The following is a 1153433-nucleotide window of genomic DNA, read 5'->3' as shown; positions in this document are numbered from 1 at the left end:
ACTGCAAGTGTAGCCAGTATATTGACTGTATGCTCTGGGAATGGGATTTTAAATAACTGTTCAAACAGATCAGTCTTTTCTGTTGGGTATGAGGTCGTTGGCTTTCCATAGTTACTCCATCAAGGATTTAGCTAACCATAGACCCAACTATTCTTACTAAATTCAGTAATCTTTCTTAAATAGGCATTTTTTAGTTTGTTCTGTGCTTTTGACTCTTCTTAGGTTTCAGAAGTTACTGGCACTGATAATATTTCCATTATTCATGTTGTTTTTATCAGGGTAGGAGTGGATTCACTGGGGTCCTCATTTCATCATTTCAGAAGTCTCAAATTGCTATATTCTTTAACATTACGGATTGAAGACCTTCCTGGTCTTTTATTTGAGGAAGGAGTTAAGTAAAAGATCCATTTCTTGGCTCATGAAGAATAATGACAACAAATGCTGTTTAAAAACTTCTTTCTAAATGAAATTATATATTATATATAATCTGATAGGACTTTTCAGTATTTTAAATGTAATGTGTTAGTAAATCTGGTGTAATATTGGAAAAAACTAAGGAAAGGTACATTGATAATGGAGCTGTGATCTTTTAAAAAAATTAGCAATGTACTTGGATTATACTGAAAAAATTTAAGCTCAATTTATGTAAAGGTAAAGCTTTACTTACATTAGTACTTTTCTCAAAAGAATTCTCATGACAGGTGTAGGAAGAATGTATTCATGACAACAAAATCTTTATAGAAATACATTTGTGAACTAACATGTACATTGTTTTTTTTTTTTTTAACTGAGATACACAAATTTACCTGTAGGGGAAGATTAACAATATATTTTGATTAGAAAAAAGAAACATTATCCTAATTGCTTTTATTTAAGGGAAAATATACTTTCTTATTCTATAGTTGCTTTTATAATTTTTCTGTTGTGGAGGATTTTTTGGTACAAACTTTCAATTAAGAATTCAAACTTGATAGTTAATGATGATAAACAGAAATCTTCCATAGAAGAGTCAGCAAGAAAGTAGGTAACTCCTTCCTTTTTCAGTATCAAATCCTTTCAGTTGTATGGAAGCTCCTGTATAAAGCCAATACCAGCGACTTTAGTGAAAAGGGATTTCTCTCTTTTCAAACTACCAAACATGTGAATAACGTACTAAATATATGAGATACTGTCATTTGCAAATATCTTCTCCCATTCTGTGGGTTGCCTCTTTTTTTTTTGACTGTTTCCTTTGCTGTGCAGAAGTTTTTGATTTTGATAAAGTCCCAGAAGTTTATTTTCGCTTTTGTTTCCTTTGCCTTTGGAGACATATCTTGAAAGAAGTTGCTGTGGCTGATATCAAAGAGATTACTGCCTATGTTCTCCTCTAGGATTCTGATGGATTCCTGTCTCATGTTGAGGTCTTTTATCCATTTTGAGTTTATCTTTGTGTACGGTGTAAGAAGTACAGACAAAAGGTTGATATCCAGGATCTATAATGAACTCCTCAAACTCAACACACACGAAACAGGCAAACACATCAAAAAATGGGCAGAAGATATGAACAGACACTTCTCCAATCAAGACATACAAATGGCTATCAGACACATGAAAAAATGTTCATCATCATTAGCCCTCAGGGAGATTCAAATTAAAACCACATTGAGATATCACCTTACACCAGTTAGAATGGCCAAAATTAACAAAACAGGAAACAGCATGTGTTGGAGAGGATGTGGAGAAAGGGGAACCCTCTTACACTGTTGGTGGGAATGCAAGTTGGTGCAGCCTCTTTGGAGAACAGTGTGGAGATTCCTCAAGAAATTAAAAATAGAGCTTCCCTATGACCCTGCCATTGCACTCCTGGGTATTTACCCCAAAGATACAGATGTCATGAAAAGAAGGGCCATCTGTACCCCAATGTTTATAGCAGCAATGGCCACAGTCGCCAAACTATGGAAAGAACCAAGATGCCCTTCAACGGATGAATGGATAAGGAAGATGTGGTCCATATACACTATGGAGTATTATGCCTCCATCAGAAAGGATGAATACCCAACTTTTGTAGCAACATGGACGGGACTGGAAGAGATTATGCTGAGTGAAATCAGTCAAGCAGAGAGAGTCAATTATCATATGGTTTCACTTATTTGTGGAGCATAACAAATAGCATGGAGGACAAGGGGCGTTAGAGAGGAGTAGGGAATTTGGGTAAATTGGAAGGGGAGGTGAACCATGAGAGACTATGGACTCTGAAAAACAGTCTGAGGGGTTTGAAGTGGCGGGGGGGTGGGAGGTTGGGGTACCAGGTGGTGGGTATTATAGAGGGCACGGCTTGCATGGAGCACTGGGTATGGTGAAAAAGTAATGAATAACGTTTTTCTGAAAATAAATAAATTGAAAAAAAAAAAGAATAGTGGAGGCAAAAAAATAAATAAATAAATATATATATGATATACTTTAAAAAATTTTAGCACATTATATTATATATACAGATTCTTAAAGAGGCAAAATGAGGCATTTAGGATTGCAGGCCATGGAGTTGTTCAGAGGAAGAATTGGACACTATTGGTCTTGTGTATATTGTATCCATGGTCTTGTGTATATTATTCACTGACTCTGTAGTCTTGGACGAGTCACTTTGCAGCTCTAAGACTCATTTACCTCCTCTATTAAGTGGGGAGAATAATACCTCATACAGTAGTTCTTGATTAATTAGATAAAGTATTGAAGTTCATCATACCATGTAAGCTGAATAACAGATACTATAATGGTCTTGCTTTTGGAAGAAGTTCCTATGCTTTAAAGGAAATGAACAGTTTTAGCTTATGAACTTTTCCCCTCATAGTCTGGGGAGGGTTAAAAGTAGCAAGAAATATCAGCTGACAAGAAGAGGAATTAGTATCTAATATACTGTCCCTGAAATCACTTAGTTTAAGGACAAATGGGCTTTCTCCTCTCATTTTCTTCCTGAAGATATTTTTCTACTCTCAAATAGCAAGAGTTTTTAATGATGGCCACTATTTATGAGTAAAGATTGAGATCTACATTTTCCCCACGAAGAATGTATGTATGTATACTCCTTGAATGTGGATGTTTGTTCTCTATTTTCTAAAGTATCCATATTAACAAGCACTAGATACTGTTTTTGAAATTTAATCCAATTACATGTTTTGAAAATGGTAATTAAACAAGTAGTACAACTAAAGAATAGCAATGTGAGATCCAGAAATGCTAGAAGTTCACATAACAAGTCTCTCACTTGGAAAATAGAAGCTTTTATTCAATTTTTTAAAAAAAATTGTCCCAGATGCTGACTTGTTTTGGCCATGAGACTAAAACAAGTCATTAGTGTGATTAGTATCAGAGATACATGTGAAACTATATTGCATATGACTATAGTAAAACAGACTGAAGCAAAATACTTTTTTACAAAAAAAAATCCTTATTAAACATGTTTATAAAAATAATTAGAGTAAATGATTACTCTGCACAGGAAAGAAAAAATGGACTTAAAATTAGTATACCCAAACTTTTCTATTACTTTTAACACAATATTTCTCCCTGGTGTCTAATAACCAGTCCTGTAATTATTAGTCTTAATTCACTGGGCAGCAACAATGAATAAGTTACAATCTCTGGCATTGAGTTCAGTGGAATCCTTACTCAGTGGACCTATAGTCTGCTCCTTTTTAATGGCATGCCAAATGCTTATTAATTATGATAATAATAACCAAAGTTATTAGTGAATTTTCTTTTCAGAAGCAAGTTTAAAAGTAGGTCTGGAAGAATCATACTGAGAAAGCATAATAACATTTATTGAATAGAGGGACATTGAATGACCATTTTATTTATTTTAGAAAGAAAGCTGCTGGACAAAGGAGGATCTGTGAATAGAGATCATTGTTTGGATGGGCAGGATCTTATATGAGGAGTAATGACAGTGCCTTCTACTTTGCACATCTAGATGTTTTTTAAAGCATTTTACCTGCTTCCATGGGATAGCTTTTTGAAAGGCCATTCAAAGCTTGATGAAAACCCAGTGTAGGAACTGACATTTTTGTATTCTCCATTTTTCCGTGTATATATTTCAGCATTCATTAACATCAAACATGCAAGAACCATGAAAGAAACTGGCTTTTCACTGATGCTACAGAGAGAAACATGTAGGAGTGGTTTCAGTAAAAGCAGCCACACATGGAAAGAAGTGGCACTTAGGTTGTTTAACTCTGAAAGAAATTTGCAATGTACATGGTGGTGGAAATGTCATATATATGCATATATGTGTGTTTGTGTGTGTGTGTGTAGTCCAGAGAAATTAAAGGAAGAAAAATCATCCTTGACTCTTCCGTCTCCTGCATCATCTTTACTCTTTTGTGTATGTCTTCTCTTGACCACTTGATAAACTTCAGTTCAGCCTTCAAGGAAGTTCCTCTTAGTCTCCTTTATGATGTTGAGATATTTCCTCTCTCCCTGCTTTGTTAATGGTTTTTCTCAAGAATGGATGCTGTATTTTGTGAAATGCTCTTTTCTGCATCTATTGAGGATGGTTCTTATACTTTCTTTTATTAATGTGGTTTATCATGTTGATTGGTTTGCAAATTTTGAACACTCTGTGGCCTAGGAATAAATCCCACTTGATCATGGTGAATAATCCTTTTAATGTACTGTTGGATTCAATTTGCTAGTGTCTTGTTGAGAATTTTTACATCCATCTTCATCAGAAATATTGGCCTATAATTCTTTTTTTTTTTAGTGGGTTCTTTGTGTGGTTTTGAAATCAAGGTAATGCTGACTGTGTAGAATGAATTTGGAAATTATCCTTCCATTTCTATTTTTTGAACACTTTGAGAAGAATAGGTATTAAATCTTCTTTAAATTTCTAGTGGAATTCCCCTGGTAAGCTGTAAGATTTTTTTTTTATTACTGATTCAATTTCTATGCTGGTTATGCGTTTGTTCAGATTTTTTTTTTCTTGTTTCACTTTTGGTAGTTTGTACGTTTCTAGGAATTTTCCATTTTTTCCAGATTATCAAGTATGTTGGCATACAGTTTTTCATAATATTCTGTTAAAATTGTTTGTATTTCTGTGGTGTTTGTTGTTATCTCTCTTCTTTCATTCATGAGTTTATCTATTTGGGTCCTTTGTCTTTTTGGTAAGTCTGGCTAGGAGTTTATCAATTTTATTAATTATTTGAGAGAACTAGCTCTTAGTTTTGTTGATCTGTTCTACTGGGTTTTTGTTGTTGTTCTGTCTATATAGTTTATTTCTGCTCTAATCTTTCTTATTGCCTTTCTGCTGGCTTTAGGTTTTATTTGCTGTTACTTTTCTAGCATCTTCAGTTGTTAGATTAGATTGTATATTTGAGACTTTTCTTGTTTCTCAAGGTATGTCTGTATTGCAGTATACTACTCTCTTAGGACTGTCTTTGTTGCATTTCAAAGGCTGTGGGCTTGTCATGTTTTCATTTTCATTCACCTTCATGTATTCTTTTTATTTCTTGAATTTCCTGGTTAACCATTCATTCTTTAGTAGGATGTTCTTTAACTTCTATATATCTGTTCTCTGGTTAAGAAATTTATCTGTTAAGTACATCTGGTCCAGTGTGTCATTCAAAGCCATTGTTTCTCTGTTGATCTGCTTGCATGATCTGTTTATTGCTTTGAGTGGGGTGTTAAAGTCCCCTACTATTACTGTATTATTATCAATGAGTTTCCTCATGTTTGTTTTATGTATGTATATATGTATGTATATATATATATATATATATATATATATATGTATATATACATATATATATATATATTTGAGTACTCCAAAGTTCGGAGCACAAATATTTACAGTTGTTAGATCTTGTTGATGCATAGACCACTTAATCATAATATAATGCCCTTCTTCATCTCTTATTATAGTTTTTGGTTTAAAATCTAGTTTGTCTGATATAAGTGTGACTACTCCAGCTTTCTTTTGATATCCATTAGCATGATAGATGGTTTCTCTTATTTTCAATCTGCAGTGTCTTTAGTTTTAAAATGAATCTCTTGGAGTCAGCATATATATGGGTCTTTTTTTAAAATTTATACAGACACCCTATGTCTTTTGATTGGACTATTTAGTCCATTTACATTCAGAGTGATTATTGACAGATATGAATTTAGTGCCATTGTGTTACCTGTAACCTGGCATTTATAGTGATGCTGTCTGCTCCTTTCTAGTCTTTGTCGCCTTTGGTCTTTTCTTCCTCACTAGAGTCTCTTTAATATTTCTTGCAGGACTGGTTTAGTGGTCACGGACTCCTTTCATTTTTGTCTATTTGGGAAAGTCTTTATTTCTCCTTCTATTCTGATTGACAGCCTTGCTGGATAAAGTATTCTTGGCTGCATATTTTTCCCATGCATCATGTCAAATATATCATGCCACTTTGTTCTGGCCTGTCAAATTTCTGCAGTGAACCAGATCTTTCTTTCCCTTGTAGGTTAAGGGCTTTTTTCCATGCTGCATTCAGGATTTGTGTGTGTGTGTGTGTGTATTTTGTGAGTTTTTTTACAATATGTCTTGGTGTTGGCTGACTTCTGTTGAATTTAATGGGAGTTCTCTGTGCCTCTTGGATTTTGAAGTCGATTTCTTTCCCCAGATTAGGGAAGTTTTGGGGTATAATTTGCTCAAATAAAATTTCTGCCCCCTATTCCCCCTATCTTCTTCTTCTGGGACTCCTGTAATAAGATGTTACTACACTTTAAAGAGTTGTTGAGTCTACATTTGTGATCCAGTACCTCTCTTTCCCTCTTTTTTTCAGGTTCATTCTTTTCCATAATTTTATCTTCTATATCACTGATTCATTCCTCTGCTTTGTCCATCCTTAGTGTCCATTTAGTTTTACATCTTGTTTATAGTATTTTTTAAATTTCTATCTGACTAGTTTTTAGTTGTTTTTTTTTTTGTTGTTGTTGTTGTTGTTTTTTTTTTAAATCTCTACAGTAAGGAATTCCCTATTGTCTTCTGTGCTTTTCTCAAGCCCAGGTAGTATCCTTATGGTTGTTGTTTTAAATTCTGGTTCAGGCATCTTATATTTGCATTGATTAAATCCCTGGCTGGTACTTCTTCCTGTCCTTTCTTTTGGGGTGAATTCCTCCGTCCTGTCATTTTGTCTATGTGACTGTTTTCTTGTATGATTGTTAGGGAACCTGTCATTCCTCTTCATGAGAGTAATGGCTATATTAAGAAGAGGTCCTATACTGTCTTGGGACTGGTGCTTCAGGAGGTGTTTCAGAGTACGCACTCAGCTGTTGTGTTGTGGCTGTTCTTTTCCTCAGATCAGTCCTCTGCAGTTTCTCCTTAGCTGCATTAGTGTGTGTTTGGACCTTGTATACTGTGTGATAATTTTTAACTAGATGTGTTCTGGTCTACTTGTTAAAAGAATGTAGATCTTATTTTCCCTGGAGCTAAAGTGTTGCAGCACTCCACAATCAGTAAATCTGGTGTGTGCTAGGGGGTTTTCCTGGACTTGTGAGGAAGGGGACTGCTGCGCTGGTTCTTAGGCTGACTTGTGCTAGTGGAGAGGGACCTGTGTTGTGCAGGGACTGAGGCTTGTAAGTGGCTCCAGCCTCCACTGGGGGGCACCATGTTGCTCACTGAAGTTGGTCGGTGCTGATGGGCATTTGGGAGGAAATGGTGTAGGAATGCAAGTTGGTGCAGCCTCTTTGGAGAACAATGTGGAGATTCCTCAAGAAATTAAAAATAGAGCTTCCCTACGACCCTGCAATTGCACTCCTGGGTATTTACCCCAAAGATACAGATGTCGTGAAAAGAAGGGCCATCTGTACCCCAATGTTTATAGCAGCAATGGCCACAGTCGCCAAACTATGGAAAGAACCAAGATGCCCTTCAACGGATGAATGGATAAGGAAGATGTGGTCCATATACACCATGGAGTATTATGCCTCCATCAGAAAGGACGAATATCCAACTTTTGTAGCAACATGGACGGGACTGGAAGAGATTATGCTGAGTGAAGTAAGTCAAGCAGAGAGAGTCAATTATCATATGGTTTCACTCATTTGTGGAGCATAACCAATAGCATGGAGGACAAGGGGCGTTAGAGAGGAGTAGGGAATTTGGGTAAATTGGAAGGGGAGGTGAACCATGAGAGACTATGGACTCTGAAAAACAGTCTGAGGGGTTTGAAGTGGAGGGGGGGTGGGAGGTTGGGGTACCAGGTGGTGGGTATTATAGAGGGCACAGCTTGCATGGAGCACTGGGTGTGGTGAAAAAATAATGAATACTGTTTTTCTGAAAATAAATAAATTGGGAAAAAAAAAAAAAAGAAATGGTGTAGGCCTGCTGTCAAGTCCCTGGAGTAAGGAGTTTGTGCCTGCCATTCTTCAGGAAAACTTCACAGACAATTGCCCTCTTGTGTCTCTGGCTTCTGTCATATCCGTGCCTTCACCCTGTTAGTGTCTGAGCTGTCACCCTACCAGGCAGCACAGCACTCCTGTGTTTTTATCTCAGGCACATGACTGGGTTTCAAAACTATAAATTTTAGGGACCCATGCAGTGTACCCACACTGATACTCTGGGGGAGGGTCTCTCCACACTGGCCATTGCTGGTTTGTTCCAGAAATGCAGTCACACAACCATGCAGTGGTTCAGAGCTTATAGTAAAGCAGAGCAGAAAGCTGCCACCAAGTTTTGCTGACCTCAGCAGGTATTCCTATACTAATGAACAGGGCAGCATGTTGGCTCCCACCGCTCTTCTGTCCTTGAAGAAGCTGTGCCACCACTCCGAAATAGACTCCAAGAAGGGGAACTATTTATCCCTGTGCAACCCAGGGGATCCTCTGATCCCCATCCGGGGCCTCTACCCTCCTTCCCCACCAGAGCACGTGAAGCCCACCAGGGATGACCCCAGCGATTATTTGATATTTTTTAGATTACTATTGGGTTGAATATAAGATTTTTTAGCACCATTGAGACTAGATATTAGAGTACAAATTAAAAACTGTGTTCCTTGGGTCAACAAGTTAAAGAAATTATCTTCAAAAAATAAACAAATTTTAAAAAATTCTACCCTTAGAAAAGCATAGCATAGGATATATAGTCAATAATTATTGTATAGTTACAGATGATGACTATAGTTATTGTGGTGAACATTGAGTAATACATAAAATTGTCAAAACAATATGGTACACACCTGAAACCTTGTACATTCTGGTTCAATTTTAAAAATCTGTGTTCCATAAAAACAAAAATTCAACTTGAAGAAGAAAACCCAGGGCAAAAGTTTCATGATATTGAATTTACCAATGATTTATTGGATATGACAATGTAAACATAGACAATAACAAAGATAAATCAGTTATCAAAATAAAACTTCTTTTTTTCATCAAAAAAACACTATTCAGAGTAAGGAAGCACTCACAAAAAGGGAATAAAATATTTACAAATCACAGGTCTAGTTAGATACTCTGAATATATAAAGAACTTCTATAACTCAACAACAAGAACAACACAACAACAAGCAACTCAATTAAAAAATGGGCAAAGGGTCTGAATAGATATTTCTCCAAAGAAGATAAACAAATAGCCAGTAAGAACATGAAAATAATTAGGGGAATGCGAACCAAAACAGTAATGAGGCACTGATTCATACACATTCGTTTGACCATTATCAAAACATCAACAAACAAAAAATAACATGTTGGCAAGGATTTGGAGACATTTGAACCCTGTGTGTTGCCAGTAGAAATGTAATGGTGTAGGCTATATGAAAAATAGTATGATAGTTCCTCAAAATATTGAAAATAGAATTACCATGTGATCCAGCAATTCCACTTGTGGGTGTACTTCCCAGAAAATTGAAAACAAAAACTTGAACAAATATTTGTACACTGATGGTTGCAACAGCATTATTCACAGTAGCCAAAAGGTGGAAGCAACAATGAATGGACAAACAAAATGGAATATTAAATAATATATTTTTTAATATATTAAAATGGAATATTATTCTGCCTTAAAAGGGGTGGAATTCTGACACATGTTATAACATGTATGAACCTTGAAGACATTATGCTAAGTGAAATAAGCCAAATACAAGAGAACAAATACTGTATGGTTCTACATACGAGATATCTAGAATAGTTAAATATATAGAGAAAGTACAGTGGTGGTTACCTAGAACTGGGAGGAAGAATGGGGAGTTGTTCAATGTATACAGAGTTTAAGTTTAGAAAAATAAAGTTCTGGAGATAGATAGTGATGATAATTGTACATCTCCTTCCCTCTGCCCTCCCACCCTCCCTTTTTCCTTCCCTCCCTCTTTTTTTTTTTTTCTTTTTTTTTTTTAATTTCCTTCCTATCTGTCTACCTACTTATCATCTATCCATCTACCTTCTTACTTGTCATTTATTTATCATATTTCTAATTATTGGACTACCTTTTCTGGTATTTCCAATTTTGGGGACTTTTTGTCTCCCTTATGATCACAATTACTAAACATAATGTAGTCTATGCCTTTACTGTTAGGTATTTAGGTTGTTTTTTTTGTGTGTGTTATAATAATGCTGTGATGAACATGTTTATACACACATCTCTACATACATTTATTTAACAAATGGTCATTTAGTACTATGTATATGTTTTAAGTGCTTGGCAATTAACTCACTTCAGACTCAAAGCAACACTTTGAGGTAGGTCCTATTGTGATCCACAGTTTACAGTTGAAGAAACTAAGAAACATAGATATTAAATAACTTACCTAAGGTCATACAGCAGTTGGATTTAAACCCTAGCAATCCAGTGCTCCAGCATCCATGCTGTTAACCATTATATTAGGCTGCTTGTTACTTACTTGAATAATTTCCCAGAAGTTTACTAGTTAAAGAATGTAAAGATTTTAAACTTTTCCTTGTAGCTATTATCAAATGTATTTCCAGAGTATTTGAATCAACTTACAATCTCACCAAAAGTATTTGGAGATGTCACTTTGTCTTGCCAACTATGGATTTTTTTTTTTTTTTAATGGCAGACCTGATGTTTTAAATTCAGGCCTTAAATTACTAGTTGTTAAGGACATTTCTCACTTGAAGTTGTCTTGTGAATTTTTCTGTGCCAGTTATTCTATTCTTACTAGTGTAAAGATGCTCAATCTATTGAATACATGAGTGATTTTTCTTTTAAAATTAATACAAGTTGTTTTCCTCAGTAGGAACAATTTTATTGCTCTAGCTACATATTGCTGAACTGTTTTATGTAATACCTTTGTAAATTTACGTGCAATAATGTGTGAAACATGAAGAAGCGAGCCAAGCTGTTGCCCAGGGCCATCATCATGTCCAGTCTGCATAGCAAAATATCCTCCCAGTTGTTCTTTCTCCCTCTTGTTTTGTTTCTCCTCACCCCCTCTCTCTCTCCTAAGCAGAGTGAGATACCAGAATGTAACTTCAAATATGCTTACATTTTTTCATCTTTTTTAATGACAAAAGAGAAAAAATTAACCTAAAATTCCTAGCAAAGGACAAGAAGCCTTTCATGACTTTTTTCTCATCTTTTCTAACTGCATCATCTCTCACCCTCCTATGCCATCTATAGCTCTGTATTTTCTACCCTCCATATAAACAGCCATACTGTACCACAGACATTTCCAGTGATGCCAAGCTGCTGCTTACTGCTATGCTTCCGCTCATTGGTTCCACTCATCTCCTTCCTCCCTGTGTCATGCTGCTCATGCCTGAAGAATGAATGTCTCATTCTTGGAACTTACCTCCCCTATCACCTCTTCTCTTCACTGAGGGAGAAATGAGGACTATTCCTTTGCTTCCAGTGGGCTCCATATTTGTTTCATTGCAGAACTTTATGGCATTTACTTTGTAGAAGGGCCTGTTAAGTCTACAAGAGCTGTACTAATTCCTCTATGCTTTTTATTTTTATTTTTTTAAGGTAGGTTCCACATCCAGTATGTAGTCCAACATGGGGCTTCAACTCACGACTCTGAGATCAAGAACTGAGTTGAGACCAAGAGTTAGTAGCTTAACCTACTGAGCCATCCAAGCACCACTAATTCCTCTATGCTTCTTAGTACTCTAACCAATCAATGTCACATGGACAACAGGCATGGCTAATTGACACTTTCTTTTTTTTTTTAAAGATTTTATTTATTTATTTGAGAGAGAGAGACAGTGAGAGAGAGCATGAGCGAGGAGAAGGTCAGAGAGCAAAGCAGACTCCCCATGGAGCTGGGAGCCTGATGTGGGACTCGATCCCGGGACTCCAGGATCATGCCCTGAGCCGAAGGCAGTCGTCCAACCAACTGAGCCACCCAGGCGTCCCTAATTGACACTTTCTATCTGTACTCATCTGACTAGGTTTGCCATTTATTAGTTTTGTGGCCCCTCTGAGGTAGTTTCCTAATCTGCTAAAAGAATGAAAGCATGAAAAAAATGGATTCATAGGTTGTTTTGAACCTTACACATGATAATATTATTTGTGGTGTCATGTTAGAGTTATTTAATAAATCTTTAGCATGTTACATTGTATAAAGGAGTCTGAATTTTTTTTTAATATTTTACTTCTCTGAAATTACAAAACTAAACATTTTTGCCCCTTCAATATTTTTTATTGAAATTTTTATTGAATATTGAAAAATTATACTTTCTCCTTCCCATATTCAAATTGTATGACCTTTATTTACTAAAGGGTTTATATTACATATGAGTATGAAAATAATTGTTCTTCAGCTCATGTTTGGGTATTATCATATGAAGCAGAGAAGCTGACTTCATTAATTCTGGCCTGTTGTAAATGAACAACATATTTTAAAATTCTGATATTTGAAAATAATATTTGATTTCCTTAAACATACCTTTGACATATTCACTTTGGGATCCTTTCACATTGGTTTGTTGCCTAGAGGATTAATACCTATTGTCATTTGGAATTTCCCCCAAAATGTAGTTATAAAAGGTCCTTCTTTATTTCAGTACCTTGTGAGTGAAAGTGATTTCTAAATCTGGTAAGATCTCCTCCTCCTTGGAGACTCCTCCCTGGGGATCCTATGCATTCTAGAGCATGGCATAGTTGAGTCCCACTTGAATTTTCAAGTCCATTACATCTGAGTGATGGTCATCTGGGTGAGCAGAAGAAAATTTCCAACTTGGAGTCTTGTTTGTGTGTATATGCACCTAGCAAAAATTTTTTATAACTGCCACTTATTTATTTATCAGGGAGGGAAAGAGCAGAAGCAGACTGAGAAGCAGGCAGAGGGAGAAGCAGGCTCCCTGATGAGCAAGGAGCCTGATGCAGGACTCAATTCCAGACCCTGAGATCATGACCTGAGCTGAAGGCAGATGCTTGACAAACTGAGCCACCCAAGCATCCCCCTGCGACTTATTTAAAACACTGAAAACATTTTTAAATATTATTTGAGAGACACTGCTTTACATCATCTGTATGACACATGGTTGTACCAACATATTTAAGATGGATTTCTAAGGAACTGAATTCTTAAATTAATGTTTAAAGAGGTACTTTTCTGGATGGAATTTTCATTTCTTACCACAACACCTATAAGGGTTTAGGAATGATTTTGAATTGAATTCATTGAATTGAAAGTGAAACATCCTCTGGGATTCAACCATGGTCTTTGTTAAATGGTATCACTTTGAACATTTTCCCAATTCACAGTATTTTAAGACCGTCCTTTTCAAAAGCAAAGGTCCTATTCTTGTTGTGAATACAGTGTACCCTGCATAGTTTTTCATTGCTTCCTAGAAAAGCTGTAAGAGTTATGGAAGTTATTTTTAGTCCAAATAACTCTAAAAGACATCTTTCATCTGTCCCAGTCATTCACATTTGTCATTTATTTCAGAGTTCCTTTTACATTAGCTCCTTTCTGTTGAAATTTAGATGAACAAGGACAAAGTTGCATGGGCAAAGGCGAGAAAAAGTTAAAAGGATTGTCATTTAAATTGCCTCCCTTTACCTACTGCTTGAAGAAAAGTCTCCTTTCTTTGAGTACAGTGTTGCTATTATATACCATTTGCATTTTAGTCAGGGACTGAAATAACAGAGTGCAGAGATCCCAGAATAGTGTGAACCAGTTTTTTGAAATGCCGTGGAATAATTTTCATAATACCCTAGAACATGATTTTATGGATATATATGAAGTCCGGGATGACAGGAGCCAGATAGAGATGCTTGCCTTTCAGATTTGACAAAACTGATTGCTTTGCCTAAGGAAAGCCCTAAGAAGGTATGATTCTGATAGTAACCACAACCAGATGCAGTGTCCAATTACCGGATACTGTATGTACTGAGGCGCCTGATTCTTCCTGTGCCGTTGCACTGCCAACTTCAGCTCAGCAGAACGGGAGACACAGACACAGCATGGCAATGTGAGATAGTGGCTTCCGTTGACCATTCAGTCCTTAAGACAGGGTGACAGCCACAAAGCAAGCTGTATTTATTGCTGTTGGCATTAGTCCAAGTCTCCAGGGCTAACTTACATCTGTTCTAACATTCTTTACCAAGGGTCAGCAGCTGCAGAACCAGAGGTTTAATTTGCTAACCCTTGTTTTTCCATCATAGTGGTGGAGATAAATGTCATGTACTAAAAATGAGAATGGGAAACTCCCCTTTTCAAGATATCGCCTGTAGAGCTTATGCCAATTGCACTCATGTGACAAACAAGCCACTCCTGAAAATTCCAGTAATTTTGGATGGAAAGTTCAGAACTGTTATAACTAAGCAAACATAGGTTTGCTCCTCAGTGACTCAGAAACTGCACCAGGTTGCTTTGTCACACAAAGAAAACTTTTTTTTTGCACAAAGAAGGAGATCACCAGGAATGCTTCTAAAGCCGTGACTCCCCCAGCAAGGGTGGATGGGTTCCTTTTATTTAGGGCTAGGATGTATTGTTTTATTTAAATTCAATTTAGTTAACATGTAATATATTATTAGTTTCAGGGGTAGAATTTAGTGATTTATCAGTTGCATAGAATGCCCAGTGCTCATTACATCAAGTGCGCTCCTTAAACCCCAACACCCAATTACCTATGTGCCCATGTACCTCCCCTCCAGCAATTCTCAGTTTGTTCTCTATAGTTAGGAGTCTTTTAACAGTTTACCACCCTCTCTGTTTTTATCTTATTTTATTTTTCCTTCTCTTCCCCTATGATCATCTATGTTGTTTCTTAAGTTCTGCATATGAGTGAAATCATATGGTAATTTGTCTTTTTCTGACTGACTCATTTCCCTTAACATAATACCCTCTAGTTCCATCATATCATTGCAAATGGCAAGATTTCATTCTTTTTAATGGCTGAGTAATATTCATGTGTGTGTGTGTGTGTGTGTGTGTGTGTATACACCCCACATCTTTATCCATTGATTTTTTGATGAACATAGGGACTCCTTCCATATTTTGGCTATTGTGGACATTGGTGCTATAAACACTGGGATGCATGGGCCCCTTTGAATTACTATTTTTGTATCTTTCAGAAAAATACCTGAAAGTGCAATTGCTCGATGATAGGGTAGTTCTATTTTAACTTTTTAAGAAGCCTTCATACTGTTTTCCAGAGTGGCTGTACCAGTTTGCATTCCTACCAACATCTGTTGTTTCCTGAGTTGTTAATTTTAGCTGTTCTGACTGGTGTGAGGTGGTATCTCATTGTGATTCTGATTTGTATTTCCATAATGCTGAGAGATGTTGAACATTTTTTCATGTGTCTGTTAGCCATTTGTTTGTCTTCTTTGGAAAAATATCTATTCGTATCTTCTGCCAAAAAATTATTTGTTTTTTGGGAGTTTGATAAGTTCTTTAAAGATTTTGGATACAACCCTTAGTCTGGTATGTCATTTGCGAATATCTTCTCCCATTCCATATGTTGCCTTTTAGTTTTGTTGATTGTTTCTTTTTCTCTGCAAAAGTTTTTAACTTAATGAAGTCCCAATAATTCATTTTTGCTTTTGTTTCCCTTGCCTTTGGGGAGGTATCTAGCAAGAAATTGCCACAGCCGAGGACAAAGAGGTTGCTGCCTGTGTTCTCAGCTAGGATTTTGATGGTTTCCTGTCTCACTTTTAGGTCTTTCATCCACTTTGAATTTATTTTTGTGGATGGTATAAAAAAGTGGTTTATTTTCATTCTTCTGCATGTTGCTCTCCAGTTTTCTCAACAACATTTGTTGAAGAAACTGTCATTTTCCCCCCTGCTTTGGATAGTCTTTCCTGATTTGTCAAATATTAGTTAACCATGGATTCGAGGGTCCACTTCTAGACTCTTTATTCTGTCCCATTAATCTATGTGTCTGTTTTGGTGCCAATACCATGCTGTCTTTGTGATTGCAGTTTTGTAATATGGTTTTAATTCCAGAATTGTGATGCCTCCAACATTGGTTTTCATTTTCAACATTAATTTGACTATTCAGGGGCTTTTCCAGTTCCATACAAATTTTAGAATTGCTCCAGTTTGAAAAAAATGCTGGAGGTATTTTCATAGGTATTGCATCGAATGTGTAGATTGTTTTGGGTAGCATAGACATTTTAACAATATTTCTTCTTCCAATCCATGAGCATGGACTGTCTTTCCATTTCTTCATGTCTTCCTCAATTTCTTTCAAAGTGTTCCATAGTTTTCAGAGTACAGACCCTTTACCACATTAGTTAGGTTTATTCTTAAGTATCTTATGGTTTTTGGTGCAATTGTAAATGGGATCATTTCCTTGATTTCTTTTTCTGCTGCTTCATTATTAGTATCTAGAAATGCCATAGACTTCTGTGCATTGATTTTATATCATGCAACTTTGCTGAATTCCTATATTTGTTCTAGCAGTTTTTTGGTGGGGTCTTTAAATGTAGTTGGGGTTTTCTACATAGAGTATTATGTCATCTTTGAAGAGTGAGAGTTTGACCTCTTTGTCAATTTGGATGCCTTCTATTACTTTTTGTCATGAGGTAGCTAAGGCTAGAATTTCTAATACTATGTTGAAAAACAGTGGTAAGAGTGGATATTCCTGTTATGTTCCTGACCTTAGGGGAAAAGCTCTGGTTTTTCAACACTGAGGATGATATTAGCTGTAGGTCTTTAATATATGGCATTTATGATGTTCCCTCTATCCCTACATTGTGGAGGGTTTTTATCAAGAAAGGATACTGTATTTTGTCAAATGCCTTTTTGACAGATGTTGAACCACCCCTGTAGCCCAGGAATAAAACTTGCTTTATCATGGTAAATAATCCTTTTAATGTACTGTTGGATCTGATTAGCTCGTATCTTGTTGAGAATTTTTGCATCTATGTTCATCAGGGATATTGGTCTGTAATTCTTTTTAGTGGGGTCTTTGGTTTTAGATTAAAGGTAATGCTGGCCTTGTGGAATTGAGTTTAGAAGTTTTCTTTCCATTTCTATTTTCTGGAACGGCTTTAGGAGAGTAGGTGTTAATTCTTTAAATGTTTGGTGGAATTCCTCTGGGAAGCCAACTGCCCCTGAACTCTTAGTGGTTGAGAGATTCTTGATTAATGATTCAATTTCTGTACTGGTTATGGGTCTGAACAGGTTTTCTATTTCTTCCTATTTCAGTTTTGGTAGTTTATATGTTTCTAGGAATGCATCCATTTCTCCCAGTTTGCCCAGTTTGTTGGCATATAGTTTTTCATAATATTCTTATAATTGTATTTCTGTGCTGTTGCTTGTGATCTCTCCTCTTTCATTCATGAATTGATCCATTTGGGTCCTTGCTCTTTTCTTTTTGGTAAGTCTGGCTAGGTATTTATCAATCTTGTTAGTTATTTCAAAGAACCAGCCCCTGTTTTTTTAATTTTGTTGATCTATTTTTATTTATCATTGATTTCTACTATAATCTTTTTATTTGTCTTCTGCTGAATTTAGGCTGTATTTGCTGTTCTTTTTTCAGCTCCTTTAGGTGAAGGTTAGGTTGTGTATTTGAGACTTTTCTTGCTTCTTGAGGTATGTCTGTATTACAAAGTACTCCCTCTTAGGACCAACTTTGCTACATCCAAAGGTTTTGAACTGTTGTGTTTTCATTTTCATTTGCTTCCCTGTATTTTAAAAATATATATATATATATTTTGAATTTCTGGGTTGACCCCTTCATTCTTTAATGGGATGTTCTTTAACCTCCATGTACTTGTGGTCCTTCCATTTTTTTTTTTCTTGTGGTTGACTTTAGGTTTCAAAGCACTGTAGTCTGAAAATATGTACGGTATGATCTCAATCTCTTTATACCCATTGCATTCTAATTCATGACTCCATATGTGATCTATTCTGGAGAATGCTCCATGTGCTCTCAAAAAGAGTGTATATTCTGCTGCTTTAGGATGAAATGCTCTGCATATATTTGTTAAGTCTTTCTGGCTCAGTGTGTCATTCGAACCCCTTGTTTCCTTGTTTATCTTCTGCTTACATAATCTGTCCATTGCTATGAGTGGAGTGTTAAAGTCCCCTACTGTTATTGTATTATTATCAATGAATTCTTTATATTTCTTATTTTTTTTTATTTTTTTTATTTTTTATTTTTTTATATTTCTTATTAATTGATTTATGTATTTGGCTGTTCTATAGTCAGAGACATAAATATTTACAATTGTTAGATCTTCTTGTTAGATAGACCCCTTTATTATGATATTATATTATTACAGTCTTTGGTTCAAAATCTAATTTGTCTAATATGAGGATGATTACTCCAGTGTTCTTTTGATGTCCATTAGCATGATAGATGGTTCTCCACACCCACTTTTGGGTGTGTCTTTGGGTCTAAAATGAGTCTCTTGTGGGAATGAGGTAAGGCGGATAAGTAGGGAACCCCATTTCAACTGGTCCCTTGAATTTAGCTCTAAACACCCACTCTAAACACCCATGAAATTAGCCTGAAATATAAGAATATATATCTGGATATCTACAAGCAGAAAAGCATGGCGTTTTGTGAGATAGGAAGGGAAGAGGCATGAATCTGCAAGGAGTTATTGGAAGATTAACAGAAGGGGGAGGGAGCCACCATAAGCTGGCACCTGGAAAGTGATATAATACCCGAGTGCAAAAGCATCCTGTACCAGGGAATGGGCAAAAATTTGATTAGAAAAGCACTCAAACAGGATTCAGGAGCTGCAGGGGTGCCTGCAAGAACCTGGGTCCTCTTGTGGTTTTAGAAGTACAAAAGGCAGAAACAAGCCCGCGTGCCCTGGTCAATTGCTGAGAAGGTCACTGTGGGTACATACTGGGGGAGGCTGCAGTTTTCAGCAGCACATATGGAAATTGAGCCTGTGTGTTCTGGAGGATTTGGAGAAGAGCAGACTGCAGTTTCTCTGCTCTGGGACAGAGGTCTGGATGCAACCATTTTTGCTCCGACCCTCAGAAGAGGCACAGAAAGCCACCGAGAATAAAAGCTCAAAAAACTGGTTTCCACTGAGCCCAACCTCCCAACAGGGTATGGGGCAACTCTGCCAAAGCAGGGTTGCCTGAAAAGCAGTACATTAGTCCCCTGTCCCAGAAGACAGGCTGAAAGAACCAGAGGACGACAAACCTAGGGTTCCCACTAAACTGTAAAACCCCAACACCAGGGGAAAATATTATATTGAGCTCCAGATGTTGCCTCACAGCTCGTGTATTTTTCAGTTGCAACTCTTTCTTTTTATTCTTTCTCTTATGCTTCTTCTGTTTTTGTTTTTTAAACCTGTTTTTCATTTCAACCAGGTGTTCAATATATCAACTTACATTTCATAGTAGCTTTTTAACTTGCACTTTTTCATACGTATATTTTTTATATAGATGCATGCTCTAGTGTAGTCCTCTTTTTCTCTATTCAATTCATGGAAACTAATGAGAATGAAAACACATCAGTCCAAAACCTATACTACAAAGGCAGTCCTAAGGGGGAAATACATAGGCATCCAAGCTTCTCTCAAAAAAATTAGAGAAATCCCAAATTCACAAGCTAACCTTACACCTAAAGAAGCTGGAGAGAGAATATCAAAATGGAACCTAAACCAAGCAGGAGAAGAGAAATAATAAAAGTTAGAGCAGAGATCAATGAAATAGAAACCAGAAAAATAGTAGAACAGATCAACAAAACTAGAAGCTTGTTGTTTAAAAGAATTAATAAGATCAATAAGCCTTTGGCCAGATTTATCCAAAAGAAAAGAGGAAGGACCCAAATTAATAAAATCATGAATGAAAGGGGAGATATCATGACTAACACCATGGAAATAGAAACAATTATTAGAAATTATTACCAGCAACTATATGCTAACATTTTAAGCAACCTGGAAGAATTGGATGTCTTCCTGGAAACTTATAAACTACAAAGACTGAAACAGAAAGAAATAGACAATCTGAATAGACCAATAACCAGCAACAAAAGTGAAGCAGTAATCAAAAATCTCCCAAAAAACAAAAGTCCAGGGCCAGATGGCTTCCCAAGGGAATTCTACCAAACATTTAAAGAAGAAATAATACCTATTCTACTGAAGCTGTTTCAAAAAATAGAGAGGGAAAACTTCAAAACTCGTTTTATGAGGCCAGTGTTACCCTGATCCCAAACCAGGCAAAGACCCCATCATGAAGGAGAATTACAGACAATATCCCTGACAAACATGGATGTCGGAATAGTCAACAGATCCTAGCCAGTAGGATCCAAGAGAACATTATAAGGATTTTTCATCATGACAAGGTCGGATTTATTTCTGGGATGCAAAGATAGTTCAACATTGGAAGTTGATATGATAGAGTACATTAATAAAAGAAATATAAGAACCATATGATCCTCTCAATTGATGCAGGAAAAACATTTGACAAAATATGACATCCATGCCTAATTTAAACTCTTCAGAGTGTAGGGATAGATGGAACATTCCTCGGTATCATAAAATACATCTATGAAAAGCCCACAGTGAATACATTATCAATGGGAAAAGCTGAGACCTTTTCCCTTAAGGTCGGAAACATGACAGGGATGCTCACTCTCACCACAGTTGTTCAGCATAGTGCTAGAAGTCCTAGCATCAGCAATCCAACAACAGAAAGAAATAAAAGGTATTCAGATTGACAAAGAAGAAGTCAAACTCTCTCTCTTTGCACGTGACATCATACTTTATGTGAAAACCCAAAAGACTCCACCCCTAAATTATTAGAACTCATATAGCAATTCAGTCATGTGGCAGGATACATCAATGCAAAGAAATTAGTTGTTTTTCTATACACGAACAATGTCACTGTAGAAAGAGAATTTAAGGAATCAATTCCATTTACAATAGCACAAAAACCGTAAGATACCTAAGAATAAACCTAACCAAAGAAGTAAATGATCTATACTCTAGAAACTAAAGAACACTTATGAAAGAAATTGAAGAAGGCACAAAAAGATGGAAAAACATTCCATGTTCATGGATTAGAGGAATGAACATTGTTAAAATGTCTGTCCTTCCCAGAGCAATCTATACTTTCAGTGCCATCCCTGTTTAAATACCATTGGCATTTTTTCAAAGTGCTGGAACAAACAATCCTAAAATTTGTATGGAACCAGAAAAGACTCCGAATCACTAAGTGAATATTGAAAAAGAAAAACAAAGCTGGAGGCCTCACATTGCCTAACTTCAAGTTATATTACAAAGCCGTGATCACCAAGACGTAATTGTATTAGCAAAAAAAAAGACACAGACCAAAGGAACAGAATAGACAAAACAGAAATGGATCCTCAATTCTATGGTCAACTAATCTTCAACAAAGCAGGAAAGAAAATATCCAATGGAAAAAGAACAGTCTTCAATAAATGGTGCTGGGAAAATTGGACAGCTACATACAGAAGAAGATAAACTCAAAATGCATAAAACTCATACACAAAGATAAACTCAAAATGCATAAAAGACCTCAATGTGAGACAAGAATCCATCAAAATCCTAGAGGAGAAAATAAGCAGTAGCCTCTTCTACATTGGCCACAATAACTTCTTTCAAGACACGTCTCCAAAGGTAAAGGAAACAAAAGCAAAAATGAACTTTTAGGACTTCATCAAGATCAAAAGTTTCTCCACAGCAAAGGAAACAAACAGTCAACAAAACTAAGAGGAAACCCCCCGAATGGGAGAAGATACCTGCAAATGACATTATAGATAAAGGCTAGTAACCAAGATCTATAAAGAACTTCTCAAACTCAATACCGTCAAAACAAATAATCTGATTAAGAAATGGGCAGAAGACATGGACAGACAGTTCTCCAAAGAAGATATACAAATGGCTAACAGGCACATGAAAAAATGTTCAACATCACTAGTTACCAGGGAAATACAAATCAAAACCACAATGAGATACCACCTTACACCAGTGAGAATGGTAAAAATTAACGAAGTAGGAAATAATAAATGTTGGTGAGGTTGTGGAGAAAGGGAAACCCTCTTACACTGTTGGTGGGCATGCAAGATGGTACTGCCACTCTGGAAAACAGTATGGAGATTTCTCAAGATGTTAAAAACAAAGCTACCCTATGACCCAGCAATTGCACTGCAAGGCATAAATCCTAAGGCATTTATCTGTATTCACTATACAGATATAGTGAAAAGAAGGGGCACCTTCTTTTCTATGCTATGTTCATAGCAGCAATGTCCACAATAGCCAAACTGTGGAAGGATCCAAGATACCCTTCAACAGACAAATGGATAAGGATGTGGTTTATATATACAATGGAATATTATTCAGCCATCAGAAAAGATGAATCCCCACCATTTACATCAACATGGATGGAATTGGAGGAGATTATGCTAAGTGAAATAAGTCAAGCAGAGAAAGGCAATTATATGGTTTCACTCATATGTGGATCATAAGGAATAGTATGGAGGACCACAAGGGAAGGGAGGGAAAACTGAATGGGAACAAATCAGAGAAGGAGGCAAACCATGGGAGACTCTGGACTCTGGGAAACAAACTGAGGGTTTTAGAGGAGAGAGGCTTGGGAGGATGGGGTAGCCGTATGATGGGTATTAAGGAGGGCATGTGTTGTGATGAACACTGGGTGTTATATGGAGTTAATGAATCATTGAACACTACATCAAAAATGTATGTTGTACTACATGTTGGCTAACTGAATAAAATAATAAAAATAAGTAAATGAAAATAAAATAAAAAAACTAAAGAAAAATAAATAAATAAATGAGTCTCTTGTAAACAGCATATCAATGGGTCTTGTTTTTTTAAAATCCATTCTGATCCCTGTGTCTTTTGATTGAAGCTTAGTCCGTTTACATTCAGAATAATTATTGAAAGATAGCAATTTAGGGCCATTGTATTACCTCTAAATTTGCTTTTCCTGTAGGTTGTGTCTGTTCTTTCTAGTTTTTATTACTTTTGGTCTCTCTTTCTGTTCAAAGTGTCTCTTTTAATATTTCTTGTAGGACTGGTTTAATGTCCTGGAATTCCTTTACATTTTGGGGGGGGGTACTCTTTATTTCTCCTTCTGTTCTGAATGACAGTCTTGCTGAATAAAATTCTTGGCTGCATATTTTTCCCTTTTGGCACATTTAATATATCATGCTAGTCCTTTCTGCCCTGCCAGGTCTCTGTGGACAGGTATGCTGCATATCATTTTGCTTTATGGAGTCTCTGGATTCCCTAAGTCTACCTCCATGATTTAATAGTTTTCTTTCCCTCTTCTTTTCAGCTGCATTATTTTCCATAATTTTATTTTTTGAATCACTCACTTGCTCTTCCGGTTCATTCATCCTCATTTTTATGGAGTCCAATTGGGACTGCATCTTGGTTATAACATTTTAAATTTTGGCCTGACTAGATTTTAGTTCTTTTATTTCTGTATTAAGGCAATCTCTAGTGTCAGCTCTGTTTTTGTCAAGCCCAGCTAGTTTCCTTATAGTCATCATTTTAAATTCTAGTTCAGACATCTTACTTATATCCGTATCAATTAAATCTGTGACTGTGAGTACTAGTGGTACTCACTGGTGAAATTCTCTGTCTCATCATTTTGTTCAGAAAAGAGAAGAAGAGAGAAAAAGGAAAACAACGAGAACAAACTAGATCCTAGGTATGTTTTGGTCTGCTTGTTAAAAGAAACTAGATCCCAAAATAAGAAGGAAAGAAAAAGTATGTGTAAGTATGTATATATACATGTTACTATGAAAAGAAGCAAACTATATACAAAATACTATGAGTAGAAACAAATTATATATTTATATAAAAATAAAAAGGGGCCTCAGTGGCACAGTTGGTGGATCCTCTGACTCTTGATTTCAGCTCAAGTAATGATCTCAGTGTGCTGTGATCAAACCCTACATCAGGCTCTGCACTTGGCATGGAGTTTGCTTGGGGTTCTCTCTTCCTCTCCCTCTGCCCCATCTGCCTGTTCATGCTTTCTCTCTTTCCTTTGTGTCAAACAAATCTTTAAAAGAGATAAATAAAAATTCAAAAGAAATAAAAGAATTGAGAAAAATAAAAACATAACTGAAAAAATAATAAACAACTAATGAAAAATGTACAGAGGATACTGGGTACTATTTTCCCCTGGTGCTAAAGCTTTGCAGCCCTCTATGATCAGTAAATTTTGTGCAAACAAGTTGTTTCTGCTTGTTTTCTGGAGGAGGAGGGGCCTGTCTCATTGATTCTCAGGTGGACTTTCCCTAGTGAAAATGTGCCTCCAATGTGCAGGGAGACAGAACTTGATGTAAGCAGCTCTGGATTGCACTAGTTGGAGTCATTTTGCTCTCCGAAGGCTTACAGCATTAAGAGGTGGGATGAATATGGTGGTGCCCTCTTATCTAGCCCCAGAACTGAACATTTGCACCCTCACAGAAGAGCAATTACTCTTGTTTCCCAGGTTTCCATTAGAATCTTGTAATCACCTTGCCTGTGGCTGAGCTTTTTTGTCTCCAGCATGTGACTGAGTTTCAGAACTCCAAATTTTAAGGACTTCCATGATGCGAACCCATGGCATTGCTTCCAGGATGGGTTTTGCCATGCTTCTGCCTTTTGCTAGACCTGTCCCAGGAAAGCAGTTGCCCCACTGTGCAGTGCTCTAAAGTTTATGGCAACACAGAGGAGAAAGCAAGCATTAGACTTGCTCTCAGCCAGTTTCCACATTCTTATGCCTCAGAACAGTGTAGTACTTAGGTGCCACCCATTCTTCTTGAGGCCCAGGAAATCCTCAGATCAGAATGTCACACCTGGGATTCTGTCCCGCTCTGCCACCTGAACACTGTTAAGCCAGAGATGTCCCCCATTGTAACAGATTTCTAAAAGTTCTAATTTTGCACTCCACTGCTTATAACACTTTGCAGTAGTCTCCTTAAACAGGTCCCTCCCCACCATCATATCCTCAGCTATATAACACTGGATTCAAGTCTCTGCTCCCCCTACCTTCCAGAAGATTGTCACTTTTCTACTTGTAGACATGCCGTATTTGTTTTCTCAGCCCTCGGATTGATTTCTCAGGTGTTCAAAATGATTTGCTAATTATCTACTTGTACTCGAGGGATGAGACAAAATTAGCGTCCCTCTGTCTTCCATCATCTTAACTCCCCTCTAGGGTTAGGATGAATATTTGGATAGAGAAGACTTATCATAAGATGGGGAAGTGGGCATAAGGTCACGCAAGCACATTAAGAAAGCATGACTATACACACATTGTATGTCATGTAAATGAGGCTTGTGTTCGTCCTTGGGTGGAGATTTTCATATTATAATGAGGGAAGGGTGACTCTCAGTTATTCTAAAGGTCACTCCAGGGTCCATCTGTGTAGGTGCAAGTCAGGAGTTAAGGTCAAACTGGTCTTGGTGATCTGGGCTGGCTGGAGGTCTTGCTGGGTGAGTCACTATTGCTTGAGAGGGCAGTTTCAGTTTCCATTTGCCTGAGTTAATAGATAAGCTGGAAAGAAGAGTTTTAGGAAAAATGTGGGACTAAAGTTGATAAGTACAAGCAGGTGGACAGTAAGGTCAAGTCTTGGGGTCTAGCTGGTGACACTAGTCTTTTGTATTTTCCAGTATTGTGGGTGACAGCAAGAGCAGATAAGTACCTTGGCCAAGTCCACATGACTTCCTCATGAGGGAATGTGGGTCATTTGACTCCATAAGTGAGAAAAACCTGTTTTATACCATACATTGCCTATGCTTTATTGTGATTTTGGATGACATGGGGCAGATGGGATTTCTTAGTCACCTCAGGCTTCTGTAACAAAATGGGCTAGGTGGCTATAACAAGGAAAATTTAGGTCTTACAGTTCTGGAGATGGAAGTCTTAAGTCAAGATGCCAGTAGGGTGAGGTTCTTTCTTTAGATTGCAGATGCTGCCATCTCAGTGTGTCCTCACTTGGCCTTTTCTCTGTGCATGAAAGAGAGAAAGCTATGTTTCTTTTCTTATAATGGCACTAATCCTGTCATGGTTGTTCCACCCTCATGACCTCATCTACACCTAATTACCTCCCAAATGCTCTTTTTCAAATACTGTCATTTTGGAGGTTAGGATTTCAACATCTGAATTTTGAGCAGATACAGTTCCATCCATAGTAGGGTGGGAAGAACATCTTGGAGCATGGGCCTCTTTGGAAATGGATAGACCTGAGAAGAAGGCTCTTTACAAGGTGATGTGAGTTTGTGACTTGGGTCAGGGCTGCCAAGATGGTGGAAATAGCCAAAGCAGTTTGATTATATATACACAAAATTCACCATTTGATTTTGGACCCCCTAGAAACTACTCTTCCTCCTCAGAGGGAATGTCATATTCCATGAACTACTGATGCCTGTTGTGGTCATAAACTTTCAGGGGCATGTGCATGACAATTCTCTTCTGTCTCCATCCTGCTCTGTCTCCCAGTGTTATTTTTAATTAAAATAAATAGTTTTTCCCTTTTAGCATAATGACAATATCTCCATCTTATTTTAATCACTTTTTTTTTCAACTCAGTATATATATGGAATGCTTTCTTCCCAGAGCTGTGCAGAATTATCCCTGGAGGACAGCAACTGGTACGCTGTGCTTTGGGAGGAGTTGTACCTGCCAGACAGGAATGCAGTGAAGCAACTGATGGCTTCAGTTAGGAGTTCCCTTTGGGCTCCTGTCTGCTCTTTAATCCTCCTGGAGCTCCTATCAGTAGCTTTTTGGTGATAATTTGTTTCCTTTCTCTTCTAGTTCTTTCCTTATACACTGCAGTAGATGTCAGTACACTCTTATTTCTGTTGTTTGAAGTTGCCTTAAGCATTAATCTCTGGATTTGAGATGGCGTTTAAGAGAAATATAATGGTACCAAGAATCATGGTTGTCAGACATATATCAGGAACTTTGTAAGATATGTACTCCCCAAATATACTTGAAGTTCTTATAGAAAATATCACTAATGAGCATACTCTAAGTTTGTGTGCCTTTCTAGTTATCTGTAGCTTTTATGTTATTTATAATTCAGGTAAGTTAGGTACTGGTTTATTCTGTTAATGTATAATAATTAAGAAAAAAATGTCATTGTTTTAAGTTGTCTTGACTCTAATTCCATATACTTTACTATAAACACTAGCTTACCAATTTGTTCTTTTTGTGTCACTAAGTTCTGTTCAGTGACTCACCATGAAATCCCTTCAAAATTATCCAATTTTGGTTTCATTTATGTTTCTTTTTTTAGTTAAATAACCACCTAGGTCATTGCAAGTCTCTGCTAATTATACTCAAGAGCATCTGTTCCTCAGCCAGTCAAGGCTTTCCCCAATTTGACAATTGACTACCCTCCTTTCAGGCTGCTTCTCTTGCATGGAAAAAGGCAACTTATGCAAAGCAAGATTACTATCCCAACAATTAAACATTGCCTGTTATTGAACTCAGAACTTGTGGGGTCCAAAGAAATTGTTAAATTGAGACTAAACACTCCACTAATGAAGAGCTAAGATAGAATTTTGGTTAGGAAACCAAATAGGATTCTGCCTGAAAAATGATCAGTAGAAACTTTGTGAAATAACAGACTGATACAACATAAAAAGAAAATAATTTTAAAGCATTTTAAGCATACTGTAGAACTATCTAGGGAAAGGTCAGCATTCACTCATTCAATTTTTATTTACCGAGTGCTCATTTTATGCCAGATACTCTGCCAGGCATTGAGCTACGTGCTGGGAATAAAGCTGTGAACAAACTTTTTAAAAGTCCCCAAAGAGCAGAGGATGCCTTTCACTGTCAAATGTTTGTGGCATGCTTTCAGTACTAACCATAGTGTTTGTGTTTAAATGGACTCTAGAGAACCCAAAGGCAAAGTACCAAAATGTAGAAAAACATAGGCTGTTTGACTTAAGCTCTGTCACTTACTATAGGTGAATTTTTGGCCCTATTTTTGTCATTGCAAAATAAGGATATTAATTGTGCATACCTCATGTAATGCCATAATTAAATTAATTAACACAGATAAGCATTGAGAATAGTGCCTAGCATATAGTAAGCATTCAATAAACAGGTAAAATCTAGTCCAGAAATATGCTGTGAGGAAAAGGATTCTAGAACAATATGTCAGGTCAACAGGAAAGAATTATATGCTTGATGAATAATGCTTGCAATGAGCCTGAGAATGTTTAGATTTTCCTTGCTTTGTGCCCTACTTTGCAGCTAAAGAAGCTAAAACAGAAAGGTTAAGATATAGAACTAAGGTAAGACACTTAGGAACAAAGTTAGCGTTATAATTTATGACTCTGCTAACTTTCTTAACCCCACAAATCATTTATCATATGTAAAGAAATAATATACTTTTAAAATTTAATTTTATTATATTTCATTTATTTTTCTTAAATATTTTATTTTAATTCTAGTTAGTGAATGTACAATGTTGCATAGTTTCATGTCTGCAATATGGTAATTCAACAGTTCCACACATCACCCTGTGGTCACCATGCAAGTACACTCTTTAATCCCTATCACCAATTTAACCCATCTCTCCACCCACCTCCCTTCTAGTAACTATTAATTTGTTCTCTATAGTTAAGAGGCTGTTTCTTGATTTGTCTTTCTCTCTTTTTTTCCCCCTTTGCTCATTTGTTTTGTTTCTTAAATTACATAAATGAGTGAAATCAGATGGTATTTGTCTTTCTCTGACTGATTTTTTTCACTGAGCATTATACTCTAGTTTCATCCATGTTGTTCCAAATGGCAAGAAGAATAGATCACACATTAGCCCACAAAATGTAACCTCAACAAATTCAAGAAGTTCAAAAAGAAATGATTTTCAAGAAGGGTATACAGATAGTTTTTCAAACAAAGAAGAGAAAAATCTTACCAAATACCTGAAAGGCAACAATATCCTGTGGAACTAAATACAAAATAATTTACTTGATTTTCTGGATTTATTATTTTAGAGAGGAATTCAAGGAGTGAAGTCTTGAATTGACTATTTACAAACTATATTCTCTTTTGTTTTACCATTGACTTTTTAAAAAACTCTTTCAATTTAATTTTATTTTTTTTCAGCATTCCAAGAGTCATTGTTTATGCACCATACCCAGTGCGCCATGCAATACATGCACTTCTTAATACCCACCACCAAGCTCACCCATCTCCCCACCCCCCTCCTTCCAAAACCTTCAGTTTGTTTACCACTGACTTTTAAAAATAACTGGTTAAATTAAAATAAAGGTCATTTTCATCCACTTTTCCATAGTACCATAAAATGTTTCTCAATTCATAGATGTAAGAATTACTGTAGCCATGACAATGTACACAAATTGGTTGGTTCTAATATACAGATTTATATAAGTTGGCAGCCTTGAAATTATGTACTTTTTTTTTTTTGCAAATTACAGCATATTTAGTAATAGATCTAGGTAGGAAATTAAATGAATCATTAAACCTAGTCATTGAAACCTTATCCACTCTTATATTCACAAAAGAAATAGTTTCTTCTTTCTTTGTAGCTGGGGAAATTAAGACACAGAAAAGTGAATTTTCTGTGAAATGAAGCATGGAAAGCAGAAATAAAGCCATGAGAACTGGCTTCTCATCCGGTGTGCTAACGATGCAGACTCTTACAAGTTGCCCTACATTCTACTCTTGGCAGAACACAGGAAATTTATGGCTGAACATTTCTAAGATAGGAATATTATATCTCTTTATTTTAGAGACAAAGAAAAACAGTATAATATAGTGCTGTCAACATGTGGAGTTCAAACATTTTTAGCTTGTAGTGTGATAATGGAGTTGATGTTATGTCAGGTACAAAGTTAGTGCTAATAAATTGTTATTAAAGCCAGGTGAATAAGGAGTGCTACTGGTTTTAATGGTGAACAAACAAATATTTTTACTTTATTCAGAAGTAGTGAATAACAAAGCACTTGGTTCTGAGATCCATATTATCTCATTTAGGGGATAAGTATTTGATAAACACACACACACACACATGCTCACACTCACAAAAGAAGTGTGCCGCATCATGGCAGAAATTCTATATAAAATCTTACTAAAGAATAAATAATGTGAAAATTTCAATAAGTAGATTTCAAAAATAACAGAAGCTTAAGTATTTGATTCTTTACTATTTCTAGCTTCGCAAGAGATAGAAGCACACTTAGAACAACAACAACAAAAAAAGCCCTTGGAGTAATAAGAGCTAGTGTGGCTATTTTTTATTCGTTTTGCTTTCCCGCATACATTTTCTCTGCAAACATCCTTCCCAGTTAACTTTTGGGGAGTTATCTTTCCCTACGTTTTGTGAGTTTGGGAGGGAATCTTATTCTAGGTGTTCCCATAATGGAAATGAGGGCATCACCAGGACTGGCATGTGACATCAGCAGTCTGGAAGGGAGGCTCATTCTAGGTTTCTACTGCCCATTATGGAAATGACGGCATCCCCAGGGCTGGCATGCAATACCACCTGAGTCAATCAGATTCTCTCTCCTAGGATGCTAGATCTGTAGCAGCAACTGTGTCAGTGGTGGCTTGTATTGTCTCCTGACTTTGAAACCTTTTTCCTGCTTCCTATTTTTTCTCCTTTTATCCATTTCCAACCCAATTCTCTGCCAACTTTCTTCATTTTATCAATATCTTATTGGAGTATAATAAACATACAATACAGTACACATATTTTAAGTATACCTTTTGACAAATTTTGACATGTGCAGACACTCATGAAACCACCAAACCATAATCAATATCCATTTTCTCTAAACATTTCCTGTCCCCTGAGTAATCCCTACCCTCTGCTCCTCCATACCTCCTAGTCTCTGGGAATCCACTGATCTGTTCTCTGTCACTTGTCATTGGTTTGAATTTGTGAAACTTTATATTAATAGAATCCTACAAAGTGTTTTTATCTGTCTTCTTTCACTCCATGTATTTTGAGATTCATCTATTGTTATGGCACACATCAAAATTCATTTTTATTGCTGAGTAGTAAGCCATTGTATAGACATAGAGTTTGTTTATTCGTTTGTTGATGGAATTTGGATTATTGTATGCTTTAGGGCATTAGAAATGAAGTTCTTATGAACATTCATGTACTGCATTTTGTACAGACATGTGCTTTCATTTCTCTTGGGTAAATACAGATGAATGGAATGACTGTATCATATGGTAGATGTATGTTTAAAAAATAATATATTACAAAATGATTGTCTCATTTTATGTTCCTGCCAGAAGTATATGAGAGCTCTAAGGTCTCCACATCTTTGCCAACACCAGGTATAGTCAGTCTTATGAATTTTAGTCCACTAAGTGTGTAGTGCCATCTTGAATTTCCATAGTGTTTAATGTTAATGAATATCATTCTTGTGTTTATTTTTAATCCATATATTGTTATAAGGGAAATATCTGTTCAAATCATTGGTCCATTTATTTTTTGAGTTTTTTTTTTTCTAATTAAGTTCTGAGGTTTCTATAGCCTTATTGACAATTCAGTTTTAAACCAGTTAAACTTGTGTTGAACATGACCTACAGAACTGCAAGATAATAAGTTCGTGTAGTTTATATCTCTAAAAAAAGTAGTTGTGAGAGTTCTGTATATATTTTGGATACAGGTTTTTTTTTAAATCAGGTATATAATTTGAAAATATTTTACTTTTGACAAAAACCAGTTTAACAATTTTTTAATGACTTGTGCTTTTGGTGCCACATCTAAAAACTCTTTGCCTAACCCAAAGTTTTGTTCTATAATTTTTTTTAAGTTATATACTTTTAGGTTTTCTATTTGGATCTATAGCCTATTTCAAAGTTAATTTGTACCTATTTTTCATTTTTGCTTTATGTATTTATAAACTATTATTAGGTATATAACCATTGAGGATATTATGTAATTTTTATTAATTAACACATCCATTATTATGAAATAACTTTATCCTTTGTAATACATTTTGCCCTGAAATCTATTTTGCATGATATTAATATAGCTAATTAAACTCTCTTTTGACTTTTGGAATGTCTTATCTTCTTTTATCCTTCTATCTTAAAAGCTTTATTTTTCTTTAAATTGTCTTGTTCCTTTTCTCTAGACTTAAAATATCTTCTTTTAATTAGAATATCCAGGCCATTTATATTTAGTGTGATAATTGTTATGATTAGGATTAAATCAATTATACCTTGAATATGATTATTATTAAATTAGTACTTAAATTAGTAATTAAATTAGTATTAAATCCATCATCTTGCTACTTGTTTTCTATTTATAACATCTGCTCTTTTGTTATCTCTTTTTCTCTTCATTTTTGTTTTTTCATTGGCTTAGTTGCTATGACTGTTAATTTAGTAATTGTTTTGGGGCTTAATAGTATACATATTTACTTCACCACACTGTACCTAAAGTGATATTACATCTTTTAATGTATTGTATAAGCACCTTAGTTATATTTACACTTCTCCCTTCCTCACTTCTCTGCTATTGTTATGCATTTCACTTTCATATGTATCAACCCCACACTATGTTGTTGCTGTTTTTGTGTAAATAATCACTCATGTTTTAAAATTTATAAATAAAAAAGAAATCTTACATATTTGCTTATATAGTTAATAATCCCATGGCTTTTCATTTCTTTCTGTAGATCCCTATTTCATTCTAGAATAATTTTCTTCATTCCTAAAGAAGTTCTTTTAACATTTTTTTTGTAGTGTGGATATGCTGGCAATAAATTCTTTTAGCTTTTGTGCATTTGAAAAGTCTTTATTTTACTTCCATTTTTGAAAGATCATTTCAGTGGTTAGAAAATTCTAAGTTGTCAGTTTTTCCCTTTTAGTACTTGAAAGATATTGTTCTTGTTTCTAGTGTTGCCAGTGAAAAGCAATACCTCTTTGTTTACAACATTTTTTTTCTGTCTAATTTTTTAATAATGTTCTCTTCATCACTGGCTTCGAGCATGTTGATTGTGCTGTGTTTTGGTATAGTTTGCTTCACATTTCCTGTGATTGGGATTCTTCTATCTTCTTGGTTTTATTGCTTTCATCAGATTTGGCAACTTTTCACTATTTCTTCAGGGTTTTTTTGTTTTCATTTTCATTTTTGTTTTCCATCTCCCTCTATCTCATATCCTTTGGAAATTGCCAAAACACGTTATTTGGCACATGAAGTTGTCCTACAACTCACTGATGCTCTTCCCCTTCTCTCACTGTACTTCATTTTAGAAGGTTCCTCTTGCTGTGGTTTCAAGTTTACTAATATTTTCTTCTGTCGTGTCTAATCTGCCTTTAATCATTTCTCGTTTATGTTTTATCTAACACATTCAGTTATCTTTTTTTACCTAGAGATTGTCTTCTTTCTTTTTTTTTTAATATTTTATTTTTTTGACAGAGAGAAACACAGGGTGAGAGGGAACACAAGCAGAGAGAATGGGAGAGGGAGAAGCAGGCTTCCTTTTGAGCAGGGAGCCCAATGTGGGGCTCAATCCCAGGACCCTAGGATCATGACCTGAGCTGAAGGCAGACACTTACTGACAGAGCCACTCAGGTGCCCCAATTCAAGTCTTTTTTAAAGAAAATGACTTTTGTGTTTTAATAGTTTATGCAGATATTCACTTAGATATTTATTTATTCATATAAATGTTCTTGAGTTTCATCCTATGAGGTAGTTAGGTTACTTGGAAAGACAGATCCTTTTGAGCAGATTTTGGCAAAGTTTTTCTGTAAACTTTGTTGAACATTCTTTATATATATTTTTCTTACAATCTTGAATACTGTAAAAAATAAATTTAAAAAATGTTTAAAATTCTTAGCTTGCAGGCCTTGCAAAAATAGACTACAAGCTGGATTTTTTTTCCACAGGCCATATTGACAACTGCTTTTGAATCTTACTTACGTGAGTTTTTAGGTAGGGCCAGAATAGAATTCAGTCTAGGGCTTATTGTTCTCCACTACAGAAGCCAAAATCCTTGTATGGATTCTGTTCATGGGGTTTCATTTGGTCAGAAGATGTGCTGTTCCTGGCTCAACACTGTTATCTCTAATCCCTTATGATGGGTCTTTCTCCAGCCTTGGATACTCTCCTAATTTGCAAGCCCTGATCATTTCCCAGTTGAATACAGAAGAGGATCCTCTACAGATGTCTGAGGTTCTCTTTCTGGGCAGCACTCTTTTCTCTGGCACGTTGTCCTGTGAACTCTAGCTGCTTTGTTGTGCCCAGCATTTGAGCTCTGGAGTTTTCTTCAATTGCATTATGATAAGATCTGCCTGGGGTCCCCCTTCCTGCACTGTTGCCTGGCAACTCTCTTCCAGTCTATAACTGGAAAAATCATAGAACTCACCTCATTTGTTTCCTGTCTTTCAGGTATCATTGCTCATTGTCTGATGTCCAGAGTCTTAAAATCTGTGATTTCATATATTTTTACTGATATATGAGGATTTCTGGTCGTAGGGTAAATCTTGTCTTTGTTACTTCTCCAGCTTTGCTGGAAGCAGAAGTCCCTCCAGTTTCCTTTTGATTCTGATATTTCTCTACCAATTCTGCAAGGCTAAATGATTTTTCCAATAAGTGTCCTTATCCTAAGTTGAATAGAGTGATTTCTGTAGCTTACAAACAAGAGCTTAGCAAATACAACATATCAACAGTGTCTGATTAAGATAACTCATTTGTACTCTAAGGGAAAAAGAAAAGCAATGTATTGGTCTCCTGATGCCCTACAGAAATTGAGGGTTTGGGGTTTTGTTTTATTTTTTCCTACCCCCTCTTTCCTCTCCTCCTCCTCTTTTTCTTTCCCTTACTTGTGCAAAAGTCATGATGCCTTTCTCAAGATTATCATGCCAAGTTCTTATACATAAAACATTTAAGAATTACACAAATTTTATGCAAGTTTAAGTGTATGAAAACACAGATCTGTAAATACAGACTAAATATCATATCTCCTGAATGAAGTGATAAGAATCCATTAGTGATCTTCCTGATTCTCCTTGTAATGACTTTAGAAGTTCACAGACGTTCAGTTACTGCAAAAGCCTGAAGAACATGATTTCTGCACTGTCAAGGGTGAGGGTTATTTAAGGAACCAGCCTCAGAGCTATATAATAGACAACTCATTTTCTTTCAAGAAGTAAAAACTGAATCTCCTCCCCCTCCCTTGTATTCACACATTCAAAAGCAAACCAGTTAAAGTTAATGTTTTAAGTTAGGATTTAGAAAGGGGAAGAGAGATGATAATAGTAAATTAAATCCTTTCATTGTTGAGGCATGTGGCAGTTGATGAAAATAAGTGTCTAGGACTAGAGCCATTTAACTAAGAAAGTCAGATTTATAACTGTGCCTACATAAAATCATGACAACTTTGATTTATTGGTGAAGAACAGAATAAAATAAGAGATGAGATATTTAAAAGAATTCTTTAATATATAGGTTACTAGCTACACCAGTTTCTCTAACAGTACCAGGTGGTTCCTGAATGCCATCCTAACCCCTGATGCTCTGATTCACTGTCCTGAGCATGCTATTGAGCAACCTATTGTTTCGAGGGCCACCAAGCTCTTAGGACATATCTTGGTTCAATGTTGCAGACAGAGAAGAACCTGCTGGTACAACTGATTTCCCAACAATATTCAGCCATTGCCAGAAAGCTTTGGTGTGCTTGAAGCTCCTGATTGAATTGCTTCTGGTTTTGCATCACTTTTACTTCATGAATGTCTCCAGAAGGGAGGTGTTTTTACTGCTTAGACCTACCTCTTGACCCTGTGGCCACCTGCATAATAACATTTTATGGTTGGGTTTCCTGCTGCTATTAAAGAGTGTCCAGCTAAAATTCTAAGGGTGGCCAGACTCAATAGAATATCTCCAGGGGAGGGCACCTGGGTGACTGTTGGTTAAGCAACTGCCTTCAGCTCAGGTCATAATCCTGGAGTCCAGGGTTCGAGTCCTGCATCAGGCTCCCAGCTCCACAGAGTGTCTGCTTCTCCCTCTGACCTTCGCCTCACTCATGCTCTCTCTCATTCTCTTCTCAAATAAATAAGTAAAATCTTAAACGAAAAACAAAAACAAAAAACCTCCAGGAGAGCCTGGATTTTGGCTTGTGTCATGATCTCAGGGTTGTGAGATCTAACCCCGCATGGGGCTCTTAACTGGGCATGTAGCCTGCTTGGGATTCTCTCTCTCCCTTTGTCCCTCCCCTCAATTTATTAAAAACAAAACAAAACCTCCAAGTGAAGTCAAGAGGAGTTAGGAGAGGAGACCTGTGCCTCTGTTCATAGGAACAGCCGTCAGACCAGGAACATAGTGGCACTCATTGACCCTGCTGTATACTCAGATTCTTATAATCAAACACAGACAGCACTTACAGACTACCTGACTAGATATTCCTCCTTTCTTTTCAAATGTTACTCCTCCTATGGAGATGTATGTGTGTGTATGTATGTATTATCAGCCATCATTTCATGTAGTAATAAAAAGACCCCTTATTCTTACCATACTAAAAGAAAAAGATTTGATCAGGAAAAGGAATTCAAATTCCTTAGAGTTCCACTATTCAAAAGGAATGAGTTTTAATAACTCTGTTTCTATACAATGGCTTTTCTATATATAATGTGTGTGCCTATATTTGCCTGTGTATATTGTGGATGTGTATGAACACTGTCTTTAGAAATATAATTAACATGCTTTTTTCTACTTTTTCTGGTAAAATACACAACATAAAATTACTGTCTTAACCATTTTAAGTGTATAGTTCAGTGGAGTTAATGACATTTATAATGTGTAAAATCATTTCTATCATCCATCTCCCTAATTCTTTTCATCTTATAAATCTGAAACGCATCAAACAATAATTGCCCATTCTCTCTTCCCGCATCCCTGACAACCATCTGTCTCTATGATTTTGGTGATTCTAAGTATCTCATGTAAGTGGAACCATACAGTATTTGTTTTCAGGAGTGTGTGTATGTGTGTGTGTGTATGTGTGTGTGTGACTGACTTATTTCATTTGGCCTAATATACTCAAGCTTCATCCGTGTTGCAGCATATTTCAAAAGACTCTTCCTTTTCAAAGCTGAATAATATTGGATTGTAGTATTACTACATCTTGCTTCTCCACTCATACATTCATGGGCATTTGGGTTGCTTTCATATATTAGCTATTATGAATAATGCTGCTTTAAACAAACACTGGTGTACAAAAAATGTTCTCTTGGAGACCCTGCTTTCAATTTGTTTAAAGATATACCTAAGTAAAACTGCCAGATAATATGGTAATTCTATTTTTAACTTTCTGATAAATAGCATACTATTTATGACACAAGCTGTACCATTTTATGTTCATACCAATAGTCCACAGAGGTCTACTTGTTCCACATCTTCACCAAGATATGTTATTTTCTGTTTTTGTTTTTGCTTTTTTCATAGCAGCCATCCCAAGTGCATGTGAGGTGGTATGATATAGTTTTGATTTGCATTTCCCTATTGATTAGAGAATGTTCAGAATGTTGAGAATCTTTTCATGTCTTTATTGAACAGCTGTATATCTTCTTTGAAGAAATGCTTATTCAACGTGGAATCAGGTTGTTTATTTGTTGTTGAGTTTTAGTTGTTCTCTATGTATTCTAGATTTTAATCTCTTATCAGATGCAGGCATATTTCAGAAGTATTTGAGTTCCAGACCATGTCAATAAAGTGACTATGCAATAAAATAAATCAAATGAATTTGTGGTTTTCTAGTGTATATAAAAGTTATGTTTGCACTATATGTAGTTCAGTAAGTGTGCACTAACATTATATCTTAGAAAACAATGTAAACACCTTAATTTTAAAAATACTTTATTGTTAAAAAACCCAAGCTATCATTTGAGCTCTCATAATCTTTTTGCTGGTGGAGGATCTTGCTTTGATGTTGTTGGCTACTGATTGATCAGGGTGGTGGTTCCTGAAGGTTGGGGTGACTGTGGCAGTTTCTAAAATAAGACAATGAATTTTGCCACATTGATTGTTCCTTCCATGAACAATTTCTCTGTAGCACAAGATATTCTTTGATACTATTTTGCCTATGGTAGAACTTCTTTCAAAATTGGATTCAATCTACTCAGATCTTGCTACAGCTTTTTCAACTAAATTTACCAAATATTCTAAATTCTTTGTTTTCATTTTTACAATCTTCAAGGCATATTCACCAAAAGTGACGACCATCTCAAAAATATACCTTATTTGGGGGTACCTGGGTGGCTCAGTGGGTTAAAGCCTCTGCCTTCGGCTCAGGTCATGATCCCAGGGTCCTGGGATTGAGCCCCACATCAGGCTCTCTGCTCGGCAGGGAGCCTGCTTCCTCCTCTCTGCTTGCCTCTCTGCCTACTTGTGATCTCTGTCTGTCAAATAAATAAATAAAATTTTAAAATTTTAAAAAAATTTAAAAATTTTAAAATTTTTAAAAATTTTAAAAATTTTAAAAATTTAAACCTTATTTGTTCTTCTATAAGATGCAACTCCTTATCCATAAAGTTTTATCACGAGCTTGCAACAATTCAGTCACATCTTCAGGCTCCACTTCCCATTCTAGTTTTCTTGCCATTTCCACCGCATCTGCAATACTTCCTCCACTGAAGTCTTGAAGCCTCAAAGTCAATGAGGGTTGGAATCAACTTCTTCCAAACTCCTGTTAATGTTAATATTTCATCTTCCAATGAACAACGAATGTTTGTAATGGCATCTAGAATGGTGAATTCCACCCTGGAGTTTTTTCTTCCTTTTGTTTTCTTTTAGTTTTTTATTTAAATTCCAGTTAGTTAACATACAGCCAGAAAGTTTTCAATTGACTTTGCTCAAATCCATCAACAGAATCACTATTTATGGCAGTTCTAACTTAATGAAATGTATTTCTAAAAGAGTAAAACTTGAATGTTGAAATTCTTGTTTCATGGGCTGAAGAATGGATGTTGTATAAGCAGGCATAAAAACAATATTATCTCATCTTCCATTTCCATCAGAGTTCTTGGGTGACCAGGTACATTGTCAATGAGCAGTAATATTTTGCAGGGATTTTTTTCCAAGCAGATCTCAACAGTGGACTTAAAATATTCCATAAACTGGAGTGCTTGGATGGTCCAGTCAGGTGAGCGTCCAACTCTTGGTTTTGGCTGAGGTTGTGATCTTAGGATCATAAGGTCAAGCCCTGTGTTAAGTTCTCTGCTCAGTGGGGAGTCTTCTTGAGATTCTCTCTTGCTCTCCCTCTGCCCCTCTTGATCATGCTTTCTCTCTCTCTCTAAAATTAATTAATCAAATTTTTAAAAACGTGTATTCCTTAAGCCATATTGTAAACAGTTGTGGTGTCATCTAGGCTTTGTTGTTCCACTGATAGAACATAGGCAGAGTAGATTTAGCATAATTTTAGCATAAATTAATAATTTTAGGATTTTAGGAAGTGAGTACTGCTTTAACTTAAAGTCACCAGCTACATTAGCCCCTAATAAGAGAATCAGCCTGTCCTTTGAAACTTTGAAGCCAGGCATTGACTTCTCCATTCTAGCTATGAAAGTTCTATATGGCATCTTCTTCCAATATAAGGCTGTTTTATCTACGTTGAAAATCTGTCATTTATCATAGCTACCTCCGTGAATCATCCTATCTGGATCTTCTGGATAACTTGCTACAGTTTCTACATCAATATTTGTTGTTTCACCTTAAAGTTTTATGTTATGTAAATGGATTCTTCCTTTAAACCTCATGAACCAACCTCTGCTGGCTTCAAGTTTTTCTTTTGCAGCTTCCTCACCATTCCCAGCTTTCATAGAGCTGAAGGGAGTTACAGCCTCTCTGGACTAGGTTTTGACTTAAAGGAATACTGTGGGTGGTTTGTTCTTCTATCCAGATGACTGAAACTTTCTCCATATCAGTAACAAGGCTCCTTCTCTTTCTTATTATTTATGTGTTCACTGGAGTAGCACTTTTAACTTCCTTCAAGAACTTTTGATTTCCATTCACAACTTGGCCAAATTTTGGGTGCAAGATGCCTTGCTTTTTGGCCTATCTCGGCTTTCCACATGACTTCCTCACTAAACTTACTCACTTCTAGCTTTTTTTTTTTTTCCTGTTTTTCCTTATATGTGTTTTCTTTTTTTTTTCCAATTTATTTATTCACTTCTAGCTTTTGATTTAAAATGAGAGATGAGCAACTCTTTCTTTCACTTAAACCCTTACAGACCACCATAGTGTTACTAATTAGCCTAATTTCAATATTGTCGTGTTTCATTGAATAGGGAGGGCTGAGGTGAAGGAGAAAAACTGGAGAATGGCCAGTTAGTGAAGCAGTCAGAATGCACACAACATTTATCTATTGAGTGTGCCATCTTATATGAGAGTGTGGCTTTTGGTACCCCAACACAGTTACAATAGTAACATCAAAGATCACAGATCACCATAACAAATGTAATAATGGGGAAATTTATAATATTGTACAAATTAACAAAATGTGACACAAAGACACAAAATGAGTAAATGCTGTTGGAAAAATGGTCCCAGTAGACTTTCTCCATGTGGGATTGTCAAAAACCTTCAATTTGTAAAACAGTATCTGTGGACTACAACAGAGCAAAGTACAGTAAGATGAGAGATGTCTGTATATTATTTACAAATACTTTATTGATTCTGTGGGTTGACATTTTGCTCAGCACTCTTTTGATACATAAATTTTTTTACTGTTCTTTTTCCTTTAATTAACATACAATGTATTATTTGCTTCAGTGCTACAGGTCTGTGAATCATCAGTCTTACAAAATTCATAGCACTCACCATAGTGCATACCCTCCCCAGTGTCCATAACCCAGCCACCCTATCCCTCCACTGCCATCCTCCAGCAACCTTTATTTTGTTTCCTGGGATTTTAAGAGTCTCTTATGGTTTGTTTCCCTCCCTGATCCCATCTTGTTTCATTTTTTCCTTCCCTATCCCCATGACCTCCCACCCTCAATTTTTTACTGTTCTTAATTGGAGGTTCAATTTGTGTATTTTTTTAAAGGTTTTATTTATTTTAGAGAAAGAGAAAGTGAGGGGGTGCACACCAGAGGAAGCAGAGGGAAAAGGGAGGGAGAGAATCTCAAGCAGTCTCCCCACTGAGCATGGAGCTTGACATGGGGCTTGATCTCATAACCCTGAGATTATGACCTGAGCTGAAATCAGGAGTCAGACACTCAAGCAACTGAGCCACTTAGGCATCCTGTCAGTTTGTTTATTTTTTGTTATTGCCTGAGCCTTTAGTGTCATATCCAAAAAATTAATGCCAAATTCAATGTTGTTGAGTTTTTACCATATGTTCTCTATAAGGGTTTTATAGTTTCACATCTTACATTTACATGTTTGATCTATTTTGAGTTAATTTTTGTACATTTTATTAAGAAACCAACTTTTTAATATTAATATCAACTTTTCCCAGCAGTATTTGTTGAAAACACTGTCCCTTCCCTATTGAATTGTCTCAGACTATTTACAAAAAAAAAAAAAATCATTTGACCATGTATGTGAGGATAGATTCCTGGGCTCTCTATTCTCTTCCATGGTTTTCCTGTCTGTCTTTATGCCAGTGGCATACTGTTTTCATTACCATAATGTGTAGTAAGTATTGAAATCAGAAAGTGAGTCTTCTAGCTTTATTCTTTTTTAAGATTATTTTCGCTATTCAAGGTCCCTTGAGTTTCCATAATTTTTAGGGTAGATTTTTATAATTTCTGTAGAAATAAAAGTCATTGACATTTGAATGGGAATTACAATGAATCTATAGATCACTTTAGGTGGTATTGACAATATTAAGTAATTCAATCCATGAACATGGGATGTGCTTCTTATTATTTATGTCTTCTTTCATTTCTTTCACTAGTGTTTTATAGTTTTCATTATATAAGTCTTCCACCTCCTTTGTTAATCCTAAGTATTTTATTTATGATATTGTAAATGGAATTGTTTGTATAATTTCCTTTTCAGAGTGTTCATTGTTAGAAATGCAACTGAGTTTTTCCATGTTGATTTTGTATCCTGCTGTTTGCTGAATTTATTTATTACCTCCAACAGGCTTTTTTCTGGAATCTTTAGAACATTCTATATATAAGAACATAATCTGCAAATGGATAATTTTATTTCCTCTTTTCCAGTTTCATTGCTCTTTATTTCTTTTCCTTGACTAACAGCTCTGGCACAACTTTCTAATGCTGTGTTGAATAGAAGTAGCGAAAGCTATTATCTTTGCCATCTTCCTCATGTTAGGAGAAAAACTGTCAGTGTTTGTTGTAGGCTTTTCATACATGGCTTTTATTGTGTTAGGGTAGTTTCTTTCAATATTAGTTTGTTGCTCTTTTTTTTAATTATTATTTTTATTATGTTATGTTAGTCACTGTTCAGTATGTCATTAGTTTTTTTTTATGTTTTTTTAAATTTATTTTCAGCATAACAGTATTCATTGTTTGCACCACACCCAGTGCTCCATGCAATCCGTGCCCTCTCCAATACCCACCACCTGGTTCCCCCAACCTCCCACCCACCCTGCCCCTTCAAAACCCTCAGATTGTTTTTCAGAGTCCATAGTCTCTCATGGTTCACCTCCCCTTCCAATTTCCTTCAACTCCCTTCTCCTCTCTAACTCCCCTTGTCCTCCATGCTATTTGTTATGCTCCACAAATAAGTGAAACCATATGATAATTGACTCTCTCTGCTTGACTGATTTCACTCAGCATAATCTCTTCCAGTCCTGTCCATGTTGCTACAAAAGTTGGATATCCATCCTTTCTGATGGAGGCATAATACTCCATAGTGTATATGGACCACATCTTCCTTATCCATTCATCCGTTGAAGGGCATCTTGGTTCTTTCCACAGTTTGGCGACCGTGGCCATTGCTGTTATAAACATTGGGGTACAGATGGCCCTTCTTTTCCCTACCTCTTTATCTTTGGGGTTAATACCCAGTAGTGTAATTGCAGGGTCATAGGGAAGCTCTATTTTTAATTTCTTGAGAAACCTCCACACTGTTTTCCAAAGTGGCTGCACCAACTTGCATTCCCACCAACAGTGTAAGAGGGTTCCCCTTTCTCCACATCCCCTCCAACACATGTGGTTTCCTGTCTGACCATTCTCTTACACTGTATACAAAGATAAATTCAAAATGGATAAAATACCTCAATGTGAGGCAGGAATCCATCAGAATCCTAGAGGAGAATATAGGCAGTAACCTCTTCGATATCAGCCACAGCAACTTCTTTCAAGATATGTCTCCAAAGGCAAAGGAAACAAAAGCAAAAATGAACTTTTGGGACTTCATCAAAATCAAAAACTTCTGCACAGCAAAGGAAACAGTCAAGAAAACAAAGAGGCAACCCACGGAATGGGAGAAGATATTTGCAAATGACAGTATAGACAAAAGGTTGATATCCAGGATCTATAAAGAACTCCTCAAACTCAACACGCACAAAACAGACAGTCATATCAAAAATGGGCAGAAGATATGAACATACACTTCTCCAATGAAGACATACAAATGGCTATCAGACATATGAAAAAATGTTCATCATCACTAGCCATCAGGGAGATTCAAATTAAAACCAGGTGGTGGGTATTATAGAGGGCACGGCTTGCATGGAGCACCGGGTGTGGTGAAAAAATAATGAATAATGTTTTTCTGAAAATAAATAAATTGGGAAAAATAAATAAATAAATAATTAAAAATTAAAAATTAAAAATTAAAAATTAAAAAAAAAAACCACACGGAGATACCACCTTACACCAGTTAGAATGGCCAAAATTAGCAAGACAGGAAACAACATGTTGCTTGTTTTTATCATAAAAGATTATTGAATTTTGTCAGTAGCTTGTTCTGTATCAGTTGAGATGGTCATGTGGATTTTTTTTCCTTCATGATGTGGCATATTACACCAATCAAATTTTGTATATTGAACCATCCTTACATTCTAGGAAGAACTCCCATTTATTCATGATATATAATCTTTTTAATATGTTGCTTAGTGCTGGTTGCCGGTGTTTACTTGAGGATTTTTGCATCACTGTCCATAAGGGATATTGGTCTGTAGTTTTCTTTCCTTTATAGTGTCCTTGTATAGCTTTGGTTTTATGGTAATACTGGCCCAACAGAATGAGTTTTTTTCTCTTTATTATTCTGGAAAATTTTGAGAAGGATTGAAGTTAGTTCTTTTTGTGATGGTTGTTAGAATTCACTAGTACAGTCATCAGGTCCAGGGCTTTTCTTTATAAGGAGATTCTTTTTTTAATGATTCAATCTCCTTACTAATTATATGTTTACTCAGATTTTATTTTATTATTTTATTTTATTTTTATAATCTAACCTTCTCAGGTTTTATTAGTCCAAGAATCTGTGCATTTCATTTAGGTTATCCAATTTGAAGTATACAATTGTTCAGAGTATTTTTTTTATAATCCTTTTTATGTCCTGTGTAATTAGTAGCAAAGTTTCCACTTTCAGTTCTGATTTTAGTAATTTGCCTTATCTGTTTTCCTTAAGCCATCTTAAAAATTTTTGTCAATTTTGTTGATCTGCTTGTTCTCTATTTCATTTATTACCGCTCTGATCTTTTATTATCTCCTTTCTTCTGCTAGGTTTTGGTTTAGTTTAGTTTTGTTTTGTTTGTTCCTTAAGTTATAAAGCTAGGTGTGGATTTTAGATCTTTATTGTTTTGTATTGTAAGTCTTTATACCTATAAATTTTCCTCTTAGCATTCCATAATTTTTGGTATGTTATGTTGTCTTTTTCATTTGTCTCTAAATATTTTTAAATTTCCTTTGTGATTTTTTTATCTTTTGGCTATTTTCCAGTTTTATTTCTGTCACTGATTGTTACTGATCTAAATTTATCCTGTTGTGATGGAAGAAAATACTTTACATGATATCTATATATTTTTTAATCTATTGAGATATAAGTCATGTTCTAATATATGGTCTATTCTGGAAAATGCTCCATGTGCACTTAAGAAGAATGTTATTGAAGAATGTTGCTATTTTTAGGTAGACTGCTCTGTGGTCTGTTTTATCTAGTTGGTTTATTGTGTTGTTTGAGCTCTCCATTTACTTACTTGATTCCTATCTCTGGTTTTTTCTAGTGATTATTGAAAGTGGGGTATTAAAATCTTCAACTATCATTATGAATGATTTCTCCCCTAAGTTCTGTTTTTGCTTCATTTGGTGGTCTGTTATTAGGTATGTAAAAATATACTGTATCTTCTTGTTGTTTTGAAACACTTACTAATATGTAATGTGTTTTTGTCTCACGTAAACTTGTTTTAAATTTAAAATCCATTATGTCTGATCCTAATACAGACCCCCAGCTTTTTTTTGTTTGTTTGTTTACTGTTTTCATGGAACATATTTTTCTATCTTTTCACTTTCAGTGTATTTTTGTCTTTGGATCTAAAATGAGTATATAGTTGGATCATGTATTTTTATCCATTTTCCCAGTCTCTGTCTTTTGATTGGAGACTTTTACTCCTTTACATTTAAAGTAATTGTTGATAAGGACTTAGTTCTATTTGTTTTCTATATTCCTTACAGATTTTGACCCTCATTTCTTCCTGCACCATAGTATTCCTTTTTGTTTAGTTGATTTTTTGCAGTACAGTGTTTAAATTTGTTTCTCACTTCCTTGTGTATATATTCCGTAACTATTTTGGGGTGTGTGTGGTTACCATGGAGATTGGATTTAACATTCTGAAGTTATTGCACTCTAATTTTAATATATAATGTACAAAATCTTTACTTCTTTAACAGCTCTATCTCTACCTGTTCTGATTATTGATGTCACAAAACTATACCTTTCTACATTGTGTACCCAAAAACATAAACTAATGATTCTCTTAAATACATTACTCTCTGAAATCATGTAGAAATCAAAATGTGGAGTTATAACCAAAGTTAAAGTAATACTAGCTTTTAGACTAACATTTTTTCTCTTTAAGAAATGCATCAGTCTCTAAAACCACTAAAACCACTTTTTGTTTTGTAGAAAACAAAAAGTAGAGTTGCAAATAATTGTTACAATAATACTAGTTTTTATAATTTCCAATGTAGTCACATTAAGATCTTTATTTCTTCGTGTAACTTCCAGTTACTGTTTAGTGGCCTTTCATTTCACCCTGCTGGACTTCCTTGAATATATTTTGCATGGTAGGTCTAGAGGTAACAAATTCATTCAGCTTTTGTTTATCTGGGAATGTCTTAATTTCTCCTTCACTTTTGAAGGACAACCAGATAGAAGATTCTTGAGTGATAGTTTTCTTGTTTTTTGTTTTTTGTTTTTTTCTGTAGTTTGAATCGGTAGTTTTGAATATATTAGCCCAGTTACTTCTGGTCCCAAAGTTTCTGATGAGACTCTACTGGTAATTTTATTCAGGCTCTCTTATACTTATTACTCCTGTCTTGCTGCTCTCAAGATTCTCTCTTTGCTTTTGGCTTCCAAAAGTTTGATTATATTGTTTCTCAGTGCGGGTCTCTTTGAGATCATTTTATTCATAATTCATTGAACTTGAATGTTTATATTCATCTATTTCATCAAATTTGAGAAATATTCAGACATTATTTCTTCAGATATTCTGTCTTTTTTTGTCTTTTCCTTCTCCAACTAGGACTTCCACAATGTGTATATTGATCCATTTAATGGTGTCTCACAGGTCCCTTAGACTCTGTTCACTTTCTTCAATCCTTTTTCTTTTCCCTGGACTCAATAATTTCCATGGTTCTAACATCAGTTAACTGATTCTTGCTTCTGTCTGCTCAAATATGCCTTTGTATTAATTTCTGTTGTGTATTTAAGCTCTGTAATTTTTTTTAGGTTATTATCTCTTTATTGATATTTCTATTTTGTTCAGACATTGTTTTGTTGATTTTCTCTACCTCTTTCTTTAGTTCTTTAATCATCTTTTAGACAGTTGTTTTAGGGGTTCCTGGGTAGTACAGTTGGTAGCATCCAACTCTTGGTTTTGGCTGAGGTTGTGATCTCAGTCTCTCTCAAGGTCCTGAGATCAAACTCTGTGTCAAGACTCTACATTCTGCATGGCGTCTGCTTAAATGAGACTCTCTTTCTCCCTCTTCTTCTCCCCTCCCCCTGCTCTCTCTTTCAAATAATTTTTTTTTAAAAAAAAAGGCAGTTGTTTTAAATTCTTGGTCTAGTAGATCTAGATCTAGTAGATCTAGTAATTTTCTTTAAGCAATAATTTCTGTTGATTTACTTTTTTTCTTTTATTTTTTTTTAGAGATTTATTTATTTGTTAGAGTACAGGTGCATGACTGTGGGGAGGAACAGAGGGAAAGAATCTTCAAGCAGATTCTGCACTCAGTGGGGAGCCTGACATAGAGTTCATTCTCATGATCCATGAGATCATGAGCTGAGCTAAAACCAAGATTCAGAGAATTAATTGACTGAAGCAACCAGACACCCCTACTTTTTTATTTTAAATGGACCATACTTTTCTCTTTGTTTCTATGTCTTACAGTTTTTTGTTGTTGTTGTTGTTGTTGTTGTTGAAAAACTGGATATTTGAATCTTATTATGTGGTAACTCTGAAAATCAAATTCTCTCTTCCTCTAAGGCTTGGCTTGCTTGCTGTTTCTGTTTTGCTTATTGCTTTTTTTTTTTATTTTTTATTTTTTAAAGTAGGCTTCATACCCATCATGTAGCCTAATAAAGGGCTTGAATTAAAAAATCTGAGATCAAGATTTGAGCTAGGATCAAGAGTTATAAGTTTAACCAACTGACCCACCTAGGCACTCCTGTTTATTGGTTTTTATTTTGATTGTTGTAGGCTGTCTCTGTGCTAAGGACCAGCCCAAAATATAAACTTAAGGTCTTCTCAGGTCTTTTTGACCTTGTCAAAGAGAAATGCCTGGGAAAGGCACAAGCCTTTCCCAGGCATCCACAGTCACTTTCTAATTTTCCCCATATACACAGTTGCTTTTTACTGTCTAGTCTTTAACATTTGCCCCCAAGAAAAAAAGGGAAAAATTAAGGGGAGAGGTATGGACACCAGCCCTTTAAGTCCCCTGTAAGTCACTTCACCCAGAGGGAGAAGGGCTTGCAACAATGAAGAGTAGTTCAATATCAATCACCACCTGCCTCTTTGCATTTTGATCTGACCAGAGCACGGATCCTTGATATTTGGAAGGCAGGGTCCTTTTGCCCATTCTGGCTCCTGCAAGCTGTGGCCTGGTTACTCTTGGAACATGTGCAAAGCTGCCTGCCTCATGTTTGGGAATGGGAGGAATGAATATCTGTTACTGTGCTAAAACCTGAAATTGACCAAAATTAACATCAATAATGCACCATCCAAACCTCCCCTGAGTGTTATAATCTTTCAATAGGTGTTCCAAAAGAGTTCCAAAAGAGTTACATCAGACAAATTCTGCCAGTGCAATTTTCTAGGTGAAGAGACAGATTTTGGATACTTCCTGCTGGGCCAGCTTCCCAAAATCCTTTAACTTGCTTTTTGATCTTAATCCTCAGTGACATTATTTTATTTTAAAAGTGATGTTTACATTGTCATGATTGATAACTATATAGGATTCAATTTTCTAGATCAAGAATGGACAAATTTCTTCTTCAAAGGGCCGGGTGGCAAATATTTTGGGCTTTGTAGACCACATATGGTCTCCATTGATGCTGCTACTCCTGCTTTTTCTTCCTTTTCTTAAACCATTTCAAAAACACAAAATTCTTAGCTCAAAGCTCATTGTCTAGATATACTATAAATTTTAGAGTAAATAAGATTTTTTCCTCTTATTTGCTACTATAAACATCACCATAATATAAAATAGGTAATAGTTATAGTTTACAGAATATTGTAATTCATTCTTCTGCTTGCAGCCTTTTTATGATTTTAGTGATGACTAGAATTTCCTTACTATGTCAGGAGAATTATTTTTCTACTCTTTATAAATCTTGTTAACTTTATGCAAAGAAGTTACAAGATAATTTTTTCAATTATTAATTCAGCACACATTTACTCTGAGCCCATTAAGTGTTGCTGCTTCTTACTGGTAGACTACTTGATCAGTGGTTTTAGTAAAAGGAGCCCTCAATTCAAAACAGAGAATATTAGTAACATCATTTAAGCTGTCCTTGTATTGCCTTTTGTAGAACAACTTTAACCTGGGATGGATTTTACGTTTAGGGCAGTATAAATTTTTTGAGGAACTGGTGTCCACAAAAATTAGGTAGCAAAAAGTGAAATTTGACATGTTGATCTCCTAAATAACCTCTCTGCCCTTAAGATAACTGCAGGTTACTTTTTGCTATGGAAATATTCCAATTTCTCCCTTCTACATTGATTTTAAATGACCTTCTCATCGAAGCTCGTTCGTAGGACTATTTTGAAGAATACTGTCATGCAGCTGAAAGAAAATGTTAAGTTAGGTCTGCTGAATGGTTTCAGCATGTGACAGCATTGTTCTAAAAATATATTTTTAAAATTATATGTCAAAAAGAAAGAGCTAAGCCTGCTTAAATCCATATATAGTGATATAGTAACATAGTAAAGTATAAGATACAAAAATAGGAAATGGTAAATGGCATCTTAAGTATCCACTTGATTAATGGATTGTGTCTTTGAGAATAACTTGGTGATGGAGGATAGGCATGGAGTTGTTCTAATGTCCAGTACCTTCATCAGAGAATGGAGTAAGAGACAAAATCTGTCTGCAAAGCCAATGGTCCATGGCCCAGACACAGGCTGCAAATGGGATGTATTTGTATCGTATCAGTAAAGGCATGTCTCTTAAATTTTTATATACAACTTAGGGTCTATATATTTTTTTGTTGTTGTTGTTTAAATTAAAAAAAAAGAAATTACTATGTTTCTAAGTTCCAGGTCCTTTAGGAACAAAACTCTTAAACTGTTGCAAATAAATTGTAAAATTTGAGACTGTAACAGATGTGTTTGCTATTCCTTAATTTATATTCACAGATCTGAAATATTTGGAAATGATTTAAGTGACTACTGACTGTGAGGCACTATTCTAGGTACTATGGATATATTAGTGGACAGAAATAAACAAAATCCCCTGCTGTCATACCTTACATTATAGTGGAGAAAAACTAAAAATTGAAAATGAGGAAATAAAAATAGTGATTAGGTCTATGGATAAAGATATGGCCCCAAAAAGGGGGAGCATAAATGCTTAGGTCTTAGGGTAACTGGGTGGCTCAGTCGTTAAGCATCTGCCTTCAGCTCAGGTCATGATCCCTGGGTCCTGGGATTAGCCCTGCATCCAGTTCCTTGTTCAGTGGGGAGCTGCTTCTCCTCTCCCCGTACATGTGCTCTCTAGCTCTTGCCAAATAAATAAATAAAATAAAAATGCTTAGGTCTTATTGTCAAAGTCTTAGGCTAAGACATAATATTCACTAGGGTGAAAATAATATTTGTGCTGAAACCTAAAGAAAATAAGGAATTGAACCATGCAGATATGGGGCTGCGAGGAGGGACTTTCAGGCCAAGGATCTCAGGCAAGAGCTGTCTGGAGTGTTTGAGGACCAGCATGGAGGCCAGGTAGCAGGAGTGTGCAGCATGAAGGGATAGCAGTACGAACAACATCAGAGTGTATCAGTCCCAGACTGGCACACTTGCGGACCACATAATGGTTTGGCTTTCAACAGGTAGGATTGGAAGTCACTGAAGGTGGATAAACAGAGCACAGGCACAATCTCACTTATGAAGTGCCATCTGAGGGTTGTATGGAGGAGGCAGACAAGGGTAGAATCAGGTGAAGCACTTAGAAACCTTTTGAAATAACTCAAGCAAGAGGTAATGATGGTTTGGTCCTTGATACTCATACCGGAGGAGTGAGAGGCTCAGGCTGGCATGAAAGATGTAGAAGTGAGAGATTGACAGGAGTCTTGGATAACTTTATTGTTTAATTTTTTTTTCCTTTACTACTTAACTCTATCTATAAAAATCTACAGCAAATACCATAATTGGATACATGTTTTCCCTGAAGATTGGGTAAAAAGATGCATGCTATGTCTCTTTCTGTTTATGACTGTACTAGAGGTCTTGGGCAGTAAGACAAGATAGAGTAACAGTGTTTTAAAACTTGAAAGAAGAAATTAAAATGTTACGGTGTTATTGTGGTTGATATACAGAGAATGCAAAAGAATCTACAGATAAATTATTAAATACTTAGAAGTATATCCCCCAAGGGATATGTAAGATGCAATAAAGAAAACTATAAAACTATAATGAGGGAAGTGGCTAAAGAAATATAGGGATGGGGGAGACATAAATCATGTTTGGGGTGGATTGGAAGTCTCAGCATTTCAAAAGTTGTCAGTTCTTCCCCCAAATGATTTATAGATTCAATACAACACTAATGAAACTCTGAATACTTAAAAAATCATTTTTGTTTTATTTTTGGAGGAACTTGAAAACCTGATTCTAAAACATAGGAAAATACGATAAACAGAAAATAGCAAAGAAACTCTGAAAGAGCCAGGGAGAGAGGACCTCTTCATCAAAAGTCAAGATTTACTCTTTAATTATGGGAATGCGTGTGGTCCTATCTCAGAGAGAAAAAGCAAGTACAATAGAATAGAAACAGATCTGTGAACACTTGATTTATGACAAAGGCAGACTGTACAGCAGGGAGAGCAAAGGTGGTCTTTTCAAGAAATGATGCTGGAACACTTGGCTATCCATACCAAAGGAAAAAATGAAAGAAACCTAATTCTATCCCACTTAATGCACAAAAAATCAATTCATATCAGCATTAATATAATACAGAATATCTTCATGATCTCCTGGTTAAAAAAGATATTTTTTAAAAAACAAGACAGCAATTAATCAAGACCACAATGCATAAACTTGACTAAGTTTTTGAAATCAATGAATGACAACCTAAAGAGAGGAAAAAAGAAAGCCACCTTGTGAAAATCTATTTTGACACATCATCAACAAAAGGCTTGCACCAAAATCTGTAAATATCTTAAAAATTAATGAGAAAAAATAAGAATCTAATAAAAAAAGAATGGCATAGGATGTGAACAGATACTTCACAGAAGAGAGTACCAACAGGGCTAATATACATATAAATAATATTTTGAACCTCATTAATTATGGGGAAATACAAATTAAAATAAAAATGAATTTTAAAACTACAATGATATAAGTATGAGTCCACGATGGGCAAAAATTAAAATGTTTGACGATACCAAGTGTTGGTAAGGAAGTGAAGCAATTTGAATTCTTATACTCAGTTAATGAGAATATAGATTTATAAAGCTGCTTTGAACACAATTTGTCAGTCCTGATTACAACTGAAGATATACCTAGAAAGATAAGGAAAGATACCATTCTGTTCCTAGAGAAGGATTTCATAAGCTACAGAAATATATGTTTATATGCACCAGGATACATGCAAAAGAATATAGAGTGAAATGTTCAAAAAAAGGTCCAAACAAGAAGCAATCAATGCCCACCAGTGATATAATAGATAAGTACAGTGTGGTATATTCAAACCATGGGCATTATACAGCATCAGAAAGGGACTACGGAAACACAACAGCATGGATGAATCTTAAAGGTGTAATGTTAAGTAAAAGAAGCCAGATCCATTGTAATGAGAAGTGCATCATACCATTTGTATATATTTCAAATAAAAAAGGTAAAAATCAATCATACATGCTAGAGATACAAAAGTAATACAATTGTGAAAGAAAAACAAGGAAGGGAGTCCCTTGAAATTCTGAAGAGTGGCTGTGGCCAGGGGGCATGAGGCAGTGATGATTGAGAACGATCACTTCGAGGAGCTGGTTATTTTAGGTCTTGAGCCAGAGGTTCTCACACAGATTGTGGTTTTCTCATCATTTGCCGAGCTGAAAATTTGTATTTCATGTACCGTTCTGGCTATTTCTTATATTTTAAAGCAAAAATATAAACTGGGGCTCAAAAATTAGAAAATTCCTTCAGTGTGACACAACTAGTAGATGACAAACCTGGGATTTGATCACCTTCTTACCTGCTTCAAAGCGCATGTCTTTCCCAGTATATCATTGGCTCTTAAATTATGGTCCATGGTTCATGACCCATACAGGAAAACCGCAGTCGCACTTGTGAAAAATGCGTATTACAGAATTCCAGACAAAACTAACTGAATCAGAATTTTTGTGTGTTGGACCCACAAATCTGCATTTATCAGTTTCAGAGGACTCTGAGGCACAGTGAAGTTTAAAGGGACCGCACTGAATCACACTTAACTTTTCTCCAGGGTAAGTGGCCAATAATCCATCCCCTCTGAGAATCTCACATCTTTCTCTTCATTCCAAGAAGGAAAATTATTTTGACAGTTTAAAAAAAAAAAAAAGGAAGGAAGGAAGAAAGAAAGAAAAAAAGAAAGAGAGAAGTAATGTACCTTCTGGAGCCAAAAGCAGGAGTTTGGAGCAAGTAAAAACTGTTTCTGGGATTCTAGGGTTAAAAAAAAAAAAATGAAATGGATGAGAGCAAGAGACTCAAATAGTGTTTGGGGCCACACATTAAGTTTGGTTGTGGCATGACAATGTTTTTTCTGATGAGCCTTGTATATACTGTAGTGTTCCTGTGTCACAGGAGGAAGCTGATCCCTTATGAATTTTGTTCATTTTCATATGTCCCCTTGGCATTTAATAAATTTTCCCTGAGTATTACAGCTTACCCTAGCTATCCTGAGGTAACCACAGAAAGAACTATCAAGGGATAAAAACTAAATTAAGGTTCTTAAATGTTGCCTTCCTGCCTCCCACCAGAGAGGACTCTGCCTTTGTTTTAGTGTCTTCCCCTCTGTGCACTTGAGTGACTGGACTTCCTTAGCAGACAGCTTGTATGTGTGTATGACTGTGTGTGTGCCTCCATGCGCTTATACACACATGCATGCAGTGAAGAATCTGGAGTAAAGACTGGAAGGAGAGATGGAAAAGAGCATCATATAGAATTGAAGATGAATCATTTGCAAGTACAGAAGCAGGTGAAATGTATATGTATAAAGATGAGAGATCCAAAAGGAGTTCCAGCGAAGCAACTGAAGAATTCCAGGTGATTTGAATTTACTTTTGGGTTGAGTTTCTGTGATCACAGCACCACTCAGAGGTCAGGTCACACTGGGCATGGCTTTTTCAGCAACCTGGAACCAGAGCTTGAAAAGATAATCAGGGCTCCCTTAGAAGACAGTGGGATGCCCTGGTAGCCCCATAATTGGTGAGGGAACACCAACGGATGTGCAAAAGCGGTGCAGAGCTGTGACTGCTTGTTGGCCGCCTTCCCCTTGCTGGACCTGTAGATAGTGCAGCCTGAGACCAGTGGTTTTATGGATCATAGCCATGCTTGCCATGACTGTGCTCTCTGAGTCTGTGAACCCTTAGGTTTGTGTTTGGGAGCACATCAACAAGACAATATTTTCACTCGATAGAAATACTGCTTTCACTAAACTGCCTGAGTAGAAGCATCCTTTCACAGTGACCAAATTACGTCTTGTTTTGGGTAACTATAATAGCATATGCTGGGTATTGTGCTCACAGCAAAAGAACAGAACAATTTCTTCTTTATTCCCAGAACATTGGTACAAAGCATGAGCAAACAATTCAGAGGTTGAACTTTATATTCTTGGATGTAGCCTATGTATTTGTTCAAAAGAGACCATTTTCTGTGTTTATAGGTTTTTTCCAAGAAGCAGAGATAACCCATATTGTATTTTTCTCCAATCTGAAAATGATTTAGGATTAAAAATAACTTCTGGGGCACCTGAGTGGCTCAGTCAGTTAAGTGTCCAACTCTTGATTTCAGCTCAGGTCATGATCTCAGGGTGATGAGACTGAGCCCAAAGTTGGGCTCCATGCTGGGCATGGAGCCTGCTTAAGATCCTTACTCTCCTCTCCCTCTGCCCCTACCCCCACTCACACACACTCTCTCTAAAAATAATAAATAAATAAAAACCAACCCCCCCCAAATTAAAATTAAAATTAAAATCTGTACATACTTTATAGTTTGCAAAACCTTTCAGGAATATTTTCATACATGGACCCCTTTCCAACACTGTGAGGTAGAGCTTATTACTCCCACACTATACTAAGGAAAACCTGAGTCTGAGACTTTAATGATTTAGGCTGAGGTCGCTTGAGTTGGATGAAACTGAGTTGGTTAGGAACCACATTTTATTATAGATCCTCAGTACTTTAGTTTTATTACAACTCTCTGTATATACACACACAGCTATTTTTCAGGGACATGGCACTCAGTGTTCTCTCCAGTGCCTGCCACAATATCTTGGCATTTGGTTGATTGAAATGGTAAATAACCTAGAAACACGAAAATGTCAACTAGGATTGGGGCTTTAAAATGATCAGGTGGAATTATTTGGACATGCTTGACTTCTTAAAACTAGAACTGCCTTAAAATGCAGCCATGATGGAGAACCACCATTATCTTTTCCTCAATTTGATAGTAGGTTACCATTAAAAAGACACTTGTCTTTTGTATTTCTTATCGAACCTACTGCTGCTGGTCATGGTAAAGTGAATGCATTTGGTAGACCAAGGATCAGGTTCTGGTCCTGCTACCAGAAACGTTTTCTTGACACAGCATCTCTGAGGCTATGCTTCCTGACCGGTGAAATGGAGGAAATAGCATCTGCCCTACATATTCATTGGAATTATGTAGGACAAATTAGACCATACATGTGACACTATGTTTCAGTTGTGAATTGTTGCACAAATATGGGGCATCATCTCTCAGCATGAAATGTATTCTGGGTGATTAGATGTGACCCATTGTGCTTCATTATGAATATTTTAATATAGATAGGTGTAAGGACTCTTTTAAATGTCAAAAAGATATATCATGGGAAGAACAGGCTATTTTTGAAAGAACTTAATTCCCTTTTGTAACTCAAGTAAGAAAAAATGAGCCGGTGGGGCTTTATGATTTTTAAAGGCAAAATAGAAAATTGAGATCTGTAATAAACATATGAATTAACTCTGAAAATTGCCAAATTAATTTTTATAAAAGTAAAATTAATAAGAGATCTGACTTATTAGACTAATTTTACTGAAACATAACATTTTTAAGTGCTAGCCAATTTTTGTAATATCAGAAAATATTTTTTATCATTCTGTCAAAATCTATAGCCAATGGCTTTAATAAATAAAGAAGTACTTTCAAAGACATATTTTATATAAAGCTGGCAACTATTGTATATTAAGTGGCAAATGGATAGAAAAAATTGATGGTTCATAATTATAATCTGAAATAAAAAATAAAATTAGACCATAATAAAAGTCTTCCACTATAGTTATGCAAATTAGTGGCATGAAATAGTGTGAGAAAGCTTGGTTTAACTACAGTCTTAGGAAATGCCTTTGTTCTTCATATTTCCGTATGGAGAGATCTCCAACATGGTGACATTACTCCTATGACCTATCTTGCTGGTGGTTGACAGTCATTAATTCAGGAATTAGATCTTCTAAATGTGTAAGTGCTGAAAGTCATTCTTACTTCTCCATCCCAGGTTATGGCAAAACAGTAATTAAGGGTAAGTTCATCTACTCCTCAAAACCAAATTCTTCATAATTACATTGTCCCAATACCCAGAATCACAGGAACCAAATACAAGCAGTAGCAAACCCACTGTATCTCACACTTAAGCCACATACTCTAATTTAGGTTGTATACTTAATAAATTTCCACTCATATGACTTTTGTCAATGATAAAATGTTTCAATTTGTTCAAAGTTACGTAGGCAAAAAGTGTTATTGTGTTCCCTCAAAGTCAAATAACTGTGTAATATGAAACAACTTAGAAGTGTTAATTTTTTGCTGAGAATATAGACAATATAAAGTTAGAGAATAATAGTGGTTTTTAAATATGTAAAGGACTCTCTTTTACATAGGGATTAATCTGTGTAACCTCAGAGGGAAACAGATTTCTATTAAATATAGAAAAACATTTCTAGCAATTAAAGCAGGAGCAATAAAATTCATTCAAGAATCTACCAAGATCCAATTATAGTGCAAGGTACTAAAGATTCAACAGTGATCATGCCCAGCATGATGCCTTCCCTCATGGAGCTTGCTCTTCAGAAGGAGTACGAACAGGTGATTATAACCCAGTGTCATGAGTACTATTTTATGGAAAGTACAAGGATATTACTGGAACACCTGCCATGGAGTACGTAGCTGAGTCTAGGGCATATGAGATTTGTGACTTTAAAAAGGTCACCCTATCTGTTTTATGAAGAGGAGAGGGAGGCACAAGAAGAAAGGAATACAGACGGAGTACGTGGGAATAGATAGACGTGGAGAAGTGTAGACTATTCTTATATATCTCCATCACTGGAAATGCTGAAAGACCATGCAGTAACAGAGGTTAAATATAAACTTCATGTGTTGACTAATCGTGTAGTAATCTCTAAGGATATTGCTGCCTCTAGATTCCTTCACTGCCCAGGTTGGTCCAGTTGAATAGAACTGGGTGAAGATCCTTACTCATTGAGATTGGAAGTGTTAGAGAATGTTCAGCCAAATGAAATGTAACAGCTGTGTTTTTTTCCCCTCTAACTACCCAAATCTGTGGCGAATTTCTGATGTGGAGGTGGTGAGGATTGACTTCTGTACGGAGAGATGAATTTTTTTTGACATCTCTATTTTCAAAAGAGTATCATGACTTAGAATTTAACATTTCCTAGAGAACATTTAGAGTGGGCATTGGTATTATCAGGGGCCATTAGAGATAACTGGAGGCAATCTGCTACAATTATGGCTGGTGTTTTACTTAATGGATAGATCTTTTAAAAATTCATTCTTAATATTTCCAACTCTTATCAAAGAAATATACAGATATATTTAAACAAATCAGATTAAACCAGAATATTTACCAGTAAAATCAGCATCTCCTTCTATTCTCAAGTCCTATTCCCTGGAGGCTTTCATTTTTAACTCTTTCCATCATTTCTTCTGGCATTCTTCTAATATTTATTCTTTACTTATCTCTTTTAGAAATTATCTGTTGGCTTAAGTTATAATTGATACAAATTTAAATTTATTTTCATACCCCAAGGTTTAATTTCATTCTCTGTAAAAGGTAAGAAAACAATAAGCATTCATCTGCTTGCTCACGGCGAGGCTCAAATGAACCATGTCATTGCTACTGCTTCAAATCCGCCTTCCAACCACAGAACCATTGTGCATCCTCCCCTTTGGCCACAGAAGCTCACCAAGTTTTAGCAGGGCAAAACTTCTGCCCAGTTCTTTTTGAAGTCTACAATGACCATGTGACTGTTTCACCAACGCATGAGCAATGAGTATCACCTGCTTAAAAGGAAATGTCACCACTCCTAATCTTCCTTTGCATCCTTTCTAAAAGCTGGAAAGCAAATATACTGCTGTACACAGCTTTCACACAGAACAAAAACAACACCTTATAACACAAGGCAGCCAGATAGAAGGATTCCTTAGTCCCTGGATGATCTCAAGAAACATAATTGTTCTCAACAGCATTATATCAGCAGTTTGCCACTGATGTGGCTCACTAATGAAGAAAATATGATGTTATCTTTACCATGTTTTCTTATAATTTCTAGACTCTTATGTGACAAAGGTTTATATATTTTTTTGAACCACTGTCTTTCAAAGTATCTTTGTTAGTACCTCAGCCTATATACTATTGAAAATACTTTGTCTTGTTCCTGATCTCAATCGGAAGGCTGCAAGCTTTTTCCCATTGAGGATGATATTTGCTGTGGGTCTTTCATAGTATTAGAAGTCCTAGCAACAGCAATCAGACAACAGAGAGAAATAAAAGGTATCCAAATTGGTAATGAAGAATTCAAACTGTCTCTCTTCGCAGATGACATGATTCTTTATATGGAAAACCCAAAAGACTCCACCCCCAAACTACTAGAACTCATACAGCAATTCAGCAACGTGGCAGGATACAAAGTCAATGTACAGAAATCAGTGGCTTTCTTATACACTAACAATGAAAATACAGAAAGGGAAATTAGAGAATCGATTCCATTTACTATAGCACCAAGAACCATAAGATACCTTGGAATAAACCTAACTAAAGAGGTAAAGGATCTGTACTTGAGGAACTATAGAACACTCATGAAAGATATTGAAGAAGACACAAAAAGATGGAAGACCATTCCATGCTCTTGGATCGGAAGAATAAACATTGTTAAAATGTCTATACTGCCTAGAGCAATCTATACTTTTAATGCCATTCCGATCAAAATTCCACCAGCATTCTTCAAAGAGCTGGAGAAAATAATCCTAAAATTTGTATGGAATCAGAAGAGACCCCGAATCGCTAAGGAAATGTTGAAAAACAAAAATAAAGCTGGCGGCATCACCTTACCTGATTTCAAGCTTTATTATAAAGCTGTGATCACCAAGACAGCATGGTACTGGCATAAAAACAGACACATAGACCAGTGGAACAGAGTAGAGAGCCCTGATATGGACCCTCAACTCTATGGTCAATTAATCTTTGACAAAACAGGAAAAAATATACAGTGGAAAAAAGACAGTCTCTTCAATAAATGGTGCTGGGAAAACTGGACAGCTATATGTAGAAGAATGAAACTCGACCACTCTCTTACACCGTACACAAAGATCAACTCAAAATGGATAAAAGACCTCAACGTGAGACAGGAATCCATCAGAATCTTAGAGGAGAACATAGGCAGTAATCTCTTTGATATCAGCCACAGCAACTTCTTTCAAGATACGTCTCCAAAGGCAAAGGAAACAAAAGCGAAAATAAACTTCTGGGACTTCATCAAAATCAAAAGCTTCTGCACAGCAAAGGAAACAGTCAAAAAAACAAAGAGGCAACCCACGGAATGGGAGAAGATATTTGCAAATGACAGTACAGACAAAAGGTTGATATCCAGGATCTATAATGAACTCCTCAAACTCAACCCACACGAAACAGACAAACACATCAAAAAATGGGCAGAAGATATGAACAGACACTTCTCCAATCAAGACATACAAATGGCTATCAGACACATGAAAAAATGCTCATCATCATTAGCCCTCAGGGAGATTCAAATTAAAACCACATTGAGATATCACCTTACACCAGTTAGAATGGCTAACATTAACAAAAGAGGAAACAGCATGTGTTGGAGAGGATGTGGAGAAAGGGGAACCCTCTTACACTGTTGGTGGGAATGCAAGTTGGTGCAGCCTCTTTGGAGAACAGTGTGGAGATTCCTCAAGAAATTAAAAATAGAGCTTCCCTATGACCCTGCCATTGCACTCCTGGGTATTTACCCCAAAGATACAGATGTTGTGAAAAGAAGGGCCATCTGTACCCCAATGTTTATAGCAGCAATGGCCACAGTCGCCAAACTATGGAAAGAACCAAGATGCCCTTCAACGGATGAATGGATAAGGAAGATGTGGTCCATATACACTATGGAGTATTATGCCTCCATCAGAAAGGATGAATACCCAACTTTTGTAGCAACATGGACGGGACTGGAAGAGATTATGCTGAGTGAAATCAGTCAAGCAGAGAGAGTCAATTATCATATGGTTTCACTTATTTGTGGAGCATAACAAATAGCATGGAGGACAAGGGGCGTTAGAGAGGAGTAGGGAATTTGGGTAAATTGGAAGGGGAGGTGAACCATGAGAGACTATGGACTCTGAAAAACAGTCTGAGGGGTTTGAAGTGGCAGGGGGGTGGGAGGTTGGGGTACCAGGTGGTGGGTATTATAGAGGGCATGGCTTGCATGGAGCACTGGGTGTGGTGAAAAAATAATGAATACTGTTTTTCTGAAAATAAATAAATTGGAAAAAAAAAAGAAAATACTTTGTACACATGCCAAGTTCTAATGTTCAGTTATAATTTGGATCATTCATATATAGCCATTCACAATAACTGCTCATTCACTGTGTTCTACCAAGTTCCTATCCCAACTAAAAATTAGAGCAAGGCAGCCATGCAAATTAGCACTGAACTAACAATTTACTAAATAGATCCCTTGTGGTTTTAAAGAGTTAATACAGCTTCTAAAATTACCTAACCAAGCTTGCTTATAGTTTAAGTTCTGGAAGGACCTGGCTCATTATAAACTAGTACTTTTAAGTTTAAAGATTTTTTTTTAAGATTTTTATTTATTTATTTCACAGGGATCACAAGTAGGCCGAGAGGCAGGCAAAGAGAGAGAAAGGGAAGCAGGCTTCCTGCCGAGCAGAGAGCCTGATGCGGGGCTCGATCCCAGGCCCCAGGATCATGACCTGAGCCAAAGGCAGAGGCCTAACCCACTGAGCCACCCAGGTGCCCCTAAGTTTAAAGATTTTGATGATAGTTTTATATATCTAGCTATTTGGATGAGAATAGCTAAAGAGTTCAAAGGCAATTGGTTGTTCAGTCTAGCAAACATGAATTGAATAGCCAAAATGCATATAGCACTGACTTAGTAAATCTCTCTTAATGGAGTAGGAGCAGTTATCTCCTGGGAAAAGATTAAGAAATAGAGACTTCTGGGAAAGACTTGGTTGCCAAGCCCTAAAATAAGTAGGTTTTACAGAATATGGAGAATAGTAGCACTTAAGCAGGCATCTAAGAATACATGCTTTCCACCATCACCCTGAGTCAGAGGGAATACTTAGGAGGAGCATTTCAGGAAACCAGCTGGTGGAAATACCCTTTAGAGAAAGGTTTACTTTGTCTTGCGCAGTAAGGGTACTTTTGTTCTATTGGTGATAGCCTGGCATATGGCATTTTGATGTCATTATGGCACATGCCTCTATACTTGATTTGAGCTTCTCAAAGAAACTTCTAAAATAAAATAATTGATTTGAATTAATTTGTTAATTGCCATAAATTATTTCATATATACATATGTGTGTGTGCACACACACATATGTATATATGTTAGTGACAGGTTGCATTTCTGAAGTCCATCATCCAAGAACTCCATGTAAACAGAATGATTATATATTGTCAAGTGATAAATTTGGACATGCTGCCTAATAGGTATGAATATGTGGAGACAGTGAAACTGGTAATTTAAAATTGAGGAATTCCCAGAAAAATCTGTATATATAATTGTCATTACAGTGTTCAGTTATACTAGTATTAAGCTACTGTCCACATAAAACCTAGGTAAGAATAAGATAGTTACTCTGGAATCGGAATTAATACAAGTATTTCTTATTACATTATTTTAAAATCTGGAATCCAACCTCATGGATTTTTTGTAGAATCATAATTTATAAAGATATGTGGTTTATTAAGTGCTTTGATAAGATCTATGTTTTCTGCCAAATAGCCTACAAGAAAGGGAATAGTCTTTTAAATGTGAGTGTAACTCACATACTATCTGACTTTTGGGAAGATTTATAATATTGTGTCAAAGGGAGCAAATTTGAATAGCAAAGTTTGCAATATCTTAGCGTATCTACCTCTTTAAGGTGTCACAGTATATGAAATATGATTGGAATATGATTTTCTACGAGGTTATTTTAGTTTTTTGATCCATATTAAAATTTGTGATAAACTCGGAGGTTACAGGGCAAATGACACAACTTCTTGAGTTCTTGTTTTGAAAAAACGAAACACATTATTTAGCAATAATTTGCATACCTGTACAACTCATCCACTTAAAATGTAAACTTCAGTGATTTTTAGTGTATTTCCAGAGATGCGCAATTATCACCACAGTCAATTTTAGACTATCTCATCCCTTCTAAAAGAAACTTCATGCCTGTAGATTCCACCCACCTAAATCCTTGTGCTCACCAACCTTACACAACCACTAAAACATTCTCTCTGTATAGATTTCCCTATTCAGGGCAATTCATGTGAATGGCTTTTGAGGCTGGTTTCTTTTACTTGATGTATTTTCAAGATTCATCCATGTTGTAGGGGCGCCTGGGTTGCTCAGTTGGTTAAAGCATCTGCCTTCAGCTCAGGTCGTGATCTTGGGATTGAGCCCTGCATGAGGATCTCCTTTCATTTTGTAAGTTTAAGGTGTACAACATGTTGATTTAATATATATACTACTATATATATATATATATGCATATATATATATGTATATATATATAATTATGTTTAATTAACTGGCATGTAGTACATCATTAGTTTTTGATATAGTATTCAGCAATTCATTAGTTGCATATAATACCCAGTGCTCATCACCACATGTGTCCTTCTTAATATCCATCATCTGGTTACCCCACCTCTGCCCCCACACACACCTCCTTTCTGTAACCTTCAGATTGGTTCCCAGAGTCCAGAGTCTCTCATGGTTTGTCTCCCTCTCTGATTTCTTCCCATTCAGTTTTCTCTCCCTTCCCCTATGGTCGTCCATACTATTCCTTAATGTTCCATATAAGAGTGAAGCCATATGATAATTGTGTTTCTCTGCTTGACTTACTTCACTTATAATTTATTTATTTATTTGACAGAGAGAGATCAAAAGTAGGCAGAGAGGCAGGCAGAGAGAGAGGGGGAAGCAGGCTCCCTGCTGAGCAGAGAGCACAATGCGGGACTCGATCCCAGGACCCTGAGATCACGACCTGATCTGAGCCACCCACTGAGCCACCCAGGTGCCCCCCCCCTTTTTTTTTAAAGACTCTGGACCCCAGATCCTGGATGGCTTTGCTGAATTTTGTTTTGTTTTTAAAGATTTTAAAGATTTTATTTATTTGAGAGAGAGAGAGTGAGCATGAGAGGGAGAAGTTCAGAGGGAGAAGCAGACTCTTGGCAGAGCTGGGAGCCCAATGTGGGACTCGATCCCCTCCAGTTCCATCCATGTCAATGTAAATGGTGTGTATTCATCCTTTCTGATGACTGAGTAATATTCTGTTGTATAGATGAACCACATCTTCTTTATCCACTTATCCTTTGAAGGGTATCTTGGCTTCTTCCATACTTTGGCTATTGTGGATATTGCTGCTGTGAACATTAGGGTGCATGTGACTCTTGTTTTCACTATGTCTGTATCTTTGGAGTAAATATCTAATAGTGCAGTTGCTGGGTTATAGGATAGCTCTATTTTTAACTTCTTGAGGAACCCCCATACTGTTTTCAATTGACAAGAGCTACAAAAACCATAAGATACCTAGGAATAAACCTAACCAAAGAGGTAAAGGATGTATACTCTAGAAACTAGAGAACACTTAGAAAAGAAACTGAGGAAGACACAAAGAGATGGAAAAATATTTCATGCTTATGGATTGGAAGAATAAATATTGTGAAAATGTCTGCATTGTCCAGAGCAATCTACACTTTCAATGCAATTCCTATCAAAATACCTTGGATATTTTTCACAGAACTGTAACATACAATCCTAAAATTTGTATAGAACCAGAAAAGACACTGAATTGCCAGGGGATTGTTGAAAAAACCAAAGCTAGGGGCAACACAATGCCTATATTTAAGCTATATTAAAAAGCTGTGATCATCAAGACAGTATGGTATTGGCACAAAAACAGACACATAGATCAGTGAAACAGAATAGAGACCCAGAAATGGACCCTCATCTCTTCAGACTCTCAACTCTTAGACGAATCAGGAAAGAATATCCAATAGAAATAAATCTCTTCAATAAATGGTACTGGGAAAATTGGAAAGCCACATGCAGGAGGGTGAAACTGGACCATTCTCTTATACCGTATGCAAAGATAAACTCAAAATGGGTGAAAGACCTAAATGTGAGACAGGAATCCATCAAAATCCTAAAGGAGAACATAAACAGTAACTTATTCCACATTGGCCACATTGTCTTCTTACAGGATGTGTCTATAAAGGCGAGGCAAACAAAAGCAAAAATGAACTTTTGGGACTTCATCAAGATCAAAAGCATTTGCACAGTAAAGGAAAGAGTCAACAAAAGTAAGAGGAAACTCATGGAATGGGAGAAGATATTTGCCAATGAAATTACAGATGAAGGGCTGGTATCCAAGATCTATAAAGAACTTCTCAAACTCAACACCCAAAAAACCAAATAATCCAGTCAAAAAATGGGCAGAAGACATGAACAGACAGTTCTCCAAAGAAGACAACAAATGGCTAACAGACACTTGAAAAAATGTTCAACATCACTAGCCATCAAGAAAATAAAGATCAAAACCACAATGAGATACGACCCTACACCAGGTAGAATGGCAAAAATTAAGACAGGAAACAACTGTTAGAAAGGGGAGCCCTCTTACACTCTTGGTGGGAATGTAAGTTTGTACAGCCACTTAGGTTCTCCTTTCAGTGGCAGGTCTGCTTCTTCCTCTCTGTGCTCCTCTCCCTTTCACTCTCCCTTAAGTAAAATAGTAAATAAATAAATAAATAAATAAGATTAATCCATGTTGTAGCATTTAACGGTATCTCATTCCTTTTTTTTTTTAAAGATTTATTTATTTATTTATTTATTTGACAGTGAGTGAGAAAGAGAGAGAAATCATAAGTAGGCAGAGAGGCAGGCAGAAAAGGAAGCAGGCTCCCTGCTGAGCAAAGAGCCTGATGCAGGGCTCGATCCTAGGACCCTGAGATCATGATCTGAGCCAAAGGCAGACCCACTGAGACACCCAGGCACCCCACTTCATTCCTTTTTATGAAAAACAAAACCAAAACCACAAAAATGTTATATGGATATATCACATTTTGTTTATCTGTTGATCAGTTGGTAGACACAACTTGTTTCCAATTTTTGGCTATCATGAATAATGCTGCTATGAATATCTTCTATGCTGTTATGAATATGTTCAAGTTTCTGTGTAGAAGTATGTTTTCATTTCTATTCGGTGTATGCAGAAGTGGAATTTCTGGGTCATAAGATAGCTATGTTTTATCCTTTGAGTAATTACAAGACCATTTCCCCAAGAAAATTTACCATTTTACATACCCACCAAGAGTAGAGGAATCCAGTATCTCCATGTTTTTGCCAACACTTGCTGTTATCTTTTTGATTCTAGATATCCAAGTGTGGTATCTCATTATGGTTTTGATTTACATTTCTCCAATGACTAATAATGTTTAGCACCTTTCCTTTTGCTTATTGGCCATATATATATATATTCCTTAGAAAAATATGTATTTAGATCCTTTCTCCATTTTTCAACTGTGTTATTTGTCTTTGTATTTTCCATAGTGTTCTTTCAATTCCTTCTGATATTACATATTTCATGGATACACACCTTCTCTTTCGCATCACTAAAAAGAAGTTGAACTGTTTTCCTCAAGGCTGAAGTTTTTTTAGAACATTTGTTTCCATGTGGTGAGTTTCTCCTTTCCTAGAGAGCATCTGAGATTTTTATTGCCTTCCTTAGGGCTCCATGACATGACTAAATAAACCCAACATAATTCTTTTCTGCACTAGTAGTTATAGTTTTCCAACCAGAACATCTTTTATTGGTCCCTAGGGGACAAGCTAACAGAGAATAACAATGAGTTGTAGAGCTAGCTAAGCTACTAAAGTGGTGACAAAATTTTAGTGGTTTTCTTTCACCTTGCAAATCTAATGCATTTTTCATAGTGACTTTCAAATTTTGCTTTGTATGTTGGATTTAGACCAAAAAAAGACTATTTCACAAACCTTACAAAGTTAATCTAACTATGGTTAAACATTCATTTTTCTGTGATTTGTGTGCATTTGGCATATTAATAAAAATTCTCCGTTACCATAAAGACATATTTTCATGAAACTTCTATGTGCTGATAAATTTTATCAATATATATGAATAAAATATATGAGAAATAGACAAAACTGACAGTAATAACACTCTAACATACTATCTTAAATCTTTGATCCATAAGCAAAATAAAAAATGATAGCTGTGTGAAAAAATCTGTGTAAGAATATAATAGAATTGATAAACAATCAGAAGGTAGTTGTTGAGAAAGGGAAAGTCAAGAATCCTTTTCATCAAGAATATTTTTATAAGGTTATTATAATAATTTTGCTCCCCTGTTTAAAGCCTTCAAAAGCCTTCCCATTACTCTTATGAGAAAATTGCCAGTGTTTCACAAGGTGTTAAAGGGAAATCCTGCACAAGCTGGACTCTTACAGCCCTTTATGCCTTATTTTCACCAAATTTCCCCCTGGTTGTCTGAATTCTGTCCATATTAGCCTTGATCGAATTCATATTCAAATGTATGAGGCTCTTTCACATTAAAAGCCCTTATACAGAATGCTTCTGAGAACTCATGGGGAATTTGCACCTGTATTAGATGGTATTAGGGCCAGAAATCTAAAAATAAATAAGACACAGGTTCTTTTTCAAGAAGTTCTCAGGGAGTTAACTAACAGAATAATGACACAGGAACACACAAATTATTACAGCATTCATGCATGTTTTGGCCCCAATCTAATCTGAGCTCTAGTTAACTGGGCTAGAATATGTGTTGACTAGGCTAGTGAAGTAATTGGTCTCCTTATTTCCTAAGGCAAAACCCAGATCTTGATCATACACCAAAGAGTGCTAGGGAAAACAGAAAGCAATGAGTGACAGCACGTCAGCCTGCAGTGTCATAAGGGCTGCTCTAGTCAGACAAACATCTCAAACAAATAGATTAAAAAAAGGTAAAAGTGAACCTGCCGCAAAAAAACACTAAGAATATCAAGCCAGGAGACCCTCTCCTCACAGTGTCTTCATTGTCCAGGATGCCAACAAAACCGTAACACTTTCTTATCCTAAGAGAGGTGAGAGCAAGTTGTTGGTAGTGTTAGATAATATATTTGAAAACCCACCTATGATATCAACAATATTCCCTTTTCTGAGATTACTTAAACCTTTCCATTTTTATTTTTTTAAAGAGTTTATTTATTTGACAGAGATCACAAGTAGGCAGAGAGGCAGGCAGAGAGAGAGAGAGGAGGAAACAGGTTTCCTGCTGAGCAGAGAGCCCGATGCGGGGCTGGCTCATCCTGGGATCATAACCTGAGCCAAAGCAGAGGCCCCAACCCACTGAGCCACCCAGGCGCCCCCAAAACATTCCATTTTTAAAATAAAATGGAATAACAGGCTCAAAAAAGGATGGGAGGGCAGAAAACCACAACAAACAGATAATGGGGGAAAAGTCATAAAATTATTTTTCCTAAATAATGTCAGGGCTTAACTCCAAAATGACTTACAAATAAATGTATTCAAACACTTAAGCAAAGGTACTTTAGTTACTTAGAATTTTTAAGTCCCTAGCAACCAAGGTAAAACTTTTCAGTTTATCTTATTTATTAATGATGAAATACACCAACTTGAGGAATTAAAGTTAGGGTCTTTAGTTCACACAACACCAAAATAAACCCCAAGTAAATAAATTGTTTCAAATTATTTTAAATGCCCTAAAACTGCTAGGAGAAATACAGATCAATGTTGTTATAAATGGGGATCTGGAACTAAACCCCAAAATAATTAACAAAGAAGAAAAAGACAGCAGAATTTAATACAGGAAAGTTTGGACAAATTATCATAAATGACCTGAAAATAGAAGCTGGACAAATTACATAACTGACAACACATTAAAAATAAATACATAAGTAACTAAGACCCAGAAGACAAATAGTTGAAGGAAATGCATATGAAATTCACAAACATGAATTATAAACTTGGGGAAAATTATTTTTTGTAATGTACATAAGTGATTAAAAATTAAGATGCATATAAAAATTAATAAGATAAAGAGTAAACACTCAGACTGAGAAATAGATGAGGCTAATATAGAAGCAATTCCCAAAGGTTTCATAAATATATAAGAACATGTGCACTAGATAAGAGCATGTGGAAAATAAGAATTCAGGTTTTCTCAGACTTTATCTTGTCTGTCTTCTCAAATAAATTGAGGTCTACTACTACCTTCCTCTCTTCTTAGATTCTTTCTACAATGTGCTAGAAAATGAAAAGAAAAAGGGGAAGGGTGGAGAATATGGCTAGGAAGTTTTTAGGTTGTGTCTTTGTGGTTGGTGAAGGAGAGAGATTCAGAAGCAATTAGGATAAATGGGAGAAAGGAGGAGGGGAAAAGTGAATTTTCTAACATATTATTAAAGACTTGCTGAAAACCACTTGGGAACTTATTTATGTTTTCCAGAAAACTCAGTTCTTTTTTTTTGCAGTGCTCTTGTAATAAACTGTGTGGGTCACAGCATTGCATGATTTACATATAACCTTATAGACACAGAATGACTATCTTTATAAAGATCTAATGTCTTCTATAAGGAGGGAGGCAGGGCAGGACCAAAGTCTTTTTGTTATTTCTGTTTGGATATAGGATAACAACTGATTTTTTTTTGTTTTTGTTTTTCTCCTATATTTTAGAAATGATGTATTTTTTTGTATTCTCTCCTCAAAACATATATTTAAAGAAACAGAAAATTTAAGACATTTTGCAAGTTGGTTATATCATTTTTAAAAGTGGCATTGCCTTAGTATATATTTTTTTAAAGTTATTTTTAGGACTATAGAAAAGTTGTCCAAACAAAAGAGGATCAACTTACAGGGTTTTAAAACAAATTTAATATTTTTGTAGAATTAATGATTAATCTGTATGATTCATATCACATTTAATTTAGCTTTAGAATATTAAACAGGGAAATTAAAGTTTGTATTTTTTAAATAAGTTGACAAATATTAAAACCTTTGAAAAGACTGTAGGGGAAAGGGGACACATTTTCATAGGCAGGTTTCAAAATATATTATTGAGTTCTGCCTTAATATTTTCTGAGGCAGTATAAATATTTTTCACTATAATTAGATGTCTTTTTACTTTCCCCTCAGCATTTATGTTAGCCGTTAATAATGAAAAAGTGGTAACACCACATAGAACCTCACTATGCTAAAGGTCTGTGCACCGGTAATATTCAACATGTATGTTTCTAGCTTTTAGTCCTCAGAGCAAGTAGAGATGTACACCAAAGATGCTGCCTAAGAAAACAAAATAGAACACAGAAGTAAATGGAGTATGTACTAGATACACAAATGCTAGAGTTGTGCTAAATCTAGGCAATTTTTCATTGTCCATGTAAATGAGCTAAGACTATCTCCAATTTTATGAGCAATAATACCCTTCCAAATTTTTTTAAGTATGCAGATTTTCTAAGGCCGACTAAAGGAAAGTTGGCAAAAATCCCAGCTTTCTTAGGAGCCATGCAAAAACATCATATTTTAAAAGTCAGAAAGAAAAATTTTGTATGAATTTTAGCCTCACACAGACTAGACTAGAAGAATCATTATTTTAAAAAACCTATGAAGTTTCTGCCCATTTGCAAGATTTCATGAGTATTTTGTGCAAGAAGGAGGTAGTGAAAAGTTGATGATGATTCCTATATATAGTAGGTATTGGAGGGGACTGAAATATAATATTCAGTGGCATTTGGAAGCAGGAATGAAGCTATGAAGAAGCCACAAAATCTCTTAAACCTTAAACTCATTTTGTAGATGAAGCAAAAATTATGTATTGCCTGTGATTGTTCTGGAAACTTCAGTGTCAAATTCTAAATAATATACTTTGTAGCATTCAATCAATGTTAAATGGACGACTATGTAGTATTTTACATATGTTACCTGGAGTAACTCTACAATAAGATAGTATGTCTCAATTTCAGATATGAGTGGGAGCTTTTAGAAAGATTAGTCCACCTGGCAATAATCCCATCAAATAGATTATCTGGAGATATTGGTTCAAATCTGGTTTCTGTAGAATAGGAAATACTACATGCTGACCACAATTTTGTATAATTAAGATGCACATTTGCAGGTCAATGGCTTTCACAAATCCTGTAGTAGAGACATCTTTAAAGTTTTCTTTTCTTTTTTTTAAAGATTTTATTTATTTATTTGACAGACAGAGATCACAAGTAGGCAGAGAGGCAGAAAGAGAGAGAGGAGGAAGCAGGCTTCCTCCTGAGCAGAGAGCCCGATGTGGGGCTCGATCCCAGGGCCCTAGGATCATGACCTGAGCCAAAGGCAGAGGCTTTAACCCACTGAGCCACCCAGGTCCCCTAAACTTTTCTTAACTCATTGTTTCCCCAAATTACTTGACTATTGTTTAGTCAGTTCAGGCTGCTTTAACAACATACCATAACTGAGTGGCTTAGAAACATCAAACATTTCTTTCTTACAATTCTGTAGGCCAGAAATCTGAGGTCAGGGTGCTGGCATGGTCAGGTGCTGATGAGGGCCTTCTCCCAGATTGGACACTGCCAATTTTTAGTTGTATCTTCACATGGAGAAGAGTGTGTGAGCTTGAACACTGATCCCATTCATGAGGACTCTACCCTTATAGCTGAATTACGTCCCAAAGACCCCACCTCCAAATACATCACACTGAGGATTAGACTTCAACATGTGAGTTTTGAGGAACACAAACATTCAGTGCATAACAACTACAAAATCTTTATGGCTTTTTTTTTTCATGTACAACACAGTAACATTTCCACTAGTTTGTTTTCTAAAAACACACTTAAAAAAAAAATCCGATCAAGGGAAATGCCCTGATTAGAAAGTCAAATTTTCTTGACATTGATGAACTACCATCTTTAAAATACTTAAAAATACTACAGTGATTCTGGATCCAGCAGGATAATGTGATAGGTGATCTCCCACAGCTGATCCAAGAGGTAATTAATATATAATAATTGTTAATTATTATATAATTATGAGTTAATTATATAATAATTAATATAATCTCAATTGTCAATGCTCAATTTTCCTATTCTCTTATCTAGTCTACTCTTATCTATTAGAACAAAGAACATAATCAGAGAGCCTCACATTTCTGGAAAGATGTCAGGAAGTGATGAAAATTATCCATCCATCCCCGAGATAGTTTTTAAATACTAGAAACCATTTACAAATTCTTTCTTAAAAGAGAAAGGGAAAACTTGATCAAACTAATGGAGTGGCTAAATCAAAGCCGGCGTCTGTAGTCTATCACAACTGTCGTTTCTTTACTAAGGCAAAGTAGGATATTTCCATTGGCTGTGGACTTAATAGAGAAATGTGGATTAAATTCATTCAGTGAAACATCATAGCATAAAATAATCTGAAAGAGTATTTAGAGAAATTTTTTAAGATGCATAGAATAATTTTGCTTAAGACAGCAAATTTTCTAATGCTAGAGGAAGAAGAAAGAAATGAAGAAACAGTATTTCTCTAATTAAAATTTACATGTGATAGAGTAAAAATCGTAAATTTCTTCATATAATTTTTTCCTTTTTTGACCCAGTTCTTTTGCCCTATTTTTATTTATTTATTTATAAAAGATTTTATTTATTTATTTAATAGACAGAGATCACAGGTAGGCAGAGAGGCAGGCAGAGAGAGAAACAGGAGGAAGCAGGCTCCCCACGGAGCAGAGAGCCCGATGCAGGGCTCCATCCCAGGACCCTGAGATCACAACCTGAGCCGAAGGCAGAGGCTGAACCACCCAGGCACCCCTAGTTACTTATTTTTAAAATCTCGGGCTGGAGCAGTTAGGACTAAACCAGAAAAACAGAACCAGTAGGAGATATATAATAGATTTATTATAAAGGGTTGGCTTATGTGATTTGGGAGTCTAGGGAGGCATGACAGAAATCTGCATGGCAGGGTATTAGGGTTTGAGGAACGACAGGCTAGAATTCATAGGCAGAGGCAGAAACTTCATAGGTAAGAGTTTCTCCTTCATTAGAAAACCTGAGTCTCTCTTAAACCCTTTCAAGTGAGTAAATCAGATCTACCCAGATTAACTAAAATAATCTCCCTTACTTAAATTCAACAGATAATAGATTTCAGAATACCTTATAGCAGCACTTATATTAGTGTTTGATTGAACAACTGGGATTATAGCCTAGTCAAGCTGACACATAAAATTGACCATCACAGGGAATATGAATTCAGAGATACACCATTACTTTTTAAAAATGATTCCTGACTCTGAATATCTATAGACTCTAGATATGCTTTTGGCAACAGTCCACCACATACACATACACAGAAACATCAATTCACATGGAACATGCCATAGTCTAAAACAAATACAACATATTTGTTAGGATTAGGTTTGACTTTACATAACAACAACATTTTTGTTTTAAAGATATTTTATTGCCCTTTCACATAAAAGCAGTGTGGATACCCAGGACTGGCATGGAGGCTCTTCTGTTTCACCAGTGATTTAGGGTCCCTTTTTCATGTACCTTTCTGTTCTGCTGTCTTCAGCAGATCTCTTCGATTATCAAAGTCAAATCATAGTCCAAGAAAACTTCTGGAGCTCCGTTCTGCTTTTCTATTCTTTCAGCAACGAAAAGGGCAAAAGAGAGTAAGACTGTCTCCTCGCCTTTTAAAAGGAGCCTGGAAGTCTCACATGTCTGCTTAAGCCTCACTGGCCAGGCTTTGGTCACATGGCCACATTTGGCTGTGAGGTAGGGTAGGGAATGTGGTCTGCGGATCCAGGAGGCAGTATATCCAGCTAAAATCTGGGGTTCTATTTCCAAGAAGCAAAGGGAAAATGGATGTTGGAGGGAGCAACTAGTATCCTTTGCATCACTAGGTGGCTTTAAAATCCTTGCAAACATTTAACTTCTCATAGTTCACATTAGTATAGGCTTTCCGAGATGGACTTTGAAGGGTGGGTTGGATAGGTGTTAGAGATTAATTTTTCAAGTATATTTGTGGTTTTTTACTAGCTATTCACATTTTTCCAGGTTAGCAATTTCCTCTACATTTCCATTTTTAACGTATACCATTCCATCCAAAATGACTGACTTAACTTTGGAACCATTATTTTGGAAATAGTTTCAGGATCTGTGACCAAATTGTTTGGAATTCATCTCACGTCACATTAGTTTGGCTCTTTGTGTGTATTTTTGTCTTGCTCCCCAAAGTTGCTCTCATCATTATATGGAGTTTTAACTAATGAATTTGTTTTGTGTTTCTCTGTGTTTTTGTTTTTCTCTCTGATGCATATCTTAGATTCTTTGTTAAGCGAGGAAGAGGATGGATGGTCCTGCCTTGCTTTTACCAGTATGACCTTAGGCTTTGTTATGTTTCTGATGATGTTACTGAAGTGAATAATTTTTTTTGCCAGTTTTGATTTCTGAAAATTATTTGAAGAACTACATTATACAATATTTGCCTTCTCCCTTTCTCATCAGTTACCCAAAGTAAAATTTCTCTTTAAATATTGACATAAAATTATTACTCTTGTGTTCAATAAAGGAGGCTTAAACATGTGAATCTAAGAAGTGTGCTATGTAGTGAGTGGCAATATTTTGAAGAGGACCATAACTTACTTTTACATTATCAAACCTGCAAAGAATTTGCAGGGAGAAGGAGGGAGGGGTTAAATAAAACTATACAATTCTATTTGTAAGAAGAAATGCCTCATTTGTTCAGTATTAATTTCTTTGATTAATATTAAAATGTCTTGATTGTGCAATAATGAGGTTGAATACCTTTTCTTATTGCTGTAATTTGTAATCATTTGCAAGGTTGCTGAGTAATAATTTTATTATTGTTGTGAGAAGATGAGTCTATTAGGAAACAGTGATTGCCAACTGTGTATTCCTTATAACACCATGGAAAGAGAATTATGATACCAATCAGTGTTTGCCATGAAACATTGGTCTTTAATTGGTGATACCAGTATACAATAACAGCTAGCAGAGAACTGCTTAAAGGTATATTTTTTTCCCTAGATGGTCATAAAGGGAACACTGTTCCTACAGTCTAAATAACACAGAGGCCTGCATTTTGTGTTCTTTACAACTTTGAATATTTTTGTTTCCTGTCTTTGTTTTGGGCGACTCCATTTCTGGCATAACCTTTTGAAAAAAATATCAAACTATCATATATTTCATTTTGTTTATCATATATAAACAATTCATAAATTTAGACCACTATTTGTTTTCTGTGTTTGAAATTTTTTTCCCCTTCATTCAAAAAATAGATGAGTGATTTTGGCTTAGAAGTGCAAAGAGCTTTGGGAGAAGGGGGGTGGGGTTATGGACATTGGGGAGGGTATGTGCTTTGGTGAGTGCTGTGAAGTGTGTAAACCTGGTGATTCACAGACCTGTACCCCTGAGGATAAAACTATATGTTTATAAAAAATAAAAAAATTTATTAAAAAAAAAAAGAAGTGCAAAGAGCTGGGAAAAAAGCAGCACCCCCACCTTACAGTAAAAGAAAATCTAGACAAACTGCAAATTAATGAATTTTCTTATGTCCATCAGGGAACTGAGGTAACAGGGCCAGACTCTGAAGGGATACATTGTATGGTAACATTTATATGACCTTCTTGAAAAAACAAAACTATAGAGATGGCAGCAAATAGATGGGTGGTTGCTAAAGGTTGACATTTGGTGAGCTGGATGATTGCAAGGAGAGTGCAGAAGGGAATTTAAAGTTTTTACTTAAATTCCAGTTAATTAACAATACTGTTATATTAGTTTCAAGTATATAATTTAGTGATTCAGTACTTCTGTACAATACCCGGAGCTCATCACAAGTGTACTCTCTGACCCCATCACCTATTTAATTAACCCTTCCCCCCACCTACTTCCCCTGTGGTAACCTGCAGTTTGTTTTCTATAGTTATGAGTCTGTTTCTTGGTTTTCCTTTCTCTGTCTGTCTCTCTTTCTATTTTCATTTGTTTTGTTTCTTAAATTCTACATATGAGTGAAATCATTGCAGAGGGGAACTTGTAAGATCATAGAAATAAGGACCAACTATTCCTCTTAGTTTGCTCAAGACTGTCCCAATTTTAAAACCGAAAGGCTTATGTGTTACGTAATCCCTCTTCCAGGCAAACCAGGATTATTTGTTCCTTTACATGGAAGTATTCTTTTGATATTGGCTTGGTAGGTACTTGTCTCTATGTCTTTGTTACAACAGAAAGGTGAATTTTACCACATGGAAGCTTTTTAAAAACTCAGCCATTATCTCAGGAATCCCTGGACATAATGCAGGCCGTGATGAACAAATCTAACTGTATTGGAAATGAAGAGAACTAGATCAAAAATTGAATCTGACCACATAAAAAGCATATATGTAAAGTTTTAAGGACCACGTGATAAGAATCTGCAAATATTTGCAGGACTATCATGGAAAATGAGTTCAGTTTTAATAACATGGTGTAGCTAATACTCCTACCTTTGTGTAATATACAATCTGAACAACTGTGTTCCATGGCTTTGCATGATTAGGTTTAATCATTAAATATCTTGAGATCTTATTTTCCTTATTGATAAAATGAAGAAATCACAATAATAATCCCTATTATAATTATTTGTTGAGATTATGAACTCTCAAATTGATTGTAACTAGACTCAAATAACTGGCTCCAAATCTATCTTCCTCTACAACTTTGGTTAAGTTAGTCAACCCATCTATGCTTTGGTTTTCTATTCTTAGAAAAATCAGTTTAATGGCACCTACCTCAAGTGTTGGGATAAAGGTAAAAAGAGATCATGTGCATAAAGGATAGCATAATGCCTGGCAAATAGTAAAAACAGACATTATATCTGATACATTTTAAGTGGCTTGCTAGCATTCTCATTTAGCTTTTCTAGTTCTTGGACTTAGGTCATACAGAAGAATATGAGATTTAAAATATCAAAATAGACTCTCTTTTCTGTTTCAAAAAAAATCAGAGTTGAAATTCTTATAAATTCATCTTTATTACCTACAATCAAGAATGGAATTGACAAGAGCATAGAAGAATGTTATAGCCAAGAATAATTACACAACAAAAAACAGATCATAAAAAATGAGTGATTTTCTTTTGTGTGATACTGGGGCAGGCCCTTTATATCATAAACTTAGATACTCTTGTATTAAACACATAGTGGAGTTAAAGGCCTAGAATGCTTCTTTCTACTGCTATAAACCTAAATAGAAAGCTGTGCAAATGCTGACATTAAGTAAGGACTTCTAGTTTCTGGCTCACATGCAAGGAGATTAGAAGTTTCTACCTCATTCTAACAATAAGTAGAAAACTGAACAAACTGAAAAATCAACAACTCTTGTCAGATTCTTAAGAGAGGACAAGACATAGGACAAACCACTGACCCCCAAATTGTAGAGACAAATGAACACAGGTCATTGGCACTTAACAGAGCAGAGACTCATGGGCAGAGCCTTTGTGAGAACCAGTACCAGGAGAAGAAAACCTAAGCCATGCTTGACGAATACCTGGAGCCTCAGTGTGGACAACTTTCAGAATTAATAACTCCAGTGGAATCCAGCCAGAGGGGCCCCACAAGATTGTGAGGTTTAGCCTCAGGAATTTTATCAGATTTGCACAGTAAATATCACAGGGAAGTCCCCTCATGTTCCTGGTAGGGGAAGAGGAAAAGGAACCATTATGAACTATGCCAGAGCGCTCCATTCCTATTAACAAAGACTTCCCATGGGAGAAACTTGTTAACCAGAGCCTAACCTGCTAGGGTTCTGTTAGAACCTGACAGACTTGGAAAAGAAAATACCCAGCTCCAGCCCTCTCTAGCCATCTTGACCCACCAAAGAGATGAGGGGGACAAAGAAGAATTAGTCATGAAGGCCCCAGTCCAGAGTCCACAGGCTCACTGAAAGACAGGAACCCAATCACAAGACTGTAGACCACTTCTGCGCTCCTTGCAACTCACCACCACAGGACCAAATTACAGCAGTTCCTTTTGCTCAGTACATCATATGTGGCTATCAGGAAAAGAAATGACACCACAATGTGAAGACAGGGAGCAAGCACCAGAACCAGGCCTGGCGGTAATGGTAGAATTGTCAGATCAAGAATTGAAAAGAACTGTGATTAATGTTCTTAGGGCCCAATTGGCTAAAGTAGCATGCAGGAACAGATGGGCAATGTAGACAGAAAGATGGAAATCCCAAGAACCAAAAAGAAATCCAGAGATTAAAAATACAGTTACAGAGAAGAAGCGTGCTTTTAATGGGCTTATTTGATAGGCTGGACATGGCTGAAGAAAAAAAGAAAATGACTTAATAGATCAGTAGAATGTTTGAAAACCAAAAAGCAAACAATGAAGTAAACAACAAAATATCCAAGGACTCTGGACCTATAAAATGTGTAACATAAGCATAATGGGAGTACTAGAAGGAGACAAAAGAAAAAGAAGAAAATTTTTGAAAGAGTTGTGTGAGCATTTCCCCAAATTAATATCGGACATCAAACCACAGATCTAAGCAATGTGGAGATCACCAAGGAGGATAAATGCCAAAAACAAACCAACCAACTTACAACTTTGGCAAATCATTTTCAAACTAAAGAAAATCAAACAGAAAAGTCCTGAAGGAAAACAGAGGGAAGAAAAAGCACCTTGGCTATAAAGGAACAAAGATAATTACTTTTGGCTTCTCTTCAGAAACCATGTAAGTAATAGAAGAGTGGAATGAAATATTTAGAGGAAAAAGTCCACCCACCCAGAAGTCTATAAAATTGTTCTTCAGAAGTCAGGGAGAAATAAAGACATTCTCAAACAAAAATTGAGTGAATTCGTTTCCAATAGATCTACCCTGCAAAAAAATGTTAAAAGAAATGATTTAGAGAGAAGGAAAATAAGATAGGCCAGAAACTCATGTACTCATGTCTATACAAAGTAAGGGAGGACACTGAAGAAGGAATAGTAAAGGTAAATAAAAACTTTCATTCTTCTTGGGACACCTGGGTGGCGCAGTCAGTTAAGAATCCAACTCTTGGTTTCAGCTCAGATTGTGATCTCAGAGTCATGAGATTCAGCTCTGCATGGGGCTCAAAACTCAGTGCAGAGTCTGCTTGAGATTCTCTGCCTCTGCCCCTCTCCCTGCTTGTACTCTCTCTCTCTCTCTCTCAAATAAATAAAAAATCTTTTAAAAAACTTTTATTCTTCTTAATTTAACATATAATAGTTTGTTCAAAATCATAATATCAGTAATATATTCAATTATAATTATACATATATATTTATGTTTATATATAAGTGAAATGAATGACAGCAATGATACAAGGGGTGGGAGGAAGGAATTAGGATTATTTTGTTATATAATGTATAGTGTGAAGTGTTATAGTGTTATTGGAAAGTGAATTTGGATACTGGCAATTCTAGGGCAACCACTAAAAGAGGTATTAAAAAAAAAAAGAGAAAGAAAAAGTGCAACTGATTTGCTAAAATAGGGCAGACAATGGAACTATATAAAATGCTCAATTAAAATAACAAAAGGCAGAAAAATAATGGAAGACAAAATTAGGAACAAAAGTAAAAAACAGCAATGTCTATGGTAAATCTTATTCCAGCTATGTCAATAAGCACTTTTAATGTCTGTGGTCTAAGTGCATCAATTAATAGACAGAGATTGTCTTAGTGGATCAAAAAACACAACCCAACAATACATTGTCTACAAAAATACACTTAAATATAAAGACATCTATACAATGAAAATAAATAGATGGAGAAAATAGACCATGCTAATACTAATCAAATGAAAGCAAGAACAGCTATACTAATTTCAAACAGAGCAGACTTCAAAGCAGAAGAAAAAAAAAGCTATTTGGGATAAAGAAAAAATATTACATAACAGTAAAAAGGTCAATTTTCCTATGACACAGCAATTCTTAATGTCCGTGCACCTGATAACAGAGCATCAAACTACATGAGGCAAAGTCTGATGGAAATGCAAGGAGAAATAGATGAATCTATTATCCTATCTGGAGACTCATCACACCCTCTTAGAAATGGACAGCAAGCAGAAAAGCAAAAAAGATATAGCTGAACTCAACAACACCATCAATCAATTAAGTACAATTGGCATCTATAGACTGCTTCTTCCAACAATAGCAGAACATATCTTTTTCCCAAGACAGTAAACCGAAAAGCCTACTCTTCCTAGTATATTTCCACTCATTAGAAATGTGTATGTATACTGCACTAAGTAGGGGACATACACAGTGCTAGATGTAGAAGTTACAAAAGTGAATATGGGTAGATATATAGAGCAATAAAATAGAGTCCAAAAATCAGGCCTCTTGGGGGTACCTAGGTTAAGCCTCTGCCTTTGGCTCAGGTCATGATCTCAGGGTCCTGGGATTGAGCCCCCGCACTGGACTCTCTGCTCAGCGGAGAGCCTGCTTCTCCCTCTCTCTCTGCCTGCTGCTCTGCTTACTTATCATCTCTCTCTGTGTGTCAAATAAATTAAAAAATCTTAAAAAAAATTAGGCCTCATGTATATGGTCAATTAAATTTTGAGAAGAATGACAAGACAATCCAATGGAGAAAGAAAGATCTTTCAACCAAAGGTGCTGAGTCAATTAAATGTCCACATGCAAAAAATAAATTAAAATAAATAAATAAATAAAATTGAATCTCTATCACACACCGTATTAAAAATTAATTCAAAGTGGATCAAAGGCCTAAATATAAGATTTAAAACTACATAAAATTCACAGAAGAAAACAGTTATAAGTCTTTGTGTCTGCAATTAGGCAGTGGTTTCTTAGATACGACACCAAAAGCACAAGTGAAAAAAGAAATCATAAATAAATTAGACTTCATTAAAACTTAAAACTTTAGTGCTGCAGAGGACACCATCAAGAAAGTGAAAGACAGCCCTCAGAATGGAGCACAATATTTGCAGACTATATGCCTGATAATAGACTTACATTTACAGTACATAAATAACTCTTAGAGCTCAGTAATAAAAAACCAAATAACCCAATTAAAGTATGGACAAATGATCTGAACAGACATTTTTCCAAGACATATACATATGGACAATAAGCACATGAAAATGTGCTTAGTATAGACTAATAATGTCATCATTAGGGAAAAGGAAATCAAAACCAGAATGAGATATCACTTCCTACCACACTGGAATGGCTAGAATAAAAAAGACAGGTAAGAGCAAATCTTGGGAGGGAATATGGAGAAATTGTGTGGTGTCACCATTTTGGAAGACATTCTAGCAGTTTCTTAAAAGGTGACACATCAAATTAGCATGTGATCCAGCTTTTTTATTCTTAGGTGTATAGTGGTGAAAATTTAAAACACATCCACAAGTAAAAACTTGGACATAAATGTAATACCAGCATTTATCATAATAACCCCAAATTGTAAACATCCGAGTGTTCATCAACACTTGGGTAATTAAAACATTGTATATCCAGATGATGAAACTGTATTTGGCAATAAAAATGAACAAAGTATTGATGCATGTTATAATACGAATGAGACTTGAAAACGTGCTGCGAAAGGGAAGCCAGTCACAGGAGGCCACGTATTGTACGATTCCATTCATATGAAATGTTCAGAATAGGCAAATCTACACAGACAGAAAGTAAATTAGTGGTTATGTAGGACTAGGGAGAGAGGAGAGGTGCGAAAAGGAGGAGAGACAGCTAACATTATGGAGTTTCTTTTAGGTGTGATGAAAATATTCTAAATGGATTGCAGTGATGGTTGCACAATTCTGAGAATATACTAAAAAAAACATTGTACACTGTAAATGGGTGAATCACATCATGTATGAATTGTATCTCAATGAAGCTGTTGTTTTAATGAGCCCTGTCATTGCAGAGTTCCTAATCCAACTAGGTAGAATGGCAAATGAATACATACTTAAATGATAGTAAAAGCATGAGTAAAGCCCCCTTGGAGCAGAGTGTGGGGAGACCACACATTATCCCCCACTCACGTATGTGTGTGTGTTTACCCTCATAGGGCTAGGGACTGAGTTTGTACACTTAGCACCCCAGAAGCACCTTTACTACACTGAACTTAGATATACTCAAGTTATACATATTAAACTTAACCCAGGTAAAAAATGTATATTTCAAACTGAAACATAGATTAAAATCTTACTTTTCTTTATAAAAACTGAAAGACCATATCATGACAAATTGTTTTGCAAAGCCATGCAATGTACCTACGCATGTTTGTACATGCTCTTAATCAATGTTCATTATACTAAATTATATCTTACAAGATTATTTTACACATATATTTTGAGTACATTGGTATGTATCAATATACTTTAGTTTTAAATATATATCAATTTGTTTGTGTTTTTTGTGGGGGCACCTGGGTGACTCTGTTGGTTAAGCGTCCGGTTCTTGATTTTAGATCAATTCATGATCTCAAGGTTACAAGGTCAATTCTAGCGTCAGCCTCTGTGCTGGGCAAGGAGCCTTCTTAAGATTCTTTCTTTTCCTCTCCTTCTGCTCCTACCCCCCCCAATAAACAAACAAACAAATAAATAAATAAATATGTGCGTGTGTGTGTATTTGGCATTTTGATATATCTGTAATATATATAAATGTAGTGACTCTGCATATTTATATCATTTAAAGGGATACCAAATAGTTTTATCATAGTATATAATTAATAAATGTGATGCAGTCAATGGGCACATGGAAAAAACATAGAAAATGGCCCAGAAAATCTCTTCATGTAAAATTGACAAAGCAAAATCAGGGTATAGTAAAATTATAAGGAAATCTTAGTAGTGTCTAGTCTAAGTCTCTGCATATGTATCATTTCTTGGTACCTTTTCAAGTGGTTTCATGTACCTCACCTCATTTCATTCTACATCTAAAGTCTGCAGAAGTAGGGTTATCTCAGTTTTGCAAAGAAACAGCAGAGGCTTCTGTTAACAGCATTCATTAAAAAAACAAACAAAAAAAAACACAAGAGAATCCCATTTAAGGGCGGAAATTGCATTTGTTTATTTATATGCTTGTTTGTTTTTCAAAATGTTACAGAGTGCTCAGAAACTTGGTCAACTTTGTAAGAATGGGTACATACAACCTGGACTCCCAGATCCTCAGCTTAGAGGGGTTCTGGTTGCCACAGAACCCATCTACACCTCCAAAATCAATGCCTTCCACTTGGGGAGGTCAATTCTGACCTGACTTATGTGGGTGCATCCCAGAACTGGACTCCCAATTCATATGCCTTCATCTTAGTGACAAGGGAAGCTAAGAAATGTGGGTTTTGCTGAATTTTACATGGAGAAGGCAAGATGACAATATAAGAAAATACCTTGTGTAGAAAGCGATTAAATTATTTTGAGCTGTCAAAAAGGACAGATGGCAATTATGACCTCCTGAGTTCTCTGATCTTGAGTTTCCCCTCCCAAATGATCTTCTAAGTCTTTCTATTCTGTTTCTGTATGATTTTAAACTTGCTCATGGAACTTGACCTCTGTATCTGCTTAACTTAAATTTGCTAGCTTGGGTTCATTGCTTCAAATTTTTTGGATCATGTCAAAATCAGTTTTGTCACTTATCATAAGAGCATGTTAAAAGCCAGTTTTGTTTATTAACACCTCATATATGTGTCCTTCATTCTATGGGGGCATACCAGAATCTTTCTTGGGCAGTGATGATGGTTTAAAAAACGTTGCCAAGGGGCGCCTGGGTGGCTCAGTGGGTTAAAGCCTCTGCCATCGGCTCAGGTCATGGTCTTGGGGTCCTGGGATCGAGCCCTGCATTAGGCTCTCTGCTCAGCAGGGAGCCTGCTTCCTCCTCTCTCTCTGCCTGCCTCTCTGCCTACTTGTGATCTCTGTCTGTCAAATAAATAAATAAAATCTTTAAAAAAAAAAACGTTGCCAAGGTTACTTGAGTTATATTCTCTCCTTTAAGAACCATTACTTTTTGTACTTTAAATATATTTTAATTTTATTCGCCAAATATACCCTAATAAAGCTGAAAAAAAAAGATTATTATTAAGAGAAGCTGAGTGTAGGCTATACAGGAATGCTCTGTAACTTTTCTGTAAACTAAAATTATTCCCAAATCAAAGTTTATTAAAAATAGAAAACAAATGAATCTCTACTTTGCTGTATAGTGACTCAGACTTCCATGGACTTGCCTTTCTTCTGCATACCTCTTTTTTAAAAAAGATTTTATTTATTTTTGAGAGAGAGCGCGCGCAGACGCGTGCATCGTGGGGGGAAGGGCAGAGGAGAAGCAGACGCCCTACTGAATAGGGAGTCTGAGGTGACACTCAATCCCAGGATCCTGGGATCATGACCTGAGCTGAAGGCAGACACTTAACCAGCTGAGCCACCCAGGCGCCCTTCTCCATACCTCTCTACCCTGTCCTTAAGAATGTCATGAAATGTCCGGTCACCTTTGCCAGTTTTACTACCTGATAGAATCTCCACTTTGACCTCCTGGATTTTCCTTAGAGTAGGTACTCATCCCACTATTTTTTATTCACCCATAACATTTTATTTTCTAGTTGTTATGAGTATTTTAATGAATGCAAGACACATTGTCAGGGAATGGAGTACAGAAATTTGACCACTTCAAAAGACTGTCCACTATTCTAGAAATGATTTCATTGAATGATTGATTGACTCATTCATTCAAGAAACAGTGATTATATACTGTGGGGAATCATTTTCCTTGGGAAAACCAGACCCTCTTTATCACATGGTAAAGCTTTCAGCTACTGTAACTTCCCCTAGTCTTGAGACAGAGGGGTGATGAGAGCCAGGTTGAGACTATCTGAATCATTTTGTGGGATTAAAAAGTGGACAACATTCCCTATACTTATAGCTAGATGCAGAAGGAAGCTGCCCAGTGACAAGAAGAGCCCAGAGTTCCAGGGAAGAAGGGAGGCTTACAGCATCCTTTGAGTCTTGGATCCTGCAGTATATAAAGCCAATGCCAGCTCTCGGCTTTTCAGTTTAATGATGTGATAAATTCCATTTTTGTTTAATCTAGTTTGTGTTCCACTTCTGTCACTGCAACAAAAAAGGACACTGAAAGGACACTAAAAATATTTTATCCTCACTCTGACTTTTAGGTGTATTTGTGAGTTTTTTCCTCTTTAATCTTCAAAAGTATATACTGGAAATGCAAAGAGGCTCAGCCAGGGGCTATTCTACTCTCTGTAATACAGGGAGGCATTAGTAATAATGTACCTGGTGTAATGGGTAAGGTTAATAAGAGCATGTTGGAAGTGTTAGAGGAATATCAAGGAAAAAAATGACCAAATGCCAAAACACAGAACCAACCCCATCATCACCACCTTCCTCCCACTCAATGTCTTTGGCCTGAGTGTCAGGGCCTTGATCAGTCCCTTTGCCTACGCTCAGATCCTGGCTCCCAAATATGCTTCAATTTTCCTCTTGGTAGACTTTAGAGTCACTGGTGAATTTATTTCTCTTTTTTTTCCCCTAGAATTTTTTTTTCTAAGATTTTTTATTTACTTATTTGACAGAGATCACAAGTAGACAGAGAGGCAGGCAGAGAGAGAGGGAGAAGCAGGCTCCCCACTGAGCAGAGAGCCAGATGAGGGGCTCGATCCCAGGACCCTGAGATCATGACCTGAGCTGAAGGCAGAGGCTTAACTTACTGAGCCACCCAGGCACCCTTTGCTAGAATTTTTTAAATATTAGTTTGTTTCTGGTTTTGTTTTTTTTTTCTCTTTGTTGTTGTTTTGGTAGTCTTTATGTTGCCTTTTGCAATATCTAGTCTTATAGGTTAGCCTGTGAGCTTATGTTAATTTCCGTGAAGCTTGGCTCTGTGTTTTTTGACCTTCACTTTCAGGTACTCTCTTTACTCTTCCATTGACTTTGGATCTGGAGATGCCACTGGCTATTTAGTTCATGTTGGTATACCCAGAGAAAGCAAGGAGGGTAGAGTTAACCTTTCATATAATGATTAGAAAATGGTTACTTGGTTTGGAACAGGTCTTAACTGCATTTGTCGGTTGGCTAATTAGCTATAAGTCATATATTTTTGACCTTTTAGAAAATGGCAGTGTTTCATTCTGAGTCATCAGGCCGATTACTCTTTGCTTTAAAAAAAAGAAAAAGAAGGGAAAAAAAGAGGTTCCTGTATTTTAATTAATTTAGCTATATTGTTTACAGAGAATTTAACATGCTTTGGCTCTGACCTGCAGTTCTTGCCAATGGCTAAAATTTTCAAATGTTCAGTAGACTCTGTATTACAGGACTAGCTCACAGGGTATTGGCATTGATGAATTGATCTTTTTGAAGATAATAGATTAATTTGCTGCACACAATTTGTGAAGCCCAATGGCATCATCGCCATAGCTTAATGATATTTTATCCCTCAAGCAACTAGCATAGTTTCTGGTATAGAAAGAGCCAAATAAGAGTTTTTACATGAATAAATAAATGAATGGATTCATTTTCTACATTTTGACAAGAATATATTGAGTGACTAATTTTCTGTGAAGTATATAGTGTTGTTCTCTTAGGCTGAAAGAAATTATTTATGTTGGATGTTTGTTCTTTTAGGTAAGAGGGATGAAAAAACAAGTTTTTTCTATAACTAGTAGCACTTTCCTTTTGGGGTATAATTCTCCTTTATAAAGGTATTTTCAAAGTTTTATCTCTAATTCTTTCTATAAAATGTCTCTGTATGCCTTATGTTGTACCTACCATTTTGCTGTGTTTCTGTTGAATCCACATATAATAGCTGAAATATTATTCACAAATTTTTTCCTGCAATCTTAACAAAAAAAATTAAAGGTTATCCAGCTTAATTATTAAAATAACTATAAAGCATTATGCGAAGATGCCTTGTTACCTTATAGAACAGAAAAATAAAGACATCAATGAAAAGAAAGTATGAATCAACTGATAAAGAATCTTCAGGGAATTCATCTTCTTACTTGTTACTAAGGTAGTCTGATTTATTCTTATGTCCTGTGTTAATCTACATTGATTAGGAATGAGAACTGAATAATAATAGGACATATTCAGTGATAAAACCAGTAAAAGATGATCACAAATGTGAGAAACAAAAATGTATTTATGGGCTTTGACAAATAGTTTAATAAAAATATTCAACATTTCCAAAAGTTAGTATATTTATTATTGTACTTAAATCTGCATTTTCATTTACTTCACTCCTCAAGAATAAAACTGCCCACCTGTGTCAGGAAGTTTACAGCTGCAGCTGAATACAGAGCTGTTTCTTTTATGATCATGCACTGCTCCTAGTTCAGATGCACAGTCTAGATATAATGACATTTCCTAGGGAGGCTATACCAGTAAGAACTTGGACTCTGGAAACAGAGTGATGCATTTAAATCTTAATTTAGCCTCTTGGGCAAGTTAATGTAATGTTACTAAAATCCAATTTTCTCATGTGAAATCTTAAAGTCATAACAAGTTGAAGGCTTTGAGAGGCAAATGAGAGGATATATTTAAAGTCCTTAGTGTGGTATCTGGCATAGTAAGTGGAAAGAATTATTATTAACATAGTACATAGGTGAAATCTTACAAACCATGAGGCAGTAGTTTTGTCTGTTTTCTGAAAAGTTTTACCAAAAAAAATTGGAATAGTGAATTTCCAACTGTAATGAAATGAAAGACTTAGGACAATCACTTTTTCCCAACTTTTTATTTTGAAAAATTTCAAACACATAGAAAGCTTCCAGAATAGTACAATGAACACTATATATTTACCAAGATTCACCAAGTGTTCACTTTTTGCCCCATTAGCTATATCTCTTCTTTTTCATGCTTTAATACATATGCACAGTCTCCTAAAAACATGGACATTATCCTACACACCTTCAGGATCAGGATCACATTCAGGAAGTTTAACACTGATATGTTATTAAGTAATACATAGTTCATATTCATATTTTACCAATTGTCCTAATAATATTGTTTATAATTTTTTTATTTTCATTTTGAACCAGAACACAATGATCAGGGATCATTATTAGCTTTTTGGTGTCCTTTTTCTTTTGTTTTTCTTTTGTGTTTTCTTTTTTTTTTTCCCCTTACTGGAGAAAATCCCCAGCGTTTTTTCTTGTCTTTCATGATCATTAATTGGCAGGATATAGGTCATTTGTCTCACAGCTGCTCCTTGGTCCTAGATTCAGGTTTAGCTTCTTGGCCAGATACTACCATAGCTGGTCCTGGGTCCTTCTGAGTGCCTCGTCTGGTGTCTCATTCTTTGTGATACTAAGTTAGATCTCTTAGATCATCTACCAGATTTCATCATTATACAGATTCCTCTGTTCCTTTTCTGAAAAAATAATCTTTTGTGTGTGTTGAGTTTGAGGAGTTCATTATAGATCCTGGATATCAACCTTTTGTTTGTACTGTCATTTGCAAATATCTTCTCCCATTACATGGGTTGCCTCTTTGGTTTTTTGACTGTTTCCTTTGCTGTGCAGAAGCTTTTGATTTTGATGAAGTCCAAAAAGTTTATTTTTGCTTTTGTTTCCTTTACCTTTGGAGCCATATCTTGAAAGAAGTTGCTATGGCTGATATCGAAGAGATTACTGCCTATGTTCTCCTCTAGGATTCTGATGGATTCCTGTCTCACATTGAGGTCTTTTATCCATTTTGAATTTATCTTTGTGTACGGTGTAAGAGAATGGTCGAGTTTCATTCTTCTACATGTAGCTGTCCAGTTTTCCCAGCACCATTTATTGAAGAGACTGTCTTTTTTCCACTGTATATTTTTTCCTGTTTTGTTGAACATTATTTGACGATAGAGTTGAGGGTCCATATCTGGGCTCTCTACTCTGTTCCACTGGTCTATGTGTCTGCTTTTATGCCAGTACCATGCTGTCTTGGTGACCACAGCTTTGTAGTAAAGCTTGAAATCAGGTAACGTGATGCCCCCAGTTTTATTTTTGTTTTTCAACATTTCCTTAGCGATTCGGGGTCTCTTCTGATTCCATACAAATTTCTGGATTATTTGCTCCAGCTCTTTGAAGAATACTGGTGGAATTTTGATTGGAATGGCATTAAAAGTATAGATTGCTCTAGGCAGTACAGACATTTTAACAATGTTTATTCGTCTAATCCAAGAGCATGGAATGGTCTTCCATCTTTTTGTGTCTTCTTCAATTTCCTTCATGAGTGTTCTGTAGTTCCTCAAGTACAGATCCTTTACCTCTTTGGTTAGGTTTATTCCCAGGTATCTTATGGTTCTTGGTGCTATAGTAAATGGAATCGATTCTCTAATTTCCCTTTCTGTATTTTCATTGTTAGTGTATAAGAAAGCCACTGATTTCTGCACATTGACTTTTTATCCTGCCACATTGCTGAATTGCTCTATGAGTTCTAGTAGTTTGGGGGTGGAGTCTTTTGGGTTTTCCATATAAAGAATCATGTCATCTGCGAAGAGAGAGAGTTTGACTTCTTCATTGCCAATTTGCAAGCAATCATATAAAAAAATGGGCAGAAGATATGAACAGAGACTTCTCCAGTGAAGACATACAAATGGCTATCAGACACATGAAAAAATGTTCATCATCACTAGCCCTCAGGGAGATTCAAATTAAAACCACATTGAAATACCACCTTACACCAGTTAGAATGGCCAAAATTAACAAGACAGGAAACAACATGTGTTGGAGAGGATGTGGAGAAAGGGGAACCCTCTTATACTGTAGGTGGGAATGCAGGTTGGTGCAGCCTCTTTGGAGAACAGTGTGGAGATTGCTCAAGAAATTAAAAATAGAACTTCCCTATGACCGTGCAATTGCACTCCTGGGTATTTACCCCAAAAATACAGATGCAGTGAAAAGAAGGGCCATCTGTACCCCAATGTTTATAGCAGCAATGGCCACGGTCGCCAAACTATGGAAAGAACCAAGATGCCCTTCAACAGACGAATGGATAAGGAAGATGTGGTCCATATACACTATGGAGTATTATGCCTCCATCAGAAAGGATGAATACCCAACTTTTGTAGCAACATGGATGGGACTGGAAGAGATTATGCTGAGTGAAATAAGTCAAGCAGAGAGAGTCAATTATCATATGGTTTCACTTATTTGTGGAGCATAACAAATAGCATGGAGGACATGGGGATTTAGGAGAAGGGAGTTGGGGGAAATTGGAAGGGGAGGTGAATCATGAGAGACTATGGACTCTGAAAAACAATCTGAGGGGTTTGAAGTGGCAGGGGGGTGGGAGGTTGGAGTACCAGGTGGTGGGTATTATAGAGGGCACGGATTGCATGGAGCACTGGGTATGGTGAAAAAAATAATGAATACTGTTATGCTGAAAATAAATAAATTTAATTTAAAAAAAATCTATGAAGCAACACTTTGAGAATGGGTAGGTTCTTTTCTCCAGCAACTTTTCACGTAGTAGTTTTACTATTCAAGTGGTGATTTTAGCATGAATCAGTTATTACAATAATGTAACCATGGTTACAATGGTTAATGATTTTTCTAATTGTGCCATTATTTCTACAATTATTAGTTGGTCTTCTTCTATAAGGAAGATCTTATCCCCCCATTTTAGAATCATAGTGAGCTCACAGATTTTTAAAGTTATGGTTAAAATTATTACAGCACATTTAATCTGTATAAAATAGGTATGCCAAATATTTTTTTCAGTCTAGAAGATTAGAACTATACATTGTCCCTGCTGAGACTATCCTGACTCAAAGCTTGTAGCAAAAGGACAGGTGTGTATTATACATTCTTCATAAGGATTTCTAAAATTGATGTAGTTTTTTTTTAAGATTTTATTTATTTGACAGAGAGAGAGAAATCACAAGTAGGCAGAGAGGCAGGCAGAGACGCAGGCAGAGAGAGGGGAGAAAGCAGGCTCCCCGCGGAGCAGAGAGCCCGACGTGGGGCTCGATCCCAGGACCCTGGCATCATGACCTGAGCTGAAGGCAGAGGCTTTAACCCACTGAGGCACCCAGGTGCCCCCAAAATTGATGTAGTTTTTAAAGATAAATTTATGTTTTGTTGATAACATGTTAGGGTACTGGTAGTGCCACAGCTCTCCATATTGATAGACGTCTGACTCAATTAGTTTTTAAATATAAATCTCTATTCTCTATAATACAGCTTAGAATATAAAATAATTCCTTTTATTCATAGCTATGTAAAGCACAAAGGCATGGGACTAGTACCAGAGCCCAGAGCTTTCCATTTGTTTATCCTAAATGTATAAATAAATGGCATATTAGATAAAAAGTTATTGTATACTTCAGGATTCTTTTTTGGAAATAGGTTTTTGACCTGAAGGGAGAGATATGTACTGAGTTTTCATTTGCCAAATTATTCTGGTTTGTCTCCCCCTCCGATTTCCCCCAACTCACTTCTCCTCTCCATCTCCCCATGTCCTCCAGGTTATTCCTTATGCTTCACAAATAAGTGAAACCATATGATACTTGACTCTCTCTGCTTGACTTATTTCACTCAGCATAACCTCTTCCAGTCTCATCTATGTTGATACAAAAGTTGGGTATTCATCCTTTCTGATGGAGGCATAATACTATATTGTGTATATGGACCGTATCTTAGTTATCCATTCGTCCCTTGAAGGGCTTCTTGGTTCTTTCCACAGTTTAGCAACTGTGACCATTACTGCTATGTACATTGGGGTACTGATGGCTCTTCGTTTCACTACATCTGTATCTTTGGGGTAAATGCCCAGTAGTGCAATTGCAGGATCATAGGGTAGCTCTATTTTTAATTTTTTGAGGAATCTCCACACTGTTTTCCAGAGTGGCTACACCAACTTGCATTCCCACCAACAGTGTAAGAGGGTTCCCCTTTCTCCACATCCTCTCCAACACATGTTGTTTACTGTCTTGTTAATTTTGGCCGTTCTAACTGGTGTAAGGTGGTATCTCAGTGTAGTTTTGATTTGAATCTTCCTGATTGCTAATGATGATGAACATTTTTTCATGTGTCTTTTAGCTTCTGAGAAACAAAATGAGGAGGAGGGTGGATGGTTGGGTGAGCCTGGTGGTGGGTATTATGGAGGGCACGTATTACGTGGAGCACTGGATGTGGTGCATAAACAATGAATTTTGGAACACTGAAAAGAAATAAAAGGAAAAAAAAAAAACCATGCTGTTTAGAATGACTGCCCTAGAAAAATTCCCAGTTTTACTGATTTCCCCAGTCTAATGTTTTAACATGAAAGGTTATTATTAAGTCAGTTGTCTAACAAATCACTGTCTCTTTGGAAGCAACCCATTTTTCCTGTCTCATTAATTTTAAGATGTTCTCTGCATTGAGCTTTTCTAAAATTGCACGACAATATATTTAGTTAGGAAATGATTTTTTACTTAGCTTTCTATTTGAATATTGCTTATCACCCCTACTTTCTTCTGAACTCTTTCACTATGCAAGGGGTCTTTTTATTTTAATCTCCAAATCCTTCACCCCCTGTATTTGCCTGCCTTTACCTCTCTGGACAATATCCTATGTGACTTTTTCCTATTTCCCTACTTAACATCTCTTTGTCTCTTCACCTGTACTCACTGACTCTATTTTCCTCATCTGAATTTCAGTTTAGATCATTTCAAATGTCTTTCCTTTTTAGCACCTGGCTTTCTTAGTATTTTCCTTCCTTTGTCACAGAATTTCAGTTCTTTTGAATGTTTGTAATTATTTTAAAATAATTTTTATATTCTTCCTTGAGATTAATATGTGCTTTCCTTAAATTCTTGGGGTATTTGTTACATTCAGAGTGAATCGTTTACTTAAGTGCTATGCCGTTTCATAACTGTGAGTTCATCTTTAGATAGGCTGCCTTCCTGAGGGAAAACACACTGGCCAGACTTGTGGGAGGATCACTTCAGAGTAGTTTGTTTTTGCTTTGTCTGTGGTCCCAGGTGTGTAACCAACCAGGGATTTTTTTCCATGTCAAGCTTTTGGCTTGGATTTTATTGAACCAGAATTTGTACTTTAAATGCTTATAAGGTCCAGATCAGACTCTCAGGAGAAGCTTTTTCCCATGAAAACATCAAAAGGAAACACCACCTTTGTTATCATCTCTCTCTCTGAAGTGGGTGATGTTCTCCTGCCACCCTCTTCTGGGGAGGACTACCACTTGAGTGTCTTCGCTTAATGTGGGTTCTTAATCTTCACACTTTGCCTTAGACAGCCCAAGGGCTATGGGTACTCAAACACAAATCCCTAGAGTATGAACGTAGAACTGCCCCAATGCCCTTCGTATCCCCCTGAGCATAAGCATTAACTGCTGCAGTCTCTGGGGCCATTTTCGTCTCCAGCATTGGAACTATCTTTCTCTTTTACAAGATTGTAGCTTTGTATGTAACAGAATGTATGCTATTTGACTTTTACATAATTTCTAGGTATTTTAAGAAAGATGGCTTTTATGTTATCAAGTCAGACATAATATTACACCTGGAAATCTAATCCCATAGTTTCTAAATAGTCTTCTCTTTAAAATAGACATTAAGATTATTTATAATGGCATGATGATGTCATGTGACCTTGTTCAAGAAAAGAAGTGTAAATGGAATTCTAGTGGATGAAGCTTCCTTTCACTTTCTTAATTAAAAAAACAAAAACAACAACAACGAAAAGATGAACTTCTGTTTCTTCCTGCCTGGAATTTTAAGCAATGCCTGGAGGTAGAGCTGCCACCTTGGAGCCAGGAAATGAATGTTAACATGTTAAAATCGTAAAGCAGGAAGACATTAGGAGTATGGTTGCTTGACCACGTGCCCCAGATCTGAACTCCAACATAGGGATTCCTTGTTGCATGACAAAAGTAAACTATTTCTCTCCTATAACAGTTTTTTTTTTTCCAGACTCCAGTAAATGCAATTGAATGCAATTCAGATTGATAATGTAAATGGTAGTTTCAAACAAATACATTTATAGATAAAAAGGATTCAGCTTTAATTTTTTTGTATCTAAATTGCAAAGGCAAAAACATGAGACTAGCTTCTACATTTAGCCACATTAAACATATTGCATGTTTAGGACTTGGAATGCCTCATGCTCTGGCACTTGAAAAAATACTCTTCTCTGTAAACACTGTGCTTTTCCATGTCCTCATTCCTTTTCTCCTCCTGTGCTCCCAGTTAAACTGTCCTCTGCACTTTCTGTTTATCATATTATTTTGCAGTTATTGCCTCATGATGTGCCTTCCTTACAAGAGAATGACTTCCTTGAGCATAGAAGATATGCCTTAATCGTTTTGTGTGTCTAGCACTTAAAATGGTGTCTGGTATTGCTATATTTTTCATTGACATATAGTTCATATATAATGTTAAATTAGTTTGAGGTGTACAACGTAATGATTCAACTATTACATATACTATCAAGTATTTACCACGGTAAGTATAGTTACTCTCTGGCAACATACAAAGTTATTACAATATAATTGACTGTATTCCCTACGCTGTACTCTTCATCCCCATGACTTATTTATTTTATAACTGAGAGTTTGTACTTCTTAGTCCCCTTTTACCTATACCCCCATCCCTATCCCCTTTGGCAATTACCAGTTTATTCTCTGTATTTATGAATCTTTTTCTGTTTTTTGTTTGTTTATATGTTCATTTGTTTTATTTTTTAGATTCTCCATGTAAAGGAAATCATATAGTATTTGTATTTCTCTGTTCTCACTTATTTTACCTAGCATAGTACCTTCTAGATCCATCCATGTGGTCACAAGTAGCAGGATTTCATTCTTTAGTATGGCTGAATAATAATCCATTATGCATATATACTGCATCTTCTTTATTCACTCACCTAATGGTGGACACTTAGGATGTTTCCAAACCTTGGCTATTGTAAATGATGCTGAGTTAGTTTTTTCATTTTCTTTGGGAAAATAATCAGAACTGAAGTTACTGGATTGTATGATATTTCTATTTTTAGTTTTTTGAGCAATTTTTATATTGTTTTCCATTGTGGGTGAACCAACTTGCAATCCCACCAACAGTGCACAAGTGTTCCTTTTCCTCTACATCCTCACCAACACTTGTTATTTCTTGCCTTTCTAATACAAGCCATTCTGACAGGTAGACGGTGATATCTTATTGCAAGTCTTTGACTTGCATTTCCTCAGTGCATTTCCTTAGTTGTGTTGAGCATCTTTTCAGGCGTTGGTTAGCCATCTCTATATCTTCAGTATGGAAATGTCTATTGAAGCCTTCTGCCCATTTTTAAATCAGATTGGCCTTTTTTTTTTTGATGTTATATAAGATCTTGATAGACTTTGGATACTAACTTCTTTTCAGATGTTTCATTTCTAAATATCTTCTTCTGTTCAGTAGATTACCTTTCCGTGTTCCTTCACTGTGCAAAACCTTTTTAGTTTGCTGTAGTCCCAAGTTTTTTGTTTTTTGTTTTTGTGCTCTTATTTCCCTTGCCTAGTGAGACATATCCAGAGAAATATTGCTAAAACAAATGTCCAAGAGTTTATGGTCTATGCTGAGTTTTAGAAGTTTTATGATTTCAAGTCTTACATTTAGGTCTTTCATCCATTTTAAATTTATCTTTGTGAATGGGATAAGAAAGTGATCCAGTTTTATTCATTTGCATATAGCTCTATGGTTTTCCCAGCACCATTTATTAAAGTGACTGTCTTGTCCCCATTTTACATTCTTGCCTCTTTTGTCATTGATTAATAATACAAGTTTGGGTTTATTTCTGAACTCTATTTTTTTGACTGATCTCTGTGTCCATTTTTGTGGCAGTATTATATTCTTTTTATTACTATGGCTTTGTAGTATAGCTTGAAAGCTGGGAACGTGATACCTCTAGTTTTGTTCTTTTTTCCTCAAAATTTCTTTGGATATTCAGGGTCTTAAGTGGTTTCATGCAACTTTTAGGATTATTTTTTCTAGTCCATGAAATATATTATTGGTATTTTGATAGGTGTTACATTGAATCTGTAGATTGCTTTGAGTAGTATAGATATGTTAATAATATTAATTCTTCTAGTCCATGAAAATGGTATATATTTCCATTTATTTGTGTTGTCTTCAATTTCTTTCATCAATGTCTTAGAGTTTTCAGAGGACAGGACTTTTACCTACTTGTTTAAATTTATTCCTACTTTATTCTTTTGATACTATTATAAATGGGATTTTTAAAGATATATTTATTTGAGAGTGGGGGTAGGGGAGTGAGGGACAGAAGAAGAGAATCTTCAAGCAGACTCCCAGCAGAGCACAGACCCCCAACATGGGTCTTGATCTCTTGATCTTTGAGGTCATGACCTGAGCTAAAACCAAGAGTCAGTCGCCCAACTGAGCCCCCAGATGCCCTTGTAAATCAGATTCTTTTTTTTGTTGTTTTTAAGATTTTATTTATTTATTTGACAGAGAGAAATCACAAGTAGATGGAGAGGCAGGCAGAGAGAGAGAGGGAAGCAGGCTCCCTGCTGAGCAGAGAGCCCGATGCGGGACTCGATCCCAGGACCCTGAGATCATGAGCTGAGCCAAAGGCAGAGGCTTAACCCACTGAGCCACCCAGGCGCCCTGTAAATCAGATTCTTTAAAAATTTCTCTTTCTGCTATTTCATTATTACTGTATAGAAACACAACAGGTTTCTGTATATTGGTTTTGTTTCCCTCAACTTTACTTAATTCATTTATTATTTCTAATCAGTTTTTATTTGGTAGAGTCCTTAGGGTTTTCTTTATAAAGTATTATGTCACCTGCCAATAGTGACTGTTTTAATCCTTTCTTATTAACTTGCATTCCTTTATTTCTTGTCTAATTGTTGTGGCTAAAACTTCCAATACCATGTTCAATAGAAGTGATAAGTAGGCATCCTTGTCTTCTTCCTAATCTTAGAGGAAAATCTTTCAAATTTTCATCATGAAGCACAATGTTAGCTGTGAGTCTATCCTATATGGCCTTTATCATGTTGAGCTATGGTCCCTCTATTACCACTGTGTTGAAAGTTGTTTTTTTTTTTTAATATGAAAGTATGTTAGATGTTGTCTAATGCTTTTTCTGCATCTATTGAGATGATCATATGATTTTTATCCATCATTTTGTTAATGTGGTGTATTATGTTGAATGATTTACAGTTACTGAACCATCCGTGGAAGAGACGTCACTTGATTGTGGTGAGTAATTCTTTTAATGTGTTTTTGAATTTGGTTTGCTAATATTTTGTCGAGGATTTTTACATCTATGTTCAATAGGAATAATGGCATGTAATTTTCTTTTCTCTCTCTCTCTCTCTCTCTTTTTGTAGTGTCTTTGTCTGGTTTTGTTATTAGGATAATGTTGACCTTGCAGAATGAATTTGGAAACATTCCCTCCTCTTCTATGTTTTGAAATATTTTCGCAAATATATGAATTAAGTTTACTTTAAAAATTTGGTAAAATTCACCTGTGAATCTTTTTGGTCCTAGGTTTTGTTTGTTGGGAGTTTTTAATTACTAATTCAATTTCCCTGCTAGTAATCAGCCTGCTCAATTTTTTAATTTCTCTCTGATTCAATCTTGGAAGATTATATGCTTCTAGGAATTTATACATTTCTTCTAGGTTGCCCAATTTTTGGTGTATAGTTTTTCGTAGTAGTCTCTTATAATCCTTTGTTATTTCTGTGGTATCAAGTTGTAGCTTCTCTCCTTTAATTTCTGATTTTATTGACTTGAGTCCTCTCTTGTTTTCTTGATTAGTCTGGCTAAACGTGTATCAAATTTGTTTATCTTTTCAAAGAACCAGCTCTTAGTTTCATTGACTTTTTAAAAATTATTTTCTCAGTCCCTGTTTCCTTTATTTCAACTCTCATTTTTATTAGTTCCTTTCTTGTACTAATTCTAGACTTTGAGCTTCTTACCATTTTCTTTAGGTGTAATGTTAGATCATTTATTTGAAATTTTCCTAGTTTATTTTTTTTTTTAAGATTTTATTTACTTATTTGACAGACGGAGATCACAAGTAGGCAGAGAAGCAGGCAGAGAGAGAGGAGGAAGCAGGCTCCCTTCTGAGCAGAGAGCCCGAAGCGGGCTGAGCCGAAGGCAGAGGCTTAACCCACTGAGCCACCCAGGTGCCCTGAAATTTTCCTAGTTTTTGATGTTGGACTATATGATTATAAACTCTCCTCTTAGAACCCATTTTGCTAGATCTCAAAGATTTTTAAACCATTGTATTTCCAGGTATTTTCTTTTTTTTAATTTACTCTCTAATTTCTTCATTGACCTATTGGTTGTTGAGTACCATGTTGTTTAGTGTCTATGTGTTTGTGTTTTTTCCAGCTTTTTCTTTCTTGTAATGATTTGTAGCCTACAGTTGTTGTTGAAATAGATGCTAAATATGATTTCAACCTTCCTAAATTTATTGAGACAATTTTGTGGCCTAATGTGCTCTATCCTGGAAAATATTTCTTGTGCACATGAAAAAAATGGGTATTCTTCTGTTTGCAGATAGAATGCTTTGCAAATACATGTAAAGTACATCTGGCTTAATGTATCATTCAAAAGTGATCTTCCCATATTGATTTCTGTCTGGATGATCTATTCATTGATGTAAGTGAAGTTTCAAAGCCTCATAGTATTAATGTATTACTGTCAATTTCTCCCTTTTTTTCTGTTAATGTTTGCTTTATACATTTAGGTGCTCCAATGTTTCTTGCATGGATACTTGTTATATCTTCTTGTTGGATTGATTCCTTTATCATTATGTAGTGCCCTTCTTTGTGCAGTCTTTGTTTTAAAGTCCATTATGTCTAATAAAAGATTTGTTACCCCAGGTTTTTTTTTTTCACTTCTATTTGCACAAAGTATGTTTTTCCATCCCTTTATTGTCAGTCTGTACGTGTCTTTAGGTCTGAAGTGAGTCTCTGGTGGGCAACACACATATGGGTCTTGATTTTTTAAGCATTCAGTCACCCTATTTTTTTATTAGAGCATTTAGTCCATTTCCATTTTAAGTAATTTATTGGAGCATTTAGCCCATTTAAATTTAAAGTAATTACTAAGTAAAGTAATTATGTACTTATTGCCATTTTGTTAATTGTTTTCTGGTTGTTTTGTAATTCTCTGTTTCTTTTTCTCTTATTTGCTCTTCTTATGATTTAATGACTCTCCTTAGTGTTATGATTGGATTTGTTTCTATTTTTTTAATTTATTATAGGTTTTTGGCTTGTTATTGCCAGAAGTTCATATATAACATCTCTGTATAAAGCAGTCTATATTAAATTAATAATTGCTTCAGTTCAAACACATTGTGAACTATAAAACATTCAAACACTATATTTTTACTGTCCCCCTCCTGTTTTAAGTGCATGGTATCATATATTACATCTTCTATTTTATGTTTCCCTTGACTGATTTTGTAGATATAACTGATTTTACTACCTTTGTTTTTTAACCTCCATTCTACCTTTATAAGTTACTAAACTTCTACCTTTACTGTATGTTTGCTCTTTTCATTGAAATATTTTCCTTTCATAATTTTCTTACTTCTGTTTATGGCCTTTTCTTTTCCATCTAAAGAAGTCTCTTTAACATTTCTAATAAAATTGAGGGGCACCTGGGTGGCTCAGTGGGTTGAAGCCTCTGCTTCAGCTCAGGTCATGATCCCAGGGTCCTGGGATCGAGCCCCATACTGGGCTCTCTGCTCAGTAGGGAGCCTGCTTCCCTTCCTCTCTCTCTGCCTGTCTCTCTGCCTACTTGTGATCTCTGTCTGTTAAATAAATAAATTTTTTAAAAAAGCATTTCTAGTAAAATCAGTTTAGTGGTGATAAACTCCATCAACTTTTGTTTGTCTGGAAAACTGTCTCTCCTTCAATTTCAAAGTGTTTTTTTGTTTTTTGTTTTTTTGTCAAGTAAAGTATTCTTGGTTGAATGTTGTTTTGTTTTGTGTTTTTTCCTTTTGGCACTTTGGCTGCATCATGCCACTTTCTTCTGGCCTGCAAAATTTCTGCTGAAAAATCAGTTAACAATCTTGGAGGGTTTTCCCTGTGTGTAACTGTCTGCTTTATTTTACTGTTTTTAAGATTATCTCTTTGGGGAGCATAGGTGCCTCAGTCAGTTAAGCATCTGACTTCTGTTCAGGTCATGATCTCAGAGCCCTGAGATTGAACCCCACATCCAGGCTTCCAGCTCAGTGAGGAGTCTGCTTGTCCCTCCCCCTCAGCTCCTCCCCCTGCTAATGCTCTTTCTCTCTCTCAAAAAATTTTTTTTAAAGATTCTATCTTTATTTTTGCCATTGTAATTCTTATGTGTCTTTTTGTGGACCTTCCTGGGTTTATTTTGTTCAAGGTTCTCTGTGCTTCCTCGAAGTATGTCTCTTTCATTGTCCTGGTTAAGGAAGTTTTCATCTAGTCTATCTTCAAAGAGTTTCTGCTCCCTTCCATCTGTCTTCTCCTTCTGGGACCACTATAATATGAATATTATTACACTTGCTGATGTCACAGAAGCCCCTTTACTTATTCTCATTTTTTTATGTTCTTTTTTTCTTTTTGCTGTTCAGCTTATTTGCTTCCCATTATTCTGTCTTCCAGATTGCTGATTCATTCTTCTATATCCTGTAATCTTTTGTTTTCCTCTCAAATATTTTCCATTTAGTTATGAGATTCTTCTGCTCTGATTGGTTCTTTTTTATATTTTCTGTCTTTTTGTTGAAGTTCTCACAAGTTCATCCACTTTTTGCTCAAATCCATTGAGTATTTTTGTGTCCATTACTTTGAACTCTTTATCAGGTTGATTGCTTAACTTCATTTTGTTTAACTCTTTCTCTGTGGTTTTGTTTTGCTCTTTTGTTTGGCTCATACTCTTTTCGTCTTCTCATTTGTCAGACTATCTATTTGTTACTGTTAAGCTGGTCAGCTACATCTCCATTTTAAAAGTTGTGGCCTTCGGGGCGCCTGGGTGGCTCAGTGGGTTAAGCCGCTGCCTTTGGCTCAGGTCATGATCTCAGGGTCCTGGGATCGAGTCCCGCATCGGGCTCTCTGCTCAGCAGGGAGCCTGCTTCCTCCTCTCTCTCTGCCTGCCTCTTGTGATCTCTCTCTGTCAAATAAATAAATAAAATCTTTAAAAAAAAAAAAAAAGTTGTGGCCTTGGATAGAAGGCATCTTCTGGGGATGCCTGGGTGGCTCAGTGGGTTAAAGCCTCTGCCTTCGGCTCAGGTCATGATCCCAGGATCCTGGGATCCAGCCCTTCATTGGGCTCTCTGCTTGGTAGGGAGCTTGCTTCCCCCCCTCTCTCTGCCTGCCTCTCGGCCTACTTGTGATGTCTGCCTGTCAAATAAATAAATAAAATCTTAAAAAAAAAAAAAAGGCATCTTCTGGTATTCATAGAGCCATCCCTCCCAGTCACCAGAACCAAGTGCTCCAGGGGTGTCCTCTGGGTGGGCTATGTGCATCCTCATATTGTTGCTGAGCTGCAGCTGCTCTGGGCACTCTGGTGTGTGGGGCTGGCTCCTGTTACAGCTGACTGAGAAGCCCTGCTGTAACTACTGTGGGTGTACTGGTCAGTAGAGCTAGCTACCCTCCCCAAGTCAGAGGGGCACCAGTCCCAGCTAGTACTTCCTGCCAATATGATGTAGTGATAGTTGTTCTGGGGGAAATTCTGGTCCCAACCGAGGCGGCCTGCTGTATGTGGCAGGACAGGAGCTGCTTTGGATGGGCATCTGCCAGAGCAGGAGAATTGGATAAGGCAAGTTCTTAGGGAAATGTTTGGTTGGGGGTAGGTTGTGGAATTGGTACTAGCGTGGTAGATGGAGAGTATCAGAACTGGCTCCCGCAAGCAATTGCCTAGCTAGGCTAAAGGTGGGCAAGGTACTTCCTAAAATTAGCCAGCCAAGAAATCTTTAAACCCCAGGCAATTTTTTAAAATGCCATCTCCACAAGGAGTCTCAGACCAAGTGATACAGTGTGCAGGCCATTGAATAGCAGAGACTCAGTTTCCTATCGTCCTCCTATTCTCCCAGAGTTAAGCCCACTAATATTCAAAGTTCCCAGATCTAAGCCCTATTGATTTTCAAAGCCAAAGATTATGAGGTCTCATCTTCCCAGGACTAGTCCTCTGGGACAGGGCTGCCCTCTGTGAGATTTGATCCCCTTGCTCCTCAGGGAGGACCTCCACACTCATGATATCTCTCCCACTTATACATTATTGCATGCCAGGTGTTTGGTTTCCAAATTTGCCCCTTCCCCTCCTGCCCTTTTTGATGAGCCTTCTCTTTTATGCCTCTAGCTGTGGAAAATCTGCTCAGGTCATTTTCAGAGTCAGTTACATTACATGTAGTTGTTGCCTCAGTGTGTCTATGGGAGAATCTGACCTCGGGATCTACCTGCTCTATCATCTTCCTCTCTTCCTCTCTGGTATTAATTTATTAATTTTTTTAATTAGTAAATATTGTAGTAGGTTACTAATAACCTTCTAAATGCCAGGTATTCTTTGTGGTGCTGATAACATATAAGTGGGTAGAATAGCCAAAAAATTTGCCTCTGAGGAATTTATGTAATTTTTAAACATCTTGGTTAATTGACAATTTACACATTCTGAAGTCTTTTCCACATTTGTAAATATACAAAATCACAATGGAATGATGTCGAACTGAACCTATGAGAAGTAATATTTTCTCAGAGAATGATTGGTCCTCTTACTCACTTTTCATATGGTATAATGTGTGTTAGTGAACACTCTCCACTTTTAGCACATGTTGATGAACCCCAAAGCAGTTATTTCGAGCATGGAATTTTCTCCTGAGATCTACAACTGTATCTTCAGGCTTCTTGTCGATAACTTTAGTTGGTATCATAACTACATTTATAATTCAACATACCAAAAATGTAACTCATTTCTCTTCATCCCAAAACACATCTATTTTCCTTTTTATGAATTTTTCCTATTTTTTAGCTTTTTATTTAAGTATAACATGCATACCAAAAAGTATAAATAAATTTATAGTGTGAATACATTCACATAACCAGATTAAGAAATAGAGCATTGCCACTACCCCCAAAACCTCTCCTTATTCCCTTGCACTTATCCCCCCAAAGATAACTATTAGCCTGACTTCTAACACCATACATTAGCTTTTCATTTTTCTAACCTTTTCAAAAAATGTTTACTTATTTGTTAATTGAAGTATAATTAACATAATAATATATTAGTTTTAGGCGTACAATATGCTGATTTGACAATTCTGTACATTACTCAGTGCTCATCACAATAAGACACATTTATTTTCTGATATGACCTACCTTACAAAAACACCTTACCCACTCATTCAGGCCATTTAAGATTGACCATATTGTCCTTAATAGGAAACTGTAACTTCCTCATAAGAAACTATGACTTCTAGGACCATGACTTTCCATCTGTGTGTTTTAGCACAGCACAGCAAATTCTGCCCCCAATTCTGGCTGAAATTCCAACTACTCCCCGTACACTTTGCTCTCACCATAAGTGAGTACATAATTACTAGCAATTGCACAAACATTACTCTTTTCCTCTTTGCTTTTATTCATGTTCTCTTTCTGAAATGTTCTTCCCCTTCTTCACACCTAGCTAACTCTAACTTAAGTGTTACTTCTGCCTAAAGCCTGTCCCTCACTATCCTAAAACCAGGCCCTTATGATGTCATCTTTCCATGCTTTCTTATCCCTTGTGCTTACCTCTATCATAGCATATAGAAAAATATTTTTATATGCTTGCCTTTCCAAAGGCATTCTTTCTAAATCAGTTTAACAAGAGCATACAATGATCTGAACTAAAAAGTTAACAATGAAACAGAATAAATGAAAACCCTTTGCCTTTCCTTTCCCAAAGTCATTCTTTCTTTGTTTTACAAAAACAATAATAGATTTTCCTTATTTTTAAGTTTTTACTCTAACCTTGTGAAACTAGCAAAAGCTAAGAATTCTACATTCCATGAACACAAGTAACTTATGACAGAGAATAAAAGCTCATCTTTAAAAGTAATTTGAGACACCTAGGTAGCTCAGTCATTAAGTGTCTGCCTTCAGCTGAAGTCATAACCCCAGGATCCTGGGATTGAGCCCCACATTGGACGACTCCCTGCACCGCCGGAAGCCTGTTTCTCCCTCTCCCACTACCCTCTGCTTGTATTCCCTCTCTGGCTGTCTCTCTCTCTCTCTCTGTCAAATAAATAAAACCTTAAAAAAAAAAAAAAGGAATTAAGTTAGGGGTACCTGGCTGGCTCATACAGGAGAGTATTTGACTAGATCTCGGGGTCGTGTTCAAGCCCCACATGTGGTGTAGTGATTACATACATAACTTATATGCATATGTCCATAGTTACATAAACGTAATTAAGTTAGTAAATGTTAAACAGTTTTCTGGGTAATAGTTATTTCTATATTTAGTATACTAAGGATGTAATAAAAGTAGCAGATTGAATTGTATAAGTTGTATTTTATGATCTTGTAGTATTTGAAGTTACAGAAGCACCCAAAAACAGTTGGCCTCCATATGAAACCATATTTTAGGAAATCACATGATACCTTCTTTATCATAGAAATACAAATGCCTGCAATATCATAGAAAACAGAGACCAAAAAAGAAAATGGGCATACTAACACTACCATATCATCTCCTGCCAAATTTAACAGTTTTTAAAGTTATGAAGTAATTCAGTTTTGAAGTTGATTTATCTTTGTGGCAGAAAAAAACCTTAAAGTTCTCATTTCCCCCCACAATATCCATGAACTATCACTTATATTTTCTCTTCTTGTATCTCAAGAAATACTCTAAATATTCAGGCTATTGGGGGAAACTATAGAATCAAATAGAAGCACCTGAACTCCTCTTTAGTCCCCCCATTACAGTGGCTGTGAAAAATTGCCCAACCCTGATGCCTCTGTTTTAAGCTTTCCCTTACTTATTAACCTTAATTTATCCTTCCATGATTTTCAGAAAGTCCTAGTATACTTTAAACACTCATATCTTCTTGAAAATCCCAGTAGTAGTCACATTATAATGTGAATGAGGCTTGGATGCTTCTTAGCTTGGCTTTTCCCAGAGATCTCAGAACTCTATGGATACCCATCGAGTGAGCTGGAAAGTGGGATTGAGTAATTCTAAGAAAACCTTGCAAGACCATGGCTTGCAAGGATGTGAGCTTATCTCCACCTAGACTAGGAATACCAAAAGGATGGAAATTGTGTTGATATATGTACATATGTGTAAGATATATTACCCACATATATAAAAATGATATTATATATAATATATATTTTAAATACTATGTATGTGTGGGTAATATATATATGATATATATATGTGTGTGGAGGTTATATATATATATTTATATGTACATATATATATATATAATATATCTAGTCCATACAAATTATCTGTATGTATATCTAAATCATAATATATTCTTATATGCAGCTCCTTGGAGCATATGTGCCTAAAAAACATATGTGGAACAAGCAGCCAGAAACATGTCCTATTTTAAATAAGATAGCTCTATGCAAAATGTGCTTCTTAGCAATAATTAGCTTTGTTTATGTCACCTGGATAAGTTCAAGCAATGAATGGGGTCCCCTGAGAAAGCCAGGAGAATGTAACTTCATTACAAAACCCTGCTTCACTCTCTCCACTGATTTTTCCTGACCTCCTCACAGGGCTCTTTGCAGTTTTAATTTTTAAGCAGGTTTAAGGGAAGTGACAAGTTGTATTGTACCTAATGTCTACTATCTTCATCCTGAAAAAGAAGCTGCCTTAGAGAGTAAACAGCAGTGGTGACATTTTCTTCAGTCCAAGGAAACTGTTCTTCTAAGAATCCATCTTTTTAATATCAATAAGAACCTTTGTATAGGAGCAAACTCTTCTAAAATTATATAGCCACAGTTAATTTTCCCAATTTTTTGCCTCCCACCTTATTCCATCATCTTGTAGGGTTGATACATTTCCTCAGAGAACTGGAATCCTATAGCAACAACAATTTCCTATGTTTTTGTAACAATTGTCAAAAGGAACATTGAGCTGTGCACACTGTACCACCTGCTTCAGAGGAGGATACAACTGGCTGCGAGAGAGAGAGAAGAAAAGGAGCCAATGCTAAGGACAGTTATGGATTTACTGGAGCCATAACTATAGTTACTCATTTTTGTGTCAATAAGGAGGTCACAGTAGAAGGTAGTTCTGCAGAAACAGATCAGCCCTGAAGAAGCACCAAGTGAAAAGTGTAGAAATTTTGTGAGATACAGTGATTCTCAGTAATAACCAGACAGTGGATATGGATTTAATTTTGTTGTTTTTCTTACTGTGATCATTAGAAGTTTAGCATAATGTTTAATGGAACTATAAAATTAGACGTTTTAATATTGCATCTGAGTTTAAATAACTACTTTTAACATTTTTTAAAGTTGGTGCTTCTTGTACCACTTACTTGGTTTCCATTTTATACATAATTAGATGTTATGGATAGAAAAAGTAAATAAATTATTTTATTCCACTTGTCCTATCTTGGAAATGGGAATAGAATCTGGAATTTTGAAGTAGTGCCTTCTTTAATCCTATCATATTTAATCTCATCAACATTTCCCAATTGGTATAAACTAAGTCGTTTATTTTCTGATTTATATTAAATATTTTGCACCTTGGATGAACTTAATGACTGTCAATATTAGTTGGTTACCTAGAATGTGAATATTTCAAGAGAAAAATCAGCAACAGGGATCTTAAATAAAGATCATCTTTTATTTTTTGAAGCGTAACTTAAAAATATAGCTGAATCTGAATTTGTAACAGTATTCCCGGAAAAAACAATCCCAATCCACCTAAGTGGGAGTTAATTTTATGATAAATAGGGACTTAGGGATATGTAATCAGCATTTGAAAATTTTCCTCATATAAACCTTACTTTTGCGTAAAATACCACAACAAAATTAAGAGGCTTAATTTATTACAGCAGTATAATTTCATGAAATTTTAAATTAATCCTTTTCTACCTTCAAGTACAAAGTACACAACATGGGTGTTTTTATCACATAAATTTATAGTGGGCTTCCATTAACTCATTTATCATATGCATGCAAGCAGACTATAACAACATGTGCTAAAACTTTGAGATAATCCTTTATAATCTGTAATTCAGTTTTAGATAGCAACCCTGGTTGCTGATGGCCTCTTGGCATTGGTTAATGGCCATTTGGAAAACCATGAAGAATTTCAATTACTGCCTATCTTAAGGATGCTCGCATATTACTCAAATTTATTTTTTAACCTAATTCTTTGCTAGACTTTTTTTATTAAGTTTTTAAATTTTAATTCAAGTAGAGTTAATATACAGTGTTATATTAGTTTCAGTTGTGAAATACAGTGATTCAACAATTCTATACATTACCCAGGGCTCATTATGATAAGTGAACTCTTTTTTTAAATTTTTTTTTAAGATTTTTGTTTATTTAATTGACAGAGAGAGTGAGAGACGGAATACAAGTAGAGGGAGTGGGAGAGAGAGAAGTGGGCTTCCCGCTGAGCAGGTAGCCTAACGCAGGGTTTGATCCCAGGACTCTGGGAGCCTGATACGGGGCTTGATCCCAAAACCGTGGGATCATGACAGGAGCCAAAGGCAGACGTTTAATGACTGAGCCACCCAGGCACCCCAGTAAGTGAACTCTCAATCCCTATTACTTACTTTACCTATTCTCCTACCTACCTCCCCTCTGGTAACCATCAGTAAGTCTCTTCCTTGGTTTCTCTTTTTCTCCCTCTTTTTTCCCCTTTGTTCATATATTTTGTTAACTAAATTCCACATATGAGGGAAATCAGAGTATTTGTCTTGCTCTGACTTATTTTACTTAACATTATTATCTCTAGATTTATCCATGTTATTACAAATGGCAAGATTTCTTTCTTTTTATAGCTAAATAATATTCCACATACATCTTCTTTATCCATTCATCTATCAGTAGACACTTGGGCTGCTTCCATAATTTGACTATGTAAATACCGCTGTTATAAATATAGGGATGCATGTATCCTTCTGATTTAGTGTTTTTGTATTTTAGGAATAAATATCCAATAGGGTGATTACTGTACTGTAAGGTAGTTCAATTTTTAAATTTGAAGAAACTCCATACCGTTTTCCACAGTGGCTGCACCAGTTCACCTTCCCATCAACAGTGCAAAGGAGTTCCATTTCTACCACACCCTCCACAATACTTGTTTCATGTGGTTTTGATATTAGCTATTTGACAAGTGTGAGGCTATACCTCACTGAAGTTTGATTTGCATTTCCCTCATGGTCAGTAATGATGAACATCTTTTCATATGTCTGTTGGCCATCTGGTATGTCTTCTTTGGAGAGATGTCTATTCATGTCTTCTGCCCATTTTTAATGGGGTGATTTGGTTTTGGGGTATTGAGTTGTATCAGTTTTTTTTATATTTTTGATACCAAACCTTTATTGGATAGGACGTTTGCAAATATTTTCTTCCATTCTTTTAGTTTTCTTGATTGTTTTCTTTCCCTGTAAAGAAACATTTTATTTTGATATAGTACAGTAGTTTATTTTTGCTTGTATTTCCCTTGCCTCAAGAGAAAAAAATGTTGCAAGCAATGTCAGAAAAATTACTGCCTGTGGTCTCTTCTAGGATTTTCATTGTTCTAGATCTCACATTTATGTCTTTAATCCATTTTTTATTGTATTTTTGTGTATGATGTAAGAAAGTGGTCCAGTTTCACTCTTTTGCATGTAGCTGAGCAGTTTTACTAAACAATTTGTTAAAGAGACTGTTTTTATTGTATATTCTTTCTTCCTTTGTCCAAGATTAATTGATCATATAATTGTGAGTTTATTTCTGAGTTTTCTATTATGTTCCATTGATCTATGCATCCATTTGTATGCCAGTTTCATACTGTTTATATCACTACAGCTTTGTAATAAACTTGAAGCCCAAAATTATGATGCCTCCAGCTTTGCATTTCTTTTTCAAGATGCTTTGGCTATTCGGGGTCTTTCATGGTTCCATACAAATTTTAGGATTGTTTAGTCTACTTCCGTGATACTGCTAGTATTTTGATAGGGATTGCATTAAACCTGTGGATTGCTTTGGGTAGTACAGACATTTTAACAATATGTGTTTTTCAATACCATGTATGTGGAATGGTTTCCCATTTCCTTGTTTCATTTTCAATTTGTTTTATCAATGTTTTATAGTTTTCAGAATACAGGTCTTTCATCTCTTTGATTAAGTTTATTTCTAGGTATTCCATTGTTTTGGTACAACTAACAATGGGATTGTTTTCTTGATTTCAGTTTCCGCTGCTACATTATTGGTGTATAGGAATGCAACATATTTCTGTACATTGATTATGTATCCTCCAACTTTACTGAATTCATTTATCAGTTCTAGTCGATTTTTGGTGGAGTCTTTCAGGTTTTCTATATATAGTATCATGTCATCTGCAAATAGTGAAAGTTTTGCTTCTTCCTTATCTATTTGGATACCTTTTATTTCTTTTCATTGTCAGATTTCTGTGGCTAGGACTTCCAGTTTTATGTTGAATAATAGTTGTGAGAGTGGACACCGTTGTCTTATTTGTGACCTTCAGGGGAAGTCTCTCAATTTTCCCCATTTAGGATGATATTAGCTGTGGGCCTTTTAATATAAGGCCTTTATTACATTGAGATATGTTCTCTCTAACCCTGCTTTGTTGAGGGTTTTTATCATGAATGGATTTTGTACTTTGCCAAATGCTTTTTCTACATCTATTAAAATAATCTTATGGTTTTATCCTTTCTCTTATTGTTGTGATATATCATGTTGATTGATTTGAGAACATCAAACCACCCTTGCCTCTGGAGAATAAATCACACTTGATCCTGATGAATTATTTTTTTTTTTAAGATTAAGTTATTTATTTGAGAGAGAAAGAAAGAGAAAGATGGCCTTGATGAGCAAGGGGAGGGGCAGGGGAAGAGGGAGATAATCTCAAGCAGACTACACTGAGTGCAGAACCCAACGTAGGGCTGGCTCTCATGACCCTAAGATCATGACCTGAACAGAAACCAAGAGTCAGATGCCTAAGTGACTAAGGTATCTAGGCACCCCTGGTGAATAATTTTTTTTAATGAATTGTTGGATTCATTATGCTGGTATTTTGTTGAGGATTTTTGTATATATGCTCATCAGAAATATTGGCCTGTAGTTTTGTTTTGTTTTGTTTTTTGTTCTGTTTTGTTTTGTGATGTCTTTACTTGATTTTAGTATCAGGGTAGTACTGCCCTCATAGAATGAATTTGAAAGTTTTCTTTTCTCTTCTGTTTTTTGGAACACTTTGAGAAAGATACTTATTAACTCTTGCTTAAATGTTTGGTAGAATCCATCTGTGAAGCCATTTGGTTGTGGACTTTTGTTTGTTGGGAGCAGTTTTTAAATTATTGATTCAATTTTATTGCTGTCAATTGGTCTATTTCTTCCTGCTTCAGTTTGGGTAGGCTATATTTTTCTAGGAATTTATCTATTTCTTCTAGGTTGTCCAGATTGTTGGCATATTATTTTTCAGAATATTCTCTTACAATTGTTTCAGTTTCTGTGGTCTTGGTTGCTATTTCTCCTCTTTCGTTTTTGATTTTGTTTATTTAAGTCCTTTCTCCATTTTTCTTGAGACTGGCTGTGGCTTATCGAATTTTTTTTAATCTATTTGAAAAACTAACTCCTGGTTTCATTGGTCTGTTTTATTGTTAATTTCTATATCATTTATTTCAATTCTAGTCTTTATTATTTCCTTCCCTCTGCCAGCTTTGGGCTTTGAGAGTTCTTTTTCTAACTCCTTTAGGAGGAGAGGTTAGGTTGTTTATTTAAGATTTTTCTTGTTTCTTAAGGTAGGCCTGTAATGTTGTAAATTTCCCATTTAGAACTGATTTTGCTGCATCCCCCACATTTTGAAACACTGTGTTTTATTTTCATTCCTTTCCATGTATTTTTTTATTTCTTCTTTCATTTTTTAGTTGACCCATCCATTATTTAGTAGTGTGTTATTTAACCTTCATGTATTTGTGCTCTTTCCAGACTTTTTCTTGTGGTTGATTTCTAGTTTCATAGCGTTGTGGTCAGAAAAGATACCTGATAAGACTTTGATCCTTTTGAATGTTGAAACTTGTTTTGTGGTCAAATATCTGATCTATTCTGGAGAATGTTCCATGTACACTTGAAAAGACCATGTATTCTGCTGTTTTAGGCTGAAATGTTCTGAATATATCTGTTAAATCCATCTGATCCAGTGTGTCATTCAAAGCCACTGTTTCCTTTTTGATTTTCTGTTTGGATGATCTGTCCTTTGATGTAAGGTGTTAAAGCCCCTTACTAGTATTGTATTATAATTGATTATTTCCCTTATGTTTATCATTAACTGGTATGTGATATAATATGTGTATATTATTTTATGTATGTGAGTGCTCCCATGTTTTACATAAAATTTTTCAATAGTTATATATTCTTGTTGGATTATCCCCCTTTATTATTATATACTGTCCTTCTTTGTCTCTTATTACAGTCTTTGCTTTAAAGTCTATTTTGTCCAATATAAATATTTCTACTCCAGGTTTCTTTTGGCATCCTTTTGCATGACAAATGCTTGTCCAGCTCCTCACTTTCAATATGTAGGTGACTTTTTTAAAGTCTGAAATGAGTCTCTTATAAGCAACATATAAATGGGCCTTGTTTTGTTTTGTTTTGTTTTATCCACTCTGTTACCCTTTGTCTTTTGGTTGGAGCATTTAGTCCATTTACATCCAAAGTAATTGTTGGGGAGGGCATGTATTGCATGGAGCACTGGGTGTGGTGCATAAACAATGAATTTTGGAACACTGAAAAAAATTAAATTAAATTAAAAAAATTGTTGGTAGATACATATTTATTGTCATTTTATTATTTGTTTTGTGGGGGATTGTTTTATTTTGTTTTTAGTTTTTCTCTAATCATTTCTTTTCTCATGGTTTATTGGCTTTCTTTACTGATATAGTTGGATTCTCTTCTCTTTATTCTTTGCATATCTATACTGGTTTTCTTATTTGTGGTTACCATTAGGTTTGTGTATAACATCTTTTGCATATAGCAGTCTTTTTTAAGTTGATGGTCACATAAATTTGAATCCATTCTTTACTTTCCTCCTGCCCTCCTTGCTATTTATTCAGTACAATTTAACAATAAGTATGGGGCCATATTTTATCTTTTTATTTATGAATTCCTTGACTGATTTTTACAGAAACACTTATTTTTACTGCTTTTGTGTTTTTACTCTTCATACTCTCAGTTATAGTCTTTCCTTTCCAGTCTCCCATTTATTTATTTATTTATTTATTTATTTTTGTAGGGCTAATTAGTGATGTTGACCTCCTTTAGCTTTTGTTTGACTAAAGAGCTCTTTATCTCTCCTATTCTGACTGATAGCCTTGTTGGACAGAATGTTCACTATATTTTTCTTTTTTTAAGAGATTTTATTTACTTATTTGACAGAGGGAGAGATCACAAGTAGGCAGAGAGGCAAGCAGAGAGAGAGGGGGAAGCAGGCTCCCTGCTGAGCAAAGAGCCCAATGAGGGGCTCAATGTGGGGCCCAATCCCAGGACCCTGAGACCATGACCTGAGCTGAAAGCAGAGGCTCTAACCCAATGAGCCACCCAGGCACCCCTTTATTGCCATTTTAATTACTACATGCCTTGCTATGGATGTTCTTGGTTAATTTTGTGGGGGGATCTCTGTTCCTTCTGGATCTGGATATCTGTTTCTTTCCCCAGATTGGGGAAGTTTTTAGCTATTTTTTCAAATAACTTTTTTGCTACCTTTTATCTTCTTCTTCTGGGATCATTACCTTGTGAATGTTATTACACTTGATAGAGTCTCTGAATTCCCTTAGTCATTTATCATTTTCAATAATTTTTTCTCTCATTTGCTTAGTTTGATAACTTCCCATTACTTCCTCTAGCTTACTATTTATTCTACCAAGTGTGCTTTCTTTTTTTTTTTTAATATTTTATTTATTTATTTGACAGAGAGATCACAAGCAGGCAGAGAGGCAGGCAGAGAGAGAGAGGGGAAAGCAGGCCCCCTGCTGAGCAGAGAGCCCGATGTGGGGCTGGATCCCAGGACCCTGGGATCATGACCTCAGCCAAAGGCAGAGGCTTTCACCCACTGAGCCACCCAGGTGCCCCCCAAGTGTACTTTCAATTTAATTTATTGTGTTCATCTCTGATTGTTTCTTATTTATTTCTTTGTTAAGGATCTCACTGATATTCTCTACTCTTTTCTCAAGTCCAGTGTGTATCTTTATGATCATTACTTTAAATTCTCTATCTGGCATGTTACAATATCTGCTTTGCTTAGGTTTCTTGCTATGGTTTTGTCCCATTTCTTCATTTGGGACATACTCCTTTGTTTCTTCATTTTGTCAAACTGTCTGTGTCTGTTTTTGTATGTTAAGAAAGCCAGCTAAATTTCCTGCTCTTGAAGGTAATGGCTTTATGAAAAGGAGGTCCTGTAGTGTCCTGTAGTGCAGTGTTTCCTGTTCCAGAGCCTGGTGCTACAAGGTGTATCTTCTATGTGTGTTGTCTATGCCCTGCTATTGAGTCCTGACCTCTCTTCATTTCAGTCCAGTTGTCTGCAAAGGCCCTCTTTGCATCTTGTGGGCATTGTTTTGTCCCTGGCTGATTCAGTATATTTTAACAAGGCATTCACTGATTTGCTTATGAAATCTGATCTGCTACCACTGCCAACAGAACAGAGGCTCCATAAAAGGCATGGGTCAGGAGATAGTCCTGTTGAGGTTTGCACCAGTCTTCTAGGGGAGGAGACCAATAGCTCAGGGATTGAGGCAAGTATGACTGGGAAGTATGGATCCACTGAAGCACAGGGAGGCAGGACTTGGTATAAGTAAGTTAGTTAACAAGTGTCTGCACTGGGTTGGTTCTCGCTGGTGGTAGTGTGTTTACGCTTGGGGGCAAAAGAGGAAAATGGTGCCTGACAGCCCGTCTTTTCCTGGGGGGGTTTCCTATGATCCCTGCCTTTCCGGGCCATGCTCTAAGATGAATAAATCACTTCTCTATCCCATCTGTGCCAGTGTCTTTCAAACTTGTTTCTTCCCTGCTATATTTTCACATGCCTGTTTGTTGTGCTGTCTTTTGAAAGGTGAACTCAGCTTCCTAATACCCTCTGTGCCATCCCAGAGCCACGCCCCCTGATTTTTAAAATTCCAGGCTTTAACTCTCAGTGGTTATAGTAACTCATGAAATTCAGCCCCTCTCATTTTCTAAGCCAAATGTGGGGATTCATATTCCGCTGCTGAATCCCCAGTGTCTGATAGTCTGTTTGGGGCCTTTCTCTTTGACACTGGCTCCTACCACACTGCAGATGGCCATGGTCTGTTTCACTCCCAAAGCAAGTCTTCACCTATCCTGTTTTCTTTGATGTGGCCTCTTCTCTACTTCTAGTTGTGGAAGTTATTCTGCCAGTCTTCAGATTATTTTCTGGATTACTTATGCTGATATGAGTCTTATCTAGTTGTATCTATGGGATAAGGTAAACTTAGGGTCGTCCTACTCCATCATCTTCCCTCAAATCATATCTTCTGATGGACTTTTCTCTAATTTCTGAACTAAACTCCTATACTTCATTGTAACAATTGCATTTCCAATGTTGTAGAGATGGTTGTATCTATGTAACAGAAGGCAATTTCTATACTTAACCTAATGAGGGATCACACTTAAACTCCAGCTGAAGAACTAAAAGAATGAAATTATATTCTCAGCCATTGAGAGTTATCCCTAAGACACAATGTGGAGGGTGACTGGTGCCTAGGTCAAGTCTATTCTCAGATAGGGATTTTTGTTTATCTTGAATAGTAATAACTCATATTTACTCTTTCAACCTGGTAGGTGAGAATTGTTACTCAATGTCAGTTTTAATCTGTCACATGTCACAGCCTATTGTGGGCCAGAAATCCTCATTTTAAATGATACAGTGTGATAAGAATTCAGTCAGAGGACTCCTTTGGTGTCATCTATGGTGACCTTAACAGATGGAAAAGTTTAGACTGGGAATCCTATCTTAAAATCCTAATCCTATTTTAAGTCCTATCCTTCACAAGATGGATACATATCTGAAGCAGTATCTACTTTTCCTATTTTAGAAAAATCTTTTTTTTTTAAGATTTTATTTATTTATTTGATAGACAGAAATCACAAGTAGGCAGAGAGGCAGGCAGAGAGAGAGAGAGAGAGGAGGAAGCAGGTTCTCACTGAGCAGAGAGCCCGATGTGGGGCTTGATCCCAGGACCCTGAGATCATGACCTTCGCTGAAAGCAGAGGCTTAACCCTCTGAGCCACCCAGGCGCCCCCTATTTTAGGAAAATCTTAAATTACTGAATATAAATGTATTTTTCTACCATCTTACATCTATCTAACATGAATCATTAATCACTTTCCTACAAGGTGTTGCTTGGAGCACATTTGTTAGCCTAGCATCCCCCTCATTAGCCGCCTACTCCTGATATCACAGGGAATGCTAGCTCCATGCAAGTGCCTCATCTATTACACTTGATGTAAGTGATCTTGGGCTATGTTTCCTGGTCCCAGTGTCAAGGAAGGACATCTCAAAAGCCCAATGTTCTGCTGGTTTGGTATGTCAAACTGTCCACAGTTACTGCCTTGAAGACTGGATCCTGTGCTCTAAAAAAATTATTTCAAAATTTTGCTGATGTTGACATCAGGTTGGCAGTCTAAATAAAGAGACTGTACTATGCTTATTTGAATGACATACTGTGATTTAATAATCATGTTTTCTTATTTTCTAGAAAATAACATACTGTTAAAATAATTCTTCCTTTTATACATAATTTTTATAGTTCTGATAATCCCTTTATCAGGGTACTGACTGCTTAAGATAAGAGAGAATGAGTACAAAGAAAGAGAGTGTAACATTACTATATAATCTGGCCCATGGCAAGTATGCAGATAAGTCTCTGAACAAATGCTACCCATTAATGTTCTTTTTAGTTATTGATGGGTGGTTCTAAGTAAAAAAAGAAAGAGGGAGCATTGTAGGTAAGAAAAAGATGTCTAATTCCCCATACATACATACATACAACTTCTAGGTTGATATGAAGACCAAAGGAGGAATCAACAACTACAGCATCAGAAATGACTGTTGAAGAAGTAACTAGTAACTGCAGGATTCATAAATAGGAGAAGGCACCCCAGTTATGAGTGAGGGTTTCTTGTTATTGATGCCCAGACTATTGATATTTTTAAATCATGGCATTTCAAAATATTAGAGAGCAAAGGATATATAGAATTAACTTTGTCAGCATATTTTCTGGCATGATGTTGGTGTTAGAGTTAGTTTGAGAATACTGGGGATGGCTCATTTTGTTGGCAGTGTAGGGACTATTGAGGGATAAAGCTTTCAGGTTGACACTGTGAAATTGGAGCCGTGTATAGCACAGCATAGCCTGTGCTCTTGGCATGTATGGCTATAAATTCTCTCCCAGTAAGACTGAAACAAGGTACTCACTAAATTGTAAAGAACACTACATTTTCCCAGCGTGCCAAAATTTAGTATTATAGTCTGTAAATATTTCCAAATTTGCTAGGTAAAGTTTAGAATATTTTATTCTTTGAATTTATATGTGTTTATAACTAGGGAAAAAAACCTTTTACATGTGTCATTGGATCATTTATATTTCGCCTCTTGGATTTATCTTCATGTCCCATCAATTGTGCCATAGGTGAATTTCTGATTTTTCTATATTTTATTCATTTATTTCTAATTCATAAGTCTTTGATTCATTATCATATTTTACTGCATGTATGATAAAATATAACCCAAAGATTCATTATTTAACTTTTAATTTTTTTTAGGGTATTTTATGATGAAAAGTTAAATTGCATCAAGTTTTCTTTATGGTTGCATTTCTTGGGTTCAACCTTTGAAGATCCTTTAAGCAAAAGACACTCTATGTCTCAGAATGTACAAAATCACTGTTTTTTTTTTTTTTTTTTTTTTTTTTTTTTTTTTTCTTTTTTTTCCAATTTATTTATTTTCAGAAAAACAGTATTCATTATTTTTTCACCACAACCCAGTGCTCCATGCAAGCTGTGCCCTCTATAATACTGCCTGATATCTTTTTTTCCCCCCAATTTATTTATTTTCAGAAAAACAGTATTCATTATTTTTTCACCACACCCAGTGCTCCATGCAAGCTGTGCCCTCTATAATACCCACCACCTGGTACCCCAACCTCCCACCCCCCCGCCACTTCAAACCCCTCAGACTGTTTTTCAGAGTCCATAGTCTCTCATGGTTCACCTCCCCTTCCAATTTACCCAAATTCCCTACTACTCTCTAACGCCCCTTGTCCTCCATGCTATTGGTTATGCTCCACAAATGAGTGAAACCATATGATAATTGACTCTCTCTGCTTGACTGATTTCACTCAGCATAATCTCTTCCAGTCCCGTCCATGTTGCTACAAAAGTTGGATATTCGTCCTTTCTGATGGAGGCATAATACTCCATAGTGTATATGGACCACATCTTCCTTATCCATTCATCCGTTGAAGGGCATCTTGGTTCTTTCCATAGTTTGGCGACTGTGGCCATTGCTGCTATAAACATTGGGGTACAGATGGCCCTTCTTTTCACGACATCTGTATCTTTGGGGTAAATACCCAGGAGTGCAATTGCAGGGTCGTAGGGAAGCTCTATTTTTAATTTCTTGAGGAATCTCCACACTGTTCTCCAAAGAGGCTGCACCAACTTGCATTCCCACCAACAGTGTAAGAGGGTTCCCCTTTCTCCACATCCTCTCCAACACATGTTGTTTCCTGTTTTGTTAATTTTGGCCATTCTAACTGGTGTAAGGTGATATCTCAATGTGGTTTTAATTTGAATCTCCCTGAGGGCTAATGATGATGAGCATTTTTTCATGTGTCTGATAGCCATTTGTATGTCTTGATTGGAGAAGTGTCTGTTCATATCTTCTGCCCATTTTTTGATGTGTTTGTCTGTTTCGTGTGGGTTGAGTTTGAGGAGTTCATTATAGATCCTGGATATCAACCTTTTGTCTGTACTGTCATTTGCAAATATCTTCTCCCATTCCGTGGGTTGCCTCTTTGTTTTTTTGACTGTTTCCTTTGCTGTGCAGAAGCTTTTGATTTTGATGAAGTCCCAGAAGTCTATTTTCGCTTTTGTTTCCTTTGCCTTTGGAGACGTATCTTGAAAGAAGTTGCTGTGGCTGATATCGAAGAGATTACTGCCTATGTTCTCCTCTAAGATTCTGATAGATTCCTGTCTCACGTTGAGGTCTTTTATCCATTTTGAGTTGATCTTTGTGTACGGTGTAAGAGAATGGTCGAGTTTCATTCTTCTACATATAGCTGTCCAGTTTTCCCAGCACCATTTATTGAAGAGACTGTCTTTTTTCCACTGTATATTTTTTCCTGTTTTGTCGAAGATTAATTGACCATAGAGTTGAGGGTCCATATCAGGGCTCTCTACTCTGTTCCACTGGTCTATGTGTCTGTTTTTATGCCAGTACCATGCTGTCTTGGTGATCACAGCTTTGTAATAAAGCTTGAAATCAGGTAAGGTGATGCCGCCAGCTTTATTTTTGTTTTTCAACGTTTCCTTAGCGATTCGGGGTCTCTTCTGATTCCATACAAATTTTTGGATTATTTGCTCCAGCTCTTTGAAGAATGCCGGTGGAATTTTGATCGGAATGGCATTAAAAGTATAGATTGCTCTAGGCAGTATAGACATTTTAACGATGTTTATTCTTCCGATCCAAGAGCATGGAATGGTCTTCCATCTTTTTGTGTCTTCTTCAATTTCTTTCATGAGTGTTCTATAGTTCCTCAAGTATAGATCCTTTACCTCTTTAGTTAGGTTTATTCCCAGGTATCTTATGGTTCTTGGTGCTATAGTAAATGGAATCGATTCTCTAATTTCCCTTTTTGTATTTTCCTTGTTAGTGTATAAGAAAGCCACTGATTTCTGCACATTGACTTTGTATCCTGCCACGCTGCTGAATTGCTGTATGAGTTCTAGTAGTTTGGGGGTGGAGTCTTTTGGGTTTTCCATATAAAGAATCATGTCATCTGCGAAGAGAGAGAGTTTGACTTCTTCATTACCAATTTGGATACCTTTTATTTCTCTCTGTTGTCTGATTGCTGTTGCTAGGACTTCTAATACTATGTTGAACAAGAGTGGTGAAAGTGGGCATCCTTGTCTTGTTCCTGATCTCAACGGGAAGGCTGCAAGCTTTTTCCCATTGAGGATGATATTTGCTGTGGGTCTTTCATAGATAGATTTGATGAGGTTCAGGAATGTTCCCTCTATCCCTATACTTTGAAGCGTTTTAATCAGGAACGGATGTTGGATTTTGTCAAATGCTTTTTCTGCATCAATTGAGAGGACCATGTGGTTCTTCTCTCTTCTCCTATTAATTTGTTGTATCACATTGATTGATTTACGAATGTTGAACCATCCTTGTAGCCCAGGGATGAATCCCACCTGATCATGGTGGATAATCTTTTTAATGTGTTGTTGGATCCTGTTGGCTAGGATCTTGTTGAGAATCTTAGCATCCATATTCATCAGTGATATTGGTCTGAAATTCTCCTTTTTGGTATGGTCCTTGCCTGGTTTGGGGATCAGGGTAATGCTGGCTTCATAGAAAGAGTCTGGAAGTTTTCCTTCTGCTTCAATTTTTTGAAACAGCTTCAGGAGAATAGGTGTTATTTCTTCTTGGAAGGTTTGGTAGAATTCCCCAGGGAATCCGTCAGGTCCTGGGCTCTTGTTTTTTGGGAGATTTTTGATCACTGCTTCAATCTCGTTATTAGATATCGGTCTATTCAGGTTGTCGATTTCTTCCTGGTTCAATTTTGGTAGTTTATATTTTTCCAGGAATGCATCCATTTCATCAAGGTTGCTAAGCTTATTGGCATATAACTGTTCGTAGTAACTTCTGATGATTGTTTCTACTTCCTTGGTGTTAGTTGTGATCTCTCCCCTTTCATTCATAATTTTATGAATTTGGGATTTCTCTCTTTTCTTTTGGATTAGTGTAGCCAGTGGCTTATCGATCTTATTGATTCTTTCAAAAAACCAGCTTCTAGTTTCATTGATACGTTCTACTGTATCTCTGGTTTCTCCCTCATTGATCTCAGCTCTAATCTTGATGATTTCCCTTCTTATGTGTGGAGTTGGTTTGATTTGTTGTTGATCCTCCAGTTCTTTAAGGTGTAGAGACAGCTGGTGTGTTCTGGATTTTTCAATTTTTTTGAGCAAGGCTTGGATGGCTATATATTTTCCCCTTAGGACCGCCTTTGCTGTATCCCATAGGTTTTGGACCGAAGTGTCTTCATTCTCATTGGTTTCCATGAATTGTTTCAGTTCTTCTTTGATCTCCTGGTTGATCCAAGCATTCTTAAGCAAGGTGGTCTTTAGCTTCCAGGTGTTTGAGTTCCTTCGGAACTTTTCCTTGTGATTGAGCTCCAGTTTCAAAGCATTGTGATCTGAGAATATGCAGGGAATAATCTCAGTCTTTTGGTATCGGCTGAGTCCTGATTTGTGACCCAGTATGTGGTCTATTCTGGAGAAGGTTCCGTGTGCACTTGAGAAGAATGAGTATTCTGCTGTTTTAGGGTGGAATGTTCTGTATATATCTATGAGGTCCATCTGGTCCAATGTGTCGTTCAATGCTCTTGTTTCTTTATTGATTTTCTGCTTCGATGATCTGTCTAGTTCTGAAAGAGGCGTGTTAAGATCACCTACGATTAGTGTATTCATATCAATATGACTCTTTATCTTGATTAACAGTTTTCTTAAGTAATTGGCTGCTCCCATATTGGGAGCATAGATATTTACAATTGTTAGATCATCTTGGTGGATAGTCCCTTTAAGGATTATGTAGTGTCCTTCTGTATCTCTGACTACAGTCTTTAGTTTGAAGTCTAATTTATCTGATATGAGAATCGCTACCCCAGCCTTCTTTTGAGTCCCATTGGCATGAAAGATGCTTCTCCACCCCTTCACTTTCAGTCTGCGTGTATCTTTAGGTTCAAAATGGGTCTCTTGTAGACAGCATATGGATGGGTCCTGTCGTTTTATCCAATCTGCAACCCTGTGCCGTTTTATGGGTGCATTGAGGCCATTCACATTGAGAGTGATTATTGATAGATACATTTTTATTGACATCGAGTTACCTTTGAAGTCTTTCTTTCTGTAGACTGTCTCTATATTTCTGTTCAATGCTATTCTTGGGATTTTTCCTCTTTTATAGAACCCCCCTTAATATTTCCTGCAGTATCGGCTTGGTGGTTGCATAGTCTTTTAAGTCTTGCCGGTCTTGGAAACTCTTTATCTCTCCATCCATTTTGAATGTCAGTCTTGCTGGATAAAGTATTCTTGGCTGCATGTTCTTCTCATTTAGTGCCCTGAATATATCTTGCCAGCCTCTTCTGGCTTGCCAGGTCTCTGTGGACAGGTCTGACGTTATTCTGATGGGCTTCCCTCTGTAAGTAAGGAGCCTCTTTGCCCTGGCAGCTTTCAAGAGATTATACCTACAATTATAATTTCTCAATTTGACTATCAGGTGTCGTGATGTTTTTTTGGAGTGTATAATCTTGGGTGGAGACCGTTCAGCCTCTAGTACATGAACGCTGGTTTCATTCGCGAGATTCGGAAAGTTTTCATGAAGGACTTGTTCCACGACATCTTCTAGACTTCTTTCTTTCTCCTCCCCTTCAGGAATTCCAATAATTCTGACGTTGGAACGCTTCATGGCATCACTTATTTCCCTAATTCTGCTTTCGTGGGATCTAAGCTGTTTGTTCCAGGCTTCCTCCTGATCCTTTCTCTCTATCTGTTTGTCTTCCAGATCACTAATTCTATCTTCTGTCTCAGTTACCCTAGCTTTGAGAGAGTTTAGATTGGATTGGAACTCATTGAGAGCATTGTGGACCTCCTCCCTGGTAGCTTTAAGCTCCGCCCTAACATTGTGAACATCCTGTCTGGTCGCATTCAGTTCGGCTCTAATCAATTCTGTTTGGTCATCCATGGCTTTCTCCAACCTAGCTATTGCCTGGATAATTGTTAGCCTGAATTCTCTTTCCGACATATTGTCTATGTTGATAGCCGTTAGCTCTGTTGCGGAAGGTCCATCCTCTGTATTTTTCTTCTGTTGGGCATTCCTCCTCCTAGTCATTTTGGTGGGAGAAGACTGAACAGATGTAGCTGGATGTATCAACTCTGGTGCAGTCAAGGTGCACCCTGGAACACTTCCTGATCTCCGTCTCAGAAGCCTCAGTCTGGGTGCAGAAGCTGAATAAATTCCCCCTTGGATGCTGGCAGTGCAGGTTCCAAGTTAAAGACCCTGGGGGCGCAGGATCTTTTGCTCGTCCCCAAAGCCAAGGCAGTGGCGGCTGTCTGGGAGCTCCTGCCCGCCAGAGAGGTTCCAAGCAGCGATCGCACACTGAGATTTTGCCGCTGGCCGGGGCTGGGAGTGCCCGGCTTGCGCGCACCTCTTTTCAGAGGCGGCTGTGGGTCGGGCGCGCGTCTGGGGCACTGAGAACGGGGCGCTGGTCCGTAAGCCGCAGGCTGGGCTTTTGCGCGCCTCTGTCCGGGGAAGAGTTTCGCGGGCGTGCGGCTTAGACTTTGAAACAATGGCCCGGGTCAAGAAGCGCCCCAGGGCCTTAGAAACCCAGGAGAGCTGGAGCGACGTGCACGCGCATCTCAAGCTTTGTGGTAGGGCTAGCGCGCGTTCTGCAGACCGGCTCCCATCCCCTCACAGGAGCCGGAACCCCGCGCTCTGGGGCACGCTGGCGGCTTAGGGACCAGGAGCCGGTTTCTCCGCCGCACTCTCTCTGCCTCCGCGCCGGGGAGGCCGTCTGCGACCGGGGACTCAAGCCCCTGTCCCTAGCCGCCCCGATTCCCACAGTTTGCCCCCGCGATCCTTTGCTCTTTTGGAGTGCTTTCAACCAGTCTCCGAGTTAATGCTGGTCCCCAGACGCAGGGCACTCTAGCTCGTATCGGGGTATTACTTTTGCACCGGTCGCCTCTGGTGGCTCCCTCCCCCTTTTGTTTATCTTCCGATATCAGTCCGCTGTTCCCATTCCGCTTTACCTGCTCACTGGCGTCTTCTGCCCCTGTAGAGATCCAGACGTGTATAATTCTGATCTCAGGCTGATTTCATGGGTGATCAGAGTTCTTTGGTAGGTAATCAGCTCACTTTGGGGTACCAGCTGAAAAGACGCCTCTTCCTAGTACCCCGCCATCTTCTAATTCCTCACTGTTTTCTTCTTACCATCTGATTTTTACTTTCTAAGAGTTACAAGATGTATCTATTTATAAAAAGAGTGGAGTAAATACTTCCTTTCCTAAACTATTTCTGGTGATGTGATGAGTAGGAATAATTGCTTTCCACATGGAGTGATGAAGCACCATAATAAGAGAATGTTACTCTACTAAGCGAAGACTAGTATATTTTACAGCAGGCAAGTTGCAAATGAGCACTTCTGTACAAAGAGAGGAACAGCACCTTATTCTCATACATTTAACTATCTCGAACCATCTTGAACTTTGGTCCTGAAGGACTGAGCTTCCTGGAAAAATATGATGGATCAATATGAATAACCTCATATTTAAAGATTATACATTCAACCATACCAAAGATTCTGATGTGTTATCTGCCTCTGTTCTTAGAAGGAAGAGAGAAAATTTAGAAAGAAGGAAAGAAAAGAAAAAAAAAAACTCTTCAAAAATAATTGTCATAAAGATAAAAAATGCCATGTGATTAATGTTTGTAACAATGTAATCTTATTTTAACCCATGTCTGTTAAATAAGCTACAAATATGTAACTGTTAATTCAGCCAACATGTATTGAACACCAATTATTTTCCTCTTTCTGATTTCACAGGGATTATATTCTCACTATAGTGAGGCGGGCCATAAAAAAAAACTGAACAGGAAAAAAATAAATAATGAGAAGTGCTATGGAAATAAATACAGTGATGTGACATAACATGACAGAGTTGGCTGGATGGTTAGGAGAAATATCGCTAAGGCAGTGAAATTTAAACTAAGATCTATATATCAAGAACTACACTTACTCCTCATTCTCTTATTCCCAGTAAAGGATATGTGCTCTTTTTACAATTGAATAATACAAAATCATAATTGGGATTATTAAAATACCTGGAATATTGAAAGAATCAATATTTATTTGAGACATTTTTCTATTATAATTTTTATTTCTCTGTAAAGAAATAGTCTCAAAATCATTTGTATTTATAATAATAATTTTTAGGGATACCTGGTCGGCTCAGTTGGTAGAGCAAGTGAATCTTGATATCAAGATGTGAGTTCAAGCCAACATTAGGTGTAGAGATTAATTAAAACTTTTTTAAAAACCTAAAAAACTCAAAGTAAAATATTTTAAAAAGTAATAATAGCAATAATTCTTAAATTCGTATCTATCATTGGTAAATTGTGGTTTTTCAAAATTAGGTTTATATTAATCCAGAATTTTTTAAATATTCAAAATCCAAATTATAGGGATTAAGGAACACAATGCTAATGTACCTGTTATGTTATAGAGATATTATACATAGATCTGATATTATGCATAGATCCTGATTATCTACTGATTATCCTGTAGATAATCAGTACATATATGAATATGGATTTTAAGTTAAGAATATTGACCATTAGAAACCTCAAATGTAGGGGTCCCTAGGTAGTACAGTCAGTTAAGTGCCCACGTCTTGGTTTTGTCTCGGGTCATGATCTCAGTGTCTTGGGATCAAGCCCCGTGTTAGGCTCCAAGCCCAGCAAGGAGTCTACTTAAGTTTTCCTCTGTCCCTCCTTGTGTGCTCTCTCTCCAAGTAAATAAGTAAATCTAAAAAACAAAGCAAAACAAAACAGAAAACAACAACAAGAAACTTAGAATGTAGAACTTTGAAATCACCAAAATATGTCATTGAGTCTAATGGGAAACAGGAAAGAAGAAGAAAAAAACAATAACAAAAACAAACAAACAACAACAACAACAAAAAACAAGAAAAATAGAATAAATGAAAGTGTGAATTTAAAATGTAGAAATTACTCCTAAACCATAAATAATGAGGATATATGTAAACAAGTTAAACTCTTCAATCAGAGACTCTACAATTTGATTTTTAAAAATTGAACCTGTTCTGGGGCATCTGGGTGGCTCAGTCGGTTAAGCACCCAACTCTTGATTTTTGGCTCAGGTTGTGATCTCAGGGGGTCCTGCGACTGGGCACTTCTACCAGCTCCATGCTCAGGGTGAGTCTCCTTGTCCCTCTTTTCCTATTTCTCCCCTGCCCCCACAAATAAATAAATACATACATATATAAATATACTCTTTTTAAAAATGGAACATATTTTATACAGAAAGCACTCTGAAAATTTTTTCTCATGGATGCATAAGAGGATATGGTCACAATATTTTTTGAGCCATTCATGATAGTTTAAAGCTGCAGGTAATTTAGGATGTATCCGTGGAGTTCATAGATCAAATATGGTGGATGGATACCATGTGGTATTATACAGCAGTTTGAAGCCATATTTCTGAGTATATTAAGCATACTCATAGAATAGAGTGGAATGAGAATAAGAAAGAAAATGTGAGTAACAAGATGATTATTATAAATTAAAACTCTGCATAACATAATGCATATATTCATATAGAAAGATACAAGTTAAACATATTTGAATTGTTGCTTTTATAAATTTGACAACTTAGAAGAAACAGGCCATTTCCTTGAAACCAGAAGCTACTAAAATTCAACAAAGATTATCTGAAAAACAAAATACTTAATCTGAATAATCCTATAACCATGAAATAAATTTAATTTGTTATTTAAAAGCTGCCATAACAGAAAATCCCAGGCAAATGTCATTATTCTGGAGGATTTCACCTAAAAAATTAGTGTTAAATTTACATAATGATAGAATCACAGAAAACATATGAGGATATAATGCTTCTTGACTCATTTTCTGAACCAGTATTATCCTGATACCAAAACAAATAAAGATAGAACAAAACAAGAAAACTATTGACCAATACTGACTTGCGCTGAGATGCAAAACTCTCAATAAAATATTCAATTCAGCGCTAGATAAAAAACTAAGTGCTATAGTCAAGTAGAATGTATAAGTCCGGTCAACGTTTGAAATGTAATTAATGTAATCCACTATATTAACAGACTAAAGAAGAACACTTATATCATCATAGCACTTGACACAGAAAAAGCATTTCACAAAGTGCTACATATTCATCATGAAAGCTCTCAGCAAACTAGGAATGGAGGAAACTTCCTAAACTTAATAAACAACATCTATTAAAATAAAGAAAAAGAGCTAATATCATACTTAATTCAGCAAGACTGAATGTTTCCCCACAACTACACAAGGCAAGTTCTCACTCTATACTCTTAGCGTAGCTCTGGAACTTCTAGTTGACATAACCAGGCAAGAAAAAGAAATAAAAGGCATATATATTGGGAAAATTTTCCTTACTTACAGATTCTTTGGTGATTTTAACATTAAAGAATCCCAAGGAATCTACAAACAAAAGCTAAAATTAAGTTTATCAAGACCATACAACACAAAATTGACACACAAAAAGCAGTCAAATTTCTCTATCAAAGCAACAGAAGAAAAATCCAAAATTAAAAGTAAAACGTCATTTAAAATCATTCAAAAGTAAATGAAAAACTTAGGTATAAATATAAAAGATGTGCAGAATCTGTATGCTGAAAATTACAAAATGCTGATAAAATAAATCAATGTCTAAATAATTGAAGAGATTTGCTGTGAATGTGGACTGAAAGACTCAACATAGCAAAAATACCATTATTTCCCAAACCGATCTCAAAATCCCAGCAAGTTTATTGTAGACATAGACAAGCTTATTCTAAATTTTTTTGGAGAGGCAAAGGCCCTAGAATAGCTAACACAATTTAAAAATAAATAAATAAATCAGTGGAAGGAATTATTCTTCCTGATGATAAGGCTTACTATATAAAGAGGTAAAGAAAGTGTGGTATTGCTGTAGAGATAGACACATGAATCAATGAAAATGGAACCCCAAAATAGAAAAATATGATAATTTTTTTAATCAAATAGTACTGAAACACTTGGATACCCATAGGAAAAAACAAAACCAAGCCAAAAAATGCTTGGTCCTAAACTTCAGATTTTATACAAAAATTTAACCAAAAGTGGATTGTGGACTTAAATTTTTTAAATCATAGAACTATTTTTAAAAATATAAAAAATCATCAGAGGAAATTTTCAGTACCTGGGATTGGTGAACAATTATTAGAGTTGACATCAAAAACATAATTCAAGAAAGGAAAAATCAGTAAATCAGAGTGCATCACAATCAAAGGATAATTGCAGACCAGTATCCCTGATGAACAAGGATGCCAAAGTTCTCACCAAGATGTTAGCCAATAGGATCCATTAGTATATTAAAAGGATTATTCACCATAACTAAGTGGGATTTATTCGTGGGATGCAAGTGTGGTTCAACTCCTGCAAATCAATGTGGTCCATCACATTATTAAAACAAAAGACAACAACCAGATGAGCCTCTCAATTGATGCAGAAAAGGCATTTGACAAAATACAGCATCCTTTCTTGAGTAAAGCTCTCCACAGTGTAGGGTTAGAGGAAACATACCTCAACATCGCAGAAGCCATATATGAAAAGCCCACAGTGAATATCATCCTCATTGGGGAAAAACTGAGAGCTTTTCCCCTAAGGTTAAGAACACAACCAGGATGTCCACTCTCACCACTGTTATTCAACATAGTACTAGAAGTCCTAACCTCAGCTATCAGACAACAAAAAGAAATAAAAGACATCCAAATAGGCAAAGAAGAAGTCAAACTCTCTTCACAGAGGACATGATACTCTATGTGGAAAATCCAAAAGACTCCACTCAAAAATTGTTAGAACTAATACAGGAATTCAGCAAAGTTTCAGGATATAAAAATCAATCACAGAAATGAGTTGCATTTCTATATATTAATAAAAAGACAGAAGAAAGAGAAATTAAGGAATTAGTCCCATTTATAATTATACCCAAAACCATAAGATACCTAGGAGTAAAGCTAACCAAAGAGGCAAAGGATCTGTACTTTGAAAACTACAGAACACTTATGAAAGAAATTGAGGAAGACACAAAGAAATGGAAAAATATTCCATGCCCATGGATTGGAAGAAAATATATTGTTAAAATGTCTATGCTACCCAAAGCAATCTACACATTCAGTGCAATCCCTATCAAAAAACCATCGACATTTTTCACAGAGCTGGAACAAATAATCCTAAAATTTATATGGAACCCAGAAAAGACCCCCAAATAGCAAGAGAAATGTTGAAAAAGAAAACCAAAGCTGGGGACATCACATTTCTGGACCTCAAGCAACATTACAAAGCTGTAATCATCAAGACAGTATAGTACTGGGACAAAAACAGACATATAGGTTAGTGGAACAGAATAGCAAAGCCAGAAATGGACCCTCAGCTCTAGGGCCAACTAATCTTCAACAGGGCAAGAAAGAATATCCAATGGAAAAAAGTCTTTTCCACAAATGTTTTTGGGAAAATTGAACAGCCACATGCAGAAAAATGAAACTGGACCATTTTCTTACACCATACACAAAAATAAGTTCAAAAGGGATGAAAAACCTCAGTGTGAGACAGGAATTCATCAAAATCCTAGAGGATAATACAGGTAGCAACCTCTTCAGCCTTGGCCTTAGCAACTTCTTGCTAGACACGTCTCCAAACGCAAGGGAAGCAAAAGCAAATGTGAACTTCTGGGATTTAATCAAGATAAAAAGCTTTTGTATAGAAAAGGAAACAGCAAAACTAAAAGACATCCTACAGAGTGGGAGAAGATATTTGCAAATGTCTTATCAGATAAAGAGCTAGTACCAAGATCTATAAAAACTCACCAACTTAACACCCAAAGAACAAATAACCCAGTCGAGAAATGGGCAGAAGACATGACCAGGTATTTCTCAAAAGAGACATACAAATGCGGGCACCTGGGTGTCTCAGTCAGTTAAGCTTCTGCTTTTGTCTGCCTTGGGCTCAGGTCATAATCTCAAGGTCCAGGGATCCAGCCCTGCATGGGGCTCCAGGCTTAGTAGGGAGTCTGCTTTTCCCTCTGCCCTTCCCCCAACTTGTGCACTCTCTCTCTCTCAAATTTAAAAAAAAAAAAAATCTTAAAAAAATAAAAAGAGAAGATATACAAATGGCCACCAGACACATGAAAAAATGCTCTACATCACTTGGCGTCAGGGAAGTACAGTTTCAAAACCAGAATGAGATACTACCTCATACCGGTCAGAACAGCTAAAACGAAAAAGTCAGGAAACAACAAATGTTGGATGTGGAGAAAGGGGAATACTCTTACACCATTGGTGGGAATTCAGGGTAATATATCCACTCTGGAAAACAGTATCGAGGTTCCTCAAAAAGTTAAAAATAGAGCTACCCTATGTCCCAGCAATTGCACTACTTGGTATTTACCCAAAGGATCCAACAGTGATCCAAAGGGGCACTGCATCCCAGTGTTTACAGCAGTACTGTCCATAGTAGCCAAACTATGGAAAGAGCCCAGATGTCCATATTGACAGATGAATGGATGAAGAAGATGGGGTACACACACACACACACACACACACACACACGCACTGGAATATTACTCAGGCATAAAAAATGAAATCTTAACCATTTGAAGAACGTGAATGGAACTAGAGGGTATTATACTAAGTGAAATAAGTCAACCAGAGAAAGACAATTATATGATTTCACTCCTTTGTGGAACTTAAGAAACAAAACAGATGATCATAGAGGAAGGGAGGGAAAATTAAAAAAAGATGAAATCAGGGAGGAAGACAAATCATTAGAGACACTTAAACTCTTAAATAAGAGACGCATAAAGAGACTCTAGGAAACAAACTGAGGGTTGCTTGAGGGAATGGGGGTTCGGAATGGGGTAACTAGGTGGTGGGTGTTAAGGAGGACATGTGATATAATGAACACTGTGTGTTATATGCAACTCATGAATCCTTGAACTCTACCTCTGAAACAAATAACACACTATATATTAATTAATTGAGTTAAGTAATATAAAATTTAAAGAAAAAAATTGAGATTCTGGTAAGAAAATGAAAAAAAAAAAACCCTACAGACTGAGAGAAAATATTTTCAAACAAAATAATCTGCAGAGGAATTGCTATTATCTGAATGTTTGTGTCCCACAAAATTCATATGTTGAAACCTACCCCATCCCCAATGTGATGACACTAGGAGGTGGGGACTTTGACAGGTGATTGGTCATCAAGTTAGAGTCCTCATAAATGGAACTAGTGCTCTAATAAAAATGACCTTCCACCAAACTCCCTAATCCTCTTCCTACCATGTGAGGACAGAGCCAGAAGATGGCAGTCCACAACATAAAAGAGGGCCATCACTAGAACCAGACTATGCTGACACCCCAATGTTAGACCTCCAGACTTCAGAACTGTAAGAATTAAGTTTCTCTTGGTTATTGAGCCATTCAGCCTATGGCATGCTGTTACAGCAGCCAGAATGGATTAAAAAGACTGGTATCTGTAATATATTAAGAACCATCAAAACTCAGCATTAAAAAATACCCAATTAGATAAAAGATAAATGATTAGACATTTTACTAAAGAGGATATGCACACAACACATAAACACATGAGAATATGTTATGTTAGATGTTAGAGAAATATAAACAAAAAACAAATAACCCACCCCTTAGAAAAGCTAAGATGAAATAAAATGGCAATACCAAATGCTCTTGAAGATGCAGACTGACTAGATCACTCATTCATCACCAGAGGGGGCTGTAAAATGATTTAGCCATTCTGGAAAATCATTTATCAGTTTCTTTTAAAACTATATATGCACAAGGAAATACAGTTGTATGAGCGGAGGAGGGAGTCATCGGCTCAGGCCGGAGACAAAGGCAGGAGTCAGAATTTAGGAGCCTCAGAAGTCACACTAAGGGCAGCAGGGATCCCCTAAAAGCTTTCCATGGCACATGACAAGATAACCTTCATGGGCTATGTGGTTACTTTTCACTTAGATATTTTAAAACTTAAGAGACTATAGGATAAAGAAACTTATCAACAAATTACTATTGCATTGTAGATATTAAAACATGGCAACACCTAGAGAAAAATATGTCAAAGTATGAAGTGTGGAGCGAACATGCCTGGGTTTAAAGCTTGGTTCTATACTTGCTAACTATGTGACCTTAGGCAAATTGCTCAGCTCTTTAGTGCCTCAGTTTCCTTGTCTATAAAATTGGATAATAGCATTATTTTTTTTAGAGAAAACTAACATTAAAAAATGTCTAGAACACTGCCTAGAATACAGATAATGTCCTATGCCTTTCTATTGTAATTTATAAGATCCTACACATTTGAGTCCTTTTCAATATGACCCTCAAAAACACCCTGTTTGATACTAAGAGAGGCAATTCTCTTAGACCATGTCCAAAGGACCTTGTTAATTATATATGGTAAGGTTACCAAGGTGGACCTTGTTAAAATATCAATTCCCTTTTAACTCTGTTTGGCAGCAAGGACTCCAAAGAGACCATTAAACGGACACACTGGAGTATTTCAGAAATTGTTTCTGCATCCTTGTGCCACCAGCTGGACAGGCCTGCCAGGGTAGCCCAAAGCAAAACTTGTGTGAAAGCCAAGCATACATTTGGCTTCTTCTACTCTCCCTTGACAGGGTCTGGTAGGCTGTTTGACTACAGGCAAGGCACTCACCTCTTTGAGGCCTAGATTTCTCACTTATAAAAAACAAAAACAAAAACAAATTAAATAGTGCACTTACCATATAACCAGTTGCACTTTTGGGCATTTATCCCAGAAAAATCAAAACTTATGTTCAAACAAAATCTGTACACAAATGTTCGCAGCTGCTCTATTCACAATACCCTCTCCCCAAACTAGAAATTGGTCAAGTGCTCTCCAGGTGATGAATAACCAGGTAAACTAACTGGTTTATCCAAACTATGGCATACTACTCAGCAATGAAAATTGACCTAGTGATGCATGCAGTAGCTTTAATGGATATCAGAAGGGTGGTCCTCAGTGAAAAAAGTCCATCTCAAAAATTTATATACTGTATGATTCTGTTTCATAACATTCTTGAAATAGCACCTCTGTAGAGATGATGAACAGATTATAGAAATATACCTAGGTTTAGAGGTTGAGAGGGGAGTGAGAAGGAACATAAAAGAATAGTATGAGGGAGACTTGTGGTGATGGAGCAGTCAGGTATCTGGATTGTGATGGTGTTTACATGAAGTTATATATGTGATAAAATTGCATACACTTATATACACAATTATGTCCTGGTAAAACAGATTAAATCTGAATTAGTTTTGTGTTTTGTACCAGTGTTAATTTCCTGGTGTGGATAGTACAGATGGACTACAGTTAACGTCAATGTTGCCATTGCAGTAAAAGCTAGGTGAAGTATGCCTGAAAAGTCCCTGTACTTTGTTTGCAACCACATTGACTTTTGACATCAACTGCCTAGAGTTAGACTAAACTTCACAGATTAGGGTAGTGTCCCCACAAGACTGCCCTCACTTCAGACACCAGCTGCACCTTCAGAGGTCCCCAATCTGCTTTCCGTTCTGAAAAGCTGGCTTCAAATTTGGTTGTTCCCAGTATCCTCTCGGGTTTAGCAGTTTGTTAGAATGATTCACAAAACTCAGAGGAAATAGTAGTATGAGTCTGAGTAGACTCATACTTACAATTTTGTTTTAGCAAAGGAATACAAATCAGAACCAGCCATGGATGGATAGTTAGATGGAGAGATAGATAGATGATAGATGGATAGATAGATTAGATAGATAACAAGTAAAAAATATCTATATTGCAGCTCTTAGTAGAAGAAAACTGGGGCAAAGACCTATAAAACCATGAAACAAAATCCAGATACCCCAAAGAAGATCACCATAATTGCTATCACATACAAGTTTAAAACAGATGAAGAAAATATTTAAGACATGTTAAAGTTGTATTAAGATAACATAGCAAAGGGCTAGTAATCCTTATATATATACTCTCTATATGTAAATAGTCCCTTTCTGTTAGTAAGAATATTAAAAAATAGCAGGGATATAAATAGACATATTTCAGGAAAAATAAATTCCTCCAGTAGACATGTGTAAAGAGTAATAATCACCAAAGAAATACCAAGTAAAATACTTCAAGATACTACATTTCACTGCTGAGATTGCCCAAAATGTTTAAGATTGACAGTTTTCGGCACTAGTAATGGAGAAAGTGTCCTCACACACTGTTGAAGTTTTATCTGAATAAATCACACTGAAAAACAAACTGACATAAGAGGCTCTTTACAGCGGCACCTGGGTGGTTCAGTCAGTTAAACATCTGCCTTTGGCTCTGGTCATGATCCCAGAGTGCTGGGATCAAGCCCCGCGTGGTCCTCCCACTCTATGAGGAGTATGCTTCTCCCTCGGCCTCTGCCTCTCTCTCTCTCTTTCTCTTGAATAAATAAATAAAATCTTAAAAAAAAATGAGAGATAGGCTTTTTGCAATATACGTTGTTTACTAATCTTAGTGGGCACATGTTAGTATACATTTACATCATTTATTAACTAAAAAATAATAATAATAATTTCCCTAATGCAAATCAAGTTTTCTAAGTACAATAATAACTATTTCAGAATGACATTTTTTAAAAAGTGCATTTTGTTCTCAAAAAGTTTTAAGGTTTGGGGCACTTGGGTGGCTCAGTCATAAGTGTCTGCCTTTGGCTCAGGTCATGATCCCAGGGGTCCTGGGATAGAGCCCAGCATCAGGTTCCTGCTCAGCAGGAAACCTGCTTCTCTCACTCCCACTCCCCCTGCTTGGGTTCCCTTTCTCTCTCTCTCTCTCTCTCTCTCTGTCAAATAAGTAAATAAATAAATAGTTGCATGCTTTAAAAAAAAAGTTTTAAGGTTTTATATGAAATGCACTTATAAGGAAATTTAATTTAAATAAGTATGTTTTCTCCATAAGAGTCCAATGCCTAAACAGTCCATTTGTTATATTATTGTGATATTTAAATGTTCATACATGACAAACATCAAGGAATACCTGTGGCCCTTTTTTTAAAATAGCAGATGAAGAGGGATATATCCTTGAGGATATATTTAAATTTCTACACTTTTTTGATGGGGGCAATCAGTATGTGTATAGTGTTGTGGGAGCCCTTTGCGCTTAAACTGCCCTGGTTTTGTTAAATGTATCCCATCCTCAGACATGAACAATCAAAGAAAACTAATAGGAAGAGGCAATGCATAGCAGTCTGTTACTACAAGAAAACCATCTTTTAATAAATTGATGATTCTTTTCTTTAAAATTTCATAAAACAGCCCCCCCATTCCAATGATTAAAAAAAACCCAAATCTTATTTTGGGCTATGAAGCATTCTATATTGAAATATAAGTGTATAAATATACAAATATGTGTATGAAATATATATTTATAATGTTCTGGAAATGCTATCAGTAGGCAACTATTTACATTTGGCCAAAGTAGCACTTCGTTAGATAACAAAGAATTATATAATAAAAATACAATTTCAAATATTACACTGTATATTAACTAACTGGAATTGAAATAAAAACAAAACAAAACAAAGAATTCATCCTGATTTAAAACAAAATTCATCAAATGACACAAATTGCTATCAAATATTACTCAAGGTATCAATGATGAAATTAAAAATTTTATATCTCAAAAGAATTTTTGACCTAATTCTGCATTTTTGGTTGAAGAGTACAAACATAACATGCCTTCTCATTTCTGTAGTCCGTCCTTAGCATCTATCCTGAACTCACCAGGTTTTGGAACTGTTTCTGTATCTGGAATACCTTGAGCTGTGGTATATTAGGATGGCTGTCTGCCTTTAGGGTGCAGAATGTAGATGTCAGAATGTAGTTAGGAAATTAGAAGCTGGATGGGAGCCCCCCCGCCTCAATTGGTTAGGGAATTTTCATCTCACATTTCAGAGTGCACATTGGAACAAGGAGTGGGGAAGGAGACAAATGCTTGCTTGGTGTGACTCCATTCATATTTTGGGAAACACATCTGGTTAATAGTGCTGGCACAAATTTCTGGAGCCGCATAGTGATCATGAAAATTGGCTTAATTTTTACTCAAAAAGAGATGATCATGAAGGAAATTCTAAAAAAAAAATATTCCAAATGTTTAGTTTATTTTTTAAGTCATTTGTGGCCAAGTCTAGAAAAATGAGAATTGTTTGTGATCCAATTCTAATAAAATATTCAAGAAGAGTGAACATGAATAAACTTGGGCTACATTAAACAATATAGGCAAGTCTGTGAAACTGTACTGGTAAAAATAAAAAGCAGGTTAGAAAAGGATGGTACAATTTATATGCAATTCAAACACTGTGTAATGATTATGAGTACAAAAATATGTGGGGAAATAGGTATGATAATTTGAAAGTCCAAATTAATTCAACCACTCCATAATTTTGCATTGTATCAAAATATAACAATGTATCAATGTTCCTTTTTATGGACATTTTGCATACTTAATCTTCACTATTATAAATAGTACTACACAATCACTATTATAGATATCTCTCTGTACAGGTATGTGTTTCTATAAGATATACATATCTTACAGAATTAATATAAATAATAATAACTAATAATATAAATTATTAATGTAAATAAATATACTGATATATAATAGCATCTTCTAATATATCAAGAATATTAAAACATTTTTCTGTGGCATGAGTTGCAATTATTTCTCTCCAATTTCATTTTGACTATATTTTTTGATATGCAGATATTTAAATTTTTTATCTACTTGACTTTGTCACTCTTATAATTTCTGGGTTTTGAGTTATAATTATAAAAACGTTCTTTGCTCTCAGATAATTGGAAACATTCTCCATGTTTTCTTTTTCTGCATTTTGCTTTCAATCTTTCTGGAGAATTTTGGTTTTGATTACTCATTTCAGTATCATGACAGGGATTTTAAAAATCCAGCGTGTCTTTCAATATTTGCACATAAATTTTATAGTTGTGATTTCTGAAATATTTGGACTTAGTCATATCACTTTCCATTTACCATTTTTTAAATTTTACTTTAAATCTCGTTTTCTTCCTGATTTCTATTCTATTGTTAACTTAAAAAATATACTTCTTTCATTACCCCTCTTCTGGTTTAAAGTTATAAATAGCGTTGAGCACTTCTATCCCACATTTTTTTCTCTTGAAAACATCAAAGATATTCAGTATTTATTCCCTCTTCCAAACTTGAAAAGATGCAATACTTTCATTATCATTACTAAATGAAGATACCTCTGTAATCTCACCATGACTGCATGGGCTATTAACTTTAGATCCCTATTTTAAAGTATAAGTTTTTACTTAACGTTTATAGTGAACTGTTAATGAGATTTCCTGGCGTTTAGTAAATTTTAACATCATATTTGTGTCTTGAATCCTATAGCTTCCTTCTTTTGTTTGGTTTTCTTCTTGCTGAAGTATATATTTGATAGTTCTTTTATTTTTTTTAAGATTTTTTTTATTTATTTGACAGAGAGAGATCACAAGTATGCAGAGAGGCAGGCAGAGAGAGAGGAGGGGGAACAGGCTCCCTGCTGAGCAGGGAGCAAGCTGTGGGGCTCAATCCCAGGATCCTGGGATCATGACCTGAGCAGAAGGCAGAGGCTTTAACCCACTGAGGCACCCAGGTGCCCCTTGATAGTTCTTTTAATCAGAGTCTGTGTGGTTGGTAAATTCTTCTCGTAATTGTTAGCATGATACTTCTTTATTTTTCATTTAGTCATGAATAATAATTTATCTGTGTATAAAATTCTAGGTTTACAGTTACTTTCAGTCACCACCTTCAGTTTATTATTCCATTGTCTTTTACCATTTATTGTTGCTGATGTCTCTTGGTTTAATTGGTCATGCCATGGTTGGTAATAGGTTGTTTCTCTCTGGTGCCTTTTAAGATTTTCTCTTTATTCTAATGTTCTACAGCTTTACCACTATATGTCTACACATTTATTTATTTTAAATCATTCTGCTGAGTACTTGGAGTACACTTTTGATCTGGAAAATTGCTCTGATTGTTGCTCCATTCTACTCTTACTGAATTTCTGGTTTCATGAATGTAGAAGCCTCACTATGCCTCCATGTTTTCTTCCTATGTGGTTTTCTTTTCTTTTCCTTTCTTTTTCTTCCCTCTCTCTTTCTCTTTCTCTCCCTCTCTCCGTGTGTGTGTGTGTATGTGTGTGTGGTTTTTTTTTTACCTTTGTTTTTCTTGTTTTACACTAGTTACTGTGTGATTTTTTCCAATTCTGTTTCTAATTGACCCCTCTTAAATTCTTTTCTAGAGTTTATATTAGGCTGCTTTGCCCCCCTTCTGGAAGACCCAGGGCTTTAGCTTCACTCATTCTTTGTTATTTCCATTCCATTAAGTCCTTTTGGACTTTGAATTCAACTTTGATTATATTATTGGTTACTGCTTTGTTTTTGAAATAGAGGAGATAACTAGAAGATAAATTAAATATATCAGTTCATGCATCTTACAAATGGCTTTTAAAGTTGTATGTTATAAAACCTTATGGAAGTATTTGGCATTCTGTAGTACAAATGTGTGTTTTATATACATCCTTGTCTAAAAGAACAAAAGTGGATCATTGGAAATGTCTAAATAAGTTTCAAATTCAGGAAAAAAATACCTTAAGACATATGGAGACAAAGTTGTTAAAATACTTAATTAGTTCATCAACAGATGTCATAATGAGTCATTACAGCAAGCACCACAGTAAAAATCGAACACTAAATTTTTAATTTTGTTCACATTTTTAAAAAATAATTTTAACAACTACCCAGAAAACAAGTCTAATTTCCTAGAATATAACAAATACTTCTGAAATTGCTTTAATGTCTATAGAATTTTATCTGTCTTCTTTATTGCATTTTATTACAGAATGACTGAATTTTATAGTAGCACCTCTTGGTATTTGTTATTACAAACTCTTTCACTAATTTTTCTGGAATACTGAAGCTCTGTCACTACTTCTTTGGTTAACTTTAACTTTTCACTGTATTTTCTAACACTTTCTGTCTTCTAATATAAAATACCTTTAAATTCAGTATTTGCTTTCCATCCCAATAGCGTCATAGCTTCATATATTGCAAATAGCATGCTTGAAAATTCCCATCACTTGATAATTCTATACATAGTTATATTTTTTACTATGATACAAATGTGAGCTCTCTTGTGAGAAGTAGTTATATATAGTAGAAAAGAACATGCAGGGGTGCCTGGGTGGCTCAATGGGTTAAGGCCTCTGCCTTCAGCTCGGGTCATGGTCCCAGAGTCCTGGGATCGAGCCCCGCATCGGGCTCTCTGCTCGACAGGAAGCCTGCTTCCTCCTCTCTCTCTCTGCCTGCCTCTCTGCCTACTTGTAATCTCTCTCTGTCAAATAAATAAATTAAAATATTTAAAAAAAAAAAGAAAAAAAGAAAAGAACATGCAATCTGCAGACCAACTGCCAATGTTCAAAGTGTTGAAACCATGAGCAAGTTTCTAAATCATGGTATGCCAGTTTCTTTAACTGTAAATTGGGAATATTAATAGTGTCAAGTTCATTGAGTTGTTGGAATGATTTAGTGAGTTACCATTAAGTGCTTAGAATAGTACCTTGTATGCTTCATATATTGATAGGTGTAAAACTTATGGCTGCAAAAGCTAGTCTATATATGCTTAAAATATACTAATTTTTCTTTTGTAACCCAAACTGATACTGATTGTTAGTCATAAAATAATTAAAACTACTTTTTAGAGAGTGATACTGAAATGAGAAAAATGAACATATGAGAAGTATCTTGGGAATAATTTATGCAATTCTGTGTCATGATTGTTTATAGCATACTAAAAAAAATAGGAATGAATAAGCAGTACTAAAAAACATAATGTTCCTTAAATGGTAAAATAAGTTTTGGGTTACTGTTAAAATCAATTACCATATTTCTTTGCTTCACATTTATTAAAATATTTTAAAAGTGTTGAACATGAATCCCTTAGGACACTTTCAGTGGAAATTCCGTATTAAACACATAGATTTTTTTAAAAAAATTTATTTATTTATTTTTTAAAATTTCTTTTCAGTGTTCCAGAATTCATTGTTTATGCACCACACCCAGTGCTCCATGCAATATCTGCACTCCATAATACCCACCACCAAGCTCACCCAACCTTCCATCCCCCTCCAAAACTCTCAGCTTGTTTCTCAGAGTCCACAGTCTCTCATGGTTGGTCTCCCCCTCCAGTTTCCCCCAACTCACTTCTCCTCTCCATCTCCCTGTGTCCTCCATGTTATTCCTTGTGCTCCACAAATAAGTGAAATCATATGATAATTGACTCTCTGCTTGACTTATTTCACTCAGCAGAATCTCTTCCAGTCCCATCCATTTTGTTGATACAAAAGTTGGGTATTCATCCTTTCTGATGGAGGCATAATACTTCATAGTATACATGGACCAATATCTTCTTTATCCATTTGTCCGTTGAAAGGCATCTTGGTTCTTTCCACAGTTTGGCAACTGTGGCCATTGCTGCTATGAACATTGCGGTACAGATGGCCCTTCTTTTCACTGTATCTGTATCTTTGGGGTAAATACCCAGGAGTGCAATTGCAGGGTTATAGGGTAGCTCTATTTTTAATTTCTTAAGGAATCTCCACACTGTTTTCCAAAGTGGCTGCATCAACTTGTATTCGCACCAACATTGTAAGAGGGTTCCCCTTTCTCCACATCCTCTCCAACACATGTTGTTTACTGTCTTGTTAATTTGGCCATTCTAACTGGTATAAGGTGGTATCTCAATGTGGTTTTGATTTGAATCTCCCTCATGGCTAGTGATGATGAACATTTTTTCATGTGTCTGTTAGCCATTTGTATGTCTTCTTTGGACAACTGTCTGTTCATGTCTTCTGTCTATTTTTTTTTACATGATTATCTGTTTTGTGTGTGTTGAGTTTGAGGAGTTCTTTATAGATCTTGGATATCAGCCCTTTGTATTGTCATTTGTGAATATCTTCTCCCATTCCATGGGATGCCTTTCTGTTTTGTTGACTGTTTCCTTTGATGTACAGAAGCTTTTGATATTGATGAAGTCCCAAAAGTTCATTTTCGCTTTTGTTTCCTTTGCCTTTGGAGACATATCTTGAAAGAAGTTGCTGTGGCCAGTGTCAAAGAGGTTACTGCCTATGTTCTTCGCTAGGATTCTGATGGATTCCTGCCTCACATTGAGGTCTTTTATCCATTTCAAGTTTATTTTTGTGTATGGTATAAGAGAATGGTTGAGTTTCATTCTTCTACACATAGCTGTCCAATTTTCCCATTTATTTATCCATTTATCGAAGAGACTATCTTTTTTCCACTGTGTATTTTTTCCTGCTTTGTTGAAGATTATTTAACCATAAAGTTGAGGGTCCATATCTGGGCTCTCTACTCTGTTCCACTGGTCTATGTGTCTGTTTTTGTGCCAGTACCATGCTATCTTGGTGATCACAGCTTTGTAGTAAAGCTTGAAATCAGGCAATGTAATGCCCCCAGTTTTGTTTTTCTTTTTCAACATTTCTTTAGCAATTGGGGGTCTCTTCTGATTCCATACAAATTTTAGGATTGTTTGCTCCAGCTCTTTGAAAAATGCCAGTGGAATTTTGATCAGAATAACATTGAAAGTATAGATTGCTCTAGGCAGTATAGACATTTTAATGATGTTTATTCTTCTAATCTATGAGCACAGAATGGTCTTCCATCTTTTTGTGTCTTCTTCAGTTTCTTTCATCAGTATTCTGTGGTTCCTTGAGTACAGATCCTTTATCTCTTTGGTTTGGTTTGTTCCCAGGTATCTTATGGTTCTTGGTGCTATAATAAATGGAATCAATTCTCTAATCTCCCTTTCTGTATTTTCATTGTTAGTGTATAAGAAAGCAACTGATTTCTGTACATTGATTTTTGCATCCTGCCACATGACTGAATTGCTGTATGAGTTCTAGTGGTTTGGGGGGGTGGAGTCTTTTGGGTTTTCCATATAAAGTATCATGTCATCTGCAAAGAGAGTTTGACTTCTTCATTGTCAATTTGAGTACCTTTTATTTCTATTTGTTGTCTAATCACTGTTGCTAGGACTTCTAATACTATGTTGAACAAGAGTGGTAAGAGTAGGGATCCTTGTCAAAACACATAGCTTTTAAAAAGCAAACTTATATATTATGAGTGAAACTGAAAGAATCAATTTCAAATATGTAAGGTAACTATTACATATTTTTTCTATTATTCATTTAATGTACTATTGTTTAATTTAAAATTTATGCAATTTTTACCTTGTAACTTTTATATCAGAAATATACTAGGTTATTTAAATATAAATTTGCAATACTGTTAATTTAATGGCAATATATTCCGGTGTGAATCAAAATGGACCTAGTTATGGAAAACCTGAATTCATTCTGTAACATATTATTTAACAAAATACTTTCAATAAAATTTTTATACCAACAGACTTATGACAAAAGTTTTTATACTTCTATTCATATTAGCAACATGTAAGGTATACCAATGACTTTGTAACAATTTTATGTGAAGAAAAATATTCACATATTCCATGTACACTTCCAGATTTCAGAAAACATAACATGAGAAAAGAAAATGGGTAGTTCTGATTGAAAAAAGTATTCCTTATTTGTGTGTCTGACATGCTTATTTTATGTCTTTAATACAAAGTACTTAAATCTAAGCACTTTAGAACTATAAAGTTAGTTTGTTGACATTAGCATTATAGCAACATTAGACATCTTCCCTTTTCTGTCCACCCAACAACAAACAAATTTGGCATTCATTCACAAATAATAGAGTCTGTGTGGGAGTTGTCACTTCGTACCAATGGTCCAAGAAAGAGTATCATTCCAAAGTTAGCAGAAGGAAGGAAATAACAAATATCAAAACTGAAATAAATTAAAAAGAAGCCAGAAAAAGAATAAAACTAAGAGCTTTTTAAAAAAATGATTTATTCATTTACTTTAGAGAGAGTATGTGGTGGGGGTGAAGGGGAAGGGCAGAGAGAGAGAGAGAGAATCCTAAAGCAGTCTCCCCACAGCACGTGGAACCTGATGCAGAGTTTGATCCCAAGAGATCATGACCTGAGCTATACCAAGAGTCTGCAGCGAACCGAGTCACCCAGGCAACCCTAAGAGCTAATTTTTTGAAAAAATAAACAGAATTGATAAACTTGTAGCTAAACTAAAGAAAAAAAACAAGGAAGACTCTAAATCATAAATGAAAAAGGTGACATTAAAAATGATACCAAAGAAATAAATTAGATTATAAGAGACTACTATAAATGATTACATGACAAACTGGATATCCTAGAAGAAACATAAATTTCTGGAAACATACAGCTTATTTTTTTTTTAAGATTTTATTTATTTATTTGACAGAGAGAGATCACAAGCAGGCAGAGAGGCAGGCAGAGAGAGAGAGGAGGAAGCAGGCTCCCTGCCGAGCAGGGAGCCCAACGCCGGACTCGATCCCAGGACCCTGAGATCATGACCTGAGCCGAAGGCAGTGGCCTAACCCACTGAGCCACCCAGGCGCCCGAAACATACAGCTTATTAAGATAGACTTATAAACAGAAAATATGAACAGACCAGATACTAGTAAGGAGATTTAATTAGCAATCAGAAATCTCCCAACAACAACAACAAAAAAGTCTGGGACTAGGTGGTTTCACTGGTAAATTCTATCAAACATTTAAAGAAAAATTAACACCAAATTTTCTCTTTCTAAAAATTGAACAAGAGAGGACACTTTCAGATTTATTTTAAAAGCCATAATTATTCTGATACCAAAGCCAGATAAGAACACTGCAAGAAAGCTACAGACATATATATGATAGAGATGCAAAAATTCTCAGTAAAATATTAGCAAACTGAATTTAACAGTACATTAAAAGGATTATATACCGTGATCAAATGCAGTTTATTCATATTCCATATGAAGGCAATTCAACATATCCAAATCAATAAATATGATATGCCATATTAACAAAATGAAGATAAAAATCAGATGGTCATCTCAATAGATGCAAAAAAGCATTTGACAAAATTCAACATTCATTCACGATAGATCCCCTCAATGAATTGGGTATAGAAGGAACATACCTCAACATTATAAGGTTCACATATGACAACCCCATAGCCAATATCATACGTAATGGTGAAAAGTTGAAAATTTTTTCCTTTGGGTTCAGGAACAAGACAAAGGTGCCTACTCTCACCACTCTAACATAGTACTAAAATTCCTAACCAGAACAATCAGATGAGACAAAGAAATAAAAGGCATTAAAAATGGAAGAGAAGAAGTAAAATTGTCTTTATTTGCAGACATTAGCTTATATACAAAAAATTATAATTGCACCACCAAAAAAAAAAAACTGTTAGAACTCAGTACATTCAGTAAAGTACAGGATACAAAGTGAACATACAGAAAGCACTTGTGTTTCTATACACTAACAATAAAACATCTAATAGAGATAAAAGAAAAAAATCTATTCATAGTAACATCAAAAATGGTGATATACTTAGGAATAGCTTTCATCAAAGAGGTGAAATATCTGAATACTGAAAACTCTAATATTTTGATTAAAGAAGCTAAAAATACAAATGGAAGAACATTCCATGTTCATGAATCATAAGAAATGATATTATTAAAAATATCTATACTACTCAAAGCCATCTATGATTCAATGCAATCTCTATCAAAATTCAAGTGTTATTTTCACAGAAGTAGAAAAAGAAATCCTAAAATTTGTATGAAACCACAAAAGACCCTTTATAACTAAAGGAATCATGAGAAAGAAGAATGAAACTGGAGAGCAAAACTGCATTCTCACGGGGTTTTTTTGCAGTGTTATTCACTATGGCAAGACATGGAATTGACCTAAGTGTCCATCAATAGATGAATGGAATGAATGAATATCCATATATATGAATGGATATATATATGAATGAATTAATGGATATATATATATATGCAATATTATTCAGCAATAAGAAAAAAGAATTTCTCTATTTGCAGCAACATGGATAGACCCTGAAGGCATTATGCTAAATGAAATAAGACAGAAAAAGACAAATATTGCATAATCTCACTTAAATGTGGAATCTAAAAAAGCCATAAAAACAGAGAATAGAATGGTGATTTCCAGAGATTAGGGGACTGAGGAAATATTGATTAAAGGGTACAACTTCCAATTAGAAGATGAATGAGTTTTGGGTATCTAAGGCACAACATTTTGGTTATATTTACCAATAATGTATTATACACTTGAAATTTTTTAAGAGAGTAGATCTTAAGTGTTCTCACCAGAAAAAAGAAATTAATTATGTGATGTGATAGAGATATTAACTAACACCATGCTGGTAATCATGTTACAATAAAAGTATATAAAATCGATACATTGTTTGCCTTAAACTTACATAATGTTATATGTCAGTTATATTTCAAAAAAGCTGACAATACTTTAGTTAAAAGATAAAAATGAGAAATGTACATTTATTCAGACTATATTAGTGTATATTTATATTTCTATAAATTTTAGGTAGATAGCTTATAAGATCTATATACTATATTATGTATAAGTTATATAACATATATTGCTCTTTTATTGCTGTATGTTATAGTAAATAAACAGTATTTCCATATGATTCACTACTCTGGCCCCTGAAAAAGCAGCAAATATATAGTAGATAATGTTGGACTACCAGAAACTTAACAAAGTTGGATCCATAATCACAGATGTTGTACAAGCATAATGTCGCAGCAGATTAACACAGACTCTTAAATTCATGCATGGCTATTAACGTGGTAAATTCATTGTTTTCAGTTTAACCAGAAAAAGAATCAGAATGTTATATTCTTTTGAAATAGATAACAATATGTATTCATTGTCTTGCTGCAAAGTTGTGTCTTGCCTCACTGACTACAGCTCTCTGTCCCAATAAAGACTGAAGACAACCTAATCTTCTGGATATTCTGCAGAGTATAACATTTGTTCACTGTATTAATTGACCTCAGAGTAATAGAGGGCCCCTAAAGTAAGACCCTAAAATGTATAAATCATAAATAAATAGATTCACTTTAAAATATTAAAATTTAAAATTCAAAAGCAAGAGAATGAATTAGGTTATCTAATAGAAGGAATGAGAAAAAATAGGTACACAAGGTTCTCCAAAGGTTGTTTGGATCTATTTTCAAGTGAAATGATTGGTATTTAGTTGTTTTTATTATCATTATTATTATTTATATTGCATATTTATATGTTACACTGTTATTTTATGTATGATGTGTTGCTCAATAAATTTTTTATGAGTTGGCAGAGCTCTTATAAGAGAAACATAAAATTTAATTATTACAGAAAAGAATAATGCATCAAAAACAATAAAAAAGATTATACAGCATTAGAAACAGATCTGTAGGCTAGGCTTGAGAAATTCAAACAAAGTAGAATAGAAAACATAATGCTTAAAAATGTAAGAGAAAAAAATGGTGCTATGGACAAAGCATAATTGACATCTGGTATTCTAGAACAAAAGAAAGATAAGTATGTTTTAAATACATAGAGCAAAACTTCCCTGATATAGATGAAGAGAGAATAAAAGTTTCAGTGATACAGAATAATGAACATCAGAGATAACTTGTAAAGCCACTAGACTTTAAGGATAAAGAAGTTATTATGTGGACATCTGAATATAGTATTATGTTGGTCTTACACTTCTTCACTGCCATATTCAAAGCTGAGATAATAAATAGATACCTAAAATTCTAATGAAAGTCTTACCCAGCATGTCCCTATTCAAGAATCAAATCAAAGTAAACATTCAATAATTAAGAGCTTACAGCATCTATGAATGTACCTTGAAAAATACCTGTTGGGAATAAATACCAACCAACATGAAAGTTGACGAGCAAAACCACAATAAAGAGATGGATTATTGGCACTTAATCATTTTCATATGAAACAAGGGCTAACAACTGCAAACCCTGTGACTAAAAGTGGAATATAAATGTTATATTTATACATATAGTAATGATAATATAATAATCTTCAGGGGATAGAGAAGTGGGGCATAAATTATCTTCCTTCTTAGTGGAATAATATTCATATCTCTGATGACAAGGAAATGCAGGTGATTTAAATCAACCAGGAAAGAGTTTAGTCATAAGATTCTATACCTTATAATTTTTTTTCAAATAGTCTGTTTTTTATACTGACTAAATTTGTTTTTATATAGGTACAAATCATTTCCCCTCAAAATATTTTCATTAAAATATATATTGCCTACAGAAAAAGTCCAAGTAGTATGTGTATACAATTTGATCAGTTATAACAGAGTGAAAATATCAGTGTAACCACCACAGGTTAAGAAATGAAGCAATGCTACAATCTCGAGATCTCTTTTGTGTCCCTTTGTAACTGTATCTCCCTATCTCCTTCCTACATGTAACAACTAGCCTGACTTCCAACATCAGAAAGTTTTAGAAATTAATATAAATAGAAAATTTCTTTATAGCTAGCTCTTTTGCCCAAGGATATGCTGGTATTGTCAATTTTTTCTGCCTCAACTATTGTGGCTCAAATTAGCAATTCCCTAATGACTAATGAAATTTCATAACTCTTCATGTTTATTGGCTATTTGGATATATCCCTTTGTGATTGACCATTCATGTTCACCTGGGTTTTTTTTTTCCATTATCTCTTTGTTTTATTGGTTTTTAAAGGTCCTGTAAGTTTTTAAGTTACAAGCCTTTTGTGGGTTTTTTTGTTTGTTTTGTTTTTTTATTAATTTCTTTTCAGCGTAACAGAATTCATTGTTTATGCACCCAGTGCTCCATGCCATATATGCCCTCCATAATACCCACCACCTGGTTCTGAAAAACAATCTTTTGTGGGTTTTACATACATCAAATAACTTCTCCCACTTAGTTTCTTGGCTTGTCATTTTATAAAGTTCTCTTCTGATTAGATCTAATTTTAAATCAGTACAAATTAATCAACCTTTTCTCTTTTGGTCAGTGATTTTTGTGTCCTGTTAAAGAAAACATTGACTATTCCTTGTTTGCAAAGACACTCAACTATGTCATATTCTAGAAGATTTATTCTTTTGCTTGTTCACATCAGTATTAATATCTAATTTCAATGGAGATTTGTGAAGAAGTTATTGAAGAAGGAGTTTGAAGTGTGAGGGGTGATATTTTAACAGCTTTATTGAGGTATAATTGATATACCAAAGAACTACACGTTTAATGTATGCATTTTAAGAAGTTTGGACATATCAATACACTTGTGATATTACCAGCACTATCAAGGAAATAAACACACCCATCATCTCAAAAAGATTTTTTGTTTGTTTCTCTTTTATGTGTATATGTAGCAGGGGAGAGAAGAACATTTAACATAAGATCTACTCTCTTTAACATATTTTTAAGCATCTCATACTCCATTGTAAACTATAGATACTGTGTTGTACAATGGATTTCTAGTGCTATTCATCTTAAATAATTAAAACTTTTCATCATTAAAAAATCCCCAATTCCCCTTCCCTTTAGGATCGGCAATGACCATTCTATCCTCTGTTTCTATAATATAGCTACCTGATATAAGTATAATCATACAGTATTTGTCTTTCTTAGACTGCCTTATTTCACTTTACATAGTATGTTCAATTTTTATCCATATTATTGCAAGTCTTAGGATTCCCTTCTTTTTAAAGTTTGTGTGATACTTTATTTTAGGTATGTAACTCTTTTTGTTTATCCATTTATCTTTTGATGAATATTTGGATTGTTTCTATGTCTTGGCTATTGTAAATAACGCTACAATGAACATGACAGTGCAGATAACTCTTCAAGATCCTGATTCCTTGGATACCTAACCAGAAGTGGTATTTCTGGATCATGTGGAACCTCTGTTTTATGAATCTCAATACAGTTTTCCAAGTGGATACATCATTTTAAATTCCCACCAATAGTGCACAAGTGTTCTCTTTTCTCCACATTTTTGCCAACATGTTTGTCAAAGAGTATTTACTCTTTCTATTTCTCTTTTCCCCCTTCCTACATCTCCATAATTCTATCTGTATATTTCCTTTTGGAGGGTCTGCTGATGATACATTCTTACAGCTTTCCTTTGCCTGGAAATGTCTTTATTTTCCTTCATTTTACTGAGTTAAATTTTAAGTTGGCAGGTTTTTATTTGTTTTTCAACACGTGGAATTCTGTTGTTTTCTGATCTCATTTTTTGTAGTTGATGAATCAGTTATTGGTCTGATTTTTGCTCCTTTGAGGGCAATATGTTTTTAACCTCTTGTTAAAAGGTTATTTATATTTGTTTTTCAACAGTGTAACTCTGTACACAGTTGTAATTTTCTTAGTTTTTGTTGTGCTTTTAATTCTTTAATATGTAACTTGATGCCTGTTATCAGTTTTGGAAAATGTTCATCTGTTACCTGTCCAAAATTTACTTCTGTTCTATTCTTTCTGTGCTCTGATTTGTGGAATCCAGTTACATCCATATTAGGGCTTTTCATTGTGTTACATAAGTCTCATATAAACTCTGATTATGTTATTCTGTCATATTTTCCATTCTACTAATTCTTTCTTCAACTGTATCTAATATTGCTACTGAACACAATAGTTGAATTTTTATGGACAGTTTTGTATTCTGGGTTCTGCTCTTAGGTGGGTTAGTGGTTCTCTTGAAAAGAACTAACAAGTAACAATGTCACTGTAGTAGAAAGAAAGCTGGAAAATTTAAACTACTTACCTTAGAAATACAGAATATGAAATGTGTTTCATATCTGGCATAATAAAGATGGTGACAATGGAAATAAAGAGTAGAAAATAAACTAAAAATCCCGCAGATAGAAGAAATAGTGGGATGTGGGAGGCCACGGTAAGGCTTGCGATGAGAACCAAACCAGGCCCTGACTTCTGCCTCCTTTAAAGGCTGAATAGCTGAACAAAAGACTTACGTCGATAAAGTCGAGTAGCACTGAGAAAGGGTCTCTGCTATGTGTTACTGCTCTCCTACGTGACTTCCCACACGTTTGCTAGTCAGATAGAGACGATTTGGCCAGGGTCAGAAATTCTTGATAGGTCCTTGCTGTCCTTGCACAGGCTATAGACTACACCACTGTAAGACTGTGCTGTGCTTACACAAACTATGTCTTGAGTGGCCTTGAAGTCAGTACATCTGGCGCTAAAACTTTCATTTTGTTATTTTTTATACTTTCTTGTTCTTTTCTAGGTATGAACCTACATGCCTTACTTACAAATGGATTGCAGAATTGAGATTCTGAAGCAGAGAACAGAGCTAAACTGTCCCCAGATTTCTCTCATACCAAAACCGTGAGCTATAATAAATAAGTTCTGTTTTAGGCTCCTGAGTTAATGATGATACTTTTTGCACAACCACAGAATATTAATGCTCACATCATACTCTTTCACTTTCATGGTTTTGCACTTATAGTTCCCTCAGCCTTGTTGCTGTACCTACTGATCTTTGTGCATATAACAAACTATTTGCTGTTGTTGACATAATTCATCACTTTAACAAAGACTGTGAGTTCTTTCCTAATTCTGCCTTTTTGCAAAATAGAAATAATTTTTCATCTTGCTCCTTAAATTAATTTTAAACCTTAATTTTTGTGCTATTGCACACAATAGTAGGTACATTTATTTTCCATACACTAAACCTAAGGATATGGCCTGTATCGTGTTTATGCTTGTGGGCATAGTACCTACCATCTGCTTGAAACTATAGGTACTCAAATATCTCTTGTTAAACACTTATCCAGTATTTTACTATTGCTCTGACTTTACTCTCTTGTTATTCCCTTCTAAGAATATCCTTTTTTTCCTCCTTCCCTTTGTGTAAATCTAAACCATTATTCAAGGTCAACTGCAATTTATTCAACTCCTCTTTATTATCTTTGAATATGTATGCTTAACAGCCTAAAAATTCATAACGAAGACAAAGGGTAGATTTGATTGCTGAAGGCAGGGAAGTGGCCTGGCTTTCTTACCATGCCTCACTGCTCAGAGCTACTTCCTGTTCTCCATTCTATGCTGGATAGAAACACTGCCTGTTGCAAAGAAGCAAAACATCAATTAAAAGCAAACTATTTCTGTGTCCTTACTGTACTTTCATCTTAATTTCCTGTGTTTAACCATTCATATTTTTGAGGAAAATTAAAAACTTGATTGTTTTAGCTTAATAGGGTTTGGGGGAACGTTTGTAACAAATAAGAAACAAATAAGAAACAATGGTTTGTAACATTACTAAGCAAAATATATATACTTCGATAAGAAAATTTAGAAATACCAGTGGACAATAAAGTACATAGTCTATTTATAAGAGGGAAAAAAAGAACTTTGTTTTGACAGCTAATTATTGTATGCTCTCTTTGTTTCCAGTATCATGCTAAAATGTTTTATGTATATACAGCATCTTATTTAATTAAGGCTTCCAACAGTATGTGGGTCAGCATGGCTTAATTGTTAACAGCAGAGATTGTGGAGTAATAATAATAATAATCCTTTTTTTCTCATGGAGTTGTGGATATAACCTGAATTAATATATATTAATATATAAAGAACTCTTGGAAAAGTGACTGACATTTAGTAAATGTTAGTATTATTATTAGTATCATAGAAAAAACTTACTTACAGAGTTTAAGTTACTGGCTAAAGGAACATTCCTAATAGGTGCAGCTTCTAAAATTTAAACCTAGTCCGTTTGACTCTAAATCCCATGATCTTAACCACTAGACTATCTTGCATAGTAATCATTTTTTTAAGTTTTTTATAGACAAGGAAGTATAAGTTGAAACAATGACATTTCTCATGCAAATAAGCAAAGATTAAAACAAAATGTGGAATCAAATCTCAAAATTGCCTTGTAGAAGTGAAACCACTGAACTTAGCAGTCTCATGTAATTGTGGCAGGAATTTAAATGGTTAGATCTTGATAAAATTAATTCTATCATATATAATATACTATTTAATATTTCCTATCCTAAGTGGCGAAAACAAAACAAGAAACTAGTTACAAAGATCCTGGTCCGTGAATTGTTTACAATACCCTTGACTGTCCAAGAATAGTACTGTGGTGGGGTCCTGGGTGGCTCAGTTGGTTAAGTTCAGGTCATGATCTCAGGGTCCTGGGATCTAGACCCAAGTCCAGCTCCCTGCTGGATAAAGGTCTGCTTCTCCCTTTCCCTCTGCCACTCCTCCCCCTGGCCCTTGCATGTCCACACATGCACTCTTTCTCTCAAATAAATAAATAAAATCTTTAAAAAAAAGAATAGTATAATTGTTAAATAATTTTATTATTGAAATATTTTCATATACTTACACTATTGGATATTATCTTGTTATTAAAGTCATGTTTTATTTTTTATTTATTTTTTTGAGAAAGAGCACATGCATGTGCATGCACAAGCAGGGGTAGGGGGTCAGAGGGAGACACAGAAGGAAAGAGAAAGAGAAAATCTTAAGCAGGGTCAATACCCAGCACAAAGCCTAATGTGGAGTTTGATCCCATGATCAAGGGATTCCCAAAATCAGGAATCCAGTGCTTAACTAACTGAGCCACCCAGGTGCCTCTAAAGTCATGTTTTAAATAATACTATCATATAGGAAGATAATAAAATTAGGTTATTTTAAAAATATAATGAAAAGATAATTTTGGTGCATTCTATGAAAGAATTGCCTAAGAAAAATTTTATATACAAAAATGAAATTGGGGCACCTGCCTAATATAGCTGGTTGAACACCAACTCTTGGTTTCAGCTCAGGTCATGATCTCAGGATTTAGAGGCCAGGCCCATGTCGGGCTCTGGGCTCACCATGGAGTCTGCCTGGGATTCTTTCTCCCTCTGCCCCTGCCCCCTAACTCAAAATAAATAAATAAATCTTTTTAAAAAATGAAATCTGAAGTATATAAATTCATAATTGAAAGTGTTTATATATGGGTAGAATAAATGACTGATATTTTAATTTTCTATTTAAATATTTATTTACCATCTATACCATGTAATGCATATTAGTTACATTTAAAACCAGAAAAAGGATAATATATATAAGCATTCTAGTTTTGGAGTTATTGGACGAACAAAAATAAAGGATTGTGAGGAGGTTCAAAATATAAAGTATTTGTAAGATCATGAAAGTAATATTTGCTATAAATAATCCACCAGTTGGTATAACATAGGCTTCCCCACTACCTGAAAGTAGATGGTTCCTATGGAACCGTGTCTAAGCAGAAGTGGTATAAAGCAAAGAAAAATTCCTATTAACTTTTATTTACATAGAAAAAAGGTTGAGTACTCCATACCCAAAAAATAACCCCTCTTAGGCTTTTCTGTTACCGTAGGGCATATCTCACTATTGAATGCATAAAATAAATCAAGATAAAGCACAGTTGCTCACAGATACAATTCAAAGCTATGGGGGCTGGATGCTGAGATGCCAAGTGTAGTTCCTGGGACAGGACTGTGGCAGTGCCACCCTTTCTGCTCAAGGTACACACTGCATCTAGAACAGCTTACGGTCAAAGAAATGCTGGGCACTATTTCCGCTTTTCGCCTTTTTTCATAAAAACGCAAATCACCTTCACATTTCTTTCAGTTAATGAGAGCAGGTACTAAGATTTCTTCTGTGAAATCAAAGTCGCATAACACAAACTTTGGAAAAATGGGGATACCTGTACTACACTCTCGATGGCCAAAGTTGGTATTTCAGGAGTAGAGGTATTGTAACTGGAAATGAGTCTCAATGCAATTCCACTAATCTCATGAGTCTGTGAATTGCCAGTGGATACTATGAGAGAAAGAAGGAAAAACCCTCAGCGCAGTGAATGTCTCATTCTTCTGTCCTATTTTTTTCATATTCTAGTGGTGATGAATAATGATCGATCATGGCCACACATGACCCTTTATAATCATTGCAAGAGCCTGATAGCCTATAAGCTTGTATCAACAGAAAATCCTATTTATATTTTCTATGTTTAACATAGCTCATCGTTGAGTCTTTTTAACTTTAGAGACAATGCTACCCAGGAGAAAAGGAGATGCAAAATATTCACGTCTTCACAAAATGTCAGTTATCAGCAGATACATATTGCATCTCCCTAATGACTTGGTGTGGTAAATGAGCAGAAAACATTACCTTGTTACTGTGAAATAAATGCTATGAATCAGAGCCTGACCTTTTGCATTCCCTCCACAGTAAGCCTGGCTGTGTGGCTCTTTTATGACAGCATTTAAACATATTTAAGTGTCTCTAATAATTGCAAGTAGCCTTCCTAGTACCAATATGCCCTTTTATTTTTCTTCCCCCTCATTGTCAAACACATAAACAGTAGGCTCTCTCCACTTTCGGATTTTCCTTTCTTTCACCAAAGAAAAGCAATTTAAGCTGGTTTCTACTCCCAGCACTCTACCGAGGACTATTGTTAATGTTACCAACAATCTTCATATTGCTCCATTCCACGGCCAGCTTTGGGGGTCATTATTTAACTGGATCTTAATACAGTATTTGACACTGAAGAAGACTTTCTTTAGAAACATTTCTATTTCCAGAGCCCCGTGTGGCTCAGTTAGTTAAGCATCTGACTCTTGATTTAGGCTCAGGTCATGATCTCAGGGTCAGGAGATTGAGCTCCACTGTGGAACTTCTCCCTGTCCCTCGGCCCTACCCACTCACTCACTCTTTCTCTCTCTTTAAAAAAAAAAAAAAAAAAGAAAAATTTTTTTTATTTTCATGGCTTCTATGGCACACTGCTATTTTTTTTTTCTTTAATTCCTTTTCATGGCTGCTTTTTCTCTGTCTTCCTTGCAAGTCCTTCTTTCTCTTCTATGTGGATGCCTGTGACATCTGTGGAATCCATATCTTCTCACTTTCCATCAACAAAAACATATATTCCCATGACTCCACAGTTACAAGTTATATAGACTTTCTCCTAAGTTCAGAAAATTGGGTTTAGCTCATTTTGTTCTTTGAGGTTTCCATTTTGTTTTTTTTTTTTTTTTTTTTTTTTTTCCCAATTTATTTATTTTCAGAAAAACAGTATTCATTATTTTTTCACCACACCCAGTGCTCCATGCAAGCTGTGCCCTCTATAATACCCACCACCTGGTACCCCAACCTCCCACCCCCCCGCCACTTCAAACCCCTCAGACTGTTTTTCAGAGTCCATAGTCTCTCATGGTTCACCTCCCCTTCCAATTTACCCAAATTCCCTACTCCTCTCTAACGCCCCTTGTCCTCCATGCTATTGGTTATGCTCCACAAATGAGTGAAACCATATGATAATTGACTCTCTCTGCTTGACTGATTTCACTCAGCATAATCTCTTCCAGTCCCGTCCATGTTGCTACAAAAGTTGGATATTCGTCCTTTCTGATGGAGGCATAATACTCCATAGTGTATATGGACCACATCTTCCTTATCCATTCATCCGTTGAAGGGCATCTTGGTTCTTTCCATAGTTTGGCGACTGTGGCCATTGCTGCTATAAACATTGGGGTACAGATGGCCCTTCTTTTCACGACATCTGTATCTTTGGGGTAAATACCCAGGAGTGCAATTGCAGGGTCGTAGGGAAGCTCTATTTTTAATTTCTTGAGGAATCTCCACACTGTTCTCCAAAGAGGCTGCACCAACTTGCATTCCCACCAACAGTGTAAGAGGGTTCCCCTTTCTCCACATCCTCTCCAACACATGTTGTTTCCTGTTTTGTTAATTTTGGCCATTCTAACTGGTGTAAGGTGATATCTCAATGTGGTTTTAATTTGAATCTCCCTGAGGGCTAATGATGATGAGCATTTTTTCATGTGTCTGATAGCCATTTGTATGTCTTGATTGGAGAAGTGTCTGTTCATATCTTCTGCCCATTTTTTGATGTGTTTGTCTGTTTCGTGTGGGTTGAGTTTGAGGAGTTCATTATAGATCCTGGATATCAACCTTTTGTCTGTACTGTCATTTGCAAATATCTTCTCCCATTCCGTGGGTTGCCTCTTTGTTTTTTTGACTGTTTCCTTTGCTGTGCAGAAGCTTTTGATTTTGATGAAGTCCCAGAAGTCTATTTTCGCTTTTGTTTCCTTTGCCTTTGGAGACGTATCTTGAAAGAAGTTGCTGTGGCTGATATCGAAGAGATTACTGCCTATGTTCTCCTCTAAGATTCTGATAGATTCCTGTCTCACGTTGAGGTCTTTTATCCATTTTGAGTTGATCTTTGTGTACGGTGTAAGAGAATGGTCGAGTTTCATTCTTCTACATATAGCTGTCCAGTTTTCCCAGCACCATTTATTGAAGAGACTGTCTTTTTTCCACTGTATATTTTTTCCTGTTTTGTCGAAGATTAATTGACCATAGAGTTGAGGGTCCATATCAGGGCTCTCTACTCTGTTCCACTGGTCTATGTGTCTGTTTTTATGCCAGTACCATGCTGTCTTGGTGATCACAGCTTTGTAATAAAGCTTGAAATCAGGTAAGGTGATGCCGCCAGCTTTATTTTTGTTTTTCAACGTTTCCTTAGCGATTCGGGGTCTCTTCTGATTCCATACAAATTTTTGGATTATTTGCTCCAGCTCTTTGAAGAATGCCGGTGGAATTTTGATCGGAATGGCATTAAAAGTATAGATTGCTCTAGGCAGTATAGACATTTTAACGATGTTTATTCTTCCGATCCAAGAGCATGGAATGGTCTTCCATCTTTTTGTGTCTTCTTCAATTTCTTTCATGAGTGTTCTATAGTTCCTCAAGTATAGATCCTTTACCTCTTTAGTTAGGTTTATTCCCAGGTATCTTATGGTTCTTGGTGCTATAGTAAATGGAATCGATTCTCTAATTTCCCTTTCTGTATTTTCCTTGTTAGTGTATAAGAAAGCCACTGATTTCTGCACATTGACTTTGTATCCTGCCACGCTGCTGAATTGCTGTATGAGTTCTAGTAGTTTGGGGGTGGAGTCTTTTGGGTTTTCCATATAAAGAATCATGTCATCTGCGAAGAGAGAGAGTTTGACTTCTTCATTACCAATTTGGATACCTTTTATTTCTCTCTGTTGTCTGATTGCTGTTGCTAGGACTTCTAATACTATGTTGAACAAGAGTGGTGAAAGTGGGCATCCTTGTCTTGTTCCTGATCTCAACGGGAAGGCTGCAAGCTTTTTCCCATTGAGGATGATATTTGCTGTGGGTCTTTCATAGATAGATTTGATGAGGTTCAGGAATGTTCCCTCTATCCCTATACTTTGAAGCGTTTTAATCAGGAACGGATGTTGGATTTTGTCAAATGCTTTTTCTGCATCAATTGAGAGGACCATGTGGTTCTTCTCTCTTCTCCTATTAATTTGTTGTATCACATTGATTGATTTACGAATGTTGAACCATCCTTGTAGCCCAGGGATGAATCCCACCTGATCATGATGGATAATCTTTTTAATGTGCTGTTGGATCCTGTTGGCTAGGATCTTGTTGAGAATCTTAGCATCCATATTCATCAGTGATATTGGTCTGAAATTCTCCGTTTTGGTAGGGTCCTTGCCTGGTTTGGGGATCAGGGTAATGCTGGCTTCATAGAAAGAGTCTGGAAGTTTTCCTTCTGCTTCAATTTTTTGAAACAGCTTCAGGAGAATAGGTGTTATTTCTTCTTGGAAGGTTTGGTAGAATTCCCCAGGGAATCCGTCAGGTCCTGGGCTCTTGTTTTTTGGGAGATTTTTGATCACTGCTTCAATCTCGTTATTAGATATCGGTCTATTCAGGTTGTCGATTTCTTCCTGGTTCAATTTTGGTAGTTTATATTTTTCCAGGAATGCATCCATTTCATCAAGGTTGCTAAGCTTATTGGCATATAACTGTTCGTAGTAACTTCTGATGATTGTTTCTACTTCCTTGGTGTTAGTTGTGATCTCTCCCCTTTCATTCATAATTTTATGAATTTGGGATTTCTCTCTTTTCTTTTGGATTAGTGTAGCCAGTGGCTTATCGATCTTATTGATTCTTTCAAAAAACCAGCTTCTAGTTTCATTGATACGTTCTACTGTATCTCTGGTTTCTCCCTCATTGATCTCAGCTCTAATCTTGATGATTTCCCTTCTTATGTGTGGAGTTGGTTTGATTTGTTGTTGATCCTCCAGTTCTTTAAGGTGTAGAGACAGCTGGTGTGTTCTGGATTTTTCAATTTTTTTGAGCAAGGCTTGGATGGCTATATATTTTCCCCTTAGGACCGCCTTTGCTGTATCCCATAGGTTTTGGACCGAAGTGTCTTCATTCTCATTGGTTTCCATGAATTGTTTCAGTTCTTCTTTGATCTCCTGGTTGATCCAACCATTCTTAAGCAAGGTGGTCTTTAGCTTCCAGGTGTTTGAGTTCCTTCGGAACTTTTCCTTGTGATTGAGCTCCAGTTTCAAAGCATTGTGATCTGAGAATATGCAGGGAATAATCTCAGTCTTTTGGTATCGGCTGAGTCCTGATTTGTGACCCAGTATGTGGTCTATTCTGGAGAAGGTTCCGTGTGCACTTGAGAAGAATGAGTATTCTGCTGTTTTAGGGTGGAATGTTCTGTATATATCTATGAGGTCCATCTGGTCCAATGTGTCGTTCAATGCTCTTGTTTCTTTATTGATTTTCTGCTTGGATGATCTGTCTAATTCTGAAAGAGGCGTGTTAAGATCACCTACGATTAGTGTATTCATATCAATATGACTCTTTATCTTGATTAACAGTTTTCTTAAGTAATTGGCTGCTCCCATATTGGGAGCATAGATATTTACAATTGTTAGATCATCTTGGTGGATAGTCCCTTTAAGGATTATGTAGTGTCCTTCTGTATCTCTGACTACAGTCTTTAGTTTGAAGTCTAATTTATCTGATATGAGAATCGCTACCCCAGCCTTCTTTTGAGTCCCATTGGCATGAAAGATGCTTCTCCACCCCTTCACTTTCAGTCTGCGTGTATCTTTAGGTTCAAAATGGGTCTCTTGTAGACAGCATATGGATGGGTCCTGTCGTTTTATCCAATCTGCAACCCTGTGCCGTTTTATGGGTGCATTTAGGCCATTCACATTGAGAGTGACTATTGATAGATACGTTTTTATTGACATCGAGTTACCTTTGAAGTCTTTCTTTCTGTAGACTGTCTCTATATTTCTGTTCAATGCTATTCTTGGGATTTTTCCTCTTTTATAGAACCCCCCTTAATATTTCCTGCAGTATCGGCTTGGTGGTTGTATAGTCTTTTAAGTCTTGCCGGTCTTGGAAACTCTTTATCTCTCCATCCATTTTGAATGTCAGTCTTGCTGGATAAAGTATTCTTGGCTGCATGTTCTTCTCATTTAGTGCCCTGAATATATCTTGCCAGCCTCTTCTGGCTTGCCAGGTCTCTGTGGACAGGTCTGACGTTATTCTGATGGGCTTCCCTCTGTAAGTAAGGAGCCTCTTTGCCCTGGCAGCTTTCAAGAGATTATACCTACAATTATAATTTCTCAATTTGACTATCAGGTGTCGTGATGTTTTTTTGGAGTGTATAATCTTGGGTGGAGACCGTTCAGCCTCTAGTACATGAACGCTGGTTTCATTCGCGAGATTCGGAAAGTTTTCATGAAGGACTTGTTCCACGACATCTTCTAGACTTCTTTCTTTCTCCTCCCCTTCAGGAATTCCAATAATTCTGACGTTGGAACGCTTCATGGCATCACTTATTTCCCTAATTCTGCTTTCGTGGGATCTAAGCTGTTTGTTCCAGGCTTCCTCCTGATCCTTTCTCTCTATCTGTTTGTCTTCCAGATCACTAATTCTATCTTCTGTCTCAGTTACCCTAGCTTTGAGAGAGTTTAGATTGGATTGGAACTCATTGAGAGCATTGTGGACCTCCTCCCTGGTAGCTTTAAGCTCCGCCCTAACATTGTGAACATCCTGTCTGGTCGCTTTCAGTTCGGCTCTAATCAATTCTGTTTGGTCATCCATGGCTTTCTCCAACCTGGCTATTGCCTGGATAATTGTTAGCCTGAATTCTCTTTCCGACATATTGTCTATGTTGATAGCCGTTAGCTCTGTTGCGGAAGGTCCATCCTCTGTATTTTTCTTCTGTTGGGCATTCCTCCTCCTAGTCATTTTGGTGGGAGAAGACTGAACAGATGTAGCTGGATGTATCAACTCTGGTGCAGTCAAGGTGCACCCTGGAACACTTCCTGATCTCCGTCTCAGAAGCCTCAGTCTGGGTGCAGAAGCTGAATAAATTCCCCCTTGGATGCTGGCAGTGCAGGTTCCAAGTTAAAGACCCTGGGGGCGCAGGATCTTTTGCTAGTCCCCAAAGCCAAGGCAGTGGCGGCTGTCTGGGAGCTCCTGACCGCCAGAGAGGTTCCAAGCAGCGATCGCACACTGAGATTTTGCCGCTGGCCGGGGCTGGGAGTGCCCGGCTTGCGCGCACCTCTTTTCAGAGGCGGCTGTGGGTCGGGCGCGCGTCTGGGGCACTGAGAACGGGGCGCTGGTCCGTAAGCCACAGGCTGGGCTTTTGCGCGCTTCTGTCCGGGGAAGAGTTTCGTGGGCGCGAGGCTTAGACTTTGAAACAATGGCCCGGGTCAAGAAGCGCCCCAGGGCCTTAGAAACCCAGGAGAGCTGGAGCGACGTGCACGCGCATCTCAAGCTTTGTGGTAGGGCTAGCGCGCGTTCTGCAGACCGGCTCCCATCCCCTCACAGGAGCCGGAACCCCGCACTCTGGGGCACGCTGGCGGCTTAGGGACCAGGAGCCGGTTTCCCAGCCGCACTCTCTCTGCCTCCGCGCCGGGGAGGCCGTCTGGGACCGGGGACTCAAGCCCCTGTCCCTAGCCGCCCCGATTCCCACAGTTTGCCCCCGCGATCCTTTGCTCTTTTGGAGTGCTTTCAACCAGTCTCCGAGTTACTGCTGGTCCCCAGACGCAGGGCACTCTCGCTCGTATCGGGGTATTACTTTTGCACCGGTCGCCTCTGGTAGCTCCCTCCCCCTTTTGTTTATCTTCCGATATCAGTCCGCTGTTCCCATTCCGCTTTACCTGCTCACTGGCGTCTTCTGCCCCTGTAGAGATCCAGACGTGTATAATTCTGATCTCAGGCTGATTTCATGGGTGATCAGAGTTCTTTGGTAGGTAATCAGCTCACTTTGGGGTACCAGCTGAAAAGACGCCTCTTCCTAGTACCCCGCCATCTTGTCCCCCCTCCATTTTGAATTGTACTAGGGCCTCAAACTCAAAATATATAAATCTAGTAAAAAAAAAAAAATGGACTGAGCTTTTGAGTTTGGCTCCCACTTTCCCATTTATCAGCTCTGTCACACTGGACACGTTTTTTTAAATAAACGTGAGATCACTTTCCTTATTTGAGTTATTGGGAAAATTGATTAAGATAATGCATGGAAAGCAAACATAGCACAGCTCCTACCACACAGTAGGTGTTCAACGTCGTGCTCCTTCCCTGTGATTTCGTTCTTAGTATGATTTGTTAATACACCTAATTGTTCAAGTGAGTAACTTCAACACCAATATTTACTCTCCTTTCTCAAACTCACATTCAATCACCTAGTTTTGTTGATGGCCCTATTTAAATATATCTCCAATACATCTACTTTTCTGGTCTCTACTGGCATTTCCCATCAATACCTTGTGAATATTTCTTCAGTCTACCTTCATTATCATCAGAGCCCACTGTTTTTCTAATCTTTGATCTCATTCATTTCTAACCCACACACTTCAAAGTCACCAGGTAAAATTTCATGACATTAACCTAATTGAGTCTTTTTAGCTGTTAATTATCCCTTTCCATGTAATTCCCAGGCTATTTAATTAAATATGGAAAGCCTTTAGAGATATCTCCTTCACCTCATCTGTCTTCATCCTATGACATTCACTGTGCTATATGCTCTAACCACACTGTTCAGTGGTCCTCTCTTGATTTTTCTTATTTTTTTAACTTTGTCATATTGCATTAATTTCATGTGTACTGATTCAGCATCTCTATACACTATGCTATGCTCACCACAAGTGCAGCTGTCATCTACCACCATACAATTCTATTACAATATCAATGACTTATTCCTTGTGCTGTGCCTTTTATTTCCATGGCTTATTTATTCCATAACTAGAAACCATATCTTTTATCCCTTTTCACCCATTTTGCCCACTCCCAAATTCCCCTTTCATCTGGCAGTCATCAGTTATCTATATTTATAGGTCTGATTCTGCTTTTTGTTTATTCATTTGTTTGACTTTTAGACTTTACATATGAGTAAAATCATACGGTGTTTGTCTTTCTCAAACTTCTAGGTTTTTTCATGTTGTCACAAATGAAAGATCCCATCCTTTTAAAGGTTGGCTGTGAGATACTCCATTGTATGTATATACCATCTTCCTTAACCATCTGCCTATCAATGGACACTTAGGTTGCCTCCTTATTTTGGCTATTGTAAATAATGCTTCAGTGAAACATAGAGGTGCATTTGAATTAGTGTTTTCATTTTCTTTGGGTTAAGACCCAGTAGTGGGATTATTGAATTGTTTGGTATTTCTATTTTTAACTTTTTGAGGAAACTCCATACTGTCTTCCACAGTGGTTGCACAATTCACATTCCCATCAACAGTACACAAGTGTTCCTTTTTCTCCACATCCTCCTCAACACTTGTTATTTCTTATCTTCTTTATTTTAATCATTTGTAAGGTGATATCTCATTGTGGTTTTGATTTGTGTCATATCATGATTTTAATATGATTTTATATGCTTGCATATGATAAATATTTAGTGTTTGTTTAATTTCATGATTTACAAAGTTATGTTGAATCTTTTTAAATAAAAATAACACAAAAAACCTTTGTTTTCCCCACTTTGAAAACCATATGAAATTATCAAAGGAAGAGCACAGAAAATATTATGTCTCATTATCCAATCACAAGACTAAGGTAGGTGGCTTAAATTCTGTGAAAACTTACAAAAATATCAATAAGAATATGACAATAAATGCAAAACTGAAATGAAGATGGTTATAAGTACAACAAAACTTGTTCAAAACTTTAATAGTTAGGTGCAGAACATAGAGTGTGTAGGAGAAAAGACTTATGTGAAACAACTCGAAAATATTTCCAGATGAACAAATATTCAAGCAACAGTAGAATAGGGATTTAATTCCAATATACTGCTTGGCTTTGGAAGAAGATGCTTTCTACAGCGTAGATATGTTCTCTTTGTTTATTTAACTTGATGCAGGACTTTTAGTGAGACTTTGCCTATGCCAACCCTGATTTGCCATTCACAGTATACTTTTAAATATAACCTTTGAGTTATATATTTGAGTTTGTAGGGATTGCTGTTCCTAAGACATGCCATATTTTTTCTCACCTCCTACCATCTTATACTTGAAATTTTCTTCCCTATTCTTATGTTCTTTTCTTTAGCTAAATTTTATCCATCCTTCATGTCATGTATGTGACATTCTCCAGAAAGGCTACTCTGCAGTCTCAATGCTCGGTCTGGTTCCCCACCTGTGTCTAATCCAATGGTTGCTCTTCTTACCCTGACTTGCATTCACCTCATTTTTTGTATTTGTCCCTATTATACTGTCATCTTCATAAGGTATGGAACCTTGACTCTTTCATCATTATATGTCCAAGAGCAGGCAGAATGCCTACCTCTTAAGAAGAGTTCAGAATGCATTTGGTATCATGTATTTAATACTTTTAAATGTGGAAGTCAAGAATCATTGATAAAATCTTCAGCTTCCCTATAAAATTATTTTCTTAAAGTTTCCAACTGTCAATAATTTTCTTCAACCAATGCTAATAAATGCTCTATTTTTAAAAAAGATCTTCTTTATTTATTTAACAGAGAGAGAGAGAGAGATCACAAGTAGGCAGACAGGCAGGCAGAGAGAGAGGAGGAAGCAGGCTCCCTGCTTTCCCTGTCTTAGGTAGAGGCTTAGCCCACTGAGCCACCAGGTGCCCCAATAAATGTGTTGCGGAAAATCTGAAGCGACCAAGGAAACTCAAGCGGCACACAAGGGAAATCAGGGAAAACTTAGCTTTATTATCGCTGGCGGGCCCAGCAGGATCATATCTCAAAGACTGAGCACCTGACAGGGTTAGGAGTGAGTCTTTATGGTTACAGGTGATGGGGATGGTAATGGGAGCTTTTTTCAGTCTCTCAAGGCCAAATGGCCCCTTCATGTGGAAGTATAATCTATGGGGAGGCATCTCAGGAGAATGCTAAAGCACCCTGGGGGACTTGTTTCTTTTTCTTTTTATAATCAAACAGGGTGGGCACCTGGTCTTTTTCTTCTATCTCAGCAGGAGCAATGACTTGTTATCTTATCTTAACCAAATGGGATGGTCATTTGGTCTTTTCTTCTGCCCCAGCAGGAGTAATGGGGAGTAGGGAATGGGAAGGGGCTGGGGCCCCGGGAGTTTCTATCTTCCTCATAGCCCCCCTCTTGATGCTCGGCAGGGTTACCCTAGAGATCATCATTATCTATATTTAAGGAACTGTATCTGCAGAAGGTAAGGATACGGGCTGTTGTGTGTTGAGAGACGGTATTTCTTTTTTTTAAAGATTTTTATTTATTTATTTGACAGATAGAGATCACAAGCAGGCAGAGATGCAGGCAGAGAGAGAGGAGGAAGCAGGCTCCCCGCCAAGCACAGAGCCCGATGCAGGGCTCGATCCCAGAGCCCCGAGATCATGACCTGAGCCAAAGGCAGAGGCTTTAACCCACTGAGCCACCCAGGTGCCCTGAGAGACGGTATTTCTGATGAAACAGACGAGGCTATTGAGGAGACAAGGACTGAGGATAATTAGGAGGAATAGGGGCAATAAAGGGCCTGCTAGGGGTGATAGCCAAGTTGTCCAGGATTGTGGGTTGAAACTCCAAGATGTGAGTTCTTCTCAACAAGACTGGATGCATTCCCAGAGCTCGTGAACCTTGGAAGTAATGATCCCAGACTAGTTGACATACCAGCACTCTTCTTGTAGGAAGAGATTGGTTCCTTCCCTTTTCAGTAGTGAGGAGATCTAGGGCTCTCGGATTCTGGAGAGCTATTGTTGTCAGACTGGAGAGTTGTGTCTGGAGGGATGTTAATGAATCTGCGATACGTTCCATGTCATCATTGAGTTTCTGTGAAAGCTTGAAGTAAAAGTTAAGGGAAGTCCTGAGGCTTGAAGTGCCAGTAGCTGCACTGGCAAAAACTACATCATCCATCAGAGGCCTTTGGTTTTTAAGACACTCTGGACCTGATGTAAAGTCATTACAGTCAGGGGCCCTCCCATAATGAGCTTTGAGGCTCCGTTTACCAGGAGTACTTTGTATGCTTAGAAAGCCTTTTGTTTACAATTGTACCTCAATAGAGGTGGCTTCCAAGATAAATGTAACTGAAAAATACCATTAAGCACTTTGTTTGAGGTATTAACATTCTAATTACAAAGGACCACTGGCAGGTAGGAGAAAACTTGTTTCAGGAGATAAGGCTATCCCCAAGTGCATTACCCAGCCAATCATAAAGAAAGTGGGGTCATCTATTATTTCCATAAGTCCATAGTTAATCCTGTGGAGTGGGATATGCTTCTGGGCTTTAGTCAATTTCATTATCCCAGGCACACAGAATAGGTCAGGGTGATAGTTAAATTATATAATTGTTGGGCGCCTGGGTGGCTCAGTGGGTTGAGCCGCTGCCTTCGGCTCGGGTCGTGATCCCGGGGTCCTGGGATCGAGTCCCGCATCGGGCTCTCTGCTGAGTGGAGAGCCTGCTTTCCTCTCTCTCTCTGCCTACTTGTGATCTCTGTCTGTCAAATAAATAAATAAATAATCTTTAAAAAAAATTATATAATTGTTGGGGAATTAATCCCATTTTCAAATTGCTATGGGATCCTGTTATTATCCCAACAGAATAAAAAGCAAGAAGATCGTCTAAACGAGCTATTGTGTAACTTCTCTGAAGTTTACCCCAAGTTGTCTTGCTTAGGTAAACAACAAACATTTAAAGACAATCAAATCTAGAATCTACAAAGGTGTGTTATTAAAACATAATTTTTTTCTCTAAAATAACCCTCATTTCCAGAGATAGCCAAATAAGGACTAATTTATTTGAAGAATAAGTCCAGTTTTAACAGATTTGGCCTAATTTTTTTACATAACTTCAGCAAGAACAGTGAGTGATCATATAGATCTTTTAGAATTTGCTTTGTTAGAACTTCTAATAAGGAATCTCTAGGTTGAACTTGTAGTAGCCTCTCCAGGCCAGAAGTCAAGCCACATACTTGCCATCAGACATGCCTGCAATGCGGGTCAATTTGGGCAAATTCCTCTTCCTGAGGTTCCCAAAGTATCCTGATGTTTCTGCATCTGCCAGGAAGTGACATCTTTACTCACTGGTGAGCCTGCTGGGAACTATAAGCAAGGTATCAGCCAACAGTTCCAAGGGGCTTTATTATGGCTCCAGGTTTTATAAAATCAACCTTAGTTCCTTTAAGCTGTCTAGTCATATCTGAGTCTTGCAAGTCTTTCTCAAATATTACATTCCAGTCAAAGCCTTGATAAAATAACCAGTGTTTCCAATGGTGTCCTGTTACGAGGAGAACAGATTCTTATTGAACTTATGCAAATGACTGATTGCTGTGGAAGAAGGAATATTTACTGAGACCTTTTGAGTTTCAGAGGGTTCAGATAGAGAGAAAAGTTGAATGTCTTGATTTGTTTACAAATGAATATTTTTACATTTCTGGAAGTCACAGATAACTTAAGTAAAATTTCCCTTAATGTGAAAGAACAAACATTAGAGAACCAGCAGTGTTTAAAATAAGAGATACAATTCTATAATCTTTTAGTTCATTTATTCCCATGTTACTAATTTTGGTTTAGTTTGAAGGCAGCTTTAGTTAGTTCTGGAAATTCTTACCCATTTCAGTTTTAGGATTTTTAGTATATCCTGAAAGTCCTTTATATGACTCTCCTTGAAGGCAAAATTCATTTTACAAGAGAATTAAAACAATTATAAATGACAAAACTCAGAATAGATATGGTTAAAGAGCTGATGAGATGAGAGTTTACAATTTAGCTGGCAAGGAAATCAGGTTATTTCTGTGACATATAATATTTCAGTAATTAAATATCAAGTTATGACCTTATCAAAACATTAAAACTTTAGGAAATGTATAGAACCTTTAGAGTAGTTATACCATTTACACAAATGTAACCCAAGGTTTATCATTTGTTTAGCAGTACTTCCTGAGTAACTTAGCATACCAAGGAAAAGTCTTATGAGTTAAAGAGATTTTATTTACAATTTAAATCTTGTTTTTAATTTTATTTTTATTTTAATTTTTTATTTATATAAATATTTTATATTTATTTTATATAAATATTTTATATATTTATTATTTTATTTTAATTTTAATTTTTAATTTAATACAATTTAAATCAACATTTGCTAAAATCTTAAAAGGTTTTAAGGCACATGCCTAAATATAATTAGGGATGTTAAAGATCTGATAAAATAAAACATAGAAACTTTTTTTTTTTCTGGACAGGCAAAGAGAAAACTATTTATATTTTCTTCTTAATAGCAGATCAATTAATCTAAGAAAACTTTGTCTTTTGAACAGAGAGAAAAACAGCTTTCTATACCAGTGTACTTTTAAAATTCATTTAAATCTTAGTCTGTCCTGACCATACCTAAAATTCCAGTCCAAAGATTTCCTTTCATAAACCTTCTACAACTTTCCTTTGCATTCAAGTTTTGTCCCAAGCCATTTTCTTCCAAACAACCATCTCATTTAGGACAAAATTACCTTCTGTTACCTTCAACAAAATATATTCCCATTCTTTATCTTTCTTACATATCTCGTACTTTTCCACATACAATGTTGTTTCCCTTATTTACATCAGTCTTAGTTATAGTTAACAGAATTTTGTACTCTTAGAAACACTTCGGTCTCTAGTGATGACCAAGTATTAACCAATTGTGAACGGTTACAATAGAATTCTTTAGATGGCAAATTTATGAGTCAGTTAAGCATAAAACATGTTTACCAACAGATTTAAATATTCTTAGTTTCTTTGCAGTAGGAGGTCAAAGACACAAACCTAGTTCCAGTAATCAGTGCTTTGGCATTTTATCCCATTTGGAAAAGACTTAGATGTCCACAATTTAATTCCATTTGTCATCCAACCAAAACTTTAAAATTTTAGGTTACCAAAGACTTTGAAAGCTACTTTAACAATTACCCATGAAAACTCTAATGAGACAATTAACCATTTTTGTTATTTTTTACTAACAACCCAACAGAGGTAATATGAGGTTATTTGACCTTCAGTAAACCTTGACAGAATAAAAGTTTCGCATTTACCACTGACAACTTAAGAGACACATCTGTCTGAACCAAATGAACAAACCTAGTTTAAATGCTGAAATATATTCCACCTGGATTTTCCCCATGGTCAATTTTTCACCTGAGACACATGGGGAAATCTGGAGTGGGTGGTGTTAGGTCCTGGGGTGCTCTTCTTGCTCCCTGACAGTGAAAGGAGGAAGTTGTAGTGCCTGAGGCACTGAGGATGCCAGTAATGCAGGCCACAACCAAGGTGGTGCAGAGACAGGAAAAGGGGATAGGGAGGCGAAAGAGACAAAGTGCTGCCAGAGGGCAAAGAAAGTTTTCCCAGTTTAGATCATCAGCTCCAGAGGAGCAGATGTCATGTTTTCTGCCAACAAAAAGCAGGCGGGGTTGGGGGGGGGGCATTGGATAGATAATCCTTATTGGATCAGAGAAGACAGAGAATTTCCCCAAAATGAAGGAGGATTTTTTGGCAGCTGCTTGGGAATACTCCTTAAACTCCCCATCCTGAAGGACACCTGGGATTGTGACCTGAGCAGAAGGCAGACACTTAATAACTGAGCCACCCAGACAACCTCCACTTTCTCTTAAAGGTAAATATGAGAGCTCCTTTTATTTTGTCTGGATCAAGTTTCCTGTGGGCTGTCAGAGCTGCTGAATCAGGTATCTCCCCACACATGCTACTTAAAAGAAGCAGGAGCACTGTCTTCCTACAGCTGAGCTTTAGGCCCTGGGTCAGAGGACTATGGTCCCCACACTTTCTGATGGGTTCATCCTTGTCCACAGCTCATCCAAGTGGCTGCCCCTGATGCACCCCCAGTCCAGGGCTTCCCAAGCTCCCAAATCTGCATGGTCCTATGGGCAGCACCTGAACACATCCCTGGTCCTTGTCCTCCTATCCATTCCAACTGGTGAACATGCCAGGTCAAACTGCACATTCACTCATGAATTCACACTGAAGTTACTCGAGTTTCTCCCCCCAGGAGGCCCTGAGCTATGGAATTCCTTTTGGAAATTCCTTCTTGTCCCTACTATTAACGCAGAACCGTACCCATGGGGGAAGGGTTCTAGCTATTTCTAACCAGGAATAAATATATGGAAACTGATCTGGGTGTTCTGGGTTTTCTGTGACCACTCAATAAACATGTCAGACAGTGGGCAAATCTAAGTTTCCTTCTGAGGGCCATCGAACATCAAGACTGGCCATTCTAGCTTGCAGAGGGTCCTGAGTTTTCCTGGCGTCCTGTGAAACCCGTAATCACCACTGATGCATTTTTTTTTTTAAGCATGCTGTCTTAAGACAGTGGGTTTACTGGGTTTCCCTCCCATTGTGAACGATATCGAAGACAAAGGGAGGGGATTCTTTTCAGATGCTGTCCTGCTCATGTCCCTCGCGGGAACTTAGGAGCATCTTAGCTAAGTTCTGTCTGTATATGCCCCGGACCAGGCTACTCCGTGGAGTAGATGACCGTTATGCCATATGACACTCTGTGAGACTCAGAGTGCAGCCCACCCAGACTCCTTAGCCGAAGTGGTGGAGCCATACAGACACACTCATACGTACAAGCTTTTCTCAGATTCAAACAGGTTGGAAATAACCCCGTGGGTATCCCTGACTGATGGGAGGTGATCAAACTCCCCTTCCATCCTTAACTGATGGGTCTGGCTCAGCACAGTGGCCCCAGGGCCTACCTGGTTCAAGGGGTGGATCCAGTCAGTTGTCCCCGGTCTCCTATTGTTGGTCCAGCAGGGCGTAGGTGAGCCAGGGCTGTCCGGGAGGCTGAAATCAGCGGCGTGTGCCTAAACCCTAGGGTAGGTACTCTGTTTGCCCTCCAGGCCCGACTCCTGTCCCACACCCGTGGCAGAATGGGCCAGCGCGGTTGGGTTTCCCAGACAGGGAACCAAATGTTGTGGAAAATCTGAAGCGACCAAGGAAACTCAAGCAGCACACAAGGGAAATCAGGGAAAACTTAGCTTTATTATCGTTGGCGGGCCCAGCGGGATCATTTCCCAAAGGCTGAGCACCTGACAGGGTTAGGAGTGAGTCTTTATGGTTACAGGTGATGGGGATGGTAATGGGAGCTTTTTTCAGTCTCTCAAGGCCAAATGGCCCCTTCATGTGGAAGTATAATCTATGGGGAGGCATCTCAGGAGAATGCTAAAGCACCCTGGGGGACTTGTTTCTTTTTCTTTTTATAATCAAACAGGGTGGGCACCTGGTCTTTTTCTTCTATCTCAGCAGGAGCAATGACTTGTTATCTTATCTTAACCAAATGGGATGATCATTTGGTCTTTTCTTCTGCCCCAGCAGGAGTAATGGGGAGTAGGGGATGGGAAGGGGCTAGGGCCCTGGGAGTCTCTATCTACCTCAAATGCTCCATTTAAAAATTAAGTCTAGTGACAGCTCTTCCAGTAATGTGCTTAGTGTACTTAGTAGGCTATCAGCAAAGTCCTTTCTCATAATCAAGATCCTTTTTAAGTATGGGTACCACTGTTGTTGTCGCTATTTAATATATCTCTTTTTTTCTGATTTCCTTTTAATTTTATTTCTTTATCACTTGTCATCACCAAAGCATCTATTTTCTTTTTGCTGTTGTTTTCAGGGTGAAAGGAAGTGACCTTATTGCACTTCTCAGTTGCCTGACAAGAGAGCCATTTCTTCCCAATTATGCTTGTAGCCCTGGGGCAGTCATTATCAAATATGATGCTGCTGAATTTTATGTACAAGACCATGACAGTAGTTTATCACACCAAAAAAATGAGGAAAGTTTTTAGACAATTAAAAAAAAATCTATTAAGCTTCTGGAAACTTCCTAAGGTCTTGGTAGTTATAGTTACTTGCCTAAAAGTTACTGCAGAAAAAAACTAAAAAAAAAAGCTTTTGATGATAATTTACTGAAGTCTTAAGGTGAGATTTTATTCTCTGTTTTTACCAAGAAAAGCAAAAGCAAGACTGGTGATACAAATGCCTATAGAGTAATAAAAGCGCCAAGTATAAAAGAAAACATGAATTGACATGAGAAAAGAGGAAAAAAAAATGTTTTCTTGCCTTAAAGGAGTTTCCAGCATGCTGGAAAAGACGGATATGCATAGATAGAGTTAATCAGAATATGTTCACGTGTGTTTTGTAACATAGACAGGCATGATTTGGAAGTTTAGAACACTTGTGTAATCTTAGACACCAAGGTCCGTCCACAGTTTTCATGTTACAACCTCACATAAATTCATTAACCTTTCTAAGCCTTCATTTTCTCATCTGTGAAATTGGGTTATTAATAAACCTTATCTCACAATAAATTATTAAAGAATAAATGAGGCAACACATGTGTCCCCTGCATAGCAAATATTCAATGTATGATAACTATTACAATTTACAGAGAGCCAAGGGAGTCCAGAGAAGAAAGTTTGGCCTATGCCTGGAAGGGACAACTGAAGTACAAAAGTAGGCCACAGGGAATGTCCTTGTGCTATTTGGAAGGCACAAGGTACGTAGCAGCACTTTGTAATTCACACATGTTGTTGCAGATCTGCTGACCTACCTTACTGGTGAACCCCTCCCTGGAGCCTCCTTTAGCTGTCTGACACCTGCACATGTGTTGTGTTTAGCTTTGTGACAAAGTATGGCTTCTGCGGGATACTCTCATTACCAAAGCCAGGGAAAACAAGGTATGGATTTAGTCTATCCATTGTGGGTTTCCAGCTCATCTTATGGATTCCACCTTACTTTTGGTCTTCCCTACTTGCATCCATACCACTTCCCTCCCTGGTCCACTTCAAGATCTAGCATTACATGAGGACACAGCAGTCTTACAGAGACTTCCACAATTGTAAATTTCCTGTAACCAACCTATTCTCTTTCTCCTCCTCCTCCTCCTCGTCATCATCATTGACCTCCTCTTCCTCCTCCCTCCCTCCTTCCCCATGTCCTTTTCACCTACTGGTTTTTCTTCTCTGATTGAACCCTGATTCATTTTCCACTTTTTCTTTATGACCTTCTCTACCATTGCATACATACATCATGCCCAAAAGAAAAAGGTGAAATTTTTCCCCATCAGTGTCACTAAATACAATAGGAAACTTGCGACTACCATGACATACATATATTACCTACATTTACTTCAAAATTTTATTTCATTTATTTCATATTATTATCAGTCTATGAAATAAGTGAAAATATAAATGAATGAAGTATTTGAAATTAGAGCTGAGTGGCCAGCTGAAATAATTTCTTCAAAAGAGAAATTACAGTACTTGCATTTCCATCGTAACAAACATTACATAACATTGATGAAGCAAGCCATTTAGAAGATCGTGTATTCTGTAGGACAGCCCACATGCTTCTAATCTTCTTTGTACACGTTAAAGGTCTTTTTCAAATTGTCTAAAGAAAAGAGCAAAATAGGAAATAGTTTTTAATAATACTTACATCAAGATCTTTATTTTATGTTTCTATTAGGAGGGACCTTACCACTTAAAAGATCAGTGTCTGAAACAGGAAAACTTCAATAAGAAAATTACAAGTAAATAATTATCTTTCAAAAATACATACTTTATATAAAGAAACTATTCTTGGTTCTCATCATTTTATTTTGCTCCCACTCATGATTTTCTGTACTGCACTGGTGTCCATGGTAACATCCATAGCTAACTAGTAGATTACTACCAATGTCCTGACACCACCAATCACTATTTTCTTGAAGTCAATGAAAACTCCTTCTAATTTCAGTGTTTTTTTGCCCACCCCTCTGATAAACAAGACTTAAATCTGTACCAAGAACGCAGGTCAATAACACATGATCATCTGATGCCTTATCTATTTTACCACATTGTAAAATTTTATCAAGATAATAACATTTTTTCATAAACACTTGGACAGATTGAAAGACCCATCTTGTTCTTTTTTTACATAACAAACATGAACATAATAGACTATCCTATGTCAAATTATTCAGAAAAGGCACTGTGCCTTATATACCAAATTGATGAGTATTTCTTGATATCTTTTATGTTAAAAGACTATGATATTAAGAGCAACAGATAAGAATAAAACATAATTTAAGAGAATGCAACATTTTTATTTTCAGTTAAGTACAGACTTCTTTTTGCTTTGTGGGAAAGTGAGGGAGTACTAGAGCTGTGTTTTTCCACATTGCTTTCCATGATTGATTCATGAAATCAATTTTGTTGGACAGAGACAGCCCTCTTTTATGACATCAAAGAAAATTAATAGAATAGAATAGACAAATCAGAGTGCATGATGTGTGGTAAGACTTAATATTTTCTGAAACTTTTAAAAAACAAAAGTAAAATATATTTCTCACTGATATCACTGTCCTACACAACCTAGAGATACAGTATCAACCTATCTCTTGATTTTGTGAGATTTAACTTTAATTTTGTTCTGTGAGATTATAGTCTGGTTCCCAATTGGAAATTTATTTATTTATATGTTTCAGCTTTTATCTTATGGTTACAGAATGAAGTAAATTTTTCTAAAGAAATCAGATTTTTTCGCTGGCATAAGACTCCCTATATTCATTTCTTAGGGGTGCTGTAACAAACTACCACATAGTAGGTGGCTTAAAACAACAGACCTTATTCTCACATTTCTGAAAGCTGTATGTTTAAAATCAGGTGTTGGCAGGGCTTTGCCCTCTCTTCTAACTTCTGGTAGTTGCTAGCAGCTCTTAGTGAACTGGGTCTGCATCTGCATTACCTCAGGCTCTGACATCCTATAGCTGCCTAACCTCTTTCTTCACACAGCACACTCCTTTGCTGCATGTGTCTCTTCTCTTAGCCCAAACTGGCCGTGTTTCTGCTGAGAATCACATGCCCAATCTCGTCTGCTGAGAATCACATGCCCAATCTCGTCACCAAAAGATTACCCAGACATTTCTTGCTTCTGTTTCCAGAAAAGCTATCTGGAATTTTAGGGCGAGAATTTTCTCAATTTTAAAGTTCTATTTGCTTAGCAGTTCCTTCATCAACTTATCTCTTCCCCTAGCATTTTACTATAAGTAGTAAGGAGAATCCAGACTGAAATTGTACAGAAAATTTTTGGACAGTTTTTCCCTTTTCTTGGAAATCTCCTCAGCTAAATGTTCAAGTTTATCACTTAGAAGTTCTACTTTCTACCCAAAAGAAGAAAACAATACAGTCAAGCTCTCTGCCATTTTATAGGCAGTATCACCTTTGATCCAACTTCTAATAACATGTTGCTCATATCCTATTCTGAGACCTATCCAGAAGGATGTTTAATGTCTTCAGGTCAATCTATGTTTTTCTGTCATGAAGTACAAAATTCTTTCAGCTCCTGCTCATTACCCAATTGTGAAGATGTCCACATTTTTAGGTATTTGCTATAGTAGCACACCACTTCTGGTACCAAGGTATATATTAATTTCCTAGGGTTGCCATAACAAAGTATCCAAAATTGGTAGCTTAAAAGAAAAGAAATGTATTCTCTTACACTCTAAAGTCACAGAGAAGGGGTAATGCAAATTAAACCCTCACATACATCCTTCTCATCCATCAAATTGGTCACAATTTCAGAGCATGACAACAATACTATGTTCTTTAATTTTAAAAAGTGCAAGTTATACAATATAGGTACTCTATGATAATGCTGTATATTCAATTAGACTGTTTTTATTCTTTAGAAAGTGACCTATATTCATAGTATTCAAAGCTGATTAAACACTAGAAAAACAACTAATGTAATTCATGACATGAATAGGCTAAAGAAAGAAAATCAGGGGCACCTGGGTGGTTCAGTCATTAAGTGTCAGGCTCTTGATTTCAGCTCAGGTCATGATCTCAGGGTTGTGGGATTGAGGCCCATGTCAGGCTTTAAAAAGAAATACCTTTAAAAAGAAATACCTTTTTCTAAAGGTATTTCTAAAGGTATTTCCATACCTTTTTTTAAAAATGTTTTATTTAATTCTGTATACTTCTTTTTAAAAATATATCTTCTTTATTACTAAATGTGTGGTACTGTACCTAAAAATTTGACTCAGGAAACAGACACTCATTTGCATAACACTGTAACAGTTTTGTTTTTTTTTTTGCTTTTGTGAATTCTTTCTCTGTATTTATATTTATGATCTCCACAGATAGCTACTTAGTCTATTGCTTGTTAAAGTGATATATACCTAAGTTATTTATAATATTCAGTACTTGAAATCTGAGATAATACCTCCAAGAATAATTAGCAAATTTACATTAAATTCCTTTAGCTACTTTTACTTCTCCTATCTGATGACCTCTCTAAGCAGCCAAAGATGCTATTCAAGTCTTCCTTAAGCAATAACTTTCAAAATGAAGTCATTGAGACAGTGTCTTGTAATGTGAAAGAATGTATTATAACACAAATTTAAATGATTACACTTTTTCTGAAAGATAATGTTGAAGGGAGAATTGCCTATTTTATATATAGATATAAGTTATTACCAGTTAAACTTTTCCCCTTGACACTAGACTTCAGTATAACCTGTGTTCTGGGCATTTAAATACCCTTAATCCTGGAATTGTGTGTGACTTATTATTCATGTTAAGTAAATGTTTTTGAATGAATGAACAGATATTTTATTTGGTCAAACATTTGTCTGGGTACCTGTAAGTTATATACTGCATAGTACTTGGGGTTACAATCACATCGTTAACATAGAATTGTATATTGGGTATATCGTTTTTTTCTGGTGCTTGGCAGATGAGTTTCTTGTTTCAGCAAAAGTGTTATTTATTAAGTCAGTCTTCCAAAATGAAATCGGGAAACATTTAAGAAAGATGCAACTGCTATGGATTATGGCCAGCAATAGTCCTGGTAGTGCTGCAAACTAAGTTTTTAGGTGCTGAAAAAATTTACTTACTTCTTGTGCATTAAAAGCATCCCAGAAGGATTTTTTTTATTGTTAACATATAATGTATTATTTGCTTCAGGGGTATAGGTCTGTGAATCATCAGTCTTATACAATTCACGGCACTCACCATAGCACATACCCTCCCCAATCCAGAAGGAATTCTTGCCATTTAGGAGAGAAAAAATATGTGAAATGCTTAAAACACAATCTTTTAAAATTATGCAAAATTTTAACTATTTAGGTCATATTATGAATAACCTGATTATTAAGGGGGAATAAACCTTGATAAAATTGACATTTTATTTTTTATTTTTTAAAAGATTTTATTTATTCATTTGACAGAGTGAGATAGCACAAGCAGGGGGAAGAGTAGAGGGGGAGGGAGAAGCAGGCTCCCTGCCCAGTATGGAGTCCAAGGCAGAACTAGATCCCAGGACTCTGGGATCATGCCCTGAGCTGAAGGCAGACACTTAATCATCTGAGCTATGCAGGTACCCCTAATATTAACATTTTAATGCATCATGCAGCTTCAAATGTTATAGCCAATACTGTCAACGAATCAACAGATGAGTTTTATTTTACAAAAATGGAAGCTTATTTGGCACTTCTATTTATAGAAAAGAAAATCCACTTTGGATGAAACTTAATAATATGTTGTGTGGAAATATTACAAATATTAAATTTGAACTACCTGGCATATTTGCCATCTTTTGTAAAGCTTATTTTAAAATGATCTTTTACTTCAGTACAATAAATGGGCTTCAGGCAATTTCATACCTATATAGTGGATATGTAAAAAAGCGTATTATGGTTATAAATAAGTAATTGTCACACATATTTTTTACTCTATTCTTAACCAATATATATCACCTCCTTATCTCTTCAGATTACTGAGTGCCTCTGAACTCTTCTAAAGAAGGATTTGACAATCTGTCTAAACCATTTTTTATCACACTGCTTGCAGGAAACTATTTTGACTAGAATATGAATTATCTGTAGCACATTAAGCAAAAAGGGAAAAATAGCAATTCATTAATAACCATAAAACCTTTGAAAATTTAGTTAAATAATTTCATGGTATCTTATACTACTTAAATTGCCCTAGATGTTTATTATCTGTTCGGATGATTCTAGGTAAGTATTTAACACAATGGTAGCACAGCTAAGCCAGTCTTTCCCCAAAAGTAGATTGCATACCACCGGTGGAAAAAATAGTATTTTAGGTTAATGCAAAGATGATCATTTTCTAAAAGTAACATATTTATGTTAATATGTGCTGGCTAATCTCCACAAATGACTAAACCATTCCTCCCTGTTTTCAAACCATTGTTCTGTCCCCTGCCACATCAAATCTAGATGATTTGCTTTCACCAATGGGATATGGCAAAGTGATATACCATTTCCAGACCTAATGCTTAAGATGACCTGAACCCTTCAACTTTTTGTGATTTAGGAAGTCTGTGCTCACCATTAAGAAGTCTTTCCCGGGCGCCTGGGTGGCTCAGTGGGTTAAGCCGCTGCCTTCGGCTCAGGTCATGATCTCAGGGTCCTGGGATCAAGTCCCGCATCGGGCTCTCTGCTCAGCAGGGAGCCTGCTTCCCTCTCTCTCTCTCTGCCTGCCTCTCTTCCTACTTGTGATTTCTCTCTGTCAAATAAATAAATAAAATCTTTAAAAAAAAAAAAGTCTTTCCCTGCTAGAGAGGCTACATGGTAAGGCCACACATTAAAGCTGTGTGGAGGGGGAGAAACTCCAGAACCACACTGATAGACCAGCCATTACAGTATTCTGGCTAATTCCAGAATTCCATCTATCCCTGCTGAGGTACCAGTCACACATAAATAAAGCCCTCTTGGAGATTCCAGACTTAGCACATCCAACTGTAGCAATAAGCAGACCCTGAATAGAGTAATTAATAGAAGAACTACCCAGCTAAGCACAAGTCAACTCTTTAATCAGAAGAAATAGAAAAAAAAAATTAAGACACCAAGTTCTGGGCTGTTTATCATACCACAATAGGTAACCAAAACAGAAATTGGTATCAGAAGTATGGCAGAAGTACAGTACTGGTTTTGTTAGCAGGGAGCAGGGAAAAACTGAAAAGACCTGAATGTATTGTTAATAAATCCTGGAAAGTTAGTATGGGAAATCATGATGGGAAGCTGGAGAAAAGGCAACCCACATTATATAATAATGGAAAATTAGAAAAAAGACTGTTTGAGATAATGTGAGAGATAAAAAAGGCATCAAGGGAACTTGTGATTTTTAGCTGTGGAGGTTTCCAGACAGAGAGTTGAAAGTGTCAGTTGACTTATCTTGGCCCCTTTGATGAAGAATGGGAGGCACAAGATAAGCTAAAGCACTTGGAACTTGTAGACAGTATTTAGAGGAAATATAATGAAAAAAGGGCTTGCTAAGTGTGAAAATACAACTGTTTATCATTCCAAGTGTCTCTTGTTCAAAGACCCTCAGAATAATAATTGGCTTCAAGACAAAGATCACTTTTATAGTAAAATGCAACCTTAGGTAAAGAGGAGATCTGGGTTTCACCTGTAAGTTTCTTTGTTAAAACCTCAGCAAAATTTAAGGCAAGGTGTACAGGCTATCTTACATAGACTAAAAGACTTCTAAAAGCCTAAGGACATTCTTCATAGACTGCCTGTGATAATATGGTATCTAAGAGAATGTTTAAGAGTCTCAAAGATACTGTTCCATAGCAAACTGATCCATTAAGCCAAATAGAGAGGAGCCTATCTTATGACTTCTGTCAGTCAAAGGAATGGGTTATAAAATAATACATAGATGACTTTAAAAGTTCATATGAGGGACACCTGGGTGACTCAGTTGATTAAGCATCTGCCTTTGGCTCAGGTCATGATCCCAGGGTCCTGGGATCGAGCCACACATTGGGCTCCTGACTCAGTAGGGAGACTGCTTCTCCCTCTCCCTCTGCCTGTTGCTCCCCCTGTTTGTGCTCGCTCTCTCTCTCTCTGTCTCTTTCTCTCTCTGTCAAATAAGTAAATTAAATCTTAAAAAAAAAAAAAGTTCATATAGGGTCTATACTAGCTCAGCCTAAATGGCAAGGAGACAGTCCGAGAAGAAAAGAGACCTCTGAGCCCTCTAACTCCAAGAACAGAAAGCTGACTGAGGGGGTGCCTGGATGACTCAGTCAGTGAAATGCCACTATGGTTTTGCTCAGGTCATGATCTCAGGGTCATGATTGAGCCCCCATGTCAGGCTCCTCACTCAGCATGGAGTCTGTTTTGGGATTCTCTGTCTCTCCCTCTGTTACTCCCCCTGCTCACTCAAATAAAATAAATTAAATATTTTTAAAAATAATAATAAATTTAAAAGCAGACCGAGAAATTTCCTTAAGCTACCTATACAAGCCATTTTTCATGAAAAAGAAAGAATAAACTCAGAAATCAGAACCTAGAGCTGAATGATCAGAAGAATCATTCCTAGGAAGCAGAATTGGGTCTAAATCAATGCCCATTCCCTGTCCCAAAACAGGGCAGTTGGTGACATGTACCTGAGTATATTTCAGAATTTCCATGTACTGGTGTCTTTTATATGCTTTCCCAAATCTTTCTGAATGAATTGACTCCTTCAGCACTCTCATTTCTGTCTTTTCCTTGTTACATTTACCAGTTACAGGCCTAAGCCTTAAAAACCCTCTGCATCTTAAGTTTTTTGCATTTTTGCAAGTCCTAAAAGATCACATATGAAGGCCAGTTACCCCACTGAAGAGATCAATGTAGGAGACTCCATGGAGAGCTCTCATGGAGAAGGAGGGGTTTCAAAACCCTTCCAAGAGAGCTAGAGAAAGAGAGCAACCAGGCTAACCCATCAGCACAAGGGAGCCATGTCTTCAAGAACCATCCAAACGAGGCCGCCAGACGTGTCAGTGAAGACATCTTGGACATTCCAGTCCAGCCAAAAATAAATGCTGCGTGTAGGAGTCCTCAAATAAGAGCAAAATATCTAACCCACTGAACCCTAGCCATGGCTCAGGATTCTGAAAATAATAAAATGGTGATTATTTTAAGATACTAGGTTTTAGAGTGGCTTCATATGAAGCAATAAAACAATGTATTTTATAAACAAATATAACTATTACATGAACCTTGTGATTCTCAAAATATTGCTGCTGCAGAGGAAATGCCTGTAGTGAATCCATCCAGGTAGTAGGTTCAACCTAAAATTTCTGGCCTACCCACTTAAAACCACAAACTTCTAGAAACTGAAAGTCCACTATTTTATAGAAGATTGAAGTATAAGTATTGGGGTTTGTATTGTGGGTTATTAGATAATTTATAAGGACATCTCTGCTTTTTTTTCAGCAATACTTTAAATTGCCACTTTTGAGGGTTGGCAGTCATTGATTATAAAAAGTATGTATACATTATTATAAATTGAAATCAGACCTGCAATTGGTAATTTTTTTTGTTTGTTTTGTTTTGTTGTTGTTTAATCCCATTGAGGATGAATGATTTAGAAGAGAATTTTTAAAGCATAAAGACAAAAAAGTGTTAGAAATGTGAATACTATAATGGTAGTGATTCAGTCATATGTCTTCAAAGAATTATGAGGACTAAGTATGTAAGTTTCTTGGTGTCTTATAAAAGCCCTAAAATGTGATTAAAATATATAGAACTAATTGACTATATCAAACTAAAAAGCTTCTGCACAACAAAGGAAATCATCAACAAAATGAAAAGACTTCCTAGAATATGAGATTATATTTGCAAATCAAATATCTGGTAAAGCGTTAATATCCAAAATATGAGAAGAACCTATACAACTCCAGGCAGCAAATAAATAAACTGATTAAAAATGGATAGAAGATCTGAATGGATGTTTTTTCAAGGAAAATATACAAGTGGACAACAGGTACATGCAAATATATTCAGCATCACTAATCATTAGGGAAATGTAAATCAAAACCACAGTGAGGTATCATTTCACATCTATTTGGCTATTATCAAAAAGACAAGAAATTAGTGTTGGTGAGGATATGGAATATATGTATTGTTTGTGGGAATGTAAATTGGTGCAGCTACTATGGAAAACAGTATGGAGGTTCTTCAAATAATTAAGAATAAAATTACCTACAATCTAGCAATTTCACTTCTTGGTATTTATCTGAGGAATATGAGAAAACAAATTCAAAAAATATATACAGTTTCCTGTTCATTGCCATTTACAATAGCCAAGATATGTAAAAAACCTATGTCCATGAATAAATGAACAGATAGAGAAAATGAATATACAGAATATTATTCAGCCAAATATAGAAGGATATCTTTCAACATAGATCAATCTTGAAGACATTGTGCTAAGAGAAATAAGGTAGACAGAGAAGGACAAATACCATATAATCTCACTTATGTGTGGAATTAAAACAAAAACAAGTTAATAAATAAAGAGAACAGTATGGTGGTTACCAGAGGTGGATGGGGTATAGAGGGTCAAAATGGACAAACTTACCATTAGAAAATAAATTTCATGGGGTTATAGTATACAGCATGGTGAATATAGTTAATATTATTATTTTGCATATTTGAAAGTTCTTAGGAGTCCTCTTCACAAGAAAAACATTATTTTTTGTAACCATATACAGTAACAAATGTTAACTATATTTATTGTGGTCATTTCTCAATATTGAATTATTATGTTGTATACCTAAAACTGACATAATGCTATATGTCAGTTATATATAAATTTTAAAAATATATAGAAAAATTAATGTTTCTTATTTTTATGATCTGGCAATGTAATTTGTTTTATTCTATTTTGAAACATTTTTGGAGACACAAATTAAACTAATCAACTTCCAGCATAATTTTTAAGTACCCAAAGAACACCAAAGGATATCTATTACTCTTAAATATTTGAAATTAAGTTTAAGTTTAAGGAAATTCAACTGTGTCCCAATAAGTTAATGTGTCTTAGGGCAGAGAATGCAAATGCAAACACTTTGAAAGACTTTTGTACAGTGTCACATTTTAACACAATGGCTAGAAATGCTAAAGTATTGGCAGGATCATTAATAAATTTGCTGTGGAAAAAATGATGAAAATGATGTTTGGGCACAGAACAAATGAAATGATTGATAAAGTGCTTTCATCAAAACATAACATATTTTAAAATTCTAGATATGGCAGAAACCAATGAAATGATGACTATCTTACGTGTGACAACATATTCATTAACAACTGTTTTTCAATTATGAGTGAATAAGGAATTCCATGAAGACTTTTTTTTTCAACCAAGCATTTCAAATAGCTGTGCTTAGAGATTTCTAAATGAATTAGCAACTTCATCCTAAATAGTAACACAGACTATACATGATATATTGGGTTAAGCACTGATACTAGCCATGCATTTGCTTCTAGGCTAAAGAAAAACTTATTTAAGGCATTTAAACTGTTACAAGAGAAGCAAATTATATTCTGTGTTGAATGTATAAGGAATGTTTTGCTGCATTGGGTATACACAATCATTTAGGAAAAGTATTTTAAAATTTATTAAAAGTGTCACTTATATTAAGGGTAGACCTCCAAATTTTTGACCGTTTATGAAGGGTTGGGAAATCCGTTCAACCTGAATTGATATTTCAAACTGAAACATGTTGACTTTCACTCCGGAAGTCTAACGTGTTTTATTAGGCAATTAGAACTTCAAGTTCCTCTGAAAGTAATATTTAATCAGGACGATTTATGTGCAAAAATTTGCAGATTAACTTACTTTGTGTATTTATACACAAATTAAATTAAATATATATATATTTAATTTGTGTATCTGTACACAAAATAAGTTAAATATATATATGCTACCATATATATATATATATATATATATATATATATAACATTAAACTGTGGCAATAAACAATCCCCCTATATTGCTTGACTTGTAAAACATGATTGTGTGTCCTTCTCAGGGGACTCTGCTCCACAAAGATGGCCTTCATTTTAGAACTGATCTGACAAATAACCACCATTGAAATTTTGTCAGTTGCCATGGCAGAGCGAAGAAATACAAGGAATTGTGCACTAGCTCTTAAAAGTTGGCACCAGGAAGTGACCCACATCATTCCACTTACCAAAGCAAATCACATAACCAAATTTCAAGAGGGCAGCAAAGTGCAGGACTACCCTATGCCAGGAATCATGAGAACTGGAAAATTGTGAGCCACCCTAATGACAGTAGTTTCCTTACAAATGAAGTTTTCTTAAATACAAAACCAAAAACAAAACCCATCTACATGCTATTAAGCAATGAATGGGTCAACCAAGAAATCAAAGAGGAAATCAAAAAATACATGTGGTCCAATAAAAATGAAAGCACAATGATCCAAAATCTTAGGGACTCAGCAAAAGCTATTCTAAGAGAAAAGATTATAGCAATACAGTGGTACCTCAAGAAACAAGAAAAACTCAGGATGCCTGGGTGGCTGTCAGTTAAGCAACCACCTTCCTCTCAGGTCATGATCTCAGGGTCCTAAGATTGAGTTCCGTGTCAGGCTCCCTGCACAGCAGAGCCAACTTCTCCCTCTCCCTCTGCTGCTCCTTCTGCTTGTGCTCTCTCTCACTATCTCTGTCAAATGAATAAATGAAATCTTAAAAAAGAGAAACAAGAGGGGCACCTGGGTGCTCAGTGTGTTAAGCCTTTGCCTTTGGCTTAGGTCATGATTTCAGGGTCCTGGAGTGGAGCCCCACATCGGGCTCTCTGCTGGGCAGGGGGCCTGCTTCCCCCTCTCTCTCTACCTGCCTCTCTGCCTACTTGTGATTTCTGTCTGTCAAATAAATAAATAAAATCTTAAAAAAAAAAAAGAAACAAGAAAAATTCAAATAAATAGCAATCTCTCACCTAAAAGAATAAGAAAAAACAACAACAAATTCCTGTAGAAGGAAGGATATAATAAAGATTAGAACAGAAATAAGTGAAAGAGACTAAAAACACAATAGAACAGATTAATGAAAGAAAAGATCAAGACAATTGGTAAACTGCTAGCTAGTCTTACCAAAAGAGGGAGGGAAGAAGGGAGGGACAGAAAGAGAGACTCAAAAATCAGAAAGGAAAGAGAAGAAATATCAATCAACACCACAGAAATACAAAGGATTATACAGAATGTTACAAAAAATTATATGCCACCAATCAGACAATCTAGAAGAAATGGATACATTCCCAGAAACATAACCTTCCAAAATTGAATCAGGAAAAAAATTTAACAAATTGCTCATTATCAATTTATTTGCGAGCCATCAAAAACTCCCAACAAACAAAAGTGCAGGACCAGATAGCTTCACAGATGAATTCTACTAAACATTTAAAGAAGAGTTAATACCTATTCTCCTCAAATTATTTAAAAAAAAAAAAGGAAGAAAAGCTTCCAAACTCATCCTATGAGTCCAGCCATTACCCTGATACCAAAACCAAATACCCTAACCCCACCCCCCAAAAAAATATATATATATGCCAATACCCCTAAGAACAGAAGTGCAAACATTCTCAACAAAGTATTTAGCAAATTGAGTCCAACTGTACATTAAACACATCATTCACCACATTCAAGTGGGATTTATTCCCGAGATGCAAGGGTTCAATATTTGCAAATCAACCAACGTGATACATCACATCAACCCTGAGAAAAGATAAAAACCATATGATCACTTCACATGCAGAAAAAAAAAATGACAAAGTACAGCATCCATTCATGATAAAAACCCTCAACAAAGTAGGTTTAGAGGGAACATAGGGAACTCTTAGCCACAGTGCGCCTTAAGAAAGAACAGGAATTCCTCAAGAAATTAAAAATAGAGCTTCCCTATGACCCTGCAATTGCACTCCTGGGTATTTACCCCAAAGACACAGATGTCGTGAAAAGAAGGGCCATCTGTACCCCAATGTTTATAGCAGCAATGGCCACGGTCGCCAAACTATGGAAAGAACCAAGATGCCCTTCAACGGATGAATGGATAAGGAAGATGTGGTCCATATACACTATGGAGTACTATGCCTCCATCAGAAAGGATGAATACCCAACTTTTGTAGCAACATGGACGGGACTGGAAGAGATTATGCTGAGTGAAATAAGTCAAGCAGAGAGAGTCAATTATCATATGGTTTCACTTATTTGTGGAGCATAACAAATAGCATGGAGGACAAGGGGCGTTAGAGAGGAGTAGGGAATTTGGGTAAATTGGAAGGGGAGGTGAACCATGAGAGACTATGGACTCTGAAAAACAATCTGAGGGGTTTGAAGTTGCGGGGGAGTGGGAGGTTGGGGTACCAGGTGGTGGGTATTATAGAGGGCACGGCATGCATGGAGCACTAGGTGTGGTGAAAAAAATAATGAATAATGTTTTTCTGAAAATAAATAAATTGGAAAAAAAATTTAAAAATTTAAAAAAGAAATAAAAAAGACAAAAAAAAAAGAAAGAAAGAAAGGAAATTGCTTGCATAGGCCATTTGAGAGATACTGAAAAGCCCTCCGGCTCCCATGAAACTGTAGCAAAAGCTTTGCTTTTTTTAGTTTATGATGAGAATCCTTAAAAACTAAATAATCCTGAGGGCCTAATATTCTCACCTGATAACTATTATTTGTAATTTGCACGAATCAAGTCTCTGAAAACAAATTTGCTTATCAAGGAAGGAGTAAGGGCTAATGTTTTAATTGAGTATTTGGGAGGAATGTGAGGATGGGAAAGAACGTGGGTCAAAAACAAATACCAAAAATTTCATAACTTTATTCAGGGCTATCACTAACAGTTCATCTAAAATCAGTTACTTGTGGCAACCTACCAACCCTCTGCAGATGCCTGAGAATTCAAATCCAAAGCCTAAATACTGATGGAGCCAATATGGAGGATTTCCAGTCATGTTTTCAGTTTCACAGTCATGACACCATGAGAACATTCTCATCTGCCTGTGTCAAGAAGGGTGTCCTGTGGATATAGGATTTTGCCAGTGAGCATCTGAGGTCCTGTACTTCTGCCTCCTATATTGAGTCCAGGATCCCTGAACATTGCTTGGGGAGCACATTTGGAGGGGAGTCCCTATGAACTTAGATGTGTCAGCATGCCACTGAACACCAGTCTGTATGTAGAGTGGGACAAATTGTAGGTAATACAAATCTCTTAAGAACCATTTCTTAAATGGAAGAAAACTATCTGCTGAGTTAAAGTCACATTTCCCAATATATCACTGGTTTGTGGCTTTAGGAAAACAGCTAGAATATGAAGGCAGAAACGCTGTATAGTAGACACAGGAATACTTTCTTCACATGTAAGGGATGAACACTACAAAGGAGGTAGGAAAATACTTGGATATTCTAAGAATAAGAAAAATTCAATGAAAGCCAGAAGAGTATAAAGTACACCATTTAGGTACATGCAATGCAAAAAAAAATTATAGAAATAATTACTGTTTAGAGGTGTGTGTATTTGATAATTTTAGAGGAAAAAAGGAACCTTAAGATATATCTAATCTGGTCCTGTTATTTTATACACTGGAAGTATAATTTATTCCCTAACCACTAAATCCCCAAATGGAGAGCAAAGCTTTTTTTTATCATTTAAAATTTAAGGAAAGCAATATAAAAATTATGAGGCAAGAAAAAAATTGATAAACCTGATTTTATTAAAATTAAAGCTTCTGTTCTGCATAAGACACTATTATAAAGTCAAAAGACAAGCAACAGCCTCGGAGAAAATATTTGCAGAACACATATCTGTTAAAAGACTTGTATCCAAAACAGACAGAGAACTCCTAAAAGACAAGAACAGAAAATCCAAAAAATCAATAAATTCAGTCAAAAGGTCTGAAAAAAGTACTTCTCCAAATAATATGCACAGATGTCCAACACATGAGGAGATGCTCAACATCATTTGTTATTAGGAAAGTGTTCATTAAAACAATATGATATCATAGCATATTTATTACAATGGCTAAAAAAAAGGAAAAAAATAAACTGACAATACCAATTGCTGTTAAGGATGTGGAGCAATAGGAACTTGTTCATAGCTGGGGTGAATGCAAAGTGCTACAACCACTTTGGAAGACAATTTAGTAATTTCAGATAAGTTAAACAGCTTTACCATAGAGTCCAGAAACCATGCTCCTTCATATTTAACCAACTGATTTTGAAACTATATCAGTACAAAATCTGGCACATCAATGTTTATAGAAACTTCTATAATAATAACCAAATCTGGGGGCAATCAACATGTCCTTCAATACAGGAACTGATAAATGATGGTATAATGATAAAATATGATATAAATATATGGATAATGGAATATATTCAGCAATAAAAAGAGTGACCTATCAAGTCACACAAAGATATGGAGGAAACCTAAAAACACATTACTAACTAAAAGAAGGCAGTCTGAAAAGGCCACAGCCTGTTTGACTCCATTTATATGACATTTTAGGAAAGGCAAAATTATAGAGTTGGTACACAGATCAATGAATGCCAAGGCTTCTGGGAGTGTGGAGGGAGCAGGAATTGAATAGATGAAGTACGGGAGGTATTTTTAGTGTGCTGAAACTATTCTGCATGGCATTATGTCATGATTATAGGTCACTCTGCATTTGTCAAAACCCATAGAATTTACAATAAGCAGAACAAGTCTTAATGCATGCAACTGAAAAAAGTATCATCTAGGAGGCTGGGAGATCAGCAGGATGGTATGTAACATATGACAAGATCCTCTAACTGTATTAGAAATACATGAAATTCTGAAGGGGTAGCAGTAAAAAGTTGCTGACCTAAATAACTTTCAAAATGAGTGGAGTCTGTAAGACTAAAAGCAAATGGAACTGCACACAAACCTTGCTGTAGTTGATAAAGTGGTTTCCCATGGAAGTACAGGTTAAAAATTCTGAAAATGCATTGCATGTGTACTAGAATTGAACAATTAAGAGGATGGCAAATGGTGGGAAGCCTTTTCACTGTTGGAGTAGGAATTTACATGAAAGCAATGGGTGGAGGCTATGAATTCCATGCAGTAGTGGATTGGAGTTGGAGACAAAAGTATTAACTCACCTTTAGCTTAATATTAATACAAATGGAGGTGCCTGGGTGGCTCAGTGGGTTAAATCCTCTGCCTTTGGCTCAGGTCATGATCTCAAGGTCCTGGGATCGAGTCCTGTGTAGGGCTCTCTGCTCAGCAGGGAGCCTGCTTGCTTCCTCCTCTCTCTCTGCCTCTGCCTACTTGTGATGGCTCTCTCTGTCAAATAAATAAATAAAATCTTTAAAAAATTAATACAAATGGTTACACATAGAAATAGTTATAGATGTGTGTATATACATAGGTTATCATACACACATGTATTTATTATGTCACCTGAGATAACTTAAAGAAATGATACTCCAGTAGCAAAGAGCACAGGTAGTGCCCAGATCTTGGTTTCCAATATCATTCTCTGCTCAAAGGAACTAAGATACTGACTTCCAGTTATGGATTGAATAAGTCATGGGAAAAAAAGGCACAGCATAGGGAATATAAGCAATGGTATTTTAATAGTAATATATGGTGACAGTTGGTAGCTACACTTGTGGTGAGCACAGTATAATGCATAGAGATGTTGAATCACCATATTGTACACCTGAAACTAATGCAACATTGTGTGTCCACTATATTCAAATTTTTAAAATTATATTTTTATTTATATTTTTAAGATTTTATTTATTTATTTGACAGAGACTACAAGCAGGCAGAGAGGCAGGCAGAGATTCAGGCAGAGAGAGGGGAGAAAGCAGGCTCCCTGCTAAGCAGACAGCCTGATGTGGGGCTCAATCCCAGGACCCTGGGATCATGACCTGAGCTGAAGGCAGAGGCTTTAACCCACTGAGCCACCCAGGCACCCCAAAAATTAATTATTTTTTTAAAGGGAACCTCAACTCCTTAGAGAAATGGCTTATTCCAGTCCTGGGGCAGGGAATACGGAAGGTGAACCTGGAATATCTTGCAGTGCTAACAAGTAAGAAAGTGCTCAAAAAACAAAACAAAACAAACAAGAAAACTCGATCCACATGGATAGAATGTCAACAGAAAAAAGAACCAGAAAAATTTGAGGAATAAAACATCTAAAGTAGTAGTGGATCATTCAAAACTTAGAGAAGGCAAAGATATGAAATAAATATCCACAAATTCATACTGATAGCAATTATTAAGTAAATAAATTGCAGTAGATAGACAAATCTCCTAGACAGAAGAATTCTTTGGAAATAGTCAGAAAAATAATTTATGTAGATATGCTATTCTCAAGGAGAAGGATCATAACTTCTCACTGTTAAAGTCTGGGTTGGATGTAGTGACTTCCTTCTACAGAATGCATACATAGTGTAGCTTTGCAGTGGAGAAATTGGACAAACACTCACTCAGCCATGGGATCCAAAGGATGATATCCACAGCGACAAATTAGTTTGATAGTATATAACCTTGATGGCATGTGATGAGAGTGGCACCTTATCTCTATGATCTTTCTCCCAAAAATGAATAACCCAGTTCTAATCATGAGAAAGTCATCACACAAATTCCAATAGACGAGTATCCTACATTTACCGAGCCAGTACTCCTCAAAGCTGTTGCAGTCATCAAAAACAAGGAAGGTTATGACAGATATTACAACCCAGGGGAGCCTAAAGAGCCTAAAGAGCTCCCAGGGGAGCCTTTAGGGACAACTAAAGATAATGCCATATCCTGGAAGAGATTCTGGAACAAAAAGGACATTGAGAAAATACAAGAAATACTAATAAAGTATGGATCTTAGTTGATATTAATATATCAAGATAGGTTCATTAGTTGAGACAAGTGTACCATTTAATTAATGTAAGATGTTAATAATATAGAAAACTGGGATTAGACACATTGAATATTCTGTATTATTTTTGCTATTTTTCTGTGAATCTGAAGCCATTCCAAAATTGAAATTTTATTTAAAAATCAAACCTAGGAGTGCCTGGGTGGCTTAGTCTGCCTTTTGCTCAGGTCACAATCCCAGGATCCTGAGATCCATCCCTGCATCAAGCTCCCTGCTCAGTGGGGACCCTGCTTCTTCCTCTCTCTTTCCGACCCTCTGCTCTGCCCTTCCCCCAAACCCTACCCCTTGCTCTTGCCTTTTCTCCATCTCTTTTTCTCAAATAAATAAATAAAGGAATAAAAAAATAAAAGAAAAATCAAACCTAGAAGATATTTTTATTGGGCAAGCATATGAATTCAAGACCCAAGTTTCTACATCTGTACATCTAGAATTTATATCAACATTTTCTGATTACCTGGGTTACTCAAATTAATAATGATTTTCACTTTTAGTAAAAAAAATGGTGAAATATAATGATTTTGTTTTTAGAAATTAAAAATTTACTCCTGAAGAATAAGAATATCACTAAATAACCTAGAACATTTTTCTTCCCATGTTTATAGTAACCTTTTTTCCAATTGTGATTAGAGTACCACTGGCAGAAGGATTACATAGGGTGCATGCTAGAAAGATTGATTCCTGTGGCCAACCCCAGAACTATTTAATAAGAATCTCAGGATAGGAAAGTGTGGACAGGAGGGAAGAGGAGACCAATATAAATCTTTAACAAGATTTTCTATTTAGCCACTTGTCATCATGATTTCTGTGGTCAAACATTTAGTATGGAAGAAGTAAATTTCGAAGATCTCTTAGAACAGTGAAAGGTACATTTTGTTCATACATGAGCATCATAAATTAATTTTTCCTTCTTTTTTCCTTGAAGTATCACATAATTAATACAAAGCTTGTATTTGCAGGTAGGCATGTAAATTTTGATCAATATCATCCTGCCAGCATACTATTTGCTAAATTAATTGATCTTGTTTTTCTAATTTGTTTTCTGTAAAGACATTAACTGAAATTGTTTTTAAGAGTTCTATACATTGGACTTCTTTTAAAAAAAACCATTTTGTCACTTTCATGTGTTCATGCATCATATATATATATATATAGTTTATTCAGGAAGGGTTTTAAATAGCAATTTTAGATAAATCCTAACAAAACATGCATTACTCTATCAAACAATTAATTTTCGATAAGCTCCTATTTTGATACCAATTGGTAAATCACTTTTTTTGGTACGAGGGTGTGTGTTTCTTTTTAATTTAGAAATGTTTTTATTCACTGTTTCTTTGGCTGAATGGTATTCCATTCATATTGAAAGTCTAGCAGAGGCTTGAAAGTCCTAAGCTCAGTTCTTGGTTCATTTTTTACTGGGTTTTTATTTTTCTCATATTTGTTTTTTATCGGTTTTTTTTTTCATCATGATAAGTGTACTCTTTAATCCCCATCCCCTATTTCCTCCACCCTCCCACGTACCTCCCCTCTGGTAAGCATTTGCCTTTTATAGTTAAGAGTTTGTTTCTTGGTTTTTCTCTCTCTCTTTTTTGCCTTTGCTCATTTGTTTTGTTTCTTAAATTCCACATATGAGTGAGATCATATGGCATTTGTCTTTCTCTGACCGATTTATTTGGCTTAGCATTATTTTTACTAACTCCTATCCATGTTGTGATAAATGCAAGATTTCATTCTTTTTTTGGCCAAGTAATATTCCATCGTATTTGTGTGTGTGTGTGTGTTGTGTATATGTGTGTTTGTTTATGTATATATATATACATATATAAATAATTTATATATTATATATATTCCATCTTCTTTATCCATTCATGTATTGATGAAAACTTGTTTTTACTCTTTTTATTTAGTTGTCTCTGATTTTTTTCTCCAACTAAATTTTCAACAATTCAGATGTGTTAAATATTTTATATTTTTAAAGCTTTTGTTTATTTATTTGACAGAGAGAGAGAGATCACAAGTAGGCAGAGAGGCAGGCAGAGAGGGAGGGGGAAGCAGGCTCCCCGCTGAGCAGAGAGCCTGATGAGGGGCTCGATCCCAGGACCCTGAGACCATGACCTGAGCCGAAGGCAGAGGCTTAACCCACTGAGCCACCCAGGTGCCCCGTGTTAAACATTTTAAATTACAACTCTACCCACATCTTAAAGTGTCCTAGAATGAGAAATTATTCATTTTATTCAGAAGCATATCATTATTAAAATCAGCATCTTCTTTAGTTATACTTGAGTTATAAGGGCAGTAATATAAAGAGAGATTATTAAAAAGTGCCACTAATCATGGAAGGTAAGTTTTTAGTATTGTGATACATAGAACTTTCTATTTCTCTTATGTATTGTTATAACTTCATAAAATATCATAATCACAATTTGAATTTTAGACAGAAATGAAAAGGTATATTTTTGAGGGTAAATGAAAAATAAAACCAAGGCTAATGGGTGAGAGCTACATAGAATTCAATATAAGAGCCTTCAAAGAAGCTGAGAGCCACCCAAAGATGACAAAACTATGTTACAAAGTGATGACACTTATCCCTGAAAGTGTCATCTGAAGTTGAACAATTGGGGCACCTGGGTGGCTCAGTGGGTTAAGCCTCTGCCTTCAGCTCAGATCGTGATCTTAGAGTCCTGGGATTGAGCCCCACATTGGGATCTCTGCTCATTGGGGAGCCTACTTCCCCCTCTCTCTCTGCCTACTGCTCTGCCTACTTGTGATCTCTCTCTCTCTGTCAAATAAATAAATGAAATCTTTTAAAAAAAAGAAGTTGAACAATTACTTGGTGCAGTTAAGAGAGTGATTGAAATGAATGCTCTAAGACCTAATTTAGCTATAGCTCTATCTTGTATTAAGCCACCTAAGAAAAAAAGAGAGAGAACATTAATATAATACTTCAGTGCATTTGTTATGACATATGGATTTTTAAGTTTTTACTATGTAGATATAATGATTTATATATAGATTTGCATAGAGAATTTTGTATATAGAATCTATGCATAGAATTATATATAGAATTTATATATAGAATGTGGCTTATAAGCCAAATTTAGAGTCTTAAAAAAGACATTTTATTTTGAGCATGAATTTATGGATTAGAAATGTGGGAAGGACACAGCTAGGAGGTTCTTCCTTTGTGATTTTTCATGCAGGGAGATCATGGCTGGGGCTGCAGTCATCTGAAGGTGAACTGGGGTAGACATCCAAGAAGGCTCACTCACATGACTGATGGCCATTGGCTGGGAGTTCTGCTGGGTTGTCAACTTGAGCATCCATTTGACCTCTCCAGTGTGGTGGTCTTCGATTATTCAGATCTGTGTTTCACTGTTCCAAATATGAGTATCCATTAAAAAAAAGGCATAAATTACAACATTTTTTATGACCCAGCTTCTCAAATTACATAACATCACTCTTCTACTGGTTTCAAGCAGGTCACAAGTTACATGATAATTAGAGTTGAAGATGCATTGAGCCAGATTCCTTCAGCCAATTTGGATTAGGAACCTTAACAGATAAAGGTAGTTGACATCTCTTGATCATGTTCTTGAGTAGTTACCACTTTTTAACTCCTATGTTAGAGCTCAGCCTTTATCTGAAGAATAGGTTTATAGTTGTTGCCTACTCTTCTAATAGAATATAGAGTCACAGAAATGATTTCTATAACATGGAAGATGTTCATTTTCTATTTTAGTCATAAAAATGCCAAATGGTACAATGACCTTGTTGCACTCACCCATACAAATAGAACTCTATTAAATTTTGCCTAAATGCAAAATAGATAGTAGATGAGTTGAATCTGCTGGCTGAGATGGAGATAATGCAGTATAGATGTGTCCCTGAAATTTATCAATATTACAGAACAAAGTTATATGGTATTATTTATAAGTGAAAATAGTTTTCTCATTAAACAGAAAATCTATCCTTAAAAATCCAAAATTTGGACAAATATGTAGTCATAAGGCATTATTCATATTTTTTTAAAAAATCAGAAACATCTTAAATGTCCAAAGTTAGAGAGGTCCCCTGAAGAATGTAAGCAAATAAGTACATTTTGAGGCATCTTTAAATCACAGGGGACACCATATGAGAAAATGCCTACAAAAGTGCTTTTCAGTAAGTCAGAATATAAAATTACATATGTGGATTTCAATTGTAAATAGAAATATAGAAAAAGCAAAAAAAATTAGAGTCTAAGACAATTTATATAGAGCTTTAAAAAGTGTGTTTTATTTTTACAGTGTATACATTTTCTTTTGATGATCAAGGAGACCTAAAGCAGTGTTTTTTTTATTATTTAATGTTAAAAAATAGAATGTATTTTCATATCTTCTATACATACCCCTTCAGACAATAAAGGACTTACTATTTCCTTCCTTCATTTACTTGTACTAAAGCATTATCTGACTCATCTTTTAATGATATCAAGGCCATATGAAGTATTATTTCTTTTTGTTGCTTTCTCTGATATACCTCAACAAAAATTCTATACTCATAAAATTGTGTTCACATAAGACATTTTTAGAAATTAAGATTCAACTTAAAATAATAAAATTATCCTATTAAAGCATACAGTTTAGCGTACTTTGCTATATACTTTAGTAAACTATTTCAGTAGTTTTTAGTTTATTCATAAAGTTGTGCTATTATCACCAGTATCTTAATTCCAGAACATTTCCCTCACTTTCTGAGGAATCCCTGTACCTCATACCTCATTTGTACCTCCCCCACAGACCCTAACAATGACTAATCTACTTTCTGTCTCTATGGGTTTACCTATCATGGACACTTCATAGAAGTGGAATCATATAATATGTGGCCTTTCATATCTGGCTTCTTTCATGTGGTATAATGTTATGAAGATCCATCTCTGTAGCATCTATCATCACTCTATCCATTTTCATGACTGAATAATATTCCATTTCACAGGTTTACCACATTTTGTTTATCTTTTCATTGATCAGTGGGCATTTGGATTTTTTCCATTTTTTTTACCATTATGATTAATTTTTTTTTGTACATTTTTGTACAAGTTTTTATGTGAATATGTTTTCCATCCTCTTAGGTATAAAGCTAGGATTAGGTTTGCTGTGTCATGTAGTAAATCTGTTTAATTTTTTGAAGGACTAGCAAACTGTTTATCAAAGTGAGAGCATAATTTTACATTCCCACCAGCCATATACAATGGTTCCTATTTGTTTACATCCTTGCCAACATGGAATTATTTGTCTTTTCAATGTTAGCCACCCTAGTAGGTATGAAATGGTACCCCCATGGTTTTGAGTTGCATTTCTCTAATGACTAATGAATGATCTTTGTATGTGTTTATTGGCCATTTGTATCTCTTCTTCAGAGAAATGTCTATTCAAATCCTTTGTCAATTTTTCAGTTGTGTTTTTTACCGCTGAGTTTTAAGTGTTCCTTACACATTCTGAATATTAGAGGTTTATCATATATATTATTTTCAAATGTTTTTCTTCCAGTTCTGTGGGTTGTCTTTTCACTTGTTGATAATGTCCTTTGAAGCACAGAGCTTTTTAGTTTTGATAAAGTCCTATTTTTTTCTTTGCTTTAGATGTTATATATGAAAAACTATTGCCTAGTTTAGATCCACACCTGTTTTTCCCTCTTTTACAGTTTTTAGTTCTTATCTATAGGTTTTTTATTCACTTTGTGTTAATTTTTTAGATGATGCACAGAGGACTTTATATAGATCTTCTTATTACACTTGACACAACATCATTCTCTACTGAATTTATTCTTTCCTCTCTTCCTCCAGATTTTGATCTCCTAGAATACTACACACAGTAACTGGTAATAACAGTTCCTGAAAAAATAATTATTTTTTCAAATTGAATGGCTTTCCACAGATTAAACATTAGCATTGATGTGTTAACCCAAAGTATTTCATTTTGTTCATCAAAATAATTCTGAGTATCTGTGTCACTAATAGTTAATTTCAACTTCAAATTCACCTTATTACGATATTTGCCTTGTATGGAAGGTGGTACAAAATTCATCTGAGTTGAGATAATGATGTATTTTTATACTTTAGGTGATTTTTGTGGTTTTATTTTTGTGATTTTATATTTCAAGATTTAATCTTAATTAGTTAATATATAGTGTAATGTTAGTTTCAGGAGTAGAATTTAGATTCATCACTTACATATAACACCCAGTGCTCATCACAAGTGTTCTCCTTGATACCCATCACTAATTTGGCTATTCCCTCACCCATTTTCTCTCCAGCAACCCTCAGTTTGTTCTCCATAGTTAAGAGTCTCTTGTGGTTTGCCTCCCTCTCTTTTTCTTATTTTTCCATTCCCCTGTGTTCATTTGTCTAGTTTCTTAAATTCCACATATGAGTGGGGGCACCTGGGTGGCTCAGTAGGTTGAGTATAAGACTCTTGATTTTGGCTCAAATGATGATCTTGGGCTCATGGGATCAAGCCCTGTGGTGAGCTCTGTGTTCAGCACAAAGTCTGCTCCAGATTCTCTCACCCTCTCCTACTCCCTTCACTCCCTCTCTCTCTTTCTTTTAAAAAAAAAAATCCACATATGAGTGAAATCATCTGGTATTTGTCTTTCTCTGACTGACTTATTTTGCTTGGCATAATGATTTTAGTGGTTTTATTTGTTTAGTGGGTTCCTGTCTTCAAATCTTTCCTTTATCCCCAAAGATAACTCCAAACAGAACAAAATAAACATAACATTAATAATTTCTTTTTCTTGTATCAATGGTATTCTATGACTAACATATACATTTCAATAATTTAAAAAACCCAGCAAACCTATAAGACCATGCCAGATACTTGTAAGTGGCTTTGCTCTCAGGAGAGTGAGAGACTGTTTTCCTTTAGCATCCGTAGTGATGGCGTAAGAAGCACCAGAAAGCTAAAAAGTGTGCACCAAAGCCATGGGGTAGGTATGAAGCTGCTCTGTATCTTCAGGTATGCAAATCAGAAGAAAGATTTTGATAGTGTTAAAGATTTGACGTCAGAGAAGGAATCTGGTCAGATAAATTACCAAACATTAATTTGAGATTCGTGGTGTTATTTTCTGTTAATCAGTTGTTGGGTATCAGGAAGCCCAAATAAACTATTGTCATTCACTCCTTTCAACAGATAAGGAACTCAGTTAAAGTGCCAATGCAAGACGAACTACCAGAACTGAGGCCTGATGGAGTATGAGCCCCAATAGGGGGCTATTTTATGTGAAATGACCTATTTTATGTGAAAGGGAAGATGTTCTGGGAGGAGGACAAAAGGAAAAAGACAGAGTGAAGTTCTCTAAGTGGTGATCCAAATGAGAACCTAGACTAGTTGAAGAGGCATCTATAATCTCCCCCAGGAAGAACAAGGATTTGTAGGTAAGGGCTTGGAGTCAACCAGATGTTCAATGACAGGTTAGTAAAGAAGGGTCAGGTGTCTCAAGCATGCGTGAGAATGATTTTAAGTGGACAGGTATAAAAATAAACTTTTAGAAAATGGAGCACATCACAATTAAGTATTGAGAAGTATATAGGGTTTGTACTTTTTTGTTTTTTGTTTTGTTTTAGATACTCACTGATGGGGTATATTAAGCTGTTTATAGATAAAAAGTAGAAATTATAGCTATATGTGCTTTTAAATTAATAAAGACATTTTTATGAAATCAAAAACAACTAATAAAAATATTTGCAATGCAAAGTAAATCATGAACCAATTGTAAGAAACAACACTTACCTTAATGGTTTCCATCAATTATATGTGTTGATAATTTCAGTTTCTAAAACAATCATTAACAACAATATACTTAATGGCATTAACTGTTGCTAAGAAAAGCCTGTGCTGTTGCTGGTAGCAATAATTTATGCATTCACTAACAGGGGGAGGAAGGGCATAACATCAATTTCCTTCTTTTTGACAAAGTAAAATTTAATATCTCTTCTCCATTAAGCATTTGTTCATATGTATGCCTGCAATGTTAAAGAAATACAGGGCTTTTTTCAATAAAATATTCATTTATTAACATTTATGGAGTGCAAACCATATGCCATGTACCCGTCTCTCCTCTTATGCTATGATTGTCAACTGTGGCTGTGGGAATTTAAGATGAGAGCATGATAAAAAACAGGTTAGGTTCTTATAAGCACTTATTCACATGCATTTTGAGGAAAATTTTTATGTAGAGGCAGACCAAATCCGACTTTTTGAAAGGTACAGATTTTCAGAGATTGTTGAATGTGAAGGAATGGGTAAAGATGAAGAACATTGTATACAGGTGCTCATTTAACTAGTACTGGCAAGTATTGGTCAGATTTCCTTGGTTATTTAGAGCAGCCCCATTGGAGAGGATTACCCTGAAGCTGGTGGCACTGGTCGTAAACCTGGGTAACTAACTGTCACCCCTTCATCCCCTCCTTTTTCTCCTAGAGGTCCAAACAACATTAAAACACAGGGTAGTCACAAGTGAGCTTACCTTCCCCTACTGCCGGGCCATTCTCTCACATTTTCAGTCTTAGCCAATGATGACAACAGTTACCTTGTCAGAGACTACAGAACTTGGGACTTAGCACAAACTGAACACTGGCTGTCTTTATACTTTAACTTTCTGTCGTGATGAACCTCTACCCATGGTTGAGTCAAACTCTTTAATAACCCAATCATCCATCCCTTTGTTCAACCTTTAGTATGACAACCCTTGTCTTCCCATTTTGGACCGGAATCATGGGGTTTCCTAATCTCCAGGCTTCATTGCTTTCAAGTGTCTTTTACCAGAATAAAATTACATCAAATTACAAACCTTCCTATTACTCTCTCACTTAAATTGCCCCACAGCTAAAATCTCACAGAATTACGTCTCTAAGGCCTACCTTAATTGGACTCCTTTGTATTTCCCCAACTGTTTCTCCAGCTTCTTCCAGTCCTTCAACAATATCAAATGACTTACCTTTTTCTAAGCATAATAGGTTTTATTTTATTGGGACTTCTCTCTCCCAGGACTTCCCGCATTCTTCATATCTCCCTTGCTAAGTCTTATTCATCCTACAGTCCTTCAGTTCCATGTTCAAGTATGTCTCTGTTCAAATAGTGATCAATTTTGTGTAACTGGAGAATATGGTCATGTGTGATGGGCAGTGGCAGAATTTATTGGGGTGAGATTATAAAGGATCTTATATGACAAGTGGAAGAGGCTCATAAACTAGTTAGAAAGTAAGAGCCTGACCTTCGCAATGGCAGATTGGAGGACACAGTTCTTGCCCTCAGAAAAGCTTTTGATATTCCCTCCAATCTGCCACTGCTTAGGTCAAGTTTGAAATTGAGAAACTGGGTAGATAGTGACACTATTACTTGAGATAAAAAATACAAGATGTTAACCAAATTGATTTTTTTTTCTAGGTAGAGGATTTCAGATATTTTTGAAGGGTATAGAATATGGCTCTTAGTCTCATACATGTGAAGGTTGAGTATGTTAGGACATTACTACCAGTGACATAATCTGAATTTAGAATTAGACAAATTTCACTCAAAGATTAGGGTGAACTCCCTGTATACCAGAAGGAATTTTGAAAAGCAGTAGCTATATTGCCTCCTCTGCCCTAATATCACCCTTCTTTCCTTTCTTAAAAAACATCGACATAAAACGTGATCTGAAAGGCAGCTACCACAACAGCAACATATTGCCCCCTGTCTGTATCATCAGGAGACCAAGACTTGTGCTGAACAAGAGAAGGAATGAAATTAATGTGCTTTTGTGGATGCTCCTGGGAATCACTTAGACTAGAGTCATTGTTACCAAATAGTTAACTAAAAGATATAAACACCAAACAAAATCATGAAAATCCAAATACCAGACAAGTACCTTTATTTTAGTTGAAGACCAATCTGTTAACTCTGAATAATCCTCTGTGAAAAAGGATACAGCTATTCATGATTTCACTTATCCAAGAAGCTTACTCACTGAAATTGTTTCTTAAAAAAGGGTGGGGCACTTTTTTCTAAGGTCTGACTTATTTTTAGTGTCATAAGACAAAAGAAATAATGTTCCAACCATCACAAAAAAGCAGGTCTCAAATCAAGATGAGGAGTAAAAAACCATGAGATGTACTTATATGTCAAAATTTTAAAAGTCCTCTTTATCTTAAAGAAAGGTAAAAGCTCTTAGACGTACCTCTGTTTTATATGCAACACATTCAATCTTTCCATAAACATTTGCTGACAACTCTACTGGGCACTTAAAATACAAAACAAACAAGTCCTCTGTCTTCTGGACTAATTGCTCCTGTGATTTTCTTTCTTTCTCTTATAATATGGGTTCCAGTCCTGGCGGCATTCTGCTTGCACTACTCTGAACATATTTCAGTCTCTTACCAAACAATCTGAAATATAACTAGCAGACTGAATTCTAACCATTCAGCTATTGACTGAGATAAGCTAGAAACAGGAGAAGCGCAACTCCCCAGATCAGAAAGCTAGTATGTCTGCTAATGAAATTGTATCTTATATTCAATTTTAAAGGAGACGTGCTTACTTTTGGTTCACACTGAGCTTATTAAGCTTTGGGTTTTTTGCATAAATTGTCAGTTTGTCAATGTAGTGTGGTGTGATTCCTCGGAGTGCCATGCATTATCGGCTTTAATCTTGGGTTCTTTATTCAATCTAGTGACAAAATTTTAAAAAAGGACACAGGAGAACTCTGTTCTATACCACTGTTGATTTTTCTGCTTGTCATCCTCAGTGACAAACACAGTGCATTAATCAACACTTCCAGGATAAAATTGTTCAAATAAATGATTTCAACTAATTGGACTCTAATATAGTTCTCATTTTTCAATCTTGGCTGCTGGATATGAGTGACTTATTTACATAGATTTACATGATATCTTCCCATATTTTTAAGCCTCTGGTCTAGTCAATAATCCTATCTTGTTACAAGTTAACCTATGAGAACTTATTTCTTATATTTGTATATATTTATAACAGTGACCAGTTTCTTGGTTTGAGACATTTATTGAATTATCTTTTTCATAATCCTTTGAAGAACTTTGTTGGAAACTAATATAATATTTGGCAATATTTAATATCAGAGCTTTTCTATAGTTCCTTTTGAAAAATATATTGAGATTGGTATAACTAAAGTCACTTCTCTCCATAACCAGGATTTTTTTAAGCTTATTTGCAATACTTCCTTAATTATATCTGCAGTTTCATTCAGTACATTTAACTGTAAGTACATTTTAAGTACCTAAGACTGTCACACTGGATCTCACCTCCCTAGGGCTCCAGGTCTCTCTTAGGTTTTAAAACTTCTCTACATTACAGAACTTTCTCTCTGATTAAAAAAAAAAAATAGTAACAACAAAAAGGACACTGAAAATAAGTCAAGTCGTTTGGTAGCATTTTGCCATCTAAGCATGGTGCTTAGACTGTCTTTGGTCTTATTCCAATTCTGTTTTATAAAGTCCTATGCTTTATACTAAAATCTTTTAAGTCCTATTCTTTACACTAGAATCATAAGAAGGGAGGTTTGTCATGTTTTCAGAGATATCCTTGGTTCTAGGTTTTTTCTTTCAATATTTGAAATTGTGATTTTCAAAACTGGAGCTCTTTGAACATCATTTTATTATTTTTTAATTTAAATTCAATTTAATTAACATATAGTGTATTATTTATTTTAGGGGCAGAATTTAGTGATTCATCAGTTGCATACAAAACCCAGTGCTCATTACATCATGTGCCCTCCCCAATGTCCATCATCCAGTTACCCCAACCCCCTCACTTCCCCTCCAGCAACCCTCAGCTGGTTTCCTATAGTTAAGTCTCATGGTTTGCCTCCCTCACTGTTTCATATAATTTTTCCTTCCCTTCCCCTGTTTCATTTGTTTTGTTTCTTAAATTTCACATATGTGTGAAATCATATATTTGTTTTTTCTCTGACTTATTTCACTTAGCATGTTACCCTCTAATTTAATCCACATCATTGCAAATGGCAAGTTTCATTCCTTTTGATGCCTGAGTAATATTCCTCTGTGTGTCTCTGTGTGTGTGTTTGACATCTTCTTTATCTGTCATTTTGTTTTTTTCAGACGATTTACTCCCTGTCAATTTAGAATAATTGTGACTGTACTAATTTTTATAATTTTTTAAAGATTTTATTTATTTAACATAGAGAGAGAGAGATCACAGACAGAGAGAGAAAGAGGGAAGCAGGCTCCCCACTGAGCAGAGAGCCTGATGTGGGGCTCGATCCCAGGACCCTGAAATCACGACCTGAGCCGAAGGCAGAGGCTCAACTCACTGAGCCACCCAGGCGCCCCTGTACTAATTTTATAATGTTTAATCCAAGTTGAATATCATTCCATTTGAGAGTTTCTCACTATCAGATCATATCTGTAATCTCTATGCATTTTGGGAGTAAGAGAGCAATGTCTGATTATACTTAATATCTTTTCTATCATTATAATTCTATGTCATTTTTATTTAAAGAATTCCAGTTTTGTTTCTTGTTTCGCTTATTTGTATCAAAGTAACACGTGCACACAGTAAAAATTAAGTAGCATTAAATAATATATGGTATTCATCTCATTCCTTACCACCGCCAGCCTTTCTACTGAGAAGCAAGCATTTTTAGAAGTTGTTACAGTGATTCTTCTCTTACTTAAAAGTGTAACTTTAAAAAATATTTATTTATTTATTTATTTATTTTACAGAGAGAGAGTGGAAGGGAGAGAGAGCGTGAGAAGGGTGAGGGGCAAAGGAACAGGGAGAGAAGTCTCAAGTAAACCCCCTGTTGAGCAAGGAGACTGCCATGGGCAGTCCCACAGTTCTGGGATCATGACCTGAACCAAACCAAGAGTTGGATGCTCAACCAGCTGTGCCAACCAGGTACCCCAAAACTGTAGCTCTTAATAATATGTAGATATTACTTGATTTATCAAACACATTTTTGATTCTTCTATGAATGATTAAGAATTAGCTCATTTCAAATATCTCCACCTGGCTGCCTCGTAATGTTCTCAATTTTATTCACTATATTATTATTTTAGTTCAGTCATTATTCAGTTTTATAAATTTAAATATCTGTATTTATATAAATATTTTTAGATGTCTACATAGATATAGATATATTTATATAGAATATAATATATTAATTAATATAATTATATAATACATTAATAAATATATTGATTAATATAATATAATTAATTAATGCAAATATACATTTTAATTGAGATATGATTAACATTTTATCAGTTTTGGGTGTACAGTGTAATGATTTGATATCTGTATATATTGAGAAATGATTACCACAAGTCTATTAACATTTGCCATCATACATAGTTAAAATTTTTTTCTTTATTAAGATTTATTGTCTTAGCAACTTTCAAATGCACAATACAGTGTTATTAACTATAGTGATCATGCTGTACTTTACATCCCAAGAATTTACTTATTTGGAACTCAAAGTTTTCGTCTTTTTTTTTTTTAAGATTTTATTTATTTATTTGACAGAGAGAGTCATCACAAGTAGTTAGAGAGGCAGACAGAGAGAGAGAGGAGGAAGCGGGCTCCCTGCTGAGCAGAGAGCCCGATGTGGGACTCAATTCTGGGAACTCGAGATCATGACCTGAGCCGAAGGCAGCGGCTTAACCCACTGAGCCACCCAGGTGCCTCTCAAAGTGTTCATCTTTTGATCATCCATTTTGCCTATCCCCTACCCTTATCTGGCAATGACCAGTTTGTTCCCTGTATCTAAGTTTGATGCTAAGTAACTTAATGCTAAGTAAGTCTGAGCATTTTTAGATTCCACATGTAAGGGAGATTATATAATTGTCTTTTGTTGTCTGATTTATTTCTCTTAACAAAATGCCCTCGCAGTCCATCCATGATGTTGCAAATGGAAAGATTTACTTATTTTTATGACTGAGTAATATTCCATCATATACATACTATATTTTTTTTATATATTCACCCACCAATGGATACAGGTTACTTCCATATCTTGTGTATTGCAAATAATGCTGCAGTGAACTTGGAAATGCCTGTATCTTTTTGAATTGGAGTTTTCATTTCCTTCTGATGAATACCCAGAAGTAGATTTGCCAGATCATTTTATTTTTAATTTTTTTAAAGATTTATTTATTTGACAGAGACACAGCAAGAGAGGGAGCACAGCAAGGGGAGTGGGAGAGGGAAAAATCAGGCTTCCTACAGAGCAGGGAGCCCAGTGCAGGGCCTGATCCCAGGAGCTTGGGATCATGACCTGAGATGTAGGCAAACATTTAACAACTGAGCCACCCAGGTACCCCTATTTTTAATTTTTTGAGAAAACTTCATACTGTTTTCCAAAGTGGCTGCTCCAATTTCATTCCCACCAACTGTGCAAGGATTCCCTTTCACCTACATCCTTGGCAACACTGGTTACTTCTTATGTTTTTGTTACTAGCCATCCCAACAGGTGCGAGGTGATATTTCATAGTGGTTTGTATATGCATCTCCCTAATGATTAGTGATATTGGGTACCTTTTCATGTAACTATTAGCCATCTGTATGTTTTTTGGGGAAAAGTGTCTATTCAGATCCTCTATCCATTTTTTAATTGGATTGTTAATTTTTTTTCTATTGAGTTGTATGAGTTCTTTATATATTTTGAATATTATCTTCTTATTGGATATATGCAAAATTTTCTTCCAATTAGTGAGTTGCTTTTTTACTTTCTGAATGGTTTCTTTTGCTGTGAAGAAAGAAGCTTTATTTTGATGTAGTCCTCTTGTTTATTTTTGGCTGCGGTTGCCTTTGCTATTGGTGTCATATCCAGAAACTCATGTGCACTTGAAGAGAATGTGTCTTCTGTTCCATTTAGATGGAATTTTCTATATATATCTGGTAAGTTCATCTAGTCTAACATGTTGTTTAAGATCAATGTTTCCTTATTGATTTTCCGTCTGGATGTTCTATCCACTGGTGAAAGTCAGGTATTTAAGTTTCCTACTATTATTATATTACTGTCTGTTTCTCCTTTTAGGTCTGTTAATATTTGTTTTATGTATATTGGGTACTTAGATATTTACAAATGTTACATCCTCTTGTTGGATTGATCGCTTTAACATTAAGCATTCTTTAATTTAAACTCTATTTTGCCTGAGGTAAATATAGCTATCTTAGCCTTCTTTTGACTTTTTGCATGGAATATTCTACATATCTTGATTCAGCAATTTGAGACAGTCCATCCTTTAGTTGAAGATATTAGCTTTCCAACTTTCCTTCCTTATCTCCCTCACATCTGCCCTCCAAATTCTGTCAGGTATAGCTTTTTCTTTAAAATAGCAATAGTGATAACATCTTATGTTCTTCTGTAGCAATAGTAAAATATTATATATGTTGATTCTTAAAATTCAGTAAAGAGTATTATCCAGTTATAGCTGTGTACCAAAAAGAACAACATGCTTGTTTAAGATAGTATTTTAATCTCTGCATGCCCCATGTCACATACACAGGATCCATTTGAGAAGAATGTTGCTTAAATGTATTTTCTGTATACTTCTCAGTTGTAGGAAATGGTGCTTTACTCCATTTTGTTTCATCAACTAACCATAGGTTTTTATTAAAGTTCCTTACTTTTCCTAGGGTTTCTCATTTTTCATACATTTTCTGTCTGAGAGAATAAATATATGCAATCTTTGACATAACACTAAGACTCTCCAGTTCCCTATTTATTTCACATATTATTTGGAATTTATCCCATTCTTTTTAAAGATGTGTAACATTCTGCATTCCTTCTTAGAGTCCATTAACTTTGAGATCTAATTTGAACCAAGGACTTTCTAGGCTTATACAGATGAGCCATCCCAGGGTTTGTTTCATTACATTCCTAACTCTGCTGCACTATTCCTCTTTCTTGATTATTATCCTTGTTTTGCTGGAGTACAATCTCAAAAAATTTCTTCAGAAAGGTTCCATCAAAAGTAAGCTTCTTGGGGTGCCTGGGTGGATCAATCAACTAAGCGACCAATTCTTGATTTCAGCTTGGATCATGATCTCAGGGTCGTGAGAGGGAGCCCTGTGTCAGGATCTGTGATGGGTATGGGGCCTGCTCAAGATTCCCTTTCCCTCTTTCTTTCCCCTCCCCTGTTCTCTCTTGCTGAAAAAAAAAAAAAAGAATAAGAATAATAAAAAATAAATAAATCCATTTTTTCTTAAAGTAAACTTTTTTATTGCTGCAAGAATTACATTGGCTTTATTTTGCACCTATAACTAAGTAACAGTTTGATCAGGTATAGAATTGTATGTTAAGTGTTTATAAATTTGCTGTGAGATTTTGAATTTTTTTTAAGATTTTATTTATTTATTTGACAGAGAAATCACAAGTAGACAGAGAGGCAGGCAGAGAGAGTGGGGGAAGCAGGCTTCCCATTGAACAGAGAGCCCGATGCGGGGCTTGATTCGAAGACTCTGAGATCATAACCTGAGCTGAAGGCAGAGGCTAAACCCACTGAGCCACCCAGGCACCCCCTCACTGTTTATACATATCGTATCTTTTTTTTAAACTTGTTTTGACTCATTTTTTAAGGTTTATATTTAAATTCCAATTAGTTAACATATAGTGTTACATTGCTTCAGATGTACAACATAGTGGTTCAACACTTTATGCATCACTGGGTGCTCATCACAAGTGCCCTCCTTAATCTCCACCAGCTATATAACCCATGTCAGCCCCCACCCTCCCCCTCACCTCTGGCAACTGTCAGTTCTGTTATGAGTCTGTTTCTTTATTTCTCTCTCTCTCTTTTCCCCTTTGCTCATTTGTTTTGCTTCTTAAATCCCAGATATGAGTGCAATCATATGGTGCTTGTCTTTGACTGACTTATTTTGCTTAACATTATACTTTCTAGCTCCATCCATGTTGCTGCAAATGGCATATTTTCATTCTTTTCCATGGCTGAATAGTATTCCTATCTATATCTATATATCTATATCTACATCTATATCTATATCCTTCTTTATCCATTTATCAGTCAATGGACACGTGGGCTGTTTCCATAATTTGGGTATTATAAATAATGCTACTATAAACATAAGGATACATGTATATATTTTCATTAGTGTTATTGAATCTTTTATTGAATCCAATACCTAGTAGTGTAATTGCTGGATCATAAGGTAGTTCTATTTTTAAGTTTTTGAGGAAGTGCCATACTGTTTTCTAAAGTGGCTGCACCAGTTTGCATTTCCACCAACAGTGCATGAGGGTTCCTTTTCCTTCACATCTTTGCAACATCTGTTGTTCCTTGTGTTGTTTATTTTAGCCATTCTGATAAGTGTAAGTTGATATCTCATTGTAGTTTTGATTTGTGTTTCCCTGATGGTAAGTGATGATGGACACTTTTTCATGTGTCTGGTAGCCATCTGGATGTCTTCTATGAAGAAATACCTGATCATGTCCTCTGCCCATTTTTTAATTGGATTTCTGTTTTTGGATGTGAGTTTTATAAGTTCTTTATGTATTTTGGATATATCATATTTTTTATCCATTTGTCATTGATAGATATTTAGGCTGTTTCTATATCTTGATTATAATAAATAATGCTGTGATAAACATGGATGTGCATATATCTCCTTAAATCCCTGTTTTAATTTCCTTTGGGTATACACTCAAAAGTGAAGTTGCAGGTTCATATGATAAATTTATTTTAATTTTTTGAAGAACCTCCATACTATTTTTCCATAGTGGCTGGACTAACTTACATTCTCACCAACAGTGTATGAGGGCTCCATTTTCACCATATCCTCACCAGCACTTGTCTTTTGTCTTCTTGATAATAGCCATTCTAACATGTAAAGTAATATCTCATTGTGGTTTTAACTTGCATCTTTCTGATGATCGGCGATGTTCAATATCTTGTCATATGTCTGCTGGCCATTTTGATATCTTCTTAAGAAAAATGTCTACTTAGTTTTTTGCCCACTTTTTAATCAGATTTTTTATATATTTTAGATATTAACCTCTTATCCAATATATGATTTGCAAAAATTTTCTCCCATTCTGTAGATTGATATTTTATTTTGTTAATTGTTTATTTTGCTGCGCAAAACCTTTTGAGTTTGATGTAGTTCCATTTGCTGATTTTTGCTTTTGTTGTTTGTGCTTTTGATGTCATGGCCAAAAAATCATTGCCAAGACCAGTGTCAATGAGCTTCTTCCCTATGTTTTCTTCTAGGAGCTTTATGATAACAAGTCTATGTTTAAGTATTTGATCCATTTTGAGTTAATTTCTGTGATTGGTTTGAGATAAGAATCCAATTACGCTGTTTTGCACATGTCTCTCCAGTTTTGCCAGCACCATTTGTTGAAGATAACATCCTTCCCGCATCAGGTGTTCTTGGCTCCCTTGTGAAATATTAGTGGCCCATATGTGCCATTTAATCCTAGGCTCTCATTTCTGTTCCATTGGTCTGTGCGTCTATTTTTGTAACCATACCAAACTTATTACTATGGTTTGTGGTAGAGTTTGAAAGCAGGAAGTGTAATACTTTTGACTTTGTTCCTTTTCTTAGGATTGGCTTTGGCTATTTGGAGTTCTTTTGTGGTTCCACACAAATTTTAGAATTGTTTTTTATATATCTGTGGAGAATGACTTTGGTATTTTGATGGGGACTGCATTGAATCAATAGATGGCTTTGGGTAATATGTCCATTTTGATAATATTTATTCTTTTGATCCATGAGCACAGATATCTTTCCACTTATTTGTATCTTTCAGCATAGTCTTGTAGTTTTTATCATGCATATCTTTTACTTTCTTGGTTAAATTTATTATTAAGTACTTTATTGTTCTTGATGCTGTTGGGATTGAGATAGCTTCCTTTTTTCTCCCTTTTCTTTTTCTTTCTTTCTTTCTTTCTTTCTTTCTCTCTCTCTCTTTCTTTGCTTCATTATTAATGTAAAAGAATGCCTCTGGTTTCTGTAAGTAGATTTTGTAACCTGCTATTTTATTAAAATCATTAATTAATTCCAAAAAAATTTGTATGGACTCTTTGAGATCTTCTATATATAAGATTTTATTGTCAACAAATTACAACAGTTTTACTTTCTTCTCCATGATTTGGATGCCTTTTATTTCTTTGTTTTGACTAGTTGCTCTAGATGGGATTTCCACTACTACACTGAATAGGAGTAGTGAGTATAGACAAACTTGTCTCTTATTCCTGATCTCAAAGGAAACCATTTTGACTTTTCTCCATTGAGTATAATGTTGACTGTGGGTTTGTCATTTATGGCCTTTATTATGTTGAAGTATGTTGCTTCTATACTAATCTGTTCAGTGTTTCTGTCATTAAAGAATGTTGTATCTTGTCAACTGCTTTTTCGGTGTCTATTGAAATGATCAGATAATTTTAATCTTTCGTTTATTGATGTAATGAGTTGCATTTATTGATTTGCATATGTTGAACCATCATAAATCTTACTTGGTCATGGTGCAAAATCCTTTCAATGTCTTCTTGAATACAATTTGGTAATATTTCATTGAGAATTTTTGCATTTACATTCATCAGGGGTATTGGGCTGTAATTTTCTTGTGGTATTCTTATCTGGCTTTGGTATCAAGGTAATGCTGACTTCACAGAATAAGTTTGAAATAGGTGAAGTGTTCACTTATCCTGATGATCACTGAACAATATATGGAATTGTTGAATCACTATATTGTATACCTGAAACTAATGTAACACTGTTTGTTAACTACATTGGAATTAAAATGAAAGAAGGAAAGAAGGGAAGGGGGAAGGGGAAGGAAAAAAGGGTCAGTTTCCTCTTCCTTGATGCTATGGAAGAAGTTGAGGAGGATTGGTGTTAATTCTTCTTTAAACATTTAGTAGAATTCCCAGTGAAGCTATCTAACCCTGAAGTTTTCTGTGATGAGAAATTTTGACTAGTGCCTCAATTTCTTAATTCATTATTGGCCTACTCAGATTTTCTGTTCCTTCCTGATTCAGTCTTGTGGGTTTGTGTTTGTAGAAATGTATCTGTTTTTTTCTAGGTTATATAATTTGTTGGCATATAATTGTTCATAGTAGTCTCATAATTTTCTGTATTTCTGTAGTATCTGTTGTAATTCTCCTCTTTCACTTCTAAATTTGAGTCTTCTCTTTTTCTTAGTTTAGATGAAAGTTTCTCAATTTGATTTATCTTTTCAAAGAAACATCTTTTAGTTTTATTGATTCTTTTTATTGTTTTTCTGGTTTCTATTTCATTTCTTTCTTTTATTTTAAGATTTTATTTATTTATTTGACAGACAGAGATCACAAGTAGGCAGAGAAGCAGGCAGAGAGAGGAAGGGAAGCAGGTTTCCTGCTGAGCAGAGAGCCTGATGTGGGGCTCGATCCCAGGACCCTGGTATCATGACCCATGCCGAAGGCAGAGGCTTTAACCCACTGAGCCACCCAGGCGCCCCTCTATTTCATTTATTTCTACTTTGATTCTTTTTTTCTTTCCTTCTGCTAACTTTGGGGGATTTTTGGTTTGTTTTTTTGCTCTTTTAATGTCCTTAAGGTGTAAACATGTAAATATTGGTTGCTTATTTGAGATCCATCTAATTTCTTAATATATTCTTTATTGCTATGAACATTCCTCTGAAAACTGCTTTTGCTACAACCCACAAAATTTGATATGTTGTATTTTCATTTTATTTGTTTTGAGATAATTTTTTAAATTCTCTTTTGGTTTCTTTTTTGACCCATTGGTTACTTCCAAATATGTTTTTAAATTTCCACATATTTGAAGATCTGCTCTCTTTCTTCTTTTTGATTTGTTATTTCTCACCATTGCAGTCAAAGAAAACAGTTGGTATGATTTAAATCTCAAATTTGCAGGAGCCTGGGTGGCTTAGTCATTAAGCATCTACCTTGGGCTAAGGTCATGATCCCAGGGTCCTGGAATCCAGCTCTGCATCCCCATGTCAGGTTCCCTGCTCATTGGGAGGCCTGCTTCTTCCTCTCCTTCTGCCTGCTGCTTCCCCTACTTGTGCTCGGTCTCTCTCTGTCAAATAAATAAATAAAATCTTTTAAAGAAATCTCAAATTTGCTAAAATTAGTTCTATAGGTCAAGATATGATCTGTCCTGGAGAATGTTCCATGTGCCCTTGAAAATAATGTATATTCTCTGGCGGTTGGATGGTATGTTCCATATATGTCTGTTAAGTCCATTTGTTCTAAAGTATGGCTTCAGTTTACAGTTTCCTTGCTGATTTTCTGTACGAACAATCTATCCATTTCAGACAGTGGGGTAATGAAGTCCCCTATTATTATCATATTGTTGTCTGTTTCTTCCTTAAGATCTGTTAGTATTTGCTTGATATATTTTAGTGCTCAGATGTTGAGAGCATATATATTTATGATTGTTATATCTTCTTGATGTATTGACCCCTTTATTATTATATAATATATAACCATTTTGGGCTTGAGGGTCTATTTTGGTTGGCTTAAGTATGGCTTACATCTGCTTTCTTTTGGTTACCATTTGAGTTATCATTTTCCACCTTGTCACTTTGAGTGCCTGTCTTTGCAGCCAAGATGAGTTTTCTGAAGGCAGCATATAGGTCTTCTTTTTTAGTCCATACAGCCACTCTGTGTCTTTCAATTGCTGAATTCAGTTTATTTACATTTAGTGCAATTGATATTTGGGATTTACCATTGCCATTTATCTTTTGTTTTCTGATTGTTTTGTATCTCCATTGTTTCTTTCCCTCTGTGTTTCTGTTTGCCTTTTTAGATTGGTGGTTTGCTATGATGATTTGCTCAGTTTCCTCCTTTTCATATTTTGTCTTCTTTTGCTCTAAATTTTTGTGGTTACCATGAGGTTTGTATAAACTTCTCTTAGATAAAATCATCCTTTTTCTGCTGATAAACATTTGCCTTCATTTGCCTATACAACTTCTATCATTTATCCCTTCCCTTTCATGTTTTTATTGTACCAATTATTCCTTTCTATGCTACGAGTTCATTACCAAACTGTAGTATCATTAGTTATATTAATGCTGTCTTTATCCATTGTGCTGTAATTGCTTAATACCTTTTTCTAAAATAGTGTTAAGATTTTCTGATTATATTTATGACCTTAGTCAAAGTTTTATGTACTTTGTCTTTTTGTTTCAAACAGAAGAACTCCTCTCAACATTTTTTGTAAGGCAGGTCTAGTGGTCATATATTCCCTCATTTTTGTCTCAGAAACCTTTATTATCCTTCACATCTGAGGAAAAACTTTGCAGGATAGAGTATTCTTGTCACATAATTTTTATCCTTCAGTACTTCAATACATCATTCCACTGTCTCCTGGTATATAGAGTTTCTGCTGGAAAATTTGCTGATAGTCTAATGGGAGTTCTTTTTAGGACTTTCTTTTTTCCCCTGGCTGCCCTTAAGATTCTTTCTTTGTCATTGGCTTTTAACAGCTTCATTATCATGCCTTGGAGAGGGTCTTTTTGCATTGAGATGGTAAGGTAATCTATTAGCTTTTAAGGAATTACATGTTTAGTTATTTCCCCAGGTTTGAGATGTTCTCAGCAATTATTTCTTTAAATAACCTCTCTACCCTTCTCCTCTTCTTTTGGTATACTCATTATTCTTTTTTTTTTTTTTTAAGATTTTATTTACTTATTTGACAGATAGAGATTACAAGTAGGCAGAGAAGCAGGCAGAGAGAGGAAGAGAAGCAGGTTTCCTGCTGAGCAGAGAGCCCAATGTGGGGCTCGATCCCAGGACCCTGGGATCATGACCTGAGCTGAAGGCAGAGGCTTTAACCCACTCAGCCACCCAGGTGCCCCAGTATACTCATTATTCTTATGTTGGCTTTCCTAATATAGTCTGATAGCTCTTGTAGGGTTTCTTCAGGGTTGTTTTTTTTGTTTTTTTTTTAATAATCTCCATGGTCATCAGGGAACCCAGTGTGGGGTTTGAACTCATGACCTTGAGATCAAGAACTGAGCTGAGAGAGAGTTAGATGCTTAACCAACTGATCCACCCAAGTGCCTCAGGGCTTTTTCACTTTTTGAAAAATATTAGTTCTTCTCTTCCATCTGAATCATTTCTAGATTCCTATCCTCTAGGTTACTTATTCTCTCTTCCATTTCCAAGCATTCTTCATCTTATTCTACTCCAGAATTTCTCTTTTTTTTAGAATTTCAGAAAATTTGGTGAAATACTCCTTTTGTTAATTAATTTCTTTTTTAAAGATTTTATTTATATATTTGAGAGAGACAGCATGCAAGTAAACATGAGCAGGGGGAAGGGCAGAGGAAGAGGGAGAAGCATGCTCCCTGCTGAGCAGGAAGCCTGACATGGGACTTGATCCCAGGACCCTGAGATCATGACCTGAGCTAAAGGCAGATGCTTAACTGACTAGGCCATCCAAGTATCCCTGTTTATTAATTTCATTCCAGAGTTCATTAAATTTCCTTTCTGAGTTTTCTTATAGCTTGTTGAATTTCTTCATGTTAGCTCTTTTGACTTATCAGTAAGTTAGACCCCAATCTTTTGTGACTTTGAGTTTGGTTGCTGGTTATTTTCTTTTCAAGATACCATGATTTTTCATGGTGTTTTATGAGCTATGCCTCAGCAGGTGCTTTGAGGTAGTGAACACCTTTCTTATTTAAGCAAAGTTTTATTTACTTTGACTTTAACAGTTCAGCAGGTTGCAAGTTAGAAGCTCTTAACTTTTTGTTCCAACAAGTGGTGATATAGTACAGGTTTTTAGTTTCTCTTAATTGAGTTGACCCATGGCTGTATTTATGAGTATACAGTTTCTAAAGAGGGTACACAGTGCCATCAGTGCTACCCGGGTCACTGGTACCACCACCACTGCTGGGGTGGCTAGGATCAGTAGGATCCTGAATGCCCCACTTCTTCCAGAATCATGGGGAGTCATATTCACCACAATAGCTTCCCTGGTTCTACCACTGCTTTCTCTAAATCCCCCAATTCCAATGGTCCCAGTCCATCTAACCTCAGATAAAGAGATGTATGAATCTCTCCAGTGTCCTGGTGTACCATACAGGGAAATCTTTATTAAGTTTTAGATGTCCTAGTGGTTGTACATTGAAGGAGAAAGAAAGGAAATGATTCATATGACCAAGATGCCAATGTCATTCCTCTGTAGATCATTTTTGGTGAAGTGTTCTGTTCAAATATTTACCCAGCTTGTAATAAGTTTGTTTCTAATTATTGAGTTATAAGTGTTCTTCATGTATTCTAAATACAGTTCCTTTGTCAGATATGTTCTGGGCAAAAAATTTTCCAACAACATTTGTTTACTTTGAGTCTCTTTGTCACATTTTAATAATTTTTGCAATATTTCAAATTTTTTCATTATTATTACATTTATTATGGTGATCTGTGATCAGTAATCTTTGATGTTACTATTATAATAGTTTTGGGTGTTGCAAACTGCACTCATAAAAGAAGCTTAATTGATAAATGTTGTATGTGTTCTGACTCCTCCACTGACAGACTATTTCCCCATCTTTTTCCTCTCCTTGGGCCTCCCTATTCTCTGGTACATAGTATTGAAATTAAGTCAGCTAATAATCCTACAATGGATTCTATGTTCATATGAAAGGAAGAGTTACACATCTCTTACTTTAAATCAAAAGCTGGAAAGGATTAACCTTGGCGGGGAAGGTATGTTGGAGGTTGAGATAGACTGAAAGGTATGTTGGAAGCTGAGATAGACACTAGAGTGCCAAACAGTTAGCCAAGCTGTCAATGCAAAGGGAAAGTTCGTAAAGGAAATTAAAAGTGCTATTCTAATGAACACATAAATGATAAGAAAACCAAACAACCTCATTGTTGTGTGGAGAAAGTTTTAGTGGTTTGGATAGAAGATCAAATAATATTTGATCAATAGAAGATCAAACAATATTCCTTTAAACCGAAGCCTAATCCAGAGCAAGGCCCTGACTCTTTTCAATTCTGTAAAGACTGGGAGGTGAGAAAGATGTAGGAGATAAGTTTGAGAACAGCAGAGATTTAAGGAAAGAAGCCATCTCCATGACGTCAAAGTGCAAGGAGAAGAAAGAAGTTATCCAGAAGATATAGCTAAGATAATTGATGAAGGTAGCTGCACTAAACAAGATCTTCAGTGTAGATGAGAAAGTCTTCTACTGGACAATGTTGTCTAGTCTTTTCATAGTTAGAGAGGAGAAGTCAATGCCTGGCTTCAAAACTTCAAAGAACAGACCAAAAATCTTGTTAGAAACTAATGCTGCTGGTGGCTTTAGGTTGAAACCAATGGTCAATTACCATTCCTAAAATCCTAGGGCCATTAAGAACTATGTTAAATTTATTCTTCCTGTGCTCTGTAAATGGAACAACAAAGCGTGGATGACAGCACATCTGTTTACAACATGGTTTACTGAATATCTTTAGCCCACTTTTGAGACCTGCTTAGAAAAAAAGATTCCTTGCAAAATATTACTGCTCATTGACAGTGCACCTGGCCAACCAAGAGCACTGATGGAAATGTATAGTAAAATGATTGTTTTCATGCCTGCTAACAAGAACAACCATTCTACAGCCCCTGGATTAAAGAGTCATTTAAACTGGCAGTTCTTATGATTTAAGAGGTACACTCTATAACTCTGTAGCTGCCATACAGTGATTCCTCTGATAGATCTGGGTAAATTCAGTTGAAAACCTTCTGGAAAGGCATCATTCTAGATGCAGTTATGAATATTCAAAACAAGATTACCTGAGTGGTTCAGTTGGTTGAGCCTCCAGCTCTTCTTGGGGTCCTGGGATTGGGCCCCACGTTAGGCTCTGTGCTCAGCAGGAAGTCTACTTCTCTCCTTCTCCCTCTGCCTCCCCCCTGCTTGTGCCCTCTCTCTCTCAAATAAAAAAATATATTCAAAACAAACAAAGAAAAATTGGAAGTATCACAATTACAGATTTCAAGTTATATTACAAAGCTATTATAATCAAATAGTATGGCACTGACACAAAAATAGACACATAGGTCAATGGAGCCACACAGAAAACCAAGAAATAAACCCACAATTATATGATAAATTAATCTTCAACAAAAGAGAAAGAATATACAATGGGAAAAATACAATCTCTTCAACAAATGGTGTTGGGATAACTGAATAGCTACATGAAAAAGAATGAAGCTGGATTATTTTCTTTCACCATACATAAAACTAAACTCAAAATGGATTAAAGACTTCAGTGTGAGACCCAAAATGATAAAAATCCTACAAAAGAGTAAAGGCAGTAATTTCCCTTACGTTGGCCCTTGCAACATTTTCTAGATAGGTTTCCTGAGGCAAGGGAAATAAAAGCAAAAATAAACTATTGAAACTACATCAAAATAAAAACCTGCACAGTGAAGAAAACAGTCAACAAAACAAAAAGGCAACCTACAGAATGCAAATGACATATCTGATAATGGGTTAGCATCTAAAATATTTAAAGAACTGATACAATTCAATATTCAAAAACCAAATAATCCAATTTTTTTTAAAGATTTTATTTGTTTATTTGACAGAGATCACAAGTAGACAGAGAGGCAGGCAGAGAGAGAGAGAGAGGGAAGCAGGCTCCCTGCTGAGCAGAGAGCCCGATGCGGGACTCGATCCCAGGACCCTGAGATCACGACCTGAGCCAAAGGCAGCGGCTTAACCCACTGAGCCACCCAGGCGCCCCCAAATAATCCAATTTAAAAATGGGCAGAAGACATGAATGGGTGTTTCTCCAAAGATGGCTAACAGACATATGAAAATATGCTCATCATCACTTATCATTGAGAAAAATGCAAATCAAACCAGCAATTAGATATTACCTCATACCTGTCAATTTCTATATGCAGAAAAATTTATATCCATACCTGATGGTAACTATATATATCAAAAACCACTACCAAACATATGAAAAATGAAGAGAAGGAAATCCAAATATACCACTAAAGAAAATCAGCAAAGCATGAAAGAAAAAGATAAGGAAGGATCAGAAAAAGTCTCCAGAAACAACCGCAAAACAAGAAACAGAATGGCAATAAATATATATCTATCAAAAATTACCTTGAATGTAAATGGACTAAATGTTCCAATCAAAAGATGTAGGGTATCAGAATGAATTTAAAAAAAAAACAAGATCTATCTATATGATGTCTACAAGGCATTCATTTTAGACCTAAAGACACCTGCATATTGAAAATGAGGGCATGAATAAACATTATCATGTGAATGAATGTCAAAAGAAACCCAGAGTAGTGATACTTATATTAGGCAAACTAGATTTTAAAATGAGACTATAACAAAAGACAAAGAAGGGCATTAAATAATAATAAAGGGAACAATGCAACAAGAAGATATAACAATTGTATATATGTATCCAACATGGGTGCACCCAAATATATAAAAGAGTAATAAACATAAAATAACTCATTAATGATAATACAATAATAATAGAGGATCTTAACATCTACTTACATCAATGGACAAATCATCTAAACAGAAAATCAACAAGGAAATTATGGCTTGGAGTAACACACTGGACCAGATGGATTTAAGAGGTACATTCAGAGCATTCTATTCTAAAACAGCAGAATACATATTCTTTTCAACTGCACGTGGAACATTCTCCAGAGTAGATCACATATTAGGCCACAAAACAAGCCTCAACAAATTCAAAAAGATCAAATTCATATTATGCACCTTTCCTGATCATAATGATATGAAACTAGAAGTCAAGCATAAGGAAAACTCTGGAAAGACCACAAATATATGGAGGTTAAACAGTATGCTACTAAAGAGTGAATGAGTCAACCAGAAAATAAAAGAATAAATTTAAAAAAATAGAAACCCATGAAAATGAAAACACAATGGTCCAAACCCTTCAGAAGAAGGAAGTATAGAGCAATACATGCCTTTCTCAAGAAACAAGAAAAATCTCTAATAAACAACCTAACCTAACACCTAAAGGAGCTAGAAAAAGTACAACAAATGAAGTGTAGGGCCAGCTGAAGGAAGGAAATAATAAAAATTAGAGCAGAAATAAATGATAGAGAAACTGAAAAGACAATAGAACAGATCAATGAAATCAGGAGATGGTTCTTTGAAAAATTAATCAAATTGATAAAACTTTAGCCAGACTTATCAAAAAGAAAAAGAGTCCCAAATAAATCAAATAATAAATGAGGGAGGAGAAATAACAACCAACATCATAGAAATACAAATAATTATAAGTAAATGATAGGAAAAAACTTTGTCAACAAATTGGACAACCTGGAAGAAGTACCTAAATACCTAGAAACATATAAATTACAAAAACTGAAACAGGAAGAGATAGAAAATGAACAGACTGATAATCAGAAAAAAAAAAAAAAAAACATTGAATCAGTAATTTAAAAAACTCCTCCCAAAACACAAAATCCAGGACCTGATGCCTTCAAAAGCAAATTCTACCAAACATTTAAGGAAGATTTAATACCTTTTCTTTTCAAACTAATCCAAAAAACAGAGAAGGAAAGGAAATTTCCCAATTTATTCTATGAGACCAGCATTACTCTGATATCAATACCAGATATAAAGACACAACAAAGAGAACTCCAAGCCAATATCTCTGATGAACAGAGATGCAAAAATTTTTAACAAAATATTAGCAAATTGAATCCAACAATACATTAAAAAAAGCATTCACCACAATCAAGTGGAATTTATCCCTGAGTTGCAAGCCTGGTTCAATATTTATAAATCAATCACTATGATATATCACATTAATAAAAGAAAGGATAAGAACCTTATGATCATTTCAATAGGTACAGAAAAAACATTTGACGAAGTGTAACATCCTTTCATGATAAAGACCCTCAAGACTCTGAAAAACAATCTGAGGGGTTTGAAGTGGCAGGGGGCTGGGAGGTTGTGGTACCAGGTGGTGGGTATTATAGAGGGCACGGATTGCATGGAGCACTGGGTGTGCTGAAAAAATAATGAATACTGTTATGCTGAAAATAAATAAATTTAATTTAAAAAACTAAAAAAAAATAAAAAACTAAAAAAAAAAAAGGACCCTCGAGAAAGCAGGGCTAAAGGGAACATACCTCAACATAATAAAGGCCTTATATGAAAAACCCAGAGCTAATATCATCCTCAGTGGGAAAAAACTGAGACCTTTTCCTCTATGGTCAGGAACAAGATAGGGATGTCCACTTTCACTGTTGTTATTTAACATGGTACTGGTAGTCCTAGCCACAGAAATCAGACAACAGAAAGAAAGAAAAGGCATCCAAATCATCAAGGAAGAAGTGAAACTTTCACTGTATGCAGATGACATAACATTATATATAAAAAACCCTAAATACTTCACCAAGAAACTGGTAAAACTGATACACAAATTCACCAAGTCATAAAATACAAAATAATCCTAAAATTTGTATGGAACCACAAAGACCCTGAATAGACACAGCAGTTTTGAAAGGAAGAGCAACACTGGAGGCATCCCAATTCCAGACTTCAAATTACATTACAGAGCTTTCATAATCAAAACAGTATGCTACTGGCACAAAAATAGATCAGTAGAACAAAATAGAAAACCCAGAAAAGAACCCATAATTATATGTTCAATTAAACTTCGACAAAGCAGGAAAGACTATGCAATGGATAAAAGACAGTCTCTTCAACAAATGGTGTTGAGAAAACTGGACAGCAAATTACAAAAGAATGAAACTGGGCCATTCTCTTTCACCAGACACAAAAATAAACTCAAAATGTATTGAAGATCTAAATGTGAGATCTAAAAATCATAAAAGTCCTGAAGAAAGCACATGCAGCAATTTATCTGACATAGACCATACCAACTTCCTTCTAAATATGTCTCCTGAGACAAGAGAAACAAAAGCAAAAGTAAACTATTGGGATTTCACCAAAATAAAAAACTTCTGCACAGCAAAGGAAACAGTGATCAAAACTAAAAGGCAACCTACAGAATGGGAGAAGATTTGCAAATGATGTATGTGATTTGAAGTTAGTATCCACAATATATTAAAAAAAACTTAGAAAATTCAACTCCCCAAGAAAAATTAAATAAAAAATGAACAGAAGCCACGAGTAGACATTTTTCCGAAAAAGACATCTAGATGACCAGCAGACACATGAAATCATCAGGGAAATGCAAATCACAACCACAATGAGATATCACTTCCCACTGTCAGAATGGCTAAAATCAGCAACACAAGAAACAACAGGTATTGGCAAGGGTGTGGAGAAAGGGCAACCCTCTTGGCAGTGTTGGTGGAAATGCAAACTGGTGCCACAACTGTGGAAAACATTGTGGAGGTTCCTCAAAGAGTTAAAAAAAGAACTACCCTACAATCCAGCAGTTGCACTACTAGATATTTACTCAAAGGATATCAAAGGAATGCATGCTCCCTGATGTTTATAGAAATATTATCTACAATAGCCGAATTATGGAAAGGGCCCAAATGTCCACTGATTGATGGATGGATAAAGAAGATGTGATATATATGTCACACACACACACACACACACACACACACATGCACACACAAGCACAATGGAATATTACACATGGAAAGAGCCCAAATGTCCACTGACTGATGAATGGATGAAGATGTGATATATATGTATGCACACATACATACACACAATGGAATATTGCTCAGCCATAAGAATGAAATCTCACCCACTGCAGAAGTTCTTGGAACTAGAGAGTGTTTTACTAAGTGAGATAAGGAATTTAGAGACAGACAAATGCTCTATGATTTCACTCATATATGGAATTTAAGAAACAAAACAAATGAGGAAAGGGAATTTTAAAAATGCACAGAAAGAGAGGTAAATCAAGAAACAGACTATTTTTAAAAAAGATTTTATTTATGTATTTGACAGGGAGACACAGCGAGAGAGAGAAAGAGGGAGAGAGCACACAAGCAGAGGGAGTGGGAGGGGATGAGGGAGAAGAAATCTTTGGGCTGAGCAGGGAGCCCAATGTGGGACTCAATCCCAGGACCCCAGGATCATGACACGAGCCGAAGGTAGATGCTTAACAACTAAGCCACACAGGCACCCCAGGAAACAGACTCTTAACTATAGAGAACAAACTGATGATTACTAGAAGGGAGGTGGGTGGAGGAGCTGGGTTAAATAGGTGATGGGGATTAAAGTGTGCACTTGTGATGATCACTGGGTGATGTATGGATTGAATCACTGTATTGTACACCCCCCATATTAATCGTAATTGTACACATATTATACCACATGTCAACTATCTACAATTTAAATGAAAACTTAAAGTAAAAAAGAAATTGACACAGCCACCTCAACCTTTAGCCATCACCACGATGATCAGTCAGCATCCATCAATGTGGAGGCAAGAACCTCCACCAACAAAAAATTAGAACTCGCTGAAAGCTCTGATGGTGGTTAGCATATTTTAGCAATGAAGTGTCTTTAATTAAGGTATGTACATTTATTTAGACATAATGCTCTTGCACGCTTAGTAGACAAGTGTATAGTGTACATGTAGTTCTTTTTAAGATGTTATTTATTTATTTGACAGAGAGAGAGATCACAAGTAGGCAGAGAGGCAGGCAGAGAGAGAGGGGGAAGCAGGCTCCCCACTGAGCAGAGAGCCCATGCGGGGCTCAATCCTAGGACCCTAAATCACGACCCGAGCTGAAGACAGAGGCTAACCCACTGAGCCAGGTGCCCCTGTACATGTAATGTTTATATGCACTGGTAACCAAACAATTCATTTGACTTGCTTTATTGTAATATTCACTTTATTGCTGTGATCTGGAACAGAACCCACAACACTTCTGGATCTGATGCAAAGCATATTTCAGACTTCTGTTATTTTTTTGGACACATGAGTATCAATATTAATTCCTTTAGTGGGACTCATTTGAGAGTCAATGTTTCATTGTCTTCTTGCTTCAAGGGCTACTGTTTTAGAAGGGTTAACACTATTTGTAGGCTAAGACATGTTTATTCTTTAGAGAATACTAAGATCTTTATCAGAAATTTCGATATTTCAAAATTTTATGAAGATATTCTCTGGTTGTTTTAAAATGTTTTGATGATATACCCTAGTTTGAGACTTTTAATTTAATGAGCTAGATACTTGGTTGGGGACAGCAATGGAGAAGATATTTCAAGAAAACCATGTTGGCAGGTGAAATGGATTCCAAGATGCTCTGGGCCAGCACATCCAAGGTATGGTAGGAGTGAAGGAGTTAGAAGAAGAATAAACAAGAGAGATGAAAATAGGATGGATGAAAAGCCTGGCACTTGGAGTAGATGCTTTAGATGATAAGCTGCCCAGAAGAAATTTCCTAGGCTCTTCTCAAAAGAATTGAGCCTTATTCTCTGGGAGGACTGGAGCAGTTTATTGTCTTCTTATTAAGGGTCAGGGCTCCTCACATAGTACTCTGCAGAGTGAGGCAGAGTTTTGTGCAGAATCCAATCGAATGGTCAGTTCTTGACCATCCTAAGTTCTCGTAATCTGCAGATGCAGCTGTAGGATGGAGAGAAAATAATAGACTAGGTAGATATAGTGGGATAATTGGACAGCAATAAGAACCAGTTTGGTTTAGAGATCTTTTTTAAAAAAATATATTTTTATTTATTTATTTGACAGACAGCGATCACAAGTAGGCAGAGAGGCAAGCAGAGAGAGAGAGGGGGCAGAGCAGGCTCCCGGCTGAGCAGAAAGCCTGATGCAGGGCTTGATCCCAGGACCCTGGGATCACGACCGGAGCCAAAGGCAGAGGCTTTAACCCCTGGGCCAACCAGGCGCCCCTGAGATCTTTTTTTAAAGCAAGGTAGAGCAACAAGGCTGTGTTTGCATGTCCAGCCACATTCATCTCCCCAGTGTGAGTACATTACAGGTGGAGAGTGGGAGTCTTGCTCAGTACAATTACCTATATTAAGTTCTGAAATCTCATAATCATCCATTGCAACTATCTACTTGGTTCTCATCACAAAACTTTCACTCCAGTTGTTACCCAATTTCTATTTTAGGATTTTCCCAAACCCAATCTTTATTTCAGGGTTTTCTAGAATGCTCCACAAATGAATAGCCCTCTCATCTGTTCATGATTTTGCCTCCTGTGTTCTTATTCTCCCCCACCTTTTCTTTTATTTTGTCATTAATTTTGGCTCTTTTTTAAATTTAATTTTATTATTTAAATTTAATTATTATTATGTTATATTAGGTACCATACAGTACATCATTAGTTCTTGGTTTTTTTTTTAGGTAGTGGAGCCCTTTCTGAAGGGAAAGGAAAAGAAAGGAAAATAGCCACTGGTTGAAGGGGAAGGCTGCTTCCCAGACAGATCTTGTTGGACCCACTCCAATAAGAAAACTGGAAAACTGTTCAAGATGAGGTCTCCAGCAGTGTCTAAAACACACCAGCCTTGATGCTACAGAGCAAGTTGCTGGAAGGAGCCAACTCAGTCCCTCACTTGTCAAGGGAAGTGAGATGAATGACTGATTATCTGAGGAGGGGTAGGGCTAGGGGGGTGGGGTGGGACTGGTGGGTTCTGGATAAGTGGCATCAAATACCCCACTGAATGCCTGAGAGCCATTTGAAGAATACTAAAAACAGAGGGGCGCCTGGGTGACTCAGTCATTAAGTATCTACCTTCAGCTCAGGTCATGGTGCCTGGGTCCTGAGATCGAGCCCCACATCGAGCTCACTGCTCTTTAGGAAGCCTGCTTCTCCCTCTTCCATTCCCTTTGCTTGTGTTTCCTCTCTCGCTGTGTCTCTCTCTGTCAAAGAAATAAAATCTTTAAAAAACAACAACAACAACAACAACAACAAAAGACAGACTAGAGCCTGAATGACATTCCAGAAGCATGCTCTCCTTTGCACTTTAGTGGATCACTTGACCTACCATATGGATATGACTAACCTTTTGACCCCTGTGCTCCTGATCAACTTCTCTAAGAACTTTGTGAACTGGAGCTGGTCTGCAGAATATCTGATGCTGGTTCGTTGCAGGGGATAAGAACCAAAAGTAAGTAAGCGTTAAGAAAACAATTATGAGTTTGACACTGCTGTGACATTCAAACACATTTTATAGTTTATAAATTTATTGGTTCTTGACAGATTAGGATTTTTTAAATTAAATCTGTTCTGTTTACTAGAGCACTGTTTGGGGGGGGGAGTGCATTTTTCAGGCTATTTTAAAGTTTAAAATGATTTTCTATTATACTTTCTTAAAAGGCAGAAAAAGGAAAAAAGAGAAAATATTCTGCCAAAATGACTTAAACTCATTGTTTTAAGGACCAACCTCATTCAGTTTTTCCTTAACAAGGCCAGCCCAGGTGTGACTATCAGTTAGAAATGGATTTCCCACTGGTTGGTGTTTTGTTTTTGTTTTCAGTCCTACCAGAATTCTGTCAGGAGTGGGAAGGTCTCCAACAGCCCTTTTTCTGATTTGATTTTTTTAATTCTCTATTTTGTATTTCCTTGCATTTTCCTATTATTGATTAAAGGAGCAAGCAAGTTGAACATTTTTTGGGACCTTCTTTGGATGGAAACAAATTCTAAAGAATGCCCCTTTTTAAAAATTTGACTTCTCAGGATGCCTGAGTGGCTCAGTTGGTTGAAACATGGACTCTTGGTTTCAGCTCAGGTCATGATCTCAGGAGCATGAGAGCAAGCCCCCTTGTCCCTCTCCCTGCCCCTCTGCTCCTCCTCCCTCCCCCCACCGTCAGCGAAAATACTTCAGCAACTCCCTATTGCTAGCTACATCAAAGCTTAATGTATCTTGCTTAAGGAGGCTGAGACTGTGGCTTTCCTAACTCTGGTGAGTGTGTGTATGTGTACCATAGAGACAGACAGCACTCTGGCACCTCTGTCACTTGACCCTCTTGTTTCCCAGAGGTAGAGGTGAGTGAACAGAGAGCCATGTGGCAGCGAAGTCAAAGGTGTGATGTTGCAAAATAAAACCTCAGGAATTGAGCTTTGAAACATAAAATATTCACACTTCCACCTGAAATCTTTTCCCCAGCACCTGTACAGTATTGGAATGTCTAACTCAGAACCGCACAAAGTCTAAATTCCCTGAATTACTTTTTTTGTGACCACTTCATTATTCTTAACTTGGGTATTATCAACCAATAAGGAAAAAAAAAGGAGAAAGGAATTGGCTGAAATATCAGGAGGGTTCATTTTAATTAACTGTCTGTGAAGAGCTGAAATCTTTGCTACTAGATGCGGACTTGACTAGAATGGGCACCTGAGATTCTAAAACCGAAGAATCAAGGTGACAGGCAAGCAGCATGTAAGGGGTAGGAGATGCTTTAAAAGTGGAACATGCTTATCTCATTGGTCTTTTTTTTTTTTAATTTATTTGACAGACAGAGATCACAAGTAGACAGAGAGGCAGACAGAGAGAGAGAGGGAAGCAGGCTCCCCACTGAGCAGAGAGCCCAATGCGGGGCTCGATCCCAGACCCTGGGATCATGACCTGAGCTGAAGGCAGAGTCTCTAACCCACTGAGCCACCCAGGCACCCCTGTTCATTGGTCTTTTTAAGCAGAATCTTTTCTTTTGGGAAAGAGTCCTCCATTTTCACAAGATTAATTAAATAAAAATTACTGTATTTCCAGTAAAGTAGCAACATTTATCTAGTACCTACTTTGAACAGATTATCATCCTAGCACTCAGAAGGATGCATCTCTATTAAGTTTAATTACTCCCACTTGCCAAAGCAATGCTTCTATAGATTGAAAATATATATGTATATATACATACATAAATATGTATATATATGTATATATATAAAATTCTATCTTATATTATCTGCTCCTATTTTTTATTTCTCACTAGGCTGCAAATTGTTTGAGGGCAAAAGATTAAGTTTTACATGTCTCTGTAATCCCTCAGCATCTATCACAGTGCCTTCTATATACAAGATGCTCAAATAATGCTTGCTCAAATGAAATGTTGGAGGAATAATGCTCTAGTGCTGTGGGGTTCAGATGGAGGACATGACTATAGTTGAGAGGCAGGGTTAGTTATTAATTAACTCATTTAGTTCCAGTATTTATCTTGTACCTACTATGCACTAGATGCACTTAGATGCAAGAGCTATAGCTACAGAAAAGGGCACAGATAATGTAGTCAATGGTCCCATGGAGTTTAGACTTGATTTGGAGCCCAGACCTAAATGGCTTGACTTCCGGTGTTGCACCTGATGTAACTGTGTCACAGGTATTTATGCTTCTCTCCATCTCACCCCTGATCCCTGACATGTTAATACCTGCACCCAGGATTCCTAGAATTTTTCTTTGGTTGTTAACAGATGTGAAGGTAAGAGTACCTGATTACCATTCTCTCTATACCCTGATAAAATAAAGGCCCAGAATTTTTCAAAACTATATCACTCTTCCTGGTATCGGGTTTCCTCCAAGATTTGTTGGTTTAGACAGGACCACTAGCACACAAACACAGACCAGAGTCAGCACCCCGGAGGAAGGCCCCAGCATTCAGTAGAGGGCAGTGCAGCCCAGTGCAGAAGAGTCATGGAATATAGAGAATGGGGATCTGGGTTCAGATTTTGACCACAATGCGTATTAGCTATGTGTCCTGATGCCAGTCTCTGGGCTTTTCTGAGCTGCAAGTTTCTTAGTTGTGCCTAGAAAATAAAGATGCTCATGAGCAAAACTAATTATGAACATGATAGAATGGAAATGGTATAATTTTGAGTATCAGAATTAACTCAAAGTGAATCATAAGCTGAAATAGAAAACCTAAAACTCTGTGACTTCTTAATAAAACAAAGGGGGGGAAAAAGGCTGTGTGACCTTGGTTTAAGCAAAGTTTTCTTAGATACAACGCCAACTGTATGGCCCATAATAAATAAAATAGTGAACTGGATTTCATAGGAATTAAGAACTTCGGCTCTTGGAAAGACAACTGTTTAGAAAAACGAAAAGACAAACCACAGTCTGAGAGAAGAGCTTTGCAAGTAGCATATCTTATAAAGAACTTCTACCCAATATCTATAAAGAACTCTCAAAATTCAATAATAATAAGACAGATAAATTAGACAAATTTATAACAAATAATAAAATAATAAATATATATAATACATATAAATATATATTTTATATAAATTATACATATTTATATATAATATAAAATTATAACAAATAATAAAAATAATACAATAGATAAATTAGACAAATAAAATAGACAAATTAAAAATAGACAAATTATTTTAAGAAATTTTACTAAAGGAGATACATGAATGGCAAATGGGCACATGACAAACATGTCCAAAATCATTAGTTTGTAGGTAAATGCAAATTAAAGCACCAAGGTAATACCTTTATACATGTTAAAATGTCTAAAATTAGGAAGATTAAGCCCACTGAATATTAGTGAGGATATGGAGGAATTTACATTCTTATCCACTGATGGCAAGGATGCAAAATGATACAAACATTTGGAAGACAGTATGGCAGCTTCTTAAAAATTAAACATACACTTACCATATGACCAAAGTGATTACTCTCCTGTGTATTTTTCCAAAGCATATGTCCGTACAAAGACTTGCTCATAAATGTTTATAAAGTTTATTTTGTAACAGTCAAAACCTGGAGAAAAAAATAGCCATCAATATGTGAGTGGATAAACAAATCGTGTTTGGACTCACCATGCAAAACCGCTCAGCATAAAAAAGAGTGAATTATTATTATCAGTACACACAGCAGCACACATGACTCTCAGATACACTATATTGATTAAATAAGCCAGAGGGGGAAAAAAGTTATGTGTTATGTGATTCCTAGAAAGGAATCTATGGTGTCAAGCGGGGGAATCGAGTTTGCAGGGAAAGAGTGGGTATTGGAAAGGGTGGGAGGCGATCAAGTGACAGAGGAAAATTTTGGCGATGATGCCTGTATATGTTCATTATCTTGATTCCGATAGTGGTTTTATGAGGATTATAAGGATTTTACATATATACCATTCACACACACAGAGAGATGAAAACTGATCAAATTGTACAATTTAACTTGCAGTTTATCATCTATCACTTCTATTTCAACAAAGCTGTTCATAAAACTGCGTAGTTCTCTGCCATCTTAAACATGTAAAATTTCCTGGGGCACCTGGGTGGCTCAGTTGGTGAAGCATCTGCCTTCAGCTCAGGTCATGACCTCTTGAGTCCTAGGACTGAGCCCCGAAGGGGCTCCCTGCTTAATGGGGAGTCTGCTTCTCTCTCTCTCTCTCCCTCCTTCCCTCTGCTCCTCCCCACTGCTCATTCTCCCTCTCTCTCTCAAATAAATAAACAAAATCTTTTAAAAATAAAATAAAATTTCCTTCTTTGTTCCAACTTGGGAAAATTATTGGGTATATTAACCTTATTTTAGGACCGTAGTAGACAGGTAATGTCAGTATCTCTAAAGCGAATTAGACCCATTCACCCACACAAACGGTCCTGAGCCTCTATAGTTTGTGAATTTTTTTTCAGTTTTATATGTTATATATTGTCTATATGTTATTTTATATGTATTTATTGTCTATGATTTCAGATACCAGAATTACTATTTTTCTGTTTTATAGCCTTAACCTGTCATAAAATGGAACCCTTATCATGCAGTTGTCAAAAGTCAGCCAAGGAGTCTAAGCATGTGTTGCAGAAAATACAGTCTTCGAGGTCAGTAAATGCAAGTTTAAGTTCTTACTCTGCAACATAGTGGCTGAGGATCCCAGGGAAGTTATTTAATTCAAGCCTCAGGTTCCCTGTCATATAATGGGACTGCTTTTGGCTAATTCATAGGATCAGTTGGGAGAACAAATAAAGTAGTGTGTATGCAAGCTCTAGTACACAGTAGACACTCTAAAAACTTTCCACTCCTTATCTCACTATATTATTAGATGAATTAACACTAGCTCTGCAACTGATAAACCTCCAAACCTCAGTGGCTAAATGCAATAGAAATTTCCTCCCCTTTCATAGAATATCCAACTGGTAACAAAAGAATTCCCACCTGGGAGTTCTTTGCGGCCTGAGGGGGTGGGGGGTGTCTTCCATTTTTACCACAAGGTGAATATCTTGTTATTCATGAGTTAATATCCAGCCAGCCATGCAGAGTGAGATACTGGAAGATATTATAAGACATTTCTATGGACCAACTTTGGAAGTAGCATCCGTCATTTCTACCAGTATTCACTTGCCCAGAATGCAGTCATATGGTCATAACTATAGGGTGGTCTGGGAAAGGCAGATGAGCTCTGTGCCCAGGAATAAGTGGGAATCAAGTTTTAATGAATAGCTAGCACGTTCTGCCACATTCCTCCTAAAGATTAAGAATGAATGAGGAACACTCAAATGAGCTTTAGGATATAGCCTTAGAAATACCCATTTGTCATGCAGAGCTTATGTTAAGGTATGTCTCAGGGAATTCTGGTTGCTGGAATGTGACTTCTAATGCAATGTGTTCTGACTCTAAACATTAATGCTTACAAAACTGTAGTAACAATAGTCATTGTGCTCATCATCAGCTACCATTTCTTGAAAGCCATCTTTCCATCAAGATCGCTCTATGTATTTTATCAATTATATTTCTGCTTTAGAATGAAGAATTCTTAAGGACTGAGACATACCTTGTTTTGTTTTATTTTGTTTTGCTGCAAGTCTCCTGATGTTGAACAGAGTAAAAACAGACTATAGCATTTTCTTTAAAGATTTTTTTTTAATTTATTTATTTGACAGAGAGATCACAAGCAGGCAGAGAGGCGGGCAGAGAGAGAGGGGGAAGCAGGCTCCCTGCTGAGCAGAGAGCCTGATCCGGGACTGGATCCCAGGACCCTGAGATCATGATCTGAGCTGAAGGCAGAGGCTTAACCCCCTGAGCCCCTCAGGTGCCCCAGACTATAACATTTTTTGAAAGAAAGAATATCAGAAACAGAATCTTAACCCTTAGGAATTCTACCTCAGTCATTCTAGCTTCCCAGACAGGAATGTACACTACCCAGTTTTAAATTTATCTTAAAATTTCTTAGAATGGGGAGACATATCAATATTAATAGTGCATGTCTGGAGGTTATGCCACTGGGGATTCAATAAATTATATCTTATGAAAAATTTGTATCAGAAGAAACTGATTCTTAAGAGAATATGACTTATTCACAGGATTTTTTGTGTTTAGCTTACCCAACTATTCATGCAATCACTGGAAATTCACTGCTGACAGCTTTCCCTAAATTACACCTTCTTTTGCAGGAAAAGGAAGATGTTTTCCTTCTAAACCTGCTGCACACAATAGTAGAAGCAAAATAAAACTCTATACTAAATATGTGCATGCTTATTGTTTTGGTTACTAGTTTATGTTAATTTCAGGTCATTCCAGTTTTATTAATTATTCTTTACTCTAGATTCTAACAAGGGTTATGTTTAAGTAGCATTTTCCTCCAGACAAAAAAAACCCATATCTATCTTTATACGAAAAAATGAAATATGAACTGGTTTGAGATAGTCAAATTAAGGGTAATGCAAAGACAAAATATTGAAATTAATAATGTAATTATTTACTCTTTCAGTTGGCTGGATATATTGCATGTAAAAGTAAAGGTCAAACTGTAAGCCCATTATTTGTTTTTTAAACAATTTTACTTAATGTAGTCTGTCAAGAACATTTATGTTTCTGGAGAAATGAGACTACTACATAATTATGAGCAATTTCTTGAAAGGGTAAAATGTCTTGCTCAATTAAAATACTTTAAAGGAGAACTCTTTTTTCCAGCTTTACTAAGGTATAATCGACAAAGATAAAATTGCAAGATATTTAGAGTGTGCAAGGACTCCTCTCTTCTGGTTAATTAACACATCCACCACTTCCCATATTTCCTTACTTTTCTCCCTCCCTCCTTCCTTTTCTCTCTCTTTTTTTTTTTTTCCCCTTTCTGGTGAAAACATTTAAGTTCTATACTAGCAAATTTCAATTTTAGAAAACAGTGTTATCAATTAGAGCCACCCGGGTTTTTTTTTTAATATTCTTTTTTTTTAATTATTAACATAGAATGTGTTATTTGTTTTGGGACCACTGGGTTTTACATTGATCTTCCCATCCTCCAATCTTATTCGCTGTATAACTGAAAGTTTGTAGCCTTTTACTAACCTTATCTTATTCTGTCATTCTCCACACCCTAATTTTTTTTTTTTTCTGTTCCTGTGAGTTCACTTCTTCGTAGATCCCACATATTACTGATGCCATCATGTAGTACTGTTCTTTCTCTGTCTGGCTTACTTCACTTAATAACACAATACCTGCCCATTTCATCCGTACTGTCACAAATGGAAGGATATCTTTTACAAAGGCTGAATGATATTCTATTGTATATATACATCACATTTTCTTTATCCATTTATCTAGGATGAACACCTAGGTTGTTTCTGTGCACTGGCTATTGTTAATAATGATGCCATCAAGCTGACCCAAGCTCTCAGTTGTCTCTCAAACTTTTGTGAGTGTCCAGGCTTCCTTCTTTGTTCTTAGTGGCTCCAGTTAGTTGAGTGTGTGAAAGACCTCTGTGTCCCAAAGGGGAGAATTATAGTCAGCACTTAAATGCAGGTTGTTTGGAAGTTGGACCCTCAGACAGCATCTGGGATCATATATAGATAAGTCCCTTTCAGGGGGTAAATGGGAGATGAGGATTTTGCCTGCTTCCTCTGTGCTGGGCCCAAGTATCTAGCTACAGAAGGGGTTTGCTGCACTTGTTAAGAACTGTTTGTTGTTAGAGTCCTGGGAGACTCATCAATACAAGCCCCATTGACTCTTAGGGTCAGGAAATCTGAGGCCCACACTGGATAGCAGCTGCAAAAGCTGGGGCCACAGATTCCTGTAAAGACTCCTTCCAGGGAGATAACTGGAACCTTGGTGTGGTTGTAGGAATGGCTGGAGGGAGGAGGTGGGGAGGAATCCACCAGCTTCTCTGGTCTCTGAGGAGGATCACAACCGGTCCCTAGTGCCTGTTAAGTTAGAAACCTGACCATCAGACAGTGGTTTCTATTTTTGTTAAGATTTGATTGATTGATTGGGGGGGTGTAGGAGAGAGATAGTGGGACAGGGCACAGGGAGAGGGAGAAGCAGACACCCCGCTGAGTAGGGACTCCAAGCATACATGGCTCCATGGACGGATGGATGCGGGACTCTATCCCAAGACCCTGGGATCATGGCCTGATCTGAAGGCAGCGAGTTAACCGACTGAACCACCCAGGTGCCCCAGGCAGCATTTTTTACAGTATGTAGGGAAACCTTTTTTAAGGAAAGACTGGGAAATGGGAGATACAGACCAAGTGAGAGCTCATGCCCATTAAAAATTGGGTTTTGTGGGGGGGTGTTTTTTGTTTTTGTTTTTGTTTTGGTTTGCTGTAATCTTGTGAATCTCATGGATCTAATCCCATCCAAGTACTAACCAGGCCCGACCCTGCTTAGCTTCCGAGATCAGACGAGATTGGGCACGTTCAGGGTGGTATGGCCGTAGACTCATGGATGTAATCCCATTGGCCTTCAGAGCTAGGCAATTTGGGAGCCCTTCCTCTGATGGGTGTCTTAAAAGTTGGAGTACCAGCTTTGGGGTTCCACCTTTCATTTCACAGGGAGAAGCTTGGAGCTGGGGGTTCCTTCTTGATGGTGTGCTGGAGTGCCAGGCATGGGGTTTATTGTAAAGGAAATCTCAGCTCTTCCTACCCATTTTGATGTGGACATTTTCTCATTAGTCCCGTGTATAGGAATCACTCTTCTGGTTTCTGGCTCCTTCTCAAAGAAGATTGCTCTGCACATAGCTGTATTCTCAGTCTATCTATGGGTGAAGGGAGGCTTAGGAACCTCCTATGTCTCCATCTTGATTGACTCTTTCAATCTATGCTTTATTTTCTGTTTTAAATTTCTTGTTGCTCCTCCATACTGTTTTCCTTAATAGCTGTACCAGTTTGCATTCCTACCAACAGTGTAAAAGGGATTCCTTTATCCATAACCATATGAATTCCTCATATATATTGGATATCAACCTCTTGTCAGATATGTGGTTTGCAAATATTTTTCTCCCATTTCATAGGTTGTCTTTTCATCTTGTTGATGGTTTCCTTTATGGCATGGAAGCTTTTTAGGTTGATGTCATCTCACCTGTTTGATTTTTTTGCCTTTACTCTTGGTGTCAAATCCAAATAAAATCACTCCTAAGTCCAATGTCAGCTCACTCCCTGTGGCTTCTTCCAGAAGTTTTACAGTTTCAGACTTAACATTCAAGGCTTCAATCCATTTTGAGTTGATATTTGTATATGGTTTGATAGTGGTCCACTTTCTTTTTTTTCCATGTAGATTTCCAGTTTTCCCAGCATTGTTCATAGAAGAGACTATCCTTTCCCCATTGTGTAGTATTGGTACTTTTGTCAAGGATGCGTTTACCATAATGTGTGGTGGGTTTTTTTTTTGTTTTGTTTTGTTTTGTTTTGTTTTGTTTTTTCTGTTCCACTGATCCGTATGTCTGTTTTTATGCCAGTACCATACTTTTTTGATTACTTTGGCTTTGTCATATAGTGTGCCATTCGCCCCACCCCGGGGCATCAGACTTTATTCTTTCTAGAGATTGCTTTGGCTATTCAGGATCTTTTATACTTCCATACAAATTTTATTTTATTTTATTTTTTTAGATTTTATTTATTTATTTGACAGAGAGAGATCACAAGTAGACAGAGAGGCAGGCAGAGAGAGAGAGGGAAGCAGGCTCCCTGCTGAGCAGAAAGCCCAATCCGGGACTCGATCCCACGACCCAGAGATCACGACCTGAGCCGAAGGCAGCGGCTTAACCCAGGCACCCTCCGTACAAATTTTAGAATTGTTTTCTCTACTTCTGGGAAAAATTCTGTTGGAATTTTGAAAGACATTACATTGAATATGTAGATTATTTGGAGTACTGTGGACATTTTAACAATATTAATTGTTCCAATCCATGAGCATGGAATATTTTTCATTTATTTGTGTTTTGTTCAATTTTTTTCATCAGTGTTTTATAGTTTCAGTGTACAGATTTCTCAACTTTTTGGTTGCATTTATTCTTAAATATTTTATTCTTTCTGATGCTACTATAAATAGGATTATTTTATATGTTTAAGTTTTTTTTTTATTTATTTGACAGAGAGAGAGAGATCACAAGTAGGCAGCGAGGCAGGCAGAGAGAGAGGGGGAAGTAGGCTCCCTGCTGAGCAGAGAGCCCAATGTGGGGCTCAATCCGAGAACCCTGAGTGAATAGGACTATTTTAAAAGGAACTCTTAAATATACTACTTCCAGGCCAAAAAAAAATTCTGGAGTTTTTTCTCAAAATGTATACAGTAATACATTCATTTATTTTTGTGATCACGGTGTTCTAATTCTTTTTCTCCCATTTACTACTCTGCTGATATGTAGTTGGCCCAGGGTCAGCTACTATTAGCAGTCCCTACTATATATGGGTAAATGTATGTACTTCATTGTATTTCTTGTTTTAAGATAGATTTTATATTCATTTTTAACTATGAGTTATTTTCAACCTGTTAAAACTATTTAAAAAAAAAACATTTTAGGGGCGCCTGGGTGGCTCAGTAGGTTAAAGCCTCTGCCTTTGGCTCAGGTCATGATCTCAGGATCCTGGGGGCTCTTTGCTCAGCAGGGAGCCTGCTTACCTTCTTCTTTCTCTGCCTGTCTCTCTGCCTGTTTGTGATCTGTCTGTCAAATAAATAAATAAAATCTTTTAAAAAATTTTTAAATCCAGACTGAAAAGTCAACCTACTCGAGTTGATTATTTTGACAATTTAATGAAGAATCAGATTATGAATGGTTTTTCATGCCTTACCTGAAGTTTTAGATTTTACCTTGAAGGTCAAGAGAATGTTCTGAAAAATTCTCAACTCTATAGTGAAATAGATAGCTTATTATTTTAGGAATTTGATAAAACTTGATGACTAATTAGATGTAGTAGATAAGGTGGGAGGAAGAGTCTCAGAGTGCCTTCTATATTTCTGGCTTCAGTATCTGGGTACACGGTGGAAAGGATTGTCAGTGGGAAGCCTGTGTGAAAAAGTGCTAACACAGAATGGAAGATGGCCCATTTGGTTTGCATCTACTGAATTTGTGAGATCTATACATTTCTTGCAGGTGGACATGTTATGTGTGTAGAAATGCTAGTTTGAAACTCAGCATCCAACAGTCTTATCTCCTAAAATTCTTTCATCCTTTGGTTTCCATAGAACTTCTGCATTCACAGCTCTGCTCCTCTGGGTTTCCTTCCACTATCATGTTGGGCTTTTCTACCTTTACCCGTGGGTATAGCAGAGACCCTCCAGGGTTTTGAGAGAGAGCCCTATCTCTTGAGATTTTACCCTCCTCAGTGGCCTCAGCTACCATCTTGGGGGCATGATAATTGGAGCTTAGGAGAGATGTTGAGAAAGCTTGGGGACTGAGAGCTAGAAGGAAAGTCAGGTGACAGTTAAGTAATGGAAGTTTCTAGTGGGAAATTTGAAAAATCACTTATTTGCAGTATAATACTGTAATAGAGATCAAGGAAAGGAACTGCAGAGGGTCTTTTGTTGGGAAAATTAGGCCACCTTTATCAGAACAAAGTCACATTGCAGTGCACAGTACTCGTACCGCATTGCAATGGGTGAGGGCGGGGGTGTGGGGGAGGTGACAAGAAGAGAAGATAGTGTACATAGATTAATTTGTGAACAAAAATAAAAGAAGGTTTGGGGCAGAATCTAAAGAAATTTATATTCTAGCATTTATATCTTTAATATGATTGTAAAGCATAATGCAAAAATGTTTATTGAAAAGCATTTGAGGGGGTGTCTGGGTGGCTCAGTGGGTTAAGTGGCTGCCTTTAGCTAGGGTCATGATCCCAGGGTCCTGGGATCCAGCCCCTGCATCAGGCTCTCTGCTCTGCAGGAAGCCTGCTTCTCCTCTCCCACTCCCCTGCTTGTGTTCCCTCTCTCTCTGTCAAATAAATAAATAAAATCTTAAAAAAAAAAAAAAGAAAGAAAGAAAGGAAAAAGAAAAGCATTTGAGAATAACAAGACTATTTTATTTCACTGCATTAAAAAGAAAAAAAAAGTTGTAATGTCTTCATATATCTCTCTTCAGTATTTTTTGTTGTAGTTTAGCATGGAAAAGATATCTTTCCATTTTTTAAACTTGGTTAATGATGGGTTTTCAAAGATGACTACAGGTTATATTATATCACATGCAGGCTTCCACTAAATTATATTAAGATATATATACTGATATCACAAAACATTCTCAAAGCAATTCAGGTTAATTCAGTCCCACAAATATGTACTGATTTCTATTGAGAGGAAGTATGCTGGATAAGGGGATCTGAATTGGGATAACTACAGTCTCAAAAATACAATGCAGATAACCTGAAATTTTTAATATAATGTGGCAAAAACCAAGAGAGTAGTAGGTACTGTGAGTATTGGCAACAGTTAATCCAACCTAATGATTCAAACATGAGGAATACTGAAGCAAATCTTGAAGAAGAAATAAATATTAGCCAGCAAGAGCAGAGAGAGGGCATTCAAGACAAAGTATAATATGAGAAAAATACAGATATACTCCAGAGTATGTTACATGAATGGTGTTACAAGCAGAGTCTGATTTACTGAAGCATAATGTGTAAATGTTGGAGTAAAATCTGAAGGAATAGATAAAAGCAAGTTTATGGAAGGTTTGTATGTTATTATAAGAGGCTAAATTTTATAACATATAAGGAGTAAACTGTAGGTAGAGCACTGGAGAAACATGGTTGGAGTTATGTTTTTAGAAGACCACTTCTGTTACAATGAAGAGCAGGAAAGATGGTAAGGTGGGGGTTAGGAAAGAAATTAGGAGGATAATAACCCAAGGGTGAAATGACAAAGCCTCAGGGGTGTGTGGTAGAAATGGAAATGTAGGAAGGATTCAAGGTGAATTCAGAGTCAAGAGTGTTTGGTGATGGCTGAGAGGTGATAGGTGAGTGCAGAAGTCCAGAATAATTTACAGGTTTCTCACAGGAGTGATTTAGTGGAACACAGTGCTGTGAGCCCCTATAGGATAACAGGAAAGGAAAGAAAATCTGAATGGAGGGAAAGGGCAGAACGTGATGAGTTTACTTTGGACTTCTTGAGTTTGGGATACCAGTGGAAGTTTCAGGTGGATTTGTCTTTAGATTCACAAATATGAAACATTCACAAATATGAAACTTAGCCTAGAGGTCAAGGCTGAAGATACAGATCTGAGATCACCATTTAAGTGCTACTTAAAACCATGTGAATGAGTGAGAGTGCTTTATTATTGCAGAAGAAACTTCCATGTCTTTCAAACTTAACCATTCAGCTTCCCATCCAGTTCTTTTTTCTTTAGCAACTCTACTTCATTTTAATGGACTTTTACCTGTTTGACCATGTTGTGGTCTAGGAGGAATGCACCCATTTTGATTTAGCCAAAGACATGGAAACTTCTGAATAGGAATCCTATCTGTCCATGATAACTACCATTCCATTCTTACCACTTGGCCTCCTTTAAGTTATCTATTCCAAAAGTAACTGTACCTTTCTGTGTTTCTTCTATAGCCACGGCTCTCACGCTGCCTGATACCATCTACCATCGGGGAGGATGCTATCTGTATTAGTTTTCTGTGGCTGCTGCTGTTACTAATTACTCGAAACTTGGTGACTTAAAGCAACATGCATTTATTATTTTACAGTCCTGGAGATCAGAAGTCTGAAATCAGTTTAACTGGACTAAAATCAAGATGTTAGCAGACTGACATTCTTTCAGAAAGCTCTAGGTAAGAATCATTGCTTTACCTTTTCTAGCTTCTAGAGACTATATATTTCGTAGCTCATGGCGTCCTTCTTCCATCTTCCAAGTGCGGCAGTCAACCACCTTTGCTTCCATCATCCCATCTTTTTCTTCTGTCTTTGACTTTCTTGTTTCCCTCTCGTAAGGGCCCTTGTGATTACATCTGGCCCTTCAGGGTAATAGAGGATGACCTTTCCATCACCAGATCCTTAACATAATCACACCAGCGAATTGTCATGTAGGATAAAATTTCCGGTTCCAGAGATTAGGATGTGGGCATCTCTCCAGGGCTTCTATTTAGCTACCACACTGCCTATGACTAGAAATGAGCACAGTCGCTAGCCCTGGACTACAGTAGTACTTAGAGGCACTATAAATACAAAAAGAGTAATTAGTCATACATATATTTAAGTAGCATTCCTTAATTAAAAAGAAACATATGTACAATAACTATAAAATAATTGCTCTGTTTTACTTGCACAGTATCACTGTTTATTTCAAAGTAATTCTAAAAATTACATGAATTTTGTAGCCTGTCAATATAACAGACATTTTTCTTTCTTTCCTCCCTCCCTCCCTTCCTCCCTTCCCTTTTTTTTTTTTTTTTTTTTTTTTTGTGTGTGTGTGTGGGGGGGAAATCGCAGCATAAAATTCTTTTTCTTTATAGCTCCCTGAACTTGCACTTGCCGGTCATGTGTCCTTATGGAAGGGTGATAAATCCAGGTACCTGCCTTCCATTCTGGAAGTCAAAGAATCCAATGTTTTCTCTCCATCTCCTGGTACAGCCAGGGAGTTACTGCCTGACTGAAGTTTGGCCTGTCAATTGTTCCGCCCTGTGACTTGAATCTTGATCAAGTAACGTGAGGTCAGAAAAAACAGTTGGCATTTACTCATGTTGCCCTTGTAGCACCAAACCAGACGGCTTCTGTCTTTCAGACCTCCTAGACCTCCTGTATTGTAAATCCTGCCTGATTCTCAGACTGCTGTCCAGCCCTCCCCTCCATTCTGGAAACTTCTAGTATCTTTCCAATGAATTACTTTCTCCTAAGTTAGCCAAATTTGGTTCTGTCGCTTATGGTTAGAAAATCCTAGTAATTGTAGTGGTACATAGATATTATCGTTGCTGGGTTCAATCTACCATAAGAATTTTGTAAGAAAATTGATTTTCCGCTTCAAGTAATTTTACTCGCTAATGTCACATAGGCTGAGTTAAGGAATTCTTATTTATGTGACCTCATTAAAATTCTATGGATTAAACATCTTTACAGATCTGGAAAGGCAACATAGTTGCTTTTTCCAGATCAGGAAAGCTATTTTTTTTTACTTTGCCTTTTCATGGAATCTTAGTTGAAGTGTTAAGCGCCTCTATATATCCATTCTTGAATGGCTGGGGAGTATCTTTTAAAGTTTTGTTAAAACGTTGGTGATCGTGGTACTACAATGCTTTTTTTTTTTTTTTTTTTACAATACCTCCTTTTCTGTGGCTGTTTTGTGGTTTAAAGATTTTTTTCTTTAATGGAAAATCACTCAAGTGAAATTGCGGAAAAGCGAATATTTATCTGAGTCATATTTTTTATGGAAACCGTTTTTCACTTCTCTGCATTTTTAGAAGTGTTTCTTTAAAAAGGATATTCTATTAATATTTATAATTAGATATCACACAAAGCAGATGCTAAATCTTATGCTATAACTTTATGGGTAAAATTACATAAAGAAGATTATATAGTCTTTGACATAATGTTCTCTCTGGGAGCTGTAGAACAAAGGATATTCTCCATGAAGACGCCTTTTTTTTCTTTTTCTTTTTTTTTAGTAGAGAAAAACAGGAAGACGGTGATTAACTACAATTATTTTAACTAGATTATTTTAACTATTATCCAGAACATTAGTAGTTAAGTGGGTAGATCAGGAGCTCAATAAATAATTGACTTTTTTCTCTTTGATCCACATCTCAATTCACCTATTCACACTATCTCTATTCTTACTTTGAAGCCATGTGGATTCTTCCTATTTTCAGAGCACGTTAGAGGTGGGGTCCGCCTGTGTGAACCCCCTGGCTTCCAAAGATACATGGGGGGGTGCGGTTAGTGGGGAGTTTACTAAGGTCAGAGGCCGGATGGGGGGAAAAAAAGGATTCCTTTTTGTGATTACCGTTCCGTCAGTGCCAAGAGAAACCAATGGAATTAATATTGTGCAATTTAATCCACACAGCCACCCAAGAGCCATCTTTGTACAGGTGGGGAAACTGAGGTTCCGAGGAATAAATGTTTGAAAGTAATGGCATGGGCTTTGCACGTCGGTTCTCTGAGTCTAGCCTCTTTCCACTATCCCGTGTCTTCCCTGGCAATTACTTCAATAATTCTAGTAGGGACCCCGAGGATGGAGAAGAGAGGAGAGCAAACCCTCTGTCCGCCAACTTGATCTCCTGTGGTAATAACTGTTAGATGAGTTCTGATTCCCTCTTTTAAAAAGACAAGGTTAGGACAACGGCTGGCAAGATAAAAGGCAAGGTTCATTTCTCTGGAGACGCTGCACCAGGGAACGGATGGGGCACGCCCACTAATGGGTGGCCGCCTTTCGAGCCCATCCCAGGGATTCGGGGCTTTCCCCTCGGTCCAGGTTGAGTGTGTGTGAGTGCACTTGCCACCGGAAGCCTGAACGGGCAGAACCCGCAGGCCAAGAGCAAGCTCCGGGAGACGCCGGGCGCCTCCCCGCGGCCTCGGCGCACGTGCCTGGCTGGGGCCAGGGCTAGTGGCCGCACCGTAGTAGCTGGGGCGGGTGGGAGAGGCTGGCTCCCGGCCGCGGCCGCCGCCCGCCCGCCGGCTCCGGTGGTTGGGCGGAGGAAGCGCGGGACTCCTCCTCCCCACCGTATTAACATGCACCCAGGGGCGGGTGACCAGCCCAGCCTCGCCGCCCCAGCTCGCCGCGTCCCGGCGCTCAGCCTCCGCGCCAGAGGCGAGCGCTGCGCTCCGGGCGCCGCAATTCCGAGGACACGGCCTTTCTGACACCTCCAGTCTCGGAGAGTCGGCAGCATCATCGGCGGGAGCGGCCGCGGCCGCCTCGGCTCCTCTCTCGAGTCCTTCCCATCACCTTGTTGAGACCCTGTCCCGGCCGCGGGGACACCCCTTTTCGTCCTCCCCCAGAGGCTCGCAGGACCGACGGACGGACGCAGGGATCCAGGGCCGGACTGCGGGCAGCGGCAAGGTAACGCCGGGCTGCGCTGCGGGGCTGGGGCGTGCGCTCTCGGCGGCGGCAATCGAAGCCCGGGCCGCCGCCACCACCGCGATCCCGGAGCGCTGGGTGTCTCTTGCCCGTCGCTCGGTCGCCGCTCCTCTCGCCCGCGGAGGGACGATGGGCTGGGTTCCCCGGCAGCTTCTCCTTCGCCATCCGCCGCCTGCGGCGCACTCCCAGATCCCCTGGGGACCCCGGGCACACGGGGGCTAGCGCGCCCCTCTCGGGGCTTGCGGTCCTGGCAGCTCCCCATTGGGGCCCTGGGAGGGGACAGATTTCTAATTGCGACAGGGTCCTAGAAGGGGGAGGGGAGAAGAACACTAGTTCCCATCATCTCCACCGGCCAAATTCCCATCTCCCCTGCCCCCAACCCCTGGTACACCTTGTAGGGGAGGAGGGGACTGCTCACTGCAGGGGAGTTTTCGACAGGCACCTGGGTCGTTTGCAAAGCAAGTTGTTGCACTTGCTTTTTAGGTGACATTTTGGTTGTGGAGAGAGCCTTCTCCCGTGTGTGTGTGTGTGTGTGTGTGTGCGCGCGCGCGTAAGAGAGAAAGCCAGAGAAAGAGAGACACAAAGAGAGACAGAAACACGCAGGGGGAGACCGAGATACAGAAAGAGAGACACACACAGAAGACGGGATTCAAGGGGGAGGTCACTGTAGAGTCGCCCCCCGCCCGCGGCGGGGGCCAATTCCTGGCGAATCGCGTGGCCAACCTTGAGACGCGGTATTCAGTGAATTGAATGAGCGGGTCTGGAGCCGAGACCAAACGGGGACTTCTCCTCGGGGCTGGGAGAGATAACAAATTGCACTTTCATTGAGGGGCGGCTGCAGCTGCGGGAGGGACCTTCGGAGGGCCGCGTGGAGATGAAGACCCTGCATTCAGGACTCCGGCTGCTGAGCTCTTCGAGGAAGGCGAGCTGTCCCGGCTTCACCCGGTGGCCCCCGGGAGGCCGTGGGAAGGGGTGACCCTCGCCGGAGACACTGAGTGCCTGTGCCCGAGTGCGGCTCCCGCCCGCGGCTCCCGGGCTCGCCTTCCTCTCGGCCAGTGGCGCTGCGGAATTTTCTATTTGAAAACCGGGGGTCGTGCGGAGGGGAGGGGTTTGAAGTGGCCAGAGGGCCGGGACAGGGACAGGGACAGGGACGCGGGTGGGTAGATGTTATTTCTTTTATGGACTCAGGCAAGACTACATTTACACTCCTGACACAGGGAGCCTGGCTTGAGTTCGTGAGAGATCGATGCTTCCGGTCTCCCTTGTCATAACCTGTAAAGTTATGGAATTACAAGAATGAACGACATACAATAAAAGTAACAATTAAAAACATCTTTATCTTTTATAGTCTTCATGAATGGCTCTGTAAAGTGGTGATGGATCAATCTGAGTTGTAGTCAGACACCGCGATGAAGAATGTTTAGAAGTAGGAAACCGATTTTAGGACCGAACTCAGAAACATCTTGCAAATTATTTTTACCAGGAAGAAGATAACTGCCTTTTGACTGTTATTTATAGCTGAATTTCAATTTCAGGAAGCAACTTTCTATTGGCCAATGTAATTTTGCATATATAGCAATAGTCGTTCTTCCAACTTCGACGGAAATGACATGGAGGCAAGAAATGTTATAAGTATCCCAATTTCTGTAACGAGAAAAGGATAAAGTTTTCTTTGCTTAAATTTTTACAAAGGAAATTCAAAGGTACAAAAACACACTGAATATGTATTTATGCAAAATATGTGAAATTTAAATGTCCATTCAGGTCATAAAAATTACTCGGTTCAGAAAAATCTATATTCTGGCATAAATGGGAAGTCAAAAATTCAGAAATCTTATGTCAGTAGCTATGTTATTAGTGTCCTTTGGATTTATCACTTCAGGTTAAAGTTGCAGCAGGGGAAGTCATTGCTTTGAAATATTACAAGTTTCAGATCTAAAATTCCGTAACTGCTTTTGAAAAAAAAACAAAAACACACCCAAAACCAGAAAAACAACACTCACTTAAGAGAAAATGTTGCTTGAATGAAAAAAGACTTGAGCACATTTGCAAATATAGGATATTAAAAAAAAGCTTGACCTATCTCTGTTTCTCTGTTTCTATCAAGGTTCCTATTCAGAGATTAGTTTGCCAAATAAATTATCTCAAATATTATATGCAATATTGGAAACTCAACTGATTAAGAGATTCCTTAAAGAGTTGTGAAGGAATTTTCTGACAAGACTCTTCAAGTAACACTGGAGCAGTTGTGCTTTTGAGAGATAATGTGTGCGTGAGTTTTCCCTGTGGGGAATTCTCATGGGTTAGTACCTTTAATTTCTCCTTCACCATAATTTTTTTTCTGCCAGGACTAAAACCTTGATGAAACGTATCAGTAATAATTGAAAGCAAGATCTTCTTAAAATATTATGGAGCCCATATAGAGAAATAGCCTAAAATGAAGTGGTCTACTTTCTAAATCTTTCTAAGCTTAAGTCTCCTATTGAATTAAACTTGAAAATATAAATTGCACACACTTTGATTTAACTTTTTTAGATGTCTGTGTCTTTGTTCCTTATAGCCATCTAGATTCATTTTTCTTTTTTAAATCTAAAATTAAAACTGGAAGGGAACTGAATTTTTACTAACTCCTCATTTAGAGATATGTAGCATAGTAATAGTTTCAGCTACAACTTAATTGTGGCAAGTACCATATTTGTATAGAAACTTCTAGAAACTAAAAAAATTCAGCATTCTGATTTTGATTTCAAATAGTATTTTGAATTGGGAAAGAGTAGTAAAATGCTATCTAAATGTATGTTTTTATAGTGAATTTATATGATGGAGTCCAGTTCTTCTGGTGTCTTCTTCATCCTTCCCAGAAGTTGCTCCGCCCTTTATCAGATCCATTGTGCTCCCTGCAGAAGTTTTCTGTTCCTTTCAGGAAGCACTGAACTGGAGAATTTTTATGAAGATTGCATCTCTATAGAAACCGCACTTGCCTCTCTTTGCTTAATTTCAGGAAACAATGTAGTTGTAAATTCTTTTGTTTCTTTTCTCTTTTTCTTTGGTAATTATTTCTAGCTGGTAGAGGAGCAGCACCATTAAAGCAGAAAAACTCCAAGGACTTTTCAAAAATCTCAACACTTTGCTCCACCCCTTACCTCTCACATTTACAATCTTTGCCTTACCTCTGTGGGATGTTGTTTTCTTAACAGATACTCATTTTAAAGAAATACAATCACAAGAAGGCCCTTTTCTAGCATTCCAAAAAATTTTGTGCTGCTGAGATGCCTGGAACTTCAAAAGCACCTGTGTCTTATGCTGTCTTTTACTTCCAGAAGATCCTAAGGGCTTATAATTCTCCATTTTCAAAGAGAAGAATCTTTTCACTGGCCCCCAAATTACTTTCTCCTCCCTACACACCCTTTTAAAATCATGGTGAATTTGTAGCCTGATTCCTGTTACTGCCTAATAAAGGTGACTTTCTGTGGATGTGTGGTGTATCAGAAATTGCTAGAGCTGCTGTTCCTTCTTCTACCACAGAGCAGGATTTAGAACTAGTCTTAAGGCATGTACTTTAATTTATTAAACATCTACTGATAATTCATTGTATGAGATACCACGTACCAGTTGGTTTTCTTTTAACACATGTTTGGTTTATGAAAAATAATAACAAATATCCCATTAATACATAAAGCATTAAACCATTTATGCATATTTGCTACACACACCACCCCCAGAAGTTGGTATTGCATGTGCAATGTGTTGACCCACCATTTTTACCTTCTTCATTCTAATAAATGTCAGGGACTAGACAAGTGGTGTACAGATGAGAAGCTAGAGTTGTTCTATTTATCGGCTTGAAGGTTGGTGTGTATTGTTTTCTCCCTCCTGTAGGAGTTAAGGATTGCAAGGTAAGTGGATCCCACTTCAGAAGACCAACTCATACACAGGAAGCCCTCTGGACATACAGCTGTAGATCTTTGGCCCAGATTCCTGAATCTTTTCTTGGGTAGCTGAGAACCAGTAAAACTGGGATATGATTGCCCTACTTGGGATTGTTGTGAATGAGATATCAGTGCTTTGGATCTGCCATGAAGATGCAAACCCACTTTCCTCCTGGAATTTGCCCAAGACTCAACTGTTTGTTTTTATATTTACTTATCATCGTTTGCTCACCTGTTGTCATTGATAATTCCTAGATCTCTCAACATTTTGTGAGATTTGTAAGCAGCAACACAAAAGCAAGCCATGAAGAGTGTGGTTTGGCAGTGTGTTAACTGTCCAATCCGGCCAGATTTTCTTAGTGTTCAAGAGAGTAGGGGCTTGGTGAAACCCTGGCTAAGCAATTAGGAGAGGCAGGTTTGTGGTAGGGCAGGTTATCGCCCCAGCTCGTGTGTCCCTGGCTGCATGGGGAGGGCTCAGAGGCATTGAATTGGCTCCCTCAGGCGGCCTGTGGGGAGGTCTCTCTCTCTGGGCATGTTTCCAGCCCTGCCGCTTTACTCCGTGTGTGACATGGTTTTGGCTAATTTGAAAACTTCTGCTAGAGTAACTTCCCTTTTAATTCTACTACTGGAGAACATTCATTAGTATATGATAGGATACTCTGACCTCAAGATCATACTCTTTCTCTGGAGACCCTCTCTTGGTTTCAGTTTCACTGGAAACTCAGAGTGTGGTCTATTTCTGGACTAGAACTTTCCCTGCTAGATATCCCTGAGATTTCTTTACAAAACACATGCTGCAGTTTCAGAGACAAATGGCATTTTGATCTTGTCTCAGATTTTGCAAACAACCATTCTGTGATATGATTCATCCTACTACTCTAGTAAAAAAGGCAAGGTAGAGTCACTCCCTTGGAAGCTCCTTTCCCAGGCGTTAACCTGGTATTAACCCAGAAGGCTAAGGAACAATTTCATTGTTTCAAACAAGGATGCCTTTTTTTTTTTCTTTTTTTCCCCATTAGAGCCTCAGGGTGAGTGGGGTGGGAGGGGTGGGAGGGCTGGGAGTGGGGACAAGACCTTGAAGCAGTAGACGCATTTGGTAGTTGATTGTGTGAATCTTGCCTAGGCAATTTAGAGGATACTCACCTGATTCTACAGCTTCTGTGAAGCAGGATAAGATGTCTTTCCCCGCTTTCCCTGCAACACTGTTTCTTACATTATTTCCTCTTCCCTAGACCTCAGCTGAAAAGTAATTTAATCAGTGAGGCTTGCCAGTTGAATGCAGTTTTAGTGCTTTATACTTTTTTCATGGGCCTTTCACAGTAAATAACAATGCTTTTTTGACTTTTGTGATTATCCTATCAGCTGTCTTCCCCACTGAACTGTGCATTCCAGGAGATCAAGAACTAAATATAGCCTGTTGACCAGATATCAGCAATGCTGAGCACGGCCCCAGGCACTTAGTAAGTGGTCAGTCAATGTTGGTTAAGTGAATGAGTTAATAAACAAATGAGTGAATGCAAATCTGTATTCAAACTGTGTAAGGACCTTAACTCTGAGGGTAGTATGCTGTGGCTTTTACAGCCCATCTCCCCTGCTCCTTGAAATCTTTTTTTTTTTTTTTAAGATTTTATTTATTTATTTGACAGATAGAGACCACAGCTAGGCAGAGAGGCAGGCAGAGAGGCAGGCAGAGAGAGAGGAGGAAGCAGGTTCCCTGCTGAGTAGAGAGGATGTGGAACTCAATCCCAGGACCCTGGGATCTTGACCTGAGCCAAAGGCAGAGGCTTTAACCCACTGAGCCACCCAGGCGCCCCTGCTCCTTGCAATCTTAAATTCTGTATTCTCTACTCCAATAATACTTGGGAAACACAGGGCTGATCTCAGGGTGGCCAACATGTGAGGGGGTAGGTTTTGCTACATTTACCAGCTAGGGAAACTGCAATCCACTGGAAAACCAGAGGAAGTTTCCGAAATAAGAACTTTAAAAATGGAATAAAAACAAACAGAAAAGTCTCCTGTCCCTTTCTCTTCCTCCTCTTTTTTACTCAAAAGAAGCATATGAATAACTTAATCAGTCCACCTGCTGGTTTATGGTGCATGGAGTGTCCCCCTCCCCAGGTTGAGCACTGGCTCCTTTCTTACTCTCCAGCCCAAAGGATTGAACGCTCCTTCCTACGGTTCCATGGAATCTGATACATATTTATTTCTTAGTTTTGTATTTTATTTTCTGTTTATGTGCCTACTTCTGTGAGACCATAAGCTCAGAGATTATGGCTAGCATAGGACTCACGTATGGAAGGGATACAGATGTTCAAAGGACAGTGAAAGATTGAATCAGCTCACAAGGATAAGAGACAACTCACCAGGGATGGAAAGAAGCGGATACAACTGACTTTGTTGCTTGAGGCTGATTTCTGTTATAAGTACTTAGAACCTATGTGGGATGGCTCTCACTCATAAGCATGTTGGAATCTGCCGTTTAACATTGTATGGAATCACAGCCTTCTAAGAAGTTCCGTGATTTTTTTTTTTTTGTATTAGTTTCTGGACAGGCATGTATATATTCTATCCCGCTCTGTGCTTCTGAGATACTCGAATGGTGCAGTGACATGAGCTTAACCTGCCACTCGGCACCCTGCTTTAGTTGCTGGATCCACTATTCAGCCTTCAGTGAGGGAAAGTAAGACTCAACGTGGACATTGCTCGTGTGTTATTATAAACTCTGATGTGTAATAATTTATCTAGATTTGCTTTTCTTTTATTGGTAATTTAAAATATCTTGCTTTGATGGTAAGAATCCTAAGGGACGTAGATGACTGATGTAGATATTGGCATGGATGTCACCCCCAAAGATGAGCAAACAGGCAAACAAAATTGTTATCTCCTGTGTACTCATTAGTGTGGAGAATACAGAAATGCAAACATTGTTCAGATCCTTGGGTGGCTTAAAATCTAATCCAAAGGATAAGATTAAAATGTAGAAAATAATTAGTAAGAACATGTTACAGAATAAATGTAAGGGCTCAAGTATTGGGACCTGTAATACATACTCTGGGCTTTTATGGAGTGGCAGAGCTCCACAAAAAATAGGATCATTGTGGAACCTTCCCTAGAGAGGAAGAAGGTTTTAGACTGGTCTTCCCGGATGGGTAGGAGTTAAATGGAAGAAGTGATAAGGCAGAACATTTACAAAGACATGGAAACGCAAATCAAATCGGTTTGGCATATTCCTGGTTCAAGGAGATAGTCATCAGCTCTGGTTCCTCTAGTGTATTTTCCTTAGACCTGGACATGAATTTGATTGAGAAGGGTGGAGAATGTTTTAGCGTTGATAGGAACGTTGAAGGATTTTGAATAGACAGTGATATGGAGAAGTGGTCTCTTTGGCTGATGGAAGTGGATCTGTCTACCACCAGACTGGAACAGAGAGAAGCATTAGAGGCTTTTCATTAATTGAGGCATAAATGATGAGAACCAGGTCTAAGGAAGTAAAAATTGGGGGAAAAGAAGACAAGAAATATTTTGGAAAAATTTTCAAGTAATATTTGACTCCTTCCTTTCTCTTTTACTTAGACCTATGTCACAAACTATTTTTTAACTCTTTATTTTTAATTAAAAATTATTGTGAACTATTTCAGTAACACCAAAACATTAAATATTAAAACACATGCCTGTGTATCCACTCTTCAGATTATGAAATAAGTCATTACACATACTGTTAATACTCCCATAGTACTCTTTTTCCAAGCATATCTCCCCTCATGGTACCCTCTCTAGAGGCAGACCTCAGAGATAGTCCAAGTTCATTGCAATAAAGTGAGTTGAAGGAATTTTTTGATTTCCCAGTGCATTTAAGTTATGTTTACGCTATACTGTATTCTATTAAGAGTGTAATAGAATTATTTATAAAATAAATGTATGTGTATAAGCCTTAATGAAAAAATACTTTATTGCTACAATATACTAGCCATTTTCTGAGCTTCCAGCAAGTTGGCATCTTTTTGCTGAGGGAGGTTCTTGCCTCCTTGTGGCTGCTAAGTAATCAATCAAGGCTGTGGTTGCTGAAGGTTGGGTAGCTGTGTCAATTTCTTTTTTTTTTTTTTTCTTATATATTTATGTTCATTTTACACAGTTTAAAAATATTTCATTTATTTATTTATTTGAGAGAGAGAGAGAGAGAGCGAGTATGTGAGAGATCATGAGCTCGGAGAAGGGGTAGAGGGAGATGCAGACTCCCCGCTGAGCAAGGAGCCCAATGCAGGACTCATTTCCAGGATCCTGACCTGAGCTGACCACAGACACTTAACTGACTGAGCCACCCAAGTGCCCTGTGGTAGTTTCTTAAAAGAAGGTAGTTGATGGGGTGCCTGGGTGGCTCAGTGGGTTAAAGCCTCTGCCTTTGGCTCAGGTCATGATCCTGGGATCAGCCCTGCATCAGGCTCTCTGCTCAGCAGGGAGCCTGCTTCCTCTTCTCCCTCTGCCTGCCTCTGCCTACTTGTGATCTCTGTCAAATAAATAAATAAAATTTTTAAAAAAAAAAATAAGAGGAAGGTAGTTGATGAAGTTGGCCACATTGATGGACTCTTCCTTTCACTGGAAGGCTTAGAGGTCATTGTTAGGTTATTAACTTTCCTAATTTCAATATTTTCTTCTTGTCTCAGGGAATAGGGAGTCTGGAGGAGAGAGAGAGAAAGACAGGGAATGGCTGGTCAGCCGAGCAGTCAAAATGCATATAACATTTACAGATTAAGTTTGCCATCTTTTATGTGTATGGTCCTGGCGCCCCAAAACAATTACAGAGTAACAGCAGAGATCACTGATCACAGGTCACCATTACAGATAGACTAATAATAATAATGAAGAGTTTGAAATATGGTGAGAATTACCAAAATGTGATAGAGAGACATGAAGTGAACAAATGCTATTGGAAAAATGCTGCCGATATTCTTGCTTCATGCAAGGTTGCCACAGACATTGTTTGTTAAAAAATGCAATAAAGTAGAGTGCCTGTACTGAATTCTCTGTTTATATTCCCATGCATTTCGTTATGCTTTGCTATGTATTTATGTGTGCTTAAGCAATATAGTCTAATTTTGCTCTTTTTTAACTATTTAAATAGTAACATGCTCTGTAGTCTTTTTCACCTTACTTTAATTGATTAGTATTCTGTTGATATATGTAGATCCTTTTTAGTCATTTCTACTGCAATATGGTATTCCTTGCATAATATATCATGATTAATGTACCAGTCATCTGTTGGTGGACAGTCAGGGTATTTTCCAACAAGGCTGCTATGAACATTTATATGCATATTTCCTCTTTACGAGTGGAATTACAGGAGAGCAGGATTTGTACCTTTATATGTAGCAGATAATACCAAATTACCAAAAAAGCATCCTACCTCTTTATACTCCCACCAGCAATCTAGAGGAGCCCCACTTTTTTTCCCATATCTTTGCCAATACTTGGTGATATATTTTATTTTTTGCCAGTCTTATGAATACAACATGATAGCTTTTTTAGTTTAAATGTGTTGTTCCTTGACTGACTGCTAGTAATGCTGATTATTCTTTTTTTTTTTTTAAAGATTTTATTTATTTATTTGACAGAGAAAGATTACAAGTAGGCAGAGAGGCAGGCAGAGAGAGAGAGGAAGAAGCAGGCTCCCTGCGGAGCAGAGAGCCCGATGTGGGACTCGATCCCAGGACCCTGAGATCATGACCTGAGCCGAAGGCAGCGGCTTAACCCACTGAGCCACCCAGGTGCCCCAATTCTTTTCCTCTCTTAATTAACTTTCAGGTCTCTTTGGAATGCTTATTCATATGTGTTGTCCACTCTCCCATAGTTTTAAAAAAAGTTATTGATTTAAAAAAAATTTTTTTATAGAAGATTTTACTTACTTACTTGACAGAGAAAGACACAGCAAGATTGGAATATAAGCATGGAGAATGGGCAAGGGAGAAGCAGGCTTCCCGCGGAGCTGGGAGCCCAATGCGGGCCTTGATCCCAGAACCTTGGGATCATGACCTGAGCCGAAGGCAGATGCCTAACAACTGAGCCACCCAGGCACCCCAAAGTTATTGATTTGTAGGAGTTACTTACATATTCTGAATACCAGAGTTTTTTCTGTAATACGCATTTCAATGATCTTTTCCCAACCGGTGGCTTGTCTTTTAATTTTTATGATGTCTCTGGGTGAAAAGATTACTTTATTTTGAATTCCAATATAATTAGCATACAGTGTTATATTAATTTTAATATAATATTTAATATGATATTAATATTTTATATATAATTAATAATTATTATAATTAATTAATAATATAAATATATTATAATGTGAATATATAATATAAGAAAATATAATATAAATATTAATAATATTTAATAAATATAAATTTAATATAATATTAATTCACAAAATATAGTGATTCCACAATTCTATACATACTCGTTGCTCATCACAATAAGTGCACTCAATCCTCGTCACCTATTTCACCTATCCTTCTGCGTACTTACCTTCTGGCAACCTCCAGTTTGTGTTCTGTATTTTTTTTGGAGTCATTTTTTCTTTGTTTTGTTTCTTAAATTCCATGTATGGGTGAAACCATATGGTATTTGTCTTTCTCTGACTGACTTATTTCACTTAGCTTTATACCCTGTGAATCCATCCCTATTGTTGCAAACCACAAGATCTCATCTTTTTTTATGGCTGACTAATATTTCACTGTGTATATACACTGCTTCCTTATCCATTCATCTATGGATGGACACTTGGCTGCTTCCATTTCTTGGTCATTGTAAATAGTACTGCAATAAACACAGGGCTGCATATATCTTTTAAATGAGTGTTTTTGTATTCTTTGGGTAATACCTAGAAGTGTAATTGCTGGATCATAAGGTAATTCTATTTTTAAGTTGTTTTTTTGTTTTTTTTTTAAGATTTTACTTATTTATTTAACAGAGGGAGACATAGTGAGAGAGGGAACACACACTGGGGGAGTGGAGGAGGGAGAAGCAGGCTCCCTGCTAAGTAGGGAGCCTGATACAGGGCTTGATCCCAGGACCCCAGGATCATGATCTGAGCTGAAGGCAGAAGCTTAAAGACTGCGCCACCCAGGTGCCCCCTATTTTTAAGTTTTTAAGAAACCTCCGTACTGTCTTCCAGAGTGGCTACACCAGTTTGTGTTCCCCCCCCAACAGTGCATAGGGGCTCCTTTTTCTCCACATTCTTGTCAAGTGTTGTTGTCTTCTTGATATTAGCCATTCTGGCCCTTTCGAGGTGATATCTCACTGTGGTTTTGATTTGCATTTCTCTGATGGTCAGTGATGTTGAGCATATTTTCAGGTGTCTGTTGGCCATCTGCATGTCTTTGGAGAAATGTCTATTCATGCCTTCTGCCCATTTTTAAATCAGAATATTTGGTTTTCTTTGTTTTGACTTATGTAAGTCCTTTTCATGTCCTTCTAGATAGTTTGAATGCTTTACCACAAGCAGGAATTTCTTTTAAAATGACTATTTCAGAGCCTTCTCTATCCTGGGAGGCTGATCAAATCTCATCTCATAGGAAGTATCTTATGAATACTCTAGGCCAGGGTAAACTCTTCTCTGAATTCTAGTTGCATTTTTCTGGTTCATTTACTCTATGATTTACATTTTAAACCTTTTATGTGATTACTCCTAGATTTTAAGCTCCGTTAAGGGATTCATTGGCTTAGGTACTGCTCTCTTTCTCCAAGGACTAAGCACAAGAGCCAGAAGAGTGGGTTTTCAAAGGGTCACAGTTGCTTTCCTGATGATTGGTAATTAGTTACTGGAGATGACATTGGCTGAGTGGGGATTTGGAATGGGACATTGGGATTAGTGACAGTGCTGGAACACACAAGAATTTGGGATAGGGAGCTAATTCCTAGTAAATAAATTGAATTCTATTTTGTTTATATTAATTTTTTTTCCTTCTTTTATTTTTATTTTATTTATTTTTTTTCCAATTTATTTATTTTCAGAAAAACAGTATTCATTATTTTTTCACCACACCCAGTGCTCCATGCAAGCTGTGCCCTCTATAATACTCACCACCTGGTACCCCAACCTCCCAGCCCCCTGCCACTTCAAACCCCTCAGATTGTTTTTCAGAGTCCATAGTCTCTCATGGTTCATCTCCCCTTCCAATTTACCCAAAAGCACATACCCTCCCCAATGTCCATAACCCTACCCCCCTACTCCCAACCCCCCTCCCCCCAGCAACCCACAGTTTGTTTCGTGAGATTAAGAGTCACTTATGGTTTGTCTCCCTCCCTATATTAACTTTTGAGACAATATTGGACATGTCTCATCAGCAACTTGGAAAATATTAAAACCAAGTTTTAGAAAATGACAAAATTTGAGGTGTTGACTAGGGAGTTAACTGCTGGCAGGTGATCAGTACATTCATGGTGCTAACAGCTGTTTCTGTGTTACAGATAAGGATGTTCCCCCAACTCCAATTTTTTTTTAATTTTTATTTTATTTTTTTCTATTTTATTTTATTTCTTTTCAGTGTTCCAGCATTCTTTGTTTATGCATCACACCCAGTGCTCCATGCAATACGTACCCTCCATAATACCCACCACCAGGCTCACCCAATCCCCCACCCCCATCCCTCCAAACCCCTCAGATTATTTCTCAGAGTCCACAGTCTCTCAAGTTTGTCTCCCCCTCTGATTTCCCCCGGCTTCTTCTATCCATCTCGTAATGTCCTCTGTGTTATTCCTTATGCTCCACAAGTCAATGAAACCATATGATACTTGACTCTCTTTGCTTGACTTATTTCACTCAGCATAATCTCCTCCAGTCCCGTCCATGTTCATACAAAAGTTGGGTATTCGTCCTTTCTGATGGCGGCATAATACTCCATTGTATATATGGACCATATCTTCTTTATCCATTTGTCCATTGAAGGGCATCTTGGTTCTTTCCACAGTTTGGCGACTGTTGCCATTGCTTCTATGAGCATCCGCCAATGTCCATCTTGATTCTACTATCTTGAGTCATCTAACTAGATAGATGACTTTGTCAAGTTACTTAATTTTTCTGAGCCTGCTTTTCTCGTCTGAGAAATGAGGATAATTATATTTTCATAACAGTTTTTGAAAGGATTAAATGAGCCAACCTATGTGAAGTAATTCAATGGTGGTCAACTATTAAATGCTGTTATTAACACCATATTTTATCCAGGGGTGCCTGGGTGGCTCAGTTGGTTAAGAATCTGCCTTTGGCTCGGGTCATGATCCCTGGGTCATGGGATTGAGCCCCACACTGGCTCCCTGCTCAGCGAGGAGCCTGGTTCTCCCTCCCCACTCTCCACCCCACTCCTGCTCTCTCTGATGATATCTCTCTTTCTCTCAAATAAATAAATAAAATCTTTAAAAAAAACGATTTTTTAAAATTTATTTGACAAAGAGAGAGCATAAGTAGGCAGATTGGCAGACAGAGGGAGAGGGAGAAGCAGACTCTCCACTGAGCAGGGAACCTGAGTGGTTCCCAGGACCCAGGGATTCCAGGGATCCCAGGACCCAGGGATCCCAGGGAACCCAGGACCCTGGGATCATGACCTGAGCTGAAGGCAGCTGTTTAACCGACTGAGCCACCCAGGTGCCACAATAAATAAAATCCTAAAAAACAAACAAGCAAAACAATATATTTTATCTGTAAGAACTAATCTGCCAGTCATTTCTTTTACATCAAAATAGCATCAAGAATTTAAAAAATACTTGTCTACTCATGAAATATTTCTTCTCCTATAGAAAATTTCTACATCTTATTTCATGTTCCTGTATTTTCTGACCCTGGTGACAGCAATTTGCTGAACAAGTTCAGTAATAGCTAGTATTTATTGAGCACACACTGGTCTTGGGGTCTTGCAGGATACAACTTTCACTATTGCCTGCATGCTCCCTGTACTGCATCTGTAGGGAAAGAAGCCTCACCCCTTATAGCCCAGCCTCGTCTGATAAATCAGTCATCCCTTTCTTCCCAAGGAAGGAGATTGTGAAACAATTCAGTTGTGAAACAATCAGTGCCTTTAAAGCTACATTCAAAATGTGAATTTTAATCTACTCTGGTCAGAATATATGATTTACTTAGGCATATTACTAGGACAAGGAAAAAAAAATCTGAAGGCTAACTAGAAAGAGGAAGTTGCACTGGCTCCTTAAAGACAAGCACCTCCTAAAGGTCCTGGGGAGCCCTAAGGTCATTGTACATTGAAGGGTAGAGCACACGTATCTTCTGGTTGCATCCACCTTTCCTGCTCTGTGGGGTGTATTGTCTGCCTCCCTGGCACAGTTTTTCCTAGAAATGGCTCATCAAGGGTGTCTTGATGAGCGGTGTCTTGATGGGTGGCTCAGTGGGTTAAGCCTCTGCCTTTGGCTCAGGTCATGATCTCAGGATCCTGGGATCGAGCCCCGAATCGGGCTCTCTGCTTAGCAGGGAGCCTGCTTCCCCCTCTCTCTCTGACTACTGCTCTGCCTACTTGTGATCTCTCTCTCTGTCAAATAAATAAATAAAATCTTTAAAAAAGAAAAAGAAGAAAGGGCTCAGCAGATGAAAATCGTACAAATCAGGATTAGAAATTTTCTCATCGATTAGGTGGGAAAGTTCCATTGTTTTTTCATTAAAGGACATGTTTCTAGGCAGTTAGATCTAGATGATTGGGGTTTTAAAATTTTTCACTCCAATACTTAACACAATATTTCTTGTCTTTGTGATTTAGGTTTAAAACCTCACAGAACATCATACAAAATACTTTCTCTCGGGTCTTTATTCTTTCAGGAATTCCTTTTGGGTAGAAATGTTGGCACACATGAAATGGTTTGGTATGCTCCGTAGAGAGATGATAAAGTCACTTTAAATGTAATTTAAATGTTGGCAATACTAATTTACAGATAAGGTGTGTTCCAAAGATGTGCTGATCAGATGAATATTTTTGGACACCAAACAGGATTACCTCACAAAAGGTGTGCTGTCTGATGGTGGCTGGCTTCTAAATGTAAATTTCTAAGGTATTTTTTAAAATTTTTAAATTTTTTTAGTGTTTTTGACCCATTTTCTACAAACAGTATTACTCTAATGAATAGCACGTCTATCTAAAATTCAGGACTCTGTATCCATTAAAAAAGTAATTCTAAATTTTTTTTAAAGATTTTTATTTTTAAGTAATGTTCTGCCCACTGAGCCAGCCACAAGGAATTCTGTATTTTGACTAGGGCCATACATTCCTCCTTCTACCCCAGAATTAGGAACTCCTTGCTTCTGCTAGTGGTTAGTGGCTGGATGAAGCTCAGGCAATATTCACAGTGTTATGGTTTCCATTGAGCCAGGATGGGAATCCAGTGAGGGCATAAGAGAACCAAAAGTTCTTACTCATTCACACTAATAATTCTTAATTGTCTACATTTATATAAACTATTCACTTAAATTTGAATAAAGGAAGAAAACTCTAGAATAGATGAGGACATGTATGTTATTTATAAGTTAGATGTCAGTAGGTTAGGAGTAATAGGTAGAACTGTATTTCTTTGTACGTAGGTCATTTTTTAAAAAAGATTTTATTTATTTATTTGACAGAGATCACAAGTGGGCAGAGAGGCAGGCAAAGAGATAGGAGGAAGTAAGCTTCCAACTGAGCCACCTAAGTGCCCCTGTATGTAGGTCATTTTTGGCAGACTTTTTCCCCTATGCATTTCAGATCCTGAAGATGGCCACTGTTGGATGATGGGAATTACTAATTAATTTATTCACTCATTTAGTCGACAACAATTTTTTGAATAATTAGTGTATGCTAGGCACTCTTCTAGGTGCTTTGAATTTGGTCCAGCACAACACAGACGAAAGAGGCGTGACACTGAGGAATTTGCAATTGAGGAGGAGGAAACCCACAATAAACAATAAGCATAATAAATACTTCATTTACAATGTTAGAAGAATTAACAGCTATAAAAAAGATTGAATCAGTTGAAAGAGATCAGTGAAGTACTGTTCTTCAATAGATTTCTGGTATAGAAGGAAATGAGGTTTTTGTTTGTTTTTTTAATTCAGACCTTCACTTGAAATGTTCTAGCTCTACGATTTGACAAGTCTCTAAGAGAGATGTATGATTACCTTCACCATTGAGTCATTCTTTTATCCTTTCTGTTTTAACAGTTGTGTGTATATGCCACAGATACAGTATCTCCCGTATTGCAGTATAGTTGTGTTTTTTTTTTTTTTTAAAGATTTTATTTATTTAGTTGACAGAGAGAAATCACAAGTAGGCAGAGAGGCAGGCAGAGAGAGAGAGAGGGAAGCAGGCTCCCTGCTGAGCAGAGAACCCGATGCGGGACTCGATCCCAGGACTCTGAGATCATGACCTGAGCCGAAGGCAGCGGCTTAACCCACTGAGCCACCCAGGCGCCCCAATATAGTTGTGTTTTTTAATCTTCCACTAGACTATGAATTATAACTTAAAGCATGTTTCTTACAAACTTATCTTCCTGCAATAATAGTGCTAATAATAATAATAGTGATTCTATATTTTACTGAATGCTTGCTATGTACTAACGCACTGAGTGCATTCTGCCAGCGTTATGTGGAAAGTAATATGCTTTATAGAATATCTTCTTTTTTATTTTTTAAAGATTTTATTTATTTATTTGACAGAGAGAGACAAAGCGAGAGCGGGAACACAAGCAGGGGAGTGGGAGAGAGAGAAACAGGCTTCCCGCAGAGCAGAGAGCCCAATGGGGGGCTCGATCCCAGACCCTGGGATCGTGACCTGAGCCAAAGGCAGACAACTGAACCACCAAGGTGCCCCTAGAATATCTTCTTAGACCACAGAACTACTATGGGTAGAGCTGATAATTGAGCTGAGGTCTGTTAGCACTAAGTTCTTTTTTGTTTTGTTTTTGTTCGGTTTTTTGTTAGCACTAAGTTCTATACTCCCTGGTGCCTAACTCAGTGCCTGGCACTTGGCTGGCATCCAAGAAATGTAGAGTGAAATGGAAATCAAATACGCCATAATCCTATGAAACTACTAAATCTCACAAATGTGTCTCCAATTGCCTGCAAGTTAAACCTTCCTATTTTTTTTTTAAATGGTTTGACTTCAAGGCCTTGCTGACCCAAGAGGTGGTTATTTGGAAACTTCTTGAAGTGACACTGCTTATTTTTCTTTAAATTCTTCCTCCTGTTTCCATATAGCTCAGATATGGAGAACACAATAGAAATAGAATTGCTTCTATTGGAATCATTGTCCTGTAGTTTGAAGGCAGAAATACTTTGTCCTATAATGTCTGTTGTGATGAAGAATCTCCATAGATCTTTTTTCTTCTCTCAGTTTTACCTTGATTTTTTCTAGTACCTGCTTCAGTGGGTTCTTTCAAGATGCAGGCATTTTAATAGCATCAAGAACCAAGTGCATAAACAGGTTGTGTTTGGCTTGATATTTGCTCTCTACCTGTTTCTTCCTACTCGTCAGAGAAATTTTGTGTGACAGAGGTGAATCTCACTGGGACCTTCTAGGGGTGTGACCATCTGCTTGTTCTGAGGAAAATCAGTCCCTTCTTTCCAGGAAAGGGTCTGTTGGCTGCAAGAGAAACTTGAGCTGTCTGCTTCCCATTGAGTAATCTATTTGAAAGGATAGATGAGAACATTCCTCAAAGACAAAGAAGCACAAACACAGATGAGGTCTTCCATAAGGAACACAGTTTAGAGAACACAATTAACAAACCTGACACATCTTTTGCAAGGTTCAGATTAGGACTTTGGTGGCAAGGGGAAACAAATATGTTAGCTCATTTCCTACAATATCCCTGAAAGAAAGAGCCTCTTGCTTCTTTCTTAGGATTCTCTGCAATCCAGCATGATGGAATTAAAAAACTTCCTACTGCTTAAAGACACATTGCTAAATCAACATTATTATATCTTTAACTCCAGAATAAGGTGATTCAAGTGACCTGCAAAGCAGCAGAATGCTCCTATAGTTTTTTAGTTTTTGTTTGTTTTTTTTTTTTTTAGCTTTAATTTTTTAAGAAAAAGTCATGTTGACTGTATAAGTATCTCTGCCTCAGATAGATAAATGTTGATACAGGGCATTTAGCTCAGGTGAATTAAAAAAAACTGAAATGAAGAAAAGTGTAGATAAAACTGAGTGCCTTTTATGAAGTCCTTGCAGTTGTGATAGTGTTACAGATAACAAATGCATTTTGTAAAGGAAATATCTTAAATCTTTCTTCCCATGTTTCTATATAGATTATTTCTAATGCTTTTGTTCAGAAATTACATTCTTTTTTTTCAGAAATTACATTCTTGACCCTAAATGAATTTGAATGCCTAATTGACATAGAACATAAACTTAGTAGAATTCTAGACAGGTACTAGATTTTTGTTTGTTTGTTTGTTTAAGATTTTATCTATTTGAATCATATGATCTCCCTGATATGAGGAAGTGGTGATGCAACATGGGGGCTTAAGTGGGTAGGAGAAGAATCCATGAAACAAGATGGGATAGGGAGGGAGACAAACCATAAGTGACTCTTAATCTCACGAAACAAACTGTGGGTTGCTGGGGGGAGGGGGGTTGGGAGTAGGGGGGTAGGGTTATGGACATTGGGGAGGGTATGTGCTTTTGGGTAAATTGGAAGGGGAGATGAACCATGAGAGACTATGGACTCTGAAAAACAATCTGAGGGGTTTGAAGTGGCGGGGGGTGGGAGGTTGGGGTACCAGGTGGTGAGTATTATAGAGGGCACAGCTTGCATGGAGCACTGGGTGTGGTGAAAAAATAATGAATACTGTTTTTCTGAAAATAAATAAATTGGAAAAAAAAAAGATTTTATCTATTTGACAAAGAGTGAGAGAGGAAACACAAGCAGGGGTGAGGGGGGTGAGGGAGAAGCAGGCTTCCCACTGAGCAGGGAGCCTGATGCTGGGCTTGATCCCAGGACCCTGGGATCATGACCTGAGCTGAAGGCAGACACTTAAGGACTGAACCACCCCGTTGCCCCCAGACAGGTACTAGTAAAAGTAATGTACTAATAGTAATCACGGAGTTGTTGAAGGAGAAAATAAATGGCCAAAGGCTGGGCTATTTTTCAATCTACAAGTGTCCTACATTGAAATTCAAATTCTATTTATATTACATGTTCTTAAAATTAATTCGTATATACACGTATGGAATATACATGAATCAAAACACTTTATTAGAAATTCTGTAATTGAGGGGCACCTGGATGGTTCAGTGGGTTAAGCTCTGCCTTTGGCTCAGGTCATGATCTCAGGGACCTAGGATCCAGCACCGCATCAGGCTCTCTGTTCAGAAGGGAGCCTGCTTCCCCCTTTCTCACTGCCTGTCTCTCTGCCTACTTGTAATCTTTCTCTCTCTGTCAAATAAATAAGTAAAACCTTTTTTAAAAAATTCTGTAACTGAAATTGAGAAATTCACATCACACAGTCACATACGTTCAGGTAAAGGTATAAGAATAACACATATTTTCTAAGATATTTGTTCCATCTGTCTGGAATTTTGCTCCATTCCTACTCGCAACTCCTTTTCTCAGGACTGCTTTTTGTCCCCCTCATTGATGCCACTCATGACTACCATTTGAAAAATGCTTCAGCCTGTCCCCATTATTCTCTTGCTCAGCATCCTACCTTAGAGTTTCTCAACAAGTATTTGTCAAATATTGGTTCTTTTTTTTTTTTTAAAGATTTTATTTATTTATTTATCAGAGAGAGAGAGGGAGAGAGTGAGCACAGGCAGACAGAGTGGCAGGCAGAGGCAGAGGCAGAGGGAGAAGCAGGCTCCCCGCCGAGCAAGGAGCCCGATGTGGGACTCGATCCCAGGACACTGGGATCATGACCTGAGCCGAAGGCAGCTGCTTAACCAACTGAGCCACCCAGGCGTCCCTGTCAAATACTGGTTCTTAATAAAAGTTTTTCCAGAGAATGAATATGAAGTAACAAATTCTCAGTAATTAAAATTTCTTGCTTGTAAGACCATGGCATGTTTGAACACAAAATTTCAGTCATTATTAGTTGAATACATGAAGTTAAAGTTTTGGTTTTAAGTCTGAGGCCTACGAATGTGTCAACTCCTAATATGTGTTTGGAACTCATCACAGCAATAGACTCATTCCTATTTCAGACAGGCTAATGAGAAAGAAGGTCAGAGTCAGATCAATCCACTGAGGTTAGTAGGATGATGGGGTGTTATAGAATGCTGAGATAGGACAGAGAAGGGTCACTAATGCAGCAGGTGAGTACCAGGGAAGGAGGGTTTCTCAGAGCCGAGGATCAGTGATGCAAAGGAAGGGATGTAGTAGTTCTTCTAGTTCTTGACGGAGCCTTTTAAAGCAGCTCACAGGAAGCTCCTTCTCTTCCTACCATCACCTTGCCAACAGCAGTGCTCTGTGGCATGTAACTCACCTCTCTCAAAGTTTGTTTACCCTTGTGTCAGCTGACAGGGATGATTATGTGATTTTGAGGTTCTTTTAAAATACTTATATTCTATGCACTATAATTTCAGATGAAACTGGTGTTCCATGGAAGTTTCAGTGAAGTATGAAATACACACTAAAGTTGAATGACAAACCATGGGATTATAATGATGAATAGGCTAGGTACCCAGCAGTTTAATTTTGAAACACCAGGAAACCTGTGGAGGAAGACTGAGTATGTTTTATGTAACCTAGGTAGGTAGTAAGTGTAACAAAGGAAGCTGAAGAACTAAATGTCTGTAGGGAACTATTGGATATAGTTTTGAACAGGGAGACTGATAAATGTGATGAAGGGAAAGTGGGAGAATGAGGGAAATGGGGTGGTGTTGGGGGTAAGTAATGAGATGATGTTGGGGCTAAGTATTGGGGTAGTGTTGGGGGTAAGTAATGGGGTGGTGTTTGAGGGATAAGTAATGGGGTGATGTTGGGGGTAAATGAGCGGTGGTGTTGGGAGTAAGTGAGCACTGAGAGGGAGCACGAGATATTGTAAATAGTTGTGTGGGTTGAAAATCTTGGGAATAAAATGTCTTACGAAGGATTTGTAGAGGGGTGCCTGGGTGGCTCAGTGGGTTAAGCCTCTGCCTTCAGCTCAGGTCATGATCTCAGGGTCCTGGGATCAAGCCCCCCACCCCCCGCCTATTTGCGATCTCTCTCTCTGTCAAATAAATAAATAAAATTTTTAAAAAAAGGATTTGTAGAAGTTTTCTATGTCATACACTATGTAAACATCCTACAGAAAGATTCACATTATTCTTCATAATTTCTGGAATCATTTTTTAATCCATCAGATGGAGTCAAGTCATTACAACTGTGTATATACTAATAAGAATGAATAAATAAAGGCTGTGTACTTTTAAGGATCATAGACTGAAATATGATGGCTAGAATTGTTTTAAATAGGAAATTAAAGTAATGTGGGACCTATTAGGTGCTAGCATCAGTCTAGTATTTCAAAAACCTTTATTGGTGATTTCTTTGCCATGTACTATGTATGGTACTGGAGTAGAAAAGTACCAGGTCATGGAGGGATCAGCATATAAGCAAAATTCAGCAATATGTTGTAATAAAGTACAAAAAAGAAATACTGGCAGAACCCAGGGGAAGTGTTATGTAAATCTTCCAAAGGAAGTACGTAAGCTCTTCAGTTGTTTTCTGAAGGGAACAGTCCATTATTTTGATGACAAAAATTAGCCCTAGTAAAAGGAAATAAATACCCTTTCTCTGGTAATTCCCATTTCTCTACTTCAAAATATCTTCCAACTCTGTGCAGTGGGCAATTCAAAGGTTGTAAGAAGCAAGTGGAAATGCCATTTCAGTATATAATTGTTTTAAAACCATATTTACTGTGAAGGAAGAGAAACTGGTCAACAAAACTACGATCATAACAGCATAGTATTATTTTAGCTCTTGTTAATTGATCAATTTCTAGTGATTCTGAAAAAATGCAAAGAGGTTGCAAATGTTATCCCTAGATTCAAGCATCTCCCCTAGCTTGCATGTTAGAAGGGACTTATTTTCCCTCTTCTCTAAAGTTGCATTAAAAAATATTTGTCAATGTTTCAGTCAGTCGATATTCTTCATAAAATTTCAGAAATGAAGCAGCCCATCTGTTCCTAGAGCACTGTCATTTCTCGGCAACTTTATTGGATTTTCCTCTTGGCTGCTTTATTGTTGTTTTGGAAAAATTGTTTTTCTTCTATATCTTGGAGACATGGATGGAGAAAACCAAAGTCTTCCTTCCATTGTTAGAGATTATTCCTGTGTTTCCTAAAGATAAATTGAACATTTTATAGTGGTTTATAAATTATTGATGATATTCCATAAATACTTTATGGGCATAAATTCGACTTTGAATGAATAGGAACTGTTAGTAAAGTGCTTTTGGTAAACATAACCATTATTAGAGCTCATGAATTTAAACCTATGGGCCTAAAGAAAGAAACTAGCTCCCCTTCAGAAAGTTGCCTTACTGAATCCAAATCAAGATCTAATTTGTCATCATGTAACTCTATAGGTACATGTATCAGTAATCCTTGACCTTATCTAGATACTGGAATTATGTACATGCCTTAAAGGAAAAAAAAAAAAAAAAGGTCTGATCTCAGGTTCTATCCTAGACCATCTCAATCTCCATGTCTAGGTTCAGGTATAAGCATTTACCAAGCTTGTCTGAGCACATGAGTCTGGAGCACATATGTCTAGGGATAAAAACAGATGACCAATAGCAGCGGTTCTCACAATTCAGTCTCTGAGCCAGCAGCATGACATCATCTGCAAGTTGTTAGAAATGCAAATGATGGCCCAACTCAGACTTCATGAATCAGAAACAGAGCCATGAGGTTCCGACCCCAGCCAGGTGCTGCTATTTGTATGTCTCTCCCGGCAAGTCTCAGACAAGCATGCTTGGGAATTGGCTCTTTTGATAAGAGGAAAAGGCGTAAAAGATTGCTGCTGGAACCAAGAGCTGTTAGCAGTCTCCCTGGACTTGGGCCTGTTGGTCTGTTCTCAGATGACTTCCCTGCTTACGTCAGAAATACTTCTCTGAGCTCCTGACCTTCTCTTTGCTACCAAAATAATCTTTCACCTTTTGAGCTTCTTTGCTGATTGTACTGGCCATCTTTGGTATAGTCTACTCATTTCAAAACACCAAAATTATGATACATGCATGTACATCGACTTGACTTTGAGCCACTGAGCACGCCTTCAGCTCTTCATGAACTCACAACCTGTCCTCAGCTTCCATGCCCATCCCTCCTGAATCTGTGACCTGTTGCTACCCTGGCTGTGGGATCTATGCAATTGAATCTTTTTATGTACTGGAGAGGGGAGTTAAAAAAAAATTTAGAAATTAGGCAGTTTTCATCTCTTCAGAAGTACATTTTTGTAGAGGGGTTTTATTACTGTGATTAAAGACACGAGTTTGTAGAACATCTGGAGCAATGGCATTCAAATAGACCAGAACCCTTTCCAGAGTTAAATTATGAATGCAGCTAAATCGTGGTAACTTTGCTTCAGTCCCCTCCCTCCAGTGGTCTGGGGGTTGACAGATAATTGAACAGTGCTGGCCCTTTGTTGACTCTTTCAACTTCTCTACTTCTCTTTCCACTCTCTTCTACCTTAAGCAGTGTATTCTGGGATGGTAGGAGTTACCCTTCCTGAGCCCTATTCTCTCTCTCTTTGCTTTGTACCATACTACCTCTCCATTACTTAAAATGTTTTGCCAGTATTTTTATGTGACTGTATTTTATGTTTCACGTACATTATACATCGAGTTGCACAGGCTGGAAGTCTGAGGCAGTTTCTGAGGTAGCCTTCAAGTAAGTCAAAAGTGAGGTAGCCTGCACTTCCGCTTCCTCACATTCACTCACCAAATTCTACCAACTACCCACCTTTCTCTCAAATAAACATCTGCCCACAACGCACACAACCTAGGAACCTCAGCCTACTTCATCACCTTCATCATCTTTTTTCTCTGCTAATCTAAAAGCCTCCTTATTGCCCATTCTATGTTTCCTCCCACATTCCTCCAAATGGCCCTCTATAAAATGATTTATCTAGTATTACTAGATAAATATATAAATACTAGATATTTATCTAGTATTACTAGATAAATCATTTTATAATGCTTTTATTTAGCTAAGTTTCCCAATTAAATCATTTGATCTCTCATCCTCCATGACCTGTAAGATAGAGTTGCAACTTGGGGTGGCATTTAAACTCTATTATGACCTGGTAAGTGTTATTTCCTGGTCTTAACTCCAACACCTGCCTATGTCATGTGGTTTTATGCCTCAGACTGCCTTCTTCATCTTTTCCTAAATGACATCATGTTTCATCATGTTTCTCTTTAAGTCTTGCCCCTGTGGTTTCTTTCCCTTGGGATATCCTTGCTTCCTTTCCTGCATGGCAGACCTTTTACCGTTGTTCAGGAGAGCCTGAGGCTTTGGCAGCTCACCTTGGAAGGTTTACATTTCCTCTCACTCCAGCAGTAGCTCATGTGTATGTATTACAATATGTTGCAGAAATTTTTGCCACCATGCTAGTTTCCCCGTGATCTGGTTGAAGAACTAACTTCTTACAGGATGAGCAGAAGGAACTGTTATTTCCCTCCAGAAAGTTTAGGAGTTGGGAACACAACAGGATACTGTGGGAACAAACAGTAAGTTTGGAGGACTCAAGGTGCATGAACTGGGTGATGGAGGCCAAGGTGCATGAGAGGAGGAAAGAGAATAATATGTCGACTATTTCAATCATTTGGGCAGATTCAAGAAGAAAAAAGATTTATGGGGAAAGTTCAGAAAATAGGGTATAGCTCAAAAACAAAGCAAGAGAAAGGAAAAGGTAGAGAAAATTAGTGTATCAGTTATCTCCTGTTGCTTAAACAGTTACTACAAAACTTAGTGATGCAAAACAACTATTTTATGACATTTGCAGATTCTGCGGGGCAAGAATTCAGAGCATAACATTCTTGTTGGAGACACATATGGGGATGACCATCTGTGATACAGAGCAGCAGAGGAAAATGCCGTTGTGTAGGGCCACAATGCTTTGGGGGTAAGAAACAGGTTTTAATTCATAAAATATAAAATAGGATGGAGAAGACTTTATGAAAGAGTTACTTTTGTGATTGGCTTTGAAGGAGAAGTTACATTGCCAGGCTCAAGCTCAAGATCTGAGTGAGTACTAAAAGGGCTAAATATGTTTATGCAGGTGCATAATTTGTGGTGGCTGAAACATAGGGTGTGTGGCCGGATATAGATCCTAGAGAAGCTTGGGGACATAAACTAAAGAGTTTAATTTTATTAGTCTCTCAGCAAAAAAAAATCATTGATTTTTAAATCTCATTAATTAGCAGTATTGTCTCTCTAGAGCCCAACCAGATTTCAATACTAGCATATTCTGGAAATGACTGAATAGGAAATAGACTCAAGTCAAATAGATATGTACTGGGGTTTATGTTCCCAAATCCCTAATAGGTAAGATGCTTTAAGGTTCTGGGGATGAGTTTATGGAGTAAATGGTCAAACGGATGAAGAGTATCCTTGTTCTACTCTCCAGTAGTCTTTCAGAATAGTTACTTGCTTGGTTGGGACAGGAATCTAAGCTTGGTGAGGGCTGCTCTATTCATAGTAGCGAGAACTGTGGCAGTGTATTACACGTGAATTAGAGAATTTTTTTTAATGTGTCTCCATCAGTATGGAGGTTAACACGTGAATTAGAGAATTTTTTTTTATGTGTCCCAATTAGTATGTACCCATTTCCCTTTAACTTCTTTAAAATCAAGATATTCCTGGTAGAACTATGTGGTTTTGGGATGTTTGGTTTTGGTAGCTGAGAACTATAAGCTATTTGAATGCTTTTTGTTAACAATTAATTATTAAGTCAAAATTGTTCCCAAGAGCAAACTGAAATTATGTAGAATTATACTATGCTGGAACAGAAAATGTTTCCAGAGAGCTTTAGTCCATTTCCAGCACCTTATTACAGATGAGTAAATTGAGACCTAGAAATGTTAAATGACTTCACCACAGTTACTCGGCTAGTAAATGTCAAAGCCAAGGTTAGGAGTAGGCTTCTAATATGCAGTCTGGTGTTATTTTGATTCTATAAAGCTGTATATCCCTTTGATTTAAAAGTCAAATCTTAGCTTGAACTGTATGAGAAAAAAATCTCCATCTGGTTTTGCTGAATTTCCAGAAGGAGAAGCCACCTCATGTGGCTGTTGAAAAATTTAAATCTTAGGGTGGAGGAACTCAGGAGAGGAGAGGAAATTAGCAGTATGGTATAGTTAAATAACTTCTGTTTGAAAAGGCCCATGGGGATGCTTGTACATTTGATTAACTTCTTCTGGGCTTGTTTTCCAGAATTGAATTCAGGTAGATTGGATTTTATCTAGAGTAGAAGGCTCAATGACTTATAGAATTATAAATATAATATATACCCTAATATGTTTTTTTTAATTTAAATTCAATTAGCCATGTATAGTACATCACTAGTTTTTGATATAATGTGAAATGATTCGTTAGTTGCACATAAAACCCAGCGTTCACCACATTACGTGCCCTCCTTAATGCCCATCACCCAGTTACCCCATCCCCCCCACCTCCCTTTCCACAATTCACAGTTCGTTTCCAAGTCAAGAGTCTCGTATGGTTTGTCTCCCTCTCTGATTTCTTCCCTTTCAGTTTTCCCTCCCTTCCCCTATTGTCCTCTGCACTATTCCTTATGTGCTACCTATGATTGAAACCATAATTGTCTTTCTCTGATTGACTTATTTAACTTAGCATAATTCTTTCCAGTTCCATCCATGTCAATGTAAATGATAAATAGTCATTTTTTCTGATGGCCGAGTAATATTCCATTGTATATATGAACCACATCTTCTTTATCCATTCATCTGTTGAAGGACATCAGGTTGCTTCCACAGTTTGGCTATTGTGGACATTGCTGCTATGAATATTAGGGTGCATGTACCTCTTTTCACTACATCTGTATCTTTGGGGTAAATAACCAGTAGTGCAATTGATGGATCATAGGGTAGCTCTGTTTTTAATGTCTTGAGGAACCTCTGTACTGTTTTCCAGAGTGGCTGTACAAGCTTGCATTCCCACGAAAGAGGGTTCCCCTTTGTCCACATCCTTGTTAACATTTGTTGTCCCTGTCTTGTTAATTTTAGCCATTCTAACTGGTGTGAGGTGGTATCTCATTTTCCAAAGAATATAAAATATACTCTCTAGAAAAGACCTAAAGGGTTGCTACCTAGGACCTGTATTTTCAAGTTGGAAAAAGATTCCCAAAGAGATTAAGAAATAGGTCCAAGGTTACAAAACTATTAATGAGGTATCAGAACTGGAAACCAGAACTCTTAATTTGGAAAAAGTTAAGTACTGCTTTTCAGGTATAAAATGCACATCCTTAAAGGAAATATTTGGGTTTAAGATGGTGCATTCAAAAAAAATTTTTTCATGGATTCTTCTCCTACCCACTTAAGCCCCCATGTTGCATCACCACTTCCTCATATCAGGGAGATAATTTTTTTTAATTTCTTTAAGATTTTATTTATTTATTTTATGGGGGGGGAGCACATACGTCAGGGAGGAGCAAAGGGGGAGGGAGAGGGACAAGAAGACTCCTGGCTGAGTAAGGAGTCTGACATGGGGACCCATCCCCATGACCCCAAGCTCATGACCCAAGCCCAAACCAAGAGTCAGATGCCTGACTGAGCCACCAAAGCACCCCTAAAACTATTTTAACTTTTTGATATCCATTTATGATATGAAACATAACAATTAAACAAATGCCACCAAGCATGCTGCCCATAGATGATAGAACCTCATCACCAGCCATGAAGTACTCCATGTGCTGATTTCCTAATGTTTGGTCCCCTTTCATTTTCTGCAATGAACTGTTCTCCAGAACTTCACTTGTTGTTATGCTTTCATTGTTTATTCTCATATCATTATATGCCTTATTCCTAAACAATCTGTTTCTTTGTCTTGCTTTTGAACTTTGTCAAAATGGCAACAAAATATTTGAATTCTTCTGCAAGTTGCTTTTTTTAACAGTATGCTTCAAGGGAGTGGGGGCACCTGAATGGCTCAGTCTGTTAAGCATCTTCCTTGACCTCAGGTCATGATCCCTGGGTCCTGGGATCCGGCTCCACATCAGGCTCTCCGCCCGCTCAGGGGAGAGCCTGCTTCCCCCTATCCTTCTGTCTCCCGGTTTATGCTCTCACTCTCTCTCTCTCTGTCAAGAAATACATAAAATCTTAAAAAAAAAAAAAAAGAAACAGTATGCTTCAAAGATTCGTTTGTGTTGATGTACAGTTAATATATTTTCGGTGTTGTACAAATTCTAGCTTATGACTATTCTGTTATTTGTCCATCCATTTCCGTGTATTTGGTTTGTTAGACAGTTGTTTTTGTTTGTATGTTTGTTTGTTTTTGCTAGTACCAACCAGTCTGCCACATACATTGTTATGCACGTCTCATGACAAATCTGTGCTAGAGACTGGGCTATGCAGTGTCCCAGCTTCTCAACATAATGCCCAACTGTTTCATGCAGTGGCAGCGCCAATTTGGAATCCCACAAATGGTGCATCCAAGTCCCCAGGGTTCTCAATCTTTGCCAGTACTTAGTCTCACCAATCTTCTTAAGTTTTGCCAATCTGCCGGGTGAATATTAGCATTCACATGTTATTTTTTAATTGTGATTTGTGGTCTGTGATATTTGCATAAGAAATACACATACATACAAAACTATCAGGGATTCAAAAAGAAGACATTTTATAAATACTTAGTTGAGACAAAATGGTTAAGGAAGACACAACACATTTGCATGAAGAAACTCTATATTATTTGTTAGAGGATAGATATTTTCACAAATTCAGAGTGATGGTTGTTGACAAATTCAGCAGCAACACCTTCATGTTCATCAATATTTAGTGGTAATCTTGAACTAATTAAATGAAGTTCAATTTATTCATAGTTATTCATCTTATCCTCTGTTTTAACTCATCCTGGAAAAGAATATAGCAAGATATAACAAGAATAAAAGAATATATATGAATATAAGAATATAGTAAGAATATACATATAAATTATGTGTGTGTATGTGTGTGTATATATATATATATATATATTTCTCAGGATGAAGTCATATATTGACTAAATAGATTATGTTGCAGGTTGTAGAAGTAATAACACTGCTTCTAAAAGCCATTTGGAGAATTTTGCAATTTAATCTTTTGAAAACCCTCTTAGGTCCTTGGTTGAAAATGCTCTGGCTATACTCATTACATGACATTTAATGACTGTAGTGATGTGATGCAGGCTTTCTGATCTCAAGTTATAGGTTGGGATTTGATATTGTGGCACCAGCTTCCTATTTTAATGCTGTGGTGAAGCATTGGAAACCTTAATACCCACTCCCACCCTCTGCTGAGTCAAGTAAGGCACCTTTGCTATAATAACTTGTTACCAAAAATAGAGGAATATACTCAGAGAAATGGAGCAGGTGAAGAAGACCTGGTAAGTGCCCAAAATTAAATGAGATTTAATAAATATCTCCCTCTGATCACACATCTGTACGATATACATTCAGGGTTGGCAGAAAAGGTTGTGTTTGTAGTATGGAATTATTTTGTAATGAGATGCTGAACGTTGGCCCCACAGGGTCATGTCATGCACTACTCTTGCCATCAGGATTAGGGATGGTTGCATATCAATAATCAGAAGGGATGGAATTAGAAGACCAAGTTTACTTTAGGATCCACTGGAAGCTGAGCATTTCCTCTCTAACTTACAGTTCAAACCTATGACCATCCCAGAACATCTCATAACAGTGGATGACAGCAGCAAATGTTTTTTTCTCGCTGAAGCTGACTTGAACAGGCCTAGTCACTCTTGATTCCTGTCCACCCCTCCTACACTCTCTAGGTGGGTTCCAGCCTTTGGTGACAGCAAGGATCATGATCTAAAGTTCAAACTGAAGATTGTCAGAAGCCAAGTCAAATTTGTCAAAAGCTCCCAAAAGAAAAAGTTCCACTAGTCCCAATGTCCCTCATTGCATTATGAGGCCCAGCCGAAAAGCTCAGGTTATGTGGAGTCCCACCCACCTGTTTTATTTGTATTGACAGATTTGTAGGATTTAAGAATTGACAAGTTCATAGCCAAGGATGTCCCTTCAGGTCCCACCCTTTGTTCATTATATAATCCCTTTCCCTACTCTACCTCCAAACTTCACCCAAGGTAGACCTAACCCATTTGCTTGTTTTGCTCTGTCCCATTTATTTTTCACTTCCTCTGCATGTGGTTTTTGCTCAATATGATATCACTAGTATGGGAAAGCAGTCTCTCTGCTCCATTTGGTTAATTAACCTCCGACTGTGTCTATGGCTCACCTTGTTCTTATGTTTGCAAGATTATAAGAACTCTGAAACTTTCCCTTCTTAGTTTTCTTTATATATCACACCAAACTATAACTTCCAAATTCCACTGCCTTAAGGTCTTCTATTTCTACTAACTCAGAATCTATAATACCTCAAACATTAATAATGTCACAATCATATTAATAAATGATCTCCTGAAACAAATACATTTCATATACTTCTGGGTTTTTTTTTTAAGATTTTTATTATTTTTATTTAGTTGAGAGAGAGAGAGAGATCATGAGCAGAGGGAGGGACACCGGGAGGAAGAAGCAGGCGCCCTGATGAGAGTCCATCCCAGCACCCTGGGTCATGATCTGAGTTGAAGACAGATGCTTAACCAACTAAGCCACCCAGACACCCGCTTACTTCTGTTTTTTAAGATAGTAATAATGGACCACTTTTACTAAATAGCCAGACACTGTCCCCAACATTTTACATCAGTTAAGTCAATTACCATATCCCCAAGATGTGGGTGTGAAAACTGAGAGAAGTTGAGTAACTTGCATTGACAGACTATTCTTTTTGAAGTGTAGTGCAAAGGAAGAGAAGGTACAAGAAATGGGTATGGAGAAGGTGGGTTTAGTTTATCATTCAACTGAATTCTTATCTGAACCCTGTCCTCTTTTCTAGAGAAGAAGGTGGCTGTGTGCCTGGCCCATTGTTGGGGAAACACTGGAGAGTAATAAGAGATGAAAATGGTAGCTTCCAGAACACCTGGGTGGTTCAGTTTGTTAAGCAGCTGCCTTCCGCTCAGGTCATGATCCCAGTGTCCTGGGATTGAGTCCCACATCGGGCTTCTTGCTCTGCAGGAAGCTTGCTTCTCCCTCTGCCTCTGCCTGCCACTCTGCCTGCCTGTGCTCTCTCTCTCTCTTACTCTAACAAATAAAAAAATAAAATCTTAAAAAAAAAGAGAGAGAGAGAGAGAGAGAGAAAGAAAATGGCAGCTTCCCGAACTTGGAGATGCTTATGGGCTATTTGATGAAGCAAGAAATAAACACTTAGAAAAATAGAGTTAAGATGGTGCTTTTAAAGCCGAGTTGTGAGGAAGTTGGAACTTGGGATACATTTTATGTCAGGAACTTGCTAACAATAGGTATTTTTATAGCTACATCTATAAATCCAATATGTCCCTTGACACAGCTGAAATGCTATATATTTGTTATGAAAATTGGTATGAGAAATAATGTGGTACTAGTAATTAAATGAAATGAACTATACAGTTGAATAAGGCACAGGTTTTAATACCGGTACGTGAAGAGAAGCTGGTTTAATTAGGAGTGGGATAAGGTAAGCGAAGCCTTCAGTGGAGATTTCTGAATAGGACTTTGGTGCTTTCAAAGATTTTTGAGGAGGCTGTATGGGTTATCATGTTTAGTTTTACTCTAAAGCTTTTGGCTCTTTGTTCTTTAACTTTGTTAGATCCACACTACTCTTAACACTCATCAACCATTATTAGAACTTTAGGTTGAATCATGAATGGAACAAAAATGGATCTAAAGTCACCATAGATCCTTTACTCCCTAGGAAGCTTTTCACCTCCAACACACCTGGCCCTTAGTTTTCATCTGTCTTGTTTCCACAATACAAGGAACGAGTCCCATATCTTCCCCAGTTTCTGCTTTGTTGTTCCCCTCTGCAGACTTCCTTTACTCCATGTAGAGCTCTGGGGTGCCTTCTACACATTTTTATACCCAGCCTCTGCCCTCTCTTATACAGTCCCCAAGTTCGGCCCAACATTGACCATAAGATGATTGCTGCTCCCATTTTCCTTCAAGTAGCAATATTTGTATCTGTCACGTCCCACTCTTACCCATTTTTAAAAAATGGGTATCTAATTGACATAAAACATTATATTAGTTTCAGGTGTATTTCATAATGATTTGATAGTTGTTTATTTTGCTGAATGATCACCGCAATAAGTCTAGCTGAGGGGTGGGGATGTCATTGTTTGTTTGTTTGTTTGTTTAAGTTTATTTATTCATGTAAGTAAGCTCTATACCCAACATGGGACTCAAACACATGACCCTAAGATCGGGAGTGACATAATCTTCTAAATGAGCCAGCCAATATCATTTTGTTTTGATTTGCATTTCTCTGATGATTAGTGATACTGAGAACCTTCTCAAATACCAAATCAAATACCTTTTTTTTTTTAAGTAGGTTTCATACACACTGTGGAGCCCAACATGGGGCCTGAACTCAAGGCCCTGAGATCAAGAGATGCTTAACCAAGTAAGCCACCACGTGCCCCACCAATTTCATTTACTATTTTTTTTAAAAAAAAAAGATTTTATTTATTTATTTGACAGAGAGAGAGCCATCATAAGTAGGCAGAGAGGCAGGCAGAGAGAGAAGGGGAAGCAGGCTCCCTGCTGAGAAGAGAGCTTGATGTGGGGCTTGATACCAGGACCCTGAGATCATGTCCTGAGCCGAAGGCAGAGGCTTTAACCCACTGAGCCACCCAGGTGCCCCAATTTCATACACTTTAACTTAACCTAATATACTTCCTCTTTCATTGCAATGGGTTTCCTTTCTGATTAATGCTACTCAGTATTTTTGAAGGTACCCAGTCACATTTTTGTTGATTTTACATGATTTCAGAACTAACTGAGTAGATTTGTATATAAATAAAACATAATAATTTAATATTATCTGGAATATATTAATATCTTATCTTGGCCTGGGCAGATGGTACTTTGCTAAGTACGTTCTTTGTATTCTCCTTTAATTCTTGCCATGTGTGATATAGTAGTAATATTACCCTCATTTTATAGATATGGAAACTAAGTCACAGAATTGTCCATGGTTACAGAGGAAGTAACTTATGCAACCCATAGAGAGAGAATCCTGAATAGGATGGGTTTTTAAATATTTTTACTATTATTATTTTTTAAGATTTTATTTTTAAGTAATCTCTGTACCCACCATGCTGCTTAAACTCACAGTCCTGAGATCAAGAGTCACATCCTCCACTGACTGAGCCAGCCAGGTGTCCCAAGATGCTTTTAAAACATTTTAAAATTTATTTTAGGGAGGAGGTGCAGAGGGAATGAGAATTTTGGGCTTCTGGGATATGGCACCTTGCATGTTGTTAACTCAGTTGTTTTTTTGGAATCAAGTAAAATTAGAAGTTTGATGAGGTACCCTTCCAACCTCCTTGGATCTCACTGCATCCTTCTAACAAGTCTCTTCACCAACCTCCCCCAAGTGCATAGTAAATTTGAATGGCTTCGAATTCCCTGCCCTCTTCTTCCTTCTCTCAGGAGAGAATTTCCAGAAGACTCTGGGTTGAGCCCTACATGGGGCCCAATCCATAACCCTGAGATCACAACCTGAGTCAAAATCATGAGTTGGATCCTAACCAACTGAGCGACCCATCTGCCACTCAAGATGGGTTTTTTAAATACATACATCTGTTTCTTGTTCTAAGAGTATGGGCAGACGGTAGTACAAAAATTCAAGAGCAAAAGGAATCACAACCAATATTTATGTTTACAAAGAAAGAGACTTTGTGGACTTAAAGACATGAATGGGATAGGACCTTTAAATGATATATCAAGACTATTTGGGGAGAGATTTTTAAGGAGAGGACATCTGCTTCTACAGTGGCCTCAAGTCAGGCCAAACTAATTTCCTAAATGCACTGAAGGTGTGGAGATGGGAGTCAGGGTAGTAAGGGGACCAGAAGTGATGGGCAGCTGATGTGCACGTGGAATGTCAGTTGCATTGTTACATGACTAACACAACCATCACACAGGCACCCTGATCCATTGAGAAGTTTTACATATCTGTGTTTCAGGGTTCTGAACAGGTGCTGTAACTTCCCTTTGCTATTGCATTTCCCTGGAAGATAATACTATTTTGTAGGAAAAATGTGTCAATGGGAACAACTAGGCAATTGGGTGTTATAGGAGGCCATAGAAATTTCTGTGATGTAGGGTTCCTGCCCTTAAGGAATTTGTTATCATGTCAGAGAGAAAAGACTAGTGCAACCAAACTCACCAGGGGGAAAAATTAGTGGAAGACTTTATGGAAGTAACTATCAAACCATTATAAGGTGATGATATTATGGGGCTTGCAGATGCAGAGAGGAAAGGAATAGAGTTGTCCCTTTGCCTTCCAACCTCCCCTCGGTGAATCTTATTGTTTAGATTACATGAAGGGAATGATCATGTCTACCTTGGTCATGACAGTGTCTTCTACCTGGCATAATGCCTAGTCTTGTAGCAGATGTTCAGTAAATGTTTGAATGCATGAATGAAGAAGCATGTGATGGTTGAAAATATGGGGGTAAGTTTTCTGCATGCCTGAAAGGAGTGTTTATAGAGAATTGACTATACTTTGTTTCTTTTTGTTGTTGTTGTTGTTTTGTTTTGTTAATTCTCTGATAGTCACATTTTTAAATTAACATATAATGTATTATTTGTTTCTGGAGTACAGGTGTGTGAATCATCAGTCTTACACAATTCACAGCACATACCCTCCCCAGTGTCCATCACCCAGCCACCTTATCCCTCTTACCCCTTTGTGTCTTTAAGTAGATGGGTAAGCATCCTTGTATACTTTGTGTCTTTAAGTAGATGGGTAAGCATCCTTGGCACAGGTTCAATTCTACTTGCAAGGTTGTGTTAAGTATGCCCTGTCTTAGCTGCTGTGCCATCGAGCCAGTCTCTAGGAAGCAGAGCTGACACCTTCTTTCACCTTAACTTCAGCAATGGGACAGAAGTTGGCTCAAATTAAGAGCATGAACTTGAGCAGCCACTGGTGTCCAGCTTCAGTACTTGTGGCCAAATATTAAACAGTCAGTTTTACAGGTGAATTTCAAAAACAGTGTACAATTTATTGTTATGCTCAAATATGACTTAACTGTGTTGCTAATGCTCTTGTAGTAATGATTTGTGAAACCATTTATTTTTTTTAAACTTAATACTTGTGCTGGTTTTGAAAGAGTTTCCTAGATTTAGAGCTTGAAGAAGTAACACCAAAATTAAATACAATGCCAGTGAAGAATATGTAGTTATGTTTCATTTCCCTGGATACTTGCACAGAGTTTGCTATATATTATGCATTACAAATGTGTGGGGGTGTATGGGTAGATGGACATAACTATATTTTAGATTTAAAAGAAGTTTTTTCCAGTAGAATAAACAGTAGCAGTAAATGTTAAATCCATGCTGCTAGGGTAATCTACCAATAAATTGATTTGGGGAAAGTATGTGGAGAATAAAGTGAATATTTTGTTGTCAATTTCAGCAGCTCTTATATTTCACTTTCCAAAAATAAAAAGGAAAGAAAGAAAAAGGAAAAAACAAAGTCGTCCAAGAAATAAATACTTAAACAAAACTGCTGTTTCTTTTACTTTTTTCCAATTGGTGATGAATAACTTTGCACTTCCAGATATGCAGTGAATTGAATCAGAGTCTCACAGAGAACAGTATGCTCAATATTTGGTCACAGTTTGAAGGCATTCCCAGATGGCTTTAGAGAAAAACTAATTTTAAGGGAATGCAGTATAAATGACTAATTTTATCCTTGAAATTATTAAAGGTCCCTTTATCTCAATGACTTTAGTTACCTGGTATTATCTTCATATGAAATGTAGATGAATTTAAATTTATGTTAAAGAATTTAGATAATAATAAAACTGGGAAGATGGTATTACAACAAGAAACAGAAGAGATGGATAGTAGCAAATGTTTATTAACATTTTAAACTTTCTCCAAACTGGAATGAAGATTTTGGGCTTCTGGTATACAGCACCCTGCATGTTGTTGACTCTGTTGTTTTTCTGGAATCAAGTAAAATTAAGCAGAAGTTTGCTTAGGTACCCTTCCAACCTACATGGATCTTACTGCATCCTTTTAATAAGACTCTTCACCAGCCTCCCTCAAGTGCATAGTAAATTCAAATGGCTTCAAATTCTCTGCCCTCTTCTTTTCCTAGGCATTGATAAGATCTCTTCTGGACCCTTCCCACTTGCTACTGTCCCACACCCTCAGAGGCCTGTGGTGTATCACCTTTCCCAGGATATCTATAGATGTTTCTGGGGTGAACAATTTTTCTTAAAGATTTTATTTATTTATTTGACAGAGAAAGATCACAAGTAGGCAGAGAGGCAAACAGAGAGAGAGAGAGAGGAGGAAGCAGACTCCCTGTCAAGCATAGAGCCTGATGCGGGACTTGATCCCAGGACCCTGAGATCAGGACCTGAGCTGAAGGCAGAGGCTTAACCCACTGAGCCACCCAGGCACCCCAGGTGAACAATGTTTTTGAGAATCCTATGAACTGACACAATAGAAATAGAGATTTCATGATTAGCTTTTGTGTTAGAAGAGGCTTATTTAAGAAGCACCGATTTCTCTCAATGACAAACAGAGATGTGAATGAACATTTCTACCCACATTTTCTATCAGACCTTAGAATTATCTAGCAACTTCTATTGATGAAATATGAATTTGGAAAAATTTTCTCTTAAGTAATTTATGATGTGACAAAGTTGAATTATTTATGATAATAAATAATGTATTTTATTTTTTGTTTGTTGTAGAAGGTTGAGAATAACCAACCTACAGTAACAATTTAGGCTAACCATTCTGATAGCTTGGTGTGAAATGCTTTGCATTTAGTAGGCAAACAGATAGTCCTAGAGTGAATTAAAAAAAATTAACAACCTAATCATTTTCAGTTGTTAGATGAACTGTGCACTACTTCTTACCTTAGTATTAATGCGAATGTTCTACTAGTGAACACTGCGCAATTTCCATTATTCATTTTATGGAGAGCTGCATAAAGCTCTCCATAAAGCCTTAAGAGGACATTTTTTGATTAATCCATTTTCCAGATGAGGAAGCAAATACCAGTGGAAGTGAATATTTATTGGTTTTGGAAGAATTGGTGAATCACATTTAATGATAGCAAAAGAGCAATTTCATGATTTTTTTAGGTTTGAGCTATAAAATATACTCTGTACTGGTAGTATATAAAAATCATTCTTTTATGAGTTAAATATAAATCAAATTAAATCTTGAAAAATCGATTTTGTGGGCAACAATATCAATAATCATGACACTTACTAAGATTAGAGCCTCTTCCAGAAACAATTAAGTTTCATAATTTATGTGTATAATTTCAGTTTATAGATATAATTCATTCACAGTTTCATTTACCATACATACATATATAATTGGCTTTTAAATGGCTTGTAGAGTATATTTACAACTATAGGCTAGTTTTTCTTAAATAAGGAATTTATTTATTTATATACTCAGGAGTAAAAGCTTTATGCCTTCTTTGTTATGACACAAAGATAATATTTTTTTAAAAGATTTTATTTATTTATTTGACAGAGAGAAAGATCACAAGTAGGCAGAGAGGCAGGCAGAGAGAGTAGGAAGCAGGCTCCCTGCTGAGCAGAGAGCGTGATGTGGGGCTCGATCCCAGGACGCTGAGATCATGACCTGAGCCGAAGGCAGAGGCTTTAACCCACTGAGCCACCCAGGTGCCCCACAAAGATAATATTAATATTTTTACATAGGTGGTTCAAATTGTTTTGACATTTAGACTCTATAATATTTAGAAAACAGATATTTGGTTTTTTATTAATTCATTTGTAAGTATATATAGTTTTCTTTTTTATCTATCAGTAGATAATTTATGGCTAAATTACCTTGAAATACCTGAAAGTTTAAAAAGGATTTTATATATATATATATATGTATATATATATACATATATATATACACACATTTTTTATTTTATTTTTACAGTCCTCAAGATTCATTGTTTATGCACCACGCCCAGTGCTCCATACGATATGTGCCCTCCTTGATAACCACCACCATGCTTTTGAAGAAAAATTAATACATGTCTAACAAATAAATTTACATTTTGGTGGCTTACAAAAATATTGTAAATAAGGTAATTGAAGAAATAAATTTAAAGCATAGATAAAAATGAATAAAATTGCATTGCTCTTACTAACATTAATATATGTATGATCAACTCATCCAGATTTCTTTTTAAATTTTATTTATTTATTTATTTAGAAATTTATTTATTTATTTATTTTTAAAGAGGGAGAGAGGGTGCATGAGCAGGGGTAGGGGCAGAGGAAGAGGGAGAGAATATTATGCATGCTCCACAAGCACAGAGACTAACACGGGAATCCATCTCAACCCTAACTAAGATCATGACCTGAGCCAAAGTCAAGAGTCAGATGCTTAACTGACTGAGCCACTCAGGCGCGCCTAAAAGATTTTATTTTTAAGTAATCTCTACACCCTGGGTGGAACTTGAACTCACAACCCTGAGATCAAGTCACAATACTCTACCTACTGAGCCAGCCAGTCACCCCTCATCTAGATTCTTTTAGATGTACCTTTACACTAAAATGTGTTCCTACTATATATACTGTTTTATAATCTTTTAATTTGATGATATTGTGAGTCCTTTTACATGCTATAAACATGGAATTATACTACCAATTTTAACAGCTACACATGATGTCATTGTATGAATCGAATACATGAATGTATGTATTACATTATATTTATTGGTTCCATTTTCAGTGTTCTTTTTCCTTTTTTTTGACCATGTGAGAGAAGTTTTTCTTGCTCTTGCTTTATTTTTCTACAGACCCTTTACAACTTTGTATATCAATTCAAGTTTTTTCTTCTACTTTCCCCTTTCTCATTCTGGAAAGATTGCAAAAGATGATCTTATTAAAGCATGGAGACAGAACCCGTGAGCGGAAAGAGCTATTGCCCATTCTAGAACAACATTTAAGTAATCTCTGAACAACTACTTTAGGATTAAGTTATTATTTTTACTCCTTTATAGAAACATATCCTACATTTCTTAAATACATTTTTAAAGATTTTATTTATTTGTCAGAGAGAGAAAGAGCAAGCAGAAGTTGAGGGAACAGCAGGCTCCCCTCTGAGCAAGGGCCCAGCGTGGAACTCTGATCCTAGTACCTTGGGATCATGACCTGTGCTGAACAGACTGAGCCACCCATGTGCCCCAATACTTTTTGTGTGTGTGTGTGTGACCTTCAATTTTCTTTTTTTTTTAATTTAAATTCAATTAATTAACGTAGTGTATTATTAGTTTCAGAGGTAAGAGTTCAGTCATCCATCAGTCCTATATAATATTCAGTACTCATTACATCGTGTGATCTTCATAATGCCCATCACCCTGTTACCCCATCCCCCACTCCAGTCCCCTCTAGCAACTCTCAGGTTGTTTCCTATGATTAAGAGTCTCTTTTGGTATGTCTCCCTCTCTGACTTCATCTTGTTTTGTTTTTCTCTCCCTTCCCTTATAATCCTGTTTTGTTTCTTAAATTCCACATATGAGTGAGATCATATGATAATTGTCTTTGACTGATTGACTTATTTCACTTAGCAGAATACTTCCTAGTTCCACCCATGTTCTTGCAAATGGCAAGGTTTTATATTTTTTTATGACATTTTCAGCATTTGTCATTTCTTTGTGCAGATGTAAGTTTCTGTTTGCTGTCATATTCCTTCTGCCTAAAGAAGTTCCTTTGCCATTTTTTGTAAGGTAGTCTCCTGGCAATGAATTATCTCAGTTTAGTTTTTGTTTGTTTTTTGTTTGTTTGTTTTTTTGAGAATATCTTTACTTCTTTATTTTTGCAAATATTTTAACTGGGTATAAAATTCTGAGTTCATTTTTTTTTCTTTTAGCATTCCATTGTCTTCTAGCTACAAGTCCACTATAAGTTTTATCTTTATTTCTCTGCACGTAATGTGTGTTTTGTAGCTGGTTGCAATTTCTCCTCTTTCCTGCTTTTTTTTTTTTCCTGCAAAGTTTGAATTTGAAATCGCTAGGTGGATTTTGTTAGTTGTTTTTTTTCTTTTTTTCTCTTTTTCCCCTGCCTCATGTTCTCTGAAGTTCTTCAGATATTTGTTCTTTTTCTTCTTTTTCTTTTTCTTCTCCTAAGATTTCAGTTACATATATGTTAGACCATTTAATATTGTTCCACTGATATTGGATATTCTATTGTGTTTTTCTTTTTTTCTTCACTCACTTTCCTTTCTGTATGCTAGTTTGAGTAGTTCTATTGATGTATCCCAAGTTCCTTGAGTCTTTGACTGTATTGAGTCTACTAATAAACATGTTGAAGGCATTCTTTGTGTATTTTACTGTGGATTTTTTTTTAAGATTTTATTTATTTATTTATTTGACAGACAGAGATCACAAGTAGGCAGAGAGGTAGGCAGAGAGGGAGGGAGGACACAGGCTCCCTGCTGAGCAGAGAGCCCAATGTGGGGCTCGATCCCAGGACCTGGAATCATGACCTGAGCTGAAGGCAGAGGCTTTAACCCACTAAGCCACTCAGGCGCCCCTGTGGATTTTTTTTTTTTTTTAATTCGAGCACTTTCATTCGATTCACAATTGTTTCTGTCTTTCTGCTGAACTTTCCATTCTGATCTTATATGCATCTTCTTTTAACATTAGAATCTTTAATACATTAATCATAGATATTTCAAATCCCTGTCAGTTCCAACATTGGTGTCGTAGTTGAGTCTGGTTTTGCTGATGGCTTTGTTTATGGGGAGTGTTATCTTTCCATGTACCTTGTGTTTTTTGTTGTTGTTGTTGAAATTGGACATCAGTGTAATTCAATAGAGATTGAGATAAACAGTTTTTATGCTTAGAAATGAGCATGCTGTTACTTTTTCTGGTTCTTCAGTGCAGTGGTTTGAGTAAGTCTAGTTAGGACTGGGGTTAGCTTTGAAGTATACTGTCACTGTCATTAACCTCAGTGGACTATATGCTTCAAATCCCTCTAGTGATATCTTGTGCTTAGGATTGGGTCTGGGTTTTCTGAGGGTTTTTTTTCCTCTCAAATATCTGCTTCATTTTTAGCAGTAGGTCTTCCTTTTGAGCTGAACCTCAGAGAAGGTATCCTCCCACAGTTTTGTTCCTCTCTGAGCAGTGTTTTACACACATGTAACTTGAGATGTATTAGCATGACAGCAAGACGTGGTGACAGAGTGTTTTCTGTTGTGTTCATCTACCCTTACTGTTGGGCAGATACTATATCTTTGAATATTCAAGGTGTGGCTTCCTCAGTTCTCTGGCCCCTTCCCTATCTATAATTCTGAACCTAGCATATGTATTTTTCCCCTTTCTGAGGAGTAGGTTGTTCATTGTTTTGTTTCTATTTTCTTCCCATAGCTGCAGTGGGCTTTTTTCCAGTGCCCTAGGGTGTAAGTATTAGTTGCCTTTTCCCCAACATATTAGAGCTTTAATTCTGGGAAGAAGGTTCTGGGTGGAGTTCTGTGATCCTTTCCTGCTGTTCCCCTTCCCCAGGTCTTTTTTCATCTCTCCTTAGATGTTGGGATAGTTGTTTGCACAACCCACAACCTCAGTTGTCCAGTGGATAGAAGAAGTTCATGAATTTTCAACTTGTCTGGCTTTTCATCTAAGTTTAGGAGTGTTCTCTTCCCAGCTTTCCATGTACCTAGGTGAAAGTTGGAAGTCTACAGAGGTCTTATTTTTTACTAAATTATTACAATGAGGTAGGTATTCAGGACCCCTTTACACAAAATTTATTGAAAACTTAAAAGATCTTTTGTTTGTGTAGGTTATATATATTAGAAATTAAAGCTAAGATATTTTTAAATACTGTATTAATTAATTTAAAAATAGAAAAGAAGGGATACCTGGGTGGTTTAGTCAGTTAAATGTCTGACTCTTGGTTTCCACTCAGGTCATGATCTTGTGGTCATGAGATTGAGCCCGGCATCGGGCTCTGTGCTCAGCTTGGAGTCAGCTTGGATTCTCTCTCACTCTGCCCCTCTCCCAGCTTGTGTAGCTGTGCTCTTTCTCGCTCTCAAATAAATAAATAAATAAAATATTTTTAAAAACTTATCTTAATATGTAATGGACTTACTTTTTAAAAAAGATTTTATTTATTTATTTATTTATTTTGAGAGAGGGAGTGTGTGCACACAAGACAGAGCAGGAGCCAGGGGGAGAGGTGGAGTGAGGAGCCTGGTGGTGGGGCTTCATCCCATGACCCTAAAATCATGACCTGAGCCAAAGGCAGATACCTAACCAGCTAAGCCACCCAGACACCCCGTATTAACATAACTTTTTTGTAAATTAAATATATTTTATAGAACAAAATATATTTAGTCATATTTTTCAATTGCTTTATAGTTTTCCTAATCTATTTACTGTCTGGTTTAAGACATAATGCAGCTGGAGTCTCATATCTCCTTTCTGTATTTGGTGAATTGCTATGTCATATAATATAACCTCTGGAAAATTCCACTGTACACTCTTGAGAGAATGAGAATAGAAGGTGGAAATGATGTCTTATTTCTTAGAATTATTATGAAGATAGTTTTGGTCTTGCAGACCTCCTGAACAAAACAATGATTGAGCACCTCTAATGGGTATAGGATCACTGAAATAAGTAATAAATGCAATTATGCCCTTGACTTCTGACCCTCACACTGGTGAGTATAATTCAAGTCCCAGGGTGTTAGGAAGTTTAGTCTTTTTTTTTTTTTAAGATTTTATTTATTTATTTGACAGAGAGAGAGAGATCACAAGTAGGCAGAAAGAGAGAGAGGGGAGCAGGCTCCCTGCTGAGCAGAGAGCCCAACGCGGGATTTGATCCCAGGACCCTGAGATCATGACCTGAGCTGAAGGCAGTGGCTCAATCCACTGAGCCACCCAGGCACCCAGAAGTTTAGTCTTCTTATACTATACTACACTTTTGAAGTTTTGAGAAGAGAAACATATAAAGGCAAAACTAGGTCTATTAAGTGACTGATCTCATATTTGAACCCAGGGAAACCTGACTGTAAATCCTGTGTCTGTCTCTCATGCCATTAAGTTTTTAATTGATTGAAAAACAGGCAAATCAAAATGTACTTTGCAATTAGTGCGTATTTCCTATAGCATCTTATATTGGTCTTTTAAAAACTGATAACAGTATCTCTTACCTTCTATAGCTTTAAATAAATACTAAGAAGAATATTGGATCTTAAAGAAAGTTAAGTAATGAGCATTACTTTTAGGCATTTAGAGTTATATAGATGTATGTGTATATAGGTCGTTTATAGACTTCTTTATGTTTCATTAACCAAACATGTTTAATATTTTTCCAAAGGTCACATTCTATGTTCCCCAAATGATTTCTGGTAAAATTTGTACTTGAATTAGAAATGGCTCATATCAGTAAGTAATTCTTTACATTTCATGAATGCAAGTGTAGAATTTATTCTTAATGAAATTTGTCTATTCCAATATTCCCTTTTACTGTAGTGTAACTCAAATTAGCAGCCTATTAACAGTCCTACCTTGGTATTAGCTCATCTGTGGAATTTGAAATTATTATAATTTATTCACAAAGGACACAATTGCCAGGACACCTCACAATAAATAATGACAAGATAGACAACATTTTGTGATGAAGTGCGAACACATGCTTTGCTCTTTCTTAAAGGCCACTGCATCTTTGTAGACTTTCATGATGTATTAATATGTCACTACACATTTAGGTTCTGAAGCATAAAATATATTCTAGCCAGAATGCTTGCCAAGATACTAGTGCCAGCATTGAATACTGTAATGTGTTTATTGAACGGCATAAACATAATGAATAGGATTGCAGGTTTGTATTTTACTGTGAAATCTCAAAGCAATTAGAAGAGAAAGAACTGACAAGTTCTATAAAAACTAAAACTAAATCAATTCTCAGGGACTCACCAATAATAAAATTTGTAATGCAACACTCATGATACAAAACCCCCCTTTATTAAATTCCTACTGCATTTCAGTGTGTTTGAATTTGCTTCTATTTTTCACAACTACCCTTGGAGGCAGGTTCTACTTCCATTTATAGATGAAGAAACTGAGGCTCAGACAGATAAGAAACTTAGCTTAAGCCAGAGAGCTAGTAAGAAACAAAGCTTATATTTGAGCCTGTGTCAGCTGAAGGGCAAAATTTATACATATCATTTACATTCCACCACACTTAATTTTGCGAAAGTAGAGTAAAGGTAAACCAAATTTATAGTATAGAAATAAAATTACTGGGGCGCTTGCATGGCTCAGTGGGTTAAAGCCTCTGCCTTTGGCTTGGGTCATAATTCTGGGGTCTTGGGATTGAGCCCCATGTTGGGCCCCCTGCTGGGGGGGGGAGCCTGCTTCCTCCTCTCTCTCTCTGCCTGCCTCTCTGCCTACTTGTGATCTCTGTCAAATAAATAAAGTCTTAAAAAAATAAAAAATAAAAATAAAATTACTATTTGTTCTTGAATATTGAGTTGTTATTCCTTTGTTAAAAGACATTTCGGTATGTAGGATTACATTGTAATGAACTTTACAAATCGGTAACCTAATTTATTACACACAAGTTTTCTTTTATTTTTTTTAAGATTTTATTTATTTTTTTGACAGAGAGCGAGAGAGAGATCTCAAGTAGGCAGAGAGGCAGACAGAGAGAGAGGAGGGAGCAGCCTCCCTCCTGAGCAGAGAGCCTGATATGGGGCTCAATCCTAGGACCTTGGGATCATGACCTGAGCCGAAGGCAGAGGCTTTAACCTACTGAGCCAACCAGGTGTCCCTACACACAAGTTTTCTGATTTTAAAAAATTTAATATTAATGCAAGTAATAAAATAAATTTCAGTATTACAAAATAATTGTCACATTATTGCATTTAAAAATCAATTTCATAATTCAACTTGTAAAACACTAATTGGGAAGGTTGTTCAGAACATGATACTGTAGTCTAAAATATGGATTCCATTTCCATGCAATTTTTATCTCATCTATTATAAACATTAGGTAGTATATTATTACAATTCTCTGTGCTGGATATTAAGGTTTATACTGAATATGAAACATGGTACTTAATTTAAAATTTTTTGAGAAGTATTTATTGATGAAAGATTCTTCCTCTAATATCTGCAACCATCATGTAAACATGTCCCTTGACCATAAGTGGGAATAGGAAGGAGAGCCATTTCAATCAACCTAGTGTTCTAAGTGCAATGTTGTCTTATATAATATTACAGAAAGTCCCATAGAGTGATCATCATCATCTTTGCTTTATTTATTTTTGAAGATTTTACTTATTTATTTGAGAGAGAGTAGGAGTGAGAGCACATAAGCAGGTGGAGGGGCAGAGGGAGAGGGAGAAGCTGACTCCACACTGAGCAGGGAGAGCCTGATGTGGGGCTCCATCTCAGGACGAGCTAAAGGCAGATGCTTAACCAACTGAGCCACCCAAGTGCCCCTCATCTTTACTTTAGAGAAGAAGAACTATAGATTAATAAGAGGAACAACTTTTGCAGACTGTTGCAGCTAGGAATTGGCAAAGTTAGAATTTGAAAATGATAATATCAAATTATATAGCCTATGTTTATTGGATAATATGAAGATGACATTGACTCTCATTTTGCTGAGAGAGAATATAGTCTGTTACTTAGCACAATTCCTGTAATGGACTAAATAGATGTCATAATAACAATGATTATTTATAAACTGAGCACCACAAATATAACTCTTCAGTGTACTCTAAATCAGGTAATTTCTATTTATTTTTTTATGGCTAAAACAAAACAAACTATCTCTTCTTTATTTTGAAAAGCAATTTCCAGGACATGTATTAGAAATAGTTTAAACAGGGGTGCCTGGGTGGCTCAGTGGGTTAAAGCCTCTGCCTTCAGCTCGGGTCATGATCCCAGGGTCCTGGGATCGAGCCCCATATCGGGCTCTCTGCTTAGCCGGGAGCCTTCTTCCTCCATTCTCTGACTGACTCTCTGCCTACTTGTAATCTCTGTCTGTCAAATAAATAAATAAAATCTTTAAAAAAAAAAGAAATAGTTTAAACACATTTTAATCCCTTCATAAAAAGGAACCATGGTTATTGACATGTTACTAAAACTCTACTATATTCTTCATCTTTTGCTCTTTAAAGGAATCGTCTTTAGGAATTCACAACAATTCCATGCAGTACTATTTTCATTCATAGGAGAGATGAAAAAACAGGGTTAACAGAGTTCGAAATCCGACCAGTTCTACATGGTTAGTGAGTATCTAAGTCTGGCATTGAATACAGATTGTTGAATTCAGAGCTTAAAGATGAAGGGTAATAATTCATATTTTCTTGATCATCTTGTGGCAGAAATGAATTCATTTCTGAATTGTCAAGGATTGTGAAGTGTGGCTTTCTAAAAAACAGTATCTTGAAGTATAGAATATAAATAAAATGTTAGCAATCATAATTTCCTAGCTTGATGAGTTTTCAGTGACCATATCCATGTCATTAGCCCCCAGTTAGAAATAAAACATTATCAGTTCTTCAAAAGTCTCTTATCTCCTCTTGGAGCCATTGCTGCCCTTAAAAGGAACCACTTCCCTGAATACTAACACTGTATTTTATTTTTGCTTGTGTTTGAGCTTTGTATAAATATGGTTATACTATGTATGTTCTTCTGTGTTTGGTTTCTGCTTTTGATTAGCTTCCCTAGAAACTGAGATGGAGAATGACATGCAGGAAGTTTACTGGGGAGTCCTCTTGGCAATATTACCTGTGAGGGAGTTGGGAAATTGGGGGTTCAGTAGAGAAGGAAGTTGAATTGAGATGCAGTTACACAAAAGGACTCCAGAGCTAGGTGACCCAGATAAGCAAAGGGACCAAGCCCTTGTTCCCTTGACCTTGATCATCCTTCTTGAAAAGGAAATTGAAGAGATGCACTCGGTATCTACTGATACACACACTGGACCAATGAGATTCACTTCATTCACTTAATCTTAGAGGGGAATTGTTCTTTTAGGATTTTAGTTGGTCTGTTTTCCTGGGAAATCTTGCAAGAAGAGGGCTAGTCAGGTGAAATAAAGTCCTGCTACAGCAGCTGGTCTCTGGGTCACAGTTAACACTCATCATCTTTCCTACTAGGGTTCCCTCATTCTCAGTACTTCTGCTTGTCTAGATGGATTAGCATGTAAAATGATCCAGACCATCTTCTCTAAGGGGTCTGAGCTCCTGAACACCTTGGATTTCTCAGGCTTCTCCACTTCACTGATTATCATCAGTCAGGAGTGTATCAAAAATGCCCTAGTGAGTTACCTGAGTATTAAACATGACCTTCACTGCCCCCTCATGACACATCAGGCTTCTCTCCTCCTGATGATCAGAATTCCTGCCAGAATTGTGATTTCTTCTTTGTTGGTCTGTTGATACAAGATGCTCAGAGTCACTGGGTGGCAGCTTTAGTTTAAAATTTCATTTTCCTTGGGGTGCCTGGGTGGGTCAGCTGGTTAAGTGTCTGCCTTTGACTCAGGTCATGATCTCAAGGTCCTGGAATTGAGCTCTGAGTCGGGCTCTCTGTCCAGCAGGGAGTTTCCTTCTCCCTCTCCCTCTCTCTCAAATAGATAAATCTTTTTAAGAAATTCATTTTTCCTGATGTATCCTCTTTGAAAGTGTTTCCCCTCTGGGAACCAGACTTTTAGACCTTCAAGACCTAGGGTTTTGAGTATGGGAAGAATACTTTTCCTACATGGATCATTGGGGAAAATGGTAAATGAACCACTCTTATATTTGCCCTTGGCTCTTAAACAATCTTGGTGTATACTGTATCTTAGAAATAACGTACCCCATGAGGGCAAAGTATCACTCTGAGTGGGCACCTCAGTTGTGAATTCAAAAGGCCATACCATCACTCTTAGGCTAGCGGTTTGGGGTGGTGTGACTTGTGATAGCAATGGTGGATCCTCATAGTCATATGTCCACCCCCATACTTCATTTGATGTAGATGGTGCCTTGGTTCAATGCAATGTTCATTGGACCCTATGCCAATAGATTAAGCACTTTGTAAATCTGTGGACAGTGGTGCTGGCTATGATCTTTTGGGCAGCAAAAGCAAACTCACACTTGGAATATGTATCAATTCCGGTTGAGATGAATCAATGCCTCTTCCACGGTGGAAGTTTTCCAGTTATTTCGGCTTGCCAAGTGTCTGGTTGTTCTCCCTGAGGAATGGTGCCAAATCAGGATATTAGTGTTTGTTTCTGTAGCTGGCAAATATGACATGTGGCCTGGGCAGGAGGTAGATCAGTCCTAACAAGTTGGAGCCATAATGTCAGACTTATTCATAGCATCTGGTTTTCCTACCACAGCCACTTTGTTCATGCACCCATTGTGCTTGCTACCACTGGAGTGGTCAATGGAGGGCTGGCTAATGTCAGCTGACTAATCTGTCTCTCTGATTGTGTCTGCCTTTTCTGTGGTGGCTGCTCTCTGGTAGTCTCCAACATGGGATTAAAACATTCTTCAAGCTTTTCATACTTCACACTCCCAGAAGTTTTTCCAGCTCTCTCTTCCCTTAACCTCCTTCCTCTCAATCTTCCATTCATTCTTTCTCTCTGGGACTTTGACTAACCAGGCAAATCATGCACTTCTGTCTTTAATTTTTGTATATTATGTTCAGCAGTCCTTTACATGTGTTTATTCCTCTTTTCCTAGTTTGTGGATACTTTTTTTTTGATAGCTCAATAAATTTATTTTCCCAACATTAATTCTTTTTTTTTCCAGAAAAACAGTGTTCATTATTTGTGGATACTTAAATAAGTGTCTGTAAGCAACTTTGCAGGACTGTGGGAAACATTAACACATACGTGTGATGAACTTCTGGGTCCTTCTTCATGGGAAACCTGGTTTTGTTGTTGTTGTTGTTTGTTTTGTTTTAGTTTGTAGGCTTGGTACCTAAAAACTGGCTCAAGTTCAGAAATTAGGTAAGAGATCAGGAATTTTTATTGAGGCAGCTCTTCTCAACTTCATGATCATTCACTTTTTATTTGTTTTGAGCATATAACTGGGAATAATACCCTTTTGGCTGCCCATCTATCTCTGCAAAGAATGCTGAGTTTTATTAACCATCTCCAATAACCTATATGGGTCAACAGTCTGGGGCCACCATTCTGACTTCCACTCTTGATAATAACTGTGTTCATCACTACTGTCATAAGTATTGCTCTGTAATAGCATCTCCTATGATCAGCCCTGGCCTTGGAGGACAGCACCACTGAGGATATCAATGTAATTCATGCTTATTTAGTACATTTCTTATGACTTTGGCAAGCCATGTCCTCTGGGATCTCGCAGAAAAATGGTAACCTAGTGGGTTTTTTTCACCTTCGTGTATCCTGGAATATATACTAAATATACTTACTTTTCCGCACTTTTTTTTTTTTTTAAGGAAGCTCTATGCCTAACCTGGGGCTTTAATTCATAACCCTGAGATCAAGAGTAGCCTGCTCTATCAACTGTGCCAGCCAGGCACACCACTTTTCTGTACTTTTTAAACTTGTTTTTTTGTTGTTGTTGTTTGCTTTTTTACTGTCTGCTCTGATGTACACATTGTTCCCTCCAAATTTCCAGAAACCATCTTAGCAACATGTTAGCATTGTCTTCCAGGATTTTTTTTAGGGAGTTAAAGCCTATATTTTGTAGGTGATTACTCTCATATCAGTAAGCTGACCCTTATTAAACTTTATGTTCCTCCCCACTTGGTCTGAGATCCTCAGGATCCAAAGTGAACCCATTCTCTCAGCTCTGGCCATGCATGTTGGCTTGGTCCACACTTCATTCAGTACATAGGCCTTCTATTCCTTAGTACCCAGTGAGGTTGTTTTGTGACTTGACCTAGTAATTTTTCTGGCAGGTTAGAGGGGTAATGGGCTATATTCCAATGGTGACATTGTTTTGCATCATCTTTCTTTTTTTTTAAGAATTAATTAATTAAGCAAGTTTATTTATTTATTAATTTTTACAAAACAGAGAGATGGAGAGAGGGAATGTGTGGGGGGAATGGGGCAAAGGGAGAGGGAGAAGCAGACTCACCACTGAGCAGAGAGCCTCCTGCGGGGCTAGCTGCCAACACCCTGAGATTATGACCTGAGCTGAAGGCAGATGTTTAGCTGACTGAGCCACCCAGGTGCCACTTACGTCATCTTTATACAGGGAGTGGTACCACCCTTAGAAGAATGGAGTGAGCCACTTGCTTAGGCCCAGGAGCTTCAGGGCAATCTAATGATAAAAGATTTTCAAGTGTATCAACGAAGTTATCCTTCCCAACAAAGAACCTAGTCTTGGTACAGCAGACCTGCTGGGGCTGGCCAAGAAGTCAAATTTCCCATTGTATTTAAGCTCAGAACCTCATCATTAGCCTTTTCTGCTGGCTACAGGCCAGCGTGATACCAAAACTTTTTTAACCAATTTCTACTATAATAATATTTATGAGTTTCATTATACAGTTTCATATTCCATTTTAATTTTTGGAAATATACTTTATACATGTTATGTACTTTATGTATGCATATGTATATTCTTATAATTCTCAATTAGAATGCTATATTATTTAGAAATATTTACAATGCATTAAATTTCAAAAAATAAATTACTTTTATTTGGTTGTTACGATTATGTAGTATTGAAAATCTAGCTGGATTTACTGAATTTTTCAACTTATTTTTAGATTATATTTATTTATTTGAGATAGATAGAGCATTAGCAGGGTGAGGGGTAAAGGGAGAGGGACAAGCAGACTCCCCACTGAGGGAGGGCTTCTTCCCAGAACCCTGGGATCATGACCTGAGCTGAAGTCAGAAGCTTAACCAACTGAGCCACCCAGGTGCTCATCAACCAATTTAATTTTTACCTCCTCAAAGCTTGAGCATAAAAAACTGGTGGATTTGTTTTTCCTTTCAATAATGTTAATTTTATATCTTCTGATCCCTTCAAAAGGAGATAAATCTGTTGTAATGTTTTCCAGATTTGATGGAGGTAGGACAACCAAAAAGTTATTTCCCAACATGACATGTTTCTGTGAGGTGCCTAAATTCATGGATATCGCTCCGTGGTTGATTACCTTCCACATGTGAACTTTTCTACAGATTTTAATTTACTTGAAAAGAAAGGATTATGGAAACTAAAGAGGAAAGAAACAAATAAGAAGTATCATCTTTTTCAGCATTTTTTTTAAGGAATACTCTCAGTAACCACATTTCCTCACCTACATTTTTATTATGATTATTTTCTTTGTAAAAAAAAAAGCCTATATCATCATTTAAGTTATTGTATATATTCTGTGATATAGATATATCATTATTTAAGTGCATTATTACTGGACATTAGGGTTGTTTTCAGTTTTTCTGCTCTTCTCAAAAAAGCTAACATACAGCTTTTCATAGTAGTTTGATTTGTTGCCTAAACTTAAATTCTAGAAGGAATGGCTAGGTTGGGTTAAAGAGTTTTACTAGATATTGTCAAATTACTTCCCTTAATATTCTTATTTGATAATGTCTACCTTCACTGTTGAGTATACAGTTTTCTTACACTTTTGCTGACAGTATTAGCAGTGAGCCATCTTTGACAATGTGATTTATGAATAATATGTTATTGCTTTAATTTTATTTCTTGTTTACTAGTGAAACAATACTTTAGCACACTTTTATCAGGTATTTTGCTATTTCATTTGTCAGTTGTCTTTCATCCCTTTTTAATTGCTCATCTTTTATCAGTTACTATCCATAATGAACTCTTTGCTATCCCATATGTTAATATGTCCTATAAGCCATATCCCACATGTGAATGTCATGTTTATATCTTGCCATTTGTTTTCAGCTCTTACTGTAATTTTGACAAATTCTTTTTTTGTTTACGGTTTCTGTTTTGGCTTTATGCTGATACAGACCTTTCTAAAGCTCCTCTTTTCCCCTGATTTAGATCTTAAGTTGGACATGTCAGTCATAGTGGACTGCTTACTTGTCTATTTCTGTGCTCCTTCATGGTATTTTTCATGCCTAGTAGAGCGCCACCACACTAGTCCCATACATATTAATACACACACCATTATCACAACTACCAAGAATATGCACCTGGTAAATACTGACCCTTTCGTGAAGACTTAGACCAAGGATAACCTTTTCTTTGGAGACTTTCCTGAGTGTCCTCCGTTCATCCCTCTGTAAAGTTCATTGCTCTTTTTCTTATCCTTCCTCTACCAGTCCAAAGTAGCCATCCTACTACCTCCAACACTTTAAGGCTGTAACTTGGTAAGATTTGTATGCTTTTATTGAACTGTAAGTTCTTTGGACAAAATTCATATTATGTTCCCCTCCAAACCCCCAGCAGTGTAGTGTAGTTACACACAGATGTCTGTTGGTACCCGTTGGGTACATTCAGATACACAATTGAATGAAGTGATTTGGCTAGGCTCAAGCTCAGAGAGCTGCCAAGAAGGCCAGCCGAGCTTAATCCTAACACTCTATTCTTTTGACTGCACTGTTGCAGTAGTAGACTGTTTGCACTGTTGTAGTTGTAGACTGTTTGTCTACCTGTGAAGTAATAAGGACCAGTAAGGATATCTTTGTGCAGATACTTAATCCAGAAAGTTCAAATTCAGGTTTCCTCTTTCTCTTATCTAGTTTTTATCCAGCTGGAACTTATTTAATTTACTTGTATACAGAGGACATCTCTTTCTCTTATATAAGGGGAAAACTAGAGCAGCCAAATTGTACTTTGGGGTGGTTTAATGGAAAACTATTCCATTTTCTTTAGAATTAAATTTCTTCCCACCCCCAATTTTCTTGTTTCTTGCTGCAAATGTTACTCCCCCCACCACCCCCAACTAAATTGTGTTTGCCCATTCTTTTTTCTGGTTGGTAAAATTTGTATTGCTGAAGTGAGATTAAACTTAACGGTTATTGTTTTGTGGCTAGAATTGCATGGAATAAGCCCCTTCTTACATAAAGTAAATGGATTTCATGCTTCAGCAACTAACACAAAACTAATTTAATGTGACAGGAGAACACAGTTTTCAAAAGTAAAGATCCAAATGATCGTATCATTGACTTCTTTTGAGTTGGAAGCGACCAACAAAATGGTTGGCTCTGTAAATCACCAAAGTCAACACCTTAAGAAAGATTAACCCAGTTTCGGACTAAATCATCCTCTTTTCCCTTTCTCAAAGGCCACTTATTTCATATAGTCCTAGTCATTAATGGGTTTCTTTCTATTTCAAGTTTTGTTGGCCCCCTTATCTCTCCATTAAGTACCTGTTTGGGCATGTCCTCAGTGGCTCTCATGCTTGTACTGTTGCAGTACTCTTCTGACCAGTGTGCTTGTTCCCATGTAATTCACCCCGTCCCATAATGACTTCCAATCCATATTCCACATGAACTGCAGTGTGTTTGGGGTGCAAAAGGACACCTGTTTACCAATGACTTTCTTCCCAATTAGTGCAAAGGTATTAACCTCTTCCAGGCCCTATGACCTTGGACATTTATTGAACTTCTGTTAACCTCAGTATTCTCAGTTAGGAAGGATGAAAATAACTCTGTCACCTCACAGAGTGGTTTCACTGGTTAAATGGCATGTACAAAAATCACCACTATAACTAAACAGACTTTATGATAAATAGCACAATGTCCCAGAGTTCTAAGTCTGTTCGAGGGAACTGTCATCAGAAATGTTTAATCCTGCCTCTACATTGTTTTGTGAATGTTAGAGACCCACTTGTGTGTCTAAGTTCTTCCCCTTATGGACTCTGTCTGAGTTCAGTGTCCACAGCCTGATCACTGCTCCTATTCATGTGCTACTTACTGATACTATAGTTGTTCTTGTTTATGCTCCTTGAGAGCTGTACATTTTGGTTCAATCCCCTATTCTTTCCAAACTCTCAGGACAGTGTCTTTCATGGGGGAAATCTTGGGTTGGCAGCCAGTCTATTCTTTTTTTTTTTTTTAAGGTTTTATTTATTTATTTTACAGAGAGGGATCACAAGCAGGCAGAGAGGCAGGCAAAGAGAGAGAGAGGAGGAAGCAGGCTCCCGGCTGAGCAGAGAGCCCGATGCGGAACTCAATCCCAGATCCCCGGGATCATGACCTGAGCTAAAGGCAGAGGCTTTACCCCACTGAGCCACCCAGGTGCCCAGGCAGCAAGTCTATTCTTTTAAGCCAATTCAGGTTCCCAGTGAGTGACACCATTGATTCTGCTGCTGTAAGTGAAGTCACTGTACCCAGTCTCTGTCCTGAGAGAAAATCTTCTGAACATACGACATAAACCAATTAGGTAAGAAACTGTAAAAGCCACTTTGTATTACCTGTGAGGGTGTGAAAGGTCAGCTGTGAGAACTATCATGCTCCCTTTCTACCATTTCTTTTTGTTTTTTTGTTTTGTTTTGTTTTGTTTTAATTCTCAGAAGGCAACCAATTTTCTGAGAAAAAGAGAGAGAGAGGCATTTTGGAAAATTATTTATTTTATTGTTTTTTGAATAGTGCTGGCCCAGTGCTGACCTCGAGGAAATATGGGGTCTTATCCCTTCCTTCCTCTCAGAGTAATGGTGGCCATTTCTATGTGGTGCCCAGATTACAGGGAGTATGCAGAGAAAATGATCTTGTACATGCTGCTGAACCTACCACCTATGTTGTCCACCAGTGGGAAATGGACCAGGAATTTGTACTGTGGTTTGGATCCCGTCAAGGAGTAGCTGTGACATTAACACTGCTGCTTTGTGACAGCTCCTTTCTGGGCACTGATGTCAATCCAGTTTCAAGTTGTAGTTAGTAACTGCACGGAAACCCCCTTTTCTTTTCCAGCCAGTAACTATGCCAATGGCTGGAACCTCACTTATGAATGTGAACATTTTTCCACCTGTGTATAACTGAATATATTTAATCATAAGCAGATCTCTGTTATTCTTGTTCTTTTTCTTTGCAGTGAAGGTACCATTCTCTACCCCACTTATTCTCTGTTTCAGGAATTGGTTCAAAAACCTGGTAGATTATAGGTGTTCCTATTTTTAGCTTTTATTTCAAGATTATAGGAAGCAATGGGGAACAGTCCCTTTTTTTTTTCCAATTTATTTATTTTCAGAAAAACAGTATTCATTATTTTTTCAACACACCCAGTGCTCCATGCAAGCTGTGCCCTCTATAATACCCACCACCTGGTACCCCAACCTCCCACCCCCCCGCCACTTCAAACCCCTCAGATTGTTTTTCAGAGTCCATAGTCTCTCATGGTTCATCTCCCCTTCCAATTTACCCAAAAGCACATACCCTCCCCAATGTCCATAACCCTACCCTCCTTCTCCCAACCCCCCTCCCCCCAGCAACCCACAGTTTGTTTCGTGAGATTAAGAGTCACTTATGGTTTGTCTCCCTCCCTATCCCATCTTGTTTCATGGATTCTTCTCCTACCCACTTAAGCCCCCAAGTTGCATCACCACTTCCTCATATCAGGGAGATCATATGATATTTGTCTTTCTCCGCTTGACTTATTTCGCTAAGCATGATACGCTCTAGTTCCATCCATGTTGTCGCAAATGGCAAGATTTCGTTTCTTTTGATGGCTGCATAGTATTCCATTGTGTATATATACCACATCTTCTTGATCCATTCATCTGTTGATGGACATCTAGGTTCTTTCCTTAGTTTGGCTATTGTGGACATTGCTGCTATAAACATTCGGGTGCATGTGCCCCTTTGGATCACTACGTTTGTATCTTTAGGGTAAATTCCCAGTAGTGCAATTGCTGGGTCATAGGGCAGTTCTATTTTCAACATTTTGAGGAACCTCCATGCTGTTTTCCAGAGTGGTTGCACCAGCTTGCATTCCCACCAACAGTGTAGGAGGGTTCCCCTTTCTCCGCATCCTCGCCAGCATCTGTCATTTCCTGACTTGTTGATTTTAGCCATTCTGACTGGTGTGAGGTGATATCTCATTGTGGTTTTGATTTGTATTTCCCTGATGCCAAGTGATATGGAGCACTTTTTCATGTGTCTGTTGGCCATCTGGATGTCTTCTTTGCAGAAACGTCTGTTCATGTCCTCTGCCCATTTCTTGATTGGATTATTTGTTCTTTGGGTGTTGAGTTTGTTAAGTTCTTTATAGATTTTGGACACTAGTCCTTTATCTGATATGTCGTTTGCAAATATCTTCTCCCATTCTGTCAGTTGTCTTTTGGTTTTGTTAACTGTTTCCTTTGCTGTGCAAAAGCTTTTGATCTTGATGAAATCCCAACAGTTCATTTTTGCCTTTGTTTCCCTTGCCTTTGGTGATGTTCCTAGGAAGATGTTGCTGCGGCTGAGGTCGAAGAGGTTGCTGCCTGTGTTCTCCTCAAGGATTTTGATGGATTCCTTTCTCACATTGAGGTCCTTAATCCATTTTGAATCTATTTTTGTGTGTGGTGTAAGGAAATGGTCCAATTTCATTTTTCTGCACGTGGCTGTCCAATTTTCCCAACACCATTTATTGAAGAGGCTGTCTTTTTTCCATTGGACATTCTTTCCTGCTTTGTCGAAGATTAGTTGACCATAGAGTTGAGGGTCTATTTCTGGGCTCTCTATTCTGTTCCATTGGTCTATGTGTCTGTTTTTGTGCCAGTACCATGCTCTCTTGATGATGACAGCTTTGTAATAGAGCTTGAAGTCCGGAATTGTGATGCCACCAACTTTGGCTTTGTTTTTCAATATCCCTTTGGCTATTCGAGGTCTTTTCTGGTTCCATATAAATTTTAAAATTATTTGTTCCATTTCTTTGAAAAAGATGGATGGTACTTTGATAGGAATTGCATTAAATGTGTAGATTGCTTTAGGTAGCATAGACATTTTCACAATATTTATTCTTCCAATCCAGGAGCATGGAACATTTTTCCATTTCTTTGTGTCTTCCTCAATTTCTTTCATGAGTACTTTATAGTTTTCTGAGTATAGATTCTTAGCCTCTTTGGTTAGGTTTATTCCTAGGTATCTTATGGTTTGGGGTGCAATTGTAAATGGGATTGACTCCTTAATTTCTCTTTCTTCTGTCTTGTTGTTGGTGTAGAGAAATGCAACTGATTTCTGTGCATTGATCTTATATCCTGACACTTTACTGAATTCCTGTATAAGTTCTAGCAGTTTTGGAGTGGAGTCTTTTGGGTTTTCCACATAGAGTATCATATCATCTTCGAAGAGTGATAATTTGACTTCTTCTTTGCCGATTTGGATGCCTTTAATTTCCTTTTGTTGTCTGATTGCTGAGGCTAGGACTTCTAGTACTATGTTGAATAGCAGTGGTGATAATGGACATCCCTGCCGTGTTCCTGACCTTAGTGGAAAAGCTTTCAGTTTTTCTCCATTGAGAATGATATTTGCAGTGGGTTTTTCATTGATGGCTTTGATGATATTGAGGTATGTGCCCTCTATCCCTACACTTTGAAGGGTTTTGATCAGGAAGGAACAGTCCCTTTTTAATTATACCGTGGATACCCTACATAATGTCCTCTGTAAACCATGCAGGGATGTTTCCTTCTCCTGACTAGTCTTCTATGGCCTTGTTGTGTTTGCAGTCCCTTTTATGTTTTCACATATTATGCATCCTCTGACTTACCAGGATTTGGTATTTATATTGCTATTTTTCCTTTGAGGGAATTTGAAAATAAATAGACATATGACAAAATTATGTAGAATAAGAAAATATAGAGCCCATTCCAACTCATTAGATTTATTTGAAGCCAAAAAGTTACATCCCAGGGAGTGTATGTGAAAGTAAATCATGGTTTATCTATATGTTATATTTTATGTAGTAGTCAACTAATCATATCTATACTTAGATTATCCACCTTGTGTACTACCTGTGACAGGTATATAAGTGTATAAGCTATATTTTAACTTCTTCCTCCTACTAGCCACATTTTCTTAGTACCTCACAGAGCAGTTGATATGTGCTTAATAAATCCAAACTCATAATAATTTTTAGGAAAGAACAGCCTTACAGGAAAAATAAATCAAAGTGTATTTCAAACTAAGCTAGAACTGAATTTTGGTTTATCTTATGCTATTAAATGATATTTCATTTGCTTACATTCCTAAGTGCATATCTTCAAGAGTTGTGTATTCTTTCCAAATAAAATGTAGTAAAACACTCAGGTGCATGTACAAATAAGGATGTGGGGCATCTGAGTGGCTCAGTTGGTTGAGCAACTGCCTTCAGCTCAGGTCATGATCCTGGACTCCTCAGAGAGTCCTACATCGATCAGACTGCCAGCTCCATGGGGAGTCTGCTTCTCCCTCTGACCTTCTCCTCTCTCATGATCTCTCTCACTCTCTCTTTCTCTCAAATAAATAAATAAAACCTTTAAAAAAAAAAGAAAGAAAAGAAACAAGGATATATTAGATATGGAACATTTTCTCCACCATCTCCAAACCTTTTCCCGTTCCTTCCTCTGGAGTTCTGACTTTGTTGTTTGGCATAAAGCCTCCCTCATCCAACACTGGCCATCTGTGGGATCTCTACAGGCCCTGAACCTGAAAGCCTTTAGTAGAGGTGGAGTTTTGATTGGGATTGAGACACTTCAAGGTTGATGACCGGATAGTGTGGGAAGGAACAGCAGGATGGAACAAGTGATGATAATAGGCTGCAGAAGGGAGCTAGAGAGGAAAAATAAAAGTAAGATTGGATTCTCTTTAATATTGTGAAGCCTAATAGACACACAAAATTTTCCGCAGAATCACATCCATCCTACGAACAATCCATAGATTCTCCTCCACTAGAGTTTGGCAAGAAAAAAGAGAAAGGGAGGAAGGAGGGTGGGAGGGTGAGGAGAGGAGAAAAGGCTATTTGCATTTCAAGAGACAATCTCTGCCCCTTGAGTAACTTTGGCTTGAACATGAGAAGGTTCCTCATTTTACAATATAATAAGACATTGATTTGCATAACTGAAACCCTTCTTAAAACATAATTTAGAATTTGGCAGGGATATAGACTTAATGGGGGAGGGAAACTTTATCATCAGAATTTTTGTATTTTACAGCGTGGTGTATTTTGTATTTTACAGCGTACCCCTCATTTAAGAAATTGTTCTCTTAGAAGAATTTTCAGCTAAAGACATTGATTTTTCTTTTCCTTTTACAACATGATAGTATTAAACATAATTATTATAATACTGAGTTTAAGGGATGGAAAGAATTAAATAATTAGAATTGTTAATGTCCTGGTCAAATTACATTACATTTTCTGAATTTAAAAGAATTCAACCTGTATGTTCCGGGTATATTGCAGCTGATCATGGAGAAATGGGCTTTTTTGGCAAAACTTAAGTACTTTGTTTAAAGACCAAATGACCATTACATGCTCTTAATTCCCCATAGTGACTGACAGCTCATACATTACAATGGAGACTTTTAAACTGCAGTAGGGCTTATGATTAAAGCTAAATTATAATGTACCAACTTTAAGATTTGGTGACATTTCCAAATCAGGACTAATTGTACCTTATGTGAATTTATTTAGGAAAGAAACCTGTGGTTTGCAATATTATTTAGTAAAAAAGAAAAACAAGTGGTATTGATTCCTTTTATTCTGATATAGGCCTAGGCCTGTCTCTACCATAACTGATACATTGAGCCATTACCTTTTGCAGTATGATATTGAGGATTTCAAGGTATGCAGTAATGTTGGAGTTAAGAATGTCTAAATTCACATAGTCACCGTCAAAGCTGGCTTGACCTGGCATTTGAAATGCCAAAGTTGGCATTTCAAATAATTTCTCTGGGGGGATGAAAGAGATAGAGACAAAGACAGAAAGACAGAGAGACAGAGAGATGTTCATGGGGATTGTGGTGAAAATAAGCCAGACCACATTTTCTGCCGCCCTGACTTTTCCTTATGGCTTCTAGCAGTCCTTTTCACTTTCTTCTTTTTCCTTTCTCTAATACTGCTTGTGAAACTTTGCCTATGGCAAACCACTTCAAAATAGAAGTATTGCATAGAGGAGGAGTAAAGTGAAAAGTGAGTATAATTTACAATATATAAAAGACCTATCTGACCCACAGACATACGTACAAAAGGGCTTCTAGGTCTTTAAGGGTGAACTTTCTCTAGGCAAGTATATGACTGAAAATAATTATAATTATAATTATTGTAGAAAGATTAATCCTTTTACAAAGCAACTTTTTACCAATTCAGTGCTTTTAAATAATACCAAATAGTATAGTGGTGGAGTCTTAAGATCAGAAAAGTTGGCTTTGGGGTCTGATTCTCAGGTTCCTGGGCAAACTGACCTTGGAAATGTCATTTTAATCTATCTAACTTTTTATCATCTATAAAATAGAACTAACAGTGTTGGTCCTCCCATAAGTTCTTAAAAAACAAATAAGGTAATACTTATTGTTATTTAGAAGATAGCTGCTTTAAATCAATGAGGTAATTATGATATCAGGTCCAAACATTAATAAGGTAAGTGGAAATATCTGTTTCTGATTAACCTGTTTTGTTCCTCAATGTAAAAATAATTTCCTCAGTTTTAGCGGATTTAGTAAAACATTGTAATCACATAATTGTGAGTGCAATTGTGATCCCTCATGCATCTTAATATCCTCAACAAATATTCAACGTTAGATAACACAATTATTGTAGCTGGATAATAGAAAATAATTGATTTCTATGTAGGTACTTATTGGTGTAGAGTAGCGACTTCAGCTATTGATCTGTGGATGATAAATCTTACTGTTCTCTCAAAACTACAGTCAGTGGCCCTTGCTAGTGAGCTGTGTAAGTCTGTGGTTACTTTCTTTCAAGGGGTTCTGGGCACACTACTCTTTCTTGTCTTCACCCCTCGGTCCGGTACTTAAATCACCTGGGCTCTCGTTAAAATACAGATTCCAGGGCCCTTTCACCAGTGAGGTTTTGGGATTATTAGTGTAGAATAAGCCCTCCAGGTGCTACCGATGAACACGAATGATTATGCATCTCTATTTTTTCTGATCACTAAATTCTGAGTGTCTGACAAATTAGTAATTATAATTATTCTAAACTATATACAGGGAAAACTCAGGGGGAGAAAATCTTTATCATGCCTAATATAATGACCAGTATTTTTGTTTTAGACCTTCTTAACCACCACTGATGGCTAATCATTCTGGTTCCATTCAGGATGAGTGGCCTTTTTTGGGGAAAAAAATGCAAATATGAGGTTTAAAGATTCAAACTCTTTCGGCCCCTTTTGTTCGACGACAGCCTGTTAGTGTTCACTGTGAAATTACAGAGCCCATTTTGGCAGAAGAATTTTGTATTGCCAACTGTAAGAGGCATTGATTCGGTTCAAGGTACAGCTGGAGTAAATGGTTGAAACTTGTCATCTGACCTATGAGCATGTGGGAATTCTTCCCCTGCCCTGACCGACAGGGTGTGACTTGAGTTCCTGCCTTTTTACATGACTAATCCACCCTGATATTATTCTAGCTATCCAGATGCTGGTCTAGACTTCAAAATAATTTGGAAGATTTTGCCATTTTTCAGTTACTCAGGTGCAGAGTTAACTTGTGGTACATGCAGGGCAAAGGGACATCTGGTGTTTTCATGAGTAGTAAACTTGGTAGGAGGAGGTAGATGGGGGTTGGAGGGAAAGGGCTGGTTGTTCTATGGGAGTGATTCTTCTAGTGTTTGCACTAACCAGGAGGATCCCCAGGACACACTGGAGCTTGTCAAACATGCAGAGGTTCAGGCTTCACCCCAGAGATACTGAGTCCAAGACTCTGGGTGGCAGGGGAAGGGGGAGTGCTGGCCGTCTGCGGTTCTTCTACAGGCTAAAGCCTGAGAACTGCTTCTCTACAGCATGGTTCCTGAGCCCTGAGGGGCAGTCCAACTACACACCCTTTCTATATTCCCAACCTAAAAACAGCTCCCAGTAGTCAGGTATGAAGCCAGTCGCACAACATATGCATGCAGGGCACCTAGGTCGCTCAGTCGTTAAGCATCTGTCTTCAACTCAGTTAGTGATGGTCCTGGGATCGAGCCCACATAGGGCTCTGTGCTCCCGGGGAGACCTGCTTCTCCCTCCCCCACTCCCCCTGCTTGTGTTCCTTCTCTCACTGTGTCTCTCTCTGTCAAATAAATAAATAAAATCTTAAAAAAAAAAAAAAGTATGCATGTGACTCAGGAAGCCCTGGCCTCATGGTTTAACTCAACTGATTCAAGTCAGTGCAGCTATGGTTCAACCTTCTCAGAAGCTCACGGCATCCCCTGTCATGAGCAGATGCTGTAGCAGCAGGTTAGAGAGCTCTGCCCATCCTTTCTCTGTTCAGAGCGACAGCAGGGGAATTGTCCTTTGTGATACCCATAGGGCAAAACTTGCAGGATTTTACTGAATAATCCAGGTCAGTTTGTCTCTCGCCAAAATCAAACCCAATCAACCACCTGTTAACATCTGGTCAAAAATCTTTGGTGGTCTCCAGTCCTAAAAGCCACACCTCCCTCATGGGATAGGTCCTGGATTTGTTGGCATCCCAGGATCTTGCCTCATTATGAAAGTGATTCCCTCACGGCCATCCTAAGACTGGACATATCTAGCTTTCTGTCCAAATCAAGTTACTACTTAACTATGCAAAGTAAGTCTACTGTAGGTATGCACACAATTATGGAAGGAGAGAATGCGGGTCTTTGGAAATCCAAGCTACACACAACCTGAGGGTTTCTTCCTCTTTTCCTTTTTTTCCCTTTCTCATAGCTGGCTCTTTCTATGCCTACCTGCTTTTCCACCCGCCTCTCTTGATAAATGAATCCTGCCTTTGTAGTTTGTAAGAAAGTAGTTAAGCATCACATAATTTGGGACTAATAGCACTGAGTCAGAATGCTGGCTTTACCCTCAACAACCTCAACAAAGAATTTCTGAGATGGGGATAGAGCTGTCCTAAACATCATGCCATAGAGAAACAAAACAAAACCAAGCATTCAACATCAGTTATTAGGTTTACATTTTTGTTTCTCTGTGCATTAGCTGTTTAAGTTTAGGCAAATAGTTTGCTGACCCTGTTTCACGACCTGTAAAATAATACTTATTTTACAGGATTTTTTGTGCCTCCTCTAATTAATATAAAGTATATGCACATAAATGATGTTTAAAACCTGGTAGCTGTCATTTGTTCCTGTTGTTATGGTTAGAATTTCCTGTTGGTATCAAAAGATTATTTGCAATGCAGAAAAATGGTAGTTTAAAAAATAGAAGGACATTCTTTCTTTTTAATAATTTGACATTGAAATGAGTTATCAAAAAGATGTTTTGAAATCATCTTCCCTGAAGGTCTTTAAAATAGGTCACATATGATGTAGAATCCTCCGGCTTGTTTTCAGTGACTAAAGTCTAAAACTTCTTCCCCATTTTGAGGTTTAGTGCTGTTTGCCTGGCCTAATGGACACACAGAAAATTGATTTAAGTGATACAGATGAAAGCAAAGGGATAACAGTTGCTCTCAATTTACCAATTTCCAGTGTTTGTGAAGTGGTTCCTATATTTATCTTTTTGTAACAGCAATAATGCTTTCAACTTTCATCCCCCATAATCATCTCCTATCAGTTTCAAAACATTTTCAGTAATAGCTGTTCAGATAATAGACATTTCAGACTTGGTAAATAATTTTTCCAGGATAGAGAGGGGCCAGGCATCTCTAATTTCAGGCTAGTGCATTGACAACATATCCACTGAACATAAATGCAGTTTCCCCTTTCACTCTATTTGACTTTAATATTTAAGATAATTGAAAAATGTGAAAAATATTTCTAATGAAACAAATTTGATTTATAGGTCTTCCCCTCCCCCCCCCGTATTCCTGCAGAAAAGCTGAGTGGGCTGTGTTATAATCAGAAATATATATTTGGTCTTGATTCCAGTTTCTGGCATAGAGCTCCTTTTCCAATTCTCCAAGTGATGAAAGCAATAAAAGTGGTTTTCGTATGTTACTCAGGTGATTTGGAAAGTACTGAAGGATGGGGGGCTGGTTGCACGTGGAGCCAACCAGAGATCAGGGGGCATGGAACTTTCAGCCCCACCCCTTGACCTCCAGGGAGCTGAGGCTGCGTTCAATTGCCAGCAACTGTTTAAATCACAGTGGTTGGTGATTTAATCAATCAGGCCTATGGAATGAAGCCTCCATAAAAACCGACTTGGGTGGAGTTTGGAGAGTTTCTGGGTATTTGTGGAAGAGGGCTTGCTCGAAGCACGTGGAAGCTCCTTGCCCTTTCTCCATACCTTGTCCTGTGCGTCTCTTCTGTCTGACCGTTCCTGAGTTATATCCACGGTAATAAGTGGTAAGTAAAATGTTTCTTAGAGTTCTGAGAGTTATCCTGGCCAATTAATCAAACCTGAAGAAGGGGTTGTGGGAACCTCCAATCTATAGTTTGTCCTTCAGAAGCACCAGTGTGAATCTGGACGTGAGATTGGTGTCTGAAAGGGGGGAGCAGTCCTGTAGAACTGAGTCCTTATTCTGTGTAATCTGAAGCTATTTCCTGCTACATGGCGTCAGAATGGAATTTTAGGACATCCAGATGGTATTGAATGAAGAATTGCTTGGTATGGGATTGGAATTAGGGTGCAGAATCTTAGGGACAAATCGGAAAGTTTAGGTTGCTATCTACTGTTAAAACAAAATTCAGCTTAAGAAAAAAAAAAGAAAAAAAACAAAACAAAACAAAATTCAGCTTAAGTGAATTTTAGAAATCCTATTGGTCTTAGTCAGTGATTCATGAATCGGGCAGTATCCAATCTTGCAGACTAAAAAGGAGCTCTGAGGACCTGTATAAAACAAGAGACCTTTATAGGTAGAAGGGAACAGGAACAAAGAAGTTACACACCAGGCAAAAATGCAGGTTGGTTTTTTGCAAAGTTACTTTTCTTTAGGGACTGGCTGGGGTCTGTCATACAGACTACCTCCCTAGTGCTAGTCAGGTGATTCCTGACTGCTCTAAGGTTCTTGTTCTTGGAGAGCCAGAAATTATAATTGAGTTAAGCTTTGGTTTGGTGATATGGGGGGTTGGCACAGTGATGCCAATTTTTGGCCTGTTTACTTGTATTTAACACTAAATGTGTTTAAATGCTGAAACATATGCTGTTCTTTTCCCACTACTTGCATCACATGAGTATACCTTATTTCCCAGTATGATTTTTTTATGCCCCATGGTTCTGAACACATATTCAAAATTTACAAGTATTTGCTGACTTTAAATTACTATTAAGTATCCAGTGATATTTCTAAAAATTATATATGGCAGAAACGACACACCTTTTGGGGCATACACCATAACAGATACCATGGTGTAGGCTCCGTTCTCTGTTGAGAATTGATGCCTTAGGAATCATTAAACCTTAAAAATAAAAACACACACTAAATTAGGGTAACATATTGATGAATAATTTATACAACAGACATGTCTGCTTATAAACCCAGTTTAATGGCCAGATAAATATGTCCTGAAAAAAAAAGTAGAATTAAGAAAATCTTTACCCTGAGCTGATTAATTTAAATTTTAAATACCACTGGCTCTTAGATGGGAGAGGATTGAACTACAAAATTACAATTTAGTTTATCCCCATGCATCCTACTCTTCTATTAAATACAAATTAAAGGTGAAATTTACTGAGTAATTCCAGATCTGTGACAGTTTTACCACCACTAAAAGCTGTGAGTTTGGGGCATTATGGTGGCTCACCTGGTTGAGCATGTGACTCTTGATTATGGCTCAGGTCATGATCTCGGGGTGCTAGGATCAAGCCCCACATCGGGCTCCCCACTCAGTGGGCGGGTCTGCTTTCTCTCCCTCTGCCCCCCAACTCTCTGTCTCAATAAATAAACTTAACAACAACAAAAAAAAACCATGGGTTTTGTGGTATACTACTTAGGGAGCAAAGGGCTTGGTACTTTTGGAAATGTAATCAAGAACAAAGTTTTTGAGAAAAAGTATTTGGGGACTTTTTAACCTATTTTATAATAAATAAATGGATATTGATAATCTCAAGTGAATGTTCTCTGTTCAAGGATGGTGAGTATAGGACCCAAGAAGTACTATCATGTAAGTAAAGTGTGGTTTCTAAGTATACAGAGAAAGAAATTTTTTAAAAGTTATATGGACTTTTGTAATATAAAACAGTCTGTTTTAGGATTGGTGCTCACTCTTTGACATTGAACAACCGCCCCAGACAGAAATTGGTCTCCTGAAACTGAGGAAATCTAGCCTTCTGATGACTTACAAATCATGGTTATTGAGAAAACTACTGCTAATGATGATTATAACAACCTGTTAGCCTTGGTGCTTACTAAGTATTGTGCTGAGCCCTTGAAGTGATTGATGTCCTCACAAGCACACTAAGGTGGAATACTTAACCACACTCACTTAACAGGTCAAGTCATAGACACTTTGTGTTTAAGTGACCTGCTTTGGTCACACAGCTAGTTAGTAGCAGTGGGATTTGTACTCGATTGTGTCTGGTTCTGGAGCCCGTATTGGTACTGTTTGGCTCAAAATTTTATGGCAGTTTTACCTCTTTGCTGTAGTTCTTTCCCTCACTTGGAAGTATTGTACAGATGACATTCTAAATAGTTAAGGGAGCAAATTAGTGCAGGTTATGCAATTGAAGTTTTGGAAACAATGAGCGAAACCTAGGCAGGACTCCTTAATTCAATGAACCACAAACCCTGTGCTCCAGCCCACTGGCCCTCTTCACTAGTCTAGAAGATTTATTCCTTCTGATTTAGGGAATGAGAAGATGAAGGACATGTTGCTCTGCTGATCTTCCTGTTGGGCCTCTTTTGGCCACACAGCCCGCAGCATGAGTTCCTGCCTCCCCAAAGGAATCAGCCAGATTGTTCTTGGAAGGAGAGCATGCTTATTTCTGTCAGAGATCCCTGATACCAGTGCTACTGTCTGCTCCAGTAGCACTGGAGTGGTTGGCTATATGGGAAACCTACTTTGTTCTTTGGTTCTCTGTAAAGTCTTTTACTTGGTGTCTTTGGACCTCAGAATGACAGAAGAACATAATTACTAAGAATAACCCTCTCTTTAATTTTGTTACTCTGGAGAAATGCTTGGTCCTCACTATCATGAAGGTCCCTGCCCTTGGGGTGGCAATGGAATTCCACAGTCGCAGTCTCTTTCACAAAGTGAGGAAGATCGGCCTTCAGATGGTGTATCCCCATGTGTATCTCAGGATTATCCTCTTTGTATCTCTGTAAAACAGACTTTTACTGTTTTTCTTTATATTTGGAGTCAAGTGTTAAATTTTTATTTCTTCTTGGGAGTAGCTGAAACAAAATTCTCTATTCCAGACAAATTCAGCGTGTTTCATATATTTACAACCAATCACTCTAGCTCTCTTTGCCTGAGAACTATGGAGTGGAACTCTGCTAATCTTGGTTAAGCTTAGGATGGCACTCCGTGTGTCTGTTTTATAGGATTCATGTTTCTTGACTAGAATAAAGCCTAAGTCTGATTCCTATGATCTGTCACTTTTCCTATAGTCTAGGGTCAAAGTGCAAGTGATTGTCACTTTGTCTTTATCCTGAGGCTTAGAAACATTGTGGAAATTTCGACTCCCATTCGGTGTTAGCTGGGCTATCAACTGAGTGATTTTTGCAATTTTTGGTATTCAAGAGAAGCTGTAAAATCATCCTTGCCTTGTTACAAATTGGAAGGCTTATAATTCAATGGGTATTGACTTAAGCAGTTTGTTATAAACTCTTAGGGTATTAAAAAATCATTAGGCTGTAAAAAAATGCCATTTGGCCTTTTGTATGCATTGTATTTCTCTATATTTGCCAGAATAATTCACCTTTTAATCTTTCCTGCATCTGTCTCCATCCTTACACTTTAATTAATGGCAGATATTTATATTGTACCTACTTTATGCCCATTAGAATTAGTAGGTTAAGGAATCCTCATCAGGTTGGAGATCATGCCATGAGTTCTTTCACTGAGACAGTAAAAATAGGAATCTTTAAAATGAGACAAAATTTAATTATATTTTTACTTGCTACTTGACTTCAAACGTATTTATCTTGATTTCAACCCAGGAGATGGCAATACTTGCCTCCCTAATTTTCTAGAGACCATCACAGTGGTATAAAAAGAAAAAAGGTAAGATTAAATAAGTTAGTGCTCATTTAGAATTTCATCTTATCCTTCTCCATAATTCCTATGGCAAGACAGGAAAAATAGAAGCTCAGATAGGAAATTCCAAATGCAATATGCTATCTCTCTTAGAACATGTGTTTTGTGTTGGAACACTTCAGAGTTAAATATAAAACTCAAATGAAAGACTGAATCAGAAACTGGAAAATTAATATTGTTCCTTGGTAAGTAACATTCAACTTTTTTGACACTATTGAATACTATTCTAAGATTATACTTGCATTAGTGGCTTATTTTCAGCATACATGGGCCTAAAGATGGTATTCCCATGTTTATCTCAAGACTATTGTTACCAACTGAGAGCTGAAACCCCTGAAAATCCATTTATGAAATCCTTTATGATAAAAGAAATGTTAAAATGTCACTGTTGACATCAGAACCTTAGTAATTTTTCTCATCAATCTTGATTGCCAAAAATAGATTTGTTCCCACCTGCTTAAAACTATTTGGTTCACTGGGAGAAGAATTTAAATTACAGAGAAGAGATATTTTAACAATAAAACTAAAACTTTTATTTAGGAGCTCTAATTTCATGAATAACTACTTTGAAAAAACAATTGAGGACAGAGATTTGGGGGCTTTCTGTTTTGGAGTTTTGTTTGTTTGCTTGCTTGTTTTTTCCCCAAGAGAATCTTTCCATTTACAAGTGCATTTTTCTGTGCTTAGATTGATATTGTCATGCTTCGACTGAAGTTAGTTACTTACAAATGCCAATGAAATAGTGAAGAAAAAGGAAATAAAATTGCAATTCTTACACTTTCAGTAGCTCCTTGTTTCTTCCTGATTGAAGAAATCTTCCTGATTAAAGAGATGTGATAATACTTCCTAAAATTTCAAAATTTTATTATGAATTCATATCCTCTAGTAAATGGATACTTGAGGATCATGAGTCTCAGTGGGCCTTACTGTGGCTTTCTCCTTTTTCCACATACATGAAGAAAGTCAAACCTTATCCCATTATTACATTCAGCCTTGTAGCCACTTTTGTGTTCAGTGTTCATTTCACACCTTCTATGTGTGTTATACTAGGTTATACTAGGGGATGTGACTCAAGGGCAAGTGAAACACTGTGCTTACCCCCAGAGTTCATGAACCATCAAGAGAGACAAAAACCAATAGAGACGAAAATGTTAGTAAAAATTGGGTCCTCAAGTAAGCAAGCTGTAGATGGAGGTGAAGAATGGGGATAGATGGTACTTGTTCAAATAGATGGGGTAAGAATGCCCTCTTTAAAGAAATGACATTTGAGAGGGGACTTAAATGGTGAGAAGGAATCAACCACATGAAAATAAGAACTATAGTACATTCTATCTATGTGCAAATACATGCAAAGTTAATGGGTGGTAAAGATGGGCATGCTCAAGAAACAAGGAGCAGAAAGACTGCTGAGACTGAAGTGTAGTGAGTGCAGGGAATGAAATAGGCTAGAAAAGTCTAGCTATACAAATAGGAGTCTAGGTATAATTTTCAAAGGCCACAGCAAGGAGTTAGAATTCTAAGTGTGAAAGGCACACAAGAGAATGGAAGGACACAAATGACCATCTCATTCAGGTCTCAAGACTGTTCCTATTACTTTAAGGAAACCCCATCTCCTAGGAGTTTGAGAATCATTGTGGGATCTGCTCTTATCAAGGGCAATAAAAGTCTGGTTGAAGGTGGTAGCAGAGAACATAGGGAGAAGTAAATCACGTCTTCATGCATATTGGGGATTGAGTGGACATGACTTGCTAAAATGGGTCCCAAAGTACACAGTCATTGACTGAAAGGGAGGGGAGGGGCCAAGGGCAGCTCAGATGTTTCTGGTCCATATAATTACTTCCTGGTGCTTTATCAGAAGAGGGAGATGCTTAGGACACGAAATAAATGAAGGTCAGGTCATTCTAAGTTTGAAACATTTTTCAAACACCTAAGATGTCCAATAGGCAGCTTGAAATAATTCAGCTGAATCTCTGAAGTGAGACTTGGCCTGAGGATGAAAATGTGGGAATCATAAAATATAAAGACATTTAAATCCATGGGTCTGAGTGAGATCACTTGAGACTATACAGTTATTTTAGAGAGTTCAGTAGCTCATAAAACTTCCTATCTTAGCCTTTAAGACTTAAGAAGGTTGATCAAGCAGGTGATCAGCCAAGATAACACCTCAGCAGTCTCTTTTATTAGTTGTCCTCAGGAAGGCATTTTAAGTATAATATGATATGCAGCCAAATTCCTTTTCTTCCTGGAGCATCAGAAACTTGGCTGTAGTCTCAGTATAAATGACAGTCTAGTAAGTGGTCTATTTTGAGGAACTAATCCCTTGATCCTGTCTCCTCCTGAGCCAAACAGTTAAATTTCTTTTGTGTTTGTAACCAAACTCCACAACAAATCCGTAACAATAACAAAACCAACTATCTCACTCTCCATTGATATATAAGTGTTTTTTTTTTTTAATTTCTTTAGATCAGTTTAAAGAGGACCTGGTATCAAAACCACACACAAATGTGGTGGGATTGAGATCAGAATACTTCTCCATTTCTGTGAACTACTGTCTGGAATGTTGAGAAACCCCTTTGGCCCCAGGGAGCTGATTGATCAACCTGACAGCTGTTTCTGGGTGCAGACTTTAACAAAGAGTATGGATCTGCTTCTCTGTGAAACAACCTAAGGGTCCCTAGTTCTACTTCAGCAACTCTGCAAGTTGTTGCTGTGGGGAAAGACTAGTTAACTTAAGTTGGAAGCTATGATTGAAAGGGGCCACTGTTGGCTATGTGATTGTTCTGTCAATTGTCTTCAGCTTAGGGGCTTTTCATCAGTCAATGCTGTAGAAGTCATCACATAGGTGGTAGCCTGCTATTGGTTGGGACCATCATCACTCATCATTTAAAGTTTACAAAGTTGCAAAGAAACAACTGATGGTAGAAGATGGTGTAACAGATAAATGAGACTTAATTGCACAAGGAATTGAGACTCTTGAAATGTAAGATGGTGGCTCAAGTTGGCCAAAGGCAAAAGTATGATAAAGCAAATTTCTGAGTGCATACTTAGCAACTGAACTCTGTCTTTCTTAAATGAAAGAATGGGGAAAATGAGCTAGGTAAATTTCCCTAGGTGAAGTCTCCTGCCCCATGTTGTTGGGGTGGGGGTTGGGGGAATAAGTGTCTGTGTTTCAGAAAGTGAACACAGGAGGAACAAACTTCTCTAGGAAATAGTTCTGTGGCATAGAGAAACTGAACATGAACCATTTGAAGATGGTGTATATCTAGTTTAAAACAAACTTGTACACAAACTTGACCAACTGTATCAAGTTGGGATAGGCCGAATTAGTCTGAGGTGACAAATATTGCTAATGAGATGTGCATTCTGCACTATGTTGTCCTGCACCCAGCTTCTTTGTGCCTGGATGTATTCAGGCTAATGGAACTGGCCCAATGTAGACCACTTAGGGATCAGAGCAAAAAGAACCTGGAGGCACCACGAGAGAGGTCTTACAGATTGGCTTGAAAGTGCCTGTACACTAGGGCAGCTTTATTCCATTGGCAAAACGTGGAAGTAAACAAGATGTCCTTTAGTAGGTGTGGATAAATAAATTGTAGTATGTCCAGACAATGGAATATTATTAGTAAGAACAAATGAGCTATAAAGTTATGAAAAGTCGTGGAAGATACTTAAATGCACATCACTAAGTGAAAACTATTCCAAAGAAACTACATATTTTATGATTCCTGCTATAGAACATTCTGGAAAGAGCAAAACTATGGAGACAGGAAAAAAGAATTAGTGATTGCCAGGGGTTATGAGGGAGGGAGAGATTAATAGGTAAAACACAGAAATTCTAGGGCAGTGAAGCTGTTGTGTATGATACCACAACGGCAGTTACAACTCATTATACATCTGTCAAAACCCATACAGTGTACAACACTGAGAATGAACCCACATGTAAAATATGGATTTTGAGTGCTAATGATGTGTTACTGCAAATCCATGAATTGTAACAAGTGTACCACTCTGGTGGGAGGTGCTGTTAATAGGGTATATATGAATGTGTGGGGGCAGGGAGCTTATGGGAAATTTCTGTACCTGCTTCTCTATTTTGCTGTGAGCCTAAAACTGCCCCAAAAGAACAGTTTGTTGTAAAAAAGGGGTTACTTGTTTTCCCAGTTTCCTAACCAAATGGTGCAGAGAAGTCCATTTCCTCCATAAGGAAAAACAATATTCTAAAGAATAATACAGTCTTTTACAACCTACTCTTCAAGATCAAAAGCTCTGTGATTTATCCCTATGTCCACCATAGTAACTGACATTGTACCTTCTGTGTAGATGGTGTTCAGTCAAGTAAAATTGAATTCTCCTTGTAGAAGTATCTTAAAATAGGAAAGAAATAGACTTCTAGGTTAAATAATGACTATCCACCAGTAATATTTAAATTATCCATCATTGATTATAGGTTGTAGTAATTGTGCATCTTAGTGGGTAGTCATTGTGTCCCATCAGCAGACTCATGATAGAGTATATTTCATAATTCAGTTGATCAGAAGGCATATTGATGAAGCTTTTTCAATATGCATGTATTAGGTGGTCTGGACTTATTGATTGTAATAGTCTCTGTTTTGATTATAAAAGATAAACATCCCTTTGTAGTAATTTTGGGTAATACACTGGGAACCCATGATAATCACTTAATTCAATCAATAGACGTTATAGTTTGTCAATCCTTTTTACTATCACCATTTAGTTGTTTGAAAAAGTTATGGCAAAATACATATAACATAAAACTTACCATCTTAAATTTTTTTAAAAAATTAAAGATTAAAAAAAATTTTAAATAATTTTTTTAAAAGTAATCTCTATATCCAACATGGGGATCAAACTTAAAACCCTGAAATTTAAGAGTTGCATGCTTTACCGACTGAACCAGTCAGATGCCTTCATCTTAACCACTTATAGGTGTTTGGTTCAGTAGTGTTAAGTACATTCAATTATCCAATCTTCAGGAATTTTTCATGTTTCAAAACAAACATTGTACCCATTAGAAAACTTACCACTTCCTTCTCTCCCCAGCCCCCGGTAACCACCGTTGTCTTTGTTTCTATGAATTTGATTACTCCAGCTGACTTATGTAAGTGGGAGTCACTTACATAAGTGTAAGTGTATTTGTCCTTTTGTAATTGGCTTATTTGTCCTTTTTACAAGTATTTGTCCTTTTGTGATTGACCTGTTTCACTTGGTATACTGTTCTTGAGGTTCCTCTGTGTTATGGCGTGTGTCAGAATTTCCTTCCGGTTTAACAATAAATACTCCGTTGTTGGTGTATGCCACATTTTGTCATCTGTCGATGGGCACTTGAGGTTCTTCCACCTTTGGCTGATGTAAAAAATGTAGCTATGAATGTACATGTATAAATACCTCAAGAACTTGATTTCAATTTTTTTAGATATATACCCAGAAGCGGAATTGCTCTATCATACAGTAATTCTATTTTTAATTCCTTGAAGAACTGTGATACGGTTTCGCAAAGTGGCTATCCCATTTTACATTCCCACCAATAGTGCACAAACGTTCCAATTTCTCTACATCCTTGCCAATGCTTATTTTCTGTGTGTTTGTTTGTTGTTGTTGTTATTGTTTTTATTGTAGCCTTCTGGTTGGTTCATTTGCATTTTTGATGCATTTTTGAGATCTATTTTTTTCTTCCAAATTTTATTTAAATTTTAGGAAGTCTGTTTTGATATAGTTGTATGAAATAACTTTATAAAGCTTTATTGATTAAAATGTCTTTGGCTATAAGTAAAGTATAACTTTACCTCAGATTTACTGAAACAGAAGTGTTGAAGGTAACTACTTTGGGGAAATCCCACATTATGGTTTTGAGAAATTCTGCATTAAAGTTCTACTTTACCCCAGATAATAAGAACATCTATGAAAGAGATGTTTCAGGTAATACCCTTAAACGCTCTTAAAGGCAGCAGAATGGTTTGTAGAATTAGGACATCAGGATTCAAATCCCAGTTTTATCTCTTAAAAGCTGAATGGCCCACAGATCCTTTGACTTTATTAGATCATGAAATATTTCTGCAGTAGGCAAATTAGTTATCTGAAGTCGTACTGAAATATCTTTATCGCTGTCCATTATTCCTGTTTTTGGACTTTGTTTTTTCTAAGATTTTATTTGTCAGAGAAAGTGCATGCGTGAGCAAGTGCACACAAGCAGGGGGAGCCTCAGGCAAAGGGGGAAGCAGGCTTTCTGATGAGCAAGGAACGCAATGCAGTACTCGCTCCCAGGACCCTGGGATCATGACCTGACCCAAAGGCAGATGCTTTACTGACTCAGCCCCTTGAGAGTCCCTGTTCCTAGGATTCATAAATATATTCATCACTGAGTTCTGATTCAGGCACCGTTCCTGTGATATTTGCTAGCTATCACTCTCTGCTGTCTACTCTGAAATACCTTATCATGTTCTTAAAACTTCCTAATGTTTAAGTCGTTCTTGTGTTGTCTGCTGCTCACAGGATGAGTTGGCTTTGCCCCATCGACAATCTCTTGCCTTCTCATGTAGAAACGTGTTTTGTGGGAACAGTCCATAATGCTGTTATCAGATGAGAATGGAGAAGACATGAAGTCGGGAAGGCTAGTAAGGAAAGAACCGGAAAGGAAGGGTCTCTCGTGCCAAGCTTGGGAGATTAGACCTTTTTCTATAGGGTTTGAGGGCTTACGTGGGAAGTATTGGAGTATACTGTATGGAAGGTGGATCAGAGATGAGCTATGAACAACAAGATAAGTTCAGAGATCTTTGCAATGTTTGGAGAGAAATTAAGGTGTATATTCAGGTAAGAACAATACTAAAGAGCCATTAAGGGGAATAGAGAGGACATAGTAAAGTAAGGTATGGGGAAGGAGAATGACTTTAGAATTTGTGATTGGGAGATAGTGGAGCTAATGACTAAAGAAGGTTTTGAGGAAAAGAAAAAGTCTTCCATTTTGGACATGTATCCATGAAACATCTAATTTAGAGATACATAGGAGTATATGGGTATGCAGTTAGAGAGCCCAGGAGACCTGAACATAGAAAGCTCTAGGAGTCTTCAGTGAGATGGCAGTGATTGGACCCATGGGAATGAGGGGAAAGGATGAACTTGCCTAGTGAGAGCATGTAACTCAGGAAGAAAACTGTGGTCAGTAGCATGCCAGGGATGGACAAAGGCAGAGAAGACAGTGAAGCATATTAGGGAGGTGTAATGAAATAGTGAATTACAGCAGACAAAGATGACTATGTTTTTCTTAAGGGAAGTCTTTATTAACATCAGATACCACATTAGCAAGGAAAAAGTTAATTTCTCCAAACTTCTTTTAATTGTAACTCAAAACTTATATGGATTTGGCACTCTGGATGCCTTCTCTATATCTGGTTGTAATAAGAGGTAATATAAAACACAAATGTTATATAAAATATATAAGATGTAATATATATATACATATATATATATGATGTAATATAAAACCCAAATCTTGAGAAGTAGAACTCAAAATATTGATGCAGAAGAGTAACCGTGAGATGTGGTAGAAAGACCTTAGGAGAGTTGAAGACCTGGGAGTGCTAGTTTTTGAGATTTTGGCACTGAATAGCTATGTGATCTTGAACATCTAATTTAACTTATCAGAAACTCAGTTTTATCATCTGAAAATTTGATGTTTTCTTCATTTCCTTCCTGCTCTAAAATTCTATTTTATTATTTTAGAGAGAGCATGTGTGTGAGCAGGGGTGGGGAGGGGCAGAGGGAGAGGGAGACAGATTCTTAAGTAGGTTCCATACCCAGCATGGAGCCCAATGGGGGGCTTGATCTCATGACCCTGAGATCATGACCTGAGCTGATCGATATCAAGAGTCAGACACCTAAACCAACTGAGCCACCCAGGCAAAAAACAAAAACAAAAACAAAAAAATAAAAAAACACTTTATTTTTTTTAAAGATTTTATTTATTTATTTGACAGAGATCACAAGAAGGCGGAGAGGCAGGCAGAGAGAGGAGGAAGCAGGCTCCCTGCGGAGCAGAGAGCCCGACGTGGGGCTCGATCCGAGGACTCTGGGATCATGACCTGAGCCGAAGGCAGAGGCTTTAACCCACTGAGCCACCCAGGCGCCCCCAAAAAACAATTTATTTTAAAATAAAAGCCATACATTGTTTTTATTCAAGGTCAGAGAAATGTGTCCTAGAAGAAATGTTATATTAACTAAAATTTCCACTAAGGAAATTTCCATCAGTTATTTTCTATAATTTTTTTAAATCTACTTAAGCCCTAAAAAGCAGTTCAGCCTTTCTCCCACCCTCCAGCCCCATCTGACAACCACTAATCTGTACTCTGTATCTGTAAGTTCCTATTATATATATATATATACACACACACACACACAAACACACACATACATATATGTATATATATTAATGTGTGTTTATATAAACCATATGTAAGAGATCATACAGTATTTGGTGTTTATTTTCACTTAGCATAATGCCCTCAAGGTCCATATATATAGCAGATAGCAAGATTTTATTCTTTTTAATGACTGAATTATATGTGTGTGTGTGTGTGTAGTCACCTTTATTCATTCATTGATGGACACGTAGGTTGTTTCCATATCTTGGTTATTATAAAGCTACAGTGAACAGTGCAGCACAGTTTGCTTTTTATTTGCGGTTTTTTTTGTTTTTGTTTTTGTTTTGAGTAAGTGTTTTGTTTTCTTCAAATACTGAGAAGTGGAATTACTGGATCATATGATACTACTTTTTTGATTTTTTAAAAATTTATTATTTATCTATTTAGGAAAATCCATGCTGTTTACCATGCGGCTGCTTCAATTTACATTCTCTCAGCAGTGCATAATGATTCCCTTTTTTCCCGTATCTCTGCTGACATTTGTTATTTCTCTTGTTTTTGATAATAGCCATTCCAACAAGTATAAGATGAGCGATCACTGTAGGTTTTTGATTTGCATTTCCCTGATAAGTGAGGTTGAAAATTTTTTCATGTACCTGTTGGCCACATGTAGGTCTCCTTTGAAAAAATATCTAATCACATCTCTTTTGTTTTCTTAAGACTGAAACTCCGGGGCGCCTGGGTGGCTCAGTGGGTTAAGCCGCTGCCTTCGGCTCGGGTCATGGTCTCAGGATCCTGGGATCGAGTCCCACATCGGGCTCTCTGCTCAGGGGGGAGCCTGCTTCCTCCTCTCTCTCTCTCTGCCTGCTTCTCTGCCTACTTGTGATCTCTGTCTTTCAAATAAATAAATAAAATCTTTTTAAAAAAAAAAAAAAATAGACTGAAACTCCAAGAACAATGGCTTAGGTTGGCGTAGGGGCTTTATGACCTCATCAAGGACCCAAACTTTGTCTGCTTCGCTCTTTGGCCTTTCCAGCTGTGGTCCTTCTCTTCTTTTCCAGCACTCAGTGGTGCTGTTCTCTTGTCATCTAGAAGAGTGGTTCTCAAGTTGGCTATACACAAAGCACACCTAGAAGACTTAGAAAACAAATTCAACACCTTGGCTACATCCCAGAACAACTGAATCAAAACCTTGGGCGTTAAGGGGAGGGCAGGGTGGGACCCAGGCATTCTGCCTATTCTAAAGCTAAACAATTTTACTTACCCACCATGGTTTTGTTTCTAATGTCACATTTTTCTTTATCATTTGTATCCCTTAACTAGTTTTGTAATCAGTCAATTTTACTTTTTTTCTCATAGCCTTCATCCTAGTTTTATAGGTGATTAATCTACTACCTTTGTACTTATTGTTCCAGTGAGGTTTATTCTCTAATATGTATTAGTGATTACTTTATATTTTTAAGGTTTTATTTTAATTCCAGTTTTAGCGATAAATTTAAGATCACCATCAGGTCAATGATATGACCTTGCTTTAATGTCTGTCACATTATTTTTATAAATGTAATATTAGGCTACTTTATTTATTTATTTATTTTTATTTTTAATTTTTTTAAAATTTTTTTTTAAGATTTTATTTATTTATTTGACAGAGATCCACAAGTAGGCAGAGAGGCAGGCAGAGAGAGAGGGGGAAGCAGGCTCCCTGCCGAGCAGAGAGCCTGATGTGGGGCTCGATCCCAGGACCCTGAGATCATGACCTGAGCCGAAGGCAGAGGCTTTAACCCACTGAGCCACCCAGGCGCCCCTATTTATTTACTTTTAAAGATTTTATTTATTTGAGAGAGGGAGAGTGAGAGAATGGTGGGGGAGGTGGGGAGGGACAGAAGGAAAAGCAGACTCTGCTGAGCAGGAAGCCCAAGGCAGGGCTCTATCCCAGAACCCCAAGATCCTGACCTGAGATGAAGGCCGTGGCTTAACTGACTGAGCCACCCAGGCCCCCCTGTTAAAACAATTCATTCTCTTCTACTCCCCGGAGAGGCTAATAACACGCCTTGTTGACCTGTTTGTAATAAAGGCCTAATAAATGTCTTGTAACTGTTTGATATCACCCACCTTTTCACTCAACCTTGCCCCATCATTTCTCTTTTCCACCTTTTTCATCTATTCCCATGGCTTTTATTACCATTCCAATGAGGATTTGAGTAGTTAGAGCACTGTGGGTGTTCAATAAATATTAAAGAAGACTGGCACACTTCCCATTCTAATTTAAATCGTGTTTCATTTACAAGACAAGTTAGAATTGGTCCTTTTACTCTTGCTTATCTGAGTATTACAGAGGCAACACTTCTACCCCAAATACTCTTTCTCCATAGATTTTAATCCCCTGTTTATACCTATTATGCATCTTTGGTGCTTCACTATTTTTTTTTTTTTGCCTCATTTCCTTTGTTTTAACTGGCATCTCCTCTATTCTAAGCATAGCCTTACCTGATGCTTGTTTTCATTCTTGAATTCTAAGTCTTACGATGTTGGTCTCCCAGTTAGTGATCTTCTAAAGTTCTCTAAAATTGTGTCCACTACTCCACTTCCTCACAAATGCTATTCATACAAGATCCTTTTTATTAATACAAGGATCCAGAGGTCTTTTGCCCATGCTTTTTCATTCCCACCCATATGAACTTATAACCACCTCTTTGACCTTGGGTAAGTCTACCTGTCTGGGTATGGCTACCTGGATATGGTTAAGTTAAGAAGGTGTGACGACTGTAAGTCCTGCTTCTCCATATTGCCGGTGCAGCATTCACCATGATGAACTGCAGTTATATTTGGTAATTTGCCATATGCAGTGAACTATAAACTCCTCAAGGGATGTTTCAGTTCCCAGAGGAGGTCAAAGCTATCATTGTAATCACCCTGCAGCTCAGCTCTGGTCATAAATGTGCTTAAATATTTAAGTAAATGACCCCTTTAAGACACTTCATCAGCCCATATCAGTCCATTTCCTAAATCCTCGGGGCAGTGTTTAAAGTTTGTGATTCGTATTTTATATGTTCCTTTGTGCTTTTCTATGCTTGGAAAGCTTTCATAAGCTTTCCTCTAAAGACCTACAAAAACTTTATATTCTCTATAAAAATGATTTGAGTAACAATATGACATTACTGTCAGTTGAGGGGCATGTTTGCCATAATTCTCTTCCACATTGCTCCACAATTAATATGGAATTATTCATAACTTAAGTGGTGAAAGTAAAGTATGAAATAAATAAATCAACTATTATATGTATGTTTCTCTGTATGTTTGCTGTATATATTTTGTATGTATGTTGTTTGTATATATTTTAGAAGTCCTCAGATGGCAAGAACCCTGAATATGCAGATTTTTGCTGGAACAACCTGTCAATTCTAGGATACCCTGTAATTTTTTAAAGGTCCATATGCTAATTCCCATGGTTATTATTTTATTGTATAATATGGTAAATGATTCCTTGCAGCAACAAGCAATCTGCATCTCTTAAATCAGATGCTGCTTGATATCACCTGGGAGTACATATATGAAAAGAGTGAATAAAGGAAAGGGAAATCTAGTAGTCTAATGGCTCGATAAGGGAGTAGTTGTTAGTGACAGTAACACTGTTCTATTTCTGGCTCTACTTTCCTTTCCTGGCTATAGTACAGGCTGCCAAAGCTCTCATTATTACTTACTTTATTGTATTGTATTGTTTTTTCAAGTGGTTATTTCCATGGCAACAAGGCACAGTTCCAGGCATCAGGGAGGCATGACAGCAACAGTGGAGTTGGGAACCAGCAAAGATAAAGGGGGTGGAGGAGAAAGGAGTGGGGGTATAAAGAACTTTGAGGGCAAAGATGTAGGATGGATCTGGCAAAACACCAAAGATGTTCTAATTTGAAATGTCAGTTAATGGAAAATTTTGGTTTCTTCATGTTTACTAAGTCTAGTGAATAACCTAGCTGTTTTTATTTTTCTAATAGTAAAAAAGTAATAGAAGACTACCCTGAGATGATATTGCTGATGCAATTATAAGGTCATATTTCTAGACAACAGTGGGTAGTCTTTCTTGATCTAGATATCATTCTTTTTATGAGTGTCCCAATGATCAATGATAATGGGATAATTTTAGCTATGTCAGAATGAGGGAATATATAGAGTACTTGATCTAGAGGCAGCCTTGATGTGTTTAGAAGGGGAGGGGAAAAAAAAACCACCTCCCATTGTTGCCATTGAGATTCAACCTGTTTTCCCAAGGTGAAGGCATAAAACTCTTCTGATCAATAAGACGTGGTATATGAAGATCGATTAATCCCTGCCATTGCATTCTGACATCAGAGTGAACTGTGGTGGTTCCCCAGAAAGACAAAAATAATTAACAAATCAGTGAGAATAGTAAAGATATCAACTTCTTGAGCCCTACTAAGATCTAAGCACTGGTCTAATCAATTTAAATGCATTAACTTAGTAAATTCTTTGATAAGAGGGCTATATTCTGAAATCTTAGTGTGTGCAGTTAGCTCCATAATGAAAATTTAGTTCTTAAATGTCCTCACGGAACCCCAGGAAACCTAGATAAAGATATTAGCTAGGTTAGATATTTCTCATGATTTGTCAGAATATCAAATGTCAGAATACATTTGATTCCATCATTAGTACCCACCTTAGGAAACATGTACTAAGACCCTGTTGACAAGAAGAATTGCTTCAAGGAATTTTCTGTTTTAAGGTACTATCGTAGAACATTAGTGTTTAAAGGTTTTTTGAGGGGCGCGTGGGTGGCTCAGTTGGTTGAGCGGCTGCCTTCAGCTCAGGTCATGATCCCAGGATCTGGGATCGAGCCCCACATCGGGATCCTTGCTCAGCCAGGACCCTGTTTCTCTCTCTGCCTGCCACTCCCCCTGCTTGTGATTTCTCTCTCTCTCTCTGACAAAGAAACAAAATCTTAAAAAAAAAAAAAAAACACTAAAAGTTTTTTGAACTTTTGTATGTCATATTGGCAGAGTGAAAGGGCATTTTGTACTAATCTTGTCCTATTCACTGAATTCCAGAAAGATAATCCAGACTTAACTTAATAGATTGAGTCACTGAAATGATTATCAGTGAACCTTATTTGGAGACTTGCGGATTGTATGTACAGGCACTGTGGGTTCAAATGGAAATGGCAGGATTTAGTTTCTTCCCTTTACTATGGGGTTTCTCCATTTGGTTACTTAAAAAGGATACGTGGATTAAAAAAATAATAATAATGCATTATATTTGAATACTTTGTATTGTATTCAGTATAGTCCCAAAACAATTCTACTTGATCCTCATGGGTAAATGTTCCTTTGAAATATTCCTTGTTTTATGAATTGGGGTGGAAGGGCGACATTTTCTGCAAATCCATACATAGTTCATTAGATGACTAATCCATTTAGAACCCAAGTCTCTTAAGTCCCAGTCTAGTGTTAATTCTAGCACAGCTTTCTGCTGCTGAATCAGAGATATCTTCTATCCTGATTTTATTAAGATTATATTTTCAAAATTTAATTAGATAGAAAAAGAAAATGAATGCTAATAAAAACCATGATAATCTCGTTAGTACACTGAATATTTTGGGTTCAAGTACATAATCTTTTACTGGTTAACAAATATGCTTACACAGTAGTTGAATTTTAAAAGTTAAAATTCCAAAGATAACCTTTCAATTAGATGAATATTAGAACATTACTCCCCAGGTGATGTTATAATGTTTTGTTTGTACTTTGGTACTACTGAAAAGATAATTCAGTAATTCTTAAGACATTCAGCCTTTGTAAGAAGGAGTGAGGCTAATTAACATGTGATTTCATTGCTAAATTCTGTTAGAAGGCATATCAGTTACTTGATCTCTATTAGGCAAAATATGTGGTGGAAGGACATAGCCAGGAATCCTGTTAATTTTATTTTATTTATTTTTAAAGATTTTATTCATTTATTTGACAGATGGACAGCGAGAAAGAGAACAGAAGGAGGTGGAGTAGAAGAGAGAGAGAAGCAGGCTTCCCACCACATAGGCTTGATCCCAGGATTCTGGGATCATGACCTGAGCCAAAGGCAGATTCTTTATGATTGAGCCACCCACAAACCCCAAATCCTGTTACTTTTAAATACTGTTGCTGAAGTATCAGCTAGACCTATACATGTTACTGGTTTCCAGGTTATTTGATCACCTTGGTTTTGAAAACTTCATCAAATTGCCATTTAACCTACATCGCTAGAAGGTAGTGTCAAATTCATATTATATTTAAAGAACTTTAGGAGTTCCATTTAACAATCTTTATTACCTTCCTGTTGGATTTCAAAGACTGTGCTGAAGTGAAAATTGTACACGTGTGAGATAAGGTGCTTCTATAATATTTTATGTTAAGTGCCCATCATTAGATGAATGGACCCTGTTTCTCTCTCTGCCTGCCACTCCCCCTGATATGTGTGTGCATGTGTAATGGAGAATTACCTCGCTGTTAAAATCTTGTCATTTGTGACAACATGGATAGAGCTAGAGGTTATCATGCTAGGTAGTCCAAGACAAATAGCGCATGATTTCACTTAGATGTGGAATCTAAAAAGTAAAAACAATAAAAAAAAGGAGCAAACAGGTGGGTGCTGAAAGGGGATGACAGATGGGGCAAAATAAGTGAAGGTACAAGCTTCCAGTTACAAAATGAAGTCAGAGCATAGGGAATATAGGCAATAATGATGTTGTATGGTGACAGATCATAACTATACTTATTGTGGTGAATGTAAGATACAGAATTTTACTTATTTTAGTTCCAGCATAGTTAACATACAGTGTTACATTAGTTTCAGGTGGACAACATAGTGATTCAGCGCTTCCATACATCACCCAGGGCTCATCATGAAAAGTTCACTCCTTAATCCCCTTTACCTATTTAACTCATCCACCTACCTACCTGCCTCTCTTCTGGTAACCATCAATTTGTTCTCTTTAGCTAAGAGTGTTTCTTGGTTTGTTCTCTCTCTATTTTTCCTTTGTTCATTTCTGTTTCTCAAATTCCACATATGAAAATTACATAGTATTTTGTCTTTCTCTGATTTATTTCACTTAGCATTATACCCTCTAGATTCATCCATGGTGTTGTAAATGGCAAGATTTCAACCTTTATTTTAATAACTGAATAATATTTCTCTGTGTGTGTGTGTGTGTGTGTGTGTGTGTGTGTGGGTGTGTGTGCATTTCACACACCCCCCACACACACACAGGATCCCAGGATTCTGGGATTGAACCTCCTGTTTGGCTCCATGCTCAGTGGGGAGTCTGCTTCTCCCCCTCCCTCTGCCCCTCTTCTAGATCTCTCATGCACATGCGCTCTTTCTCTCTCTCTCTCTCTCTTTCAAATAATCTTTACTAAAAAAATATTGGGATGCATGTATCCCTTTAAATGAGTGTTTTTGTATTCTTTTTTTTAAGTGAAGACCAATAGTACAAGTACTGGATTGTAGGGTGATTCTATTTTTAACTTTTTGAGGAACCTCCATACTCTTATCCAGAACGGCTGCACCAGTTTGATTCTGACCAACAGTGCACAAGGTTTCCTTTTCCTCCACATCCTCCCCAATACCTGTTGTTTCTTGTGTTGTTGATTTTAGCTATTCTGACAGGTGTGAGATGATACCCCATTGTAGTTTTGATTTCTTTGATGGTAAGTGATGATGAACATTTTTTCATGTTTCTGTTGGCCATCTGGATTTTTCTTTGGAAAAATGTCTATATATTCTGCCCATTTTTAATGGGATTATTTACATTTTGGGTGTTAATTGTATCAGTTCTTTATATTTTTTGAATACTAATCCTTTATTGGATATCTGCAAATATCTTCTTGTAGTTAGTAGGTTGCCTTTTTAGTCTTTTTGTTTCCCACCCTGTGGATACCTTTTTATTTTGATGTAGTCCCAATAGTTAATTTTTATTTCCCTTGCTGTAGGAGACCTATCTAGAAAAGTGTTGGTACAGCCAATGTCAGACATTTCTGATTATGCTTCCTTCTAGGACTTCATGTCTCACATTTGGTCTTTCATCCATTTTACTTTTTGGATAGTGAAATAGAATGGTCCAGTTTCATTCTTTTGCCCATAGTTGACAAGTTTTGTTTGAAACTTCAAACCATTTGTTTGAAGAGATTGTGTTTTCCCATTGGATGGTCTTTCCTCCTTTGTCAAAGATTAAGTGACCATATAGTTTTAGGTTCATTCGGGGTTTTCTATTCTGTTCTGTTGTTCTCCTTTTGTGTCAGTACCATACTGTCTTGATTCCTACAGCTTTGTAATATAACTTGAACTCCAGAATTGTGATGCTTACAGCTTTGCTTTTCTTTTTCATGATTGCTCTGGCTATTTGGGGTCTTCTGTGGTTCCATACAAATTTTAGGATTATCTGTCCTAGTTTTATGAAAAATTCTATTGGTATTTTTGCATTAAATGTATCAGTTGCTGTGGGTAGTATAAGCATTTTAATATTTGTTCCTCCATTGGCCTGGAGTGTCTTTCCATTTCTTTCTTTGTGATGTCTTCAATTTCTTTTACTAGTGTTTTTATAGTTTTCAGAGTATAGGTCTTTAATCTCTTTGGTTAGGTTTATTCATAGGTATCTTAGTTTGGGGTGCAATTGTAAATGGGATTTTTTTTTCTTTTTTCTTAAGATTTTACTTTTAAGTAATCTGTACACCCAACATGGGGCTTGAATTTACAACCCCGAAATCAAGAGTCATATCCCCTATGGACTGAGCCAGCCAGATGTCCCAGGATTGTTTCCTTAGTTTCTCTTTTTGCTCTTTCTTCATTAGTATGTAGAAATGGAACCTATGTCAGCATATAGATTTTTTGTAAATACATAGAATTGTTGATTCACCATGTTGGCTATCCGAAGGTAATAACATTTATGTCACCTATACTTGAATTTTTAAAAAATGTAGAAAAGATGTCATTTTTCGTACAGACTCTTCAATAAAAAAATCAGCATTCCTATATTTGAGGGTTAACAAGTAAACATTTTATTTTAACATGGGAGCCACCAACAGAAATTACAAAGTAGGATTTTTGAAAAGTTGTAAAGTAATTGACTCTCCATCAAATTACTAGTACAGTTTTAGTCATCATAGATGGAGGAACTTTGGAAAATAATTTTATAACAAGAAGTAATACATTTTTTGTTTGTTTTTTTTGTTTGTTTTTGTTTTTGTTTTTAATTTTTATTTTTTATAAACATATATTTTTATCCCCAGGGGTACAGGTCCGTGAATCGCCAGGTTTACACACTTTACAGCACTCACCATAGCACATACTCTCCCCAATGTCCATAACTCCACCCCTCTTTTCCCAACCCCCCTCCCCCCAGCAACCCTCAGTTTGTTTTGTGAGATTAAGAGTCTCTTATGGTTTGTCTCCCTCCCATTCCCATCTTGTTTCATTTATTCCTCTCTCACCCCCTTGACCCCCCATGCTGCATCTCCACTTCCTCATATCAGGGAGATCATATGATAGTTGTCTTTCTCCAATTGACTTATTTCGCTAAGTATGATACCCTCCAGCTTCATCCACGTCATCGCAAATGGCAAGATTTCATTTCTTTTGATGGTTGCATAGTATTCCCTTGTGTATATATACCACATCTTCTTTATCCATTCGTCTGTTGATGGACATCTAGGTTCTTTCCATAGTTTGGCTATTGTAGACATTGCTGCTATAAACATTCGGGTGCACATGCCCCTTCAGATTACTATGTTTGTATCTTTAGGGTAAATACCCAGTAGTGCAGTTGCTGGGTCATAGGGTAGTTCTGTTTTCGACATTTTGAGGAACCTCCACGCTGTTTTCCAGAATGGTTGCACCAGCTTGCATTCCCACCAACAGTGTAGGAGGGTTCCCCTTTCTCCGCATCCTCACCAGCATCTGTCATTTCCTGATTAAAGCTGTCATCATCAAGACAGCATGGTACTGGCACAAAAACAGACACATAGATCAATGGAACAGAATAGAGAGCCCAGAAATAGACCCTCAACTCTATGGTCAACTAATCTTTGACAAAGCAGGAAAGAATGTCCAATGGAAAAAGGACAGCCTCTTCAATAAATGGTGCTGGGAAAATTGGACAGCCACATGCAGAAAAATGAAATTGGACAATTTCCTTACACCACACACAAAGATAGACTCAAAATGGATGAAGGACCTCAATGTGAGAAAGGGATCCATCAAAATCCTTGAGGAGAACACAGGCAGCAATCTCTTTGACCTCAGCCACAGCAACATCTTCCTAGGAACATCGCCAAAGGCAACAGAAGCAAGGACTAAAATGAACTATTGGAATTTTATCAAGAACAAAAGCTTTTGCACAGCAAAGGAAACAGTTAAAACCAAAAGACAACTGACAGAATGGGAGAAGATACTTGCAAATGACCTATCAGATAAAGGGCTAGTGTCCAAAATTTATAAAGAACTTAGCAAACTCAATACCCAAAGAACAAATAATCCAATCAAGAAATGGGCAGAAGACATGAACAGACATTTCTGCAAAGAAGACATCCAGATGGCCAACAGACACATGAAAAAGTGCTCCATATCATTCGGCATCAAGGAAATACAAATCAAAACCACAATGAGATATCACCACACACCAGTCAGAAGTAATACCTTTTTTAAAAAAAAGTATTATGCTATATTTTTATTGTCCCCAAGTTAATTATTTCAATATTTTGAAATTTTGACTATAGGGGAATCTACTTACTGACCATGAGAAAATTATTTTGCATTAGTTAGTTTCATTATCTAGTAATAGCAAACCTTAACTGAATACTTAAAAATTTGAAAGGGCTGCAAATCTGAGAGGTAATTCCTATGATTTCCTATAAAAGATTACTCAGGTAGGCTGTAAAATGGAATCCAAATGAACTTGACTACAGAGCTTGGGCTTAGTCACTGCATTCTACTATGTGAGATGTGAACAATTAGAAAGGTAAACAAAGCCCCAGAAAGTCTGGAATAGAAAGAGCTGCTCTCATTACCGAAGGACTCCAGAATGATCTCATAAAAATGGCAGTGCTTTAGTGGGGTTTTGGAGGGTGAATAAGATTTGAATATTCACATGCTAGTGTTAAAAATCAGATTGATCCAATTATAATAAGAGTTTATTGTGCATAGAACAGTTTATGGACTGGGAGTCTTTATACTGAAAGTAAGATGAAGCTTAAAGATGTGTTGTCACAGGGCCTCTTAGAAATATGGAAGCTATGTAATCTTTACAGTGAGTGGTTTTAGCAGTGGAGGTTTTCAAATGGCAGAGATATGGGTAGAGTGCTTATCTTAGACCATTTTAGAAAATGATTTAAATCTTGTTAGGTTATTTCTTATAAATGCCTCTAATAAAGAAATTTTTGCTTGTGTTGTAGAATATACTATATTAGGTTGTGCTTATGTGGGTTAACTGCCTAGGCCAGTATGGTATATTGTAAAGCCCAGTGTCCACTTTAACACAGTGAATGTAGATTAAATGCCAAAGGAGTAGGAAATAGGGTTCACCTACCTAAGTGGCTTTTATCTGTTAGAATGTAATGAAGAGTAAGAAAAAGCTAAGAAGCACATTGTGGAGGTATGAAATTATAGGAAGGCCTAATAGTGCCTCCAATGTGGGAAACTTTGACTTTACTCCTTGAGAGATTATTTTGGAGGATTCAAAGAAAATCAGATTGATCAAATATTACCTGTGGACTGACATTTTTAAAAATATGTTCCTTACAGCTTCTAGCCATTGGTTATCATTGTGATCCTATTTTATGGTATAAATACAATTCCCAACTATTTGATATTTCATTTTTGTATGTCTATATCTGAGAACAATTATAGGCCTAGATAAAAGAATGACCATAGAAGGTCTTAAAACTTCTAGGTCTTAGCAGAAGCACAATATTAAAATGAGAAAACCAGTAAACCATAGGTCAACCATTTCAAATAGTATCTATAAATATAAGAAAACAGGTATAACCTTTGAGTAGTATTTACCATCTGAGAAATGCTACATGGCAGGCTGGCAGAAACTAATGAATATTTATGGAGAAATTAAATAAATTAGTATTCTCGATTGTTGGCTAGCCCTCCTTAAATCTCACAAGTCAGCAGTGAGGATGTTGGGAAGTTGTATGTATATGTATAGCAGAGTATAATTTAACTGGTATCTGCATCCTTAATTCGCCTTCTAGAGTGTATCTTGAGAGGCTGAGTCTTGATACCAGAACAATGGATTAAAGACAAAGACCTATCTCATCAGTCTCATGTCCAAGTAAAAGAGATGGGTCACCTATACACATGGAGTGAGTTGAGATCCTGTAAAATGAGAATGGATCAGACAAATAGGGAGTCAGAGTTTGGGTAAAATGAAGAGCTAGTTTATGGGGAGTATCTGCTAGATTATTTCTGTTTTTAGTGATACTTCTTTATACTCATTTCAGTGTGCTTCCTGGGATTGTGAGCAGGTCTATAAAGGGATCAATTTGCACATACATCATCATTAGTGATAGAAAGAAGGACTGGTTTGGGAGAAAAAAAAATAGATATAAGTTAATATGCATCTTACTTCTTTTATTTCTCTTTGCGCTCCATTTGTATTCTATTGGTAGGCTGACTTTCTCCACTTAAGGCAAATGCTTGTCCTCCTGTTGAGCTTGCTGAATTGTCAGGCATTTAAAAGTCATTGTGATTTTTTTAAAAGATTTTATTTATTTATTTGATAGAGATCACAAGTGGGCAGAAAGGCAGGCAGAGAGAGAGGAGGAAGCAGGCTCCCCACTGAACAGAGAGCCCGATGCGGGACTCGATCCCAAGACCCTGAGATCATGACCCGAACCGAAGGCAGAGGCTCAACCCTCTGAGCCACCCAGGTGCCCCAAGTCATTGTGATTTTGAAGGGTTGGTTATTAAGTTAAGAAAACTAGAACAAGAATAATTTTCAAAATATAAGTATATCCCTTTTATTTTGTAACGTATTTGAAAAATCTTCAAGGACTATATGTTTGGGATGTATTCTGTTATCCACCTGACTATGTCGTTGCATCACAGGTGGACATTGGTCCCATCTAGGCTTACTTGTAAGGCACAGACTGTGTGGTATATTCAGGGAAGGAATAATCCGTATAAATTGAAATTGTGTTATCCATTCATGTGATTCAAGAAAGAATTTAAGCCTTGAAAGTTAGGTGGGTAGATTTGGAAATGATTCAGGGATAATTGAAGGGACATTATTTATCAGCTATCTAAAATAAGACCCTGTCATGTTGGCTTCACTAACATATTTATTAAATTTACAGTGGTAGGCAGTGAAACCAAAAGAAATGAACTATTGGGTTTTCTCAGGGTACAGCTAAAAAACCCTTGGGAAGAAAGTAGCAGTGTTTGTCCCTTTCTCTGGTCCTCTCCTTCTCCCTCCACTCTTGTTTTTGCTGTCCTCATTTGGTTCTTTTTCTGCTTCTACGTGTCTGTGATCTGAATCCCCTGTGTATTAATAAGCACAAATAGCCCCAAGGGCTGCCATGGCTCCTGAGTCTGCATGATTTCCAGCTACAAGAACAACTAGTAATTGATTGGGTCTTGGTGGCTATATTGCTATTTTGGTGAAATTCTTCAAAGAGGATGTAATTGATGTAGATGATGGGTAGAGAGAGGTTGGACTCGGTCCAAAAATTGTGATGGTACAGGGTAGGAGATCACATGCTATGAATATGAAATCAGGGACCCTCCCTCTGGGAGGGAAATTGTGGATGTGGAGTTGTCCAAGAACTTTCAGAAAAAGGAATGTTAACTGATGAGGTAACCCAAGTACATTAAATACAGAGGTACATGGTAAGAACAGCATACTGTTGATGGAATTGTGAGACAACCAAGTCTTGAGGAGAAGAGGTCTGTCTTTGGGAAGAGTAGGAAATAAAAATGGAAAGATGGGTTCAAATTAAACGACAATTTAAAGCTCACAAGAAGACAGGATACTAGCACTTATAGAATGCTTATTATGGAGACTGTTACGTGCTTCCATATTGTGTAGACTGCTTCCTCACCTCCTACCAAGCCCATAAGCACATGAGGAGCTGCCTTTAATTTTGCTTTTTCTTTTGAAATAAAACTCAGACTATAGATTCATAGAAAGTAACTGTTGATTTTTGTCCCAAGGTGTCAGACTAACTTACCAATACTATAGGACTACCACTCCTTTCAGGATGGGTGTTAATTCTATTTTCTCAGCATACTTCATAGATGTTTATGTTGAATTATAACTGTATGATTTTGTGATTAGAAAGTTAGAGTTTATTGCATGGCTCCTGAGAACTTGTCCTTTAAACTTTGAAGAGAGACAGGATCCATATTTGTTGTAAAACATTGAAACAATACAAAAGGCTAAATGTGAAATACAAAATGTAAAATGTGAAAGTTCGTTTTCTTACCTATTTCCTGGCCTCCACATTCCCCACTCCTCCTCATTCTACTGTCTTCACTACAGATAACCATAGTTTGTAGTATCCTTTAAAGCTTGTTTCTAACATGCACACACAAACACATAAGTTTAGGCAGATAAATTGATAGTCTTAGTTTTTACATAAATGAGATCATGCTGAATATGTTCCTTGGTAACTTGGCCTTAGATTCTTTCTTTCTTTAAAATTTTTAAAAAGATTTTATTTATTTATTTGACAACAGAGATCACAAGTAGGCAGAGAGGCAGGCAGAGAGGAGGAAGCAGGCTCCCTGCCGAGCAGAGAGCCCGATGTGGGGCTCGATCCCAAGACCCTGAAATCATGACCTAAGCTGAAGGCAGAGGCTTTAACCCACTGAGCCACCCAGGTTCCCCTTGGCCTTAGAGTCTTTTTTTTTTTTTTAAGATTTTATTTATTTATTTGACAGAGAGAGTGAGAGACACAAGCAGGCAGAGCAGCAGAGGGAGAGGGAGAAGCAGGCTCCCCACTGAGCAGGGAGCCCCATGCGGGGCTTGACCCCAGGACCCTGGGATCATGACCCAAGCCAAAGGCAGTCGCTTAAACTGACTGAGCCACCCATGCGCCTCTTGGCCTTAGATTCTTAATTGAACAATGCATCTTGAATATCTTTCCGTGTCAGTAATATAGCCTACCTCATTTTATTCAACTGCTTCATCCTCCTAAATTCATTACCCATAAAAGTTAAGAAATTATTCTATTAGTATTAATGCAGTGATATGTCTTCATATATTTTGCATATGTCGTTATGTTGTTTTGTGCCTCCATAATGGATGATGGACTCCAAACTGTAGAATTTTGGGATCAAAGCATATATACTCCTTAAATTTTGATACAGCCAAGTTGCCTTCCAAAAATGCTATACTATCATAAGCTCCCACCAACAGTGCATGAGATTACCTGTTTTCTGTACCTCACCAGTTCTACAGAGAATATTTTCTTGGTATCCTTTCAAAGGAATCATGATTGTATGCATTAATACCTTCGTGTGTGGGTTATACTATATTTTATAAGAAAGTAATATATATGTCACAATATAAGGACAATGTCACATAACTTTAAGTAATTGAAAGTGAAGTTAACTTAAAAATTCTAAAGAATGTAATCTCTCAAATGAACTTGTTTATCCATCAGAAAGAAATGTTTATTACAACAAACTCCATGAGAATGAAATAGACTTCATTTTTTATTAAACATGAAAAAGGTATCTAATGACTAAAGATTTTAACTTTTATAAATAAACATTTTTGAGTAATACATTTGCATAAGAAAAATTAGCTCAGAGTCTAGAAATAATGAACTTAGGGTAATATGCCAGTTAACTTCTATTCTAAACTTGAATTTTCTTGACACCTAGAGTGGTAGTAAATGCTCTCTCTAATTGCAGAAAGCAGAATATATCATTCACCAAAAATACCCTCTTCTGTATTCAGATGTGGAAGAAGCATCATCTACAAATGCAGTCATCTGCCAAAACTCTGTGTGTGTGTGTGTGTGTGTGTGTGTGTGTGTGTGTGTTTGTGTGGGTGTGGTATCTGTGTGTGTGGGGGGGCAATGGCGATAGGATAACAAATGTAGTCCTCTGAAATCCTGAACATACATGGCATCCATGGCAAAGTCCAGACCTTCGAAGATCCCTTATGTTGGGAAGGGAACAGCTCTTCCCTGGATTCACTAGATGGAGTCAGAATTTATGGGATCAGAAGGTTCTGGCAAAGTCCAAATAACCTAATCTGTAAATAATCTAGATAACCATTGCCAAGGAAATTATATATTAAGTGTGCTCTGGATGGTTCTGGATGAATCCTATCGTGCCCCAACGGACAGTGCCAAATTCCAAACACTTGAAAATCTAGGGTGCTACTTTGTTTCCAATAAACGTTTAATGAATCTGTTAAATTTGTTTCACCTCTAGGATGAAAGGAGAGAAATATTGCCAACTAAGAGTCACTGACCAAGTGCTCAGAATCCTTCTTCAGATAAACCCTGACTTTGTTGTAATACTGTCACTTTAAGACTAAGAACCATTTATTCTCCTGCCTGAGAAGGTTTCATGTTGACACTAGTTATATCTTGGCTAGAGCTAATATTTCCTAAATCAGTGGGTTTCCTTCATAAGAAGTGACAAAGATTACAGTCCTCAGATAGGAATAGTAGAGTTCCTATCAGTTGAGATTGTGGTAAAGATACATCACTTTGGTTTCCAATGAAATGTAAATAACCATTTATATTAAATAAAGCAGAGGGAGAAAGGATACAGAAATTGGCCATATCAATGGGTTCCAATAAGGGAGTTGCAATTTTTACATCATGGAAAGAGCAATCAGGTTGAAAGCTCTCAATATAAAAGAGAACAAGTTATAGAAATGGAGTATATGCCAGAATTAATTACTGGATACACTGAAAAATAATTTTAGTATGTTATGTAGGAGAGTATAATGACATTAACAGCTGTTTATTGCCTTAACCTTATACAGTATTTGAAAAAAATGCCATTATATACACCAGCTGTTGTTTATGCTTATGATAACTTTAGGGAGCTATTTTATATATTTTGTGATCGAATATGATCCAGTGTTTTCAGTTTGTTTTCCTACTCCTCTGAAAGGTTTTTCTTATTTTAGAATCTACAGATTTTCCTTTTCATATAGATAAATATAAGTGCATTATAAACTAAAACTACCCATGCCTGCCAAATTTCAATATATCAAGATTTATAAATGAGTTTAAACTGATAAAAAGTTGTCTTTGTATAATTATAAACAATGGGATGGGCTTAAATACTAAAAATAAGACCTGCTCTTTGAAGAAAGTGTTTATTCTGTATGATAAATTCAACTCTCAAGTTATAATTAAAGGATTCTATTGTGTTGCTGTTTATTCAATGTAGGCCTTTGCACACAAACATACTAAGATTTCATTTCATGCCAGGTGCTGTCCTCAGTGCTAGGGTGGGCATGAAGAGTCCCAAACCTTGTCCTCATGGCATGTTCAGACTAGAATGATGCCCAAAGCATTTGACAAAGACAGTAAAATAACATTACTTATTTTAATTATAATATTGAATTAAATTGACCTTGGGGACCCTTATAAATAATGTTTAGAAAAGCATTTGCTTAAGAAAGAAGAATGCAGCTTTGGTCTAATGTTGGTTTCAGTTTTGAATACCCAAATCTATGTATCAGAAGGAGAAAACTGGCTCCTAGGACAGTATATTGTAGTGGAAGGGTCCTGAGCCAATGCCGAATTTATATGTTTGGTTGACTAACATCTGACTGAATGCTGGCAATAAAATGTCTTGATGACGTTCAAATGGGGTGAAAGTATTGTGAAGATTTAAGTTTTTAGACTAATTTAATCCACTTAACCCAAATACTGATATTGACCTTAGAATGCTGTACTCTCATTTCAGTTGGTTCCTTATCAGCATCTATTTATATTTCTTTAAAAATCATATTTAGGACTCTTTGGCCAGTGGGAAATATTAAGAGTACATTGACAAGATTATATCTGACAAAAGAGAAATGAGAACTCATAGTCAAGGAATACCCAAACACAAATTAATTTCTGGATTTTCTCCCTAAATTATGTGAATCAAATTTCTTTTTTGTGAACTATGCATAAATTGTTTGAAAAGTCCTCCATTACTAGAAGAAAAGTGATATTTTAATCTTTTCTGATGTGTTTTATTACTAAAGTCATGTATCTTTTATTACCAGTCCAGTAGTTAAACTACAGATTTACGAATTACTCATAGTTATATCACACTGAACAGTATTTTTAACTCTCTAATATGATGAATGTGGAAATCACTGCATTTTCAATTTTTTTTTTTAGGTTCATTAATGTTTACCTTTTTACTGGTAAAAACACTTTAAACCATCATTGTTCAATTTAAATGATCTGTTGTATTCCTGAGCTCTAAAGCAAAGAAAATGAGAATCTTTTGACAGAATTTTCAGACCATTTTTTAACTTCCCCTCTGAATTTTGATGACAGAATTTGCATTCTCTTCTATTACCATAATCCAGAATTCATTTTAGCCTTAGTTTGTATGGTTGAACAGATTTAATGCCCATTGGTAGTCATCAGTTGTACTTTTTCCATTCATCTCTTGGATGGCTCTAATAGTTTAGATTATAAATGTTCGTGGAAAGATGTTAATAAATACTTTTGCTTATTAAAACATATAGGTATGGGTGTGCCTGGGTGGCTCAGTGGGTTAAAAGTCTGAGTTCAGCTCAGGTCATGACATCTGGGTCCTGGGAAGGAGACACACACTGGGCTCCGGGCTCAGCAGGGAGTCTTCTTCCTCTCTGCTCATGTGCGTGCCCTCTCTCTCTTTCTCAAAACAACATCAACAACAAAACAAAAAACCCATAGTGGTTTTTTTGTTTTGTTTTGTTTTGTTTTACCCACATGCTACTTGGCAACACTCCTGTTTTCTTTTTTGTGTGTGCATATGTTTAATGAATCTGGCAAGCATTTTTCCATCATCCTTTAGACTATGATCTGAAGTAGCCCGTGACCAGCCACCTCATTTTTTCCCCTTAATATTCCTTCCTGTGTATCTTACCAAATACTCTTTTCTATTTTTACAGTATTAGAGCTATCACGCTCTGTCTCAGTGTGGACTATATTCCTGAGTTATTTTCCTAGAAAACAATTTGCTCTTTGAACCTAAAGAGTAAAATATATTTTCTTTCAATATCCTTGAATTACGTTGTTAAATATTTTCTGGTTCTTATTTCTTTTTTAGAAACTCCAGTTACTGCCCTTTCTGAAACAAGACTCCCAAACAAAAATAGTTACCTTTTCTCATATACTTGCTCTTTGTGACAAGATAAATATCATTTGTTTAAATAGTAAGTCAGGTATTTATACTGATGTCTCTTCTCTCCAGACATGGAAGAAATGCAGATCTAGGGGGGAATCTGTTCTTTAGATGAGTGGAGTGATGGGAGACAAATCGAAGAAAAAAGCCTAATAACTCTAAGAAAAGGATAACCAGAAAGCCATTGGAGCACTGAAAGGGAGAAGATAGCGGAGAGGAACAATGGGAGACTGATGGGCATGTGTGTGCGTGTGTCCATGCAGGGAGGGGCAAGGTTTCCCAGAGAGGGGCACTGTGTACAAGCAGTGGATGCAGTAGATGCCTAGTTAACATTTAGTATTTGGATTCTTTTTTTTTTTTTTAAGATTTTATTTATTTATTTGACAGAGAGAAATCGCAAGTAGACAGAGAGGCAGGCAGAGAGAGAGAGAGGGAAGCAGGCTCCCTGCTGAGCAGAGAGCCCGATGCGGGACTCGATCCCAGGACCCTGAGATCATGACCTGAGCCAAAGGCAGTGGCCTAACCCACTGAGCCACCCAGGTGCCTTGGATTCTTTTTTTTTGCTTCCAAGTTAGAACTCGGGGAATCTGCTTGAATTCTTCCCATTTCCTCACCTCCATTGCCCTATGAATAAGCATCTATTTTCTGTTGTTTCTGTTTCTGATCTGGCCTTTCCTGTTAATTACCCCTACTTGTCTTTAGTTCCTGCCTTAGTTAGGCCTTCATCCTTTACCCTTAGGTTGTTGCTGGGGCCATTTTATTTTTTCTTCCTCTATAATCAATTTTTAACACTATTATTAGAGTGATCTTGCTGAAATTCAAATGCACCTTTCTCCCTATTAAGTTTTCTCAGCAGCTCCCTACAGTCTATACTAAAGAGGATAAAGCCCAAACACTTTGGCATGGCATGCGACCTGACTCTAGATTCTTTTTTAACCATCTCCCACACACTCCCTATGCTCTAGCCATACACAGTTGTAGGTGTTATTTTCGTACTTTATATATTTGTTCTTTCTTTGATCTGTACCTTTTCAGATGTTTTCTTCTGCCTCCCCCTCCCTCTGGCCTCCTGTTTCTTTAACACTCAGCTTTAGCAGCTCCTGAAGCTTTCCTTCATGTTGGCACAAATAGCTACCACCAAGGACATCCAGTGTGGGGTAGATGACCCTCCTAGTCCTCTTTATACCAGACCTGTATCTCCACCATGTACAGTTTTGAACTCATTCCTGGAAATCTTTATTGAGTATCAGTACCATCTGAGGACCCAACGGAATCTTTCAGAAGGTCCTTGGCTCTCCACACTACTGCCTTCCATAGCGTATAGTAAGTGGTAGATATGTAGTAAAGGCTTATTAAATGAGGTAGTGATTAGGAAGTACTTGTGTTTATTTACATGTGAATAATGTAAATATTAATATGTAATGTTAGCTAGAAAGAAACCATATATTCTTACCCTTAAACTAGATCTACCCCCATCTCATAACATTTTGTTAAGTACATTGAAATTACATGGTCTTTCAGTATATTGCTGATATACAACTTGGACTGCTGCTTGAAGTCTGTGCTGTATTCTGATTTAAAGGAAGAGATTATTTTCTGTACCTGAGAAAAGCAATCTGATCTTAATAATACGCTTTAGACAGATGCATTATTTCAGGTTAAAAATGTCCTCCTTCGTGATAAGAAATTAAAACAACAGCACTTTTTTTTTAAGATTTATTTTTAGAGAAAGACCATGAGTAGGTGGAAGAGCAGAGGGAGAGAGAGAGAGAAAGCAGGATAGATCCTGACTCCCCATTGAGGCCAGAGCCTGAGGCAGGGCTTGATCTCATGACCCTGACATCATAAACTGAGCCAAAACCAAGAGCAGATGCCTAACCAACTGAGCCACCAAGGCACCCTAAAACAATAGTACCTTGATCAGAGTTATATCATTAAAGTCTTGGGACAGTATTGAGTACACTGAAAGGTCTTGCTGAAAAGGACAGAAAGGGGGATGATATATTCAGAGACCTATTTTATTTCTGGTTAATAACAGACCAAATATTTACTCCGTGCCAATCCTGCCTATATTTGTAGTCTTCCTGCATTTTCTATTCCTTATTGTACTAGAGACACAAGGCCTGATTTTAATAGACAATGACTGAAGACTCAATAATTAAAACTAGAAGTTGCAAGGGTAACTAAAAAGGCTTAGGGCAGTGATGAAATAGAGTGAGAGAAGATAACAACATTTGAAGTGAAGCTGGGTTTGAGTCATCTGAGTCTTTGTGGGTTAAGAGGGTTGTCTGTTTAAATCACAAATGCATGGGATAGAATCTGCCCTACTAAATGATACATGGATAAGTGAACAAAAGGCAAGTTTTAAAGGCAAGATGCTTAAACACAGGATGTCATAGTGCTTTGGCACAACAGAGCTAATGGAGTTTTCTTTGGCTTCTTTTCAATTACCTCCCTCCCCTGGCCTTGCACTTGGCCATATACGTTGTACTTAAGTAGGCAATTACAATAGAATGTTTGCAATACTAGACTGTAAATTCCTTAAGGATATTGTCAGTCTTATCCACACATCTCTGTATCTAGCAATGTACCTAATACAACAAGATGGGTTCTTAAGGGTTTTTGTTTGGCTTGGTTTGGTTTTTGTATTTTAAGATTTTATTATATTTGAGAGAGAGAATGAACACAAGCAGGGGGAGTGGCAGACAGAGGGAGAGAAAGAAGCAGATTCCCTGCTGAGCGGGGACCCCCACATGGGGGTCGATCCCAGGATCCTGGGATCATGACCTGAGCTGCAGACAGACACTCAACCAACTGAGATACCCAGGTGCCCCAGGAATTTTAAGTTTTAATTTAAATTCCAGTTACTTAACATACAGTATATTATTAGCTTGAGGTGTACAATACATAGTGATTCAACACTTCCATATAACACCAGGTGCTCATCACAAGTGCCTTCCTTAATCCTTCCCCACCTCCCCTCTGGTAACCCTCAGCTGTTCTCTATAGTTAAGAGTCTGTTTTTTGGTTTGTCTTTTTTTTGTTGTTGTTTCTTAAATCCCACACAGGAGTGAAATTATATGGTCTTTGTCTTTAACTTTTTTCATTTTGCATCAAACTTTCTAGCTCCATCCGTGTTCTTGCAAATGGCAAGCTGTCATTCTTTTTTATGGGTAATAGTTTGTTGTATAATATATATAACATCTTTTTTAATATGTTCATTAATCAATGGGTGCTTGGGCTGCTTGTGTAATTTGGGAATTGTAAATAATGCTCAATAAACATAGGTATATATATATTCCTTCAATTAGTGTTTTTGTATATTTTTTGCGGTAAATACCTAGTTGTGTGATTGCTGGATTGTAGGGTAGTTCTAGTTTTATCTTTTTGAGGAATTCATGTAAAAATAGATGCATAGATCAATAGAACAGAACATAAAACTCAGAAATGAACCCATAACTATATGGTCAACTTATCTTCAACAAAGGACAGAAAATACAACAGGAAAAAAATATCTCAGCAGATGGTGTTGGGGAAACTAGACAGCTACATGCAAGGCAATGATACTGGATCATTTTTCACCATCCACACAAATAAACTCAAAATGGATGAGATCTGAATGTGAGACCTAAAACCTTAAAAATTTTAAGATGGAGCACAGACAGTAATTTCTCTGATATTGGCCCTAGCAACATTTTTCTCAATATGTCTCCTGAGACAAAGGAAACAAAAGGAAAAATAAACTATAGGGACGACATCAAAATAAAAACCTTCTGGACAGCAAAGGAAACAATCAACAAACTAAAAGGTAAACTATTGAAAAGGAGAAGTTATTTGCAAATGACGTATCTGATAAAGGGTTAGGATCCAAAATATATTAAAGAACTGACACAACTCAGCAACCAACAAATAATCCAACTTAAAAAAATGGGCAGAATCCATGAACAGTCATTTATCCACAAAAGCACACAGATTTTTAAAATTCTAGGCCTTAAATCCCTCTGGCTGTACGAATTCAGGAAATTTGGCCCCTTTCACTTTCAAAGCAGAATGTTATGGGGATTGGTCTTCCCCTTGTGGACTCTCTGGCGTTATAGTCTGTTTCTCACCCTTCTCCATGACTCAGCTCCTTCCCAATGGCACATAGTCAAGGTCCATTCCACTCCCAAATCTCATCTCTGCCCTTCTGCCCTTCTATATGACCTCCTCGCTACCTTTAGTTCTGCCAGTCTCCCGGTTGTTTTTTAGGTTTTTATGCTGATGTGATTTTCTAGTTTTGTCTATGGTCAAGGTAAGTTCAGGGTTCTCCTACTTTGCCATCTTTCCAGTGTCTTCCTAGATTCTGTTATTTTAAACTAAAAATAGTTGACCCTGGAACAACCCAGGGTTTAGGGGCATCACCACCTTGTAATGTCAAAACTCGATCTATGACTTTTGTCTTCAAGGGCCACCTGTGCACTGTGCTGACTGTTGTGGAATTATCTGTTAAATAGTTGTTTATTACTTCAGATGAAGAATGCAGAGGGAGATTAGAATTTTCTTTTTTCTTTTTTTTGTATTGTTTTCCACAGATATCACAAGCAATCCTTAGCTTTGAAAAACATCAAAAATACATATGCATATACACATACAACAGAATTAGGGAATAGAGAAACACGATGGGAATAAGAAAACAAAAAACACTGTACTTAGTGCTACTGTTTCACCTTTCTTTCTGAGGTTCCTAGCAACGTTCCTCTAAGGGAGACAGAATCCAAGCTCTGTTTCCATTCTCCTGCCAGAGACGTGAAATTGAAATTAGCTATTGGTGCCATTAAATCCTAAAATAAGAGACACTCCATAAGAAGCAATTTTTAAAAAAGATATATTTATCTTAGAGTGTGACTGTGGACAAGTTGGGCTTGTAGGCAGAGGAAGAGGGAGAGAGTTTCAAGCAGACTCTCCACTGAGCATAAAGCCCCACAAAGGGCTTGATCTCATGATCCTGAGATAAGGACCTGAGCCAAAATCCAGAGTTGGATGCACAACGAACTGTACCACCCAAGTGCCCCCCCACCCCTATTTCTCTTAAAAGTGGTGCTTTGGCTGAGTGATCTCTTTAAGTACTATAGTTTTAACTACATGTATACCTTTGGTGTTCCATCTTCTGTTTCCACCCTGACTTTCATGAGTTTCAGGCCTCTTATTCAGTAGATAAGTGAACAAACTAATGTGGCTATTCCACAGGAACTTTGGATTCATAATGTTATGGCCCCCTTTTTCCTCCCCACTCCAGATTTGTTTTTCTGTCTACCTTCCCAAGCTCAGTTCAAATCTTTAGATCATTCTTCACCCCAGCCCTTTCTCCTCCACACTTGAGACATTTTGTAGATCCTGCCAATTTTGTAATTTGACGTTATTTTTCAAATACAGTCCCTCCTTCCAGTCTGACTACCATAGTCCTGAGTTTCCAGTCCTTGCCTTTGCTGTGTGCACTGGGAATACAGTGCTGGGCTTCTCGTTAGTTTTTCAGCCTCTATTTGTGTTCCCTGTCCAGTTCTGTAACAGCAATTGTGACAACCATGCCTTCATGACTTGATCACTCCGACTAGTAAGTCATCCCAACTCCATCTCATGCCCAGTCCTTTGTATGTCCACATCCCTGGATTATTCTAGTTCATCACCTCAGCACCATTCTTTTTTTCCTTTCACTAAGGCAAGAGTAGAGACAGTTTTTATTTCCTCTGAGAAGTCTTCCCTGATACCATTTGCCAGACCCCCAGCTCCATCTATACACTTCTCCTCCCTTTCACTCTGGGCAAAACTTCTGTTCCCCTCTTGGGCATAATTCTCTGTCACTAACTATGGTGCTGAAGTGAAGCATTTGTTCCCCTTCCAGCTTGGTACCTGGCTGTTCAGTAGGTATTTTAATTTTACCACAAAAAATAGAAGATAGCGTCCTTAGATGGGTACCTTAATTCTAGGATAATTAAACAGTATTAAATTACTTGAATTACAATAAGAAATAAATATGGTAGGTAACTAAAGGATTGGTAAGGATTCTAGGTTTTTTTTTTAAAGATTATTTATTTATTTTTAGAAGGATTTTATTTATTTGACAGAGATCACAAGTAGGAAGAGAGGCAGGCAGAGAGCGAGAGGAGGAAGCAGGCTCCCTGCTAAGCAGAGAGACCAATGCGGGGCTCCATCCCAGGACCCTGAGATCATGACCTGAGCCGAAGACAGAGACTTAACCCACTGAGCCACCTAGGTGCCCCTAAAAGATTTTATTTATTGAGCGAGAGCAAGAAAACACAGAGGGAGAAGGAGAAGAAAACTCCCCACTAAGCAGGGAGCCCAAAGTGGGGCTCTATCCCAGGACCCTGAGATTATGACCTGAGCTTGTGGCAGGTTCTTAACCAACTGAGCCACCCAGGTGCTCCTGATTCTAGTTCTTGATTATTATAATTAGAAGTTAAGTCTGGGGAGCTCTTGTCAGCCAGGGACAAGGTATAACAACAGTATTTGGCTTCTCAGTAAAATATACACATGCACATACACAGAGATGCACACGCATACACAAAATTAGGAAGAATTATTGCAGCTGAATAATACATCTCCGATATAGGGAGAGGCAGTTCTATTTCTGGCTCTCTGATCAGATGATTTTGCTGACCTTACAGATCTGTTTGCTTATCTGAACCTGTTTCCTTCCCTTGGAAAAACAGCTTCCCAGCTCTGTGTGTTTTCTTATCAACTCCCCTTTCCACAGAGAAATGCACATTTTAATAGCAGTTGTATTTCAAATAACATTTCACAGAATGAATTTTTAACTAATCTCAACCTGTCAGTAGTATTTATGCCATCCTTAAAAATGAAGGACACATTATAAACCTGTAGCAGTCAGGATTTTCCAAAGAAACCGAATTACTAGGATACAGGGTATATGTGTGTGTATGGAGAGTGAGAAATTGATTTTAAGGACTTGGCTGATGATTGCAGAGACTGGCAAGTCCAAAATCTGGAAAACAGACCAGCCATCTGGAGACTTAGGGAAGAGGTGATGTTGCAGATGGAGTTCAAGGCTGTCTGCTGATAGAATTCCCTTTCTTGGTCTTTTATGTAAGGTCTTTTATGTAAAGTCTTCAGTTGATTGGGTGAGGGATATCCACATTATTGAAAGTAATTTGCTTTGGTTGATGGTGTCATCTAAAAATCCCTTCACAGCAACATCCAGGAATGTTTGTCTAAATGTCTGGGTATCATGGCTCAGGCAAGTTAACAAGAAATTAACCCTCATGATATCTAAATCATAAAATTTAAATACCATTGGCAAAGTTGGGAGAGAAAATGTAATGGGTAGGAAGGACAGTTTTGTTAGAAAATTCCTAAAATTCACAGTCAAAACTTTAACTATGATGGTGCCTCTGGTTTACCATCATTGAAACTATGCCTTAGGTCCTACATTTAAACTTTTTTCTCATGAGAATCAGGAATTTTCCTCTTTGTGGTTGTATTGTTTCTTGCTCTGATTTAAAGGTTACTAAATGAAGCCATTGCTTATGTTCTTTGTACAAATACAGGTTGATAAAACAAGATTGATTTTTTTTTTAGCCTTTTGAGCAAAATATGTGATCAACTAAATACTAAAGTAGTACCTTTTTTTAAAAACCCACTTACGATTCCTGAAGAAACTGATTTACTATTTCTGAATATTCCTTCTGTTTCTGTAAATCTTTTTTTTCTTTTTTTAGTATAACATTTGGTAGAATTGCTGAATTTCCTAAGGAATAATTTGACTTCTTAGGACTTCTGAAAGAACTGCATACATTTAACTTAATTTGGAAGCTTTGCAAACTTTTATTATAAGAGAAAACTTGGTAAAATGAAAGCAACTTGAAGCTGAAATTAGCAAAGTGATCATAATGGATACATTGTTGAATCTAAAAATATTGAATGAAATAATTGGGTTTATTTTTCAAATAGTCCTGAAAGCAATATGCCAACTAATTCTTCTGAAATTGTACTACACCGGTTTGTCTAATGTATCTACATTGTGACTTCTGAATAAATATAGGATGTGTTTAGATGTAATTAGTGCTTAAAATTAGTTTGCCTGATGGTCTTGAAGTCAGTCCTTTGTAATTTAGGTCAGCTAAGAAATGCCAGTGTACTAGATTAGCACAGTTCTTGCTGTTTTTGTTCAACAGCTGCATGGTAAGAAAACTGAATACAAGATAGCGCTGTATACCAAATAAGTATTATAGAATTTACATATTATGAAAGTAAAGAGCAAAAAAAATCAATTTTTTCCATGAGAATATTGGGCTATTTGTCTGTTTGTCTATATTGTGTTTGACTTATGGCATGAACTATCAGAAATACATGGACATTTTTAAATAACCTCTAGAAATATGCACAGCAAGTGTTTTTGCATTCATAATGTTATTTCACATTGTTAGGTAAAAAGAGTTCACTTTTATATGGACATCAGACAGGCACTTAACTGTAATGAAATTTTTTAAAAAATGGAGGGGAGAGCCAGATAAATTATTTGGAAATTATCTGTTCTTTTCATCATTGCCCCAATCTTGTATAAACATATTTTTTCTAGTTAGTGTCCCATGAAACTTTAATACCACAGATACATGTATCCTATTGATGTTCTCTGGTTCTTGAAACAAAAACCATAGTAACACCTAAGATTTCTCACTGTCCATGAGAAACAGACCCCTTGTTGAAAATATATGATTTAGCTCTTTTAGCACTTCTCCATCAGATTTAGAAATAGACTTTTAAAGGGATTCAGATTTTTTTTTACCTCAGAACTCTTAAATTGTTATGAAAAACTCAATTTCCCCAAAATCCCTTAAGATGGTTCAAATTTTTCAGTTCTGTTACTTATATCTGAAAGCAGCACATCAGATTGTTGAGTAATTATGACCTAGATAGACTGTTTTCAGAGTTTCAGAATGATACAAATCCATTTGATAACTAGAATTTTGGTTGGTGAAATCCATATTTAGAGCAATTTTATTGGAGAATGTAGCCCCTGACTATATCAAATAAATGAGTCATTTTGATGGTATCTATATATGTCTATAAATGTTTGGCCAACATTAGGATGATTTGTTACAATTAAGTATAATTCCACTTGAAAAATCAGACTTTCTTGCTAAAGACGAGAAATAAGATATATTAATACTGATAGGCATAGGGTTTTGTTGATGTTTCTTTTTTCCCCAAATAGCCAAGCTATTCACATCATTGTGGGAACAAAGACCTAGCTTTTGACTTAATATTTCAGAGGTAAATAAAATTGAGTTTTTAAATACAAATTTTAACTTGAAAAATTAAGACAATGCCCAAATAGATTTATCCACTAAAAATGAAATACTTAACCTATGAGGGTATTTTATTGGCTATAAAACTATAAAGAGCAGGATTAAATAAATCTCATTTTTAAGATTTTTTACACATTTGTATATTTACAAATACAAATTTACAAATACATTTGTATTTACACATCTGGCATATTTTCCACTGCTGATTAGGCCAATTATTTTTTATTAGCTTTACTGAAGTAGAAACTGAAGTAGAAATGTAGTAAACTATTGAATTATACAACTGCAATTATACAACTCCAGTCCAGTTTTAGGACATTTTTCCTATCACCTTAAAAAGGTCCTTCATACTGTTTGCAGGCAGTTGTTGCTCCCAATTCTAAGCAACAGGCAACCACTGATCTGCTTTCCATTATCTATAGATGGGCCTTTCTGAACTTTTCATAATGAGTTCCGGGGCACCTGGGTGGCTAAGTCGGTTAAACATCTGCCTTTGGTTCAGGTCATGATCTCAGGGTCCTGGGATAGAGTCCTGTGTTGGGCCCCCTGCTCAGCAGAGAATCTGCTTCTCACTCTTTTTGCTGCTCCCCCTGCTTGAGCTCGCTCTCTCTCCTTCTCTCTCTCTGTCAAATAAATAAATAAAATCTTAAAAAAGGAGTCAGTTTGCTTTGGGGGTATGTTTGCCTTTTTTCTAGTTTCTTTAAGGTGGGAATTTAGGGTACTGATTTAAGATTCTTTTCTAATACTGGTGAATGAAGGTATAAATTTCCTTCTTAGCCTTGATGTAGCAGCATCTAATAAATTTTGGTATGTTATGCCTTTGTTTTAATTCAGTTTAAATTATGTTCTAGGGGCACCAGGGTGGCTCAGTTGGTTAAGCGTCTGCCTTCAGCTCAGGTCATCATCTAGGGTCCTGGGATTGACCCCTGCATTGGGCTCCCTGCTCAGCAGAGAGCCTGCTTCTCCCTCACACTCTGCCTACTGCTCTGCCTACTTGTGTTCTCTCTGTCAAATAAATAAATAAAATCTTTAAAATATATGTATATTCTAATTTTCCTCATATTTTCCTCTTTGACATTCAGAATTCTTTAGTTATACTTGCAAGTATTTGGGGATTTCTCAAATTTCCTTCTGTTGTAATTATAGACCATACTATATAATTGTTCTTCTAAATTTATCAAGATTAATTTATGGGCCTAGAATATTGTCTATCCTGGAATATGTTCCATGTGAGCTTGAAAAGAATGTCTGTTGTTATTATCAGGTGGGGTAATCTATAATAAACAGTTATTTGATGTTGACTGTATTTGAATCTTTTTTTTTAACTGTGTATTATTTTTTTCCAATTTATTTATTTTCAGAAAAACAGTATTATTTGAATCTTAATGAGCTTTATTTTTCTGTCTAGTATCAGAGGAAGCTGAAAATAGATGTAGTTGCTTCCGACCAGCTCTATTTCATGCCGCTCTCAGGCTATGGAATCCCCAGGGATAAGAGAGCAAATAGGCCTTGCCCTCCAAGGGGGCTCTGTTTGTTATTGAGTGGACAGGTCTGGGACTGTGAAGCATTTGGTCATCTGACTGCCAGATCTTGGAGAGATGAGGTGATGTCTGCTGTGCTTGCCAGGGCTATCAGGCATAGAGCACATGGGATTCTCTGTAGTCCTTCAGGTCTTCAAGAATTCTTACAGTCCGTGCTATTCCAAATACTGCAGGTTTCTTCCTATTTGGAAGTAGAGGATTATTTGGATAATTACTTAAAAAATTATTCCTGTGACAGTTGAGCCTTATGTGTTCCAGACATGCCTTAGACAATGGCAATAAACAAGTGTAAAAATGGACAAAAACACAAATTCTATAGAGTTTGTTTTCTAGTGAGAATCCACAGATGATAAAGAAATGAATGGTAGATCATATGATGATAGAGGAGGTGGTAATTTCTATGGCATACAATAAGGCATGGAGTGATAAGGATCCATCTTAAAGGTAACATGTGAGTACCTGAACTGGGAAGAGAGAATGGTTTCCCATGTTGTAGAACAGCAAATTCAGAGGCTCTGCAGCTGTGTACTTGGTATGTACTAGAAAAAAACAAGAAGGCCAGTGAACTAGAGCAGAGTAAACAAAGGGTCTAATAGTAAGGCATGTGGTCTAGAAAGTATGGGTCTTTGGGGGCCAGATGGGTGTCTTGAACTAACTATAATTTTAAAAGATTACTTGGGTCATTGCGCTGAGTATATACTATAGAGATCACGGCCAGAGTAGTGATTTAGAACACCATTCGAAGAATCCATTGCAAATATAATAGTGCACTCAAATAGATGGTAAAAGTGAAAGCTGTGGGAAGTGCTTAGTTTCAGGGTGTATTGTGAAGGTAGAGGCAATGGTGTTTTTGATTGGCTATGATGTATGAGACAATGAAGGAAGAAAATAATGGGATCAGATGGGCTTGGTTTCCCCTCAAAAAACCGCTTGTATCCCTATAGTACAATATTAAAACTAAGAAATGGATACTGGTATATCTAAAGGTTAAGGTTTCATCAGTTACACATGTACTGTATGTGTGTGTGTGTGTGTGTGCGCGCGCTACAGAGTTTCATCAGATGTGTAGCCACTAGAACAATCAAGATCCAGAACTTTGCATAATCATGTGGTTCCCTTGTGCTACTTCTTTAAAGCTATATATCTTTCATCCCTGACCCATTGCACCCACTGTTCTTTACTTCTATACTTTTGTTATTTCGAGAATATTACGTAAATAGAATCATGCAGTATTTAACCTTTGGGATTGACTTTTTACACTCAGCATAATTCTCTTGAGAATCATCAAGCTGTTTTGCCTAATGGTACTGAATACCTTTTTATTGCTGAATCGTGTTCCATGGCCTTTTATACCCATTGAGGAATATTTAGGCTTTTCCTGTTTGGGGTTCTTATGACAAAATTACTATGAAAATTGTGTAGGGCTTTTTTGTTTGTTTGTTTGTTTGTTTGTGTGAGATTTGCTTATTTTAGAAACAATGAGAGCAAGCAGGGAGGTGGGACAGAGGAGAGGGAAACAGTCTTGGGCAGACTCTGTGCAAAGCATGAGCCCATCACAGGGCTTCGTTTTATGACCCTGATACCATGACTGGAGCTGAAATCAAGAGTCAGATCCTTAACCAGCTGAGCTACTCAGTTACCCCAACTGTGCACAGGTTTTTAGGTGAACCTAACTTTTCATTTCTCTGAGACAAATGCCTGAGAGTGCAATTGCTGGTTTTTGTGTTAAGTGCATGTTGAGTATATGTAGTCGTATATGTATGGTTTCATTTTTAAATTTAAATTCCAATTAGTTAACATAGAGTGTAGGATTAGTTTCAGGAATAGAATTTGGTGATTCATCACTTAGAGATCAAACCCAATACTCATCACAACAAGTGCCGTCCTTAATGCCCATCCCCCATGTTGAGTTTGTAAGATACTGCCAGATCATATTTAGAGTGGTTATGTAATTTTACATTCCCACCTGCAACCTATGAGTGACCCAGGTTCTCTACACCCTGGCCTGCGTTTTGTGTTGTCACTGATTTTAGCCACTCTGATGAATGCATTAGGAGACATTTCTTTTTTTTTAAATAAAATTTTATATTTTTTATAAATGTATAATGTATTATTAGCCCCAGTGATACAGGTCTGTGAATTGCCAGGTTTACACACTTCACAGCATTCACCATAGCACATACCCTCCCCAATGTCCAAAACCCCACCTCCCTCTCCCCACCTCCTCCCAGACACCCTCAGTTTGTTTTGTGAGTTTAAGAGTCTCTTATGGTTTGTCTCCCTCTTGATCCCATCTTGTTTCATTTATTCTTTTCCTATCCCCCAAACCCCACTTCCTCATTTCAGGAGGTTGTATTTCCATTTCCTCTTATCAGGGAGATCATATGATAGTTGTCTTTCTCCGACTGAATTATTTCACTAAGCATGATACCCTCTAGTTCCATCCACGTCGTCGCAAATGGCAGGATTTCATTTCTTTTGATGGCTGCATAGTATTCCATTGTGAGTATAAATACAACATCATCTTTATCCATTCATCTGTTGATAGACATCTAGGTTCTTTCCATAGTTTGGCTATTGTGGACATTGCTGCTATAAACATTTGGGTGCATGTGCCCCTTCCGATCACTACGTTTGTATCTTTAGGGAAAATACCCAGTAGTGCAATTGCTGGGTCATAGGGTAGTTCTATTTTCAACTTTTTGAGGAACCTCCATGCTGTTTTCCAGAGTGCTTGCACCAGCTTGAATTCCTACCAACAGCGTAAGAGAGTTCCCCTTTCTCCACATCCTCACCAGCATCTGTCATTTCCTGACTTGTTAATTTTAGCCATTCTGACTGGTGTGAGGTGGTATCTCATTGTGGTTTTGATTTGTATTTCCCTGATGCTGAGCGATGTGGAGCACTTTTTCATGTGTCTGTTGGCCATCTGGGTGGAGACATTTCTTTTTAAGGACAGTAATTGCAGAGTTGGGAGCCCACCTGTACCTCCAGACTCTTCTTAGGTAACATGAAGATTATTAAAACCTAGCCCATATTTTGAAATTTTGAGTACATATGCAAATAGATGTGATGTTGGTTTAAAAAAAGGTTATGCTTAGTAGATAAGGACGCATGGAGATCTTTTTGCTCTGTGACATGAAGGCCAGTGAGCTAATGCTTTGCGCAGAGCCTCCATACCTGTTACCAGTGGGAGCAATAGAGAGTGAATGTTTCTATTTCCTTGCCTGAAAACTTAATACATTTGAGTAATACACATCTGGGCACTAAAACTGCTCAAACTCTATGTAGGGTGAAATGTGTGATATTTGGCAACAACCTAAAGAATTACAAATTGGAGTTCATGTATTTTAAGATTTATTATTTGAGATGGGTGGGCAGGGTCAGAGGGAGAGGGAGAGAAAAAATCTTAAGCAGTCCCCACACCCAGTGTGGAACCAGATGTGGGGCTCCATCTCACAACCCTAAGATCATGACTTGAGCCAAAATCAAGAGTCGGATGCTTAACCAATTGAGCCACCCAAGCACCCCGAGTTAATGTGAAAATTTTTTAATCTATAGATCTTTTTGTCACAGGGACAGAGAATATATAGCTTCAGAGTACCTATACACTGATAGAAGCTCATTAAAAACTGGTGAGCCTACCACTAAACTGCATGACAAAAAAAAAAAAAACTTGAAAAACATAGTAGGGAAAAAAGATTTAAGTACATAAACTGTATTAATATATAAATATCTAAATATAAATTTAAAATGCAAAGTTTCAAGGTTTCCACATTTTAGGACATAAAATGTTTTTCATTTTTTGTCTGAAAATAGGTTTCTCTAATCCGAATTTGTTGATCATAAAAAAAAAGGGGGGGGCAAAAAGCTGCAGAGAGAGCCTTTCATAATGAAGAGGGAATTACCTAGTGATGGAGAAAGGGAAATCTGACAAGTGCCAGTAGCTGGATCCTGCAGCCTCTTGGGGAACCTGAAGGAGGCTGTGCGGTGGTTGTTTTGCTCCACAAGAGGGGCTCCCTCTTGATGTTTCTTGTAATAACTTGACTGAACAGATGTAGCCACTTCAGGTCATTTGAAACATGTCAGCTCCGCAAGGAAGGTTGATCAATGAGGCATTGTGACTTGTTGCCCCCTGCTCCAGGGGAAGCCTGTATTGAGCCAGTGCAACCCCTGAGACCTAAAAAAAGGAAGAACAAGACAAAACAAAGCAAAACAAAATAGGAGATGAGCAGCCAAGTGTTCTGGAAGCAGAGAGCAAACAGTTAAAAACCAGAAAGCTTTGGTGTGTGATGATTTATAATTTAAATACTATCAACTCCTGATTTATAATAGAACATTTAAAAACAGGGTTTTCTGAGAGTGCAGATTGTTATTCAAATATTTACTTTCTTGCAGTTACTTCCCCTGTTCTTGATACACGGCCTTTAGTTGTGCTCAGAACACTTAACAGGAATGAGTAAAGGAACATCTCTAATTCCAGGCAGATAATCCTCATAATCACAGAGGACATTAATGTTTAATTGTGTCAAGGACTAAAAAAGTCACAGGGAGCCCCTCTTCATGAATCTACAACCACCTATACAAAAATAATGGAGAGTGACATACAGAGGATCATTGATAAGGAAACATGAAATCAAGTAAGATGGGCTTAGACATTTCCATGAAATACTGGTCATGAGCATATGTTTTCAGGGAAAAGGCAAGAGTGTCTACAGAATTCTAGGTGGTGGTTATTGGGGAAAGGGAATTTTGATTTCTCTTAATTCAAATGGGAATCTTAAGGAAAAGAGAGATGTCATGTGTAGGTAAGTGGATGTTTGACTGCCAGGGGACTTCTCAGGCATCAGGGGCTACTTTATAAAACAGGAATCACAAGGCATTTTTCTTTGTTTAAAGGAAGCTGCCCTGTGATCTGTGTATATGTGTGTTCATCAGAGCCATTTAAAAGCAGTGACTTTGACTTAGCAGATGCTAACTGAATGGCATTAGCTTGATCAATAGGACTTCTAGAAGGCAGAAAAGATGGCTTTCCAAGGCATGGTAAGAGAAAGAAATGTTGAGAGAGGATAACTTTGCACAAACAGGAGGCTAAGGTGCTGAGGAAATGGAGAAATATGGGAGCATTTTTCTCTGAAGGCCACGGTGTTTGGCATGCATATTAAAATGGGCCTGTAATATTGCAGAAAGAGCCTGGAAGCATAAGATTCTCCTTTTAAAAGTTCCATGATAGAACAGCCAAAGTCGGGTAAGAAAGAAATCTGGCAGGAGACAAGGAGGTGTGTCTTCATTTTGATGAAGTTGGCAAATGCCTCTGAGTGATTAAATATGTCGTTTGATGTTATTGAAAAAGTTGGGCAAATTTTTCTAGAAGCAGCACTATAAATATTTTTCTTCATTGGTGATCTTACTGTGTGCACATTTCAGGACTTCATAGGCTTTTTGTTTTGTTTTGTTTTTTAGAGAGTGTGCAAGTGTGGGGAGGGGAAGAGAGAGAGAATCTTGTTTGTTTATTTATTTGTTTGTTTGTTTTTGAGAGAGAGAATCTTCAACAGGTTCCACACTCAGTGTGGAGCCCAATGTGAGACTGGCTCGCACAACCCAGAGATCATGACCTGAGGCAGAAACCAAGAGTCAGAATCTTAGCTGAGTGAGCCACCCAGGCTCCTCTAGGTTTTCTTTGTTTGTTTAAGATTTTATTTATTTGCTAGAGTGAAAAAGTGAGAGTGAGCTTGTGCAAGAGACCGGTGGAGAGGGACAGGGGAGAGGGAGAAGCAGACTCCCCACTGAGCAGGCAGCCTAACAGGGCTCCATTCCAGGGCCCAGGGATCATGACCTGTACTGAAGGCAGACACTTAAATGACTGAGCCACCCAGGCACCCCAGGACCTGCTAGTTTTATTTAGGATTTGTGAGTAAATGCAGTAATTTGTGATATATGATTCTACTTAAAATAGAATGAAATAAAGAATATTTCAAATATGCTGACACAAACTAAAGGATAATTAGTTTTAAATCTTACCATAGTCAAAAGAAATGCATAAAATAAAATTTGAACCTAGTATCTAACAGTTCCATTTGTACATTAAATCTGGGTTATTCAGAATGAGACTCCTATTTTGATATACAATTAGCTGCTCAGATTTGTCATTATTTAAAGGTAATCAGAATAAACTAGAGCAGAGATGCATGATTTTAGATACAGATTTTTCTCCAGTTTATTTTCAGTTGGTATAGATTTTTAAGTATTTTGCAGTACTGTATGTGTATGTAGCTTTTAAAGCTAGAAACCAAAGTCTATTTACCTAAGCGACAATTAGCTAGATTTTAAGTGAGAATGACCTAAGATTTTAATTTTAGCATGTGTAATAAAATTAAATTTATCTCAGAGCTACTAAGAACTTACAAATGTGACCCTGGAATGAATAAGTATGGCTATTTTTGTAAATTCTTACAAACAGAAAACTCCTCCCCCAAATGTGTCAAGCTTAATTTTCTGCTCTGTGGAGCACAGCTAGTAGGGTAGCAAAGCCCAGTGACATTTCCCACAGTGTGAGTTGCCAACCACTAGAAGCCTGTGGCAGTGTTTAAATCTACAGCAAACAAGCTAACAACTGGTTGAAGAATGGATTATGTAATTCTTCAATATCTCTTTGTGTGGTGTGTACATCACTCTCAGAATCCTGAGGCCAGAGCTTGTGACTATCTGCTGAGGTAGAATTTTAGTATAGTTACGAACCAGTGTAATCTTTTGTTTTTGCACAGGCAATTTCGGTTATCTTCCCCGCCTTTGCCAAAATCCTACTAAGAGAAATGGGTAGATGAGTGTGTTCACTTCAGTGTGTGTTAGGGCTGTGATTTCAGTGGTCATTTTTTCTGTAGTCAATACTAATGGTCAATAGTAATGGCAATACTAATGGTCAATATAATTTCTAAGTCTCTTGAAGAGCATTAGTTAGTAAGATAATATGGCTCTATTTGGGTTCTGATCATGCTTCAGTAGTTAGATGAAACCTACAAATTGAAACTTTGGTAATAGCAATGGGAAGAGCTAAATTCAGAGGAATGGAGAATATTTATTGTATGATTAGAATTAAACAAAAGTCAAAAAGGTCCTGTACCGTATAATGGACAAAAAAATACTTGTACGTCATAAAACTTTATTAAGGTTCTAAAAGAAATATGACTATGGTCCTATTGCAGTACCTCTTTTTTTTTTTTCCTAGATCTGTAAATGGCATTTTATGTATGTGCAGTAATACCTCATTTACTTAGAAATGGTGTTAAACAGAAAGGTGGTACATGAGGACATTTTCTAGATAGTTGGAACATATCCCAATTGCCAGATTTAATTTATATCATTTTGCTTTTTAAAATTGAATATATATGTATTTTCCAGCTTTCTCTTAACACAAGGTATTGTCATAATTAACATTTTTCCTTTGGCTTTAAGGGTGTTACCTTTAGAATTTAGAAAAACAATATATTGATAACTGGCCATATAGGTATTATAGGCCCTGTGAGCAGCATAGTGGCTAATAGAGATCCTAAACATCTGACATTCTATCGGTAGAAATCAGTACTTGTATGGCTAGTACTCATGTTTCATATGTCAATTATGATTTAGTTATAATTGTCTTTCAGAACAGGATATGAAATCGTTAAAGGATGGTATGTTCATTGTTTTTAAATGGGACTTTCAGGGAAAATCATGGATGATGGCAGTTGAGATTTCAAACTCACTATTGTTAGTTGATTTTGATAGAGATAGAAAATTCTAGAAATTCATTATTGAAGGAAAATGTTATTGTCATTGCAATTTGATGTTGAGGAAAATGGAAATACATGGTTTTGCATTAGCACCTTTGTGTAGCTAAGCTGGAAGTATATTGTTAGTTTAGAAAAATACAATGCCTCATTAAAATGTTTTCAAAACAATCAGTTTGGTACACAGAAATTAAAAATATTTTTCTAAGCTAGTGCTAAGTCTGTAGTATTTACCAGTATCTAATATCTCCTGCCATTTTTGAGAAGAAATAAACACTTTGTAACGGATAGGATAGTCAGCATTTATAGTAAAAACCAGGATATTATCTTTTCTTGCTCTACAAAGTAGTAAACGGATAACTAAAGCATCCATTTTCAGCAAAGGGGTTGAAAGATAGAAAATAGTGCTTTTCCTTTCTTCTGTTATTTTATGGAAGAATGTATTCTCATAAATTAATACTTGGTTTTAATTGCCTCCTTTGGAAAGCTCTGTCTGAGAATATGGCATGTTTAATCTATGAAGATTGAGATAAAAGGATACATTCAGGACAAAGAAATTCACTGAATTATTACAAAGTAGACCACATGAATCTTAAGTGTACAGCCTAGTGAAGATGATGGCTGCTACCCAGCCATACTTCGATACCATAGAAAGGTACAAAATATTATCTCTAGCCCAAAGAACTTTTGTGTCATACTTCTTAATTAACATCCCCAGAGGTAATCACTATAAGACATTTTCCCACTAAAAAATTGGTATTACCGGTTTTTTGAATTTTATATAGATGTGATACTCTATACTCAATTTCTTTTTTAAAGATTTATTTATTTATTTATTTGACAAACAGAGATCACAAGTAGGCAGAGACACAGGCAGAGAGGAGGCAGAGAGGAGGAAGCAGGTCCCCTGCCGAGCAGAGAGCCCGATGTGTGGCTCAATCCCAGGACCCTGAGATCATGACCTGAGCCGAGGGCAGAGGATTAACCCGCTGAGCCACCCAGGCGCCCCTCAATTTTTGTTTTTGTCGCTACTGAATATTATCTCTGTAGGATAGATGGTGTTACAGGCAGCAATATTTTAATTCCCTTTGTCTGGAGAGCAGTCAGTTTTCCAAATGGAGCATAATATATTAATCAGTTCTATTATTGATGAAAATTTGCCTTGTTGGTGGTTTTTGGCTTTCATGAGTCAAAAAGCTGTGAAGATTTTGGTTCACATCTTTTGGTGTGCACACATGGTCATTCCCTAGAATGTACATAGGGGTGCAGTTGTTGATCAAAGACTCTGCATTTGTTCCCCTTTACCTACACAATGTTTTAAAGAAAGTGCACCAGTTTAAACTGGACCAGTCACATGTGAATTTCGTTTCCTGTATCTGCTAACGCTAGGGTTTAATTTGAGCCATTTTTCTAGAAGCTATCTCATTTTACCTTTCGTATTAGTCTATAATCCATCTGGCATTATTTTTATGTTTTGGGTAAAGCATGAGGAAATGGTCAAGACCCATTTCTTTTTCCATATACATTTTCAATTTATCAAGTTATTTATTGAAAAGATCCAGTTCATTGTTTTTCCCATTCACTGAGATGTCATCTTTGTTATAAATTAGGTAGCTATATATGTGTGGGTGTTTTTCCCGAGTTTTTTCAGTTTTGTAACTTACTGTCCTGAAGGGTTTTTTTCCTGATATTTATTGCAGAGATGCCCTTATTTTCATGTGATACTGCTAAATTTCTCTTTTCCTAAAGTCTTAAGAATTTCTAGAAACAGTTTTTTTTTTCCCATTATATACCCGGTTTCAACTCAATTGACTTTTGTACTCATTTTTATTCATTCTTTTTTTAATCTATTATCTTTGATAATATCTTTGACTAAAGACTAGTTTGCTAGTCTTTTTCCTAGATGCTTCTAGGATGTCTTGAAACATTCATTTCGAAGTAAGTTGAATTTTAGAACCTTAAACAAAGTATTACTAAGAGTTCTTATAAACCCATCACCCAGGTTCACTAAGTGTCAACATCTTATATAACAACTGTGGTACAATTATAAAATTGTGAAATTGATATTGATGCAATTCATAAGCCTTTTTCAAATTTTGCCCGTTGTGCTATAAATATTCTTTTCCTAGTTGAGGATCAAATCTAAGATTATACATTGAGTTTAGCTGTTGTATCTATTCTCCCTTGAGGTGGGGAATTTACACTTCATGTATCTTCATAACCTTGACATTTTTGAGGAGGGCTGACGATTCAATTTGGGGAATTTCTCTGAATTTATGTTTGTCTAACATTTCTTCATGATTAAATTCAGGTTCCTGAATTTTTTTTTTTTTTTAAGATTTATTTAGAGAGAGACCATGTGATTGGTGGAGGGGGAGAGGCAAAAAGAAATGGAGATAACCAGACTCCTTCCAGAGTGAGGAGCCCCATGCAGGGCTCTATCTTAGGAGTTTGAGATCAAGACCTGAGCTAAAGCCAAGTTGGTCACTTAACTGATTGAGCCACCCAGGTGACCCTTAGGTTCCTCCTTTTGGCAGGAATACCAGAAATGATGAGATAATCTCAGTGCCTCATATCAGGAGGTATATAATGTTGACATGTTTCATTCCTGGTAATACCAAGGTTGATTACCTAATTGAGGTGGAATCTGTCAGTTTTCCCCACTGATTGATTGATTGAGATATATATACATATATATGTATATATATATATATATATGATTTTTATAGTTAATAAGTATATTGTGAAGAGACAGTTTTAGACTATGTTAAGTATCCTGTGTTCTCACAGACTTTCCCCAGTAACATTAGCATCTATCAGTGATTCTTGCTTCTATAATAGTTACTACTCTGGTGTTCGTGAGATGATTTTTTTTTTACTTGCATCATTCCTTCTATATTTATTTGAAATCTACTCAATGAATAAGTTGTCTCATCCTTATTTATTCACGTAATTACTGATTCATAGTATAGACTCAAAGATATTTATTTCAGGAGATCAAATTCACTCTAGTTATTTCACTTTATTCTAGGTTTGGCCATTGGAAGCTCCTTTAGACTGGGTCCTTTATTCTTTTGACCTATCATCAAATGTTGAGCATTTGCTTTCTTTCTGTCATTACAAGATTTTGCTGGCTCTTCTTGCCTCATTCTGTTATTCTCCTGTCTGCATCATTCCTGAAGTCAACCATTTCTCCTAGGATTTTTGGTTCATTTTATTGAAGTAGGGTATTGAGAAACCAAGATCTGAGTGCTGAGTGTGCTCATTGAACTTCATCATTTCTTCTAGGGCCTCTCACCTAACTGAGCTAGGACATATGTACATCTATGCAAACAAGCATATACACACATGTGTTGTTTTTTATACCTATTTATGTCTATACATAAAATCCAAATATGATTTCATTGATGTATCTGACTCCATTCCAAAATCACAGGGTTCATTCTGGCAAATCCCTCCATTACCAGTGATTTTTAACAATGAGAAATCTCGTTCTCATTATCATCAATAGGTTTCATTATTTATCTGTAAATACACATGAAGTACTTCAAATTGCAATTTCATACCACTATGAAAAACAAATCTCTTACTACAATAAAGCATGTGCATAACCTTACAGTAAGCAAGCAAAACACTTGTTTAACAGTTACTTAGGTTAACTTTCTTTCCTTTCCCTTTCTGTTTGGTTATATTATCAATTTATAACGTAATATATGTGAAAGGTATCTGAATACTAATTTCATATTCTATCACTTAATAAATCTATTTATTGAGGTACTACTGTTACTGATTCTTATGCATTTTCCAGATGTCACATCATTCATAAGTAAAGTTTCACCCTCCTTACCAATTCTTATAACTTTAATTGATTTTGTGTAAGTTCTTTTGCTGGTACTTTTCATTACCATAGTGAGTAATGACATCCTGTACATTCTCACCTTATTTCAGGTCTGAGTATAAATGCTTCTAGAGGCACCTGAGTGGCTCAGTCGGTTAAGTGTTGACTCTTGTTTTCAGCTCAGGTTAAGCATTGACTCTTGTTTTCACCTCAGGCTCTGTGATCAGTGGGGAGTCTGATTGAGGTTCTCTCCCCACTTCAACATTACACTGGCTTAATAACAAATTTTCTTTTGCTTCAAATTTATAGTGTTTGAAACTATGGGGGCAATTTATAGTGTTGGGACTATTTGGTCTTTGAATGCTTTTTAGATTTCAACTGTGACATTGTCTGCCTGGTTGTCTTTGGAGACTGACCTTTAATAACTTCCTCTTTAGTCTCTTTAACCTTTGGTAGTACATCCTTCCCAGAAAATTGTCCTTTTTATCTATATTTTAAAACTTAAAGATGTTTTTTATAAGACATCTTTTATAAGACTATGCTGTAGAGTAGTCCCTTCTTATTTTTCCCCTTTTTTCAATAGTTAATTCATCCCTGTCATTCCTTAATTTGCACAGTTTTCCTTTATAAATATATATATGTGTGTATGTGTGCACACACGCACACATATATGAAATTTCATATTTGAAATATATGAAATATGAAATTAAAGACTCCTTTATGGATGATATAAAGAAACTCAATAACTAAAATAACTTTAAAGTGGACAACCTATTAAAAAATTATAAACTTTGCATTGGAAATTTATAATAGGGAATATCCACATAGTCAACAAATTTAAAAACTTCACTAGTTTTGGGGAAAATGCAAATTGAAACCACAGTGTAATGCTGTGATATGTTCGTGATATGTCCCCTAGAATAACTAAAGTGAAAAAGACTGGGCACCTGGATGGTTCACTTGATTAAGCATCTGCCTGCATTTCAGGTCGTGATCTCACGGTCCTGGGATTGAACCCCACATTGGGCTCCCTGCTCAGTGGATAGCCTGCTTTTCCCTCTCGCTCTACTCCTGCATGTGTTCTCTCTCAAATAAATAAAATCTTAAAAAAATAAATAAAAACAAATAAAATGAAAAAGACCGAAAATTCCATGTAGTGGTGATGACGTGATAAAATGGTAGTTTTATATACTTCTAGAATAATAAATTTCATACATACTTTCACACACACACACACACAAACACACACACACATACGACAAATACTGATGCAGAGCTGGCTGAAAAACAATTGAATTGGTTCTCATCTCCAGCTTATGTTGCTAGAAATTTGATAGTTTTTTTTTTTTTAAAGAGGATTTTAAGGAGAAATTGCTTTGGCTTTTCATTCTCTCTAAAGCCAAAGGTTGGCAGAGGTGATGAGAAAGTACCAGAGGGTTGGAATGCTGGATGAATTCTTCACGTAATGATCAAAATTTATTCCCTCAGTCAACAATGAAAAATGCCTGTGATTGTGGTAGGTGACAAGAATGAGCAAAACATTAGAGAGCTCAAAGGCATGACCTTCATGGGCTGGAGTCATTGAAAGGCCCCATTGTTGGAGATGTGGGATGTTTCTGACTCAGGAGAAGTTGCAAAGAAAGAAAAGAGGGACAGATAAGGGGCATCGGGGCAGCGATGGTTGGAAATCAGGCCATTCCAGGTTGTTTGGGCTTTGAAAGAAGAGCTCTTGCAGATGCACAGGCCTCATAATTGCCAAGGCTCTCCCACAGGTGTAAAACAGCCACGGCAGATGAGTATACCGACCAGTCCCAAGCAGGGCCATGCAGGTGCACATAAGGAACAGGAAGATACCAGTAGACAGTAGTATGTCTAACTAGGGAAAGGGCGTGCAAAGATAATTGAAAGAAAAAACAAACATGATAACAAAAACATGCAAACATTTTTATCATCACGGTCACAAAAAGCAAGTCAAAATCAAAGCCAACCATAAAGTTAATTTTCTTCACCTGCAAAATATGAAAAAATTGAGAATGAATCACAACCAATGACAGCAATGAAATCAAACTGCTTGTTCTGTGTCATGAGTGGCACAAATATTCTAAGAAGACAGCCTATCCAAACACATTGAGATGTTAAACACGTTGATGTCTTGGTTCTACTTCTGAGAGTCAAGCCAGTGTCTAGGAATGTTGCCTTGGGATGCAGGTGCTGGAGTCAGGCTGTCTGGATTCAGGCTGCCAGTCTGTTATTTCCTATCCCTGTGAATCAAGCAAGTTACTGAGGCTCCTTGTGCCTCAGTCTCCTCTGTCTCCTCAGTTTCCTCTCATCTGTAAGAGGATATTCATGATGGTATCTACCAGAACACTCCAGTGGCTCAGTCATTTAAGCGTCTGCCTTCGGCTCAGGTCATGATCCCAGGGTCCTGGGATCGAGGCCCCCTTGGGCTCCCTGCACCCTCTCCTCCCAGTCCTGTGTTCTCTCTCTCTCAAATAAAATCTTAAGGGGGAAAAAAAATATATATATATATATATATATATGCTACCTTGTGTTGTGAGGATGTTAGGAGGGTTATTATATGTAAAGCCGTTAAAATAATATGTCTGGCAAATGCTAAGCACCACATGAGACCTTGTTACTATTTTAGGTCCATAACTGCTCATCAAAAATTCTAAAGTTTTCGGAAATCAGACCTTGTTAGATTTTAGAAAAGTAACAGGAGGTATTTAGGCTATATTATATAATGCCCTTCCCCCATAGCCAAGGTTTTCTGGGGTAGGACCCCAGAGTTAAACCCATTCATAACTTCATTGTGAATTATAAGAATATTCATATTGAGCATTCTAAATAATAAGTGGCTTCATATCAGTTCAGGTCAGATCAGATTTTCCTACCAAATGAGAAACAAGAAAATCCTTAAAAGAATTTTTGGAGTTTGGTATTGTCATAAGGGATTATAGTTCTACATTCCATAATTTTTTTAAAAAAGTGAAATTTACCTAAAATGTATAATGCATTTTTAAAAGATTTATTTAAAAAAATAATGCATTATACATTTTAGGTAAATTTCACTTTTTTAAAAAATTTATTTTAGAGAGTATATGCATATATGCACGCAGGGTGGATGAGCAGAGGGAAAGAATCTCAAGTAGATTCCCTGCTGAGCACAGAGCCCAACTTGGGGCTCAATCGCACAACCCTGAGATCATGACCTGAGCCAAAATCAAGTCGGACACTTAACCAACTGAACCACCCGGATGTCCCTGTAGTGCATTATTTAATAAAATGTTTACAAACTTAAAACTTTGAACTGCTTGTTATAATGTTAAATAAATAAACAGAATATAGTATCATTATATATCTAGGAAAAATCTCAGCATAGAGAAATAGTCTGGAAAAGATACCGTATTATTAGTGATGGCAATGATGATGTGCTGGGAATATGACTAAATATTTTTCTGTTGGCAGATTTTTAGAAAAGATACTATTATAATGAAAATCTATCAAATGGGCCTTAGTACACAGCTTTAATTGTTCTGTAATTTTGACCATAGGAATTTGAACAAGTTGTCTTTCATCAGTTATCTTTCCATGGTGGTAATCGTCAGTATAAATCAATCTTTCATGTTAGAGTTAAATAGAAAAATTACTTTGAGGGGGTGCCTGGGTGGCTCAGTCAATTAAGCATCTGATTCTTGGCTTCAGCTCAGGTAATGATCTCGGGGTCATGGGATCGAGCTCCAGGCTCAGCACAAGTTTGGGTTCTCTCCCTTTTCCTCTCCATCTCTCTTCTGCCCTTATCCCTACTGGAACACACAAGTGGACAAGGGCACACTTGCTGTCTCTCTAAAATAAATAAAATCTTGAAAAAAAATTTCTTTAAATGTTCTAATGTATCTCATGTGCTAAATTTCATTGGCTAATTTTAGTTGCATTCAATCTACTAAAACTCAGTGTAAGTAAACTTAAGGCAAGTTTATGAAAAATAGTATTTTATATGAAACCAATAGTAAGAGTTAAATTTCATACTTTTGCTGTTTTGCTCTGAATAGCATCAAAATACTCCAAATGAGCCCTCCAATATGGGGGTTCAGCAAAGACGTCAGAAATCAGACAGACCTAGTGTAAGTCCCAATTATACTGTTTTCTTGTTGTCTAACATGTATAGATTACTAATTCCCCAGATCTTGGTTTCCTTATTTGCAAAACAGATTTAATAGCATGTCATCTGAAGCTGAAGTGAGATAATTTCTATAAAGTACCACCCACTGCTTTATATTATGTGTTCAATAAATGGGTGTTCTGTTTTCCTTTCACTGAGAACAATGAAAAAAGGGGGGGGGTTTAAAATAACTACTCTTGACTGAGCCACTGTTAAAAGCACTTGTATTAATTTGTCCTTTTCACAATCTCCTGCAGAGGGTGTCCATAGCTTGCCCAAGAGGCAGATGGGTGGCTGAGGTGTGACGTGAGGTCTTGGTGTTGGACCCAGAGCTCACATTCTTGATGACTAGAGTAGCCTGCCAATGAACTGGGTTTTTTTTTTTTTTTTTTAAATTATTTATTTATTTATTTATTTATTTACAGAAAAACAGTATTCATTATTTTTTCACCACACCCAGTGCTCCATGCAATCCGTGCCCTCTAGAATACCCACCACCTGGTACCCCAACCTCCCACCCCCCGCCCCTTCAAACCCCTCAGTTTGTTTTTCAGAGTCCATAGTCTCTCATGATTCACCTCCCCTTTCAATTTACCCCAACTCCCTTCTCTCTCTTACACCCCTTGTCCTCCATGATATTTGTTATGCTCCACAAATAAGTGAAACCATATGATAATTGACTCTCTCTGCTTGACTTATTTCACTCAGCATAATCTCTTCCAGTCCCGTCCATGTTGCTACAAAAGTTGGATATTCGTCCTTTCTTTTTTTTTTTCCCAATTTATTTATTTTCAGAAAAACAGTATTCATTATTTTTTCACCACACCCAGTGCTCCATGCAAGCTGTGCCCTCTATAATACCCACCACCTGGTACCCCAACCTCCCACCCCCCCGCCACTTCAAACCCCTCAGACTGTTTTTCAGAGTCCATAGTCTCTCATGGTTCACCTCCCCTTCCAATTTACCCAAATTCCCTACTACTCTCTAACGCCCCTTGTCCTCCATGCTATTGGTTATGCTCCACAAATGAGTGAAACCATATGATAATTGACTCTCTCTGCTTGACTGATTTCACTCAGCATAGTCTCTTCCAGTCCCGTCCATGTTGCTACAAAAGTTGGATATTCGTCCTTTCTGATGGAGGCATAATACTCCATAGTGTATATGGACCACATCTTCCTTATCCATTCATCCGTTGAAGGGCATCTTGGTTCTTTCCATAGTTTGGCGACTGTGGCCATTGCTGCTATAAACATTGGGGTACAGATGGCCCTTCTTTTCACGACATCTGTATCTTTGGGGTAAATACCCAGGAGTGCAATTGCAGGGTCGTAGGGAAGCTCAACTGTTGTTTTGAAGATAGGATGAGGCTGAGGCTGTTGTGCATGTGGTTTAACGTATGTATGTTTAATACTGAAAAAAGTAACTAAGTAACTGTGCAGCTCTGTTAACAGATTTGTGCTTGTTTTCTGTTTCCCTCTGTTTCAGTACTTTGTGAATTGGTACTCTGGAGCACTTTCAGTGACTGCTGCTGATATCTCTTCCTGGGACCCGCAAACGTCTGGTTTCCTCAGATATAAGCTCCGATTAATGGAGTTGGGGAACAGATTACGTTCGTCTCACTAAGATCAGGTAAGACTTTCAGAATAATTTACTCTTTGCTGATGATATCTGACATGACCTGCTTAGAAGTATTTCTGCCTTGGAAGGTTATAACTAAAGAGACACATGGTGGAGGGGAAAAAATAGGCTCCCACAAAAAGGCATTGGTATATGGACTGAAATGTTTATTATTAGCTAAGCATATGCTGATGTATTTAGAGATATTTTTATTACTTGCGTAAAGTATAGGGACTTATCATTTAGTATAAGGGGAGTTTCATGACAAGCATTCTTCTTGTAAAATATAATTGCAATACGGTTTTATGAAACCTGTAATTGCTACAATCTACATTATTTTTATTGCTGTAAAATAACTGTAAAATGGAGAACGCTATCCCCTGGAAATGGGTTATGATGAAAATGTACCTATTGTGATTATCTTTATGCAGATCCTTCCCTAACTGTGAGCTTCCCTTACTTGTACTTCAAATGCATGTAAATTTGCTTCTGATATCTTTTCCTCAATGTCAAAATTTTCTGCTCCAATATATGAAATTGCCAGTCATTCCAGTTGGGATTAATTAGCAAAATAGAACTGGGATTGTAAAAAGAGAGTAAAGTTGAATCAGAAGGCAAAATTGAAGTAGTTGCTGCAGGAAATCAATCCCAGAGGGGGTTAAATGAGCATAGGTGACGTGCCATCTCTTAGAAGCTCCAGTAGCTGCCATGAAGACACAAGCTAAGTGATGAAATGGTGCTTTAGCCATGATGTGAATTTATCTTGGGTAGATAGGTGTTGAGAAATACAGGTCATTCAAAGGTTTTGCTTCTCAAGCATTCAGGTTACTCTGAATCTCACATATCTGAGACTCCAGGTAAGTTAGTACCTCTTAGACATAAATGGAAAGATGTTGCATATTTAGATGGAGGATTTAGACCCTTCGATTTCTTGGAATGTGTGTTCACCTTCAACCTGTAACAATGTTTCAAGTATCTTATGCCCAGTGCAGGGAAGGGATATCCCCAAAGTTTCCTAGGGAAGAAAACCTGGTAAATGGAAACTGGGAAGACCGAAGCATGTAAACGCCCCATGATCATAGCATTGTGGCAGAGAATATGGGCTGTAGGAACAATAATCTGTGGCTAGAACTTGGACTGTGCCAACTTTTGGCCATGACTTCGGCCGAAGAGCTTATTTACAAAAAGGGCTTAGTACTAGACTTAAACAGAAGTTGTTCAATAAATGACTATACTTAAGTGATTGTGCAAACATTTTTAAGGGTTTTTATGGATTCACTAGTCCTTGATACTATTTTCTCTGAGGACTTACATTTCTCATCTGTAATTTCTCCTACCTTAAATTTTCCTTATCTTATCTAGTCAACCCTAGGAAGACATTACTATGATTTTTCAAGAGTAGAATTTTTTTTTTTACATTGGCATGTATTATATTTTTGAAGATTCTTTATATTTTAAACTTTATGATTTTAAACATCTGCCACTTTGTAGCATATTGATATTGAGTAATTTACCTTCGAAATCTTTTCATCTTTGAAATGAGAATAATAGAATATCTACAATAATTTTTGTGAGTATTAAATAATGTCTACTATATGATACAGAAGTAACCAATGCATGTGAACTATTACTAATACCTCTACTGTTAGTATTGTAATTATTCTTCGTAAATACTTTCTCATCTACCTCTGGTGTGCTTGCTGCTGTTGTCTTTAACTGGTGGACCTTGAAGCAGAATGTTCTATGGAGTTACTAATAAAATATTAATATATGCAAATTCTCAGGTCATGGTTTAATTCTTGGACATGATTCATTATGTTTATCATTATATTCCCATAAAATATATAAATTTAGTTTAAATGCAAATCTTATTTCATGATGTTACTAAATTACCTCCAGGACAACCACTTTTAAAATTCCCAAAGTTGATTCTTTCTAGAGGAATCTACATAGCTTCTATTTTAAATTGCTTCACACTTTGGTGATTCCTAATATCAGAGATTGCCATTTCAACTGTAATTTGTGTTTTAAACTGCTGACCAAACCTTCTGAATCTGTGAAATTATAAAATACTAGGTAATAAGGATACCATGACTTTCTACTAGGTACTCCACCTAAACTTCTAACTTCATATGCAGGCTTATCTCTAGGGCTAGGGAGTGCTTAGAAGTTAATTCCTTAATCCAATCTTTTTTCCATCATCCAATCTTAATGCTCAGTTCTGACTCTGATATTATTCACCATAGTATAGTACTGGGTTTCAAATGATCAGTGAGATTTAGGAAGAGGAAATCTTGGGCTGTGTCTCATGTGGAGACTTGATACTGACCATGGAAAACTATGTTCTAGGCATGATGATGTTCTTTATGAATTGTTGAAAACAAGAAAATGAAAACTTTTTTAGGTTTTTCTATCCATTTGATTGTCTTCACTTTTTTTCCCCAAGATGTTTTAAAATAAGTTAATTGTTAAACAAAAAAAAAGCAAGAATAAAAAAAGATCTTTCAATATGCTTATAAAGATTTATGGCATATATAGGATTAACCAGTAAAGTAAATTATTAATATATCTAATCTACCTTTTTATATAATCAGGGCTTAAGCCAGACTTTTTTTTATAAGAACAGTATAATTATTTTGCTGAAACATTTGCAACTATGTATACCATAATGTCTTTCAGAGAGAGCAACAAGGCAATATTAGACCTTAGAACGTATTTTGTAACTTCGTTTTTCTAGTCACTTATAGTTTACAGCAGACTAAAAAGTACTTATGTAATTTTGCAAGAGTTAGAAACTATGAGTAGAGAAAGCAAAAGTTTAAAACCATTTAGCCTTAGTGGTGTAAAATATTTCTTCAGTATTTAAAATGTAAGATCTTTGAGAGTATCCAAATATTTAATGCATTTTTCTATTTATAATCCTTGAACATAATCTTGTATAGTGCAAAAATATATATAACAGACCCAGAAATCCCATTGCCTGTCATTAGAATTTAAGCATTATCAAGTTCAGGGACTCTGTTTTAGGTGACTTCTGTGTTACTAGAAATAAATACTCCGTGTTAATGGAAACACTCCACTGCCACAGTAGGTGCTTAGAGGAGACTATGGCTTTTGGAATATTGTGCATTACCAGATACTTAAACTTGTGGCTTTTAAGACTTGTATACTGGGAAGGGGAAGTAATATTTATTGTTCACCACATGCTAAGAAATTTATCCAAATTCTGGAGATGATCTTGTGAGATGAGTCTAGATATTCCTGTTTTATTTATAGATAAAATGAAGGTCAAGGAATTAAGTAACTTGCTCAAAGTCATACCCCCAAGAAATGCACAGAGACGTCATTGGAGTAGGCATAGAGATGAATCTGTATCCATTTAAATTCAAAACTACCTTCCATTTTATCATGTTTTCCATGTTATTATTCCATCAAAGACTCTTGGAGAAAAAGTTGCCTTTCAGGGGCCCCTGGGTGGCTCAGTGGGTTAAGCCGCTGCCTTCGGCTCAGGTCATGATCTCAGGGTCCTGGGATCGAGTCCCGCATCCGGCTCTCTGCTCGGCGGGGAGCCTGCTTCCCTCTCTCTCTCTCTGCCTCTCCATCTACTTGTGATTTCTCTCTGTCAAATAAATAAATAAAATCTTTAAAAAAAAAAAAGTTGCCTTTCAGAGTTAGGAGCAAAAATCTGTTTTTTGTCTGACAGAAATATGCAATGTCAAGAACATTAATAACACTTTTTAGAAGTTTCTAGATTATCCTATTTCTCATATAGTTTCTGAGGACTACTTCAATTCTTGGGCAGGAGTAGAACCCAGGAGTAGATGTGTAGAATGGTGAAGTCATAAGGGGGAACTTCAGATGTCTGATTACATACATCTAATGTATTCCAGGTGAATTCCTGAGAAGAAAAATTCCATCTCCAATACTCCAAAGGAATCTAAGCATTTGGTTGTTATTAGTGATTAATAGAAATTTAAAGCCAACTTTAATTGCTATGACCTTTCATTAAGTCAATACTAATCCTATTTGGTATTATTTACTGCCATTGTATAAAAATACAATTGTCTTGTTTAAATTTTGTGGGAAATCTGCAGAGATAAAAAGCTCTTAGTACATATGATATTTTTTGTTTTTCAAAGTATATAATACATTATTTGTACTTAGTGTACATTCTTAATCTTATTTCTACTTTATAAGAAAACTGAAACTTCTCTTTCTTATTCACATTTTCCTCATGTTATTTGCATATCCTCATCCTGAAAATATGAATAATAGCAATAATTCACAATTCCTGTATGAATTGACAGGAAGGAGCATAGACTTTCATACAGGTCTAGAATTAACTAGATTATAATTAGGACACATTTAGATGCACCTTAGCTCTTAAATAGTGTTGAAACTCCACTTCAGTATTAGAGATATTTTTCTGGAAGAGTCATTTCATACATAATCTTATTTAGGTTCACTTCTATAATATGATTTCAAGAAGATTGTGGTCTAGTGAATTTCCCCCCCCCTTTTTAAAATAAAAGTCACTTTTATCTAGGAACAGCAAAATGTTTAGTGTGTTTCTTGGCAAATTTACTAAGATCTGGGCGCCTGGGTGGCTCAGTGGGTTAAGCCGCTGCCTTTGGCTCAGGTCATGATCTCAGGGTCCTGGGATCAAGTCCCTCATCGGGCTCTCTGCTCAGCGGGGAGCCTGCTTCCTCCTCTCTCTCTCTGCCTGCCTCTTTGCCTACTTGTGATCTCTCTCTGTCAAATAAATAAATAAAATCTTTAAAAAAAATTTTACTAAGATCTACATGGGTATTTTGCAAACCTGACAATATAATTAAAAAGGATGGTTGTCAGGCAAAGAATAAAGTGGGTACACAAATACCTTCTACCTCTTTATATTTACATTAAAACTAAGTGCGTGAAAGAAAGTGCACATAAAGTCAGAAGACAAGGTGACTTCACTTACTGTGAATTATGGCTACTTTCTTGTCATTTTGAGATTTATTTTTTTGTTTGTATTTTATTTTTTTGTTCATATTCTAGGGAAAAACAAACTTTCTTGAGTTGTGAGAATTGAATGAGATACTGTTTGGAAATATTCTAGAATTTTAAGACTATAAAAATGGTACATGTGAATGTTGCTATTGTCATTGGTGTAACATGTAAGGATTTTAAATGTAAATGTAAAACTATTTCAAATCTTATTCAAAAAATTCCAAAGCTAAGCATTTTTACTGGACTTGTGATCACACTTAGAGTATTTACTTTGTCAAATCATGTCTCCCTTAGCATGCAATATTTTGTTTTTTTTTTTAATTGACAGAACATGTGTCTTTGGAATAAATACTCAATATTGACATTCAGTATTTTACTTTTGTTAAATAATAAACCCTTGTTGAATTATTGAGTCATGAAGTTTTGGAGGTCCTTGGTACTGGTGTCAGAGAAATTTTATGCAAGGAATAATTATGACTATAATTTTAGCAGTTCTGATGAAGTAAGTTAGAATTATGTATATTCCATAACATAAATTGGAAACTGGAGTGAATTCATTAGTAAGTGTGATTAGGAAAGATAATTTATAATAAGCATCCCTTCCCCCCATAGGCTATATTTTTTTACTGTAGTTATGGACTTGTCTATGTTTCCTTTTGGTTCTAACCAATTTTGCTTCTTGTGATATGAGGCTCTATTAATATGTACAGACCTACTAAGGGTTGATGAATTGACCTCTTTACATTATGAAATGTCTCTTTTTTCCCTGGTTATATTCCTTGTTCTAAAATCTTATTTGACCTTACTACAGCTTTTTTTGGCTTTCTTTTTATTAGTGTCTGCACAGAATACAGAATTTCTATCTTTTTACTTTTAATGTTTTACTTAAAAACCACATGGTTGTGTTTTCACCACTCTTCCTCTACTGCACCTCCTCCCATTTATAGACTGTGTGCCTATGAATGGAACATCATACACTCAGTTGCTCAGGACAGAAACCAGGGAAATAGCTCAATTCCTCTTTGATCTGTCAGATGTATCCTAATGAATTTCAAGAAAATATGACACATTCATCCACTTTCTCCCTATCTACAACATGAACCTAAAGAGGTCAAAATTTCACTCCTCTAGATTTCCTGACTTCACCCCTAGCTGTCACCACCACCTGCCTTCACTCCATGGCTTGCACAGCAGCAAGAGTGATCTTTGCATGCATTATATCATATCAAACCCTGTATAAACCCTCCAGTCTCTCCCATTGCACTTAGAATGAACTCCAAACCCTTTAGAAGGCCCTGTGTAATTGATGTCCTAACTCCCTCTTGAAACACATCTCATCTTGTGGATTACCCCACTTTGATCCACCTGGGTCTTTCTGTTTCTTGATCCTATGAATCTTTTTTCTGTTTGGGACCTCAGCTGTTGCATCTCCCTGGAATAAATTGACTTCAGCAGTTTGCATTACTAACATTTAAACTGAGACCTCATGCATGCAAAAGAAAGATCTCTTCATTAATTCATCCTTTCAACAGATACTGGTTCAGTGCATGCTAGATGCCAGACACTGAGCTCCATGCAGAGAATAAATTTGGAAGTCTAAAGATATTTGGTCTTTGCACTCAAGGAGTTTACAAATCCGTGAAGAAGACAGACATCATTCAGTGCAAGTGCAAATATTCCCTGACAGAAGTCCCATAAAGCGAGCACAGCTCTATGAAACCCATAGTAAAACTGAAATAGACTGAAGTTGTAAATAGGCTCCCTTGCCGTATTCTTTAACGGTGATCTGAAGGGGGGATAAGAGTGAAATGGCACTTTGTAAATTCAGTAGAAATGAAAAACACATTAATTGAAATTGTAGCTCATATACAGAACTGTTAGCATGTACATTATGATCATTTTTGATTAGACACATCATGATTAGTAATTATTTATAAGCCTCAAATTGGCACAATCTGATCCTGTATCTAAAGCAAAGTTACAGGTTTATTATTTCAAATGGAGAACAATGATATTTTGTGAAGCATGAGATAGAAAAGGTAAGAAAAGAGTAATGGCTTAACATACACTTTGGATTTCTTTTTGTAAACTTAATAAAATAAAAATGATTTACATGACTGTAGAGATTATTTTAATGAAAACAAATGCTTCCATTTCCAAAAGCACATTCAAATACCTGAATATAATTCAACTCTTTCTTTGACCTGGTCTTAAACCTAGATGCATAATGGACCAATATAAAGGACAGGACCATCAGAGTGTTTTGGTTTTATTTCTGCTTCTGTCACTTCAAATGTCCTGGGTTGAAGGTAAAGCCAGTAATCTACTTAGTTATGACATTTCATATATTCTGTCAAATTGACTGAAATGTAAGAACTTACTCATAAGTTCCATTTTCCTTCTGTCCTTTCAGCTGTGCTGACATTAATATTCTCATCTACAGAGTTTTTTCTGCTTACCTCTATTTACCCAAATTTTATTTATTTTTATTTTTTAAAGTTAAGCTTAAAACTAAACTTCCTCAGCATCTGCCAACTTTCTAGAAGTTTCTCTGCCAGCAAATTCTGGTAATCTAAGCTTCATAATTTTGAGCCATGTTACCCTCTTTCCTATGAAACTGTTTTAAAAGCCGCATTATTTTCCCATTATGTGTCTGTTAACCCTTGAAGTTTAATAAACCACCCAAACCAAATGGCTGAATACAACAGCCATTTATGCGACTCCAAATTCTGCTGTTTTGAGTAAGGTTCTGCTTATCTCTTAGGTTAGCTCTTGGACTTGAGATCAGTTTGAGAGTCAGCGGGGAGCTGTTTGTCCTGGATGGCCTCACTAACAGATCTGGCAGTTGGCTGGTAATTTGTGCTTCTCATCTCTAGCAAGGTGACCTCTGCCTTTTCTTGTGGATATCAGGTGTTAAAAGCATCCAGAGGGAAAGCTCCACTGTGTAAGCATTCTTCAAGACTTTGTTCACATCACTTATGCTAATGTTGCATTGGCCAAAGCAACAGACTTCTAGAAGGTTGAGAGGATCTGTAACATCACTATTAACACAGGGAGGGGAAGAATTTTTGGTCATTTTTATAACTACCATATCCTCCAATTAAACAACAAACAAAAACCTGTTCTTTGAATCCTTCAACCAATGCCACCCATTTATGAAAAACAATTTCCAACTGAATATCTAAATTGTCACAGATGAAGCTATTAAATTCATTTAAGTATCAATTGACATTTTTAGTGTTAGCACATTGATGCCATTTCCATACAAGTTGAGAAGAAGTGGGATAAGACAAGTTCTTGATTGAGCAACTTGAAACCTGTGAATTTCCTTTGATTTCTGAGCCTGATTTGTTGCTGCAAAAGCATCTATTACTGTATGTGGCCAAGGAGTCCTGCTGTCATGATGGCAGGAAGCTTCTTGACTTCTGTGCAGAAGTGTTTGCAAAAAGGCCCTAGTCTGAGTTTAGAGATGAGTTTACAGTCTCAGGTCTTAGATTTCATCTGTAAATTGCATTTCACAAGGGATCAACTCTATAGGATTACAAAATGCAAGAGAGTGCTGAGGTTTTCCATTTGCTTAGGGCAGGGTGGAAAGATGTTTGAAACTACTGCAATTACAACCACTAATATACCATTTCTCCCTTTCACATCTGCATCTGAGTCAGGATCTTAGGAATGCTTTTTTTAAAAAGGCATGTTCCTTTGATTTTTCACTTTGTCTAAATTATGGGAAGTTTGCAGTAGTCATAGTGATACTCCAAATCTTTAGGAAAAATCAAAGGACCAGTAAAGAATTCCATGAGGAACTTCAAAAGCTCTGTAGTGTTTGACTTTGAATAATTAAAAATTGAACACAAATTATATATTTAATGTAATAGGTGGATTGAAATTCTAATACTATTAAAAACAAATTGGCTCAAGAATCTCTCTCCAAAATTGTTTGAGGGTTGCTGAAAGAGGGATATAAGGGTGGGTAAATGAGTGAATGGGGCCAAAAGGTGCAAATTTCCAATTAAAATAAGTCATGGGATGTAATGGAGATATAATGTGTAGCATGGCACCTATGGTTAATCATACTCAGCTGCATGTTTGAACGCTGCTTAGAGAGTAGATCTTAAAAGTTCTCATCACAAGAAAATTAATTTGCCCTCAAATATTTAACAGAATCCATACAAACTTGAAGCAAATACAAGGGAACCACGTCAGCCTGAAAAATGACATTGTCAGAAAACTTGTGGTTAATGTCAGATTTAACAGTGAATAATCATAGTTTCTCTCTAACATCAGAAACAAGGCATAGATATCTAATCTCCCCTTTACTCAGTATTTTACTTGAGGATGTTGGCAGTGCAATAATGCAGGGGGAAAAAATTGTGAGTTTGAAAAGGAAGTGAAACTGTTTTAATCAGATGATTCAATGTTCTTTGTAGGAACCTCTAGGAATGTGGGAAAAAAAAAAACCTTTTTAAGTTCAGGAAGTTTTCAGGAAACACAAAAATTCATTGTATTTCTCTATACTGATAAACAATTGGAATTTGAAAATTTAAAAACAACATAATTTATAATAGCATAAAAAACATTACTTGGGAATAAATTGAACACAATATATTCAATATCCGCAGGCTGAAAACTATGAACTATAACCAGGAATTTTAAAAAGTCAACCGAGAGGTAGTCTCTTTTCATAGATTAGAAAACCAATATTAATATTATTTACAAAGTGATCCATAGTTATTACAGAGGAGATCCCATAAAATATCTTAGTAGAATGACCAGGTTATTCTAAGACCAATGAGAGATCAAAGGAAAAGAATAATTAAAACAATTTTTAAAGAAAACAAAGTTGAAAAGCTTACAGTATTTGATATCAACTCTTACCATATACTACTTTTGAAAACTATAAAACATTAAGACAGTGTGGTGGTCAAGTATATTTATATAGATCAATGAAAAAAAAGTCTGTGAATATGGTGCACTGACTTTTTTTTTTTTCTCCCAATTTATTTATTTTCAGAAAAACAGTATTCATTATGTTTTCACCACACCCAGTGCTCCATGCAAGCTGTGCCCTCTATAATACCCACCACCTGGTACCCCAACCTCCCACCCCCCCCCCCGCCACTTCAAACCCCTCAGACTGTTTTTCAGAGTCCATAGTCTCTCATGGTTCACCTCCCCTTCCAATTTACCCAAATTCCCTACTCCTCTCTAACGCCCCTTGTCCTCCATGCTATTGGTTATGCTCCACAAATGAGTGAAACCATATGATAATTGACTCTCTCTGCTTGACTGATTTCACTCAGCATAATCTCTTCCAGTCCCGTCCAAGTTGCTACAAAAGTTGGATATTCGTCCTTTCTGATGGAGGCATAATACTCCATAGTGTATATGGACCACATCTTCCTTATCCATTCATCCGTTGAAGGGCATCTTGGTTCTTTCCATAGTTTGGCGACTGTGGCCATTGCTGCTATAAACATTGGGGTACAGATGGCCCTTCTTTTCACGACATCTGTATCTTTGGGGTAAATATCCAGGACTGACTTTTGATAAAAGAACCAAAGTAATTGGATACGGAAATGCTACTTTTTTCAGTAAACATGCTGGAAGAATTACATATCCTTATGGAAAAAAATAATCCTCAATCATTACATCACCTGTAAAGAAAAGTAATTCAATCTGGAGTATAGACTTCTAAATTATAAACTATATCACGTAAAAGAAAACGATATTATTTTTGTGACTTGAGGTGAAAAGTATTTTTCATAAAAGGAAAATGATAAATTGGACTTTGTAAAATTAAGATATATTGCTCTTCATAACATACTACTTAGAAAACATTTGTAAAACAGATAATAAAAATTGCACCTAATAGATATAAGGGCTCTACAACTTAAGCTAATTATTTGACTAGACGTTTCACCATAGAATATATAAGGAATGGCAGGTGAGCTCATGAATAGATGCTCAACATCCTTAAATACATGTAAATGAAAATCACAAATGAAATCACACCCAGCAGGATGAGTAAAATGAAAGCCTGACAATAACACATGCTGGCAAGGAGTAGGGCAACTGGAAATCTCATACACTGCAAATAGAAATGCACAATGGTACAGCAGCTTTGTAAAACAGTTTCTCACCAAGAAGGCAAGCCCTTCCCTTGTGGCTTATAACCCCAACACTAGGTAGCTCTCCAAAAGGAAGGAAAACACAAGTTTATACAAAGACTTGGTTTCAAATGTTTTGGAAGCTTTATAATAAAAGCTGGAATTACCCCCCCCCCAAGTGTCCATCAACTGGTAGAGACATAAACTGAACAATAGGGATAGAATGGGGATAAAATGCTGTCAGCATTTAGAAACAGATGATTAATTCATATGACTTGGATACATCTCAACATCATTTTCAAAGTGAAAGAAGCCAAACACAAAACTTTGCATAACGTACAATTCTACTGATAGAAAATTCTGAAGAAAGTAAGCTAACAGTGACAAAGCAGAACAATGGTTTTTAGCAAATGGGAGTGGAATGGGAGTATCCACTACCATAGGCACAAGGGAACCTTCTGGGGTGTAAAGAATATTCTTTATCCTGATCTAAGTGGTGTTTATGCAAGGGTATATAATTTACAAATACTAAGTTGTGTATGGTTTTATTGTATGTGGCTTATATTTTAATGAAGTGCAGTTAGAAATATTTGATTTTCTATAGAGAACATAAGCATGATTCATATTTACAATCTGGAGTAACTTCTGTTACTGGGTTTCTGGATTGAGTCAAAAATTACAGAATTTAAAAGTTTTTGATTACTTAAAACTTTGAAGTGTGAAAAACATTGGATAAATAGAATTTGGGTTTCCTGCATAAAAATATTCATTAAAAAGTGTTTCAAGGTATATTTAGGGGGTATAGCTCAGTGGTAGAGCATTTGATTATATTTAATTCCCTGCTACATCCTCATTTTTATTACATAATACCTAGAATCAAGAGATGTCCTAACTGGTAAAATATAGGATGTTCTTATAACAGTTTTCAAATTCTCATTATTTTTTTCCAATTATTAAGCTGACTTAATATTTTCCCCAGATGACCTATTGTTCTGTTCTGGCTTTTCTTGGAGTGCTCAAAAGCTATGTTCTGTGTTCAGATGGATGCTATCAAATTTGGAAATCATTAGTGTCCTTTCTTAGAGTTTGATTTTAAAGTGAGAAGAAGCTACTTTTCTGTGAGGTAGAAGCTACTTTTGCTTGGAAGTTGCTAGTGATAAACTCTCAGTATCGTATAAAGGAGCCCTGTTATTCACTGAAATTAAAAGGTCACTGACATGACTCCCAGCTCTAGACTTGGAGCTGCTGAGTGTTTCGCCATAGTTGCTTCTTATGTTATCCGTCTATAACATTTCTTATGGCTAACACAAATTGACCCGTGTAAAGTATTTCTACCAACTTATTTTATGTTAGTTAATATTTATATTCTATAAGTTTGTAGCAAATATAAATGTCAACAATATGATGTGAACATAATTGACACAATATGTCAATTGCTTCTGCCCATTGAAAATGATTTCTGTTTTCAACTGTGTAGTCCTCAAACTGAGATAAAGACATTGATGATACTGCTGTTTAAAATATCTTCTTTTATAAATGATGACAAAGTTAATAACCATGTTTTTTAACTGTATCTAGTGCTGCTTGTTCAAAAAGGGCTACTTTTCTATCCTAAAGTTCTGGAATTAAAAGTGTTATAAAGGTTATTTTAATGTTAGCACTCAAAACAACTTCATTAATTTCATAATACATAATAGATACAAGGAGAGGAACGGTCTTGGTAATTTTCACTTCTTTTTTTTTTTTTTTTTTTTTTTTTTTTTTTTTTTTTTTTTTTTTTTTTTTTTTTTTTTTTTTTTTTTCCCAATTTATTTATTTTCAGAAAAACAGTATTCATTATTTTTTCACCACACCCAGTGCTCCATGCAAGCTGTGCCCTCTATAATACCCACCACCTGGTACCCCAACCTCCCACCCCCCCGCCACTTCAAACCCCTCAGACTGTTTTTCAGAGTCCATAGTCTCTCATGGTTCACCTCCCCTTCCAATTTACCCAAATTCCCTACTACTCTCTAACGCCCCTTGTCCTCCATGCTATTGGTTTCACTTCTTTTAAACAACACCTGAGAATTATTTTTCTGTCATCAGTCTTCTATTTTAATCTTAGGCATTCGGTTTTTTTGGAGTAGTATTTGTGTGTGTGTGTGTGTGTGTGTGTGCGCGTGTGTGTGTGTGTGCGCGTGTGTGTAAAATTAAGGTTTCCACCACAGATTTTTTTTCTTAAAACTTAAAAAAGGCAACTTTAATTCATTATAAATACAAGCAACAATGAATTAAAATCATAGCTGTTGATGGTGTTTACAGGAAAGAAAATGGAGGGGTCTTAGACCCATTGATTATCAAGTCCCACATTTGACAGAGCTCCTGCTGGCATTATGTATTTGCCTCCTACTCTGTTTTGTTACTGCTTTGGCTAAGAAGAGAGTCAGAATGTACTGTGGGGGTGTGTTCAAGAGAACAAAAGAATTTTAAGATTCTCTAGACTGTGACAATATATCATTTATTGAGCTATAATAAAAGAATATATATATTTAATTCAAATAAACCTTTAAAAATTAGGTCCAGTTTAGCTGTTCAGCTTTAATACATTTAGAAAGAAAACAGAGCTCATCAAATAGTCATCTTCTTCCATATTTGGAGTTGTTATGATCGCTTCCCCTAACCCAGCTAAAATGACTCAAGCAGCTCTAAAATTGTGGGAGGGACAAACACTGGATATATGAGCAATACTACACTACCTCAGTTTCTCATAACTGCCTCTTTTCAAATCATGCTCTCTTTAGGGGGGAAATGCCCCTAGGGCTTTCTACTGTGCTCCATTATTTTTTTGAAAGTGTTTCTTCCGGAATTGAATTACCATTTGATAATGACATTCTTACCAGGCAATGTTAATGGCAAAGACAAGATTGAAAGTAGAGGGTGAAGAGACCAGAGATGGGTCAAGTTCCCTTTGTGGATTCACAGAATGAGATCTGATCAGGGGTGGATGGATTGGCCTCAAAATTGGAAGAGAAGAAGGCAAAGATACGAATGGATGAGTGGGAAGTGCTGAAAGCTTCTCCATCTGCTGCCAAGTTTTGTTTCTAGAGTTCAAATGTGATTTTCCTACTTGGAAACTTTCAGTGGCTACTGTCTGTAGTATATAAATCAGATGAGGATTTAAGGGCACAAATGGCCAACGATCTCCTCTCTTATCAACTTGTCCTCCTTCTTGTTTTAATCCTGTCCTTTAAAATGCTGCATCCTGAGTGCACCCAAGTATATTTGAGGCTTTTCAAAATCTCTTTCCTTACCATGTGTTCCTGTTGATTTTTGACAAAATATTCAGACTTAGTTGAAGTACTTCCACCTTTCTCTAATACTCTGTGATGACTACTGGTAAGAGGTAAAATTTACTTCTTCTCCTCGGACCTTTGTGTGATTTATTAACACACCCACAGTAAGGCTCGCTTCATGCACTAGGTTTATTTGTTTTGGTTTCCAAACAGGATAATGCACTACTTTGTCTTCTTAGTCTTCACATTTGTAACCTTTGTCATATAGCAAAATTACATACCTACCAAATGGCTAAATTTGATTACACAGAAGAAGAAAACTTAAGATGATCAGCACCACGTTGAGAAAAAAAAAAAACAAACAAACCACAGAGCCTTAAGGGCTTTGTAATATCAAATACTATTACTGTTCGCTGTTCCACTGATGATGCATTTAGAACTTTAAACTTTTATAACAGAGGTAACTATTAGTAAAACAAGCAGATGCTAGTAATTTGTTAAAACACAAACCAAAAAGACTCTTGGATATATCTTGGTGAAAAATTCTGTATTAATCAGAAGCTCTGTAAAGTACTTTAAATATTAATAATAAAGTACTTGGATATTAATAATAAATATAAGATATTTTAAGAACTAAATTATGGTATAATGCCCTTATTTAGGCAGGTAAATAAACTGAGTTTTTTGTTGTTGTTATTATTATTATTAAAATGCGGTGACTTAAGGTGGCCATTCCTAATGAACTTGCAAATTAAAAATTACATTTTTGAAAAATGGAGACCTTGCTCTTCCCAGTTTTCTTTGCCTCAAGATGGAACTCTAGTGTTTTCTTCAAGAAAGCCTTCGTAAGTATATTCTACTGATACTCTTGGAAAGCAACTGTACTCTGCAGTAAGACTCTCCTTGAGAATTGGCTTAAGGCATTGTTTTAAGTTTTGCCTGCACTCAAATTGGGCTTGATTTTAATATGTTAACAACTTTCAGATTTCCTCCTGTCTTCCACACAGCACAGTTCTATGGCTCAATAGTTCATGTCTTAGTAACTCTTATTCTCCATAAAGATTAGGAAATTTTGCTATGTGAAGCAATAGATATGACCTGAATTTTCCTTTAAATGAAGAATGGCAAAGCTATAAGAGAGAAGTTGCTTTAATGATATATGGAATACAATGAATTCTGAGAGGTATTTGAGTCATTCATCATGTCAGGATGCTGTGATAGGTCTTCTTTCTAATGAGGTCTTTCCTTTTTAGTACCACTCACTCATAAGCAGAGACCTATTCCTTTTAAAAAGACACCTTTAAAAAAAAGATTTTATTTATTTATTTGACAGAGATTACAAGTAGGCAAAGAGGCAGGCAGAGAGAGAGGAGGAAGCAGGCTCTCTGCTGAGCAGAGAGCCGGATGTGGGACTTGATCCCAGGACCCTGGGATCATGACCTGAACCAAAGGCAGAGGCTTTAACCCACTGAGCCACCCTGATGCCCCTAAAAAGATACCTTTTAGTTCTTTTTTATATATTTTAGTCACTGTTCTATATGTTTGCAACTGCAACAGCTGTTGAAATCCATGTGTGATCATTTGTGGGATCAAATTCTAATTACTGTTCAGCTTCTTCCCTTCTATCCTATAATTGCTCTTGAGTCTCTAGGGGGGAAAAGGGGTACTTAAGGAAAAACACAATCGTGGGTGAGTAGGGAATATACAACTCACTTTGGGGGAGCTTGTTAATTTGTCAAGTTTTTAGTATCAGTAAGTACAGTACAAGAATTATTTATGAAATATTGACCTTGGAGCCCTGGAAAACGTTTTTCCCTCCAATTCTTTTGATCTCAACTTGAGGAGCATAAAATAGAGCAAGAAATAGACTCCTTTATTGCTAGAGTATATAGGAAACTCCATTGAGTACATTTTCAAAGGAAATTACATGCCATGGTATCTTTAAAAAATATATGGCAATCATTTTAAAGCAGTAGTATATCTATTTCTATGTGATGTTATGGTCGGGCATGGCCTGTACAATGTTATTAGAGCAGAGGAAACGTGGTCATAAGCCCAGTGAGCAGACGCTATGATTCAGAAAAGATGGTACCAGCTGAAGATTGTGAAGCTGGTGAAGGTGTCAGAGATAGAGATCCAACAGCAAGTCTTGAGCGGGCATTCTAACTGTTGGTAGAGCAAAGCAGCAAGGAATCTCAGATCCATATCATGCGTATGAAACAGAAATGTGTGAGGGCTGATCTCTATTTCCTCTGCTCTTTCAAATTTTGTATGGAAACGGTAAAGCTTGAGCAGATTTTAAAATAGACAAGTGTCCTCTCCACTTTGGGTATCTACTCTCTTGGGTTTGTAAGTGTGGACCTGGCCAGTAGGCTTGGGTGTAGGGCCTGCTAGGAGATCAGTAGGGTAAGAGAGGAATTGGTAGTAGAAAATGCCCCTCCCCGCCCCCTCTATAATTTTTTAAACCCGCTAATCCCTAGAAGGGGGTGGTGACAATAAGACCCCTGTCCTAAATAAACAGGAAGCTTAGCAGGGATATGGGCATGGGGAAATTCATGAATCTAAGGACCAAATTGTGGCACGGGGTAACCAACAGGGTTCAGAGAAGGTTGATCCTGATCATTTAATCATAACCTGGCACAGAGTAGAGCCTGAACTTGAGAGAGCCCAAATGCCTTGAGTCCTTCCTAACGTAGTCAGGACACAGCTGCAACCATGTAGACAGAGAGCAGTGACAGAGGACTGCACAGAGGCTGACACCATTCATCATTGGTTGCTGTCTTTGTTGTCATTTGTGCTGGGAGATCCCTCTGCGAATCCACGGTGCTCTGGGGCACAGCGGTAGTGGGGGGCGATAAGTACAGTTTCTAGGATGTCCCTGAGGAGGACTGTGGCAGTTAAAACAAGGTTGCTACTTAGATCTCCCCTAGCTCTGACTGATTCCTGTCTTCTCCAAACACCCTGAAATAGCATTTTACCACAGGAACAAGTAGAGGCCAGAGGCACGCTGCTTTTCTGTATCCTACACCTGTGCATAGTACATAGAACCTGAGGTATTTTTATATCAATATAGAGTTTAAATACTACATAGTTATTTATTATGATACCCATGTGAGATTGTTGTTATTATTATTTTCAGAGTGCCCTGCACTATATAATACATGGACAAACACTGGCTACCCAAACTTGATGAAGAATATTTAGATGAGAATATCAATATGATGGGTTCATTTGGGCACAGGGAATGTGTTGCTTCTGATTTCCCTTTAATCAATCATATTTTCAACTAGTAGCAAAAGAAGTCCTAGATAGTGATGGAAAAAAATTTAAATTTTTTTTCCTGTATCACTTCTACATTTTTCCTTCTATTCTTATGCCAAGTACTTATGGTACAGTTATTGGTAATATGTTTAGTAGTGACGGATCCCAATCATTCTACAAGCTACTTAGCCCATCACATATGAAATATCATCAGTTCAGCCATTTATTCATTCAATCAATATTTATTGGTCAGTTACCATGTGCCTAATATCATATGGCTTCATTCATTCCTACTTCAGAGTAAAAATATTACAATCTATCGTATACATATTAGAGATACTGAGTATTTATGAATTCTGTTTAAAATGTTTGTGTGTTTTATTCCTTTTTAATATCTGGTAACTGGGCTGAATTCAGTTTCATTAATTTAACTTTGAAAATCACTTTGTTTTAAAGTTAATTGATTGTCAGGTTGATTTAAAAGGTATAATTACAATTAATTTGGTAATTATAAGCATATTAATAGTATTCAGTGCATAATACCAGAAGATTATAACTTTTCCTTTGTCTACTTAGACAAGGAATTTGAGGAAATGTACTGTTATAAAGTGCCTCTAAAAAAGATGTATCAAAAGCTCATTAAGAGGAGAAAGAGACTTGCCAAGTACCAGGTATATTTTTGTCTTTTTTTTTTTTTTTTTTTTGTCTTTTTTACCAGGTATATTTTTGGGGGCAAGGAAGCCTTTAATTCATTATAACATGTTTAGAAAGTAACATGGTAGTCTGTGGAGTCTATATCATCAAAAGTATATAGATAACAAAAGCAATTAATAATGTATATCCAACTTACCTTATGCCATGTACTACTGTAAGCACTTCACATACATAACTACATTCTTACTATTATCCCCATTTTGCAGGTGAGAAAATTGAAATTGAATGACTTGTCCATTTAACAAGGGACAGAACTGGGAGGCCATCCTAATGGTCTGATTCCGTGTTTGAGGCTCATAAGCCCTCCCTCAAATTATTAAGTTAATGCCTCTATTATGGATAATTTAAATCACAGAGAATATATTTTAATTTAATTCCCCAAATTTAGTTTTGGGGGATAAAATACAGATGCCGTTCTTCAGGTAAATGTTTCCTATATTGTCCCTCTGTAAACCATGAAAGAACAATAATGTTTTCAATTATTGAAATCAGTACATTTTCTTTATTTCTACTGACATCGGGTCTTTTGTTACCTCCTGCCAGCTATTTTATTTTTTTTCTCTTGAGCATGCTCCTGTGTACATCTTACTAAAATAATTGGCTACATTTTATGTCATAATCTCTCTGAGGCTCTGTTTTGTGAATGTCCTCATTTACTCATTTGAGGAGATTTATGGTGTTCTTGTTTTATCCAGATACTAGGCTAGGTGCTGGCAAAACAATGGGAAATAATTCCAACAAACCTTGGTTCTTGGCCCAAATGAATCTTATCTTAGAAGGAGACACATGCTGTAAATCACTCTTAACATAATTACTAAATCCATTACAGTTCTAGAAATCTTATGAGATTGTAAAGCCAGGCAAGTTTATGTAGTAGATTTGGAAAGACTTCTTTGAGGAAGTAGTAATTTGAGTTGAGAAATAATACAAATTTAGGAGCTGGCTTCTGAAACCACTACCTGATCTCTGGCCCCTGGTGGGGGAAGATGTTCTCTGTCTGGGCTCCAGACACTGCTGTCCTTAACTGCATTTCTCTAACAGATCCGACTTTGTCCATCATGGAAGTCTTGCTGAGTACTGCTCCCAGCAAGTTCTAGTCACTTCTTTGTTTTCAGCTTCTTTACTGCCTGTCCCCGCAGCATGCTCTCTAGCCATTTGTAAGAACTAACCTTTGGTGAAGTTCTACTTGTCATCTAATTTTATTCAAGTTATTTTAATAGTAAATGGCATCAATTCGGGAGGCCACCTGCTGAGGGTCTTCTTATTCTTATGGTTCCCAATTGATTATTTCTCTTTTGGTTCAGAGGGAAGCCTGGTGAATTTCTTACCTTAGATATGCTACTAGCCAGTGCCCATTTGCAGAAGCGAACTGATTACCATCTTGGGTGCTTGAATGATCAACCTAGTTTTTTACAGTTGAAATTTTCTCTAACAAAGATAAGATTGTACAATCAGTTTTAAGGAACAAAAATATCCTTGACTGACCAAGATGCTCTTCCCTCCTATTGCTGCATGGTTGACTCCTCCTCTTTCAAGTCATCTTTCTCAAGGGTACCTGCTCAGGCCACCCTCTTCAGTGTTCCAGGTTACATCAACTTTCATTGTCCAGTACTTTCTGTCAACCAACCCGGTTTATTTATTTTTTTTCTTTATTCCATGGCACATGTCACTTTCCAAACTACTAGAGAAGTTACTTATTCATTATATCTATTGTTTGTTGTCTGTCTTCTGATACCAGAGTGTAATCTCCATGTGGAAATTTTTTTCTCTTAACTGATTTATGCCAAGCATCAGGAAGGTTGCAATTAACAAGTAGTCACTGGATGACTGAATACAATATACAGAAAAAACTGCAAACAATTCTTCTGCTAAAGAATAAGGGGTCATTTTTTAATAACCTTTAAGAGGCTAGGAAGGAAGTGAAGTAAAATGCGGAAAAGCAAAACTTAAATGAGTTTGTGTGTGCATGGACAGGAGTGCATGCTTGTCTGGTTAATACCCAGACATTGCTATGGAGATTTAGTTAATAAATTCTTTTTATTTTTTCCCTAAACAAGTTTTCCAAGGACATTATTGTACATTAAAATCACTTCCCCATACATGGGTTAAACCCAAGTTTTTCAAAATGGCAAAATTCTCTATGTTGGTATGGAATTTATTATGTTATAAAATTAAGTAGAAGGTTGGTAATGAAAAGGGTTAAAATAAAACTGATAGATAAATCTAAGCCTATAAGTACTACAATTAAGTTTAATAGTTTTGACAGGAATTTAATGGTTTAACTCCATTTCTCAAAATTGAATTACCTCCTCACTTAGTGTAGAATAAACTTGGTATAGAATGTATTGGTTTGGACTCTACAGTCTGGAATCAATGTGTTCAATTCCTAGATTTGCATCTTCTTTAGTTATGAAAATATGGCTTGATTGTGTGTGTGTGTGTGTGTGTGTGTGTGTGTATGTATGTATATATGTCACTTAAAACAATACCTGACAGGGGCGCCTGGGTGGCTCAGTCAGTTAAACATCTTCCTTCAGCTCAGGTCATGATCCCAGGGTCCTGGGATGCAGTCCCACATTGTGTTCCCTGTTCAGTGGGTTACATGCTTTTCCCTCTGCCCCTTTTCTGCTTTGTGCTCTCTCTCTTAAATAAACAATTTTTAAAAATACCTGATAATCTGTAAGTACAAAGAATACTCTTACTACTGAGCTAGCCCTTAGAAAAAATTTTTTGTGAAGTTATTGGCATTGGATCTAGAGAAAACCATATATATGATTCAAAGGTAGGATTAAGTACCAGTCATACACTTTTAAAAATGTTTGAGAAAATTCTAAATGATACACCAATGGCCTATAATTTCTCATGTTGGAATCAATATAGATATCTCAAGAAGAAAATAAACAGAACTTGACTCTAATGCAGCCCCTAGACTATTCTAAGGATTTGTTACAAAAAGACATTAAGAACCTAGTATTAATATTTCACAAATGTTCATACAGATTGTATTCAGTGCTATAGATAGAAATTGCAAAGACATTCCTGGCCTTTTGGGCTTATTATCTAAATAAAGCAGACAGAAGTGAAATAACCACTGTAATTAACCCAGTGGGCACTCTAAAAAAGTATGGCTGATGTGTAAATTAGGAGGTTTTATGAATTAGAGGGTAAAAAGATTTTGCCTTTGTCAAAGTATAGCTGTAAGCAATAAAATGCTGAATGGTTCTGCTCAAGTTGGTACCCAGGAGCGCTGCTGCAGATGGATTTTACCCAAAGGGGAGAACACTTCCTTATTAAATAGGATGCTTGGTCCCTACGCACTGGAATTGTACTTTGACTCATACCGAGGCTTCCTTTGTTTAATGCAGAGAATCTTCGGAGTTGTTTTCTCTTTAGACTTAAACTTTAAAGGAAGAAATAAGTCAGCATTGTTTACATGCAAGCATAGGGTAAATGTGCATTTAATGAGTGAAGTAAAGAACTCGAAAGAATTGAATCCAAGAAAGAATTGCTAAGATGGTTTGTAGGGCAGAGGATTGGAGAAAGCTTACATGAATTAAGAACTGGGACAGGGAGGTGCTTAAATTTGAGAATAAGTTGCAGAAGCATTGAAGCAAGAATGAATGAAACCTTTTGTTTGATACATGGAATAATATTTAGTATTTAAATGCTAATGTTGCAAAGGGCTACGTTTTTGTGACTTCTAGATAAGCATTTTATGTCCTTATCTACTGAGCACCTCATTGCATGCCAACTAAACCCAGGATACAAAGAGGAGAATCAGGTGGTTCCTGCTCTCAACTCACTGCCTGGTGCAGGAATGAATATACAAACACTATCCTGGGGTACACACAACACTACAGACCTGTTCAAAGTATTAGGGAATCACATAAAAGGGACATTAATCTAATTGGAGGAGCAGAATGGGTTGGGAAGCCTTGAAGATGGGGCAGATGAACTGATCAGAAAGAATGAGATGGGAACTTTGCTGGGTAAGACGAAGATGAAAATTGATGGCAGATTTTCAACTTGGAAAACACCAGATTAACTAAACACACATGTGTACTCATAAACATGAACACACATAATAGTGTTAGAGAATGAAAACAGAAAAGAAAGTGTATCATTGAATGCAATTTAGAAAAGAAATGACAGCCAAGGAAATGAAGACCAAATGAAGACTCATTCTTCTGAATGAGAACCAACTGAATGGTTGACTCTGGGCAAGCCAGACCTGGTGTGGACTTGGAGTGAGGTGTCTCACAAGTGAGAACAGGGTGCCAGGGATTCTAACAGGGACAGCAAAATGCCTCAACTGATGCTTTCCCACTTCTCCTGTCGTTTAATAGATTACAACAAATATGAATATGTCACAAAATATTTAGCCCTCAAGTGTAACTTGGGGCAAGGGGGGCCCAAATCTGATTTCACATATCTGACAAATGTCCAAGAAACCACTCCTACCATCTCAGAGCCAATACTCAGGTCCTCCTTCTCTAGACTTTGAGAAGGGCACAAGAAGAAAGGAACTGAGCATTACTGTAAAAATTTCATTTTCAAAAAGGCTATGAACAGAGTCTTAGTGCCCCAACCTTACAGATAAGAAAACTTACCTAGAGGTTTAGAAATGCTAAATAAGTTGCCCTAGGTCATAAAAGTAAGAAAGTTCCTGAATGAGAATGGGCCTTCATTCCTTGTGAGCCAAAGCTGTTGATTTTTCTGATACCACGTTGCCTCTTCTCTCCTCCACTAATATTGAAGGTATTGGGTAAGGAAATTAAGACGTGGTCAACCAATATTGTTAAATTTTTAATTTGGTGTCTCTCAGTTCTGGAGAAGTCAGAGGCTAATTTTTAGAATAAAGTGCTTAGTTCAGTCTGAGTCTTAACCTTTCAGAGTTCACCCACTCATCCATGCCTGCTCTTAGACGTTCACATCCCATTAGAACTGCTAACCTCAGTGCAAATTCTCTCATCCCTCTTGCTTTTGAAATGTATGTCAGCATTTTAAAACTTCTCTGACCCACAAAATTCAGCACTGGCTTATCCTTTCCCATATTTTTAGTAATTCTTCCTGCAGACATTATTTTCTTTTCCCTAAGTGGTTTAAAGGCCCATAAAGTATATATATGGTTAGGCTGTAACTTTCTCCTTGAGCGCTCAAAGCCCAGTGCTGAGCAAACCGTATTCTTCGTGAATGCAGTCGTCAGAGAGCGTACTGATCACCAGGTCCTGTGTTGAGAATGAAACCATGCATATTGCCTCTTTTGGCTCCCTATGTCTGACCTGACCACTGTACATGTCTGTGGCTTGTGGAATGTTGCTGTGTGCATTATTTTACCTTACATGGCATCACGCATATTTCTATGACTTAGTCTTAACGATCCGGAGGTGTCTACTTTTTGAGCCACCTGCTAATGAATGAAGCAATTTCACTTGTTCCTCTGGCCTCTGTGTCATTAAAAGGCTTGAATTTCACATGTCTTACTGTTTAATAACTTATTTTACATTTTAGCTTAGTTGGAGCTTTTAAAAAGTGAAGTTCATTTTGTTTGGCAAAGAGTGTGATCGCCGCTCCTTTGCCTGGGTCTTTATGTTTGGTTAATTCAGTTTGTGCTCTTTTTTCACAGAGAAATGGAAGCTGTCCCTTAACTGTGCGCCTCCTTTTTTCTTTCCTTACCTGAGGTTTAGTAATAGATGAGTTACTATCTGTACAAACTTAAGCCTATTAATTTGTGAACACAACCTGATCTTACTTTTGTAATTTTTTGTTGAGTACTCTCAAGGTCGGTCCCTACATTTTTGTTCATCTGATGGAAAGATTTTATGATTTTCCCAAACCTGAAAAAAAGAGTAAGATGTTTAAAGTTATCCATAGGGCAGAAAAATAGATTATTCTCTCCTTACTTCGGGTTTTCTAGTTTGATTTACCTTCCATAAAATTGGAAACATCACTGGAGGTAACTATTATAGTTATGGTGTGCAAATTCCTTTACAGAGCAGATATAGTCATTTTAATCACGATTTCATGCTTTGGGTATAGTTATTAGCTACTTTTTATGTTGTTTCAAATAAATATGTAAAAAAATACATAAAGTATGTAGGATATTGTGTAGTATTTAGTAAGACTTACATGGTGGACTCTTAATCACGTGTGTATAAGAAGCAACGTATTTGCCAAATGAACGCATTGATCCATTTCAGTGGTGGAAACTGGAGATGGTGCTGCAGAGAGACACTTGTAGACTGGAAAGTCTGTCCTTGAAGTGACATGAAAGAGAAGTAGGAGTTTGCTGCCTGGCAGTGGCTATCCCAGTGGTGGGGGAGGGGAGGGGAGGGGAGGGGAGGTGGGAACATCTGGAATATTTCAAACACTTGTGTCTCTTTACTCTGCAACATGGAGGAAGATTCAGTTCCATTATGTTAAGTTTGTCTGTAGGGATGCATTCTTTCCAGGACTGACACATTCTGAAAGCATTCTGGTGCTCAAAGAGAGGCCTACTGCGTCGGATCTAAAATTCCCAATTTATTAATTTGGGTGGTTTTACTGATTAGCATGGCTCTGAAATGGCTCTATATTTGCATCTCTTGTGATTCTGTCATGAAGTCAGCTGGTATGCCTTTTCAGATTAAAATTACAAGTTACTGCAAAAGAAAAACAAACAGCTCCCTCATTCTCTAAAGAATCCTTTGCCTATAGTATGAGAACATAAATAATCTGCTTCTCTAGAATAAAATTTAACAAACTTAAAGTCTCATATAAATTATTTAAATTGCCTTCAGGTAGATAACTCACATCCTAATTTTTATAGTAACATGCAAATTGAAACAAACATACCAAATCCCCAAAAGAGGCTGAGAAGAGAATTACAGTAAATTAAACAACTAAAAATAGTCAAGTCCCTAACTCCTCTATCGTTTAGGAAACTCATTATAAAGTAATTATAAAGACGCAATAAGTTATAGTACCCTTTACATTTAATATTTAATTTTTTCAAAGCTATTTAAGGAAATAAAGCCAAATAGTTTTATAAGACTTCCATTTTCCCCTCCTCTTCACCTCTCCTTTGCACCATCCCCATCTTCTCTCTCTTTTTAAAATATGCTTATAATATTACATCAAGATTTTTGGAACGACAGGAGCCTGATTGTTTGAAAGGAAACTAACTGTTGGTCTCCCTGCTTCCTACATAGGCTTTCTGTCAATCACTGTACTTGGAGCTCACTCTCCTAGGAATCTGGCTAGATCTGACATGTGCATCATTGTGCCACTAAACTACCCAACTAACTTTCTTTCTTTCTTTCAGATTTATTTATTTATTCGAGAGAGAGAGCAGGGGGTGGGAGGGGCAAAAGGGAGAGAGGGAATCTTAAGCAGACTCTGAGTGTGGAACCTGATATGGGGCTTGATCCCAAGACCCTGAGATCATGATTTGAGCCCAAAGCAAGAGTTGGACACTTAACTGACTGAGCCACCCAGGTGTCCCAGCTAAGCCTTCTTTTCTTTCTTTTTTTTTTTTTTAATTTTATTTACTTATTTGACAGAGATCACAAGTAGGCGGAGAGGCAGGCAGAGAGGCAGAGGAGGAAGCAGGCTCCCTGCCGAACAGAGAGCCCGATGCGGGGCTCAGTCCCAGAACTCTGGGATCATGACCTGAGATGAAGGCAGAGGCTTAACCCACTGAGCCACCCAGGCACCCACCACTAAGCTTTCTTAACATGGGGTTGAGGCAGTCACTTTCTTCCAATCTGATAATGCTGTCACCCATGGTCCATCCGTTTTCCAGATTCAAATTCTTGTTGCTTTTCTTTCGTCTTCTGTAACTCTCTCTCCATGGTGTTTCAGAAGTGGCACACTGAGTCTGATATTATTGTACTCAATAACTTGCCCCAAAGCAAAACCTAAAATTTATCTGACAAATAAATAATAGTCATGCCCAGTTTTACAGTATTCTCTTCCCAGTTTCCACATGCTGTCTTATTTCTATTGAATTTTTTTTTTAGTTAATTTTTTTTTTTTTTTTAGAGAGAGAGAGCTCCAGCAAGAGCGAGTGCCAAGGGTGGGGTGTGGGTAGGGGCATGGGAATGTGCAGAGGGAAAGAGAATCTAAAGCAGACTCTTTACTAAGCATGGAGCCCAACACGGGGCCTGAGATCATGACCTGAGCTGAAATCAAGAGTTGGACGCTTAACCAACTGAGCCTCCCTGTGTCCCTCTGTTGGGCATTTTTGTTGGTTTTCTTTCAGTATTGAAAGTGATAGGTATTACTATAAAGTGATTAAAAACATGGGCTTTGTAGTCAAAAAGTCTAGAAATGGTTATGTACTTCAAATTACCAACTCTATGATACAGAGAATAGTATGGAACCTGTCTGCACAAGACTTTATCATCTGTAAAGTTGGGACAACAACAATACTTAGAAAATTGCTCGGAGCATCAGGTGGGACAGCATAGATAGAAAGGGTATGCCGTGATGAACTCAGTGTGACCTGTGCTATTTCTTGTTACTGTTTCTTCTTGGACATTTGCTGTCTCCCTTCCCTCTTCTATCTCTGTTCACCCTGTACGCCCTTGCACCCCACCCCAGACATGCTCACCCAGATTATGAGCTTCTTGCATTCAGGGTCTCTCCTGTGTTCCCACCACAAGGCCTAGCATAGGAGAAGAATAGAAATATCTGTTGAATTAATTGAGTGAATAAATGCGGAGATTCAATAATGTGAAGGCTGCAAGGAATGGGTGAGGAGAGAAGTCTGTAATGTTACAAAGAACTTTGGATGAGTTATGGTAGCAAATAGACAATGACTACACATAGCAAGATAGTGATTTTAGAATATGTTTGCTTAAAGAAGCTTTTGCAATATTAATGGAGAAACAAAATATGGAATACCCAGAAATGGAATTGCTGCATCATATGGTAAATTCTACATTCAATTGTTTGAGGACTCACCATACTATTTTTCCACAGCAGCTGCACCAGCAATCCATAAGTGTTTCAGTTTCTCCACATTTTTGACAGCACTTATTATTTTGTTTTTTTTGATAGTGGCCATCCTAATGGGCATGAAGTGGTATCACACTGTAATTTTGATTTGCATTTCTGTAATGATCAGAGATGTTGATCATCTTCTCATGTATTCTTTGGCCACGTGTATATCTTCTTTGAAGAAATGTCTGTTCAAGTCCTTTGCTCATTTTTGAATTAGGAATTCTTCATACACACTGGAAATTGAGTTGGGTTTTTTTTTCTGATATATGCTCATTATATTGACAGTACATTTATGAGATGAATACAACTTTAAAATCCTCAAAATTAAAAGTATGTATATATTTGTGTATGTGTACACACTTACATATACTTATGCATACATACATACCCTGTCCTCTCTTCTGGACAAATTACTGACATATATTGGAGTGTGATTTATATATAAGTATATGGGTGTGAGTGTGTGTTTGTGTGTCTCTACACACACATATATATGATAGACCAGCATTGCATGCTGATGTTAATAGAGTTGATATTATAGACCTTATCATTAGCAACTAACTAGCCCATTCTTAGTACACAATTACAACATAAATTGCAGTTGACATTATCATAATCAGTTTCTCAATTCTGTGAATTCAAAACTAAAGATTGTAAGGTTAATAGCTGCTTGCCACAAAAATGTTTGAACAAGGAAAATTTGCATTCTCAATTGGAAAATAGTTAAAATACTTATAATTTTGCTGAGAAATAGCATATGGGTGTTCCTTTCATCTTGCTATTATGTAACTCATCTTCTCTTGTAGACTTTCAAACCAAATGCTAATATCCCACCAAGAATGTCATTCAAAATAAGTCAGAATTCCCAGGACTCAGGGAGTATCCTCCGCCCATTTGACTTTGTACCTCTCCTAATGTACTTCAGAATAGACTCTACTAAAATAATGAGGAACATTTCTTTAACAGGCATGGAAACAAGAGGGCATTCTACTTTACATAATGGAAGTTGTATAGTTCTAGCAGAAATGGAATGGTATGCCACGCCAGTGTCCTTTCTCTACGTAGATTTAATTGGGGAATAAGCGGGGTCCTATTTTTACTATTTAATTAACATTAGCTGGTTTGGAGAAAAAACTGGAATTCCAGAAGCCTGGGCTCTCACTGTTCTAAAAGATGCAAAACTGACCAGAGACCAGAAGAGGAAGAAGGTTTTCTGCCCAGGCCACTCTCACCTATGGGCTGTCAGTATAGACATAGGCAAATATCCTACTCTGATGCATGGAGCTCCATACTTGGAGCTGTGTGGACCTCTGCTTCTGGTTTGGTTTCTTCTCTATGTTCCCCTGGACTCCCAAAGTTACTAATGAAAGTACAGAACAAAACCTTTCTCTTCTTTTGGCTCAGACAAAAGGAAATGAATATAAGCCATTCAACTGAGCTACCAAGGTTGGACTAACTAGACCCATTCCTTCATTCTTTGGTGTCTATGGACCAGAAACTATTCTGGGACCTAGGAATCTAGTCAGCAGAAGAGGTTCCAGCTCTTAAATTCTAGTGGGATGAAATAAACTGTAAATAATTACATGGATGAGATTATTTCACTCTGTGGAAGGTGCCACGAAGAAAATTAAACAGGATAAAATGATTGAGTCAAATAAATATCTTTGGATTGGGTGGCCAGCAAAGATGACTTTCGATCTGAGAATTGAATGACCAAAAAAAAAAAAAAAAAGCCTAACTTTGGCAGTGGGAGTTGAGAAAGAGGTGTGTGTTCTCAAAAGAGAACAGTACAGAGACCCTAATGTACAAAAATAAAGAATTCCTACAGATCAAGAATAAACCTATCATTTGGGGGGATGACAAAAGAAAACATGTTTTGACATGTCAGGACTCAGAGCGTATAACATTTACATATATAATATCATGAATCACACATCTGAAGAACTATTTCACCTGATCTAAACATTCCCTGAAAGGGAAGACATTTTAGAGCAGAAATAGCGGTGAGCAGTTGTACTGTTAGAGGTCAGAATCAAGAATAAGCCAGTGCATGGAGCACTGGGTGTGGTGAAAAAATAGTGAATACTGTTTTTCTGAAAATAAATAAATTGGGAAAAAAAAAAAGAATAAGCCAGTATTATTTTTAATGTGGGTATGAAGTTTTTGCCTTTTTTTTTAAGGTTTGTTAATTAGAGGGAGGAAGGAGGGAGGAGAGCTGACTCTGTGCAGAGCATGGAGCTGAAGCAGGGCTGGACCTCACCATCCTGAGATCATGACCAGAGCTGAAACCATGAGTTGGGTGCTTAACTGACTGTGCCACCCAGGCGCCCCGTGGGTGTGAAGTTTAATGCAACTTTAAAAAAAGCATTTATGGAGAAGAAATACAAGATTTTTTAAACTGTATAGTCAGGAGGGGTATGGAGCATGTGTATGTGTGGGCATATTTGTGTGTGGGGTGAGAAGATGTGTGAAGAAAGCAATGTATAAAATGCTACTCAAAATTTTATCTTACATGTAATATTGATAGCTTTTTAATTTATAGATAAATCCTAGTAGAATATAACTGGTATGCATAATTTATAAGTGGCTGAGGAATTTTTTTAACTTATTATTTTAGCAAAATGAATCAAAAAGTGATGTGCTAATAACATAGTCAACAAAGTCATAAATAAGATGAAGACCAGTTATTGTCATTTTTGTGGATGCAATCCCCCTATTAAAAGACAAACCCTCTTTAGAATGAACCAAAAAGCAATACTTACATGCTTTGTATAAAAGGCTCATCTGAAACAAAGAACACACTTTTTGCAAATGAAGACACAGGCTAAGCTTTATCACGCAAAGGAAAAAAAATTTGCTGTTACAGATGAGGTTATTTTTCTTTTGAATGGTCTGAGAGGATTTTGTTAGTACATAGGAAAGCTGTTGGTTATTGGTAATTAAACATTTACTGATCTATTATTAGTTTCAATAATTTTCAAGCTGAATTTATCCTAAGGAATTACTTAGACCACTCTGTAATGTATTTTGCAATAAAAAGCTTTAAAAATATAAACTATCGTGTACAATAGAGGATGGATTAGTTATAAACAAATTACAGTTTATAAGAATATTATATAACTATTAAAACCTGATAACTGATATTATCCCAAAGTAACTTCTTCTTTTTTTTTTTTTTTTTTTTTTGTAAAAACATTCTGGAAGAATACAGATGTTAATAGTTTTTTTTTTTATTCTTTTTTGACATACTGCATTTTTTATGATTAATCACAACTAAAAAGTTATCTTTTTAAAATCAAGACAATTCAACTTAGAGCCAGTATGACAAAATATGATTTTCGTTTTCATAGATGCTCAGTATATATTATTAACTGGATCAATTGAGTAATATAGTTGAGGAAACTCTTCTGAGTAGTGCTAAATCATGGCATGAATGTAGAGTTTGCACTATGTTAGAGAATTAATAAAAACTCAAAACACATTGGAATGATTTCTTCTAAGAAATCCAAAATGTTTTAGAGATCTGTTGGGTGTTCTTTCAAAATGAATTTGTTAACAGGACACTGTCAAATGGAATGGTTATAACTGGAAATAAAGTATATTTCAGTGGTTCATAAATTTTATTGTGTGTCAGAATTACCCAAAAGGCTTATTAAAGAGTAAATTGCTGAGCTCCAGCCCCAGTGTTGCTGATTCAGTACATCTGGGCAACATCCAGTAGTTTGCTTCTCTAACAAGTACCCTTGTGGTGCTAAGGCAGCTGATCCAGGAACCCACTTTGAGAACCTCTTGTATTCTGAAGCTAGGAAGGCTCTCAAATTACCTTGCTTGCAAGTGAGCAAGTCAGCCTGACAGCTTTATGCACATACAATAAAAGAGGACACTAGTCTCTAGGTTAGAGGTGCATGGTTTGCATGAAAGCTTCAGCCAGAGCTCTATCTTGGTTCTGGTTCCTGTTTCCCATGCCCCAGGCTCCACAGGAAGATGCTGTAAGGCCACATGTTTACCTGCCTTTGCAGCTGGTTTGCATAATAGAAGAGAAATACTAAGATTAGGAGACTCTAAGCTTTCATTGACTGCTACACATCATTTTCCCCCCATTATCCTGGAATGTAAGCGAGTCTCTTCCAGGAAATCAGGAAGGAGATGGCTTGGTCTCCACATCCCTCCAGTGCTCTCTATTCTAATGGAGCCACTGTGTATAGCTTCGAAGGCTGTCCGTTATGCAAAGACCCTTCCAGCACTCTGCTCAGAAGGCTGGGGATCATATGGAAATGTGACAATAACCAGCGATCATGGTTTCTCAAGGATGGATTTAGAGGATAGGCTAAAATGACAGCTATCTTACAGTCCAACTAAATAACATTTTCATTTTTCTCTTCATGACTTTAATTTTCCCATATGTATATTATACTTCAGCAACTTTTTGCCTATGGCACAGGGCTTCCTCAGCACCACTAGGCAATGGTATATTTCCTTCAGGTCATAAGGCTGCATGGTGGAAAGAGAAGGGATTGTCAAAATTGGATTCACCTACATAGATTCCCTTCATTGCTCCTTGTTAAATCTTACCTTCATGCTAACCCGTACTGAACCTCTCCGAGCGTTTCCTCACTTAGAAAGTTGGCACGCTTTCCTCATTCTATTGTTAGAAGATAAAAAATATGTAATGCTTTGTCTAGCACCTACTCCAGAACAAGTCTTCACAAATTGTAATTATGATCAGGTGTGCCATAGCCAAGCATCCCCTGTAATCCAGAGTCATGCAGAGGCCTGTTCAATGCCTAAGTCGGGAAAGTACGAGTGTCATTACCAGGAAGATACATCCAGATGATGCACCATTTATGGTGAAGTGCTGCTTGGTGATTAAAGATGGTGGGAAGGTAAATCCATCCTCTGAGCAGGAAGCAACTACTTCGCCAGATAGAGGAGAGCTGCTGGAACAGATGCCGCCTGTTCTACCAATAAGTTCCCAGGTGATGGGAGAAGATAGGGAAAATAAGGTTTCCAGTGGTGTTAGTCTGGCCTCAGGAGTTCCAGTCCAGGTGGTTGTTGAAGTTCTGGAAGCTGAGGTTGCCAATACAGGGAGGTAAAGAATTGCTTTTGGAACACAAAATGTTTCGTCCAGCAGAGAATGCAGACATTACGGAGCTATTAATTAAAGCATCCAAGCAGAAAGTGGCATTAACTGCAGGATTTAGGAGAGGACAGAACTAGAGTGAAGCTATAAAATGATGCAAGATTGGAGGTTGAAGGAAGATAAACCAACAGAATGACAGATTTTAGGAATTCTGAATGTGTGTCTGCATTCTGTTGGGGTGGTCTAGTTTATCTGCTCATTGCTGATGTTTCAGAGGCTAGCCTTTCCCTTAATCTGCTGTGCCCTCTCCACCTTCACCTGAAGGGAGTTTGTCACCTTCCCTACATTTGTGTGTTCTGACTCTGTGTGTGTGTGTGTGTGTGTGTACACTCCAATTTTGAGCTATGAGAACTAGCAAGGTGAATGACACGAACTTGGTCCTGAGTGACTTCACAGTTGACTAGAAAAGTAAAGGAAACGATAAGGCAAAGTCTAGCAAAATCCAGACTCAGGGAGACTGGGTCATAATGCATGGCTGTCTTCAGAGAAATTGGTTTGAGGTTTGCCTGTTTGGTAAGAGCCTAGATAATGAAGTGAGAATCTCGGTGTTTTTTTTCCTTTCTCCCTGATTAATCTTTAGACTCTTACTGTACTAGTTTAACTTGTGTTTTCCTTGCAACACTATATATATTCCTTTCTCCTTCCCTCCCTTTCTTTCCTCTGTGTATGTACTTGTTATCTCTCTATTCCTTCCTCCTTCCCTCCCTCCCTCCCTTCCTTCCTTCCTTTCTTTCCTCTATCTATGTATATATCTGTTAGCTATCTATTCTAGTATTCTGTCCCCACACTTGCACACTGCTAAAAAAAAATCAATCTTCTGGTTATCTACCACTATCTATTCCTACTAAATGCTAGACATTGTCCTCTGGGGAGTGAGAAAAAAATCTCTGCTTTGGAAACACAATACAATGCAATGGCAAAAAAAAAAAAAAATGTTTATCGAGACCCATCTAAGATCAGGCAATGAGGCCACTATTAGTCTATGGGGGAAGCCAGACATATAACCAGGTAATCACATTACAGTGTGGTAAATGCTTGTCAGTGGGGTGAACATAGATTCCTTTGCAACCACAGGGACGGAAGAGTACAGAAATGGAAATGTTTTAATACCTGTACAATGTTGGATGCTACATATATCTCATCTCGCTCACTCCTCACACTCAGCTCTGGAAGATCACGGAGGACCAGTGTGGTCTTCACACAGAACACTGACTCTTATGCTGTGGAAACAAGGATACTGCCAGGGAGACTGGGACATTGGAGCTGTGTCTTCTAGACACATCTTAGCTGGGAATATAAACTAACAACTATGGTTTGTCTGGGAAGAAAGCAATTTGGTCTGATTAGAAAATAAGTATTTTTCAAAGGATGAGCAGAAAGTGAGGTGGGGAAAATTTAGAATAAATTGATGAAAGGCTTTGGATGTCATGCTGGGGAAGGTTCTTGATTCGCTAGTGAAAAACAAAAGCATGTCCCACCAGATAAAAAATTATGGATATGAGATACTCCAGTGTTTGTCTCAATTTAAACCCTTAGGATTTATAATTCACTGATGCCTCATGCATCTGATGTACTCTGATTTTATTTTATTTTCTTAAAGATTATTTATTTATTTATTTATTTGACAGAGATCACAAGTAGGCAGAGAGGCAGGCAGAGAGAAAGGGTGAGGAAGCAGGCTTCCTGCTGAGCAGAGAACCCAATGCGGGGCTCGATCCCAGGACTCTTGGATGGTGACCTGAGCCGAAGGCAGAGGCTTAACCCACTGAGCCACTCAGGCACCACAGGATGTACTCTTATTTTAGACAGTTGGTAGAAAAGGAGTATAATTATATCATTTTTAAGTATATGGGGATTTTGTTCAAGAAGTGTTTCTAAAGTGGGTTAGGCTTTAAATAAGTTTGTATTTGATTTGTCTTTGAAAATTGACTCAAGGTTTTGCAGTTTGACCCACACTAGTAAAAACTTTTCTGCATTGAGTTGTTGGTCTGCTCTTTCCTGGGAATTTAGGAAAGTCCTCTAGACTTGGATTAAATTTAGGAAGTAAAGTGGGAATGTATTATTTTAAAGTGATCCATCTTATTCTTAAAACCTTGGATTTTCTCCTTGGTAGGCTGGAGGGTGGAGGATTGAGGGGGCTATAATCGGACTGCAGAGAAACATTAAAATGCTTTTAAAAGCAGTAAGGGTTTCTCTGACCTGAAGTGTTTTTGTCATTATGATATTGATTTTAGTATTCGGTAAAACACATGCAAACATAACCTCTTTAACAAATGCCGAATGGTCTTGTACATATCGGAATAAAAATGAGTATTACGAGTGACATGTGGTCTAGAGAACTTGGTATCCTGTGACCTGTGTGTTTTGTATTTGTGTGCAGAATCCTGCAAGAGGTCACTGCACTTTTAAATGAGTCAGTATTGTCTCGGAGCCTAGTTTAATCTGATTTTGCCAGCAGCAGTGTTCTTATTTTAGTCATTGCAACTATGATCGCTCTTAATACAATTGAATTTCACATAGTGACTAGATTTTACCTATTCTTTCACCTAGAAATTAGGAGATTAGTTTCTGAGTCAGAGTTGGATCTATCTAATAGACTCTATCACTGACATTTTTCAGAGGTTATTATTGCAGGAAATGTTTTCTGTATTCCTGCATGGCATGTGTGTAATAATTGCATGCCTTGTAATTGGAGCCAGTCCCTACCTTTGCACATTTGTTTTGACCATCTTGTGCTATGCAGAGAGAAGAAATTTCTGTAGAATCTTCCAAACGTTAGAATCATCATGAACTTCATCTTTCAACAGCATCTTGACATACCTTGGATTCTGTCTTTATTTCCCTTTGTTCTTTGGAATAATACTGTGTATACTGTAATCACAGCTTCGTCCAACTGACCAAGTAGTAATGCTAGGATTTACAAGTGTGTATATCCGCAGGGGCCAGTACAGCTCTGTGCTCACTCCTGCTGCTGGCACTCGCTAGCAACACAAGGTCAGGGATCCGCTGATGCTCCCAAGCAGCTCTGAACCTCTTCTGCAAGGGGTTCGGTCCATGTCATGCCATCCCTCGCTGTTTTTCTAGCCTGTTTCTCCCTTCTGTGACCTCTAGTTCCCACTGGAGGAGAAAGATTGTCCTTGAAATACTCTCTGGCTTAATTTTTACTTGCTCTTAAGAAGATGTAATATATAAGTGTGTGTGTGTGTGTGTGTGTGTGTGTGTGTGTGTGTGTGTGTATTTAACCTCTAAGCCATTTTTTGGAAAATATATTAAGAGACATAAGGAAAAAATTATCCTAAGGGCCTACTCAAAGAGCAATATTTTAATGGGTATTTTCTTCTAATTTGTTTAAATAATGAGAAACTAGGAAGGTGTATGATAGTAGACGAACATCATAAAATGTAGCAAAACATCATCTGACAACATACAAAATGATCATATTTTGCTACATAAAAAACTCACTAAAATACTGTTTAATGATCTGATTTTAAAATAGGTATATGTATGATATATGTGTATATATGTGTGTTTATATCATTATATATATCTTATATATATATACTCAAACATTAAAAAGAATACTTTCACGACATTGACAATTGCTGAACATTTTGGTGATGGGTGATTATTTAGACTTCTTGTTTTTATTTTTTCCAAAACAACTTAGTCATATATTTTCTATATCATTCAAAAAAATTAGAAATGAGAAAATTTGATTTCCATAAGCAGGATCAGTTTCTCATTGCTCTGACCCATTTTTATGATTGCTAGATTTGCTTAAGGACAATTCCATGTTATTTAAGCTATTCTGCTTTGAACATTGAGTATTAATGACAGAAAATACATTTTAAAAAACTGTTCATACTGTTGTAGATGGAAGTCATCTAGCAATGATTTCTGTATATTGCTGGGGTTCTGGTAAAAATATTTATCAGTCACCTACTGAATCAGTCTGTATGTGAGGCTCTGACAAATGTCTTTTAAACAGTGCCCCAAGCAGTGCCTGGATGGCTCAGACAGCTGAGCGTCTGCCTTTGGCTCAGGTCATGATCTCAAGATCCTGGGATCGAGTCCCACATTGGGCTCCTCACTCAGCGGGGAGTCTGCTTCTCCCTCTGCCATTCCTTTCGCTTGTTCTCTCAGTCCACCTCTCTTTCTCAAATCAATAATAATAATAAACAGTGCCCCAAATTATTCTGACGTACAACCCCAATTTGGGAACTATTAGTTAGAGGCAGCTTTGACAAAATACTTTTTCTAATTTTAATTTTATGCAGTTTAAACCATTTTGCTTTTGTGGTCCTCTTCCTTCAAGATCAACGCTTTATAATTTTTCTCAGATCTACAATTACCAATATTCACTAAAGTTCTGAGTGTGTATAGGGCTAGTACCTTTTTAGGCTTCCTTTGCCAAGTGAAATTTTAATAATAAAACTCAATGAAAATTACCAGTGAGACCTGCAGTATTACATAGCATCATATTTGTGTTTCTCATGGTAGCTAGAACTGTACCTACTCTATTGTAATAATGGAAATCTTTTGGTGTCATTAAATATGTGATTGTATATGAAATAATTTACAGTTCTTTTTAAGGAAAAAATATATATAGTCACACCTTGAAATAACTGGAATTTGGAAAGCTAGTTTTTAGTGTTAGATCACTGGGTCATCTAGTTGTGGAAAGTTCTAAACAATGTGCCTATATATGGTAAGGACCACACTTATATGCACAATACCAAGCAGAAAAAGTCCCAGCGTCACCCCCTCCCTTGGACAGAACTAGAGAAATGGGAACAGCTCTGTAGTTAGTTGCACGAAGACCTTTCCTTCCCTTCTAATGAGTCTTGGCATCTTCTCAGTCTGTGTTTCAATTTCCATTTATATTATCTATCTGAACTGGACCGAGGGCAGGAAGCCTGATGTCCTCATCACTACCATCACATGTAATGTAAACATTTGAATTAGATTCCTTGTATTTTCCAAGTCTGACATCCTGGCTTGGGCTCAGAGCAAATATTTGTTTTAAAATGAAACCTTGATTCCCACATCTTCCTATTTCTCCACTTACTATGCTTTTGGTTTTTCAAAAGATTAATTATATATATATAACTGCATTTTAGTTTCTCAGTTCAAATGTTCATTTTGTTATTAACAGAAATAAAAAATACCAAAACATGTTGACAACTCCCAGTATAGCTATTTTAAGATTTTGAAAGTGCATCATAGATCAAATTGTTAATAAGATACACCACATATATGGTTTTCTTTTCATGTTTCCTTAGAAATCTTCATTTGGCCCTTCCCTTTTAATATTCATTTTTTCATGGTAAAAAAATTATGGGGGGAGGGTGCCTGGGTGGCTCGGTTGGTTAAGCAGTTAAGCATCTGCTTTAGGCTCAGGTCATGATCTCAGGGTTCTGGAACTGAGTCTCAGGTTAGGCTCCCTGCTCAGCAGAGAGTCTGCTTCTCCCTCTCCCGTTGCCCCTCCCCCCACTCATGCATTCTTTCCTCTCTCTAAAATTAATAAATATAATCTTTTTAAAAGAATCATGGGATTAGGAATGTTAACCTTAAAAATCTGGGTGATTACTGATTAGAAGCTCAAGTAATGGCTTTCTGTTCATTTTACTTATCTTGGATTTTCATTTGCAATTTACATCTTCACCATTGGAAAACCTAAGGTATGACTTAACCTGGCTGTCTTGAATAAATTCTAAGAGGTAGCTCGAGAGGAACAGAGTTTCACTCGTGCCTGCTGTATGATGACGCTCAGAGGAACTGCCTTCTTTGTCAGTGGGTGCCTGTGCCTTTGATCTCACAGATACTGTGTTTCTGTAAGAAAGAAGGGCTGGTGGTTAGATTTCATAGATTATCTCAACTAAAAACCAGATTTATATAATGGCCAGTTCTCTGTTTTACACTTACATTCGATAAATTTCACCCTCAGAATACTTTTTTTTTTAAAGATTTTATCAATTTATTTGACAGAGAGAGATCACAAGCAGGCAGAGAGGCAGGCAGAGAGAGAGGGGGGGAAGCAGGCTCCCCGCTGAGCAGAGAGCCCGATGTGGGGCTCGATCCCAGGACCCCGAGATCATGACCTGAGCTGAAAGCAGAGGATTTAACCCACTGAGCCACACAGGTGCCTCCTCAGAATACTTTTTTATTTCAGTTTTTAATAATATATATTTCTTCTAATACCATGTTTCTCCATTGGTTTTAGATATTGTAAACCTGTAGTATATAAATATTACCTGGTATGTAATACAATAATGACATAGTCCCTACTAGAGAAATAAGAATGAATAACGATATTTTTTTGTAAGATTTGAAATGATCATCATTCCTCTTTCTTTGTTACAAGAACAGAGACAGTAGGTCAAGCCATTGTATTTGGAAAGCCTAACTTTGGTAGGATGAAATATAATGGTTTACCTAGTAGAATAGCACTTTTTCTCAATAATGCCTGACTTTCTTTCCATCTTACATTTTTAAAAATGTATGAGAACAATCTAAGGAGAATAGAATCCGTTTTGCATATTTTCTGTCACCTTCCCTAGAATGGAAGTCCTGTAAAGCCAAGTTTTCTGTAGGCTTTGTTCTTTCCTGTATTCTTAATATCACAAATAGTGATGCTCACTGACCTCACTAAATATTTCTAAATGAGCGACTGAAGTGTGAATCGCCAAATCCTGCTCTTCGGTCTCATCCCATCAGCTGAAAGATCCTACAACAATTTTTAGGTAAATGCCCATATCAGACTCTTTTTCCTGCCCTGGATTCTGGGAGCCCAAGAATCCTGTCTCTTGGGGTGGCTTCTTCCTACACCTACGTTTGGGGTCATTTACGATGCCTGCACTGAGTTACTACTAGTGGATGTTTTTCACAGCCTATGCCCTGAGGGACTTCGGATACCTTGTTCTCAGAATTATACAGACTTTGAGGAATAGTTCTTTTTGCCCTGTTTCCACTTGTAGTGAAGGTTCAGCTTCTGATGTTCTGTTGCCTTTCAAATAGGCTCACCTGGGCTTGCTTGGTTGCTTTTAGGTTGGTTGGTTTGTTTTTAAAACTGCTTATTTTTTCCCATTTCTCCTCTACCATACAACACTGTTTCGCCTCAAGAAATAGAAGACTTTGTTTGATGGATCCTGAAATTGTTGTTGTCAACATTTTTCTTCAGACTCTAACCCTTGAAGTGTCTGTCAGGAAGAAGTATAAAGTTACTGTGTTCTGGGTTGACCAAAGCATCATTTTTTTTAAATCAATTTTGTCCACATTTCTTTATCTGAGTAGAGTGGTTTTACCCTCAGTCCAGGATCAAGCTACTTTAGAAGTCAACGGGATGTACATAGTTGCTTTCTCTCTAAAGTCTGTCAGAACTGCCCTGTATGTTCTTAACATTGTATTAATTTCTCTTGTCCTTCTACCAACATTGTATCTTCTTTTCAACTTGCTTCTTTGCCTCTATTCTTCCTTTAGCCTTTTGTTTTTAACTTGTCCATTTCTCTTGGAGTCTCCTTGGGGTTCAGGTCAGAAAGATACCTATAGCATGAGAGCTTTCAATTTATTTCTGAGCTTCAAGTCTGTAATAACTGCACTGAATTTTTCATTGTGTGGGGTTACATGGCAAAAAACAAACAAACAAAAACAAACAAACAAACAAACAAAAACATTGATGTGATGCCTCCTCACCCTACTTTGTTCTTTAGCATTTGGGTCCACCACTCACAGTCTGCGTCCCTGGGAACCAAATGATCAAGGCTTAGAACAACCAGGGTTACTGGAGGACCTCGAGGCCATTTCTTCCAAAAGCCCCGTAGATCTAAACTGTGTCCTCTAGGAAGAAGGGCACTGATACTTCTGACACTGAAGGGCTTTTCTCAACTTGAATGGCCACATGGAATCTTTAACTGGACATGACCTGTGGCCAAAGATTTTGAATCCTATCCATATGTTCTTTTGTGTTTCCTTTAGCAAGAGGATCATCTGTGTTTATTTCCACATTCAAGCCCTTGAACTTTTAATCTTTTGGCCTGCGAGGAACCTGAGTACTGGGTTTCTTGGGTCAGAAATCATATTGATACTTTGGTTTGATATAATTATATTCTGCTTGAAATTCAAGTTTGTTAGAAATAGTACTTTTTTTTTTCTTACTTGTTAACTTCATTGACTAAAACCTTGTACCAGTTATGTAGATGACTTTTTGGCAAATTCTGTTTACTAATTATTTCTTCATTGTCATGGTTAGTATGTTTGAAAAGATTCTTTACTTCAAAACTGCTTTTTTCGGGCACCTGGGTGGCTCAGTGGGTTAAGCCTCTGACTTCAGCTCAGGTCATGATCTCAGGGTCCTAGAATCAAGCCCGGCATTGGGCTCCCTGCTCAGCAGGGAGCCTGCTTCCCACACTCTCTCTGTCTGCCTCTCTGCATACTTGTGATCCTTCTGTCAAATAAATAAATAAACTCTTTAAAAAAAAAAAACTGCTTTATCTTTTCCAAAACTTATAAACTCTACCACTGATAAAACCTTTCACAGTCTGCTATTTAATGTGCACAAAAGTTTTCTTGAGAAAGTAAAAAGACATATAGAGTGAAACATAACGAAATTACTTTTGCCAGAGTTGACAATCCCATGTATTATTATCTGTTCATTTTTTAATTTATTTTTCAGTACTATTTACCCTTTGGTGGCAACTAGTATCTTTAGGTGTTGGTACTAGTTTCAGGAAATCAAAATAATTAATCCTTCTGCTCTCATCTCAAAAATATTTCTCTGCCTCATTTTACATATTAAGCATCCTCATTTTCCTTATTACTCATATTGGCAAATTTCAGGAGCCTTTTCTTCCTTTTGAAAGCACTTTAACTCATCAATGTTCCTTTTGAAAAGTGACTCCCAGAAATAAGCAGCTCGTATATATCAGGTGGGTAGGATTTGTGCAAAGACCCATGAGATTATAATTTCTTTATTCTACTTCAGTTCTGCAACCTAGTATTTTATTAGCTTCCTTTAATAGCCATGTATATAAGAGAGAAATACTAAGCCTGCAATGCCACCTTCCTATTGCTTGTCCCATTCATTTTGTCATTTTCCACATGACCCAGTGTCAAAACAAATTTTCCCCATCCTGTCTGGCTAAAGTTGACACAATGAACAGGCTCATTACTATTTTTGAAACTACTTATTATAAAATGATGTGACTGAGACAAAACAGTCCAGACAGTTTGTTATAGTGTCTGCTGATGTCTGACATATTTCCTGTAATTATTTGCTATCATCCTATGCATAGTCTATACAATTTCACTTTAACTTGGGGGCATGCTGTCATGGTGTAACTGAAAAATATGTTCCTTTCTTTCAATGCTGGCCATGTTCTTTGATCACAGAACACGTTGTTTCTACTTTTTAAATACATAAGTTTAACAAGACTTTCCTTTCTTAGCAAATTTAGTTAAGGATTTGCTAATGGTTTATGGCATTAATCCCTTCCACAGCAAACCCTATTTTATAGGTCTAAAACATTTTACTATGGTCTGAAATGATACATCAAATGTGCTACTTTACTTGGGTGGAAATGCAAACTGACAAATTTAGTTAATAATAGTTTATGGCTTTGTATGTATTTTCAGCTCTGCAAGGGATTAATTTATTAGAATACATGTTGTCATCAGGTACCTTATCTGTACCAGCTCAACATTTTGTCTCACCATTAGAAAAATCTATTGTATTTATTCTTTTTATCTGTATGTATTTATAGCAATTAGAGATCTAATTGTGTGGATTATTTCTATTATTTTAATTTTTAATTGACACAAATTAACATATAATGTATTATTTATTTCAGGGATGCAGGTCTGTGATTCATCAGTCTTACACAATTCACAGCGCTCACCATAGCCCATACCCTCCCCAATGTCCATTACCCAGTATGGGGGATTATTATTAAAAAGCATTAGACATTTCTTAGTGACTCAAGTACTCATAAAGTGTAGAATGATTCTTAGAGTTTACTAAATCACTACCCTTATAGGAGTTTCACTCAGAAAATCTCTATGATACATGGAATCATAAATATACGACATACATATATTTATTTGTATGTATTGTGAATGTCTGTAAGTAAACCAAAGGAAATTAAGAAGTGAGTTCAATTTTGTGTTTTCCAGGAATCCATGAATATTTACCTTAGAGAAAAATAGCTGTAATTCTCTTCACTTAGTGATAAAACGACAAGCAGTGTATAGGAGGAGTGTGTGGAAGCTAATTATAATAATACAACCGACATCAATAGAAGCTTTGTAGATGGATCACATTTTAAAATATTTGAAAAAAAAAAGTATGAAACTGTAAGACACTGACATTTCCCTAGCTTTTCCTTACCTCAAAAGTAGCTGTCTTCAGGTCATTGACCTAAAATGGATATGTGTTAGTGCTCAAAGGTACCATTATTTTATAGGAATTTCAAATGATGAAACCTGAAAATAGAACAAATTCAGGCAGATAGTTTATTCCAGAATTAGCAAGCATCATTTGTATATTTTTTACAGGATATCTCAATATCTAACCAAAGATAATACAGGGTTAGAGAGAAATATTTTTGCTAAGGCCATAAAAATAAAAATAGGTGCATTTTGGGAGGAGATATGAAGGATGGAATTAGTAACAACAGTACAACCATTTTCTCAGAATTCTTTATCAGAAGTAATCAGTTCCTGAGTATTTCATACCAATTCTCTGCCCAGTATTGTCAGATTCACAAGTTATAAAATACGATGATTGCTTATGTCGTAATTGGGAAGATAAGAGACATGGAGGCCTCTCCATAGAAAGGTATCACAAAGGGAAAAATGTCACTGTAAATGATAAATATTGGATTGTTTTTAATCAGACTGCAGAAGAGTCTAATGCCAACATTTGATAAATTACTGTTTAAAACTTACTATGAACCAATGACGGGATGGTGGGGTAGGAAGTGGAGGGGCAGGCTGTGGAACTAGGGAAATATGCCTTGAGCCAAAGACAGAAGACATGGATTTTCAGCCCAGCTCTATTGTTAACTAGGTAAACGATGATTTGAAGGCAGGAAGTAAATACTTAAAAATATGCCAGTCGTAGGCTTTTAAACAAGTAATTCACTCATGCTAGACCTCAGTTTCTTCATTCGTTTCACACAAGAACTTGAAGACAGGGGTTTTATCTGTTGTGTTCATTGATGTATTCTAAGCACTAAGAACAGTGTCTGGCAGGATTTTTTCAATACGTATTTGTTGGAAAGATGAATGAATGAATAATTAATTTTTACCTTGAAGGGTTGGCAGGACTTACACACATGAGAAAAAAATTCTCAAAACTCACTTGTATAATGAAATCGTCATGCAATTATTGAACATCAGGAATGCAAAACGCATGTTGAAGCTAACTAGCAGCCAAAAGCTAGGGTTGTGCCATATTTGATAAACTAAAGAAATTTTAACAATGTTATAAGAAAATTACCTTAAAATGACAGTTTCTTTCATTCTAACTGAAAAGAAATTGGGAAGATAATGACATAATGACCTTTTTATGAATAAATCAAATTTTTGGTTAAATAGTCATGGGTATATCTTGATAATTTTCATGGTAGTAATAAGAAAGAACATCTATAACATTACCTGGCATGGTTAGTGGAGTGCATACAGTTAATGAGAACCATGGTGTTGAGATGATATGGCTAAATTTTACTAATCTTCAAACAGTTGAAAATTATTTTTTTAATACCAGTAAATTTGATAAAAAATATTTCTGCTTTATAAGAAATATTAAGTTAAGAACAAAGCAAAATATTTAGAATCCTTTTAATATTTAGAATGTGAAACATATTTAAATCATTTTTTAATTAAAAAAAATATCAGCACTCTGTGAAGTGTGTAAACTTGGCGATTTACAGACCTGTACCCCTGGGGCTAATAATACATTATATGTTTATTAAAAAATTAAAAAAAATCAGCACTCAAGTGTTTGTTAAACTGTATGATGATTTGTTTACCTACAGTTACGTATGAATTTTATCTCTTAAACCTTTTGCCAGTAGGTCCAAGATTCAATCGATGTCTTTCAAGTTATTTTTAAAGACCATTTGGTCTTTGCCAAATAAGAAGGCCTTTTGACTATTACCTTACACCTACTCTAAATTCTCACAGCATTTTTTTGTTCACTAACCTTGTTATGGTAGACATTTTGCAACATACACATATATCACTTTATACACCTTAAACTTACACCATCTCCTATGGCATTTATCTCAATAAATCTGGGAAAAAATAATAAATACAAAAAAAAAATTGATGAATACAGCCTCTTATAATCACTATACATACACATGACTTGCTGTATCTTAAATGCCCAAGACAAGGGATCCTGGCCAAATAAAAATTAGTAAATGCCAGGGCTACTTTTGTTCTTAATCTGAAGTTCAGAAAAATGTATGGATGTTTAAAGTTTTCCATTTAAAATATATTTTCATGAATGTTATTAAGATTACTCTGTGAAATGTTATTGTTCCTATTTCATTGAAGAAGAGACACAGACAATGTCAGTGACCTAAGTGCAGTTACTACACAGCTATAAAGAACTTTTAAGGACTTAAATCCTGCTGTTTCCTACTTGAAGGCTTGTTCTTGTCACTGTTACCCATGTCACTACGGCTCACAGCATCATTGTCTTCATACAAGACGGCTTGAAGTAGGATTCGAGCTCGTTTGAGCCAGCAGGTGTTGATCAAGGATACTGGTGTTACAGTGGTGTCCCCCATTAAGTAATACTTTTTGTTTTGGGGAGAAGAGATGATAGGGGTTTTTTCTTATTGTTTGCTTAAGAGGATTATCACACTCCTTCAGAAGATCATTCTGAGATTAGAAGTTCTATATCAATATAAAAATGGCCTTTCCATATGCATATTTAACCGATGGAGCATACCAGATTTTAAAAACTACAGACCTGCGCTGAGAACATTGCTGCCAAATACTAAACAACAACAAAAGAATAATAAAGAGCCAAAAGTATGGGAGGGCCTTTTTTCTCTCCTGAATCAATGTGGACATGTCCAGGAGTTCCCAAAATACAGAGCTGTCTCCCACTATCATGCCTCCTAATTAAAGTGTTCTGCCACAGTAGGTTTGTAAGAAAAAGTAGGTAGTGAAAGAGGCTTTTAGAGGAGTGGGAACAAAGTGAGGACAGAAATTCTATTTCCACCAACTGAAACTCCATGAAGAATAGGATTGAATGCCAATATTCTTGCTATTTGGGCAAATAAAAATTCAGCAGCCCAAATACATAATGTGAGGATAGACAATAGCTTTGTGCAACCCCTGCTGTGTTCCTTCTCAGTGGTAACTCTGGAAACTGTCTGGGTTACAGTAATATGTGATAACCACCCACAAAAAATAATTTGCACTAAATCACCCCCCAAAAAGATAGTTATAGCAAGTGCAGTTACAATTTATACACACACACACACACAGCTACTTCTGGGCATGTTCCTTTTAAGATGCAAAACAGTCTGTGGTCCCCATACTAATCTACTAGATATCCTTAAGAAACGTGTGACCTACAGCTCCCCTCACATACAACCCACACCCACTATTCTTACTTTCTGAATACTAGCTCACCTTGGGTTCAATGTCACATGACAGCCTAAAGTGATCAGAACTGGAATTACAGCTCAACAGTGCATGCTGGCTTATATACACACACAGACTCAGACATATACACATAAATTCCCCTTTTGTGAAATGGGATTGCATATAAAAATGAAAGAGTTCTGTAAATAAGCTTTAAATAACATCGTGTAATTCCATGTATTTATTAAGCTTCTTTCTGATGGAAGAAACTCATAGCATTATTGGATCCTGAAGATCTCCACTGCTCATGATCTGCAGTTGGAGTGTGTCTGTTTTTCCCATCCTCTATGTCACCTACATGCACAGGAAGATGATCAAAAGGCTACTACTTTGGGAAGGGAAAGCACTCCTCCTATTCTGGTGACAACATTTTATTTCAACTCTTTCTCTTTTTTGAAAAATCAGCATGAACCAAGTTACTAAGGAAATGTATACTTGAGTTATAATCTACAGTCATTAAAGTCTAATAATCAACTGAAATATGAAATGAATCAGTAGCCAATATTCATGTACATTTAATAATGAACTTGAGATTCACATTCCTTTAATATAGATGTATTTATATTTATGCATCCATACATAGCAGTAACCAGATACACAGGAATTGTATTTCTTATTTAAGTCTGACTTTTAGGTTTAAGGTATCACATAGAATTTAGGGTGCCAGATATTTATTACTCAAGTTTCTCTAACTATAAAATTTAAAAACACATTTTTAAATTTTTAAATGCTATGCATTTGAAAATTACCTATGGTAGTATCATACTGTAAAACATATTGCACGTGTATCATGAAATTTAATATGGGAAAATACCATTACCATTTCTTTTAACCTCTGCATACAATTAGAAACTCTGAACTGATCCCAGAAGGTCAAGAGCTCATGATAATTCCTCAAGCTATAACCAAAATAATCTGACGATAGCATAATTATGATCATACCTGTTATGTTTCCCTCCTTCCATCCTCTTCCCAGAAAACCCCTGTCCATGGTTCCCATTTGTCCTACATAATGAGCAAAGCCATCATACAGCATAGAGGGCTTGACTGTGCAAGTTCTTCCTACCCTCCTGCAATCACGTGAACTCCTCTTGCTGTGTTCCTACGGCCTGCAGGATATTTGCACATGCTCTTTCCTTGTAAAAATCTCCTCTTCACTCTTTCCCTGGATACTCATACTTATAGTTCATATCTCAGTTCAAAAATAATTTTCCGATATTTGAACAAAGGCTTTCCTAACCGATGAATTCTATCTCCAAATATAGAAGTTGTTTCTTCATCATCTTTCCATAGGACTGTTTTTATCCTTCAGAATACTTATGTATCTGAATTGGCAGTTTGTTAGGGGTGAATATTGATTAATATCCATTTCCCCCACTCAAAGTTAAAGACCACCAGAAGAGAGAACAGGTATGTTTTACACACAATGTAATAATTCGATTAGTACACTGGGTAGCATGTAGTAAATGCTCAGTAAATATTTCTTGTGAGAATGACCACTGTTCTGGCACTTAATGATATTCAAGAGAACAAGAACAGCTAAAATCCCTGCTTCCTTAGGATTTACATTCCAGCAAGGGGAGAAAGATAAAAATAGATATAATATGGAAGTAAATGATAGAGTCTGCTAGAAAATTATAAATGCTAGGCAATATAGAAAATTTATAGGAATAAGGGGATTAAGAGTTCCAGGGTAAAGACACATATGGAGGCAGGTTGAAATTTTAAATAGAACTTTTAATAGATACTCCTCTTTGAAAAGGTGACATTGACACCTTAAAAAAAAAAGTAACATTTGAGAAAAGGTTGAAGGAAGTGACAAAATTCACCAAGTGGATCTCTGAGCATTCCTGGGAAAGGAAACACCCAGGGCGAAGGTTGGGAGGGCTGCTGGAATAGCAATGTGGCCTGTGTGACTGGAGTAGAATGAGCAAATTGACCGTAGTGGTCAAAAACATTAGAGAAATTATGGGGGCCAGACACATTAATAGGAGTAATGAAAGGTTTAAGACTTTAAAATGCATTTAGATTCTATCTCATTATTACTATCCACAATTTGTAATACTGAGTATAATCTGCTACCATTTAGAGATAGGTTTCTTATATCTTTCCAGATGAATTCCCCAACTGCCCAAATTAGAAGTCAGTCTTATTTCAGACAAATTCTTTGGAAGAAATTTATCTTAAATTTTGGAACTATTACTCAGTTGGATGACTCCAATGTGTTCATCTTGAATGATCAGTGGAACCTAATTTATCTTGGAATGTTCATGTTAGGAACTGACTTTATCATTTCTGCTTGCTAGGCACTGAGATCTCTGTTTAAATACTCAGTAGTAGTTGAGGTTTCCTGAGTCATAGCTGTAAGAATGAAGATTATATTGAATTGCAACATTTGCTGGGTCCTACACTGATTTAAAATAAAGGAAGCCTGCAAGAATGGGTTGTCTATGTCTACCTTTAAAAGTTTTAAAAGTTTCCTTTTAATTTGAATAAATACAGCCCGATTTTAATTCCAAAGATTCTTTCATATCCCAATAATCACTTTCAAATTACTTATGTTTTAATTTACATGAAAAATGTTAAGTAACTTTTGGACTTTCCAAAGTTACAGGAAAATGGAACATTTTCCAGGATAATATAAGCTAGGCCATAAATCAAACCTCAGTAATTTCAAAGGGTAGAAATAATGTTTAGTAAGCTCTCTGAACTTGATGGAAATGAGAAATCAATAGCAGTAAAGATTTAGAGAACTCACAAATGTATGGAAATTATATAACCTATTTCTAAATACCAATGAGCCAAAGAAGAAATGAAAAGGAGGGGTGCCTGGATGGCTAAGTCAGTGGAACATGTGACTCTTGATCTTGGGGTTGTGGGTTCAAGTCCCACATCAGGCATAGAGATTGCTTAAAAATAAAATCTTAAATGAAAAGGAAAATTAGAACATAGTTTAACTTGAATAAAAATGAAGACAAAACATATTAAAATTGGTGGAAGGGAGATAATGCATTAATGGAAAATATGTAGCTATAAATTCTAACTTCAGACGGAAAAAGGAGTTTAAATCAATAACCTAACCTTCCACTTCAAGATACTGGGAAAATAAAGAATGAATGAAATCTAAAGCAAGGAGGGAGAAGAAATGAAACAATTAAGATTCAAGCAGAAATTAAGGGAAAGAGAATAGAAAACAACAGAGAAAAATAAACTAAAAGCTGGTTGTTTGAAAGATAAACAAAATGGACAGACCTATAGCTATAATGCCTAAAAAGAAGGGGAAAAGGCTGAAATTGCTAAAATCAGAAATGACATTAGGATGTTACTGCTACCTTTACAGAAATAAAAAACATTGTAAGAGAATCCTATGAATAACTGTACACCCACAAATTGGATGTGGTAGGATCTTTATTTCATATCATATATATAATTAAAATGCATCATAATTCTAAATTTTAAAAGCTAAAACTGAAACTCCTAGAAGAAAACATTAGAGTAAATTGTCATGACACTGGATTTGGCAAAGGATTCTTAGATATGACATCAAAAACATGACATTTCCAATGTTACAGGAAAAAGTTGCAACAACAACAGAAATAGGTAAATGACACTTTATCAAAACTAAAATACTTTGTCCTTCAAAGAACACCATAATTTTTTTATGTTTGTTACCATACAGTACATCATTAGTTTTTGATGTAGTGTTTCATGATTCATTGTTTGCATATAATACCCAATGCTCCATGCAATACATGCCTTTCTTAATACCCATCACCAGGCTCACTCATCTCCCCTCCCCAAACCCTCAGTTTGATTCCTAGAGTCCATAGTCTCTCATGGTTCATCTCCTGCTCTGATTTCCCCTCCTTCATTTTCCCCTTCCCTCTTCTAATGCCCTCCATGGTATTCCTTATGTTCCACAAGTAAGTGAAACCATATGATAATTGTCTTTCTCTGTTTTACTTATCTCACTTAGCATAATCTCCTCCAGTTCCATCCATGATGCAAATATTCAGTATTCATCCTTTCTGATGGCTGAGTGATAGTCCATTATATATATGGACCACATCTTTATCCATTCATCTGTTGAAGGACATCTCGACTCCTTCCACAGTTTGGCTATTGTGAACATTGTTGCTATGAACATTGGGGTACATGTGGCCCTTCTTTTCACTGCATCTGTATCTTTGGGGTAAGTGGTAGTGCAATTGGTGGGATATAGGGTGACTATATTTTTAAATTTTTGAGGAACTCCATACTGTTTTCCAAAGTGGCTGCACCAACTTGAAATCCCACCAACAGTGAAAGAACGTTCCCTATTCTCCACAACTTCTCCAGCATTTGTTGTTACTTGTCTTGTAAATTTTTGTCATTCTCTTGTAAGGTGGCATCTCAACGTGATTTTGATGTGAATTTCACTGATGGCTAATGATGCTGAACATTTTTTCATGGATCTGTTAGTCATTTGTATGTCTTCTTTGAAGAAGTGTCTGTGTTCTGCCCATTTTTTGACTTGATGTTCTACATGTGTTCTGCCCATTTTTTGACTTGATTGTTTTTGGGGGGTTGAGTTTGAGAATACTTTTTATAGATCTTTGACTAGCCCTTTATCTGTGGTGTCATTTGCAAATATCTTCTCCCATTCCCTGGGTTGTCCCTTTGTTTTGTTGACTGTTTCCTTTGTTGTGCAGAAACTTTTTATCTTAAGTTCCAAAAGTTCATTTTCACTTTTGTTTCCTTTGCCTTGGAGATGTGTTTTGAAAGAAGTTGCTGTGGTCAGTGTTGAAGAGGTTACTGGCAATGTTCTCCTCTAGGATTCTGATGGATTCCTGTCTCACACTGAGGTCTTTCTTCCATTTAGATTTTATCTTTGTGTATTGTATGAGAGAATGGTCGAGTTTCATTCTTTTGTACATCGCTGTCCAATTTTCCCAGCACAATTTATTGAAGGCTTTTTTTTTCCATTGGATATTTTTTCCTGCTTTGCCAAAGATTAGTTGATCCTGGAGTTGAGGGTCCATATCTGGGCTCTCCATTCTGTTCCACTGATCTGTGTGTCTGTTTTTGTGCCATAATACAGCTTAAAATCAGGCAATGGGATGCCCCCAACTTTGTTTTTCTTTTTTAACATTCCCTTGGCAATTTGGGGTCTTTTCTGGTTCCATACAAATTTTAGGATTGTTTATTTCAGCACTTTGAAAAATGCCATTGATATTTTGATCAGGATGGCATTGAAAGTATAGATTGCTCTGGACAGCATAAATATTTTAAGAATGTTTATTCTTCCAATTTGTGAACATGGAATGTTTTTCCATCTTTTTGTGTCTTCATCAGTTTCTTTCATGAGTGTTCTATAGTTTCTAGAGTATAGATCCTTTACCCTTTTGGTTAGGTTTATTCCAAGGTATCTTAAGTTTTTTGGTACTATTGTAAGTGAAACCGACTCCTTAATTTCTCTTTCTGTAGTTACTTTGTTAGGGTATAGGAAAGCTACTGATTTCTGTGCGTTGATTTTGTATCCTGCCACATTACTGAATTGCTGTATGAGTTCTAGTAATTTGGGGGTGGAGTCCTTTGGGTTTTCCACATAAAGTATCGTGTCACCTGCGAAGAGAGTTTGACTTCTTCTTTGCAAATTTGAATACCTTTTATTTCTTTTTGTTGTCTGATTGCTGTTGCTAGAACTTCTAGTACTTTGTTGAATGATAGTGGTGAGAGTGGGCATCCTTGTCACGTTCTTGATCTTTTTTTTAATTTTTAATTTTTTATTAACATATAATGTATTATTAGCCCCAGGGGTACAGGTCTGTGAATTGCCAGGTTTACACACTTCATAGCACTCACCATAGCACATAGTTTCCCCAATGTCTATAACCCAACTACCCCTCCCTACCCCCTACCCTCCCCCCCGCAACCCTCAGTTTGTTTTGTGAGATTAAGAGTCTCTTATGGTTTGTCTCCTTCCCGATCGCATCTTGTTTCATTTTTTCCTTCCTTACCCCCCAAGCCCCCCATGTTGCCTCTCAACTTCCTCATATCAGGGAGATCATATGATAATTGTCTTTCTCTGATTGCATGTTCCTGATCTTCAGGGAAAGGCTCTCAGATCTTCCCCATTGAGAATGATATTCACTGTGGCTTTTCATGGATGGTTTTCATGAATTGGGAAATGTTTCCTTTATCCCTACACTCTGAAGAGTGTAGAGTTATGTGTCCCACAGCAGCACTTCCAGCTCTCACTTACAGGTGCGGGCACATCTCTGTCCTTTGTGCTTCTAAAACCACCAGCTGCCCCTGGTTTGCACGTGTACCTCCAAAGCCCCAGGTCTCAGTTTTGGGGGCTGCTCTAAAGTCCTTTCCCCGAGCTAGTGGTCTGTGAGTCTGTGCCCGGGCTCCAGCATGGGAGGCTTTGCACGCTCTTGTGATATTTCAACTTCCCAGCTCAGGTGCTTATGGCAGCACCCTCATGTTTCCATTTATCTTCTGATATCTGTCTGCAGAATCACGGCTCCCCACTGCATATCTCTCGACCAACCACTGGAGAGATTCTCTTTGTGGAGATCTTCTTACACCTCAGGCTGATTCCGTGGGTGTTAAGAATGGTCTCGTAGATATCTAGTTCAATTCAGGGGGCCAGTTGAAATAGGGTTCCCTACTCTTCCACCATCTTTTTCATCCACCCAAAGGACACCATAAATTAAGTGAAAAGACAAACTGTAGGCTAGAAAAAAAATTGCAAATCATATATTTGATAAAGGGCTTATACCTAGGAATATAAAGAATTCTTACAACTCAGTAAATAAAAAGATCATCCAACTAAAATTGGACAACGGATATTTCCAAGGCAGGTGTATAAATGGGCAATAAGCACATGAAAAGATGCTTAATACCATTAGTCATCAGGGAAATGTAAATGAAAAGTGTAATGAGATATGACTTCCCATCTGCTAGGATGTTGGTACATAACATTACAAGTCAGATAACAACAAGCATTAGCTAGGATCTAGAGAAATCTAAACCCTCATAAACAAATTGTGGGAATCTAAAATGGTAAAGCTGCTTTGGAAATTAGTCTGACAGTCCCTCAAATGATTAAACATCTGACCCACTTAGTTTACTCTATTTATGTATCTAAGAGAGGTGAAAACATATGTCCATACAAAAATTTGCACACTTAATGTTTATAGTGGCATTATTTCTTAGAGCCAAAAGGTAGAAAAACTCATGTTGGTTAGCTGACAAGTGGATAAAGAACAAAATGAGTCCTATCTATAAAAGAAAATATTAGTTGGCAATGAAAAAGAGCAAACCACTGCTACATGATACTGTACCATGTCTGAACTTTATAAACATTATGCTAAATGGGGTGTGGGAGTGGCTCAGTTGGTTAAGTATCTGCCTTTGGCTCAGGTCATGACCTCAGAGTCCTGGAATCGAGCCCTGCATTAGGTTCCCTGCTCAGCAGGAAGCCTGCTTCTCCCTCTCCCTCTGCCTGCCACTCCCCCTGTTTGTGCAAGATATCTCTCTCTCATTCTGTTAAATAAATAAAATCTTTTTTAAAAAAAACTTCACTAAATGAAGGAAGCCAGACAGAATGGACTATACATTATATGGCTCCTTCCTATGAAATGTTCAGAATAGAGAAATCTATACAAACAGAAGATAAATGGCTGCTTAGGGCTGGGAGGCACAGTGATGAGAGGAGGGTGGGATAGGGAAGGTGTGAGCTCAAAGGGTACAAGGTCTTTAAAGAAATGATGAAAATATCCTAAAATTGATGGTAGTGGCAGTTGCACATATTTTGGACACACTAAAAACCACTGAATTGTACAATTTAAGTGAGTGAATTGCATGTTATTTGAATTATCTTTTAAGAAAGCTGTTTTTTTTTTAAGTGATAAGAACAGGGATTAGCATAGATGATTGGACTCACAAAATCACAATAGCTTTAAATCTCAGTTTAACCAATAAGATAACTACCCTAATATTATACTGGGGGCTATTGGTAAAATTAATGTGTCTGGGTTTCCTTCCTTAGAAGATAATCCAATGAATAAAGAGGAAAAAATTAATCAGTAGACAGACAAAGAGGAAAGTCTACCAATCCCCATCCATGTGGTGTAACAGTTAGCAAATCAGTGTGCTAATAAAGGCCTGCCATGCTCTGATCAGTCAGGACCACTTGGTCTTGCAAAAGACATTCCTTGTAGTGAATCAATGCTATTGACCAACTGGTAATTCAAGGCCAATCTCAGTTCAACTGCATAAATGTGTGAGTGTCTTAGCTAAGCCTCTACTGAATTTTAACTTTTTTCTATTGGAATATATTCTAATAGTTGTTGCCAGAAATTTGGGCATAAATACTGTCTAGAAGATCCACTGTCTTATAAGAATATTCTTATACAGTGTAGAACCAGGTATGCCTTGGAGGAAAGTTTGTGTTCCATCCCACAATGGTGGACAGTCTTTTCCTGAGTAGTGGCCATTCTGGGAAAACTAAAAATGTTTATTGGTAGCACTTCTCTTTATATTTATTTAAAATTGTAAAATACAGAATTTGCAGTCAGACTTACATAAGATTTTATTATCACTAAAGCACTTCTTTTTCTGGGGGGAAAAGATACCATAAAATCTAACTATAGTCTGCAGATAGGATTGTGATGCTCTATTTCTGAACATATGTCAGGTAATAACTGGTGGTGTTGGGTCAAGTGTTGTAGGGACTTCCTGGCAAGCCAAGACTGGAACGAGAAAAGTGAGCCCCAAGAACAGACTCGTGGATACTAGGGAGACAAGAGGGGGCAAACTGGGTTGGAATGAGTGGTTTAAGAGATCAAATCCTTTCCCAACATTGTGAGAGGTTAACCAGTGATCATTTTCTTTCTCTACTCCCAAACTTGTTAGAATGGAACATACTCATTTTGGTGCTTTATTAGTTTCCCAGGACTAATATAATAAATTGCCACAAACTGAGGGGCTTAGAACAACAAAAATATATTCTTTCACTGTTCTGGAGGCTAGAGATCCAAGCCCAAGTTGTTGGCAGGTGTTGGCACCTCTCTCTCTCTCTCTCTCTCTGTCTCTCTTGCTTTCTTCACTCTTCCTAGCTTCTGGTGGCTCTTGACAATCCTTAATATTCCTTGCCTTGCAACTTTAACATCTGCTTTTGTCATTACATGCCCATCTCTGTGTATCCTGTTATCTATAAGGACATCAGTCACTGGATTTAGGGGCTACCCCAATCCAATACGATCTCATAATAACTAATTATATCTCTAAGACCCTAACCGTGAATGAGGTCACATTCACAGGTACCAGAGGTGAACATATCCTTCTTTGGGCATAATTCAACCCACTCCAAATGCTTTCTTTGGAGAAGTGTTGGGATAAGCATGGAACCCTTTTATGTATACTGAATCAGTGTCACTCTCGCTCTTGACCTCATTTGCTGTTGGAAGGAGTACCAACCTGTCCATAGAGTTCTATCACACCTTGGGCTACTGATAGCAGAAGAGTAGCCTTGAATTACAAATAGCAACTTGGGTACTGAGGGAGGAACCAAGTGGGGTTATTTGCTTAAGTTTAACATTTTTAGATGTTTTGTAGATGAAATGACTTCACAGGACATATAATGATACTAAATAGAACCCTATAGCCCGTGGGTGCTGTATTTCTCTGTATGTTTATAAAGAATTTTACCACATGGATACTATTTTGTGAAGATATAGAGTCAGGTCATATTGCATATATATTTCACATATAAAAACCTCTACTGGCTTTAATGCAAGCCACACAAAAATGTAGAATGCACTGAATCACTCTACATTGTGACTTTTTGGTGGATCTGTCTAAAAGACTCCAGATGATGAAACCTTATATAAGCTAACAAGTGAGAGTTTTTCAGGGGTGCCTGGTGGGTGCAGTTCATTAAGCAGCTGCCTTTAGCTCAAGTTATGATCCCAGGGTCCTGGGATTGAGTCCCACATCAGGCTCCTTGCTCACTGGGGAGACTGCTTCTCCCTCTGCTTACTACTCCCCCAGCCTGTGCTCTATTTCTCTTGCAAATAAATAAAACATAAAAAGAAAAAAAAAAGGAATGAAAAGGAATTACAAAGAGAAAATTGGTCATAGTGTTCACATGCTTTCCTTTGCAGAACAGACATCACTCTGTTCTTACAGCAGAGCCTACTGACCATGAATTACATGCATCTTTGAAGTATTGATTTAATAAGCATGATTACCTGGTCTTTCAGGCTTTCAGGTCTCCTCAAGTTACATTCAGCCATTTCAGCATAATCAATACTGGCATTATTAGATTAGAAGCAGGAAGGGCAAAAGCAAAGGGAAATGGGTAGGTGAGGTCAGCCAGTTAAAGATACAAAGAAGTAATCATTGAGACTGATGGATGACAAGAATCATTACTCCCCAAACTTTTGAAACTGGGACCATTTAGTGGAGGTATCTAAACATCACAGAGATAAGATGGCACAACCATAGATGTCTATAATGATGACATTGAACCATCAAGAAAATATCAAAGGACATTTAGTACATTTTCTCCAGGCCAAGGAATTACATAGTATTTATTTAAAAGATTTCTAACAAAAGTGTTTAAATTTTTACTATCTCGGCATTGAAACACCAGATTTCTGTTATCTGTAGAATTCTTTCATTCGTAATAATTGTTCCCCAAGGGTAGCAGATAAATGATGTGTTTCTCTAGGATTGCCTTATTTCCCATCAACTGATATATGTGAAATTATATACTATTTTAAAAGGCAGGATCACCATGGTAATGTCTTTGTAAATCTCATTTTTGCTTGAAGTTTGCAACTATGGCTGCATATTAGAAACACCTGGGGGGCTTTAAAATACTGCCCACCCCCTTCCCGACTCCAGACCAATTAAATCAGGATCTCTAAGCATTGGGTCAGGGCTTGAGTTCATTCTTTTTCTTTCTTTCTTTCTTTTCTTTCTTTTTTAAAAACACTTTATTTATTTGACAGAGAGAGAGAGACACCAAGAGAGGGAACGCAAGCAGGGGGAGTCAGAAAGGCAGAAGCAGGCTTCCCACTGATAAGGGAGCCTGACTCAGGGCTTGATCCCAGGACCCCAAGATCATGACCAGAGCCAAAGGCAGATGCTTAACAACTGAGCCACATAGGCACCTCAGGGCTTGAGTTTTTTGTAAAATTTTTCCAAATGATTCTAATATGCAACTAGTTTGGAGAAGTTCTGTTCTAAATGAATAAAAATCTTACCATACCCCAGGAATCTCAGATCACTTTCTAAATTGGGAAGATCCCCAGTTAATGGATGGAGTTTGGAGACAGCTAGTTTTTATACCTTCTGGAATGAGTCAGGAAGAGCGCTGCCTCTGAAACCCTGTGTCTGTGCTTAAGAAAATAATCCACAGGGAAGGGAAGATTCTCTTATAAAAACTGTTACTTCATAAATGTTAGAGGGATCAGATCAAACAGTAAAAGGACATGGCGAATAAGGAGAGTTATTCACTGTGAAAACTTTAAGGTCTAAGTCAACATCTGAGGACAACATCTGAGACCAACCGAATTAAATGCCTGACAACCATTCTACAGAAAACTGTTCTCGGAACTTTACTTTTGGAAAGTAAACTTACAAATAAAACATCTGATGACTGAATAAAAAACCCTAGCCAACTACTACTAGCCACTGAATTCTCCTCAGAGAGTTTCCAAGCTCAGTTTGGGGGAAGTAGGCAGGCAGAGTGAGGAGTTTCCATTTTCCAAATGTAACAAATAATCTGAAAGGTATTTCTTTTATTAGCAAGGAAAAATACTGATTCCCTTTGTCCTTCATTTTCAGTAAGAACTCCTCTGAAGAAAAACCTATTACAAATCTTTAAAAAAGTGTTAATTTTGTGGGGCAACTGGGTGGCTCAGTCATTAAGTATCTGACTTCAGCTCAGGTCGTGATCCCGGGTTCCTAGGATTGAGCCCCACATCGTCTGCTTCTCCCTGTCCTTCTTTCTCTGCCCTTCCCCTGATCATCCTCTCTCTCTCTCTCAAATAAATAAATAACATCTTTTTAAAAATGTTACTTTTGTGTGATAAAACTACCAAAATATTCCATTTTGGTAGAATATTGATTTATCACAAGATTCATTGTTATAAAAAATATTCCCTGAAGGTTTTTTTTTTTTTAAGATTTTGTTTGTTTATTTGTCAGAGAAAAAGCATAAGCAAGAGGAGTGGCAGGCAGAGGGAGAAGCAGGCTCCCCGCTGAGCAAGGATGCAGGACTCAATCCCAGAATCCTGGGATCATGACCTGAGCTGAAGGCAGATATTTAACTGACTGAGCGACCAAGGCGTCCCTTCCCTACAGTTTTAAAGATTTTTAAAAAATATTTATTTAACAGATAGAGATCACAAGTGGGCAGATAGGCAGGCAGAGAGAGAGGAGGAAGCAGGCTCCCTGCCAAGCAGAGAGCCCGATGCAGGGCTTGATCTGGGATCATGACCTGAGCCGAAGGCAGAGGCTTAACCCACTGAGCCACCCAGGTGCCCCTTTCCTGTAGTTGTAAATTTCAGATCATTTATCCTATGTTACATATGTTGTACTCCCTTGAAACGGTGCTGTTTGAGATGTTGAGACACACACACAATACTGGCGATTCAAGGAGGAAACCATTCCTGAGAATAGATGTGTCCCTCCAGATGTCTCCAGAATACTAGCAGAATGAGGTTTTGCCTTGCATCTTACTTCACCTAGGCTGTAGCCATGAAGAGGACAAAAAGAAATAATCACTGCAAATGGTCTACCAGGAGAGGTGCCGCATGTTAATGGATCTGTCCAGCATTAGTCACTCAGTAATGCTTGTTCAATACAGCAGCGTGTCCCATCTGCAAAACTGATTCAATACAGCAGCATGTCCCAGTGCAAAAACTGTCACTGAGTGACATCTGGGTCCACTGGTGAGAGAAATTTTGACCTTTTTGTCTAAGACTAAATTTTAACACAGAGCTTTTGAGCAGTTAAAATTGTATCATAAGATGTGAAGGGTTCTATCATGAATAACATATTTGTATCTTAATCATGATCTTGCTAACATGAAATTAGCTGCAATAGGGAAGCCAAAATTTCAAAGGAAGAGCTGGAAAGAAAACATTAGAAACAATTTAAATAGAAGTTCAGAATATGATTATTTCAGAAGCCAGGTTTTCCATCTGGTCCTCGAGCTTAAACCTAGAATGTTCCAGATAGATGAATGCTTTTGTAGAATATCCCTGATGTTAATACCTTGACTTCTAACTTGGCATTTTTCCTTCATAATTGAGGCAGTAATTCTAGACTTTGTCAATGCTCTGTTCTAATGTTTCTATTTCTGGGTGAAAATAAAATACTAGAACATGAATGGCATTTTTTTAAAAAAATTTATTGTGTTATGTTAGTTACCATAAAATACATCATTAGTTTTTGATACAGTGTACCAAGATTCATTGTTTATGTACAACACCCAGTGCTCCATGCAATATGTGCCCTCCTTAACATCTACCATTAGGCTCACCCATCTCCCTACCCTCCTCCCCTCTAAAACCCTCAGTTTGTTTCTCAGAGTTCACAGTCTCTCATGGTTCATATGCCCCTCCGATTCCCCCTCCCTTCACTTTTCCTTTCCTTCTCCTAATGTCCTCCATGTTATTCCTTATGCTCCACAAGTAAGTGAAACCGTATGATAATTGACTTTCTCTGCTTGACTTATTTCACTCAGCATTGTCTCCTCTAGTCCCATCCATGTTGATACAAAAGTTTGGTATTCATCCTTTCTGATGGCTGAGTAATATTCTGTTGTGTATATAGACCACATCTTTATCCATTCATCTGTTGAAGGGCATCTCGGCTCTTTCCACAGTTTGGCTATTGTGGACACTGCTGCTATGAGCATTGGGGTACCTATGGCCCATCTCTTCACTACATCTATATCTTTGGGGTAAATACCCAGTAGTGCAACTGCTAATGAATGGCATTTTGTTTCCCAAAAGGAAATTTTTTCTACTATCAACGTGTTCACATGATAGTTAATATCACATGAAAATTAAATAGGCATGTGGAAAGGTCAAGCTGGTATTTCTTGGATACCTTTAGTAAGGTATCTGACTGCAATTTACTATGCAGTATATTAGCAATAGACTTATAAAAAGAATTTACTAATATTATAATCGTTAATATTTATTATGACTACTCCAATTTACCAATTTTTAATCATTTATCAATCTAATATGTTTTTAGCACTGCTGAAAACCTTGTTCAAATTATCTCCAAATAACTGGCAATCACTAAGCAAGACAAAAAATTCATATAATCCAACACTAATGAAAGAACTCTTTAAAAATCATTACTTGTATCATGATCTTATTTTTCAGTGATCTCTCTAATGTTTAATTTCTTAATAATTGTCTTAATATTTAATATCTCAAAAATACTAACAGATACTAAACAATTTTGCCATATTTGGGTACAAATGGAGATGGAACTGTACTCCCAGCACAGGAGAATGAATCTGACTCCAACCATTACTGCTAACACTAGAATTAGAAGGTTAACCCATACTGTGAGAAGAGAAAGGGGGAGAGGTGAACTGTGGTCAGTGTGGCAAGCCTAGTGGGCTAAATTTTTATCCTAACACCCAGTTCAGCATCAAATAAGGATTTACTCCTCTGTACATCCATCTGTCTCTCTCCTTCATTAGTTATATCATCTTCCCTGGTATATTTTCTATTTAGCCATGCTAAATAGAATTATTCAGGGCATTTGGGTGGCTCAGTCAGTTGAGCTGCCCCAACTCTTGATTTCAGCTTGTGTCATGATCTCAGGTTCATCTCAGAGTCCCTTAATAGCTCCATGATCTACACAGAATCTCTTTGAGATCCTCTCCCAAATAAGTAAGTCTTTAAAAAATAGAATAAAATGATCTAAAAATTCTATGTTCCCTTCTAAGAGTTTCAAAACCAGCAAATTAAAACTTTGTATTCTAATAATTATATATAATTATCATATAATTAATCATATGAATAATAGTTTTAATATATAATTATATATTATAATTGTGATATATATTCTATATTATGATTATAATAATTATATATGTTTATAAGCAATTAACAAGTGAATTATACTTACTTCTGTCTCTCCAGCTCTTAGGAAGGTGAATTTTGGTCTCTGAAGTATTCGTCTAACAGTTTTATCTGTACAAAAATGGAACAGACTGCCCTATAGAGGTGGTAATCATCTTGTCAGAAGTTGAACAAACATTTGTGGTAGCGAGCTTCCAAGATAGCCTTTATGTCACAGGAGCTGTCACAGGAGAGTTCCATATACAGAACAATTGAGTATTGATTCTACTAACTGGTTTGAGGCTTTGCAAGCATCTTTACTCTTTAAGAGAGAGTCTTAACTGAGGCAGAGGGAGAAGGAAGAGGAATGTGAGTATTTCTATGGAGGTATTTATTGCATACCCAGGAGAGTTTTGGAAAGCAAGTGAAAAGCTCAAAGGGAAATTCAAAGGTGAGATTGGAAGATTCCATAGACAAATTTTGGCCTCTTCATGGTTTTACCTAGGGCCATGATCACAGCTGGTGAACCTGGAGAAAACCCTACCATCTGCTGCCTTCCTGTAGCTTCCAGCTTGCCTGTGCTGGAGGTGAGCTTCCAGAAGCAGTTGGGAAGACGAAGAACCTTAGGTTCTCTTAATTCAGCTCAAGGTCCCCAAGGACTAACATAATTGAATCTAGATTTAGCAGATTGGCCTACATTTCCCTATATATTTCTGCTCTTCACTTCTAAGAGTTGAAGGAAAAAGAGCAAGTGAAAGAAATGAGTCATACTGGGGTTTGGCTCAAGGCAGGGATTATGAGCAGGCAGGTGGCAGACAACATGGGCAGAAGTCCAGACTTGGGGGAGGCAGGGGCAAGGTAGAAGTAGATGCTGAGGTGAAGTGTAAACGCAGGTGGGAAATGAGTCTTAGGAACCAGTTACCAATGCAAAGGCAGTAATCTAGCTTCTGAGAGGGAGAACATCTAGGACCAAGAGCAAGGCTTATACAGTCCTCCCCGGGAAACATTGAAATTGGGCTTCCTTCCATTTGTTGGACTGGATCTCAAAATACGAGCTCATTGTGGAGTACAGACATGTGATGGCATAGAGGGGCTCTGAGAATGGAAATGAGAAAACAGACGATTGCCCTGGAATGATTTCAGCATGTGGATGTACTCCCCACCTCTTCTTTTTTCCTCTATTTTTAGTTCAATGTACTAGGATTTCCCTGGCTCCAGAGAATCCTCACAGCTTTTCCTGAAAACACAAGAATCTGCCAGACAAACTTTATGGATTTTCCACTTTATAATTCATTTTGCCTACAATAACCATGGCCCTCCAGAAAGTGATTTAACAAGGCATCTATGACCCATTTATAAGAAGTTGTGGGAAAACATCTTCGTGTGTGCTGCTTGGAGAAACTTTGCTTTGTAAATGAGTGTTCACTTTCATTATGATGTACTATGTCTTAGGCAGTTCTGCAACAATAGGACCATAGACAGAGTGGCTTAAAAACACCCACCCAAACTTCTCTCTCAATAGCTGTGGAGATTCAGAAATCCAAGGGTAGGATGTTAGCCAATATCATGCCTGGTGAGGACCCGCTGTCTAGTTCAGTGGCAGCCATCTTCCCACGGTGTCCTCATATGGAGGCAAGAGAGCTCTGTGGGGTTTCTCTTAAAAGGGGACAAATTTGATTCATGAAAGCTCTACCGTCATGACCTTATCACCTTCCAAAAGCTTTCCCTCCTAATACCATAACACTGGGGATAACGTTGCACCATAGGAATTTGGGGCAGACACAAATGCAAACATCTAGGCTGTAGCATCATAATTGATTCAATATTAACCATGCTATTTTTAGTAAGTAGTTATTTTATTTGTAAATCATTTTCTGTGGTTTATGTAGTTGAATGTTGTGAAGTAGCTACAGTCTATTTAGAGGAAACAAATCATTAAAAGAATATGAAATGTAGTGTACAAAGAACACCTTCCAAATATGGTAGCAAATCATTGTCATAGGACATGTTGAGATAAACCATGATTGATTGATTTGTAAATATTTAAGTTCAAGGCACCAGGTACCAAGATAAAACGAGGAAGATCAGCAACGATCCTGCCTTTATTGAACTTAGAATTCCAATGGAAATGAAAGTATTTTTCATCTAAAACTTTATCTTCTTTAGCCATGCATTTTGCAGTCGGTCAAATTTCAGAACCATTTACAGAATCTTTGTCTGTCTTTAGTTTTGCACTTTATTTAATATTTAAGCATTATTTAAATATAATACTTAAAATAATTTTTAACAAGAATGCACACTAAAGAAAGACTACTAATCCTCCAGTAAGGTGTAATTGCATATCAGATAATTAAAAGCAATGCAAAAAGATGCCTGCTCTGTTCCTTTTCTGTGTTTACTATAATAAATTACCACAAACTTAGTGGCAACACAAAGTATCATGCAGTTCAAAAGACTGGAAGTCTGATGTGAGTCTCGTTGGGCTAAAATAGAAGTGTCAGCAGGGCTTCACACCTTTGTGGAAGCAGTAAGGGAGAATCCATTTCCATGCCTTTTCCAGTTTTCTAGAGGCTGCCCTCACAGCTTTGCTGGCGACCCCGTCCTCCTTCCATAAAGCCTGTGGTGGCTGGCTGAGTTCTTGGCATGCTGCCATCTCTCTTGATAGTCTTCTGCCTTTCTCTTCCACTTTTCAGGACCCTTGTGATTACACTCGCTCACACTAGATCACCCAGGATAATCTCCCTGATATGTTAATATCAGCTAATTAATAGGTTTAATTCTGTTTGCAACCTTAATTTGCCTTTGCCATGTAATGCAATGTAGTCAACAGGTTCTGGGCCTGAGGACCTGGGCACCTTTGGAGGTTTTATTCCACCTCCCATAGCTACTAATTTTCTTTAAGTGCAAGAAATGACCACCCAGACTAGTCCATACCTGTTCCCTTCAGGAGGACAGTCCATCACCTGTTTGAGTTACTTGCTTCCATTTGTATTAACACTTTTCCAGTTCCCCTGTGCTTAACCTGAAGTCTACCTTGGACTATTTGAGGCCTTTCACTTTTCCCTACAGCTCTGGGAGTTACTAGGCATTATTCTTCTCCATTCGGAAACAGTTTATCCTAACAACCTAAATGTCCATGTGTACCTCACATCTCTTATAACGATAAGGAGATGTGAGATACACATACACACATATTAGTGGAATATTACGCAGCCATACAAAAGATGAGGTCTTCCCACTGCAGCAACATGGGTGAGTCTAGAGGATATTATGCTAAGTAAAGTAAGTCTGACTGAGAAAGACAAAAACTGTATGCTTTCACTTGTATGTGGACTCTAAAAAACCAAAAGCAGAATCAGACCTATAAATACAAAGACCAAACTGATGTTTGCCAGAGGGGAGGATAAGAAGGGTGGGCAAAATGGGTGAAGGAGAGTGGGAGGTACAGGCTTCCATTAATGGAAGTCAATGGTAGTCAGTGTAATTGTAATTGTGTTGTATGAGGACAGAAGGCAGCCACACTTTTGGTGAGCACAGCATAACTACAGCATAACTACAGACAGGCTGAATCACTATGTTGTATATCAGAAACTAATGTAATATACTCAAGTAAAAATTTTTAAAAATAACTTGCTGCTTTAAAATCCAAAAAATAAAACCCTTTCACAATTTAAAAAAAGAAAGAAAATAATTCATCTTTAACAACCATCATGCAGTCAACTTAGTTACTGACATGTGGTGGAGATGAAGAAGATTGGCTTTATGTACAATATTAAATATGTTTCTCTTACAGCTTTGATAAGTGGGAATAATAATAATGATAGCAGCTGAACTCTGTCATTATTAATTCATTCAATTATCTTGACAATGCTGTGAGGTAGGTACTTGCCCTGGGAACGAAAAGCTTGATGGGAAGGAAGGAAATTTCCCGGATGTCTACCAATCATGATTCCATAGCCTTTATATCCAGCCTTGCAGATAAAAGCTATTAATTATTAACAATTTCCTTTTTATTGATAACTTTGGAGCCAGTTGGTATGAAATTGTGCCCTGGTATAATTACTCCAGTTAATATTTGTGCATACGTAACTGTGAGCCAACGCTGGTCTGAGCACTTCAAGGGCACATCTCTTCCAGTGTTCCTCACAGATCTGTTAGGCAAGTGACACTGTCCTCATTTTACAGATACAGGAACTGAGGCACACTGAACTGAAGTAAGTTGTCCAGGAACAAGCAGGAACAGATTACCAGTCCTAGCCCCAGGAAGCTAGGGACAGAACGCTCGCTTCTTAACCACTCTACTGGGCTGCCCACACATTGCCTTCATATTGCTGTGTCTGTGAGACTTTTAAAATCTATTCCTTTTCTTGTCTGCACCCTGGATCAGTAGCTCATTTGAACAGTTTTATTCTTGTTACCTTGCATGCTGTTAAATGCTAACAATTAGTCAATTTTGCTGTGCTTAGTATAAAATGCATTCATTACTTTTGTTCTTAAGTGGGGTCACTGTTCCATGATATTGCAAGACTACAGTGTGAGTATTCAGTGTTTTCTCTTCATTAATTTCTGTTAATAGAACCCAATTACGTAAATATACACCCTCATGTCTGTGCAATTGCACGTGTGCACACATGAACACAGAGAATGCACAGGAAATACTTTCACTTCAATAGTTAAGGAAAGGAGAAGGGCTGAGGACCAGCTCACATTTTCACAGTTTTTCTGGCTGTGTGCTGCTAGTCTGCGCAAAAACTTTCTTGGAATTGCTTGAATTTTAACTAAATGCAGAACTACATAGCTATTGATGTGTAACTTAAAGATAAAAATGGATACGTTTTTCTCACCTAGGGCAAGGAAAAGAGCTAGAAGAGAAGAGAAAATAGAATCTTAATGTTGGAAGGGATCTTAGACAGTACTTAATGATCTAATACATCCTCCCTAGTCATTAGTTAGCGTCATTGGTATTTGTAATAATGGTGGACAAACGTCTTTATTCATTCCATTCTAATTGTAAGCAGATCTAGTTACTAGAAAGTTGTTCCATTACTGAGACGAGTTTCTGCCCACTTATTTCTTCTTAGTATTGGATAACTTAGCACACTGCTTCACTGCTTAGCCCTTAATAGGAGTTCAGTATATATTTATTCAATGTATCCTTGTTCATTCAGCTTCTAACACAATGGACATTCAGGTCAATTTAGTAAAAGTCTGTTCATAGCCACTAGCAATTAGATAGACTCTCTTTTTCCTAATTCACCTGCTGCAAGAGACCAAGTCACTTAAATTAAACATATATTACAAAATATGCAAAGGATGCCTCAAGATTACACAAGAAGAATTTTGGATGGGCCAGGGAGGTGCAAAAGAGAGGAGGTGGGTCACAAAATGTTTTCTGGAATAAATCCGTTTGAGCTGAGTCTTAAAGATGAGGAAGATTTACCCCTGATGGAGGAAAGCAGAGGTGACAGGACCCTTTAAGAAGAGGATAGAAACAAAAGAGCAAGGAGACGTCATGGTGTCAGAACAACAGAGGAAACTCCATGATGCAGGAGTATATAGATTAAAGCAGAGAACACACTGTAGCCTGGAAGGGTGGTTGAAGCCAAGCCATTGAAGGCCATGAGGACTGTGTGTGTTCACTTTCTGGTTGTGACAGGTGGTTATCAAGAGAAGTACAGGGACACACATGCACAACTATCCTCTTTTACTTAATTTGACTTCTTTTCAAGCAAAGCAGCTAATCCCTTGACCCCTCATTGTCTAGGATATATTTTCAGTCCTGTTCCCATCACGGGCATTGTGAAACATCTCCTAGATACTATGTACTACTCGAAATGGGGAGCCCGAAACTGAACTGAACATTCTGGTTGTTTCCTAACAAAATCAGAGTATAGAGAAATTCATGGTTTTTTTTGTTTGTTTGTGTGTGTGTGTGTGTGTGTGTGTACTCTAATCCCATTACCACAACCTGTTTGCATTAATTTTTTGGTTACCCATGTCATACTGTTGATTCATTTGAGTGTGTAGCCAATTAAAATGCTAGGTCTTTTTCAGATGGCCTGCTTTGTAGGTAGGACTTTCTAATCCTTTCTTGATGTCTTTTTATTTTATTTAACCTTTGTGCATTTCTCTGCATTATTAAATTTTATCCAACCCACCATGCCTTATCTTCTTGATGAGATCATTGGAATCCAATCTATGTGTCCTGTATAATCACAGATTTTGCTTTTTGCCATTAACCTATCTGATAAGCATGCTTTGTCATCTTGGGGCAAAGCAGCATAGATCTATTTGTTCCTAAGAATTGGGTGCTTTGTAAAAGGAATGAGAAAGATTCTCACTCATCTTGCCCCACATAAAATATATATGTAACATTTATTTAGAAATATGAGTTGTTTTTTAAATTTTTTATTTTCAGCGTAACAGTAGAAATGAGTATTAAGTAACAAGTGTTTTAACCTCATATGGACTTCATAAGTCCATACATAACAAAATAAACTGAAACACATGCCCCTAAAGAAGATCATGCTCCTTTGTTTTCTTTCCTGTTTCAGACAAAGGTAGAGACATTATTAAATATTTAACCATAAAATAAATGATCCTTGTTTTCAACTTACATGACCCTAAATTTATATGTACTCATTCCTTGATTTTTAAGATCCATGTCCTCTTTATTATATGGAATGGTTTTCATTTTCAAGAGTTCTTGTCCTTAACATTATAGACTACAAAGTATACAAAGTAACAGACAATTTATCACATAAAATAGAAAGCATCCTCCACACCTGCATTCTGTTCGTTCTGTGATCATTTTCATTTCAGAGTATGCAGTAGGATAATAGAGGTATTGCTGTAATGAAGTATCAGTTGGGAAATTATTCAAATGAAGCCAATTAAATTTTATTAATTTTTTCAAGTGACATTATAATTCAGTTGCTTTAATACACATATATGTTTTAATATACATGTATATTATTTTAATATATATTAATATATATTATTTTACATATAGATATATTTAATATATACATATATTATGTTTTAATAGACATATACATTTTTAATATACATATATATTATTTTCAGTTTTCCCACTTAATTTTGGTATTCACATTATTCTTCCCTTTGGAGAAGAAAAGGAAGAAGTCATGGTTGATAAGTCTTTCTGGCCAAGGATTGAAATATAAAATAATGTGAATCTATCTAGTCCTTCGAAAATGGAATCCTTAGACAGAGTAATCTATCAACAGATAATCTTGACAGTTATTTTGAAAATGGAAGCCTTTAGGGCATCTGGGTGGCTCAGTCCGTTAAGCATCTGCCTTCAGCTCAGGTCATAATCTCGGGATCCTGGGGTCAAGCCCCATTTTGGGCTCCTTGCTGAGCAGGGAGTCTGCTTCTCCCTCTCCCTCTACCCATCTCCTCTCGCTCATGTGTGCTCTCTCTTTCTCTCTCAGATAAATAAATTGTTTAAAAAAAGAAAAAAAATGAAAATGGAGTCTTCATTTTGTCTAAATATATATTTAACTCTTCTGGAGAACATTCTCAAGGCTAATCCTAGCCCTGAATTTGGGGCGATAACATGGATTGGGTGAGTCATGTGCTTCTCCAGTGGGGGGGGGGATCCTCTCATTTAGCTGACAGACCTTGACAGTTTTTTTTTTTTTAATATATGTATAGCTCCTGTCACATTCCATAATAATTGCTTAATAAGGAAATGGAAAACGAAGTGGCTGATTTATAATTTGCTATAATTCCCTTTCATGTTGACAATCATATTAATTCCTAAGGGTTTACCTATTGCTGGATTAGTTTATCTTCTGGAGGGAGGGAAGCCAGCAGGTATCTCAGTAACACAAAATCCTGAAAGTAAATCAATCAAGGAGAGTAATAGAGCTTTGGGTCTTTAAACTAGAGTATATAAATATTCTGGGAGACAGTTCATTGAAAGAAGCAAATGATTTGACTGTCAAGTTTCTTTGATGAATATGGTTTTAAAGCAAGTTCTGTTTTAACAATTCTGAAATGCAGCCGTTTCCATGTTAAACTCTAACAATGTAGCGAGATGTTGCCAAGGAACGGGCTCTATACGTCAATGTATGGCAAACTCCAAGTTGCAGGTTTAACAACCTAACAGCTTGACATCAGACTCTATTTTGCCAACCAAAGAGACTTTAGCTGAGTGCCCTCCTCTAGCTCCTAAGTCAGATAAGGGTCCCTCTTGCCATGTTGATGACTTTGGCATCCCACATACTACTTGGATGTTTTGCTCAATGTTTCTTTCATTTTCTTATTATGGATCAGGACACCCTTCTTATGCTGGCAGTTCAGTAGCATACACTTACAAGGTTTTTGAAGTGTCAACACGACCAAACCCTCTACTCTGCTTTCTGCAGGCTTCTTTCCTTGAAGAATAAGTACATACACAATCAGGGTCCTTGGCAGTATGTTATTTCTTCTCTGTTAGCTGGTCAATGCCCAACAGCACCTTGTGGGAGCTTTAAGAGTGCTCTTCCTACCCACTCTGTCCTGGGGAAAGGACCCACACATTGCATTTCTGCTCCTCCTTTCTTGCCATCCTCATTCTTTCTTTTGGTCAAGACTCATTTCTTTGTGTCTTCATGCTGCCAAGGAAGCCTTGCTTTATTGAGCAAGTATAGTCCAGTTGTCTCTGTAGCACACTGTTTTTTTAAGGAGTATACTTTTTTTTAATGATTTCTACAGTTTTAGTACTTAAAGCTTTCTCTGGAGAGAATAAAAGCCAGAAAATTGGTATAATCCAAAATACTTCTTCAGGGCTTTTACCATAGAAGACACTCATATAATAATAAAATGAAAACAGTGGTTCATCATGATATATGTATGAATACATACACGCACACACATGCACAGGCCCACAGGCGTATTTTTCCCCTAAGGATTCTAAGTTGAGTAGGTCAGAGTAAATGTTATAAAACACGTTGAAGTAAAACTAATTTTCTTTTGAAAAAGCTAAAGTTTTGTACTGAAGTATGATTTTTATTCCTGGTAATGCTTTTTACCAGGTGTTGCTGCAGGGCTGGCCAGAAGAACAGCGCATCAAGTCATTTGCTTGTAGTAACACAGACAGTCAGTGGTCCAGCTTGGCTTAGCATCTGTGTGCCTGCTTGTTGCCTTGAGTGGTCAGAACGCTCCACTTCACACCAGTTCTTATTCTTAAACGTGCATATTAAATAAATCATCGGGTGGGACATTAACATCTGATCTCTATTAATTCTATTGCTAAAGAAACCAAAGAAAAATTACTGACACTGAATTACCTTGGGATTAGTTGAAATTTTCTAGGTCAAAAGTCCATAGTATTTTTTATTAAACATGGTTGCCTCTATAGCTTTTTCCTTTGCTTTGGCACAAGTAAAAAAATTAAATTTATATTTAGATTATTTGGGGTAAAGTTTAATTTATATCACCTTGATAAAGGCTAAAGGAGTAGTGCCTCTCAGCCTTAGTTTTAGAGCTGAGGCATGTAGGAATGACTTATAAAAAATAACCCAAACTTCAGGATAGGTCTAACTGTGGCAGAAAGATGCTGGGTTTCATTGGGAGGGCTCTTTCTCCCATGCCCAGAGCTGGCACTTTGCTGAATATGGAAAATAGTTGTCGCTAATGAGTATAGTTAAATACATACACACACAAGAATAAATAAAGTCAGCTTGAAAGAACCCAGAGAAAAAGGTGAGGAAAGACAATTTCCTTGGCAAGATGGTAGAGAGGTGATATTCTGTTGAATAAAGGCTTGAGTCAAGAGCCCAGAAACCTGCAATTTAGGACTACTCAAAGATCAGTTTTCATAGTCATTTGTCAACCCTCTTTTTTTGACCTCCACTTCCCAAACAGGTTCAGTAAATTGAGGCAAAAGGCAATTTAAAGGATAAATGACCTTGAATGTGTACTCTGTCCATAATGCATTGAGTCTAAACCTCTGTGCAGGGGCTTTAATCTGACATGTCTGACTCTAATTCCCACAGTATCTCCCACTATGCCCCAGCAACTCTTCTCTGCTCTGACCAGGTTGGTTTGATTTCTTCACTGGTCCAAGTGAAGGCTGTGCCTTTGTTTGTGGTTTCTCTCTCTGCCTCTTAATGTCCCTGCATGTCTTCCTAGATTTTGTTCCACTGAATTCCATGCGCTTCCTCAGAGTGTAGGACTTGACCGCAGACTATCTTGATTCATCCTTCTGTATGTTCATCTTTCTTCTTCATGTAAGCTGCTTCAGGTTATGACTGACTCCTTTGTGTTTTTACACCCATCAAAATACCAAGGGTCACTGCAGAACAGTCCTTGATTCAGCGAGTCTCTCACAAGTAAGAAGTAGAGTCAGATGGGAAGAAAATATATGCACTTCAACCTTTCCTCAGTGTTCGTAAACTGGGACAGGCCAAGATACATGTATTTATGTTAAAAAGATGATAAAATTTTGATGCCTTCTTAGTGACCTTAGAGTGTGGCCTGATTGTCTGCTGGAAAATATGAACAATGTGTTTGGAAGCATTATTTTTTGATTCTGGATGTGCTTGCAGGACTAGAGATAGGAGTGATGTGTTAGATGAGTCAAGATAGAGTCTAATAAAACCTGGATATTAGACCTGCCTCAGTTACCAGTGGATAGGCACCTCTAACATCTCGAGTTATTGATTTTCTTTCAACAAGCTGGGTGACCATGGCCATGGTATTTTTATTTTCTCAGAAGCATAACAATTTTAGAAAGAGATTGATCAGGGAGCTGGCTCAGAAGTGGTAGATGGAGGGCCAGGGGAGATGGAAACAACAGACCAGTACAGATGTAGACGGAGGAGACTGCGTGAATTTCACTGAATTCCAAAGGAATTTAGTCTTGTCTTGAGCACAGTCCACCAGAGATTGGATAGCTTTTTATACTTATTCTGGCCCAAAGCTCTTAGTATCTTTACCAGCCTAAATCGCGATCACTTCAAAAGTAGGAATAATGTCTTTTGATAGTAATAACCCTAAGAAATATCTCTGTCTTGTTTGCCATGTTCATATAGCTTAGAACATTAGTTTCTTGTTCTCATGGAAACTTACCTTTGGGGTAAATCGTACTTACGCTGCTTATTCTTTTGTAACTTCAAAATGAACTGCAAAAGGTCAGTGAGGGCTGAATGAATGGACTCGATTGGCCACAGAATCCTAGTGCATAGAGCGTTCATGTATTTCCTGGGATTTTTTTCCTTCAAGTGACTTTGCTGAGTTAATGAAGGATCCCTTGCTACTTGCCCAGAAGCAGAGCATGCTGGGGAACAGCTGACTGTCACTCCCTGCTGTTCACACGACAGCCATCGTCTACATTCATCCTCTTCCAGAGATTCCAAATGCCAGCCACCAGCACTGGGCCTATTGGTAACAATCTATAACAGTGACAGTCCTTGGAATCTGAAGATCAATCTCCATGTATCTTAAAAGTATTCAGCTTCAGAAATCCTTGAAAGTGAGAAAGACGTGACTTTGTTTCAGAAAGAAGAGTGACCCATGATTCGTGGCACAGCCATTGTGATAGATGAATCGGTTTCTGATGTTCAGCTCTGTGGTGATGAACAGCCCTGACAGCTGGGGCAATGTTCTCTTGTCTCATCAGCAGCAAAGGTTTTATCCTCCATGGCTGCATTTGAATTTGGAAAAAAAAAAACCACTATTATTTTTGGATTTGAAGGTAAACCTAACTGCTCTGTTTTGTTTTGAATGTGTAGCTTTCCCTTTCTTAGCTATTAGATTAAATGAAAAGCACAAATGCTTTTAAAAGCCCATTGCTGGGAGAGAGTTTGGAGTGCTCTTTTGTCCAAAACAAAGGAGTCTACAATTCAGTGTTTCATAGGAATGCTGCCAGTTTTTCTTTTTTCCTTTCTCACTCCTCAGTATAAGTGAGCTTAGCTTATTTCCAGTGGATACAGTGCAGCCATTGCCAACCCCAGCTTTCAATATCTTTCCCAGATCCCCCTGTTGATACTGACTACTGTCAATATTTCAGAACCTACTCCCTCCAAACTGCCCTTGTGTCAGGATCCATTTACAGTGGTCTAAATGAATAGAATTGTGAATGGCCCATTCACAATAACAGAATGACAAAGATGAGGCAAAACAGAAATGAGACCCACTCAAAATTCCACAGCACGCCTTCCTCTCTGTTGAATGTGAAGGTGTCGCACTCCACGGGACGGTCTCCAACTTGGTTACTAAGAAAAACATGGGGGCAAAATAAGGACCCCCCCTTGGTCCCATCTCACCTGACCATGACTTAGTGTGTCCCCTCTGGGCTTAGTGCTCCCTTCTGTAAGGTCAAGTTCTCAAACTAAATGAAATTGACAGTCTTCCCACTTGAAAAGTTATACAGTCCCACACCTAGAAACCTTCTTTGGTATGATTTATGTCTATGAGGTTTCTAAAAAGAAAGTCAAATATCCGTCCTTCTCGTTCTGTCTTTCAATGCACCTAAATGTGTTTTCCAGGAGGCTGGGAAAACACATTTAAAGTCCCTTTCGTGTCTGTATTTTTATAAAGTATTTAGTACTCTAACGGTGCAGTTGAATTTGGTTGCCTGGGGCAATATAGATTTTACTTGGGTAACTTGTACCCATGGTTTTGTGTGATCTCTTTCAACCGGAAGTGGTGCGAGATGGGGGCGGGGGTGGGGGACAACTTGTGTTTCTATTTTTGTGTGTAGGTGTTTTGAGTTTGGTTTTTTTTTTCAGGATTTTTTTTTTCAGGATTGAATATATTGGATATGGTAGCTGGCACAACTTGTATAGTTAGATTCTTCCTAAACCCATACTTCTAGGATTTTGTTTTATTTTTTCAGTATGACATGGATCTGCTTTTTAAAAAAATTATTGCAACAATCAACTGTTTTTTAGCTCAGCTCTACATGAGGAGTCTGTATGATAGAAGTGACATGTTGCCACTCCCCTTCATAGTGGTAGTTACATTGAACCAGTACAAAGACTTGGCTTTTCTCCTTATTTAAATGAAGTTTCTCATTAAAAACGCAGCTTCTGAATGATGGTGACAGGCACAAGAAGGTGCAATGCCACTAAAAGTGAACATAAAACTATGGGGAACAAATATTTCTGGGCTGAAAAAAAAATCAGCTCCTCAGCAATTTCATGAAACAAATTAAAAAGAGCAAACTATTCTTGAATGGCGATCTCCAAAATCATTGACATCAGGACTTTCTCAGGTACAGAGAAACAGTGTGACACTGCAGATGACAAGTTTATTTTCTGCTCCTGTGAACTGTTCAGGGAGGTGACAGCTATGAGTGTTGTACCTAATAGCAGGTGTGAGCGCACCACAAATTACAAATATCTGAGGTTAACCTAGTGATACGTTCTCCCACCTAAATATTGTGTCCTCTCAAATAACAAAATCTTCTGTTCCTTCTAAGGTGTAACTTTTTCTTTTGAAACTGCTATGTGGGCCAAGGGCAAAGAAAGCCTCTTGGAGTAGAAGGGAAAAGAGCAATTTCCCCAGGACACCTGCAGATACTGCCTCTACCTGCATTGAAACTCCAGAGGAGTTTCTGCCGGATTTGGATGTGCAATTTGCTTTTTCTCTTCAAAGAGCCCGAGCAGGTAAAGTTTCTCGCCCACAGGCATGTGGCTGAAGGATATCAACATAGAGACTTGTGATGCAACTATGGACGATAGACTAGAAGGACAAGATAAGGAATGTTTGCAGATGTCCTGTGGATACGGGGAGATTGAAAGTTGAAAACCAAATACTAAAATCCCTCACAACTGACAGCTACTGACTAGACTTACACAGGCTCCCCGTGTTGCCTGACTCCTTTGGGCAAGGACATCTAGAACCGGTATTCACTGTTACTTATCTTTGCCACAACATCCAGCCACATCAGGCCATGAACTTGAGAGTCCCCTTAGTGTTCCCAAGTGGTCAGGAGCACATCATTTGTCTGTTTTCCTTATTTTACAAAATGAAATTCCATTTGTACTTCGTTCATTCACTCCTTTATTCATTGATTCAAGAAACACATGGAGCATTTACTATGTGCCAGGTGGTATTCTGTGCGTTGGAAAGAGAATGTCGACAAAATGAATCAAGACTTCTCCTCATGCCCTTGACACTGTAGAGTAGGGAGCAAACAACAAGGAACAGAGTAAGTTCTGACAGCACAAACAGTGTCTGATATGGTGATAGGGGCCCTGGAGGGAAATAAAGCAGGTGGGACAGAGTTGGAATCAACAGTACCGGAGTAAAGGAAAGAAAGCCTTGCCAAGCAGGTCATATTTGTGCAAAGATGGGAAGTAGACAGGTGCTCTGTGGACATCTGGATGTTCCAGATGGAGACCGTGCCCAAGGCCCTAAGTGGGAGGCTGTCTGGCGAATCTGAGTGTGCTGACACAGCAGGGTGCTGGGGAAGGCTGGGCTCAGAGGGTACAAACATGACACAGACTTGGAGCCCACCATGAGGATTTCAGCTTTACTCTGAGGAGGCAAGGAAGCGACTTGGTAGGTTTTGAGAAAGGAGTGACATGATTTCACTGACATCTTTTTTTTTTTTTTCCCCTTGTGGTATAACTGACAGAAAATTTATATTAGTTTCAAGTGTAATTGACTGATTTTGTAAGAGTCTCATTCTAGCTGCTGTGTTGAGAAAAGGCTGAGAGGGAGGAACGAGGGGGGTCATTTGTAAGCTTGGGAAGGATAATAGGCATCCAGGTGGAGATGAAGGACAGCTTGATATATGAGTCAGGAGTTCAGGGGAGCTCTCCGTTGATATTTCTAGCTCTCCTTTTTCTACATTCATGGTAATAATGTGTCTAAATGTCTCCCCTCTTCCCCCTTGAATAATTAAATAGATTCAGCAGCTTCTGTAAGAAAATGATATAAATGGCAGTTAATTAAAGTAGAGAGCCATTTGTGAGCCTGATTTGCGGGAAAATAATAGAAAAGAAAGAAAGTTTTACTTCAGGATAAAATAAATCCTTATGCAGTGAAATATTGACAAATATTGCAGACTCCAAGGAGTAAATATCCTTAAGGAATTGAAAATACAGTTAGGGCTCCTGGGCTGTGTTCTTCAATTCACTGTGAAGGTCATTGTTAATTGTTTCCTTTGAGTTTTAAAGTCAACACTGATGCTTGTTTCTTTGGTTGTTGTTGGTTTTTTTTTTTTTTTTTTTTTTTCCCTTCCCCCTGCTAGGCTAATTAATGCAGTTATATAGGAATCCAGGACAGGCTTGTGGAGAGTCAGCATGAGCCTGCAGCTGGAGCCCCTGTGTGAAGGGCAAGGAAGCCAGGAGTGCCCTAACTCTGACATTTGAGGGTGACTTTGATTAAAGTCACCAAGGCTTTATTCATCTCTCTTTCCCCTGGTGCCAAGTTAATACCCCAGGAATTAAAGTAGTTTTGCTCTGTTTGTCACTGGACTATTCAATTTTGAGACCTCTGTATATATTGAATTCTCAGATAATAGGGATTTAATTATACAGTAGAAATAAAAGTGAAAACTCTGTTGATACTCCCACAGCTATCTCTGAGGGACCTTGGAAAAGGCATTTTATCCTCTTCTCTGCAGTATCTTTATCTTTCAAAACTTTGCTAAGAAAAATTAGCAGGATGACATTTCTGAGGATGCTTTCACAGGAATGGGGCATAGAAATGAGGTAGGAGGATCACAGTCATTAAAAGCACGAAAGCTGAGTCTAGACTCTCTGGTTCCAGTTTTGGTTCTATTCCTTACTAGCTAGGTGAATTTGGCCAAGTTTTTTAAACTGCTGTGTGCTTTAGTTTTGTCATTTGAAAAATGAGACTGGTAGTATAATGTCTCATTTAACAGGCAATTCTGAAGATTAAATGCCTTAATCCATAACAAATGCTTACAACGTGCCAAACACACAAGAGTGCTTAGTAATGATTTGCAATGACTATTCCTACAATGGCTGCTGCTATGTTCCTCTTCCTCTCCCCACCCCCAGTACTATTGTAGGTAAACTTCTAAACATAACCAAAGCTTTGTAGACGGTACTGGGATCCCAACACATAGTTTTTGGAAGAAGAGACTTCATCTCATTGGACTTCACAGCTTTGAAAGAATTGGTATCTCTCTCTTGCTCTTTTTTTTTTTTTCTTTTTTTCTTTTCCCCCTTGAATGGAGAAATTAAGTTCCTATAAGTTGAACAAATGCCATGGCAGTTGAAAAGAAACCTAACTAACCTGGTGCCTTCTCACTGAAAATCAGTGAAGACTTGACCATCTATTTTACAGGTAGCCGTAATTCTTAGACACTCTTGGTTGCCTGTTCCTCTTTTTCATCCTGTGAAGAACTAGAAGAATCTTATTTTCTCTTTCAAATAATGACTTTTAAGACTGAAATCCTGACTTACAAGAAGGAGATGTGGTGTAGGCAAATGGCAGATGTGCAGGGACATGTGCTGTGGACTATGGGACCAGTCCTACCAGTGTGGGACCCACGCTGGCCAGCTCCTCACTGGAGCAAGAGACTGTGGCTGGGTTTACTGTCTGCTGCATCCTTGGCACCCCCAGATTTACGAAGCATGGAGCGGACACACTCACTGCCGGAAAATGGGAGTTAGAGGTTTGGTGACATCCTAGGTACTGCTTTAACATCTCACTGATGGAAATGTTCTCAAGCTGTCTGTGCTGAGCAAACAGACCACTTTAAAACAAAGGTTTAAAAAGCAAAAGCACCCTGAAGCAGAACAAGGGTAATAGGGACATTCTAAGTCAGTGAGTAACAAAAAACAAGGGTGGGGTGGTTTGAAATAATAGATACATAATACTTCCTTAAAATTAAATATATATATAATGGGGTTGGCTGTGTGTACATACAAGAGCTAACAACACAATTAGTGTGTACTTTTCTGTTACTGCCAAATCATCTGGTTGTTTCTCTTCTGAAACTGTTATACATAAATGCTTTGTCCTAAAAATTCTGATTAAAATGCTTTTGGCCTTCTGAAATAAAACCTGCTGTGGCATTTTTTTTCCTTCTTTTTTTAAAGAAGGAAAGTGAAAAAAAATCATTTAGAACATTTCCTTCCCATTGTTAAAAAACAAAATTCAACTGAGTAAATTTTAGAGATCTTATTGGCTTTATTCAATGATTCATGAATTGGGCACCATCCAATCCAACAGACAGAAAAGAACACAGAGGAGCTGTACAAAATGAAAGATTTTTATAGACAGAAGGTGTAACAACCAATGTGAGTTCGCTCCTTGGTGAGTCAGAAACCGTACCAGCTTAAGCTGTCATGCACAGAAAACTTCCCTTTGCAGCAAATAAGTACATCTTCAGGAATGCCTTCCAAAGCCATGACTCTCCAAGTAAGGGTGAATGGGTGCCTTTGGTTTATGGTTAGGATGCCTTGTCCTCATACCTAGAGGCAGCCCTAAGGCTGTGCACATGCCTCGAAGAAACATGCTTTTCATATATTATGTGTTATGTGAATGAGGCTTGTGCTTCTCCTTAGGTAGAGATTTTAGTATTACAATGAGGTAAAGGTGATTGTAGGTCATTCTAGAGGTCACTCCAAGCTCCATTTGTGGAGGGGTTTAGCTCCAAAGGTGTGAGTGACCTGGCAGCGGGAGGTCTCCTCAGAGCCCCTACCATCACCTGAGGAATGGTTTTGGGTTTAATTTGCCTGAGTTAAGAAGTAAAACTGAAAGAAGAGCCTAAGGAAAAAATGTAAGACAAAGGTTAGCATGAGCAGGTGAGCAGTACAGGTCAGGTCTTGGGGTCTAGCTTGCAACAGAGGGAGCAGGAATAAGGAAGTTATACTAGCAAAAAGCAGGTTGGTTGTAGCAAGGTCACTTTCCTTTTAAGCAGGTTCTCTCTCTAGTGCTGGTCAGGTGATCCCTGATTGACTGGTTTGAGATTCCATTTCTGGGAGAGCTAAAACTGTAATTAAGTCTAGCTTTGGTGTATGGGACTTAGCATAAATGACTCCATTTTGAAACTGTTGTCCTCTTTTAAACAAATATCTGTGTTAAGAACTTCATAAAAACCTAATGATGCCTTATTACATTTTATAATTTTGTCATGCTCTGCTCTTTCTGGGGAACATCAGGTAAATATCCTCTAGATACACATACACACAAACACACTCTCTATCACACACACACACACACACACACACACCTCATAAACTCTTTGGGGCGCCTCAGTGGCTCAGTGGGTTAAAGCTTCTGCCTTCGGCTCAGGTCATGATCCCAGGGTCCTGGGATAGAGCCCTGCATTGGGCTCTCTGCTCAACAGGGAGCCTGCTTCCTCCTCTCTCTCTGCTGCCTCTCTGCCTACGTGTGATCTCTGCCTAATAAATAAATAAATAAAATCTTTTAAAAAAACCTCATAAACTTTTCAATAATAAGAACTAAGACAACAAAATACAGGGGAGGGGTTTTCTTCCTCATCCTCAAGTGATGCTAAAATTGCAGCTTTTCAGTGGAAATGTCTGCATGTGTATTTAAGGCTCTGGATTTTATGAAAAGGTTCTTCCATTCCATAAGGATGACTTAAAGGGAAGTTTTGCATATGAAAAACTGATGAGTCTGACCCTGCCCCCAATCTGGCTTTCTTTTCAGTAGGTAGGTGTGATCATGTTAGGTGAATAAAAGAGCATGTTTGCATTTCATTGATATAAACGCTCTTGGGCTCTCTAGAAATAGCAGCAAAATCAAATCTTACTTAAAAAGGAAGCCTAATGCTTCTTGGCAAAGTGATACTGCCCAAGCGGATTCTGATGATGCATCATTATTCCCTGCTGTAAGGTCAATGAATTGCTCTGGGACTCTGTGTTATCTCTGTGCTGCTGTTCTCCGGAACTTGCTGCTCATTTTGAAATCTAGGCCTATTGCTTATAAAGAAAAATAGCTTTGCTAGGATTAAGACTTTAAAGCCATTGGAATGTTTGTTTTATTGCATTAAAAAAAAAAAAAAACCCAAAGCAATAAAGCTGCAAAAACAGCAAGCTTTGCTTTTTTTTTTTTTTTCTTTCCTAAAATCCCTTACTTTACAAAGAAATGTGCTGGAAAAAATCTCTTTGTAATATTAGCTCTTGAATGAGAACATATGTCTTTTGTGGGTTTCAGGTGACATTTGTAACTCATCACAATAGACGTCTCCATCATACTGTTGGGAGGAGGGGTGTGCATCAAATGTTGGAGCACCACCAGAAATTAATATGGAAATATTTGGACTTGACAAAATTAATGGCCACAGTCCTAGCCCTCATGAATGCCATGTGCCAAGTATTCTCCTAAGCATGTGTAGGAGCATACCCAGTTTGAATACTGGAGTGATATTGTGAGTAATAAAAGCAGTTAAAATAGTAGTAGACTGCAGCTATCACAACTGCCAGGTTGTACCAGAGGAAATTGCTAATATTAGATCACTTTTAACCTATGAAGTGGTAATTGCATATAATTTAACATGACTGTACTTATAATAAGAAAAACCGAGGAACTGGCTGTTTACTGAATCTTACAAACTGTTGAGAACGTGTATTCCAGACACTTGCCACATCATAACAAAAGCTCTAGTACTTTGTACTGTTGTCCCAGTGTGCTTGGCTGAGACCCATTCCATTATACTGGAATACAGCAGAAAGGGAGATGCAAATAGCTGGAATTTACATTGTGCCCTTTGGCCTGGGAAATGAAAGCAATTTCACCCTACATTCTTTATCTTCCTAATATCCTCTGATATGGATAGTGATAGGACCCTTCTCGTTTTTATGGTTGGAGGAAATGATGGAGAGATCAAGTAACCTACCTTGAATCACTCAAATGTATTGGCTTGGGAGGGTGGACAACATTTGATACAGAATCAACAAAGAGTGACCAGTGATATTTGTTGTACTGTCATGGCCATTTCTCTTCTCACTAACTTGGTGACTCATAGCAATATGATTATTCTGTCATGCTTAAAACAGTATTTACTCCAAAGCGCTATTTACCATATGATTTTCTATTAGGTATATTGTGTATATTAGGTAGTTTTAATTTTTTTTAAGATTAATTTATTTCAGAGACAGAGTGAGTGAGAGAGAGCAAGGGGAGGGGCAGAGGGAGAGCAGATCTCAAGCAAACTACCCCCTGAGCACAGATCCCTAAACGGGGCTCAATCTCACAACCCCAAGATCATGACCTGAGCTGAAATCAAGAGTCAGATGCTTTACTGAATGAACCACCCATGCACCCAAGTTAGTTTTTATTTTTCAGAGATTGATTTAATGTTATGGTGATGTTGAAAATCTCAAATATCAACATCTAGGGAAAAGGATATTATCTGATATATAATTTTTTAATTAAAAAACTAAAGTTGGAGTTCCTGGGTGGCTCAGTGGCTTAAAGCCCCTGCCTTTGGCTCAGGTCATGATCTCAGGGTCCTGGGATCGAGCCCCGTATTGAGCTCTCTGCTAAGCAGGGAGCCTGCTTCCCTTCTCTCTCTGCCTGCGTCTCTGCCTACTTGTGATCACTGTCTGTCAAATAAATAAATAAAATCTTCAAAAAAAGAAAGAAAACTGAAGTTATTTGTTGAATTCTTAAGAAGTGGCATATTAATCTGATGAAAGCATGTTCATCTTAAGAATTCTCTCTACCGGGACGCCTGTGTGGCTCAGTGGGTTAAGCCGCTGCCTTCAGCTCAGGTCATGGTATCAGGGTCCTGGGATCAAGTCCCACATCGGGCTCTCTGCTCAGCAGGGAGCCTGCTTCCCTCTCTCTCTCTCTGCCTGCCTCTCCGACTACTTGTGATTTCTCTCTGTCAAATAAATAAATAAAATCTTTAAAAAAGAAAAAAAAAAAAAAAAAGCAGCTGCCTTCGGCTCAGGTCACGATCCCAGCCTCCTGGGATGGAGTCCCATATCAGGCTCCTTGCTCGGTGGGGAGCCTGCTTCTCCCTCTGCCTCTGCCTCCCATTCTGTCTGCCTGTGCTCACTCGCTCTCCCTCTCTCTCTCTGACAAATAAATAAAATCTTAAAAAAAAAAAAAAGAATTCTCTCTACCTACAGAGTCTTGTTAGCCAGACTTCTGCTGGCATTCTTACCTATAAAAATACATTTCAATTTATGGTCCTAACTGCATATTATATAATATTAGTGTATTAAAATGGCATTTTTAAAAAATTTATTTAATTTCTACACCCAGTATGGGGATTGAACTCACGTCCCTGAGATTAAGAGTTGTATGCGCTTCCAACTAAGCCAGCCAGGCACTCCTCAAAATGGCATTTTGGATGTACTTCAGATAGTATGATTATGTAGGAGAATGTCTTAGTTCTTAAGATATGATGCTGACATAAAAATGTCATGATGTCTGCAATATAGCAAAAAAGAAAAAGATAGCAAGAATGAGCAAAACAATAATTGGTTAAATGAGATAATGGGTACAAAGGTATTATATTACTAACTTTTCTGAAGATATGAACAATTAGGAAATATCAATATAGAGAGAAAACATTCCAAAATATAGATGTCCTAATTTTAAAAAAAAATTTTTTTACTTATTTGACAGAGAGAGAAAGATCAAAAGTAGTTAGAAAGGCAGGCAGAGAGAAAGGGGGACGCAGACTCTCTGCTGAGCAGAGAGCCCGATGTGGGACTCGATTCCAGGATCTTGAGATCATGACCTTGAGCTGAAGGCAGAGGCTTAACCCACTGAGCCACTCAGATGCCCCTATAGATGGCGTAATTTTTAAAGTTCATTTGCATGTTGCTGACCTTTAAACCACAGTGTAGGGTAGCCCATCTAGGAAAAACAAAAACAAACAAACAAACAAACAAAAACACAAGATAACCGGGATTTCTTTTCCCCAAAAATGAAAACTACATACCTGAATGTGATATCTCACTTTGCTTATGTTAAAAATGGTAAATATTTCTGATGCCAAGGGAAAATCCCCAAGTGATAACATTTATCATCTAAGTGAATAGACTTAAACATAAACATTGTGAGACGTGGGGGTATCGTGGATAGCACATTGCTGTGGAATTATGTTTGGTATTTAAATTTGTGTTATCATGGGTTTTACAATGAAATCTAAACATGTAATCATGTACTATAAAGTGACCTTGAATTACCTCTCAATCTGACAAGATCAGGGATGCAGAATATCTTCACACATGGGGATGGATTCTCTTCTTCTCATGATGCCCCCACAATGCTGGGACTTGGGAGAAACTGGCAGTAAGTTTACTGAAGCAAAAAACAAGGGACAGCACTGCCCTAGTGTTCTGTGCCCATCAGTTATCAATTGCCTTCCCAGCCCTGAGAGATGATCCCAATAATGCTACTAATTGCTTCTGTTATTGTAATTTAAGGAACACTTACTATACGCCAGGCACTTCCTACTGGGAAGGAGTTATTACTAGATTCATTTTACAAATGGGGAAATTAAAACAGAAAAATTTTAAATAATGAAGTCCAAGAAACTATTTAATTGTTTTAGACAGACTTTGAATGCATGTGGGTATGTGTCCAGAACTACCCACTTGGCCATTACACCGAGTGCATGAGCTTCACAAAGTGTTGCCTCATGGCAATTTCATCAACAAAATTAGTTCTGGGTTTGGGGCAGCCGGGAGGGCAGGTGTGTGCATATTTTCCCTTTTTGCTCTTATGTCTTGTTACCACACTCTCACGCTCTGCAGCAGCTGAGCTGCTCACGGGCACATGGCATCAGTGCGTCTCTAACCTTGTGTATACTCCATCGTGATTGCAGGCGGCTACCTGATTCCTAATGTTACTGCCTATCCTTCTCCCTTTGTTTTCAGCCATGGTGTCCTAATGTTTCCGAAAAGAGTGTTGGAACGGTCATGATAGCAAGCTATCTTTGCTCTGCTATTTCTCAAAGGAAATCATGACTTGTTTCTAAAGTAGAAATGTTTCTTTAAGTTTGGACTTCCAAGACCAGATCTACCCTCAGACTCCCCCAAATGTCTAGCTACTTTCATTCTCTTTCATTTCAAGTCTCTCTCCCAGAATGCGGGGCATGCTTGCCAATACATGCTGGAGCAATCAGCTGTGACAAGGGATAATGTCCTTGAAAGGGTGATCCATGAGCGAAGTTAATTCCTGTGGATTAAAAAAAATAGAATGCATAAAATATTTCCAGATGAATCTTGATAAACTTGTCATATTGGAGAATACTCCGTTGGCCTCTAAAAATACTGGGAAGGAAGCTGGAATCTTCCACAAACAATGAAAGAGAGTGCACTTTATAATTATGGAAAGACATATTCTGCAAAAAATCAGAATCAAGCATGAATAGGTTAAAGGCTGTGATGAGGGGGAGCCGCTTTGGAATAGCAGGTGTGTCTGGCATGTGATGGTTTCCATGACGAAACTAAGATAATAATGCATCATTTTTCTATATAATGACAGATGACCATCCCACAAAAATAACTATAAGGGAGAAAATGTCAAGATAGTATCACTGGCCACTAAATATACAAACAGAATCATTGGTGGGCTTCTTTCCAAAATAATCAGGAGCACAGCAATGTAGGACAATATAATGGCAGTTTTCAAAACCCATGTTTTTGTGGGTTTTTTAAAGATTTTATTTATTTATTTACTTGAGAGAGAGAGAGAGAGAGAGAGCATGAGAGGAGAGAGGTCAGTGGGAGAAACAGACTCCCTACTGAGCAGGGAGTAGGATGCAGGACTCAATCCTGGGACTCTAGGATCTTGACCTAAGTCGAAGACAGTCCCTTAACCAATTGAGGCACCCAGGCACCCCAAAATCCTTGGTTTTTAAAAACGGAATAAAGGAGGAAGATGGAGCTTCATACTTTCTGCTGGAAGCATCCAATGTCTAATAGGCAGGACTTGGGGATTTCACATTTATACTTGTTTAAGATGGGTGGCAAATTTTCCACACGCATCCATTCAACAAAGATTTACCTCTTTGGAAGCACTATGTAATTTCCTTTTTTAAAAAATTACTTATTTTGTTTTGGGGGGGTGCTTGTGTAATTTCTATCATATATTTGTATTTCTTATGAAACCATTCTTTCAAAGGGTTGTTTTCTTCTTCTTCTTTTTTTTTTTTTTGGTTTTGGTTTTGAGATTTTTAAAAAATTTTTATTAACATATAATGTATTATTGGCCCCAGGGGTGCAGGTCTGTGAATGGTCAGGCATACACACCTCAGAGCATTCACCATAGCACATACCCTCCCCAATGTCCATAACCCAACCACCCCCCTGCCAGCAACCCTCAGTTTGTTTTGTGAGATTAAGAGTCTCTTATGCTTTGTCTTCCTCCCAATCCCAATCCCACAATCCCATTTTGTTTCATTTTTTCCTTCCCTACTCCTCAGACCCCCTATATTGCCTCTCAAATTCCTTGTATCAGGGAGATCATATGATAATGGTCTTTCTCTGATTGACTTATTTCGCTCAACATAATACCCTCTAGTTCCAACCACATCATTGCAAATGGCAAGATTTCATTTCTTTTCATGTCTGTATAGTATTCCATTGTATATATATATATACCACTTCTTTTTTATCCATTCATCTGTTGATGGACATCTAGGTTCTTTCCATAGTTTGGCTATTGTTAGACATTGCTGCTGTAAACATTTGGGTGCACATGCCCCTTCAGATCACATTTGTGTCTTTAGAGTAAATACCCAGTAGTATGATTGCTGGGTTGTAGGGTAGCTCTATTTCCAACTTTTTGAGGAACCTCCATGCTGTTTTCCAGAGTGGTTGCACCAGCTTGCATTCCCACCACAGTGTAGGAGGGTTGCCCTTTCTCCGCATCCTCACCAGCATCTGTCATTTCCTGACTTGTTAATTTTAGTCACCCTGACTGGTGTGAGGTGGTATTTCATTGTGGTTTTGATTTGTATTTCCCTCATGCTGAGCAATGTGGAACACTTTTTCATGTGTCTGTTGACCATCTAGACATCGTCTTTGCAGAAATGTCTGTTCATGTCCTCTGCTCATTTCTTGATTGGATTATTTGTTCTTCAGGGTTTGAGTTTGATGAAGTTTGGATACTAGCCCTTTATCTGATATGTTGATTGCAAATATCTCCTCTCATTGTCTCAGTTGTCTTTTGGTTTTGTTGACTATTTCTTTGCTGTGCAAAAGCTTTTGATCTTAATGAAGTCCCAGTAGTTCATTTTTGCCCTTGTTTCCCTTGCCTTTGGCAATGTTTCTAGGAAGAAGTTGCTGCAGCTGAGGTCGATGAGGTTGCTGCCTGTGTTCTCCAGGATTTTGATGGATTCCTGTCTCATATTGAGGTCTTGCATCCATTTGAAGTCTATTTTTGTGTGTGGTATACGGAAATGGTCCAGTTTCATTTTTCTGCATGTGGCTGTCCAATTATCCCAACATCATTTGTTGAAGAGACTGTCTTTTTTCCATTGGATATTCTTTCCTGCTTTGTCAAAGATTAGTTGACCATAGAGTTAAAGGTCTATTTCTGGGCTCTCTATTCTGTTCTACTGATCTATGTGTACCATACTGTCCGGATGATGACAGCTTTGTAATAGAGCTTGAAGTCTGAAATTGTGATTCTACCAACTTTCGCTTTCTTTTTCAACATTCCTCTGGCTGTTCGAGGTCTTTTCTGGTTACATATACATTTTAGGATTATTTGTTCCATTGTTTTGAAAAAAAAAAAAAGGATGGTATTTTGATAGGGATTGCATTAAATGTGTAGATTGCTTTAGGTAGCATTGACATTTTCACAGTATTTGTTCTTCTAATCCATGAGCATGAAACATTTTTCCATTTCTTTGTGTCTTCCTCAATTTCTTTCATGAGTACTTTATAGTTTTCTGAGTACCAATTCTTTGCCTCTTTGGTTAGGTTTATTCCTAGGAATCTTATGGTTTGGGGTACAATTATAAATGGGATTGACTCCTTAGTTTCTCTTTCTTCTGTCTTGCTGTTGGTGTATAGAAATGCAACTGATTTCTGTGCATTGATTTTATATCCTGACACTTTACTGAACAAGTTCTAGCAGATTTGGAATGGAGTCTTTTGGGTTTTTCATATAAAGTATCATATCATCTGCAAAGAGTGAGAGTTTGACTTCTTTGCCAATTTGGATGCCTTTAATTTCTTTTTGTTGTATAATTGCTGAGGCTAGGACTTCTAGTACTATGTTGAATAGCAGTGGTGATAACGGACATCCTTGCCATGTTCCTGACCTTAGCGGAAAAGCTCTCAGTTTTTCCCCATTGAGAATGATATTCGTTGTGGGTTTTTCATACATGGCTTTGAAGATATTGAGGTATGTACACTCTCTCCCTATGCTTTGAAAAGTTTTGATCAAGAATGGATGCTGTACTTTGTCAAATGCTTTTTCAGTACCTATTGAGAGTATCATATGGTTCTTGTTCTTTCTTTTATTAACGTTTTTTATCACACTGATGGATTTGCTGATGTTGAACCAACCATACAGCACTGGAATAAATCTCACTTGGTCGTGGTGAATAATCCTTTTAATGTACTGTTGGTTCCGATTGGCTAGTATTTTGGTGAGAGTTTTCACACCTGTGCCGTCAAGGATATTGGTCTGTAATTGTCGTTTTTGATGGGGTCTTTGTCTGGTTTTGGAATCAAGGTAATTCTGGTCTCATAAAATGAGTTTGGAAATTTTCCTACCATTTCTGGTTTTTTTTTTTTTTTTAAAAGTTTCAGGAAAGTAGATATTAATTCTTCTTTAAATGCTTGGTAGAATTCCCCTGGGAAGCCGTCTGGCCCTGGGCTCTTGTTTTTTGGGAGATTTTTGATGAGTGCTTCAATCTCCTTACTGGTTATGGATTTGTTCAGGTTTTCTTTTTCTTCCTGGTTCAGCTGTCGTAGTTTATATGTCTCTAGGAATGCATCCATTTCTTCCAGATTGTCAAATTTGCTGGTGTATAGTTGCTCATAATATGTTCTACAGTTGTTTGCATTTCTTTGGTGTTGGTTATGATCTCTCCTCTTTCATTCATGATTTTATTAATTTGGGTCCTTTCTCTTTTCTTTTTGATGAGTCTGGCATCAATCTTAGTAATTCTTTCAAAAAACCAGCTCCTAATTTCATTGATTTGTTCTACTGGTTTTTTGCTTTCTATTTCATTGATTTCTGCTCTGATCTTTATGATTTCTTTTCTCCTGCTGGGTTTAGGCTTTCTTTGCTTTTCTTTCTCCAGCTCCTTTAGGTATAGGGTTAAGTTGTGTATTTGAGACCTTTCTTGTTTCTTGAGAAAGGCTTGTATGGCTATATATTTTCCTTTCAGGACTGCCTTTGCTGTGCCCCACAGATTTTGAGCAGTTGTATTTTCATTATCATTTATTTCGATGAATTTTTTCAATTCTTCTTTAATTTCCTGGTTGACCCATTCATTCTTTAGTAGGATGCGCTTTAGCCACCATGTATTTTGGTTCTTTCCAACTTTCCTCTTGTGGTTGAGTTCTAGCTTCAGAGCATTGTGGTTTGAAAATATGCAGGGAGTGATCCTAATCTTTTGGTACCGGTTGAGACCTGATTTGTGACCCAGGATGTGATCTATTCTGGAGAATGTTCCATGTGCACTAGAGAAGAATGTGTAATCTGTTGCTTTGGGATGGGATGGAATGTTCTGAATAGATCTGTGATGTCTATCTGGTCCAGTGTGTCATTTAAGGTCTTTATTTGCTTGTTGATCTTTTGCTTGGGTAATCTGTCTATTTCAGTGAGGGGGGTGTGAAAGTCCCCTACTATTATTGTATTATTGTCAATGTGTATCTTTGATTTTGTTATTAATTGGTTTATATAGTTGGCTGCTCCCATGTTAGGGGAATAGATATTTAAAATTGTTAGATCTTCCTGTTGGACAGACCTTTTGAGTATGATATAGTTTCCTTCCTCATTTCTTATTATCATCTTTGGCTTAAAATCTAATTTATCTGATATAAGGCTTTCTACCCCACCTTTCTTTTGATGTCCATTAGCATGGTACATTATTTTCTACCCCCTCATTTTAAATCTGAAGGTGTCTTTGGTTCTAAAATGAGTTTCTTGTAGACAGCATTTTGATGCGGTTTGTTTTTTTATCCATTCTGATACCCTGTGTCTTTTGATTGGGGGCATTTAGCCCATTTACATTCAGGTAATTATTGAAAGATATGAATTTAGTGCCATTGTATTGCAAGGTCACTGTTACAGTATATTGTCTCTGTTGCTTTCTGATCTACTACTTTTAGGCTCTCTCTTTGCTTAGAAGACCCCTTTCAACATTTACTGTAGGACTCATTTGGTGTTTACAAATTCTTTTAGTTTTTGTTTGTCCTGGATGCCTTTTATCTCTCCTTCTATTTTCAGCGATAGCTTAGTTGGATGTTGTATTCTTGGCTGCATGTTTTTCTCATTTAGTGTTCTGAATATATCATGCCAGCTCTTTCTGGCCTGCCAGGTCTCTGTGGATAAGTCTGTTGCCAGTCTAATATATTTACCATTGTATGTTACAGACTTTTTGTCCCAGGCTACTTTCAGGATTTTCTCTTTGTCATTAAGACTTGTAAGTTTTACTATTAGATGGCAAGGTGTGGGCCTATTTTTATTGATTTTGAGGGGGTTTCTGTGTGCCTTCTGGAATTTGATGCTTGTTCCCTTCACCAAATTAGAGAAATTCTTTACAATAATTTGCTCCAATATACCTTCTGCTCCTTTCTCTCTTTCTTCTTCTTCTTCAATCCCAATTATTCTAATATTGTTTCATCTTATGGTATCACTTATCTCTCAAATTCTCCCCTCCTAGTTCAATAGTTGTTGGTCTCTTTTGCTCACCTTCTTTATTCTCCATCATTTGGTCTTCTATATCACTAATTCTCTCTTCTGCTTCATTTATCCTAGCAGTAAGAGCCTCCATTTTTATTGCACTTCATTAGTAGCTTTTTTGATTTCAGCTTGGATAGATTTTAGTTCGTTTATTTCTCCAAAAAGGGCTTTTATTTCTCCAGACAGGGTTTCTTTAATATCTTCCGTGCTGTTTTCGAGCCCAGCTAGCAACTTGAGAATTGTCATTCTGAACTCTAGATCTGACTTATTACCAATGTCCGTATTGATTAGATCCCTAGCCTTCGGTACTGCCTCTTGTTCTTTTTTTTTTGTGGTGAGTTTTTCCACCTTGTCATTTTGTCCAGATAAGAATATATGAATGAGAGAATAAAATAGTATAAGGGTGACAAAGGTCCCAGAAAAATGTATGCTAACCAAATCAGAAGAGACCCCAAATCACAGGGAGAAGAAAGGGGATAAAAGGAAGTTTAAAAAAATTAAAATATATATATTAGACTGGTGAATAGAATAGAGGCACCCACTTGATTTTGGTGTATTTGGCTCTCTTAGAAGAAACTACCTCCCAAAATTTTAAAGAAAGAAAAACGTTTGTACATACACACACACACACACACACACACACACACACACATACAAATAAGGGCAAACACGATGAAGGGATGGAATATGACTGTGAAGATGAAAATTTTTTTAAAAAATTTCTAAAAAAGGAATTGATAAGATAAGTTGGTTGGAAAAAGAAAGTGGAGAGAACTTGCTCAGCCTGGAGACTGGAACAAAGCTCTGTGCTAGATTTAGGGTATATTTTGATCTATAAGAAGAAATTGTATCCCGGGACACCTGGGTGGCTCAGCTGGTTGGGCAGCTGCCTTCGGCTCAGGTCATGATCCCACCGTCCTGGGATCGAGTCCCACATCGGGCTCCTTGCTCGGCAGGGAGCCTGCTCCTCCCTCTGACTCTGCCTGCCATTCTGTCTGCCTGTGCTCCCTCTCTCTCTCTCTCTCTCTGATGAATAAATAAAAAAATCTTTATAAAAAAAAAAAAAAGAAGAAGAAATTGTATCCCAAAAATTTTTTAGAAGAAAAAAATCCTATATGTATACAAAAAATAAAGTTAGATACAATGAAGGATAAAATATGACTATAATAATGAAGGTTTAAAAAGATTTTTTTTTGAAGAATACAGAAGTATTTTTATTTTTTCATTTAATGATGCAAAACACAAATGCTGATTTGATATACATTCACATACAAATTTTTCTTTCACGTTTACAACTCAAAAGATTGGTGAATCCAAAGGAACTAGTATAATCACTATATGGAGCATACCATATTAGTATTTCAATAGTTTATTCCAACCCATTTCTTCTTTTATACTCTAAAACATCTATATTATGTTGTTTGATGAGATAGATCCACAAGAAGACGGAGGTGCCCAAGGTCAGTCCAACTTTCAGCCAGTCAGGTTTGTCATGTGGCGGATCCCGAACGTAGAACTTTGATCGCGCTGAAGAGCCGCTTGGGAGCTTAGCTGGAGCCAGCAGCTTGGAGAACTGGCGCAGCAACGTGGGCAGCGCCATCTTGCTAGGCACGGCTCCTAAAAAGATTTTTTTAAGAAAGGTATTGTTAAGATAAAGTATTTAAAAAATGTTAAAAGAGGAAAGAGGAAAAGTTAAAAAAAATTAGAATATGAAAAAATAAAATTAAAAAAAATTAACTTTGCAAGACTAAAGAGTAATAGGGAGAAAGCCATGAATTCCATGCTTTGCTTTCCCCTTCTCTGGAATTCCACTGTTCTCCTTGATCAGTGAGCTTGGTCTTGGCTGGATGTTCTTGCTGATCTTTTGGCCTCTTGTAATGATTCTCAAATGTCTTTGTCTGAGGCCTGGCTAAGAAATCTGCTTGGTTTTGCTCTTGGGAGCTTTTGTTCCCTGAAACCTTTCCATAGAGCTCTGGAGGATGTGAATGAAAATGGTGGCCTCCCAATTTCCAGCCTGGAGGAGCTGAGAGCTTTGGCCCCCAATCCTCAGTTCGCCATTGGAGAAAAGTGCTCAATCACTGCTGACTCCCTGGTCTCCGGCCATGCTTCGAGCTCACCTGGCCTGTGATCAAGCATATCTGTCTCTGGCACACAGTCCCCTTTGGAGTTTCCAAAGCCAGCATATTCTTGCTGTTCTGCTCTTCCGGCGGATGAAGTTGGGTCTCCCTGGATCTGCCACTTGTGAGGTCCCTGCTCAAAGAGCAGTGGTCTGATTGTGCCATGGATCACAGTTTAAGGTAACCCCAAGGTGAGCACTCACTCTTTGGCTCTATCTCTGTAACTGGCTTCCCCACTCTGATACCTGCGAGCTCCGCTACACTCAGACACCGCCCCCATCCTTCTGTGACCCTGTGGGACTGATACCAAACTGTCCTTCCAAGGGCTCCACCCCCGCTTAGTCTCTAGAGTGATGTCCCTCAGTGGAGCAGACTTTTGAAAGTTCGAATTTTGTGCTCCGTTGCTCCACCGCTTGCCAGGAGCTGAACCCTCCCCCTTCAGTCTATCTTCTGGTCACTTCGGATTCACTTCTCCAAATGTCCTACCTTTCAGAAAGTGGTCGATTTTCTGTTTCTAGAATTGCTGCTCTTCTTCTCTTCAATCTTCTGTTGGGTTTGTAGGTATTCGTAATGTTTTGATAACTATCTAGCTGAATTCCTGCAACCCGATGTCATCTCATCTTGACTCCTTCAATTTTTCAAAGAGTTGTTTTCTAAGCTGATACTCTGTATTTTGGTCTAATTTTCTTTAATTTTGGTGAGATTTCATCATAATGACATAATGGAAGTGAAAGAAAGTCTATGAATATTCAGAGATTGATTCACTCACAGATGCCATAACCAGAGTGCAGTTCCCAAGTCGTAGGATTCGCCTCACCTGGAAACGTGTTAGAAATGCGCATTGAGGGCCTGTCCCTAGATCCATCGAACTAGGCATCAGCAATCAGTATTTGAAGAAACACCATGCATCAGAATCCGCTAGAGGTTTCCTCATCACAAAATGCTGAGCCCTACCCCTGCAAATCCTAACAGAAAGAGCCAGGAACAGAGGAAATTTTGAATAGTGATGAAAGACATGACCCAAGGCCTGATAACTCATTGCCTTGGCTTTTAATAGACCAAAACTGAATTGCTCAAGTTAACCAAGAGAAGAAATGAAAGGCCATTGTTTTTGTTTTTGTTTGCTTTACTTCTTGGCATCTCCATTAAAACAGAGCAAAGTGATAGTGAATGATGGGCCCATTAACCGTGAGATCAAAGGACATATGTATCTTCTTTATACCCAGTATCCATCATCATTGAGCCAAAATGAAATTGTGTAAGTTTGTATGATTGCATGGAAACCACATGGTACTTACAAGAAACCCATCAGCTGTTGATCTTTTCAACAGAAACACAGCATGCCATAAAACAGATCTGAGAATTTTGCCAATTTCTAATAAAAGGATTTTATATTCCATTGTTCTCAGCAGCTCAGTTCATGTAGATGTAGAAATGTTGGGGTTCAGAGCCAATGGCCGAGAAAGAACTCCTGAGATGTCTTCGGTACAAAAAGGTGGTTTTATCAAAGCACAGGGATAGGCCCCCTGGGCAGAAGAAGTTGCACTGGGGTGAGGAGTGACCAATTATATATTTTCAAGTTGGAAGGAGGTTAGGGATTGCCTAAGCCTCCAAGGAATTTTGGAAGCAAGGTTTCCTGGGCCTTGAGGGGACTAGCTATTTTTAGGAAAAAGTCATTTATTACTGCTTAGTAAAAACTCAGTCAGGAGACTTTTCAGATGTCTTCAGTGGGTCATATGCTTGCAAGATGATTGCCAACATATAACTTGGGGTGTAGAGATAAAGGAAGTTTCCAAAGGAATTTCTATTTGTTAAAGTGGACTGAAAGTATCCTGGGGTAGGGGAGTCAGCCTAAGATGGCCTTTTGCCCTTAGCAGTGTGTCAGCATTGAGGCAGCTCAGCAACTAGCAAAAGGTCACTCTACCTGTTTCAAGGACTTGTCAATGGACTCTAGGCAGTAAGGAAATTCAGTTTTTTTTCTTTTATCTTTTTTCCCACATGAACAACATAAAAGATAGAGTTATTCCTACGGAGCATAATGAGAATTACCCAGAAGGCTCTTATTATGTGAGTCATGTTAGGACACTTATGATTCTATTCTATTGGTTTCATTTTCATACTTCTCTATATATAGGAAGAGAAAATTATTATACAGCTTAATCATCTTTTTTTTTTAGGTTTTCAATCTGATTTTAAGTAAGTTCTACTTTTACCAGACAATTTTATTTCAAGAGATTACTGTTAATCTGATATTGATTATCTAGGAACTTCCTATCATCAAAAAGGGTGAGGATCCTATATCCTTTTTCTCTCAACTTTCATTTTTTCTAAGATAAGTTTATTTATCTATAATAGTGTATTTAAATACAACTTTTAAGTTTAGTAACACTTAAATAATAATGGTATATTTATAGAAGTATATAATGAAGTTACCGCATCATGGGGCTCATTCTAACTGAAAAAATACACCAGCTAGATTTTGATGCCTTGATACATGTGATCATATACATTGCCAAGGCTATAAGAAAAAGAAAGTGCACATTTTTTTCCCTAAAAAAATACATATAAATACTGTGGAAATCAAGTAAACAGGAATCATTCACTGGGATTTCCTTGCCTATTGAAAACAACTCATATCTAATAATTGGTACTGCATTTCATAAAGAAATATGTGGTTACTTAAGAATTTCTAACATAAGTAAATACAGAATATAGGAAACATCTCTTTAGAGGGCAAACTTGACATGCTTGAAGGAATAAGAAGATGAAAGAAGATATGTAAATAGAGTATGGAAAAATGATAAAAGATATGGGTGAGGAAATGATATTAAGGCAGTCTTAATGGATTCAGTGTTGATTTGCTGAACCACATCCAAAATTGAAAAATATGCTCTTGAAATTGTATCAGCTTGGGTGATCGGCACTAGGGAAGGTGATGATTTCACTTTTTAACCTTCTGGAACAATAACATTTTAGATTCTATTACTGCAAATATTCATGAACATGCAGATAACTATGAAGACTCATATAGTTTGTTTTTATTTATTTATTTTTTAAGATTTTATTTGTGAGAGAGAGAACATGCACACACAAGCAAGAGGAGCAGCAGGCAGAGGGAGAGAGAGAGAAGCAGGCTTCCCACTGAGCAGGGAGCCCTATACAGGGTTCCATCACAGGACCCTGGCATCATGACCTGGGCCGAAGGCAGATGTGTAGCCCACTGAGCCACCCAGGTGCCCCTTGTATAGTTTGTTTTTAAATTGAAGACACTTTGCTTAACATTTGATTTGAGAGAATTGGTGTTGACATGCTACAATTCTGATTGTCTCTTGCTGCAAGCCCTCACTCTGATTATCACTCAACTATATACCATTGGCTAATTTTTATAATGTGAGAATATTTTCTAAAGAATAAAATCAGGTTTTGGTACTATTTCCAAGAAAGAAATGGACTTTTTAAAGAGGTGGGTTTTTTTGTTTTTGTTTTTGTTTTTCCTTCAGGGATGTTCTAAGTGTATACTAAATAACTACAGACCAAAGACTGATAATTCTCATTAGGACTTTTTCTTCTGTAGTTCCTTGGTTTAAAAACCTAGACTCCCATCAAATAAATGATGGAACAAATAGAATTTTTCAAAGATTTGAATAATTTATGTATCATTTAGGGCATAGATCAAAATATAACTCATCGTACATCTCATATTTAAGGACGTTGATAACTGAGGCTTTGAAACGTACCAATGGAATGGATTCTCTCAGTCACTCTTTTAGTAACTACTCCTTGGTAGCTGGAAGATATGAATTAAGTCTTGCAATCAGAACTGCTGAACTTAGACTGTGACATCAACAGCACTCTCCAATGTTGTCCAGTGTACAACTCCAGCGTCACATAGTTACCTTACTTTTCCTTCTGTCTGCTCAGTGATAATGTCTACCTGAGCTATTGTTCTCAAATTTTGATGTTCATGAAAATACATGGAACATGTGTTATCAGTGTTCTTTTTTTTAATGCCTTAAGAAATTATAATTCAGTAAATTGGAGGGATGAAGGAATTTCACAAATCCACTCTATTAAACTGTTGCTCCTAGTAGTAATTTGGATGTAGGTGGTCCATAGATTACTCTTGGAGAGATCTTTGCCTAAGGTTACACATTCCCAACAATGTAAAATCATTAAACAGCCCCCACTGTTGACTCATTTGCTTACAGCATCTTGAAAGGACAGTTACATATTATGATTAGAATTAATGGCGCCACTATTTATGTATAATCCCTTATTATCTTGTATCATCATGTTCTTTTTTTACTGAATAAATCAGCTCAATAGTTACTGAATACATTTTTTGAAGGACAGATACCAAAAATGAAGAGTGACAAGGGATGTAATTTTTCAAACCTCTACTCTATATTTACATAGTAGAAAAAAATTTTTTTTTCTCAACACTAAGAATGCTTTTCTGCTTCTATTTAATTAAAAGAAAACAGTTTAGCAAAATGTTGTCAGAAAGTTGTCAAATTGGCTTACATTAAAAAGCTAGATTTATTCTTTTATGTGTTCCAAATGACTTCAGATTTCAGTCCCTTTTTCCTACTTAACAAAGGCATAAACTTAACCTTTGGTTATCAATAGAACGTAGTTTAGAATTGCTTTTAGATTTAGGTCATAACTTATGGAAAGTCTTTGGAGAACTTTTATAGCTATAATCTCATTTCATTCATGATACTATAAGAAGATGGTATTCTCTTTCACAAATGAAACAAAATGAGAGGAAATCTACCTTCTGCAAATAGAGGCACATACCCGAATACTTTACATGGTAAGTGCCATTTATAGATTGTTTCTGTAGGTAAAGAACCCTAGTGAGTTCTTCATTTTGCATGTATAACAATCTTACATCACATATTTTTATTACAACTTTACAACTCACAACAACTTGACACTAGTTATGATCAGTGATGTGAAGTAATATAAAGAGAATGATGTCAACTCAGTTTAAGAATTCATGTGTTAACGCATTTTTACATAATGGGTTTCATCTACACAAGTCAGGCCACAGTTTCTTCCTTTATTTCCCATTTCCAAATGGTATCTATTATTGCTGTGAAGAGAAACTAACTCTGTGTAACATAGACATATCAGTAAATTATTAGGAGGATCTTGGGGAAACTAAGAAATTTGAGAGGAAGGTGACAGAGCCAGTCTTAGAAAAGGCAGGAACCGAGACATGGATACATGGTGGCAGGAACAGTGTGACAATGTACCCAAGTACTCACCTTGAAGCCAGACAGTAACTCTAACCAGGCCTTCTGTCTTTGGTTTCTCCACTCAGTTCAAATTCCTAACAGAAGAATGCTCCAGGGACCCCTCTATCTTCCAGAACTTGTCTCCCCCAAGAGTATACCTGTTGGAGGAAAGGGATTTCCACAAAATGAACTAGGTGTAGTTTTTTTTTTTTTTTTTGAAAAGAATCTGATAGCTACTTTATTGTATTCTGCCAGTATTTTTTTCCAATTTATTTATTTTCAGAAAAACAGTATTCATTATTTTTTCACCACACCCAGTGCTCCATGCAAGCCGTGCCCTCTATAATACCCACCACCTGGTACCCCAACCTCCCACCCCCCGCTACTTCAAACCCCTCAGATTGTTTTTCAGAGTCCATAGTCTCTCATGGTTCATCTCCCCTTCCAATTTACCCAAAAGCACATACCCTCCCCAATGTCCATAACCCTACCCCCCTTCTCCCAACCCCCCTCCCCCCAGCAACCCACAGTTTGTTTTGTGAGATTAAGAGTCACTTATGGTTTGTCTCCCTCCCTATCCCATCTTGTTTCATGGATTCTTCTCCTACCCACTTAAGCCCCCATGTTGCATCACCACTTCCTCATATCAGGGAGATCATATGATAGTTGTCTTTCTCCGCTTGACTTATTTCGCTAAGCATGATATGCTCTAGTTCCATCCATGTTGTCGCAAATGGCAAGATTTCATTTCTTTTGATGGCTGCATAGTATTCCATTGTGTATATATACCACATCTTCTTGATCCATTCATCTGTTGATGGACATCTAGGTTCTTTCCATAGTTTGGCTATTGTGGACATTGCTGCTATAAACATTCGGGTGCACGTGCCCCTTTGGATCACTACGTTTGTATCTTTAGGGTAAATACCCAGTAGTGCAATTGCTGGGTCATAGGGCAGTTCTATTTTCAACATTTTGAGGAACCTCCATGCTGTTTTCCAGAGTGGTTGCACCAGCTTGCATTCCCACCAACAGTGTAGGAGGGTTCCCCTTTCTCCGCATCCTCGCCAGCATCTGTCATTTCCTGACTTGTTGATTTTAGCCATTCTGACTGGTGTGAGGTGATATCTCATTGTGGTTTTGATTTGTATTTCCCTGATGCCGAGTGATATGGAGCACTTTTTCATGTGTCTGTTGGCCATCTGGATGTCTTCTTTGCAGAAACGTCTGTTCATGTCCTCTGCCTATTTCTTGAGAACTAGGTGTAGTTTTGAGAAGGGTGATGAGTATTAGCTGACAAAAAAAACTGCAAGAGAACAAATCACTATCAGTTTGGGGGGAACAATAATGATGTGGTTCAGAGCCAATTGCTAAGAAAGAATTCTTGATGTGTTTTTGGTGCTTGGGCAGGACCTCTAGGCAGAAAAATCTGCCCCGAGGTTGTGAGGAGCAATTGATTATATACTTTAGAGTTGAGAAAGGGAAAGACAAAGTGAAGTTTCCAAACAGATTTTCTTTCTCTCTTTCTTTTTTAAGATTTATTGATTTCAGAGGTGGGTGTGGTGGGTAGGGTGGAGGGGCAGAAAGAGAGGGGAACTGCAACCTCCCTGCTGAGCAAGTGGCTGATGCAGGGCTTGATCTCCTGAGTGGAGATCATGACCAGAGTAGAAACCAGGAGTCCCACACTCAATCCCTTCACCTACTGAGTCACCCAGGGTGCTTCTCCAAAAGGCCTGGCTATTGTCATGTTAAGGTTGTTTTCCCCTCTAGCAATTCATCGACATTAAGAGACATTAAGATTGGGAGTTCCTGGAGGAAAGTCATACTCTGCCTGCCTCCAGTATTTGTCAGTGTGCTGCAGGTTATAAGGAAATTTAATTTTATGTACATCTCTTTCTGCCTTTGTTCCCCACATCAGTGATACATCATTTCTTTACTCTTCCTGAACTCAGTCATTCACTGATGTATGCATATATACCCATGCACACACATACACAAACACCTATAAACAGAACAAGAGATATTAGAGGTGAACCATGTCACCTCTTTAAGTCACAGTCAGACTGGAGTGTGGGGTGTTAGAATTGCATCCGTTTGGGTTTGTCAGACTTGACCTTTTCCTGAGACAGGCTCATACACACAGGCACTGGTACAGCTGGGAGCTCTGTTTTCCCTGGGGGAGGCCCCTGACCAAATGGCAGCCTGCAGCCCCGCATGTCGTGTTTTCCCTGATGGGCAAATCCCTGAGAAAGATGCTGACCTGAGCAGGCTCCATTTTCTATCTCATCACCCACTCACTTGTCTTGGCAGGGGAATAAAAAGACCAGATTCTAGCATAAATGTCTTCATAAAAACACAAGATAGGTGAGTTCAGAGCCATCCACCAAACAATGTCCATTATAGCTTTAATTTTTGTATCATAAAGGTAACTCTTACACAGTATAAAAATCCAGTCAATAAAGAAAGGTATAAGTAAAAAAGTTAAATTTCCTAGCACCCCCACAAAACCTGTGTTATTGTTTGATGCTCATGGTTCTTTCATTCCAGACATTTATGTACATATGCAAATCTATATACTTTTATTTATATTTTAACACATACATCTTAACTCCCATGTCTTAATACACACACTTAAGAATGAATTCTTTTTTTAAAAAAATTTATTTATTTATTTAAAGAGAGAATGTGCATGCTGAGACAGCAGAGGGAGAGAATCTCACGCAGACTCCCCACGGAGTGCAGAGTCTGACATGGGGCTTGGGACTCGATCTTTCCACCTTGGCAACATGACCTGAGCCGAAATCAAGAATTGGTTGGTGCTTAAGTGACTGAGCCCCCAAGTGCCCCAAGAAGGAATTTCTTTTTAAGATTTTACTTATTTGACAGAGAGAGATCACAAGTAGGCAGAGAGACATGCAGAGAGAGAGAGAGAGAAGAGGAAGCAGGCTCCCTGCCAGGCAGAGAGCCCGATGTAGGACTTCATCCCAGGACCCTGAGATCATGACCTGAGCCAAAGGCAGAGGCTTAACCCACTGAGCCACCCAGGTGCTCCCCAGGAGGGAATTTTTAACTAAGCTTTGTATATGGCTTTTTGGAGAGCATTTAATGACTGTATTTTACCCTTTGTTAAAGATGCTGGTGGTATAGATATCCAGAGAGAAACACCCAGAGGGTTTCCAAGGATGATTACTGAGTTCCTGTAGAATTCCTATACTCTGGCAGGACTATGACATTATACTGGAATTCATTCCACACATTTCTGAGTGTGGAAAAATGTAGAAGAGAATCCTTGATTCCTTACTCCTATCTGGAAGAGATATCTAGCTGCTAGTAATAAGTCAAGAAATGCTAGTCATTATTATGCTTTACATTTATGATATTATTTGTCTTTCTTATAAGTCAACAAATTAGAACATATAATCATCTGGAGCAAAGAGATTAAGAAATTTCCTAAGGATGAACAACTAGAGAATTCAAGAGCTGTGCTAGAGTCTCCCCACTTTGCCTCTCAGCTCTACTGGTAAAGTAATGTTTCAAAGCAGATGCTTCAGCAAATTATTGATTTTAATATAAATTGAAAGACTTTCCAGTACAGGAACTATAATCATCTTGTCTTATAGTTAACAAAGTGGTGAGGATCATAGCCTAATTTGGTCCTTGACTGGTGCAATCAGGAGCAATAACAAAGCATGTTCCTCACTAGGGCTTCCTCTATCTCAAGACCAAGCCACTCACTTGAGTGCGTCTTCTGGGAAGTTTAGTGGAGTTTACATAGTCTTGTCTCGCTTCATGTAGGGTAAATATGTTTGGACCAGGAGGAGTAGTGGACATGATTGACTGAGTTTTCGAGGATAGGAACACTACTTATATTTTGGACTCTCATGCTAAATTGCACCACAAAGCAATTCTCTGGGAACTTCTCAATACATGTTTGCTAAATAAAAATGAGGAGAAAAGAATAAGTGACTCGTATCCAAAAAGTTGATTGTTCAGTATTCTAGAGATGGGTAGGAACATAAATCTTACATGTTTATAAATTGTCTAGAACAGAAATTGCCTAGATAGTGGTATTTTCTTTCATGTAGTAAAAATCATTTCCTCAAAATAACTCAACATGGGAAAGAAACAATATTGTTTTTAAGTGTTAAGATAATTCATTTTAGGGTATGTGAGGGGGTGCTACAATTTATTTCTAAAACATAGGGGTTCAGAGCTATAAAGTACAGTCTGAGAATCATGGAGTCATTTTTTGACTGGTTTTTAAAAATATTTGCTATGTACTGCCATGGCCCATGAGCCAACAATTTCTTGGGCATCACTAGGAAAAGATATAAAAACTCAAGTGAATATATTATAACACTCTTACATCGTTCCAAGCTTTGCCATTCTATGTGCACTTTGCACACTGTCCCTCCAGGAGACCTCATGGACATGAGGATCCGAGAAAGGAAAGTTTCAGTGGCTAAAGGCAATATGGCATTTTTACAAAAATAATTATATTAATTGTATCCAGCACTGCCTTAGTCCTTACTTGTATGCCGGTCCAAGGTCGGCGGGGGGGCCTTTACATGTATTTATGGATTGGATCCTCGCAAAATCCTATGGGGCAGGTAAAAGTATTTTCTTCCATTTTACAGATAAGGTTACTCATGATCACAGAATGTCAGTGACTCACCCAAGTCTTCCATCTCGTAGTAAGTGGCTGAGGGAAGATTTGAATCCAGGGAAGCATGGTCCTAAAGTCCATGCTTATAACCATGACACTAAAGGGAAGGTCATGGATTCTGTTATGGGAAGAGGAAGGCAGAGAAAAGACATTAGGGATATTTATAAAACAATAAACCATGTCGACAGACTAAACTTGGATGTGTCCTGCATCTATCAAAACACTGAAAATCAGTTATATTTTCAGACAAATTAGAGTGTTCATTTAGACAGTGCAGACAAAAACAAACAAAAACTTTAACACATTATTCTAAATAATGCTAGGAATAAAATACCAGCAAGTTCAAAAAGGACTTAAATAGTTTCATGGATTACACATCCATAGCCAGAATAACTGCTATTTCACCAACAAACACTAAAAAAAATTTTCATGTATTCTACATGATGGGACTGTCATGATGTCACTCCTGGCCCCCTATTTGGGGGAGGAGAAATGCACCAGTTCAGAGCCTTGTGTTGCTCTCCCCCCTTTTTAATGGGTGACTATCATGGGCAATAATGTCATTTACTTTCCCTTCACTCCTACCTTATTTTAACAATTTTTTCATACTGGTGCGTGTTGAACCTTTTCATTACACAACTCCATGTGTGAAATTGCTAATTGAAATTAAACCATTCTCTTTTTTTTAAGATATTTTTTATTTATTTGACAGAGAGAGAGAGAGAGAGAGAGAGAGATGTCACAAGTAGGCAGAGAGGCAGGCAGAGAGAGAGGAGGAAGAAGGCTCCCAGCTGAGCAGAGAGCCCGATGGGGGGCGATCCCAGGACCCTGGGATCATGACCTGAGCTGAAGGCAGAGGCTTTAACCCACTGAGCCACCCAGGTGCCCCGACAGTAAGTCATTCTTATATTAATGTTCTTCTTTATTCTTATTGTCCCTCATCTTTTGAAAATCTGAGTTCCCCATCTCAGTTACTCAAATCTTTTTTTTTTTTTTTCTGGACTTCCAGTCTCTGAAATTATCTCTGGATAATTTCATTCATACCTTGATTGGTCAGTCATTTCATTATGATTTGCATCAATACTTTCAATTCCTTTACCCCAGTCACTGAACTCACTATGCTGTGATCCCAGCCTTAAATCCAACCAAAATTTCTCTTCTGCTTCTGCTTTTAGCCAGCTAGAGAATATCCAACAAAATATAGTTTCTAATATTTGACATGGAGATATTAAATATACGGTAAATCAGTCAATAAACGCATGAGACATTGAACATCTCTTCTAAGTAGCTGTCATGCATTTGTGATTTCCAACCCCAGATGGTTCATTAATACCCATTGGCAACTAGCACTTCCAGCCCTTTACAGTATCACATACTGGTTGAGAAACTGACACCGGAGCTATAATCTTGAGCGACTTAACATCTCTAAACCTCAATTTCTGGGGCGCCTGGGTGGCTCATTGGGTTAAGCCGCTGCCTTCGGCTCAGGTTATGATCTCAGAGTCCTGGGATCGAGTCCCGCATCGGGCTCTCTGCTCAGCAGGGAGCCTGCTTCCCTCTCTCTCTCTCTGCCTGCCTCTCTGCCTACTTGTGATTTCTCTCTGTCAAATAAATAAATAAAATCTTTAAAAAAAAATAAAATAAACCTCAATTTCTGCATCTGTAAATGGGGATAACAGTAATGCCCACCTTTTTTTCTTATTGTGTTTCCTCAGTTTTCTTTATTGAATATATATAATTTTGAATTTTTAAAAGAAATTTTCAAGATTTTAAAAGAAAATATGGTTTCAAAATTTAACAAATATTTAATGGATGTCTACTGCGTTTTAGAGCCTATGAGGGTACAACATGAATGTGCTCTGCCTTCTGTGGTTCCAAGGTCAGCTTCAACATGTGTCAGAAGAAGATGTGCTTCTAGTGAAAATAGTCTTACGTAGGATAAGTGTTATAAGAGAGGGACAAAAAATGTTCTGGGTGAAGTCTATAAAGGGAACAATATTGACCTGGGCAGAGGTCAGGAAATTGTTTACAAATGAGGTTAAAAAAAAAAAAAAAAAGGCTCTAAAATTGTCTTTTCTAGGGCTCCTGGATGGCTCAGTTGGTTAAGCGTCTGCCTTTGTCTCAGGTCATGATCTCAGGGTCCTGGGATCAAGCCCTGTGTTGGGCTCCCTGCTCACCAGGGTATCTACTTCTTCCTCTCCCTCTAACTCTCCTCCTTTCTTGTGCATGCTCTATCTCTCTCTCTAAGTCTCAAATAAAGGAATAAAATCTTTAAAATAAATCAAAAAATAAAATTATCTTTTTCATCCTATTTTAAGAAAAAAAGTTTAAAAAAATAAGTTTTAGTGTTACCATGCTTTTTTGTTACTTCTTCAGTAAACATCTTAACTCTTTCTGATTTATTTTTGTGAGTCAGAAAAGAGACAAAGAATGTCTAGATCTATCCATATTGCCATGAGTAGAAAGGGATATAGTGAGACTGGAGACTAAGGCTGTTTCTCCCTCTTATATAACTACTAGTTATCAGAACAGCGCTAAATTTGCTCACCTATCGTAATTCTTCTAAAGGAATACATATTTGCTAAAATATGATTCAGAGAAGTGCTACTGTTTTGATAATTTATAGAACAAAAGAACTGGATTATATAAAGTATTTTCCACTTGATATATTCTCTCAATCAAGGTTAAAAACCTTAAAGAAACCTTCTGAAGGAAATTATTGTTCTCAGAAGGCAGAGTGGAAGAGTTTATGATTTGGAAATTAAATTGGCTAGGTGAATAAGAACAAACTGGAAACTTACAGCACTTGAACTGGGTGGTGTTATCATACCAAGTCACACATTTTCCTTAGATACTGTCAAATGGAAATAGAAATTAAAATTAAACAGAGTTTATTAAGAATTGTTAGTCTGAAGAGCACTTCATTAGTTCTGAAGTATATGTAAGTGTCATGGCCAATTAAAATTGAATTTTAGTGCTACTAATATAATCTGCAATCTTAAGAGTCTGCTCTCTGGGAACTTATCCAGTATTTTGTCAAGATGTTCTTGGTACCATTATTAGTATTCATTGGAGACCATTATAGTTATATCTAGTTGACCTTCCATCCAAAAAACAAACCAAAATATAAAGCTTCACATATCTTGTGTATAGAGAACAGATTTTTGGTGTAACTGTAGATATTTGTAATTCTCAAAGTGAATTGGGATAAAATTGAAATATTCAGGCTTTTAAACCATACTTATCAAAACCTTTTTAAAAATTTTGATGTTGTACATTTATGACAGGAGGAAAATGTAAGTTATGTGGATTATTTTTACTTTTATTAAATATAGGAATAAAGAAATAGTGATGGGCTTAAGAGTATTCCGAAGGAGAAATATTTTGAAACAAAAATACTTTCTCAGATGTCCTCTGCAATTCTTTATTTCTATCAAGAAACTATTTTCTATCTCTAATCATTAACTATCTGAGCACTGTGGTGAGTTTCTTTTCTTTTTTCTTTTCTTTTATTCATTCATTCTTTCTTTCTTTCTTTCTTTCTGAGTCAGAGCTGAGGGTGTGTGAGTTGGAGGGGCAGGCAGAGGGAGAGACACTTAAGCAAACTCTGCATTGAGCCCAGAGCCCAGCACAGGGCTCTATCTAACAACCCTGAGATCATGATCTGAGCCAAAATCAAGAGTTGGACACTTAACCAACTGAGACACCCAGGTTCCCCGCTGTGGTGGGGCTAATATATATATGCACAAATTCTTTGATAGTATTCCTTCTAGGTGGTGGATCTTAACTCCTCTCACCTTGAATGTGGGCAGCACTTAAAGACTTGTGTCTAACAAATAGAATATGCAAAGGAAAAACTGGTAACTTTAGTAGAGAAAAACGGCGTGCATCATCTTAACCAAGTTAAGGTTAACCACACTACTGATAATTCATGTCAGTATATGTCATGATATGATAGGTGATAAGGGCATTTCACCTTCTTCTAAACTCATACTTCCCATCTGCTTCTAAGAAAAATACCAGAAAATTGCAAATGGAGAGATATTTTATGAAATACTTGATCAGTACTCTTTGATATTTTTAAGGTCCTTAAAGACAAAGAAAAATAGAGTAGATGAGACCAAGGAGAAAAGACAACAAAATCCTATGTGCTTTTACTGGCATATATCAGGACCAGAAATAGAACATTAATGGAAAAACAAGAAATCCAATTAAAGTCTCTAGTTTAGGGACTAGACTATTGTACCAGTGTTTCTTAGTTGCTAATTGTGCTGCAGTTATGTAGGAGAGCTTCAAGAAAACTACATGAAGGGTACAGGAACTCCTGCACTAACTTTTCAACTCTTTTGTAAACCTAAAATCATTTCATAATAAAAAATTTTAAAAACAACTAATTCATGTGGCACCTGGGTGGCTCAACCAGTTAAGCATCTGCCTTTGGCTCTGATCACAATCCGAGAGTTCGAGGATTGAGCCCTGTGGCCAGCTACCTGCTCAGCAAGAGTTTCCTTCTCCCTCTCCCTCTTCTCCTCCCCCCACTCATGCTCACTCTGTCTCTCTCTCACTCACTCTCTCAAATAAAATCTTCTAAAAAAAAAATAACTAATTCATGAGACATCATGGTTCTTGTAATTAGTAACTCTGGTAGATATGTTCCAAGATGGTTCCCTATAATCCTTGCCTTCTGCATCATCACACTTGTGTATGTCCCTTTCATACTGAATCAGGACTGACCTGTGTACCACAGAATACCACAAAAGGGATCATTTGTTATTACTGAGGCTGGATCATGAAAGGTGTTGTGGCATTCACCTTGTTCTCTTAGGTCACCCAGTCTGGGGCAAGTGAACCTCCATGCTTTGAGAACTCACATGAGGACCTGTGGATAATCCCATGTAGGTGGGAATAAGATCTACTAACAGCTAACCACACCTACAAAGCATGTGTGTGGACCACCTAAGAAATGGATTTTCCAGCCCCAGTGAGGCCTCCGGATGGCCATAGCCCAGTCAACATCTGACTTTACTATCTTGCACCAAAAATACCCAACTGATGACCATTGTTATTTTAAACTACTGAGCTTTGGAGTTAAGCTTTGGTTATACATCAATAGATGATCAATAAAATAATTTAAATGATAATATAAAAGTTCATCAAATACCATTCTGATCAAGGGGGTAATGCTAAATATTATAGACAACTATTGTACCTATTTCATGTTACTTAGAATGTTTTACTTACATCAGATGATCAGCAATAATATTAGCTGGGGAATTTGGAGTTTAATGTTTAATGAAACATGTCCTTTTTTTCAAGGTATCAGTAAGAGTAAGCCAAGGAACACAAAAATTTACAAAACTGAAGGATGGTTAAATTGAATTTTAAATATTCATATTCCTTATATTTGCCCCTCCTTGAAACTACTTTTTTTTTTTTTTACTTTACTATGAATGAGATACAATTCCATTTTTGGAACATTTGAATTTGACTTATTCTGAGACTCTAGATCTTCTCTGGACCCAGCTTCTGAAGAAAACTCCTAATAGTTTTACACATCAATTATATTTAGTGTCATTTGGGAGGTGACCTACATTTATTGACTGCCATATATTTTTTTCCAATGAACTATATCAGAAATTTATCTTTGACCTTTTCCTTGCATTTAGTTACTCTCCAAAAACCAAAAATTGCTCAATGTCTAATATTTGTCACGCTGGAACTTTGTTTTCCTATTCTAAATATCTGAATTTTAAAGTTGATGGTAAATTCCAGACTTTTGATGTTATCTCTGCAAAACTGGCCTTTACAATAGCCTTGTCTATTAGTTCTCTTGCACTATTATAATCTTTATGCCTTCATAAAGTGGAACAACCAGCAGACTCCTTCAGGTTGCTGATGTATTATAAGAAGAGAATCATTGAGAAAACAAGTTTAACCCTTTCTAAATCACCTCTCCTATATGTCCTGGCCCATCAATTAGTGTATTTGCATCTCCTGAGCAAGTATGCACACCTTCAGTCAATTTAGGTTGAGTTGCTTTCAAGTATAAAGTGTATTTTCAAATTTTTTAATTATCTAGCAATAGAGCAAGATAATTTTTCTGTAACTAATGTTGCATTCCTGACCAATGGTATCTGGCTTTGTGTTCGGTGAAATTCTGGGGGTAGTTTTTGGGTTTTATGCTTAGTTTTTCTGAGAAACTGATGTATAAAATTAATAGGTCTAGGTATGACTAAAAGAATCCTTGATTTTAGTAATAACTTATTCTGAAAACATGAGGTGACATCTTCGTAAATTCCACATGTTTGAAAAATATTTATTAATACCACCTGTTGTTAAAGGACACAATGGGCTAGCTATCATGGAAAAGTAGCTACATAGTTCATCTAAAATGCTTATACCCTATCCCCTGTTAACTTCTATATTTTATGGGCATTTAATGTCTACTTCTTGTCTACTAATATTCTGTCTTGTCAGTTGAATATTTTAGTTATGGCTCAAAAACTTTTTTTGTCATTGTGTCATGTGTCATTCATGGTCCTGGCAGGAAATAAGTTGCAGTCAGATGTTTTCAATGAAGAGACTCTTCTTTTTTTTTTTTTTTATTTTTTTTTTATGTTTTTTTTTCCAATTTATTTATTTTCAGAAAAACAGTATTCATTATTTTTTCACCACACCCAGTGCTCCATGCAAGCCGTGCCCTCTATAATACCCACCACCTGGTACCCCAACCTCCCACCCCCCCGCCACTTCAAACCCCTCAGATTGTTTTTCAGAGTCCATAGTCTCTCATGGTTCACCACCCCTTCCAATTAACCCAAAAGCACATACCCTCCCCAATGTCCATAACCCTACCCCCCTTCTCCCAACCCCCCTCCCCCCAGCAACCCACAGTTTGTTTCGTGAGATTAAGAGTCACTTATGGTTTGTCTCCCTCCCTATCCCATCTTGTTTCATGGATTCTTCTCCTACCCACTTAAGCCCCCATGTTGCATCACTACTTCCTCATATCAGGGAGATCATATGATAGTTGTCTTTCTCTGCTTGACTTATTTCGCTAAGCATGATACGAAATCTTGCCATTTGCGACAACATGGATGGAACTAGAGCGTATCATGCTTAGTGAAGAGACTCTTCTTAAGAAGAGTTTACTTACTAGCAGTACTAGCAGGACTAAAAAACAAATTAAAACTAGAAAACAAATGAAAGGTTGTTGAATAACCTAGAGAATAACAATGGTAAGGAAAAGTTATTTCCATTAAAAACTAAGGAACGAGGGAATAAGCCTAGAGAAGACTGGAGCCCTAAAAGGGAGATCATTCAATGGAAATTAGAGTCTTCAAAAGTTAAAATGGTTCCTGATAATTTTGCCAAAACAATAAAGACTCTGGGAGAAAAATATCTCAGTATCTTTCATCCTACTTTGCTGATCTCCTGCATTCCTGAAGATGTTTCCTGTAGACAAAATCTAATCAAAAGCCTGCTACTTTGACAACATGTCCTAGAGATTAGCCACAAAGGCCTACAGAACAGGGCAGAGCAGTATAGAGAAGTGATCTTGGAGAGGTAACAATGGAGAAAAAACAATGTATCTACATAATATAAATGGAAGTAATTACAGTATTCCTGAATATGACAGGGCTCTTCTTCTAAAATAACATATCTAACAATAAGTATGGAATAAAAAGGACCTGGTTGGGGCACCTGGGTGGCTCAGTGGGTTAAAATTTGGCTCAGGTTATGATCCCAGGGTCCTGGGATTGAGCCCCACGTTGGGCTCTCTGCCCAACAGGGAGCCTGCTTCCCGCACCACCCCCCACCTGCCTCTCTGCCTACTTGTCTCTCTGTCAAATAAATAAATAAAAGTCTTTAAAAGAAAAAAAAAAGGACCTGGTAGATAATCTTGAAATTAATTTGTGCAAGTACAGACCATTTAATGAAACAAACACTGGTAGGTGGCTTCTTCAGGACCATGGACAGATTTCCCCACTGCTGTTTTCAACAATATATTCTGCTTTTCCTACTTCTCTAGATAAAATCTCCTACTTCTCTAGATAGAATTTCCTAAGTTATATTGAAAGCTATGTATTGAAGCTATTATCTTACTGATCCTATAAATATCATATGAGAGTACAGCTAAAAAACTTAGTTAAAATAATTAGGCTCTTTCACTCATATAGCGGCCCTTATGAGCATCTCTGCCACAATGATGCTCTTAAGACTAATTCTCTGTCCTCTCTGTGGGATGGGGAAGGATGATGTTTTCTGTTACAGAACTAGATGCTGAAAACAGTAAGTCTCTCACTACTATGGCTTTAAGAAAATTTGCATTTCTGGCACAGAAAAGAATAATCGAGTAGCTTTTAGAATTATAGTAATACCTTTAGATATCTATTGACCTTCAACACATAATCTTGAAACTTATTAAGATCATTACAGATAGTGAAATTCCAGATGATCTCACAAGCCACATTTCTTCAGCTATGTCAACTAGATCATTTCCTTAAAACAGAATCCATGGTACTGTGGGTTTCTTTTTTTTTGTTTTGCTTCTTCTTTTTTGGGGGGAGGGTGCTTTTTGTGTTTTTGTTTTGTTCTTGTTTCTGTTTTGTTTTGTTGCACTTAATACATCTTGTTCATATGTCAGAAGCCCCCACTGATACCTCAGACTGCTACATAAAAGGCTATATCTTTTTTGGTGCCAAATCACAGATTAAGCCACTATACAACATATCCACTAAACATGGTTCTTGGAATGGTTCTACAATTTAGGATATGTGAGGAACAATATACTAGGCCAATCTTATTCTCTAACAAATTATAAATTTTACTTCTTCATAAACCTGTTTCATGCTCAGCTGGAGATAAGAAAATACATATTTATATTTTTATTAAATATTATTTAAAAGAAGGCAATACTTGTAAAGCATTTGTAAAGTATAAAGAAAATTAATACACTGAGCACCTAACTTACAGTTTTAAAGGAAAATGGTAACAGTATGCTGAATGTGTATTATCCCCTTCATGTTCTTTTTGTTTCTCTTGAATTATGTCCTTTTATTTTCCTTCTACATTTTAACTTCTTGAAATTAGACATTCTGGTTTTATTCAGTGAATGTTGTATAAGTTTACCCACATATTTTCCACTTTCTTGTCCCTTACTATTCTTGAATCTCAGACTTCCATCTGTTGTCATTTTCCTTCTGCCTAAATTATATCTTATGGAATTCCCTTTAGAAAGGAGCCATAGCACTACACACTCATTATTTTTAATATGTATGAAAAAGTTATTCTGTTTTGTTCTTGAAAGATATTTTTACTAATATTCATTTATAAGTTACTAGAATTTTCTTACAGCCTCTTAATGTATTATTTCAATAACTTCTGGCTTCCAATGCCAGTTCTGAGCAATTGACTATAATACTATAGTCAATGCTTAAACAACAAACTACCTTTTCTTTTAACTTTTAAAATCACATCTTTATCTGTAGTTTCACCCTAATATGTGTAATTACTTTTTATTTATTTATTTACTTATGTATCTATCAATCATACTTGGAATTTTGGTACTTTCTAACAAGTACTGTAAGAATCAGAAACAGGCCCAGGCTATGTGTAATAAAGCTTTATATGGGGGTGAGAGAAAATGAAACAAACACCAGAAACAAGGCAGGTTTGGAGCAAAGCGTTGTGCATTACATTTTGGTATGAAGTGTCTTTAAGAAATTTAAGGAAAGACATAAAGTAGACAATTTGACTATCTATGTCAGTATCTCAAAGAAGTTTGGACTGAAGATATAAGTTTAAACATCACTTAAGTGAAGGAAGAAAATAAAATCACAGATTCATTGGAATTTCCTAAGATTAGACTGTAGAATGAGAAGAGATGAGGTCTTAGGATAGAGTCTTGAGAAACTCCAGTATTTAACGACCAAGGAATACTGGTTTTTAAAACTGTCACTACTTACTATCAGAAATAGTAGGTTCACAGATTGCAATAGGATCTTTAAAAGAAAAAGTTCCAAAAAAAAGAGAATGGTCACCTATTTGAAATTCTGCTTGGAGGGAACTTAATTAAGATAGTACTGAAAAATGGTCACTTAAGTTACTGCCATATAGAAATGAAGAGATAGCGCTGAAGTCAGATTACAGTGGGTTGAGAAGTAATGGACAGGGAGAAAATGCAGGCAAGAAGTCACGTACAAGTCACTGTGAGTTAGAATGTGAAGTGGTAACAACCTGAAAACTCCAATGGTAACATTATCAGAGAGGCTGATTTTGTGCTTAAACTATTTTCCACTGTGGATTGACATCCGCTCTGCTGATGCGGTATATTATTTAGGACTAAAGGAAGTTGCAGCCATTATCTGACACATGAGAGGTTCTTAAAGGCAAAAAAAAAAAAAAGTGGCAGGACCATGCAGTTACTCTAAAAGCTGCTTCTTGAAAGTGGCATGATCATTTCACATATATTTCATTAACTAAAGAAAAGTCATGTGACCAAACCTAATGTGAATGGCACAGCACATAGGGAGGAAATATTTTAACTAAATAGATAATCTGTCATTTGTATAGAGAGCTTTCTTCATTATTTTCACTGTAAATGATGAGAATTAGAAATGAGAGAGTGGCCAGATTAGTTGATTTTTTTTTTAAGGGAGATAATTTTTTTAAGGGAGATTTTTAATTAGGATGGGGAAGACAACTATAAAAGAATTATTGAATATATTGGGAAAAAGGTTGATTGATATTTTGAGGTTTCTAAGAAATAGAATCCAAATCATGAGAGGTGGACCTAGCACTACATAGGAAGAACTTCTCCCTCATTAATGAAATAAAAGCTTAAAAAAATATGTAAGAGCTTATCTAAATACTAAATGGAATTCCAATATCTATGAAGGCTTCTTTTTGTGAAGTAGAACACAGGAAATCCACTAAGATGAAAAAATTAAGACATTTTTCAAAGGTCGAGGAAAGAAGCTTTGAAACATTCCATGTGGTGAAGAGAGGGTGGAACAAAAAATATAGTCAAGTTGCTTAATAGTCCTGAGGGTCAATTTTATTTTGCTGATTATAAAGTTACAGCATCACCATCTGCCCTCTTGTGAATTCTCCAGCTGTATTTGCTCAGATGCAGGCAAAATAAAACAGTTAAGTTGGATTCATCCATCATTTCAGTTTTGCCCAGTGGAAATGAAGAAATAAGGACAAAGATAGTAAGTTGTAGGCAAAAGTGTAACTGAAGTTCTAAACCATGAAAATTAAGGAGAAAAAAGAATGAAATGAAGATGAGAAAGGTCTGTTTTACTGGAGTGAAGGTAGATCAAATTGGAGATCTTGATGAGGGAGAAGAGGAAGTCATTGCACACAGAAGGCTCCAAGGAGACGAAGTATAGGGAGTGAGTGCTTTTAGAGTTAGTTATGTGGGATTTGAAGAGCTTAAGGTGTGACAGGTTTGGGAATATGAATGTGGAAGTAGAAAAGGGTAGATTAGGTAGCTTGGAGAAGGTGGCTGAGAGGTTGGATGGGTTTTCTTTTTTTTTTTTTTTTTAAAGATTTTATTTATTTATTTGACAGAGAGATCACAAGTAGGCAGAGAGGCAGGCAGAGAGAGAGGGAGGAAAGCAGGCTCCCTGCTGAGCAGAGAGCCCGATATGGGGCTCGATCCCAGGATCCCGAGATCATGACCCGAGCCGAAGGCAGAGGCCCAGCCCACTGAGCCACCCAGGTGCCCCTGGATGGGTTTTCTACTTGTGTGCTGAAGAAACCTTTTGTCATAGAAGGAGAGAGAGACTATATATTGGGGCCAACAGCTCTGATGAATAACCACTGATCTGATTATATGTAGCTTCTGGAGATAAGAGCAACAGATGGAGGCCTACCAAAATATGATCCTCAATGAATATCCTTTCTTTTTTTCTCCAAGGAGGTAGGAATAGTAGAGGTAGATAAAAATGGGGAACAAATAAATCTAATCATCAGGAAAATCATTTGATGAAAACCAACACTAATTTCTGATAAAAATTTTCAACAAACTAGGAATGTAGAGAATCTCTTCAACTTGGTAAGCAACATCTGTAAACATCTTACTATTAACAACAGACTTAGTGGTTAGAAATAAGAAGATTTCCCCCTAAGATCAGGAACAGACCAAGGATGTCCCATCTTGCCACTTTCGTTCAACATGGAACTGGAAGTCCTAGCTAATGCAGCAAAACCAAAAAAGAAAGAAAAGATAGAGGCAATAGAGTGATATGTTCATAGATGTCATGATTGTCTATGTAGAAAATCACAAAAGAATTAACAAAAATAGGGAACTAATAAGTAATTATAGCAAATTTACAGGATATAAAAACACAATAGCATTTATATCAGCACCAAAAAAAAAAAAACCTAAAATACTTCAATGTAAATCTGTAATAAAATATACAGGATTTATATGAGGAAAACTATAAATCTGATGAAAGAAATCAAAGGTCTAAATATAGGGATATTCCATGTCCATACCTAGGAAAAGTCAATATCATTAAGATGCCCGTTCTTCCTAATTTGATCAATAGATATAGCACAGTCTCAATAAAAATCCCAGCAACTTTTTTAGTGAGTACCACAAACTGATTCTAATGTTTATATGGAATGGCAAAAGACTCAGAATAGCCAATACAATGCTATAAAAGAATAACAAAGTCAGAGGACTGACTACTGATACTATTTGACTTTAAGACCTAATACAAAGTTACAGTAATTAAGATGGGATGATGTTAGTGAAAGAATAGAAAAAAAAATAGTTCAATGGAACAAAATAGAGACATTTATAATCAACTAATCATTGACAAAGGAGCAAAGGCAATTCGGTGGAGAAAGGATAGACTTTTCAACAAATGGTGCTTAGAACATTGGACATCCATTTTTCTCTTTTTTTTTTTAAGATTTTATTTATTTATTTGACTGAGAGAGATCACAAGCAGGCAGAAAGGCAAACGAGAGAGAGGGGAAAGCAGGCTCCCCACTGAGCAAAGAGCCCAGATGCAGGCGATCCCAGGACCCTGAGACAGTGACCTGAGCCAAAGGTAGAGGCTTAAGCACTGAGCCACTCAGGAGCCCTGAACATTGGATTGGACATTCTTAGATAAAAATAATTTTTGCAGCCACTACACTTCTCACAAAAATTAAATGGATCATAGACCAAAGTGTAAATCACAAAACTGTAAAACCTCTACAAAATAACATAGAAGAAAAAATTTAGGTGGCCTTGGGTTTGATGATGAATTTTTAGATATAATACCAAAAACACCATCCATGAAAGAAAATACTAAGTTAGGCCTTATTAAAATTAAAAACTTCTGTTCTGTGAAAGGCATTGTCAAGACAAAAAAAGCCACAGACTGGGAGAAAATACATGCAAAAGACAAATCTGCTAAAGGACTCAACCAAAATATTAAAAACTCTTAAAACTCAACAGTAAAAAAACAAATTTTTAAAATGAGCAAAAGACTTGAACAGATACTTCATGAAAGAAGATGTACAGATGGCAATTATAATATGAAAAGATGCTCCACATCAGCTATCATTAGGGAAATGCAAATTAAAACAACAATGAGATTCCATTACAAACCTATTAGAATGGCCCAAACCCAAAACACTGACAACACCAAATGCTGGCAAGGATGTAGAGCAATAGGAAAAATTCTGCATTGCTGATGGGAATGCAAAGTGGTATGGCCACATTGGAAGACAGCTGGGCAATTTCTTACAAACTGAACACATTCTTATCATATGATCCAGCAACATGCTTTTTGATTTATCCAAATGAGTAGAAGACTTACATTTATCCAAAAACCTGTCCACAGATATCTAAGCACCTTTATTCATAATTGTCAAAACCTGGAAGCAACCAAGATAGTCCTTAGTAGGTGAATGGATAAACTGTGGTACATCTAGACAATAGTATAATATTTAACACTAAAAACAAGTGAGCTATCAAGCCATGACAAAACATGGACAAACCTTAAATGCCATATTACTATGTGAAAGAAGCCAATCTTAAAAGGCTGCATATCGTATAATTCCAACTATATGCCATTCTGGAAGAGGTAAATCTATGGGGACAGTAAAAGATTAATGTTTTCCAGGGATTCCTGGGGAGGGAGGGAAGGATGAATGCGTAGAGCATAGAGAATATTTAAGACAGTGAAACTCTTCTGTATGATACTCTAAAGGTGGATGTATAGGTTTACATGTTTGTCACAACCCATAGAACTGTACAACACAAAGAGTCTGTCCTAATATACACTGTGATTTTGGTTAATAATATGTCAGTATTGGTTCATCAATTATAACAAATGGACCTTCCTGATGCAAGACATTAAAGTAAGGGAAACTGGGGTGAAGGATGATAAGAGTATAGGAGGGCTTTTTATATCCTCCGTTCATTTTTTTTCTGTAAACCTAAAACTGCTCTAAAAACAAAGTCTAATAATTCAAAGAAATTTAGTATTAACCTAATTCTTTAACCCTCCTCTGTGGAGGATTCAGATAGATGTTATCTGTTTAAGCATCCTGTGCTTATCTTGATAATTGGATCTCACGATGATAGATGCAAGGTAAATCCACAGACTCCTTCATTGTTATACAAACTACAATATGTTTATTAATTCTTGGCAAAATGTGAATGTGTCTATACATGTGTGTGTACAACATGCACACATTTTTCCTAAGCATTCAAAATAGTATTTAAAAAGTTTGACTATGAACACGGATCAAAGTTAATAAGGAAGAAAATTAAAGAGAATAAGTCAGAATCAGTTGGTAAGAGGTGGTAAATTTAAAGGCTGCAACATGTTTGTGTATTCTAAAATTTCTTCATGTTTCTTCCATTTCGTCTCTGCTTCTTCAGTGCAAATGTTGACTCGTTCCCATAAATTTCCAACATCATCTTCCTTCCAAAAAGCATTCCTGCTCACATTTTCAGCAAGGTCTATCCACTGCCAGCAGTGTGGTGGTCTACACTTGCTATGAAAACTGTATTACCGATTGTTTTAAAAACACACTAAACCATGACTTGAGTGTCCAATATCTGCCAATGTCCATGGTACAGAGAGTATGGTCCAAATTAATGCTGATCCTCCTACATTTGGTCAGTAAGTGAACCAATCTGTTCTAATGAAAGGAGGAAAAATGTCCTTTTTACTTGTCACCTAGACCCCAAAAAATGGTTGCTGTGTTTCTAATAGTATTTATTTTTAAAGTTCATTTGGTAAGTCAGTTCAATGAAAACATAGCAGTCAGACACTGAGACCTGGATCATATGAAAGTACTAATCAAAGAATGAAACTCTGTTTGCCCCTTTTAAGTATCTGTTAATCTGTTCCCTCTTTCTCTTGAGAATCTTGGAAATTGGGTGAGCCTGTCTTTAAATACAGACATGTCATTCATTGGTAGCAACATAAATGCTACATGAAATAACATTTTGTCACACATAACATTTATTTTAACATATTTCATTGTAGTATCTCCCACTTAATGTACATCTAGATAAACCCACTGTGTTTTCACCCTGAAGAATTTTTTAAATAATCAAGGATGCTATTTGAAATATAAAATAAAAATGATTTATGCAAATGGGAGAAAGTTTTTTTTATTCACGATTTATTTGAAAAAGAGCACACAAGAGCAGGAGGAGGGACAGAGAAAGAGGGAGAGAATCTGAAGCAGATTCTCCACTGAGCATGGAGCCCAACAAGGGGTGACTCGATTTTAGGACCCTAAGATCATGACCTGACCTGAAACCAAGAGTCAGACACTCTACCCAGGTGCCCCCAAAGTATTTTAGAGTTTATCACATTCTTTATTAGGTATGTAGAGTACGAGTGGTACCAGAGTATCTTGCATTTTATATAAAGGGAAGTTGTTACAAAATAAATGAAATAAATAAGAATAAAATAAAAGTTAAAAAAATAAAGTTAAGAATAAAAAAAATTTTGGTATTAGAATAAAATAAATCTTAGCTTCCCTTATAAATTAGACCATATTTTTCATTTATTTTCCCTATTTATAGAAAAAAATGCCATCTTCATTTTATTGTGCATTTTCTGATCAGAGAAAGGATACACTGTATCAAAACTTAGATTATAATCCTAATAATTAAGGTAAAAGTTTTGGTGTTTATATATTTTGTTCTGTAGGGGTTCTTTCCCTAAATGAACCAGTTAATTAATCATGTTTCCTGGAGTGGAAAATTGGCCTAATTAGACCAAGGTCAGAATGCAATTCACTGCTAAGGTTAATTAATTCTGGTCTCCTGGCTCAGATTAATAACTAATCTAGCCATCTAATGGTCAGTTTATGAGATTGTATTTTACAATTATATGAGAGTAGGTAGACTATTTTAATACGGGCTTTCACGTCTAAGAGAAAGGTATACATGATTTTGCTATACCCATTGCAAGCTACAAATAATTGCTAAGATTATCGCAGGTTGCCTTGGAGTTAGAAATGTCCATGTGCACCGTCTGCCTCCACCCCACTCCTAAAGCAGTGAGTTTCTTGGGATGGAGACCTTGTCTGATTCACCATTAAAACCTCTGTGTGCCTAACACAGTGTCTGAACAAGATAGACTTCTGATAAATCTTATTAAACGAATAGAAAAATGGGCCATTCTGGGAACGAAGTCACAGTCACGTAAGCAATTTTATATGCTTCCCCAAATAAAACAATAAAATGATGGACAACTCTGCCTCCTTAGCTTGTAACTGTATGCTCTGGTTTATCTGTGATCCAGTACCGATTCCCATCTCCATCCACCCCTTCATCAGTTTCCCTCACTTTCCTTTCAATCTCAAAATCACCTTTTGACCCTTTATCTGTTGTCATGCTTTTTCATAGTCTTTACAGTTAGGTTTCTTGGAGGCATTGTCTTCACTTAACGTCTTACTTTTCTTATCTTCTGTGGCAACTACTCATTTCAGGGCTCTCTGGCCCACAATGAAAATTCTTTGGCCAAGGTCCTCTCTTTGCTGCCAGATCAAGATGTCTTCCTACCTGGACTCTTCTGAAAGAGCTGATGCCCTCTGCTATGTTTTCTTTCTTTGCCTTTGGTTTCCAGGACGTAGATGCCACTCACTACTTTGATTTTCCTCCTGCTGGTGTAATTTCCAGTCTCATCAGGATTTTCATTACCTAACTCTTAGGAGCCCAGGGCTTATTCTTGCCTTTGTCTGGTTACTCTCAAAAAACATTCCCTGGGATGGAGGAAGGGGTCCCCTATGGCTTTCTATGGTTGTTAGATGCTGTCGATGCCTTTATCTATGTGCTTTCACTTAAAAATCTTCCCTGAGCTTCAAGGGGAAACCATTTCTATTAGAATTTCCCATTGACATTTTCAGTATAAAATACCCAAAATGTATCACATAACTTCTCTGTTATTAAACCTGCTATTCCTCCTGTGTCATATCTCTGTTAGTGACAACATCATCTCTCCAGAGACCCAAATTAAGGCTAGGGTATAACCTCCCCCCTCATTAGTCCTCAAACTCTTGGATTTTATGGTCTTAATGTCTCTCCAGTGCATTTCCTTCTCTCTATTCTTCCCAGTGACTCTGTGTTGGTTCAGGGGCCTACCTGGTTTTCTTTCTTGCCTGAATTACTTCAATGGCCATTTAGCTGGTCCCTTCCTATCATTTCCCATACCAATCTAAATGCAAATCTAGTCAGATCATTTCCCTCTTCCATACCTGTTGATATTCTCTGCTGCCCTCAGTGTAAAAATGAAACCCCTAGGATTGACACTCATGTTTCAGCCCTATTTACCCTGGAATCAGCTTCAAAGAAGAGCAGAGATTATGTCTCATTAATTTTTATACCCTCAAAAATCTACCTTAGTGAAAAAAAACAAAACAAAACAAAACAAACAAAAAAAAAATCTACCTTAGTGGCTTATACCTAATTAGTGCCCAAAATGTATTTGTTCAATACATAAGCAAACAGATGAAAATACAAATAAGTGCTATCATTATGCTTTAACACATGGGAGAGAAAGTACCTTATGAAATAACATAAGTGTAATTTATTTGCCACTTTATCACCCATAGATTTCCTATAACCTGGCTTCCCTCATGATAAATATAAATATTTATGTTAATGCTGATTATTGGCAAAAAAACAAAAAACCTTCCTGAAAAACATTTCAAATGATTAGAAATTAATGAAGTTATATTAATTTCCACAATACTGTGTTTTTTATACTCATGAAAAAGTAATGATTCATGGATGATATATTGACACCCTATTAACATAAATATTTGTATCATTAATGATATTATTAAGATCATGTGACACATCCATTAGGGTACTTAATTTTCATAAAGGTCTTATGATGAGGTGTGATTGTCCCTGTTGTAAGGCACTGTGTTCCATTCCCTTCTCTTACTTTTTCAGATTAATAGCAGAAGCAGTCAGTTTGAGAGTTTTAGAGAGAGCTGATGTATTTTAAGGACTCAACTCTGGCAGCATCCTATGATCCAGCAAGACCATCTCAAAGTCATCCTGTTTGATGACATGAGCTCATTGTCCTTTGCCCTTCTGTCAGTACCATTCATTAGGCACAAGCTGCCTACCTTCCTGTCACAGAATTAAGTGATGTACACTTAGAGGTTTGCAGATTCTAATACTCCAGGGAAAAAGGTCTTCCTGTTGGGAATAGATGCTCTTACAAAAAGAAACCCAGGAAAGAAGCAGTATATATAAAATGCAATAAATGAGCATGATTTTAAAAATGTATACAAAACATGTATATGTTTATATTTTTGAAGAAACTTAGAACTGCTGAAGCCAGAAAACATGCTTGTACTCTCTTTTTCTTAACTGGGTGAGTGAGGTGTGAATGATCAAAGTAAGAGAAAGGATAGGAAGGAAAGCTGAAATAGAATGCAGAAAAGCCTCATTAATACAGTAAGTTATGTTACCATCACAAAAATAGCATCCCTACACTCACCTGAAATAATACAGTCATTTTACATGGTGATTCATTGCTTTATCTTGTCTGGAGAGATTAAAGGAAGATCTTGACCATTGTTTTTCTGCAGAAGCATATTGAGTGATTGCTGATATTTCTAGGTAAAATGAAGAGAAAAATGATTTATCACCAAATCTTTCAAGCAGGATTTATGCCAACGGATACCAGTTCTGTTGGGGGCTGTCTAGGATATTTGCTGAGGAAGCACTTGAAAGGACAGAAATCTTACTAGGCTCTAATGAGATATCAACTCGCATTACCCTTTGCCATTTGCAATGAATAAGTTTACACTAAAGCCCCGCCCCCCAAAACTCTCATTAAGCAATCTCTTTCGATAACTCTAATAATAATGAAAAGAGTTAATGCATACTTAGGACAAAGTCTGTAACACTGTAATGTTGGTCCATCTTTTTTCTTCTCTGCTTAGGAATTGTGAAGAAAAGATGTTTATCATTCTCTATAAGCTGCTCATGAATAATGCCATTAGTAACTCACCACCACCACCACCACCACCACCACCATGGCCCCCCTGCCCCCCACCATAAAGCCACCTGCCATCTACAGGCCCATTGTCATCACAAATATAGAAAATGGGTGAGATTCAATGTTATCTTTTTTTTTTTTTTTTGATTCAATGTTATCTTGATTCACTAAGCAAAGTGGCTACACCAGACAGCATGGGCCCTTTCTCACTCTTTTACCTCAGTGCTCCAGTGGAAAAAACTAGTGTCTACCTTTAACTTCCAAAATGTGTTATTATAAGAGGATTAAGCTACATTAGCCCTATCTAATTTTATTGTTCCAACTTCTGGCCAATTCTTGTGCTTCTTTGTTAACTCTAACTAATTCTAGTTATCAATGCTGTGAGTTCTGGCCTCCAGGTCAAGAAGTTGGATTTGTGGTCTTAGTTTGGCCAATAATGGCCAAACTTAGATGGCCTGAGCAATACCAACAAGTCTCTCTTGGGGTCAGTTTCCTTATTTGTAAATGAAAGAGTTGACTCGATCAGAGTTTTTCTTTGCATCTAAATACTTACCCAATACATTTTAATTACCGTACACTTGATAGGGAAATTAATTCAATGGTAACCCTAACTGAAATGGTGCTAGTTCTCAGGGTATTAATAGGTCTATGAGCTATACAAACAGATAATGACTTGACATGTAAAAAATGTGTGTAAGGAGTGGTAGAGGTCATAGGGGCATGCCGTGGGAACACGTAGGAGGATTAACTTACTCAGTCCACATGGTTAGGAACAGTTTTCAAAGGAAGCAAATTTTAAGCCCAGGCAGAACTGCCAAAGAGAATTTAATATGAAGGAGGACATGCTCAAGTCCAATGAAAAATTACCCATGAAGACTCAGAATTTTAATGGGGTAAAGCTGAAAGCAAATGGCAATAAATAGAAGAGTAGGTGGAGGGCTAGGAAGCATAGATATTGGATATTTTGTCCTTTCTGTTCCTGTCAATCTTCCCTCTCATCGCCTCAGTAATAGGCTGACTACATGGTAGTGGTCAAGTGCTTCGAATCTGTCTTCCCCAGCTACGAAACTATGAGCTCTTTGAAGGCAAAGGTGATCTTATTGTTTGTATCTTCAACCTCTTAGACAGTGCAGTACATAGAGTAACTATGCAAAGTTGCCTTCGGAATGCAGCCTCCCTCTGTCTCTGCCTCCATCTTGGCTTCTCTTCTACCACCGCCCTTGTGCATACACACTGTGTTACCACACACCTTTCAGTTATCTTGACCCCAAACCTGTCCTCCTACCTTCCATTCTTCTACTTTATAACAAAAACAAGTTCCTTTTTTTTTTTTTAAGATAAATATATTATGTCTGGTGTAAACCCTTCAGAACAGAGATTTCCCACATGGATTTTCTCCCTTGATTTCTGTATCTGGCTTCTTCACACTTTTTACATCATTGTGTTTTCCACAGCAAGTATAGGAATGCCTTCCTTCAAACTTCCCTACACAATGAAAAAATCACCATCTCACAAGTCAAAGTGTAGAAATAGAATGGTTTCTAGGCTCCACATACCAGGATTCCAGCTTCACTTCTTTGTAAAGAGTCTGGCTCAGCCATTCTCAGTGTAATTCTTCCCTAGTCTGGTAACAAAATGGCTAAAGGAACAGGTCCAAGTGTCCAGTTCCAACTTGACCATGTCCAGAAGAAAAAGCAGGACTTCTGTATCTCTTATGCCTTTCGTATGATTTTTCCAGGGAAAGCCCAGTGACTTACTCTCATGCTTATAATTCCAAAATGAGAAGAATTGAAATTACTACCATGATTGATGTGGTCTAATTGGGTTGTACCTGCTAGTCTGGGGCTGAAGTCATCTTCTCCTGAGCCAGGAGGGGCGGATGTGTGACTGAGGTTAGGGTTCTGTTGGCAGCCAGACATGGACAATTATTGCTGGGTAACATCTATCAGTGAAAATTTCCCTCAGTGCTTTCCTGAACCCCCCCACACCACTTCCTCTCCCAGGAATAAGGCACTCCCAATAACCCAAGTATCCTAGTGCTATCTGGAAGTTTCTTCCCTACTTCCTCTTTGCCTTCCCTTGGCTAACTCCAGGCTATTTTTAGACATATTCTTCTCTCAAAAAAAATTTCAATTTGATATATGTCACCATCATAAATATATTTAAATATGAAGCATGCAATTTTTCTCAACTTTACTAAGTTAAAACAGAGAAGTGTACATTTCAAATGTCTGATGGCTGAATTGGTATAAATTATTCAAGTGTAAGACTTAATAAAAAGAAGAGTACTTTGAAACAATCAAAGCAAATATGTTTGTCAAATATTCAGGATTAAAAAGGAAGCACATGCACACCTGGCTACAGTTCTTTAAATGAAAATGTTGCTGGGGTACCTGGATGGCTCAGTTTGTTAAGCATCTGCCTCTTGATTTCAGCTCAGGCCATGATCTCAAGGTCATGAGATCTAGCCCTATGTCTAGCTCTGAACGTAACATCAATTCTGTTTGAGATTCTCTCTCCCTCTCCCTTCCCCCTGCTCTCCCTCTCTAATAAATAAAAAATCTTAAAAAATAACAACACAAAAAATAAAATGTTGTTTCCTTTTGTGACCCTCCTATTGTCTAGCAAGAACACTTTAGTTTCCCTGTTTTGGCCTCTTTTTATGGCTCCAGCTCATTCTTTCTAGCAACTCCCAGGTTACCCTGTGATAATTCACCACAGCGATGACCCTAATCCTCCTTTCGTGGGCACCACAGCCAAAGGAGCCTCATGTCTCCTGCCTTCTGTTGCTGGTGACTGTAGGAGCACCATCATACTCAGCAGCTTACTTCAGTGCCTGCACAGTGATTCTTAACCCTTTCCTCTCCCCTTTGAAGGAGGCAACAGATTTTGTCCCCCCATGTTCTTTTCCCTGTTTTTTTTTTTCTTTCTCCATTAGAGAATAGTTACTATTGTTTATTTTTCTTCCCACTACAAGCAACAGATTCCCTGACTGTTATGGCTGCCATTTTGGCTTCCACTGAGTATATGTTTGGATAACTGGCTTGTTATCACAGCTGTCATTCATAGTCTTTCTCTCTCTTTTATCTACCTCTCCCTCCCTTTCTCCTTTCCTCCCCTCCTCCTCTCTTCTACCATTGGTCTTTGGTGAGAGAGGAGCCATCTTGATTACTTGGGATCTAAAGGTATTGGAAATCAAAATTTCTTCCATCATCGCCACATTCCTCCTAAATTCCAATAATATGTTATATTACTGCATAATGAAAATAGACTAAAATGAGCCCCCAGGTCCACCTGTGGCTAAGACTCCAGCATTAAATTAGTCAAGCAAGGCAACACTGGGCTTTGCATTGCTTCAGAAAGTATTTAAATGTGTGTAAAAGGAAAACAAACCATGATTCCATATGCTATTTTCTATTATTTCATGCAAACTTATGATATTTCAAGTGTATTGTGTCTCAAATTTGCTTTTGAGTTAGAGTGGAAACCTAATTACAATTTGTAATATTTTTACTGTAGGAATGAGAATCTATATTTCAAACACACAGTTTATAAAGTGAACTTCCAATCACAGCCTGCAACTAAGGTGGAGACAGCTTCTGCAGGAAATGGTAATGGCAGAGATGTAATCTCTTATTTCCTCTTTGATTGTTTCAAGAATAAGAGCAATTTCTATTTTAAAGTTTGTATAATAAAATGTCTCTATGTAGCTAAGTGTTTACTGAAAATTACGAAGAATATTTCACAGATACAGATCCCCACGGTCAATTAAAATTCTAAGTATTTGAATTGAAGCGGATACCTGGAATCATCATTTGAGCTGGAAAAGTAGCATGATCATTCCTGCAAAATATGTTCATGACTTCTGGTTAGAAACTTAAAATTTGGGGCATCCATTCTGCTCTACACTTACCAATTATTTAAAACAAATAATGAAAAAAGGAAAGCTTAAAAGACAGAGTTACGATTCCAACCCAGATAAATACATCCCTGGGCAGAAAATGAAATACTAGTCTGGGATCGGGTCCAAAAAACAGGCATTGGTGGGTGACAATTTGCTCTTTCAGGGTTACAAAGATTGACACGTTCCGTGTAGAGGAAGGCATGGACCGAGGCTATGTGTTTTGTATCTCTCAAAGCCAAGAAGCTGCTCCTGGGCTCTCCCAGAAACCGTAACATTTATGGAGCCACATGAATAAGGAATCCATCTGCAGGAAGTCTTGGTGACTACCCCTAATGGATAATTCCTTCGAAGTCTTTAGGATTCAGGTTAGATGTTTTCCCAGGGTCTGCATTCTTGCCTCCTTTTCTTCTGTGATGACAGAAGGGTGGTCCTTCTTCCACTTCAGTGCCCACCGGCCCCCTGAGCTTTGATCCCATCTACCCCACCTTTGTAGGAGATCACATCAGAGAGCCTTTCTCTTCCATATCTTCAGCTCCTTGGTCTTTGCAGCCTCTTTGACATAAACATTTAAACATATTCAGTTGACCGTCATCCTAAAGAAATTATTTCTTATCTACATGTCTCCCTCTTTTGTTAATCAATGCCTTCTGTGGATCTTCTTGTAAATCAGCAAATAGGAATGCCTTGTGATGAAATAATCAGGAAAGTTATTGAAAGGAATGAAGGTAGGAGTAACATTGGAGTTGGGATATTCCTCTTTTGTAAAGTAGGTGGCTTATTCAATAGGTAAAAATAAAGAGAATGGAAAAGAGAATTTGGGGTATGGTGGCACGGCACGAAGAACTAAAAATTACAATACTGATGCTTTGAACGGTGGTTCACAAAGAATAACCTTATCTGATAGTAGAAAGACTCAAAGGTCTGATGTGGAGCCTATCCAGGCTCCAGGTGGCTATTAAGGGCTGGTGGTCACAGTTTCTCTCCTCTGATCCTAGGAGCCCCTCAGATATGTGGGCATCACTGATCCTCAGACCTTAAAAGGGTGACACTGGGGAGCAGAAGCCATTTCCTCCTACCCTCAGCTGGTGTGTATCCTTTATGCTGCTTACATAGTAAAATAAGGTGCAAAAACCCTGAAACTAACCTATGTCATAATATTTATTTTATTTGTTTGTTTATTTATTGCCAATTTGAGCCTCAACTCTCCTTTCTTATTTAACCTACTTAGCAAAGCTGAAGAGTCATGTGAAAGCTGAGAATGCCTATTTTAGGCAATTGTGAAAGGAAGTCCATTGTAAAGGAAAAATAGTGAGAAATTACTTCTCTGATACCTATTGACCCAAACCTTCTAAGTCCCCAGGTGTCTACAACTTGACAGGTCAAAAAATTAACTATTCGCTGCTCTCTAGCCCACTACCATTTCCTCTAGTATGTTCCAGTTAAGTTATCACCTTCCTTCCAGGCACCCACACTAGGAACTTAGACCACAGCTCTTAGTTCTGCTCCCCTACCCCCAGCCTCCTGAAATAGGCAGCTTCCTTCACATGCCCACAGCTACAGTTCTAGTTTTGTCTCTCAAAAAATTCCTTCTTATCGGCACTCGGCATCCAGTCCCATCATCCCTATGGCTATCCTTCCCACTGTATGACTAACCTGTTTAATCAAGTGTAGTTTTATTCAGGTCAGTCTTGGTTTAGAATTCGCAGTTGGTTGTGGTTTCTCCTTCTTTAAGGCTGCGCTGTCCCCTAGTACTTTCAGGGATACGGAAACATTCTGGATCTGTGCTGTATAGTATGGTGGCTGTGAGTTACATGTGGTGATTGAGCGCTTGAAATGCAGCTGGCACAACTGGGGGATTGAATTTAATTTAATTTAAATGTAAACAGCCACACAAGGATAGTGACTATCATACTGGGCAGTGAAAGTCTAAAGGATGAAATCCAAAGTCTTCAGCATGGTAAGATCCTCCAAGGAACAACCACAGCTTTGGTGGCTTCCCTTTCCCCTCCCATTCACTCAGCACCTGTGTTGCAGACTCACACAGCTGCTTATCTCCTCAGAAAGGGAAAAGGACCTCATGTTCTGAATTATTCTTTGTATATGTTGGTTTGTGTACATTTTGTCTGATACATTCTTTCTCTTCTTAGCCTCCATTGAACAGCTATAAATCCCATGTGACTATGCTCAGACAGCCTCAGGCACAAATTGACTTCCTTTTCAGGGTTCCCATCCCAACTTATTTGTTCTCTAATAAAACATTTAATATACAGCCTGGCAATTATTTGTTTCCTTGTCTATTATCCTAAGTCTAATTTTTCCCCTTAAGTGGTCAATTAGAAAAGAAATTTCAAAATTTATGACCTATGATAGATAACTAATATATTGGGGGGAAAGAGTAAATTTCAAGGGAATTATGAGAGAGAAGAATGAGAAATAGAGTGGGAATAGGCTCACCATGGTTACCATCACTATATACTTCAATGCATACAAGTCTTTTGAAGGAATTTAAGAGAAAGAGTCGACTTTGACCTTCACAGAACATCTAACATTTTCCTTTACAATTCTAAGCTGTATTCTTTTACCTCTCACCTGGTCTATATTTCAAATGTGTCTATTTAATCTCTTCAAACTAACTAAATGATAAATTTTCCATTGAGCACACCATGTATCTTTCAAGGTTAAGCAAGAGTAAAACACTTTTCCTGGATTTTCCATTGTGAAATTGACTGGAGGGAGGGGAGTGATATTTTTGAAGTGATGCACTATGGTAGGGAAAAAAAAAACGATTGTCAGTTGAAGCTGCTAAATACAGCCAGCCTTATAAATGTTTTATAATCATTATAAAAAATCAAAGTGAATTAATGATATTTTTGAAATTTCCTGGGAAAATAACTTCCTGCTCATTGAAATATCTTGGCAACATTCCCATGTTTTGAGCTCACTGGAGGGTGAAGAGAATAGCATCTTTCTTGTCCTGATTTTATGGAAGGCAAAGCAATCTGCTATGTTTTTGAGGATGATATTACCATTTTTTTTAAAAAAAAGTGATTATTTAAAAGAGTCTGCTCCAAATTATTTTGGTTTCATTGACACTATTATGTGCAGACAGTTGAAAGAATTATGGCTATTAAACGAGTTGAATGTTATAGGAAATGAATACATAATGACTGGGTTTCTGTTACTTTCTATTTTTACTATGAAGTGTTTTATAGTCAACCAGATTTAAAACTATAAACCATGAGTTATTTGACAGTCAAATCTAGAAATGCTCATAATCCTAAGCCCCTTGTTTTTCTGGGAATGGTTTCAGGAAAGAATTTTGAGAGTGTCTAAATGTTAACCCAGCTACCTCCTCTATTTATTCCTTTCTGACCTCCTGAGGCTGAGTGGGAAAATTTTCTATGCTCCAAAGCATTCTGTGTACATGCACATTGATCACTTAATTTACCAGGTTACATTGCAATTAAATGTGTATATTTCTGCATCCCCACTGGCCTGAACTCATTGAAGCTAAGTACCGTGTACTATGGTACTCATCATCTTCTTAATATCTAAATATTAAGATACTTAATATTTAACTTCATTTTATAAAACCTATTCTGAAACATCTTAGCCTGCATATCTCATCAAGCAAGCAAAAGAATGGGATGAAACTTTCTGGTCAGAAATGATAAAATCTGACTTTAAAACTATTGTTATCTTTGTTCTGCAAAACAGAAATGGATATCTGAAACATCATGAATTGTGTTAAACATTGGTAAAGCCATAGAGATTGAAAAAATTTTAAGAATGAATGAATACTTGCCAGCATTGGTGTGATGTTGCATTTTCTACTTTTGTCATTATCAAGTACAAATTCGTGCTTATTTTTTTTCTTTTAATCTTTTAGAAATATTTTCTAACTTTTTCCTGGCTTGCCATCATGTGTTGTTCTTATCACTATTGGTTTTAGCAGGATTTTCTTTTTCTACTGGATATGGTCTTTCTAATCAAATTTTACTCACAAAGTCTAATAGAATTTAGCAGAGCAGATTGTCATTACAAAGTCATCATGATAATAATGAAATGACCCCAATTTTCCTAGGACCTTCATGTTTCCTGCTTTTCCTACCTCTTTAGCATTCTGAAATAAATCCTTTTGAAAGTGAAGCTAATGAAATGGTAACACTATTGTGGGAATCGTAGCCAATCACTTGCCTCACACATGGCAACAATTAATTAAGGCAACAATTGCCCTCCCTTCAATATACAGATTCCCTCCCCACCCATCCAAAAGTTGATGTTCCAATGAGAGCTTTCTTAAGACAAAATGGTATAAAGACGCAATTACCATTAATTAATGTGAAAAAATTTCTAAGAATTCCCAGACCAAAAAGTAACTTCTTTTAGGCTTTTCTGATACTTTGGGAACACATCTTGCTAATAGATACACAAAATCAAATCATGTTAAGCACAGATGATGGCAGACACAGTTCAAAGCTATGATGGCTTGATGCGGAAATGCTGGGTGTAGTTTCTGGGGATGGACCTTGGCAGGGGCCACCATTTTTGCTTGAAGACATGCTACTTCTCTAATAGCTCATTGCAAGACAAACACTAAAAGCTGTTTTCACTTTTTTGCAAAACTCCCTTTCAGATTTCTTTCAGTTGGCAAAAGTAGGTAATAATGTAGGTCTTTCATAAAACTGAAGTTACCTATGATCTACTGGAGGCATTTGTCTTAAAATAATTACAATAATAGTGTCTAATATTACCATAATTATCTAATAGTGTTTGAAAATTCTGACTAAAGCAATACAAAAAGAAGAGATCTGTAAATATTAGAAATAGTATAATAGTGATTCTTATTCTTTATAAGTCATATTATTTTTTTAAGATTTTATTTATTTATTTATTTTTATGACAAACAGAGAGAGATACAAGTAGGCAGAGAGGCAGGCAGAGAAAGAGGAGGAAACAGACTTCCTGCTAAGCAGAGAGCCCAATGCAGGGCTGGATCCCAGGACCCTGGGGTCATGACCTGAGCCGAAGGCAGTGGCTTTAACCCACTGAGCCACCCAGGCACCCCTATAAGTCATATTCTTAAATATCTTTTAGATCAAGAAGAATCAATTGAGGAAAATTCATGAAGTGTTGGTAACTTGGCAAGATAGGAGATTCTGTAATCAATTTTTCTGAACCTCTCAAATTGGAAATATCTCATTTATCTTGGCAAAATTTATGATATAGTTAGTAATCACTTAAATAAGAATTACATATAATCCATGTAAATGGAAGAATTATAAGAAACAATATATTTCTAAAAGAGAATGTTATTTATTGCAAGCTTAACAAAAACATCTTTTTTTTTAACTTTAAATATTTTTAAAGTTTGCCAGAAATATTGAGGAAGAAATAAAACATAAAAATGAGTAAGGAGGTCACAAGTCAACACTGAAAGACATTTGTCCAACAGTAATTAACATCATGTGTTATCTTGAGAATGGACAGAGGGATTTGTTAGCCCAGAAATAGATGCTGACATATATAGAAATTTAATGTATTATTAGAATGATCATAAACCTGTGAAGAAGAGAAAAATTTTTCAATACTTAATATTGGAATACTTGGCTAACAAGAGAATGAAATGGGTATAAAACCTCATTTAATAGAATGCAGAAAAATAAGTCCCTAAGAATAAAAAAGTTATTTTTTAAAAGAGCACTTGAAGAAAGTTTGAGGTAATAGTTATCAAATATGTGAATGGTAAAAAAAAAAAAAATCTTACGCTTTCAAAACATATAAAAATAATAGAAGAATATTTAATATAAAATTTCTTCAGTTTCTGGGTATCAAAAATCTACATATAAAAAAGGCGTAACAGAATTTTGCATATTTATTATGCAAAATGATCATAACAATTGAGTGAGAAGACTAAAGTAACTCAATATGTAAACGGACATGGGCATGGATTCACAAAACAGGATCAAATATGTAGGAGGTTATTCAGCCTTACAATTAACAAAAGAAATGCAATTTGGCTTAATTTCTCATCTATTTAAAAAATAAAAGCCCACAATAAAAGTAAAGCCATTCATCATCACTAACTAGAGTACTATGCAAATAGAATCTATATTATTATATTTAGTATACAAATAACTAATATACTTATTCTACAAAAGCCATAATAAAATGTATACCCATTGATGTCCTTAATCTTATTGTTTATACTCTTCCTAAAGAAATCTTTCACAATACATCATCCTTATAGCTTTATAATTCCAAATTCTGGAAATAGTAGGAAAAACCACTCTAAACTACAGTACATTCATTTAAGAAACTATTATGCAGCCATTAAAGATGACAGTTAATAAAGGCTGGAGAGCACTCAGAAAATACTTGTAATCCTATTGTAACCAAATAGACACAAGATACAAAATTGCATATACTTACAGTGTAGAATATGGTTATTAAAAATAGAAGAAAATGCATCCATAATATTAACAGTTGTGTTTGGGTAATGAGACTCTGAATTTATAACCTGGACAATTATAAATATATTGAAATTCAGGGCCTTTTGAAGAAGGAAATTATTTATCTAGATAATCAAGCTTTCACTATGCTGCTAAATTCCATGTAAAACTCTTAGGGTGATGTTTTTCAACCACAGTGAGACCATCACATCCTCATTTTGATATCAAGGATGCCAACACTCTCAGGAGGAAGAACTACAATTGGATGGGGGGAACCTTGCCTCCCCATCTTTTCCATGGTCTTAAAGCTAACTCATTAAAATAGTCTTCTTGTAGTTTTCCAGAAATGACTTGATACCTAATGGCAAATCCAGAAATCAGAGATTGTCCATGTATACGTGCTGATTATATTTAGACAATGATTATATGGGAGAACATTTCCCCCCAGTTCAGACATGTCAGATGATATTAACATGCTCAAACTCCTGAACCACTCAGATGCCCCCGAAGTAATTATCACAATTCACCAAATCTGACACCAGTTGTAAAATACACTGTGTGTACCACTGAGTCAGAAATATATATATATATATATATATTCATAAACTATGATGTGCCATTGACTGTAAGAAACAGCCTTGTCTCGGGGCACCTGGGTGGCTCAGTGGGTTAAGCCTCTGCCTTCGGCTCAGGTCATGATCTCAGGGTCCTGGGATTGAGCCCCACATCAGACTCTCTGCTCAGTGGGGAGCCTGCTTTCTCTTCTCTCTCTGCCTGCCTCTCTGCCTACTTGTGATCTCTCTCTCTGTCAAATAAATAAATAAAATCTTCAAAAAAAAAAAAAAAAAGAAACAGCCGTGTCTCATAGATGTTACTATTTCTAAATGCATATTAAAATTGATGAAAATAATGATGCCAACGTGCTTGCAATCACTTCTCCTTTATCCTAATCAGGAAAAAATGTCTGACAGCAAGAGGAGACCAGGCTGTTGACCTCCAGGTTGGGAGGAGGTCTGAGCAGGTGATCAGGTGCCTCTGTGCTGCTTCCAGGAGCAGCTTGCACACGGGCTCAGTCTGGGTTTCCGTTCTTCACTTTCCTGGTCACAAATGCCCGTTACCATTCACTGCCAATAAACAAGAAGGCAGGTATATGGTAGGATTCTCATTTAGAGCACCACCCAGGTGTATGTGTGCCTGCAACTCTGCCTGGGATGATGAGGACTTGAGCCAGAACATGCCTCTTACTGACCTTCTGCCTTTGAGTTTCCTGTTCCTCCTCCCTGAGCTTGCTTTTTGCTTGAGCCGCAAGATGCTGTGATATGTGTGCACCATTCCAGTGCAACTGAGAATGGCATTGTTATAAGGATGATATCAAATGTATCTTTTTTTAAGATGTATTTATTTGTGTGAGAGAGAGATTGGAGAGGGGGGCAGAGGGAGAGGGAGAGAATAGTCAAGTAGACTCTGAGCTGAGTCGGGAGCCTGACACAGGGCTCCGTCCCAGGATCCTGAGATCATGACCTGAGCCAAAACCAAAAGTCAGATGCTTAACTAAATAAGCCACTCAGGCACATCAGTATTGTATGTATCTTAATTTATTTTAAGTATATCATTGAAAAATTGAAGTGTGCAACAAACCATTTGATACACACCAAGGAGTTTGGGGGAAAAGGTTATTTGCAGATTGAAGTCAAATACCATAAAAATCCTGTCCTTATTCATGTTAAAATTCTAGCAAAGTAGAACATGTTAAAGATATAATTAAAAAAAAAAAAAAAAAAACTTCCTAGGGACTCCTGGGTGGCTTAGTTAAGTGGCTGGCTTCAGCTCAGTGAGGAGTCTGCTTCTTCCTCTCCCTTTGCCTCTCCCCCTGCTCATGCTCGCTCTCTCTCTCTCTCTCTAATAAATAAAATCTTTAAACAAACTTCATAATGGGAAACTTTACTACAATATGGTAACTTGACTCTAACCATTTGCTGATATTTCTGGCAACTCTTTCGTCCTATTAAATTTGATGGACTTCATACTTGAATTTAGAGAGTTGTTATGCTATTATCAATGACAATCCTCATATATTTTTAGAGGATTGGAAAGGAAGGTATTTGTCTGAGGTATTATTTAAATATGGATTATTCAAATATATTCTTGAATGATATCTACTAATTGTTTACCAGCCACATTACAGTACTGACAAGAAGAAAAATACATATTGTCATGGCATTTATGGGGGTAGAAGCTTCCGGCTTTCATTGCTAAAACACTGATTCGAATTGCCCTGGAGCCTGGTTTCTTTCCCAGATGTGAGTTATGTCTAAAATAAGTCATGACCCTCTCTTTAAAATACAAGAATTGATTTCGGCTACTTTCTCCTCAAAGCTTTTCAGATGGCCACATACTGCCGTAACCTTTGAGGCCTTGGAGAAATCAGAGCTGGCTCCCTGCTCTTCTCAGGCATTGTGTTCTCCCCACTCAGTCTTCAGTATTTTAGAGGCTTCACCTGACACCTGAACATAAATGATCTCCAAATATTTGCATCCTTTCTTCTCTTAGAAATTCCAGTCCTATATACTCTGCTGGCAGCTTGAACCCTACATGTCTAAGGTAGAACCCATCATCCCCCCTCCATGCCTGTCCTTAGTCTCTTTTGTAACTCATATAACACATTGGGAACTTCCTTAACTTGTTTCCCTACCCGCCCACCCCCCATTCAATTCATCACAAGTCTTATCCATGTCCTCATGCTGCCAGAATTATCTTCCTCAAATACAGTCTTGATCATTGCTGCCCTGACACTGCCAGAGATTCACATCTGAACTCTTAGAATTCTACCATGTGGGTTTCTCTGCATTTTGAGAGCAACCTATTTCTACAAAATTTCTGCACTGTATCCTCCCAAGAGCCTTATAATCCAATTTGCCAGCAAGTCCTCCTTCTCTACATCCTCTATATTTCCAGTCTCTCTGCCTCCTTCCATATTTGGAGAGTTCTTCCAGTCTGGAAAGCCTCACTCTGGAAGGGGTGCAACTTCTGTTTTACTTCTTGTTTCCCCCTAATTTTCTCCTAATATCCATTTACTTGGGACTCTCCTTGTGAAAAGCTTTAAGATGACTCGCAAAAAATGCATGTATTTGCAATACTGTGAAATTACATAAAATAGAAGTCATGAGGGGTGCCTGAGTGCCTCAGTTGGTTAAGCATCTGACTCTCGGTTCCAGCTCAGGTCGTGATCCTCGTGGGTGGGGAGATTGTGCCCCAGGACAGGCTCTGAGCTCAGCAAGGAATCTGCTTGAAGATTCTCTTTGTCTCCCACCACCCCACCCCTGACTCACTCTCACTCTCTCTCAAATAAATTAATGTTTAAAAAAAAAAATAAAAAGATGTCATCAGAAAAATGACATAAAAGTAGGCACCTAACACAAAATCAGAAACCAGTTTATTTTTTTTTAAGATTTTATTTGACAGACAGAGATCAGAAGTAGGCAGAGAGGCAGGCAGAGAGAGAGGATGAAGCAGGCTCCCTGCTGAGCAGAGAGCCCGATGCCGGGACTCAATCCCAGGATCCTGGGATCATGACCTGAGCCGAAGGCAGAGGCTTTAACCCACTGAGCCATCCAGCGCCCCAGAAACCAGTTTCGTTTAAAATTATTTTAAATGACAGTAGATCCCAGAGGCAGCTTCATCACTAGGACAGCCTTACTTGTGCTCCGACTGGTTCTTTCTTATTACTTTCTCACATTCAACACATTCTACCTTGTACATTGTAATATGTCTTTTTGTCCAAGTAATCAATCAGCACATTGGAAGTGGAAGTTCTGTCACATGCATATTTGTATTACCGACAATGTGTAGGCACTACTCATGTAGGAAATGTTGTGTTTTTATAAACAAATAACAAATAGTTCTCAAATAAGATCCAGATGGCAAGTAGGATTGTTCTTTCTCTTCTTCTCACGTTGAGAACAAAGAACTTTCATTTTACTCCTTAAACACATCATCCATAGAAGCTTCGCCTGTAACAAGATGGGTTTGGCTGTTTTCCCTATTTCTCTTTTTCTTCCCTTTCTTTTACAGGCCATTTCTTCATGGCTCTTTTCCAGTTTGTACTAATTTACACATTAGCATGACCCTTGATAGCTGTCTCCTTTACTGTAAGGTTCGTAAGAATGGACTCCTGAGGGCACCCGGGTGGCTTAGTCAGTTGAGCGTCTGCCTTCAAATCAGGTCACAATCTCAGTGTCCTGAGATTGAGTCCCCATGTCAGTCTCTTTGCTCAGTAAAGTCTGCTTCTCCCTCATTTTTCTGACGCTTCTGTCTCAAATTAAAAAAACAAAAATCTTAAAAAAAAGAATGGACTCCTGACTGTTCCTTCGCCAGACACTTGCTAGGTGACATCGAGTACTGCATCATTGGATATCGAACAAAGCACTGAAAGGCACTGGCTGCACATTGCCATCACTGCCCTCTTTTTTTTTTTTTTTTTCAGGTTTTTTTTTTTTGGCTTTTTTTTGTTTTGTTTTTTGTTTTTTAATGAAGGACAGTTGGTGCACAATGTTAAATTAGTTTCAGGTGAACAGCCTAGTGATTTGAAAACTCTGTACATTATGCTATGCTCACAAGTGTAGCCCCATCTGTCACCATACAAAGCTATCAAAATACCATTGACTCTATTCCCTATGCTGTGACTTTTACCCCTGAAAGTTATTTATTCCATAACTGGATATCTGTACCTCCTACTCCTCTTCACCCACTTTGCCCATCTCTCCATGGCAATCATCAAATTGTTTTCTGGATTTACAGCTTTGTTTCTGCTTTTATTTGTTTTGTTTTGTAGGGTCCACATAAAAGTGAGATCATATGATATTTCTCTTTCTCTGTCTGACTTTTTTCACTTAGCATAATACCCTCTAGGTCCATGCATATGGTCATAAATGACAAGATCTCATGCTTCCCATGGCTGAGTAATATTCCACTGTAAATGTATACACCATATCTTCTTTTTCCACTCAAATATTAGTTGGCACAGGTTGCTTCCATATCTTGGCTATTGCAAATAATAATAATGCTGTAGTAAACACAGGGTAGCCTGTAGCTTTTTGATTAGTGTCTTCAGTTTCTTTGGGTAATTACTCAGTAGTGGAATTATTGGATCATATGCTATTTTTATTTTTAATTTATTGAGGAGCCTCCTTTGTCACGTTCTTTGCTGCACTAACAGTAAACCAAGAACCTGTTAAGGCTGATCTGTTCTGCCTGTGTCATGGGGCATGAAGGACAACCCACCAGGGGATAATGGCAATAACAAAGATGCAGGCCGAGTATAGGTTTTCTGTGTTCTGATTTTCTTATTCCTAAGGTTCATCTTCTGTTTGCAAACTCGCTCGCTCATCTTTGAGTGTGACATCTGCTGTACAGAATAGGATTGTCCTTATAAAACCAGTCTTCTATGAAAAAAACAGTTCTATCTGATCTTATAATGATTGAAAAATAAAGTCATCAGAGGTAGCACACAACTTTCCCTCTTTCATCATTTTTAGAATGATGCAAACGTAATGGGGGCAGCAAGCACAACATATTTAAAGCTTCTGCTTACTGCTGTCTGTAGGTTTAGGAGTTGGTAAAGATGCATTTGGTCCCTCCAATGCCTTGTTTCTTTCATGGGGTTGTTGTTCATGAGGTAAAATGATTTTTATACCCTTATATTCTATGTCTCATGAATCTTGGATGGAAATTGCTTAATTTAAGAACTTTCAAATGCACAATAGACTATCTGTGATAAAACTTTGCTACATTTCTATCCCATATTATTGTTCCTCTAAAAAGTTAATCATTAGTGATGGGGGCATTTTTTTTTTTTTGTTCAAATGATCTTTGTGAGTTAAGTAAAGTAACCCTATAAATTGTTAAATAATAGAAGCCATCCTAAAATCTCAAAACTGGCATATAAATGAATTTTATTAAATATAAAGGCAGAGTTACAATTTTTTAAAAAGATTTTATTTATTTACTTGACAGACAGAGACAAGTAGGCAGAGAGGCAGGCAGAGAGAGAGAGGAGGAAGCAGGCTCCCCGCAGAGCAGACAGCCTGATGTGGGGCTTGATCCCAGAATCCTGGGATCATGACCTGAGCTGAAGGCAGAGGCTTAACCCACTGAGCCACCCAGGTGCCCCAAGGCAGAGTTACAATTTAAAATGGCTAGACATGGAGATTTTCATTGCTAGATAATATCAAGTAAAATGCTAGGACATGTTTTATATATATTTAAGAAAAAAAATATATATATATATGACCTTTGGTATCAGTTCTAAACAATGTTAAGATTGTATTGGCCTTGAATTTACAATTCCAATTTGATAAAATTTTTTATATGCAGCAAAGCTAATGGTTTAGTGATTGAAAATCACACACACACACACACACACACACACACATATATGTATCTTAATCCTTTCATTTTCTATATTTTCACCATAAGGAGCTTTTTCCAAAACTTCAGCTTCAGTTTCCATCTTTGAAAAGTAGAAACCAAGAAAAACTCCTTAAAACAATAGTTGCTGAAAATTAACCCCCTCTACATTTGTATTATTCTGTTAAATTTCCAGACTTTCACATTCACTTTTGGTCCCAAGCCATTGAAAATTCTTTTTTTTTTTAAAGATTTAGGTTTTTTTTGTTTTTTTTGTTTTTTTTTTTTTTACATGACAGAGAGAGGAAGATCACAAGTAGGCAGAGAGGCAGGCAGAGAGTGGGGGGAGGCAGGCTCCCTGCTGAGCAGAGAGCCCGATGCGGGGCTCGATCCCAGGACCCTGAGATCATGACCTGAGCCAAAGGCAGAGGCTTAACCCACTGAGCCACTCAGGTGCCCCTGAAAATTCTTTTTATTGATGGGGATGTTTTTGAGTTTGCCTGGACTTCATAAATGCGCTAAAAACAAAAGCCAAGGAACCAGTATAGAAGAGAATATACAAGACTCTGGCTTTCAGTTTTGTTTCAAACAAATTTCCCTCTTCACATTCACTCATTCTTTATTTAACCAGTATTTATAAAACAGTAGCAGAAGACATCTTCAAATATCATCAAAACATCCATTTATAAAATCCTATAAATATAGTTATTGCTATAATCATGTCTTTTTTTTTAATGAAAAACTGTATAGCTATTTAATTTTATTGTTGTCAAATCAATCTCTTCTTAGATTCCAGGACTGAAATTGGTGTTAGTCCAGTGTTTGAGTCTTTTTTTTTCCCCCAAAGCTCTTGTTTCTGGGCAGTTTCACAGTCATAATATTGGCTCCACTCTAGTACAAGTACAAACCCTCCCTAAGCCTTTATATTTGGATGGAACAGATTGAAGAGGTGAGTTATTAACGTATGTCGACTGATGTTTTCATTTTTGACCTAGTTCTGATAATGTACGCATGATTTGGAAAACATGGAAAAAATGAGATAAAAAATTAATCTACCCAGAGCTGGCAGGGCCCCAATACTGAAATCCAGGCCAAGCCTGCATCCAGCTCAGGCTGTTCTATGCAGCGTGCCCCCAAGAAGCCATATTGTCAGAGCAGAGAGCATGGCGACCATGGAGCCCTCAGCACTTCTCCCAGGATTTCGAGGATGCTGTTCCCTGGCTGGCTCATCAGTGCAGGCAGTAACCTGCACAAATGCCACACAGAAATTCAAAGTGAACATCCTAGGGGGAAATGTGAAAATCTCCTGTACCTTATAGCTTTACATCAGCCTTCAAGGGTGAGCTGATTAAGATGTTTTTTCCTGGAATTGGATCATTAGTGCCTTTCTTCAGTGAGAAGTTGTTTCCTGTCTCTGCCTTTCTTCTCACATGCAGCTCATTAACAACTTCAGTCCACTCTTTGTCCAGAATATAGTCTGAATTCCTCCCAAGCCTATAGGAACCGTGATCTGGTGTCTGCCACACCTTTAACCCCGTCTCAGTTTACAGCAGCTACATTGGCCTCATTTAGTTCTCTTTTCCCACTTTAGGGAACCCTGGCTTTTCCCTCCACCAGCAGCTTGTGTTCTCCAGATCTTCCCTTGGCTGCCTTCCCTTGGCTTCAAGGTTACTTCCTCTCAGGGGCACATAAAATGTTATAGGATCATAGAAATAGGGAAGATCAACAGCTTCTCTCTTTACAAAGTCTTTTCTGGCTGTGTCCTTCTAATAGGATGCAATGCTTTAAGGAGCAGTGTCAGAGAACAAACTTCAAATTTGTTGGGGTCACAGGGTAAATGTGTTCCCATGATAGCTTCTGCTTATAAGGATTAAATTTCTTAATGTTACTCTGTTACCGTATCTAAGAACTGGCTGTTTAGGGGAGAAGAACATGTTGCAGTCATTATCAAATGGTATGTTTCTAAAATCCGCATTCCTTCTCTGAGTGGCACACTTGAGCAATCCATGAGTGTTCAGGTTGAGGACCACTCTGCTTTCTCTCAATCCACTGACTCATCAGGCACTTCAGAATGAAGAGAATTCAAACCAAATCTTGTGGGTATTTTAATGTCCCCTTTCCCCCAGAACAGTAGGAGATGGATTATGACACAGAACGCCCCTCCCTCCCATGTAGGAAATACGATGAGAGCTTTTTAACTGTCAGAGAAAGAAACAATGTCCCAAACCAAATATGTTGTTGAAGTTAATTTAGTTACCTAATGTTGATTATTCCTCCCCCTCTGTCATATCTTTATGATGAATTCCTGTTTTACTTTTTGTTTGGTGATGATTTAGAAATATCATCAATAAGTAAATTTAAAAAATACTGAGTGTCTGTGTGCTGTGCCCCGAGCTAAGATTGGGGATAGATACAAGCTTGAGGCATCCATGGAACTTGCTTTCCATTGGAAGAGGTGAAAAGCAAATGGGTAATTCTCTAGATTACTGTACCACTGTTGGCTAAGTGCTCTAGAGGAAATGTGGAACATCATCATCTTAGCAGAGTATAAGAGGTATCCTAACCTACTCTGCAGACCTCACAATGTGCTTCCCTAAGCAAGTATCATATAAGCTGAATCCTGAAGAATGAAAAACAAAAAGGGGAGAAAAAAGTAAACTTTGTGTTTGGAGCCTTTGAAGGATTTTAAGCACACATGTGACGTGATCACATTGCACTTATGGACAATTGCTATGGGGACTCTGTGGAGAGTGGATTAGAAAGGGGGAAAAATGAAAGCAGAGAGAATAGTTAGGAGGCTATTAGGAAGTTGCCTGGGAAGGAGATAGTGGTGGTTTAGATAAGGTAAGGGCATTGGAGATGAAGGGAGCAGATATATTTTCTAGTTATAATTAAATCTTATGGAAGTACTATATGGGGACTTGCAGAATCCTGATTAATAGTGTATCTTTGGTTTTCATCATTTAGCATTCAGGCTCTATTTAAAGTTAAATTTGTATAAAAACTTCTTTGATATGAATTGTTAGGTTGAACATTTAGAAATACGCTTCAGTACCATGCTGTCTTGATGATGACAGCTTTGTAATAAAGCTTGAAGTCCGGAATTGTGATGCCACCAACTTTGGCTTTGTTTTTCAATATCCCTTTGGCTATTCGAGGTCTTTTCTGGTTCCATATAAATTTTAAAATTATTTGTTCCATTTCTTTGAAAAAGATGGATGGTACTTTGATAGGAATTGCATTAAATGTGTAGATTGCTTTAGGTAGCATAGACATTTTCACAATATTTATTCTTCCAATCCAGGAGCATGGAACATTTTTCCATTTCTTTGTGTCTTCCTCAATTTCTTTCATGAGTACTTTATAGTTTTCTGAGTATAGATTCTGTGCCTCTTTGGTTAGGTTTATTCCTAGGTATCTTATGGTTTGGGGTGCAATTGTAAATGGGATTGACTCCTTAATTTCTCTTTCTTCTGTCTTGTTGTTGGTGTAGAGAAATGCAACTGATTTCTGTGCATTGATCTTATATCCTGACACTTTACTGAATTCCTGTATAAGTTCTAGCAGTTTTGGAGTGGAGTCTTTTGGGTTTTCCACATAGAGTATCATATCATCTGCGAAGAGTGATAATTTGACTTCTTCTTTGCTGATTTGGATGCCTTTAATTTCCTTTTGTTGTTTGATTGCTGAGGCTAGGACTTCTAGTACTATGTTGAATAGCAGTGGTGATAATGGACATCCCTGCCGTGTTCCTGCACAAAAACAGACACATAGACCAATGGAACAGAATAGAGAGCCCAGAAATAGACCCTCAACTTTATGGTCAACTAATCTTCGACAAAGCAGGAAAGAATGTCCAATGGAAAAAAGACAGCCTCTTCAATAAATGGTGTTGGGAAAATTGGACAGCCACGTGCAGAAAAATGAAATTGGACCATTTCCTTACACCACACACAAAAATAGATTCAAAATGGATTAAGGACCTCAATGTGAGAAAGGAATCCATCAAAATCCTTGAGGAGAACACAGGCAGCAGCCTCTTCGACCTCAGCCGCAGCAACATCTTCCTAGGAACATCGCCAAAGGCAAGGGAAGCAAGGGCAAAAATGAACTTTTGGGATTTCATCAAAATCAAAAGCTTTTGCACAGCAAAGGAAACAGTTAACAAAACCAAAAGACAACTGACAGAATGGGAGAAGATATTTGCAAACGACATATCAGATAAAGGACTAGTGTCCAAAATCTATAAAGAACTTAACAAACTCAACACCCAAAGAACAAATAATCCAATCAAGAAATGGGCAGAGGACATGAACAGACGTTTCTGCAAAGAAGACATCCAGATGGCCAACAGACACATGAAAAAGTGCTCCATATCACTCGGCATCAGGGAAATACAAATCAAAACCACAATGAGATATCACCTCACACCAGTCAGAATGGCTAAAATCAACAAGTCAGGAAATGACAGATGCTGGCGAGGATGCGGAGAAAGGGGAACCCTCCTACACTGTTGGTGGGAATGCAAGCTGGTGCAACCACTCTGGAAAACAGCATGGAGGTTCCTCAAAATGTTGAAAATAGAACTGCCCTATGACCCAGCAATTGCACTACTGGGTATTTACCCTAAAGATACAAACGTAGTGATCCAAAGGGGCACGTGCACCCGAATGTTTATAGCAGCAATGTCCACAATAGCCAAACTATGGAAAGAACCTAGATGTCCATCAACAGATGAATGGATCAAGAAGATGTGGTATATATACACAATGGAATACTATGCAGCCATCAAAAGAAACGAAATCTTGCCATTTGCGACAACATGGATGGAACTAGAGCGTATCATGCTTAGCGAAATAAGTCAAGCGGAGAAAGACAACTATCATATGATCTCCCTGATATGAGGAAGTGGTGATGCAACATGGGGGCTTAAGTGGGTAGGAGAAGAATCCATGAAACAAGATGGGATAGGGAGGGAGACAAACCATAAGTGACTCTTAATCTCACGAAACAAACTGTGGGTTGCTGGGGGGAGGGGGGTTGGGAGAAGGGGGGTAGGGTTATGGACATTGGGGAGGGTATGTGCTTTTGGGTAAATTGGAAGGGGAGATGAACCATGAGAGACTATGGACTGAAAAACAATCTGAGGGGTTTGAAGTGGCGGGGGGTGGGAGGTTGGGGTACCAGGTGGTGGGTATTATAGAGGGCACAGCTTGCATGGAGCACTGGGTGTGGTGAAAAAATAATGAATACTGTTTTTCTGAAAATAAATAAATTGGGTAAATTTGAAAAAAAAAAAAAAAGAAATACGCTTCAGTTATTGGATCTTATGGAGGAATCATGGGATTCATGATGCAATCATGAAAGGCACAGAAGTAAATGTAAAACAGAGGGAAAATATCATTTTCCATCTGTCATGGCATGTGTATTTTGATGTACTAAGTGTAAAAAAAATAGTTGTTTAAAGAAAAATAATTCCAAATACACCTCCATGAGGTTAAAAAAAAAACAACAGAACATTTGTAACTATTGATAAGAAGATATATGATAAGTAGATTCTTTGTAGATATTTCCTCTTTCCAAATTAGGAGAATAAGAAGATTTTTATACACTATTAGTTTCTTATTTAATATTTTTCACATAAGTTTAATGTACTTTGAAACACTTCAAGTGAAAATAGTTATTCTCAAATAATTTTCTCTATTCCAAGGATAATTTAGCATTATTTCTAGAAAAGAAATTTAAAACTTACTTGTATTTTATCATTTTTTTAAAAGATTTTTTTGAACATTTTATTATTTTTTTTCCAATTTATTTATTTTCAGAAAAACAGTATTCATTATTTTTTTACCACACCCAGTGCTCCATGCAAGCTGTGCCCTCTATAATACCCACCACCTGGTACCCCAACCTCCCACCCCCCCGCCACTTCAAACCCCTCAGATTGTTTTTCAGAGTCCATAGTCTCTCATGGTTCACCTCCCCTTCATTTTTTTAAAAGATTTTATTTATTTATTTGACAGAGATCACAAGTAGGCAGAGGGGCAGGCAGAGAGAGGAGGAAGCAGGCTCCCTGCTGAGCAGAGAGCCCAATGTGGGGCTTGATCCTAGGACCCTGGGATCATGACCTGAGCGGAAGATCGAGGCTTTAACCCACTGAGCCACCCAGGCGCACCACTTTATTTATATTTTAAAGAGAAGAAAACTTCAGTCTTTAGAACTTCTGTGATAGCAAACTGACTGCTTTTTCTTCATAGCTCCACATCTGGAGACAAAGTTTCACTGAAAATTCATAATCTATGAAGTAAGCAACAATATTTTTTTAGTTTTTTTTTTAAGTTTTTATTTAAATTCAGCTAACATACAGTATAGTATTTACTTTTTACATAGATTTTGCTTTTTTAGAATAGTTTTAAACTGGCAGAAAGTTTCCATACAGCCTCTGTTCCAAACACAGGTTATCCTTTTATTAACATCTTGCATTAATGTGGTAGATTTTTTCACAATTGGTAGCCTTTTTTGATACATTAATATTAATTAAAGTCCATAGTTTACACTAGCCTTCACTCTTTGTTGTATGAGTTTTGACAAATGTGTAATGTCACATATCCACTGTTATAGAATCATACAGAATAGTTCCACTGCCCTAAATATCCCCTGCATTCCATGTACTCATCCCTTACTCTTTCCCCCTGAACTCTTGGCAACCATCAGTCATTTTACTGTCACTATTCATTCTGCCTCTTCCAGAACGCCATATAACTAAAATCATGGTGGCTTTTTAAGACTGGCTTCTTTCATTTAGAGATATATATGTAAAGTTCCTCCATGTCATTTTTTAGCTTCACCACTCATTTCATTTCTTTGCTGAGTAATACTCCACTGTATGGATGTACCACAGTTTGTTTATCCATTCACCTGCTGAAGGACACCTTGGTTGCTTCTAGTTTTAGCACTCATGATCTTTGAAGGTTTTTGTGTGGACATTACTCTTCCGCTAATTTGGGTGGATACCTAGGAGTACAGTTGCTGTGTTGTTTTGTGAGACTATGTTAAGCTTTGTAAAGAATTGTTAGACTTTGTTCCTTTGTAAGGAGTGGCCAGTCTGCATTCTGTTCAGTAATGAATGAGAATTCTTGTTACTTCATAAGGTCTGTGTCTAGATGCATTTGTTTGCACTGGATGACCAGCTGTCTCAGCACCATGTGTTTAGAAGTCTGTCCTTTCTCCATTGAACTGTCTGTGGTCTTTGTCAAAAATCAGTAGACTACCTTTGTGCAGGTCTGTTTCTGGACTCTGTTCTGTTCTATTCAACTGTTTATCTCCTCTTTCAGGACTACCATGCTGTTTTGATGCCTGTAGTTTTATAGTAAGTCTTCTAGTCAGTTAGTGTCATTTCTTCAATTTTGTTTCTTCTTCAAAATTGTGCTATCTGCATATTTTGCCTTTCTATATAAACTTCAGAATCAGCTTGTCACCATCCATAAAATAATTTCTTAGGATTTTGATTGGGATTCTGTCAAATCAATAGATGAGATTGGGGAAAACTTAACACCTTAATATTTTCAGTCTCTTACTTATTTAGCTCTTCTTTGATTTCTTGCATCAGAGTTTTATAGTTTTAATGTTTATATTTTAGATGATGTATTACAGAAGTTAAAATTCCTCAACCTAAAAATGATAGAACTTTATTAAGACATACTTTTAAACTACTACTATTTTTTTTAAGTAATACTCTCCAATAATCAAAACAAAGTCAAAAGAACTAGTTGAAGTATCTGGAGAGGTCTAATGGTTAACAAGAATTAGCAAAAACAGTTTCAGTAATTTTTATGCATGAAATACTCCTTAATTGATGGCAAAAATTCTAGTTGTGTAGCATTCATTATATGAAGATGTCTTTCAGAAATAATGCAATTTTTTATTTTTGATAGTAAGATTCCTGAATATTTATAATATGTGATCCCCTACAAGTTGGAAAGGGACCCAAAATAGAAAGAAAAAGTAATAGTTCATAATTTTTGAGAGTCTTTATAATGACATAAACTTTAATATAATGAAATGTGAAATAGTAAATCATTGACAGCAATGTCATTTAAAAAATATCTGCAAAGATATTATTTCTGCCAAAGAAATTCAGTGACTAAAATGTCTACCAAGTGAATTTATTTGATTTAACTTAGCCTGTCGACAGCTTTAAATGATGTTTTTGCACTGTTGCAAAAAGAATCTGAAGTAACCTATATGAATAAATCCAGTTGGAAAATACTGCCTAACATAGGTTGGATTTCGATAATTTTTTAAATTGAATGAAAGATTGTATTTTGAATTAACAAGTAAATGAAGACAAAAGAAAGTATTGACAGTTTTAAAATGAAACTGATTAACATATGGAAATAAGAACTAAAAAATACATACCATATTTTTCTGAAAAATTACCAGAATTATCTTTTCATTGATCAGAACAAGGAAGATCATTGATCAGAACACTGTCCTTTAGATGTGAAGCCTAGTTACATAATTTATTCTAAAACACAACTAAATTGTTGATTTAATTTAAAAGTAACTTTAGTTATTTCATAAGAAGGGTTAGTCTCTTTATTCAAATTTTGAGGAAAATAATTGTGCATTAGCCCAAATTTCAGAGCAACTATATAGAAAATGAATGGTGAGAATTATACTTTACTTCTCATCTAACTGAATTCATATATTCATATGAATATATATGTATGTATTGTGTGTATATTTAAACACAATTTTCTATATATCATAAGTTATAAATTACATATATATTTATACATATAACATGTATGTTTTGTATACACACAACATTAACATACTGAGACTTAAAAAAGGGAATTTCTCTAAAAATAGTTCTAATTCTTAGTACTCAGCACCTAACATCTCCTTATAAGACATAAAGTAAGACACGTTCAAAAGAAATAAAACTTTGAACATAAATACTTGTTTGGTTACATATATGGGAGCATTTGCAGGAACATTCACTCACACCTCATATATATATTCACTAAATATTGAAATAATAGTATCCAAAAGACACTGTTCAGGGCCCTGGAAATAAAAAGATAAATAGGGAAAGGATGTCTAGGAGAATATACAATCTAGTGGGAAGACAGAAATGTACACCGATCATCAAAATAAACTGTGAAAATAAATTGAGTGATCTGATATGCATATGTTCACAGAACATCAAAGGAACCAGGGAGTTGTCTGTAGGGAAAAATCTGTGAGTGATGGTACTGGAGTGGACTCTGAGCACACATGTTCAGGTCTCAAAATATCCCTGACTTTTGCAGGGTACTTAGAATTACACCATTAAAGCTGCATATACATGATAGCTTGCATTAAAGCGTGATGGGACCCCAGGAGGAGAGATCTCTGTGGCAAAATAGGTAGATGCCACTCCTAGCATTAAAAGGGGGCACTTAGGTGGCACTTAGGTGACTCAGTCATTGGGTGTCTGCCTTTAGCTTGGGTTTTGATCCGAGAGTCCTGAGATTGAGCCCCGCATTGGGCTCCCTGCTCAGCAGGAAGCCTGCTTCTCCCTCTCCCACTCCCCCTGCTTGTTTCCTGCTCTCACTGTGTCTCTCTCTGTCAAACAAATAAATAAAATCTTAAAAAAAAAAAAAAGCACAGGTGGTTTCCCTTTTATATTAAAAAAGAAATGACAGAGGACTGTTGATACTTAGCAACATCACCATTGAACAAAATCATCATGTCTGTTTTTGAGGGTTAAGTATGATCCCAATTTATGTGACTCCCAATTCATTGTTTGCATTGAGAGATTTGTCTTCTCTAGGTAAAGTAAAATTATGGGCCAGAGTCCAGTGGGAGAAATCTTGTCTTCTGAAAAAAAGTCTTATTTTCGTGTGCCATTAACCAGTAAAGACAGTTTTCTGGTCTTCCCCTCCCGTCTCAATAAGATCCTCGTCTCCATATTAACAAATATAAATACTTATTCTGCCATTTGATAATGTTAGGATGGCTGTGAATTTTCTTCCCCCAGGGTTTTGCTTCCGGTGTTTAATGTTGCACTATAAACTATGCAGAAGCAAATTTATGTCTTGATCAATATGAGCAATTAAAAAGTCTTTGTAAAGCGGCTAAGCCTTTGAGTTCATTTAATTATTTTAGATCCAATGGGAAAAAAGAAAAAGTTACTTTTTCTCAAATTGTAGCCAGAATTATTTCAAACACTTGAAGGAATTTGTTCTTTTTGCTGTACAGATTTGCTTTGCGTAAACCAGTTCTATTAGCCTAAAAATAGATTTCTTGTAGAATATTATTAACTCTTCTGTGTGGGCACCTATGCACATTCTGTACTGTCACTCTCTGCAACAAGATGAGAAAATACCTCTGTCTCTTTTTTACTGTGAAAGCTTTCTGGAAAAATAAAATTATGACTCCTCAGACCATATTTGATGTGATGAAAACTAAAGTGTTTTCAGATACTTGTAGTAGACTAAGAGGCAGATTGAATTTTCACATATGACTAACACTTAGCATTATTAAAGAAATGATTCTAGGTGAAACACGTGTAAAGATTATTTGACTGACTTCCAAGGAAACCTATATGGAACTTAGTTCTTCTTGAATTCTAGAAGAAAGGATGAAATCCATGAATCTTACATTTTTTAAGGAATGAGGATGTGGACTATCTAAGGTAGCCATGGAATTTTAAAATAATGGTATACAAAACTAAAAAACAAGACAAAAAGCTCAAGAAAGTGAAATGACAGTGAAAAAGGTATTGGAGACTTAGGGTGATAATATGGCTTTTACCTTGAAATAATTTTTTGTTTCTCTAAACTGCCTACTTTGGGTAAATATGTAAATACATATACATACACAAATATATAATATATATATAAATATATATCATATAAGAACATATAAAATGTAAGTACATACATAGTATGAATAATGGATAAGGGAATCTTCTCTTTGATCTGTCTGTTCTCATATATCTATGAAACCTTGATATGGCCCTCTTCATTCTAAATACATACTTCTTCAGTTAGCCTTTCACATTAAATCAATTAATAGTCATTCAACTTTCTGCTTCAGTTAAAGTTGTCTATTAAAAAAAAACAATTAGGGAAAATCATTTGCTTGGTAAACACTAAGTTATTTACAAAAGGAACTGATGGCTTTCAGCATGACGTGTATTCAATTTTCTTGCCTAATCTGCTAGCCGAGAATTTGATTTAGTGTATATTTTGTCTCTAAAGAGGTTTTCTTGTTTGTGGGTTCTTGTTTTCTTTTAGTCTATCTTGCCATTTGTGTTTCTGTAACCATTAGCCATTAGTATGTCTGTGAAGTAATAGAGATTTGTTTATAGCTGCTCTAAGGACCCCAACCTTGATCATCTTGATTTGAAAAATCCCTTTCTCCAAACATTGTTCTCTTCTTCCTACTCTTTATGGCATGCATTCGGTGTTAACAACTCTTGACAGATAACAGCTTATTGACAGAAAATAGCTCAACACTCTTATTTTCTCAATGCCCTCCCTGTTGTGATCCAGTATTCATAAAGCCAGAATCATAACCCAAAGATCTTGTGCAGGCAGTGATTTGCTGGTAATGTTTCCTAACCAACTTTCTGAATACTATGTATAGTATTTGCCTGCATCTGTGGTGTGTTACTTTGTCCCTGGTCATCTTCAAGCTACACAGATCCCTGCTCTGGAAAGAGAAGAACACAATCTCTCTAATCACTACCAGCAGGTCCCAGACCAACCCTAGAAAATAATTTCAAGCAGGAGGCTCTGCAAATCCCTACATCATCTCTTGAACTGGCTCCGCTTAGAACCACATATTGCGATATATGTGTTGTTCTTGGTGTTTCTTCTAAAGGAGGAAAAGAACCCCAGTATTATTATCACTACTCCCATCGCAGTAAGAACTCCCCTGATCTCTTTCTTTGGAGCAAACAGGCCAATATCTATCCCAAACTGGCCGCTGTAGATGTGTTTGTTTGTTAGAACACATCAATAAGGCCCATGTGAGAAGGAAGAGTGCCAAAATACCAGATACTTAAAAAGGAGGAAAAATTCCAAAGAGATTCTAACAAGGGACCAATAAACTAAATTAAAGGGTTTTTTTATTTGATTTGTTTTTTGGTGTGTGTGTGTGTGTGTGTGTGTGTGTGTGTGTTTGTTTTTGTTTTTGTTTTTTGTCCAGATACAATAGCAAAGATGCTGAGTGGGCCCTTGAAGTTCTATAAGAAGATGATATAGAGGAGCTTTGGGGTTTGTTATGCATAAAAGTGTTTTTGACCAAGATGATAGTGCTGCTTCTTGTTTGTTGATTTACATTCTTACGTCCCAGATAGCTGTTACTGAATTTTCTCCTTTATACTGTGGTAGTATATTTTTCACCCAACTGTGAAATTAAAAAATTCTCCCTGTAGCAGTTGGATACAGTTTGTTAGTTTGTATCTTATCAAAAACTGCTTAAATGTACCTCTGGTGGCATTTCAATGATAATTAAAAGCAGAATTCCAATGTTTCAGGAGTGAAGAATACACTCATTTACTCCTTAACTCATCTGGTGAAAAACCTGTCCATCACACAAAGTAACAGAAATCTTGTTCTTTCCATGGTCTTTAATTTTGTCCCACCATTTGTAAATAACCAAGGTGAGAGAATGGATTTGATAAATGGAGTCTGTATTTTTTTTTTTTTTTAGAGGTGAAGAATCTAAATCATTTTATTAAGTTAGGTCAAACAGTAAAGAAAAAGGCACTATTATCTGACTTGGGCAGTAAAAGAACATTATTTCATTTTTACTCAAGCCCATCAGTAGCTTCTGTCCATCAGCAAAGGCTCTTGGTGCAAGAACCGCTGGGCACCCTGCAGAATATTCTCTATCTCCAGACTCTTCTTCTTTCTAGACTTCATTGCACACCCTTGCAATTGCCTCCTAAAGCAGAGGTCAGAACATTTAACTTCCCAGTAACTATCTGCATAAGACCAGTCCTCCATTACTACTTTCTGGTTAGAGTGATTTCTCCTGTCTTTGAATATACCTAGACTCTGTTAATTAAAAAAAAAAAAATCACCATGTAAAAAAATATACATGTGTGAGAAAGAGGAAGGGAGGGAACACAAATGATAAAGCAAAGGCAGACCTTTATACAGGTGAACCTGGGTTAAAATGTATGAGTATTCTTAGTACTATTTGTATTCTTGCAACTTTTTTGGATTTAAATTTTATTTCCAAGTAAAAAGAGTTTAAAAACCAAAAAAAAAAAAAAAATCCCTTAAGTACTTGATACTAGTCCAATGAATTCAGTTATAATTCTCCTCTGGGTGCCATCTGCTCCATTTACACCACGTGACCCAGATGATGGTGATGTTGTGTTTGGATTAAGCCTTGCAAGGTGTCCACCTCTGGATAGAGCAATGCAGGGGGAAAAGCCAAATATGTGGGGATTTGAGAAAGTGTGAGTCCTCTGAGGTAGGTTGACCAACTTTTCTAGTTCCTTTGGGACAGAAGGGTTTCCCAGACAGAAGAATTTCAGGGCTAATCCCAGGTAAATTGGAATGAGTTGGTCATCTACCTTACTTTGGGGGAACTCTGAAGAGATGAGTTTAGCTGATGCCAAGAACAAGTTTCAGGAATGCTGGGAATTGAGGCTTGAGCCAAACCTTGAATTCCAGATGAAGGCATTTCAGCTTCATTCCATGCATAATGGGAAACCAGGCAAGTACACTGAATTCTGACAGAACAGAGTTGTATCACAGAAAATCTAAGTTGTGTTAAAAGAAAATTAATCATTGATACACATGTGACTGTTCAGACAGGAAGACTATGTCAGAGATCTGTGTAGCTTTGTCGTTCAAAGATTCCCATTGTCAGTGAAGTCCCAATTCCTCAGCTCAGAATGGAAGAGTTATTTATAGTAACTACTGTATATCCAGGACTGTATTATTGAGTTTCCCAATAATTTGTAAAGTTTGTGTTATCATGTTTAGTTTGCATATATGGGAACTGAAGATCACAGAGATGAAGTGTTTTCCCCAAAGCACTCAGCAGCATGTGGCAGAATTGGAAATCACACTAATATCTGCCTCCAGATTCTTGCTGTTCTATCCTGGTTAATCAGCCACAGCCTCGCCATAGAAGGCCATGTCCTCCAGCCCCATAGCTCTCACCCCACCTGGTTGGGTCCAGCCTCTCCTCTGGTGGGTATGTTATCCTGAGGCTCCACCCATCTCAACCCTATCCATCCTTCAGTGATATTCCCTCCTTGCAAATTCCTTGATATTAATCCAGATAGAATTTATTTATCTCAGCCTCTGAACACCTGGCATTGTATCATTCATGTAGCCCTTACTTCTGGACATTAGGTGAAAAACAGTGTAATGGGTTACAAAGTATAGATCCTGCTTTCAGACAAGACCTAAGTTAAATTACAGATCTACCCCTTTTGTAGGTAGTATATAATCTTGGTCTGTGACCGTGTGCTATTTGAGCTTCAGCTTCCTCCTGTATAAAATCAATATAATATTACATTATTTATAGGATTACCATAACAATTAACAATAGAAGTGTCTGCAAGATGACTTAATGTAACATCTGACCATTGTCACCAATTAAATTTTAAAGCTACTAAAGGCAAAATTCCCCTTGCATTTTTTTTTTGTTTGATTCCAAGCCCTATATAGAAAGTACTCAATAGGGGTGCCTGGGTGGCTCAGTGGGTTGAGCCTCTGCTTTCGGCTCAGGTCATGATCCCAGGGTCCTAGGATCGAGCCCCGCATCGGTCTCTGCTCAGCAGGGAGCCTGCTTCCTCCTCTCTCTCTGCCTGCCTCTCTGCCTACCTGTGATCTCTGTCTGTCAAATAAATAAATAAAATCTTAAAAAAAAGTAAAGTACTCATTAAAGTGTTTATTTAATAAGTAAAATAAGGGTTTTATATAGGGTGCTAGCATTGGAATGGAAATGATTTTTCAGGAAGAATATTGGAAATAAAATTTAAATATGAAAATGTTACAAGAATATGAATAGTAAAAAGAATACTCAAATACTTTTTATCCAAATTTACCTAGATAAATGTTAATGTATTTCACCCCCTTGTTTTATCATTTGTGTCCTTTCTCTCTCCTTATCACACATAATATTTTTTTTACACAGTGAAGGTTTAAAAGAATTAACAGTACAGATATGTTCAGAGGCAGGAGAAATCACTTCTAACTGGAAAGAAATGATGGAAGACCTGGACTTAAGAGATTTTATAAATGGTTTGATATGTATTTGATGGGGCAGCTGGGGAAAGAATGAAACACCTGAAGTCTTGATTCTAGGATTTATGTACTAAAAGGAACTGTTACTCTTGATTTTATTAAACATAAAATTATCAAGCTTTTAAAGCCAGATCAGAGAGGGTGAGGCTTCTAAATGTCAGAACTTGGCCTGCATGTCAGTCTGAGCCAAAGTGCTGGTCATAAGAGCAGTGTGACTTCAAATAAATTACCCTGGACCTCTGTTTCCTCATCTCTCCTAGAATGATTCCTATAATGAATGTAAAACATTTACCACCGTACCTGCTGTGCAGTCAACACCAAATCAGTAAGAACAACAAAAAAAGTTAGGACTACTTTAACATTAAAGGGAAATGGTCTAGGAGTTGGCAGAGAACCGCCTAGGAAGTTTTAGCCCCGGAGCACTTGGCCTTGAGTGTTATAGTCAAAGTGGCTTTTACCCAACACCGAAGCATTTGCAGCTGCTAAGGAATCGTATCATTTAACACATGCACTCTCCTAGGCTTTTTTGTTGAAGGAAAATGTCATATTTGACTTTAACATGGATTACACTTTTTTCCAAGAATATTTCTTCTAATTTGTCTGTGGTGAAGCAGCTGCCGTTGCCATGCCATCAGCTCTGTTGCTATGGGGAATGCCTTGGGTGTTTGCCAGATTAGGATTGGTTATTTCAGCTCCCTTATGTTCACAGTTGACATTTTTCTATGTTGAATCATGCTGTTTTAATCTTAATTCGATGGGTAGGCTCAATAATGGTGATCAGCTCTGAAAGAACTGAAATTAGTTATAAAAGAATCAGACCGTGTCTCTCCATGGAAAACTTAGATTAACAATTCAAGTGGTACGTGTAGGACACATGCACTTACACACGTACGTGTGAGACTCAGTGGTGAAATATTGAGAAGCTTGCCTCTGTTTAAGACAGGTGACTCTCAAGTCATGAAATTCTGAGAAATCAAAAGGGATTATACACTGGCACTTATGGAGTTACCGTGAACAGAGGAATTACTTCCAATTGGAGGTGACCACATCTTATCAACTTAATTGACAATTGTCAGGATTCACATTAACTGCCATCTGGGAGTCATTCTCCGTAAGAGTAGTTCTCTGCTTATGCTTTCAGGATATTTGTCTTTGGTGAAGCTTCACTACCATCAGATCAACTTTCTAGTGAGCTGTCCTTGCCTCTGTAACATGGTGATGTCGATTGACTAGTTCAGTCGCCAAACTTCAAATGCCAAAATTTGAAACTCTTTGAAAAGAAAAAAGAAAGTCATTACTGTGATGATTGTCTCCCTTCTTGATCTTCTTTATCTCAAATGCAAGGAGAAGTAATCTTTGGAAAATAAGATCTAGGAGCTTCTGTACCCGAGTCACTTAAGTCACTAGTCTATTTAAACAGGACAAAACATCCATTTGTAATTTTTCCAAATATACATTCACAAATGGGCTTGTAAAAGGGATATAAGTTGGTTTAATACTGGAAATCAAGATTTTGCTATTTAGAAGCATATAATGAGAATATTTTATAATATTTTACGGCACTCATCAACGTTAGAAAACACTGGAAGCTGGGTTCATGAACGAATTTGACATTTTCACAATAAAATTTATTTTAACAAATAACTTTGAATTATTTCCTGAAAGAGCTTATTCTCAACTGCGAGTGGAATTGACTGAGGTATCAATTGTTTATCTCAATAATTTGGTTATTGATTATATTGATTATCTCAATAATTCCTCTCCTAAAAAATACTGTCTTTACTCTTAACTCTAGAGAACAAACTGATATTTACTAAGGGGAGGTGGGTGAGAGCAATGGGGATTAAGGAGGGCACTTGTGGTGAGCACCGGGTGATGTATGGAAGTGTTGAATCATTCTATAGTACACCTGAAACTAATATTATACTGTCTGTTAACTATATTGGAATTTAAAACTTAAACTTAAAAAAAATACTGTCCCTCTGTGAGTGGGGGCACCAGGATAGTTCAGTCATTAAGAGTCTTTGGCTCAGGTCATGACCCCAGGCCCCCATCGGGCTGGGCTCCCTGCTCAGTGGGGATCCTTCCTCTCCCTCTCCCCCTGTTTGTGTTCCTTCTCTCGCTGTGTCTCTCTCTGTCAAATAAATAAATAAAATCTTCAAAAAAAAAAAAAAAGATAGGTGAGTGTGAGTGTAAGGTACAGTGGGTAGATATTTTTCGCATTTGAAAGGTAAGGACTCTGAGACACCAGGAGTTTGACTGTGAATAATAGAATGAGGATTTGCTCTATTCCTAAACTCATGTTCTGTTCACCTATGACAACTGAGGCCTGTAAGGAGTTAAGAGGCATGTTTACAAGGACTACCTATATGGGAAGGCCAAGGACTGGAACTTGAGGTAGTGTGCTGCCCATCCAAGTATTGCATAATTCATGCAGTGAAACAAACACTAAGGATGCATTTATTTTGACTAATGGCTTTTTAAAATAAAAATATGCCTGGGAGTTCAGCAAATTGAGTTTTAGTTAATTCTCTAGGGAAACATAAACCTTTCTTTTGAGAACTGAAAATTAGGTCATTGAGAAAACTGAAATTTTTTAATGTATTTTCACAACAAACAGTACATGTTAATAACAGATGCAACAACAGTAGATACATTGACTTTTCCATATATATATATTTTTTTAAAGATTTATTTATTTATTTGACAGAGATCACAAGAAGGCAGAGAGAGACAGAGCAGGCTCCCCGCAGAGCAGAAAGCCCGATGCAGGGCTCGATCCCAGGACCCTGAGATCATGACCTGAGCCAAAGGCAGAGGCTTAACCCACTGAGCCACCAGGCACCCCTCCATATATATTTTTTAAGGTTATCTTCCTTGAGTGTGACTCATATGCAGACATGTATTCCATAAGATTCAGTGGGTTTAATGTAAGTGACTCCATATTGGCCTGTTTTTTTAAATTTTTAACAACTGAAAAAAAAAAGTGCATTGTTTATGCATTCTTTATTTGTTCAGAATGCCTGTAAAGTGTCTTGTCATTCAGAGCTGTCTTAAAATATAACATATTAATAGAAAACTTGAGTTCTAGTAAGACCAACAGAGCAGATGATCACCATAGAAAATATAGCTTGTTTTTTTTTTTTTAAGATTTTTTTTTTTTTTTTTTTTTGACAGACAGAGATCACAAGTAGGCAGAGAGGCAGGCAGAGAGAGAGGAAGGGAAGCAGGCTCCCCACTGAGCAGAGAGCCCAATGCGGGCCTTGATCCCAGGACCCTGGGATCATGACCCAAGCTGAAGGCAGAAGCTTTAACCCACAGAGCCACCCAGGCGCCCAAATATAACTTGTTTTTTATGGTACCCAAGAGAAAGGGTTGTGCCCTGGGAGGGAGCATACAAGAAAGCACCCAGATATGTCAGGAGGCAGAGAGAGAGAGGAAGTATAGACAAGAAACTTTACTGTGATTTCTAAATGAAGTATTGAAAACAGGATAAAATGGAGTCACAAGATGGTACCAGGCTCCATGTCACCAACCAAAACTTAATTGCAGTTTTGTCTCTACCAGAGGTGGAATCTTAAACCAGTTAATCAGGAATCACTGGTCACTACTGGTGAGATAATCTGCTTTATAGATTCCTGCCATCCCTTGGGGGAAAGTGACCTTGCTACACCAATCTACTTTTGCTAGGATAACTTCCTTGTTCCTATTTCCTTCGGACTACAAATGGCTTCTTCATTGTACAACTCCTGGGAGTTCCTTTCTATCTCTAGATAGGATGCTAATTGGCTTGATGAATTGTTGAATAAGACCAATAAGATCTTAAAAAAAAAAAAAGATTTAAAGTAATTTCTTTTTCTAATCATAAAGGATAGAACAGGTTGTCTTCTTTTAATACTTAGATAAAAAAATTATTGGCCACAGTAGGGAAATGCAAATCCGTACCATAGTGATGTATCACTTCAAACCCATTAAGTCAGTGGTCATTTTGTTGTTGTTGTTTAAGGAATATAACAAATGTTGGTGAGGATGTGAGGAAATTGGAAATCTTTTCTATTGTTCGTGGGAATTTAAATGGTGCAACCACTATGGAACATCATATGGTTGTTCCTTAAAAAGTTAAACACACTTAGCATAATCTCCTCCAGTTCTTGTGAAATAAGTCAAGCAGAGAAAGAAAATTATCATTATGGTTTCACTTATTTGTGGAACATAAGGATAGCATGGAGGACATTAGGAGAAGGAAGGGAAAAATGAAGGGGAGGAAATCAGAGGGGAGACGAGCCATGAAAGACTATGGATTCCAAGAAACAAATCGAGGGTTTGAAAGGGGAGGGATATGGGGGGATGGGTAAGCCCAGTGATGGGTATTAAGGAGGGTACATATTACATGTAGCACTGGGTATTATATGCAAACAATGAATCATGGAACTACCTCAAATTTAATGAGGTACTGTATGGTGACTAACATAACATAATAAATAAATAAAACAATTGTATATACAAAAAAAAAAGTTAAACACAGAATTAACATGTGATACAGCAATTCCACTCTAGGTATATACCCAAAAGAATTGAAAGCAGAAATTCAAACAGATACTTGTATACAAACATTCATACCAGCAACTATCCATAACAGCCTGATGGTGGAAACAACCCATGTGTCCATGAATAGATGGATAACTGAAAAAAAAAAGTGGTTTATGCATATATAGGAATATTATTTAGCTTTGAAAGGAGCTGAAAGTTTGATACATGCTATTTAGCATGGATGCTCCTTAAAAAAAATACCATGCCAAGTGAAATAAACCAGACATAAGAGGGCAAATACTGTATGTTTCCACTTATCAGGGTATCTAAATTCATTAAGACCATAGTGAAATAGTGGTTATTAGGTACTGAGGAGATGTAGGAATATGGGTTAAAATTTATAGGTAGAGAATTTCCATTTGAGATAATGAAAGTGTTGTGGAAATGGATAGTGGTGATAGACAACATTGCAAGTCTGCTAAATATCCATGAATTATACACTTAAAAATCATTATAATGATACTTTTATGTTACATATACTTTACCACCATGAAAAGTATGATTCAAGAAAGAAATTAAAATGGAAATCAGAAACAGTGGCTTCACGATGAGCTTCTTACATACTGTATTAGAAATACAAATTGTTGTATGTTTTGCTGTCTTTTGTGAATATTACGATTTTCATTTCACCTTAAATTTACTACCAAGTTAATGTGTTTTAATTGAACATCTTCTTGAGATTATTATAGATGCACATACAGCATTAGAAAATAATACAGAGAGATAACCACATATGTTTTACCCAGTTTCCTCCAACAGTTCAAAAAACTGTAGTATAATATCACAACCAGGATATTGACATTGATAAAATCCACCAATTTTAAGACTTCCACAATTTTACTTATATTCATTTGGAGTGTACATGTCTATATACTTAGTTCTATGCAATTTTATCACAGGTATTTAGGTTCATATATCGACCAGTAAAGTCAAGATACTGAACAGTTCCATCTCAGAAGGATCCATGGCTTGACCCTTCTGTAGGCACACCCACTTCCTCCAGAACCTTCTCTCTCTGCTTATCCATTCCCATACCCATCCCTAAACCCTGGCCAAGCATTAGTCTGTTCTCTGTTTCAGTAGTTTGACTTTCAAAAATGTTACATAAGTGAAATCATTTATAAATGATGTGCAATTTTTTCAGGATTCGCTTTTACCACTCACACAATTCCCTAGAATTTCATCCAAGTTGTTGTTTGTATTAATGTGCATTCCTTTTTATTGCAGAATAGTTTTTCATTGTGTGACTGTTTATTCACCTCTTGAAGGACAAAAGGTCTTTTTCCAGCTTTTGGCTACTTTGACAAAGCTGCTATAAACATATTTTGAGTTTTTGTGTGACCATGTTTTTATATTTTTGTGGAATAAGTGTGTAATTGCTGAGTCATGTTATAATTGCATGTTAGTTTTATAAGAACCTGTCAAACTGTTTTCCAAAGTCCTGATGTCATTTTACCTTCCCACCAGTCATATGTGAGTGATTCATTTTCTTGGCATCCTCTTCAGCATGTGGTGTGGTCACTAGCACTTAATTTAGCCATTCATTTATTAAACAGTATTATTATTTTAATTTGCACTTCTGTGACCAATGATTTGAGTATTTGCTTATGCACTTATTGCCATCAGTATACACTTATTGGTAAAATACTTATTCAAAGCTTTGCACCATTTTCTAATAGAATTGTTTTACTACTGTTTAATTGGAGTTATTTCTTCATTCTAGGTACCAAGCCTTTGTTGGATATGTGATTTGCAAATATTTCCTCTTAATAGCTTTTCATCCTATTCACATGGATGTTCACAGAGCAGTAATTTTTAACTTAAACCATATCAGTTTGTCAGGGTTTTTTTTTTTTTCATTTTATGGCTCATGTATTTAGTATGAAGTCTAAAAACTATTTAGTCCTAGATCCCAAATATTTTTTTTTGAAAGTTTTATGTTTTGACACTTATTTGAGTTCATGATCCATTTTGAGTTTAATTTTGTTTCAAATGTGAGATTTAGGTCAAGTTTTATGTTTTGCCGATGTCATCCACTTGTTTCAACACTTACTTGTTGAAAGCTATCCGTTCACCATTGAATCAGTTCTTCACCTTCATCAAAAAATGGCTCACCATATTTATGTGCATCTATTTTGGGGTTCTTGTGTTCTATAGAATTGTCTCTTTACTGAAATTATATACTGAGGTTAGTATGAGTAGATTGATTTCTCATTTTTATTCTTTGTCACAATTATTTTAGCTGTTATGGGGTCTAGTCTAGTCCCTTCTATATAAATTCTAGAAAAACTTTCTTTATGTCTATAAAAGACACTGTCAAGATTTTGATAGGAATTGCACTGAGCCTATAGGTCAATTTGAGAAGAATTGACATCTTTACTGTATTGAGTCTTTCAATACATGAATGCAGTGTCTTTCCACTTACTCTGTGATCTTTTTTGATGTCTCAGTATTTTGTCATTTGCAAAATATAGAATCTGTATATGCTTTCCTAATTATTTCATTTTCTTAACTATAGTTTTACATGTTTTTTTATTTGCAGGTGTTCATTGTTAGTGTATAATAATGTAATTGGTCTTTGTATGTTGATCTTGTATCCTGCAGAATTTCAGAGATCACTTATTAGTTCTAGGAGTATTTTTGTAAATTACTTACATAATCATCTCCATATAGAGATAATTTGATTTCATCTTTTCTAGTTTATATGCTACTTATCTCTTTTTTCTGGCTTCATATAGCAGCTAAAACTTCCAATACTGTGTTGAAGAGAGAGTGGTGAGGACAGACATCCTTGCCTTGTTCTGGTTTCAAGGAAAGCAGCCAATATTTAAGTATAACCCTGAAGCATGATATTAGCTGTAGATTTTTTTTTTCTGGATATTCTTTATCAAGTTGAGGTGATTTCCCTTTACTCCTGGCTTTCTTAAATCTATATTGGATTTTGTAAAAAAAAATTTTTTTCTCTCTAAAGTTGATAGAATCATGTGATATTTTCTTCTTTAGCTTTTCATACATTGATTCACTGATTTGATTTGATATTTTTTAAAGATTTTATTTGTAAGTAATGTCTGTCCCCAGCATCAAGCTCAAACTCAGAACCCCAGGATCAAGAGTCACACATTCCAGTGACTGAGCCAGCCAGGTACCCCACACTGACTCTTCTTAGAATGTTGAACCAACTTTGCACAACTGGTTATGGCATATACTTTTGTTTATGTGTTGTTAGATTTAATTTACCAATATTGCGTTGAGCATTTTTGCATTTAAATTCATGGGGGCTATTGGTCTTTAGCTTTGTTATTTTGGGTTTCTGTCAGGTTTTGGTTTCCTAAAATGAGTTGAGAATTGCTCCATTCTATTTTCTAGAAAAGGTTATGAAAGATAGTGACAATACTTCCTTAAATGTTGAGTAGAATTCTCCTGTAAAACCACCTGAATTGGAAGATTTTTTTCAGGATTTTTTAAATTGTCAGTTCATGTTCTTTGATAGTTATAGGGCTATTCTAATTATCTATCAGACCCTGGATGAGTTTTGGTAGTTTGCAGTTTTTGAGGAATTGGTCCATTTTTCCTACATTGTCTAATTTTTGAGCATGAAGTCTTTTTTGTAATGTTCCCTTATTATCTTTTTAACAGGCAGCACAAGATCTATAATTATGTTTCTTATTTGGTTTCTGCAATTGTGATATGCATCTTTTCTCTTCTTAAAGATTTTGTTCATCATCTCCTCCTTACTTTAGGTAGGAACGGAAATTATTGATTGGAGATATTTCCTCATTTATAATGCTATAAGTTTCTTTCTTACCATGGATTTAACTGCATCCCATGTATTTTGAGTTTTCATTTTCATTGCTCTTTGAACCGTGGATTATTTTAAAGTCTATATCTTAATATCCACATATTTGGAAATTTTCTTGTTAGCCTTCTGTTACTCACTTCCGGTTAGATTCCATATGGTTGGAGAACACATTATGTTTGATTTCAATACTTTTCTTTTTGTTGAGGTTTGTTTTGTGGCCAAAGAACTGATCTATCTTGGTAAAGGTTCAGTGGGTGTTTGGGGGAAAAATACATATATATTCTACTGTTGTTGGGTATGATGTTCTGCATATATCACTTAGAGTCTGTTGATTGTCTTCTATGTCTTTGCTGACTTTCTATCTAGTTGTTCTATCAGTTTTTAAGAGGAAGGTGTTGGATTCTCTAATTGTGGATTTTCTACTTCTCCTTGAAACTTGGTCAGTTTCTGATTTATGTATTTTGAGGCTCTATTTGTATACATCTTTAGGATTAGTATTGTTGTCTTCTGAACATACTGATCCTCATATCCTTGTTATGTCTCTCCTTTTTCTCTAGTTGCATTTCTTGTTTTGATAATTTCTTAATCTGTTATCAATACAGTCACCCCTGTTTTCTAAAAATTACTGTTTGCATGATTTTTCTTTCTGTGAAGTTGAAATAATTTTGTTCTAAACATATTTGGGGCCATGCTTTATTTCATGTCACCAATCTCTATGTTTTAATTCATGTAATTAGGCCACTTATATTTAAGGTAATTACTGAAATGAAGATGACTACTTTATTATTTGTTTTCTGTTTGTTTTCTCTAACCCTTTTCTTTTCTGTTTCTCTTTTCTCACCTTTCTGTGGGTTACTTGAACAGTATGGGGGAGTCTGTGTTGATTTGTTTTTGATGCTTTTTATCACAGTGTAATACACATAACTAAACATGCCATTTTAACTATTTTTAGTGTACACAGTTCAGTGGCATTAAGTACATTTTCAGTGTTGTGCAGCTATCATCACTGTCATCTCCAGAGCTTTTTCATCATTCTAAACTGAAACTTAACAGTAATTCCTCATTCCTAGTTCCCGGTAACCACTATTTTGCTTTCATTCTGTATGGATTTGTTTATTCTAGGAACTTCATTTAAGTGGAATCTTGCAATATTTGTCATTTTGTATCCAGCTTATTTCATTAGCATTAATGTCATCCAGGTTCACCCATCTTATGGCATGTATCAAAATTCAAAGGTTGAATAATATTCCATTGTATAAATACTATGTTTTGTTTATTCATTAATCGGTCAGTGAGCATTTGAGTTGTCCCCCCCTTTTGGCTATTGTGAATAATGCTGCTATGAACATGGGTGTACAAATATCTCTTTGAGTCCCTGCTTCCAAATACTTTGGTTATACACCAGAAATGGAATTGCTAGATCATATGGTAATTTTATATTTAGTTGTTGAGGAAGCACCATGCTATTTTTCATAGTAGCTCTGTCATTTTATATTATTTATTGTATTTTTTGTATTTTTTTCTAGATTTGTTGAGATAAAATTGATATGTAATATTGTATAAATTTAAGAAGTACATCAAGTTGATTTGATGCTTATATATTGCAAAATGATTACCACTGTAGTGTTAGCTAACATCTCCATCACATCACATAATTACCACTCTTTTTTTTTTTTTTTTTTTTTTGGTGAGAACATTTAAAATCTACTCTTTCAGCAACTTTCAAACATACCATATAGTTTTGTTAACTATAATATTTTACATTTTATTCATCTTATAACTGTAATTTTATATTCTTGTACCAACATTTCCCCATCCCTTTCATCCCTGGCCCTTGGTAATATATAAGTTTTTTATAAGTTAGGCTTTTTTAGATTCCACCTATGAGTGATATCAAATAGTATTTGTCTTTCACTTTCTGACTTATTTTACATAGCCCTTAAGTTCCATCCATGTTGTTAGAAGTAGGATTTTCTTACTTCTTGTAGCCACACATATTCTGTTGTGTTTGTATTTCTATGTTTGTGAATACACATACATACCATTTAATCATTTAGTCATTGATGAAAACTTAGGTTATTTTCATTTTTTTGTTTATTGTGAATAAACAGAATTGTTTGTGCATTGTGAATAGTGCTGCAATAAACCTAGGATATCTCAAAGATACCTTCCTGAGATCCTATTTTCATTTCCTTTGGATATACAGCAAGAACTAGGATTAGTGGATCACATAGACATTCCATGACTAACTTTTTGAGGAGCTTCCATACTGTTTTCCATAGTGGCTGTGCCAATTTACATTCCCACCAACAGTGCACAAGGGCTCCTTTTTTTCCCAATACTCAACAATACGTTATCTCGTATTTTTGATGGTTGCCATTCTAACAGGTGTGAGATGATATCTCATTGTGGTTTTGATTTGCATTTCCCTAATGCTTAGTGATGTTGAACATCTTTTTATGTACCTGTTGACTATTTGTATGTCTTCTTTGGAAAAATGTCTATTCAGTGCCTCTGCCTCTTCCTAATTGGATTGTTTGTTTTTGTTGTTGAGCCCTACCAACAATGCACAATAATTCCAGCCCTTCCACCTCATCATGGACACATTATTTTCTATTTTATTTGTTTTATAATGGGAAACCTAATGTATATGAAATTATATCTCATTGTGGCTTTGTTTTGCATTTCCCTAATGATTAGTGATTCTGATCATCTTTTCATGTGTGTTTGGCCATTTGTATATATTCTTTGGAAAAATGTGTATTTGAATATTTTGCCCATTTTTTAATTGGGTCATTTGATTTTGTTACTGTTCATTTCTAGGCATTCTTTCTTTTTTCTGGATATCAATCCCTTATCAGATATATGATTGGAAAGTATTTTCTCTATAGTGATTTGGAGTATACCTGTTTGCATAGTTTTCATAGTGGTTGCTGTAAGTATTACAATATATATGTGACTTATCACAGTTTGCTGGTACCAACATTTTACCACTTAAAGTATGGAAACCTCACTTATGTTTTAAGTCCTTTACCTTCCACACTTTATGATATCATTTTCTTAAGTATCACATTGCTATTCTATTTCTTTCTCAATCATCAGATTAACTTATGAAACTCATAAGTAAAAGGATTGTATATATCTGGGTATCTGTTCTTTTCCTTATTCCTTCTTTCCTTATGTGCTATGATTTTTCTTTTTAATTTCCTTTATGTTTGAAGATCTTTCTTGAGACAGCCTTTAAGGATAGGTTTGCTAGTGGCAAATTCTTTTAATTTTTCTTTGTACAAGAATGCCTTTATTTCCTCTTCTTTCCTAAAAGACAGTTTTTTTTTTAATACAGACAGAATTTGCAGTTGACATTTCTTTTCCTTCATCATTTGCAAAAAAATGCTTTGCCACTTCTTTCTGGACTCTGTGGTTTCAAATGAGAAATTTGTTGTTATTCTTCAAGTTGGTGTTTAAATACTTTGAAATGCTTATTTCTCTCTCATTGCCTTCAAATATTTTCTTTCTCTTTCATTTTCAGAAGTTCGGTTATAAGGTGGATAGGTGTGTATTTCTATGGCTTGTATCTGTTAGGAGATTTCTCAGTTCCTTTGATCTGTGGTTGTGTCTGTTTTACCAAATCTGAGAAGTGTTCAGCAACTATTTTTCTCATCTCATTCAGAGACTCCAGTGATAAAAAATGTATTTTTTGTTATTGTCCTACAAGCATCTGAAGTTTCTGTTCATTTTAAAAATACCCTATTTTCTCCCTGTTCAGACTGGGTGGATTCAATGGATCTGTGCTCTGTCCTCTTCACTCTTTTTTTGAATTTATCACCAAATTCGTTGTTTTTATTTATGTTATTATCATCATCATCATTTCTGTTGTTATATTTTTCAGTTCTACATTTTCCATTTGGTTCTTTTTATAACTTCCAGTTCTTTGCTGAAATGTTCTATTTTTTCTTATATTCCGAAAGATTTTGTAATTGATTGTTGAAACAGCTATATTGTGACTGTTAAAAATCCTTGTCAGATATTGGAACCATCTCAATGCGAACATCAGTTGATTATCTTTCTCATTTAAGTTGAGATTTTTCTTGATTTTTTGGTATGGCTAGTGATCTCTTATTGTATCCTGGACATTTTGTCTGTTAAGTTAGGAGACCCAGGGTCGTGTTTAAATTTTTTCATTCTTCTAGGCAGTCACAGATTTAGAATAGCTACTTTTGTGGGCCATGATTCCGATGGCAGTTTATTTTTCACTGCCTGTCCACTGTTATTTTGGTTGGCTAGGTTTACCTAATGCCACTAGGCTTTTTCACTGGGCCCTGCTGGCACTGCCTAAGAGAGCTGAATGGATTTGAATAGGCAAGCCTTTACATGCCTCCCAGGGAGGGAGAAGTGGAGGATCTGCAGGGACAAAGAGACTTTCTGGGCTGGGCCACGTACTGCCAAGTGTTAGAGTTTTAATGAAGGGAAATTGAATAACAATATCTGAAAAAAGATATAAAAATGGAAAATAAGTGCGAGGGAAAGGGGGAAAGGCACAAGGTGCTGAAAACCAAATGAGTGTCCTTCACAGCATTTTCTAGGGATGGCCCTATGTAATTCCCATCCATGATGGGCATGAAGGAAATAACAGAGGGTCCCTCCTGTGTTACTGTTCATTGATTTTCTGGAATAGACTGTCTCACTTAATTATCATGACAACTAGCATTATTGCGCTGGATTTTAGCAGACATTATTGTGATGGCATTCCCTATGGGGAGGATGAGCACAATTTAGTTCTACTGAAGTAACCAGAGAAGAAACCAAAGAAATTAAGTTACCACAAATGGCATTATTTGGGTTGTTCTGTACTGTTCATGGCATACTTTCATGTAGGTTAGCTAACCTTCCCAGGGGAAACATGTTTTCTTCACTGGGTCTTGTAAGGGCACCATGAGAGGGGTTTCTGTGTGGCTCAGTCAGTTAAGCCTCTGCGTTAACTAACACTTCCACTTAAGTCATTATCCCAGGGTCCTGGGATTGAGCCCATTTAGGCTCCATCTCAGCTTGGAGTCTGCTTCTCCCTCTGCCTCTGCCCTTCCCCTAACTTGAGCTCTCTCTTTCTCTCTCTCTCAAATAAATAAATAAAACCTTAAAGAAAAATAAAGACACCATGAAGAATGTAGGTATGAATAGTAAAAGTAGTAGTTCACCTAATTATTAACCCTTTAGATTTTTGTCCAACACTTGTCATTCAGAATATTTTCTGAGTGTGAGTTCTTATGTATTTTCCTCTCAGAAGTTATGAATGGTGGATATATACATATTAGCAGATGCATCTTTAGCAGTTCAGCATTTAAATACATATATGAGCAAAGATGGTTATAAATGTGTAATGGTAAATCATATTTTGGGTTGTTAGGTCTTCCTATAGCTGGATTTTCATTAAGCAAAGTCTTCAGGAGACATGATATCATCTACATCTACTTGACATACTTATTAAGTGAGAGAGTCAGAATGAAGCATTTAATATCTTGGACGACACTAAAGCATAGTTTGTTATCAGCTCAAAGCATTTTTAAGTATTTTTTAAAATGCTGGTTATTGCAGATAATGGTGTGTATTGAAAAATATTATAATTGAAGAATAGGCTTAGTATAGTACTTTGAACTGCACTGCTCTGTGTTTTCCATTATGAAATAGCTTTAGGGTGACTCTTTCCATTCAGACTAAAAGCCAATGCAGCCAGCCTTTGTGACCAAGAGCTCAATTTCATTACTTCATTATAATAATTATTGACAAGAGGATGCATATGTATATTGATTTAGAGACAAACTTACATTTTATTATTGTTATTTCTCTGCCACTGGATAAGTTGACACAGACTATGGTATGCATCATTTAAAGAAAGACTGGAAAAAGATCAATTTCAGAAAATTTAACCAGGGTTTGGGGATTTCAGAATATTCATTTAATTATAGTTTTAATTCTTAGCTATAGAGAATGATTTTTAAGTGTCACAGTGTAAAAGACAGTTTTTCAAACGTTATGGAATTTGCTTAAAGAAGTTTAAATTGAGGGGAAAACATTCTCTTCTCTCTATGAGGCATTATAGTTTTGGATCATCCATATTTTAAGCCAATGATTCTTAAATAGCCAATTTTTTACTAGTGATTAAATTTAAAATAACTTAAATTCATATGACAGTTTTCTCATTTAAAACTTCAGGACATTTTACCATCACAGTGCCGGCTTGTAAAGCTCCACGAAGGTAGCAATTTTTTTGTTTACTGCGTTTTCCCTAGCAACCTAGAGTAATGTCTGGGATACAGTAGCCACCCAATATCTGTTGAAAGTATGAACACTATTTTTTTTAAGATTTTATTTATTTGACAAAGAGGGAGCACAAGCAAGGGGAGCAGCAGGTAGAGGGAGGGGAAGAGGGAGAAGCAGGCTCCCCGCCAAGCAAGAAGCCTGATGTAGGACTTGCTTCTGGGACTCCGGGATCATGACCTGAGCTGAAGGCAGACACCTAACCAACTGAGCCACCTACGCATCCCTGAACACGTTTTTTAAGACACTGAAAAAAGTAGCCATTATAGGTAGTCATTGTTAATGGGATGAAGACCTCAGATTTAGTGTAAGGAAATCTAAATTACTGTCCTAGTTTTACTATTGATTTTCTGTGTGATCTCAGGTAGTCTACCAAAACTCTCTGTACTTTTTATCTATGAAATGAAGCAATGAAATTTGATGAATGATGAAATGCAATCCATATTTAAATGTGAGTAATTCATGGATTCACGTTTAGCAGCATGCAGTTAGGAAGGGGATGGCTGGAAACAAAGTTACAGTTTGTGGCCATGGAACCACTGTTGCCAACTGGCATATCAGCTTGGAACTAAGACTCTGATCTCTGGCTACTGAAATTTGGCTCCACTGTTGAACTCATCACCAACATCATCATTATCATCATCATCATCATCATCATAATGCTTTTCTATTCTTTGGCATAGAAAATTTACTTTTAGGAATGAGCAAAATGAGATCTGACACAGAAGAGTGAAATGTAACATAATGATAAAAAGAACTAGACTTAAATTCTGGATCCAAAATTTTCTGAGATTCTAGCCAAGTAATTTAAATCTCTTTGTGTCTCAATTTTGGCATCTGTAAAGGGGATAATGATAATATCTAAATGAAGCAACTTATTTCAAGTTCCTAGGACGTGGTAAGCTTTGGAAGCCTTAGAGCTAGCTGATATAAATGAATTAGATAGGTGAGGGAAATGAATTCATGAAAAATAAATCTGTGTTTTTGACTTTAAACAACCATGAAGAGATGAGCAAGCTGGAGAGTATAGGGCTGAGACAGACTGCGGGCTATGTCATGGCGCCCCCTACTGACCAGTTATCATAATTTGGTCCATCTCTTAACATCTCTGCATCTCATTCTTGTCGTCTGTAAAATGGTGATGATAATATCATCTACCTCATAGAGTTATTGAGAATTTTAAGTGAAACAATCTTAGAACAATGATGGCATACAGTAAGCACTCAATGAATGTGGCCACTGTTAACTGTGTTTCGTTAAGTCCATCCGGGGGACTTAGGGCTGGAACTGAAAGAGATGTGGAAGACTCTCAGCCCAATGAGTGAAGAGAACGCAGTGTGAATTCACTAGAACCAAATAGGTTAGGATAGTCTACCTTGATTCTTTTTTTTTTTTCCATAAAGTAGGCTCCATGCCCAAGGAGGGGTTTGAACTCATGGCCCAGAGATCAAGACTTGAGCTGAGATCAAGAGTCTGATGCTTAACTGACTCAGTCACCCAGGCACACCTCTACTGTAATTTTTTTTAAGAAAATTACTTAAAAACATATTAGAGCTTTGAGATTATTGGAAAGAAAGGCTATACAGATGCAAGATGTTGAAAGTCCCCACTTTAGTCATTGACAAAAAATAACGTGGTCTCTAGTTTATTCTCTGACAATGAGTCTTCCTTTTAACCAAAAAGATATGCCCAAGAGAACAGGTCTTTTAGTCTCCTGCCACATGAATTAGAAGATATTTCTATATAGTGGTCTCAAAGTTGTAAATAGATTGTCAATCTTTTTGTACCAGGGCAACAGCTGTGATATTTCAATGAGTCACTACCCACCTTCTGTTCATCTGGAAGCCCAAAATCATCTTGTCTGTAGAAAAGTGAGTTGATGTGTGTTGGGGCAGGGCGGGAGGTAATGCCTTAAAATTTCTGCACGGAGTATTTTAGCTAAATTCCTGAAACTGCAAAGTCACCACAGGCAGACTAATATAAGACAGAATTGGGAAAACAGAGGTCAAATTCACAAAGACAATGAAAGGAAGGCTGTCTCTACTACATGTTTCAAAGTTCATTTCTTTTTGGTGAGCTATAAAGAGACATGAAATAAGCCTATATAGCTCACGATTGCAAAGTCTTTTTTAATTGGGAATATCTTGGTACATAAGACCATAAGTTAGCTCATTTAAAAAAATCATGTGTGGTTGTTGAGAAATAGAACATAACCCTTTCTTTCAAGTACACTGAGGTCTAATGGCCCTCTTACCAGAGAGGAATGGAAGTTTCCTCTTTAGAAGCATTGTTTCTTACACACTAAGGTCATTTAGACTGAACTAAGTGCTTCTTTAAAATCTAAATATCCCCCAAAAGTGTCAGTTGGTTTTATTACTCATACTTTAAAGTATATTACTTTTTTCTCCGACTTTTCTCTCTTCATCAACTGCAGATTTGACCTTGAAGTTAGTGGAATTTCAAATGGAAGATTAAAATTAAATTAAATTAGAAATTAAATCAAAAATTGAAGGACTTCTGAGGTAGGTTAGCTCAAATTAGGAACTTTGGTCAGATGTCCAAGGAGTCATTTGGGAAGGAAGGAAGAAGACATTAGGAGATTTGATGAGAACAGAGACTAGATTAATTTAGTTTGTAATTATACTAAGATTTTCAAAAGTAGATTGTCCATTTCCAAAAATCCTATGTATTATACTTAAACCATAAATAAATAATGCTTGAAGCTGTTTCTAAAGTGTGTGCTAGTTAATTACAACACAGGGTGAATGTTAATGACTACAGAATTAGCAGGGCTCAGAGCAAAATGAAAATGCAGGCCTCTTGTTCAGAAAGCAGGACAGAAGAGTTGTTAAATGTACTAAAGTATAAAACTACTCTTTTTCTGACATCTCTCTCTCAACTGATCATAGTGGTTTTTATTTACTATTTAATATAGTTCCAAAAAAAGAAAAAAAGTTTAAATTATTAGCATTCATTTTACTGTTCATCTTTATATTATATAACACAATTATAGTAATATTTAACTTAAATGTAGAATTGCCACAATTATAGAATTTATGTCATAGATCATGTTATTCTTACCAAAACAGCAGCAACACCACACAAACCTTCTCTATCATTTTTATTTCACTTCTTAATATATGCACAGTGTACCAACGCACTCTCCCTCTGGCTCATTGATGACTAAGGAAGGACTACAGCAAAAAGAACTATGGCTTTCACTTTCTTTCTCTTTTTATGTCTTTATTTTCACCATCAGCAACCTGGTAATTCAAAGGGGGAAATGCAAAAAATAAAGTATCTGATAGGATTTCTTGTGTTGGGGAGGAAAATTTTTTCTTCTTTCTATTCTAGGGTCTTTGGTCTAATAATTAAATCAACATAAGACAGAATAGCAGGAGAAAAACAAGTTTAATTTCATACAAATAAGAGCCTATAAAAATATGAGCCTCAAAGAAGAAACAAAACCAGGCAGCTTTTATATGTTTTAGACAAACAATAAGTTTGTGAAAAATTGACCCAAAAAAGTTCGGGCTTTGAGTAGTAAATTAGTGAAGAAATAACAGGGCTTTGCGATATAGCCTTCTCTGAATTCCCCGTCTCTGATGTTAAGGTCATCTCTTTACCTCCTGTACGGGACAGGTATCATTCACATGGAGGATTTACTTCCTGCTTTCAGGGGACAGAAGAGCTTCAGAGAGTCCTTCTAGTACTGGCTTTTTCCCAAGTAACTTTAATTCAAGATAATATGCCAAAGTGGCATATTTTGGAGTGGCCGTCCTTGAACCCCATCAGTTGTCATCCATGTTTCTTAGAGTTAAATTGCCTTCTTGTGAAGTTCAAAGCAAATTCTGCTTCCATGGAAAGCATGGCCTCTTGGGTTTGTCAGCTTTCCCGCTTAGCCATAGACAGAGCATACTTAACCTCACTCATACCAAATCTCACTGAACTCCCCGGAATTGTGGGTCTACCAGAATTCACCATTATATGCACATTATATGCAGATGAGGCCATAAGCGATGGCTGGGGTATGCGTGTGATACAGATACCTCTTCTCACTCACATGTTCCACTACCCCATTGGACTTAACCCACAAAAACACTGGTTCAAATTATAAAAGAATTAAAGCAAGGGGCTATGCTGAGCATGGGCTCCTGGGCAGTTGCCCAGGTTGCAGACTCATGCATCCAGCCCTGCCTTGAAGTTTTGTATAGTTGTTTTTTTTTTTAAATACACAAATGACAAATCACTTAGCAACATAATTTGTAAAAGTGGAAAATGGCTAGTCCTCCTTTTTTATGTGCACTCACACTGTCTCAGACATATAGAAAGTCAGAATAAATTCAGACCTTGTTCTGAAATTCTTTCTTCATCATCTGTAGGAAGGAGGAGCCCAGGAGGCAGATAGATAGTTTAACTTCATCTTCAAACAAACACAACGTTTTATGGATTATAACATTTCAGTAAAATGTTAAGATAAGACATGAGACTTCACAGAAACAATACTACTTATTAGGTACAAGAGGTAATTGAGTAAAACAAAACAAAGAGAAGAGAAACTGAGTGGAAAGACAGCTATACTTAGATTTAGTGGTTCTAGGTCTAGTCCTGGCCTTGTTATTAGCTAGCTGTGGCCTCAGGCATGCCACTTCACCTCCTTAGTCCTTAACAATATCCATAAAAAGGTTCACACTCTGATGGTTTCTAGGTTAAAACTGTTCAACTGAAGACACATTTATAGAGGCAACTGGGTGGCTCAGCTGGTTAAGTGTCTGCCTTTGGTCATGATCCCAGGGTCCTGGGATTGAGCCCCACTTCAGTATCTCTGCTCGGCAGGGAATCTGCTTCTGCCTCTGCCTCGTGTCCTCTCCCTCTCTCACTTTCTGTCAAATAAATAAATAAAATATTTAAAAATTTAAAAAAATGAGGATACATTTATAAATTAGGAAACCTACTTTAAAGATATGCTTTTAGACTTTAGAGAATTCTTTCCAGAATTTTCAGAGGTCCCCAGATGTGCCACATGGGCTTCCTCAGATGTATGCTAGGGCCTGCAGTTTGAATAATCACCTTTTCCACATTTCTGCATCTTCTCTATCCTGAAAAACTGTTAATCACTGTCAAAACTCCAGAGAGATTTGGGAGACCTTGAAGGACTTATAAGTCCTTAGATTATTTCAGTCCTGTTTTCATTTTTTTCTTTAGATCTTTTAGCTCATGCCCAAATCAAGATTTACTTTGCTAACTGAAAGTTCCACTTCATGACTTATTGAGTAATGTTATTAATATTTTATTATAAGATTATTTTTGCTATATTTTTAAAAGGAGTGCCAAAATATAAAATATAATTTTTATTATGTCTTGTGGAAAATTGACTTTTTTCACAGAAAAATAGTCTCAATGCTATAGCCAATAGAGAACTAAATATTTGGGAATAAAGGTGGGAGACAGAAGGGAATTATAGTATGTTGAGTTCCTGTTATGTACCAGGCATTCTGCTTTCTGTATACTATTTTGTTTAACCCATTCATAATCACTATGGTAGATGGCAATAAGAATATCAGCCATCATCTATGCTAGACCAGAAAGTCTTCTAGAAGCTTTTAAGACAAACTCCAGCCACACTTCTCTTCCATATTCCAGTACTGCCTGACCAACTACCTGCATGGCAAGCCCACTGGGCATTGACCTTTCAGAATCAATATGGCCAAAGTAAGTTCATCCTCTTTCCCCAAAATCCTTTTTGTAGCCACGGCCCTTCTCATCACAAATGATGGTGAAGGTACTCCTCCAGTTGCTTTGGCTGGAGCCTGGGGGCCTTCCTTCTCTCCCTCTTCTCTCCATGCAGTAAGTCAGGAGATCCTGTTGCTCTCACTTCAAAATAAGCCTAGCATGAATCTGACTGAGCACTCCTCACCAGCTCCTCCTGAGTTTGAGCCAACATGGTCTCTCTCTACAAGCTTTCCTCCTGCCTCTATCCATACCTCCCCTGTGGTCTGTTTCCAACCCACGGCCAGAATGAACCTGTTAGAACATGTGTCATTCTGAGTTCAAACTCCTATAGTGGCCCCCATTTCACATAGAATGAAAGCCAAGAAGCAGAGCCACCCTTGATCCATCCCTCCCTCCACCTCCCCACAGCACTCTCCACTGCACTTTTTCTCTTCTACTAATCCCCCCTCTCTTCTTTCACTCCATCCCCACTGACCTCAGAATTCCAAGATCAATCTCACACACTCCCACCTTCTCGCCTTAACCTTGATGGTTCTGTCTGCTTGGAACACCTTCCTCTTGCACATGACTTACTCCCTCATATCTTCCACGTGTTTGGTTACATATACTTTCTTAGTGAGGTCCCCTCACCTCCTAATGGCTTCCAATCCGTGTCCTCTCAATACCCCTTAACTTGATCAATTTTTCTTATCTTTCTTACATCAGTATCATGTTTCATGTTCTAAGATACTCTATGCTTTATATCTTCAGCATGGTTATTGTTTATTTTACACTTACTCACCTTCACTGAAATGAAATGTTCATTATTCTAAGCACCAAACATAGTGCTTGACATATGATAAATGCTCAAAAAAAATCTTTGGGACGTGAGTGAGTGAGTGAATACACAAATGGTCTCATTTATTCCTCATAATAACCCTGATTAAGGTTTCCTTGCCTCCATTTTAGAATGAGAAAATTGAAACACAAAGAGGCTAGGTAATTTTCACAAGCCAGAAGTTCTATAAAAGGAAGAGCTGAGATTAAGAGAGAGCTCTCTGATTTGGACCTTTCTCCCTTATATATCACACTGTAAAACATGTACTTTATGAAAATATCAGTATTCCATAAAATGTGATGCATTTACAGTCTCTATCTCCCTTTCTCCACACTCTCAGCCAATATTTTTTCAAATGAACCTCTTAAAAGAGTGTAACTAAAGTGACGGGCTTATAAAATAACTTACATGACAAGAATGATAGGAGATGGATTAGTTAGGACTCTGGCTGCAGAGTCATAGAAGCAAACCACTTGAGCTAGTGTGAGCTAAAAAATTAAAACTAAATGACTTGAAAAATACCAAGTAGAATGTGTCATAAGTCTATATGAGCTCATGAAAGTCACAAGAAAAAATAAAGCAGCAAGAGCAGGAAGCAGATGAGTTTGGAGAGCTCTCACTCCACTTTCCATAAGTGTCTTTTTCACTTTACTTTTCCACAGATTACCAGTATGTGCTCCCTCTGCCTATAAGGGACAAGGTGACCATGCTCCAGACATAGGTCTTTCACCTAAATGAGACTGTAGTCTCCTAGTCCCAGATCAGAAGCTTACCCTAGGTGAGGTCCCCCTCCCTTTCCAAGCAACAATGGCCAGGGATCAGGACTCACTAACAAGTGACGAGGACGGAGGACGTCTTTGGAAGTTGGGGAATGCAGAGAAAGGGGCTGAGTAGACACTCCATGAGCAGATGAATGTAGCACCCATTGGAACCTCGGAAAGCACACCGTTGAATCAAACAGTTTAAGTTCGAATTCCCGTTTTGGCTTTTTGTTGATTTTGTTTCTTTGTGTTTACTTTCACTCTTGTTCTTAGATGTAGGGACTAAATATTGGTTACTTGGTGATAGGAAAAAGGACGAAGAAAAAGAAAAGGAAAAAAAAAAACCCTTGGAGCAAAGGAAAGCAAGAAAATAAAAATAAAATAAAATACTAGAGAATCCAGAAATTCTGCATTCTAACTTCAGTTCTGCAACCAAAGAGTAAATGCCTTGGGCAACTCATTCCCTGGTCTCAAGTTCCTTATCCGTATAAATAAGAAGATGAGCCAGAATCAGTATGTTTATAAAACAAACTTGATCAGCAGAATGAACTGGGGACCCTGTTCAAAATGCAGATTACCCTGACTCTACTAATGAATATTCTGATTTAATTGATCTTGCATGACATTCTATAATTTATATTTTCCAGCAGCTTTCCAGACAATTGTGATGATCAACCATACTTGGGAACCCCTAGACTAGATGATATTTGAAACACCTCCCAGTGTTTCAATATTTGTTTACATTAAGATTATCTAACTTATAAAACATTGCAATTGTAATAAAACTTATTGCTTATTGTATAGCTGGGTGTGTTTGTGAGAAATTCCATAATCTTTTCATTTTGTTTCTGTAGAAAATTAAAGAACAATGTCCAACACAAAATAGATTCTCAATAAATAATATGAACAAATAAATAGTTCTCTGTTTTAAAAATCAACAGTTTTTTGATATTTCTTTAAGTAATCTACTTCTCATACATGTAGGGGAAAAAATCAGAATTCATTCAGTTTACCAGAATATTAAAAAAATATTTAATAAAACAATCATATATAAACCAGGGCTCATACCTAAAAGCTCTTGATAATAGAGTTTCATTTTTGTCTTTTGTAATGTGGATAAAGAAATATATATATAAATGTAATATCCCCAACATGTTTTATGTGCTATGAAAATGCATGATATTGTTGTGTTATTGTAGTTCTTCCATTTTACCACCCATAGCATCTTATTCTTAACCTATCAACTTTGCCAGACTGAAAATATTGCTCAAACAAGTTCTGCAGAGAATTTTATTAGCCCTGATCTTTTTGAATGCCAGGTGTCCTTTTTGGAAACAAATACAGTGTTATGGGTTTCTAAAGGGGTTGAACTCAAGGCAGGGATTCTGGAATGTCATTCTGCCTTTGTGCCTATTAGCTGAATAAAAGTGGGCAAAACACATCATCTCTTTGGGCCTCCAATTCCTCTTCTGTGAAATGAATTCCATATTCATTCAGGCACTGTAATTCCTAAAAATAATTAGGAGGTAAGAAAAATTACTCACACCAGTGTCCTTAATTCTGAATGTCACTCTAACTCTGCTTAATACTTAGATCTACTGTTTTTCTCATTCCCTATCGATGCTCTTTTAATATGCTACCTAGGGCCACAAAATGATATTGCTTAAGCAGAATTCTGCTGATACCTACACTTTCCAACACCAGATAATTTTTGTGTGTGACACAAGTCCCTTTCCATGTGAACTCTCAGAAGAGAAAAATCACAGCTCAGCAAAAAACATGTGGTAGGATTGGAAAAGTTACCTCCCATGACTCTGGGCCTAGTTACAATTCCATGTTGTCACTTTCTTCAGAAAGCATCAATAATGAGGGGTTATGGTTTGTTTTGAACATCAGCAAGCCTCTGGTAGTGTGCTTGGGAAGACTGTGCCCTGATTTTTGTCCTCCTGTGATGGTAGAAGAACCACCCTGTGAAGAATGATACCTTTCAGCCCTTTATTTACAGCTGCTTAGTTGCAGTGATGATAAAAGAATGAATCACAGGAAATGAATACTGTCTTGTGTGTGGAGTGTATACTACAAAATCAAAACACCATTGCATGAGTTTTATTGATTTTTAAAGAAGATAAAATCATTACTATTACAAAAGTATATGTAGAATATCAAACCTATTTATTGTGATGACATTACTTTTCTTGTGGTAGGTTTTATTTTCTGGAAAGCATAAAAATATAAAATGTAACATATGCAAGAACACATTCATGTAAATTTTCTTTGGAACTCCCTTCTCACATCACTGAATTTAATGTTTGTCAGAGTAGTTCCTAAGAGATCTTAAGTATCTTTTTGTTTCAGGCTAGTTTTTACATCTAATTATTATGTTTTGTTATGTTTCAGAACAGCTGAGCATCACATACCAAGAGTGACACCCAGTTTAAAAAAAAGAAAAAAAGGCTGCAAGGTTTGGATCTTTTCCTGCCTTAAAAGCAAGAAAAATGGAAAATTGATAATCAAAGGTAAAATTGTGTCATTTCTCCTTATATAACACAACCCTACAGCTTCTTTTCCAGCTATGTTATGCAAAACAATTTCTTTTTTTTATAGCATGGTATATTCAAGTATAAATATTTCTGGCTTGTAATTCCAGTCATATTAAGAGGCTGCTGAGTTTAGTCTGTGAGTTTTAACTCCCTAGTTGCTTGTTACAGAATGTGGATGAGATGCATTTTATATGCTTAATCTTAATTCTTGCTATTAGCCTAGAATGGCAGATGAGGCAAATGCCATTTTCCTGACTGTGGACCAAAACAGTGTCCTTTACGGTAAGCATAGAATTATGAAAGTGGATGGCACTGCGTCAGCTTTAAATTTTTTTGTGTGTTGTACAGGTTTGAACTTATCTGGAGAATGTGTTCAGCAAGATCTACATGCTTTAAGATAGGCAGAGGAAATGCAATGCTGTGATCTCCACTCCTTTCCTATCATTATGGAGTTTTGAGAAGGGAAAAATGGAGGGTCTTAATGATGTCCAAGTCTGAAACCCCACATATGGGGTGTCTGATCAGAAGGGGGTTAATATTGCTCAATATATGAATAAGCTGTCATCTTTCTTGGGGTCGCTTGCTTGAGACAATGATTTGGGTGTGGTTTTTAACTGGGAAGCTCATCCCAAGGGTGGGAGTCAGAGGTCAGGGAGCATGAACTGAGGAAGAAGTCACGTGCAAAATAAGGGGGGAGTAGACAAGTCCTCGGTGTGGACTATAGGAACGCGATTCCCTGGGATCTAGAGGAGAGTGGGAGACTTCCCAGAATTTCTGCCTGTAGGACATGTGGCAAGAGGTTTATCTACTGGCTTTCTCCTGTTGGATTGCCCCACAGGGGCAGTGATTTCCCCCAGCAATGCTGGGCTGTTCTGGCCCTGCATGGGGCTGGAAGACACTCAGTGGTCACTTGGAGCTGGACACTAGAAAGGTGAAGAGAACCCAAGTTGGTACAGAACGGTCTGTCTGTGCAGATGTGGCTGAAACCAAAGGTAGACCAAGGGGCGTGATGCAGGGAACCAGAGGCATCTCATATACATTCTTTTACTTTATTTTAAATCCTAAAATAAATCACATTTTCCTCCTCAATGAACTATCTCCGGGAAGAAAATGTTTTGTTTTAAAGACACTGAAAAGTTACCTCCAAGTGTCATGGAACCAGAAGGAACTCTGTTTCAGAACTAATTTCTTCATCATAAATTGTCTATATTCAAAGTGAGACATACGTCTTGGTCAACAGGTACATTTGAGACATTACGTATAGAAATTTGAAGTATGACCCAAATGTTGGAATAGCTAAAGACAATAGCATTTCATTTTATCTGTCCTTACTATGCACCGTTGATGGTTTCATGTACGAGAAGGTGTCTGATACACAGAAAAACAATTATCGTCTTCTCTGTTTGGAAACCACCCAGTTAGCAGTGTCATCACTTGTGTGAAAGGGGTCACTTAAATTATGCATGTCTGAGCATCATGGTACAAGGATAGTCAGCTTGTGAAATAGATTTAACACATGAAAGTGAATCAAGGGGGTTTTGACAGATTTAAGGAAAATCAGGTGAAGGCTGCAGTTCTGTTGTGACCTCATAGATCCTGTGTTCAGAGGAGGAGTGCCATGTATGAGCTCTCTAAGTAGCTCTACAGATAACCAGCAGCAAACATTTAAATCAATGTGTGCATTTGCATGCAAATCCCTAGTGAAGGAGAAGAAATGTGGGAGAAGAGGAGAAAGAGCAGCAGAGAGACTTCAGGCAGGGGAATGAGGGAAGTAGTGGCAGATGGCAAGGCAGAAATAACCGAGGGTAGACAGTGTCAGACTACAGGATCAAGAGGGCCCTGTGGTAGTGGAGAGAGATCTCTGAGAACCACATCCTGAGCCCAGAAGGCAAACTGAGTGAACAGCCCCAGTGACTATTTGAGGCTGACACTTCGGTGAGTCATCAAAGATAAGTTACTTTGTCTTCTCACCTGAACAATGCACTTGCCTCTCTGTGGTCTCATTAGGTTCTAAAATCTTCCAAAATCAAAGCTCTGATCATGCCTGTGCTTTGCTCAGAAAATATTCTGTAATTCACCAATCTGCCATCGTCCAAAGTTGTTAATGAAACCTATAAAAGCTGCCACTCTTAAGTTCTCTGACTTAATTCTTCTTCCTTGGCTTCCCTCACCAGTGGTCTAGACCATTGTGGAGTCATGCAGATTCTGTAATTTATCAAATCTTCCAAGTGGTGGTGACATACTTTGGCTCTCAAACAGATTGGTCGGGCACGAGACCAAAAATTTGCTTTTCTAATAAGTTCCCAGGTGATGCTACTGGTCCGGAGACCTTACTTTGTGAGCCACTCTGTAAAAACAAACGATCTAGGCTGGCCACCACTAATTCCTATATGGCAGTTTGAGTCAAAGACAGATAACAGGACAAGGGCTCACTTGCCACCATCACCATTGTGGGAAGGTGCTCTAGTTTAAGAACAGAGTCTGAGTCTTCCAGTCAAATATTATCATCATGTCCTAAAATTCCCAATAAAAGCTTTGTGATACATTTTTATTTCCCCTCCTGGGTCATACAGACATTGTAGACCTATACATACTGGATGGATGGACGGATGGATGAACGGATGGATAGAAAGAAGGAAGAAAGGAAGGACAGATGGATAGGTCTGGTAGCCAAGGGTTGGTTTCAGCAAGAAATTTATCTCCTTATCTCCTTTCAAAGAAACTGCTCTGGCATATGCCATTAGGGAAGGACGAATTTCCTTCGCATGAAAACCTTCTTATCGTGTAAGACTGTACTCGTATATAAGACATTTAATTAGTGGATTAACTCTATGTCTTCGAGCCTGAGTGTCTGGCATCAATCGTATTGTGCTTCTTAATAAGCAGAGTCTTTCACAAAAGACTTTTTTTGCTATTTGATTGAGTACAACAGGGGGCAAATGTCATTTATATCAAGGAAAATTGTACATTTTACTTTATAAAAGAACCACTGGGTGTGTGAAACCAGGAAATCACATCTATTTAATAAATTTCTTTGCAAATGTCTCTTCCTTGAGTTTAAATTTTGCAGCTGCAGCATAATTTGAGTGTTTATTCACATGTAGGACAATTGTGTTTTCTGGGTCTTGCTTTCTCGCATTCAAATGTGTTCATGTATCAGCATTGCACATTTTCCCTCCGCATCTCTTATCTGCGCACATCATCCCATCATTGGCTTGGTAAATTTATCCTACTTTTCTTGCTAAAATAACTGTTCCTGCTGTCTGTTTTCTGCCTACTCTTTGATTTATTCCAGAAATTGGGCTCAATGCCGACTTTTATAGCTCAGTGTGAAATTTATTCTGTATGTTTTTAAACCAAGTTCCCACATATTTTTTTTCTGTTATGTGTTCTATAGCGGTGTCAACTTTGAAATGCACCGTTGAAAAACCATATTAGGACTATATGTTAGCATAAATGAGAACAATAAAATTATGACAAATTTTGAAAATTTCTTTTTGAGGATTTTTTTTCTTAATTCACTTTAAGAGTAGAAAATTCAAATTTTCATGTCATGTTATGGCATGCCTAATGTGAAGCTTAAAGGAAAAGTCTAGTTTCAATTTTATTACTTTGGTGCATGTCCGTGGCTGAGTCCTGACACTCCTTTACCTCCATTATAAAAAGAAAGATTTATAATTACCATCCCTGGGATGGACTCCAATGTCTTACCTTGCAATGTCAGGATGCAGATAGTATGAAATGCTACTTAAAATCAGGCCCAGAAGTACAAAGGAGTTGGTCAATCAATTTGCAGCACGTATTTGGCAATGAGGTTGAAGGACCAGGATTTTGGATATGGAAAGATCTGAGTTCAAAACCTAACTCTCTCCCTTATTACCAATATGAGCTGGAGAATTTCCTGAACCCCTCTATGTACCTTAGAATTATCATCTGTGAAACAAGGGCAGACATAGCAGTACCTGCAAGTTTGCAGTCCAGGTTAGAGATAATCCAAAAAAATCTATCACTTATGTGCTGAACACGCATAGCTCTAAGGATCTGGGCAGGCCTCTAAGCTGGCCAGAGCCCAGACCATGGTCTTAAAGATTAACAGAAGATCACATTCTTTTTCTCCAATATAATTCAGCCAGGCTAAGAAATTTTATTTGTGACTGAAAAAATAAGTGGAGTTTAGAAAAATGTATCCATAATTTAATCACCTGAGACTGACAACACTAATGGGAAATTTCAACGTAGCTTTGCATCTAGCCAAGATACCTGGTTCTATACACTGAGAATAATTACACACAGCAAGCAAGCCCCTTGTCATCAAGAGTGACCTCTTCAGGGTCAAAACATGAAGTCTGCAAGTTGCATTCTGTTTCCTGTCTCGTTATCTAGACACATTTTGTGCAGAAACTAAAATAAAGATTCTTCAAGACATAGGTTTAGGCTGAAGGAATAAATGTTCACACACTCTTGATTTATAACTGATTCCGGTAAGTTAAAAGGTATTCCTTTTTTTTTTCCTTTCTTGTCCTCTAAAAAAGAACTTTTATAGCCAATTTGTGTGATGCAGCCTTTAACACAGAAACAAAAGAAATCAAATTTTAGTCTACAGATGATTCATTTACTACAGGAGTCATGCAAATATTAAATATTTTTCTGTTCTTTGTGTTTTTGAGTTTGAGTTGTCATTTTGATATTGATGAGCCACTGTGATTTCTCAGCAGTAATTCAGATCTGCCTACTTAATAGGAGTAGATCAATAAAATTGGGGGGAAGTATTTCATCAATCTTAGTGAAGACCTAATCCTATTATTGTTTTTCTCTATTTCAATACTCTATAATTCCTGTGCAAGCTCATGCATTTTGAGATAAATCTTACTATTTACTCTTGTATACTTTTTAAGTCAGAAATAATTTAAGAGCTAAGATCTATTGGTACTATTTGAGTACCCTGATGATTTCAGACGTCTTTAAGATAACAAAAATCTAATTGTGGAATGTTGTATTTATTTGTCATATCTTAGAGACATATCATAGTCAAGATGAAAATCATCATACTGATGAGGTTATTTCAAGTCTAGGAAGGAGAGAGTAAGAGAGAAAAAGAAAGAGAGAGACCACACACACACACACACACACACACACACAGTACGTGGTGATCGTGGTGGTGGTGATGATACTGTTTACTTAGATACTCTGGTCCTTTCATGGTAGTATAGTTATATATAACTAGCTATAATTAGTTATTAAATATATTGCATATATTTTATGTTAATACATAATTATATAATAATATTAAATGTTAGTATTATGATTAATAATGTTAATATTATGATTAATAATATATTTCTCTATAGACCAATTATTACTGAAGGCATGTTTAATGAAATGACCTATTAAGTACTTTTGGAAAGACATATAAATATTCTTTGCTTTATGATAGACTAACTTCAAATAGAATGTAATAGAGTTTTTCACAACTCATATTTTTGGATATTTGTTGACCCTGTAAGAAAACCCAAGGACAGTGCTTGCTATGCAGTAAAATGATACAGCTTGACAAGAATTATTTTAAAGAAAAAAAGAGGAAAGTCATATAGGCTGAATTTATTTGATTCTTGTTGTATTATCCTCATGTGCTAGAAGTTTTCACCTAAAATATCTTATTTATTTAAAATCTAAGTTTTGGGAATAGATAATACTATTTGAAACAACCCAGCATTAGCAATGGGATCCTTTTATCTTCCTCTATAATCTAGGAACTGTAACTCAAATAAGGTACAGATTTGAGACAATAATCATGATGGTGATGCACACTGCCCATCTCTCTAGCAAATCTAATAGTTGAGGCCATTCTTGGTATTTCTTTATGATTAAAAACACAATAGCAAGCGTAGATTAAATACTTACATATGTGCCAGTGTGGGGAGAGGCATAATTTTATCTCATCCCTCTGAAGGTCTTCCCCTGGGTCTGAGAACTAAACTGATATAAAATGGATTAACAGGAGAAAAGCACTCCAATTTATTTATATTTAATGTGACATGGGAACCTTCAGAGGGAAAAGAAGAGCCAAAGAAGCAGCAAGACCTCAACGCTTTTAACTGTAGTTTGAACAAAGAGAGATAGTTGTGGAAACGTTACTAAAGTGTATGGGGAGGTAAAAGGAAGATAAGAGGTACTTCAGCAAGGTCTGTTTGTACAGAATTCTTTCTGCCTCCACTCCCTGCTTTGGTGATAAGAATGTTTCTCCTGGTGCAGGAAGGACATCTTTCACATGGGTGTTGTATCTTGTACTTTGAAGAAGCAAAGAGGAGGTCAGAATGCAGGATGTTCTTCTCGTATCTGTTTTTCAAGTGCCTTTGGCTGCAAGTAATCCTTATGCCAAGGTGGCAGGGTTGGGGGCAGCATGTTCTGCCCCCCTTCACCAGGCATTGTTTTAACCACTTTACCTGAGTTACTTCAATTAATCCTTACTACAATCCTGTTGAGGAAAATTGTGCACAACCATAGGAAGAAATCAACAAATCCACCACCATAGAACCGATACCAGGATGCTTTTCTCCATGATCGATGAAGCTTTCAGAAGATTCCCTAGAGTCAGCGTGGTGTTCACATATCCTCTCTATCATGTAGAGGATATGAACAACACACTAAGTGTCATTTAGTGATTATGTACAGGCATCTTCATTTGACAGCTGGAGAATACCACTTCTTCCCAAGTGAATGTGTCATATTTAAAAATTCTGTACCAAGCCATGAATCAATTCTAAAATGTACTTTCCATGTCACATGAAGACACTGAGATATGGAGGGACTAATTAACATGGCAAAGAACACAGAGCTAGTATGCAGCAGAGCAGGACACAGACCCAGTCTGCCTCAGAGCGACTCAGCTCTAGTATTATCTGTCCCTGCTGGTTGTCACACGGGTAGAAGACAGGGAGCTGGTCTTTAGGACATAACTTAAATATCAGGAGAAGAAAGGCAGAGAGTAAACCCAATTCATTATGTAATGTTTTGAAACAAGGATGTTGTCAATTTGGGATTAACCAATTAGAATGTTATGCCACGTAGGAAGCTAGACTTAAAACAATCAAAACCATACATTAAAAGTAGATTTTAAAAGTTGCTAAATGTTCAAAAACTAAAGCAAAGCAAAAATGGCACAATTTATTACCTGAAGTTGATTTCTTCAGAACTCAGACCTGAATTATTGATCATGTTTAGGGCCTATATAGGAAATGTGAGGACATCCACTGGTGTTTTCACGATCACATCAAACCCATGATGACCTCCTTTCACTACCCTCCCCCTTACCCACAGGGCATACACCCCAAGACCCCCAGTGAATGCACGAACCACAGATGGTACCGAATCCTGTCTCCACTATGTTTTTTTTCCCTTAAATATACACACCTATGATAAAGTTTAACTTATAAATTAGGCACGAGAAGAGATGAACAATAATAACTAGAAATAAAATAGAACACATATAACAATCTAATATAAAAGTTATGTGGATGTGGTCTCTCTCTGTCAAAATATCTTATTGTGCTGTACTCACCCTTCTTCTTATGATGCTGGGAGGTGGTAAAATGCCTACGTGAAGAGATGAAGAGAGGTGAATAACCGTAGGCATTGGGGCACAGCGTTAGACTACTATTGACTTTCTGACAGTAGGGCAGAAGGAGGATCGTTTGCTTCCAGACCACAGTTGACCATGGGGAACTGAAACCACAGAAAGCAAAACTGTGGATAAAGGGGACTCCTGGATTTCCAAAACTGAACTCACATACGCCCCCTCCCATCTGCTCCTCCCTCTTGTGCTATTCTCCGGCCCATCTATGGTGCCACCACCCACATACCCAACTGCTTAAGTTAGAAACCCGGGAGTCATCTATGAAATCTCTTTGCCCCCCCCAACCCTTGGTAAATTTGAATGAATTTGTTGAATGAAATTCCGTATTTTCCATCTAATATTTTAAAGTCCAAGGCATCAGATGTTGACCTTCAGAGAGAGTGTAGGGATGAGACTTGAGGCTGTTCTGATGGTTTCTAATGTGTTTTGGTTTTCCTACCCACACTCTTCAAGTCTCCCATGTGGGGACTTTTTGGGTTTTGAGAGGTTTCTTTGCATTTTGGTGGTGGTGGTGGTACAGCTGTTGAGGGAAAGTACATTCATGGAGGATCCACGACAGAGCAGCCGAGATGTTTTGTCTTCTCCATGAAGTATTGTGTCTGTTGATAAATTATAGCACTTTGCCTTTGGCACGCACATGCTCTCAGTGGTATTGCCCTCTTTAATTGTGTCTCCTGGGGGAAAAATCAGTTTCCTGGCAAGGCAGCTTTCCTAATCAAAGACTTCCTGGGTCTTAAGTAATAAGAAACCTTAATGTTTCCAACTGAAACTTACATTGGGGCTTAATTGGGCATGTATTTTTATCTCCTTTGGGGATGAAAAAACTTTAAATGTTACCTATTTAGAAAATATTTCATGGGGGACACAAGGAAGCTTTCCCCCATTTTGATCCGTTTTTATTTAAGAGAAGTTTCTGGTAAATAATGTATGCGTTGGTATTAAAAGCTTGAATAAATTACCTCTTTCTTGACTTTTAAATGACTGCTTTCCAGATAATTTTATTATCATTTTTCACTTGAACGTGTGTCTAAGTATGGAAAATTTTGCATTGATCGAATATGAAGGAAGGTGCCCTGGGCAGGTAAAGTGGAGACCTGAGTTCCAATTGGAATTTAACAGTAAGATGAACCCTGCCCCTCATCCTTCAGGAAGAAGGAATTAGCTAGGAAGTCCAAAGAAAATCAGAGCTTAACAATAGTGAAATGGTTACAGACAGATTCTACTCAGGGCTATAGCAATAGGGGAAAAGAGACCCCAATAGAGAACAGGGTTCAATTCCAGATATACCACAGACAAGTAGGGATTTATAGCCAGAGTGTGTAGTATGGGTCAGAGGATAGAAATGACTAAGGGGAAACATCAGGAATAAGAGAGGATACTGGTGAATCAGACCTAACAGGATTCTTGCTGAAGGCAAATCAGGGTGATCAGATATCAAGGATAGAGAGTAAAGAATTTGATCAGAATTGAGAGTGACCAGTAATGGAGGGTGAGGGGCTCTCTCTAAACTGATTTAAAATTCTTGCTACAACTAGGCAATGCAAGCCCAATAAGGACAGACACAGAGCCTGAGATGGAGGCCCAGAGGGTCTCAGAGGAGCCTGAGAAAACTTTGCCCGGGAGATAGTCTGTCAGAAGGACACATGGCTAGGAGAACAGGGATGGGTTTTGTCATGAAGGCTAAAGACAAAGTTCTAAGATTCAGACTAGCAAATTTAATTTAAAAGGCTCATATCATAATTTTAAATTCAGAAATTTCTTTCACCTCTGACATCCGTTTGATAAGTTCTTAGGATTATAATTTGTAAAATTATCAAGTCAGTCATCCCACCTCACCTCTCTAAATTCTCTACCTTTTAAAAATAGGACCAACATTACCTTCGTGTCAAAATCTTGGTGTCATCTTTGTCGCTTCTCTCATCCCATTCTTACAAATGCAGCCCTTCCTAGGTCTTGGTGGTTTTTCCCCTGCTGCCTTCAGAGCCTTCCCTTCCCAGCATCCCCTCCACCACCCTGGGTCAGGCCCTCACTGCCTCACAACCCAATGGCTACAGTAGCACCCCCAGCAATGTTTGGCCTCACACTAACCCCATTCTACAATTCCATTTCACAAGCCATCCTTAGATTAACCTCCCTAAAATGCCATTTCTAATAGATTTGTAGTAATTAGTGTTTGTTGAGGCCTTATGGACCAGACACTATGCTAAGTGTGCTATTTCATTTAATTCCTAGAATCAACTTTTGCTTGTTTGTTTTTGGAGAAAGAGAGAGAGCATGGGGGGAGGGGGTAGAGGAGAAGGGGAGAGAGAGTCTCAAGAAGGCTCCACGCCCAGCACAGAGTCTGACTCAGGGCTTGATCTCACAATCCTGAGATCATGACCTGAGCCAAAACCGGGAGTCGGATGCTTAATCAACTGAGCCACCCAAGCACCCTTAGAATCAATTTTAAACAATAGGTTTTATTATTTTTACTTAGCAAATGAGCAAATTAATCTTTAGAGAGTTTGAATAACTTACCTACGTTTGCAGCAGTGAAGTAGAAATTCTGTCTTACTCCAAAACCTGAGCCCTTAACCACTGTCACACAGTACATTCCGTGGCCATGTGTAGAAGGAATGCTGGCCACTCCAGGGAGAAACAGCTAGGTGAATTACAGTTAGATTGGGAGCAATCCCCTTGCTCTCACCAAATGGACAAAAGCTATTAAGATCTGTAAGCAGGGGATGGGGAGGAATACGTTTAGATGGTGAATGGATTAGAGCATTTAGAACCTGAGGAGTGAATCTCTATCCCCCATAAGCCCTGTCATGAGCCCTGGCCTCAAAACATGTGCTGTCCACTCTGCATGGGATGTTCTTACTGAATTTCTCTGCCTCACAAATCTGCTAGACATTCCTCTAAGGTCCCCTTCCAGAAGACACAGTGTGTCTCTCCTCCGTACCCCATAGCCTCTACCCAAAGCACTTAGAGTGTAGGGAGCCTATTGTGTTGTAGACCATTGTGCAGTGATTCACATTTGAGTCTCCCAATCTTATCAGCATGTTTCTACCCTTATTTCCTAGGTGAAGAAAGTAAGGCTCATGGATTTTACATGACTTGCCTTCTGAGATTGTATCTGAATCATCTTTGTGTTACCAAGCTCTGGTACCTAGTAAATGCTCAATAAATGTGTAAGGAGTATATCAATTAACTTTATCTGTTTATATATTTTATTTCATTTAAAATACTTGAGACTCCTAGATAATAGGACTTATCTTTTCCATGCTCTTGTATTCCTCATAATACTTGGCTATGTGTAGTGCACAGAGCAAATATAAGCACTTCATTTATTTATCTAGGCAGGTCTTCATTTTTCATTATTCCTGTCATTTGATTTTTGATTGCAACACACTTTGGAATAGGGTTTTAGGTGAATACTGTTTTTCCAGAAATTAGTATAATGTCAGGTTCCCTTGCTAGGCCATTTCTGCCCTAGAATTTTATAATGTTTTTATGTTATAACTACTATACCCAGTAGATTGGAAGCAGAGGTAGAAATATTACCAACTCTTATTGAAACTTGACTGTGTAACAGGCCATTCACTTGTCATACAATATATCATTTTATTCTAGTGAAACCCTATGGAGTAGATATTATTTTTAGCCCCACTTTATCAATGGGCAAGGAAGACACAGAAGGTTAAGTCATTTCCTCAAGGTCACACAGCTCATAAGCAGCAGACTAGAATTAGAACCCAGGCACCATAGCTCAGAGTCAATATTAACTCAATTAATAAGTATATTTGTACCTTCATATATAGCAGTCTTGATTTTAGTCTCTAATAGATGGTCAGTGAATGTGTATTTGATTATATGAGGTCTAGCAAGGGCATTCGCTGACTGATGTGCGAAAGTAGAATTATTTTTTAGTGGTCTATGACTCATTTCAGTGAAAAAAATTTTTGTCTAAAGCATCCATTATTAGTTTTCACATTTTACATGCTGTACCAATTCATCCTCAATTAAAAGAAAGCACTTGCAAAGTGACTAGGAAATAGTCAATTATTGTTTGAGCTGCCAAGCTTCAGGAATTAGCATCCTAGAATTTGCACAAATATTAAGCCAGGAAAAAGAAGTCCTAAAACACCATTTCAACTGCTTTTGAAATTCTGTCAGATATTGGTAATTGTATTATAATTTAAATTTTGGAATCATAGAATTTTAGAGTTGGATGGGAACTTTGAGATCATCTGTGCCAACTTTCTACTTAATGCCAGAAGTGTTCACACACATTTGGAAAATAAGACATTTGATAAATGTTCCTCTAACATTTGCGTAGAGTTGATGGAAACAATCCAGGGAACTTTTTTACACTATTATATAACTTTGTGCCTTTGGCTAGTAAACTACTACAATATTTAGCCAATCCAGTACAGCAGGGGCTCTTGCCACTCTTTTCTGGGCCTGTCCCATCCTTACACCTGGCCCTGAGAAAACGCTTGCCAGCCTCTGCTCTGAAGTATGGGCAGTCTTTATGTTTTATTTTTAAATCTTACTTCTCATTTCATCCATCATGTGGAATAAAATGATTGACAGAATAAACAACGCAAACACAAAGAACCTACACATGGCTTGACTTTCTTCCCACTCTGTCTCATGAGTAATTGTTCTTTCTCACTCCCTCTCCTACCTCCAACCCGCCCCCCATCTGCCTCTCTCATACACCCACTTTTTTCTGAAACTGATTAACTGGGCACAGCCATGGTCTTTCTTTCTGTGACATTCAGTCTGAATGTCATCAGTTGCTCTAGGATACAAATGACATTGTTGCATAATATATTTCTAAAAAGACATAGTAACGCTGTTTATGATCATTTAAAGATATAATTTATTGGTATCATGTGTGTATGAGACGATGGGTTGGTTTTTTTTTTTAATAGAATTAGGTGCAAGTAGGCACCCGTTTTCAGTGAATCCTTCTCCATGTTGCCCTGCCCTCTTGCTTTTTCATGATCCCTCCCACTGCCTATCTTCTCATCAACCAAGGCAGACCGCTTTTTGACAGGTTTTACAAAAGGCCACCTCTCACTACTCTTTCTTCTCTCTCTCTGGTCTTTTTCCTGCTTCCAAAGCCCTCCTTGAGGTCTTTGTTAAAATGTCATCATCTCCGCGTGGCCTTCAGTGACACTCTTTAATGCCTGCCTCAAGCTCCTTGTTTGTGACATTCATGACCTTCATTATAATATGTAGTTTTCTCATTGTTTACATTTGGGTTACATGTGCACATGTGCGTGTCTGTGAGGTAGTACCAGCCCTCTCTACTGGAATGTAACATTCACAAGGTCAAGGACTGGATCTGTCTTGTTCACTACTGTTTTTCTAGTACCTAATATAGCACTCAATATATAAATGTCAAATAAATGTCCTGAAGTTATGTATCAAATTGATCAGAGATATTAATGCATATCCAAGTGTCATTGAGACTTTTACCCGATTTTGCTAATGCCATTTTTTGCATTTTTTAACTAATAGGTTATTTATCACTGAATGGTCATTATTCTACATACTATATACATATATCCCTTTCTTCTTCACCAGCAGTAAGGCGGGTATATTTGTCTCAGTGATGCCTCTGGAATTTACATATTCACAACATTTGGGAAATTGGAAATAGTCATCTGTCTATATAACTGAGAAGCATTTCTTTGATTACACAGAATTTCAAGAACAGCCTGAAAGACCAACAGGAAGGGAAGGTATTTAATATTTTTATAATGAATTTGACTGTAATAGTTTTTATCAGAGTGTTCAGGAAGGCTTATAGTAGAAAAGCAGTCAAAAGACTGTGATTAAGCTTTTCTAAGAAAATATGGTGAGACATCAGTTCAGCACGCCCTGGACAGTGTCTAGAATGTCTTATTCACATATATAATAAGTAGTTCGGAATGGTACTGATTATGTAATTGTTGGAAATAATTGTTTACCTGGCAGTTAAAACTCTTAAGAACATTATTTTACAGATTCTTACATCATTCCTTCCAATCACTATTTTGCAAAGAGGAGATTATTTGCCTTATGAATCATATCTGTTTATTGAATTGCTAGAGACTGAGTTCCATAGTCGTAGTGCTCATAAGAAAGCCTTTGCCAAAGTTGGCATTGGGTTGACTACTCATTGGGTGGATTGGTCAAAGGCATTTTCAAAGACTCCACAACTTCCCATTTATCCTTCCTTACCTCCCTGTAAACCAAAGAGAAGGCTGCAGCATTCTTTGTAGTCACGGAGAACTAGATCTCTGAGAATACAGATGGACCTCTGAGAATGATGGACCAGTGTACCTGACAACTCTCATTCCAGGAAGCACCCCTATATCCAGCGTCGTCTTCATGATTGGGGAACAGTAGGAGAGTTGTGTGATGTGACCTGACAGGATTTTTATATGAGGGACAAAAGACTAAGATACTTACGATAAGTATCCTTGGTTAGATGCTTGGTTGCCCAACTTATAATATATGTGTGTAATATTCTCATCTAGACTGGAAATCACAAGGTCTTCATGGGTTCCTCTTAAACAAACAGAAATGTTAAAGGCTCTTTTTTTTTAATTGAAGTATAATTGACATACAGTGTTATATTAGTTACAGGTATACATCATAGTGATTTGATATTTTTATACACTAAAAAATGATCTCCACAGTTAGTGGAGTTACTGTGAGTTATTACAATGTTGTTGACTATGTTTCCTGTGCTGTACTTTCCATCCCTGTGATTTATTTTATGACTGAAAATTTGGGCCCCTTATTCCCTTCACTGGAATTCAGATATTACTCATTCTTCCCAACTCCTCCCCCTTCTGGTAACCAACTGTTAATTTCTTGGGTCTATGAATATGTTTCTGTTTTATTCTGTTCGTTTTGTTTTTCAGATTCCACATACAAGTGAATTCATGTGGCATTTGTCTTTTTTTTACTTATTTCACTTTGCGTAGTACCTTATAGGTCTATCTATGGTGTTGCAAATGGCAAGATTTTACTCTTTTTATGGCTGAGTAATATTCCATTGTGGGTGCGTGTGTGTGTGTGTATACCATGTCTTTTTATTTGTGTACTTTGTGAAATAGTCACCACAATAAGTCTAGTTACAATCTGTCACCTTACGAAGTTAATACAATATTATTGACTGTATTCTCTATGCTGTACATTAAATCCTTATGACTTATTTATTTTACAACTGGAAGTTTGTACTTCTTAATTCCTGTTACCCCTTTCCCGCTTCCCATGACCTTCCTCTGGCAACCACCAGTTCTCTATATTTATGAGTCTAGGTTTTGATTGTTTTATTTTTCAGATCCCAGATGTAAGTGAAATCATGGGGTATTTGTCTTTCTCTATATGACTTATTTTACTGGGCATAATACCCTCAAGGTCCATCCATGTTGTCCCAAATTCTAAGATTTTGCTCACTTTTATGGATGATAATATTCCATTATATCTATATACTACATCTTCTTTACCTTATTCATCCACTGATGGGCACTTAGGTTGTTTCCATATTGGATATTATAAATAATGCCACAATGAGCAAAAGGATCCATCTGTCTTTTCAAATTAGTATTTTTATTTCTTAAGAAATACTACACCCAGTAGTAGAATTGCTGGATAATATGGTAGGTCTATTTTTAATGTTTTAAGGAAACTTAATACTGTTTCCAATCATGTATGCACCAATTTATTCCCACCAGTGTATGCAAAGGTTTCCTTTTCTCCACATCCTTGACGACACTTGTTATTTGATGTCTTATTGGTAATAGTCATTATGAAAGGTGTAAGGTGATGTATCATGATTTTGATTTGCATTTTCCTGATTAGTGATATTGAGCATCTGTTCATGTGCTTGTTGGCCATCTGTTTGTCTTTGGAAAAATGTCTATTCAGATCCTCTACCCATTTTTTAATTGAATTGTTTGATTCTTGTTATTGAGTTATATGAGTTCTTTATTTTATATTAACTTCTTATTGGATATATGATTTAGAGATGTCTTCTCCCATTCATTAGGTTTTCTTTTCATTTTGTTAATGATTTCCTTTACCGTGCAGAATGTTTTTAGTTTGATACAGTACATCTGTTCTGGCTTTTGTTGCCCTCACCTGAGGAGTCTGATCCAACAAAAGCATTGCTAAAACCAATGTCAAAGGGCTTACCATTTGTATTTTCTTCTAGGATTTTTTTGTTTCCAGGTCTTATTTTCAAGTCTTTAGCTCTTTTGAGTTACTTTTTGTATATGGTATAAAATAGTGACCCAGTTTTATTTCTTTGCATACAGCTGTCCACCTTCCCAGGATTATTTAATGAAGAGATGTCCTTTTCCTGTTTTGTATTCTTACTTGCCTTGTCATGAATTAATTGACCATATATGTGTATTTTTTTTTCTGCACTCTATTCTCTTCTGTTGATCTGTGTGTTTGCTTTTATGCCAATACCATACAGTTTCAATTACTACAGGTTTATAGTGTAATTTGAAACAGGAAACATGATACTTCTGGCTTTGTTCTTTTTTTCCCCAAATTGCTTTGGCTATTCAGGCTTTATTTGGTTCCATAGAAATTTTAGAATAATTTGTTATAGTTATGTGAAAAATGTCATTGGAATTTTCATAGGCATTATATTAAGGGGTACCTGGGTGGCTCAGTCTTGATTTTGGCTGAGGTCATGATCTCAGGATCATGAGATTGAGCCCCATGCCAGGGGTCGTGCTGGGTGTAGAGCCTGCTTAAGAGTCTCCCTCTCTTACTCTTCCTCTGTCCCTCTCCCCACTGCTCACACTCTCTCTTAAAAAGAAAATATATGTGTGTGTCTGTGTCTGTGTCTGTGTGTGTGTGTGTGTACACACACACACACACTAAATAAAGATTGCTTTCGGAAGTATGGACATTTTGTTTGGGCCGCCTGGGTGGCTCAGTGGGTTAAGCCTTTGCCTTTGGCTCAGGTCATGATCCCAGGGTCCTGGGATTGAGCCCCGCATCAGGCTCTTTGCTCAGCAGGGAGCCTGCTTCCCCTTCTCTCTCTGCCTGCCTCTCTGCCTCCTTGTGATCTCACTCTCTGTCAAATAAATAAATAAAATCTTTAAAAAAAAAAAAAGTATGGAAATTTTAACAATATTATTTTTTCCAATCCACAGCATGGAATATCTTTCCATTTATTTATTTATGTCTTCAATTTCTTTCATCTGTGTTTTATACTTTCTTTCACCTCCTTGGTTAAATTTATTCCTAGGTATTTTATTCTTTGATGTAATAGTGAATTGGGTTATTTTCTCAATATCTTTCTGATAGTTTGTTATTATTGTATATAAATGCAGTAGATTTTACCTATTAATTTTGTATCCTGAAACTTTACTAAGTTGATTTATTAGTTCTAACAGGTTTTGGTGTGTGTGTATAGGAGTCTTTGGACTTTCTATATGTAGTTTCATGATATTTACAAATAATGGTAGTTTTTTTTTTCCCTTTTCAATTTGGATGCTTTTTCTTGCATAATTGCTGTGACTAGGATTTTCAGCATTGTTGAATAAACTTAGAGATAGTGGGCATCCTTATTTTATTCCTGATCTTAAAGCTTTTAGCTTTACCCAACTGCTTTTTTTTTTTTAAGATTTTATTTATTTATTTGACAGAGAGAGATCACAAGTAGGCAGAGAGGCAGGCAGAGAGAGAGAGATGAGGAAGCAGGTTCCCTGCTGAGCAGAGAGCCCGATGCGGGCCTCGATCCCAAGACCCCGAGATCATGACCTGAGCCGAAGGCAGCGGCTTAACCCACTGAGCCACCCAGGCGCCCCTACTCAACTGCTTTTGATCATAGCTCTGTGTCTGTCATAAGGCCTTTATCATGTTGAGGTATGTTCTGTCTGTACCCATTTTTTTGAGAATCATTATCATAATTGAATATTGAATTCTATCAAATTATTTTTTCTGCATCTATTGAGATGAACATAGGAGTCTTATGTTTCATTTTATTAATAAGGTATGTCACAGTAATTCTTTTTGCAAATGTTGAACCGTCATTGTATCCCTGGAATAAATGCCACTTGATCATAACGTATGATACTTTTAATGTATTGTTGAATTCAGCTTGCTGATATTTAGTTGAGGATTTTTGCAGCTATATTCATCATATTGGTACTTTTATTTTTTGTTATTTTATTTTATTATCTGTGCTTGCCTGGTTTTGGTATCAAGGTAATCTGGATTAAAGGAGTTTAGAATAAAACTCCTTTGGAATAAAATAAAAGGAGTTTGGAAGCTGTTTCTCCCCTTCAGTTTTTGGAAGAGTTTGAAAAGTATAGGTATTAACTGTTCTTTGAATGTTTAGTAGAATTCACCAGTAAAGCATATGGTCTTGGACTTTTACTTATTGGGAGATTTTGATTACTGATTTAATCTCTTTACTATCAATTTGTCTATGCATATTTTCTATTTCTTCATGATACAGTCTTGGAAGACTGTGAATTTCTAAGAATTTATCCATTTCTTCTAGGCTTTCTGATTTATTAGTGTATTAGTGTTCATAGTAGTCTCTTATCATCCTTTGTATTTCTGTGTAGTTGTAACTCCTCTTTTATCTCTGATTTCATTTGATCCCTTTATCTTTTTTCTTGATGAGTCTAGCTAAAATGCTGTCGTTTTTTTTTTAATCTTTGTAAAGAACCAACTCTTAATTTCACCGATCTTTTCTGTTGCCTCTTTGGTATCTGTTTCATTTATTTCCACTCTGATGTTTATCACTTCTCTTTACTAACTTTGGGGTTTTTTGTTATTCTTTTTTCAAGTTTTTTAAGGTGTAAAGTTAAATGGTTTATTTGAGACTTTTCTTGTTCCTTGAGGGTAGACCTGTGCCACCACAAACCTCCCTCTTAGAACCACTTTTGCTGCATCCCATAGATTTTGGTATGTTGAATTTGTTTTCATTTTCCTGTATTTTTTAAAATTTCTTCTTTGAAATGACCCAGTAGTTGTTCACTAACATGTTGTTTAATCTCCACATATCTGTAGTTTTTCCAGTTTTCTTCTTGTAATTGATTTCTAGTTTCATATCATTGTGGTCAGAAAAGATGCTTGATATGACTTCCACCTCCTTGAATTTATTGAGATTTGTTCTCTGGCCTCACATTTGATCTGTCCTGGAGAATGCTCCATGTGCACATGATAGAATGTGTATTCTGCTTTTGGATGAAATACACACACACACACACACACACACACATATATATATATAATGTCCATCTGGTCTAATGTCCTGTTAACGCCAATAGTTTCCTTATTAATTTTCTGTCTGGATGATCTATCCACTGATGTAAGAGGGTGTTGAAATTCTCTACTATTATTGGTTTACTGTAAATTTCTCCCCTTAGGTCTGTTAATATTTGCTTTATATATTTTGGTGTTCCAATGCTGGGGGCATATATATTTACAAATGTTATATCTTCTTGCTGCACTGACACTTTTATCATTGTGTAATACCCCTTTTTGTCTTTTATTACACTGTTTTAAAGTCTTTTTGTCTGATATGAACATGACTACCCCAGCTTCTTTTCATTTCCATTTACATGGAATATATTCCTTTATCTCTTTACTTTCAGTTGTGTTTGTCCTTCTTAAGTGTCTTACAGGCAGCATATAGATTTTTTTTTAAGTCAATCAGCCCTTCTGTCATCTTTTGATCAAAGAATTTAGTCCATTCATACTTAAGGTAATTTTTGATAAGTATATACTTATTGCCATTTTATTCATTGTTTTCTGGCTGTTTTTATAGTTTCTCTGTGTCCCTTCTTTTATTTATTTCTTACTGATTTGGTAACTTTCCTTAATGTTGTATTTACATTGCTTTCTCATTTTTTTCCATATTTACATATTTTGTATTTTGTATTTTTTTTGTGTTTTGTATTTTTGTATTTTGTTGTTACCATGAGGCTCACATAATCATCCTAAGTATGTAACAGTCTATTTTTAAGCTGATAGGTTAAAGTAGAACACATTTCAAAATTCTACATTTTTATTCCCATTTTTTACGCTTTTTATGTTTTTGATGTCACTTTTTAATCTTTTAATTTTATGTATCCCATGACAAATTATTGCCATTTTAGTAATTTTGTTACTTTGGTCTTTTATAGCTTTGTTTTGTAGCTTTATAAGTGATTAATCAACTGCCTTTACTATATACTTACATTTGTCAGTGAAATTTTTACTTTCATATGTTTTCTTTTTATAAGTTAGTTCCCTTTCTTTTCAACTTAAAGAAATTCCTTTCATATTTCTTGTACCACAGGTTTAATAATGATGAACTCCTTTATCTTTTGTTTGTCTGTGAAACTCTTTATTTCTCCTTCCCTCTGAAAGATAACCAGACTGGGTAGAGTATTTTTGGTTGTAGGTTGTTTTCCTTTCAGCATTTTGAATATGTCATGATACTTTCTTCTAACTTGCAAAGTTTTTCCTGATAAACCTGCTTAAAGTCTCACAGGGATTCCCTTGTATGTAACAAGTGATTTTTTTTTTTCTTGCTACTTTTTAAGATTCTCTTTTTTTCCTTAACTTATGACATAGTAATTGTGATATTTCTTTGTGTCAATGTGTTAAGGTCTGTCTTGTTTGGAACTCTCGGAGCTCCCTGGACCTGGATGTCCTTTTCCTTTATTAGGTTAGGGAAATTTACATCCATTATTTCTTCAAATAAGTTTTCTGCTCCTTTCTCTGTCTCCCCTCCTTCTGGGACTCTTAAAATGCAAATGTTATTGTATCTCATATTGTCCCAGTGCTTTTTTAAGTTATCTTTTTTTTTTTTTTAATTCCTTTTTCTTTTTGCTGCTTTGTCTTGGTGAGTTTCATTGCTTTATCCTCCAGTTCATTGATCCATTCTCCCATGTCATCTAATCTACTGTTGAACTCTTCTAGTGTGTTTTCAGTTTGGTTATTATGTTCTCCAGGTCAATAACTTCTCTTTGGCACTTTCCTATGTTTCTGTCTCTTTCATTAAATTTCTCATAGTTTTCATCCCTTCTTCTCCTGAGGTTAGTGAACATCTATATAACAATTTGAATTTTTCATTAGGTGTATTAACTCTTTCCATATCATTAATATACTTTTCTGAGGTTTTGTCATATTCTTTTGTTTGGAACTTATTTCTCTATTTCCTCATTTTGCTTGACTCTCCATGTTTGTACATATGTGACATAACAGCTACCTTTCTCAGTCTTGAAGAAGTACCCTTGTGTAGGTGATGCTTCTTCTCATTCAGCCCTGCCCCAGCTCTGGTTGTTTCTCTAGCAGTGATTACCTAAGCTACCTGATTAAATCTTTATAAGTCCCCGTTGTTGAGAGTATGCCAGACCTGACAGTGATCCAATGGGAGGAATCTCATTTAGTACCTAGTTTCAGGCTGACGGAAGCCAGAACCTAAGGCAGCAGCTTTTTTAAAGTGTGCAAAAATATGCAGTTCTGTGGGGTAAAACTTGTAATTCCTACAGGCCCCTAAACCAGGAGATCTGGAGGTATCCCTTAAGTCACAAGTGAAAAATCTACATGAGTGTATAAATTACTTTCTGGGAAATTTCATCAGGCTATAGCAATGCCAAGGGGGATGTACAAGGATAGTGTGCCCCTATTTACATTCCCTAGGTAAGTCTGCTTAGCCTCTAGATGTGTGGGAAGCCTGAAGCCTGTCCCTCAGGCTGAAGCTTCAGGCTATGTAAATAGACCTTTTTCACAGGAGGACTGGAGTTGGTTTCCTTCTGCTATTCATGCAGTGCCCTGGGTGTGATGTCATGCCAAATACTGTCTTTCTGATCATTATAGATCCATGTATATCTGGAAAAGCAGCCCTCTTGACCACAAGGGCCAGGCAATCTCAGAGACACCCTTGTGTAGAATGTGCATACCCGGGGCTTTAGCTAGGAAGCTGGAGAATCTAAGGGGTGGGACACTCTCGCTGGCCTCAGTAAGGCAGGAGAAAAATGTATTGACTGATATCTATCGCCTTCTACAATGCAGTATGAGAGCCTTGTCAGTGCACTCACTCTGTCTTTAGGCTGGGACTGGCAGAATACCACAACCACTCATGCTCACCAGCTCTAGTCAGGGAGTAGGGGAGTATCCCAACCACCAGTGCTGGCAGACTTTAGCAAGCCAGCAGAAGAATGCTGCGACATTTCTTGCTCACTTGCCGCAGAAGCATAGTAAGCACAGGTCCTCTCCAGCGTCACCCAATCCCAGGAGCACTTGCCTTCACCCATTCCAGCAAGCTGAGGGAGGATGCCCCATCTGAGCTTGTCCACTTGTGCTAGCAGACTATGTGGAGAGTATAACAATGGCACCCACTAGGCCTCAGTCTCTAGCGAATATCTCAACTCTCCCCTACCCTCCAGCCAGTGCCCCCACATCAACAAATGAATCTTCCCACATGTAATCCAGGTGATTTTCATAGCACTATTTTTTCACTGGGTCTTGAGTGAGCAAGACCATATGTACGCCCTGCGAGAGAGGAAATTCAATTTCCTTTAGCACTTTGGGACTTCTGAACATCAGCTTCGGTGCTTTTCCAAACAGACATTCTCTTGTCCTCTCATTGTATTTCCCAAGGGCCAGGGTATCCCATGTGGAACACCAACCCTTCACTTCTCCAGGAGAAGCACCTTTCTGGTGAGCTCCCTCCCTATTATGTATACTGTCCTGGGGATAGGATTTTCTGTAAGACCATATTTCTTCCTCTCCTACTCATTTTGATATGATCCTTTTATCCTTTGTTGTGGGGGGTAGTTCATCGAGTTTCCAGATCTTTTTCAGAGCAAAATTATACATATGATACATGAGTTCAGGATCTCCCAATGCCACATTTTGGAGCACCTTCTGGGTTAAATATCTTTAAAACCTATCTTTCACATCTTGATTTTTTTAGGTGGAGGAGGGGTAACAGGACAGAAAGAATCTTAAGCAGGCACTCTACCCAGTGCCAGGCTCAGAGCTCAATCTCATGACCCTGAGATCAAGACCTGAGCCAAGATCATGACCTGAGCAGAAATAAAGAATTGGACTTAACCAACTGAACCACCCACCCAGATGCCCCTCACATCTTATATTCTAATTTGCCACCATGTTAGAAGAGAAATTAGCGATAAAATAGTATTTTATTTTAAAGATTTTATTTATTTGTCAGAGAGAGAGAGAAAGAGAACAGAAGCAGAGGGGGGAGGAGGGGGAAAAGCAGTCTCTCTGTTGAGCAGGAAACCTGATGTGGAACTCCATCCCAGGACCTTGGGGTCATGACCTGAGCTGAAGGCAGACACTTAATCAACTGAGGCACCCAGGCATCCTGGCAGTAAAATAGTATTTTAATATCTGCTTTCTAGTTTTGTAGCAAATATGTGATTCTTACAGTTGTACTTAATTGTGCTGTATAGACAATACATTTTTTCTCTGAAACTCCATTATCAAGTCAATTCCTAGTAAGTACCTAAGTGTAGTAGTACCAACTTTTCTTCTTTTTAAAAAAATATTATTTATTTATTTATTTATTTGAGAGAGGGAGAGAACAAGCACAAGTGGAGGGGAGGGGCAGAAGGAGAGGGAGATGCAGACTCCCCACCAAGCTGGTACTCAGTCCCAGGACCCTAGGATCATGACCTGAGCCAAAGGCAGATGTTTAACCAACTCACCCACTCAGGTGCACCACCACCGCCCCCCCCCCCCCCGCCAAATTTTGCTTCTCGATGTCAATAGACATTTTTTTGTTTCATCATTGAATCAATTATATAAATGTTACCAAATGTTTTCTCAATTCTCGTTCCTATGAATCTGAGATCTTCCTTTTACTTACTTTTTTATCTCCCTCTTTCCCTGTTACACTTCTTTGTTCCTCCATTTTTGCAGTAAAATTTGGGTGTCAATAGTCAACACCTTGATATATCAGGAAGAAGAGATTAAATGATGTTTCTTTTTATTTTTGACAAATACCCTTTGGAAAATATACTACTAGCTTCTTATCTATTTTCTCAGCTATAAATCACCACCTCCTACTTTGCAAAGAGTGAATGTCATAGGTAGGTATATAGCTTTGGAATAGTCCTGAGGATGCATGGTAGCCTATGTTGTCAAAAATTTCATCGTATTTATATGTTTGGATTAGATGGCTCCTCTTTGTTCCTCTTCCAAAATGAGTGTTCCTAGAAATTCCAACTAATAGTACAGTATTCGGAGTCAAATGACTAGAAAAACTAAAGTTTTGTTATGCAAATATGTGTCTTTGAAATGGAACCAGAAGGCTATGCTGTAAATGGACAGAAAACGCATGTGAAGGAAATTCATCTTCTGGACATACTGTTATGCTACCTTTTGCTATTTCCTGTAGGATGTTCCTATTTTCCCTTGAGAGGAAAAAAAAATGTTTTCATTAATCTGGGACAGCTATCTGTAGAGGTTTTATCCATTCTAGGGGTTGTCTTTGAAAAGTTTCTTTGATATCTATATATTTGGGTTTCTGTGATTTAAAAATAAAAACTCTTTCAACACCATATGCAACCACTGTTAGAGTATGGGGTTGCTGCTGTGAGGTTGCAGAACAGACTGGTGGCAGGTCAGGGGAAGAAAAAGCCATTTCAGGGTGTTAAGTATCTTGTATATCCTTAAAAGTATCTTTCAAGAAGAGGAAGTGTCCCTATTTTTTTAGAACTATAAATGCATGGCTGGAATATATAGATGCATATAAACATATGACATGTTTATACTATATGTATATGTATGTGTGTATGTCTATATTTACATATACATGTATATATATATGCATAGATATAAATGCACACATACATATATTACATTTGGCAACTAGCTAATGGAAGCAAATAGCTATGGAGATGTTTAAAACTATGCTATGTAAGTACTTTAACCTATGCACTTGAGCTTGGTAGTTAATGGGTTCACCCGAGGCTAGTTCTTTTGCAAGCTTTGTATTTTACAGAGAATATTCTAGAAGTCATCCCTTTGTAATTGTTGAGCAAATGAGTTTGTGCACACACAGCTGAGATCCATACTGCCATCTCTGCACACACACGCAGTGCAAAGTCAGCTCAGAGACAAAATATTTAATAATGGAAGAGAGATCCATGATATCCATCTTGGCAATAGACTTCATTTATTTTTTTAATATGCTGCTCCTCCCCTACCCATGAGAGGATTCACTTACGAAAAGCTACAGCTGTGTCCCTGCTCTGTGTGCACTGTCTTAGCCAGGTGCTTCTAATTGCAAGCTTCCGTCTGGGAGCCTGAGCCCAGCTGTGCTGGGATTGATTCCTGCCACACAGGAAACTAAAGAGAAAGCCTGAACTAGGTCAGAAAACTGCCTCACTCATCAAGTCTCACCAACACTGCTTGTGCCCTTATTTCCTTGTGTGCGCGGCTGCCTTGGACATTGATTGGTCTCTGTCGTTCCCTGGTCCTCTGACCCTGAAAAACTTAGAGCATCCACCTGTGGACCCAGCTCTGTGCTCTGACTTTGGGGCAAGTTCTCGGCCCCAGACCAAGACATGAAGAGCCATACATCTCTGGCCAAGAAACAAGTCCCTCTGTATCTAGTTTTACTGTTTTGTCAACTTGAATCTAATTTCTTCAGTGCTCCTCAGTTTTCCCTGTGATTAGACTTCATGGCCTTATATGGCTGACTCCTTTCTGTTTTTGATTTTTTGAGTCCACAGCTTAGCCTTCCTGGGGTTATACCGCCCCTGGTCCTGTCCATGAACGATGTTTGCCTGCTGCTTGAATCTTCATTATTTCCACGGTTAGATATAGGGTCTGAGTCTTCTTCTGATATTGTGTGGGTCTCTACAATGTACTGCAACACAGTTTGAGACCATTCTGTCATCCCTAATGACTGAATTCTCCTTTCTGTGCTCTCTCAATTGCTCTGCACCTCTTATGACTCAGCTCAGGTAACAGTTCATGAAGTCTTCTTTGGCCTCACTCTATACCTACCACAGTCTCATTGTTAGGCTGGGCTAAATGTCCTTTCACAGCAATCTCCTAATGGCTTGGGCATATTTCAAATATATACAGTAATTTATAATAATCCATTTACATATCTTTTACCTCTTCCTACCCCTGGACTGGGTGTCTTCTGATGCCTGGCACTATATGTGCCTTTTCAGTGTTTCTTAGATGAATGAATGAATCTTCAGACTTATGTTCCTTTGTGATACATGTACACATGGTAGCCCCCCCAAAACTTGTCTGAGGGGGATATGTTCCAAACCCCCCAGGGGATGCCTGAAACTGTAGATAGTATGAAACCCTATGAATGTTATGCTTTTTCATATACATACCTACCTATTATAAAGCTTAATATATAAGTTAGGCACAGTAAGAGATTAACAACAATACCAATAAAAAAGGACAATTACAACAATACTATAATACAAGTTACGTGCATGTGGTCTTTCTCTCTCAAAAAATTTATACTGTACTTACCCTTCCTCTTATGAGATGTGAGATGATGGAGTGCATCCATGATGAGGTGAAGTGAGGTGAATGATATAGGCATGTGACATAGGCTACTGTTGACCTTCTGACGATACATCTGAAGTAGGATCGCCCATTTCTGGACCATGGTTGACCAAGGGTAACTGGAACTGCAGTCAGTGAGACCACAGATGAGGAAGGATAACTGGATGATTGTAACCCTTTGTCTTGCTACTTGCTACTTGCTAGAGGTTAATATATTAACCTGTAAAGTTTCATCTAACTATCACAAACCTTCACTGGCCATTGTCTGTTCTTAAGCTATACTGTTCAACCTCTCTCCTAGACCACATGCTTGCTTGCCTGGTGCCTTATAACCTGATTCCCATGAACCTTGTCATGCTCATTAAGTGGATGGTCTCCAGGAAGGTCCACTGAACTATCTAATGTTATTGACAATGACTACAAGCTTAGGTAGGACAGATGTGTTCTCTTTCTCAAGCTGGGAAATAATCTATGTCATGATAATGTGGTTCTTGGGAACTCTGAACCTTTGAAAGAATATGCCAACCTCTAGAACTTTCTTCTTAAAAAGAAAATAATAAGTATTGAATAAATCACCTTTAACACCTTTCATGATGATTAACAGGATTTCAAAGTATTTTATGGTGAAGGGTTTCTAAAAATTCAAGGCCATTGTTTCAGTGTGAGTGCATGGTGTCTGCTGAGACCCTAACTCTGTCGGAAATCAAAAGCTGGTTTGGACCTTGTGAACCAGAATCTCTTTTCTTCATTGTGTCAAGTTATGGGAGATCTTGGAATGCTGGATTTCTCCTTTTCTTCAACCTACCAAAATTCAATATTCGAAACTATATTTGGTGAGGGATGTGACTATTTTAGAGACACTATTCAAAGATTTTTTTCCCCCAATAGTATTATATTTTGATAATATCCATTTGGGGGACAAAAATCATCCCATACATTATCACCAGAAATCTGTCTTATATACAGCATTCTTTTGGGATTTTGCTCAAATGTTTGTGAGAAATTGTGCTTAGATTAAGACGATAAGGAAGAGAGAGAGAGAGAGGTCTTCCCTTTTGATATCCATAAAGCAGTGGCTGACATGGGTCTGTGGCCAAGGGTCCATGGTCATCTCATAACTTTTAGATCATAATCTGTTGAGTTAGTGACTACAGTTATTTCCTTCAAGATTAAAGAGCAGAATCAGCATTTCTAATTGCTCCACCCCCCTGGGCATTTAGGATCATTTGATGTTGTTAAATAAGCATTACTTAAGATTATCATTTTTTGATACATTCCTGGCAGAACATTGTTTCTCTCCCATATTCTGAGTATAAATCTGCCTATGTTTTTGTCAGTCCCTTTCAGGGATTTTGGTCTTGATGTTTTCTAGCCGATAATGTTCTCATAGGCAATGCCTTCTAACTCTCTAGTTTCAGATGTACATCTTCAAAAAACATTCCCTAATGGCCCTCTCTAAAGTGTCCCCAGTGTTCACTCCACCTCACCCCACCCCACCCCTGTTATAGGCACATTCTGTCATATCAGCCTGTTATTTCTTACCACATTGTAACCTGAAATCATTCTGTGTTTACTTGTTGTCTATTTGCATCTCTTCCAACAACCACCATTAGAATGTGAGTGTTAAGGATGGGGACTGTGTTTACCTTGTTCTCTGCTCTATCCCCAGTTTCTTTCAAACTTCCCAGCCTATCATAGACATCAGTACATATTTGTTCAATGAATAAAAGAAAGAGAAATAAGAATGGATGGATAAAAGAAGGAGAGAGATAGGAAATAGAAAACAGAGATGAAGGAAGAAAGGAGTGAAGGAAGGTAGCCAGACATGATGAACGATTTGTTTGTGTGACCAAGTACTTTAAATTCGAAAGAAAAGGAACCTGTGGAAATGGTGACCAATTACTCTGCCATTTTTTGATCTCTCCTTCTATCAGGAGACACGTTCATACCTCCCTCGCTGCTCTGAGCACAGACTTCATCCTTACCTATCTATCATTGCTCAACTGACACTGCAGATTTTATAATTACCAGTTATCTCTTAGTGAGTCACTTCAAGATTAAACTGTGGACAATGGTTATGAAAAGTCAAGAGTGGTGTGAAATTCACCTTTTCATATTGGATTTCTGTCATGACATGAATTACATACAGAACTCCTATTGTCTGATTATTTCCTTTGCAATAGGCTTTAACTTCAGCCTTTTCACCAGTCAGTGACGCCATCTGATGACCTGTAAAAATTTAATTGGGCACTCTGATATATTTAGTAGCAGCTCACTGCTCTTTTAAACAGTTGCTAACATTATGTGAACCACTGCGTGCTTCATTTTATGGGTGTTTTTGAAACAAATGATGGGTTTTTTAATGGTCTCTTAAAAATAGTATTATAATTAATCTTCATTAGTTTTCAGTCAAGATAAATATTCATGTTAAAAACAGTGATTGTGTTGAAGAGAATCTGTTAGACTGAAATGTAATCCAGTGCATTCTTCTTTATTAATTCAGCCAGCCCCCTCTGCTGTTAAAAGGTATTTCATTTTTAATAGCTTTTTTTTTAACCTCAAAGAGATACTTAAAATTCAGTCATTGTATCAAATAAAGAATAGCTGCGTATGTCAAGTAATTTCACCAGTGAGAATATTTATATATCCAAATGATGTCTCATTTCATAGGAAATCTTAGCAAAAGCACAAGTTTCATCACATTGTTACTGAATTAAAATATGGTAAGAGAAAATTTCCAGTTTAATAATGATCTAGATCTTTGTGGGTAGATAAGCTACTCATCCAAATGGAAAATAAACAGATTTTTTTTAAAAGGTACTTTTTCTAATGAAAAGAGTAAGAGCTGGAATTCAGAAAAGAAAAAAAAAAAAAAACCTGGATTCTAGTGTACCTCTGCTACCAATCACTTGTGTGCCTTTGGGCAATTATTTTCATTATAATGCCCTTGTTGATAAGAATGTTGCAGCAACCTTCCAATGAGTACAGTGTTTTACAATCTTAGCATTGTGAAACAAAAAAATGCAATTTAAATGTAAAGCAATTTCAGAGGGTATAAGCTTCTCCCTGTCATAGAGTATATTAATTATTGGTGGGTCTATCATTTAAAATACTAACATAAAATTATTGGTATTTAAAAACACGGGGTACATGGGTGGCTCAGTGGGTTAAAGCCTCTGCCTTCAACTCAGGTCATGATCCCAGTGTCCTGGGATCCAGCCTGACATTGGGCTCTCTGCTCAGCGGGGAGCCTGCTTCCTCTATCTCTCTGCCTGCCTCTTCACCTACTTGGATCTCTGTCAAATAAATAAATAAATAAATATCTTTAAATAAATAAATAAAATAAAAAATAAAAACCTGTATAGAAGTAATAAAAGTTACCGCTTTGGCCATTTAATTTAAAAAAAAAAAAAGGTTATCCCAAAGAAGGTGTCAGTATTTGCATTTGCATCATTTACAATGCAAAAGGAAAACGTGTTTTCCTGCACCTTACTGCAGATTCTCTTCCCAACAAGGAATCACTTAATTGGATAGAATTACATTTTTAAATAATTATTTAAAGAGAATTGTCCTAAGGATATGTAGCAACTAGAGAAGTGTCCATTCATTTTCTCACTTCTTATACTAAATCTCCTTTAAGGCAGGAGTCTGTAGCATTTTGACTGTGACCCTACCTCCCACCCCAAGATTAAACTGTGCTCTGATCCAGGTAAATTCAACTACGACCATGAGGTTCTTCCATCCCCCAGCTCCCATTCTGGGACCAGAGTTTCATCTTGGGAAAGACAGCCTGCCAGTGTTCTCATTTCTTCCATTTTTTCAAAAGTTTTGTCCTAGGCAGGTATGTCTAAGAGGTCCAGGGCTCCTTTCCTGGGCTTAACCCCTATTTGAAGACAGAAATTCTGTTCTAGGCATAGCAAATGAAGAACACTAGTGCCCTGGTCACTCTCACCACAGCTCACTTTTAAGGCCAAGGTTCCACATGGTGGAAAAGCAAGCCAAGAAAATGGGTACCATCTCTGCTACCATCCATTGATGAGGCAGGGTATCCCTCTGAGAAAAGTGAGTCACAGTGTTCTGCCCCCAGCTCTTAGTGGTGGTACAGGGGTTATGCCAGGAGAAGAAGTAGGTCTCCAGGGATGATGACATCTACAGCTCTGCCTGAAGGAGCTGACTTTATTTGGAACAGAGCATGGAGAATTCTATACCTAAGGACATTGTCAAAAGCAATGAACATCTTGATATAGTACAATTAGGAAGGCACTCATAGCTTCATGATACAAGCAACAACAGGCAAAGTGGCAGAGCAATCAGAAATTTAACAAGAGAAATAATGGAAAGAGACAGCCAAGTAGATCATGGTGGTCAGGAAGACTATGTGCAAATTCTAGGCTGTACTTACCCAAGAGCAATCAGAGCTGGATGTGGACAGACTTGAAAATACCTCCTAAGCCATACCAGATCAGTAAACACAGAGCAGAAGCCTTACTGGCACTAGGGGTTTTATCAAAAAACTGGGTGAACAACAACCTGCCTTAACCCAGAGGCAACTCCTAGGAAAGGAGGCTTAAGAATGAAATCAGACCTGTCCTTGGCAGTGGGAAAGACTGTGTACATGCCTACAACTCTTGCGTTTCAGACTGAAAACAAATCACACCGGAGTACGATTTGAATATACATGAAAAATAAAGTGCTAACAAAGGCAATTATGTAGGTAAATATAAAAGACAGTATAATTGAATGTTTATTCCCTTTTCTTCTCTAAACTGATTTAAGAACAATTAAATAAAACAATATGCATAACATGCTATTGTTGGATTTAAAATATAGAAATTTAATATATTTGATAATAATAGCACAGAAGGTAGATAGGAGCAACGCTGCAGTGGAATAAGAAGTGTCACGGGTGGTTGTTCAAATCCACAGAAAGAAATGAAGAGAATTACAAATGATATGAAAGAAGGTTAATATAACAAACCATATAAAAATACAATTGCTTTCCTTTTCTGAATTAGTTTCTTTAAAAAGTATAACATACACAGTAATAATTATAACAATAGAATTGTTTGGTTTTTTTTTACCAATATGTAGATATATATATATATATATATATATATATATGCATACATATGAACACAAACACACACATACACATACACACATGCATACTGGAATTAAGTTTGTATAAGTCTGAAGTAGCTTTTGGTAAGTTAAAATGTACTTTGGAAGCACTAGATCAATCACTAAGAAAATGATACAAATATATGCAGAGAAATAAAAATTATTAAAATGAGTAAAATATTACACTTAAGATATCAATTTAATACAAAAGAAAACTGAAAGAAACTGGAAGAACAAAACAGATATAAGACATATAAAAAAATAAAATGGCAGATAAAAATCCAAACATTACAATAAAAATATATAGACTGTCTTTAATTACATTTTGATTTCTTAGTTTTTCTTCCCATGAATGAAGAATTTTTTTTTTTTTTTGACCAGGGTAGGGGATAGCAGAGGGAGAGAGGGAGAGAGACTCTTAAGCAGGCTCCATACCTAGCATGGAGCCTGAAGCAGGATTCAATCTCACAACCCTGAGATTGTGACCTGAGCTAAAATCAAGAATCAGATGCTTAGCTGACTGAGCAACCCAGATGCCCTGAAAACTTTTGCTCTATATTTACCATTGGGACTTAACACATAATCATAGTAATACAGATTCTATATTTAGATGTGAAAATTGAATGGAATTAAGGTAGTAGGTGGTTTGTGTTTGATAAAATTCTATCTACTCAAATTATGCTCTTAGTGTGATCATAGTATAAATAGAAGACTTAGCAAAATTTATGAAAATACTAAACAGTTTTGTGTTTAGTGTTTTTATTTTGCTCACATGGATAGTTTTCTCTGCCATGGAGTCAGAGGATTTTGTCACTGACATATCATCAATACATATATAATTAAATGATTAGTTCTGGAAATGACACTTGGGATAAACTAAAAAAAAAATTAAATATAAACAAGATAGTCAAAAGGTGGAAATTATTAGATTAGATAAAAGGATAGCTCCAACTATACACTCTAAGAGACACAGTTTACATTCCAAGGTTCAAGTAAGTTGAAGATGAGTGATAGAAAAGGAAATGCCATGCAGACATCAACCTTAAGAGACCTGGAGTGGCGATATTAATATAAGATAAAATAAATGGGCTTTCAAACAAAAATGTCACTAGAGATAATAAGGGAAATTTTATAATGATAAAAATATCAGTCCACAAGGAGGATATAACAATCATAAACATATATGCAAGTAACAACAACAGATCCCCCAAATACAAACAGAACTGACAGAATTGAAGGGAAAAATAGAAAACTCAGTAAATAGTTGAATACTTCAGTACTCTGCTTTCAGTACTCTACTTTCAGTAATGTTTAGAACACCTAAACAAGTGATAAACAAAAAAGCAAAGACTTTACCAACAATATAAACCAACTAAACCTAACAGGTATCTATCAAACACTCCAGCCAAAAGCAGCAGAATAAACATTTCTCTGAAGTGCACATAAAACATTCTCAGAGATGGAAAATGTGGCCCATAAAGCAGACTTTAGTAAATTTAGAGGATTTAAAATATGCAAACTATTTTCTCTGACCATAGTGTAATTAAATTAGAAATCAACAACAGAAGTAAGTTTGAGGAATTCATGAATATATGTCATTAAACAAATATCCTAAATAATTAGTGGGTCAAAGAAGAAAAATCACAAATTAGAAAGGAATGAAAACTGAAATAAACGAGAACTTATAGGATGCAGTTAAAACAGTGCTCAGATGGGTGCCTGGGTGGCTCAGTGGGTTAAGCTGCTGCCTTCGGCTCAGGTCATGATCTCAGGGTCCTGGGATCGAGTCCCACATCGGGCTCTCTGCTCAGCAGGGAGCCTGCTTCCTCCTCTCTCTCTCTCTGCCTGCCTCTCTGCCTACTTGTGATCTCTCTCTGTTAAATAAATAAATAAAATCTTTAAAAAAAAAAACAGTGCTCAGAGAGAAATTTGTAGCTGCAAATGCTATATTAAAAAAAAAGAACAATCTCAAATCAAAAACCTAAACTTTCACCTTATGACACTGAAAAAGGAAAAACTAAATCCAAAACAAATAGAAGGAAATAATAAACACTACAGCAGAAATAGGAAAATAGAAAATAATAAAGAAAAATCAATGGAATCAAAAGTTGATTTTTTGCAAAGATCAATAAAATTGATATCAAAAACTAGACTGACTAAATGAAGAGAGAAAACTCAAATTGCCAAAATAAAAAATAAAAAACAAAAACATCAGTACCGATTTTACAAAAATAAAAAAGAAATATAAGAAAACAATATAAATAATGTATGCCAACAAATTAGATAACTTAGATAAAATGACCAATGTCTAGGAAAACTAGACATTCAGTAGTTCAAACTACTGAACCTGACTTAAAAAAAAAATAGAAAATCTAAATAGATTTATAATAGATTGAATTATTAAATTTTAAAAGTTCCCATAAAGAAAATCCCTGGCCAGATCCTTTCACTCTTGAATTCTACTAAACATTTTATGAAGAACCAATACCAATCACTTATAAGCTCCTCCAAATGATTGGGATAAAAGTAAATTAAAGAAATATACAAAGAGTGTTTGAAAGGTATCAAAAACTTTTTCAAAATATTCCCTCAAATAACTCAACTGAAAGGAAAAGAGGAGACAATTTTATTTTCCTTCTCTCCTTCCTCACATTCTCAGGGTCCTGATTACTTGTACTATTACTACTATAATTTAGTTTCAATTGTGGGCTACATAAATCTGTAGGAAACCTGGACATCTAACCAGCATGATATATTATATTCCCCCCAAATATAGTATCTCTGGGACTGGTCACTAAACAACTGACTGAAATGAACTTTGGGGACCTGACATGATTTTAATTTGGAGACTGCTTGTGTATAATTTTTTAAGATGATTTGTTTTCCTAATTATTGTTTATTAAACTTACTTCTACAGTCAGTTTCCAGTCCCTGAATATACACTGGGGAATTGAGAGTAACCACCGTAGGCAAATACACACACACCCATACACAGAGTACCTTTTTTTTTTTTTCCTGGACACAATAGAAATCTTCTAAATATGTGAAATATGCAGTTGACCCTCAAACAACATGAGTTTGATCTGTATGGGGCCACTTAAGTGCAGATTTTAAAAATAATACAGTGCAGTACTGCAAATGTTTTCTCTTCCTTATGGTTTTCTTAACATTGTCTTTTCTATAGTTTCCTTTGTTGTAAAAATACAATATATAATACGTATATGGAATTTATGATGATTGCTTGTGTTATCAGTAAGGCTTCTGATCAATGGTAGGCTGTTAGTAAGTAAGTTTTGGGGGAGTCACAAGTTGTACATGGATTTTCAACTGTGCATAGAGGCAGCTTCCCTAATTCCTATGTTGGTCAAGGGTCAACTGTGTGTATTTAACATTCCAATGCTTGAATGATTCCCTCCAAAAACACAACCTAGGAAAGTAAAAAAGGAATTAAAGGGTAACGGTTTAAGAAGAAAAAATAATTTTCAGAGTGGTCTGAGTTAAGATTAATGGTAGTCAGATTCACTTGAATTGGATTAGTTCTGAACTTGCTGTAGGCTGGGCATTTAGACAGGATTCCAGGAGTGAATCTAGGGAGGCGGGAAATGATTTCAAGAGTAGCCAGCCGCTCAGGAGATTCTCTACTGGCTTCTGACTAGCAACTGTGTCATTAAGTTGGAAAGGGCCTTCTGTTGTTCAGGAAAAAACAATGTAAGTAGCCAAGTAGCGAAGCGGGGGTGGGGGGGTTGTCTAAGGTCAGTTGGCATTTTAGCCTTCTCTGAACATTACAGTAACCATGGAATATTTTAACCCCAGGTATCTTGTGATAGGCAGATTCCTCTGCATGACTCCCCATGAACCCTGATCTTGTGTAACGTCTTCCCCTGTGGGTGTGCCTGGGACCTGTGAGGCTGAGAAATATTGCCCCTTATGTGGCAAAAGGGGTATGCTTTCGGTTGACCTGGTCTAATCACATGAGCCTTTGAAAAGCAATCCTCGGTGTGATCTGGCAAGATGGTCCGAGCCCCAAGTCGTAGCTCAGTCCATCCACATTCATGGCCATATTTTCAAAAGCACACCCTCTTAACATTGTGGATGGGGCAGGAGGTTTTTCAGCTTTAGTCGCAAACCAGGCCTGGAATTACCATATCCCTTTTCACAACATAATCAGTCATAAAAGCAGACTTCTCCAATACGAGCTCACTAATGAGGTAACTCACCCCCCTTTGGACAGTTCCAAACAACACAGAGTTCTTACACAAGTCCCTCCATAATTCATACCTGTTATACCATTTGTACAACAGATACGATTTTGTACTCTAAGAGCTATGTTACTTGACAGCCCTTCAGTTACTGAAGATAGTTCTCCATAGGTTTCTCCGTGGGCGTTTCCTCTTTCCTCTGGAAGTGCTCCGGGCTACAGTATTTAAGGCTGAACACAAAGTCCCAGATATGCTGATCAGTATCAAATAGAGGACCATTTCCTTCTCAGTCTTAGCACTTTTCTGTAAGAAATGCTGCTTAAAATTGCTTTAAAGTACTTTGCTGTTGCATCACATGGGAAACTCATTTTCCTGTAATAGGAAGGTTTCTCCAGCCCTGTTTTGCACAGAGACACATAATGAAGACGTCAGTTAGAGAAAGTTCTAATATAAAACAAATATAAGATATTGTTGGATCCTTTCTTGGATTGTGTAATATGTTTTCAATTCTTTGTAAGTAAAGGGGGGAAAAAAGCCTAACTTTTAATCAGAACAGAAGCTCTAAAAGGAAAATCCTGTTAGACAAACACATATATTTATACCACATGGAGATACAACAACATGGAAAGGAAATAGAATTCAACAGCTAAATTATGTTCCTTTGACCCTCATTTTCGTTGAAAGGCAAAAGAGGTCAAACATAGCTATCTGCCATTCTTATTATTATTTTTCACCAGCAAGATAAGAGAAATCCCTTTTTTAAAAAGATTTTATTTATTTGAGAGAGAGAGAGCACACCCGCTCGTGAGTTGGGGGAGAGGCAAAGGGAGCAGTAGAGGGAAGGAATCTCAAGTGAACTCCATGCAGAGCACAGAGCCAGGCGCAGGGCTCGATCTCACAACCTAGGATCATGACCTGAGCCAAAATCAAGAGATGGACACTTAACAGATCGAATCACACAGGCACCCCAAGAAAAATCTTTTCATTTTTTTTAAGATTTTATTTATTTGACAGAGATCAGAAGGAGGCAGAGAGGCAGGTGAGAGAGGGGGAAGCAGACTCCCTGCCAAGCAGAGAGCCCAATGTGGGGCCCGATCCCAGGACCCTGGGATCGTGACCTGAGCCGAAGGCAGAGGCTTAACCCACTGAGCCACCAAGGCACCTCGAAAAATCCTTTTTTCAACAGCTTTATTAAGAATTAATGCACATACCACACAACTCACCCACTTAAAAGGTACCTTTTAGTATACTCATTCACAATGTACAACCATCACCATCACCTGTGTCCCCCAGCCCCTCTGCACTGGAAACAAACCCTGAAATCCCTTTATTTGTAATGGTGAGGAAGAAGACACTGCCATCCATTTGGGGTCGTGGAAACATATAAACTGGAAAAAGGGAAGGGATGAAAGGGGGCAAGGGAGGCATCGAGGAATGTCTGTCCTCTCTGCAGATCCGGACTCCAGTGCCTCTACTAGAAGGCAGGCATCTTCAAATCACTTTTCCCTGGTAACAACCGCTTGTGGAACATTCCCTGTGTGATTCCATTTAAACCTAATGGGAGTGTCGGGGCTTATAGAAAGGCTGAATCGTGAATTACATTCCATTCCCCACTACTGGGCTCTCCCTTTCCTTTCAGAAGGGGTTCAGGCTGAAGTCGACTCTAAGTGCAGTATGTGTTTTGCTTCAGCAAAGAGGCAATTGTAATCGAGTGAGGCTGTGTTTTAGGCAGGCAGTTTTAAAACAAGTACTGACATTGGGTTGCTTATAATAAAGCCTATGTGATTTTCTTTCTAAGTTTCAGGGGCAGGAGTGTTAGAGGAAATCTAGCGCATCTTATTTTGAATTACTAGAACGTGACTGAAATATTCATTAAAAACAAACAGCGATCACAAAATGCACAAATCTTGTTCTTTCTGAGAGCTATGAACTCTGAATCCATCTACAAACTGACTCACATTTGAACCTTGGCCACACACGTTGGCCCTCCTCTCAGACCCAGTTTGGGTCTATCTGGAAGTCTTTACATCAGAAATATCAAGTCCTGAATTAGATCCGTTGTTCTGATAGCATAAGCCCTGGTAAATGTCTTTCTGCAAAAATGTTATTTTTCTAGGTCTATTTTTTTAAAGAAATGAAGGAAAATAAGGAGTTCATTTTGGGTTTTTGTCTGTGAGGATAAGCGGTGCAATCCCTAGATCTATGAAATTCTGTTCTTCTCTTCCCTCTGCCGGCTGAAGAGAAGTATTGCTGGTCCTTCGTGTTTTCTTCCTGCAAGAGTGGGAGCACACTTGTGGCCAGCATGATTCGAAGAGCTAAAGGAAATGCAATGGTCAGTTGTAAGATTTCCAGAAACAAACGAAATTTCCTGGTCTCTTTTCCTGGTTTCTAACTACAGCCTCAGGATATAGAAAGTTGACACATGCAGGACTTGGGGACACCACAGCTGAGAAGACTGATTTCTTCCAACAGGACGTTCAGAAAATGGCTGTAAAAAGAAGTGAATTCAGAGGAGGACGGGAGGACGGGGTGTGTGTGTGTGTGTGTGTGTGTGTTGGGAGGGGGAGGGGTGGCTCTCAGAAAGTTTCACCATTCTGTACAACCTATAATTATGTCAGTAATTTTTTAATATTGTAGCTACCTGGGCACCGAATAGGCTCATCTCTAAGTTGACATAAGGAATCTATTTCTTTTTTCTGTCTTATGCTACCACTATTCCTGCTTTAAAAAAACCAAACAAACAAACAAAAAAACTGTTTCAATTTTTACTTTAAGTTAAGCGTGTTTTTTGGCTTAATTACTGCTTTTAAATCTTCCTTTACCTTGATGTTTGAATATTGGGGTTAAGGAGGCAATGAACATAGTGAGAAATAGACTGTATTTAAATTATTTTAAGGATCGATAACTTTCTGTCATCTGCATGTTTCTTTGGGTGAAATCAAAAGTTCAAAACTAAATCCAAATTGCTGAGTTGAATTAAATACATTGCACTCACAAATTCAATAATAAATGACTATAATTGACTTTAGGAAGCATGGCTAAAAGTCTAGGAAGTTAATTTAAAACTCAAGATTTAATTTACAGTTTAATTTAAATGGTCTTTCTACTTCTGAAACCACAGGCTTTTATTTCATATCGTCTATTCTTTTTTTTTTTTTCATATCGTCTATTCTTAAGCATTATTGGTTCCCCTGTCCCCCAAGAAGTGGTATCTAAAATTCACAAGCATGTGTGACACAGGGGACTCGTCATTAGCATTTAGGATTTACCCTGCCTCCCTTACTGTGTCATGTCAAAGCCAGATGAAGGGTACACTCCACATGGTTATGAACTAAGGCCAGGTGCCTGAGCACCATTTCTATGCTTGGTACTTGTTTCATCCACCTTTTCCATTGCTTGGTTCCTCAGGACTATAGTGGTGCTTCCTGAGCACCTGTCACCTGATAGCTCATCTTGGTTTTAGGACACTGAGTATACTCCCTGGCTGAAAGCAGAGTCTCAGGACATTCTGCCCATGTGTGTTCTTCTCCACCACCCCAACGGGGGCTCCTTTTATGGAAGGGCTTTGTTTCAGTTGCTTGCAAGTCCCTCAGCACCCAGTGCAGTGCTCGCTCTCAGGATGTGTGTGTGTATATGTATTTCGACCGTTGTTCACTGAATGAGTAAATGTCCAAGAGCTAGACAAGTTGATAGTCTGTGTTATGATTTCTTTGTTGGGAGTTAAAGCAAAGGAAGGGAAGAAGATTGGACAAATCTAATAGAAATAGAGTGGTTATAGGAATAATTGTAATCACTAGGAAGACTTGCACCTTAAGCTATTTTACTTAAACAAGAAAAGGGAAGGGGTGCCTGGGTGGCTCAGAGGGTTAAGCCTCTGCCTTCCACTCAGGTCATGATCTCAGAGTTCTGGGATGGAGTCCTGCATCGGGCTCTCTGCTGGGCAGGGAGCCTGCTTCCTCCTCTCTCTCTCTTTCTGCTTGTCTCTCTGCCTACTTGTGATCTCTCTCTGTCAAATAAATAAAATCTTTAAAAAAAAAAAAAAAACAAGAGAAGGGAAAAAGATCAGTTGAGTCACCAAGACTAAGCTCTCATAATTATATTCTTATTTTCTACTATATATTCTGAGATAACTAGACAGAGTAGATACGAATAATATACATAATCTGCGATCTAAAAACAGAATGTATCAGAAAAACAATGTTACCATAAAGTCAGTATATTTGAAGAATTTTCAAAACTAAAAAGCAGAGGAGATAGCAATGATCAGAACAGAAAAATGAACAATAATAGAGTTGGAACAATAACCCAAGCCTGGTTCCTTAAAATGCCCAGTAAAAGTGAAACCCTTGCAAGGCTGATCAAAAAGAAAAGGGAAACTCTAAAAATAAATTATGTTAGAAATAAAAATAGGGATGGGGTGCCTGGGTGGCTCAGTCGGTTAAGCTTCTTACTCTTGATTTTTGGCTTAGGTCATGATTGCGGGGTCATGAGATGGAGCTCCAGGTCTTGGGCTCTGTGCTCAGCAGGGAGTCTGCTTGAGATTCTTTCTTTCTCCTTCTTTATCTGCCCCTCCCCACTCATGCACACTAAATAAATAAATAAATAAATAAATAAAATCTAAAAAAATTTAAAATAAAGATGTAACTATTTGGGGGGTGGATTGAAGAAAGCACAAAAAATTACCTTGTATACATTGGACAATTTTGGATGCAATTATTATTTTTCTAAAATATATACATTTTCAAAATTGACTAATGGAACATAAAATTTTAAGAGAACGATAATCACAGAAGAAATTAAGGTAGTCAAAAATCTATCCATAAAAGAAGCGTGCAGTTCAGAAAGTTTTTCTAGGTTATTCCTACTACACTTTAAAAAATAGATAATTTTATATTTAAAAATAAAAATAATATAGTCAATGTTAATATAATATTGGTTATATATGATGTTTATATAATTCTGTTTATATAATACAAAGAATAGATGTTTATAAGTTATTTCTGATATAAAACCATATCCAGATAATAGAAAAAGATTGCAAATATCTTGGCTAGTTAGGAAAGGCAAGCAAAACTCTATGCCAAACTAGAGGAGAGAAGACACATTCAAAAAGAAAAAGAAAACTGTAATCCAATCTCGTTCATAAACACTGACGCAGGAGTGCCTTGGCTGACTCAATCAGAAGAGCATGTGACTCTTAGTCTTGGGGTCATGAGTTCGAGCCCAACATTGGGTGTAGAGATTATTCAAGTAAATAAATAAACTTTAAAAAATATATATGGATATAAAACTCCTAAATAAGCTATTAGTAATTAAAATACAGCAATGCACCTAAAGAATTAGATATGTTAAAAAAAGAATTGAGTATGTTGACAAAGTGTAGTTTATATTAATTATTCTAAGGTAGTTTGATTTAGATATCTATTGTTATTCCTCATGTTAACAAAGAAAGGAAGAAAAAAATGTATGGTTGTTGCTTTAAAAAAAATTAATATAAAACCCACTGCTGATTTTGAAAGAAATAGTGAACAAAGAATAGAGAAAATGTTATCTAACTTGCTGGAGCAAGCATCATTATCAACGGTAGGACATAAACTGCATATCAGTGAAAATTATTAACACCAGGATGTATTTGCAATTAATCCAAGAAGTGTAGTGGGATGAGAGGAATGAACTTTGATTACTTAAGATAATATTATTGTATTTGTGAAAATCAAAGGTTAATAGAAAACTAAGAATTAAAACTAATAAAAGACTTAATCACATTGGCCAGACTAGAAATCAATAAGCAAACAGTAGTTTTCCTATACACCTTCTAACCTCAATTAGAAAAAATTTCTTAAATTCCCTTCACTATGGTAATCAGTATCCTAAAATAACCTAGGAATAGATATCCAAAGTCTCATAAAACTCATTGAAGAAAGTTATTACGCATTTGGGAAGTACATAGACACCCTGAGTAAATAAAAAATATGTGAAGCTCCTGGCTAGGAAAACTCTATTTAGGATACCAGTTCTTCTAATGTTACTCTTTAATTTAACACCCTACAATCCCAATAAAAGGCCCAGGAGGAGGTCTTGGGTTTTTTTTATTAAGATTTTATTTTATTGTGTGAGAGAGAGTGAACACAAGTGGGAGGAGGGGCAGAGGGAGGGCAGGAAGTAGACTCCATGCTGAGCAAGCAGCCTAGGACCCTGGGACCATAACCTGAGCCAAAGGCAGACGCTTAACTAACTAAGCCACCCAAACACCCCCTAGAAGTTTTTGTCAGTTCTGAAAAACTGGCCTGAAATTTTTTCTAAAAGAGGAAATGGGCAAGAAGAGCTAAGAAAATTGGAGGGAGAAGTAGGGAAAAAAAAAAAAAGAAGAAGAAGAAGAAGAAAGAAAGGAAGGACACTTTCTCTACCAGTTCCTAAAACACACTGTAGATGGTTTTCAACACCAACCCCCAGGCATCTTTCCTAATTGTGAAACAATTGTGAATAAATTCATGAGCTGGTTAAGAATTAAAATACAATTTCCTTCACTGGCAATAAACCCAGAATGAAGAATGCAGCCTGGGCTTCCTGGTTCTTCCCTCAAATTTAACTTACCCACTGGGTCACAGGCAGAACAACTGGAGAAAGTGCATCGCGGTGTCTACAGAGCTGGAAGGCATTACCAGGACTCTTACCTCGGAAAGTAGCTGAGAGAGAGGTCACCTGCTTGCAGACTCTGCAGGTTCCAGACACAGAGACAAGAGCTTCATTTGATCAATCAAATAAATCCCTTCTCTTCCCAAAGGAAGTGGTAAGTTAGTGTAAAGAGGGAGGAGCGGGAATCCGTGTTAGGAAACATGGGACTGAGTAATAGAGTTTCCTAACATGAAGGATAAAGCACTGAAACTGAAGCCATTTAATGTTGACACAAGAATGGACACAGTACTTGCAGGAACAAAAATGAGTACCAAACACATTCAGGTATGTCAATGTGCATTATATGATGAAAATAGCTATGTCAGTTGTGATCATTTCAGCTGCAAGTAACAGAAAATCTAATTCATATTAGCTTGAAATGTAGAAGAAATTTTTTGGCTTGTGTAACTGAAAATTTGAAGGGAAAATGAAGGCTTCAGGTAGGACTGAAAAATAAAAAATTAAAAATGGAACTACCATAGGATCCAGTAATTCCACCCACTTCTAAGTATATATTTGAAGGAAATGAAATTATTGTCTTAAAGAGATATCTGTACCCCCAAGTTCATTGCAGCATTATTTATAATGGCCAAGACTTGGGGAAAATACCTAAGTGTGTATTGACAGATGAATGAATAAAGAAGTGCGATATGTTATCCAGTGAAATATTATTCAGTCATAAAAAGGCAAGAAATGCTGACATTTGCAAAAACATGGATGGACCTTGAGGGTATTATGCTAAGGTAAATAAGTCAAACAGAAAACGACAAATAGTATATGATCTCACTTATGTGTAGAATCTCAAAAAAAAAAAAAAATCTACAGAAAGTAGATCTGTGGTTGCCAAGGGGCAAAGAGAGGCCGAGCAATAGGTCAGTGTGGTCTAAGGGTACCAGCTTCCAGTTATAAACCAAATGAGTTCTGGGGAAGTATTATACAGTGGGGTGACTATATTTATAATACTGTACTGTATATCTGAACATTGCTAAGAGAGTACATCTAAAAAGTTCCCAACACACACAGACACAAAAATTGCAACTGTGTGGATTGATGGATGTATTAACTAACCTTATTGTCCCTATTGTAGCCATTGTGTTTCACAGTATATACATACATGAATTCATAACACAGTGCACCTTAAACTTACACAATATTATATGTCATCTACATTTCAACAAAGCTGGAATAGAAAAACCACACTACTAAATAACAGTTGGTCAAAGAAAATGTCCCTGGGGCAATTTAAAATCAGTTTTAATGGAATGAGAATAAAAGCCCAACACATCAAAACTTGTGAAACACAGTCAAAGCCATACTTACAGGAAAATGTATAGCACTAAAATGCTTATATTAATTGAATGATTAAGTTACTGGTTAATTCAACTAAGTTAATTAGTAACATCATTTTTACTCAACATTTTAGAGTGTAGAGAACAGCTTTACTCACACTTTGTTATTTGGGCTTTGCTCTAAAGAGACAGACAGCAGTTGAATGGAGAAGTCAAACCAGATTTAGTGGATGGCAGACAGCCTATATTCTTCAATGCGCCGTGTTCATTGGAAACCTCTCTGCCTTCTTATCCTAAGCTACATGCAGCAGCTTCCGCACCCCACCACAGGGCGTCACATAGTGTCCTTGCACTGTTTCACAGTTCAGATGGCCCCCAGCAGAGAGGAGGAGGGTGGAGCATTCTCCAATCTCTACCTTTCAAAAATAAACAAAAGGCAATTATTTGGCACAAATGGCCTTCTTTTCCGGTTTCTGCCCAATGTAGGTTTCGTTTCGGTTACCAAATTATTCGATCAAACCAAGCTCATAGCAAAGTCCGTAATCACTTTCAAAAGAAATTCCTTCAGTAAGCACAATAGAGCTAATTGAGAATTCAAAAGGGAATGGAAATAAGAAAGAAGAGGGGGTCAGAGCAGAATAAATTGCAAGACTTAATTTCAGGTTGTTTGACTGGACCAGGTAATTATGGTCTGAGGTCGTCTGAGAAAAATCCCTCTGTCTTTAAATGGAAAAATCCATTTTGTTTTCTTTTGGGACAGGGACTGAGATGAAGCATGGTGAATTCCAAGTAGGAAGCCCCATGATATAAAAGAAACAGCAAAGTAACACAGCTTGTGAAGTTTGTAAAACAGAAATTGATAGAAGGCTTTGCTCTCAAATGATTTTCATATGTTATTAAATTTATGTGTATGGATGAAACTCTAGATCTAAACTAAGTATAAACAGAGAGTCTTGTCCTAAGTGTAAAGAAGTTTCTTCTCTGATAAGGAAAGGATCAAGGTTTTCTGAGTAGCAAGCTTCTGATGTAAGCTGGTTTTGCTGAATTAAACAAAGGAAGCAGATTCTTCAATGAAGATAAAGCCTCTAATTAGCATGTAAGTGAATTGGATGCTGATGCATATAATCACTGCTTGGGGAAAATAATCAAACCTCAAGAACACCCATATTTTTTTTTCTGCTTTGGTGACTTGTCTGTGCAGTAAATAATTAGCTTCTTGATTTTTAAAGAGGTTGACATTTGGAAAGATTCTGCAAGTAGTATTTTCCTTCTCTTTTCTTCATTTGCCCATTTAATTCTACCATGCAGTTATACCAAGACTGCCTGGACTGCCACAGTAATTTTCTTCTGGTATATATAGAATGATATAGAACGATCTTTTCTATATTTGCCTCCTGTGAGTACAGAAAACCCTCCCAATTTGTAGACGTGTAACCTACAGTTTTGAGTGTGCGCTGTGTTTGTTGGGTCCATGGTCAAAGGAGCGAGACTGATACTAAGCGAAGGTCAAGCAAAGCTTTATTTTGCGCCAAGCATCGAGAATCAAACTGACCGGCCAGGGCTGTCTCTTGCAAAGAGGCGACCGCTCCCAGTCTCACAGACTAACTTTTATAGAGCAAAGACCATGTGGTTGAGCCTGGCCACACATAGGTGACCAATTGAATTACAAGTCACCCTATAGTAGTTATTTGAACTAGCCTATTACTCTGGTCAGAATTGGCGCCCAAAAGGCAGGGCCCACATTCTTGGGTGGTTAGGGAGGTATTTTCCTGATTGGATGTAGCTCATCCTTGTATTCTGGGCTCTGTTACCTCCCCCTGACCTGACATGTCCTCGTATATGGGCTCTGTTATCAGGGGCTGGTCAGTCATATTTTACTGGTTTCCCAGACTTGTTTCTAAGTAAGTTCCTCTGGGGGGTCAGGGTCAATCTAAGTTTACTGCATAAACAACATAATGGCTCGCTCTGGCTAAGTAGGCCCTTACAGTGTTCTCCATTAACCATCCTGATATTTGCCCCTTGCCTTGATAGTCAATTATATAAAAACAAGTTATAAAAAGAACAGAACATACCTAATTTTAGCAAAGGGGAGATCGTTAAACAGGCTCTTGTGAAGAATCATTTTTCCCATAAAGAAAATCTTTAGGATAAATTAAATGAAAAAAAGAAAACACCTGGATTCAAATTCAAATCATGAATACTGTGATTGCAAAGACATGATAGGTTTGGGAGAATCCTAAATGGAAGCAGGCCATGGAAGGGAAGCGAGTGATCTGATTTGCAGTGCCTGGTGCAAAATGAAAATGAGCCGCCCCTTGCTCCAAAAGGACTAAAAATTTCCAAGCACCTACAACAGAGCAAGAGCCCAAGCGTGGGGGCCCTTCCAAGTGTGTGGCCCCTGGGGAGCATGTGAAGCCAGCCCCAGATAAAGTATATGTTCCTGAAACCAGGCAGGTCTCAATGGGAATCTTGTTCTGATGCCATCTGCCTAACTGTCCCAAGCCACTAAATCTGTCAGAACCTCAGTTCCCCCATGTGCAAAGCTGGAGGCAGTCTACAGAGGTCTTACGTGTGAAATCTAGTGGACAGACTTTATTCAGTAATATGGTATTGCAATCAGGAAAAGAGTCCCGTGTAACTGAACTCAGCTTCAATTTGTACCAAACTGCCTGGTCATTTTAAAGGAAGAATGAGGGGGTAAGGAAAGGGCAAGGAAGGTTGTGTACTCAGGGAAGTGAGAACTTATAAGAGGTTGGTCCATGTGGTTTGCTTGTGGTTTGCTAACTGATACTTATCAACGTTAAGGTGCTTCTGTCCTCCAGAGGCTAGGACACTGGGGCCATGTCTTCAGGTGTCACTGGAACAAACCGTCAGTTCTTTGGGTGGTCTTGAGTTTTCTCAGGCAGGCACTTTCCGTCGTTCTGATCACCTTGGGAATGCAGGCTTGAATGGTTAGAAACCATCCATGTTTGTTCAAGTCTTTATAGGCCAAGCTTGATGCCTACAGGGGAAAGGGTTCAAGGGAACCTGGCTGGAGTTTGGACAATCTCTGTCACTTTCTACTTCTCCAAACATACATTTCCTCCATCATATCAAAAGACCAAAAACCAGAAAAATAGCCATCTGGAAAAGTCCTGCTCATTTTCTTCATTTATGTTTCACTTTAAATAATTCCAGTTATCTTTAATAAGAAACTTCACAAAGAGTAACAGTGTGGCACAATGAAGTGGGATTTAAAATTAAATCCAGGTTCCTCAAAAGCAAATTTTATAGAGGAAAGTATTGCAATATGTCTATTATTAGGCATAAAGAACTTGGAGTCTATTGTTCCTGGGAAATAGGAATGTAGCTCTTTGACTAAACATCATAAAGCATTTCTCATAGAACAAAAATCAGAAATTTTCTTTAAAACTGTAATTAAAGGGGAAAACAAATGACTCTTCATGCAGCTTAAGGTACTCACTTTATTTTTGTCTTGTTTCTTAATGTTTTTAATGAAGAAGAATTTGATGAACATTTAATTAAACTGTGACAGGAACTTATTATGAGAGGTACATCTGCTGTTTGGTGGTTGGTTTGGGCCCCTGTTTCTTCAAAATGTTTAAGGCGCACTCGATGGAGATTGTTTAAATCATAGATTCCTGGCTCCACTCGGATTTACAGAATTGGAGACCTTGGCAGTGAGTTTCAGAAATCTCATTGTTAATAAGCTAGTGAATCTCATCTACTTCAAAGTTGGACAAACACATTCAATTTACTTCTGATTCATGTGGAAGTAGATGATAGATGAAATTTAGTAAAGACTTCCAACATGTAACAATCAGAAGGGCAGCTTTCTTTCTGGTTGTTTCCTACCCCTGGCTAGAGCTGTCTACTTCTGCCCCTACCACTTCACTACATATGCAGGATTTTTCTTCTTTAAGGACCAGATTTTGGAGCCGGGAGCGGGGGTGGGGAAGAAAGATAGAAACCCAAAAGTGACCGCGTGGCTCATATCTGCGGAAAGCATTCCAACACACACACACACACACACACACACACACACACACATACACACACCTGCCACCAAAGTTCTCTCTCTTCTAGATCCCTTCTGTCCAAAAGTCACCAAAGGCTAGATGGTGAGCATATGCCTAATGAGGCAAATAGCTCAAATCTATCCCTTCCATCTTTGGTTTGCCTTGAATTTACATAGGTAATGGATGCTTCTAATTGGTCCCCACAAGTACAGCTCTATTTCTGGTGCCTTCATGCAGTGATGATGGTCTTTTCACTTACCAAATCATACTCCAATACCTAAGCTTTATGAACAAAATGACTTCTTTGCAAAACAGCCGAAGTTTAGGAATATAATGTGTGGCCATAAAATAAAGAACTGCTAACCTGTCCACAAAGAGATGGAATTGGGGGTCTTTGTCACGTTCTCACAGGCCTCTAAACCTGGACTTGGCAGACTGGTGTTCCATAAGTGTCTTCAGGTTGTAAGGAAACACATATCCATACTTTCATCCCCATCTCCACCTTCCTCCCTTAAACCTCCATTCCTCCAGTCAGCAAGCATACTGAATACGAGGTTACCAGCTCATGTAAAAGTACTTCCGAGGAAGTTAGACCATCTTTGTCTTTTAAAATTGTGACATAGGTACCACCAAATTCATTATATAACCTCCTTGGTGCACCATTTTTCCACCTGAAAAATGGAGATTCAGAGGACTCAGATCCAGTCTGTGAAACATGACAAGCTTTACTTCACCTTGACACTTTCAGCTACACTGGAGATGGTCAACCTAGGTTGCTCATGAGTCATCGGGGAGAGATGACTCATTGGGGAGAGATTGAAAATACCAAACCATGGGCCCCTCCTCAGAGATTCAGAGTGTGCTTCATGACCACTGGTCTTAAACTGGGCTAGCTATTCAACTGATTTTTTTTACATATAAATGAGCGTAACTTGGCAAGTATGTCCTTCAGAGCTTCGTTACTCACAACAGCTGATCCAATGCTGGCCCTTCTTGCCTCGGTTATTGATTGGAGGTGTTTCAGTCTCTCAACATTTCAGTGTTAATTGCATTACTTATACAGAATAACCTTTCCGGAAGGATCTGTGTGAGGGTAGTAAAGATTAGATTTCACTGTAACAGTCAAGTCTCAAGCTTTTGATAACTTATTTCCCTGAAAAAAGCATTCAGCTTCCCTTAAACTTAGAAACCTAAAAAGCACCCAGGGAAGTATGTTGTTTTCAATGCATAGGAAAACTTCCAGTGTTGAAAACCCTATGACCCATTTCACAGCCGTCACACCATCGCCCTCAGTGTCTAGCGGTAATCTACCATGGGCGGCTTCTCATTCTGTGTGTTTGCATGGCCTGTTTAAACTGGGATTAGGTAAACTTGCCACTTCTTACAGTTCAGAGCTCTTGACCAAATGCTTTCCTTCACAGAATCCCTAAATGACCTGCAAAATTGATCTAATAGCTAGCTTAAATTTCCATATGGCTTTGGCATCTATATACTCCTAAATACCTTGCTTTTCCTGGTATCATCTATAAAATCTAGGGAGTTAAACATCAATAGGAATGTTGATTTCAATCATGGCTCTTCTCTACTTAGAATTGAACACCTTTTAAATAAGTGTTACAGAAATATCACAGGCTACTTAACTGATTTATTTAATTCATTCCCTTGACATATTTGCATTAGTTATGCAGTTAGATGATAAAATACCTAAGGGAAAAAACCTCTTTTTTAAAAAGATTTTTATTGGGCGCCTGGGTGGCTCAGTGGGTTAAGCCGCTGCCTTTGGCTCAGGTCATGATCTCAGGGTCCTGGGATCGAGTCCCGCATCGGGCTCTCTGCTCAGCAGGGAGCCTGCCTCTCTGCCTACTTGTGATCTCTCTCTGTGTCAAATAAAAAAATAAATAATCTTTTAAAAAATTAAAAAAAATAAAAAAATAAAAAGATTTTTATTTATTTGATGGAGAGAGAAAGCACAAACAGGGAGAGTGGGAGACAGAGAGAGAGGGAGAAGCAGGCAGGGAGCAGGTTGTGGGACTTGATCCCAGGAATCTGGGATCATGACCAGAGCCGAAGGCAGTCGCCCAACCAACTGAGCCACCCAGGTGCTCTCATTCTTTTTTTAAATATTATTCTATTTCCTTAAGTAGTCTCTACACCCAATATAGGGTTCAAACTCATGACCCCAAAATCAATCAATAGTCTTGGGCTCCACTGACTAAGTCGCCTGGTACCCTGGGACCAAATCTCATTCTTTAACCATGGCTCTTTGGGTAGCAGAGCATAAAAGTAATCCATTCATACATTAATTCAACCAATATCTATGGGAGATCTGAACTGAGCAGAACCAGTTCCTGCCCTCACACCCTCCTTCAGTCCTATGAAGGAAACGGACATCAGCAAACAAGCACTCGCTATATAATAACAAATTGTGATAAACACTATGAAGAAATAAAGAGGACAAAAGTGTGTGAGAGAGGAAAATGGGAGGATGATGTAATATAAATGCAGAAAGCAGAGTATTTACATAAGGGTATAAGATTTTAGAAATGACACCTTAAGATAATGAAAGACCTGCGTTTTCCAAAACTTAGCTCTTTCACTTTAGGATTTTTTTTCTTTTGTTTTTCTTCATCATGTTAATTCCTCATTTTGCGTCTATTCTATACATGAAAATACAGTTTTAACACTCGCAAGGTATAATTAGGTTTTAAATACCTTGGTAGATGAGGTCTTTATTGTACCTTTGTTAACTTTCAGTTCTGGCATGTTTATGCTTGATCCAGTCAAATGTACCAACTACAGCCAGCTCTCTTCATTACACATAATTTAAAAAAAAAAAAATACAAGGTGATGTTGAAGGCAACAAGAAAAATAGCATATTTGGGGGAATTTCACAGAGCTAAGAAACAAAAATGAAGGTTTGGCTCTGTCTTCTATACCTCCAGTCCTGTGTCTTCACTGCAATGAGTCCTCCACTCACATCTGAGGGAATGCAGGAAAAAGGGGAAGAGGGGAGGGAGCAAGAGAGAAGAGCCTGTGTGGCTCAGTTGTTAGGCATCTGCCTTCTGCTGGGGTCATGATCCCAGGGTCCTGGGATTGAGCCCTGCATCGGCCCCCTGCTCGGCAGGAAGCCTGCTTCTCCCTCTCTCACTCCCCTACTTATGTTCCCTCTCTCTATGTATCTCTCTGTGTTAAATAAATAAATAAAATCTTTTAAAAAGAGAGAGAGAGAAGAGAATCTCTGGAATGCAAGAGTCTTAGAAATTAAGGAGGGCACTGATGGCATGGAGCACTGGGGGTTTACGCAAACAGTGAATCATGGAACAGTACATCAAAAACTAATGACGTACTGTATGGTGACTTACATAACAATAATTTAAAAAAGAAATGCAGTAGCTCTGTCAGGGAAAGGGAGAGGAAGAAGAGGAGAAAGGGGAGGAGGAGGGAGAAGCAAAGAAGAGATAGTGGAAGGAATCTTAGGGCTATGGTGTGTTCAGATCTATCAGTAAGCTCCATTATTAGATACAGATTGCAGGTTCTTTAAAAAAAAAATACCCTTTAGATTGTTTTTTGATAATCAACATATGTCTTGTAAGGCATTATAAACTCATGTTTCATTTAAATATAACCGAACAAAGAACAGCTCTATAAAGAGAAACAGTGCTTGACTTGTTGCTGTTGGAAAGAAATAATCAAAGTTAAATCTATTGTCTCACTTGATGCAATTATTAATACTTGGGCCCTAAATAATAAATAGCATTCTAAGCTTGCTGTTGTTTTCCAGTCGAATGATGACAGACAGATCAAGCTGCCTCTGCTTTCATTCCATGAGATCCTTGTCATTCATTATTAACTGTACACATTTTAGAAACCGAGTTACCTGCCAATGAAATAAACTAATCGGGGGGCCCAATCATATTCTTCACATGTGACAGTAGCCATAAGGAAACGCAGTTGCCTTCAAATGGTGTACAGTTGCTAAAATTCTCTCTAGCTGTTTGAGAGTCAGGTCATTTTCTATTCCAGTTGGTTGAGTGTTTTTTATTTTGTTGTATTTGTTAAGAAAGGTAGAAAAAGAAAGTGTTTTCATTTCCTAGTTATTTCTTATTACACAGTAAGAAAAAAAAAATAGAAATTTGACCCAGTCACAGCCCAGAAGCCTAGAACTAGCAATCTTATTAAAATGTTTGAAGATTTCTTAATATTATGCATTAGCACCATATGGTATTGAAATTAGAAAGCCTATCTGGAGAAACCATTGCCACTGATTTTTTTTTTTAATGTAATGATGTTGGGAAAGCTGTTTAATAGCAAGTGGCCACCCCCATGAAGTAAACAAGAGGAAAATTCCCACTGGTAAAATGTGGGGATTCTGAAGTGGAAAAGCTTTAAAGTCCTTTTACTGTCAAGAAAACTAATGGAACTAGGATTTACTTTTAAAAGTTTAGATGATGGAAAAAGGAGAAAAATGTTCTGAGTAAGAGACAAAGTCTCTTTAACAGAATCTGGAAATTTTAATAGCCTGACGTGTCCTGTGTGTGTTAGGTGTGGTGACTCATCAATTTATTCAGGAAACATTTTCTGAATGCCAGCAGTATCCCAAAAAAAGATGTGCTCAATGAAAACTAATGTTTGCACTGACAGGACAAGAAAGGATAAGCTCAATGACACAAATGGTTTTTATCGGAGGTTTTCAGAAACCTGCATGTTACACTGGTTCAATCAGGAGTTTATGATACTGGTTAAGCTTGGTGAACATAGATTAGCTCTGATTGGATACTTTCGATAAAATGCTAAACAAAATTGCTTGCCTATGGGGGGAGAAGACATTTGGCATAATAATGTAAGTGGCCAAACTATTTTTAAGTAAAATATTAACTTTTTTAGATGTTTTATAATTGATTTGCCTTCCAAAATTAAGACTAACATTAACTCATTAACCTGAGTTTCTGAGGGTCATGCTGAAATTCTAGGAACTTCGCAGTGATGGAACTTTAAATTTATTTCTGTGATAACAGGTTCTCCCTCCCTTCCTTCTAAATAGAGCAGACAGCCATCTTTATGGAAATTTAAGTGATAAAAACTTGCTGAACAGTGTGTTTAGCTAGAGTATTAGAAGTAGAAAGAACTATCTCTGACCTACCAAGAGATGACTACTTATGTCAGTTTGGGCATATAATAGAACTAGATCTAGAATACTATCTGTTAGCTCCTACTTCAAGAATTATTATTTCACATGAACCATTTTCTTCTTAGCTTCTGCATGCATATCTCTTCGTAAGTATTTCAAGTTTTGTAAGTATTTGATTGTAGAGAAAAGATGAATTTCATTTATTTTCTTCAAAATAATCTGTTCCTATAAATAAAGTTATTGTCTCATAAATAAGTTCTAAAGAATGCCCTTTAGGGGCAGCTGGGTGGCTCAGTCGTTAAGCTGGTGCCTTTGGCTCAGGTCATGATCTCAGGGTCCTGGGATTGAGCCCTGCAGCGTGCTCGCTACTCAGCAGAAAGCCTGCTTCTCCCTCTCCCTCTGCCTGCTGTTCTGCCACTTACGCTCTCTATCTCTCTGTCAAATAAATAAATGAAATCTTTAAAAAAACAAAAACAAAAACGGAAAGAATGCTCTTTAATGTCTTTATTATCACCTTTTTGTTGAAGACTGTTGACGTTTTCATCTCCAAAAAATGTCTTATTGGATTGTTGTATTTAACCTCTGGAAGCTGTGAACTAAGAAAATCTTTGCTATAAATAACCTGGTTTTAGTTGACTCATTTGATAGGAAGTCTAAAATCGGGTGATAGCTAGTATCTAAATGTCATTGCCTCTTAGGGTCAGAGATTTTTTTTCCTATTTCTAATGAAGCAGCTGATGTTGAAAGAAAATCATTCATGGGACATTACTAGAATTTCTGTCCACTTAGTTTTCTGTGTGTAAAGAATCTCTTCGCTTATTTATTTTGTTTCTGGCTAACATTAAAATAAAGGCACTTTGATTTATGCATTAAAACACTTGTGTCAGAATTTTTAGATTTGTTTCTTCCCCACCCCCCTCTTCATTATCCTCAGATAGCCCTGCCTGAAGGTGACTTTCTTGATTTGAAACTGTAAAGTTGGAGGATTAAAATGAATAAATCTTCTCCCTGGAAAAACATGCTATCTCAGTGATGACAGGATATTTTAATATCTTCGTTCTCTCCCACCAAAGTGTGAACTCTTAATTCCATTTTCCTCTCTGATAAATAGCTGTGTTCTCTCAGGCCTCTGTGGTTTACCCTGGAGTCCACCTTGTGTCAGAAACTGGCATTCACCAAACCCTGCTCTTTATTTTTGTAATTTGGTTATGTGTTAAGAACCTGGTAACTTCGGGACGCCTGGGTGGCTCAGTTGGTTGGACGACTGCCTCCGGCTCAGGGCGTGATCCTGGAGTCCCGGGATCGAGTCCCGCATCGGGCTCCCAGCTCCATGGGGAGTCTGCTTCGCTCTCTGACCTTCTCCTCGCTCGTGCTCTCTCTCACTGTCTCTCTCTCTCTCTCAAATAAATAAGTAAAATCTTTAAAAAAAAAAAAAAAAAAAAGAACCTGGTAACTTCGACATCTGTGGGTAACAGAATGCGTAGAAAAAGCGCTTATGCCATCCAGTTTGCCCAGTCTTGCCTCTTTCTGCTTGATATTTCCCTTCCTTCCCCTTCCATATTAATCTTCACGGTGCATGTCCATTATTATGCATGCTTTTAAGGATGAGGGAACTAAGATGCAGGGACGTTAAGAAACCTGCCTTCAGTCCCACTGATTGTAGTGGGGAAGCTGGATTTCAAATACAAGTGGACTTACTCCAAGTAAGTTCTGAGCCCAAGTTCTGACTCCAACTTTACTAAGTCCGTGAAGATGGCAACTCACTTAAATGCCCTTGCCTTAGTCTGATCTGTCAATTCATGGTGTAATAATAATAATACCTCCCTCATGGGGTTGAGAAGTTAAGAGAGTTAACACTTACATGTAACTCATAATGATAAAAATAACTACAAAGAAAATGAAAATTATGAAAATGATGTTGATGATGACAGTGAAGGTGAAGAACATTGATTTCTAATGTGATTAATATGTTGATGACTTAGGACTGATCACATCTTAGAGAGGCCAATCTCTATCTGCACAGGGGGAGCTTTTCATCTTCCCAATGAAGTCGGATTTCAGTTAAAAATACAGTAAGGATTTCTTTCTTGCTTTGTGCTCCTAAAATATCTTGGCTCAAGAGAATTGTTCTAAAGAAAAAGTCTGCAGAAAAACATTGATTTGGCATCTTTGTTCCATGATGCTGAATGTCTACACAGGACCAATGTACCTGTTTAATATTCATCATCTGTTCTTCTGGGGTGTGTAAGCCAGACAGGCAGAGCATATGCCCTCAGTCTTTCCAAGACAGCTGTAGGAACTGAGAGATAATGAAAATTTAGACACAGGTGTGTGAACACACCCTTAAAAGCATATATGACCTTAAGTCAAACTGAAACTCTTCTCTTGCATTGCAGCTCGGGCCTGCAATATACTTAGGAACTATGGAAATTTTGAATTCCTAAGTTGACCATTCTTCCTGTACCATGAATGGCTATTTGAATGGAGAGAAATCATAATGACGGCTTGCAAGTGAGAAGGCAGTCATTGCCTCTTGGTCTTCACTTCCACCTCCAAGATAGCTCCGATAAGCAGTCCCATCTTTCGGACCTATTACGATGTCAGAAAAAAAAAAATTCTCGTAGAAGGGATTTTGAAGTAGTGTTATGGTTATACATTATGAAATAGTAATCACTAATATGATGAGACTATTATTAGAGGTATTATTAAAAACTATTATTAGAGGTAATTATTACAGGTACCTTAGAATGTGTTGGCAGCCAAGTCATTTTCCTGAAATAGTGCCGATGGACATTTCTTGGGGGTTCTGGGAATGAGAACCCTGCGGTAGTCCCCGATTTGGATGGTTTTGCTTCACATCATTAAATTATAAAGCATTTGAAAGAGCAAATGGGTAACTGACCAGGAGAAATTTAAATAGTAATAAGATTTATCAATTTATCATTGAGATGTGCATATTATTCTCTCTCTCTCTCTCTTTTTTTTTTTTTAAGTAATCTTTACAACCATCATGGGACTTGAACTCACAACTCTGAGATCAAGAGTTACATGTCCCACTGACTGAGCCAATCAGGCGCCTCTGCTATATTCTTATGGGAAAATGTTTATATTGATATTTAATCGTCTCAAAGAAATACTCAAATAGGGACCAAGGATTTCTCAATAATTTTGCTTTTCCAAGATATATTTTAATCAGGTGTTTGAGTATATATATCACATGTATGTGTGTATGCATACATATATATGAACACTAGATATATAATATATATACACTCAAACATACCCATGTGTATATGTGTATATTTAGAGTTTTCAAATTAATACTTTTCCATTTCTAAAAATCATTCCTGGAAAAAAGTCAAATATTTATGTTCATAGTTATGTAATTAGGCATAACAGTAAATTTTGAAGTATCTAAAATAGATAAAAATAATCAATCTCCCATCTTAACTTAAAAAATCACATTCCTGATAAATTATTAGGGGTCCCCAAGGAAGCACATCTTGATTGAGTAGAGATAAGAATAAAGATTATGTAAGACTAGTTTCTTAGGATCTTATAGTCACTAAAATCTGAGAAACAGTGCTTTTATTCTTACTTTTTAAAGTCACTTTTTAGATAGATTTTGAGAAGCATGCATTTAGGGTAACCCAACAGGATTTTTGACTCCTTATACCTATTATTTTTGCTTTATGTATTTAAAAAGCTCTATTGTTCTTTTTATGATTTTTTTTTCTTTTTATGATTATTATACCATGTTGGTGCTTTAAACCTTTTTGTCTATACAGATGTATCTCTTTTAGTTTTGTTCAGTGCTCTTTGTCATGCATTCTGTTTTATCTCATATAGTTTCCTTGCCTTCATTCTTGTTATTATTAGTCTGGTTTCCTTTTTTTTTTTTTTTAAGATTTTATTTATTCATTTGAGAGAGTGAGCCAAGAGAGGGTCAGAGGGAGAGGGAGAAGCAGACTCCCTACTGAGCAGGGAACCCAATGCAGGGCTCTATCCCAAGACCCTGTGATCATGACCTAAGCCGAAGGCAGCCGCCAAACAGACTGAGCTACCCAGGTGCCGCTAGTCTGGTTTACTTTTTAAATCCACTTATTATAAACATTTCTGTTATTTTGTTTTAGATATGTCAGTTGTAGCCTGATGTTTTGTTGGGGTTTTTTTTCTTTTCTTTTATAGTTTTCATCAATTTTCTTTTTCTTTTTCCTCCTAATGTTCAAGCATGTTAGTTCCAGCCTTTGAGGGGTTCTGTTTAAATCTTTAGCATACTGATCGATGTATTGATTTGTCAGTATCTATATTCCTCTACAATTTAAGATAAGAACATTAACATGTTTTCACTTTCTTCCGACAACCTTCTTCACTCCCCCTGCCTGCTTGATCCCACACTGAGATCATCTGGGAATCTCACCTCAATGACCCTCTTGTTTTACATTGTATGCCGATTACTCACAGTTATGTATGTTTAAATACTTGTCACTATTTTCCAGAGTTTAATGTTTATTTTAATTTTATTTTTCTTAGGTACATGTCTTGCTTCACCAGAATACAAATCCTGGCCTCTTTCAAGATAAAGATTGCTTTAGCTGGCATAAAATCATAGTTTCAGTGACAGTTTCAATCTGAATTTTGAAGATACTGTTCCCTGTCAGTTAGGACCCTTAAGAAGGAATCCTATAGAACTGATTGTCCTTCTTAAGTCAGAAGCCTACCAGAATGCATGTTATCCTTACTTCCTGAAACATCAAATGAAATATGTCATTTCAGACCTTTCGGTCCCTCTTTCTGACACTTAGAAGATACTCTTGGACTAAACCCTTAAATGACTGCTAAGTTCTGGATATGCTGATTAAATTCTTTACTCTCCCACTCTCCTCTTTGATATGATTTTATAAAAAAGATGTTGGAGCTTGAAGAACTACTTGCAATTCTCTTACCTTTTTTCTTATACTTTTTATCTTACTGTTTATTAATGTTATCTTTGGGGACATTTCCTCCCCTTTATCTCCTGTCTCATTAATACACTATTTCTCTTTCATCTCAGTTATAAGACCTACCGTGCAATAATGTTTAGCCACACTATTGATTCTTTTTGATACTCATGATTTAAATGTCTACGATTTCTGTATTTATTTGTCTAGTCAATGTATTCTTATGTAGTGCATGCAATATTCTAATGTGTATAAAGATACTAGTCATTTACTATAGCCTTTCCTTTGCTCTTTTATATTTGTCTTTTAGGGTATTCTCTTTATTGTGGAATTTTGTCTTTCTCTTTTGATGGTGCTGATTTTTAGCAATGGCTTGATTATTCTCTGTGGTCTGCTCTCATTTGCATTTTGCCAGGGTCTGTTTCTACACCTAAGGGTACAAATTCTGATTATGAGATCTGGCTTATGGGAGACACTTAGGCTCCTTATAGTCAGGTGTGCCTGCCCTCTTGCTTCCTAGCTAACACTAGCTACCAGGGGCCTTTCTATTCCCAGAGCCTACATTCACTACTTTATCTTGGAGGCTAAACATGCTTACATTGAACCTCTCAGCCACTGCATAAATAGTTGCCCAGTTGATCAGTCTGGGAATTTCCTTCATGATTCCTTGTTGATCCTGCCTCTACTAACATAGGAAACCCTCATTCTCATTTCTCTCACCTATGGGATGTATTTACCCAGCCTGTTTCCTTCCCTTTCTAATGACTTACGCTTTATAGCTCTGAGAGATTTGGTAAATTAACTGTTTTCTGCTAGTGGTAGTCTTTCCTTCCTTTTCTTTTCATTTTCTTTTTTTTTTCTTTTTTTGGTGATTTTAATGGAGGCTTTAAAAAATATATTGTTTCCAAAACTTACATACACACACGTGCGTGCACACACACACACACACACGTGTGTGTATATATATACATATACATGTGTATATATGTGTACATGTACACATGTGTATACATATACATGTATATGCATATATGTACACATATACATATATACTTATACATGTACACATGTACCTGTGTACATACATGTGTACGTGTGTGTGTGTGTATAAAATGTTGTTTCCATAATTTTCCAGGGCTTGAAGCAAAAGAGATTGTAGATGAATATGACAAGTTTACCGTCAATACCAATTTCCTGTCCATCCTTGACAATTTGCTTTAAAGGGTATAAATTCTAATTTTAAAACCCTAATAATATAAAATTCTTTTCCAGCTGTCCATTTCCCATTTTATAAGCAGTCTTCTGTTTACTCTGTTCTTAAATACGTCATCAAATTTAATTTTAGAATCCATAAGGAACCCACAGAATAGATCACAAGATAATATTACTCATATCAAAAGAAATAAGATTAGAGAGGGACAAATCTTGTATCTAAGATGCTTACAGATATTCTGTCACCATTCACTGCCATCCCTCACTGTCTTCTTGCTGTTAATGACCACAAGTGTTTTAACACCTGGATTGTTACTCACTAATTATTAGAGATTTGTTGATTTTTCTAACTGGGCTCTTAGCTTAGAGTTTGGAAAATGAAGAAGGGTTTCATAAACCATCTTTATAAGTAACTTATTTTTATAAGTAACTTTCATATAACTTCTCAGTATCCAAATCACATAATTTTCCAAGACTAAAAGTCTTCTTTCAGAATTATGAGTCATCGTAAACATATGGTTTCTGTGGAGGTACTAAACAAGTCTGATATTTAGCTGTTGTGAAAGAATTCGGGGTGGAAAATGGGGAATTAAGCATTTGCCTGTAAACTCTGTTTGAATCAAAAAGTAGTCAATATGAATGTTCTGAAATAGAACTAGAAATTATGAAACACACACATTCACAGGTTAGGGCACTTCATGAAAAGCAAATGAAGAGATAAATTGGTCAGTATAACTTGTACTTCACAACAAAGATTAATCATTCCCAATATATGATTTCCAGTGTAATTTGTAATGAGATGTGACATCTCCCTCTTTCTTTTATTCAAGAAATATTTTTTAAAATATTTATTAAGTACCTGTTATGAACCAAGTACTTCAGACACTATCTCACTGGGAATTTGAAGACAAAATACCTTTGCCATGGATGAGTTTACATGCAAGCAAAATAATAATAATTTTTTTTTTTGAGAGAGAGAGAGAGAGAGAAAGGGAGTATGCATGCACAATGGGGAGGGGCAGAGGGAAAGAGAAAAGGTCTTAAGCTGACTCCACCCAAAGTGTTGAGCCCAATGCAGGACTTGACTTGGAAATGGATCTCACAACCCTGAAATAAGATCTGAGCCAAAACCAAGATCAGATGCTTAACTTACTGAGCCCCCCAGATGCCCCAATAATAATTACTGTTTTGTAAGCACAGCAGTCATGTGTATGGCAGGTGATATAGATATCCTATATCTATCACATTTCTCATGTAAATCATATAATGTAAATATTATTAACCTCAAAAGACATTAAGACTTAGAAAGACTAAGTAACCTGCCAAAGGCCATGTAACCAAAATGCTAAAATAAGTCTAACTCCAGAACTAGTTTTTGCCACTGAACAGCACTCCCTGCTCTTCTAATAACAAAATAAACAACAGATTTGCAAGTCACTGAGTTTCTCCTGTCTTTTTTTTCTCAGCTGTACATATGAAAGTTGATTTCAGGTGGTTTCTAGGGTCTTTCCCAGTTGTCCCGTTTTAGACATTTGAGATGTTCGCTGTTGTGTTACCAACACAACAGCAGATGGCAGTAGAGAGTAAAGACCAACTAATCCAGTTCTCTCTCTTTAGGCTTCTCTGATTCCAAGGATTCTTTTTCATTTCTGTTACTAGATATTCCACAGAAACTAGAACTGTAAAAATACTCTTATCCTATAGTGTATACTGTGAAGAATATTTTATCGTATGTGTTAAAAACACATAGTTGCTCATCATAGTTATCAATATCTGCAAATAACCCAAACATCTAAATCATTCTCTGTTACCCATATTTTATATATCTGGAAATTCGAAGACTAAAGTAATGGTTTCAAAATTTAAACACACGTGAAAAAATATATATACTATATCATACATAGGATATGCATATAAACATGAACATGGAACACATTAGTATGTATGATTTAAAATTAATACCAGAACACAAAAGTATATGATTCACTAATTCACTCAATATTTACTAAGCAGCTGTTAAATAAGGCACTATTAGAAGCCTTATTAGAAGAGTCAGCAGACAGTTACATAAAAAGAGAGGATGCTAACATATATAGTGTATCAGATGGTAATAAATGCAAAGGAGAAAAAAAATCAGGGAAGAATATGTTTATGGGTGGAGGGAGGGTGTGTGTGTATATGTACATATACTGACTCGAAAGTGTAAAAAAATACAAAATACTATCTTTTACTCCTGGTGGGAATCAGTTGGTGAGAAAACCAAGGTAGAACATAGATACCAGATGTGTGGTGTGAAAACATCAGATCAAGGGCAGCAGGGCTGTGAAATGCTGATGCTAACCCTTAAAAGAAAGGGTAAATGTTAGGTTCCTAAAGGTGTTCCAAGTGGGTGAGATTACATGACAAATGCTTGAATTCGACAAGGAATACAAAAATCCTCTCTCTTCTGCCCCTTATTTATTCAGATAAATAAAAGAGAATTCTCTCCTATGCAACATTGTGTTACCCAGGTTTATATACAGGTAGTCTTCCAAATCTTTGGATTTGAGATACACAGTGCAGTCATTCCTGCATGGCAAAGCCAAAAACCATCCCCTTGTAGCTTGTACAAAAATCCAATCCTAAAAACTGGTGGGAGAGTGAATGGAGTACTGCTTCAATGATGTTACTCCATTTTCTGTATAAGCCATCAGTTCCGCCATCTTGTTTCTATCACCAAGAAACTTCTATGTGCATATCACATGTTCTTAATGTACAGACTCTGACTCCCTAATTTTCTATTTTTATTTTCTAGAGGTTTTGGGGTTGATTTATTTTTCTAAACTTAGAGAAGCATTTAGTAGGGGCACTTGGCTGGCTCAGTTGGTAGAGCATGCAACTCTTGGTTGGATGTGACTGTAGGACTTGCTTTGGCCATTAAATAAGAACAGAGGTGCCATGTCACTGCTAAGAAGAAACTTTAGGAGCGGTGTGATATGGTTTTGGAATATAGGTGGGGTTCACTGGGGTGAGGTCCCCAGCTGAAGACCAAGGAAGAATTCTTGAGACATCTTTGGTGCAAAATGCTGGTTTATTAAAGCCCAGGATAGGACCCATGGGCAGAAAGAGCTGCTACCCTGGGGTCTTGAGGAGTGGCTGATTATGTACTCAGGAGTTGGGGAGGTAAGGAAAAAGGGAGGTTTTGAAAGAACGTTTATGTATTAAAGAAGACACACAGGATCCTGGAGGCTTTGCTATTTTGTCAAGTTAAGGTTGTTTATCCCTCTGGTAAGGCATTAACACTAAGGTAGTTAGTTGGGAGCTTCCTGGAGGAAGGTTACATTCCTCCTATCATGCATCCTTATCAACAGGCTGCAGGTTTAAAAAAAGAAATTTAATTTTATTTACATTTCCTTCTGCCTCAGCCTCCCTCAATTTTATGGAGAGGAGGGTGATGTTAGGGCCTCAGGAAACTGAGTTATGGGTCTCTGGAAGTTAGGCTATTGATAAGAAAGCTTTTTCCTTGTGAATCACTAGGACATTTATAAACAGGGAGACTCCGGTCTTGCAGGATTGTGATCTCTATAAGTTAACTATTTGTTTTTCCTTTAGGACAGCCAGGAGTGCCTGAGGAATGTCACATATATCCCATGGGGGGAGGGGGCGGTGTCAGCCTCTGCTTTACCCTCAGTTAACCTTCTGCTCCCTCATCAAGTGTGTGGTCCCCAGTCTTTTCCCACTATGCTCTGGTGAACTTGGAAGCAGGTGTCCAGACGAAGTCCTGGTCAGCCTGTGCCCCTCAGTGACTACTGGAAACAGAAGGCCTTCTGTCAACCTCACTGGTCATGTTGTGTGAGCAAGAAACAAGATTGTGGTGTGTTAAATCACTGGGATTTTAACAATTATTTTGGAGTTATTGTTTCCATAACATACACTGACACAAACCTCTTCCTCAAGGACTAAAAACTTCTTGAGAACAAAAAGCATCCTTATCAACTTTTTGCTCCCAAAGCACATAAATAATACTTGATGATAAATCATTCTTGAAATAGTGTTTAAACCATAAAATCCAATCTGCACTTGATTTAAGGTTTTGGTAGCTAACCCTTAAATATGAAAGTTTTCCTTTAGCCATTTGAGGAGTAGGCATTTCCAAAGCCAATGCTCAATATGAAAACAATATTCATTTTCTTCAAGTAAAATGTAATTAAAGAAGAGATGTTGTGAAGGATTTGATACTGTGGCTGAAAATTGAGCTAAATTTTGCATGTTACCAAATATGAACCATCCCCACTCAGACTGGCACCATTTTGCAGGATTGTCTTGGGTGTGTTTGGGTCTTCTACTTTTAGAGTGATAGTTGAGACAATGAAAAGAATAAAGTTACAGAAGACTTTCAGTCAATTAAATTCATGCTAATACTTCAACCAGTGTTTGTTTCTCCTTCTAAAGGAATGATACATCCCTGTGTCTGGGTGTATTTTTGTATAGTTGTGATTTATACTTGTTGATTTCCTGTAGTGATTTACATGGAGCTATTACGTGAACTGATCAAATCCATACAGAATAGAGATTCTTCTCAACCTGGAAGAAATCACAGTTTCAAAGATAGACTAACAGCTTACTTTGCCAGCCTGAGATAACCTTTGATTAAATCCCTTGAAGAAAATGTAATTTTAAAAGAGCCATATCATAGGAGATAGTAGGGTTTTTTTTTTCTCTCCCTTTCAACACAGTATCCCCGACAGGGCTTCAAAGGTGACAAGTTTATATACTATCCCTCAGAAAATCTTCAGAGAATGAATATTTATACCTAGGGGATCAGAGAGCAAGTGAGAACCATCAGGAGAAAGTGCTCCATGCTATAAAACCAAGTGACAGGATCACCTGAGGAAAAATGGCAAAGAAGAAGCAGGGTGACAGTCATGATTCCCTTGGACCTCACCCCAAAGGCTGCACTCTGCTCAAGAGAACTGAAGAGTTATGAAATGGCTTTTCAAATTTTTATAATACTTTTGGTTCAAAGTGATCCTGATGCCATAAAATCACTTTTCAGGTTTATCTGCAAATGCAGAATCTACATGAAAGTGAAAAATCCCATATTTTATTTATTTTTTAAGAGTTTCATTTCTTTAAAGATTTTATTATTTATTTATTTGACAGACAGAGATCACAAGAGGCAGGCAGAGAGGGAAGCAGACTTCTGCTGAGCAGAGAGCCCAATGTGGGGTGAAAAATCCCATATTTTAAATATATTTTTAAGTATACAATGCTGAGTACCAGACTGTTCTCGACATTCCAGAAATAAGGCAAATAGAAAACTAGATTAGCCAAGACGTGGTAGTGTTGAATGTTTCCCAGTAGCTTGGCATCATAAAATCTTACAGACTGTGGTGAACTAAAGGAAGCTGACCCTTTTAGGAAATTCTTAACTGCAGTTTCAAGGACACGGGCTGTTTGGAGAAATAAAAGTCATGCTGGTATATGAATTTTAAAAAAGAACCAAACCACATATAACAACACATTCTCATGACTCTAATTAAATATGATAGCAGATGAGAAAGAGATGAGTCTTTGCCATGAAGGGTGGCGAGAGGAAAATGCCACAGCACAGCTTTAGCCATGAATCAAAGTTTCCAAGTGTTCCTTGGAACCTGTTTCAGGAGCTACCTGCTGTTTTTGTGAGGGTTCAGTCATGATCTCACATCTTTCAAAGACAAGAGACAAATGATTTCATCTCTCTACCTCCCTATTTGGGTTCATAGATTAAAGTAATAAACATTTAATGGAAGATAAATCAATACTTTAGAGTTCGGTGTGTTATTTTTTGTCACTTTTTCAGAACAGGTGACATCCAAGGCTAACCTCTGGGCATTTTGCTGTTTCAAAATGTAGGTAATAAAACCTGGACCTGGCATTACTGAGATGTTAGAAACTGTCCAAGTCTCCATTGGATTATTATTAAGAAAGTGGATAGCGTTTCATATTAGCATTTAAAAGGCTTGTTTTTAGTGTCAGCTTTAAACTTTGCTAAAGCTGCTTTAACTTCTATGAACCTTAGTTTCTTTTCCATAAATGTAAGAGAAAATAATAAATTCATACCCTGCCTGCACCTGAAGATGGAGTAAGATCTGTAAGTGAAAGAATTGGTATGTGGCAAAACACCTTAAAAGTCTGAAGGCTTATTATACTAATATGAATATAATATTAGTGCTTGCTTTTCTGATGTGAAATGATATTTTCTCCCCGAATCTTCCAGTAAGAGAACCAGAAATATTAGCCTCTTTGACCTCAGCAGGGTCTAGCTATATGCCCACAGAGACATAGGGCCATAAAGAATGCATGAGAACTTGGCATTTGACCCACCTGCTCAGGTAGGTGTGTAGAGAGCCACTTATCACACTTCACTATAAATGTTTAATTATCTGTCTCCCCGGCTGGAACAGGGGTAATGTCTGTCTTAGGAATCACTGTGTCTCTAGCACTAGGCATAGGGCCCAGCATAGAGTAAGCCCCTAATAAGTAATAATGAATACATGAATGCAACGATGGATGGATGGATGGATGGATGGATGGATAATCCCAGAGACAATTATGACTACACTCAGAAAAAAAGCCAAAACTTAGTCCAAACCCATGGTTACAGTAGGGTATCCTAGAAGAGAACAGGGTTGGCAGTCCCCATGTGGGCAGTCTGTCCTTGGGTAACATGCTGAAGATGGAGACTGACCAAGAGCAAGGCAAGGCCTCTGACAGAATACAGGTTAGCAAAGTCAAACTCAGAAATAGGACTAAGGCAGATAGCCAGCTCCCAGAAGGGAGTTGGAATGCTTATCAGTTTACCAGAAAAGGATTTCCATAATTGGACTTGGGCAAAATCCCAGACTAAGGAATGAAAGCCATCGGGGAGCTCAGGTTTGGGCCAAGCAAATAATTTTGAAAAGAGGGAGATGATGGAAGACTGGACCAGGGGAATCGTTGCAGGAGCATATGCCCTAGATAAGACAACTGGCCTGGGTAAATTGGCCGAACAGCAGGAGGTGACCTGCAGCCAGCCTGCCAGGACTGACTTGGGAATTAGAACGGTACTGGTATGGTGTGCCAGCAGCATCAGTGAGCCCAGTGACACTGAACTAAATATAGCCCAGGCACTGGCTATCTTCTGTGTAGCATGATCATCCATCCCCGTGTGCATCAAGTTTTTAATTTCTGTATGAGACTAAAGCTTACATGTGGACTAATGCTTGCAAAGAAACATTTTATTTATTTATTTATTTATTTATTTTTAAAGATTTTATTTATGTATTTGACAGACAGAGATCACAAGTAGGCAGAGAAGCAGGCAGAGAGAGAGGAAGGGAAGCAGGCTCCCTGCAGAGCAGAGAGCCCGATGTGGGACTCGATCCCAGGACCCTGAGATCATAACCTGAGCCAAAGGCAGCGGCTTAACTCACTGAGCCACCCAGGCGCCCATCAAAGAAACATTTTAAAGAATTCTGTATACAAGTAGTTCTTAGAGTCTACTCAGAAAGGTGTTGCTATAGAGAAACCGGGACAAATGTCAGTTCTTCTTTTTCAATTCCCTGGCAGTTTTTATACCTGCTTTTGCCTTGACAATTAATACTCAGACTTTCCATAATTGTTGGCATTTACCATCAGAATGGTCCCCTCATCCTCCCCTGGTTTGGTGCAGGATTGGCCTAGCAGAGACCATTCATCTATCACAGTTTCCAGTTTCTATCCATCCAGCCACATTCTAGAATTTGTGTGACTGCCAAAGGAAGAAATGAATAAAATTATCCAAGTCCCCCGTAAATCTTAGATTTTTATACAATATGGGTGAGCAGGTACTGCTTGAATGATGGGACACATCAATATCAATGCTACTTCTGAGCAAAAAAAGATTTACCAAACTGCACGCTTCATGCTTTGTCATGCTGTGAAAAACTCCCAAGTAATTTAGAATCAATATGGTACAAGATAAGTATAAAAGGCAAAATTTGAATTTCATTACTTTAAAATGTCAGGAATGGGCTCTGTTGGCTTAGATTAATGTTGCAATTCTTCCTCCTAAATGTGAGTAATCACATTTCTTCAAAGACTAACACATTTCTTGAAAATGGCTGAATAAGAACTTTTGAATATCTTTGGTATGAAGAAATTCACCAATTTTCCATTCCATTTTTCCTAATAATCTATCCAGCCGCATGTGGGATAGGTGGGATGGACTGTGCCCTTCTGATTCAAATAGGGGTTTTGGTTCCTGGTCAAATCTCAGTGATGTAATGGAAAAGCTATTCTATAGGTGATAAGCAGATGCATGCAATTGTAATGACTCAATTCTTGATTCAGATGAAGGTGATTGACCACCATTTTTTTCTCCAGGTAATGTGTGTCTTCAGACATGATTACAAATGGACTAAAAGTAACTTTGACATCCACCCCTAGCTACTGACACTGAAGCCATGTTGGACTTGATTTCTAGTCTGTCAGCGAACCTTTGAAAGAATGTTTGGGGGGCACCAGTGTGGCTCAGTCAGTTAAGGATCTGCCTTATGCTGAGGTCATGCATGATCCCAGGGTCAGATCAAGCCCTGTGTTGGGCTCCCTGCTCAATGGGGAGTCTGCTTCTCCCTCTCTACCCCCCAGTTGTGCTAGTTCTCTCCATCTCTCTCTCTCTCTCAAATAAAATCTTTAAACAACAACAAGAAGTATGCTTGGTAGCTAGTCTTCATCTCATAAATAGGTTCTGGTCTGTTTCTTTGTATTGCTAATGGCTTCCTATTCATATGTAGAGCTTGATCATGATATAAGCAAACACAGATTGGGGATATGAACTAAGTAGTGACGTTATATTCACCTTGGCAGTATTTATAAAATATCTTTCTAAATAAAAAAGGGGGTGCCTGGGTAGCTCACTTGGTTGAGCATCTGCCTTCGGCTCAGGTCATGATCCCGGTGTTCTGGGATTGAGCCCCGCATTGGACTCCCTGATCAGTGGGAAGTCTGCTTCTCCCTCTGCCTGCCCCTCCCCCTGCTTGTGTGTGATTGCGCATGCGCACACACACGTGCTTGCACACGCACTCTCTCTCTCTCTGACAGATCAGTAAGTAAAATCTTTTTAAAAAATGTTCGTATAATCTGCAATCTCTTATTCTGCTATTATCCATATGCAGATTAATATGCTAATTGTGCATATGTTATGATAAAGTAAGCTATTTTATTTCCCTGTAAGATTGCATGAGCATTTCTTATAAAGACAGGGAGCTCTTGGAATTTAGAAATGGTTACATTAACAACAAAAATATTCATTCTGCTTTACTTCAGAAGTTAAGGAAGATTTGTCTTTAATTTTCTCTTGAAAATCAAACATCGGAGTAAGTTGCTAGAATAGGCTAGAAAATGTGCTTTATAGCCAAGCATCCCTTGTCCCAGGATCAGGTACCTGGAGTAAAAACTAAGGGTCACCAGAATCTCCCTCTGGTCATACCTCTGAACTCTGGCCTTCTGGACCTGCTTAGCTTAGAGACCTAAGGTGAAGGCACTGTTGTTCCCAGACTCATATATCTAAATGTCTTCATCTGTATGTTCCACAGATACTTAAACTCTGTCTCTTCAAGAAGGGACTTTGTTTCAACCTCATATCCTACAATGCTCTATAGTCCCAGTACACTCTTTTGATTACTACTGATCTAAAATAATTTTATCAGTCATTTTTATATTATTTTTCTTTCAAGAAAGATTTACTGAGAATACTTCAGGTACGGTGCTAAATACTAGCTAGGGATACAAATAAGTAATGTCCTGATACACCTAATTAAGTATTTCCTTTACTTCAATCCCAGCATGGTACACAGCCCTATTTTTTAACCATTTATAATTATGTTAATCTGCATGATTTCTCATGAGGCTATGAACCCCCTGGCAAATTTAAAAATTTCATTTTTAAATGTTCCAAGAATTATTCAACCAACATTTATTGGATGCCAAGATGATATGGAAAAACACCCAGTTTTGCTAGGCTGGGAACAGTAGGTCTGATGAATCATTTATAAGCATACTCACCCCAATTGATCTTGCTCACTTCGGGTCTATGATTAGGTAAATATTGTTACTGAGATTTGGGCAGTAGTTCATGTGCAATCTTTAGGTGTTCTACCAGTAAGTCAACAATTGTACAATCAACCACAAGGAGTAAAGTTTATAAAACTCCATGCATGATTATATTCATCAGAATTGAAAATAATCAGCTTACAGGTCAGTTCTGTTGTGGTTAGTGCCTTTGTACAGTCAGTAGTCAAATGTCAGAAGGAGACATACAGATGGAAGGTAAGTGGAAGTTCTGTGTGGAATCTTCTGGTGCTAGTGCTCTAAGGTCAGTATGGTTCCTATGAGGTCACCACCATTCTTAGTAACTGAAGTAGTGTCTGTTTACATAGATGTTTAAAAAGTTTCAAAGATTCTGAAAGAATACTAAAGGATTAACCTTTTTAAACAGAGAATACTAAAATGCTTAAATGTTATAGGAGGCATGATCAAGAACAAAGCATTGTAGTTAACCTATTCATTGATTTAAATAATAGGTAGGAGATATAGTTATCAGATGATGAAACTGGGAAGCCTGGGTGGCTCAGTTGGTTAAGTGTCTGCCTTTGGCTCAGGTCATGATCTCAGGTCATTTGGTTAAACATCTTCCTTCAAGCTCAGGTCATGATCTAGGGTCTTGGGATCAAGTCCCACATCGGCTTCTTGCTCAGTGGGGAGTCCGCTTCTCCTCCTCCCTCTGCTGCTGCCTGCTTATGCTCTCTCATTCTCTCTGTCAAATAAATAAAATCTTAAAAAAAAAAAAGAAAAAAGATTATGAAACCAAAAATATTGTTCTTAATTATGCAGTATTTGCTACAATCTGATTTCTATTTCCTAGAAACTCAAAATATAGGTAACTCTAAAAACTGGAATTCAATTATCAAGAATTATTGAAAGGAGTTTGTTCCCTTTTTCTTTTATTTTAGATACATATAAAACTAATGTTGTTTTTTTTTCCCAGTGGGGGGGGGATGATTATAAAGGCAGTTTTATGGAGAGTGAGTAAGTGGCTAAGCCTTGTAGTGAAGGGGGACAAGGTAGGTACCTAAGTGAGGTAGGGATGTTAAGTCAAGAGAAGAACATGCCATTCTGGAGTACTGGTACCCAGTACAGTAGACCCATCCCTTAGAAGGGATAAAAATACAGTGTCGACTTAGGAAATCAATTTGTGTTATTATAACACTTTCATTATTTATTCATCTCTTGTGGATACTGTTTTTTTGACTTATAATGGTGTTTACTGCTGTTTTTTTCTTTGTCGGGAGAGGAGGGATTACCGTGCAGAGTTTCCCCAGAACTGCCCCATGATAAGAGGCAACAGGACCCTTTCCTAAAGAGCACTACAATCACTACAAGAGACACTCTTCATTTTACATGAGGTTGAGACTTGGAACTTGCATTTTTGTTCAGTGTGACTGCTGAATCTCGACATTGGACTATCTGGGGAAATGTCAGCTTGCTTAATTGTGTGCCCATTGATTGCAGTGTTCAAAATAGGGGTGTGTAGATATGTTTTGCATGGATTTTTTCTATTGGAAGTTACACCCTTTTGTGGGGCCCTAACCAGCATTTAGAAAGAGCCCATTCACTCTTGGGTGTCTCGACCATGAATATCCCAAATAACAGGAATTGAGTGAAATGATTGACCTCTGTAGGAAAAAAAAATCAAGCTTTAGTAGACTCTGTGTAAGAAATATGAGTCCTTTGTACTTTGCCTTTTTCTCTTATAAGAAATTTGTTGTCCTTTGATTTTTAGTTGTTTGAAAAATTCTGGTTTGCCAAAGATGAACTTGGCATTCTTTTTCTCATTTCTCATCACTTCTTCGTATTCACTGACAGTGCCTGCTAAATGCCTCGCTAATTATCTTTGAAGTTTCTGCATTTAATGTACAGTACAGAAGAGGTATTCTCTATTACTTGGTTTATGTCTTGTGCTAATTTCAAATACTTTTAAAATATATAGTTGTGACATTTTTTAGTCTTCTGTACTCCCTGGTAAGACAGAGTTTAAGTGTCATCTCAATTAATCCCCACTTAATTGTTGTTGTTTTCATTTATTAACACTTAAGAAAACAATAAATTAAAATCTCACCACCAAGTTTCTGATCCAGCTCTTTTTTCTCCCCTCAGAAAGTTTCTCTGGAGATTTGCTAATCCTGTTGCTCCAATGTATCCTTGAAAGATACATAGATACATACAAAGGGAAAAAACAAATTGCTTCTCTGGATACTAAAAATCAGAGTAGTGGTCCATAAAAGCTTAGAGCAATTGACTGCTTTAACTTATTCCATAAAGCTGGGGATGTTGAAGTATAAACTAGAAAATGTGTCTGCTTTTCCAAGACAGTCTTCAGAAATGAAAGGTACAAAATAAGATGTAGGTTACATCTAAACTGATCAGACTTTTGATATCTTCCCCATAGAGAATATTCTCCACCTGGGGATTTTACATGACTGAGCTAAATATAAGATATGGTCTGTTGGAGGATTTTAATATCAATAAATGCCAGCTTCATCAGAACACAGAAAGGGATCTGCCCAAGAACCATGGAATTAGATACTGTTATGACTCATACATTTCTGCCTTGACAAATTTCTGTTTTAATGTCAGAGGTTTGGTGATTAATTCCAGCTTTGTCATTTTCTATATTTGCTTAAGGTCCAGCCAGAGTGACTATGCAAATGCTTTTCTTTAATTGAATTTGACTGTGTTGCCTATACTGGTATAAAAAGTATATTTATAGTAAATATTTCCAGTAGAAATTAAGTATCTGCAAATATTAGTGCAGTAATGAAAATTGTATGAGTAAGTCTACCTGTTTCTTCTGCTTCTAAAGAAAAAAGATCAGGAGAAAAACCCAAGTTAAAGTCTAGATTTTTGGTAGAGATATATATACGTATACATATGTATGTGTGGTAGAATATAAAATGCTACATTTTGTGTCAAATTATTTCAGATGTTTTGAATAAATCTTTCAGAAGGAAAAAATGATTCTCTGTTCTGCCATGAACGATTAAGCTTTGAATATTTTATGATATTTCTTTTAGCCAGCAGTCCAAAAGCTATTAAAAATTAAAAGAAGTGCTGGGGTACCTGGGTGGCTAAGTTGGTTAAGCATCTGACTCTTGGCTTCAGCTCAGGTCATGTACTCGGGGTCATGGTATCGAGCCCCACTTTGGGCTCTGCACTCAGCGCCAGAGTCTACTTGGGATTCTTTCCCCATCCCTCTCCCTTCTACCCTGTTCCTACCCACCCCCCGCCGCTAGTTCTCTCTCTCGCTGTCTGTCTCAAATAAGATAAATAAATAAAACCTTAAATTTTTTTTTAGTATAAAAAATTAAAAGAAGTTTTTACATTGTTGTTTTGAACCATATTTTTAAATGAATTAACTGATAATCATAGAGGTATCAGGACCTATATTAGTGTTTTGTTTTTTTTTATCATGACATAACAAATTACCACAAACTTAGTGGCTTAAAATAATACCAGTTATCTCAGAGTTCCATAGAAGTCCAGGTAGATTTGGCTGGGTTCTCTGCCTTGGATACCACAAGGCTAATACTGAGATAATATCAAGGTATCACCTAGCCTTGGCTTATACGTGGATGACCTGGAACAAAAACCTGATTCCAGGCTCATTCACATCATTGGCATAATTTGGTTCCATACAATTATAGGACTGAGGTTTCCACTTCCTTGCTAGCTGCCACCTGGGGCTGTGTTCAGCCTCTAGAAGACATGCACATTCCTTCACCAATGGCCACTTCCATCTCAAAGCTAACATTGGCATGTAAGATCTTTCTCGAGCTTCCAGTCTCCCTTGCTTTCCCTTCTGCCTTTTTCTCCTGCCTTTTAAAAGGACCATGTGATTAGATCAAGTTTAGATGATAATGCCCAATAGCTTAAGATCACCCTCATTGGGACTTTAACTACAACTGCCAAATTCCTTCATGGCAGCACCTACATTAGTATTTGACTGAATAACCTAGGAACCTGGGGGCCATCTTTAGAATTGTGTCCACCACAGAACTATTGTAACACAGCTCGCTGAAGGCCATCTTCATCTTGGTGACAAACTGCCTGTAAATTCTAGTCTTGCAGATATAAACATCATTACATTTCAGCAACTATCATGCAGTACAACATTAAAAAGGAATTTAGAAGAGTTTGAAGTGTTTTCTTGAGGCACAAATGTGAACTAGGTTACATTTTATGGTGTGATGATGAGAATATTACTCACCTTAACTATGACTTTTAAGGCATTTGACTTTTTTTCTAAGCTACATCAGTGATTACAATAGTACACTATGAAACTCACTAATCCAAAACTGTCACCTGTAGTACTATGGGAAGAATGGCAAATCTGTTTTAAAAATCAAAAAACAAACAAACAAAAAGATACCAAAAAAACTCTACAGAAAATGCACATCAATTATAAATGGAATAGCTATTTTATCTTTCATCAAAGAGACACATGATTGTTAGAAATATAGGTCTTATCAAGACATTTATACAACACAATGGAATTAAATATATTATTTTCCTTTAAAAATCAGCTCATTTTATTGTTGATGCTATTTGACATACCCACTCAAGGCCACAATTAGATCAGTCTGTATTTCTAATACTTTTATTTGAAAGATATTATTCACAAAATAAGATTTCAGGGGTGCCTGGGTGGCTAAATAGGTTAAGCCTCTGCCTTTGGCTCAGGTCATGATCTCAGGGTCCTAGGATAGAGCCCTGCATCCGGCTCTCTGCCTGCTGCTCTGCCTACTTGTGATCTCTCTCTCTCTCTCTCTGTGTCAAATAAATAAATATGTCTTTAAAAAAAATAATAACAAGATTTTAAACCCTTTATTGTAACCCCTTTGTACTTAAATGCCCTTTAATAAGTTGAGAAATTATTATTTAAATCCCTGATAGAGAGGAAGAGCAATTAGTCATCCTTTGTAGGAGGGCCCTAAAACGAAAACAATTCTTCCCCATGAATAGAACCACAAGATAATGGAACTAGTAGATTCCCTGCTGTTAATGGTCCTGGTGGAATTGTGGGATATTAAAGAAAGGAAGGCGGCAAGACTGAGAGGTCAGTACAGCCCCAACCTTATTCTTTTGTTGTTTTGTCATAATAGCTATGCTAATATAATAATGCCAGCAGGGGTGGGGGTATTAATGTAAAAATACATAAGATACTTTCAAGTTAGAAATAGGATAATTATAAAAGAATGTTGCTCAAACAAAAAACGGACCATTAGATAAAAAGACACCCTGGCTGGGGATTTCATAAGGATGCCACAGTTTGACACCAAGAATGTTTGTTAATCTTGTAATTATTTGACCTCTGTACCTGTAGTCTCATTCTTTCCCACCTATGTTCTTCATCTACACAAAGTCCCAAAGGCTGATATGACAAACCTTCTGTAGAAGAATTAACCTTCATCCTCCAAATGAAAGAGGCTTAGTAAATACCATGTAACATTACGATGACTCTGAATGTGGATAAGGATCTTAAAACCCATTGGATGTGTCCATTTACAGTCTTTGAATCAGCCAACTAGAGGGAAATCAGATATATTTTACACTGCCATCTTCCCCCAATTTGATTGTAAAGGCAGATTTCCATAAATTTGGGGACACCCTTTGGGTGCTCCATTTGCTCTGTTCTATTGCTGTTTCCCCCCTGCAGTTAATGAGTATGCACCCACAGTGGGGGAAAGGGAGACCCTATGTCTATTTGGCCATACCTTTAAAAGCTCCTCTCCAGGCTTCTGTACTGTGGAATGAGACATATGGGGTTTGATTAAGTGAAGGTGTAGAGCTCTGAGAATGACAGCTATCTCACTATTAACATCAAGTCTCACGGGAGCAGACCTGTGGCAGGTCACTCACTGGTAAGCATGTGTGGCTACTTTTAATCACAATAGCTGCCCCTTGATACAGGGAACTGAGCAGCTCTTTATCTTGATGAAGCTTGTCTGAAAAAATTGTTCAAACCCAAAGCCCATCAGATTCCAGTTCTGTGCTATAGCCCACTGTCATATTCTCATGTTGGCTTCTCAAATAATAGACATTTTCTTCTTGAACTTCATCTCCCAAATGATCAGCTGGTGGAGCTCTGTATTATTTCCAATCTGTGATATCTTGCTGTAACCAGTCAAGTCACACAGATTTTTTATGACATGTCAGGATACATATGAGAGGGACAAAAGAGAAAAGAAGCTATACTTAGAGTTTACTTGGTACATTTTTGCCCCATTGTGAAAATGGGGGATTTCTTTTTTCCCTTTCTTTGAGTACAGATAAAATTCTCTCTGCTCTTAAATGAATTCCTAGATTTTTTTATAGATAAAGTGTTTTGAGAATTGTAGAAGAAAAAGCTATCCGCTGAGCTGAATTAAACTCCATTTATATTGTATGCATTATAAGTATTTTTTTAACAACAAAATCCCAACTTTATCTTTTTAAAATTTCATTGTGATAGAACACCTAACTTGAAATCTATCCTCTTAGTAAGTTTTAAATGTACAATACTTTTTTGTTGATGATAGATACACTGTTACACAGCACATCTCTAGAGCATGAACCTGTATTGCCTCTTAACTGAGAACTCTGTATTTCTTCTTCCCTAACCCCTGGTAATCACCATCCAGCCCTCTGACTTTGTGAATTTAACTATTTAGGTACCTCACGGTAAGTGGAATCATACAATACAGCACTTTCCTTTCTGTGTCTGGTTTATTTCATTAAGCATGGTAGCCTCGAGGTTCATCTGTGTTGTCATAATTACAGAATTTCCTTCTCTTCTAAAACTGAATAGTATTTCATTGTATGTATATATCATATTTTCCTTATTCATTCATCTGTCATTGGGCATTTAGGTTGTTTTCACATATTGGCTCTTGTAAATAGTGCTACAGTGAACATAGAGTGCTAATATCTCTTCACGATCCTCATGTCCATTCTTTTGGATATTCGCCCAGAAGTGGGATTGCTAGATCAGATGGTGGGTCCATTTTTAATTTTTTGATGAACTTCCATATTGTTTTCCAGAGTGGCTACACACATTTACATTTCTGCCTACAGTGCACAAGGGTTCTCTTTCTTCCACATCCTCGCCAACACTTGTCTTTTTTCTATTATCCATTCTGACAGGTGTGAGGTAATATTTCATTGTGGTTTTGATTTTCACTTTCCTGATGATTAGTGATGATGACTACACACACACACACACACACACACACACACACACACCCCTGGTGGCTATTTGTGTGTCATCTTTGGAGAAATGTCTATTCAATTCCTTAGCCCATTTTTTAATTGGGTTATTAGGAGGTTTTTATTAGTGGTTTTAGTACTGAGTCATATGAGTTCCTCACATATTTTGGAGATTAACCCCCAGCCAGATACATGCAAATATTTTCTGCCATTCTATAGGTTGCCTTTTCACTCTGATGGTTGTTTCTTTTCCTGTGCAGAAGCTTTTCAGTTCAATGCAGTACCCCTTGTTTTTGCTTTTGTTTCTTGTGCTTTTGATGTCCTATCCATGAAGTCATTGCTAAGACTTGAAGCTTCCCTTCCCCCACCCCACCCCGCTGTTTTCTCCTAAGAGTTTTGTAGTTTCAGGTCTCATGTTTAAGTCTTTCTTCCATTTTGAGTTGATTTTTGTGTATGGTGTAAGAAAGGGGTCCAATTGTTTTCTGTTATATATGAATATCCACTTTTCCCAACATCATTTGTTGAAGAGATTATCCTTTCCCCGTTGTGTATTCTTGGCACCTTTGTTGGAGATTAGTTGATTACATGTAAAATCCAAGTTCAGTTTATAACGACTATAATTACGGTAGCCAGTATCTAGTGACTGCTTATTGGTACACTGGTCTAGGCTCTTTATATACACTAACTTACTTAATCCTTACAATCACATATGAGAATATTACTGCCAACAATTGATAAATGAGGAAACTGAGGCACACAGAGGTTAAGGCACTTGTTCAAGGTCACACAGATGGCTAGTAGTAGCTTGCAGTTTGAGCCCAGAGAGTCTGAGCTGTTATCCACTATGCTATAGTTGTTCTGAAAGGCATATTATTCTAAAAGGTCTTTAGGAAACAGATATAGGTACTCACTTGCCCCAGCCAAGAGTTCTTAAATACAAAGCTCTTGTCTAGATGGGTGGAAAGGAGCTAAGATGAAGGAAGACATTTTTCCAAATCTTTTTTTATGTCACAACATGTGAATTTATGATGCTAACTCAAAACTAGTCTATTTCTAATAATAATTACAATTAATGTTTGTAGCATTATACAAAGAGATCTCAGGTACAGTTCCCTTAATTCTAAGGTTGAAATATCAAATGCATGAAAAATAGCATAAGGGCTAATATAGTGGTTCCTTTTTTTTGTCATTGCTTCTCTTGTTATTATTTACCTATCTTGACAAATAAGTAATTAGTATTATTGCCATTACTACTTTACATTTGAAGAGTTATACTCCAGATAGTTAAAAGACTCGTGCACGTTTGTCATACCTAATAATGAGCTTCGATGGTGGGAAGGCAAAGGAGGAAGAAAAATGAAAGTTCAAGAGGAAAAACAACGCATAAAATATTTTGAAAATATTTCCTGTATGTGTCTTGATGATTCAGTCAGTATTAGTTACTATTTGTGGGCCATCTAGACCCTTAAGTATTCCTTTCCTCTCTTTTCATACTCATTTTCTGGGTCAATTTTAATGTTCATTAAAGAGTATGAGAAGATGAAAAGATTAAACAAAACTACTTTATAAAATAGAAGATTCGAAATGGAGGAAGAGAAAATTTTAAACAGAACTATCTGTAAGTTCTCTTCATTCTTCCTCTACTGTTATGCTTTTATAAGCTTCTACAATTGACTGTGAAATATGAAATGAATTATTCATAAGCCACATACATGGCTGACGGCCCATACATATGCTGTCAAAGGTGTGTGTTTATGTGAGCACATATGAAAGTCAGTTAGTCAAAGTTACCAACACCGACTGAAAAAAATGACATAAAACCAGTATTAAAAAAAAAAAAGAAAGAAAAAAAAGCATTCTAGTGTCCAAAAGTCCAAGTGATAAACAGGTATATATTTGGAGCTCAAGTAGGACAACCTGATATTGAATCACAGCCAAACTATCTTCCAAAGGGAGTTTAGTAATCCAGCAAGGATTCAGGAACTCAAAGACTACTGATAGTGAGCACAGCCAAATAGAAACCAGGTGACATGAGAGGACAGAGACATAGCAGCTCGTCCTAGATAATGACTTCAGGAAGCATGCTGCAGTTCCCCCATCCTTCTGCACCATATATGAGATGTGTCCATCAATGCCTAAGGCAACAACCAAAATTAGCTGAATGAGTATGCATCATAAATTGGAGTTAATCCATGTTTATATCATTATTTAATGTTGATTGAAATTTGTTATCGAGTCTCTACCCTGATTTGCTTCTTTATAATTATAGAATCTAGAATTCAGAAATCCTTTAGGTCTATGGGGAATTATGCTTAAGTTACTTGATTATGCATCTAGAGTTATCAGAATGAGAAAATTTAACAATGAAAGACTTTCAGAGAAACTGAGGGATGTGATAGCCATGTCTTTGCCTCTCCCGTGAAAGAGTAAATTCAGTCTTCTGTTCTCTGTATCTGAAAAGCTCTGTCTAAAGTTTCGGACATCTGTTAAACCTTATCCTTGCTAAATAGCCTTCAAGAGAGAGAAGGAATGGCTAAATGCAGAATAAAAGAAAAAGTTGGCTTAGTGATGAGCTTCTGCCTTTCCAAAAGTCATGTTCATATTTGGTGCAGTGATACAATATGTTGCAGCTAGTGTGGCTTTCACCAAGTCTAAGAAGTTTAAAAGGGAAGTCTCCATAAAATGCATACAAATGAAAGTTAAACTCCTTCATTCTGGAAATGAACTGAAACAATGGAAACCACTCTCACTGCTTTTTTTTTTTTTTCCCCACATGCTGACCATTATTCTAACATAGACTCTATATCTGTAGATCCATATTAAGAATATACATTATAGGGGCACCTGGGTGGCTCAGTGGGTTAAGCATCTGCCTTTGGCTCATGTCAGGATCCCAGGGTCCTGAGATCTAGCCTAATGTTGAACTCCATGCTCAGTGGGGAGCCTGCTTCTTCCTCTCCCTCACTGCTCATCTCTGTCTCTCTCACTGTCCCCCCAAAAAATAATCTTAAAAAGAAAAAAAAAAGAATATACATTTTAAAATGTTTGTAGCCACAATGGGAGAAATTTACTTTTCAAATTGACCCTAAAACATTGTTTCAGATCCCTCTAACCAGGTGGATGTAATATTTTACAAATGATACCTTGTTGCCTTTTTTCTCAGCTGTTGTTCTCTTATCAAGTACAATTTTGCCTTCTAGTATTTTAATACCAGCCAATGATGAGTTCTCACAATTCAGTACACAAGGAGAGTTTGTGGCACTGTACTGTGTGGAATCTGTTAGTAATGAACTGACAGAAATCGTGATTATATTTCCAGGATTCTCAAAGGAAGTTATCAGGAAAAAGAAGTTTCATACAAACTGCCCATATTAACAGGGAAAATGTGACCAGAGTTTGTAGGGTAGAATATACCGAAGAAAAAATAATGCCACTTTTGTTTTAGTGACTACTTATATAGAGCTTTATTTTGGTACTGAGTTTCATTTTGATTTTTTTTTCCCGTCTCATCCTAAAGCATAAGAAATTTACAACTCCCTCTGTTCTTCCATTTCACTCTGGGGGGGGGGGGGATTTTAAATCATAATGGATTGAATGGTACCCAGCTGAGGCTTTAAATGTGTAATCTGTATTGAGAGAGTAAGCACACTGTTTGTGTTAATTTGACAATCTTAGATTCCTCTTGAAAAAAGTATTTAGAACAAAGATGTGCAGTGATGCAAATAATCACATTTGGGGAGGGTGGAGGTAAAGAGTCTATGAGATAGCATCCCTCTAGTTTCTAAGGGTTCTTGACAAGGAAATGCTGATGTGGAAATAAAAAATATCTACTCAAGTTCAATGAACTGTAAAATTTGAGGGAGAGGCCACTATAGCAATTTTTTTTTTCTTCCTGTGTCTCATGTCAAGACTCATGTTAGCTTGTTCATTTGCAAAGGGAGAACTGAAGTTAAACTCTGGGTAGGGTCTGTCCGGACTCCTGCAATTCCGAGTGCAGTGCTCTTGTGCCAAGATTAATTTGCATGTTCTCCTTGCACCTGCTTTGAGTTTTAACACATCTGCTTTTAAAAGACACCTAAACTGATAACCAGCTGTGTTCCTTCCAGCATTACCTCATATCAAGGACTTAATGTGTACCATGGTATCTAATCAACTTTATTATTAAATTTTTTTAAGCTGTCAAAGAAAGCTACTAGCTTTAAAGGTATCTGGCCTACTTTTCCATGACTGAAAGATAAACAAACCTTTCCCAAGTGACATATGCATAATGCCTTTAGGTTTTCCAGGTAATATGAGTCGAAAAGTGGACATGAATTGTCCAACTATGGAAAACATTGGATCAGTTGTCACCCAAATTAGGCTGATTGTATGCTTAAGAATTTTTGAGACAACAGAGCTGAGGGCTGCATCTTAGAAATCACATTAGCTCGTGGACTGTAATGGGTTTGGAAAGAGGCGATCCCTTGGAGATGAAGACAATCAAATCCTTAGGCAGAAACCATTAGCTGATACAGTGTCAACTGAGTAGGTGGCTCTGTGGCAGCAGGAAGGCTTTTGAAGTGTTTAAGTGGCAATTTCCTGTTGTTCTCAGTGCTACAGATTTATTTCTGGAACATTCCTAAAGCCCAGAACCCAGAACCTAGTGAGATGGAGGTACATGATCTCCCCTCATCTAATATGAGATATTATTTTCTGTGGAGTAAATGACCACTCTTTGTGTCTTTCCATCCCCTGAAGATTTTTTTTAATCATTTTTTTTTCCATCATGAGCCTTAAAACCTGAAATAGACCCCCCAAACAGCACTTGGCTTACATTCTTTCACTTAATGGCATTTCAGTATCTTTACCACTGACTCAGATACCTTCTAACCTGTAATTTAATAGGTATTCTTTTCTCTGTAATTGCAAAGAAAGTAAATTTTAATTCAGCGGAGTAAGACAGCTAAATGGAAATTCGTGTAGAAAACAGAAATAGTCTCATCCCCATTACAGTTATAAGCACAATATTTGTTGCCAGGTAGACTGGGGCCCCGACCCCCATCCCAGGCCCTAAGGCCTCCATCCCACACTCCCTGGGATGTCCCTGGAGGCTCCTGGTCTTGTAAGAAAGAGTTCAAGGACAGACCAGATGCAATGGTTGATCTTGCAAGTAGGAAAGTTTATTGAAGTGAGAGTCCGTGCTTGAGGTCGGAGAGGAGGCCTACTCAAACATGTGACAGCTGTGCACCCTGGGGTTTAGGCCTCTATCTTTTATTGACGGTTGTTAACGATAGGGTGGAGTATTTATTATTTGGGAAAGGGATTGGGGAGCAGCGTTTGTGCCTTTTTCCCCTTACTTGGTCAGGGTTTCTGACCTTCTTGGTCTTGCTCCAGCTTCTCTAGGCTTTGACTGGGAGTGCAACCAGGACAGGTCTCTAACTGCCCCATCCCTAATAGCTAGCCCTGAGGCCGCCTGGCCTCTGGGTGCACTGCGAAAGCCTAACTAACTGGCTACTGCAACATATTGAGGTGATATGGGGTATTTAGGAAAGAATACCATAAGGATGTGAGATAAGCTCCATACAAAGACAAATGGGAAATAATGGTAGAGTATAAATACTGCTAATAGAAGTTCAACTTAAAAACTGGCTTCTAAAAGCCAACATATTTCACAATCTGCAAATAGCAAATATTATGTAACCATGTGACTCGTCAGTAAAAAATAATGGTTTGTGTTATTCAAGTATGTATCTCTGATCATGCTGAAAGTGCCTGAGTAAGGACTAGGATTAATAGAGTCTAAAGACATGTAATATTCTTTCTAGTGGCTTTCATCTCAAATATAGTAAGACTGTTTCTCTCTGATAATTTCTGCTTTTAAGCTTCTTCAAGTCACTTTGCTTTATTTAAGCGCTGATGAAAACTGTTCAGAATTTTACAGATTCCTATCAAAACCTAATACGAGTCACAAATTCTCCAAGTGGGTACAAAGGCGTAGTTATCAGATGGCGAAGGCTGTGTTAGCTCCCAGCCTGGCTCCTTCCTCTTTCATTCTTACCCACACTCTCTTCTTTTATTTACCTAATGACTTTTCGCCTCCTTTGAAGCTATTCCCCTGCTTTCAATGCTTAAGTTTTCCTTTTGTCTCTTGTCAAGATAAAAAAAAAAATTATATTCAAAGTCGATCTTTGAAACCAGGAAGATTCTTTAATTCTGTAGGCTTCTGCGTCTTTTATGTAAAATGGAGAGTTTTGTAAAATAAATGCCGTAAAGAGGCTGTAGACTTTCTCCGCAGGATAGTTGTTTGTGTTGCTAGCTCCACCATACTGTCCTGTGATTCTCCTTGACAGCAAGCTGGTGGGTTGCCACAGGCTGGGGTCTTTGGGAGCTATGCCTGAGTGGAGAATTGGACAACACTGGTCCCCCAACCACCACTGTAACCCAAAAGGAATCCAGAATCCTGTCCTTGGTAAAGCAACCTAGTAGAGAAAGGATTGCTAGAATTTCAAGTCTACCAGGAGGGTGAGGAATAAAATCTGGTAAGGAGGAGTATACAAAGATGCTAAGGTTAGAATGATTGAGTTGTTGCAGAGGAAGACCTTCTTCTCCCCTTCAAAGTCCTTCTAGCTGGAGTTAGAATCAAGTTGACATGGGACAGATTAATAGGAGAAAATCAAATTTAATAAGTGTACATACAAGGAATCCATATAGACATAAAATTCCAAAGACGAGGCAACAGGAAGCTTATATGAGTGAAGGAGATGGGTCTGGTCTGAAGATACAGAGTAGAGGAAGGCTATAGCAGGAAAGTAAAAGGAATTGTTTTTAGAAAACAAAGGTTGCTTGTTATGCAGATAAGTTTCTCAGGTAAAGGAGAGCCTCGGTTACTAACTGTCTTCTTAGTACAGGCTCTCCTTTGCAATGTAAATTTAGGCAGTTGAGGTCCTGGAAGCAAGCTTTTCCTGCAGCTCTTAACTCAAAGTGGTGCATCTTGGGGCATCCTGCCCTTGGCCCCTACAGAATAGACAGGAAAGGTAAAGCTTGGAGAGACCGGAGAGGCATTTGCGTAGGTCAAAGGCAGAAGTCTTCCGAAGAACCCTGTTAACTGAGTCTCTGTGAGAAAGAGGAAGGAGACATGAAGCTGTTGAGTCAATTTTGACACCTTAAGCTGAGTCTTTCCGGATATTGTGCCAGTAAGTCCTTTGTGTCCTCAACCTTTTGGATTTTAGAACATAAAAATCTCCGTATACTTTTGTCCAGCCTTTAGCTGACACTGAATGAGTACAGGGTCTACAGTAGATAAATGTAAATAAATGGAACAGGCCAGGTGAGGCTTAGGTGAACCGAGATGTCCACACTCCATAGGTGGACAGGTGTGCTGGTGGTTAAAGTGTAGGACCCATGGACTCATGGTGCCAAATAACTCAGGACTTCAAGAAATACTTGCAATATTTACTTTCATGTGAACACCTCTAAAATCTTAATTTTGGAAGACAATTCAAGGAAATTGAGATTGCTTCTCTTAGTCTAGCCAAAGTCATTGTTTTACTCAATGAGACACAAAAGTACAGAAAAACAATCACATAAATTATGTCAGTGACACTCAGATATTTAGTGTCAGAGCCCTGATAGGAGCACAATCTCATGATTCTCAGTAAAAGCTTTTCTTCTCATGATTAAGAAATTCAGGAAGTTTTTTTTTATGAGTGATGGAGATTGAAAGAATTTCAAGTTAAATCACACAGTAAAATACAGTTTTCCAAAAATACCTTAAGGCAAATTTTCCTCAATCTGAAATTATCTCATTTATTTTCCTCAAATCAGTGAATAATGAGTGATATCCAGTAAATTTTTCTTATGCTTTACTAATTGAAAGTTACTTTGACAGAAAATAAAAAGGAAAATGAACTACTTCAGAGTCTAAGCATTAGGTTGGCATACAATGGAAATTTGCATTCTCCTTGTTAATGATCTTTTACTTAAAAGCAAACCCATTTCTTTAAAAAAAAAAAAAAGGATTGTTCATGCTGAATATAGTTTGAGAATAATTAAGAAGAGCTGTAAGTTTCTTTCTGTATCACTTTTCTTACCTTACTAATCCATTTTCCAAAAAGTTGAGTTCAAAAAATATTCAACAGTATGTCATGGGATTGCTATTGAGGGTGTGTGTGTTTGTGGGTGTGGGTGTGGTGTATATTTAAAGTACTCTAACTAATGGCTTTGTCTCTAGTAGTTCTTTTACCTAAGCACTGTCTGTACCATTTAGTTTTTCTTATAAAAAAGAGAAATTTTTACATGCCATTATCATCAGATAACCCAATGGATAATTTTTTATCATTTGATCACCCATAGTCTTTCCTGCTTTTCATTATGAGTATGCTACCTCATGGCATAAGAAGATTCTGTCATTTCTTTTTTCTTTTTTTTTTTTTTTATCCCAAATGATGGCAGAATTAGAGTTTAGTGTGGGGGAAATAAGACCAGCTTGTCAAATCCATTACGATTATAATACATTTGTTGCCGTGTAGCTAACACTGTGTTAGCTGCAAAGGCTACAGAATTATAAAAATGTCTATCCTCAGGAAGCTACTGTTAGTGAAGTACATTACAAAGCACAAAAAGTGATGTTTCCTTGAAGTAAGAACTGTTTGTCCAGAAAAGTGACCACCTCGGTTATAAATGTGGTGACCATTGCAGCCCCCTGCTGAAGAAGATTATAAAACATGTAATGCTACAGATCTTTTGGGGAGCCACATGAAGAGCAGGCAATTGTATGTCCGTGACTAATTCAAAGGTACAGTTCCGCTTACAATAATTTGTAACAGGGCTAGATAATTCAGAGCAATGACCCGTTTGGGATTGTCTTTTTATTTTTCTTATTTTTAAAAAAGATTTTACTTTTCATTTATTTGAGAGAGAGAGAAAGAGCGCAGAGGGGAGAGGAAGAAGCAGATGTGGGCTCAATCCCAGAACCCTGGGATCATGACATGAGCCAAAGGCAGATGCTTAACCAACTGAGCCACCCAGGCATCTCTGTTCTATCATTTTTTAGACTGGCTAAAATTAATCCAGTGACAAATACGACATGGAAGTTGCTAATCTTCAGTACTGATCAGGAAAGGACAAAATATGATACCATTTTTTCACTGAAATAATTAGAAACAAATTAAATTTGATAATAAAAATATTTTGGTACAAAGGAAAAAATATTTTGGCACAAATACAGAAAATACATATGCTTGACATTGCTGGTAGGAATGTAGATTTGGTGAGCATTTTTTTGGTTGACAATTTGCCAGTATTTCTGTCTTAAAATTTATGATTAAACAATTTTGTTTCTCAATATCTGATCTAGGATGGAAGGATGTTTGTTGCTGTATTTCTCATATAATAGTAAATCTTGGTAACAGCCTAAATGTCTACCAGTAGGGGGAAATTAAATTTCTTATGTTATAGCCATTTTATGGAACCCTCTGCAGTTACTGAAAACAATTTTAAGTAATCCATATTTTCTAAAATAGATCTCAAAAAAACCATGATCTTGTGTGCTCAACCAACTATAAGGTCTCCAGACTAGCTGTTGATAGTTAGGAGAGGAGTTAGCTTTTTTTGAAATGTCTAAATGCTTTACAATATCCAGTATTATGAAATTAAAAATAAGTAGGAATTTTAAACTAATCACAGTGAACAGTGATCCAATGGTTAGAAAATTTTTAAGGTTATAAAGGGAAAGGTTGAAAATTATTCTTCTAGTACTTTTTAATCTGGAAATGTAGGAAATATAGAAAGGTGATTTAGAACCTTTTATTGAAGAGCTACCCTTGGAAATAATTTGAGTTCATTGGTTCCAACATTCTGTAGAGCACAAGAACATTCAATCCTTCATTCATTCATTCATTCACTCTTTCTCTTAATTCAGTGTGCATTAATTCAGCACCAATTGTGGATACAAAGGTGACAATAATAGTTGCTGTCATCAAGCAGCTTACTGAGAGAGGCAGAGAGAGGGGCAAGCAAAAGGAGGAAGGGAAGAACCGCTTGGGAGCAATCCCTAAGAAAATTAATAACGCTCTAATTATGAGCAGTATAAAGTATGATAGGAGTACCTGGGTTCTGGAAATTTCCTAGTAGTTCCTAACTCCATTCTATAATCCCTAAGACTTGGGCTTATCTCCCTACGCAATGGACTCAGGCCTGCTATAAAGGTCTTTATGGACAGACTTTAATTTAGCTGCTTCTATTTTTTTTTTTAAAGATTTTATTTTTTTTAAGTAAGCTCTACACCCAGTGCATGGCTCAAACCTACAACCTCGAGATCAAGAGTTACATATTCTACCAACTGAGCCAGGCAGCTTCTAATTTTGGAGAGAAGTTTCCTTTTTACCTCCTGATTCCGGCAGTTAGATGCACGGTTAGTCTCCCTCAGACAGCTTTCTGAGATAAAGCAACTTGGACCCAGTTACTCAACTTTTTTTTTTTCCCTTGATTTCCTCTATTTTTCCTTATGCTCAAAGCTTCACTATAGAAAAACCAAGATAGCTCTGTAGAACAGTGGTCTTTCTCAGGATATCCATTGGTGGACTAGGGAAAAAATGGCACTTGGTCAAATAATTTGGGTAAAAAATAGAGTGTAATTGAACTGTTTATTTTACTACAGAAATTTTTAGAGCCTCAAATTATTGTATCATAAAGCTTCAATAGGAGTAATTCTTGTTTAACCTCACGTTCCTTTTTGTGGGGGGATGGCACAGCTATTACTATCTGGAAAAGCATGAAGACATAATTTGGGAAATCCCTTTTGAATGTTAGTCTGAAAACATCAGTAATTGCCTCCCATCTGAACTGACTTTTCCTTAGTTACCGCAGGTAAACTGCTATCCCTTTTGCTCAATAGTCAATACATGATTTTATGAGTTATAACATGATGTTTCAAACCTGGGAAAAGAGAGAAAGTAAGTTATTTTGCTTATTACTCATAATGCCACACTCGTTTGTCCACACACATAGTTTTACATGGTCTCAGTCACCACATGTGGTTTCTGACATGGAAAGAATCGAGTAGTACTTCCTAAACTTTTCTAAGTTGCTCTGTGTTCTCAGAGTCAACTTTTTCACTGAAACAACGACTTCCATTCAGCAGTTTACTTATTTCCTTACTGTTAAACCTTAGGTTCCTGCCAATTACCTCTTACTCTAAAGCTGCAGAGAACTTCTTAACATTCATTATAATTTTCATCATTTTTAGACAGAGTCCTCAAAGACTCACCTGTCTTTGAAATTCACTGTTGTGAAGCTCTTTGATGTACCCTACTGAAGAGAACGCTTTAAACTCCCCAGCTACCTTGAGGGGTTTTATTAATGGTTCTAAGACACTGCTGTTGACTTCCCATCAATTAGCTTTAACATGAGCTCCCTGGAGGACAAGCAAGGCCACTTTGGGACAGAATGACCAAGCATCAGCTAGGTACACTTAGGGTCTTCATAAGTAGGTCATTGTTCTATTTTCTCTTAAAGATTTTATTTATTTATTTGATGGCAGCGGCGGGGGGGTGGGGTGGGTTGTGGTGGGTGGCGGGGAGGGCAGGAGCATGAGCAGGGGGAGAGAGGAACAGGGAGTCTGATGCAGGGCTCGATCCCATGACCCTGAGATCATGACCTGAACTGAAGGCAGATGCTTAACCAACTGAGCCACCCAGGCGCCCCAGTAGATAGGACATCATCGTAGTTCAATATTTAGTTTTCACTGGTGCTACAGTCATCGATGCTTTCAAAAGTTTGGTACAAATACATTTGTAAGCGCAATGGATATTTTATTATATCATCTAAAAAGGAATCTATGTTACAGATTAACCAGCTAAAACTCAACGGTAGGTGTTGTTTCTTAACCAGAGGACTTACTTTAACAAGTAATTTTTTTTTAAGAATTTATTTATTTGACAGAGAGAGATCACAAGTAAGCAGAGAGACAGGCAGAGAGATAGGAGGAGGAAACAGGCTCCCCGCTAAGCAGAGAGCCTGATGCGGAACTCGATCCCAGGACCCTGGGATCATGACCTGAGCCGAAGGCAGTGGCTTAACCCACTAAGCCACCCAGGCGCCCCAACAAGTAATTTTTTAACCTTCTCTACCAACATCGAAACAGGCCAGAAATACCCATGTTATTAACATGATAGCACCTGGCTTATTCAGAAATCAAACTTCTGTGGAGTTTAGTCATCCAGACCAGTAATTTCTTTAATGAATATTCACCAAGCCCCTATTATTTGCTAGGCACTGTCCTACCACTGGGGATACAGTCATGACCAAAACAGACAAGAAACTTTTCTTCACAGAGTCTATGTTCTAGTGTGAGGAGAAAGACAATGACGAAAATTAACTAGACCCCATGTAAGTAAGGTTAAAAGGTGATGGTGCAACAGAGAAAAAATAAATAAATCAGAAAAAGTGAGAGCAATGCCAGGCAGATGGAGGGTTACACGTTTCAATAGGGCCATGAGTGAGGACCTTACTGAAAAGGGGACAGTTGGGTAAAACCTTAAATAGGTGATAGAATGAGGCATATGTGAATCTAAGGGAAGAAATGCATAGCAAGGGAAGTGACAAGTGCCAAAAAATACAACAGAATTGGGAATGACTGTGTGCAAGGAAGAGCAATGAAACTCCAATTTAGCCTAGATTTTAAGGTGAGCCCTTGTAGAATGTATCTAAGTGTCTGTTAGCAAGTCACTCAGCATCTTGAAGTTCAGGTATAAAATACGGCATGAGCCTGGGGAATGAAATCATGTCTGAGTTTCTTACGTACTCTATTTGCTAATAACAGAGTCCTTAAGAGGTTAGATGGCATTTGGTATATTTATTCCATGAGGCATAAAAATACAGTGCATTCAAGAAAACCCTCCTTCACAAATGCTTACAGTAAATGGGTTCAGTGCTTAAATGTTAAACCTCAGTAATCTGGAAAACAACATTACACCCAATACCTCATTCCCTGAAACTGATCGATGGGAATGATATGAGCGAGAAGTGTGAAGGGGTGTTACAGTAAAAAATTTCACTTTTCATATATTAGAGCCACCAACAATTTCACTGAAGTTCCTATTTAGTTTGATATGATGCATCATTTCAACACATGTTGTGGTGTGCTCTGTCTGCATTTTTTTTTTAAAGATTTTATTTATCTGAGAGAAAACAAGAGAGAGAACTTGGACGTGCACATGAACAGAGGAGGGAAGGGGCAGAGAGAGAGAAGCAGACTTTCCAGTGAGCAGGGAGCCTGATGTGGGGCTCAGTCCCAGGACTCAGGGATCATGACCTGAGCCAAAGGCAGATGCTAAACTGACTAAGCCACCCCGGCGCCCCACTGTCCATGCATTTTTTTAAAACTCTGCAAGATCTGATCATAATTTATTTACTTCCAATTGAAATAGGAGGTTGAATTCAAGTTAGGAGACTGACATCCCATAGAAGAGAGCAAGGTAATATGTTCACTGTGTTCAATTTATGATTTGCCATGGGCTTTTTTTTACATTTCCTTAAAAAAAACTGCATAGAAACACAAAAGGAATAGATATGTATGTCAACACAAAGAGATGGTTTCCTGTATATTTACTTGCTTTGGGTGAACTCTGGTGGTGTCACAGAGGAAAAATTTCCTCTGCCTTTCAAGCTGGAATTAAACTGATATGAGACACATTACAGGAGAAAATCAAACTTAATGCTGTAGGTACGGGGAACCCACACAGACATGGAAATTCCAAAGACAGACTATATGAGCTAAGGAGAGAGGTAGGAGTCTGAGGATACAAGGGGGAGAATGACCAGGAGCGAGGAGGCATGTGGAAAATAAAGGTTGTCCTATTACTTAGACAGAGTTCTTAGGTAAAGTAGAATCTCTGTTGTTAGCTCTCTTTCTGATACAAGCAGGCAGTTGGGGGGAGGTAGAGAGCTTTTCCTGAATCTGCTGGGGTTTAATTGCTTTTCGGTGACAATAATGTTCATGCCAAAGTGGCCTATCCTGAGGTGGCCTGCCCTGAGCTCCCACGATGGTTAAAAATCCACAGGCCTTAGACAGTCTGCATGGATAGCATCTCATAAGGGAAAGGAAGAGCTATATTTTTAGAATCTTCTCAGCTGCTTTGGGTTAATTTCTAAATTTTTATATTTGGTTCCAGTTTACAGCTGTTTCTAGGAAAGAGGCACACTTTCTTCTTCTCCAGATGGAAATGACTTTTTTTTCCATTTTTATTGAACCAGATCAGACTGAAACAGATTAGCTTATCAAGAGCCATTTAGGGAAGTCATGGTCATCACGTGCTACTACGTAAGCAAAAGCATTAGGAAGGCACCACAAAGAATAGTTTGCAAGTTCAGCTCTAAGTGAAATGAATAAGATTCAAGGTCATTTATTACTCATGCTCTGCCCAATACTGCTAACCTGGAAAGTAAATTACTTTTGTCACCGTAAACTGAGGTGTGTTTTGTATTTTGCCAGGTGTTTTCCCAACAATGATAGGCTAAGTTGATCTCAAATCAATTAAAATTTTATATAACAAGTGAATCTGTATTAACACAAACTGTACAACTTACCTCCTCCTATTTAACTGAACTAATGTGGTTTCATTCCTTGGTGAGTCACAGGTAGAAATTACATCAGATGAGTGTCACATAAAGGAAAGTTTATTTGCAGCAAAGAAGGAAATCACATGGAGTTACTTCCAAAGCTGTGACTCCCTGAGCAAGGGTAGGTAGGTTCCTTTTATTTGTGGTTAGGATGAATATTTAACATTAAGTTTGATTTTTTCCTGTAATGTGTCTCATATCAATTTAATTCCAGCTTGAAGGGCAGAGGAAATTTTTCCTCTGTGACACCACCAGAGTTCACCCAAAGCAAGTAAATATACAGGAAACCATCTCTTTGTCACCATTTGTAGAGGGACCCATAAGGTCACACAGGTACCTTTGGGATACATGGCTGTACATACACTGTACCTTATGGAAATGAGGCTTGTGTTCCTCCTTGAAGGGGGGGTGAGTGTTTCACTCTCATAATGAGGTCAAGGTAAATGTCGGTCACTCCATGGGTCACTCTGTGGTCTGTGCAGGCATGAGTGCCAACTAGTCTGGGTGGTCTGGGCCACCGAACTCTTTGTCTAGACCATCCTTCTTGCTTGAGGGGTCGTTTTGGTTTCCATCATGGGATGCTATGCTGTTGGGTCTTTTGCCTGAGTTAAGAGATAAACTGGAAAAAAGATCTTAAGGAAAAATAAGGGACAAAAGTCTGAGAGTGCAAACAGGGGGGCAGTAAAGATCAGGTCTTAGCGTCCTGCTGATGACCCTATGGAGAAGGGAGGGAGTATGAGGGAACTAACTCTTTTGGATACTTACTGTGCTCCATATTCTGGGCTACAAAGTTAAATACACCATTTCTTTCTCTTTTTTTTCTTTTTAGATTGTATTTATTTATTAGTCAGAGAGCACAAGCAGGAAGAGTTGTAGGCAGAGGGAGAATCAGGCTCCCCACTGAGCAGGGAGCCTGACATGGGGCTCATTCCCAGGACCCTGGGACCATGACCTGAGCCAAAGGCAGGCACTCAACCAAATGAGCCATCCAGGAATCCCAAAATATCCATTTCATTTAACCTTAATACAGTATATTGTTATTCTTAAATTTAAACAGGGAACTCAGCCTCAGAGAAGTCATACAGTCAATACATAGTAAAATCTCCATACCTCTCCAAAGAGAGCATTCTGACTTCCCTTATCTAGCCAGATGGCACTGATATAATATGCCTTTGGTGTTAAACCCAAGAGTAACAGTGAGGTTGCAGTAGAATTGGGATGAACCCAGGAAACAGGTCTGTACACCTGAGGCACGCTCTGCTTCCACACTGCTTAGGCAGCAAGCTGTTTCAGGCTGAGTCTCCCTTTGGCTGAGCCACCCCTACAATTCATATCTTAATGACAGTTATTATTATTAATAATGATGCCCTGGGAAGTAACAAAATTCTCAGACTCCTGAGACCAAATGTGAAGTGATACATGTATTTTGTGGGCTATTCTAGGACTAAGATCAAGGAAAAGATGTTTGCATCCCTTTCCTAAGAGATAGTTTCACTGACTGGTCTGTATCATATCCCAGAAAGTCACTCTGTAACCACAGAATCAGAAATAGGGCAATAGGCACTTCTAATTGGATAACAGTTGAACTAGAAGAGTATGGTATGATCTCCTGGTGCTTTTTCCAATCTGAACAACCAGAAAACCAGAGCTCCTTCCTCTAGATAATGTATAGACTCAGAAATTCTTATTCTCTCAACTATTCTCTCTCTTTCTTTCTTTTTTTTTTTTAACCTTCTGGTAATACTCAACCCCTAAGTATTTATTACCCCGTAGATTAAGTATTTTACCCTAAAAAACACAAAAACTTGCAAACTCAGGAAAGTAGATTTGGCTTCATTATTTTCTTGGTGTGGCACACTTAATCTTCTTTACTTCCTGTTCAGAATGGCTTGTGAGGATCTGGACACCGCCAAGTGAGATGGCTAGGGCCGTGTGTAACTCTTTTAGCCAAAAAGCCACCAACTCACCCCTAGAATATTTTTCAACAGTTTAGAAGCCTTACCCTAGCATTTGTTAGGCAGAATTCATCTTAAGCTAACTGGTATGTGTACATCTTTTTGTGGGGGGGAGGGTGATAGAGGTCAAGAGGAATTAGTTTGAGAACCATCTTTGCCTTTTTAAAACAGAAGCACTGTTGAAGCCACACGGACCTGACAGTGAGTTTGTTGTTGTTGTTGTTTAAGATTTTATTTATTTATTTATTTATTTGACAGACAGAGATCACAAGTAGGCAGAGAGGCAGGCAGAGAGAGGAGGAAGCAGGCTCCCTGCTGAGCAGAGAGCCCCATGTGGGGCTCCATCCCAGGACCCTGAGATCACGACCTGAGCCTAAGGCAGAGGCTTTAACGCACTGAGCCACCCAGGAGCCCCCTGACAATGAGTTTTGACCTAACCTTGTCACTGCAGAAAGTCTGGAAGAGCAAGCACTCTCTTGACACTAAGACTCACTTCCCACAACAAGGAAGCAGATTCGGAGTTACTCATCTTGTGGCTGCCTGTATTGGGCTATTTTAGGGATGGGACTGCTTGAATCATAGCAAGAGATTGTTTCAAATCAAAGTAACAGTTTTCTAAAAATACTCCTGATTTCCTTGGTAACTGAAAATGTCAGTTTGAAGAGTTTTAGTGGTCATGTAAAGAATCCAAGGATTATCCTATATGTATAAGCAAATGAATGAATGGACGCCTGCATGCAAGAATGAATGAATAAGGTTAGGGTTAGATTAATGTTCTATATATAGTTGTGTTAATTTGTAATTGCCAGCTATAAATTGGTCATGGGTGCAAAATGCCATCAGTAGAAAGTAAAGATTTAAATTCAGGAAGCTTTTAATTCTGATATTTGTGTTCTGTTGGGAATGACCATGTCACAGTCTAAAAGTAAAGTGAAAAGGGCCTCTGGAGTCAGAGAACCAAGACCTGAACTAATTATGTGACCATAGGCCAGTCACTTTACCCCCTGTGGAACTGTTATCACATTGGTAACAACAGCAATACTCACCCAAATTCCTGCATATATCAAATGAGATGTGTGGATAAAATGCCCAGTGCCATGTAGAGGGCACACACTTGACTTTGGATGGGGTTGTCACTGTCTCCCCATATATACTCCAGGCCTCAGATGTCCTTTCTGTCATTTTCCCTCTGGTTGTCTTATTCACTGCTAAGTCTCTAAACCCTAGAATTGAACTGCTTATTAGTGCACAAGAAGTAATTGTGGGGAGCATAGGAAAGCAGGTGGGTTAGGTGGTGATCTCATCCAGTTTGCCCAGTGTTTGTGTGTGTCTCTCTCTCTGCCTGGTCCTTTCGCATAGATAACTCAGTAGCACTGACTACCCCACTCTTGGTTTCTGTTTTATTCCTGGATTATAGTCTCATGGCTCAGCCATCTAGGTCTCAGACACTAGAGTCCCCAGTCAAACCCATCACCTTCTCCCGTCTCCAGATCTGCCCTGGGTGCTCCATGATAAGGCACAGCTGTACTCTGTGAGGACGGAGGACACTGTCATCCTCAAACCACCAATGGTGAGGATTTCAGAGTGTGATCATCAGTGGTGTACTCTTGATCAAATTCTAGTCTCCCCTTTCCAGTACATAAAGTATTTTACTCCCCTAGCTGCCCTGAGTTAGCTGTGGCCACATGAGATGATTTGGCCAAGGACATGTGAACATGATGGCTGTGTGGCTTCTGTGCCAAGCATTCAGAGCCAGAGAAGAGTTGGACAAATTCCTTTTCTCATCTCGGTGAATACAGAAGCAAATAGCTTAGTGAGAAACCTTAGTATCGCCATTGCCAGGGGTGATATTCACTTGATCAAGTCTGAAATAGTGGAAGCCTGCCCAGCTCTGTTGTTTCCTGTCTGCTCCAGCCTTATCAGAAAAGCTGGGGCTCTATAGGGACAGGAAGTCAGGGCTCCATCATTGGAAGCTTCAGACTCAACCCCAACTTTCCCTTCCAGCCCTAAAATTGAGCAAGAATCTTCCTGATGCAGATATTTAATCTAGAAAAGAAGTAATCTGTGTGTGATTTAAGAACAAAGCCAACACCCAAATATTACCAAGTAGAATGATATTTTTATATACAGACTATCTCAGAGATTACCAAAGAGAGGAATTTAAATCCAACTTCCCAAATAAATAAATACAACTTCCAAAGCATGACTTGTAATTTTACATTTCTAGATTAGATTTAAAATTATAAAAAGCTTTTGAAATATGGTAGAGGTACAAGATCAGAAACCTCAGCACAATCACATAGAGGTAAATGCCAAAAGGTAAAAAAAAAACTCACGAGTTTTACAAAATACACACTTTCACAAATCTGTACATACACATGAACACTTGTCCCTATTTTTGCACCTTTTCTATTAAGCATAAAATGCAAAATAATTTTAAAAAATAATTTGATAAATGAAAACCACATGCGGTGCTAGGCTTTTCCTGTTTTGTCCCTACCTGTACAGCCTTAACAATGTCAGATGACCTCTACCATCCTCTCTCTCCTACCTAAAATGGGTGTGGGAACCAGATGCTCTCCAGAGCCTTATAATTCTAATAGCCTCTTGTCATTCCAAGTGAGTCAGAACATACTCTGTCATAGGACGGAGAACAATTAAACCAGTACATTTTTCAAAAATAAATGTATTGATTAACTTCTGCCTGACTCTTTCAAGACATTTTTTTGAGTTGGGTTATGACAGAAACAAAGAAGGCAATAACACTGAAATAACTGGGTACAAAGAAAATACAAGAATACAAGTACACTCACTGAAAGGATAAAGGAAGCTGTGACTACATATTAAGTGGCTAAAAGCCATAGCAAAAAGTTCACTAGAAGAGTTGTATAGCTTTCCTAGGATTAAAGTCTTAAAGAAAAAATTTTCTACGTAACACATTTTAAAAAGGGAAAATTGGATAATATTCTTGGTAGACTCCATTATGTCAGCCTTCCTCCTACAAAGTGAGAAAAAGGAAAATGGTAAATGGGCAATGTTTCTGAATAGGCAATTCATGGTAAGAAAACCTTAAAAGGGTAATAATTATTAAGGGACGGTCAAACTGTATAGAAATCAAGAAAATACTAATTAAGCCACCAGTAAAATGCTGATCTATAATCATAACACTGACAAAAACTAAAAAGTCATGCAATACCAAATGCTGGTGAAGACGAAGAAAAATGGGAGACCCTAATGAAGTTATTTGGGAAAAGAATTTCACTGAATCTATTGAAATTAAATATGTACACCTCTAACAATCATGCACACACAAGCAATTGTGCTTTGGGATAGTTTTTCAATTAATCAGGTACTCAAGGAAAAAATGTAGTGATACTCCTGACAGCTGCTATCATTGGTAAAGTTACCAGTGTGCAAATAGTCTGGCATATTATGGAGTATAAAGCCAGTAACTTAGATGTATATGCAGTAACATGAGAAGATCTCTAAAAACCAAGTTGAGTGCAAAAAGTTCGAAAGATATACCACAGTATCATTTATGGAAATTAAACATACTCCGTGCCAAAATAATTCAGAGCTTCTGTGTGTGTGTGTGTGTGTGTGTAAAAGTAGAAGAAAAGAACATACTTTAAATATATCATAAAAATGGTCTAAGTGGGAGGGGGTGTGATTAGTGACCACGGATAATAAAGAAAGAAGTTGAACTGCAGGGAAGTATATAAAAGGGCATTTTGTGGATTGGTCATGTTGTAAATTCAAGTCTATGATCATCTTAAACTTGCTTATCCGAGATGCATATTTTTAAAAATTAAAACTTTAAAAGTTGAGAAAAACAAAATTAAGAACATTTGAAAAACAACGATAGAAACACCAGCTCTATTCAAAAGCTGGGCTTGAACCTCACACACACAGTCAAGTTCCCATGCTTTCGAGGGTTGGGCATTCTCACTTGGGGAAAGCAAAGGTCATAAAAACTGGCTGCAACCACAGCAGCTGAGGGTTGACAGTGTACCTACTTCATGCCAGGGTCCCCTGCCCCAGCACAGGATGGGGCATGACACCATAGGCAAGTGTGTAGAATGAACAAACTCATACTTTCAAAAGAAGTAATATTCTTGTGGAGAAGCCTTGGGACAAATCTGAACACATGAGAGAGGTTTTTCCATTAAGTAAACAGTGAGGGTTATATTAGTAGCACTCAGTCCTGCAGATAAGGGGCTCATCATCACCATCCCTGCAACTGGTGACCAGTGCTATTGTTTGGACCCTGATTTATATTACCTTTAAAATCTTTCAGTCTAGGAATCCAGGTTCTTTTCTTCCTTTAGACTGAAGCTGGACTCAGAGCAAGGTTTAGCCACACAATAACTCCATTAATGCTGAAAAAGAAAAAGAAAAAAAAAAAGGAATGGGCCTATTTTTTTTAAAATATTAACAATTTTTTAAAAGTTTTTTATTTGTTTGTTTGTTTTTCCAATTTATTTATTTTCAGAAAAACATTATTCGTTATTTTTTCACCACACCCAGTGCTCCATGCAAGCCGTGCCCTCTATAATACCCACCACCTGGTACCCCAACCTCCCACCCCCCTGCCACTTCAAACCCCTCAGACTGTTTTTCAGAGTCCATAGTCTCTCATGGTTCACCTCCCCTTCCAATTTACCCAAATTCCCTACTCCTCTCTAACGCCCCTTGTCCTCCATGCTATTGGTTATGCTCCACAAATAAGTGAAACCATATGATAATTGACTCTCTCTGCTTGACTTATTTCACTCAGCATAATCTCTTCCAGTCCCGTCCATGTTGCTACAAAAGTTGGGTATTCATCCTTTCTGATGGAGGCATAATATTCCCTAGTGTATATGGACCACATCTTCCTTATCCATTCATCCGTTGAAGGGCATCTTGGTTCTTTCCATAGTTTGGCGACTGTGGCCATTGCTGCTATAAACATTGGGGTACAGATGGCCCTTCTTTTCACGACATCTGTGTCTTTGGGGTAAATACCCAGGAGTGCAATTGCAGGGTCATAGGGAAGCTCTATTTTTAATTTCTTGAGGAATCTCCACACTGTTCTCCAAAGAGGCTGCACCAACTTGCATTCCCACCAACAGTGTAAGAGGGTTCCCCTTTCTCCACATCCTCTCCAACACATGTTGTTTCCTGTTTTGTTAATTTTGGCCATTCTAACTGGTGTAAGGTGATATCTCAATGTGGTTTTAATTTGAATCTCCCTGAGGGCTAATGATGATGAGCATTTTTTCATGTGTCTGATAGCCATTTGTATGTCTTGATTGGAGAAGTGTCTGTTCATATCTTCTGCCCGGAATGGGCCAATTTAAGACTTTATCATTCTCACACTTGAGAATAGTGCAGATAACTGGCAGTAGTAGGAAAGGTAAAAAATCAACAAAACTGTGAAGTCACATTGCTGTATCAACAATTATCTTTCATCCCTAGCTTAAAAAAATTGTATAGTGTGCCTTGTTAGTATCTGTCTGTAAAAAATAATTTTAAGTTTTCCATTATTACTTTTGCATTACTTTGGATTATTCTAAATTTCTTTCAGGGCTGATTCATGCATCAGACCTATGTCTTGGCAAAATTAAGCACTTCTTTCCTCTAATGCAGGAAACAGACCTATTACTGTGCCTCTGCCTTCCCCCATCACTTTAATGATACCCTGTTTAGGAATATTTTAACAGGGACCATGAGAAGAGCTAATCTTAAAACAAATGGTATATAATTTACTTTGGCAGAAAGTCAGGCTTTGGGGGAGAGGCACATGCGTGTTGGTGGGTGTGCAGGTGGGTTCCCGTGGGTCTCCTGTCCTAGATCCCCTGCACAGACATAATCAGGGATCCTGGCTAACTGGTCAGTCCTGCAAGATAGAAGCATGTTCTTTAATTATACTTATATAGTGTAAAAATGCCACGAAGAGACCTGATTATCCTTTAAGCTAATATAAACTAATTCATGAGGTGGCCAAAAAGTTAGGTTTGTACTTACAGACAGAATATTCTTCCCCAAATATTTTGAACTTAAGAGTTAAACAGGCATGTCTGAAAAATACCCATTTTACATAATAAAATTAAAAGCATTTCTTATTTGAAGAAACGAGTTGCTCTCACACAGAAATCAGTTCTAAATACATTTAATATGTTTACATTTTTAAAAAATAGCTTATTTGAAATATTGGGATTCTTTTAAAATACTTGGAGATGCCAGGAGCTTGGTGGATCTCCATAAAAACGATTTAATCTTCATAGGAACAGATTGGTGAGTCATATTGAAAATTTTTAGTTAGCAAATTGAATTTATGCATTTTGGGGAGTGTCATGATAGCTTAAAGATAGTTAATAAATTGTATTTAAGTCTTTCACTGGGTAAATCTTGAGCAACAGAAATGCTTGTGGACTGTTAAACAATCTGCTTTAGTTTGAAGACTCCTGAGAAAAGGTGAAGCATCTTTGCAGTTACCATGTAAGTCCATGGATAAAACTTCAGCGCAAGCATCTTATTTTCATCCCTTTTTTCTTTTTCTTTTTCTAAGGTGGATGTTGGGTAAAGTAAGGGGCATTATCTAATGCAGGAATGTGTAATGTTGGGGAAATGTCTTGGTGATTAAATTGCTGGCTGCAGGGTGAGGGGGTCCTGACACTCAAAGGAAGGTGCTAGATCATTAGATTGTGCTCAAAAATGACCTTCAAAAGGAACTTTAGGTGATGAGTATGTTAGTTGAAAAGGGCTCCACGCAAAAAGAGTCATTAATTTTGGAAAGATTCAATGATGCTTTTCACTTCACTCTGCTGCTTCACAAAAGACTGAATTTTAAAGGTGGGGAGGTAGGGATTGGGTGGCTGAGTAATGGACATTGGGGAGGGTCTGTGCTATGATGAGTGCTATGAAATGCATAAACCTGATGATTCACAGACATGTATCCCTGAGGCAAATAATACATTATATGTTAATTTAAAAAAAAGACTGGATTTTAAAGATGTGAAATTTCCTATCAGACTCACATAGTGGAATAATCGTTATTTTACAGTATGGCAGAGGGGGGCTCACTTAAACCTTGATTCCCTACATCAGAGTCCCTTTTGGAACTTTTCCTTCTACTTTCCCCCCAAGGGAATCATTTTAATGATTTAATGAAGTGACAGAGTCACTAGGAGCTAGAAGTTCTTCGGGTTTCTACATGGTCTGTTATAATTCTGTATTTTCCTGTAGCCTTGTTTAACTCCCTTCTGATGAAATTTAAATCCATTGCTTATCATTCTTCCCTCATAATAACCACTCTTCACTCATAATAACCACTCTTCACTCAACAAATATTTATTAAGTGCCCCTTATATACAAATTATGTCAATTACTCTTTCTTAAATATATTGTTAAACTTGCCAGTTTTAAATAAAAATAGACAAACTTGCTAGTTTTAATGGATGCTATAATGAGCCATCCAAATACCCCTTTAGAACCAAGGTCTTTATTCCACTCCATGATGGGAGTGTTGGCATGATGCCTCTCAGCCACATCCCTTCTGGGGAATCGCCTTTGACTGAAAGTACCGGCCTCACTGCCCTCCTTTCCAGGGAAGTCCACATCCAATGCCTGGTCAGTGATGGGGATACAAAGGCCCAGCCCCTTTCCTTAATTTCGGAAAATCCCAAAGAGCCATCCCACTCCAAAGTTCAGCATTTTCCTTCCTCACCCAATCCTTCTTCCCTTGCTACTTTAGTGGTGGTTTTCCCCAGTGCACCACCCCCCACTGACTCTCCAGTTCTCAAATCCCCATCTCAGAGTCTGTCTCCAGAGAACCCAACCTAAGACAAGAAAAGCCATAGGGGATCACCTATCAACCATTCTTGACAGTCCTCTCTGTTGTTTCCATTATCTCTGTTAGTAGCCAGAGCAGCACTGTATTTCTGGTTACCAGAATCTCCACTGCTTATCAGATGCTCGCCGTTAAGCAGTCATATTGCTGCTGCTTCATTATCAGCACTTGCATCGTTATTCCTACAAATAAACATGAATTCACATTATCTTTTCGTTATTGATGTCTAGTGTTGGTAATTCAGATTGTCAGTGTGCTGTATTATATAAGACAATATTGAGTAGGTACTGACATATTCATCTTTTAAGCAGATGATATAACATGGTATCAGTAAATATAGGATAGTACTGTAAATATATTTTCTCTCCTTTCTGATTTTCTCTTCACTACTTTATTGTAAGAATAGAATATATAACAGCTCTACAAAATATGTGTTAATAGACTGTTGATGTTATTGGTGAGTTTTCTGGTAGGCTATTTTGGGGAGTCAACAGTTAAATGCAGATTTTCCACTGCACACAGAGCTGATGCTCCTAATCCTTACATTGTTCAGGGCTCAACTGTACAAATAATCCTACTGAATACATAATGTGCTACAGCAGAAAGCTGAGTCGTTAGATGAGTCAACTGAAAATACTCTGCTGGACCAGTTAATGATTGTTTGCTTTATTTTTTTAAAGATTTTATTTATTTATTTATTTATTTGAGAGAGAGTGCACAGTGGGAGAGGGAGAGGGAGAAGCAGACACCCCACTGAGCAGAGTGGCCAATGCAGGACTTGATCCCAGGACCGTGAGATCATAACCTGAGCTGAAGGCAGATCCTTAACCAACTGAGCCACCCAGGTGTCCAATGATTGTTTGCTTAAAACAAACAAACAAAAAATAACCTAGCATAGAGAATCCCTCTTTTCACCCTCTTTAAGTATAATGTGGACATACTGGCATGCCACCAGTTAGACTGCACAGTAAAATCCAGTAATTTCATTGTTGTTTTATGGCTAGTATCTGAGAAGCAGTACAAATTTTGGTAACCAGAAATATAGTGCTGCTCTGGGTACTAACAGAGATGATGGAAACAATAGAGAGGACAGTCAAGAATGGTTGACAGGTGATGCTCTATGGTTTGAGGGATTCTCTTCTAGAAAACTGACCATGCTTTTCATAGAGTATTGTGTGTAATAAGACTTAGAAGTCCTTAAGACTGTTCTAGAGGCTAAATTAGAGATGTGTTTGAGGGCACATAGACCACTTGACACCTTCAGTGTTGAACTCATGGAGGCTCTGACCGGGCAGTTGCGTTGTCCAAGATCAAAAGTACTTTAAAAGACAGTATTTTTTGAAACAAGATGGGATCTGGAGGGAGAAAACCATAAGAGACTCTTAATCTCACAAAACAAACTGGGGGTTGCCGGGGAGGGGGGGAGGGGAAAGGTTGGCTGGGTTATGGACATTGGGGAAGGTATGTGCTATGGTGAGTGCTGTGAAGTGTGTAAACCTGGTGATTGAGAGACCTATGCCCCTGGGGCTAATAATACATTATTTGTTAATTTAAAAAAATAAAATTTTTTTAAGTATTTTTTTTTACTGGCAAGGTACTTTCTGACTTCAGAAGATAGCACTGATGGATCCATTTCCAAAAAGGGTTCTCATTGTCTGCAACTTCTTGTTGTACAACCAAAACTCTGGCAGTTGGTGTTTATCTTTTCCCTTCAAGCCTGGAAAGTTAGCAACTTTAGAGATTAGGGCAGTACGGGTCATAAACCCAACTGCATTTGTGCAAAGCAGTAGAGGTTGCCTATCCAATTCTTGCCTTAAAACTGGTGCTTACTTCTCTCCCTTACCAATAAATCTTTTGTGTGTGGCATTTTTTTTTTTCAGAACAGAGTACTTTTGTCTGCCTTGAAAACTTGTTTAAGCAGATATCCTTTCTTGTCAGTGGTTTTGTTCATGGCATCTGGGAACTCATCTGCTGTCTCTTGGTTGGCAGAAGCTGCTTCTCCTGTTTTCTTGACTTTTTTTTAAGCCAAACCTTTCTCTAAAATTTTCAAACCATCCACTGCTGGCATTAAATTCTCCAGCTTTAGACCCTTCGCTTTCCTTTTGCTTTAAGGGATGCTTTCTTAGAACAATCCTGCATTTAAAAATAAATGAGCTGCAATTTAGGTCAAAAAGGTATTTCACAAAAAGTGCAAGGTTTTCACTCCTGCTGGTATAGCTACAACAGCTTCTGAATTTTCTTTTCTTAAAACGGTCCTGGGGCTCCTGGATGGCTCACTCAGTCAGGTGGCGGACTCTTGGTTTTGATTCAGGTCATAATCTCAGGGTCCTGGATGGAGCCCTGCCTTGAGACTTCATGCTCAGCTGCGGAATGGGCTTCCTCCTCTCTCTCCCTCTGCTCCTCCCCCCAACAACACGCACACATTTTCTCCCCCGTGGGCTTTCTAAGATAAATCAGTCTTTAAAGAAATGGTCCTTACACTGGGCTCATTTATCTTGAACTGGAGGGCAACCACAGCTGCAGACCTTGATCTAGAGTACTTATCAAACTACTCAAGTTTTTCTTGTAATGTCAGGATTTCTCTGCGCTTCCTGGGAGCACTTCCGGCATCACTAGTGGCATCTCATAGGAGTCCTGTGTGGTTATTCAAGGTTTTTGGTATTACACTAAATGTGATGAACAATACGTGAGAACCAGGAGACATCCCTTTTTACTGTGATACTTAATTTACTAGCCAGACTAACTGCTCCTCTGGAGAGGATTAGCGTCCTACGGTGTTTTAAGCAGATACTCACAGCACTAGAGCTCACAAAGGCAACTGGAAGGGGCCACGGAATTGTTATAGTAGTAAAGTATGGACTACGTTAATTTTAGGCAGTTACTTACTACTGCATTTTTACATTTGATTCCATCTCTCTTGACTGCAGATGGTACCATATAGGGTCTGTATGTTTATAAGTTTTGATAAATTCTAACTTTTTATATTTTATGCATTCGTGACATACCTTTTTCTCAATCTTTTTTTTATATTTCTAGGCTATACAGTTCATCTGCAGGGCTTTGTTTTTGTTCTTTTTCAAATTGTCACAAACCTGAAAAAAATTCCAATACATTTATTCAGAAAAATCTGCATATAAATGGACCTGTGAACCTGTGCAAAAGTGTAGAGTGTTTCACCAATCAGCGGAGCAAACACTCAGTACAAGCAACGCAGTTCCCCTGAGCACCTGTGTTTACAATGTAGAAGATCTGCTTTGGTGATGCCTCAGACATTGTGCCTTATACTTAAGTCCAAGCTGGTTCACGAGAGTACAAGAGTCCTCCTAACTGAGGAGAGAACAGTTTCAGCAAGGCCACTCCTGGCTTGATCTATAACCTCTGGTTACACTGGGGTTGCAGAAGCAGCCTATAGTGTCTGGAAAATTAAAGACTTTCTTCTGTTGCTTGTTAGAAATAATTATTTTTGTCCCTGGACCCCAGGGAAAACAATATTCAATCCTAGAATCTTCCTATCTTCTTTCTCACTATTCAGTTATATTTATCAAATATTTATTAAACATCATTAACTCCTATGAGCATCCTGGGTTATGTACTTGGGATAGATCAGTGAAGATGGGCACAACTCGTGCCCCTAAGTTAGTACCTTTGTTCGCGCTCTTGTACCTACTGCCTGCCTAGAGGAAGAGAAAGAGAAGCTGGGAAAGGATGTGGTGGATGATATGTAACATATTTTCAGGTTTGCTGCACACACAGGCCTTCTTTTAATTCTCTTTTCAGAGCATGTGGCTCATTCATTTGCCTATATTATATGGCCATTTTTAGTTTAACTACCAAAATGTGATTTTTGGATGAGATTCAAACTGAAAATTGTTAGCTCTTTTTTTTATCATCTGTAAATATTCCTGGAGTGATGAGGGGCTGGGAAGATGAAGGGAGGAAATACTTACTGAGTATTTAGTACACTCCCTGGGCATGATATATAAGATAGGGCATTGAATCCACAAAATGATTCTGGCAGTTGGATACGGTGTTTATCTTTATTTAGTGTATGAGAAAATAGAATTTGCAAAACATCCTAAAGATCACACTAATAGTAAGTGACTGACCAGAACTGGATCTGGATTTACCTGCCTCGTCCCAACCATGCTGATTCTGCAGTTAGAAACATCACACAAAGGCCTATTTAACCTATCATTATACCCAGAGCTGAAGAAGCAATTTCCCTGATTCAGTAAACATTTTAAATATTTTGGAATGAATGCATTTAAGACAAATTTGAACAATAGAGCTTGGTGGGTGTAAGAAACTCAGAAGAAAGGTATTGCAAAGATTGCTGTAGGGGCACTGGCTGGCTTAGTTGTTAGAGCATGTAACTTGTATATTCAAGCTCCACACTGGGCATAGAGACTGGTGTAACACTTGAGGCCTTCTCCATGGAGAATGCCACACGTCAGCTCACAAGTCATCTTGAAGTATGAACTCTGGCTATATTTCCTCACACATGTGCTCATCTCAGATTCTTCACACAGAAGCTTCTCCAAGAGAACTACAGAGAAGTTTCTGTGTAACCTGCTCCTCCATCCACCTCTGTCTCATATATCTTTGAGATGGGAATCATTGCGCACTTAAATATCAGTCGAGGGGTCTGGGCAAAGATTGAAGACTCCAAGAAAGCCAGATCGTTGCCAGCCATCTTTGTAGACCTGTGAATCTTGTTTTGGAGAAGTTATTTGAACCAATGGTTTGTTTCTATTAAGAAGAAACAAACTCTGAAAACCACTGTAAATTTACACTGGTTTTCTTTAAAAAAAAAAAACATGTTCTGTGTATATATTTAAGCATCTATAAAATTAAAGTCTTAAAGTGCTGGTTTCAGCCTGTCAGTAACAAATGTGGTTGGACCAGCCCTTGTGGTTCCTACTATGATTGCACGGTGTCCTTCAGCGAAACCATCAGGAAACTATTAAAAAATAGAGGTTCATTACTTAAAAGATCTGGCAATTGTGCAGCATACCTGCGGCTACAGGTTTGCAGATAAAGGGAGAGCATGCAGAAGGTGGGGGTTCTGCTTTTATTGGGGCCGAGGGGCAGGGCCTACAGTTTTAGGGGCTCACTCTTCATTGGTGAATTTAAAGCACGAGACAAGATTAGTTATCAAATCAACCAAAATCTCTAAAACAAAGGAGCATCAGTGGGGCGAGGCAGCCTGGCTCTATCTATCCCTGTGGCTGATGTGTGCTTATTGGAGATCATCATCTTTGAAGTAGATGCTGTGGTAATTAAAGCTTTAAATCAGGCACTTGCATAAGGGAAGAAAGAAAGAAAAAAGAATTGTCAGGGCTTTATAATACAATCTACCCTGTAGTGCCTAGGTAGTTGATAAACTCAAAGTCAGGGGTAGGGCATGTTGTAACTCAGAAAGTAAGGATAGATCAAAGTAGGATTATAGGAGCAAATCCTATAATAATTATATAAGCAGTAGTCTGAAATCCACTCAGTAGCTATTGTCCCAACCTTGAAGGGTCCCACAATGAAATGAAGTCAGTGATTTTGGAGCCCTAGGAATCTGGGCCAAAGTTTGAGTAATGCTGTGAAATATTTTAACATCTTGGGCTGTCTGGTGTAGGTAGATAGGATTCTGTCCTGACTTGGTAGATCCTCACCTATCTAAAACAGTTTCTTTGTCCTCAGAATAGGTCAGTTGAGGGAAAGGTTGTGTTTCATTTCAGGAGACTTCCAAAGTTATGCCTATGTGGAACAAATATTTGCATCAGGCATTTAATAAGAGACATTTCTGTGGAACAAAAGGCAAAGAGTAATGATTGGAGCAGATTATAATCCCAGTTTCTGAGTTCTGAAAGCCACCAGTCGAAATTTTCAGACTTCAGGCTAAAAGCGTCTTCAGATGGAGGACAGATGGCGGCATTCTGATAGAATCTGTTGATTTGCAGTTTGAAAGTCTCTGGTGATCTTCCTGAGGGTCTGCACAGCAACAGGCATGAAGACCATCTGTATATGAGTTAGGGTGATTTCTCTAATGTCTCTAGCATGTGCTCCCCCTTTACATGGCTTTGGGAAAAGGGTAGTTTTAGTTCTTAATGTTGCAAGTCAGAAGTGGGAGGAAATTGGAAATGTTTAGAGAGTTGTAGCCAAATATTGGGGAAACTAGTAGAATGCACCTTCCAGTCCAGTTTACAGGTAGAAAACAAAACCTCAGACAGTTAAGAGCACTAGAATCTAATATCCACATGTGTGTAATTGTTTCTCCTGAAACACAATTTTTCCTCTCTACAGTTACCCCTATTTCTGTCAAAGATAACCACAGTAAAACTAATTTGTGTGCAAATTTAGTCTAGGTTCAATGAACTTAACCTAATTGTTTACATTAGCACAGTAAGAATAGCAGCTGACCATACAGAATTATTTTGTATTATTATAAATTTTTTCAGTGTTCCAAGATTCATTGTTTATGTACCACGCCCAGTGCTCCATGCAATATGTGCCCCCCTCCTTAATGCCCACCACCAGGCTCACCCAACCCCCAACTTCCTTCCCCTCTAAAACCCTCATTTGATTCTCAAGAGTCCAGAATCTCTTGTGGTTCATCTCTCTCCACCCACCAATTTCCCCCAATGCACTTTTCCTTTCCAGTGTCCTCCATGTTATTCTTTATGTTCCACAAATAAGTGAAACCATATAATAATTGACTTTCTCTGCTTGACTTATTTCGCTTAGCATAATCTCCTCCATCCCCATCCATGTTGATATAGAAGTTGGGTATTCATCCTTTCTGATGGCTGAGTAATATTCCATTGCACATATGGACCACATCTTTTATCCATTCGTCTGTTGAAGGGCATCTTGGCTCTTTCCACAGTTTGGCGACTGTGGCCATTGCTGCTATAAACAATGGGGTACAGATGGCTCTTCTTTTCACTACATCTGTATCTTTGGGGTAAATACCCAGTAGTGCAATTGCAGGGCCATAGACTAGCTCTATTTTTAATTTTTTGAGGAATCTCCACACTGTTTTCCAAAGTGGCTGCACCAACTTGCATTCCCACCAACAGTAAAAGAGGGTTCCCCTTCCTCCACATCCTCTCCAACACTTGTTGTTTCCTGTCTTGTTGATTTTGGTCATTCTAACTGATGTAAGGCGGTATTTCAGTGTGGTTTTGACTTGAATCTCCCTGATGGCTAATGATGATGAACATTTTTTCATATGTCTGTTAGCCATTTGTATGTCTTCTTTGGAGAAGTGTCTGTTCATGTCTTCTGCCCATTTTTTGATGTGATTATCTGTTTTTTGGGTGTTGAGTTTAAGGAGTTCTTTATTGATCTTGGATATCAACCCTTTGTCTATAGTGTCATTTGCGAATATTTTTTCCCAGTCTGTGGGTTGCCTCTTTGTTTTGTTGACTGTTTCCTTTGCCGTGCAGAAGTTTTTTATCTTGATGAAGTCCCAATTCATTTTCACTTTTGTTTCTTTTGCCTGTGGAGACATGTCTTGAAAGAAGTTGCTGTGGCCAATGTCGAAGACTTTACTGCCTATGTTCTCCTCTAGGATTTTGATGGATTCCCCCTCATGTTCAGGTCTTTTATCCATTTTATCTCTGTGTATGGTGTAAGAGAATGGTCGAGTCTCATTCTTCTATACATAGATGTCCAATTTCCCCAGCATCATTTATTGAAGAGACTTTTTTCCACTGGATATTTGTTCTGTTTTGTCGAGGATAATTTGACCATAGAGTTCTGGCCCCATTTCTGGGCTCTCTACACTTCCACTGGTCTATGTGTCTATTTTTGTGCCAGTACCATGCTGTCTTGGTTATGACAGCTTTGTAATAAAGCTTGAAATCAGACAACATGATGCCCACAGCTTTGTTTCTCTTTTTCAACATTTCCTTTGCAATTCAGGGTCTTTTCTGGTTCCATAGACATTTTAGGTTTGTTCCACACTTTGAAAAATGCCAGTGGAGTTTTGATCAGGATGGCATTGAAAGTATAGATTGCTCTGGGCAGTATAGACATTTTAACAATGTTTATTCTTCTGATCTATGAGCACGGAATGTTTTTCCATTTCTTTATGTCTTCTCCAATTTCTTTCATGAGTGTTCTGTAGTTCCTCAAGTACAGATCCTTTACCTCTTTGGTTAGGTTTATTTGCAGGTATCTTATGGTCCTTGGTGCTATAGTAAATGGAATTGATTCTCTAATTTCCCTTTCTATAGTTTCTTTGTTAGTATATAAGAAAGCAACTGATTTCTATGCATTGACTTTGTATCCTGCCACATTACTGAATTGCTATATGAATTCTAGTAATTTCAGGGTGGAGTCTTTTGGGTTTTCCACATAGAGTATCATGTCACCTATGAAGAAAGAGGGTTTGACTTCTTCTTTACCAATTTGAATACCTTTATTTCTTTTTGTTGTCTGATTGCTGTTGCTAGGACTTCTAGTACTATGTTGAACCAATTGCAAGAGTGGGCATCCTTATCATGTTCCTGATCTCAATGGGAAGGCTCTCAGCTTTTCCCCATTGAGAATGATATTCACTGTGGGTTTTTCATAGATGTTATGAAGTTGAGGAAAGTTCCCTCCATCCCTATACTTTGAAGAGTTTTAATCAGAAATGATGCTGTATTTTGTCAAATGCTTTTTCTCATCAATTGAGAGGACCATGTGGTTTTTCTCTCTTATTGATTTGTTCTATCACGTTGATTGATTTGCGAATGTTGAACCACACTTGCATCCCAGGGATAAATCCCACCTGGTCATGGTGGATAATCTTTTTAATGTATTTTTGGATCCTATTAGCTAGGATCTTGTTAAGAATCATGGCATCCATATTCATCAGGAATAATGGTCTGAAATCTTCCCTTTTGATGGGGTCTTTGCCTGGTTTGGGGATCAAGGTAGCTGGCTTCATAGAAAGAGTCTGGAAGCTTTTGTCCTGTTTCTATTTTTTGAAACAGCTTCAGGAGAATAGGTATTATTTCTTCTTTGAATGTTTCGTAGAGTTCCCCCAGGGAATCTGTCCTGGACTCTTGTTTTTTGGGAGGTTTTTGATCACTGCTTCAATGTCGTTACTGGATATTGGTCTATTCAGGTTGTCAATTTTTTCCTGTTGCAGACTTGGAAGTATATAGGTTTCCAGGAATGCATCCATTTCATCTAGGTTGCTTAACTTATTGGCATATAAGTGTTGATAATAATTTCTGATGATTGTTTCTATCTCCTTGGTGTTAGTCATGATCTCTCCCCTTTCATTCGTAACTTTTTTTGTGTCCTCTCTCTTTTCTCTTGGATTAGTTTGGCCAGTGGTTTATCAAAATTTTTTCAGAGACCCAGCTTCTAGTTTCGTTGATATGTTCTACTGTATCTCTAGTTTCTAACTCATTGATCTCTGCTCTAAATTATTTTCCTTCTTGTGCATGGGGTTGGTTTAACTTGTTGATTTTCCGGTTTTTTAAGGTGAAAAGAGAGTTGGTGTATTCGGGATTTTTCAATTGTTTTGAGTGAGGCTTGGATGGATACATATATCCCCCTTAGGCCCACTTTGGCTGTATCCCATAGGTTTTGGACCGATGTGTCTTCATTCTCATTGGTTTCCATGAATTGTTTAAGTTCTTCTTGATTTCCTTTGATCTAAACATTCTTGAGCAGGATGATCTTCACTTCCAGGTGTTTGAATTCCTTCCAAAGTTTTTCTTGTGCTTGAGTTCCAGTTTCAAAACTGTGGTCTGAGAATATGAGGGAATAATCTCAATCTTTTGATATCAGTTGAGCCCTGATTTGTGACCCAGTATATGGTCTATTCTGGAGAAAGTTCCATGTGCAGAATGAGTATTCTGTTGTTTTAGGGTGGAATGTTCTGTATATATCTATGAGGCCCATCTGGTCCAATGTGTCACTCAAAGCTATTGTTTCTTTGTTGATTTTCTGCTTAGATGATCTATTGCTGAGAATGGCATGTTAAGATCTCCTACAATTGATGTATTCTTATCACTATGACTCTTTACTTTGATTAACATTTGGCTTATGTAGTTGGCTGCTCCCATTTTGGGGGCATAAATATTTACAATTATTAGATCTTCTTGGTGGATAGACCATTTAAGAATAACGTAGTGTCCTTCTGTATCTCTGACTCCAGTCCTTAGCATAAAATCTAACTTATCCAATATGAGAATTGCTACCCCAGCTTTCTTTTGAGGCCCATTGGCATGAAAGATGCTTCTCCATCTCCTCACTTTCAGTCTGGATGTATTAGGCTCAAAATGTGTCTCTTGTAGACAGCATATGGACAGGTACTTTCATTTTATCCAGTCTGCAACCCTGTGCTATTTTAAGGGAGCATTTACATGTTGAGAGTGATTATTGAAAGATAAGCTTTTATTGACATCACATTGCCTGTGAAGTCATTGTTTCTATAGATTGTCTCTGTAAATTTCTGTTCTATGTCACTCTCAGGTTCTTTCTTCTTTTACAGAACCCCCACCCTTAATATTTCTTGTAGGGCCAGCTTGGTGGTCACATGTTCTTTTAAACCTTGCCATTGACCGTACAGAATTTATAATCTGCTTTGCTGGTATTTTTATAAGGAATCTCAGATTGAACTTGTATCAGACTTGCCTGAAATACCTATAGACTTGGCTTAATTCCTTTTTGAGGTCCCCAAAATATCCTGAGGTTCCTGCACCTGCCAGGAAAGAACCTTCTTTACTTAATGGGTAAGGCTGCTGGAAACCCTGTAAGCAAGGTGTCAGGTCAGTACTTCCCCAGTGTCAGGGCTGGCTTCCAGCAATTCAACCTTAGTCCTGAAGTTGTGTGGTTATACCTGAGTCTATGTATGTCTCTGTGAGATAAGACCAAGGTCAAAGCCTTGGTGATGGTACCCATTTTTCCAATTCTGTCCTGTTTAAAGGACAACTGATTCTTATTGGACTTAAATAAATTGCCATAAAAATAAAAATACTGTTTCTGAATTCTGGAGAGATCAGGTAAGCGGAAAAGATAACTTTTAATTCTGCTTGGAAAGGTATAGTTTACAAATTGCTATGAGAGTTAGCCTATTTTCCTTATATCTGGAAAAAATATTAAAGAATGAGAAATATTTCAAACAAAAAGGCATAAAAATTATAATCTTCCTCCTCCATTTATTCAGTCCCATGTAACTTATTCTTGTGCTGCTTGAATTCAGTTTTTTCATTACTTTTGGAAAAATTTTCCCAGTTCAGTTTTATGATCCTAAAGTTATCAGAAACCTGTATTCTAGGGTCTTTTTCATGAATCTCCTTAAAGATGATAGATTTTTGCAGAACTCTTCTGTAAAAGAATCTGAGTCAAAGAATAGCTGTCTGTAAATGATTAAAAAACTTAAAAATGGCATGGTTAAAGGTCAGAACAGAGTCCATTACAATCCAATTGATAAAAGGAAGTTTTGTTATTTCTGTGACATACAACATTTTTTTAAAGTTTTTGTTTAAATTCCAGTTCACACACTGTATGATATTAGTTTCAGGTGTACAATAGAGTGATTCAACACTTCTGTACATGACCCGGAGCTCATCACAAGTGTCCTCCTTACTCCCCATCACCTAGTTCACCTATCACCCTCTCTGGTAACCATTAGTTTGTTCTCTATAGTTAAGACTCTGTTCCTTGGTTTGTCTGTTTGGTTTCTTAAATTCCACATGTGAGTGAGATCATATGGTATTTGTCTTTCTCTGACTTATTCTGCTTAGCTTTATACTTTCTAGCTCCAGCCAGGTCATTGCAAATGTCTTTTTTTTTTTTTAACGACTGAATAATATTGTATTGTGGGTGGATATACATACACACCCACACACACACTTTATCCATTCATCATTGGACATTTGGACTGTTTCTATATTTTGGTTATTCTTGGTAATGCTGCCATAAACATTGGGGTGCTTTGCTCCTTCAAATCTAGCATTTTTGTATCCTTTGGGTAAACAGCTGGTAGTGTAATTGTTGGATGAAGGGCAGGTCCATTGTTTAACTTTTTGAGGAGCCCCCAGAATATTTTCCAATGGAGCAGCAGGTTTTCCCTTTCTTCATATCTTAACACTTGTTGTTTCCTTTATTTTATTTTTAATTTCTTTTCAGTGTAACAGAATTGTTTATTCTTATGTTGTTCATTATAACCATTCAGACAGGTGTGAGGTGATATCTCATTGTAGTTTTGATTTGAATTTCCCTGATGATCAGTGGTGTTGGCCATCTGTATGTCTTCTTCAGAGAACTGTCTGTTCATGTCTTTTGCCAGTTTTTTAATTGGATTATTAATTTAAAGATACTAATTACAAGTGGTAACATACAGGGACATATTAGGTTGCTAGGAGTTTCATAGAGTTCCTAGAATATTTTAATACCTTATATCCAGATACATGTAATCTAACAAAGTTTGGCATCTCCTGTTTGATGATGCTTCCCATGTAATTTGACATACATACCAAATAAGCTTAAGGTCTAACAAGTCTTTCAAGATGTTCCAGGAAGCCTCTGGAATATCCTAAATTTCTCCTGATCCCCAGATCTAAAATACTTCATTTGGAATTTGGGGAAGTTTGTCAAAATACCAAAAAGGTTTTAAAACAGTTAAATAGAATCATAGATCACTATGAAACAATACTTATTTATCTGTTTAACCAAAGTGACACAGACTTCACAGGCAAATAATGAAGGTTACATACTTCTATGCTAAACTCAAGTCTTTCAGTATCAAGAAGACTGGAGTTATTTTAGTAATCAAAGACATGATCAAACAAAGCAAATTATTTTGATAAAACAGAGCATCACAGAATCCTTTTTTTTTAGGCAGATAATTTTTAGAGATTAAAAAAACCCTTTATAATCTCTTATCAAGAGCAGACCAATAATTCAAGAAAACTTTGTCCTTTTAACAAAGAAAAAAACCTAATTTTATATTTGCATCAATGTACTTTCAGTATTAAAACTAATTTACTTAATCAAATTTATTCCACTCTTAGCCAGTCCTGACCACACATAAAATTCCTTCCCAAAGATTCCTTTTCCATAAATCTTCAACAGTTTTCTTTTTTACATTCAGATTTTGTTCTGTGTTTTCCCTCTTTCCTTGCCTCACTGTAGAACAATATTACTTTTCCCTCAGGAAGAATACATGTCCATTCCCTCAGGAAGAATACATGTCCATTCCTCAGACCATCTTTTACCAAAAACACATACCTTACTTTGCTTGAATACAGCAAAGTTTCCCTTAACCACTTACATTAATTAGAATTCTTAATTCTTAGGAAGCTTAACTAAGAAATACAGAATTATGAACTTTTTACATTAGTGTTCTGTGAGTTGGCAAACCGAGAAATATTTTATACTATAAAAAAGCACTTATTTCTAGAATTCAGTCTTTCAATAAAGCATGGAACATGTGCTAACAGACCCAAATTTTATCTTTAGCTTCTCTAAAAGTAGAATAAAACACCAAAAGTAAATAAACCTATGTACAGTAATTAATGTTCATTATTCTATCTTACTTGGAAATGATCTCGATATTCAGTAAATTTAACTCATCATTTAACTTAACAAACTTAACTTTAAGGCTTCAGATTACAAAAAAACTTTGAGACATTAAAAAAGTATACCATTATTCTAAATTTGCCTGACCCATTTTGCAGCAGAGATGACACGAATTCAACTAGTAAACCCACATAGTTACTAATCTGCCTTATATTTTATACTAATAATTTTGAAAACATGTCTGTTATAATCAAACCCACAACCTTAAATTAGCTTTACTACCAAATGTTTTCCTAGATCATATGAATCTGAAATTCATTTGCATTGTTTTAATTTTATTTTTGAGAATTTTTATGAATACTAAATTTACAGATGTACTTAGTTTTCTTAAAGCCAATTAAATAGAGCTCTTTTACAATATAATTTTGGTAATATCATTCAGAGGTAGAAAAATACCATACATCTACAATGCATGAACACACAGGCAGATGCATACAGAGATCTTATAGTTATGGCTTTTTAAAATGTTTAGCCATGAGACGGATATAATAATGTCCAGCTCACTAGTTTACAAAAGAAGAGTTGGACTCAAACTGTTTGTCTGGAATAAGTTAAACTTACCTGTTCATGTGGCTAACCTCTTTCTCTATTTATAGAGAAGACTTTTACATTTGTATTTGTCCCTGGAAGTAATCTTAAGGAGACAGTGATCTAGAGTCTGGGCAAAAGAGCCTTTTTTGCAGCTTGTATCTTTCTTTTCCTTTTCCTTCTCTTCCTTCCTCTCTCCCTCCCTCTTAGGACAGTGTGGGCGTCATTTTAGAGACCTCCTGGGCATTTACATTTCAAAGACATGGTAAGACTTACATCTTCAAGGGGCAGAGAAGAGTGCAGGTTTTCTCTTATGAGTTTGAGTGCTTTTCAGAGAGTTTTGGCAGCCCCAGTTAAAATGTGGTTGTGCTGTCCTGTAATTAGGTGGTGTGCTCTGTAAAGAATAATTCTCTGAACTCAAGGTCCAATGGGGCCTCTTCTGGATTGGAAAAGATGATGTGGCCTTGGGGGTCACTATGGTCTGGGAAACTATAAACTCTTTGAATTCTGCCAGTTTTGCACAGGAGGAGAGGAGCCTCGTCTTAATGTTTTCTACCCACTGTGAGCCTTAGCCATGATCACTGTGATGGAAGGAAATGAGCATTTGTCTAGATGGATCTTTAAGAAAGTTACAGATTTCAGAGTCTTTGGAGACACCTACCAACCAGTTGACCCATTTTGGCAGCTGTGAATAAGAATCCAGAGCCTGGGGCGCCTGGGTGGCTCAGTGGGTTAAGCCGCTGCCTTTGGCTCAGGTCATGATCTCAGGGTCCTGGGATCGAGTCCCGCATCGGGCTCTCTGCTCAACAGGGAGCCTGCTTCCTCCTCTCTCTCTCTCTGCCTGCCTCTCTGCCTACCTGTGATCTCTCTCTGTCAAATAAATAAATAAATAATCTTTAAAAAAAAAAAAAAGAATCCAGAGCCCTTTTAATCAAAAAAGAAAACTGACAGGAGCCATTTAGTTCCCCTCTCTCCTGCCTGTTGTATATAATCTTTAAGAAAGGGTTGAATTTCAGTTAGGATATTGTTTACTTTCAGTTTTTGTTCTTACCTTAATCTGGGGGGGCTGTTACTGGAAACTTTTAGATGACATCACTACGAGGCCTCTTCACAGGTAGCTGCTTTTCTTTCCAGGGTCCCAGGAGAACCCCCCTGGGATTGGGCTCTGCCTCTGCCAGTATGAGAAAGCCGCTAGGCCACTAGAGTTTAATGGTAGGGTCTTAGCATGCTGGTGTGCCTGACATTGAAAAATACCCAGGAAGCATCCCTGAGGCTTTGCATTTACTGAGCAGCTGCTAGATCTCCTCAGGATCCTTAGGACTAGATGTCCACAACATTTATAGTTCTCCATCAATTTTTCTAACTTAGGACACTGGTAATTGGACCCCTAATATTCTATTGGATCAAGGGATGAAGAGTGACAGCAGTGAGTGAGGTGGTGACCCAGAAACCATGGCCTCTGTTGTGCTTTCCCTCTGGTGGTGTCATTGGTTTCTTACTGCAATAATGGGCTTGCAATCCAGTCTGTTCTTCCTATCTCTCCTTGGCCTTAAGGCGGTGTAGACCCTTTCTCATGTTAGTCAATATATCTCGTCAGACCATATGACCTAGATCACACTGCTTGGGGGAAACTGTTCATGACCATATCATGATTCTTTGGGTTGGATACTGCAGGTAACATATTGCAGGGGCAATACATCAGAGTACATAGCAGTGCCACAGACCCCCAGCAAATATGCTCACTTCCCATATGGGGTTACCCTGAGTTAGGCTGTGGGTAAGCAAATTACAGGTAAAGGGCATTCCCCTCAGTTAATTTCAAGAGCAACCCGCAATCCTGCTGACTGCTACATCCATTGTTTTGTGCCAATCTCGGCCTATTGATAACTAGTCTTGTAGTTGGACTGGCCCTTCTGGTTCTTATGATTGCAAGATGCCCTTTGGCAACAATCATCAGGGAACTTTGGGAAAATAGAGGTTTATTACTTACAAGACTTGGAAATTAGAGTGAAAGCATGCACGTGCTAGAGGTTCTGCTTTTACTGGAGTGGAAAGTGGGGGCCTCGTGTTTCATGGGCTCAGTCTTTAGTGGGGGATTTTACAGACATGGGAAGAGAAAGGCAAGTGCCCAAAGGGTCAGTTATTGAAGTCAAGATCTCTCAACAAAGGAGCCTCAACGGGGTGAGGTGACCTGGCTCTATCTCTGTGGCTGACCATGTGATAATTGGAGATTGCCATCTTTGATTCCTTGGCAACTAAAGTCAGGCACATGCATTACTAAAAAAAGAAAAAAAATTGTCAGGGCCTCGCACTAGAGTCTGTCTCTAGAAAAAAACTTCAGTCATACTGCAGGGAACAGGAGACAGATAGAAGACCCTAACTGTATACTTGTTACTTAGAGGGATATAATAATCTATTAATCACATGTGTTTACTATTCTTTGGTCTGAACACTGTAAAATTAATGATCTGATGCTAAAAGAGGAGTGCTGTTCATTTTTCACATTATTTGTTTTTAAATATCCTCCTTTGTTCCACCAATGACTTGAAGTGGCCTATAAGGATAGTTAGATCCACGGAGAGAGATGGATAGATCTAGCAGTAGATAGATCAGTAAAAAATACTATTATTGTCACTGAATTTAGGCCCATGGATGATGACTGACATTGGGCTGATATTTCTAAAAGCTGAAGCAAAAAGGAACTATTATGTCACTGGTCTATATTCATGGTCGTGAAAGATCGCATTCTCCAGTGAATCAAAGATTTTCCTGACACCTCAGTTTGACAAGGACTTCTTATCTGACATATGGTGGCCAGTATGTTTTTATGACATGCTGACAACAAAAGTTTACTTTTAAGCAGGGCCTCACAGGAAACTTTAGTTTTGAGGGGTTTTATTCCCCTTTAATATATGATGAGGGCATAACGCCCAAATCCAACTCAATGGAAGCAGTTTGCTGGAGAAATGGGAAAGGCTGTGGACAACATCCACAGCTTGCTGCCCAGATCCTTTTGTTGCCAGAAAAAGGCCACCACAAGCATAGCTCATTACTGGCCCCAGTGCTTGCCTCACCATACATCGTGTGTGCACAGCTAGGTCATCCAAGTCTTTTCTGCTAAGACCCAAGTGGGCTGAGGTTTTTGAAACAAGTGCTCTTGGCCATCACTACGCATTTATTAGAACTGACAAAACTGAAACCTACTTGTCATCAAGGGCTGGACTCTCTAGGGTCAAATATGTGCTTCAGAGAGTAGTATTATAGACACCATTTTCTGTATGTTTCTTTAAGTGTATTTTTCTAGGGAATGACTTCAGAGCTTTCAATCCATGAAAGGGTCGCAGTCAGGAATGCATTGACCACAGGTCCTTTAAACACTCGTCCTTCAATATTTCTGTCAAGAGCTTTCAGTAAAGGTGAGCAGCAGACCGTTCAAAGGCCTACTCTCTGGCAAGGACCTGGGGCCCATGTTCAGCACTGCTGATTAAAGGCAGAGCCATGAGCGCTAATGATCAAAACCACAGTCGGCCAGGCAGTCTGTGAGAACTAAGAGCCTCGCCCACCTGGTACTGCCACCCACCTGGACACTGAAAAGGTGAGGCAGAGCCTGTCAAAAATATTTGAGTGTCAGCTGTATGTCAGAAAATGAGGACACAGTGTTGAACAGCTTCCTGTCCCGATTGTGCTTATTCTAATGATTAGACAATAACTAATTACTATTTTTCTTATTTGCTGTAAAGGACAGGAGGGCTAAAATTGTCCTTAAAAAATGAGCTGAGGGGCACCTGGGTGGCTCAGTGGGTTAAGCCTCTGCCTTCAGCTCAGGTCATGATCTCAGGGTCCTGGGATCGAGCCCCGCATTGGGCGGTCTGCTCAGCCGCGAGCCTGCTTCCCCCTCTCTCTCTGCCTACTTGTGATCTCTGTCAAATAAATAAATAAAATCTTTTAAAAAAATGAGCTGAGTATTTTCTAGAACACCAAAGAGAAAATGTGTCTCAGAGTCTCACCAAGTATAGGCAAGGATGGAGTATTTATTTTCAGAGTTTTTTACAGATGTAAACTTATCACAGGAATTTAGGGATATAGAAATTCTTATAATTGGGCCTAAATTCATTTTGTTAGCTTAAGACTATAGACATACTGTTTAGAACTTTGACCATAATATAGGTTACGCAGACAATAATTACAAGTAGCTTCAACCCTAATTGGAAGGGGAAGTGAGCCATGAGAGACTATGGGAGGGAGAGAATCTTAAGCAAGCTTCATGCCCAGCACAGTGCTCCATCTCACAACCCTGAGGGCATAACCTGAGCTGATTTTTTTTAATATACTGATAACTTCTAACGATTCTCTTCTTGACTTTGTGATCCGTTACCAGTATTCTGTAGAATTGTACAGTGGCTCCCATCAGAGGGCTTCTCTTTCTCCATGAACGCTGAGGAAACTGCATGGAGAATGGAAAAGGAGAAATGTCAGAGTAGAGCACATTAAAAATTATTGTGGTTTGAGCTCACTACATAAAAGCAGAAGAAACCTCTACAGACTACCTAAATTAATCAACATAATGCTTATTTTTAACCAGGAACAGATATCCAAAATGCATTATACATGTGAAAAGTAGTATACCCTCAGATTTGCAGCTCAGAATGTCAGGATTCAAAACTCATGAACTAGCTGTGTGATCTTGAACAAGTAAATTAACACTTTGTGCTGCAGCTTCCTCATCTGTTAATAGGACCTACCTTAAAAAGGTGTTTTAAATAAATGACATATATATGTAAATGCTTATGATACCTGATACATAGTAAGCAGATGTTAAGAATAATTATTAAAGGAAAACCCGTAGCACAAGACAGTAAGGCTCAAATGAACATTAAGCACAAATGACCCTAATGGAAATGAATTTTTAAAAATTAAAATTAAGAGTACCTAGGTGGCTCAGTAGGTTAAACCTCTGCCTTTGGCTCAGGTCATGATCTCCGGGTCCTGGAATCAAGCCCCGCATTGGGATCTCTGCTCGGTGGGGAACCTGCTTTCCCCGACTCTGTCTGCCTATCTCTGTGCCTACTTGTGGTCTCTGTCAAATAAATAAATAAAATCTTTAAAAAAATTTTTCAAATTAAAAACAAATCCAGAAATTAGAATTTAATGTTACTAAATTAGTATTTTCAAAAAACAGTTACAATTATGAAATAGGAGCAAAGATAATTTATAGCGTTAAAAAGTAAAAGGACAAAGCTGAAAAGGGATTTGTAGGTCAGATTGCTTGCTGCTCAGCCAAACTGTCTTTCTCTTCCTCATATGCTCCAGCCCCCTTTGCAGTTTGGTGTGGCCGAAGGGGTGAGTTCCGATGTGTGTCCCTCCCAGCCAGCACATAATCAATTCCCTGGCACAGTCTCTGTGCTGTGAGACATGGCCAGTATTTCACCATGTTGGTCTGTGTCCCTAGCAACACAGGGGCTGGGAAGGTGGACAGAGGTATCAAAAACCATCTATACTGTGATAAGGAATTTGAACTTTTTCAGGGAGCCATAGGATTTCCAGAAGTGTTTGTATTGTATAATCAGGTAAGTCACTCCTTTGGCTGGGTAGAGGATAGACTCTGGAGGGCAGGAGAGGTGGGCTGGGGGCCAAGACTAGAAAGCAGTTAAGAAACTTGCATAACCGCCCCTGTGGGATGGAAGGAGGAGACGGACTTCAAAGGAAATTGTGGAGGGACAGTCAACAATTATATCGGGTGTGGGAAGCTGAGATACCAGGGTAAGAAATAAAGGTAGATAGAGATGGGGGGGGCGATGGTTATGCCTCTTGATCTCTGTGTTGTCTGAGAGGTGAGAAAATCTTCATTAGCAGTTTCTACTGTCACATCTTATACAATCTGTCCTTCTCAAACTATGTGCTGGTGGCTTCTTTCATCCCAGTCCTTTCCGGTGCTGGGCTCTGCCTGGAAGACAGTCCAGAAAGTTTCTGAACTGTTTTCCCCCCACATCCAGCAATACCTCTTCTCTGAAGGCTTCTCTTCCTCCTCAAGATATGCTTGGTTGTTCCTCATTTGTGCCCCCTCTCCCCCAGTCCCTCTCTTCTCTTGAGCACTTAGGAGAATGTGCTCGACATGCCCACTTGACATCTTTGCAATGATGTCAGAAGGACATTGATGGGAAAGATCTATTTTTTATCAGGGTTTTTCTTATTACTAGCAGAAGGCCAGATATAATGGGTTCTCGAGATGTTTAATGAATGAGCTAATGACTTGAGAATAAGAGGACAGGGGGAAAAGTAGGGATCTTAAAATAGCACACCCCTTACCTTCATTCTCTTAAGAATCCAGGAGGCTGCACAGCAACACCTGTGTGGACTGACAGCATTGAAAAAGATTGTAGTTAAGGTTGAAGGAGAAAACCCAAGCAGTCCACACAGTGGTAGGATTCTTGTTCCTTTAGGACAAATTTATCCATTTATGAGAAAACTCCCCTAAGAAGGAGCATGTAAACACACTTGCATGTGCAGCAGAGAGGAAGGAAAAAATATACCCACACTTTTCTAACCCAGCATTTTCCAGAATTGTACAGATACAGCATACTCAAGTGACCATCACCCTCTCCTTTACACAGTGAAATGAATGATGGGTACTTTCTACTCTTAATTGTATACAGTTTTCCACAGGTTGTGGAGTCGAGACTTCTAGTTGTTTGCCTAATATAATCTCTCCCTCTCCCTTTTTTACTATCAGAATTCCAGTTTCATTTTAAGTAGCAGTCTGGCAAACTGAGAAAGCCTGCAAGGTAGTGAGATATAACCATTTAAATAAATTCTGGTTATTATTAGGGAAGGGTAGTATGGAACATTACCTGGCTTTTCAAAAAGTTGACTCTGGGGGCACCTGGACGGCTCAGTCGTTAGGCGTCTGCCTTCGGCTCAGGTCATGATCCTGGGGTTCTGGGATCGAGCCCCACATTGGGCTTCCTGCTCGGCGGGAGGCCTGCTTCTCCCTCTCCCACTCCTCCTGCTGTGTTCCCTCTCTTGCTGTATCTCTCTGTGTCAAATAAATAAATATAATCTTAAAAAAAAAATAAAAGTTGACTCTGCTGGGAGATTTGCCCCTTTACCTCCTACTTACCTTCCTCTGGTCTTGTGGCTATGCACTGGCACTCCAGCAGCTATTTTGGAACACGAGGTGGCCTTAAATTTGGAGGTAACTCTAGAAAGAAGAGCATAAAAATAGTAAGCATTGGAGTCCCTTACTACCAAAGAATCAAAATACCAGCACTGAAATACTCAGCTCTGAATTGTTTTTCTTGAAAAAATTTACATCTCTATGTTTACAATAGAAAATCTGGTGATGTCCTTAAAAAAACAAACAAACAAACAAAAAACCAACCAAACCTTATATTGCGTACTAGGGCTTAACTTCTCGTAACTAACGTAGTGCACTAATGATTCTTAATCTAATTTTACTATGATTGCCACATAGTTTACTGCAGTGTAGGCTCAAGTGGTTACACATTTGTTTTGCCTCCATGAAAAAGCTAGAGAAGTGGTGTAAGTCTGCATTGTGTTCTGCAATGTCTGAAAGAGCCTGCAGGTCAAAGATAGCAGTCATACTCCCTGAGTATCACAGACAAGCACACATTCTGGGATGTGGTGCAGATCATTTGCCTTTTGTACATCTTCAGTCTTTAGAGAGTCAGTCAGACATGGGAGTCCAGAAATCCTTTTCTCTCTTGTAGTACTTCTCTTCTTTTCCACCACCCTGGCCTCCCTACCTGCGACAGCTTCTTGAGGTGTCATGGGGATACTCATGTGCCCAATGGCTACTGTTCTTGGGAGGCCAACAGTGGACCTTGGCATGTTTTTCCCCAGCTGTACTGACATATGAATAACCTATAACACTCTAAGGTCTATAGCATGATTATTTGATACATGTGTACACTGCAAAATGATGTCACAATATTATATCTTAAATATTCTCACTAAACACACACACACACGTTAATTATATGGGGGGGTAGATGTGTAAATATTATTGTGGTAACTTTCAACTATATAATGCAGTGTTTCTGACGAGTCACCATGCTGTACACAGCAGGCACACCTTAGAGATATTGCAGGTTTTGTTCGAGACTACTACAGTAGAGTGGGTACCTCAAAAAGTATACCAAAAGGAACTGTTTTGGTTTCTCAGTGCATAGAAAAGTTAATGTTTACACTATAGTCTATTAATTGCAATAGCATCATGTCTAAAAATCAGTGTACATCCTTACCAAAAAAAAAAAAAAAAGTTAACCATCATCTGAGCTTTTAGCAGATCTTCATCTTTTGGCTGGTGGAGGGTCTTGCCTTCGTGTTGGTGGCTGCGGCAATTTCTTAAGGCAACAATGGAGTTTGCCATGTCGATGGACTCTGATAGCATTTTACCCACGTAGAACTTTTTTCAAAACTTGGGTCAGTCCTCTCTGACCCTGTCACTAACTTTCTCAAGTTCAAGGAGTATTCTAAATCCTTCGTTGTCATCCAGAAGTAGATGCCATCTCACACAACCACTTTCTTTGCTCCTCCATAAGAAGCAGCTCCTCATGCATTCAAGCGTTATCTTGAGTTTGCAGCAATTCACTCACATCTTCGAGCTCCACTCCTTATTCTAGTTGTCCTGCTACTTCCACCACCTCTGCAGTGACTTCTTCCACGGAAGTCTTGAACCCTCCAAGGCATCCGTAAGGGTTGGAATCAACTTCTTCCAAACTCCTGGTAATGTTGGTATTTTGACCTCTTGCCATGAATCATGAATGTTCTTACTGGCATCTAGAATAGCGAATCCTTTCCAAAAGATTTTCACTTGACTTTGACAGAGCTACCAGAGGAATCACTATCGAGGGCAGTTATAACCTAATTACATGTATTTCTTTAATATTAAGACTTGAGAGTCAAAATTACTTCTTGATCCACAGGCTGAAACGTGCAATAGCATGAAACCCACATTCAGCTCATTGTGCTTTTCTGTCAGAGCTCTTGGGTGACCAGGTGCATTGTCAGTGAGCAGTGATATTTTGAAAATCTTTTTTTCTGAGTAGCTGATCTCAACAATGGGTTTAAAATTTTCAGTAAACCATATGGTAAACAGATGTGCTGCGCTCCAGGCTTTGTTGTTTCATTCATAAAGAACAGGAAGAGTAGATTTAGCATAATTCTTAAGCACCCTAGCATTGGCTTTAACTTAAATTCACCAGCTGCTTTAGCCTCTAACTAGAGAGTTGGCCTGTCCTTTGAAGCTAGATATTGACTTCTCTCTAGCTGTGAAAGTCCTAGATGGCATCTTTTTCCAATAGAAATCTGTTTTGTCTACATTCAAAATCTGTTGTTTACTGTAGCCACCTTCATAAATTATCTAAGCTAGATCTCTTGAATCACTTGCTGCAGCTTCTACATCAGAATTTGCTGCTTTACCTTGCATGCTGATGATAGAGAGATGGCTTCTTCCTTAAACCTCGTGACACAATCTCTGCTAACCTCAAGCATTTCTTTAATAGCTTCCTCACCTCTCTCAGCCTTCATAGAATTGAAGAGAGTTAAGGCTTTGCTCCTGATCAGGTTTTGGCTTATGGGAATTTGGGTGCTGGTTTGATGTCCTTTCTAAACCACTAAAACTTTCTCTATATCAGCAATAAAGCTGTTTCACTTTCTCATCACTGTATGCTCACTTGAGTAGCACTTTTAATTTCCTTCAAGAACTTTTCCTTTGGCACAAGAGGCCTAGCTTTCAGCCTATCTTAGCTTTCAACATAACTTCCTCACTAAGCTTAATTATTTCTAGCTTTTGACTTAAACAGAGGTGTGGAACTCTCACTTTCACTTAGGCCAATTAATAACTCTACAATGACCTCTAATACTGTTGTGTCTCAGGGAATAGGAGAAGGGGGAGAGGTGGGCAGCAGTCAGAACACACACATTTAAGTTCACTGTCTTAATATGGGCACAGTTTCTGGCCCCCCAAAACAGTTACCATAGTTACATCAAAGATCACCATAGCAAATATGATAATGAGGAACAGATTTGAAATGAGAATCACCAATATGTGACCCAGAGACATGTAGTGAGCACATGCTGTTGGGAAAATCTGAAAGACTTGCTCAACAGAGGGTTGCCACAAACCTTTTCATAAAACACACAGTTATCTGTAAGGGGCAATAAAGCGGAGCACAAGAAAACAAGGTATGCCTGTACACCCTTGAACTTACTCATGTTATAACCAGAAGTTTTCACCCTCTGACCAACATTTCCCCACTCCTCTCACCCTCTGGAGCACAACTGTACTCTGTCACATAGAGTTCATCTTTTCTAAATTTCCCCTGTAAGTAAGTAGTTGTCTTTCTCTGATTTATTTCCCTTAGGATGACTCTCAAGATCCATCAATATTGTTGCAAATGATGGGACTTTTGGGGGTTTTTTTAATGGCTGAAAATATGCCATTTTGTATATGTATTTATGACACATTGTCTTTATCCATGAATTTGCTGATGAGCACTTTGGTTTTTCTATGTCTTAGGTATTATAAATATTGCTGCAGTGCACATGGAGGTGCAGATATCTTTTTAAGATCATAATTTCATTTCCTTCAAATATATACCTAGAAATAGAATTGCTGTATCTTAAAGTAGTTCTTTTTTTGAGTAACTGCCATACTGTTTTCCATTATGACTTAACCAGTCTACATTCCCACCAATAGACACTGTCTTTAAATGGGAATAACTATTGGCCAGTCCCATTTCTATCATGAGAACATTACACACATTCATAGTATAACTTACATATGTTGTTATGCAACAGTTTTCCATTCTTAAGAGTGAAGAGAAGAAAAGAGAGGAACAAAAAGTGAACCCTATTCAGCCCTGGGCATGTTATTATTTATATCTTTCATTAGACCTTAAATTCCTTGAGGGAAAGTATTCCACTTTATGTTCAATATCAAGCATAATGATGGGCCCATTTTAACTGTGTTGTCATTTATTTGTTGAATGAGTGAGTGTGTGATAACTAGGCCAATGTTTACTGCTGGAATGGTGGTTGTCCTAGCATCAGCTGCAACACAGAAGGAATAATGGATGGCAATGAATCCTTGCTCTGCTTAATGCAGTTCGAAAAAGATTACTAATGCCAGAGAGTAAAACAGGGTCCTGGCCATCTGTATCCACACATTCATGGAAGGGGTCGAAGTGGGGGTGGAGCATAAGTGGAGTTAAAAGAGAATAGGTGGGGCACCTGGGTGCTCAGTGGGTTAAGCCTCTGTCCTTGGCTCAGGCCATGCTCTCAGGGTCCTGGGATCGAGGCCCACATCGGGCCCACATCAGGCTCTCTGCTCGCCTCTCTGCCTACTTGTGACCTTTCTCTCTGTCAAATAAATCAAGTCTTAAAAAATTCAAAATAGAATAAAATAAAATCTTAAAAAAAAATTTGGTGGCTAGCACTCCATTCCCATTTCCTACAGAAGGCTTCATCGCCATTTGTTCTTTTAAATAACCCAGCTTCCCATTGTGTAGTATTGGCTCAAAAGTCAGAAAAGTTAAATAGAACCATAAAAAGCAGCATGTTGAACACTCAAGCTATCTGAATGAAAAACATATGGTAATTATATAGAAACTGTGATCATTATTTTTCCCCATCACTAGTTTTGGTTTGTCTGCCTTTCACAACATAAGAATGAAACACTTTTACAGAACAATTCAGAAAGTTAGAAAATGCTGGGTATGAAAAATGACTTTCATTTTTGGGCAGATGTGATATATCTTCAAGAATCTATTTATATCTGGCAGCTGTCCCTGTCTTTGAAAAACTTTATTTTAAAAAAAATGTAGCATGATGAAAAACTCTACAGGTTTCTGCACAGAGTCTTTGGTAAGACTTTTGCTGCTTGGATTTACAGATAGTAACCAAGAGAACAACCAAACACTTTGTAAAGATAGCTATTTTTATTTATTTAACTATACTTGAAAAAATATAATTAGGTGTGTGATTTTGTAAAGAGATGACAAGTTACTATCTTCATTTCACCCAATAACTGGACATTTGTATTTATTCGATCATAAAGTTCTCCTGAAAAATCCTAATGAGTGGCCCAGATAGAGGAAACTGTGTAGGATTTATTAGTAACTCTACTTTTAAAAATGGTTTGGGTGACAGTTAAGCAAGTGAATAGTCAAATTTTCAAAATTTGGATTCTTACCATCAACAGAATGAGCAGCAGTAAAAAAAAAAAAAAAAAAAAAAAAAAAAAACCATAGCAGAAGCAATGGTTAAGCAAACTTAAGACAATCTAAAATTAAAGATAGAAAATAATTTCAAAGAATTCAACCTAAGTGAACATTGACTCAGATTGGTGTAATTTATATAAGTCTATTGCATAAGTCCTTGAAATAAGTCTGTAATGACAGAATAGCAAACCAGTACATAACCACAAAATATATTACTATGATGAAAATAATAATAATATGCTATTGTGATTGTTTTTATATTGAGTACATGCATGAGCCAGGTGCTATGCTGAATGTTTAACATGTCATTCCATTTATTCCTCAATAAAGCCCTATTTCCATGCAATTACTGTATGTTTTTTTAATTGAATTAAACATTGCCATTATCTATATTTCATAGAAGAGGGAACAGCAGGGTGGTTCTAGTTCAAGGTGAGCATATAGGAGGATCCTGGACGTACAGCTACATATGGAACATTCTTCTTAAGCAAGAAAATACTAGCTGAGCAACTTCTATACCACGGACCTATGAGAGGGGGGGAAAAAAGCAGGTAGGAAAGACTCAGACAAAATCTCACTGTAAACTCAACCCTAGTTCAGTGACATGCAATCAGGAAGGAACTCAACCCTGATTTTCAGCTTGAGGAGCAAAGGGTTTGAACTGAACATCTGGCACCCTAACTTTTAAGACCTACACTTGAGAGACAAAGCATCCATCTTTGAAAGCCACAGGGACTTGCATCCTTCAAGATTCACAAGGTAATCACAAACTGAGAAATAATTCCAAAGGGATTTTTTCCAGACTCAACATTCCAAGACTCAGTGCAGAGACAGCCCAGTCTTCTGTGAAAGAAACCTTCTTGCTTATCTTAAAGCTTCAGCTGGAGAAGCAGGTATCTAATTTAACAGACATCTAGAAACCTACTGAAAGAGGGCAGGAGTCCCCACTGCCTCATTCCAGCTGCCTGGTATCTCTTGGTAAGGAGCTGTACACTCATCTGGCACTCCCAATTTTTTCCACTCCAATCCAAGGGATACTTCTAGATCACCTGGCTTTGGTGAAAAGTAGGTCTTGCACATGAAGGTCCTTTCAGTGCTGTTACAAATGGAGAAACACTTCTTAACCCGCTACCCCACCAAACGCACAGCAGAGGCAGCAGACTTAAACAGATCTAGGGGCTGACTACAATCCTTTCAGAGGCCTCAGAAGGTGGGCACCATCTTAACACTTTGCCACTGCCCTCACCCACACGGTTGATATCTCCATAAAAGGAGCCTGTGGCTGGTGGCCAGCCAGGCTTGTGTTCAAGGGTCCAATGGATAGTAGCAAAGAAAGAGTTCCTAACTGGTTATCAGCCAGGGCTCAGTGCGGAGGGAACAGACTAATGTCTATCTCCCAGTTTTCTCCTGAATCAAGTATGTGTGCCTACATTAAAAGATGCTGACTTCCAGGCAGCCTGAAACTAGTTGCTGACTGAGAGCTTCCTATTTGGAACTCTGACAGGACTTAACACAATCTCAACTACTGGGAACCACTGAAAACAAAGTAGATTGCTTTTATAATCAATAAGGTCTGAGGGACGCCTGGGTGGCGCAGTTGGTTGGACGACTGCCTTCGGCTCAGGGCGTGATCCTGGAGTCCCGGGATCGAGTCCCACATAGGGCTCCCAGCTCCATGGGGAGTCTGCTTCGCTCTCTGACCTTCTCCTCGCTCATGCTCTCTCTCATTGTCTCTCTCTCTCAAATAAATAAATAAAATCTTTAAAAAAAAAAAAAAAAAAATAAGGTCTGAAAGACAATGGAAAGCTAGCAGCTGAATGGTCAACTCCTACACAAAGCCAGTTCTCAGAACTGGGAGGGATGGCTGTTGTATCTAATGCATAGAAACTAAATAGAGAATCAAGAAAAATATAAAACATCAGAAAAAGTCCTAAATGAAATGGAGATAAGTGATTTACCTGATAAAGAGTTCAAAATAGTGGTTATAAAGATGCTCACTAAACTCAGGAGATGAATGAATTATGGTAAGAACTTCAACAAAGACATAAAAAATATCTAAGAGCACCGAAAAGAACTAACAGAGCTGAAGAAATACAATAACTTAACCAAAAAGTACAATAGAGGGGATTGATGACCTTAAAGATGGGTCAGTAAAACTCATCCACCAAGAGAAGTAAAAATTTTTACAAAGGATGAAAAAGAGTGAAGACAACTTAAGAGATATATGGGAAAATAGCACCTAAGCCAGCATTCATTTTATTCATTCTCCAGAAGGAGAAAAGAGGATATAAAACTTCATTGAAATAATGGCTGAAAACTTCCTTAACCCAGGGAAGGAGACATCCAGGTCCAGGAAGCCCAAAGAATCCCCAGTAAGACTACTCTAAGAGACCCACAAGACAAATTATACTTAAAATGGCAAAATTAGAGGCAAGAGAAAAGCAACTTGTTACACACAAGGGACATCCCCCTCCCTAATAAGATAGAAACTCTGCAGGTCAGAAGGGAGGGTGTAATATATTCAAAGGGCTAAAAGGAGAAAAAAAAAGAAGTGCCAAACAAGAGTACCCAGCAACAATGTCCTTTACAATCGAAGGAGAGCCCGTTTTCCAGACAAAAAAAAGCTAAAGGAGTTGATCACCCACTAGACTGGCTTTATAAGAAATGTTAATGCTAATTAATAACATGAAAACATAAAAATGTAAGTTTCACGGCTAAAGGTAGATATATAGGAAAATTCAAAATAATCTTATGATGTAAGGTTGTTAGATTAATTACTTATAAAGCTGTTATGAGGATTAAAATTAGTAAAAGTAACTATAATAAAAAATAATTTGTTAAGGGACACATAAGACAAAAAGATGTAAATTGTGATATCAAAAATATAAAATGCTGGAGTAAAAATATTGAGCTTTAAATACATTTAGGCTTAAGTTGCTATCAATTTAAAACAGAATGTTATCAGTAAGTTACTTATGTAACTTTTGGGAACCACAAAACAAAATTCCATAGTAAGTATGCAAAAGTTAAAGAGAAAGTAATCTAAGCATATCATTTAGAAAGATCCATCTTAGGAAGAAATCTTACCATGCCACTTAGAAAGAAACCATCAAATCTTAGAGGAAAGCAAGAGAAGGAGCAAAGAAATTTAAGACAGCCAGAAAATAATTCACAAAACAGCAATAAGGACATATTTATCAATAATTATTTTAAATGTAAGTGGACTAAATTCTTTAATCAAAAACACATTGATAAAGACAACACCCATCTGTCTATAAGAGACTCAGTTCAGATACAAAGATACACACAAACTGAAAGCAAAGGAGGGAAAAAGATAGTCCATGCAAATTGAATACCAAAAGAAAGCTAGGTAGCTACCCTTACATCAGATAAAATAGGCATTATGACAAAGATTTGTAATAAGATATAAAGAAGGTTACTACATAATAACAAGGTCAATCCAGCAAGAGGATATACTGTTTATAAATAATTGTGCAACCAACATAGGACCATCTATATGTAAAGAGTAAATACTAACAGACATAAAGGGAGAAATAAAAAGCAATATAATAATAGTAGGGGACTTTAATCCCTCACTTTCATCAACAGCTAGATCATTTAGACAGAAAAACAATAAGAAAACTTTGATCTTAAGTGATATATTAGACCAGATGGGCTTATGAGACATATAGAATATCCCATCCCAAAACAACAGGACATACATACTACTCAAGCACACATGGCACTTTCTCCAGAATATTCGCAGGTACAAAAGAAGTCTTAATAAATGTAAAAATACTGGTATTATGACCACAATGGGTAGCAGCTAGTTAGAAGAAAACTGGAAAGTTAACAAGTACATGGAGATTAAACAGCATGCTAGTGAACAATGAATTGGTCAAAAAAGAAAAATTTTAAATTACCTTGAGACAAATGGAAATACAACATACCAAAACTTATGGGATGCAGAAAACAGTTCTAAGACAGAAGTTTATTTCAGTGAATGCCTATATCAAAAACAAATACCCTGGGTTTATGCCTCAAGGAACCAGAAAAAGAACAAAGTTCAAAGTTGGTCAAAGGAAAGAACAAAAATCAGTGCAGAAATAAATGAAATAGAGACTAAAAAGACAATGGAAAACATCAATGAAGCTAAGAGCTGGTTCTTTGAAAAGCAAACAAAATAGACAAAACTTCAGATAGACTAACCAATTTAAAAAAAAAAAGACGACTCAAATGTTTTCAAAAATGAAAAAGGAGATGTTTACTGATATCAAAGACACACAAAGGCTCATGAAGTGGACAACCTAGAAGACATGCTTGAATTTTTAAAAACATACAACTTACCAAGACTGAATCATACAGAAATATAAAATCTGAACAGACTGATTTTTAGTGAGGATATTAAATCAGTAATCAAAAATCTCCCAAGGAACAAAATTCTATGATCACATAGTTTTAACAGTTAATTCTACCAAACATTTAAAAAGAGAGAGAGAGAGAGAGAGAAAAGAAAGGAATTACTGGCAAATTGTTCCCAAAACAGAGGAAGCAAGAACACCTCCAGACTGTTTTTATGAGGCCAGCCTTACTCTGATACCAGTACCTGACAAGAACACCATCAAAGAAAATTATAGGCCAATATCCCTGATGGTCATAAATGCAAAAATCTTCAACAAAATATTAGTAAGCCAAATTCAGTGATACATTACAGATAGCCCCTGCTTTCCAGAAGTTCATGTTACACCACCTCATTTTTACAGAAGACCTACATTAGCACCTATTTTATTTAAAAAGCCATTAACATAGTAATATAGGTCTTTCATAAAGTCAAAGTGGCTTAACACAATATTTTGGAAAGCATGAAATTCTCCATTTTACTCCATTTCAGCTTATGAAAGGTTTTATAGGAAAGCTCTTTCAGAGAGTGGAAGAAATCTATAAAAGGACCATATACCCTCATCAAGTGGTATGTATTCCGGGTTGCAGGGTTGGCTCAACATTTGCAAATCAAGGTGATATAACACATTAAAAAAGGAAGGTTAAAAATCTTATGGTCATCTCAATAGATGCAGAAAAAACCCTTGACAAAATTCAACATCTACTGATGATGAACTCTAAACAAAGTGGGTAAATAGGGACTGTGCCCAAACATAATACAGTCTGTATATGACTTATTTAACTTTTGTAAGTTACATAAGTAAGCCCATAGCTAATTCATACTGTGGTCAACAGGTGAAAGGTTTGACTCTAAGATCAGAACAAAAGAACTATGCCCACTCTTGCCACTTTTATTCAACATAATATTGGAAATTCTAGTCAGTGCAATTAGGCAAGAAAAATAAAAGGCAAGGTTTTTCTAAATTGGAAAGAAACAAGTAAAATTCTCACTATTTGCAGATGACATCATATATATAAGAAACCCTAAAGTCCACCAAAAAAGATAACCTGTTAGAACCAAAACAAACTAAATAAAACTGCAGAACACAAAACCAATATACAAAAATTGGCTGCATTTTGTACACTAATTAATTATCAGAAAAGGTGAGTTAAACAATCCCATTCACAGTCATATCAAAAATTCCTAGAAAATACTAAGGAATTTAACCAAGAAAGTAAGAGATCTGTACACCAAAAACTAAGAAACTGATTAAAGAAATTGAACAGGACATCAGTAAATGTAAATATATTCTGTGCTTATGAGGAATTAAAGTCATTAAAATGTCTGGCAAACATTGGGGAGGTTATGTGCTATAGTGAGTGCTGTGAAGTGTGTAAACCTGGCGATTCACAGACCTGAACCCCTGGGGCTAATAATACATTATATGTTTATTAAAAAATAAAATAAATTTTTAAAAATGTCTGGCAACCCAAAGCAATCTACAGATTCAATGCAATCAAAATTCTAAATTTTATCACAATAACAGTGACATTTTTTACAGAAATAAAACAATCCTAAAATAGGTATGAAATCACAAAAATGCCCCAAATATATAAAGCAACCTGAAGAAAGAAAGAAAAAACTGGAAGCATTATGCTTCCAGATTTCAAACTATATTACAAAACTGTAGTATCCAAATAGTATGGTATTGGTGTAAATTAGACACATAGATTAATGGAACAACAGAGCCCAGAAATAAACCCATGTTTATATGGTCAAATAATTTATGACAAAGGAACCAAGAATATACAAATGAGAAAAGATATTTTCTTCACTAAATGGTGTTAGGAAAACTGGACATATATATACAATAAAACTGGACCACTCTCTTACACCATACAGAAAAATTAACTCAAGATAGATTAAAGAATATAGATGGTAAGAAGCTTGGTAATGAGCTTGGCCATGATTTTTTGGATTTGTCACTAAAAGCAAAAATAATCAAGTGGGATTACATCAAACTAAAGAGCTTCTGCACAGCAAAGGAAATGAACAAAATGGAAAAGCAGCCTACAGGATGGGAGAAAATATTTGTAAATCATATATCTGATAAAGGGCTGATATCCAAAATGTATAAAGAATTCCTACAACTCAACAACAAATATCCAAAACAATCCATTAAAATATGAAGAGAGGATCTAAATAGACATTTTTCTGAAGACATGTAGATGGTCAGCAAGTACACTAAAAGCTGCTCAACATCACCAGTCATCCAGAACCACATCAAAGCATTCAGCAAATCAAAACCACATTGAAGTCATCTCACACTGGTTGGAATGACAATCATCAAAAAATACAAAAATGCTGGCAGTGATGTAGAGAAAAGAGAATGCTTGTGCACCACTGGTGGGAATGCAAATTGATGCAGCCTCCATTGGAAAACAGTATGGAGGGTCCTCAAAAAATTAAAAATAGAACTATTGTCCAATCCAGCAATTCCACTTCTGGGTAAATGAAAATGAAGGTAGGTTGAGATCACAATTGTGAAGCAGGAAAATCCTGAGCTCATCTCCTCCCATGGAAGCATCAAAACTACAACAACATATGTTTCTCTCTGGAAATGACATGTAAACTAACAGAACAGTTCTTCCACAACTGAATGTATAAAGATGAAGCCACACCGAGGTAGGTAGGAGGGGCAGAGAGGCATTCTGTTTAGGATCCACACCTCCAGCACAGCAACTCACAAGTGGAACCAGATATTACAAGTACAGAGGTCCTCCCTGAGGAGACAAGGGTTGAAGGCTCACATCAGGCTCACATCCTATCTTGGGAACCTGCATCAAGAAGATCAGCCTATAATTTTTGGAAATTAGGGGGCTAAACTGTGGGAGAGCCATAGGGCTATGGAAAACAGAGATTCTGCTCTTAAAGGACCCATGCACAAACCCAATCCTAGACTCAGCACAGAAGCCTCGGTTTGTAAAGTGCCAGGGCTGTATATGAAGGAGATAGACTAATTTTTAGAGTGTGTTCTGGAGGGGTAAATCTTTCCCCAGGAGCAGAAGCACAGACTGATACCATTTTTCTTAATCTCCTTCTATCTACCTGGCCCAGCTCTAGCAGACACCATTTCTGACACTCTCCATTCACCTTACTAGTACCATTCACTCTGCCCACCAGGATCCTGCAGCTTTTACAGTAAGGCATCACAGCCCCGCCAGATTGGGGCCAACCTCACCCACCAACATGCCTTGGGCATATGCAGCCCAAAGAGGACACCACTGGAACCCCTGGTTCTGGTGACCAAAGGGAATTGCATGACTGGACCCTACAGGACACCTTCTATATAAGGCCAGTCCTTCAAAACTGGGAAATATATCTGATCTACCTAACACAGAGAAACAACCACATAATGTCAGGCAAAATGAGGAGGCAGGGGAATATGATCCAAATGAAAAAACAAGACAAAACCTTTTTAAAAAACTAAAAGAAATGAAAAAAAGCAATCTACCCAATAGAGTCATAGTAGTAATCAAAAAGATACCCAACTCAGAAGAATGGGTGAACCCAAAAAGATCTTCAAAAGAGAGAACTTTAAAAAAAAAAAAATCAGACCAGGGGCACCTGTGTGGGTCAGTTGGTTAAGCATCCAACTCTTGGTTTCAGCTCAAGTCACTGTCAGGATTGTGAGATCAAGCCCCACATTGGGCTCAGAATGGAATATGCTTGAGATTCTTTCCCTCTCCCTCCTCCTCCGCTCCTCTCCTCCATTTGCATATTCACTCTCTCTCAAATAAATAAGTCAATAAAATCTTTTAAAAAATTAGAAACCAGACCTGAGGAAAACAATAACTGAAATGAAAAATACACTAGAAGGAATCAACAGCAGATTTCAAGATCCAGAACACACACATTAGCAATCTGGAAGACTGGGTAATGGAAATCACCCAAGCTGAGCAACAAAAAGAAAAAAAGAATTTTAAAAGTTGAGGGTAGTTTAAGGAACACTTGGTACAAAGTCAAACCAACATTTGCATCTTAGGAGTTTCAGAAGAAGAGAAAGGGACAGTAAAGTTGTTTGAAAAAGTAATAGCTGAAAACTTTTCTAACCTAGGGAAGGAAACAAACACCTGGGTCTAGGAAGCATAAACATTCCCAAACAAGATGAACCCAAATCCATACCAAGACACATGATAATTAAAATGTCAAAAATTAAACATGAAAGGAGAATCATAAGTCAGCAAGAGAAGAGCAATTAGTTAATACAATTAGTTAATACAAGGGGACTCCCATAAGGCTATTTCAGTTGCTTTTTCAGTAGAAACTGAGAATCTAAGGTGACTTTCTTCTAGCCTACAAAGTGTTGAAAGGGAAAAACCTACAATCAAGAACACTTTACCAGGAAAGGTTATCATTCAAATTTGAAGGAAAAACAGAGCTTCCCAGACAAAAGTTAAAAGAGTTCATCCCACTAAATCAGACTTATAAGAAATGCTAGAGAGACTTCTTTGAGCATAAAAGAAAAAAAAAAAAAAAAGAAAAGTTCTTACTGGTAAAAGCAGAATGGGAGGGCACTTGGGTGTCTCAGTTGGTTAAATAAAATCTTTGAAAAAAGATCCTTATTTATTTGATAGAAAGAGCACACGAGTAGGGGGGTGGGGAGAGAGAGAAGCAGACTCCCCATAGAGTAGGGAGCCCAACATAGGGACTTGATCCCAGGACCCTGGGACCATGACCCAAGCTGAAGACAGATGCTTAGCTGACAAAGCTACCCAGGTGCCCATACATCTAACTCTTGAATTCTGGGTTCAGGTCATAATCTCAGGGTTGTGAAATCAAGCCCTGCATTTGGCTCTGTACTGGGTGAGGAACCTGCTTAAGATTTTCTCTCTTCTACTTTTCCTTCTATTTCCCCACCCCTCCTATCTTAAAAAAAAAAAAAAAATGCAAAATATGGCAAAGGTAGTGGATCAAGCACTTATGAAGCTAGTATAAAAGTTAAAAGACAAAATAAAATCAACTATATCTACAATAACTAAAGGAGGCACAGAATTAATATATGTAAAACATGATGTCAAATATATACATTATAGGGGTGGAAGAGTAAAAATGTAGGTTTTTTTTTTAATCTGTTCAAACTTGAGTGATCAACAACTTAAAATAGACTGCTATATCCATAGGGTGTTATATATGGACCTCACAGTAACCACAAACCTATAATAGATACACAACATATAAAAAGCAAGTAATCCAAACATACCACTAAAGAAAGTCGTCAAATCACCAGAGAAGAGAGCCAGTGAAGAAAGGAACAGAAATAACTACAAAAACAACCAGAAGCAATTAACAAGACCTGTATCTATGCTGCCTGTAAAAGACTTGCATCAGACCTAAAGACACATACAGACTGAAAATGAAGGAATGGAAGAAGATATTCCATGCAAATGAAAACAAACAAACAAAAGTAATACAAAATTGACTTTAAAACAAAATAGACAAATTAGAGACAAAATATGAGACAAATAGACTTAAAACAAAGACTGTCTGAGAACGACAAATGCCATACAATTTCATGCATAGGTGGAATTTAAGAAAGAAACCACCAAAGTGGGGAGAGAAAGAGAGAGAGAGAGGCAAACCAAGAAACAGACTTTTAACTATAGAGAACATAGTGATGGTTACCAGAGGAGAGGTGAGTAGAGCCATGGGTTGGATAGGTGATGGGAATTAATGAGTGTACTTGCTGTGAGCACAAGGTGGTTTATGGAAGTGGTGACTCACTGTGTTTTGCACCTGAAGCTAATATTATACTATGTGTTGACTAACTGGAATTTAAATAAAAACTTTTTGAAAAAGATAAATGAAACAAAGACTATAATAAGAGAAAAAGAGCATTATATACTAATAAAGTGATCACTCCAACACAATATAAATAATTATAAATATGTATGCATCCAACATAAAAGCACCTAAATATATAAAGCAAATGTTAAAAGACATGCAGAAGCTGGCAGTAATACAATAATAGGAGGAAATTTTAACACACCTCTTACATCAGTGGAGAGATCATCTAGACAGAAAATCAATAGGGAAACACTGGCCTGGAATGACACATTAAATGTACAAATACAGAACATTCCATTTAAAACAGCAAACTATTCATCCTTTTCAAGTGCACATGGAACATTCTCTAGGCTAGATCACATGTCAGACCATAAAACGCATCTCATAAATTTATGATAGAAATAATATCAAGCATCTTTTATAATCTCAATAATATGAAAGCCAAAATTAATTATAAGGAAAAAAAGAGAAAAAGCCCACAAACGTGGAGGCTGAGCTAAATTAAACAATACATTGAAAGGATCATACACCATAATCAAGGAAGGTTGTTCCAATATCCACAAATCCATTAATGTGATATACCACTTGAACAAAATAAAAGATAAAAATCTTAAGATCATTTCAATAGATGCACCAAAAGCATTTAATAAAATTCAACATCCATTTATGATTTAAAAAAAAACTCTCTAATACAGTGGGCATAGTGGGAACATTCTTCAACATAATAAAGGCCACATATGACAAAAACCGCAGCTAACATCATACACAATGAAAAGTTCAAAGCTCTTTTCTAAAATGAGGATCAAGACATGATGCCCACTCTCACCACTACTATTTAACATAGTCTTGGAAGTCCTACCCATATCAATCAGACAAGAAAAAGAAATAGAAGGCATCCCAACTGGTAAGGAACAAGTGAAACGGTCACTATTTGCAGAGGACATGATCCTATATATAGAAAACTCCCCCCCAAAACTATTAAATTTAATAAATGGATTCAGTGAAACTGCCGGATACAAAATGAATATACATAAATGTATTGTTTCTATACACTAACAATCAGGAAAAGAAATTAAGAAAAACAATGTCATTTACAATTGTATTAGGCGCCTGGGTGGCTCAGTGGTTTAAGCCTCTGCCTTCAGCTCGGGTCATGATCTCAGGGTCCTGGGATCGAGCCCCGCATTGGGCTCTCTGCTCAATGGGGAGCCTGCTTCCCCCCTCACTCTGTGCCTGCCTCTCTGCCTACTTATGATCTCTCTCTGTCTGTCAAATAAATAAATAGAATATTTAAAGGAATAAAATACCTAGGAGCAAATTTAACCAAGGAAATGAATGGAACTTGAGGGCATTATGCTAAGTGAAATTAGATAAAGGCAAATACTTTGTGTCATTTATAGGTGGAATTAGAAAAAGAATTCATAGAACAGACTGGTGTTGCCAGAGGCAGTGGGTTGGGGAGGTGAGTGAAATGTACAAACTTCTCATCATAAAATAAGTCCTCAAGATGATATACAACACAGTGACTATAGTTAATAATACTATATTGTATTTTGAAAGTTGCTGTAACAGTAAATTCTGAAAGTTCTCATCCCAAGAAAAAAAATTTGTAACTATTTATGGTAATGGACATGAACTAGACTTACTGGGATGATCATTTTATAATATACACAAATATCAAATCATTATATAGTACACCTGAAACTAACAGTGTTATATTTCAATTATATCTCAATTTTAAAAAACCACGAGGAGGTAACAGAAGCACTGATCTTTCGGGGCATATAATTTGAGAGGGTTGATAGGTTAAAATGTTTATAATTACAACTACTCCCTCAGTAAATATTAAAATATTTATTAATATTTTAATATATAATTAAATATATAAATATACATTTATATATTACTATATATAAAAGATCATTTATATCTTAATTTATATCTATATAATTTTTATTATACATTTGTTTTATTATATATTTTAATATTTAAAATATTTTTTAAAATTCAGCTATTATAGCTTTCTCCCAGTGTACTCCCATTCTCATTAAGGAACTGTATTAACTTTATGCTACTGGGTGGGAATAGGGTAGTATTTTTCTTGGGGATGAAGGAGAGAGTGTTTGTGAAGAAATCACAACTGATCAGGGTCATTCCCATGGAGAGAAAGGAATGCTGGAATTTAGGCACTTCTTGGACATTCTGTCATAGAATATTAGAATAACTCGTTTTCTGTCTTTTCAAATACATTTTAGCCCTGCTCTTGCCCTAGAAGACAAAGAGGATGCAGGAGCTTTGTTAGTCCCTAATAGTTGCTATTTCCCCTTTCTCTGAAAGGGCAAGAGACCAATACTTGATAAAAAGAAAACATAGGGGTTTGAAGTGGCGGGGGGGTGGGAGGTTGGGGTACCAGGTGGTGGGTATTATAGAGGGCACGGCTTGCATGGAGCACTGGGTGTGGTGAAAAAATAATGAATACTGTTTTTCTGAAAATAAATAAATTGGAAAAAAAAAAGAAAACATATAAGAATTCACTCTGTATGATTAGGCATTAAAGATAGGGCAAAAGGAATCAGTAGTAATCACACACAGGTGAGTCAGGTAACATATCTTGCCCCATGGGGTTCTCTCAGTCTAGCTGAGGGGTCAGAGTTACCCAGGAATAGTGGTGTAAGCAGGGAAGCTAAGCATGTAGGACAACAGACACACAGTGAAGCCAACCATTGTCTAGGAGCCCAGGGAAGATATCATTCAGAGATTACATGGGAAGGAAACCAAAAAGATGAGGGAGGCTTTTCTGGATGAAAAAGGTGGCAAGGTATGTTCTAGAAGGAGGTACTTGAAGGGCACACAGATGTGAGAGGCAAGGCTCATTCTCAGAGCCTTCAAGTGCTCATAAGTGGTGGGAGCATCCGCTGCTCTAAAAGAAATGACGGGAGAGGATAGAGAAACAAAAGATGGGACCCAGATTTTGAAGCGCTTTGTGCATCACGTTAATGGTTCTTTAATTGTGGTCACTGGGTACCATTGCAGGCTTCTAAGTGGAGCTCTGAAACACTGTTTTACAAAAATTAACACAGGCTGTAGAAGGAAGACAGACTGAAAAGAGAAGAATGGGGTCCTGTGCTGAGGGAGGAGGGGTGCAAGCACAGCACAGCACAGCCGGGGGAGGGGTGCTGCTACGGAGTATTTGCTACAGGAGAAGCAGTGCTGGTCCTGTGTTCGATGCCTACCAAACCACAGGCCTGAAAACCGCATGTCAGGCACACACCCTAGAGCTCTGTCTCTTCCAGGCCATCATGCTAGAATCTCGAGCTGCAGAGCCCAAGATTATCTGAGATATTACCTGCTCCAGCTGCAGATACTCTTGAGCTGGGCTATCTTGAGAAACCACTTAGACTCTACAAACCTCAGCATTTTTTCAATCTATAAAATAGGAAATATCATACATATCTCTTGGCCCTTTGGAGAACTAAGTAACATTTATGAATTTCTTTTACAAATTACAAAATGGATTCCACTTCCTAATATAGGTAGGCTTGTTACATAGGGATTTCCACAAGAACCATGACTTTAAAGGATAATCCAGAGAGAGGGACTCAGTTCCTGGATTTTAGGAAGAAGGGCCAGGCAAGGGGGTTAAAGGCACAAACTCTGGTACCAGCCTACTGAGTTGAAGGCTATCTCTGACCTGCACATTCCCAGAAGCCCAAACCAATTAACTGGATTCTCTGTGCCTTCCTTTAATCTATAAAATGAGGTTTAAAAATACCTCCCTGCCCAGGGTTCCTAATAAGGTTAAATGACTTCATATAGTTAAGAACTATGGCTGGCCAAGAGCAACTTCTTCGTAAGGGGTAGCTATCACTGTTCTGCTGTGATTGAAATTTAGGACTTGAAATTTTAGGATTTAGGAGTTCAGTCATTATCTTTACTATCATAGATACACAGTATGCAAAGTAATGGCTGTCCACAGGCACCAAGTCCTTATCCCCAGAACCTGTGAATATGGGACGTTACATGACAAAAAGCCATGTAGAGGTTACAGATGGAATTAAGGTTCCTAATCAGGTGACTTTAACATAGGAGATAACTCTGGATTTTCTCTGTGAGCCCAGTTTCATCCCATGACTCCTTTAAAACAGGATTTGACAGGTGGGTAACAGAGGAGATGTAGAAAGATTTGGCCTGCCATTACTAGCCTTTCAAGTGGAGGAAAGGGGCCCAGAACCTAGTGAGACTCTTGGGTGCCGTGTAAATTCTGATGTGCCAGGGAGCAAGAAACAAAAAGGTGTTCCCTATTCCTAGTGAATGTACAAAATAAAAATGTACTCAAAAATAAAGTAACAAGGGAACTTAAACTGAGTTCCTTGAGGGGTTCATTTAAATATGAACTCACTTGTTCAGATAATGGTGAGGCTTCTAAAGACTTTAAAACCTGAAGTTTGAAGACTTGAAGCATTAAGGAGCAGGTGGGATTTAAGCAGAGCCATGCATCTGTGGAGCAGGGGGGAAGGACTGTCAACTCTCTTAGGTTCAGTAGCTGGGCCTATGAAATAAACTTACAACAGGCAGATTAGTGGGAGAAAAAGCATACAGATGTTTACTATTACAGTCAGGCGGCATTGCAGGGGAAAAAAATGAATACCCTGAAAAGATGTGCAATTTGAGAACTTAGAGAATATCTTGGTAGGGAAGGCAGGGAGATGAGGGAGGTATAGGCCACGTAAGGGACTGTAAATGATTTTTAGGAAAGAAGAATGGGCTCTCAGAAGAGTAGACGGGAGGTCTGATAATGTGTGCCCGAGTTTATCTTGGTGTAACATCCACTTCTAATCTCCTCTTCTGTGACAAGAGTCAGTTTTCCCTATGATAAAACTCTAGGGAAAGGATGGAGGACAACTGAGTTCTTTTTTGAAAGACCTGTCTTTAGGCAGGTAAGGGAAGTTGGGAGAGAGTCTCTCCCTGTATCTGCTGTTTTTCAAATGGCTTCAGCTCAGAATAATTCTTACACGAAAGAAGAATCATTTAGGATGGTATATTCCTCCACCTTTCACCTTCAATAAATAGTTCTTAATCCCTCCAGGAGTCAGAGATGGATATGGTGTGGTGTTTGCCCTTGGCACTGGAAGGAAGGGTTGAGAGCTTTGAAAAGAGGAGAAGCACTAGCTGCTGAGTGGAGCACAGAGGCAGGGGTGTTGTGGCATTTGTGATGAATAGTACTTGTGGATCTGACCAGGTTGCACAAGGTGAAGGTTCACACAAGCTGACTGGTAAGACACTATGTCAGTCTTTTCAAATCTGGCTGCATGTCGGAAACCCCAAAGGGAACTTTACAGAATCATCTGCTGTACAAGTGGTTTCTAGATAGCTCTGTTAAGAACAAACTGACCAAATACAATTACCAATGGATCTTGCCACACAACCAGAGTTGAGAACAACTGGAACAGGTCACACAGTGGACACTGGATTATAGACGCTCCAAATATCAGATGACCTGAAGCCAGTGACTGGTAGAGTGCTATGGACCAGGCAAAATGGAGGGGCTCCCTATCCAAGTGGCTAAGTATCATGGAAAGTAAGACACAGGTGTGCTGACATAGTCATGGTGAAGGGGTAGGAAGGAAAGAGTATGCAAACAGGGGCCAGCTAAACTGTCAACCCCTGAGGACATGCCGATATTCTCTGCCCCCCCCCCGGGGTGCCCAGTACCTCACCTCATGCAATGTAAGAATAGACAGATATTTGTTGAATAAATAATTGAATAAATATATGGGAAAAAAATCTAAAAAAGAGGAAGCTGCAGAATATGGTATTACCAATTTCACAATATGAAAACTCAAGAGGATAAATGTTTAGAGAAAAAGTGTGAATTCAGTTTTAGACTTACCAAGTTCAAGGAAACCGATGTGATAATAAGGGTTCGAACAGTTGACAAGCCTAGCTGGTATATAATGGGAAGTCCTAGGGCTCCTGAGTTTCTATGAGTTTGTCACCCGCTCCCATTTCATTTGTATGTGACCAGGGGACTAAAATATGCATTATACTGCTAAAAGGCTCACTGTACCCTGAGATCCACTGAGTGCCACTAGAGGGTATGACGTCTGCTACAGAGAATTGCTGACTGAAAAAGACACTAAGAACAATCACAATGGAGAAGCAACATGGAAACCATGGAGCCTATGATATGCAGCCATCCTAAATTGAAATAGGACAAGATTAAGGCTATAGGGAATGTATATAAATTTCAAAGCAATATGCCTCCTCAATCCAGCATATCCCACCCAACAAAACACATACCCCTAAAGGCAATCATGGGTCCAAAGAGCCTGTGTAGTTCATTCCTGACTTTTGTGGGAACCATAATATCCTATGCCAAAGGGAAGATGTCAATGCACAATCAGAAATCAACACTATCTCTGATTTCTCGGAGTTTAACACTAACATTTTAACTTTAAAAGTGTTCTCAATTATTGGGACACCTGGGTGGCTCAGTAGGTTGAGCATCTGATTCTTGATTTTGGCTCAAGTCATGATCTCATGGTTGTGGGATCCAGTCCACGTACGGCTCCGCACTTTGTGAGAGGCTTGCTTAGGATTCTCTTTCTCCTCTCCCTTTCTCTCTGCTCCTCTCCCCACTCTTGTGTACATACTCTCTCTAAAACAAATAAACATTTAATAAAAATGTTCTCCATTATTTATAGCTTGATTTTTTTAATGATTTCCTATAGATTATTTTGATGAAAGCTGAAAATCTTGGTTATTATATACTATGTAGCTAAAATTAGTAAAAAGGACCCTCTCTTTAGTGACTATTTTTCCTCTTCTGAGTCATCGATTTTCCTTTCATGCTCCCCACCCAATCTGGATCAGTGAGTAGTCTGGTAGTCTAAGGCATGGGCATGTCAGGGCTAAAAACAGAACATTAACACTGACTGAAGGTAGGACTGGCCAATGCTACCATCTAGGTGAAGAAGAACAGGTTAATTAACAAGGCAAGAAGGGAAAAATGGGACTATGGAGAGGGAAGAGAGAAGTCGTCCCAGCTTTTCAGTACTTAACCCACCTGCCCCATTCATCATATTCAGGAAATGAGGAAAATAAATATTAATACCAGAGAGAGGAGAATGGACTTTCAGTTACCTCCTAATCTATGATCCCTCTTTACCTTTGGAAGAAAAAGCATCTGAAACCGAGAAAACAAAAGTGACTCAGACCTATAAAGCTACTTATCCTTCTGAAGTCAAAATGATTCATAGTCTCGCTTACAAAAAAGTCTACTTACTACTTTATGAACCATTTTTATGAATTATTTTATCAACCATTTTTATAACCTTAAGTTACTGACGTTCCCTGGGAACTGTAGATTCTGAGGAATCTACAGAATTCCTCAGAATCTATCCTGAACATTCTATGTGATTATCCTCTTAATTCATCTACCAGGACTTGCCAGGCCATGAGTTCTTTTACCTTTCTATTCCTTCAAACCCTGTTACCAAATACGTGGTGATCTTCCTTCCTAGAACCAGCCCTGGCATCCACCCAAATGATTAATGTGCCCACTCAACACTTCTATTTGTGCAAATGAAGATAAACACATTTATGAAGTTGTCAGGACATATGGCCCTTTCCATTGTCTGTTTGCTGATCCCTGTCCTTGTCTTGGGAACTTTCTTCATACCTCTGATATCCTCCTCCCAAACTTCCTGTCTCCCTGTATTCTCTCCCTCTGTTAAAACAGGAACAGATATGCTATCATCAGTCGGTCTTTGATAGAAACACTTTGAGACGAAATGCTACCTCTTCTAAATTATCCCATTCAATGCCTGTATGAACCAATCTCTACCTGTGTAACAAAGGATTTTGTTTTCTGTTTAGAGTTGAAAGAGTTTCTCAGCTGAATATTTAAAAGAGAGGACTTTAAATGCTTTAAGATTGATTAAATAAATAAATGCCCAGAAGATAAATATGCTTCAGATGTTACGCTGCCTGAAGAAGAAGAAGAAAGCACCCCCCTAAATCAATTAGATCCTTGGACCACAACCTCTTCTTTCTTTTACCCCATCTCTTAACCTCATTTTCATTCTATTGCTCTGCCCACAGCTGCCTCTACGGTCTAGGGCCACAGCCAGTTCTCATGGTGCCCTCTGTCACACCAAGAGCAGAGAACCCAAGTACAACCCTATTAACTATCTATTAGAATCTCTCAGGAGGCTCTTTATCAAACTGCTACTTCCTTCCGGTGTCTTTCCTCTTCATTTTTCTACATTCCCACTGCTCTAAGCCTTATCTTCTACCACCCCAGTTAAGAATCAGTGCTAATACCCGGCTGGGGGAAGAAAGGAAGAAGGGATGTTTATGACCATTCCCCATCCTGGTGACCATGCAGGAGCACTTCGGAAGAGCAATCGTGTTAGCATCCGGAATGCTCAGGACTATATTGAGAAGGAGGTGGTCAAGAGATTCTGCATGGACTGAGGACAGGGAGCTTGCAGCCTGGCAGTGTGAAAAGGCATAGATCTCTGAACCATGGAGATACTCATCACTGAGAACTCAGGTGTTAATACACATGGACACCAATACAACCAGCATGATTAGAGTACATCAGAAAAACTGCCAACATACACAGAGGCATACACATGCTTCCTAATGAAGCAAAACTGTTTAAAAGTTTTGGATGTTTAAAAGTAACCTGAGTGGGTCCTGGGTGGCTAGATCGGTTAAGCTTCTGACTCTTGGTTTTTGGCTCAGGTCAACATCTCAGGGTTGTGAGATGGAGCCCCCGCTTCGGGTTCCGTGCTCAGCAGGAGTCCTCCCTTTCACTCCCCCTCTGCTCCTCCCCCCACTCATGCTCTCGCTCATACTCTCTGTCGCTCTAAATAAAAAATAAAAAGTAATCTGGGCGCCTGGGTGGCTCAGTGGGTTAAGCCACTGCCTTCGGCTCAGGTCATGATCTCAGGGTCCTGGGATCGAGTCCCGCATCGGGCTCTCTGCTCCGCAGGGAGCCTGCTTCCTCCTCTCTCTCTCTTTGCCTGCTTGTGATCTCTCTCTGTCAAATAAATAAAATAAAATCTTTTAAAAAATAAAAAAAATAAAAAGTAATCTGAAAAATGGTGACAAGTTGGCATCATTTTTGACCTCTCCAAATCACCGCCTAGGAACAGAGCAGCTAGACCAGCAAAAGCAAACTCCCACAGACATTTTCATTAAAGTGGTAGGAAAACATATCCGTACGAACCCCAAAATATGTGTGGGTTGCACTAAAGTACTGATGATACTAAAAATCTTCATGGTATCAGCAAACGTGTTAGAGGAAACAGAAAGAGGTAAGAGGCCCTGAGAGGCGGGGAGTCTTGCCGGCTCCCTCTGTGGGTAAACACAAGAGAAGTTAGGTCAGATTGCACTTGAACTGCCTGAGGTCATGGGCCCTGAAGAGAGACCCTGAACAGACAGAACTGACCTTTGCCTCCAAGACAAAGTCCCTCATTGAGAATAAACAGCTGCAAACAGAATCCAAAGGAGCAGAGAAGAGACTAGGGGCAAAGAAAAGAGAAGATCCAGATAAAAGTGGGAAGGGCAAAGAGGCAGCAGATCTCACACATGATCTGTCCTATTTTGAACACTTTCCAAGCCATAGATGCAGTTGCTACCGAGCAGGGATGCTGAGACTATCCTGGCCCACCCTTCCTCTCTTAGTGCCCAAGAGAGCTCTTCCCCCTCCAACATTAGTAAAGAAAAAGCTGCAGAGCTCTTATAAGGACAAAAGGCCTGAGAAACACAATAATGTCTCTGCAGACATTAAACACCTGCCAGAAAGACAAGCCAACAAAATTGTAATCTAATATTTGAAATAAAAAAAAATTGGAAAACACCCAAAAGAAATAAAGGACTTTGCAACAGTAAAAAAAAAAAAAAAAAAAAATTGGAAAACAATGATGGGAGCTTTGGTGGGGGGTTGGGGGAAAACAGCACCATCCAAGTTTAGAAAAAGTCAAAGGGAAGCTAACTGGAGAACACAAAGACTTAAAAAGGGAGTTTGTAGAATTTAAGAAACTATTTGAGAAGAAAAATTCATCTTAAAATTTCAGACTACACAGGAAACAAAACCATGAATGAAAAACCACAGAAAACGCCTTTAAAAAACAGATGAGGAATCTTTTAAACAAAAATATTGATATATAAATTATAAATACATTTATATAAATATATAATACATAGTACATAAATACATATATTACTTATATAAATAAAAACATTTTATATGTATAAAAGACAGGATAGACATAAAAGAAATCCCTTAAACAAACAAGAACAAATACTATCAAATATAATTCAAAACCCCTTTTCTGAGATTAAAATAAAGACTTGTACTACATATTAAAAAGACACACGTGGTAAAATTGATCCAGAATGGCCTACACCTAAACATAGTCAACTACAAGTACCTATTTTTAAAATAAAAACTCCTCTTAGGAGATGCCTGGGTGGCTCAGTGGGTTAAGCCTCTGCCTTCGCCTCCGGTCATGATCTCAGGGTCCTGGGATGGACAACAGGGAGCCTGCTTCCCACCCCCTCTCTCTGCCCACCTCTCTGCCTACTTGTGATCTCTTGCTCTGTCAAATAAATAAATAAATAAATAAAATCTTAAAAAACAAATTCCTCTTGGCACACAATTAAAAGGTCAATATCCTTTACAAAAGAAAGAAAATGAGATTGTCATCATACTTTTATATAGCACTGCACTGTCCCAAAAGACAATGGGGGTAGCAAATTTAAGAAATATGAGGAAAGTGAATGTGAGCTAAGGATTTTTTATGCAGCTATAATGATCTGTAAATACGATGGTCATAATTTTTACACATATAAGAACTCAGGGTGTATTGTTCTGACGAGATTTCCTCAGAAAATTACTGGAGAACAAGTTCAAAAAACAAAATGATTAAAAAGACCTGACAGTAGAACTGGTAGTAAACATTAAATATGTATTTATTTGTATCACTCAGAACAACTGTATATTCTAAGGGAGAGATTATAAAATGTAATAGTAATTTGCTATTTATACATTGAATTAAATTATCTAAAAATGAAGGAAGGAAGATTAGAAAAAGAAGATGGAAAGTAGATATGCTCTCTGATTGTCTCCAAGGTGTCAATGGGGGCTAAAAGATACTAGTTGAAAATAGATTCTGGGATCTGGGGGACAAGGTGAAGAATGGGTCACTTAGCCAATCTCAATTTTATTCAGAGGATGCTAAGAGAAAGTAGTTAAAAGGAAATTCAAGTCATCATGCAGGTATTAATAAAATCATAAATCATACCTCTTATAAAGAAATAAAAAGCCACCAGAACAAAGAAACATCAACTTTTCTCAATACAAAAAAGTTATGCAGACTAGAGTACAAGCAAATAACAGAGACAGGGGGCGGGGGGTGGGGGGGAGACAAGTTTTTCACTTTTCCAGTCAATTGCACCTTAGTTTTTTGCAAAGTACAAAAATCACATGTTTGGATTTGTCATGCTTAGTGGCATGGCAAACTAAATATTTTCAAATGTTTTCTTTCACTTTCTGTCCATATACTATGGCTTGGTAACAAGCAGTTCATGGACAAGCACTGGTTTAGACTACACAGTGAAAAAATAGGAGTGTAAGAGCAATATAGACACAAATAAATAGGTGTGTGTGTGTGTGTGTGTGTGTGTATACCTACACATACTTACATATAAATGGAAATGTGTGTAACAAATATAACAAAACTAATTTAAATAAATAAGCAAGTCATTAGACTGAGTAACTAATTCCATAGTGGCCTATGTAAGCCAACCAAAATCTAAGCCTATAAATATCTCAAGGTTACAAAATTAAAACCTAAAGACAACTAATGACAAACAGCCAGCATTAGCCAATCAGCAGTTTCCTTACTTTGCTTCCATCTTTACTGTGTGACAGTCTCTCTTCATGGTCCTCCTGAAGGCTCTTAACCACTTCCACCTGGGGGCTGCCAACTTAGAATCGATTGTTGCTCAAGTAAACTCTTCAGGGAAAGAAACTAGATTTATGTTGTAAATTTGACTTTAGAGTCATATAAAACTGTGCATAATTATAAAACAAGATTAAATTTTAAATGAACCACTCCCTAAATATCAAAAGCCAAAGGCAATGTGAGAGGCTTAGGGAGTAAGAAAGGAATAAATGAAACCAAATGGGATCGGGAGGGAGACAAACCATAAGAGACTCTTAATCTCACAAAACAAACTGAGGGTTGCTGAGGGTAGGGGGGTCGGAAGAGGGTGTGGGGTTATGGACATTAGGGAGGGTATGTGCTATGGTGAGTGCTGTGAAGTGTGTAACCTGGCGATTCACAGACCTGTACTCCGGGGATAAAAATCATTATATGTTTATTAAAAAATTAAAAATAAATAAAAATGAAGTCATAAAAATTAAAAAAAAAAAAAAAGCGAAATGAGATGACTATGTCTGTGTATCCAGTAGGTGGCGTAACAACACTAAGAGGACTATTCCAAGTGACTAAAACACAGTGATTTGACTCTTCTTAAATGGAATGTTATCAGAAGGACAAAATAACTGCAAAGAAGCTTCAACTTTTTAAATTACTTTTTTGATGGTAGCCTTAACTATTGAGACTGTTGTTAAGTATGTACTATGGATCAAGTGAGTGAGTAGTTACACCTGTGATGTGAAAAACTTTAGTGTTTGACCTGGAAGAAGGACATTCAAAAAAATTCCCTTACACCTAAAAAGAACCAAGGGCTTCTTGAAGAAATAGCTGATTACAGATCTGTAGCAGGAAATGTACAAGATAATCTAGAATATCAAAGGCTGTTTTGGTAATACCAAGTTAAAAACTCTCCCAGGGGCCAAAGATGGGAAAACTTGAATAATAAATATAATAACTACAGTAGATCAAAACACACCAGATGGATTAAAATTCATGAATTCCTAATGATACCATGAAAATAAAATACTAGTGATTATCCTTGGAAAATCATTATTTTACAAGCTAGCAAATAAAGGGATGAGATCATTTATTCTGCCTTCTCTGTACAGACTATTCCAAGCAACCAAGTAGTTGATGAGATGTTTCTCCAATAGAAGTATTCCATCTAATAAACGAAGGAGTTTTAAAATTCCAATATCACCATTTTACAATCTTGAATTACTAGATCTAGACAATGATAATCAACAACAGTATCACAAAATATCACACACACAAAATCACAAAAAGCCACCAGACAGGTACTTCTGGAGGGAGGTATATACTACCACCTATGGCATATTTGTGCCAAAAATTGAACCTCAATCTGAGGACATCCCTAGAATTGTCCAACACTAACCACATGTGGCTACTGAAAATGTGAAATGTGACCCACTCACATCAAGGCGTGCTGTGAGTGTAAAATACATACCAAATTGCAAAAACTTAATGTATATTTAAAAAAATATAAACTACCTCAATTTTTAATATTGACTACATACTAAAGTAATACTTGATATAGTAGTTTAAAAGTTATCAATAGAACTAATGTCATCTACTTTTTCTTTTTTAAGATGTCTTATTTTAAAACACTCATGGTTCATATTCAATTTCTGTTTGGACAATGAGTCCTGCTCTAGTTCTAACTATGATTTCTAGGAAACACCTTGGACAGAAGAACATGGTGGATGACACCAGAAGAAAGGAAACAGAAAGAATGCAGGCTTTCAGAAACTCTGCAATTCGTATTTCTCATTTGTTTTAATGAGAGAGTCAAAGTAACTAAAAATGTATGAGGCAGAGCACTGTGGTTCATGTGTAAGGTAGTTTTAAATATTAATATCTATGGAATCATGGATTTGTGGTTACATTTTCTCCATTGCTTATAACAATAACTGCATGGCAATTAAAAACATGTATCTTACCATTGCATAAAGTAATTTAATCATCTATGGCATGTGCACTGCATTGTGGAAAATAAATACATGGTTATTTCTTACTATTAGAAAACCTTTGTTTAATATTTCCTGTATTCTAAAACTCTAAAACTCACTTCTACCTCTCATGAGAATGAATTTACTTTAATTTTCTTGGTTAAAATCTAATTAAAAAACAACTTGGATATGTAAAATTTTTAAGTCCTCCCTGGTCTCTCTTCTATCTTGACTATTTCCCCCAAATTAGAGATTAAGTTGATAATTGTTTTATAAAATTTTGGAAACTGCGAAAGTTAAAATTAAGTTTACCCAGATTTCAGTTTTAATATGGTATTTCTTACATACCTAACATAATAGACACCCAAAAATCTTAGATATTTGTCTCTCCGTTCATTGAATTAGAAATTACATAATGGTACCTCAATTTTTACTTCTATTTTTACTCTTTGGTAAAATTATGTGACTTTAGCATGCTTTAACTGTTTATCCGCACAAATATAATAAAACAACTAATTAACCCACGGAAAGATATATTACACACCCACCTAGCAATATACTAATATTGTGTGTGTATAGAAAATAAATCTTGGAACTTGTTTCCCCTTTACTCACATTGCATGAAAGCGAGAGAACACTAGGGGGCAGTGCTGTTAGCCCAACCATCTCCCCTGGGATTGGGAAGAACACATCAAATTACCAATCAATCACTATTGTGATAAATGGGGTGTAATGGCAACAGACCATTTTGTTTAACCTTACTTTTTTAAAGTTATATGGACTATAATACACATACAAATTAATTAGTCTTTTGGAAGAGGCACTTTACTTGAACCCTGAGCCTATTAGCATGGTGACAATCGTAGTAACGTTCCCAGTTCAACTGAACTGAATTCCAAGACAACAAAAGTGTATTAAGAAATTAATCGATGGGGCACCTGGGTGGCTCAGTGGGCTAAAGCCTCTGCCTTCAGCTCAGGTCATGATCTCAGAGTCCTCGGATTGAGCCCTGGCTCTATGTTTGGCGGGGAGCCTGCTTCCCCCCACCCCTTCTCTGCCTGCCTCTCTGCCTACTTGTCATCTCTGTGAAATAAGTAAATAAATAAAATCTTTTTTTAAAAAAATCCATAATGCCACCTACTACCTACAAGTCAACTAGGGTCAAAATTAAAAGATCAAAACTGAAAAAAAAAACCCAAAATCTATGAATGCCTTATGTTTTCTAAAATTAAATTTATCTTAAGGGCATAAAATCCTTGTGAACGGTGACTTGACAGTAATTTTGTGGCGTATTGGGCAGAGTCTACAGATGCTAATACATGGTAATAAGATAAACATTTACATGCCAGACTTAGAGCAAGGAGATAGCTAAGTCTCAATGCCTATTTAATATATAGTGAATTTTCTAATAAGCAAAAAATCCCTTTTTTTTTTTTAAGAATATCGGAATCTATGAGTGTTTTATGAGCTATACTCTGAAGAGTGGGTTTGACCTACTTAAATTTTTACAAATCATTCTACAGAAAGCACATTATTTAGTTTTGAACAATTCCTGAAGCCTGTTTGGAATATACAATCTAGCAGCAGGTGGTTCAGGTGATTATAAAAGTGCATGATTAATATAATTAATACTAGTTGATTCTGATTCATTTCTTCAGATCTTTTTGGCTTTGAAAATTGTACCTGGAGTTTCTATAGCCTATTTATTTTGGGATTTTATAAACAATAAATGGCTCACCCTCTTTTATACAGTGGCAATCATGTAGCTTTTGCAACTAGAAATTACAGCTTGTTGTTGTTTCTACCAGATTTGAGGTATTTTTAGTCTCTTATCAGTCAGAATTCCATGGGAAAGAGACCTCACTTCAAAGCGTTGAAATGAGAATTTAGAGAAACGGCTATTTACAGAACAGTGGGCAGGGTGAAAGAAAGCAGCCACAGAGGTTGAGCTACCCAGAAAAAAGCCCAGTGGGAAGTGGGTCCAGCCGAAGGCCTGAAGGGAGAGAAGAGGGGAGAACAGTGTTTCCTGAGCCTGTAGTAACTGGAGTTGTAGGGAAAGCTACTACTGCAGAAACACTGGTGATGGGAGGAAGTGGGCCAGAAAGACCCAGACCTGTGCGCTCCTCACCCTCTGTGCCTCAGCCAGTACCTCACTGGACCACCCAGGGCTGGGCAGGGACGTGTGGCCAACTCGGGAGTGGGAGTGGCCACAGCAAATGAAGAATCACAGGACGGCTCCATGTGCTGACTTAGTAATACAGTTTTCTTACCGAGGTTGTCTAACACGATTTCTTCCTTAGCTTACCAAACAAAAGAGAAAGCATTATTTTAAGGAAATTCTTCTTGCAGATATCAAGCTTCTAGATGGAACTCTGTATTCCCTACCTCATGTATCTTGCCTTTTGTGTCATTCAAGAGGAAGCACTTACCAGGATATAAAAATCTAGAACTTTTTTTTCTCATCATCTCAATATGACAAGCTTTTGAGTGGATTCAGGGAAGTCTCTGTTCCCTGAGTTTGGAGCGTTGAGTCAGTGATCCAGCAAGAAGGGAGACTGGATTCATCCTCTCCTGTATCTAAGGAGTTCCTGTTAAAACCCCAGCTACCTTAATCACCCCAGCCTCAACTACTGGAATCTCACCTTCTTGTGTGGCTAATTTGTAGCTTTTCCATCCTTCTTATCATCCATTTTAAACTTTAGCAGGAAAAAAAAATTCAAATGCAAAACATGTTGTCACTTTCATAAAATATTGCCTCCCCACCTCCCTTTCCTGATTTTTTTACTGAAAGGATAAAATGAAAGGAAATCTTGGTGGTTTTGTTCTAATTACACTAAAAATTATTAAGGGACTGTGATTTTTGGCTCAGATGTATGGACAAAGCTCTTGAAGAAACTAGTTGATTAAAGCCAATGACTTTCTCTCAAAACACATGTTTTCCCCTGTAATTTAATCAGTGAATGAAAATTTATACTGTTATTCTTCTCTTTCCTGAGAGTCCTCTGCATTATTCAAAGAGAGCCTTGTCTTATTTTGTTTCCAAGGCTCCCTTCCCTTTTCTTTCCCCTGCACTGTTGATTCCTGTCTTCTTCCCACTTGCAATACTGGTACACTGAGTGGGTCCTGGGTGTGTGGGCTTTGCACATGTAATCTTTGCTTCTTCACCTACTTGCTTTTGAAGATAAACCCTTCGCAGAAATTCAAAACAAATGGCTTTGTACATTTTTGCCAGGGGTGAGGCTATTTTGCAATATTTTACAGCCTTCCCTATATGCCACTGAATCACAAAACTGACTTCATTATCTTCTGACTGTTCTGAACAAAATTAAAAATGAGATTCCGTTACCTGCATTGACTCAGATTTTAATATTGCCCAATCCTCTTGTGATTACCAGGGTACACTTCCTCACAGCATTTACAAATAGGTCTTAAAGGCCTCTCAGGGACCACTTGTTAGCTAAATAATCTTGAGAGTTATTACAAAGAAACTTTAATTTTTTAAAAATGTGTGCAATTACCAATGCCAATGTTTATAGTTCAGCTTATTTGTACAGGTTGTATAAGTTACGAACAATAAGACCTAATTTAAATAAAGTGGCAGCTTTTAACTGAATTTTTATTTTTGGAAGGAATAGGAAAAAAAAAAAAAAAGCTAACAGATTTGTACCTTAAAACCAATCCCTGTAACCTCAGTTTTAAGGAGCAAGGATTGTAACCAGATTTCCCTCTTTTGCAATAGAGTTACTTGGCCATGGATATTCCAAGCAAGAAAGCATTTGAAAAGAGATTTTAAATCACTGTAATAGGGGAAACAAGTCTAAGGAGATAAACCAAAAAAAAAGTGGGAATTTTAATGAACATTTTAAAGGCATATAGTAATTGCAAAAAAAAAAAATGGATTTTTGGGGGGCATATATTGTCTTATTAAGCCAGATTTATCCTATTAATTTTGGAACTACATGACTGAATTGGCCATCAGGGAGAGAAGTACTCTGTGATACAGAAGCCTAGTATCTAATTTTTATTATAAAAATTAATATTAATATTTTAGAAATATTAATATTTTAATTCTAATATTTTAATATGAATATTAAAAATAAATATTTTTTGAAATATCACAAAGAAATGCAGTTTTCCATAGTCTTCAATACAGCGATATGTTAAGGCGGGGTGGAAAGGGACGTTAAAATGGCTAGTTATAATGAGATAATCAACCACTGTTTTAAAAAAAATCTATATGTAATACAGTGTTCTTTTGTGGGGGAAAGAGTAGATCTTAGAACCTATTCTGGAAGTTAAGTGTAATTTTACCATGTTAAGCAGGAATATGCTAAAACATGTGCTGTGTATGGCCGGCTGTCTGAGCCCAGATGGAACTAGATGTGGGGAGAAGGGAGAAAGACAAAGCCAACCAGAAAGTATCTCCCAGACTCTCTAGGGTGCTCTGTCTGTAGCCTCCAGGAGAGACCCTCATAGGGATCTGGGTGCTCCAGGCACTGACTATGGGAGTAGACAGGGCAGCTCACTGCTTCTACTGCGTGATTTCAAGGACCCTGACCCCTAGATTCCCATGGCCCCCAATGCTGGAAATTCCCCGGGCAAAGCTTCCTCGTTAGCTTAAGGCTTTGACTCCTAATATAAAGCAACAATGCCTCTTATCCCTTCTTTTCAACTCTACCCCATCACTGAAAATACAGAAGGAGATGTACCAAAACAAGTGTCTAAGAGTCTGATTTATTTCTAGTCATTTGGATATTTATTCCGAAAACCTGAGCAAGCTATCCAGGTAAAATTCGTGAAGTCTCAGAATGGACTGATGCTTTAGAGATTCAGGAAATGAGGTTTTTAACCTAAAATCAGGACTATGATAAGTTAATGCATACTTTGGGGATTAGTGGGACAGAATAATGGGAGTTGGGAGGGATGGTGAATGCTGTGTAAGGCGCATCTGGTCCATGCACACATCCTATTTAAATTCATTTATCATCCCGGGCAAGCTTTCATACAGCCTGTGTGGCTACATCCAGCGGCCAGCATTCTCTTCATCCAGTGACATCCAGCTGCTCGTCAGTTTCATTCCTGCCTGTAGGAGCTGCAGGAATCCTGTGGTTCCTCTCCTGTGTGTCCCACCACTTCACCAAAATACAAGAGCCCCTGGAACCTTCTCCTCCTCACCCTGGCCAGCTGTAGTTTCCAGTGCCCTCCTGTGCTGGACTCAGAGCTAAGTCCATGCTGACTGCCAGCATGGGCCTGAGCAGCCCTGATGGTAGAAACCACAGCCAGACTCCATCCCTCCCAGCCAGAAGCTGATGTGGATGGCGCCGTTGGAAAGAGAAGCACAAGAAGATACAGAGCACCCAGGGACCTAAAAAGCGCTACAGTGGAGGGTAGAGGGGGTGAGCGGCGGGTCCAGAGTCTCTTCCATCAATTCAGGGGGAAAGGGCAGCAAAGAACTTCATACCAATGTTTGCATCCAGTCATTTACCCCAAGTACATAGTGAGAGACCAGAACTGGTGCTCAGGAAATTTCCAAGCACATTAAGAGCTCCCCCAATCCATGTCCACGGACTGTCATTAAAAATGGTTGAAAGGGAAGGAACACTGTACAAGCTATAAGGAAAGTACATGCGCAGTTGCTAGTGTGTTAGTCTAATGATATCCATGAGTTAAAGACAAAATGTTCTTTAAAATGCATCTAGAAAATAAATAAATAGATAGATAGATAAAATGCATCTAGAAACCTGTAGAGTACATAAAGACATTATCATGATTTATTTTTCATTAGATGGTCATTGTAGGATTATTGCCTTTGAATAAATTATGACTTGAAATGTATCTAAGGAAATTACAAAAGTGAAAATAGATACATTGGAATATATTTTTTAAACTTTAATAGTTATAATAATAATTATAACACTAGCTCATATTGTTGTTCTGTGGATTAAGTGAGTTTAAATATGTAAAGTACTTGGAACAATGCCTGGCCCAGTGGAGGGCCAATATACATACTTGCTATTATTAGGCAGACATAATTTTTAATAGTTTTGGTTATAATTGCATTTTAGAAATGTAAAATAGGATGAAAGATTAGAAAGATTACTATTCATTTGAATCAATGGCTTTTATTTCTTTTTTTTAGTAACAAAAGCCATTTTTCAAAAAACCCTTTCTTTTTTTAAAAATTTTTTTAAAGATTTTATTTATTTATTTGGCAGAGAGAGATCACAAGTAGGCAGAGAGGCAGGCAGAGAGAGGGGGGGAAGCAGGCTCCCCGCTGAGCAGGGAGCCCGATACCAGGACCCGGAGATCATGACCTGAGCCAAAGGCAGAGGCTTAACCCACTGAGCCACCCAGGTGCCCCCAAAAAACCCTTTCTTGCGAACAAAGAAGGCAGAGTTGGATCCCCATGAGTAGGCCAGATACAGAGGAGCCTTCTCTGCTTGAAGTGGAGCCCGGATCTCTTATCAGCAGTCTCCCCATCAGACAACTCCTGGAACCCAGTCTGAAAACTAAGCCAGGGTACCCTACCATTTCACAGATGAGGGAAGTAAACCCTAGGGAGGAAAGTGCCCTCATTCTCAAAGCTAGCACACGTGGAATGCTTTCCAGAAAATAAATAATACTTCATCCACCTGGAAACAAATGCTCTTTGCAGGACAATACTCAAAATTTTTAACCAGTAACCAGTAAGAATATCTCTGCCTCCCACCAGCCTGGTGCTGTCCCATCACTCTGGTGTCAGGCATTAACACTTTTGTTGCCAAATTAGAGGGCATTTTTGTGGGAGGCAGGCTGTTACAGTGGAAGGGATGGGCATACAGGAGGCTCAGGACAGTAGTAGACAATTGACACTAGTCTTCATACCCAATGATTTTAACGTGTAGCATAATACTGAATCCCAGCTCTGGGGGTCTGAGATGTCTTCTGCAGGCTGGAAAAAAGCCACGTCGGATTGGAACCCTATTGAGTAAAGCTGTACTACAAATGGAAACTGTGGAGAATGGTATCTATTTCCTCTCATTTGCTCTTTCTAGAAATTAAAGTTCTGTTCTCCTCTTCCAAAACACTTAGGCATGTATTGTCTTCCAAAAGAAGGAAGTCCTAATGCTGTTCACCATTTTTAAAGAAAGTAACAGTATAGATCACCTCTCTTCAATGGGACAGAATAATGTAAACCAAGTATCCATTGCCATAAATGAATTCGTACTGAAGAAGCATTGTTAAGTTAAAATAAAATTCTTAAACCAGGTCTTTGCAGGCAGTTGAACACTAGTTGTCTGGGATAGACATTGTAAATGATTCCTCTGTGCTTATCAGCCAAAGTAAGTTGAAGAAGCCAAAGTGATAGCTGAAAGCTACTAATTATGAGTTGATTTATAGCTCTTCTTTTTAAAAAAATTACAAAAGTATATGTCATTTCCTTATACTTATTGAAATGATGACTTCTGCTGGTGGTTCTTGACACAGACCACCTCACTAGGTGAGGGGTGCCTGGTGGCTCAGTTGGTTAAGCAACTGCCTTCAGCTCAGGTCATAATCCCAGAGTCCTGGGATCAACTCCTGCCTCAGGCTCCTTGCTCAGTGAGGAACCTGCTTCTCCCTCTGACCCTTCCCCTTCATGCTCTTTCTCTCTCAAATAAATAAAATCTTTTTTTTCAAATAAATAAAATCTTTAAAAATTAATAATAATAGGCAGGTGATAGTGATGGGAGAAAATAAGAACAAAGACCCTGCAAGTGTCCCAAAGGAAGGAACAGGTAGATTCGATGTGAAGGAAAAGGAGGATGTTCCAGAGGGGAGTATCTTGGGGAGAGAGGAGAAAGGGGAGACATAGCAATGTATGTGTTAGTGGGACAATCAAATTATACACAAAGACCTTATAAATTTGAGCTGGATAGCTTCCTGCCACCTCATGAAGCTTAGACTTCCCCATATCAAAGGCAGGACTGTACCTCTTTACTATTCCAGAAAAATGTCTGTGCATTACTTTCTGGCTCCTGGGGGAAGGAGAGAGGCATAGGAGAAAACTCATTTAAGTGTATGACTTAAAATGAAGAGCATTTGGCTAATGAGTAAGCAGCTGTTGGGTGAAGCAAATGACTCATCCTGGGATATTTATGGAGCACAACTATTTTTCAAGCCTGTAAAAATGTGAAGTAAAAAAAAGTCTCCCTAAGATCCAAAAACAGATGTTTTTGCCTTTATGAAAAAAGTACTACTGAACAGTAAGCTCTTCCGTCAGGTTTGTCAACTTATCTATGAAAACATGGGAGTCTTCTTAAGAAGCCCTACATTTATTTTTGTGGAACAGAGAACATTTACAGATTGATTATTTTAAGCCAAGCATTGTTATGAATGAATGAATAAGACAAAAGTCCCCTTAAGGAGTAAAGTCTTATAGGAACGTTATATATCCCCAAAATATAATAATGAAAAGTGATTTTTTAAAAACACCAAAAAATGAAAATGACAGCATATATGGCCATAGGCTATAATTGACCTAACATTTTCTTTGCTTATAATATATATATATATATATATAGGTTATCTAATTACATATTATATAAAATTGTTATATATTAGCTATATGTAGTTAAATCTATATTAATATAATAATATAGTTATTAATCGCTCATAATTAATACTTGATATTTACTGAGAGGTTACCATGAGCCAAGCCTTGTGCATCTGAGGCCTTCTGTTAGAAAAGCATATGTTGGGGCACATGGGTGCCTCAGTAGGTTAAATATCTGACTCTTGGTTGTGACACAAGTCACAGTCTCACCAGTCATGGAGTTGGGCCCCGCGTCTGTCTCCATGCTCAGTGTGGAGTCTTCTCGAGATACTCTCTTGCCCTCTCTCTACCCCTCCCCATACACACTCTCTCTCAAATACATAAATAAATCCTTAAAAAAGAAAAGCATGTGTTCCAGGGCACCTGGCTGGCACAGCTGGAAGAGTGAAACTCTTTACCTTGGAATCGTTAAGTTCAAACTCCACGTTGGGTATAGAGATTACTTAAAACTAAAAAGAAAAGGAAAAGCATGCATTCCAAAGAAAGTTTAATATTGAACTGAAAGAACTAGAAATCACATTGAGGAGAGAAGTGCGACTATAGCCTGAGATAAGCGATGGCTCTTGGGATGGAGCCTTGGATTTGGCTCAGAGGTACTTGCTAATCAAGATAGAAAAGGAGGGTGCCTGGGTGGCTCAGTGGGTTGGGCCACTGCCTTCGGCTCAGGTCATGATCTCAGGGTCCTGGGATCGAGTCCCACATCGGGCTCTCTGCCCAGCAGGGAGCCTGCTTCCTCCTCTCTCTCTCTCTGCCTGCCTCTCTGCCTACTTGTGATCTCTCTCTCTCTGTCAAATAAATAAATAAAATATTTTTTTTAAAAAAAAGCTAGAAAAGGAAACAGGATATGTTACAGAAGATCAAACGGGCAGATCATCTAGCTGGTATCTTCGAATAAAGGTCCACATAGGAATTAGATCTGAAATTGCCTTTGAAGAATGGGTAATATTTGAAAAGTAGATAGGATCTTTTAGGAAGAGAAAAATGGCTTGAGCAAAAACAGTGAGGAAGAGAACCTGGGTGGTTGAGTCAGTTAAGCATCTGACTCTTGGTCTCAGCTCAGGTCTTGATCTCAGGATTGTGAGTTTGAGCCCGGTGCTGGACGTGGAGCCTACTTTAAAAAAGAAGATAAAAGTATGGGGTGTGGGGAGAAATTCCCCACATGTGGGGAATAAGGGTAGCAAGAGTAGTTAGGAATCAGAGGCTGCAGGGCAGGAGAAAGGCTCAAAGACAAATGGAAAGGTGACAGGAAGATTATCCTGGTTGAGCACAGTGTGCATGGCTACATGATTAAGTCTGGAAGTTAGATTCTGGTTAGGAGCTTACAGTAGATGGGCCTGGGGAAAAGGTGCCACAGAGCTCACCAAGGTTGAGAAAGATAGAATGATGATGATTGCTATGCTGTGAGATGCACAGGAAGAAAACAATTAAAGATGTTTTAGTGTCTGAAGCCTTGGGGAGCAGATGGACATGATAGGAGTATATCTGTCTCATTGGACAAACCATTATTTCAGACATGGAACTCAGAGAGCCAGGTAGTGCTGGACACATCAAACAGTCTCTCAGGCATCTAAAATATGTGGAACTGCACCTCAGTAGCTACATGGAGGCCTGGGATACCTGAAGTGATGAGATATCTGAGAAATGTTGAGAAAAAAGCCCACTGACTTGAGGGGGACTGAAAAATTACCTGCGCTTAAGAGACATAACACTTTTCTAAGCCTGCTGTAACCAGGGACCATAAAATAAATGGCCTAAACAACAGCAATAGATTTTCTCACAGTTCTTGAGGCTGGAAGTCCAAGATCATGACATTGTTTCTCCTGACCCCTCTCCCCTTGGCTTGTTGTCACATGTCTGTGGCCCAATCTCCTCTTACAAGAACACAAGTCATTTGATATTAGGGCCCACCCATATGACCTCATTTCAAACTTAATAACTATTTAAAAGCCTTTCTCCAAATACAGTCATATTCTGAGGTACTAGGGGTAAGGACTTCAATATATGAATTTTAAAGGGACACAATTCAACTTGGGAGGTAAGAGAATTTCTAAATGGGGAAAAGAAGGAGCATTAAAGATTTAACAGAAGGAAAGGACCAGAGAAATGCACACTCCTCTTTTTGTTTGTATTTTAAGTGGTACCAGAACTGGCATTCTCTGAGATCTTGCCCAATTAAACATCTCTCATTATATAATAACATTGCTAAGTTAATTTTTAACATCACGTTTTTTCTCAGTTCTGCATGCCATGCTACAGAGTGCTTACATTGAGCCAAGAATGACCTAAATAGACTGGCATGGAAAGATGGCAGAGTAGGAGGATCCTGAGCAAACCTCCTCTCACAGACACGTCAAAACTTCAACTACATGTAGTACAAGTCAGTCTGAAAATGACCGAAACACTAGGAGAACAGCTCTTCCACAGCTAAAGATATAAAGAAAAAGCCACATTGAAAAAGGTAAGAGGCGCAGAGACACAGTGGGGAACTCAACCCCCAGTACAGCAGTCCACAGGTGTGGAGATACTACCTGAGGATCAGGGGTATCACCCTCCCCTGGAGATCTATACCAGGAACATAAGCCTCTATGATGTCTGGCTTCAATAATCAGTGGACCAGGAGAGCCTCAGGACTGTGAAACTGAGAAACTGCTCTTAAAGGGCTAATGTATAATAGAACACACTCCAGGATTCAGCACAGAGGCACAGTTTGAAAAGTTTGTTATATGAGAAAGAGACATGCGAAAGATTTAATTAGTTTTAGGACATGTCCTGGAGGGACAGTGATCCATGGGAGTTTTGCATAGGAATGCAAGTGTTGACAGGTGCCATTTTTCTTGCCCTCTTTTAGCCTAGCTGTCCCAACGCTGGTGGAAGCCAGTTCTGATATTCTCCATCTACCCTGCTAGCACCATTTACCTCATCTTGGATAGTCCCTGTGGACTTAACTCCCACCTACACAGTGGGCAGACTTGGTAGAGACCAACTATCCCCCAAAGAAACTACCACCCCATTATATGGGGCAGGCAGCATTGGCTAAGACTACCAAAGTGTTTCCTATCCTAGCGAGGGTAGGGGCTGGCCCTGCCCATCATCAGGCCCACATAGTTGTGGCCAGGCCTCTCATCTAGCTGTACTGCTGGATGTTAACTGGATGTACTCTTAACCCCATCCACCAGCATTCCAGCAGCAACTGCAGCTAGACCTTTCAGCCAGCCCTACCCACCAGTGGCATTGGTCACAGCTGACCATTGCTGAGAGCTGGCTGGGGGCCAGCTTTACCCACAGTGCTTGCAGTCATGGTCCAGTCACAACAGAAAGGGGCACACAGCCCACACAGAGGACACCACCAGAGCACCTGATTCTGACTACTGGGGGGATGCACTAGAGGGCCCAACAGAAAGACCTTCATATTAGGTCACTTATTTTAACACCAGGAGACCTACCTAACCTACTTAATACATAGAAACAAACACAGAGAGACAAAATGAGAAGACAGAGTAATCTGTTCTGTATGAAAGAACATGACAGAACATCAGAAAAAGAACTAGATGAAATGGAGATAAGCAATCTAGCTGACAAAAAATCCAAATTAATAGTCATAAAGATGCTCATCTAATTTGAGAAAAGAGTGGAAGAACTAAGACTTCAAAAGGAGAAAATATTTTAAAAGAACATATCAGAACTAAAGAATACAAAAACTGAAATGAAAAACACACTAGATGGGATCAATAGCAGATTAGAGAATGAAGAAGAATGGGTCAACCATCTGGAAGATGGAGTAGTGGAAATCATTCAAGATGAACAACAAAAAGAAAAAAGAACTTGAAAAATGAGGTTAGGTTAAGGGACCGCTAGGACAACATCAAGTGTATTAACATTTGCATTCTAGATGGTCCAGAAGGAAAAGAGAGAGAGAAAGGGGCAGAAAACTTACACCAAGAGATAATAGTTGAAAGAAACAACAACTAATTTGGGGGAGAAAACACATCGAGGTCCAGGAAGCAAAGAGAGCTCCAAAAAGATGAACCCAAGGAAGTCCCCACGAAGACACATAATAGTAGAATAGCAAAAATTAAAAATAAAAAGGGAACCTTAAAGGCACGAAAGAAAAGTAACTATTACATACAAGAAAATGCCCATAGATTATCAGCTGATTTTTTTTTTTTAGGAGAAATTTTGCAGGCCAGATGATATAGTAAAAGTGTTGAAAGGAAAAACCTACAACAAAGAACTCTATTTGGTAAGTTTATCTTTCAGAATTACAGGAAAGATAGTTCCTCACACAAATAAAACTTAAAGGAATTCATCACCACTAAGCTGTCCTTATGAGAAATGTTAAAGGGACTTTTTTAAACAGAAAAGTCCATAAGTAGAAGAAAATGATGAAAGAAACAATTGCATTAGCAAAAGCAAAAATAGATAAAGGTAGTAGGTCAATCATTAATTAAGCTAATATGAAGTTTAAAAGACAAAAGTAGTAAAATCAACTGTATCTACAATAACCAAGATATGCAGAATAAAAAGCTGTAAAATAGCATATAAAATAGGTCATATACATAAAAGGTGAAGAGGGGATAAAAATGTAGTGTTTCTTAATGTGTTCAAATGTCAGTAACTATCAACTTAAAATAGACTATTATTACAGGATGTCATATGATGTCATATGGTCATGGTAACCACAAACCAAAACACCATAAAGTTACACAAAAAAATAAAGAGGAAAGTATCCAAACAGAACACTAGGGTAAGTAATCAGGTCACCAGGGAAAAGAGCAAAAAGAAGAAAATGGAGAAGAACTATAAAAACAAACGAACAAACAAACAAACAAAAAAAACAGCCAGAAAACAATTAACAAAATTGCAATTGCAGTTAAGTACCTACCTATTAATAATTACTTTAAATGTAAATGGACTAAATGCTCCAATGAAAGTCATAGGGATACTGAAAACACACACACACACACACACACACACACACAAAAGACCCACCCCAAGGTACAAGAAACTCACTTCAGACCTAAAGATAAGGACTGAAAGTGAACTGATAGAAAACAATATTCAAAATAAGGGGTAGCAATACTTAGAGCAGACAAAATAGTCTTTAAAACAAAGACTGTAACAAGAGAGAAAGAAGGATATTACATAATGATAAAGAGATCATTCCAACCAAAGGATATAACAGTCTTAAATATCAAAGCACCCAACATAGAGCACCTAAATATAAAAAGCAAATATTAACAGACATATAAAGGGAGAAATTGACAATAACACAATAATACTATGGGGCTCTTACATCCCATTTGCATCAACAGAAAGATCATCCTGACAGAAAATCAATGAGGAAACAGTGGCTTTGAATGCCATATCAGACTAGATGGACACAGCAGATATATACAGAACATTCCATCCAAAAATAACAGAATACACATTGTTTTCAAGTGCACATGGAACATTGTTCAGGATAGATTACAAGTTAGGCCACAAAGCAAATCTTAACAAATTTAAGTAGATTAAAATCACATCAAGCATCATTTTCCAACCACAACTGCATGAAACTAGAAATTACAAGATAGAAACTGGGGAACAAAACCACAAACACTTGGATGCTAAACAACATGCTACTCAACAAGGAATATGTCAACAAAGATAACATGGAGGAAATAAAAAAAAGAATCTTGAGACAAATGAAAATAGAAACCCAACAGTTTAAAATCTTAGGACACAACAAAAGTAATTCTAAGAATGACAGTTATAGCAATACAGATCTACCACAAGAAACAAGGAAAATATCAAATAGTGAATCCTTAGATCTTAAGAAATTAGGAAAAGAAAAAAAAACAGATTTAATAGAACAAAGGAAATAATAAAGATCAGAATAAAAATAAATGAAGCAAGGAAAAAAAAAAACCAGAAATGATCAATGAAACAAAGTGCTGGTTTTTTTTTTTTTTAAAGATAAGTAAAACTAATAAGGCTTTAGCTAGTCTCATCAAGGAAAAAAGGGGAGAAAGTGGACTCAAATTCAGAAATGAAAGAAAAGAGGTTACAACCAACACCCCAGAAATATGAAACATTATGAGAAACTACTAAAATAAATTATATGCCAACAAACTGGACAACCTAGAAAAAAACAGATAAGTTTTTAGAAACATTCAATCTTTCTAAACTGCATCAGGTAGAAATAGAAAATCTGAACAATTACTAGTAATAAAATTGAACTGGTTATTTAAAAAAAGAATCCCAAAAAATGAATGTCCAAGAACAGATGGTTTCACATATGAATTCCACCAAATATTCAAAGAAGACAATACCTATTCTCAAAATATTCCAAGAAATGAAAAGGAAAGAATGTTTCCATATTCATTTTGCAAGGCCAGAATTACTCTGATACCAAAACCAAACAAGGACACTACAAAAAAAGAGAAAGTATAGGGCAACATACCTGTGAACATAAATGCAAAAATCCTGAACAAATATTAGCAAACCAAACTCAGTAACACATTAAAAGCATTATTCAACATGATCAAGTGGGATTTATTCCAGGGATGCAAAGATGGTTTAACAACCACAAATCACAAGATAAAATTAACAAAGGATGAAAATTATATGACCATCTCATTAAGAAAGGATAAAAATCATATCTCAATATATGCAAAAAAGTATTTGACAAAATTCAACATCGATTTATGATTAAAAATGCTCAACAAAGTGGGTTTAGAGGGAACATACTTCAACATAATAAAGGCCATATATGGAAAATCCAGAGCTAAAATCATACTCCAAGATAAAAGCTGAAAGCTCGTTCTTTAATAACAGGAACAAGACAAGGTATACCCATCCTCACCACTTTTATTCAAACTTCTACCAAAAGTTTTCTAGCCACAGGGTTTAGAAAAAAAAAGAGAGAAAAGTCATCCAGATTGGTAAGGAAGAAGTAAAACTGCATCAGTTTATAGATCACATGGCACTATCCATAGAAAATCCTAAAAAATCCCTCAAAAAACTATTAGAAGTAATAAATGAATTCAATAACATTGCAGGAAATAAAATTAACGTGCAGAAATCACTTGCATTTCTATACACTAACAACAAATATGCAGAAAGAGAAATTAGGACAACAATTTCAATTATAATTGCACCCAAAAGAATAAAATAACTAGGAATAAACTTAACTAAGGAGGTGAAAGACCTGCACTCTGAAAAATATGAAACTTTTATTCTTATTATGTTATGTCAGTCACAATACAGTACATCATTAGTTTTTGATGTAGTGTTCCATGATTCATTGTTTGAATATAACACCCAGTGCTCCATGCAATCTGTGCCCTCCTTAATACCCACCACCAGGCTTACCCATCCCCCACCCTGTCCCTCCTAAAACCCTCAGTTTGTTTCCCCAGAGTCCATAGACTCTCATGGTTCATCTCCCCCTCCCATTCCCCCCCCTTCATTTTTCCCTTCCTTATCCTAATGTCCTCCATGATATTGCATATGTTCCACAAATAAGTGAAAGCATATGATAATTGACTTTCTCTGCTTATTTCACTTAGCATACTCTCCTCCAGTTTCATCCATGTTGATGCAAAATTTGGTTATTCATCCTTTTTGATGGCTGAGTAATATTCCTATATATATATATATATATATATATATATGGACCACATCTTCTTTAACAATAGCCAAACTGTGAAAAGAGCCAAGATGCCTTTCAACAGACAAATGGATGAAACACTGATTTTAAAAACTGAAGATAACATGAACAAATGGAAAGATATCCCATGCTCATAGATTGGAAGGATAACATTGCTACAATATCCGTACTACCCAAAGAAATCTACAGATTCAGCACAATTCCTAATAAAATACCAATAGCAGTTTTCGCAGAAGTAGAACAAATTTGTATGCAACTACCAAAGACTCCATGTGGCCAATGAAATCTTGCTAAAGAACAAAGCTGGAGGTATCAAACTTCTAGATTTCAGGATATACTACAAAACTTCAGTAATCACAATAGTATGATACTGGCATAAAAACAAATAGATAAATGGAACAGAATAGAGAGCCCAGAAAAAGACCCACATTTATATGGTCAGTTAATCTCTGGCAAAGAAATGAAATGGCCCTTTCTTACACCAGACACAAAAATAAACTCCGAATGGATTAAAGACTGAAATGTGAGACCTGAAACCATAACTCTCCCGGAAGAGAACACCGTCAGTTATTTCTTTGACATCAGCCACAGCATCATTTTTCTAGATATGTCTCCTAAAGGAAGGGAAACAAAAGCAAAACTAAACTTTTGAGACTATGACAAAACAGAAAGCTTTTGCAGAGGAAAGAAAATCAACAAAATGAAAAGACAACCTACTGAATGGGAGAAGATACTTACAAATGATATATAAATATCTGAAATAATGGGTTAATACCCCAAATATATAAGGAACTCCTACAACACCAATAAAACAATCTGATATAAAAAATAAAGTAGGGCACAGAAACCTGAATGATATTTTTTCAAAGAAGACATATCCAGATGGCACATGGAAAAGCACATGGAAAGATGCTCAACATCACTAATCATCAGGGAAATGCAAATCAAAACCACAACGAGCTATCTATTACCCTACAGGTGTCAGAGTGGCTATTTGCAAAAAGACAAGAAACAGCAAATACTGACAAGGGTGTGGGAAAAAAGTAACCCGCATGCACCGTTATCAGAAACGTGGGCAGCCTCTGTGGAAAACAGTATGGAGATTCCTCAGAAAGTTAAAAATAAACTATCATATGATCCAGTAATTTTGCTTTTGGGGATTTACCCAAATAAAATGAAAACACTAATTGGAAAAGATAGATATATTCACTCCTATGTTTATTGCAGCATTATTTACAATAGCCAAGATATGGAAGCAACCTAAGTGTCCATCAGTATTTGAATGGATAAAGAAGTGGTTTATCTATTAAAATGGAATACCATTCAGCCATAAGAAAGATGAGATCTTGCCCTCTGCAAAAACATGATGGACCTAGCAGGTATTATGCTAAGTAAAATAGGACAGAAAGATAAACACTGTATGATTTCACTTAAATGTGGAATCTAAAAAACAAGTGAAGAAACAAAAATAAAAATATAGGAAACAAACTTACTAGAGAGGGGAGGGAACTGGGCAAAATAGGTGAAGGAGATTAAGAGATACATATCTCCTGTTATAAAATAAGTCGTGGGAATATAATGTACTACATAGGGACCATAGTCAGTAATACTGAAATAACTTTGTACAGTGACAAACTAGACTTATGAATCATTTTGTAATGTTTAAGAATATGTCATCACGATGATGTACACCTAAAGCTAATAGGATATTTTATGTCAATTATATTTCAGTAAAAAGAAGAATGAGAAGTGTGTGTTTCAAGAAATGAAAGGAGGGGGGCGCCTGGGTGGCTCAGTGGGTTAAGCCGCTGCCTTCAGCTCGGGTCATGATCTCGGGGTCCTGGGATCAAGTCCCGCATCGGGCTCTCTGCTCAGCGGGGAGCCTGCTTCCTCCTCTCTCTCTCTCTCTGCCTGCCTCTCTGCCTACTTGTGATCTCTCTCTGTCAAATAAATAAATAAAATCTTTAAAAAAAAAAAAAAAAAGAGGGACGCCTGGATGGCTCAGTTGGTTGGACGACTGCCTTCGGCTCAGGTCGTGATCCTGGAGTCCCGGGATCGAGTCCCACATCGGGCTCCCAGCTCCATGGGGAGTCTGCTTCGCTCTCTGACCTCCTCGCTCGTGCTCTCTCTCACTGTCTCTCTCTCTCAAATAAATAAATAAAATCTTTAAAAAAAAATCAAAATAAAAATAAAAAAATAAAGAAAGAAAGAAAAGAAAAGAAATGAAAGGAGGGAAGCATCATTGGATTGGGATGAATAAGGAAATTCTTGTGAAATATAACCTGTCACTCTATCATATCTATATATGGTATCGTATCATTACATATAGATATATCATATCTATATATGGTATAAATTCTCCATTCACCCTAGGAAAACCAGACAGTATTCAATCAGTTCCTTATTTCAATTTCAAGTTCTTTATTCCGGCCCATACAAAATCTGAAGGGCGCTAAAGATTTAGAATAAGCTTTTCTTACCTAGTCAATTCATTCTCTATGCTCTTTTCCAGGCTCTTGCTCTTAGCTATTGGACCTTCTGGAGCATGACAGGCCACCCCCAGCATGGGGTGGAGAACATTCTCAGGGAACGCATCCATCCTCCCTTCCCCTGTGGTTCCTTAATCCTTTTGCAACTCTTTTAATTCCCTCATGCCAAAGCCCTACCTCTTCCTGTAGAGCATTCCAGTGTGGGCTGTCATCTCAGCCACGTCTGAGTTATGCTAGCATGCTCATTTCCCTGCTAGCTTTGAGTCATATAGCAAAAAGTGACAGAGGAGGAGGAGGTGGGGAGGAAAACCAAGCCTTCTCCGTAAACAACTGTGATCCGAGTCTTTTAAAAAAGTGTTCCAGGTTAATAAAGTACATTTTGCCTACAGGGACAAATGGCCTACACTCGGCCTATCCAGAAATATGGGGCTCTTGAGGCAGGCATTTCTCATTTTTAATCTTCTTATATTTTGAAATTTCACAGCTTCCAATGTGTTATCTGGACATCTTTTTTTAAAAATGGGAATATATATATAAAAGTGAACTAAAATCTTATCTTTTAAAAATAACCTCAGAAAATGGGTAGTGAACATAGGGATTTATTATCTGGACTCTAGAGCAAGAACAATCCAATTAAAATTGCAGAGACCTTTTTTCTCCCTCAGAAAGGAATAAGAAAGACAATGGCAGCAACACCTGCACATCTAAGGCAAAGCTCAATTATTCTACTAGAAATCAGTAAAACATCTTTCCTTTTGCAAACACAATTTAAATCACATTTAACAAAATCGTGATGGGCCCAGATGAAAATCCTATCTCATTTTAGACAGAAATTATTAAGACGTAAGCACTTTCTGCTCCTGCTCATCAGGCAATACTCCAGAATCCGCGATCTCCAATTTGGCGAAGTCTTTCTTATCTAACTGAGGTTCCTGTTAAAGCTGGGTCCTTTCTCTCAGGTCTTGTTGCCTCCGATTAGCCAAGACCCGTTTGAGGTGGTGTGTACCACCCCTGGGTGGGCTGTGATGCAGCAGATCAGCTGCTTTTGCTCATTCCTCTTCTCTTCTCATCATTTGTACCTCTCATTTTATCTTCAATACTCAGTGCAATTACCCCACCCAGACAAGCGCATTTACGTTCCACGCATCCTTCATTTGAATCTACTACTAAAATTCTCCTGTGCTGTTCCCCCAATTAATATGCCCTCCCTTGCCTCCCTGCCCATCACAATCTGTCCTTCATGTATCACAGTAAATTCCAAATGGAAAAGGAATTCAGGGTGCAAAACTAAACCCTAAGAAAACCGGGGGGGGGAGAATAAAATGGTCTTCAAAACTTCTCAAGTGGAAAGAACTTTTCATTTTTGGAGAAGAAACCATAGTGGATAACAGGACATTTTAATATCATCTTTTAAAATAAAGTGTTAATAATAAAGTGTTCATAAAAAGCTATGTAAAAATATCAATACACATCAAGACAACTTTTTTTTTCACCTTATAAAATATTTATTAATCACAAAGGAGGAAAAGGGAGCTTTACTGTGGAGAAACCTAGCGGACACTACCTTAATCAGGTGACCAAAGCCCAGCACTACCAGTAGTTGGACAAATTGTTAGAGCACAATGAGCAGAGCAAAGGATCACTTTTGTGACACTGTAAAAAAGGCATAAATTGGTATACTTATGAGGAACCCCTGGGCCCAAATTGAGGGACATACATGACAGGCCTGTTATCTTAAAAAATACCAAAGTTGGGGCACCTGCGTGGCTCCGTCAGTTAAGAGTCCGCCTTCAGGGTCCTGGGATCACGCCCCTACATTGCACTCCCCACTCAGCAGGGAGACCGCTCCTCCCCCTCCCTTTCCCCCTGCTTGTGTGCTTTCTCTTTCTGTCAAACAAACAAACAAAATCTTGAAAACAAAAGAAAACAAAACAAAACCCCAAAAACAACATCATGAAAGGCAAGGGAAAGATCAAACTAGAGAGACAGGAGAATCAGGTCTAATGTGTGATCCTGTACGGGATCCTTCTGCTACGCAGAACATCATTGGGACAAGTGGAGAAATTCACATCAAGACAACTTTAAGGAGAAAAAAAATATAGCTATTAAAGGGTAATATATAAACATATTAATGATTCAGTGTCACCAGTAATTTAAAGAAATATAGGCTTAGGGGTGCCTGGGTGGCTCAGTAGGTTAAAGCCTCTGCCTTCAGCTCAGGTCGTGATCTCAGGGTCCTGGGATTGAGCCCTGCATGGAGCCCTCTGCTCAGCAGGGAGCCTGCTTCCCCCTCTCTCTCTGCCTGCTTCTCTGCCTACTTGTGATCTCCCTCTCTGTGTCAAATAAATAAATAAAATATTTTTTTTAATTTTTTTAAAAATTAAAAAAGAAAATGGAGGGAAAAAAATGTGATACACACACGCACCCCACTGGAATATTATTCAAATATATAAAAGGAAATCCTGCCATTTGCAACAACGTGAATGGGCTTTGAGGGCATTATGCTAAACAAAATAAATCATATGCAAAAAGACAAATGTATGATCTTGATTATGTGTGGAATCTTTAAAAAAATGAGCTCACGTGGGTAGATCTTGAAGACATTATTTTAAGAGGGATGTGTCAGACAAAGAAATACTGAATGGTATTACTCACATGTGGAATTTAAAAAGCAAAACTCTAAAAAAAACCATAAAATGGTAGTTAGAAGGGAAGAGGGGTGTGAAGAGAGGTAAGTCAGATGTTGTTTAAGGGTATAAGCCTGCAATAAATAGCAAGCAAGTCCTAGAGATCTAATACACAGTATAGTAAATATAAGCAGTATTGTATTATAATTATCAAACTTACTAGGAGAATAGAACTTAATCATTCCAACCCCTAAGAGGACATAATTATGTAATATGAAGAGCTGCTAATGATTGCTTCAGTAGCAATCATATTATTATATGTAAATGTATCAAATTAACATGTTTTACCCCTTAAACATTTATACAATGCTGTATGTTAACTGTATTTCAACTTCAAAAAAAAAAATAAAAACACTGAACCCATAGATTGGTGGTTGTCAGAGGTGTGGGGGTGGGGGATGGGCAAAATGGGTGATGGTGGTCAAAACTGGGAGTTCATGAGATAAATAAGTCCAGGGGACACAGTGTACAGCATGGCAACTATAATTGACAATACTATAGTATATACACATGCTCTATTACTTAAGTGCTTTTACACTTTTTATTTATAAATTTTGGAATCCTACCCAACCATATAAATCTCATACTGATCTCTCCTCTGTTTCAACCATTTATACCCCTTTTCTATAGTAGGCCTTTTGACATTGAATTTATTCAGTGTCATGCTCTCATTTACCCACTTAATAGAAAGGTCTTAACATCTCACCTTTAAACCAAAGCAGGAGCTCAAGGACAAGGACAATCAGCCCAAGAAGGAAACAACTGTGATCATGCTGGAAAAGAAACAAACCCCTTAGCTCCTGACCCCTGACCCAGACCATAAAAGCTCTTTGCCCCAGCTTCCTCTCCTAAAAGAGAGATCGATCCCCAAACCAGGCTATTTGATCACAGGTAAAAGGGGCACAAAGGCAACATAGCTCTTCCTAAGGGAGAAAAATCACAGCTTCCAGGAGTGAAATAGCTAGTAGCTTATGACTTGTCAGTGGTCCCAGCAAAATCTTGCAGCCTAATTAAAAACAAATTTATTGCCAACTTTTTACAAAGGGCAATGTGATGGTTAATGCTATGTGTGAACTTGACGAGGCCACAGTTTCTAGGTCATTCCTAGCCTAAATAACATTGGATATATTTTTTAGGTGAGATTGACATTTAAATCAGTAGACTTGGAGTAAAGTAGATTATCCTCTCTAATGTGGAGGGGCCTCACCTAAGCAGTTGAAGTCCTTAAAAGAAGAAAGATGTAAATCCCCAAAGATGAGGGAATTCTGTCTCCAGATTGCTTTCACACTCAGGCAACATTCCCCAGATCTCCTCTCCTGCAGATTTGGGACTTGTCACAGCCTCCACAAACACAAGCCATTTCCTTAAGATAAATCTCTATGGATGAATGTGTATATACACACTCACTCATTCACTCACTCACTGATTCTATTTCTGTGGAGACTTCTAATATAGGAAAGAAAAACCTGGTCATTCTTTTTGCTGTGTCTATTCTCTTTTACTGAAAATTGCTTTTTCCAAACTGGATATAAGCATTTAAAGGCAGGACCCAGTAATCATGTTTCTCTGTGTTCTTTACAGAATCAAGAAAGGACTTTGAATGTAGTCAGTATTCAATAAATATTTGATTACTCTATTTAAATGAAGAGACTTAAGTCTTCCTGGGCAGTGATTTGTTGAGGTTTTTTTCTTTTTTCTTTTTTTTTAATTAACTGTTAGATGTGACAAGATCGCTTACTTCAGTACATGGTTCATTGTTATCCTTTTAGAGCACCAAACTTAATTAATGTCAAGGCCCAGCGTCTGGTTGAAATTTTGGGTCATTGCTACAAATTGAAGTCTGGGTAAGGAAAAGCAACTGAAAGTTATCCTCTTGCTACTGAAAGAAGGTGGGTGAAGGTAGCTTTTCTTTAGTCACAATAACCTGGAGCAGATGTGGGGTACAACAGGAGGTCAGATGTAGGTCAAAGGCTAATGCAGCCATCCCAGTGCTTGTTTAGGCCTGAAGCCTGTATTCCAGCTTTCCTAGATATGAGGAAACAATGTATAGTTTGACCAAAGAGTAGAATGGAAGCTAACCCCATAGGTCCAGAGTACAGGACTTCTGCAGGTCCTCTGACCAAGGGAACAGGCTTATATTTACTTTCTGAATCTTAATTTGAAGTGAATTTTAGTCACATTGGGAAAAAAATATTTTGCATATTTTAATGTTAATATTACTACCGAGATACCGCTAATAGAATAAAATACCCTTGCTTCTAAATTGCATACCTGTTTGAGGGTTAACAAATGAAAAACAGACTAAAAATTGTAGTAATACTGTCAGATTGATAACAGGCCAAGATATTTATTTCCTCCTTTGCTTCCCTTAAGATTTTCTAAAAGGTATACCACTTAATGTGTTTCATTGATTAACCTAGTACTTCTTCCTCATCGTCCATATGTTTGCCAAACATATTTGCTGTAATCTCTAGCAACAACATTTGTGTAAAACAGCTTTTAGCAGTTGTACCTGAGTTAAAGTACAAAGTACGTTTATTATCAAGGTGGTCCTTCTCAGGAGGACTTTTTATTGTTACTGCTACATAATCGCATCTAATGGCTCCAATAAGAACACTAGGTTGAAGTCTTTCTGTAGTTACCACAATTTTCCTGGAGCCCCAGGACTTGAAAAATGCAAACAAATGATCTCATATTTTCCCTGTGAGATTTGAAACTAAAGTGCTGATCATTTAGCCAAAATAAAATTCAGTGAAATCATATTTTATGTGAAAGAAGGGAAGGGTAAATTGCATAAGTACAATAGCATTCAACTCATCTTAAATACTGCATTTCCATTTGTGTAATATGTTTGCTTCTTCCTGCTCTGAAAAACTGTGCTTTCTTCCTATAATGACAAACATTAATCAAACTTGCCATTATTACCTAGCACTGATTAAACGCCCACATCCCAACACAACAAATCTGCCTGCTTCTCTACATGTGCTTTCCATCTTAATGCATATACAAACAGACTTCAGGGGACCTTTTATCAGAGATATTTACCCCTAGAGCCTTCCTATACATATTCTCCACATGAAATCCCCTTTATATGAAGCACCTGTCAGTGTATTAATGGAACAGAATGTGCAGCAGGATATTTTATAAAAAAACAATGGTCACTATATAAATGGGACACCTCATTATACTTCTCCACCATTTGGTCTTCACAAAGGGGTCATTAAAGACTATTTCTTTCTTAGGCGAGAATTATTGGATGTTTTGACCAATAATAAGGACATTTCTAATATAGCTCCATAATATTATGATACGGTAAAATTTGGTGCATGGAAATTAAAATATTTTGACCTGGAGAGTTAAACCACCTTAACGATCAATATTTCCTCTAAACCCTTTCATACTAACAAAATGATCATTATTTTCTTTGAATATTATCAGAAAAAGTAGTATTTCTCTTTCAGAACATATTCATATTCCCAATACTATCCATCACTTCTTTCTCCTTATCTCACTGCAACACATATCTCTTAAAAGTTGAACCTGGGGCACCAGGGTGGCTCAGTGGGTTAAGCCTCTGCCTTCAGTTCAGGTCATGATCCCAGGGTCCTGAGATCGAGCCCCACATCAGGCTCTCTGCTCAGCAGGGAGCCTACTCCCCCCCACCCCCACCCCCACCCGCCGCTCTGCCGGCTTGTGCTCTCTCCGTGTCAAATAAATAAATAAAATCTTTTTTAAAAAAAATTTGAACCTGAAAGTGGCTCTTAAAAAAAAATCAGTTGTTTTATTACTAGTTCCTGTTCATTACTTGTCTTCTTGATGCAAAATGTTATCTGAGTATTAGCTCAATAAAGTTGGGCAAGGAAAATAATTTTTTTTAAAAACTTCCTTTACAAGGTATTACTTATTAGCTGTCCCAGTAAAGGTTTGATTAGGTGCAATGATGTAAAGTTTTAGGGAAAGGTATTTTCTTTGAATTTCAATTATCTCTTTTTCTAGATAATATTTGCCCAAGTAATTGAATACCAGTTCTAAATCATCCTCCAAACATTATTCTGCTCTTTTCAAAACTTCAGGAAATCGTTTTGTGTCTTTTGAAGACCAGGAACATAAAGCTGTTAACTGCCTAAAACTTCCATGATGGCTTTATTGAGGTAAAGAGATGACAAAGGATGTTTGGGGGCAACTTTCTCTATTTTCAAGTTTTAGGGTGCATATTGAGCCATTTTAGTCAGTAAATAGTTGACTGCCCACCATCGACCAAAAGGACAGGGATACCCAGGTGCTAGAAATTTTACTGCACAAAATAAAAGATTGAGATCAAAAGTTTGAAAATGATATAAAGTTAAGACAAGATTTGGTTTTTCCTTTAATAAGGAAAGAGCCCCTCACATGTTTAAATCCTTAACAAAAATGACTGATGGGGGTGCTTGGGTGGCTCAGTGGGTTAAAGCCTCTGCCTTCGGCTCAGGTCATGATCTCAGGGTCCTGGGATCGAGCCCTACATCGGGCTCTCCGCTCCGCAGGGAACCTGCTTCCCCCCCTCTCTCTCTATGCCTGCCTCTCTGCCTACTTGTGATCTCTGTCAAATAAATAAATAAAAAAAATCTTAAAAAAAAAAAAAGATGACTGATGGACAGCGAAGGGTTTAGGATTATAGGAGAAGGAAGAGGTGGGGGCCTTGCAAACTTATGCTCCCATCTAGAGCAGTTCCAGCTCCTTCATGGAAATGTTGTCAAAGAAGGAAAGATGTGAAGGAGTTAGGTAAATTTCCAGGATTAGTGCAGGAACTTTCTCTAGTAAGTCATTTTACCTGTGAGGAATAAAAGGTGTGCTCATTAGCTGGGAATGAAAAGCAAATAGGCAAATGGAATGTTCAAAACAGCTACTGGGCAAACAGGAGGAAGGCTTGACGAGGAAAACTTGGGGCTCCTTCTTGGCCTCTAGTGTCCAGGGCCATTGAAAGCCATACATTCATCCTGAAACCAATTGGCACAATTGGGTGATTTTCTCAGAAGGGCTCAGTTTTACTTACACAATGGAAACAAGTAAACCCCCAATTTTTAAATAGCTCCACATAGTCTGAAGCCAAAAGTAGACTCAAACATGCCTTAAGCCAAAATAAGTACAGGTGTCAGAAATGGAACAGAGAGTGATAAGTACCACCACTACCACTATATGTGTTAGCTTCTCTGGGAACACTGTAATTTTTAAGTGGAGCTAAAAGGAGCAAAACCCTCTCCTTACCAGTAGTTCTCAAAATTAAGGATGCATTGGAAGCCTCTGAGGAGCTTGTTGAAACAGATTGCTGATTTGGTTTGTGATTCAGTGGGTCTGGGGTAGGGCCCTAGAATTTGCATTTCTAGTAAGTTCCTAGGTTCTGTTGAGGCTGTTGGTCAGATGCCATGGCTCTCAGTCAACCTCTAACACCAGGATGAATATGTGCAATTGTTCGAGTCACTGGAGCTCCTAGGTTCTAGATCTCTTCTTCATTCATTGCTGATTCTGCCCGTGCCTGTCACAGTGCCTGGCTATAACTGGCACCCAGTAACTCTTCGGAGAAGGAAGGTAAAGTAGCTTTTCCTGAATGCCCTCTCTGAATGTGGCAGGCAAAATTCCATGAGCGCAGAGAGGCACTTCCATAGACATGAAGATGTTAACTGGTTGATACCACTCTGTGCCAAAGGTATAAAATGGTAAATTACTGATATACCCAAAACTCAACTCATGGCGTTGGCTTCAGATTATAATCTTAGTGCTAGATAAAGATAATAAAAATCACAACTAAAAATGTCAATCTATGGAAACCATACAATTTCAAAAAGTATATTATTTGCTCCCATAACCAGGGCATTATCTTTAGTAGGATCCCCATTTTAGGGAAAATCTTAAGTAATGTATGCATAGCTACTAAGACTAGGACCACAGCCTCTTAATTCTCATAAAGTCACCATGACCTATGTCTTGCCAAGTCCCTGTGACAGTTTTCTGTGACTTACACAGTCATTCAGCACTTCTGAGCCAGCTGATTAGCCCTTCTTTTTTCTCAGGCCACTTTCTTGAGGCTCTGTGCCACCTTCCCTCCTACTCTCCCTTCTGCTTCTTTTAGAAACCCTTGCTATCTCCCCCTCACCTGGACCTTGAAACACTGGAATGCCCCAGAGAGCTCATTTCCTGGCTGCCTCCTCCTCTCTCCCTGGATGATCTCATAGACCCAGAGCTATAGATAACACCAGCATGCTGATATCGCCCAAATCTGTATCTCCAGCCTGGACTCAGCTCCACACTCATCTATCTAACTGCCAACTGAGTATCGCCACTGGAATACTTAATGAGAGTCTCAAATGGAACAGTTCCAAAACAGAATCTTTAGTTGCCTTGAACCTCCTTCTCATTTCAGTAGATGTGATCCCCAAATATAATTTGTTCGGGACGAAATCTCAGGAGTCATCTTGGATTTCTTTCATGTGCTAAGTCTCCACCAACCCCTTGGACCAGTTTTTGCACCCAAGTGGTTTCTGGACCAATTCCTTTGTACCATCTCCCCTGCTGCCCGCCACAGTTGAAGCTGCCTTGTCTCTTCCCCTAATTCATGACCATGGCTTCATCTCGCAGTTCCCACTGTCCCCTCCATCACTTCATTGTCCCATGGAGCAGATGGAGTGATTTGGCTTTACAGTGAATCAGACCTCAGGAATTCTCTTACTATAACCTGCCAGATGCTTCTCTCCACAAATAGGATAGAGTCCAGCCTTTAACCATAGGATGTCTAGAGGGCCCTACTTATCTACCGTTTCATCTTCTACCACTCCCCTACCTGGCATTCATACCTTATTTCTCCCTCTTGGCTATAACAAGCCTCTCAAGCCCCTCTTCATAGCTGCTGTTCCCTTGGCCTCCGGTGCCCTCTACTAACCCAGGCCTTTCTTAACCGAAGTGTTCATGGTTCCCCACCATTGCACTCTCTATCCCCTATTGATTTCCTTCACAGCACTTATTTGAAATTGTTTATATAGTTTTTTTTTTAAATTTATTGATTTGACAGACAGAGATCACAAGTAGACAGAGAGGCAGGTACAGAGAGAGAGGGGGGAAGCAGGCTCCCTGCTGAGTTATATAGTTTTTTTAATGGTTATCTATATCTGGCAACTAGAATGTAAACTCCAAGCAGGTGGGGATTTTGTATTCTTCACTGCAAGATTATTTAGAACAATATTTAGAACATAGCACATCACACAAGCATGTTTACTTGGTGAACTTTAAATCTGTTGTTCTACTACACCACGTTGATGCCTCCTCAGATACCACTTTGTAATCTGATCAGAACCTACTCCAATGTCTGCACAACGGATTGTTCTAATCAGTGACAAGTTCATAACTCAGATTTGCTATTCTTGAATCCCAAAAGCCATAATTCCAAAGACAGATGCTTGGGCTGCTTAAAAGAAGTCTCATGTCATGGCCCTGATGTTGTCCTGGGTATTTAATTTTAATACAGATCACAGACTTTGCTTTTCATGCAACATGAACTCCTTGTGGCTAGTGTTTTCCAAAATACTACAAGCAAGGTCGAGTTTTTCAATTCCTCTAGAATATTTTAGATAGACTTCCACTTAAGAAGTAGTGGAAGTTTCGGGTACCTGGATCACTCATTGGTTCAATGCCCAACTCTTGATTTCAGCTCGGTTCATGGTCTCAGGGTCATGAGACTGAGCCCCATGTCGGGCTCTGTGCTCTGCAGGGAGTCTGCTTGAGATTCTTTCCCTTTCCCTCTCCCCCACCCCCTCCCCCCAGTTGTGTGTGTGTGTGTGTGTGTGTGTGCGCGCCCGCGCGCGCGTGCACTCTCTCTCAAATAAATCTTTGGGGAAAAATTTAGTGAAAGTTTCAATATTGACCCACAGCCTCCATTCAAATGTATTTGAGAGTGATTATATACTTTGTGGTGGTGTTCAGCATTTTGTGTACCAAATTTAGGCCACAGGAAAGAAATAAAGAGAATCCATGCCTCAAGCTGTTTACAAACTTGTTTTTCTCCCATGTTTAAATTCTGTTACTGTAACTTTAAAAACCACAGGATTCTAGGCTTGGCCAGGGACTAAGGATTTGAAACATCATTGTACTCTGCTTCAGTTTGGAGTTAATTTAGTTTTGTCACATTTCCTGCCAGGTCCAGCTAATTTGTAAACATGCAGAAATAGGAACAAGATCCATTCTTCCTCTAATCTAATCTAAACCAAGAAGAGACTCCCTCGTTTCCATGGCAAACACCCTGTGTTCACAGGTTTGCACTTTCTTCTCATATTTATATGCCACCTCTTAAAAGCCCTGGACTGGTACAAGCTTCCACAGGTTAAGCTTCCACACTGTACTAACTCCTGAAACACCAAGTGTATTGAAAGCTACTAGTGGTACCTTAGAAGTTCAATTACACAAGTGACTACCGGAAGCCTACTTTGTACCATAACTATGCTAGATTGTGGAGAATACAAATGTATCGAGGTTCCTCTTGCCAATACCCCCTCTTCCTCATCAGCCCACTTGTAAATGGTGGGTTTTCCAAAGCACCACCATTGATGTGGATACCCACCACAATGACCACCTCCATCTGCTTATCCCTACCCTCACGTTCCTTTCCCAGCATTGCTCCTGCTCCCATCTATTGGACAAGAGGATAGCCCAGCAATGCCTCAAACACCACAAATCCAAAACCAAACCTGTTAACTTCATACCTCCACTGACGTATCTGCTCAAACTCCTTTCTTCCTGTTTGAAGATCCCAATTCACAGCATTAACAGGACCATTACTGATCCATTTCCCCAAACTGGAAACATTTCTTTCCTGAGTTCTCTACCCAAAAGAAACTGACTACTAAATCATAAACTGTAGTAAAGAATATACCTCTGGTCTGACTTCTCTTTCCATCCACACTTTCCCTTTAGGGACATAATTTATCTCACTCTTTTGGTGTTTGTGAGATCTTGAGCATGGATGGGATCTATATACTTATTCAGTTCATCAGCTTGGCCCACTCCTCCAGGTTTTATGTTAGGAATGGCTCCTGCAGCAGTAAGCAGCACTGTCCAGTAGAAATGTAACATGGGATATGTGCAATTTTACATTTTTCTAGTGACATTATATGTGTAAGAAAAAAGTGAAATTAACTTGAAGACTATTTAAGCCAGTACATATAAAATATTAAAATTTCAAACTGTAAATAATATGAAAATGTTTAATAATGGATATTTTACATTTCTTTTTCTTTGTACAAAGTCTTCAAAATCAAGTGCTAGTGACCCCATTTGGCTAGTAGCTGTACTATTAGACAACATAGACATTGGGGTGAGCTGCGGTAGGGCTAACACTCATGTAGAAGGATGTACATCCATTAAGGTAGTGGCAATGAAAAAGACTCAATCCATGGCTACACTGAAAAATAGGAAGGGGAGCTATTAACAGATAACTTATAAAGCACACAGAACCAAGTTGGGGATAAAACCACAGCCCAAATTGGGGAGATGTTTAAGGGTACAAACTTGCAACTGCCAGAAGCATGAGTTCCCGAGATCTAATACACACCATAAAGATTATAGTCGATACTATAATATATACTTCAAAATTGCTAACAGACTAGATCTTAAATGTTCTCATCACAGAAAAGAAATGGTAGTTATGTTACCCGATAAAGGTTTTAGGTAATGCTACAGTGGTATTCATGTTGCAATATATGTGTATCAAATTAACATGTTGCACACCTGAAACTAACACAATGTTATATACCAATTACATCTCAATATTTAAAACAAACAAGCAAACAAATAAAAATTAAACACATACAGCTCAAAATACAAAGAGAATGCACCTTCACAAGTAAAGTAAAAAATAAATAAATCCCATTAGAGAAGCTCAGCCACCCAAACACAATCAAGGGCTCAGGGGCAAGGGCATCAGTAATTCAGAAATGGCCCTCAGAAAAGGTAAGTAAGGCACCTTATCCTCATGCACTCAGGTCCCCATGCAGCTGTGATCCTTTCCTCCAGGTTAATGGCCCAAGAACTATTTGCTCAACAAAGTGAAGGGTCCTCTGCTGGTTTGTCTTGGAGAGAAGCAGATGAGAACATATCGGGGGTTGGGGGCGGGGGAGAGACAGAGAGAGAGAATTGGTTCCCAGGGTAGGGCCCTAAGTATGTATTCTGAAGTGGAGACTCTAACAAGAGAAGCCCCCAGGGCTATGCTGCAGGTAAGGAAACATTCCCTCTTCTTTACCTCCCAAAACAAGGCAGCTCCACTCATCCTGTCTTCCTCGCAACTGTGGACAGCAGACTGCAGAGATCAGAACCCACATTAATAGAAAATTTAATAGGGTTTCTGATTTGAGCTGACAAGATTCAGTCTTCAATCCAGTCTTTTAACATAAGTGTGAACAGACAGCCAAGAATTGCCAAACTTTGAAAGGAAAATCAACACCTTCAAAGAGAAACATCAAATTCAACCAACTGAAAACCTAACCCCCAAAAAAACACTGTTAATAGAAAAAACTAAGACAACTTAATATATAAAAATATGTAATTCTTATCCTCAAATATTCAGTACTTAATAGGAAGATAATTTTCTTTTTAATTCTCAGGAGTTAACCATATGACCAGGAAACAAATACACACTTTCAGTCTAAAGACTGAACAGCAGAATGAACCCAGCTAAAAGAATGAATGTTCTAGAAAGATTCTCTAAAATACCATGTAAACAAACAGAAGGATGGAAACAATGAGAAGATCAAGATGTAGGAACACAGAATAGAGCCAAATCTCAAACATCTGTGTGATAGGAGTTCTAGAAGAGCAAAAACTGAAGGAAAGAAAATACTGAACAAATTAAAAGAAAATTTTCCTGAAGGACACAGCATGTGTCCAGAACATTCAGACATAAACAAACATGTGAATATATAAAAGGTTCCAGGTTGGGGGAGAGGGGTGAACAGAGATTACATACAAAGGAGTGCAGAACAAGTAAGCCAGACATTTCAGTGATTCTTTGCACAGCAGATGTGAGATCCATTTGCCAAACTGCTGATGGAAATTGAACACTAGCTTATATCTAATTCATACTTATATTTAATATGGGAATAGAAAGGATCCTTTGAACCAAGTTTACCAAATAAAGTCTTTTCTGAAAAGATAACCAGGAAATTTCAGCAAAGGAATCCAAGGAAGAAGAAAGAATAAGATACTAGAAATGATACTAAAAGAAAAATCTTACCACTAAGTCTCAATGCCCAATTGCATATAAAACAATAAAAAATAACATCTCAAAAATTCTCAGAAATTTTCAAAAAAGCAATACACTAGGGTATTATCTCATCCCAAAGAAGGATCAAAGTATCTTACATGGCCTGTTACTATATAGCCATGGAAACCTTCACTCTATGTGACTCAGTCTAAGAATCCACTCAATCATATTAGCATGGCTCATTCTGTTCTAAGACCTGAACAACTGGGGTCCCAACCCTGGGGGCCCTGCTTTAAAAGGCCCACTGTGGCCCTTCTCTGACCATGCCCCTCATAGCAGCATGACACTGGAGTTCCCCATCAAGTGCCCTGAGCCCACTTCCAATGCCTGCCTGGCTCCTTCCCGAGTCTGCAGAAAGCTCCTGTCTTTCTACTGCCTGCCCTCCTGAGGCTGACCAGGCATCAATCAATGTGTGTACTCCTCAGATGAAGGAAGGCCAAGGGGTGTGGTTGCATGGAGTGGGGGGTTATGGCAGAGCTCAGATACCATCCAGGTATCTAGGTGCACACTGCTTGTGGCATGGCACGATCCAGATGCGGAAGGAGAAATGGGTAAGTCCACACAAGCTAGGACCCTTCAGTTGTGTTCCCGACCTAAACCTCAAAAATATTAGAGACGGACTTGTCCTCATCTTTGATAGCAGAAAGACAGGGATAGAAGAGAGAATTCAGTAAATAAAGAGGTGGGGTCAAAAGCTGACTTAAGAATAGCATCCAACCAAACATAGCAACTGGTGAGAGAAGAAAGGAAACCTCTGAGAGAGAATGTCATGGGGTTTCTGCACTAAGTGACAGAAAACTCAGTTAAAAGTGGCCTCAATGATTGTTGCTCATATCTCAGGAGGAAGGCCTCAGGAAGGAAATCCTCAATAACCTGTCTCCTTTCCATCTTTCATTCCTATGTCCATGGTCAGTGCGCAGCTTGGTCTCTTTGGCCACTCCCCTCAGGGGCTCAGGATGAGGACCATGGTTCTGAGGGAGGCACCTAGTCAATGGTGTCCAGAAGCAGGAAAAGAGAAAGCCTATCTTGTATCCTTTTTATAGAATATGAAAAGCCCCTGAAAACTCCTCTGTCCCCTTCCTCCCAGGTCTCATCTTCTAGAACCCCTCGCTGGTTAGAGGAAGTGCATTTACCATCAGCCAGGATGGACTCAGGCTGATACAATGTCAATACTGACACCTCTCAGGGCCAGCCAAACCTGAACCAAACATGGACTCTGTCAGCCAGAAGAGGGGGCGTGGCTGTTGAGCAGACACCTTTGCAGAGAAAGGCTAGAGCGCAAGGACTGAAACTTAGAATAGTGTTCCTCAAAGTTGGGTCCCCAGACCAGCAGCAGTACCTGGGAATTTATTAGAAAGGCAAATTCTCTGGAAGTAAGGCCCAGGATTTAGTGTTCCAACAAGTCCTCCATGAGGCTCCAAAGCACCCTGAAGTTTGAGAACCACTGCTTGTCCTTGATTCTCCTACTAGGTGAATCCACAAAGGAGAAGCTAGGAGGGGAACAAGTAGATAGCTGTGAAAGCAACCCTGGGTGGGGAAAGAAAGAGTTGACAGCAGTGTCTAATGTACTAAAGAGGTCCTAGGTTTTATTTAAAGGGCTTCTCAGAGATAGGAAACAGGGAAATAGAACTTAAAGCAGTTACAATTTGAGTGAAGAGCTTTCAGGGGAAGCCTGAACAATTTAAAGGCAGAGGGGTAAAAATCCAGTGGAAAGCGGAAGCTACTGGAAATAAAGTAATACTCAGGGGAGGAGTTTCCCTGAGGACTATCAAGAGAGATTTGACCACACTTGCCAGTACGTGACCCACCTGCCGTGTGTGGCTCTGAGCACTTGGAATGAGGCTTCATCTAAATTGAAACATGCTGTGGATGGAAAAGACACACTGGATTCCAGGCCTTAGCATTAAAAGAAAGGGCAGATGATAATCCAGTAATTATTTTTCATTGATTACATGTCAAAGTACTCTTTGATATATGGGGTTAAATAAAGTATTAAAATTAATTTCACTTTTTCATGCAGTCACTAAAACTTTTAAATTACACTTACGGCTTTTAATTACACACTATATTTCTGAAGGAGAATTCTGGTATACAGCAAAAGAAAGTCTAATAGGTTTGGAGAAAAACTAAGTGAAAGAGTTAAGAAGTTTCGGGTCCATGTAAGGGCCTGAGGAAAACACCACGTGCGATTCTTCCAAGATTCTTCTCATGTTAAATTGGGTCTTAAAATAGTGAGTGAAAAGATTACTGCCCCTTGGGGGGAAAAAACTCAGGAAATTATAAAGATACAAGTTAGCCTGTAAAAGACTGACTACAAATTTAAAACTGACAAGAATAATGGAGTTCACTGAGTGAGGATATGATTTGGTGCTGAAATTTCTCAGTTTGAAAGAAGTCTTCAGTAGGTTGTACTAACTTTTGGTGGGTGAAGGAAGAAAAAGGACCAAACGTTATCCCTTGCTTTTTTGGTTTCATGCATGAAAGGAAAAGGTCAAGGTATAAGAATAAGATGTTGAGGTCTCCCTTGTGATATGATTTCAGAAATGCATCAAATATCTAAACCCAGGACTTGTCTAGGAAGAATCTGGTACTAATGACTAAAGCAAATAGGAGGAGAGTGCTCAATGGGGACTTTCAAAAAAGGCCTCATGTTACCTCCTGAGAAGCTGTCACTCAAAAAACTCTCAATGCTTGGAGCAGTACAGGTGAGGGAAATACTGCTGAAAATCCTATTTATAACTCCATATTCTTAAATTCCACAAAACCTGCCACAAAGTCATCTTTCCTAAAGAAGATTAAACTGCCTCAGACCTTCTATTTCTAAAATTGTAAATGCTCTTAATTGCCTTTTTTTTAATCTTCATTTGTGTTTTTTTTTTTTTGGCCAATCTTAAGTACTTGTTCTAGCTATGAAGACTTCTTGTTCATTCTTTTTGCCTCCCCCAGATTGCATCCTCTTAACAATAGCATTAAAATCCCAGCTACAAAACCGACTGCCCCCACTCTCCCACTTCCTCTACCTACTCTTCCCATATAACACCATCTTCCTTATGGTCTAAAAAACAAAAAACAAAACAAAACAAAAAAACAAACCAAAAATGTGAAAGGGGCAAGAATATAACAATGACTTCACTAGAGAATGTGCTCCCATCAAATACAGATTTTAATATCATCCTACCAGATTCCACATGATTTAGTATGAAGAAGATGAATGACTAAGCTAGCAAGAATGAAATTCCTTTCATTAGAACTATGAATTTAATTGCTTTGCTTACAATGGCAAAAAGATTTCAAGAGTCAGATTTCAAACTTTCAAGTAACCAGCATCCAAGAGAACTTGGAACCAAAATACATTGAATATATTTTCAAGGTTAACCAAATAGAAAGGAATTATCAGTGTGCTTATAAATGAATAGGTAAAGGTTTTGGAAATACCTGACACATGTAAAACCTACCTGGTTAGTCAGTTACGACACAAATGTCATAACATGAACATAACACACATTAATTTCTTATTGCTGCTATAACAGATTACCACAAATTTAGTGGCTTAAAACATCACAAATCTGTTATCCTACATTTGTTCCGAACTCCAAAATGGGTCTCACGTCAAGGTGTTAGTTGGGCTGTTTCTGCTGGAGGCTCTAGAGGAAAGTCCTCTCTTCGGCTTCTTCCAACTTCTAGAGGTCAGCTACATGCTTTGGCTCATGGTCCCCTCCATCTTCAAATCAATCTCTGTTTCCCTTTTACTTATAAGGATACTTCTAATTACACTGGGCCCATTAGTAATCCAGAATAATCTCCTAATCTCAAGATTTTTATCTTAATCCCTCCTGCAAAGTCCGTTTCACCACGTAAGGTAACTGCTATGGACCCAATGTTTGTGTCCCTCCCCCCCAAATTCATATGCTAAAATTCTGACCCCAAATGTGATAGTATTAGGGAGTGGGGCCTTTGGAAGGATGGGATTTGTGCCCTTATAAAAGAAACTCCACGTAGCTCTCTAGGTCTCCTTCTGCCATGTGAGAATACAGTGAATACTTGAAAGAGAGCTCTCACCGAACCCAACCATCCTGATCTCAGACTTCCATTTTCCAGAGCTGTAAGAAATGTTTTTTATTTAAGCTCCCAATCTATGATTTTTGTTACAGTAGCCTGAACTGACAGTAAAATTCTCAGATTCTGGGGATTAGGACATGGATATCTCTGGGGGCCATTACTGTCTATATGGTAGGGTTCTAACAATTTTACTTGCTAGAAAAGAAATCAGTAAATAAATATTAGAAGAATTCCTTTAGGGTGAAACATCTTTATTTAACCTGCACTTCTGAAAGTTATTTTCTGTGGGTATAGATTTCTAAGTCGATAATATTTTTCCCCTTTCAGTACTCTGAAGATCTCAGTTACATTGCTTCCATGAGAAATCTGCTGTCATTTTATCTTCATTCTTCTGGGTATCATGTCTGCTTTCTTTGGCTGCTTTTAAGATCTCCTCTATTACTGGCTTTATATGATTTGATTATCACGTGCCTTGGTATAGTTTTCCTATTTCTCATGTTTATAATATTTCTCATGTTCATTGGGTTTAGTGTTATTGTTTTCATTAATTTCAGCCATAAGTTCTTCAATAGCGCCTTCAGGGACTCCAATTACACATATATTAGTCTGCCTATAATCCCAATTTGTCAATTCTAGTTTTTGAGGGATTCTTTGTTCTCTATAGGTTTAATTTTAATAGTTTCTATTTCTAGGTCTTCAAATTCACCAATCTTTTCTTCTGCTGCATCTGACATTAATCCCATCCAGTGTATTTTTCACCTAACAGTTTTGTCTCCAGAAATTCAGTTTGAGTCTTTCTTATATTTTCTGTGTCATTAACTTTTTTTTCCCAACCAGTTTGCTTCCTTTATTTCTCAGATGCATTTCTACTTATTAAAATACATTTTTAAGTCTTGGTTAATTAGCGAGGTCATGGAAATATTACAATAAAAGATATAATCAATTTCAGAAAAGCCAACAGGTCTACAAAGCCCACTAATTTAGTCAACAGCTTTTTACATTAACTTTTTGATGTGATTTTATCTTGTTGGGTGATAGATTTTTTTTTTTTTTTATTCCTACAGTACTCCTGAGCTTTGCTCCCTGAAACAGTTAAATCACTTTGAAACAGCTTGATCTTCTTTGGGTCTTATTCTTATGATTTGTTAGGCAAGTCCAGAGCAGTGCTCAATGTCAGGCTACTTATTCCCACTACTGAAGCAAGACCTTCCTGACTCTACCCAATGTCCCATGAATTCTCAATTTTTCCATTCTGAGAGGTGTGAATAGGTACTACTCCCAGCACTGAATGAGGACCATCTACTGTTTGCTCATCTTTTTTGCTGTGTTTCCCCTAGCCTTGGGTAGTTACTTCACATACATTTACTGGTCAGACTCGTTGCAGATCTTTGGGATTCTCTGTGTAGCTCTCTCCTCCTAGAGACTCTGTCCTGAGATCTCCATCTGTCTTGGTCTCCCTTGACTCTCCTAAACTTGGATTCATCTGGGCTCTGCCTGGATTCTTCTCCACGCACCAGAACATAGAAACCTCTTTGGAGTAAGTAGAGCAACTGGCAAGCTCACCTCTTTTCTTTCCCATCTCTCAGGGATCACTGTCCTTCCTTGCCTGATGGCAATGCTCTGAAATCTGTTTCCTATATTTTATCCAGTGTTTTTGGTTGTTTCCAGAAGGAAATAAATCTGGTCCCTTGTGACTCTACCTTGGGCAGAAATACCTCATTCCTTCAGCCAGTTGTGGTCTCTGAGAAGATGCTAAACTTATATGTATTATTATCTCAAAAAGCTCCTTCACATGTATTTTATAGGCAGTTGAGAACTTCCATTTATTTGAACACAACACTGTGGCACTAGAGATAATTATTTTAAAGCAAAAATTTATTTGACTTAAGTATGACTGGAACTTTCTAGTGTGAAATAGTTTATTATACTTATTAGTAAAAATATTAACTTTTATTGAGGTACATTCACTCTTTGATCCTCCACTCATCCTATTACCATATTCAAATGTGTCAACTAAAATAAAATATGTTCACACCATTTAACATCAAAAGTTGTATTTTGACAGTTTAGAATCAGAGACTTCTGAATGGAGACAGTGCCCAACAGGGACTTTCATTTTCATCTCTTGAGTGGCATCATATAAACATGGTTCTAATTTATGGGAAATGGGAAATGTTATTAAGGTATCTTTTTAGGAAGATAACTTTATCCTAAAATATATTTGATCTTTTAATTCTGTAAGTCTTTATCTTTTCTACATTAGACCACTTTCTTCCTCAAATATCTGTGTATTTACAAATGATAAACAACTGCCTATAGCTTTTACATATTGAAAAAACAAATATCAGTATTTAAACAATACTAAGGACAGAAGATGAAGTATCCTCTAATAATAATGTTAAAACTAATTTTCCTTCTTCAGTACAATCTGACAATGGTAGAGATAAAAAGTTTCAAGCAAAAAGCCCTGGATGAAATAACTTCATCCAAACCATTGAATTCCCTTGGTTATTTTTTTTTCCCATCTGACTAGAGCCTAATTTATCAGAATTCCCAAGAGATGACTGTAGGGTTCTAGACCCAATTTCAATATGGGTGAGAGGTGGGAAATGGAGGTTTCCCAACAGACCAAGCAATTCTCCGACAGCTGGGTGTCCTACAGGTTTGCTCAATTCTGACACCATTAATGTAGAGATAGCATCAGACCCCACAAGGACTCAGTCCTACAAGACTATTCGCCTTCCTCCCATGTTTCTGATATCAATTCCTAGCTACCTGTACTTCTGACTAATTGGCTATAAATCAGAGGTTCCCACAACCCCCTTCTTGAGTTCGAATAATTTGCTAGAGTGGCTCATGGAACTCAGGAAACCAGTTTACTCACTAGATTACCAGTTTATTATAAACGATATTAAAAGGAGCCCAATAGGCAGATAAAGTGATACACAGAGCAAGGTATGAGGAAAGGGTGCAGAGATTCCATGCCCTATCCCAGTACTCTCATTCTCCCCAAACAGCCATCCTGTCCTTTTGGGTTTCACAAAGGTTTCATTACAATGGCATGATTGATTAAATCATTGAGCACTGATGATTCAACTCAATCTCCAACCCCTCTCCCCTCCTTGGAGGTCAGAAGGTAAGTCTGAAATTTCCAACCCTCCAACCATGTGGTTAGTTCTTCTGTCAACCAGCCCCCATCCTTAGGTGCTTTCTAAAAGTCGCCTCATTAACATAACAAAAGACACCTTTATAACTCTCATCACTTAGGAAATTCCAAGGGCTTTATGAGCTCTGCCAGGAACAAAAACCAAATATACATTTCTTACTATAAATCACAGTATTACAATGACATTAAAGTTTACTGTGTGTTTTATAGTGATTGAAATATCAGACACATTACTATCATTTAAACACTAATATTTCAATGGTTAAAATGTTTCCATTTGGAAAACACAGAATAGAACACTAAGGATTGTTTATTCAAAAATCTGAGATAAAGCAATTTTTTTAAGATTTTGAGAGAGAGAGCACACACAGCCACAGAGGCAGGGGTAGGGGAGAGAATCTCAAGCAGACTCCACATGGGACTTGGTCTCAAGACCCTGAGATTATGACCTGAGCCAAAATCAAGAGTCTGATGCTTAATCAACCAAGCCACCCAGGCGCCCCAAGCAATGTCTTAGGAAAATTAACTGAAAAAAAATTAGCTTATTTTCTAGGCTGTGTATTTGGTTTACAACTAAGACTTGGAGGAGAGGACCTTCATTCTTCTAATGGCTGAACACAGAGCCAAACCTGTATGTAGATAAATCTTGTTATGGTTAGGTAGGTCAGTGCCCTGAAGATCAAAAGAGCAACATGTTGCAATCTGTCCTGAATGCTTTAAAGAGATTTCAAGTATTTACTTACTATAAAATCTGTCCTGAGTTTAATTTTATTCCATTGCTTATGATTCTGTGGCAATCAAGACAAATTGCTCAGTATCCTGCAAAATCTTTCATATATTTAAAGGAGTGATTATTTATTTACCTGATAGCCATCTTTATGTAAGATGATCTCACTGAAGTTTGATAAATGATGCTATGTTTACTTAAATACTCAACATTAATTTATCCTCTTCTCTGTAAACATTTTAAGTTTTGGGGGATTTATTTGTTTTGTTTTGTTTTTTGAGTTTTGTTTTGTTTGTTTGTTTCTATTCTAAGCACACTCTTGCATACCTCTCAACTCATTTGAAACACAAGACTGGTGAGGTCCAAGGTCAGCCAGTTCACTCAAGTGAAAAATCAGCCCCTTGAAGTGGTCATAGGGCTGCCAGTTACCTCCATTCAGGTTCTTGGTTACAAGTAAAAAGGGAGACTAGACACAGTGTGGAATTAACTGAGAACAGCCTTTGCCACCAAAAGGAAAACCTGCACTAAAGGTGTAGAATTGGTCACAAGGTCAAAGCAACATTATTTGACACATCATGGGAAAAAAAAAAAAAAAAAAACAGAGTTTAAAGGAAACTTCCTTTATCTGATATGTCGTTTGCAAATATCTTCTCCCATTCTGTCAGTTGTCTTTTGGTTTTGTTAACTGTTTCCTTTGCTGTGCAAAAGCTTTTGATTTTGATGAAATCCCAAAAGTTCATTTTTGCCCTTGCTTCCCTTGCCTTTGGCGATGTTCCTAGGAAGATGTTGCTGCGGCTGAGGTCGAAGAGGCTGCTGCCTGTGTTCTCCTCAAGGATTTTGATGGATTCCTTTCTCACATTGAGGTCCTTAATCCATTTTGAATCTATTTTTGTGTGTGGTGTAAGGAAATGGTCCAATTTCATTTTTCTGCACGTGGCTGTCCAATTTTCCCAACACCATTTATTGAAGAGGCTGTCTTTTTTCCATTGGACATTCTTTCCTGCTTTGTCGAAGATTAGTTGACCATAGAGTTGAGGGTCTATTTCTGGGCTCTCTATTCTGTTCCATTGGTCTATGTGTCTGTTTTTGTGCCAGTACCATGCTCTCTTGATGATGACAGCTTTGTAATAGAGCTTGAAGTCCAGAATTGTGATGCCACCAACTTTGGCTTTCTTTGTCAATATCCCTTTGGCTATTCGATGTCTTTTCTGGTTCCACATAAATTTTAAAATTATTTGTTCCATTTCTTTGAAAAAGATGGATGGTACTTTGATAGGAATTGCATTAAATGTGTAGATTGCTTTAGGTAGCATAGACATTTTCACAATATTTATTCTTCCAATCCAGGAGCATGGAACATTTTTCCATTTCTTTGTGTCTTCCTCAATTTCTTTCATGAGTACTTTATAGTTTTCTGAGTATAGATTCTTAGCCTCTTTGGTTAGGTTTATTCCTAGGTATCTTATGGTTTGGGGTGCAATTGTAAATGGGATTGACTCCTTAATTTCTCTTTCTTCTGTCTTGTTGTTGGTGTAGAGAAATGCAACTGATTTCTGTGCATTGATCTTATATCCTGACACTTTACTGAATTCCTGTATAAGTTCTAGCAGTTTTGGAGTGGAGTCTTTTGGGTTTTCCACATAGAGTATCATATCATCTGCGAAGAGTGATAATTTGACTTCTTCTTTGCCGATTTGGATGCCTTTAATTTCCTTTTGTTGTCTGATTGCTGAGGCTAGGCAAAGAAGACATCCAGATGGCCAACAGACACATGAAAAAGTGCTCCATATCACTCGGCATCAGGGAAATACAAATCAAAACCACAATGAGATATCACCTCACACCAGTCAGAATGGCTAAAATCAACAAGTCAGGAAATGACAGATGCTGGCGAGGATGCGGAGAAAGGGGAACACTCCTACACTGTTGGTGGGAATGCAAGCTGGTGCAACCACTCTGGAAAACAGCATGGAGGTTCCTCAAAATGTTGAAAATAGAACTGCCCTATGACCCAGCAATTGCACTACTGGGAATTTACCCTAAAGATACAAACGTAGTGATCCAAAGGGGCACGTGCACCCGAATGTTTATAGCAGCAATGTCCACAATAGCCAAACTATGGAAAGAACCTAGATGTCCATCAACAGATGACTGGATCAAGAAGATGTGGTATATATACACAATGGAATACTATGCAGCCATCAAAAGAAACGAAATCTTGCCATTTGCGACAACATGGATGGAACTAGAGCGTATCATGCTTAGCGAAATAAGTCAAGCGGAGAAAGACAACTATCATATGATCTCCCTGATATGAGGAAGTGGTGATGCAACATGGGGGCTTAAGTGGGTAGGAGAAGAATCCATGAAACAAGATGGGATAGGGAGGGAGACAAACCATAAGTGACTCTTAATCTCACGAAACAAACTGTGGGTTGCTGGGGGGAGGGGGGTTGGGAGAAGGGAGGTAGGGTTATGGACATTGGGGAGGGTATGTGCTTTTGGATAAATTGGAAGGGGAGATGAACCATGAGAGACTATGGACTCTGAAAAACAATCTGAGGGGTTTGAAGTGGTGAGGGGGTGGGAGGTTGGGGTACCAGGTGGTGGGTATTATAGAGGGCACAGCTTGCATGGAGCACTGGGTGTGGTGAAAAAATAATGAATACTGTTTTTCTGAAAATAAATAAATTGGAAAATAAATAAATAAATAAATAAATCTTAAGAAACAAACAAACAAAAAAAAAATAAAGGAAACTTCCTTGGTATTTTCCCATCTGGTATTAAAAAATAAAAGCAAGAAAAAAATTCTCAGGGATAATGTAACTCCTAAAAAATTATGATCTGAGTCAGTATTAGTTGACTTCGATCAAAACCTCCACACATGGCACTGGAATCCATCCTCAAAGCCAACTACTCATTAACAAAAATGTAATATATCATTGGAAACTGTCTCACTGTAGTATACCAATTTCCCTATGTTTTTCTACCATCCTGGATTTCCTATAAAAGATCTCAATTCTAATCATCTCAATCTTCAAGAAAATTCACACTCCATTAATTAGCTTCTTCTATGTAAACCAGAGATTTTTGGAATTACAAAAGATTTAAGTGAAGACATCTGAAATTAAATTCAGTTGCAGAGTTGGACTAAATGATAAATCAACAAATGAAGATATTTAAAATGAAGGACCTGTACACCAATTTCAAGTTAAACAACTATGTTCCAAAAGTTTTCTAATATATCTGTCATGAGGCACATTTTACCCTAACATTTAAAAACCAACCATTTAAAAATTATGAAATGCCAACCTAAGTGTATTAGATGCCCATTTCCACTGCATTATACTGATTTCCTCCCCCCTTGAAATATTTTTATATGTATTTGTACATGTGTGCAATTTGATGCTTTTTAATACCAAAAACGCAGAACCACTGCAAAACCACAGTCAATCACATTTTAATTGACTTGTTTTGTTCCAACTGGAACATTAATGCTTGAATAAGTTCCAGATAAATTGCATTTGTCTGATAGCATGGGGCACATATATGGGAACTCTGAGCTTTCTTCTGTCTAGGGTCTGAAAACACCTGATTTTTTTAAATGAAGGGAAGATAAGGCAACTTACTTGAATAATTACTTGCCTTCATGTGCTGCTGTTTAAGGAATCCTTGTTTTTTTTTAACCTTTTCTTCCAGGTTTGGAGTCCTTACCAACCTTTCCATTTCTCAGACAGAGATAGCTGTCATCCCATGTAATTCACCACATTGTTACTATTTTTTTTAATATTGGTTTATCAAAATTCTTTCAGTTTTAATACTACAACTGGAAAACACAGGGAACAAACAGTCCCTGTTGAGGGCTGGTAGGGAGAAAAACCATCTTTTCCAAGTGAATATTTCTCAGGCTAGCATAAAAGAAAGCAGTGTTAAGCAGAGCCATCTGAAGCCTCAAGTAGAAGTTGGGGTCAGTTTCAGTGCCATCACTACTTCCTAAGCATGACAAGTTCTGTGCCTATTCTTTGTTCATTCACTCATTCGTTTGGTCGGCATTAAGTATAACTATGTGCTATTCACAAGAACAATAAGCATACGCAACATTAGAAACAGCCCCTGCCCTCACAGAGCTTCCTGTGTAGTGGGAAAGAGAGAGGTTTATGAGAATTCAGCAAACAAGTATAGTGTGATGTTTGCTACTGAGGGCAGGCACAGTCTGTGAGGGGATTTGACTCCATGAAGTGGTGCCAAATGACTGTAGATTTAAAGGAGTTAACTAGGCAGAAGACAGAACATCATTCCAGGATAGTGAGCTTACCCCTTAATTTGGGACCAACAAAGATGGGCACATGACTTTCCACAAATGATGAAGTAAGTGGCCTCTCATTTTTGGAGTGTTTGCCCTGTAGGATTTAGTAACTAGTCCTATAATGTCTTTTAGGGATGCTCAAGCAATTGTGTTTGAAGTGGTAAATCTAATAGGCAAAAAGCCCCAATCAGCTTGTTCCTGAACATGAAAATATTTCATTAGTAGCATAAAAAATAGGAGTAATATGGGATTCACATCTCACTGTGCCTTGAGATCTCAGATATTGTTATAAAGCTGCATTTATTCTAATGTTTTTCCTAGCATATACCATCTGTTTTAAGATTTAAATAAATGAATTTGTTTCCCTTAAAGAAACAAAATATCATGTGGACTACAAAACATGCAGACAGGTGTTCTTCTGTAAGATACGTTTTTTCCCTAATGTGATTTATGCTTACTATTTAGTCTAATTATTACTAACACCTCACCCATCTTATGAATGATCTTTTTAGAAAGGTAGAAAATAACAGCTTTCTTTTTGAGAAAAAAGAATAAACTAGTATTTATGCCAACTGATTTATCTATGTGATATTAAATGCAAGCAATTAAATGTTATATTGGGTACCAGGTGGCTCGGTAAGTTAAGCCTCTGCCTTCGGCTCAGGTCATGGTTTCAGGGCCCTGGGATGGAGCCCCGCATCAGGCTCTCTGCTCAGTGGGGAACCTGCTTCCCCCTCTCCTCTGCCTGCCTCTTTGCCTACTTGTGCTCTCTGTCAAATAAATAAATAAATAAATAATCTTTTTAAAAAATGTTAAAGTGGGTCAACCACACACATCAATTCAACCCTACGTAACTCAGGAGGTGATGCTGTCCTATATTTAAAAGAAAGAGAGAGAGAGATTACCTAATAAAATACAAGAAAACATGTTCTGACCAGTAAAATTCTCCAGAGTAAGACAATGGAGAGATACAGCCACAGTCCTATGGGACACCTGGGTGCTCAGTGGTTTAAAGCCTCTGCCTTTGGCTCAGGTCATGATCCCAGGGTCCTGGGATGGAGCCCCGCATTGGGCTCTCAGTGGGAGGTCTGCTCCCCCCACTCCACCTGCCTCTCTGCCTACTTGTGATCTCTGTCAAATGGATAAATAAAATCTTTTAAAAAAAAAGAAAGAAAGAAAGAAAAGAAAACCGAACCCCGACACATGACTCAATGGAGGTAATTTAATATATAGAATTGGTTACAAAGATGGTGGTAAGAGTTGAAAAACAGTAGCAGGAGGAAGCCTCAGCATAAGAGAAGGAAACAGAGCAAAGGAAACAGAGGAAAGGGAGAAGGAAACAGAACCCAAAGCCACAACTGGGTTCCTCAGCCACTGAAGTCCCTTGAAACAAAAAGGAGAAATACCCTGGCTTCTTCCTTGCTCCTGCCCTTCAATTTCCCACTGATTCAACCTACCTCAAGCCCATTGTAAGGGAGGCTCAGAAATGGAGTTTGCAACCAGCCCCATGATGCAGAGCAGGGGAAAAGCAAGAAATGAACCTGAAGGCAGACAGATGACTGGCACAGAGCCAGAAACCAATGCTGAATGGTACCAGGCATAGAGATGCAGGGTCCTACGACCATTGGTGCTTCTGTTCTTAAACTTTTCTTCAAAACAAACTTTTCTCAGAGCTATTGTTAACTGTTCCTTATTGAATGTGTTATTTTTCCTTCTACACTTTCACCAATGTCAGACATTCATATTTGGCTATTCCCCTATAAAAGATACCACACTAACAAACTCCACTAACCCAGTGCTTGAGAATCCAGGCTGTAGGCAACATACACAGCCACATACCATCTTTATGTGCAAAGAAAGAGTTCTGGGAAACTAACAGCAAGATGGAGGGTGGGGAGGATGACCTAGGAAATCAACATCTTACCTATAATAAAATATATACCTTCCCAAAGTGTGTAGACTAGAATGCAATGGTTGGCATGGGAGCAAGAATGGTGGGACGGTGGGTTTAGGGACTGGGGGTGGGGGGCATCTCTAGAGGCATCTCTCCTACCCTCCAGTCTTCCTTCTTTATTATTGAAGATCACCCGGTGACTCAGTGAGTTAAACACCCGCCTTCGGCTGAGGTCTGATCCCAGGATCCTGGAATCAAGTCCTAAATCCATCTCTTTCCTCAGTGGGGAGCTTGCTTCTCCCTCTGCCTGCCACTCCCCCTGCTTATGTTTTTGTTCTCTAATAAATAAATAAAATCTTTTAAAAAAGAAAAAGAACAAACAAGTAGCTTTATCCCATTCATGACATAAGACGGATTTCTAACACTATCAAGAACTTAGTATGAAAACATTATCTTCAAAATTAAAGAAGTCCAAAAGCATGTCAGGGTTTAAATAAAATAAGACAAATGGGATTCTTTTTTTCAATCAAAATTTGGTGTTAATTTTAGCAGTGACTCAGCTCATTGCTGGCATCCTTTATTAGCAACAAATCAGAACCGTCCATTACGAATAACTTCAGTACACAAAGAAAACGATAGGATTTTTCCAAAGAGGTTTTCATCAGTTAGAGACCAAATCATCCTAATGCTTGAGGTTTTTTTTATTAACATATACAATTTGTTTCAGGAATACAGGTCTATGAATCATCAGTCTTACACAATTCACAGCACTCACCATAGCACATACCCACCCCAATGTCCATCACCCAGCCACCCCAACCCTCCTACCTTCCTCCACTCCAGCAACCCTCAGTTTGTTTCCTGAGATTAAGAGTCTCTCATGGTTTGGGACAATTTTCTTCAATAGAGAAAATATTCATAAGGTTTTTGTCTGTTTGCTTGTTTTAGATCTGGTAAATTCCCAGGGGAAAAAAAAGCTCTCTGCTGATATAGTAAATAATTTGAAATTTGACCAGGCAATAAAGCACATATAAAATTGATCAAATCTGTTTTGATTTGGCATGGGAAATGATCTAATTTCTTAATGTTTGGCTTTATATGTAAGATGCTGATTTCCTTTTCATTGATTCCTATTGCTTGTGGAAACCAAACAAGTGACACATTAGTTAAGGCCCTGGACTAATCTGGTTTAGTGACTATTATGAAGTGTGGTGAACAAATGAGCCAAGCCAGAGTTATTAATTCATATTTACCCACTACATTGTTAGACTGGGCCATTCCACTGGTCAGAGAAAATCCAGCTACCCTGCCATCTGAAACAGCAGTGGAGAATCAAGAGGTTTTTGTAAGAGAAGCTCATTACTTTTTATTCTTTTTAAGTCATTGGTGCAACCAAAATATTGAAGGAAAAACAAGGGAATAAAATAACCTAAGCTGTGAAATCCCTAATCAGACACATGACACGTTACAACCTTGTACCATCACCCAGCATTGTTAAGATTCAAATTTTGAGTCCCCATTTCCTAGAAAAGGAGGTTGCTGATAATATTGTCCTTGGTCTTGGCTCATCTGATAATTTTCATCTACAGAGATTATAAATAGGTAGCCTCAAAGTATCTTCAGCATCCATTCTTGAAAGTGTGTTAATATATTCATTATACATGAAGGAAACCTCATTATTTGAAGCCAGTGCTTTGGAGAACATATTAACTCTTGAAATTCCATAAGAAGATGCTATTGTCTTTCTTTTGTATAAAAGATCCTAACCAAGGATATTTAAGAACTCTTGGAAATTGTTTTTTTTATTCCCTTTAACCCTTTGATCTTTTTTATTTCTATTTCTGTATTATAAATTTTAGAACCAAACCTAGTGCTCAGTGATACTTCCAAGGCTTGTATCCTGCTCCAAACAGAACAATTCTTATAATCTTATATATTCCCAGTGAGATATACAGAGATCAAAGAGCGGTATAAATTTGTTGCTTCAAGTTTGCTTCTATAAGATGGCTCATACTTTTGCTGGTGAGTTCTCTTTTCTTCTTAAAGCACACTATTTCATTCAACTGGACATGTTCTATCTGAAGTAATGTTAGTCAAGTCACATTTCAGGGACTGTTTTAAGGAAGTTATGTGAGTAGACTGAGATTCTTACCCTAGATACAAAAAATTCAAAGTATTCTTGAAATGAAAACAAAGTTAACAAAAGGCCACCCAATTGCATATTAAAAGCAACCAAACTTGGTTATTAGAACATAAACCACATTCACCATTTTCTCCAGGGATACCATGGATAGGTTTCCAATCCCACCTCATCAGGGTAGATCCCTCTGTCCAGGTCCCTCTGTCCACCCCAAAGACCCAAGAAGCACAGCAGAATCTTCTCAATGAAAAGAGGATTTTTAACTTCTTGATGCCTTCACACCCTTCTAAGGGGAAAGACACTTTCTTCAGTAGCTGTGTTCATTACAGACAATAATTCTTAAACCACAGATGCCCAGGGTCTCTGGAAGTGGCATCTGTCATCTCTCCGTCTTATGCAGCCTTGGTCCCAGCTCACACCATCAGCAGAAAGTTGGCTGGGGCAACTAGCTTTAGAAGGTCATCATTAGAAGTGTTCTTAGGGAAGGGAGCACTCTAGCTACCAAAATCTATTTTTTTCTTATTTGCAGTTATAAGCAGGAAGAAAGGTAAAGACCTGTTTGTTCCATCATCTTCAATCTGTGTGTGTGTGTGAGAGAGAGAGAGAGACAGACAGACAGACAGACAGACAAGTGATGAAATATGCATGAAAGACTATTAGTTGGCTGGGGCTGCCAAAACAAAGTACCACAGACTGGGTACTTAACAGAAATTCATTCTCTCACAATTCTGGAAGCTACAAGTCCAAGATCAGGTTGCTAGTAGCCTTGGTTTTCTCAGAAGCTGCTCTCCTTGGTTTGTAGATGGTCATCTTCTCCCCTGTCTCAAACGTGGTCGCATGTCGTGGTCTGTGCCCTAGACTTGTTCTCTTATAAGGACATTAGTTATATCAAATGAGGTCCCCCTTCATGGCCTCATTTTATTGTAATGACCCCTTGAAGGACTATTTCCAAATACAGCCCCTTCTGAGGTACTAGGGGTGAGGACTTCCAACATGTGAATTTGGGAGGAATCCAGTTTGGTCCACACCAGACACCTCAATCCAAGCACTGTGATACTGAGGCCATAGGAACAACACCTATAAGTTTGAGATAATTATACAATATCACTTTATTATATTAAATGGGATCACTTAGAAGAAAATTGGGATATTGGTTGTTATTTGAATTGAGGTTTATTTTTAATGTCAGTTTTTTTCTTAAGTACAGGTTGCAGTTGGAGTTATCTCCCCTTTGCAATGGTTGAACAGTCCTACTGACTGGCAAATTCACAAAGGGAATAATCCTATGGTAGGCCCAGACTGTTTCCTGGCAGCAATGTCCTTTTGCTCATGCCAGGGGGAAAAAAAGTCTTTCACTGTAGATAACCCTACATCTTTGTAGTAGATCACCTTTAAAACTTTAACATGAATAAGTTCTTTGATGAGGCCAAAAATCAAAATAGCATTTCATAATTAAGTCAGGAAAGCGTGACCATCTATGAAGCCAAGCCTCCCAACATCCAAGTCAAGTTTGTTTTTCCTTTTTTTCCTTCCTTCTTAAATTTGTATTCATCACTTTAACCTCTTTCATCCTTGGAAAATGAGGTGGTCAGATGGCCACACAAGGTGGTCAGACTCAGAAATGGGAAAGGATAGGACTCAGTGAATTAAGACAGAAGATTGATCCCAGAGAACTAAATAACCAGAAAAGAGATGTGGAATAGAAACCTGACTAGAGAGCAAGAAAAAATGCTAACTGACTTTCCTTGAAAGTGACTGGTAAAGAAAGTTGAAAATGAAAACCCCTCCCCTTATTTTTAATAGCAGTATCAAGAGAAGTCTTAGGTAGAAAAAGCCCAAGGCTCAGTTGGTTAAGCTGCTGCCTTCGGCTCAGGCCATGATCCCAGGGTCCTGGGATGGAGTCCCACATCGGGCTCCTTGCTCAGCAGTGAGCCTGCTTCTCGGTCTGCTTCTGCCTGCTGCTCTACCTGCTTGTATTCTCTCTCTCTCTCTCTCTAATTGATAAATAAATAAATAAAATCTTTAAAAAAAAAAAGAAAAAGCCCTAGAATGTGACCAGTCTCCCGTCATTCTCATCCTTAGGCTGAATCACTCCTGCTAGGGGCCACATCTCCCAATTTTTACCCAAACTGCACCAGCCTCATCCAATCCATAGAGAGTATTTTAGGTGTAGAAAAAAATTTCATCATCGTTTGGACAAAACAAAGAACTTCATTCAAATTTTGAGAATAACACATTTCCATTCAAGAGATGTTAATGCTCTACTACCGTATAAAATGAATTTCTGCCCTCCAGGAGAAAAGAGGCCCCAAACAGATAAGGTTTCTGGCTTGTCTTCACTCTGGCTGCAGACCATCCAGGTCCGCCAGGGGGGTTGCTGGTACCCCTTCCTCCTCTTCAGGAAGGAAGTGACCCACAGAGTCCCCAGCACTTTCTTTAGGCAGACTTGGTGATCACGGTTTCAGATCGAATACATTTGTTCTGTTCTCATTCTCCAAGAACTCAAGTCTGAACAGGAAAATTCCAAGTCTGAGGAAGATTTTTCCCAGGTATCTTTTCTGTCTTCAAGTCCTGTGATACTTAGTATTCCCTGTAGCTTTCCCATCCAGGGGAGGGCATCTAACAGATACTGAGAGTTCAGTCGGATGCCTTTGAATATGTGCGCTTCTAGTTCGGAGTCATTGGGCAAGTGACTTAGCTGCTGCTCTTTTAGTCTCCATTTCCTCCCTCACAAACTGGGGAGATAACACTCAGAGGGTTACAGTCAGAATCCAACACAGACGTGTGAGCAGATCCCTGGAAACAGAGCCTGGCTCATGTTACTATTAAATGGATGGATGATCCCTGATGACTCTGCTCGTGGGTAAAGAAGGTATTTCTCTCTCTGAACCTCCAGAGTCTTCCAGGCTTCTGATCTTACAGCTCTCCCCTTCACCCTTTCTAGAATTGTCTCTAGATTCTGGGGATCAACCTTGTGTCTTAATCTGCTTCCCTGCAACCTGCTGCATTTATCATCCAATTGTGAAGACTTCTTCCACCTCTGCTCAGTTTTGCTCCTGCTCCCAGGCTCTCAGCCAGCATCTTCATTTAGGCCAAGGGGCCCCATGGGAGGAGTAACACATCCCTGGAGCCTGAGCTTACTACAGAAGTCAGGGCACACCCCTCACCCTTGTCTCACTAGGCTCCCCTTCCATTTTGAGCCTAGTGTTCTCCACCATGTTCCATGTCTGACAATGCAAATCATTGGCCAAGTAGAAATCACTGGCAAATTCTAAGTTCAGTCCAAGCTAAAGGTTTTTACCCCAGGTTACAAGTTCCATTTATATCTTCATCTCTGATTTACTAGAATTTAATCATAGTTTTGTCTTCACTGTACATTTGAAGCGTTATGGTGAGCAAGTAGATAACATTTCCAACAAGGGAAGAAAATGCTCTTCCCACTCCATAGCCTGTGGCTTTCTCCACTGTGGTGGACTAAGGTGTTCATTTGTTCCTGACAAGTTCCTTAATAGACTAAAGGAATCTTATATACACTGTTCTGTCACTCTCCTCTCTCTTGCTCTGTGGGAAATTTTTAAGTCCTTACTAAAAGTCAGGAAAAGCAAAATTATTTTACTCATTCAAGTGCATCTGTTTATTATGTTCTATATATCTGTCTTTAAAAGCTCTATAAAGAGAACAAACAGAAGAGGTTTCAAAGCCAGGTGAGGATTTGTCAGAAATCTGGATAAAGAAGAGGAAGCTTTAATGAAAACAACTGTGTAATTTTAGGATTAGTTTGTCTGTTTAAAGATACTAAAGTTGACTGCAATGCCCAACACTTCATTTACAGAGAACGATATTATAGGACTTGATTGAACCACATAGTTTTGTTTTGTTTACTTAAGTTATTGCTTTTAGCATCTTTATCAATAGGTGGGAAGGAGGGGATGGCAAGAAGCAATCAATCCATCCCAAGCTACATGTGATTTTTTACTCCTTAGCAACTCTTTTTCTTTTTTAAGATTATTTATTTATTTATTTGACAGAAAAAGATCACAAGTAGGCAGAGAGAGGAAGGGAAGCAGGCTCCCTGCTGAGTGGAGAGCCTGATGCGGGGCTCGATCCCAGGACCCTGGGATCATGATTTGAGCCAAAGGCAGAGGCTTTAACCCACTGAGCCACCCAGGGACCCCTACTCCTTAGCAACTCTTCTTAAGACAGTTCTGAATGAAAGTTCAAGGTACTGACTAAAATAGGGTCGGTCAATTTAACCTATTGTTATATAACAAATTACCCCAAAGGTTAGCAACTTACAATAACAATAGCCATTTAGTGTCTACATAGTTCCTGGAGGCCAGGAATTCCAGGAGTGTTTTACCTGGACATTCTGGCTCAGTCTCTGACAAGGTTGCACTCAAGGTATTAGCGCGTGTAAGTCATCCCTTAACTTCACAGGGACAGTGGGATTTGATGCCGAAATGGTTCACTCATGTGACCAGCAAGTTCTTTCTGATTGTTGGCAGAAGGCTTCAGTTACTGGCCATGTGAACCTCTCCATGGAGCTGCTTGAGTGTCCTTATGATAGCCAGCTTCCCCTAAATCAAGTGATCGAAGCTAGCAAGGCAAAAGCCCAAATGTTGTTGATCACCTAGCCTCGGAGTCAGATCAGGCCATTCACCCGATCCCCGCCCCCAGCAGCCCCCTATTTTTCTTAGGGCCATGCCAAAGTTCCTGCCACGGAGCAGAGGGCCTTACGTGCTCTGAACCCTATTTTGTGGACTTTCTCCTCACTTCTGATATGCCGAGTACATTGAGTATCTTACATTCATTTATTCATTACAGATCATTAATGCATCAAATAGTACATGCACAACATTGTCCTCCTAGGTCTCTGGGATAGAGCAGTGCACAACACAAACAGGCCTGCCTCGTGGAACTTCCGTTCCAATGTCTGAACACCCACCAGGCACACCAAGACTCCCTTCCTGGCACCCACTATTCCCTCTGCCTGGAATGTTCTGCTCCAGATTTTCAGTCACTTTCTCACATCATTTAGGTCTCAGCCCAAGTTCTCCTCAGAGAGGCTTTCTCTGATCCCCTCACCACTTTCTCTACGCTCCCCTTTGTTTTCCCTCAAACCACTTATCATACCTGACATCCTACCATCATTTACTCAAAGTCCAGCTCCCCTGGTCATACTGAAAGATCCAAGAAGACAGGGCACATTTTCATCTTTTCCAGTTTGGGGGCCAATAGCCCAAAGCATTGACCTTTTTAAGGTGTATGTTTTGTTTGTTGCCCACGTTGCTGCCAAGACCTTGGCTGACTGCTCTCAACACACCTGCCTTAGAACCACCATCTCATTTCCTGCTTCTACTCCACTCTGAGCTTAGATGCTAGAAAAGCACCCATTACAACCAGTTCCTGTCCCACTCCTCATTCTCACAACAATCCTACCTGTTGGGGGTCTATTATTCTTTTCCACTGAAGAGTTCAGGAAACTGAGGCACAGAATATAAGTACCGGCCACATGGTGACCCAGGTACTACACGTCAGAGCCAGACTAGAATGAACGCAATCTGACTTGAACATCCTCACCCTTCGCCACTTTAAAGCACGGGGACAGGACCAGTGGGCAGAAAGAACTGCCGTCCTTTGCCACTTTAATACCTGCCTGTCCTTTTCTAGAATTGCATGGAAGACAAGGCTAAACTGGCTCCACGTGTCTGAGGGGACCTCCTAGGAGTTAAGGGCATAAATGCTGATGCATGGATTTGGGGATATACCTGTTTTGGTTCCTTCGGATCTAGCACTGCATCTCAAAGAGGTGGAAGTGTTAGGTGGCTAAAATCCAGATATGCAAATCGTTAACATATTCTATAAGCCGGGATTACAACAAAACTCACACAACTAACTTGAAAGCATATGTACAGCGCAGTCTAGATCATATGCTTCACTCCCTCCGCACATTATTTCAGAAGCTGGCCTCTCCAGGGCATACCCACCTTTCAGCCTCCGTTCACAGCTCGTTTGCGCATTCTTTTCATTCAGAGCTCATAAGCCCTCCATGTGCTCCCTCCAAGACTTCCCTGCAAGTTTGTTTTTATTAAGAGTGGAGGCATGTAGCTCACATGTCAGAGCTGACAGACTTAAGATGCCCATGCAAAATCAATTCCCTCCCACCCCCGCCCCACAACCACCTTCCACCTTCGCTAGCTTTTAACATGCAGATTAGGACTCTCAGTCAGGGGTCGTCATTCCTGTTTCTCCGTTCTTGGATAATCTAACAATTGCCACATCACCCCCTACAGGTCTCCAAATTGTGAATCGTTTTATACATAGTGAACAGTGGTTCACAAAGGTCTCAACATTCCAAGAGTGTCTTATTCACTCACTCACTCACACATATTTAAATTCTTACTGCAGACCAGAAATTTCGCAAGGGTTATCAGACAACAGGGCCTTTTCTCAAGGAATTCACAATCTAACAGAATGTACCCAGATTTCAGTACACTATTGGGGAAAGGATGGCAAAATGCATATGGAATCATGGAGACATCAGAGGGAACAAGAACCTCTCCTGGGACAAGGGGAGTTAGGCGAGTGAAAAGAAATGGGATAAGAAAGCAAAGGTCCACCACCAGCCGGAAATAACCTGATCTGTGGGAAAGAACCACAGCTGACATGCCCCCAGGGGGAAAACTACAGAACAAGAACAGGGATGAAGTGGAGAGAGGCGTAGGTCAGATCCTAGACGCCTTCACTCAGGGAAGGCACATGGACCTGAAGGCTCTCGGCACATTCACATCAGGAGAAGATCACGGGTTGAAACTTGGTCTAAAGTCTGTGTGGACTTGCAAAGGGAAATTGATAGGAGGAACCCAGGGAGGGTCAGCGGTGCAGGCTGAGCCCAGCAGGGAGCCCTCTAAGGCAGTGGCTTGACCTCTAGAGGATGAGTCCAGGAGAACCCCAAGCAGAAAACTATGTATTATGGGTTGGTTGCATCTCTCATCGAAGTACTTACTGAAGCTAATGTTGAATATTTGATTCTGGCATAAGGTTTGTATGGATAAAACCTCTTCTTTGGCTTTGAAGACAACCTCCTAAACCCTGCTGAAGAAAATGGCAGAATAGAAAAGTCTTGGACTTTAGATTGAGCGCTGGGCTCAAATCTGTGTTCTAACACTAGCTGTGTGACCCTAGAGAAGGTCTCTCTTGGATCACGGTGATCCTCCTCAGTTACGTTTTGCCATATATGCACAGTTCTAATACGCTGTTGGTACTCAGACGTGCAATTACCATGTCATTTGTGTTACTGTTATTGTCACCACTGTTACTTTGCAAAGAAGGGGTAGGCAGGAGCAGCAGATGGACCACTGTACCTGTCTTGTTGATAAGAGGAAATGTCCAATTGTGTCATCTGCCCATCCTTTGGTGTGGTAACCCGTTATTCTATAAGCAACAACAAACACCAAGATGCTTGCTTGAGTCATTCTTGAATGAGTGCTTCTCCATTCATTTTGCCCACCACTGCCCGATTAACCTCTCCCAAATACTGCTATTCCATTTCCGTTTTAGAACATTCACTGATATCTTATTGCCTATAGAATTAAAACCCCAACATCATGGGGGCCTTGGGTGGCTCAGTCAGTTAAGCACCTGCCAGTGGCTCAGGTCATGATCCCAGGATCCTGGAATCAAGCCCCACATCAGGCTCCCTGCTCAGTGGTGAGCCCGCTTCTCCTCTCCCTCTGCTGCTCCCCCTGCTTGTGCTTTCTCTCACTCTCTCCTGCTCTCTCAAATAAATTTTAAAAATCTTAAAAAAACAAAAACAAAACAAACTACTCAACTACTCCTCAAGTCTATGTTTGAGCAACCATAGCATATGGTTGCATTTCTATTTCCCTAAGGAGCCGTGGCATAGTAGAAATCTCATAGGACCTATACAGTAAGGGTATTTGTACCTGCTTTTTCCACCTCACACAGCTTGTGGTAAGGATCACATGAGACAGTATCTATGGAGTGTTTTATAAACTGTTAAAAAAAAAAATAACACTTGCAGAGGGCCTACCAAATGCCAGGCAAGTATGTTTTCTTATAGTCATTATAGTAACTCTTAGGGTATTTTTTTTTTGTCCCATTTTCAAAGATCAAAAATAATCTGAGGCTGAATGAGATTAAGTCCCTTGGGTAAAGATGCCTGGCTCTCAGGAATGAAATGGCAGTTTGAATTCAGAATGGGTTTTTTTATTATTATTATTCCTTATTTGGTTTCATGCGTTCAAAAAAGAAGACCCCCTTTCACTCTAGCTGGACGAACCTAGTTACTGCTTCACGAATGTGTGTTCTCTTTGCCGTTTTACCCCAATTATACCCTGTCCTCATGGTTCTGCTTTGGACCTGTGCTGGCTGGACCCCAAACAACCAGTCATGTCCCCTTTGCTTCCCTCTTTAGCACGAACTCCTAAAATGGACAGCACGAGGGATCTTTTTTACTACTGTTTTTAATTACTTAATTCTAAAAAGCTTATTTTACTCTCTATATAATCTTACATCATCAGTAAGTCTCTAAGCTTTTTGAAGGTAGAGAATAGACTTTTATCTAGAATATCAAGTGTTCGAACTACTGATCCATTTATCTTCACCCAACATATGGCCCATGCCTTAGACACTGACACAGGTACTGAATGAACAGAGGAATGAAGGAATTGGTGACATGAGTTTCAATAACCTGGTCTTTGTAAGCCTCCTCTGGAAAGCCTTCTCTTTCCAGGGAGCCTATTAGTTCTTCTCCTGTATATGGGCCTTGAAGGCATTCTGTTCAGGCTGGGAACCTTTGGGAACTTCACACAGCTACAATCTGCCTTTACAAGGTCCCAGGCATGCTGCTAATTCAAAAGAATGAACTGCAACAGAAATACCCATACTTTGTCACTTCCTCCTTTTTTAGTAAATGCAGTTTCATTTTTAAGTGACCAGGTAAAGTTGCTCAATAAAAGTAACACTTAGCTAGCCTATGTAGCCCAGAGAGACTGTCCCTCCCACACAGCTGCTCCCTGCCTGGGACAAATCCTGGATCGTATCCGTAACTTAGTGTTTAAGAGGCCATTAGACTGCTTTTAATGACTTCATGTGACCAAGATTCAGCAACCTGTTGTCTTCAGACCAATGGGTCTATGGGAGACAGCTTTGGAATCCTGTGCAAGATTTTTTTTAAGGTTTTATTTATTTGACAGAGAGAGACAGAACAACAGAGGGAACACAAGCAGGGGGAGTGGGAGAGGGAGAAACAGGCTTCCTGCCGAGCAGGGAGCTCAATGTGGGGCTCAATCCCAAGACTCTGGGATCATGACTTGAGCTGAAGCAGACGCCTAACAACTGAGCCACCCAGTTGCCCCGGAAGATATGATTTTTTAAGATTTTATTTATTTGTTAGAGAAAGAAATAAAACAGAGCACTTGTACAAGTAGGGGGAGGGGCAGCAGGAGAAGCCAACTCCCTGCTGAGCAGGGAGCTCCAGGCAGGACTCTATCCTAGGACCTGGAGATCATGACCCGCGCTGGAGATGCTTAACTGAGTGAGCCACCCAGGTGTCCCTGACACAACCTCTTTTTAAGAGACTAATGTGAGGAGTCTCCCAGTTTTTCTGTATAATTGTGGCCCCTGCAAAACATTATACCGGGTCCTCTCCTTCTAGCCTACCTGCTTCACATGTCTCTTGATTCTGTCTGAATAAGAGAAAAGGTTCCAAACCAACAGAGTTATGAGAAAGGAAGCACTCACACCAGGTTTTCAGTTCCTCTCTTAGGGGGGCTGGACACAGAATGAGCAGGCTGTGATGAAGGCCAGTAGCCAAGGACCAGGAGGTCCAGCTCTCAGAAAGAGCATGGTAAGCAGGTGGACGGAACAAGCTCCAGGTCAGAGCCATACTCTGGCATCAACTTCTCTGCTCCCAGAAGCAAACGAAGATTGGGGGAGATCTTTTCCACTGAAAGAGTAGAGTTTAAACTTTGAATTCAATTTGATTTCTAAATAAACTAGGAAATTACCAAAAAGGTTATGAAAAAGACTCCAACTCCTTAGAGGAAACGGGGTCTTGAAAACAAATGGAGTCCAGGTATGGAAAAACAAGATGGCATTTCTGCCACCAAAATTGTGGCTGCACTGCATGTATTTGGTGATTTTATGCATGTCCATGTCCCTCAGCAGACTATAGGCTACAAAGATGACAAAGGCCATTGTATTTTCCTCTCATTTTATCCTCCGCTCTGAGCTCACTGAATGCTCTCCAGAGTAACAAGAGACAGAGTGATAAAGATTACAGTCTCTGAAGATGGAGACTGGAGTCTTAGAATATTTGTTGCATAAATGAATGAATTCCCAAGTACAATGCATCACCCAGTGATCTATCTTGAACCCATGCCAACTCCCAAGGTCAAATGTTTCCCATTCATCATCTGTATGTTGTAGAGCCCAACCCACACAGCATGCTGAACCCCTAATCTGTCCTCCCCCCCCCCCATCCTCATCACCTGCCTGCCTTTCAAATGTTCCAGAAGAAATCAGGCTGAGGCCCAGCTTACTTTACCTGACTTCCACACCGCATCCTGGGTGCATGTTCTTGAAACTGGGTCTTTTTTCCTAGTGACCTGTACCGCTGATTTAAGTGTTTTCTATTTCTGGCCAGTAAGTGTGTAGCATCAAGTGGTCAAATGGATATGGAACAAGAATTTAGGGATAGTCATAGCCAATGCTAAAGTGATTTTGTTCAGTAGCCCTATTCCTGTTATGGAATTCCTGTTATGGAATCCAATTGTGCCCTGAATTCCATTTTTCTGAACAGAGGGGACACATTCCCCCAAATGTGTCTCAGTCCCTGCTACCCCTGTCACCGCCCATACTTTAACTTCATTGTCAGCCATATCCTTTACGCCTGCTCAGGGATCCCAGGGGGTGCAGATTTGCCAATTGCCAGGGAGCAGGACCTGAGCTCTTCCCAAGGCTATTTCTGTGTCATTCCATCTTAGAGGTGGATACCACAGATTCAGTCTGGCCTAAACCCTTGGGAGATGGTGGGTTGCTCCCACCTGCAACTGAGCATATGAAGAGATACTTTTTGGAGATACTTGTTGTTGTTTTTGGCTAGATCTGCAGGGGAGGGAACGGGGAGGCAAAAACGCATATGATGACTTTTTGACCCACAGTCTGTAGGAGGTGGGATGTTGTGAATGTTTTGGTCTAGGCTGTATCCATTCATTCACCTACCCACCTCGAGGTACTAGGACAATCTCCATCTGCCCAATAGCTTTTTTTTTTTTTTAAGATTTTATTTATTTCTTTAATAGAGAGCTATACAACGAGAGAAAGAACACACGCAGGGGGAGTGGGAGAGGGAGAAGCAGGCTTCCCGCCAAGCAGGGAGACCGATGTGGGGCCTGATCCCAGGACCCTGAGCCGAAGGCAGACGCTCAGTGACTGAGCCACCCAGGCGCCCCTGCCCAATAGCTTTCAAATGGCCTTTGCTAAAGGGACAGGGAGATGCCAGATCCATTTAGATTCAACCATGTGGGAGTTAGGAAGGAGCCTTATTAGGCCATTTAAGTGCATTCTGGATACTCTGATGCAACCTTTCTACATCTATGACTGGGCCCGTGGGTGTTTGGGGTCTGCCATAGCAGTTCTCATTAAGAGGAAAGTGCACATAAGGAAGCTGAGCAGCAAGAAGGAAGGGAACGCTCAGAGACCAGGGCACACTCCCAAGGGCACCTAAGCTAGAGGGTGGCACATAAATTCACCCTGCCATTGTTGGAAGAGGAAATGAGTCACAGGGAAGGCCAAGATAACATATGAAGCAAAATGTGAACTCCTAAATGACTTCCTGACTTCCTGTATGTTGCATTTATAGTCTATACCTCCAAAAAAACAAACAAAAACAAAAAAATTTTTTAAGTGCAATTATTGCCATAATCACTTTATATTTTGAAAGACAATCCTTTATCCAAAAGTAACACTAAACTGCCGTTAAGATTTGTGGGAAGGAAGACATTCAAAGCGATGCATGTCTAGATTGCTTTGGGTAGGATAAATGAATGTTCCATTCTGCCCCCAATCTTTGCTTCCCAAATTCCAGACGTGCTATATTAGAATTACCTGGGAATGATTAAATTACAAACACAAGACTCCCAGGCCCTACCCTTTTCTATGCAATCAAAGGGTAATAGGGCACAGAAATCTAGATTTTAATAGGTATCCTATTCATTCTGCATCACATCTACACTTGACAACTAATAAGTGGCCACAGTCCAGCCCAGTCTCTCACTTCCAGTCCGTGGGGAGGACACGTGCCTAGAGAGGAAGCTGGTGGTTCATTTCCAGGTTTAGACTGAATGAATGGGGCAGGACTGCAGGAGGAGCTCATTTTGAGTTCCATCCACCCATGGAGCCAGAGCCAAAGTAGACAGAAGAATTGCTATTGTCTATTTCAACCCCAACCCCTAAGCCCAAAGCTTGCACTTGCCTCTCTGTGCAAGGAAAGGCAGTAACTACCAGTAAGGTGCTGGCATGTGTCTGAAGGGAGCACAGGCAAGAGTGAATTTGCCACCAAGTCAGGCCTCAGTGAGTGAGTGGGGAGTGCAGTTCATGGGACTGGCCCAACCTTTAGCTTGGCCCAGTGTCTGTACCCTCAAGCCATGTTGTGTTCTTAGGGCTTTCTTAGGGGGAGATAGGGCAGACAGTAGAGAAAATGGTGAACGCAGTTGTTAGGCCCCTTCCAAGAAGCTTATAGAGGGGCCATTTCAGATCAGCTTTCACATAACCATGACAACAGGGTGGACAGTCTCCAAAACCACAAAAAGGAAGCATCTATCTCGTGATATTTCAAGGGCCCATGGTTCATTGCTGTTCTTCCTACAAGTGCTGGGATAAAAGGTCAAGAGCTCCCTAAACCATTCTTCTCCCCATTTTAGTGTCACTGAAAAGTGGCATCATGATCACCTCATCACACCTGCTGTGATTGTGTCCCTTTGGGATCCATGGGATGTGCACCTAGTGTGGAGGACCGAATTCTAAGGTTACTGCCAAGAGTCCCAGGCCACAGCATCTGGGGCAATGACCACATGTGCACCCTGTCATGCCGGGGCCTTGCTAATGAAAGACTTGTTTGCAGCTGCAAAAAACTCAGGGGCAGCCTACACAAGCTCTGTGCCTCAGTCCCCCACTCAAGATGTTAAATGCTAAAAATGAACAAACGCAGACTTCTAAAACAGGCTGCTCCAAAAACTGCCTCAAGAAATGGGAGTCATGATTTCATTAGAGTATTTTAAAATCTGAGCTTCCTGGGAAAATGTTGCTGTGCTGTGGACTCAGCACAGTGCCAGGCACAAAGTAACTACTTGAAAATTTCTATTATTTCTGCCCTTAAAATAAAGCTTTCCACAAGTCAATAGAAACACAGGAAAAGGGTGTTCATGACAGACCATTCACAGAAGACCATTCATAGGACTGTCAAAGGGTGTTCATGACAGACCATTCACAGAAGACCATTCATAGGACTCAGCCTCATTCAAAATCAGATAGAAGTTGAAATAATAAAACACATTTCCCCACACATTGAATTGGCAAATTTGGCTTTCTGTCCAGCCTTGGCCAGAGGATCAGCCAACCTTTCCACAGTATCATCTGCCAATTCATCTTACAAGATTGCAAATTTCAGAAATGCTCGTGTATACATTGATACAGTAATTCCACTGGGAGGGGATTCAGTCTAAGAAAAATATAGAACACACACAAATATTTATCTATAGAACGTTCCTCACACTGTTTATAAAAGCAAAAAATAATTATCTAAATATGCAACAATAGAGATTTGACTAAAAATATTATTGTACAAGATATTAGATCTACTTACATTGTCTAAATAGACATTCTTGGGAAAAGGAGCTTACAAAAGTGTGAATTAAGGTGTAAGAAAAGGTAACACGTAGTAACTGTATATTCTTGGTAAAGTTATAAATTTATTGTTTTGTTCTGCTTAACAGCATTTTCTAATTTTTCTGTTGTCCCTTATACTGCTTTTGTATTAAGAAAGCGATAAACCATTTTGCCTTTTAAGACTTTAGGACATAGTCCCAGACTTAAATGCATGTCTGAATTAGCCTGCTACTTTCATCCCACTAGTATTTAGAGTACTTATATATGCTCAACTCTGTGCTGGCACTGAAAATAAAAGAATACATGTTAGCTCTTAACTGCTGGCTTAGTACTTGTTTTGCCAAGTGTAAGTACTTAGTACTTGTTTTACTTAGTACTTAGTAATTAACTTAAATAATTAACATCATTTGCTTTTGTGCTAGCATTAAGATAAATAGTACTATTATTAACGTAGTGACTATAAATATATAAACAGGTCATTGCAGCATAATAGTTCAAGCACAGGGATATATGAAGGAGTCACTAACCCAGACTTCAGGGGCCAGCAAAGAAAGGGCTTCCCAGAGGAAGGAATAATTGGATGTTTTAAGCCAAGGAGCTGCTAAAGGAAGGAAAAGAGAAAGAGCAATGTTGCTGCCAAAAGGAAGAGCACATGTAGACGAGTCAGTAACTGAGCTATGGGACAGTAAAGAACCAAAGTTTTTAGTTCAGCTTGGATGCTGAGAGTTATGAAGGGAAGGAACTGGAGATGGGGCAGGAGGACTTGTCTCCCATGTTAGGGACTCTGAACTTGACTCAGAGTTCTTGGAGAAGATCTGCTCTATAGACATGGTCCTTGCCATGTGAAGGAGGAGCTTGAAGACAACAGGACTGGAGTCATGGAGGCTGATCTCTCATCTTCTCCCTTTTACTCTGCCATGTGCCATAGGTTCCTCATCTACACATACATGGTCCATCAAAGACGTTAGTCTTTGTCAGTTCAAGGTACCACTGTTGCTGTTCCATTCTACTTCAAACTGTCTAAAGAACCCAGTACTACAGTTGAATTCAGATAACACTGCCCTGCCCAGATTCACTGTTATTTCCCTTAAAATTCCTTCCCACTTCTCTGGGGAGAGATCTTATTACTGAGCCCATGGGAAGCATTCCAACTCATTAGAAGCTGCATGATTCAGGTCTCTCCTCTACTTTTCTGTGCCCTGTTACTGCTGGCTCTCCCAGTCTATTTCTTTTATGGTTTTAAACCAATGTTACACTCTAGACTCTTGCTGGGCCTTCCTTACCATCAGCTAAACACTTTCCCTTTTCACAAGAAACTTTGATAAACACAATAAGGCCGACTGCCTTCGGCTCAGGGCGTGATCCTGGAGTCCCGGGATCGAGTCCCACATCAGGCTCCCAGCTCCATGGGGAGTCTGCTTCGCTCTCTGACCTTCTCCTCGCTCATGCTCTCTCTCACTGTCTCTCTCTCTCAAATAAATAAATAAAATCTTTAAAAAAAAAAAAAGATAAACACAATAAGGCAATTTTGCTCAGGGTAGACAACAAAAATCCACAGCATAGAATTTAAAGTTCAGAGAAAAGTAGTTTGGTCCATATTACTGTTTCTTCTGCTAAAATACATCATAGTGGTAGAAAATGTTTATGTGGATTCATCTGTCTCAGGGATAAATCTAGGGAATCTTTTCTCAGCACACAACTGGAGACTGTGCAATTCTGGGAGATGGCATCCAAGTGACACACAGCAAGGCCCCTCACAGTCTCTAAACATCTTAAATGGACAAAAAAATGATTATGAGAGCAGTTCCTAATGTTGCCATCCGTGTTTGCCCTTAACTAGATTTGTGGGTTTCTGCTTTGATTTAGGTGAACCACATATCTTTAATGGTGGGGGGGGAGGTCCCTCTCTTATGAAGCAGATGTAGTGACCCTAAGCCATTGTTGGAATGGTCAGGACTGTGGGATTTGTTTTGTCAGCTTACTTCAAATTCATTTATAAATCCATGGGAATAATAGGCTATGCCTTAATAGTCCCAGACTGCCATGTCTGGCTTAGAGTGATTAGATTAAGTGAGCAAGATTACTTTACTCTGAAGTTCCTTCTATCTAAAAATGAAATCATATACAAAAATGACCACAAAACAGTTAACAAAATGGCCATAAGTGTGTACCTATCAATAATTACTTTCAATGGAAATGGTCTAAATGCTCAATCAAAAGATATAGGGTGATAGAGTGGATTAAGAAAGAAAAAAAAGACCCATCTATATGTACAACAGACTTACTTCAGAACAGAAGACACATACAGACTGAAAATGAATGACAGAAAAAGATGTTCCACGCAAAGGAAGCTGGGCAGCTGGGGTGGGGGAGGGGGGGTGATGCTGCAGAAGCCAGAATAGTAATACTTGTATCAGACAAAATATATTATAAAATAGGACTGTAACAAGAGACAAAGAAGGATACTTCATAGTGATAAAGGGATCAATACAAAATGAGGATTTAACAATTATAGATGCCTATATACCTAACACGGGAACACTTTAATAAAGCAGATATTGGAGACGCCTGGGTGGCTCAGTTGGTTAAGCAGCTGCCTTCGACTCAGGTCATGACCCAGCGTCCTGGGATGGAGTCCCACATCAGGCTCCTTGCTCAGCAGGGAGCCTGCTTCTTCCTCTGCCTGCCACTCTGTCTGCCTGTGCTCACTCTCTCTGACAATTAAATAAATAAATCTTTAAAAAAAAGAAAAATAATAAAGCAGATATTGAACATAAAGAGAGAAATTCCAAGTAATAATGGTGGACTTCAACACCCCACTTGCATCAGTAGATAGATCATCCAGGCAGACAACCTATAAGGAAACAGTGTCTTTGAACAACATATTAGGCCAGATGGACTTAAATATATACAGAGATATACAGAGTACTTCAACCAAAAACAGAACACACATTATTTTCAAGTGTGCATGGAACATTCTCCAGAATAGACCACATGCTGGGCCACAAAACAAGTCAAGAAATTTAAGGTTGAAACTGTATCAAGTGTCCTTTCCCATCACAATGGTATGAAACTAGAAATCAATGAGAAGGGGGGAAAAAAAACGGGAAAAAAACACACAACCCATGGAGACTAAAACAACATGCTACTAAACCACCTTTGGGTCAATAAAGAAATCAAAAAGAACTTTTTTTTAATGTGGAGACAGATAAAAATGAAAACACAACAGTCCAAAATCTTTGGGATGCAGCAAAAGCTGTTCTAAAAGGCAAGTTTAGAGCAATACAGGCCCCCCCAAAAAAACGAGAAAAATCCCAAACAATATAACCTTACACATAAAGGAACAAGAAAAAGAACCATCACCAAGATCCAAAGCAAATGGAAGGAAATAAAAATTAGAGCAGAAATAAAGAGAAAAGAAAATAGAAAACAACAATGAAATCAAGAGCTAGTTCTTTGAAGAGGTAAATAAAATTAATAAACCTTTAGAAAGATTCCAAGGAAAAGAGGACCCAAATAAATATGATCAGAAATTAAAGAGACGGTGATAGTCCTTTGTATCTGTGTGGTGTCAGCATACAATTTTTCATTGTCTCTTACAACCAAGAAATTGGACAACCTAGAAAAGAAATGGATAAATTCCTAGAAATGTGCAATCTTCTAAAAGTATATCAGAAAGAAATCGAAAATCTGAATTACTAGTAACAAAATTAAACTGGTAATCAAAATATTCCCAACAAAGATAAGTTTAGGACCAGATGGCTTCTCAGGTGAATTCTACCAAACATCTGAAGAAGAGTTAAAAGCCATTCTCCTCCAACTGTTCCAAAAATTACAAGATGAAGAAAAGCTTTCAAGTAAGTTCTACAAGACCAGAATTACCCTGATACTAAAACCAGACAAAAACATTACAGAAAAGAGAAAGAGAGAGAAATTTGGGTCAATGTCCCTGATGGACATAGATGCAAAAATTCTCAAAATATTAGCAAACCACATTAAACAATACAGGCACCAGGATCATTCACCATGATCGAGTGGGATTTATTTGGAGATGCAAGGATTTTTTGATATCATTATCAATGCAACACAATAACCAAATGAAGGATAAAAATCCTATGTTCATCTCAATAGATGCATAAAAAGCATTTAACAAATTCAGCATCTCCTCATGATAAAAATTTCCAACAAAGCTGGTTGAGAGGGAAAGAGAGATGTTTGCAAAGCATAGATATGACAAGAGGTTAATATCCAAAATGTAGAGAAAGAACTAATATGTCTCAACACCAACAAAACAATCCAATTAATAGATGTACCATGGACCTAAACAGACATTTTTCCAAAGAAGATACACAAATGACCAACAGAAACACAAAAACATGTTAAATATCTAGTTGTCATGGATATGCAAATCAAAACCACAATAAGATATCACCAAACATTAGTCAGAATGGCTAATACAAAAAAAAAAAAAAAAAAAAGAAATAGGGTTTGGTAAGAATGTGAAGAAAAAGAACACTCGCACCTGCTAGTGGGAACAGAAATTGGCACAGCCACTGAAGAAAACAGAATGGAAGCTCCTCAAAAAATTAAAAATACAAAAATTATATAATCCAGTAGTTCCACTACTGGGTATTTGCCCAGTGAAAAGAAAAACACTAATTTGAAAAAACACATGCACCCTTATATTTATAGCAGCCTTATTTACAATAACCAAGATATGGAAGCCAGTCAAGTGTCCATCAAAAGATGAATGGATAAAAAAAGTAGTATAAAGATACACAGGGGAATATTATGCAGCCATAAAAAGGAGATCTTGCCATATATGACAACCTGAATGGACCTAGAGAGTATTACACTAAGTGAAATAAGTCAGAGAAAGACAAGTATCATATGATTTCACTTCCATTTATAGTCAAAAGAAACTGAAACAGATGAAACTGACCCATCAATACAGAGAACAAACTGGTGGTTGCTGGAAGGGAGGTGGGAATGGACAAAATGAGTGATGGGGAGTGGGAGGTACAGGCTTCCAGTTATGGAACGAGTAAGTCACAGGGATGAAAGTCACAGCACAGGAAATACAGTCAATGGTATCTTAAGAGCCTTGTGATTTGACAGATGGCAGCTACATTTGTGGTGAACATAGCATATGCACATAGAAAGTCACCATGCTATAAACCCAAAATTAATATTGGGTGTCAACCATACTTCAGTTAAAAAAAAGGGGGAATAAAAATGAAGTCCTTCAAAAGGGCAAGAAAAAAAAACTGCATGGAAATCATAACATAATTTGAGAGACTTTAGAGCCAGATGCTTGTATTTAATCAAGGTTCCATGACTTAAAAACTTTTGTTCTTGAAAAACGTTACTTCTCATAGCTCAGTGTCTTCATCTGCAGTGGGAAATAATTGTACCTACGTCACGGCATTGTGGAGGTGACATGAGCTTAAAGAATCTCAAGTAGTTAGTTCCATGTCTGGCATATAGGAAGGTCTCTATAGAAGGCAATTCTCACCCTCCTCCTCAAGTTATCTGTAATAGATGTCTTTATTTCTCTTTTCATTTTTTTATAAGGTCATAAGTTAGAATACTTAATTCCAACCTCCTTTCCTGTCTCTTTAGGAACATTTTTAAGGTACACAATGAACTTTCAGCATAATGACTGAAGAAACACTTCTCTACACTTAAATGCTCCTCCAAGAAGAAATGCTTAAGTACATAAACATGGCAACAATTTCAATGTCATGGGGGTTGTCAAAAGGTCTTGTTCCAAAACTAGACACTCAGCTCAACAATGAAAAACTCCCAAGTGTGTCCTTACTATCAGATTTGTTCAACAAACCTCTTGAACAGCAGATGCTGTGCAAGATACAAACACAGACAGAAGATGGGGCAGATAGGCATCGGGAAGAAGAAATGCAAATGGAGGTTAGAATGAAGTGATGTGGATGGGGGTAGAAGGAAGGGGAGATCCAAAATGTTCACCCAGAGGAAGAGGAGCTGCTAAATTAGAATATAGGGAAACGGTCACTGGCAGGCATATCAATCTACAATCTTCTGCTTTACGTGACTGGTTTGCAAGTCAGATCATCCCAGCTTTTTGAAAACATAATAGGGAAGAATGTTCTCACTGGTGTACAAGTCAGAAAAAATCAAATTATTCTAACATTACATTTTAAAAAATATAATCATACTGCTTAATGATGTGAGGTACAATGTACATTTACAATATGTATTACTTAATTGCAGTTGCTGGTATTCCCTATCAATTATTTCAGTGGACTTCATATTAAAAGACCGAGTACAAAGTAATTCCAATTTGCCTTCCTTATCACATTATCAGAAATGATTTTCAGGGTGCCTGGGTGGCTCAGTTGGTTAAGCAACTGCCTTCGGCTCAAGTCATGATCCTGGAGTCCCGGGATCGAGTCCCACATCGGGCTCCTTGCTCAGTGGGCAGTCTGCTTCTCCTGCTGACCTCTCTACTCTCATGTTTTCTCTCTCTCTCTCTTTCTCTCTCAAATAAATACATAAAATCTTAAAAAAAAAATGCTTTTCAGTATCAAAACTAAATCATACATGTAAGCTAGAAGCCTAGCATTTAAACTTCTATGCTAATGTGAGGAAAATTATTTAGGCTAAAAAAAAAAAAAAAAAAAAAACCACAACTGATTGCTTCCCTCATATGTGACAATGGCACATTTTTTAAATTCTTACATTGACGCAACAACTATATGTCATACTTAATGCGGATGCATCATTCATTCAACAAATATTTATGTGGCCAGACACTGATGCCAAATGTAATTATATATGCTCATTTGAATCTGGAATACACCATAATTTAGAGTTCTTTCAACGTTTCAAAAAAATCATTTACACAAGAATTCACTTACATGCAATCACAACCAATCAAGCCATCAGTTTTCCAAAAATTTTAAGATGAAAATATAGTGTTACACTGTTACTCATCTACTTCTGTCCACTAGTTTTAGCAGCCATTAATTATTCTTGCCTGAATCATGACCAGCTTTTGTGGTTTTCAAACAGAAGAATCAGCATCACTTTTAGATTAATTCATGGATTACACACACACACACACACACACACACACACACAAAAGCTTTCTCTTTAGTATAAACTGTGTATTCTTATTTTACTCTACCATTTTGTTGCTCAGATTTTCTGAATCTGTTACCCCAGATTTAGTCAGAGGAAACACCTTCAAGCAAGCTGTTTTGATAGGTCCAACATTTTTTTGAGCTTTCTCTTACTTTTTCATATAAAAAGATGTTCCAGGATCAACTTGTATTTTCCCAGCACCAGCCCTGGACATTTTTCCAAGGAGCCATTTTTCCAAGGAGCCAGGATTCCTTTTAGTCAAGAATAGTAGTTTTAACCCAAGACCTGCATGTTAGATATACTCACTGCTCCTACTGATCATTGCTCCCAAGTCTTCTCAATAGAACTAGGAAATACATATATGTGCACATACCTCCACACATACACATACATCTGTATCTCAAAAACCATCATCTTAGACAAATCATCCTCTACCAGGGAGATTTTGGTCTTGGAGGACATTTAGCCATTTCTGAAAAGATTTCTAGTTGTCAGAGCTGGGGAGGGTACTACTCACATCTGGTAAGTCGAAGCCAGAGATACTACTAAATATCTTACAAAGCACAGGAAAGCCCTCCCCAAATGTCAGTAGTGAAGTTGAGAAATCCTGGTTTATATGGTTACCTCCAATTTCAATCCAGCACCACAACATTTGGCTCTTGCATTTCCTTCCTTGACCATGACAAATATGGCCTCCTGTGTGCTTACTTATATGATCAATCCCCAAGCACACGGAGAATGCTTTCTGATTTTGTCCCTTGCCTCTGCAGAAAAACAAACCAACTTACTGAAACTATTTATTTAAATGGATTTTTTTGTTATTGTTGTCTTTGTGTATTTGTCTTTTTTTGCTCTTTAAAATAGCTTATTCAAAAGTTACTTGGGTTGTCTACTCCCCTACTGCCCCGAATCTAATTTTTTTTTTTTAAGATTTATTTTAGTGAGAAAGAATATAAGAGAGCACTGGAATGGGGGGGGGGGTGGAGTGCAGAGGGAGAGAGTGAATCCCAAGCAGACTCCCTGCTAAGCATGGAGCCCAACACAGGGCTTGATCTCATAACCCAGGGATCATGACTTGAGTCAAAAATCAAGAATTGAATGCTTAACCACCTAAGCCACCCAGGCACCCCACCCCCTCCTGAATCTAATTAATGCTTGAGATCAACTTGACCTTTATTGGTTCCCTCTTCTCTATATGTGTAGCTTTAAAAATAAGTTAGGTTTTACCACCAGGTCTTTATTCCTGGAGTATGGAGAGCCTTCTAGAACTATAGCCCTATTGGCCTATTCTCTGGCTTAACTTCTTATACGAAGGGAAGTTATTTTCCTAATATTGTTCTTTCCTCATACATTTGCCTTAAAAGAGCAGGTTAAAATTTGATTCATGACAAACTGTAGGTACACCAAGACTATAACAGGCAGAGCTAGGGGTCCTGGGGCTGAGCCTAAAAGTGACGACTTGGGGGTAAAAACCAGTGATCAGCCTTTATGTGTAAGTTAGAGGTAGATGGGCCCTCCTTAGCATAGATAAGCTACTCTTAGGGCTACTGGAGAGGAGGTACATAATAAGATTTCCCCATTTGCAGATGACCTGGTTTGGGGGATCTTAGTTTTTTAAAAATTCCATAAATCCTATTAAACAGAAATGTCACAGAAGAAATGTAGAGTGATGCTGCTGGGCCACTTTCCTCAGGAATGATGTACTTTGAACTCTCATTTACAACTCAAGATTTTAGATTGCATCCGGAGTGGGACCAAAAGCAGGGAAAGCAAGCAAACAATAAAAAAATAAAAGCAAGATTTATTTCTAAACCTAGATTTCTCAATGGACCACTCTAATAAACTCCAGAACCTCAAATCTAACTCTATGCTGGATATTTTCACCAAGGACCCCAAGTCACCTACCCTCACCAAAGTAGATTGCGGTAGAGTTGACTCCAACTTACTGTCAGGACAGATGGTTACAATGCTAACTCAGAAAACTAGAACACGTTCATCTCCATAGCAGGGCTCAGAAATTAGGTAAGGAGGTACTGAGTATCACTTATTTAATTCACTAGCAACATGTGTTGATGTGCTCATGACCCTCAGTAAAGACCTACATGGGTTTTTCTATTTATTCTGACATTTACATATTCACAGTTAACGGTGTGGACTGAAACATTTGGTACTGGTCTCTGCAAAAATCCATCTAGCTCCTCTCCTCTTTAAACAACAACAACAACAAACAAACAAACAAACAACAACAACAACAAAAAACCCACCTCATTAAGTTTAACAGAATTTGCAGATTCACACAGACAGAAATTTGAGAGAATCTAACTTCAAACATGTGTCTCCTGGCTTGGAAGTCCACATTCTTTCCAGCACATCTGCTTTCTTAAGTCGTGCCTGCAATAGCCACACAGTGAAGTTTCCCTGGTGGTTATTTTACCATTCTGCATGGAGAAACAGTTCTTGTATACACACACATATCTACGGTTTTTCTCAGATTCTTAAAACACTCGATAGTCATCCCGTTTTATAATCAGGGACACTGATTCCAAATAGTGAATTATCTTGCTCATATACCACAGTTAGAAAATGACAAAACCAGAACAACAAATAAGATATTACAATTCCTACTTCAATTTTCTTTCTTTACATTTGTGGCTTATGAAAAAAAAAATGCTTTCTGGTACTTCTCTTGGGCTGTACAATCATCCCAGATTGCATCAGTATACTGGGAAATCAAATCATCCCTTTTGCCACATAGTGATTACAAATGTAGCACTATAGTTTTAGAAAACAAGTTAAATTTTTGATAGCTAGAGCCATTGTTGAAAATGCAAAAAAAAAAAAAAAAGTATCTTAATAATCCTTCCTAGCAGTTATCAGCACTGGAAGTTTAACTTTCACCAGAGGAAATAGACAAGTGACCTATTCTTTCTTACATGAATCAGAATGTAGCACTCAGTGTTTAGTCAGATTCTTGGAAAGGGGAAGAAATGGACAAGAAGTGATTTCCTCCTTTAAACAGGATGTGGCTATTGACTGTTATCTGGTCAACAAGATCTTTTACATCAGTAGACATTGTTCCTTGTGTACCTGGCCATGGATTCTTGGGTGGGGTGGAATGGGACAGGAGAGTGCTATGCTTGGAAATGCCAATACAATACAAACATTGATCTCAGAGCTATCAGAGAGAAATTCAAGAGTGAGATATGTGGCCACAGGCAGCACTAAATATACCCTGGAGAAGAAATGGGGTTTTAACTGGACATGCCAAGTGGCATCAGTGGGAAGGCACAAGAATTAAGAAATGCACTATGATTTTCACAAGCTTAATGGTAGCCTTGCTTATAATGCATCAGAGAAACAAAGCAACCAGCATGATAGATCTACTCCATCCTACTAGTTCTGCCTCAAAACATTTGTAAAAAAATTTTTAAAAATTAAAAAAAAAAAAAAGATTTCTTGTCTCTGGCCATTAACTTCTGCAGCAAAACCATCTCCTCTCCTGGGCAGCTTTATCTGTATGCCCTCCACTCCACAGTGCTTCCTGCACTAGCTCTTCTTTATCAAGGTCATATTCTTGTTTACTGGTGAAGAGCACAGGTGTGAAGTCAGACAGGTCTTTGTTACTTACTAGCCATGCAGCCTTAAGCAAGTACCCTAAGTTTTCTGAGTCTGTTTATTCTTCCATAAAATGTGCGTGATGAACTTGTAACATTACTATGAGGATTCAGTGAGAGAATAGTTTAACCACTATAGTACAGTGCCTGGTGTGTCAGAACATTCAGTCACCGCTATTACACTCTATCATCTTAGATCTAGCACATTTCAGCCAGTTTCTCCTTGATAGCAGAACTCAAGAAACCTATCATGTTTCCACCACTGCCATATTAGCTTGCTAAAGGAACACCATAACTATGGTATTCTCCTGTGCAAAACCCATCGATAGCTTCTCCCTTCTCAATCCCGTGAATTCACTATTTAAAGTCATTCACAACCTAGTCTCAGGCTAACTTTCCAGGCTTCCTTGCTAATTAAACTCACCAGGAAGCTCTATGATCTGTATCTGATAGAAGTGTGCAAGGTTCAAACAAAGCTAAGTCTGGCAGATGTGTGAATTACAGGTCTTTCCACGTGCCAACCAGGGAGACCAAAATTATTCAAGATGCCTACAAAACTCAGTACCAGAGGAAGGTCAAGGCCTTCATCAGTCTTTCTTGTCAATCAACTTTATGTCCAGGATTCTTCAATAAGACATGTAGATTATTTTGGCCAAACTCTGATTGAGCTGGGCAGGTCACAAATTACCCAAATTTGTGGAGGGGTGTGGAGAATTAGCCAGTCCTTGTGGGAGGGAGTGTGATGGAGAAGAGGGTGGGAGGGGCAGGAAGAAAAAGCAAGAGAGGTCAAGGCTTTCATCCCTTTGCATCTCTAAACGGTTCATAATTCTTGAGAACCCTGTACACTGCCTACATTGGTTGGCTACACTGCATACAGGTTCCTGAGCTGTCCACTGCCAATGTTTGCAACTTCCTTTCTGAGCCTGGCCTTTCTCCTAATTCAGCATCACAATATTTCTTCCATCTCCTCTTCCCTTCCAGTCCTCCCCTCTTGGCTGGCCTAGTTCAAGGCCTCATCACTAATAACTACTAACTTTAGTCTATTGCAATAGACAACCACCCGTTCCCCACTCCTTTCCATTTTTCCTATTGTCCCCATCCCCCAGGAAGGGTGGTTTCTGCTCAGAATGCCAGTTTCTGGAATAAGCTACAACATAGGTGGAAAGCACTCTTTCAGAGAAAACTTGGTAGAGCAAGGTCTCAGACACCTATCCAGTGCTCTTCCCAGAGGGCACCTCTGGTGCCTGAGCCCAGAGCTCTATGATCCAGTGCACTGGGCAGCATTTTCTCATTTAATCCCCTTTCATGCCCGCGTTTGGTAGGTTAGTATATGCTGGTCATCTCTTCCCACCTAATGGTGAGAGACTAAAGAGAACCTGGGACACAAATCTGAAGAAACAGGCTCAGAGAGGCAAAAGGACTTATTTGGCATATATTCACTCAAAACTAGAATTCTGTTCCGTGTTGGTTTCTATTGTATGCAGCTTGTGTATTTCAAATCTGAGTCAGGCTGTGCTTCGTTTTCATCACAACAGACACGATATTAGAACAACAGCAACAAAGCCCACAGCTAAGTCCATGAGCCTGATAATAACAGGTATGGTATGTCTCACAGCTCAGCTTGAATAGAGAGGATTGGAAAGAGCCAAAGGAATGCAAATGTGTAAGCAGCCTCTTTGTCCTCCAGAATGTTAATATCCCAGCACTTCCGTCTCTATCCCATCCTTTAGCTTGTTGTCAGAGAGGAGGAAACTGGGACCACCGTTTCCTTCAGGTACTGACTTTTCTATATAGACAATTTTTACAAAACTTGTAGGATCATTATTCCTCTAGCAGAACATTTGCTACGTATTCTTACATATATAAGGCTGCATTAAGAACCACCCTAAGTATGCTTCTTTGTCAAGCCAAAGTCTTACTTTACTTATGCTGTCCAGTAGCAAATGACAGGTCAAAGGGGCAGAGCCTGGATATTGGCCAGGTGGGTCTGCTAAAGTCTTAACAAACTCTAGAAGTACTGGTCTAGCTCCCTATTCCGTAACATGATGTAAAATAATATATATCCTGCTTTAGAAGACGCTCCCAGAAAAGAGGACATCCAGTAAAACAACACAACTCACAAATAGATATTTGACAATTTGGACCGAACTCCAGGGCCTCCCCCATCTTATTATCCATTGGTACAAGGGGAGAATGCTGCTGGGCCCTGTCTATGGGCCCCCAGCCTCTAATGCAAACCCCTTGTTCTCTTAAGACACCACAGCCCTTCTGTGGGAAATTCACTATAGTGTGTAAGAAACAGGGAACATATAGCTGTATATCCTGTGCTTTCTTACTACCCTTCCCACCCTCTTCTCCAACCACGCTCCCTCCTACAGGGAGCAACAAGTTTCCCACCCTTCCACAAATGTGGCTCCTCCATCAGGGGTAGACAGTGATGCCTAATGGTTTTAAGCTCAGACTCCAGAGCCCGCTTTTCTTCACTGGCATCCTGACCCTCCACTTACTGTCTGCATTACTTGGGACAAGCTCCTTTACTTCTTTGTGCCACAATTTCCTCATCTGTAAAAAGGGGGAAATTAATAGTACCTACACCGCAGAATTGTTATTGGGATTTGAGAGATTCTGCTATGTAATTAATAACAGGTCATTTGAAACAAATATAGTCTTTTAGGGTATTCTGCTTAAGAACTGAGCTTTGAAAAATAAATAGCTCAGAGGAGTTTCAGAGTATATAGTGATTAATTTAGACAAGCTTTTAATAGAAACCATCACCATAACCTCATTGGGCCATCTATGACCATCTCCTTACAGAGAGTGGTCAAGTTAACTATAGGTTTTTATATGTTTCACTTGGTCATTTATAGATGCCGGTCCAAGTCAGAAGAATGGGTAGGATTTTCAGGTTGATAAAGGGGGGGGGTGCTGGAAAAGTCAGGAATCTTTTGTTCTTAATTAACAACAACAACAAAACACAAAATCCTCCCACTGTCATTTTCCTACTTTACTAGTTGGAGCCCAGCAGAAGCGGAAGAGAGTGATACAGTGGGTCTCAATTTTACTAAGAAGGAAATCACACTGCAAGTTTTTAGAAGTTAAATGGGAGTTACTAGACAGCAGCTCTGTCAATGTGATTATAATTTACAACAATCATATAGCAAGTGAATGAGTGTCCAAGTTCTGTACACACTGAGCAGTGGGTATGCTTTTGTCTCCCCTCAAAGTCCTATAGGTTGACCCACAAGAGCTTTGGGGAAGATCTGAGAGGCAAACAGGGTTGTTTCTGTTGTGTGGCTTCTTCCCATCTGAAAACTGTTCTTATCAGAGGCCAGCAGACCCTTCACTGTGAAAAATTGCTATCTCCCAAGCCTTGGTGCCAATTGGGATTGCATGTGCCATTCTGCCCACTCTTGACAGATGGCAAGGAGCCCAAGCCTTCCATATGTTCCTCTGTTCCCTGGGAAGGCACGGGCGCACGAACAGATTTGGCTGGTGCAGCTGTGACCGTGGGTGTCTCTCAAGCAGTGTCCCTGTCCTTAGGTTATTTAGCACCAGACGAGGCTCTAGCAATCTGAACATATTCTGTGGTTGATGGCAGAGAACCAATGCAGTTCTCAGATGTTTGGCTACAAGTCTACAGATCTCTCCAGGGGAGTTAATTAGCTCCCTGGAGCAAGGGCTATAAGGGTTTACGGTAGCATCCCTTCCTATACAATTTTTTTGGGCATCTTGCTATAGTGGACAGTAGGGAATTTTCTATTCTCACCAGCCTATTCTCACATAAGATCTAACTCTTGTCAGAACTCCCTATTCCTTCACAATGGCAGTAAAAGGTCTTCAGAAAAAGACATTCTCCCAACAGAGAACTTTGCAAACTTTGCATCTAAATGATATTTCAGAAATAGTCTGTTCTGGGCTTGGTATGCTGTTTTCCTTGTTTTATCTTTTCATCCTCCTTGTGATCATTATTTTCAAAACCCCAAAGCTTAATTGAGTTTGAAACTCTCCAAGTTTACAAAAGAATTCCCAGGAACAGATCAATCACACGTTGTGTTGTTGTGTTTGTGATTCAGTTCTACAATGCCTTTTTCAGTTGCAATTAGCAGTTTCAATTCTTTGTTCTTTTTTCCTTTCCAGTTTTGTTCCTTTTTAATCTTTTTGATTACCTCCTTAGGTTCGGAACTGGGCTACTCATTCCTTAAGCTGTGGCACTGTGAATTGCCATGTTATTCATGGGGTCACCCACTACTTTACATGAGGTTCACTTCAAAGGGCCCCTGACTGGGACTCAGTTAGTGGGCTTGAAGCATTCTCAGTTATCCTGGCACATAATTGCCATAGCTGAGCTTATTACACTCTGCTTATCAAACTATTAAAATTCTTTTAAAAGCAGCCATAGTGACCACTGGAAGGGTTCTTAATTAAATCAGAGTTGGTAAGTTGCTATCCAAGAAAGTATGAAGGTTTCAGTCCAAACTAGTTATGCATTTCCCATTGGTCATTTGAGTACTATTCCCTTGGTTTCTGTTTGGGGAGAAAAAAAAAATCTTTCATTGTAATGTTTTTAAACTATCAAGACATGTTAAATTAGGGGAAAAACCTAATTTCAGTCGTTATATATTCATGACTAGACTCAAGAGTAGAATTTAGTTTAACAATAAGACCTTGAACTTGAAGATTTTTTTCTTTCAGCTGGGATTTTGATCTATTTTAAAATTTTTGTCCACGTCCAAAATGCTCTGTGTTTCAAGTCTGCCACTGAGAAAGTGTTCTGTTCTTAAATTGTGACAGAAAGTAGAAAAGGTAACTACACGCCTCTTAACGTGGATCTGGAGTTTTCTTTTTCTATCCCATTGAGTGATAAATAGGAGGTGTGTTAAATAGAAATACTTACCATTTCACCCTGCTATTCCATTGTAACTTCTGGCAAACTATTCAAGATACCTCATCCTCCCCATGAATCCTCCCAGGACCTTAAGAAGTAGAGGCCATGGAACCATAGAGGGCTGGAATAAACCTGAGATCATCTAGTTCAGAAATTGGTTTGTTTTTTCCTTCAGCTGTGGAAGCCCTTTTTCAAACAAAAAGTTAAATGGGGGGCCTGATACATAAACAGAGAAAGAATGGGCTTTTCTGAACCATAAGGCACAGAGTTTCCCCAGTTTGTCTTCCTCCAATCCCCAACCCTGTAAAGTCAGCAAGGGGCTTTTTCAAATCACAGTTCTTGCCCTGACCTCAGGCTATTTTAGAAGGAGTGGGCTGCACGGCAAAGGCACAGAAAGGGGACTGGCTTGGATTTGGGCAAACTCGCCTGCCCACCACGAGGCTGAGGCTTTCCAGTCTGGTCATGCCCTTGTAGACCCAACAGCCTCCCAGAGCATATGTGTTTCTATTTAAGGCTCAGCCCCATTCCCTCCCTGGCTTTGCCTTTCTCCATACATGTTATGCATTTGTAAGTTTAATTACCCTCCCCACCTAGACAGTAAGGCCCTGGAAGGAGAGAACTGGCGTTACTCATGTTTGCTTTATGTAGAGCAGGTGCTCAGGCCAGTTATTGGGTGAATTGAAATGATAGTCTCTGTGACGTAATAGCACTAGACTTGCTAGGAATGCAAGAAGTTGAATTTAGTTGGTTCAAGTTTAGATATCCATACAGAACAGATTAATATGTAACACTCTTATTCTCAAAATAAAAGTGGCCCTAAGAAGAATAATCCTTAGTCGTTAATTGAGTGTTAAATATCCTAGATCATTGGTTTTAAGATATTAGCAGGTATCTGGAGCACCTCAGAGGCTCAATCAGTTAGGTGCCCGACTCTTAGTTTGGGATCAGGTCATGAGCTCAGGATCCTGAGACCCAGCCCGTGTTGGGCTCCGCACTCAGTGCAGAGCCTGCTTGTCCCTCTCCCTCTGCTCTCCCCCCAACCCCACTTGCACTCTCTTGCCCTCATGCATGTGTGCTCTCACCCCCTAAAGTAAATATCTTTAAAGTATTGGCAGGTATCAGAATCACCTGGAGCACTAACTAAGAGTTTCTGATTCAATAGGCCTGAGGTGAGGTTTTTCATTCTAAGAAGTTTCCCGGTGATGCTGAAAGTCTGGGGATCCCCTTTGAGAACCAACCAGCACGGACTTAACATTGAAAACAGTTTCAACCTCTGCAACATGCGGAGTCTGTTGCAGCTAAGTAGAGGTTATCAATTAACCTCTTTGGCAGCCCAGTTACAAAAGGAGACAAGAAAAGTACTGAGATTTAGTAAAAGGAATCAAGACTTCTTTCAATTCCTGCTAAAAATTTCACAGAGGAGCCATCAGTCAGTTCATTAAGAAACGAACCTGAGCTGCTGTTCTGTAGGGCTGAAAAGGTAGGTCATTTCCTTGCTAGGTGATTCAGTAAGCTGTAGCACACAATCGCTTTATATACCCCACAATGCCTGATACTTCGGTCATTGAACTTGCCAATTACAACACCTTGCTAGCTGTCTAACTCTTCTAATCCTCGTACCAACAGAGCCTCTAGAATACGTGCCTCCTGATAACCGTAAAAATGAAGGGAAAAGAAAAGCTTGCTTTCAACAAGGATTCAATCTTGACCCTCTTTGCGTGATTACTACATCATCAAATGAAAACATCAAATAAAAACATACACCATCAAAATAAAAACAAAAACATGTTCCTTCCTATGTAGGAGTTAATTTATGCAAAAATCAGTTCAGTGTGTACTGACAAGTCAATCACTGTGCCAAGAATCATCCAATACGTGGAAGATCCAGCCTTCATCCTGAAGGTCTACCCAGTACATGTAAAGATATGAATTTATCCCCAGCGTGACTCCAAGCAGGTGCCCCATAAATTCGTCTTCAGAGAGAAAGCAAATTTACCTGATATTTACCATCCACAACTTCCTAACAGGAGTGACGCATTTATTCTATTTGTCCTCCTCTAATTAAGCTGGGTCTCTCAGCTCCCAGGTAGAAGAAATACAACTCCAGAGGGTTTAACTGTCTATCCCCCAACCATTTGTGGGCTAAAACCAGGATTAGAACTATGACTCCTGATTCCCAGCAAGCAATCATCCTGGCTGGTTTTGTAGAAATTCGCCCACTTCCACCTAGCCTTTTCTGTTAGCACTGATTTTTTTTTTAGACGCTACTGATGACATCAGAAAGATTCCTATTCTAATTTTCTTCAATATTTTCATATATTTAGAAAATGAGGTATCCCTTCTCCATCCCTTATTTCCACCCAGGAGAGGAGGTGAGTCACCCCATGAAGCTTGCTGCAAATACACATCCCTAGCCACCAGCCCCCGGACGGCAAAGGCAGCGCTGGCAGACAGCAGTGATTCCTAATCACCAGTTGCACCCTTATGACAAGCAGACAGTTTTAGAGTTTTAATTGCTCCAGAGTCCACTGAGAAGATGGTAAAACTTGACTCCACCTGTAGTCACTTACCCCAGCGTTCCATGTTGTTCTGTCTACCTGGCTACCCAATTTGAATTCGGCCCGTAGGAAGCAGCAGATTTTAATGGATAAATTTTGGTCTAAAACTACCTGATTTAAAACAAAGAAAAACAAAAAAACAAACCCCAGTCTGCATGCCTTTTCTTCAGTCACTACATTTCTCTCAGTTTCCTCTCATTCGCCAGTGGATAACAACTCAGAAGCTGCAAGTAAATGTATTAACATTTTCACTTCTTTGAAGACGGGGGTGATGGGGGAGAGCTCTCTTGTGGACAGAAGATAACCTCCCCGTGTTACTCCTTTTGTGACTCTAGCATTTGCCTAAGGGTACAATCCCCACGCTCACTGGAAACATGTTTTAAGTATTTCTTCTTATCTAGGAATACTAGATAGCAGACACCAGGCACTCAGTTTTATACAGACACCAGGCACTCAGTTTTATAGTCCAACTTGTAGAAGTTTTTAAATTATGAGAAGAAAAAATAGCAAAGAATTACTTCATCTATGCCACTGAAAGTGAGCTCCCAGACCCTCCAATTGAACCCATCAGAAAATAATGCTAAATCATGAAAGCCACAGTTTATGTGCCTTGAAGCAAAGTGGACTTAAAATAGGCAGGGAGAAAGGGGCGCCTGGGTGGCTCAGTGGGTTAAAGCCTCTGCCTTCGGCTCAGGTCATGGTCCCAGGGTCCCAGGGTCCTGGGATCAGCCCCGCATCTCATCGGCTTTCTGCTCAGCAAGAAGCCTGCTTCCTCCTCTCTCTGCCTGCCTCTCTGCCTACTTGTGATCTCTTGCTCTCTCGGTCAAATAAACAAAATCTTAAAAAAAAAAAAAAAAAAAAAGAGGGGCACCTGGTGGCTCTTGGTTTCCAATGGGGTTGTATGGGGTTGTGATCTCGGGGTCCTGGGACCCAGCCCTGTGTTGAACTCTGTGCTGGGGAGGGGGAATCTGCTGGAGAGCCTTTCTTTCTGTCCCTCTGCTTCTCGCCCGCACTCTCTCAAATACATAAATACATAAAACCTTTTTTAAAAATTGTATTTCTTCTAGAAAGTCAGTTGAATATACAACAGCTAGCCAAGTAAGAGAAAATCCTGTATAGCGTATCTACCTCTAGTAGAGAATTTTTAGTGTTCTGGTAAAGAGAAAGGCAAAATTACACAGAAAGTGTCTTTCAAGGCAGGCAGTCAACAATAACTGAACACCTTCTGTTTGCAGTACACCAGAGAGATGCCAAACACAGAGCATATGTAAGGTCCCAGCTGTTCAAGGAGTTTCCTATTAGCACTGTTTACCAGAAGAACCAAGGGAAAGAGAAGTCTCTCAATTTTTACAGTTCCCACTGTTTTTCTTTTTTATGCAAACACTAGCAGAGAAATAGAATAATCACTAAAGAAAAATCAAAAGCAAGAAGAAGTTCACAGTCAGGAATAACAGACTAGGGTCCTGGATTCATGGGGGTCACCACTAGAAAGTCCGTCCCTTTACCATTCAGTCTGAGATTATGACAAGCTGCAGTTCCTGGTTCATCGAGGGGGTGTGGCCAATGACAGTAACTTGACCCCACAATACAGATGCACTTTGTCCCTGAAACCTCAATTTCCATCCAGTCATTTGGGTCTTAAGAGAGTGTAGATGCAGACCTCAGCCAACCAGTGTCCTCTGCACCCAAGGGGCTGGGGCACATGCGCCAGAATGCACACTTCAGGGTCCAGCCTCAGACTTGCTGCTCCTAAGTCACCATTCAGAAATCAGGATACGTCCTGATTTAGGAGGATATTGTAACATTCTCTCTATGGCAGGAAAGTGAAATCAATTGCTTCTCTACCCAGAGCAGAATTCTGCCTTTTGGAGACAGATAGATGGTTAGATCCTGAGAACAACACCTATTTGGAGAACACAGTGAAACCGGCACTCATTAGAAGTGTTTCAGTTTGTTTCTCAGAGTCCACAAACCCTCATGGTTCGTCAAACTGAGGATTTTAGGGGGGAGTGGGGATGGGGGGATGGGCTGGCCCTGTGGTGGGTATTAAGGAGGGCACATATTGCATGGAGCACTGGGTGTTATATGCAAACAATGAGTCTTGGAATGGTACATCAAAAACTAATGATGTGGGATGCCTGGGTGGCTCAGTTGGTTAAGCAGCTGCCTTCGGCTCAGGTCATGATCCCAGCGTCCTGGGATCGAGTCCCACATCGGGCTCCTTGCTCGGCAGGGAGCCTGCTTCTCCCTCTGCCTCTGCCTGCCTCTCTGTCTGCCTGTGCTCGCTCTCTCCCCCTCTCTCTCTGATAAATAAATAAAATCTTTAAAAAGAAAAAAAAACTAATGATGTACTATATGGTGACTAACATAACATAATAAAAATAATGAATTTTTTTAAAATGAAAAAGAGAGAGAGAGCGAGCGAGCATGTAGGCTCTGTAAACTTGTAAGCCAGGACTCCAGCAAGTCATTCTTGCTGGTGGCCAAAAACCTTGCTTGCTAAACACCTTAAGCAATTGGTTTCAGCTGTTTCAGACAGGACCTGCTTCACCACATTTCACCTTCAACAGCAAAAGGCTGTCAGGCGAGGAACTCCCAGGTGGTTTTAAGTATAGAATTATCCAGTGGAGAGAAAAGTTCATTTGTGACTTGTGCTCCCACATACCACCACATTTTGAGAAAATATGCTTGGTACTGTCTGGTTTCAGCAATTCATGCCAGGATGACCTAAGCAAGCTCTATCTTGCCCCCTGAACTCTGAAAAACGGGAGACTTCCCGTTACTGGGGGTTAAGCCTCTTTAACACTGAAAAACACAAATCTTTGCCACAGAGCAGTCACTCAAGATTTAGGAGTGGGCTCCCCCTAAGCATAGGCTTTGGACACGTTTTTCTGAGTTTATTATTTTTCAGTTTATTAAAGCAAGTTCTAATTAAGGCAGAATTGGAGGTCATGTGAGATTTAAGCAAGTTCTCTCACAGAGAAATTTTTGTGAGCTAACCTAAATGATTTTTCCTAAGGATGCCACCAAAGATAATCAGACACAGAATCCATACAAAACACCTATAGCTTTCTATGGCAATGGCTACTCCCAGTTGGCACTTCCGGGCAGAATCACCAAGGGAACATTCTGAAAATACAGATGGCCCAGCAAAACCCCAGGTTTTCAGGGCGGGGGGGCAGAAATCTTTTTCTGGAATGTGGCAGCTGATTCTGAATCACAGCCAGCCAGAACTGCCCCCCACTATGTCACACGTTTAATCAAGGCCTTAGGAGGGCACAATCTTCATCCCGTAATGATCTCTAAATAACACATATTATTTATACTTCCTAAACATGCACATTCATAAGTATGCATATGTCCCTTCCCCCATCCCTGGCGCTTCGTATAGTGTGCTCTTCCCATTTTTGTCTGTGAGCCAAGTGAACAGAGAATTATGTCTGATTCAGTGTTCAGTACAGTGTCTAGAACATTGGCACCGAATGTGTGTTAAAAAAAGAGAACCAATAAGAACTACATGTTGCTTTCATACACCATTCTTCCAATGCAGGTTTTTCAGGTTTAAAATACACCGTCAACAGATCATATGTTCAGAAACAAAACTTATTATTTTCCACAAGTAAGTTAAGCTTACCTTGTGAGACCCCAACTCCAGTCGAGACCGAGAACGTGTATTACGGGAATCGAGAAGGGAACGGTCGCTCCGTGAGAGGTTTGCTCTTTGAAGCGGATATTTGGTCAAACGAAACAGTCTTTCACCCAGCCAAGAGGCTTACCTGGCGTCTGGGTCAACGCTGTCTCCTCCCAGCCCAGCCTTGCGTCTTTTAGCTACAGCTTATCCCTCCTCATCATTGGTGACCGCTGAGAAACAGGCACACGTGCCTCATGTCCCCTGTGCTGCAATTGTTGCTGACACCTGTGGTCTCTTCCACAGCCTTTGGTCAGGAAGGCGGTGCACCTGTGTCCTCCACACCCCAACTTCAAGCTTCTCGTTCCTTTAGCACCTCTGCAACTGTTCGGGACGGTCGCCTCTTTCTCCCTCCCTGAGCCAAGGGAGTGAGGGGTCTCTGAGGTCACTTGTCCAACAAGTCAGCCCTCTCCCTCGCCCTCTAGGCTCTCTCTCTCAAATAAATAAATAAAATCTTAAAAATACTTTCCTCAAACTTTTAGTTTTAACTTAAAACATGTACATGTATATTCATTCACTAACATTTTCATGAAGGACCAAGGCCTTTTTTTTTTTTTTTGAAAGTGAAACTATTGGTTGGAGTTCTAAGTCATCTTTCTTGCGTGAGCCATATTCCAACTATGTATCTACAAATTCAAGTTTCCGTTTTCTTTAGTTTTGGACATGCAAAACAATCTGAAGGCAGACCCTTCGAAGTTGTCATGACTCTTCTCCTTACTTGTCTCCCTCACAACTCCTTTGGCCGCCATTTTTACCATCCCTGTCTATTCAATCTTCACAAACCTTTCTAAATGCAAAGAGGAACAACTCCTTTTAAAAGAGATTTTAGAGAAATGACTCTTCTGCCCTCAGCCTATGTTTTGTAATATTTAATGAAATTACATCATTGTAATTCCAAGTTTGGTTAAAATAAATAGATATAAGGAAAAGTCTGGGAGAGTTCTAGAGTTAGCTTCAGAGTGTGAGGATTCTTTGGGCTGCCGTGAGCAGCCTGGCTGTGTTGACAGAGAGAGCAATGGTGTCGGTGAAGCTGGGGCGTGGGTTAGGTGGAGTTTTGTTAAAAGGGCCTCCACTGTACTGAGAAAAAAAAAAAAAAAAGGCCCGACATCAGGTAAAGCAAAATGTAAGGTACAATAATTTCAGAAAAATGCACTCATATAATGGAAAGAGCACTTTTTTGATGGGGGGAGGAAAAGGCAGAAGTGAGGAAATTCTAGATTCTAGACAAAGACACTGCTAACTGGGGACTCTGGGTAAATCAATTATATTTCCTGGAGTTGATCTTTTTTCTTTTATAGAGGTAGGCTAAGCTGTCTTCCGCTTCAAAGCCTTTTATCCATACTTCGCCATGGTTCCTGTGGGTAAATATGGTGTAGGTGAGAGTGACAGTAAATCACGCTTAACTTCCTCATCTGTAAAATGAGGGAGGAACTTAAGCATCAATCAGCAATTCCTCAGCTGTGTTCTTCAGAGAGACCCTCCTCAGAAAGGGCAAGAGATAGTCTTCAAAAAGCTCAGTATCAGACAGTTTTACAAAATGCTAGGGTACAAACATAAAAGAAGGTTCTTTACTGCAAAACGTCACAGTCTTTAATAGGTGAAAGAGTATTGTGACTCTCTAAGGAGAAAATATGACAGCCAGCTTCCACAAAATATATTGCACCAAATCTCTCTCTCTTCTCTCTTTCTTCTCTGTCTCCTTCTTGCTCTCTCTCTGTCCCCCATAAAATCTCTCCCAGGACTAGAGATCCACAGAACACACTTTGGGGAAATTCTAGCCCAGCTATTTCTTTGGTCCTTTCTATCTCCAAATTCACATTTTGCTGGGGCCTGCATCATTGACTCACTGAGACTTAACAAACAAGGTGTTGGAAATGGCCAGAGAGATAATGGAGTCATTTTTAAAAGACAAATCTTTGAACAAGGTCAGGAAGGGGAAAGCTACCAGAACTTTCTTTTGATGTTTTCCTTGGCTCCAAGTAATGATGACCACTAAACTATGTCATTATAAAGAAATCTCTGTACAACACTGGTATGTGATGGAGGTGACTTCCAAATTATCTTTATTCATGCTTTGGTCCCTCCCTTTATGCACATACATTTCAACTCAACTGATTTACTTTTCTACTATCAGTGAAGGGACTATATACAGAAAATATAGCAGAAAGTAAAGATAGTAATAATGAATAATAATGATGAATAAGAGAGTTGGGCCTTTCTATCAAGAAACCTTGCAAATTCATGCACCTTCAGTGTACTTACCTGTGCCAAATGCTCTTTTTCATTCAATTTATATTTTTTGTACAACATCTAAGTGGGCAAGAACAAAAGTGTATCTCAAAAGACTGAACTATCTTGAGACTGCTTAGGGAGTGAATAACACGTTAGTGCCTCATCAACTAAGAACTGTATAAATTATACTCATAAAAGTGACCCACCTTCCTGAGAGATCATGCAAATAAAGGCCCACCGAGGTCAGTTGCCTGCCACAGGTTTGTCTCTTTTGTGTGTGTGTGTGTGTGTGTGTTGTTGTTGTTGTTGTTTTGATTGTTTTTGTTTTGTTTTGTTTTTGCTGACTACTGCTGGACATATTAATGTTACTAACATTACTGTCTTTACTAATGTCACAACATTTCATTATTGCCATTTTACTAATGAGGCATCTGGTATGAAACAAAATAAGTTCAAAGTTAGAGGCAACTATTGTAGAAGAATCTTCTCTGAAATGTGTTCCATGGTAATATCACTTCACCGTGGAAGGGATGGTCAACATAAATAGCCCCCAGACAGCTTTCTCCATTGTTTCTCTAACAGACAACATATATTAGACCCAGTGGAGTGGACTACGTACTACAAATATGGCTCTTGTTTATGGTTGTATCTTAAATGTAGAGAATTTTCAAGGGTGTAGTTTCTCTGAGGTTTGAACCATATGCTGCAAAGAACCAAAGGACTGTTTTTACCCATGCATATTTGCAGTGTGAACATAGCGCTAGTCATATATAAATTTATATATGTCTATGCATTATATTTGTAGGGTTAACTCCATTTTCTTGCCTCTATGGTGGAAGGATTTGGACTAGATTGTAAATAATATTAAGTTGAAAAGTCATTTTTAAAATTATTACAGATCATTTTTTTTAAAGGACACAGGTTTCCACACATCGGGTGAATTACCACATTCAAATTCCCAATGAGCTTACCATTCTGTGAGTTTGCAGTCCATTTCTTCAGCTGAAATAGCGTTTGTAAGCAGTGCACTGGTTTCCTACATTTCTTTCCTTCAGAATATCCCAAATATCTCCATTCATGTATTAATTCAGTCAGTAGGTATTTAGCCAATAAAAACAGAATGGGGATAGAAAGATGTCTAAGAATTGGTTCTTGCCTTCCCGGAGCCTGCAATCTGAAAGAGAAAACAGGACACTTATAAAAATACTGAAGGAATGCCTTCAATATAATATACACATGATGAATATTTTCCCACAGTCAAAGTGCTGCTGTAGCTCTAAGGAGAGACACATCACCCCCAGATGGAATGAACAAAGCAGCCTTCATGGAGGGAGGAGGATTTGAATAAGACTTGCAAGAGATGAGTAGGATTCTGAGGGCTTTCCACGTAAGTCCTGGAGCCAAAAAGAAATCAGGTATTGCCTAGGATTCATACATGTCCACGTGGTCTATGCAGTGGAACTTGGGCTGATACATTTGGAAGGACAGATCCGAGCCAGCTTCTGGGGAATTTGAACCAGCTTTTGACGAATGTCCAAAGTCAGCGCTGGCTTGCTAGGAGAGAAGGAACCATGGCACATTTATGAGTAGGTCGTGCTAGTGCGTGGGGGAGCTGGGCGGAAGGTAGAGGCAGGAAGATAGCTCCAGAATATGAGATAATTGCAGTAATACAAACTGGAGGCAAAGCTAGACCAGTGTGGCAGTTAGAGAAGCCAAAAGAAGGGAGAAGATACAAGAGACATTCACTTATCCATTAAATTAACATTGATTGAGTCACTGTTTCCCAAACATCCTTCATTTATATACGACCGTTGTGATTTTTGCCACATCTGGCTCTCCTGGTATCATTTTTTTTTTAAATCTAATGCTTTTCTACAAATAGACTCATTTTTTATTTAAATGCATTCAGTTAGAAAACAACAACTTGATATCACTTCCATTTGCCTTGCCTCCAGTTGAAATTAATCACGAAAACAAGAACAAGGAAAACAAAACTAGTCGCTCAGGTAGATGCTATGCCTGTTGAATCCTGCTCACAAGGGAGGAAAAGCAAAAAGGGGTGTTAAAATCATATCATCAAGAAACAGGGAGCTTTTCTCTTTGATTAAACTAAATGGGTTGGAAGAGAATTGAAATGGAAGTAACTTCCTCGCTGTGCCATTCAACGCAGCCACAGCTGGGGAACTTTGCTCCCAACCAGCTACCATGCGGGGCTCCAGGAACACAGAGGTGAACTCGGTCTACCCGCTGCCCTCCAAGAGCCTGGCTCATAGGGAAGATGGGCATCACACCGACGCCTACTGCACAGTGGCAGAAGAAAAATCTAGTGTGCCTTGGACACCTTTAGGATACTGCTGGCTCCTTGAAAGCTTTCTCTCAGACTTCTCCCAGCTCATTATTATTTGGAAATTAAATTCTAGTTCTAAGGTTTAATTTCATTCTGACTCTGTATGTACAGGCTGCTTCCCCCTAGCTGCCTAGAATAAGCATAATAGCCTACCTTTATTTTCTGAGAAAACAAAAGGGAGAGATTTCTTAGGCGAAGCAAAAGTGTTCGGGTACATTGGGAAGACTTTGATGGAGACAGTAAAATATCACTCCTGCTGAGGATCTAGGAGGGTGACAGTCAGGTGTCAGAGACATCTGGGTCGGAGCTCCACCCGAGATGAATTGGCCTCCTTGAACAGTCCAGGATCATGTCTCCGATAGCTGCGAACATGGCGGCCACTGTCCCTAGGCGACCAGCTCCTAAGTTCCTTCATGAGCTTTGGCATTTATGGTTTTAGGAGACTGTAAAGCTTATTATTCATGAACAGCAGCCTGGATGGTAACTAGAAGTATATCAGCCTTAAGTGTACCCATGACTGCCTCCCAGCAGAAGGGATCACTGGAGAGGAGGAAGATGGCAGAGCTTCGTTGGAGGTGATGCGTGAAAGGTGAAGGGGACACCGTGCCGTTGCCGGAGCAACAGCATTTTGAAGGACAAGGAGGAATCACGTGGCCGTGAGGGGCATTCCCCTAGCAGAGGAAGTCATAAAGAAGGGGGGGGGGGCAGGTGGGCAGCAGATGGATGAGGAACCTGCAATTGACCTAGTTAGTGGCTGTAGCCCGGGGTTTGAGGTGAGAAGAGAAAGAGGTGAGGCAGGAGGGGAGTTGCAGCAAGGCCAGCAGGGACTGCACAGGCTGCGCAAGGAGCAGGGTTTTATTTTTTTTTCCAATTTATTTATTTTCAGAAAAACAGTATTCATTATTTTTTCACCACACCCAGTGCTCCATGCAAGCTGTGCCCTCTATAATACCCACCACCTGGTACCCCAACCTCCCACCCCCTCGCCACTTCAAACCCCTCATATTGTTTTTCAGAGTCCATAATCTCTCATGGTTCACCTCCCCTTCCAATTTACCCAAAAGCACATACCCTCCCCAATGTCCATAACCCTACCCCCCTTCTCCCAACCCCCCTCCCCCCAGCAACCCACAGTTTGTTTCGTGAGATTAAGAGTCACTTATGGTTTGTCTCCCTCCCTATCCCATCTTGTTTCATGGATTCTTCTCCTACCCACTTAAGCCCCCATGTTGCATCACCACTTCCTCATATCAGGGAGATCATATGATAGTTGTCTTTCTCCGCTTGACTTATTTCGCTAAGCATGATACGCTCTAGTTCCATCCATGTTGTCGCAAATGGCAAGATTTCGTTTCTTTTGATGGCTGCATAGTATTCCATTGTGTATATATACCACATCTTCTTGATCCAGTCATCTGTTGATGGACATCTAGGTTCTTTCCATAGTTTGGCTATTGTGGACATTGCTGCTATAAACATTCGGGTGCACGTGCCCCTTTGGATCACTACGTTTGTATCTTTAGGGTAAATTCCCAGTAGTGCAATTGCTGGGTCATAGGGCAGTTCTATTTTCAACATTTTGAGGAACCTCCATGCTGTTTTCCAGAGTGGTTGCACCAGCTTGCATTCCCACCAACAGTGTAGGAGTGTTCCCCTTTCTCCGCATCCTCGCCAGCATCTGTCATTTCCTGACTTGTTGATTTTAGCCATTCTGACTGGTGTGAGGTGATATCTCATTGTGGTTTTGATTTGTATTTCCCTGATGCCGAATGATATGGAGCACTTTTTCATGTGTCTGTTGGCCATCTGGATGTCTTCTTTGCAGAAACGTCTGTTCATGTCCTCTGCCCATTTCTTGATTGGATTATTTGTTCTTTGGGTGTTGAGTTTGCTAAGTTCTTTATAGATTTTGGACACTAGTCCTTTATCTGATATGTCGTTTGCAAATATCTTCTCCCATTCTGTCAGTTGTCTTTTGGTTTTGTTAACTGTTTCCTTTGCTGTGCAAAAGCTTTTGATTTTGATGAAGTCCCAAAAGTTCATTTTTGCCTTTGCTTCCCTTGCCTTTGGCGATGTTCCTAGGAAGATGTTGCTGCGGCTGAGGTCGAAGAGGTTGCTGCCTGTGTTCTCCTCAAGGATTTTGATGGATTCCTTTCTCACATTGAGATCCTTAATCCATTTTGAATCTATTTTTGTGTGTGGTGTAAGGAAATGGTCCAATTTCATTTTTCTGCACGTGGCTGTCCAATTTTCCCAACACCATTTATTGAAGAGGCTGTCTTTTTTCCATTGGACATTCTTTCCTGCTTTGTCGAAGATTAGTTGACCATAGAGTTGAGGGTCTATTTCTGGGCTCTCTATTCTGTTCCATTGGTCTATGTGTCTGTTTTTGTGCCAGTACCATGCTGTCTTGATGATGACAGCTTTGTAATAAAGCTTGAAGTCCGGAATTGTGATGCCACCAACTTTGGCTTTGTTTTTCAATATCCCTTTGGCTATTCGATGTCTTTTCTGGTTCCATATAAATTTTAAAATTATTTGTTCCGTTTCTTTGAAAAAGATGGATGGTACTTTGATAGGAATTGCATTAAATGTGTAGATTGCTTTAGGTAGCATAGACATTTTCACAATATTTATTTTTAAGGAACTGAAGAGTATTGAGCAGGGAAGGGGTGTGATCAGATGAGGAGGTTAGAAAGTCTTAGAGTATCCACTCAGAACATTTATGCAAGTGAGCCAGCAAGCTGATGGGGCTTTTTTGCCTCCTATTTTCTTATACATTTAACATTTAACTCGGTGCCTGGCATTGGGCTAGGTGCTGAGCAACCGAGTCCCTGAAGGAGCTCACATTTGGAAGGAAGACAGAATAGTGTGCAGCTTAACTACTCTTCAGTGAGTTAAATGCTTAAAAAGTGCTACAAATGCTGTTCTTTCCAAAGGGCCATGAATGCCCAGATCCGGGGAACAGTGGTGGACGCGGGAGAGACAGCAAGGGATCCTGAGCGGGGATCCACGGCTTCAGTTGAAGAGTAACAAGGTCCTGTAAATTACCTTACACTGGTAAATTACCTCACACTTGCGGCACTCCACAGGCAGGATGAACTATGGCACCCATAAGGAATTGCCTCTATATCTCCCTTTCCGGTTCTGCTATCCTGCAGAAGTGCAGAAGTAGATCCCCCCAGCTTGGCCCTCTACAACCCATGGAGCCATCCTTACACTGGGTTCCAACCCTGCGTGTGGAGGTCATGCTTGTGCTTAGAAACGTTTTTCTCCCCCATTTATTTTTTCAGGTTTTTTTCCGCCTACATTCAGTGACCCCGAGTAATCCTCAGAGTCTAAAAGTGAAAAAGAAATCTTGATAGGAAAGCTTAAGTTAAACAATTCTAAAGGGATTTCCTCATCCAAAGGACACAAAACGCTGATCATGTTTAAATCGGGATGTAGCTGGCAGTCACATGCCAAAGACCTTTGCAGGAGAACACCTGCACTTCATGAAGCCAATTTTTCCTTAAAGAGCATCTCAAAAGGAGAGAGAGGGAGAAAAAGAAAGAGAAAGAACAACACATTTCAAAGACCACACAACCAGGCACCTGGATGGCTCAGTGGGTTAAAGTCTCTGCCTTCGGTGGAGGTCATGATCTCAGGGTTCTGAGATGGAGCCCCGCATTGGGCTCTCTGCTCAGCGGGGAGCCTGCTTCCCCTCCTTCTCTCTTTGCCTGCCTCTCTGCCTGCTTGTGATCTCTGTCTGTCAAATAAATAAATAAAATCTTAAAAAAAAAAAAAAGACCACACAACCAATAAATGGGATCGTAAGGGAAGATGCCCATTTCTAGTTAAAGACGCTGAGAGCTAGATGGAAGGTGGGCTGAAGCTCGAGGCATCGGGAAGGACGTTTGCTGAAATCCGATCAAGCCTGGGCATCTTGTCGACAGAGAATAAAAAATACGGCTGATGCATTCTGGCTTTGAATCCCATCTCCTAAGTAGGAATCCAAAAGTTTTCTTCAAATCTCAGGTGAACTGTTTCCCTACAGCCAACATTCCTTTAACATTCCTGCCCTGTTTGAAGCCATTGTCCTCCATCTTACACCCTGAACTCACACTCACCACCGGTTCCTCCTGCCTGGATCTGCTCCACTGGGATTTTAGGCTGCCCATGTACTTTGGCTGGGAAATGACACTTACAACCCCAATTACGTGAAATTGTCTTGATGCAGTTTGGGAAAAGGAAACAATACTGCTCAGTAGTCAGAAGAAATCTGCCATGGACAGTGGTCCCCATAGGAAGGGCAGACTGTTCAACGGATGCCTTCCCGGTGAAGTCTTTATTGTGGCTTCTCTCCCCACACGTCTTCCTTTCATTGGCTTCAGGTCCTTACTTAGCACTGTAGCAGAAGATGGTTCCCTGAATAGTGTGAATCACCCCACAGTCCATGCCAGCATTAGCAGATGGTGAGGAGAAGGGACTGTGGGGAAATTGAAAATGTCCAGGTTCAGTTCAGAGAGGTGCAGAGGTGAAAGAAAACAAAAAATTATTTTGTATGGAGGGGTTCCTAAATTCTTCTAGGTTTCTAGCATGTTCTCCTGTAAACAGCCTACCTAAACATATAGCTGAGGCTATGAATACATGTCTATGTCCCTGAAATATGTCATTTCAATTATGGTTTTATTAGGTAATAGTAATATAATAACAGATGAATAATCCTATTTCAATTTGATGTCAGAATGCATGGTTTTTCTCCAGTGTCTTCTTTGTAATTTGGCTGATATTAACTGTTCAAAATGGAAGTACCTTCCTTTTGACCCCTCAGTAACAGCAAAGCAACAGAGCCGCTGCCCCACAGGTCAGCTTGCCCCCTGCAGTTGTGCCTGTGCACAGTTTAGGCAGTCATATGCCGCAGCCTTGCTGGTATCTCATCAAGAGGGTGAGTGACAAAGACAAACTTTGTCATTGATAGTGTAGCGGTGCCTAGGTCGAGCTCTGGGGTCGGACTTCCCAGATTAACTCTGAGCAAATTGTTTAACCTCCCTCTGCCTTGTTTTTCCTCCTCTGGGAAATGCAGATAAGAAGTACCTACGTCATAGGACTGCCATGATAATTGGGTGGGAAAAATACATATAAAATGCCAAGGATAGGGCCTGGCATGCAGACATATTTTACCTAATACTTGCTGAAATATACTAGCAGTTATACACTTTACAAAACTACCTCTTTGGGCACCCAGATGGCTCAATCAGTTAAGTGTCTGGCTCTTGAGTTCGGCTCAGGTAATGATCCCTGGGTGTGAGATGAAGCCCTACATCAGGCTCCACACTCAGCGGAGAGTCTGCTTAAGATGCTCTCCATCTGCCCCTCTCCCAACCTTGCTTATGTGCTCTCTCTTAAAAAATTTTTTTTCCTAATTAAAAATAAAATAAACTACCTCTTTAATAAATGAGTCAGTATTTTTTTATAATTTTCAATGTGTCTAAGTCAGCAAAGAATTTATAAAAGACTAGTTAACAAAAGACATTCTATATGCCATCACCTGGCCGATTATATGATACAGTCACCATCATTTTATACATTATATATTGGTTTGCTGTGTCCCCACACAAGAATGGACTTGCCATGAAGGCATGGAATTTTTGAGTTGTATACCTGTCATTTGGTAGATACTCAGTAAATATTTGTTGGGAAAAAGAGGAATCCATAAATGTTAGCTCCCTTGTAGATAACTGGGAGGTGACAGTCTACCTTGGCTCACTGCTATTTTGAGGCTAAAAACACTATACACATTTTACATAAAGGCCTATGTGGTAGGAAGAAAAGCATAGGCATATCTACGATCTTCAGCTGAGCAGCATTTATAGGCCAACATCTTTGACGTGTACAAAGTCAGAGTTATGAACAAGCTCTCAGGGTCACCTATGCATACCTACGGACATGCATTCCCAGGGAGCACTCTGCTTGGCAGCTTATTAAACGCTTAGGCTGGGGGTGTCTTCCTCTATCAAAAAGAGGTAGTACAGGGCACCTGGGTAGCTTAGTCAGTTAAGCATTTGCCTCTGGCTCAGGTCATAATCTCTGGAATCAAGTCCCATGTTCTGCCTCTCCTCCTGGCTCACGCTCTCTCTCAATACCTCTCTCTTTCTCTCTGTCTCTCGCAAATAAATAAAGTTAAAAAAAAAAAAAAAAAGGTGATGTGGCCAAGTATGGTGGTATTATCTTTTGGGGTTTTTTTTCCCCATTTTTTCTTTTAACAGCTAAACTTCTTTTCAAAGGAAAGTCCAAAAGCTGTGGATTGGAGGGTGGTCCTTGCTGGGCTGCCTCCCAGCATTCTGAAGTTTCTTGGAGCTACTGATGGGACAGGAAGAACATGTGCTTTAAGTCTTACAGACCCTTCAAATTCTAGCTTACCTGCTACACACTGTGCTCCTTGGGCAAGTTATTCAACTTCTGTGGACCCTAGTTTCCTTATCTGTGCAAAGAGAAGAGAGCATGCCACACTTGCAAGGGTTCCAAAGAGTGTATATTGAGTTCCTCACCTATAATAGGCAAACCTTGTATTTCACTGGATTCAAAAATATCACTGAGCTAATGCCAGAGCCTAGCAAGAGCCCTAGAGACCACTGCAGAAAGAGAAAACATCCTTCCTTCGTGACATCAGCTTATTGGCAGCCAGGTTCCAACCAAAAAGCCTCCTGTCTTCAGAGATGTGCCAAGAATTTGACCCGGAGTCATCTTTGGTTCTACAAATCATTGCCACCGCTGCTTGAGAGACTCTAGTTGCTGAGAAGCCTTGAAGAGGGATGAATGGGCCGCAGGACAGATGCAACCTGTGAGCTGTGGATGAGACAGCAAAGCAGGCTTCCTTCAGCAAGCCCCATTTGGCGCCACTCAGCTCCTTACCCAGGAGCACCAGTGCCTATACTGAAGAGGCATTATTCCTGGGATAAAGATAGTCATATTATTTCTTCAAATTACCACATTTACTCCATGAAAATACCACGTTTCCCAGGCAGGAGACTTCCCATCCGTGTATTTATTTGGCTACCATTCATCAAGTGTGTACTCTCTATCAGGGACCTTCCCAAGAGATGGTAAGATGAAAATGAGAGAGGAGGTCTCCTGGGACAGGGAGGCATGTGACACAATACATTACAACAAGCCCTTCCAGTGTCCAGTGGGGTTACGAATAATGTGCCGCGAGAACACATAAGATGGTCGTTAACTCTCCCGACTGGGTTCCATAAAGGTTTCTCTTCCCCAAAAGTGACAGCGGAGCTGGGGTGTGAAGGAAAAGTATGAGTTTAAACTTAATGGAGGGAAGGAAGAGGTACGTTCTGGGAAGAATCATAAGCATGAGAAATAGACAGTCCAGTTCAGTAGTTCTCAAAATGTGGTTGTTGCGTCCGCATAACAATTGCCAGGGAATCTGTCAGAAATACAGATTACTGGGAATCACCCCAGAAACTCTGAAGACGGTATCCACGAGTCTGGGTCTTGGCAAGCCCTCCAGCTGATTCTTAGGCTCACTCAGCGTGAAGAACCATTGTTACGGTCAAGTGATGGTATCGAGTAAAAGAAGAACTACATTAACAAAGTATTTATCTTTACATGATACAGAGCTATCTGGGTAGACATAGATTTTCCACCCCTACTCCAACTTTTCCACAAAGGATGAGTTAATAAGATTATGTAGCTCACAAAAGGACATAAAGGATATAGCCAAGGGAAACATAGCGGAAGTAGAATAAAACCATTATCATTTTGTCATACATTTCCCAATAAATGTCCTAATACTCAAAGCAGGTGTGGAAACACGTTTGTCTTCCAAGGGTCACAGTACCTGCAAGATTAAACGGCAGCTGTTAAACACACAGCTTTGTGAATGTGAAGGCCAGAGAGGCGTCCCCGCCACAGCCCCTCATTCAGAAGCTTCATATCAGATGGGAGAAACTCAGACAGCAGCCTGAATATGGAGGCCATGCTCGCTATTCTCAGACAATCCAACTCACATCTGGATAGTATCATCAAAGACAAAAGAGAGCGGAGGCAGAAGAGCCAGAGGGGAGATGAAATAGTCAGATTTGAACAACAACAACAACAACAAACAGAGTAAGCATTATACATCACCCTGAGAACCTCATCTTGGAAGGAGGGGCTTCCCCAGACTGCCTGAACCTCCTAGACTGAAATGTCTTCACACTCCTTACATCTAGCAACTTCTACATGTGTTTTTTTCCAAAAGCTTTTTCCTTGGTGCATTATAGGTGCAACACATCTAAACGCCATCTAGGGCTTGATTAGCATGTGACTTGTATTATTTTCTGACTGTTCACACTTACGTCGTTTATCTCCTCAACTAGGTCAGAAATTAGAAGAAGGTCTCTCACTTCCATGCTTCCTTTAGCACAGGGAAGATTTTAAGAGGAGGCTGTCTTTGTACCTCTTCTGGAAGGAGGAATGAGAATTGGCTCCATGAGCAGAGATGAGTGTTTGAGAGAACACAAGACACAAGGACACTGGAAAGCGAGGCATGTGGGGAAGTGTGTGTGGAGCCCAGGGCTGCTGGCGTAAGGGCTGGGGGCGGATAGAAGACAAGGCCGTCTGGTAGTAAAAGTATAGATCATGAAAATCTCCCACTCTGGGTCATATGCAAAGGTTTAGATTATATTATAAAAGTGTAGGAAGTATGGAAAGAACTTAAAGTGGAAAATGGCCTGATCGGTTAACAAATCATACTGTTAGGATTATGCTACATGCTGCTGGGGCGGGGGTGGGGGGGTGGGGGGGTGTGCAAGCTGTGCATGCGCATGCGCTAGAGGGGGTGGGAACAAAGTCATTATGGCTTAGTGTTACCAGCAGAGTAGGTTTAAATTTTACTAGCTATATTATCTCGGAAGACTTGTTTAATCTTCAGTAGCCTGTCTTCTTATCCAGAGAATAATCTCTATCACATATTGTTTGAGGATGAACTGAGTTAACTCATTTAAAGTCCTTAACATGTGCCTGGAATATAGGAGCTCAAAAATGTTTCTAATGATTGTGGTTATTAGAGGCAGAAGGATCACTCCTTTTTTATTCACTTAGCATTTGTTGGTTACTGTCTTTGTTTTTCCAACCAAGTCCAGATGAGACAAGAGAAAGGGAGTCAAGGGCTTGGAAGAGCAGTAACAGAGGCAGGAGCCCTGCCATGTTCTTCCCATTCAGCTTTGAGATTGGAGCAGAGTTTGGACACTGGGAACTTGGCATGGCACCAATCCCATCCCCAGTGACATTCAGCAGCCCCTGTATGGAAGAACAGAACAATGGTGGTGTCACACCTTGGTTTTATGTTGTTCAGAATAGATGAGGCAGAAAGAAGAATCGTAGAGCAAGGAGCGGAAGGTGCTTACAAAAGAACATTTGACGTGATATGTCTCTCAGGCCAGCAAGGGAAGAAGTGAGACTCTGGGTGCTGACAGAAATAGAGAAATGGAAGTTGTTGAAGAACCGGAGAACAGAAGAAACTATCCAAGAGCCATCAGAGAGCCAAAGGGGACAGAAGGGAAGGAGGAAACATGAGACATAGGAGGTGGGGTTGGGAATAATAAGAACCCTTAATTCTTTTTATAGTGCCCAGGGCACTTCATGTAAACCACAGTTATTCAATAAATAGACATCGAATTAAATTCATATGCCTACATATGATTTGACTCCGCGCCCAGTACATTGAAAGAATACAGTCTGCGGTCTTACAGGCTAACACCCTCACCTGTCAAAACTAAGAGATTTTCATCCAGGCACCACCGTGATTGTCGTCATGTTTTCTTCTCTGTCACAGCAACAGAGTTTCAGAAAGCTCTGTGGAGAAGGATTTGTTTGTTTAAAGTTTAAGATCGGGGGGGGGGGGGGGCGCCTGGGTGGCTCAGTGGGTTAAGCCGCTGCCTTCGGCTCGGGTCGTGATCTCGGGGTCCTGGGATAGAGTCCCGCGTCGGGCTCCCTGCTCAGCAGGGAGCCTGCTTCCCTTCCTCTCTCTCTGCCTGCCTCTCTGCCTGCTGTGATCTCTCGCTGTCAAATAAATAAATAAAATCTTTTAAAAAAAAATAAATAAAGTTTAAGATCGGGTGTAGAAATCCAGAGGGAAAGGAACAACTGGTTCTGAAATGAACAAATAATGATAATAAATGAAAAAGAGTCTCATTGCTATATATGTGAAGAGTAAAAATAAGGTCCTTTAAAAACTATGTGAACAGGGAAGCAGTAGGAGTGGTGTTTGAGAAATTTCTAATCTCATGCCCATCAACAGCAGCCATCATGGGGGCTGGCGGGGGCGGGGCGGGGCGGAGAATGGAGACCCACCTGCAGAAAACACTCCAGACACACAGCATTGACAATGGTTAGCTGCAGAGGCTGCCCATCTCCCCCTCTGGGTGCTGACCACCTCTCTCTTGTGCAGGCAGGAGCTGATGATAGCACTGAAAGAACGAAGGCGAGATCTGAATGCGTTTCCGTAGGCTGTTGAAGCCAATACGTACTTACAGTGGTAAAAGCCATTTAAAGATGCCTTAGCAGTTCTGAATGGGCCACTTCTGAGCCTCACATCTGGGGCCTGTGGGACACAGGACACTTCGGTGGTGCTTCTTTTATGCTTGCTGTTGGCCCAGCTGGACAGGAGGGTCTCTTTCCTTGCATAAGGATGCTTTGGGGGGCTGCCATGGTTCTACCACAGAGCACTGGGCCCTGGCCATTCTGGGCAGGAAGCTGGCCTGGGCAAGATGTGGAAGGTTGCTGGGCAGTTTCTCTGTTTCTTCCCCTGGGGCTCCATGGATTTGCTTCTCTCTGCCTGTTTATTTCTCTCCCCTCCCCTTCCATGTTTCTTCTGCAGCGCCCTTTGCCTCTGAGGCCCCACCACTTCAAATAGCACTTGACTTTCCCTTCTGAGGTGCCAACACTGGCCTTTCCTCTCCTCCGCTTTGCAGATAAGCTCATGAGGGTTCAGTGACTCTAGGAACGTTTCCATTTAAATTTCCGGGAGCCAGCATCTGATTTAGTCAGGTAGGCCTATGCATGGATGGCCCTGAGTGGGGTCTTCAATCCCGGTGCAATGAGCTCAGAGGAGGGAGTAATCTCCTTCAACGTTCCTGGCCAGGACAGCAGCAGCAGAAGCTGCGGGCAGAGGGAAAAACTTCCCCAAAGCAGGTGTTAGCTGAAAAGGCTCCCACAGAAAGGACCAATATAGGTCCTTTTGGCGCCTCAGTGCTCAGTAGATTTGTACAGCAAACTTGGGAAGAAAAGCAAGCAGCATATGAAAGAAGGAAATATATGACGGGGGGGAACCCCTTTGATTCAGGTAAAAAAATATACATATAGTCTGGCTCTGAAGCAAGTTATCTAGAATGTGCCAGAACATGTTCACGGGACTATTTAGCTGGCTATGAGAGATGTGGACAGAAATAACCCATTCTCATCAGGGGCGATTTCCGTTACTTTTCAAGTTGTGCTGTGCTGTTTTGATTGTCACCGGCTTTGCATTTTCCCTTTCTCCACCATGGCTGTCTTTATAGCCCATGGAAGAGTTTTATTCTGTCAATGACATTCCTGTTTCTCCTACCTAGATCAGCGGCTTGCATATCTTTCCCAGCATTGTTTTGTTTTGTTTTGAATAGACACTGATGGTCTTTGCTCTTTTCTGTGAAAATTCGGCAGACGTGTGTTTTTGCCCATAAGATTGGGTCTCCCCCTGCCACTGTGCCTCCCTAAGAACTACTCAAGGCAAGCACGTTCTCTCCCAGGGGAATCCATCTGTAGGCATAGCTGAGGTGACCAGACCCTCTCCTAGAAATCCCAATGAGATCAGTTCCACAGAGAGCACATCTCCAAGGAGTCAGATAGTCAGATAGTCACATAGAGTCAGAATTGTCACCTTCCAAAAATCACCAGTCCAAAATAATTCTGTGAGGTTTTTATAATATACTGCCTCAATTATCTCCACAATGAAAATCCCCTCCTAAGTTCTATGAGATTTACTCAACTGGCAATAAGTGTATACCAATATTAATGAGGACTTATTGTTTCTCAAGAAATATCACTGTCCACCTTTTTACGCTTAAAAGTCAAAACCCCTTTTTGAAAGCTTTATCTGAAGACAAAGGCAGTTGGAGTTGTGCTACCTACTGGGACCAAACTGGAGGAGGTATGGGTTGTTGCTTTTGTGTTTTGTATTTTTTTTTTGGTACAATATCCTATCTTTTGAAAGGAAATGCTTGAAAGGGACTTATTTGTAGAAGCAGACTGACTGAAGGAGTTATTCACAAATAAAATCCAACTGCAGATGATTAGGATAGCAATTAATGTTAATGAAAAGGCAGAATACATTCTGGGTATGTAATACGGCTTAGCAGTGTATTCTGAATAATGTAACTGGTGTGTTTCAGACTGTGTTTGTTTAAAGGTGCTCTAACGGTATTTGTATGACTTCAAATAGAGAATACATGAAAATCATTGAGTAGGGAAATCTGAAAAACTGAAAGAGAATGGCATTCAGCCATCTTTTATAGCTACAGATTCAGAAGGTCAGAAAATGTCTGAAAAGTGGGCCCTTAACTTTGGGCAACGTTAACTCACACCCTGACTTCCTCTAGGTTTTCTGTTTACTTTTATCCTAAAATGGCATAGCTTTGTTTTTCAGTAGTATATTTGTGAGAATCGTCCCTCTACTTTTTATTTAAAATCACAAGCCCATTAAACATTCATGAAGTTCTTCCTTCTTGATCCCCATAGAATTGGGTTTTATTACTGAGAGTAAAAAATTGCTGATAGAAAACCTGCATCCATTTGTTTATTTAAATTCAGTTATTTAACATATAATGCATCATTAGTTTCAGAAGTAGAGGTCAGTGATTCACCAGTCTTATATAACACCCTGAGCTCATTGCATCATGTGCCCTTCTTAATGTCCATCACCCAGTTACCCCATACCTCCACCCACCGCCCCTCCAGCAATCCTGTTTATTTCCTATGATTAAGAGTCTTTTACGGTTTGTCTCCCTCTCTGATTTTGTCTTGTTTTATTCTTCCCTCTCTTCCCCTATGATCCTCTGTTTTGTTTCTTAAATCCCACATATGAGTGAGATCATATGATAAATGACTTTCTCTGATTGACTTATTTCGCTTCACATAATACCTTCTAGCCCCATCCATGCAGTTGCAAATGGCAAGATTTGAGGGGCTTCTTTGATTTTGTAGTCCCTTGTATATATACACCGCATCTTCTTTATCCATTCATTTGCAAATGGACATCTGGGCTCTTTCCCTAGTTTGGCTATTGTGGACATGGCTGCTATAAACATTGGGGAAACTGCATCCATATTCCATGGAGTTTTGTTCTGTGCAGAAAAAAGTGCCCTGTGTATTTAGACAATAGTGGAAGCACACGTGTGTGAGCAAAGAGGCCTGCAAAGGGAGGTACCGCCCCACTGGGCCACATTCTCACCTTCCTTGGAGGTACTCTTTCCTCCTTTTCAGTGTCCTCCTGAACAGCCCAAGCAAGAAATGATTGCTTCTTTTAGATTCCCTTGCCTCTGTCCTCCCCTAGATCCAGTCTGTAGCTATAGCCGGGGAAATCTTGAGTACGTGGATGGCCATGTCACTGTGTCTTTTAAATCGCTCTCATGGAGTACCACCACCTACAAAGCCAAGTCCTGGGTGCTAGGATAGCTTACGAAAGCTCCTGGGCATTTGGCCTTGACTGACCATCTTGCTTAAGCATCTCGCTTAAGGTTCAGAGGCAAGCATCAGAAAACAAAATAACAGTGGCATAGGCAAAAATAAAGGTCTGTTTCCTCCGGCATAGGCAGGATGCAGAGCTGGGCTGCAATGGTCCTCCACTTTGGCCAGCTTCTTCATCTTGTGCCACTCCAACAAGGAGTAAAGAAGTATGTGCCTTGCACTTTAGAGACATTTCCCAGAAACTGCACATGCCATTTCCAATCATATTCCATTAGCCAGAATTAGTCACCTGTGCACATCTAGGGAGACTGGGAAACATAGTCATTATTCTGAAATTACTTTATAGTCTTTAATAAGGGAATCCTTTCTCTCTCTATTTCATTGAATGTTACAATCTGACATGGGCAGGTTGCATGGAGGAAAGCCAAAAAGGCCACTTGACCCTGAAAAGACTTGTGGAGATTTCTTCATCCCAATGTGTCCCCAGACCAGAACACAGTGCTCCCTGTTCTCCTGGACAAGGTCCCTTGCGTTGTCTTTCTAAAGCAAGTCATGATGGTCTGGTTGTCAGTCTTCACTGAATGAGAGAGTAGAAGCCCTTCATTTGGTTCTTCTATCTGCATGTAAAGAAAAATCATGAACAGTAGCTCTAAATAAAGACATGCAGAGAAATCAAAGTGAAATAAGGACTTGCCAGCTTTGCAAGACTATTTTCCCCTTGTCAGCATCTTCTAATATATGGTTGGGTTGTTTTACCCTCGGGTCTAATAAATTACCTACCTTGAGAATTTCCTTTACAGTGCTGGATCGTTCTTGCTTTAGTCATCATTGGTACAGCAATGCTTCTGCTCCAGGTGTGGGAACTCTAAAAACCAGGCACGTCTCAGGTACCTGAGTGGCCCAGTCAGTTAATCCTCCAACTCTTCGCCTCTGCTCAGATCATGATATTGGGATTGTGGGATCAAGCCGCACATTGGGCTCTATGCCCAGCATGGAGTCTGCTTAAGATTCTCTCTCCCTCTCCCTTTGCCCCTTCCCCCCACTCCTGCACTCTTTCTCTCTCTCAAAAATAAATAAATAATTTTTTTTTTTAACAGATGTTTTGGGGTGGGGGAAACAGATGCTTTCACACCTCAGAGCTCATCTCATGGTGACCAATATCGTCTAGAAATTTTCCAAGCCAAAAATCAGAACGTATGGTCTGACAGTAAAATCGAACTTAAGAGGACAACAAAACGCAATTTTAAAGTCATAGTGAAGAAAAATATCAGAGATAATCACCGTAGTCATAGAAACCCTTATGAAGGCATGTTGACCCACACTTCCCACCCTTGTTCAAAAAAGGAAGGCATGAAAGGCAATTTCCCTTTCCATTTTGAGAAATCTTTTATGGCCACTTAAAATCTAATTCAGGGGCTAACAGCTTCCTTTCCCAAGAATACAGAAGATAATAGGAATTGTTATTCCTCTTTTTTCTTGACTAGGTCATGTCTCTCTGAGCACATTATAAGCCTTTGGCCATTACAGATTTGCTACATGCATTTGGTTGCCCAAGGTATTAAGTTGTTTATTTGGCCTGGACCAGAAAGACAGATGAGCATTTAGAAATGTTTATGATTGTTTATTGCCATTTTTTCATGACTGTATTTGCCCACATCCTAAAGAAAAGGATATAAGATTTCAGTATCCTTTTACAAATATTAAGAAAAAGGAAAACTAAGTTATTTATCCTTGCTGCAATGTATTACCCTCTAAGAAAATATAAGTGCTTGACTCTGTGCTGAAAATCATCCACTTATATTTTAGTAAAACTTACGCTGTGTCTGCTACAAAAATTATGTTGGTGACATCATTTAACTAATTCACCACAAATGGCTTTGTAAAAGCTCTTCATTTGCTCTGCTAGTCCTCAGGTAACATTGTTTTATGTCAAATGCTGTTGTTGTAGTAAAGATAACTAAATACTGAACAGTGAGTCAGTTTTGTTCATTTGGGGGTAAATATGTATAATTCATATTTTCAGCTCTTGCCAGTTTCACATTTTACTTTGTAGAAAGTAGCTACCTGATACCCGGGTACTTCAGAAGGAAAATTTTGAAGTATCATTTCATTATTTCACAGAGATTCTAATATGTGTAATCCTAAGACTTTTTCTGTGACTATAACCCTATTGGGTTGTTATTTTTTGTGGGGTTTCTTTTTTTCCTTTTAAGTCCATATTTAAAAGCCAAAAATGTCGGGCGCCTGGGTGGCTCAGTGGGTTAAAGCCTCTGCCTTCGGCTCAGGTTATGATCCCAGGGTCCTGGGATAGAGCCCCGCATCGGGCTCTCTGCTCAGCGGGGAGCCTGCTTCCCTTCCTCTCTCTCTCTGCCTGCCTTTCTGCATACTTGTGTTCTCTGTCTGTCAAATAAATAAATAAATAATCTTAAAAAAATAAAAAAGCCAAAAATGTCTTCCATGGGACCTGTTTTATATAGAGAGACTCCCTCATGCAATGGATGTTTCCATCTAAATTAGTTTGTGCCAGTTTTGCCAAAAACATGTTTTTAACCCTCTTAAATCCTGCCCTCCCACAAACTAATCATAGGATCATAATGTCATGCAAAGCAGTCCCAAAGTATTTTTGCAAAAATCTCCTTCCTCACTAGTCTCTGTTCAGTGGGAAAGTTTTGATTTACCTGACCCACAGATATCATGAGTCCTTCTTGCTTTTTTATCTCTTCAGGTGTCAGTTTCTTTCTGTCCTTCAGAACAGACTGTCTTCTGCCTAGACATCCTATAGTCAGTAGGGCAGGCAAGCTCCTCAGACTTTAAGCTCAATACAGGTAGAGAACATCAAGAGGTGGGATATTCTCTGATGAGCCAGCCATGGAGGTTCAGAAGTCAAAGGTTCACAGAGGTAGAAGGAGCATCCATCTGCCTGTCTTCTCCTGCACCCTGAAACCACTGGTCTCTGGAATGCCCATGAGATGGTCCCTTCCTTGCACATGCCCCTTCTCTTGTCACACAGTCATCTTTTCACTCAATACACTTCACTCAAATCACAGTCTGGGCCACACTGGGAAATTTTGCACTGATGCATTAATTCATTGAATAAATATCTTATCCAGTTTGCACCATCAGCCAAGTATTTGCTGGGTACTGAATGGATAAAACATAGTCCCTACCCTCAAGGAACTCATAATTCAGTAAACTAACCAATTTCAAAAGACTCCAGTGATTAAACCGCCTTGATCAGTTTTGCTGATCCATTAATGCAGACTCTGAGAGACTAAGAGAAAAACAGAAAGTCATAAAATCTGGATAGGGATTTTCAACATTGTCAGGAACTCCCATATACAGTACAGCCCATGGAATAGAAAGACCTGACCTCTCAAAAGTATGCAATTTTCTTCATTAGGCCATATATGTGTGTTTTATTGTGTTGTGGTTGTTTTTAAAATAAACCATTTATCTCTCCCTCTCTGAATATCTGAAATGACATTAGTGATATTTTGAACAGTAATATTGGCTTTTCAGGACAACTCTTATTATGACAATTTTTGTTATAGGAAGCTTTCAAAATAAATCAGACTGTTAACAAGATCTCAGTCAGTTCCCAAAGAAGTTAGTCGAAAGAAGATATTCTGCCCTGTGGAACAGCAGCCCCTGCTACTAAAGCACAGGGAAGACCTGTGCTTGGAATGAGCTGAGTTCCCACAGGTGGATCTGTTCGGGTCACTTCTCTCTGAGGCAGATCTGCTCTCAGGCCCAGGCCCTCTGTGTCCTCAGGAACATTTCCAGGGCCTTTCCTTTGGCCATCTTTCTATCACTTGTGAACATTTAACTAGAAACCTTTAAACCAGGAAGTGAGATACCATGATATTCAAACTAGTTAATTCAAGCTTATCCTTCAACCACTCTCCATTTGTTAAGGAAGAAACTCTTGGGGCCCCTGGGTGGCTCAGTCAGTTTAGAGTCCAACTCTTGGTTTTGGCTCAGGTCATGATCTCAGGGTTGTGAGATGGAGCCCTGGGTCAGGTTCCACACTCAGCTTGGCATCTGCTTGAGGTTCCCTCCCTCTTCCTCTGCCCCTTCCCCCCGTTCTCACCTCCACACTTTGTCTCTCTCTCTCTCGAATAACTACATCTTTAAAAAAAAAAAAAAAGGAGAAGAAAAAGCAGCTTTTTATCCCTTTAATGACAGAAAACAGGGGCCAATTTTCTCTACAGCTCTGATTTGCCACCGTCACTATTTTCCATTCTAATTACTGTGGTGCTGGGGTGGGGGTAGTTATTTGCGAGCTGTAATTGTTACTACAGAATTGTAATGGGAAGGCATGTGACAGAAGATAGAAAGATATATCCTGAAGTTATAAGGGACCAGTCACTTCTCTGATTTTTTTCCACCCACGTTTATTTTATTTACATTAATGGAGTACTTACTGTGTGTTTACCTAACTGGCCTGGAGCTAGGTAGAGAGATAGAAAGATGACTAAGAGGTAAGCCCACCTGCAAGAGACAAACGAAACTAGCCAGGGAATGCCTGAGACAAACAATTCCATAGGAGCTGAGAGAGTGTGCGGCAGATGCCATGGAAACACAGAGGGGAACTTATTCTCTCTGCAAGCAGGGATCAGCAGAGACTTCCCAGAGAAACTGAGCCCTAAGGGTGTGCATGCTTCACTTTGTTATTAACAGACAATTAAAACTAAAACCAGAGAAGCAAGGGAAAGAGCCATCCATTTTACTGGAATCCTAGAGGGAGGAGGTTTGCTTTCAGGTAATGTTGAAACAATTTAGCATTTTATGGTGAGTGCTGTGAATTGTGTAAGACTGATGATTCACAGACATGTACCCCTGAAACAAATAATACATTATAAGTTAGTTTAAAAAAAAATTGCCTGGAAAAAAAAATTAGCATTTTTATAGTTTCCTTTTCCAGGTTCACTAGCTTTCACCCCTACCATCTCCGGGTATCTGACTGAAGTGGGCTTTCCCACCCTACAGAGGGGCTAGAGCTTATCCAAGAACTATTAAAACTGCTTTCAAGGACCCTGATGAGTTCTTCTGCCAGAAAGGGAACATAATAGTAGACACGCAAAAGTGCAACATCTATTTACCAAGTGTTAACCATCGTCCCTCTCTTATTCTTCGTTACCCCCAGGTCTTTGCAGAAGACGGGTCTGGAACCTAACCACGGGGTGTCCATGACCCCCGAGGTTGCCGCCCATCAGCAATGAAAGGGTTATCGGGCAGCCGCAGCCACCACCACGGAGTCACCTGTGATTCGGCCTGTGACTCGCTGTCGCACCACTCCGACCGTAAGCCCTACCTGCTGAGCCCGGTGGAGCACCACCCCGCGGACCACCCCTACTACACTCAGCGGAACTCCTTTCAGGCAGAGTGCGTGGGTCCCTTCAGCGACCCGCTGGCCAGCAGCACCTTCCCGCGCAGGCACTACACGTCGCAGCAGGAGCTGAAAGACGAGTGCGCCCTGGTGCCGCGCACTCTGGCCACCAAGGCCAACCGCATCCCCGCCAACCTCCTGGACCAGTTTGAGAGGCAGCTGCCGCTCAACCGGGATGGCTATCACACGCTGCAGTACAAGCGCACCGCCGTGGAGCACCGCAGTGACAGCCCCGGCCGCATCCGGCACCTGGTCCACTCTGTCCAGAAGCTCTTCACCAAGTCGCACTCCCTGGAGGGCCCGTCCAAGGGCAGCGTCAACGGGGGCAAAGCGAGCCCTGATGAGACGCAGACCGTGCGGTATGGCAAGCGCAGCAAAAGCAAGGAGCGCCGCGCGGACCCCAAGGCCCGGCCCAACACCTCCCCGGGCTGGTGGAGCTCCGATGACAACCTCGACGGCGACATGTGCATCTACCACGCGCCGTCGGGAGTGATGACCATGGGCAGGTGCCCTGACCGCTCGGCCTCGCAGTACTTCATGGAGGCCTACAACACTATCAGCGAGCAGGCGGTCAAGGCCTCCCGGAGTAACAACGACGTCAAGTGCTCCACCTGCGCCAACCTGCCTGTCAACCTGGACACGCCGCTCCTGAAGAAGAGCGCGTGGTCCTCTACTCTGACGGTCAGCCGTGCCAGGGAGGTTTACCAGAAAGCCTCGGTTAACATGGACCAGGCCATGGTGAAGTCAGAGTCTTGTCAACAAGAACGCTCCTGCCAGTACCTTCAGGTACCATTTATGTCAAATGATGGATGCTTAGAAATCATACCTGCTCATTGTGTGGTGTTTTCTCCTGAGTCCTAGTCTTGGCTTTGCTGTGAATTGCCTACATGAACCTGAGCAAATTATTTAGCATTTCTCTGGCCAACTGCTCCTATCAGGAAACAAACCGGCTACCCAACTCCATCCAGTTATCTTGAGATACTAGATATAAAAGTGCTTTGAAAAGCACGCCTACATAAAGCCAAGGAGTTATTAATGTTTAGTGTTCCTCTTTTGTCTGAGGGAACATGGGATAGGGAGGCAAGAAAAGGGGAGTAAACACAGAATTTTAAAATAAATCAATTTTTTTTCCACAAAAGTCAACAATGATCTTTTGAATTTTGGAAGGAGTTTAATTAGATCTATCCAGAGGGTTTTTGTTTTTATTGTAAAATTCTGTCTTAAGCTATTTGTTTGGAAAACTTGATCTATATCCTCACCATTGCAATTGTTATCACCATCTCCAACACCAACCATACTTCCACCTGAACCCCCAACCCCCAGGGCACAGGGAATTGGAATAATGCCCTAGGCCCTGAGGAGGTGGAGATCAAGCCAGTTTGGGGACCTGACAAGCACAGCTGCAGAGACCCAGGACAACAGAGAAGAGGAGGAAAAACAGGGGGGAAGCATCCATGCAATAAAATGCAATTAATGTCAGCGTGTAAATCCCACACACGTATAGACCCAAGGCAAGCTGCTCCTCCTCTTCCAGTCTCCTCATGTCTCTCCCTAATGCTCTTCCATTCACTGAACCTAGATTCCCCTAGATAAAAATGTCAGCAGCAGAGTCTTTTTTCTCCCTCTCCTTACCACCACCACCCCCACCCCCATACCCCCGCCCGGGGCCAATTCCTCTATCTGGTAATTGTCATCTTCCCCAAGGTATAACCATCCCTTAAAAAGGACCCTCATATTTTTCCTGTTCATGGTGTCTTTTTTTTTCTCTTCTCTCCTGGTACACCCAACTTTTTTTTTTTCCTGTTGGACTATAAAGGCATGACATAATCATTTCACACTCCCATCCTAAGAAGAAGTGCAAGAAAAAAGTCTTCCACTGAGAAATTCAAATTTTTGCTCTCTGAATTACTCCTGACAAACCTGGTTCCCTTGAAAATGCCTATACCTGGTCCTGAGAATATGCCAGGCTGGCAGTCACTGGGCAAGGACAGTGTCAGAGTCCATCCTAGGGTTCAGAAGAAGCCACCAATATGTGGATAGTTTTCACAAATAGCACACAATTCCATGGTCAGTTTTTCCCACTCAGAGTGGTATCGTCTTATTTACTATAAGGTTGCTAGAGGAGTGAAGCCATCAAGAATTTTTTTAAAAAAATTTTATTTATTTATTTGACAGAGAGAAATCACAAGTAGATGGAGAGGCAGGCAGAGAGAGAGAGAGAGGGAAGCAGGCTCCCCGCTGAGCAGAGAGCCCGATGTGGGACTCGATCCCAGGACCCTGAGATCATGACCGGAGCCGAGGGCAGAGGTTTAACCCACTGAGCCACCCAGGCGCCCTCCATCAAGAATTTTTAATGGAATTTTTAGAGCTAAAGAGTACATTTATTCCAACCTCCTCATTTAGCATATAAAAAACTAGCCTCAAAGAAAGGTAAAGGCTTAGTGTGTTATACTGTTGTACTGTTAGTATAGAGGGAGGAGAGAATCCAAGTCACTTAATTTATAGAAATGACCATAACAAGGGTTACAACTGAAGGCTTTAGAAATTCTTTAAGCATATCAATCTTACCCGCCACCTAGAATAAAGTATTTTAATTAGAATGTCTGTCCCAGGGGTGCCTGGGTGGCTCAGTGGGTTAAATCCTCTGCCTTTGGCTCAGGTCATGATCCCAGCCAGGGTCCTGGGATGGAGCCCGGCATCAGGCTCTCTGCTCAGCAGGGAGCCTGCTTTCCTTCCCCTCTCTCTGCCTACTTGTGATCTGTCTGTCAAAAAAAAAAGGGGGGGGAATGTCTGTCCTGAGGAAAGGATGGGTAATGAGATAGGAGCCCTAGAACAGGATAGTTTAACTATGAAAGTTCTGAAATGGGTAGCAAAACAAACAAAAAAAAAAAACAAAAACAAAAAGCAAACCCCCCCCCCACAACAACAACAACAACAAAAACCCACAACGAATTTAAAAAAAAAAAAAAAAAACCTGGACTTTAATAAGAGTAGATGAAATATCAGATTAAAGAGGAAAACTCTGCAAGGATCCAGAACCAGCCTTTGTTGTGACAAAATTAGTATCTTTTAACCTTTTTAATGCTTGCATGATTGCCTACGTTCTTCCTACCTCAAATTCATTTTTCTTTCTTTTTTATGCCTTTTTGCAGTAAAAGGCTCAAGAAGTGGAGAAAAGTGGAAGGATAAGGAAAAAAAGAAGGAAACTGATATTGACTGAAAAGCTACAATGTATCAGAAGCTGTAGCAAATGTTTTCACATTTGTTATTCCATTTAATTTTCAAGATAATCCTGACAGCTTGATACAATAATACTCTGATTTTACAAGAAAGGAAACTGAGATGAGAAATATCAAGTGATTTTATTTATTCTTTATTTTTTTAAAGATTTTATTTATTTATTTGAGAGAGAGAGAGACAGAGTGAGAGAGCATGAGAGGGGAGGTCAGAGGGAGAAGCAGACTCCCCATGGAGCTGGGAGCCTGATGTGGGACTTGATCCCAGGACTCCGGGATCATGACCTGAGCTGAAGGCAGTCACTCAACCAACTGAGCCACCCAGGTGCCCTATCAAGTGATTTTAAAGCCACACGGCCAAAAAGTTGAAGAACTAAGAATTAGACTTACATCTATTTGAGACAAAATAGCTCTTTCCACTACATCTCATCACAGCCCTGGAATCAAGGGCATGAAAATATTGAACAAGAGGGAAAAAATCTGTAGAGTAAACATATTATTATTAAAAAGCGTTTCAGTAAAATGAGAAAGAAAGCTTGAAAATTTAAGTATGAGATTTAGTATCGTAGCATTATTACAGCTCATATTCAAAGGTTTGGGAATTCTATTTTTAAGTTATTTAACTTCTTTTAAGCCAGTTTTTTAATGAAATATTTGAGGCTTACAGAGAAGTATAAAGGAAAATAATAATAAAACAAATACCCAGTTATATGTAACCCAACTGGAGAAATAACACATTAACTACAATAGATCGCATATATGCCTTCCCAATCCTATTTCTGTCCATTCCTCCCCAGAGTAACAGCTAATCTGACTCACTACCCAAAGGATCTTTGTTTTTAATTCTGAAGTTATTGAAAGATTGAAAGAAATTAATATTTTTTATCCTACAATAACTGCAATAATTAACACTGCACCAAGCTAGTTAAACCCTTTAAATATAAACTGAGCTCAAAAGAACACCTTCTTTAATAAATATTGACATTTATTGAGCTCCTATTCTGTGCAAGTCTTTCACACTGGGGGAAAATATTCTGTATTTCAGTGTGAGAAGGTAGTGTGTCTAGCAGATAAACCAAATGTAGAACAGTGGGTTCTTCCCACCCAGTGTGCAGAGATTAAAGTGCTCCTTGTAGGAAGGGAAAGAAGGAGCCGGACACTCATAGGGCTGGAAGGAGAACAGGAAACTCCTGAAACTGGACATTCTCTCCAGCTCTCTTCTTTCTTTAAAAGAAAGACTCCACCATTCTGCCAAAGCTCCTCTCAGGAAGACAGGTGTAGCCAGCCCCTGCCAACTCCCATGGAATGATTTCATTTATAAGCTCATTCTTAGAAGCATATTTGGGGAAATGAAAAAAGAATTTTTTTTCTGGTTCTATTATCTTAATTACCAGTAGTGAAACTGGATTTACAAATGTGTTTGACCTCAGCCTCACCAAGTTTACTGGATAAAGCATTGAACTTCAAAGGAGAAAGTCTGTGTTCCAGCCCCTGTTTTCCACTAATGTGTTAACTGTCACTCATTAACCAGTGACCATCATCTCAGCTCTCTGGGTCTCCTTCCTCTGCTATAAAGATGAGGCATTTGGCCTAGAGGACCTGTGATCTGAGTACACATTTTTAAACACCTTATATACATATGAGGTGTACTAATTAGAGCAATTTTCAAGAGTTGCAAGGCCTGGAAACTCTCATTTAATACATGTCTACCAAGAGTACATGTTTTTCCAGTGTTTCTAATTTGCTCTGTAAATCTCTGTGAGGTATTTTACAAGTGAAGAAACTGAGATTTAGTAAATTAGGTTAAGTAACTTGCCAAAGAGCACACAGTCAGTAAGTGGCAACACGGAGGGTCAGAACAGAGCTGTCCACCTTCAAAGTCTGGATTTTTCTATCTACCATGTCCAATCCCAACCCCTTCCAAATATAAAACAGAGGGAGGGAGTGGCATGTAGCAAATACCTGTTATGTGCCAGAAAACACGCAGTATCTTATTTAGTACCTGAAATAACTTTGTAAAGTGTTATGTTTACTCCAGTTTTTCAGGTGACTAAACTAAGGCAAAAAAGATTAAATTACTTCCCAAGGAAGTGATTTTACTCTTAGTAAAAGAGCTAAGATTTGATCCTAGATCCGTCTGAGTCAAAAATGTGCTCCAGAAATGGAAATAAGTGCTTTTTACTTTCATTTTATTACCTGTTTTATTCTGTAGCAGATGTATGTGTTCCTTTGACCTCATCTCTGTGAATGTAGCTAAGAATGCATGTACATGAAATGTGACCTATCTTAGACAAGCCACGAAGGATCCATCTGTCCCTAGTTTGATTCAAGACTGCACAAAGGTTAAATTAATATTCACCAATAATAGAATCTCACTACTAGCAAAGTTCTGATTCTCTCTTTGGAGAATTGCCACTTGGAATTAATTTAACTTAAGCCATTGCCATTTCTGTTATACAGAAAAGGAGAAGTCTGTAGGTATTTGGCCTCTGTCTGACATTGACTTAGAAATAAAATACTGTAGCTTGAAATTATGGCAAGATCCAGTTAATACATCAATTGTGATCTGTGCTCACTCACAAGCTGTTTGTAGTTAATAATGATTAAAAAAAAAAGACTCCCTTTTTCTCCCAATATTGTTATTTTTAAATGTCAAGAATCAGATGTCTGCTGTTTAGAATCTTGTACCACTGCCAGTGACTGTAACAGGGTTTGGAGCAGGGACATGGATTTGAAGACTTTAAAACTGTTTAATTCTCAGTTGAGATGTGGTTGGCTTTTATACATTTGGAATAGAGCATTTATGGCACATCTCCGGGTAAGTGCTAATAGTCAAGTAAATAAAATAGGAATGGGCTCGAAGGAGTAAAAGGAGTTTTTGTTGTTGTTTTGGTTTGCTTTTAAAAAAGCAGGATTTTTGGTTCTGTATATGCCTCTTTATGTGAACGTTATGTGTTGAGTGACTAGCATATAAAGCCATTCAGAGGAGCAAGATTTTAGATTTCCAACTGTTAACCTGAAAAAAAAAATCCCTTCAATCATGTATTTTGCATTCATCCAGCAGCAGAAACAGGAAAAGGGAAACAAAACGCTCTCTCCGGTAGAAGTAGAGACACACACAGGGAGAGAGAGAGAGGGAGAGAGAGAGAGAGAGCAAGACAGAGACGGAGAAAGAAAGCCACTCTCAGAGATGAAATTTTAGGAGAGCGAAATGATCGACCTTTTTAAGGCTGAGTGGGTTTCTTCAGTTTGTGTGCAAGTTTCAAGAAATGGAAGGACTGACCAGGTTTGGGTACAACTCTTTTATTACTTTGTATTTGGTGATACTGTGTTGTTGGTTTGAGTGGGGTTTTCTTTGGGGGGGAGGGATAGTTTTTGTTATTTTATGTCGTCTCTAAATAATAGCTAGTGAGACCGAAAGATCTAATAAACTAATGTATGTGCAGATGGTGAGTAAACAGGTTGAGACACTGGAAACACTGGATACCTACAAATCAGTGTCTCCACAGAGGCTTCCTAAAATCTTTCATTGACACATTTGATCTAAGGTGCAGGGTGCTATTCGAGGATATTGTGTGGCTAGTGATTGAAATGTGATCAGTTGTTTTCCATGACAAGGATCCTGAAACCTTCCTCAATGCTTACGTTTCTTTGCAAATTAAAATTTCTGGACAGCTGGGTTTGTTTGTTTGGTTTTTTGTTTTTTGTTTTTTTCCTTTTGCTTCCTTTTCCTTCCTTTCTCCCTTCCTTCCTTCCTTCCCTCCTCCTTCCTTTCTGGGTTTTTTTTTTTTTTTTTTTTTTTGGGTCTATTGGTTAAATAAGACTTCACAAAAGATCACTGAAGAATCATTCATAACAAGCATGAACCCAGGATTTTTTTTTTCCCAGTGCAAGTACAACTATTTTTCAAAATTTTGTTCAAGATTATTTCAGTGTTTGCCTAGTGGGAGTTTCTCCTTCCCTGGCCGAGGTTTTCTTTCCTCTTGCTTTAGAACAATTTAAATTATATTAAATCAATTAAAACTACTTTATGTGAAATGTGTGACAGTGCTGAGCAATTCTGCGAGTGACTTTGGTTACTTGGTTACTGCAATGCTTGCTTGCTGCCTTTAAAAAAAAACCATCGGCCACATTAATTAATAATTTTCTTTATTTTTACTTTAAATTGTTTTGATAATCCATTAAGGAGTGTCAAGATTCTTGAATGTATTTCCTTCATGGCTTGCACAATCTTCTATTTTTTTTCACTGATCTTAGTAAATATATCCTCTTTGTTGGTAGAAAAATGAGGTTACTACTGTCTGATCCTAACTTTGAAGGTAGAATCAAGTGCACAGCTAGCAGAATCCTGGTAATTCTCTGATTCTAATTCTCACTATTGCCCAAATAGTAGTGGAGATGTGGGGAAAACCATTGGCAAAAGATTGTCAGAAAGCTGGGGTCCAGAAAGAGTCAGTGATAGCCAAAGGAAGCTCGAAAAAATAGTAGGAAATCCTTCTTGAAATCTGTTGAAGAAACTTTACGATTCTTGGTCTGCAATTTCATTATTCTAAAGTACTTGGCTAGCCACAATCAAAGGTTCCATAACCTGTTTTCTGATCAGACAGAGTTCAATCTACTAAAGGAAGGTATAGCACTGGTTAGCACAGAAGAGAAAAAAACCAGCCCTGAATCTCTTTGTGGACAGTGGCCTTTATTTCCTCTTTCTCTATCCTCCTTAGAAAACAGGTTGCTTGGTTGCAAATTAAAGGCAAAAGCGCCAGGTAATCCTTCACATTCTCTGGAGAAATAGTCACTCATAATCTCTTGTCCACTTGGGATCATAGCTTTACCCAACTTTACATGAACAGTGATTCGTGAATGCTAGGACACACTGGTCTTTTGTTTGAGACGTTATAGGGACTGCTAAAATATACGTACAGTATTACCAAGTTGGCTTTGATTTGGTGATTAGGTTTTCACCATTTTGTTTTCGTTTCAAAGGCAACAACCTCTCTTATTAGGTTAGTGTGCTCCCCGGTATGCTGTTGAATCATGGGGGAAATTCCATCTTTCAGGTCTAAACAGTTGAAACCAGAACTCTACATGGTTCAAACCATAATACTCCTTGGTCAGATTTTTTTCCTGTCATTTGCTAGCTTGGTAGAGAAAAATGAAAATCGGCCTTTTCAGGTAAAACCAGGTTACTAATGATATCCACAAAGAATTATGTGACCTCACTGATTTGTATTACTCATTTGAAACTTTGAACACATAACTTTTCCCATTGGATAAAAATACATGTGCATATAACTTCCCATCCAGGGCTCATTTATCTGATTCTCATAATCATCTTGCCTATCTCCTATCATTTGGTTTTGTCCTTAGTAACTGACATTTGGAACACTGTTATGGCATGGGGAAATTTCTTTTACTTGATTTTTATAAATGCATATTTAAATGTTTTTATAAATTCTTAGACAGAAACCACAGTGGGGGTGGAGGGGTGTCCCTTAATTTTTTTTTTCAGTGAATGATTTTTTTCTCCTTCAACCCAGCCCCCTCTCTAGCTAAAAGGTAAATATAAAAAGAATAAATTCATTGTTTTTATACAATTAGCAAAGGTAAAGGAGGGAATAGAGTGTAAGGAGAAGCATGTCATCTCACTCCTTCTGTTGCTTTTGACCAGTTCTTTATTTGTTATTTTTGAACTCTTTTCTCTCTTGGAGAACATTTGTATGACCAAGGAAATTCTGATTCTTCGGTCTTTTAAGTGTAAGACTATATAAAATTATCTTTAAAAATAGTTGTTTTTTTATTTGCTCAAGTTAAGCAATAATACCCTACTCTGTTTCCACTTCCAAGATAAAGAAACTTCTAATTACATTTGCAAAATGAGTTGTCTAGACAAGTAGATTTTTCTCTTTCATGCACATGAAGTCACTGTTCTCTATCAGTTGAAGTTTCTACTCACTGTTCTCACAGAAATGGGAAATTTCCTACAAATTCAGTCTTGTGATATCACAGAATTGTCTATGAAGCAGAATCATGTGGATTCCAGAGTTACCACACATAGTATGCATGTGTACAGGTCTGTCTCTACACTTGACATCTGCATAGACATCCCTGCACCCATACTTCAAAATTTGCATTTATATGTACGCTTTCTTTGATATCTGATTCATGACATAAGATCCATTTTAAACACACAATTTCACAATGTCCATGGAAGAAGAATTACTATAAAGTGGGGAATCACATTTTTTGGAGATCTCACTAGAAAACTCATTGCTTTGCCTTTACACTGATTTTATTGAACTTCATCTCAGACCATTAGTATAAACCATTTAGGGGTGCCCATGCCCTACTTCCCTGGTGTGAGGAGAAATCCCTTTCATACAAAGAGACATCCAACAAAAATGAAAGGAAATGACTTCTGCTCCACTTGCTTTTTTTTTTTTTCCCCCTCCACTGTTTCATATAGACTTGCAAAATTGTCTAATGCCTCCCTGGTTTTCCTCTCCAGGTGCCTAAAATCTGTGTAAAGAATCAAGCAGGTTTTGTTTTTTTGTTTTCAGAAAAATGATAGTGTTAGCATTTTAGAACCACCTCATTGGAAGGCCATTTGCTATACCTTCTCACAAATTTCTCCTTGCAAGGTGGATATAGCAACTTCCTGCCTACCTAATTCTCATCTAATAATCATCTGATGGAAGAATTCTTTGAGATTATTTAGTCCAACCCCCTCTTTCTAAAAATGACAAAAATAAACCCTAGGGAGACACCTTGGCTGACACCAGATCAGTCATCTTGTCAGTAGCAGACTGAAACCAGCATACTCACTGTCCCTGTTCTTTTTCCCATTATGTCTCACACGTCTATGCAAACTCTTAAGGGTCTTTTCAAAGACTAGCTTACCCATCCTCACCACATCCTTTTAAGGCAGTGGGGTCAAGGCACAAGGAGGCAAAGGGAGGAAAAAACTGATCTCAAAGTTAGATTTGAAGCATGTTTGTGGCTTAAAAGTTTCACAAGAGATGAAAACAGTTATTAACTAAACGATTACCTGCAATTTGTAATTCTGTGGTTACGAATGGCAGGGTAGTAAATTTTTAACTTCTGAAAAATAGAAATAGGTATATTTCTCCTATTATCCCTGTCAGTCCCTCCTGCATCTCAGTGGTCTCATTATGAGTAAATCACGTACCAAAGGGGGACAAATGGAGCAGAAATGCCCCATGTTTGGATACGTCATCCTTAAGCACTATACTCAGAGCCCTAGGACTAGACTCTGAGGACCATGTACTTTCTCTAGATCCTACACTATCTTGGTAGCCACCTCCCCACACCTCTTATCTTACTTTTCTGGGATAAAAATTGCTAACATAGCTGTGACATGAATCTTTTTTTTTTTTTTAATTCATTTTTATGTGTAGCTACCTGCTCTGGAATATTTAGGACAATGATTCCTTAACTTTGAGTGCACAAGAATCACCTTGAAACTGGCTTAAAAATGAGCATTTCTAGATATTAATCCAAAAGATTCTGAATCTGTAGTTCTGGGGTGATTGCAACCCAGAAACCAATCTAAGAGCTACACTGTAACCCAAGTCTAGGGAATGGTCAGATTACATTTATCAACTTATTTACTGAAGGGGGCAGTAGAGTCTAACAGATGAAAACAAGGGCTTCAGGCACTCCATTAACTTTACTATCACTGCTGACTTCTAACATGATTTAGGCCTCCCTTCATTTAGTAATTCCATTTCTGTACCTGTAAAATGGGCTTGATGATATATGACTCTTTTGTTTGTTCGTGTCTTGGAAAAAAATTAATTTCTGATTCAGGAAATTAATGAAAAAATAATGTGAAATGTTTGAGGTTTACAAATCTTCAGACATCAAAATGCTTCATTGCTTCTTCATGTGTTCCACGTACCCTAACACTTCCTTATATTTTGTTTGCCCAACTTTCATTAAACCAGGGTTACATTGAGCATATCCGATCCCCTTATAAAGGAAAGCCCAGCGTTGGATGCCAGTTGGTCTTCATCCCTGTGAAGGTTTAAGGCTCCCTCGCACATGTCCCAACGAAACACCCCAGGGTTTCATCCTCAGAGGAAGAGATCACAAAGCGTAGATCTTTTGTTAGCTCATCACCAATGGGTCAGGTTTTCCCATGGCTTATATTTCTTTGCCCACGGAACACAAATCTTCTGGCCTCTTGAAGTTTTAGTTTGTTCATGGAAGACCTGCTTTTGCTTTCACAACTTAAGTTGGCCAAGACTGTCTTATTCCAGGCACGTTTGGTAAGTCAACAGGACAAGTGTAATCAACAGCTCCAGAACTTGTCTACAAGGCGACTCTATCTATTTGCCTCCCGTAATGACTCATCCAGGTTTTCTGAGGAGTATTTCCTGCAGGATGACTTTGATGGGTGGGAGGTCTTCCGCCTCTGTTGGCAGATGACAACAAGCCCTTGTCCATCTCTCTTTTTCACTCGGGCCCTAAGTCCCAGATGAATCACCTCCATCCCTAAGCCAGCTACAGATAGGCTACCTGGCAGCGCTGGTCTGACTGGGGTCCCTCCAGCAATAAAAAGGACAGAGAGAGGTCTGCCTTTCGAGTCCCTTTATAAACCCCAACTACTTTTAACCTTTGGAGAATTCATGTCTTTTTTTTCCTTTCTCTCTCCTTAACTAGTATAAGTTTAGCTGGCTTTTCGGTAACTCAGGGGGTGTCAGTGAAAGTAACTGTCATTTGTTTGCAAATGAAACCTGAGCTTTCTGAAAATGATTCCCATGTAAAATCTTTCCCCCATAACACTCCTCCAGCCTTCTAGTTGATTTTAGATAGTTTCCTGTTCTCCCACCTCTTGGAAGTATTCCATGGCACGCTGAGCAGACACTTTTCGTCAAAAAGGCCTATAAATAGCTGATTTTCCTGCTTGCTGCCTTCACTCTAAGGCTTTCACAAAGGAGGTGAAACAAATCCACCAAAAACAAGAACCCTCTGTGAGGGGTGTGTGGTGAGGCTGATGAAAAATCAGATCCATAGGCTGAAAATTGTCGTGTAGGTCGCTTTGCCATATTTGGCTTATGCAATCACTGCACAGAAAAGGAAACATCTTATTTCATGCCAGATGATCTCATGAACTGAACAATCAATCAAAAATGTCTCCTGTGAGTTTTCATGCTTCTTTAAAGATACATATTTTGACTTTTCATGCTGCCAACTGTTATTTATTAGATTCCACTGGTAAATCTACATAACCAATTCCTGCGGCCGTTCCGTGGTAGGAAATTGGAAACCACACCCTTGTTTCTCCTCCAAACTGACCTTGCTTGCCTTCTTTTTGTCCTCTACACCCACCAATCAGTAATACTGCCCCATATCCCAAAGTGGTATTATAGAACTCCCTGGACACTGCATGTATGCTGGACAAGGCCTTAATAATGCCCTTCACTGGTCTTACTGCAGTGACCCTCAGAAATCAGATATGTGAGGTTAATTATACTGCTTCTTACTTCTACCTCCCCATCCCCTGCACCCTACTAAGCACCAGAAAATTGGGCTTAGCTGTGCTTTCTCTTGTTCCTTTCTTCCTCGTCTCTCTTATTCCCTGTCTAGGTAGCGACTTTATTAAATAATCGGGAATGGAAATGGGAAGGAGGAAACTGAGGCCTGGAGAAAGTAACTGGCGTGCCCTTGGTTGCTCAGGTGTAGAGAGCAGTGCAGAAGCATGCCCAGCAGGAAATCTTTCCCAGTTCCTCTTACCCCAGCTTAGCACGCCACAATCATGTAGCATGAGGCATTCATTTATCTTGGTATTCTGTAAGCTCAAGAAATTCCGCTGCCTGACTCACCCCTGCTTCCCAGGCACTGACTGGGTCTGATTTGGTTGTGGTTTAGTCCGTGGCTAGAGTCTCTGGAGAGTGCCTCTCTCTGTGTCTTTCTTCTTTACGAACCCCCAGCCAGCAAGCATGCATAGTCAATAGAGCTAGGTGTCAGAATTCCAAAGGCCAGTTAGCCCAATGCTTTTTACACCTTTGAATCACAGAATTCCGTATTCAGAGGAGCCAACATTACGAAAAAAAAATTTTAAACAGAAACAAGAGTAGGAGGATTCAAATCCAAATCCCGTCCCCCTCCATCCACTGCCCTGCTAAAACCTTGACCAAAATCCAAAACGTGTTAGGTAGCTCTCCCAAGTTTGGTAAGTTTAATTGGCAGCAACGGCTCTCCCCGCTGCAGTCCTGGGGCCCCATCCATGAAAACAGCTGATCACGGGGCACCCAGAGTTCAGACTGAGCCACTATAAAATCACTTATTGGCTTTGGCAGGCAAATTCTTACATCACCTCATACCTTCTTGCTCGCCTGTGACCCCGAGAGAGGAACTGACATTTGGAGAATGCCCAGGGCTCTCGATTCCTTTCCACAGCACCATACTGAGTGTCTTCTCATCTCCATTATGGCCAGATGCTCCTCCATGTGATAACGAACGATGGCAATGAGAAAAAGGCGGCAGAGGAAAGGAAAAAAGGGAACATAATGTATTGAGAAAGGCTTATGGGCCTATGCTTCATATATATTGTCCTTATTTCTGAGAGTTAACAGGGTAACTGTTCATACACAAAATGGGGTAACTAATTTGCTCGAGATTATACTGCCTGGATGTGACATAATGGAGATTTAAACCCTGCTCTGATTCCAAAATCTGTTCACTTTCCAGCATATCATGCTGCCTCTACTTTGGAAATATTCCCATTGTTCTTTTCCTGAAGGATTGTTTCTCGATAAGAATCTATTTTAATAAGAGTTTTGAAAATGATTAGCTATGGTGAGGGGCACCTGGGTGGCTCGGTTAAGTGTCTGACTTGGGGTCAGGTCGTGATCTTCGGGTCCTGGGATCGAGCCCTATGTCAGGCTCCAGGGAGCCTGCTTCTCCCTCTGCCACACACACACACACACACACACTCTCTCTCTCTCTCTCAAATAAATAAATAAATAAAACCTTAAAATTAAAAAGAAGATCAACTCTGGTGAAAAAACAAAACTTGCCTTTATGACTGGCTATAAATTTAAGTCTAGTTTGAAAATTAGCTAAGTTAGAAAGAAAGGAACATGTGAGATTTGTTTACAAAGTCAGATATACAAATCATTAAATTGTAGTAGTACAATGTTATTTCATGTAACTGGACAATTAGACCTCAATCTATGAAACAACCATCTCTCAAGGCTGTTTTGATTATTCATTTGTTTCAGTGGGAAACAACATTATTGACCCCTTGAGATCGCCAACCTGATTGTAGTTATGATGTTGTTAATAACACTGTAAAGTTACATCCAAATAAATGTGGTATTAAATGCCCATTTGATATCCTTTGCTTGGTTTAATGTAGGGATGTTTGCTTCCAGGAGAAGTAATTTCACTGAAATGATGAGGAAATGAACTAGGAATCCCCAAACTCAATTCCTCTATAAGTTACTGTGACTTTATATTTTGTCCTTTTGGGAGACCAGAGTGTTATTTCTCAGGCATATTGTGAGTCAGAATTCTGCTCGGTGCACGAGCTCCATATATCCCAGGTTATTAACTAAATATTTAAGACGTTCAAAAGCTTTACTATTTGTTAAATTACTACTCTAGCTCTTAAGGAAAAGATAAGTTTCCCCATAGGTCTACCATCAGAATGCTTCTTAATTACCTATAAATGTATAACTTAACTGAGTCACAAAACATACAGTACAAAGCACTCATACAGAGCACCTTAGAGGTGGCTGTATATATCCAATAAATACACGCTGTTCAGTGGATGTTAGTTGAGTTTAAACTAAATTCTTATAATAGGTAACAATACAGAATGTCCAGACTTCAGAAATGCATCACAATGGGGGATCTGGGTGGCTTGGTCAGTTAAACATCTGCCTTCAGCTCAAGTCACGATCCCAGGGTCCTGGGATCGAGTCCAGCATCAAACTTCCTGCTCAGCAGGGGAGGATGCTTCTCCCTCTCCTTCTCCCAGTCCCCCTTATGAGATCTCTATCTCTGTTAAACAAATAAAATCCTTTAAAAAGAAAAAAAGAAAGAAATGCATCAGGATGAAAGAACTGATCAATCGCAGTTAAGTGATGAACTTGGAAGTCATTGTAGTCTGTGTTATCCCACTGCTCAACTCATTTGGGATTTTTCCTCATGTACATGTATCTCACTGCCAGTAATTCAATGTTCTAGCAAGCCCTTACTTAATGCACTCCCCTCTTTGTTTAAACCCAGATGAAGTTCATTTGAAGTAATGGATACAATCTTAATATATCCTAAAGCCTCCACCTTCTCTTGGTTCAGTATTTTATAAAATAGCCCCATGCATAAGAATGAAATGTTAAGAGTTCACTAAAATTAAAGCACACCAATTTAACCTCATTTAATTAGATTAATGGATGAATAGAATATAGCATTGTATTTCTTAGCTTCAACCAGGGATGAATCCATCCAACTATCAAAATATGTAGTCCCTTTACATTATCTAGATCATGAGTGTATAATAAAAATTTTTGTTAAATGGCTTAATAGCATTGCCATTCTCAACAAGCCTCATTCCACCAAGATTTATTTAGTGATTGTGCGACCCAGACTGAAATCTAGGAAAGGTGACGAGATAAACTGAGAAAGGAAAGACCAGTTTGGGAAAAGGAACACAACAGATAAGGTAGCCGCCCACCCAGCTGGTGAAAATAAGGAAACGGAGGACAGGATTTGGTTTTTAGTTGACAAAATGATATAGAATTTTTTTATCTAAAACACTCAAATTTCCCAAAGATGAAGGACATGATTTAGCCTGGAGGCCAAACCCAAACAATTTAACTCTCTAGGCAGTATTTCTAAGGGGGAGCAATGATTTAAGGGAAGAAAGAACAGGGAAGGACTCCCCAGAGAGGCCTAGGAGGCATCAGATATTAACCAGGCTGAGCCCAACTACCAGGGCCCTGGCCCCAGAAGCAGCTGGGGCTTCCTAGGCTCTAGAAAAGAAATCTAGGCAGAGAGCAGAGCACTGGTGGTGAGGGAAGGCATTCTCCCCTTCATTCCACAGCTGGCACTTAGCTCAGCCACAGGCCAGCATGGTCGGATGACAGGATTCCGTGGATGGCCTACAGTGCCGTGCACCGAGAGAACAGAGACACAGCTGGGGCTGATATTGGAGACCTAAAAGTTCACAGGAACAAGAGAAGCCCTGAGAGAGCATATCAAGGGATAGCCCCAGGGAAAAATGAATGGGTTTATTATGCCAAAACAGAACTGTATTCCCAGATCATACATCTGAAGGTGCCATTGTTAGATTAGGAGGAGCTCTTCCTAACAAAAACATCAGATCCCAAGATAGGGGGAGAGCTTCTTAAACGAGTGTAATGAGAGCCTGGATGAACATGTCAGGGATAGAGCAAAGGAAATTTGGGCAGATGGCCCTTAGAGTTCCTTTTAAAGCAAACATTCGTGTTCTGTACTGTCCAATATGGCAGCCACTAGCCATAAGCAGCTATTGAAATTTACATTAAGTTAAATAAGAACACAAACTTCAATGTCTCTGTCACAATAGCCACCTTGCTAGTGCTCAGCAGTCATGGGTGGCTGGTGTTTACCCTATGGGACAAACAGAAAAATTCCCATTGTTATAGAAAATTCTATTGGATAGCACTAATATAATGACTTCTAGTAGTTGTTCTTAATATTACGACTTCTACTAGATTTGGACTTTGCCAAGAGAAGGTAACATCCTGTTGGGATGGCTTCATGCTGAGAGGTGTCAGAAGCAGCCAATCCTTTTACACACACACACACACACACACACACACGGACCCAGAGAGGCCCAAGGAGCAAGAGCTGTCCTGTGTGAACGCTGTCCTCCACTCACTCACTATGTGGCATTAAGTAAGTCACTTCCACTCATCCTCTAGCCCCTCTTTTGCAAAATACTTACCTTGGGAGTTATTTTGAGGAGTAAATTCTATAAAGGAGCTAGTTTTCAATAAGTAAAAGCAAATTTTCACTAGAAACATGACGACAACTTGGGATTTGCCCAGATTTCAGCTCCTGTGTATCCATCAGTCACTGTGAGCAGGACATTGTGCTGGGCACCTCACGCCGCTTTCTTTGCTCTTCCCCTCTGCCTGGCGCTGTCCTGCCTGGGGAACCTTACTCTGCCCCTACTCTGCATTTTGGGGGGTTTTTTTGTTTGTTTGTTTGTTTAAAGATTTATTTATTTGACAGACAGAGATCACAAGTAGGCAGAGAGGCAGGCAGAGAGAGAGGGGAAAGCAGGTTTCCCGCTGAGCAGGGAGCCCAATGCGGGGCTCAATCCCAGAACCCTGGAATCATGACCTGAGCTAAAGGCAGAGGCTTTCACCCACTGAGCCCCAGTGGGTGCCCCACTCTGCATTTTGTACCTGACTTGCCATCAGCCTACCAGGCAGTACCTAGAATATTTCCACTCATGCTCTTGGAGCTTTGGGCTGAAACTCTCTCCTGGACAATGCAAAATGATTCTCCTACTCACATTTATTTGTAAATTATGATCTGCTGGCACCTCTAGGAGCTGCATCTTGGTGCAAACGGATCCAGAAGTTGGCAATGCATAGTAATGTGTGCCACAGCCATTCATACGGCTAGTGCCACTCAGCTCCCCTCCCACCAACAAGTATGGTTGGCATCATAGTTACACCTGAGCCACTCCTGGCCGCCTCACATTCTTCCACCTTTGATCAAAGAGCAAGAGCTTTCTAGAGAGGCCCATGGAGTCTTCACTATGCGTTATTAGGGCAGTGTTTAATTTAACCCTATTCACTGAGATGAGTGAATCTCACACCTTCCCATGGCACACTAAAAAATTAATGTACTGATCTCTGGGTGTCAGTGTGAGACTTTTGCACACCATTCTGAAATATAAATAATAATTACCCATTTGGATACTACACAGTAGCTCATGGAATGATAACCATGATAAAGTAGGCTTCTGTTTTAAGGGAACTGGAATTACCAAAAACAAGCTGTCTGGCCTCATTTGTTTATTTACCAAACTTGAAAAGCCCTATTTTCTCATACTGCTTTCTGAAAACAAGTGTTCTTTGGCCATCTTTTGAGGCCTCAAAAGAAAGCCCAGCAGGCCAGAAAAATGCCATTGGTGGCAGGCCATTTGGAAAGCTTACTTTCCAGAAAAGGCCTTTCTAGAAGAGCTTCCTAAGGCAGAACTCCTTGATGCAGACCCTCAGAGGAAGAGAGGTCCCAGGCCTGGAGCATCTGTGGGGAGGTCGTTCATGGGGCCTAGGCTTTCCAGAAGCAGAACCGAGGAATAACTTAACAGATGGCCAAATTAATCCTATCTTGAGAAGATCCCTTAGTGGGTAGGATGGAGGGGAGTATAAGGAGGGCTCAGATGAAGAAAAGCAGGGCATACCTATCCCCCTACTTTGTGTTTTAGCTTGGGACTGTGGACATTTAGACTATTCAAGAGTGTACTCTATGGGGTCAGTGAACTCCAGAACTTCAAAAGCCAAGGAGAAAGGGTGTTTGTGTTCATCTTGCTAGGGAGAGAAGTCCACAGATTTTTATCATGTCCCCAAAAGAGATTAAGATAAAAAGCCATTAACAGGGGCAGCTGGTTGGTTCAGTCAAGTGTCTGCCTTCAGTTTGGGTCATGATCCCAGAATTCTGGGATTGAGTCCTGCACTGGGCTCCCTGCTCAGCACGGAGTCTGCTTCTTCCTCTGCCTGCCGCTCTCCTGCTTCTGCTCTCTCTCTCTCTCTCTCAAATAAATAAATAAATCTTTTTTTTTTTAAAGCCACTAATGAGTTTAAGTTTTGGTATCACTAAAATTTGGATTTTTTTTCCTTAAAAACTTAAAATAGATTATTTCCTTTTTTCCTTATAATAGTTCATTAGAGAAATCTTTTGGGTTATAATTTGGGTTAGACTCACTTGAAGAATGTTGTTATTGTGAGTACATATTACCTGAAATAAGTAAGTCCTCTTTTGGAATTTGGAGATCCTATTAAAAAGTCAAGTTTGTAATGAGATTTATTTGGAAAGAGCTTTTCCTGAGTAATCAAGTGACAAAAAATGAGGATTTCCCTTCTCTAAGGGTTGAAGGTGAGAGGAGAGGGGAATTCAAAATTTTTTAAAATCAATTCCTGGGCACCTGGGTGGCTCGGTTGGTTAAGCAACTGCCTTCGGCTCAGGTCATGATCCTGGTAGTCCCAGGATCAAGTCCCACATCAGGCCCTCTGCTCATCAGGGAGCCGGCTTCTCCCTCTGCCTCTTGCCCCTTTCATGCTCACGCTCTCTCTCTCTCAAATAAATAAAATCTTTAAAAAAAAAAATCAATTCCTACTCTCAGAGCCTAGTAGAACTAGGTCGTTAGATACATATAATGCAAAATGAAGTAAGAAGAAGCATAGATACTTGAACACAGATTATGGGGGCTTAATAGGAAGAAGGATTTCAAGCTGGGGTTTAGAAAGAAAGGGTAGAAAAGAAAGGCTTCCCCATTTGAAATGCTCTATCTCTGAAGCTTTGGAGCCAGGCAGCTATGCTCAAATCCTGTATTTACTGATCATGCAACTTTGAATGAGTTACTTAACCTCTCCCGTCCTCTGGAATATGAAGATAATACCTATCACATAGGGAGTTTGAAAGGATTAAACAAGTTAATGTAGTGTAAAAGGTGTGGAACAACACTTGGAAAAGAGACGTTATGTAATGCCTCAATAAATGGTATTATTTGTATTAAGCCTTGAAACATGGTGGTAGCAAAGTGAACTGAAACAAGAAACCAGATTAAAAGGCACCGCAGAACTCTTACCATTAGAGACCACAACGACATTTAGTCAGGCTTTTGATGAAATCCTAAGTGTCTGTGTTAGTTTCCTATTGCTGCTCTAACACGTTGCTGCAAACCTAGTGGCTTAAAAACAAACAAACAAACAAACAAAAAACCAATGCGCTTAGTCCTGGAGACCAGAAGTCTGAGATGGATCTCACTGAGCTAAAATCAGAAGGTCACCAGAGTTGTGTTCCTTCTGGAGGTTCTGGAGGTTCTAGGGGAGAATCCATTTGCTTGCCTTTTCCAACTTGCCCACATTCTTTAGTCCCAGTTACTTCTGCGACCTTCAACGCCAGCAGTGACATCACTATGTCTGTGCTCAGGGCTCAGGGCTCCTTCTCTGATTCTCCTTGCTTTCATCTTTCCTTTATGAAGATCCATATAATGATGTTGGGACCACCCAGTTAACCAAGGATAATATCCCCATCTCAAGATCATTACCTTGATTACATCTGCAAAGCCCCTTGCACTGTGGAAGGTCACGTCTTCACAAGTTCCATGGATTAAGATGTGAGCATCTTCCAGGAGCCCCTTTTCTGCTTGCCACACAATCTACCACCTGATACATGATATACTTCTTAAACCTAACCATTTTGTAAACTTTGTGTGAAAAGTACATGAAATCACCCATCCAGGGCATAGCAGTTAAATAAGACCACTGTATGTATGCAGCGCTCCCTGAAGACTTCTTTTATGTGGAGATGGAATTTTCCATTTTTTGTATCTGTTAGATTCTTTTAAACTATATCTTTGGACTATAAAACAATGTTAGTCTATTTTAAACTATCTAAACTATTTTTAACTGTTGGGTCTAGCTTCTTTCCCTTTGCCTATGAATTCCATATTTGCTGCTCTCTTTTCATTTAAAACATTTATTATTCACTTCACTTTACAGTAAAATGCCAATTCTTTATATACTTGAAATCCCCTTCCAATATCCATAAATGTAACCAAGTACATCTTACACATTTACAATCAATGATTTATATATATTGTAGCCTTTTTGGGTACATAATGCAAATTTTTAATTCATACACTTGTGAGCACTAACTCTAACTTAGGCACTCTGTGAAGGACCAGGAATACAAAGTTGAAAAGGTATGACTCTTGTCCTCAAGAAGCTCTTACTATAGTGGAAGGGGAAGGAATGCTGATATAAGAATTTTTAAAAAGGAGAAAACATTTTTAAAATATATAGAATTACCTAGACTTGGACATTGGATGCCTGAGGTGTCAGGAAAGAAAGAGTAAACGTGATATCAATCTATGGTTTGAAAAACTGGGGACAGGTCAACACATGCAGTTCAAAGAGATAATATGGGAGGAAAAATAAATTTGGATGGGGAAGATGATTTAGTTCTAGACATTTTGAATTGATGTGCCTTCAGAATATTCAGCTGAAGATGTCCCACAGGCAAGCTTTTATTCATTCAAATATAACTTGGAAGGTTCTTACAATAATCCAGACAAGAGATGACTATGATTCAGACTAGGGGAGAAGAAATAAAGACAGACGGAATTCAAGATAATCTTTCTACTTGACCTTAAAGGTGTCAGATCGGCCAAAACTCCTCAAGTGAGGAAGATAGAGTGGAGGCAGTTGAATCTATGATTCCCGAGTTCAGGATGATGTCAGCACTGGATAAACGTTTATCGGGGTTTTCGTGTGGCAGACAGAGTCAAGATTGAGAGTGAATGATATCACACTGGGGTGTGTGTAAGTTAGAATATGAGGCAGTACAGGCCACTTTCCTGGGCTACACAGATGTTAAGGCACAGACAGGAAGCAAAGAGAAGCTGTAATGAAGAGATAGAAAGATAGGAAGGAAAACAAAACAGCATGGATGTGAACGAAGAAGAGGATTTCAAGAAAGAGAAAGTTCAGGAAGGTCAACTACCAAAGAGTGGTCAAGTTGGACAAGGAATAAAAAGTCTATTGAATGAATCTGGCAATTAGGAAGTAACTACCAGATGTGCCAATAGTTTTCCTAAAGTGATAGAGTAAAAGTCATTCTATATTCATTTGTATGTATACATATGCTTATCATTTTAAAAAATATTTATTTTAATGCCTATAATTTTAAAGAAAAGAGGCATAGCTATTGAAGTATGATGATATGCCAGGGTCAGAATATTCATTTCTCAATTATTTAACATTTGAATTTTTTTAATTTTTTACCACTATGAATAATGTCACAAATATCTCTTTTAATAAAATGTAGAAACCTTCTTTCTGATATTTCCAAATGTTATGCACTATTCAATTTTTTTTAAAAATACAAGTAAATCTTAGTATCTCAAAATAATTTAACTATTCTAATTTGAAATAATTACTCTGCAGAGACGTTTTTGCTGTCATTTTCAGATGGAGATAATCACAAATGTCTTGGCTACTGTCTAACCTCAAGTGCACACTTCTAAAACCAGCATCTCCACAGCAACTACATGCTGAAACCCTCTCGATGTAGCAGTATAACATATAATAATCTGTGCACGAATCCATTTTCTTTCTCGTTACAGTTTAACACCCATTTGTAACAGGTTTCTTCACTTTCAAATGACTAAAGTAATTTCCCACCTATTAGCTATTTTTGTTGACCTCACTTCACTAGAGATCCTCAATCTGAGTTTTATTTTAGCAATCACAATTCTCTCATCTAATTAACAAAAAAATTGGGCCATTGCCTCGGTGGCCTGCATTCAACCTTATTTTGACTGGCAATTTTCTAATAATACCTCACTGTCCTTCCCACCCCCACCTTTAGAATAGTAGTTTCTGTTTCGTGGCACTTACCCTCTTTGCCCCCATTCGATCTCTCTCTCTCTCTCTTTGCCTTTCCTCTTCTTTATCTAGTAACCTATCAAACCTTTTACTGTGGCAAATGCCTCAAGAAGTATCAAATTATTTATTCAGTAGAAATTCCTAGAATTAGATCAGCCCAGCCAATGGGTGTGCAAAATGTTAAGGATTTTTGCACATATTACCAACTGACCTCTAGAAAGACTGAATTTTTACCCAGCACCGGTTTCCACTCTTGGCACCTTTTTAGAAGATTCTTCTATATTGTAATACAAATCCACCTCTCTTTAACTTGGATGTAAGTACCATGTGTAGTAAATCAATTACTCTTTCACAGGGCCATCTGTCATATGCTTGATGATTTATTTTTCACCCCTAAGTCTTCATTGTTCCAACCTCCAAAGACCTACTTCCTTCAGCAATTCTTTAGCATTCCAGAACTAGATTTTAAGCACTTCCAGCATCCCAAATGACAAATCATATCTCGTTCCAGGAAAAGCAACATCCCTCTTAACTTGTGATATAATTGTGTGAACAATATTTTGGGTGGACTTGACAACGTCCGTTGAAAATCTCTGGACATGAACGGTGTCCTTCTGTCAGTGCACTAGCTTGTCTGGCAGTCATGCTAGACCCAGTGCTGCACTCAGGTAAAATCTGTATGCCATTTTTTCTTGGGAAATCACATTAACAGGTTTCTCCCACCCTGAGCTGTGCACTTAAATGGTTTGACATAATGTAAAATATCATATTTATCTTTATTAAATGTCACCTTGTAGATATGAATGTGTGTTTCTAGCTCAGGACCAGCCCTTACTGTTGCGTAGGTTGTGCACTAGCTAAGTCCAGGGAACACCATTTATATTAGTAGCTATCTTAGCATTATTTATTACTATAATTTTCCAGCAAATGGCAGTAGAATCCTGAGGAAGGGACAGCTTGCTTCCAATTCACCCAACTAAAAGTGCCATTTAGACTACCAAAAAGAATGTTTTCGCTGTCGAACTTGGAGAATATGAAATTGAAATACAGTATTTTAAATATTTTCCCAAGATGTATTATACTATAAATCTCATAATAGCACCAATATATCATCATCAAAGTTGATAATTAAAAAAATGTTCAGAACAGAGCCAAAAACAGAGTCATATGCATTCAACTACAGACTACTATACAGTTTTTCATGAAACTATTTATATACCATATCAGGAAAGCCATTCAAGTTATGAATCTCCTATCCAGTCTATACTTCTTTATTATGTTTAAAGGTTTTTCATTTTATTAAATGAAACTAATCTGTTCATTATACTGGTGAGCTCATTTCTTTTTTAAAAATCAAGTATTGGAGGGCACCTGGGTGGCTCAGTGGTTTAAGCCTCTGCCTTCAGCTCAGGTCATGATCTCCGGGTCCTGGGATCGAGCCCCAAATCTGGCTCTCTGCTCAGCAGGAAGCCTGCTTCCCCCTCTCTCTCTGCCTGCCTCTCTGCCTACTTGTGATCTCTCTATCAAATGAATAAAATCTTTAAAAAAAAAAATCAAGTATTGGGGTGCCTGTATGGTTCAGTCGATTAAGCCTCTGCCTTCAGCTCAGATCATGAGCTGAAGATTTTATTTTATTTTATCCCTCTGCCCCTCCCCATCCCCACTTGTGCTCAATCTCTCTCTGTCTCTCAAATGAATAAATAAAATCTTTTTAAAAAATCAAGTATTATTGGGCAGGTTCATACAGCTGGTATGCATTTTGGGGGAGGTTTTTTTTTTTTTTTTTAGACTACATAAGAAAATAAAGAAGACCGTAAAAATCACCCAGAGATAATCACTGTGAATATTTTTGTGTTGTGGCTGTTCTTTAAAAATACCCATAATATTGAGCAACCTCTAAATAAACTCACCAAGCAGAAAAAAAGAAAGCATCACACAAACACTAATAGGAATGTAGAAAAGAACAAGGACAAATATACAGTAGATATTAAAGCTCTCACATGAATAGAAGAGAAACAGACTTCATACCAATGTATTGAAAACTTAAGTGATTAATTTCTTAGAATATTAAATTCTTCAAAATGTGATAGAAACAAACCATTAGGTGTATAAATATGAAAGTTACCCTGTGCATTTCTTAACTCCATCAAAATGCAAATGATTGTTTAAAATAAAAATTAAAACATTTTATTGTGGGGCTTATGATATATTTAGAGGTAAAATATATGATAATAGCATAAAGGATAGGGTATAAATGGAATTACATTGCTCAAGGGTTCTCACGGTTTGCATGAAAAGATAGGATATTAAATTTAAGTAGACATTGATATGTGAAATCTTTAATCAATTTTGAATTGATTTTTTATATGTTGTAAGATAATGGTTCAATGTCATTCTTTTGCATGCGGCTGTCCAGTTTTCTCCATGTCATTTCTTAAAGAGACTATCCTTTTCCCTGGTATAAAAAACAAAGAAGGAAGGAAGGAAGGGAGTTAGGAAGGAAGGAGAGACAGAGAGAGGGAGGGAGGAAGGGACGGAGGAAGAAAGGGAGGAAAGGAAGAAGGAAATAAACCATACCCATGACAATTTAAGAAATTGACACATTAATTTAGAATTTACCCACCATTTGCTTTGAAGTAGATGGACTGGAGGGGATTATGCTAAATGAAGTAAGTCAAGCAGAGAAAGACAATTATTACATAGTTTCACTCATATGTAAAACATATACAATAGCATGAAGGACCATAAGGGAAGTAAGAGAAATCTGAAGGGGTAGAAATCAGTGAGGGAGGGGTGCCTGGGTGGCTCAGTGGGTTAAGCCTCTGCCTGCAGCTCAGGTCATGATCTCAAGTCCAGGAATCAAGCCCCGCATTGGGCTCTCTGCTCAGCAGTGAACCTGCTTCCTTCTCTCTTTCTGCCTGCCTCTCTGCCGACTTGTGATCTCTCTCTATCTCTGTCAAAGAAAGAAAGAGAGAAAGGAAGGAAGGAAGGAAGGAAGGAAGGAAGGAAGGAAGGAAGGAAAGAGGGAGGGAGGGAAGAGAGAAATCAATCAATCAGCGAGGGAGATGAACCATGAGGGACTATGGACCCTGGGAAACAATCTGAGGGTTTCAGAGGGGAGGAGGGTCGAACAGAAGAGGAAACAGGGTGATGGGTATTGAGGAAGGCACAGGCTGTGATGAGCACTGGGTGTTATATGTAACTAATGAATCATTGAACACTACATCAAAAACTAATGATATACTATACGGTGGCTAACTGAACATAAATAAATAAATAAATAAAACTTACTCGGAAAAAATACTAGACCCAAAGAGTTCTAGGAAATTTGCAAGGAAGATGTAATCTCTGTCATACAAAAGTTCTTCTAGAGATCTTAACAAAAAGGATGCCAAATTCACTTAGGATTTATATAACCTTAGACAAGGGCAGTTTGAAAAAGGAAAATTTTAATGCATTTTTTTCACAAATCTGATGCAAAAGTTATTTTTTTTTAGAAAAATTTTAAATATTCATTTATTCATTTGACAGAGAGAGAGTGGGGATTGGGGGCAGAGGAGAGGGAGAGAATCTCCAAGCAGACTCTCCACTGAGCACAGAGCTGGACACAGGGCTCGATCCCATGACCCATGAGATCATGACCTGAGCCAAAACCAAGACTCAGACATCTGCTTAACCAACGGAGCCACCTAGGTACCCCTAATGCAAAAATTCTTAGTAAGTATATCAATAAAATTAAATAATTGTAAATAATTTAAAATAACATGGCCAGATGGGATTTATTTCATAATGAAAGGAAGGCATAACATTATTAAAGATACATAATTCACAGCATTAGAAAACTAAAGGAGAAAATCCATGACTATCTTAACAACATACACAAGAAAGATATTTTGTAATATTGAACAGCTATTAATGATTTAATTAAAAATCATGACAAATTAGAAATAGAAAAGAACTCTTAAAGTGTATCTAACAGATATGTAGCTCAGAGGAACTTTGTGAAATGTTGGATCAATCCTTTTAAATCCATAAAGAAGATGATAAACCTCTTCTAAAATGTATTAAACTATGTTTTGGCCAGTTAATGATTATGCATAATTGACATTTAACACTAAATTTGTTTCAGGTATAAGACATAACAATATTTGATATTTTTTAAAAATTTTTAAAGATTTTTATTTATTTATTTGACTAGACAGAGATCACAAGTAGGCAGAGAGGCAGGCAGAGAGAGAGGAAGGGAAGCAGGCTCCCCGCTGAGCAGAGAGCCCGATGTGGGGATCTATACCAGGACCCTGGGATCATGACCTGAGCTGAAGGCAGAGGCTTTAATCCACTGAGCCACCCAGGTGCCCCAACAATTTGATATTTATATATATTATGAAATGATCACCCCAATAAGTCTGATAAACATTCATCACCATACGTGATTACAAAAAATTTTTTTCTTGTGATGAGCAAGAGTTCTTAGCAACTTTTTAAAAGTTCTTAACTTTTAAATATGCAATGCAGTATTATTAACTATGGTTACCATGCTGTACCTTACATCCCCAGGGCTTATTTATTTTATAACTGGAAGTTTGTGCATTTGATCTTCAACAGTCGCATCCACCCCCAATCCTCCACCTCTGGCGACTGCCAATCTGTTCTCTGTATCCACGAGCTTGCTTATGTTCTTTGGGGTTTTTAGATTCCACATATAAGTGAGATCATGCAGTGTTTGCCATTCTCTGTCTGACTTATTTCACTTAGCATAATGCCTCAAAATCCATCCATACTGTCACAAATGCAAGATTTTTATGCCTTTTAAAATGGCAATTTATTTTTATGCCAAATAATATTCCATTGTATATGCACCTCATCTTCTTTATCCATCCATCCATCAATGGACATTTGGGTTGTTTCCATATGTTGGCAATTGTAGATAATGCTGCAATGAACATGGGAGTGTTGGCCACTGGTTCTTTGCTGACATTTTTCTGTTTGCATCAAGCCTGTATATAGCTTGACCTCTATTATTTTCCTCTAGAAAGGTTCATTTGAGCAATATAACCCAAATTTTCACATGTTCAAAGCTATCTTTTTACTTGAGTCTTTAAACTTAAAGGAGAGCTTAACTAGATAGAAAATCCTTGACTCCTCCTCTCTGGGCTTGGTATCTCAAAGATAATGTTCTGGTGTGTGCTGAGGTTAGGAGTTTCTGTGGTTATCTGATGTCAACCTCATTTTCTCTCCCTTAACCTGATTTTAGTTTTTTGCCAAAGGGTTCTTTCCAATAGTTTTTCTAAGCTATGTCTTTGTGTTTGACCATTCTGATGACTTTTCACTAATAAAATGGGTAACTTTTCATTAAATAGATTTGGGCCTTTTTTAATTTCAGAAAAGCTTTATTGAATTATTTTAAGAAATTATTCTACACTATAGCTTTGATTTTCTCCTTCAGAATCCCAGCTATGCATATGTTGGATATAATTCCTTGTTTCCCTAATCCTTCTCTTTTTCTCTCTGCACCATGTCTTTGCTCTTTTTCATTTTCATCTTTTATGTCCTTGCCTTCCCTTCCTCTCCTTCAATTCTGCCAGTTCCTATTTCGCATCCTCCAGCTGCCTACCAACAACCTTTTGTTCTCACTTCTTTCCTGAGTTCTTATCATTCTTCTTTGTGATCTTTTTAATAGCTGTAACTGCTTCATTAATTATTGTTTTGATTTGGGGTTAAGCTTTATGGCACACATTTTCCCAGTGCATTTTTACTATTTACAAGATACCTGTGGCTATCCTTTCTTATATTCTTTAAAGCACCTGTATGTGTATTCCTTTTATGTTACTCCTAATTGAGTGAGTTGTATTTTTCTGGAGAATCAGAAGGTTCCTGTGGAGGGAATGGTGGGCAGTAGTTTCCCAAGAATCAAGGGCTTCCTTTCCTGTTGCTATAGTTACAAATTGTTTCTTTATAATCTGATGCATCTACATAGTCCCATATCCTCTGACTCTCAGACCAAACCTAGTTCTTTTCTCCCTCAATTACTTCATGGATAACCTCCCAGGCGGCCTGTCACATGGGGAACACAAATGATACAGTCATTTTTAGAAAGAACAATTCTAAATTGCCTACTTACTCTCCACCACCTACATTAGTCCCAGACTTTTCCACAGCTCTTCCCTTCCAGACTGAGGTCCTTACTATGGGGGACTGTTTGTTTGACAGAACTTCCTGAGCTCTGCTACAGGTAGGTCCCCTCTGTACCTCTTATTTACCTACCACATTATTATAACTTCCCTCCTTGGCTTTTTGCTGGACTCTGACTTTGGAGTTTGTGGATTTTCTGCCGGTTTTGCTGAAAATGTGATTTGTGGGCTTGTCTTCATTTTGTTGTATTTTTTTGTTGATGCCAGGAGGAAAAGGGAAAAAATTCAGTTTCTGTGAAAACCAGTGCTGTTCAAACTAAGAAATATTATCCCTCTGTTTTCTTCCTGCAAAGATGCCTTTGCATAAGAAAGTTCAAAGCATGTGTTTACTTATCAACCAAGTTGATTTTCTAAACTAAAAACAAAAACAAGGGTTCCTGGGTGGCTCAGTCCCTTAAAGTGTCTGCATTCCACTTAGGTCATGATTCTGGAGTCGCAGAATTGAGCCCCACACTGGCTCCCTGCTCAGTGGGGAGTCCACTTCTCCCTCTCCTTCTACCCACCCCAGCTTGTGTTCTCTCTCTCTCCCTCTCACTCTCTCTTGCTCACTCCCTAATAAATCAATAAAATATTTTCAAAAATAAAAATAAATAAAAACAAAGCACAGTCTAGCATCCTACCTCTTCATAATCCCAGGCTGCTTTTCCTTGTGCTCGGAGGCCTTCTATTTAACAGCCTATTCTAGGATGATGCTGCATTATAAATTCATTATAAATTCAAGCCTATCAAGCTGTTATCTTTTGGATAATTCAAAAGCCTCGTCTGTCTTTGTCTTTTGCTACTGTATTGCCCTTAACAATCTTTTAGATTAGCCACCTTGATTATGGAATCCTACTAAAAGTTCCTTGAGTACATAAAAATATCATTTGTGGAGCGCCTGGGTGGCTCAGTGGGTTAAGCCTCTGCCTTCGGCTCAGGTCATGATCCCAGGGTCCTGGGATCGAGCCCCACATCGGGCTCTCTGCTCAGCGGGGAGCCTGCTTCCCCCTCTCTCTCTCTGCCTGCCTCTCTGCCTACTTGTGATCTCTGTCAAATAAATAAATAAAATCTTTAAAAATATATATATATATATCATTTGTGTGGGCACAAAAACTTAAGCTTAGTGTTTATAGGTGTGTCCTCTTTTTTAAAAAAGTAAGTGATTTTATTGATAAAATTAATTTATTAATCTTTTAATTTATCAATCTAATAAATATTATGATATTTTAAATTAACATCCTGCATGCTAATTTTCTAAGCAAAATGTATGTGTTGGACTAATAGTGGAGCTACCATGTAGGAGTGCCAGGACAGACATTTGACCAGGGAAAGAGAGAATGGTCAGATTTTATAAACAAGAATAGCCCTGACTCCCAACACAGAGCACATGCTTCAAATTATTTTGCTAGTAGCAATTATACTGTCATTACCCTCTCACCACAGCCTGCCAATTTCAGAGCTCTTTCCTTTACTCATTCCAAAATATATATATATATATATATATATATGTTTATTAAATGGCTACTATTGCCAGGCCCTGTGTAGTTGCAAAGGGTACGATGATGATCAGAAACAAACATGACTCGTCCTTTCATGATCCTTATTTTCTGTCAGTGGGATGTAAATATTACTAAAATAAGAAACTGAAATTTACTAACATGGTGAGGGCTATTATTGAACTGGTGGGAGCACTCCCTTGTCTGCCATCAGGGCTGTCCTTTTCTTTACTGGGAGGAATTGGCTGAATTCAGCTCCCTGCAGGACTAGGGCCACTATGAATTCTAGGGAATGGGCAACTGGTATTTCTTAATCCTGTATAAACATCTTGCACCTAAGATCAGACTGCTGGGCCCCTGAGCCCAGAATGTTTATTCCCTGCCTTTCCTCCATACAGTGCATTCTCCATACTTGCCTTATTAGAGAGTGACCAATGGAGAGGCAGGTCTCTCCATAGTTCATTTAACTAAGAGACTCAACCCAGGCAGGTCTCGTCAAAGGTGCCAAGCGTGTAGTAGCCCTCACACCTTCCAAGCCTGCTGCTCACAAGTACAAAACTATCCCAAGTGAGCACTTTGCTCAATACCTATGAAGAAGATTATGATACTCTAATAACATATTGACTTAAGAAGTTCAGGGAAGCATTTCCTAGGAAGTAGTGGTTGAGATTAGGTCTGAAGGAAGGGCTAGAGTAAATGAGAGAATGAGCCAAGGGAATCATGCAAAAGCAAGAAAAAACAAAGGGTCAGAGAAAAATCTAGTGTGGCTTTGTCAAGAAGATGGTGCAAGATGAGTCTGGGAAGAGAGGCAGGACTCTATCACTCAGGGCCTTAGGGGTCAGGTTTAAAATCTGAATCTTCATATCCTTGCTTTTGTGTGTAGGGGGTAGATATAGGGAAAACTGATATCCACTTTGCCTTCTGAAAATATCCCTTTCGATGGAGTGAAAAGACAATGTAAAGCAGAAGAAGAAACAAAAGGTAAATAGGGGGTTCCAGATGCAAGACAATGGTAGATGGACTAGGGTGGTGATGGTGATATTGAGGCAGATGGGATAGTGTCCAGAGATTCCAGATCTGCAGAACTTGCTGATGCAGAGGGAGAGGGAAGTGTCCAGGATGAGACCTATGTTTCTGACTTGCATGAAGGATGGGGCTTTCATTCACTGAAGTGGGGAGCTCTGGAAGAGCCGCAGTCAGGAGCGGGCAGGGGAGGAGGGAGAAAGAAAGTGAACTTGATTTGGTGGGCGCTGCTCTAGATGAAGTGCTGTGAGGCATCTAAGGGAAGTTGTCAAGTACCTGAAGCTCCTATGGGCAATTTGGAATGAAAATATAATGTTTTGAGTTGTCCGCATACAAGAGATTTTTCTAGAATCCAAACTCTCACCATGTTTCTTCTTCTACACTTTCCATCTTGTAGATCATTTTCTTTGATAGAGAAAATGAGAGCGTTTCAGAGCTTAATGTTTTGTCCTCTTCCCTCCCCCCCCCACTGCCCCTCCTCCCCTTCCTCCTCCTTCATCATCATCTGTTATACCCTTATACCATCTGGACCAAGCCTTGGGATTATCCTTGTTCTTCTATTTGTTCCAATTTACATCTTTTTAAAAGGACTCTTTTTTAAACTGTCCTTGGCTTTTTTTTATTCCTTTTCATGTTTTTTTTCTTTTCTTTCTTTTTTTTTTCAACTTATGAACTTCATTTTATTTTTGCTTTAGCCCTCTTGCTGCAATTCTTATAGACACTCATCACTTGCCTGCATTCGTCCTTGATGGTGAACCCATCTCTCATGTCTGTAACAAGCTCCTTTAATAGGAAGGCTTTAAAACCATCCTTGTACAAGCTCTTGATTTGTTTAAAGGCTTTCTTATTTTTATTCTCAACTAGATCATTTGATATTATATCAACAGAATTAAGGTTTGTGATCCTACTTTCTCTCTTCAGTCATCTGCCCTTAGCAATCCAAAACAAGCCTGCCCCCTTATTATTTTTTTCTCTTTCTTCTCTTTCTCCTTCTCTTCCTTGTCATTCCCCTTCGCATTTTCCTCCTGTTCTCACTCTGTCTGATTTGGGTTTGGGTTTTTTGGGTTTTTTTCTTTATTGAGCACCAGCTATGACTAAACACCAGCACAAATGGCTCTTTTGGGTGTGTCTGTGGCTCATGGGTCCCCAAGGGTTTCCCATGTTTGGTATCATCCTCACACTCTCCAAGATCCTCCCTATCTACCTTCTGCAGAATTTATTTTATATAACTGATTTTTACCATTACAAACACTACATGGCAGTGTTTCCATGACAAGTTAACAATTTTATTAATATGTGTATTAGAGATATAATTTACCAACCGTAAGATTCCCTTATCTAAAATACACAATTAATGGTTTCAGTATATTCACAGAATTGTGCAAACATCACTACAACTAACATGACCATTTTCATCACCTCAGTAAGAAACTTTTTATTCATTAGCATTCTCACTGCTACCCTGTGCCCAAGGTTACCTCTAACCTCCTTGCTATCTCCATAGATTCTGCCTATTCTGGGCATTTCATATCAATGGTATCAGACAATATGTGATCTTTGGTCACTGACTTTTTCAAGGAACATACTGTTTTCAAGATTCATGCATGTTATAGCAGGTATCAATACTTTATTTATTTTTAAAATTTTTTTATTTGTATTTTTTAAATTAATTTTTTATTTACTTTCAGCATAGCAGTATTCATTATTTTTTCACCACACCCAGTGCTCCATGCAAGCCGTACCCTCTATAATACCCACCACCTGGTACCCCAACCTTCCACCCCCCCCGCCACTTCAAAACCCTCAGATTCTTTTTCAGAGTCCATAGTCTCTCATGGTTCACCTCCCCTTCCAATTTCCCCCAACCTCCCTTCTCCTCTTTAACTCTCCATGTCCTCCATGCTATTTGTTATGCTCCACAAATAAGTGAAACCCTATGATAATTGACTCTCTCTGCTTGACTTATTTCACTCAGCATAATCTCTTCCAGTCCCATCCATGTTGCTACAAAAGTTGGGTATTCGTCCTTTCTGATGGAGGCATGATACTCCATAGTGTATATTAATTTATTTTCAATGCCAAATAATATTCCATTGTATGGATATTCCATATTTTTTAAAGACTTATTTATTTTAGAAAGAGAGAGCGTATGTGCAAGCATAGAGGGGAGGGGCAGAGGAAAATTCCCCACTGAGCACAGACCTAGACACAATGCACGGCTCAGTCCCAAAACCCTGAGATCATGACCTCAGCCAAAACCAACAGTCAGATGCTTAACCCACTGTGCCATGCAGGCACTCTGGATAAACTGGATTTTTACAACCATTCATCAGCTGACAGAAAGTAGGGTTGTTTCCACTTCTTGGCTATTGTGAATAATGGTGTACAAGGCTTTCTGTGGACACATGTTTTTATTTCTCCTGTATATATGAGTAAGAGTGGAATTGCTGAGTCATGTAGTAGCTCTATTTAACATTTTGAAGCAAATCAATCACTTAATGTTGCTTTTTCTTTATACTTTTTCATTGGAGGAAGCCATGTTCTTATTAATTGAGGAGAGGAAAGTTTTAGGGTCTGGCCTTGCAATGTGACAAAAACCAGAAAGGTTTAAAAGACCTTAAGTTAAAATATCTTTGCTCAGTCACAAGGTCCTTGTCTATTGATAATATTGGGCTTATCTCATTGTTATGACTGCACATTTTACTTGGTAAAGGTGGATTTCAATAAATGCTGCCTGCTCAAATTCCATAAGTGAAACACCTGGGAGACGACACTGCAACACTTCCTTCACCCATCTGGGAAGGAGAATCATGCTTGAACTAAATGTGGTTTTTCTGGGATGTTTTCTACGGAAGTCATTTTTTAAGAAAGAAAAAGTGTTTGCCCAAAGGTTTCTAAAACAAGCTTACTTCGTTTAAAGAAAATAAATGGATTATTAAAGAACATGACTTATTTTTTAATAATTTTTTTTAGATTTTATTTATTTATCTGACAGAGATCACAAGTAGGCAGAGAAGCAGGCGGGGGGGCGGGGTGTGCGGGGAAGCAGGCCCCCTGCTGAGCAGAGGGCCTGATTGAGGGGCTCAATCCCAGGACCATGGGATCATGACCTGAGCCGAAGGCAGAGGCTTTAACCCACTGAGCCACCCAGGTGCCCCAGAACATGACTTATTTTTTAAGTGAATTTGATGTCCAGAGGACAGATGCCTATTGTTATTTTCCTATTGGAACCCTAAAGGGAACCCTAAAGTCTCTCTTTCCATTAGCTACTAGAATGCTGTATCCAATTTATGTGTAGCTGCACACTTATCATCAAAACCGTAAAATGCATCTGTCTTTCCATCTCTAGTCAGACAACCAGGTATTCTTTTTTAGAAAATTGCAGAGATCACTCCCCCACGTGTATCTCCCCTTGACAGAACATACATTATCCAGCATGTGTACTGCAAAGTCAATCAATAGCCTAAGAATCTACTGAGCTAATGAAAGAGAGCAATGTAATTTTGCTGGAACAGTGAGGATGCAAGACTCTAACTACAACAGTGATGCAAAACTGCATGGGCTTTAAAAAAACCTGCACTATTTCCTTCAGTGTTCTTCTGCAGTTATAAGATCCGATTTCATTAAGTATCTTCCTATGAATGAAAATGTAAAGTTGCAAGTCTAGAGTTGTGAGCCATGGCCAACCACTCCCCACCTCCCAAGTTCTGTGTTTACTGCCTTACTCACCCACTTTGCTTCGGCAAATCATAGAGAGAAGCTAAATGCTCTCAGCTGCACTATACCAAATCAAAGCTGAGATGAATAATGAACTTAATTTTCCATAAAGACATTCTGTTTGGCATTTCAGCTAATAAGGTAAGCTAATGGCAATTCTGGGCGATGGAAAAGAAAATGAATAGTCTCTCTTTGTGTTTGATTTCTGTGCTAATCTGTAATTTTTCTTTTAACGTGCTGGAGTTAATTTCATGTTTCACGATGTATGTGGATTTGGGATGAACAGTTTTAGGAAGAGTACCCCCAATGCACCCTTTTTTTTTTTTTAATTAGGCTGCTTGTGGTACTGAGGGGCTAAGGGAGAAATCCAGCTTTTCGGAAGAGTGGCATCTCTGTAATAATATTTTTATCATCAATAATGCAAAAGGAATTTACTTAAATGGCAGAATATTTAGATGCAGCAAAGACTGACAAAATTATTTAAGCACAGCTTATTGAATATATTTGGCATGATATATTGAAATTGATGTTGAATGTGCTCTAGAGAAAGCAGCATACATACATCATGTTGGTTTCTGAGTCATTTTGTTTCTAAGTACATGTTATTCTTGAGAAGGTAGTAATTTTCAATTGCTAAAATTATTCCACAGCTTTGGGTTAGGTGGGTTTTATTTTGTAAGATAGTATTTTTAAAATAGCAGTATACCGGTAATGTGAATTTTCATTATTATTACTTTCTTGATTTACCACGGCTTCGGTGATTTTGGTCATGTGGAAATATACTTGTTTGTCCACTAAAGTTCAGGAGACTACAAACCATCAGACCTGAGACTTTCCTTGCTACCCTGGCTACCACGTAGCAAAAATAAGGAATAAAACAATTATTGGTTGGCTTAGCTCTTTGTGATACAATTTTTCAGTGTTTAACACAGGGATTTTTATTTTATTCAGTTCACAGCAAAAACTAGCAAAAACTTATGGCAAGATGGGGAAGAAACACTCTTTTCTTTATTATAAGAATAACAAAAATGAAAAATGCGATTAAGATTTATGTTTCCTGGGCTCCCTGCCATGTCACCTGAAAAATCCACGACTCTATTCTCTCAAAGTAGGTGACCTCAAAAGAGATTTCAGAAGTTCTATGCAAAACAGCCAAGTATGTGGGAAATTTTGGAGAAATGAAAAGGAAATGTTTCTTATTATTCCTACTGTCTAATCTTCCCGTTCTGTTTTTACGCGTGGGAAATGAGCTGTGGGCACCGGATATTTTTGTTTCGTGGAAATCTTTAAACATCACAATCAGACTTTTATAGAAAATGAAGAGCTTTTGGGGCACCTGGGTGGCTCAGTGGGTTAAGCCTCTGCCTTCAGCTCAGGTCATGATCTCAGGGTCCTGGGACTGAGTCCCGCACTGGGCTCTGTGCTTGGCAGGGGGCCTGCTTCCCCACCCCTCTCTCTCTGCCTGCTTCTCTGCCTACTTGTGATCTCTTTCTCTTTCAAATAAGTAAATAAAATCTTTTAAAGAAAAGAAGAAAAGAAAAGAAAACGAAGAACTTTCATCCTTCCTCCCTTTAGAATGTGCCCAGTGTCTGTTCTCCCTTGAAGTTTAACAGGATGCTAAGTTCGAGCATGATTTTCTGGCTACTACTCATGGCTTAGTTCCCCTTATTGATCACCCATGTTTCACCTACAAATTTTAGGCATTTCTTTTGAAAAGCCTCAAATTTGGTAAACCTAGGAGGAGTAGGAATGTGGCATTTTGGTCTATCACAGTTCATTTTTAAGATCACCAAGACAGACATAGGTTACTCTTTACCCTTCAAAGTTTTAAAATACGTTTTCAATTTCATGCTTATTCTCTGCAGAACTCTGTTGGAAGCTCAAATATGGTGGATTTGGGGGGATTTTTAAGGTATTCATTTTCTCTTCCTCTTTTCCTCCTTTCCCCCTCACACAGGCCATTCTTGACTGCTTCATGCACTGTTTTGCTTCCTTATCTGGTATGTTCCCCATTTCCCTTCTCGCCAGTTATCACTGGCCCAGAACCTAGGCATTGCACCATGTCTCTTTTAAAGCTGGAAGAAACAAACCAGAAAGCAAACGTTTGCAACCACCAAGTTGTTTTTTCCGATCCCCTGTCATTCGTAAACTAAAAAAACTTTTATACCAGCCACCTTTTTATCCACAATTGCTATCTAAAACCAACCTGGCGATGAAAAGGCACAAGGCTGTTTGACCGGCATCCTTTCCGCGATTCTTCTTCTACAGTGGTCAACCCACTGGTGCTTCTAGATGAGATGCAAAGTTGTTAGTCCTTTCAGACATTCTTAGCGATGCCAACTGCAAGGCATGTGTTATTTACAGACTCACATGCTATCTCTATGTGCTTGTGAATTTATTAGGGAGCAAATCTAGTGAAAACAGCACCACCACCTTCCCCAGGCATGCACACACACACACCTATGCACTTAGCAAAGAACACAGAGCAGCCACCTACTGGGGACGCTTGCAACCGAGCAGCAGCCTTGTCGCAGATGGCCCACCATCATGAGAAGTTCTTGGCACTGTGGCAAGGAAGGCTGAGCAGGAGGCAGCCAACAGATTTGTTCCCAAATACACATGAAACCCATTCTTGGGGACAATCCGGATTAAGTGGAGGAGGAGCAAAGATGAGAGAGGACTAAAATATCAACAGACTTGGTTATTAATCGTGAACATTACCTCATTTATGCTCACTGCCTGGGGGACCCCAGGATAGCTGTGTTATAAAAATAAAAGCATTTCTCCAAACCCATCATCTCTAAAACTGGGCTCAATGTCTTTCCTACAAGCCTCCTGACTCTGTGTTTCCTAACCCTGTAAAAAGCACCACTCGTTATTTTCAACCCAGAAACACAGGGGAAAACTGATTTTTCTCCCGACCTCACCCTCATATCTCCAAGGTAGACTCACAAAAGTTGGTTGAATGAATGAACAGATGGATGGATGGATGGATGGATGGATGAATCCCCAAGTCCTAGAAATTTTATTTCTATTCACTTCTCTCCATTCTCTCTGCCACTCTCCTAGTGAAGCCTAATAGTTTCTCACCTAGATGCTTACAAATATCTCCTAAGGGATCTCCCTGCCTCTAGTTTTCCCTTAATTTATTCATTTGTATATTCTAGATCAAACCATCTTTCTAAAATACAAAGTGAATCACTAAATCTACTGCTTATAGATCCTTCAATGGCTCCTCCTTACCTGTGGGCCAAAGTCCAAACTCCTTACCGTGACTTATAGGGTTGGAAAGAATTGGGGAACTTTTTCCTTCATAGCCTTGCTTGCACTTCATATACCCTCTGTTGACTCTGCTCTTTAGCCATACTGATCTACTTTTACCTTTCTCATAGGGGCTGTGTTCTCCTGACCAGGGCCTTTGCATGAGCTGCTTCCTCTTTTGTCTCTTCTATCCATCCAGCTCAAACTTCTTTCTTCTCTATTAGCACCTTTTCAACTTTCTTATCTGGTCTGAGATGACACCTCCTCCAGGAAGCCCTTCCTGGCTGGCCAAATTTGAGCCCCATCCCCTCTCCCAATAATTCTCTTAGCACCCATTATTTCCCCATCATGCTTCTACTGTTTTATGTAGGATTGCCTATTCCACTAGCCTATCAGTTCTGTGAAGGTGGATATCCAGCCTCGTGGTCACAGCTGTGGCCATGAACAAGTCCAAAGTCAATTCCATCTGAATGCATGAATAGATCCTTGGGCTCCTTAACAAGCTTCATTACCTTTTGTTCCGATGAGGTTGCAGAAACTAACTGCAATGATTCTTTATGTTCCTCATTCCCACAAAGCACTGTGCTAACGCAGTTCTCATAAATTCTTTGGTCTTCTTGTTCTTATTCCCATTTTATAAATAAGAGCACCAAGGCTCCAATTGTCATAAATGAGTCCGATATTAAGGTGCAGGCCCCTCACTCTGATCCTAGGGGCCAGCTTTTTCTATTCTGCACACAGTCAACTGCCTGCTTCAAGTGAGAAAACATTTTAAGCTTAGAAATGAATTATGGATTGTTCATTGGCTTTCCAACCTCCAGTAGTCTGCTCTGAATGTACTTTTTCCTTATTGTTAATCTGAAAGTAACTTTCCTTGTACCATATTCTTTATTCTCAAGCTTTTTTCTACAGGCTCTATGTCTGCAGGGTTTTCTGCCTTTCTTACTCTCTCCGTAATGAGAATAACTGGGCTTCTTATTTCTGTTTCATTTCCATTGTCCTTTTCTGGGGGGCTTTTTTTTTTTTTTTGAGGGAGAGAGGAAAAGTATGGGGAGGGGCAGAAGGGGAGAGAGAATCCAAAGCAGGCTTCACACCCAGCACAGAGTCCCATGCGGGGCTCAATCTCTCGACCCGGAGATCATGACCTGAGCCAAAATCAAGAGTCAGACCCTTAGCTGACAAAGCCACCCAGGCGCCCCATTTTGGGCTATTTTAATGTTTTTATTACAGGCCATAAAAATATCTAGAAAGATAAATAAATGTGATGCAATGAGCTATATCCTAATGTGAAGAACTTTGTTTCAATGCATTATTTTTCTTCACAGTAGTCCCTTGTCCTTTTCAACATGGACGTTTTTCTGGTCCTGCTCCATGATTACTCTTTTTTTTTTTTTTTTTTTTAGAGAATTTTTTTTTTTTTAAATTTTATTTATTTATTTGAGAGAGAGAGAGACAGTGAGAGAGAGCATGATCGAGGAGAAGGTCAGAGAGCAAAGCAGACTCCCCATGGAGCTGGGAGCCCAATGTGGGACTCGATCCCAGGACTCCAGGATCACGCCCTGAGCTGAAGGCAGTCGTCCAACCAACTGAGCCACCCAGGCGTCCCCATGATTACTCTTCTGATGGAGCTTTTTCCTGAGCTCAGTTGTGCCTTAATGCTTGTCCCTGAAAGCCTGATGGCAGACTACTTAGGGGGCTTCTGCTGGTCCTTCATAGGAAAAGCCCATTTCTTCTTGTTACTGCTCAGCTGCTTAATTAGCAGTACTCTCTGTGGAAGAAATATCCAGAAGCATAGCTCAAGAGAGAACATATACAGTATCTGGGAAACAATCCATTTTGTGGTGGTTTGTGATCCAAACCACCACATGGACACACACAGTCCCAAAATGGGAGAGGTGATTCAGTATGGTGTGTACAGCAAATTCCTTCAGATTGGGCAGGCTTGGGTTTGAACCCGCTTCCTACCATGTCTCTATCTGTGTGTCCTGGGCCTTTCTGGGCCTCAATTTCTTCATCTGTAAAACACAGATAATAATGGGGCCTCACGGGGCACCTGGGTGGCTCAGTGGGTTAAGCCTCTGCCTTCAACTCAGGTCATGGTCTCAGGGTCCTGGGATCAAGCCCCACATCGGGCTCTCTGCTCAGCAGGGAGCCTGCTTCCTCCTCTCTCTCTCTCTGCCTGCCTCTCTGCCTACTGTGATCTCTCTGTCAAATAAATAAATAAAATCTTAAAAAAATAATAATAATGGCAACTCGCTCACCAGAGTAAGTACTCAATGTGATGACAATGTCAGTGGTTGAGGTATCTGGGCAAAACAGCCCAAATATGGCCACATCTCAATCCCAGGAAGTTATGAATGTTACCTTCTATGACAGATGTGGCTTTGCAGATGTGATTAGTCAAGGGAGTTGGGAAACGGAGATCATCCTGGCATATCTGGGTAGGCCCTAATGTAATCGTAAGTATCCTTATAGGAGGGAGGAAAGAGAGACCTGACCACAGAAGAAGGCCACATGACCAAAGAAGCAGAAGAGAGATTTGAAGGTGCTATGTTGCTGGTTTTAAGGACAGAGGAGAGGGCGTTGAGCTGAGTAATGCCAAGACTGCATTTCTAGAAGGTGGAAAGGCAATGAAATGGGTTCTCACCTGGAGCTTCCAGAGGGAGCTCAGCCTGCCAAGAACCTGGTCTCAGCTCAGTGAACCAATTTTGGACTTCTGGCTCCAGAACTGGGAGAGAATAAGTGTGAGTTGTTCTAAGCCACTAAGTTTGTGGTCATTGAAGCAGCAGCCTTAGGAAGCTAACACAAGGTGATATTTGGGAAATGAAAGATGACTCCTAATGAGCTGGTAACATAAGGAGAAGGACATTACAAAGGCTCACATGTGGGGTGGAGAGACGCTCTGAGTATTCAATGTGTGGTGGGAGGTACCGCAGTGCCGTGTGTCCGAGAGGGGTCAGAAGGAAGAGGGCAAAGGGTGAAGCCATGTGTGGGGAATTTAGACGTGGACAGAAGTGAGGTCTTGTGGAGAAGGGAGTGACGGCCGGTGGCTGAGGGGGGATATGCGCTAGTGGAGGGCGGCAAGGCAGATGGTGGCATGGCCTGTTCAGGCAAGAGTGATCACTTATGAAGAAAGGCTGATACGGGGACTTTCTCTGGGCTACCAGACACACTGAGGGAGGGAGGAAATGTGGATCTGGGAAAGAAAACCTGTGTCCCTGAAACAAAACAAAAGGAGCCATTTTCTAGTGTTCTTCATGCCATATTCCTGATAGAAAATGACAATCCCAGGAAAGGAATTCTGAAAAGGATTTGTTGTGTTTGAAGCCAAGTCAAGATTATTAGCAGGCAACCGAGGGCCTTCCGCTTCCTCTGTTTCTAGGCATGCCCAGAGAGATGTAGGCTGGAGTGAAGTGAGTTCATTTGGAATCTCCACATGTTGTACATAATTTGGTATTTCCTACAGAACACACTGTGCCTTTTCACACAGCCATGGCTGCCCATATGCCATCCCTCCTCTCCTGTAAGATTCAGCCTCTGGGCCCCACCGGCAACATCTTGCCCATCATTCAAGTCTCAAGTGAAGTCTGACCTCCTTGAACCAGCTTCCATGTTAATTGCACTATCTAGTGCACTATTAGCTAGCAATTTCCACTCTTCAGTGTAACCACACTTAAATGATTGTGGCTTCTCTCTCCCCACCCACTGATTCCACCTTCCCCTCCATAGACAGAGAGATCCCTGGGGGGCATATACCAGTCTGTTGATTCCACATCTTCTGCTCCCACAGAGCTTGACAGGTAGGAAGCATTCAGTAAATGTGAACGGTTGCTAAGAAAGTAGATCTTAAATATTCCCCCACCCCAAAAAAAGGGGGAGGGCTTATTTAATTGATGGGATGAGGTGTTCAATAAAGCTAGGTGCTCATCATGTGGCAATATAGAATGTATCAAACCAATATGTTATATATCTTAAACCTATACTATATCATATATCAATTATATCTCAGTAAAGGTGGAAACAAGGAAAAAAAGATTTGAGGGGGCTTCAAGAACAAAAAAATAAATGTGAATGAATGGATGGATGAATTGATTCACTAAATGTGCCCTACAGGCAGAGTTATCATGAGATAAAGAAAATAATGAAATTTACGAACCCCAGGGTCAGTGTCTAAAGGAAGCAAGGCCTTCCACTCAGCTCTCTTGAAAGTGAGAAATTATAGAAGTAGGTAACACCAGAACTTCTCTGTGCATGATGTAGGTATTAATTCCTCTATTATCCATTGTATATTCAAATGACAACTCAATATCAGATCTACAATTTAAGAACAGATTGTCTCCACCTTCCAGAATGAATTTGTCATCTCCTTTATGACATGATTTTTTTTTAAATCAAGGCAGACTACAAAAGAAAAATAAAATATCGTGTTAAATGGAACCTGATTAATAAAACCACAGGTTGATTTTTTACCTATTGCCTTTCATATTCAAGGGCAAACTGTCTAAAATTCACAATTATTTTTCTTTTTAAATTTTATTTTATTTATTCGTCAGAGAGAGAGCACAAGCAAGGGGAGCAGCAGGCAGAGGGAGAAGCAGACTCCTGCTGAGCAAGGAATAGATGAGGGGCTCAATCCCAGGACCCCAGGATCATGACCTGAGCTGAAGGCAGGCGATTTACCAACTGAGCCACCCACAAGGGTCTTCTTAAAAAAAGATAACATTATCATGTGCAATGGATGCAACTATTACTTATGGTTGCTACTCTTATCTTTTTATTACAAACATAAATAACAAGAGCAGTAGTAAAACATGTTGCATTCACATTCTGTTCTTTTACCCATTCACTGAAGATTTCTTACCGCAGATGGGTGGCTATGCTCTCTGCCCTCTGCCTCTTTCCCTCCCCAGTTTTAATTCCATGGCTCCATCCTAATCTACATTATTTTTAAATTGCTAAGATATGAGATGTCATCAACTAGTAACATGCTGGGTAAAAAAAGAGAAATGTCTCTTTTCCAAACTATCATGGAATCTAGAAAGAGAAAAAAGTGGTTAGTACTTGCTGCATTCCTCACTGCATATGACTTGTTAATCTGGCATATTTTGCTTTCTTAAAACAAAACTATAAGGGTCCCCAGGTGGCTCAGTTGCTTAAGTGTCTGCCTTTGGCTCTGGTCAAGATCTCAGGGTCCTGGGATTGAGCCCCACAATGGGCTCCCTGTCCAGTGGGGAGACTTCTTTGCCCTCTCCCACTCCCCCTGCTTGTGCTCTCTCTCTCTGTCAAACAAAGAAATAAAATCTTTAAAAAAAGAAGAAATTATAAATTAATGTTTTTAAAAGTTTGGTGTTTTTGAAAGTTTTGTTTACAAAGAGTTTATGTTTATATAAAGTATAAGATTAATAATGTCCTTGCTTGCCAAAATTAATATCTTCATACCCAAGTCAAAAATCACATACAAATAGAGTGGAAAACAGCCATAAAAGGGGATATACCTAAATTTCACCATATGTCTAAGTGCTTCATTTTTATAGAAAAGAAATAAATACTCAAAGTTATTGAGGAGGGAGAGTTAACTCATTATAGTGGAGGTTTAAACATAAAAGGAAGAAACAACATAGGCTTGGATTCCAAAATCCTGTTACATCATAACACACCAAATTGGAAAGAAGATGGAAAACATATCTTGAAAGCCTAGTCCACATGCTTGACACCCCCTCACAAAACCCCTGTGCCATTTTATTAACACACTTTTTCACATGTAGCAGCTGGATCTAATGAGAGGCTAAATCTTGCCTTTGTGGTAGAAATTGATTTATCCCCCACACCCCACACCGCATTCTGAATTCTCCTACAGCCAGCCCCAGGGCTTCGAGAGCCTACTTCCTCATTCACCATTAGTATTTATCACTTCTACAGAATGCCAGGGGGCACTCAGAATTAACTATACCATGCTATTCAAAAGAAAACACAAAAATCCCTGCTCTGGTGAGGTGGGAGTGGGGGAAACCATTAAAAGCATTCACAGAGTCTAAGAAAAGGAAAATACAATAGTGATGAAACAACGTGTCCAGTAGGAGAGCTACTTAGTCTACCTCTGAGAGGTAGATTGCAAGGGGAGATGAAAGAATGTACGGTTGAGGACTCTTTCTCCTTCTAACCGGATCACCCCCCAGGATGACGTCAGGTTAGTGTGCTACCTGGAAGGAGGAGCAGGTGGCAAGCCCAAAATGGAGAAGGCCAGGTATTCGAGTCACGTAACAGGAGGGGTGAGAAAGTGCGGTGCCTCCTCGCTGGGCAGATACCATTCACCTGCCATCGGTGTGACAGCTTTCAGAGTCAGGAAGATGCTTGAGAAGGGAAGAAAGAGAATCTAATCCCATTACCTTTTATGAGTACTCAGAGAAAACATCTATAAAAACTAAGGATAAAAATGTTTTATGGTAATAATATGCACCCATGCTCTCACACAGACCTGATTTCCTCTTTCATATTACCTAATAAATGTCATTTCCTCCTCCCAAGTATTTTTTTTAAATAAAGAAAATCTCTAGAAATCTACGACAGGTGTATTTTTCTGGGTGGGAAAGTGATGTATTTGGTTTCATTTCCTCCTGGTGGCATAATTCTTAGCCATCAGCAATTCTACCAAGATTGGAACACTGATTTTAATATTTCATACCTTAATTGACTATAGTTCTCCTGTACATGTATTCAGTTTGAAATTTTGGATGACAGTATATTTTCAGCTCAACCTATTTTAATTCTTACTCTAGACCCTGTGAAATCATACGACAGCAGGTTTAAGGCTGATATTAACCACTTCCTATTTTTGGCAGGTTGGTATAAACATTATTAAATAGGTCTATAAAGTCAGGTAAAATGTAGTCAAAATCACCTTGATATGCATTTTCATAACCACAGTGCCTGCCTCAAGGCTGATACAGAGTAGATAGCCGCTGAAGGAATGATGGGGGGAAATACATAAAATAGAAGGGTGAACTGAGAGACAAGTCTCCGTCTGCAATTCTAAGAAACTCCTTCCGTCCATGTTTGGGCTTCTGATAAATTAATTACAGTCACCGAAAAGTAAAATGCAGATGAGATGCCCTTCTACATCCACTGATGGTGATGGGCTCCAAAAGTGCTAGAGTTTATATGTTAGAAATAATTCATGTAAGTTCCTCCTAACATAAAACTTGTCTTTCTTATATAACATAAATGGTAAATGTGGCATTAGAGTTCTGCTTCTTTCTCCAAAGGGTATATTTTTTTAAAAAAAAAAAACACCCACAAATGTCATCCCATCTATTTTTAAGCAGAATGCTGCTGGGTAACCAGCTGAGTCGTCTAAACCCAATGGGAAAATTCTACATTTAAATAAGCTGTTTTATCTCATTGAAAATAAGTGCCGCAGACTGACACTGAACATACGGATTTCTGCATACAATAACATGTACAGTTTCTTACCTTTGAATATAAAACTCTAGCCCAAGCTGAAAAGCTAGGAAAGCAAAATATATTCCCTAGTAATGGCTCTTTAACGATTCCAGTTTCTGATCCACGCCCGCCCCCCCCCCACAACACACACACACTTTCATCAATTTCCAGTGAAAACCCTATTCCTTGGGTTTTCTTTGCAGGTGATGAAGTAATATTTGTAGATTGAGATACTGAAAGACAACACAAATTCTAAAAAACAGACCTAAATGACGTAAATTATGGGGTTTTTAATAGATTTCATTTCTTAAAATGGACTTGGGGTTTTTCCACAGAACTTATTTTTCAATAAAAGTTTTATTTGTTAATTCTGAAAAAAAATACTGACAGTACAAAATGATATAGAGTTAAAAGTAAAAGCCCTCTGCTTCCCAGTTCTCCTTTTCTACTTCCGAAAAGGAACCACCACCATTATCATTTGAACATTTTCCTTCTAATATTTTATGCATGTAGTCAAATACAATATGCATGTGCATTGCCTTTCTTTCTTTTTAACAACCTGGTATCATACAATAAGGTACTGTTCAGCACTTGGCCCTTTTAAAGTTTATAATATGTTTGTTCTTCTTTTCACGGTAGTACATACAGATCGCCCCATTCTTTTTAATAACTGGAAAATGCTTTATTATAGGGGAGTGTTCATTTCTTTAGCAAATGCTCAATGCTCACAGACCATGTGCCAGGCACACATCTAGACACTAAGAATACAGAACTGAATAAAACAAAATCCCTGCTTCACAAAGACCACAGTCTACTACCTTTTAACATTTGAGGGATTGTATTAACAATACATCGTGGGCAATGTTATTCACTATCATGGTTTTAGCTATTCCAAACAATCACCCGGTAAATAAATTTTTATACTCATTGGTCAGTAGAATAAATTATTGTTATTCATTCAGTCTTTCAGTCAGTTCTTTGTTCATATCATCAACTTCTCTAGGAATGGATTGTGAATGTTTTGATGTTAATTAAATTCATGCAATAATAGCATTTTTACACTTAGGTACCCGACCTTTATAAATCTACCTCCTCAAGTACCTGAATAAAGATACTGAAATTCATCTGAATTGAATCCTTCTCAACCAGGCTATGATAATGCTCCAAAGGGGAATTAGGTCAGATGAGCCAGTTTCTGTCTACTTTTACTGATCTCATGTGCTGAAAACTTCTGATTTAAATATTTCATGATAGTGGCGCCTGGGTAGCTCAGTGGGTTAAAGCCTCTGCCTTCAGCTCAGGTCATGATCCCAGGTCCTGAGATAGAGCCCCACATTGGGCTCTCTGCTCAGCAGGGAGCCTGCTTCCCACCCCCCCACCCTCTGCCTCTCTGCCTACTTGTGACCACTGTCTGTCAAATAAATAAAATCTTAAAAAAAATTTTTTTCATGATAACCAAATGCCTTCCAGACACAACTTTTATGTCTCCTTTTGGTTTCTGTGTGGCATAAGAACAAAGGAAATATGTTTTGAAATTAAAACAAAATGAATAAATGTATCTCTCCATTCATAGAAAATTCAAGGAAAATATGCCTTCACAAAATTGAGCAAAAAAAAATCAATTGTTACTTAGGTGACTGTCATTCAAAAACCCATCCCTCAGAAACCCCAGAGAGGAAAAATCACTTATGAATTTTCATTGTCTTTATCCCCCATATATTTCTTACAACTGAAATCAGCTCAAAATTTATATCTAGGAGCGCCTTAACAAATCTAGAGAAGAAATCCAAGTTGTCAGATGGGGGGTGTACCAGGGAGAAAGTAGTGTTACTCTCTCTACCTCAGTGGTTTGGGGAGAGGGTCTCCCTTTCCTGCCTCCTACTCCCATCCCCAGAAAGTATTCTCTATGTTTCAGACTTCCGGTGATACCAGGAACCTTCAACTGGTTTGAGGTAGAAAGTAAGAAGCTGCTTAAAATTTTTTTTTTCCTAATTTAAGAACTATGTCCTCGGAGGGAAAAGTTCCCTGTAGACATTCTGACACAAAACTGTTCTGTTCTGTTTTGTTTTGTTTTCTGGCTGTTGTCCAAATCTGTTTCAGGAAAACAAAAATAACATTTTTGTCAAATGGGATATCATAACTGGAGCTTAATTTAATATTTTGCTATTAATTCAAAATTTTTTACTCTGCACAACTGCCAACTTGAGTGGGAGGTTAAGGGCTCACTCGACCAGCAATAGTGAGGGGTGTGTGAACGGCAGAGAGCCAGCATTGTTACTAGGGGAGGCATGAACATCTGAAGAACCTGAATCAGGTCAGTTTGACTTATTATCAAAAAGGTAAAGAAAGAAAAAAAAGGGAAAAAAAAAAGCCCTTCTCAAAAGAAATATATCTGCAACTTCTGTCATAGGATAAACATCCTCCCCGAGTATGAATTCTGCCTGTGTGTTCATGGATGTGTGAGAGACGAAACACTGAAGACTGGATTGCAGTCAGTGTTTGACAAAAGAAGGGATAATGGGTATGCGTGCCATTGAAGAGATTTTTTATATCCAAAGATAATCATTTACCATCTTGAGTAAGACATTTTTACCTCATTACAGTTTTTACTACAAAAAAACTGGTTGGCATGATCTAGGTTTATGATAGAAAATGCAAGCCGTATGACGCATACCTATCCTTATAGATCAGTGCCACATTCATTTCTCTGTTACTGTCTTTCATCTGCACAGATTTCTGGAGTGAAACAGATGACATAGACTTGATATAAAGTGTAAGCTCCCACAGTCTGGGTCTGGTTATGGTTCTTCCCTTCCACGCATGGAGACCAACCTCCATTTGTCCTCTCTATATCCAGAGAGGGAGATCCAAACCATTTTACAAACTGTGAAAAGCACTCATTTAGCTTAACCATTTTTTTTTCCATTTTCTTGAGTCCAGGGGATAGATAAGTAATTGCAATGTAATGGAGCTGAAACCCAGGTCCAAGAGAGAAGAAATCTGAATTCTAGCCCAATTCTGCCACTTAATTAGCCATATAAACAGTAATTTACATTCTGGGTGTCAGTTTTTTCACATACAAATGATGACATTTATTAAAACATGATGTGAACGATCTTCAGCTGAAGAAAAGGCATAGAATTTGAGAAACTAGTGACATAATCAGGTTTCTTTATTGGCAGACATCCTGTGATCTTTATGATGCTGATATGGACAGCAGCTCTCTAAGAGAACAATGCCATACAGAGCACCTCCCAAACCTCTTCCATCTTGGAACCCCCTCCCATGAAGCATTTCTTTGGATGAGTGAACCATGAAGTGTGTTGTAGCATACACTGGGGGAGATGACAGTTTTAGGATTGGCTGGTCCTGCCACGGTCAGGTGATGGGTCTGTGTGGGCCTAGTGGAGTTCTATCAACCTTGCTGTGGAATGTGGCTGTGGTGCCCTGGAGACCTTCACAGAAACATCCCACTTCAGCTCCCTGGAGGCCACCACAGCTTCTCCTGTGGATGCTGGTTATATGTCCACGCCTCTGCCCCACCAAACCCACTGCAGATACTACACCCAACCCCCCAGCCTCTTCACAGACAGGTCCCCTCACAACCTGCTCTGCTGTGGGCCCTCCTACTTGCCAGCATTGGATGGCACATTTCTTCTCCACCGTTGGTGGAGAAAAATCCAGGACTAAAGATTTCCACACTTACTTCTCAACTATTCAATATGTCAGGATTATCTCAGGTGATAGAATAAAAGATTTCACGTGCACTTTTCTTTTATCTTATTCTCTTATGTCTTATTTGATACTCTGCTTGGAACTGGGTATGTGGATGGGAACAAGACGTGGTTTCTGCCAGACAAATGAGATCCTCCCCCCTCTCAAACCGCTTACAGATTGGTGGGTGAGCCAGATTTGTAAACAAATGGTCTGAAAATATTATGATAGTGTCCTATTAGTAGTATATGCAGGTTGTTAAAGTAAATCTTTATCTTTTTAGGTTAGCTCTATATTTGTTTCATTAAGGCAGGTCATTATGGAATTCCTGGTCTCTAAGAATGTAGAAGGGCTTCAGTAAAGGATCTGAAGCTCCTATTTATTTCACGTGGTGCGATGGTTCAGGTGACTTGATTTTCCTGTTCATCAGGCAGCAAAAACCAAACATTTTGTAAATGGCTTCCCTGCTCCTAAAAGCCTGTCAGTTAAATTGAGAATGACTTATTTTGTCTTATTAAAGAGAATGCACCTTTCAGGCACTCTGCTCCACACAGCATTTCTTGCTTTGATGGCCTGTGTGGACCTTCTGAACAGCTGATTCAGACCTTGGTACTTACACTTAGGTCTCTGGCCCCAACTAACTCCTCAGAGGAATGAACAGAACATATACAGCTCACAGCTGAAGAGAATCTGTACAACAGTGAGCACTCGGGGGGCCCTATCTGCCCCTGGAGTTCCACTACTCTGGAGGCTGCCACTTGAGTCTCCATCTGTGATGGGTCATTCTGTGTGGCTGCCTGGCTAGACTAGAGTCCCCAGTTATTTAATCAAACACAAATCTAGATGTCACTATGAAGGAGGTTTGTAAATATGGCTAATATCGACAATCAGTTGCCTCTAAGGAAAGATTATCCCCGATAATGTGGGTGGGGCTCATCCAATCATTGAAAGGCCTGAAAACAAAGCTGAGGCTTCCTCAGCTTTGAGCAGAAGAAATGCTGCCTCAAAACTCACTCGGCTCCTGCCTAACTTTGCAGACCACCACCCGTCCCTACAGATTTCACACTTGCTGCCCATTGTAACCATGTGAGCAAGTTCTTTAAAACAAATCTCTTTTTTTTCTGTTCTCTGAGAACATCTTTTGATCCACTATCCCTTACACACCAGCCTCTGGAGATTTTCTCAAGTGCACTGACTGATCTTTTCCATCCCAAGCCCCTTTCCACCCCGAAGCTGAAAGAGCCTTGAAACCTTTTCGTACTCCTCCATCATGATCCAGCTCTGTTATGAATTAAACAGGCAGTAGGGGTTGGCCCCATGAGGGAATCTAACCAACATGGATGACATGATTTCTACATGAAAATACCTTCTGAATTCCAAAAAAAACAAGCTTTTATCTAATAGGAATTTTATATGCATTTTTACATCATTTATGTCTTTGGAGTTAGTTCCTGATACATGTGTTACTATCCTCATCTTGTTTGAGAGCATGGAGGTTAAAAGATGTGAAGGTCACTGGACCAAAAATCACACATCTGGGAAGTAGTAGAGTCAAATTTGAATCCACGTTTACCTGATTCCAAACACTATCCTATATTCCTTGCACCATGCTCTTTCCCTATAAGTGGAAAAACTACCTGAGTAAGAATTACCTGGTAGGAAAATATTCCATTTTTTTTTTCTGTGACACTTCTGTTGGAGTATTGTATGCAGAAGCACTGAAACATTACCTAAATGACATCTGTTTCATATGGACATCAAATACTGCATCCATTCGAATAAAAAAGCTGGATTGTTCTAAGGTGAATGAAAGACTTTTTAAAAAATAATTATTTTTGTGTTTTGAATCCCACTGCTCCTGGCCCTCAGAGGCTGATATACCAAAAACATGCAAAGGCGTTTCAACCCTGAGGCTGCCTTGAGCTGGCTTCGCAGGGTTTGTCCTAACCCAACGGAGGGACTCCCTCCATCGGCTTAGGCATCCCCACCCCTGGCTAGTGCCTTCTCTGACTGTCAGCTACACAGGGGCCTGTTCAAAAAGGATGCTCCTGGGCGCCTGGGTGGCTCAATGGGTTAAGCCGCTGCCTTTGGCTCAGGTCATGATCTCAGGGTCCTGGGATCGAGTCCCACATCGGGCTCTCTGCTCAGCAGGGAGCCTGCTTCCCTCTCTCTCTCTCTCTGCCTGCCTCTCTGACTACTTGTGATTTCTCTCTGTCAAATAAATAAATAAAATCTTTAAAAAAAAAAAAAAAGGATGCTCCTATTGTCCTCATCCTGAAGTTGAAGAGCTGTTAAGAAATGTTCTTCTACATAATTTCAATCAGCGAAAGTAAAAGTGACAAAGAGCCAGAGAGCTCAATTCTGGAAGTATTGTTTTAGGGTCTCAAAGCTATTCATTCATTCAACAAGCACATATTAAACATTTACTGTACAGGAGGTTCTCTGGGAAAAACAAAGATGAATCACATTGTCCTCTGATTAATAATGAACGTGGCCGTGCTCTGTGCCAGATGCTCTAAAAACAGTGCTTTTCAAGCCAATGATAGCAACCAATTAGTGGTTCATGAAATCAATTCAGTGGGTCGCAAACAACATCATTTTTAATTAAATAGAACACAATAGAAGAGAATAGAAAAGAAGATAGAGTACATTGCCTCAGAGAGGTTAAGTCTTTCTTTCTTTCTTTCAGTTGTATATGCACATATAATGGTTTCCAAAGGAAACTGTTACTGTGAAACAGAGTCAAAACCTGTTTAAAAGCTACTGTTCTAGAGAGAGTGAAAGAAGACAACAAAAGCTTTGCTCTCAAGAAGCTTGTATCTTGCTAGGAAGATAAAGCTAATTAATGAACACCAGAATCCTTTGTATGAAGCCGCTAATGACTAAAGAGTCAATGAAATGTCGCTGATTTAGTGCCCCATGAGACTGAGACCAGGGAAAAATCCCTGTGGCAGTTCATTACTCCCTCCTCCTTGAAAAATTTCTCACTTGGCTTCTAGGACAACACACCTCACTGATCCTTCTCAGAATCCCTGACTCATTCCTCCTTAGCTCCCCATCTCCTCTGGTTGGGTCAATGCCAAATGGGCACAGTTCTTGGGCCACTTTTCTCTCCTACCAGTACCTATTCCTTAGGTCACCTCAGTCATTTTCTGAGCTTTAAATACCATGTGAGGGCCCACGTTTGCTTTTGCAGCTCAGACAGCCTGAACTCCCAGCCTTGCATTACCAGGGCCCTAGTGAATCTCTCTACTTAGATGTCTCGTGGACATCTCAAACTTAATCTGTCCCAAACTGAACTCATCTTTGTCACTCCAGTCCACACCTCCCTTAGGGTCTCATCTCAGCCACGGGGAATTCAATCCCTCCAGCCAATCGTGCCAAAAATCGTGGTGTCGTTCTTAACTTTTTTCTACTCTACTCTCAACTCCTGTGTCCAAATCATCGTGGAAAAGCCTACGGGCTCTATCTTCTCCCTACCTCTTCTGCTACCACCATTCCTCACCTTCAACTCCAGTCTGGATAAGTGTGTGAGCCTCCAGACTCTTCCCCAGATTCTACCTTATCCCTTCTAGCAACCTCAACTCAGCAAGCCAAATGATCCTTTTAAACTGTGATCGGTCACGTCTCTCATCAGAACCTCTGAGCTATTCCTGTTTCTCCGAGGAAAAGTCACAGCCCTTCCAATGGCCTGTGAGGCCCAGGGACCTAGACCCCATGCCCACTCATCACCACTCTGTGCTCACCTTCTGTCTGCTCTCACTCCCCTGCCCTGCTGGGCCTCTGCAAGGTAGCATGGCAGGCCTGTCTTCCCAGCAGGACTTTCTTACTCTTCTGCTCCAGGCACTTGCCCTACAGACCTCCTGGCTGATCCCCTCCCCCACTGGATCTTTACTCAAGGTCACTTCCTCAGTGAGGCCTCCAGGGACCATGCTCTGCAGCACTGCAAATCCCTTCACCTTCCCTCTTTCATGGATACACTCTGCTCCTCTCTCCTGCTTTCCTTTTCTCAGTGGTACAGCTCACCATCTAACAAATATTTTACTTGTTCCTGCCTGTCCTCTTCCTTCCGCATTTTACCTTCTGTATCCCCAGTACCTAAAGCAGCACCTGTTTCACAATAATAAGCTCATTAAATAGGCACTGAATAAATGAATACATGCTTTTAAAGTGAAAGAGACAAAGAAATGATACTTTTAACTCCACCTTAGCCAGTAAGGAAAGTAAGGGAATACCATAATGAAGTTTGGTCTAAGAAACCTCACCTCTGGAAAACAGCATGGAGGTTCCTCAAAAGGTTGAAAATAGAGCTACCCTACGACCCAGCAATCACACTACTGGGTATTTACCTTAAAGATACAAATGTAGTGATCTGAAGGGGCACGTGTACCCGAATGTTTATAGCAGCAATAGCCACAATAGCCTAACTATGGAAAGAACCTAGTTGTCCATCAACAGATGAATGGATAAAGAAGATGTGGTATATATACACAATGGAATACTATGCAGCCATCAAAAGAAATGAAATCTTGTCATTTGCAACGACATAGATGGAACTAGAGGGTATTATGCTGAGTGAAATAAGTCAATCAGAGAAAGACAATTATCATATGATCTCTCTGATATGAGGAATTTGAGAGGCAGGGCAGAGGATTATGGGGGATAGGGAAGGAAAAAATGAAACAAGATGGGATCGGGGGGCGGGGGAGATAAACCATAAGAGACTCTTAATCTCACGAAACAAACTGAGGGTTGCTGAGGGGAGCTGCGGGTATGGCGAGGGTGGTTGAGTTATGGACATTGGAGGGTATGTGCTATGAAATGTGTAAGCCTGATGATTCACAGACCTGTACCCTTGGGGCAAATAATGCATTGTATATCAATAAAAAATAATAAATTTTTTAAAATAACATTAAAATTTAAAAAAAAAGAAACCTCACCTTAAACTCTATAATGAATACTCCAGTTGAGACATTTCCTCTCGAGGGAGCCTGAGCTAGTTTGGAAATACTGGTTCGGATAGCTACTGAATGTGCCATACTCACTGTGCACATGTTTGTGGGACAACTCCCATTGGTTCTGTATCATGTTGCCCAGCAGAAGTGGGTTGAAATATAGCCTGAAAGTACAAATCCTCAAAAAGCCATTTCCCCATTTGGTAACTATGAAAGTGGAATTTTGTATTACACATGTGCATAAAGACACCCAAAATATTATTCCATTCTTTCTAGATGTCAAGAATTACATTCACATAATTTGAAAAATGATAGTTTCATTGAGTTAGAATGAACAGCATTCATGAAGAAGAGGTTCTGTTCTGACCCATTTGAGTACAGTACACTTTTAGGTGTCATGCATGTGACTTGGAGTAAAAAGTCCAAACAGCACCAAGGTGAACTAGTAATCAGATGAGAGGGATTAAAAAAAAAAAAAAAAAAAAGGCAGGAAATTTTGAGGTGTATCTCTTCTTAAATCTTTTTTTTTTCTAACAGACACCAAATAGCTAAGTTAACGGTTCACAAGTGTAATCATTTATGGCCCATTTGAGAAACTTAGTAACCCAAAACTTAATGGTAAACTGAAGGAAAATATTTGCTGAAATCTATTTCAAAATTTGTAATTTGGGTGGCACCTGAGTGGCTCAGTTGGCTAAGTGTCTGCCTTTCGGCTCAGGTCATGATCCCAGAGTCCTGAGATCAAGCCCCAAACTGGGTTCCCTGCTCAGTAGGGAATATGCTTCTCCCTCTGCCCTTCCCCCTGCTCATGCTCTCTCTCTCTCTAATATATAACATCTTTTAAAATTCTTATAATTTCGAAATTAAGGATTAATACTAGAGATGACTGATTTGATATAAACTAGCTATTCCAAGATCAACAGACTGTAAGCTCTAAGGGAAAAGATCCATACTCAAAAACATTGACAAGTAGTCGGGTCTCAGAACTGCTGAGGGATTTAGAAGATTTTAGCCAATACCAAAATTTAGTATTGATGAATGGTATTTCTACATCTGGGCTTCTGTAGACTTCAGGAAGATCCCTAACCATCTACCTGCATCTCTGCTGTTGAGCACCAGACACAGAATTCATACTTGTCTCAGGGAATTCAACTTTTGGAATCGTAACTACAAATCACCAGGAATACAGTGGGCAGGTGCCACCACGCATGACTGCATCACTGATGGCTCACCCAGCCATTGCAAGCCAACAGATATGCCTCCACTTAGCCAGAGAGACATGTGAGAAATGAACAGTTGCATTAAAAAATAAGAAAGGGCTCTAAATTAGCTTATCCCCTATATGGTCAATGGAAATAAATGTAAGATACAACAGACCTAACCCTCTGACGTTTTTAATCTTGCTATCTTTTAGGATGTTTATGTTCTTGCTTATATTTCACTAAACCTTGTAGCCAACTGCAACTGCTGGATGATGGGTGTTCTGTGGTTCTTTCAAGCACCTAAACCTCCCTCCTTGTTACAGGTGTCAAAACGTTACAGCATTGTAGCTCCCAGTAACTTAATGCTTGAGTTTCATGTTTAATGGAAAATTGCTAAGCTTTGAAACTTACAGACAGCAGAATAATATGATGAAAAGAACATAGAAATTTGAAACAAACTTGCCCTTTGATTCTGAATATGATTTACTAGCTGTACAATTTAGTGTAAGTTATTTAATAGCACAAACACTCAATTTTCTCATCTTTGCAATGGGGTTAATAACAACTAGGGTTTTGTATCATATGAGATAAAGTTTGTGTGTTGGGATTGTAAAATGGCTACCAGCAAGTCCTAAAGCTAATTTCTTTACTGTGGGTGTACTGAATGTGAGAGGAAGTATCTTCAACTCAGCATTCCAAGCAAAGGTTGAGACGCTTGCTTACTGAGCAGGCTTAGATCACACACTCAGCCCTGAGCCACGCAAGGCAACTGGGGAACGTGATGTGTTGACTGACTGAGCCAACTGCTGTGCTACTCCTGAGACACGTGGACCTCAAGTGTGTTTCCTTCTGGGGAGGAAGGGTTCTCCAGAGCAAAATCATGGAGATGTGACTACAAGAACCAGAATTAGAACCAGGGTCGCAAAACCCACTGTTGTCCACTACAGTCAAAATGCGGGGTGGACAGTGAGGAAAATTAAGTTTTCTCCCTGTCCTCACATTATACCAGAATGTGGTATCTTAGTTACTTCTTCTTAATGTGGAATCACAAAGCATCTTCACGACAGACAGCAACCCCTTTGGTGTCAGCTGTCACCTCACTAACATTTTCTACCAGCCCGGAAAGGCTCATGGACCACTTTGAGGGGTCACAGACCTTGCCCCTCACATTTCTCCCACAATGCCTTTTCTCAGTGGCATCCATTAACTTCACACATAGACATTCAACTCCTAAAGAATGGTTTAACCACCAGGGAAGAAGATTTTTAAAGAACAAAGTACAAACCCAGTAGGTGAATCAAAGGTACTGAAATACTTCACTCAGCTTGACTTGTTTTAAAGCTATTTTTCCATTTCCCTTCATCTATCTCCCAGATTTGCCCAATCACTTAAAACTTACAAACCCCTTTGACACCAGAGACTGTGTTTTATAAAATGCTTTTGGTATATTTACCCAGCACCTACTATGGTGCTAAGTACCCTGTAGACACCTATAAATGTTGGTGGGTGAGAATAATTCCATAGGATTATGGAATAATAAAAGCAACAGAATCACTGTACATAGTACTGTTTACAAAGTTTTGTTTAAGAATGCTGAAACATTTTTATTTGGAAGGAGATATAGCGAAGGGTCTATTTAAAAAGAGGTAGGTATTTACTCTTGTCCTTAAAAGGTCATTTTTAAGCAATCTGAAGCAAATTAAGCTTTGCACCCCCTTCGGGCTTTGTGGGGAGTTAGAAAGGGCGGTTGCCAGGGAAATCTGATTGGAAAACACCAATCAGACCTTGGGATCTGCACGTCGCGTAATTGTAATTTTCCTATTCTTGCTCTTTTTTTCTGCTTTTGCTATGAGAAGAGCAAGCTTAAAAGGCTACAGGGACATTTATGCCAAGTCGCATTTGTCAAGTTGAAAGCTGTGTGGAGCAGAAAAGCAATTCTCCCCGCTGTAAAGAAGATGCAAAGGACCCGAGTGAGTAGGGAATCTGAGAGCTCACTAAAAGTGCTTAGAAGGCAGAGACATTCACGCCATTTCTGTAACAAGTTGTAGGCAGGCACTTGAAATCCAGGGGGAAGCCTCCTTACCACTGGGATGCATGCAGCCCCCCACAGCCATCCTTGAAAGACTTGGTTGTCCTTCAAGTTTTCTAGCTCCAACCCCCAACTGTCCGACAACAGCAGTTGCTAAGGGCACCAGGAAACACTGAGAGAGCAAATGCTGTTTTACTTCTTATTATCCTAAACCCTCTTCAACAGTGCTGGCAAATTAGTGACAAGATAATATTTATGCTGATTTCAATAGTTACATTTTATGTTATTTTAGAAATAAAGTACAGTCGAATGGGAGCATGCCCTCCCTTCCCCCTACCCCATTTATTTTGTTCAGTCATTTAATCAATGTACATTCATCAGAGGCAGGGTGACATTAAAGTTTTGATGTCAGACAAAGCCAGACTCCTACTCATTATTATGACCTTGAGAGTCATTTCTGCTTTTTGAATCTAAGTTTTGTAGCAGTAAAATGGACAGAGTTAATGCCCAGCTCATCAGACTGCTGGAAGTATTCACGTAACATAGATATCTCTTCCAGCCCTCTGAGGTTACCCCAGAAATGTCAGATTATTCTGTAAATATCAGATCCCTAGCTCTCCTTTCATACATATAGGTTTTCCTCCTTGTATTTACCCTTCTTCATCGAGCTCAGGTAAGACCAAATCTGTTATCTCCTCAGCCATAGTCAAGCGCCCTCATCTACCCGGTTGCTTTAAGAGAAACACTCAATTGTTGAAGAGATCGACAGCTGCCAAGGAATAGCCTTGCAAAGATCAATCTCTTACCGATGGCCACCATTTTAATCACTGCTGTAACTTGCTATGTTGTCTTTATTCCCATCTCATCGATAAAATGCCTACCTTTTTTTTTTTTTCCTCCCTGCTTCTCTGGTTCCTGACAAATTAGAACTTTAAGTCCCACCTCAGCCTGAGAGGTTTCCCTCCCTAAACCTCTGCCATCCAGAACCGCTCACAGAAGTGCACTGGCCTCCCCTGGTATATTTCAGGATATACGCTCCATTTCAGCTGTCCCAGCTTTCTAAGGGTCTGCATTCCTTTTGTGGCTCTCAGATTTCCCAAAATCTCACGCATTTTCATCCCTCCAAACCTCACCATCCAACCTCCCATCTCAAGATAATCCGCTGTCCAGGACTCCCTCACACATGGCTTCATCTCCCAGCCATCATCTCTCAGACCATCATTGGCACAAAATGTCTGACTTCTCTCTACATGTAGTTACACTCTACTGACAGCAGCCCAGCAAAAGTGGGGGACTGAAACCCCAAATCCCGTGGAAGAGCCTTTTAAAAGTAAGCCTTCTCATGTCTGAAATAGTATTTCTTATAACTTCTACTTAAAGGCTTGTAATCCTTCCTTTGTTTTATTAACATTTTTTTCCTCCAGACAGATCTTAAAACCATAGGGAGGTGTTTGTATTTTTTTTCCTTACCTGAAATATGTATTCTTTAGGTTACCATAAAATAACAACTGTGACTCAAAAGACAGCCAAGATCTGAACACAGGGGGACCAGGGGAATCACTATCTGTGAAGAGTAGACCCTATTTGGGGTATAGTGTCACCCTATACCAAATACTAAGCTCTCTGGACCTCAATTTCTATATTTGACAAGTTAAGGTTATAATAATTCTTCTTATCCTTCAAGGTAGTTGTAAGGATGATAAGACATTATGTGAGCTTATGTTTTTTGCAAAAGCGTGGCACAGATGAATGCTAATTATTATTATTAAGTTGGTCACTATTAAATAGGAATATTAAGTTCTGTGCTTTCTACCCTAGAATATATCCATTTATTTTTATTTTCACACATGTTCTTTAAAAGGTATTTGGTTTTAAGATGTATGTTTCTCATTTTGGCATCTTTGATATTGGAATGAACCATATAATCTAGGAAGAGTCAGAGTTTAGTTGATGGCATTGATTTCTTAGGGGCACAAAAAAATATTGAGGGTTTTGCATTGGTAGCTTAGATTCAGGATAATGTGGCATTTGCATACTAGAGGAAGGCTGCAGGTAGGTCAAAGGAAGGGTAGTCTGTCTATTCAAAATGGAAACTTTGTTAACCAAGTGGGGATAACACCCCCCCCCAAAAAAATCAGCAAAATATTTGAGACCCTCAGAACAGAAGGTATTATCTTGGATCATATAACTTTTAAGAGTTCCCCAAGGGAAATATTTTTCAAGGGTCTCTAGCTTATCATAGCTTTTGCTCATGGATCAACCAGAATGAGTGTGATCCTCTTTCAGCTGAGTTTGGAGAAACCTGAAGGGGGAAAATATTTGGCAGCACAGAAGACAGTCTACTTTCAAAGATCCTAAAAGAGACAGAAGCACATTTCTGTGTTTGAAATTTTTGTATTTTTATATAGGATAACATATATATTCCATCTGCTTATATTCTTATACTAGAACATCTGCTTTAATGAGTGGAAGATGGTCAGCTAAAATGCCACTGCTTTTTTAATCCCCAAGTTATTTATGGCTGGCCATACTTTAAAAGTAGCCATGAAAAGACAGATTTCTTTTGTTTTCCTCAGATTTTAGTGGTCCTTGGAAGTTCACAAACTATATTCACACACATAATTTCTATTCATTATATATCTATTATCATCCTCATTTTAGAGATGGAAAAACTGAATCAAGGAGATAAAGTGACTTATCCAAGGTCACCCACATTGAGTGAAAGTAAAGCTCGAATTGGAATTCATTCATTCACTTAGTATCATATTTACCCAGAAACCTATTCCCTTTCTGGCAATGTACTAGGCCCTAGAAATAGCCAGATAAACAGTAGGAAGCTTGCCCCGCCCCTTACCTTTTCAGCCTCTTCCGCACCTCTGTAACTCAGAGCGGCACAGAGCAGAAACTTCATACAGCCCAGAGGTTCCCTAACTCCCACTCTTGGTCTGGACAGTTCTCATACATCTGGGTTTTAAAACAAACAAACAAACAAACAAAAAACCCTTTAAATACAAACACAGTTCCCAGGGAGGGAAGGCTCCCAAAAGGTTCCCTGTCTCGGTCCTGCAGAATAGAGATGAGACCCCAGGACAGACAGCTGGGAGTACTTCCTGATGGGAACTGTCACTTAAGAATGATGGAAGTAGATAGTCTATTAGGATTTTATGTTTTTACTTACTATATTTCAATTATTGCTGCTCCTTCTTTGAGGAAGAATATTAGAAGCAGGCATCTGAATCTTCTTGGAAAGCTAATGTCATCCATCATGAGGGAGTGCCCAAGTGCTATACCAGTAGGGCAGAGCTCCCCTCGAAGACCTTTACTGAGCATTCCCTGTGCACTTGTGGGCATTACCCCATTTAATACATGCCTAACTCTCCATGGGGTAGGAAACAGAAAAGGAAATTGAGGCATATGCCTAGTTTCTGACACAGCAGGATCTTAGACCTCGGTAGTCTAGAAGCAGAGCTCACATCTTTGAGCCCCCAGCTAATACTGCTTCCCCCCGTTTCAGTGAGCTTACCAAGTAATTAGAGAGATGACACAAAGACACATAAAAAAGTAGTGCCTATAAATGCCATTGTGTGATTAGGCACATTAAATACGCAGCAGGACGGTGTGGATTAGGCTTGGGGCCATACAGTGTCCAACACGACTATATAACTCGGCCCTTGTAATTTGACGCCAGTCATAGTCAGTGAATAATGAATGGGCAGGGTTGTGTGCCGATAAAACTTCATCTACAAACACAGATGGCAAGCTGGATTTAGTCTGTAAGCTGCAGTTTGCTGACCCCTCATGTAGAGATACATGCTATAGATTTCATTAAAAAGATAAGTTTACTCTGAAGCAGTCAGAGGGAGCTTTATAGTTGCTGAGTTCAGCCTGGCAGGAAGATTTGAGACAGATGTATAAGACCCTACCTGACCTGGCCCTGCACCCCTGGCCTCCTTGTATCACTTTCCCCTTGCTGGGTACTCTCCAGTCATTCTGGCATTTTCACTCACACGCTTACTCTGTTTTTGTTTTCTTAGATTTTATTTATTTATTTGACAGACAGAGATCGCAAGTAGGCAGAGAGGCAGGCAGAGAGAGAGGTGGGGGAAAGCAGGCTTCCTGCTGAGCAGAGAGCCTGAGAGGGGATGGTAGCTCGATCCCAGGATCCTGAGATCATGACCTGAGCCGAAGGCAGAGGCTTTAACCCACTGAGCCACCCAGGTACCCCTCCCAAGCTTAGTCTTATTCTAGAGACTCTGCACTGGCTGATCCTTTTGCCTGGGAGCTCTTCCCAGCTCTCCTCCAGTCTCCTCGGGAATATTATCGCTTTTCTGAGGAACAGGCTAAAGGAGTCCCCTTCCAGCCACATTGTTACATTAGCCCATCTTATTTTCCTAGTTCCATTTATGCTGAAATTATCTTGTTCATTGATTTGCATGCTTGACTATTATCTGTCTCTTCCTGCACTGCTTCTAGAATGTTTGCTCCACAGCATGAGATCCATGTTTGTACTGTTCACTGCCATATATTCCTGGCACCCACACCATGACTGGAAAAGAAACAAGTAAAAAATACTTGCAGATGTGAGGGAAGAAGGAGAGAGGCAAAGAGAGATGCACAAGGAGACTGAGAAAATGCAAGCATGTCCCACTGGGTCATGTTTCATTATCTCCTGTTCTGTAACTGAATAGACTACAGCTGTGATTAGAATGACCCATCATTCAGTGTCCATGCACTCTTTCAATTAAGAAAACATCCTCATCCTGTAAATAGAGGGTGCTAGCTCTTGGTTATGGTCATTCTTTGGTCAGAAGCAAGCCTTCCGTAATTCTGAACTGTGACATGTAGTCTAAGTTATAGACTGGTTATTCCTGAAATAGAAAAATGCACTCTAGACATCATTTTGTTTGATCAAAAATAAAGCTCTCTATTGGAATTTAATGCTTAAACATATGCATTAAAAAGCAAATAATCCTTTTTTCTCTAATTCATAACCACTGTTAAATCTAACACTTATTACATTGATTTTATTATTGTTTCTTTTTTTTTTAAAGATTTTATTTATTTATTTGTCAGAGATAGAGGGAGAGAGAGCGAGCACAGGCAGACAGAGAGGCAGGCAGAGGCAGAGGGAGAAGCAGGCTCCCCGCCGAGCAAGGAGCCCGATGTGGGACTCGATCCCAGGACGCTGGGATCATGACCTGAGCCGAAGGCAGCGGCTTAACCAACTGAGCCACCCAGGCGTCCCTTATTATTGTTTCTTAAAAATTTTGCGTCCAACCGCCTCCAGGGTTGGTGCAGACAAGCAGGACATCTGGCTGGCCTACGACCAACAAGTGTCTATTTGCTCCAGCTTCCCCTCCTTAGTAAGACTTCTATTCCCTCAAACTCCCAGGACAAGTAATACTGAAGCTTTCTCAGACAGCCATAAGGTTAATTGTTTCTTTGGATTTCCCCAAATTTTCTTCTTTCTGTGCAACTGGGACAGATAGACACATCAACTTTTGACTAGATCACAATAGTAGCTGTGCCCCATGATTTTCTGCTCTTTCCAATTAAAAGGCAGTAACGTTTCACACTCAGGCCCCTTACAAATTGGCGTGCCTTCTTAGAAAACTATGCACCTGGTCACTGTCTCCCCTTATGCTTTAGAGTTTAAAAGGGTCAGGATAAAAATTCTGGCTCAGTCATAGGAACTTCAGAGACACTATTTTTCTTCTCCAAGATCTTGATTTTCTGTTTCTTTACATTTTTCCTAGAACTGATTTCTATATTATTGTATAGGTAATCTTGTTGTAGGCTACCTTTATGTGTATGAATAATGCATTAATTTTTAAATCCCATTCCATACAACTTCTTAGCTTCTATCATTTGAAAACAGTTTCATTGAGAGGTATACAGATTAAATACTTTACAGTTGGTTCCCTTAGCAACAGTTGCAACCCATTGTTAGTGCAAGCCCAAGTTCCTACCATAAACTAACTTTGGGAAAAACATCCAAACAGAAATTTGCTATGTTTCATTTCATAATTGATATGACCTCATACAAGTTTGTCCTTAGTCTCTGACATATTCCAGAGACCAATGTTTATTTATGAACTGTGAATCAGTACCAAGAAATGGCCAAATGCTACGTGCATCATCTGTGACCCTCAGCTGTACCAACGTAATTTATAAAATGTAATTGCTAAGCCAATAATGAGGTTCTGAAGATGATCATATTTTTCAGTGAGTCACCTTCCAACTGAAGGAAAACAAGGCTGTTCTAAACATCTATGATTTCACTAAGAAATCTTCCTTGTTGCTATAGTGATTTTTTGATGCTTTTTAGCTAAAAAAGTAAAAACTCTGCATTGTTATTACCATGATCAACAAACAGCAAATGGATCAGATGTAATGGATTACAAGGTGGCATGGGACTATGGCTCTTTGGTTCTATAGGTGCCACAGATCATAGCCCACATAGTGGTCAAGAGAACCAGGTTAGAACTCTGTACCTTCGCAGCTGAGACTTATGTGTCCCCACATGGGGCTTGACCTCATGACCCTGAGATCATGACCTGAGCCAAAATCAAGAGTTGGACGCTCAACCGATGCTGAGCCACCCACCAACCCCTTTATTCTGTTTTTAGGGAAACATCTATTCTCACTTTCTGGAATCTAGAACATTTAGGAACCTGTGTCCAATATGTGTATGTGTCATTGGGAACAATTTTATGAATGCTTCTGAGTTAAAAATTCACACATTATTAATCATAAAATTTAGGTTAAGTAAATTCTAACCTTTGGAGTCAAACCAAAATGCTTTGATTGCCAGTGCCATTATGTGTTCTTTTATTAGTTGTGTGTTCTTTGGCAAATTCTTTAAGTTCTCTGAGTTCTTGTTCCTTATCTGAGAAATACAGAGAAAAATTATGCAGAGTTGTTACGTTGATTGAAAAAAAAAAAGATCCTGTAAGCAAATCCCTTCGCATAGTTAAATGTTAATGATGAGAGAATATATTATTTGCTGGATAATCAGTAAGTAGTTAGCATCAGAATATTAAATACCTGTTAACCTTCTCATTGAAACTTGGACAGTTCCCAGGAGCCCTTCCTGGCTACTCCTTCCCCATCACCATTACTGATAACTCCTACATCTAGTCTCTCTTTGGTGCATGTTCACTTATGGCACCATATCTTAAGCTTCCTGATGGGCTGATTTGGAACTGTTCACAAATGTGTTTATGCACTGTCTTCTCATTGCTGTTAAATCATATTAAGGACAAAAACCAACCTCCTTTGTTTTTTGGTTTCTTTTTTTTTTTTAAGCCCTGTGCAGTGTTCTATGCACTGTGGACTGTTTGTTGCTTCTTAATGGATAAAAAGAGTGGTCATTATGCATTCCTTTTACTAAATGGAGGAGTTATGAAATCCTAGGTTGAGTCCATGTTGAAGTGGAAAATCTAAGTGGAACTGAAGAGAAAATCATAAAGAAGCCCTCTATAGCATATAGTGTAGTGTTCAGCTGAATTCAAAGGAAATGATTGTAGAAAAAGAAGGAGCAGTGTACTAAGAACATTATCTTATATGCTATCCCCCAAGTGGGGACTTAGAATAGGATCCAGCAAAGCAAGAGGAAAAGAACAATTCAGATAAGTAGCTGTAACAGGTAAGTAGAGAAACTCTTCAGGGGTGGGGGGTGTGTGTGTGTGTGTATACAGAGGCAAGGAAAATTTAAATTAAGAAAAGGCCACTCGCTTTCATGAGATCACTGGAAACCTTTAAAGACTGCTTTAAGCAGATCTATGGAAGATGAATACAAATTAAGAGGGGTTTAGAAAGAATAGGTTATTGAGAAGTCCATGTACCTGGTTTAGGAAGAAGAGAGATTCTATACAAGACAGTACAGATGGAAGGTGTGAGGAGAATAAAACTGAAAGATTCTTACATTTTAAATGACAGTTGACAACAAATAATTGAAAAGTTCAAATAAAACTGTTCTCCTTTCCAATGGTATTCTTATTCAAATTATTTCTTGAAATTCTTATTCTTATTAGCATGCAAAAAATTCAGAAGTAAATCAAAGCCAATGGTTTTAATTTTTCCTAATACACAGGATGTTTTAAAGATTAGGACATGGATTTTCATGGATTAAAATGTTTTAAAACCAATTACAGTAAAACACCGTTATTGAGAAATGAATCTCTGAAGTTTTAGATAATTTATCTATATTACCCATATTCGCGGTCAACCAAAAAAAGAACAAAAGGAAAGGGAACTATAGGATTTTATTAAAGATGAATTATCTGTTTTCTATGTGAATAGGTTCCTCAGGATGACTGGACAGGGTACACCCCTCGAGGTAAAGACGACGAAATTCCATGCCGAAGAATGCGGAGTGGCAGCTACATCAAGGCCATGGGGGATGAAGACAGTGGTGACTCTGACACAAGTCCCAAGCCTTCTCCCAAAGTTGCTGCACGAAGAGAAAGCTATCTCAAGGCTACTCAGCCATCCCTTACAGAACTCACCACACTCAAGTAAGTGTTTCCAATGCTCTACTTCCAGTAGTCCAGCTCCTTACTTTAGCACCTAGAAGCAGATGGTGTGACTCCTAGAGTAATCAGGGCAGAGTACACCCTACAGATGGAGCAGTGCAATGTACTGAATGGTCTATTGATTTTGACCTGGGGTCTGACATGTGTATCCAGTGCCCCAAAGACACAGGCATCCTGGTGCGTTCTGCAGAAATCGTAAACTGAACCCCAAAACCCAAGAAGAAGAGTTTGAAACCATCCAGAATGGCTTTTGAAATGAATTAAGAATTCTGGTCAATGAAAAGATCCATGTCTTTCAACTCTCAGATGTTTCCTTAACCACTAAATCTTCAGGGCAACTCCTCCTTCTAAGATCCTTCAGTTTTTCAGATAATTGAGTAATATATAATATAATAGGGCAGATGATCTTGGAGAGACTTGTAGAAAGTGGCTATGCTTAAAAATTGAGTCATATGTAAAGGTTCTTGATACAGGTTTTTTTAATATATTTTATTTATTTATTTGATAGATCACAAGTAGGCAGAGAGGCAGGCAGAGAGAGAGGAGGAAGCAGGCTCCCCACTGAGCAGAGAGCCCGATGCGAGTCTCGATCCCAGGACCCTGAGATCATGACCTGAGCCAAAGGCAGAGGCCTTAATCCACTGAGCCACCCAGGTGCCCCTTGATACAGGTTTTTAATTTGGACATTAAATACATAGAATTTTTAAGACCTTGAAAATGGTTTTTTTGGGGGCTCCTGGCTGGCTCAGTCAGTGGAACATGTGACTTTTTTTTTTAAGATTTTATTTATTTATTTGACAGAGTGAGAAATTACGAGAAGGTGGAGAGGCAGGCAGAGAGAGAGAGAGGAGGAAGCAGGCTCCCTGCTGAGCAGAGAGCCCAATTCGGGACTCAATCCCAGGACCCTGAGACTATGACCTGAGCTGAAGGCAGAGTCTTTAACCCACTGATTCACCCAGGTGCCCCAGAACATGTGACTCTTAATCAAGGTTATAAATCTGAGCCTCACATTTGGTATGGAGATTACTTGAAAATAAAATCTTTAAAAAAATTATTTTTGGTTTTGTAAAATACAGTTATAAGTAGTCCTCACTTCCATTTGTGCTACTTGTAAATTGAAAACATCACTACAGAAGAAACTACTGAAATTGATTATTTTAAACAAGAGCTGATTAAATTTTAATATTATGTATGGAGAGTAAATCAGAACCTTGGAAAATATCAGGGCTTGGATCACCATTTGAAAAATATGAACAATTGGCATTTTTAAGTGCCCTTTCCCATATTTTGAGGGAATACATACTACCATTCATGTAATCATATTATGCTATAAAATAAAATATTAAAAGACAAAATAAATAGAAAAAGGCCAAAGATGTCAGGCTAAGGAAAATAAACTAGATTATTAACAGAGAACACTGAAAAACAGTGTACTCTTTTATGATGAAAACATTTAAATAGCAAAATGCACTACATCTTAAATAAGTGGACAAAGGGAGTCCCCTCATGAATTTTTTTTTCAAGGTAGCAGTGGAACCTCTCCAGATCATTTCAGTAAAAAATTACTACCAATGGCATTAATGAACCAACCCAACAAAGTAGCTCTTCTTTCTTTCCTTTGGCTTCCAGTTGCCCTTTCTCTTTGCCTTGATTACTCAGGTATTGGTTTTCTAGGGCTGCATCCCAAAGTCCCACAAACTGAGTGGCTTGAAACAACACACACTTGTAATGTCACAGTTCTGGAAGCTAGAAGTCTAACATCCAGGTATGAGCTGGGCCGCGATCCTTGAGAAACTTGGTAAGGACAATCCTTCCTGGCCTCTTCCCAGCTTCTGGTTGTGGCTAGCAGTCGTTGGCATTCTTTGGCTTCCAGTTGCTGGAATCTCTGCCTCTGTCATCACATGGCCTTCTCCCTTCTGGGTCTTCCCACAGCTGTCTTATGACACCACTCATATTGGATAATCAATCTTAACCTGATTAAATCAGCAAACCCTAAGTAAGGTCATGTTCACAGGTACTAGGAGTTAGGACTTTGATCTATGTGGGGAATGTACATCAACCCATAACACTGCCACACAAGGTCAAAGTAGATCAAGGATATGAAAAATAGAAATAGGTTTTTGTTGTACTTTGGCACACTTCACAGAGGCTCAGAAAATTAAATATATATCCAGTCTGGAAAAAAAAATTTTTTTTAAACTGGATTTGTAATAAAGGCAGTCTGCCAAGGTGGTTTAAAATCAGGGTGGCCAAGGATAACTTCTGGCAAACATCATCTATGGACTTTAAAATATCTCTCCACTAGAGACAATAATAGGCAGACACAGCCATGGTGTTAATTAACATCCTCCAGAAGAAGCAAAAGAGGGAATGCTTTGGGCAAGAAAGTCATTTAGACCTTCAAGAGCTCAGTTCCTCAACAAGCAGTGGGACTCTGCAACCTTCAGAGTCCCTTCTGCCACTTTTGTATCCTGTTAGTTGATCTATCAAGATGCATTTGTCACATCAGCTGAATGACATGTTAGGTCTCGGGTGATGAGACACAGGGATTGCCACTGCTCATGGTAATACCCAGGTACGAGGAGCACAGAAAGGAGTGGAGCTCTGACGATGCTGAGGACTGGGGTAGGCGCAGAAGTCACCTCTCACAATTATGCCTTGGGCTACTCCCCTCACAGCTTCAGGCCTGTAGGTGATCTGCTCTGAAGTCATTAGAACTCTTTCCTTTTCATGTTGCTTCCTATATAGTATCGTCTTCCTTTCAAGCCCAGGCCCTATTTTTACAACCATCATATATTTCTTTGCTCCAAAGTTTTAAGAGCAGCAGTTTTTAAAAGTTTTAAGAAAAAGACAAACACAGAGAGTGGCCAAGCTGTTGGTAGAGAAGGCCAGCTACTTCAGATACTGAAAACAGTCATAGAGCTGAGTTGAGTTAGTGACTATTTTCTTCCTCCAAACCTACGGAAATTCAAAATGGCAACCACTTTACAGGGGGATCCCTATAAATTGAGAAACTTTTTTTCTTATTCAAGAAGGAATTTCACCAAACCATCTCTATTCTTTAGCAAACAAGACAACATCTGACCGTCATTCAAATATACCTTTATTTTCTCAGCTACCATCCTATTCCCCAGGCTTATTTCCCATAGTTTTGTTTGTCTCCATTTTTTCCTCCTTGACTTGGTTTAGGGATTCCATTCCTCTCTACAGTCTACCTATTACGCTTCCATCACACTCAACTACAGATGATTCCTAGTGAGTTCTAGTTTAATGGTATTTAAGGAGGCACGTAAGAAGACAAGGGAAATATACTACGGAGGCAAAAAATTCAAACATGACATGACTTATAATCACTGCTGTCTTTTGTTCCTTAATGATGTTTTGACTCAAGACCATTATTTCTCTAGAAGTTTGAAGCATTCAGTCCCTCATGAGAAAAAAAGAAAAACCCCATATCCTGGAATTCTAGTTCCCCAAAAAAGAAAACTATATTTTTGTTCTTACTTCTTTGACATTTAAGTCAATTTTTTTTCCTCCTTCCTCCTCAGCAATTCACAGCTTTAGGGATGAATCATAGCCATGAACTAAGATAACTAAAATTAGCCAAGTGAGATTGGGGCAACATTTTGTTTGAGGTTTTCAACTCCTATCTTCTGTCAGAAATGCTGGAGAGAAAGCACTCCTGTACTTTCTTACATTGTTTTTCTCTTTTCTATTTTTATAAAGGCATCTTGAGGGTTTATTTACGTCACTTATGTAATTTATTTATTACGTCCTAAGGTCAAACATTCTAGAGTCATGAGCAGGCTTCAGACAGTGAACTCCATCTTTGGGCCACAATATTTCTGTAGCTACTCACTGAGAACCATTATATCTTTCATTTCCTTGTTTCCCTTCACAGCTGGTAACCAATTCTTTCACCTCACCACTAGCTTTGCTTTCTTCCTTTGGTATTAACTAACAATGAACTTGAAATGAATTATCACCCAAGAATATTAGTATTTCCAAATAATAACTCCTAGATGCTTAATAGTAAATTCTTAGGCAAGTCAAGGAGAGATTTGGGGGTCAGAATTCCCCTAAACCTCTCCACACCTTGGCTCTGATGAATTTAAGTCTTAGTTGGATTTGTTATGGTTTGCTATTTATTCTAGCATTGAGACTACCGCCTGTAACCCTGATTAGCTAAAACCATGTCTAAATCCCATCTTGGACTTTTCCCTCCCAATATTCTGCAGAAAGCTCTTTTTAAAAAGTGAGCTGGCATTTAAAAGATTCTAAAGTTAATTTCAACTATCCATTAATCCTAGGCAAATAACACTTTAAAATTTCTTCATACATCTTTATCCCTTCATCCAAGTACTAAGAAAAACCTCCTCCTGGAAGAAATAGTCTCTAACATTATAGACTTTGAAAGGTCTCTGGAATTGGCAAGGAGGGCCCCAGGTTTCTATGGATGTTTGGCTTTGGGGGTGACAAATTAGACGGAGCTCTAGCAATTTGATAAACTACCTAACAAAAGGTTTCAAGAAGGTTCACATTCAGTCCTAAATGTCTTGAAGGTGGATAGTTAGATTCTGTTTTCAGGATGGCTAATACTCTTAATCTTCATTCTTTTCCTGATCCTGAACACTTTTTTCTTTTTCTTTTTTTTTTTTAACATAAATTGTGGAATAGTGAATAGATGTGTGACGTTGGCAACTGGCTTAATGTCTCTCAGCCCTACACCCAACACACACCTACACTAAATGAGAGGCTCAGGCTCTTAGCATGGATGGTACCATTGAGACAACTCCCATCATAAAACCCCCCACACCAACCCCTAACTTCTAGGCCTGTGGCAGACAGCATCAGCCAATCCCTGCATTAATTAAGGATGCCAGTGCCCTTCCCACTGAACACAGATCTGGTTTCAGAACGCTTCTCAACACAATTCTCCAGCCCTCCCTTTTCACTGACTGGCGATGCCACCAGGTACTGTCTCCCGTCCACATGGTCTCTGAGAGAACTTGCAGCACTACAGTATGTCATTGTAAGGATGAGGCACAGAAGAGCAGGGAGTTCGCAGTGTAAAGACAAAAGGAGCGATATTGGTAAATAAAATAACTTGAGAAGAGAGAAATGGGGTATTCTCCTACAACTTTAATTCTGGAAATTTAAGAATGAATCCATTTTTTATCAGGAACCCAAAACACGCTTCTTGGTAGAATCTCTGTTTTTGGTTATCTTTGTATAAACTTCTTGTTCCCTTTTTTCTCTCTAGACACATTGTGTCCTCTGCCGGTTCCCCACATTCCACAGGCTCCTCCTGCCCACCTATAGTTCCTCAGTTCCATCTCTCCCCAGAAAAAGGGAAACTGGGATATATGAACATGAGAACATTGACATTTTTTTCCTAAGGATATAAACCATGTTTAAGAACACGCCCATATATATCATCCATCTTTGTCCTAAGTGGTATGAAATGTCTCTATTTTCCTTTGTTGTCATTTTCCCCAAATGCTTTGACACTCCTCTCTCACCTGACCCTCTGTATAATTTTACATATAACAGCAGACGCTCTTTACAGTGGAAGAAAGAACAGAATAACACAACCTGACACCACAATATTGTGACTATAATTCAGTGATATAAGCTCAAGATAGGTTCCCATCCTTTCCCCACCACAGTACTTTCTTCTATTACATTCTATCTTCACAACTCCCCACCCCCAGCTTCCAAAATGGAAAGAAACGGAAAACATTTAAAACTAAAACTCATTCACTTGCTCATAGAGAAATTATCTAAATATGTTTCAACCCCTTGCTAGAAATAAGCCTCATTGAAAAACAAAACAAACAGTAACTGGTACAAGAAATTGCCAGTTATATTCAGCTCAGATCATCATTCCCAGCTTAAGAAAAGCCAATTCCTCTTTGGGGTATGAATGCCCTCCTCCAAATGAGATGGGCGTGTGTGAGCTCCGTAGTCTGTACCATATCCTGGTTTCTTGTGATATAATCTTACAGAAAAGCCTCTTTGGGAAGGAAACTTGCATAGATTGGCCTGTCTCTACAAGGATCATGACCCCAGAGGAAAGAACCTGTGTCTTTTGTCTCTGTGACGGAGGTGAAAGAATGAAGAGAAATTCTGACACATTTTAGAGAAAGGAAGGAAATTTTAAAACACTGAAGAGAGATTTAAGTTTGTTTTTTTTTTTAATTTGACAGAGAGAGAGGCAGGCAGAGAGAGAGAGAGAGGAGGAAGCAGGCTCCCTGCAGAGCAGAGAGCCCAACGTGGGGCTCGATCCCAGGACCCTGGGATCATGACTTGAGCCGAAGGCAGAAGCTTTAACCCACTGAGCCACCCAGGCGCCCCAGAGAGATTTAAGTTTTAATGTTCTAAATGCCTGAGTGCTAAGGGCTCTATATTCCTTTTTTTTTTTTTAATCACCATAACTCTAAAAATGAAAATTTCCCCACTTTACAAATGAAGAATCTACATCTCAGGGAGATTAAATAACTTGTCCAAGGTTATATGTCAACTAACCATCAAAGGTAAGATTGGAGGCCAGGCATTGAAAGCAGAAAGGATAAGAAGCTGAAACATGGCATGATCGGTTTCCCCAGACCACAGAGAGGAGGTACATCAGAGGGCTCAGCACAGACGAGAAAAGGAAGGTCTCCAGGATATGGACACTTGCAAAGTGGCACCAGGAAAAGAGCTGAGAAAGCAGATTAGATGGCGGCGGGGGGGGATGGTGGTGGGGGACAGGGCATGGTGTCAGAGGCTTCAGTGAGGTACATCCTGGCCCTGAAGGTCCTGCAGGCTCACAGTCAACTCAAACACCAAGGACTTTGAAAACATTTTGATCTGGGCTTGCCCTGGGGTGAAAGAAGGAAGGACCAAAAGACCAATGGATCAGAGATAAAGGAGGCATTGGCTGATGGAGGTTAGTTACAGGGAGAAGTGATAGGCTCTTAGAAGCCTGGGTCCAGCTCCTTCTGGACTATGGGACTATGTAATAACAAACCTTGTCCCTATATCTGTTCCATGGCTGTATGGTATATAACCTGAACTATCTTCTCAGGACCCAGCAACTCCCCAAAGACTGGAGAAATGTGAGCAGGGGAAAACCCCCAAAGAAAGTTCTGGAAATGAAGACTCCCCAGTCCCCTCAGGTGATACTGATCAAAAATGCTACCCACTGGCCTGCCAGGAAGACTTGTGTTTGCAGGAAGCTTTAAAATAACTTTATGTTCCCTATCTACTGGCTACCATCCCTTCAATTTAATATCTACATTCACTATTAAAGTGCCGATAACCAGGTAACAGAGAACACCCTGATTGTAATCAGAAATGGTATTCATGTAAACACTCACTCATTTATTCAATACCTTTAATACTGAAGTACTGTGGAAGACGTTTGTACTTGGTTTCAGTAAATTTATTAAATGATTTGTTAAAATCTGGTTTCCACAGTCAAGTGGAAAATAGAGCTATAGATATGTTTTTATATAGACAGATTTTATTTTTATATCTGTATTTTATATAGGCATATATTTATATATCAACATATTATATTTCCACATATTTATATAGAAATACATATATTTTTAGAGATATAAATATACCCTAAAAGATACTCTAGACTATAGAGATGTGCTTTAAAATTTAAGAATGATGGAAGAAGGCACTAAATAGAAGAAATAAACTTAAAATTCAGAGGCTGAAGGTATTAAAGTTTATTATTTTGTCCAGAATTTTTTTCTGGTCAGAAAAAATCCACTTTACTTTCTATGGAGACAGTGTTTCTTTTCCTTTTTTTTTTTCACTGTAAATTACTATTGTCAGCATAGTCCATGTTACTAGTTTTGTTTTCATTTTATATCATTAAAGCATCCTCCTCGTGCCCCTCAGGTGGTAGCACACTCTGAAGGAAAGAGAAAAACTACTTTAAAGGAAGCCTAAGCAGACATATTAGGAACTGCCTCTAATCCTTCTTGGAGGCAGGCTGTGTATGAATCCTAAACAAATGTACCTTTACAGAAAACTCTTATAGCAAAACCACTGACATTCTTACATATAAATGAGAGGAAATGAGATAAAAACTACCACCCAAGGATTTAGATCAGCGTAAGGAGAAACTTCTAATCACGAAGTTATTAATTATGAAATAAATTAATTTGGGAATTTGGAGAGAAATTTTTCCAGGCACTTTTGAAAACAACCTGGATTGTGCCTCTGTGACAGCTTTGATAATTCTGCTGGGTGACTTGGTTGGAGTTGAATAGCATCTCTGTGTGGGATTTTCCCGACCTATGGGGTCTAAGATTTCAGCTGAAGACCAGCACCACGTATTCTTATCATGTACATTCATCCTGCATTTTTAAGTGAAACATGCAGAAAGATGAGATTTCTAGGCACCCATTACTCCCTGAGAATATCATTGCTCTTCCTGATTCTTCCCCTCCATCACCAGAATTACCATTTTCCTAAATTCAGTCTTAAAACACTTCAGCTCAAACTCTCACCTCTTCAGGTTTTAGGGCTTCACGCCTCATTTGAATGATGAAAAGGACCAATCTCTCTTGCTGTGACCAACCTGTCTCTGTAATAACTCCTTCCATAGACTTTCTACCTGGTTACTGAGACATCATCTCTGACTCTGACTGTGTCTCTGAACACAGTCCCCAACAGCAGTCAGTGTCCCAGTAAGACTCCATTCTTGTTGGAGGTCTTCTTTTCTGCTGTTTCCTTACACATAGTCTATGCTTTGATCAAACTGAGCTACTAATTGATCTTAGGATCTACTGTGATGGCTTCAGTCCCATGCTAGTCAGGATAGGTTAGATTATGCTAGGAGTGAAACACAACTGCTAAATCACAGAGGCTTCCAACAACAAAAATGTATTTCTTGCTCATGCTACATGTCCATCTTGGGTCAATGGGGAGCTCTGGTCACTGATCAGTCAGGGACCAAGTTTGGAACGATTTCCAAAGTCATAAAGGCAGGACAAGAGCACAGCATCTTAATGCTGCCATCCTCAAGTGAGACAAATCACCTTCATTCCCATTTCATAGGCAAAAGCTAGTGGCATGGTGATGTCTATTTTCAAAGAGGGCAGAGAAGGCAATCTTACCATGTGCCCAGAACACGGACACATGAAACAGTATTTGACAAGCAGCACTAATCACTACTGAAATCTACACTTCTGAGACCAAATATTTGGCTCTCCTCCTTCTCCTGCAGACAAATTATATTCTTGCCCCATCACCACCATCAAAGGGAGAAAACCCAAATCCCAGTCCTATCCTAAACCTCAAAATTTATGATCTGTGGGTGATGAATGATAATCTGTAGAGCAGAGAATAATACATAGTCATATCTACATCTGGTTCAGATGTAGCTCCTTTACACCTGGAGATTATCAGACTCTAACAGAAAATGACCTGCCCCCTACATACCCATTTACCACAGTGGAACAAGGACAAGACATCCACAATAAGGACTTCCATCCAAAAAGAAGATGATGGGGGACAACAGTAGTCATTGGTCCATAGCAATTCTGCAATACCATTAGAGAAGGTGTTTCTTGATTAGGCTACAATTCTGCTCTCTAGGAGCAACTTCCTTACACTGTTCTGTCTCCTAGCTCCCTGCTCTGGAAAAGTCTTCAATTTCTATTATTCTCCTTGACCATAGCCAAAGTACACATCTGGAAATGTGCACTTTGGACCCCAGGAGACATTTTAGGACTCCCTTTGTTACTCCACCTTCTAATGTAGCCTTTTGGTTCTTCTAGAAGTATGGCTCTCTCACAACTGTAGCTTCTTACCTATGAATTCTGATGAGTTCCCTTTAAAATTCAGCACACTCATAGAACCCTCCCAGATACAATGATCGTCTTTGCTTTATTTGTTTACCCTCCCACCCCCATACCTCTAAGATACTCATCAACTTATTAGCTGCTTCCCTCTGAATCATTTCGTCTAATCAAGGTATTTATCTAATTGCATCTTCATTCTAAATTATCTGACTCCATTCAGATAATCTATTTGAACGATAGTGTGAGATAGTCACATCCTTGACTTGAACCTTGCCACCAGCACTAGTTTTCATCATACCTTCATCACTCAAAACACATTCTTGGGTTTACCTTTTACAAACTGGGTTGAAATCAGTTGCTTCTTCCAAATCCTTCAAGTCTTCAAATGTCTAGCCTCCCTTTACTCCCCTTCCTTGCTATTTACAATCTAACCATTTTTTTCTGAATTATTTCAAACTGTATAATACCTTGTTGAAGGCTGTCAACAGCAACCAACACATGCCATTAACACTGTGTTTTGCAACTACCTCCCCTAGAGTTATCAGTTCGCTTATTACATCATCTACCTTCCGAGTTGTTGAGAGTAACAATTTACCAAATGATTCACCACTGCATAACCTAGATCAGTATGTTTCCAGCCTCTAATAATTGCCTTGCTATTTACTACCAATTTCTGAAGCTATACCCATATATTTTAGGGTATTTTGTTGTTGTTATTCCATGAGTACCCCATTTCTGGTACTAATTTATGTACTAGTTAGGCTAGACTAGGTTATGCTCTGTTGGTCAACCCCCAAAATTTCAAGAGTTTATTCCTTGCTCACAATATGTGTCCACTGTGAATTGTCAGGAGACTCTAATCGTTGCAGTCACTCAGACACCCAGAAAGACAGACAGTATATCTCAACAGGTGTGTCCATGATCACCAAATCAGAAAAAGGGAATGTGGTGAATTGAGCACTGTTTCCTGTAAATGATGCGTGTCATTTCCTCACATTGTTCACATTTCATTGCTAAAACCATCCACATAACCACACTAATTTCAGAGAGACAGAGAAGTGCAATACTACTATGTGCCCAGAAAATGGACAGCTGGGTATATTTGGTGAAGAGCAGTAATGGTATCTCATGGTCTTTGCTTACACGGTTCTCCACCCTATCCCCCAGGAAAGCCATCTCCTCTTCATCTGTTCATTCAATTGAGACTAAATACCACATATAGCTAGAGTGCAGGCTCTGAGAGGAGATTACTTAGGCTCCAAATCATAGCTCTGGTGCCCCTAGATATGCTACTGTCGGAAAAACCATTTAACCATTCTGTGCCTCAAGAGTAGGAGAAAAACTCTGCATTCTTTTCCATCTTCCTCTCAAATGTAACCTCTCCCTGTTGGCTATTACTTCTTCCTCCTAAGAATTCCCTACGCACTGTCTCCAAACGTTTCTCAAGGTAGCTGTAGCTTTCTTACATATGCTTCTATTTTCTCTGTCCCCACATCAAATGCTGTCTGAAGTCCTGTTTGCAAAGCACCAGGCAGAGGGTCAACCCCAGGGAGTCTAAATGAATGTGAACTTACTACTAAACAATCCCTATATGCCTCGGGGGGCTTAAACAGCAGCTTCGCAGAGTAGCTCTAACCCATAGTTGTTGAGTTGAACTTCCATCTAATATCTGCCCGCCACTGTTTGGCTGTGTCTGTGCTTGCTCAGACTCTTTACCCTCCCCGCGCTTCTGAATCTGTGGTTTTCTGCAAAGCTCCCTGTTCCTTCTCAACCCTTCTTAGCATCACCAGCCCACCTGGAGGCTGGGAGCTCAGTCTGGCAGGTACACATTAGCATGTTAAAAATATCTATGCAGCCAGCCTGAGTATTGTCATCCCCTCTGCCCATTAGCATATTTCTATTAGCTCATCTGGGGAATCCCTGTTCATTCGAATTCTCTTAGGAGAAGGGGAGAGGCCTAAGACCAACATTAACTAGTCCTTTTAGAGTTGGAGAAGGATTCTCTGCAATGATCACATTAACTGCTTAGCTTTCTTTCAAGTTGATTTGCTACTCAAATAAACCACTGAGGAAGAAATATATTTGATCATCTAGCCTGATAACAAGTAATAGTTTAATTTTCTTTCAAGCTTACTTTTCAAGCTAAAATTACACGTCATAATTTATCAAGTGTTTTCAGTCTATTTCATTTGATCCTCCCAATGGTCGCAGAAGGAATTTAGAATTGATTTTTACTAACACTTAACCAATAAACCAAGGGCTCCACATGATTATGAGCCTCAGGAGGTAGAGCCCAGCTTGGTCTTGGGTCTTAGGCTCCAGCCATCTGCTTTCCACTCTAACTTTCATCCTTCCACTGCCTCGTGGAGCTCTGGGAACTTTCCCCCAAGTAAGACTATCTTCACCATCTGGACATTGTTCCGAGCTTCCAGCTCAGAAACTTCTTTTACTTCTTTGGACCACTTGTCTTTCCCAGAAGAAGCAGAGCTGAGAGCTCTAGGCATAGATCCAGGTTACCACCTGCATATGAAGTTGCCACCACCTCAGTAGCATCATCCCTGGGCCAAATCTTAAGAAAAGTGGATGCTATACTGTGGGTTTGGGATCCTGAGGATACTGGGCTGATCCTAGAGCTCATGTCTAGAGAGCCTGAAATTAAATAGCCAAGAAAGAACCACTTTCTTATGTTGTTTCGCCTGCTTCCTTTCACCTAGCAAAGAAAGATAATGTCAGGGTTTCGGAGTAGGAGAAGCTGAGAACTAAAATAGCCACACTAAAAGACCAAAAATAAATAAAATAAAGTAAAATAGAATAAAATAGCCACATTCTGTACCCGTCATCATTGAAAGAAACCACTCGGCGATGTTGGCTGGTCCAGTCTGCCAGTGAGAGCCAGTGGTGTGCACCTCTCCTCAAATCCAACTCGCCCTTGTCAGCCTGGTAACTGGCCATTGGCCATGATGGGACTGTTTATACCACAGAAATCAACAGACCCTACAAATCAGAGATTTTTTTTTCCTTCCCAGAGAGCCAGTTTTTAAGCATTTACCTATATACCACTGCACAGTATCTTCATGTAACCATCTTTCAGAAAAAGGATAAAAGGTAAATCTTAAGAGCAAAACCCAGGGCGCCTGGGTGGCTCAGTAGGTTAAACTGCTGCCTTCAGCTCAGGTCATGATCTCAGGGTCCTGGGATCGAGGCCCACATTGGGCTCTCTGCTCAGCAGGGAGCCTGCTTCCTCCTCTCTCTCTGCCTGCTTGTGATCTCTCTCTGTCAAATAAATAAATAAAATCTTTAAAAAAAAAAAAAAGAGCAAAACCCAGAGGAACCTCAGAGATCATTCCAACCCAGTTATATTACAAATGAGGAAGTAGAGGCCCAGAGAAGAGCAAGGACTTGCTTAAACTACTTGACAAATTTTAGGATCCAAGTCTTCTCACTTACAACTAAGAATTCTTTCCAGAGAAATCAAAGTTTTCGGGCTGCTACATTCCCTGAGGGAGACAAGAGAAAGATAAGGCTCTGCCTCCTCTACACATATATGTTTAAGTGCCACCAAAACGAATAAAACAATTTTGTATAATTATTTGTAAGTTTCAAAATAACATTATGCATGTTGCCTCAGACTAAAAGTTCTGTAATTGTTCAGAAAATACAAAGTTGAGGTGCCTTAACGACTTAGTCGTTAAGCATCTACCTTTGGCTCAGGTCATGATCCCAGAGTCCTTGGATCAAGTGCTGCATCGGGCTCTCTGCTTGGTGGGAAGCCTGCTTCTCCCTCTCCCACTCCCCCTGCTTGTGTTCCCTCTCTCACCATCTCTCTCTGTCTCTCCCTGTCAAGTAAATAAATAAAATATTTAACAAAAGAAAGATAGAAAGAAAGAAAATAGAAAGTTATTATGATAGAAACAGCAAGGGAAAGCTTCATGAAAGAGAAAGGATCCAGCCTGGAATTTAAATAATTACCCACAGATAAGAGATTGGGGAGAGAATGTGTCTGAATATAAAGGAAGCAAGCTGACTGATGCAGGATAAGGGGTATTTAAAACTGGGAAGCTATCTTAGGAGAGACAGTGAAGACTTCTACAAGCAAGATCCTTAAATTAGAGAACTCGTTTTGCTTGAATCCAGTTAGTGATAGAGAATCGTTGATGGCAGAGGAAGAAAATAATGTCAGTGTTGTTTTAGAACAATGGCCTACATGGTGTGGAATTTTAAAAAGTCAATTACAGCAGAACTTTTCTCCCATCTAGATAATGTTCTACGGTATTTATATGGGGATCTACATCTGGAAGGATGTTTTCTAACATCTCAGTAGTCATTCTCCCTGTGAAGAGACTTTATGGCTGATTTTTCACCCCCCCTTTTGCTTTTCTCTCTTATTTTTTTTTCTTTTTGTTTCTTCCTTTCATTACTATATAGCTAATTTTAACAACAGAAATCACCTCAAAGGATAATGACTAACACCAACTAACACCAACACCAGTATATAAAGTAATTCTAATTCCTAATTCTAATTCTAATTCCTCATTCTAATTCTAATTCCTCAAGATAGGAATTATTATCACCTTGTATTATACAATGAGGAAACTGAGACACAGGAGGTGAATGGACTTGCCAAAGGTCACAGAGCTAGACATCCATAGTCAGGATTTAAATCCAGAGTCCACACCACTAACCACTATTCTACACTGCCTCTGGATGTCAGAGACACAGGCAGACAGTGTGAAATCAAGTAAATGAGCCCAAAGAAAGTTGCAGAGATCCAGGCATGAAGAAACCCTATAAGTATATTACCAGAAAGGCCTGCTATGCAGAATTACACAGATAAAGATACTAAAAATCAAAAGCCAACCAAGAATGGGTCATGTCCCTTGTCATTTTCCCTTGTATGTTGTGGCGATACTCTACACCACAACAGATTTTATGCCTACACACATCTCTTTTCTGTTTAGGAGTAATGAAAAGATTTCCATTTTTATTATTATAAAAATGCTCATAAGAATTTCAATAGCACCAATGAGTATTCTAATAATATGTAAAAGTCTTCCTTCCTCTCCATCCCTTTTTACCTCTTAGAGGTAAGAATTTTAACCAATTTTTGTGCATCCTTTTAGAAACATTCTATGCAGACATTATATAAACATATGTCCATACTTTCTTGATATGCATGGTTCTGCAATTTGCCCTTTTTGCTTAAAATTATTTCTGAAACATTGTTTTATATACATGCATGTAGATTAGTTTTTTAAGAAATTCTTTTTGACAACTGCAAAGTATTCCATTGTATGGGTATAGAATAACTTAGGCAACCACTTCCCTTTTTGCATGGAGAATATGTTTTTTAGTGCTTTTTTTTTAATTATTTATTTTTTAAATTTCTTTTCAGTGTGCCAGAATTCATTGTTTATGCATCACACCCAGCATGCAGAATATTCTTTATGCAAAGCCAAAGAAGGCAAAAAGGCTTAGTTATAAGAAAAAGAGATATTTACAACATATCAAAATGATCATTAGATTCTAACTCTTGAGTAAGAGAGCAGGAATGAGTAAGAATTTTAAAGTAATTTCCATAAACATGAAGGCTTAGGATCTCAAAGCACTTGCTCATTTGAAGAGAATGAAGATAAACAAAAAGCATGATGTAAAGTGAAATGTTCCCAGCCATCAAAATCAAAGAATATAATCACAAAGGCTGCCTTTTCAATTCCTTGCAGGCAGGACTGGGTCCTAAGACTCTGCCACTCAGGAGGTGAAGATAAACAATTTACCACTGCAAAAACAATCCAGGGGGCCATTGTAAAAATAAGTTAATTTTTGTTTGTTTTTTGTTTTTGGGACTTACAGTCATTGTGGTATTTGATCAATAGCTAGAAATTTCCAGCTTATTTTCCTTTTTTAATATTTTGAGATCCGCTGAGCTGTTTAGAAAACAGATTAAAATCTTCTCATTCTTCTTTCTCAGGCTGTCTCTCTCACACACACACACACACACGCAAAAAAGCAATCATCTTCGGTAAAGGAAAGTCTTACTATTAGCAGGAAGGAAAAGTGACCCTTGGGGAGAAAAAAAATCTAGGTTTTCTCCTTTTGTTTTGATTTCTCAAAATAAGGTAAATCCATTAGATGCCTATGCTGCCTGACCCCCCTGGACCATCCTTGAGTTTATTTAAGTAGTTACTATGGCAACCACCCACGCTTTAAGTAGCTGAGCTGAGCATTGTGGAAAACAGCTTGGTGAGCCTGTCTGGCTCCCATGTTCATTTCCTGTACCCTGGTGGTAACTATATTAAATCTAAATGGGAATTTAAATACATTAATAATGGTTTTTGTTCTCCTTTATTATTCTTCAAAGATGTATTTATTTATTTGAGAGAGATCAGGGGGAGGGGCAGAGGAAAAGGGAGAAGGAGATAAGCAGACTCCCCAAGGAGCACAGAGCCCAACTTGGGGGGAGAAGAGGGGGAGGCGCTTGATCTCATCACCCTGAGATCATGACTGACTGAGCCACCCAGGCACCCCTGTTCTCCTTTATTCAAAGAAAAGAAACACACTACATTTTAAATGACATGATAAAATAATGAAAATATAACATTGCCATTTGAGTCTGCTGGCCGCCCTCAACACTGTGAGAGACGGAATAATTTCAGGAACCAGAGGAATGCAGTGAAGAAACCCCAGCAGGAACAGGTCACTTGCCCACCACCTCTATGCCCCACCTCCTTCCCTTTGCCATCATCACAGTGCCCATTCCTCAAGCACCAACCAACCACATTAGACAGATCACAGAGCGCTGGTGCAGAGGCAGCCCAAAGTCATAGGAAAACGCATCCCTTGGGGCTCCTTTGTGGTTCAATCAGTTAAGCATCTGCCTTCGGCTAAAGTTATGATCTCTGGGTTCTGGGATTGAGCCCTGCCTGGGGCTCAGTGAAGAGCCTGCTTCTCCCTCTCCCTCTGCTTCTCCCCCGCCTGGGCTCTTGTGCTTGCGCTCTCTCTCTCAAATAAATAAATAACATCTTTTTAAAAACGAAAAAAAAGGCAGCTCTGAGGACAGATCTGGACTTTACCACTTCGCAATCTTAGACAAGTTACTTAACTTTTCAAAGCATAGCTTTTGTTATTGTTGCTATGTGGGGTTTGGGGGGAGGGTTCTCATTTTTTAAATAGTTCTTATTTTTTATAACAGATATTATATTAATTTATAATATAATTATAATTTATAATATAATAATATAAATAAATATTGTGAGAATTCAGTGAGCTAACAAATATTGAGCACCTCATCTGAGATGTCTTAGTCAGTAAGCATATCTTTAGTGTTTCCTATGCACAAGATACAAATTTTACTTAAAAATAAACAAACCTAGAAGAAAAAAGACAATTGGAAAACCATAAAAACGGATACATTTACACAGACTAGGTTATTCACACACGTGCAATGGGCCAAGCCAATTATGTAGACCCCAGCCAGGCTCTGTGAGATTCTTCCTCCTTCCCAAGTCAATCCTGGACTCTGTTTTTCTTCTATTTTGTATCTGCCCTTGGCCTTTGATCCCTGTAGGCACATCACTGGTCTTGGGCTCCAAATGGAAGGTACTTCCTTGACTGACCTGAAGGCTCCCTGGCTGAAGGATCAATCTGCTTCTACCGAGCCCTCCCCCTGTAGACATTCATGGCTGAGAACATATATGCCTTCCCTAGAAATCCTCTCTCTGTCCTTTACCCACTTCTCACCAAGGCATCTCCTTTGTTGGAAGACTTCACTGGCAAAAGTAGCGGAGACTGATCTGTGGTTTGGTGACGTTAAGTGTTTGACTTATTGTTCTAAATGAGTACCTATGCCTGTGTTTCCAGAAAATCTCTGTTTGAGGAGTAGGTCTTACAGTGAATCAGATCCTTTGGCTTAGTACCTCATGATGCATTGATCCCTTGACTCACTTGACCAACCTTGGTAAAAGTTACCCCTCTGATATTGTACTGGACAACTTATCTGACCCACCACTAAAAATGTTAAGAATATCCCGTTTCCATGCTCACTAGCCTTAAATGTTTTTTTTAATCTTTCTTTCTTCTTTTATTATTCATATTTTCATCCTCTGATCTATACTGTCAAGTAGATTCATTATCTGCCTCTGAGTACAGTAGTTAAAGAAATTGTGCTGTTGAGCCACTGGAAGAAGAAACTACTAAAAAATGCATTTTTTAATTATTAAAAATGAATTCTGGTGATTATTTTTACAAACAAGGCACCTGTGGCTAGAATTTGCTTGAACAGCATGATGAGAACACACCCACTCCCATCTTCAAGGTGACTTTAGCTCTTAGCTTAGTGGCTGAAAGCTTGTGACTAATAGGTCCATACCATGTTCATGGACCAAGCTCAGGTGACCAATTTTGGTCCTGATTCTCCTGGACAGATTGTCACTCAGTCATATTTTCTCTCTTCCAGGCTCCTCAAGAAAACACACTACTTAAATCCTTTCAGTGGAGTGCTGTAACTATTAGAAATATTTTTCTTTTGCAATAACTATAAGAGTATTTCATTTTTAGGTAGTTTCTACAGTTTTAAAAAGTTTGTTATTTATGGTCTCATTTGATCATTAAAAAGCCTCCCTTCTCTGCAAAGAGAATCCACTCTGCAATCTTCTCTTTGCAGAGAATTCATTCTCTGCAAAGAGAATCCACCCTAAGAATCCATGACCACTTACAGGTCATGAACACAACTGCGACTTAGCTCAGGTCTTCTTAATCTGCAGCCAGAATATTTTCTAAAATATTAAATGCCAATGAGAAGCAAGTAAGGGACAGCATTTTTAGGAAGACAAAAGCATTGTTTCCTCCAAATCTTCACTATGAGTAAGTTCCCAAGATGACCTTGAGTCTAGAGTTCTAAGTGCTGTGCCTATCTTAATCACAAATTAACTTACCTCTCTCAATCTCTACCCTAGAACCCAGGATAGATGCAAAGGAAGGACATGAGTGGTCAACCTCAGGGAGGATATTTGCCTGAGTTTGTTAGGGAAACCAAGCTGCAAGTGGCAATAGCCCAATAGTCCAAGAGTATTACCTCCTTAATCATGTTAACCCTTTTATCACCAGATGAAGTCTCTCTATCCTTGACCTAGTCCCATATCCCTGTGCATTCCACTTGTTCAGCCTCTTAGCATTGCTACATGCTTCAAGAGATCATATAAGGAAAGAATAATAAATTTGGTTGTAGGTTTGGATTAGTATATTCAAAGAGAACACATGTGTTACATTGGAGTAATTTGCATTCAACAGGCCATGCAACTCTGAGAGGTAAAAATAAGGGTGAACATATTTTTTAAAGATATCTAAATTTGCCCCCAGTAAGAAAATTCCTGTCTGTTTCAAGGGATTTGGGGACTTCTGAACTGGATGAACAACATCCAGCTTCCCTGTCACTTAGGACACTCTGTAAGTGGCTCTGTGACCCTCCTGACCCAGGTCAGTTACACACATCCATAGAGCATTAAGGGTGACAATTCAGAAATAAGTGTGTAACTCAAGAGGAATGAAGTTGGCTGAAGTTACTTCCTCCTTACCAATAAAGAAGTTTTCACTAGATCATTCTAAAGTCTCTACAATATTCTGTCTTCTTCAAGACATGTTATCCCATTACAAGGAATGAACAGATAGGCCTCCCAGTGGGACCCAAAGAGACAGCAACTTTGCAGAAGTCAGCCATGGTGGGAGAGGAAACTAGTGACGCACTTTCTCTCCACCATATGTTATCAAATTAGCCAGATCCTGTGTGCTCAGAATTGGCAGAGCCTCCTCTGCTGCTGGATACATTGGACTGTAGCTCCCAGATATGCAGCTACCTTGATAATTAGGTAGCGTCCCTGCCAACTTTTGCAATCTGCCCTCTAGGAGGCAACCCGCCAAAGCATGCCTCTGTGGCCATGTGTGAGCCCATGTGGAGGCTCCCACCCCATTGTTCTAGGTGAGCCTTTCCTGCCCCACACAAAATCCGCAAGTTGCAAGAAGCTCTCTTCACAATAGCAGATCCTTCCAACATAGTGGAAGTGCCAAATGGGGAACATCCTGGGTTGGTTACTCGTGGGCTCCTCTTCAGGCATCAATTCCCACTGCCATAGTCATGTTCAGTAAGGTATTAGGAGCATAGTTCTTAACAGAGAGTTCTGAAGTCAGGAAAAAAAATACCAGGGCCTATAGCTGAGATGAGCTTCAGACATACATCACAATAATTGTCAACTACATGGAGTCTCTATTTATATGTTATGGCCTGTCTTATTGTGGGTCCCTGAACTGCCTCCCATGCTGTCATGGTTAGAGAAGGATTAAAGGAGGAGCAGACAGAGGCGGGTATGAGGGCTAGCAGTAATAATAGACCACCTGGGACCTAACCACTCACACCCACAGAGAAAGGATGAAATGTGTACAGTTAGGAGTGAAACACTCAAATGTGGGGGATGTCTTTGTCCATTTATTCATCTATTCAACAAATACTTAATACTTGCTGGATACCAGACACTCTCCTAGGTGCTGCAGATACTGCAGGAGGCAACACAGAAAGTAACCCACGGAGCTTGTATTCTAGCAGGGTAGACAAAAATAAGTAACATAGGTAAGTACAGGACAGTTTAGGTAGAGATAAGTGCTAGGAAGAAAAAAATTAAGCAGGGGAGGTGCCTTTCAGACAGAGTGACCCTGGAAGGCCACACTGAGAAAAGATATTTGGGAGTAAGGTCTGCCACTGTCCAAGGGAGAAGGATTAAGGCAGGGGACAGTAGGTGCAAAGTCCCTGGTGTGTTTGAGGTACAGCACTGGGGCCTCTGTGGCCAGAGCAGGGTGACAGGTCCCAAAGGGAATGGAGCCAAACTGATGACAGGCCTGGATGGCACTTTGGACTTTATTGAGGGAGATGGGGAGATATTAGGAGGCTTGCAGGAGAAGGGCCTTTTTAGAGAACTTCTCGGCTGTGTGTGTTTGTTTGTTTGTTTGTTTGTTTTGAGAAGAAACTAAAGGGGACCAAAGCTAGAAACAGGGGAAAGTGATGGTAGTATACCAGAGGGGGGGTAATCACTAGAGCTTGGATGGGTGGCAGCATCAGGAGACAGCGGACAGACGCTGCCTCTCTTCTGAAGGTAGAACCAGTGGGGATCAGATAGGGATCTGAAGAAAGAGCCAAGACAACGTTCTGGCCTTGGGGGTTGGGGCAAGGGTGAGAGGAGCAGATGTGGGAGGAAAGGATGGAAGGAGCTTCTTTCTGCCTAGTAAGTGTATAAAGCCAATCAGAAATCCAAAAAACATTTACCAGGCATCCTTGTTAAAGGCCTTGCACTTTGCCATGACTTAGGCCAGGGGAGATGATGAGGATGAGAAGTGCCTCTCATTGGGTATCCCACTAGTAGTACCAGGGATTCTGCAAAGCCCACAGGGAGCATACAGAGCCAAAGACATCCCCACTGCTAGCAGAGAGTAGGGACAGTCCCCAAAGAGGGAATTTTTTTAAAGATAGATTTATTTATCTATCTATCTATTTATTTATTTATTTATTTGAGAGAGAGTGTGTGTGCAGCAGGGAGGGGCAGAAGGAGAGAGAGAGAGAATCCTCAAGCAGACTCCTCGCTGAGTGAGAGCCTGATGCAGGGCTCGATCCCACAACCCCGAGATCATGACCTCCGGAAACCAAGAGTCCAACGCTTAACTGACTATGCCACCCAGTTGCCCTTCCAAACAGGGTTTTAATGGGGTTTCCTTTATGCCTTTCTTCCATAAAACTGCCCACATAGTATATAAGAAAAACATAGCAACTTTTAAAAACATGAACCGATATTTAAGAAAACTATAAATGCTGTAATAATTTCTTCCAAAATAGGTCCTCGTGCAAAATCACGGCTATGTATCACCTTTTCTTGCTCTCATGGGAGGAGAGCAAGGTCAAGCTAACCCAAGGTCAAGCTAACCCAAGGTCAAGCTCCTCTACGAGGAGCTACCAGCTCAGCACTCCTAAGAGGACATATTCTGTTTGGGGCTGCTCAACATTAGAAATATCAAGCCAAAACCTTATTCTGCTTAGTCCAGTCCCCACAGAACATGACCTTGGAGAATAATTACCAACATATCTGAGAATCTGCCCATTTTTACCATGACCAACTTGGCCACACTTGTGAAACAGGCTGGAACCACCACCCCCTCCACCACACCCAGAGACCAGCAGGGATCAGAAAAGTTCCAAATGTGTCGAGCCAAGCCTGGGTCAGCTGGTCCTTCTGCAAGGACATCTTGCTGACTAAACCACATTGTCTGTCTCAACCCAGTCCCCCAGAAATGAAACCTGAGGTAACACTTCCACATGTTCCACAGAGGGAGAAAGGTATGAAGCTGGGAAGAAGGCTGAGACACAAGGTGAGACAGTATCAGGCTGGCCAGAGCTTTGTGGGAAAACCTAACTGTTTACGTGGTTCCCTGGGACATCTCTAGGGAGGAGATACGGAACCCCGTCGTACTGGAACAGTCCATCAGAGAGAGAAAAGCAAGCAGTGTATCTGCTAGTTCCTTCCAGTTCTGGTCTCTCATTAGTCAAAACTTGCTCCACAGAGTATTAACTGGGCCACACTTTTTTTTTTTAAGATTTTTTTATTTATTTGAGAGAGAGAGCAAGTGAGAGAACACAAGTGGGTAGGGAGAGGGAGAAGCGGATGCCCCACTGAGCACGGAGCCTGACTTGGGGACTCAATCCCAGGACCCTGAGATCATGACGTGAGCCCAAGGCAGACCTTAACCAACTGAGCCACACAGGCGCCCCATGGGTCACACTTCTGAATTGCAACATTTGGCCCCTCCAGTAAGGAAAGGAAAGGAAAACTGAGTGTCCACAGGCCCAGTGGTTAGTTTCCTGGGACTGAAGCCAAGGAGTCAGGCAGCGCCAAAAGGACTTGGGAAGAGCATCAGCTGTACCCAGGACATTATCCTAGCAGTTCCACTAACTCAGGCTCAATGTGGGCTGCCACCAGTGCCCACAGAAGCCAGTCTGCACGCCAAGGTGTGGCAGGAGCCCCTGCAGGCCATGGGGACACATGCCGTCGAGACAGTGGCATCACCCTGTTCCTTTGGGTCTGCAATGGAGGCTGGGCCAGCAAGTGAGTAACAGAGCTCAGCGTCCCACTTCCAGGGTGGAAGGGGTTGAGAGGAGGGAGGTGAGAGGGTCAAATCTCCATCACAGAGATCAGTATGACACCAGGGCAGAGTGTCCCATCACAGGGACATCTGGGTGTCTCAGTTAAGCATCTGCCTTCAGCTCAGGAGAGGATCTCAGGATCCCAGAATAGAGTCCTGCATCAGGCTCCCCGCTTAGCAAGGAGTCTGCTTCTCCTTCTCCCTCTGCCCCTCCCCCCAACTTGTGGTCCATCTCAAATAAATAAATAAAATCTTTAAAAATAGAAATAAAAAGAATGTCCCATCTTAATGTCCTAAGGACACACAGCTCAGGAAGAAGACTGCTGCTCTGCAGACCTGTGAGTACCCGAGCCAGCCCGTCATGCAGCTGGGCCATGGCTCCTGGATAAGATACCGCCACGGTAGTATGGCTTGAGTTAGAGCTCTAGCCGGCTAAAGGTAGACGGTTCTCCGTGCAGAGGTGGGAGCAGTTAGGAACTGACACATTGCTTTGCCATTAAAAATGATAAATTGCCTGTTTTCCATTTTAATTGTGCTTCATTTTAATGCTCACCCAGAGCAATAGGCTTTAAGATGCTGAGATTGTTATACTTTCTAGGCAAATAGATTTTAATTCATATAAAATACATGGCCATGTATGTATAATACAGGATATTACATAATAATGATCATTGACACCTATGTCAATAGTCTGTGTGTCTGTGCATGAAGAAGGTTTCTATCAATATCCACACCACCTCCCACTTCACCCACAAATATGCACACACATATATCATCTTGTTTCAATAAATGGAATCCTGCAACACAGACTAAATTTGACAGCTCTGGATTCAAGCCAGTGTTAGGAGTCCAGAGCCCACTGTTCCTATGACCTACTTTGTGTTTTCTGAGCCTGTTGTAGTAACAAATGTGCATGAAAAAAATATGAGGGAAAAATGCTATTTTTCACAGCTTTCCCATCTATGCTGATTTCTAGTGAGTACCACTGTGCTATACCAAGCGAATTTTGATTAGTAATTATCATCATGCCCTGCAAAGTTGCTAGAAGATAAGGTGCTTGTCAAGTATATTATTACAATGCCTGTACCTCTTTTCCAAGGGATATCATTTTTCATATCCTGATGAGTTACCACCAATTCCCTACCTGTCCTCCAGAAATATCGTCATCGTTGACAGATCTTTATTGCCTCATCCCAAAAGCCATGCCCATGGCAGACCAGGGAGGTGAACCTGCACTAATTGATTCTGTCATTTCTAAGAGGCAGAAACAACATCTGTAGGAGCCTGGTTGGTTCTTTGTTTTAATGAAGCACACGTAGCTTCCTGGTTTGTCTGTGCCTATCTGCAAAGTGACAGTGATTTATCTATGCTAAAAGCAAGTTCAGGGGCCTCCTTGAGAAGCACATAAATCTACCAGCCCCCCGTGACAGATGCTGAAGCCTAGCCAGATACCCTCATGGTGACTCCTTCGGAGGAAAACTTGCTCACCTCCCAAAGCCAGAAACTTTGTGCCATATTCGTGATCCCTCTTTTCTCCCCAGATTCTTTTGACAGAGAGAGACATGAGAGAGGGAATACAAAAGCAGGGAGAGTGGGAGAGGGAGAAGCAGGCTGACCACAAAGCAGGGCTCATCCCAGGACCCTGGGATCATGACCTGAGCCGAAGGCAGATGCTTAATGACTGAGCCACCCAGGCACCCCTCCCCCAAATTCTCTTTCCAAATTTGCTTATGGACACATCGTATTTAAAAGAAATGCAAACAAATGCACTTCATTCAGCTCAATCTAGTGTCTGCCTCCTGCTTTCCCTTGAAGCAGCTAGATAATAACCACAATCAAATCCAAGGTCCTCATTTTAGAGACTAGAGAAACAAAGACTCGGAGATGTTGAAATTGTCCATCAGAGAACTGGTACCCTTCACCTCGGTGCCTGCTTGCTCTACCACGAAACAGAGAAAAGGAAGCTCATTCTAAAATCCCCTCAGAGATTAAGAATTTTTAATTTTTCTGCTGATTCTACCATATCATTTGGGAGCCAATAGGCATTTCCCCAAACTAAAAACAAACCATATTTAGTTAGCATTTAAAAGCCATGAGGGACTTATCAACACTTGCTTCTATTGAGCTAAAAGAATCTTCTTTGACTCTGAAATAACTTATGTACTAGACTTACTGCTTACAATAGCTTTCAAAGTATAACTTCTGACGAAAATATTATCGCCAGTTACTTCAGTATGATACCTAAATTCTGATATTTCCTCCTTATTTTTTTATTCATTCAAACCTACTTTTTTCTCAGTGTGACACTATATGTCACTTCTTTTGATTTGTCAGTAACTCTTTGATCCTAATCACTCTTGAAATCACTCATATCTTCCCAAATGCTACAGGCAAGGAACATTCCTGAGTCTCATGTTTTTTGACTAATCTCTATATATTTTACACTACTGACCATGAGCTTGAAACTCTTCTGCTGGCTTAAGTGACACACCTCTGTCTTTTCTGTCCTAAACATCACACAATTCCTTCTCAGTATCTTCTAGAGGCTCCCTTCCCTCCCCGTCCCTTCAACTACTGCCATGCCCCATGCTTCTCCCTCAATCACTGCCTCCTCTCATGCAATGCCCTCTTTATTTTTTTTAAGATTTATTTATTTTAGAGAGAAAACAAAAGGGAGAGCACACACACGAGCTGGGGGAAGGGCAGAGGGAGAGTGAGAGAGAGAATCCCAAGCAGGCTTCCTCATTGAGCACGGCACCAGACAGAAGGACTACCATGGGGCTCAACCCTGAGATCATGACTTGAGCCAAAACCAAGAGTCAGCCATATAACCAACCAACTGAGCCACCAGACATCCCGGTGCACTCCTTAGACAATCTTAGTTACATCTACAGATTCGCCCATTGTCTTCGGTTTTCATTCTCAAGACCACCTCTTCAGCCCAGTCTTCCCTGAGTGGCACAACTTTTAGAAGTTTCCAGCTGCCTCTGAAGTACTCACTGGCAATTCAGTATTGAAAGTTTCCACAACTGAGCTCTTGACTCTCGCAGAATCCTACCTGTCCCCTCCTCTCTGCTTCCTACCTCCATGAATGACATGTCCATCCCAAGCCTGCCTGAGTTACACACCCAGGCTCCTGTTCACCACCTCCCTTTCTTCTAGTTTCTATTTCAGTAGGTCATGAAGTTCTGTGAATTATGACTCCTAAATATTCCTCTAGTAAATTCTCTCTTTCATAAGATTCTTTTTCAAAGCTTTTGCTACAGGATTTATCTCACTGTGTTGTGACTATTTGTCTACATGTCCCTCTCCCCTACCAGACAAGGAGCTAGGACAAACGTAGCCAGGAAGATGTCCTTTCCATCTGTTTCTTCAGGGACTAGCATGTAGGTGCTGGCCCACAGTAGATACTAAATTAATTCTTGTGTGAATGAATAAAAAAATAAATGAATCATCAATCATATTAAAAGACTTTTGAAAATAGGAAAAATTAATTATAACACCACCACAAATGGGGTGGCTTTGCTGTTCTTTGTTATCAGGTCTTCTCCATGTTTGTTTTTTGTTTTTTTTTTTTAATTTTATTTACTTCCTTCTCAGAGAGGGAGAGCGAGCACATGCAGACAGAGTGGCAGGAAGAGAGAGAGAGAGAAGCAGGCTCCCTGCTGAGCAAGGAGCCCGATGTGGGACTCGATCCCAGGACACTGGGATCATGACCTGAGCTGAAAGCAGCCGCTTAACCAACTGAGCCACCCAGGCGCCCAGGTCTTCTCCATGTTTTGTCTGTATGTGCACATTTTTTCGTAGTTATAATAATAACAGACTTAATTCTGTGTTCTGTTTTTCACCTAATGGTTCATAACCATTTCTCTGTGTGCTTATATGGGCTTTATAGTTATCTTCGGTAATGGCTACATTACACAGCAGAAGTAATTCTAGAATGATAGTGACAGCATTGCCAAACCAACCCATAAGGATTATATCTGACAAACAAAGCTGAGTGCCAGAGGAGCCTGCCAGAGGATAATGACTTTGAAAAACTATGTTATCTCAAAGCCCAAATTTTCTCATTTGCCAAATAAACCTAATCACAGTTGTTTGCAACCCTCAAAAGGTGCCATACAAGTAGAAATTATTTTTAGTATCTTACAGGTTTCAAATATGTTTTCAGGAAAGAAGTAAGTCATTTTTCCTTTGTCTCTGCGTTTGAAGGCATAGAGGGTAGTGTTAAGCTACCTTCCCAGCGCAGCAAGGATTGAGAGGATTAAGTGGAGAAGGCCAGGCAGAAACATTTAATTTCCTTTGCTGTTGTAGAATCATTTTCATCTTTTAAAAGTTTTCTCCCTGCCTTCCCCTGTGATATTACCATCTTTGCCTGAAATGATCCAGTTTTAGCAAGGAGTTACCCCTAGTCCAATTCTCATAGTTCAGATGAAGACAGAGAGTTTTGAAAACTCTAAGGGATAGAACAGTCCACACGTGTTTCCTCTCCATGCCCCTTTTTACGGCAAAATTTGGAAGTCAAAAAAAATCCAACTTTGAGTGATCTTCCATGAACTCTTCAGGAGAAATGAAGACTGGTAAGAGTGGAAAAACCTCTCAGAAGAGAGTGAAGTCCCCACTGTCCTCATAACAATATTATATTCTTTTTTGAAAACAAGATTTTATTTATTTGAGAGAGAGGGAGTGAGAGAGAGCATGAGAGGGGAGAAGGTCAGAGGGAGAAGCAGACTCCCCGTGGAGCTGGGAGCCTGATGTGGGACTCAATCTGGGACCTTGGGATCATGACCTGAGCTGAAGGCAGTTGCCTAACCAACTGAGCCATCCAGGCGCCCAACAATACTATACTCTTATGACACATCTATTAAATAATACGAAGTTCAGTGAAATTACAAGGAAATCCACCATGTTAATATAAGCTCATTTTCCTGTTGGTTATTTAATGGGACAATACATCGCTGCCAGAAAAGACAAAGCCATTTTGTGATGTCCCTGCCCTGATTACTGTGAGTTTATCCTAAGTTTGTTTAGGAACCCTAAATTGTCTCTCAATGCTCATTACCTCTGTTTGTTGCATAAACAACCAGGCTTAATTCTCTAATTTTTGTCTCAAAGTCTACTCTATTCTAATAGCCATTTTCATTTATGACAACGTTTGAGTACAAATGATACACTCTATGAAATCTCTTAAGTTGTTTTCCCCATTGAAATACACGTATTGCCACTCTTTTTCTTAATGAGGCAGACAGCATGATGATTCGATATACATATACACGGGAAAAGACTTCGACAGTCAAGCTAATGAACATATCACCTCCTGACCTAGTCACCATTATTATTGGTGAGAACACCTAAAATCTACTCTTAGCATATTTCCGGTATTCAAGACCCTGTTTTTAACCATAATCACAGTTAGAGTTGTGCACTAGCTCTCTAGACCTATTCATCCCACATAACTGCAAATTTGTACCCTTTCACTAACAACTCCCCATTTCCCTCACTCACAGCTACTCTGCCTCCAGGGGTTGACTTTAGATCCCACATGTAAGAGAGATCATGCAGTATTTGTCTTTCTGTACCTATTTTGTCACTATACTTTAACCTTAAGCTATGAGCCAGAGTTCATCATTAATAGCAAGTTCTTGGTAACTATACAAGACATCACCTAAAAACTCCTCAAGCTCAAATGCCTTGTTTTACGCAAACCATGCAGTGCCTACAATTTACAAATGAAAACTGTGGGGGGTTTTTTGGGTTTTTTTTTTTTTAAAGATTTTATGTATTTATTTGACAGAGAGAAATCACAAGTAGACGGAGAGGCAGGCAGAAAGAGAGAGAGGGAAGCAGGCCCCCTGCTGAGCAGAGAGCCCAATGCGGGACTCGATCCCAGGACCCTGAGATCATGACCCGAGCCGAGGGCAGTGGCCCAACCCACTGAGCCACCCCGGCGCCCCAAAAACTGTGTTTTAATTTACTCACATTGTTCATTAGCTTAGCTTTTTTTTTTTCCCATTCTTTTTTCTTTTTTTCAATTTATTTATTTTCAGAAAAACATTATTCATTATTTTTTTCACCACACCCAGTGCTCCATGCAAGCCGTGCCCTCTATAATACCCACCACCTGGTACCCCAACCTCCCACCCCCCCGCCACTTCAAACCCCTCAGATTGTTTTTCAGAGTCCATAGTCTCTCATGGTTCACCTCCCCTTCCAATTTACCCAAATTCCCTACTCCTCTCTAACGCCCCTTGTCCTCCATGCTATTTGTTAGCTTATTTTTGAAGGACATCTAAAAGGCTTGGTTTCAGGATGCCCAGAGTCTCAGTCAGTTAAGCATCTGCCTTCGGCTCTGGTCATTATCCCAGGGTCCTTTCTCAGCAGGCAGTCTCAGAAGCAAATTCTCCCTCAGCCTCTTCCCCTTTCTCCTACTCTCTCTGTCTGACAAATAAATAAATAAAATCTTTAAAAAAATAACAAAGAATAAAATAATAAAAGACTTGGTCTCTGTTCAAGTAGGGCCTCAAGTTCTCACCAGTGACGGAAGATGATTGATTAATGCTGATACTTTCTCGTTAGACTCAGGCACTGTTACAGTCTGCAGATTTCCTGCTGGCATGCAGCTCAGTTTGTCCAAACCTTTCCTTAAAAAATTTCTCCAGTTGGACGCTTGGGTGGCTCCGGGGGTTAAGCCTCTACCTTCGGCTCAGGTCATGATCTCAGGGTTCTGGGATCGAGTCCCTCATCAGGCGCTCTGCTCAGTGGGGAGCCTGCTTCCCCACTCCCCGGCTCTCTGCCACCTCTCTGCCTACTTGTGATCGCTGTCTGTCAAATAAATAAATAAAATCTTTTTTAAAAAATTTTTTCTCCAGGGGCGCCTGGGTGGCTCAGTGGGTTAAGCCGCTGCCTTCGGCTCAGGTCATGATCTCAGGGTCCTGGGATCGAGTCCCGCATCGGGCTCTCTGCTCAGCAGGGGAGCCTGCTTCCCTCTCTCTCTCTGCCTGCCTCTCCATCTACTTGTGATTTCTCTCTGTCAAATAAATAAATAAAAATCTTTAAAAAAAAAAAAAAAAAAAAATTTTTTCTCCAGTTGGATGGCACCCAAACCACTGGTGGCCTTCTGCACTGAGGACACCTCTCTGTATCAGAAAGAGATTTACTTACTGAACCACATCTACCTCTTCGTAATTTTAACTCATTTGTTCTCATTAGATATTTTAGCATATTTTAACACACACACAAAAAAAAAAAAAATACTAAGATCTTCTAGCAAATGAGTAACCTTTATGCTCTACTTTTCTCTTTTTTCTTTTTAAAGATTTTTGTTTATTTATTTGACAGAGAGAGAGAGAGAGATCACAAGTAGGCAGAGAAGCAGGCAGAGAGAGGGGGGGAAGCAGGCTCCCCGCTGAGCAGAAAGCCTGATGCAGGGCTTGATCCCAGGACCCTGAGACCATGACCTGAGCCAAACGCAGAGGCTTAACCAACTGAGCCACCCAGGAGCCCCTATGCTCTACTTTTCTATAAGATCAAGTTTTATATAACATATCAGACATCAGGGGCGCCTGGGTGGCTCAGTGGGTTAAGCCGCTGCCTTCGGCTCAGGTCATGATCTCAGGGTCCTGGGATCGAGTCCCGCATCGGGCTCTCTGCTCAGCAGGGAGCCTGCTTCCCTCTCTCTCTCTGCCTGCCTCTCCATCTACTTGTAATTTCTCTCTGTCAAATAAATAAATAAAATCTTTTAAAAAAAAAAAAAAAAACCATATCAGACATCAGTGATTCGGGCTTTTATTTGTCCCATAAAAACCTATCAGACAGATACAAGTAAATTTTCCTGTATCTGGGAATCAGTACTGAGGTATATTATTAATATTTCTTCTGGGTTTGTTTCTATTATCTGTAGCTACATTTTTTTCCTAGTATTAAGTATGTGACTACCTAGTTATCATCATAAAAGTCAGATGGCAGGGGCACCTGGGTGGCTCAGTGGGTTAAGCCACTGCCTTCAGCTCAGGTCATGATCTCAGGGTCCTGGGATCAAGTCCCGCATCGGGCTCTCTGCTCAGCAGGGAGCCTGCTTCCTTCTCTCTCTGCCTGCCTCTCCATCTACTTGTGATTTCTCTCTGTCAAATAAATAAATAAAATCCTTTAAAAAAAAAAAAAAGTCAGATGGCAGCATTCAACTAAAAATAATGCACTGGAACCATCTCAGCCATTAAACTCTGTAGAAGGCAGTATAACAACCCCCCAAAGATGTCCTTGTACTAATCCCCAGATCCTGTGACTGTGACCTTACATGGCAAAGGGGACTTTGCAAATGGGTTTAAGTTATGGATCTTGATATGGAAATGTCATCACAAGAGGTCTTTAAAAAGGGAGGTAGGAGGGCCTCCTGAGTGGCTCAGTTGGTTGGGCATCTGCCTTCAGCTTGGGTTGTGATCCCAGGGTCCTGGAATTGAGCTCCTCACTGGGCTCCTTGCTCGGCAGGAGACTACACTCCCCACCCCCCCCAACTTGTGCTCTCTCACTCTGACAAACAAATAAAATCTTTAAAAAGCAGGGAGGGGCAGGAGGGTCAGAGTCAAAGAAGAAGACGTCAACAGAAGCAGAGGTTAGAGAGACAAAGAGGGATTGGCTACTACCTGGCTGGCTTTGAAGATGAAGAAAGAGGTCACAGGTCAAGGAACACGGGCTGCCTCTTGAGAGAAAAGACAAGGGACCAGATTTCCCTCTACAGCATCCATAGGCGACAGACAACTCAGTCCTGTTGATTCCTTGATTGTGGCCTCGAAGACCCACTTTGGACTTCCCACTTCTAGAACTATAAGATAGTAAGTTTGTGGGATAGTTTTAAGGTCACTTACATCTAATGCAATTACTGACATGATGGGACATAGGTTTATAATGTCATTATGATTTTGTTTTTCTCTGACTTCCTGTTCTTCTTTCTTTCCTGCCTTCCTTTGACTTATCTGAATATCACTAGTATTCAATTTGTCTCTTGGCTCTTTACTCCATTTGTATAGAGAATATAATGTCCTATATTAAAGGATTACAAGATTATTAAATATATACTGAACTTTCTATATTCTACTTAATATTAATTAATATTTCCCCCAACAATATGACACTTGACTCTATCCCCTTTTTGTTAGAATCATCATGTATATTACATTTTCATACACTAAAAATCCCAACTTCATACATCAAAAACCATAAATCATTCTACATTTGCTTTCACAACATATGTATTTTGAAGATCCTAGGAGGTAAAAACAATGGTCTCTTTAGCCAGATAGTCTCCATTTTAGTTGTTCCTCCTGAATTCTTTGTGTTCCAATTTTCCCTCCAGGTATCAGTATCTTTCCCTCTGAAAACCCTCCATTAGCACTTTTTTTTCCTTAAAGCAGATCTACTAGGGATGCATTCTAAATGTGTGGCTTTTGAAGCCACTAAGTCTGTGTTGATTTGTTACAGCAGCCACTCAAAACTAATACAAGTTCTCACTCAGAAAGACTTACATCAACAGACACAAATAAAATGAATACACAATTGCCACACAGACTATGAAGAACATGAGAAGGGAAGTGGCCATTATTTCCTCAGTTCATAAAGTGAGGTGGATATTTAAAAAGGGAGGCAGGGGATTGGGATTCACTTTATAAATCTAGAAAAGGCCTTGAGGCAGGAGTGCAGTCATCCCCTACAAGGAATTGCAAGGAGGCAGAGGTGGAAGGAAGCCAGGAAGGAATGGTTGGCCATGAGACCAAGGAGGCTGGCAGAGCCCCCATTATGGGTAGTTTACAGGCTTTGCTGAGAACCTGGAATTCTAGAACACTTCTAGAGCTCATTGTCTTCTTGACTTAGTTTTTCACAAGACAAGATTTACAGGATGGCCCTCCCCTAGCTCTGGCACAGTGCTCGGCTCCAGGTCTGGGCCCAGCTCTGCACATTTTCCTTGTCAGTTGCAGCCCTGTGTGGGCGCCCTGAAGCACAACGTGGGGGTGGTAGAGCTGGGCAAGAATGGGGCCCGTCATTAGAGTCCTAATCATGGAACACACTGACACTGTGGGCGGCTTGCTGTTGATTGGAAGAAAATATCTTCATCGTTTGGACACCTGAACAGATGAGTAAAAATAGAATCTCCAGGATTTTTTTAAAAAATAAAACACACACAGAGAGAACAGATCCAAATCTCTCCTGAGACTGTAACAGCTTGAGGAAAAAAAAAAAGAGGAAGAAAATGGAGAACAAACTCTGATAGAAAGCTAGGGGAGAGGATCATAATTCCACAGAACCGAGATTGCTGCTGGGGTTGGGGGAGTTAGAGGGGTACTGGAGGAGGAAGCCTCCTAAATAGACATCTTGTTTTGCTACCTTAAATGCGGGATGAGCCACTTCCAGGAATCCCAGGGGCTGGTGCCCAGAGACACAATATGGTTTGGAGGCCTGGTACTTCTCCCTTAATCTATCTCCTCACATACGTGTGTGCAAAAATACATACAGTTGGTTTCTTTCCACTCTAGTCTTTGGAGATGACGCCCATGGTGGATAAGAACCCACTTGTGTTGGACACTGAAGATCTATTTACAGAAAGAAATGAGCCCACCAGGCCAGGAGCTAAGGCAGGAACAACCTTACCTCAGTGCTCGAATCATCCATTTTACATAAGGGAACACACAGTTTTCCCACCTCTACCATCATCACCAGTTCTTCCAGAAATTGCTTTGGGATCCACAGGAAGGGAAAAGCCTATGTCAACACAAGCATGTATGTGAATACAAGTAAGCAACTTCAAAAAGATATTACTTTAAAAGAAAAAAAGATTTATTTATGAGAAAGAGAGAGAGAAAGAGCACATATGCACATGAGTCAGGGAGAGGGGCAGAAGGAGATAGACTCTCTCAAGCAGACTCTCCAGTGAGTCTCACAACCCTGAGATCATGACCTGAACTGAAATCAGGACTCATGCTTGACTGACTGAGACACCCAGGCACCCCCAAAAGATACTACTTTTCTTATAACAGTTATATTGAGGTTAAATGTATATATGTACAACTTGCCCATTTCAAATGCACAATGCAGTGGTTTTTAGTACATTCACAGTTGTGCCACCAGCACCATGATCAATTTTAGAACATTTTTATTATCCCAAAACCCCATGCCTATTAGCAACCACACCTCATTTCCCAATTCTGTCTCCAGCCCTATACAACCCCCAATCTACCTTCTGTCTCTGTGGATTGGTCTATTCTGGACATTTTTGTATATGTGGTCCTTTGTGACTGACTTCTTTCATTTAGCATATTCTCAAGGTTAATCCGTGTTGTAGAATATATTAGAATGTCATTTCTTTTTGCTGCTCAATATTATCCCACTGTTCGAACATACCACATTTGATTTATGCATTCATCAGTTATAGACATTTAGACCGTTTCCATGTTTTGCTTTGCTATGAATAATGCTACTATGAACATTAGTGTATAGGTTTTTATATAGACATGTGTTTTCATTTCTCTTGTCTGTGTACCTAGGAGTAGAATTTCTGGGTCATAGAGTAACTTCATGCTTAATTTTTGAGGAATCACCAAACTGTTTTCTAAAATGGTTGCGCCATTCGACATTCCCACTGGGTGTGTACGAAGGTTCTAATTTCTGTACATCCTGGCCAGCACTTGTTACTATCTATATTATTGATTATAGCCATCCTAGTAAAGTGGTATTTCATTGTGGTTTTGAATTGCATTGCCCTGATAACTAATCATGTTGAGCATCTTTTCATGGGTTTATGGGTCACTTGTATATCTTCTTTGGAGAAATGTCTTTACAGAACTTTTATTCATTTTTAATTGGGTTATTTGTCTTTTTATTATTCAGTTGTACCAGTTCCTTATGTATTCTAGACACAAGTCTCTTAGCAGAGATATGACATACAAAAATTTTTATCCCATTCTGTGGGTTGCCTTTTCATCTTCTTTATGGCATCCTTAAAACTGCAAAAGTTTTTAATTTTTATGAAGTCTAATTTATCTATATTTCCTTTGATTACTATCTCTATTACTGTAGATTTGTAGCAAGTTTTGAAACTGGGAAATGATTTCCCCCAAGTCTGTTCTTTTCCAAGACTGTGTTGTCTGTTCCAGATCCCTTGAATTTCCATAGGAATATTAGGATTGGCTTATCCATTTCTGCAAAGAAACCATCTTGGATTTTGATATGGATTGCACTGAATCTGTAGATCAATTTGTGGACCTATACCATCTTAACAATATTAAGTCTCCAATCCACGGACACAGGATGTCTTTCCATTTATTTAGGTCCTCTTTAGCTTAACAGTTTTGTAGTTTTGTGATTTCAGAGTATAAGTTTTGCACTTCTTTTGTTAAATACAGTACTAAGTATTTTATTCTTCTTAATGCCATTGTAAATAGATTTTTCTTAATTTAATTTTTGTTTGCTCATTGCTACTATCTAGATATCTAACTTATTTGTATATATTGATCTTATATCCTGCAAAATTTCTGAATAAAGGGATACCACTTTTGAACTGGGATTAAAATATATGATTTTTAAAAAAAAACAACAACAAGAAAAGTCACAGCAAATGAGATCAAATACATTTAAAGACAAATTTAAATATAAGTTTGAAAAAGAAGTGAAATCATGTTCTTGTCATAAGAACAAAAGGAAGATCTATAAAGATAGGGATAATAGTTTATCCCTAGGATAAAATATTACCAATATTTGTGTTGAGATTTTAACTTGTAGATTATTTAAAATAAAGTTCTCATGGTTCTGAAGGGATTCACTTCCTTGTCACCTCCAAACCTATACAAGAGGGGCGCCGGGGTGGCTCAGTGGGTTAAGCCACTGCCTTTGGCTCAGGTCATGATCTCAGGGTCCGGGGATCCAGCCCCGCATCAGGCTTTCTGCTCAGCAGGGAGCCTGCTTCCCCCTCTCTCTCTGCCTGACTCTGCCTACTTGTGATCTCTCTCTCTCTGTCTCTACCAAATAAATAATCTTTAAAACAAAACAAAACCTGTACAACATAAGCCAAGTTTCCAGACTTGTTTAGCATCCTAGTTTGGAGGCCACCTTACAATGGCATAGTTGCTACATAACTAACTTAACAAAAACACGAGGAGCAAGATTTGCTGAACCTTCATGCATCACTGACAATGCTTCATTCTTTCTTAAAAACCAGTTAAGCCATTCAGAAGGCATTCTGAGTCTTTGCCTATATTCTCCCCAAGCTAGCCTGATGCCTGTGCCATAAGTACCAGCAAAGTCCCTCCTTGATGACTAGTCTAGTGCAACCGGATTGACCTAATATTTCCTACTTAAAATCTTGGAGCAAAATTGCACCTGAATGACCATGGAGGCATCCTTTGCACCTTCAGACCGAGACGGTTATCAGGGACAGTTTGGGATACATAGATTCCAACCAGAAATCTCTTACACCATTTGTAAACAAGTAAGCAAGCAACAGGAACAACAAGGATAGGTGTGTTATAATTATATCAAGGTACGCAAATGCATATCTTCCACACAGACTAGTAGTTGAATCAGTTAAGTCCAAAAAAGAAAAGATGTGAATTTACTGAATTTATAAGACTTTGAACAGCAAACAATCTGATTTAAAATTTTGATTTTATTTAATGATAGGTAATGGGTAAGTATATTTGAAAGCCTTAAAATGTCCTTTGAAAATACACATATACCCTTTGCTCCCAGCAGGTCCACTCATGGATATCTATGCTATAGACAGTCTTATCTAAAGGCACAAATATTCAAAGGTAAAAAACTGAAAGCTGCTTATATGTCCTTTAGTAGGATAATGTTTCAATAAACTATGAAACATTTGTTCCACGGGATACTATGCAACCTCAAAAACTAGTGATGCCCTCTATATGAACAGACATAAAAAGTATAAAAGATAATTAGAATATATATATACATATATATGCAAATATGCATGGTATCTGATACTTCTTAAAATCATATATTAAAAAATTAATATCTCAGGCGCCTGGGTGGCTCAGTGGGTTAAGCCTCTGCCTTCAGCTCAGGTCATGATCTCAGGGTCCTGGGATCGAGTCCCAAATCAGACTCTCTGCTCAGCAGGGAGCCTGCTTCCTTCTCTCTCTCTCTCTACCTGCTGCTCTGCCTACTTGTGATCTCTCTCTTTCTGTCAAATAAGTAAATAAATAATCTTTTAAAAAATTAATATCTCTCCATAAAGATATTGATATACAGTTATAAATTGGAAAAAAATATATGAAAGGATCTTGTGGTAAGCAGAGCAAGAGCCCCCAAAAATGTCCATATCATAATCCCAAAACCTGTGACTATGTTACTATATAGCAAGGGAGAATTTGGGTTATCAATAACTGACCTTAAAATAGAGAGATTTTCCTCGTTACCTGGCTAGGCCCAGTTTATGTATGCATAAGGGTCCTTAATAAGCAAAAGAGGCAACAGGAGGATCAGCATTAGAATCAGAGTGATGGAGTCTGCAAGAGACTCAACCTGCCATTGCTGGCTTTGAAGACGGAGGAGGGAGTGAGTCAAAGAATGAAGCTGCCCCTAGAAGCTAGAAAAGGGAACAGAGTCTCCAGTAGAGCTTCTAGAAAGAAACCATCCTGCTGATACCTTGATCTTAGTCCAGTGTTTCATACGTCTGACCTCCACAACTCTAAGGTAATAGATTTGTGTTGTTTTAATCCACTAAACCTGTACTAATTTGTTATAGCAGCAATAGGAAGTGAATACAGATGCATAATAAATAAGGATATGCATAAAGTTATCTTTAAAGGGGTAGCTTTAAAGTGTAAAAGAGAAGATACTCTCGGTTTCTATACTGTACAGTTATTTTGTCTTTCTATGAACATATATACCCTTTGAGATTTAAAAGATTTGCTCAAGCCCTTGGAGTTGCCTGAGAGAAGAATGTCCTACAACTCTAAAAAAGAAAGTGTGCACTCACTGCTCTAAGTAATAGCCTACTAAGAATGTTGGAGGGAGAAAAGGTAACTTCATTTCAGTTGCATCAGCGCAGGCTCCCTGCAGAAGTGGGACTTAAACTGGGTCTTAAAGAATAGATGGAATATTGACAAGCAAAGACAGAAGACATCAAAATGAAGGGACAGTGCAAAAAAGGATACACCAGGCACTTTGAAAGACCACCAGGTTTCGTTCTCATGCTATATTGCAAAACAGTAGGACTGAAAGCCTGCGAGAGGGTTTCAGCCTGATCCCAGAGCCTAGGATGACCTCCAGGGGGTAGGGGCTTCATTTGCAAGGTGATATAAACCAGGGACGGTTTTGGTGTGGTGGGAAAGATTGATTGCAATATATTTTTTTAAGATTTTATTTATTTGACAGAGATCAGAAGTAGGCAGAGAGGCGGGGAGGGGAAACAGGTTCCTCGCTGAGCAGAGAGCCCGATGTGGGGCTCGATTCCAGGACCCTGAGATCATGACCTGAGCTGAAGGCAGAGGCTTAACCCACTGAGCCACCCAGGCGCCCCTGATTGCATTACTTTTTAAGATGAATCCTTCAGTATGGAGAGATAAAAGGAGACTGGACAGGAGAACCCCCACCACCACCACCACCACCAGAGTCTAGGTCTTGGAATAAGGACAAAATGAGAGGGGGGCAATGGCTAGATATATTTGGGAGACACTGTGGAAGCCAGGTCTGGAAGGCTTAGTCATGCACCGGCTGTGCGCTGGCAAGAGAAAGAAGCAAATACAAAATGTGCGCATGACAGCAGGTTGGAATCTACTGAGTTTTTGGTGCCAGGAGAGGCTACTGTGTAGATGCCATGTGGATGCTGGGAGAAGGGTGACTGATAAAGCTCCGGGACTGGGCGGGCCACAGCCAAAACCTGGACAGCACCCAGCTGCATCTCTGCGGCAAGAATCACCTCTCTGCCACATCCTTGCCCCTTCTCTTGGCCCAGATGCTTCCCCTGCCTGCTAACCCAGTGAATTTTCATCCCTACTATGGTGGTCATGTGTTCTTCTTATACCTATGCTTAGCATTTCTATTTCATGGATGGAGTGGCTCTGCAGTCTCGTACACAGGAACATTCTGAAGGGTGCGTGTCTCTCTCCACGTGTGGCGGCTGTGTGGGGGTCTCTCCCTGAGCATCCCAGCTAGAAATTCCCCAGCAGCCTGCGTTGACAGCCCGTACTGTTAGGAAAACTGTTTTTATTCCTCACTAGATCCTTCCATTAGAAAGACCTTTTCTTCCCTACGTCTGCTAAAAAGAGAGGCATGACTTGCTTTTTATGTGCCTCCTTAAAGGGAATTAGTTCAAGACTCCAAATATGCACAATTAAATTATTTCTTTTTTGGACATTATGTCTTTAATCTGAAAGCCTTCTCAAGTCTCATTGACAACAGTGCTAAGTGAGGGACTGGTAAAAAGGAGAAATAAAAAAATGGACAGGGCAGAAGGCTTACTTTGGGAAGAATCACTCGTTTGAGTTCTGCAGACACGTACACACCAGTAGTGTCCCCCTGATCTCAGAAGAGAATCTCCCACTCCAAGACTCTTACATCAAATCTGAAGAACCAGTTTCTCATAAGCCTTTTCCTCTTGGTACTCAGCTGGAACAAGGGGCCAATTATAATTAGCTTAATTGTGTTATTGTACTGAAAGAAGTATTTTATATCAAAATGCATGACACTTTTCTGACCATATCTTGCCGATCCATTCAGACTCATCACTGATCTGGAACACCTTTCAGAATCAAACATGCTCAATGTCTACCCCCAGCCAATCTTGGAACGACATTTTCATCTCTTAACTTTTACAAGAGAAGAGGACCATACCAATATTGCATTAAAAATTCCAAATAAAAAGGCTGAGAATGGCCTTCTTTCCCTTGCTTTCAATATGAAATAATAAACAACTGGGACTCTAGGAAATGTGAAGTTTCACAACCCCTGCTAGCCTCTCTACTCAGCTCTGAATACATATTCCTCCATCATCTCCACTTCTATGAAATTATCCCCTTTTTTTATCTTCAATATTTTCCCTTCAGGTTATTCTCTGGATGATCACTTTGGATCACATGGGTTGATACTGAAATGGCCCCTCCCTGGTAAGGATACATTTCATCATGGAGCTCTTGGTCACTGCAGAATATTTCTGAATTTCCCTCTAAAGTCCATGTATGCCCCGTTCCCCGCTCTCTGCCAGAATACCCAAAACACATTTATGAATGTGTATTTAAAGGGAAACTGAACTATAACTGAAATACAGGTTTTTAAAATGTGTAGGTCCTTACTAACTATATTAAATCTAGCATGTTTACCTTTTCAAAAAATAAAATAAAATAAAAATAAAGTATATAGGGCCTTGAAGCTGATTTCATGAGCTTAACATACAAAATAGTTTTCCCAAGGAACTCTTTGAATCAGTTTCTTGAAATGGCAACTGAGCAAATGCGACATAATTTCCCCTTCATCACCTTCAGGATTCGAGAAATACTGTGATGTCCCCAAAGAAACATGCTGGCATTGGGGCAGAGGGGATTGAATAGGAAAAGCATTTTCACTTTTAGGTTATAATGGAGAGTCAGCAGAGCCCCAGGAGTGGCCAAGGTCCCTAAGCAAAGAAGCCAAGAACTGGGTCGAGGTGCAAAGTGAATGCATTTGTTCCTCCCAGAGGTCAGTCTCTTGGATCTAGGTTGAGGCCATAAGAGCACAGTGAAATGACGAAACATGACAGGCGGCTGACTTCTTGGGACTCATCAGAGTTCCACAAACACACAGAAATATACCCTCCTGACCTTCTAGAGCTGCTTCCCTTGGAGACAGCGAGCTCTAGATGATGATTATGAGACAGGTAACCTTTAAAATCCAAAATTAATTTTTCCTTTAAAATTAGCCACATGTACTCTTCTAGCTTTCCAAAGACTTCTATTCCTTCTCAGAATCCACTTTTTTTTTCTGAGTGCAATTTTATATTTGGGGTCCAGGCTATGTTTCAGTAAGTGTAAGAATGAACACAAACCGTCCATTCCCCTCCCCCTCTCTTTCTTTCTGCCTGGTCGCTGGCCACTCTACTGCTCATTCAGTCACATGTCAGCAGGGGAAATCAGACAAGCTGACAGGGGGCGGTGAGGGCTGAGGTGCCTTTTGGCAAAAGGTACACCAAAGTGAGTACCAGTTCGGGATTCAGAGGATGTAGTTTCAAGCTGTGCCTCCACCACTTACCAGATGAGACAACAAACGGGATGGCTGCCCTGCTCTTGGGCTTGGAGGTCACACTCAGCCTGGACTGAAACCTCAGCCCTACTGCTTATCACTGCTCACTGCAGGCAGAGGGACTCACTGGAACGCAAGTCAGTTTGCTGACCTACACATTGGGAATGATGATGATATCTAACTTACAGCATCGTAAGAAAACAATTTACATAGAAAGCACCAAATGCAGGGGATGATATGCAAGGGGTGCCTAGTTATCACCATTCTATAGAGTCAAAATGCATCCCTTAACCCTCTGTCTTCAGGGTCCTATTCTGTGAAATAATGCCTACTTCACAGAACTGTGAGAATCATCCTATTTGAGAATATAAAAGTATCATCCAAGTAATAGCCAATAAAGGACTAGGTATAGCAACTTCTAAAACATTTGAGAAGAACAGTAAGAAGTCTCATACCCTACTTTGGGGAAGCTGTTTAACACTATGTACTGCTGCTGGGCAAGCACTGTCAGAAAAGAAGCCTGACCTCATCCACGACAGAAAGGAGCAGTAAGGTCCCAAAGGAGATGTCTGGGTGGCGCAGTTGATTAAGTGTCTGCCTTTGGCTCAGGTCCCGCATCAGGCTCTCTGCTCAACAGGAGCCTGCTTCTCCCTCTCCCTGCTGCTCCCCTTGCTTGTTCGTGTTCTCTCTCTCTCTCTCTCTCTCTCTCTCTCTCTGTCAAACAGATAAATAAAATCTTAGGCGAAAAAAAAAAAAGAAAAGACTCCGAAGGACACTCCTGGACAAACAGGCAGGTTGGCCTGCCACAACTCCATAAATTGCCAGAAAGTGGGCTCTGAGATGGAATAAATCAGAGCAAGGCAGTTTATTAGTCACAGCACAGCAAACACTAGGGACATCAGATGGTTGTGCTGGTTCCCTTGCCTCCCAAACCCACTGGACAACATGATGGGCCTCCATGGAAACCACGCACGCAGGGGGTTGCACCAGAGCTGAGGAACACGGGGCCCAGGGCTCAGCACCTTTTGTAGCAAGCAGCAAATCAGCCAGGACCACGGCTGACGGTAATGCGTGAGCAGCAGTCACACCGTGGGTGCTGTGGCCGACAGTTTCCACAGGACCAGCTACAGGAGCTGCTCAGTAGCAGGCATGGATACGGCTTGAAGTTCAGCACACCAAGGAAAGATGTGCAGGATTACTTAGGGCCCACAGTGGACTGTCTCCCCAAAATACATTGCTTATAAAGCAGTAATACCATTCCTCGCTATATATACAATGCAAATGCATGCACATGGACACCCAAAGATGCATGAAATATTCATAGCAGTATTATTTTTAACAGTCCCAAACTGAAACTGATGACACTGTCTCCCAACAAAACAGAATGGATAATTTTTTTTTATTCATTTGACATAGAGAGATCACAAGTAGACAGAGAGGCAGGCAGAGAGAGAGGGGGAAGCAGGCTCCCCACTGAGCAGAGAGCCTGATGCGGGCTCAATCCCAGGACCCTGGGATCATGACCTGAGCCGAAGGCAGAGGCTTAACCCACTGAACCAACCAGGTGCTCCCAGAATGGATAAATTTTTAAAAGTATATTCTTACAACAGAATCCTTATACCAGCAAGGAACATACAGCTACACGAAACAACCAGGTGAATCTCATAAACATTATGCTGAGTGAAAGGAGCCAGACACAAGAATACATACTTTACAATTCCACTTATCTAGAGTTAAATGCAAGCCAAACAAATCTACAGTGTTAGAAGCCAGGACAGCAGTGACCTTTGCGGGGAGGAGGAGGTCATGACTGGTGGAGAGCCTCTGGGACACTATGAATATGCTCTTTCTTGACTGAGAGTTGGTTTCAGAGGGTTTTCATTTTATGACAATGCACTGAGCTACAAACTTATAACTTAGGTACTACTTTGCATATACATTATATTTCAATAATAACAACATAACATTTTTTTTAAAGAAGTTGGACCGAGCAGAGAGAATAGAATGATCAGGCCCACAGCCACCATCACAAGGAGCCTTTCCTGGCAGCAGCAAGAGGAAAGCAGCACTTAGCAAGCCAGCCCTTCTGGCAAGATGAGGCCACCTCCTTTCCATTCCATAACTCCAGCCATCAGAAATGGAACTCCCTCAAAGATCCCCAACAGGACTCTAGTAAAAGAGGATTAAAAAAGGACATCACCAACACTCCATGACATTTCAGATAATAATCATACCATACATGACTTCTCCGAACTATTGCTTCTAGATTCCCCAGTTACTACAAGTGCTCCCATCACTGACCATTACCTATTCTTCCTAATTACCTTGTCACTAGAAGGAAATAATGACAGACGCAAGCCATTAACCAGACCTTTATTAAGGCTTAAATAGGAGATCTGAGCGTCTTGTATCCTGGTACTCACCAAGAGGAAAATTCTGGCACTGAGTTATTTGAAAAGTTTCTGGATACTACCAAAACCCAGAAGTTGGCAATTGCTGCAAAGCTTTCTTCAGACAGCTGCTGAAAATTGTTTCTAGTAAGTAGGAGGATGGAGGTGGGGTACCAGCTGCTGGGAGATAGTGGGGGAGGTGAGCAACCTAATTTGGGGGTTGGAGATTAGGCAAAGAAATCTTATTTCCCAGCTTGGATTCCCAATAACAAATACACACACACACACACACAGAATTTCTGTTACTTTTTGGCAACTTATAACTTGGCAGTTTATAACATCTAACATCTGACTGTCAAGTTGCACGGACAAATTAGCAGAGTCTAAATCTATTTCCTCTCTAATAGGCTTAAGTTAATGTAGCACAAGTCTTTAGGGCTCCCAGAACATAGTATGTTTACTAGTATGTAGCATATAAAATCAGTTTAAGAGAAATAACATTTAGCAATCAATCACAATTAATTTCACTAAATTTTTATTGGTAGGGCAAGAAATTATTCAAGAGACCTGTGTAGTTAGTTACCCCAGAATTTGGTCTACCAGTTCTCACCTTCATCTCCAGAAGACCAATAATCATCTTACCTAAAAACAAACAGGATAGCTGGAATCATCAGTCCACACTGGTATTACAGAATTATACTAGAAACCCAGTTTAACAATCTCTCATCGAAATCTTTATCCAAGTATTTATCATCCAGTATTTTTATGGTCCGTTTTCTTGTCTGTTCCCTCTGATGACTACAGGCTTCCTAATGCCAGAGATTTCTTAACATATCATAAGCTCTAGCGTAGTATCTGGCACACAGCTGGTAGTCAACACATTCTGCTGAATGAACAAATTCGCTTGCATGGCTAGTAGCATGGAGAGCGAGAACAGAAGTGCTGACTGAATCAGCTCAGCCCACATGACCAAAGTTTTCTCACCAGTTAGTTTTGATCATTGCTGCTGTCCACCAAGGCTTGGGACACAATGACCCCAATTTTTCCCAGACTTTCTCATCCTTTCTCCATTTTTAAAAAACAGACTTTATTTTCTTAGAGCTGTTTGGGACTCATGGCAAAATCTGGCAGAAAGTACAGAGTCTCCGCCAACCCCTGCCCCCTCCACACACATGCAGAGCCTCTCCCATAAGTGACATCCTGTTCCATGGTAGAACATTTGGTACAATCAGTGAACCTGCACCAACACATCATTATCACCCAAAGTCCATGGTTCCCTTTGTGTTGTACATTCTACGGGGTCTGAAAAATGTATAAAAATCCACCATTGTAGCACCTCTACCCTGAACATTTTCTGTGCTCTGCCCTACTCATCCTTTCCTGTAACCCAACCCCCAGAAACCATTGATATTTTTTATTGTCTCCATAGTTGTGCCTTCTCCAAATGTCATACGGTTGGAATCAAATAGTATGTAGCCTTTTCAGATTGGCTTTTTCACTTTTCATGGCTTGATAAGTACTTCTTTATACTACTTCTTATTCTTTCTGGGGAGGAATCTACAAATTCATTGCCTTAATCCTGACCGCAACTAAAATAGTCTGGGCAGATTTTATAGACACAGATGCCCAGGTACATGCTAAAGGTTTACTTAATCAGTTTGGGGGTGGGGAGGTCCAGGCATCAGTGTAATATACTACCTCCCCAGGAGATGCTCCACACGTGCTATGACGAGAGTTGAGGACCACGGCTATAGTTAGTGCCTTTGTTCTAAACACCTCAGAGATTATGAGTGTTTCTAATAAACAAGGCTGTGACACCATCTACCACATGCTCCACAAATAATACCTTATTTTAAAATAATCACCAAAGTTATTGTCTCATATCATCTCTAGCACTGCCATTTTTTTCTTCACCTCTGCCAGCTTGCAGCTTCATTAAAAGTGTAGATAACTTGGGGTACTTGGAGTGCTGAGTTGGTTGAGTGTCCAACTTTTTTTTTTTAAGATTTTTTTTATTCATTTGACAGACAGAGATCACAAGTAGGCAGAGAGGCAGGCAGAGAGAGAGAGGAGGAAGCAGGCCCTCCGCAGAGTGGAGAGCCCGATGTGGGGCTCGATCCTAGGACTCTGGGATCATGACCCGAGCTGAAGGCAGAGGCTTTAACCCCCTGAGCCACCCAGGTGCCCCCTTGAGTGTCCAACTTTTGATTTCGCCTCAGGTCCTGATCTCAGGTTCATGAAATTGAGCCCACATCAGGCTCTGCACTAAGTGGAGAGATTCTCTCCCCTCTGCCCCTTCCCCTGCTCTCTCTCTCAAATAAATAAATCTTAAAAAAAAAAAAAAAAAGAGTGTGGGGCACCTGGGTGGTTCAGTCAGTTAAGTGTCTGCCTTCTACTCAGGTCATGATCCCAGGGTCCATGGACTGAGCCCCACATTGGGCTTCCTGCTCACTCTCCCACTCCCCCTGCCACTTAGAAACAAGAGAGCAAGGCACAGGAGAAGAACTATCATCTGGCATCTGAGGTGGGAGCCTTGACATCTACAGGGAGGTACCAAAGGCTAGATTAGAAGCTTGATACAGCAACTTCTTCTGGAACTCAAGCCCTGACAGGCAGGAAATTGTCCTCTACTGCCTTTTCAAAAGCTAGAGCATTTGAAGCCAGCCTGCATAAAACCATTCTCTACTTGGAATAGATTCTTTGCATTTCAAGGTGACTTCATGGGCTTAATAAGGTCTTCTCATTGTCTGTATCATCTGACAGGAAAATACCTGTTCCTGATAGAAGGATTTAGTAGAAATTGAATGTTTTGAGAATTTTAAGTCTGTGTTAAAAAACAACTAATGTCTTCATAATTCTAACTCAAAACTTTAGGACAAATGGACAAACTAAATGGACAGGTAATTTTTATCCTAAGAGATGAATCATAAAATGCTTCCACAAGAGGTCTCTCTCTCTGCCTCTCCATGTCCCTCCTTCCTTTCCTCCCCCTTCTTTCCAGCATTTGTAATTACTATATATACATTTGTGAAGAAACTTAGAGTTGCATTAATCTTAACAAATTCATAGAGCAAGGACAGCAGCTTCTTTTTATAAAACTCTTCTTGATAAATCTATTTTCATGGATATTTTATATGCAATCCAAAGATGTTGCACTTTTGCTTGTTGAGAAAGTCCGTATTTTTTCAGCTTTTTGATTTAGCAGTTTGAAATAGCAATCCACTGTCCTCATTTATGGCATATGGTAGACGCCCAATCCTTCATATGGCATGTTCATAACTTCACGGAGAAACTGTAATCCTGATCACGTCAATTCGCAGTTGACCTGAGTGGGAAGTCTCACAGTTTTATCACATGGCTCGGGTCCAGAATACCTACCCAGATACTGCCATGTTATATGAGAAGATCTATAAAGCCACTCATCGCAAGTGTTTACATGGAGAAATGTCTGTGAATAAGCTTCTCTGCCCAAAACTCACCTTTGGCTGAACCTCATTCTTCACATACACACTTCTAATTCACATTCATTTCTTCATCGACCTTCATCATAAAAATATTTCTAACACAACATTAAAACAATCATCACAAAAGATCTTAATTAATAGTTAAATGCCATCACCATTACAGATATGTTTTCCTGGTACCATAACATTCCTGTGTTGAATATGAGCATTCAAAATGTTACTTATGCATAGTTGTACACCAGGTTCTCTAAACTTCAGAACAAGACACAGGCGACCTTCTTTTTATCATTACCTGCAAGGACCCTGAAAATGGGGGCACTAGTGTGCCACACCTGGAGACTGCTGGGGTGTATGGGCTGGTGGTTAGTGGCTGTGTGGGCTCCCTTACCCCACCAGAACAAGGTCTCCCAAATGAGGGGTCTGGCAGAGGCAGCCAGCCAGGAGAACTGGCAAGCAAGGATTTGAATTAGTTCTGGAAGATCTCAATCTACTATTTGGAAACTTCTGGACAGATAATCTCTGAGGTTTCCAGGGCTAGCTTGCTATGACTTGAATAAAGGATGGGTCAAAACACTGCTAAAGTTTACTCTTCTAAGCATGCCAACATTTACTTCATAAATTTTCTTAGCACAGAATAAACACACAAACATGAGTAAGAAATCCTTAAACTTAACAGCTCTATTATTTAGGAAGTCATTTGTCCCCAGAATTGATAATCCTCTAGAAATATGTGAAGTAAAGGGATATATGATTTTATGTATGGAATAGGGTCATCAGAACAACTTAATCAAAGATGTTCTTCTACCTACCCCCTTGCCCCAATGGCAATGCAATATTAACTATTTTAGTTAATTAGGAAAAGATTTTGATCTAAGACAATAGTTTGTACAGCGTGAGTACTCAGTAAATATTTATCTACTATTACTATTGTCAAGGATAGTTGGGTACCTCTACATGCAAACACAATTTTATATTAGGCGAAGGAAGGAAACAAAACAATGAGAAGATAAGGTCTCCGAGAATACAGGCTTATTACCAAGCATTCTTATATTCTGGGAACTGACAGAGTTCATGTGCCTTTTGGGGTGCTCTCTTGGATTCCTGGCCCCACTTCCCATGTGTGACGGGGAGGCTTCTACACACCAATGAGCAATTCTTTGAACGTGACCGCAGTGTCCTACCATTCAACTCAATTCTGACACTATCTACTCAGTCATAGCGTCAGATCCACAGGGGAAGGGATCAGTCCTGCAAGACTCCCTCTCCACCTACCCTCGCACCCACTTCAGACCCCGGTCATAAGTCCAGGTTTTCGACTGTGCTTCTGATGATCTGCCTATAGGTTAGAGGTTCCAATGACCGCTTCCTTTCCTGGGTTCGATTAATTTGCTGGAGAGACTCATAGAATTCAGAAACAGTTTACAGTACTTACTAGATTACTGGTTTGTGATAAAAGGGTATAACTCAGGAAGAACCAGATGCACAGAGCAAAGTATGTGGGAAGGGGCAGAGCTTACATTCCTTTTCTGAGTACACCACTGTCCCCACACCTCCAGATGTTTACTGACACAGAGGTTCTCCAAACCTAGTCCCTGGGGTTTTCACAGAGGCTTCCATACATAGGCATGATTGATTAAATTACTGGCCATTAGTTATGATTCAACCTCCAGCCTCTGCCTCCTCCCTGGAGGTCAGACCTGGTGGGACTGAAAAGTTCCAACCCTCTAATCTAACTAAGATTGGTTGCCCTGGCAACTAGCCCCCAACCAGAGGTGGGGTCCAAAAGTCATCTTATGAAAATAGCAAATGACACCTCTGTTGCTCTCCCCACTTAGGAAATTCCAAGGGTTTTCAAAGCTCTGCCAGAAATGGGGATGATGACCAAATATATATTATTACAAATCACAATTTCACAAGCTCCTAACTTATTACCAATGAGTAAGTCAAGCACTGGGAATGAAGCCCACTGAGAAACTGGGGTGTGTGTGTGTGTGTGTGTGTGTGTGTGTGTGTTTCCACCTTCCATGAGCTTTATATTCAAACTTCCGAACCTTCCTTGTATAATATGTAGCATCGTGCTCTTTCACATAAGAAAAGTTCTATGGAATTCATTAAGAACTCCTTCACTCCAGGAATTTTGCTTTCAGCCTGATTTTAAAGCAGAATAATGTTCTCTTTCTTTAAATGGGCAATGTTTAAATTCATTTTGGGGAGGAACACCCAAGTAGGAACCAGAAACCTACTTCAACACAAGGAATGAATAGGGGAAGTCCTCTGTCACTTGATACTGGAGTTAGAGAGGCTTCCAGTTATTCTTTTCAGACCTTAAGGCAGGTAAGAATCACCTAGAAATCCAGTTAAAATGCAAATACTCAGTACGCCCAAATGGGACGGTGAGTCCACATTTCTAACAAGCTCCCAAGTGATGCTCTTTCTGGTCCTAGTAGCTTGCTTTTAGAAAAACCCTGAAAGCCTTAATTAATTGTTCTGGGTAGGGCTCAGAAATAGAGGAGGGGGGTGAAAATTAAAATAAAATTCCCAAAATGATCATATGAATGTGTATCTCACCAGAAACAAACAAACAAACAAACAAAAACCAAAAAGCAAAACAAATTTAAAAAACCCTCCTTGTTTCTAAATATACTTAAAGACAATAGGAAGATACTTCTTGGGTGGTGTCAGGGGTGGGGGGGTAGGGTTTGTTTTTTTTTAAGATTTTATTTATTTGACAGAGAGAGATCACAAGTAGGAAGAGAGGCAGGCAGAGAGAGAGAGAGAGAGAGAGAGAGAGAGAGAGAAGCAGGCCCCCTGCTGAGCAGAGAGCCCGATGCTGGACTCAATCCCAGAACCCTGAGATCATGACCTGAGCTGAAGGCAGAGCCTTAACCCACTGAGCCACCCAGGTGTCCGGTGGGGGGTGGGGTGGTAATTTATTAACTGTCTTTACCATTAGAGCCTATGGCTATTCTAAAATAATCAGATCTTGCAATATATTCACAATTCTTATTTCAAATTTGTTCTTGTTTTTCCTAAGGAGCTTCACTACTTTCAGCTTAAATCCTAAAAATAGTAATCAGAAGGGAGGAATGTTTTTTTAGCATTAGATATTTATCCTCTAAATAAAAGCCCACGGCAGGGGGTGAGGGGGCACCTGCAGGTTCACAAAGGGGGGGGAGGGGGAACAGGCTATTAATAGAGGTCAATTCTAGTTAGCTCCGCCTAACTAACCAGCCCACGAGCTCTTCTGAACCTCCATTCCTCATCTGTAAAATGAGAGCCTTAGAAAGAGGACCACATCCACGCAGACCTCTGACACCCTTTGATTCTTCGATTAAGAATCGTCACCAACGGCAAACATTTAACAACTTAATCTGCGCTAATTATCTTGTCCTTGAAGGTACCTTTCCTACAGACTTGCATCATGCCTGTGCTACAGGAGATGCACTGTCCTGGACAGCCCCAGCTTATGTTCATTCCTCAGTATCGACTGCCCCCTGCAGGCGCTCCCCGGGACTGACTCTTCTCGTGGTCCGGGCTCATCTCCCTGGAAACAGACTTGCTTTCCTTCATTTAGACTATTGGGCACAGGAAAGATTAGGACAGAGCATAAGTGCCTTTTTCATTAGAAGAAAGACAAAGGCCAATTAATAAGGACCCAAAGAAGAGGAAGGGCACTCAGGGTTAGAAGAGGGAAGGAAATGAGGCAAGTCTGAGCTGTCCAGGCAGCAGCATCTGAAAGAGGAGCTTTGTTTATTTTGTCTAATCCCCTAGCTCCCTCCTTCCTGTTTCATAGACGTTGCTTATCAGAATCTTGGGGGTTTTCACAGCAGAATATGTATATTCTATTATATTGCTACCATGATACATTTTGACCAGAAAAGCTTTTATCCCTTTTTATGTGTTAATAACTGAATGTTCAGTGCTTCTCTATGGAAAAGTTAAACCATCCCCAATAGGGAGAATATTATCTTTCCGTTCCCTTTCCGTCAAAGCATAAGAAATTACTACGTGCAAAGGTTTAAAAAAAAAAAAAAACATGGTAGAAGTCATCTTTTCAACATCTAAGCATGTATCCGGAAAAGCTACTGACTGCCAGCAGTCCTAATTATTACTTTGTACCTAATTGATTTAATCAGAGCACCTGTGGTCATTTGAATACTATTTGCTTCTGGCAATAATGGATTGGTAGGGCATGTTTCCACTTTGCTCACAAATGCTTTAAAATATGTGTCTGCCTTATATCCTGGATGATTGTACTTTCTGCTCAGAATTCTGTGAAGTTAATGATTCTTCCCATTTCCTGGAAAACCTTTTCTCCTTTTTGCTTGGATGAATGAGTAGTTATTTTCTCTAGATCTAAGTTTCAGAAGTGGTGCATTTCTACATCCAAGGCTGACGTAACACATAACTAATGAATGTACATTCATGTGTGTTATATGGCGCATCAATGTTGTGGTTTTTTTTTTTTTTAAGATTTTATTTATTTGTTTGACAGAGATCACAAGTAGGCAGAGATACAGGCAGAGAGAGAGAATGGAGGAAGCAGGCTTCCTGCTGAGCAGAGAGCCTATGTGGGGCTCCATCCCAGGGTCCTGGGATCATGACCTGAGCCGAAGGCAGAGGCTTTAACCCACTAAGCCACCCAGGCGCCCCCAATGTTGTGTTTTAAATGCCTTTTCCTATGGTCACCTCCAGGCTTTTTATGCCTTAACTAAAGCATCAGGGTAGCTGGCTGTATAAAACTGTAGTAGCCAGTGATGGGCTGGAAAGGCATGGGGCAATATTCAGAAGAGTCTGGCTATTACAAACTACCTGAGCCTCCCAGAGCAGCAGAAAACAACCAGAATGCTGCATTCAGGGGTGCCTCTGTGGCTCAGTCAGTTAAGTGTTTGCCTTCAGCTCGGGTGTCCTGGGATTAAGTCCCGCATCTGGCTTCCTGCTCAGCGGGGTACCTGCTTCTCCCTCTGCCACTTCCCCTGCTTCTGCACACACTCTCTCTCTCTCTTGCTCTCGCTCTCCCTCTCGCTCTCTCTCTGTGTCAAATAAATGAATAAAATCTTTTTCTAAAAATGTTGCATTCGGAGAATAACATGAGTCCCACCACCTCCCTTGGCTCTTGCCTGCCTTCCTTCCTCTCCAGTGACGATAGCGCTGACCCCGTAGGGCAGGGAAATGGAATATACCAGAGCTTCAAACACAGTGATAGCTACCCATGCTCTTGAGCCATGAGTGCATTCTTAAAGGGTGCTTTTTTTTTTTCTTTTTTTTTCTCTCAGTGCCACAAACAGTTGCTGGTTTATTGTGGCAGAAGTTCTAAAATTTGGAGGTTAAACTGGCTCTGCTTACTCTTAGGTATAAACTCAGTTCCAAACATCTAACTTCAGACTAGGTGAGGGACCATATTGATTCATTTTTTTTTTTACCCAGTTTCTTTCTAATCCATTCATTGTCTGGGATGGAATTACTTATTAAAGTTTCATTTTGCCATAATTTTAGATTATAGATAATCTATAGATTATAGATAAAATCTATAATTTTATAGATTCACATGTAATTGTAAAAATAATACAGAGAGATCTCATGTATCTTTTACCCAGTCTCCCCTGCATTGGTAATATCTTACAAAACTATAGTATAATGTCACAAGCAAGATACTGATACAGCCAAGATACAAAAGCTTTCCATCACCACAAATAGCCTCATGTTGCCTTTTTATAGCTACCTTACTTCCCTCCCACCCCCACTTCTTTCTTTACCCCCCGCAACCACTAATCTCTTCTCCATCGCTATGAATTTATCATTTCAAGAACATTCTATAAGCAGAATCATATAGCATGTAACCTTTTTGAAAATTACTTATTTTCACTTTGCGTAATTCTTCAGAGATCCTTGCAGACTGTTGCTGAGTAGAGTTCCATGGTATAGATGCACCACAGTTTAACCTTTTACCCATTGACACACAACTGGATGGTTTCCAGCTGGAGACTATGATGAACAAAGCTGCTCTAACGTTCCTATATAGGCTTTCTGGATGAACACAGGCTTAGTTTCTCAAAGATAAATTCCCAGGAATACAGTTCCTGGGTCATAGGTAGTTGTGGTTTCATTTTGTAAGAAACAGCCACACTTTTTAGAGTGGCTGCACCATTTTACATTCTTACCAGCAATGTATGAGGGATTCTGGTTCTCTAAATCCCATCAACATTTGCTGTCGTTACATTTTTAATTTAGCCATTCTGAGAGGTATGCAGTACTAGCTCATTGTGGATTTTATTTGCATTCCCTAATGGTTAATGATGTTCATCGTCCTTTCGTGTGCTTATTTGTAAAACGTCTTTTCAGGCTTTTTGCCTGTTTTCTAATTAGACTTTTTTCTGTTGGATTTCAAGAGTACTCTGTTTATAGCAGCTATGAGTCCTTCATCAGATATGTGATATTTAAAATCTTCTCATACCTAACTTATCTTTTCATCTTCTTCATAGAGTCAAAGAGCCAACGCTTTTAATTTTGATAACATCCAATTTATAAAGTTTTCCCCTTATGCATTATCCTGTTATTGTCAAATCTAAGAATACCTTGCCCAGCTTAGAATCCCAAAGATTTTCTCTGTTTTTTTCCATGTTTTTTATTTAATACTATGATCCATTTTGACTTAGTTTTTTATAAGGCATGAGACTTAGTCTAACATTTTATTTTTGTTTGGGGTTCACCTATAAAGGTCCAGTTACTCCAGCTCCATTTGGAAAAGGCTATCTTTCCTCCATTAAATTGCTCTGGCAATTGCGATAATCACTTGGGCATATATGTGTGGGTTTATTTCTAGACTCCCCACTTTGTGCCATTGATCTACATGTCTATCCCCCAACCAGTACCAAACAGTCTTGATTACTGAAGCTATACAGAAAGTCTTTAAATTGAATAACATGAAAATATATAAATAAGTAGATAGATAGATACTAAAAAGAGTGAATCCTACCTTATTCCTCAAAATTATTTTAGGGGCACCTGTTTAGGCATGGGGCAATATTCAGAAGAAGAGTCTAGCTATTATAAACTACCTCAGTCAGTTAAGTGTCTAACTCTTCACTTCAGCTCAGGTCATGATCTCAGGGTTGTGGAATTGAGCCCCATGTCGGGCTTGGTGCTCAACACAGACTCTGCTTGTCCCTCTCCCTGCCCCTCTCTCACCCCCACTTCACCTCACGTGTGCGAACACTTTCTCTCTATAAATAAAATCTATAAAAATACCATTTTAGCTATTCTAGTTCCTCTAACTTTCCCTGTACATTTTTAAATAATCTTGTCTATATCCAAAAACATGGAATTTTGATAGGAAATGCATTAAACCTACATGTCAATTTGGAGAGAATTTACATTTTTACTATGAGCATCTCCACTGATCTAATCTTCTTTGATTTTTCTTAAAGTTTCTTTTTTTGTTTTTAAGATTTTATTTATTTATTTGACAGACAGAGATCTCAAGTACATAGAGAGTCAGGCAGAGAGATAGGTAAACAGCTCTCCACTAAGCAGAAAGCCTGATGTGGGGCTCGATCCCAGCATCCTGGGATCATGACCTGAGCTGAAGGCAGAGGCTTTAACCCACTGAGCCACCCAGGCGCCCCTTCTTTGATTTTTTTTTAATCTTCTTTCATTGGCATTGCATAGTTTTTAGTACACAAGTCTTGATGCTTTGTTAGACTTACACCTAAGCAATGAATTTTTTTAAACAGTTGTAAATGGTATTATATTTCTAATTTTGGTGTCCATGTGTTCATTCTAGTATTTTAAAAGACAATTATTTTTATATGTTGATCTTATTTTCTGTTACTTGGCTGAATTTACTTCTTAGTTCAGGATTCTTTTTATTTTATTATTTATTTATTTATTTTTAGATTCCTTGGGATTTTCTATATTGGCAATTATGTCAACTGCAAATAAGAACAGTTTTATTTCTTCCTTTCCAATTTGTATGCTTTTAATTTCCTTACTACACTGACTAGAACTTCTAGCACTATGCTAAGTAAGAGTGAGATTGAACATCCTTCCCTTGTTCATAATCTTAGAGGAAAAAATTCAGTCTTTTGCTATTAAATATAATCTTAGCTGTACACATTGTGTATTATTTCAATTCTTTTAAATTGGTTGAGGCTTCACTTTATGGCCCAGATTATGGTCTTTCTTTACATATTTTCCATGGGTACTTGGAAAGAATGTGTATTCTGCTGTTCTTGGGTAGAATGCTCTTTAAGTTTGAGAATGCTCTTTAAGTTTAAGCTCTTTAAATGCTCTTTGATTCTACTGGTTGATACAGTTTGGAGCTCTTCTAGATCCTCCTTTATTTTCTGTCTAGTTGCTCTAACAATTGTGGAGAAGGGGTTGTTGAAGTCTCAACTGTAATTATGGATTTTATATCTCTTCCCATTCTATCAGTTTTTGCTTCATTTGTTTTGAGATATTTAAGATTGCTTTGTGTTCTTAATGGATTGGTTCTTTAGTTATTATGTAATGTCCCCTCTGGGTATTTTTCTTTACCAATAACCTTTAGTAATAAAATTTCTTTATCTGATGTTAATAGAGCCACTTCTGTTTTCCATTGTCTATTTACACAATACAATTTTTTCTATCCTTTTATTTTCAACTTACTTACATCATTATACTTGAAGTGAGTTTCTGGGAGACAGTTAATAGCTGGGTCATGTTTTTAAATCCAGTCTGCAAATCTCTGTCTTTTAATTAATGCATTGAGACTATATATTTAATGACTATCATCTTAGGGTTTAAGTCTCCCATTAGATTTTTTGTTTTCTGTTTGTTCTGTTTTTTGTTTCTCTGGGTTTTTTTCCTGCTTTCTTATGGGAAACTTGAATATTTTTTGGAATTCTATTTGGATTTATCTGTAGTGTTTTTGAATATGTCTTTTTGATATAGCTTTTTTAATGGTAGATTTAGGAATTATAATTTATCACAATTTAATGGCATCATTTTAGTGGTTTGAATAAAATATAGATAAAGAAATAAAGAAATAAATATAAAGAAAGAAAGATAAATACCATATAATTTCACTCACATGCGGAATTTAAGAAACAAAAAGAGGAATGTATTGGGGTGGGGGTGGGAAGAAAAAAGAGAAAGGGAAACAAACCAGAGACTCAATCACAGAGAACAAACTGAGGGTTGATAGAGGAAGATGGGGTTGGGGGAGACTAGAGGTGTGATAGGGATTAAGGAGGGCACTTGTCATGATGAGTACTGGGTATTGTATATAAGTGATAAATCACTGAATTCTACTCCTGAAACCAAAATTGCACCGCATGTTAACTAATTAAATTTAAATAAAAATTTGAAAAGAAAAAATAAAATAAATGTTCTGTCTTAGACTCATAAATACAGAGAACAAACTGGTGGTGGCAGAGGGGCAGAGATGGGGTGAGGGGGTGGGCAAAATAGAAGTGAAGCAGATAAAAAGGAACAAATCTCCAGTTATGAAATAAATAAGCCATGGGGATGAGAAGTAAAGCATAGGAAATATAGTCATTAATATTGTAATAACACTGTATGGTAGCAAATGGTAACTATACTTATTGTGGTCAGCACTGTGTAATGCATATAACTGCTGAATCACTTATGTGAAACACCTGAGACTAACACAAGATTGTCAACATTTTGGTTCTGGGTTGGGCTTACGTCGTTGGCCATATTTTTATATAGACCAATACCAGGTAACTGCCACAAATAAGAAAACCTGGAAAGCCAGGAAAACTTAGTTTTGATCTGAAGGAACTCAGATATAATTGTAGAACCACTACCGGTAATATTTTAGGGACCATGGAAAAAGTACCAGGAAAAAAATACTATCTCAGTTTTCAAAAAAGAAGATTCCAAAAGTTACAAATAGTTAATCTAATGTGAGTCCTTGGAAACATTCCAGAAAGAATTTTTAAACAGATGGTTTGTGATGATTTAGAAAATAAGAAACTACCAAGATTTACTAACAAGGCATATATAAGACTACTTATAGCTCCCTCTTTGACTATGTAATTGCATTTAGAATAGTATTTGAAACAGTAGATCACTATAGGCTTGCATGAAAGAATAAAAGTCAGAAAAAAAATAAAAATACACAAACATCAGAGAAATGTGGGCTGAGTGGTAGGGAAATGTGTGAAATAACCTTAGAGCAAAAACTATATTATTGATGAACTGAGTCATCTTGGAAGATCACTGATTCACCCAATCCCAGGCAATAACTTGACAAGTAACTGGGTAAGCAAATAGGTGGCATCATTATGGGGAAGGTATGAGAAGATTAAGACTAGAAGTTTTACAGATCTAGCCTTTGTTTCAGAGTTTACAAACTTGTCAGCCTCTGCTTCCTTATTTGTAAAATAGAGGTGATAAGGCTTCACAATTACTATAATAATATAGAATATTGCTGTGATAGGTAATATATTGTAGGTAAAGCCCTTACATGCATAGGACTTGTAATACTCACTGATTTGGGGTATTGCTAGATTTGCTTCTGTTATCACATATGCTGGTGACACCTAACTGGCAAGAAGTCGATCTAGTGCGGGCGCCTGGGTGGCTCAGAGGGTTAGGCCGCTGCCTTCGGCTCAGGTCATGATCTCAGGGTCCTGGGATCGAGTCCCGCATCGGGCTCTCTGCTCGGCAGGGAGCCTGCTTCCTCCTCTCTCTCTCTGCCTGCCTCTCTGCCCACTTGTAATCTCTCTCTGTCAAATAAATAAATAAAATGTTTAAAAAAAAAAAAGAAGTCGATCTAGTGCATGTATTTCATGGGATTAATCTTTGATTTTAATTTATTTTTTATTTTTTTTAAGATTTTATTTATTTCTTTGACAGACAGAGATCACAAGTAGGCAGAGAGGCAGGCAGAGAAAAAGGAAGAAGTAGGCTCCCCGCGGAGCAGAGAGCCCATTGGAGGGCTCAATCCCAGGACCTGAGCAGACGCTTTAACCCACCGAGCCACCCAGGTGCCCCCTCAACTTATTTTTTAAAAGAGTTCATTTATTTACTTGAGAGAGAGAGAGAACACAAGCAGGGGCAGTAGGAAGGGAAGAAGCACTTTCCCACTGAGCAGGGAGCCTGTTGCAGGGCTCCATCCTAGGCCCCTAGGATCATGACCTGAGCCACCCAGCCACCCACTTTGATTTCATTTTAATACAAACTAAAGTGTCAAGAATTGGAATGACTTAACATCAATTGATATGAAGATCTAAACATTGTCCAAAGGGAGCTTACCAGAAATTAGGGGTGTGCTTAGAGGCCTAACAATCCAGAGCTCTCTCAGGCAATATCATAGAAGGATTTTCTATAAAATAAATGATTATAGTCATTCTGTATTCTGCACTTGTCAGCCCACATTTGGAAGTGTGAGTTTGGTTCTGGGTGCTTTGTTGTCAAAGAGAAACTAACAAATCGGACCACCTTTAGAGATAAGTCATCAAGGTAATGGACAGCCTGAAGTCTTGACATAAGAGGACAAGATAAAGGGGGCATGTCAGCTGGAGAAGAGAAGGCTTAGTGGGGATGGACAACTGTGTTCAAAACAACTGAGGACTATTACATGGAAGAGATGTCTTCTTTGTGACCTTTTGGCACGCCGGTAGTGAGTGTACACACAAAGCATTTGACAAAGGAGATTAGAAGAAAGCCAACATTATAAGAATTATTTAACAGTCTGTCTTTGGTTGCTTTTTGCTCTTCCCAAAGTAAAGTCAGACTATGAAGCCCTTTGTGAAAAATCTATCAAAACTCTTTTACACGGGTTTTAACTGCTCCAATTTGTCAATGTCAACTTACATCTATGGAAGTAGATCTGCTCTGCCCTGACACTTTTTAAATTGAAGGAAACACTGTAGTCAGCTCAAAGCAGCATTTAGATCACTATCCCCCACCTCCCCTCCTAAGCATCACCACCATGGGCTTTCCACTAACAAGTACAGTTAAACTATCATCACAGCTTTCTTAGTGATGACATTGTCTTTCCTTACTGGTTCATAAACGGACACTATTGGCAACAGCCTTTCTGCAATCTCTAAGTGCTTATGGAATTACTTTTTTGGATGTCTTAATTATTTCAATGCAGTTTGTTCTCAATAATACTGTATCAAGGGGCGCCTGGGTGGCTCAGTGGGTTAAGCCTTCGGCTCAGGTCATGATCTCAGGGTCCTGGGATCGAGCCCCACATCGGGCTCTCTGCTCAGCAGGAAGCCTGCTTCCCCCTCTCTCTGCCTGCTGCTCTGCCTACTTGTGATCTCTGTCTGTCAAATAAATAAATAAAATCTTTTGAAAATAATAATAATACTGTATCAAGTTTTAATTACATCACTGTTTTGTAAATACTAGAGCAGTAAAATTATACTCACATTTTTACTGTACTTTCCACCAAAAAACAGAAGTATCCTTTTTCCCTTTTCAACTACAGCAATAATAGTCCCTGAAATACTACTCTTATTATTTAGTGTGCTTAAAACTAACCCTGAATAATCAATAGTATACCTTTCCAGAGGGAGGCAGTAAGTGACAGTTTCTTTTTATTATGTTGATGCCCAAATTTGTTGGGAGTTTAATTGCCAAGAAATGAAATAGGGAAGATTGAATACTTCTGTTAAAGAGAGATTTTTTAACTTCTGCCTCTATTCCCCCAAGAACCAGAAGCAGAAACTCAAACAGATATCTGTACACCCGTGTTCACAGCTACTTTATTCACACTAGCAAAAAGTGGAAGGAACCCAAGTGTCTGTGAGTAGCCTTAAAGGAAGTTAGTTCTGCCGCATGCTGCATTATGGACGAACCGTGAAGACATTATACTAAGTGAAACAAGCTGGGCAAATACTATATAATTTCACTTGTATAAGATCGACCTACAGTAGCCAAACTCCGAGATACATAAAGTGGAAGGGTGGTTGCCAGCGGCTGAGGCGTAAGACCACTTAAGATCTACTCTCAGACAAATACCATATGATCTCCCTTACATGGAGACTCTAAACAAACAAAAACTGAGCTTACAAATACAGAGAACAGGTTGGTGGTTGACAAAGGCAATGGCTGGGTGTAGGAGAAATGGATGAAGGGCGTCCAAAGGTACAAGCTTCCAGTTTATAAAATGAAGAAGTCCTGTGGATGTAATGTACAGCATGGAGACCATAGGTAACAATACTATATATTTGAAAGTGTTGGCATCTGGGTGGCTCAGTTGGTTAAGCGTCTGCCTTTGGCTCAGGTCAAGATCCCAGGGTCCTGGAATTGAGCCCCACATTGGGTTCCCTGCTCAGTGGGGAGTCTGCTTCTCCGTCTGTCTGCCCTTCCCTGTGCTTGTTCTGTCTCTCTGTCAAATACATAAATAAAATCTTTTTTAAAAAAATATTTGAGGGGCGCCTGGGTGGCTCAGTGGGTTAAAGCCTCTGCTTTCGGCTCAGGTCATGATCCCAGGGTCCTGGCATCGAGCCCCGCATTGGGTTCTCTGCTCAGCGGGGAGACTGCTTCCTCCTCTCTCTCTCTCTGCCTGCTGCTCTGCCTACTTGTGATCTCTGTCAAATAAATAAATAAAATCTTTTTTTAAAAAAAGTATTGAGATTGAATCTTAGAAGTTCTCATCACAAGAAAAAATCATGTGGTGCTAGACACTAACTAGATTTATTGGGGTGATCATTTAGCAATACTCACAGTGAATCATTATGTCATATATCTGAAACGAGTATGTCAATCTTCTATCTCAATTTTTTTTTTAAAGATCTACTCTCTTTGCACATTTCAAGCACACTGCACCCCATGATTAGCTATGATCACTATGCCGCCCATCACATCCCTAGGGTTTAATTCATCTGATGAAGTTATACTTTCAGTACTCTATTACAAAGTTAATCATTTTCACTTCAAGGACACTGGTTTAAAACTTGGCAGTCTGAGTATTATTGCATTTTCTCTTCTTTGGCAACCTTACTGATTCTGGGCCAAGCTTGTATACATGGCCGCCCCATGACCAACGTAAAGGGTGTCCTATCTTTTGTGTGCATATTTAAGATTTTTGTTTATTTGAGAAAGAGAGAGCACAAGCAGGGTGAGCAGCAGAGGGAGAGAGAGAAGCAGACTCCTGAGCAAGGAGCCCGATGCAGGACTTGATCCCAGGGCCCTGGGATCGTGACCTGAGCCACAGACGCTTAACCAACCCAGGTGCCCCTCTCTGCGTGCACTTATAGGACATGACAATGAGTGGGACTCAGCCAGGCCAAAATCTCAGTTCTGATAAGCCACAATACATGAACTGGGCCTATTTAGGGAGAAAAGTAGAAAAAGATACATGTCATTGTGAATAGGCCAACATGGAAAAATAACTAATCTAACATGAAAACTAATATTTCTGAATATGCACATGCCCTTTCTTCTTGGCAAATCACCTTTCTTTTGAGGTGAAATGAAGTAACCAATACACTATTTCCTGCCATTTCTTTAGTGTTTCTACACCAGCAGCACATATCTATACTGGACATTTTATACTAAGAGCTGTGGGCTCCGCTAAGCAGACAAGATAAGAATTCATTTCCTTATATTTAGTGTATGATTAAAGCATGTGTTGTTTTATCAGAAATGACTCACCAAAGAAGAACTATTCAATCCTTTCTGAGTGATTTTTCACTTAGAAATTTGGGAATTATGCCTGATTTCATAACAAGTGACCAGGGTGAATGATTGTTGCAATGATGCCTCATTTCCCCATCTCAGCCGGTAGATACTCATTTTTCAAAGCACTGGACTTTCGCTTCTTCTTTTGAATATACACCATTTATGAAACAGTCACCACCCCCATTGCTGCCCGCATAACTATTTGGCACAGTATCATCATTTATGGTGGCAATATCATCGCCCAGGGTTATGTTACAAAAGAGCCAAAGAAACACATTTGTCATCGAATTCTCAAAATCTAAGGGGAAGTGAACTTTAGCTTATAAATGTTTCCAGCTAAGCCTTTTTTTTTTCTTTTTTTAAATTTTATTTATTTATTTGACAGAGATCGCAAGTAGTCAGAGAGGCAGGGTGAGACAGAGAGGGGAAGCAGGCTCCCTGCCGAGCAGAGAGCCCAATGCGGGACTGGATCCCAGGACCCTGAGATCATGACCTGAGCTGAAGGCAGAGGCTTTAACCCACTGAGCCCCCAGGTGCCCCTAAGTCTCTCTTTTCTTAAAAGAGATCTTCTTTTTTTTTTTTTTTTAAAGATTTTGTTTGACAGAAAGAGAGACATCGAGAGAGGAGGAGTGGGAGAGGGAGAAGGAGGCTTCCCACTGAGCAGGGAGCCCAACGTGGGGCTCAATCCCAGGCCCCTGGGATCATGACCTGAGCCACAGGCAGACACTTAACCACTGAGTAACCCAGGTGCCCCCTTAAAAGAAATCTTAAGGGGGAAATGAATTCTTCAGTTGGTTGGTTGGTTGGTTGGTTGGTTATTTGGTTGGTTGGGATTGGTGCCATGAGTGTTTCTAAAGTAACCCTTTGTGAATTATCATAATAGCACATAACACATGGCAAATATTTACCTGAGTTGGCAGAACAAATAGCCCATGTTTGATAGCTACTTGTAGGATCCATAGAGAACAGTTTCCCTTTTACAATAATGATGTAGGAGGTTAACTTTCATGGTTAAATTCTAGATCTGTTTTTTTTTCCCAATTTATTTATTTTCAGAAAAACAGTATTCATTATTTTTTCACCACACCCAGTGCTCCATGCAAGCTGTGCCCTCTATAATACCCACCACCTGGTACCCCAACCTCCCACCCCCCCGCCACTTCAAACCCCTCAGACTGTTTTTCAGAGTCCATAGTCTCTCATGGTTCACCTCCCCTTCCAATTTACCCAAATTCCCTACTACTCTCTAACGCCCCTTGTCCTCCATGCTATTGGTTATGCTCCACAAATGAGTGAAACCATATGATAATTGACTCTCTCTGCTTGACTGATTTCACTCAGCATAATCTCTTCCAGTCCCGTCCATGTTGCTACAAAAGTTGGATATTCGTCCTTTCTGATGGAGGCATAATACTCCATAGTGTATATGGACCACATCTTCCTTATCCATTCATCCGTTGAAGGGCATCTTGGTTCTTTCCATAGTTTGGCGACTGTGGCCATTGCTGCTATAAACATTGGGGTACAGATGGCCCTTCTTTTCACGACATCTGTGTCTTTGGGGTAAATACCCAGGAGTGCAATTGCAGGGTCGTAGGGAAGCTCTATTTTTAATTTCTTGAGGAATCTCCACACTGTTCTCCAAAGAGGCTACACCAACTTGCATTCCCACCAACAGTGTAAGAGGGTTCCCCTTTCTCCACATCCTCTCCAACACATGTTGTTTCCTGTTTTGTTAATTTGGGCCATTCTAACTGGTGTAAGGTGATATCTCAATGTGGTTTTAATTTGAATCTCCCTGAGGGCTAATGATGATGAGCATTTTTTCATGTGTCTGATAGCCATTTGTATTTCTTGATTGGAGAAGTGTCTGTTCATATCTTCTGCCCATTTTTTGATGTGTTTGTCTGTTTCGTGTGGGTTGAGCTTGAGGAGTTCATTATAGATCCTGGATATCAACCTTTTGTCTGTACTGTCATTTGCAAATATCTTCTCCCATTCCGTGGGTTGCCTCTTTGTTTTTTTGACTGTTTCCTTTGCTGTGCAGAAGCTTTTGATTTTTATGAAGTCCCAGAAGTTTATTTTCGCTTTTGTTTCCTTTGCCTTTGGAGACGTATCTTGAAAGAAGTTGCTGTGGCTGATATCGAAGAGATTACTGCCTATGTTCTCCTCTAAGATTCTGATAGATTCCTGTCTCACGTTGAGGTCTTTTATCCATTTTGAGTTGATCTTTGTGTACGGTGTAAGAGAATGGTCGAGTTTCATTCTTCTACATATAGCTGTCCAGTTTTCCCAGCATCATTTATTGAAGAGACTGTCTTTTTTCCACTGTATATTTTTTCCTGTTTTGTCGAAGATTAATTGACCATAGAGTTGAGGGTCCATATCAGGGCTCTCTACTCTGTTCCACTGGTCTATGTGTCTGTTTTTATGCCAGTACCATGCTGTCTTGGTGATCACAGCTTTGTAATAAAGCTTGAAATCAGGTAAGGTGATGCCGCCAGCTTTATTTTTGTTTTTCAACATTTCCTTAGCGATTCGGGGTTTCTTCTGATTCCATACAAATTTTAGGATTATTTGCTCCAGCTCTTTGAAGAATGCCGGTGGAATTTTGATCGGAATGGCATTAAAAGTATAGATTGCTCTAGGCAGTATAGACATTTTAACAATGTTTATTCTTCCGATCCAAGAGCATGGAATGGTCTTCCATCTTTTTGTGTCTTCTTCAATTTCTTTCATGAGTGTTCTATAGTTCCTCAAGTATAGATCCTTTACCTCTTTAGTTAGGTTTATTCCCAGGTATCTTATGGTTCTTGGTGCTATAGTAAATGGAATCGATTCTCTAATTTCCCTTTCTGTATTTTCATTGTTAGTGTATAAGAAAGCCACTGATTTCTGCACATTGACTTTGTATCCTGCCACGCTGCTGAATTGCTGTATGAGTTCTAGTAGTTTGGGGGTGGAGTCTTTTGGGTTTTCCATATAAAGAATCATGTCATCTGCGAAGAGAGAGAGTTTGACTTCTTCATTACCAATTTGGATACCTTTTATTTCTCTCTGTTGTCTGATTGCTGTTGCTAGGACTTCTAATACTATGTTGAACAAGAGTGGTGAAAGTGGGCATCCTTGTCTTGTTCCTGATCTCAATGGGAAGGCTGCAAGCTTTTTCCCATTGAGGATGATATTTGCTGTGGGTCTTTCATAGATAGATTTGATGAGGTTCAGGAATGTTCCCTCTATCCCTATACTTTGAAGCGTTTTAATCAGGAACGGATGTTGGATTTTGTCAAATGCTTTTTCTGCATCAATTGAGAGGACCATGTGGTTCTTCTCTCTTCTCATATTAATTTGTGGTATCACATTGATTGATTTACGAATGTTGAACCATCCTTGTAGCCCAGGGATGAATCCCACCTGATCATGGTGGATAATCTTTTTAATGTGTTGTTGGATCCTGTTGGCTAGGATCTTGTTGAGAATCTTAGCATCCATATTCATCAGTGATATTGGTCTGAAATTCTCCTTTTTGGTATGGTCCTTGCCTGGTTTGGGGATCAGGGTAATGCTGGCTTCATAGAAAGAGTCTGGAAGTTTTCCTTCTGCTTCAATTTTTTGAAACAGCTTCAGGAGAATAGGTGTTATTTCTTCTTGGAAGGTTTGGTAGAATTCCCCAGGGAATCCGTCAGGTCCTGGGCTCTTGTTTTTTGGGAGATTTTTGATCACTGCTTCAATCTCGTTATTAGATATCGGTCTATTCAGGTTGTCGATTTCTTCCTGGTTCAATTTTGGTAGTTTATATTTTTCCAGGAATGCATCCATTTCATCTAGGTTGCTAAGCTTATTGGCATATAACTGTTCGTAATAACTTCTGATGATTGTTTCTACTTCCTTGGTGTTAGTTGTGATCTCTCCCTTTTCATTCATAATTTTATGAATTTGGGATTTCTCTCTTTTCTTTTGGATTAGTGTAGCCAGTGGCTTATCGATCTTATTGATTCTTTCAAAAAACCAGCTTCTAGTTTCATTGATACGTTCTACTGTATCTCTGGTTTCTCCCTCATTGATCTCAGCTCTAATCTTGATGATTTCCCTTCTTATGTGTGGAGTTGTTTTGATTTGTTGTTGATCCTCCAGTTCTTTAAGGTGTAGAGACAGCTGGTGTGTTCTGGATTTTTCAATTTTTTTGAGCAAGGCTTGGATGGCTATATATTTTCCCCTTAGGACCACCTTTGCTGTATCCCATAGGTTTTGGACCGAAGTGTCTTCATTCTCATTGGTTTCCATGAATTGTTTCAGTTCTTCTTTGATCTCCTGGTTGATCCAAGCATTCTTAAGCAAGGTGGTCTTTAGCTTCCAGGTGTTTGAGTTCCTTCGGAACTTTTCCTTGTGATTGAGCTCCAGTTTCAAAGCATTGTGATCTGAGAATATGCAGGGAATAATCTCAGTCTTTTGGTATCGGCTGAGTCCTGATTTGTGACCCAGTATGTGGTCTATTCTGGAGAAGGTTCCGTGTGCACTTGAGAAGAATGAGTATTCTGCTGTTTTAGGGTGGAATGTTCTGTATATATCTATGAGGTCCATCTGGTCCAATGCTCTTGTTTCTTTATTGATTTTCTGCTTCGATGATCTGTCTAATTCTGAAAGAGGCGTGTTAAGATCACCTACGATTAGTGTATTCATATCAATATGACTCTTTATCTTGATTAACAGTTTTCTTAAGTAATTGGCTGCTCCCATATTGGGAGCATAGATATTTACAATTGTTAGATCATCTTGGTGGATAGTCCCTTTAAGGATTATGTAGTGTCCTTCTGTATCTCTGACTACAGTCTTTAGTTTGAAGTCTAATTTATCTGATATGAGAATCGCTACCCCAGCCTTCTTTTGAGTCCCATTGGCATGAAAGATGCTTCTCCACCCCTTCACTTTCAGTCTGCGTGTATCTTTAGGTTCAAAATGGGTCTCTTGTAGACAGCATATGGATGGGTCCTGTCGTTTTATCCAATCTGCAACCCTGTGCCATTTTATGGGTGCATTTAGGCCATTCACATTGAGAGTGATTATTGATAGATACGTTTTTATTGACATCGAGTTACCTTTGAAGTCTTTCTTTCTGTAGACTGTCTCTATATTTCTGTTCAATGCTATTCTTGGGATTTTTCCTCTTTTATAGAACCCCCCTTAATATTTCCTGCAGTATCGGCTTGGTGGTTGCATAGTCTTTTAAGTCTTGCTGGTCTTGGAAACTCTTTATCTCTCCATCCATTTTGAATGTCAGTCTTGCTGGATAAAGTATTCTTGGCTGCATGTTCTTCTCATTTAGTGCCCTGAATATATCTTGCCAGCCTCTTCTGGCTTGCCAGGTCTCTGTGGACAGGTCTGACGTTATTCTGATGGGCTTCCCTCTGTAAGTAAGGAGCCTCTTTGCCCTGGCAGCTTTCAAGAGATTATACCTACAATTATAATTTCTCAATTTGACTATCAGGTGTCGTGATGTTTTTTTGGAGTGTATAATCTTGGGTGGAGACCGTTCAGCCTCTAGTACATGAACGCTGGTTTCATTCGCAAGATTCGGAAAGTTTTCATGATGGACTTGTTCCACGACATCTTCTAGACTTCTTTCTTTCTCCTCCCCTTCAGGAATTCCAATAATTCTGACGTTGGAACGCTTCATGGCATCACTTATTTCCCTAATTCTGCTTTCGTGGGATCTAAGCTGTTTGTTCCAGGCTTCCTCCTGATCCTTTCTCTCTATCTGTTTGTCTTCCAGATCACTAATTCTATCTTCTGTCTCAGTTACCCTAGCTTTGAGAGAGTTTAGATTGGATTGGAACTCATTGAGAGCATTGTGGACCTCCTCCCTGGTAGCTTTAAGCTCCGCCCTAACATTGTGAACATCCTGTCTGGTCGCTTTCAGTTCGGCTCTAATCAATTCTGTTTGGTCATCCATGGCTTTCTCCAACCTAGCTATTGCCTGGATAATTGTTAGCCTGAATTCTCTTTCCGACATATTGTCTATGTTGATAGCCGTTAGCTCTATTGCGGAAGGTCCATCCTCTGTATTTTTCTTCTGTTGGGCATTCCTCCTCCTAGTCATTTTGGTGGGAGAAGACTGAACAGATGTAGCTGGATGTATCAACTCTGGTGCAGTCAAGGTGCACCCTGGAACACTTCCTGATCTCCGTCTCAGAGAGAAGCCTCAGTCTGGGTGCAGAAGCTGAATAAATTCCCCCTTGGACGCTGGCAGTGCAGGTTCCAAGTTGCAGACCCTGGGGGCGCAGGATCTTCTGCTCGTCCCCAAAGCCAAGGCAGTGGCGGCTGTCTGGGAGCTCCTGACCGCCAGAGAGGTTCCAAGCAGCGATCGCACACTGAGATTTTGCCGCCGGCCGGGGCTGGGAGTGCCCGGCTTGCGCGCACCTCTTTTCAGAGGCGGCTGTGGGTCGGGCGCGCGTCTGGGGCACTGAGAACGGGGCGCTGGTCCGTAAGCCGCAGGCTGGGCTTTTGCGCGTCTCTGTCCGGGGAAGAGTTTCGCTTAGACTTTGAAACAATGGCGCGGGTCAAGAAGCGCCCCCGGGCCTCAGAAACCCAGGAGAGCTGGAGCGACGTGCGCGCGCATCTCAAGCTTTGTGGTAGGGCTAGCGCGTGTTCTGCAGACCGGCGCAGCTCCCATCCCCTCACAGGAGCCGGAACCCACGCGCTCTGGGGCGCGCTGGCGGCTTAGGGACCAGGAGCCGGTTTCTCCGCCGCACTCTCTCTGCCTCCGCGCCGGGGAGGCCGTCTGGGACCGGGGACTTAAGCCCCTGTCCCTAGCCGCCCCGATTCCCACAATTTCCCCCCCGCGATCCTTTGCTCTTTTGGAGTGCTTTCAACCAGTCTCCGAGTTAATGCTGGTCCCCAGATGCAGGGCACTCTCCCTCGTATTGGGGTATTACTTTCCCACCGGTCGCCTCTGGTGGCTCCCTCCCCCTTTTGTTTATCTTCCGATATCAGTCCACTGTTCCATTCCGCTTTACCTGCTCACTGGCGTCTTCTGCCCCTGTAGAGATCCAGACGTGTATAATTCTGATCTCAGGTTGATTTCATGGGTGATCAGAGTTCTTTGGTAGGTAATCAGCTCACTTTGGGGTACCAGCTGAAAAGACGCCTCTTCCTAGTACCCCGCCATCTTGTCCCCCCTCGGTATCTCTCCTAGATCTGTTTTAATTTAGTTCCTTTTGTAGCTGCTCATCAAATTCCCAGGTTTTGGTATTACTGAGTCTAACTTTTTTGACTATTGTGTTTAAGTAATTCCATACAAACCTCAAGAATGAGTGCACTCTTATACACTGCAAAGAGGACATTTGGATTTTGGAGATTATCTTTGCCATCACAGACGTGGACCTGGGTGTGCCTGGGTGTGGATCTGATGTGCAAATGGTGTTTATATTTATCAACATTTCTCTAATTTACTGAATCTCTGTCCATTTTTTGAGTTATTTTCATTATTCTTTAATTTGCTAAGTCCACTTTAAATGTTACAGGGTGAACCCTCTTCATTATCTCATGTGATATTGCAAATATGTTTCCTACCCAGTGACTATTATTCTTAACTTTGCTTATACTGCCTTTTTTGAACAAAAGTTTTAAACTTTTATGTAGTACTATTCTTAAGTAGATTCTTATCCATCTTTTTTTTAAAGGCTTTTAATTTCAACATCCTGTTTCTTTTTTTTTTTTTTAAGATTTCATTTATTTATTTGACAGAGAGATCACAAGTGGGCAGAGAGGCAGGCAGAGAGAGAGGAGGAAGCAGGCTACCTGACAGCAGAGAGCCCGATGTGGGGCTCAATCCCAGGATCCCGAGATCACGACCTGAGTTGAAGGCAGAGGCTTAACCCACTAAGCCACCCATGTGCCCCAATATTCTGTTTCTAAAAATCTTTTTCCACCACTTTCTTTTCATTTCTTAGGCTTACTTTATTGTCTTCCATAAGGTCTTATAGTTTATTTCCATAAAATCCTGATAATTTTAAAAAGTTTTTAGGTATAGACATTAAGATCATACGCCAAGTTGGCTTACAGCATGCGACTCCTGACTCTTGTACATTTGAGGCCCAAAATGCATGTAAAAATTACTTAAAAATGAAAACTTAAAAAAAAAAATTCAGGGACGCCTGGGTGGCTCAGTTGGTTGAGCATCTGCCTTCGGCTAAGCCATGATCCCAGGGTCCTGGGATCGAGCCCCACACTAGGGCTTTTGATTTTTAATCTTTTAATAATATGGATAGTAGGAATCCTTTTTTTTTTCCCCCATGTGGACTCACAGCTCACCTAACACCATTACTAAGTAATTTATCTCTTCCCTGCTTATTTAAATTGCCACCTTTGCAAGATAGTAAGTTTAGCTAGACACTCGGTTCTGTTTCTGGAGTCCTTACTTTATTACACAGATTTGTCTATTCCTTCACTATACCACGCTGTTTTCCTCTTTGTCATTATAAAGTATATTTGAGATCTGATAGGATATTTGTCTCCTTTTTAATTTATTTTTATTTTCTGGCTGGTGTTAGACCCCCTCCTCTTACTCATCTTCCATGTTTAATCTTCACTTGGGCTCTTAAACCCATCTGCTGAAGTTCAGCAGCTACTTAACTCAGTTCTAGCACTAGTTCTTTAAATCATCACCATATTGCAACCCCTTTACTGGCTTTCCTTCTCTCACTGTGCCAATCACAGTCTACTCTCTGAATGCCTTCCATTAGGAAATCTGATTATTTTGAGGCCTCATATAATTTTTAAAACAGCCTTATGGATCTATAATGTACATAGCAAACAATTTACTCATTTAAATTGTGCAATGCAATGGTCTCTAGCATATTCAGATTTGTGCAATGGCCACCACAATCCATTTTAGAGTATTTTTCGCCACCCCAAAGAAAAAGATCATACCTTTTAGATATCAACCCCCAACCTGGCCATCTTCCTCCTCCTCCTAGACATTGCAGTCTAGGCAGCCACTAATCTACCTTCTGTATTTAGAAATTTTTTATTCTGGAACTTTATATAAGTAGAATCACATAATCCATAACTGGCCTCTTCTACTTACCATGATGTTTACAAAATTCATCCATGTCGTCGCATATATCAGTACTAAACTCTTCCTCACAGCCAACTAATATTCCCCCATATGGATATATCACATTTTACCCATTCCTCAGCTGACAGACATTTGGGTTGCCCTACCTTTTGGCTCTTATGAATAATGGTACTATGAACCTCAAAGAAACTTAAGATGAACTTGTTACACTCAAAAAAAAAAAAAAGATGAGAATTTTTATTACAATGGCATTAGATTTGTAGCTTAATTTAGAAAAATTTTAATTTTTTCTTACAATATTACTTCCACCAAGGAAAATTATCTTCTTTTACATCTATTTAGGCCCATGGGGCGCCTGGGTGGCTCAGTCAGTTAAGCAGCTGCCTTCAACTAAGGTCATGATTCCAGAGTCCTGAGATCCAGCCCTGCATCAGGCTCCCTGTTGAGCAGGAAGCCTGCTTCTCCATCTCCCTCTCCCTCTCCCACTCCCCCTGCTTGTGTTCCCTCTCTCACTGTGTCTTTCTCTAATAAACATAAAAAATCTTTTAAAAAAAAATTACATCTATTTAGGCCTTGTTTATTGCCTTCCACAAAGTTTTATAGTTTTCTTCATAAAATCCTGTTGCATGTTTTTATGATTTGTACTTATTTTATAACATTTACCATTTTAAATAGGATTTTTTTTAAATTTCTATTTGGTGGTGGCAGTATATAGAAAAGCTATTAATTTTTGTATTTTTTAACCCTGTATCTAGCTATCCTGTGGATCTCTCTTATGCATTCCGATAACTTCTGGTTTTTTTTCCTAATATTTTATTTATTTACTTAAAAATAAACAGGAGACGGACAGAGATCACAAGTAGGCAGAGAGGCAGGCAGAGAGAGGAAGGGAAAAGCAGGCTCCCCGAAGAGCAGAGAGTCTGATGCGGGGCTCGGTCCCAGGACCCTGAGATCATGACCTGAGCCGAAGGCAGAGGCTTAACCCACTGAGCCACCCAGGTGCCTTGCTTCTTAGTATTTTATCTTCTAGATAATTATATAATGTGAATACATGAAACTTATCTCTTACTTCACAATATTTATATTCCCTGTATCTTTTTATTTTCTAATTCATTGGTTTTGATCTCCAGAATGACAAATAATAGCAATAATACTGGGCATACATCTTTCTTATCAGCTTTAACTTTTGCTGGAAGCAACGTTTCAGCAAAAATAAAAGAAATTTACCAATGAAAGAAAACTCACCCTGAATCCCATGTGAAAACAAGCTTGAAAAATTACTGAAAATAAATTGTTTATATATCTCTAGAAAGGCAGGAACGTGGGTACCTCGTAACTCATTCAGTTAAGCAACCGCCTTTGGCTAAGGTCATGAACCCAGGGTCCTGGGATCAAGCCCCACATTGGGCTCCCTACTTAGCAGGGAGTCTGTTTCTCCCCTGCCCCTGCTCATGCTCTCACTTTCTCTCCCTCTCTCTCTCTCTCAAATAAATAAATAAAATCTTTTAAAAAAAAAAAAGAAAGAAAGAAAGAAAGAGAGAGAGAAAGACAGGAAAGATATACACCAGACTGCTACACAGGTAGTTCTTTTAAGGGTGTAGAATTCTGTGGCAGAAACAGGGGTGGAGAGAGAGACCCACTTTCTGCTTTATGCACTCCTGTGTAGCTTGGCAATGAGCCTTTCCTACTTTTATAATTTTAAAATGCATCTTGAAAGAAAATCCAGAGTACAAAGTGTGTAAAGACTTTCTTTACATATCAAGATTTAAAGATGTATGCATTGTTAATGGCTAAAATTGAAGTTGTATCTACTCAGTTCAATCTCAACTAAATGATACAAAGATTAGACAGACAAGTAGATGAGAGAAGGATTGGTAGAGATACTGACACAGATGTATACCCATTGGCTGTTACTAGACAGTCCGAAAACAAAAAGATGGCCACAGAAAGGAAGTGGGTAAAAGAAAAAGCTTATAGACCACATAGGAAGGATTCTGGGGCACAGGCTCCCTCCTCCAGATGCCTGAGAAAATGTGAATGGGGAAATTACTTCATGGGCTGCAGAGAATTTTAATTGCTCTCTAAGGTCATCAGAACTTAATGATTTCCTGCCAGAACTTTTTCCTTCTGAGACACCATGGGGGAGTCTAATATCATAGGAAGCCATCTATATTTTTCATCCCAGTATTTAGGGTGCCTCATCAATGGTAGTGCACCCACATCTTATTACTGCTTACATCTTGGACTATGACTAAATGTGCCCCTTCTCTTATTCCCTTTCAGGATTTCCAATGAACACTCCCCCAAACTCCAGATCCGGAGTCACAGTTACCTGAGGGCTGTAAGCGAAGTCTCCATCAACCGAAGCTTGGACAGCCTTGACCCTGCTGGCCTGCTCACGTCGCCAAAGTTCCGCTCTAGGAATGAGAGCTACATGCGAGCCATGAGCACCATCAGCCAGGTGAGCACCATGGCGACGGGCCATTACCTGCATAAGGGTTAGTGGACACAGGGCATGAAAGGAGTAAACCACTGTGGGTCAGCCTGATCTACATGCTACACACGTTCAACGACTACTAGGGAAGGATAAAGGACACCGGAAATTCACCAGTAGTCAGTCAGCACCAGAACACTTGCCATCAGGAAGTTGACAGATGAGGCGATAAAGATGCTTGTGGGATAGAAGGACATGGTAGATGTCACTGGCAAAAACCATAGCACTGTCTGATCATAAGAGTAGAAGTATTGAGCGGGTCATCAAGACAGAGACCCAGGGACAAGAAGGGAGATACGTCCTACTTATCTCAGCTGGGTCCCAGGTAAATATTATATCTTGGCAATGAGACAAAAGCCACTTCTAAGAACCAGTATGCTGGACCAGGGATTAAGACTCAATAAAGGCAACTTAATTCTACGTCCAAAATACTCAGCTGAAGTCCTCCAGTCTATCCCCCCAAAGGTCTCAGAGTGTGGGAGATGGCTGTTTTACCTAAGATCAGGGATTAAGAGGACCTGGGACTCTTGGAGGACCTGACCCTGCAGCTTTTGGGGGGCCATGAGAGGAACCAAAGATACCACAGGGGCTGACTTCCTCTGGGAGGACAAGAAGGATATTTTTTAAATGAAGTGTAAGAACTCTGAATTTAAATTTCTATTAAAAAAAATAACGACTAAACAATTAATTCAGCTAGTATTTATTGAGCAGAACACTGGACCAGATTATACAAGTTATTCATTGATGAACAGTACAAAGTCACTTGCCCTGCCTTGGATATATACATTTTTTAAAATATTTATTTCTTTATTTTTCTTTATTTGAGAGAGAACAGAGTGAGTGAGAGAGAGAACATGAGCAGGGGAAAGAGGCAGAGAGAGAAGGAAAAGCAGGCCCTCATCTGAACAGGGAGCCTGATACTGGGCTTGATCCCAGGACCCTGGGATCATGACCTGAGCCGAAGGCAGATGCTTAACCTACTAAGCCACCCAGGTGCTCCTCTCTGGATATATTTGTTAATGCATAGCTTTGCATGCCAGGCCCAGGAGACTGGACTTCATTTGTTAGGGATGGAATTGATTAAAGATTAATTGAAACCTCAGCTTATAAACAGGCAAGAGATATGATCAGAACTTTGATGTGAAATAATTCATATGGAAAAAATAGAGAAAAGATGAGAGAGGATGAATGGTTAGAAGTAAAGAAGCTAGTCTGGAAGACATTGTGATTACCAAGGTAAAAATTAATGCTACTAGCAGCTACAAATGGTGGTGGTTGAGGTAGTGGTGATGAGGATGGGGATGGTGACTGTGGGGATGAGGAAGAGGTTGGTAGTGAGGGCAGTGGTGATGGGGACGGTGACTGTGGTGATGAAGAGGAGAGTGGCTAGCCAAACACGGTAGGCTGAGAACTGAAGCATCTTTAATCTACCAGAGTGAGACCCTGAAATAGGACCATGGTTCTTGTCCCTACCAACAAAATAGAGCTCTTTACTCTAACTGCATTCTTGAAGAGCAAAGGCAAGAACCATAGCAAGGCCCTGAGAGCAAGCAGGGTGGGAATTGGGGAAAGCTGGCATGGGGGATCCCCACATCTGCCCATTGTACATTTCCTTACTTGAAAGAATCCTGCAAGAACATGCATGCCCACCTGTGCTAGCTGATAGGTCCAATGATACTCATTATCCCAACTCCCAGGAAAATATTTGGTGCCTCATTTGCTGAAATTTTGACTTGCCTCCCCTTACTTTTTTTACAATAAGCAATATAATATTTAAAATTTCTTGGGGCACTAGGGTGGCTCAGTTGTTGGGTGTCTGCCTTCAGCTCGGGTCATGATCTCAGGGTCCTGGGATTGAGCCCTGCATTGGGCTCCTGCTCAGTAGGTAGCCTGCTTCTCCCTCTCACACTCCCCCTGCTTGTGTTTCCTCTCTGTCTCCTTGTCAAATAAATAAATAAAATCTTTTTTTAAAAAATAATAAAAGTAATAATAAAATAAAATTTATTTAAGCTTTTGTATATTCCAGATGCCCTCATGGTCACATAGGCTTCTGGAAAGGTAGTCTATAAATCCAGCTGTCATACATATAGATTACAACGAATACATCAGTGGATTTTTTTTAAAAATTGTTAGAAGGGACGCCTGGGTGGCTCAGTTGGTTAGGCAGCTGCCTTCAGCTCAGGTCGTGATCCCAGCGTCCTGGGATCGAGTCCCACATCGGGCTCCTTGCTCGGCAGGGAGCCTGCTTCTCCCTCTGCCTCTGCCTACCTCTCTGTCTGCCTGTGCTCACTCTCTCTCCCTCTCTCTCTGACAAATAAATAAAGAAAATCTTTTTTAAAAAAAATAAATAAATAAAAATAAAAATAAAAATTGTTAGAAAATATTTATACCCATTCACTGCTTTCATAATTCTAAATGTTTAAATTTTATTTTTTACGAAGATTTTTACTTATTTGCCAGAGAGAGAGAGAGAGAGCAAAAGCAGAGGGAATGGTAGTGTGAGAGGAAGAAGCAGACTTCCCATTGAGCAAGGAGCCTGATGCAGGACTCGATCCCAGGACCCTGGGATCATGACCTGAGCCGAAGGCAGATGCTTAACCAACTAAGCCACCCAGGCAACTCTAGATTTTTAAATTTTAAATGTTCAAGACAGGAGAAACATGTCACTTCCCCATCAGGACATTGAATCTACAAAGCTGCTTGGCTTGAGTCCCTGTGCCACGGATCTGACCTTCCTGAGACACCATCACATCCTAGTGACAGCCGAGTAACTTATCAACAAAAAAGAGGCACATATGGACCCTGATGCTACAGCAGGTTGTGCCCTGTAATCTGGTGGTATAATCATTTAGCCTTAAGTAAAATACAGAAAGAATAGCCATCCTAAATTGATTCCTAATGATACATCATTTTTCTAGTCTCATACTCACTTTTCAAGTAACACAATATTTCTAAGGATAATTTCAAACTATTGCAGTCCCAATAGTGTCATTATTCAAAGGAGAATAGTTTCTTCTTCAAAGTAATACTACCATATATATTCTAGACTTTCCAAAAAGTGGTCAGGTTTTCTGATGTCGGGGATATTCTCGCTCATAGATCTTTAGTAGCAGCTGTAACTGTATAGAATTTAAATGCATTATATCCTATTCCCTTTTAAAATCTGGCATATTATTCATCAAAGCCTCCTAGAAAGATCAAAGTAAAATGTTATAAGCCAAAATATTGGTCTAGAATAACTAAATTGTTTATTTATGCCATTCATACCTCAAAGAAATAAAATACCTCTAAAAACAGATTGTACGTGCATGGTAGAGAAAAATTGAATTTTTTTATATTTAGTCCCTTTCTATATTTTGTGTTACACATACATCTAATAAAAATGGGGGTTTTTATAAAGTAAAGCTTGAGAAGAAAGAATTTTTAAAAGTCACATTTAAAATATATATATGTATTTGGTATAATAACAGTCATTTCCAAATTAGCCTAGTTATTTCATAATAAATAAATTATGTCTTCATTTATTTCAAGTCAAATTCTCAAATATCTTCATCTGGAGTGGTAACCCAGAAGCCCACAGATATTTCTGGCTGGCAATGTATTGGATTTCTACATCATTTTTTTTAAAAAGTGAATAAGCAGCTATTATGCTCAGTGGTAATACCAGCAGTTTAGCTATGACTTGTGACTTAGATCATCCCTTTATTGTATGCATTCAAAGAAATAAAAACTCAGATGAATTAAAGGTCTATGAATACAACCAGTACAGAACCTAGAAATCCAAGTATCCTGACTCCTCACTGATATGTTTCTCCAATACCTACTGGTATGGAGATATTGATGGCAACAATATTGCTAACAATAGGAGTAATAATGGAAATGATAACAGCAGAATAGTCATCATGTATTGCTTACCTGATACATATAAGAAACTTTTCATATTCTCTCATTAATTTCATATCAACTACAAAAAAAGATCATTTCTTACTTTATGAAATTCAGTTTAGACATTTGTAGTAAATTGATTCATTCTTCCCACTACACTGTCTCACAGAATAACTCCACTATTTGTGGAGTATCTACAATGTGCCTAGAAATATAATATGCATTTTGAATATTTTATTTTTATCCTTCAAGCATCCATAGGAAATAGACATCATTGTACCCATTTTACGGATGAGGAAAGTGAGGCTCAGAGAATTCAAGCAAATTGCCCATGATAGAATAGAAAGAGCATTAAACTATACCTGGGGTGGGGGGCACCTGGGTTGCTCAGTGGGTTAAAGCCTCTGCCTTCGGCTCAGGTTATGATCTCAGGGTCCTAGGATCAAGCCCCGCATTGGGCCCTCTGTCAGCAGAGAGCCTGCTTCCCCCCACCCTCTCTCTCTCTGCCTGCCTCTCTGCTTACTTGTGATCTCTGTCTGTCAAATAAATAAATAAAATCTTTTAAAAATAAATAAATAAATAAACTATACCTGGGGCATCTGGGTGGCTCAGTCAGTTGAGCCTCCAACTCTTGATTTCTTTTTTTTTTTTAAATTTTTTTAAAGATTATTTATTTATTTATTTGACAGATAGAGAGATCACAAGTAGGGAGAGAGGCAGGCAGAGAGAGAGGAGGAAGCAGGCTCCCCACCCAGCAGAGAGCCCGATGCGGGGCTCAATCCCAGGACCCCAGAATCATGGACCTGAGCTGAAGGCAGAGGCTTTAATCCCCTGAGCCACCCAGGCACCCACAACTCTTGATTTCTTAATAACATTCTTTTCTCTAACTTACTTTATTATAAAAACATAGTGCATCATGTATATAAGACATAGATATGTGTTAATCAGCTATGGTGTTAGTAAGGATTCTTACTTATAATAGGTTATTAATAGTTACATTTTTGTGGAGTCCAATTTGTATGTGGATTTTCTTTTTTTTAGGATTCTAATTTATTAGAGAGAGAAAGAGAAAAGCATTTGCTAGGGGGCAAGAGCAGGGAAGGGGGAAAAAGAAGCAGACTCCCCCCTGAGTGCGGAGCCTTACGTGGGGCTCAGTCCAAGGATCCCAAGATCATGACCTGAGCCAAAACCAAGAGTCAGACGCTTCACTGAGTGAGCCACCCAAGCACCGCTGTATGTAGATTTTCAACTGCATGGGGGGAGTCGATGCCCCAACCCCCTTGTTGTTTGTTCAGAGTCAACTGTATTTTAAAAGGCACTAAACAAGGGATTCCTGATTGGCTCAGTCCCTTGAGCATCTGCCTTTGGCTCAGGTCATGATCCCAGAGTCCTGGGATGGAGTCCCCATCGCATCTGGCTTTTTGCTCAGCAGGGAGCCTATTTCTCCCTCTGCCTGCCACTCTCACCGCTTGTGCTCACTCTAACAAATAAATAAATAAAACCTTTAAAAAAATAAAATAAAATGCACTAAATGACATTAAGAACATGATATAAGACATAAAAGAAAAAGATACATCTGAATTTCAAAACCTTAAAAATCACAAAACTCAGGAAAAAATTAGAAGTAGAAGAAAAATCACTTCAGCAATGAAGATTAGATTAGAAGGAATACAGGAGCAAGTGAATGAGCTATTTCATACACTAAGAAAAATAGAATCTAAAGAGGAGGGACATATTTGAAATCAGAAAGAAATGAAGAGGTAAAAAGGATTCAAGAGACACTGATAAATATTTTGGACAAAGATCGTACACATAGATAATAGAAGTCTCCAAAGAAGAAAATGAAAGCAAAGAATGAGAATGAATAATAAAAATAATAATTAAAGAAAACTTTAATAAAAACAAAAAGATTTTTCAAAAGTATATATTGCAGACCTGAAATCAATATTATACTATATGTTAACTAAGTAGAATTTAAATAAAAATTTGAAAGAAAGAAAATTAAATTCTCATCAGCCTCTTTAACAATAGTTTATGACAAAGGAAAACTGAGTGATGTTATGATATTCAAGGGGGTAAAATGTGAACAAAGATTTTATACCCCCATAAACTGACTTTCATATAAAAGGCACAGACAAACTATTATAAACATGAATGGGTATAGGAAACATCATTTCCATGAGCCCATCCTGAGGAATCAACTAGACAATGAGATTTGGACAACCCCAATGATCAGAAATAAGAACTAGTGGTGAATAGGTGTAGAGACTCATTTCTGGACTCTTGATTCCATTCCATTGATCTATATGTGCCAATTATTGTGGCTTTGTGTCTAAGTTTTGAGATCAGGAAGTATGAGTCCTCCAGCTTTGTTCTTTTACCAGGATTGCTTTGGAAATTATGATGTATCAATGTATTCTTCTGTGTGGGTTTTTTTTTCCCCCTTGGAATTCTTTGAGCTTTCTTGGATTCTGACATCTGACTAGTGGGAGTTCCACAAATAAATAAATAAAAGTAAGGCAATTACTAATGAAATAATTCAAGAAATGGTCCCAAAACTGAAAGACATGATTCTGTAAATTGAGAGGGACCCATCAGTACCCACCACAACTGATAGAGAAATATCCACATAGGGAACATCATGGTAAAATGTTAGCTCATTTGGGCCAAATCCTAAAGGGCTTTCAAAAGAGGGTGAAAAAAAAACAGTTTATATGGAAAGGCTCAAGAATGAGAAAGGCATCTATTTTTCCAGACTCTAGCGTGTATGGAGACTAAGAGACAAGGAGCAAAGCCTGAAAACATTGGAAAGAAGAAAGAATGCAGGCTAGAATCCTGAATGCAAGCATACTCTCCCTTAACAGTGGTGATGGAATACAGACATTTCCATCAATGCCAGGTGGCCAGCTTGTCCAGAAAAGCACCGGAATATGTTTTCCACCAAAAGGAGGGAATAAAACAAGGAAGAGGAAACAGGGACTCCACCACCATTGAGATAATCAAGAGCACCCCCCACAGTGATAGGGAAGAGAGAACCCAGGATAGCTGGGGGCTTGGCAGCCATAGATTGCAATAAGAGAACAGAGGCTTCGAGGCTAATGCTTTAAGGGCAGGAAGGAAATCAATAGGTTACCTGAGGTCTACAAACGTATCAACAGGCTCAATTCACATAAGCAACTTTTTGGAAATACGGATGCAAATACCGTAAGATCCAACTGGAAAAATTGAAAGTGATTGCCTCTTTCGGGGGGAGAATCTGGGGTGGGGGGAGTAAGTGGGTTAGGGGTTTGCTCTTTTTCTTTATAAGCCATCTAGAACTTTTTAACCTGGATCTGTAGAATTTTGATAAGGAATATTCTTTTTACATGAAAAAACCGTAGTGGCAAGCATTAAATATACAGTTATTTATGAGAGACTAAATGAGGGCTAAAGTGGGAAAGAACATGTAGGTTATATGCTCTGCAGTATAAGAATAGCACAACTACTTTAAATGAGAAAAGAATAGAGAGTGAATACACAAAAAATAAAAGGAATTGTTAACTTCTCAATAATGACATGGATATGGTATTATTAGTATGCCATTCTGAGATGGTTGTCCATATATTACAGAAGAAACACATGAATAACTGTAGACTATCCCAATTCTATCATCTCCTTTGCCCCCTGAGAACCAGGACTTTTAGTATGGAATCAAGGTATAAGTATCGATATAATATAGAACAGTCTCAATTTTAGTTGGAGATATTCACTAGATCTGCCTACCAAAAGACCTAGTTTTGCCCACTAAACGATGACCAACTCAGTAGCAATGACAACAAGGCTTCCTGGGGCCCAGACTGCGTTCTTGAGATACCATTTCCCATTAAAAGAAGGACCTTTAGAAAAAAAAATACTGATGCCAGGACTGAGCAGAAAAAGTAGAAGATGAGTTTGGAATACCTTGACATAGCTGGTACCAAGAAGTTATCAAAGACTACTCATTTTATGTCAAAAGGATTCAGGAGCCAACCTAAGAGGCTCCTACCAGTTAAAGATCGGGGAGTTCAAATTTGAAGTGAACTTAAAACCATCAAATATTTTTTAACTGTGAATTCATCTTGGTATTTTTAAAAGTTAATTGATCGCTTTTGATAGGTAAGAGGGAACAGATTTATTATCTTGAAAATAAGAAGGGGGAAAAAACCGAACACTTTTTCTGCCATTCCTATATGACCTAAACCACTGAATAACCAAATAATGTGAGAGGAAGCATTTATTTATTAAAAATGTTCCAACTAGTAACTGCAAAAGTAATGATGGAATTAGAATATCACAGTTTTACAACTCCCAGTGAATTAATGGATCTAGGCGTTGAGCACCAATGACTCCTAACAATAAAAAAGAGAAACAAAGCAGATATAATGTGTCTCCTGATAAAAGAACACATGACCCTGAGTCTTGCCAAAGGGATTGAACCAGAATCTTATAAAGCCCCTGCACCTAGCTTACAATTTTCAGGAAATACAAAACACGGAGGAACATGCTAAATCCTACCGTGAGTATGAAATCAGCAAATTCAGACTGTGGGAAGCTTTACAGGTCAAACAACCCAGATGCTTCCATAAATAAATTGTAGTTTAAAAACTATAGGAGAAGGGCGCCTGGGTGGCTCAGTGGGTTGGGCCTCTGCCTTCAGCTCAGGTCGTGGTCCCGGGGTCCTGGGATTGAGCCCCACATCGGGCTCTTCAGCAGGGAGCCTGCTTCCCCCTCTCTCTGCCTCTCTGTCTGCTTGTGATCTCTCTCTGTCAGGTAAATAAATAAAATCTTTAAAAAAAAAAAAACTATAGGAGGAAGGCCTATATGTTAAAAGTGAATTGAAAGATATATTGAAATTTTAAAAAATGGGTATAACTAAACTGTAAGATCCAAGGATGCACATAAGTGAAAAAACCCAAGCAATTCCTTGTGAAAATAGTTCTTGGGGCCCCTGGGTAGCTCAGTGGGTTAAGCCTCTGCCTTTGGCCCAGGTCATGATCTCAGGGTCCTGGGATCGATCCCCACATCGGGCTCTCTGCTCAGTAGGGAGCCTGCTTCCCCCTCTCTCTCTGCCTGCCTCTCTGCCTACTTGTGATCTCTGTCAAATAAATAAACAAATCTTTAAAAAAAAAGAAAATAATTCTTTGTAATTATTTATATAATTTATAGTTTATAAAAATTGTAATTCCTACAAAGAATTATTCTTTATAAAGATAAAACTCAGAGTAGCAGCTACTTTTGGAGGGATGACAGGGATTATAGCTAGGATGGGACATAGAGAGGGGTTTCTGGGGTGCCTGGAAAAATCTTTCTTTTTTTTTTTTTTAAAGACTTTATTTATTTATTTATTTTTAATTTTTTATTTTTTATAAACTTATAATATATTTTTATCTCCAGGGGTACAGGTCTGTGAATTGCCAGATTTACAAACTTCATAGCACTCACCAAAGCACATACCCTCCCCAATGCCCATAACCCTACCCCCCTTCTCCCAAAAAATCTGTCTTTCTTGACCTGGGTAGTGGTTACAAGGGTGTTTGCCTGATTATAATTCATTAAGTTACACATTCACTTTGTGTGGTTTTCTTTTTTTTAACAGCTTTATTTTATTTTATTTTTGAAGATTTTATCTATTTATTTGACAGAGAGAGAGAGATCACAAATAGGCAGAGAGAGAAGGGGAAGCCAGAGAGCCCAATGTGGGGCTCGATCCCAGGATCCTGGGATCATTTCCGGGCCGAAGGCAGAGGCTTTAACCCACTGAGCCACGCAGGTGCCCCCACTTTGTGTGGTTTTCTATATCTGTATATAATATAAACAAAAGGTTAAAAGAGAATGAAGGAGAATCCTGTTAAGAAAGAAGTCTAATAAAGAAGGTTAAGTGGGAAAAAAACAGAATGCAGAATTATATTTACTCTATGGTCCAATTTTTTATGAAAAGTAGGTAGGGAAATGGGCATATATACCCTCTGAACAGTCAACCAAGTTTAATAGTTATTACCTTAACAGGGATCGATATTTTATAATTTCTTTGCAGTGTTTGACATATCAATAGGGGAAAATCTAATAAATGATATATACATTGATATATATATGCACACATACACACATGCAAATACAGTTTTACTTTTTACTCTGAAATTATTTCAAGTTCACAAAAGCATTCCTTGTAAAATATAAAGAAATCCTCTATATCCTTGACCCAGATTCATATTCATATTCCTTTTGGTTCATTTGCTTACTTTCTCTATTTGATAATTAGTTACAAATATCATGTCCCTTTACCTGTGAAAGCACTTCCAAATATTTCCTAAAAAATCAATGCTATATATACATATTTAATTTTTTAATATGGAGTGAATATATAAGTATTAGTCTTGAAAACATGCAGGGATTTTATGTCAAATTAGAAAAAGTGTGTGAAAATGCTATTTTAAGCTGCAAAGAATCATTATTTAAAAAAAAAAAAAAAAGGAGGTCTTGGGGTACCTGGGTGGCTCAGTGGGTTAAGCCTCTGCCTTAGACTCAGGTCATGATCTCAGGGTCCTGGGATTGAGCCCCGCATCGGGCTCTCTGCTCAGCAGGGAGCCTGCTTCCTTGCTCTCTCTCTCTCTTTCTCTCTCTCTGCCTGCCTCTCTGCCTACCTGCGATTTTTTTTTAAAAAATTTTTTTAAATGGATATCTTTTCCACTTGATATGCCTTAAGGTAATTGGTTGCTTAAGAAATGTACCATTATCAGAGTATATCCTCCAATAACACAATAATAAAGAAACAGCCAAAAATTGCAATCATTTTCAGTATTTACTCTAAGTTTACCTGTAGTTTAATCTTAAATTCTTTTTTTAAAACTGCTATATTCTTAATTACTCATTAATTTAACATTAGGGAAATCAGACATGAAGTTCTAGAGGGTGGCAGAAATTTGAAGAATGCTCCCATGTTTCTATCAAATCAGCTACAATGTGAGAAATTAACAGGAGCACCTGGCCTGGGTTTTTGTTTTTGTTTTTGTTTTTTCTTTTCTTTCTTAGAGGTGCTCAAACCCAATGCAAGTTATGTACAGAGGGATATAAGTAAATAAAATCCGGTTTCCTAAAACACACACATACACACACACACACACACCCCAAGACTTCATTTGGAAGATTTTGAAACACAATTTGTGGACTCTATCAGCTTTTTATAAAAAAGAACAAAACCTTCTTTAGATAGTATGTGTAGATTCAAAATCCCCATAGTGCTTTTCAAGATTTTGACATATCTGGGTTTGGTCTGTTTTTGTGCAGAATGAGAGTATCTTGCCAGAAAATATAGGGCCTGTTTCCATACTTTGTACTAAATTAAGCTGCACTGCACACTGAAATTATTTGACAAGTCAGTCAATTCTAAAAGCACGGTAATGAAAATACTAGTTTCCAAAAAGTTTAGACAAAAAACTGTCACCCTGAAACACCTGAACCCTGACCATGGACTGAAAAAATTGTTCCCTGGGTTTGCTTTTATAAATAAGAAGAATTAGCTCCTGGGCAGGCACTGGAAGAAGACTTCCCGATGCCACCCTTCTTTCATTGTGAAAATAAAGCTCTTTTTCTTTAGAATTGACTGTTTGGGATTGCAGACAAGACGCAGTTCTGTTATGGACTGGAACACAGAGGGAATGAGATGCGCTGGAGTTTCATGGAATCCGAGGGGGCTCCCTTGCGGAAGGATGGGAGCTGAAGTTCAGGGATGCTTAAGGGAGAGGGTGCTTCTCCACTAGGTCAAGCAGTCATGGTGCCCTCGTCTGCCCGCAGGTGAGCGAGATGGAAGTGAACGGGCAGTTTGAGTCGGTGTGCGAATCGGTATTCAGCGAGCTGGAGTCGCAGGCGGTGGAGGCGCTGGACCTGCCGGTGCCCGGCTGTTTCCGCATGCGGAGCCACAGCTACGTGCGGGCCATAGAGAAGGGCTGCTCCCAGGATGACGAGTGCGTGTCCCTGCGGTCCTCCTCCCCACCGCGCACCACCACCACCGTGAGGACCATTCAGAGCAGCACCGGTGAGTGAGCAGAGCGCCTATCCCCCCACTGGGGCTGCTATGAGCCTGGCCTCCCAGCCCCAGGCTACAGAATGCCCCAAAAGACTCCACACGGTGTCCTCCTCGCTGTTATCACACAATCGCCAGGAACATAATGCCACCCGTGCCCTACAAAGAACAGTTGTGCCTCCCTGCCTGCCTCTGTCCCCTGGCTTTGGCCACATGCACAGTCCTCTCAGCCTCCATCTCTGGCATGAACAGAGAAACTTCAACTACAGCACCAAAGGGGGGAGGGTCTTTCCCTCCCCACAGGACATACTAGCAGCCAGCAAACTCATCCCATCAGCTCCTGCTGGCCACAGTCAGGCTCTTTTGGGGGTGATCCTTAGACAAGTGGGTTCCCCTAACTACTGAGTATCACACCGTGAGATTGCCTTTTTTTTTTTTTCAATTCCAAGATATCCACAAAATGACTATCCCAAAAGACCAGAAATATCACTGTTAAGAAAATAGGGAAGAAACAGATGATCTAGATAGATTAATTGAACATCTTATGAGTTTTCTTTCATTATAACAAAGACAGATTTCATTATTTTAAAACCTTCTCTCATATGTATAGAGCACCTCCTTTTCCCTCTAAAGTGCAGTCAGGTTTATGCAGTTAAACTGTATTTTTATCAGATTTTAAGCAGAGAGGCACAGAAGAGCTTCACTTGTTTCCATGACACTGAAACCTGCACGGGAATATAGCCATGGGTTAGATATGACAATGTGTGTGTTGGCGGGGTTTTTTTTCCATATTTATAACATTTGGGTCCAAGAAGAAAATCTCCTCCATCTTAACTAGGCTTAACTGTATGATTGATTTCAGTGTAACCCCAATACAGAGTAGTTCTACAAGAAGATCATCAAACCTCGAGTCATGGTAAATAAATCAATCAGAAGGAAAAGCCTGTGCCGGAATACCACAGTGTTCAATGTTACTTCTAGGGCCTCAAATGCCAGAAATGATCCTTCAGCCTAGAACTTTTACAGCCATGAGAAGTAATAGGTCCTCAAATCGGAGTTAAAATCCTACTAACTAGAGATACGGAATTGAGGTAGCAATTTGTAAAAAACCATGAGAGGTTAAACATGAGGAGTTCACCTCTGACCAATGCAAAGAAAGGTATCAGGATCAGGGAGAAGGATGCTTCTAGAGAGCCCACAGGCTCCACAGCTCTGCAGGGAGCTCAGCCACACAGTGGATGCCCACTCTGGCTCACCAAGAAATTCCGCAAGAACACCCACAGATGAAGTTAACAAGTAAGGTTGACTTCTATAATGAAAAACAAATTTTCAATCATCCATGGGCATATTTCTGTGTGTGTTTATGTTCATGCAGTGAGTGTAATTTGAAGACCTGCCCTGTGCCTACAGCACATCACTGTGTCTCTTACTGTTCCCCATTTGCACCACGCCCACCCCGCCCTTCCCCAGTGTCTAGTCTACTGCTCGCTCTAACAGTCTTGCCACCTGCCAGCTGTTTTCCTGTGCTGAAATTGCTCGTTACATACACAGTACTTGCATCCTTGCCTAGGAGCGTGAGGGGAAGGAAAAGGACCAATGACTGACTCCTTCCCCCTCAAGGAGCAATGCTGGGGATAAAGTGGCAGGAGACTCCAGAAGGCTTTTTTTCTGCTCACCTCTCAGAGGATTTGTGCTTTTGTCAGTGGAGACAATTTACTTACACCTCCCACATCCGTCCTCACCCTCGGGCTGTGCTCTTCACCCCACACAACAGGATGTCTGACCTTTCTGAGACCTTTCCCAGATACTCAGAGAGGTTCCTGGAGTTCAAACAACAGGACTGCTAGAGAAAACTCAGGGTGCCTGTTAAATCTGAATTTCAGATAGTCAATAATTTTGTAGTGGGAGTGTATCTCAAAGTTGCATGGGGCATACTTATGCTAGAAAATGATTTGTCTTGTTTGGAGTATTTGCTAAATCAGACAAGCCTACCAGAGAAGGGAAGTAGAATCTGGGAGGGTGTGCTGTGTTGCTCCTTTTAGAATATACATTGACTGGAGGGTCTTCAGCTGGGGACCTTATGAGGGAGAACACCACAAAACAGAGAGAGGTAAATGAAAATACCGGAGGTGATTACATCATTCCTTCTTGGGCTCCATGTGGTTCATCATAAGTACTGGGCTGCATCCACCTGCCAGCAGCTCTCAGGGTGGGAAGGCTCCATGCTTGGCTATAGCTACAGGGGTCAGAGGCAGGGAGATGTGACCTGCTCCTCCCCCCAGGAGTGCGAAAGCATAAAATACCAGATTTTTGCACAGGACAACTGGTGACGTCACCCTTCCTCACACTAAACATTATGATTGATGATCTCTACAGTCACAGAAAAATTAACAAGTTAAGGACTAAACTATGATACTAGCTTTTAAGTAAGCCCAACAGACATTTTACGCATGTGACCTTAAGAATTCTAATAGCACCTTGCAGTTTCTCTATGCCACAGATTTGTTCTTCTAAAAAGTCATCATTTTATGATATAATAAGGTTCTCCATTCATTGTACCCCTCTGATTACTCCTATGTGCTCTTCTCCCTTTCACACACACACTCTTCCTTTTCTCTCCCATGATCTCAGTATTATCATATTAATTTTCCTCTACTGGTTTCCTTCTTACACTGAATCAAATAGAATTTCCTGTAGAAAACACAGAAAATCTACTTTCTCATGGGACCTACTAATTTTTGAAAGGATGTGCTCATTTGGGGAAATCACGAAACTATTTTGCTCTAATTTTAACAATTTCCCCCATGTACACAGGTCAGATCTGCACCCGTGTTCAGTAGGATGTGATGTCGATTCCTCCTTCTCCTTCTTTTCCTGTGCTCATTATTCTCGGATACTCACCACCAATTCTTTTTCCTAAACTTCCTTTTGCCTGGAAAAAGTTCTTCGGTTCTGTCAACTGCAGTTATTAGCTGTAATTTTTTTCTCACAACAATGCACATGCTGAGTCTTTGATTTTTGTGTCAGTCCATTCTAACTATTCAGATTTGCAACACAATATATTGAGCTTTTCTCTTCCAGCCTTGTCCATTCTCCATATTAGCAAGATGAAATCACAAACAAAAATCCACAAGTGTCTTACCATGTAAGATTGTCATGAGGATGGGCTCAGCCCTAAGTGGCCCTAACGATCCCCAAGCGACCTGAGCAAGAATGGTGACTCATCCCAGAAAATCAGGGCAAAGTAGGAACTGAGTTAGAGAGTGACTTACAGTTATGCTTCTTTTGCTTTATTGACCTGTTGGCTTATGTAACTATCATAGAATCTTCTATTCTCTCAGCCTGTAATCTGCTCCCAGCACTCAAGATCTCCCCATCTAATATGTGACAAACTTTTATATAAAGTCACCGTACCCAAGACTATTAAGCTAGGATTAGAGATACTGTAGGAAAATACAATTTAACAGTAGAGCAATTAACCTCAGACTGGGAGAAAACAAGCACACTTACCTCAGTTGCCTGAATATTTTAGATAAAAGTAGAACTAGGTGCTGAAAATAAAGCCACACATCTACCTCAGGGTAGTGGATTAAACTTGCCTCGTGTGGAATATACCAACCCAACTGTTTGTGTTTAAGAAGAATTTTTTTTTTTTTTTTACTTCCTACACTGAGCATCTTAGACCTATCAAAATCTTTACCACATTGTAGCTAAGACAGATAGACTTGTACTTGGTGAACAAGCAAAAACGTTGTATAATAATCATCAGTGGAGACAACCATACAGATATAGACACACATTTGGTCAGAAAGACAAAAAATAAACTGTTTTAGTGGTTACCCAGCAAGTAGTAGGTGAAAGAATCAGTAGGGGCAGAGGGAAGTATTTTAAATAGGCATTGCTTTTTATGATTTTAAAAGCCAGTGTTTGGTTAAAATAATACTCAATTATTGTATGGTTTCACTTATTTGTGGAACATAAGGAATAACACAAAGGACATTAGGAGAAGGAAAGGAAAAGTGAAGGGGGGGGGAATCAGAGGGGGAGACGAACCACGAGAGACTGTGGACTCTGAGAAACAAACTGAGGTTTTAGAGTAGAGGGGAGTTGGTGAACCCAGTGGTGGGTATTAAGGAGAACACAGATTGCTTGGAGCACTGGGTGTTATATGCAAACAATGAATCATGGAACACTATATCAGAAACTAATGATGTACTGTATGGTGACTAACATAACACAATAAAAATTTTTTTTAAATAAAATACTCTGACAGAAATAGGCAAACTATCATGATATAGAATTCTGGCTTTTTAAGAAAAGCATCTTGAAATTACATGCTTTTATGTAACAATAACATAAATTGTTATTGTAACAATAACAATAACATAACTTGATGTAACAATAACATAATGTAACAATAACATAAATTGATAGAAGAGTAAGTAGGTTCATTTGCCACACTGTGGCTCTTAAAGTTTGGTGTATGTGCTCTGCTTTGTTTTTTGTTTGTTTGTTTGTTTGTTTAATTAGGGAAAGCCTTAAAAGTTGACAGAGTTGAACTGATTTTTTTTCAAGAAGCCCCCAGAGGGGCACTTGGGTGGCTCAGTCTGTTGAGCAGATGCTTTTGGCTCCGTTCGTGATCCCAGGGTCCTGGGATTGAGCCCCACATAGGGCTCCTTGCTCGGCAGGGAGTCTGCTTCTCCCTTTTCCTCTCCCCCTGCTTGTGCTTGTTCTCTCTCCCCCTATGTCAAGTAAATAAAATCTGGAGGGAGGAGAAAGGGAGAGAGGGAGGGAGGGAAGGAAGGAAGGAAGGAAGGAAGGAAGGAAGGAAGGGTATTGTAAACAAAAAAGTTTAAAAAAAATTATTTTTTTAAAGCCTCCAGAAAGGTCAATGAGGCCATGATAAAGCATCCCCCCAGGCCAACAGCGAGTGTCCCCCAGCCAGGGAATCAGCACAGTGTGCCCTCCTGGTGTGGCTTGGGGCCACAGTGAAGCCAATATTTATACTTTTTTGAATGAGATTATATTTTCTCTTAAATTGAGACATGCTCTTTTATAATCCTACTTCACAGTCTATCATTGCTATCAACTCTGACCCACCCACTCAAGTTCTTGCTCAGTTTAGCAAAAGCAGGTACCCTTTGATCAGCTGAGGTCGGGGCTCAGGTTCCAAGAGTTCTTCCACTGGCTTGAGTCTTCACCCCCAATCACCCACCCCAGCCAGGATACCCCGTCTGGGTACCTTCATGTACCTTACCTTCATGCCCTTTCAGTCCCATATACCCTGCTTCTCATCCACCTCCAATAACAACAAAAATCCTTAACACACAAGATTGTGAGCAGAATAACATTAAGGCAATAATTTATACTTGCAATACGCATAGTAGGGATTCAGTAATGGAGAAAGAAAGGGGAGAGGAAATGCAAAAAAAAATACTTGCTTTTATTACGATATAAATGACATATTACATTGTGTATGTTTAAGATGTGCTACCTGTCGATTTGACACGTTTCTATATTGGGATGTGATTATCACCATCGCATTAGTTAACACCTCAAGTCACTTAATTATCATTTGTCTTTTGTGATGAAAACATTTAAGATCTAGTCTTTTAGCAACTTTGAAGTATCTAATACAGTATTGTAAACTATAATCACGATGCTATGCATCAGATCTCCACAACTTATTCATCTTCTAATTGCAAATTTATGCTTTTGATGAATATTTCAATTCCCTTATCCCCTCAGCCCCTGTAACCACTATTCTACATTTACCACTAGTTCAGCTTTTTCAGACTCCACATATACATGATATCATATAGTATTTGTCTTTATGTGACTTATTTGACTTAGCATAAAGTCCTCAAGGTCCTATCCATGTTGTCAAAATGCCAGGATTTATTTCTTTCTTGTGGCTGAATAATATGCTACTATAATATATAAACCACATCTTCTTCATCCATTGATGGACTTAGGTTGCTTCCATACCGTGGCTACTATTAATAACAAACAGCAGAAAAATACTTATATACCTCACAGACTGCATGCTGAATTCATGACTGGATAATCAAGATAACTTTCCTAGGAAATAGCATCGCTAATAAAACAAGCTGAATCATAAAACATTAGCAGAAAAAACTTCTACATCATCTAGTCCAGAGATCTGCAAACTACCATCTATGGGCCAAATTCAGCCCTCCACCTATTTTTATAAAATTTTTTTGGCACAAAGCCACTCTCATTAGTTTACACATGGCCTGTGGCTGCTTTCACTCTTTAACAGTAGACCTGAGCAGTTGTTGCAGAAAGCCAAAAATATTTATCTGAGACTTTACTGAAAAAAGTTACCACCCTGATCTAATCCCCTGTCCCCCATTTTAAGATAAGAAAACTAAGGTGAGCTTCTGTCTGGACGCAAAGTCAGAATAAAACCCCCGATCCACCAGCCATAGCCTTTTGCTTGTTTGGGTCCCAGCTCTTGAAGTTGTTTATTGCATGATTGTAAGGTTAATCTGAACTCATTTTCTTTACATGTGAAATGAAATTAGAGTGCTGCTTCTCTTGCCAGTGTTAATGACTACTTTTGGAGCATCCTTAGAGTTCGGAGAAAGCACACTTCTATTACAAGGCACTAATTCAATTAATAGGTTGTTTTTATAAAGCGGTGAGAGAAAGGTTCAGAAGTCCAAGGGGACAGACAACAGCCAGAAGTGTTTTGAACAAAGGGCCTTTCTTTTCTAGTCAAGATAAGATCAAGTAGTAAATATTCAGATATTGCCTTGTTCCTCTGCTAAGGAGTTTCCTTTCCTTGAGTTTCTCCAACCATCCAAATAAAACTGTAGACCAGCCACTTACCCTCATCTGAGGAGGCTTTAAAAGGGGAAAAAAAAAAAAAAAAAGACATGATCTGTAGCACAACTTATGCCTTTTATGAGGTTACTTGTCCAGTTTTTATATCTGAGAAAACGGACAGTGTTAACTTTCCAAAGCGTTTTGGCTATAACCTTCCCTATCTTCTGTAGGAAGATTCCAACTTGAGTTGGAATTCCTCTGTATTCTAGTAGAAATATTATGAAATCACAAGACGCAAAAGTCTTATTAGATAGAGAAAGCAATAAAGTCTGAAGAACTTGGGCTTTCATCTCCTCTAGTTGTTTCACTATACATAGAAATCACCTCTCAGGGGCACCTGGCAGGCTCAGTGGGTTAAGCAGCTGCCTTCAGCTCAGATCATGATCTGTGGGTCCTGGGATCAAGCTCTGCATGCAGAGAGGAGTCAGGAGTTGTCTTCCTCTTCTCCCTCTACCCCTCCCCCTGCTTGTGTACTCTCTTGCACCCTTTCTCTCTCAAATAAATAAAATCTTTGTTTAAAAAATCACCTCTCAGGAATAGAGTGGCAAACTTCAAGATCCTGTGCCCTGTAGACAGTCCTGAAGGCCACCTTTGCCCATGTGAGGGGTTGTCACATGACCACTCATGAAGGGGCTCCAAGGTTTTCTCACCATAAGGGTTAATGTGAAGTTCAAATCAATAAGGAAGTAATAAATCAATAAGGATGATTATGACATCATCAATAAGTATTATGTGAATTATACACTGAAATGCCTCTATCCTGGCTTTGATTTTAGATCTCTCAATCTGGCTTACTTCATTAACAATGATAACAGCTAACCTTTCAGCACTTACTATTTGATAAGCATTTTGAACCAGCTGCATAGACTCTCTTGTGTAATCTTAATGAATATTCTAGGACACATAGGTAATATATTATCATTCTCATCATACAAAAAAAAAATTGAGGCTTAATGAAGTTTTACACAGCTTAAGGCCATACTGCTAGTAAATTACAGAGCAGACTCTGAAATTCTCTTTACTGATCCATGAATGTTTAGTATAGTATATCTTGAAATAATTACATACAAACCTGTCTGATCTAGAAGCTCTTTTTTTTCTTTTATTTTTCCTTTTTTTAATTAACATATAATGTATTATTTGTTTTAGGGGTACAGGTCTATGATTTGTCAGTCTTACACAATTTGCAGCACTCACCAGAGCACAGACCCTCCCCAATGTCCATCACCCAGCCACCCTATCCCTACCCTCCCACCCCCCAGCAACCTTCAGTTTATTTCCTGAGATTAAGAGTCCCTTACGGTTTGTCTCCCTTTATGGTTTCATCTTACTGCACTTTTCCCTCCCTTCCCCTATGATCCTCTGTCTTATTTCTCAAATTCCTCATATCAGTGAGATCATATGATAATTGTCTTTCTCTGATAAACTTATTTCACTCAGCATAATAACCTCTAGTTCCATCCATGTCACTGCAAATGACAAGATTTGTTTTTGATGGCTGCATAGTATTCCATTATATATATACATACACACACACACACACACACACACACACACCACATATATATATTCATATATATCTCACATCTTCTTTATTCATTCATCTGTTAAGGGACATCTGGGCTCTCTCCATAGTTTGGCTATTGTCGACATCGTTGCTATAAACATTGGGGTGCATGTGGCCCTTCAGATCACTACATCTGTATCTTTGGGGTAAACACCCAGTAGTGCAATTACTGGGTCATAGGGTAGCTCTATTTTCAATTTTTTGAGGAACCCCCATACTGTTTTCCAGAGTGGCTGCATCAGCTGGCATTCCCACAAACAGTATAGGAGGGTTCCCCTTTTCTCCACATCCTTGCCACACCTGTCATTTTCTGACTTGTTAATTTTAGCCATTCTGACTGGTGTGAGGTGGTATCTCACTGTGGTTTTGTTTTGTATAAGAAGCTCTCTTCTTTCATGCTTTCTTCCCACACATTTTTATTTAGCTTCTGCCATGTTTGAAACCTATGTTTTCTTTAGATTTTTCTTTAAAAAAAAAATCCCTTCAAAAAAAGTTTTGTTCATGTACTATTGACATGGTTTTTTACTGAACAAACAATGGGTCACAGAAATCAAAGAAGAAATTTTAAAATTCCATGAAAGAAATGAAAATGAAAATACATTCCAAAAGCTATGGGATACAGCAAAAGCAGTTTTAAGAGGCAAGTTCATAGTAATTTAGGCCTACCTCAAGAAACAAGAAAAATCTCAAATGAACAATCTAGCTTTATACCTAAACAGAACTAGAAAAACAAATAAATGCAAAAATAGTAGAAGGAAGAAAATAATTTTTAAAAACTGAGTCTTTTCTAAAAAGACAATAGAAAAAAAAAACACAATGAAATTAAGAGCTAGTTCTTTGAAAAGACTTTTTTAAAAAAATCAAGAAGTCTTTAACTAGACTAAGAATAGAAGTGAGAATACTCAAATAAATAAAATCAGAAATGAAAGAAAAGTTGCAACTCACACCAAAGAAATACAAAGGATCATAAGAGACTACTGTGAACAATTATACACCAAACTGGACAATCTAAAAGAAATGGATAGGGCACCTGGGTGGCTCAGTGGGTTAAAGCCTCTGCCTTCAGCTCAGGTCATGATTCCAGGGTCTTAGGATCGAGCCCCGCATCAGGCTCTCTGCTCAGCAGGGAGCTCTCTCTCTCTCTCCCTCTCTCTCTGCCTGCCTCTTTGCCTACTTTTGATCTCTGTCTAATAAATAAATAAAATCTTCAAAAAAATAAAAGAAATGGACAATTCCTAGAAACTTACAGTCTTCTGAGACTGAATCATGAAAACAACAGAAAATGTGATAAAGCAATTACTAATAAGGATATTAAATCCATTTAAAAAAAAAACTCTCAACAAATGAAAGTCCAGGACCCAACAACTTCACTGGTGAATTCTACCAAACTGTCAAAGAAGATTTAATACCTATCCTGATCAAACTCTAAAAAACTGAAGAGGAGGCACCCCTTCCAAACTCATTCTATGAGGCTAGCATTATCTTGACACGAAAACTAGATAAGGACACCACAAAAAAAGAATGTTATAGGTCACTACTCATAATGAATATAAATGCAAAAATCCTCAGCAAAATATTAGAAAACCAAATTCAGTATGATCAAATGGGTTTTATTTCGGGGATGCAAAGATTGTTCAGTATCCACAAGTCAATCATCATGTACACCACATTAACAAAATGAAGGATAAAAAATCATATCATCTCAAATACAGAAAAAGCATTTGACAAAATTCAACATTCATTTATAATTAAAGAAAAAAAAAAAAACTTCCAACAATGAAGGTAGAGAAGGAACATACCTCACATAATAAAGGCCATATATGACAAGCCTAAAGCTAACATCATATCCAATGGGTATGATGAAAAAGCTGAAACTTTTCCCTTAAGATCAGGAACAAGTCAAGGATGCCCACTCTTGCCACTTCTTTCAATATAGTAGTGGAAGTCCTAGCCCAAGCAATTAAGCATAAGGGGGAAAGGCATCCATTTTGGAAAGAAAGAAATAAAACTGTCACTATTTGCAGACAATATGATTTTACATATAGAGAAGTAACCCTAGGGGAGCCTGGGTGGCTCAGTCAGTTAAGCATCTGCCTTCAACTCAGGTCATGATCCCAGAGTCCTGGGATGGAGCTCCACATCAGGCTCTCTGCTGAGCAGGGAGCCTGCTTCTTCCTCTCCCTCTGCCTGCCCCACCCCTACTTGTGCGCTTTTGTGCTCCCTCTCTCTTTCTCTCCCTCTGTGAAATAAATAAATAAGATCTTTTAAAAAAAAAAATCCTAAAGTAGTCCTAAAGACTCCACCAAAAAATGAAAATGGATTCAGTTAGTTGGAGAATATAAAAATCAATATACAAAAATAGGTTGCACTTGTGTACACTAACAAACTATTACTAACAATTGTAATTTTTATAATTATATCAAAAAGAATAAAATGCCTAGGAATAAAGTTAACCAAGATGAAAGCCCTGGACTCTGAAAACTATAAGACACTGACGAAAGCAACTGAAGAAGATACAAATAACAGGAGATATTCCAGGCTAATGGATTGCAAGAATTAATATTGTTAAAGTGTCCCTATTACCCAAAGCAATCTATAGATTTAGTGCAATCCATATGGAATTTCCAACGGCATTTTTCACAGAAACAGAACAATCCTAAAATTTGTATGGAACAATAAGAGATCCCAAATAGCCAAAGTAATCTTAAGAAAGAAGAACAAAGCTGGAGGCGTCATGCTACCCGATTTCAAACTATACTACAAAGCTATGGTAATTAAAACTATGGTATCAGCATTGGAACAGAATAGAGAGCCCAGAAATAAATCCATGTATATGTACACAGTTAATGTATTATATTCTTATAGTTTAACAAAAGAGGCAAGAACATACAGTGGGGAAAGGACAGATGCTAATAAATGGTGCTGGGAAAATTGAACAGCCACATGTAAAAGAATGAAACTATACTACTATCTTATACCATATGCAAATATTAATTCAAAATGTATTAAAGACTCAAATGCAAGATGAGAAATCATGAAACACCTAGAAGATAAGCTCCCTGACCTCAGTTGTAGTAATATCTTTCAGGATCTGATTCTAGAAACAGTAACAAAAGCAAAAATGAACAAATGGGACTACCAAGTTAAAAAAAAGTTTCTGTACAACTAAGGAAACCATCAACAAAATAAAAAGGCAACCTACTGAATGGGAGAAAATATTTGCAAATCACATATCTAATTAAATGGTTAATTTCCAAAATATGTTTTAAAAACTCATATAATTCAGTAACAAGGGGGAAAATCCAGTTTAAAAATGAGCAAATAATCTGAATAGACCGTTTCCTAAAGAAGACATAAAGACAGCCAACAGGTATATGAAAAGATGTTCACCATCACTAATTTTCAGGGAAATTCAAATCAAAACCACAATGAGCTATCACCTCACACCTATCAGAATGGCTATTATTAATAAGACAACAAGTGTTGGCAGGAGGTAGAGGAAAGGAACCATTGTGTACTGTTGGTAGGAAAGTAAGTTGATGTAACTACCTTGGAAAAGAGTAGAGAGGTTCCCCCTAAGTTAAAAATAAAACTACTATACCATCCAACAATTCTACTTCTAAGTATTTATCTAAAGAAAACAAAAATAGTAATTTGAAAGGATATATGCACCTCTGAGTTCACTGCAGCATTATTTATAATGAACCACATATGTGCACACAGACAGTGGAACACTTCTCAGCTATAAAAAAATGAATTAAAGTTTGCCATTTGCAACAACATGAATGGACCTTGAGAGTATTACACTAAGTGAAATAAGCCAGAAAGAAAAAGACAAATATTATTTCACCTCTAACTGAAATTAAAAAAAAAAAAATCAGCAAAACAAAACTGTTGGATACAGAGAACAGACTGGTGGTTGCCGGGGGCAGGAAGACTGGTGCGTCAATGAATGGGTGAAAGAGAGTAACATGTACAAGCTCCCAGTTGTAAGTCAGGAGGTAATATACAGCATAGGGACTATAATCAATAACACTGTGTCGCAAATTCAAAAAGTTACTGAGAAAGTAAATCTTGAAAGTTCTCATCACAAGACAAAAAAAAAATATGTAAAGGAAGTAGCAATTAAAATGGATAATGTCCAACTCTTGATTTCAGTTCAGGTCATGATCTCAGAGGGTTGGGAGATGGAGTTCCATGTCGGGATGGGTGTGAAGCCTGCTTAAGATTCGCCTTCTTGGGAGCCTGGGTGGCTCAGTGGGTTGGGCCACTGCCTTCGGCTCGGGTCATGATCTCAGGGTCCTGGGATCCAGTCCCGCATCAGGCTCTCTGCTCCACGGGGAGCCTGCTTTCTCCTCTCTCTCTCTCTGCCTGCCTCTCTGCCTACTTGTGATCTCTCTCTGTCAAATAAATAAATAAAATCTTTAAAAATAAATAAAAAATAAAAAAAGATAAAAGATTCGCCTTCTTTCTACCCACTGTCCCTCTCCTCTTCCCTCCCTAAAAATGAATGAATGAATGAATGAATGAAATGGATAGAGAAAAAGCCTAAGAAAAATATTCTGGGTTAAAAATCCCATATTATGCTTTGTCATTTTGACATTATGACAGATTTAGAAGATCAAATATTTAATCTCTTGATCTAATTCTAGTGTTGTCAGACAGCACTGAATAGAAGAAAGAACTTTTGCCAACTTGTGTAAACTGCTCTAGGAACTGAGTAGGTGGTAAATTCTGTGCTGAGGCTGATAAAATGAGAAGAGGTAGTATTTTTCTGCTTAGCCTAACAGTTATATGTCAATTTTATCTCAGTAAAGCTGGACAGAAGTACTACAACAATGTAATCCTGATCTGACTGGTCTTTTGAATGAATTGTCATGATTGGCAACTCAGTTACAAAAGGCAGTCAGAAAACACAATTTAGAAAATTGGATTCCTCTAAAATGAGTATTTATGAAATGGGAAATTTCTCAAAAATACTAATGACACAACAATGTAGAACCTAACAATGCATTCTTTATGTTTAGTTATAAAACAGTGTCCATGGAGGTATATTAATGAAATTGCCATTTTTAAAAGCCTTTATAATAGTCCAGAGTTTTCTGATCCAATTCATATTAAACTTTGACAAATATAGCAACATAGTAGCTATTGAAAACCATATTATAATTAATGCTGACAGCCGGATGACCTACACAGTCATTTTGGTGGCATTATTTAGCTCCAGGTGGTAAATCTAAGAGCAGAGGGGCTTTGTTGTTGTTGTTGTTGTTTGTTTGTTTGTTTGTTTATTTGACAGAGAAAGAGAGATAACAAGTAGGCAGAGAGGCAGACAAAGAGAGAAGAAAAGAAACAGGCTCCCTGCTGAGCAGAGTGCCTGAGGCAGGGTTCCACCCCAGGACCCTGAGAACATGACCTGGGCAGAAGGCAGAGGCTTAACCCACTGAGCCACCCCGGTGCCTCCAGGAGCAGAGGTTTTATGTTTCTCTATTACTCTTGCTACTACAATTCAGTCAAGCTTTCAGTACAACCTGTATATGCTACCAAGTGTCTTTATTTAGAAACAGATCAAATAGTACCATGACTTTACTATATTGGCAAACAAGAAACAATCTTATATACATTGTAATGATGAGCCAATGATCTTGTACCTATTAGCATTCTGAAAGCTCTCTTTGCCATCTGCTGGTGTCTTACTGACAAATTCTACCAACACATAAGTAACCGGTAGAAAAAAAGAAAAATTATCAGTGTTTGAGAATTCTAATAACCTTTCATTTAACTTAAAGAAGAAACTAACTAGTCTAAATTATCTCAAAGAGTGTGAAAAACTCAAAATTTAGTTTTTATCCTTATAATATGTTATGGTTTTATGGTTTCAGGGGATACATAATTACTAAAATTAATTTTGCTTAGCCAATTTCATACATTACATACACTGACAAGAGCTGTGACCAAGACAGAAATTCACTAATTTCTGGATAGGACTGTCATCCTGTCTCTTAAAGGCCAACGTTGAATTTCTTTTCCAGCTGATATTCTTATTCTGTCACATATTATTCCCACAATTTTTAAAATTTAAGGAAAATTGATGTGTCCACATCATCTGCTACTTTGCTTCTGAAAAACTTCTCTCTTCTGAAATGTTGATTATGGCCAAATAATCATAATGAGACAGTTCGCATCATTTTCAAAGAATTTCTTTCTATCAGCATTTTTAACTTTTTATAGATTTACAAGAAATTACAAAAATAGTACAAAGAAGTATCTTATATACTCCTCACTCAGTTTCCCCCCAACAGTTACATCTTATATAACTATAATACTATATCAAAACCAGGAAACTGCCCTTGGTGCAATACATGGTTAGTTCATATTTTATTCACCAGTAGATTCCTGCCATCTAAAAGACATCTGTAAAAGACACAGAACTATTCCACAACCACCAATATCTACAGTTGTTTACGTTTTATCAGTTTGAGGAATAAAAACTTTACTCCCTTCTGGTACCTTTGCCCTCTCCCATTTATAATATAATCATCTCAAATAGTTTACCCACAGACATTGTGAGTCATATCCCACAATGTTACACTTTGTGCTTCAAATGTCAAACATAATTTAGGAAATTTCAGAGGAGAGAGAAAGTCAATTGTAGTTACCCTATTATTTTGTCAAACTGCCCAATTTGAGAAATTGTCAGCCACTATTTATGACTGTTTTTTTCATCCCTGCCTCCCTTCTCCCATTTTTCTGGGACTGCAGGACACAGTAGCCATGACTCCAATGAGTGATCTGAGCAGGGTGGTTTCCTTAGAAGAGGATGTGGGTAGGCAGGTACGGTTACACAAAAACAATTGTGTGTGTGTGTTGCCCCACCTAATGTGACCCAACTTTCACAAACAGGCGACAACCCAAAGTTACATTTAGCTACTACATCCTGTATATAGTGCCTCTTATCAGTATCAGAGTCCATTATCTTCTTTCCTAATCCTGTCCAAGTATTATTTCTCACCACTCAGCGATTTACAGGCTAAATTTTATACTCCTTTAAAATACCTGAGTACTCAAAACAAAAACTCAACAATCTTGATTTAGAAAAGGAAAAAAACAAAGAATCCTCAAGGACATCCGTACCCATTGTCCTTCAAATAATCTAGGATGACTTCATTGGCAGATCAAGTCACAGATGACCTTTAATATAGTACAACTTGTCTTAAATAATGCTAATACCAGACATTCTGTTTTTAGAGCTTATGGAATTGCCTTGTGTTTGTCAGATGGCTGCCATACCAAGTTTTACTGATCACGCATTTATCATATTCCATTAAACAAAAAGAATGTTGATAAATCCAGGTAAAATTCACACAAAATAACTTTCTTTTTTTTAAAAAAAAATTACTTTTAGAGAGAAAGAGAACGAGCAGGAAGAAAGGCAGAGGAAAGGGAGAGAATCTCAAGCAGACTCCCTCCTAAGTGTGTTGCCCAAAGCAGACTCAATCTCAACCACTGAGATCATGAACTAAGTCAAAACCGAGGTCATGACTGAGCCACCCAGGCGCCCCACAAAGTAACCTTATTTTCACTTAAGAATTAGTTACTTGAAATACAACTATCAGAAAAAGAAACTCAAAGCCCTTAATATTTCCTAAATTGCTTACATCAAAAAGAATGAAAGCTCTTGACTTCAGCCAAGTAGCTATCTTGAAGTCTCTACTACTCTTATACAAGATCTGTTAGTATCGTAAGTGACCCAAACAATGGGTTAAAGAGAGTTTAAATGCCACTTAATTTATAGCTTTGCAATGTTTTGGCCATTAGCCATTGAAACACAAACCTCCAGTTCTCACACAGGAAGAATTGTATCATGAATATTTGTTGATAATTGATTGATAGATGAGAATGCTGGATTGCCTCGGGAAATTTTCTGCCTCAATTAATGCTTAAATTTCTGGGATGATTCTAACACCTCCACAGAAGCAGAAAGTTCTTTTCTTTTTTCTCATCCACCTGAAAATAAACCACTTCATTTTACAGAGAGTGGGACAGTCACATGTCTCCCCTATACCATCTTGAAAAATGAAGTTTCAATAATTTCTTATTTGAGGAAAGGTAGTAAGAATCAAGGATGGTGATAAACATTAACTTCTACAAGTAAAGGCCTCCACTTTATTCTTTGACTGTTCATCCCACTTTGTGTTCTTTCTCCCTGTACCTTCCAGCCAAAGTCACACAGAGGTTACATTCCTACCTTTCCCTTCTCGTGTCTGTAAATAAGGAAATCATGCTAATTGTCTTGACGTGGTCTCAGGGCTCTATTTAATCTGTGAATATCTGAGTAAGAGGACTTTAAGGACTGCTTATCACATCTCTGCCATGACTATTATAACACGAGAAAACTTAGGATGTATATCAAAATTTGGTGGTCTTCGGGGTTTGTTTTGCTTTGTTTTGTTGAGGGGGGGGTTACTTTCTCCTAAAATGCATCATAAAAAAAAAAAATCCATCATATTCTTCATCTCCAGAATCACTAGAGTATTATGAAAGGCCAGAAAAAATACTGACAAGTTCTTAAGCTGCTGGAAACCAGGATCCCTTCCTATTTTGAATCTCCATTTAAGACCCAAAACAGCAAAACTCCTTTCCTTGAACCCATCCAACTGTGTGTTGACATGTCTACAAACATTTCGAATGTTCTTTCTTTTTCTTTTTTTACTTCTAATTCCCTTCCATGAAACTGTTCCTCAGAAATAACCTGAGGCAGAAAAGCTTACAAACAAAGATGGGGCCCATGGCGTTATTTAGGATGCTGAAGGAGTTCACCTACCTTTGTGGGTGCTGAGTGTCTGCTGGTAGAGGGAAGGTCAAATGGCGGAGCCTCCACTTCAATGGAATTCTTGAGCCAACTGTAAAAATTGTATTTACAAAGAGTTTAAAATAATACAGAGGGAGAGAACTTCTGATACTATATTAAGCTAAAAAAATCTATGGCACCTTGAAGCTCTCTTCAAAATTGTATATGTGTATATGTACACCTAAACATATACACATTATCTAGAACTATGTCAAGAAATTGTTTCCGGGTCGGGAAGGGTGGGGGGTGCACGGAACTGATGGGAAATTTAGCAGAGGGTGGGGGGTGCACGGAACTGATGGGAAATTTAGCAGAATGTTACATGGTAGTTCTCATTGGCACTGAAACCAAGATCTGGTTTTGGTTTTTCTTTATACCCTTTTTTCCCAAATATTCTTTAGTGAACTTGTTTTATTTTAATAAGAGAAACATTTTTTAAAAAAGAAAACAACTAACATTTCATGGTGAGGGCCCTAATTGGGCCCTATATCTAACAACAGCAGATCTCACTGACTTCCCCCTCTGCCTTTTCGTTTTCGTGATTAAATGAAGTCTCTTGGGTTCCGTAGTTAGGTCGAATAACTAAAGATGATCTCCGAAAAGATGCTGCTTTGTGATTGTTGTTATTTATCAAAGCGTGTAATATCTCCTAGAAAGGAATTCGAAAACAATAAAGTTGTTTTTTTTTTAATCTGAAAAAAGCTTTAAAAGAAGATCTTCGTTTTTGCTGACTCTCTTGTGGTAGCAGGTGAGGTTTCTGTAGATTTTGCAGGCTTTTCTTTTCTCCTTTCAGATGTCAGAAGCAGTTAATTTGCTAACGACAGTTGCAGGTGGTTTTCAAAGAGAAGGGAGCAGAGGACAAAGGAATAAAGCTACCTAAAACCAGCTTATGGCATCTTTAAAAACATAAATCCATGCCTTTGGAGCTCTTACTCTGACAGAGCTCACCTCTAAGAGGCACACTTTCAGCTTTTACTTGTGTTCCAGCCAGAAAAGCTCCCCAAGCAATTACGGAGAGAGAAAAGATTTGTGCTGCAGCCACAATCTAATATGATAGTGTAGGCAGCCCACCTGTATTGTTAGGAGGGTAAGAACCCTGTGGAAGGTAGACAAAGCGAAGTGCTGAATGGGACTGCAGAGTCATGGAAAATATTCATCATCGTTCATGGAGAAAGAAAGTGATGTTGACAAACTTGGACTAAAAAAGTCTGAGGAGCTCTCACTTCACGAGAAGTGCCAAAGCAACAAAACAAAGATAGTGCCTTTTGGGGATTCTTGCAAACTTTTTGCACAGCCCTCTGGTGGAAATGAAGGTTTACCACCTTAACCGGCTGCATCTGCCTTTCCTGCCTTTTCTGTGCTTCCCCTTTCCTTTCCCTTCTTTTCCAGAGAGAACTCGAAGGCACCCAATCATTTCTCACCTATTCTCACAAGAGCTCTAGGGGAAGCATTAGGAAGGGTGAACAGAGGCAAGCTAACGGATTCTTTCTTGCTCATGTATGTTCTTCTGAAACCAGAGAGCACACAGCATGAATGAGAGCCCAGAAACAAGTGACTGGGCTCCTTCATTCATACGGTCACACTGCATGGACCAGAATACTGTAGCTGGCGTTTCCCAGCCATGGTCTTGGAGGACACATACTTCAGGAGCATTATGAAGCCTTCATCTAAGGAATGAAAGAAAACATCCATCTGCTTTGTTGTCTGCTCCATTTTAAAACCCACACACATCGGACTCTTGATTTCAGCTCAGGTCATGATCTCAGGATCCTGCATCAGGCTCTGAGCTCAGCGGGGAGTCAGCTTCCCTCTCTCTCTTTCTCTTTCTGTCCCTCCCTTCCCCCACCCCCTCTCTAAAATAAATAAATCTCTTAAAAATAAAATAAAACCCACCTCCATCAGTTAATACCTTTATACCTGTTTGTAGAGCTGTGGCATTCCAACTGAGTATGTGTAACAGGAGGATGTCAACCAAGAGATGCTAAGCAAACCAAAGCTTATTTCCTTCCTTGTGCATCAGGGGTTTGCCATTAACCGTAATGGTAATTATACGCGTTAATTCAGAGCCTGCCTTCCAGGGTTGTATCTCCATCCAATCATACACAACCTCTGATTCTATTTGGAAAACAATAGACTGTTGGAACCTGTGCGTAGTTTGTAATGATCTTTCCAAAGAGAACTCCTTTGGTTTTTAATTCCACAATGGGGAGGCCTTTAACTAGCTTAGAAAATCATGCATGGCTTTGTTTTGCTTCCAAAAAAGACTTAACAGGATTATATTACTAAATAGGACACCCACACTTCTCTCCCCTCAAATTGGTTCTGAATCAAAATGGGGTTTTTTAAGGGGATTAAGAAACTTGTGCTTCTCAGATAAAGTTCTCCCTTAATTAAGGAGCTATTTCTGATGTTAACACACCTCCAGAAGCATTTGGGCGTTTCAGAATAGGGCAGAATCTTGATAGTGTCCCCACTTGCTCGCTTGTGTTTTCCTATATAACTCGAAATGGTAAGTCCTCCTCAAAACCTTTTATTTTTGGATTTCCCCATATGTTAGCTTCTCTCTTTGCTAACGAAGAGGCCCAGGGAAATAGGTGAAGCATTAATGAAATGGGCAGATGGATCAATCCTGCTTCCTGGCACTTCTTCTGAAGGGGCCAGAAGCAAATGTGGGTCCTCTGAACTGCACATCCATCCAACCTTGGGTGTCCGCTGAACGCCCAAGGCTGCCGGGTTCTTCTGCGTGCTCTATTTCACAACCAGAGTGGTTTTGTATCACTCCCATGTCACACTGCCTATCTGCGAAAGGACCCCCAAATACTTAGGAAGGTTATGATGAAAACAAACTCTGAGTTTTGAGAATAGAACTCTAAGTGAACGCATAATTCATCAATTCGCTCACTCTCCCTCCACCAAGCATGCTTCTATCCCATACCACATGCCTTCAGCTCATCCTAAAAGGCAATTAGCACATACTCCTATTTCTAATTGCTAACAAGCTACTGGGAAGTTTACTCATCTTCCCTTTTCAACCAAAGCCTCCTCCAACTTGACATATCTTTCCAATTACTGCATAAACCTCAATTATCTAAGTTATGCGTCCACAGGCTTCCAACCTCATTCATCTTGGATTTACCCTGTCCTCATCCTTATCATTCCCTGCTCCTGATCTTTTCGCTTGCCTGGTTGGTATCAGCTTTTGTAAGTTCAGGTACCTAGTAAATGACCTGGAAAAGGTGATGGGGAGTTCAATCAGTTGCAGCTGTGCAAACTCAAGCTCAGCTGATAAAGCCGCGTATGGGTAGGGAAAGAAGCAGGCAGCAGAGAAATGGGAGCATCGCCTTGATTCAAAATTAACCCTGATTGTACTTGGTGGCAGTTTGGGTTCTGCTCCATATAGAGTCCTCCCAACGGCCGATGTCCAATTTTGCAAGAAATCCTGTTGTATGAGTGTTAATTAAAGATCATTAGCAGTCTGAAATGCTAATAATGGATTTTTTTCTTTTTTTTTTTTTAAGATTTTATTTATTTTATTTGACAGAGAGAGAGATCACAAGTAGGCAGAGAGGCAGGCAGAGACAGAGGGGGAAGCAGGCTCCCTGCTGAGCAGAGGGCCCGATGCGGGGCTCGATCCCAGGACTCTGAGATCATGACCTGAGCTGAAGGCAGCGGCTTAATCCACTGAGCCACCCAGGCGCCCCTCTTTTTTTTTTTTTTTTTTTTAAGATTTTATTTATTTATTTGATAGAGACCACAAGTAGGCAGAGAGGCAGACAGAGAGGCAGGCAGAGAGGCAGGCAGAGAGAGAGGAGGAAGCAGGCTCCCCGCTGAGCAGAGAGCCCGATGCGGGGCTCGATCCCAGGACCCTGAGATCATGACCTGAGCCAAAGGCAGAGGTTTAAGCCACTGAGCCACCCAGGTGCCCCTAATAATGGATTTTTTTGCAAGTATTCATTATATCCTCCCCTGCTCTGTCAACCCACCCCACACCCATCCATCTGAGCACATCTAAAGGATAACTCCACAAGGAAAAGATTATCAATAGGACTACTTCATGATCTTACAAATTTGGCTTTTAAACTAGTGGACTGATTGAGAGATAATTAGTTCCATTTAGACAGAACTGCTTCTATCTTGGTGTGTCTGCTTCAGCTTATCATTCTGCAAGCAGCCAACAGTGGTAACATAAGCACTTGAACTCAAACTTGTTATCATCACCTCCTTCGCCTTCCCATTTTCTCTGCTGGAAACCCTATGATTTCAACTACAGTGGATAAAGGAGTGATTAGAGGGGCAGTTTTGTGACTTGAGGAGCCCTTGCCAGTAATCAGCTGGCCACTCACCTGCCCTGTGACACACAGTTTGGTTCCCTTTAACAGACCTGCTTAAAACCAGAGCCTGTTCATTACTTGGAGGAAGTAATCAGCTCTTAACAACAGAACCAAATAGAGTGGTCAGATGTTAGTTATGCTTGAACAAAAAAATAAATAGCGTGGTCAAATGTTTCTCTAAGGAGAGCCCTGGGGAGGTGACTAGGTACAGGGGAGAAACGGGAGCCCCAGGTAACACTTCCCAGGGGGAAGCCTGGGGCTGTCAGGAGACTGAGGCCCTACCCCGGGCGAATCAGAGACCGGTGCATGAGCCCCACGCCCTACACTTTGGGGTCCACAAAGTCTAGCTTCCTGCAGACTACAAGAGGCTGCGGATCCTGGGCGCCTGGGTGGCTCAGTGGGTTAAAGCCTCTGCCTTCGGCTCAGGTCGTGATCCCAGGGTCCTGGGATCGAGCCCCGCATCGGGCTCTCTGCTCAGCAGGGAGCCTGCTTCCTCCTCCCTCTCTCTCTGCCTGCCTCTCTGCCTACTTGTGATCTCTATCTGTCAAATAAAATAAATAAAATCTTTAAAAAAAAAAAAAAGAGGCTGCGGATCCGACCCCTACTGCAGTCCACGCTGTCACCCACCCTGCCCCCGCAGAACAGTCAAGAGATGAAGGTGGGGGGGGGGTTCTCCAGAGGTGCAGAGGGCGGGGCCAATAATCGCAGTGAGAGTCCCCATTTAGTAAACATTCCTTCTGGGTTTGCAAGCTCAGCCTTGAGGACAGCAGAATGAAAACCAAAACTTCTAACCAGAAACCCACAGTTCTGCCCATGTCCCCCCACACACACACCCAGGCCCAGTGTGAACTTCCCAAAAGGCCTCCAACCATCCCCACAGACTATCCCCAGACTACATAACCGCAGTGAGATAATTTATGTCTTATTCCTGACCACACTCAACATAACTGCTCATCTGTGGAGATGACTTGAACCACTACTCCTCAGGGGCCTGGTTCATCAGAGTCTCACCTGGGTAGCTATTTCTCTTTTCTGTTTCCCTTTTCATTTTTGTTCCAATAGACGAATTGGGCATAAACATTTCAAGACAGGCCAATTCACCCAGCTACTTTTTAACTTGATTTTCATAATTCATAGAGATATGATCTGACTCACTTTTATAATTAAAAAAAAAAAAATGGGGCACCTGGGTGGCTCAGTGGGTTAAAGCCTCTGCCTTCAGCTCAGGTCATGATCCCAGGGTCCTGAGATCTAACCCCGCATCAGGGTCTCTGCTCAGGAGGAAGCCTGCTTCCTCCTCTCTCTCTGCCTGCCTCTCCGCCTACTTGTGATCTCTGCCTGTCAAGTAAATAAAATCTTTAAAAAAAAAAAAAAAAAAAAAAAAAAACCACCGGAATCATTGTGTGAAGCATGAGGCTGTAGCATTTATCATCCTAGTTATCTGGCTTTTACCGTATTTCAGTGCCTTAAACAACTCCACGTAGGCTTTTGTACTTACTTTTGCATTGCCTTCTTACACCCCAGGGGCCGAGAGCACCAGATTTACAGCACAGGCCTTGCCGGGTGTGGCTCCTCCCACGTCTCAGATTTCTGCGTTCTTCCGGAATTCTCCAGGGACTTCTTGTTACCACTTTCTCAGCCTTACTCCATCAAAGCTACCCCGGCCCTGCCCTCAGGACTCAGCTCTAGTTCACTTGGTTGGGCCTAATCTGGGTAGAAAGACGGCCCTGGATTCCCACACCGCTTGCTTCTGATGTCTGTATTAACAAAACATGGCAGGCTGTGGGAAGGAGGGAAAAAAAAAAAGAAATCGAGTAGCATCGAATTCTTCAGTTCAGCAAACACTGAACACCTCTAGGCCAAACCCAAGTTTGGGGCTAGGAACACCAACAGGATAAGAAATCATCTCTGCTCTGAAGAGCTCACAGCCTGGCATGGAATGCGACACTTTCCGTTTTTACAGTGTTTGCTTTATTCTCAATTTTTTTTTAAACTCTTATTTTTAATTTTTTTATGTTACTTATTTATTTGACAAAGAGAGAGAGATCACAAGTAGGCAGAGAGGCAGGCAGAGATAGCGGGGAAAGCATGTTCCCTGCTGAACAGAGAGCCCAATGCTGTGGGGCTCAATCCCAGGACCCTGAGACCATGCTCTGAGCCAAAGGCAGAGGCTTAAACCACTAGCCACCCCGGCGCCCCATACAGCAATTTTCTAATTTTATTTGGGTTGAGACTTGGATTTGAGTCGACTTACATGTCGTTTTCCTGCATAGCAATTACCATCATTTGTAAATGTGTATTTCAGTGGGCCCCTTGAGGTGAGATGCTTTGTCTGCATTCCCATTATTTTATACCCCGTGGCTAACATATAATAAGGGCTTAAAAGATATCTGTTGAGCAATTAACTAAAGCAGAAGGACTTTGTAAGTTTCCTATATCCCATTCTCTTCGGTAAGTAGATTCAACCAGAACCACTTCCAAGACAGGGATCTCACTTCTGTACTAAAAGAAACCTGGTTCCTCTCTCCTTTCTTCCATGTGGTGACAAGCAGAAAGGGAAGCTGCATCTGAGTTACTGCTGAGCGGCCACGGTGAGCCCCTCTCCGAGTCCTGTCAGGAGCGCTCTTGAGATTTTTTTCTTCTCCAAGGAAAGCTCATCCAAGTCCTTTTGTATCCTTTTGTTTCATCACCATTCCTAAGCTTTGGATCACCTCATCGCGTACATTCTTATTGGACAGTAGGCAGCAAAACTCAAAGCCACATTAGTCCAGATGCCCACCTCGAAGAGGTCCCATTGCCCTCTGCCCTTCCTGAATGTACACTGGAGGAGAGGTCCTCCACTTGAGTGCCGCAGTGCCAAGGACCCTGGCAGTGGGGCAGAATCCCAAGTGCTGGATGACAAGCCATGGCTCACCCACTCCCCCATGCTCCTCACACAAAATAGGTGAGGACCACCCGTTATAATCCTCAAGCTGGTGCTCTAAAGACCTTGCTCTACAGTGTCAGATCCATACTGTCTCTCAGGTGGGAAGCACAAAGAAAGAGTAGTGTCTCTGCTACTCTCACAGAGGGAACAAGGTCATTCAGCATTTCAAAGGAGACCACCACCCTGGAGGTTCCTCTGCTCTGAGCACCATGTCATGAAGTGGCCCTCCACATTGATGCTTTTGAAGGACTTGATTCCTGGGCCTCTTTTACGTGACCAAAGGACTTGAAGGGGACCCTTTCAGTGAGACAAACATAGCCCTTGCCTTCACATAAAACACGACTCTCCCCTTCCAAAAACACACAACCCGTGCAGTAGAACAGACAATTATGTCAGTGATGACAACGCGTCATTACAAGCGCAAAGCAAAGAGAGGGTCCATTTTCTTTGCCTCCATCAAAAGCAAAAGCAAACTCTTCCAAAGATGGAAACCCACACACCAGTCTCTCCCCTTTCCTTCTCCCAGACTGACACATGGTTATGGCAAAAGAACTTGCAAAGTCATGAAATACTGAGACAAAAACCATCTTCAGATAGGAAGACTTACATGGGTAGATAAATCATAAGCAGACAGATGCTAGATCTTGGCTTACTAATTAATGAGGTTTTTAACAACCTGTTTCTCCATTTTATTCCCACATATAAGCCACAGTGTCTCCTGCAATCCCTGGTGACAGTCAGCTCTCCCTTCCTGAGCTCAAGTCTTCTCTTAAATTTCATCTCAGAATGCCTTTCTCGCCTCCATTTCCTAACTCAGTGGTCCCAACTTCCCCTGGATTCTTCTAAATACCTATCCACCAACTTCTCACTGAGGGAACTTTTCTTCTGCAGGGACACATGACTTTAGTGTTGCCTCATTTCCCACAATTTCTTGCTTCTTTGTCCCTGGCCAAGAAAGTCAGCATCATCCTCTGACATGAGAGCCAGCTCTGGGATCTCCATCAAACCACTGCATCCTCTCTTCCATTCTCCTCTGCACCTGTGTCCTGAAGTCACCTGACAAGTCCCCTGATGTCCCTCATACACCCTTCTATCGGGCCTTCCCTTCAACGTTCGGCACTGATATGTACATTTTCAGAGCCCAGCTAGGTCCTTATACCTGCAAGCACTTTGGGTAAGAGAATGATGATCGTGTTTTCCATCATCTTCAGTCTTTGCCCCAGGGGTTGTTGGTGTGTGAACTTCCCAGGAAGGATGAAGGGAAAGGATGCAGCCTGTGCCCACTGGGTGCATCAGTGCTGTGCTGTTCCTGCACACGGAGAAGGAATGTCCCAATGTGTGCACCGTCCTGCGTGTTCAGGGGCTGGTATTAAACGCGGGGGCCATTTAACTCATCGTTCAAACAGGGTCATTTTGGAGAATGGAAAAGGCACCATTAATAATTACACTGGGATATATGGTCCCCCTGCTGAAATGGCATTTGGAGTCTGGGATTAGGTGTTCTGATGCCCCTTTCCTAATAGATCAGGCAGAGCAGGTTCTCACAAAGGAAGACACAATGGCTACTAAAATGTGATACATCCAAGACACAAACACAAAAACTCATTCCAGCTGCAATGGCATAGGAGTAAAATACTGGTGTACAGGAAGTGTACAGAGCTGAACAAAACTGCCTTTACCCCAGCCCTTGAAGTTTCCGGAGAAGCAGTCTGAAAAGTTTCAATGTTTCTTTCCAAAAAATAAACTGAAATAACCCCTTCATTTATTTTAGATTCCTTTCAGATAGCCTTGCAGATGGTTTGCTGAAATCACCACGCCAACAAAATCTGTTTGGCTCAAAAAATTAAAATAACCCTACCAAATTATCTGCATTTCTCTGTAATAAAAAACAGAATTTCTTACTTCTGTCTATGAAACTTATTCCCACTCTGCATTTTGTGAACTGAACTACATAAGTAATTTCTTAAAGGCCCACACATTTGTCCTTTATTACCCAGTTCTGGAACCTGAAGTAGAGTATTATCGACACTCACTTTTTCCCAGTTTGCTTTTCCATGTATTCATGTACCTTCTCTTTACATGAGCCTCCTGTCAAAAATACCCAAAAGACATTAGAGACCAATATTAATAAATCCTACAGGTGTTGTTTTTTCTTCCTGTAATGACATGCATCCCAGCTGGTCTCCATGACATCAGCTCCGTAAGACAGATAAAGCTCAAATTAAAACTATGTCCCTCCAGGCAAGACACCAATGACCCAGTGGGCCACTGGGTTGAAGAACAAGGGCATGAGTCACTGTTCTCTCAGAGGTTTTAATTCAAAGTTGTTTTGAGATGGGTTTTTTTTTAAGATTTTAAAGTAATCGCACCCAATGTGAGGCTTGAACTCACGACCCAGAGATTGAGAGTCGCACCCTCCACCAGCTGAGCGGCCCTGTCTTGAAAAGTCCACCCAGCAGTGGACTTTCAAAATTACTATTTCTCTTTTAGTCATGAAATAATAATGTTTTGTTTAGCGTGAGACACAGAATTGCCTCCCCAGACCCAAGGGAGCCTGTTGTCTGTGCAAAGCCACTCTTGCCAGCCTTCTGGGTCCCTCGCACCCAGCACACCCCGCGAAGAGGCGATGCGGAGAAACGCAGTGAGGTGACTCAGCTCCCATAATCCTAACTGCTGTCACTGCGGTCTTGTTTTTACATTTTTTTAAAGCATCTGTTCCTGGGTGCTTACGGTTTTATAAAGCAGCCTTAATGTTCCCAGTGGTATAATTGCACAGATATAGCCATGCCTGCTGCTCTGGGAACTGTCAAGATGAGAGGCTCGGCCCGTGAAGGCGAACTCGGGAGTTGGTCTAGCGCAGCGCGCGTTGACTCCCCAGGGAGTTCTCTCTCCCCAAAGCCGGTGGGTAGAGTCTCCCCCTGGCGGCTGCCGAGGTATGTTCGCGGGGGAGAGAAAACACGGGCTGTGCTGTGTTTGCTGGAACGCATTGTCACCACTACAACATTTCAAGAAAACCGGGATTTACCCAAGTGAAAAACTGCCCTTCACGGTCCTCTGAACACGTGTCTCCCCCACACATCCACTTCTTCCGCGGATTTCAGGACATCTTCTCGCACTTAAAGCAGTTCTGGCAATTTCTACCTCGTTTTCTGTGGAAAATTCCCTACCAGTCCCACTTCTTTGTCCTTTATAATATTCTCGTGTTTTCTGCTCTTCTCGTCTATGTCCCCAAAGTATAACCTTACAAACGTCCCAAGTATTTGAAGAGAATGTGAAAAAACTCCAAGCCCATGAATCAAAGGCTCTCACTGACAGAGTTCTGATTCCTTGTCAGGACACCTCCAAACATGCACCCCGGGGACTGGTCATTTCTAGGGATCCTGAGCCACAGCCTCCACACCATTCCAAAGACCAGGAACCTGGTATAAGAGATTTCTCATCCTGTAATATGCCTGAACTCCTACCCTCCTTCCTAATCCTTCTCTTCCCCCAAAAGGTCACATGACCAGTTGGCATCATCAGACTTTGCCGGTTCAGGAGCTGGGGTTCAGTCTACCTTTGCAGAATTTTGGACACCAAATGACCCTTACTTCCCTTTGTCCATTTCTAAAACCAAATTCCCATCTAGTTCTCTTTTCTAAGACTTGGATCCCTGTCCTTTGTCTTCTTACCCTGTTGCTGATTACTGTCCAGGTGAGCTGCCTGGATCCTCAGTGACTACAGGAGGGAGAGACTACCTTTCTCTTGCCTGTCCTTCCTCTCAACCCCAGTGGCAAGGGCCCTGAGGACAGGCTTCTCTGACTTTTCAGTAAGTTCCTGTTCCCAATCCAGCAGGTTTGTCCTTCTGGGTCTGGCACCCCTGGCTGCCCGTGGAGCTTTACTTAAATTCTTCCAATTGTGTGAACTACTCAGACCCCAGCTACCCTGTTGAGACCAGATGGTTCTAGGATGGTGTATGTAGGACCCCACAGCCTGCCTCCCTCCACTGGCTCTCAAATCCAGCAAGTGAGTTCAGGAAGAGACTCAGCATCTCCCGAGGACCTCTGCACAGAAGCTCCATTCCCCCTACCAGGCTCCACTCTAGGGTACCACCGTGCTTCTCTCTCGGGAACTTTGTCCTGCCATCCCATAGGAAACAGGAAGAGGGTGGGAACTTGTGCACCCCTGGTTTTGACTCCTGGGGCAAACTTTCCCAGTCCTGTCTATGACAGTGACGTACTCACAGTTGAGCACCGTAAAGCACTCCTGCTTGTTTTAAAATTCAAGTCCATCTCAGGATACTCATCTATAGAGAACAATACAAATGCACACATCTCAATATCGCCCTGGTACCTTGACACGCATTTAAGATGTTCAACCATCATTTGCAGGAACTATCAGTGTCTCTTGGTTCTTTCTAAAGAACGTTAAGCAGAGTCCTCATCCATTCGTGGGGAGGGTGTGATTGCTTCATGAGGCCCCCACACAGGACCCCCCCCCACCCCCTACTTCTCACCACAGACATTACAGAATGAAGAGTGCCGGAAGAATCCTCCATCCTGGGAGCCATGAGGCCAGTCTGGTCATCTCTCCCTGCTTCCTGTGGTAGCTTGCCCCTCCGAGGAGATCAGACAGTTTGTAAGCCATCGGCAGCTCACACTGGCCGCTGACACAGGTGGTACGGTACGGACCCTGGGCGCCAACCAGTCGAGAGGCAAAGAGGAAGTGCTCCTCCTAACAGCCTCCTCGCCCAACAATTATTCCCTTTTGTCCTTTTCAGATAAACAAATTTTCAGTGGAGGAAATATTTCTGTCTTAAATGTATTGGGACACTCTAACTTCAGCTGTGAAATCCCAGAGATTTCATGACCCTGAGTACAAGCATGTACCAAGTCACCCAGAGTCCTTTGCCCTGGATATCTGACTAGCCCTTTCTCTTTCTCGAATCATATTCAGCAAGCAGCCACACCACTCATCTCACTGACACACACCTATGCAGTGATTGCCTTCATACAATAGGTTTGCTGACAAGTTTCTGCCCGTGCACACTATAATGAAATATTTTGTATTTCTTCAACATGCAAATTAGTGTATCGTAGGAAAGAAAAAAATCAGGTGGTGTTAAAAACTACAGTTTGCCTCGTGTTTGCTCCTTGGGATTGGCAGTGCACATAAATATAATGGCTTTTATATTGAGAAACCCAGATGCCCGAAGCAAACACTAACCTAGGTCCTAGCTCCACATTGCCAGCACGCTGGTCACATCTGCTAGTTCTCCAGCACTAGAAAAACCAGTTGGATTTCCAGGGACACAGTTTCTTGATTTCCTAATGGAGGAGAAAAGTTAATAAAGAAGGTTGGTTGATGATAGTAATTCAGCATTAATGTCCATCTCTCCCTGACTCTAAGAAAGGAACTCAACCACAGAGAGAGTTTTGAAGCTTTAAAGTGCTGAATAGTTAGTAAACAGCTGCCACATGCAGATCTCAGCTGGCTTGGGCTTGATCCTCTGGCCTGGGCTCAGAAACGGGGGGGCTGCCTTTCCTAGGCCCCAACCACTGCCAACATGAATAAGGGCGGATAGGTACTGAGTGACCTTGAAGAGCTAATGTCTCCCTATTCCACTGTAAATTGAGGGGGGGGGGGCAGCAGTGTGATGCCTGGTAAAAGAATAAATTGCTAATTAAAATGATAAAATTGCATTTGAACTCTGGAGACCATGAGAACGTTATAATTGACTCTTACAATGTACTTTGGATGCCCGTATGCAACTATTTATGGTTTGTAGGGAGGGGTGGGGAGTCCATTTCATTTTGTATTAACAATAAAAACGCTCCAAAAAATACACATAATGGAAGTGATTACTTCTCTCCTCTAGTGAGAGACACTTAACCTTTGATCTCAAGCTAAATTACATTACCAGAGACAGCTCATAAACAGCCGGGAATTTGTTTCTTTTGGTATTCTTTTGATGATACATTAATATAATTAGTAAATTTTTCAGAGTTCTCCTAAGGATAGTTCCTCATACATTAAAATGAACTAAAAAACAAAAAACCTTGATTTGAGCAAATACATAGAAAAATACGGGCTATCATTATGTCCCAATTAGCAGGAATTTCTTCCTATCATTCCTTACATGAAATTCCTCCACCTTTTTTAAAAAATACCATGGCACAGTGGAATTATGGAATTATTTAGGCCAGGATTTATCATTAAATTACTAAAATAATAAATAGAAATACAGGCCAACAAATTCAAAGAGTTAAAAAAAATGTTTACTTGTTTAAAGTCATACTCATGTTAATTTAACCTTTCTGAGTAATTTTTGTTCATCTGACTCATGTTTTTTTCAAATTAGTGTAGTAACTATGGGAATCATCTGGCCCAAATATTATAAGGAGTTTCCTTTTTCAGGAATGGTCTTTATGTGGGTGCTTTTGAGGGTCCCTACTAAACCAGACCCTCATGCATGCCTTGCATCTATACCAAGCCATGTTTGGTGCAGCATGCCAATGTGGCTCCATGTTCCCAATTTATACTTCCTTTTCCTTACATAATTAGAAGCCAGCCGCTCTGCAAAAGATGAATTTACTGAACTCTACATCTGAAACTAAGGGTATACTAGATGTTGGCTAATTGAATTTAAATACATATATATATACATACATACATACATACATACCACTCTACATACTCCTGAACCATAAGTCTTGGTCTCAGTGAATCATGGTATGAGATGTAGAGCTTAATTATGTTGGTGGTGGTACAAAAACTAATAAATTAAGGAACTTGGAGGGGGAAAAAGTGAAAACTAAAAAAGAATAAACATTATAAGAAAATTCCCTTAAAAAGAAATACTTGAGGATAAAAATGGGAAAACCAAAAGATTAATCATTTCCCTCCCTCATTGCTTCTTGAAACTTCCTTCTTCTCTAATGAGCTCCTACCAGCTGGCATATCCTCTAGAAACCCACTTACTTCATCTCATACCACACCTGCAGAGACCTTGCACCAAATAGGCCATTCCAGGCCACTCACAGCTTGGTGCTACAGCTTCAAAGGTCCTAAGGCCATCTGGAATCCCCAAACATTTTTCCAAGACCTAAACCGAGGCCAAGTAAATCTCTCCTTATTTGGCACTGCCCATTCAAATCCTGACCTAGCCCTAGAGACCTGACCTACCTCTACTAAGAATTCTGGAGTTGAGAAATTCTCAACAATGTTTAGGAACTTCACAAAAAAGCAGGCAGGGGTGAGGCTTGTCTGCATTTCTCAAACTGTATTCCAGAATTTTATGAGCTGTTGTAGAAAAAAAATTTTTAAAACAAAAAAATATATAGCTCTCCTACTGATATATTTGGATATACCTCACATGTTATAAACCTCTTAGGAAGTATCAGTGCTTATTACCATATCGAAGACTCCAAGAAACCCTACAGTAAAGGAACGTCCTCGATTCTAATCGATCCAGGGGTACCTGGGTGGGTCAGTCATTAAGTGTCTGCCTTTGGCTTGGGTCATGATCCCAGGGTCCCAGAATCCAGCCCTGCATTAGACTCCCTTCTTGGCAGGAAACCTGCTTCTCCCTCTACCAATCCCTCTGCTTGTGTTCCCCTCCACCCCCCGTCAAATAAACAAATAAAAATCTTTTTTAAAAAATCATAATTCTAATTGATCAAGAATTCTCCAAATTGATTGAATCACAAAATCTCGGGTTTTTTTCTCAAAACACATTTTTATCTCTCTTAGAAATGGTCTTCCAATGCTTACAGTCTGGAAGATATTTAAACAACTATGCCACACTGACCTAGCTGTATTTCTGTGGGTCCAAACTCTAGACACAGGAAAATGTTAATCTTTAAATCCATCCCCTGCGTTTTGGTTTGCTGAGGTGGGTAGCAACTCTACATGTATCTGCTTCCCACTGAAATGGTTGACTACCTCCTCTTCTTAGCGACGATGTTTAGAGGAGGAAAAGGACAGCCCCACTAAAAGGGGCACATGATCCATGTTTTCTGGAACACACAAGGACAGAGCTTGTTTTTCAGGCATACAGAGTACCTTCAAAATGAGGGCAACCTGACCCTGACTGATGGAAAATCCTACAATTACATTTCTAACATTTATTAAAGGTCAAATGGGGAATAGAGTTTATCTGGCCACTAGGTTTTTAACTTTGTTGATGGGGCCGATGAAAAGGTTTGTTGTTTCAGGATATCAACTATAGTCTATGATTTGAGAGCATTTGGACCATTTAACACGAGCAGGGATAAATTAATTTTTGCCAGAAAACACTGATCCTGCTTTGTAAATAATATAATAATACAAAAACAGTACAAAGAATTTTCTTCAAAGATTCTTTTTTAATTTAGTAAACAATTGTTTAGTGCTATCGTCTGCAAAAATACTATGCTGGGAGGAAACAGAACACTGGTAGGACCTTAAATCTTTCTCAGGAGACATACAGGCAAGGGAGGGGCTGGGGCACTGAGCCCCGCACAGTCAAAAATCCTCTAACCTTTGCCTTTCTGAAAACTTAACTACTAATAGATTACTGTTGATTGGAAGCCTCACCAATAACAAACAATCAATTAGTACATATGTTATATTTATTATATACTGTGTTCTTATAATCAAGCAAGCTACAGAATAGAAAATATTTTTAAGAAAATCATAAGAGGAGGTGCCTGGGTGGCTCAGTCAGTTAAGCATCTGCCTTCGGCTCAGGTCATGATCTCAGGGTCCTGGGATTGAGCCCCTGCATCTGACTCCCTGCTCAGCAGGAAATCTGTTTCTCCCTCTGCCTCTGATCCTCCTCCCTGCTTGTGCTCTCTCTCTGTCTCAAATAAATAAAATCTTTAAAAAAAAAAAGGGGGGGGAGAAAATCATAAGAGAAAACACATTTACAATGCTGTCCTGGAAAAACTCTGGACAAAGTGCACTCAACAGTTCACACCCATGTTGTTCAAAGGTCCACTATATGCATATATACACAACCAAGGGCAAAGCAGAGCTGTGCTGGACATGACTGAGTTCAACTCAAGCTTCTAAACTGCTACTTGACTTTATCAGATAAGCTAGCAGACAACGCTGCCTTCTCTTACTGTTTTGGTTGCAATGTTACCAGCTAATCATGACCTTGTATGTATGGGTGTAGTTCAAGGGAGTGTGTGTATCAGAAATCATGGTTCTCTATGCAGTTGCCTCTGATTTTCTCATCCTGCTTCCATTAGAATCTCAGCAACTTTTGCCTAGTATCTCTCAGAGAAGGCCTCCAGCTGCCCCCCAGTCCCACCCCCACCTTTGCCTTTCCTTTCTTAAACTTCTCACAATTAGTTGCTCTGTCAGATCATAGAATCTTGGGTGGATTACTTTTCCTGTATGAATGAGAATGAGAAAAGGATTCGTCAAAGTGGAGGATTCCAACTTGCAAGAAAATTATGGCTTAAATAAAAATGCCTTACTCGTGGTATTTCAGTGAGCTGTCACAGGTCCTGGAGAACATCTTTCATGTCAATGATAGAATACCCTTGGTTGACCAGCTGGATCAAACATCACCTTAACTAACAACAGGCACCAACTATTGACCCCTTTTATGCTTCAGAAACATCCCTATGCGCCTTACATTTGTTACCTTACTTAATCATTGTGTCCCTCTAGCGATGGAGATAGAACTTGCTCCATTTTACAGAGGAAAAAACTAAGAATCTTGAAGAACAAATAATTTGCCAAAGAACATACACCTAGTAAGAAACCACAATACCATGCTCCTTCCCAAACACTGAATTATTTCATTCACTTTTTCTTATCATCGCTTCTCAACAATACGGCTAACAATGTTTGCCTTTTATAGTCTCACAAGTGCTCTCTGAGATGATTTAATACTCCTTAATTATTTGCTTCATACCTCATTTACTCTCTATGATGATAACCCTTTGTCTGATCCTCATTATTGCTATACATCCGTCATAGGGGCAAAGCTGCGACTATGTTTATTTCTAGCCTCTTAAGCACTTTTTATTTCATCCTTCGCTTTTACTTGGGCCTCTAGAAGTGAAATGTATCATTTATCATCCTAAATAGAGATAGGAGAAAAAAATACTTCTCTCCTAACAAATTTGGAGGCTTTCTAGTATAACCTTTCCTTCATAAAACCTCAGGCTAGGTTTCAATAAAGCTATTTCTTTTTATAAGGTTGTATCAGAGCAGTTCTTGTTTATAGATTGTTGATATTTTTAGCTTGAGCTGTTTATTATGGAGAGAAATTAAATTGATCTCTTGAGGCTTTCTACATATTTGGTCTTTTCTTGTCTGACTTCAGCTAACATCAGCATCTCCTCTGTATTTTATCAGAACACTCAATAAGAAACAGACGTTCAATGTATTTTTTTGTCAGGGTTTTAGACACTAATCTTCAATTAAATAATGCTAAGTAGAGAGTTCCATGTTAAAAGAGCTTCTCCTAAAATCCCAGTATGAAATCCTATGTTTCAACATTTCACCGGTCCTCAGAGAATGAGAATCCAAATTCCACAGCTGAAAGGGACTTTTGAGTTCCTCTGGAGAAGCTGCCTCATTACAGATAAGCCAACAAAGATGACATAACTTGATGGTAGTCAAACACCTTGTTAGAGAAGAATCAGGATTCAAATCCAGGCCTTCTGACTCATAAAATAATAACATCTTTTTAAAAATTAGAAACATGGAGACGATTTGGCCCAACTTCTTCTACTCCTGTTATTTCTTTTACTATGTATCTAAAACTTGGTCAGCCAGCCTTGGGCTTTAAATCTAGAGCTTTTTCTAGGAAATCAGGGCCTTCTCGTCAGAACATATTGACTTTTCGAGGCAGGAAGGATATAAATATGAACCCAAGAAAAGGAATCTGCAATTTATCCAGCAGTATCAATTGATGTAAATACTTTATATGCCATTCTCAGGGGAGGCAAATAAGCATTTCATTTATTCATTATCTTCTATCATGTAAAATAACTAGAGATCAGAGTTCTTTGAAAAAGATGGTTATTAAAAAAAATCTTGAATTTTAAAATACCTCCCCTTTTTATCAGCATCACATGGTAAATATGTGTCACTCTGTGGAACTAGAAATAAAGTTTTCTCCATGAAGATCCTGGCAAGAGAAATTCTTTCCTACTGAAGCTCCTGGTCACAAATTAATTTGAGAAATGCCCTTCAATTAATCCCTTAAGACGTCATTTTATCTCTGATCCTAAGGAACCAGCTGAAGAATATGAGAAGAGAGTGTTGTTTTCAAGTCCACTTAAACCTCTTGAAACTTCTCTAGGAGAAATGCCAATTCCTGGGGCACCTGGGTGGTTCAGCTGAGTGTCTGCCTGCAGCTCAGGTAATGATCCCAGAGTCCTGGGATCGAGTCCCACATCAGGCACCCACTTCTACCTCTCCCTCTGCCTGCTGCTCCCCCTATTTGTGCCACCAAATAAAAAATATCTATTAAAAAAAGAAATAAAGAAATGCCAGTTCCTAGTTCCCATGCTGCTGCTGGAAATGGTGGTTACATTGAACACTGATGAGCCTCCATTTTGTGTTAAGAATGTTTGCTCTTGTAAATGAGTTTAAATCATCCTCTCTTCTTTCACCAAGAAAGCTAGTTCCACACTTTCTTAGGTCCCACCAGATCCCCTGTGATTCCAGTCTTGTCTCATCCCACTAGGACTAGATCATCTTTGTTTGCTCTGCTCATCTTTCAGTAGGGTTATGGAAGCAAGAGCCAGTAGCATAGGTTCAACAAAGACCTTCTCCATTCTTTCCAGGCCCACGTTTGTGAATGATAGCATTTCTTCATGGAGAAAATGACCATGGGTAAACAATATTTTTTTCTCCTGGATTTTCAATGACTAATCTTTGAGGATGAAAGAAAATAACACATCTGACAACTGAGTAGAATATTTAAAATCAAGACTTTCTCAGAATAGTTAAACTCTGTGATCACTATACCAACCTGTAAAGCTTTCTTCTGCCCTCGAACCTATGACATCAGTGCCATCCTTTCTGAATCATACATTGCTGTGCCTTGAAGGCAGAGGTTACAGCTGGTCATCCTGTGGTTTCCTTCATTTAACCCTAAGCAATTTGTGATGTTTTGATTTTATTTTGCTCCCAGTTCTGCTGTCACAATCATAGAGAGATAACAAATGGGGATCTCCAGCCCATCTGTCCTGTCATGTAATGGCATGCCTCTGCCAGAGAACATGAATATTTCACCACCAGCTAGAGCTAGGAAAGCCATAAATATTACACAACCTCAACCAGGATGTCTTGTGAGGGACTGCTCTGTTCTTCTGTTGGAGAATAGTTCATAGTGTATGCTATTCTCCTGGAAAACAGCTCCCTATTAGATCCCTAATGGAAGTCAGAAAATTATAATGGTGCCTCATGTCCTGAAGTTGGTTTTCTTAGCCAAAGCAGCATTGAGCTCATAGGCTTTATCATATACTCCCATATACTCTATATATGTCTCCCATATACTCTATAATGCCCACTGCACATGCGTCTTAAGTGATCAGTAAGGGACTGAGCTGTGAGGAATGATAAAAACTGTAGATGGTCATCACATGCTCTTTCCCAGTGATTCCAGGTGAGACTCCATGTGTCAAGTATCTCAGTCCAGAGCTGTGTTTTCCTGGAGGTTAAAGATGATATTAACTCTTATAACAAAAAGAATGATAAGGTTGAGTCGCTTCTATGATTACAGAGACCTCTTTTTTAAGTTAGGAAGGACATCTGGTACAGAATGAAGGAATAATATAGGAGAATGGGGGTCAACAGAGCTTCTGTGAAAATGTAAAAATCCACTGGAGAGAAAAACATTCTCTACAAAGATATGGGGGCCTTGGTGATCAAGAACACAAGAGTCACAATTTAAGCACAGACCACCAATGATGGTGATAGCTCTTCTTGATCACTGACCATCCACTGTAAGCTAGGCATTGCCCCCAACATACAGAAACACAGGACACATGCCACGCATGCATGTGTCATCCAAATATCCAACACACTGTGATGTATAGCAGAAATAAGTGCTTACATTTCCTCTACTGGACTCTTGTTGGCTATCTAGGTAGAACGAGAACAATTTCTAAGACAACTGGAGTAGGGAAAAATCCTATTCTGTTCTCTATAAATTTGGGAATGAAGTTGAGTAGTAGAGTAAGCTGTCAGAACATTGTAATATTGATTCTGCCCTGTTTTAATTCCAGATCCTTGCTAGTTCTTATGAAGAAAAAATTAAAATATATTCTATCCAAATGTATAAAGCAATTATTTAATGTTGTAGGGACTACAAGGATTAAAGCAAGAGTCTTCAAGAAGTTCAGTTTATTAGGAAGATAAGACACAAAAATAACAATCTATTAAACACAGATTAAACACAGCGTGCTTTGTTTTATGAAGGATGTAAATTCACACAAGAACTTTGAGAATTTCTAGAAGATGAGGGGAAAGGAGAGAAGGTGTGGTGGAGGTGCCATTTGAGCTGGGCCTTTGGGACTTTCAGAGGCAGAGATATGAAGATAAATCCATTAACAGATTAAGCATAAGGAATCATCAAACAAATGCTCTGAAGGTAAGGAAGCCCAGGGTATGTTCAAACAAAAGTAAGTAGTTGAGTATTACAGAAGGATTGGATCCATGAGGTGGACAGTTACAGACACACTGGAAATATGGACCTCCCCAGCTCATGAAAATCACTTGCTGTTTAGCTGAGAATTCTGGATTTAAACCCTGGGGAACCACTGAAGGTTTTTAAGCACAGAAATATCTTCATAACTGCCCCAGGAATATATAGATGATGAGTCATGTTGGAATAGATATAAGTGATAGTTGGGCAAGAAGATGGAAAATTCTCTTGTTGAATTAGGGTCCAGGCCAAGGATGAAAACACATGAAACCTGTAGAAAGCTGCTCACTGGGGAAAAGCACAGTAGTGCCAGAGTTCACAGATGGCCCTTGGGGAGAGAGTCAGCTGCACAGAAGTGATGAAGGTGTAAGATTAAAAGATTGTGGCCAAAGGAGTACTTTTACTCCCAATCACTTAGGGCTGAAATTGTTCTGAGAAATGCTGATATCTGAAGTATCGCTGGTCTGATGGTTGAAGAGCCAGAATAGAGATAAAGATCCCTAAAGTTGGGGAAGTTTTGTGAGGCCATAAACATGAGTATTGACATCTTGGAGGATAGGATGCAAAGGTCAATAAAACAGAAGCTAAAATCACTATGTAAGATGAGGAATATTGTGGAAGTTAATAGATGTAGACAGAGAAAATGGTATAAGTAGTTTACCCTCAAAACAAGAGAGTCTATAGAGTGGTAGTAGCAGAAAAATGATCTATAAATGACAGTGGGAAGTATGATGATACACACACAAAAAAAAAAAAAAAAATAAAAAACTGAGAACATTGATCACATCTAGGGAGAGAAACCTGTTGACTGGGAACCAGGAGAGAAAGAGACTTCACTGGCTACCTGCTGAATCTTGAGGTTTAAAACATAAAAAGGTGCTACCTTTTCTATTTCATTAATGTAATTTTATGTGTACATTGACCTTAGCATTTCTTCTCATGAAAGGGTAAGGAGAAGTGGCTTCAAACTGACAAGTGCTTGAGGGTAATGGGATTAACAAGGAAAATTTGGTTTCCTTGAGGCAGAGATATGGAAGGAGGGAATGACTCATGGTGAAAAGCCAAAACTACCAAACTGCGTATTAGGATTCCAACATGTAAATTTTAGGAGGACACAAACATTCAGAACACAGCACTCATTTTGTTCAGATTGTGGAAGTGCAATGAGATCACACATACATAAGTCAATCCAGTGCGTGGTATATGGCAGTTGCTCAATAAATCCGGTGGGGGAGGGGTGACAGTGGTGGAGTTGGCAGAAATGATGAAAGTGATGGAAGTTAGGGGCGGTGGGAGAGGTGGAGGTCATAGGGGTGATAGTGTAGAGATGGTGGTGAAGATAGGAATGGGGTGGGTAGTGATAGCAGAGATGATGATGACAACGGTGACAGTGGAGGCGGTGCTAGTGGATGGAGGTGGACATGGTAGAGGTGGTGATGCTGGAAGAGATGATGGTGAGGCAGGAGTGGTGACGGCAGCAGCTTTCACTGTAACAGTCATCCTCCTCTCATAATTCACGTACCAACCACGGCTACCACAGTAGTATTTTACCAGAATGGTTACTTATGAGTATCCTATCAACAGGGATGTTCTATCCATTAGCACTTCTAAAGAGCAATAGTATAAGATATGGGAACAGTGCTCTAATGGAATGCAGAGATCACTAAGTACAACTGAAATGCAAATAACGAAAATGCTGTGGACTGAGGGCCAGAACAGAGACAGCAGAATGCTAAAGGAAGGCCAGAGAGGAAGAGATTGTGCCTGAAGAGTTTGGGAAGGCTCCACTGTGAAAGGCAGTGAGTTGATTCCGGAAAGTGGCAAGAAACTTCGCATGGAAAATGGTTTCCAGGCAAGAAGGCAGCACATGCAGAGGAGTGGGAGCACAGAAGTCTGTGGTGTGTGAAGGAAAGAGTGAAGCCAAAGACTAGGTAGGGTACATGGAGGAAGTAATGGAAGAAGAGGCTGGATCTACACTGAGAGGGGCCTTGAATTTGATGCTTTGAGCAACAGAGCCATTAACTGTTTTTTAGGTAAGGAAGTCACATTTAGGGAGAAAGAATTAAAGAGGGCAAAGACTGAAGACGGGCCAGTTGGAATACAAAAGAAAGGGTCCAGACTAGAGGACAGAAGGGCTTGCCCAGCCTGGCACTGAGGGTAGGTAGAGGAGAACAGGTGTGAGGACAGGAACTATAGGAAAAGGAGTGAGCTTGGCTAAAGTTCTTCCCAGCTTCTCTGCATTTAATGTGCCCTGATGTAAGTGATGTGCTTGCCACAGTATCCGAAGCAGCTGAAATTGAGCCAAGAATGAGAGAGAATACAGTGACATTAAAGGAAGACAGAATAAGAATTAGAACTTGGTAGCAAGTGGTCTCTAAAAGTCTTAAACACTCCCTAATTCTCATTAACCTTTAAAGAAGAGAAATGAAGAAAAAGAAATGTCAAATTCTTTCTAGTGTGTGTGTTTCTCCAATCAGCAATTGAATAACTAAAGATTAGTGACCATGTTTCCCATTAAAAAAAAAACAAACTCTGATAAAAATCTGGAATCCTCATAACTGATTTTTAATGGGGAGAAAAAATGGAACGTTAACTTTCCAAAGCTACTTTCTGAATGTCACTGTTCTCTTTTCAATAATGCTTTTATTTTTCCTGAACAAAAATGTGTCTCATTGTAGAAAATTCTTTAGAAAAAATGTCATGAAATTCATAAATAACATGAATTATGCAGGACCTGTTGGCAATTGAAAGGGTCTGGCTTCTCTTCTAAATGAAATGGGAACCATTTCTAAGTTTTAGTGAATGGGTTACATGATCTTGGTTTTTAAAGAATTATTCATGTTGCTCTGTTGGGATTAGACTATATGAGGACAAGGGTTAAATCATCTATGATTATTTCTTTAAAATAGATTTTTAAAAGGACGCCTGGGTGGCTCAGTCAGTTAAGCCTCTGCCTTCCACTCAGGTCAAAATCTCAGCAGCCTGAGATGAAGCCCCACATTGGGCTCCCCACTTGAGTCTGCTTCTCCCTCCCAAAAAATAAAAACAACAGATTTTTTTTTAAAATGAAAAGTGGTGGGATGCCTGGCTGGCTCCATTGGTGGATCATGCGACTCTCGATCTCAGAGTTGTCAGTTCGAGCCCCACATTGGATGTAGAGATTACTCAGAAATAAAATCTTTTTAAAAAATAGATAGATATAAATAAATCAACAAATTAAAATGGAAAGTGGAACCACTTCATCAAGATGGTATTTGCTTAGAATTTCCTACAAAGAATATTCCCATCAGTTATGCATGAGTATGTGTGGGAGAAAATAACTGTTTAGAAAGTTAGCTCCTGGGAAGGCCAAGTTCAAAATCTGTTTTCTACCTCTATATAAAAACAAAACAAAACAACAACAACAAAAAAAAAAAAAACCTGGCTTTATTTCAGACTTAAGTAATCAACTTTCAAAAAATGGTTATCGTTTCTGCTGAAGTACAGCCACGAAGCAGGAAATCATCAACTGCCAATTTAAGAGTGAAGAGAATCAAGAATCCCTTTCCTTATTTAGCAAGGCATTTACTGAGTACCTACTGTATGCCAAGCATGGGCACTGTCCCTGAGGACATAGCAGGAACACTAACCCAGGCTCTGCCCCAACTTCAAGGAGCAGAGAACTGAGACTTATTTTTTGAACACTTATGCATATAATTGTTTATCATGGTTACAAGTGCTATAAAGAGAGAAATAAGGGTGTGTGAGGATCCTAGGGAAACCATGAAATTGGCAAACAGGGAAAATACACTGCCCCTTCCGTAAGGAACTCTTTCTTTAACTCCTGATAAGGGAATGGCAAAGCACAACGACCAGAAGAATGAATGAGAAGGAAAAGTTAACTGAAAGAAGTTAGTGTGGTTGCAGCAGCAGAGATTGGCGAGAGGGAGAGGGAGGCTCAGGGCGTGGGAGTGGTCTAAGACAAAACAAGAAATAATAAGTGTCCAGGTAGCCCAAAAAGCTATATGCCACAGGAAGGGTTTTGAAAATTTTGCAACAGAAGGCTGTTAAATGGTTTCAGCCAAAGGTCAAGCCGATTAACCTATTCAAATGCTCTTTTTCTTCTTTAAGTAAAATTGACATAAGGCAGTATATTAGTTTCAGGTACACATTGTAATGATTCAATATTTGTATATATGGCAAAATGATCACCACAGTAAGTCTAGTTAACATCTGTCACCATACAAAGATATTCTTAATAAAGTAAGCTAAAATAAAACTAATAGAGGGGATTTGATTTCAATGTGCTTAGTAATGGAAAAGTTAACATTAGATGACTTATCAACCAAATATCAACCATTTCACTTACCTGATAGGTGTCAAGTGTTAATTTCAGGATATGGCTAATACAAGCATGGATAATCAAAACTGTTATTTACATTTAGAGACACTGAAATAGAAATTACTTAGAAATTTCTCAGAAATATAACACAATGATAGGCTTGATTGCATTTGTAAAAAATAACCTTGCATTTTTGCTTTAGGCTTAAAGAATGACAATCAACATTTTTGAGAATCATTTTCCAAATGAAAAGGAAAACTCTGACATGAATTTGCTTCTGCAGGGTGGATACTGCACTCACGTAAAGATTTAGCTGACAACTAGCAAGAAGAATTTGGGAAATAAATGGGAGAAACAGCTGTCCAGGAAGGTATCAGTTGCCAGGTTTGTTTGGAATGCAGTGGAATTCCCAGGCCTAAGTGTGCTCTGCCAGCTTCATTTAGCTCATTGATGATTGCATGCCTTTTGAAAACCACATTAGAGTGCCCCATTTTCTAAGTCTCATCTCCTCTTGAAAAGGAATATATATTTCCGGGCTCCCACAGGATGCATAATTTTGTACCATTGTTAGTGATTATTACCACCATTTATTTTCCTAGTCATCCACCCATTCCACTTAGTGTAAGTCTAAATATGCCTCGCACACGTTTAAAAACGCCATTTCTGGTTATACTTCAAAAGGCAGAAGTTGGTCAAAATAGTCTCACTCCAATGATCTTTTCCAACAATAAAAAGTTTTTAGCTACTTAACAGTGTTTACTTCTTACATCATATATATATATATATATGGTTACGAAAATGCAGTGTGAAATAAAATAAATATAGGGGCACCTGGGTGGCTTAGTGGGTTAGGCCTCTGCCTTCGGCTCAGGTCATGATCTCAGGGTCCTGGGATCGAGCCCCGCATCGGGCTCTCTGCTCAGCGGGGAGCCTGCTTCCCCCCCCACTTCTCTCTGCCTGCCTCTGCCTACTTGTGATCTCTCTCTCTGTCAAATAAGTAAATAAAATCTTTTTTAAAAAAAGAAAGAAAGAAAATAAATATATAAAGATTGTGGTTGTACAAGACAGCGAATATTTTTATTTAGCAAATACTTATCTAGCACCTGTATTTGAGCTATTGTTCAAAGATGCTGTACAAATATGAACACAATAAATATTATACAGGGCATTCTATTTCTGATTTATGACAGACTTAAATTTACCGTCAACTCCTTAAAACTGAAGATGTTCTGTTATAAGGCACCAAGCTAGTTCTATAGACCTGAATAGAGATATAGCACAGTGGAGTCCAATATTTGGTCAAAGCCATGTTGGAATGTGTTGAGGAGGGAGAACTTTTTCCCTACCCTCTTGTGTTTCCTTACTGAGGCCTGCAAATTAAATTTACAAAAGGCAGATTAGCAAGAGAAAAGACAAATATTTATTCATATACATGTTTGTAGAAAAATATGACTCAAGGAGGCAGTTAGAATTTGAGGCTTATATACTATCTTAATAGGAGAAGGAAGGCTCTTACAAATGACTCTTTTGTTTTTTTTTTTTAGAGAGACCACACACCCAAATGTGCACTCAGAGTGGGGAGGGGCAGAGGGTGAGGGAGACAGATTAAGCAGACTCCAGGATCAACATGGGGTGGATGCGGGCTATATCTTACAACCCTGAGATGATCACCTGAGCCAAATCAAGAGTTGGATGCTTAACTGACTGAGCCACAAAGGCACCCCCACAAATGACTTAAGAAAGATAAATGAGCTCTTAGGAGACTAGTGAGGCATGTGATAAGTTTCATGATAATGTCTGCTTAAATATGGTGACACTCCTACTCTCTAGTGACAAGAATCAATCCTTCCTGGTTGCAGAAACTCCTGGGAAATGGATTTGTGACCACTGAGTTCTTTTAGGAGTCTCTGCTTTTAGGTAGGTAAGGAAATTCGGGGGGGAAAGCCTATTTCCAAATGCTATCAGCTTAAAATAATTATAAGCCACTTTGTAGTATTCTGGACACCTTCAAAAGGAACTTAGGGCCAAAGAGGACTGTCTTTGATCACCCTTGCTGGTGGACATTCAGGCTCTGGGCTAGCCTTGAGGATAGAGCTCTCCATGGGAATAGGACAGGATGGACGCTTTCAGGTTCCAACAGACTCTCAGGGGTCTGAAGTGTCAGAGATATGCTTAATTCCAACTCTGCACTGAGGCTAGCCTCAGAGACAAGACGAGCACTAGAGAAGTCCCACTACCTAGAACATTTCCTCATATATAGGGATTTTTAGTAATGTCTCATAGAATAGACTTGACCAGAATAGACTGGCTTAATTTCTACACCCCACCCCACCATAGTGGGAAAACTCATATGGTCCTCCTCAACAACAAACACACTTTACCAGATACCAGACACTACATACTATTAATGGCATCCTCATTTTGAGATAACAAACACACAACAAAGTATAGTAAGTTTTCCAAGGTCAAACAGCTGGTTGGTGGCTCAGCTGATATTTGTACCTATTCAATTTGACTCCAAAATTCAAACTCTTAACAACCAAGTTCTACTGCACTAGCCTTCTTCCTCAAAAAGTTTTATTTTAACTGAACAAAAGTATAAAAATGGCTTGAAGAAGCTTTTATTTAAAGTATTAATGTGACAATATCATAACCTAAAAACTGCTAATAATACCAACCTCCTGACCCATCCTAGTGCAATAGAGTCTTCAGATCTGGCCATTTCTCCTGACATGAGATACTATCTAAAGCAGAGTAACATTGTGTGCATTATACATAGGGGAGCCTGACACCTGACTCACAGTGTCGGCTTCTTCAGGGTCGGCCCCTCCCTCAATACACGTAATCTGCCTCAGACCCCAATGCTTCTGGCTCATTGTCACTTGGCTCAGGGTTGATGGCCTTGGCCAACATGTCACAGTATCCTCAAGCACAGCACTCTGAAGCTTGACACTGTCCTAAAAATATCTGCCCCAGTGAAATCTGTAAGTACAGTGGTAATAACTGATACACTCATGATTTCTCTAGAGTAGAGCTTCATTTGGGGAAGAGATGGAAGTTAAAGTTTGAATAGTTTTAGAACAGATTAGATAGAATAGAATAGTATAGATTCCTATAACTAGATACTCCCAGCTTTAGGTTATTCTTACCACTCTCCCCCATAGTCGGATGTGGCACCTGCACAGTTTCAGGGGCTTTGGACACTCCAAGTCCCATCTAGGGACCATGTTCTCCTGCCTTGGGTTCTGTTACCACACTGACTATCAGTTGCTATTGATTTAGCAGTGTATTCCATCCCTTTGTGAACAGCACTGTTAGAGGCAAGCAGAACATTTTTACTGACACATGCTGTCTGCCAGGCACCACCTTAGTCATAGTGGATACAAAAATAAGTGAGGTCTAATTCTCACTTTCAAGTTTCCATCAGAGAAGCATGAAGGCAGAGAGGCATGACATTTGAGGTGTGGCCAGTATGCCAAGGAGAAGTCAGGAAAGGCTTTATAGCACAGCAAATATTTGCGTTGTTTCTGGAGAATGGGTAGGTGTAAAGCAGCCTGCTCACAGGACCATTTGTGTACTAAAATCGGCAGATTTCGGATGTGTTCAATTTCTCTTAAGAGCTACCGAAAACCTCCGGAGATTCCACTGAGGGTGGAGAAGAAAAGAACATATTTTCACATGTTCACTCCACGTCTGTCAAACCATGTCTACATCTGAGGGTTAAAACTCTATTCTCCGACCCGAGATAAGCCTGGAAGCCGCATCCTGCCACAGACCGCATTCTCCGGGCTTTCTCTGCGATGGCGCAACTAGAGCGCGCAAACGCCAGGGGGCAATGCAGTTTCACCAAAACTCCTAGGAACGGGTCCAGGTTTCGTTTTTTGTTTTTGTTTTTTTCAGGTTTCGTTTTGACTAAGAAAGTTTACAGCATCCTGATGCAAAGGTGGAAACCCTTAATAAAAACAGTTCTACTAAGAAAAAAAAAGTTTATATATTCTTACTTTAAAAGATTCCCAAATTGCCATCCAAATCGCCTTTCAGCATTTGTCCACAGCTGAACGTCTGGCAATATTATTTGCAAAAGAATTACTTTCATTTTTTTTCTCAGTATAGCTGTCTGATTTTCCCAGTCCTCTGCGTAAGAAACGGTTACTCTAGCCATCCCCTTGCTAGCCGGAGTCACACTGGTCGGACTCTGTTTCGCCCTCTGCCCAACCGTGGGCTCTCCTCCCTCCGCGCCCACTCAGCGCATCCAGCTGCCTCTTTGGCTGGCGCTGCAGCTCCCTTTAAGGTAATTCCAGTCCGGGCCTGTGTTTTGTTTCCAGCTCGGCAGCCGCCAGGTGTCTGCCCTCCCTTAACCCCCAAGGATGAGAGATCAAAGGTGTGCCTACATCTGCCTCCTGACCAGCTCTTTAATCTGTTACATGTTCAAAAGGGACAAGTGCTGTATTATGCACTTAGGGAGGGAGGACGAATCAGAGAAGTGGAAAGGGGCAGAGTCCAAGAGTTTGTGAACTCAGTAAGAGGATGTGGAACATGTCTGTCTACATTGTAGCCCTGCCATGTGGGAGTGTTTTCTTTTAAAAAGACCAAAAATATTACGGGCAAATGGAGACCCCCGATTCCCTGACTGGAGCCCTACTAAACCGGTTTAATGATAGTACACGGACCCATGTGAGACCAGCATTAAAAGACATCTAACAAGGCAAAGGAAAATACTTTTTTTTTTTTTTAAAGATTTTATTTATTTATTTGACAGAGAGAAATCACAAGTAGATGGAGAGGCAGGCAGAGAGAGAGAGAGGGAAGCAGGCTCCCTGCTGAGCAGAGAGCCGGATGCGGGACTCGATCCCAGGACACTGAGATCATGACCTGAGCCGAAGGCAGCGGCTCAACCCACTGAGCCACCCAGGCGCCCCAAAGGAAAATACTTTTTAAATTATGAAATGGAGGGTGCCTGGGTGGCTCAGTGGGTTAAGCCGCTGCCTTCGGCTCAGGTCATGATCTCAGGGTCCTGGGATAGAGGCCCGCATCGGGCTCTCTGCTCAGCAGGGAGCCTGCTTCCTCCTCTCTCTCTGCCTGCCTCTCTGCCTGCTTGTGATCTCTCTCTGTCAAATAAATAAATAAAATCTTTAAAAATAAATAAGTAAATAAATTATGAAATGGAAATTATACGGACATTTATAGCAACTTGGGCTTATTTCACTTCAGCAAAAAAGGACAGACTAAACACTTAAAAGAGATAAACTAAAAAATTTTGAGAAAGATTTTTTCCAATAGATCTTCTACTTTCCACACCCACAGGAGTAAACAAGAGGGGAAATGCATTTTTTAAAACAGGAGAAAGCAAATTCAGTATTAAGAAAACAATTCTGGGGGTGTCTGGGTGGCTCAGTGGGTTGGGCCCCTGCCTTCCGCCCAGGTCATGCTCTCAGGGTCCCCGATGAGTCCCGCATCGGGCTCTCTGCTTGGCAAGGAGCCTGCTTCCTCCTCTCTCTCTGCCTGCCTCTCTGCCTACTTGTGATCTCTGTCAAATAAATAAATAAAATCTTTAAAAAAAAAAACAAAACAAAACTATTTGGGAGCGCTGGTTATGGAGGGATAGGGCTCTTACCTAGACATGCAAGCTCACGCACGCAGGCGTTCCTTCGCCCAGGGTTTTGGTGTCAGGACAATCTAGTAAGAATTATGTCTCAACTTAAACTTGGGAATAATGTTGTAGCTAACTGGAGCACCCACGGCTTTCTTTAAATTCTTTGGAAAGAATTTCCACCAAGGACACAGAAGCGAGCAGGCACGGGTAGGTTTTCTCTCTCTATACGCCTGTGCCGCGCATGCCCAGAAGCAACCTTCCGCTCTTCCGCCTTTCCTTGACCTGGGCTTCCAAAAGCAACTGCAGCTGCTTGGGTTATACAGAAATGCCTTCACAAGATAGTCGCGAGGTAGTGGTGACTTAATAGTAAGTCACACTGTCCTTCCCCAGTTACAATGTCTTTGAATCAAATTTGTTCACAGTACGTGAGAGGGAAGAAAAGTGGCACAGGTATTAATGGCTAAGGGAAGAAGGGAGTCCTTATCAGCAGCATCAAATGTTTCATTCATCTACTTAGCAAATATTTGCTCAGCACTGCCTCCGGTCACACTGCTGGACTCCGGGAAATCAGTGATGATCAAAGAGCCTTGCTTTCTTTCTGTTCATAGAGTTTACCGTCTAGAGGTAGAGACTGGCATAAATGAAATACTCTCCGAGATCACTGTTCTCAAAGAAAGCAGCACAGTTCTTGTGGGAGAGTCTGCTTTAACAATGGAACTAATCTAGAGGGTCAGGGAGAACTTCTCTGAGAAAATCCTCATAAGCTAAGACCTGAGAGATCAAGAAGGGTGAGGGGGGACACATGTCACTATTCAGAGAGCTGAGAAGGTGGGGTGGCTGGTGGGGTAGCTGCGGAACACAAAGCTCAGGATGCAATACAGAGTAAGCTCAGAGGATTGAGGCACCTGTAACTGTTTCCTGCTCATAACATATTACCTCAACACACAGCATAACAGCTTAAAAACAGCTACTTTATTATACCCAAGATCTTATGGATCAAACCTCCTTCAGCTGGAGGTTGGGCTGGTCTAGACCCTCCAGGATAGCATTATTCATACACCTGGCACCTTGGCTTCTGTGGCTAGAAGTGTGGGCTCAGCTGAGACAGCTGACAACACATATAGGGGGCACCTCCAGCACTGCAGCTTTAAGACTTCTTACATCACAGTTCAGGGCCCCCAGGGATAGTGTCCAAGAGATAGGAAGTCTTAAATCCTGGGCCCAGACACTAGCAGATCACCATCTTCTATTAGCTGAAGCAGTCACAGAGCACCCCACCCCCAGATCAAAGAAAATGACAGAGATGTCACCTCTCAATAGGAGGCATTTCAAATAATTTGTGGACATTTTTAGTCAGCTACAGTCCATCCTCTGGACACAAATTATTTAGACTCTTCTTTTTTTTTTTTTTCCAATTTATTTATTTTCAGAAAAACAGTATTCATTATTTTTTCACCACACCCAGTGCTCCATGCAAGCTGTGCCCTCTATAATACCCACCACCTGGTACCCCAATCTCCCACCCCCCCGCCACTTCAAACCCCTCAGATTGTTTTTCAGAGTCCATAGTCTCTCATGGTTCATCTCCCCTTCCAATTTACCCAAAAGCACATACCCTCCCCAATGTCCATAACCCTACCCCCCTTCTCCCAACCCCCCTCCCCCCTAGACTCTTCTGTAAGGCAAAACAGACTCCTTCCAAAGCCCTCCAGAAATCGCATTACGGCATGAAGTTCAAGTTTGAGGTGCGGGTTCTTACCACTGAAATAAGGTTCAGGTATTGCTGAGGATCCTTGATCCTGTTCTCTAGAATACTTTTATCAATATGAAGACTTGTAAATGAAAATAAAAAGCTATCTGCTCCACGCACACCAGCATATACTGACGACACAGAGATGAGATCAGTGTAATGACCTCTCTCAGTCAGGAGTGGAAGAAGGAGGGACATGGAGTAATCTACTGGTCCGGAGCAATTCTGAAGTCCATATGTTGCCAGTTCCTTCACTGGGGGCCTGGTCCTGTTGCCCAGGGATGAATCTTTGCAGTTCTTATCTCCTCCTCCAAACTCTTGATTGCACCTTCCGAGTCATCTATCCTGTTTCCTTAACGTCTAGGTCAGCTCAGGTATTTTGCCATAACAAAATACCATAGACTGGGTGGCTCGAATAATAGATATTTATTCCTCACAGTTCTAGAGGCTGGAAAGTCTGAATCAGGGTGCCAGCATGGTCAGGTTCTGGTAAGAACTTTCTTCCTATCCTGAAGATAGCCTCCGAAAGGCCCCATTGCCAAACCCCATCACACTGAGGATTAGTTAGGGATTCAACATATGAATTTGGGGCAGGGGACAGGAATAGGGGACAAGACTCAGTCTATTGCACATAAGATGTCATTTGCAACTGATTAATTTTATCAGTCTAGTCCCTGCCCATAGATGCTTGGAGGCTTTAAAGATTCTCACTCTGAACTACCTCTGCCCATTTTTGTCCACACTGATGATGTATCCGCTAAACACTTCTCTTGATATCTTCATAGGCTTCCTATGAATCCTATTAGACATCACTCTATTAGACAAAACACATGCAGTTTTCCTCCAGACAGGCACTTCTCTGGCCTGGGCTCAGGGTGCTGTGGAACAACCTTTTTAGAAGACCTTTCATCTCTTCATAAGTTTTGAGGCACATGCTTAAATCTTTCTACAGTCATAAAAATGGGTCTTACAGCTATACCCCTGAGATGGTCCTCATCCTCAGTAAGTTTCATACTTTTGGAGCTTTTGCCATTGGAAAGGCTAAGATTATGAAGCCCTGTTATCTTTAAAAACAAACAAACAAACAAACAAGTCCTAGATCTATATTTCCTCTAAATTTTGCCTGAAAACTGAAGTCCCTTTCTTTTTTTAACACACTTTTTTTTTACCTGTACTTTATTATATGCAACTCTTGAAAAAAACTAACTAGCACTCTACATGTTTTTTCCTGGAAATCTTACTAAAAATCTACAAACTCATTAGGTATATGAGTTTATATATATCTAAATATATTATTTATTTTAGGTATGTTTTCTGTTTTTCCATGTTACTATAGGTCATAATGTTGCCAAACATCCCACCACTACATCAGATGACTTGACTTTCCTTCCAGTCTCCAAGGATACTGTTTTCCCTGTCCTCCCAGCTTCCACCAACAGTTTCCCCAGGGCATTCTAGCAACTTCCCTCATCTTACATTGTTTGTCAGAATGTCTACCATGGCCTCCATGCTCAGGACTTGTAACATGGTGTCTCAGGGTTCTCAGAGAGAGTGATCCAAGAGACAGGAAGAGACTGCCAGGTTCATGGGCCTGGGCACAGACAAAGAGAAACACAGTGAGAAAGGAAACACAAGCAGGGGGAGTGAGAAAGGGACAGACAGGCTTCCCTCTGAACAAGGAGCCCGATGCAGGGCTCCATGCAGGGCCCAATGCAGGGCTTGATGCAGGGGTTGATCCCAGGACCCTGGGATCATGACCTGAGCTGAAGACAGACACGTAACAACTGAGCCACCCAGGAAGTCTCATTTCCACTTTATTTTAAAGGTCACAGTAGTCACAGAGTTTGCCCAAATTCAAGAATAAGTGGGACACAACTTCTATTCCTTTGTGGGAGGTGAACGGAAGAATTTGTGGGCATTTTTATTCTGCCACGAGTAACCTCATGAAGGACTATGCAAGTCCTGTTAGGGCTTTCAATCTTGGACTGAAGAATAATGAAAAGTGGGGCGCCTGGGTGGCTCAGTGGGTTAATGCCTCTGCCTTTGGCTCAGGTCATGATCCCAGTGTCCTGGGACTGAACCCCGAATCAGGCTCTCTGCTCAGCTGGGAGCCTGCTTCCCTTCCTCTCTCTCTGCCTGCCTCTATGCCTCTTGTGATCTCCGTTAAATAAATAAAATCTTTAAAAAAAAAAAAAAGAATGAAAAGGCATTTAAGAATTTTAAAGGGTGAGGGGTATGACATAATTGGACTTGCCTTTGAAAAGACCACTCCAGCTACAGTATGAGAATGCATCGGAAAGAGGACATAAAAAACTGAATGGTCCTTTCTTGGTTCCTCTTTCTCGATCCCTATTATATTATACAGGTTCGTGTGAGCATTGCTATGGCAGCTTGCCCTAAGGTGATGACAGTAGAGATAAAAGAACTGCAAATTCTTGAGGTATTTGGATATAAAATCAATTAGTTGATATTTCCCAAAGACCATTTACAGCATAACCTTGACTCCAATTCGTTGATAAAATGACTTCTTGGGAATCTATTTAACAGTATAATCCTGAAACCTAAATATTACTGTAATTTATATATATTTACGCCACATGTCAATGTTCACTAGCCTGCACGAAGACCAGCCTCCAAGTAGAAATAGACAGTGGTCAATATAGTGAAATCTGAGCATTCTGCTCAACAGTATCCACAATTAAGACAACATGTTTAGTTACATTTGCAGGGATTGATAAAATTCTCTTTTTAGGATCTCAGGAAACACTTGGGAATGACCACTTATTCAATAGATAAATACTTGAGTATTTGCTCTACGCCAGGCATGGTTAGTCACGGGAGTTAAAGCAGCAAGCAAGACAAACCAGGTCTCTGCTCTCATTCTGCTTACACTTTAATGAGGCAGGGAGATATAAACAAGGAACCGAGTGATAAATCAGTGACATAATCCCAAGTAGGGATAACTGGCATGGAAGAAATAAGTAAGAGAGAGGGTCTACAGAGTTCTTACTGGGTCTGCTCTAAATACAAGAATCAAGGAAGGGCTCTCTGAGGGAGGGACAACTTGAAGTAAAATCTGAAGAGAAGGGGCTGTGCAGGAAGATCTAGCAGGTCAGGGGAAAGTACTCACCGCAGAGGGAGGCACCCCATGGGCAGAAAGGAATTAGCACTGCAGGGCACTAGGCACCAGGGAAAAGACCAAAGTGGCTAATGAATCTTGGAAAAGGGAGAAAGTCAGATGACATAACAAAATCAGCAGGAATATATGATATAGGGCATTGACAGGTTTAAAAATTTTATTACCAATCCGACAACAATGAGGTTTCACTGGAAGATTTGAGCGAGCCCTTGTCATTTACACTTCAGCATGGATTATTCTAACTTGACTCTCAAAAATTATTTTAAATCAACTGAAATTAGTAATTAGGTGAATTAGGTGAGAGAGGTAGGAAAGAGGGTGGAACAACTTTGGAATTGGGGAAGTGTTACTGAAAGCTTACCCGGGTAGTGATTCGCTCTGACTTGCAGAAAAACAATAGACATGGTCTGCACAAATCACCCACAAGATTAGGAATTTTGCTACATTAAGATGTCAAGTTGAGGGAAGAACAGTTAGCTTTCTTTTCCTTCTCTCTCTTTTTTTACACTTTATTTTCTAACACTTGCAGATGATGAAATTTTAAAGGGAAGGCTAGGGAGGAGTAGGGTCCACTGTGTGTCTATATACATATATGTATCTGTTATGGCTTACCCTGAATTCCAGGCAATGTCAATGTCAGCCAGTCACCAGATAACGTCTATCGTGTGTCCCGGAAGTCAACAGTGCTACATGTAGCTTTTCAGCATTGACATCAACCATTTCTTAAATATTCAAATTTTTAAAAATATTCATATTTTAAAATAAAATGTCTTCCCCTCATTCTACAATTTTTGTATAATATTAAAAGTGGCTATCTAATTAGATTTAGCTAATTCTATATTTTCACTACAACACAGTTATTTTGCAATATCTTTATAAAGGCCTGTCCTACTATAGGAAAAAGCCTCATTTGGGGTTTAAAAAAAAAATAGGAGATGTCTATATGGAGTTGATGATTCACTAATGTTTTTAAGATAATGTTAATAATTAGAGCTCTAAAATCAGATGTTAATTTTTTTAACTTATCTTTTTCTCCTTATTCAATAAAAGTATTACTGGGCTCTGGTCCACCACCACCCACAAATCCCATAAAAATTTGTTTTGATTTTCTTGTTCTACCAGCATAAAGCCTGATCAGAGCACCCTGATTAGAGCACACTGTTGTCCTTTTATCTCAATGGCAGTTGCTGACACCATGGTTATACACAAAAATAAATATGGCTAAAAAAAAATCACTATCATGAACTGATTTCCTGTATAAGAATCCTCCAGTTAAAAAAAAAAAAAAAAGACAGGATCATTGTTTAATAAACCAGTGACTCATACCTCTTGGCATAAGTGGGCTTGCCAAGTCCATTTAGGTTAAGTTCGTGGTTGACTGTCAGTGACTGTTATTTCCCGGGTGACCTATGGATAGTATGTATGACAGTTTTAAAAGGTTTGAAATTACTGGAAAAATAATAGCAAATGCTAAGCTTACTTACATGTACTTCATTCTGTTAAATTATTACCCCTTTTATGAATAGCTCAGGAAGTATTCTGAAGATCAAGATTTTCTTCTGTGGGCCTGAGTGGAAAGAAACATCAGTGGTGACAACGTTATGCTAAATTTGGTTCATACCAACTTGCAAGAGAAAATTCTTTTATTTTGGGGTGTTCTGTGAACCCATTATCAAACACAGCCACTGTTATAAAAGATATAAACTTATAATTAAATAAATTATGTTAAAAACAAAGATAATAAATACTTAAAACTCTCTCCTTTCTCATCATTTGACTACAGTTTACTTTCCATACTCTTGAGGTTGTTTATAACAACTGTACTTGCATGGTCAAAATACTACCTAATGGTATTGTTCCTTGCCCATCTCTTTTCAACACCACATTCCCTGACATCAGGCTGGTAGCCTGAAATAGGCCACGGTGGAAGTACTTACCTAGTGTTGAAGTTGAAAGAGTTTTAATGTAATGAAAATAATTTACATGACAGCGTGAAAAATAGTTCAGCAGTAAGCCACAGAAGAGATGTAGTGATAATTAAATTTATTGGGAAAAGAGCAGAGTGGGATGAAATGCAATGCATGATTTTGTCCAATAGTGATTGACTTGCTAGCTAGGAATACAAGAGTTGGACCAAACTCAACAAAAGCATTCTGCGTGAATCAATTGATTATACAGAACTTGAAATAAAGAGCATTGTGTATTTTATTATTTTTTTAGATTATGTATCATACATCATTTATATCAGTAAAAATCAGGAAAAACACACCTACATTTATATGCATACTTTTTGCCCTGGAGAGTCCCTTGTTAAACATTGACCAGACACTACTGGTTATGCAGGAAAGATGAAATTTGATAGGTAACTTAAAAGCAGCTTTTTCAGAAAGCTGTAGTGGAGGGCAAGTTTGTCTCTTTGTTAACAATCTGTTAAAATCAGTGTGTGTTCATGCTCATACCAATTTGGCTTATCAATTTTGAAGAGGGTTTTGTTTCCACTTTTCATTTGAGACTCCTCTGGTTGGAAAGAGAACCAGAATGTCAACGACATGAAACTGTAAATAGATACTGTTGTTCAGCCTAAAGTATCATGGCTATCACATAGGGTTTGGGGAATATTATTTATAACTATGACATACCAAAAAAGGGAATTTTTAATCAAATCATAGGGCCCAGTCTAATTTACCTCAATTAAGTGTTTAAATTCACTGAATTTAAATTTAAAGTCTTTAAATTCACTGAAAAGGCACATGAATATCCAGTCAAGAGTAATGTCTACTTGCTTCATGAACAATTTGACACGCTCAAGAAGCCCTTTTACTGACCTGCAGGGAGCGGGATCGCTGAACACATCTGACCAGTAAATGGCCTGTGGCCCAACCAGCTCAGAGAAGGAAGCTGCCAGATTACACCATGGTTTTTAACCACTTGTTATATATTTTGACAGCAACCCTGCCCCAGCATGTATCAAATGATCTCTATACATAGCATTAAATAGCAAGTACTAGCCACTGGTGTCCCATTGTGTGAAGTTTAATCAATTCACTATCCAGCATGATTTACTTACAGAAAGTCATTCAGACAGACTTGGCCTTTGTTTTACCCAAAAACGTGTCAGATGGCTTATTCAGCAAAAAACTCCCCCCAAATGGTTTTAGTGGGATTAATGAAGACATCATTTAGTCTAACAATGGACTGAAAATTACTTTATTCTCAAAGTTGATGTTTGTCTAGTTAAATCCTCAAAATACCAGCAAAAACTCTAGATCCAAAGCATGTGTGTGTTTTGAGAAGACGAGAAGAGGTCATTTGGGGCCATTATATAACTGCCACTTTTTGTTTTTATTCAAGGTGTCATAAAACTGAGTTCTGCAGTTGAAGGTACGTTTTCACAACCACAAAATCAATACTGTTCTGCTTAAAGGTTGCCTAGCGTGGCTTTGTAGCCAGAAAGCGTCTGTGGCAGCAGTGTGTGGTGCCTGTTCTAATTGCCAGCTGTCACCATTCCATCTGTGTCTCTCCTCGTTCTGGTCATTCAATGCCATGAGTCTCTCAGGCCTCCACCCGTGGCATGAACACTGACCCGAGAGGGCAGTCTTTAGGGGCGCGAACGTGTCTCGTTCTGTTTCCTGATGTGATTGCCTCAGATCCAAGGCTCTTTCCAGATCCCCTTGCTCTCTCCAGCAGCCTTATTTGAGGCTGGATGTAAAGTCTTTCCAGAAACCTTGCCCCCCCATTCTTTCAGCAGGACCTTCTCTACAGTGTTTTGGTCCCTCATCCCGTAGCCAACATGCTTGCCCAAGTCGGTGGGCATGGAGTTGTTCAAGCTCCCTGACGAGAACCCTAAGTGGTGAAGGCACTGACTGGCCTCAGATGCAGCTTTTTCCCAGGCAGTGTGATCCACCAGCACCCAGGAGGCACTGGGAGGACCAGCTTCTGTCGACGGTATTTGCATCATCCATATCTAGCAAGTGGCAATTCCCTTTAGCCGTGCATGCAGGAAGTGAAGAAGAAAGGGAAAGGGGGTTTAAGGAAAGAGGAGGATTGGTGTGGGAGAGGACAGCAGGATTTTGCTAACCCTCAAGAATGCTGAAAATACCCCATCATCTGAAATGATTAATTGGTTATTGGTATAATGTTGATATCCTTATCCTCATAGAAGCACACAGCACAAGTAGCGAACGTGTAATTTTCCCTTCTTGTGAGTCTCTGTGTTTGTTTTGGGTGTGTGTGTTCTCATTTATCGGGAGTCTGTCAGTCATGCTTCGAAGGTTCCTTCATCCCTACTTAATCAGGGGAGGCTCCTTGGAAGAGGTGGTGGGCTTTCAGGTGAGTCTTCACATTTAAAGGGAGATGTGGCTTGATGAATGAGCAATGCATGGAGGTGGGAAGTGGAAAAATGCCAGGGGGTAGGAGTGATGAGACCATCTGCTTAATTAAGCGCAGGGATTGGATGGGCTGGAGTCTGAAGACTGGGAGATGAGGGAGGAGCTCAGTCATGTGCCCACAGGACACCCAAAATGGGGAACTCTGTGCCTTCTGTAGACTTAGTACCATCCTATTTCACAAAGCAAAGTTGAAAAGGCAGCATTTCTGACATTCACAGTGGAAAGCATGCTGCTCTTTTCAAGTAAGCGAAGGACCAGGAAAAGGTACAGGCAGTGGTGTTTCCAGGTCAAGAAAGAGGAGCAAAATGATGTCACATTAAGCACAAGAGAGGGTTCCATGCCAGTTCCAGGCCTCTATGAGGCCAAGCAGGAGTCAAGTTTCCTCTGCATGGGAACATGGAGTCTTATCATGAGACTATCCAAAACTCTCCCAGCCTAACAAAACAGAGGAGACAGCAACAAAATCAGGCAGGTCCATGAAAATGGCCTTGTTCGAAGAAATTCCCAGTGGCAAATGAGCCACCGAGTTTCAGTTAATTATCTGTAGAATTCCAGATAACAGTTGGTCCACCCTGGGCAGTTTTGATGTTTTATCAAGAAATGGCTTTGAAGTCAGAGCTTTACGTTGCCTATTTGGCTTAAGCACTGTATTCCACTTGCAACAAAAGGATGGAAAGACAAAATAAATGTTTTAAAAAGCCAGGAGGCCATGAGAACATTAGATAATTTAAACTCTCATTCCGCTGGAACTACTGTTCCATTCTTCGTTGTGTTAGTGACTACTGTCACTGGGTGGCATGGCCTAGCTGAACCCCTCGAACAGGTTTGCTTTGTCCAGAGAATGAAGAGAGTCAGGAAAAACAAGAGCAAGAAGCAGAATGACTGCTAGGGCTTTTTCAGCAGCCTCCTTATCTCTGGGCCTCCCCTGAGCCCCTGGGGCTCACGGAAAGTGCGCTGGGGCAGCTGTGGGTATCAGAGGTCGGGCCCCCTTCAATTGCGGCTTGAGCATCTTTGGCGCAGCTTCTTGGCTGAGGGCTGTGGAAGCTTGAAGGCTTGGAAGCATGCTCTGTTTTAACTGTGTTAGGACACGTGTGCTCAGGGGGGCTGTCTGGAGCGCAGTCTTGGGTGGGGGGTGGGGTGCGCGTGTGCTCAACGCATGCATTCTTGGTGCATCTGGAATGTGAGATTTTTGACCAGCATGCTTAGTGGAATGCGTGTGAGACTATCTCTTGGTCCGACATCAAACCTCAGACAGCAATCCTTATGAATGCTTAGCTGATTACTGTACTTGCTATTTTCCATCTGTGGTATGAACTCGAGGCAGCTTCCTCCTGCTAATCATGTCAAAGAGTATGTAAATCAGTGGAGGGGATCCATGGCCAGAAATGAAACCTACCTTTTCTTTAAGAATGACTCTGTTTTGGGATTATCGTAGAACTCTAAAAATAGCATTATTTTAGGTAGCTTATCTCTTCTTTTTAAGGAAAAACAATTCTCAAAGTTGTAAGAGAAAAATCAACAAAGATTGCATGTGCTACTTCCCACCAAGTATTTTCATCATGCAATTTTCTGCTTTCTCTTTCTCTGAAGCAGGGGTGCCCCCTTCAGCATTTTGCAGCTTCACGTAAGCTTTTTAAATCAGCAAAAAGAAAAAAGCTATTTATACCGCATTAATGGTAAGGTTAAAAATGTGCTTTCATGTTTTAAAGACCTAAAATTATGCTTACACAGTAACACACATCAATGCTGTCACGATTTTGCAATGAAGAAAAATATCTGACCAGGAAAAAAAACTTCAAAATCAATAGTTACAAAGTTTTATTGATAATGCTGATGGATTTTGGGCTCTAATTTTTGATTGATAATCCCACTGGAATAAAATCAGGGTAAGAGAGAAACATCCAGAAGCAAATTGGGAGAACGGGAAGCTGGGAGGTGGTTGGGGCATAGTAACTCTTTCATCTAATGGGAGCAAAACCATTCTGTACCAGGAAGTCCATGATGTAATCTTCTAAATATGCCTCTTAGAAGGGATTTTCCCTCTTGAAATTGAAGCAGGGAGAAGGCAGGGAGCCGGGCACATATTTCCACAAGTGGGGCCAGCACACCAGGCTCATCAAGGAGAAACGAGAATCCAGGTCACAAAGAAATAAGTCAGGCCTGAGTTAGGCTGCCTGCCCTGACATTCTATAGGCTGCTCCTTCTTTCCATGGAGGAAGGGTCCAGCCCCAGGCAGCCGCTCTTTATCCAACAGATCCGTGGTATGTTCAGACATGTGGCAAGGGGAGCATTGGGAAGGAGGCATCCAGCCTGGAGGGACAAGATGAGACAGCAGAGGCTGGTGACAGGCCCTGGTGACTGATAACCTGGGTGTGTTCCATGAGGAGACTCTGCCTCAAAAGTGATTTGTTTAGACCTCATAGGTAGCTGAGAATCCAAAATACCAAAATGGCATCAAACACTTTAGAAAGCCTATACAAGGGAATGAAGTTTGGCTTTTTTGGAAAAGTTCCATGTCTTCAAAAATGGGAACAGATGAGCCACTATGAAAAAATCGAATAGATGAGATGGTTCTTCAAGTCCTGGCCCACAATTGTGTCCTGTTTGGTCATGCCATGGGGCTTCAGTGAGCCGCAGAGGTGAAACCTGTGTGAACAGTAAATTTCCTATGTCTCCACCACCAGCTTCCATTTCATCAACAAAACCTTCCTTGGCCATGTGGAGCTTTTGTTTTCCTTTTTTCTTCTTGTCACTTCATTTTATTTAGGTAGGTTTTAAGTATCTTACTTCTCCATGGTAATGGCTGATGAGCCACAATCCCCTTGGGGGGTGGGAGGGCTTAAGACTTTTGTCACATCTGAGGTGGTGCTTTCTATGGCCTCACAGCCTCTGACCCAGCAAATGAAATGACTCAAGCATAAGGGGAAAAAAAGTAAAATCTTTATTCAATCTTTGTTCCCCATATTCAAAATTCATAATAACCCACAGCATAATGCCTGTATGGTAAATCTATAAAAAATGGAGCTGTTCTTCTGATTCAAAGCTATGATCTGATTTTACTTGCATGCTGAATATGGAAATACTCCATTTCTCTGCTTAAGAAATACTGTTCTCCATAATATGACGTGCAGTGCATCTCAAATATCCCTGTCAGGGTTTGTTTGGGCTGCTGCAACAAATTATGGTAGATTGGTGGCTTACACAACAGATTTACTGCTCACCGTTCAGGGGACTAGAAATCCAAGATTAGTGTCTGCTGCGGTCCCTCTTCTGCTGAGTTCTCACTGTGTCCTCCCGTGGTGGAAGTGGGAAGGAGCTCTCTGGGATCCCTTTTATATGGGCCCTGATCCCATTCATGACGGTTCCATTTTCTTGTGTTATTCACCTCCCAAAAGCCCCACCTCCTAATAGCATCACCTTGGGGGGTGTAAGTTTTCAACATGTGAATTTTGAGGGGACACGAATAGTCATACCATAACAACCCCAAATGAATTTAACATTTCAAAAATACTCCAAACTTATTAATGTCATTTCCTCCCTAGCTGAATTTTGTCCTTGTCATTTTGTCTTTCTACTTTTTGAGCAAAGCCCATATGCTCAGATGTCAAGCTAGACTGCGGTAAATCCATTAACAAATAGATAGCTGATGGACCTATTCCCAGAAATAAATTCAGAATGAGGTCTCAACGTTTTTACCATGAGAAATCAAAACGAAACATCTTTTCCGACCTTTAAGTCAGATAGCTACAGAGATTGGGAAGGGCTGCCTGGGGGAAGGAGTTCCTCTTGATTCCACCAGAGTGAAAAGCAGTAAGCAGTGTGTCAGGAAGCTAAAAACAGAACACTGTAGAAACTGAAGTCAATACTTAGAGAGTTGTTTCTGCAAAGAAACGCAGACCTCCTGCTTTCAAGGCTAACTTGAAACTGGATCACCGACTGAGCAAAGAAATGTTCTCTTCTCAAATGTTCAGAGACTTACGATACTTTGGGTGAAATTTTCCTATTACAAAGCAATGTCTCTGGGCAGGACAAGCATTAAGTCGAGAATCTACCAAACAGTTTCCAAAAACTAGGCTCCTCCTAAAATGGCATAGATGACCCAGTGTGACCCAGAAGCTGGAAGATGAGTCAAGGTGTGCCTAGCTTCCAGTCTTTCTTGGGGTTACCCTCACTTCAGATAGCATTAACGTCTAATAACCACTGGCAAAGGTTCAGAGCTCTCTCACATTCATCTTTTTTTTTTTTTTTTAAGTTTTTCTTTCTCCTTTCCTTCTCTTCCCTCTCCTTCCTCCTCTACTCCAGCTACATTTCTTTTTCCCTGTGACAGAAAGTGAACAGGGTGCCCCTTCATGCAATAGAAAGCCATCCCCTAACTGGATGGGTTTGGCCGCTAACCAACATTTGCCTTGCTCTCCAATAAAATGGAGATCTCTATTTCTCAGAGCAGCTATAAAGACCAAACAATATGGTATACATAAAGGATTTAACAATGTACAGAATACAGTAGGTGTCAATAGGCTCTTGTTCTCTTCTTTACTTTTCCCCATTCTCTGCAGTGTTCCCAGGGCTTCCTATAGCACCCCTCTTCCCAGTGTCCAAAGATCTTGCAAACAAATAATCACTTCCACTAGGATTATATCGTAGCCTGCGGCTGAAAGTCAGCTGGATTTGGGGCAAAGCCACAGACAAACCACCAGCCTCAACCCTTGCTTTCCCACTTTGAGAGAACTTAAGAGAGAAGCAACTAGGAATAGGGTTCCCTGATTACCTCACCAGGAGCCATGACATCTCTGTGGAGAGGGAGCAGCTCCCCGAGTGAACAGTGCCAGGAACCAACCCGAAACGGGCGGTGTTCTCATCAGATGGGACTGTGCCCTTACCTGCTCTTCTAGTCCTGGGGCTGGGAAGAAAGGAAAGGTTTTTCAGGCTGGTTCAAGAAAGTGTTAAAGACCAAAAAAAAAAAAAAAAAAGGAAAAGTGTTAAAGACTAATTTCATCAATATTAATAATATTTTCTTTGAAGTAGTTTATGAACTCGGGCTTCCTGAGTGTGCCATTTGTCAACACTGGAAGTTTTTTTTAATAAGGAGGACTAAAGTGATTACAAGCACAGCTATCCAGAGAGCAGCCTTCTGTAAATCTTTGAATTTCTGTAGCCAAAAACTATTCTCTGCTGAATAAGAAGCTTTGAGCCCCTGGCAACAAATTAGCAAAACCCAGAAGGCCACCTGCCTCCAAAGAGCCATAATCTACCTTCCACCACTCTCTCTGGGGTAGGAAATAGAAATTTATAAATCAAAAAAAGCTGTATGGGAAAATCTACCAATTTTAGACAATGGCTTCTTTTCTTTTTCTTCTTCTTGTTTTTAAAGAGTGTTAAGTTTAAATATCTATGTGTTTGTTTTTATTACTTTTAGCCATCTACCAGAAGTTGTCAATGTAAACAAAGCTCCCCCTTTAAAAGAATAACTCTCTTAATCTATGTAAGAAGGCAGCTTTCAAGACCAGTGGTCTCATCAGTTTTTGAAGGAAATTATATAGGGAAATCAGAGCCACTTCCACTATTTTGATCCTGAATTTAGAAAACGGCTTTTACATTTTACATCCACACTTACAGTCTGAACTCACTGTTCATTTTGGAGCATACCATAATTCAGACAACTGCTAAAATCACCTGATGGCAGGGTCTGGAGTTTGACCTTGGAAATCACACCCTCTTAAATTATCCATCACACCCATTAAAATTAACTGTAAAACCAACTTGAAGATGATCCCATGTACATCTGGTATTTAACTAAGATGTTCACATCTCTATATATTGCTGCAGGTGCACATACAACAGCTCTGTTGAAATCATGAATGCTTTAAGTTCAAAGAGCACGCATACAACTTTTGGTTTGGTTTTGATGACAGAAAAGCCAAAGCATTTTTGCAATAATTCAGTGAAATGCAAAATTAGGGGCCAGTCCCAATGCCTTACAGATCGGAAATGTTTTGGAGATAGGTATGGATGTTCAGGTGTTTCCTAGTTTTAAACAATACATAGCCTTAGGTGAACACAGGAAGCTACCAGATCTGTGGCTGGTGGTTCAGTATGTGGCTCTACGGTTCAATATATGCCCGCCAGGAAACAGAGGCTAAATTTCTTTTCAAGGACTGATTTTATAGATGGCCTTCTCAAATACAAGCTCCTACCACGAGTTTCGTTGACCCTCTATTGGAACAAAGTATAGGATAGTAAAAAAGACATTCCTAGTTTCAAACTTTGTAGCCATGACTTCTTGACTGTGTTGTGATCAGACGCGAGTGAATGAGCCACACTTGCCTTATCTGTAAAATGGGGTGAGAGCTACTTAGCACTCCAGATGGTTAAAGGTTTAAATACAAGGAGATCATGTTGAAGTATATAGTACAGTATTTGGCCTACAGACACTCAATATATTTTAGGTGTTTATTTATGTTGTTTTGTTTTTACTTTTATGACATTGGCTCAAAACTCCTAGAAGTTGAGAGGGGGCCTGGCTGGCTCAGTTGGTGGAGCATGCAACTCCTGACCTAGGGTTTGTGAGTCTGAGCCCCACATTGGGTGTAGAGATTATTTAAAAATAAAAAATGCTTGGGGCACCTGGGTGGCTCAGTGGGTTAAAGCCTCTGCCTTCAGCTCAGGTCATGATCCCAGGGTCCTGGGATTGAGCCCCCGCATGGGGCTCTCCGCTCCGCAGGAAGCCTGCTTCCTGCTCTCTCTCTGCCTGCCTCTCTGCCTACTGGTGATCTCTGTCTGTCAAATAAATAAATAAAATCTTTAAAAAAATAATGCTTACAAAACAAAAACAACCCTCCTAGAGGTTGAACTGCCAAGTCAAGGGTAAATGCATACATATTTGTACTAGACATTGCCATATACCCCTTTCACAGGGGCTGTGCCTTCTCTATTCGACCAGCAATACATAATATAGAAAATGCCTATCTCCTGGGTATGCTTTTTAAGTTCTGGACAAAGAGCTAGACTACTGATAAGAAATGAAAGCAAGTAATAATACAAAGAGCTCACTCGCTGAGCACTTTATAAACTGTTCATAGTTAGAGCAAGCAAAGAGAACACATACATTATCTCACTGAAACTTCACAGTAACTCAGTTTTTTTTTTTTCTTTTAAGATTTCATTTATTTATTTGAGAAAGAGAGAGTGTGAGAGAGAGAATGAGAGGGGAGAAGGTCAGAGGGAGAAGCAGACTCCCCATGGAGCTGGGAGCCCGATGTGGGACTCAATCCCGGAGCTCCAAGATCATGACCTGAGCTGAAGGCAGTTGCTTAACCAACTGAGCCACCCAGGCGGCCCCAATTCAGTAGGTTTTATTATTATCTGGTTTTAGAAAGGAAGAAACCGAGGCATGGAGACATTACTAACTCAAGGTCACAGAATTTTTCAAACCCAGGACTTGAAACCCTTGTAACCCTTGAAATCACCTGCCACACTACCCTCCTTTTCTATATGCCTGTGTCTCCAGATAGGTTAAAAGTGGTTTCATCTCAGTTTGTTATAAACTGTCCAAGGGATACGGCATACCGTGAAATCTCCAAGTTCACTTTTAGTTCCCACTGCTGCCAGGCACAGTCTCACAAGACTCGGTGAGGGAGCAGCCGGTTAGTTCTTGTAAATAATTACAGTGGAGCATATATAAGTGAACATAATCCAGAATGTGTGTCTATCAGTGGCAGGCACTGGTTTGGCAGGTCCTGAAGGGGATCTAGATGTTGAAGGAGACTGCTCCCCAGAGACCCTGAACAGAAAGACCACCACAGCCCAGAGACAAGGTCTGAGCTTGACCTCCATACTTAACTACCCACTTACCTTAGGCAAATCAGCTCTCATCCTGCACGGTGGTAATCGGGTGACTTTAGGAGTTTCACAGGCCCAGAACTTGGCTTCTTCCAGAAAATCCACCCTGTAGGGGCTCCTGGCTGGCTCAGCTAGTAGTGTGCATGTGACTCCTGATCTCAGGGTTGTGAATTCAAGCCCCTACCCTGGGCATGGAGCCTTATTAGTAAATGAATGAATGAATGAATGAGAAAACAAGGGAGGTTAATGGGGCACCTGAGTGGTGCGGGTGGTTAAGCAGTCAAGGTTTGGGCTCAAGTTCTGATCTCTGGCTCGTGAGCTGGAGTCCCGTGTCAGGCTCCATGCTCAGTGCACCCTGCCTAAGACTCTCTCTGCCCCTCCCCTGCCCCTCTATAATAAATAAGAAAATCCACCCTGTACATTTCAAACCTATTTACAATGATTCCCATTCCCATTCATGAGCTTCCTGTAACCATTTGAAAGTTTTTATTTACAATCAAAATTACATATGTAAAACTCATTTTGCTTATGATTAGCTCTGATTCTTTGGCAAACGTACATACTTCAGAATTTCTCACAAAATGAAAAAAACCTAATCCATAAAGTATTTTCAAATGTAATGGAAGTTTTGGTTTTTTTTTTTTTTAAGATTTTATTTATTTATTTGACAGACAGACATCACAAGTAGGCAGAGAGGCAGGCAGAGACAGAGAGAGAGGGAAGTAGGCTCCCTGCTGAGCTCGATCCCTGGACTCTGGGATCACGACCAGAGCCAAAGGCAGAGGCTTTAACCCACTGAGCCACCCAGGCGCCCCTGTAATGGAAGTTTGTTAACAGTACGTGTAACAATTAGTGATGCTGACGTAATGGTAGTTTAGAACAGTATTTCACTGAATTTTTACTAATTTTAATTTTGCAGTTTTTATTCATGGTTTAGCGCCACTCTTTTTTCAAGACTCAAATATTTTATATCTTCTTGAAATTCTCACAAGCTGGCCTGCCACCTGCAGCACACAGGACCTAATAGGAATACCTATCCTATGTCCTTATGGAATTGCTGTAGGGTTACGTGCGGTAAGGGGCTATAAGTAACCTCCCATCTCTAGAGTGAAGGGTGAATATTTACTATTATGAATTTGTTGCTATGTGTAGAAAAACCAACCTACTACTGATACCGCAGAGGACCAATATATAAAGTTGATCCTCGAACAGTGTGGGGTTTTGGGGCACCGACTTCCTGCATAGTCAAAAAGCTAAATATAACTTTTGACTCCCCCAAAACTTAAACTACTCATAGCCCACTGTTCACTGGAAGTCTTACCAATAACATAAACAGATAATTAATACATATTTTACATATTTTATATATATATACACATATATATATTATATACAGTATTCTTACAATTAAGTAAGCTAGAGAAAAGCAAATGTTATTAGGAAAGTCATCAAGGGGGTGCCTGGGTGGCTCAGTTGGTTAAGCAACTGCCTTCAGCTCAGGTCATGATCTCAGGATCCTGGGATCGAGCCTTGGGTAGTTGGGCTCCCTGTTCAGCCGGGAGCCTGCTTCCTGCTTTTGCTTGCACTCTCTCTCTCTGTCAAATAAACAAATAATCTAAATAATAATAAAAATAAAGAAGAATGTCATCAAGAAGAGAAAATACATTTCCAGTATTGTACTGTATTTATCCAAAAAATTCATGTGCAGGGCACCTCCCATGTAAGGTTAAGGGTCCAACTCTTTTTTTTTTTTTTTTTTTTTTTTAAGATTTTATTTACTTATTTGACAGAGAGATAGTGAAAGAGGGAACACAAACTGGGGGAGACGGATAGGGAGAAACAGGCTTCCCGATGAGCAAGGAGCCCGACACAGGGCTCAATTCCAGAACCCTGGGATCGTGCTCGCTTCGGCAGCACATATACAGAACCCTGGGATCATGACCCGAGCAAAGGGCAGATGCCTAATGACTGAGCCACCCAGGTACCCCAAAGGGTCCAAGTCTTTTTTTTTTTGAAGATCTTATTTTATTTATTTGTCAGAAAGAGAGCACAAGCAGGGGAAGGAGCCAAGGTAGAAAGAAGCAGGGGAGCAAGGAGCCCGATGCGGAACTTGATCCCAGGACCCTGGGATCATGACCTGAGCTGAAGGCAGCCACTTAACTGACAGAGCCACCCAGGCAACCCAAGGGGACACCTCTCAATCTCATTTCTTGATCTCGGGGTTATAACTTCAAACCCCATGTTGGGCTCCACGATGGGCATGGAGTCTGCTTTTTAAAAAAAGAAAATACACCAGTAAGTGGGCCTGTGCAGTTCAAACCCTTGTTATTCAAGGGTCAATTATATATAATATGCTGATATATATATATATATATACACACACATACATATATATATATATATATACTGGTGTGTGTATATATATATATAATATATAGTACATTATCTTATTTTTATAAAACTGCCTCTAGAATCTTTAGTAATATACATTAATAGCTATTTATTAATATGTGATATATTTCTTTATATAAATAATATCTATATAAAATATAGATATAAATGCACAGAGTAGTATTATATAGAAACATGTTGTCTTACTTTCATAGAGCACCTGTATAATCGTGTTTGCTGTGCTTCATGAGGGTTATGTTTCAGTATAGGGTAGTTGTTAAGAGTCTAGTTCTAGAGTCTGACTGCCTGGGTTTTGATCCTGGCTCTCCTATTTACTAGCTGTGTGACTGTGGGCAAATTAACTAACTTCTCTGGGCTGCTCTTTCCTAACTCACAGCTGAAATGACAGTAGTCAATATACAGCAAGTTGCATCCACTCAATAAATGATGACCATACTAGTAATAGTAACAGCAGACCTATTAGGAAAAAGGGGCTGAATATGATTCTGGATATAAGGGTTTGCTACAAAGCAAAGGAAGTTGTGAGTTTGCTCTGCTTTGAGCTGGACTCATGACTTGGCTCTCAGCTGAGAAAGGTCTTTTAAATCTACATATCAGTGTAGGAAGAAGGCAAGCATGGGCGCCAGTTTGGCTTCCCTCAACCCTGTGTCTTCAGTGTAGAATGTCGCATGAGGAATATGATTGAAACTGACTAACCAACTTCTCTGTGCTCTGGGTTTCTCTACAGTTTGGGAGCTTTGTCAGTTTCCATTACTTGTTCAACCAAGGATTCGTTTCAGACCCCAGTCAAGGGGCCCCCTGCTCTGTTTCTTGCCATGGCAAGTCCTAACTTTCCTGGTTACTTTGAAGTGCTTTTGAAGAGCCTATCCTATTATTGCACATTAGAAAGAAATCTGGTTCTGATCATGGGAGTGGGCCATTTTGCATTGCTTGGCTCAGAAATCAAGGATTTTGGAGGAAGGCTTGGAGGGAGCCCCTTGGCTTTAAGAAAAGGGCAGCATGGCTCTTAGCCCAGAGCAGGCCTTACATAGGACTTTCATGCCAAGTTACTCCGTTTCTTTCTCTATGTCTATTTTTTTTTCAACAAATATTTATTAAGAATCTATTGTACACAAGACATTATTAACCTAAGAGCTATAAGGGATACAAAAAAGAAAAATTATCATGTAATCTATCTCATTAGGCTAATTAACCTAGGGTGACTCTGTGAATAGCAACAGTGCAATTATGTCAAATGGTATATTTCTTATCTTCATCAAACTGATGCTTCATCATCACACAGATCCAAAAATTTAAGAGTGACCCTCACCTGAGCCACTACGGTAGACATTATGCCAAGCTGACTCTTCAGCAACCTCACCTGTAAGCAAATTTTAGGCAAAGGGGCTGTGCTCCCTACACAAAATTCTAGTCCTGTGCTAGTCCTTGACCTTGGGCTCATGATCTTCCTATGCTTTTGTACCAGCAACCTCATGATCTTCCTATGCTTTTGTACCAGTTCTTCTGGACACAGCTGAGCATACCCAGGCCATGGACCACAGCTTGGGGACGTCTCTATTCGAAACCTGTGGCAGCTGAAAGAAAAGAAACGAAACGAAACGAAACGAAATGAAACGAAACCAGCAGTTTCAACAGCAGTTGAAAGCTATACTAGGGAAACAAAGGTCTAGTATCAGTTTTTACATTCTTATGGAGTACAGAGGTATTCTAAACATGGAGATGGAATAGATCAAATGAATGAGACATTATACAACCACTGCTGCCTAGTGAATATCCTCTACCATGAACCCATGTCGACAATTATAGCATCTCGGCAAACTTTATGCTATGAGACTCACTTAGAGCTCTTCTCTTAATAATACAGGAATCAAATACTGAGAGTGTCAAGTACTGATGGAATAGAATGTTTTGCTGATGTTAAAAAACAGCAAATACCCAATGCCTAGAGAGCTTGATAGTAATTCTTTAAGTTCTCCCATTCCTAAAAATGTAAGATCAACAGAAGAGTCACTGGGACCTTTATAAAGTACATTAACATGATGACATTCAGAGTAGTGAAATGCACATCAATGTGACTGAAAGAAAAAAAAAAAAACAGAAATATGAGATCATAAAACAGAAGAGGGGTGAAAAAGCTGTCTAGCAGAAAAACAAAATGGGTAGTGACCAGCTGATTTGGAGCGCCTGGGTGGCTCAGTTGGTTAAGTGACTGCCTGTGGCTCAGGTCATGATCCTGGAGTCCTGGGATCGAGTCCCGCAGAGGACTTCCTGCTCAACAGGGAGTCTGCTTCTCCCTCTGACCCTCCTCCCCTTCTTGTGTTCTCTCCTTCTCTCTCTCTCTCTCTCTCATTCTCTCTCTCTCTCAAATAAAATCTTAAAAAAAAAAAAAGAATGAAAGAAACACCAACTGTTTTTGAGTTGAAAATATTTAAGCACAACATAAGGATCAGATGGGTCAGTCTTTCTAACCATTGTAACTGCTCTTTACCACAACTCTACTATTCTAACATAATTTTTTTAAAGATTTACTTATTTTATAGAGAGTGGAGAGAGAAGCAGACTCCCTGATGAGCACAGAGCCCAACACAGGAATCAATCTCAGGACACTGAGATCATGACCCAAGCTGAAGTCAAGAGTCAGACACTCACTGAATGAGCCACCTAGGCACCCCATGTTAATGTATTTTTTCAAGAATTGGAAAAACATTTTTAAAAGAGTAATCAAAATCATAGATATGAGACCGTGGCCCCAGAAGACATGTGGCTACCTCTACCCAAGAAAATAAACATATTTCTGTAAGACAGAGAAGAGGAAAAATTTGGATGGAGAATTTTCTAGAATCTCCAGTGTGTCCATTTTATATTAGTGGAGTAGGGGGCTTAAAATTAGGAAGAAGTAAAATTCCTTGATTAGCCTTTGCCTCTTTCTTACTTTATAACTATCCCTATGAATATCCATAAACTATAAAATTATAAAATAACAATGAGAACAGGGTATCCCAGCTGGCCATTGGGTAATCAAGCTCATTCTGAAGTTCATTTTGTGAGAGTCCAGTTTTGTTCTTTTTTTTTTTTTTAAGATTTTATTTATTTATTAGAGAGCGAGAGAAAGAGATAGTGAGAGAGAGCATGAGTGGGGAGGAAAGGTAGAAGACAACTGCCCCCTAAGTAAGGAACCCGATGTGGGACTTGATCCCAAGACCCCAGGATCATGACCTGAGCCAAAGGCAGACACTTAACCAACTGAGCCACCCAGGCACCCCAGTCTAGTTTTCTTCTTAAGGAAAGATCAATCACCTTAGAAAGACATATGAACTCATTTCAGATATGCAACATATAACTGAAAAAAAAAAAAAAAAAGCCAAAAAACTGTATTGAGCCAGACAGGCACTGTGGAGGTACTGGATTCAGACTTGGTTAAGACACAGGGTCTACTCTCTTGGAGAGACAGAAGTCTATAATTACAGTACAGTGATAAAAGATACGAAAGGCACCTTCTAAAAGTTAAGAGAGGACAGGGACAGGGTAAGTAATTCAGGAAGTTTTTACAGGAGGGATGATAACAGATATGAGATTTAAAAGATGAGTAGGAGTTTGCCAAGTAAAGAAAGAGGACAAAAATTACAGGCAGAAGGAATAGCATGTGGTCAAGATACAAGCAGGAAAAGAAGTAAGAGAAAGGAGCAAAAGGTGTGTAGGAAGAGAATAGTAAGAAGCAGAAGAGAATGCATTAAATTATAAAAATGCCAACACAGAGTTTGGACTTTATTCTTAGGAACTGAAGAGCCATTGAAGATCTTTAACCTGGGGAATGCAATGACCAAGTCTGTCTCTTTAACAGATAATTCAGAAGACAGTGTAGGAAATGAATAAGGGCTTTGACTGGAGGGATAGAATCCTGTGATTATTATGGAAGACCCTGTCAAGACCAAGGCAATCCATGGGATGAAAGTGATTAGATTCATGGAACTGATGACAATTTAAACATGGATATGAGGAAGAGGAATGTGGGGTTACAAATGGGGTATTACCAATTTCTTTATTTTTGAAAGTTAGAATGAAATGTAAGGAGGGTTTATTAAATCAGAAAGAGTTGAGTTCAACAGAAGTAAGTTGTCAGCAAATAACCAACTGCAAGACAGAGATGCTGGCCATCTGTTGAAGGGAATCCCGATTAAGATACATTTCAGGAAGCTTCTCACATCTAGGCTGAGGGGGAGGTTACTCTCAGCCAATCATCTACCCTCAGCGCAGGAGAGGCCACACCCACTGCTCACATGTGAATGAATCAATTGGCTGCATCCGTGGTATATAAGTTTGAAAACTTCCAGGAGATGGAGCCATATTCATTGACAAAAATGGGAGAGACAACCAGACTCCTGACTAGTTAGTATATGACACTTTCTGTGATCAACGAATAGTTGGACTTTCTGTTGTAGTAATATCTGTAATTATTATACCCATTTCTTGACTTCATTCTAAACCCCACTCTAACTGAAGCCAGGAAAAGTGTCTCTTTTCTACTGTTACCCAAAATGCCTCATTTTAGAAAATTAGCTCTGCTTAAAAAAAAAAAAAGGACATAATTAAATGGAAATAGCAGGTGAGAAATTTAGTATCTGGTAGGATTTAGCATTAATAAATCTATCCATGCAGGTATATAACAGATCAATATTTTGAGACAAATATTTGAGACAAAGATCATCATGTAAGAACTTGGCAGCTTTCTAATTACCTCATTTCATGTAGTTGACTATAACAGCATAATTTGAGCTAACAATCCATGGAATGTTTTATATAAAAATCATAAATGTATGACTTAGTAGGTGATGAAATAAGAGAATTCATGTAGAAATTCAAGCAATATTTCAATATAACTTATATATGCCTGGATTTCATTCACATAATGCATTACACACAAACAAGAAATTGAAAACCTGAAGAGAAGCAAAAGCAAGATAACTGGACAATGATAGTCAAGTCAAGAAGAAAGTCCAAAAATGTCTTTTAACCTTTTAGAAAACCAAAAAGGGAAAAGAGGTAAAAATTTTCAATTAGAGGAAAGGATCTCATTTGGATAGTAATAAATAGCTATAGCAATAAATATCTGTGATTTTTCCTTTGGAGTAGATTATAAAGACTATAAAACACTGTGTTAGAAGAATGATTTTTTTAACTCAATTTTTCTTCATAATATGTACAAGAAATACAAGCTTAAGATGGAAAGTCCAAATCTTACTTGGCTTAAGAAAAAAGTCTCCACAATACTCATCCAGTCACAATGTCAAGTTTTTCTATATCCCTGCAGATATTTTCTACACATGTACACAAACAGAATTACATACTGTATACACAAACAAAAATCATTCTCATTTGTTCTACAACTTTTTACACTTGACATTGTATCTTTCTTTTTCTTTCTTCTTTTCTGAATTATTCTTTTTTTCTTAAGGTTTTTTTAATTTATTTATTAGACAGCGATCACAAGTAGGCAGAGAGGCAGACAGAGAGGAGGAAGCAGGCTTTCCACTGAGCAGAAAGCCTGATACGGGGCTCGATCCCAGGACCCTGGTATCACGACCTGAGCTGAAAGCAGAGGCTTTAACCCACTGAGCCACCCAAGCGCCCTATTCTTTTTTTTTTTTCTTAAGATTTTATTTATTTATTTGAGAGAGAGAGAGATCACAAGTAGGCAGAGAGGCAGGCAGAGGGAGAGGGAGAAACAGGCTCCCTGCTGAGCAGAGAGCCAGATACAGGGCTTGATCCCAGGACCCTGAGATCATGACCTGAACCTAAGGCAGAGGCTTAACCCACTGAGCCACCCAGACACCCATTGACATTATATCTTTAGCATCTGTCTACATTAGTATACATAGAGTTGCTTTCTTTCTTTTTTTTAAGTAAACTCTATGCTGAACATGGGGCTTGAACTCACAACCCCAAGATCAAGAGTCACATGCTCTACCGACTGAGTCAGTCAGGAACCCCAAGTTTTTTCCTTTTTAATATCTGCATACAATTCTAGTTTTATGGATGGCCATAGGTTACTTAACTTATTCCTTTATGGAAATTAAACTAGTATTTAATATTTTAAGAGCTGAAGTTCTTTTTTTTTCCTTAAGATTTTATTTATTTATTTGACAGACCGAGATCACAAGTAGGCAGAGAGGCAGGCAGAGAGAGAAGGAGGAAGCAGGCTCTTCGCCAAGCAGAGAGCCCGAAGTGGGGCTCGATCCCAGGACCTTGGGATCATGACCTGAGCCCAAGGCAGAGACTTTAACCCACTGAGCCACCCAGGCACCCGAAGAGCTGAAGTTCTTAATCTAGATCAATGAAATGAACTTTAGAGGGTCCCTTCGATCATCTGAAATTATAATCTCAATTTGTATATGTGTACATGTGTGAATTATTTCGGGAGAAGAGTATCTATAGCTTTCAATAGATGAAAGACCCAAAATGTAAAGAACCAAAATGTAAAAGGGCATCTTCATTCCAGAATTTGTAGAACTGCAACTTCAATGAAGTTTTAGAAAATAGGACTGATTATAGAATCGTGTTTCTAAACTTTTTAAAAATCCAAACCACCTTTTGATATACCTTACATACATACATACATATACATAATTATCTTTAGCATAAATCGCCTCTTCCCACTCAGAAATTCTAATAAACTTCCCCAAAGGAAGTATACAAAGCATTCCTCTTTCCCTATTCCGTTTTGTCCCCCGCCCTCAGTCATAGGAAGTCATAGTACCTCCAGCCAAAAAGATGTACCCAGGCTTGACTTTTAGTCACTGTAATATAAAAACCAATAAAGGGGCGCCTGGGTGGCTCAGCGGGTTAAAACCTCTGCCTTCCACTCAGGTCATGATCCCAGGGTTCTGGGATCGAGCCCCGCATTGGGCTCTCTGCTCAGCAAGGAGCCTGCTTCCTCCTCTCTCTCTCTCTCTGCCTGCCTCTCTGCCTACTTGTAATCTCTGTCTGTCAAATAAAATTTTTTTAATAAAATAAAAACCAATAAATATTTCATCTTACAAATTTGAAGTTATGTTCTCATAAGGTTTCACCTGCAGTAATATGGCAGGATCCATACATCTCTAAGTATACATATATATCCTTCAAAACATCCAAGATCCAGTGAGTTAGTAAGGAGTTACTGGAAAGCAGGAAGTTAGAGAGGTAACTAAAACAGTAAAGGTGCTTCTGCACCGGGGGCGTTTACTGAATCAGGATGATCACAAGTTTAGGTTTTGATAATATCCTAGAGTAGGAAGAAGTGAGCCTTCCTACTCAGATGTTAAAGCCCCAGCCCTCCCAAGGAAACATCTAATAAGAAAACTACCCCACAAAGCTTGCACTCCTAAAGATTACACTCTATACATTAGCATGAACCAGAAGATAGGTATATCCCTATGATCCATTTCCCCTCCCCCCGACTCCACACAAAACAAAGCAAAATAAAACACAGATACACCAAGAAAACTCCTATCTTGACACTAAAGGGGGTAGCCATTCATGAGACGCTGTAACCACGTGGCCTTCTTTCACATCCTGGGTTAAAGTTACATCAGCTGAGTGGTTCAAAGAACCTCAAGCTATGAATATTTCCATGATAATCCTTTACAGAAAACGGAATATTTTTCTAGGCCACAAATAACTTTGCAAAATAATTTTGCAAGGAACGTGATCTTCTCACTGTCTAAAGTAACTAAGCACACAAGGAAGCAAAGCACCATGAAGGAGAGGAGAACAGATGTACCAATGATTAAGATGTTAAATTATTAGAATTAAAATAAATAGGCTTTTGGCATCTGGGTGGCTCAGCCAGTTAAGCATCTGCCTTCGGCTTAGGTCATGATCCCAGGGTCTTGGGATCGAGCCCCATGTAGGGCTCCCTGTTTAATGGGGTATGTCTGCTTCTCCCTTTGCCTCTGTTCCCCCCATCCCCGCTTGAGCACACTCACACATGCTCTCTCTCTAATAAAATCTTTAAACAAAAATTTAAGAAAATAAAATAGGCTTTTTCTTTCTAAGAAAAGCAAATCTTAAAGTCCATGGGATTCAGATGTTATAAATATAGTTATAATATACATATCCTGGCTATGTGTAAATAAATAAAAGATAAGCTTTAGAAGATCTATAGGTAAAGAAACTAAAAATGATTGGATTTGTAAAAGTAGTTACTTCCAGGGAAAGGAGAGGTGGTTTAGTCTGGGGAAAAGATGTAGAGGGGGCTGGGAGCTGGATGCTTTTAGGGTGCTGAGTCCATTCCAAATCATGATCCTGGGTGGTGGTTGTAATTATTCTTTAAGAATATTACATAGAGAAAAAAAAAAAAGAATATTACATAGAGAAAGAAAAAGCCCCTTGATAAAATAATAAAATAAATTCATTATAAGGCAACCTATCCTTTTTTTTTTTTTTTTTTTTGAAGGTTTTACTTATTTGAGAGAGAGAGTGCACATAGGCAAGTAGATGTCTAGGGGCTGCGGGGAGACCAGAGGAGGAGGGTGAAGAAGAGGGTTAAGAATCCCAAACAGACTCCACACTGAGCAGTGAGGCCAAGGTGGAACTTGGAGCTGGGTCCCACGACCCTGAGGTCATGACCTAAGCTGAAACCAAGAGTCCCAAGTTCAACCGACTGAGTCACCCAAACACCTCCAGGCTTTACAGAAACTACCCCACGATCCATGTTTCTCCCGGAAGAGCTTGTTATACCCTCCTGCTGGAGAATCAGCAGGTGGTGTTTCCGGCTGTAGAGAACAGGGGATGACTCCAGAGATAAGGTAGGAGGAATCACGCATGCTCAGACAGCCCCTTCTACCCCACGGATCTGTAATGGGGGAGAACATAGAGAAAGACGAAAGAACACTCAGACTGGACAAATCCACTCCCTGCGTTTTTGTGCTTGGAACCTGGTCCTTGTCTGAAACCCTACAACTTCTGCAGTCTGTTTGTCCCAGGAACATATATAACCTAAAGTCATCACACATGGGAATAATTGGTAAAAAATAGTTACTAATGCTAATAAAATATCAGGACTATTTTTATAGATGATGTAATTCTCTCAGAATTAAATGTTTAGCAGCTTGAGATGGAATTCACATACCATACCATCCATTTAAAGTATGTAATTAGACGTTTGGGTTTTTCTTAGTATATTCACACAGTTGTGCAGTCATCACCCACAACTTAAGTTTGGAACATTTTCATCACCCCAATTAGTCACCCTTCCCTCCCAGCCCCAAACCTAGGCAACCACTAATCTACTTTCTGCCCCTCAGAATTCAAATTTATGCTTCTGATTTAACTGCCTTAAAGCAAATTATTTTGTATCACAAATCCTTGGAGCTGCTCCAATTCTTGTCTCCTGGAACTAATTGCTAATTTGGCCTCTGACAGTTTCACTTGGGGCATTTGCATGGCATCACCTTGAGGAACATTACACATGGCAAATGCTTCACCTGAAGGTGGTCTCCCCACCACCATGACCCACTCAGGCCCAAACACACACGCAGCCCAAAACGACACGTGAGGGCAGAAAATGCCAGCACGGCAGCATATAGGTCTTGGCCACTAAAGCTAATAGATGGAATAAGTCCATTCCTAAGATAACCCCACAAATAGCTGTAGAATTTTGCAGGCATGCAATCATAGGCTTATCATGTACTAGAGCTAGATTTCCATGGAGGAGGAAGTGAAGCATACTTGGTAGAGAAAATGGAGAACCATCTCCTTTGGGAAGCAGGCCAGTGATGACCACTTTCAAGAACCCTGGCTAGGTGGCAGGAGAGGCTCTGTAAGGTGGGCACTGGGTATATCCAAGGGCTTCTTGCTTTGGTTCTTCCTTTTCGCACATTCTATGCATGTGATGGGTCAACTTTCTTCTATGAGCATCTGTGGAAGACCATGATTTTGTCTTCTGGGATGGGAGGAGCATCCAGTGAGAACTGCCTAGGTCTTTGTAGTCTATTTCTTGGAGTTTAGATTATTTTGCTCCAAGACACTGTCTCTGCCTTTGGGGGCTGCTAGAACAAAATATCACAGTCTGGGTGGCTTCACAACAGACATTTGTTTCTCATTGTTCTGGAGTCTAGAAAGTCCACGATCTAAGTGCCAGTGGAGTCAACGTCTAGAGAGGCCTTGTTTCTTGAGATGCTGATAGTAGGCTTTTTGCTGTGTCCTCACATGACCTTTACATGTGGCAAGAGAGAGGGAGAAAGACTGGCATCTCTTCTTAGAAGGGCACTAATCCTATCATGAGGACCCCTATCCTCAGGACCTCATTTAAACCTAATCACCTTCCAACGGCCTCACCTCCCAACACCATCATTTTAGGGGTGAGAGCTTCAACATATGAATTTAGAAAGGACACAGATATTCATCCCATAACAGACATGCTTAGGTGCATATGGCCTAAATCAGATGTAATAATAGGACAATCCCTCCCTTGGCTTACACAAAATAAATAGAATAAACTTGAATTAAAAGGGAGCAGGATATTTTCATCTGTTCGTTTTCCCCGTTCTTGTAATTAGTCTTTATCATGTCCTTTGGGGACATCTTGAATCTTTAAAAATTAAACTGTTTCTGTGGAGGTAAAAATCAACAGGCTTTTCCCTTCTAAGAAAGGTAAAACTTCAAATCTGTGGGATTCAGGTATAAGTGTGTGAGCCACAATGTAGTGCCCTAGAGCTCAGAGTAAAGGACAAGGTAGAAATGAGTGGGCAGTTATGCCAGGCTATTCCCCTTCAAATTCCAGAGGCTCCCTGAGCCCCTCTGGTTTCCTGGAATGCTGTCACTTGGCTGCCTGTGAAAAACCCAGCAGACCCCTCAGGGAGCTGGAACAATGCCTCATCTGCCGTCTAGGGACAGATCCCCAAAGTGATGCCCTCAGAGCCTGCACACGCTCAGGGGCCCAGTCAAGCACAAAGTGGCGTGTCATACTGGCAGCGTGTCTGCCAGCAAGACCCCCGCTCACAAAGGGACCGTTCATACCCAGGTCACCAGTGCCCACTGTGTTCACAGAAAAGGCTGGCGCGACCCGATCAAGCAGACGGACATGGGTTGGGCCCCTTTTCTGTGTCACAAGAAAGGAGGAGCAGAGATAACAGGGGGAAAGCCTGGGTTGCCCTAAGCACAGCATTTGATTCATTTCATATCAAGGCTGTCATTCACCCAGAAAGGTCCTGAAGGCACCTCACTTCCGCTTCTGAAGCAGCGGGATGTGGCAGCAGCTGTCTGGGTGCTCTGGAGGCCAGGCCCAGGAGGAGGAAGGGAAAATACCGGAGTCACTTGGACCAGACAGTGAGGGAGGCAGGGAACAGCCAGCTCAGGGCCAGCCACGTCCGTCCTCCGGCTGCTGCGAAAAGTTCCAGCAGCTGGGAAGCACTGGGAAACTGGCCTAACATTACAGGTGGCATTTCCTCATCAGAGAGCCTTGAACCTCCAAGAGAGGTGTTGTTAGCAGAACTTAAAATGGGCTGAATCCCTTGTGAGGACGAATTTGTGCTCTGATCCCTAATACACGTTGAAGCCTGGAAACAGACTAAATCAGGGCTGGAGTAAATAATAGCGATTCGTTGCAATTAACAGAACTATATTTAATGACCATAAGTAACAACAGCACTAAGCATTTACTTTGTTGTGGGCCCTGCCCTAGGACCTTTGCATACATTAGTTCACAAATCTCTCATTACCTCTATCGGAGAAGTACTTGTGCATCGCTGTTTAGAGACTCGGAGAGATTCAGAGCCTGAAATCACCCAGCTAATAGGAGGCAGAAGCAGGACTGAAATCGGTTGTCTGCATGATTCCAAAACTTTAGGCTGTGGCTGGAAGGGATGACCTCGCTCAGGCCTTCAGAAGCCAGTACTTTCCCAATTAGCCAGTTCAGGACTGAGCAAGGAGTTGACAGGAACTAGCTACCCCTTCTGCCACACCAGGCTGGGCCATGGGTAAGTGGCTGGGTGAGGCTCTGCCACCACAATCTAGCCTTATTCTCGGGCTTTCCCACAGGCACAGACTATGTGAAAGGGATGGGGACCTGTAGGGACATGGAGACTGAACTCTGGGCTCCCCCTCATCCCACACTCCCCCTGCAAACCCCATCTTGGGGTTGAGAACTCTGTCCATCCCTCCCAGATTCCAAGCCGAGCATAAATCATGAAATAACTAATCTAAGTGTAGATTCAACAGGACCACACCCACTTTTGAGGGTACCCAGGTACCCATCACTTCTGAAGAACCAGCCCAGGTCACTTACTTTGCGTGAAACTTCTTGTGCATTGGAGCCACCTGAAGTGCTCACAGGGCCCACCCGGGGGGGCTTTCTGGGGTGTGGCTGGAGAGTCTGAACCACAGTTTCCAGGTTGGTTGGGAGACCACCTAGAGAATCACTTTAGGGGATGGAAGTGATTTAGGGGATGGAAGCTTTAGCCTTGTCTGTCATTTCACCACGGGGCACTTACCACTGCCCATTTATACGTGATAGTCACTCTTGCCAAGGACTTTCATCCCCACCACGTGGACTGGTTTCCCATGGTAACAAGTTACCACAGACTTGTGACTTAACACTGATCGTCTTATAGCTTTACAGTCAAAAGTCTAAAATGGGTAGGGGCGCCTGGGTGGCTCAGTGGGTTAAGCCACTGCCTTCGGCTCAGGTCATGATCTCAGGGTCCTGGGATCGAGTCCCACATCGGGCTCTCTGCTCAGCAGGGACCTGCTTCCCTTCCTCTCTCTCTGCCTGCCTCTCTGCCTACTTGTGATCTCTCTCTGTTATATAAATAAATAAAATTCTTAAAAAAAAAAAAAGTCTAAAATGGGTGGGCACGGCTGCCCACTGTGGAGGCTGTAGGGGAGAGTCCACTTCCTTGCCTCTTCCAGCTTCTAGAAGCTGCTTGGCTGCTGGTATTCCTGGCCTTGGGGCCGATGCATCTCCAAAGCCAGCAGGATATCCACCAACACACCTTTTTCCCTGACCCTGACCCTCCTGCCTCCTGCTTATAAGGACCCTTGTGATTACAATGGGGCCACCTAGATAATCCAGGATTCTTTGCCATTTTAAGATCCTTTATTTTTTTTTTTAAAGATTTTATTTATTTATTTATTTGTCAGAAAGAGAGAGAGAAAGCACACAAGCAGGCAGAGAGGCAGGCAGAGGCGGAGAGAGAGGCAGATGCCGTGCCAAGCAAGGAGCCCAACACGGGACTCGATCCCAGGACCCCGGGATCATGACCTGAGCCAAAGGCAGCGGCCTAACCCACTAAGTCACCCAGGCGTCCCCCATTTTAAGATCCTTAATTTAATCACGTCGCCCAAGTCCCCTCTGCTGTGTAAGGTAACTCATTCACAGATTTCAAAAAGATTCAGAATTTGGAGACAATTATTCTATCTCCCCATCCACCCTACCACCTGTCTAGACAGCAGGTGTCCCTCCCATCCCATATCACCATTCCCCAAAAAGACCACTAAAACAGCATCAGGATTTGTGTGATAAAATCCTTCTTACTTTCCCCGTAATAAAGGACAAGAGGGAAGGAGTTAGTGAAGTGCCCGTCAAGATGAGCCTCTTAAGACCATGCCTCAAACACCAGCTAGGTCTCCCCGTACTTGCCAGATGTTCTAGAATCTAGAGCCACAGTGCCTCCTCTTCTGAGCCAGGGCTCCAGTGGCCCCACTGCCTTGTTCACTCCAGGCTCAGCCACCAGCACCACCTTCCAAACCTGCTCGCAAACCACTTATGAAAGATGAAGAAAGAGGAATTAAATTAAAAAGCTTTCTTGCCTTTTGAATTTCTGATTATTACCTTCAGAATTTCTGGGCTGAGGTCCCAACCTCAAGATTCTGAAATTTCTGTTGCTGTTGGTGTATTAATTTGCTGAAACTGCCATAACAAAGTACCACAGATGTGGCTTAAACAGAAATCTATTTTCTAGCAGTTCTGGAGGCTGGAAGTCCGAGGTCAAGGTAGGGGCAGGTTGCTTCTTCAGAGGTCCCTCTCTTTAGCTTGCCGATGACCTCCCTTTTCCCTGTGGCTCCACATGGTCCTTCCTCTGTGAACATGTGCCCCTAGTGCTTCTTTTTTTTTTTTTTTTTTTTTAAGATTTTATTTATTTATTTGAGAAAGAGAGTGAGTGAGAGAGCACAAGCAGGGGACCCAGCAGAGGGAGGGGCAGAAGCAGGCTCCCCACTAAGCAGGGAACCCCATGCGGGGCTCAATCCCAGGATCCTGGGATCATGACCTGAGCCAAAGGCAGATGCTTAACACACTGAGTCACTCAGGTGGCCCTGCTTCTCTCTCTTCTTATAAGGACACCAGTCTTATTGAACTCAGGCCCACCCTAAAGACCTCATTGTAACTTAGTCACCCCTTTAAAGACCCTGTCTCCAAATACAGTTGTTCTGATGTCCTGAGAGTTAGGACTTCTCACTTGGGGGTGGGAATGAGAGAGACAGTTCAGCCCGCAACAGTGGGCTGGGACCCTGGGAGATTCCACAAGTTTACTAGGTGGGCGTTAGGATCAGGGAGAGGCAAGCTAGGTTGTTGACTCTAAGAGAGTGCACCTCAGCCCAGAACTGCCTTTTGGTCTTAGATTAGGGATGGGAGGAAGGCAGAGTGGGTCAAAGTAGCCCCCAAAGGGACTAGTCTTAGTCTGTGTAAGCAAGCAGCAACATTTAAAGGCCACCTACCTTCCCCAGAGCCCACTCCCTGCAAAAGGTTTTTTGCTTGATACATAATTCACAGCTCATCACAAAAAGTCCACCCAGTCCCTACACACCACCGACACAGAGGAAATCAATGAACAGACACAGAGTGTGTGCGTTTGATGCTCTGAAAGGGCTGTGTCAGAGAAAGGGATTTCATTCTCAAGGCTGGATCTGAGAGGGAAGTCAAACCCAGCGAAACAAACCAAACAGCCTTATCTTATTCTTGATTCCCAGGTTCCTCTCCCTTCTTAAAAGCCATTTAGAGGGCGCCTGGGTGGCTCAGTGGTTAAATCCTCTGCCTTCAGCTCAGGTCACGATCTCAGGGTCCTGGGATCGAGCCCTCCATCGGGCTCTCTGCTCAGCGGGGAACCTGCTTCCTCCTCTATCTCTGCCTGCCTCTCTGCCTACTTGTGATCTCTGCCTGTCAAATAAATAAATAAAATATTAAATTAAAAAAAAAGCCATTTAGAGGCAGGGCACTGTGAACTGTCATTGTTAAGAGTAAGTGCCCTTGTGAGGTCCTTCCTGGGACATGTTGGGTATGTGACTTACAGGACCTGGAATCTCTGACATTTCTCCTTGACAAACCTTAGTTAGTTGCTGGTCAGACTCACTAACCAACATAGGCTTAAAATATATAAATATATAAGGACACACACATAGGCTCATAAGAAAATAAGCCAGTCCCAAAAGAGAAATTTACTGTATCATTCCACTTACATGAAGGACCTAGAATGGTCAAATTCACGTAGACAGAAAGTATAATGGCAGTTGCCAGGGGCTGGGGGAGAGGGAAGGATGGGAAGTTGTTGGTTTATTACAGAGCTTCAGTTTGGGGACATGACAAGAGTTCTGGAGACTGCTTGCACAATAATGTGAATATACTTACTGAACTGTACACTTAAAAATAGTTAACATGGTAAACTGTGTGTGATATATATTTTAGCACAGCTTTTTTTCCCCCCCTTTCAAAAAGGCCGCTGGAAGCAATCATGTAATGGGAAAAAACACATGGCTGGGGTCAGGCTAACCTAGGTTAACCCCTTATCTGCCACTCTCTAGTTTGGGGGCAATTTTTTGTTTATTTCCATGTAACGTATCACCCAAAAACTTAGTACCTTAGAATAACAGCAATCATCTTGTTAGTCCTGTTTGTAAGGGCCAGGAATCTGGGAAGACCTCCTGCTGGGTAGTTCTGGTTCAGGGGCTCTCCCAGGCTTGCAGTCTATTGGGGGGCTACAACAACTGGGGGCTAAGCTGACCATCTCTCTCTTCTAATAGCCTCAAGGCTCCTCCATGTGATCCTATCACGTGGCTGGTGTGGGCTGCCTTAAGATTTCGGCCTCAGGGCAACTGGATGGCTCCAAGGTGACTGAGGGCTGGCTTCCCAGGTGGCTGCCCGGGGAGAGAGGTAGAAATTGCATCGCCTTTTCAGATCTAGCCTCAGAGTTCATACAGTGTCACTGCCCTCACACTCCTTCCCTCACAAACAAATCATACACCCCCCAGATTCAAAGTAAGGGGAACTGGACTCCGTTATCTTCCGAAAGTTAAAGTGGCAAAGTTCAGAACACCGGTTGGCCAGCTAAGCCCTCTGACCAAATCCGGCTCCCCTCTCCAAAACAGCCACGCCCACTTATTTGATGACGTCTCCGGCTTTACCACAATGGCAGAATCAAGTGTTTGGGACCAGAGACTGCATGGTCCACAAGGCCTTTTTTTTTTTTTTTCCCTCTCTCCTTTAAGACTTTATTTATTTGTGTGAGAGAGAGAGCCCAAGCAGGAGGCGGGGCAGAGGAAGAGGGAGAAGCAGGCTCCCCACTGAGAAGTGATCTCCCTCCACCCAATGCCAGGCTGGAACTCAGGACCCTGGGATCATGACCTGAACCAAAGGCAGATTCTTGACCAACTGAGCCACCCAGGTGCCCCAAATCTTTACAGCTCTTGATAGAAAGGCTTCCTCACCTCTCAGATGGAAAATATGGTTGCATCCACCTCTGGCAGGTTACTGGCCTCTCTGAACCTCACCTCCATCTCCACATCTGCAAAATGGAATGAAGATCATGTAGATTTAGTACTTAGCACAATTCCATGCCTACAAAGGTGAAGTATAAAATGTAGTTCTTCTCTTTCCAGGCCTTATTATGATTTAAGAGTCACAGAACAGTGGCTGTGGCCACAATAAGTCTATTAGCAGTGCTGGAAATTCCCAATTTGAGACACTCCTTGGAATTAAGGCAGACTTTACAAAGAATCTCTTTTATTTGCTTTTTTAAAGATTTATTTATTTATTTTCCAGAAAGAGAGATCACAAGTAGGCAGAGAGGCAGGCAGAGAGAGGAAGGCAAGCAGGCTCCCTGCTAAGCAGAGAGCCCAATGCAGGGCTCGATCCCAGGACGCTGGGATCAGGACCTGAGCCGAAGGCAGATGCTTAACCAACTAAGCCACCCAGGTGCCCCAGAGAATCTCTTTTAAAATATTTTTATTATTCTGGAGGAAAGAAATGTTTGCAAGAATTCTTCCAAAAATCCAATGCATTTATCAGACTCAATAAGAGTTTCACCCTTCAAAGGGTGAAAGAGAATCTGGAAAATGTGGAATTGAGTGAGTGGGGAAGAGCGGGTAGCAGCACATCTCCCTTTAGCTATGGAGAGAAAGACAGGAAATTTTACCTACTTCATACATTTGTGCTCAGAGATGCCGCTTCCTCAGAAAGCAAAGAAAAATGTTTTCCTGGCCTCCCCTAATCCAACACCTCCCTTTCCCTTTGCTGGGACTAGCTAGCTCCACTCCAACTGCCTACCATCTACCAAGGTCTCCCTTGGATTTTTTTCTCTCCTCACCTGGCTATTGCCAAGGTCAATTCCCCAACAACTCCCCTCAAAGATTATCTGCTCAAGACTCAGCTCTCCTCCTTGCTCCAAATTCACAAAGGGGCATCCTAGAGCCTTTTATTGGGTGCCTCTGGATTCTACCTATTCTATAGAAGCAAGTTTCTATTCAAGAAACTAGAGACCCCCAACTAGCACTTACCATGGTAACATTAGAGCCACCAGTCCCAACTCTTTTACTCATTTATTCAAAACCACCAAAGCTATCAACTCTATGCAGCATATGAAAAATTATTTTCTATCTCCTCTCCAAGTTTTGTTTGATTCCCATCACTTTTAAAATCCACTTAGCTTGGGGCAACCTGGGTGGCTCAGTAGGTTAAAGCCTCTGCCTTCGGCTCAGGTCTTGATCTCAGGGTCCTGGGATCGAGCCCCGCATCGGGCTCTCTGCTCCTCAGAGAGCCTGCTTCCTCCTCTCTCTCTGCCTGCCTGTCTGCCTACTTGTAGTCTCTGTCTGTCAAATAAATAAAATCTTTAAAATAAATAAATAAATAAATTTTAAAAATCCACTTAGCTTTACCCTATCAATACTGGAAGAACTATTTCTTTTTCATGCAGCTATTTGTTCCCATGTTATTTTTATATCAAATATTATGAGTGTTTTGGGGTGGGTGGGAGAGGAAGTATGCAATTTGATGACTAGAGCCCATTCCTTTTGGCCCTACTAATTTTTACGGCATTTCCCCCCTCCTATTTGCCTGAATTTACAATTTTCATGCAAATTTTATAAAATTATCCCCAGAACCCCAACTCAACATTAGCCAAAGGCGAACTCAATTTATGCTGCTCCAGAAGAGTTGTGGTTTGGAAAATTTACTCAACTGGCTCCCAAGAAAGTGACAATCATTAGGACTACTGCTGTTGTTCCTACTACAACATCTGCAGAGCACTTTGCAATTTACACAGGGCTTTCACACCTGCTGCCTTTCATGTTTACTGTAACAACTATCTTATAGTTATGGTCCCATTCTACAGATTATTATAAAATGCTACAGAATGCACTCTACAGATTGTTATAAATGAAGCACAGAATACTTAAGTGCATTGCCTGAGATCACAAGACTTTTACTTTATCCAGGCATTCTGTCATTTATAAATTCATACTTTTAAAAAATTTTTTATTTTTGCTTTTTAAATATTTCACTTATTTATTTGACAGAGAGACAGCGAGAGAGGGAACACAAGCAGGGGGAGTGGAAGGAGGAGAAGGAGGCCTCTGGCCAAGCAGGGAGTCAGATGAAGGGCTTGACTGGAATCATGACCTGAGCCAGAGGCAGCCACTTAACGACGGAGTCACCTGGGAGCCCTATAACTTCATACTTTTTAATTTTTTTAAAGATTTATTTATTTATTTATTTGGCACAGAATGAGAGAGAGAGAGATCACAAGTAGGCAGAGAGGCAGGCAGAGAGAGTGAAGCCGGCTCCCCGCTGAGCCGAGAGCCAGACACGGGGCTTGATCCCAGGACCCTGAGATCATGACCTAAGCCTACGAGAGAGGCTTAACCCACTGAGACACCCAGGCACTCTAAAGTAAACCTTTTTTATAAGAAGTATGAATTTGGGTCGCCTGGGTGGCTCAGTGGGTTAAGCCTCTGCCTTGGGCTCAGGTCATGATCTCAGGGTCCTGGGATCAAGCCCTGTGTCTGGCTCTTTGGGAGCCTGCTTCCCCCTCTCCCTCTCTCTGCCTCCTTGTGATCTCTCCTTCTCTCTCTGTCAAATTAATTAATTAACTAATTAATTTTTTTAAAAAAGGTTTATTTTAGAGAGTGAAAGAGAGAGAGTATGGGGTGGGGAGGGAGAGAGAGACTTCCAAAGACTCGGCACTAAGCATGGAGGCTGACATGGGGCTCTATCCCATGACCCTGAGCCCAAATCAAGAGTCGGCCACTTAACTGACTGTACCACCCAAGCACCCCATAAATCCATTCTTTCTAAGTGCCCTGGGCATAGGACCCCTTCAACCAACACTGTTCCTTTTACTCCTTTCTCTAGAATGCCAACCCTTTTTTTCCTGAGAGAGTTTAGGTTGGTTTTGTTTCTTTTTTTAGTTTTTTATTTACTAATTTGAGAAACAGAAAGCATGAGCAGGGGGAGAGGCAAAGGAAGAGGGAGAAGCAGGCTCCCCACTGAGCAGGGAGCCCCATGCAGGGCTCAATTCCAGGACCCTGAGATCATGACCTGAGCCAAAGTCAGAGTCTCAACTAACTGAGCCACCCAGATGCCCCGGTTTGATCTTATATCCAAAACCACTTATAGGATAGAGTGCTACCCACACTTCACTTAAGCTCAAATTTTTTTTCTCAACAATCTTTTCTAATCAAATCTCTCTTTTGTTAGTAATAGCAAAATGGACTAAATGACAGACATTGAGGTATCTTTGGCTTTGTTTATTTTGTCCTTAGGAAATAACTAAAAATGAAAATATGTCTGAGATAGTCAGTGTTTCAGAAGTACTTCTATGACTGAAACTATGAATTTAAAGGTCACATGAAGGAGTGTCTGGGTGGCTCAGTGGGTTAAGCCTTTGCCTTCCACTCAGGTCATGATCTCAGGATCCTGGGATCAAGCCCCACATCGGGCTTTCTGCTAGGCAGGGAGCCTGCTTCCCCTCTCTCTCTGCCTACTTGTGATTTCTCTCTCTCTCTGTCCAATAAATAAATAAATAAATAAAATCTTTAAAAGTAAATAAAGGCCACATGAAATCCAAAGTTTGAGGGCATCCCTGGCAGGGGTACTGCTAGTGAATATACTGAATGACAGTTTCAGCCTGAGGTTCAGTTTTGTCTCATCACATACCACCCACCTGGCACTGGACAAAATAAATGAGAAGCGTGGTTGTCATGGAGATGGATTGCATAATCTGACTACCTTCATATGGAACTATTGCTTTGGAGTGTCACAGGCCCTTTGCATAGGATACACCTGGCTCAGTTGCTAAGAGAAAAGGAAGGGATTTCTCTTATGAAATTGTTGACATTATTGTTGCTGTTAATGTATACTACTTATTGAGCACTTACTATGTGTCAGGGAATGTGCTGAGCATTTCTCATATATTACTTCATTTTATCCTTCCAACAACCTTCTCAGGAAGGTATTCTAATCCTCCTTTTACACCACAAGAAACTGATATTCAAAGAAAGTAAAAAACCTTCCCTAGGTGACACACTTTTAAATCAAGGTCTGCCTCTAAAACTTACATTTTGAAACATCATGCAAAATTGTCTCTCAGGTACGGAAAGCGGAGAAGTGGTTGTTTAATAGAATCGTACTAATTGAAGTGGATAATTTGGGGGCTCGTATTCTACCTTATTACTATAATGAACTAAGGAAATCTAGTTGACAGGCCTTAAACAGAGCTTGGATAGGGTCTTCAACTTTAAATTTTCAAGTATTTGAACTTAGAGTAAGCAGGTGCCATTCATGTCCTGCCCCCCCCCTCCTCCTCATCATCCCAGGGTCCTGGGCCTCACTTTGGGCTCCCTGCTTAGCTAGAAGTCTGCTTCTCCCACTCCCTCTGCCTCTCCCCTGCTTGTGCTATCTCTCTCAAATGAATAAATAAAATCTTTTTAAAAAGAAAAAAAGAATCATTTAATCCAACAAGTAAACAGTAGTAAACAAAGATCTGCCTGATCACTAACTCTCCTCGTTCTCATACAAGAGCATTGGAGAAGTGCTGTAACAAGCAAAGTCTGTTAAGTTTTTTGGGTTTTTGTTTTGTTTTGAGAGAGTTTGCCAGAGCCCAGGGAGGGTGGGGTGGGGGGGCAGAGGGAGAGAGAGAGTCCTAAGCAGGCTCTGCACCCAGCACAGAGCCCAATGCAGGGCTCAATCTCATGACCCTGAGCTCATGACCTGAGCTGAAATCAAGAGTCAGATGCTTAACCAACTGAGCCACTCATGTACCCCTGTGGTGAGTTTTACGATAAAGATATGTAGGAGGTACTAATGGAACACAAATGAAGTGAATCTTGATGAATGAACAGAAGTGTTCGTGCAAGCACGACACTTAGCATATATAAATTCATCTGCATAAGCCCAAGCCAAATAAATAAATAAGCAAATAAAATTTTATAAATAAAATCAAAGTGACTTAGATGGGAAAGGCATTCATTTTCTCAAATAACAGCAAATCTAGAGGTTAGGCAGCCATTGAATATATCCAAACCAGCTTCCTACCATCTTTCCACCTGTCATCCTCCGTACGGGTTTGTCTGCTCAGGCAGACCCTGCCACAGGATCCCCAGATGGCAGTCACACTTCAGGGTATCTCTTGCTGATGACAACGTCCAGAGGAGCAAAAACAATGTCCTTGCCTTGTGTTGCTTTGACTAGAGAGGGAAACCTTCCCAGAATCACTACGATCACACTTCGGTTCAATGAAGAGTCAGACTCCATATCAAGGGGAGGGACTGACTTCCCCAAAAGTCATGGCTGCTTGGAAAAGTTAACAGCATTGAGGCCTGTTGGCAAGGAGGGTGGTGATGAGAGAGCAAACAGCAATGTGTCCCACAGGCAATCAGACATGTAAGAAGATGGCATTCTGGAAACGATAAGATGTTAGGTATGAAAACATCAGTGCAATGCCAGTGTTCAGTGTTTATGGGTCAATGTTCCTTAAGTTCTTAAAGACAGTGAAATATCAAACAATATTAAGAGGCTTTCATTATTATTATTATTTTTTTTAATGTGGGATTCATTTAAATTTAATTCAGAACCGGGGCACATGGATGGCTCATTCGGTTAAGAAGCTGCCTTCAGCTCAGGTCATAAATTCTGGGATTGAGCCCCTCATTGGGGCTCCTTGCTCAGCAGGGAGTCTGCTTCTCCCTCTCCTTTGAGAAGCCCAAAGAATAAAGTTAAAATCATCCATAAGCACACGTGCTCTAACTGCTTGATGTCAGAGTACATAGTAGTTTTGTGCAGAATCACAGCAGTGACTTAGAGTGCACATTCACATTCACATTCTTAGAGTAAGTTTCTGTCCTATTTTCTGCCAAACAAAGGCAAGCTACTGCTAATCAGTTTAAGAAAAAAAAGCAGCACACTGGCTTCTAAATTACAAAATTTTAAATTGCTGTTTTTCTTTCTTTTTTTTGTCCCCCCTAAAAAGGTGAATTTCTGTAGCCCTTCCACTTAATGGAGCAGGTTCTCTAAACCCAGACTCCATAACATAAGTAAGTTTAAGGCACCCGGCAAAAAAACAGGGACTTCTTTTAGTGCGGTTCGGGCACAGGATTTTGGGGGAGGAGTTGCAAGAACTGGGGCCACGTCTGTTCCCAGCAAGATGCAGAGTGGTGGCAGGGCCCCAGCACTAAGGAAGGGATAAGGATGTGCTTGCTGGCAACTTCAGGAAGGTTGTGTCTGTCTCATGGGCTTTCGCGGAATGACCACTATCAGGGATGGTCGGCATGTGCAGATTTCTTTACTTTTTCATTTCCAATATAAAAGGGAAAGCTTAACATCTCTCCATATGATAGCAAACAACAGCAGAACTATTCCTTTAAATGTCTGGACTTGCTTGGGCAGGAATCCATTATGGAGGCTGTTTTATTTTCTAAGTCCCTTTAACTTTCCCGTGAACTTGATGGTTTTCATAATGAAGAGTAGAAGCAGTCAGGATGCAGAGTTCCAAGGCCCTTCTGAAAAGTGAGCAGGAGCCCAGTTACTCAGACTCTCCAAAGCCCGAGACTCCTGTGGGCAGACCTGTCGGTTGGAGAGTGACAGCTTCTGTTCAGTGTCTTCAACCCTTGCTCTAAGTGTATCCAGCAGTGAAGCAGGATCCTGAAGCAGGCATCAGGCAGACCCAGTGAGAGCAATCAGAAAAGTATTTCTCGGAATATCGTGGCAAACAAAATCCGTTTTTACCTGTTGCCCAGAACGTACGAGATCCAGATGCAAACACAAACTGAAACAAGTCTCACGAAACAGTACTTTTTCCTTTGTCTGATGCAATCTCGCATTTTCTAATCTACTTCATTTTTTAAGTGGTGAAACTGCATGACCCGCCTCAATTGGTTTCATGACCCCTGAATAAGTCACAACTGGTGGTTAGAGAAACCGTGAGTTAGGAAGTTGCTGTGATCCTCAGGAGGGGAGTATTGTAATGGCATCTAGGAAAGCAGAAAGCTGGTTTGCAGGAGGTAGAAGGATTCCAGACGGATTTAAGAGGGGAGCGGACTCAAAGGAATTAGAGATAATGCCCAGTGTGGGCTTGAGCTCTGGGTAGATAAAGGGATCATTTGCAGAGATAGGTAAGGTTAACTGCAAGACGTATTACAAGGGTCAAGATAAGGAGCAGATGAAGAGGGCCCCTTTTGGGGGGTAAACACAAATGTATCCCTGAATTTGAAGCATAGCAAAGAACAACTATCTAAGGACATTACATAACTCCAGAGAGTGTTCAACTTTTACTAAAAGAGGGAGCAAAACGGGGCGATGGAAAAAAAAGAAATCATTAAAAGGGAGGAGTGGGCTCTGAGCCTGGAAATTCTACTTGGAAAGGACAGTCCAGCTCTAATTCCCAGGGCAACAGCCCAGATCAAAGACTCACCTGGTGCTCTGCTATTGGTGCTAACAGGGCTTTTGTAGGGCTGAGAATAGGGTAAGTATAGCCTATGGCATTTCATTTAGCAAACCCGTTGGCAGGAGTTCACTTCTTATACACACAAAGTTGGCATTGAATTTAGAATTCCCCATCCCCAGTTCAGAAACTTAACAGGCATTTCTTAGGCACTTCTTATAAAAATGGAAATCCATTAACTTTATTCTTCATGCACACTCTCTGACAGCATCGGGTCAAAGGGACTTTTTTCCTTCCTCTTTTCAGAGCTTCCACAGTGGCAATCTTTCTCCTTCTAAATCTTTTCTTTTACAAAACAATAGGGAGTGGTGGTAGCCTGTGGCTAGTTGAAGATTTCGAACAATAGGTGTTTCTGAGCCGGGTTTATTGAAATGGTCTTGTCTGTGTCCTGGGGGAGATTGTAAATGAGATGTCAACAGGAGCTCTTTTGTGCAGATGGCATTCAGCCAGAAAGAGAGGAATTTCCTTACTGTGCTAGTATTTAAAGTAGATTTGTTGCTGCTTTTGCTAAAACTTTTTATCCAACTGCCTGAGCTAACAGCACTGAATGAGTCACTCGGTGTGATTGTGACTTCCTTCCCTCCTTAGCAAAGCACTGACTCAGTCATTTACATTTAGAAAGGAAGACTCCTAAGAAGATTTCTTGGATTTTCATCAGCTTGAGCCTCTTTTCTAGACCGTCACGTGGACCTGAGCTGTCAGCAATCCTTTTACCCCCAGGAGAGGGCAGCCTGGCCAGGCTGTTTTTTCTCACTCCCAGGAAAACTCCTGGCTGTTTTGCTTGCTTTTTAAAATCCGAAGAGGGCGACAGTTTCCTGCCTTAAGCCTTTTCCTTTCGCACTCTTTTTTTTGGGGGGGGGCAGTAAATGACACGCAATTTCAGTTTACTATAATTACCACCGAGGTTTGACCAACTCCACCCTTAGGAGATAAGGCAACTGTTTTATTACCTCTCAGCCAGGTGCCTGAGGGTGACAAGACTTGCCTTTATCTGGAGACCTGACAAGGTATCAGCAACTGCAAACCCGCTGAATCTTTGAGCAGCGGCTATCCAAATGCTTCCCCTCTCTGTGATCCATTTCCCTGTCTTTATTGGTAGTTACTTTCAATCCGAACACTGGCGCTGGTTTCCTCTAGTTTTTCCACATTCCTGCACCTTGCCAGCTCCGCAGTTGTACTGCTATGTCAATTACAACCGGTGTAAATTACAAACCCCCAGCCCCAAGCACAGAACACACAGACTGTATCAACATCTGCTTGGTAGGTTTGCTGTGGGTGTAGTTGCCTCTTCAAAGAAATGAGACTTGGCTAAATCTTTCATCTACGATCAGAAATCGAGAAACCAAATCATTCTGCCTTTACTTTCTCCGGTTCTTTTTGAAAAGGAGAACGTTACCTACATCAGCCGGCGGTGGGATGCTTTAGATCCTGAAATTTTCTAGTGCTTCATCTGTATCTATCTGTCTGTTCACTAACATACCTAACTGCCCCTCAGTTTATTCTTTAACTCAAGCTCTTACATAGATTATCTCCTCTTTCCGGGGTTGGAAATGCAGTGTAAAATGTGCGTTTTGAAAATGATTTTGGGAGCGCCTGGGCAGCGCAGTCGGTTAAAGCAGCTGCCTTCAGCTCAGGTCATGATCCCAGGGTCCTTGGATGGCGCCCCCATGTCGGCTACCTGCTCAGCAGGGAATCTGCTTCTGCCTCGCCCTCTGCCCTGCTTGTGTTCTCTAATAAATAAGTAAAATTAAAAAATAAAAAAGAATTTTTAAACTGTGTATACTAGGTAGGGCTCCCTCGAGTCCAGAGTGCTTTTGCAGAGAAACTCTGAGGGGAGTGTCCTAAGCTGCCTGTACTTAGCCTGGCGCCCAGCCTGGACCTCGCAGAGAGCCACCCTCTTGTGAGTACAAATTATGGTGGGTCAAGGAGAAGAATGTTGGTTTTATTTATTTTATGGGGAAGTAACAGCCTGAGGGCAGGGGGTCATAATGAGAATGATGGAAAAGATGAATGAAAACACATCCACACAACCTTGCAAATATGAGGTGTTTCTCTTCAAGAACACGTAAGATAGTTTATGTACATATCACTCCACCTTGTGGGGAAAGGTTACTTGAAAGCCCCCCTACAAACACCCCAATTACCATTTTCACAAAAACCAGAACAAGATGTTTCTGAATACAGTGTGTGAAACCAATGAACACCCAGAACTCCAACACAAAGAGAGACATCAGGAGTAGCATCAAACTTGACCTTGGATTTCTCTCTTCCTTAAACATATGGAAATCTTGCCCACCTACAACATAGTCTGCCACCACCCCTCACCAGCCATCCCCACCCCCACCCCCACCCCCCCGCCCGCCCCAGTCCTCTCTGTAGGCTTGGTTAGGACACAACTCAGGGCAGGGCCATAGATGCCTCTGAAGGAGAAAGTCCTATGGCTCCAAGGCTTCCAAAGGAGCAGGGAAACATCATTCCTTCATCTGCAATTCTGAAAGCCATTGGCCAAAGCCTGACCTTGGAACTGCCCGCAGTGCGGCTGTGCTACCTCTTTCTGCATACAAACAGGTTAGAGTCCATCTCAAGAGGTGCTGCCATAGACCCCCTAGACCCCTGGGGCGCTGCCCTAGACCCCCAGGGAATGTCAGGTATATTAGCTTTCTACGATCCTCAAAAGTTCTGAATTCCAAAGACATCCAACCAAGAGAGTCAGATAAGGGCTTTTAAAATTCAGCTAAGGTTCTTCAAAGAGTTCAAAGTAGAATCTTAATGACAAAAGGCAACTCTTTCAAATCTAAGTGGAGGTTTGGAGGAGAAGAAGTCAAGGCTCCAGTCAGACCCCTCCCTGGAGAACGTGGGCAGCCCACTCTCCAGCCCCCTCGTCACTTGTGGAATTGGGATTCCAGGAACATTGCCTGGCTCTCTTGAACACAGTGAAGGTGGACATTGGTGGGGGCAGGTAGAGTAAACTGATACCATTTTAGTGCGGGCCTCTTCAGTTTCCTAGATTATTTTTATTACATTTTTGCCAAATGACAAAAACCCAACTGTAAAATCGAGTTTATAATGCAGTCTTTAAGGGGCCCTTTCCCTACCAACTGTAAACACTGATTGGTGGACCGAAGTCCTGTCTGGAGCTTGGTATGGACAGAGAGGCCTGGGGACACGTGGACAGGTCCTTCTCTAGATCTGTGTCCTCATCTGTCAAAGACACAGCTGGATAAGGAGGTGTCATTTTAAGCGCTGATTCAGTCATCTGAGACTCGGTAGTGGGCTGGTCTCCTTCCTGGGCTGAGTGGGCTAACAGAAACTGTGTTCTACAGATTAACCCAGTCAGTTTTCCTGTTTTTCCTTTGAAAAGGGGGGGTTTCAGAGAGGAAGGAGGAATGGAGTGGGATGAATAATTAACTGCCTAACTACACACACCAGCGCGTCCTGTGGCCTCCCACATGCCCTGCTCTCCAGACCCGGATAATTATTCCTCATCATGCTGAAACCAACAGGAAGGAATGGTGGATGGATTTTCTTTCTTCTTCACTTCCCCACACATCCTGTTTTCCTGGGTTGGGGGGATTTGAGCTTGCCTTGTGCAAAGCTTCTGCTCCAGGCCAAGCCCTCCCTGCAGACCCTCAGTCCATAAGGGCGGCAGAAGCAGGCAGCGTTAATAGCGCTGCCCTCTCTCCAAAGCCCAGAACAGTCTAACAGTGAGTGGGGGCTACCAACACATCCAGCTGGAAGTTTCAGTTAGAACTTAGCCTGACTGGACTCATGACATACGCTGGTTTGCGCACAGGTCACTGGCTACACAGCCAACTCGCTTTCTCAAGCAGGACAAGCTGGCAATCTGTGCCTGATAACCCCTCTCCCACTGACCGTCAGCTACTCCAAACAGACCCGGGGTTAGGTAGGCTTGAGTTCTACTTTGTTTACTAGTCACCAAATAACCTGGCAGAAGAGTCCTGCTTGGTTGTGTGGCTCCATTCCAGATTTTTCCCTGTATTCCAGGCTCCAGGTCCCATTGTGTAGGTGCCACTAATTTCCATGAAGTAAGATCAAGAGGTAAAGAAAGTTCTTGGCTCTCAGATATCCATCTTGTGCAAGCAGAGAATAGCAGAATAATAAGCGGGCAAAGAAAGGCAGATGCACGGCAAATGGGCAGTTAGCATCACAGGCCCCTCACTCGGCCATTTGCCCAGGGCCCATGGGTAAAGCCAAACAGAAGATGGAGGAAGTTAGCTGAATAATCCACAGGACCAACCAGTCAGGTGATATTAGTTTGTGCTTTTGCATACTAGCTCATGGCGAAAGCCGGCCAATCACAATGGCACTTGGCCAGCCCTTGGCCAATGCCAAACAGAAGTGGACACTGGTGATAGGAGATTCGATTGCAATATCCAATGTCACAGAGAATGGCTTTGTTGAGTATTCATTTCACTTCTACCCTGGTGACTCCCTTTCCAGATTAGTGGTCCTTTTTTCTTTTTCTCCAGGAAATGTCTGCTCATCTCTGTTCATTTCTTCATTTTAACAAGTATTTTACTAGGGGGAGCCTCCTACACTGTTGGGAATGCAAGCTGGTGCAGCCACTCTAGAAAACAGTATGGAGGTTCCTCAAAAAGTTGAAAACAGAGCTATGACCCAGCACTTGTACTACTGGGTATTTACCCCAAAGATACAAATGTAGTGATTCGAAGGGACACATGCACCCCAATGTTTATAACAGCAATGTCCACAATAACCAAACTACAGAAAGAGCCCAGATATCCATCAACAGATGAATGGAAAAAGAAGATGTGATATATATATATATATCCATCAAAAAACCTGAAATCTTGCCATTTGCAACGAGGTTGTTGAACTACAGGGTATTATGCTAAGCGAAGTAAGTCAATCGGAGAAAGACAACTATCATATGACCTTGCTGATAGGAGGAATTTGATAAACAAGAGAGAGGATCATAGGGGAAGGGGGGGGGGGAAATGCAACAAGACAAAACCAGAGAGGGAGACAAACCACAAGAGACTCTTAATCTCAGGAAACAAACCGAGGTTTGCTGGAGTGGAGGGGCAGTGGGAGGGATGAGATGGCTGGGTGATGGACACTGGGGAGGGTATGTGCTATGGTGAGAACTGCCAATTGTGTAAGACTGATGAATCACAAGCCTGTATCCCTGAAACAAGTAATACATTATATATTAATTAAAAAATATATTTTACTGTGATAGTCCCATGTGCCACGCCCATTCCAGGCACCACGGTCATCATGAACAGAAGGGACCACAATGCCTGACCTACTGGTTCCTACATCCTTAACTAAATTCCTCTCTCAGAATTCCCAGTCAGGGTAAAAAAAAAAAAAATCACCTACAGAGAACTATTGGAAATTATTGCTGTGAAGTGACATCTGACAAGAAATGAAAGCTAGCTGATGAGAAGCTTAAAAGAAAAATTTCTTTCCCTGCTCTGGCACCATCCTTACTCCCAGGCCTTGTAGGCATGATGTCCTTTGGCAAGCCCCAGTCTGCACTAACCTGAGGGGTTGGTAGACCAACTGCTCAAACAGGAAACCTTATATAATTTGGTAACCCTGACCTTGGGCCCCGAATCTTCCCCTCCTGTAAACAATCCATTCAATCCAGGAAAACCTGCAGACTGGCTGGGACAAATTTTGAAAAACACACACAATGCTACAAACATTAAAAAAAAATCCCTAAGTCCTAGAGGAAGTGACATATCTGACTCAATGGTAGAAATCACTTCATAAAGTGATGGAACAAGTGGAAATTTAATCCTAACAGATGAAACAGCCAGGGCAGTCACTTCTGTACATGGATGACTCAACAGCACCTGCTGGAAAGACCAGGAAAATGAGCCGTGAAATCCTGATCACATTCCCTTCTGGAAGCAACAGCCCTGCCTTGCAAATTAGTAAGCCCAATGTTCTCAACATCCTGACTTCAATATTTGTGCCTAGTTCTTAAGAAGGCTATGACTCACCGTGGCTACTGGTCAAATGATTCTTACTCAGAGCCATGGGCTTTTTATCTTTAGTATTAAATGGTCTAGGCAAATACTAGCCAAATGTCTGTCTACTTTCAAGATGTTCCTTTGAAATGACTGATTTCAGGCAACAACTGGTTTTCCATATGGTAACCCTCAATTTCTAATAGTATTTAACTTGCTGCCAAGCTTCATTAAAAGTCCACATTAGAAGTTTCAGACCTCAGTCCCTGGACCTGGGCCTTCTAAAATGACTTTCCTCCAAACATCATTTAACTTCCTTTAATTTAGTTAATTAATGGAACTTTCTGAAGAGCACAGTTACTTTGATCTAAACCTCTTGCTTAGTTTCCAGTTAACATTTCCAGAGAAGGAGAAAGAACGGATGCCCTCGTAACCAGCTGGAGCTACCAGCAGCTCCCAACCATAGCCTTCCCTCCAAATCAGAGACATCAGAAGGGGGAGTACCTGAGAGAAAGACGACTAGTTGCAAATAGTGCCCTTGGCATTTCTGTGGGTGTTTGCCCCACACAGAGATAAAAGCTGAACTGGTACTGCAGGCCCTACTCTGGGAAGCTGGGCCCACAGTCTGGGAAATCTCAATAATCCTTGCAAGTAGACTAACTGGAAGCCAGAAATACGAATTAGAAATGCTTCTGCCCCAGAGAAAGATTTCCTCATACAAGCTACATATACAAAATCACATAAAAATTAAAAATAGAAAATGCATGTCCCACCCAACAGGAATCCTCAGTGTCTTGGCTATTGCTCCTTGCTGCCACTCACCTAACCACGCGGCTACAGCAGTTCTTGCTTTTCAACTCGCAGTCATAAAAAAATGTTACCCTAGCTGCTGTTAAAACACAACAACAAAAAAACACAACTTCAACCCAGAGGCCTTAGGCTGCAGCAGAGGTAAAATTTTTGTTAAGGCGATACGTTAAAAAAAAGGGGGGGGGCATTCTGAATCTTGACTAGCGCTCTTGATGGGTTTTTTTGAAGACAAATCTAGCAAAGATGTCCAGCCCTTTTCCTAGCGTGACTTACCTGGAGCTGAGCTGCGGGTTTCAGGGTACTTCGGTGATATTCCGAGCTTAGCCACAAGGCGGCACTCGAGAGCAGGGCTGCCAGGAGGCAGTGCCTTTTTCTCAGGTTCTTGGCGGGCGGGGTGGGGGGCGGGGTATGGAGGTGGTAGGGGGAGGTGAAGCAAGCTGGCTTTAAAAAAGAAAATCCATTTGTTCTCTCAAATGATGCCACTTGCCAGTTTATAAAGCAAAGGTTGCCACGTTACCTGTTGCCAGGTTCCTGGGAGGGCTTGGGGAAAATGTGGGCGAGAAAGGTACAGCGCGAAACCCTCCAGCTTGCTGCCTTTCAAGCTCTTTGGACGGGGCTGGCGCTGACATTTGGAGAGCAGCTGCCGCGGACTGCCCGAGCATTGTTTGGTAGTAGTTCTAACAGAGGAGTGGCTGCCTGTTACATCATTTCCAGGCATGAAGTGCCTGGGGCTTTTTTTTTTTTTCTTCCCTTTTTAATGACTAACTCTGACCCCTCCCTCCCTGGATTTTGGTACAGTGCAGGTACTGTGCGCCACAGCCTCACCTCCGGAAGACCAAGTTTTGTAGCAACTTGTTAAAACAACTAGGGTGCCTCTTAGAAAAGAAAAAAAAAAAAAAAAAGTTGTGACTCTGAAACAAACCTTCCCATTCTTCCCGCGGAGAACAATGTTGTGTTTGATTAGCGGCGGAGCGCCGCTGCCCAGAGATCTGTCTCCCGCAAGAGCCGGGCTGCTATCACATGAATAGATCTCCGAGCCAGACATGCCGAGGCTTGGGGCATTTGTCTGGCATTAGGAAGTGTCTGGAATACTAGTAACTACCAACTGGCAAGTCTTATGACTAAAGAGTTATTACACCACCCCTCCCTCTCTGTCCACATTCCCTGCCCTTCCCCTACACGCTCACACAAGCGTGCTTTTTTCTACTTCGACAGAGGAAAGGTTACCTAGTCTCTGTGGTTTCCGTGGAGGACGGCTTCAGTGGAAACCGTTCTCATGGCCACGTCCCCGGAGCCAACACTAACCGGGAGAGCAGGCGAGAAGCCGGCTCCCTCTCCCAGGACCCCGGCGCCGCACCCCACGGCCCTCCCCGCCAGACCTCTCACCACGCGGCCGGCTCTGCATGGACCACTGACCGCCACACTTTGTGTGGCCTGGAGATGTTCAGCTGTAAATATTTTGAAACAAGGGAGCAATTTTTCCATGTATATTTTGTTTTGTGGAGTTCCTCCCTTTTAAGTATTTTCATTTTCATTTTATTTTGAGAGAGAGAGTGCGCAACAGAGCATTTACGGGATGGGAAGGGCAGAGAGAGAGAGAGCATCTTAAGCAGGCCCTGTGCCCAGCCCCGAGCCCGACTTCTGCAGTATTTTTATTTTCTAAAGATTTTATTTATTTGACAGACCGAGATCACAAATAGGCAGAAAGGGACGGGGAGAAGCAGGCTCCCCGCTGAGCAGAGAGCCCAACACGGGGATTGAGGCCTCCACTACTTAGTAGCTAGGTAAGACAGAGATCAGTTACGTGCTCTGGGCCTCAGTCTTACCACCAAACAAGTGGGGGTAGCCAGAGCTTCTTCTGTCATAAGACCATGTCTATTAAATTCTTAGCACATTACAGAGTAAGGATTCACTCTCTGGTGATTCAGTTGATCTAATGGCACATGGAGAATCCAAATTAAAGGGGCACCTGACTGACTCAGTTGGTGGAGGACACAACTCTTGATCCTCAGGGTCATGAGTTTAAGCCTCATGTTGCGGGGAGCACTTTAAAAGAAAAAAAAGAGCCTGGACTAATGTTCCATCTTATCATCTTTGTTTTCACCTGGGTTTATGCTCTTACCCCGTGAAGGACTCAAGCCAGGACGCTGGTTTATCTGGGACTTGGCAGGTGAGGAGTCCAGCCTGTGTAGCGAATCACCGCGGGGAGCTCGACCTCTGGTTCATTGTCAGTTCAGCACTTCTCCGCCTACTTGATGCAAAACAGCAGCAGCAAATTTCTCTTACTAGCAGCTTTGCCCTCATCTATGCCAAAATGCTTTCCCAAGACGCCTGAACACTGGTCATTGCTACCAAACATCCGCGTTGGTAATGCTCCCTCACCTCTTCTCTTGGCTTCCTTCTTCGGCTTTTTCACCTCACCCTCAATGGGTCTCTACTTCTCAAATTCTTTTCTACCTTTGATTAATATTCAGAAAACCGCGGGAGCTCCAGTGTGAAAGAAATCTTGTCACCTACTTCAGGCTCCCATCCCTTGTACCATGGTGGTACAATTTTAACAACTTCCCAGCCAAAGGATGAGCTGGCCTGTGCTTACCACCTCCACAGACCAAGAAGCTCACTATACAGCAAAAGCCCCATATTCCTCCTTTGAACAATTGACTACTATGGAATTATTCTTGGTGCCTCTCTGAGCTCTCACCTTGGTGGTTTCCCGCGATGTCTTATACAGAATTAGTCCATGCCAACACACAAGAGCTTTTGAAATCATTGGAAATTCTCCTGTCTTCCTTCTCTTGCAAACTAAACATCCTCTCTCATTAATCCACTCCTCGTAAGATATGGTTTTTCTTTCCGTGGAGCACTCAGCAATGTCCCCTTAAAGAGAAAAGCCTGGAATAAAACGCACATCACAATCCCCCCGTTGTTCTAGATGTCACACTTGTACCCAGAAACACCCTCTTAGAAGTAGGCAGCTTACCTGATGCTAAAGCCACCAACTTGTATTTGTGCACTGGTCCCTTTAAATTTACATCCTTCCACATTTCTTTTTTTTTCTTTTGGCCTCTTCACATCCTTTTGCTTTCTAAACTAGCCTGTAGTTTCAAGTTACCTCCCTCATATGTTCTTAATCCCACAGGCACTACCTCTGCCTTGTCCACTGGATTTGCAAGTGTTTCCTGTTAGTGCTTCTCAAACTGTCTCTGGAGATGGGCTAGTTTGTTGTTTGATGTCTGGTCTGTTACAGATCAATATTTTGGTAAAAATGCAATAAATTAAATCACTGGATAAAGGAAATTTAAAAAACAAGGCACCCAAAACCAAGACCCAGTCTTCTTGTTGTTAGATTCAATCAATGAAATGGTCTTTAGAATTGCTGTAAAAGTTTCTAGAAGTTTACTCTCAATTTTCATGGTGTATCTTACTACATGTTCATCAAATAGTTTGTGACTCAACACCTGTCTGTGGACCACACTGACCAGTGCCATGCTATGCACACAGGTATGGTGGAAATGCTTCACGATTTGCTCTCTGAGGCAGGAGTACTATTTCCTAATTTCCATTGTGTTAACATTGACACCAAGGTCAGTTTCAGGCTATCACTGAAATGTCACTATACAGAGACTGTGGAGGAGATTTGCACAATTATCTAACAAGCTGATAAGAACCAGTTCTAGCACCCCCACTGTTAACCCCATTTGATTTTTTTTATAAAAATCTTCTTTTGAGGGCTTGTTAAACTGTTGTTGGCTGGACCAAATCAAGAGACCTTTGCCCTCCACAGATAGTGGGTTGAGGCTGGCCTTCTCTCTTCAGTGGTCTTCAACTCAGTAAGTGCAGACCATCTGATACAACTCAGCAAATCCAGGACTGCTTTGACCATGACTTCCCTGTAGAAACCAGCCGCTACTAAAAGCAGATCAAATCACAGCTTGATCACAGTTTGCTTTATGGTTAATAACGTCTGAGGATAACTTGTTTATATCAAAAAGATGTTGTTTGGCTACTATAAAACTCTATGTATATGTATACTTTGAAATTCTTTTGTGGTCCTTTTATGGTTTTGATCTGTAGTTCTTATGGGCTTCTACTTGAAAGAGTTTCTAAAAAGTAACAAGGAAGTGCTAAGTAATTCCTCAACATAGCTTTATGGTATATGACACATTAGCTTAGCCCGTCAGAGGTTTTGCTTTTTTTTTAAGATTTTATTTATTTATTTTAAAGAGAAAGCACCAGCTCAAGCAAGGGGAGAAGTAGAGGGAGAGGGGCAAGCAGACTCCACACTGAGCTCAGTTGGTTGAGCATCCGACTGATGCCCCAGCCAGAATTAAGAATATTCAACACGTGGTTTGAGCCTACATCTGTTTTGTGGCCTCCTGACACATGTACTCTTGATCATAGAAGATAACCAGAGTGATAAGAAAGTCTAGATTTTTTTTTCCAGAAAAACTTCACCACTACAGAAAAAAAATAATTCCTGGCACAGGCCTTCTGAGGCTTTCAACACTAGCATTATCTTTCCATGCAAATAGAGACAATATTGAATTCTGGGGCTAGAAGCTGAAATAGGATAGGAATTTGTTCTCTTTTTTTTTTTTTTTACTTCTTTTCTATCTTTTCCTCTTCCCCTCCCCCACCCCTCCCCCCTCCTCTTTCTTCTTGCATCACTTAAAAGCCGGTCTTGGTCTCTACACTCTGCAAAGGATCCTCTGAATGAAAGTGATGTCATCAAAATGTGTAACTCTGCTCTTGCTGACTCTTATAAATAGGAGTTCTTTTTCCAACTTTGAGCTGGGGTAGTAAATTATCAGGATCCAAATAAAGAAAAAACATCAGTTTAATTGAAACGAACAAAGAAATATGTCAGGCAAAGGAAAGTAATAAAAATGGTTAAAGTACCACATCTTTTCTCTTTTTTAGTTCCAACTGAATAAAAGGAGCACTTGTATTTTTTTAATCACTGTTTTGAGAATGTAACTCTCAAACAAGAGAAGTATTTCACTGATGATATATAAGTCACTTACTTTCCTCTTCCTGTCCTGACCAGGCAAGTTTTATTTACTTGTGTTTCATCTCCTTGAACCTCATTCTACTGCATCCCTCTTGTCACTCAGACTCCAGTGGATTCTAAATTATTCATGGTGCTGAATCATGAGAGTAGAATTAGGAGAAAAAAATATCTTAAGAGAGAAGAAAGAATTTAGCCTGCAAAACCAGGAAAGAGCGATGCTGAGAAAAATTGAGAATGTGGATGTCTGAGTTTCTGGAGCAGCTTGTATGTGAAAGAACTGGGGCATGAGAAGGAACGGGGTTGTAGGAAGTATGAGTCGTCTTGGATCTCCTTTCTTCTCTGGCAGAGGGCATTCTTAAAGATTGGCATTCCTTTTAAATTTCTATCTGATAATTGATGGGTGGTGCTTCTTTGAGTGTAAGTCTGATAACTGTGGCAGAGTTGTGCCAAGCCCCACACTGCAGTGAAACTTCATAATGAAGTCCCTCGAATACAACACCAAAGCACATGATTCCTGTCTTCTGATCAGCTTCCTTCTTCGAGGTGAGGCAATCTCAGAATCGTACCTCCTTTGGGCACTGGAGCTGGGCCAGCCTATTGGGAAAGCTATGTCTCCTGGATTCTCCCTGTCCAATCTAAACCTATGGATTTCTAGCATTGCTGCTGTCTTGCTGGTCCCCATTGATCAAAGGACGCAGAGTTATCCCTAGTCATGGGGAGGGGAGCTGACAACAGCCACCAGATGGCACCAAATTGCAGTTGGCCCCAGGGAGTGCCCTCAAACCCCATCACTACACTGGAAATAAGGTGACACCCTCCTTTCTATAGTCCCCACATCACACATCACATCATGACAAAATTTCTGCTGTAAATCACATCACAAGGAATACTACTCTACTTGGCTGCACTTGCACTGTGCACTTTGGATTTTCCACACCAAAAGAGGAAACAGGGTAACTAACAACAAGCTATAACCAAACCCAAGGATCAGACATTTCTTTGTTAGAATGTGGCATTTCATTTCTTTGGAATACGAGTGGGCCGAATGTCCTGAGCACCATTTTCAACAAAATAATGAGTTCACAGTGTAACGACTTAAAAGAAGTAATAAAAATGATCTGGTTTCACTAGATTTGAAGAGACTGATCCCATCCCACTTAGGGTCACTCCCTCTCACATCCAGGCTGGTCTTCCAATGAAATAACTGGGCCTCTTCCTGAGCAGGGTTATCCCTTCAAACCTTCCTGGGCAGTGGAAGGTAGCTCCTCAGTAGGTATGGCCCATAACATGGAACTGAACTGGGGGAGGTGAAAAAGTCAGTGGGACCATGTTGGCACTACTATAGCTAGGTGGGGAAACTGAGCCCCGAGCCCCATGTAGCTCTGCTCCAGGCTCGGCCCCTTGCAGGCGGGCACTGTGAGCCTCCACTGGTTCCACTACCTCTGAGGCACCTTTGCTGAAAACTGTAGACGCTGGGCTGGGAGTTGCTGAGCTGTCCAGTTAAAGGATGTATATGTGGTCCTTGCACTAAGTTAGATGGAAGGTTTCCTGGTGAGCCGTGGGCAGTCATTCATCCTGGGTAACTGGGCGGTGGCTACATTTATATTGTTTACATTACCCCCTATCAGGGCATATATGTTCCATCAGGTAATCCCTAGAAAACAGCAAAATACTTCTGCCCCTATTTCTTTCTTTTTTTTTTTTTTTAAAGATTTTATTTATTTGTCAGAGAGAGAGAGGGAGTGAGAGCGAGCACAGACAGAATGGCAGGCAGAGACAGAGGGAGAAGCAGGCTCCCCGCCGAGCAAGGAGCCCGATGTGGGACTCGATCCCAGGACACTGGGATCATGACCTGAGCCGAAGGCAGCTGCTTAACCAACTGAGCCACCCAGGCGTCCCTGCCCCTATCTCTTTTACAGTTAAGGAAATTACTCCAAATCACAAGCCAGTAGAACCACAGGACAGCATTAACAGGATTCTTCTGTTTATTGTTCCTTATAGGACACTTCCTTTGAGTGGCCTCAGGAAACATCCCAAATATTATAGCAAGTATTTCATTTAGTGAGATGGCCCCGGTTGCAGCTCAAATGAGAGTTGGGATCCTGTGGTCAGAAGTAGCTGATTTGGTGTAACAAGGACCGCCCACTGTGAGCGGTCAAGGCCTGGGGGGCGGGGGCGGGATGCGATGGAAACACAATAGTTTGAATCCTTTTTTTTAAGAGGACTTAACAACTTCTCCAATCAAGACATACAAATGGCTATCAGACACATGAAAAAAAGCTCATCATCATTAGCCCTCAGGGAGATTCAAATTAAAACCACATTGAGATATCACCTTACACCAGTTAGAATGGCCCAAATTAACAAAACAGGAAACAACATGTGTTGGAGAGGATGTGGAGAAAGGGGAACCCTCTTACACTGTTGGTGGGAATGCACGTTGGTGCAGCCTCTTTGGAGAACAGTGTGGAGATTCCTCAAGAAATTAAAAATAGAGCTTCCCTATGACCCTGCAATTGCACTCCTGGGTATTTACCCCAAAGACACAGATGTCGTGAAAAGAAGGGCCATCTGTACCCCAATGTTTATAGCAGCAATGGCCACAGTCGCCAAACTATGGAAAGAACCAAGATGCCCTTCAACGGATGAATGGATAAGGAAGATGTGGTCCATATACACTATGGAGTATTATGCCTCCATCAGAAAGGATGAATACCCAACTTTTGTAGCAACATGGACGGGACTGGAAGAGATTATGCTGAGTGAAATAAGTCAAGCAGAGAGAGTCAATTATCATATGGTTTCACTTATTTGTGGAACATAACAAATAGCATGGAGGACAAGGGGCGTTAGAGAGGAGTAGGGAATTTGGGTAAATTGGAAGGGGAGGTGAACCATGAGAGACTATGGACTCTGAAAAACAGTCTGAGGGGTTTGAAGTGGCGGGGGGGTGGGAGGTTGGGGTACCAGGTGGTGGGTATTATAGAGGGCACGGCTTGCATGGAGCACTGGGTGTGGTGAAAAAATAATGAATAATGTTTTTCTGAAAATAAATAAATTGGAAAAAAAAAAAGAGGACTTAACAAAAGTCTTTAGAAAGCTGGTTCAGGAATTGTTCTTTTCTGGCGGGGAGTTCACTTGAAAACTGAATAATTCTTTTTGATCCGTATTTTATACATCATGCTCCACAAATAGAGAGTTGAAAACCAGTGCGTAAAGCTTTTTCATATAACCACAGAGTTATGATCAGGTAGTTGGAGAGAAGAGCAAAGGCTACTTCATCCAGAGCCTTGGGGAGGATTTTGACTAAACTGTACAGGTCCAGGAAGGACACCTTTCTGTACGGACCGACGCCCCTGAGTTGATTAGGTTGGCTTGAAGGGCAGCATTTTAGGGAGTAGGCTCATACAAGCCATCCCCCCCACCCGCCATCACAGATTTAGAAAGCAGGGAGTCAATTATCATATGGTTTCACTGTAGTATACTATCATATGGTTTCAGTGTAGTATACTACACTGGTATACTTTTGTGTAATGTAGTCCTTCTTAGAGGACAATTTTGCTCAGAAATAACAACAAAAATTCAGAACACAAGCTTATATAGTGAGCATCTATCCAGAGGAAGGAAGGAGGGAAGGAGGACAGAGGTAGAGGGTGGGAGAGGAAGAGGGCTGGAGGGAGTGGGGGAGACCAAGACGGGAAGAAAGAGAGGGAGGGAAGAAGAAAGGAAAAACCTGAGCCCAGAAAGCTTGGAGGGCTCTGTGCCCCAGGCCCACCCCAAGGGCACTTCCCACTGTGTTTAGGATTAAACCACACTTGCTCACAATCTCTTTGCTTTGTTTCCACCACTGCAATCTTCTCCAGAGTCACCTTGTTTAACATTAGCTATATTTTGTATTTTCCTGAGCAGGTCGAGACTACCCTGGGCTTATCTCCATGTATATACGTTCTCCCTCAGGGCGCACTATTGCCTGGGAAGATTTCTACAGATGGCTATCTTATGTTGATTCATATTAACTTCCATTTCAGAAACGTCCATCTCAGAGGGTGGTGTTTTTCCAGTCTTTTTTCCCCCCAGTCTTGTGGGAGCATCACCTCAGAGGAGGCTCAACTATCCTCCCGAAGCAGGGAACTCACTTACTCTATCAACGGACTTGTTTCCATGCTCAATGTCTTTGTGTGTTTCATGTGCCCTGATTTCCAGTGGTTGTTAGTTACAATACAGAAATTAAAACCCACACAGAAATCACAGTGTCTCTGTTTTCACTGTCTTCCAGTGTCATCTTGCATTACAACATATAAGAAGACACCACCTCCAGTCCCACCCAGAACTACCACGAAACCTTTCATTTCTATCACAGCCCAGAGTAGCACAGAGTCTGCCCAGGATGCCTACATGGATGGACAGGGCCAGCGAGGAGATATTATCAGCCAGTCTGGACTGAGCAACTCCACGGAGAGCCTGGACAGTATGAAGGCTCTGACAGCCGCCATCGAAGCTGCAAATGCCCAGATCCATGGCCCTGCGAGTCAACACATGAGCAACAACCCTGCCACAGTCACTACCACGACCACCATAGCCACTGTCACTACGGAGGACAGGAAGAAGGATCACTTTAAGAAAAACCGCTGTCTCTCTATTGGGATACAGGTAACAGCCTCCCTTTCTGTCCTTTGAAATAGGGACCCCAAAACTCAAGAAATGAAGCACTTTTATTTTTCCAGAAGATTTGCCATCTGGACATTTTGGGTGATAGGGCCATGTGTGGGACCAGATTTTCAAACAATTGGCTCTGAAATTCCTACATTGTTGTGTGTGAACGTGACTTAAAAAATTATGAAGATATTTTGTCTGCAGGCATTATTAGAGGCTGTTATTTTTGTCCTCTAAATTAAATGTGTGACTCAAAGCATCAGGATAGCTAAACAAACATGAACACAATCACACACAAAGTGCACTCAATAGCTAATGCACATTTTTGATTCTCAAAAAAGGAGTGGACATCCAAGAATAACTTGGGTTACTGGGTTGTGTTATAGTACGTTCAACACTATTGAGTAACCATCTGAGAACAAAAATGTGAATCACTTCTCATACATGTGGGAGTGAGGGAGAGCAAGACCAAAGTGACTAGTAGTGTAGAAAGCAATCACTCACATCGCAGCTTCATGAGCAAAGAATGTGCAGTAGTTTCAGCATAATTGTTGGTTATTTAATCATGCATTTCAAAAAGTGATAGATAATTCAGCAGGCTTCTCAGTTCAGCCCAGTGTTTTCTGCTGCTCAAAGATAAGATCAAACTGATTCTTGTTTTTCACATCTGTTCAGCTTGGCTTACCCTGCTAGAAACTTCCTTCTTTCAATGGAGAAGAGTCATGCCTTTCTCCCTTTTTTGTTGTGCCATATCATGCAGGTGCCCTTTGAATAATAACTTCCTGACGTGGCAGCCAATAAATCTATTTACAATGAACCAACTCTAAGGCACATCTAAAAGCCAGGCGTGGGGTAGGTTTTCACAACGATGATGCATTTTCATAGTGCATTCTGCACAATGCACTTCTAAAGGACAATTAAATTTTGTCTAGTAGCAATGAGTCAAATGGTTACATATATATAAATATATATTCATATATATATGTATATGCATATGTGTGTGTGTGTGTGTGTGTGTGTATATATATATATATATAGTCTACAAGCTTCCATAGCACAAACTGTCAAGTTCCTAAAAGAACTTGTGGCATTGGTGCCTGGTACTAGAAGACACAGCAGAAGGCACATGCGCAAAGCCAGCTTCCACGCCCATGCCTACTCCTACCTCCCCTAGAAGCTAACTGCTCTCCCACCAGCCCAAGGGATTTGAAGGAGCAGAGAAGAGCAGAGGTTGGTCATTCCTGCTGTCCCAGGTAAATGATGCCATCTTCCTGAGCCTGTTCCCTTAACTATCTCTCACTGAATTATTTTGAGATTGAGTTTAAAAATTCCAGCTTTCTAGGATGGTACAGAATTTCAGTTTGGGATGATGAAAAAATTCTAGACATGGAATGGTGATCTAGCACAACATTGTAAATGTACTCAATGCCGGCTGGAACTATACACCTAGCAGGAGTTAAGATGAATTTTGTGATATGATTAAATGATTAAAAAAAAAAAACTACCGGGGCGCCTGGGTGGCTCAGTGGGTTAAGCCGCTGCCTTCGGCTCAGGTCATGGTCTCAGGGTCCTGGGATCGAGTCCCACATCGAGCTATCTGCTCGGCAGGGAGCCTGCTTCCCTCTCTCTCTCTCTCTCTGCCTGCCTCTCCATCTACTTGTGATCTCTCTGTGTCAAATAAATAAAAAAAATCTTTAAAAAAAAAAAAAACTACCATCCTTATCTAGCACATAGCTGGTACCCAGCCATGTTAGCATTCTTCTACTTCCTTAATGTTCATTCTTCTTTATTTTACATTATTTTTCAATAGATAATATATTTCTCTGGCTCAAAATTCTAAAGTTCTAAGAAGGTATTCAGTGACTAGTCTCCTTCCCGTTCTTATTTAATAGACTGTCAGTTCTCCTTGCTGGAGGAAATATAACCAACATTTGCATCTCTGTACAGAGATACTTTGTGCATATTCAAGCAAATACATATTTTAATTTATTGTCCCTTTTTTACCCAGATGTTAACATATACCTCACACCATTCTATATCTTGCCTTTTGTATTTAATAATTGCATACATTTTTTTAAAAGATTTTATTTATTTATTTGACAGGGAGAGAGAGACAGGGAGAGAGGGAATACAAGTAGGGAAAGAGGGAGAGGGAGAAGCAAGCTTCCTGCTGAGCAGGGAGCCTGATGTGGGGCTCAATCCCAGGATGCTGGGATCATGACCTGAGCTGAAGGCAGGCGCTTAATGCCTGAGCCACCCAGGCACCCAATAATAGCATACTTTAAAGATAGTTGTTTGTCTGTCTTACTGTTCATTTTATTTAAAAGCTTCTGTATAGGGGTGCGTGGTTGGCTCAGTTGTTGGGCATCTGCCTTCGGCTCAGGTCATGATCCCAGGGACCTGGGCTAGAGCCCCGCACTGGGCTCCCTGCTTGGCAGGAAGCTTGCTTCTCCCTCTTCCACTCTCCCTGCTTGTGTTCTCTCTCGCTCGCTGTTTCCCTCTGTCAAATAAATAAATGCGATCTTAAAAAAAAAAAAAAGCTTCTATATATCCATCTTAATCACCTCCCAGGTCTGCCAGTTGGTCTCATAAGTTCTGCTCTAAGTAATTCTTTCTTTCTTTCTTTCTTTTTTTTAAGATTTATTTTTTCTTTTTAAGTAATCTCTACACCCAATGTGGGGCTCAAACCTACAACCCAAAGATCAAGAATCACATGCTCTACTGACTGAGCCAGCCAGGCACCCCTTCGCCACATAATTCTTACTCGGAATAAAGCATTCATATACATGAAATCTATCTTATATTATTGTCATTTTCACCCAGTAAGATGGAACTACCCTGAAATCCACATACAATATTGGGGAGAAAGTTTTATTACAGATATCATCCCGCCACTTAAATATATGAATATTTTAGTGAGCAGAAAACTTGCTCTAACTCTTCCTCCAATCGCTGTTCACTACTGTAGAAACTATACGGAAGAACTGAGTACTTTATGTGGTTGTCTCATTTAGCCCCTACAAAAACCCTATGGCATAGGAGGTATGATTATCTCTACCCTATAGATGAGAACATAGAGAGGTTGAGTAACTTGCCCAAGGCCACACATTCTACATTAACAGAGCCTAGACTGTACCTTGATGCTTAATGTGACCATGCCACACCTCTTCTTTGATGAAGAATAATAAGTAAAAATTCAAAATGCAAAATAGTCATCAAATTTCATTACACTGTAACTTAATTTAAATCCTAATCCCCAAAATAGATAATACTAGGATCCTGGACTCTTTCCCAACCTTTACCTCTTTAGGGTCAGAGTTTCCAACCCTTCCCCTATATTTTTAATTTAATCCATGCCTAACAACTAACATTACAATCTTTTGCTTTATACCCTGTGTGAGTTTAGGTCAATTACTTAAAGATTCCAGTTTCCTCACCTGAAAATTGAGAATAACAGTTGCTATCCCACAGGGTATTTATCCCACAGATATAGTAAAAATAGGCTGTTACATGGGGAACCTGGGTAGCTCAGTCAGTTAGGCATCTGCCTTCTGTTCAGGTTATGATCTCAATGTCCTAGGATCAAGCCCCACATTTGGGCTCCATGCTCAGCAGGGAGTTTGCGTCTCCCTCTCCTCGTGCCTCCCCCCATCTCTGCTCATTCTCTCTCTCTCAAAGGAATAAATAAAATGTTTTTAAAAACTTGACTGAGGGGCACCTGGGTGGCTCAGTTGGTTGGGCAACTGCTTTCAGCTTGGGTCATGATCCCAGGGTCCTGGGATCAAGCCCCACATCAGGCTGATCTGCTCTGGGGGGAGTCTGCTTCTGCCTCTCCCTCTGCCTGCTGCACCCCTGCTTGTGTTCTCTGTCAAATAAATAGGATCTTTAAAAAAAAATTGACTGATACAATATATGTAAGATTCTAAGTGTAGTGGGCTCACTCAATATCAGATCTAGCTGTTATTATTATTACCTTCCTTTAAAATAATAGCCAATCTTGCTGAAATTTTATCTGCTAAGGGTTTTCTTAATTTTTTTCAGGACAAAGATGTAATTACTACTCAATTACTTGAAGCATTTTGAAAGTCACTTCACAAATTTAAATAGATTACCCTAAGTACTATGTAAGAGTGGTGACATTTGTGCATTTTTGTAAGGGGGTAAAAGTCACTAAGATAAATTTACATACAATAGCTGAAGCTTGGAAGATGACAACACTTGGATGCAAATCAGCTGTAGGTTTAGATGGGTGGGGTGGGACTCAAACACAGAGCACAATGTCCTCAATTCACAGAGTGCAATGTCCTCCATCCTTGTCCTTGAGACCCCTGGATCCTTTCTTTCTCCCTTTCTCTATGCATTGAGGATCATGGTTCTTAAGGGACTTAAGATACTTATCATGAATCATTGGGCAAAGTTTCATTGGGTAATTTTGCTACTGTCCTATACTGTAAAGCTGCAATATCCTCCTTTGGCTGACTCTCTAAGCCCTCTTCATCGACATGAGTGTAGCCACATGGAACCAGTTAGAATCCCATTCAGGAAAACAGAAACCATGCTCAGTTCTCAAACAGAGGCAGTTTGATACACAATGTTGGTTCTACAGTTATGGGAAGATTGAGAGAGCAATAATGTGATGCACTAAGCAATTACCACTTCTAGGACTAAGGGAGCAAAAAGGGAAAGGTGAGGTTCCCAGAATTAAGGACTTCAGGGGAGAGTCCCTAGTGCAGCCAGCCTTGCACCACCATGGCAGCTGTGGTCAGCTGGTGCTGGGACATCCAAGGGAGAAGCACATCTGGTACAAGGGTCAAAGGGGCTGAAACCACAGCTGCCCTCGCATGCTGGAGCAATGCCCACAGAAGGTGGAAACAGAAAAAAAGTCCCTTCCCTCCTCCCACCTTCCTTTGTTAGAATAAAACTGGAAGCTGGCCAGGAGCAAAGCCTGGGAAATGTAGTTGGCAGAGTCCTGGCCCCTGCCACAGACCAGATGGGTATAGAATATGGGCCTGGAGCTGATAGATAATAAGCAAGTCACCAGAAAAAGGCACTTTGTCCAATAAATAAACCATAAGCATGTGTATTAAAAAGCTTGAGATGGGTAGGGTGAATTTGTAGTCTTAATTCACTTAGCTCTTAAGTCTTAGAATAGTTACTTGGCATACTAGTGGGACATTTCATGGCACTAATTATGATTCTGTAATATCTTAAAGCATGTATTCTGTTTATAATATAGTTCAAAATTCAAGTCAACTACTTTATCTGGTGGCTTCCTCTGGTGGTCTAGTGCTGGGCGGGTCACAGGGAAGGCAACTGGTTGCTTCCAATTTAGAACAAAGTTGTATGTCCTTCTAAAAGTCAGTGGTCACATTAAGGGTAATTTGTTTCTCTTAAAATTACAAAAATAAGTAGTATATGCATACGGTATTGTTATAAAGGATTTATACAGTATGAAAGGATATAGAACAAAATACGAAATGCCCCCATCTTTCTACTTCTGACTCCTACTCCCTTCCCCAAAGGTAACGCGGTTATACCATCTTTTAGTCTCTCGAGAGTAATTGCACATATAGATTAGTTTCATGTAGTAGCTTTATATCTTAACCTCTCCACCTCCAGATATTAGATTGTGACTTCCCTCCATGGTCATTGAACTCATGTTGTAGAGCAACCTAAAAGAGCTTTAAGCTTAATCTTCACATCACATTGAACATGTGGTTTGCTTTCTCATCCTTTGAATTAAAAAGAAAATTAAGTTATCTGAGATTGCACTCCTAAGATTTACTTATTTCTTTTAATGCCTGTCCAAGAGTACAGATACATTATGCCCCATGTGAAGAGATGAGTCCAACTTCCATGTTGAGTGAACTAGTTCATAGATTGAGACAAACAAAGTGAGCTGTTACTATTAATTAAAAGAGGGCCTTGAGAAATAAAAAAATCACATCATCAATGATTCATAATCAATGGACTTATACCAATGAAGGCAAGCAGTGGAGGTAGTATTGATAACAAGACTCTCCTTGGCCAGACTCGAGTCAGGCTGCTCTGAATTCACTTCCTGACTAGGCCCTGACTCTTGTATTTGTGCGTCCATCTTTGCATCGCCCAATTTTAGTGAGAATCCTGCTAAGTCAGTTTAGCCAGAATGCCCCAGGACTGGTGTCCAGTTTCTCATCTGATCATGTTCTCCATCCTCCATCTCCCCCCAGATCATGCCTGATCACCCTGGCCTGCCTTCAGCAAGGATGCTGTGAGGTCCCCTCTTATCCCTGATGTCTCCTCTTTATAAATTTCCACCCACTGACACCCTGCTCCTTGGCTATAAATTCCTATTTTTTCTTGTTGCATTTGGAGTTGAATCCAAGTCTACTGTGGTCCCTATGCCTATCACAATAGTCCCCCCTGAATAAAGTGTACGTTGCCAATTCTTTAACAAGTGTCATGAATAGTTTTTCTGTGACAGTACTCAGTACATTCAGACTTTGTAAATTTTATTTTTACATTCTTGAAATCAGAATTGATGCATATTCAGGAAGAGATTTTTTTTTTTAAAGATTTTATTTATATGGCAGACAGAAATCACAAGTAGGCAGAGAGGCAGGCAGAGAGAGAGAGAGGTGGAAGCAGTCTCCCTGCTTAGCAGAGAGCCCGATGTGGGGCTCGAGCCTAAGACCCTGAGATCATGACCTGAGCTGAAGGCGGAGGCCCAGCCCACTGAGCCACCCAGGCACCCCAGGAAGAGATTTTTTAAGGAGACTTATCTCAAGTCAAAATTCCAGAGATAATCTTAATGGATTCCAAAAAAGAAGAGATATTACATGGTTTCCAACCATTACAAATTAAAACTAGAAAGTAATGCTAAGCAGATAACAAAAACTACCATCTAAATATATTAAAAAGTATTCTAAACAACATTTGGATGAAGGAGGAAATCCAAGAGTATTATGAAATAAATGACGAGAATCCTAAAAATCATCACTATGGGTTGTGGCCCTAGCTATGATCTCAGAAGAATTCATAGCCCTAAGTTCTTTCATAGTTACACAAAAAAATCACAATATAAACAAAACACTCAATTCACAAAACTATAAAAGAAGAGTAAATTGGAAGGAAATTATTAATGATGAAACTAGAAATAAATGCATTGGAAAACAAAAACTGACCAACAGCAAGAAAAACTAAAATAGAATTGATATATGAAACCAAAGTTACTTCTCTGGGAAAAAAATATAAAGTTTGACTGAAAGGGAAAACACAAATTAACAATATTAGAAATTAGAAATCCTTTTTAAAAATTACAAAAAATTCTTGTGACAATTTTATGCTGGTAAATTTTAAGGTCAAAGTAAAATAGAAAAACATATAAATTAGTAATATTACTGTAAGAGGAAGTATAAAATCTGGGAGGGATGACTGGGTGGCTCAGTTGGTTAAGCATCTGCCGTTGGCTCAGGTCATGATCCCAGGGTCCTCGGATCAAGTCCTGCATCAGGCTCCCTGCTCAGCAGGGAGTCTGCTTCTCCCTCTGCCTCCCACTCCCCCTCTTGTACTCTCTCTCTCTCTGACAAATAAATAACAAACAAATAAATAAAATCTTAAAAAATAAAAAATAAAATCTGGGAGAGGAAATCTAATAACCATACAACCTCTATGTGTTTGTCACATAGGCTATCATTTAAATATAGACACATTTGCTTTCTTTTTTTTTTTTTAATTAACAACTAATGTATTATTTGCTTCAGGGGTACAGACCTGTGAATCTTCAGTCTTACACATTTCACAGCACTCACCATAGCACATACCCTTCCCAATATCCATAATCCAGCTGCCCTGTCCCTCCCCTTCTACCTCCCAGCAATCCCCAGTTTGTTTCCTGAGATTGAGTCTCTCATGGTTTGTTTCCCTCCCAATCCCATCTTGTTTCATTTTTTCCCTCCCTATCCCTCATGACACCCTGCCCTGCCTCTCAAATTCCTCATATCAGAGGGATCATATGATAATTGTCTTTCTCTGACTGATTTATTTCACTCAGAATAATACTCTCTAGTTCTACCCACGTCATTGCAAATGGCAAGACTTTGGTTTTCTGATGGCTGCACAGTATTCCATTGTGTGTGTGTGTGTGTGTGTATGTGTGTAAAACACATCTTCTTTATCCATTCATCTGTTGACAGACATCTAGGTTCTTTCCATAGTTTGGCTATTGTGGGCATTGCTGCTGTAAATACTGGGGTGCACGTGCCCCTTCAGATCACTACATTTTTATCTTTAGGGTAAATACCTAGTAGTGCAATTACTGGGTTACAGGGTAGCTCTATTTTCAACTTTTTAAAGAACCTCCATACGGTGTTCCAGAGTGGCTGCACCAGCTTGCATTCCCACCAACAGTGTAGGAAGGTTCCCTTTTCTCTGCATCCTCACCAACATCTGTCATTTCCTGACTTGTTAATATTAGCCATTCTGACTGGTGTGAGGTGGTATCTCACTGTGGTTTTGATTTGTATTTTCCTGATGCTGAGTGATATTGAGCACTTCTTCATGTGTCTGTTGACCATTTGGATGTCTTCTTTGCCGAAATGTCTGTTCATGTCTTCTGCCCATTTCCTGATTGGATTATTTGTTCTTTGGGTGTTGAGTTTGATAAGTTCTTTACAGATTTTGGATACTAACCCTTTATTGATATTTGCAAATATCTTCTCCCACTCTGGCAGTTGTCTTTTGGTTTTGTTGACTGTTTCCTTTGCTGTGCAAAAGCTTTTGACCTTGATGAAGTCCCAATAGACACATTTTCTATGTGGCTGTAGTCTCTACATAGCTACTTAGGAATCATGGCATGATATTCAAAGTCAATTTCTTAGTTTAAGGGGGAAAAAATGAAGATACTATATAGTTTATCTTTAAAAGTTAGTACCTAAATCTCAATATCAACCATTCTAACTACAGTAAATAAAATTTCTTCCTTCTTTTGTATTTTGTTATCTGCAAATTCACAACTTCTAAGAACCATTTCCATGCAGTGTTCCTTTCTAATATAGTGCGTTCACAGGTAAGCACATACTCACAAATCGGTGGAGACTGTGGACTCTGAGAAACAAACTGAGGGTTTTGGAGGGGACAGGGGCGAAGGGGGTTGGGTGAGTCTGGTGGTGAGTATTAAGGAGGGCACATATTGCATGGAGCACTGGGTGTGGTACATAAACAATGAATCTTAGAACACTGAAAAAATAAAATTAAAAAAAAATCTATGGGGCAATCATAGACATTTAAGAGCAAATAAAATTTCATTTTACTAAGATCAGCAGAGTCAAAGCACATGCTAACAGTGTAGTGATGGCCCTCATCAAATACACAAATATTGAACAAATAGGCTACAAATCACAAAATATTCCAGTAGTACTGCAGATGTTTCTGATAAAATGTGACATTTGTTTTTCAGGTAAGATTACTAAAATAGGGCACCTCTGCCTGTTTGATTATTTCTTCAGGTGGATGATGCTGAAGAGACTGATAAAACAGGGGAAAATAAAGCACCCAGTAAGTTCCAGTCCATAGGAGTGCAAGTAGAAGAAGAGAAGTGGTGAGTCTATTGGCATTTGTCATCTTTCATCTTGATATTGGCAAGTATGGTACCAGTATTTCCCCCTGACATAAACCTACAAGATTCAGTGATATTTTCCATTAACTTTGGAAGCATTTAGCTGATTCCTTCCTCTACTTTAATACTGGAAACCACTCAAGTTTTTGCTAGAATATTAGAGTAACCACATCACATTCACATTTACATAAATACTCTATGCAGTACTGTTGTGTTGCCAAACCATTCCTCTTCAAAAAAATTTTCCCATTTTGGACCATAGACTTTTTAAAAGAAGAGGATTTATCTTATTCCTATTTTTATTCCTAGCACTTAATTGTGTCTGGTGTTTAGTATGTACTCGATGATGAAAAGGGAAGAAAGGAAGGAAGGAAAAAAAGAGAAGATCTATCATTATCTTGAATCACCAGTTCCTTTAGATTATTCTTTAAAATAATCTTAAGAATATGAATATCTAGAACTGGGAAATTAAGAGTTTCAGAAACTAGAAGGAATTTCTGAGATCACTACATTTATTTTATGAATGAGAACTTAATCCAAAGAGATATATGAGTTTCTCAATCAAACTGTAAGCTATATGATGGGTAGAACTATATTTTATTAATAGTAGTACCCCCAGCTTCTAGAACTGTTTTTCACATACTAAGCATACAATATATATTGGTGAATGAAGTAGAACTGCAGTTATAGTGTGAGAAATAGCTCTATATCATAGATCGGTGTATCATCTCAACTTTGTCACTTTCTGTGTGTTGATTAGAAGGAATCAGTTGGAGGTCATCCAGCTATCCAACTAACTATCCATCCAATAAGTATCTACAGATTGCATCCCAAATGCAAGGCTATATGCAACATAAACTGAGTATCTGGGAAAAGGTTATCTGGGGAAAATGGCTTAAAATTCAGTTTATAGAAGGGGTGTAATTTCAGGGCCTTGTGGTATTGACACTGCACTTGTATCTAGGAGGTTTTCATATATGTATATATAATATTTTTTAGAATTTCATGTAATTAAATAATCTTGGAACCCCAGAAAATCGATACAACTATGTGGAAACTAATATGACAGCAATATATGGTGAGTGCTGTGAAATGCAGAAGCCTGATGATTCAATGACCTGTACCCCTGGGGCAAATAATACATTATATGTTAATAAAAAAATATTTTTTAAAAAGGTCAGCAATAGCTATATATGTATCCATACCCATTGATCCAGTAAACATATTCATTGAGCTATCCTGAATGAAATCACTCAAAGGATGGGAACCTTTTACCCAGGACACCATGCCTACTCTTCAATAATAATTTATAAATCATACTAAAAGGTAAAAAGCTCAGTTTAGAGTGACTGAACAAGCATTAGAACCAGTCAGATATGGCAGGACTATTGGAATTATCAGACCAGAAATTTTTTAAAACTATTATTAATATGCTAAGTGCTTTGATGGAAAAAGTAAACAGCATGTAAGAACAGATGGAAAATGGAAGCAAAGGTATGGAAATTCTAAGAAAGAATAACTAAGATTTGCTAGGGATCAAAAACACTGTAACAGAAAGGAAGACGGCCTTTGATGGGCTCATCAGTAGACTAGACACAGAGGAGCAAAGAATTTCTGAGCTTGAGGGTAAAATAATAGAAACTCTCAAAACTAAAAGCAAAGAGAAACAAACTGAGGGGGAAAAAAACCCCAAAACCCAAAAACCAGGATTTCCAAAAACTGTGGGACAATTATAGAAGAAACATGCATAATGGGAATAACAGAAAGAAAAGAAAGAAAGGAAACAGTAACTGAGAATTTCTCCAAATTAATGTCTGACACCAAACCACAGATCCAGGTCTCAGAAAAGATCTAGCAGGATAAATGTCCAAAACATTACACCTAGAGATACCATATTCAAGGAAAATCAAAAGGAAAAAGTCCTGAAAGGAACAAAAGAAAAGAAAAAAAAAAAAAAAGAGAGAGAAAGAGAAAAAAAAAAACTTTCTATAGTGGGGCAAAGATAAGAATGACATGCAACTTTTCTTCAAAAAAGCATGCAAGTAAGAAAAGAGTGGAATGAAATATTAAATATTTGAAGGGAAAAAGCCCACCAACCTAGAATCCTGTACTTTAAAATTATCCTTGAAAAGTGAAAGAGAAATAAAGTCTTTCTCAGACAAATAGAAATTGAAGAAATTTGTTGTCAGTAGAACTGCCTTGTGAGAAATATTAAAATTTTTCAGGGGCGCCTGCCTGACTCAATTGGAGAGCACACAACTCTTCATCTTGGGGTCATGAGTTCAAGTCCCATGTTGGACACAGAGATTACAAAAGAAGAAAAGAAGGAAAGAAAGAAAGAGAGGAAGGGAGGGAGGGAAAGAAAAAGAAAGAGAGGGAGGGAGGGAGGGAAAGAAACTTAAAAAAAAAAAAAGACAAAAGGAAGATGATAAAGGCTAGAAACAAATCCACATAAAGAAAGAGTATCTAAAAGAAGAAGAAAAAGACGAAGAAGAGCATCTGAGAAAGAATGAGTGAAGGCAGAATAAAGAGTTTTTCTTTTTTTTTTTCCATTGGAGTCTTTTATCTCATAAGCTTCCCAACAAACCAGTGAGAATTCTCAATTCAAACACAGAGCTTGTCCAAAACCAAAGAGTCACTAAGACAGAGAAGCCTGACTTGGAATCCCAGTGTCCATACCCACGTTCTTACATGTTTGTGATCCCCCCCCTAGAAGAGGCCTAAGTCATATGAGTGACTTGATTCAGAGAATGTGTTCTATCAAGTTCAAATGATAGAGACATCTGGAGATGCAAAGAACTCTGTTCTAAAGGTGTCTTATAGTTCATCTTTTTTTTAGCCTGAAAGCCTATGGGAACTACTTGAACTAATATAGCCTTTCTTTAAAAGCTAATCATCAAGGGCGCCTGGGTGGCTCAGTGGGTCAAGCCTCTGCCTTCAGCTCAGGTCATGATCTCAGCATCCTGGGATCAAGTCCTGCATTGTTGATTGTTGAGGTTGATTGTTTTCAACATCTCCAAAAGAAATCCACTGTCAAACAGGGATTACTTACTTAATTAAAAAGAAGAGGAATAGTAGATAATAGTGTTAACCTCAGAGTGTTGTCTTAGGGTATATGGTTTAATGTTATGTAAAACTTTTAGAAAAATACCTGACATATAGGAAACACTGTATAAATGTTTCCTACTCTATTATGTACCCAAATGGAATCTCCCTAAAGATTAAAGTCTCAAGAAAGTAATTATACCACTTTTTCTGAAACAATAAGAGAAAATTATCTCAATTTTAAAATTTTACTTCAAACATTTCCCCTGTAGTCAACTATTCTGTTTTATCAAATAAACACCCTAATATCTATCTATCTATGATAATGCTAAATGCTACATTCTTTGGACACACCTAATAACAACCCCAAAACTTGGAATGAGCCACTTTTACCATGTTTTGAAAAAGTTGAACATTTAATGAATTACTGAAGTTTGTAGGATGGTCAGTTTCTCAGTACTTTGAATGGTTTATTTCAGAGTCATCTCCCAAAAGGACTGGCAATCTCAATTTTCCTGTTTAATTTTTCAAAACATACCCTTCCTCAAAGGTTACTTTATAGTTAACCGATGTAAAATAAACAAATTGATGTTAATGATTGTTTTCAACCTCTCCAAAAGAAATCCACTGTCAAACAGGGATTACTTACAACTTCTGTCTCTGATTAGGATTCTTTTTTACAATTCTGCTAGTAGTAATTAATTGAGATAGGATCTTAAAAAGCAAAATTGGGCAGATGAGATTATCTAAGGACAGCTAAGGGAATTTTTTTTTAATTATCTAGTGATAAATTGTTACAGTGTTGAATGGCTAGTACAATCCATCTCTTTCTTTCTGAGTTAGACTGATAAACAACTGTAACCTAACAAAAAGTAAGAGAATGGAAATAGAGCCAAAGAAAGAAAGAGATCATACAAAGAGAGGAAGATTAACTAAGACTTTTAAGAGGCCAAGAAACTCATTATCACCTTTTTTTAAAAAAAGACTTTATTTGACAGAGAAAGAGAGATCACAAGTAGGTGGGGGGGGGGTGAGCTCCCTGCTGAGCAGAGAGCCCAGTGGGCGGCTCAATCCCAGGACCCTGAGATCATGACCTGACCTTCAGAGGCTTAACCCTCTGAAACACCTAGGCACTCCTCATTATCATCTTTTGAATCCATCACAATTTAGGAACCAAAACTAATTCACCCAAGTCCACCTGGCTGATTTGTCTATGAAGGGGTAGACTTTAAATCTAGGTGTTCTGCAGTGCTACAAATTAAAACAGAAGGAATAAGTTAATAACTCATTAGTAAAATGTACTAAGTAACCAATCTGCTCCAAAAAGAGGAATCTAAATGGAGTATTCTAAAAATCTCCCTGGTGTACTTGCAGACGGCCATTATGACCTCAAAATGCCATCCATAGTAGATGTGCCACATCCCTTCTCCAGAGCAACCCCGTGGTGGGGACCATGCCTTAAGAATGCCGTCTAAAGGTTTAAATGCCACGGCAGTGCCAAATGAAGGATAACAAATGCATGCAACAAGACTGCTTCTCTTAAGCCAGGGAAGAAATTCCTCATCTCCATCAAACATTAGCTGTCTTTCCCCAACTCCTGTTTCAAGGATCAGCTAGCTGCCCTGTTGGATAGGATCCACACAGCATACAGTATTTATTGTTATGAGGGACTGAATGATCTTATGCAAAGACGGCAAATCTTGGCAACACCTCCTGCTCTGCCTCTGCTCTGTATCCCAATGCCTCCTAGCATCCTGTCCCCATCTCATCCTTCTGACTGCTCCCCTAGGAATTTGCATGAGGTCTTCTTGTCTTTTGAGCTAATAATTAGCAAATCCAGTAAACCAATCCTTCCTATTTACTACAGTGAGAAAGCAAAAGGGCTCCCACGGATCTCCCCTTGTCCTTCCAAGTAATAATTGAGTATTAACCATGGTTCATACAAGGCTTTTTTTTTTTTTTTTAAGACTTTCTTACATGATCCCACTAATGACTCTAAAACTCTAACAGTGGATACAAAAAGAAGAAGAATATATTTATTTTCATTATAAGAGTGGTATATAAATTTACATGGAGGAAAACATAAAGCAGTATGTGGGCAGTTTATACCTCTCTGATGGGATTTCTGAACAATGAAAAAACTGTGTGTATGTGTGTCTTAAGTATCATCTATCATTTCCATAATTATGTATTATTAAATATAATTAATGATTAAAAAGTAAGATACTATTTATACATTATGAAAATTTATAAATTACAGAAGTATAATTCCCCATAATTTCACTCATTAACTATGAATTAATAAAGGGGTATACTTCTTACCCATACTTTTTGCATAAACATTAAATTACTAATTTAAGTTACTAAAATTGTTCTATGTTATAAAATTTAGTGGGGTGCCTGGGTGGCTTAATCGGTTGGGCAGCTGCCTTCAGCTCAGGCCATGATCTCAGCATCCCAGTCAGGCTACCTACTCAGCAGAGAGTCTTCTCCCTCTCCCTCTCCTCTGCCACTCCACCCCTGCTTGTGTTTTCTCTCTCTTCTCTCCATCTCAAATAAATAAATAAAATCTTCAAGAAAATAAAATAAAATTTAGTAATAATTTGGGATACCTGGCTGGCTCAGTCAGAAAAGGATGTGACTCTTGATGTGATCATGAGTTTGAGTCCCGCATTGGGTATAGCGATTACTAAAGAAAAAAAAAAAAAAAGGCAAAACTTTAAACAAAAATAAAAATAAAATCAACTGTTATAACAAAAGTTTTCTCATCACAAAAAATTCACAGCAGATAATTCTTTTGATGGTTATACAATATTCAGGAATAAGTATGAATCATAATTTGCTTCCCCTGTCTCCCACTGTTAAATATCTCCATTATTTCTAGATTGACTTCTGGTTAAAAACAGTGAAAAAGGGGTGCCTGGGTGGCTCAGTGGGTTAAAGCCTCTGCCTTCGGCTCAGGTCATGATCCCAGGGTACTGGGATCAAGCCCGCATTGGGCTCTCTGCTCAGCAGGGAGCCTCCTTTCTCCTCTCTCTCCACCTGCCTCTCTGCCTACTTGTGATCTCTGTCAAATAAATAAATTAAAAAAAAAAAAAACAGTGAAAAAGATACATAAACCGTCTGTCTTTGAGGCCTTCTGAAACTAAATGGCAGTAAAAGGATTTTTTGCTTCTTTGGGCATTAATTGCCAAGGATGATGAGAACAGGAGAGAGAAAAAAACAGTGACATTCTGGAAACTGGAAGGCAGATAGACAAGTGATACTGACTCAACTGACCAGAAAAAGCAGAATCTAAAGCCAGTGATGCAAAAACCGAAGATGCAATTCAATTTAAACTTCAGAACCCACAAAAGGCATGGGGCCTATCAGCACTGGGAGCTCTGAGAAGTAGGGATGAAGCTAAGAACTCTTTATACCTGCAGAGCCCAGTGACAGCCCTTCCCCACTCTGGCAGAAGACTGGAAGTTTCTTTTGTTCAGCTGCTAAAGCAAAGGATCTCAGCTGGAGGACAGTAGCACAGTTGAGGGCACCCTTATGAGCCTGAAAATAGAAGATAAGTGAAAATTAACAAACAGAATGCTAAGGCACCCTGCCCTAAGCCTCCTTATGCTCACACTGCTTCCAGAATCCTGGCAGCCAGATTTATTCCCTCTAAGCAGAAGTATGAAACAATCTATTGTGGGGGAACTGACCAGTGTGAGCCCAAAGACCCAAAGACACACTGACATCAGAGATTTTGCAAGGTGAGAGTCCAGTAAGATAACCTACAGTGAGGATCACAGGGAGTAAGCTCCTCCCTACAGTAGAGACTTCTGAGGAGGCTTTTACTGTGCCTTTCAAGCATGCGTAGACAGCTAAAATCAGCAAACTCAGATCAGTGTTGTAAGAAAAGAACCAAAAGTTTTAAGGAATGTTCAGAAAATTAAAAATTATTTTTATTTTATTTATTTATTTTTTTGAGAGTTCTCAGGAAGATCATGGACTACCAGCCTCCAAAACTCTGAGAAAATAAATATCTGCTGTTTAAGCTACTCAGTCCATGATAGTTTATTAGGACAGCCTTAGAAGACTAATATAAGGGGAAAAGCAGTATATTTGTAACATTAGCTGTGATTAAAAGGGACATTCATTCATATTGCAAATGCATTCAAAGACTGGGATTCTGTGTTGGTTTTGTGAGCAGTAGCACGTCATAAAGCTTCTCGACTTGATTTCTTCAAATGATTGAGTTCTAAAATTTGTAAGACTTTTTAACTTGTAAAAAGTCTAGAGATCTAGGATCAAACATTTAACTGATTTTTTTTTCTGCCCATGGTATAGGATTTTGACCAAAAGAATAGATTTGAAATAGGGAGTCAGTGGAATTTGCAAGTGTCATTGTAACATTTTCCAGCTTTGTTTTAGACCAGTAATATAAAGAAGCAAACTATCACATTTCGGAAAGTGTATTTGTTTTCCTGGGGAAAAATTATTTTTAAGAGAAAAGAAGGGACACGTGGGCAAGGAAAATTCCATGACAGAAGTGAAAATTGAGGGGCACCTGGGTGGCTCAGTGGGTTAAAGCCTCTGCTTTCAGCTCAGGTCATGATCCCAGAGTCCTGGGATCAAGTCAAGCATCAGGCTCTCTGCTTCAGTAGGGAGCCTGCTTCCCCTTCTCTCTTTCTGCCTGCCTCTGTGCCTACTTGTGATCTCTGTCTGTCAAATAAAATCTTTAAAAAAAAAAAGAAGTAAAAATTGATATGGTCTCTGGGGTGTCTGGCAGCCCCAGTCTGTTAAATGTTGGACTCTCGATTTTGGCTCAGGTCATAATCTCAGGGTTGTACATCGAACCCCACATGGGGCTCTGAGCTCAGCGTGGAGTTTGCTTGTCCCTCTCCCTCTGCTCCTCCCCTGCTCATGTTCTCTTTCTCTCTCTCTCTCAAATAAATAAATCTTTTTTAAAAAGAAAAAGAAAATTGATACGGTTTCTTACGGAGCATCTTATCCCCTTGGGAGGGGGAGGGGGGATGGGAAGAAAAAAGTACTCTTAGAAATTAAAAACTTAATAGCAAAACAGAAGAGCTGGAAGATAAATTGAATAAATTTCTAGAAAAAGTACAAAAGGGGAAAAGCAAAGAAGTAATCCATGAAACAAGTAATCCAACTCAAGAAAGGGTGGAAAGGAGACCTCAAGATGATGGAGAAGAGAAATCTCCAGACAACAGTTGTGCAGCAGGTCTAGGGAGTGACCAGCTGTGATGGAGCAGGTCAGAAGCTCTGTGAAAGACTAATTCAAGAAGACCTGCAGCATAACTATGTATTTGTTTCAGTGCATGCAGAGGAAACTACACATCTGGGAGAATTTTGAGAATTGAGTAAGTGTTAAGTACATAAAAAATAAAGCAAATTTTTAAAAAGAAAAAAAAAAGGAAAAGATGTGTAGAATGTAGAATATAATATGGCATCTAGTTTGCTAGAGCTTCTATAGTGAAGCATCACTGACTGGGTGGCTTAAACAGCAGAAATTTATTTCCTCACAGTTCTGGAAGCTAGAAGTCCAAGATCAAGGTGTTGGTAGGGTTGGTTTCTTCTTCGGCTTTTGGCTTATAGATAACTGTCTTCTCCCTGTGTCTTCAGAAGCTTTTCTCTCCCTGTCTGTGTCCCAATTTCCTCTTCTTGTAGGAGTATCCATCTCATTGGATTAGGGCCCACGTGCTTTTAATTACTTCTTTAAAGTCCAGTCTCCAAAAACAGTCACATTCTGAGTTACCAGAGGTTAGGACTTCCACATCTGAATTTGTTGAGGGAGAAGTGCACAATTGGTAACACACAGTCAGCTAGATATACTATTTCCTGCTCATAATAATGTAGTCATAAAAAGCAAGTTCTGAATATTTATTCAAATTTACAATGTAACTATATCAGGAGAATGGAAAAAAATACTGGACCAGACCAGAAGTGCACACGCGCGCACGCACACACGTACAGAAACAGAGACAGACAGATGGACACACAGAGAGACACAGGGACAGAGACGGAGACAGAGAGAGAATGACGAGAAGGAGTGAATGAAGATGAGGTGAGAGAAATCTAAAGGTTCATCTTTCCTAAAGACAAAAACTAAATTATTAACAAATAGTAATGTTTGTTATTTAGAAGTAGTATTTAAACGTGGCTGCCAGCAGAACAGAAAATTACTACATCAGTGGACTAGGAATTACTATTTTTCATGCCAGACTTGCAGAACCACTTGATATTTTAAAATTGTGTGCATGTATAACTTCGCTAAAAATCAAGAGTGACTGATCAAAATAGTGATATGTAATATTGTGATAAATATCTTTGTGCACTATATATTTTTGCTATTTCAGATTATTCTATTTCTGGGCTTAAGAATTCAAACTTTTTTTTTTTTTTTTAAGATTTTATTTATTTATTTGTCAGAGAGAGAGAGGAGCGAGAGTGAGCACAAGTAGCCAGAGAGGCAGGCAGAGGCAGAGAGAGAAGCAAGCTCCCTGCCGAGCAAGGAGCCTGATGTGGGACTCGATCCCAGGACGCTGGGATCATGACCTGAGCCGAAGGCAGCTGCTTAACCAACTGAGCCACCCAGGCATCCCAGAATTCAAACATTTTTTAAATGTTCTTGATACTCCTTTGCAAATAGCTCCTGAAAAAATCTGCACCACTTTATTCTCAGAGAGAGGCATTTGAGTGCACAGATACTTGTCCTCTTCATATCCCCTCATTGTTTTAACAGCTTTATTGAAATTGACATATAATAAACTATACATATAAATTATATAATTTGATAAATTTGTATGTATTTGTCAGAAATATATATATATGTGTGTATGTATGTATATAAATAATGGAGCTATTACCACCATCGAAATAAAGAACACATCCACCACCTCCAAAGGTTTCCACTTACCCCTACACAGTCAGCCCCTCCTGCCCTCCCACCTCTTCTCCCCTACCTCTTTCCCCACTTGCTGACACTTGTGTGCATCTTCTAGAATTTTTTAAAGATAGAATATCCTTTTAAAATATTTATTGATATATGTGTATGGACTGGTTTTTGCATTCTCCATGCTGTTCCATTGAACTAATTGCCTATCTTCATGCCAAAACTACACTATTCTAACTATTGTAGCTTTAGAGTAAGTCTTGAAGTTAGATACCGAATGTCCTTCAATTCCTTTTTGTCAGTATTTTTTTTCCTTGCAATTCTAGGTCCTCTACCTTTCCATAATGAGTTTTAGAAAGAGTTTGTTGTTAATATCCATTAAACACCTACCAGATTTTGATTGACAGTGCACTGAATCTATATATCACAGAAGATTTCACATCTTAACAATCTTTCTTCATTCATTTGTTTGTTTATTTTAAAAGATTTTATTTATTTGACAGACAGAGTTCACAAACAGGCAGAGAGGCAGGCAGAGAGAGGTGGGGGGAAGCAGGCTCCTTGCTGAGCAGAGAGCCTGATGCAGGGCTCAGGGTCCTGGGATCGAGCTCCCTCGATCATGACCAGAGCTGAAGGCAGAGGCTCTAACCCACTGAGCCACTCAGGTGCCCCTTGTTTGTTTATTTTAAAAGATGTATTTATTTATTTGAGAGAAAGAGAGAGCATGTGAGCAGGGGGAGGGGCAGAGGGAGAGAGAAAGAAGCAGACTCCCCACTGAGCTCAGTCTCACAACCCTGAGATCATAACCTGAGCCAAAACCAAGAATTGGATACTTAACCAAAAGCAACCCCTCTCTCTTCTGTTATTTAGCAATATTATGTAATTTACGGTGTAAATGTCTTGCACATATTTTGTCAGATTTGCCCATAGATACTTCTTTTTGTCCCTGATCCTATAAATGGTATTTTTCACTTTATTTACCAACTATCTATTGTTAGATCATAGAAATACCATCGATTTGTGTATGTTGATCTTCTATCCTGTAATGTTCTTAAACCAGCCTACTAGTTTCAGTGTCTTTTTTGTAAAGTTCATGTGATATTCTAGACTACCAAGTTATCTACAAAAAAGGGCAGATTTATTTCTTTTCATCTGGATGCATCCTTTTTCTTGTTTTATTACACTGGCTAAAAACTCCAATACAATTTTTTTTTTTTTAAAGATTTTATTTATTTATTTGAGAGAGACAGTGAGAGAGAGCATGAGCGAGGAGAAGGTCAGAGAGCGAAGCAGACTCCCCATGGAGCTGGGAGCCTGATGTGGGACTCGATCCCGGGACTCCAGGATCACGCCCTGAGCCGAAGGCAGTCGTCCAACCAACTGCGCCACCCAGGCGTCCCTCCAATACAATTTTGAATAAAAGTCATGAGTATCGTCACTCTTGCCTTACTTCTGATCTTTTGTAAACATCTTTCATCATTAAATATTATGTGAGCTTTATGTTTTTTGTAGAAGCCCTTTACTGAATAGAGGAAGTTCCTCTCTACATCTAGTTTGTTGAGAATTATGATCAGGAATGGATGTTGGATTTTTGTCAATTTCTTTCTTTTTTTTTTTTTTTGTAACTAAAGAGATATGACAAGGTTTTTCATTTTAAACTATGAATATAATAAATCGCATTAATTTTTAAAAAATATTTTACTTATTTATTTGAGAAAGAGATAGAGTGAGAGAGCATAAGCAGGGGGAGAGGGAGAGGGAGAAGAAGGCTCCCCACTGAGCTGGAAGCCCAATTCTGGGCTTGATCACAGGACCCTGGGATCACGACCTGAGGCAAAGGCAGACATTTAACCAACCGAGCCACCCAGGTGCCCCTTGATTGATTTTTTAAATTATGGTAAAATACATATAAAACAAATCTTACCATTTTAACTATTTTACATGTACAATTCAGTGGCATTAAGTCATTTGCAATGTTTTACAACCATTACCACTATCTAGCTCCAAAATATTTTCATCACTTCAAACAAAAATCTGATAACCATTAAGCAGTCACTGTCTATTCACCCTTCCTCCCAGCCTTTTGAAACTGCTAATCTGTTTTCTGTCTTTATGGATTTACCTACTGGATATTTCTTATAAGTGGAATCATACAATATGTAGCCTTTTGTGTCTGATTTGAGATTCATCCATGTTGTAGCATGTATCAGTATGTCATTATTTTTTATGGCTGAATAGCCATTATATAGTTATATTACATTGTTCATTCATCTGTTCATGGCCATGTTTTCTCTTTTGGCTATTAAGAATATAGCTACTACAAATATTTGTGTACAAGTTTTTGTTTGAACATCTGTTTTTAATTCTTTTTGGTAATTACCTAGAAGTAGAATTGCTGGGTCACATGGTAATTCTATGTTTAGGATTCCTTTTTGAGGAAGCACCAAATTATATTCCACAGCAATTATACCATTTTACATTCCCACCAACAGTGTATGAGCATTCCAATTTCTCCACATTTTGGCCAACACTTGTTATTTTCCATTTTTAAAAATTATGACCATCCTAGCGGATATGAAGTGGTATCTCATTATGGCTTAGATTTGCATTTCCCTAATGATTACTGATGTTGATTATCTTTTCATAAGCTTATTGGCCATTTATCTCTTTGGAGATATACCTATTCGAGTTTTTTGCCCATTTTTAATTAATTTTTTTGAGAGACTTTGTTTATTTGAGAGAGAGAACAACAACATGTGAGCCAGGGGGAGGAGCAGAGGGATAGGGACAAGCAGACTCCGTGCTGAGTGCAGAGCCTGATGCAGGGCTCCATCTCATGACCCTGAGATCATCACTTTAGCTGAAATCAAGAGTCAGACGCTTAACCAACTGAGCCACACAGGTGCCCCAAATTTTGCCCATTTTTAATATTAGGTTGTTTTTCTTGATGAGTGCTGTATGTGTTCTTTATATATTTTGGATACCAGACCATTATCAGATATGTGATTTACAAATATTTTCTCCCCTTCTTTGAGTTGTCTTTTTACCTTATTGATAGTGGTTTTTGATGCACAAAATTTTTAATTTTGATGAAGTCCAATTTTTCTCATCACTTAAGCTTTCAATGTCATATTTAAGAAATCACTGCCAAAGCCAAAATAATGCAGATTTGCCCCTATGTTTTAAGAATTACATAGTTTTAACTCCTAAACTAAGGCTTTTGACCTATTTTGAGCTAACTTTTCTGTGTGGTGCAAGGCAGAGATTCAGCTTCATTCTTTTACATGTGGATATTTATTCAGTTGTCTGAGATTAACTGATTTTTTAATGTTAACCCAACTTTGTATTCCTGGGATAAGCTCAATTTGGTCATCATGCATAATCCTTCTTATATGTTTTTGGATTTGATTTGCTAATGTTTGTATCTGTATTCATGAGAAATATTGTTCTGTAGTTTTCTTGTATTGTCTTTGGTGTTAGAGTAAGGCCTAATAGAAAGATCTAGGAGGTATTTTTCTGCCTCAATCTCCTAAAAGTGTTTGTGTGAATTATTCTAATTTTTCATTAGATATTTAATTGAGCTAGCCAGTGAAACTGTGTGGATCTGGAGTTTACTTTGTGGGAAAGTTTTTTTCCTAAAAATTTAATTCCTTTAATAGGTATAAGGCTATTTAAGTCATTGATTTCTTCTTACTTGATCCCTAGTAGTTCGTCTCTCACGAATTTGTCTATTTCATCTAAGTTATCCAATTTATTGGCATAAAGTTGTTCAGAATGTTCCTTTCTAACAATTTTAATAGCTATAGAATCTGTAGTGATGTCACCTGTCTCATCTCTGATATTGGCAATGTATGTCTTTTCTTTCTTTTCCTCATCAGCCTGGCTAGAGGATTACTAAATTTATCAATTTTTTTAAAAGAAAAAGCTTTGATTTCACAGTTATTTCTGTTTTCCTGTCTTCTATTTCATTGATTTTTTTTTGCTCTTATCTTTTCATTTCTTTTATTCTATTTACCACAGATTGCATTTGCTTTATTTTTTAATTTCTTAAAGTAGCAGCTGAAGATTGAATTGAGACCCTTATTTTTCTGTATTATTGGTGTCTAATGCTATAAATGTCCCTTTAAGTACTGTTAAAACCACATCCCACAAATTCTGATTATTGTGTTTTCATTTTCATTCAGTTCAAAATACTTCCTAATCTCCCTTTTTTTCTTTAACCCATAGTCTATATGTGATCTAGCTCACAAATATTTTGGGACTTGGTAAACATCATTTAGTTATTGATTTCTATTTAATTCCATTATGGCCAGACACCATACTTTATGTCTTGAGTCCTTTAAAATTCATTGAGATTTGTTCTATGGGCCAATATACTATATTGCTAAATAGTCTGTATGCACTTGAAAAAAAATTGTATATTCTGCTATTTTTGAATGGAGTGTTCTATAAAGGCCAATTAAGTCCGGTTAGCTTTTTAATTACTCTATAAATTTCTGATCTTCTGTCTACATATTCTATCAGTTATTGAGAACGCAATGTTGAAGCCTTTGACTATAATTATGAATTTATCTATTTTTCCTTATTGTTCTATCAACTTCTACTTCGTGCATTTTGAAGCTTTCTTATTAGGTGCACAAACATCTAAGATTGTTATGTCCTCTTCATGAATTGGCCCCTTTATGATTATGAAATCCCTATTTCTCCCTAAGATTTTTTGTTATGAAATCTACCTTGTATGATATTAAGAGAGCCAATTAAGCTTTCTTTTTTTTCTTTCTTTTTTTTTTTTAAGTAAGCTCTATGCCCAACGTGGGGGCTTGGCCTCATGACTCCAAGATCAAGCATCACATACTCCACCAACTCAGCTAGCCAGGTGCCCCTGAACTTTCTTTTCATTAGTGTAAACACGAGGTAGCCTTTTTCATTCTTTCACTTTTAAATTATTTATGTCTTTATATTTAAAATATCTTTTTATGGGTAGCATATTGTTGGTCTTGCTTTTTAACCCAATCATACAACCTCTTCCTTTTAATTGGGATAATTAGACCACTTACATTTAATGTAATTGTTGATGTGTTTGGGTTTAAGCTGCCAGTTTGTATTTGTTTGTTATTTGTATTTCCTCTTTGTCCTATTTTTTATTTTTTCTAGCTTCCTTTGGATTATCTTTTTATGATTCTATTTTAGTCCCTTTATTGTCTCATTAGCTGTAACTCTTCATTGTATTTTTAATGGTTGCAACAGGGATTATAATGTATATCTTTAATTATATTATACCTACATTGAAATTAGATCATTTCATATGTAAAAAACTTACTGTTTCCATCCCTCTACTACCAAGAATTGGCTACTGTTATCAAACATTTTATTTCTATGCATATTAAAGATCCATAATAGTGTTAGTATTTTTGCTTTAAAAGTCAATTATCTTTAAAATGATTTAAATAGGGGCACCTGGGTGGCTCAGTTGTTAACCATCTGCCTTTGGCTCAGGTTATGATCCCAGGGTCCTGGGATCAAACCATGTGTTGGGCTCCCTGCTTTGCGGGAGTCTTGCTTCTCCCTCCCCCTGCTTGTGTTCCCTCTCTGTCTGTCTGTCAAATATATAAATAAAATCTTAAAAAAAAAAATGATTTAAACAGAGGCACCTGACTGGCTCAGTCAGAAGAGCATGCGACTCTTGATCTCAGGGTCCTGAGTTTGAGCTCCATGTTTGGTGTAAAGATTATTTAAAAATAAAATTTTAAATTAATTAGTTAGTCAAATGATTTAAATGAAAGGGAAAAAAGTCCTATTCATCCACAAAATTATGATTTCCAGTGTTCTTCATTTCTTTGTGTAGATCCATATTTCTATCTAACGTCATTTTTCTTCCTCTTAAAAGACTTTTTAAAAAATTTATTTATTTATTTATTTATTTGACAGAGAGAGAGAGAGATCACAAGTAGGCAGAGAAGCAGGCTCCCTGCTGAGCAGAGAGCCCAATCCTGGGCTGGATCCCAGGACCCTGAGATCATAACCTGAGCCAAAGGAAGAGGGTCTAAACCACTGAGCCACCCAGGTGTCCCTAAAAGACTTCTTTTAACCTTCCTTATCGTACATATCTGCTCATGATGAAGGCTTTCTGCTTTGTATATCAAAAGAGTCAATATATATTTTTTTAAAGATGTGGTTTTTTTCCAAGAGGACCAAAGATACCCCAGCTGTGCACAGGTTTCTTACCCCGTGTGCTAAATGTTGATAAATACTCTATTAGGATCCTTTAATGCTAAAGTGTTGGGACACTTTTAACGCTAAGGGGGAAGACGCTGGTGTCAAAATGTAGTTGTGAATGACACCTGCCATTTCAGCACATTTGTGAATGCACACACCAGAGTCACAGGTGCTGAAGGCCCCTTCACGCTATTATCAAAGTTGCTCCCCATTTCTGGAAACAAATGCCTCTGTGAATAAGGATAATTAGACTCTCGTTTTTTCACCAACATTATCTATATTTCCAAAAAATTCTAAGTTTTAAAATTTTTCCTTGCTTCACACATTAGAGCTCAGGGATTTATAACTTGGCATGACAAGCATGTGCAAAGCTAGCATTGTTTTCTCTTTTAGCATAAACATCAACTACTATAAGAGATCTTTTTTCTGATCATAAATGACTTAAATACATAAACATTTGGGCATGTAGTGAATTGTGCCTTTTCAACTAAGTAAGATGTGAAAACAAGAAGCCAAAATTGAGGGGCACCTGGGTGGCTCAGTGTGTTAAGCCTCTGCCGTCTGCTCAGGTTATGATCTCAGGGTCCTGGGATCCAGCCCCATATCCAGCTCTCTGCTCAGCTGGGAGCCTGCTTCCCCCCTCTCTCTGCCTGCCTCTCTGCCTACTAACTCACTCTGTGAACTAACTCTCTCTGTGAAATAAATAAATAAATAAATAAAATCTTTAAAAGAGAAAAAGAAGCGGTAGCAGCAGCAGCAACCAAAATTGAGACAACTTCTGACAGCCAGTTCAGGGACCACAGAGTTAGAAAGACCACTGGCAATCAAAAACATCCCTCCTTTGCCAACCTTGGAAGCTTTGGATCAATTCCCACTCCTTACAGCTTTCTTGGGAGTACTGTATAGCCTAGGACCCACCCTCAATATTACATTTGGCAAATAACTTCTTTTCTTTGCCAAGTTAACAATACCATGACCTAGCCAAATAATCCTTACAATACACCTGAGTTTTAAAGGTGTGGCATTCATGCATTTCAAACTGTAAAAGCCTAAAACTTGGCATAATTCCTGATATGCCTCATACATTTTTTCCTCCTTTCCTTCCTCCTTTCCTTTTTTCTTCTCTCTGTCCCCCTCCCTCTCTCTACTTTCATCTCTCTCCCACCCTCTTTCCTTCCATCCTTACTTCTGTCTCTCCAGCTTCTCTCTCTCCCTCTCTCTTTCTTTCTTTCTTCCCTTTCACGTTTTTTACAGATAACTTAGTTTGCAAAAGAATAATGATCTTCCAACTCACAAGCCTCTGGCCTCCATTTGACCCCAAAATAAAACAATAAAAATGAATTATAGGTGAGACCTCTCAGGCTTTTGTTAGTTACCTGGGGTCAACAGTCAAGGAGTGACCTAATGCTCTGGTTGCTGGGTCACTGTCGGTTCAAAGATGTTTTACTGCGACTCCTAACCAAGATTCCCATTGTGATACCCCATCAAGGATACTAGCACCTACCCAGAGGGCCTAAGGAAGCTGGCCACATGTCGGGCCCTCTCCTAAGGGATCCAAGGAGAACAAGCCCACTGTCATCAATGTCTGCTCCTTCCCTTTCTGTAATTGGCAATTGCATTACAATTACCTAGAACAGAGTCTTTATGTAGAAAATTTATTCCTTTTTCCTTTGCTTAAAGAGATCTTCTTTAAAGAGATCTTTCTTTAAAGATCTTCTACCTTTAAAGGTAAAAGAAGGATGAACCTGATGGCTTTTGAATAATGAGTGGAAGCTTGTTTGGAGATCGTTTTACAATCTGTTGCAAGGACCGTGCAGACTACATAGGAATGGGGAGCAGGAGAGCCCCTTTCCCCTGCATTTGGGACCAAGGCTGCATCCCACCTAGGTTCCTCCATTGATTATTCTAACTGTGAAGCTAATCTGACAAGAACAAGAGAATCTCTTTCTTAGAAAGTTTTCATTCTGGATCTCAATCTCCACCCACCCTCACACCTTGCTTTTGATCTATCTTTTATATAATGAAATGTCTTGGGTTTCTGCATCAGTTAAAGGGTGCCATTTCATAAAATACCCAGATGGTTGCACTTTTTGAAGAGTAGCATTTTCAGATCCCACATCTAGTCAGCCTTGACAGCAGGCTTACTGAAGAATGTCTAAAGCCTCCTACAAAGAAAAAGAGCACAGCACAGAACTAATGTTTCTCCCTTTGAAACCACTGTTAGCCCTGAAAAGCAACCATTATTATGTGAATAAGAGGGATGAAGAAGATAACCAGTGGCTAGAGGGTTCAGTAACAGAATTACAAAGTTCATCTCCTCAAGATAAGTTTATGCCTTGGGTCTCACACAGCTGAATGCCTTGCAAAGACAAAGCATGGGCATTATAAACATACTGACTGGACTTCGTTTTTTTGCTCATGCCTTAACTTTGTTTAAATGCAGCCTCATCAGACAGGGGGAAAGAGAGGGGCCTCTGTGATTAACCATCTGTATTGATTTGTAATGCCCTCTACAGAAAAGTCGTGGAGGGATGCGTGAGGCGGGCAGAAAATCCTCTAATTACACATACAAACTTGTTTCACAGAAGAGGCACATGGGGCACGTAGCTGGCTCACTGTGAGTTCAAGCCCCACATTGGGCACAGAGCCTACACAAAATGAAATTTTAAATTAAAACAAAACAAAACAGGAGCACAAAGCAACAGCAGAGGTGAATGCTACCAAATGACTCTCCTCTTGCTGTTCAAAACAGAAAGGGTATTGGTGTCCCATACTGGTTGATCCAGTATTTAGTTTCATGGTTTTCTGCTCCTTAGGCCAGAATATTGGCCTGTCCTTTTCAGAAGTTGTAATTATTACCCATTGTACCTTCAGGGCATGAAGTACCAAAGAAGCTTCAACCCTGGGGATTGTGGATTTGGAAATGGCAAGCCACTGGGTTCAGCTTATAGGTTTATACCATCTATCAGCAACTGATCTATTCTTTTAAAAATACAGAAAGCAATCCAATGATTCCTTTTGTGTTCCTATCAGAGTTTTAAAACAGCAATAACAACTTGATTGTACTCTTCACTCAGAGGGAACTTTGCACTTGAAAGACATAAAGTGTTTTGTAGAGCAGAACATTCTTTGAAAGCTCTGGGTGGAAGAAAGCACTTGCTTAAGGAACTTAATTGAGAGAAACAGTGCAGCCTGGACAGGGCTGCCTGAGTTCAAAGGCACCGCTTTTAATCCCAAACCTTTTTAATTTTACTTAACTTTTATTTCTTTCTGGGTGACTAAACTGCAAACTTCTATTAATCTACTGCCAAGTAATTTTTCTTAAGAAGGTGGATACTTTACAAGATTCATAGCCAGGAGCCCTCTGTCAGGAATGCTGTACAGTTTTGCATAGGTAAAAACAGAGGCCCAGGAGAGGTCACTCTGTTTTGTGTGTAGAACAGACTCTATCTCTGGCAAGTCCACTGCGATTGAAAATAAGGCACTCCTTTCAGTCTGGAAAATGTAATGCCCCTGGCAATATATGATCTTGGAGAGTGAAGCCTAGTGTTTTCATAGTTGAGATTTTGTGTTAGTAGAACAGCCAAAATGTCAACTGTTGCAGGGAGAGTCATCCAATTCACACATATGTGTCTGGAAAGAAAGCTGAGCTTCAGAAGATGACATTTAACATTTGGAGGGGGGTGGGCAGAGAATGAGAAGGACACAGGAAAGGCCTACTGCAGCCAAGCAGTAAGGGGCTATTGGAAGAATCACATTAGCAAAATTGTTCTTTCTTTTGCTCTGGTACAAGACATTTGTAACATGGCTTTCAGGCTTTCATACTGTGTGATTTTTTTTTTTAATTTTTAATTAATTTATTTTTTTGTATGGCCCATTCTAGAGTTAAAGAGCTTATAAAATGACCAGGTAAAACACCCTCAACAAAAGTAATTTCTCGAAAAGAGCAAGCGATAAAATGGGCCAGGGTTTTTTTGGCTGGTCTATCTTCATGAAATGAGGGACCAGAATCATACTATATTTGATTATTTTGATCATCCTAACAACTAATACAGATCAAGAGTGCAGCACCTTTTTTCTTGATATTTATTTTCTAGGGGAAAAAAAGGATTTATTGTGATGATTGTACTCTCACCTTTTTGTAACTTCTAGTATTTCTACAGTCTTACAAATAACTACTTATCTCTATTGTTCTGGTTACTTTTTCTCTTGCATGGACTAAAGCATTAGTATTAATTGGCTTTAATAAGTGTCCCAGGAGAATTAAGAAAAAAGACATAATCTGGCTTATTAAATGTTGTACTGACATTGTTTAGAGCAATGTCCTGGAAGACTCGCACTGTTGAATACAAAACAATTGAAAATCAATTGGCAGGTGTACCTGGGTGGCTCAGTGGGTTAAAGCCTCTGCCTTAGGCTCAGGTCATGGTCTCAGGGTCCTGGGATCCAGCCTCTGCTCAACAGGGAGCCTGCTTCCTCCTCTCTCTGCCTGCCTCTTTGCCTGCTTGTGATCTCTGTCGGTCAAATAAATAAATAAAATCTTTAAAAAAAAAAAAAGAAAGAAAAGAAAATCAACTGGCAAATCAACCAACTTAACATAGCATGATGACGAGCCAGTAAAGAAAACGTACCACCTCATACACATTAGGATGGTTACTACCAAAAAGTAAAAATATAAGTGTTGGCAAGAATGTGGAAAAATTCAAACATTTGTGCATTGCACATGGGAATGTAAAATGGTATGGCCGGTATGGAAAACAGTAGGGTAGACCCTCAACAAATTAAAAATAGAATTACCATATGATACAGTAATTTCTCTTCAGCATTTCCACCCAAAAGAATGGAAGATGGGGGGGACTGAGTGGCTCAGTCAGTGAAGCATCTGCCTTTGGCTCAGGTCATGATCCCAGGGTCCTGAGATGGAGCACCACATCAGGCTCCTTAATGGGAGCTTGCTTTTCCCTCTGCCAGTCCACACACCCCTGCTTGTGTTCTCTCTGTCTCAAATAAAAACTTAAAAAAAAAAAAAAAAAAAAAAAGAATGGAATACAGGGTCTCAACAAGATACCTGTACACCCATGTGCAAAGAAGCATTATTCAAAATAGCCAAAAGGTGGAAGAAACCCAAGTATCCATCTGCACACAAATGGATAAACAAAATGTGGTATATACATAAAATGGAGTATTATTCAGTGTTAAAAAGGAAAGAAATTCTGACACACGCTACAACATGAAAGAAGCTTAAAGACATTATACTAGGTGAAATAAGCTGATCAAGAAAGGACAAATACGGGGCACCTGGGTGGCTCAGTGGGTCAAGCCACTGCCTTTGGCTCAGGTCATGATCTCAGGGTCCTGGGATCAAGTCCTGCATGGGGCTCTCTGCTCAGCAGGCAGCCTGCTTTCCTTTCACTCTCTCTGCCTGCCTCTCTGCCTACTTGTGATCTCTGTCAGATAAATAAATAAAATCTTTAAAAAAAGAAAGAAAGAAAGAAAGGACAAATACCACGATGCCACCTCTATGAGAGACCTAGAGAAGTCAAATTCCCTAGAGACAGAAAGTAGAGTGGTAACTGCCACAGGCTAGGAGGAAGGGGACAAACTGTTGAATGTGTACAGACTTTCAACTGAGAAAGATGAGAAAGTTCTGGAGATGGGTGGTGGTGGTAGTAGTTGCACAATACTGTGAATGTACTTAACACCACCAAACCATACGCTTAAAAATATGGTTAAAATAGTACATTTTATGTCATGTATATTTTTTCACAAGGAAAAAATAAGTAAAATATTAGAACAGGAAGTTAGTTACCTTTTTAAAAAAAGTACAGAGTAGAGTAACAGGCACATGATGCCTCCTTAAGTGGACTTACATTCTCTATCATTGTTGCCTCCCTGCTGTAGGAGCCAATGAAGTTTTTTGTGAGTTTTAAATTACTTCAGGCCCACACCTTTCCCTTGCCCTTTGTCTGAGGAAGAATTCACCACTCCTCTGTTCTTCCCCACCCCTCCCACCTTCCATATACCCTCACTTTCATTATAGGGGTCAACCAGACATGTATAGAGCCATCTGGTTCAGAAACATGGATTACGTGGGGCGCCTGGGTGGTTCAGTGGGTTAAAGCCTCTGCCTTCGGCTCAGGTCCTGGGATCGAGCCCGGCATCGGGCTCTCTGCTCTGCAAAGAGCCTGCTTTCTCCTCTCTCTCTGCCTGCCTCTCTGCCTACTTGTGATCTGTGAAATAAATAAATAAAATCTAAAAAAAAAAAAAGAAACATGGATTACGTGAATATCCTTATAAAATTTTCAAACTGAATCTGTGAACAAGCTGTCTTTTATTACCTTGGTACAAGAACTGTGGGAAGAGAAATTAAAGCTGCAGAGGAGAATGGTACCAGAGAACTCTACAACTGTGAACTGTTTTGCCCTAGAGGCTTTGTGACAAATGATAACAATGACCTATTCGATCAGAATTATTACCGGGGCAAAAAAAATTTCAAGAGGAACCTCAAAGACAGATTTATAAGGCATTCCACATTTCCTGAACTCCTCAGCAGGATTTTGCCAAGGGATCCATGAAGTTCTGTCTAAACTGTTGTGTCAGAATGGTGTAAGTTCCTCCCTTAGTCTGGGGATGGCAGGGCGCTTTGCCTAGAGAGGGAACTTCAAGGGGATCAACTGTGAAGAGAACTGTGCCACATGCCTATTGAGAAAGGACATTAGAGATACCAGAGGTGTTAACTGAACTGATTATTTATAATATACATGTAAATGCACAAAGTTGGACAGATATAGAAATAAATAATAATGGTTGCTGATAAGAATCATCCATGGATGCTAAAATTAATGGTGAAAGTATAATGAAGAGCTAGATATTTGCAAAGTTTGAAAGTCCCTCTCCAGAAGATTCTTATTAATTACAAAGAGGAAAATAGTAACTTTACAGAAGAGTAATCTGGCAAGCACCCCCTTAGACAAATAATCTGTTAATATCACCAATGATATGAACAAACCTTATATTGCCTAATATATTCTTTGGTTAAAAAAAAAAAAGAGGGGCGCCTGGGTGGCTCAGTGAGTTAAGCTCTGCCTTAGGCTCAGGTCATGATCTCAGGATCCTGGGATGGAGCCTGGCATCGGGCTCTCTTCGGGGAGCCTGCTTCCCCCTCTCTCTCTGCCAGTCTCTCTGCCTGCTTGTGATCTATCTCTCTCTGTGTCAAATAAATAAATAAAATCTTAAAAAAAAAGAAAGAAAGAAAGAAAGAAAAGTAAAAGAGGAACCTCATGACATTTAGTCTGCTTTCAAAAAGCCTTACTTTGTAAGAGCTGTCCCTGGAAAAAAATGTGATTATGCAGGACTTACATATGGCTTGGGCCAGGTTGCGTTGGTTTTGTTTCTCCAATTTCTAAGCAAATTATGCTGACTAAGATAGAATTGAATTGGTTTCCTTACCACCTCAGCAACCTGACTACCAGAATTCAAGTCACCCCGGACTTGAGAAGGAGGTTGGATATGGGACGGTTGGATATGGGACGTAATATTAGCTTCAATAATTGTACACATTGTTCTGCTTCTAAAATCTGCCTAAATATGCTTTAATATGGCATTGAATAAAGATGAGAGATCTGAGTTCTGCATATTAAAGCTAAGGCAACTGGTAAGTTTGTATCAAGGGCCTACCTCCCCAGGCTGAGAGGATGAGGCTGCCTATGGTCACACTCACCAGGAAAAGTAGCAATGCTTTTGCTTCGAGAAACAGCCTTGAACTAACTCTGCTTTCTCTATTCCTCCAAGCTTCCGCAGGTTCACTCGATCCAACAGTGTGACCACAGCAGTACAGGCCGACCTGGACTTCCACGATAATCTGGAAAACTCTCTGGAGTCTATAGAGGACAATTCATGCCCCGGCCCAATGGCCAGACAGTTCTCCCGGGACGCCAGCACCTCCACGGTCAGCATTCAGGGCTCAGGAAACCACTACCACGCCTGCGCTGCCGACGATGACTTTGATGCGGATTTTGACCCTTCGATTCTGCCTCCCCCGGATCCCTGGATTGACTCGATCACTGAAGATCCCCTGGAGGCTGTCCAAAGGTCAGTGTGCCACCGGGACGGCCACTGGTTTCTGAAGCTTCTCCAGGCCGAGCGGGACCGCATGGAAGGGTGGTGCCAGCAGATGGAGAGAGAAGAGCGGGAAAACAACCTGCCGGAAGACAGTAAGTAATGGCCGCCGTGCACGCCTGCGTACACGGCGCTTCCGGGCTGGGCTGACGCGGCACCTGTAGACGTCGTGGTTCCTTTCCTGCCAGGTTCGCTGGTCTAGCTGCGGTTCCACACCCCCTGCCGCGACTCGGGGTGCGGACCGCGGAGCTGTTCCGGCTGCGAGACCATCCGCCCCCTGCGCCGCCCAAGGAAAGGAGAACCACTGGGCAGAGCATTAGCTAGCTCTAGCCCGGTGCCTGCGCTCTAGATCCTTTCTTCTCTGAAGAGGACCAAGCTCAACGTGAGGATGGCCCCACCGTTGTACACCGGTTCCTCTTTCCGGAGAGGTTTCTGAAGGGATGCTGATTCCAGGGAATTAAATGCCCCATGCACCGGTCCAAGTAGTAGAACAAGGCCAATAATGCGTAGGCCAGTAGAGACCACGCTTATTAAAATTCACAAACCCGTTTTTAGCATGCAGTTTCTCTCATGGGTTTCAGGGAGGCAAACCTTCAGCCACTAAATGAATTAACACAAATTTCAACTTGGCGGGGTTAAAATAAGTGATAAAATATGATGAATAAGTAAGATAAATAACTGAAGCCTGGCACACCATTATTTTTTTTTAAAGATTTTATTTATTTATTTGACAGAGAGAGATCACAAGTAGATGGAGAGGCAGGCAGAGAAGAGAGAGGAGGAAGCAGGCTCCCTGCTGAGCAGAGATGCGGGACTCGATCCCAGGACCCTGAGATCATGACCTGAGCCGAAGGCAGCGGCTTAACCCACTGAGCCACCCAGGCGCCCCCTGGCACACCATTATTGAAAATATTTGCTTTTTAACACAACAATAATTCCTATTAACAGCTGACAACAATAGGTAGCTGACTGGCTGGCAGACTGTTGGCTGCCTGGCTTAGTTGGTGGAGGTTGGGACTCTTGATCTCAGGGTTGTGAGTTCAAGCCCCAGATTGGATATAGAGCTTACTTTAAAAATGAGTAAATAAATAAGTCATTGACAACAACATGACCAGGTTACCTCAGTTCTGAGGCATGTTTTTCACATTTTCAACAATTCTGAAATTGGGATATAGTTTGTAATCAGTGTATATTTGTGTAATCAGTGTGTATTTTAATGCTGTGTGTTTGTTTTCTCTGAAAAACCTTTAAAAAAAAAGATTTTATTTATTTATTTATTTGAGAGAGAGATCACAAGTAGGCAGAGAGGCAGGCAGAGAGATAGGGGGAAGCAGTCTCCCTGCTGAGCAGAGAGCCAGATGTGGGGCTTGATCCCAGAATCCTCAGACCATGATCTGAGCCAAAGGCAGAGGCTTAGCCCACTGAGCCCCCTAGGCACCCCATCTGAAAAACTATTATTAAATGAATGGTGGATCTTCCAACAGATGATATTTTTGAATCAAAGAAATTTAGGTATTTAGGGGTAGGCATTTAAGCCTGTCTTCATTTTTGCATGGGAACCACCTAGAAGAGTATTGTCATGATGCGGCTTTTGGGGCCTATTTTTAACATTTTTAAAATTTTTTTAAATTTTTATTTTATTATTTTTTTAAGATTTTATGTATTTATTTGACAGAGAGAAACACAGCAAGAGAGAGAGAACATAAGCAGGGGAGTGGGAGAGGGAGAAAGCAGGCTTCCTGCAGATCAGGGAGCCCAACTCAGAGTTTGACCCCTGGACATTGGGATCATGACCTCAGCCGAAGGCAGATGCTTAACGAGGAAGCTACCCAGGGGCCCATTTTTAGATCATTTAACTTTTTCTCATAAAAAATTTAAAACACGCGGGGCGCCTGGGTGGCTCAGTGGGTTAAAGCCTCTGCCTTCGGCTCAGGTCATGATCCCAGGGTCCTGGGATCGAGCCCTGCGTCAGACTCTCCGCTTGGCGGAGAGCCTGCTTCCTCCTCTTTCTCTCTCTGCCTGCCTCTCTGCCTACTTGTGATCTCTGTCTGTCAAATAAATAAAATAAAATCTTTAAAAAAAAAAAAAATTTTAAACACGCACAAAAGTATAGGGTTTAGTACAGTGAACCTCCATGTACCTGTCACCCATCACAACTGGCCAGTCTCCTTTTCTTATCTTCCCTCTCCTGTCATTTTTGCCACGTTATCTTGAAGAAAGTCCAAGGCATGCATCATGGCACTTTACTATGTATCCACTGTTAAGGATTTTTTTTTAACATAATCATCATATATCATCATCCCTAATAAAAATATTAATAATTTCTTAATAATTATGGAGCACCTGGGTGACTCAGATGTTAAGTGTCTGCCTTGGGCCCAGATCATGATCTCTGGGTCCTGGGATTGAGCTCCCTGCTCAGCGGGGAGTCTGCTTTTCCCTTCCTCTCTCCTGCTCTCCCTTCTTGTGCTCTCTCTCTCTGACAAATAAGTAAAATTTTAAAAAAATAAAAATTTAAGGGGCGCCTGGGTGGCTCAGTGGGTTAAAGCCCCCTGCCTTCGGCTCATGTCATGATCCCAGAGTCCTGGGATGGAGCCCCACATCGGGCTCTCTGCTCCACAGGGAGCCTGCTTCCTCCTCTCTGCCTGCCTCTCTGCCTACCTCTCTGCCTACTTGTGATCTCTATCTGTCAAATAAATAAATAAAATCTTTTTTAAAATAAATAAATAAATATTTTAAAAAAAATAATTTCCTAATAATTAGACGCTGCACCTATGTTAAATGATGTTAAATAGACTTACTAAATGAACCAAACCAAGTATGTCAAGGGACAGTGAGTTTTCCATAAAGGAAGTATTTTTATGAAACTGAGTCTGGGAAAAGAACAATTAGCAGGTTGTGGAATTTCCTTGCTGTGTCTTGAGCTCAGCTCTTCCGTGCATTCACTCCTCCTGACTGAACCCTATCGACTAGCCAGTGTTATGTGTTGTCTTTATGAACAGGTCAGAAAATCCATATTTAGGTTCCTTTTGTCCTTTCATGTTACAAATGCAAACAACTTAGCAGTGGAAAAGTAAATCTCCTTGACACTTGCCCCTAAGATTTGGTGCCATTGCAAGGTCACCTGAGTGTTAATCCACAAGCAGAATTAGCTTTTTGCCCTGGTGACAGGTGAAGGAGGCACCACCCAGCAGCAGTGGATAGGGTAATTTTCAGTAAAAAGTCTTAGCAGTTACATCTTCTTATTTTCCTTTCTTCTTGTGGGTATACCCAAAGCTTATTAGATTTTCCTAGAAAAAATGCGTGTCTAAGAAGCAGCAGCCTCTGCTCAACAGAACAAGCTAATTTTCAGATTCCAATAACTTCAACTCAGTAATTTGGGACTCATTCTAGGTTCCTGGTTGGCTTCGAATAGGATCCAGGAAAGCTGCTCATCTGTTTTCTTTTAATCTATTGGGTGTTTTGGTTTTTTTCCCCCCATCTAAGACTATATCTACTTCTCTCAACTCAGCTTTACAATGATGTATGAAGATAGTTATTGTATAAAGATTTAGGAAAATCTTCTGTGATGCTAAAGGAGCTATGAACACAAGTTAATGTGTTTTGATACAAACACATGTATTTGAAAGGTGAAGATTTTGTCAGAAAATCGGGTTCTCATCTTGTGCTTGGGATGGAAGAGAAGTATTTTTGTATTTTGAAATTACACTATTAGAAAAGTTGCAAGGTAATGAACATGAAGGAGCAACCCATTCATTCGCAGCTGTGGAACTTTACTTCACATGTTACTTAAAATATTGATTTATGAAGAGGACTTAACAAATATATCCCACATGAAGGTATTTTGCTATAACAAGATTTGTTCTAAAGAATAATAACTGCTGTCTTTGTACATGAAGTTTCCACTATTAATAAGCTCTACACCTGAAGAACATTTTCTTCAGAGTAGTGATACATTTTCTCAGATCTACCACTTTATTTTACAGGGTTGTTGCCTGCAGGGGGAGATGCAATGGTCATGGCTGCAGAACAGGCAAAGATAACTAGGGGTGGGAGTATTTTTTAGTACTTTGCTTTAAAAGTACTGAACTAAATAAATCAGTCTTAGATGGCAAGTATGCAATGAAACCTGCTTCACTGGGGCATTGGTCTTACTTTGTAGTTTGAAACATATTTTAATATCAGAACCCTCTTTTCTAATTAAAAATAATTTACACAGAACACCAGTAAATATAACAGAAAGAACAGTGAAGGGGCGCCTGGGTGGCTCAGTCACTGAGCGGCTGCCTTCAGCTCAGGTCATGGTCCCAGGGTCCTGGGATTGAGCCCTGCATCTGGCTCCTGCCCTGTGGGAAGCCTGCTTCTCCCTTTCCCACTACCCCTGCTTGTGTCTCCCTGCCCCTCTCTCTGTTAAATAAATAAATAAAATCTAGGAAGGAAGGAAGGAAGGAAAGAAAGAAGGAAGGAAGGAAGGAAGGAAGGGGAAAGAAAGGGAGGAAGGAAGAACCGTGAAGCTGTCTTGTCTGAGTTCTGTCTGCTCAGCCTCTACTGCCCCTAATAACCTCCCCCATCCTCTCCCCTGACCTCAAAAAAGATCCTAGGGTTTCTACGATACAGTTTAAAACCCAATGGTTTGTAATGAAAAGTCCAAATTAATTTTTTCAAATAACTATAGATCAAACAGCTAACACAAAGTTTAGATGTAAATGCTCTTTATGTATGCTTTTTTAAATGTACAAAACTGATTCAAATTAGTAACATCTATTCATATACACCCATCCAGCCTAGAAAATATGACTCTTCCTTCAAGTCTCAGCTTGGGCCTCACCTTCCGGAAGTTTGCAGAATGCCTCCCCTCAGGCTGAATTGGGTGTGTCTCCCTGGTGATTCCATAATAGCCTGTACATTTGTCTATCAACTATTTCCAACATAATTTTATAGTAGTCTATGTATCTCTGTCTTCCAGTGAAAAATGAGCTCTCTGAGGACAGAAATTATTCTTACCTCACTCATCTTTATATCCACTGCCCCTCTGATGGTTCCTGGTACATAGCAGGGGATCAGTGAATATATATTTGAGTACTGGAAATATTTTGGAAATTCTATTTTACAAAAGTATTTCATCTTGCAAAATGTTTCCTCTTCAGGAGCTACAGAATACTCAATGAGTAACTAGCAGTTGTTGTTGTCAAAAGTAGAAAGGGGGCTTCCCTGGTTTGGTGATGAGCTCTTCTGAAGCAAGGATGTGACAGAGACACAAGCACCTGCCACAGAAATGGTAGAAAGGACTTCTGTGTCGGTCAGCCGAATAATCTAGATGACCCTTCTACGTCCCATTCAGCTCTTGGGACATGATTCCATTCAACAAGCACTTGAAAGCTTTATCCTTCATCCCCAAGAGCTTCAATCTACCAGCATTCCAGAATTCTAAATAGCACAGAGGTAACCTCCCAGCCCAAACTTTCCAGGGCCAAGAGTTGCCAGTTTCAAATGAGGCAAACTCGGATCAGTGAAGGTCTGACCAGAGAGCCGTAGCCACCCTGAACGGGAAGAAGGGAGACTAGAAGCACATGAGAGAATATTTATCTTGTCCTTACAATACCCCCGGCAGTGGGCTGGAGACTTTGACAGGTGTTTTATTTGCCCTCAAAACAGCTCTCTGGCAGTATCTTGTCCAAGGTCACAGAACACAGAAGTGTCTGATGGAACAGATACAACATGAATAACAGTTGACAAGATAATAATACTCTGTGTGTCACTTGGTGCTGTCCTCTAAAGCTCTCCATACATATCTGTCCCTGGCTCCTTGGCAACCACAATTCTGTTCTGATAACTGGGCCTGGAGCTGTAGAGGGCCTTTGTTTTATTCATTCTCTAATTTATCCTTTTCTTTTTTTTTTTATTTAAAAAAAAGGGGGGGGCAATCCTGTCTGGTAGGCACTGCCAACGTCTGAGTAACCAGCTTCAAAAAAAAAATATGTATACCAGAAACACTCCTTGACAGATCCCTTCCAGGATAGATAGTCTTCAAAATCCTTAGGGAAGGAAAAGTAGTTTAGAGTGAGAGAAAGGAAAAAAAATTTTTTAAGATTTTATTTATTTAAGAGAGAGTTTGCAAGAGAGAGCACGAGCAGGGCGGGCAGTGAGAGGCAGAGGGAGAGCGACAATCGACTCCCCACTGAGCAGGGAGCCCGATGCAGGACTCCATCCCAGGACTCTGGGATTATGACCTGAGCAGAAAGCTGAGACCACCTGTGCCACCCAAGCACCCTGAGAAAGGAAGATTCGGACTATACTTGCTTAATTTATTTTGGGGGGGAGGGACACTAGAACTATCCCAGTTCTTAAATATTCAAAAATGTTTAATGCACTCAATGCCTCTGAAATGTACACTTCAACCTGGTTGAAATGGTAGATCCTGATATCTATTTTATCACACAAGAAAAATCCTGCCCCCCTCCAAAAAAACCCTCTGCAGCGGCTGAATGTAGTGGAACAAACATTCTAACGCTCTAGGATCTTGTTCATAGTTATTTATCATGCTTATAAGAATGTAAGGTATTCTGCTCACTGTCTTCCTGAATTTGAAATACACAGTATTGGTGGGGGATAAAAAAGAAGCTAGGAACAGAACCTATGCGCTCAGTGGGAGCTTGAGGTCCATATTTAGGGTGTGGGACGGTTGCAGTCATCTTTCTTGTCTAGAGCCTTAAAAAGGAAAGGAGCCATCCAATTTTAAATAATTATTCGGTTATCAACTATTGTATGATACCATTGCCCTGACTCTGATAGCTCCTTCGTAGGAATATTGTTTTTGGCATTCTGGGACTGGAAGACACTTTCCGGGAGTACCTGAAGCTGTTAAATGTGCGGGACAAGGGAAAGAACGAGAAGGGCATTTGTGGTCGCCTGTGATCTTTGCAAAGTGTAACTATACATTCTCTGGGTGTGTGGAGCTATTATGTGCCCTGATAAAAATAAAAGTGGGACAAGGGCTTCGGTTCTTGTTTTAAATGTTCATCCCTAACAGTCGTTAGGAGAGTTTTGGCTTGGTAACCAAATAATGAAAGTCTGCAGTGAGTGAGGTTTCCTCCAAACCCTGGCCGCTGACAGAATGCTTGTTCCCCCAGCACTTGAAGTAAAATGATACAAGCTTTCCTCAGACAATGAAACCCTTGTATGAAACAGCTGTCTCGGGGAGATGGCTCAGTGCTATTTGACAGTGGCTTGTATGTTACATAGATACGTCTAGTATTATCTGACCGGGAATGAAACAGCCAGATGGAACCAAATGCTCCTAACTAGGAATGCAGTCTAGCAATGCGGGTGAAAAACAGAGGCTCAGGTTTCAGGGGCCCTAGGATGAAATACTGGTCGATTGTGCTGGGAAATGTATCTTTGCCTCCTGAATGGTGGACAACTTATATGCAGAATTTTCAGGCTTTATCTGAAATGAACTGATAAACCTAGAGCGTGTGCAGGAGGCAGATTAATTCCACTTTAATTTTGCCTGGTAATAGCATCCAGGTTAGTGAAACTTGGCCCTAGGTCCCCCTGAAGGCTTGTGAACCTTGGCAGCGAATGTGGGGCTGGTAATGAAACCTGAAACGGGGTTTGCCTGGTTTCAGGTTGAGTTACGGAAGCTGTGCACAGTCATCATTGTGACTGTCTCTCAGTGAGATCGCCAGGGTTACTCTGCCCAGTGTTACCTGTGGCATGTCCCTGCAGCCTGTGGGTGGCAAGCAAAGGAGCTCTCTCTCTGATTTCTGCATTTCATCTGCCTCGAGCCTTGTGTATTTCTAAACAGGGTGGGGTGGGTGCATCTTGGTTCCTTTCTATTTTATTCGCATCTTACTTTCAAAGTGATCTTTAAAAATTCCCTCCCTGCCCTAGCCCCCCACCCCCGCAAGCACACATGCGTGTACACACACACTGCTTAGTCTCTTTTTTAAGGTCTGGCCAACCTGAAATTAGTGACCACAGGTGAAGTCGCAGTAATGAAAAGGAAATCCGTGTATAATGTGCTTGATGTTTAACCTTCTGAAATGTTCAGTTTATTTTGCTCTGCACTGCACTGGGCAAAAAAAGGGGAAGGTTTTGATGCCAGATGTACATCACAGAGCATCCTTTCATGGGCGTGTTTCATTGGGAGTGGTCTCTAGGGTGAGGGGGCTGTAGAGGCACGGAGAGATGGAGAATGTGGCAAAGTGAAGGGCAGGCCTGCAATGGATCTCCTGTTGTCTAGGCCAGTGGTGTTCCTTTATTCCAGACTGCTTCTGCACTGCAGAGAGGGACTGGGGCAAGATCTCCGATGGTTTTCTCCAACAGTAACTATTTCTGTGGAATATAATTGCAATGGACTTCAAACACAGTTTTCAGTTTTCTTCTTCTGGATTACCAAGGGAAGTGTTATCTACTTTCATTTCATTCAGCTTTCAAAGGCTCAAGAACTGTATGTTTCTATGTGACGTGTATGTTATCATTTCATAGCTCGTGTAAACTGAGATATGCATTAAAGCATAACCACCTTTTATGAGTCCATCCTGGAGGATGGACTGGATGGACTCAGCTAATCTCAACTAGCTGAGATTTGGAAAACTTGCTCTTTACAAGCAAGAAAGTATTTCCCCCCATGTTTCAACTGTGTGGAAGCTTTTAGTGTATAGGTTAATTTCTATTTGAGAATTCTATTCTCTATTCTTTGGCCACTGAGTTTTGGCTAAAAAAAACCCACTCTTGTAAAATGCAGAGCAACCACTGTCAGCCAGGAATGAAACAGACGCATGTTTTCTATGGAGACGCTTTGTTGACAGTAGGTCTGGATCACAAATGTGTTTGAGGAGCAGCTGGGCAGTTGGTTGGAGAAATTCTTTTCCATGAAGACACACTTGTAAATAAGAATGTCTCTACATGAATAATCCCAACTTGAAATCACACAGATTTGGTGTGGCAAATCCACATGAATTTAATGTAAGTGGGTGGATCCTTTTTTTTTTTTTTAATTCCTTTTCCCTCTTCTTTTTTTCCTTTTCCCTCTTCACCCCTATAGTCTACAACAGGGGTTGGGCAGGGGGAGGTCAAGTGAGTAAAAAGAAGTCAACCTACATCAGCCCAAATAGTATTATAAACAGAAACCCAAAAGGAATCATAACCCAGCTAAGACTATATTAGCTAATTAATTAGTCAGTACTGCAATTTACAAATTGAGGCTAGACATGGTAAAACCTCAAATAACCAGAATGCTTAAGGCCTGGAATGTTGTGGCTAATTTATTTTTCTGGTTAACATAAACTTTGTAGATGAGTCCATTAGTTTCAAAGCCTACCCCTTCAGCAAGATACCTGGAGTTACATGGCCCGTGTGTGCCATTGAAGGCTTGAGGTCTGGTAAGAAAGTCAGATATATAGATAGATCACAACAGATCACACTGGAAAGAATGTGGAAAGGGCAGAGACAGCTTTATGCATAGGGAATTTGGGGAGCAATAGAGAGGGAGAGGGGAAAGGAAATAGGGATTTCTGGAAGAGGTACACCTGAGGAGGGAGATGGGCTAGTGGAGGCACCTCCCAGCTTGGTGTTTAGCCAGAGCAAAGGCACTGAGAAGAGAGACAGCTTTTAGATTTGTGAAATCCAGAACACTGAGGGAGGTGGCAGATGTAAAGCTGAACAGGTTGGGCCTTGCCTGCAAGCCATTGAAGAGAGTTTCCTGCTTACCCCATGGATGATAGGCAGTCAAGGAAGAGTCTTAATCATGGGAATTATATGAGATAAAAAGACCCTCCAGTTCTCCTAAGAGATTGGCAAGGATTGGCAAGGGAGGGAGAACAGTCATACTGCGGATGGGGTGATGAAGCCTTGTCACCATAATGGTAATCAACTAGGGAATCCTAAGGGAAATATGATTTGGAGAGACAAGAGGTGTCAGGTGGCTGTTTAGCTATGCAACACTGAAGCTTGAGGGATTGATATATGCTGGAGTTATAAATTTGGGAAATATCAACACATTTCCAAAATAGCTGAAACCAGAGAGCGATGAGTTCATTTGAGCAGAAGAAGGGAAATGGGCTCCGGACTGAATTTTGTGTTAGGCATTTATGAGGTGAACGAGAGAGCCCTAAGGAACAAGGAATGCGGGGTCAGAGCCAGAGACTGGGGCGGGGGGGGGGTGAGTTGGTGCCAAATGCAGATCTATCCAGCAGAGGAAAGAGGAGAAGGAGGGCCAGGCGGCAGAGGGTGGGGAGACAAATAGCTGGGGAAGCAGAGGAGCAGAGGCTTTCCATCCTTTTGAGAGCATTCGCAGGAAGGTAGGACTCCACCAGGGCTGCTGTAACAAAGTACCACACACTGCTGGCCTGAACTACAGAAACAAGTGTTTTTATTTTGGGAGGCTAGAAGTCTGAAATCAAGGTGCTGGTTTCTTCTGAGGCTTCTGTCCTTGGCTGGTGACAGGTCTTCCCTCTGTGTGTCTGTGCTCTGTTCTGTTCTTCTAAGGACACAAGTTATATTGCATTAGAACCCTCACTAATGACCTTTTTTTAACTTAATTACCAAATCAAAGGCCCTGCTCCAAATACAGTCAGCTTCTCACGTATTGAGGGTTAGGAGTTCAACATTTTTTTTCTTAAGATTTTATTCATTTATTTTGACACACAGAGAGAGATCACAAGTGGGGGGAGGAGGAGCAGGCCCCCTGCTGAGGAGAGAGCGATGCAGGGCTCCATCCTAGGATCCTGAGAGCATGACCTGAGCTGAAGGCAGAGATTTAACCCACTGAGCCACCCAGGCACCCCAGGACTTCAACATTTGAATTTGGGGAGGACACAGTACAGCCCAGGACAAGGAAGAAGAGGCATTTTATATTAGGCAGAGGGGACCTTGAGAGTGGGGAGGATATCTCTCCCTCCCTCCGAATGGGAGAGATGGGAGGGTGCTCACAAGCATCCCCAGTAGTGTTAGAGCACAGAGAAGCAGAGACTATCCAGACAGACTTAGAGAACCCTAGAAGGGAATCAGGCCAACGACACAGGTAGATGGAAGGAGTGAACGTAGAAAAGTCTTCAGGGTGGGGGAAAGTATCGGTCGTGGAGAGGTGACATTAGGAATGAATGTAAGCAGTTCTCTCCTGGCACCTGGCATCTATGCTGTTATCCAGGTAACCAGGAGGGTCTGCTGCTTGCCCATCATGGGAAACCCCCATACTATACTCTTCAGAGGCTTACAGGACTAGAAGAAGAGCAGAAGAGGCAGAACATTGAGAATATTCCTGCCTGATTCTGCTTACTTCATCTCATAGGAGGCAAGGTTATTGCTGAAGATGAGGAAGTGAGGAAGTGAGTTACAAGTGAGTAAGAGTCCAAAAGGGAGGCTCAGAGAGGGCAATAACAAAGATAGCCTCAAAGGACTAATGAACAGCAATGGCAAATCGGCTGAGTTTGAAGATTATGGGTTCAGAATGGCACTGAAGCACATGACTAGACACTGTCTGGAGCACAAGGTGGGCATCTAGCTCTCCACACTAGCAGGATTTACCCAGCATGCTCTGCACCTGAAGATGGACCTTGTTTGCAGGGCAGCTGCTTCCCATGAGGAAGATTGTGGCCCTTCTTTCTACAGTGAGCTTGCTTTCCACACAAGGCTCTGGCTGGGTAATGTAAGTGTCTAGCAGTGGTTAGAGTTCTGTCTCCTCCCCCTCTCCTCCACCCAGCAACCAGTTGGCCATTGTTCTCGCTCTTGCAGGTGGGGAACTATGACAAACCATGCCAGAAAGTCTGGGCCCCTGAATAATTGTGACGGATGCTTTAGACACACAGACCAAAGAAATTATTGACACTCACCTAAATCTGCCTGAGTGAAAGCCACAAAAAAAAAAAAAAAAAAAAAAAAAGGACATTCAATCAGTCCACACTACTGAAGAGAGAGGCTGGATTATGAAGATTAGCAGAAGAAATAACTCCCTACTTCAGCCAAAGCCACCTTTTAATTTCCCAGGTAAATGCCCAAGAACTAACGAATGTCAATAGAATAGAGAGGTTACAATTTCTGCTACATTCTAACAACTTTTGTATATTATTTCATTAAATAATGTGCAGTCCTATGAAGATAGTATTATGATTATTTGACAGATAAAGGAAACAGAGTCTCAGAGTGCTATAAGCTCTCCCAAGATCAGCTTCTGGTAAGTGGCCTCCCTGACTTGCATACTACTCAGACAGGAAGAGTTAGACTGGAAAAGGAGTATGCTAGGTGAATTCCTAGGTGACCGGGTTTGGGGAGCATCCTGCCCACTGTGTCCACTGGACATGAGGTGGGAAGCCTCCCCACTCACAGCCAACCACACACCTTGTACTGGTTTTAGTATTCAGGTTTCAGGGACACGCCATTGAGGGCATAGGAAATGTGTCTATCCTTCTCTGTTTCTGACGCCTAATGTGGGGGCCTGATGACTGTGAGGTTGGCCCTAAGAGACAAGAATCAGAAACAGTCAGGAAAACCACTGCTTCTGTCTTTTCAGTTCTAGGGACTTAATTCTTCTCGGAATATTAAAGGATGCATATGGTAATGACGCGTAAGGACTCCTTTTTTCCAAATGAAAGTTCTCTCATGTTTATGACTGAGCCAACCTGCTAGGACAGGAACAGAAACAAATAGCAAAATCATTTTTCCCTAAACATATATCCAACTGTCCAGATAGTGGTGATGCTTGTGACCTTGAAGCAGCTTAAAGCCATATGGGGTCTCGCGTGTGAGTCCTGATAGACCCAGCTGGATTCTTCTCCAATATCCTGTTGGAGTTGTATCTGATTTTATGGCCAGTTCTCATCTGAATCCACTGGGGGAACACTTCTTGGCCGGGAAGTACTCAATCCTGAAAGTCTTGTGAGAAGGGAAGACATGGTGAGGAGCCATCAACGGCAACCCCCAGGGTGGAGGAGAAAGGAAGAGAGAGCTATGCTCACAGATATGAGATGCTGATGTGGACACAGCAGAAAGTCAGGTCTACCCCCAAAGGAAATGGTCTTTGTTTTTTGCTGCTTCCATAGCACAGTTGAGCTTTGCCGTGGACCTACTTCCAGGATTAAAAGAAATTGCCATTCCCTTCACCCCTGTGCCATTTATACCACCTCCCTGTTCCCCAAATAAAAGTCATCACCCACGGGGGTTCAGTGGGAGGGAGGAGGTGTGCTCTTCTCTCAATGTCTGGGGTTTTATCTGCATGTGGCCAGATTTAAAATCAGAGTTTTCCTGAAACACCCATCTCACACTCCAAAATAGTCTTTCTCTGCTTCTATTTTGATGTATAATCTTTAAAATCAAAACCCAGACTTAAACCTTACACCCACAAGCATCTCTTTCAAGGGATCCTTGGTTCCTATGTTCTTTTAACTCTGGAAATTTCTGTGTGCAATGATCACTTCGTGTACGTGGGTTTTGTTCTTCCTTCTGGATGTGGGACAGAGAGGGTGTGTGCTGAACGTCCCCATTCTTCCATCAGCTTGCTACAGCTGCCCCCCTTCTGTCTAGTGACACTGTCTAGAGAGTGTTGATCAAGGAAAGAAATCACCCTCAGATGGCTTCATGTAAGTAGATTCAGACCCAGTTTTCAATATGTGTTGAGAGAAAAGAGCACAACTGGATGGGGAGGGAGAAGACAGCGCCCTAGGCATCCTCGGGTCCCAGGAAAGGTACTTCTTAGTTTAAGCCCAGATTTTCTCACAAGGAATAATGATATCTTCCCTGCCTCACAGGGTCCTGACGGGATCTGATTTAATGTGCATGCAAAATACAAGGCTATAATATGATTAGAAAGAACTTCTCAAAAACCAGTGATGACCTTCCAGAAGATCTTCTTGGCTTTATGTGGTGGTTTTATTTAACCCAGGCCTGTGCTCTCTTTTCTGATCCCCCATAGCCATCAACTAACTGCAGGATGAGAAGTTTCTAGAAGTGTAAGTGGGAGAGTTAGTATGGAGGTGTCTACCTCTGAAATGGAAGGAATTTTGCTCGCCAGTGTTTTGGTTTGTCATTTTGTACTTCCACTGAGGAACAGACTAACAGCAGGGGAGGAAAGGATAGGGTGAAAGGAATCTTAAAAATGAGCCATCAGGGGTTTTATAAGACACCTTAGGGAGACCAGCCTTATCAACATAAAAAGAGTGGCGCAGCAGAACAAGGCCTATAATATGACTAAATATTACATGAATAAATGGTATAATCTTGGTTAAATGGCATGCCTGAGGAAATACAGCAGAGAAGCATGATTCCAGAAGAAGAAATGAATGAGGGGAGATGGATGGTACCAACTGCAGACTGCGTTTGAGCTTAACAATCTGGAAAAGGTACATGCACCTGAGCGTGAAGGAAACCAGCTAAATGTAATCCCAGGAGCACATCGTCTTCATTATCTTTTTTCTTTCTCATAACAAATATGAAATGTTCTATACATAACAAATATGAAATTTACCTTCAGGAAAGGGAGTGATCTCATACACCAAGTGTATGTCTAATGAGAAAAGAGAACTCCATTAGAGCTTTTTTCCCCTTTCTTTCTTTTTTTTTTTTTTTAAAGATTTTATTTATTTATTTGAGAGAAAGAGCACAATTGGGGTGGAGAGAGAGAGAGAGGGAGAGAGAGAGGGAGAAGCAGACTCCTAGTTGAGCAGGGAGGCCAACAGGAAGCTCAGTCCTAGGATCCTGAGATCATAACCTGGGCTGAAGGCAGATGCTTAACCAACTGAGCCACCCAAGCACCCTCATTTGAGCTTTCTTCTTAAAAATTAAAGTGAGTGGGACACCTGGTTAGCTCAGTGGGTTAAGCCTCTGCTCAGCAGAAGCCTGCTTCCCCCTCTCTGTCTGCTTGCCTCTCCACCTACTTGTGATCTCTCTCTGTCAAATAAATAAATAAAATCTTTAAAAAAAAAGATTAAAGTGAGTTTTTAGGGGGTGATTCTTGGTTTCACAACTGTGAGACCTTGACTCAAGCCCTGAATTGGGCTCCACACTCAGGGGGAGTGTGCTTGAGATTCTCTCCCTCCCTCTCCCTCTGCCCCTACACACACACACACACTCTCTCTCTCTCTCAAATAAATAAATAAATCTTTTTAAAAAAACAAAGTGAGTTTTTAATTCTCTAGAAACAAAAGTGTGGAGGACAAAGAGGTAGGAATTACCGTCTGCTTGCCCCAAGCCCTCCTGTTGCATGGTTTCACTAAAGGCCCACATCAGCATCTCCCTTCTCTCAGATTCTGGAAACGCACACAAGCCAGTAGGGAATTTCCACTCAAGGAACATGATGACAAAAACCTGGAAAACAGAAGGGACATGAGTCCACCCCAGTTATTTTTGCTCCAAATCTATAGCTCTCACCAGACCATCCTGAATGAAGACAGATATCCCTTGTTCTACTTTCAAGAAGACATCTATCCAAGTTAACCCTTACCTACATGGTTGAGTGTTACCTGAAGGACTGTTTGGAGCACTGCTTTCTTCTCATTTGAGAAACACTGTCTTACTCAGCTACTGTTGCTATTGTAGTCATACAGCTTGAGTATTTGGGTGTAATTGAAAACCTTTTGCTCATAGTTTTGAGGAATATCAGAATAGCTTGAGTTTCTGTGGGAGTTTCCAGGAGTCATGCAAATTTCCCAGTCAGCAAATTGGAGACCCCTCTGTACTAGCTCTAAGCTCCCAGGATTCAATCTGAGATTTGCTGGTATCACCATCCAATCCATCAGCAACATAATTCAGAATTTGCCTAAAGCCACATGGTCACTTAGGAAATGCCAGCTCAGAACTGTCTCAGATCTGGGACAGGTCACCTGAAGCATATACCTGTCCCAGGCAACCAACCATGTTGGGTTACCTTTGAATAATCCAGACTTTGGTTTTTTTTTCTCTTCTCTTCTGGGCAGAGCAAGTGTGGGACACCCAGAGAGACAGAATAGTGTCCTGGCCTTAGGTCATAACATTTATTGGTCATTTGCTATGTATCAGACACTGTCCTAAGTATTTCCCACTATTACTGCTTTAAACGTTCCTGACAGTCCTATTATTAGGTACCGTAAGCCCCACTTCACAGATGAGAGAGCAGAGATTAAGTGACCGGTCCAGGGCAGGGGCTGGGAAGTGTGGGAGCCAGAACTCTCCAAGGCTCGGGGCCTGAACCCTTAGCTGCAAGGATGCCCTGTGTCTCCACATGCTCTTTCCTTTCTAATGCAGGGGTGTGCAAAAGGAAGAAGGGCCTCACACCACAGATGCATTGGTTAAGATGGTTAAAAGATAACCACCCCAAAAGAGGTTAAAAGCAGCCTGGAAAGATTAAATACTTAACTTGAGGAATTGCTGCCCTATGGCTGTCAGGGGAACCCCCAGCTATCACCAAGGATGCAATTTCTTCAGAGGGGTTGGGGGGAGCAGCTGTGACGGGTGACAGAGAGCACATGAATGCCCTGACTTCCATGTGAAGTGGGGGGCGATGTCAAAATATCAGAGTCATTCCAGTGTGTCATGTGCTTCATAAACCCTTATCTAGGCTGGCAGTATTTTGGATTTGGGGTTTTTTGGATTTTTGTTTCTGTTTTTGTTTTTGAGCCTAGCAGTTTTAAACAGAGGAGAAAATACTAGAAAATCCTGCGACAACATGAAGTTTCCTTTTCTTTTGTTTCCTTCTCAGACTTTGTGGGGACTGAGGTTGAGAAAGGGAGACCTCATTCCGCCCTGGGTGTCAGGCTCTGTCAATTCACATCTGAACAACCGCGGAGCAAACGCCGCTTCGACCTTAGGTCACATCCCCGCACAGATTTCCAAGCCGGGCAAGGGCCCTGCCGAGGAGTCTCCCTGTCTGGTTTCCCCTACGGGCCCTGGAAGGGGCGAGCAGGGTGCCTTCTCCCTTTCCTTCCCGACGGGGAGGGCGTGTTGAGAACTGCCTGGTGGCAGCGCTCCAGCTGGGCAGCAGAGCCCCGGTCCCCACCGGGTGGAGGGAGGGCCTTGGGATAATGCAGACTCGGGACAGCTCCACGCAGAGCCCTTCCGCCCGCCGGTCTCAGAGTCTCAGCACGCCCGTCAGCTGAAAGGTTCTCGCCTTACTTAGTCTGCACGGAAGACAAGAAGTAGCTTGCAAAGGAGATTTTCAGCACAGTGCATAGGGAATTAAACCTATATTAACAATAAAATTGGTCTGTGGAGTGGAAAAGCTGGAACGGTGCTGGCGTTCCCTAGGCAACAGGCTGAAAATGTTCATTCCTTAGAAAATCCTTCAACTGGCCAAGGCACTTTCCTGACAGTCCCGGTGTCTGGGCTCCGGAAAAATACTGAAAGCTATGGATAGGATATGGTGAGTGTGCCAAGAGATCCCCCCCTCCCCAGGACAGGAATGCTTTTCTTGGGTTTGGGTTTGCGTTGGAAAAGCGAGCTAGCAGACCATGATGGATGACACAAATAAATCCATAACTATATTGATAAACTCTTGAAATTCATCCTTGCGGTAAAAGGGGGAGGAAGGGAAACCCAATTTGCCTCTTCTCTTGTAACCTCCAGCGCTGTGATGGAAAACTCCATTATTCCTAAGAAATACACGGGATGAGCTTGTGGTTTGTTTGTTTTTTTTCCAAGTCGATTTTATACTTTACTCTAGAAGTCTGTTGTTCCATAGACTAGCAGAGTAACAGAGGCAACTGGGCAGAGTGTGTGTGTGTGTGTGTGTATTCAAGTGCTGTATGGGTGCTGTTTTCCCTAATTATTGCAGCATAATTTCCTCTTTGCTTTACCAGACTAAATCTCAACCATGAGACATAATGTGTAAACTTCTTGTATGTTTGCTTTTTTCAGTTCTAGGGAAAATCCGAACCGCAGTGGGCAGTGCCCAACTTCTCATGGCCCAGAAATTCTACCAGTTCAGAGAACTGTGTGAAGAAAACCTGGTAGGTAACATTCCCCATCACTACCACTTCCTAGTCAGGAGGAGAATGTGTTGTCAAGACTGGTACAACTAAAGTAAAACTGATTTTGAACCAAGTGAAGCCCCATTGGACTCTCTTACCTGCAATAGAGTTTTCTGATGAATCTTATTTCTTGCTTTTCTTAAAATTAGAACTGTTTATTTTATACTTAAATAATCTTAGGAGAAAAATCCAATCAAGTTGAAACTCCATTTCCTGTTTTTTTTTTGTTTTTTTTCCATTTTCCTGGCTTTCGCATGACAGCCCTGATTTCATTATTCTTACCAAAATACAGAACACCTGATATTTCAAAAATAAGAACCATTCTGGATAATGATTTTCCTTCTGAAATAGCCGTCTGTAACTATTTCATCATCAGGGGTTTCATTCAAGGGCAAGAGGTGGACGGCAGGCCAAAGTGTAGATTTGATCTCCTCGAGACGGATGAATCATTCATCCTTCTTGGACATACCAAAACCAAATAAGCAAAACGAAGAGAGAAAAACATCACTAGCATCAACAACATTTTTAAAATTGGTTGCAAAGTACAAGGACGAGAGCTTCCTCACATCTATACGCCTTCTTAAAAAAACTGCCTACTATGTCTGCAAATTGCAATTGACTGCAAATGTTGTTCCATAGGAATAGCTTTTATTGGTCAATTGTTGGTCAAGCTTGCTCTAAAATAAAGAACATGAAAAGCAACTTGCTTATCTTATACAGAGTAAAAGCATGATTATTTGCAATCTAATTGACTCTGATTTTAGGGTCTTAACCACACCTTCTTATTAACAAGGACAAATATAGGCTGAATGGGATTTACCAAGATAGGGTTCAATCAAGAGAAAATGGAAAGCATGCAAAAGTTGGTGTTCTCTGTCCCTCTTCACCAGTCTTCTCTTTCCGAAACCTCCCTTTGGGATGATCCTTTCCCTTCTCCTCACACTCACCACCCACATCTGTAGTTTGTTTTCCCCTCCCTCAGCCAAAATTACCTGGCCCTTCCTCCACCTTCTCAGAAATTATAATCTGGATTATGAGACAATATAGGTTAGTAAATGCATTGATAAGTGAATTCAACAAATATTTTATTGAGCTTCACCATGTGCCATGAACAGAATTCCTGCTAATTTATAAACTTGCTAATGTGTCACAGATCTTAATTAACATGATCGTTGGCTCCTCAAATGTACAAAAGTACAGATAAAGCTATTTTTCTCAAACTGGCTAAAGGATACAGGGAAGCCACTCTAGGGCAAACACAGCATACTTTTTAACAGAGTTGTACAATAAACAGGTGTATTAGGAAGTAGAATGCAAACACTGTGCAGATTTTGAAGATGAAATCGCAGAGAAGACGTTTTGAAAACTTTGCAGGTTTCTAGGAAACGTTAACACTGTTAAAGCCAGCTTTGGCGTTTCCCAGTCCCTGATGGTTTCACATGCCTTAGCAAGTAGAGGAAGTTAGTTGTAAACGTGGCTAGCATGTTAGAGGTAGGAAGCAGAACCGTACTTCCGGCAGAGGGCCACTAATGGCTGCTTCAAGACCTGCCCCAGAAGGGAAGAAGGAAAGCCAGTCATGTGCTGGTCGCCATGCTGAGGGCTTTTGGTTATTGTGATCTGGTTAAAACCTCAGAGAGAACCTATGGAGCAGATAGCAACATTATTTTGATGACAGATTTATAGCTGAGCAAAACTGAGATGGAAAAGCTAAATAACTTGGCCAGGAATAAAAAATAATAAATAAATAAATAAATAAATAATTTGGCCAGGGTCATGGGGTAAGAGGCAGAGCCAAGATTCAAATTCCAGTCTGTTTGACCTCTGTCCCTTGATTTCCTCTTGACCCCCAAGATTCCCAAGATCTGAGTTCTATTCCTCACCCTCCTAGAGGGACATGGAGCTCATCAGTCATCTCCAGCTCCTCTGCAGCAAGAAGCATGGTGGCCAGATGGTGGCCTTGCGTAGCTCTGTAAAGCTGCACAAAAGTCCAGCTAACATTGGCCACAAACAGACCCAGCTCTCCTTCCTTGCGTTCTTATCCTGAGGAAGAGAACACCTGAAAACACCTGCATCTTAACCCAGACTAGACTCTCTCAGGCACAGAGTAAATGCATGAGCATTACTTTATCCCAACAAAACTAAACTAAGGAACCCAGCTCCCCTCATCCTTCCACAACCTCCACCACCTCTGACCTACAGGTCTGGTTCAGGCTAAGGCAAAATCTGCAACTCCTTGTGCATGGAATATCACATGACCCACAGATTCTCTTTCTCTCTGCTTCCCCATCTTTCCCCTTGATGATACGGGGGCAAAGATATTCTTGGTGAAGAGGGAACAAATTGCCCATCATACAAAATTAAACAAACTCTTTGGGCCTACCTAACATTTCATGCATTGTTGCACTAAAACAATTTTGCCATTAGGGCCTGTAACCTAAAACACTTCAGTAAACTCCAAAATGTGAACAATTTAGTTCTTAGTTACTGGTGAGATAAAGAAGACCATAAAACTCCATTTGCGATGTACTTTGTTAAAGCTATTTTCCATCTATTCTGAACCTAGATGTTGAGTTAACTTACTAAATGAAAATACCACAGGGAAATTCTTTAGTTGAATTCACTAGTCAGTAGACTAGAGTTTAAACCAAATACTCAGAAATTTCATCTTCCAATGAATCCAGAACTATGGGTAGTTTGAGAAGTGTAAGTTTATAAATACGTTTTTACTTATATTCATTTTGAAACCAGACCAATAATGTTAGTCCATCAAGGGCTAAAAAAGTTCTTTCCAACCTATTAACTTCGATGAGCACTGACTTTGTACTTTCTGAAAGTTGGTTTTTAAAGTACAGAATGGCCTTAGGTTATTATATGGCATGGGGTTTCATAGTATATCACATTGCCTTGAATACCCACAGGAAACCAAAACTGACCCAGATGGAAGCCTCTGACATCTGGAGGCTCCCACCCACCTAACTATGAATACCTTTGGCTACCATTGGTGGTAGTGATTAACAATGAGCATGACCCCTTCAATCTCTTATATGTTTTATCTGTTTTACATCATAAAAAATATATATGATCATATATTAAAACTATTATATGTATGTAATCATACATCTAAATTATTATATGTAATCATATAAATTAAATGAGTCATAGTTTGTAGTACCTGTCAGGGATATATGGATAGGGAAAAAAGAAGTCAATCCTTAGACACTAAAAAATGTTTAATATTATCTAGAAAATGGATCATTACAGACATCTATGTGTATGTATAAATATGTGTTCTCACATTTGCTATTTTATGATATGGTTGATTTAAAACGAATTCATTTCCAATGATTTTGCCAAAGTACTTGTATGATAAAATGACTTCTTATACTAGCGACATTGTAATTGCTAAAAACATAGTACTTTAAAAATCCAATATTTTATTACTCATCATTTGTTTACCTTATTGTTTTACTCAACACAATTGTTAAAACAAATCTTATTTTAGATTCTTTATCTGTTCTCTGAATAAGTGGGATGGTGTGGAGTCAATTCCAATTCTAATAATAATATATTGTATTTTTTCCCCAGGGACAGTATCTTCATTTAGATATATTTCCTTAAAGATTTTATTTATTTATTTGACAGAGAGTGAGATCACAAGTAGGCAGAGAGGCAGGCAAAGAGAGAAGGGGAAGCACCCTCCCCGCCAAGCAGAGCCCAATGTGGGGCTCTATCCCAGAACCCTGAGATCATGACCTGAGCTGAAGGCAGAGACTTAACCCACTGAGCCACCAAGACGCCGCTAGATATGGTTTAAATGAATCTTGTCATAGTTTTTTGAAAAGTTTGGACTCTCTCCCCATACCACATTGGTAGATGTATTACAAAAGAAGAGTTTTACAACCTTGACATTTGAGAATCAGTGACTCAGACAGATGAGTGTATAAAATTACCATTTGAAACAGAATCTTTAAAAAAAAAAAAAGCATCAAACTCATTGAAAGAGAGAGTAGAAAAGTAGTTGCCAGGGGTTTGGGGGTGTAGGGGAAAGGGAGAGACTGGCAAAAAAATAGATTTTCAGTTACAAGATGAATAAGGTCTGAGGATTTAATGGGCAAGATGATGACTATAGCTGATAACACTGTATTGTATAACTGAAATTTGCTGAGAGTGGAACTTTAAATGCTCTCGCACACACACAAAGATAAATATGTGATGTGATGGAGGTAGTTATTAATTCTATGGGATGAGTCCTTACCCAGTGTGTGTAAATATCCAATCATCATGTCGTACACTTTAAATTACCTTACTGTTGTCAATTATTCCTTAATAAATCTTTATAGATAGATGGTACATAGGTAGATAGATAAGATTGCCATTTGTAGCCTCACTCTTATCTCCTATTTGAAAGCCGAAAGGAGCTCATCCCCCTTACATTATTTAAAATATTTAAAAATAGCCCTTTGGTCCTGCACTTGTTATCACAGACTTTCTCTAAAGTGTGAATGTTTTTCTTTCTCTTGTACAGAATCCCAATGCTCATCCAAGGCCCACCTCACAGGATTTGGCCGGGTTCTGGGACATGCTGCAGTTGTCCATAGAAAATATTAGTATGAAATTTGATGAACTTCATCAGTTAAAGGCCAATAATTGGAAACAGATGGATCCTCTTGACAAGAAGGTAGAACAATGTAGATTTTGTATGGTTCATTTAAAAACCTGCACAAACACTGGACAGTCTAAATAGGCTTCTGCATTCAGTCTTGCTGTTTACAATGTGAAATGGAGCTGATATCATATTAATCTCATTGTAATGACAATGTTTACATAGTAATCATTTGGGATATTATCTGTAATATGTTTCAGGCATATTTTTAAAGAAAAACCTGTCTTTGTGAATTGGAAAATGGGAATGTGGCTTTTTTGTTAATTAAACTTTAAGTTAAATCACTTTAGTCACTGGAAGGAACTGCCTCCATTTTGCTTTTTAAACTAAAATAAATGACATCTTCAGTGCATGATTATATAGAGCAAGAGTTCAACTTCCTTACACCCGTAGGATGTGTTTCGGAGAAAAATAGGAAGCCCTGAAAAACTAACCGACTTTGATAATCATTTCATAAATATAGTAATAAAGAAACCACTGTTGTTCAAGTTTAAAAATATACTCCATAAAGCTTCACAGTAATCATAAATGTTGGGTTTTTTTATTTTTGTTTTTTGGGTTTTTTTTAAGAGTTTTACTTTGGGTTGATTTGCCTTGGGGAATATTGCTCACTGGGTTTCTCATTCAACAGTCTAGAAATAAAGACTCAAATTCTTTTACTTTAACAAATAAACTGCAATTTTCACATTCGATTATGGTGGCTCCACCGGGCTCGCACAGGTATCCAGTATCTACCTCTCTAGGCCTCCTGTCATGCTTGACTTTTTTAACCCTTTGCTTTCCTAGGGCCTGAGGTCAAACAGTTCTGAGAGATTAAGCTTCTAAAAATTAGACTTGGCTATTCCTATGAAGCGTTGGCGGCCCTGCCCTTTTCAGATCTCCTTACCTCTCAGAGAGCTAACAGCAATCCAATCCATTCTGCTGCTCTCCATCATGTTATCTGAGTTCATAGGGTCAGTAGACTCTCAGGAGAAATCCAGTCCCCAGGGCCATGCCTAATTGACAGGAGGGTTATTGTCATTGTCCCTCATCTCCAATACTGTCACCAACAACCTGGGAGTTTTTAGTGTTAAGCATGAAAGTACTATTGATATATGTGTGTCCTCTCACTTGGGAAGCCAGACATCTGCACTCAATCTAGTTTTCTTTAATCTGTGTTTAAAACTGTCTACTAAATAATCTTTTAAATTGTTCTTATATAAGAAAACACTACGGATGTACATACATACTGGTAATTTAGTTTCTAGAGTTGATCTATCTAACTTCTCATTCATTGATTTTTTTTCAAATATTACTTTTTTTTTTAAGTACAAGTAAAGGAGATATGACTCAAAAGTTTCCAATATTCTCACTCTTCAAAAATATCAAGTTACCCAACAATGAAGATTTAAAATGTCCAAAAAATTGTGATGCTAAGAATTGACATATGTACCCTGTTGAGTCATTAGTGAACTGGATTTCTAAATTTTTATATACTTTGTCTATGACTAGAGCTTTTCAGCACCCCACGAACTTGAGGGGAAGAACAAAGCACAATCAGAGTTGGTCAGATATCGTTTGCACTCTGTACTTTCCTTTTCTGTCCACCCAGACTCCACTTTAAATAGCCTGTGGGCAATTCTAATGTAATAAATTTATCCAGTCACTTCACCCAGGCAAGCAAGGAGGATTTGAAGCAATGAGTGTGTGTTAAGAGACAAAGAGTGCCCCTTGGAGAATCACAGAATCCCTATTTTAAGATAACCTTCACAGTTGTATCATGAGAATTGAAGGTATTTCACTAAAAATGAAAACAACAGATTCACACGGATCTTTTCCGGGCCTGAAAGATCACCAGCTTTAAAAATTCCTTCGTGGTTTAAGTTTGCTTCTTTCCCACTATGTGTCCCCCCCACCTCCCCGGGGACCCAAGTATTGAGTGGCTTTTGTCTGTGCAGTGGCATTTAAAAATTTCCGACCATTTCATAGTTTGCTGATGCTGAGGGGGAACTCCTTTCAGTCCTGTGTTAAATTTTCACCACACAGTGTCTGTCCCTGTGACTGGAATTGCCTTCTGGGCCACCACAGCCATCCTGAGGCCCCTAAGGAGTGATATCCCAGCGGAATGTTTTAGAAGCTATCCGGGAACTGATTCCAGCACCCCCCCCCCCCCGCATCCTCCCACTCCCGCTCCCAGTATAGGAACTGTATCAGTGTCCTCACTCCAGGGTGACCCCGGAAAGAATATCGCTGTGTGTTTGTGTGTGATGTGCAAACGGGTATAATAACTCACTTTGACATCGACAAAGCTAAAGAACACAGCTTTATCATCTCTTCTTCATTTGGCCATCTAGGTTTGGATGGGCCCCGGGAGAGGGCAGGGATGTTTTCAAACTCTGAACCAAGCTTTGAGCTTTACCCGTTGCCTCACCTCTTTAGTGGGGACGCAGAGTTCCTGGAGGCAGCCGCTGCCCCCCAACCCATCTCTGGCACCCGGAAGAGTCTGGAGCCTCCAGAGAGAACCACACTTAATGTGCTGGGAGCCGCAGCCTTTCAGAAAGGGGCATTTTAAATACCCACATCCTTCCCTTGTAAAGACTAGTTCTGCAATTCAGCCTTACCCTTGGCCTTAGGCTTACCGGTAATTTTTTTTCCCCCTGCAACTTTTGAATACCAAGCCAGAATAATAAAGAAATATATATATATGCATATATTATATATTCACAGTGTGCAGATCAGAGCTAACCACCCTTAGGTTTTTAAAAAAAAAAAAAAAAAGGAAAAGGAAAAAAGTGTGCGTGCTCTAACTACTGACCTATCCCAGTTTTTCCCAAGCTTGTCCTGAGAAGCTGTGTAATGTCCTGAACCTTCTGCTTTGATCAGGAGAGAAGGGCCCCTCCTCCAGTGCCAAAGAAGCCGGCGAAGGGCCCCGCGCCGCTGATCCGGGAGCGCTCGCTGGAGAGCTCGCAGCGCCAGGAGGCCCGCAAGCGCCTGATGGCCGCCAAGCGCGCCGCGTCCGTCCGCCAGAACTCGGCCACCGAGAGCGCCGAGAGCATCGAGATCTACATCCCCGAGGCGCAGACCCGGCTCTGAGCGCCCGGCCCCGCCGCGCCGCCTCCGCGCTCTGTCCTCCCTCCGCCCCCCTGCCCGCCCTCCGAGCCCGTCCGTTCCGGAGCTCAGTGACTTCCACTGTCGCGGTGTAGTTGTCGGTCTTGCAGGAGCCGTCCCCCCGTAGCCCCCGCCGCCCGGACCGGTTTGCCCATGTTCTCCACCGAGCTTCGCCACCCGTACCGACGCGTCACCCTGCCTCATCCGGAGAGCCGGCCCTTTCTTTTCTTGGCAGAACCGAACCCACCTGTGTAGAAATGGCCCCTTTAGGTCGCCCACCATCCTCAGTTCTCCCGAGCTAGTCTGTCCCTAGAGCTCAGCAATATAAAATCATAGGGTATTTCAGAAATCCAGTATCACAGGGTGATCCTTTGGGACTTAACCGTCTTCCACGTTGAAAGATACTAGGGCTCCGATTCCCTTTATTTCCCCTAAACGGTTATTATTTTGTAAAGCAGATGGAGCACTTTATTTCCAACCTCAGAAATCACGCCATCTCACCGGAATCGATGAGTGACAAGCCAAGAGGGGACCAAGTTGGGCCGGGGGTGGGGGACCTGGATACGTAGTGGGGAAGGGAGAAGCGAAATCCGCAGGTGCTGGCGGTGCCTGCTTCAATCACAGCTGCACAAAACTGCCTCACTGTTATTCCATCAATCACTGCTTCAAATGTTTCAATCAGCAGAAGATTGTAAATTCGATCTTTCAGGGAAATTAATCTATTCTGAAAGGCAATAACATGAAGAAAGGCAAGGAAGCACTGATAGTTTCAGATATACTACATAAGGGGGATTTTTTTTTGTCCTATTATTAAGAAAATTTAGACCTGAAATGTTTTATCAACTTTTATTGTACTATGTGTATTATATTGTTGTTGTGGTGGGGGTCTTTAAAGGGGAAAGTGTTGGTCCTCTTATTTTGTTAGTGTCCATCCTGGGGGGCCTACCTAATTACACGTATAGAAGTACACATCCCTTTAAGAAGTGCTGAAAATGGCAGCTAGGGTGTTTTCAGAGAGAAGTTTGGATTTTCCCATCATCCCTTTGAATGCTACACATCCATCTGTTGTAACCCAGTAGTTTGTAATGCAGACATATTTTCTCCTTTGGTCTTCTCTCACTACTACGTAGAGCCCTATCCCACCTCAGCATAAGGATCGTGTCCTACATCAAACCAATAAAATCAATTTTCTACCCAAGCAGATCCGCAGCCTCATTCCAAAGAGCTGCCCCTCATCTTGAGGTCCCAGGTAGTGAGAGAAGAAATTTGATTTGGAAGGTTCAGCAACCAACAGGAAGTGGGGGAAAAGTCATGATCCAGAAGCATTGAAAGAAACCCAGGCTTTTGGCGGAGAATGTGGATTTATGCTTTTAGTCATGACGGATGGGCAGTGTGCACTTTGCATCTAGCTGAAGTTATCTTTAAATGCCCTAACTTGTAGCAGTTTAAACATTTAGGAGGTGGTGATCTTAAAGAATCACTGGCATCTTATGTCCAGCTCCCACCCCAAAGCATTAGGAATTATCATTGAAAAATGACGGTTGAAAAATACACATTAAATAAGCTTGCACCAGAGCTCTTTTAAAAAATACACTCTCGTAGCCAGGTGCTAATTTAATTTTATTTATGAAATTAAGAGAGGTGATGGGTTCTGGCAACAACTATTTTCACGGACATATTCTAAAACCACTAGGGAATTCGCTACCTCTCAGAGCCATTGATGCTTTGAGCTATCTTTATAAACAGGGCACAAATGTTTACTGCTGTGGTTTACAAGAAAAGGGCTACTAACTTATTTAAAAACCAACCAACCAACTTTTAACTAGAGTGAACAAAGCACCTTGAGTGCTTTGCACAATGGGAGCTTACCGAGATTTTGAACTTCAAATGTCCACTTCTGTTAAAAAGAGTATACCTTTTCTTTGCTTTGTAGCAGCAATGGAAGGTCACACAAAGTTTGCATCAAGTAAGGCCAACTGCCGCCTTGGGTAGCCTATAGTCACATTCAGTCTTGAAAATGACTTGGAACTCATAGACTAACTGAAGGAAGCGATATCCACTAGAAGACCCATGTTCCCAACTACAGCTCCATGCCCTGAAATAGAGATGAGATTGAGATTAGGAAATAGATTTCTAATACGATTCAAGATCATCCTACAGTATTTTCTTTGGAAACTGGTTTAGCCCAGGATATTTTAAAGAGAGACAAAAGAAGGCCTATTTATCTTGTCTACGTGAATGGTATTTGTATATTCATAAGCTATTTTTGGTAAGAATTTTAAATCTTTTAGCTGACTGCCTACAGGCATCATGACCTCTGCCTTCCTTAAAAACACAAATTGTACAAACACTTTATAAAAAGCTAATTATGGATCTTAAAACATGACCCCATATAAAGCTGCTTGTTAACCACTTGCCCCCTTAAGCTGACATCCATGAGCATAACCTTTGTTACATTGTTCTTTTTGATGTATTTGTAGAAATGTTTTTTAGTTCATAATAGAAAATGTATGTACCCTGAAAAATTACTTATTTTGTTTAACTTTGGTATAAAGCTGTTTGGGCATTTTCTTGGGGAGGGGGGAATTACAAAAGAAGTTTGTCTCCCACATCAAAAAACGTTCAAAGAAATTAAGTATTTATTATATTTTTTGCAGATGTTTCCATACAATTCACATAACCTTTTTGTAAAGAGAGATGAAGAAATGGATTAAAGATTTTTAATATTTGAAATGGTAAATAGAACTAATTTATTTGTAATATATTTCTGTTATTTATAGGTGTTTCCTTAATGTTTTACTGTGCATTACCACTTTAATTTAAGCCTTATCCTTGTGAATTTACCATTTCTTTTTTAAAACATGTCTAGATGCATATTTTAAATAACTGGAATGTAAATCACTAGCATATCTGAATTCCCGATGTAATTTTTAAAAATTATTTTGGTTTGGAAAAAAAGATTCATTAGAAAGCCTTCAGATGGAGGGGTGGGGAACATTTTTATGGCTTTATGAAGTGGAATTTCATAGGCTTATTTACCTAGATTGTGTGTGGACAAAAAAAAAATTGTAAATAGATGAATGTTTCCCATAATGTAAAAAGAAGAAATTAATAAAATAATAATGCACTGCTTTCAGGTCTGTGAGTTTTCACTACAAAGCCCTGCTTCTCCCAAAATAAAATTGTCTTTGGAGGGAATAATTAAGTAATTAAGAAACACTATCATTCTAACTTTCATTGTGACAACACATATGCTAGCCACTGTTGAACAGGTGGGTAGACCTTGTATCCTATCTAAGGGATCAAAACACTGAAAACCAAAAGGCCTTTTACTGGGAGGATCACATGCCTCTGAAAGGTTCAGGTCAGGAGCTGCATATTTCATGAAAGAAATTATTAGCCTCTCAAACACATGTAGATCTGTGTGTATTTTACCCACTTGTATCTCTTCTCAAACATTTCATTCATTTTGTTTCCTACACAGCCTCTACCCTTGGAAGATCAGAATAATGCTTTGTGGTTTTTATTTCATCCCAAAGTAATGAAAAACTATCCTCACTGAGGCTTAGTGACTTGCCCAGTGGGATACAATTATCAAGTGACACATTTGGGTCCAAAATCTAAGCCTTTGTTCAGCTTCCTCTTCAGTGGGGTCTCTGTCCTTCTTCCCACATTTAAAATTGATAATTATTTGGCACTGTCCATTTCCTCTGGTTTTCATCGTGGTCATATTCATTAACCTTACTTTATACACTAAAATACAGACTTACCCCCAAACAGGTAAATTAGAATGTTTTATGAAGTGGCCTTACACATCTTTGAAAATGCCAAACTCTGAAACCTGTGTCCACAGTGGTTTTTCCCCACCAAGCTCTTGGGTGGCTTGTATATGCACCCACCCATGTAAATGCATAAAACGTGGAAATTAAGCAGATCAGCCACTTTTTATTATTTTTGTACGTAATAACACAATGTACGTTTGAAACCTTTTTTTTAATATCTTATTTATTCATTTGAATACAGAGAGAGAGAGAGAGAGAGCACAAGCAGGGAGGTGGAGCAGCAGGCTTAGGGAGAAGAGAAGTAGATGCCCTGCTCAGCAGGGAGCCAGCTGCAGGGCTTCATCCCAGGACCCCGGGATCATGACCTGAGCGGAAGGCAGACACTTAACTGACTGAGCCACTCTGGGGCCCCTTGAAACTGTTTCAAAAGAGGATTAATCAAGTGGCTCAGTCTCTGTGAAACTGCAAAGATCTCATTACTTGGTTTTGTGCACTAACTATTCACATAGCGTGACCAGCAATTATACTTCTTGCCTTTTACCTAGTTAATTCTTATATCTCACCGGGGTTTCTTAAACATTTTGGCCAATTCCAAAACAAAATGAGTTTCTTTTTTGCATGTAAAACTTTGACTTTCAATGAAGCAAATTTCAACTTCCCATGTAAATTTGTTTTTTATAGAAATTGAACAAAATTGTTTGCTCTAAACATGAAAAAAATTTTTAATATCTTTGAAAGCCACCCCTTGAAAATACAAATTGATTTTTGTTTAAATAAATGGCATGTTAAAAATCATAGCGTCTGAATGTGTTCATTCTCAAATGCCAGTGATACTGAAGGGTGTGAAATGTACCTGAGGTTTGCTCACTAGTCTGTTTGACTTTCAGCTGCTAAACCAAGATCAGATCAGCTCCTTTTGCAAACAAAAACTGGCAATGGTGTCTGAAAACCCTCTGTGGGTCCCAATTCATTTGCTTTGAGTGTACAGACTAGGTCTTAAATTCTTCTATAAGTCACTGATTATCTCCCCTAAAGCAGAGAGAGGAAATAGTGTGCTACTTCCTGGTCCATATGCTTCCCTCCAGGCTTACTTCTAGCTTAGGGAGGCATCACCAGACAATCACAGGAATGTGAAATCCCAGTACCAAGGATTCCTGATTCCTGGGTCTCCATTTAGCCTGCCAATAGATTATTTCATTATGTTTCTGTGTAAATGAGCACAAGCCTGAGTTTATAGAAAATGGCTGAAAGCAGGAAAGCCCTCTGATAAAAACCAAAAGTCAAGTTCTGCCATGTAGCTGATTCAACTCGCACGAAAACATTCATTGCACGAATTTTTCATCAGGGTGTTTGAAGACTGCCATTCTTCCTCTTCACACTTGGAGCCTTTTTCCTCCTTCCATATTACTTTATACACGAATCATTGTCACAGGGAGCTTCTATAGAGATCACAATAAAGAGATTTTCCAGTAGAAAAATTCACCTTTTAATTTTGGAAAGAAAGAAAGGGAAGCAAATAGTCGTAGTTTTCTTTTCTGCTCCAAAGGAGGAAAATGCATTCTCCCTACTGACACTAAGGAAGGTGATATACAACAATTACAGGTTCTGGGGCGCCTGGGTGGCTCAGTGGGTTAAAGCCTCTGCCTTCGGCTCAGGTCATGATCTCAGGGTCCTGGGATAGAGCCCTACATTGGGCTCTCTGCTCAGGAGGGAGCCTGCTTCCTCCTCTCTCTCTTCCTGCCTCTCTGCATGGTTCTAATCTCTGTCTGTCAAATAAATAAATAAAATCTTAAAAAAAAAACAAAAACAAAAACAATTACAGGTTCTGTAGTCTTAAGTCCTAGTGCTTTCACTGCTTCTGGGGGTCAATGCTCTGCAAATAGAAAATACTACTCCTGCATAGCTACCCTTCTCTCATCAGTTGATGAGCCCTTCCTTCTTCCTAGGGCTTTCAAGTCCAAATCCTGCCAGCAATATCTATTATGAAAAATAAAGAGAAACATCTGGGGACCTAAATAATACTATACAGATGGCCCCATAAAGTGTATTGGAGGAAACATCTCTCCAGGGTAAAATAAAAACATTTTACTAACTTTAAAAGATGGCCCATTTGAAAGGATTTTTGGTCCTAGGAAATAACTCTTTCTATTGAAATGTCTATTTACTTCTGTAAATTAATTTTTTTTTTAAAGATTTTATTTATTTATCAGAGAGAGGGGAGGGGGTAGAGAGCGAGCACAGGCAGACAGAATGGCAGGCAGAGGCAGAGGGAGAAGCAGGCTCCCTGCTGAGCAAGGAGCCCGATGTGGGACTCGATCCCAGGATGCTGGGATCATGACCTGAGCCAAAGGCAGCTGCTTAACCAACTGAGCCACCCAGGCGTCCCAAATTAATTTTTTTTTTAAGTAACCTCTACACCCAAGGTGGGGCTTAAACTCACCACCCCGTGATCAAGAGTCCAACTGAGCCAGCCAGACACCCCCATAAAAAAAAAATAATAAAAAATAAATATCAGCTTTGTCATCATTGTTTCCTTTCTAGAATAACCCCTAATGTACTTTGCAACCTTGGCCAATACAATGTCTGTCTGTAATTCCCAAGTATGAGAAGAAGAAGACCTCAAAGGCAGCACTTAAACAAAGGCAAGCAGGAGATAGTTTATATAATTTACTCTTAGATTCCTTTCCAGCTTGATTTAATGTAACACATTGATCAAGAGCCTCCCTTCTCCCCAGAACACTCAGTGAAGGTATTTCTCTCATCTACAGCCTGGTCCCTGGCCAGAGCAGTACCTAGGAGATCTTGGTGAGCCTGGCACACAGTGTTGAGCTGGACAAGCATGAAAGAGCAACTCAAGGGCTCCTGAATTATTTCCTACATTAGCCAAGCAAGGCAATGAGTCTGAAATGATTGAAGGACGATCCTTTCAAAAGAGCTCGTGTGTTCGTGTCTAGGCTTGAGTTGGTATACCAAGGATTCCTTGCCTAGCAGACCGTTCAAAATGAAATCTTACAGAGAAAGGAAAAAACTGATCGATCGTTTGGAAAATTAGAACAGTGGAGAGATGTTGGTATGGGAAAATGTTTGTTTGTTTGTTTGTTTTTAACTGAATGTGAGTGAGTATTAAACGCTTAGTAAATAGCGGTGAAATGAGGTATAATTATTCAGATAATTCTGAGTAATTCTGGAGACAGAGAAAGAAAGTAAAAAACCCTAACCAAGCAAGCCTGAGATGTCTCTGTGTTAGACTCTTCTGGACCTGTCAGTGGCTGAATTCATCATGTAGTTTTTCTCAAGGGCACTTCATTTTAAGATAGGTTAAGAGAAGGCCAAGGACTAGCTATTCTTCCAGCAAAGGCAACGCATTAGAATTGGGTTAAATATTCTACCGAGAGAACTTGAGTTAAATATTAAGGAAATGCTTACTGGAGGAAAGTATGAGGTCTTGACTACCCTGAGAACCTTGGTATATCATCCTGAGAGAAGTTGCTGTGACAATGGTGTCACTTCAAGAAAGAAGGCAGTTCTTAGTATTTAAATTTGTTTATTAGGGCACCTGGGTGGCTCAGTTAGTTAAGCATCTGCCTTCAGCTCAGGTCATGATCCTAGGGTCCTGGGATTGAACTCGGTGTGGGGCTCTGTGCTCAGGGGGGGGTCTGCTTCTCCCTCTGCCTGCCGCTCTCCTGCTTGTGCGCGCTCTCTCTCTCTGTCAAATAAATAAATAAAATATTTTTAAAAATATATTTGTTTATTATATAATAAATACAGAAAAGAAAGGTCTCTCGCCCCCTCCACACCTCATAATCCCTGTTGGCTTCAGCCCAAAGTAATAATTTCCAAGCGGCATTTCTGTCAGTGACTACAGATTCACAAGCAGAGAGGATCCATCTGGGAGGAAACAAGGGCAGAGGGAAAGTCCCCACACCCTCCAGGGGAAAGACCCATGTGATATTTTGATTGTAATATTCTGACTTGGGGTTGGGTAGGAAAGAATTGCTATAGGCTTACAAATATTCCCAGTATTTCTCTCAGAAACTAGACTGACTCTCTGATCCTCTTCAGAACTGTGCCATGAGTGGGCCTGTCTGGCCAGCAGAAACAGCGCCATTCTGCAAGCGGGCAAGAGCTCAGGTTATGGCCAGACCACCTGTGTTGGAATCCCAGTTATACCACTGACAAGCTGTGTCTTTGGGGGCAAGTTATCTAACTTCTCTGTACCTCAGTTTACCCACCTGTACAATTAGGATGAAAATGGTACTTACCTCATAAGGTTATTCTAAGGATTAAATAAATCAACACATGTAAAGCTCTTAATATGGTGCCTGGCACATGGTAAGCACTCAAAGATTCATTCTCATTATTATCATCACCATTATTATTACACATTTACATGTACATTTACTGGGAAAGTGCTTTGTATCCTGACTATATTGTTTCATATGCAGTTCGTAGCTTAATTTTTACAGTAACCCACACTGAGATAGTCTTATAGGGAGCATCCCAAGGTCCCTGGTAACTGACAGAGCTAGTCTTTCAATCCCATCTAACTCTAGATTCTTTGTTCATAGATGTACAATTTGTGCAAGCAAAGCCATTTATCTATCGGTTTTTTACTGGTGAAAAAGAAACACATATGAAAATTTCAAACAGAACAAAAGGGTGGATGTTGAAAATAAGCCTATTTTTCCGCTCCAGTTCTGCAATATTTAACAGCTTTGAACAATTTATTGTTTTTCCTTTTGAAATTTGTCTATGCATACTGAAGCATATATATTTTTTTATTTCCCCACAAACATGAAGCAGACTAGACACATTCCTTTATTATTTGCTTCCCTTCGTTAAATGACGTATTGCATCACTTCAGAACGTTATGACCCACCTATTCTCTTTATTGGCTCCATAGCATTCCATTTTACGGGTGAACCATAATATATTATTTAGTCCCCGGGTTGATGAACATTTAGGCTATTTCCACAGCACGCTATGACAAACAAAATCTGCAGTAAAAATCGTTTCACAGTGCATCCTCAGTACATGTGGAAGCTGTATCTACAGGTTTTACTCCAAGACAAATAGACCAATTAGACGTGTACTTTGTTTTAAATATTGCTAATGACCTTTCCAAAAATACTACCTTGATTTTCAGTTCACCAAACATGGACTCATTTTAGCACCTACTTTTGCAAACAAGGAAACAGATTGTTCATAAAGTGAATTTCAAGGCATGTTTAGAACAGCAGCAACAACAACAACAACAAAACCCCAGAATCTTCCAGTTGGCTTTCAACAAGGAAGGAAAAAAGTCTAGGGAGATGTGGAGGTGGTTCCCATGCAATCTTTGATGTAACTCTCAGAACAAAGGTACCAGAACTGAAGGAAAAAGTAAACACAGCGTCAACCATAGAGTGTGAACTCATCTGGGGAACTGGGTCTATTTGCATACACCTGAGATGATAGCCTGAGAGCCCAACAGGCTCTGACACGGGGCGAGGGCGGGGGTGGGGGTGGGGGTTGTTGTCTAGGTGCCCTGGAGGGTTTGGGGTTGGCTGCACTGGGGCAGAGCACTTTGACAGTTAGTAGGTCTATACCACAGGACTATACCAAACTTCCATACAAGGAAGTTTGTTTTTTTCTTTAGTTGTTTTTTGTTTGTTTTTTAAGGTTTTTATTTATTTGACAGGTAGAGAATACAAATAGGCAGAGAGAGGCAGAGGTAGAGAGAGAAGCACACTGAGCAGGGAGCCCAACGCAGGACTCATTCTAGGACCCTGGGATCCTGACCTGAGCCAAAGGCAGCCACTTAGGCGCCCCTCTTTAGTTATTTGTTGCTTTTTTTTTTTTTTTTTTTTTTTAAAGAAACTTGTAAAAAGGCTTTAAGATGATTTATGGAATGAAAACATAAAACTCCAAACAATTTTTTAAACAAAAGAAAGGAAAAATTGATGGATGACTTCACCAAGCTCTCAGGCCCCCAGGATCCTGAGTTGTCAAATGAATACTCCATTTCTTTCTAAGCTTCCAGACAGCCATGGCAAAGTGGTCAGCATTTTAAAGATTGTCTTGGGCAGCCTGGTGGGCTCAGTCCGAAGAGCAGGCAACTTTTGGTCTCGGGGTTGTCAGTTTGACCTCACGCTGGGTGTAGAGATGACCTAAAAATAAAATCTTGGGGCGCCTGGGTGGCACAGTGGGTTAAATAAAGCCTCTGCCTTCAGCTTAGGTCATGATCCCAGGGTCCTGGGCTCCAGCCCTACATCGGGATCTCTGCTCAGCAGGGAGACTGCTTCCTCCTCTCTCTCTGCCTGTCTCTCTGCCTACTTGTGATCTCTGTCAAATAAATAAATAAAATCTTTTTAAAAAATTAAAATTAAAATAAATTAAAATAAAATAAAAATAAAATCTTAAAAATAAATAAATAAACAAAGTTGGTCTTCCTTCAGTTTGGAGACTCCAAAACTTTTAAAGTTCCTTCCATGCTGAAAGAGCTACCAGAACAATTTTGCATATGTCACAAACCCAGTGTGTGAGTGCCACTGCCTTGCTAATCACAACACTGACAAATGTCCACGTAGAAGGAAGTATAATTACTACTGTGTCTTTTAAAATCAACCTTTTACTTAACTGATTTGAGTGACTTCTGGTTCTTGGCAAACAAATAGTCCCATAAGAAGACAGAGTTAGTTCGGACATCCTTGTTGAGACTGACATCCTTTGGAGTTCAATCCAAGAATATGTCCTTCCCTCTAGGAAGTAAGCAATATTTTAGTCGGCACTTTTTTTTTCTTTTCTTTTCTTTTCAAGCAGACCTCCTGACAAATAAGAAATCCTCCTTTTCCTGTTCAGACGGGACCATATCAGAGCGTGTGACTTTCAAGACCTATTTGTCTGTGAGCAGGAACTCTTCATTTCCCAAAAGCATCCCTTTGTCTCACTAAAGGTTGCAACCCTTTCTTCCCAGCAGGCTTGGCTGCTCTTGCTGGGCGGAAGTGGCTGCTGTCCCTCAGGGCTGTTACCACCTGACACCGGTGTTCACGCTGTGACCCAGAGGGCAGTTTCAGCCAAGTTTAGGCAAACAGCCCTGTGCCTTTTAACACACATTAGGACAGAGGACTCTTCTTCAGTGTGGGAAAGTCCACAGAGGACTTCAGACAGCAGCTAGGGTTCTAAGGTCTGGTTAATACTTCAGCCCCAGCCCTTGAAAGACTATGCTTGGATGTTGAATGTAAAAGACAATTCCTTTATTAAGGGTAAAACTCTGGGCTGAGCTGTCCCTACCCTCTCACAGTCACTTTCTACTGTATAGAAGCTGGGAGAAGGGAAGGGAAGGAGACACACTGCAAATGCAGAAGAAGAAAACTAGACGATAACCTGAAGATAGACCAAAGCCTTCTGCCTTTGACAAAGTACATCAGGTGATTAACTGCAGCGAAGGAGGCAAAGATTTATGGAAGGTGGGGTTTGACTTGCAGACTTTTTTTTTTTTTTAAGATTTTATTTATTTATTTGACAGAGAGAGAGACATAGCAAGAGAGGGAACACAAGCAGGGGGAGTGGGAGAGGGAGAAGCAGGCTCCCCATGGTGCAAGGAGCCCAATGTAAGACTGGATCCCAGGTCCCTGCGATCATGACCTGAGCTGAAAGCAGATGCTTAACAACTGAGCCACCCCAATGCCTCTGGACACCTTCTTTCTTTCTTTTTAAATATTTTATTTATTTATTTGACAGAGAGAAAGAGATCACAAGTAGGCAGAGAGGCAGGCAGAGAGAGAGGAGGAAGCAGGCTCCCTGCTGAGCAGAGAGCCTGATGTGGGGCTCAATGCCAGGACCCTGAGATCTTGACCTGAGCCGAAGGCAGAGGCTTTAACCCACTGAGCCACCCAGGCACCCCTGGACACCTTATTTCAATCAACCTTCACAACAGTGAATTTTGTGGACAGTCAGATTTCTCTCTGGTTATTTCATATAAGAATGAAATTTGAACTATAGTTCACCCTTGAACAACACAGGTTTGAATTGCCTGGATCCACTTATACACAATGATCTTTTTTTTTTTTTTATAAATACAGTACAGTACTGTAAATACATTTTCCTAATAACATTTTTTTTACCTAGCTTACTTTATTGTAAGAATACTGTATATAATACACGTAACATATAAAATATGTGTTAAAGGAATGTTTATCTTATTATTAAGGCTTCTGGCCAACAGTAGATCATCAGTATTTAAGTTTTGGGAAGTCGAAAGTTCTATGTGGATTTCCAATGGTGCAGGGGGGTTGATATCCCAACCCCCGTGTTGTTCAAACACACAGGTCCTGAACTTTCCAGGACAATTTAGATACTACAGATTTTGTTCATAGTTGTTGATATTTATGTATATACAGATCAGGAAAGAAAACTCCTTTGCCAAACCAAGTGATTTAATATTTGGTTCAGAAACATATTTTTCTTACCTTCATCAAATCACCACTATTCCTCCCTCACCCAGAAATCTGTGCAGTTTTCTACAGATTATAATTTGCAAATCTAAATGGCCTTTAGAATCATCCTTTCTGTCCTCCTTGCTTTTAAAAGAGCTCTAAGGGGGGCGCCTAGGTGGCTCAGTGGGTTAAGCCTCTGCCTTCGGCTCAGGTCATGATCTCAGGGTCCTAGGATTGAGCCCCACATTGGGCTCTCTGCTTAGCAGGGAGCCTGCCTCCCCCTCTCTCTCTGCCTACTTGTGATCTCTGTCAAATAAATAAATAAAATCTTAAAAAAAAAAAAAAAAGAGCTCTAAGGCCTGTTGGTCTTTTGTATACGTGTATGTGGTCTTACGTATATATAAATATCAGTGATTATACCAGCTTTCCATGGCCCTGGAAATTATTTTGGGCTATCCACTCTGTTCTCCCTCCTTCCCACTCCAATTCCCAAGATGTAGAAGTCTGAAGTACTTGGCTTAGATTTCTTTTAATTTTGAGGAAGGGGCTTAAAGTGTGCGGTTTTTGAAGCCTTTGGGTTCCTGTTTACAAATGCAATGCTTATATTTGGAATCATGTTGAATCAGCTGCATATCAGTCCCTTTTTCCTTTTCCATACACATCTACACACCCACAATTCAAAAGGCTTCATGAATTCAAAATGTGGGCCATGAGAAGATAAACTGAGTGTCAAAAGCACAAAAATAGTACTTGGCATAAAATGGTTCTTAAAGTATGGCAGGGTTCTCAAGGTATCCTTCAGCCATCTCTCCTCCATGGAAGCCTGCAACTTCCCAGCACTCACAGTAGAAGATGCATAAATAAAATGCCTTCTCTCCTTCTCCCAACTAAAATGTAACCCTCAGGACAGTAGGGATTTTTTTTTTTTTGGTCTGTTTTATTCCTTTCTATATTTCCAAGCAACCAAACAAGGCCTAGCATATAGAAGGTACTCAACAAATATTAGTCAAATGGATGACCCTTGAAGTTATGTCTTGCCTATTCTGTAATAATCTGTAACACATTATTCTGTAATATCTGTAATAAATTATTCTCATCTCTTCTGTAAAAAGTTGTTATTGTTTTTGTGTTCGTTTAGATAAAGAGGAATTATATCTAAAGTGCATGGGGTGACTTGAGATGAGGAGAGGGTATTGAGTGTAGGAGGAAGGTGGGGGATGGGGAGAAGGTACTAAATATAGGAGGCAAGTGATATTCAGGTGAATCAGTAACTCAGAGTAAAGGATGAAAAGGAGTATTTAAGCCCTGGCTCCTCTTTTCTGAAGTTCTGACAAACGTTGGTTGGAGCAAATACAAAAGCCCCCTTCAGATGAGAGGGGAGCTGTAGTCCTTATTTAATGATATTTATTTGAAGTTGGCTCCACACCCAACATGGGACTTGAACTCATGAGCCTGAGAACAAGAGTCATGTGCTCTACAGAAAGAGCCAACCAGGAACCCCTGATCTAACTTTATAAGGTACATCACGAGCATTGGTTTTACCATTAATCAGTCTTGCCCTAGTTCAGGAGCTGGGGGACTTGCTTCTCCACCACCATTGAACCTGTCCTCTTTGGGAATGCAAGAGTTGGGGTGTCCATGCAGGGCCCAATTTATTTAGAGTTTTATCTGCAGGGTAAGCCACGGGCGCTGTGTCCTGGCAGCTGAGGGAACGGCAGTCCTGATGCCTCAACAGTACAAGAGTGTGATTTTCTCCACAGTGGAGCCTGCGGTCAGGTGCAAGTGGTGCGTCTCATGGGCTTGGCTTGGAGACTTCTGACTACATGACTCTTTCTCTTCCCCCTTCCTATCAGCACCTCTCATTGACAGCCCCGGCCATCTCCAAGGCCACAAATGCCCATCTCCCTTCCCCTCCCATGGCACCTCACCTCATTACCTCATCTCACCACACCTACCAGCCCTTCGTCTGGTAAACCCTTGCTGATCTTCAACTACTGGTAGAGCATAAACCCAATGCCTCCCTGTTCCTCTCTCTCTTTTGATTCTCGAAAGTATACTTTGAGGGGTGCCTGGGTGGCACAGTCAGTTGAACATCTCATTCTTGGTTTCCTACCCAGTGATGAACTCTGGGCTGTGGGGTCGAGCCCTGTGAAGAGCCCCCTGGAGTCTGCTTGAGATTTTCTCTCCCTCTGTCCCTCTGCCCTGCTCTCTTTCTCAAATAATAAATAAATCCCCCTTTTTAAAAAAGCATACTTTGAGAGTAAAACCAATCAACAACATGTATGTGTTTTTCTTTGCTTTTCTGCTATCATACTGTTCATGGTCCTCAAGGCCTGTGGATGCTTCAAGCTAAATGCAGAACAAGTGGCACAAAAAAGTGTGAAGAAGGAAAGCACACAAGTCTTACTCTTTTTTCACACAGGTAACTTTTGTTCCTCAATTTACATATGAAGGCACCGGTATGCAGACTCCTGACTTCTACAAGATCAAAGCCAAACCATTCCATGCAACTGAACTGACCCTCACACATATAGGCAACGAGCATTTTAGTCCTCAAGGTGTTTGCTCAAAACACTGCTCAGAACACAAAAGCACACTGAGGTTGGCTAATTTTCCTGTCTACTTCCTGACAGAATGTCAGTAAGACTGAAGCAGCAGATGGAACAGGACAGAATAGTGGGCAAGAGCAGGCAGGGAGACCAGTCAGCTCAGAATTCAAACCCCGCTTAGTCAGTTACCAACTCCATGACCTTGGCGAGCTCATTTTATAGCTTGTTAAGCCTCCATTTCCTTGACTGTCAAAACCAGATGATAATACCTATTTTACCTACTTTAGAGATTGTCGTGAGGATTCAACTGGATGACGTGTTTCACAGAAAACATTCAACACAACAAGAAAACGAGTGCTGGCAAGGATGTCGAGGAAAAGGAATCTTGGTGCACTGTTGGTAGGAAGGCAAACTGGTACAGCCACTGTGGAAAACAGTATGGAGGTTTCTCAAAAGTTAAAAATAGATACACAATCCTGTAATTGCACTACTGGGTATTTACCCAAAGAATAGAAAACACTAATTTGAAAGGATATATGCACCCCATGTTTATAGCAACATTATTTATAACAGCCAAATATGGAAGCAGTCCAAGTGTCCATTGATAGATGAATGGATAAAGAAGATGTGGGGTGCGTATACATTATTATTCAGCCAAAAAAAATGAATAAAATCTTTCCATTTGCAACAACATGGATGGAGCTAGAGAGTATGATGCTAAGCGAAATAACTCAGTCAGAGAAAGACAAATACCATATGATTTCACTCTTGTGTGGAAATTGAGAAACAAAGCAAAGCACAAAAGATAAAAGAGAGAGAGGCAAACCAAGAAACAGACTCCTAACTATAGAGACAAACTGATAGTTACCAGTGGGCAGGTGGGGGTGGCAACAGGTGACAAAGGTGATGGAGATCAAGGAGTGCACTTGTAATGATAAGCATAGGCTGATATATAGAATTGTTGAATCACTGGGCGGGCCTGGATAGCTCAGTTGGTGGAGCACGCAACTCTTGATCTCGGGGTTGTGGGTTCAAGGCCCACGTTGGGTGGGAAGATTACTTAAAAAAAAATAAAATCTTAAAAAAAAAGAATTGTTGAATCACTGTATCACACACCTGAATATTAAACGGTATGTTGACTATACTGGAATTAAAATTAAAAACTTAGGGGCGCCTGGGTGGCTCAGTGGGTTAAAGCCTCTGCCTTCCGCTCAGGTCATGATCTCAGGGTCCTGGGATAGAGCCCTACATTGGGCTCTCTGCTCAGCAGGGAGCCTGCTTCCCCCCTCTCTCTCTCTGCCTGCCTCTCTGCCTACTTGTGATCTCTGTCTGTCAAATAAATAAATAAAATCTTTAAAAAGAAATTTTAAACTTGAAAAGAAAAAAGAAAACATGCAGCAGAGTCCTGGCACACATAGTAAGCATTCAGTAATTGGTACCTTAAAACTATTGCAATAGCAGAAGTTTTGACCTTTTGTTTCTTAAAAAAAGGCCTGAAACCTTTTAGTTACAACATCTTAGATTAGCTATTAAATCTAACAGCTTTTTAACCAGTTGAACAGGTTATTTCATGTTGTTCATTTTTTCTGCATTAGTCATGAAAACAGGAGGCCCAGTCACTCATCTTTTCCCCAACGTTTCCAGAGTAAAATTTCAAACATGCAACTAACTGAAACACTTTTACAGTGAACACCCCAACATAGGCCCCCTACCGAGAACTTAGCACTAATATTTTACTGGACTTGCTGTATCACCTAGCTATCCATGATCCATCTGTTTCTCTACCCAGTGATCTTTCTTATATTTTATGCATTTCAAAGTAAATTACAGACACTTCCTTCTGAATACTTTAGCATATCCTCACTATCTCAAGTTTAGGGTTTGTTTACATTTTCTAATCATTGTATTATGATCTAGAAGCTACATTGGAGATCAGTCTGTCCCGATCCCTTTGCTCCACAGACAAAGTGGAAGCTGAGCCAACACACGAATCTCTGGAAATGGCCTTAGCTTTGAGAGTGGAGACCCCAAACAACACACAGAGCCAGATTTTAAGAATTCCTCCATTTCCTTTTTTGTTTGTTTGTTTTGTTTTATTTTATTTCTTTTCAGTGTTCCAGCATTCATTGTTTATGCACCACACCCAGTGCTCCATGCAATACATGCCATCCATAATACCCACCACCAGGCTCACCCAACCCCCCCCCACCAATACCCTTGGTTTGTTTCTCAGAGTCCACAGTTTCTCATGGTTTGTCTAAAGTAGTCTTTGTTTCTTTTTTTTTTTTAAGACTGTTTTTATCAGCAGCTTTTTTTTTTTTTAATTTTCTTTTTAAAGATTTTTTTAAATTTTATTTGACAGAGAAAGAAAAAGAGAGAGCACAAGTAGGGGGAGTGACAGGCAGAAGAGAGAAAAACAGGCTTCCTGCTGAGTGAGGAGCCATATGCAGGGCTCAATCCCAAGACCCTGGGATCAAGACCTGAGCCAAAAGCAGACGCTTAACCAACTGAGCCACCGAGGGGCCCATGAGCAGTTTTAGATTAGCAACAAAATTGCAAGGAAAGTACAGAGATTTCTCTTATACTCCCAGCCTCCTTATATGAATAACCTTCTCTTTTATCAACATCACTTACCAGGATGATACATTTTTTACCAAGGATGAACCTACAATGACACATCATAATCACCCATAGTCTGTAGTTTACCTTAGGGTTCACTCTTGGTGTTGGACATTCTATGGGTTTAAGAAAATGTATAATGACATATATCCATTGTTATAATAACATATAAAGTATTTTCACTGGCCTAAAAATCTCCTGTTCATCGTCCTGCTCTGCCTGTTCATCTCTCCTACTAACCCCGACCCTGGCAACCACTGATCTTTTTACTGTCTCCATAGTCTTGCCTTTTTCAGTATGTCATATCCTTGGAATCACGGTAGGTGACTTTTCAGATTGGCTTCTTTCACCTAGTGATATGCATTTAAGGTTCTTCCATGTCTTTTTGTGACTTGATAGCTTGTTTCTTCTTAGCACTGTATAATACCCCATTGTCTGCGTGTGCCACAATTTCTCCATTCACCTATTGAAGGGTGTCTTTGTTGTTTCCTGGTTTTGGCAATTATGAATAAAGTTGCTATAAACATCCACGTTCAGGTGTTCATGTGATGTGGACGTGTTTTCAACTCTTTTTATTTTTATTAATTTTTTATTTTTTAAAGATTTTATTTATTTATTTGACAGAGAGAGACCCAGTGAGAGAGGGAGCACAAGCAGGGGGAGTTGTAGAGGAAAAAGCGGCTTCCCGCCGAGCAGAGAGCCCAATGCATGCTGGATTCCAGGACCCTAGGATCATGACCTGAGCTGAAGGCAGAGGCTTAATGACTGAGCCACCCAGGAGCCCCTTCAACTCTTTTTAAATCAATACCATAGAGCACAATCACAGGATCGTAAGGTAAGAGTATGTTTAGATTTGTAAGAACTGCCAAACTCTCTTCCAAAGTGGCTGGACTATATTGTGTTTCTACCAACAATAAATTAGAGTTCCAATGTTCTGCATCCTTGGCAGGACTCGGCGATATGAGAATTTCAGGTTTTTGCCATTCTGATAGGTGTGTAGTGTCATTTCATATTTGTTTGGATTTGCATCATTTGGTTTGTTGAAGTCTATCTTGGATACTTCTAGGTGGTGCCATGGACTGATTTGTGTTTCCCCAAAAGGTGTATGTTGAACTCATTCCCTCCAGTGTGATGGTGATCAAACATGGGGACTTTGGGAGGTAGTTGGGATTAAAAAAAGTCATGACAGTAGGGCCCTTGTGATTGGATTAGTGCTCTTATAAGGAGAGACACCAGGGACCATCTTTGCTCTCTCTCCTGTTTGAGGACACAACACAAAGGTGACCATCTGCAAGTTAGGAAGAGAGGTCTCACCGAAACCTGACCATGCTGGCACCATGATTTTGGACTTCTCAGCCTCCTGAACTGTAAGGAATAAATTTCTGTCATTTAAGCTACCACCCATGCTGTTTTGTTATAGCAGCCGGAGCTAATACCAATGCACTGTAGATATATTGAAACTATTGGCTCATCTTATCATAGACTGTAAATTAGTGCCTTGCAGAAAAGACTAATGAAATCTCAGTTTGTTGAAAATACATTAGATAAAAAGTATAAATTAAAAAATTATAAATAGGGGCACCTGGGTGGATCAGTGGGTTAAAACCTCTGCCTTGGGCTCAGGTCATGGTCCCAGGGTCCAGGGATCGAGCCCTGCATCCGGCTCTCTGCTCAGCAGGGACCCTGCTTCCTCCTTTCTCTCTGCCTACTTATGACCTCTGTCTGTTAAATAAAAATTAAAAAAAACTTTTAAAAAAAGTTGTAAATAAGAAAAATGCCATGTATTTGCAAATCATGTATCTAATAAGAGGTTAATATCCTTATATTATATAAAGAACTTATATATATATATAGAACTTCTACAATATAAAGAACTTCTACAACCTAACAACAAAAAACAAATAACCTAATTAAAAAGGAGCAAAGGTCTTGAATAGACATTTCTCCTAAGAAGATATGTAAAGGGCCAATAAGCACATGAAATGATGCTCAACATCACTAGTCATTAGGAAATACAAGTCCAAGCCACAAGACACCACTCTTGCCAATTAGGATGGCTATCAGCAAACAGAAACTAACAAATGTTCATGAGGGTGCTGGAGAAACTGGGACCCTTGTGCATTGCACACGGGAATATGGAATGCTGTAGCCACTCAAAAACAGTGTGGTAGATCCTCAGAAAATTAAAACTGGAATTACTGTATGATATAGTAATTCCTCTTCTGGGTATATAGCTAAAGAATGGAAAACAGGGTCCCAAGGAGGTATTTGTTACACCCACATTCATAGAAGCATTATTCTTAAATAACCAAAAGGTAGAAGCAACCCAGTTGCCATCAACAGGCAAACAAATGAACAAACTGTTCCTTCAGCTTTTTTTAAAAAAAAGAAAATTCTGTCACATGCTACAACATGGAAGAATCTTGAAGACACAATGCTAAGTGAAATAAACCAGTCCTAGAAGGGACAAATATTGTATGATTCTGTCTAAGTGACTGACTGAGAGAACAGTCAAATTCATGGGGACAGAAAGTAAAATGCTGGCTCAAAGTGGCTGGAGCAGGGAGAATGGGAAGTTATTGCCTAATAGGGACAGAGTGTCTGTTTTGCAAGATGGGTTCTGGAGATGGATGATGGCGACAGTTGCGCAAGAGTGCAATCGTACGTATTTCCACAGAACTGCACACTGACAAATGGGTAACCGGATGGCTCAGTGGGTAAGTGTCCAACTCCTGATCTCAGCTCAGGTCTCAATCTCAGGGTTGTGAGTTCAAGCCCCACATGAAGCTCTGTGCTGGGCATGGAGTCTAGTTTAAAAAAAAAAAAAAAGGTTAAGATGGTAAATTTCATGTTATATGCATTTTACCACAATTCCCCTCAAAATAAAATATTATCACATAAGAACTAAGTAGTCTAAGATAGGAAGGAAAGGATGAGTGAGTTACTTTTTGGTGAGTGTCTACAGGCCTTTAAAAAATGTTCTACCAAATTTTTTTTTTAAAAGATTTTATTTATTTATTTGACAGAGAGAGATCACAAGTAGGCAGAGAGAGAGGAGGAAGCAGGCTCCCCGCTGAGCAGAGAGCCCGACGCGGGACTCAATCCCAGGACCCCGAGATCATGACCCGAGCCGAAGGCAGCGGCCTTAACCTACTGAGCCACCCAGGCGCCCTGTTCTACAAAATTTTTAAAAAATAATAAATCAATAAATATTGCTTTACCAGTAATCCGCTGTGTCCGTACAACGTCTATGGTTTAGGAAGCACATCAGCACCCACTGTCTCAGTTATCCTTACAAAATCTCTGTGAGGCAGATAAAGTATGTTATTCCAACTTTATAAGAGAAGAGACTGAGGCTCAGACAAGTTCTTGGAGCCAGGAAACTACAGAATCAGCTATTAAGGGCTGGTCTCCTGTCTCTAAAATGGTAGCCAATACACTTTTAGAAGCCCCTAGCTGCTTCTAGAATCCTTTGTGGTAACTCACCCCAACATCTCCTAGAGCTTGTGGTGTGCCACAGCACGAGTGGTTTTAACTTGGTTGGTTCGTAAGCCTCGCCAACTGGCCAGTGTCACGGGTCTGCTTCCTGTAGAGCCCAGTTCACTTCACTGCACTCATGGTCAGAGACAGTGGGTCTAACTCTGACCAAACATCTTTCAAATGGAGACGCCCTTTTCTTTTTTTTAAGACTTTAGTTATTATTTGACAGAGAGAGACACAACAAGAGAGGGAACACAAGAAGGGGAGTGGGAGGGGGAGAAGCAGGCTTCCCGCTGAGCAGGGAGACCGACCTGGGGTTTGATCCCAGGCCCCTGGAATTATGACCTGAGCTGAAAGGGGATACTTAACCGACTGAGCCACACAGGCGCCCCATCAAATGGATACTTTTAACAACAATTCGGTATAGATGGAAATTTGGATAGATTTTTCCTTACTGCTACTGAAAAACTCGAAGTGCTTGCTGGAGGTATATCAGTATTAGATGCGCAGGAGAATCAGAACCTGTTAGAGTGCGGCCAGTTACAATTAAGAGTTTAAACTAGACCTGGTTTAAACTACAAAATGATTTTGTTGGTTCCCATAAGTACTAAGTTTAAAAACCATATAAGCCTCAGGTCTGGAATCATCTAGAAGTTTTTGAAGAATTGGGGTCCTGGACTCCATTCACTTGCTGGACCCTCTTCCAAGCATTGACTTCCTCTACCTGGCTTCTGTCATGATGGCTCACTGGACATAGTGGTGGTCTCACCTCCACACACCTGGTGTCCAGAAGAGGAGGGATTGCTTTTTCCCAGCATTCTAGGCATGAGTTTCATTTGATTGGACTGATGAAAGGCCATGCCCCACCTGGTCCCTGAGGCCTGGGGAATAGGTTTACCAACTGACTTAGCTCATGTCCTGTGCTCACCTCTACAGGCCAGGGATAACCACTTCTCCCTCAATCCTCCGGAAATGGAAAATGTATGCCATTAGAAAGTAGAAATGGGTAATGACTTTCGGGAAGGATCCAACAGGTGTTAACCTCAGCAGAGCTTCCCATGCTGGGTGTTGCAGCCTGTGGAGTGGTTAGGTACGGTACACTGAGTGCTCAGTAGGCCTTGGAGCCCCAGGCAAGGTTGGAGGCAGCTGGAGTTCCCATGGACGCTCTCCAGCCCTGAGCTGAGCCTAGCTGTATATGCTACACAATGTGACCGCTTTCTGTGTCTGCCGTGGGAAGAAAGGATTGAGAAATACTGTGCTACCAAGTCATTTGGATACTTCTCAATCCATGAAAGCAATTTATCAGTCATGTTAATAGACTTAGGCAATCTTCTCCTGAAAGCACTACCTTTGTGAACTGCAGTCTTATCTCAAATTTCCATTTCCAGAAAAGATGTACAAAAACTAGTTTGGATACTGCCTCATCTAGGTCTGGGTCTGAATATAGGGTAAAGTGCACATTGGCTTTGAGAGCAGGAACAGAGTATTCTTCAACATTTCCTATATGTGGGGCTTAGGATTGATCTGGCTGAATTTGATTGTAAACAACAGTGGATCTAGAACAGGATTTCCTTTGTTGGGGTGTAATAGGTAAGCCCCTGACCTCAGCCTGGCTGCTGTCATGGTTCTTTGACTTCCAAGAGTTGAAGGCAAAATGCATGGTGGGAGGAGGGATATATCCCTCACCAAAGCCACACGTGGTCCCACCTCTCTTCAATTCTTAGCGTTGCAAAATGTTGGTACCTCTTTGGAGCTTCTCCACTGCTGGTCTGTGGCTTAGTTGTGGTGAACACACACTGACAATGAGGACACAGAATAAAGGAGAAAGGAAGGGGAACCTGGAATTCCCTTTGCCTCTTCACCCAGACCTTTAGCAACTTTGATGGAACCTGACTCTTCCTCACTTCCCTCACCTTGCCTTCATTTTAGAGGCCCTGGCCATAGAATCCGGTAACTTACAAGTTAGAAATAAAGTCTAGGGTGGGAAATATGGACGTGGACATGCTCCATGCTCAAGAGAGCCCTGTGCTTGGTTTATTGCTTTTTTATAACCATCTTAACATTCTTTTTTTTTCTTTTTTTTTAAGATTTTATTTATTTATTTAAGAGAGAGAAAGTGCAAGCAGGGGGAGTGGGAGAGGCAGAAGGAGAAGCAGGCTCTCTGCTGAGCAAGGAGCCCGATGCAGGGCAAGTCCATCCCAGGACCCTGGGATCATGACCTGAGCCGAAGGTAGATGCTTAACTGACTGAGCCACCCAAGTGCCCCCCAACTTGAAATTCTTAACAATTATACCTTTGTATTTGTGTTTTGGAGGTGACGTCCAATGGGACAGCAGTGGATGTTCATAAGCTGAAGAGTTAGGTGTCACGTGTGTCCTTGCTGGCTCATTCTCATGGAGTGTGCAATCTCATGTCCCAGGAGCACAGGATTTCAGTGGACTCACTGGAGATCCCCACTGGAGATAGCAAGAGACTGAGCAGACTCCACATAGATGCCAGATAGGGTGTCAGGTCTACGACTGAGTAACTGGAGGGGTTCACCCCCAAGAAGCCATTCTTTCTCTTCAAGCCAGAAAGCAAGCAATGGCATTCTCAGAGTCATGAATGAATGAGGACTGCTACCATATTTTCTCTTGCTCTCATTACTTCCTTATAATAGCCAACCACTTGCTTCAAAGATTTTAGTTATTTGTTTCATTTTAGAGAGAGAGAAAGTGAGAGCACATACAAGTGGGAGGAGGGGCAAAGGGAGAGGGAGAGAATCTCAAACAGACATGGCACTGTACCCAGAACCTGATGCAGGGCTGAGTACGTGACTGGAGCTGAAACCAAGAGTCAGTCCCTCAGCCTACTGAGCCATCCGTGGGCCCCAGCCAACCACTTACTTTGAAGATGGTGATACAAAAGGAAAGGGAAAGGAAGGGAGATCCATAGTTCCTTCTCCTTTCAGTCCTTTCTTGCTCAGGAAGCCAAAGGTAGAGAATGTCGGTAGGATGTGGGCATATTAAGAAGTGAGAAACAACAAAGAACGTTTGGCTATTTTAACGCCATGTTTCCACTATTCTCGCTACAACAAAATATATATGCGTGTACAAACTATGAAACAGAAGCGGTGTGATTTGTGTGATTCTGCATATGTTTCATGCTCTTATAGGTCCATCTAAAGATGCCATTTGTGGGGCGCCTGGGAGGCTCCGTCAGTTAGGAGTCTGCCTTTGGCTCAGGCCATGATCTCCAGGTCTTGGGATCAGGTTCCTTGCTCAGTGGGGAGCCTGCTTCTCCCTCTGCCTGCCGCTCCTCCACGACTTGTGTGAGTGTTCTCTCTCTGTGAAATAAAGAAATAACAGGTTTTAAAAAATAAAGAAAGAAAAGTAAATAAAACTGGCATTTGTGATATAAAGATGAGTGGTAAAAATTCATGCTAATAATGTAAAATTGTAGTTTTTCTTTACTTGAAACATTAAATAGCAAGTGGAAAACACCATGACAGGTGAACAGAAGGAAGAAACTTTAGATTTTAGTAGCTTTCATGGTGCTTTTTTTCTTGTTCTTTGAAGGGGCCCCACAGGTGTGTTTTGCACTGGGTCCTCTAAGTTAATGGGCTGGCCCTAGCTGGAGCCCAGATATCTGCATTTCAAAGCTCCCTGCCAGAAGATTCCAAAGCACAGCCTGAAGGTAGAACCTGGTATCTTTCTCCCTGGCTTCCCAGGGCTCTATTCCTGCCAGCCTGTTCCAGCACTCCCCCAGCACTGCCCCAGCACTGCCCCTCCACCTTTGCCTCCAGAGTCCTGAGCACAAAGTCAAGGTTCTCTGAGCTCCGGAGTTGTCTGCCCTGCATAGTGTGGCTCCCTTTCTCTCAAATTACATTGATGCTATGCTTTAGATGGCCTTAATGTGAAAGCATACGGTTGCCCAGCTACTCTGAAGGGACAGCTCAGTTTTAAAAGCATTACATCCTAACTTCCAAGCCTCCACATTTTTGCTCCCTGAAGTCATAAGGTTCTTTCCTACCTGGTTTCCAAATGCCCCTCTGACCTCTCACTCAGTTTAGAATTTCAGTCATTTTCCTAATCGACTACAGGTTTTCCTGGAGGCCTGTAGTCTTCAGGAAATCCTTGAGAGCCTCCCCACTTGTCTCAGTGGAGACCAGACATGACAAATGGGCAGGCCTGGCACTCTGCCTGCCTCTGCTCACCTCCACCTCCCTCTTAGGGCAGCAGCCCATTCTGTCCTCTCCTCGCTCTGCCGCCTCACTGCTACCTGAAACAAAACAAAACACTTGGCTTTTCCAATTTAATAGTTTATTATCTTTTTAAGAGTCTATTGATTTATTTGACAGAGAGAGAGACAGCGAGAGAGGGAACACAAGCAGGGAGTGGGAGAGGGAGAAACAGTCTTCCCACAGAGCAGGGAGCCCGAGGCGGGACTTTGATCCCAGGACTCCGGGATCATGACCTGAGCCAAAGCCAGACACTTAACCACTGAACCACCCAGGCGAATAGTTGAATGTAGGCTCTTCTTCTCCATGAATGAAAGTATCATCCCCAAAATTTACAATCCCCCTCTTGATAGTTTTGCCCAGGGAAGAGACATTTCCACTTGTAAACTTTTTACTTGCATTCTGTCACATAATCTTTTACTTAAACTTATGGTTATCGGTATTCTGTGGACCTTTTACTGATTTCAAAGAAACTACATTGTTATTAGATCAACAGGTATCATTGTTTATGTCCTTAAAAGTTAGTGCTCTCAGAGGCCGGCCCGATCATTTTGCGTCACCCTATCCTCTGCTTTACTGGTGAGAAAACCAGCTTGGAGAAGCTAGTGTTATGGGGCCTGGTACAATACTTAGTTCTTCTGAAGTCGAGCTCAGTGTATCAAAGTCAGAAAAGGCAAGAAATCTGTAGGTTGGTGAAGACATCCGTGCACAGTGCGGGGCGAGGTGGGGGGCCACTGCAGGTTGGGGGGACAGAAGCTCCTTTACTCCCCTCACCCCTTCTGGACTCCGGCCATTACCCCTTCTTCACCTGGTTGTATCCTTCATAATGTCCTTTACGAGAAGCTGGCAAACAAAAAAGCGGGATAAAGAAAGAGAAAAGGAGAGCAAAGAGCAAAGAACAAAGAGTTGAAGGAGAGATACTATCCTTGAGTAACTGAGGAATGAAGCAAAAGCAAGACATCCAAGAATAGACAAATGAGATTCTATTCAACCAGTTATTTTTTCTAGTAAAGGGCCGACTGTGGTAACTTAAAAACATTCTCTAGAAGATAAACAAGGAGATGAGGGGACTCAGGCTTGGAGAGGCCATGTAACTTGAAAAGGTTAAGAAAGGAACCCAGTGTTCTCATCTCGTCTAAATGATCTAGTAAAGTCCTTCTGCCTCCAAGAAAATGAAAAAGTATACCTCTGTTTCTGTTCCACGGTCATCCTAAATTTTACATCTTTCATGAGAACAACAACAAAAAAGCACCAAAGGCAAAATGAGATCTTTTTGGAGTGTTTTTCTTTTTTTTTTCTTTCTTTCTTTTTTTTTTTAAGATTTTATTTATTTACTTGACAGACAGAGATCTCAAGTAGGCGGAAAGGCAGGCATTTAGAGAGGGAAGCAGGCTCCCCGATGAGCAGAGAGCCCGAGGTAGGACTCCATCCCAGGACCCTGAGCCAAAGGCAGAGGCTTTAACCCACTGAACCACCCAGGCACCCCTCAGAGTGTTTTTCTTAAGGGAGCCCAGAGGGAGGAGAAAGCAAATCTCTCTGGGTGGGTCAGCCCCTTCGTAAGGAGGAATGGGTGTTATTTTGAACTTTGCAAGAGGGATGCCCGTGGTAAAAATTCAAACCGTTTTGAGAGGGAGGGAGAGAGAGAGAGAGAGAGAGAGGATTACCTCATCTTCAGTAGAACGGCCACTACTCTCTCCAGGCTACAACCCATTTCTGAAGCTTTCACACAACTTCCTTGTATAACAAGAGAGAAGGAAGGAAGACAGCACACAAGGAGTGGGGGAAGGAAATGGAACTGCTGCTATTGTAAGACAGGGAGAAAGGCAGCCAGAAGGTGGGAAGAATAGGTGGGGTGGGGCCTGGCCAGACAAGATCAAAGGCAGCAGTAGGATTAGGAGCATTTACCTGGCCTGAGGCATGTGGAAGCAGGACTCTGAACCTAGCCCAGGGAATGGTGGGTGTGTGGAGGTAGGTCCCGTTTATCTAACACGCATCTAACACGCAACAACCGCGTATCTTTGTAGGCCAACCTGTTTTGCTCTAAAACTTTTAAAGGGTTTCTGCTTTAGATATTTATTTTTACCAAATTTCGAGGTGACATCCAGGTTTAGCGGGACGCCAGCTAGCTTGTTTGGAGCTTCACAAGTTCAATTGTCTTTCACGTATGGCCCCAGTTCTAAAACACCTCTCAATGCGATGTCAAAAACAAAACAAAACAAAAAACCAAGCGGGGAGACTGGGTGGGTCACTCGTTAAGCATCTGCCTTAGGCTCTGGTCATGATCCCTGAGTGCTGGGATGGAGCCCCACACCGGGATCCCTGATTGGCAGGAAGCCTGCTTCTCCCTCTCACACTCCCCCTGCTTGTGTTCCCTGTCTCGCTGTGTCTCCCTCTGTCAAATAAATAAATAAAATCTTAAAAAAAAAAAAAAAGGCATTTTTAAAAATCCAAATGCAGAGGCACAAAATCTTGGCAGCCAAAATTGTATGGGCTTTGAAAGAGAAATGGAGCCCAAGGACACGTATTGACTTGTTGAGTGCCAAAGGATGAGAGACCAATTTTTTTAAAAAAGAGGAAGACTGGATATTATCTGACCATTCACCTTCGAGCTGATAATACACTCGGGATCCCTTGGTATGGGACATTGCTGTTTATAACTTAGAATACCCAATCCACTGTCTGAGGCCCAGTTCATAATACCCAGACCTGTTTTCTGGGTGTCGTCTTCATGGACAAAACATGTTGGACTTCCTAGCTGCTTTCCCGCTAACAGAATTCCCCTTAACTAAGGTGGATCTTCTGGTTACTTCCAGCACCAGGCCAGCAGGCATTGATTTACATCATCACATAAATGTCATCTCAAAAGAGCCTGAGAACCCTCCTTGACTCTCCATTTGCAAAGATCGGGTTACAAAAAGCGCCGCCCCCCAATACCTGGATGCAGGTTTGACATTGTGACAGTCAGTATAATCGAGGAAAACGCCCTTCAAGGAAAACATGCTATTATGTGAACCCAGTGGGCAGACACAGAAACAGGAAGGCTGAGATTAGAGTCTGCTTTACAGTTCTTTTGATGTTTCCGGAGCCAACTCGGGAAGCCCGTGAGGCTCTCAGGGAGCTGATCAAAGGTACCTCGGCAGGTTCAAGTTAACACGGACTTGGCGAAAGCAGGGCAGCACCTGCCTGCGAATAGCAACACATTTCACCAAATCAAGTCGACCTTTGAATCAAGCTTGGAGGTGACAGTCCATTATAAAACTTGCACAGAGTTTTTCCCTGCTGTAGCTGGAGTCTCTGAAAGGGAAATAATGCTCTGCTTTGTTTTCTTTGCTTGGTGGTATTTATTTTAAAGCCGATCTTTGCCCCCTAGTGTATACCATTTAAGACCTCTGGCTCTAATCAGCTTACATGGACTTGTTTCCAAAAAAAGGTGATATTTTGGGGTTGGAGGAGAGAAGAGTGGAAAGGCACTGTCATAAATCTTCACTTTCCTTTTTAAAGTGTTACTTCTTGAAGCGGTGTCTTCGGTCCAAGACAGCCCCTCATCTCTATTTGGGAAAATACAGTTTCCCCCTAAAGACAATTTCTATACCGAGGAAATTAAAAGGAGCAGCACAGAGTAATGAGATACACTAGGATAAGTCTAAAGTTTCTCTGAGTCAAAAAACAAACCACCACTCCAGACATGCACTGAAAAAAGTAGTAGCCCCAAGGTTGCAGGCTCAGAAAGCTGATACTTAGAAAGGGAAATGAAATGCAGTGAATCAGAGATTAGGTGTTAAGACTCACACAGAGAAGCTACAAAACAGATTTCTTGGCATTGGAGAGTTCATGATTTCAGGCTCTGGCCAGCCATAGGATTTAGGAAATCAAGTCTCCCTGAGAAGCAGAGGTGGCCAAAGGGTAAACCAATAGGGGATGGCAGGGAGCTTGATAGACAACAGAAAAATAGAGGTACTTAGAAAATAAAACTTGAATGTGATCATCTGCCAAAACAACCATCAAATCTTTTTTGATCAATACCATGATAAAAATGGGACAGGTCCAAGTTGTTTCATTTCAGGTATTGCATGTGGAAGGAGAGGGAGTTTACAGAATCGCCTAGTGAATGTGGGCTCTATTAGCCACTAACCACAGCCACCTTGAACTTGGATGAGCCTCAGGTTTCTTAGCTACATAATGGGAATAACATCTCTCACTAGGGTTGTGAGGACTAAAGGAGACAGGTACAGAAACTGTTTGATAAATGTAATACTAATGAAATAAATCACATAAAGTGTTCAGTAAATATTGTTTCTTTTCCTTTTCTCATTGCTCTCACATTTTTCATTGCAATATTGGATTTATAGATGATACATTTATAGAAAACATTACAATTGGAGGACTGTTGATTAGAGAATTGGAAATAAGTAATGTTCCAGATTGTGGAGATTTACCGTACACATAAGCTGGGGGTGGGGTGGGGTGGGGAGAAATGTCACCTAATGTGATACATATTGGCTTGTCACAGAATCAATGGAGTAAATCAAATTTCCAAAACAAAAATTGATCTCCATGAACCCCTCCATGGTTTCGTTTTCCTAACCTGTATGTTCTTCAGTTAAATGTCTGTGTCTATATAAGTTCTCTCTACGTCTGAGTAAATTCCCACCGTGGAATTTGATTTCATTTGCAAGTCAACCATACAGCACTTCAAAAGCTGTACATTATATTGACGTCTATAAAACATTTCATTCAAAAACGATTTCCTTGACATTTGGTGAAAACCTTATAGTACTTTTTATTGAACTCATCACTTTTCATGCTTCCCTCATTTATTAGCTGTCCTCCTGTGACCAACCATAAATTGTTGCTCTTTCTTTTTTTCTTTAAGATTTTATTTATTTGTCAGAGAGAGAGAGAACACAAGCAGGGGGAGCAGCAGCAAGCAGAGGAGTTGGTGAATTAAAAATTACTTAATACAGGGGCACCTGGGTGGTTCAGTCAGTTAAATGTCTGCCTTTGGCTCAGGTCATGATCCCAGAGTCCTGGGATCAAGCCCCAAGTCAGGCTTCCAGCTCAAGAGTCTCCTTCTCCCTCTTCCTCTGACCCCCACACTGCTTATGCTCTTTCTCTCAAGTAAATAAGCAAAATCCTTTTTAATTTTTTAAAAAAGATTTTACTTATTTGACAGTGAGAGAGATCACAAGTGGGCTGAGAGGCAGGCAGAGACGGGTGGGGGAAGCAGGCTCCCTGCTGAGCAGGGCCATCCCAGGACCCTGGGATCATGACCCGAGCCGAAGGCAGAGGCTTTAACCCACTGAACCACCCAGGTGCCCCACAAAATCTTTTTTAAAAAAATTATTTAATACAGGCGCGCCTGGGTGGTTCAGCATCTGCCTTCGGCTCCGGTCATGATCCCAGGGTCCTGGGATTGAGTCCCACAGTCCCACATCAGGCTCCACACAAAGCAGGAAGCCCGCTTCTCCCTCTCCCACTCCCCCTGCTTGTGTTCCCTCTCTCATAGTATGTCTTTCTCTGTCAAATAAATAAAATCCTAAAAAAAAAAAAAATTACTTAATACAAATTATTCGATTTGAAAAATAAATAGAAACAAGACTGAAGAAAAACAGCCTGGAGAAATGTCAGGTGATCTAATATAAATCTACATAAGTTCTAGAGAAGATAGCAGAAAACAAATTTAAGTAATCGCCAAATTTTCTCAAATTCAGTGAAAAAACAAAACAAAACAAAACAAAACATCAACTTACAGATGCAGTAAGTTCAACCCAAACAGAACAAATACAAAGAAAACCCTACCTAAGCACATCATAGTGGAACTACAAAAATCCAAAGAGCCAGAGAAAGACATGATATACAAGAGAACAATGAGACCATTGATGTCTCATCCCAAACAATAGAAGCCAGAAAACAAATGCCTTTAAAGTGATGGAAAAAAACAAAAAGCAAAAGCCATCAACCCAGAATTCGATCTTTAGTGAAACTGTCCTTCAAAGATGAAAGTAAAATAAGACATTTTCAATGAACAAAAACAGATGATTTGTCACTGGCAGGCCTGCGCAATTCTCAAGGAAATTCTTTAAGCTAAAGAGAAATGGTAACATGTCATTTGGATTCACAAGAAGGAATGAAGAGCACCAGAAGTGATAATATTTAACAAAAATACAAGACTATATATATATATATATATATATCCTCTTTTCTCTGAATTTTTAAAGAGACATGGACCAGCCTAAAACAAAAATTATAGCATTTTAATTAATTTATTATGTATCTAACTCTACTATATATAAAAAACAAAGGAAGGAAGCATACTGTTGCAAGGTACCGTATTTTGTATGAAGTCGTGTAATAACCCTAAATAGATTGTTGTAAATTTAAGATGTATTTTTTAATCCCTAGAACAACCATTAAAAAAAGTACAGCTCATAAGCCAATAGAAAAATTAAAAAGAAACACTAAAAATATTCAACTAACCTGAAAGAAGACAGAGGAACAGAGAAAAACCCAAAAGACACACAGCAAAAATATTAAATATATATAACACTGTATGTTAATTGGAATTAAAACTAAAAGTTAACAAAAAATTGTATTAAACATAAATCAAATATATACACCAAGTAAAAGGCAGAGATTGTTAGGCTAGATAAAAAAAGCAAGACCCAACAGTATCCTATCTAGGAGGGATGAACTTTAAACAGAAACACAAATAGCTAAAAGTAAATGAAAAGCGATTATGTAAATACTAAGCACAAAATTCATTTCTATTCAGCTGCACTATGGATAGTTATATGGTCTTTTATATTTCACATTCCAATTATATTTACCTGTTTTTTAATGGTTTACATTTATTACAGACCAGTTATTACCAACCAGGATCTTTAT

The 1153433-nt window shown here is 38.7% G+C and overlaps 2 protein-coding genes and 1 long non-coding RNA gene across 8 annotated transcripts; 1 reads left to right on the top strand and 2 right to left on the bottom strand.

The window, feature by feature from the left end:
- Positions 1 to 240226: 240226 nt before the first annotated feature.
- On the top strand, positions 240227 to 1121467 carry DLGAP1 (DLG associated protein 1). 6 transcript variants are annotated; one of them, XM_044243348.1, is made up of 14 exons: positions 240229 to 240294; positions 364499 to 364642; positions 542628 to 542741; positions 801853 to 802881; positions 868280 to 868494; positions 941570 to 941747; positions 953475 to 953715; positions 1010024 to 1010053; positions 1061554 to 1061927; positions 1071419 to 1071510; positions 1095470 to 1095891; positions 1113620 to 1113711; positions 1118258 to 1118410; positions 1121258 to 1121467. In XM_044243348.1, exons 4-14 carry the CDS (start codon positions 801925 to 801927, stop codon positions 1121465 to 1121467), a joined length of 2964 nt encoding a protein of 987 aa, XP_044099283.1. In that variant the 5' UTR covers positions 240229 to 240294; positions 364499 to 364642; positions 542628 to 542741; positions 801853 to 801924. The 6 variants fall into 6 exon arrangements, with proteins under 6 accessions (XP_044099284.1, XP_044099283.1, XP_044099282.1 ...); XM_044243347.1 differs by having other exon boundaries at positions 542623 to 542741; XM_044243349.1 differs by lacking the exon at positions 1010024 to 1010053 and having other exon boundaries at positions 240227 to 240294; positions 542623 to 542741.
- LOC122903016 (NADH dehydrogenase [ubiquinone] 1 subunit C1, mitochondrial-like) lies at positions 455845 to 456296 on the bottom strand. The gene has a single exon (XM_044243353.1). It carries the CDS (start codon positions 456256 to 456258, stop codon positions 456028 to 456030), a length of 231 nt encoding a protein of 76 aa, XP_044099288.1. The 5' UTR covers positions 456259 to 456296; the 3' UTR covers positions 455845 to 456027.
- On the bottom strand, positions 664278 to 781936 carry LOC122903017. The gene is made up of 4 exons (XR_006383911.1): positions 781633 to 781936; positions 778518 to 778784; positions 664397 to 664477; positions 664278 to 664312 (listed from the first exon to the last, which is right to left on the bottom strand). It is a non-coding gene; the product is annotated as an uncharacterized LOC122903017 (long non-coding RNA).
- Positions 1121468 to 1153433: the final 31966 nt, after the last annotated feature.

This window comes from Neovison vison, chromosome 3 (assembly GCF_020171115.1).
Source record: "Neovison vison isolate M4711 chromosome 3, ASM_NN_V1, whole genome shotgun sequence".
Lineage (NCBI taxonomy): Eukaryota > Metazoa > Chordata > Mammalia > Carnivora > Mustelidae > Neogale > Neogale vison.
The sequence above is the reverse complement of the archived record's forward strand: the minus strand, read 5'-3'. Positions and strand labels throughout refer to the sequence as shown.

Excerpts from the sequence above, each read along its gene's own strand:
- LOC122903016 (XM_044243353.1), bottom strand. The coding sequence starts at position 456,258 with ATGGCGCTGCCCACGTTGCTGCGCCAGTTCTCCAAGCTGCTGGCTCCA.
- DLGAP1 (XM_044243348.1), top strand. The coding sequence starts at position 801,925 with ATGAAAGGGTTATCGGGCAGCCGCAGCCACCACCACGGAGTCACCTGT. Across the intron at positions 802,882-868,279 it reads GCTCCTGCCAGTACCTTCAG|GTTCCTCAGGATGACTGGAC; the intron begins GTACCATTTATG and ends CTATGTGAATAG. Across the intron at positions 1,095,892-1,113,619 it reads AAACAACCTGCCGGAAGACA|TTCTAGGGAAAATCCGAACC; the intron begins GTAAGTAATGGC and ends TGCTTTTTTCAG.